The 1,153,433-nt window shown below is 41.8% G+C and overlaps 5 protein-coding genes and 2 pseudogenes across 7 annotated transcripts in view; 4 read left to right on the forward strand and 3 right to left on the reverse strand.

Moving 5' to 3' along the window:
- Nucleotides 1-300: 300 nt before the first annotated feature.
- Nucleotides 301-91,624, reverse strand: AIPL1 (AIP like 1 HSP90 co-chaperone). Its single transcript, XM_089683786.1, has 6 exons — nucleotides 91,500-91,624; nucleotides 78,240-78,419; nucleotides 28,329-28,517; nucleotides 24,235-24,411; nucleotides 19,763-19,904; nucleotides 301-3,311 (listed from the first exon to the last, which is right to left on the reverse strand). The coding sequence occupies exons 1-6, from the start codon at nucleotides 91,593-91,595 to the stop codon at nucleotides 3,109-3,111; spliced, it is 987 nt and encodes a 328-aa protein (XP_089539912.1). The 5' UTR covers nucleotides 91,596-91,624; the 3' UTR covers nucleotides 301-3,108.
- Nucleotides 91,625-137,731: 46,107 nt separating this feature from the next.
- Nucleotides 137,732-171,354, forward strand: PIMREG (PICALM interacting mitotic regulator). Of its 2 annotated transcripts, none has more exons than XM_089683788.1 (4): nucleotides 137,732-138,028; nucleotides 158,436-158,770; nucleotides 160,345-160,440; nucleotides 168,312-171,354. In XM_089683788.1, exons 1-4 carry the CDS (start codon nucleotides 137,750-137,752, stop codon nucleotides 168,469-168,471), a joined length of 870 nt encoding a protein of 289 aa, XP_089539914.1. In that variant the 5' UTR covers nucleotides 137,732-137,749; the 3' UTR covers nucleotides 168,472-171,354. The 2 variants fall into 2 exon arrangements, with proteins under 2 accessions (XP_089539914.1, XP_089539915.1); XM_089683789.1 differs by lacking the exon at nucleotides 168,312-171,354 and adding an exon at nucleotides 166,006-166,052.
- Nucleotides 171,355-182,217: 10,863 nt separating this feature from the next.
- On the reverse strand, nucleotides 182,218-910,621 carry PITPNM3 (PITPNM family member 3). Its single transcript, XM_089683787.1, has 19 exons — nucleotides 910,492-910,621; nucleotides 582,315-582,410; nucleotides 549,205-549,312; nucleotides 427,883-427,959; nucleotides 420,925-421,160; nucleotides 378,144-378,333; nucleotides 315,736-315,855; nucleotides 266,306-266,493; nucleotides 263,733-263,905; nucleotides 218,308-218,478; nucleotides 197,216-197,410; nucleotides 196,736-196,884; nucleotides 192,021-192,137; nucleotides 189,862-189,978; nucleotides 188,844-188,992; nucleotides 188,545-188,694; nucleotides 188,192-188,375; nucleotides 186,239-186,367; nucleotides 182,218-183,947 (listed from the first exon to the last, which is right to left on the reverse strand). Exons 1-19 carry the CDS (start codon nucleotides 910,511-910,513, stop codon nucleotides 183,639-183,641), a joined length of 2,880 nt encoding a protein of 959 aa, XP_089539913.1. The 5' UTR covers nucleotides 910,514-910,621; the 3' UTR covers nucleotides 182,218-183,638.
- On the forward strand, nucleotides 256,563-257,855 carry LOC149457425 (uncharacterized; annotated as a pseudogene).
- On the forward strand, nucleotides 290,818-290,967 carry LOC149457426 (small nucleolar RNA U3; annotated as a pseudogene).
- Nucleotides 910,622-1,075,374: 164,753 nt separating the features above from the next.
- KIAA0753 (KIAA0753 ortholog) lies at nucleotides 1,075,375-1,131,732 on the reverse strand. 2 transcript variants are annotated; one of them, XM_089683790.1, is made up of 17 exons: nucleotides 1,131,607-1,131,732; nucleotides 1,124,810-1,124,905; nucleotides 1,123,059-1,123,743; nucleotides 1,122,495-1,122,601; nucleotides 1,118,025-1,118,087; nucleotides 1,117,370-1,117,591; nucleotides 1,115,788-1,115,995; nucleotides 1,103,539-1,103,735; nucleotides 1,101,295-1,101,452; nucleotides 1,095,888-1,096,007; nucleotides 1,092,385-1,092,465; nucleotides 1,085,993-1,086,062; nucleotides 1,084,688-1,084,837; nucleotides 1,084,280-1,084,358; nucleotides 1,084,055-1,084,175; nucleotides 1,080,186-1,080,395; nucleotides 1,075,375-1,078,644 (listed from the first exon to the last, which is right to left on the reverse strand). In XM_089683790.1, exons 2-17 carry the CDS (start codon nucleotides 1,124,894-1,124,896, stop codon nucleotides 1,078,518-1,078,520), a joined length of 2,685 nt encoding a protein of 894 aa, XP_089539916.1. In that variant the 5' UTR covers nucleotides 1,124,897-1,124,905; nucleotides 1,131,607-1,131,732; the 3' UTR covers nucleotides 1,075,375-1,078,517. The 2 variants fall into 2 exon arrangements, with proteins under 2 accessions (XP_089539916.1, XP_089539918.1); XM_089683792.1 differs by lacking the exon at nucleotides 1,131,607-1,131,732 and adding an exon at nucleotides 1,130,440-1,130,573.
- Nucleotides 1,131,733-1,142,831: 11,099 nt separating this feature from the next.
- The window catches only part of TXNDC17 (thioredoxin domain containing 17), a 17,620-nt gene continuing 7,018 nt past the window's right edge, over nucleotides 1,142,832-1,153,433 (forward strand). The window contains exons 1-2 of the mRNA XM_089683793.1: nucleotides 1,142,832-1,143,078; nucleotides 1,147,150-1,147,231. Of these exons, the coding sequence (XP_089539919.1) occupies nucleotides 1,142,934-1,143,078; nucleotides 1,147,150-1,147,231 (227 nt within the window). The 5' untranslated portion in view covers nucleotides 1,142,832-1,142,933. The remainder of the gene's footprint in view (nucleotides 1,143,079-1,147,149; nucleotides 1,147,232-1,153,433) is intronic.

Consider the following 1,153,433-nt stretch of genomic DNA (forward strand, 5'->3'; position numbering starts at 1 on the left):
CCAGGGGGATCCAACCCATTGGGTGATAATACAAACATTTCTGGGGAATCCAAGCCATCTATTCACTTTCTCAAATATCTTGAAGTAAGACAGAGACATGCAGAGAATTAGAATTTTTCAAAGAAAGTCTACAATGCCAGCTGATGTATTTATATCACTACAGGTTTCCATTAAAGGTGGTTAGTTTAATGTAACCAAAAAGCTAAAACACACACAATATGGTAAAATGGCTTAAATGTATGTTATTTATATGATCAATCCATTTCTCCGTAACTTCAATAAATGTATTTAAAAAAGAAACAAAAGCTGGTACTCTTTTAATAATAGAAAGCTGACAAAACATATGCATATGTAATGACATTTCAACTGAATATTAATTTTGTGTTACACAGAGTATTGTCTATCCCATGAGCTCTCTGAGCTTCTTAAGGATTAGGTAAGAATGAATAGTGGCATATAATCACCTGACCCAAGGGCTTCTGATTCATTTCATTAGTTTTTAACTGGATATTGCATGTCTGGTGAGCTCCACAGCATAGCAGCACACAACAATAAGATTCACACAGGGATATAACATTTTGTGGAAATGTGCACTGATAGTACGCAGAAGTAATGGGGGGGGGGGTGCTCAAATGTGGTCATATTATATTTTCCTGTGAAAACGTTCCTTTTGTTTGTGAGACAAATTAAACTGCAAATTACAGAACTAGTGCAAGCAATGAATGAACCATTAACTTATTGCCTCTTTACTCATAGTCAACAATCTGTGGTGCTCTAATTGATAGCTCTAAGAAGTATGTGATGTTGACTCTCTTCAATGTTCTTATGATTAGCTGATAATGGTTTTCCGCTTTTCCTGATGCTATCTGGAAACATTTCTATGACATTGAATATTTTTTTTTTAGGTTGTATGATAAAACCTTTCCACTACCTTTTACCACTAATCTATCTAGCAAACAATGCTAATCTACTAAAGCTAGAAAATGCACTCAGTTCACCTTAACCGCTTCCCATAGGAGTACTGCGGCAGAGCGGCTCTCCTGTGCCGGATCACATATCTAGTACGTGATCTGGCTCTTCCGGCTACGGATGGCTGGCTGTGTTGTGATTAGTCACAGCACAAGCTGATCAGCGGGTGCCAGCCAATAATTGACCGCCGGCACCCGCTGATCAGTGAGGAGGGAGCACAGCTCTGTCAATGTAAACAATACAGAGTTCTGTCCTGTCAGTGGGGATGTGCCAGTTTTATTTCCCTACAAAGCAGCGGAAAAAACTGCACATCCCTTAGTGAAAGCACCTCACAGTGCACACATATTCACTGGTTAGGCACACATTTAACCCTTTGATCGCCTTAGATGTTTAACCCCTTCCCAGTGTCATTACTACAGTGACAGTGTATATTTTTAGCACTGATCACTGTATTAGTGTCACTGGTTCCCACAAAAGTGTCAGTTAGTGTCAGATTGCCCGCCCTATTATCGCAGTCCTGTGTTAAGTTGCTAATTGCCGCCATTACTAGTTAAGAAATAAATAAATAAAAATTCCAGTACATATACCATAGTTTTTAGAAGCTAAATCTTTCACGCAAACCAACCAATATACACTTATTGGGATTTTGTTTTACCAAAAATATGTAGCAGAATACATATTGGCCTAAATTTATGAAGAAATTTGATTTTTACATTATTTTATTGCATATGTTTTACGGCAGAAAGTACAAAATGTTCTTTTGTTTTTTGTTTTTTTTTCATTTTTGGCATTTTTTTCATTTATAGCACAAAAAATTAAAAAACCTAGTGGTGATCGAATGCAACCAAAAGAAAGCTATATTTGTGTAAAGTAAAGCAGTGCCAAATGGCAAACAATGACTTGCTCATGAAGGGGGGTAAATCTGGAGGTCAAGTGGTTAATCTGCAATCTTCACCAGAAGTATATTTATGTCTTATGTAAGTTCTTCTCTGAAAGCCTTATATAGAGGATCACCAATACCATTCAAACTTCTGATTCAGGTTTGAATATATTTGGTGGCTGTGAGGAACTTGTTAGGTGTGACTTTTTTTACATTTGTATTAAGGGCGTGTATTTATAGATAGCTCTCCTGTATCACAATTAGGGTTTTTAGCTCACCAGACTACTGACAAATATTAGTTGGTTGAATTGGTGCAGTACAACAATATCTGGATGAAAAACAGAAAAATTATCAGATAGGTTGTGTTCCCTATAACTATTTCAAGGCTTTAGTTTACATTTTGATTGTACTTTTAACTCCCTGTGTAGTTGGGTTTCTAAACATTATTTTAATTTGTATTCCTATACAGCAGCTGGGTTTTGTCAAGCTCTCCTGGTGTGTGCTAGTCTTGTCTCTAGTATTTATAGTTTGCACATTAAAGCAAATATTAATCTCAAAATCGTGTTTTTTTCAGACCCATATGACATATCTGTTGGAAGATTAAAACATACCAATTACAATGTATTTTCTGCCAGGTTAAATATATGCAAACTGAAAACTACTATTTGAAGCTTTTTTTTAACTTTAGATTTACCTCCTCAGCAAGTCTACCACTGGCTGAGATCCTTTGCCTTAACCCAAGACAATTATAAACCAGCTTCCAGCTGGATAAGCCAACTACTGCAAGGCAATTTACAAATGGTTCCACTGGGTCACATGAAACTATTGATCTTTACACTGATATTATATACACATATCTACAGTATGTAACTATCAGTCCAGTCTAAGGTTTTCATAACAGCTTATGAACACCAGTCAATTGTAAAATACTGAGAAATCTTTGCCTGCACCTCTGTTTGCCAAAAGCTAAAAGAAGCTGTGCTAGGTCTGCTTGTACAGTTTATTGAACGTTGACATTTTGGGTCACAGTCAAAAGCAATTTGATGTCAGTTTCCTTCACCTTTGCTCAGCTTTCTTTCAGAACTGCCAAAATATTGTTCTTAAAAATACACATTATGTTGAATTTCTTGAATGATTTTAGTTGCATAGAAGATTTCCAGTTGCAATTAGGTGAGTATGATATAAATGATGTCTCTTCAGATATAATTGCTTAATTTAAAATTTATAAATATCATTTTATTTCCGCTACTACTAATATCCTAAGAAAAGAGATTTTTGTATTTCATTTTTTCTTCCTCCTCCTTCTCTTCCATCCTCATCTCCAGCTTCCTTATCTCTTTCTTGACTTGACGGGTCATTGTTGGGTCAAGTTCTATGACTTTCTCAAAATCTTTTTTTGCTTCAGCTTCATTCCATACTTCAGCGTTGGCCTTAGCTCGAAGGAAATAAGCCTTTGTCAAACCTAGGAAAGGAATCATCAACTTATATATTCTGTTCATATTTTGTTTTTACACAATGCAGTCAGATAATTTCTCAAGGAACATGACACTTAAAGTAAACTTGACCTCAAAGATGATCACAGAACTCATTCTGACAATGCCTTCATCTAATTTTTTGCCCAAGGGTTTGGTACAATGTTTTTTAGGTGCTAGCCAGGTCCTTGATCTAAATCTTCCTATTAAATGACACAATCATTAGAGTCCTAGTGCCTCTGCAGTAGCTTTTATGTTTTGAGTTGTGTGACTTGTAAAGTTGGTCCAATTTAATTCATACAGAATTTTAAAATTAAAAGTCTTAATACTTACATGTTCATCAATTGTTTATAGTAACAACATTACGATGCCTTTTCCTTCATCCTTAACCCCTTAACACCGGCGCCTCCCTTCCCTTTAAGGTGCTGCCGATGCCCAGAGGGGTTTATAATCATGTGACAGCCGTGATTGGTTGTCACACTGGTCACATGATCGTAAAGCTCCCAATTGCAAGTAGTAATTGGGAGCTTTCCGCTAGGCACTGGTAAGTGTGCCAGGTGTGCACTCTTGGCACAGGTTTGTTTTCAATTTGATATGCAAATATATGCCCTCTCAGCATGGAGGCCCACCCACCAAGAGGCTGCATATTTGCATACTCTCTGCATAAAGGAGTTAATATAAGACTGAATAAAAAATAGAATAATTATTATAATTAGGTGAATTATAAATAAACCATTTATTTGATTCAACACGTTATACAAAAGAAATAGCACTTCACTCTCTATGGAGTAAAGTTCGGTGTCAGTATGTAGGATTCATTGTTCACTCTGTGGCAAAGAGCTCACCCTCCAGCCAGACACTGAAATAGTTTCATTAGCTGCCATCCTCAGGTGTTTATGTGCATGGTAAGCATCAGAAATTCAATGAACCCTTCAGGTGCCTCAAGAAGTTCTGCTCTTCCTGCTTCAAGTAGAGCTGGATGAAGGCAGATCTAATCACAGGTAATTACTCCCTGGTTACTTCTTAATACAGATAGACAGTTGTACCCACTGTTAGTGTGGCATTGATTTGTACAGGCTATCTGCATTCACCTGGGCCCCTGGCCAGCTTTTTTCCACAAGATACTTGCTACACCACAGCCAGTTTGATCAAGAGAATGAGGCTTAACTATAGTGTGTGGGGACTCCAAAAATCTTTATCTTTTGATATGTACAGAATTTAGGGTTGTCCATACCACACTATTTTTCACACATTGCTCATTGCTTAACCAGTTGTGGACAATGGATATACTATGCATCAGGGGCGGACTCACCATTTGGGAACTCGGGCACTGCCCGAGGCCCGGGGTCAGAAGGGGGCCCCATGAGATGCCCCTGGTACCTTTCATAGGCTTTTTTGGGTGTGGTTTGAGTGTGGGCAAGGACACAGGGGCCTCATGATCCCCTATTGCCCGGGGGCCCCATGAGTTGTCAGTCTGCCCCTGCTACGCATGGCCATATAAACTATATGAAAATACAAAGGGCATGTGCAGTACGTCCTGTCTTTCTGCCCCTCTTCACCCTCACACTTTTTGGCAATTCTAACAGTTTGGAGTTTCTGTGTTAATACAGCACACATAATACTTGCCGCTGTCAAACACTGGACCATCTGACACAGTGTTTATGAACTATGTTTAGACAGGAGGTAGAGAGATAAAAAGTAACATTGTTATTTTAGTATCTACTCAGTTTCATCCATCTGCAAATCAAAAGGATGAGCTTTGATATATATATGATGTCAGTTAAACCAACCTGACAAGAAATTATAATTATTAGGGCCTCGAGCACACCATTATGCAGAGAGTTCAGTTTTCCTGCACCCTTGTGCACCCTTGTGCAAGGGCACAAAACAAAATTGTTCTCTATTTCCCTCGTTCACACTGCAACACGTGCAGATTTTTCTACGCAGACACACTATATTGCCAAAAGTATTGGGACATCCCTCCAAATCTTTGGATTCAGTCACCTCCATAGCCACAGGTGTATAAAATCAAGCACCTAATTATGCAGACTGGTTCTACAAACATTTGTGAAATAATGGGTCGCTTTCATGAGCTCAATGAATGCAAGTGTGGTACCGGGATAGGTTGTCACCTATGTGATAAGTCCATTAATGAAATTTCCTTGCTACTAAATATTCCACGGTCAGCTGTTAGTGGTATTATAACAAAGTGGAAGCAACTGGGAACAAGAGCAACTCAGCCACGAAATGGTAGGCCACGTAAAATGACAGAGCGGGGTCAGCGCATGCTGGAGCTCACGGTGTGCAGAAGTCACCAACTGTCTGCAGAGTCAATAGCTAAAGACCTTCAAACTTTGTGCAGCCTTCAGATTAGCATAACAGTGCATAGAGAGCTTCATGGAATGGGTTTCCATGGCCGAGCAGCTGCATCCAAGCCTTACACCACCAAGTGCAATGCAAAGCATCAGATGCAGTGGTGAAAAGCATGCCGCCACTGGACTTTAGAGCAGTGGAGATGTGTTCTTTGGAGTGACCAATCACGCTTTTCTGTCTGTTAATCTGATGGACATGCATGGGTTTGCAGGTTGCCAGGAGAACGGTACTTGCGTCAGCATACCAAAACATTTTAGACAATTTCATGCTCCCAACTTTGTGGGAACAGTTTGGTGATGACCCCTTCCTGTTCCAACATCACTGTGCACCAGTGCACAAAGCAAGGTCCATAAAGACAAGGATGAGCGAGTTTGGGGTGGAGAAACTTGACTGGCCTGCACAGAATCCTGACCTCAAAACAATAGAACATATTTGGAAAGAATTAGAGCAGAGACTGCGAGCCAGGCCTTCTCGTCTGACATCAGTGCCTGACCTCACAAATGAGCTTCTGGAAGAATGGTCAAACATTCCCATAGACACACTCCGAAACCTTGTGGACAGCCTTCCCAGAAGAGTAGAAGCTCTTATAGCAGCAAAGGGTGGGCCAACTCAATATTGAACCCTACAGACTAAAACTGGGATGCCATAAAAGTTCATGTGTGTGTAAAGGCTGGCGTCCCAATACTTTTGGCAATATAGTGTATCTAAACGTGTATATAACTCACTGAAACGTGCATTCACTCACTGAAAGCTGATGTAAACTCGTGTCTCTGCAAGTGAAATGTGCATGTTTTTTCTGCACGTATGGTGTGGACGAACCCTTAAAAAAATAAAAATGTGTTCCAATTTAACCTCTTATCAACCCTTAAAGTGTAAGTTACCCCAACATTTCATATTTCTGATATGTGTTTGTGTTACCATATACTTGTATTAACAAGCATCCTGTACTCTTTGCATTGTTTGGGAGCACAGCCTGCCTTTACTCCAGTAGTCAGACGTCTGGTGACATGTCCCTCTGCACAGGTCTTCACTATGAAGGTCAGTGTGTACTGCTGTTTTTCTGCCTCCTGCTGACACCCCCCTCCCCATTCACGGTGTATTTCTGTCACTGCAATTTCCACAGGACTGTGCCTGTGCTCAGTTCAAGCTACTGCTGCCACCATGCCCTCCACTGTCACAAGGATTATCCGCCCCCACCTCTCTATGCCCCTTATGCAGCTAAGGATAGAAATCACATGATCACTTATAAGAAAAAAAAAATTTCTAATAAACATTTTGCCGTGCATTTTTATAATAAAGATTGCAAGGATCTTAACAAGCTTTGTAGCAGAGTCCTACCTATTTCTGCTCCTAAAAAAATCTGTATGTTCTACTATGTCCTTTGAAGTCTGATTCCCAAATGGAAGTGCCTGTATTCAGTCTTAATTAGCTGATGCTTCCAATGAGGAAAGTTGCAGTGTCTTCATCCCTTTAGAAGTAATTAACCCTTAGGGAGTATGTCACCAAAAATATAATTCCTATTGCAAAGGATGCCTAAAACTTGACTTGTATATTAGTGCATTCTTCTGTGAAAATCAGTTAGCCAATCACAAAAGCAGGAAATTACATTTCTGGAGAGGTTCTGTACAAAAACTGTGCACAGAATGTCTTCAGGTTGCATTGTATTTTATAGAATCTTACAGCACTGCAGATTGAAAAGGAAATTTTATTTTTAATAACATTAGATTACAATATGGCTTGTGTAGCAATTGTATATGCAATTATTATTATTATTTTTTTGCTATGTTTGTTTTTTTTCACAAATGTGTTACCCTTTAAGTAATGACAAAGTAATTGCCAAACCAATAAGCTCCATAGCAGAAATGTAAAAATTGCTCTAATCAATAGGAAGTGTATAAGCGTGACATGGTTAAACCAAATCTGGGTTTTTGTTTTTTTCTCAGCCCAAACTCTGCTGAACATATCTTTGGATCTTTCATCCATTTTTAAGATCATTTACATTAAGCAGAAATGTTTAGAATGAAAACAAAGATGTTGTTAAGTTATATGGGTATTTTGCTAAGATCCCAATTTCTGATGGGGAGTTAAACTGTATGAATAAGGCTTGATTCACACTGCAAGCTGCACCACTTACAGTGCGACTTTGCCAAGCAACTTCCTGGTGATTTGCTGGGGACTTGATGTGACTTGACTATGATTTGGTATACAACTTTGCCATTTGCCTTTGCTATAAAAAAATAGCAAAGTCGAATGGCAAAGTGGTATACCAAGTCAAGAAATAAAATTCTTGACCAATTAGAAAATACCAGTTTTCTTGTTAAATTTAGTTTCATTTATTGAATTTCTAATGAAATCCTAATTTTCAGAACAAATAGAATTCAAATCGGTTGAAATGATCGACCAATCCAAATTCTGTGTAGAATAGCTGGTTGCTAAGGAGAGAAACGGGAAGTGGTTTCCCCACTGACAGCTGAATGTAAATAAAATAATGGCAGCAATTTAAAATTAAAAAAAAAAATGTTTTTTTAAAAATGGTGTGGGGGCCCCCAAAAAATCCATACAGGCCCTTATCCGGGCATGTAGCAGGTCAGGAAAGAGGGGGGGACAAGTGAGCACCCCCTCTTCTGAATATTACCAGGTCACATGCCCTCAACATGGGGGGTGCTCTGGGGTAGGGGGGTTCCCCCCCAAAGCACCTTGTCCCCATGTTGATGGGGACAAGGGCCGCTTCCTCACAACCCTGGGCTGTGGTAGTGGGGGGTCTGCAGGGGGTGACTTATTGAAATTTGGAAACCCTCTTTAACAAGGGGACCCCAGATCCTGGCCCTCCCCCATGTTAACGAGTATGGGATATATAGTACCCCTGCTCATTCACCAAAAAAGTGTAAAAAGTGAACAAGTTTTTGACAGGTTGTTTATCAAAAAAAAAATTGTTTCCGAAGTACATCCAATATCAACCATGATGAACGCTGCCGCGAACCCCAAAAAAAAAAAACAAAAACAAGAGCTCCGCTTCCAACATTATCTCCCACTGTCTGAGACCTGTGCTGTCTAACAGTTCTTAAATAGCTAAGGGGTGGGACCACCACATGACATCAGTGGGTGACTATGCCCCCTTGTGACATCACTGACCAGCACATGCTGATGTCATTGGGTGGCCCCGCCCCTTAGATATTTAAGAACTGTCAGACGGCAGAGGTCTCAGAAAGCGGGAGCCCACATCGGGAGCGGAGCTCTTGGTTTTTTTTTGGATCGGCAGTGGCTGCGTTTGACGCTGGATCTACTTCGTGGGACAATTTTTTTGTTAGTAAAGGACTAGTAAAGGTCTGGTATGGATTTTGGGAGGGACCTGATGCCATTTTTACTTTTTGTGGTAATTTTGGCGTAGGGTTCACCTTAAAGTCCATTTACACTATATTCAGCTGTCAGCGGAAAACCAACTGACAGCTGATGAGGATCTTAGCAACCAGCTATTCTTTATACAGAATTCAGATTGAATTTCATCCAATTCGAGTTCCATCTGTTCTGAAAATTAGGATTTCAATAGAAATTCAATAAATGAAATTAAATTTAATGAAAAAATTATATTTTCCAATTGGTCCAAAAAAAAAAAAAGGAAAAATAGGTGTGTCGGATCCACATCACATCAATATAGATGAGGATCTGACTTGGATGCGACTTCCTTTAAAGACTATGGGCCCAGGTCAGATAGAAGTCGCCTTGAGGTAGTACAGGAACCTTTTCTAAAGTCGGAGCGACTTCAGTGTTGCTAATTAAGACAGCTCCCATTGACTAACATGGGATTTCACATGCCATGTGACTTGGGGTCTCACAAATCGGATCCCAAGTCGTGGCAGTGTGAACCGAGCCTAAGCCAATTTTTTTTTTTTTGTGATGGGATGAGTAGGGAAGGGCTAAAACCCCTGTCAGTGTCAAAGTCACCAGCGGAAATGGAGAGGGCCACAGACAGCAATAAAAAATAACAAGGGTTGTAATTCTTACCTACTCTATTCAAAACTAATAAATGTATATACAGTATATATATATATATATGCCGTATATATTTGTTTTAAATAGCAAGACAATTGCAAATATATCTTTTAAACAAAACAAATTCTACTGAACACGATTGCAAACCAGCTTAATCACTTTAATGCTGAGCAGAAACTTCAGTATGTTAAAAAATACAAAATTTTATTGGTTTTGACCTACTTTCAGCTTCTGTCTGTGCAAATACAAGTCTATATAACTTCTACCACAAATGCACAGCTCAGAAACTACATATTTTGTGAGATTGTTCTTTTGCTTCCAGCGTAAACCTTTGACAGACTCATCGCATTAGGCCTGGTTCACACTAGTGAGGGCCACGCAGCCCGCATTTGCTTGGGCACGGCAGCCCATACATTTGAATGGGCTGCTGTGCTACATATCCTGCACAAGAAATGGGCATGCCCTTTTTTAACATAACTTCAGGGAAACTGCATAGTCTTTTTTAAAACATGCGGTTTCCCTGCATTACCGCACCCCTGATCGAATTGCGGGCTGAGCTGCATGGGAGTGTTATTCAGGATGAATGGCACCCCCACGCATCTTGCAAGAACAGCGCGATTTGGCTGCAGGCAGGTGCGGGAACAGGTGCGATTCCTGCATTCAGACCGCAGCTTGCTGGTATAGTGTGAACCCTGCATTATAATGTTTTTTTATTTTTTTGATCGAGTGACCTACTTACAATTAGAAATGTGTTCAATTTGTAGAAAAATTTCCAACATTACAGTTTGTTGTTTTTCGATTCTGAAGTGGAAATCGATAGTTAAAATAAGTACATTATTCCATAGAAAATCAAATAATTTGGGAAAGGAAAATGTTTGCTTATTTTCTATCAATTTATGACCAGCTTTATACTGAGAATTCTTTCTGTAACTTATGGAAAGGTTAGACAGTGCTGGCCTTGTAAAAAAAATATATATATATATTCAAATCTTTCTGTTACTAAGCCAGATGCTATCTTGCCACTCTGAGGCCAAACAGCTAATATGCAGTGGAGTCTGAAAGTGTTTAATCCAGTCACTAGCCATTGCTCTCAAATTTGATTTCTCATTTTGTAACCTTAAAAATGTATTTTTTGGCTGCCTGCATGTATTTGTATTTTATACAACTGTAGTATTTATGTTTGTATTATTTATTTATAATTTTATTTATCCTAATGCATCATTATTCTGATTATTATTATTATTCAGATTTAATATCAATCCCTTCTGAGTGACATTTGTATTTCTTTATGAAGTAAAGAAGAAAAACCCTGGAGGTATTAGAAGAACCATTTGTTTCACTATAAGGAGCTAGAGTATATTAAATCAATTACGCTTAGAGACTTATAAGGTGCTTATCATGGACTGTTATGTACCCTGCATGATTTCATGATGTGATACACGAAATAGTGAATCTTTAAATTGGGCAATTTTCTTTGAATTTGTGTCCTTCAAATACCCTGACTTTGAAGTAGTGCTAATCTCCCAGCTCAAAAGATAATCTTTGCTTCTAAGACACTTACAACCTTTTTTTTCACAATTGTCAGTAGAAACAAATAGCCACAAAGGATCTTTGAGGAAATTTTGCTTTATTAATACAGAAAAAAACTTGCAGCGTCATTATTACTTTTGTCTGCTTAATGTAGGATATGACCTTGCAAACGCGTATTTAAGAGCTTTCAAAGAAAAATGTTTGGTAGTTCAACTTTTATAAAATTCAGTTTGCAGCCTAGACCTTATTGGAAAATGTTTATTAAAAATGCATATGCTTTTGCTATGGGGCCCAGGGACTTAGGAGGACAGTCTGCAATATCATGTTCCTTAGGTATGCTGCTTGTAAATTATTTCCTGTCTACAGTAGACAGTGGTGTATTTTGTTTTTATGCTGCCATAGGCAACACAAAAATAGTCCCCCCCCCCCAAAATAAAAAAGAGAGGAGTGAGTGAGTTATCTTCCAGCACACACCTTCACAGCTCTCCGGAATGACACCCACGGGTCACCCCCAGGACCATGATCAGGAAAGCCCGGTGTCTTCCTTGTGCGCTGATCTCTGCCAATGATCCAGGAATGAGAGTTGGACACCCTCCAGCAGCCTGCAGCCTCTTGCAGATCCCATGAATGGCTCCTCTGTGGTGAAGTCTCTCCGGAGAGGACTCATTCCCTCTACACCATCCTGCTGTGCCTGTGCCTCACCCGCTCCCCATCCTCAGTCACCAGCTGCCACGCGTGTCACTTCTGCGGGGCCAGTGCAAGGATTTTTGTCTACACAGGCGAAGGTTCATTTTGCCGCCCCCCCAACTTCATTCCTCTCGCCACTCACTCCCCTCCACCACTGTCTACAGCCACGCTTGTAACTCCTTCACGTTCCACATGTCATGTGATGGGGCACAGCGTGAAGCATGTCACACAGTATTGACAATTGAGCTGCGCTTAACTACTACTAAGCAGCAGTGTGTAATGAGGTGGTGAGGTTATGCATCCCAAACTTTCCCTCACCATCTACGAGCAGCTGGCAGGTGCGGCAGACTAAAACTTCCATGCATCCGGTAGGAGAGAGAGCGCAGTGTTAGGGAATGGAACGGAAGAATTTAAAAAATACAAATCTCCAACAAATGGCTGAGGAATCGGATTTTACCGCAATCCTCCCCATACCCTAAGATGGTAGCCTAAGCAGCCTTTTGCTGGCACACACCCTGGATAGTCTCCATCACAATATACAAACCCCAGTGGATACCCTTCATCCCAATATACATACCCTATAGTTTATCCCACCTACCCCATAGGAATCCACCCTATACATACTATATACCCCAGTGCATGCCCTTCTGATCACCCCCACCAACCTGATTGCAACTCCCCCCTACATACTACCAACCTGATCGTTCCTCCCCACATACTGCCAACCTGATCATACCGCCCACATATCACCAACTTGATTGCACCCCCCCCCACATACCACCAACCTGATCACACCCCCCCATATACCGCCACGCAGATCGCAGCCCCCAACATACCGCCAACCTGATCGTACCCCCCCACATAATGCCAACCTGATCGCACCCCCGCACATAAAGCCAACCTGATCACACACCCCCTCCCACATGCCAGCAACCTGACCACACTCCCCCCTCTGATCACACCCACAGATCCCTCCATTCTGATCACACCTTGGGTTTACCAATCTCCCCAGATCTCACCAGTCCTGCAGCTCCTCTAGCTGGTATCAGTGTTGAACATCCTGAGCCAGGATGAGTAGTCGCGTATCGGGAGAAGATCTCTACCAGGACCACAGGTAGTAGCGGCACCTTGCAGCAAAGAGTGAGGAGCCTCCTCCACCCCACATGTCCAGGTGCATGCTGCCATCCCTGAGCTTGCCAGACAGTGAGACCATGTCCCCTCCCTGCATGCACCAGGGATCCACCCACCACTCTATCCTCCTCTGCATCTTCAGATCCATTCTGACAGCAGGGTTAGCTCACCACCCCGCTGAGTCTCAGTGAGCTCTCCTGTTCTCCCAGAAGCTTAAATGGAAGTTGTAGCTTGCCTGCTGGGGGGACAAGTATTTTAAAAATCCAAATCCCTAGCAAGTGGCTGGGACTCCAGATTTTACCGACGCCCTAAGGCAGCTGCTTAGGCCCTCCCTTCAGTCAGTGCCACCCCCCTGAAAAATGCCACCCAAGGCAAATGCTTTGGTTGCTTCACGGTAAATATGCCCCTGAAAGTAGATTTCTGTGACCTTTGGCTGATATTAGAATGCAAATTTTGGTATCTATCTAGTATTTCAGCTTCCTAATACAAAATGAAAAAATTTAAACACCCCAAACATGCAGCTTAACATCATCAAACTGAAACTATAGCTAATGGAAGCTCTGAAACACTTAGAGCTGCGTCAAGAGCAGGGGCAGACTGACCATTTGGAAACTCGGGCACCGCCCGAGGGCCCGGGGTCAGTAGGGGGCCCCATGAAATGCCCCTGGTACCTTTTTCATAGGCTTTTTTGAGTTTGGGCAAGGACACAGGGGCCCCATGATCCCCTATTGCCCGGGAGCCCCATGACTTGTCAGTCCACCCCTGGTCAAGAGGTGTTTGGCTTATGCCCATGGCATCATTTTGTGAAGCCTCTAAGATTTTTCAAAATTCATTTACAGGTGCTTTTGATCTGCAATTTCCCTACTTCTGACCTACACTTGACCTACTTCAAGCAGGTTTTGCATTTCTGTGGATTTTATGTCATTTGAAGTGAACAGAAGTCCATCACCACAGGCCCAAAGCCCCAGTTCACAATGATGCGGCTTTGAAATCATGCTACTCCAGCGAGTTTTCAAAGCCGCATATCAGTGCAATATGCACTGGCGATTTCATTGTGCATAACAAAAGTCTATGCAAGTTGCAATGAAATCGGAAAAAAGTAGTGCAGGAACTTTTTTCAGAATCGCTGCATCATGAATCGTGGCAATATGAGCAATTCCATTGCCGACAATGGGGTGCGACTTGTCATGCAATTTGGATCTCAACTTGAGTTATTGAGATCTATTAGAAATATATTTTTAACATAAAGAAATTGGAGCGCATAAAATGTACTCTCCGTCATTCAGTAATTTCAGAAGCTATTTTCAATTTTCAACCACACACTATAACCTGTAGTGCAGCAACAGAGTAATACTATTTAAAGTGATAAAGTGCCACCATCACCATCCTGTGCTGTGCAAAGATTACCAGAGAGTCAGGCCTCAAATTGCCAGAGGGAGGTCAATATTCGCTCTTGTATGGTACAATCACCATACTAAGATATTTTAGATATCCCAACAAATTCTCTAAAGATGCTGTTGCACAGAGGATAATAATAAATGCATTCCGAAAAGGATAAAAAAAAAATCTTCAATGGTATAGATCAGGGGTATTGAATTAAAATGAAAGGAGGTCCAGTCACTAACATTTTCTTCTGGCCGAGGTCCGAATAGGGTGTGCTCATCAGTGTGCCCCCTTACATCAAATAACCTGCAATTCCGTTATGTTAATATCTGAAGGACTTTATATATCAGTCTTTCTGCTAGCTGTTTTCACTTTTGTATTAGTTTAGGGTTATAATAGCGTCAGCTTTGTGGGTGCTATTTGTTTTATTATATTACTAAGAACAGATAGGTAAACGCCCAAAATGGAGCCTAAAGCTCAACTTGCTAGGTGGAAAAATCTCTATTTTTATTTTTTTTTTGTCTTCACCATAAAAAAGAAAACATTTACAAAACTACTATGCAATGGAGTTGACTTACTAAAGCAAACAGTGCATTTTCTCTAGATCTAAGGGGAACATGCAAGGAAAATAAAAAAAACTGCATTTTTGTTTGCACATGATTGGATGAAAGAAATCAGCTTTCCTTCATTACAGAGCTTTCCCTTGGATCTTGTGCAACTGCATTTGCAGTGTATAGACTTTTTGTCTTTAGTAAATCAACCCCACTATCTTAAAAAAAGAATACAAATGTGTAAAGGATTCCTTCATTTTGGTGATATGGGGCTTGTGAAACAACAAAAGAAGTAATACAAGTTTTATAAAAATAAGAGATATTTCTATTATTAACAGAGACCTGGCAACCTTACCTGGCATCAAGACAGCATGATTATTTAGTCACACTACATAAAGATGCTATGCACTCTCATGCCCTGCTCTGATGTGCTAAAATACTTCTCACTAAATTACGCTTTTTATTGTTACAGTATTTTTAAACCACTAGCCTACAGGGCACTTATACCCCCTTCCTGCCCAGGCCAATTTCCAGCTTTCAGCGCTGTCACATTTTGAATGACAATTGCGCGGTCATGCAACATTGTACCCATATGAAATTTTTATTATTTTTTTGAGACAGATAGAGCTTTCTTTTGGTGGTATTTAATCACCTCTGGGATTTTTATTTTTTCTTAAACAAACCAAAAACCACTGAACATTTTGAAAAAAAATGTTTTTTCTTAGTTTTTGTTATACAATTTTGTAAATAAGTGATTTTTCTCCTTCACTGATGTGTGCTAATGAGGCTGCAGTGATGGGCACTGATAGGCTGCACTGATGGACACTGAACGGTGGCACTGATGGGCACTGATGAGGAGGCACTGGTAGGTTGCACTGATGAGCATTGACAGGCATCACTGATGGGCACTGAAAGGCAGCACTGATACATGACACTGATATATGGCACTGATAGGCGGCACTGATAGGCAGCACAGACTGGCACTGATAGGTGGCTCTGACTGGCACTGTTAGGCAGCACTGACTGGCACTGATAGGTGACACTGACTGGCACTGATAGGTGGCACTGATTGGCAGCACTGATAGGTGGCACTGATTGGCATTGATAGGTAACACTGACTGGCACCAATGGGTGACATTGAAAGGCAGCTCAGATGGGCACTGATATGTGGCATTGATGTGCACTGGTATGTGGCACTGATGTGGCACTGATGGGCACTGGCACATGGCACTGATTGGCACTGATGAGCACTGACAGGTGGCACTTCTGGGGCCACACTGATCATCAGGGCACACTGATCATCAGTGCCCTGATGATCAGTGTACATGTCCCCTCCGCGGAAAGACGATTACCGGCTCTCCTCTCGAGCTGTCAGCGTGACAGCTCGAGAGGAGAGAAATGCCGATAACCGGCATTTCCCTGTTTACATGTGATCAGCTGTGATTGAACACAGCTGATCACATGACCGAGCCGACATCTTCGGCTCTTTCCGTGATCCGCTGTGTCTGAGGGACACAGCAGACCGTCGATTGCCGCGCTGCGCGCTCCCTGAGCCGCGCATGCACGGTGAGAATGGTAGGATGTCATGTGACATCCTATCAGAACGAGAGAACCTAGTGTGCGTGCTAGTCTCATATTGAAAATGAAGAGGTTACTATAGTTACAAAAATTCTCATAGGACAGAATACAAATTTGGATGTGATGTATTGTATTGTATTGAATTATAAATTATTCTTTCGTTTCCAAGCAAGTTCAGTTTTGGTCACTGGATGTTTTTCGGACAAATACAGTAATTTATTACTGATACTTATATAGCGCTGTCAATTTACATATATATTGTACATTCACATCAGTCCCTAACCCTCAAGGGGTGTACAATCTAAAATCCCTAACTTACATTCATACATACACATACTAGGGCTAATTTAGACAGGATCTAATTAACCTACTGGCAAGTCTTTGGAGTGTGGGAGGAAACCCACGCAGGCACAGGGAGAACATGCAAACTCCAGGCAGGTGGTGCCGTGGTTGGGATTTGAACCAACGACCCTAGTACTGCCAGGCGGAAGTGCTAACCACTTAGCCACTGTGTAATGATCATTTGTTCTTGTGTAGAACAAGAAAAATAGTCATGCTTGTCCCTTTGGATATTGTTGCATGAACTGCTACAATCAGCTCTCAAAATCTGTGTACTATAGATCAGATTATAGTACGATCCCTCCAAAAGCGATTTTTTTTTTGTCCGATTTTCTCATCATATGTACTAGTCATTAATCATAACACTTTAAAAGCTCAGCAGGAAATAAAATAACTATTTTCCCATAGAACACTAGTAAGTCCAATTTCTAAGCAGTGTATATCTTTTCCTTAATTCGTCTTCTTAGCCTGTTAATAGGAGTTAAGACATAAATAATACCAACAAACCAACTTAGACATCTAGTAATAGATTGAATTTTTGTGCTGTCTTTGCAGTGGAGCTAAAGGTTAGAGCCCCCTCCACATTTGCTTTAGTCTCATTGACTAACAAGTTCTCCTATGTCAGGTTTTATTAGGGTCTCGGAGATCAAAATGTCCTGAGAGATCTAAGCAAATGAATATGTCTGTACCGAAAACTGAAGTAAGAGAGACAATTTAACCTGAAATAGCAGAGAGGGATAATATTGTTAACAAGGAGAGAAGATTCACAATGCATACATGATGCAAAAACAATAAGTAGGGAGGTGGAAATCAATGCAAGTGGAACTATAAGCTGGGTGAAGCTTCGAATCTATACCAAATGGGAGCACAAGTAGTGTCACCCTCTGACCTATGAAAGGAAATGAAAAGACAGCAGCCCGGAGCTCTTTCCTCATCTGCAGTCATTCTGCAGCATCTCCATCTCTATAATCTTATCTTTGCTCTGGCTTCAATCCAAGAATAGTGGCAAACAACAGACAGGACTGATGGTTAGCACACTGTTTTCTTGCTAACACATGTTATTTTCTACGCCTGCATATGGCACAGAGTAATCATAATGTTCAAAGAAATTGATGTTTTCTCCTGTTTTATTTTTAGATGTTTACAGTCAGTTAAAGTTTTTGTTTTTATGCTGGAGGATGAATAGGTGAAAATGAGCCTGCATTACGAGCATTACATAAAGACCGATTCCAGATCTTTTTGTTTACATGTAACCCCTCAGTATTTTAATGAATTATACACTCTCCAGCCACTATATTAGGTACACCTTGCTAGTGCCAATAAAATATCCCCCACACCATTACACCACCACCAGCCTGAACCATTGATACAAGGCAGGATGGATCCATGCTTTCATGTTGTTTATACCAAATTCTGACCCTACCAGGGGTGGACTGACCATTTGGAAACTCGGGCACTGCCCAAGGGCCCGGGGTCAGTAGGGGGCCCCACGAGATGCCCCTGGTACCTTTTTCATAGCCTTTTTTCAGTTGGGGCAAGGACACAGGGGCCCTATGATCCCCTATTGCCCGGGGGCCCCATGAGTTGTCAGTCCGCCCCTGGACCCTACCATCTGAATGTCGCAGCAACCAGTCTGCCCATTCTCCTCTGACCTCTTACATTAACAAGGTATTTAAGTCCACACAACTGTCGCTCACTAGATATTTTCTCTTTCTCGGAACATTCTCTGTAAACCATAAAGATGGTTGTATATGAAATTCCCTGTAGATCAGCAGTATTTTAAATACTCAGACCAGAGCATCTGGCACCAACAACCATGTCACATTCAAAGTCACTTCAGTCTCCTTTCTTACCCATTCTCATGCTCGGTTTGAACTTCAGGAAGTCGTCTTTACCACGTGTATATGCATAAATGCATTGAGTTGCTGCCATGTGATTGGCTGATTAGCAATTTGTGTTAACAAGCAATTGAACAGGTGTACTTAATAAAGTGGATGAATGTATGTTATACAGGGGCGTCATATGACTGACAACTCATGGGGCCCCCGAGCAATAGGGGATCATGGGGCCCCCAAGTCCTTGCCGAAACTCACAAAAGCCTATGAAAAAGGTACCAGGGGCATCTCGTGGGGCCCCCTACTGACCTCGGGCCCTCAGGCAGTGCCCGAGTTTCCAAATGGTCAGTCCGCCCCTGATGTTATACATAGTATATTCAGTCCCAAGATCCATGAGTGCCATAAAGATCCACTACACCCTGAGGCTCCTTTTCATTGCAGTGTTGCATGCATATTAATATAAGGCATTTCAATGGAGTCTGGGGTTTCATGCCAAAATAATTCAACAAAACGAGTCGACAAATCCAAAGTGTTTAAAACAAAAGAAGAGTAACCACTTTACACTTGAAAGTCACTTATCTATAAAGTCACAAATGCTGGGGTCATCCCAAGCCCAAGTGAGGCAGTGCCATATTCCCTGTACTGTATATACCTCTGCCAAACAAAGATAATTGTGCTTCTTTCTTCCCTACAAGTCACCAAGCATTAAAGCTGAATGCCAAGGTGAACTCCAGTAGCAGACACTAGCTTGCAGCTGGACTCCTGTAATCCTTTCTACAGTAGAATAAAGATTGGGACTCTGAGCCATCAGAGTTTCTTTGTTTGTATATATATACAATGAATATACTTATTAATATGATGAAGAGGATGATTAAGGAGATTACAGATCTAGCTTTGCTTTCTGGCAGGTGTGCCATGATTACAACACTGGCTAAAGGGAATTAAAACTCTTTTGCTGGTTAAAACTATTAACATACTGTATATCATTGCATGGTGTATTCACTTTTTTGCCTCTGTTTTAGGGTGTCAGTACTATGAATATACCTGGGTGGTGTTGGATCAGGTCAGCTGTGTGTTCCAGAACCTCATAAAATTCCTCCATGCGGAGTAGGCACTGACAATAGTTCAGAATCAAAGTGTTAATCATCTTTTCCAGTTTCATCCAAGGCACCTCCCATGGCTTTTCCTGGAAGCAAAAATTAGTATATCAAAGATTCTATCAGACTGAATAAAACCCTGGGCCTTCCAGAGTTTTGTTTATTCAAGAATGTTGATCTTTGTGGCATCTAGTGAAAACTTGTGTGGCTTTTCTATGATGGCTATTAAGATTGTTGGTGCTAAATATGGATGAGTTTAAGATTTTGGTTGAATATAAGACCAACCAGAAACCAGCCTGTTCTCATTTTGTCTAACAGGTGATGAAAATGGTCATATTTGGCCAGTTCTCCCACAGGAACCCCTGGCTGTAAGTCAGACTACCACCACTAAATAGCAGTAAAGAAATGGCAAACCTAAATACTCCTGCGCTTAGGGATGGACTCTGTATAGACAGGATCACATCACAAATTCCTGGGATATGCCTGTCTTGCTGCCCTCAAATGACCAGGAAGTCCAAGTATACTGAGTGGAGAAACACAAAAAGAGGGCGCACCGGCCTAGTGCATTACCTTAAAAATGTGTTTATTAAATGATAAAAGTAGGTATTGTACTCACAGAATGACAAAACAGTCAAAGGCGCATTGTGAAAAAACAGCTCTGTCCAATCCACACTACATGTTCGTCTGTAATGGGAACTCTGGACCTCCAACAAGCTGACGCATTTCAAGGACTTGCCTCTTCCTCAGAGCCAACTGCAGGTGCACCCTCTGTTTGTTTTTCTCCACTCAGTACCACTACTAAATGACAGATCCCCACCAACTTCTGTTTGTAAACAAACAGGTCAAGGATGCTGAACGACGTCACCAACCAAATATAGTGATGACCATATTTGGTCAATGACACCACCCAAGATCCTTGGACTGTTTGTTTTACAAATAGAAGCTGGGGGAGATCTGTAAATATGTGACGGTAGTGCTACCACCACAAAATATCAGATTCCTTTTTTTTTCTAATAAAAGACTTTTTGTGATGGGAGTCACTTTGGGTGGGGGGCCCTTGGAACAAAGCTCACTTTGAAGAGGTGGGGAGACCCCTGCCTTAGCTCCCCATATCCCTATTATGTGTAAGTCACCCTGTGCCTGTTAGGGGTACAGGGTGATCTGTACAAATATTGGGGTGGAGGGTTGTTGTTTAATGCCACATGGTTGCATCCCATTGTTCTATTGTGTGTCTTGCTTGGGAGAAAACTATTATGGGATGTATGTGTTTGTGTATTGGCTTGGTGGGGGGTGTTTCCACCAGCCCTCCCTCCTGATGGGATTGTCTGTTGGTGTGTCTCTTGTTACTAAAGGTAGATTGCCCTGCCCTGTGTCATTATGCAGGGAGGGGGGATTGTTCCCTTGAATGTATATATCTTGTATCTGTGTTAAAATAAAGTAGTCTATTTCCTGGTTGACTTCAAGACTGGTGTCCTCTAGTATTGTATGGTCTGCAGTGGTGTCTGTGGTCGGTGTTCGGACATGGAAGCGGTATCTTAATGGAAGTACCCAAGCGTAGATGGGGTTGATTCCGTTACATTGGTGGCAAGCGGTGGGATTGTGCTTCCTGGCTGTGAACACGTCCAAACCACCACCGGGATTCAAGATCAGGAAAGTAGATGTCGGTCACCCCAGTGGAGATATGGACCTGGCATCAGAGTTCCCGGGGCTGCTGCGGATCGTTCCTGCAACTTACCCCAGGACTGTGTCTGTGGATGAGTATATGGAGCTCAGGCAGTGGATTTGGGTGGTGCTTTAGAGTGGAGCCCTCCATGTTGCTGGTATGTACAAGGGCAAGTGCTATCCAACCCCAGGGGAACGGGCCAGGAACCATTGGAAGTTACGGATGCCATTCCTGGGAGAGCGACCCCAGGAGCAATGGGTGACTGAGTTGGACAGGCAGGTCCAGCAGGAGATAGAGCTGGACAACCAATATTGGGCTCTGCAATGGTACGCAGAGCAGAAATATTTAGGGGTGACAACAGAATGCTCTCTGGAGGGATATGACTTTGGTGGCCCTGGATTTCTGTAGGAGAGCCTTAGAGATCATTTTGTGTTTGGCGATGAAGAACCTACCCTTGAGGACCTGCGAGAAGACAGAGAGACTATGTTTGGTCTCACAGAGGTCTCAGAGCTTGAACCAGATCTGGAATACCTGCTGATGAAAGAACAGCATCTGGAAAGGGTATACAGGCAACTGCTAAAACATGTTCAGCAGCATGCCCAAGAATTGGTAGTGGAAATTCCAGAGACTAGGGATTTGATAGACTTCTCTGCTGAGGAAAAACAACCTGTTGAGCCTCCAGCAGAAGAGCTGGCAACAGGGCCAAACATTACTGAACTCTGCCCAGCATTGGTAACATTTTCTGGGTTCCATGCACAGGACATGGTGAACCCCTATCCCCAGACACCAGTTCCAGAGACTGGGGATTTGATTGACGTTTCTGCTGAGGAGAAATCAGCCGATGCTCCTCCACCAGAAGAGCTGGAATCAGGGCATGGTGTTGTTGACCTCTGCCCACAACAATCAGCACCGCAGGAGCTATAGGAAGAGGATGCAATCGGCACCTCACAACTGGAGCTGATGTCCGTGGATGGGACTTCGGTTTCCACTGACACAACCGCAGAAAAGGGTCTGGCATTGGGACAGGAGGATGTCAGCCTTACTTAGCGAACACTAGGGGATGTCCATCAAGTCAAAGTGGATGAGACTACAGTCACCACCTGGATACCCCAAGGATGCGGGGCAGTCGGCCCAGATCCCCAACAGCATGATGGAGTCAGCCCAGCCACCCTGTCTTCTCTCCAGCGGCTGAGAGGACTTCAGGGAGAAGTACCAGTCCGTACTCCTCCCCAGTGGCAGGTATGTTCCACGAGAGAGGTAGAGGCTGGCTGGGTGAGTAATGCTTTGTGTGGGACAATTTGTTTGGGGAACTGTGTGGGTGCTGGCATTGGGGGACTGGAAGTATAGACTAACTTCAGAGTCCACCCGTCTGGGGTTTCCTCCTGCGTTAGTCTCGTGCTGAAAGGGGAGATATGTGACAGGACTTTGGGTGGTGGGCCCATGGAACACAGCTCACTTTGGAGAGGTGGGGAGACCCCTGTCTCAGCTCCCCATATCCCTATTATGTGTAAGTCACCCTGTGCCTGTTAGTGGTACAGGGTGATCTGTACTAATATTGGGGTGGGGGGTTGTTGATTGTTTAATGCCACGTGGTTGCATCCCATTGTTCTATTGTGTTTCTTTCTTGGGAGAAAACTATTATGGGATGTATGTGTTTGTGTACTGGCTTGGTGGGGGGTGTTTCCACCAGCCCTCCCTCCTGATGGGACTGTCTGTTGGTGTGTCTCTTGTTACTAATGGTAGATTGCCCTGCCCTGTGTCATTATGCAGGGAGGGGGTATTGTTCCCTTGAATCTTGTATCTTGTATCTGTGTTAAAATAAAGTAGTCTATTTCCTGGTTGACTTCAAGACTGGTGTCCTCTAGTCTTGTATGTTCTGCTGTAGTGTCTGTGGTCAGTTTTCGGACAGGGAAGCGGTATCCTAACGGAAGTACCCAAGTGCAGACGGGGTTCTGTTCTGTTACACTTATTATTTGCTCTTTTATTTTTTGGGGGGAATGAGTAACAAGGTGTACTAATGTACCTCATACTTATTCACCTGGGGGGGGGTGTATATCCATTTTCTTGTATATTCTGTGTATTTAGTTGTGTTTTCTGTTTTAACTTTAAATTTATACACATAAGGTTCTATTTATAAAACATTCCTTGAATGTTTGTCCAGATTGGTCCTGATTCTGTTCTACTGGGGTCTCCCGTTAGTGCTTTACACTCCTCCTCTTCTTTATGCTCTATCATGGAAAGCCTCTTCCTATGGGAGTGGCACTGTACGTATGATAACACACATAAAAACTCAGGGCAGGAAGAATGCTGAGAGAGGTTGGGGAGGGGACAACCTAGAATTTTAGGTTACATTCACACAGTTGTAAAACTTTTACTCATCATATAGGCAAGTTTTCCGTGTAACAATTTTTTCCTGCTTAAATGATCAGTAAAAGACTTGCTTTTAGATCTGTTTTTAAATGTGAAAACATTGTAGTTCAAAATCCTCCTTTTTTGCATTTTTTGCATCTAGTACATGTATACATGAGTTTACACCCATATTTTTTGGAGTTTGTGTTACAGATCTGAACGCAGCATATGTTTACGCATCTGTCTGTATGTCTCTTCTGAAAACTATGCAGCTGCATTCAGATCTGTAAACAAAACATTTTTGAATGCATTTTTTACTGCCCTGTGAAGGTAGCCTTAAGCAGTTTGTGAACACAGTGATCAGAAAAATTCCACAGTCAAAGTGACTACATATTAAAATGAAATACCTTAGTTTGTATATTTTTTAGACAAATAACAGCTTCTCTGTATTTATTGGTTGCATCTTCATAGCGTCCAAGTTTAAATAGTCTGTTTCCTTCCCCATGCAAGACTGGGACGACTTTCAGCTTTTCATCGTTGCTCAGGGCCCAGGTCTCTCTTTTATACATGCTGGGGGATTCGACCTACCACACAAAATGAGGCTTTCACAAATGAAGGACTTGTTGCAGGAGAGATAGACGGATAGATAGATAGACAGACAGAGAGAGAGGGAGATAGAGAGAGAGAGATAAAAATAGATTAAATCACAGACAGATTGATGTAAAATTTCTTTCCTAGAGCTGTACCATCCATTACTCCCTCATATACAAATTCCCCAAAATGTTAATGCAGCTCGGTGTTTTATCTTTCATATCAAAATATTGCATTAATATATTTTCTGTTCATTTTATATACATTTATAATATTTTGAATACATTTATAATATTTACATGGGCTATTGCTTACATTTCATAGATACATAAGGTACAGTATACAGCATATGCATTATGTTGGTATGTATGTGTGACTTTGGGGTACAGCACAGCCAGGAGGGTGATATCAAATAGCCTGCTGTTTGGACAATGGAGGAACCAGCACACACTGTCACAGTGAACTCTCCTCCTATCAGCATGTACCCTGTAACTTACTGTACTGAGAAAATATGGCTCATATATAAAGTATAAAAACATTTTTTATTTCTATGTCCTCCCCCTTCCCTGTGTGAAGGGGAAAAGAGGGGAAATATATTATCCAGTGCTGTGCATGGCTGCATCTCTCCTCCCCTCTCTTCCTCTTCAACCAGGGACCCAAACAGCAGCAGAGCTATTGGCTCTGGCTGCTGTCAATCAAATTCAGTGAGGAGGAAGTGGGGACAGGGCTAAGTCCCCCTGTGTATGTCTATGGAGCGCGACTCCACAGACACACAGCTTGGGAGTGAACAGACACTGTGTGCCCCAATAGCAGCTGTTTGCTATGGGGACACACAAAGAACAGGAGGAGCCAAGATCTCCGGTGGAGGGCTCAAAAAGAGGAGGATAAGGGCCACTCTGTGCAAAACAACTGCGTAGAGCAGGCTAGTATAACATGTTTGTTATTTTAATTTAAAAAATAAATTGACTTTAGTAATACTTTAACAGATCAGTGTTATTGTTAGTTACTGTATAAGTACAAGTTTTATTTTTAAGTTTTAATCTGTGCTCCAATTTGGGATTTTTTTTTATGGGAAATCTCTCTGGTGGCACAATGATGTAAGAAAATATTTAGTTAGTAAAAACGAGGAAAGGTTACAACTTCTGTCTGTCATTGTATTGCTGCCTGCAGTGACAGCTCCCGTCATTTCTTGTCCTGCTTCTACAGGGACAGGAAGTATATTGACATCTCCCAAATGGGGTCATGTAAAGCAATAAAACTTGACAGACAGGTCTATCTAGCTAAACTGAGCTTTATTTAAAAATGTGAAAAAATAAAATAACAGCGCAAAACATAGACCTCTACATAAAATCAAAAAAGTGCAAAAAAAAAAAAAAAAATTTTTTGTAAAACAAAATACAATTTAAATGGTGCAGTCCATCAAATTCTTATATAAATAGTGAAATCCATCAAAATGAAACAAAAGTTCAAAAATATTCAAAAATATATGTGCAAAAAAAGAAAAAAAGAGAAAGAAATCTTTTCACATTCTTCTTGTAAAGAAACTTCCACCTTCCACCCGTGAAAACCAATATCAAATGCACTCACCAGATATAGGTGAATAAAACGCCTTTTAGGAATTTTATGGGATCCTACACCCTCTTTCGTATCCACTCTATAGGAATCTTCTCCTCCAACATGGGCTCCACCATCCGACCAGGGAGAAAAAAATCTCAAATAGTGTGATATTGTAAGACACCATTTCATATGTGAAATCAAGGATTAAGGCCACTCACATTAATTTCACTTTAAAAAGGCATATTTATTAAGGCAAGCTTCTCTCCAGATGAACAGTAGATGCAAGGTAACCTCTCACAGAATCTCACATCACAGTCCCAGGTTCCCTGGGAACCTGGGACTGTGATGTGAGATTCTGTGAGAGGTTACCTTGCATCTACTGTTCATCTGGAGAGAAGCTTGCCTTAATAAATATGCCTTTTTAAAGTGAAATTAATGTGAGTGGCCTTAATCCTTGATTTCACATATGAAATGGTGTCTTACAATATCACACTATTTGAGATTTTTTTCTCCCTGGTCGGATGGTGGAGCCCATGTTGGAGGAGAAGATTCCTATAGAGTGGATACGAAAGAGGGTGTAGGATCCCATAAAATTCCTAAAAGGCGTTTTATTCACCTATATCTGGTGAGTGCATTTGATATTGGTTTTCACGGGTGGAAGGTGGAAGTTTCTTTACAAGAAGAATGTGAAAAGATTTCTTTCTCTTTTTTTCTTTTTTTGCACATATATTTTTGAATATTTTTGAACTTTTGTTTCATTTTGATGGATTTCACTATTTATATAAGAATTTGATGGACTGCACCATTTAAATTGTATTTTGTTTTACAAAAAATTTTTTTTTTTTTTTTTTTTTGCACTTTTTTGATTTTATGTAGAGGTCTATGTTTTGCGCTGTTATTTTATTTTTTCATATATTTGTGTTGTTCACATTGCACAGCAGCAGGATAGTACCTGTAGTAGAGTGTCTCACTAGGCGCAGGAAGATATCTTATAATTTATTTAAAAATGTACTGCCATTCCAACCTACAATAAGCAACATTGGCTATGAAAATGGAAAATAATTGTTTTCATACTAGAGCCGTTTACTGTAACCCCATCTACTCTGATATGGTCAGGGGCAATATTTTATCAATGGCTGTCAACATTTGCAAAGGTAGCAATTGTCAATTAAGTGTCCATTTGGAACATCTTGATAAAAACATTTTTTTCACTAAAATGAAACATATATATTAATGTTCAAAAAAATGAGTTCAATAAGTAAAGATCTATAGTCACAGCACACACTTTCACTTTATAACATCAGCATGTAATAACAATACAAAGGTATTTTTGACAATCTAATATAAGACTTGCTTGAAAATGTTCCTTTTATGTTGTGAGTCCTGCCTGTCTGCTGGCTATCTCTTTCCACAACTTCATAGATTCCCTGCATGCTTTGCAGCTTCTCTTCTGCTGTTTACTGGGAGTTTCTAAGGACTACATATCCCATGGTACCTTGCTACCTGAAATCAGTGATTCCTGTACTGACTCCGACTCCCGAAACTCCTTCTCTCAGCACCTCTATAGTTCAGAAGGCAGGCTCTGTGAAATGTGTGACAAAGCAATGTCTACTCACAGGGCATAGTGAATGTGTGTCATGGAAGAAAGTAAATGTGTGTGGGTCTTAACAATGTAAGTTAAAGATCAATCAGAACAATGAGAGTAGGCTAGAAATTATTGAAATACAATCTGGAAATTAATATATGATAATAAAGTTTGACAATAGATACACTTTAAAGAGTATGCAAACCCAATATTACATATTCCTGATATGTGCCTGCTGTACCATGTACTTGATGGTATGAATAATGTATCCTGTTCTCTTAGTATTGCTTCCCTTGTGTGAAATCCCCGGTGTTCCAGTAAATCCCTCTGCTTTCCTATTAAAAACTGACCACACTAGGCATGAGTACCACATGGTCAGTTTTCTAGCTGTGCAGGAAACTCAGACTGCTTTCCTCCAATGACCAGGCTTGTGCTGACACGCCCCAACCCCCCCACCCTTCTGCGCAGCCATTCACTGGGAAGACTAATATGCTGCTGTTTCTCCTTCCCTAACTCTGTGAGCTCCTTATGCAGCTATGAACAGAGGGAATGTGATCACTTATAAAAATGGAAAAAGGTATTTATAATGTTTTTTTATATCTATACAAAATGTTTTGTGTTTCATTTCTAGAATGGTTTGTTTTACAAGGTGAAGGTTCAAATATACTTTGAATACAAATAGATAATTGCACATGATGCTGTCCTAATGTAGAAATTTAGGGAGCCAATCCTTTATACCAAAGTTCAAAGTTGTATGAATTAATTTACCTTCAAGAGTTCAATAACAAATATTAAAGGCTGAGGCTCTTTCTGCAGCTCATCCAGATCGTCATAACCCAATGTATGGTAGGCAAACATGTTCGCCAGCCCACATGTGTGTATGTGCCAGTCTGTTGGGTCCTTTCCTTCGGCTATACGTCGTAAACTTTTGGCAACAATTGGGTATAAACCAGTATGCTGTGAATAAAATACACATGTAAGTAGGTCATCCAAAAGAAAACTGAGTTATATGTTGTATAAACAATACTTTTAGGAAAACCAAATGTCATTTCTAAAGACCTTTTCTAAGGGCCTCTTCTCATTCGTATCTGATAATGTAATTGAAGGTGCCTGAATCTATTCACACTTACTCAAATACCTTAATAAAAGGTAGGTATACTCAAATGAAAAAAAAAAACAAATTGACTATTCATGTGTTTTTTCAAGGATTGTCATTCTGAGTATTTTTCTCCCAGCAGTGAATGGTCCAGAATTTTACAGGGAACAGAGTTTATGTAATAACATGGAAATGTTCTCTGCAACATTCTCCTTTAAGGAGATACTTCAACCAAAAGGGGAGTTTCCACTTGTTCTCCTCCTCCCCCTCCTCTTTAATTGGCACTTTTTTTTTGGGGGGGGGGTGTACCTGGTTTTAACAGGTACCGGCTCCCACGTCTGGTCAAATGCCTAGGCAGTCTGAGTGGAAGTTCGCCACCCCCTCCCTTATTCCCCTGCAGCCTTCTGGGACTAGTCCCAAAAGACTGTGGGACTATTCACAAAAAGCAGCATGGCTCGTTCATGCGCAGTGGGAAACCAGTGCCACAAGGCTTCACTGCCGGTTTCCCTTAGTTAAAATGCTGTCGCCTGGACCTAAAGCCAATTCAAGAATTGGCTCAGGTGAGGACAGTGCTGGATCCATGGACAGGTAAGTGTCCTTATATTATGTAGTGCTACCCCTGAAGGAGCTGCTTGTATGATGTCCCAGTTTCCCCTTACTTCGCCCTGCAGACAGGCACAGTGTATTTCTTCAGTCAAATACACACACTTCCAGTAGTTGTCTTCAATGACCAGTCTAGGGGATGTTTTGTTTTTGGAGTTTTATTGTAGAACATGGGGCTAGGGATAGGAAATTGTAGTAGGATACTTCAAAATTAGAACTATTCACATGGAGGACATCTAGCTGATCTCTTAGTTGAGCACTTTTGAAGTCTTAGTTGAAGCAGATAGCAGACTTCTCTTTACTTTGTAGCAACAAGTAGTTTAGGAGTGAGAAAAGTCCCTTTTGCATAGTAGTAGTTACAGGGCTTAGCTCCTCAGGTATAAGCCAGTTACGATGGACTGCGACAGCGCAAAGGTAAAATAGCTGAGCAAAATCCCTTTGCAGTAGCAACAATCAGACAAACTATTCAGTACACTAGCCAGTGTTCCCTTTTTCCAGACCCACGCTGACTATCAAGCACACAGAGTCCCCAAGTTCCTCAATGTCAGTACTCACAAGGTCCAAGGACAGAATGGTTGGCTTCTTCCAATCTTTCAAGCAAAACCCTCCAGTGATACCAAACAGAGCTTTGGCAGACAACTCCCCTCAGTCAGCTTACTGTAGAACCAGTGCCACCCTCTCTATCTTCAGGTCCTCAGGTCGATCCACCTGGCTCCAGCCTAACTGTTCAATCCTCTCCTAGGGAAGACACTAAACCCATGTGCTCCCAAAACATAAATGCCACTCCCAGCATGCAATGGATCTGCCTTCCCCTTCAATTGGCCTAGGCTGTATCAATATTCATGCTGTTCATTTACCTAGCCCCTTACCCATGTTCTGGAAGGCTCTCATAGCTTCCTGAAGGTGGGCAGAACAAACAAAGAGCACCAGAGCAACATGAGCAGACCTGACTAAATATTCACAGCACTCTGTTAAGCAGAATACCACACTGGTAAGCAGAGAAACACAACTATGCTTAACCTAAGTATACACATCCTAGCTCCTAACTAGGAGGGGGCTACAACTAAAAGTCAGCAATTACAGTATTTGTAGCTGCTGACTTTTAATTTTTTGGGGGGAACTGGAACTCCTCTTTGACCCTAGGTTTACATCTGTGCAGGTGCTGCTGCGGCGGATCCACACAAAAATCCGTGCAGCTGCACCACCCGCACAGAGAAATGCAGACCCACGGGCGGGTGCCATTAGTTCTAATGGCACACAGCCCGCACTGGAAAACAGAACCGTACAGGGAACGGAGGTTCCCTTGCAGGCTGCGTTTTCCATAGAAGTGCAGGGACTTCCTCCCTGCATGTCTCGGGCACGGGAGTCCATTCAAATTAATAAGCTCTCAAAACGCAAAATGCAGCCCGCAAGGCCGCATATATGTGAACCGGGGTTAAGTGTTGTGGACTTCAGTCAAGACCACTTGTCTTACAGTGAACAGAAAGATGTTTGTTCAAACATACATGGGTATCCCCCCCCCCCCCCGATCGCATTCTTACAGAGCTGTTATAGCATTTAGAAAGCACTTACATGATTGGTCAACAGTGTTCACAGACATTAGCAGCTTTGTCAGTATGACTGTTTTGGAATAGATCGCCAAGCATGGGATAGACAACAAACACAGGATAACTTATGACATATGTTCCCAGGTGGCCATATCATAAAACATTCTTTCCTTCTTTATTTTAGCTACTTTAAAAGGTCCTGGAAGGTTTATGACACAAGAGTGAACTACTTATTACCTCAAGCCTGTGTTATATTTTATTTGATAATCAGATTAATCTCTTTATCATAATTTCAGGGTGGCTTGATGGTGTACCATAAGGGGGTGTGTTCAGGGTCCCTTAGCTTTGTGTCATATAGCCCCATATACAGACCTTGCAACAATGAGTCTACAGATGACAGTCCCCGAGATAAAGTTAGCATTGCAGAGAGACATGTTTTTTTATTAAAATTAATTTTAAAAAAAAGCTGTATTTAGACATTAAAGAGGGATTCCAGTTGTGTGTGTGTGTGTATTTGTGCACGCAGGGGGTGATTTTAATTAGACGTGCGGTTCATTTTGTTCCGAATTAAAATTCTGACTACATTTTGGTATTCGGAGATTCAGATGTATCCAAATTTTTTAATTACATCAGCAATGAATTTAAACAAATCCAAAATAGCAACAAAATTTTGTCTGCAGTTTGAACTGAATTCGAATCGAATTCTAAAACAAATTTCAAATACAAAGATATTGCTGACTATTGCTGATGTCCTTCAAAGACTATGTGTATCAGTGTTAGAATATATTATTACTATTATTATTATACAGGATTTATATAGCGCCAACAGCTTGCGCAACACTTTACAAAATGAAGGTAGACATAACAGTTACAATACAATTTGGTACAAGAGGAAACAGAGGGCCCTGCTTGTTAGAGCTTACAATCTAGAATATAGCTGTCTTCCGAAATTCGAATTTCGAAAAGTATAGAATGGGATAAAACAGAAGAAAATATAGAAGAAGAGAAGAGAAAAGAATATAACGAAAAGAAAAGAAAAAGAAAATAGAACAGAATAGAAAAAAAAGAATAGATCTAAATATAATAGAATAAAATAGAAAGAACATAGCCATCTCCTGATATCTGAAGTTAAAAAAGAATAGAATAACACTGAATACAATAGAATGGAAAAGAAAAGAGTAAAACAGAACAGAATAGAGCAAAATAGAAATTAAAGGAATAGAATAGAAAATAAAGGAATAGAATAGAATAGAAAATGAACAATATAATTAAATAGAATAGAAAAGCACAGAATAGAGAAGAATAGAACAGAAAATAAAACAATAGAATAGAAAATAATAGAATGGGATAGAAAAAAATTGAATATATTAGTATATCATAAAAAAATATAACAGTCTTCCGAAATTTGAATTTCGAATAGAATTAGAACCAGTTATTCTTCACAATGAATTTAGATCGATTCTATATTTTTTAATTGAATTTTATTTTAATTTGATTTTAATTCGATTGAAATACTTCAAATCCATTGGAAAAATTTTAATCACGTTGAAAAAGAATAAACTAAACAAAACATATTTTGTTATGAATGCAACCAAATGAGTAATCTGACGAACTGAAACAAACCAAAAACGAAACATAACACACTTTTTCATTCTGCACATGTCTAATTTTAGTTGAAGTTAAATTGCTTCTTGTGTCTTCATTTTTGGGATTTTTCCTCACCATTTATCATCCATCATTAGTGGGTACAAGAGGTGGGGGGAAATTTCTGCAACACAAACAGCTTTAAAAGTTTCCAAATGGTCAGTCCGCCCCTGCATGTACTCCTTTCTCCAAGGCTTTCTGACACTCCTTTATGTACATTTTCCATAAAATAGAAAAGATAACGGAAGTATGTTTATTTCATGTGGCTGAGTTTTACATTTCAAAATGTTAAGTATCTCGGATTCTTTGTACTGCACAATCTACAGGATTTAAATACTAAATCAAGGTTGAACAAAATGGTATTCCATTGGCAGTATATTATTTTCCTGTGATTTATGGTGCTCAGTTGTCTATTGCATGTGCATAACTGAAAAGCTTTACAATTACGGTCATGCCTTTTACAATTTCTCTATCTTCTGTCTCATTTCTTTTATTCTAGTTTACAATAGAAAAAGTTTTAAAATTCAGAATGTTAGCTTACCATCAGTGGATTTTAAAGCTGAACTTCAGACACAAAAACCTTCACTGAAATGCATTTTTCAATAGTCAACAAGCTTATACTGTAAATCCACTTTGTGTGCGGCAAATGTAAGCTCAGTTATCACCTTGTAAAAGCAATGACGGATGAAGAATCACTTTTAAAAATGTAAATGTTTCCATCACATATGCTTTTTTTACAAACTAAAAGTTATCCCTTTGTCTGAGTCTACCAGAAGAACATTATTAAAACCAGCAACTGTTGGGACAATGAACACTTTGGTCAGACTACAACATAATGTATAGAGTGCAGGGGAAAGGAATAAGTAACATCAAAACAACAGTGTAGCATCAGGACGAGCCCCCCTGTTCACATCAGATTCCCCATCAGAGTTCCCCCTCCGAGTCCCCGGACTCCACCCTCTACATTAAAGTCTTCCCTCTTAAATGAGGATCCCCAGAGCACCCTCCCAACATCATGGTCCCCAGAGTAGCCCCCTTATATCAAAGGTCCCCAGAGTCACCCCCCTTACATCAGAGTCCTTAGAGTCTCCCCCCTTAAATCAGGGTTCCCAGGGTTCCTTTAGTCATATCTCAGGGTCCTCTGAGCCCCCCTTACATCAGGGTCATCAGAGCCACCCCCCCCCTTACAATAGGGTCCCCAGAACCACCCACCTTACATCAGGATCCCCAGAGTTTTTCCTCTAATATTAAGGTTTCCTAGAGTCACTCCCTAAACATCAGGGTCCCCCTCCTCCTTACATTAGGGTCTCAAGAACCATTTTTGAATTATAGGCAACAAGAACGAAGGATAAATAGAAGGGAGTGATTCTACAGCCGGTCACAGATATATTGAAATTAATCTTGCTCTTGCCGAACTGGCCAAATTTCAATTTATTTATGCGTAGGCTGGTTGTACTGAAGTCTAATTATCAATCAACTTCAGTACAACTAGCCTGTTGAGTCTTTTCATACGATTATTGCCATAGGCTGTAGCTGGTGGCAGTAATCATTGTATTCTGATGGTAGGGAAACCTCACCTGTCAGAATACAGTAGCACAGCGACAAGGATTCCCCCATCAACTCTGAATGTGTTGGTGGGGAAATCAAGCTATTTTCTTTCCTTAAAAGAAATGATCAGTCTAAAAATCGAATGGTAGTTGTATTGTAACACTGAGAGACAGAAGAGCAACAAAAAATGCAAAAGAAATGCATGTCTAACAAATTATGCACTGATTTCCATGTTCATGAGGGAAATAAGTATTTGATCCCCTTCACAAAACATGATTTAGTACTTGGTGGCAAATCCCTTGTTGGCAATCACAGAGGTCAGACATTTCCTGTAGTTGGCCACCAGGTTTGCACACATCTCAGGAGGGATTTTGGCCCACTCCTCTTGGCAGATCTTGTCCAAGTCATTAAGGTTTGGTGGCTGACGTTTGGCAACTTGAACTTTCAGCTCCCTCTACAGATTTTCAATTGGATTAGGGTCTGGAGACTGGCTAGGCCACTTCAGGACCTTAATGTGCTTCTTCTTGAGCCAATCCTTTGTTGCCTTGGCCGTGTGTTTTGGGTTATTGTCATGCTGGAACACCTATCCACGACCCATTTTCAATGCCCTGGCTGAGGGAAGAAGGTTCTCACCCAAGATTTGACTGTACATTGCTCTGTCCATCGTCCCTTTGATGCGGTGCAGTTGTCATGTCCCCTTAGCAGAAAAACACCCCCAAAGCAGAATGTTTCCACCACCATGTTTGACAGTTGGGATGGTGTTTTTGGGGTCATAGGCAGCATTCCTCCTCCTCCAAACACGGTGAGTTGAGTTGATGCCAAAGAGGTCGATTTTGGTCTCATCTGACCACATCACTTTCAACCAGTCCTCCTCTGCATCATTCAGATGTTCAGTGGCAAACTTCAGACAGGCCTGGACATGTGTTTCCTTCACTGTATATATGTATATATATATATATATATATATATATATATATGTATATATATATACAATTTTGCATTTCCAGGTAGGGAGCCAGCGCCCGGTGATTGTCGAGCATTTCCGACGGGGAGGAGAACTTTATGTAATACAGTTCTCCCTGTCAGCTCGTGCACACTGCTTGTGTGATTACAGTGAAAGCAGTGTGATTACAGTGAAGCACACAGCACACAGTAAACCCTTTGATTGCCCCACATGTTAACCCCTTCCTGCCCAGTGCCATACAATGTCAGTGCTTTATTTTTAGCACTGACCACTATATTGGTGTCAATGGGGATGTCAGTGACACCAAGTCAGTTCCCCCCAGTATCAGAATGCCTGCTGCAGTCCTGCTCTAAGTCGCTGATCGCCGTCATTACTAGTAAAAATTAAAAGAAAAATTCCAGTATATATACCGCCATATGTAAACACTATAACTTTCTCGTAAACCAATTAATTTACACGTATTGGAATTTTTTTTAGCAAAGACATGTAGCAGAATACATTATGGCCTAAATTTATAAAGAAATTAGATTTTTAAAAATTTTTTACTGGAAATGTTTAATAGCAAAAAGTCAAAAGCATAGTTTTTCTTCTCAAAATTGTCATTTTTTTATAGCGCAAAAAAACAAAAACCGCACAGGTGATCAAATACCACCGAAAGAAAGCTCAATTTGTGGGAAAAAAAGGACATAAATTTAATGTAAGCCCTGGGCCCTTTGAGAACGGCCATCGCACGAAACGCGTCAGTGGGGCTACAGCACATGGACATCTAGCCACCACATGTGGCCAACTATTGTATGGTCAGTAACACTTGTTATTCCACTTTATCTTGACAATAAACCTATGTCAAACAACATCACACTATGTGGCGTCCCTAATTGGGCTCTCTTTGAGAGCACCATCTCCCACAGTGCCTAGTTGGACCAAGGACACCTTTGACGCCCATACTGTTTGATGAACCCTGGTAACTGCTGATCACGGTGAGACAGAGGATGATGTAGAGTGCGACCTGACCAGAACCTTGATGCCTGAGATGTTTTGAAGATTATATCTCTCTACATGCGTATTTTATACGCACTTCTGGTGAGTGCGCAATCTATTTGTTTCTAGGATTTTTCACCTCCCTCACAGCAACTGATTTGGGAACGTGGACTATTGTGTGCTTTATCATCACCAATTGAATAACGCACTGTGTACTATTGTATTCCATTTTCGTTTTTCTGTCCTGCCTTTGTATATAACCATAGGACATTTTTACTGATTATTTATATTTATTTTTACTGAGTATTCATTTTTGTGTTTTGATTCAAGCGCTGCACCTATCCCTCTCTTTTCTCTATTGTTTACTGAAAGGTTGGTTGGTTACCTTTTTTTGGCGTTCTAGCGGCTTATGAAGACTTTTCTGTAGCACTCGCTATCCCTTTTATACCTATAAATTTAATTTGGGTGCAGCGTTGCATGACCGCACAATTGTCAGTTAAAGTAAAGCAGCGCCGTAAAGCAAAAAAAATGGCCTGGTCAGGAAGGGGGGCAAATCCTCAGGAGGGCAAGTGGTTAAAAAAGCACCTACTGCCTCAACGTGCATTTTTTATGTGTTTTTGATGCTTCTGTGATGCTTCTTTGAAGCTTTAATGAACCTTAGCAAATGCCCTGCGTGTTGAGGAGAAGGTTAGTAAATGTCCTTGTTTAGTAGATTCCCCGCTCAGTAATACCCCAGCTCTGCTGATGCTCCACTCAGTGATAACTTCAGCTCTCTCTGGTTTGCTAATCCTTCTCTCTCTCTGGTCCCCACTCACCTCCCACTATCTTGCTTCTATGCTGCGCACCACATATGACATTTGCTAGTTTCTTCCACTCCAGTCCCCCAGCTCTGCTGACCCTCCACTTCTCAGTCCTCGCTCTCTGGTCCCCAGTCACCTGCTGCTATAGCGTTGCACACCATGCGTGCCATCTGCTAGTTACTCCGCTTTGGTCCACACTCTGCTCACCTTTCTGCTGCTCCATCCTGTACACCAAATATGATGTCTGCACCAGACACGTCTAGAATATATACGCATGAACCGGAAGTGACTGCTGATGAAATCTTTCCGGTTCGCTTGTTGGTTTCCCTGTGCATTCTGGGATATCTCATACCTCCAATACCTCCAAAGTAATAAGCCCCTCAAAGGCTGCAGGTGTTGTTAGCGAGTGTTGTGCTGGACTTCAGTGGAAGCTTTGGAGATGCGACATAGGATCACATTTTTGAAGCAAAGCAAATTCAACAGTGTGAACAGGACTGTAAGAAAAGCATTTTATTTAGTGATAGGGGCTTTGACTGGCATTCAGTGTGCTTTAAAAAGCATGTGACGTGCCACATTTTGAAGCAAGTGTAAACAAGCCCTTACTCCAAAGTAATAGATTGTAATAGGCTTTTTATTAGGATGTACTTGAATGTGGGTGTGTCGTTGAGAACATAAAATATATCTGTACTCAAGAACAAAAATATCACATGAAGATATTTACGAGTCCTTAGATTGGTGGCTGCATTAATTTGATTATGTCAACCATTTTCTGTCAAATAAATGTTGACCCCCTTATAGAAAACTTGTGTCCTTGTAATGTCCTGTGCACAAAAAACTGAAATCTCAAGCAATGTTAACAGTCTTCCCTACTCTTGTCTGCAAACTACAGAACACCTTCCCTTTATGTAGTAAAGATGAGATAAGGGGGACGTGTTATAGTTCATATCAGGAGTTCATTGAAGTTTGTATCATGGCTGCTCCTCCTTGGATACATTACAGCTAGTACACATTGTCACCCGAAGACACCTTAAAACAGGAAGCGTATTACTGCCAGAATCAGTAGTAATGGAAAGAGAAAGTTAAAGTGAATGCAAAGGAAAGAAAGAGACTGCAGCCACCCCATCTAAGGAATGGTAAGCTGTAATATATACAATTTTTGTTTTTAAGTTTAGGAACACTTTCATTCAGACTGCTAACAGTCAGGAACATACTTCACTAACCAGTGGGCTCATTGACCACTTGCCCTCCTGAGGATTTACCCCCCTTCCTGACCAGGCCATTTTTTGTGATATGGCGCTGCGTTACTTTAACTGACAATTGCGCGGTCATGCAATGCTGCACCCAAATTAAATTTACATCCTTTTACATCCACAAATAGAACTTTCTTTCTGTGGTATTTAATCACCTGTGCATTTTTTACTTTTTGCGCTATAAACTAAAAAACACCAACAATTTTGAAAAAAAAAAACTATATTTTTAACGTTTTGCTATTAAACATGTCCAGTAACAGAATTGAAAAAATTTAATTTCATCATAAATTTAGGCCAAAATGTATTCTGCTACATATCTTTGCTAAAAAAAAATGGCGGTTTAGATACTGGAATTTCTTTTTTTGTGTTAAATAGTAATGGCGGCAATCAGCGACTTATAGCGGGACTGCGGTGGGCATTCTGACACTGGGGGATACTGACTTGGTGACATCCCCAGTGACACGAATACAGTGATCAGTGCTAATAAAAAGCACTGACACTGTACTAATGGCATTGGGCAGGAAGGGGTTAACATCTGAGGTGATCAAATGGTTAACTCTGTGCTGTTTCACTATGTTAGCTGTGTGTTCTTCCCTGTAAGCACAATGCTCTGTATGGCTGTGCTATGCAGAGCCATACAAAGCAGTGTCCAGGAGCTGACAGGGGAGAGAGCTGTGTTGTTTATACAAAGGTCTCTCCCCCATCGGAGATGGGTGAGAATGGGTGTGCGCCCCCTACCCGAAACTGCAAAATCACATATATATACATGATTTTCCACACCCGTGCTGCCCTGTAGCAGTAGCATGGAACCGGTTAAAGCCAGCCATAGACAGTTTGAATATCGACCAGTTCAGCAGGGACCAGCTGAGATGCCATGTATGCGCAGGCTGAATGTACCCATGCTAGTGAATCGATGGTGGGTAAAACCAGCCTGTCGGACTTCACATGCCATTATTGCTAGTGGCTATTATAGCCACTAGCAGTAAGCACTGTATTCTTCCACAGGAGCAACACTATGACTCAGCAGGAGGGATTCCACCATCAACACAGTCTGTGTTAATGGGGGAATCTAGCAATTTTCTGTCCTGCAACCAGAAAATTGCTCCATCTATGGCCGGCTTTATAGTCTTTCAGCAGTTGTTCAGTTGATCAACCTGATCACAAAACTGCAGCATATCAAGCATAAGACATGGGAAAATCACATTAAAGGTGTATGAACATAATTAAAACCTAAACTCGCTGAAAATACAAGATATCCAGCCTCTAACATAATTTTATCATTCTACTCCAACTTTATTTAGAGATGACAGACCCACTTTTGTATATTTCAAGCAAACTGCCAGAAAAAACCTGAATTGAGCAATATTTTGCTATCTACACCATTAAATGCAGATATATTGTCAGTGTAATTAAACATGCCATCAAGGTGAAAAGAAGATAACATTTGTGGATGTCCTGGCCAATTATTCTGAGCCGAGAGTCATGTAGAAGATTCATTCAGTAAGTAAAACAAATGAAAAATGAAAGGTGCTCATACACAGAGGAAGATTGCCGTACTGCACAACAACAGCATACCTAATATATCTGGCATGGTGGATCATTTTTTTAACTGCCCCCTGCTCATACATCAAAATTATTTTAAGTATTGATCATGAAATGAACTACTATAGGGTTGATCAGCTCTGCAGAGAAACCAATCAGTTTCCAGGTTTTTTGGTCAAAACTTAATTGAACGCGAGAAGCTGATTGGCTACCATGCAGAGCTGTACCAGATTTTGCTTTCTCCAATTTTAGTAAATCAACCCCCAAGTGTGCTTGGGGTATGAGCTGAAATAGCTGGAGGGCAGACGGCAGCAGTTGTAACCCTAGGTTCACACCTAAGCGTTTTCCACAGAGTTTTGTAGAAACACACTACAGTCTATTTAACATGATTTCTTATGGGACAGGTTCACATCTCCGCATTTTCACCCGGAGCGTTTTGTGGAAAGGGTCAGGGACTTTTTTAAACGCAAAAAGTTGCGTTTTTGGTTCTATAGACTTCAATGGAAACGCTGCAGAAAAGCATGTAGTTCGTATTTGCTGCGTTTTTGACACATTTTTTATGCATTTTTTTATGTGTTTTGCATTTTAAATCTGCCTAGCAACAAGAAACACATCAAAACTGCGTAAATTGCATGTGCAAAACGCACTGCAGAAACGAATCAAACGCAAACTGCATAGGTGTGAACCTGGCCTAAGTACAGTTTAAATTTTATACAGATATGCTGAACATACAATGTGCCTAATGTGCAGGAGCTCAAAAACGCTACCCCCTGCATAGTTACTATTATTGCAAAATAGTTAGGGTGGGCTCATTGATGGTATCCAGTAGAGATGAGCGAATCGAACTTGGCGAAGTGGAATTCGTTTCGAAGATTAGGAAAAATTCGAATCCGAAAATTAGCAGACTTCGGATGCGCGAATCGAAATTTTCCAAAAATGGCGGCGACATGTGTGGCGACGGAGCGGGGATCTCTGGGAAGGCGCGCAGACAAGGCGCGCTGACACATAATGCATTCATTCATGACATGTGATCGCATTAGCCAATCAGCAGCCAGCCAGCCAGCCAGCACTGTGTAATGGTCGAGCTATAAATTGCGGCCATCTTAGAATTCTCCATTAGCCTCCGGTCATTCAAGAGAGACAGACCTCTCTGTATTAGGGACAGAGTTAGGGCCAAAGAGACTTTAGGGCCACAGAATCGTTACTTAGGGACACAGAATTGTTACTCAGGGACACAGAATTGTTACTCAGGGACACAGAACTGTTACTCAGGGACAGACACAGAATTGTTACTGAGGGACACAGAATTGTTACTCAGGGACACAGAATTGTTACTCAGGGACACAGAATTGTTACTCAGGGACACAGAACTGTTACTCAGGGACACAGAATTGTTACTCAGGGACAGACACAGAATTGTTACTGAGGGACACAGAATTGTTACTGAGGGACACAGAATTGTTACTGAGGGACACAGAATTGTTACTCAGGGACAGACACAGAATTGTTACTGAGGGACACAGAATTGTTACTGAGGGACACAGAATTGTTACTGAGGGACACAGAATTGTTACTCAGGGACACAGAATTGTTACTCAGGGACACAGAACTGTTACTCAGGGACACAGAATTGTTACTCAGGGACACAGAACTGTTACTCAGGGACACAGAATTGTTACTCAGGGACAGACACAGAATTGTTACTGAGGGACACAGAATTGTTACTGAGGGACACAGAATTGTTACTCAGGGACACAGAATTGTTACTCAGGGACACAGAACTGTTACTCAGGGACACAGAATTGTTACTCAGGGACACAGAACTGTTACTCAGGGACACAGAATTGTTACTCAGGGACAGACACAGATTTGTTACTGAGGGACACAGAATTGTTACTGAGGGACACAGAATTGTTACTCAGGGACAGACACAGAATTGTTACTGAGGGACACAGAATTGTTACTGAGGGACACAGAATTGTTACTCGGGGACACAGAATTGTTACTCAGGGACACAGAATTGTTACTCAGGGACACAGAATCGTTACTGAGGGACACAGAATCGTTACTCAGGGACACAGAATTGTTACTCAGGGACACAGAATCGTTACTCAGGGACACGGAATCGTTACTCAGGGACACAGAATCCTTACTCAGGGACACAGAATTGTTACTCAGGGACACAGAATCGTTACTCAGGGACACAGAATCGTTGAATTAAAGAGTATGTCAGACAACACACAGAGGAGTGGCAGAGGAGACAATGTTTCAGGAGCGAGCAGACGTGGCAGCAGAGGAAGGGGTCGAGGCAGCACTAGTCGCAGCCAGAGGCCAGTGCTCCCGGTGTCATCCAGCGGTCGTGTCTCCACCGACAACCCTGCCGTCATCGATTGGTTGGCTCGGTCGTCTTCCTCTTCCCAGGTCACCTCTGACACCTACAGCCAACGGTCGGTGGGTACGTCAGACACAACCGTTAGTTGGCATGGCCCGGGAGCAAGCCCACTGAAATCACGTGTCCTCTACCTGCCCCTGTCCTTTGGTGTTCCCTCACCAAGCGAAGTATCGCATGCTGTGGGCTCAGCCCCACTGTACAGTGAGGAAGAGCTAACAGAGGGCGGTCAGGAACGGGGGGAGACATCCGCCTCTACAGCAGCCAGGCGAAGAAGTACTGGCGAGGAGAGTGGCTCGGTAGCCGGTCTAGAGACAGGTCTGTCTCCTGACCCACACGCAGCCGAGGGGGCTAGTAGTGAGGCGGAGACCCTAATTGATGATGATGAGGCTGATCGCACTTGGCAGCCTCGTCGTCATCAGGCTATTGCTTCCGCATCATCAGGAGAAGAGGGTGCCAGCTTGGCAGCGAGCAAAACAGTCGGTGGGTTGCCCAGGAGGCAGCAGGGTCGCAGCAGTGTCAGTGGAGGCAAACGGCCACGGAGTAGAGCACCAGCTCCACTGCAGCCTACCACCACGGCCAGTAGTGGTGCCGGTGTGCATGGAGGAAGTAGCAGTCAGCCAGTGAGGAGTAGCGGGGGCAAAGTTTCCTACTCGGCGGTGTGGCAATTTTTCGTCAAGCCGCCTGAGGAAGTAAACGTAGCCGTATGTCGACTATGTGGCCAGAAAGTCAAGCGTGGCCAGGGGGCCCATGTCTCCATCGCCACACTCTGCCATGTGCCACTTTCAGGTCTCCTCACACTGCTGGTGGGTTCCATTTTGTCATAGGGTGCTGGCAGATTACGGGCCTCCCATTGCTGCTGCCAGGCCCGTAATCTGTCATGGGCCCCTGTACCGCCTCCTCATGCTGCTGCCAGGCCCGTAATCTGTCATGGGTCCCTGTACGGCCTCCCATTGCTGCTGTCTCCATCGCCACACTCTGCCATGTGCCACTTTCAGGTCTCCTCACACTGCTGGTGGGTTCCATTTTGTCATAGGGTGCTGGCAGATTACGGGCCTCCCATTGCTGCTGCCAGGCCCGTAATCTGTCATGGGCCCCTGTACCGCCTCCTCATGCTGCTGCCAGGCCCGTAATCTGTCATGGGTCCCTGTACGTCCTCCCATTGCTGCTGTCTCCATCGCCACACTCTGCCATGTGCCACTTTCAGGTCTCCTCACACTGCTGGTGGGTTCCATTTTGTCATAGGGTGCTGGCAGATTACGGGCCTCCCATTGCTGCTGCCAGGCCCGTAATCTGTCATGGGCCCCTGTACCACCTCCTCATGCTGCTGCCAGGTCCAGAGTGTGTCATGGGTCCCTGTACGGCCTCCCATTGCTGCTGTCTCCATCGCCACACTCTGCCATGTGCCACTTTCAGGTCTCCTCACACTGCTGGTGGGTTCCATTTTGTCATAGGGTGCTGGCAGATTACGGGCCTCCCATTGCTGCTGCCAGGCCCGTAATCTGCCATGGGCCCCCGTACCGACTCCTCATGCTGCTGCCAGGCCCGTAATCTGCCATGGGCCCCCGTACCGACTCCTCATGCTGCTGCCAGGCCCGTAATCTGTCATGGGCCCCTGTACCGCCTCCTCATGCTGCTGCCAGGTCCAGAGTCTCTCATGGATCCCTGTACGGCCTCCCATTGCTGCTGTCTCCATCGCCACACTCTGCCATGTGCCACTTTCAGGTCTCCTCACACTGCTGGTGGGTTCCATTTTGTCATAGGGTGCTGGCAGATTACGGGCCTCCCATTGCTGCTGCCAGGCCCGTAATCTGCCATGGGCCCCCGTACCGCCTCCTCATGCTGCTGCCAGGTCCAGAGTGTCTCATGGGTCCCTGTACGGCCTCCCATTGCTGCTGTCTCCATCGCCACACTCTGCCATGTGCCACTTTCAGGTCTCCTCACACTGCTGGTGGGTTCCATTTTGTCATAGGGTGCTGGCAGATTACGGGCCTCCCATTGCTGCTGCCAGGCCCGTAATCTGTCATGGGCCCCTGTACCGCCTCCTCATGCTGCTGCCAGGCCCGTAATCTGTCATGGGTCCCTGTACGGCCTCCCATTGCTGCTGTCTCCATCGCCACACTCTGCCATGTGCCACTTTCAGGTCTCCTCACACTGCTGGTGGGTTCCATTTTGTCATAGGGTGCTGGCAGATTACGGGCCTCCCATTGCTGCTGCCAGGCCCATAATCTGTCATGGGCCCCTGTACCGCCTCCTCATGCTGCTGCCAGGTCCAGAGTGTCTCATGGGTCCCTGTACGGCCTCCCATTGCTGCTGTCTCCATCGCCACACTCTGCCATGTGCCACTTTCAGGTCTCCTCACACTGCTGGTGGGTTCCATTTTGTCATAGGGTGCTGGCAGATTACGGGCCTCCCATTGCTGCTGCCAGGCCCGTAATCTGCCATGGGCCCCCGTACCGACTCCTCATGCTGCTGCCAGGCCCGTAATCTGCCATGGGCCCCCGTACCGACTCCTCATGCTGCTGCCAGGCCAGTAATCTGTCATGGGCCCCTGTACCGCCTCCTCATGCTGCTGCCAGGTCCAGAGTCTCTCATGGATCCCTGTACGGCCTCCCATTGCTGCTGTCTCCATCGCCACACTCTGCCATGTGCCACTTTCAGGTCTCCTCACACTGCTGGTGGGTTCCATTTTGTCATAGGGTGCTGGCAGATTACGGGCCTCCCATTGCTGCTGCCAGGCCCGTAATCTGCCATGGGCCCCCGTACCGCCTCCTCATGCTGCTGCCAGGTCCAGAGTGTCTCATGGGTCCCTGTACGGCCTCCCATTGCTGCTGTCTCCATCGCCACACTCTGCCATGTGCCACTTTCAGGTCTCCTCACACTGCTGGTGGGTTCCATTTTGTCATAGGGTGCTGGCAGATTACGGGCCTCCCATTGTTGCTGCCAGGCCCGTAATCTGCCATGGGCCCCCGTACCGACTCCTCATGCTGCTGCCAGGCCCGTAATCTGTCATGGGCCCCTGTACCGCCTCCTCATGCTGCTGCCAGGTCCAGAGTGTCTCATGGGTCCCTGTACGGCCTCCCATTGCTGCTGTCTCCATTGCCACACTCTGCCATGTGCCACTTTCAGGTCTCCTCACACTGCTGGTGGGTTCCATTTTGTCATAGGGTGCTGGCAGATTACGGGCCTCCCATTGCTGCTGCCAGGCCCATAATCTGCCATGGGCCCCTGTACCGCCTCCTCATGCTGCTGCCAGGTCCAGAGTGTGACATGGGTCCCTGTACGGCCTCCCATTGCTGCTGTCTCCATCGCCACACTCTGCCATGTGCCACTTTCAGGTCTCCTCACACTGCTGGTGGGTTCCATTTTGTCATAGGGTGCTGGCAGATTACGGGCCTCCCATTGCTGCTGCCAGGCCCGTAATCTGTCATGGGCCCCTGTACCGCCTCCTCATGCTGCTGCCAGGCCCGTAATCTGTCATGGGTCCCTGTACGGCCTCCCATTGCTGCTGTCTCCATCGCCACACTCTGCCATGTGCCACTTTCAGGTCTCCTCACACTGCTGGTGGGTTCCATTTTGTCATACGGTGCTGGCAGATTACGGGCCTCCCATTGCTGCTGCCAGGCCCGTAATCTGTCATGGGCCCCTGTACCGCCTCCTCATGCTGCTGCCAGGCCCGTAATCTGTCATGGGTCCCTGTACGGCCTCCCATTGCTGCTGTCTCCATCGCCACACTCTGCCATGTGCCACTTTCAGGTCTCCTCACACTGCTGGTGGGTTACATTTTGTCATAGGGTGCTGGCAGATTACGGGCCTCCCATTGCTGCTGCCAGGCCCGTAATCTGCCATGGGCCCCCGTACCGCCTCCTCATGCTGCTGCCAGGTCCAGAGTGTCTCATGGGTCCCTGTACGGCCTCCCATTGCTGCTGTCTCCATCGCCACACTCTGCCATGTGCCACTTTCAGGTCTCCTCACACTGCTGGTGGGTTCCATTTTGTCATAGGGTGCTGGCAGATTACGGGCCTCCCATTGCTGCTGCCAGGCCCGTAATCTGCCATGGGCCCCCGTACCGACTCCTCATGCTGCTGCCAGGTCCAGAGTGTCTCATGGGTCCCTGTACGGCCTCCCATTGCTGCTGTCTCCATCGCCACACTCTGCCATGTGCCACTTTCAGGTCTCCTCACACTGCTGGTGGGTTCCATTTTGTCATAGGGTGCTGGCAGATTACGGGCCTCCCATTGCTGCTGCCAGGCCCGTATTTGCCATGGGCCCCCGTACCGACTCCTCATGCTGCTGCCAGGCCCGTAATCTGTCATGGGCCCCTGTACCGCCTCCTCATGCTGCTGCCAGGTCCAGAGTGTCTCATGGGTCCCTGTACGGCCTCCCATTGCTGCTGTCTCCATCGCCACACTCTGCCATGTGCCACTTTCAGGTCTCCTCACACTGCTGGTGGGTTCCATTTTGTCATAGGGTGCTAGCAGATTACGGGCCTCCCATTGCTGCTGCCAGGCCCGTAATCTGCCATGGGCCCCCGTACCACTTCCTCATGCTGCTGCCAGGTCCAGAGTGTCTCATGGGTCCCTGTACGGCCTCCCATTGCTGCTGTCTCCATCGCCACACTCTGCCATGTGCCACTTTCAGGTCTCCTCACACTGCTGGTGGGTTCCATTTTGTCATAGGGTGCTGGCAGATTACGGGCCTCCCATTGCTGCTGCCAGGCCCGTAATTGCCATGGGCCCCCGTACCGACTCCTCATGCTGCTGCCAGGCCCGTAATCTGTCATGGGCCCCTGTACCGCCTCCTCATGCTGCTGCCAGGTCCAGAGTCTCTCATGGGTCCCTGTACGGCCTCCCATTGCTGCTGTCTCCATCGCCACACTCTGCCATGTGCCACTTTCAGGTCTCCTCACACTGCTGGTGGGTTCCATTTTGTCATAGGGTGCTGGCAGATTACGGGCCTCCCATTGCTGCTGCCAGGCCCGTAATTTGCCTTGGGCCCCCGTACCGCCTCCTCATGCTGCTGCCAGGTCCAGAGTGTCTCATGGGTCCCTGTACGGCCTCCCATTGCTGCTGTCTCCATCGCCACACTCTGCCATGTGCCACTTTCAGGTCTCCTCACACTGCTGGTGGGTTCCATTTTGTCATAGGGTGCTGGCAGATTACGGGCCTCCCATTGCTGCTGCCAGGCCCGTAATCTGCCATGGGCCCCCGTACCGACTCCTCATGCTGCTGCCAGGCCCGTAATCTGTCATGGGCCCCTGTACCGCCTCCTCATGCTGCTGCCAGGTCCAGAGTGTCTCATGGGTCCCTGTACGGCCTCCCATTGCTGCTGTCTCCATCGCCACACTCTGCCATGTGCCACTTTCAGGTCTCCTCACACTGCTGGTGGGTTCCATTTTGTCATAGGGTGCTGGCAGATTACGGGCCTCCCATTGCTGCTGCCAGGCCCGTAATCTGCCATGGGCCCCCTTACTGACTCCTCATGCTGCTGCCAGGCCCATAATCTGTCATGGGCCCCTGTACCGCCTCCTCATGCTGCTGCCAGGTCCAGAGTGTGTCATGGGTCCCTGTACGGCCTCCCATTGCTGCTGTCTCCATCGCCACACTCTGCCATGTGCCACTTTCAGGTCTCCTCACACTGCTGGTGGGTTCCATTTTGTCATAGGGTGCTGTATGGCCTCCCATTGCTGCTGCCTCCTCCGCCACACTGTGGCTCCACACTCTGGTTTTGGCCCCGTGACTGCCCAAATAAGTGAAGTGTGCGGTGATTCTAAGATCGACGGCACTCATCTGCATGTCATACTGACTGACAGTATTATTTCTCTTCCCCAGCAGACTCCAAGGGCATTTAAATTAAAGGTACAGTGTTCTGCACTAATATAAAGGCTCTCTGAAGCCTAGAAACACCCTTTTTATAAGTTAAATTCGCAGCGAATATATTCGACTCGAATCAAATTTATTCCGCGAATTGGCCGAATCAGCTGAATCGAATTTTTGAATACTTCGCTCATCTCTAGTATCCAGAAGAAAAAATGTGGTGTGAAACCTTGAAGGCATAGCCAATAATGTAGGTTTAGATTCATGGGGCATGGCATGTAGTGTGGGAGTATAATAAGTAGAGATGAGCGAATCGAACCAGGCGAAGTGGAATTCGATTCGAATTTCAGGAAAAATTCGGATTTTTCCCGATCAGGCGGCAAAAGTGTCCCTGCAGAGAGCTCCGCTATTTCTGACAGTTCTCTGACAGTTCCTTCACATGTACAGCGGTTGAAACATTGTATCTATTTGTTTCCATTTAGGATACAGATGTTTTTATTCGGAAACAGATACAATGTTTCAACCGCTGTAAATGTGAAAGTCAGAGAACTGTCAGAAATAGAGGAGCTCTGCAGATACACTTTTTGCCGGTTTGGAATTATTCTTATTTTCATCCTTCTTCTTCTTCTTCTTCTTCATCCTCATCCTCAGAAGAAGAAGAAGAGGATGAGGATGAGGATGAAGAAGAAGAAGAAGAAGAAGTAGGATGAAAATAAGAAGAATTCCAAGCCGGCAAAAAGTGTATCTGCAGAGCTCCGCTAAGTGTATCTGCAGAATAGAGGAGCTCTGCAGATACACTTTTTGCCGGCTTGGAATTCTTCTTATTTTCATCCTACTTCTTCTTCTTCTTCCTCTTCATCCTCATCCTCTTCTTCTTCTTCTGAGGATGAGGATGAAGAAGAAGAAGAAGAAGAAGAAGTAGGATGAAAATAAGCAGAATTCCAAGCCGGCAAAAAGTGTATCTGCAGAGCTCCGCTAAGTGTATCTGCAGAGCTCCGCTATTTCTGACAGTTCTGTGACATTCCCTCCATACAGCGGTTGATACAATGTTTCAACCGCTGTATGGAGGGAATGTCACAGAACTGTCAGAAATAGCCTATTTCTGACAGTTCTCTGACATTCACTCCATACAGCGGTTGAAACATAGCCTATGTTTCAACCGCTGTATCTATCTGCAGAGCTCCGCTAAGTGTATCTGCAGAGCTCCGCTATTTCTGACAGTTCTGTGACATTCCCTCCATACAGCGGTTGAAACATTGTATCTATTTGTTTCCTTCTCCTTCTTCTCATCCTTCTCCTTCTTCTCATCCTTCTCCTTCTCCTTCTTCTCATCCTTCTTCTCATCCTTCTCCTTCTTCTCATCCTTCTCCTTCTTCTCATCCTTCTCCTTCTTCTCATCCTTCTCCTTCTCCTTCTTCTCAGCCTTCTCCTTCTCCTTCTTCTCATCCTTCTCCTTCTCCTTCTTCTCATCCTTCTCCTTCTTCTCATCCTTCTCCTTCTCCTTCTTCTCATCCTTCTCCATCTTCTCATCCTTCTCCTTCTCCTTCTTCTCATCCTTCTCCTTCTCCTTCTCCTTCTCCTCATCCTTCTCCTTCTTCTCATCCTTCTTCTCATCCTTCTCCTTCTTCTCATCCTTCTTCTCATCCTTCTCCTTCTTCTCATCCTTCTCCTTCTTCTCATCCTCTTCTTCTTCTCATCCTTCTTCTTCTCATCCTTCTCCTTCTTCTCATCCTTCTTCTCATCCTTCTCCTTCTTCTCATCCTTCTTCTCATCCTTCTCCTTCTTCTCATCCTTCTCCTTCTTCTCATCCTTCTCCTTCTTCTCATCCTTCTCCTTCTTCTCATCCTTCTCCTTCTTCTCATCCTTCTCCTTCTCCTTCTTCTCATCCTTCTTCTCATCCTTCTCCTTCTTCTCATCCTTCTCCTTCTTCTCATCCTTCTCCTTCTTCTCATCCTTCTCCTTCTCCTTCTTCTCAGCCTTCTCCTTCTCCTTCTTCTCATCCTTCTCCTTCTCCTTCTTCTCATCCTTCTCCTTCTTCTCATCCTTCTCCTTCTCCTTCTTCTCATCCTTCTCCATCTTCTCATCCTTCTCCTTCTCCTTCTTCTCATCCTTCTCCTTCTCCTTCTCCTTCTCCTTCTCCTCATCCTTCTCCTTCTTCTCATCCTTCTTCTCATCCTTCTCCTTCTTCTCATCCTTCTTCTCATCCTTCTCCTTCTTCTCATCCTTCTCCTTCTTCTCATCCTCTTCTTCTTCTCATCCTTCTTCTTCTCATCCTTCTCCTTCTTCTCATCCTTCTTCTCATCCTTCTCCTTCTTCTCATCCTTCTTCTCATCCTTCTTCTCATCCTTCTCCTTCTTCTCATCCTTCTCCTTCTTCTCATCCTTCTCCTTCTCCTTCTTCTCATCCTTCTCCTTCTTCTCATCCTTCTCCTTCTTCTCATCCTTCTCCTTCTCCTTCTTCTCATCCTTCTCCTTCTCCTTCTTCTCATCCTTCTCCTTCTCCTTCTTCTCATCCTTCTCCTTCTTCTCATCCTTCTCCTTCTCCTTCTTCTCATCCTTCTCCTTCTCCTTCTTCTCATCCTTCTCCTTCTCCTTCTTCTCATCCTTCTCCTTCTTCTCATCCTTCTCCTTCTTCTCATCCTTTTCCTTCTCCTTCTTCTCATCCTTCTCCTTCTCCTTCTTCTCATCCTTCTCCTTCTTCTCATCCTTCTCCTTCTCCTTCTTCTCATCCTTCTCCTTCTCCTTCTCCTTGTCCTTCCTCATCTCCAAGGGCATTTAAATTAAAGGTACAGTGTTCTGCACTAATTTAAAGGCTCTCTGAAGCCTAGAAACCCTTTTAATAAGTTAAATTCGTAGCGAATTAATTCGCATCGAATCGAATTTCTTCCTCAAATTCGGCGAATCAGCCGAATCGAATTTTTGAATAATTCGCTCATCTCTAATAATAAGCCCCAGCATTGGTAGCAATAATAACCCCAAATAATAACACTGGTGTAGGTGGCTGCAATTTATTAAGTCAATAATTTTCTTTTCTTATAGTCGTCATGTTAGAATGATTAGTTTTTTAAATTTGTTTCATATATTTGGATTTGTTTTGTTTATTCATTGCTCAGAATCTATTCATATTTTCAGAGGTTATTTTTGAATATTTGGATTCATTCATTATGTCCTCACAATTTTTTGGCGACTTGCTTGCAACTTTGATGCAACTTGCTTGCGTCTTCTTTGCGACTTAATTGTGACTTTGATGTTTTGTGACTTTGGTCAATCATAACAGTACAGAGTGTGACACATATTTTTTGAACTTACAAAACCCTCTGAAGTCACAAATGAATGAATGCAAATGAATGAATGTTTTAGTTATTTATTTCGGATTTGTTGAAATTCGTTACTATTGTGATTTGGATATGTTTGAATCTCTGAACAATGAAAATTGTGATTCATAACTAAACTAGTCACACATGTCTAAAGTTAAACACCTCATCATTAGTGGTCAGTAGCTAGCTGTAAGAATAACTCCAACACCTCCGTTCCCGCTTTGGTGGTTAGTGTCTGGTTGTAAAAATTTTCCTCCCTGTATTGAGTTTCAGTGACAGGCTGCAAAGATTCCCCTCCCAGCAGTGGTGTTCAGTGGTTGGCTGTAACCCCCCCCCCCCCCCGCATTCCCATAGCATTAGCGGTAAGTGGGCCATAAAAATAAACCCCCAGCATTGGTAGTCACTAGTCAATGACAGGCTGTAACAATATCCACCTCCCCCAGCATTAGTGGAAAGTGCCTGGCTGGAACAGTAAACACCCTATTCTATTGGTGGCCTGTGGCAAGATGTAAAAATAATCCCCCCAGTATTGGTGGTCAGTAAGTAGCTGTAACTATAGGCGCAGATTACGTGATAATTGGCTCTAACAACCCCCAGCATTGGTGGTCAATGTCATGTTGTAACAATAATAGCTCCCCCAGCTTTGGTGGTCAATGACAGGCTGTAACAAAACCTCCTCCGCAGCATTGGTGGTCAGTGGCAAGCTGTAACCCCCCCAGCATTTGTGATCAGTAATTACTTGCCAGAGCACAGGCTTCCACACACAAAGGTGTCCACACATCTCTTCCAGTTGCTGAACAGATAATTTTGGCATCTTTGTGCTTTACACATTTGCCTACCAGGTACTTTTACCCCCTTCCTGCCCAGGACAATTTTCAGCTTTCAGCGCTGTCACACTTTGGATGACAATTGCGCGGTCATGTAACACTGTACCCATATGAAATTTTTATCATTTTTTCACAAAGGGCTTTCTTTTGGTGGTATTTAATCGCCACTGGGAGTTTTATTTTTGCACTATAAACAACAAATGAGCAAAAAATTTGAAAAAAAGTTTTTCTTTGTTTCTATTATAAAATGTAAACAGGTAATTTTTCTCCTTCACTTATGTGCCTTGATGAGACTGCATTGATAGGCAGCACTGATAGGATGCACTGATGAGGTGGCACTGGTGGGCATTGATGAGGAGGTATTGATGATGCTGCACTGATATGCAGCAATGATGGGCACTGATAGGCAGCGCTGATGGGCACTGATAGGCGGCACTGATGGGTGGCACTGACTGATAGCAATTACTGGAGGCAGTGACTGGCGACACTGCTGGGGGGCACTGATGGGCAGCTCTGCTGGGCACTTATGGGTTCAACTGCTGGGCAGCACTGATGGAGGGCACTGATGGGTGGCACTGCTGGGCACTGGTGAGTGGCACTGCTGGGCAGCACTGCAGGGCACTGCTCATCAGTGCCCTGATGATCAGTGCCGATCCGCTCTGTGACATTTGCCAGTTATCGGCAGTACTTTCCTCACTCTGTGACAGCGCGAGGACAGTGCTGCCAATAACCGGCAAGTGTATTTACTTGGTGATCTGTTGTGTCATTGGACACAGCTGATCATGTGGTAAAAGGCCGCTGTGATTGGCCTTTTACCTCATCATGTGATTAGCTGTGTCTGTTGGACACAGCGATCACAGAGATCGCCAGGTGCACGCTGCTGGGGGTGCGCAGTAGGGTGCGCTCTGGGAAGACGTCATATGACACCCTCCCAGAACTAGACAACCGTGCTGTAGCCATCATTAGGCTATAGCATGGTTGTGAAGTGGTTAAAACAGGCAGTGTCTGAAGTACTAATGGTTATAACCCACAAACAGGCTTATTTAATGGCAGAATGACAGCACTAAACGCCTCAAACGTCGCAGTCGCGCACTGGAGAGACAGTGGCGCAAAACCAGGTCCCCTCACTCATTCTCCCTCTACAAATCTGCCTTCCTCACTTACACCTCCTCCCTCCACGCCGCCAAGCAGGCCTACTTTGTTAACCTAATCAACACCCTCTCCTCCTGCCCTCGCCGACTCTTCTCCACCTTCAACTCCCTGCTCTCTCCCCCCCCTCCTCCACTCAGTACCTCACTCACCGCCCACGAGATTGCCACCCATTTCCGTAACAAGATTGACGCTATCCGCAAGGACATTGTCGACTCGCAATCTACCTCCCCATCTAGCCTCCCCACCCCCGTCACCCCTTCTTCTCCCCCCTCCTCTGCCCTCACAACCGCACTGCCCTCCACCTCTCCCGAGGCCCCGCCCACCGTAACCCCCCCCTGCACTGCACTCCCTCAGCCCTGTCACTACTGAGGAAGTCGTCAAGGTCCTCTCAGAAGCCCGCCTCACTACCTGCCCCCTGGACCCTATCCCCTCTCAACTCCTCCGGTCACCCCCCTCTTCCCTCATCCGCTCCCTCACCCACATCTTCAATCTCTCCCTCTCTACTGGCGCATTCCCCTCCCCCCTAAAGCACGCACATATCACCCCCATCCTCAAAAAGCCCTCCCTGGATCCCGCGGACCCCAACAACCTCAGACCCATCTCCCTGTTGCCACTCACCTCCAAGCTCCTTGAGCGCATAGTCTATGATCGCCTAAGCGCCCACCTTATTGACAAATTTAAACTTCTAATCCTGACCTACAAAGCCGTTCATAACACTGCCCCTGACTACCTCACCAACCTGATCCCCAAGTACCACCCTACCCGTACCCTTTGCTCCTCACAGGACTTCCTTCTATCCTGCTCCCTGGTCTCCTCCTCCCATGCACGACTGCAGGACTTCTCCAGGTCCTCCCCTATCCTCTGGAACTCACTGCCCCAATCCATCCGACTGTCGCCTTCCCTCCCCACATTCAGGCGCTCCCTCAAAACCCATCTTTTCAGGGAAGCCTACCCCACCCTCACCTAACGGCCTTTCTCCCTCATTCCTCCCACCACTTCATCCTCCTCAGCCACTTCATTCCCCTCAGCCACTTCCTATTGTTCCACTACCCCCTCCCTCCTAGATTGTAAGCTTGAAAGAGTAGGGCCCTCTTACCCCTCGTACGCTGTCTGTCTTTGTTGTACTGTGCCATGTATTGTCCCCCCTATTGTACAGCGCTGAGCAAACCCTTTGGCGCTATATAAACTCGATGTAATAATAATAATAATTTAATATTAATAATGACATGATTTATAGCTGAGTCTGGAGGCACAGAACTTCTGTTACCTTAAATTGGAACTATAGGCAAAATTTTACAAAAATCTAATATAATGCATTCTGTCAATAGCATTAACACAACAGTTTTGGGGCTTTTTGGAGCCCCCCCACTGTAACATAGTATTATTATCTGTGGATCCTGTAAGAGGATCTAGTAATTTTCCACACAGACCAAGCTGTCTAGAAAAAGTGGCAGTTCAGGAGTTTGGATAAACCATATAAGAGTGCAGGCGGTGCTTACGTTGGTTTAAATCTTACATCTAAAAGAAAAAGAAACTGTTGCTATAACTACTTTTTAACTGTTAGCTGGAGTTGGTATTTTAAAGAGTTGATTTACTAAAACTGGAGAGTGCAAAATCTGGTACAGATGTGCATGGTAGACAAACAGCTTCTAACTTCAGCTTGTTCAATTAAGTTTTGACATAAAAACCTGGACACTGATTGACTTCTATGCAGAGCTGCAGCAGATTTTCCACTCTCCAATTTTTGCACATCAACCCCTAAGTATATCTAAAGAGGATTAAAACCATTGTCAGGTGTCAACAGCGCCGATGATGAAGTGGGTAGAGTGGAGAATGTGACCCTTCCAGAAGAGCTTTCTTCAACAGTGGATTCCAGGAAACATGGGCCAGGTCATTTACATATTTCCCTCCGTGAAGGAGAGCCTTCCTTGGTGGCTGCAGCGAAAGAATATGCTCAATTGCCATTCAATTGCCCCAATCTCCTGGGTCACAATCACTATGGATGCCAGCAAGTCCGGATGGGGTTCTCTCTGCCAGTCAGAGATAGGTCAGGGCAGATGGAGCTTTCCCTTCCACAGGTTGGGGTCGAATGTCTTGGAATTACGAGCAGTGCTCTGTGCCCTGCAAGCCTTCCAGCACCTAAAACAGGGGAAATCAGTCCTCCTGAGATCCGACAATATGACAGCAGTGTCCTACATAAGGAGACAAGGAGGGACCCACAGCCTGTCCCTCTTGCGAGAGGTAGAGCCATGGCTTGGGCCCAGAAAAACCTGTCCAACATATTGGCAGTATATGTCCCCGGAGTCCAGACCTCGCAAGCAGACTTCCTTTCCAGGGTTCAACTGGACAATGAGTGGTATCTCAACACACAGGTTTTCAAGTGGATACTGACCCTCGGGATCAGTCTGGAAGTCGACCTGTTTGCCTCCCCGTGCAACAGCAAACTGGGGATGTTCTACACCAGGAATTGCTGTCTCCAGGCCTTCGGGGCAGATGTTCTGATGGATCAGTGGAGGTTTTGCACAACTTATGCATTTCCCTGTCATCTTCAGGTTTCTTCAGAGACTCAGATCAGAAGTGGTGGAGGTAGTGGCTGTAATTCCATACTGGCCGAACAGATCATGGTTTCCCTTACTGGCTGTTAATAAATCAAAATTATGATTCGGCACTTATATTGATGGCAAGCTTGCAAAATATTTGGTTTTTATGATTAGTCATAATTAATATTAATATGTGTGAATGGTCTTTTGACAAATGGTAGTATTACAATTCTTCAATTATAACTGAGACTGAAAAAGATATATAAGTTAAGCTGAGACAGTAAAATATGGGTAAGTTAGCTGAGACAGCTAACTAGCTGAAGACTATATTTAGGCATAGCTGGTTATACATCTCTGGTAGTATATGTCAAGGTTATTAGAAGTGACTTACTATTACATTACGTATTTTAATAGTATCTGTGTGTATTTAGTATACGTTTCTAACATTGATACATATATAGTTTAGTGAGTATACATTGATATGTTCTTAAGCTATATTATTCTTTAAATATATAGCTGAGGGTTACATCATTAGCTTATAATATTATTTACATCAGCATACATATGTTCCCGTCCATCAAACATCATATGTATAGCATCCCCTTCCTTTTATGAAATGGCTTTGCTAAGCAGTAATAATTTCCATAGAAGGTATTAAGATCACTAACTATGACGTAAATTTGCCTCATAAAAGACCATGAGATAACGGACAAGAGGGACTCTCACACTCACACGCTAACACAACACTCTTGCATACACATACATACACGTCTGAGAAGCTGCAACAGGTGCATGCTACGAGATCATCATTTCTGTCTATTTCCGGCTTCTCGACAAAGTCTCCAAGGACTAGAACATGAAAGACAGAACAGCACATGGCCGGACTTCTATGACAGATAATGGTGACTTTATCTTTAAACTTTTGCTTGTTATTTCTACAGTAATTTTATCTACATGGAACTGTTCATAATACGCTTTACATTGTTATTTTACACCATTGTGTGATAGAATAAAATCACACTTCATTTTTTATTTCAATGGCTCTTCATTCATAATCGCCTCAAGACACTAGAAGAAGTATTATATGTGTCTAAAATCCAACACTGGCGCAACTCAGCTTTCGGGATCATCTCCCTCTCAGGCCAGACCTGCTGTCGCAAGGGGCCATTCTTCCCCAGCCCAGCTTCATCTAATGGTCTGGTTCTTGAGAGGTTGGATGCCTTAGGCTATCCGGTTGAAGTCATCCCTACCCTGGTGAATGCCAGAACACCAAATACCAACAGGGTCTATGGAAGAGTCTGGTCTTTGTAGACTATATCTTGACCGTAGATGGATCCTTTAGTCCTTCGATCCTTAGATCCTTTAGACATCGAGGGTTCAAGATGTCCTGGGATTCCTACATTCAGGCCTGGACCTGCCCCTGTCGGTGAGCACCCTCAGGGTTCAAGTGTCAGCCATCTCGGCCTTCACTGGAGTATCATGGGCCAACCACTCTCTGGTTCGGCAAGTCTTCAAAGGGGCAGTAAGGTTGAGGCCCCAAAGGAAACCGAGGTTCCCAAAATGGGACCTACCACTTGTCCTCAACTTCTTCTCTGAAGGCGTACCAGAATTAGCTGGGCCTCCCATAGTGAGGGAGCTCTCCATCAAGGTAGCCTTTCTGGTGGCAGTTACATGGGCAAAAGGAGTCTCCAAAATCGGGAACCTTGGCTGTAAAGAGCCGTTTTTTACATTCTTCCCGGATCAAGTGGTCCTCATCCCTATGCTACGTTCTAATCCTAAAGTGACTTTGTTCTTCAAGGGGAACCAAGAGAGAACCTGCCAGCGTTTAGAGCCTCAGAAGTCAATGATGCTCACCCCCTGGACGTAGGTGAGACCTTACAGCTCTACAGCATCCTTCCGCTGGTCAGACCGTCTATTCATCCTTTTCCATCGGAAGAGTAAAGGAGACAGGGCGTCTCCCAAGTCAATCGCAGCCTGAATCATCCAGGCCATTCAAATGGCCTACAGAGCTAAGGGCTTGGCGCCTCTGGAGGCAGTGACCGCACACTCAACCAGAAGTGTGGCTACGTCCTGGGCGGCTTCCTGGCATGTCACTCCTGAGATGATCATGGTCCTCAATCAACACTTTTATGGCTCATTACTGTGTAGAGCTTGCCTCCTTATTCTCTGTTATATTTGGTTTGAAAGTCCTGACGGTTGACCGGGCAAATTAAAGTCTTTGTTTGAGTAACTGCCCACCCGTGTGTGTATGGCTAGTTATTTCCCATACGTATGCTGCCATGGAGTCTGTCAGGAAAACGGAAAATTTCCTATCAAATACTTACTGTAGTTTTCCTTTCCTGATGGACTTCATGGCAGCAGGAGTACCCTCTCAATGCCATGAGTAGGCTAGTAATGGAACACGGCCTCTGATGAGGAGCAAATATTTATGGGAGTGGGGTCCTATAGGAGAAGAGAGGGCGGAACTAACCCATACATATGCTGCCATGAGTCCATCAGGAAAGGAAAATTATTGGATAGGAAATTTTCTGGATTTTTTTTCTTAGATATTTTGAGTTTAGGTTTATGACAGCCTGAATAAGAGGACACCGGTATTTTCTATTTTTGATGGAGTATGCATTTTTCGAGAATAAGTCTTGTTTTTCTCACCTATGATGTTTTCACTATGCCCCTCTTACATCTATATGCCTTGGTCTGCCACCATTCTTTACTCATTAGACCTCAGTTTTTAAGGTAGCCTCATAGGATACTATGCTATGCAGTTCTAAGTAAACTTTCTTGGACTCCAGTTTGTAAATATTGATTTCTGTCATGTTTTAAGTCCAAAAACGTATATAAACATCTCTCTCCTTATTATATTACAGTTTTGGCCATGAGGCCATCCTTATTTGTATTGTACTGTTTCAAACAAGAAATTTCAATAAAGTTCTTGTTAACAAAAAATATTACACATCATTTCTTAAAACACATTCAAATGTTTGTGTTTTAAAAATGCATCCATTTTTACATGTTGATGTGCATTTTTTTTGTGCATGCATTTTCTTGAAGCTGCAAGAAAATGTACTTTGAAAGCACACATGCACATCAGCACTATAATTACAAATGATGTGAAAGCAGCCAAAATTTTTATTAAGCTATAAGTAGATGTTTTTAATGTGGCTCATTTAACATGTTGAGAGCCATCTATCCACAAGTATACATTCCTCTTTCCATTCTACCTCACCCTAAGCCCTCCCTTCCCAACCCTTTCCCCCCCCCCTTTTTTTTTCTTCTCTCTCTCTTCCCTCTTCCTTTCCTTTCTATATACTTACCTTTATCACCACACTACTCTACTTAGTAACTAACCTTTTTTCTCACCTATATTCTACTCCTATCTTCGTTTTTGTACCATGCCTGATACAGAACGCTGTCCTTCAAACAGACATACTACGCCCCATATCACTCACACATCCAATTCTTGGACACGTGAAACAGATCTAAAGCTTTAGCATGTGCTGTTCATATTCAATATCACACACTTCACACTTCCCTGACAGAAAATCCTGCTCAAAGGTCAAAAGACAATATATATCTCTGCTCACTTCTTATATGACGTACATTTCCTGGATTGTAATATTATGTTGACACAATGTTTTACAACGTTGTGTTTTGTATTGCCTGTTATGCTTTGACCCGTCTGTGACACGGGAGGCGACATAAAGTGACATGTCCGACTTTGGATTCACGTCTGTATATGTATTGTTCTGTCTGCTTTTTCTAATAAAAATCTTTTTTGGTAAAAAAAAAAAAAATTTTAACACACATAATGAAGGACCAAAGAAGATATATAGTGAAATGCTCAATAAACTGGTCAAACAACAAGCCATTTTTCTTGATTCTGAATGATCACAGATTCAAAAATTTGTTTTCTTGCCTAATATGTACACTCACCAACCACTTTATTAGGTACACCATGCAAGTACCTGGTTGGACCTCCTTTTGCCTTCAGAATTGCCTTAATTCTTTATGGCATAGATTAAACAATGTGTTGGAAACATTCCTGTTGCCTTTCTATCATCTCAAACCAGTCTGCCCATTTTCCTTTGACCTCTGACATCAACAAGGCATTTTTGTCCACACAACTGCTGCTCACTGGGTCTTTTCTCTTTTTCGGACCATTCGCTCTAAATCCTAGAGATGGTTGATCATGAAAATCCTAGTAGATCAGCAGTTTTTGAAATACTCAGACCAGCCCATCTGGCAACAACAACCATGCCATGTTCAAAGTCACGTAAATCCCCTTTCTTCCCAATTCTGATGAACTTCAGCAAGTTGTCTTCACCACTTCTGGATGCTTAAATGCATTGAGTTGCTGCCATGTTATTGGATGATTAGCAATTTGTGTTATCAAGCAATTGAACAGGTGTACCTAATAAAGTGGCCCGTAAGTGTATATACACTATGTATTGCAAGTTGGCTAGCTCCTCATTGATAGCAAAGCACAGTGTTTCTGCATAATGTACAAAAACTTTTTTATAATACCTGAGTCACCAAAGCAATGCAAATAAGACTCCTTGAACACGTGGGGAGCAAGGCTGTACTGTGCATTTCTGCTTTGCATCATACCAGATCTAAACAGGGAACTCTTGAACACTTCTGAAGACAAGTATCTGTGTATTCATCTACAGTACATGCTACCTGCAGGGTTCAATGAACTGGAGGACCCTGCATGTTACACTCACTCTGTGCAGAATGGACCTGAATATGTATTCACGCAGAAGGCCATCTGGCTATACAAACCTGCATTCCACTTTCCCCTGAGAATAATGTAGAATGATTCAAACTTTCTCAACTCTCAGATATCTTCTCTGTTCTGGACATGTGCATTTCATTTCATTTTTAATAATTTTTCAAACTAAAATTGAATTGATGGACATTCAGGTGTATACGAATCTTTGAATGTACATACAGTAGTAATGAATGTCAACAAATTTAAAAAAAAAAGTTATGATGAACTTAACAATTGCATGTGTTTAATTCAGATGACATTACATGATGCAATTGTTGTTTGGGCCCAAGGGCAAATTAATAAAATTTCTTATTTTTTGCAATAATACAGATTCAGATAATGAATGGATCAGAATTTTGTTCCATTCTGATCCAGGTTCATTTGGACGCACATGACTATAGTCAATATTGTCCAATAAGCTCATGCCATTTCTCTTAGTGAGTTGGATTAGCGTCCGAAAATATCAAATCCTTCTGATTAGAATCCATCCAATTTGATAATATATCAAATATATAGCAATCTTACGGAAAAAGAGCAAACTTTTTCGAATCCACCCCGGGCAATGAATGTACAAAAAGAATGCTAAAGATACAAAATAAATTCTAGAAATGAATTAGGTCAACATAACGAATATGATGAAATTAAATTCATCAATGAACAAATGCATCTGAAACGAAACAAAAATTCCACCATGTACATGTCTATTCTGTGCTTTTCAACACCCCAACAATTATCTGACTTCATTAGTACTGAACACAGAATGAGATGGTGAGTGTCCAGAGGCTTCATGTTGTCAGACATTACTTATGGTCCTTCCTAAGTATATTTAAATGTAGTAATTCATTTTAAATCTCAGCTTTTACCACAGATTGACACGAATGGAATTTAGTGAACAGGAATGCACAAAACACCTGTGTGCACAAGGCCTTAAATGCATTCTGGGTGCATTTACAATGTGCATCTATAGGCCTCTATTATAAAAGAGTACCTGACATATCCAGTTATGTCAAATGCAAGAAAACAAATAGCACTAGGGGTTATTAACTAAAACTGAAGAGTGCACAATCTGGTGCAGCTCTGCACAAAAACCAATCGGCTTCCAGGTTTTATTGCCAAAGCTTCATTAAACAAGCTGAAGTTAGAAGCTGATTGGCTACCATGCACAGCTGCACCCGGTTCTACTAAATCTCCCCACTGTATTCTAGTATTTCTTGTGTAAGCTTACACATAAAAACCTCCAGGAGTATTTGAAAATGTATTACAATACACTCAAATGCATAAAAACGTATTGATCCTCAGTAGTGTCTACATACTCTGAAAGAGAATACTGGAATTTGCTATTCCCAGTGGCCCATCATTATGGAGGGTTTCTTCACTGGACAATAGAAATGTGTGGAAGCTGTGTGCCAAAGCTTTGCACAATAAGAATGGCCTACCATTGGGCAGCGCAAATTGTGAAAATCCCTGCAGGTATGTTCATGCACATGTGCCTATATTTTATATTGGTCAGCAGCCTTTTTTGATTGCTATTATTTGTTTGGTGGTACAATTCCTGTCCCAGAGACACAACAGGAACTGAAAGGAAATCTGTCCAAAGTGAGGGGAAATACCATCTCAAATAGCTGCAACCTTAACAAGTATTCCCACTGGAAGATTTCCTCTTACCTTCTGTTCTAGTGACAACTGTACAATTTTACTAACACTTGAGCATGCAAAATCTTAAAACCAATCAGCTTCCAGCTTTTATTGTCAAAGCTTAATTGAACAAGCTGAAATTAGGAGCGGTTTGGCTACCATGCGGAGATGGATTCTGAGTGCTCCAGTTTTAGTAAATCTTCTCTTTTGCTTGTCCCGGTGCCAATGAACACTAGATCAGAGAGAGGGTGAATTTCCTCATTAGGAACCCAGACAGTAATAAAGACCTAACAGGTATTCTAGCACTTCCCTACTGTATCTATGGCCATAAAAAAAAGTTTGGACTTTATACAACACCATTCGTAAACTAAATCAGTGTTTCTCAACCTTTTTTTCCAGTCAAGGCACCCTTTAAAATTATAGACAGTCCTGAGGCACCTTTAAAATTGTGGATAGTTTTAAGGCACCCCATTCTAAAATGTAAAAAACTATTCTAACAATTTTATATAACGCAGCATCACCCACACATGAACACCCAATGTTAGAGGTGATTTAATGTACAGCACTGAGCAAACCTTTTGGCGCTATATAAATACTGTATAATAATAATAATAATAATTTATTCTTCCAAATAAAATACACTTTTGCACACTGGTTCTGACTAGTATTACAGTGTTTGTCTCAGTTTTTCTCCATCACTGAGGGAGAGGGGCAGGGGAGGGTCAAACAAGGATGCTGTGAAGGCAACTGACATCCTCCTTATCAACTGATGATGTTATTGGTTGTCAGGGTGCCGGAGGCTAGAAGGCCATAATGGTGCACAATGAAAACCTGTGACTTTGTGTAACTAAAAGTCAGGCTTCTTCTACCCGCTGACTTGTATAAAAGTTTTTTGCAACTTTTAAGACATTTTGCCAAGGCACCCCTGAAGAAACCTCAAGGCACCCCAGGGTGCCTGGGCACCCTGGTTGAGAAAAGCTGAACTAAATTATGTATAAAATAAATGCAATATAAATGTCAGTTTATAAAATAAAATAATTATTATTATTACAGATCAGGGGCGGACTGACCATTTGGGAACTCGGGCACTGCCCGAGGGCCCGGGGTCAGTAGGTGGCCCCATGAGATGCCCCTGGTACCATTCATAGGCTTTTTTGGGTGTGGTTTGAGTGTGGGTGAGGACACAGGGGCCCCATGATCCCTTATTGCCCCGGGGGCCCCCATGTTACAGATACTTATATACTGCTGTCAATTTACGCAGCTATATATATATATATATATATATAGTACATTCACATCAGGATGGATTCAAAATGAACATAAAAATAAAGAGATGGAGCCACATTTTAGGATCCGAAGATCTAACCAAATCCATACCTGTTCAGCATATAGAACAAAATAAAATATTACAAGTATAAAAGCTTAAAACTTGGGTCTGTCTTTGTAAATTAAGAACTTTTGGCAACTGTGTATTTCTCTGCCAAAGAGATGTCAGCAAAGCCCCAGACCCCACTTATCACTTGAGTCATTTGGGAGGAAAGAAAACTTCCAGTGAATTATTACTGCCCGCCTAACGTTAAGAACACAAATGTCTTTATTCTATTTAGAACAAAAGCTGTCAGGAGCTGGGTACACAAGACTAGACTGAATATTTATTGTGTTTTACTGGAAACTGTAAATGACTTTAAAAACATACACCAGGAGCAGTTTACATTCTCTACAGAATCATGGCCACCACCAATCTGTCACATAAAAATTAAATTACAGAAGAAAAAGTTTCATGATTTTTATAATGTTTGGAATGTTGTAAAACAAAAGCCTCTTATTTTTGATTCTTTACTTTTCAATTTAGAGCTTGGTAGAGACAGTGATAAAGCTTATTGACTTGTTTATTCTCCTAATTTACCTGTACGAGTTTTACTTTCAATTAACCCCTTTATGCTCTGTACGCTCTTTCAATTATTTTACATTATATGGCATAGAGTGTGTGCTGAAGATAAAATTAATATTCTGTTAACTTCAAAGGCACTTGTGCTTTTGTTTGCTATATAAATTTTACACCCCATTGTAAAAAAATTTATCGGTTTGTTACAATCTTATTATCTGCTCTCACTCTGTTGCTTTAAAATGCTTATTAATAATATTTATTCTACCCTAAAACATGCCTCGGAGCACTAAGCTGCTTTTTTTTTAAGTAGCTCTATTGTGTGTGTTTAAAGTTAGAACATCTGAGCAAGGATACAACAGAGACCAGGCACTGAAATTAGGGGATAGATTTACTAAAACTGGAGCACTCAGAATCTGGTGCAGCTGGGTATGGCAGCCAATTAGCTTCTAACTTCAGCTTGTTCAATTAAGCTTTGGCAATAAAATCGTAAAGCTGATTGGTTTCTATGTAGAGCTGTTCCAGTTTTTACACTCTCCAGTTTTAGTAAATAAACCAATAGATGTCATTTCGACTTTCTGACCACCAAACTATTGTTTGATTAAACAATTGTTCCTTTAACTTTTATGCTCCATTTTCATACTTACATAGTTGGTAAGGCTGAATAAATACACCAACCCACCCAATTAAACTTGTGTGTGTGTCTATGCCATAACCGTTTTCCATTTCCCTGTATATCGCGTTTGCTAAAAAACACATCTAAAGGTTTCTTAAACTTATCAATGCTCACTGTATACAACACCAACTGTGGAAGGGAGTCACAAATCCTTACTGCTCTAACAATAAAGAACCCCTTACACAGTTTATGGTTAAACTGCTTCTTGTCCAACTTCATTGAGTGGCCGTTTGTCTTCTTAAGATACCTGAAACTAATAATTTTCTGCCTATTGTAGTATCACCATTTAGATATTTGTACAGTTTATTGTGATCATATCTCCTCTTCAGTGTCTCTTCTAATGGAAGACTAAGTTTAATATTTATAGTTTTTCCTCATAACTGAGGTCCTCCACCCCCCGCTTTGTTGTCCTTCCAGTTCCAGGACATCCTTCCTGAGAATTGGTGACCATAACTGGACAGTATAGTCAAGATGTTACTGAACCTGAGTTTTGTAAAGTAGTAGAATTCTTGTTTTATCCCTTGAGTAAATACCATTTTTAATGCACGCTAACAGTCTGCTTGGCCTTGCTTGCTGCAGCTTGGCATTGCCTGCTATTGCTAAGCCTTTGATATATTAGGACCCCCAGAAACCTAATTTTCTGGATGATTTTTGAGAATGGAGAAGCTGGACACCACCATGTATCTGTGGTTTGCTATTCTGAAGACCACTAACCAGAAAGAATCTTACGTATCAGTGGCATGCAAAATAGAAGCAATGTCAAAAATGCAACTCCCAGCAATCTTCTTTGTGCTCAGAAGCATTAAAGCACAGCTTGTCAAAAAATAAGATATCAATGAACAACCCAACAAAATTTAAAATAATGAAACCATTTTTTGCTGCAATATTCAATTTAAATCCAGAGATTTCTCCCACAGCAATGGCAGAACTACCAGGGTCACAAAGGTCGCAGTTGCGATTGGGCCCTGGTGTTCTGCCACCAAGGGGGGGGACCCCAAGATGGCAGGAAGGGGGCCTACTGCAAGACCATAATAAAGGGTCCCACAATGGGAGTAAAAGGCCCCAGGATCAGTAGGAGGGGCACCGGCCGAAGACCATGGGGGCCCTTCTTTGCTTCTTGCACTGGGGCCCTGAAAGTACTAGATACACCTCTGCCCCACAGTACTTTTTTCTGCTTCTAAAAGTCCCCAGACTGATATGCAGCATCATTCAAACCAGCTCCTCTGAGCCCAGGTTGTCCTAGACTCACCACAGGCTGTAATTAGACAGTAAAAGGAAATTCTGCACATCAATGAGCTCATCTGCACTCTGCTTTCTCCTCCTATTAGCATGTTCTCTGAGCCCAGATTGTCGAAGACTCATTCCAGCCTGTAACTGGACAGTGAAAGGAAATGCAGCACAGTAATGAGCTCATCTGTCACTCTGCTTTCTCCTCCTATCAGCATGTTCCTTATCAGTGCATGAACTGATTGGTTCCTTGTGCTGCTACTTCATCTTACACTCCAGTCCTATGGAGCAGAGATTGCAATGGGTTGATACCAGATCATATCTAGGTACATACACCGCTAGCATTTAGACTGCATTCACACATGGGAATTTTGAATCGAGGGCAGAATTATTGTGATTCTGTCCACAGTTTCAAAACTCTCTGCTAAAATGAAAAATGGCAGAACAACTTGTTCAGGTGCCATTCTAATAACAATTGAAAACACAGTGTAGTTTTGTTGCAATAGCTGTGTGATAAAATGCGCTGCAATCGCGCCAAACAGCATCAAGAGAAGTGTGTCATCCACAAGAGGTTCAGGAACTTCTTTTGGGTGAAATGCTTTGTGGTTTGCATAGTGATTTATCGCATGACAATTGTAGAAGAACCACACCATGTTTTCAGGTGCTATTAAAATGAATGGCCCTGAACATGTGGTTCCACGATTTGTCATTTTAGCAGAGTGTTGTGAAATCGAGTCACAGCACTTCTGTCGTTGATCCAAAATACCTATGTGTGAATGCAGCATTAAAAATAAATGTAATAATGCAATGAGTACAGAATTGTATTAATTTGTGTATTTCATAATTGCCAAGAATTTAGCTAGGCTACAGACAGCTGTTTCAACAGAAGAAGAAGACTATGAAATCCCCTCTACTGATATCATTGTGGAATACAGTCCTTCTTCACAGAAGAGCGGTGACCCTGGAAATGGCTGCATGATAAAGTGGCTAATTGGAATAAGCAGAATTGTTTTTCTGCTTGTTTTCCTTATGTGAAAAAATAGAAAACATAAAGGCTAAAAATGGGGTGATTTTTTTGGAACAAGAACAGGTCATGGATAATTGAAAAATGTAATGTATAAAGGTATATCATATGTAAAAAAAAACATGGATGGCTGCTGCTTGCCTCTCCTTAAAAATTGTCACTGGTCCAAGATAAGCATGTAGCAAAGGAAAGGCAAAGAAAAGTCAGTATTCTGAATCTTTATACTGTTCCTGGACGCAAGGTATTAAAGTCATAGCAGCAGCATGACAGCCAGCCAACAAACATGTTCATAAAGAGGTCAGTGAGGACAGACAGCCTATTTTTTCATTTGTGTCATTACAGGTCTACTTTTATGGCTAATTGGTATGCAGATCCCTTGCTTTGACTGTCAGAAGTTTTGTAGTGATAACAGGAAAAAAGAGAGACTTCCTTGTCTTCAGTGAAGATAAATGAGAGGTATGCTGGCCCATTGGCATTGTGATTATATGCATACTTTTATATATAAGATAAGATCTAGAGCAGATAATTGTTTAATTGCTCTGGGATGGGAAACATTTGCTGTTCATTTTACGAAGACTCTTATCCCCACATGCCAATGTGCCTTAATTACAATTTTAATTACTCCAATCATTCATTATAAGCTTACCTAAACAATCATTGAATTACCATGCATGGTTACCTGCACATCCACTAGAAAATCATGTTATTTTAGGATCTTCTACAGTACACTTGTTTAGCATATTATTAAATATAAGCAAGTTGAAGCATGGATATGTCCCTATGAGTGCTTAGAAGATTCCGTAGAACTATGGCTCATTTCCAGCCATTAGTAGGCTATACGTAATAAATGTGCCTGTGTAGAACAGAGCAGCCAATCATTTGCTTCCAAAAACTGGAAAAAGAAGCACACAGGGGGCGCAAACACCTAGCACATTATCCAAGGTTTATTGAAAGTGTAAAAACAAAGAACATACTCACAAAATGAGATGCATATAAAAGCCTGTAAAACCACTGAGGTGGTCCAATGTGATGGCAGAGTAATGGAAATGTGTCAACAGGCCAACCTCACCACCAGTCGGGTACTCTGCCATCACATTGGACCGCCTCAGTGGTTTTACAGGCTTTTATATGCATCTCATTTTGTGAGTATGTTTTTTGTTTCTACACTTTCGATAAACCTTGGATAATGCGCTTTAAGTTTGCACCCCCTGTGTGCTTCTTTTTCCAGTTTTTGGTTTGATCCCCCAGTCAGAGGAGGGCTGCATCACCAAGACCTGACTCCTAGGCCATCATCACGTGTGATTCCCTGATCAATTTCCTGGCATTGACCCCTTTGAAGCGCTGGAGAGGTTGTTCTTTCAATCATTTGCTTCCCTTTTATTACCAAATCGGAATGGAAGTTGGATACCAGGTCCCAGCACATATACTTGTTATTCAATTACCTTATGATGCTTGATGTCCAGTATGAGAAGTGGAAAGGAAAGGATAGCAGATGGGCAAGGTTAAAGGTCAGTAGGACAAGAAATAACATGCTAGTGCTACCTTATGTGGATTAAGGCCAGCAAAAGCTCAGTTAATGCAATAATCAATGGTATATTCTGCGGTGGATTACCTGCACCATTAGTGCTGGATTTTTCAAATAATAGGCCCCACCAGTTTATTTGGATCATGTGGAAGGGTCATTGTATTTGTGTTTTGTTTCTGACATGGGTTTGGGTAAAAATCCTGCAGGATTTGCAATTAAGCATTTTAATAGGATGTTTTGCAGTCATACAGCCTTTGAAAATTAGTTGTACGAAAATAATATTAAAATGATGCTTCCAAGTACAAGGAAATTCAGTACATATTTTGCATGATCATTTGATAATCTGATAAAGGAAACCTTTATTCTGGGCAATACAAAGAAGGTCAGTGGTGATCTAAAAAAGTCTAAAAGCTTACAAAGTTGAAACTGACATACTGAACTTGTTTAGCATCCCTATGGGCTCCCCTAAAGTCTGGAGGCATAGAAACCCACCCACTTTGCCCTTGCTATGTGGGCTTTACCAAAAGTATTGCGAAAGTGGACATAACTTTTTAATAATTTACACAGGTCATTCAAATTTTCCCCTGTAGTAACTTTTCTTCTTTTTCATTGTTAGTAAATAATTGGATTCCAAGCAGAAGCAAAGTGTGGAAACTTAGTTCCTTGACAAAGGAAGGATGCAGGCTGTCCAGCATCCACAGAAGGTATGTAATGTTTCAAGGATAAGTTCACCTTTGGTAACATGTTAAATTTACAGAAGTTCCCCGTACCAGCTGTCACTTTTATAAAACAGCGTGGCTGTGCAGGGCTCCACCCACAAGGCCGTGTCATTCATTCATACATGGAGTTCTGTGAATGAATGAACTACAAGTCCTGACAGCCTTTGCAGATGTTGCCTTGTAGTTTTCAATGAACTACCACAGCACTGTTGAGTGCTGTGGTATTCCATTGAGGCTTCCTGTCAGTGTTAAACTGTCTGCACGTACGATGTACAGGCACACAGATTACACTGACAGCCTGCAGGAGACCTGCATGCCACCAGCAATCTGATGATCACTGGTGCAATGCTTTACAGGCTCCAAAAGAAAGAAAAAAAGTAAATGCACATTTGTTTACCTGCAAAAAAATGGGCATTTATTTATTTTTATTTTTTTAAGTGAACTTATCTTTTTAAAAAGATGACACCATTGACAAGAGCAATGCATTGTCATTGGTGACTTTTGTCAATGGTGTCACCTCTGTAAACATTCTGCAGCCTTCTGTGGAGGTCAGACAGCTACATCCCTCTTTTGTTAAGAACTCATTGATTGCTCATTGCTCTGCTTAGAATCTATTATTTAAATACTATGAAAAAGAAGGAGAAGAGGAGTTACTATACCAACATGGGAATTTGAACAACCTATGTAAGTTAAAGCCATATTAAAGGCAACATGTTATACTTACCTGCTCTGTGCAGAGATTTTGCACAGAGCAACCCCGATCCTCTTTTCGGGTTCCCCGCCGATGTTTCTGGCCCCTCCTTCCTGCTGAGTGCCCCCAGAGCAAGCAGCTTGCTATGAGGGCACCCAAGCAGGCTTGCTCTTGAGCCACTGTTCTGTGTGTCCATTCAGACACATAATGGCCGTACCTCCTCTCTCTACTCATTGGCTCACTGATTGACAACAGCGGGAGCCAATAAGGAGGGAGAGTACCTAGAGAGTCAAGGCTCTCATGCACATCTCTGGAAAGCAATGGGGCTCAGGTAAGTATTGAGGAGGGCTGCTGCACACAGAAGGTTTTTCTTACCATAGAATGCATGAAGGTAAAAAATCTTGAGCCTTTACAATCACTTTAATAAAAGTTATGCTCGTGTTTGCATTGCTTTTGATACAGCCCTCGTATAATAAACCACAGTAGTACTGCACAAACTGCAAATCCCTGGCAAATGTCCCATGCAAATCAATGGCAAACAAGAGATTCATGATATACAAATTGCAAAATATCAAAAATATGTTAAAGTGTTTGTAAAGAGAATGTTTAATTTACTTCTAACATGAGGCATTCTTCACACCCACCAAGTGCTTTCTGAAGCAGTTGACAGAAAGCATATATTGAGCCATCTGACTCTATATGTCAATGCCATGTATAAGCAAATGATCAGGTATCTGGATATATTTGATGTTGAATTGCCATACGTTTTTAGTATGAACATAGACAGACCTCCTTGCCTAGGAAAGCATCTAATAGCTGTCAGAGACAAGAGGCTAAGTTCACAGGCACAGGATTCATCTCTACAGTCATGGCTGATGTGCAAGAGACATACAATAGATACTGTACATTAACTGCCTAACCATAGTAAAAAGTATGACAAAGGGGCCTTATAACTTGAAGGCTTGCTATGATTTACAATAGTTGGCCATTGAAGGCAGAAACTTCAATTATTTTTGTTGTTTCAACTAAATGCTTTTCTTACTACTACTGATCATTCTTACCCAGCTTTTCTCCTTTCCTGCCACTCCAGTCTACTGTACCTTGCACATACATTAAATGTAATCTGTAAATATGAAAGATTTTCCTTTCATCTAAGTTTATAGTGCAGCTAAGTAAAGAGTGCAGCTTTTAGGTTTTCTGCATATATTATGATGGTTATTCTTCATTTACAAAATACAAACAAGGTGCAGTACAATAAATCTTTATAGCTGGACAGACAAACATGTTCAGAACTGTCTCATTTTGTCTCGGGGGTTATATCTGGGAATAAATCGTTTGCAGTTTTATAGCCAATGTATCTGACTGCACTCTTCTGTTTTTCTTCTTTCTCACAATGTATCAGGTCTACAGAGGCCAGTTTCTTCCCTTGTAATCCTGTTTTGAATGATGCATTAGAAGGGGTAAAAAAAAGGTTGGAATGCATGATAGAAACATGTCAGAGATGAATATACTATCAAAGACATAGCTATTTGTAAAGCTCCAGGGAAACCTAAACTAAATATGTGTGGATGCCAATGCATTATTCATTGTGCCTGTTAAGGTTCTAGGTAGAGCAGACTTCTCTAGCTTTGTATCCTCTAAAGTTCCACTGAACTCATTGCACCTGTGCCATGTATTTTCCTCTAACCTGCTAGCAAAGGAGAGGCATATCACCATATGTTATTTGTGTGATCTGCACAATCACTCAAGGACTGCTCTAATCTGCTTAGGAAATGATGAGCCTGCAGCTAAAAGGATTTTGAAAAAGGCCCCAAAAATAAACCACTGACAATCTTTTCATAAACAAGAGGCAACTAAATGGCAAAAGCCAGTAACATCTCTGCAGCTCACTATCACCTTCCAGGCATTGAACTAACTGGGTAAGTTACTGTGGGAGGAAATATGGAAATTATATACTCACCAGCCACTTTATTAGGTACAGAAGAAAAGAGGCGCCTCTAAGTGCAATATAAACTACTTTTAATAAGTATCAAATGTAGAACAACTCACATGGTATCGTAATAAGACAGGCTCATAAGGTGCAGTCTCATAGAGGTGGAAGAACGGCTGTGTCCAGGCTATGACAGCCGTGTCTGCGCTTAGGGGATTGTGGTTGCAGAATAAAAAGCTGGCTGACATGTGGAGTCTCCTAAAGATGGCATCTGGAACACACTTTGAGGCATGACGTTGGCGTCAGCGTGATGATGTGCAAGGACCAGTATGCATAGTGACGTGTTTCAGAGCATGCGCTAGACCTCTGAGGGCGGAAGCTCCTCCTTTGTCAAGCTAAAGGGGCACTTTATTAGGTACACCTGTTCAATTGCTTGGTAACACAGATTGCTAATCAACCAATCACATGGCATTTAGGCATGTAGACGTGGTGAACATGACTTACTGAAGTTCAAACTGAGCATCAGCATGGTTGTTGGTGCCAGACAGGCTAGTCTGAGTATTTCAAAAACTGCTGATTTACTGGGATTTTCTCACACTAACACCTCTAAGGTTTACAGAGAATGATTCAAAAAAGAGAAAATATCCAGTGAGCAGCAGTTGCGTGGACGAAAATGCCTTGTTGATGTCAGAGGTCAGAGAATGGGCAGACTGGTTCAAGATGATAAAAAGGCAACAGGAACTCAAATAACCATTTGTTACAGCCAAGGTATGCAGAATATCATCTCTGAACGTACAATACATCGAACCTTGAAGAAGATGGAATACAGTAGAATAAGACCACATCAGATGCCACTCCTGTCAGCTAAGAACAGGAAACAGAGGCCACATTTCACACAGGCTCACCAAAATTGGACAATAGAAGATTGGAAAAACATTGTCTGGTCTGATGAGTCTTGATTTCAGCTGCAACATTCAGATCGTAAACAATATGAAAGCATGGATCCATCTTGCCTTGTAGCAACAGTTCAGGCTGGTGGTGGTGTAATGGTGTGGGGGATATTTTCTTGGCAGCATTGTTGCTGACCATGTCTATCCTTTTATGACTACAGTGTACCCATCTTCTGATGGCTACTTCCAGCAGGATAATGCACAAAGTTCAAATCATCTCAAACTGGTTTCTTGAAGATGTCAATGAGATCACTGTCCTCCAATAGCCTCCACAGTCACCAGATCTCAATCCAATAGAGCACCTTTGGGATGTGGTGGAATGGGAGATTTGCATCATGGATGTGCAGCCGACAAATCTGCAGCATCTGTGTGATGCTATCATGTCAATATAGACCAAAATCTCTGAAGAATATTTCCAACACCTTGTTGAATCTATGCCACGAAGAATTAAGGCAGTTCTGAAGGCAAAAGGGGGTCCAACCCGGTACTAGCAAGGTGTACCTAATAAAGTGGTCGGAGAATGTATTTACCTAATATAGCACTTTACAGAATCATAATCCTCCCAGCAAACCAGTACTGGTAAGAAGAGCTGCCAGTGATTGAAAGGAAACTGTGCTTTGAGCAAGAATTTATGCATAACCCACACAGTCTGTGGTCTAGGATGGGTAGATAGGTGGACCACCAGAGAAACCCTTAGACATCTGTACTCCATGCTGCTGAAAGTCAGCAACACATTCTTGGGTATACTAAAAGGTTCCAGAATACTGGCAAATATGTCAGTGTCATCCAGTCACATCCTCAATGTTGCTGCCCTTTGCAGCCTGCACATTTTCTTTGATAAAGTAGTGTACTGTGTATTTACACTTTGTACCAATAAAACAGAATATCAGGAAAAGTAAAAGGACAATTTGTCTTGATCTCCTAATACCTAGTACACATGATCAGAAAATAGAATGACAAAAATCGCATTCAGCAGGATTGTATGATAATCTGATCGTTAGTACACAGCTTTCGCCATTCAAACAGTTCGCCAATATCTGAAAAGTTTTTCTCATATAACAACAGAGCAAACGGTTTTTGTTTAATCTGTAAAGTATTCGTCCGAAAAAAATCGAGAGACCAAGAACAGACATGCTCAGAAACGAAAGAATACACGATTTTACCACCCCCAATTCCTAACCTCTTTAGCTGCTGAGGCAGCAGCCAAAGGTGTACACATGTCGCAGGAGGAATTCCACCCCTTGTTGCTTTTGGTGGGTGCTACTGCCTGTCAAGACCCATTCAAGAAAATGGGGCAACTCTGCAAGTGTCCTGTGACTGCATGCTTCTACAGGGATTAAAGCAGTTGGTGAGAGAGTAACACACAGCTGCCTGTTTAACCCCTTTTTGCTATACTGTTGCAGGGCACTTGCAGAGAGGCCTCACTCACTTGAATAGGTCATGCTTAGCAGATGCTACCCCCACCAACCATGACAGGGAGTAGGAGCCGGCATTACAGAGGAGACATCAACTTATGCAGCTCTTGCTCTGTACTACAGCTCCAACTTTACAAGTAGTTCCTCTGCATTACTCTCTGTTTGATGGTCTGGGACGGTAGGTCAACAAGCTCTGACTGTGATTTACCAGTCACCTGGCTAAGATTTACTAGTAGATCATGATCTACTGGTTGCTGACCCCTGTTCTAAATGCTCAAGGTTTTTTGTCTTCATGCATTCTGAGTGAAGGTAAAAAATGTCTATGTGCAGTGCCCCCCCCCCCCCCCAGTCCTTACCTGAGACTCCTCCAATCCAGTGATGTTCACAATAGCCTCAGCTGTATGGGGACTCTCCCTCCTCATTGGCTGAGACAGCAGCGGGAGCTCATTGGCTCCCTCTGCTGTCAATCACAGCCAGTGAGCCAATGAGGGGAGAGGAGGGGGGGGCAGGCCAAGCCATGGCTCTGTGTGTCTTAAGGAGCACTTTCCCTGGGCGCACAGCTAGAGGGGGAAGAGTGCTGTCGGGGGGGGGGGGGGACCTGAAAAGAAGAGTATCAGGACAGCTGTGGGCAAAACTATTGCAGAGCAGGTAAGTATGACATGTTTGTTATTTTATTTAAAAAATCAAACTTTAGTATCCCTTTAAACTTGCTGTTATTTATTGAATAGGTTCTAAGTTGTTGTCGAAAAAAGAAAACAGCAGCATTGTCAGTCTGGGAGAAAGTTAAATGTACTAGCAGATTTAGATACACTAACAACTTGAGGCCAAACACCTTTCAAGCAGTTACAGTAATAGTTTTGGTTCATTTTTCTCAATCCTCTAACTGCTACATTTGCAGGACAAGTTGTTCAGTTGAAAAACAACAGAATTACTGGCCAGATCACCAGATAAAAAAAAGAGGACACAAATAACTGTTTGCTTTTGGGTTTAATACCACTTTAAGGAAATAAGTGCCTATACACACTTTCTACAAGCTGAAGCAGGCAAAGTTTACCAGTTGTATTAAGCTAACTTGATTAAAACGCCATTACTTTGCCGATCTTTAAATTAAAAAAAATTAAGTATACAGTATACTGTATATTATGCTCGAAATAATCGCTGATGTCAACTGTTGATCACACTTCAAAACAGTACATTTTTTCTGTTACAGCAGTACTAATGTTGAAATCATTGTATTGTCCGAAATATTTTTGCTGTCCAATATTTACTTTGTAACTCATTTTCCCCATTCCTAGCATTTTTTTGTATCCAGGGATATCAGCTTTTTATAACCTCATGTTTAAGGCGTTTTTGTGTATGCGTCTGCTTCTTCCTTTATATTATGTTTGTATTGTCTCTGAACAAAAATACATGTTTGCTCCAGTAAAAAGCTTTTACATTCTTTGCTATACCACTTACTGTGTGCTTCTTCCACTTCTGTCTGAAAGACAGCAAGCTTCCTTATATTTATGTACGGCAGACAATAAATGCCTAGAAATATTATTGGATTGGTGACCTTTAAAAACTGTCTGTCCAGATAATGGTATCTGCACTTTATATGTACTACTGCATGACTTTGAACTTTCCACTACTTAGAAATCACAACAGGGGGAAAAGTAATGCTAAAAATACCTGCCAAGTAGCAATTCTTATTCACAAAAATTGAAGTCAATAAAGTTCTGGCATGTTGAACTTACTACTCACAGTGCTAAGATAGTAATTAACATAATGACAGTTATCAAGACAACAACCATTAAGAAAATTCACTTTGCCCATTGACGTGCAATTAACTAATTTTTCATTTGGCTCCTGTGGATTACTACAAATTTGCTATGCTAGTAAGTATCTCCTATTAGTATAACTCCTATTAGTAGGATATGTTTATTTCTAGAGTTTCATTAGAATTTATCGGAAAAATCCATTCCAGTTGCATTACATGAAACAAAAATATTACTCAGAAATATATTAATTGTGCAGAAATAACAGGCAAGCTTATGGCAAGGATTCCAAAAGGGAAGAAGAATACCTAAATCACTATTCAAATTTTCAAAGGTTAACCTCCCATTATTTCATTATTTTGGAGAACCTGTCTCCAAATCATTCATTTCAACAAAAAAATTCCTATAAGATCATATGTGCATATATTTTATGTGTGTTACGTATTTACCTGTAAATGCATCCTTTATGTAGACATCCAAAAACCCTGAGGCTTTTGCTGAGTGTTACCATATTGAAGGTGATGTCAGCAGGCCCAGCAGACTCAGAGCTGTCAATCAAGTGACACTCTTTACTATTCCTATTTACTTCTCCCCCCAGCAGACTCAGAGCTGTCAATCAAGTAAAAAGCTTTATGATTCCTCTTCATTCCTTCCCCAATTGCTGTGTAAAGGCCCCTTTCAAACAGGGCAGAATCCACTTGCTCCAGGGGGATCTGTCTGCTGAACCCCAGCTGAGCAGAGCGGATCGTGAGGGTGACAGGTCCCTGTCCGCCCCTCTTATGCAGAGCGGATACCGACACAGCCCGCTCTGCTGTATAGGTGGTTGGATGTAAATGGACCAGTTGTCTGTTTACACCCAATTGCCCGCCAATGTAATCCACCCAGACGGAGGGGAAACTGATTCCCTTCTGTTTGTTTTTAGCAGATCGGATTGGAGGTAGGCAGGTGTAAACGGACACAAGTTCATTTATATCCATTATCCCATAGAGGAGAATGGAGGGTCCGATCCGGTCCACCTGAAAAATGGACAAGTGGACCCAATCAGACTGATCTTGTGAAAGAGGTCAAAAGGTTTTTATTTAAGTGAAGGGAGGGAAATAAGAGCTAGGCCAGCACAAAGAGTAGAGAGACAGACCCAGAAGAAATGAAAACTATAATGTGCAAGGAGGGAGGGGGCTGTGCTAATAAATACACTCTTTCTAAAGTAATCAAATTTTCCATAAAGTCAAAAGGCACATTGCAAGTAAATTAAAATATTTTTAAAATGCAAGTACGTATTTGAAAGACTTAGTTTTTCTGTGATTTTAGATTATTTATGTTGGTGACAGGGTCTATGTAAACCTCTTTTGCTGTTCAGAAGTCTGGTGAGCAGCCCATCTCCCAACAAATAGCAGTTCCTCTGAGAACAGTTTAAATACTGTACATTGATCTTGGCAAAAAAAATGTTTTTTTAGGTTTTTTTATATAAGGCTGTAGGAGGAATAGGCACTTAAAGAAAATGTGCAATTATCTTGTAAAACAGAATGGCTTGAAAAGATAATTTTCCCTTTTATCACAATAATAAAAACAAGGAGGTTTGGTTTCCAGGGTCCAATATCAGGAAATACTCACGATGGAAAACCACATGCAGTGTTTGCCATGGAATGGAATAGTAAAAGTATTTTGAATTAATAAAGTATTCTGAATCTGGAAACAACATTATCAATTTAGGGATGGTTTAAAAGCCCTGTTCTATTCTTTTTTTTGGGGGGGGGGGTCAATAGTATATTTCTACCCACATTGCTGGCTTCCATGCAGCCAGTGGAACCTGAACAAGTCCATGGCAGCAGGTCACGTGGCCTTCTCAAAGATCCTGATCTGTGTTAAGCCACTGGTTGGCTTTACATGAACCTAGCAGTACTCACATGGCCTGCTGGGCATTTTCTTTGTAAAAGGCTGTAGGAAGAATGGGTACAAAAGTGCCCATAATCTTCACTTTTATCACAAATATAAAAAGGTGTTCCTTTTTCAGGGTTATCTTTGTGTCATACTCTTCAACAGCATTTCTGGTCTTCCTTCTGCATGCGACAATTGAATATATCCCTGGAAGCAGAACACATGGCCTCCGTAAATATGGGGATCTGTTTTCAGCCACCCTCTAGCAGTATCCACATGACCTGCTGCCACGAATCTGCCCAGGAGTCACTAGCTAAAGTCAGCCTGCAGCTGCTAGTACGCATTATCTTTGCCGGTTAAATAGGGTTAGAGAATAATCTCCTTTAACACCATATACCAATGAATATGTGTACTAACTTTGGAACATTGGGTTTTTTAATTCTTACCAAAATTCTGTTAAAATGCACTGACAGAATTGCAATGCAAATAGTTCATAAATAAACAAATGTTTGATGCTCATCAGCAATAGGTGTGTTATTTCAGATTATATATAAATATTACAGAAAACAAAAAGTCTGGAGAATACTCACAGTGACATCACACCAGAATTCAGCTACTTCGCCAATCCTCATAGAGGTGAGCAGGACTTCCCAGACCTCCAGCTTAAACATGTTTCCAATAATTATTTCCATAGGGACCCCAACTTTCTTGCTGTCGTCAATCACTGTTCTATCACTGTCACATTTTAAGGTACGAAAATGGAAAGTTACCTAACCAAAAAAAAAAAAGGTCCAAGTTAAAGTCTGTCAAAACATGTTGCATATCAACACAAATTAAATCAGTTTTCCTAAAGCTCTCTTTGCCTCTATCTACAATATTACCAACAAACAAAAAGAGAATGTATGATGCCTAGTGTCTTGTGAATGCCAAAACTATATAATATATTGTTGTATTTCATTATTTTTTTTATATGTTTAAAAACACTTTATATTCACATTCAGGCCTGCTCCAAAGAAGCATAGTTCAAGCCACAGACACAAAAATACCCGTACATACCTTGAAAACGAAACTGAATTTTTAGAAGAAACGCTTGCAGAAATTAGGAAGACATATACAGTAATACCTACAAATTGGGTAGCTAGTGTCTTCTGATGGAAAACAAACCTCAGACCCCAGTGCTGCAGTCCTGCCCTTAAAGTAAACTTGTGCTTTGCCCATGCAAGATCAGGAAACCTTTAATGCAACCCCGCTCTCAGTTTACCTTCATTTCCCTACCATTCAGCAGCCAAGAGCAAAGAAAAAAACAGCCCTGTTTAGGTACAGACAATCAGAGCAAATCAGGTACATGAAAACTGGGCAGCCACATTTGCTCAGTACATATTCAGGCTCTTTTTCCTGCTCTACATTGGTTTACTGCTTTTCTTAAACAATGCCAGTGTATGAGGCAGCTGACATGTTGAAACCTTTGACTTCCCTGGGTGGCTGGCATCTTATCTCACCATCGTGGGTTACTAAAATGATATTTCACTGCATTTATGTTTAATCAAAATACTACTTTCATGAAAAAATACAGTAATTTTTTTCATGAAAGTAGTGAACGGTCCCCCAGTCTTCTGGGACCTGTGATGGGTCCTAGAAGGCTGTGGAGGAAAGAACCCAGCCCCCCCCTCCCAAAAAGTGCCAAATGTAAGAACATAAGTATTTGAACACCTAAGAAACAGCAAGAATTCTGGCTCTCAAAGACCTGTTACTGTGCCTGTAAAAAGTCCACCTCTACTCCACTCATTAATCTAACTTAGTTGCACCTGTCTGAGCTCTTTAAAGACACCTGTCCACCCCACAGTCAGTCAGACGCCAACTACTACCATGGGCAAGACCAAAGAGCTGTCAAAAGACACCAGAGACAAAATTGTGGACCTCCACAAGGCTGGAAAGGGCTACGGGGCAATTGCCAAGCAGCTTGGTGAAAATAGATCAACTGTTGGAGCAATTGTTAGAAAATGGAAGAGGCTAAAGACGACTGTCAGTCTCCCTCGGACTGGGGCTCCATGCAAGATCTCACCTCGTGGGTTATCACTGATAAGAAAGGTGAGGAATCAGCCCAGAACTAAAAGGGAGGAGCTGGTCAATGACATGAAGAGAGCTGGGACCACAGTTTCAAAGGTCACTGTCGGTAGAACACTACGCCGTCATGGTTTCAAATCATGCATTGCACGGAAGGTTCCCCTGCTCAAGTCATCACATGTCCAGGCCCGTCTGCAGTTTGCCAATGACCATCTGGATGATCCAGAGGAGGCATGGGAGAAATCATGTGGTCAGATGAGACCAAAGTAGAACTTTTTGGTCTAAACTTCACTCGTCATGTTTGGAGGAAAAAGAAGGATGAGTTGCATCCCAAGAACACCATTCCTACTGTGAAGCATGGGGTGGTAACATCATGCTTTGGGGGTGCTTTTCTGCGAAGGGGACAGGACGACTGCACTGTATTACGGAGAGGATAAATAGGGCCATTTATTCTGAGATTTTGAGCAACAACCTCCTTCCCTCTGTCAGAGCATTGAAGATGGGTCGTGGCTGGGTCTTCCAACATGACAACGACCCGAAGCACACAGCCAAGATAACCAAGGAATAGCTCCATAAGAAGCATATCAAGGTTCTGGAGTGGCCTAGCCAGTCTCCAGACCTAAATCCAATAGAACATTTTTGGAGGGAGCTGAAACTCCGTGTTGCTCAGCGACAGCCCTGAAACCTGACAGATCTAGAGGAGATCTGTGTGGAGGAGTGGGCCAAAATCCCTGCTGCAGTGTGTGCAAACCTGGTCAAGAACTACAGGAAATGTTTGACCTCTGTAATTGCAAACAAAGGCTTCTGTACCAAATATTAACACTGATTTTCTCAGGTGTTCAAATACTTAAGTTCAGGAGTGCAAGACAAATACATTCTTTAAAAATCATACAATGTGATTTCCTGATTTGTTTTTTTAAAATTCTGTCTCTCAGACTGGGAATGCACCTACAATGTGAATTTCAGACCCCTCCATGATTTCTAAGTGGGAGAACTTGCAAAATTGCAGGGTGTTCAAATACTTCTGTTCCTCACTGTAGATAGGGGATTTGTTTTTTCTCAACAAAAGTTGAGTTACTCTTAAACCTAATATGCTGAGCATATATTTTAGGAAAGCCATCTTAAAGCAGATATCACAAGATGTCTGTCACCTTTTCACCTTGAAAACCAATCTATTTATACCCGTTTTATTTCGGTTTCACATGTTTCACTTCAGACTAATTTATTTTGGTTTCCTGATGAACTGACTGAAATCCTCTTTGTGGGTGGCCCTATCAGCCTCCTCCCACCTAACTTAATTCAAATGAAAAATCAAAGAAGCCGGACAGAATCTTTTTGGGCAAACAACAGAATGGATACAGTAGCTGTTCCTATATTCTGACAGCCACCAGCACCAGCTGTCAGAATACAATAGCCTGGCAGAGCTGATTCATTTTTCCATGCTGTTGGCAAGGATGGAAGAATCTGATTTTTTTTACAGGCCTAAAGTCTGAATGAAATAAATTACAAGTTTATGGACAGTTTAAGGGTTCCTAGACATCAGGCTAAGCCCCTTTATCAATCACCCCAATGAAAGTGCTTAAGTGACCGAAAGAATGTCCTGAATTGGGCAGTTTGGGTGAAACATGGGTGGGCTACAAAATCAGGAAAGTTGAGCCTTTAGTAACAAACTGACACAAGTATTAAAGGAATAAAAAGAAAAGGCTTCTCAAATGTTAGGCAGGACTTTGAAAAGTTTAAAATGGCTGAGAGGTTTATTATTATTATTATTATAGCGCCAACAGTTTGCTCAGTGCTTTACAATATAACACAAGACAATACAGCAACAATACAGTTCAATACAAGAGGGAAAGGAGGGCCCTGCTCCTTGGAGCTTACAATCTAGGAGGGAGGGGCTAGTGGTACAAAAGGTAGAAACTGTGGGGGATGGACTGGTTGGAAGAGAAGAAGATTCCATTATTAGCTGAGGGCAGGATAGGCTTCCCTGAAGAGATAGGTTTTCATAGATCGCCTAAAAGTGAGCAGAGTAGGTGATAGTCTGATAAATTGAGGTAGAGAGTTCCAGAGGATGGGGGAAGCTCTGGAGAAGTTCTGGAGACAAGCATGGGAGGAGCAGACAAGGGAGCTAGAGAGCAGGAGGTCTTGCGAGGGGCGGAAAGTACGGTTTGGGTGATATTTAGAGACAAGATCGTTGATGTAATTTGTGGCAGAGTTATAAATGGCTTTATACGTTATTGTTAATGTTTTGAATTTTATCCGTTGGGCAATGGGAAGGTTTGGTTTAAGACATCCATACATACTGTAACCTGATATTTGCAATTCATGCCACAAATCAGTGTTGGAGATGGAAGCATTTGGAACCAATTTAGAAGACCATTGCTGCTTTTATTACAAATGCTACTCCATAACTCAATATCTCAACAGATATCTTATTTGTTGGGACCTGCTTGTCCTCAGCTGTGAGAAGAAACAAGAGACCCAGCTGTTGCCATCAGTCAAAAACACAGACCAACTAGGTTTGTTTATTTTAAGATACAATGACAATCCCCCATATTGCCGCTCAGCCTTTGGGCATCAGAGCATAAAGGTTTAGAAACAAATGAATATAAATCTTTTCTGAGCAATCTCATCCAATGTAAAGTGACAGGAAACCATTTTGGCTGTGTCTCCATATGTCTTATGTGGTAATGATTCTGATCCCATGCTGATTTACAGTGCTTACAAGTGCATGTGACATTTGTAGGATGATACACTACCCATACCTATTTTTTCTCCCATCCTTGTTAAATCATTTTTCATTCCTTATCTGTATTCTGTAAAGAACATTCTGATTGTTTTTGATGCTCCTTTGTGATAAAGTTACGAATATAAAAAAGACATTTCAAAAAGTCCCAAGATACAATCGTCTCTTAGTAGTTAACTTGCAAAAATCATCTTATGCTGTCTGAATGTCATCATGGGTATTATTGAGCAAATATTGCTTGTATTATCTCTGATAATTAAAAAGTGACATTTAATATTTCATTAAGACACAAAGTAAACAGGTATATTCATGAGAAAATATAAGATTAAATTACAAAAATCTATAAAGTGTTCAGGAACACATAATGCCAAAAGCTTAAAAGAGGATCTTCGGAAGTTCTATTACAATGTTTCCTGAGATGTACACACTGGATAAGTGCAGCCAAAGGAATTATTGTCATTAATTGGCTTTACCTAAATATACCCTTTGCTTTCTGAATTATATCCAGGAAATGGAGAGCAAAGTAACCACAAAGGAAAATAAAAGTTATGAAAATTAAACATGATCCTAGGTATCTAATAAAATTTCACTTCAGCTAGCTGATTTTTTAAAACCTATTTTAACTATTTTTTTAGCTACCTGCTACCCAAAAGGTCAACCAAGCAAATACTTGTCCTTTTTTTGGCATTTTTTTTAAATGGTGAAGGACAAGACATTTTGTAAGGGGCTTTTGTGTAACCTGTGACCCAAATGGGGTCAACACACAAGGACAATTTTTTTTTATATCACAAATCCTTAGATGAGGAGGGGGGGGTGTTTCTACTCCAAATCAGAAGGATAATCCTAGAGTGACAAAGGCTTTCCTCCATAGGTACAGTACAGTGACTGAGCATTGTCACTCTAGGACATAAAGGGGGAGATTGTCAAGGTCCTACCTTTTCCCAGAGGTTATGTTACTCCATGTGCTGGCATCCATCTTGGATTTCTGCTGAGCATGGTGGGAATCCTTTATGCCCTCAGGTCTCTGAGGTCCATCCCCCAGAGGGGTGTGGCTGATGACATATAAGCCTGTGGTCCGCACATGCTCTTTGCACTTGTGTCTTGTGTCTTTGTGTTGCTATTACTCTGTTCTGACTCTCGTGACTCTCCTGGAATCTGACTCGGCTTGTGACTCGACTATTCTTTGCGTTCTCCTTTGATCTGACCCTCTGTTGCTGAACCCGGCTCGTGACCTGTGATTCTCGTCTGCTGTCCTGTGCTGTTTTGTCCCGTTGTTGTTGACCCGGCCTGCCTGACTACTCTATTGTCTTTTCCACCAGCTACACGCCATTGGCGGCGGCCATTACCACAACTGAGGTGTCTCGGGGGCCGCGACCTAGTTCCTGGCTGCGCCAAGTCCATCCCCACCATCAGGGGCCCTGGTGAAGGGCAGCCTGGGACTTAGAATCCGCGCCCTGAGGGACTTCGGTCTGTGGGTGGTGGTTGTCGTCAGCCAGTGCGTTACATTGTTTAGGCCTGCCTGTCCGTTCCTCAGCTCCTGCCCTGACAGAGATTTCCTGAAATCTGGATCAGCTGTGCATGGTAGGCAATCAGCTTCTAACTTCAGCTTGCTCAATTAAGCTTTGGCATTAAAACCTGGAAGCTGATTGGTTTCTATGCATAGCTGCACCAGATTTTGCACCATGCAGTTTTAGTAAACAATCCCCAAAGTGTGTTATTGTCAGAATCACCAGGTGAAAATAAAGAAACAAAACCTGAAAAAAACTAAATAAGAAAACGAATGTAGATACCACAGCTAAGGACTGCTAAGCACAAATACAGTATATCGCTTTTTTGGAGGTTTAGATTTGCTTTACCATAGCCTTTAACCCTCCCCCAAAGCAGATATTTACCATCACTTTCTGTCCTATGATGCTCTGGTATTTCCACAGTTAGGGAGAGAAAATATTTCCAAAAGGATCATAGACAACAATATTAGATCGATAACATGTAATTAAGGGGCATCATCTGCATTTTAATAATTACGCCAGGATTAATATTCTTTTTGTTAACCTTTTGTATTCTCAAATTCCCAAAAATGTTAAAATGAAGAGTTACCAAAAGATACATATATTGCGAGTGTGTGTGTGTGGGGCTAAGCAGTTAGAGCTTCCGCCTAGCAGCACTAAGGTTGTCAAGTTGAATTTCAACCACAGCACTACCTGCGAGGAGTTTGAATGTTCTCCCTGTGCCTATGTGAGTTTCTTCCTATTCTCCTGGTAGGTTAATTGGCTCCTGTTCAAATTGGCCCTAGTAAGGGTATGTGTATTTCTGAATGTGAGTTAGGGACCGGTGGCGGACTGACAACTCATGGGGCCCCCGGGCAATAGGGGATCATGGGGCCTCTGTGTCCTTGACCAAACTCAAAAAAGCCTATGAAAAAGTTACCAGGGGCATCTCATGGGGCCCCTTACTGACAGCGGGCCCTCGGGCAGTGCCCAAGTTTCCAAATGGTCAGTCCGCCCCTGTTAGGGACCTTAGATTGTAAGCTCCTTGAGGGTAGGGACTGAATGTGAATGTACAATATATATGTAAAAAGCTGCATAGATTCTAGTGCTATATAAAAATGTCAGGGCAGGAGCTGGGAAACGGACAGGCAGGCCTAATATCAATGTAACGCACAGGCTGACAACAACCACCACCCACAGACCGAAGTCCCTCAGGGCGCGGAGTCTAAGTCCCAGGCTGCCCTTCACCAGGGCCCCTGATGGTGGGGATGGACTTGACGCAGCCAGGAACCAGGTCGTGGCCCCCGAGGCACCCCAGCTGCGGTATTGGCCACCGCCAATGGCGTGTAGCTAGTGGTAAAGACAATAGAGTAGTCAGACAGGCTGGGTCAACAACAACGAGACAAAAACGGTACAGGACAGCAGACGAGAATCACAGGTCACGAGCCGGGTTCAGCAACGGAGGGTCAGATCAAAGGAGAACACAAAGAATGGTCAGGTCACAAGCCGAGTCAGATTCCAGGAGAGTCACGAGAGTCAGAACAGAGTAACGGCAACACAAAGACACAAGACACAAGTGCAAAGAGCATGTGCGGACCACAGGCTTATATGTCATCAGCCACACCCCTCTGGGGGATGGACCTCAGAGACCTGAAGGCATAAAAGATTCCCACCATGCTCTGCAGAAATCCAAGATGGATGCCAGCACATGGAGTAACATAACCTCTGGTAAAAAGGTAGGACCTCGACAAAATAGCTGTAATAAAAAAATAAATACTGTATATAGCCTTTCTCAAGATGAATAGATAGCAAACAATGATCTCCATCCACTAAAGCAGATCGCATGTGCTATTTTGTGATCTAACACATATTTCCCAAATACTGCACGCAATGCAAGGCTTACCCAGTTAATATACTTATGGACAATTCACTAGGGGCTCAGGACACTGTAATATAATTATGTATTGGTCATTTTCAGTTGGGTGAAATTTGAAATTTAGTTTGGTTTATAATACTATTGAAGTTTTTGAGAGCTACAAAAAGACAAACAATCATATTGTTCATATTCCCAAAAACCTTGCAAAACTAATATAAATAAAATGAGTGAAATAGACCTTCAACAGACAGATTTAATAAGCATGCACAAAATATTTTCTAAACAAGATGGTTGACCTCCATCCCATCCCATAAGGTAGGTGGTTTCAGATTCCAATAGGGAATATTCTCCTTTAATTTTATAAGTATAAACAAGATTAATTGTACTGTGCAGCTTTGTGCTGCCTCTCTGGGCCTATATAACTCTGGCAATGAAACACAAATAAAAATGGTAGTGATCAAGGGAGTTATTTCTTTTTGAGCGTAATTAACTTAGGAAATATGCTGACTTGTTCTAAAAGTTATTTAGATCAAGAAAACCATATTTGAGCATAATTCCACAGAGGTTGTGGTTGTAAAACAATCACACCACTACCTAAGTGACATGCATAGTTATTATTTCTCACTTTCTAGACTTAATTGAGAAAGTAACAGCTTCCTACTAGTATTACACAACTTGTACTTAACATCCCTTTAATCCCTTCAAGACTTGATATGCAGAACAAGGCTTCCTTTTAATGATGCCCCATAAAGAAGGAACAATTGGAAACAGTACTCCCTTGCAATTTAAGAAATAGTATACTTACCTCTTCTGGGAGTGTTGGTTGCCTGTGCCCCACCATGTGCCATGGCTCCATACTCCTACATCACTGCTGTGTTCTGCAGTAACATAGGGGATGGAAGATGGAACCACAACATGCGGCAGGATACACAGGAATCTGAAACTCTCAGAAGTGTTAAATGCTGAAGGGTTCTATGGAAGCTGAAACATTGGAATAGAGGGAATACAGAAGACACAGGCCAATGGAGAGGGACAAAAAGATGGGGGCACAAGCACCTAGTGCATTACCAATGAATTATTTGGGAACATAAAACATGCAAATAAATGGGTACTCACAAAGGTACAACACATGGGAGCATTTAAGATCACAAGATGCCATACAGTGCAGGATAAATACATACTCTAACAATACCTTGCTAGGCTGGTGAGCTGATGCCTTTTGGGGGCGTACCCCCTTCTTCAGAGCTAAGCTATGGAGAGGGGCAGGTGTCCAGGCAGACTAGTGATCACTAGCAATCGGTGTGGTTATGTAAACAGTTAATACTGACAGTGACAGCTGCTAAAGTATCTATTTCTGTGATCATTCCCTGTGCAAGAAGACAGAAATGTGTTTCAAAATATAGTAGTGATAAAAGCTTAAAACAATTTTGGGAAATTCAACAAAGCAGTTTCGACATTTTGTGGTGGTATGGCCCCTTTAAAATGGCCACGGCAGATTAAAAAAACTCTCTCATCAGTTTTGGTAGCTTGACCGACACGTGGGTGTTATGGCTGCACTAAATTCAAAAAGTATTACTTCCAGTTCGTAGATAGCAAAATCAGAGGTAATTAAAGCGGAGTTCTGCATTTGGCACCTTTTTTTTTGAGGGGGGAGCAGGTACCTGATTTTGACAGGTTTCCATTAATCAAGATGACGGCGCCAGTGCCCAACAGCCGATAGGAGAATCGACTTGGGCTGAGGACAACGCTGGATGCATGGACAGGAAATTACCATACTATTAAAAGTCAGCAGCCACAGTATTTGTAGCTACTGAATTTTATTTTTTTTTTTGAGAGGTGAAGGGGGTCAGAACTCTGCTTTAAGACCAACTCAAACTTGGTGTACAGAGACAGACAGAGTGACTGTCTTTATATACTGTGTAATAAAGCAGCATGATTGCCACAGCTACCTCCTCCCTTCCCTACCTAGCACACGGTAATGTTGTGATTGGGCAGAACTTGAAGGGGAAGCTAACGGATCAGTTCCCCATCAGGTTCACTCTCTCTTTGTGATTAACAGCAGGTAATGGTCAGATTCTAAAGCCAATAGCAGGCTGTTCAATGGACCTGATGGGAAACTAGGGTCTCTGAGTCCCCATTAGGCTTGGTCCACCCAGCTAAAAAACTCACTACTGTTGCACTTGCTGTGTGATGCAGCAGCGGGGAGGGAGCTCAACTGCCGAGGATAGAGAACCATATAACCACTCCAGCCTCAGTGTGACTCCACACGTGGTGCGTGCCCCAAATTAATGTACCTGTCTTCAACAGGTACATAAATCTTTCACCCACACCAACATTTGTTGTGCGGAGGCTCGACTGACTTCTAAAGCGTGTTGTAGACACTCCTTATGAATTCGCCACTTTTTTTCATTCCACAGTCTATAATAAAAAATCTGAACATGGAGTTAAAGAATATGTAGCCTATAATACTAAAGATTTTTTGTTCTTATGGGTTCAAGCTTTCAAACAGTATTTATTAATTGTTTTTCAGAAATCTTTGATTAGATTTTTGTAGCATTTTTAGCTAGGCTGGCAATGAATCATTCATTAAAGAATATGTAAACCCAACATTTCTTATTATTGATATGTGTCTGCTGTATCATGTACCTGTATGAAAAAGTATCCCATTCTCATTTTATTGCTTTCTTTGGGTGAAATCCCTAGTGTTTTTGGACCACACTAGGCAGGAAATCTCAGGGTGGTCAGTTCTCTAGCTATGTTGGGAAGATTAGTGTCCTGCTGTTCCTCCTCCCCTAGTTCTTATGCAGCTGAGAACAGAGAGAATGTGATCACTTTTATAAAAGGGGAAAATGTATTTGTAATTTATGTATATATATATATATATATATATATATATATATATATACACACAAATGTTTTGCCTTTCATTTCTATTTATTTTAATGATTGAGTTGTTTGACAAGGTGAGGGTTTACATATACTTTAATGCCAAGTTATCCATCTCTATTTGGTCTGGACATGTTTTTGCATGTTTTGGTTACACCATCAGCATGCATGTTCTATCTTTGCTAAAAATGTATGATGGTAAATCCTTTTAGCTGAAAAAAAAAATCATCCAGCCCTTGATATTCACTGTACAGTTAATTAGCATGTATAGCAAGAAAACAAAAGATGCATACCACCATCTGTTGTGTGTAATCCTGCTGCTTTAATTGATAATGCCACTGATAATACCGGGGACATTCTCAGGGGCCACAGATTATACAGCAACATATAGAATGGAATGTCGTAAAATATAAATGTGCTTTCCACTGTGTTAATTATAGCTAAATATATCCACTAAGCATATACATCAACCTGCTGTTAAAAAATATCCTTTTCTGAAATTATGCTATATAGTTTAAAAAGGACAAATGCTGGGCCCTACAGTAACAAGATGAAACATGCTGTAAGAGACAACAATCACATCATTATATGATTTGTTGTAGGCAAATGCACATTGAAGGCCATTGTTTGGAAAGACTGTTCATATATATAGGCAAATTTTTTGATGAAAGATCCAAAAACGTGCTTCTCTCAAAATAATCGCCTAACTGCAGTTATAAAAACTGCTTCTGATGCCAACATGTTACTTTCATAATTTTTCTCAGTAACATTATGCCTTAAAGTGTATCTAAACCCATGAACAGAAAAGTGATATATTGCAGCTTACCAGTTCTTAGATATGGTGGCTGCATTAGTTTAGTTGTTTCAGGCTAAGTACATTTTTTTTGGCAAGTTCAGAAAAAGTCTTTTTGATTAAGTCAGAAATCTTGCATCCTTTTGTTGTGGGTGGCGGGCTGAGAACATAAAATATTAACCTCCCTAGCGGTCTGATTATTTCAGATTTTTGGTGCTGAAAGCGGTATCATTATTTTGCATGGAAATATGTAGTTTTTTTTATTGTAGGCTGTAATTTTTAGGAATAACTCACTGAAATCTGTCTGAACAAGAGTCTATTAAACATCCCGGGTATGATAAAATTTGAAACACGAAATCATAAATTATAATTTAATAAATAATCATAAAAAATAATAATATAATAATAATACATTTAATTCAATAATATAATCAAACCAAAAACACTGAAATTTGAAATAGAGCGCCAAGTTCGCACATCACTGAGCAAAGTCGCAAAATTGTTTTCAGTGTCTGATGACGAATTTCCCCACGAATCATTATCACTCAATTCTGCAAGTGGTTCTAATTTACTATCGCTGTTCTCTAGCTGATCTAAACCCGCTTTTGACTTAAAGGGACACTTTTTGGACGCCATGGACTTAGACGGGCCATAGACGGGCCGTTTATCGCCCAAATTTTCGTCCGATAAATGAAAAATCGGTTAGCCCTGTTGCTGCCACCCATGTCCGCAAAAAACGGCCATTTTTCGCAGATTTTCCAGCATGATCGATAAAAATAAATGACCCCACTAACGGCGTGATTATCGGCCAAATTTTCGTCCGCACGAAAATTCAGACGATAAACTACCCGTCTATGGCCTGCATAAGTCTTGCTATGTGTTCTCAGTGGCAATTACTTCTGGGTCAATAGAGGGGACACCTGTTCTGGTGACAACCATCTAAGAATTGATTTCCCTAGCTTTGAAGCAGGGGAGGACTGACAACTCATGAGGCCCCCGGGCTATAGGGGATCATGGGGCCCCTGTGTCCTTGCCCAAACTCAAAAAAGCCAATGAAAAAGGTACCAGGGGCATCTCATGGGGCCCCTTACTGACAGTGCCCGAGTTTCCAAATGGTCAGTCCACCCCTGCTTTGAAGAGATTTTATCTCACTCCCTGTTGTGACATAAACAGGACAAAAACACTTGATCGAATGTGAAAAAAAGGTTTTGGATATACTTTAATGTGCAATATTTATCCACAGCTCCCGACTGTCCCTCTTTTAGGGGGAATGTTCCTCTTTTGAGACCATATCCCATATCTTAGAGCCTCAGCTGTCCCTCTTTTTCGTTTGATGTGTATATCTCTATAAAAAATATACTATTTGTCTACAAAAAGTGTTATGCTGCACTAAAAATGTTATCCAGGCTCTGTGTTATTGCATTTGTTATTTTAAAACGCCAATATGAAGGAAAATAAAAATAATTAAAAATAAAATAAATAAAGGTCAAAAAAGGTAACTTGTGTGGTTTGCCCAATCATTTTCAGCATAATAGATCTTTGTGATCCCTGTAACCAGAGCCATGACAGGGATGTGTTTGCCTGCATATTGTGTTCTAAAACCTCTTTGAAATTTCAGAAAGTTGGGGAGTATGTTTATCTGACAAAAAAGGGGAAAAATATATTTTTAAATTCAATTTTTATGTTCTGACCATAATAAATAAAAAAATAAATTGTTCCTAAAACACTATGCATTACCTTTAAAAATGACAAGAATGTGAGCTGCAATGACAATCACTGGCTGAGATGCTATTTAATTACAGTTAACCATAGAAGGTATTTAGGTTAGAAAAAAAAATTCAACCTTTTTCAAACTCCAGGTATCCAAGCAAGCATATAATTTGTACTATAATTCCATATAACCTCCTCTTAGACTTGCACTTACAGCTCTGGTAGTAGTAATGTTACAGGTGAAACAATGACATCCACGCTTGGCAGTACAACAACACAAGAGGAACAAACCTTTGATCCACTGATAAATTTCGGTAGCTCTCCTGTTCCTCCATGATGAATTTTCTTCCTTACTCCTTCGATGTTCAAGCCTATTGCTTCCTCCATTGTAGCTGCTATCTGTGGATGAAGATGGATTCGGACTGAGAGATTAACCTTTATATAGCGATAAAGAAGGATCTACGAAGCTGCCTTGAAAGCATAAGACCTAGGGATTGAAGAGTCTTAGGACAGATTGGTTGCCTTAGTCAGGAATCCCTGTATACTTATATAACCAATATTTCTGCACAACCTAGGGTTGACATAGAAAAATAATATATGTGCAGACACACCACATTGGATTCTAAAAAAAATGTTTTTATTTATATTCTTCAGCTGAGAAATAATGACTTGTAATGCTGTATGATGTATTTCACATCAATATTGCAGAAAGTTTAAAAGATACCTCCAGGAAAAAATATAAAACTTTCATTTAGTCTGAATGTATATCAAATTCAAAATCCTAACACTGACGTACAAAGCTGTCCACCATACTGCCCCGAACTACATCACTGACCTAATATCCAAGTACCGCCCAGCACGCACACTCCGCTCCTCACAAGACCTCCTTCTCTCTAGTTCCCTGGTCTCCTCCTCCCATGCCCGCCTCCAGGACTTCTCCAGGGTGTCACCCATCCTCTGGAACTCCCTGCCCCAACCCATCAGATTATCACCTACTCTCCTCTCCTTTAGGCGCACCCTGAAAACCCATCTCTTCAGGGAAGCCTACCCCGCCCCCTGCTAACTTGCCGACCTCCTCCACTCTTCCTACCACTCCATCCCCCACAGCTATCTCCTCCTGTGCCACCATCCCCTCCCTCCTAGATTGTAAGCTTGAAAGAGCAGGGCCCTCGATCCCCTCATGTTTTGCATTGTATTGGTATTGTTCTGTCACATGTTCTGTCCCCCTTTGTAATGTACAGCGCTGAGCGAACTATTGGCGCTTTATAAATACTGAATAATAATAATAATAATAATGTATATTCACAAAGCCGACTGGGGCACGTGTCAGGCGGGCAGTGACCTCATCATGCTGGGGGAAGCTTAGATACCATTTTGGAAACTCGAGTATGGTAATAGACTGTGACATGCCTATATGAACTTTTTAACATGTGAGTGGAATTTTACCTTTCTTATGGAAATAAACTATCAGTCTTAACTATTGGATGTTTCTTTGCTTTCTTTTAATATATCTAGTCCTGGGAGACTGGTAATGACCAGGTGAATGCTGAAGAAGATCGTGGTCTCTAATATAAAAGCACAATTGACCCTCCTTTTCCAGTGGGGTCCATGAAATCAGGTGAGAAGATACCCATGAGGTGTAGTGAAGGGCAAGGTGGTGTTTGTTCACGCTGAAGAAAGTCATATTATTGTTCAGACAAGAATTAACATATCGATTGAAGATTGCATGAAAATTGGTTGGTGTATGGGACTAAACATTTTTTTTCTTATGCTTTAAGAGCTATACTGTATATATATATTTATATATTTTTGCACATTCACAAAAGGATACTGAATACTGGGGGGGGGTCTGTTTATGATAAAGTGTTATGGTATCAGGTTATATGATACTTGATTTGTTATATCATATTGGAAGCGCTTCACCAGTATTTGATCTTGATTCATTAACACAATGTAGTGATTGCACAGTTGGGTGGTAGCTGCTTTCCTCATTCAATTTGACTTATTTATTTATAATTGTGATTACTAATAGTGCGGGAGTTTATCTATTTTTATTAAGTAGTTAGATGTGCCTGTTTATATTCCCCTCCCTCACCATGCTAAGAATCCCAACTAATGCTCACAGGCAACACTTAAAGTTAAAGTTTAGTTTTGTTTATTTTTTTTTAGGAAGGTGAGGGGGGATACAGCAACAAACACATTAGCTGTATGTAATGGTATCCTATCCCAGGCTGTCGCTTGTTATTAAAATCTTCCCTTTGGTGTCTCCTTCAAACCCCCGGCTAATGCTCTGTCTATTTTATGGCAGGGTGATAGTTCTCAGCAGCTGCTGCTACTGAAAAAAAGTTGCACCATCCACCCCCTTCTTCCCTCTCCACTATTTGTATTGCTTGTATCACTCTTCTCCCATAGTGCATCATATTCTGTGGATACATATTGGAAATCCTGTCATTCAACTGTGCCTCCTTCATTTACAGAACAAAAAACATTATGGGAGAATACTAATAGCTCTGTGAATGTGCTAAAAGGAGAGGTCAGTGGCGCAACCGTTCTCTGTAGCAGTGGCTGCTGTTAACCTTCTACGTGCCAGAAAGCAGCTGCACAGGACAGTATCCGGTGGCCGTGATGAGGACAATGCAGGGTGGATTTTTAGTAGAAACTGGTAACAGAATACACATCATTCAACCATTGGTGCTGTATCCACCCAAAAAACCCCTAAACTTCAACAAAGCTTTAATCAAGCCCCCTTTCATATACACACTCATTAAACTAACATTCAGATAAGTTTTTACCAAAAATATGCCAAAAAAGTGATGATTTTATTACTGGCACCAAAAGTGTCAGATGCTGAATCCTTATAGTCACATACACTAAGAAAACTGAGCAATATTTTTTGAATATTTGTGTGGTCACTCAATTTTCTCAGCTTAATAAAGCTGGGTAGGTCTAAACCAGAAAGACAAGTTCAGCTCTTAAGATGCTGTGAAGTTTTTTCTTGTGTATTCCAATGACTCCACATAAGCTGTGCAGTTGGACATAAAGATAAGATGAAGAGGGTGATCAGTGACAAAGTACGTGAGGGGTCAGATTATGGGTTTGCGTATGTGCTGTTCCTCCATAAAAACGACAGGTGCCCAAGAGTTTAAGTGAACCTGCCATGACAAAAGAGGCTGCCACTAATTACCTCTTACTGAAAATGCTATAAGCCTGGCTGCGGCTGGCTTTAGTTCCTCACAGAGCCAAACCAAGAATGCTATTTAATGTCCTAAAATTCCTCAGGTCAAAGGTATCTTGAAATCTGCTGTTTGTTTGTGACCCTTCCACATATGAATTCCATATCCTCACACCTGCCTGACTTAGCTGAACTTGGAGATATTTTTCTACAACTGTAAAACATTGTAAGACAGCAAGACATTGGTGACAACCTACCTTAAGCTGTACTAACATTATTTTACTTGCTTGGATAAGTCTTGATTTCCTCTGGTTTCTGTTACTGATCCCATTTCTCATGGCTATTACTACCCTTGAACCCTGGTAAATGCCAAATGCCCCGTCCTGTGGTCTGGTTCCTCATCTGTCACCTAGCCTGTTCTTTGGCCTGACGGCTGCAACCTGAGAGCTGCCAGAAACCAAGCAACCAAGTTCTGATACTTATGAAGATAAGGATAGACCTGACCTAGACCTAAGGTTTTCCTATTGGTGTTGCTATCCAATAGTATTATAATGGTGTTGGTGATCTGGTTGCCAGGCAAGCAGTTTCTACACGCCAGAGGATCTGCATAGTCTCTATGGTATGAAATGTATTATAATATAAATAACAATTGAAGCGTCCCACCTTTGCTCAATAGTCCAGATATAGTTTTGTTCCAATAAAGGTCAGATGAACAATCAAAAAGGTAACCAACACATATTGGAGGTCCAAAAATGCTCCTTTCATCAAGACTTGAAATAGAAGTGTGAAGGTATACACAAATCTTGTCAACATCTGGTTTGGCAGCCATAACAGCTGCTGATGAGATTTTTGCAGACCCCTACACTTGTGAAAATACCACCCAAAACCACCAATTACAATCCTTTTTTTTATTTCCAGAGACCATAGTAATTTTATGTCAAACACAACCATGCAAAGAAGTGGTAGGAAATGAGGCCCAGAAGGGAGGGGTGCAGAGGAGGGCTGGAAACGTTTGGTTGTATGGACAAACACAACCAACTATCTTGTTACAATGGCATCTGAAAGTTGGTGGGATATATTAGGCAGCAAGTAAACATATTGTCCCTGAAGTTCATGTGTTGAAAACAGAAAAAATGGACATCGCAGTTTGTTGTGTATGGGACTGTGTAGCGGCAGTCCTGTCTAGGTACCCATACTGACCCATGCCCACAGCCAAAAGCACCTATAATGGGCACATGAGTATCCAGAAACCATTGTAATTTTACGTCAAATACTGCCAAGCAAAGGGGTGGTAAGAAATGAGGGCCTGGAAGGGAGGGGTGGAGGACTGGAATCATTTGACCTGGTGGGCAAGCACAACCAACTAGTCTTTTCATGTAGGGACAGGCTTATGTGATCAAAAGCAAGTGTACTCCGCAAATTTTACCAATGTGCCTTACTAATTGGTTGGCATGATGAAATTTGGGTGTCCCTAAAGGACATGGTTTACTGTCATACACCTCTTCACATCTTCCAGAATCAACTTCCTTGCAGTTCCTGGCATTCCGTCACATGGTATATCAAATCCACAAAAAAATCCCCCTCTTCTTGATGCTGTCCAATGCATGTCACTGACAGTGGATCCAGCTCTGAATGGAGAAGTTTCTATACTCAAGGCTACCAGCCCAGCACATCTCATCAGTACTGGCCCGATGGGCAATTGACCCCCCATCCCTCAGTGCAGGCCAATAGAGATTTTAGATTTTCTAGGAAATCCCCTTTATTCAGACAAGTTTGCACTTCTTACTGTGAACCTACTTTACATAACAGTAAAATTTCAGCAGTTGCAATAAGCTATTATTTTCTTAGAGACTAATTTCCATTAATTAGTATAATTAACTTTACTGCACATAACTATTTAGCCCATTTATTATCCCACATCACAATACAAGTTTCCTTGTGATAACAGCAGTAACAGAATAAAAACAGTCACTTGAAGAACATGGAATGTTCTCTAATGACAGGAAGATGTGTAAAGCTATTATAAGTGACCAATTGCTCCAGCTGGCAGTTAGCAAAACAAAGCCTTGCTTCAGACAATGCAAAGGCACTGCAAGCATGAATGGAGCATATGAATGCTGTAGCTTTGTATTACAAAGTCAGATAATGGTACTCTTTACCTAGAAGTCAATGTTTCTATCACAGATGAATAGGTATCATTTCCATTAACCACTTCGCCCTCCAGAGGATTTACCCCCCTTCCTGACCAGGCCATTTTTTGCGATACGGCGCTGCGTTACTTTAAATGACAATTGCGCAGTCATGCAACACTATACCCAAATGAAATGTATGTACTTTTTTCCCCACAAATAGAGCTTTCTTTCAGTGGTATTTAATCACTGCCACGATTTTTATTTTTTGTGCTATAACCAAAGAAGGCAGACAATTTTGAAAAAAACTGTATTTTTGACTTTTTGCTATAAAACAGCCAATAAAAAATTCAAAAAATCTAATTTTGTCATACATTTAGGCCAAAATCTATCCTGCTACATGTCTTTGCAAACAAAAATCCCAATACGTGTAAATTAATTGGTTTACGTGAAAGGTATAGCATCTACAAATGGCGGTATATATACTGGAATTTTTTTTTTCTTATACTAGTAATGGCGGCGATCAGCAACGTATAGCGGGACTGCACGACTGCGGTGGGCATTCTAACACTGGGAGGGAACTGACTAACTGCCACTGACATCCCCAGTGACACTAATACAGTGATCAGTGCTAATACAAAGCACTGACACTGTACTAATGACAATGGGCAGGAAGGGGTTACCATCTGGGGCAATCAAAGGGTGTGCTGTGTGTGTTTCACATTATGTGCTGTGTGTGTTTTACTACGAAGACATTCTGCTTTGTATTTCTCTGCTGTGCAGAGAAATACAAAGCAACATGTCCTTGCTGACAGAAAAGAGACCTGTGTTGTTTACAGTCGCCAGCCAGGACCCGGTGATCTATAGCCGTCAATAGCAGCACAGGTAGGGCAGCACGTGCCCCTTCTACCTGGAAATACAAATCAGGTATATATACCTGATTTTATGCTGCCCTGTAGGTGTTGTGGCAGTACGGTATCCTGCCACGGTGGAAATCATGATGGAGACCCAGGATTCTCAACCATACAGGTTGAGGGGCTCCAGGCAGTTCTTATAATGCAGAGGAAACTGGTTTATCATTTTCCTCTTTGGTTTGTAAAGCCTGTTTTGGGACCTGTAGCCTGGAGATTTCCCAAAGAGATTTGGGAGGGATGAAATCTCCAATCCTGGGCCCATATTTTGAGAGCAGCCAGCATGATGATTGCACAGGTGTGTGCAGGCCTTTTTGTGGAGGCCAGGTCATGATTCTGAGCTCCACCCCTGCAGATAGGAGTCAGGAGGGCTCCACCCCGGCAGATAGGAGTCAGGAGGGCTTCACCAAGGAGAGGTGGAAGCCAAAAGCGGCAAGGAGCTTCTAGAGACTAGCTATGTGCTAGTGGCCAGCTGTGTGCAAGAGCCATGGTTTTTGAAAGGGTCTGCAGGAGACAGACGTAAGCCTGAAGAGGAAGGCCAATGGAAGATTGTATATCTGAGAGAGCCAGGAGGCTGAATTTTGTTTATGTGGATGATCGATACCCCTGTGTGGGAAACTTCTGTTTTGAACTTTCATTTAAATAAAAGTGGGCTAAAAAAGGCCTTAAAAAAGAAAGCGAGTTGCTGTGTGCGTTTAAAAGCTCTACCACTTTGAAGCGAGTTCCCACAGTGTCTACTATAGGGCGGTGGGCAAGCGGTTAATGTAGTATGCTAATGCATTTACTAGGGCTGAAATTGGGACATAGACCTGTTAAAAGTTCCAAAACAATATAAAAAGGGAATTTGAAATGTAAATGTACTGCAAACAGTTTCTGGCACAAATTATTCTAGCAGAGACCAACAGCAGGATGTGTTTATGTTGTTAGGAATTTTTATATAGAAAAGCAAACAACACACCAAAACTTACAACATCCCATATTTAAAAACCAACAGTTTTTGTCTGCTGCTGGTAAATGAGTTAACAGAGTGCCAGTCCAAACTGAATCTATTACAAAGGCCACGGAAAGGTTAATTGAAAGCTTACCTACATACAGGTATAGGAGGTAGAGAGACATACAGGTCCCCAACTCCCTACTGAAAATACAGAGGGTGCTGCAACACATTCATCCTCAAAGGCCTGACACACTGTATAGTGAGCATCAGCTTACATCTGTGTATGTGACAAAACATTTTAAAAGAAAAAAATACACCGATCAGCTATAACATTATGGCTGCTGGCAGATTAAGTGAATAACATTGATTATCTTGTTAGAATGGCATCTGAAAGTTGGTGGGATATATTAGATGGCAAGTAAAGATATTGTTGCTGAAATTCATGTGCTAAAAGCAGAAACAATGAGCCTCATAGTTTATTGTATATGGGGTTGAATAGCCGCAGACTGATCAAGGTGCCCATGCTGACCCATGTCCATAGTCAAAAGCTCCTACAATGGGCACCTTAGCATCAGAACTGGACCACAGAGCAATGCAAGAAGGTGGCCTAGTCTGATGAATCATGTTTTCTTATACATCATGTGGATGGTCGGGTGCAAGTACCCAAGGAAGAAATGGCACCTTACCTGGGGAAGAGATGGCACCAGGATGAGGTATGGGAAGAAGGCAAGTCAACAAAGATAGTGTAATGGATTGGACAATGTTGTGCCGGAAAATTTTGGTCCTGCCATTCTTGTGGATGTTATTTGACATGTACCACCTACCACCTGTATACAGTGGTGTATTTAGGTTTTGTGCTGCCCTAAGCATGGAGAGAGCCTGACAATGACCAACACCACATCACCACACCTCCCCCCCCCCATGATGAGACCCTGACAACGACCAACACCAACCCCTGATCCCCCCCCCCGGCAAAGAGAGCCTTCCACCACCACCTTAACCAGCATGAGATACAGAGGCACTCACCTTCCCATGCCACGTGTGTCCCTTCTTCCGCCACCCCCCCCCCTGAAAAATGCCCCCCTAGGCAAACGCCTTGTTTGCCTTGTGGTGAATACACCCCTGCCTGTATATACTGTATATATGTGATTCCTGAAAGGCAAAAAGATGCCTGGGTGCACACCTCAAAAAAGTATAACATATAGAACCATGTAAAGTAGCTTATGCAGGACAGGGAGCCACAAAAAACAAAAGGAACTTTAGGAATAAAAGGAACTATATTAAATGCCCAATGTTTTGGTGGGGCACAACTCGCCTTTGACAAAGGTGGACTATGCCCCACTGAAACTTTGGACACTCAGTAAAGAAGCTTATTTTGTGGCTCCTCTTTCAGTCCTGCATGCAACATTTCCTTGAATGTATATATGCTTATACATTCAATGGCCAATTTATTAGGTACTCCTATTCAATTTAATAAAATATATGGCAAGTGAGCGCATGATTGATATCAAGCTGCTTGCATTAAGGATGAACCCCTGTATCCTATATATAGACTAATAGATATGTTAGCACTGCATTATATATCTATTACTCCTATTCAATTGCTTCGTAACACAAACTGCTAATCAGCCAATCACATGGCAGCAGCTCAATGCATTTAGGCATGTAGACGTGGTGAAGATGACTTGCTGATGTTCAATCCGAGCATCATAATGGGGAAGAAAGGGGATTTAAGTGACTTTGAACGTGGTATGGTTATTGCTGCCAGACGGGCTGGTCTGAGTGTTTAAAAAAGTGCATATCTACTGGGATTTTCACGCACAACCACCTCTAGGGTTTACAGAGTATGGTCTGAAAAAGAGAAAATATCCAGTGGGTGGCAGTTGTGTGGATGAAAATGCCTTGTTGCCTTGTCAGAGGAGAATAGGCACACTGGTTCAAGATTATAGAAAGGCAACAGTAACTCAAATAACCACTCATTATAATCAAGGTATGCAGAATACCATCTCTGAATGCACAAAACGTCAAACCTTGAAGCAGATGGGCTACAGCAGCAGAAGACCACACCGGGTGCCACTCCTGTCAGCTAAGAACAGGAAACGAAGGCTACAATTTGCATAGGCTTACCAAAATTGGACAATAGAAGATTGGAAAAATGTTGCCTGGTCTGATGAGTCTCAATTTCCCTAGAGATGGTTGTGCATGAAAATCCCTGTAGATCAGCAGTTTTTGAAATACTCAGACTAGCCCATCTGGCACAAACAACCATGCCATGTTCAAAGTCACTTAAATCCCCTTTCTTCCCCATTCTGATGCTCGGTTTGAACTTCAACAAGCAGGGGTGGACTGACAACTCCTGGGGCCCCCGGGCAATAGGGGATCATGGGGCCCCTGTGTCCTCACCCACACCCAAAAAAGCCTATGAAAAAGCCAATGAAAGGTACCAGGGGCATCTCATGGGGCCCCCTACTGACCCCGGGTCCTGGAGCAGTGCCCGAGTGCTCGAATGGTCAGTCTGCCCCTGTCAAAAAGTCATCTTCACCATGTCTAGATACCTAAATGCATTGAGTTGCTGCCATGTGATTGGCTGATTTGTGTTGCCAAGCAATTGAACAGGTGTACCTAATAAAGTGGCTGGTGAATGTATAGTATATACACTTTATATATGTGACTCCTTTGTGAAACTTCAAATTCCTTCCAGTCGTGACAGCCTTTGGCAAAGCACATTGGAGATTCACAAAAAGGAAGAAAATTAAATGGGCTTTATAAATGGAACAAATGTTACAATGGATGTTGGAACTGTCAGCTGAAGTGGAAAGGGATTTGTCTGATTCCGGTTCTGACCAATCTTGCTGGCAATTATGACCAAATCTGCATGTGTATGAGATTCTCTGGCTTGAAGTCTTATGAATAGACGGACCGTTGAATTGAGAACACACTTCTTATACGAAGATGCTGCAGTTTGATGGCAGAATTATACCAGCTCCAGCTGCAAACTTCACTGTTCAATTATTCATCTGTCATCACAGACTTGGGATGCATTGCTATTACATGATCTCTTTCTTCTGTTTATGCATTCCATGAATCGATGGCTTCTTATGGAAAAGAAAAGCGTATACTCTTTCTCCTCTTATTTGCCAAGGAGTTATTTTTCGTTTAAATGCAACAATAAACCGTAACAATGTGCTATCATTACTGCTACAAACATTGGCATGGTAATGCCTTAGGCCATGTTATCTTAAAAATGATTGCGACTGTATTCAACAGGGTTGTAAATATTTACAGGTAATGAACAGAGGGGATGCAGAATAGTGACAACATAGATGGAATACTGGCTCCCTCCTGTGTTCAAAGTGCAAACTTGTCCAAACAACACGCTGAGTACTATACTTACTGAATGGTAAACCTTTATTTTTTTAGAGATGCTTTTTATTATTATTTTCATTGTAACAAGTAAAAATACACAAATACAATCACAGAGTCCGTGTCCTGTATTACATATATTGCAGAGTTATTATGCACTGAAGCCTTCATATAAAGTAAATAGTTGGCGAACATTCAAATGAGATATACAGCAGAAAACTGAATATTTCTTTGACTGTTATCGTGGTTATGGGAGTAAAGACTATGTTGTATTTACATTCTATTCTATATCCATTTAGATGGCTATATTAAGATCTAGTTTTTGGTGATGCCTCTTTTTATACCATATTGTGAAATTGCTGGCCTCTTCTTTTGTGCTTATTTGACTCTTGAGCAGGTATATCTTCCAGATTTTAGGTATGATATTGTATGGGCTATCATATATACAGTAAGTCCCTGACTTACGATCGAGTTCCATTCTGGTACAAAGTTCATAAATTGGATTAGTTCGTAAGTCCGACGTAGTGAGTCTTATACACCTTTGACTTGAATATACAATGTAAAGCATAAAAAAAATAAACACACACAAAAATACTGTAAATAAACTATTTTTACTTTGACAGTTACCTTAAAATGGTGGTACAGTACAACTGTAAATAAACTATTTTTACTGTTAGGGTCCTTTCACACGTGCGTTCTGTATGTCCGTTTTTCATCTGTCCATTTACAGATGAAAAACGGTCCCCCGTGTATCTCTATGGACTTGCGGATGTAACATCTTTTTACATCCGTTAATGTCCACATCCGTTAACATCCGTTTTTTTGAACGGAAGAAAACCCTATTTTTCTTCTGCAAAAAGAAAACCGTTATGGACGAAAAACGGGTGTCAACAGATGTCAACGGATTGCATGCAGCCAGGCAGGTCAGGAAAGGGGGGGGGGCGAGCAAGTGCCCCCCCCTCCCCTGAACCATAACAGGCCACATGCCCTCAACATGGGGGGAATGAGTTTTTAGTCATCAGCTGTCAGTGGGGTTCCCCACTGAGAGCTGAATATTAAAAAAAAAAAAAATTGCCAGCAATTAAAAAATAATTTAAAAAACGGCGTGGAGTCCCCCCTCCCATACATACCAAGCCTTTCGGGTCTGGTTTGGATTTTGAGGAGAACTCCCACGCCAAAATGAAAAAACAAATTGGTGTGGAGTCCATTCCAAGATCCATACCAGACACTTATCCGAGCATGCAACCCAGCAGGTCAGGAAAGGAAAGGGGGGGAGCGAGCGAGTGCAAGCCCCCCCCCCCCCCATGTGAATGAGCATGAGTACTGCTACCCATTCACAAAAAAAGTGTAGTGTGAAAAAAGACAGGAGACATTCTTTGACAAGTCCTTTATTAAAAGAAGCAAAATAAAAGAATTTCCCCCACAGTAGATCCAACATCAATCACGATGCCCGCTGCTGCTGCCACCGAAAAAAAAAACAAAAAAAACAAAGGCTCCGCACCCGACGCTGGCTCCCGCCGTGTAACAGTTCCTAAATATGTAAGGAGTGGAGCCACTCAGTGACATCACCCGTGTGACCCTGCCCTCATGTGACATCATCAACCAGGGCATGCTGGGTCACTGATGTCACACGGGGCAGCGGCACATACATGACAGCCCCCGCCCCTTACATATTTAAGAACTGTCAAGCCAATCGGAGCAGTCACACGGCGGGAGCCAGGATCAGGTGCGGAGCCTTTGTCTTTTTTTTTCTTTTTTCAGGCGGCGGCGGGCATCGTGATTGACATTGGATCTACTGCAGGGGGACATTATTTTTTATTTTCCTTCTTTTAACAAAGGACTTGTCAAAGAATGTCTCCTGTCTTTTTTCACACTACACTACACTTTTTTTTGTGAATGGGTAGCGGTACCATGTACCCCATACTCGTTCACATTCTGATAATCCCCCTGCCCGCAGACTCCCACAACCCCAGCCCAGGGTTGTGGGGAACAGGCCCTTGTCCCCATCAACATGGGGACAAGGTGCTTTGGGGGGAGCCCCCCGCTACATAGCACCCCCCCATGTTGAGGGCATGTGGCCTGGTATGGTTCAGGAGAGGGGGGCGCTCGCTTGCCCTCCCCGTTTCCTGACCTGCCGGGCTGCATGCTCGGATAAGGGACTAGTATGGATCATGGGGGGGACCCCACACCATTTTTTTTTAAATGTTGGCGTGGGAGTTCCCCTCAAAATCCAAACCAGATCTGAAGGGCTTGGTACGGATGGAGGGGGGGACCCCACACCATTTTTTAAATACTTTTTTAATTGCCAACAATTTTTTTTTTTCACATTCAGTTGACAGCTGATGACTAAAAAAGGATGAAAAAATGGATGAAAAAAACAGATGTAAATGAATGAAAAAACGGATGTAAACTCATCCATTTTTTCTATGAAAAAACATGACTGAACAGAAGAAAAAAAACGGACCGCCCGTATGAAAGGACCCTTACAGTTTCCTTAAAATGGTGATACAGTGCAGTACAGTACAACTGTAAATAAACTTTTTTTACTTTTAGAGTTACCTTAAAATGATGGTACAGCACAGTACAGTACCACAACTGGCATATAGTGGAAGAGAGTTACGAACTGGAGGAGAGAGGGAAGGTGGGAGATGGTGGAGTTGAAGGATCATCAGCAATAGGACATGGAGGGCAAGATGGAATTTGGCCCACACCTGATGTTGACTGAGCTAAAGGATCATCAACAATAGGAGATGGAGGGCAAGATGGAATTTTCCCCACACCTGATGTTGATGGAGCTGAAGGATCATCAGCAATAGGAGATGGAGGGCAAGATCGAATCTGACCCACACCTGATGTTGATGGAGCTGAAGGATCATCAGCAATAGGAGATGGAGGGCAAGATGGAATTTCACTCACACCTGATGTTGATGACACAGGTTTTTTGATGGATTCAATTCTGTCTACCCTCTGAATAAAAGGATCCAGTGATGTCTGAGTAGTAGCTCTTTTTTTCTCATTATAGATGAGTCTGTAGCACTGAATGGCATTCTGAATGGCTGTTGCAACCTTTTTGTATCGTTCTACATTGGGGTACTGTGCCTCAAACACTAACAGTGCCTCTTAAAGTAAAGAAAATACCCTTGCCATTTCCTGTGCTGTGAATCTCTTTGGTTCTTCAGTTACATCTTCCTCTTGGCTCTCTTCATCTTTTCGCTGGGCCTCTAATTCCATCAGGTCCTCATTAGTAAGTTCCTCATGTTGCACAGCAAGGAGTTCAATGAAGTCATCCTCTTGCAGATCTACCTCCAGCTTCGTACTAAAGGTCACTAAGTTGTTGAAGACCTCTTTGGACTCCCTACCCATCTTCTCAAGTCCATGAACTTCATGAACAAACTGCGGGCAAAAGTTCTTCCAAACCCCATTCATGGTGACAGACGAAACCTCATGCCAAGCAAAATTATGCTTTTTAGGGCCTTGTAGATGTTATAGTTCTTCCAAAATTGTTGCAAGGTTGTTCCTGGTTCATCAATAGCCTTCACTGATGAAAATTGTGACATAAATAATAATTCTTGAAAGTCACAATAACTCCCTGGTCCATAGGTTGGATGAGTGCCGTAGTATTTGCTGGCAGATGCACTTTGACATTGGGATGAAAGTCATCCATGAATTGGAGGTGACCTGGTGCATTGTCAAACAGCAAAAGAATGTTGAATGGGATATCTTTCTCCAAACAATATTTCTCTATCTCTGGGATAAAGTGGTGGAAAAACCAGTCCTGGAAATGTAACCCAGGCTTTGGATTTACTCTTCCACACAACTGGTAGAGAGCCCTTGGCTATGTTTTTGAGGGCTCTTGGGTTCTCTGAATGGTAAACTAAGAGAGGCTTTAGTTTCAAATCACCAGCAGTATTGTCACCAAACAACCGAGTAAGTCTGTCCTTTGCTTCTTTGAAGCCTGGCATCACCTTTTCCTCTCTACTGATTTAACTTCGTTCTGGCATCCTCTTCCAGTACAGTCCTGTCTCATCATCATAAACAACCTGTTGGGGTAAATAAGCACCTTCGTCAATAATTTCTTAAGTGTTGCTGGAAATTCTTGGGCAGCTATGGTATCTGCACTCGCAGCCTTACCACTTACTTTTACATTGTGAAGGTTGGCTCTAGCCTTGAATCTGTTAAACCATCCATGGCTGGCAGTAAAAGATACACACTGTTCACCCTGTTTTTTCTTCAAGTCTTCAAACAGGCTTTTAGCTTTCTCTTGTATAATGCTGATCCTGCATCCACACACTTTTTGCCCGTGCTTCACTATCATCAGTTACATCCATTGTTCCTAACTATCTCCAAGGACCACCTCAGGAAACCCGCACGGCAGCAGCACCACCACCTAGGCAGCCACGGCCTGCACGGCAGCACCACCACCCGCACGGCCACCACCACCAGAACGGGTAAGCCACCACCACCAGAACGGCTCCCCTGCTCCCCACCGTGTGCTACACAGCCACCCCCTGTGCCCTGCCACCGCACAGCCCCGTCACGCGAGCCTGCCACGCGGCCTACAGCACCCACAGATTCCGGGCCCTACAACACCCACAGGCGCCGGACCCTACCGCTCCCACTGACGCCGGGCCCTATAACACCCACAAGCGCTGGCCCTACAGCACCCCCAGACACTGGGCCCTACAGCACCTCCAGACGCCGTGCCCTAAAACACCTCCAGGCACCGTGCCCTACAGCACCTCCAGACACCGTAACCTACAGCACCCCCAAATGCTGTGCACTACAGCACCCCTATATGCCGTACCCTACAGCACCTCCAGACGCCGTGCCCTTCAGCACCTCCAGACGCCGTGCCCTACAGCACCTCCAGACGCCGTGCCCTTTAGCACCTCCAGGCGCCATGCCCTTCAGCACCTCCAGACACCGTGCCCTACAGCACCTCCAGACGCCGGCTTACAACACCCACAGACTGCCGTGACTAGCCAGCAGCAGACCCAGCTGCCCACCACTTTCCCTCCCCTCCCACAGATGGACTCCTCCGCCACTGCGCAACAGCCCCTCCGCATCTATACACCCTGATGTGAAGCCTTTCACCTCCCTCAACTGATCAGCACTCCTCTCACCCTCCTAATATGCCACCTGTACTCCTCCTCCTCGTACACCTCTCCTCTATTCACAAAATCCCCTCCCTCTACCCCCCTACTCCCCCAAAACAACTATACATCGGACCCTTACTACTTCCTTCTCCCCACTATGGCTCTCACCACCTCCTCCTGATACTCCACTCTCCCACCGACCCACACGCCACCACTAACAGACCCCCACGCTCTTGCATATCCCGCTCCCATGCCACCTTTCTCACTCTCCTTCTCCTTCTTACCGCCGGGGATATCTCTCCAAACCCTGGCCCCTCACCACCTCACTCACCCACTAGGCACCCTCCTACTCCAACAAACCGCCGCAACCCCCTCAACCTTATACCTGTCCCCCTCCTGCCCGCATCCACCCCTCCACTCTTGGTTGCACTCCTGAACGCCCGATCGGTTTGCAACAAGCTCACCGCCATCCATGACCTCTTTATCTCCCACTCCCTCAACCTCCTAGCAGTCACCGAAACCTGGATCCCCTAACCACATGTAGCATTAGACCCCGACCGCTTCAACCCTGGCAGAATGACCACACTAAAAACCTCAAACTACGTAGTCGTGCGCTGTTGCGATTATGGCGCAAAATCCCCTCAAATGTTCTCCCTCTACAAATCCGCCTTCCTCGCCTACACCTCCTCCCTCCACGCCGCCAAACAAGCCTACTTCGTAACCCTCATCAAAACGCTCTCCTCCAGTCCTCACCGGCTCTTCTCCACTTTCAACTCCCTACTCTCTCCCCCCACCCCCCACCCCCACCCAGTACCTCACTCACCTCCCACGAGATTGCCAAGCACTTCCAAAATAAGATTGACGCAATCCATAAGGACATCACCAATGCTCAACCTACCTCCCCACCTAGCCTCCCTCCCACCATAACCCCACCAATTCTCCCCTCCTCTGACCTCGCATCTGCCCTGCCCCCCACCACATCTAACATACCGCACACTATTACCTCCCCAACACTCTGCCCCTTCAGCCTTGCCACCACTGAGGAGGTCACCAAGGTCTTCTCAGAAGCCCGCCTCACCACTTGCCCCATTGACACTGTCCCCACACAACTCCGGGCACCCTCCTCCTCCATCCTATGCTCCCTCACCCACATCTTCAATCTCTCCCTCTCTACTGGCGCATTCCCCTCCCCCCTAAAGCACGTGCACATCACCCCATACTCAGAAAACCCTCCCTGGACCCCACCGACCTGAACAACCTTAGACCCATCTCCCTGCTGCCATTTACCTCCAAGCTCACCCACCTGCTGAACGACATATCAAACTGGATGTTGCTCCATTTCCTCAAACTGAACCTTTCCAAAACCGAGCTCCTAATCTTCCCCCCAGCCCGCGCCCCCCCCCCCCCCCCTTCCTCTCCATCATGACCAACAACGCCACCATCAGTCCCACCCCGCAAGCCAAAGTCCTAGGTGTCACTCTAGACTCAAACCTGTCCTTCCAACCCTATGTCCAATCGTTGGTAAACTCATGCAGACTCCACCTCCGCAACATCTCCAAAATACGTACGTTTCTAATCCCAGACACTACTAAACAATTTGTTCACTCCCTCATTATTTCACGTTTGGACTACTGCAACTCCCTTCTCACCGGCCTACATCATCACAGACTATCCCCGCTTCAGTCTATCCTGAACTCAGCGGCCAGACTCATCCACCTTACCAACCGCTACTCTTCTGCCACCCCCCTCTGTCATTCCCTCCACTGGCTCCCGATCGCCCAACGCATTAAATTCAAACTACCAACACTGACATACAAAGCCATTCATAACGCTGCCCCAATCTACCTCACCGACCTGATACCCAAATACCACCCAACCCGTAATCTTCACTCCTCACAAGACCTCCTACTTTCTAGCTCCCTGGTCTCCACCTCCCACGCCTGACTGCAGGACTTCTCCACTACTTCCCCCAACCTCTGGAACTCACTACCCCAATCCATCAGACTGTCATCTACCCTCCTCACCTTTAGAAGCACCCTGAAAACCCATCTCTTCAGGGAAGCCTACCCCACCCTCACCTAACAGCCGATCTCCTCCACTCCTCCTACCACTCCATCCCCCACAGCCACTTCCTTCTGTACCACTTTTCCCTCCTAGATTGTAAGCTCAAAAGAGCAGGGCCCTTGAACCCCTCGTGTATTGTCTTGTTACTGTATTGTCTCATGTTCTGTCCCCCACTATAATGTACAGCACTGAGCAAACCTTTCTGGCGCTATATAAATACTGTATAATAATAATAATAATAATCTCTGTGGACTACAACCCCCCCCCCAGTTATGGAGAGGTGAGGAGAGGGGTGCTCTGTAGTCCAGTCCTAAGGGACAACACTGCTGCTCTGTAGATCAGTATAGTGAGTGAGTGTTCTCACCTTAGGACAGGAAGTGTGTTACTGGGTTACCATTTGAAATTAAAAGAAACTTAAAAAATAAAACTAATGCAGTCACCATATCTAAGGACTGGCAAGCTGCAATATATTATAATGTTGTTCTTGGGTTTAGATGTGCTTTAACTAAAATATGCAACACTGCAACTTAGCTGACTCAACACAGTGCACAGTACTTATATAAATATAGAATACAAAGCTTACAGTAATATTAAACCCTCAGTTTTGTTTTTAGTTTAACACATTGAGCACAATAAAAAAAACATTCCCAAGTAAACGATTTGTTAAAATGATCACGCTGTTTACAACTTTCATGTTGCTGACATCTGCTGTCTCAATGCTAATTCCCTGAACTTCTAGTCTTCACAGGAAAGACTGGACAGTGCAGTCCCAAGTCAGTCTGTTAGCTTGGCAAAGGGAGGAGAAGGAGAAGAGGAGTGCCTTTCCATCCTTGGCTACACGCCTATGTGTTTTTATTGATGCAAACAAAGTAGGGAGAAACTCCAGTGCTTACATGCAAGAATAACTCTGTAGGACGGTGCAATAGAAAGAAGCCACCCCGAAACAGGGGCAGCATTTACAGTACCATCCTAAACTGTAATATAGGCAAGAAATAAAAAAAAAATAGAATCTGTGATTAAATCAGCTGCTGAAAGTGCTTAGAGATCTGAGGGTTTCATTTCACTTCAAAATGTACATCAAGCCAAGAACTGCATAATACAGCATACAGGCTGAGTATTCATAGACCCTGGGTTATGGGCTCCCTCAGGTGACTGGACACTGGCAAAGCTTTTGAGGACACGCCCTTTATACAGTTTGCCCTTCTCTGAGTCATGGATGTCCTAGACCTGTCGGTTCAATTGGTGTTTTCAAGGGGATACAGAAAGCACAAGACTGTACCCCCTCACCACTTTCTTCTATTCAATACAGTGAGATTTGCAGAATTCCCAGAACCAGCTCCAAGTTTTTGACTGGGTGATCAATTTCCAAAAATCTACTCGCCAGCATTCTCCTAACCTGGAACACCTGAATGGATGTGATTCAGGACACATCCCAAGCAAAGATTTTCCTTCTATAAAAGCAAATGCTCTCTCTCGGGACTCATACTTGGGAATTCAGTTCAAAATGATATCTCTTGGTGAGATTCTCCATGGTGATTGTAGGACTCATGGTAGCCTTCTTCAAGGCTGTTCCATTCACTCAATTCTATTAAAGGACACTAACACAACATCTTGTTAACCTGGAGCAAACATGATCCTTCTCTCCCATACTCCTGTCCAGTCAAGCTTGAACTCTCTAGATTGGTGGATCTCCAACCCAGCCTTAACGTGTTACTAAACCCTGCATTCACTCTATCTGGTTTCCCACAGTACATAGGACATGGAAATACAATTATTTTAGTAAATATAAACTGCTAAATACCTTTTCTCATTAGCAGTTAGAGCAGTCTTTTGACTTCTATCAGAGTCCAGCAGAGCACGTTAAAATTTGTAGGAGGAGTTTTAATTTTGCTCTAGGAGGATGCAGAACCCCTAACCTCTGTCTGGACAGTGCTGATTGGCCCCATGCTGATCACATGCATTCTCCCAAGAAAAAAAAAACCCTCTCTAGCAATACACACCAAACTGAGCATGTGCAGAGTGACTCCACATGATATGTCTTATCAGGAGAAAAGAGGGGGACAGCCTTTTACACAATGCAGAGGATTAACCCCTTAGGTTCCACAGTGAGTATAACAAGCATGCTTTACTGCATATACACACTGATTTTACTGTTGTGGGTTTAGTAACACTTTAACAGTAGGGAAATCCTTCCTTACTTAACACTGGAAAGTGATTACAACAGACATTAACCAAACCTAATTATCAATCAGGACAGCCACTACGTGATTACTCCTTACACAATAAAAATCATCAAACATATAAATAAAAGATTGCATATGAATCAACAAATGAAACATAAGGTTGTTACGTGCATCACAAGATGGTTTCACTTTACAACTCATTACAACAGACATTAGTCTTTCAGGCCATCAATGAAAGCCATTGACATCTTGGAGCTCATAGCAATCAAATTGGCTCTGCAACACTGGACCCCTCGCTACAGGAACACCTTATCAGGGTGCAATCAGAAAATACTATGGCTGTAGATTATATCAACCACCAAGCAGTGGTGTATTTATGTTTTGTGCTGCCCTAGGCAACACACAAATTGCCCCCGCCCAGTGCACCCCCACTGCCTCTAGTGCACCGATGTTTGCTGGGTGGAACTTAGTGGTCGGGCACATCTTTCTGTGAAGGTGTCGTTGGTGGTATGAGCGGCGAGGTGTCATTAGTGGTATGAGTGGTGAGAAGGTGTCATTAGTGGCGTAAGTGGCGAGAAGGTGTCAGTTAGTGGTATGAGCGGCGAGAAGGTGTCATTAGTGGTATGAGCGGCAAGAAGGTGTCAGTTAGTGGTATGAGTGGCTAGAAGGTGTCAGTTAGTGGTATGAGCAGCGAGAAGGTGTCAGTTAGTGGTATGAGCGGCGAGAAGGTGTCATTAGTGGTATGAGCGGCGAGAAGGTGTCAGTTAGTGGTATGAGTGGCTAGAAGGTGTCAGTTAGTGGTATGAGCAGCGAGAAGGTGTCAGTTAGTGGTATGAGCGCAGAGAAGGTGTCATTAGTGGTATGAGCGGCGAGAAGGTGTCAGTTAGTGGTATGATCAGCTAGAGGGTGTCATTTAGTTGTATGAGCGGCAAGAAGGTGTCAGTTAGTGGTATGAGCGGCTAGAAGGTGTCGTGAGTGTTATGAGCGACTAGAAGGTGTTGTTAGTGGTATGAGCGGTGAGAAGGTGTCAGTTAGTGGTATGAGCAGCTATAAGGTGTCGTTAGTGATATGAGCGGTGAGAAGGTGTCAGTTAGTGGTATGAGCAGCTAGAGGGTGTCAGTTAGTGGTATGAGTGGCTAAAAAGTGTCGTTAGTAATATGAGCGGCTAGAAGGGGTCATTAGTGGTATGAGCGGCTAGAAAGTGTTGTTAGTGGTATGAACAGCTAGAAAGTGTCGTTAGTGGTATGAGCGGCGAGAAGGTGTCAGTTAGTGGTATGAGCAGCAAGAAGGTGTCATTAGTGGTATGAGCGGCGAGAAGGTGTCGTTAGTGGTATGAGCACCGAGACAGTGTCAGTTAGTGATATGAACAGCGAGAAGGTGTCAGTTAGTGGTATGAGTGGCGTGAAGGTGTCAGTTAGTGGTATGAGTGGCGTGAAGGTGTCAGTTAGTGGTATGAGTGGCGAGAAGGTGTCAGTTAGTGGTATGAGCGGCGTGAAGGTGTAAGTTAGTGGTATGAGCATTATGAAGGTGTCAGTTAGTGGTATGAATGGTGTGAAGGTGTTAGTTAGTGGTATACCCTCCCTCAAGTGCATATTCTACCTCATGTGTTTCATAAAATAGAGCAAGACAAGAAGTCAGTGACTCTCACTGCACCAAATGCGCCCAGAAGAACCTTGTACACATATATATACATATACAGACTACTAGTAGATGACTCATGGCCTCCTTCCAGCAATCCAGACCCGCTGTGCGGCTGTGGAACCTCTGTTCCACCCTGCTTCTCAGTCACAAGCTTTATTGACATGGCTTGTTGAATCTCAGGTCTGAAGAGGGGTCTCTGAGTCATCCCTGTCTTTCTAAAAGCAAGAAATTCCACTTCCAGAAAGATCTATTATTGTACCTTGCAATCCTTAAGTACCTAAAAAGAACATGTTTCAACTTTGTCCATTTACTTTTAAAAAACATTGGCTTCACTCTCCATTGTCAAATCCTTTATACAAGGTTTGTCGGATCAGTCCTCCTCTTGAAGCACCTTGTGTTTCCATGGGACCTTAGCTTGGTTCTCTCTGCCCTTCAGAAATGGCCCTTTATTCCCATCATGGATATACTTTTAGATGACTTCTCCTGCAGGGTAGCTTTTCTGGTCAACATCACATCTGTCAGATGTGTCTCAGAGTTGTTGTCTCTCTCTTTAAGGAACCACTCCTTATTCTTCATAACAAGGTACTCCTACACCCAAGGCCATCCTTCCTTCCCAAGGTGGTATCAGACTTCCACCTCAATGAAGATATAATTCTTCCATCTTTATACCATGCTTCGAAGCACTGCAAAGACATTGCTCTTTATTGCCTGGACATAGCCAGAATCATAAGAGTCTACCTGAAAGCAACACAGAGGGAACCCTAATTTTAAATCAACGATTACTCGCTGGATCAGGCAGCTGATCGCTATTGCTTACACTCTAAAATACAAAACTTCTCCTGTGCTCTTACATGTCTACTCCACCAGATTGCTGGGTGTATTCCTGGGCATTCTAGCACCAGGCGTCTGTAGCCCAGCTCTGTAAAGCCACCACCTGGTCTTTTGTTCATACTTGTTCAATATTTTACCAGGTGGACGTTCCATCATTGGTAGTTGCAGCCTTCAGATGCAAGGTTCCTGCAGCAGCACTCTAAACTCAGTCTGTTGACCATTCTATTATTGTTGAGCCTGTGTCCTGTACTGTCAGTCAACTTAAGAGGCCTTCTGACATGCCTGTAAATTCCATATCTTGGAGTACAGAACAGGACACAGGACACTGTGGTGGTTACTCTGCATTGCTTGCCACAAAACTGAGGACTCAGAGAATGGGAATTTGGGTTACAGATAAGAATTTGGGTTACAGATAAGGCACTCAGGGAGTATGTCCTGATAAGCTTTTACAGTGTCAATCACCTGAAGGTATGAGCCTAAAAGCCAGAGTCTGTGAATACTGTGAAGCCGGTTTCCTGTACTGTACTTCAAGATATGGAATTTACAGGTAAGTCAAGATTCCTCTTTTTCTAGTTTTTGGATAGAGTGGGGAAGAATTTAAACCTCTGTTTACTGCAAGAGTTTTACTGCTTCTTGATGCTCCATCAGAGAGGTTTCTCATCACTTTCCATCCTACTGATAACAGTTTCACCAGAAAGTTAAAAAGAATCAGCAACAGGGACACAGAGATAAAAATCTGACAAGGGTACTAACCTTCCCCTAGTATTTTTATTTCTGTCTGTGTTGTAGTTGGAACGTTCCCAGGATAGAAAGAGAGGATACATCTTTCTGGCAGAGCCCACAATAGCAGTACAACCTTTCAAGGTTTCTAAACCTTCTATCATCACTCTATCCAAAACTAAGAAAAAAATGTTTTGGCTGAGCATACACTTTAAATTTAATATTTACCTTCTCTTAACAAGCAGGACAGAACAGGTGCTCTGCGAGTGAAAGCAGAATGCTGAAAGACCTGACTTAAATAACACTGTTCCCCTTGTGAACTTTGAGGATGGACTGCCCCACCATACCTGCAGCTACTGAGGTCAGTGGGGGCTTGTTTTTTATCTCATTTACTGCTTGTTAGGAATATGGAAATATTGAATGCCCATAGCCTAGCTTCACTTTAAATACTTAGAGATCATACTTATACTCTTCCTAAACTCCATCACTAGTTTGCCAAGTCTAGGAGCTCAAAATCAATACATCCCTTTGAAGGAGTGGAGTATAAACATGTTTTAATTTATCTGTGAATCATTTCTTCTCTACCTCTGTGGAAGTGCTTGTGTGTCAGAGACGGCTGTTCAAAGAGAAAACCTGTGTGTGACAGATTTGCATCAAAAACTCTGTGTGTGAGAGACTCTCCTCAAAGAGCTCCTGAACATGAGAGAATGTTTTGATCAGAGCATCCCTGTTGGTCATAAACTGTAGAGGAAAAGAAGCTGTTCTAATTATTTTTTTTCTTTGTCAATATGTTGGTAGGTGTATGTATACAGTACTTCTTTTTCTGACACGCCTATATTACTGTACTTAGACTAAACAAGAAGTTTAATCAGTTGTTTAAATTGAACAATTGAATTGTTAACAAATGTTACATTACAGCTTACCTTTCTCCCATGTGCTAAAATGTTATAATCTCAAGAAGGCACTTAGCTACACACATTTTTTATTACTCTCGGCTTCTAAATTTTTGGAAACTGGTAGGACAAACAGCTTTAAAAGCACAGGCATAAACTTTGGAGATTATCTCTCTCTATATATAAAGAAGTATACACATTTTCTCTTGATGCTCGTTGACACAGCAAGATCTACTATTCTAATCCTCTGGAAACAAAAACCATGTCCAATGATACAACATTGGTTTCTCAAAGTGAACGAAAACATGAAAATGGAGGACCTTACACTCTCATTTTGTAATTGATACAAAAAAAATCAATGGATATCATTATATTTTACAGAAAATACATTCATATTTAAGTCAGGATAAGTAATTCTTGAACTGACCTAATATCCACACAGAGCCTCATCTGCGTTCATAGGTTTTCTGGTACATTTCTTTGGTAAAAAAATGTGTATACTATTTAGACTATGTAAAAGCTATAGAGCAGGGGTATTGAATTAAAATTCACCGAGATCTAGGCAGTAAAATGTTCATGCATCAGAGGTCCGAATCTCATGTAGGCATTACTGTCCTCTGCCCCGCCCCCTCCATGTTACTGTCCTCAACCAATCCACATTACAGTTCTCAGCCCCCGACTTTAATATCCTCAGCCACCACACATCACAGTCCTTAGCCCCCCACATTACTGTCCTCAGCGCCTCCCCCCCCCCTTTGATGCTCTCAGCTTCCCCCCCCCCCATATCACAACCTCTAGCTCCTCACTTTTCAGACCTCAGCTCCTCCAGTTTAATTTTAAATTCCTCAACCCCCCCCACACTACTGTCCTCAGTCCCCCCACATTATTACTGTTCTCAGCTCCCCTCCAACAATACTGTTCTAAGCCCCCCACTTTCAGTTCTCAGCTCCTTTTCACATCAGCTTCCCTTCACACTAATGTCCTTATCCCCTTTAACTTTGCCCCGCCCCCCCCCTTACTACCTTACACATACAGTGATTGGCAGTGATTGATTGCTAGGACTGCCCTTCATCCTAGCAACCAATCCCCTGCTTGTTAACCTCGGGCAGCTCCCGCCCTCCATCCAGAACTGTCCTGCCTCCCGCTGTCAGCTCTGTGATGATGACCACAAGACGCCTGGGGGAAGAAAAGGCTCCTAAATGGCAGGACCACATGGGTCCGGGTGGGACAGTGAGTCCGTCCACATCCAGACCCTGGTCTGCCATTTAGTGATGCCTGCTATAGATATAGATTTTTTTTATATATATATATATATATATATATATATGTGTGTGTATCAACCGTGATGTTCTATCTCAGAACATGCCAGAGCAGTACAAACCCCCCCAAAATTACACATTTTTGGAAAGTAGACACTCAATGTATTTAGTGAGAAACTGAGCTTTTTGAAGTTGTAACTTTTTGCTAAAATTTTTCAGAAAATGAAGAAAGTAAATAAAATTTGATTTTATTTTACAAAGTTGTAATTGTAACTAATTATTTCTCACACATAGCATGGGCGCACTTACAATGACACACCAAGACACATAGAGGTGCAGCATAGATGGATAGGGGGGTCCAAAATCCAAGCAGCATCCTCAGGCTTGCAAGGGACATAAATTACACATTTAATTCAGCTCTGGGGTATGGGGATACCATGTGTTAGACTTCTTCAATGTTTGGTCTAATTATCTACTGGACATTGTATCTTGTATATCACAAACGTCAACCAATATTGTATCAAAAACAGTGTAATGTGATTCTCTCTTCAAGTGAACAGGTAATATAGCGTAGTGTAATGTCACCTGCAGCAGTCCCTGTACCTATAAGCCAAGCAAGCCTAGCCTAGTGCTATATGGCTGCCCCCAGGAATGTCATGTTCACTGGCCAGGAAGTACCGAAGGCTAAACAAAGGGTGAACAAAGGGGTTCCTGTGGTTCCAGGAGTGCAGCTGTCCCCAGTGGATGGCTGACACTGGTGACTCATAGGAACGTAGTTGGTGGTACTGGAATATGGGTCAGTTAAGGTAATAGACAGAGACGTGGTCAGTAAACAGTCAAAGGATCAGCCAGACAACAGGAATAAATGTGGTCAATAAACAGGACAGTATCAGTACAGGCAGAGGCGATCAGGGACACTAATGCTAGCTGCACTGACTCTGGTGACACTGTACTGATGTGCCAGCAATCAGGGACACTGTTGATGGTTGCACTCGTTCTGGTAACACTGGCACTGGTATGGCTAGCTTTCAGGAATGTTGTTACTGGCCTACACTTGTCTGGTGACACTGGGACTGTTGTAGTGGCAGTCAGGAAAACTGTCTCTGGCTTATGCCGGTCTGGCAACACTGGGAATAGTGTGGCTGGGATGAGGAACACTGTTGCTGGCAAAAACTGGTCTAGTGACACTGGGACTGGTGTGGCAGAGATCAGGGACACTGTTGCCGACTGAAATGGTTGTGGTAACACTGACAATGATGTGACAGAAATTAAAAATACTGTTGCTGGTTTACACTTGTTTGGTGACACTGGGACTGGTGTAGCTGATAATCAGGAACACTGCTGCTGGTTTACACTTGTCTGGTACACTGCAACTGGTGTGGCAGCAATCTAGAACATGGTTGCTGGTTTCACTGGTCTGCTAATATTACGGCTGGTTTGGTGGTGATGAGGAACACCGCTGTTGGCTGCTGGTGTGACTGCGATCAGGAACACTGGTTTGGTGACACTGGGACTCATATGGTGGCAATCAGGAACACTGTTACTGGCTTACAATGGTCTGGTGACAATGAGACTCTGGCACTAGTTTCTGAAACAGGGTGTTAAATTCCTTAGTCTCATGGAAACTGGGAAGGTTGGCGGGGTATGATAGTGGCCTATAGAACAGACCAAAAAGAAGAACAACAGAGAATGAAAGTGGGACAGAAAGAATGGGATCCAAATGAAGGATGTTGGGAGCTATAAAGCCATGCTAGTCTAACTACATCCAGTGGAATACCTAGGAGAGGGGGTAATATGCAGGGGTACCACCACATGGCAGTGGAGTTGCAGATGCGGGAACACTTTTTGAAGCATTGGGAGATGCCGGAACTGTCAGGCACAGTGGTCTCCTTCGCACAGTACAAGTATAGTCCTTGTTCAATAGGGAGACAGGCGGTAACCCTGAAACATTTGTTTAGTTTAGTAAACCACTGAACACCAATGCTGGGGGTTTTATCATTACTGACCGCTGATAAATGGAGGGATTAACATTACTACCACTGACAGACAATGAATAGAAGGATTATCATTGCTACCAATAACATCAATTAAGGAGGGAAGAGGTTAACATTACTATCACTGACCACCAATGAATGGAGGGATTAATGTTACTACCACTGACAACCAACAGGTAGAGGGATTAACATTACAATCACTGACCACTAGTGGAGGGATTACCATTACTACTGCTGACCACCAATGAATGTCAGGATGAATAGTACTACCACTGTCCACCAATGAAGGGGTAAGGCATTAAAGCAGTAGCAAATTGCAGCTAAAAAAAATAAAAATAAAAAAATACCCTGCAAGGTAATGTCATAATGTACATAGTGTATATAGTACATTATGAAGGACTTACCTTCAAATAAAACCCCCCTGTGGCATGCTGTCACCGCTGCAGAGGCTTCCATCTTCACCAGGTCTTCCTTCCAGGTTCACGATATCGTCATTCTCACGCATACGCGCGGACGTCCACGGCACAGTACTCTGAAGGAACAGCACAGGTATGCCATTCCTTCAGAGCACATGTGACGGCTCTCAAAAAGAGCAAATATCTCCTAAACTGTGCCTGTTTAGGAGATATTCATTTCACCTACAGGTAAGATTTATCATAAGCTTACCAGTAGCTAAAAGTATAAAAAATGTTTACTACTACTTAAACGCTTCCCATCCACCCATTGCACGCACATGGTGGAGGGGAAGCTTTGTCGATGCAGATTAACGTACCTGTACATCAGCCTTTTTCGGCAGCTCCTGCACAGCTCACAGAGCACGCACTTGGGAGCCCGGCAATTGCAGAGTGAAACAATTCGGCAGTGTGAGTGTACAGCAGCCTGTCAGTCTGCTTGTACATTCACAAACTGCAGTGCCAGGCATTCCAGTCCCCCAAACCAATGCCCTGATCACCACCATACCCCATACCAAGGCCCTGATCACTGCCAACCACCATACCAGCACCCTGATCACTGCCATATACCATATCAGAGCCCTGATTACCGCCATACCAGCATCCTGATCACTGACATACCCCATACCAGCATCCTGATCATTGCTATACCCCATACCAGCATTCTGATCACCACCAAACCTCATGCTAACACCCTGATAACTGCAAACCACAATACCAGCCCCCTGATTACCACGATACACCATACCAGCAACCTGATCACCACCATACCCCATACCAGCATCTTGATCACCTCATACCCTATACCAGCATCCTGATTATCCCCATACCTCATACCAGCATCTTGATCACCACATACCCTATACCAGCATCCTGTTTATCCCCATACCAGCATCCTGACTACCATCAAACCAGTTGCCTGATTACCACCATACCTCATGCCAACGTCCTGATAACCACCATACTCCATACCAGCGTCATGATCACTGCCATACGTCATTCCACCATCCGGCATTTTACGGTCTCAATTGATCAATTTTCAAATATACAGTCAGGTCCATAAATATTGGGACATCAACACAATTCTAACATTTTTGGCTCTATACCCCACCACAATGGATTTAAAATGAAACAAACAAGATGTGCTTTAACTGCAGACTGTCAACTTTAATTTGAGGGTATTTATATCCAGTTTAGGTGAACAGTGTAGGAATTACAACAGTTTGCATATGTGCTTCCCACTTGTTAAGGGACCAAAAGTAATGGGACAGAATAATAATCATAAATCAAACTTTCACTTTTTAATACTTGGTTGCAAATCCTTTGCAGTCAATTACAGCCTGAAGTGTGGAACGCATAGACACCACCAGATGCTGGGTTTCATCCCTGGTGATGCTCTGCCAGGCCTCTACTGCAACTGTCTTCAGTTCCTGCTTGTTCTTGGGACATTTGCTCAATGCATGCTCAATCGGATTCCGGTCAGGTGATTGACCTGGCCATTGCATAACATTCCACTTCTTTCCCTTAAAAAACTGTTTGGTTGCTTTTGCAGTATGCTTTGGGTCATTGTCCATCTGCACTGTGAAGCAGCGTCCAATGAGTTTTGAAGCATTTTGCTGAATATGAGCAGATAATATTGCCCGAAACACTTCAGAATTCATCCTGCTGCTTTTGTCAGCAGTCACATCATCAATAAATACAAGAGAACCAGTTCCATTGGCAGCCATACATGCCCACGCCATGACACTACCACCACCATGCTTCACTGATGAGGTGGTATACTTAGGATCATGAGCAGTTCCTTTCCTTCTCCATACTCTTCTCTTCCCATCACTCTGGTACAAGTTGATCTTGGTCTCATCTGTCCATAGGATGTTGTTCCAGAACTGTGAAGGCTTTTTTAGATGTTGTTTGGCAAACTCTAATCTGGCCTTCCTGTTTCTGAGGCTCACCAATGGTTTCCATCTTGTGGTGAACCCTCTGTATTCACTCTGGTGAAGTCTTCTCTTAATTGTTGACTTTGACACACATACACCTACCTCCTGGAGAGTGTTCTTGATCTGGCCAACTGTTGTGAAGGGTGTTTTCTTCACCAGGGAAAGAATTCTTCGCTCATCCACCACAGTTGTTTTCCGCGGTCTTCCGGGTCTTTTGGTGTTGCTGAGCTCACCAGTGCGTTCCTTCTTTTTAAGAATGTTCCAAACAGTTGCTTTGGCCACGCCTAATGTTTTTGCTATCTCTCTGATGGGTTTTCAGCCTAATGATGGCTTGCTTTACTGATAGTGACAGCTCTTTGGATCTCATCTTGAGAGTTGACAGCAACAGTTTCCAAGTGCAAATAGCACACTTGAAATGAACTCTGGACCTTTTATCTGCTCATTGTAGTTGGGATAATGAGGGAATAACACACACCTGGCCATGGAACAGCTGAGAAGCCAATTGTCCCATTACTTTTGCTCCCTTAAAAAGTGGGAGGCACATATGAAAACTGTTGTAATTCCTACACCGTTCACCTGATTTGGATGTAAATACCCTCAAATTAAAGCTGACAGTCTGCAGTTAAAGCACATCTTGTTTGTTTCATTTCAAATCCATTATGGTGGTGTATAGAGCCAAAAATGTTAGAAATGTGTTGATGTCCCAATATTTATGGACCTGACTGTATATCCCATAGTTTGCAGACTCTATAGCTTTCACACAGACTAAATAATATACACTGTTTTGGGTTATTTTTACTCCAAAAATGTAACATTTTTGGAGCAAAATTTTAAAACAAAAACTAAGCAAAAAAATTATTTTTTTCCCCCCAAATGTTCTGTATTTTTTCATTTATATAGCAAAAAAATAAAAACACAGTGGTGATCAAATAGCACCAAAAGAAATCTCTATCTGTCTCAAAAAAGGATACAAATTTCATATGGGTATAGTGTTGCATGACTGAGTAATTGTCACTCAAAATGTGACAATTAAAAAGGATGAAAGTGTCCTGACTTGAAGTAGTTAACATTACAGATACTGACCACCAGTAAATAGAATGATTACCATTAAATACCACTTTGCACCAATGAATAGAGGGATTACCATTGCCACCACCATTAGTACGTCAAACAATAAAAGAGAAAAATTTCCAGCTCAACTTACCAACCTGCTTGCAAACAAACCGAATTGTCCTGTCTAACAGATTGTGTTAAAAACAGGGGTTTAGTTAGCACACATTTGCAAATACATGTGTAAGCTGCAGAGCCCCTTCAAGGCACCCCAATATTCTGCAGTTCCTAACTCTATAAATTTTGAGAGCCTCCATAGTAGAAGCACATGGATAGACTGAGGGCAGGTGAGCCTGAGGGAGCCCACCCCTCCTTAAAGGTACAGGGGCGCACCAGACACCCAGCATATAGCACAATGGCAGCCAGGGTGTCCAGTGCGCCCCCTCACCAGCATATCAACAGTACACAAAATGGCCATTGCCCCAATCTACTGTATAACTGGTCTTGACAGCAAGGAGCACACAGAACATCATTAGTACTGATGACCACCAATAAATGGAGGGATTACCATCACTACCATTGACCACCAGTGAATAGAGGGATTAACATTCCTGCCACTGACCACCAATGAAGAGGAAAGGCATTAACATTCCTGCCACTGACCATCAGGAAATAGACTGTTACCATTACAACCACTGACCACCAATAAATAGAGAGATTAGCATTACTACCACTAACCATCAATGAATGGAGGGATTCACATTACTACCACAGTACAAGTAAAGTCCTTGCCCGGTAGGTAGATAGGCAGTAGCGTGGGAGCATTTGCTCAGGTTAGTAAACTACTGACCACCAATACTGCGGGCTTTAACATTACTACCACTGACAACCAATGAATGGAGGAAATCACATTACTACCACTGACTTCCAACAAATGGAGGGATTAACATTGAAACCACTAACCACCAATAAAGGAGGGAAGGGTTACACTACTGCCACTGACCACACATGAAAAGAGGGATTACCTATTACTACCGCTGACCACCAATGAATAGAAGGATAAACATTACTACCCTTGACCACCAAGAATGGAGGGATTAAAAACAACTACCACTAACCACCACTGAATGGAGGGACAGCGAGAGGGAGAGAGAGAGATAGATAGTTTTGCCCAGGTACAAATCATTAGTAAGACCTCATCTGGAATGTGCTTTAGACCGCTGTCAGCTGAAAATAGGTCACAGGAGTGCCGAACGAAGTGCACTTCTGTAATACATAGGAGAAATAGGGCCAAAAGAGTTTTGGCCCTACTTCTCCTTTAAGGTAAAAAGAAATCTTCTGCCTTTAGAATCACTTTAAAGCCCATCACTGGGCAAAAAATGGCTGTGCCAGAACTACATGGGTCAATTGCTCATTTTGTCTAGGGGTGAGGAGCTGGAGCACAGGGGTGCCAGACTGGTCTTGTATTGGGAGGCTTGGAAGATTATGTAAATAAATCTCCTTTCTCCTCTCCCTTAGACAAAAACAAGCATTTAACCCAAGAATTGCGAGCACAGCCCCACTGCATGGGAAAGCTTTTTTGCTTATAGTTTAGCTTTAATTCAAAGCTAACCAATGGCAATTGCTGATAATATAGATAAGGAACACAAATAGACACTAAGTAGATCTATTTAACTTGAAACTTCACTCTCTCAATCAACATGACTATTTTTAATTGTTATACTGCTTAGCATTAGTAAATAGATAGGAGGATATATTATATTTACTTGTTTTAAACATTCATTCAGTTACATCCCAGGAGTCTACAGGAGGGGAGGAGCTGTTTTCTCAGCTAAACACATCCTCCTGTTTGCATGCCTAAGCTAAAGGCAGATGGATTCCAGGAAGTAAATGCTACATGAACCATCTGCCCTTACTCAAGATTAGTTTGTGGTGCTTAGATGCAGTGTAGTTCCACTTTAATTGCAATCTTACCTTTACTAACCCCTCAATCTCCAATTCTCTATTAGGCAAATCTTGCCATGGATGTCACGGAGGTTTCTTCCTTATCTGGGTAACCCTATTGGGGTCTCCTCTTGCCGCTATGTTTAACTGGTGAATAGCTGCGCCCATTACCATACAGCCACACTGGTCTGGACAAATCTCCGTTCTCAAGTATGTCTAATAAAGATACAAATGTATAAAAGTGAATAATGTTATAGCTCTATTTGCATACTTATGTATATAGTTGTACTGATTTTAACTGCATCTTGCCCAATTATAGTACATAAATGACTGGACAGGAGCAGTGCCAATGCGGGTGGACGTATCTTTACATCCCGCCAACATGCGCAGAGGCAAGATCTGTGCCAGCTATGTTCAGTGGACACAGCGGCCCTGGTATTATGTGATCGATTTAGACAATCTGCAATCTCATGGAAAGAAGTAAACATTATGTCATTTCCTGACATTATTTACTCTCTGTGATCTGTCAAAGAAATCAACTGGTACAGGATCATTCACAGCAGCCCGGTACCATGTGATAGCTGTAGCTAATCACAACTATCACAGTATTTCTCAATGGCTGCTGGAATGCAGCTGGAAAGAGTGAGAAATGATTGCTTTTACAGCCATCATGGCTGTAAAAGCAATTATAGCCTAAAAAAAAAGAAGAAAATCCTGATTCCCCCCAATGTAGTACAGTGACAGTTTGGCCTCAAGAAATTCAGTACATCAGGATTGATCAATTTTCAAATATTTATCCCATAGTTTCTAGACTCTATAACTTTTACACAGACTAAATAATATACACTGATTTGGTTTATTTTAACCAAAGAAATGTATCAGAATATATGTTGACCTAAATTTATAAAGAAAGATTATTTATTCGAAGAAAAGCAGAAAAACACAAAACACGTTTGCTGTGCATTTATTTCTTCATGGCACCCCAAACACAGTGAGATTTTGCTACATTTGTTGCATGGTAAGACACGCAGAAAAATGTGTGTCCCCAAATGTGCCTGTCTCAGTACCAAAAGTTGGTACATGAGCTTCTTTGGCACATTGGTCACATTCACTTGAACTAGGGTTTCCATTTGTGGGGTTTTTTTGTGTGCGTTTTTGAGCACCGCGCATAGGGCAGCCTTTTCACTTGAATATGCTGCCCTACACACGACAAGCGCACCATGTACCAAATTTTGCCACTGAACTAGGCACGTTGCACTGCGGAGAGCGTTTGCAGCTCATTTTTCCAAAATGTGCAGAAAAATGCATTTTGTGTGCATTTTGCTGCATAGTTTGGAACCGCCAAGTGTGAATGCAGCCTTAGTTCGCTGTTGGAGCAGCACCATTCATTTGAATTGGCTGCCCCCTGCTCCAAAATTGTGCCCAAGTATCCCTCGTACCCTTTTTTGGCTCGTTTTTGAATAGTGTGTTTTTTTTTTGGGGGGGGGGGCAGTTTCTTTAGCCTGTTTGGTGTACCATTAACAATGAATGGACCCAAACACACATTCTAGAATAGCAGGAAGAATGGCGTGATTCTTCTGCATTCAGATGTGAATGGGGCTTAACCTCTTGACTCTGAACATACGCAAATTAGTGGACTCACAGAACTGGGCTTATTTCTATGAGGCTTCTAATTTGCATACCTTGGTGTCAGTGCAAGCCCTGGGTCCCATTCTAATGATCAGGACCCGGATCTCTCAATTCCGGGTCACGATTGCTATGATAGACTCTGCTTGGCTATCACAGTGATCAGTCACTGTGAAGCCTGCCCCCCTTATTTTCTCTCTTGAATGGAGGCGAGAGATACATTGTATCTCTCTGTCCTTTCAGAGAGAAAAAAAAGTGTCATGGTCAAGGGTCAGTATTTTTTATTCAAGATTGCTTTCTTTTTTATTTAAATTAGTATCAGTGTTAGTGGCAGGATTAAAAAAAAAAGCAAAATGCACACTATTGTTTCTGGGCTGTACTACTGGCACAAACAACAACTAACATACACATATGTGGTATCCCTGCGATCATCAGGAGCAGGAGAAATGAGTTTGGGTTGTTCTTTGGTGCTTGGTTATGGTAGTAACAAGTAATATACAACTAAATTAAAAAAGTTTTTTTTTACTATTTTGGGTCAGATTTCCTTTGATGATAAAAAAAAATTCTAGAGATATCTATTACCATTTACTACCAAATGAAAGCCCAATGTGTCCTGAAAAAAACGGTAAAAAAAAGGTATAATCCACCTGCATGCACAAAGTAGTTGTGATGATATGTACAGTTTTGCTAACACATGTCAAAGTTGCAAAGTTGTTGTCAAGGTCCTCCCTTTCCTCGGGGCTTGTGCTGCTCCATGTGCTGGCATCCATCTTAGGTGTCTGCAAAGCATTGTAGGATCCTTTATGCTTTCAGCCCTCTGCGGCTCCTCCCCCAGGAGATGGCGGCTTATCACATATAAGTCTGCTGTTTGCAGCTGTCCATTGCATTTGTGTCCTGTCTCTTGCACAGCAGCAAGCTCCTGTTTAGCTACTCATTGCTTTCCTGGATACCGACTCGGCTTTGGCTAAGACTCCTCCTGGCTTCTGACCCCAGCTCTGGTGACCATTCTTCCTGGCTCCTGATCCCGGCTCTGGTGACGATTCTTCCTGGCTCCTGATCCTGGCTCTGGTGACAATTCTTCCTTCTTGATCCCGGCTTTGGCTACAATTTCCGTTGTTGAACTTGCATAGACTCTTGTCTTACTTTCATATTAATAAACCTACCTTTAATTGCAACTCCTTGTGTGTCTGGCTCCTCGCTTCCTGACACTACACGAATGCCATGAATCCTGACGGTACAGGTACGCCCTTGCTCCCTATGTTGGTTGCCAGACTTGATCAGCAGGATCTCTTGTTGAATCAGTTTGCTCAGGTGTTGCAGACACTGCTTGCACGCACAGCGCACCTTACTCCTGGTGTTATTAGGCCGGTTGTCACTCCTGTGGTCGCTCCCGCTTTTGATCCGGTTGTTGCGCCTACCTCCGCATCTGCTGCCGCACCTGCGGTGCCCAGAGGTATGACTGGTTCAGCCCCCCTTCCACAGCGCTTTGGGGGTGAGCCGAGTCAGTGTCGGGGTTTCCTTAACCAAGTGGGCATATATTTTGAATTGATACCCCACGCTTTTCCTACGGAGACGTCAAAGGTGGGCTTCCTAATCTCGCTGCTCTCGGACAAGGCCTTGGCCTGGGCAAATCCCTTATGGGAGAACGATAACCCTGTGATTCACAAGTTTGCCGATTTTGTTGCCTCCTTCCATACGGTATTTGATGTGCCTGCTCCCTCCGCCTCTGCTGCTAAGCTGCTCATGTCCATGCATCAGGGTTCACGAACCGTTGCCGAGTACACCATAGAATTTCGTACCCTGGCGGCAGAGGTGGGTTGGAACAATGAGGCTCTGGTTGCTGCTTTCTCTCATGGTCTCAGATGCGTTGAAGGACAAGATTGCAGCCAAAGAACTGCCTGTGGAGCTCGAAGCACTTATTTCCTTCCTAATCCTGATTGACACCAGGCTCAGGGAGAAGCCTTCACTTAAGGAGCGTCTTTGGAGGCCTCCTAACCGATTGGCGCCTACGTTTTCTGTCCCACCCGTTCCTCCCTCTCCTCCCACACCTCCTGGGGGTGGCTTGTCTGGCGGTGAGCCCATGCAGCTGGGGTTTGCTCGCCTTTCCGAGGGGGAGCGGGCCTCTCGGCGTCGGGAGGGTCGCTGCCTGTACTGTGGTCTCGGTGGGCATTTTCGGCAGTCCGGTCCTTCCGGGAAACGCTCGCACCTGAGATCCTGTCGGGGACAGATCTTGGGTGCAGTTTCCTTGTCAATGTTTCCCGCAAAGATAAACTGCTAATCACCATTGTCCTCTCTTGGGCAGAAGGCTCGGTGACGGCCCAGGCGTTGGTAGACTCTGGTGCTGGTGGGTTGTTTATGGACAGTTCGTTTGCTGCCCCAGTACTCCATTCCTCTGCAGGCTAGAGATACTCCAATGGTCCTTGAGGCGATAGATGGCTGGCCCCTGCAACTGCTGCAGTTACCCACGAGACCCTGCCGGTTGAAGTAGCTATTGGGGTGTTCACAGGGAGTTGGCCTGTTTCAAGGTAATTTCTTCCCCACACTTATCCGTGGTTTTGGGATATCCCTGGCTTCAGAAGCACAGTCCGACCTTTGATTGGCTGTCGGACGAGATTCTCACGTGGTCTCCACAGTGTGGGGCCGGTTGCATCCATGGACCTGTTAAGGTGTTGTGTGCCTCCTCGGACTCTGTGTTGCCTACTATGGGGAGTACCTGGACGTGTTTGACAAGTGCGCGCCGATGCTCTGCCTCCTCATCGTCCATACGATTGTGCCATAACCTTACAACCCGGTGCCACTCCTCCGCGTGGCAGAGTGTGTCCTCTCTTGGTTGCGGAGAATCAGGCCATGGAGGAGTACGTTGAGGATGCGCATTCCCGGAGGCACATTCGCAAGTCTACTTCTCCAGCAGGAGCTGGCTTTTTCTTCGTGAAAAAGAAGGGCAGTGAATTGAGGCCTTGTATTGATTTTAGGGGTCTCAATCGAATCACGATTAAGAATGCTTACCCAATTCTGTTGATTACTGAGTTGTTCAACCGCCTCAAGGGAGCAACGGTCTTTACTAAACTCGACCTTAGGGCTGTGTACAACTTTGTACGGATCAAGGAGGGCGACGAGTGGAAGACCGCGCTCAACACCAGAACCGGCCACTATGAATCCCTAGTTATGCCCTTCGGGTTGTGTAACGCGCCCGCGGTCTTTCAGGAGTTCATTAATGATGTCTTTCGTGAATTGTTGCAGCAGTGCATGGTGGTTTACTTGGACAACATCCTGGTTTACTCTGCGTCTATGGAGTCTCATATCCAGGATGTTAAGCGGGTGCTGCAATGGTTACGTGAGAACGAGCTTTTCTGTAAGCTCGAGAAGTGTGAATTTCACCAATCCCAGGTTGCCTTTTTGGGCTACATCATTTCAGCTGTGGGATTTTCCATGGACCCTCAGAAGGTTTTGGCAGTTCTGCAGTGGCCTCGTTCCAGTGGTCTTCGGTCCATTCAGCGCTTTTTGGGATTCGCCAACTATTACCAGAAGTTTATCAGGAACTTCTCCATGCTAGCCAAGCCTCTCTCAGATCTGACCAAGAAGGGCAGTAATCCCCACAAGTGGTCATCCGAGGCCATCTTAGCTTTCGAAGCTCTGAAATCCGCCTTCACTTCGGCTCCGATACTGTCTTATCCCAATCCTGGGTTGCCTTTTTGTCCTTGAGGTTGATGCATCTGAGACGGGAGTAGGCGCCCTCCTGTCTCAGCGTTGGTCGCCCGATGGACCCCTACTTCCCTGTGGGTTTTACTCCAGGAAGCTTTCCTCTGCAGAATGCAACTACCAGATTGGAGACAGGGAGTTGTTGGCCATTATTCAGGCTCTCAAGGAATGGAGGCACCTGCTCGAGGGTTCTGCGGTTCCGGTCCTCATTCTCACTGACCACAAGAACCTGATGTATCTCTCGGAAGCTAAGAGGTTGAAGCCCTGTCAGGCCAGATGGGCTCTGTTCTTGTCGCGTTTTAACTATGTGGTCTCCTATTTGCCTGGCTCCAAGAATGTCAGGGCTGATGCCTTGTCGCGGCAATACTCTGAGCTGTCCAGGGAGGACTCTGAGCCGACCTCGGTCATACCTCCGGATCAGATCCTGGCTGCCATTCGTACCAGCCTGACTTCTCCCCTTGGGGAGCAGATTTTGGTGGCTCAAACTGATGCTCTCTCTGAGAGACCGGCTGGTAGATGTTTTGTACCTGAGGGATTTCACACCCGCTTGCTGCGTACCTACCATAATTCCAAGACTGCCGGTCATCCAGGGAGGAACCAGTTGTCCTGGGTCATTTCTCGTTTATTCTGGTGGCCATCTCTCCGTTACAACATCGCCTCATATGTAGCGGCATGTTCTGTCTGTGCCCAGAATAAATCTCCTCGGCATTTCATTGGGCCTTCTGCAACCCATTCCCAATGGGGAGCGTCCCTGGTCACACCTTGGCATGGATTTTTATTGTAGACCTCCCTGCGTCTCGAGGCCATACGATCATTCTTATGGTCATTGATCATTTCTCCAAGATGCGCCATTGTGTTCCGTTCAAGAAATTGCCGACTGCGCAAGAACTGGCTACGGTTTTCGCCAGGGAGATCTTTTGCTTGCATGGGTTGCCTAAGGTGATTGTCTCGGACCGTGGGAGCCAGCTTATGTCCAGGTTCTGGCACGCCTTCTGCTCCCAGTTGGGTATCAAGCTCTCCTTCTCTTCGGCCTACCACCCGCAGTCCAAAGGGGCTGCGGAGTGTTCCAACCAGGACCTGGAACAATTCCTTCGCTGCTATTTCTCAGACCAATTCCTTTGCTGCTATATCTCAGAGATGGGGTGTGGTTGTCCACTCGTAAACTCAATCTTCGGGTGCCTGCACCAAAACTGGCTCCCCGTTTTGTTGGTCCTTTCCGCAGGGTGAACCCGGTTGCCTATGCCCTTGCTCTTCCTCCTGGGATGCGTATCTCCAATGTCTTCCACGTATCCCTGTTGAAGCCTCTGGTCTGTAATCGCTTTACTGCCTCTCTGCCTCGTCCTATCCGGGTTGACGGTCATGAGGAGTATGAGGTGAGCCGCATCCTGGACTCTCAGTTGGGTGCAGTTCCTGGTCCATTGGCGTGGTTATGGTCCCGAGGAGCGTTCCTGGGTTCCTTCCGCAGATGTTCATGCTCCTGCCCTCCTCCGCACTTTTCACGCCCGCTTTCCCCAGAAGCCTTATGTTGAGCCGTGGAGGGGGAGGGGTCCTTGAGGAGGAGGTACTGTCAAGGTCCTACCTTCCCTCAGGGCTTGTGCTGCTCCATGTGCTGGCATCCATCTTAGGTGTCTGCAAAGCATTGTGGGATCCTTTATGCTTTCAGCCCTCTGCGGCTCCTTCCCCAGGAGGTGGCGGCTTATCACATATAAGTCTGCTGTTTGCAGCTGTCCATTGCATTTGTGTCCTGTCTCTTGCACAGCAGCAAGCTCCTGTTTAGCTACTCGTTGCTTTCCTGGATACCGACTCGGCTTTGGCTAAGACTCCTCCTGGCTTCTGACCCTGGCTCTGGCAACCATCCTTCCTGGCTTCTGACCCAGGGTCTGGTGACGATTCTTCGTGGCTCTTGACCCCGGCTTTGGCTACAATTTCCACTGTTGAACTTGCATAGACTCTTGTCTTATTTTTATATTAATAAACCTACCTTTAATTGCAGCTCCTTGTGTGCCTGGCTCCTCGCTCCCTGACAGTTGTCTCCTGTCTTTTTTTTTGTGAATGGGTAGCGGTACCATGTACCCCATACTCATTCAAATAGGTGGGGTGGCATCTGGGGGGCTTCCAGATTCTGATAAGCCCCCCACCCACAGACCCCCACAACCACAGTCCAGGGTTGTGGGGAAGAAGCCCTTGTCTCCATAAACATGGAGACAAGGTGCTTTGGGGGGGAGCCCCCACCCTAAAGCACTCCCCCCCCCATATTGAGGGCAAGTGGCCTGGTATAGTTCAGGAGCCCCCCCCTTTCCTGACCTGCCGGACTGCATACTCAGATAAGGGTCTGGTATGAATTTTGGGGGGGACCCCACACCATTTTTCTTTTTTTTTTGGCATGAAGGTTCCCCTCAAAATCCATACCAGACCTGAAGGGCTTGGTATGGATGGAGGACCCCACAATGTTGTTTTATTATTTTTTAATTGCCAGCAATTATTGCTTTTACATTCAGCTGAAATAGCTAGACCTTCCCACATGTGCGGTGTGTTTTTGGAGTGATTTTAAGCATTTTTGGAGTGTTTTTGAGGCAGTTACCATTCATTTCAATGGGAAGAGGAGTTTTGAGGCTTTTTTTTAACTCCCATCCACCTCAAAGATGCTGCAAGCAGTTTTTACACAGCACCACAAGTGCAACGCCTCAGTGTGAAAACATACATAGATATACATTCACATACACAGGGAAGCAGTTTTCTTGAGCTTATTTAACGCACAAACTCCTCAGCGTGAAAGCAGCCTCAGGCATGAAGGGGTTAAACTATTATATTTACGTGGAAGAGGCAGTATACTGTTCCCTGAAAAACATAATTTTCCAGCTTTCCCTATGAGGCGTCTGTAGGTCACACCCAGCACATGAACTCTCTGGGATCACAAGCCCTGCAAACTCTGTATTTAGCTTGGATCGACCATCCTCACACTCCCCTGTGCCCTGGGCTGGGATCGGCCATCTTCACACCCCTCTGTGTTTCCCAGACTGATAGTCCCGCCCGCCTCTCCTCTTGTAACCCTCCAGCTCCCGGACTGTGCGCTGTTCCCCATTCACTGAGCGCTCCGCCCTCCGGCAATCCAGCACCTAGAGAGTTACTATACAATGGAAGCCAGGACAGCCAATGGGAGGCGAGCAGCGACTTTGCTGGGGGAGCTGGCGCCGGATTCGAATAGAAGGAGAATTCTGGGAACGAGAGAGCGGGTGAGTGAGAGCGCGGCTCTGATTACTGCCGTGCATTGTCTCCTCTGTGTGTACACAGTATATAGTGTGACGGTGGTTTCTCCGGCAGGACTGGCTCTGTGTTCTGCATGTCTGTCTGTGCTTCCATACAGAGCTGGTGACCTGCAGGCACACTCTCAGCCTGGGGCGGACTGACCATTTGGAAACTCGGGCACTGCCCGAGGGCCTGGGGTCAGTAGGGGGCCCCATGAGATGCCCCTGGTACCTTTTTCATAGGCTTTTTTGAGTTTGGGCAAGGACACAGGGGCCCCATGATCCCCTATTGCCTGGGGGCCCAATGAGTTGTCAGTCTGCCCCTGCCCTCAACGATTATACACATGGTGGGGTGCTGGTGCCTAGGGGAATGGGGGAGTGACAGTGGTGTGCACATCCTGATTGGTCAAGTCTTCTCCCTGGTGACCTTATCTGGAGATGGGGAATAGACTGATCAATCCTTTTCCCAAGGGGGGAATCTCACCCAATTTCCCATCTGTCGATCATACTGACCCTCCCCCACATCTGTTGGCAGGTTAGGGGTTCTTACATACAGCCGACTGAGCCCGATGGGCTTGTTGCCCGGATGAGGTGTACAGCCTGACATTGTTCTGAATGGCTGTGCACCATTGTACTCATGTATGTAGGTACACACAAGTACAGCACATGAAAACAAAATAGGTTTCTCTGCATAGGGACCCCTCTGCTATAGGCAGTAGGAGCAGGGTGGGGTTCTGTAGGCGAGGTCATCCAGTGCCGGGGCGAGGTCAGTTCATCCAGTGCCGGGACAAGGTCATCTAGTGTTGGGGCGAGGTCAGTTCATCCAGTGCTGGGACAAGGTCATCCAGTGTTGGGGCGAGGTCAGTTCATCCAGTGTCGGGGCAAGGTCATCCAGCACTCAGGGCAAAGAAGCCAAACTACGCCTCCCCTTCATTATGTGCGTGCTTTGGGGAAGCTACCCCCAGCAATCATCCACTTGTCAAAATGCTTTGTATCTGAATGAGCTCACTGCTGCCCCCATCCATACAGTAAACCTCTGTGCCCAGGGCAACCTTCCATCCTGCCCCACCCCTTGTTCCATTTCTGCCTGTCATGTTTCTGTTGTCCTGATACAGAAGGGTGAGTGCAGGGGCGGACTGACCATTCGAGCACTTGGGCACTGCCTGGGGTCACTAGGGGGCCCCATGACATGCCCCTGGTACCTTTTTTATAGGCTTTTTTGAGTTTGGGCAAGGACACGGGCCCCATGATCCCCTATTGCCCAGGGGCCCCATGAGTTGTCAGTCTGCCCCTGGGTGAGTGAGCGTGGTCACACCAAGACAGGAAGCTTGTTACTGGCAGGATCAAAAGGACAAAAAAAAGGAACCATTGCAGCCACTGTGGTACATCTGAGGACTGATAAGCTGAAATGTATTCTACTTCTATTAATGGGACGGGGTATACTTGAAGCAGTAATAAACCCAAAAGTAAACATTTACTGCTGCTTACCAATTCTTCGAGACAATGGCTGCATTAATTTTCTTTTTTAGGCTTTCTTTTATTTTCACTTGTTGATCCAGCTAGTAAGTCTTTTTTTTAAACAGAACAGGCTGTTCTGCAGATGTAGCAGTTACAGTGTTGAGACCATTTTTGGATGCAAAAAGTCCCACCGCAGCGCAGAGACTGTTGTTCTCAATGAAGCACAAGTATGGTGACTTCACAGCACATGAAGTCCATGATTTACCTGTCCAACTCCGTATCTGAAGGTGTGTACCTCGGTATGGACCTGCGGCTGGAGGAAGACTGCTGGAGCCAGAGCATTGCACCCACCGTTTGCTGATTGTAGTCCTAGTGCTTTGCAGACTCCAATGCAAACAAGGCCCATTATTTATTTATTCTTACAAAAATTGGTATATGTCTGTAGGATTTAATGTAAAGTAATAAAATATATGTGTGAAACCCTTACCTTGTAAAACAATGCTATCAGTTTAAAATAATGAACAGCAAAACATTTTTGTATAGATATAATAAAAAAAAAAAAATTTTTTTATTATAAGTGATCACATTCCATCTATTCTCCGCTTCATAAGGAACTCAGAGATCTGAGGCAGGAGAAACAGCAGACACCGAATTTCCCATTGAATAGCTGTGTAGGGTCTAATCATTGGTGGAGAGCACACTGAGTTCTCAGCACAGCTAGAGAACTGACCGTGTTGTGCTCTCATGCCTAGTGTGGTCAGTTTTTTAATAGAAAAGTAGAGGAACTGGCAGGAATACCTGGGAATTCATGCAAAGGAAACAATACAAAGAGAGCAGGATACTCTTTCATATAAGTACTTGGTACAACAGGCACATATCAGGAATATGAAATGTTGGGTTCACATATTTGGATGCAAAAAAAAAAAAACACCTTTCACTAGTTATTCCCACCCACCCCCTCCCTGACTACTTACCCAAGTTTTGTATTGATCCAGTGCTGTCCCCATCTCTCTCTCCTCTCACAGGCTCTGAGCTAGCAGAAGGAGCCATTGTCTCCTGCTGCAATCAAATGCTGTGAAGAGGGGAGGGGCTGAATCATGCAGTAAGTCAATAGATGCACACAGCCCGGATCAGGCATTGAGCCTGCACGTGGGTCACCATAGGAAGCAGCTTCCTATGGGGATGCACAGGGAAGGAGGAGCAGCCAGAAGCGATCGCGGGGGACCCCAGAAGATAAGGCTCTGGGCTGCTCTGTGCAATACCATTGCACAGAGCAGGTAAGTATAACATTTTTTTTTTAAACAACAAGTCTTTACAACTGCTTTGTCCTATTTACCTTTATCGCCAAGCGTGATTGTGAACTACAATCTCGGGCTGTCAGCAGAACTGGAATAAGGGGGAAATTTTCCAATCAGGACACTAGTTCTGGTGATAACCAGAAATTCCCTCACTTTGGAAAGATTTCTTTTCAATTTTTGTTTTGACAATGGGACAGGAAGTGAAGGTAAATCTCCCTAATGGGGACATGGATGGCAAAAAAAACAAGATAGGTTATTACCCTCCGTTGTTCTGCGTGAATGATATCTGGGTACTTGGCTACTGTGATTAATCCGGCTCTGTTATGGTTTGTGTCAATGTGCAGCACATTGATCGAGAAGAACAGAAATCACTTGAGTACGTCCTCAAGGCTTGAATTCTCTTCTTAGTATGCTCTGGTAATATTCTCTAATGAAATACTCCATATTCCTTATGTCAGCCATTCTGCTTAGATCTGACCTTTGGTTCAGTAACATTACAGTTTCTTCCTCTTTGACATTTCCTGTAAAATCAACAAGCAGCAGAAAATTCACTGGATATCTTAGTGATGTTGTATATGGCCACATTTCCTATCCTCTTCTTGTAGAATGCACATTTCACATTCCAGCAGTGGAATCTATTCCACCCATTGTGAACTTGGCGGTGGATGAGGGTTGTGGCCTTTCAGAATTCAAATTCAAAGTGAACTGTAATGATTACTGTTCCTTACAAAGCCAGTGAACAGTCAGATTTCATGTCTCATAACTTAGGAGTTACTTTTTCTTTTTCAGAAACACGTGATTGGCATGAAAATCAACAAATGCGTCTTATTTTGGTCACACAAGCAATTTTTTTTTTATCTTAACTGTAATAGAAACTGCTGCTGGTCTCTTTAGCCATTTTTGCAATAGAAAGGTGACTGCAATTAGGTAAAAAGCCATGGCCATATGCATTGCCCTGTGCGTTACACCACTAAACTCTCTTAAATAGATTTTTTTTTAATGTATGTGTTCTTAAAGTGATACTAAAGCTAAAAACGTGTTTTTTTTTTACCTTAATACATTCCTTGCATTAAAGTGTTATTAAACCCACAACAGTAAAATCATTATGTATATGCTGTAAAACATGCTTGTTATACTCACTGTGGACCCTAAGGGGTTAATCCTCTGCATTGTGTAAACAAGGCTGTTTTATCTTGTCATCTCTGATCCTCCCCTTCTGCCACAGTCCCCAATCCATCTTTTGATGGTATTACTAGCTCTAGGAGACACTCTTCACATACTCAGTTTGTGTAGTGCTAGTTTTTTTTATTTTTTATTTGGGAGGGTGCATGTGATCAACACAGGGCCAATCAGCACTGTCCCACAGAGGGTCAGGAGTTATGCAGCCTCATAGGACAGTCTGAGCAGAATGAAAACTCCTCCTTCTACAAGCTTTAACCAGTGCTCAGCTGGACACTGATAGAAGTCACAAGACTGCCATGTACTGCTGATTGGAAAAGGTATTTAGCAGTTTATATTTACAAAAATAATTGCATTTCCATGTTCTGTGTATTGTGGGAGACCGGATATAGTGAATGCAGGGTCCTGGGTTTAGTAACACTTCAAGGTAAAAAATATTTTCTATTTCTCTGTCCTTTCTCTGTCCCCCCCCCCCTTCCCTGTGTGAAGAGGAAGAGAGGGGACAATACTGTGCACAGCTGCATCTCTTCTCTCCTCTCCCTTTTCACACAGGGACTCGAACAGCAGCAGGAGCCATTCTTTCCTGCTGCTGTCAGTCAAATTCAGTGAGGAGGAAGTGGGGGGGCGGGAGTAAGTCCTGCCGTGTGTGTCTATGGACTGCGGCTCCATAGGCGCACAGCTTGGAAGCTAACAGACACTGTGTGCCCCTATAGCAAACTACTTTTTATGGGGGCACACTAAGAAGAGGAGTTGAGAGCATCAGTGGGGGACCCGAGAAGAGGGTCCCCCACTTCCTCTTCACTGTATTTGATTGACAGCAGCAGGAGCCAATGGCTCCTGCTCAAGTGCTGTGTGAAGAGGAAGAGAGGGGAGAAGAGATGCAGCCGTGCAGAGCACTGGATCTATTCTCCGCTCTTCCCCTTCACACAGGGAAGCAGAAGGATGGAGAAACTGAAAATTCACCTTAATTCAAGAAATGCATTATAGTAAAAAAAAAAAATAGTACCTTCTATTACTCTCAGCCTCCTCCAATTTTTTTATTTTTATTTATTTTGCTGCTCCGATCTGTTAGAGGATGGCTGTGTTTGTTACCCATGGTCCCACTGTATATAGCGACCTTCTCTTGATTGTTGTCAAGATGGACTATGGAATTTGTAGTGTGCAAAAGCAGTGCACATGACTGCAATTAAAGTGCACTGCTGCTTTCAAACAAACTAAAGTGAGGAGGTAAAAGAGGTTTGAGAGGAGGAGGCAGAAAAAACACAGAAACATTTTAGTGAAAAATATTCAGTTATTCTGAATACCGCTTGAACAAGTTCATGTATTTCCCATAACAGATGGCTTCCCATAACAGATCTCAATTAAAGACAGAACATTTTATTATGAATTCCATGTTGTGTGCTGCATCTTTGTATCGACTTTTCTCATTTTGTTTCACAGGGTTTGCAAACATTCGGTGGAAAATGTCCTCAATCTTGCAAAATGTTGGCTGGAGGAGTCACGATGTTCTGGAAAATATTGATGAGCAAGACAGTCCCCGGCCTGATAAATTCAGAAAAATGCCATCCTCAAGTTCTCTCAACTCCCTGAGAATGTCCTTGAGGAAGAGGATGCCTCTCAAGCCTGTGGAAATAAACATAAATGATGTGCCTGATTGGGACAGGGTGGGCATCAAAGAGAAGCAGCGTCCTCTGAGATCCATGACGGTTACAGCAAAGAACATGTTTGGAGCTGTGTCACAGGTCAGCATTGCTAGTTAGTGTGTATTGTCAGCCATTTTTTTTCTACTTTAGGAAGGAGTGAGATGGTGTTGGGGCCTTAAGTTTTTGATTTATGTGTCCCTATTGGGTTGACTCGTCCCCTTTTGTTAAGTTTGATATCAGGGGTGCACGGAAATTAAAATTCTGGTGCCAAAACCAAAAATTCAAAATGCACTTGGCTGAAAACCGAAATGCGCAGTTTTTAAAAATATATTTTTTTGAAAAAAATACTTTGATTTAAAAAAAACTACAATATATACCCTAATTTATGAAAGAGAATGTTATGATGTGTAAATAGATACCCAACATGTCACGCTTTAAAATTGCTCACGCTCATGGAATAGCGTCAAACTACTGTACTTAAATATCTCCATGGGTGATGCTTTAAAAATTTCTACAGGTTAGCAGTGTAACGTTAGAGAGGAGGTCTAGTGCTAGAATTATTGCTCTTGCTCTGACGTTCGTGTCGATACCTCACGTGTATGGTTTGAACACTGTTTACATATGTGGGCTTGGCCTACGTAGGCTTTCACCACTACATGCAAGCACAGGGGGATGGGGGCACTTTAAACTTTTATTTATTTTTTGCACTGTCCCTTTTTTAAGAAAAAATGTAATCACTTTTATTCCTATCACAAGGATGCATGCATCCCTTATAATAGAAATAGTGACAGGTTCTCTTTATGGAGAGATATGGGGTCAATAAGATCCCACATTTCTCCTCTACAATGTAAAGCATTAGATCAAATAAATCATTGATCTAGTGCTTTTACAAAAAAAAAAAAACTTGTTTAGAAGACGCCTGAACTGGAAGTGACATCACTCCGGTCCTCCAAGGGCATAGAGATGAGTGGAGGCCATCTTTCCTTCATCTCTATGCCCAGCGCTGGGATCATTCAGTGGTTTCTCAGGTAAGGCTGAAAACTACCGAGCGGCGGTGGGTGGGTGTCGGTGAGGGGTGGTGTTTTTTTTTGCATATTGGCCGACGGGTGTTTTCAGTCGTTTCGGCCACTGAAATTTTGGTGCACCCCTATGTGAAATAGGCAGTGAAGCAAATATGAAAATAAGGTTAAAAATCTGACCATTTTTACTTGTTGATTGATGTTTCCATCTATTTTTTATTTATTACAGGTACTTATATGGTGCCAACATTTTACATATATTGTACATTTACATCGGTCCCTGCACTGAAGGAGCATACAATCTAATTCCCCAATCCCACATGCATTCCTACACCTACTAGGGCCAATTTAGACAGGAGCCAATTAACCTACCAGCATGTCTTTGGAGTGTGGAAAGAAGCGCACAGGGAGAAATTGCAAACACCATGTCCTAGTTGAGATATGAAGGGAGATTTTCCTCCCCAGATTACATCACAAGGCAGAAAGTAAACGAAAATCTCCCCACCTAGGCTAAAGACAGCAATTAAAACCTGATAGAAACATTCTAACCTTTCTCCATTATATCCAAAACTCATAAATGTTTTGGCTGGCATCCCACTTCAAGAAAACCTTTGCTGTTTATTTGCCTGTATAAAGGAATACGAATTTTGTTAGCCAAACCAAACAACTTATGCTTTACAGTGTTAGCCACAGTATACTGTTTGGGAACAAAATAGCAAATCAGTAAGTGAGGAAGCATAACTAAATTTTAACCGTTTCTTTAACAATTAGCAAAGACTGCACCATCTGTGAGCAGAGGCATTGTCTAGATACCATCCTAATAGAGAAGGTTTGCTAGCCAGCTGTAAAAATTAATAAGTTTTGCTAATTCATTAAGTTAGGGCTTGACAAATTTGCTTTGAATCTAGGAATCCGCTAAAAAGTTAGGAGCCAGGTTTTTTTAATGAGCTGCCCGGCACCCAGAACTTCATGTCCAGGGCTTCGGGCAGTAGGAATTGCTCACACCTGTTGCCAAACAAAAAAAAAGACAGATAAAATAAAACAACTTTTTTTTTTTTTTTTTTTTAGTTTGTTATAAAAGTTTGCAAATAAGTAATTTTTCTGCTTCACTAATGTGGTCAGATAGGCAGCACCAATGGACACTGATAGGCGGCACTGCTGAATAGGCAGCAAATTAGATAAGGTACTATAATCATCTAGGGCTCTCATCAACTTCGGTAGTGAAGTATCAGGTGAGTAATAAAGAGGAGCAGGTCATCTGTGAACCCTGCCACTTTGTGATTGGTGGAAGATGTGGTAATTCCCTTGATGTCTAGGATGGATCTGTTCTACCTAACTCAAACCTGTTTCCCCCTCTTTGTAGGGGAGGGGGGGGTAAAAGGAACTGAAGCCACAGCCAGCTGCCTCACACTCCCTGTCCACTCACCAGTGGTAAGGCAAGGGCGCCAGATCAAGCCCTCAACCGCAATCCCAGCACCCAGCTGTCAAACTTGGAAGGAGACGTCGGAAGTGGGAGGGCAGGGAGAGCAAGCAAGGGAAGCCCTCGATCAGAATGGCAAGTGTACTGCGCTCATCGCAGCCCAGCCCACCTCACCTGTGGAGGGCACTGGTTCCCACAAATGAGTGTTGCATCCCGCTCCAGCAGGCTGCAAAGCCGCAGCCTCAATTGCCAGCCAGCTTAACCTGGTCCACGCACTCACCCGGGGGTAAAAGTGTAGCCAGGGTGCAATTTGCAGTCGCCATGGTGACCTGGCGCTTGGGATTTGTGAAGACCCGCATTAAGCAGCTTCCTCAGGGATGTGCAATTCATATCGCATGACACACAGGAAATGCAGTTCTGGGCAGGTAGTTTTTTTTTTTTTTTTGTACATTTAGTCCTGCTGCAAGCAGCAGGGCATATATGCGACTTCACAGAAGTGGGACTTTATCCATGGGAGTGCGCCGCACAGAGACTGTGCTCTCACTGAGATTCCCAGGTCTCGTACTAACGATTGGGACTCCCGGTTCTGGGTCAACTGATCACTGTGATAACTTCTGATTGGTTATCACAGTGATCAGTTACTGTGTGCCCGTCTCTTCTGAATGAAAGGGAAGATGCATTGTATCTTGCTCTTCTTGCAGGAGAGGAAGAGATAAACAAAAAAATGAAAAATAAAGAAAAAAGCAACTAGATCAAGGTTTGCCAGGGTTGGGGTTAAGTTATTTTTTATATTGGTGTTTTAGGCAGGATAAAAAAAAAATGCAAAATGCGCACCATTTTTTCTGGGCCCTACTACAGGTACAAACAATAACGAACATACAAATATGTGGTATCGGTGCGATTTGTCAGGAGCAGAAGAATTTATTTTGTGTTGTTCTTTGGTGGTAAATTATGGTGTGTGTATATATAAAATTAAAGGAACACTTTTTAATCAGAGTATAACATCAAGTCATTTATACTCCTGGGATATTGAACTTGTCAGTTAAGTAGCAGAGGGAGTTGTTAAGCAGTTTCAGCTGCTTTGGTGTTAATGAAATTTAACAGGTGCACTATATGGAACAATGAGACGACCAAGACGGGAATGGTTTTATAGGTGGAGGCCACTGACATTTGTTTTCCCTACTCATCGTTTTCTGATTGTTTCATTAGTTTTGCATTTGGCTAGGGTCAGTGTCACTACAGGTAGCATGAGGCGATACCTGGACCCTACAGAGGTTATACAGACAGTTCAACTCCTCCAGGATGGCACACAAATATGTGCCATTGTCAGGTTTGCTGTGTCTCCCAGCACAGTCTCAAGAGCATGGAGGAGATTCCAGGAGACAGGCAGCTACTCTAGGAGAGCTGGACAGGGCTGCAGAAGGTCCTTAAATCATCAGCAGGACTGGTATCTGCTCCTTTTGTGCAAGGAGGAACAGGATCAGAGCTGCCAGAGCCTTACAAAAATGACCTCCAGCAGGCCACTAATGTGAATGTCTCTGACCAAACAATCAGAAACATACTGTATAAGGTTGGCCTGAGGGCTCAACTTGCTCTAGTGGGCCCAGTGCTCATTGCCTGACACCATAGAGCTCGATTGGCATTTGCCATTGAACACCAGAATTTGCAGGTCTGCCACTGGCACCTTGTGCTTTTCACAAATTAGAGCAGGTTCACCCTGAGCACATGTGACAGACGTGAAAGGTCTGCAGAAACTGTGGAGAACGTTATGCGACCTGTAACATTGTTCAGCATGACCGTTTTGGTGGGGGGTCAGTGATGGTCTGATGGAGGGACGCACAGACCTCTACAGGCTAGTCAATGGCACCTTGACTGCCAATAGGTATCGGGATAAAATCCTTGGACCCATTGTCAGACCCTATGCTTGTGTAGCAGGTCCTGGGTTCCTCCTGGTGCACGACAATGCCTGGTCTCATGTGGCGAGAGTATGCAGGCAGTTCCTGTGGGGTGAAGGAATAGATACCATTGTATGGCCCCTATGGTTGCCTGACCTAAATCCAATAGAACACCTCTGGGATATCATGTTTTGGTCCATCCGACGCCACCAGGTTGCACCTCAGACTGTCTGGGAAAATACTCCAGGACAACCATCCGTTGTCTCATTAGGAGCATGCCCTGATGTTGTCATGCATACATACAAGCACATGGGGGCCATACAAACTACTGAGTACCATTTTTGAGTTGCTGCGTTGAAATTTCAGCAAAATGGACTAGCCTGCTGCATAATTTTTTCACTTTGATTTTCGGGGTGTCTTTGAATTCAGTCCTCTGTAGGTTGATAATTTTCATTTCCATCAAATGATGGGGCCTCCTTACATTCCTAACACATTACCCAGTCCATATCAGTATAGATATCCAGCATGAGATTTTTGCCCATTGAGATCTGATGTGTTTTCAAAGTGTTCCTTTAATTTTTTTTCAGGTATTTTACCAAAACATATTCAAGCTATTTAGTAGTATAATGGATATAGGCTAAATGTGCGCACACTCAGGTTTAATTTGCGGAAATGTACATCTAAATTGGAGGACGTAGATTGTCATTAGGAACAAGTAGATTGGGACCCTGATTTAGAAAACTAGTTTTAAAAAAAAAAAAAAAATTCCACGCCACTGCCCCTTCTGACAGTTGGTGCTAAAATGCATTTTTAAAGGATAAATTCTTCTTTTAACAAAAAATAATAAATGCACATTTTTATGCAGGCCAAAAAAAAGTGCATTTATTTTTTGTTTCATGAGCCTGTAAAGCATTGCACCAGCGATCAGCAGATCACTGATGCCATGCAGGTCTCCTGAAACCTGTCAGTGTATCTGTGTACACCTCGTTCGGGCAAGCAGGTACTTACTGACAGGAAGTCTCAATGGACTACCACAGTGCTGCGCAGCTCCGTGGTAGTTCAGTGAGAACTACAAGCCAACAGCCGCAAAGGCTGTCGGAACTTGTAGAGTTCTCATTCACAGAATACTGTGTTTTTTTTAAAATTGTGACAGCTAGCAGGAGGGAGAAGTTTCCCTGCTAGCTATCACAGGGAGGATTGGTGGGGCCAGTCTATACAAAAGGTGAACTTATCCTTTAAGGCAGTTAGCAGACAAAGTGAGGTGGCTTCAGACTTGAATCATGACAAATTTTTACTGAATCTGAAGGATGGTGTTTGGAAAGGGATTTGTGTTTAGCATCTTCATTCTGTGGATTAGACTGAGAGGAGTACCATAAACTGAACTGTAGTCGCCTGTACTGTGAAAGAGGAAACAGATGCGTAACTCTTCTCTACTTCAACATTCCAAACATTGTTAATGAAAGCCATGTGCACAGTTGAGGATATTTTTTCTACAGTAATGCTTTTTATAAATTGGTTATTCCTTTTATTCAGTTCTCTTTAAATAATGCCACCTACATCTGCACATATTCACATCCCTTTGCTAGTGTTTCCTTTTTGATTTTGCTATAAGGCCTCATGCACACATTACATTTTTACAGCTGCTTCTAGGGGAGTCTGACGGTTTCTCCTGCCTTTAAATGCTCCTCCACGTTAGCCTATGTGTCCATGCACACACAGGCATTTAGTGGCAGGAGCTTTTAGAGGCAGGAAAAACACCCACTGCCAGTGCATCCAGGAGCAGCAGAGTTTGGGCGGAAAAAATGCTTGAAGCTACTAAAAGCTGCTAAGCGCATCTAAATGCTAGTGCTTGAGAATTAATTCATTTCAATGACCAGAATAAATGATTTATTCTGGCCATTGAAATTAATTCATGCCCAAGAGCTTGATGCCTGTAAAAGTTCATAAAAGCTTGTCAAAGCTTTAGAAACTTTTACAAGTGTCAGGCCTTTTTCTGCAAAAATGCTGCTGGCTCCTAGGAGAGTTAAATAAACATCCTGTGTGCATGCGGTCTAATACAGTTTTTCTCCGAGCCTTGGCATTGGTAAAATCATTAATTTTTACATCATTTATGGATGACTGCTTGATTTTACTGGGAAAATATCTGGTTTACAAAAAGAGATTGTGTAATTTGTCAACAATGAACACATTTAACCGCTTCCACTCTGCCCTATAGCAGAAATTCTGCTACATGGCGCCACGGGTGCGCAAAATCACGTACCGTATTTTTCGCTCCGTAAAACGCACCTAGTTTTTAGAGGCGGAAAACTAGAAAAAAATATTCTGAACAAATGGGCTGCAGACATAGTACAGGAAATGACCAGAAACTGCAGACATAGTACAGTAGTACAGGAGATGACGAGACTGCGGACATAGTACAGGAGATGACCAGAGACTGCAGACACAGTACAGGAGATGACCAGAGACTGCGGACACAGTACAGGGGATGACCAGAGACTGCGGACACAGTACAGGGGATGACCAGAGACTGCGGACACAGTACAGGGGATGACCAGAGACTGCGGACACGGTACAGGGGATGACCAGAGACTGCGGACACGGTACAGGGGATGACCAGAGACTGCGGACACGGTACAGGGGATGAGCAGAGACTGCGGACACGGTACAGGGGATGAGCAGAGACTGCGGACACGGTACAGGGGATGAGCAGAGACTGCGGACACGGTACAGGGGATGAGCAGAGACTGCGGACACGGTACAGGGGATGAGCAGAGACTGCGGACATACTACATCATATAAAGTCCCAACAGGGCCCCTCCACCCAATAGAAAGAATATCAAATGATCTGACACCATACATCAAGGAAAAGGACTACAACTCCCAGCATCTGTGATTTTGAACTTACAGAAGGCAGGCTATAGAAGGCAGGGAGCGCACTGAGCTCCGAGGACAGGCCACACCTGCAGACAGGAACTGTAAGGACAGGCCACGCCTGCAGACCGGACCGGACTGCAGAGCAGGGAGCGCAGTACAAAGACATGCCAGGAGTGGGGAGGAGCTCCGAGGAGAGGCCACACCTGCAGGGCAGCCCGGACTGCAGACCAAGCTGGCTGGGTTCGGAGAGGGGACTGCCTGCTATAAAGAGCTGCGGGGACAGCCCGCTGAGAGAGGGGATAAGGTAGGGTGAACTTCGGTGACAGCCTGCAGTGGGAGGGGACAGGCTGCAGTGGGATGGGACAGCCGCTGGCCCTAACACGGTGGCGGTGACAGGTGGAGGACTGGTCAGTATTCGCTCCATAAGACGCACTGACATTTTCCACCAGATTTTTTGGGGAAAAAAGTGCGTCTTATGGAGCGAAAAATACGGTATATATCCGTGATTTCGCATTTCCGGGTAGGGGGGCGCTGTCAATCACCGGGTCCCGGCCGGTAATTACTCGCCAGCACCCGGTGATTTCCAATGATCTCCAACAGGGAGGGGAAGAACTGTTAGTAAACAAACAGTTCTCCTCCCTGTCAGCTCAGGCACACTGCACAGCACAACCATCCAAAGTAGTGTGCTCACAGTGAAGCACACTGACACAGCCCCCTATGTAAAACACTCCCTGCACACAGTTAACGCTTTGATCGCCCCTCATGTTGACACCTTCCTGCCCAGTGCCATTAGACACTGTATTGTTGTCATTGGGGTTGTCAGTGACACCAAGTCGGTTCCCCCCAGTGTCAGAATGTCTGCCGCAGTCCCGCTATAAGTTGCTGATCGCCGCCATTACCAGTATCTATACCGCCATTTGTAAACACTAAAGCTTTCACGTAAACCAATTAATTTACACATATTGGGATTTTTTTTTTTAGCAAAGACATGTAGCAGAATACATTTTGGCCTAAAGTTATGACAAAATTTTTTTTTTTTTTTTAATTTTTTGCTAGACATGTTTAATAGCAAAAAGTCAAAAACATTTTTTTTTCTCAAAATTGTCAGTCTTTTATTTTTTACACTATAAAAAAAGAAATGTACAGGCTATCAAATTCCACCAAAAGAAAGCTCAATTTATGGGTGCATTTGGGTGCAGCGTTGCATGACCACACAATTGTCACTTAAAGCAACGCAGTGCCATAACGCAAAAAAATGACCTGGTCATGAAGGGGGGTAAATCCTCAGGAGGGCAAGTGGTTAAAGTTTTTCCTACAGTTGTTGCTTTGTGACAGAAAACAAACCCTGCCCTTAGTGGACTGCCAGCCTATTCTGCCAGGCAGAACTCCAACACTATTTACTGAAATAATTGCATTTCCATGTTCTGTGTACTGTGGGAGACCAGAGATGGTGAATGCAGGGTCCTGGGTTTAGTAACACTTTAAGATTGCACTGGCACCTGCTGCAGATCGCAGGGTTTCCCGCACCACATTCTACTACATTCTGTTACTAGTGTAAACCTAGTTTTAGGCAATCCACCCCCCCCCCCCCCCCCCCCCGTTTTTAACCTGAGGATCTGGCCAGTAACAAACCTCCTGTATTAGAGGGGCACCTTTGGACAGCAGAATTGTCAGTCTAGTGGGGAGGGGAGTGTTAGATGTACTAGCGGATTTAAATGCAGTAACAAATTGAAACCAAACTTTAGCTCACACTTCATAAGCAGTTACAGCAAACCGTTTTTAACCCTTTTACATAATTTTAATAAAAACCTGATCATTGTAAGCTCTTCTGTCAGTGGTAAATGGTTTTTTCATCCCTCTAACTGCTACATATGCAAGAGGGTTTGGCCTTTTTGGAAAAAAGAGACAGCAGGTGAAAATAAGGGACAGAGAACCTCAAAAAGGAAATTAATACAGCCATCACATGAAAAAAAATGCTTGCTTTTGGGTTTAATACTGCTTTGAGAATTATAGAGATATAGCCTGTGATACCTGCTGGTATAAAATGTCTTTGAATAAGGGCCACTGTATCTCCATGTCTAGGCTTCAGTCCATCAACTAATGCAAGCAACAGTGATGCTGAAACAATTAGGGGCCCCACACAGGGAGGTTTGTTTTTCTTAGAAATATCCTTAAAGCGGAGTTCCACTCATGCTGTCAAAAAATGTCAGCAGCTACAAAAACTGTAGCTTCTGACTTTTAAAAAACAGCCACTTACCTGTCCTGCGGTGTGTTCCCTGCGGCCCATTTCACCGGCTGTCTTGTATTCCAGGAGGCCAGCATCTTCAGTGTGGGCATGCAGCTGTGACAGCTTGCGGCTTCATAGCTGGGTACCCACTGTGCATGCGCGAGTAGCACTGCGCTTCATGAATGGTCCTGTAGTCTTCCGGAACCTGTCACGTGTCCCAAAAGACTACAGGGAGGGAGGATGCCTTCCGATTGCCTAGGCAATCGGACTGGAAGTGGGAGCAGGTACCTGTCAAATTCGGGTGCCCGCTCCCCCCGCCCCCAGAGGTTCCAATCCTTAATGGGGAGCAGTCCTTAAAGCGGAACTTCCCTTTTTGGGTGGAGCTCTGCTTTAAGGCTGCATTCACACTTGGGCGTTTTTGTAGCTTGAAGCACCAAAAAACAATTAAATTGTTCTCTATGGTGCCTGTTCACACTTGATCATGCGAACAGGCATGATAGAGGACAATTGATTTTTTTTTTTAATCTTGAGCTTTTTTTTTGGCCTTTCAAGCTACAAAATGCTCAAGTGTGAATGCAGCCTAAATAACTTCCTTATGTGTGTTGCTCTTTCCTATTCTGTGATTAGTATAACTGCTCCATAGAAAGTGCATGTTGACTGCTGGTTGGGTAGTTTGTACATTGCTCTTAGTCCCTATACTACAGCTCATTTCCCCATGAAATGTATTTATCTCAGTATTAATTTTGAGAGAAGTAATCTTCAGAACTTCTTATCTAATTTTTTAGTATTTCTGCTTAATGAAGGTCCTTGAAGCCTATATTTTTCTCTGAGCATCCCTGCAGACATCTGATAATCTGCCCCTGTCAAAATTGCGGGCATCAAAAGACGAAATATCTATGGGTACCTCAAACATTTTGTCTTCCATTTTTCTCTGAGTAGCAGTAAAATGTATTTGAAATAGAGTGGGAACTGACGTAGAAAGACAAGCAAGTTAGCTTTGGTAAAGGATCAGAATAACCTTTGGACTGAGAAATGGCATTTTGCTTTCCTCATCCTAGAAAAATGCATTGTTCTCTCAGCTTCAGAATACAACCAGACGTACAGTCTTCTGTCAGTAATTTAGCCATCCATGTCTAACTGCTATCAATGTATGTATTGTTAACCGATGATTTTCAATTTTTTTTTTTTTTTAAGAATTCCAGTACACCATGCGGATTTATAGAAATCCTCAAGTGTTGTCAGCTCATAAGCCACATAGAGAAATGTCACTGAATGGTAATTGCTCATTACTTATTTAAAAACCTGTAGTGATGAAGTATGGAGGTTTCAGTTGTTGATCTTCCCCTCTGAAAATGCTAGTTCCCAGGCTTTCATTATGGTACAGTGACTTTTACTTTCTGAAGCACTTACACTGAGCAGGTAAGTAGAGTAGATCTGACCACCTCCTGACTTTTCATGATCTACATGCTTGTTCTCTGTCAGTGACTTAGAAAGTATTGATGACGGAGCTGGTTTCAAAAAGAGGTCCTTAATGGCAGTCCATGTTTCCTTTAACGGCATGATCCTTATGAGAAGTGGATATGCTGCTGAAGCGAAGTAGCTGCTTAAAGTCCGGTGGTAGCCATATTAAACTGTTATTGAAAGAAATATGGGCGTTTTGCCATTGCTTTCTGAAAATGCTGGTTGACTATTTTGCTAACTTCAATTGAATTGTCAACGTTTACAAATTGGGGAAGTCTGATCTGCAAGCTTTTCCTGGGTTACTGTGTTTTCATGAGGATACATTAGCAGAGGCAGTCTCTCACATGACAGATGGCTACCTCTTAGGGCTTGTTTACACTTGCTCAACTTTAACACACATTAAAGCACCTACTGCTTCAACATGCTTTTTTTTTTTTTTTTTTTGATGGTTCGGTGATGCCTTTTGAAGTTTTAATGAAGCAAATGCCCTGCATGTGTTGATTATTTGTTTTAAAGGAGCCTAGTAGAACCCCAGCTCGTTGGTGTCCCCATTCAGCAGATCCCCAGCTCGTTGGTGTCTCCGTTCAGCAGATCCCCAGCTCGATGGTGTCTCCGTTCAGCAGATCTCCAGCTCGTTGGTGACCCCGTTCAGCAGATCCCCAGCTCGTTGGTGTCCCCGTTTAGCAGATCCCCAGCTCGTTGGTGTCTCCGTTCAGCAGATCCCCAGCTCGTTGGTGTCCCCGTTCAGCAGATCCCCAGCTCGTTGGTGACCCCATTCAGCAGATCCCCAGCTCATTGGTGTCGCCGTTCAGCAGATCCCCAGCTCGTTGGTGTCCCCGTTCAGCAGATCCCCAGCTCGTTGGTGTCCCCGTTCAGCAGATCCCCAGCTCGTTGGTGTCCCCGTTCAGCAGATCCCCAGCTCGTTGGTGTCCCCGTTCAGCAGATCCCCAGCTCGTTGGTGTCCCCGTTCAGCAGATCCCCAGCTCGTTGGTGTCCCCGTTCAGCAGATCCCCAGCTCGTTGGTGTCCCCGTTCAGCAGATCCCCAGCTCATTGGTGTCCCCGTTCAGCTGATGCACCTTTTGCATTTATTTTTTGTGCTATAAACAAAAGACCGACAGTTTTGAAGAACAACAATATTTTTTACTTTTTGCTACAAAACAAATTAGTAAAAAAATTAAAAAAATCAATTTCTTCAGAAATTTAGACCAAAATGTATACTGTTACAAGGCTTTGCTAAAATAAAATCCCAATAAGTGTATATTAATTGGTTTACATGAAGGTTATAGCGTCTACAAATGGCAGTGTATATATACTGGAATTTTTATTTAAATTTTTTTTTATACTAGTAATGGCGGCAATCAGCGACTTATAGCGGGACTACAGCAGGCATTCTGACACTGGGGTGGAACTAACTGCCACTGACATTCCAATGACATAAATATAGTGAGCAGTGCTAATTAAAAGCACTGACACTGTACTAATGACGCTGGGTAGGAAGGGGTTAACATCTGGGGCGATCAAAGGGTTAACTGTGCTGTTAAACCTTTTCCCGCCCGACCTATGGCCAGATGACGGCCGGGCGAGCACCTTGCTGTTCCGGGTGGACGCCATATGGCGTCCTTTAGGGCATGCGCATTATAATTTTTGAAATTATAAGTTCAAAAAACTCGCCATGCCTCTTATAAAATACGTCAGACTGTCTACTTTGCAAAAAAGGGGTCATTTGGGGGATATCTGTACTGTTCTGACATTCTTGGCCCTCAAGAAATTAGATTGGTCGTCAGTACTTCAGGATTGATCAATATTCAGATCTATACCATAGTTTGTGAACTCTATTACTTTCCTACAGACTAAATAAATACTAATTTGGGTTATTTTCACCAACGACATGTAGTAGAATACATTTTGGCCTAAATTTATGAAGAACAATTATTTATTTGCAAACTTTTATAACAGAAACAAAGAAAAACGTGGGTTTTTTTTTTCAAACTTTTCAGTCTTTTTTTGTTAATTTAGCAAAAAATAAAAACCCCAGTGGTGATTAAATACCACCAAAAGAAAGCTCTAGTTGTGTGAAGAAAATGATAAAATTTTAGTTTTGGTACAGTGTTGTATGACCGCGCAATTGTCATTCAAAGTGTGAGAGCACTGAAACCTGAAAATTGGCCTGGGCAGGAAGGGGGTAAAAGTGCCCGGTATTGAAGAGGTTAACATTATGTGTTTGTGTGTTTTACTAGGGAGACATGCTGCTTGGTAGAGAGACCTGTATTGTTTACACACAGGTCTCTCCCCTGTCCGCTTTCTCCGATGATTGTTGGGTGCCAGCGGGGAATCTCCTGCCAGGACTCGGTGGTTGACATCCCTAGCCGCCAATGGTGGCGCATATAGGGTGGCAATTGGTCCATACCCAAAAAATTCAAATTATGTATATACAGTATATGTGATTTTGCGCAACCCTGCCCCCCTGTAGCAGTACTTCTGCTACAGAGCAGCGGGCAAGCAGTTAACCACAGATGTAGCTACATACTTTTAAGTACTACCAGCTACTGGTTGAAGAATCTATCTCTACTGAATACTGATACTGATGTAGTTGAACAAAAATACATGTACACTGCATACCAAAAGTGTGATTGGTGACAGATATAAGGCACTTGCCCATACCTGTAGCTGTTTTCAGTTCCCTCACCCTACTCCAAATGCTTTAGGCATAGTTTCCAGACTGTCTGGTAGTGTCAGAGCGCTACCTTCCCACTTGCTGAACATTTCTATTGACAAGCATTGACAGCACATTATAGTAATGGGCTAATATAATTGTATGGGGGTGGGAGGGTGCATAGATCTGACACTACCTGGAAGTGCCAATTCTTTGCATGGCCTGGCACTGTAAGAAAAAAATGTAAAGATGTAAAATCGAAAGCAACTCTGTGATCAAACTTCACTCACAAGAAAGTTAATACAATTGATGAGGATCAGTAAGCATCTGACTTGCTTCTGAATCTTATGCCCATGTATATAAATCCTAAAGGTAGCTGAAAGGACCTAGTAAGGGACTAGTCATATAAAATACATTTCCGATTATTTCCCCTTTTCAAAAACCGCTTAAGAAACTTGCCGCCTAGCATTGCTCTGATTGAAAATTTGAGCAGGAAGATGTAAAGTATTCATGGAATGTGTCCGTTATTTTGATAACCTATTTGTAGAAAGCTTTCCTCTCCAACATATCTTGCAGAACCCAAAGGAGCTTGAAACTCAAGCAAAGATAAGCATGTCTGGCTGATTGTCTCAAGTACAGTAAGAATATGCTTATCTCCTTTGTAGTGCTTCCCAATTAAAAATTCTAAATGTTTCAGATTCATTCATAAGTGTTAGCCATGCTGCCCTTTATATAAAAGATGATTACACCCGAAGCATGTATAATATTCCAGAAAAAAAAAAAAAAAATGCTTCTGTGCAGGAAACCTTGTTTTCTAATCTATGAGGGGTTATCTGCAGTAGAATGATTATTTTACTCACATCCAGTGTTTGTGGACCGTTTTCTTTTTATCTCAATAAAAATAGTATTTTAGAGTAATGCAGGCCATAGACGGGCTAAATTGTCGGCCCATAAAAAAGAAAAAAACGGTTGTTGCCAATGCCACCACCAATGTCTTTGAAAAATGGTCGTTTTTTAGTGGATTTTCCAGCATGACCGATAAAAATAAATGAGAAGGTCCGCGAAAAATGGCCGACGGGCTGGCCCCACTAACGGCGTGAATATTGGCCGATTTTTCGTGCGGACGAAAATTCGTCCAATAAACGACCCGTCTATGGCCTGCATAAGATCATTAGGATTTACATGATTTTTTTTAAAAGTTAAAGATTTGGGGGGTGGTGGGGGAGAGTGTGTCCCCAGGGCCGTCTTGCTGAGCAGGCTCGGAGCTCAGGCTGGATCTGTCATTGGCACTGGGAGCCATCAGACTGCTCAATAGTTGAGCAAAGTGAAAGCAAAGGAAGGAGTGTGTGCTGTGCTCTCTGCCTCCCCCTAGAGTGCAGTACCCGGCTCTGTGAGTGAACTTAACGAAGTACTGCAACTGTTTATAGGGCTGTGTGTGTACGTGTGTTTGTGTGTGTCTGTTTAACCATGTACATGTGTCTGTATTTGTACATGTGTTTGCGTGTATGTACATGTGTTTGTGTGTACCTGTGTCTGTATGTACGTGTGTGTGTGTATGTATGTGTGTACATGTTTCTTTGTGTGTATGTACAGGTGTGTGTGTGTATGTATATGTGTCTGTATGTAAACCTACATGTGTGGGTGGTTTGGTTAGGTTCAGGATTATGTGGTTATTATGGGTGGTAGAGTATGGAACATTTGAGGTATTGCTGGGTTGGACAGTAGGTAGGATATGCTTGGTAGAGTTATGGTTTTGTGAGTGAAAGATTAGGGGGGGTTATGGTTGTATGCGTTGCATGGTCTAAGTATGATGGAGTGTTTAGGGGGACATTGGAGGCCCTGATGTAATGTGGGGAGACTCTGGGGACCCTGATGTAATGTGGGTAACATTTAACAGTGTAATTTCATGAAAGAATTTACGAGGGCGTGTTTAGGGGCGGAATTAGGGGTGTAGCGGTTGGGTGGGGCAACTGGTGGCGAGTAACTCTTAAGGCCTGGCTAGTAGCTCAGGACTTGAAATTTTAAGCCCTGCTTTAGTCCTTTCATATCCTCTAGCTTATTCCCGGAGCTGCTGTGAAAGTTAAGAACTGCCACTACTAGACTAAACAGTTGCATTGCTTGCCTGTCCCCTTCTGCCTCCTCCGTTCGTATTACTATTCTTTGAAAATGCAATGCGCTCTGTGACTGGGTTGTGGACAATCCCGTCATCTGTCACTCAGCTGGTTCTCAATTTGCAGAATGCAGTGCATTGTGGTGGAATAGTAATAATAAGATTTGTGAATGGTGGAGAGAGCCTAGTGAGCCGTGCCACTTTTCAGAATAGTGGTGACTGTTAACTCCCACAGCACTGGAAGATACCCACTTAAGGCAACATAGGATGACTATAAGGAGGGAAGATTTTAATAAGAAGCAGAAGCTTGCAGAAAATGGGATGCACACAATTACACATAACGTTTGCTAAATTCCCTCCCCACTTCATGGACAAGGAGACACAGACAGTAGCAATAACATGACAGACGTTCTAACTCTGCAGTTAACAGAGAAAGTGTTTTTTGTTGCAATCTGTTTTCCTGATGGAGAGATTTCCCATCATTTCCTGTCCCAGCAGACAGTGGGGGAGAGGAACTGCACCCAGTGGGAATCAGACCGCAATGAACCCCAACAGAAATTCACTTTTCCACTCTGTCTAAAACTAAAAAGGTTGTACCTTTTTAAAGGATAAGTTCACCTTTTGTAACATGGTACACTCATATTTTAGGTGTAACATGTTACGGAAAGAACCTGCCAACACCTAGTGCACCCCCAATCCCCCGTTGACAGCTAGCAAGAGATCTTCTCTGCCCACCTGGCCACATCACTCATTCACAGTATTCTGTGAATGGGAAAACTACAAGTTCCAACAGCTTTTGCGGCTGTCAACTTCTACTTCTCAGTGAACTACAACGGTGCTGTTGAACGCTGTGGTAGATCATTGATGCTTCCTGTATTGGCTTGCTCGTACGGGATGTACGGGCAAGCAGAAATACTGACAGGTCTGCAAGAGTCCTGCTTGGCACCAGCGATCTTATGATTGTCAGTGCAATGCTTTCCAGGCTTCCAAAACAAAAAATTGTGCTTTTATTATTTTTAGTTAAAAGGTGAACATATCCTTTAAGCCGCTTCCCCCTCCCACCCAGTATTAAAGGCCTTAAACTGCTGCCTGAGTTGAAAGTCAAAGTTGGAATTGCTTATCTACTGATCAGGATATCAGCCATGCTATTCGCATTTTCAGAAGGGGAAGTCATCAATGGAGGCCTCCGTACAGGTAGAAGGAAAAGGATTAGTCACCAGTATTGCCTGTGGGCACCCGGCACTTGATCTTTTTCCCATTACTGGGTCTGCCATGCCTTGTGCACTGTGTCTCTGCATGGAGGCAGCCATCTTGGCACAGAGTCAGGACAGATCTGCCTTACTGATGATTCATGATCTGATCCTTAACCACTTGACCTCCAGAGGATTTACCCCCCTTAATGACCAGGCCTCTTTTTGCTACTCGGCGCTGCACTAATTCAACTGATAATTGCGCAGTCATGCAATGCTGCACCCAAACAAAATTTACGTCCTTTTTTTCACACAAATAGAGCTTTCTTTCGGTGGTATTTGATCACCTGTGCGCTTTTTATTTTTCACGCTATAAACAAAAAAAAGGCCAAAAATTTTGAAGAAAAAGAATATTTTTTACTTTCAGCTATAAAAAATATATAGTAAACTCAAAGTTGGTTATAAATTTAGGCCAAAATGTATTCTGCTCCATGTTTTTGGTAAAAAATATCCCAATAAGTGTATATTGATTGCTTTGTGTGAAAGTTATAGTGTCTACAAACTATGGTATAGATACTGCAATTTACGCCATTTTTTTGCTATACAGCGCTGCGCTAGTTTAAAGGACAATTGCGCTGTCATGCAATACGGTACATAAATGAAATTTACATCCTTTTTTTTTCCCACAAATTGAGCTTTCTTTCGGTGGTATTTGATCGCCTGTGCGGTTTTTATTTTTTGTGCTATAAAAAAAAAGGCTGACAATTTTGAGGAAAAAAAATAATATTTTGGACTTTTTGCTATAAAACATGACCAGTAAAAAAAAATTTAAAAATCAAATTTAGTCATAAATTTCTGCCAAAATGCATTCTGCGACATGTCTTTGCTAAAAAGAAAAAAAACAATACGTGTAAATTAATTGGTTTACGTGAAAGATATAGCGTTTACAAATAGCGGGAAAGATACTGGGATTTTTAGTTGTTTTTTTTTATACTAATAATGGCGGCGATCAGCGACTTATGGTGGGACTGCGGCGGACATTCTGACATTGGGGGGTACTGACTTAGGGACACTGACATCCCCAGTGACACCAATACAGTGATCAGTGCAAAAAAAAAAACACTGACACTGTACTAATGGCACTGGGGAGGAAGGGGTTAAGTTTATTATTCAGGGAAAGGGTTGTGTGAGGGGAGTGTTTTACTAGGGGGCAGGGGGGTGTACTGCAGGGAACACCTGATCGGGAGAGAGAAACTCTTCTGTGCCGATCAGCGTGTCCTGGAGCTGTCAGGGAACTGACAGAAAGCACAGCTACTGCAGCTGTGCTCTCTGTCAGCGATTGCCGCTGATCGCCGGGACATAGCTGGTAACGACCGGCTGTGACATGGCGACTGACATCCGCGGCTGTGATCGGCGGGACAGGTAGGGCAGCGGCGTACCTCGCGCGCATCCCATACCTATTTTCAAAACACACGTTTTAAAACATGCTTTTGCCCAGCCATACCACCCTGCCGCCGTATTTATACAGTGGCTGGGCGGCATGTGGTTAATAAAATAGTAAAGCAGCAGCAGGAGAGAGGTGGCAGAAGCACAGATCCACAGAATACAAAAAGTGGGAAGATGCATAGAATACAAATCACACTTCAGCAAAAACAAGGAGCTGCCTAGTAGTGACATCAAAATCTCACTACAAATTTCATAAAACTGACAGTGAGAGACAGCAGTGCCTTAGATCTCACAACTGCAGATATACCACTATAAAGCACATTTTTGTGGTGCTGCTTAGACACCATTAACATTTTTGATGTTCCCTATATGATGGCAAATTTTACTTTTCGAGATCAGGTCCATTTTAAGAGTCAACCCCTTCTCGAATGATATGCCTTTTCCATGCTCCATGTTCAGTTTAGCTCCAAAAGCTCTCTTATACTTGTTCTTATTTATGACAGATGTGGTTTGCTTTAGTTCTACTTTCATGTGGAAGTTTTGTTAACACGCTGACAGTGGTCAGAGATGGATGGGCAGCAGAAGTCATCTTTGCGTGGCCATTAGGGAAGAAGTGTATTTCTTCACTTTCAGCTTCTTTCAGAGATGACGATCATATTTATTGTCAGATTCTTTGTAGCTGAAGAAACTGTTGAATGCAGCTGCCTAAACCCACTGAATATTTTGAAATCCACAGTTTAAGGCCTCTCTTCTTGTACCACATTGTTATTTTTAACCTTCAGGTATTTGATAGTATCGGTCATATTCTCATTCAGTTGTATATATTGAAGTCTCTTCAACAAAGGACTGTGTGAGGAAATAATCCCTTAAGATGTTCAGACTAGCAATGCTTTAGCAGGCACATAAAAGAGAGAGAGAGAGCAGTACAAATTGCTCTCAGGACCAAAGGCAGCCAAGCAAAACCCAGCAGTGGGATTATGGGATATGTCTTGGAAACTTTATCTGTGTGTACAATGAGAACTAAAAAAGTCTTCACTGTTATGAAAAGAGTAGTTGAAACTCTATGTAACTCATTAGGCTGCATAACGAAGCATTTCTATCATTGTTAAAGTGTTACTAAACCCCGGACCCTGCATTCACTATGTCTAGTTTCCCACAGTATACACCACATGGAAGTGCAATTATTTAATAAATATTAACAGTTAAATACCTGTTCTCTTCAGCAGTTAGAGCAGTCTTATGACTTCTGTCAGTGTCCAGCTGAGCACTGGTTAAAGCTTGTAGGAGTTTTCATTCTGCTGTAGGAGGGTGCCGGACTCCGACCTCTTTCTGGTTAGTGATGATTGGCCCTGTGCTGATCACATGCACTCTCCCAAGAAAAAAAAAACCTCTCTAGAAACACACCAAACTGAGCATGTGCAGAATGACTCCACACAATATGTCTTATCAGGAGATAAGAGGGGGAACTGGAAGAGGGGGAGGATCAGAAAAGTCAGGATCAAGCAGCGATTTTACACAATGCAGGGGATTAACGCCTTAGGTTCCACAGTGAGTATAACCAGCATGCTTTACTGCATTTACAGATTTTAACTGTTGTAAATGTAGTAATTCTTTAATGGTATAGGCTACTCCTAGCATTTTTCCAAACTTTTCAGAAGAAAATTGTTTTTATGAAGCCTTTTGATGCTCTGCAAATAACAGGAACCAATCAAATTCTATGCACTGTCTTCAGAACAGTTGAGATGACTTCTGGTGTGATTACTAGGTGTCACGCACTTTGCACATCCTCATTGCTGTTTGCCTTTTTACATTCATTAAGAAGTTTTGTGTTTTTGTCTCCAACACATTTTAATTCCTTGTAACTGTCACCACAATTGATCTGTGGTACCAGAATCTTTAGTCGTTTTCTGTTTGTATGAACAATCTCTTTTTGTCAGTAGGACATATCGACACAATACAAAGTGTCCTACACCTGACGGTACCATTTCAATACTGGAACCATCGTTTATATTTTCTAACTATTATATTAGTAAAGAAAATAGTCATTCATGTTTTTAGAACAATTGTTTACAAGAAACTGAGAAACTAGCTACTACCTGAGTGCGCATTTATCTTTTGATATCCCAAAGTGACTTGACTTGTTATAGCTACACAATGTGTATTAAATGTCTGGTGTAAGTTTATAATTGTATATGTACTTAATTTTACAGAAGATAAAGAAATCGGGACAGAAATCAAGTAATTATTTACTTGCTTCTCCCAAACTAAAAGTTTCAAAGAAAGAAATCCGTACTGGAAATAATAAAAAGTCTCTAACGCCCAGAACTCCCAGATGTCGCAGGCTGGTAGAGGAAGCCAGCCCAAATATGAGGGTGACACCCAAGTCCACCAAGAGGATTTCCCCTTCTAGCAGAAAATCAAGCAACTTCCAGTGGAGAAACTTCTCTAATTTGATTGGAAATGAAGGTCTTATCCTGAGGAGGTCTGTAAGAGCTGCTTCCCTGAATAGCCCCTATGCCTCCCCTGCAACTCTTAACAGGAGAAGGTTTGTGGCAAATTAAATATTAACTGTTTATGTTATTAAATGTTTAACATCAGTAGATGGAATACCCTTTCTTGGGGTGTAAAAATGTCCCAATTTTTTCTGGACCTTTGAAAATAGGACACCGGAGCTCACACCTTTTTGTGTTTTTGAGTAAGGCTACGTTCACACTAGCGTTGTGTGCAGGCGGCAGAGAGGCGTTTGGGAAGCATTTTTACCACTTCCCAAACGCACGTTGCAGCACATGGTGCTGTTCTAACGGGAGCGTTAGCATCGCGGCAAAACGGACACCTCTGGTCGAGCCAGGAGGCGTTGAAGCCTCCTATTCTAGTCTATGGTGCCGCTCCGCAAACACCCGGCCGGTTGCGGGGCGTTTGCGGAGCAGGAACACCATTCAAACTTCATTATAGGCGTTTGTGGGGCATTTTTAACGCTTGACAAATGCCTAGCAACCGCCACTAAACCGCGCATGCGGCGTTTGCGGAGTGTTTGCCAAGCATTAAAAAACACCCCGCAAACTCCGGACCAACACTTGCCAAACGCTATAGGAGCGTTTGGCAAGCATTGGTAAAACAGTCAAGTGTGAACGAGCCCTTACTGAAAAACCTTGGAAAGGGGTGCAAACAATTGGAATTTATTCTCCTCATTATGGAAGTTGTTCAATTTGATTTTGATTTTTATAATGTTTAAACATTAGCTGTAAAGGATAGGAGGGTTTAGCTCTGCTTTAGCATCCAGATTTTTTGTAACCCGGTGCAAGTGAACCGGATTGCGTAATTGTTTGTACTTTTAGCTAAAGAAAAAAAAATGTTTTTTAAATTAAATTTGGCACCAAGAGGACACAAATATGCATCCGCTCGGTGGGTGGGCCTTGACGCCAAGAGGCCCCATCTAAGGAGGCGCCAATAGGCTGCATATGTAAATAAACCTGTACTGAGAGTTCAGTTACCGGCGCCAAACAGAAATGGGAGCTTTCTGATCACAGCGGTCACATGATCATAAACACCGATCCGGCATCAGAAATCTGTTCCAGGAGGTGCGGCGTTAAGGGGTTAATAAACCGCTATAAACCAGTTCATTACCAGCCGCCAATGGTATCTCCTTTTTAGATTCCTTATACAGCTGAGGCTTTTAATAATATTTATTTTGGAGGATTATAAAAAAATAAAAATGTTCTGCAACTGTATCCCATTCTTCATTAAAACGTATGTCTCCATAAGCAGAATGCAGTATTTTTAAATGTGTGTTTTTGATTTCTTATGCTGTGTGTTTTGTTTAGGTTTTTGCAAATTTCTTGATTGCTTGAAACAAAGTCTGCTATTCCTACATTAGCTGCAAAGTAGACCGTAGTTAGACATGATTTCACTGGCATCAATGCACATCCCTCATGGTGACCGCTAGAATAAAATGTGCTATGAACATATGAGGCAAATAGTATTCATTCACACATTCCATATGGTCAGTCCCAAAGGACATTTTAACCATTTAATTCTTTCTGCTAGCTTTAGTGAATCTCTTTTTAGTGAATCCTCTTTTTTTTGTTTTTTTTTTAAACTGAGTTTTAATGTTCTTTGCAGACAATTTGACAAAGACCTGGAAACCGTCTCGGCAGGAATCCGGCAGCTAAAACGTCTCTCTAGGGTATTTGATGATGCCATCTTGAAAGAAGAAAGGTAAAGTGGATTTATTTCTCTGATTCATTCCCCCTGGGTCTGCCACTGCCTGAAGCATAGATCTGATATCAGGAAGGCATTATCTAGGACTGTGGGAGGCATCCACTTAAGCCAGCACCTGCTTTAACCTCCCGAATCTCCAGAGAGAATAGTTTGCCTGGCTTCTGCTAGCCCACTTTAGAGGGCAACTTATGCTAAAGATGAGCTGGTAGAAAATATATTTTTTTAAATACACACCGAATGTAGAGAGACTTTTGGTGTTTAATATGTAAATTGAATTTAAAGTATATCTAAAGCCATTCTAAAATTTTTAAAATGTGTGTTTTTTTTGCCACCTACTGTATGTCTCATTAGGAAGCTTTTCCTCTTTTTTTTTTTTTTAGACAGTTATTTCTGATCTGGTGAGCAGCTTAAAATTTTAGATTTACCCTCCCATTCATTCCCATCAAAATTGGTGATCAGGACAACTAGAGAGTATGAATCTCTAAATTGGTGATACAGACCACAATAAAAACATGGCAGGGGCTCTAATCCCCTCGCCACCCTCAAAATATAAAAAAAATTGCATTTAGTTTTAATTTAATGTTAAATAATAAATGCATTTCTTTTTTCATCAATTCTGGGAAACAGGAAGTCTTAAACATTCTGATTTTACTGCCGTTGCAGGAGGATACCTGCAAACAAAGTTTAAGCCAGCCCAGGATAACCCCTCCCACTACGAGCATGCCTCTGTTTTTTTTGTTAGTGTCCTAAGAGGATGTACATCTTACTTACAGCTCTATGTTAAAACTGATTTTATTGCTAGTACCCTTTTGCTTGAAATTTTTTTTTTTTTCTCTTAACCATAGGGTTCTAGCACCACCTTCAGGAGCAGGACAAGAGGCTGAGAAAAAAATCACAGGGCACCAACTATGAACAGTCTTCAATGGAGGCTAAACTAAAACCCCCACCTAATGTGGGCATCTCTGTTTTTCACCTAGTGTTGAGGAGTAAGGACCTAAGATCCCTGCTGGGACTCTTAGTCCTCTTTTTTTTAAGGGTATTTCTTTGTTTTGTTTTTTTCTTATTTGTTTTCAAGTCTTCTAGACTTGCTATGAACAGCTGAACTTGGGAATAGGCTGGATAATATAGAACCTGTAGTCACCCCAGTTTAGCCTACAAGTACATACAGAGCTATAGGTACACGCTGGGTCAGCTGTGACAGCCCAACGTGGACGATGGGCAGCCTGTGAGTGCTCTTCATGGGGGGCTGCATATGACTGTTTGGCTTCAGGCTGGGTGGTCACAGTGTCCTCCCAGGCAGACAGCTCTTCAGCTGTGATGCATCCTGTCCCAGGGAAGGTAACCCTGTCTCCAGGATACAGTAATTTGGATACCCTGCTCTTCCTCCCCTGTACCTTCTCGGGTGATTTTTAGTACTTTATGCCACTAGTATCCTTCTATTCAGTGTTGCATGTTGTACCCTTGTATTGGGGCAGAGTTTAGGGGACACTGTGCTGCTATCTCTGCTTGTGTCCCCACAGTCAGTGACCCCCTGGTTTTGGCCAGTGAAGATCCGTTGGGTCCTAGGTGACTCTGATGACAAGTGGGCCCTCCTCCCCTCTGACCAAGTGGTATATGTCTCCCAAGGCTGTGAGGGTATATGGTGCTGGTCTCCTGCATCTTCAGTGTGGCCTTTGCATCCTGCTGCTTGTGGGCAGGGAATGTTCTAAGTCTATCCTTTAAATTGGTAGTAAAATACACTTTGTCACTTGTACCTACAGGTGAGTTTATAACATTTAGGAGATACTCACGTTTTGCAGCCTGAGATGTCACCTTGAGGTGAATTGAGGTCAGTCCAGAGCTCTGTGCCACAGCCATGACTCTCATGTACATGCATGAAAGTGCCATCACAGCTCGGCCATTCAAATGCCTGGAACCCACAAACCTGGAAGGAAGACCGGGTGAAAATGGAAGCCCTGTCTGTGAAGACAGTGTGCCGCTGCAGGGTTTCGTTTTACAAGTAAATCTTTCATAATGTCCAAGGCCAGCGTCCCCACCCTGCATGGACAGAGCTTTAATGGACGGATGCTGCCCTATTACGTCAGGTCCAGCACCCTTTCCTTACTGGCCTGTATTTATATTGGAAGGGGGGCAGGTGAATGCGCCCACCATTTTTTCTGTGGACATTCACCATTCCAATGACACAACACTTTTGCCTGCGCTCTGTTTTCTGAGCTGGGGACAGAAGTGTGATTGCCCAGCACTCTTATCCTGTTTGGGTGGAGCTGTGATGGGCAGATGCTATTTGATGACATCACGTCTATTGTCCACCCAATTGTACAGCATTGTTTAACCTAATGGGGTGCTAATGAGGATCTCTGTTTAGCCAGGTTGGCTCCAGCACTGCTAAGATCTCCTGGGTATGCTGAGTTGGTGGCCCGGTCTCATTAGATTTGTGGCTGCTTCTCGGTATTCCCTGCTGGTTCCCGTGCCTAATCCCTTGGGCTTCTGAGGTGGAAGCAGGCTGGAAGTTCCTTCCTGAGGAGTTATAGGGATTGGCTTTCCCTTCCATACTGTTGCAAACCCTGAGTGTTTATCTTGTTTGTATGTGGCCCCTCCTTATTGCTATTGGAGGCTGATTTACTGCTTTTGCATGCATACTAAGCCACATTTTTAACCTCATACTTTTTCTAACTTGGTAGCTATGGGCATGTTTCCCGGCTCCCTGTTGCAGACCATCTATTCTACCTGTTCTGCCAGTCTCTTTCTGTTATCTACTGTTGGTATGTGGTTTTTTTTTTTTTTTTTTTTTGGGCTGTTTGACCTGGGCATTTGTGGGGTGTTTCACCACATTTTGCTCTGCTACTTTTATTTTATATGAGGGTCTCATGGCTGAGATAACTGCACCCTACTTCCATTCCCACTTACTGATCTCTAGTACATTCCATATTGGGTTCTGGTAGTCGGTGGTTGAGTGTAACAGTACTCTCATCTCAAATTTCATCTGCAGTTGCCATGGTGCTTTGCATGCGTTTAGTTATAACGCTGACCATTTGATGGCTTGGAAGTTCAGTTGAGGTTATCTTTCATAGCATGCCTTGAATATAACTGTTTTGTGACATGGTGTCCCATTCTCCATGCCTTAGTTGTGGTAGGAAATTCTTCCCAACTGGGACAAATCCCATTTGTTGGACAGATGGAATCTTGAGTGGGCCAAGTCTTCCCTTCTCTGGTGGCATTGGTCCCCCTTTCTGTTATTCCCCAAGTCATTCTTTCCTCTTCTTGATTCATGGTCACCACAGATGCCAGCCTGTGCAGGGGATGGGGGGGCTGGCAAGTCAGCCATCAGCCCAGGTCCTCTGGGCATGCAGGAATCTTAGTCACCTATCAATGGCCTAAAACTATGGGTCATCAGATTTTGTCTGTCTCGTTTGGCCTCCACCAATGCTCGGTTTATGTCATTCACCAGTGCTACTTGGAGGTACAGTATCTTACCTTCGACGGTGGGTGGAGTTTCTCATCTCTACTCTCTCAGCGATGTACATTTCGGGTGTGGGAAACTGGCTGATTGATTTCCCCAGCTGTCAAATTTTGTACCATTGAGAATGGTCTATATCCTTGGCACTTTTTCCATTGGTTATCCTGGCATCTCAGCAGGAAGGTATCCTAACTCATGGTGATCCTTAAATGGATGACCTGCTGGTGGCATGGGACCGTTTAAGACTTGGTTATGCCTTCCTACCTTTTTGGCTTCTTCCATGACTACTGCAAAGGATGATGGCTGCAGGAATTCTGGTCATTCTTGTGGCTCTGGATTAACGTTGTTATCCCTTGTACACAGCTGTGGTGCGCTTGGTCACAGACACTCCCTGGCATCTTCCATTTTCATTGTACCTGTTCCTAGTGCCGACCAATCTTCCCTACTTCCCCCTCCTCCAGCTTGTTGGCCTGGCTCCTAAAAGCCAGGTTCCTGGGGACATGGGGTTTTCGGCTGCAATTATTCCTACATACTTTGAAGACATGATTCCTCTTCTCCGAGGATCAACCATTGCACCTGGAAGGCCTCCTTTGCATGGTTCAGGTCTTTTCCTTGGATCGAATCTCCAGGTTTCCCTCACACACTTCCTCCGTGACGGTTTCTGTGATTTTTGGCCCTCTCCAGTGGGGCGTTGACCAGTATCTTGCTTGAGTATGCATTCCTTGACTTGTGCCTGCTTTTAGGGGATGCCATGTAACTACTCCCACTTTTTTTTTTTTTTCATGCCACTGAAACACTTACATCTCGTCATCCACGCTGGTCCATGTTAGGTTGGTGGCTTTTTCAGCCTCTTTGGTTCTGGCCTATGCCATAAGGGGTCAGGCTTTCTCCTTTTTCCCGTTGTGACCTAGTCAGCTAGGGCAAATGGGTCGTCTTGAGCTCCTGCATCGGTGTCTTGGTTTGCTAATCTGTTTCCTATTTGTTTGTCCTTTTATATTGTATGGGTTTTTTTTGTTTTTTGTTTTTTTCCATGCTTGCTTTTTTTGAAATCCTCGAATGTGTTTTTTGGCCACTGTTTTTTGTAGGCAGCAGTTTGAGTTTTCTGTTCTTGCTGGGGGTTTTCTTTTGGGTTGTTTGCTCGATCTTCCCATCCTTCAATTTTCACTGCTTTGGAATGTCTCTGTGTTCAGTGTCCTTCAATAAATGTAAGAGAGAACTGGATTTTTTTTTTTTTTACTCGCTGTAAAGTCCTTTTCTCTGAGTTCAAAGAGTGATAGAGTGCTTTTAACCTCAGTTCCTACCAGCAGGTGACCACCTTTTTAACCTCTCTTGCTTCCACTTGCAAGGCACGGCAGAGGCCTTAGGAAAGGAAGTCCTGCAACTGCCTGCGTGTCACAGCTGAGGAACGTGCAGGTCCCACAGCCATCTATGATCAGACACCAGATGTACCTCTGTCTTATTTTCATTCCTCCTATCAGCATTTTTTATTTGTAAATAAGGAATGCTGGAACCAAAGAAGCACACAATTTGTGTAAAAGAAACAAATTATATAACTAGTGGCACAGGATTTACATATTCTATATAAGTGTGTCCAAGGACAAATCAGCCTTTTTTTTTCTCTGGTTTTTAGATGGTGCTATTTCAGTTTGTGTCCCTGTTAGGGAGATTTAAGCTTTTATTTGTCCTAAAGACCATTGAAACCATGACTGAAAGTGATGAAAAATTAACAATTGAATAGGAGTGGAGGGGAAAACCTTCCAATGGGGACACTTGTTTCTTGTTGACATTTTTTTCTCCATTTGAAGAGCTTTCCTCTCACTTTATGTTGTGTATGTGGAATAGAAAGTAAATAAAAATATCTTGAATAGGGCACATGCACAGAAGGCAAATAAGACATTGACTTTTAACAAATCCCTACCCAATTGGAAATGGTAAAAAGGGTCTATAAAATGAGGCTTAATTGCTTTAGATGGTGTTTTTTTTGTTTTGTTTTTTCTTTTTAAATGCACAAGTTATTATAAATCACAAAGCAGAATTTAATACATGGTAACAAAAATAATATAAAATTCTGCTGACATTTTTATCATTCTTCCATCTATTATCAGTGATATGACAGTTTCTCTAATTGATAACTGAAGATACTGATCACCAGGTAAAGTTCCCAAACTCTCTGTGTATTCTTCAAACTTTTTGCATGGGATTTGTTGATATGCTAACACACAGTAATGTTTCTGTTCTGCTTTCCACACACTGGCACCTAACAGTTCAAGTTCTATTTCTTCTTTCTTCCAAATTGTCCTTTTTTTGTCCTCTTTGTACCAATTCTTATTTAAGAGAGTTGAACCTGTTGTGATGGAGGCAAGACATATAGGCTGGGGTCTAGGGAGTCAGAACCACTAGTACAGTACAAATTAGCCTGCCCAATAATCTTGATTTAATGTCCAATCAGTAATAGTTGGCAGCAAACTGACTTGACATGACTTGTCAAAGGCACATTTTGCTTCCATACTACCATGAGTAACATACTTTTATAGCAGTAGTAAGTGGTTGCACAGAAGCCCTGATGTCATGTGACTAATTATGTCATGGCAAAGGTTAACATAATCAATGACAACTATTGGTATCTGAGCAATCTAAGCCTGGGCGAGGCCAAAGCTCATCTGAAGGTTGTACTGGTTCTAAGGGACTGCATGTAAAAGATTATGGTACCTAACGTCAGTCTTTTTGTTAGTGAAACAACTGTGGTCTGAGTTGACATCCTTTCTTTGCTCCTTACAGTGGAGCTTCCTTGCTTAATGCTTTGTCTGCTCAGCTGACTTTTTAAATGTTATTTTAAAAGAAACAACTAATTACTTAAAATTTTATGCAAATTTCATATTTTAATATATTTGATGGTATGCAGCGAACACAATTTTTTTTTTTTTTTTAATGCAAAGAATTATCACTGTGCAGCTTCACTACTTTTGTATGTAAAATGTTGTCAAGTGACAAGGTCCGGTGATTGCCAGGCAATCTTGTGAATATAAAACTAGGATAACGTGGTAATAAGGCAGATTTCAAAACTTGCCTTCTGCATTATTGAAGACTTCTTTTTTCTGCATCCTAAAATGAACATACTTCTACAACAACAAAGTATACAGTATGTATCTGTTAAATATTAGCGTAATCTCCCAAGTGAGGAGGTCAGGTGTGTTCAGCCTCCTCCAATGCGCTGTATCGTATTTTTTGCTTTGCAAAGACAGCGCTTAGTTGTCTATATTCAAACATAAGTTTGGACAACATCTGTGTTCTTCCCAGATATGCAGCGTAGTAGGTGCTTTTAAAATGACATGGAGTTTGGAGAAATCCCCTTTAACCACTAGCCTACAGGGCACTTATACCCCCTTCCTGCCCAGGCCAATTTCCAGCTTTCAGCGCTGTCACACTTTGAATGACAATTGCGTGGTCATGCAACATTGTAACCATATTAAATTTTTATCATTTTTTTGAGACAGATAGAGCTTTCTTTTGGTGGTATTTAATCACCTCTGGGTTTTTTATTTTTTTCTTAAACAAACCAAAAACCACAGAAAATTGTGGGGAAAAAAAACGTTTTTTCTTAGTTTTTGTTATACAATTTTGTAAATAAGTGATTTTTCTCCTTCACTGATGTGCGCTAATGAGGCTGCACTGATGGGGCACTGATAGGCTGCACTGATGGGGCACTGATGAGTATTGACAGGCATCACTGATGGGCACTGAAAGGCAGCACTGATACATGGCACTGATACGCGGCACTGAATGGCATTGATGGGTGGCACTGATGGGTGACATTGAAAGGCAGCTCAGATGGGCACTAATATGTGGCATTGATGTGCACTGGTATGTACTGATATGTGGCACTGATGGGCACTGGCACGTGGCCCTGACGAGCACTGACAGGTGACACTTCTGGGCCACACTGATCATCAGGGCACACTGATCATCAGTGCCCTGATGATCAGTGTACATGTCCCTTCCGCGGAAAGCCGATTACCAGCTCTCCTCCAGCCTGACAGCTCGAGAGGAGAGAAATGCCGATAACCGGCATTTCCGTGTTTACATGTGATCAGCTGTGATTGGACACAGCTGATCACATGACCGAGCCGACATCTTCAGCTCTTTCCGTGACGGACCGGTGATCGCCGTGCTGTGCGCTCCCTGAGCTGCACATGCGCAGTGAGAATGGAAGGACGTCATATGACTTCCTATGAGAACGAGAGAACCATCTTGTGCCCGTCGTACTATAGGGCGGGCGGAAGGTGGTTAAAGAAACATGTAAAAAGATCATTCATCTAAACGTGTAAAACGATCAGTCATCTACAACTGGCATTTTTATTTTGTTGCAGGTCAGTGAAATCCTAATAAAAAAAAAAATGTGTTTTGTCCTCAGAAAAGAAGCAATTTTGAATTATCACAGCTTAATGGCTAAAAATCTGCATTGCGCCCGCCGTTCTCGGCTGTCTTGGAGAAGTACCCGGCGACTTCAGCATACAATTGAAGGCTGGACTGACATGGCTTTGACCAGTATTGGCAACATTGGTGCACACTGACATTATGCTACAGAGAGTGTGTAACCAGCTTTGTGGGTCCTTATATAAATGTATGTCTATATATATATGTTGTATGACTGTTACTAACACTCTGTGAAAGATTATATACTAGACAGTCACTTGAATTATGCTTTGACTCGGGTTATAGCATGGCGGCAGAGCACCTTTTAGTGCTTACTGCCTACTTTATATTTTAAGTTACCGATTTTATTTTTTTCTTTTTGAAACCGTGTAAGCAACTCTCTAGCAAAATTAGGGAAGTTTGTTTTTTCAGCAATTGACAAAGCGGGTAATGGGTTCAACCTGTGTATAAAAACAATGTTTGTCACTCTCCTTCTGTACAGATTTAAACCGACAGCCAACACTTTTTTTGTTAAGGTTTTGGACACAGTGGAGAAGGGATAGTACCTCTTTCAGATTTTAACTATGGTTTGTATCCTCACTGTGAGCTTTTTCCTCATTACTGGTTTAAATGGGGTCACAGACTGCAATAAAACATCACAGAAGTATTTATTCTTCGCAAACGTAAAAAAAAAAAGTTCTGGCTGCAGTTTGGCTTTATTGAAGTATTTTTGGGGAGCTTCCTATTTTAGGCACTTGTGACTGATAACGCCATTTCATATTATCTTCTCTACCTTTTGAACCAGAAATGAAGCCAGAATAATCGGAAAAAAAAATTTAAATGCCCTAAGGTAGCATATTTTGAGTGCACCATCATCATTGTATGAACATTCAAAATAAACATACTAGATAGTACTTTAAGGTACTGTATCAATTATTATATATGATGCAGACAAATCTCAATTTCATGACTTTTAATTATTATTGCAAAATCACAACTTTCATTAAAACTTTTCTTTGCTGACAATTCCATTCATATAAAAATTTCTCTATACAGATACATTGATCGTGTGTAGATTGTCTTAGTTATATACATTGATTTTTTTTTTTAAAATGTTTCCAAAATCCAGAGATTTTATTCTCTAAGCGTTTCATGAACAACCATTCACTTTCTCAAGAGAAGACTACGTATGGATCTATAACATACAACAGCAGACGAATTACAATACATTCTTGCATATAACAATTGATTAACTTAATACATTTAAGGCAAAAAGTTAATGGATTTAACAACAAAGAAATGTTTTTCTTTTTTTTTTTTTTTTTCTTTTTAGAGAAAAAGTTGTGATTTTATAATTACAATGATTAATCGTTATGAATTTTACATTTTGTATGCTCTATGCAATGATTGATGCACCACTTTAATAGTCCTATCTAGTATTATGTTTGAATTTACAGCTAGAATAAACTATCTATGGCTGCTTCATGTTGGACTTGTATGCAGAGACACCCCTTTCCTGCCACATAATTTTTCTTTCAGTGCCAATATCGCAGTGATTATAGATCTCTGTACTGGACTGTATTCTCTTGATACTTATGTTACTTTGTTTGTAAATACTACCGTAAGTCTGTTTTTCAGTATGTTTGGCATCATGCCTCACTGAATACAGTGTTCTTTTTTCTGAATTTGTTTCTTATGCCAGTAACAAACCGCATTTCCTGCTTTACGCTGACAACACTAATCTGCTACCTTACAATTCGAAGCAGTGTTGTCATCCTGTCAAGCAAGCTCCTTGAATTGGCTGTTTGGCAGCCTTTCTGATAAGCAGCCCTGTGGGCCATAGAGGGAATACATATGGCAGGCTAACAAGACGGATGCTGATTGTGATGCAATGCCTTAGCATTATCAGCCTGAGAAGTGCTGTTAATATTTAAGATACCTGTATTGAGTGAGGCATGATGCCAAATATATTGAGCGTAGTTTAAAAGTGGAAAAAATTAACATTTAAAAGCAGTCTGGCCTGACTGCTTTTAACTTTTGCTGCTTTTTTTAAAATATATTGGTAAAAGTTGTATGCTGCAAATGCCCTTGAAGTATCTTATTTTGGAAAACATAAAATACCTGGCTGTGGCAGGTGTCCTAGCTTAAAGGATAAGTTCACGTGTTTTAAAAAAATAATAAATGCACATCTTTTTGCAGGTAAAAAAATGTGCATTTATTTATTTACTTTTTTTAAAATTGGAGCCTAGAAAGCACTGCATCCATGATCAGCAGATCCCAGGCGCCAAGCAATATTCCTGCAGACCTGTCAGTGTATCTGTGTGCTAATACCTCATGCAGGCAAGCAGATACACGCTGACCGGAAAAGACAATGAACTACCATAGCGCTGAACAGCGTTCATTCAGAACTACAAGCTGACAGCCACAAAGAATCTGTAAATGAATAACGCAGCTGGATGTTTTTTTTTTCTTTTTTAATAGTGACAGCTAGCGGAGATGCAGAAGAGCAGGCAGCGGCTCCAGCACTGGGAACTTGTTACATGTTCCACCCATTTTTTGGGTGGAACATGTAACATGTTCCCAAAGGTGAACTTATCCTTTTAATAGAAGCAGTGACACCCCCACCCCACATCCTTTTTGGTCTAAGCACTGCATGGAGGGAAGCAGTCACATGTAAGCACAGGGTGTATTGCAGTGGAAGCCAGGAGTGAAAGAGTGGGGGGTGTTGGAATAGTGAATACAAGAGAATTTGGGACTGGACTTAATACACACCTTCCTGAATGGGCAAGGTGAAGGGGTCTTTTTTTTTAGTAAACCAAATGATTTTTGTTACTTTGTGTTTAGACTAACCCAGCAACAAATAAGTCAGAAGCATAGTTAATAACCCATGCTTTCATGTAGGAGATGCATGTTTTGTCTTGAGGATACTGTTCTTCTACCTCTTACTTTGGCATGCACTACCCCTCAGAAATTAATATATTGTAACTACGTATTCAGTTACATATATTGGTATTAAAAATAAATTCATACATTGTAACAAATACTAGCTGGATTAGAGGGTGTTCTTCTTTTTCTTTCCTTTTTTTAATATCTGCTGGTGCTCAGCTTTAAGTGATATAGAAAGTACAATAATTCTTTTGTTGCTTTTCAAATATAAAATAAGATGGGTGCCTTTTCAATTTAAGCAAAGAATACCTGGTGAAAACTCCCACTTTGCGCTGTAGCCACAGAAGTGACTTTTGTCTTTGTAGAACAGGGAGATGTGGTAAAGAGCTTCCTCTTTTTTTATAATAGATTTTAGACAAAAAGCAAGTAAGCTTTGACAGAGTATACTGCTTTGATGTCATATATGTATTTATCTATTATTTTTTTTATCACTAGCTATGAAGGAAATATTTTGCACCTTTTTTGTATTCTTTGATATCTTTGTAAGTGAACTATACTGTATATTATAAAATTCAATTTTATAAAAAAAAGTGTTTCTTTACTTTCAATTGTGTGAGGTGTCAAAAGCAAAAGCTTTCTGGTTATTGTGCTAAGAAAGGTGATGCTGCATATAGATCACCATACAGCCAGCACCTAGACCTGGGTTTTTTTTGTTTTTTTTTCACTAGTCCATTTAACATGGTCTCCTATGGGACACTTTCACAGCTATTCTTCTTGTCAGCTGCTGCATTTTTGGGAAGGGTCAAAGAATCTTTTTAATGCAAAACAGTGCGTTTTTTGCTTAATAGACTTCAAAGGCGATGCAGTAGAAAAACATGTAGTGTAATTTTGGTGCGTTTTGTGTTTTTTAATCTGCCTAACAACAAATTGGCCAAAAAAAGCATCAAAAAACACATTTGCAAAAAGCACTGCAGAAAAGGATCAAAAGCAAACTGCATAGGTATGAACTAGGCCTCCTTTATCACTATGAGCAGGTCAAGCGGATGCAAAGTTATCCCTACAGTAAATAAAAAAAAAAAAGTGTCCACAAAAGCTTCTGTTATGGCCCAAGATAAAGTGCTTGTGGCAGCTGTTTGGCCAACTTTCTGCGTTCCTGGGTCATTTTGATTTTGTGGAAGAAAACATGTATTCATCAAACCATGGTCCACCAGTTTCTGGTGAGGTGTGTTGAGAAGGGAGACTTGTGATAACCCCTGTTCAATGATCAAACAACCACTTTCTTTCTATATCACAGTGGTGTGTCAAACCAATTTCACCCTTGTCCTCTGCAAAGTACACAGGAGAGCTTCCTGCTGTAAATCACAAGAGATATGATTCAAATGATTCAAATGTAAAAAAAAAAAAAAGACAATCATTTGGTAAGATTATTTTATTTACTTAAAAACAAATAACATCAAAAATTATACCGGCTGTAAAAATCGTACATCTTTATTTTAGAAATGCATACTAAATTTTACAATTTTTTTTTCCTGTAATTTACAAGGCATTCATAAGAAATATAAACCATCTGTCACCAGGAATAACACATATTTTGTTAATTGTCATCTTTTTTAAAACTAGACATATAGTTAAAACTTTAAACCCCAAAACCAGTCTGTCATTTTTTTTTTTCAACTGGAATGTATTACACCAAGTAAACATTTTGTTTGTCACAGATAGAAAAATAAAATAACTTGTTTCAGTGAAGGAGAGGTCATGAGTCTGCTGTGGAATCTGAACTGGTTTTTAGCCATAATAAAGTGTATGCAAACCTTAGTAATTTAACTTTTCTTTGCTCCAATTTTTGTTTTGATTTTGTTGTAGCTGTTCAATTAGAGCCAAAAAATACCTCTGATTGTGTCAAATCTTATGAGCTGATACCTTCTGTGTTCTCTGCCTATGCTGCACTCTTATTGGTTTGCATTGATCCTAGTTGTCTCTGAGAACTATAGAACCCCTCTCATCTATGTTATGGAGGAAGGGGAGGTTTCTATAGTCCTTATTCTATTTCTGTTGCCCTGATACAGTAAGGTGAGTGAGTGTTGTTATCCAAGGACATGAAGTGTTACTGAGAGAATCACTAGGTGAAAAGTAATGGGTGCAGAGCTTGGACTATTACAGGAACTGCATCGAAGGACTGGAGAGCTGCAATACATTAAAATTTTGTTTTTGGATTTAAATACATTTTAAGATTTGTAGGTTGTAATTATGGAGGAACACTACATCTAAACTATGCAAATGTCAAACTGCAGATATGAACAATCTAGTTTAATGTAGTATTTGCATCATTACTGTAGGGGTGCAGTAGCAAATTCAGAATTTGAGTACTTTTTAATACTCTGTGCTGTATGTGAAAAAATTTAAATAAAATAAATTTAAAAATATATATACGTAACCTAATTAAACCAATACAATACATTGAACAAAAATATATTAAAGCGCTAAGCAAACTGTTGGCGCTATATAAATCCTGTAAAATAATAATGTATAAACAATAATAACTTTGGCACAGTTATGGTGCCCTCTCTACCCAAACGCAACTGTGTAAAGGCAAATTGCAAGTGTCAATTTCAGTTATTTGCTATTTTCATGATATTCACATAAAATGTTTAAATTTGTACTGATAAATGGCGAATCAATTAATGAAGATAGTGAAATTATATAATGTGATTTGCGTATTTAGAGGAATGCCAATTTGCACTGTCTACCTTAATTGCCAGGAAACCCGATTTATTCATTGAGATTCAGTAAAGTATTCAAATTGCAGTTTACCTGTGGAAATTCAGTGCCCTGCCTGTTGGAATATATTTGCTCACTTTTCTGTGGCGTTAGCTACTATTTTCTGTTTGGAACTGCATTGAGAGGAAGAAAGGCAGGTGCCAAGCTTTTTGAATGAGAAGCTTAGATGAACGATTTTAAAAAAATTGGGTAAAGTGTAAATTAGCAGACCTACTGTAGTACAGAAGTGACAATTTAGTCTTGGTTTTACTATATGGAGATATCTATTTTGGAATATATTTGCTGTTGTAAAACTTTACAATATGTTTACATGATTTTTATATACATTTATACAGACCCTGTATTCTGTTCTACATTGGATATGTCTGTACTAGGTTTGGTGCAATATACATGTGAAGCTGTGTTCCAAGAATCTACAGGCAACAGACAAGCCCTGTCAAAAACTCTAGGACCAAAATTTTACAGCTGAAGTCAGTGAAAACCTGGGTGATTGTGGACTAAGGGACAGCCAGATTGGTGTAGTATATGTATTCTATCAGTAAAAAAAGTACTATAACAGGATTAGAAAATAAGCGGCAGAACTTGGAGAAATCTGGAGTTTACACAGATCAGTGCCACTTTATGTACAGTGATTATATGTTTCTAGGTGGAATAGCCTCACCCTTTATAGGTTGGATCTCCATATTACTCGGTGGGGCACTATTACCTTCTCAATGCTGACCCTTGGGAAAGTTGTGTGTGGTAGATGTCAGTGTGCAGGCACAGCTCCACATATAGGAAACAAAGAGTCTGCCATTTCTAATCTACCTCTGAAAGTGCTATTTGGCTGTCATGCTGATCCATTGCCTTTAAAACTTTGATTTTCTAATCAAGAACAAGTGTACCTATAATGACTTCTAGGGCAACTTTCTTGTTCCATGACAGTGACCCAAAAGAGAGGGCATTTTGTATTTTTAGAAGGGTGTCGGAAATGTATCTAGCATAGCAGACTGTATGAACCCTATGGGGGAAATATATTAAAACTGGTTATTATGCACAGCTGCACCAATCAGGTTCTATGTTTTATTGTCAAAGCTTAATTGAACAAGATGACGTTTAGAACTGTACCCGGTTCTATGTGCACCAGTTTTAGTAAATACCCCCCATCAGTTAAACTAGACTACTCTTTTAATTCTAAGTTACTAGCTACATCTATTAACAGGTCACTAAGCACACTATAATCTAATTATAAAAGGTAGGCTGCACAGTTCTTCCCAAACTCCAGACTCATGACACCTCTATATAAACACAGTGCTATATAACTCTCGATACCAACTAACTGGAGATATTGAGAACATGCCACACACAAAACAAGATTACTTTGGTCAAGCAATAAGATACCTTTTCTGGTGCCAAACACATAGGCAACATATCATCAACACTGTAATTCAATCACTTTGTTTAGAAGATGTTGGCAGAAGTTTTGCTGATAAATCCTTGACATACAGAGTATAAAACTATTTCAAAGATCCTGTAAAACACTAAAGTCATTACAGAAACTGGGTTACCACCAGGTAAGCTTCTCAGGTCTTTTTTCAGTTGCACAGCCATGCACCTGATTTATCAATATCTTTTTAAATGGAAGGCAACCTATAATAGCACGAGCTAAACAGGGGCAGACTGTCGAACAATCAGTGTATCCCTCGAGCTACAGTGTAATTCAGTTTTGGACGTTAGGATGGCAGAGATTTACTTGGTTGACTGAGTTTTCTTTTCTTTTTAGTAGCATAAGAAGCCTATTAAATATGAAATTTTCTAAGGAATATACCGCTTGTGAGTTCACATTCATATGGGGCAAGCTTTTCTCTATGCTTCTAAATAGAAAGCTTTCTGGAAAATTTTTTTTTCTTTTTCTTATACATATCCACGCTTGCTCAGTATTGAACCTGCAATGATAAGGAAGGCAGCAATTCAAGGCAGATATTATTTTAACTGGTCTGACTGCAACTTGTTGAAATCTGGAATACCACATTTTGCAAGTCATCCATGGCTTTGCTATACCTTATTGAACAAACATCATAGGGTATATATTTTAAAAAGATGTGTGGGTATATGTGTGTGTGTGTGTGTATATATATATATATATATATATATGAAACATATATTACAGCTTGTTGAGAAGAAACATCCACTGGATGGCAGTAGAGCTATACCAAATTCTAGAAGAATCCAGCAGGGCAGATGTGCGTGTTCAGCTTGCACATTAACAGAACACGCTGAATACATTGTACCTTAAGGAAAGGTACTGAAAATGCAAAACCAAATATGCCGGTGATAATCAGCAAAAATAAAAAAAATGCAAAGGCATTTATTTAAAACCCCAAAGGATGAAGTGCGAAGTAGAAGCCAAGAATTATGTTTCATAAATTTGATCATAATAAACTGTTTAGGGATGTGATCTGATTGCTATTACATGATCTGATTGCTTTTACGTCAGGGCCAGTTTATTTAGAATGGTGATTAACTGATTTCCATTCCTCACCTCCATTCTCCACTCCTGAATTATTCTTAAGTTCATAAAACATTGAAAGGCCCCTTTCAGATGGAATGAACTCCTCCAAGTGGACCTGCCTGCTCAGCAGGGGACCTCCCCGCTGAGCAGGCGGGTGACAGGTTTGTGTCCACTCCACTATGCAAAGCAGACACGCTCTGCTGCTTACTATGGGGCAGACTATTGTAAATGGACCACTTGTCTGTTTCTATCTGACTGTCATCTGATTTGCCGGTTGGGTGGGGACCAGATCCCCCTCCGTTTGTATTTATTGTACAGGATTGGATGCCGGCCGGTGTCAGTGGACAGATCCACTGACAGCTGCTGCTCCATAGAAAGCTATGGATGGTCTGCATGAAAAAAGGACAGTTGGACCAGCAGTGTGAAAGGGGCCTTAAAGGACAGTAGAGTGGCAAAAAAAAGTTTTAGGAGTTTATCTTCTGTCAGTGAAAGCAAATATTAAAGTAACTCTCTTCAGAAAAGGTTTACAATTCCTTCTGCAGAAGAAGTTCTAATACATACGTGAACAGCAGGCGGTGATTTTCAGAGCCACTGCAGCCAAAGGATCTTCAGCATGACACTCCTCATGTCAAATGCCTTGTCCCTTGCTGCAGGGCTACATCACTAGGTTATCCTGTAGTGACATAGCAGTGGAGGACCAGACACCTGCCATGGCAGAAAGTGTCAGATGCTGAAGATCCTTGAGCTGCTGTAGCTCTGCAAGAGAGTAAACCCAGAAATCACCACCTGTTAGGTATTGCTAATCTTAACCCCTAGTTACCGCCTTGCAGTGCACCCTCTTAAAGAGCCGCCAGAAGGCAGCAGCTAGGGGTTAAGATTAGTAATTCCTGTCCAATGGCCAGTGACTCAAATCTTTGCAGAGCTACAGCAACTGACGTATCTTCAGCATCCAACACTTCATGCCATGTCAAGTGCTTGGTCACTTCCCGATCACATGATTGCTGTGACAGACTATCACACAGGAGCCCATAGCTGAGCTGGAAGCATACAGTATATGCACTCTTGGCACAGAACCTTGAAGCCCCATGGATGCATATGTGCCGCAGCTGGATGTTAAAGCCACTAATGTGGATGCAGCTGGATGTTAAAGCCACTAATGTAGATGCAGCTGGATGTTAAAGCCACTAATCTTGCCACCACATATATGCGTTACATCAGAATAAAGTTAAGGGACAATTATGTTTTTGTTTTTTTTTTAGTTTGCGCCCCATTCTAGTAAGTGCTGCCCCTTAGTGTGAAACTCATCTTCATCCCTGATCCAGTGATTGTCATTGTGTGGCCTAGCTTCAGGCAGCCAAGCCTTTCTCCTAAATATTGCCAATCCATATTCTGCATGTGTGGCTCAGCAATCGCTTGAGACTGCTATGCAAGTACAGCTTTGCCATAGGAATAAACTGGGCTGCATCACCTATGTACAATATAGAGCTGCCATTTTCAGGAGAAAGGCTGTGCAGGTTGGGGTAAGGCTGCACAAAAAAGATCGCTGGATTGGGACTAACAGTATCAAATTAGGTGAACGGTACTTGGGGAAATATGGTTTAAAAATCTATGTTAACGCTTCACACATACAGGCAATATGTGGAACAGTAATCGGTACCCAAAAAAGTTTTCACAGTAATTGCAAAGCTTTAGCCAGCTTCAAGCAGTCTTATTGAAACCTTTAATGCGATCTTCAGTTTCAACATGGAGATGTTAAATATAGCATACAATACAAAGCCTACTTTGAAGCCTGCTAGCATCTTGTCTAAAGTGACAGTCAGCACCACCTTTAAGGCTTTGCTTCAACAAAGCTGTCCCAAAAATGTGCTAATGTTTGTAAAAGCTTGCTGTACACAATGCCCTTATTCAAGTCCATCATTTTTTTTTTTTTTACACAAGGCCTCATTCACACAGGTGTACTACAATGTATGCCCATGCAAGGGCTGTGTTTTCCTGCACCATGCATCCCTGTGTAGGTAGTCCCAATCATGTTATTTGGGATGCAGCACTTACACTGGCACAGCCGCTGCTCCCAGGTTGAAATTTCTGCAAAGGCCAACATGTGGGGTTGTCCACCCGCATGGATGACAAATTGGGAGCAGCTGCTGTGTCCCAACTGACATGTATGGGACTGCCTACACAGCGATGCACTTAACACTCTTGCATTCTATGCAGGTGTATGCTTTAGAACGAGACCTTACAGGGTGCCTTTTCTTTTTCGAAGGGGGGGATACAGTCACTTTAACCTGCATAAATACAGAGGTTGCCACTGCTGACCTGAAGTTGCTGGCTTTTCAATGGACTTTAATTTGAGCATGTGGCTACTCATTCATGAATGACTCATTCAGAGGGTGACACATAAATATCAATAGTGTACACCTAGTTGATATTCACATGCTGGCCCTGAGCGCGGGCAGCCGATAGCATACATTTACTCTGCATGCATACAAACATTACCACAAATGAAACCTGCATACAGTGTATGAACACATTTTTATACAGAATCTTGGTGTATGCAATATCCCATGTAAAGACTTGTGCTCTGTGGCCCTACATATTTGGCTCAATTAATCATTTTAATGCACAGGGTGCCTTGATGCAAAGCACACCACAATGGCCTGCACAAGTCTTAATGAGTCCTTAGAAAAAGTGGAGGAACTGGTAACATCAGAATTATGAATATTGCACCATGTACTGTACAGTATATTTGAGAACTGCATATTAAGCAAAGTCCTTCATAACGTGTGTTTTTTTTCTCTTTAAACTAAATCAAAATTGCCATATAGTAAATAGGATACCATTACCTTCACCTGATGGTAACCCAGTGCACAGAGTGCTTTATTGCACAATAAGAAACTATATAATTCAAGTGTGTGGCATTAGCCATGCTCTATAGTAGACGTCTAACACCTATATCTTTTATATAGATAACATATCTAACAGGACAAAGCCAACCAAACAACTATTAAAGAGTAAGCATAAATATAGACTACCAACTGCTGTAATAGCCTGTACTAAAAAGAACACGGAAGTGTTTTTATGAAACTTGTAAATATATACACACACTGCCTTTGTATTGAGTAGGATTCTTTGTGTGCCCTAGGCAGATTTCTGTCCAAATGTCCCAGAATTGCTTAAAAGGCTCTCAAGTCTCTATAAAAGACATCTCAGGATGCAAAAGGTCAAACTGGTATATTAGGCCAATGCCAATAGATATATACTTGGTCTTTTTTTTTTTTTAATGGATATTTAACAATACCCTGCACTTTCTCTTATCGTACAAGAGGCACTAAGAGGTTTTGTGGTTAATGAATGAAAGCCTGTTGTTCTATCTGTTAAACATGAGAGGTAATATTAGAAGGTGTATTTAATAATACAATGCAAACAGATTGTGCAGTAACTCCTAGCAAAAAAAGCGGACTAAAAATACCTGTTTAAATCAGAGCATCACCTGCAATGACAGGATAACCTGGGCCACCAGTTCTTTGCCAATGGGATCTGGACTCCTTGTGATAGTTTTTAGGGGTGAAGGATTTACTTTGGCTTTCTATTGTAAGCTCATTAAACAGTTTGAAATTTTAGCAAATATTAAATCATATATAGAACAGTGATAAGCAATTATTTCAGTTAACCAGTTACAAATCCAAACACAGTTTTGGCTGCTGGTAATCAATGTACTCATAATTAGGCGACCCATGCCTAGTGAAGTGTGGTAAATGTTAGCATTTATAAAGGGAATCTTAGTTTATGAATACAAACAAACTATTATTTCAGTATGAAATGATGGCGATCAGAGTAATCACTGTCTAAGTTTTAATAACTTATTGGAAACCTAATGATAGGACCTCCTGTTACAAAGTCTTGCCCCTCCTACTGCAGCATTAATTTAATTTTTTTCAGATTCCCCTTGCTGTAAAACAAAGGAAGATACCTATAGCCTGGCATTGCTGACCATCTTCTTAAAAATGCTAGTTCCTTGACTATCACCAGTATCATTGCTTTTCAAATTACTAATCTGGAATTAATATGCTGCAAGCAAAGTCAGGCAAGTTTGCAACTCCTGATCTGTAACTTGTTTCAGGTCATTATTGAAGCCAGCATCACATGATCAACACAACAGCCAGTATATTCAGATATGTCAGCTTACATGTTGCATTCGGCTTAGAATTTATACATTGGGAGGGCCAGGGAACTCAGATTCAGTGCCTTTGCTGCAAGAATCCTTGAGAGAAAAGATATGAATTAGCCATCAAGCATGAATGGGTGTACTACAATAACCATAGTTATCTATTGCAACCCTTTAGAATTTCTCTAGGTTCGTTTCTGCATAAATAACACTCATCTTTCTTTGCATCTGACAAAAGACCGGAAATCAGTTCATATCAGTGTAGTGGAGTCAAGTGCTGGGCTTATATGCATGGCACTTTTTCACACATTCTTGTCCTCCTATACTCAGTTACATTTGTAGCAGGGTGAACAAAGATGGGCTGAGGGGTTTGTACTGTGTCATAAACCCTAATCCTGGGAGTTTGTGTTTCACTATATCCAGGAGCTTAATGTCAATAAGAGATGAAAATCAATTAACATGTTTCCCTGTGAATTAATGGAACAGAATGTACCCATAGGCGCTCTATCTGAAATTAGATCCATTGAAGCCTATGTGAAGCCTCAATTCAGCTCTGTTTCAGATAGGGTAAACATAAATGGGCCCATTCAAACATTGGCTAATATCCGATTGGTTACTGCACACCCCAATTCTTTGTACTGCTACTAAATTAGCCTATAGGTGTTTGAAGACGCATACATCTTATCCACATTTATTTCTAGATATCTGCCATGATTAGTGTTACTTTACAGTATCTCCCAGTACATGAAGCTAAAGGCTGGGATGTTTCAGTGCACTTAAATATCATGCCCTATTACTGGATATATTTATCAAGCCAAAAATGAAGCTATGGTCTACCACCATGTCAAAGAGAAGCCAGTGCAAAGGTCAACTGTCTTTTATCAGCCCATACTTGCAGTAGTATGCTAGGAGTCTAGCCAAGATCACTAGAGTCTAAAAAAGGAGTTTTCCTTATGTAATGTCTCTGAAAGCACAAACACCACGTTATAAGTGCTAAGTGGTGGTTTGTGCTAATTGAAAGTTAAATGTTTGGGTTTACTAACAAAGCATTAACCTCTCTTGAAAGCTTGTAAAAGTCAATCACACATTAGCATTGACTGATCTAGTGCAAATCAATATGTGTAAATGGTGTGGGTTACTTCACATTTCCATTTTAAAATGAAACAATATGGTACAAAAAAAATGCTGGGGTCCATTAATGCTCTGGAAATTAATATAACTGGTACCCAATCCCCAGTTGGGCATACTATAGATTTGATCAGAACATACAACAATCTACCTAATCATGCCACTATTTGACTACGATCATAGCACTTTGCTACTAACTCAGTGCTGTCTTAATTAGGGCATTAGGACAGCATAAGGTTTTATTTGACCCTTTTTGTAATTTGTATGCACAGTGTAGCTAGTTAACAATAAACTAAGTATCTGGTCGGCTTGATGTATTGAATATTAATATAATACAATTCAAAGCTAAACTGAATCTCTTGTATATTACTGCTAAATGGAATGTTTTAAGTTTTCCTGCTTTTCATTCAAATTAATCTGCAATAGATGATTCTTATGTAAGGAGCAAAAAATATCTATTGTATATAGCATTTTATTTATTAATCATACATTCAATTAAAAGCAGAACAAAAAAAATAAAAAAATGTCTCTATTACAACATAGGCAGTATTGCAGCAATTTGTTTTTTGGATCAGATGGTCCTTAAATTTAGTGCATAATTGATTTCTGGCAGCTTAATATTGGTCCACAAATAAAAGTTGGAACTCTTACTAGTACTTTATGTTCATTTAGCACTATACAGACATTTAAATAGATTGGCATGCTCACTTCAGTTCATCCTCATGTCAGCAGTGGTTTATTAGATCCAGTTCTTTCTTTGGTTTTGTGATATTTAAAACCATTTGGTTCTACTGGAAGTTAGAAAATCTAACAGAACCTCAAAATAAATATGAGGGTCATTTTATTAGATGATATAGAATATAGAGCAGGGCAACCTAGCAAACAGCACCTAGACCTATTTCTGTGGGTTTGCATCCCTCCATATTCCTAATCTTTTTTTTTTACATTTCACAGACCATTCTAAAACACAACATTAGGTATACTAGCTTCTAGATGTGTTTGATGTCTATACATTAGGCTATAGCTGTAAATATTAAAGCAACCACACCCCTCCTTTGCTCATGTTAACCTCAGTTTGTACCACTGGTAGATTATAGATCATAGACAAGATAATATTGGAAACCCTACAAAGTTTCACAAGCAGGAGGTAACTGCAGCCTAGTATTGACAACCTAATGACACAAACATCAGCCAAGAGCACAATAGGTGGGAGAGTTTTCTTTTCTGCTAAGCTTCCATAAACTCGCTCAGAGCTTGTTTGCAGTTAAAGGGTGCATATTATTACAGAGGTGAAGAGAAAAGACTTTTGATATTAAAGTATTAGGTATATCACTCAGTTTTATAAAACATTAGCCACCAACATTACTAATAAAGGCAAGAATCTTAATCTTACAGGAGATATTCTCTAGTTCTTGAGAACCATATTTATCTCAAACCAGTAGTTTCATTCAAAGTTGACATCAATCATCTGTTTAATTTTACGCCAGTATACACCAAATCTACCTGGAAACAGAAACTAAAAACTGATAAGCTAGTAGTGTAACATTCATGACCCAATTATGTTGCAAACATTACTTCAAATAGCATTCTTTATTCTTCTTTTCACAAGCTTCAATGTGACCTGCATAGCATTGCTGCCACTGACAAACATGGTGATATAGGTAAGGGGGTGTATGTAATTCAGAGGAATGTGCCACATCCACAATACATCTCTATCCAGTAAACACATGATACATCCAAGTCTCTGCCTACTCTCATAATCGGGTTGAGGGAAGGATCTCATTGGAAGCTACCACAGATCCATCATATTGCTGTTTTCACTTTGCACAACTTGTCTGTTCTTCACCAAGACCAATTTCCACTGTGCTATGTCTTCACTATGGTGAGGGCTCAAACTTGTGGCCTGAACTTCTCACCCAAGAAAGTGGATTTAAATGCCGCTCATGGTCTTTGTCAGACTCTGGTTGGCTCTGTGCTCTCTCTGGCTTGGGGTTGCTGGAAGGTGGTTCCGGCTGCTGAACAGACATAGTTCTCCGGAGGTGGTTCCGTTTCCTCAGGAATTCAGGTTGCGTATGTAAGCCAAAACTGCCCTTCCTTAGGATCATTCTGGAATTGTTCTTCTTAGGTCGGGAGTGGTGGCTAAATTCCAATGAGGCCAAATGAGCAGCATATCCTTCATTAACAAACTGACACAGAACATAAATAATATATGTTAGATCTATTGAAGCATAACTCCAGACTTTATATACACTAAATACACTTTTGTCTTTTTAAATAAAGAGTAATATATGCAGTCATTTATGTTATGATAAAGTGGATTTTTTTTTACACATATGACTCAATTTGCATGTCATATTTTAATGACATCATGGACTGTACACTATTGGACTCTTTTAACCGCTTGCCTAAAGGGCACTTATACCCCCATCCTGCCCAGGCCAATTGCCAGTTCTCAGCGCTGTCACACTTTGAATGACAATTGCACAGTCATGCAACACTGTACCCATATGAAATTTGTTATTTTTTTGTGACAAATATAGCTTTATTTTGGTGGTATTTAATCACCTCTGGGTTTTTATTTTTTCTTAAACCAAAAAACTGGCACGTTTCAGCACTGGCAGCTGGCATTGATGGACACTGACAGGTGGCACTTCTGGGGCCACACTGATCATCAGGGCACACTGATCATCAGTGCCCTGATGATCAGTGTACATGTCCCCTCCGCGGAATGCCGATTACCCGGCTCTCCTCTCGAGCTGTCAGTGTGACAGCTCGTGAGGAGAGAAATGCCGATAACCGGCATTTCCCTGTTTACATGTGATCAGCTGTGATTGGACACAGCTGATCACATGACCGAGCTGACATCTTCGGCTCTTTCCATAGATCGGTGATCCGCTGTGTCCAAGGGACACAGCGCACCACCGATCGCCGCGCTGCGTGCTCCCTGAGCCACGTATGCGTGGTGAGAATGGAAGGACGTCATATGATGTCCTCCCAGAATGAGAGAACCACCTTGCGCCCATCATTGGACTATATGGCGGGTGGGTATGGTTAAACTGAATGTATAGTTGCTTTGAATATATGCTCTTTAATTATTTATAGCAATAGTATGCCCACTCCAGAGTTTGCAAGGTTGGAGATATGAAAAATGTTAAAGAAGTGTTTTAGCAGGCAATACTGTATTTGCAGGAGTGCAAAGAGTCTGAGGGAAATGTACAGTATGTGTAGAAGATGAGTTCAGGAGAGTAGGACAAAGGGTAGTATGTGCAGAAGATGCAGAAGAGAAGCACAGAGGGTATGATAGCGGGTTGTACAGTATGTGCAAAGGACAGGTGAAGAGGGTATGATAGTGACCAGTATGTGCAGTAGAGGGCAGAGTGTATGATTTCTGGATTTCTCATTTTTTAACTAGAACTACATACATTTATTAGATTTCTTTGGCGGAATTACTGTTCCAAGCAAATAGTCCATTTATTAACCCCCTTAGCGGTATTCCCGAGTGTAGCTCGGGGTAACATTTGAGTACCAAGAGCGGTAACCCCGAGCTACACTCGGGCTTACCATACGGCGTTGCTCAGAGGGTCCCTGCAGGACTTACCTTGTCCTTCGCTCCCGCGATGTGTCCCCTGCAGCATCCCCGGCCATCTCCTCTGGCCGATGCCGGCATCCGGCTTCCGTGTTCCGGTCCCTGTGACGTCGGGACGTACGGGCGCCGGAATCGGCGGCAAATTTGAAATTTTTAAAAAATGTCATTTTTGCTGTCATTGCTGTTTCAATGCATTTCACATATATTTTGTCCCTACTGCTTTGTCCTGTGCCCTGCCTGCATTTTGACTGTTCTTTCTGCCTGGAAACTTAGAAAAGTCCATGGTGTCCAAAAAGCGTCCCTTTACGTCAAAAGCGGTTTAGACCAGCTAGAGAACAGCGATAGTAAATCAGAACCACTTGCAGAATTGAGTGATGATTCGTGGGGAAATTCGTCATCAGACACTGAAAACGATTTTGCGACTTTGCTCAGCGATGTGCGAATTTGTCTCTGTATTTCAAATTTCAGTGTTTTTGGTTTGATTATATTATTGAATTAAATTTATTATTATATTATTTTTTATGATTATTTATTAAATTATAATTTATGATTTCGTGTTTCAAGTTTTATCATATCCGGAATGTTTACTAGACTCTTGTTCGTACAGATTTCAGTGAGTTATTCCTAAAAATTACAGCCTACAATAAAAAACTACATATTTCCATGCAAAAAAATGGTACCGCTTTCAGCACAAAAAAATCAGAAAGAATAATACCGCCGAGGAGGTTAAGGTCAAAAAAAGGATTTTTTTTCCAACTGTGATGAGTGATTGTTAGCTCTCTTGCTGAAGTTTTGTACTTTTTCTGGATCATAATTTTTAAAATTTATAGCAATAAAACATTTTTCAACAGCTGACCATACTCTGTTATAATGCTGCAATAAAAAACTTACCTGACACTGATTCTGATACTTCTTGGCTGCACGTCCAACTATATAGATTTGAGAAGATGACAGTCCAAGCACATTGTACACAGAAATGTCTTTCATTGATCCATAGGCTGCACTAATTTTGATGTGACACTGGAAAAAGAAAAATATTGCTTAAGAGTCTGTGGTGCTTTTAAGCAACAGAATCTTGATTAGATGACTGAAGTAATAGCAAGACAGACAGACAGACAGACAGACAGACAGATGCCAAGAATACAGATGTATTATACAGTAGTTATGGAAAGGATAAACATTCAAATAAGCAAAGCAAAATAGAGCCAATGACAGGTTAGGTGACCAACAGTTTTGTCATATTACATTGTAATGCAATTCTATGGCTAAAATAAAACACTTAAAGTGTTACTAAACCCAGAAACCTGCATTCACTATACCTGGTCTCCCACAGTACACAGAACATGGAAATGCAATTATTTTAGACTGCTCTAACTGCTGATGAGAAAAAACAGTGTTTAGCAGTCTTGTGACTTCTGTCAGTGTCCAACAGAGCACTGGTTAAAGCTTGTAGGAGGATTTTGTATTCTCCCCTGATTGTACTATGAGGCTGCAAAACCCCTGACCCTCTGTCTGGACAGCACCGATTAATCCTGTGCTGATCACATGCACTCTCCCAAGAAAAAAAGAAACTCTAACAATACACACAAAACTGAGTATGTGCAGAGTGACTCCTAAAGCTCTGTTCTATCAGCAGATGGATTGGGGACAGTAGAAGAAGAGGAGGATAAGAAAAGATGGGATCAAACATCTTTTTTACACAATGCGGAGGATTAACCCCTTAGGTTCCACATGCTTTACTGCATATATAGACTGATTTTACTGTTGTGGGTTTAGTAACAATCTAACTGAAAATGAAATGGTATACTGAAAAGAACTTTCCTTCTGAAGAATTTCAGGAGTGTTGATCTCCTGGCGGCCACCATGGTTCCACTCATTACAACATCACACCAGGACAGAATGGCAATAGGGGTCAGCAAAAGGAACCATTGAGCACACTATGGGATCATGAGACCAACACTCCTAAAAGTTTAGTTTTCTGAAGAATCTTCAGGTAGCAATTTTAGTAAAGAAACATTTAGCAGCACAATCCTCTTCTATTCAGAACTGGAAGGAAGGAGAAGCTTTCTTTGTCCTCCTTATGTCAGACTACTAAGGATCAGCTCTGCTCCCATGACCCACTTAGGACCACCTCTAACTAGCCCTTTACATCTTGGCCTGGACCCTCTATTAGATGTCCTTTTTTCATCTTCACTCTGATCACCCTTACAAACTGATCAGAAAATAGAACCAGTTGCTACTCAACCTTTTTTCCTGCCAGGTTCAGCCTCTCCTGGACAGATGAGCCTCTGTATTGGGCTGTAAATCTCCCATAAGGGTATGTGCTTGCAGTACTTTGTTAACCTTTATGGCAATATAAATGGCTGTTTAGAGCATAGTGGCACTGGGACATATGGCCATGCTTTTACTTTTTAGCAGTCTCTTTGCTCCCACTTTCTATTTTTGTTTTAAGCTGCTATTCCTATTTGTGGTAGCACTGGGACATGTTATACCTTGAAATGGCTACAGGGCATGGCTCGAGCTTGTGGGTAATTCCCCGTCCTGGGTGTCTGATGTTTTTTTTTCATGAGTGGTCAATTGCAAAGTAATAGGAAGCTCTGGGAAGGAAAGCCAGAGCTTTGTGGGAATTCCAGGGTAACGTGGCCCTGCTTATTCCTATCGGCCATCACAATTTTTTCCTCCTGTAGGCAGCTACAAATGCCACTTCCTGCCAGGGCCAATCGCCACAGTAGGATCTTCCTGGCATCTCCTGTCCTGCTACACCCGCTGAGCCTGTCTCTTGCTCTCCATGGTGTCTACTAAGTATTTTTTGTGTGCATGCACATAGAGGATTATGTTTTATACCTCTTGCATGAGATTTCGGAGGAATATCGTCTTCTGGCGCAATGGGTCATGTACAAGTCCATCAGAAAAGAAGATCATCCCTTGTGGAAAGTTGTGCTGTGATAACCAGGAGACCACCCTTTGTTTCTGCATGTCTGGGCGACCAGTGATGTAAATGATTAGATAACCAAGATCTTGCCAATGCCTGAAACAAAATATATTAGACAAATGAGAAAGGGAAAGTATTGCTTCTTTATCTTGCATCACCTCAGTTTCTGGATGCATGAAATTTAAGCTTTTAGCATTATGTCTGCTTTTGTAGCACAAGCAAATTTCAAGAGGCTTCTTGGCAGTTTTGTTAGAGAATACTTCACCTGACCACATCCACTGCTCCGGCTCTTACTTTTGGATCACTACCCATGATGGACACGCTGGCTGCAAATGATCCGTCAATGCTGAAAACCACACACTCCATTCCTGGGGGGAGCACTGTGAGGTAACTCTGTGCACTGCTCTGATCACCCCTAGAGAGTAATATGAAGGTACATAAATGATAGGTAATATGAAGTTTTAGCTGCAGATACAATTTGTATTTCACAGCATAGAAACCTTATTGCTGTTTAGTGAAACCTAGCTATCTGATATTGCCAAGTGGTATAATATAAGCTCTCACCTCACAACCATCTTGATGGGGTACACTCCTACACCCAGTCTCTTATCCTCTGGCACACTGTATGAGACTCGCCCACTGCTGTTAGATATTTCAGTATCAAAGTAAACCCATCTTCCACTAGATGGCTCAGTCATAATAAGAACGTCCACCTAAACAGGGCAAAGATGGTAATTCTTTAAATATATTTAAATGTTATGAAGTTGTTTTCTCAAGACTAAAAAGATAAATTGATATTATCTTAAAAAGATTGTTTTTCACATTACAAATACAATTTGTACCTGCTATGTTTTCCTGAAGTTCAGCTACTGTATGTAAGGCTGAACTCTGGACAAACAACTAAATACACAACTAAAGATTCATCAAATGCTAGTTATTGTATCTGCCATATGATTGACATTATGTTTAGCCGATCTTTTGATCCAGTCACCCCAACAGAATGAATAGTTATACCTTATATGTAAAGATGTAAAATGTATTATAAATTGTATATGTAAGGGGGTCCTCAAAAAGATGTAAATCTCCCTAGTTCCCTGTTTGGCCTGCCCTCTCTGTCATGTGGATTTCCCCAGTGAAGAAAGAGTGCATCTATTTGCATGGTGTGAAGTAGTTGAAAAAATAATATAGCAGGCTAAAGCAGTGCCTAAAATACCAATATTATGAAAAGTGCAATAAACGCTGACAATAAGACCTGAAAATCTTTGTGTAATTAAAAAAGTGTGTGCATACACATCAAAGGTCCCTTTATCACAGTTCTTAACCAAATTTGCCATCACTTTTTAATGGACATTTGAACAAAATAATTGGCGCCATAGAGCTATGGGCATGTAACTGGTGAATGCACCCCTTCTACTTACTGAAGCTAGGCACAGAATATTAAACTTTAGAAGGTTTTTTAAGCAGCCATGGTGCACTGATGTTACTGATACATAGAAAATTAACAGGACTCATTTCTACAATATAGTAGCAGTGTAGTTTCACTTGCTGTGGCTGAATATTAGATAATATATGCGGCAAGTACCTTTTCTCCTGTCAACGCTACCATGTCCAGAGGGCCATACATAAATCGACCAACCAAGACCTGCAAACCACCCTCCACTGCAATCACATCATTGACTCGATGATTGGCTGTGACATTCTGAAAATAAAGATTCATTCATGTTCATAGAACTGTTCTCATAACTATACAACCCATAAATTGCATAATCACATCTATATAGCTACAACTGTGCTCATAAATTATATATTTCTGGCAGAAATGGTAAGATGTGGACCATTTTTAAGAAAACTTCAAGGGATCTTCAAGCAATTAGGGCAGCTTCAAGGGGATGTTTCACCTCTCTAGGGAGATGCTCTCTTCCAAGAGGTAGCCCAACATGTTCCACTCTTAGGAAAGAAACCCTTTGCCATATTTCCTCATGGTTGCTAAATCCTCCACACAGGAGGCATTGCTGCAGGAGAAAAACCTACAGTATGGCCATAGACTGGAATGGCAAGCAGCAAATGGAAAAGGAAAATTGTGCTGGCAGTTAGGAGGAGAAATGTTGGGGTGCTGGCAGTGAGAAGACAAAGTAATTATTTGCAGGGCTTCAAGGGGATGTTTCACCCCTCCCTGATGTTTTGACATTTGTTGCTAGAACAGGCAAAACTGTCCTTTGTGTGCAGCAAGTCACTGCATATCTGGTTTCTAGATTCAATGCAACAGAGGCACAGCTGCCATGACATTTGTGACATTTTTTTGTTGCTGATATGCACAAAAAGGCAGTCCTAGAAAGAACTGTTGGGTCTGTGTACTGCAAAAACAGATGTGGGTACACAACATTAGGTAGTCCACCACAGTGCAATTCACAGTAAAGCAGCACAATACAGATGGGCTAAGATAGTGGGAGCCCATGTGTGTTTGCTATAAACGCAGGTGGGTACACGCCATCTTAGCCCATCACACTGCAATTTATTGCAATGTGGCACAATATAGCACTGGGTATGGTACCTCTGCACTGTATATAGTAGTTTACAGCAGCAACTATCTTCCTGTAAACACACATTCTGTCAGCTCTCACTATCTACTCCAGGTCACTCCAACACACTGAGTATATCACCACTGTACTGTATAAAGCACTTTTCAGCAGCACTGTATACAATGTAGCCTCAACTATCTCTTCCTGAAAACTCTTGGTCATTATTCCTATCAACTCCAGATCTCTCCAACTTACACTGACAGTACTTTTTCAGCAACACTGTATAGTATAGACGCAATTGTCTTTCCCTGCAAACATTGTCAGCTCTCCCAACTTTAGATCTCTGATGCCAACTGACAAAAGTCTGCTTGGTATTCTGACTTTTATAGGGAAATGGATGGAACATAGGAAAAATTCCATTATTGGTCCTTCCAAGCCACCAGTAGACTGGCAGAACTCACAGCATGAAAGGAGATTTATCAAGTAAGCTTATATTTGGATTGCCAAAAATATCTATCATTTGTATTGCTATTACTATTGCTGATGTTATTAAATATGTGTATGCTGTGACCATAGATCTCCTTTAATACACAGGGCACACAAGTTCCTCCAGCAGTGGTAAATTCACATTCAACGCAAGGCATCACAGCCGTATGGGAAGCTTTTACTGGTGTTGCCCTAGAGCAAATACTGTATGTAAAGCAGCCAACTTGTCTTGAGTTTGTGGACCATTATAATGTTAAACCAGCAGTTTGGTTTTCTGCAAATTTTGTGAGCAGAACTATTTTTATGTCCCTACGTTTGGGCACTTAGTAATCCTTTTTTGAATATCATCCCTCTCCTGCTTCTAAGTTACATGTATGTTGTCATGCTGGCTCCACAAGACTGAAATAATACTTTTTATACTTACCATAGTTTGTCTTTCCTGGTGCCAATACATGTCAGAATACTTGCCCCACCTTGCTTCGCTTGATTCTAGTTGCAAAAATGAGATGGGCCCTTATAGTTATCATTGGTCCTGTGGTTAGGCAGGTGAGTGCAGCCACTACCACATGTATGCTGGAATGTATTATCAACAGGAAAGGAAAACTATGCTAAGTATGTAACAATTTACCAGTTCTGAAACAGCAGAATTTTAGTTGTCGCCTGAACATAATAATCAAGCTTTAAGAAAAAGCAGAAAAACAAAATTCACATGGTGATGTGTGTGTGGTTAACATACTCGCAGTTTGACGTGATTCCTCTTTCGAAGCCATTTCTCTTGCCGACTGGAAGGACTCATATTCATCATGTCAATGCCCTCCTTCTGCTGTATCTGCACACTCTCATACCTCATCAGCTGAAAGACAGTGAAGACTCATTAAAGGGAGTATTGATGTCATAACATGCCTGTGCTGCAGCCAAATGAATCCCAGCTGAAAGATGATCAATAATTAAACTCTTTAAGCAGATACATATACAGGAATAATCCAGAATGTAGTGTCTAACAACCAGTTATGATCATTATAGTGCATAAATAACAGACAGTAAAACAGAGGTGTTCATTCTTTGATCTGATGCATCAGCAGATGAAAGTTGCATGAACATTATAAATATAATAAATTTGAGCACTTGTACTATGCTGGATATATAGAAAGAATTAAAAAATCTAGTGGCAAAGTAATTTACTAAGTGAACTGTGAAAAATTATCACTGATCTATATTAAAACCTTTCTAAAGGATAATTTTTAAAAATTTTAAATAAACATGTTATACTTACCTCCTCTGTGGAATGGTTTTGCACATAACTGCCCCAAACCACCTTTTTTGGGGTCCCCCACCAGAGATTTTAGCTCTAGCTTTTCTGTTCATATCCTCACAGCAAGCAGTTGGTATGAGAGTAGACGTGCCAGCTCTATCCCAAGTTGGGCTGTGCACAAATATTGACACACAGTGTAGCTCGGTAGCGCTCCCTCCTCACAGGATTTGATTGACAGCAGAAGGAGCCAATGGTTCCTGCTGCTGCATCTGTGCATGTTAGACGAGAGAGCTGTGATGCTGATCTCTGGCCCAGCGATTAATCAAAAGAGGAGCCAGGAAATTGTTGTGGTGGGAGGGCAGGGAGGACATGATGCTGGAAGTTTTTTTTTACTTTAATGCATAAGGGTAAAAAACCTTTATCCTTTGAAACCACTGTAAATTTACAACAGTAGGGCACATAAAATATTTACAGTATTTTTTCAACTATTATAACAGTTCCATAGATACTCATTTTTCTTTGCCAGTCAAGTCTACAGGTTGTTGGCATTACATATAGACCCCCTCATACCTCAAACAAACACCTTGGGTGTTCGTGTTCAAATCTTAAAGCCTAACTGAACTCTGGGATTAAATCAGATAAATACATTTCAAGTCCATCAAAACAGGTGTTAAAAATCTTACAGCTTATTTTTTTTTCTAAAGCAGCTCATGTTCCCTTTGGATCTGCCTCTGACTCAGCAGAGAGTATGTCAGACCTCTGCAGAGAGACTACTGATTCCCCAGAGAGAACAAGGGTCCTTCTCTACAGCATTCTGTCAGGCACAGGCCTTTCTACTTCTATAGCTGCTTTAGAAAGAAATAGAACTGTGAGCCACTAAGCACCTTTTGCATTGATGCACCTAGAAGATATTTAACTGATTTAAACTGTGAATTAAATTGGGCATTAAAGCAAGCCTGTACTGGAATTAAGTGACATAAAACAAGAAGCCTGCAAATACATATCCTGTTTTGAAGCCCCTTATTTTAGGATGTTCATTATACAAATGACAGCCGCTAGTTATAAAGCTGGAATTCTGCCATGCCTCCTTCAGTGCAATGCAGTCTATGTAATCTATTAAGGCTCTTGCACTGCAATGGTTAGGATACATATATAGAACCATTTCCTTTTGTTTAGGCCTTGATGAAGAATTGACAGTGAATATTGTTTTCCAATACAAATAAATCTTCCATCCAGCCAAGCGGCAAAATATCCAGCTGAAACAGGTATATGGGAGCTGTGTTACCTGCCAAAAGATTCTGCCCATGCAGTCCTGAAGATTTGCACTACAAGATACCAAAATTATGCTACTGACATTTTCCAAACTACAGTTAAGCAATACAGCTCATTCCAAGCTAGTGATTGGACAATTATGGAGCAGCAATAGACTGATGAGGTCATAAGTCTCCTCTCTCTTCCTTTCTCTTTCCCCTTCCCAACTAGCCTAATTTTTGTAGCATTGAATAAGGAGATAAAAAAAAACATAAGGGAGTGTCCAGTCTCCTGTACTGTACTCCAAAACATTGATTTTACTGGTAAATCAAAAATCTTATTTTCTTAGTAATACAGTACATGACACAATACTCTTTAACCGTAGATCAACTGAGGGGTGAGCAACCAAAACACTACCAAGCCCATGTGGCAGCAGGTTAAGGAAGGGCTCAATAGAACCCAAAACACCTTCTACCTGAAAATAGAGTTAGACAGCCTGAAGAGTAGAAGCTGAGAGATAAACTTGAACAGTGCATACCTCAGGAAATACAGGAGTCAGACAGGGAAAATTCAGAACAATATCCTAGTTAGGATGAAGAGAAAGGGAGAAAAGAAGCCAATGCGTCAAACAACCATGTCCTTAATGAAGAATGCCTCTTTTGACACTTTGACAGGGAATACTGCCAATTTGTAACTAAATGTGCAAGAGCAGTGGTGGCGAGATGGCAATAGGTCTAGGCAGGGAAAAACCTTGTCCAATTCTAAGGACAGAATCACAGGGAAAAAATTCCATCACATGTACAAAGGCCCCCACCAAGGACTGAGGGTCATGTGGCTTCCAAAAGGAAATGCGAAGGCTAAGAATAGACTCTTGATGGTCATCAAGGCCCCACACTGATCCAGACCAACCGAAGAGGGTAGGATCCATCCCACAGCATACAGTCTTGGAATAATCCTGATTTCACAACAAAAAATAAGAGTAAAAGCTTCCGAAATAGAGCCACGGTGGCAACAGTGCAGCTAAAAAGTTTATAAAAGAATCTTGAGAGAAAACCCCATTACAATGGGCTAGCAAAAACTGAGGCTAGCTGAGGGTGGGAGGGGTTATTTGGGGGATGCTACTGCAGTTTTCTCTTTGCCAGTGTTCAATCACTTGAAGGTGAAAGCATATCATCAGGGTTAAAGAATACTTTGTCCTGTACTGCACAACTAATAAATGGTGTTTTATCTGTGTGTAGCTCAGCTTCTTCCTTCTTCTCATGGTAGAGTCAGAAGATTCAAATAATTTAATTTGTACTAAGTGGAATTACAACTGGACAGCATTTATGCATCTATGCAGCAAGGTAATAAGCTAACTGCAGCATCTAAACCTACAAGTGAACCAGTCCCCCTTCTGACCTTAGGGGGCATCATTGTTGACTCCTACATTCAGGGATTGCACAGCCTCATGCCTTGGCAAGCAAAATCACCAGGAAGAGTGTTACAAGTAGCTGCACAGAAAACAATTACAGTGACAAGCCCTAAAGTGAGAGTGAGAATAATGTCACAAGAGCTGGGTGGTGGTGTTAGAAGGTCCCTAAAAAACAGTAGCAGAAGTCCTATTAAGCACAAGTGTATCAGATCTCCCAAACTGCAGGAGCCAGTTTTCAAAGAAGCCAAGATCTCCTCTCCCAACACTGAAGCACTTGACATGTCATAAGTGTTAGAGCGCTAAGTGATGGTCAAAGTGTCTCCTGTCAATAATTGTAGTAAAATGTATTTTACTGTCCCCTTATTTGCTTTGATGCTCTTTTGACCTCCAGTATTTCTAAAGGGTTGTCATGAGCTATGTCTGCTGTCCCACATGCTGTCAAAGACTGATGAAATACTTACAGAAGCAGGATGCTGACTGAGAAGGGTTTCAATTCAGTGCATCTATGTGCTTGAAGCTGAGCACCAGTCACATATAAATAGCCACCAGATAACCCAGGTATGGATTAAATATTAAATCATGGTATGTACTACAAAAAGTCATGTAATGGGTCTTTATATCAGCCTCCTGTGCTGCACTGCAGACTCAAACTGGAAAAAGGATGGGGATACTACAAGTCAATCCAATTCTATTGAATTGCACAATGCTGTCTAACACTGAGAGCTTTCAAAGAGAATAGAAGAGCAGAGCAGGGGGGACTGACAACTCATGGGGCCCCCGGGCAATAGGGGATCATGGGGCCCCTGTGTCCTTGCCCAAACTCAAAAAAGCCTATAAAAAAGGTACCAGGGGCATCTCATGGGGCCCCCTACTGACCCTGGGCCCTGGGGCAGTGCCCGAGTTTCCAAATGGTCAGTCCGCCCCTGGAGCAGAGTGATGACCTAATTAGTGTGCTGACTCTTATTCATTGTCCATTAACAGGCTAGAAGATGTTTCATCAGCAGTGTATTCTGCAGAGAGGTCTCAGGGTATGTAAGACCTTGCAGTGTTGTATGGCAGTAATGTCTTGATCATAGGTTGAAAAGAAATACAAATCCTTTGGAAGTTGAAACATTTTGCAAATATGTATTTAAATGTGCATTCCTGAAATTCACCTATGGGCATCAAAGTAGTCATTGTGCGCAATATAGTTCTATCCTCTCCAGACCTCCCTTATCACAGAAAAAAATACAACCACCACTCAACAACTAAGAAGAGGGTTGTCCTTTTCAGCTGAGTCATAGCTGACGTTTACAGTTCAATTCAGCTGAAAGAGATTAATTTATTCTTGGTTTAATAAGTTATACTTGTTTACTATTTGAATCACTTAAGATTTGTTCAGAAATTACAAAACGTTCTCAATAACATGTCAAAAGTATAAATGAATATGCTCAAAAAGATATTACAAAAGTTAAGCGGCAATTTTATCCTACATGAAGATGTCCTTTCTACTAGCAAAGCTCATAACTATGTTCTGTTTCAGTAAATGGTGTCTTACCTGCCTCAAAATAAAGGCCACCACATCTGTTGACTCCCAGTAGCTGGCATGGAAAAGATGAGGCAATGCCACAGTTGGGAAGGCAGTGAGCACATCAGGACAATATAAAGCATAGTCAATACGCTTTGTTCCCCACCAGTTAGCTGTAACTATATTCATGAAAGACAAAAACAAAATGATAAAAATTGCTGGAGAGTGTTAATGCCTGCTGATACCTGTTCAACACAGAACAATAACAGGTTTAGAAAATCAAAATGATATTTCAATTTGTGGTCCAAAAAGCAAATTTTCCCTGAAAAGCTCTCATTTGAAAATTTGGGTGGTTTAGCTGTATCCAGATTAATCCATGGGAGATTAAATAATTTTGTCCAAATGTTTCTGGATTTAGACTGTTCCCATTTAATAAACTGTGCAAACAGTTTCATAAAACATTTTTGTGTAGTTGGTTTTCTTTAGAAATAGGTTGAAAGGTTGACATACCGTTTGCAATCTTTGCTGATGGCAAGCTTTCTGAAGAACTAGACATCTCGCTGTTCATGCTCACCAGGCTGGATCTTCTACCTTTTACCTGGGTAGGTGTGGATAAATTGGACAATGCTGGAGCCTCTGTAGAGGGGGAATTGCTGCTTGTTGAATTTTCAACAAATGCTGTACTACATGCTTGAATGGCATCCACTGGGGAAAAAATGAAAAGCATAAAGTAGTGTTCATTCGCCCTGCACCGATAACATGCATAAGCAATGTGAAAATTTTTATTCATAGAAATGAGTTACATATATTAACTGAAATCTAAATGTGAAAACAACAACCTATAAATGTGCTAAAATAAAAAAATAGAGAGCAATATATTATTATTATACAGGTTTTATACAGCGCCAACAGTTTATGCAGCGCTTTACAATATAAGGGCAGACAGTACAATTACAATACAAATGAATGCAGGACAGATCAGAGGTCCTTGCTCATTAGAGCTTACATTCTAAGAGGGAGGGTAATTTGATACAAAAGGTAATAACTGCAGGGGATGGGCTGATGGAGAAAATTTGTGTAGAGTTGCTAGGTGGGAGCAGGATAGGCTTCTCCGAAGAGATGAGTTTTTAGGGATCGTCTAACAGTGGACAGAGTAGGAAATAGTCGGACACTTAGGGGAAGGGAGTTTCAGAGGATGGGAGCAGCTCTGAAGAAGTTCTGGAGGTGAGCATGGGAGGAGGTGACAAGGGAGCTAGAGAGCAGGAGGCCTTGGGCGGAACAAAGAGAACGATTTGATTGGTATTTTGAAACAATGTTAGTGATGTAGCTGGGGGCTGTGTTGTGGATCGCTTTATAAGTTGTTGTAAGTATCTTGAATTTTTTTCCTTGGGTGAGTGGAAGCCAGTGGAGGGATTGCCAGAGAGGGGTGGCAGCCACTGAATGGCTGGTAAGGGGGACGAGCCTGTCAACAGCATTCATGATGGACTGAAGGGGGACTAGCCTATGTAAAGGTAAGCCAGTGAGGAGTGAGTTGCAGTAGTCAAGGCGGGAGATGGCCAGGGAGTGATTAGAAGCTTTGTGGTGTCATTGGTTAGGAGTTATTACGGAGGTGCCGGCAAGCTCTAGACAGTGATTAGATGTGGAGCCAAAAGGATAGTTCAGATTCCAGGATTATATCTAGAACCTTGGCATGCGGGGACAGATTGATGGTTGAGTTGTTGATTATGACAGAGTACTTGGGGGAAGGGGCACATAAGGGAGGAAATATTATGAGCTCGCTTTTGGATAGATTGATTTTCAGGAAGTGCTCTGACATCCAGTCTGATATGTAAGTTAGCAGATTAGTGATGAATGAGGAGACTAATGGAGTGAGCTGAGGGGTAAAGATTTGGGTATCATCAGCATAGAAATGGTATTGAAAGCCATGGGATGTTATCAACTGACCCAAGAAGGAGGTGTAGAATGAGAATAAGAGGGGTCCAAGAACTGAAGTTTAAGGAGAGTAGTTTCCATGGAGTGTTGAGGGTGAAATCCAGACTGAAGGGGATCAAGAAGGTTATTCTCATTGAGATGGTCACTCAGTTGGTTGTAGAACAAGCGTTCAAGGAGTTTGGAGGAAAAGGGGAGTAAGGAAATGGGTCATAGATTGTTAAGATTGGTGGGGTCTAATGAGGGCTTTTTAGGTATTGGGGTGACTAGTACATGTTTTACAGAGTTGGGGAAGATGCCGGAAAAGTGGGAGAGTTTGAAGATGTGAGTTAGAGAGTGTAGGATAGAGCCAGAGGGTGAATGTAGCATTTGCGACAGAAAAGGGTCCAGGGGGCAGGTGGTTAGGTGAGTGTTAGAAAAAAGTTTAGCAACCTTGTCTATAGTAGTGGGGCTGAATGCAGTAAGTAGTGATTGTACCTGTGGACATGGAGTGTTATATGAGGGAGGTATCTGCACATCTGAGATCTCCTCATGAATTGTATCAATCTGCTTTTTGAAGTGATTGGCAATCTCCTGGGCAGTGAGTGAGTTAATGAGTGGAGGCAGTGAAGGACGAAGAAGAGAGTTTAAGGTTGAGAAGAGTTGAGGGGAACTGGATGGGAAGGTGTTAATGAGAGTGAGGAAATAGGTTTGCTTAGCAGTGAGGAGGCAGGAATAGTATTTCTGGAGGGCAGATTTATATTGGTTGAAATCTTAGTCTTCCACCACAGATGCTCACGTTTTTTGGTTACATTTTTTGAGACTTCTGGTGTCATCTGTTTGCCAAGGTTGTAGGGATAGGGGCCTGATTGTGTCTTTAGTGAGGGGGGCAAGCTTGTCTAGGGAGGATGACAGAGAGTTGTTTTAGACAGAAGTGGCCAGATTGGAGCAGGGCAGGGGTGAGACTTTGTCATGGAGGTGGTCAGTAGCAGAGTAGAGAAGCAAAGGGTTGAGGTGGCAAAGGTTTCTACAGGTAACTGTTATGCAGTTGGAGGGAGAGGTGGTGAAAGAGAGAGAGAGTGAAATAAGGTGGTGATCAGATCACACCAAATTAAGAAAGCCCCCAATCCCCAGTATCTTGTGAGAAAAAAAGACAACTAATTAAATGTGCTCCACGCAGTGGAGCTGAATCAGCTGAATTGCAAACTCATCAAATCAAAGTGACCAGAAAAGCTGAAGATCCTCATAAGCCCAAATATAAATGAGGAAAAAAGCCCAAGTTTAATATAACATGCAGTATAGTATTTAAAATTGTGAGAATAAAAATGAAAGATCACTATGCATTTACATGATACAGGTTCCAAAGGGGGCACCAACATAAACAGCTCATATTTGCATCTTCTAGCTGTTGTATTGGCAGTGCTGTAGCTTGGTACTGTAATATGGTCTTTATGGTGTTTTCATCATATAATGTAAAGGGAGACAGTACAGTTACAATATGATTCAAGACAAACGGGTTAGGAGGGTCCTGTTCATGACAGCTTACAATCTAATAACAGTATTCCTTATTCCTGCTGAAGCTCTTGTTTGCACAGCTATATTCATTTGATGTGTAGGGGCAATGCAATTCCCACAGCTTAAGCGTATACCCTCACATTTTTTTTCATTTTAGTGTATCTGTAGGTAGTTATAAAAGTTTCCTATTTAATAATTTATGTATTAATTTTGTAACCCCATGCAGTGTAGTTGGGAGAGAAAATGCATGCAATGTAAGACAATCAGGCTTGATTATATTAAATAGTGCTGTGCATCTAACAAATGGAAATTGGTGTTTGAAATAGAGAGTCCAGAAATGACCTTATCAGTGAACTGCTGCTCCTTTACCATCCAATCACAGTCTTGACCAGGCTTGAATGTAGTAGAGAAAAATAAGTGGTAAGAATATGGCTTTCTGAAAGGGGTGTTGGATTACAATTTCTGTGTTGAATTAATGAACAAAAAACTATCTAAACATTTTAACCAGGGCTGGAGAGGCTAATAAATGTGAATTGGTGGAGAATTGCATTATCCCTGTCTATTTTCTCGTTACCCATAATGGAGTTAAATTGTATGAAACTTTAAAAGACGTATAGAAAATCAATCAGTTAGAAGTATCTCATTACAAAATTCAAGAAAAATTGTGTACGGCCCAAACTCCATAATATTGTGTACCTTGTGAATCCATTTAACCACCTTCCGCCCGCCATATAGCACAATGACGGTCGCAAGTTGGTTCTCTCGTACTGATAGGACGTCATAAGACATCCTTCCATTCTCACCGCGCATGTACGGCTCATGGGGCGCGCAGCGCGGCGATCGCCGGTGCGCTGTGTCCCTCAGACACAGCAGAACACGGATCACGGAAAGAGCCGCAGATGTCGGCTCGGTCATGTGATCAGCTGTGTCCAATCACAGCTGATCACATGTAAACAGGGAAATGCCGGTTATCGGCGTTTCTCTCCTCTGCTCCTGGGAGCTTACTATCTAAGAGGGAGGGGCTGGTGGAACAAAAAAGTAATAGCTGGTGGGGATGAACTGATGGGAGAAATAGAAGAGTTGATTATTAGCCGAAGGCAGGATAGGCTTATTACTTATATAGTGCTGTCAATTTCCGCAACGCTTTACATATATATTGTACATTCACATCAGTCCCTAACCCTCAAGGAACGTACAATCTAAAGTCCCAAATTCACATTCATATATACACATACTAGGAACAATTTAGACAGGAGACAATTTACCTACCAGCAAGTCTTTGGAGTGTGGGGGAAAATGGAGTACCTGGAGGAAACCCACGCAGGCACAAGGAGAATATGCAGACTCCAGGCAGGTAGTGCCATGGTTGGGATTCGAAACAATGACCCTAGTGCTGCTAGGCAGAAGTGCTAGCCACTTAGCCACTGTACTGCTATTTTTTGATTATTTATAAGTACAAAAAATACTGTCTGCAAAACTAAAATTTTAGTTGTCATGTGCCCCTGTTTTTATCCATGTAAGTATATAATTTACTGTTTGGTCAAATTGCTTCTGTAATAAAGTATGTCACTGACCTGCAGAGTTTTTATAATTCTAAACAGCATAACTGAATGTCATTAGGAAAAATGGCAGCATTTGCTGTTTTCTCTGACAAATTAATTAATAGATGAAAAATAATGTTACCCAACAACAATTTCTGTGGTAACCACTGCTAACTTTAGCCCATTTGAGTATGTTGTCTTTAACTACCAACTGTCTTCGGTCTTTTACCCATGTATTAACATTCTCCAAAGTCCTTGCATCCTTGTCCCCTGGACCAAGCTATTATGAGGAACATTATCAAATGCTTCTTCATTCAATTTGAAAATAAAAGCTGATTAAGACATGACCGGTCTTCAATACACCCACTGCTGTTAGATTGCTCTATACTATATATTTTTTTGCATTTCTTTTAAAATACTTTCAAATAATTTGCACCCTACAGAGGGCAGGCTTCCATCATTATCCATGCCTAGTTTTTTACTCCTCTAGAATAAATTAAGTGTCATCCAGACTGTTCCATGGTACAAGTTAATAAAATAAAATATATGGTTTTAAGGTTTATTAATTGTTAAACTTATTGATGGATGCGTAGACCTCATACTTTATTTTACTTTTTCTTGTTAAGGAATAACTGCCCCTTTTCCTTTGTTTGGCAAGCAACATGGAATAGGGAACATGGGGTATTTTCAACTACATATTATCTAGCAATAGCAAATGAAACATATGAATTTTAGAGATTTGTATTTGTCCTCTACAACTACATTTCCAAAGTCACCTTTTAGAGAACTTACATCATCAGACATCTTTCTCTTTGAAATAATATACTTTTGAAAAGGTTTGTGGGTGTATGTAGCCATACTTTGTGTTCTAGTTTCCAAAGCACACTTCAAAGTTCCTTGGCTAATATGTGTTTATCCTGTTTCATTTCTGCATCTTCGTATTTTTTATTTTTTTTAAATCTTAAAGGGTTGGTGTTTTCAACAAAAGTTTATACAATTAGAAAGTTTATTTTCCTAGTAACTGAGATATGGAAGTAAGAGCTGACATATTAGAAAGGTTGAGAATTATAACATTGATATTTTTGCACAGTGCTTTTACAGATAAAGGGATTAAACCCTGCTTGCTCACTGAAGAATTGACACTGAAACTAAAGTTTAAATATTTTGGCTAAATAATGAGACAGACTCTGACTGGTGTCTGTAAGTAAACTTTAATTTTTTTCATAATTTCTTTTCTCACTATGGCAATTGCATTTTTTTGCATTATCCACTCAGTAAAAGTCCTTAGAGCATCTAATTTTTCTTATTTTAGATAATAAAATGATGGTGCATAAGAAAACATCAATCATGCCTACCTTAATTCTCAGACGTTCTATGTTTATTGTATTCTTAAATTATATACTTAAAATTATTACAATGAGAAAGAAAGACAACACCACTCTACGTCCCTTTGCACTGTAGCCTCCGACTTGAAGGGTCGACACAATTCTAGAGCCTCTCTCTTCCCAACTTCCCCTTCACTTTTTTCCTTGTTCTCCTATCTTCCCCCCTCCATCCTTTTTTACTCTTCTTTTGTCTTCTTGAATAGAATGTTTTTTAAATGTGTGTGTGTGTATATATACGTATAGTGTGTTCATTGTAGAAAATAAGTAACATTGTTACAGCTTTATAAATAACTAAAATTATGGGATGGATTATAGTCTAAATGTTCCTACCCCTCTCAGCTTCCTCTGTTTAAATGTGCTGGTGTGCAGTGAGACCTTTTGTTGTATTCATTAAAATTATAGTTTGAGCCTATTCGGGTTCTGTGCTTTGACGTCTAGTAAAACTAGAACTTGTTCAGCAGGGTAACCATTTTCTCCACTGAAACATTATTAAATACAGCTTAATCAAATCCACTGAACCTTGCTAGCATGCCTAATAATGCATGCAACAGTCAGAATAGTGCCCCTACATGGTCTTTTTACTAGACAAACGTTCACACAAATAAGATGATTATTTATAAGGCTCATTTCCCTTATTTGATGTACTACCCCCTTAATATCTCAGTAATAACGACCACATATAAATAACCCTGTCCCCAAGAGTCTTCATGTCATATTAATCAGGAAAATATACCACAGTACATAAATAATATAAAAAGAAAAAGCAGATTTAAATCGAATTTCCAATATCTGAAAATGCTAGGTTGAAGAGCTAAGTGCCCATTGCATGGCTCACATGCCTGTCACACAGAATCATTTTCCATCATCCGGACCTGACAAAAAGGAAAAGGGGACATGACTGAATGACATAACAAATAGACTGTTGAGTGGCTTTGTGATAATAAAAAATAGAGGTTCATTCAAAGTACAATGTACTGACATTGTCATTTATTACGGACAACTAACTTCGTCATACATTAGCCCAAGTCACTGATAAGAGAATCTTTTAAACATTGCTTCTGTAAGCATATGCACAAATGGGATTTCAATTTAAATGACTTGCTCATGCATGTACGAACATGTCTTGTGAGAGGAATAAAGTGATAGTTCTTTATAACACAAACCACAGCATCAGATTTCTGATCGCTATACCTTTCATTGCCTAAAGGAGTTTGTGCTGTACTTCAGAATGGCAGGTGGTCCAGCCCACCTTCAGTACAGCTGTTTGTAAACTGAAAATTACTGTAACTCTTTTTGGAGTCTTGACTCATGAGCAAATCATTAAGACTATCAAATATTTACTTCACTTTACAGAACCATCTGCACCAAGTGGAAATCATTTGCTTTCACAAGCAGAATTACTAAGTAATAAGAGTATATATAAGTGGGCAAAAAGAAAGAGGTGAAGCAATTTTGTTCATGCCCATTTGTTTTGAATCAATGCACCAGTCATGAGTGACCAGCTACAATATTATACAAAATGCAATGACTTACTCAAATGTAAAAAAGTGCAACTGCTGTGTACTAAGTTCAGAAATTTATAGCAAATATTTCTTTTCTAGTGGGATTACTTTTAATTTAATTACTTTTGTTTACAGTTATACATTATTGTAGATGTTCTGCGCCACCAGTAAGGAGCACTGGCTCCTCTGAGGTGCAGAGTGTCCAGTGTGTACCAAGAACTGTTTCAAGAAACTACAGGATTTGTTGTGTGATACAGTAATTTCCTACTTACAAACCTTCAAGTTGTGAGCTTTCAAAGATACAAACGTGCATTCACATGTCAAATCACAAAAGTAGCTCATGTGTCTGCCAGACATTATTATTATACAGGATTTATATAGCGCCTACAGTTTGCTCAGCACTTTAAAATATAAAGGGAGACAAAACAGTAACAATACGCTTCAGTGCAAGAGGATTAGGAGGGCCCTGCTCCTGGGAGCTTACAATCTAAGAGGGAAGGGCTGGTGGAACAAAAAGGTAATAACTGTGGAGGATGAACTGATGGGGGAAATAGAAAATTTGGTTATTAGCTGAAGGCAGGATAGGCTTCCCTGAAGAAATAGGTTTTCAGGGATCTCCTAAAAATGGACAGAGTAGGTGATAGTCGGACAGATTGGAGTAGAGGCTCTGGATAAATCCTAGAAACGAGCATGAAAGGAGGAGACAATGGAGATAGATAACAGGAGGTCTTGGAAGGAGCAGAGAGGACGGATTGGGTGTTATTTAGAGACAAGATTGGTGGTGTAATTTGGAGCAGAGTTGTAAATGACTTTATATGTTTTTGTTAATGTTTTCATTCGTTGGGCAATGGGAAGCCAGTGCAGGGATTGGCAGAGGGGGATGGCAGACATAGTTAGTCTGGCTGAAAAGACTAAAGTCCATCCAGTTCAACTATTAAAAAAAAATGATAATCCTACACCCACAGTTGATCCAGAGGAAGGCAAAAAAAACCCCAGCAAAGCACGATCCAGTTTGCTCCTGCTGGGAAAAAAATTCCTTCCTGATCCCCCAAGAGGCAATAGGATATTCCCTGGATCAACTTTACCTATAAATGTTAGTATCCAGTTATATTCTGTGAATCCAAGAAAGAATCCAGGCATTTTTTAAGCAATCCACTGAGCTGGCCAGAACCAACTCTTGAGGGAGTCTATTCCACATTTTCACAGCTCTCACTGTGAAAAAACCTTTCCGTGTTTGGAGATTAAATTTCTTTTCCTCCAGATGTAAAGAGTGTCCTCTGTGATGACCTCAGGGTGAATAACTCTATACCGAGTTCACTATATGAACCACTGATATATTTATAAATGTTGATCATATCCCCCTTAATCTCTTCTTAAGAGATAATAAATTCAGTTCCTCTAATCTTTCCTCATAGCTGAGCTCCTCCATGCCTATTATCAGTTTGGTTGCCCTTCTCTGTACTTTCTCCAGTTCCCCAATGTTCTTTTTGTAAATTGGTGCCCAAAACTGAACTGCATATTCCAGATGAGGTCTTACTAATGATTTGTACAGGGGTAAAATTATATTTTTCTCTCTCTGGAGCCTATACCTCTTTTAATACAAGAGAGGATTTTGCTCGCTTTAGAAACCGCAGGTTGGCATTGCATGCCATTATTAAGCTTGTGATCTACCAGAACTCCCAGATCCTTCTCCACCATTGACTCCTTCAGTTGTACCCCCCCCCCCCAGTATGTATGATACATGCATATTCTTAGCCCCCAAGTGCATAACCTTACATTTATCAACATTAAACCTCATTTGCCACATCGTTGCCCAATTAAACAGTGCATTGAGGTCAGCTTGTAAGTTGGAGACATCCTGTAAGGACGTTATTCCACTGCACAGCTTGGTGTCATCTGCAAAGACTAAAATGGTATTTATAATCCCAGACCCTATATCGTATATAAATATTTTAAAAATTAAAGGTACCAACACTGAACCTTGGGGTACACCCCATACAAATGGTACCAATTCCACTGGTTGTTTGTAACATGGGAACCTTCTTATCATCTGCCATAGCCCTCCCCTGATATTTCCCCATTCCATCCACAAACAAGTACTGACCCCTGTCTGATCTAGCCACCCCGTTATAATCTAATTCTCTTCCCCCCCCTCGATCCTAATTGAAATACTCCTCCAGCCTTCCTATAAACCTCTCCCTCAGCACAGCAGACCCCCTTCCATTTAGGTGCAAACCATCTTTAGCATATAGGCTGCACCCCAATGAAAAGTCGGCCCAGTGCTCTAGAAACCCAAATCCTTCCCTCTTACACAGGTCTTTAGCCATGCATTGAGTTCTTTAATCTCCCCCTGTGTTTCCTGCGTTGCACATGTCACAGGTAAAATTTCAGAGAATATCACCTTGGAGGGCCTTCCCTTCAGCTTGCAACCTAGGTCTTTAAATTGATTCTTAGGGAGCCTCCACCTTCCATGTATTCTGTCATTGGTTCCAACATGGAATCATGGGTCATGCCCAGCCCCTCCCAGTAATTTATCAACCAGGTCCACCACATGCCGAACTCTGGTACCAGGGAGCAAACCATTTGGTTGAGGTGCTCCTGGTGACAAATTATGCTATCAGTTCTTCTGATTATAGAATCCCCTACTACCACCAGCTGTCTAGGCCTTCCTACACTACCCTCACCCCCCCCCCCCCCCAGATGGTCTACCTCCCAGCTGTTAGGGTTAGCTGTGACATCCAGGGCTGCCACCCCTGAGCTTGCCACCCCCACATCTTCACCCAACTTGGCAAATCTGTTTGGCTGCACAAACTTAGGGCCAGCCTTCCTTTTCTGTGAGCCCCTACCACTCCCTCTCGTTACAGTAACCCATCTTCCTACCTGATAATCCTGATTAGCCCCTCCACATCAATCCCATTAGCAACCTGCCCAGAGAGCAGAAGACCCCTTTCAAGGTGGTCGGTTCTGCCCAGTGTTGCAACTTACTCCTCCAGATCTCTAATGGGAGTTTCCAGAAGGGAAACCCACTCACATCTGTTGCAGCCATATCCATTCTGGAGCTGTTGCTCCATTGTGCATACATGCGGCACACTGTGCACTGCACAAAACCTCCAACCCTGCTAGCACACATTATCCCAGTTACAATATTAATAGAAAATATCAGTTGTCACTTACAGGTTAGTAGACTCCTGTTATAATCTCCTGTTTTCCACTCCGGTTTTTTAACTCCACTTATCAAATGTCCACTTAGTCAAAGGTCCAGCAAACAAAATACAGGCAAGCTCAAGAATGAGCAAGCTCAGAGTTAGAACTACAGCAAGTTATATAGTACCTGTATCACCTGTGACCAATTAACTCCTCCCCTTAATTAGCAGACTGAAGGAAGACAAGGAAAGGAAGAAAAAAATGCTATTTAAAAAGTGACAGAAAAAGTGATTTAAAAAAGTAAAAGCTTTTAGCAAGACCCGAAGAAGAAAATAAAACAACTACAAGCACCAGCAATCGCCAGCAGTCAAAAGTAAAACTTTTTCACTCTCCGCTCAAATTTCCCACTCTTTTTTAGCTATCAGACGGCAAAAAATGCCAGACATGGGACAGTTGATAAGGTGGATGAGTCTGGCAGCAGCATTCATGATAGATTGAAGAGGAGATAGCATGTGATTAGGTAGGCCAATGAGGAGGGAGTTGCAATAGTCAAGGCAATAGATAACCAGGGAGTTAATATGTTGCTTAGTGGTTTCAATGGTTATAAAGGGGTGTATTTTGGTGAAGTCTACAAGATGTAGACAGTGATTGGATTTGGAGCTGAAAGGACAGATCGGAGTCCAGGATTATACCTAATACCCTGTCATGAGTGGAGGGACTGATGGTTGTATTATTAATCTTGATGGAGAAGTCAGGGGAAGGGGCACAGGCTGGAGGGAATATTATCAGCTCAGTTTTAGAAATAATGAGTTTGAGGAAGTTGTGTGACATCCATGCTGATATGTCAGTTAGTAAGTCAGTAATGCGAGAGGAGATTGAAGGGGTGAGGTGAGGAGTAGAGAGATAGATTTGTGTGTCATCAGCATAGAGATGGTACTTGAAGCTTTGGGAGTTTATCAAGTGACCAAGGGAGGAGGTGTAGATGGAGAAGAATAGGGGTCCAAGGACAGAACTTTGGGGGACCCCAACAGCAAGAGGAGGTGGAGAGGAGGAGGCAGCGTTATAGGTAACACTGAAGGAGCGCTGTGATAGGTAGGGCAGTTTCAGTGGAGTATAGTAAGCAACAGCCAGGACTGTAAGGGGTCAAGAAGGTTGTTGTCAGTGAGGTAGGAGCTCAGACAATTGTAGACTAAGCATCGGCCATTCATATATTTGGTGAACACACGAACGGTAAGGGCGTTAGCCGAGCTATTCGCCCACCATGACGCACAATGCACTGCACTGCAATGCACTGCTACTTCTGCCCAATTGTGTACATCTGGCTGGCAAAATGTCAAATTGCAGCAGAGAGGTGTTGGGCTTTTTTTTATTTCGGCGAGACGCATCACGACAATACTGGCCACCATGATTGATGATGGATTACAACAGAACCATTTTTTTTCTTTTTTTTTTCAATAAAGGACTTTTGTTTTGTTTTTTTTTCAATAAAGGATTTTTTTGAAAAGACTGGTCTTTTTTTTTTTTTACTAAATTTAACCCTTTAGTGAACGGGTAGGGGTACAAGTACCCCTTACTAATTCACAAGGTGCCATGATGCCAATGATGCCATCATTGGGGTGCCCACTTATTTAAAGGGGTACCCTGATGCTAATGAGCTTCCCTGCCCGCAGACCCCGACAACCACCGTGCCAGGGTTGTGTGGAAGAGGCTCTTGTCCCCATGCCAAGGGCACATGACCTGGTAAGCTGCGGAGTGCTCAATTGCCTTCCCCCCTTTCCTGCCTAAAGGGCCAAGTATAGCTTTTAGGGAGAACCCCACACACTTTTTGTTTTTTTAATTTTTTACTGTGAGGTCCCCCCTAACCTTCCTACCAGACCTAAAGGGTCTGGTATGGATTAGGGGAGGACCCCACACTTGTTTTTTTGTTTATAAAAATGTCAGCTTTGTTATTTAAATGTCAGTCCTGCTGAAGCAGGTTCTATACATTGTACAGATGTGCAACTTAAGGGGACCCCAAAGGCATGATATTTAAAGGAATTTTTCTTTTTCTTTTTTTATTTTACTTTAAGCAATGAAAAATGACTTTCCCTTTAGAAACTGTACTTTTTGAATTTTTTTTTTTCACTGATTCATGTCCCTCAGGGCAGTACCCAAGTCCCTATACCGCTTTTACGGCCAATAACTTACATATAAGCCTTCAAAATTGGCACTTTTGAAATTATAAGTTCGAGTCTCATAGATTTCCATTGAGTTTGAAGTTTGTGGTCAAACTTTCGTTTCGAACTTTCGAATGTTAAAACACGAACCGAACAGGGGGGTGTTCAGCCCATCACTAGTCCTAAGAGTTTAGAGGTAAAGGGGAGCAGGGAGATGGGTCTTAAGTTGTTCAGGTTGGTGGGGTCTAGTGAGGGCTTTTTAAGTATAGGGGTCATCAGCACATGTTATAGAGGGGAGGGGAAGGTGCCAGTAGAGAAGGAAAGATTGAAAATGTGAGTGAGGGAGCAAAGGATAGAAGTAGAGGGTGACCGTAGTAGTTGTGAGGAAACAGGATCCAGGGGACAAATGGCAAGATGGGCTTCTGAGAAACCTTTAGTGACCTCTTCGGTAATAGCAAGGTCAAAAGAGGAAAGTGTTGAGAGTGGTTTTGTATAGGGTATGCTAAGTGGGATAGATATCTGTGCAGTTTAGATTGCCCCACAAATTGCATCAGTTTTGTTTTTGAAATGATTGGCAATCTCGTGAGCAGTGATTGAGCTACTGGGTGGGAATGGTGGTGGAGAAAGTAGAGAGTTAAAAGAGACGATGAGGACTGGATGACAAAGTACAGTATTAACAAGAGTGATAAAGTAGGCTTGTTTGCCAGCATGGGGGATGAACTGTATTCTAAGAAGGCAGATTTACTGTATATAGAGTGAATGCTTGCTGGGATTTGGTTTTACGGCCATGTCAAGATTTCTCGTACCATCAGTTTGCTAAGTTTGTAATAGTCAGGGCCTGATACTTTGTGTAACTGGAGGAGCAAGTGAGTCCAGTGTGAATGAAAGTGAACTGTTGTAGACAGAAGTGGCCAGATCAGGGCAGGACAGGGGGGAGATTCTGTCATAGAGATTGTCAGTTGCAAAGTAGAAAAAAGAAGGATTAAAGTGGTGAAGGTTCCTGCTTGTAATTGTTTGCTGCTTGGAGGGATAGGTGGTTGAAAACAACAGCACTGTGAACGTGATGAGTTTGTGATCAAAGAGATGAAGGGGGTGTTGCTGAGGTTGTAGGGAGTGCAAAGATCCATGCACCCTCTGCCACAAGCAATTGTGCTGCTGTGTACTTAACTACTGAATGCTATTGTGCTATGCAGTAAAGTGTTGATTTCAAGCCCAGGATGTCTGGAAGGGAAGCAAGCATAAAGCAACGGTCTTGTCTGTTCACTCCATGCCAGCCCACATATGCCAGCTGTTGTACTGTAGTACAGAACAGGGGCGGACTGACCATTTGGGAACTCGGGCACTGCCCGAGGGCCCGGGATCAGTAGGGGGCCCCATGAGACTCCCCTGGTACCTTTCATAGGCTTTTTTGGGTGTAGTTTGATTGTGGGCGAGGACACAGGGGCCCCATGATCCCCTATTGCCCGGGGGGCCCCATGAGTTGTCAGTCCGCACCTGGTACTGAACATTTCAAGGTACTGTAACATTAAACATTTTCTTTACAGTATTTTTGTGTTTGTTTTTTATGCATTATTTGTGTGAAAAATATTATAAACCTTACTTTGCTTGGCATACGAACAAATTGGACTTCTGAATGAACATCCAGAATGGAACTTGTTAGTAAGTAGGGGACTTACTGTACTTCGAAACCAAACCCTCAGCTTTGGCCCACTGGTTAGACCTGAAGTGCAATCAAATGACTGAGGCAAAGCAAACATTTGGTGGGCAAAAGTGGAGTCCATAGGAAATAGCTCGGGGCATTTAGCAATTACACAGAATCATAAGCCAGGCAAAGGTCAGAACAAGCAGAAAACAGCAAGATGCGTTTTGTCTCGCAACCTGCCTCTGAACTTTTGCCTCTCTACCCTCATACTCTGTCACCACCTTCAGGATTGCTGGGAAGGATGTGCAGGAGGAGACCCCACATCTACTCAATCTCAGCCAGGTATATGATAGCGGCCTATTCTAATTTTGATTTCTTTATTGTGAATCTGCCTGTTGTCTACTCATGAAACTGCAGCTTATCAAAAGTTGAATGCTGGAGTCAGGACAATAATTCTGGCTTTTTTTCTGTAAATAAATATACTGTACTTTAACCACTTGACCCCTAGAAGGTTTTAACCCCTTCATGACTAGGGCATTTGTTTTGCTATTCAGCACTGTACTACTTTAACTGGCAAATACATGGTCATGCAACACTGTACCCAATTAAATTTATATAATTTTGTTCACACGATTAGAGCTTTCTTTTGGTGGCATTTGATCACCACTGGGTTTTTATGTTTTATTATATAAAATTAAATTTTGAAAAAAAAAACAATATTTTCTACTTTCTGTTATAAAACATGCAATTTTAAAAAATCTAATTTCTTCATAAATGTAGGCCAAAATGTACTCTACTGCATGTCGTTGGTCACAAAATCCCAATAATTGTATATTAATTGGTTTGTGCAAAAGTTATGCTCTCTACAAACTATGGTATATATATATATATATATATATATATATATATATATATATATATATATATATATATATATATATATATACACACACACACACAATGGAATTTACACAGCTACAGATACTATACTATAATGGCAGTAATTGGTGATTTCTAGTGAGACTGTGGTAGGGTGGTGGCCAGTCTCGCACTTACAGACACTGGGTGGGAGGGTCACTAATGGACACTGATGTCACTAGTGACACTAATACAGGGATCAGTGATAATAGTGTACACTGACACTGTACTAATAACACTGGCTGGAAAGAAGTTAACTGTGTGACTAACAAGTGTAATGTGTGTAATCTGTGCTGCTTTTACTTACTAATCTGGCTGTTCTTTTTCCCTGCTTTTCAGGGAGAGGAAACAGCTCCCTTTTCCTATGTATACAGAGTTGTAAGCACAGAAACACAGCCTGGGTAGGCAGAGGGTGTGCACATACATGTATGAAACTGTGTCTATTACTGCACCTGTCACAATGGCTGGTTTAGGCCAGACTGGAGAAATGATAAAATGTGTCACATGCAATACTTCCTAGGACGAAAAGATGAAACTTCCTTGCTTCATCCCAAATTAAATAAGAATTTCAGGTATAATGGTAGATCTTGCAGGAGTTTGATTTCCTAGCTTTAAAGAGTATAGGTGTGACAGCTTCTGAAAGGCCTCTGTCCTTCAGGGCATAAGCTACATCAGCCATGCCATTAAAGCAAGAGACCAACAAGCAGAGTGGAATACTGGTTCTCATGGAAGATTCAGTAAGGCCCACACAGAATCTGCCAACAGCTTTACAACTTCCATGTACAACCATCTAGTAGGCCATTTGGGAGCAACAAACATCATCTGGATGCTTTTCATTTCAAAACTGCGATGGAGGTGAGGGAATAGTTTTAGAGAAGGGAAGGCATAGATTAGGCTGAACTGATCCCATGGAATCACCAAGGCATCTACTGAGAAGATCTGGGGATGTCTGGTACTGGTGACAAATTTGTCCTGTTTGTTGTTGAACCTAGATGCCAGGAAGTGTACATCCAGCATTGCCCATCTGTGACGAATGGTTCAAATCACCTGTGTGTGAAGGGACCATTCCCTGATGTCCAAACACTGACGAAGTCATCTACCTGCCAATTTTCTATGCCTGGAATGTGAACTACAGATAAGGCCAGAAAGTGAACTTCCATACAAGTCAAAATAAGGTTGGCTTTTTTTTATGTATTCTATGACCAAGGTATTGTTCATCTGGATCCTAGTCATCAAATGAGGGCACTGAAGAGAAGAGGGGAGTGGTGACTACAATGTCACCGTCACCAACATGCAGGACTAAGGACAGCACCACTAGCAGTATGCCCTGTCCTGCATTTTTTTGCAGCCACCAGAAAAAATTACCCAGTGGGACATGTAGAAGATGTAACACATCTGTTGATGCTTGCTGGACCACTCCACTGTCAGCCTCACCCCACACAGAGATTTGCCAGCTTGCAGGAAAGCAATCTAAGTGCCAGAAGAGTAAGTGTGGTTGCCACTGGGGTGGGTTAATTCTACAGTTAGCCCTTTACACAAGGTAAAATTTCATGTATAAAAGGTCATTGGCTCTCAAGAACGGAACTTAGAAATCTGGCATGGTTTTGCATCTGCCAGCACAAACAGGCCACCTGTGACAAAAGGCTCAAAACTCCTCTGAGTGAAGGGACCATTCTCCAGAGTCTAGATGTTAGTGACTAAGGTAGTCCGTCTGTCAATTTTCCATGCCTGGAATATGTACAGTGGACAGATCTGGGACAAAATCAGCTTCACTTCTCATTGAGCCACAGCCATGGGGTTACCTGACTGGATCCTGGTCCAGTGACCTGCAACTGGGGGAGTCGAACATTGTAGAGACAACCAAATCACCCTGAGCTCCAAGATGTTGATGTTTAGAGTTGAGATTATGGCAGTAAGGTCTCCTGAACTGAGACGCTCATCAGGGACTTTCTTGAGTCCAGCCCGAGGCTGGATTTCCACCAAGCCAGGGAAAGTTTTCTTTTGCTGGATAACCAGAAAAGGAAATTTAGGGACTGAACCTATTTGTTCCAGACAGCCAGGATTTTGAACTGCAATGGCCTAGAGTGAAACTGACCATAGAGAACTGCCTCAAAGATGCTTCTATCAGGTCCAGAACCTTCATGCTGGTTAAGGATAGGAACACGTCCAAGACTAGGCTCCAAAACTTCAAGCAATAAGAAGAATCCAGTGTCAAATTCTGGAGGTTCAGGACCTATCCAAAGCTCTTCAGGGTTTGTATCATCCGCTAGATATTGGATGACAGTGCTTGTGTTGAATGCTCCCTAAGGAGGAGCTCAATCAAGTACCCTACTATGGTGATCCTCTGGGACTGAAGCAGGGCCAAGACAAAAGTTAGGACCTTGGTGGAAACCTGAAGTGCTGTGGATAGACCCAAAGTGAAGAGCAACAATTTGGAAATGCTTGGATCCCTGAGTAAAATACAGGTAGTGAGGGTGGGCAGAAAAAAATTTATATAGACATCCTTGATGTCCATTATGGCCAGGAACTTGCCTGGGTGAAGGGAGGTGATTCTTCAGATATAGAATAGGATAAACCTCACCCTGGGCCTTGGGGACAGTGAACAGGTTGGAATAGAACAACTGGAAGCTGAAGATTTTTCTACCAGAGCATTAATCTTCTTCTGAGGTAAGAAGGTGCTTTTTTTCCCTTTGATTTCCTTGATGCCTGTATATGCTTCCTGCAGGAGAGCTCAGCAGACCAGTAGTTGAACCAAAGAATCAAAAACCTGTGAACAGACAGGAGATGCATCCTAGAGATTTGACAGATAGTAACTTCCAGGCCATTAACACAATACTATAAGGCCACCAGAAACAGTTCCAATTGTTTATGAACTTCTGAGTCTGTCAAGATGGGCTCAAGGTCTCTAGCCAAAGCTTTGGACCATACCACTATGATGTTAACATCAGGTTTCATAGCTGAACCTACAAAGAAAAACAATGCCTTAAAAAGGGCTTCTAATTTCTTGTCCATGTGGTCCTTGAAAACTAGTCTGCCCTCTATAGTGACTGTACATGTCTTGCCCAAACAAAAGATGGCAGCGCCCATAACAGAGACAACCTAATTTTTGAAGAAAGCATCCTCAATAGGATTTGGTGCGCAAACCCTTTTTTTAGGGTGATCCCAGTGATCATACAAGACAAGGTGTTACAGCAAGTGAACATAAAAGATTTTTGCAGGTTTGGGCATCTTCAAGTACTCCAAACTCAAGACTTTTGGAAAGTTCAACACAGGTGTCTGTAAACACAAGCATCTATGAACTTCATCCGCCAGGATAGAAATAGTGCCCTGGTGTTTAGTAAAAATGTCAGGAGACAGGTCTACCTTCTGAGTGAACCCTTTAGAACTGGAGGCAGCCCGTTCCTCATCTTCCTCCAGAGAGGATCTCTAAGGGAACAGGGAAGGGGCCCACTTGCAGCCTCTGTGGTCTAAAGATTTAAAGAGGTCAAGTATTTTCTCCAGACAACAAGTCCGGAGAAAAAACTATCGAGACAAGAAGTCAGAAGAGGGTGCTCTAGAGGGCACAGCAGAAGACACTGCAGAGCTCTTTAAATTTTCTGCCTACTCAAGTGTTCCCCTACTGTTGTGAGCCAATTTCTAACAAACACATACCTAAAGTCTATGTTTTGAATATTTTCAGATTAGTTGGGGGTATGGCATTGAGATTGGGGGAATATGGTTTGTGATTTGAAGTGCCCTCTATTTTAACACTTTATGTGGGATAATGCTGCATGGTATTGCAAAAAAAGAAGCTGAGTTTTTTTTTTTAAATGGCACAATTTTCAATAGCTTTTATATCTGCTGTGGCTGCTAGTTCCACTGGGCAACAGGTCTATTACTGCATGATAAAAAAAATCAGTTGACACAGCCAAAACTACTCAGGCTATATTAAATCAGGTTGGGAATCTGTTGATGTTGTATTTAAGCCAAACAATAATGTAAATTAAAAAAATTAAGTACACATGCAAAATACAGTATGTGAGGCCAGGATACAGTGTCGATAATTCTGTCCATGAGAATGGTAGCGCTGTAACACCACATAAACTTTAAAAGCATCTGCCAAGTATATAATTGGTAAAAAGGATTGGTGTTTTTCCCATGCCCCCCTCAAATTTGCATAAGAAAAAGGACCCTCTCACCACAGCAGTATTTTTAATTTTGTTTTTTTTCTTCATTTGTACATGTTCCCCATGGCAATGACCAGCTCCACATACCTTGGTTTGACAATCCCTTGCCTATTACATATAAAAATCCGGAGAATTGATTTTCAATATTCACCACCCATAGACTTCAATAGGGTTAGGATAAAAGTTTGCAGTTTTCCTACTGGTTGGATGAACTGTCCATGAACCAAACTCTGGTTGATTCACCTATCCCTTTCTATAGTGGAAAGGTTTTTTGTGTTTAAGTTCCTATGCATATCAATAAAGATAAGTACAATTTCTTAAAATACAGTCTGTTGACTGTCCTCATTCACATGCAAGTAAGGCAAGGAATAGCAGGTTTTGTAAATAAAGGTTTCTAAACACTACCTCTTCTAAGATATCTAAATAATAGACAGTGATTGTAAAACATTATACAACAAAAACATCACAAGACTCATTGTACCCTGTATAATACTCATTTTGTAAAGTAATGCAACAAAATCAGCATGTATTGTCTTTTGGTCAATAGAGTGCAGTTAGTGTATAATAACACAGAGGTACTCTGCATGTGATCATTATGCTGAGATTCTTTTACATTTATCACAACAGGAATCCTAGTAAAGTTTGAACATTTTATCTAAAAGATCTTGAAATAGTGCAAGGTTACTGAAATGTTAGTATTTTGAAATATACAGTCTAAGCTTACTAAATTAAATAGTGACTGTGAAAAATGTAGTGACAGATAACAAGCAATGATGATTCTTGTGATTAGTTGGTATGGGCTCTTGTACTTTACTAATACTCTCACAGGTTGTTTGTACACCAGATATAAAACTGATTCCACAGACATAAGCCCAACGCTTGTAAACACAGGCCCATAATGTATTAGCAAGGCTGGCAACTAGCAGTATATTGAGTGTGGTGGGGGCTGGAGGTCCAAGTAGCCACAACATAGAGGCCATGGGCTATTGGGCAGACGCAGAGGGTTTACACCTACAACAGGGATGGTTGGTTGGACAATGAGATGAGTCGTGGACAGACCAGAGGGGAACTACTGAAACTGCATGTATTTCACATAGAGTCACACCTAGTTAGTAAAGAAAGCCAATAAAAAAACATTGAAGAAAGAATGCCTCCTCTTAAAAACACAGGCTCAGCACTTGTACATGATTTAACTGGTTGACAACAGATACATTATTACCAGTTGAATTATCTATTACTACTCAGGTTTCTTGCCATCTGAAGGGTCATGTTGCACTGGGAGAATGTCTACTGAGTAGTCAATGCCAGAGACATTATGGATCAACCTGACTTTGAGTTCTTCTTATCGTCATCCTCATCATTATTCATAAATCAAAACAACCAGAGGTGCTCAGATTCAATGATGCTTCACTATTATACTGTGGCCCCATTGTAGCTTTTGGTGGTATCCAAATTATTCAGTTTATTTATACATTGGAAACCCTAAAGTTTGTCTTCCACAATAGTGCTTCTGTACAAATCTAGCTTCTAAAAATCTGGGGAACCTACACAATTTCTATGGAAGCTAATATGGAGTTTAAAACCACACGGTGCATGCCATGGGTAAAGGCAAATTTGTTGTAACAGTAGGTGCTTTGTTATTTGTGAAAGGGCTCTGAGTAATCTGAAGGAGATTTTTAAATTATGTCAATCCTTTAATCACTTTATTGTAATGATGCACATTACCTAAGAGATATGATTTCCCATCTCCTAAAGGATCCTTCTGATATCTAGGAACATTAAAAGGTGGCAGGACATGGAATGCCTTTTCAAGCAAGGGTTCCAACCTGGAGGCAGAGGGGTCAGCAGAATGGAAAAAACTGTACACCTGACTGCAAGCAGGACGGGCCCGGCAAACTGCAGAAAGAAAAAAAATAATAGCAGGTTATTTACATATTAAAATACATTTTGTACTCTGGCATATATAATATCAAAACTCAATCACTGTGTTTGCTGTATACTGCATCATTAAAGAGTCAGTCTCCCTGTATTTTATAATCTAGTAATATGCCTTGGATACTTGAACAATGAGATTCCCCTTGCCATAATTATGGATTCTGTTTTCATCCACCTGAATCTTTTGGGTGTTCCCAACCACATGTATGTTCCAAATTCTCCATTTCCATACTCCCTAGTGAGAAACACCTTCTCATAACGCCACAGCAGATGTGCACACAACTCTAGCATAAAGATCTGGCCAATCTAGTCTCCAAGATATTTAAGAAACTGTTCGGTAGTATAACTCTAACAATAATGCAATGCAATAATGCAATTTAGACTGTTAGGAAATGATGACTTCATATTTTTAGGAAGACGATACAAAATACAAAAGCAATGTCTATCTAATCAGAATGATTGAGATATATATATATATATATATTTATATATACACACACACACAATTCTTTGTCCTAAATTTTTATGAACAAAAATATCTCCTAGATTGTAAGCTTGAAAGAGCAGGGCCCTCGATCCCCTCATGTTTTGCATTGTATTGGTATTGTTCTGTCACATGTTCTGTCCCCCTTTATAATGTACAGCGCTGAGCGAACTATTGGCGCTTTATAAATACTGTATAATAATAATAATAATATGTGTTGTGAAAGGGCGGTGCACTGTCACGGTATAGAAAGGCATCCTGGAGCAGATTTTGCAAACAACCAGCACACTGATGATTCTTGGGGTAATCAGAACTATGGTTTTGGGCTGCACTCTTGTCAGGAGAGACAGAGGCCCAAGTCAGTGGGCCAGAGCAGCAGGGAGCTGCATGTAAAAGAGAGCTGACAGATGTACAGCACTTGTGTATGAGAACAAGGGTGTTGTGTTAGATGGTCAGGAGGACTAAGGCATGAGGCCTTAGCAGCGGTGCTGCTAAAGAGAGCTAGGAGGCTGAACATTACTGTATTTGTGTTGATGGTGGAAACCCTTGAGAGGGATTCTGACTGCTGTGAACTGTTTTCCTTCTTACTTTTCAATAAAAGTGGGCCATCAAGCTATGAAAAGTCATATCTATCATGGACTGGACTTACTGGTGAGTGCTACATGTGAGTTAAACTACCCCCAAATGGCACAGTGTGTATTTAACCACGTGGTGACCTCATAACTTAGTTATACAGCGGCAGAGTGGCTCTCCTGCTACTTCAGGTAGGGGGCAAGTACAGCCAGTAACCCGGCTGTGCTGTGATTAGACACAGCACAAGCTGATCAGCGGATGGCAGCTAATGGATGACTGCTGGCAAAGCTCTGTGCTCTCAGCAGGAATGTGTTGAATTTTGTTTCCCTGCAAAAAAAACCCAGCACATCCCTCAATGAAAACAACACATAGTAAACACAAAAACAATGGTTAGGCACACATTTAACCCTTTAATCGCCCTAGATGTTTAACACCTTCCTAGCCAGGGTCATTAGTATAGTTACAGTGCATATTTTTAGCACTTATCACTGTATTAGTGTCACTGGTTCCCACAAAGTGTCAAAAGTCTCAGATTGTCCACCACAATATCGCAGTCCTGCTATAAGTCGCTAATCGCCACCATTACTAGTATATAAAAAAAATAAGTTCCAATTCCAGTATATATAGCATAGTTGTAGACGCTATAACACTTTCATAAACCAATCAATATACGCTTATTAGGATTTTTTGTACCAAAAATATGTAGCAGAATACATATGGGCCTAAATTTATTAAGAAATTAGATTTTTTTTATTGGATATGTTTTATAGCAGAAAGTAAAAAATATTGTTTGTTTTTAAAAAAAATTTGGATCTTTTTTCATTTATAGCAGAAAAAATTAAAAACCCAGTGGTGATCAAATACCATCAAAAGAATGCTGTATTTGTTGGAAAAACATGATTTAATTTAGTTTGTGTACAGCTTTGCATTACCACGCAATTGTCAATTAACCGCTTGCCCTCTTGAGGATTTATACCCCTTCCAGACCAGGCCATTTTTTGCATTACAGCGCTGCATTACTTTGACAATTGCACGGTCATGCAACGCTGCACCCAAACTAAATTTGCATCCTTTTTTCCCACGAATTGAGCTTTCTTTTGGTGGTATATGATCGCCTGTGTGTTTTTCATTTTTTTGCGCTATAAAAAAAAAGACTGACAATTTTGAGAAAAAAAAACGATATTTTCGACTTTTTGCTATTAAACATGTCCAGTAAAACATTTAAAAAATCAAATTTCGTCATACATTTAGGCCAAAATGTATTCTGCTACATGTGTTTGCTAAAAAAAATCCCAATACGTGTAAATTAATTGGTTTACATGAAAGTTATAGCGTTTACAAATGGCGGTATATATACTGGGATTTTTTTTTGTTTTTATACTAGTAATGGCGGTGATCAGCGAATTATAGCGGGACTGTGGTGGCCATTTTGACACTGGGGGGAACTGACTTGGTGTCACTGTCATTCCCAGTGACACCAATGCAGTGATAAGTGCTAAAAACAAAAGCACTGATGCTGTACTAATGGAACTGGGCAGGAAGGGGTTAACATGAGGGGCAATCGAAGGGTTAACTGTGTGCTGGGTGTGTTTTACTAGGGGCAGTGTCAGTGTGCTTCACTGTAAGCACACTGCTTTGGATGGCTGTGCTGTGCATAGCCATCCAAAGCAGTGTGCCCAAGCTGACAGGGAGGAGAAATGTTATTAAACAAAACAGTTCTCTTCCCTGTCAGAGATCCTCGGTAATCAACGGGCTCCGGCGAGTAATCACCGGCCGCGACCCGATAATTGACAGCCGCAAGTGCAAAATCATGTATATATATATATATATGATTTTGTGCACTCGTGCCTCCCTGTAGCAGAAAAAAAATGGCCTGGTCATCAAGGAGGGTAAATCTTCCAGAGGTCAAGTGGTTAAAGTGCAAGTCAGTTTAATTGGTAATTTATTTCCATAAAAGTAATTTTTTGTCATTGCCTATTCAGATATACAGTAAGCAGGCTATTTTACATCATAAATTATGCTTCTTTATATTCAATTAAATACCGTAGTCATACAAAACATAAAAGGAAAAAGGCAAAGAACTGCGCCATTGTATATAGTGTGACAAAGAGTATTTATTATTCAAAGCACTGCACTTTGCACTGTTTGCTTTCATGCTACTCTTTTATATTATGGTATGTTGTTTTTTTTTTAAACTTCAGTATTCATTCTCTGATGTACACATCCTACCATAGAACCCCATTGGGGAACAAGAATTTGAGTGAGTAGTATTATTTCCCTAGAAGTTGTGAATGCTCCTTAATATTTCTTTTGTTTCCAGACCTTTATTCTGTATCTCTGCATTAATATATACAGTATGCCTTTATATATCAGTGTGTTGTCTAATAGCTATATAGGGTCACTGAAGACATGTAGAACATTTTGCTCAAATTATTTATTCATTTAAATATCAGCAGCAATGGGCTACCCTCACTTGAAACTGCTGATACACATCATCCACTGGATATTTCATGATAAGACCAAATTTTGAGTTGATTTCTCTACCTCTCCTAGACCTCTCTAACACCTGTCACGTTAACTTCTTTACCCTGGGTTCACCCACAGCACCATCCTTTCCATTCTTCCCTCTCAATATGTATGCCTCCCTTATTGCAGCCTAGGACTCTTTGCACAAAATATCTAAACGTTCTTCTCTCAGTCACAGCTGATCACATGTAAACAGACTTGCCGGTTATCAGCAGTTTTTTCCTCATATGCTGTGTGTGTGTGTGAGTAAAAGACAGCCGATACCCATCATCAGTGCACATCAGTGAAGAAGAAAAATTACTTATTTGCACAATTATATAACAGAAAATAAAAAAAGGTTGTTTTTTTTAAGCATTTTAGATCTTTTTTTGTTTGTTTAGCAAAAAATAGAAAAACCTAGTGGTAATTAAATACCACCAAAAGAAAGCTCTATCTGTCTCAAAAATTATAAAAGTACAGTGTTTTCTGTGCAATTGTAATTGAAAATTGACCTGAGCAGAAAGGGGGTGGAAGTACCCAGTATTGAAGTGGATATACAATGTATATATAAAATTGGGCAACTTGATGGACCACGTGGTCTTTCTCTACTGACATTCTTCTATATTTCTAACTTATCTCATTTCAGTTTGCACATTGACTGGAGCTATTGAATCATTTTGACCAATTTCTGTTGGACTTTTCTCTCTAGGTGTGCAATGCCTGTACATCTGACCACAATGTATATGACTTTCTTTAAATGCCTGTTTTCCTGTCATTCTGGGCTAAGAGAGATTTACAGTAAAGGCAGTTTTCAGATTCCTTTAATGATTTATTGGACAGGTAATCGATTACGTGTATGAAAATATCTTTTTCCAGGAATAGGATTATTCCATGAAAAGAACTACTAAAAACCTTCAGTCTACAAAAGCTTATGAAACACTATATAAAAACTGTATATATATATATATATATATATATATATATATATATATATATTTATTTATTTATTTTTTTCCCGACAGTGCGAGGCTCTGTCACTGTGAAAATAGGTTTAAAATGGACACAGGACTCTGAGAGTCATTTTGAGAAATGCCAACAGAACTTTTGTAAGCAGAGAGAAACATATTTAAAATTTTCCCTGGATTTGGTAAGTCTGGATTGGGGCTGGAAGCTTGAAGGCTTCAAAGAGTATTGGGTGGGAGTCTTCAGTCTTGTGTCCAAATTTTCCAGAAATTCTGCAGGATGTGTGTGTCCAGATGCACACAGTTGCTATAAGGCAGATCTGGGCATAGCTCAAGGGAGGTGGAGGTGGAATAGCAGCTGCTGTTGATGCAGTCTGAAGACAGAGCCCTGTCAGGAGAGCTGGGAGTTCCTGGTGGAGACAACAACCCTTGTGAAGGGGATTCTAGGCCCAAGGATTGGGTAAGTCTGGCCAGCTGTGAGATTAAAGTGGGTCTGGGAGACTGAGGAAGCTGCAGAGGCCAGTGTGTCTGTGACTGTGGAATCCATGGGGTTTATTTACTAAAGCTGGAGAGTCCAAAATCAGACTCCCTTCTGCATAGAAACCAATCAGCTTCCAGGTTTCATTGCCAAAGCTTCATTGAACAAGCTGAGGTTAGAAGCTGATTGGTTTCTATGCAGAAGGGAGTCTGATTTTGGACTTTTCAGCTTTAGTAAATAAACCCCCATGAGTCTCTGCAGGGAGGAAGTTGAGGTACTGGGAAAACCCTGTCAAGGGGCCATGTGGGGCCTGAAAGGTGTTGTCACCTAGGCTGAGAGAGCCTGAATAATCAATGGTCCAGGAGACCAAACCGAGCAGAGGTACTGCTAACCAGAGAGCCAGGTAACTATGCATTTTCATTGTGTATTACTTTTGAGGGAAGTTGAAAACCCCTGCGTCCTGCATGGGATTCCTTGTGTGGAAGGAATTTTTAATTTACCGTTTGATAAAAGTGGGCTACTAGGCCCTTAAATTCTTAAATTTAGTTTTTCTCTGGCATGGACTCATTTACAATGCATCTACCACTGAGCTAAATATAAACAAATAAATATATATATATATATATATATATATATATATATATATATATATATAGTGTGTGTGTGTGTGTAAACGGATGGCATTTCATTTTGTAAAACTGTGTATAAAACAACTGCCATTATTATTCATATAAAATACTTATTTTCACCTGTTGCATTTCAGTTCATTTGAACATGACATCTCTCAGGACATGTTTCTTGACAGCCATTGAACAGCAATGGAGATGCTTTCTGTGTTGATCCCTGTTGAAAAGGGAGTAGTGTTGTGCCTGAAACGTGTTGGATTTTTCATGGCTTCTATACCAACCATAAAAATGATCTTACACTCTTTCATCTGTTTTTGTTCTGGTGCTCCTTTCTATATTTCTAGGGTTTGAACTACTGTTGAGTTTCCAGTGAGAGAAGCCTTGCTGTGTGGGATCCACCCCTCCAGAGCTACTGAGCTTGTTTAAAGTCTTCGGTCATCTGACTGCACATGCAAATTTTAAAGTTCCCAAGAGCCTCTTTAGCCTCTTGGCGCCGGCCAAACGCAAATGTGCGGCCCCCCGGCGTCAGGTCCTAGACGCTGAGTGGCCGCACATTTGCGTTCTATTAAAAGAAAACATATGTGCTGAGAGCACGCGCCCTGCGCACTCCCAGCACACATGTCCAGTACTCACGGAAAATTCCTGATCTCTTTTGATTGGGACCTTTCCCGATCATGTGACCGCCGTGAAAGCGTGTCAAGGCGGTCACATGACCCTAAACCCCGCCCTGCCTCCCGGCTTTTGAAACCCTTAAAGGGCCAGGAGGCGCTGACGCCAAGGGGTTCACCACCTGCCCTCCTGAGGATTTACCCCCCTCCTCCTCCTGACCAAGCCTTTTTTTTTTCTATTTAGGCTCTGCACTATTTCAACTGATAATTGCGTGGTCATGCTTTGCTGTGCCCAAACAAAATTAATGTCCTTTTTTTTTCACACAAATAGAGCTTTATTTCAGTGGTTTGTTTTTGGTTAAAAAAATCCCAATAAGTGTATATTGATAGCTTTGTGTGAAGTTATAGCATTTACAAACTATGGTACTGTATAGATACTGCAATTTACGCCATTTTTTGCTATACAGTGCTGCGCTAGTTTAACTGTCAATTGCGCGGTCATGCAATACTGTACATAAATTAAATTTATGTCCTTTTTTCACACAAATAGAGATTTCTTTCAGTGGTATTTGATCACCTGTACACTTTTTATTTTTTGCACTATAAACAAAAAAGACCGACAATTTTGAAAAAAACGATATTTTTTTACTTTCGGCTATAAAAAATGTATAATAAACTCAAAGTTAGTCATAAATTTAGGCCAAAGTGTATTCTGCTACATGTTTTTGGTAAAAAAATCCCAATAAGTGTATATTGATTGCTTTGTATGAAGTTATAGCATCTACAAACTATGGTATAGATACTGCAATTTAAGCCATTTTTTGCTATACAACACTGCACTAGTGTAACTGACAATTGTGCGGTCATGCAATGGCTGTACCCAAACAAAATTTATGTCCTTTCTTTCACACAAATAGAGCTCTCTTTCGAAGTTTTTTCTCATTTCCGTCATAAAAAATATCCAAAAAACTTAAATTTCGTCATAAATGTAGGCCAAAATGTATTTTGCTACATGTCTTTGGTAAAAATCCCAATAACTGCATATTAATTGGTTTGTGTGAAAGTTATAGCATCTACAAACTATGGTACAAAGTAGATACCCTAAGCTATCTGCTGAGAGGCATGTTGAGTCCATGGAAGATTTTTTGTTCCACAAGTTTTCGGAAAATGACAAAAACCTTTTTTTTTCATTTTACACAAAGTTGTCACTTAAATTATATATTGCTCACAAAATCCATGGTTATGTGTGGAATTACACCCCAAAATACATTTTGCTACTTCTACCGATTATGGGGATACCACATGTGTGAGACGTTTTGGGAGCCTAGCCACATACAGGAGCCTGAAATCCAATGACCACTTTGAAAGCCTGAAGGTGCTTAACGTCCTCATTTCACTTCCCCACTACCTATCACAGTTTTGGAGGCCCTGAAATGCCAGGATAGCACCAACCCCCCCCCCCCCCCCCAAATGACCCTTTTTTTTAAAGTAGACTCCCCCAAGGAATTTAAAAAGAGGCATGGTGAGTATTTTGCAGATCTATGCCTGGCCATGGCAGCAGAGAACACGGGCATATAATGAATCGGGTCTGTGGACCAATACAATTACAATTCATTTTTTTTAGTAATGCCCATGTTGAGGGTTAGGCCCAAAAAAACGTTAAATTCGGAAACTGTAATGGGTTTCCATGTGAATGGTCTGGCAAGGTTTGAATTTGGGTTGGCGGTAATAAACTGTTGTGCATTTAAATTGCTTTGATCCACAATCAATGCATACAGATATTCAGTGAAAAACAGCTCCAAAAAATATTGGGGAGTAGTTACGTTTGCTGTTTCCAGCTGAATTTCAGTTTGGGCAGTGAATGGGGAAAGTGCGGGTGCTGCAGAATTTGTGGGCTGCCAATCGGGATTTGCAAGCACATCTGGAAGAATACTAGGGGCTCTATGGGCCTATGTGCGAATTCTTGGTGGCTGCAGGACACTACTTGTGCTCGCCACCGCACTAGCTTGTACTGCACTTATCTCACTCACGTCACCAAGAGGTACTGCAGTGCCAGTATGTGAAAGACCAGGATGTACTATGCAGCTGGTGCTCGCCAGTTCACCAAAAGGTAGAGCGGCACTAGAACTGGCACTCTGCTGCATATGAGAGTCATCATGTGATTGTAACATCTCAGCAACCTGGGAACGGGGTCAGGAACACCTGACCTTAGCAGGGACCCCTTCTCCATCGTCTGAGCTGTCAAGGTGCCGCTGCTGTCTACAGGTTCGTATTCTGAGGATGATTGTGTAAGTGAGTGTTCCCCTTCGCTCTCATCTGACACGCTCAGAATCTTGTAGGCCTCTTCGCTAGAGTACCTTTTCATTGACATTTTGCCCACTAAATTTATAGGTACCTAGTGTGACTCACGGGAAAAAGAGCACCTGGCTGTCAGGGACTGCTTGAACCGCTACATAAAAATTTACCTGAAAGTGCTAACAGAGATCAGGCCTGATTCTGCAAACACTGCGGTTTTGTGTGAAATGTATCAAGTGACAGTGATCTACTGACACTGCACTTGCTGGGGGGAAGGGGGGGGTAAGCGTAAGGGCTAAACGCAGGTGCTGTGGCTGATCCCGCTAATGCTGCGTTTTTGGGGACGCTATACTAATGTGAACGCTGGTGCCTACGTGGGTTTCCTCCGGGTACTCCAGTTTCCTTCCACACTCCAAAGACATGTTGTTAGGTTAATCTGCCCTAGTATGTGTATGTATGAATGTGCGATAGGGAATTTAAGACTGTAAACTCCTTGATGGTGTTATATAAGTACCTGTAATAAATAAATAAAAATAGAGAGGGAATCTTCTAATGAGGATACTGCTGTTGTGAGAAGATTTCTTTTTACATTTTTCTGAGTCTACAGGATGGGAAATGAAAGCAATTCACCCCAGTAAGATGGAGGAAAAACCTGAGAGGAATTATTCCCTAACCTACTCACAAAAAGAACATTGGGGAACTGGAGAAAGTGCAGAGAAGGGCAACCAAACTGATAAGAGGCATGGGGGAGCTCAGCTATGAGGAAAGATTAGAGGAACTGAATTTATTCTCTCTTAAGGGGAGATTAAGGGGGGATATGATAAACATGTATAAATACATCAGTGGTTCATATAGTGAACTCGGTGTAGAGTTATTCACCCTGAGGTAATCACAGAGGACAAAAGGACACTCTTTACGTCTGGAGGAAAATAAATTTAATCTCCAAACACGAAAAGTTTCTTCACAGTGAGAGATATGAAATGTGGAATAGACTCCCTCAAGAGTTGGTTCTGGCCAGCTCAGTGGATTGCTTTAAAAAAGGCCTGGATTCTTTTTTAGATACACAGAATATAACTGGATACTAACATTTATAGGTAAAGTTGATCCAGGGAATATCCGATTGCCTCTTGGGGGATTAGGAAGGAATTTTTTTCTCCAGCAGGAGCAAATTGGATCATGCTTTGCTGGGTTTTTTGCCTTCCTCTGGATCAGCTGTGAGTATAGGATTATAACTTTTTTTTTTTAATGGTTGAACTGGATGGACTTTTGTCTTTTTTCAGCCAGACTAACTATGTAACTACTTTAAACAGAACAAAATGTTGGCTTTTAATAATATAAAATTAGGACAAAATCTAAGGTATGGGTGGCCATGAATGCACCACCCAACTGATGATCTTTGATCTTTCAGTTGCCTATTGTTGAAGGAGTGAGGTGGAAATTTGTCAGCCAAGCAGTGGTTGCATCCAATCATATGCAGCCACTCTTTGGGCATTCTGCAGCCACAGGTTCCAGCTGTTAGAATGCATTAGTTGGCAGGGAGGTTCATCCATCTGCTCTTAGCATGGAGGGGGTAATGGATAGATTTCGCTTGGTCAACCTGTGGGGCTGGACAAGTAAAATCTCCAGAGTATGGCCAGTTTAGGACTAGAGTTGTCAGAGAAACAAAATAAAAATTTTCTCTTTGATAAGAAATGCAAACATACATACCAGATCTTTGCTTGAGGTATTTTCTTGCTACATATTGTAGAAGAATGATCCTTTGGAACACAATCCATAAACGCAGCAATTTAGCGTTTTAAAATAGCTTTAGATATATGTACATCAAGTGAGGCACTAATTTTAAAGCATATTAATATAATATGTGTAGTAAACATCAAAAACAAAAGTGCACATGGATTATCTTTGGGATGTATTTTCATATTGAATTATAATATGTCAATATACTAAAACAAGGTCATTAAAGACAGCTTGTGTAACTAGAAAAGCTACAATTTCTGGGGAAATTGTGTGAAGTGTTCTTGCCTCCACCAGTAGTCTACAACTGGAGTGGGTGGAATAACTGGGTGGAGTGGCTTGAGTAACTGCTGTGTGGCTGGAGTAACTGTGAAAAGGTTTTGTCAGCTCCCACTCTAGTTTTGAACATTGCGCCATTCATTCCTATGGGACCAATTTCACCACAAAAACGCTGATATTTCGTGAACCATTCAGCGAAACGTTCCACAAAGTAATAGCACACCAATCGGGAACAATCCGCATGTTTCGGTATATTACTGTCTATGTAGTGTAAAAACTGTGGGAGGAGTTAGGGTGGTAAATTTGGCTATAATAATAAGAATATATATGTGAGATAACAGTAATGGTCTTGCCATGCAAGAACACTTAATAAACCAGATATAAACTATAAATAAACAAAATGTTGTTTTTTCTTAAAAGGGATAGTTCACATTTCAAGAAAAACTGCCCTTTCAAGTAAGGGGTGTTTGTAGATTAATACAAACTCTGCAACTCTAAAGTTGAAAAATGTTCTTGCTACAGGAGAAGACCGTTTACATACCTTCCAAAGCCTGACCGGATTTTTCCCAGGACATTGCTAGGTGAGGCCTAGTTGTTACCACTCACCTCCACCATCACAGCTTTCTCTGATTCTAACTCCCTTGCATGCTCTTTTTCTTCTTTGATGCAGTAGCTTTGAGCTCAGCATTTGAGAACTCACTTCTGTGATGGAGAAGGTGAGCAGTAACAATTAGGCCTCACTTATCAACGTCCTAGGAGTATCCCAGTCTGGCTTCAGCAGATACATTTATGCAACATTAACACAGCACTGAGCATACCCTTTGGCGCTATATAAATACTGTATAATAATAATATAATAATACATAAATGGCCTACACCTATAAAAAAGGCATTATTTAACTTTAGTCAAAATTGTAAAGTATGTTTATCTACAGACACCCTTTATCTGCATAGACAGTTTTTTGGTAAAGGTGAAAAATTACACCTGCATTTCCATTTGAGGAAATAAATAGAAATGGTAGAGTTCAGTTATACAGAAGAAGCCTAGAGCTGAAATATAATCTAGTCCATGAAGACTAGCCATAAGTCTAAACTAAAACTGATATATTTGTATGTTAAGTGCACATTCGGTGTTTCGACAGTTCATAACCACCATAGAATATCCGCTTCCCTGGCACACATATAGTGCTTATCTCAAATAGCGCAGGGGCTTTTCTCTGCTGGTGAGAGACATCCATTGAAAATAGAATACTTCACAATATTACTCTATTCCCCCTGTACAGATTTATTTGACATACTGTATAAATCCTGACACTTGACCTAACTCAGCAGTTTTTTAAATCATATTTTGCCTTGCAAGTGAGAACGGTTCAGACATTTGTTATAGGGGAACATTTAGAATGCAGAAGGGAAAAAACATATTCGACCAAAAATCATACATCATACCTAGTCTATTTAATAGCAGGATGTATAGCAAATGATTAAAAAAAGGGATTGTTGGAAATAATATATTTTGTGTTCACACTTTTGTTCTGGTTAAATTTATTGGTCATCTTGTTATTGAAAAGTGTGAAAAGTCTGTTTACACTATTGTTCGGGACCATGGTCCTATAACTGGCAATGGCATCTTTTACAGCAATTTCATTGCATATATGGAAAACCATATTTTTTTTTACAAATACTTTTATGTTTAACATGGCTGAATTCCAGGAATTCAGCAACTTTGCAAAACAATCAGCCACACTATGAGTTAAGCCCATTCAGGTGAATATCTTCTCAGGGACTTATCGCTATGAATTATCTCTGGCAGGTTTATTGCACTCCCTGGAGGATACACTCAGCTGTGCGAGAACAGAATAATACAGAGCAGTTATGCCCCCCCTCCCCTCTACTGCCCATTCACAAAAGCCTTTGTATTTTATGAATAAGTTCACATAATACAATGGCTTCTGTGAATTGCAAGCAAAGCAGGGCAACACACAGCATTTTTTTTCCCTTTTTCTTCTTTCAGTAGTATTTATTTAGCAAACGATAGCTTGTACATGTACATGTATACGACATATATTTCACTGATACATTCCAATGAACAGTTACAAAGGAGAGTGCAAAATCTGGTGAAGCTCTGCATAGAAACCAATTAGCTTTCAGGTTTTATTGCAAGAAGCAGAAACAGTATGTTCTTTTGACCTATCAGATGTTTATTGTTGTAAGATTCTCTCAGTTTATGGAATAAACTTCACAAGATCTGCAAGATATCATTCTCATTGAGTCACTGACTGTGAACCCCAACTGAGGTTGAAGTTATCGCTATCTCATCACAACTGTACGTTACAGAGATCACACTATCAATGCTTAAATTGGACACACAGAACTCCATCAATTCTACAAATCTCCTTGTAGTTTTAAATTCTCTCAATATGTTTCCCATATTTTCCTGAATGTATCTATTTTATCTTCTCCACTAAAATAAAGTTTCTCATTCTAATATATACAATCTTTTATTTTTGGGATCTCTTGGGTCTTCCAAAACTTAGGAATCAGCCCCTTTGCTGCGTTAATAAAATAGGTATCATTGAGTTTTCATATTGTTTCGTTGTTAAATCAGTGTTATGGAATAAACACATCCACGGATCTTTTAATGTACTTTCCCTCCTGATCTCAAGTATTTGTTGATCTCAACTATCTCCTGGCAATATTCCTGTATTTTGGGGCATTCCCACCAAATATGTTTTATTGTACCTTCCATCCCACATCCCCTCCAACAGTACAAAGAGTTCTCTGGATGTTGTTTATGAGCTCTATTAGGTGTAATATACCATCTTATCAGCAATTTATAGTTCATCTCTACCGTACTCACATACACCTCCCCATTTGCGATCCTAAGTATCTTCCTCCTCTGTTGTTCACTCAATTAGTTTTCCCATTTCCCTATAAATGCTGGTACAATTGGTTCAGATGTTATGGTCAGTATGTTATAGATACATAAGGTGCCATGTTTTTGCTTTCCATCCAAATTTAACAATTGCTCAAATGGATACATATTATTAACCTCTCTTAGTGGTTGTGAAAGAGATATACAATCTTTTATTTTTGGGATCTCTTGGGTCTTTCAAAACTTAGGAATCAGCCCCTTTGCTGCGTTAATAAAATAGGTATCATTGAGTTTTCATATTGTTTCGTTGTTAAATCAGTGTTATGGAATAAACATATCCACGGATCTTTTAATGTACTTTCCCTCCTGATCTCAAGTATTTGTTGATCTCAACTATCTCCTGGCAATATTCCTGTATTTTGGGGCATTCCCACCAAATATGTTTTATTGTACCTTCCATCCCACATCCCCTCCAACAGTACAAAGAGTTCTCTGGATGTTGTTTATGAGCTCTATTAGGTGTAATATACCATCTTATCAGCAATTTATAGTTCATCTCTACCGTACTCACATACACCTCCCCATTTGCGATCCTAAGTATCTTCCTCCTCTGTTGTTCACTCAATTAGTTTTCCCATTTCCCTATAAATGCTGGTACAATTGGTTCAGATGTTATGGTCAGTATGTTATAGATACATAAGGTGCCATGTTTTTGCTTTCCATCCAAATTTAACAATTGCTCAAATGGATACATATTATTAACCTCTCTTAGTGGTTGTGAAAGATGTGAAAAAGTGTTTCAGTTGACTATATCACCACACATCTAATATATAAAACATGTCCTTTCTTTGTTTCAACTCTTGTAATGTGCTCAATTCTCTATTATTTATAATATCCTTAATCATGCATTTCTATCTTAAATCCAGGTTCCTGCTATACTAGTTTTACCTGGCAAAAAAAAAAATTATTCCTTCTAAAAGGTATTAGTGGTGAATTAAACCTCCATCCATTTTGTTTGTGAATTAAATCCCATATCTTAAATAAAATTTTTTGTTAAATTGCTAGTATTTACCAAAAGCATTGGGTATTGTTGTGGAACCCAAATAATTTTACTTAATTGTGCATTGCTTAGTGTTCAATATCTACCCAAATTTTTCCTTGTGCATTATATGCCCAATCTATTACTTGTGACAATAATACTGCACAATAATATCTTCTAAAATCCAGCACATTCAAACCACCACTCATGTTATCTTTACACAGTAAACCCTAGGGTTTTTGTTTGCCCATATGTATCTTGTTATCATTCTCTTTAAAACTCTAAAAAGCATTTTATTTTTAAATGCTGTGTTTTACATTTGAACACAGCTGCATGCACTTGAGTGTAAAATGCAGTGTTTGATAAGAACACCCATCAATGTGAGCACTACAGTGATGGCAAATATATAGACCTATTACAGGGGTCTCCAAACTTTCAAAACAAAGAGCCAGTTTACTGTCCTTCAGGCCTTAGGGGGTCGGTCTGTGGCCAGTGGGAGTAGAAAATGCCCCAAAATCAGCGCTTGACTATTGGTTGTAATGGGAGGAATAGTGCCCCATTGATGGTGTCAGTTGGAAAAATAGTGCCCCAAGGGCCAGATAAAGGCAAGCAAAGAGCCACATCTGGCCCCCAGGCTGCAGTTTGGAGACCACTGACCTAGTACATGAGGGACATGGCTTGGTTTATATTCTTTTAATGGACCTTATACCACTTTGAAGATACAGCTGACTACAGTTCCCACATCTTATCATGTACGTTAGGCATGTTTCTCAATGGACGTAATTTCTACTAAATGGTGTAGTGCTTATTGTACCAGTACTCACTGCAAACACATATGTGCATCCACAAAAAGTTATAAACATATGTGAAAACAAAACACAGATTAAAATAAAGTCTTTTGAATTCATTGGACAAATTTTTCAGTGATCTCTTTAAATATATTAGAACCATTCTACAAACTGGACAAAAGACATGGTAACCCCATGTATCTTTCAGCTGAAGAAAAATTGTTACTGCTAAAATAAAAATTGGGCCAAAAATCCCTTTAAACCTTTTTTGCTGGAGGTTGTCATTTTAAGATGTGTGTAAATATAGCCATTTCTCTGGATTTACTAATGAGGGGGATAAAAAGATGAATAGATGGTAAAGGAAAGCAGTCTGACACATGTTCCAGCAGCTTACAATAACTCTGATAATAATAGTTTAAAGCAGGCAGAGATAAATAAGAATCTCTTGAAGCTCAGAATGCTTCATGGAGCAGTTGGAAAGTATTAGCGAAGTTAATCAATGAACCAGCTTAAAGCTGTTCAGATTTGCTCCGGTGCACATTTGCATCATAAATGCTGTGCAGTGGAGGAAAGCAATCAGCCTCAGGGCATATAAATGCACATTATTTATGCCAGCAAGAATTCCTGGCAGGAATGTCAAAGATTATAAATCTAGTCTTCTGATTTTTGTGACCACACATGGGAGCTCAGCACACAATTTTTGTAAATCTCAGTGTTTGCAGTGTCAATCATGAAAAACACTATGATGAGTTTACCGATCTTCATTTGGGTCAAATATCAAGTAAAGTACCGCTCTACTGTTTGAAAATGCCTAGCAAAATGTGCCAGTTTTCATAACTGGCATATATTGGCCTTTCCTTCAAATAGCACTTTAGAGAGAGTATGCCAAACTACCACAGCCATTCCAGTCTAAATTTATCTCCACACAATCACAGATGCGAGTCAGTTTAGGAAGGAACCAATAGATTTATCAATTCTTCTTTTTATGAGGTGTCCAGAGCACTTAAACTGGTCATAGATGGATCAAAATGCATCAATTTCAGCAGGGACTGCCCACATTTCCATCCATCTATGGCCATTCCCATTCATGAGAAATCAATCTTATGATCAACATCTCACGAATGGGGTTGTTGGAAAATTTCTGTTTGATCAGCGCTGCAGCTGCGGCACTGATCAGTGTATTCTGACAACGGAGAAGTTCCCGCTGTCAGAATACAATAGCACAGAGGGGAGGATTCCTCTATAACTTTCACACAGACTAGATAATATACACTGAATTGGGTTGTTTTTACCAAATAAATGTAACATAATATATTATGGCCTAAATTTATGAGGAGAGATTATTTATTTGCAAAGATTTTTTGACAGAAACTAAGAAAAAATTAGTTTTTTTCTCAAATGTTTTGGCATTTTTTCTCCTATATACCAAAAAATGAAAAACCCAGTGGTGATTAAATGGCACCAAAAGAAAGAGCTTGTGTGGGTGGGGGAATTTGTTAATTTATTTTTCGATCAGACTGCCGCTTGATCAAAAAGCAAATCAGATCCATGTGCGGCCAGCCTTAAACAGAGGGAGAACACATATATTCCATGGAGATTTCTGGTGGAAAATGAACCAACAACCAATACACTGCAGCTTAACTTGGTACCTAAGCAATTAAGAAGCAATAAACAGTATCTAATTAATTAAAAAAACATAAAACTCCATGTCAACATGAAGTTTGGCATTATTCTCTGTTATACAGTGTAAGCATTATAATTGGAGTGGCTTGAATTGTCCCTGTGTGGAACTAAGCTCCCAACCCTGTAAGCCGGATATCTACTGTAAGCCGGATATCTACATATCCAATAAAACCCACATAGACATAAGACAACATAGCTACCAGAAATGGCACACAGCCATTTACACATGCTGTTGCTACCATCTACAGTATGTTCACCTACACTGGGTTGGTATATGTAGATCTCTTCTGCTAGCAGAGCAGAGTGACAGTTTGCCTACTCTTAGTTTTAGGTGTTCCGAAGCAGAATGGGCAAATTGTCTCTTGAAGCCTCTGGTGTACTTTCTAATGTCTGATTTTGATATGGGTGATATTTTGGCTAGCAAAGTGATTGGGGTAAGAAGGTTTGGCCAACAATAGTTCTTATACGTGAACAGGAAGTATAAATTCTATCCAGATTTTAAGGACAAACTGCTATAAATTGTGCCACCTAAACTAAAACTTCATTGCTATGATAATCAACTATCCATGAAATTGCCTTGCTTTCCTGACAGATTTTCTTTTGTAAGGTAGTGCAATTATACCTATTTGAGCAAAGTACAGTATGTGCACTATTAAAGCTTTTGTTTCCTTATGTCTCTAGAATTTCCTAATGTGTTCATTGTATCTAAAGTGGCATTAAACCCAAAAGCAAATATTTATTATTTTTCAGTTTATCATTTCTTAGATATGAAGGCGGCATTCATTTTCTTTTTTAGGCTTTCTTCTATTTTCTATTTATCTGGTGATCCAGCCAGCAAGTCTGTTGTTTTCAAAAGAAAAAGCTCTCTAGCAGAATAGATCAGTTACAGAAACGAGGCAAACCATTTAACACTAGCAAGAGTGATTACAATGATACATTTTAATTTAGGAAAAAATTTTTTTAACATAAAAGGATTTTGTTTGTTATAACTGCTTATAAAAGTATTATCTGGAGTTTGACTTCAATTTGTTAGTGTACTTAAATCAGCTAGTATATCTAACAGATTGACAATGTGCTGTCCAAATGTGCTCCCTGTGCTCCTTAATCCAAAGTGGGGGCACTCTAATATAGGAGGTGCATACTGGCCAGATCACCAGGTGAAAGCAAAGGAGAGAAAAGCTTAAGAATAAGAACTGATGCAACCACCACATCTAATGATTGGTAAGCTGCAATATATTACATTTTTGGTTTTGGGTTTAATAATGCTTTAAGGTAACCTTCTTATCAATATAATATTCCTTCCTTAAAATACATATTTCCAGATAGAAACTGGAAGACTGACTTTGTGGACACCATTTTGAAAATGCTAGTTTACCAGCTGTTATCCTAACTCTCTGGCTTCAATACTTTCACTGAGCTGGAACAAGATTGTAGCTTGAGAAAGCCATGAAAAAACTATGATACTGGTCTAATTTATAGTTTGATTCTATGTAAAAAACAATAACTAACATTTAGTCAGGTAAAAAAAGACTAAATCCAATTATAACAGACAAAACCGCATTTAAAGTGTTACTAAACCCAAGACCCTGCATTCACTATATCTGGTCTCTCAGTACACACCTGGGAAGTGCATTTATTTTCATAAATATAAACTGCTAAATACCTTTTCTCATCAGAAGTTACAGCAGCCTTGTGAGTTTAGCTGAGCATTGGTTAAAGTTTTTAGGGGGAGTTTTGTTTCTGGTCTAGGAGGATGCAAAACCCCTGACCTCTGTCTGGACAGTGCTGATTGGCCCTGTGCAGATCACGAGCACTCTTCCAAGAAAAAAAAACCTCTCTAGCAATATACACTAAACTGAGCATGTACAGAAGGGCTACGGTTCAGTCTGCCTTATCAGCGTGGACATTTTAACAAGAAGAGGGGCACGGAAGTCAGGATCAAACAGCCTTTTTACACAATGCAAAGAATTAACCCCTTAGATCCCACAGTGAGTATAACAATCTTGCTTTACAGCATATACAGACTGATTTTACTGTTGTGGGTTTAGCAACACTTTAACAACCTTCTCACTATGAGAACCCATGTTCATAACAGATGACCTATGTACAGTACATGTATAGTGAGTTGTATAGTATAAGAGTACATTGGCTGTTTAATCCAGATTTCCAGTTGATCCTTTTATATTTTTTATTTCACTAAGCCTAGATTTCTAAGCAGTCTGAACATTAATTGCTGCAATGCTCATTTTTAAAAGAGCATTGTTTTATACCCTTGGGAAATTCTAGGAATGATTTAACTTCACTGTTCAATCAATTAAAAATTGTAAAGGGCAGCCCAGTGATATGTACATGTAACAGCTGCGTGCTCTCAATGAAAAAGATTCTGGGGGGGAGAGTTGTTTGCATGCCCTTTGCATACTAGTGGAAACAACACACTAACCATAATCATCAGATTCTATCCTATCCTATCCATATTGTAAAGGAAAAAATATGGGAAGTAACTTTGAGTTTTAATTCTCCCTTTAGTGCTAGCTTGATATAGAGATTGCATGTTCAAATTAGTAATATAGAGGGTTCAATAATTTAGGAGAAAGGGATAAATATTGGTGTTGTATTTCAAATGAAAAGCTTACCTGGTAAGTAAAAGGAATAAAGAATGCATTTGGATGTTGGACTTTTTGAGAATATCCCTTAGCAGGGGAAGTGTGTCCTTTCTTCAGGGACACACATAATTGAGGGCACTTCAATAAGGCATTTGCAACACTTTTCCGGCCACATTGGAAAGTCTTGCACCAAATTTAAGCAACAGTTTTCTTACTTGCTTACTTTTTCCAAAGTATGCAACACAATTAGGTAGTTTTTATGTGCACCATTTTTACATTTTGGTGCTATGACTGTGACGCATTAAGAAATAGCACCATATGGGTGATAAGAAAAGTGGAGGTATAGAAGATCTCTTCCAAGTTGGAATAAATTGTGCTGCACTTGTAAGTATGTGTGGCAGACAAAGTGGCAATTCTGTAACAGATACAAATACATTTTCCCAACAAATAGCAAATATAACTACGCCTGCACACATCCTAATTCTTCACAGAATGATGATAAAAAGAGCAAAATATATAAATCACAAAAACCCAAATCAAATTAATATGTGCTGTTGCCAACTTTCACAGTGTATCACTGACTTCATACCAATACAATATTACAATAATTAAGCACTGCACAACATTAATAACTTATTAGTAAAATCCTATTCACACGCCTAAAGTGTCCATATATGGATGAATAAAAAACCAAAGAAAAACAGAATGAAATGCCACGTGTATGTGTCCTTAAAAGAATACTCCTCCTTCAAACAAACAACATTTTTTCTGTATTCCACACCTCCACTGATAACAGCTCACCTCACTCATTGACCTACAATCATTAGGTCATGTGTGCTTGTCCCTTTAAGGGATGTTTCCAAGATAAATCAAATGGATGAGTTGTCTTCTGAAAAAACTCCACACTAGGAGATACACCTTTTGACCATGTCACGTTTTCCCAACAGTTGCACCATTTCTTTCCTGGACAGGAGACACATTTCTAATGAAAGTCTATGGCACTATTTATGAATTCCAGGGGATGTGTGCAGGGATTGACCGGCCTTACAGGCTGAACTGGAGGAAGTGAGTAGACAGCACAGAAACCTAACGCTCAATCTTTTCTTCTTTCTGAACGTCTTTGCAAAGGTGACAAGAAGGTATCGGAATTAGGGAGTGCAGTGGTGGAGTATGCAGGGGAAGAGCTACTGGGTGGCAAACAGGTGCAGTGTCTGGGATGTTGGGGTGCAGTGTTAGTGGTACTGGGAGGCAGGAATGTTTAGAGCTGGGGTGTAGTGATAGGGGTGCTGGGAGGCAGAGAGATTCAGAATCAAGGTGCAGAGTGCCAGGGGTACTGGGGTCTTTAGAGTCCTTAATGTAAAAACTGTCCTCTTGTAAGGTTGCAGGGAGACTTCTATGAATTACCACCACCCAATATGGTGTAGGCTCCTGAGCTACATCAATCACTAATCTAAGGGAAGTGCAAGAAGGATACACTTGGCATGGGGAGAAAGGAAATTAGTATAGCGGCCTTGAAACCCCTTTAGACCTATGCTTTGTGGCGATGTGCATTCTATTACATTGGTAACACAACGCACTCCATTCTGTGCATTGTGGTACCATTCAGAATGACACCCCAAAGCACAAATACAAAAGGTGCCACTGGACTCACACTGCAGTGCACCAGAATGCAGAGTGTTTTTTGTTTTGTTGCACTGCATTAAAATAAAAGGAGCAGTTTGTTTTACGATGCAATGCGGCCAAGCGGCAGCACTTTCTTGATGAAAAGCCATACATTACCTTATATGCCCTAATGCACTGCATTTTTAACCTACACTGCTGGCCATGTGATGTGCGGACTATGAGGAATTAGAAAGGGGGCCTCCCAAAATAGCAGGCAGTATGTGCTTTTTATATGCGTGAGGAAACTTCAAGCTTTTTATATGATATGTTTGAGATTATAGCAAATATGTTTTAAAGCAGTTCTGTGTTTAATAAGGTGGCCACTTGTATTGTTAGAGAATTGTTCAAAATATTGAAAACACATATATGACTTATGACTGATTTTAACTTAAAGTATAAGGAAGATTTGAAACAGCATTGTCCCCCTCCCCTTGTAGTACTGATCTAGCCCATTCTTAACCTCCTCCGCAGTATGTTCACATATTTTTGTAGTGTACAAGAATTTTGCCACAATTTTTACCCTATTAACTTCAATAAGGCCAGAAGACTGATCTGTCTCCAAACACCATAGCAGTCTATTGGGTTCTATTGTGCATGCGTAGCAAGGGGGACTCAGAGTGAAGGTGAGGCTGATCTTCTATAACCTCCAGTGATCCCAGCACATACCAGCAATCAACCTTTGTCTTCCACCACTAACACCTTATTTGCAGCTATCTTCATTAGATCATGTGACATGTAGGAGCCATTTAATACACAAAATAGCAGGAGTGCTGCCTCAATGTATATTATATGACATGAAAAACATGCTTGAATATTGAATACATAACAATAAATAGTGAAATATAGTCCCAAACGTGAAATCAAGTGAACAAAAATCAGAAGGTGGTAAGTGCTCTGTGCTCCCTGCCTGTGTGCCCCCTCACTCACCAACTTTAATGGACTCTTACAGTGAAATAAGAGTCTTTCACGCTTTTTGGTGGGGCATAGGAAGTCATGCTGGAGCTTGTAGTTCTCCTGATTAAATGTTGCTTGTTATTCCCAGTGATTCAAATGTAGAGCCGATAGATATATACATGTAAGGAATGGAGGGAGGCATCCAAAATAGTGTAATTCCATTTATTAGTACAAGCAGACACACTGCTATTGCACTCACATGTTTCCAGATACAATAAGCATGAATCTCCAAGTGTACAATAGTAGGTCGCTAGTAATCCACAAAGCTCCTAAGCTTAGTATCACCACATCCGTGCCTGATGCATCTCGCCCCTCCCACTGGGCGTCCTCAGAGGAATAGGTCCGTGGAGATAGGTGAATACATTTATATGATATATTTATATAATCCTCCCTCCCTCAGAATGTCAACCTCTAAATATAGCTGCTAACACCCTACCACATACCACAATGGACAATATTGAAATATAGTAACTTGGTGCTGTTCTAATCATTAATCCTTTGGAATAAAATAAGCAGAAAAATATCACAAAAAAATCTCAAAAATAAATATAGAATAGAACACACATAAAAATAATATATAACTTTGGAACCCCACAGTACTAGATCTAGAGTGTTACCTACATGCCCATTAAATAGGTGACTAATGGATATCAAATTATACATAAAAAGATATATAGAATAGAATACACACGAATGTGCAAAATCATATATGACGGTGAAACCCCCAAAATATATCTAAGGTGTAACCTAAGTACACCCTAAACCGGTGATTTATAAGTGACAATCCTAATAAGTGCCAAATGAGTGATAAATAAAATCCCACCACTACTGTGCTAAATTGCACAAATGACTAGTGATGCAGAAAATATACCTACAGGTATATTCCATGCCAAACTGGTAATTGCCAAGAATAGTACCAGAAAAAACACTTATAGTGCTTATAAGTGAAGAAAAAAATTTGAAAAAGTGGTTAATTGTGAAAAACCACAAAGCTAGTATAACACAACATGATCGAAAATGCAACATCCAAATTCTGCAGATAAATGACTAATAAAAGAAAATATGTAAACCATATAGCAGTGACCCCTAATTGGGGATAAAGTGAAAATTAGTGGCTAAGTGACACTAATAGAATCTTTGTATGTAGTGAAGCGTTTATAAGCCACACAGCCTAGAAACATAAAAAACAGGAAAGACAAATAAACTGCTTAACGTGACCCCAAATACGGGGATAAAAATTGGAAATAAGTGATATATACGTGATTCCCTGACATATAAAACAAAAATGATATAAAATTATATCCAATTTATAGTGTGAATCTCATCCAAAATAAACTTAAAGTCCAAAACCACCTAAATGGTGGAGGTGTTTTATAGTCCTTAGTGGATACACGTATATGAACTGTTAGACATAGGGAATCTCGCACTGAGTGAAATGCCCCCTCACCTCCATGAAGTGACCCCTCAGAGTCAAAACGCTTTTTCAAATAGTACCGCACCGTTCTGGAACCTGGACCCCTTCCCACAGGTACAAGGTCCAATGCAGAGTCAATCCCCCTCACTGGTGAAAAAAGGCACCGCAAGCAGCCTTCACAGAAATAGCCAATCCTCATACAGCCAGAGAAAGAAAGGAAGATGCTCCCATAGTGTAATATTAAACGTTTTATTATTAAATACTAAGGTAATACAAGTCCCACTCACATGTAACTGGCTCTACATAGGCTCTGTGTGTAACCACATGCTGTGGTTGTACTTTACATTGATGTCTATTGGAGTCCCAAGATGGCGTCCACACCGGAAATTACATCAGCACGACAGGAAATTCACCAAGTCCCACACGTTACATCACGCTAACACGTGACTTCATAAGGGTCTAGGTCTAGTACTTTGGGAATTCCATGGTTATATATTATTTTCATGTGTATTCTATTCTATATTTATTTTTGAGATTTATATGCTCTTTTTATGATATTTTTATGCTTATTTTATTCCAAAGGATTAATTATTAGCCAGCACCAAGTTATATTTATATGATAAATCTCCACCTCCTACACCCAGTCCGTTAGTAGTTTTGCTGAATGTATAGCATCAGCCATCTTGGTACCCCCAACAGGAAACTGGAAGTGTCAGTGGACCGCAAGTCAATCCTCTGGCATCTTGGTACTCTCTCTGATATATAATGCAGTAGATAAACTACTGCATTATGCGGACTGGGTAATTTGCAAAATAAACATCTAAGTCCCGCAAATAACAGTGTATAACATTCTAAATGTATTGCCCATACACATAATGCTGATCCTGCAAGGACATCTGCTAAGCGCTATAACATAATAATGAAAATAATAGTGGAGCCCATTGCTGTTAAAAAGAGGTACCGTCACATGCTTAGCTCAATATGCACCAAATACCTGAAACAGTGTGTGCAATAAATAACTAAAGAGAAAATATAAAAACTGAATGTAGACCATAAAATAACATATAAAATATATATTAAGATAAATGAAACTTAAAATTAGTAATAAAACAATTGACATCCATGTCGATAGTGAGGCCCCTGGGAACTAGTGTTCAAATGATAAATCCACTGGGATTCATTTCTCGAGATGGCTTGCCTAATGTTGGTCCCACGCTAATGTTTCTCAACCCTATCTATGCCACAAAATTTAAGTGACGTAGGATCCTTATTGTGGTGTGTTCTAAAATGATTGGATAGGCTATGATGGTGAAAGCCCTTTTTTTTTATAATTTACTTTTTATTAACCTTTAAGAGTGTACAACAAGCAGAATTGCATAGAACTGTGAAATAGCAATCACAAGGCAATAAAAGAACAAAGAAACAGGCTCATCGATAAGAGGCACATAGGTACATACAATGTCAATGCATACCAGTGAATTAGTCATCATTTTCACACAAATGAGTAGGCAAATCGGAAAGGGAAAGATCCCACGGTTCCTAAACTGCTTCAAAGGTGGTGATGAGTTAGTATGCAAGGCAGTGAGGTACTCCATTCTTCTAATTTCTGCTATGACCTTCACCAATTTTGAATGTGTTGGAGGCGTAGTAGAAAGCCAATGCATGTGAATGATTCTCCTGGCCGCTGTTAAAACATGGGAGGATAGTTTCCTGGTAAATCTGGAGAGGCCTGGAAAGGGCAGGCCCAGCAAAAAATGGATAGGCTCAAAAGAGATGGAAGCCTGTAGAAGTTGCTGCAAAAGACCAAGAACCTCTCTCCAGAAGAGTGCAATGTGTTGGCAAGTCCAAAAAATATGAAAGGGAGTGCCTGTTTAATCACCACATCACCAGCAGACAGGAGAAACACTCGGATTGCGAGCATGGAGAACCTCAGGAGTCCTAAACCAATACATCAATATTTTATAAGTGTTTTCTTTATATACTACACAAATAAAAGATCTGAGGCAGCCTCCCAAATCCTACTCCATTGATCCAAGGAAATATCTCGTTGAAGGATTCAGGGTCATTTGAGCATATAAAGATGTGCATCAATGGAAAGGGGACAGGCATCTTGAAGCAGTTTATAAGTAGAAGAAATTATGCCCGTTGGTAGGGACCCTGAATGCAGATGAGTTCGAAGAGAGTAGGCTTCTCAAGGATTAAAGATGGTGCTTTGGAGGAGAAAAAAGTATGTATCTGCAGATAAACATAATACTGGTTAGATGACATATGAGTGGCTTTTTGAATCTCAGAAAAGGATTTAAGCTTACGGGTCACTGGGTGAACCAAGTATCGCAATTGAAATAGATTGGCCTTGGTTCAGGGGCCAATCTATTTGGCTTTGGCTTTGGCGAGCCAAAGCCAAACTATCAGGGAGACTGGAATTAAATATAACATTGGTCAGAGGAGAACACAGTGAAGACATGGCGAATCTAACCCTACACCACCTCCATATAGATAATGTAAAGTACATGGGCCCAAGCAGGAGATGTTTGTAAGGGGCGGTTTCAATTCTGGTCATAGACCAGAGTTAAGAACAAGGGTGCATAGGAAGCAGTAGCAGCCATACAATCTCAGCCCATTTATTAGGGGGGCGCGGGGAGGACCATGAGACAAGAGCACGAAGGTGGGTAATATAACACAATGTCTGGGGCCCCCAAACCTCCCCTAGATCGTGGAGAGAGAAGGACAGTGCAGGCAATTCAGTGGGATTTATTATGCCAGATGAAGTGAAGGAAAGATTTCTGAAGGGAACGCAACTTGGACATGGGAATAGGAACAGTAAGTGTCTCAAACAGATACAGAAGTTTGAGCAGTATGGTCATTTTTAGTACATTAATCTTTCCAAGGAAGGAGATGGCAAGAGTGTCCCAGGTTTTTAAGGACTGAGAAATAGCATGAAACAGGGGGGAAAAATTTGCCTCAAAAAGGGAATGGTAGGAGGCAGTGAGGTTGTTATCTAGGTACCTCAAACCGCGTGGGCACCATCGATAGGAATAATTTGACTGAAGAGAAGATAGAGTGGTAGATGGTATGTGGATCGGCAATGCTTTGGTTTTAGACACATTAACCTTATAACCCAACAGGGCACTGTAAAGCTGTAGAGTACAATGTAAGACTGGGAAAGTAATGTGGGTTCCGTCAGTGTCAGCAAGATATCAGAGACAGTTTAAAGTCACCATTATGGGTGTGTATCCCATGGATATCTGGGTTGGATCTGATAGCTATGGCTAGGGGTTCTAAACAGAGGATGAACAAAAAAGGGAAAGTGGGCATCCCTGGCATGTACCATTGGACATCCTGGGAAGAGGGTGTGGAGTAAAGAGCTTTTAAAGTGACTACAAACTGATCACTAATTCTAAATCTTTCCAGGACTAGAAACGTGTATGGCTAACTTAAGTGATCAAATGCTTTTTTGGCGTCCAAGCTCAACAGAGTACGGGTCGGGGACTTCTTAACAAGATCAATCAGGTCAATGGTCCTCCTGGTGTTATCTGCGGCGTGTCAGGCAGAGACAAAGCTCACCTGGTCTCTGTGTATAAGCTTGGACATACATTTGCCCAGTCTATTAGCTAGAATTTTCATAAAAATCTTGTAGTCAGAATTTAATAAAGCTATAAGACAATAGGTATCTGGAAGGGAATGGTCTTTATCTGGCTTGGGGAACACAGAAATGTATGTACAAGTAAAATCATCATGACCCCTTCGGGAGATCCCAAAACAAAGCCAGAAGATGCTGGGCTAAAATGCAGGTAAAGGACTTGTATTATGAATAAGAAAGACTGTCCGGCCCTGGGGACTTGTGAGTAGGAAGATGTTTGACAACATCCAATAATTCTTCGGACGGATATGTCCGCATTTAGGGCTGTGACATCAGAAGGTGACAAACATGACAATTGTAATGGGTCAAAGAATGCTTCAAAAGCAGCCAACTGAAGGGGAGGATGAGTATCAGGGGCCAGGCAATTATAAAGCTTCTCATAGTATTCCCCAAATATTGTAGCCATAACATGCAGGTTATATGTGGTTTTGCAATCAGCCTGGAGTAGGTGACTACTTGTAGTGAGGGGGACATTTGGGATTTAAGTCTATTTACAAGCATACAATGTGGTTTATTAGAAAACTCATAACATTTTGCTTAGCCCAGGTGAGAGACTGAGCAGTTTTATGCAGATCAAGAGCCCGGATTTGGTCCCGTATATGGGAAACTCTCTGAAGCCGAGGTATAGACGGGTTTGCTAGTAATTACTAGCAATCGATGTTCGGCTAGGGATAATTGACGTAAGAGGGATTGTCTGGCACAAACAGAGGCCTTCTTTAAAAATGGGAACCCATGGAGATACAGAGGCCTCTTAAAACAGCCTTATGGGCCTCCCAGAGGGTTAAGGATTAAGCTACTGATCCAACGTTAAGTTGAAAATAAGTGACAATGAGGCATGATCTGACCAAGTCATCGGGTTGATCTACAAGGAAACCAAAAAGGGGATCAGGGGGGTGGTGACAAAAAAAATTATCCAATCGAGAGAACATACGATCTGGAGTAGAATAAAATGTGAATTGCCTATGGAGAGGATGTTTGACTCGCCAGGCGTCAAAGAAGTGATGCTCCCTGATCAATTTATGGAAAGTCGTTGAGGAGGAGAATAGTTTCTTTGACGGTGTGGGTGCAAAAAGTACCTTCCTATCTTTCTGAGGGGACATAATCAGGTTAAAATCCCCCCAACAATCATGCATGCATGCATTAGATAGGGAACACAATTTATCTAGGGGTTGAGTGAGAAATAACAACTGACCAGAGTTGGGTGCAAACAAATTCAGAAACACAACTGGAGAGCCCTTGTACATACATACCAGCAAGACATAATGACCAAGTGGGTCAACCCGAGAGGAGGAGACCCTCAGGGAGCAGGTTTTCCAAATCAAAATAGCTACTCCGGCATTTCCAGAGGGATCAAAAGCCGAGTAGGATTGTGCGAAGCTCTTGGAGGCAAAGTGAAAAGAGCCATCCTGCTTGAAATGGGTTTCCTGAATGAAGATAATATCTGCTCCCGAGGATCTAAACTCCTTCAGAGCCATCCACCGTTTTTGGACTGAATTAAGTCTTTTGACATTATATGACAACAGCCTTAAAGCCATCATGATACAGTAATAAGTGTAGAAGCTTTGTAACCTGAGTATACAGGAAAATTATCATCGATGAGGCAAAAAGGAGAACAACAGAGACAGAGAACCAGGTGATTAGCATGGCAACAGGCTTAGTACAAACAAATGTATCACTCAGAACAGAGGCCGTATGGGTTAAGGCCAGAAACAAAGATATCATCAGAGATATATACCCGGGATATTGGGAATATCCTGAGTCATCAGGGCTGAAAGCTTGACGTACTAGGGAGAAACACAGCAGCTGACCCAAAATGGCAAGTCTACCTCAGTAATTCACAGAACAGCTATAATCAGGACACAACAATTAGAAAAATTGCTAAGGCACACATGGAGGCACAGGAGATCAATGAACAGGGCAAGAGACCTGATATGTAAAAAAGTCAGGTGGTGGGGCCCACCGAACCAGGAAGTTTGGGGCATTGAGGAGTGTAAGGAAGTCTCTTCTTCCCACGTTTAGCGGGTGTCCAGATCTTGCGTGGAGTAGCAGAGGACCTGGACGAAGTAGGAGGTTGCAGAGAGGCCTCTTCCAGCAAGAGAGGGAATCCCAGCTGTTTAAAAAAGGAGCCCACTTTATGCAGATCATGAAGGACGACTTGGGCATTATCTTTGGAGACAACTAGCTTGAAAGGGAATCTTCACCGGTAAGCGATGCGGTGCTGCTGGAGAAAAGTGGTGACAAGCTTCAAGGCACGCCTTTTTGCCAAGGCGGATAAATCACTGAAAATGTTAACTCTGTTTCCTTTAATTTCCAGGGAGGACAAGGAGGCTTCGGGCCCAGTGACTTATAGGCCCGATCCATGCGCCAATCAACATCTGGGACTTTGGGGGCCAGAGTGGTAAACGGAAACAGTAGGTATAGCTGAAGGTGGGAGTCAGGGACCGTTTCAGAGATGCCATGGACACGGATATTCTGACAGCGCTCCCTGTTTTCCAGGTCTTTCTGCTGGAGCTGGAGCTGCAGCTGAGATTATCTTCTTTCAGGATATGGACATATTGTACCAGTTCGTCAAACTTTGACTCAAGGTGGTCTGTGCGATTCTCAATTGGGTAATCTCCCCCCTAAGCTCCTGAGCCAACTTCCCAATTTCAGCAGAGATAGTGTGGGTGATATTGCATAAAAATACTTGCAGTTTGTCCTCCAGAATATCCACTGTCAGAGAAGGGACCACTAGAGTAGTAAGCAATTCAGCAGGGGCATCTGCATCTGTCCCCTCCATTTCAGCGGACCTGACGGAGCACTCACTTGGACTACTCGAGGCTGGGGATGCGGGCCTATTGAAGAATCGATCCAGCATGGAAGGACAGGGGTCTGGATGAGGTGGCGTGGCCCTTATTTTACCCATGTAGGTGCCTGGGAATGTCCCAGGTCTGAGTGCTGTAGGAGGGTAGCGGAAGGGCTGTGAAAGCTGAGGGTTGGCTGAGCTCACCTTTTACGCCATCTTGGATTGATACGCATGCGCCCCCGAAAGCCTTTTTTGATATTACTAACATGTTCTCTGAGTCTGACCCTGAGTTCCCTAGTGGTCCTACCCACATATTGGGTTCTGCATTCAAGAAGATACGTAACATGCGTTGTGATGCATGTAATAAACATTTTTATTTCATAGCTTCTACCTGAGATATTGGATTGAAAATGGGTGATCTTTCTATGGCCCTGCTTGCAGGTTCTACATATAACACATTTGCCACATTTGGAGAAGCCCGTTTGGTTAAAAAAGGTGATCCTTTTAGTAGGTGGATAAGGGACAATTTTAACTATGATATCTCTCAATGTGGATAAGCGTTTATAAATGACCTATGGGCATTTAGGGAGAACTTTAGCTAATGTTTGGTCCTTCATCAAAATAGGCCAATGCTTATTTAATGCCCTTTCAATTTGTTTATACTGTCTGTTATACAAGTTTTTAATCATTCTCCTCTATCCATCTTTTTAACCCCTTCCTTAGTTTTTTCAAACTCAGATTTTTGTATACCCTTTCTGTCTAAATCTTTCCACCAAAATATCTACCTGCGTCTCAAAGTCGGCTTTTAGATCACAATTTCTCTTGATTCTCATCATCTGACCATTGGGAATAGCTCCCAACCAACTGGGGTGATGTCCACTGTTTGTAGGGATATAGCCGTTTCGGTACGTGGCTTTAAAGAAAGTATAGGTATACATTTTATCTCCCTTACTCACAATTTCCAAATCCAAATAATTAACTGATGTTTTGCTATGTGTAGCCGTAAATGAAATACCATATCTGTTCTTATTTATCTCTTTCAAAAATTCCAATAATGTTTCTTCAGTTCCCTCCCACACCACTAAAATATTGTCAATGTATCTTTTGTACATTAACAATTCCTTCCTATTATGGGAAAAGATGGACTCTGCTTCCCATTTATTCATAATAATGTTTGCTACAGTGGGTGCATATTTAGCACCCATGGCTACTCCTTTTGTCTGTGCATAAAAATGTCCATCATGCCAAAAATAGTTGCCCTTCATGGCCAAATCCAAAAGTTCCAACATGAAGGCTATTTGTTTGTGTTTCATTGAAGTGTCTCTATTTACTCTATAGCAGTCAGAGCATCCTTTTGTTTATTTGTGCACAATGAGTTGACATCTATGCAAGCTTGTATACAGTTGTCATTAATTTTTTTGTTACTTAACAGATTGATTAAATCTTTACTATCTTTAAGGTATGATGGCTAGCTTTGTGTTATGGGCTGAAAAAATGTTTCAAATACTCCTCTACCCTAAAGAAGAGTGACTCTACACCATTAATTATAGGTCTCCCTTGTGGATCCTTAATACTTTTATGGATTTTGGTATATGATAGGCATTTTTGGTGCTTTGAGAACAATATATTTGGCTTCTCCCTTGTTCAAAATACCCGCCTTCTGTGCCTGTTTGACTAATTTCTTTACTTTAGCCTTTAGTTTTTTCTAGGGTCTCCCACCAATCTTTCATAGGTCTCTTTATCCTGAACCAATTAATCATTCCTATTAAGGACCATGATACGGGGAGGTGGGGGGTCCCTTATCGGCCAGTGATATTTTTCCTTTTTTCCAGTTCATTTGTTCCTTCATTGATTTTTTTTAGTCTCTAAGCACTCTATGGGGTAGATTTACTAAAACTGGGTAGTAAAAAATATGGTGCAGCTTTGCATCATATACAATCAGCTTCTAACTTCAACTCCTTCAATTAGGCTTTGATTGTGCACTCTCCAGGTTTAGTAAATCAAACCCTATGGGGTTTATTTACTACAGCTGGAGAGAGCAAAATTAGGCTTACTTCTGCACAGAAACCAATCAGCTTCCAGGTTATTATGCCAAAGCTTAATTGAACAAGCTGAGGTTGGATGCTGATTGGTTTCAATGCAGAAGTGAGGCTGATTTTGCCTTTCCAGCTTTAGTAAATAAACCCCTATGTGTCCATGCACAAACAGGCTTTTGCAGATGTATTAGGAGAGAAGCGTTTACAGGCTGAAAAAAAACACCACAGATGCATTATCGAGAGGAGAGTTTTAACATAAAAAATGTGCAAAACATGCTTAAACGCCTTCCACATAAAATATTGCAATGGCCATAATAAATTAATAGCCAGCAGAATTAATTTATGCTCAAATGCTATATGCTCCTAAACATGCATAAACACGTGTATTACATGGCTTTTAGCACTTTTTATGCTGCATTTTACTGTTGGCATATAGGGGGGCTTTTTCAGATGCCTTATGTGCATGAGGCCTTAATGTAAAATAGAGCTATCCACAACAGCAAACAAGAAAACTTGATCCAGGTGCCAAAAGAGACAAAAAGAAAAGGTATGATAATTCCGCACCAATGCTGCTCTTAAAAAAAAAAAACAATAGAGCCTGATATTGGAACTGGGGTGTAAAAAAGAAACAAAAAACGAAATACAGTCTAGACCAAACAGAATAATAATAAAAATAGAAATAAAAGGGTTCAGGGACGAAATGAATAATACAATATGGCAATCACAGTTCTGATGATAAAAGATCCATTCCCTATAATGGTAACCATGGTTAAGACAAATGTCTAGCATCCCATAGGCCAATGAAGTACAGCTCCACAGGAAGGCACAAAAATGTACTAAAAAAGGTCAGTGACAAGGTATCACTCTTCACATGGAGCATGAATAATGATGTCTTCCAATAAAAATTCCAGGGAAGATCCAAGGATATTCCAATGGATAGTGAATAAACTATTTAATGAAACATAAAATCCCATAAGATACACTTACAAAAGTAGACACTCCAAACCTGTTTGATCCTGATGTGATGTTGCAGGTAGATGTCTGTTTCCCCACTTATGGCCAATCAAGAGGAAAGAAAAAAATAGACCCAACCCTACCAGGAGAGGAATTGGTGCTGTGGGAACACTGGAAGTTGCTATACTCAGCCTACGCAAGGGCACTGGGCAAGGACCGGAAATCACGTCAGTGTGCTGTAACTCTATGGGCATTGCCTGGTAACAAGGAGCCTCAAATAACATCCACAGCAATGCGTTACGAAGGCTTCCATTTCTATCTCAAGATAAGGAGTACAGAAACAAGAAACAGAAATTTACCAGCAGCATCATAATAATATAAAAAGGAAAAAAAAATCCTAGAGCAAAGGAAAAAAGATACTGCAATCTATTATAAAGGCATGTAGTGCATGTGTGAGGTGCCATATTCAAACATTAATCAAACAGTAAAATTTTAAATAAATTATTCAATTCACAGCAGCCACACCCATCGTGGTATGTTGCAATGGAACATGGCTTTCTAGTTGCTGGCCAGTCAGCTCACAATACCTCCCTTCTCCCCAGTTTCTGCTTCAGCTTAGACAGTCCCTGGCCATTAACACTAACTCTGCTGGTCAAGAGAACTGCATATGGATTTGCAGCTGACAGCTGTTCATGGAGGCAACACACGTCACTGCACCTGCAACCACCCCCTCACCACCAATGTGCCAACAACCCATCCCCCAGCCACTACTGTGCTTGCACTCCCCTTCTCAGCACCATGCCCAATCAGTGCCTTCTTTTCTGTTCTTTTCTCATATTATACTAAATAAGACAAAAGGATAAAACAGAGCAGTTGTCATAAACAATAAGAAGAATTCTTCAGTTGGGGATTTTTGTTTAAATGGTTCAGTTTGCTTTCCCTGGTTGTTGTGGTGGCACCTGATAAGCCAGATCCCACGCATGGAAACCTTTCAGCCAGGGAAATTGGAAGCCATCCCTGAGCTATAGCTCACACTTTGTAGCCAGAAGGCCTTTGTCAAGGCTACTTCGTTACTACTATGCAACAGAGTTGCCTGCGGCCCCAGTACAGCGATTCCAGACCATCAGAGGATGACTATCCACCCAACCCAAATAAAATAGGGACATGACTTTTCCTGGCACATGGTCCAAACAAGAGACCCTTCACCACCATCGGGCAAGCCAATCCTCTCCCAGTGTTTACATCTGCTTCTTGTTCCCCAGTTATAGGCCACTGGAATAACAAGGCTCAGTCTGCTTCTATTGCAACAGGCATCATAATAGTCCATACAGCATGGTTTCATCAGACATGGTTAGTTCGGTACAGTGCTATGTCCACCCCAGAGCTCTTTTTCTTACAGAGTGCTCTAACTTCCTGGCATACCCCACAAAGGGGAAAAGTCCATGGTTATCTCCATGGACTTTTCCACTTAGTGGGGTATGCCAGGAGATGTCCATGGTTATCTCCCAGGAGGGAAAACCCTTACTGCATCCTGGACTTCACCCCTTGCTTTTTTTTCTACAGCTGGGAAGGAGTTTCAACATGGCCACCAAAGGGGGCCTACATGGTTTCTGACTGTTACATCATCACAAGAACAAAAGAAATCAGAATCAAGAAGTAAATGTACATCCTAGGATCTGGTAAATTATATCAGATTCAAGAACCACATACAACTAAAACTGAAAGGCAGTATAAATGAAAGCAACCCATTTTATAGTACATTCTAGCACCATCTCCTATAGTTTCTACAGTATGTGTCCCTGACTTCTTCTCCCACCTTTATTGAATTCAACAGATTCTGTCACTGAGATCCCAGATAAACATTGCAAAGTGCTCATGACAGATTTATTAAATAACCTCTGCTGCTAAGGCTGATAATTTATAGAAAAGGCAAGTTCCTTTTCTCTGAGATGAAGGTATTGAAAATCCATAGAGCACATTACAAATAATTTGCAGTATATTTTTGTATTCTGAGAACACCAACCACTTCTATTCTTTAATGGCAACAGGCTACCATTAGCAGGTTTATAGCTCAGAATTATTGACAAGCTGTTGGTACATTGAGGAGCACTCAAAGAATATATGGATAAGAGGAGATTTGATGTGTCTATCAATAATAATGTAAGTAAACTGTGCTTCTAAGAGTGCAAAAAGGAACCAAGTTATATTTTCTGTGATTAGTTCACATTTTTATTTGTAGCTCCTAAAAAAGAGCTGTATAAAGATAAAGGCTTTAGGTCAGGATTTAATAGAGGCTATGTTTTTTATGGCTATAATATAACTTGAAGCTAATCCATTATAAATTGTTGTTGAGCTTGGGTATAGAGTCATTGTAATATTTCATTTCAAAATGTTAGAGCTGAACTGCAGATAGATATTAAACAACCTAGTAACTGCAATACTTTATTCATTAAAAAACCATTAAATGTACAGTAGTTTTAAAGGAAACTAGTGTAAGTAGTTGAATCTGATTTAGCACTGGCCACTTATTTCCTTGCTAGCGAAAAGGGGTCAGCAGAAGCATTAGACATTCTGACAATGACAAGACTGGGAGAGAACTTATAACTGAGGTGACCAAGCTGTAGTACGTAACTGCAGTAGAGAAAAGTCAGGTCACCAACCTGACTGTGCTGTCTGGTTGGGTTTCTACATCTCAGGACACAAATCCTTTGGCAGGTAAAACAGCTCCTGTCCCAGGTGGATCCTTTTGGACCCAGCATATGCTGCTCTGGAATCCCTGCTACAGGTATGTCAACAAATCCACCCAGTCTCTCACACTTGGTTCCAGGTCTGCTGTTCCTTCACCTTGCACAAAGGACTTTTATTCTCTCTTGGAACTCCTTTCAATCCTGCAGTTTGACCTGACAAGTGATATCCTGTCAATGTATTTTGGCAGTTTCATGACCCTGCTGTTGCTTTATATGATATCAGTAGACTGTGCATCAAATTTTTGGAACCTGTATTAGCTAGATGGTGCGGAGGGTTAATGACTACCATGAATGCTCCCATATTTGTATTTAACTGTTTATTTGGAGTCGGCAAACCAAACTTAATAAGATTCCGAACAGTGTAAAAAGAGATAAAACTAAACTCTGTACCAAACATGACATAAGGCACAGGTGTTGGCTTTGCTTTTCAGACAGCGATGCTTGATTGCAAACAAAAAATTAATATATGTTTGGCCCCTAACAATCACTTTCTCTAATGTAAGCAATATGTGACTATTCCATATTATGAAGGAAACTCTTATTTTTCTTTTATATACATCAACATTTAAGACATGTAATATTGGTGGATTTTTGTGGGGTCTGTGTGATTAGATGCCTGGACTAAACTACTGCAATGCATATTGTATGTTTGACCATACTGCCCCATTTGTATGGTGTATATTTAAAGCAGTGTTGAACCCAAAAAGCAATCTTCTATTATATTGTAGCTTATCAATTCTTAGATGTGATGGCTGTATTAATTTTATTTTTAGGCTTTCTCTTTTTTATCACCTGATCTAGCCAGTAGGTATGTTGTTTTTCAGAAGAACAAGCTGTCCTGCTTCCTTTAGTGACTGAACTCACTGTGTTCATTCATAAATGAAGCCTAGTAAACTGTGTTCACTATACTTCAGTTTATGAATGAACAGGGGCCTCTGTCTCCTGTTCATTCATGTGCAGTGCAGCTAAGGCTGCAGAGAAAGGAATTGAAGAATCTGTGTCCTCAATTCCTTTCTCTGTCTCAAAGGTGAGATGTCAGAGGTCTGTTTAGACCCCTATTTCACCCAAGCCTGCCCCCCTCCCCCCAAAAGGAAAAAAAACTGTAAAAAAAATATATACCGGTATATACTAAAAAAATATAATACACTGTAAAAAATATTAAATTTGTTTTTTTTTAAATCATTTTAAATGTTGTAAAAAATAATTTTAAACAAAGTAAACACAATTAAAAGAAATTTTGGGCTCATTCAAAAGGGTTCTCTGGTCCATACAGTATGAATGAGCAGTTTGTCTGGCTGGCCTGTCACTCTATGAGGATACAGCGGCTGTATGAACACAGCGCTAGGTTCTAATTTGACAGGTGTGCAGGTGTGGGTGAGTGGCCCTGAATACACAATGTCTGTGTTTGGGGCCATACACCTGCACCCACACACCTGTCACATTTGGACCTGCAGCTGTGTTCGTACAGCTGCTGCATCCCTATAGCGTAACATAGGCTGCCTGCATACAGCAATAGCCACATTTAAAAAAAAACACAGATTTACACTGTGCAGGCCACAGCACGTATGTGAATTAGCCCCAAGACCTCATTTACACACAGAATTTAATTACCTCAATACAGTTTTTCTTTTAGATTTAGCAGAAATTTTGTTAGTTATGGTAATCAATAATGTTTTTAACATATTCTTAGTGAAAATATAATTTTGATATTTTCTGGGGAGTTGCAGTTGAGGAAGGGGGCCTTTTAGGTAGTCTGTATGGGGCCCCTTGATGTCTAATAGCAGCCCTGGGCATAAGGCAGTCCAGCAAACTCTGTGAGTTCAGCTCCAATGTACATAGGGAATGGTAATAGTTGTGCTCTGCCATTATGTTTGATACAGCCTGACTTCTCCAAAGTGTGGGAGGCAGAAGAAAGGCTTAAAGGCCAAGCACAGGCACTCTGCTGAACATTCTGATGCTGCATAAACAGAGATGAAGATCATGCTAAACTTTTGGCATCTCCAAACGTTTGTGAATTTCCATCTTCGGCAATATTGCCTGACTATAATGAAATCCCAAATTCACTTACTGATAATGATAAATGTGAAAATCAAGCTGTTCATTTTTAATTTGCACTTGTGATCATCAGTTATTTGTATTCTGGATTTTTTTAAACACATATCAGAAACAAGTAATGTAATAAAAAAAAAAAAAGAATTATTGTATCAGGATATGACTTCGCTGAATGTTCTGCATGCTGTGCGGTTTTTAGAGGCAGAATATTTAAAATATAAGTTTATATATAAACTTTGCTGCCTGTCAAAATATTTGTAATGCGGGGAGGCATGGCTTGCGAGCATCCAAAATGGGCGCCTAAGCCCGAAGCCCAGCAGAGCCAACTAGAGATCCCCAGAAAACAGCAGAAATCCTGTGGACCTGCAGCCTCCACACAGAGTGGTGGAAACCTACCCTACACTGTCCCACAAAAGAAAGCACGAGCAGTGCCTGAAGAAGCTAAAGGCGTTCTTCATTCAGCCAGTTAAGGGGGAAAGAATCTCTAAATTGGCGCCGCCAGACTGACCACGTGCTCTTCCTCCTCTTACACAGACCTGCCAGACGCTGACCTGGAAGATCCTGATAGCGGGACAACATCTATATCCCCACACCAAGCTCTACCGACCAGCCCGGTCAGCGACAGCCCAGCAAAAGCCAGGGTGAGGATGGATTCTCCACACCAGGCCACAACCGTAGTGAGTACTGAGGCACAGCCAGAACACACAAGCATTCTTACCTACATTCCTTCATAGCAGCTTTCACTACAACAGGACAACCAGTCCTGGATACAACTATGAAGGACATGCTCCTCTAATTACAATCCTCCCTCATGGCGGAGACTTATCTTCCCTTATTCATAGGTTTACCACTGAAATGCAATCTGTGGGTGAAAGAGTACATTACATTGAGGATAAAATGGAAGAATTCACAAACACAGTGAATGATTTGAGTGATGGCTATGTAGAACAGAAAGATAACAAGTAGATAAAAGCAAAATTAGCAGATCTAGTTCACGCCACAATAATGTAAAACTGAGAAGCATCCCAGAATCCATACCTCCCTCAGATCTCCAAAAATATGCCAGTGTTCTCATTTCCACTATACTACCTGATTTGTCAGCAATAGAACTCACTATTGACTGCATACATAAAATCCCTAAACTGCAACATCTGGATGATTCAATTTCCAGAGATGTCCTAATGAGGGTTCATTTTTACCAAGTAAAAGAACAACTATTATCTAAAGTGAGAACACTTCGTACCCTACCTGCACATTATTTTGCAATATGAATATATGCAGATTTGTCACAATATACCTTGCAGCTGAAGAGGCACTTGAAACCCGTGACAAAGGCCCTAAACAACTACAAAATACTATACAAATGGCGCCACCCTGCTACTATAATGATTGAAACCAATGGCACTTCCCACACAATCACCGATCTTGAAGGGGAAATGAAGCTCCTGCATTCCTGGGTTATCTTACCTGAGATCCCGAGTGATTCCTACAATTTCGCCCAAAATACTAAACTACATCAGCATGAGCGCCAACACCATGGACACTATAAATCCAAGTACGAATAAAGGTTCCTGTACTGTATCCATTCAACTTTGGATGTATTCCCCAGTTCAGTTCTTCGTGTGCTGCTTGAATATACACACTAATTGAACTTTCCCCCACACCTGGTCAGCAGCTCACAAAGCTGTATTGTGCTGACTTTTTTCCTTTTCCTTTGTTTTGAGAGAGATAACCATACTCAATAGATTCTTACAACCCTGTTTATTCTGTTCAGTGTTAGCCTTGTTTCTCTTACTGCAGAATTATAAGAGATACAGTATTCAGTTGCTTCATCACCAACAATCCTTACTAAGGTAAAAACCTCTACACTATACCTACTCCAGCTCGAGGACTTAAACGCCTGAGACTACTAACTGTAAGTCTTATCTTATACCTTGAACAACACTGCTACACAGTTCACTATGACCTTCACCATCCTATCTCTGAACGCAAAATGCTTGAATCACCCAGCAAAATGCACCTTCCTATGGAATACTGCTGTCACCTGACATTCTTTGCGTTCAGGAAATGCATTTCCCCAAGACGCCCCACCAACTTGCCAATATACTGTAAATGCTTCCCATTCAATGGAGTATTACTTGCCATCTGGGAAACTATTTCTTTCCAACTAAAGCAGTGCATTTCAGACCCAGAAGGCATCTATATTATTCTGCTGTGCACCATAAACAATACCCAATATACATTGGTGACTCTTTACTCCCCTAATCAATGTCAAATGACCTTTCTTAAGGCATTTGTCAAGAAAATGAAAAGTCTTCAAAAAGGTCATTTATTTCTTTGTGGAGATTTCAACCTGGTGCCTGACAACAAGATGGATACTATCAGTGGACCAAAGCAACACGAGTCCCCTTTAAACAAGTTTATGCAATCTAATGACTTATATGATATTTAGAGGTGTTGTCATGCTAATGAACAGGATTACACATATCTATCTCAATGTTACAAGACATATTCTTGTATAGATCTGTTTAACACTGATAAATGGCTACTTCAAAAAGTATCTGCCTCACATATCCGCAATATCACCTGGTCAGACCATGTGCCCATCAGTATTAGCATATGTAGTAAGCCTCACAGCCTCCACTTTTGTGTGGAGAACAAACAACTATATTCTGCAAAATTACTCCAACGCTATAATTCTTTCCAAGCAGCTTGAAGACTTTCAACCTAAATTCAGGTTCTGTGACTGACCTGGCAGTATTGTGGAATGCCCACAATGCCTTTATAAGAGGCCTATTTATTCAATTAGGTTCTAGAGCAAAGAAAAAGAGGATGCAATGTTTAGATGAGCTAACTTCTGCTATCACAGATACAGGATCTCAAAACAAACTTCACCCATCCCCAACTCTCCAAAAAAACTATTCACTCTACTACACAAACTCCATTCTCTGATGCTGGAGTCTTTTGTTAAAACACAATGCAAACTCAAGGCTAATAATTACGTTACTGGCAACAAAGCAGGCAAAGCCATGGCCTTACGCATCAAATCCAAAATAACCCATCTCTACTATCCAAGCATAAATGAAAAACTTCTTAATCCTTTACAACATACACAAAGAGAAGGGCACTCACCAACCCTCCCAAGAAGAAATTATTTCATTCCTTGATCATGTTAATCTTCCCACCCTAACTCCACAACAACTATCATCACTTAACCCCTTCACCTATGATGAAATTACAAAGGTAATCAAAGCACTACCTAATTACAAATTCCCAGGTCCAGATGGGCTAACAGGCGAATATTACAAAAAATTCCATGATATTTAAATACCACACTTATATAAAGTATACTCGAACATTGCCTCCTCTTCATCTTTCCTTTCTGAAATGCTCAATGCACTGGTGATAACTCCCCCCAAACCAGGGGAAGAACCAACAACCCCCTCCAAAACATTTGACCCATATCCTTACTTAGTAATGACCTTAAAATGTATGCTAAACGTTTAGCAAATAAACCAGTCGAATTCTTTCTTCCCTGATATATAAAGATCAATCGGGCTTCACCAAAGGCCGTCAAACCTCTGATGCTATTAGACGATTAGTTAACATTATCCACTATGCAGAAACTTCAAGAATGCCTTTTCTGCTCCTATCTCTGGATGCAGAGAAGGCGTTCAATAGAGTCCACTGGAAATACCTTTCCTTAGTCCTGCATAAATTTGGTTTCTAAGGACAAATCTTCAAAGCCATAATGGCCTTGTCGACCCCTTTGCAAGTTACTAATGGTACCAGACAAGGCTGCCCCCTTTCTTCCTTAATATTCAACCTGTTGATGGAACCACTTGCTGAACATATAAGAGCCAATAGAAAATCTCAGGCATTCATATCACATCCCAAGAGCATAAGATCAGCCCATTCGCTGATTATGTGGTACTCATGATCACTGAACCTACAACCTCCTTAGCCAAGGTACAAAAGACTTTAACCTGGTTCAGTAAAATCTCCTATTACAAAGTCAATGAATCAAAATCCTTTATATTAGAAACAAGCATTGACGCTCCAACCCAAAGTCTCCTAAAACAATTTGCTTACACTTGGGCTGAGAAAAGCATATATTAACTTGAAATACAGCTAACTAAATCAACTAGAACCCTCATTCAACTTAACTACATACCCTTTCATTCTAAATTACAATAAAACCTAAACTATTTAGCAAAATTTGGCCGCTTTTAAAATGATGCACCTTCCTCAACTACTATATCTTTTTACAACGCTACAAATCCCAATCCCATCTAACTACTTCAAATTCCTACAATCTAACCTATCAAAATTAATTTGGCAAGTTCCACAATGCACCCACAGAAAACTAATCAAGCATAGATCAGTAGGTGGAACTGGCTACGTGGACTTCTATGACTATTACCTAGCTTCAATCCTTACACAAATTAAAGAATGGTTCCTTTCCTTACCCAACACATTATTGGGAACCATAGAATCTAACTACATCCCTAGGCATTCCCTATCTAATTGGCTACTCAGTATCCATCTAGGCACCCCTGTTCCTACATATATCACTCTACCCATGGTAGCTACAGTATAATCTCGGAAAAGAATGATCACACACACACTCTTAAAATACCCATCTTAGTTCTATGCCATCTTATAGACAACATATCCTTTTCCAATTGGATTTCCAAAGGTATAGCTTACATCAATGACCTCTTTGAAAACAATATTCCTCAGTCCTTCAAGACTCTCTAAAAGGAATTTCTGTTGACAGATCAGGACGCATTCCACTACATACGTACAACCTGCTGTATGCCGACACTCTCAAATTGGACATGCAAAATTCCTCAGCCAGCATGGGCCTTTTTCAATGATCCCACATTGCATCAAAAAGGTATTGCAATCTTTTATACTATTATCCAACAAAAACTTAATTCTATCAAAATTGTTCCCCTTCCAGAATGGGAAGCTGATCAAAAAGAACCTACACTGACGGCAATGGACTATATACCCTTATATACACATATAATGTAACTTGCTGTTCCACACTATAGGAACTTTCTGTTAAAATAACCCAACATTGGTACATGACTGCAGACAGAATCTCTCGCTTTAGTGCCTTTCCAGTTAATTAATGTTAGAGAAACTGTGACCAAAAAGCACACTTTAATCCCCCCAACAGCTAGCCTAGCATTATTATCTCTTGATACTGACCTCTTCCCACCTAATTCACCACATACAATCCTACATATCCTTTTAGCAGCAAGACTAAATATCACAAAAAAATGGAAGAACCCCACCCCTCCAACACTGATGGATGTAATAGACCTAACCCAAGTGCATTGCTCCTATAAACATATGATGGCTTGTAGCTCTGGCAAATCTGATGAAAAGTCTAAACTATGGTACCCCTGGCATGAATGGTGTTCTTCATTTCATTGATCTCTGAGTTCATATATTCTTTGTTTGACTATTTCTTACCTAAATAAACCCAAAATTTGGAGTTAAAATTCCTCCCATCATTTCAATGGGGGGGGGGGGGTTATTCTACCCCACAAAAGAAGATTCCTCACATTTGGAAATGTCTTTATTACAAATGCCTGTTATAATGCCAAAATACTGTGTGTCTAAAGTTGTATCTGAATGTATATATGTTTGTTACTTGATTCTTGTACAAATTTTAATGTTCTTAACGATACAAAATATTCAATAAAAACTTATTGAAAAGAAAATATTGGTAATGCTATTGAACCTCACTTGTGACTTACACCCCTCTGGCACGCATAAGCATTTAATTAAAATGTGTTGCGTTAAACATTGTTTGATTGTGTTGCGTTGTATATTGCCCAAAATATACAAATATAACAAACATATATTCCTACATAGATATTAGTGTGAAATAAGTGCAAAAAGAACTAAATCATAAATATAGTTCATATATAAAGTCTTATCCAGTCAGTGCTGGCAAGTGAAAGATTCATTCCTTCCTGATATCATAAAGTGCCACCATTGCTATTTATTTATAATTATCACTTATAAGCATTTCCTGTTTGCTTTCTGAACTATAAATTGGCAATTTTGTTTTTAATACATTAAGGGTGTATTAAACTACTGCACTACCATGCTGAGGGTTAACATGCCTTGTATTAAGGCAACTCATAGGGCAGCCCATTCAAAAAATGAAAGAGCTCCTGAACTGTACTGGCTTACTATGCCTTGTTCTGTACTGTGTCCCTGTTGAGAAGCAAACATCCTGTTACAGGCAGGAATTTGCTTCTTTATGTCAGAGCTGTCCCCTGATCACTGGTGGTCTGAGGCACAGATCTACAGAATTAATTCAGCTAAAGCAAGGAAATCTTGCACTGCAGGTATTCAGTTACAGCATTCTCTCCAGCAAGGACAACAGTAAGCAGCACAGTAGTGACAATACCAAATCTCATTTCAAAACTCATGAGACTAACAATCATAAGCATGCATTGCCTTAGACCTCATATAAAGCTTTTAGGCAGAAGACCAGGGAAGTACACTACTATTTTTCAGCAGGAATGAAAGTCATAAGGTAATTTGTTGGGTACTGCTTAGCACAACTAGATATTTCCTTTAACATAACAAATGTTTTCATGACGAGTGTTGCTAGGTGAGGGGGGGGGGGGAGACCAGAGAGCATCCATTCACTTATCTCCCCCATGGAAATGTCACTTCAAGTTTCTAGAGTCACTTTCCCTGGCCCTTGTTGCCAGGAAAGATGGTAATCTGTACTCTGTTAGTTTCAATGCAAGGCAGGTGACCTTTGATTGCTCATTAAAAAGAATTTGTCTTAAAAATGTTATATTAAAAAGAAGACTTTTTGTCCCCTATACAAGAGAAGTAAAGTTTTAGTGAAAAAAAAAAGTGTAAAAAACTAAAGTTAAACCCAATTACTTAAAATCCCCCCAAACGTTGGTTGCTCAGACTGTACCTCTTGCATAGAAAACACTTCTCAACTGATTGCTATTTTAAACCCCAGCCTACAGAGGTCCCTAACCATAGATCTCAGCTGCATTCCTCCCCCCCCCAGCCCCCCAATCTAGGGGGCTTTTCCCGTCCACTTCCTTTCCCTTTTTTTGTCCTTTCTCTCTTCTCCTTTCTCTCCTTATTCCCATTCTGTTCCCCCACTGTTTGTATTCCTACCTCACCATAATTTTATTGTTAATATTTGCTCATACTGGATCACTTTTTTTTTTTTCATTTCTACTGAAATTTTGAGACTGATAAACTGTTGCTCAAATAATGTGTTGCATATAATAATTGGAATTACCACTGTTTTATACTTCAGGGTGTCTGCTTTCAGAAAATATATAACATTTGGGGGTTATTACTAATCTTCAGGCAAAAAATAATTTTTTTACAAACACCCCCCCCCCCACAAAAACTGCGGTAAAAGGGTGAAACCTTACCATCAATACTAGGCAGCACTGTCCTTCTCATAGCTAATACCAGTCCCAATGGGGAACCAAACAGGAAGAAGTCTGACACCTCAAAGTCAAAGCGCCCCATTATGACATCACAAAGATTGGAGCTCCCAGTACGAGGAAAGTCCATGTCATCCTTCAGAACACTTGAATGAATACTGTAGGTGAAAGGGGAAACAAAAGCAGGTTTATATGAGGTCATGTTATTGACTGAAATTACTTTTGTACACAGTCATAATTAAAGTGGAACTTCATTCTTTCACTCACCATTGGCTATTTTGAATCCTTATGCTGCTAGCATTAGATAAGAAGGTATATTATATTTACTTGTTTTAAACTGTTTTTTTCATTTCTTTAGTTACTTCCTAGTTCCCATGCCTAGGCAAATGATATCATACATCCCAGCCCAGGAGTCTTTGGAAGGGGAAGAGGGAGGGGGTTCTCAGCTTAGCACACCCTCCCGCCTGCATGCCTGAGCTATGAGCAGATGGATTTCAGGAAGTAAGGAAATGCTACATGAATCATTTGCCCTTACTCTAGATGGCCATGGCCAGAAATGCTAGGGGGGGGGTTTTCAATGTGATTTCTCAGCATAATAAAGTGTAGAGACATGGATGGATGGCTGAGTTTACTTTGAATATTAAAAATTAAATAAAAAGCGGTTTTGGTTTGTGGTTCTTAGGTGCAGTGTAGTTCCACTTTAAGCCATGATGGCTATCAAAGAAACATTTTGTTACACTGAATTTTCAAAAAATTAAGGACAAATTTAGGATGCCTGAAACCTTAACAACTGTAAGTCTAATTTATGTTTGCAGTTTTTATATTTTCGTTTTAAGACAAAAGTAAGCCATAAAGCCAGTGTTTTTGAATATATTTTCCTTATTTTACATTATCTTTGAGACAAAGAAAATGTACTTACATTTTTATTAATATGTATTTTAATTTATTTTAATCAGGTAGACATGAAATGTACTTACAAGATAAGTTCACCTTTTGGACAAAAATAATAAATGCACATTTTTTTTGCAGGTAAAAAAAATGTGCATTTATTATTTTTGTCTGCAGGAACCTGGAAAGCATTGCACCAGTGATCAGTAGTTTGCTGATGCCATGTAGGTTTCCTACAGATCTGTCAGAATATCTGCTTGCCGTATGGGATGTACGAGCAAGCAGATATTCTGACAGGAAGCTTCAATGAACTACCACGGTGCTCTACAGTGTCGTGGTAGTTCATTGAAAACTACAAGCTGACAGCCGCTAAGACTGCTGGGACTTGTAGGCACTCATTCACAGAACTTTGTGAATGAGTGACACGGTCATGTGGGCAGAGCCCCGCACGGCCACGCTGTTTTCAAATCTGACAGATAGTATGGGGAAACTTCTCTCCATACTATCTGCCATAGGGAGAGGGGGGGCAGCGGGCGTGGCTGCAACTATGGGAACATGTTACATGTTCCACCCTATAAACAGGTGGAACATGTAACATGTTCACAAAGGTGATCTTATCTTTTAAAGTGGTTCCAAAGGCAGAAGGCTTTTTACCTTAATGCATTCTATGCAGGAATGCATACAAATCCAGTATGGCTGAAAGGAGCTTCTGTAGGCCTCAGGGGCCATTTAAAGCCCAAAAACGCCTATAAATTCCCCACAAATACCTCCATTTCTCATTCATCATTTACTCCAAAGCCTTTCCAAAGGACAAAATTTCACAGAAATCTGTTTTTTCAAAGTTTTTGGGAAATTTCTTCAATTTCATTCTTCCCTATTGGTTATTCAGCAATCCGACCCTACATGCAATGGATACTTCAAAGCCTTAAACCTTACAAATCCAAAAGAAATGGGACAACATTTATACATTTATTTGGTTAAATATACTTTATATTTGACAAGAATAGTATGACTGGGAGCTGATTATACTGATTTAATGCAAAATTTGTAAGAGTAAACTGCCTGTAAATTAATTTATTTTTCTCTCTCATTTTATATACAGATGTACCTCGGTTTACGAATTTAATGAGTTCCCCCGAGACATTTTGTATTGCGAAAAATTTGTAAACCGAAACCCCGAGGTCAGAAAAAAGTTTAAAAAAAAGTTGCTGTCACTTTAGGTCAGTGCCGGTTTAAATGTAATTACCGGCTTTTTTTTTTTCTTCGCTTTTGCTCAGAGAATCAGCTGTCACTTTCCCCCAGCTAAAAGAAAGAAAGTTTCCTTTAGTTTATTTTCCCGAGTTAAAAGAAACAATGTTTCCTTTTAGTTTGTTTTCCGAGATAAAAGGTACAAAGTATCCTTTAGCTCCTGGGAAAGTGACAGCTAATTCCGTGAGCTATGGTGAAGAAAAAAAAAAGCAGGCAATTGCATTTAAAAATCAGCACCGACATACACTTTGTATTGCGAAAAAAATTTATAAACCAAGGCATTATTTTCAATGGATTTTCATTTGTAAACCAAAAATTGTGTTAACCGAGGCGTTCGTAAACCAAGGTACACCTGTACTGTAAATATACATATTTAAGATGTAGCAGTATACAGTTGTATAAGTATCTGTATGTTACTTTACCTAGACAGGAAAGCATGGTGTTGCGTTATCGTATCACAGTCATAGGTGGATGAATCACTCTGTTTCCGTAGTAAAGGTGGCCTTGGCTCCCCATTGTCCAAAACTCCTGAGATGTCAATATTGCTTTTGCTGAGCCGCTTAGTTCCTCGCAGGTTAGGATTGCTTTCATCAGAGAGAATAGGATTATCCTGGTTTACAGGAATAGAAAAAAAAACCTTGATAAGAAGAGGACAGTTGTAGGTTACAGGTAATTCTAACCCCTGGTAAAAACATCTATTAATTAATACCCTTTTGTTATATACTGTTGTCTGTAAAGCAAAATGGTCATGGTACCAATATGGAGGTTAATGATAATCAAGAATGAGAAAAAAATCTTCCATTGGGGACACCAGTTTGGGTAATAACCATCTAAGACTACATTTGCACAGGCATTATGCCCCTGTGTGAATGGCCATGGCACGAATTTGCTGACTCCTGCTACTGTTTTTGACACCTGTGAGCGGCTAGCTGGGGCTACCAAGCTCGTATACTTTAATAACAGGTTGTTGGCAGCCACATCTAGCCACTAACTATTCATGGTTTTTTCTGTGTGTCCAGCAGTGATGCTAGCCAGCAAACTATCAGTAAAGTGTACGGGCTCAGCGGCCGAAGCTAGCCACTCACATGTGTCAAAAAAAGCTGCAGATCCTTGCTGCTGCCATTTGCACTGGTGCAAAACATTCATGTGAATGTAGCTTAAGAAGGTAATTACTTTTACTTTGTATATGATTTCCTTTATTTTCCTATTGCGTTTCTGGGATGAGGGAAAGAGGGGAAATCTCTACAATGGCATGTAAGCAAAAAAATAAGCTAGGGGTTTTAATTCTTCCCTACTCTATTCAAAACCAAACAAAACCTATTTGGCTTTGCATGCACTTTAAAGAGGAGCTTCAGCCGTTTTTGTGTTTTTTAAAAGTCAGCAGCTACAAAAATTGTAGCTCCTGACTTTTAATGAACACACACTCCCCTGACCCAGGATCCAGCAATGTACTCACCCAAGCTGTCCCTTCTTTCCCTCTTCTCTCCCTGGCACCAGCATCTCAACTGCGGGCACCTGGCTGTGACAGCTTGCAGCTTCACCCACTTGCCCACTGCACATGTGCGAGTTGCGCTGCACCTCCTGAGTTGTCCAGCAGTCTTCTGGGACCTGTGAAGTGTCCCAGAAGACTGTGGGGGGGGGAGAAGGGGAGCAAACATCCGGCTCAGTTTGCCGTGGCGAACTGAGCTAGAAGTGGGAGCGTGTACCTGTCAAAACTAGGTACTCATGCCCCCCTCCCCCCCCCAAAAAAAATTGCATACCAAATGTGGCAGGGGAGGAGGAGAGGAGTACTTAAAGCAGAACTACCCCTTTTGGATGGAGCTCCACTTTAAGCTTTCTACATCTGTTCTATGTGAGCAATGAAAACCTAATGAAGGCAGGATTCAGTAAAGATAAGGCACTGTAAATATTCATGTTGGCACAAGGGCAGTGCTGCATGTCAGTGATTCAATACAATATATGAATTACCTGTCACTGATAGCTGTGAGTATTCCAATGCAACATTCAGGGCCCATTCACAACACTTGGGTTGTTGTAGCATGCGGTAAAACAGTGTATTACTGCAACAGGCTACGTGTGTTAGTGTCAATCATTGTGAATGCCAACACAACACACCTACAAAAGATCATGTACATCTCACAGCGCAGCACACCACACAGTGTCCTGTGCATAGCACTGCGAGAAAATGCAGACAGTGCCTGTTTTTTTTTTTCATGCATTGAGATGTATTGCAGATCATTCAATTTGATTGGTCTGCCTAGTAATGTGCTGCAACAAGCATCATCGCAACAAAATGTGTTCACTGCAGCGCACTGTATCCTGATAAATGGGCACTTAGATTTTTCAAAGCCCCTTCCTGGTTAGAGGGTGACCTGAACACATTGCATGCAGCAGCCTAGGTAACGTGCATAGATTATTCCCAAAATGACTTTTAGTGCAAATTATAAAAATGTATGTTTTGCATAATTTCATACACTCACCAGCCACTTTATTAGGTACACCTTGCTAGAACTGGGTTGGACCCCCTTTTGCCTTCAGAACTGCCTTAATTCTTCATGGCATAGATTCAACAAGGTGTTGGAAACATTCCTCAGAGATTTTAGTCCATTTTGACATGACTTACATTGCCTTTCTATCATCTTGAACCAGTCTGCCTATTCTTCTCTGATCTCTGATATCAACAAGGCATTTTCATCCACATAACTGCCACTCACTGGATATTTTCTCTTTTTCAGACCATTCTCTGTAAACCCCAGAGATGGCTGTGTTTGAAAATCCCAGCAGATCAGCAGTTTTTTTAAATATTCAGATCAGACGGTCTGGCACCAACAATAATGCCACAGTCAAAGTCACTGAAATCTCCTTTCTTCCCCATTCTGATGCTCGGTTTGAACTTCTGTGAGTCATCTTCACCACGTCTAGATGCCTAAATGGATAGAGTTGCTGCCATGTGACTGGCTGATTAGCAACTTGTGTTATCAAGCAATTGAATAGGTGTACCTAATAAAGTGGCCAGTGAGTGTATATCACAGTATTCGCTTATTCCTGGTTTAATACTGTATATGATTTTTTTTTTTTTTGCAGACTGTGACATGGATGAACAGGTTTACAGTGATTGAATAGATATAGTTGTACATCAGCTTTCCCAGGCTTATTATACAGTGAAATGTTAAAACAATATTTTTAATCTAGCAATTAAATTATCGGTAATGCACAAACGGGGATGTGAAAGCACTCTGTGAAATGAGGCATCACCTTGATAAATATTTTCTTCTCATCAGCTTGGTGATACCAAGCTGTAAATGTGCTGCATTTAAGAGAATGTGCTACATAGGAAAACAGCGTTAAGCAAAACAGCATGGTGCCAGTTAATCTCACGCGTCTTCTAGTTTTGAGACATTCTGTATCTTGTAAGAAGCAATAACCCACAAATGCTTTAAGGCAACTCTGCCACTTAAATAATACTGCTAAAATAAGATGTGCCTGCAAAGGAGAAAGTAAATACTCACCACCTGAATTACCTACCCTGTGAAATGCCACTCTAATGAAAATGAATTTCCCCCCACAGTCTCTACAAAAACCAGCATCTCTGGGAGTGTCCATCCTAGGGTCACCAGCTGCAGTTAATACTTCTTTCGATGACCCCCACCTCAATATAGGAAACAGTAGTAATGCAATTGCAGCACATACCCCTGGATAGGCTGTAGGTAATAGGTTCTCCCAAAGTAGCAAAGAGGCTGAGAGTCAAACAAGCACAGTCCAACACTCACTGACAATTCAGGCTCAGCCTAGCGAATGTCTTTATAGTGTTTATTGCTGAAGAACTTTTAAAAGAATAGGGGTTTAGGATCACAGGATACCCCAAAATGATCAATAGAAATAATAGGAAGACAAATGTCTCACTAATCTTCTAATAGCAGCTTTTCTAGGAGGTTACAGGGAATCACCAGTATATCTAGGATCCAACAGTGGTCCATATAGCCACTCCTAGCACTTAGTTCGCTTCTGGAACTTTCACAAATCAGGCTACATTCACACTGTGCTGAGCGTTTTTCAGGCTTTTCTTCAAATGTTTTTTTCAGGCATTTTTGAGCATTTTTAGCAGGTTTGCAAATATTATAGGTGTTTTTTCAGGTGTTTTTCATTTCGGTGTTATTTCTGTGGCCAATAGAAATAGAAAAAGCTGATGTTTGAGCTGAAAACACCTGGAAACAATGCTTGAAAAAAATGCCCACTGTTCAAGTGTTTCCCATTCTAGTCTATGGGGACAAAACACCCAGATCTGCCTAAAAATTAGCGCAAGGACTTTTTTGAGTGACAAGCTACAGGCCATTGAACAGGGACCATTGGAAATAATGGGATTTTACTTGTTGAGCATTTCTGAGCATCAAGCTTCAAGCTGAAGAACACTCAATTGTGAATGGGGTCTAACAGTCCACACCAAGGTCTTTACTCACAGTGTCCTTGGAGCTGTCTGCCACCCAGCAGAAGATCCTTCACGAGGCCAAGGCTTCAGCACAATGCCCTCCAGCAACAAATCCATCAGCAAACTTCGCCAGGCTTTCAGCCCAGTAGCTGCTGAGGCCAAGACTGCAATTTCTTGTCTCAATAAAGCTGCCTCTGAAGGCAGCAGCCCCAAGAGAACTGGAACCATCCCTGGAAAGACAACACTACTCTGGCAAAGCTTCCTAAACATTTATCACTTCCTCATCAAATTTCTGGATGCCTCCTTCCAAGGATTGGCTGGGGCATGATAAAGATTCATATTGATCATTTAAATCTCCATGTCCTATACTCTGGAAACGTCTTTAAAGGCAGGTGGAAGGAATCAAACTCTCAGCTCAGGAAACAATGACCAGATAAAAACAATCAATCACTGCTGTAGTTACTACAGCGAAGCCTAGAACTAAATTTAACCTAGCAACCTAACTAGAGGAGGATGCTACACAATAATTGTTGGGAGCAATTTTTAATACATCAATCAAAATAAATTAATCTAATTTTTCCTATTGTAGGTGCTTTTGTGCTGGTATACATTCTATAAATATCAAACATATTTTGTTACATGAAGATTTCTGTATGTGAGGCGGCAAGGAGCCTATGGAAGGTGTGTTTGGATATAAAAAGTCTATACCCCCCTGTTAAAATGTCAGGTTTCTGTGATGTAAAAAAATGAGACAAAGATAAATCATTTCAGAACTTTTTCCACCTTTAATGTGACATATAAACTGTAAATTGAAAAACAAACTGAAATCTTTTTTTGGAGGGGAAGTAAACATAAAAAACTAAAACAATGTGGTTGCATACGTGTGTACACCCTCTTATAACTGGGGATGTAGCTGTGCTCAGAATTAAGCAATCACATTCAAAATCATGTTAAATAGGAGTCAGTACACACCTGCATTCATTTAATGTGCTTCTGAATAAACCCAAATAAAGTTCTGCTGTTCTAGTAGGTCTTTCATGACATTTTCTTAGTCACATCCTACAGCAAAAGCCATGGTCCATAGAGAGCTTCCTAAGCATCATAGGGATCTCATTCTTAAAAGGTATCAGTCAGGAGAAGGGTACAAAAGAATTTCCAAGGCATTAGATATACCATGGAACACAGTGAAGACAGTCATCATCAAGTAGAGAAAATATGGCACAACAGTGACATTACCAAGAACTGGACCTCCCTCCAAAATTGATGAGAAGAAAACTGATCTGGGAGGCTGCTAAGAGGCCTACAGAAACATTAAAGGAGCTGCAGGAATATCTGGCAAGTACTGGTGTGTGGTACATGTGACAACAATCTCCAGTATTCTTCATATGTCTGGGCTATGGGGTAGAGTGGCAAGCCTTTTCTTACGAAGAAAAACATCCAAGCCTAGCTAAATTTTGCAAACACACACCTGAAGTCTCCCAAAAGCACGTGGGAAAATGTGTTATGGTTTGATGAAACCAACGTTGAACTTTTTGGCCATAATTCCAAAAGATATGTTTGGCACAAAAACAACACTGCACATCCCCAAAAGAACACCATACCCACAGTTAAGCATGGAGGTGGCAGCATCATGCTTTGGGGCTGTTTTTCTTCAGCTGAAACTGGGGCCTTAGTCAAGGTAGAGGGAATTATGAACAGTTCCAAATACCAGTCAATATTGACACAAAACCTTCAGGCTTCTGCTAAAAAGCTGAACATGAAGAGAAACTTCATCTTTCAGCATGAAAAAGATCCAAAGCATACATCCAAATCAATAAAGGAATGGCTTCACCAGAAGAAGACTAAAATTTTGAAATGGCCCAGACCTGAATCTGATTGAAAATCTGTGGAGTTATCGGAAGAGGGCTGTGCACAGGAGATGCCTTCACAATCTGACAGATTTGGAGTGTTTTTGCAAAGTGGGTAAATATTGGCAAGTCAAGATATGCCATGCTGATAGACCCGTACCCAAAAAGACTGAGCGGTAGAATAAAATCAAAAGGTGCTTCAACAAAGTATTAGTTTAAGGGTGTGCACACTTATGCAACCATATTATTTTAGTTTTTTTATTTTTACTTTCCTCCCCCTAAAATATTTCAGTTTGTTGTTCAACTGAGTTGTACAGTTTATAGGTCACATTAAAGGTGGAAAAAGTTCCTAAATGATTTTTCTTTGTCTTTTTTTTTACAGAAACCTGACATTTTAACAGGGATGTGTAGACTTTTTATATTCACTGTATCTCTCCTGAATTTCAAATAGTAAAACAATGGGATTCCCAGATAGTCGGGTTATAAACAAAAGGAAATAGGTGAACTGGTGCACTGCAACACCTAGATGTGCTCTCATTATACAATTTAAAGCTTGTGTTATCAAGCTTTGTGAATCTAGCTTGTGGGTTCCAGACTGATCATGGACACTAAATGCATGGAGTTTGCAAGTTCTCCCCATATCTTTGTGGATTTTCTCCAGGTGGCCCTGTTGCCTCCAATCTTTAAACATGATAACTGATAGTTTATTCGGTTTCCACTCCAGTTTTACTTTGTGTATATTTGTGTTGCAGGAATGTTGTCCAGACTTAGAAGAGTCTATACCTTTATCCTGCTATCTAGCTGTTGTTGATGACTTTCAGACCTAAACTGGCTCATTCCTTAAACTGATTCTCTGACTGTTGGCTTGATTTGATTGCCGAACTGTCCTATATTGCTGGCACTGGCTTATTACTGACTATATAGTGATGCATCAGTCTTCAATTTGGCTTTTAAGCATTTGTTGATGCTATCTGCCCTGACCTTGGCTTCATCGTCTGACAACTCTCCTGTGCTAACTGCTTTCCCCTTGCTCTCTCTTTCTGGTATACTTTAAAAATTGGTATACAGTGCTAAGAATTGAACAATAATAAATGTAACTACAAGATAAAGTGCAATAAAGCAGTCAAATGTGACAAGCCTTAGTCCTTGTATGCAAAAACCATCTTATAAAGTGACCAGTGCAACATAGAAAAAAACTCTCAATCTATTCTACTGATTCTGTAACATAAAAAATGTATTAGGTCTTTCCAGTTTCTGTGAAAAGTTATTGCTTGCTGATTAATATCTTTTTAAAGGCTAAGTCTTTTCCAGAAAACAGCCAATGCAGTCAGGGGGCTCCAGTAGATATTAAAAATACTGTGCAGCCTTGTAAAATGTTCATTTTTTTTTGTCATACCTGTAAGCTATTTATAAGGTAGCATCAGAATCTGCGCTGTTTCAAATTAAACAAAAGCCGCCAGCACTATATACAGATGCAAAGAATCCAAAATATAAGTTTAAAAAAGTGCAGCGCTTACAATGTGAATAACTACAATTGTATAAATCAACAAAAAAACTCAGGTGCAGAAAAACGTGGTGCAAAAGTAATTTAATGTGATAACAATCGTCAATCACAGGACATGTTCTCGTATATCCAAGTGCAGCTTTTTCCACCCCACTCGATGTGAAATGTCCTTGGGTGCAATCATAAATGATCAAAATATGAAAGTGACCAAATACAATCAAGTGCAATACGTGTCACCCCACACCGTGCTCAAGGGAGGCTTACCCGAAACATTTGACCATCATGTTATAGAGTGATCAGATAAGGCATATACTAGGTGATCAAAAGGCAATCGCTCCAACCTCCTCCACAGCCTCCAGATTTGTATAAGAAGACATTTGCAGACTCCACATGATTCATCAACATCAAGAGTGTAGTGGGCATATAGATGGAATAAAAAAGCTTCCCATAGTCTAAAATCCTTTACAACGTTTATTAAAATCAAAATATTGCACTTACATGTAAGAAGATACAAAACAGCGCTGTACAAATAGCAAAAAGCTGCGTGTGCCCACTTTCAAGATGGCCACAAACGTACGCACATGCGTGGTGACGTCCTCCCTAGCTCCACCCACCTGTAAGCTATTTGCCCGCCCACCCAGAAATGCAATAAAGCAATCAAATGTGACAAGCCGTGTTAGTCCCTGTGTGCAAACACCATTTTATAATGTGACCAGTGCAACATAGAACAAACTATATCAATCCAATTTCCTGACTGAATAGCATACCAAATCTATCAGGTCATTCCAGATGATGTGAAAACACAATTTGTAGAAAACATGCTCTGTGGTATTCCATTTTCTCCTTCATTCCAATCTTGCCAAAATCATGTTGTGATTGAATACATCCATTTGGACAATATTTTATATTTTATTTTGATTTTAATTAGAAAAGGATTTACACTATGAGATCTTTTGACTTCTCAATCTACACCTGCATAATGGTGACCATATGAATGGTAATATCTGCACGTGGAACATCAAAAAAGCGCAGATGGCCAGTTCACTACAGAATGTGTGTGGTCGTATAGGTACTTCTTTGTATTTTCTCGCTTTGTGGGTTTTTGACAGTCCAGGGGTGGACTGACAACTCATGGGGCCCCCGGGCAACAGGGGATCATGGGGCCCCTGTGTCCTTGCCCAAAAAAGGTACCAGGGGCATCTCATGGGGCCCCCAACTGACCCCGGGCCCTCGGGCAGTGCCCGGGTTTCCAAATGGTCAGTCCGCCCCTGTGATAGTCCCTTCATTTTAATGGGCTGCCAAACACAGGAAAGTGCAAAATGTACAGCAGGTGTGATTTTTAAAATTGTGCACAACAAACCACATAGTACTGCAGTACCATGCGTTTTTGTGGCTGCAAACACACAGGTGTTTGCTAGATGCACTGGAGTGCTATTAACAATTAATTGCTGCCCCTGAAATGACAGCGGACACTCTGTCATTTTTTCCTCCAAAACCTGGGATATATATAACCGCCGTGGGAATTTTTCCCATTTAATAGCATGCAGCAACTGCCCTGAAGAAGGGAGTGTTTTTTCTCCCAAAACGCATTGGCTTGATGTACTTGTCGTTACTCTCAATAAATGCCTCCTAATCTACTATCAAAAGTGCATTCTTTTGGACATCGGGCACTCCTTTTTTACTATTCCAAGTATACGTGTGGAAATGACCTCAAGGCCATACCAGAAAGGCAGCAGCCCAAACCCTATGAAGGTTTACTGCTACTATCCACCACTGGGTACAATTGACTAGAGGGACTTCTCCCTACCCACCCATGCAACCACCTACCTATGACCCGTGACTGATCCAGTTAGTCCAATGCAGTCTTCAGCACCAACATTAACAATTAAAGGCACCCACACACATCTAACAAGGGCAGAGCATTCCCATGCTGTGGAGGAATCGTGTTTCCTGCACCATAAATGGCGTGAATGGGCCTTCAATCTGGTGAGTGTTCATCCAATTGGATGTATTCAAGGTATCTACTAGATATATTATAGCTATCAGGGATAATAAATACAGCAACTGGGAACTTGGTGGAGTATAGGAATGCTCTGACAATTTAAGTATTTTCTCTTTCTGGCTAGAGAATCACGATACTTACCACTCTCAGAACAGAAAAACAGAAGAATACTCTCATGTATATGTGCCTCTAATATGGGGGCTCTCAAAATTTGTACAGTTAGGACTACAGAATATTGGGGTGCCATGACGTGGCTCTGTAGCTTATGTATTTATTTGCAAATGTGTGCTAACTAAACTCCTGCTTTTAACGCATACTGTTAGACAGGTTAATTCGCTTTGTTTGCAAGCTGGCTGAGAAGTTGAGCTGGGAACTTTTTTCTTGTTTGACATGCGTCACCCGTCCATGTGTTCCTTGCTGTGAATGCCAGTTATAGACTGGGGCATTGGCCATTTTTTGTACTACTGAATTGTTGGCGAGGGGACGCACTGGACACCCTAGCTGCCATTGTGCTACATGTTGGGTGTCCGTTGCACTCCTGTACCTTTAAGGAGGGGTGGGCTCCCTCAGGTCCACCTGCTCATGGTCTATCCATTAAATACATGTGCCTCTAGTATGAAGGCTCTCAAAATTTGTAGAGTTAGGACCAGGGGCGGACTGACCATTTGGAAACTTGGGCACTGCCTGAGGGCCCGGGGTCAGTAGGGGGCCCCATGAGATGCCCATGGTACCTTTTTCATAGGCTTTTTTGAGTTTGGGCAAGGACGCAGGGGCCCCATGATCCCCTATTGCCCGGGGACCCCATGAGTTGTCAGTCCGCCCCTGGTTAGGACTACAGAATATCGGGGTACCGTGACGAGGCTCTGTAGCTTATGTATGTATTTGCAAATGTGTGCTAAATAAACCCGTTTTTAATGCATACTGTTAGACAGGTTAAATTGGTTTTGTTTACAAGCTGGCTGGCAAGTTGAGCTGAGAACTTTTCTCTTTTGTTGTTTGACATGCGTCACCCGTCCATGTGTTCCTTGCTGTTAAGGCCAGTTATAAACTGGGGCAGTGGCCATTTTTTGTACAGAAAATACATGCTGTTCTTGCCAGAAAGACACTTTTATTGTCCCTCACTGTGAGCTGAAAAGACAGCACACACTTTTTTTGGTGCAGACTACTAGTCTTATCAGTTCATCATGTAATGAGAATGAACAAAGGCAGACATGTTTAGAGCCATGGCTTCCTCCAAAGATACAGCAGAGGAGAAAATGTACCCACCCAGGGACAGAAATTTTAGTATTCACAGGACTTCTGGGAGCAATAATAGGGAATACAGCTTGAAAAAAAATTAAACAAATGCAGCCACCTAATGATTCGTAAGTTGAACTATATTACATTTTTGTGCTTGGGTTTAGATAGGCTTTAACCTAATGTGTTGGGCTTGGTTTAATGTCCAACATAGTATGGGCCCTTTTAAGTAACAGTTGAAAAATATACTGTATATCTCCATAATATGACATGCATTTTAATCAAGTCTCACTAAACTAAGCTGAACTAGTATGAAAAGCTCAAATAAACTAATTAAGTATAATTGCTTCTTTGCTATAATCTATTATGACAAACTCTATGTCAATATTTATACAGGATTATAAAATCTAATTTGAATAAGTACACTTATAAAGAACTCACAGTTGTAATCTACTTATACAAAAGATTTTTGTTGGAAATGAACTCAATTGACTTTTATCAGTAAGAAAATAGTCAGTCAGACTGCCTAATACAAATGCAATATGAGCTGTCACCAGTAGATGGCATGCTAACAACTGCCATTCAGAGGATTTTCATTTTACTTCTCCATCAGCAATTTAGGATGAAGAATTAGAAAGTTCATACGTAATAGAAGGAATACAATTATACTGTATCTGTATCTGTAAACTATAAATGTGTTACAGCCAGGGGCGGACTGACAACTCATGGGGCCCCCCGGGCAATAGGGGATCATGGGGCCCCTGTGTCCTTGCCCAAACTCAAAAAAGCCTAAGAGAAAGGTACCAGGGGCATCTAATGGGGCCCCTTTACTGACCCCGGGCCCTCGGGCCATGCCCGAGTTTCCAAATGGTCAGTCCACCCCTGGTTACAGCATTTTATATTTTAACTTTTGACTTATTTATAGTTTGGCACAAAATCGCAGGTATCTTTAGGGACCATTTTTTGATACCAGAAAAAGATTCCTTGACACCACCAGTTTCCTCTACCTATCACTTTATCCAAATGATCCATTATTTTTCAGGGTTTGATACTTTCATATAGTTACTGTGTCAGAGCCTGGGTCCAAACCTGGGCCTTCTGCTGTGAGAGGCAATGTTTCTTCTTGCTGAGACACCTGGAATGCTGGACAGCTCCCTTGACAATTATTTGGATGATCCTACCTTGACCTTGTTTGTCATGAACCTTGAACACCTTGCTCCTCTCATGAACGTCCAGATATAAGCCATGTCTCTGCACTTCATGTTTTCCAGATTATTGTGCTCTCCAGCCAGTATATTGCTCCTAGTCATCTCTGCTATTATCCATATTTTGCTACCACTCTTTATTGACCCTTGGCTTGTTCTCGACTACACTTCTGCCTGATCCCAACCTGTGACTGCTCATTACTTGGCTTGTTTACTGACCACGCTTCCGTTTGATCCTTACCTGCTTATACGCTACTGGACCTCCGCTTGCTCACCTCCTGGTGGAGTGATCCTGAGGACCGCGACCTGGTGCTAACATGCAGCAAAATCCATCTCCACCATCTGGAGCTCTGGTGAACACAGTTTGGTAGTTAGACTCCGCACCTCGGCTGATCCCACTCCTCCGCCACGGTGACCTGCCTGTGTACCTATCCTGCTGGTTTCAGGTGAGCCTTTCCACTGCTATAGCAACTGGTCTTCGAGCCTGACCCCTGATCATGACATACTGTTCACAAAAGATTTATGTGCTTACAGTATACTTGGATTGTCTAATCTAATTAAAGTCACTCTTCTCAAATTTACTAGTGGGTAGAAGAAGACTGGTACACAGTTCACCGTTATTAACACTGAGTCCAGTGAGATGCAGAAGTAGGAGATTGGCTGGAGTTTAAGCAGGGACCAGAAACTGGGGTTATTACTTACTAATATCTTCCTAAACAGTCCATCAGAAAACCGGCACTGCAGTCAGTGGGCCCCAGTAGATATAAAAAAAATGTTCATCAATTTTATTGTCATATATGTAGGCTTCAACCCCCCAAGAAGCCTGATGAAAAAAAGGTAGCAATCCCCACATCCTGCCTTGTTGCTGTGAGATGAAAAGCCTTGGAAGCTCATTCCCAGCATTACAGAAGTAAAAACCAACAATTTTCTCATCCTAGACAAAAAGGCAGAAGAGAAGAATGTCATCAGCACACTGAGGATCTCCAGTATGTGTCCAAAGCTTTAATAAGTGATCACATAGTTACAGCAGCAAGAGCAACGTTTCAAAGTCTCTCAGGACTCCTTCATCAGGCATCATATGTTCAGCCAGGCTTCTGGAAGGGCCCAATTGACTTACAGGTATGACAATAAAATTAATGAATGTTTTACAAAGCTGCACAGTTTAGTTTATCTACTGGGACCCCTTGACTGCATAGACTATTTTCTACAAAGGTGAACTTAGACTTGAATATATAATTCATTATATGTTAAAAGTTTAAACTGTTATGACTTTATAGAAGGTGCAGAAGTACCACCTGAACCGAACAGAGATATACCCTGTAATATATGTACCACTGGTTAAGAACCACGGCTCAATTGAATCTGTACAGGAAAGTGTCTACAGCAGTGGTCTCCAAACTGTGGCTGGATTTGCTAGCCTTTATCTGGCCCTTGGGGCACAATTCCTTCCAATGATATAAGTCACTATTTATCCCACTATTTATCCCACTGAAACCAACAGTGGGGCATAATTCCTGCCACTGACACTAATGATGGGGAATTATTCCTCCCATTAATATCAGTGATGGGGCACTATTCCTCCCACTGACACCAATGATTGTGCACTATTCCTCTCACTGACACCAACGATGGGGCACTATTCCTCCCATTGACACCAACAATGGGGCACTATTCCTCCCACTGACGCCAACGATGCGGCACTATTCCTCCCACTGACGCCAACAATGGGGCACTATTCCTCCCACTGACGCCAACAATGGGGCACTATTCCTCCCACTGACGCCAACAATGGGGCACTATTCCTCCCACTGACGCCAACAATGGGGCACTATTCCTCCCACTGACGCCAACAATGGGGCACTATTCCTCCCACTGACGCCAACAATGGGGCACTATTTATTCCACTAACACCTACAATGGGGCACTATTCCTCCCACTGACGCCAACAATGGGGCACTATTCCTCCCACTGACGCCAACAATGGGGCACTATTCCTCCCACTGACACCAACAACGGGGCACTATTCCTCTCACTGACGCCAACAACGGGGCACTATTCCTCCCACTGACGCCAACAATGGGGCACTATTCCTCCAACTGACGCCAACAATAGGGCACTATTCCTCCCACTGACGCCAACAACGGGGTACTATTCCTCCCACTGACGCCAACAACGGGGCACTATTCCTCCCACTGACGCCAACAATGGGGCACTATTTCCTCCCACTGAAGCCAACAATGGGGCACTATTTATTCCACTGATACCAATGACGGGGCATTACTCCTCCTCCTACTGACCACCAACCCTCAGCTCATGTTTATTCTCACTGATGCTGGGACTGGGACATTTTCTACCCCCACTGGCTACAATCCACCCTACCTAAAGTCTGAAGGAAAGTAGATTGACCCTTTGTTAAGTTTGGAGACCCCTGGTCTACAGTAAAGTTTACCCATCTTTACAGGCAGAAAGAACTGTTTTTACATTTACACAGAATGTAAAATACCTATCTATCTTTTTCACTTATATAAGGGTATTTAATGAAAAGATTAAAGCATTTCTAATAAACAGCTAACATTGTGAGACTGTTGACGTCCTGAAACAAGGCAGAATTCCCTATTATTGGTGGCTCTTATAGTTAGTGGTTCTTGCTATGCAATAATAGCATATGCTAGCTTCATCAAACTACTCCAGGAATGTGTAATGAGTAACAAAATTATTACTGGCCATCAGGCCTTCAAAGCCTAAGCCAGTTTCAAGGATCTTTTGTCAATTAACTTGTTAGGTTAAAACGTGAGAGTTGCCAATGCTGACATATCTCCTTTGAGCAGGGTGACAGCACCTCTGCAAAGAGCACCCCAAGTCACTCATGGGTACCTTACCTGAACTCCTTCAAAGATCCTTCTCCTTCTCAGCCAGCAAAATTATCAGGCACTTTCAGGGTTGAAGGAGCCAGTTACCTTTTTCTCTGTAAAGGCCTGTTGCTAGGCCCAAGCACTATCACGAGACCAGTAGGATGATGTCATTACTCCCCTAGTTTTCCAACACAGTTAATTTTTGCAGAAGGGCAAGGTGTAAGTGAAGGTAGGTAAGGTGAGTATATGGGGAGCTGGTGAATTCTCTTTGCAGAATTATTATGACTTTGGGCAGGATGGGCAAGGTGACAGTCTCTTTAAAAGTGCCTTCTCTTGACTTTCATCCTTATCTGTGCTTTACTACTTAAAGAGCTACTGACCTAGTTTTAGCATGCAGGTAGTGAAGTGTCTGGAAATCTGATATTCACATAACTGTTTCAGGCCATGTAGACATCATATTGCCTTGGCAAAGCTTGTGGCTAACACGGAGAATGGTCATTGGCCCATATTCTAATTAACTGTAACCTTTAATTTGTGCCAATAAAGATGCAATCAAGCTGTGAAGTGGATCTATTAAGAAGGAAAGGAAAGCTCAGGATGACATCTCCAGAATGTGCAATTTAAAAAAACAAGTCAGTAATGGCAGCTCCTGTATTTGCATCCTGATAGATTCTTCTAACAATCTGGTTTACAACATCTATATTTGTAGTACATGAAAAAAATAGTAAATGGCATAATTAATTCCCTCACACTTTCCTTAAAATATAAGTAAAACAGAGAAAAATATTTGGACACAGGAACAGTTTTCATACTTTTGGTTCTGTATGCCACCAGAATACATCGAAACAATCCACATGAATTTGAAGTGCAGACTTTCAGCTTTAATTCAAGGGGTTGAACATAAATATCAAGTACAAATTTTAGGAACTGCAACCATTTTTATACACAGTCCCTCCTATTTCAGGGGCTCAAATGTAATTGGAAAAATAAATATAACCATAAATAAAATGTTAATTTTTAATATTTTGTTGAGAATCCTTTACTGGCAATGACTTCCTGAAGTCTGGAACCCATGGACATTACCAAAGACTGGGTTTCCTCCTTTCTGATGCTTTGCCAGGCTCTAACTGCAGCTGTCTTCAGTTGTCCTTTGTTTGTGGGTCTTTCTGCCTTTAGTTTTTCCTTCAGCAAGTGAAATGCATGCTCAATTGGGTTGAGATCAGGTGATTGACTCGGCCATTACAGAATATTCCACTTCTTTTTCTTCAAAAGCTTCTGGGTTGCTTTTGCAGTGTGTTTTGGATCATTGTCCTTCAACTTTGAGGCGCCGTCCTTTGCTGCATTTGGCTGAATCTGGGCTGACAGTATATCTCTTAACACTGCAGAATTCATATGGCTGCTTCTGTCTTCTGTCACATCATCAATAAACACCAATGACCCAGTGCCACTGGAAGCCATGCATGCCCTTGCCGTCACACTGCCTCCACCATGTTTTACAGATAACGTTGTGTGCTTTGGATCATGAGCTGTTTCAAGCCTTCTTCACACTTTTTTCTTCCAATTATTCTGGTACAGATTAATCTTAGTTTCATCCATCCAAAAAATGCTTTTCCAGAACTGGTCTGGCTTTTTTGGATGTTTTTTGGCAAACATCTAATCTGGCTTTTCTATTCTTCAGGCTTAGGAATGGTTTAAACCATGTGGTGAACCCTCTGTCATTGCTCTCGTGAAGTCTTCTCTTGATTGTAGACTTTGACAATGATACACCCACCTCCTGGAGAGAGCCCTTCACTTGTCTGGATGTTGTGAATGGGTTTTTATTTACCATAGAGAGGATCCTGCGATCATCCACCACTGTTGTCTTTCGTGGATGTCCATGCCTTTTTATGTTTCTGAGCTCACCAGTGCGTTCTTCTTTCATCAGAATGTACCATACTATTGATTTGGCCACTCCTAATGTTGCTATCTCTCTGATGTTGCTGCTATCTATCTGATGGATTTTTTTTGTTTTTTAAGCCTTACAATGGCCTGTTTCACTTGCATGGACAGCTCCTTTGAATGCATGATGTAGGTACACAGCAATAGATTCAAAAAGCAAATACCACACTTAGAATAAACTCCAGACCTTTTGCCTGCTTAATTGACAAAGAAATAACGAAGGAGTAGCCCACACCTGGCCATGAAACAGCTTTTGATTCAATTGTCCAATTACTTTGGTCCCTTGAAAAAGAGGGGATGGCTACTCTTAAGAGCTGTAATTCCTAAACCCTTCCTCCAATGTGGATATACTATACATACCCTCATATTAAACCTGAGAGTGTGCACTTTCAACCCATATCCATTATATAACTACAGCTTCAATGCGTTTTGGTAAATACTTGAAAAATCTAAAATTGTGCTTGTGTCCAAATATATACGGGCCTAACTGTATATAGTTATATATATTAATCATTTGATGTAGTGGCTGCATTTTTCCTTTTCTCAGGCTTTTAATTCTTTTATGTTTACCTGGTGACTGGTCAGTAACACACCTCCTATCTTGGGGTTTCTACATTCACTCCTTCACTGCATCTATGGAGGAGCAACATCTATGGAGAAGTCCAAGGACAACAGCACTGTCAGTCAGTGGAGAGAGTAGTTTTAGATGGATTAGTAGATTTAGATGGACTTTATATAAGTGACTAACAATGTAAAGCCCAATGCCAGCTAACACTGTCATTTTGGGTTTAAATAAATAAATAGCTAACCATTCAGGCAGAGGACTGGGAGCATATTAACACCTTGGTACACACGGACTAGCTCAACGTACATAAGCAGGAAAATGCCTACAAAATTCGTACCCGCTGGTACAAGGTACTCTACCTATTGCATAGAATTATCCCCACGGTTACAGACCGTTGTTGGTGATGCCTAACAGATGAAGGCACTTTTCTCCACATTTGGTGGACCTGTCCCAGCTTGATCCTTTTTTGGACCAAGGTGCATGACATTATGACTCAAGTGATGGGTCTGGCAATAGACTTCATGCCAAGCCAATACCTGCTCCACCATTCAGCCCTCTCCGTACAAACATACAAAAAATCCCTGCTGTTCCATATGATTAACACTCAGGACCATCTTTAACAAGGGGCAGGGCCCAGTCATTGTTGTGGGGCCCAAAGCAGCTGCCCCCTGAGCCCACGCTGCCCACCTGAGTTTTTCTTTTTTTGCAGCCTTCCGCTACCTCCTGCACTCCTCAATTCTGTATTTACAGGTGACAGCTTGTAAGGAGCTCTCCCGGCAGCTGCTCAGAATCCTCCCTGCTCTACACATAGATCTCCGTAAGAGAGATGAGGAGGGAGGGGGCAGGGACTCCACACAGGCAGAAGCTCCTCCTCACTGGAAGCCTTGGAAGCCTGCACGGACACACTGTAAGTACTCCTCTGCAGCCCCATTGTGAAAATTTTGTGTGTGTGTAAGCTCTGAAATGAAATCTGCTAGAAAGAGAGCTTTGTACTTGTGGGGGGGGAGAACTTGGAGGTACACAGCGCACCCCTCAATCCTGCACTCTATACACAGTGTAACCCTAAACTCCATACACAGCGCACCCCTCATGCCTGCACTCCGCACATAGCGCACCCCTCAACCCTGCATTGCATACATAGCACAGCCCTCAACCCTGAACTCCATACACAGCGCAACCCTGAACTCCATACACAGTGCAACCCTGAACTCTGTACACAGCGCACCCTCAACCCTGCACTTCATACAAAGTGCACCCCTCAACCCTGCAGTCTGTACATAGTGCCCCCTTCAACCCTGCACTCTTCATGTACCCTGGCAGCCCATCCTCGGAGATGCTGCTCACATTGGGCTCTGTTCCTACCTGCACTCAGTCAACCTTCATAGTTGTGTATTCTCTGCTAAGCTCATTACTAATAACACATTTTAGAATTTTCTGTCTATTGGTGGGTCTCGTCCCCTCCACAGTCTGTGGTGTGCAGGAAGGGAGGAAATTGTGTGCTGTAACTTCTAGCAACCAATCAGTGAGCTGTAATGATATGCAGTAACCTCTAGCAATCAATTAGTGAGAAGTAATAGTATGCAGTAACCTCTAGCAACCAATCAGTTTTCAGTAATGATGTGCAGTAACCTCTACCAACCAATCAGTGAGTGGTAATGATATGCAGTAACCTCTAGCAACCAAGTAGTGAGCAGTAATAATGTGCAATAGCCTATAGCAACCAATCAGTTCGCAGTAATGATGTGCAGTAACCTCTATCAACCAATCAGTGAGCAGTAATGATGTGCAGTAACTTCTAACAACCAGTCAGCAAGCAGAAATTATGTGTTGTAAGCTCCAGAAACTGATCAGTGAGCCTTAATACGTGCTGTAACCTCTAGGAATTAGTGAGTAGTAATGATATGCTGTAACCTCTGGCAACCAATTGCTGCCTGATCTGCTGCAGTAAATGGATTTTGAATCTAGCTGCTATTTACTGTATGTCTCAGAGTGGGGGGCTGCAAGGGGTGGCAGCTAGGGGGACCCCAAAAAATGTTTGCCCAGAGTTCAATCAATATTAAGGACGGTCCTGTAATGCTGCGCAGTTGTGCGTTCCGGTACATTGGATGGACATGGCGCCTCCTAGTATGAAGGAGTGGTTTATCCATTTGAACAGACGGAGGAGATGGAGGAGCCCAAGATAGGATTTCATCATTTACTAAAACTTGGGCGTGTTGGTTACATTATAAAACCATGTATACCTACAAACAAATTATGTCCTTGACTTAGGTAGTTTGTGGAGCCTAGTTCATACTGGGGTTACCCAGGTTCTCGATATTTGGTCTTCCTCAGTACACATGTTGTCTTTGCTCCACCTGTGTACATAGGCAATAGATTATTGAAAGCTGGGTCTGGCAGGGGGATTGTTCATCCTCTGATGTGCATGGGCGCACTGCCGAGTGTGACAACCCCCCCACCCTTTTTTTTTATTTTTACACTTTGTTTTGTCTATTGTGGGTCTGAATAAGTCTCCTCTGGACTCCAAGTCTAAACACTTTTCTTGCTGCCAACGACACCGCTTCAGTTTTATCTTAAGTCGCTACTGCTTCTCAAAAAATACTCCAACAAAATGTTTTGTGTTTGCATTGGCTTGTACTTTTGTTCCGATCTTAGCTTGCAACCACTTATGTGCACTGTGAGTAAGACCTTACAAACCTGGCTGGTCCTATTGGGCAGAAGGTAGCTGTCAAGAGGACTTCCATACTAGCGTCAGTACCCTGTAGGGGTCCTTCTTTGGAATTATATTTAGTTTTTTCTTTTTGTATGTATTTATTTGCAAATAAAAATATTATGGATAAAAAATAGCTGACCATTGTAGGCAACCCTTTCAGTGTTAAATGGTTTGTCTCAATCCATTAACTGTCACTTTTGCTGGAAAGCTTGCTTTGTTAAAGAAATTGGCTGGATCTCTAGGTAATGAAACTGTTACAGGAGGGACTCGGAAATACAAAACAATTAAAGGAACACTTATTAATCAGAGTATAGCATCAAGTCAATTAAACTCCTGGGCTATTGATCTAGTCAGTTAAGTAGCAGAGGGGGTTGTTAATCAGTTTCAACTGTTTTGGTGTTAATTAAATTAACAACAGGTGACCTAGATGGGCAACAATGAGATGACCCCCAAAACAGGAATGATTTTACAGGTGGAGGCCACTGACATTTTTTCCCTACTCATCTTTTCTGACTGTTTTTCACTAGTTTTGCATTTGGCTAGGGTCAGTGTCACTACTGGTACAATGGCGATACCTGGATCCTACAGAGGTTGCACAGGCAGTCCAACTCCTCCAGGATGGCACATCAATACGTGCCATTGCCAGAAGAGCATGGAGGAGATTCCAGGAGACAGGAAATTACTCTAGGAGAGCTGGACAGGGCCATAGAATGTCCTTAACCCATCAGCAGGACCGATATCTGCTTCTTTGTGCAAGGAGGAACTGGATGAGCACTGCCAGAGCCCTACAAAATGACCTCCAGCAGGCCACTGGTGTGAATGTCTCTAACCAAAGAATCAGAAACAGACTTCATGAGGGTGGCCTCTAAAGGGTCCTGTGCTCACTGCTCGGCACCATAGAGCTTGATTGCCATTGAACACCAGAATTGGCAGGACCTCTGCGCCCTGTGCTTTTCACATATGAGAGCAAGTTCAGCCTGAGCACAAGTGACAGATGTGAAAGGGTCTGGAGAAGCCACTAAGAATGTTATCCTGCCTGTAACATCGTTCAACATGACTATTTTGGTGGTGGGTCAGTGATGGTCTGGGGAGGCATATCCATGGAGGGACGCACAGACATCTACAGGCTAGACAATGGCACCCTGACTGCCATTAGGTATCAGGATTAAATTCTTGGACCCATTGTCAGACCCTACACTGGTGCAGTGGGTCCTGGGTTGCTCCTGGTGCATTACAATGCCTGGCCTCATGTTGAAAGAGTATGCAGGCAGTTCCTGAAGGATGAAGGAATTGATACCATTGAATGGCCCCCTTACTCGTATGACTTAAATCTAATAGAACACCCCTGGAATATCAAGCAGCCAGGTTGCACCTCAGACTGTTCAGCAGCTTAGTGATGTCCTGCTCCAGATCTGGGAGGAAATACCCCAGGACACTATCCACTGTGTCATTAGGAGCATGTCCCGACATTAGGCATGCATACATGCACGTGGGATCCATACAAACTACTGAGTACCATTTTGAGTTGCAATGAAATTTCAGCAAAATGGACTAGCCTGCTGCATAATTTTTTCACTTTGATTTCCAGGGTGTCTTTGAATTCAGTCCTCTGTATGTTGATAATTTTCACTTCTGTCAAACGATGGGGCAACCTTACGTTCTTAGTACATTACCCAGTCCATATCAGTATAGATATCCAGCATGATATTTTTCCCCATTGAGATCTGATGTGTTTTCAAAGTGTACCTTTAACATAGTAGCCTTCGTAAACTGCTCAAAAAAATTAAAATATAACTAAAATTGCATTTTTTTACAGTTTTGGAAGTAGAAAGGGATTAGAATACCTGTCAGATTTGTAGGGCTGTCTGTGCTCTTGTTAGGGAGATTCACCCTATCAGTCCTGTCTACCATTATTGGGCTCCATGCACACTGGGCGTTTTAATAACGCTGGTAACATTAGTTGTATAAAGTCACGTTAAAAACGTGAGTTTTTTTAGCATTTTTAGCATTTTTGCATTAGCGTTTTGCCACGTTTTTTGAGTCTTTTAGCGTTTTTTTGTTTTTACCCAAAAAAAATGTTTTTTGTTTAAAAAAAAGTCCAAAAACGCCAATATGATGGATTTTACCATGGTTTGTTGCGGTTTTCAGCTAAAAAAACTCACTAGTTCTGGGGGGTTTTTTCCAGCCAAAAAGCGCTGTGTACAGTCTATGTGTGCATGGACACATAGGATAACATGCTGGGGAATTTACTGGCTTTAGAATAAAACGCCAAAAGCCAGAAACAGCAGCTGTAAAAACATCCAGTGTGCATGAGGACTTAACAGTGAAAGTAACAGAAAATCCCAAATTTTGGCCTGTACCAGAACGTAAATATTGGGGGGATTATTCCCAATGGGGACACCAATTCTGGTGACCCTGGAGACAACCAGGGATTTCCTCACTTTTAGATGGCTTTTCTTTCACTTCCTGTTTTGGCTCTGGGACAGGAAGTGAAGGGAAGCCTGCCCAGTGGGAAACAGATGGCAAAAATAAACCTTACAGGGGTTATGCCCCTCACTTACTCTATCCAAAGTGAAATAAAAAAATTGCCTTTAGTTCTACTTTAATGCTATTGACAGACTTTATCATATAATGTATTTAATTTTTATATTTTAGCCATTAATACACTTTAGCTATACTTTGTTTAAAAAATATGGCTTATGATATATATGGGAGAACAGAAACGTTTATTAATTTTCAGATGCATAAAAAAGTGGCGTTGAAATACTAAAGACAAATACTGTAGACCGTTCACTTGGCAAGGGATTTATCCCCAGAGCTTAGTGAATGAGGCAAAACTCTGCTGACTTCCATCATCCAATCACGTGTAAGCAATAATGCTGTTTTTTTAAATCTTTTTCCTTGCATGCAATTGGGTATTCTTGTCAAAGTGAAATTTCACCACATTCACAAAGTCTAGATTCACACCTATGCAGGTTGCGTTTGAGGCATTTCTGCATTGTGTTTTGCGTTGCGCTTTTGCACTTGTGTTTTTTATGCATTTTTGCTATGTCTTTGATGCGTTTTGCGTTTTTTTTGTTGCTAGGCAGATTTTAAACACAAAACGCATAAAAAATGTAGCAAAAATGCAATACATGCTTTTCTGCAGCGTCCCCATTGAAGTCTATAGAACCAAATACACAATGTTTTGTCCCTGACCCTTTCCAAAAAAATGCACCCGGTGAAAACACAGAGATGTGAACCTGTCCCATAGGAAATTATGTTAAATGGACTGTACTGCGTTTCTGCAAAACCTAGAGTAAGTTTGGGGCACAATTCCCTTGCAAAATGAACAGCCTGATTGCCTTTTGTATTTCAACTCCACTATCACCAAGAACATCTTATAAATCACTTACGGGTATTTGGTCAAAATCAGGGTATGGAAATAACCCCCCTTTGAACGTGACTGCTGTTTTCATAAGAAAAAGCGAGTTGATAAGGAGGTATTATTAAAGAGGGACCCTGTGAACTCAATTCATATCTAACTGGGAAGCCTCCTCTGCAAGCTGCCATTTCCCAGCCCTCAGGGAAGTGCAGTACCTTTTAATTTAAATGAAAATGTAGTGTATATGATAAAACAAGTAAAGGCCTAGGGATCAAAAGAGGCCACAGAGGTCGCAGATGATTATGCACTACGGCTTCACATTTTGGTCATAAGTGTCTGTTACAAAAATAGAACAAACAAAATTAAAATATGCCTAAAGCATAAAAACAACTTTACAAGTAGGTACTATGCAAGACACCATGTAAAGGTTGTATAGTGTGACAAAGCTTCATGGCCTTTTAGCTAAATATTTCTATGTCTCAATTACAGAACACTGAAAACCATAGGCAGATAATCACCATGATTTTCTAGCGAGATTTCAGAAACTGACAACGACAAAGAGCAGAGCAAGATGAAGGTCAAGTTGTCTTTACAGCATTTATGTCAAACTTGTCTTACTTCTAGAAATAAAGTTATTAAATATTTTCAAATCTATCAGAGTTTTAAAATCCACTTTCCCACCACAGCCAGTACTATGTCAGAGAATGTGGCCAGAATAGGAGGAAAGAGTCCAGAGTAGGATTTGGAAGAGATAAGAACCAGGGGAGGACTGACCATTTGGAAACTCGGGCACTGCCCGAGGGCCCAGGGTCAGTAGGGGGCCCCATGAAATGCCCCTGGTACCTTTTTCATAGGCTTTTTTGAGTTGGGGCAAGGACACAGGGGCCCCATGATCCCCTATTGCCCGGGGGCCCCATGAGTTGTCAGTCTGCCCCTGATAAGAACTGTGGATCCAATGAATGATGAGGCTTACTATTACTCCTTCATAGCCCAAATATATGTTTTTGGTGTACTGAACCTTTAAATTGTACAAATTAAATTTAAGCTATGCTGACAGAAATGTAGATTCTGCTATTGCTGACTTCCTTCTGAAAATGCTAATAGCCTAGCTAACTTTGACCTCAATACTTTGAGTCACTGACCCAAAACAAGCCTGCAGCTTCTGAAGTCAGAAGACAGTCTAGACTCCTGATCTGCATAACCGCTCTGCATCAGTGACTTTACTACTGACATCTTTGGATCAACATGACAGTCAAGTAACTAGCATTATCAAGAAAGGTATTCATAGACTGTACTTTTAGGTATCATTTCTATGGTGCTTGACTGTCGAAATGTGCCCTAAAGTGTACAGAAAAGTACAGGCATACCTTGGCTTATAAATTGAATGCGTTCTGCGGGACTTTGCGTATTGCCAAAAATTTGTAAACCGAAACGCGGTTTCCTATAGGAATGCATTGAAAACCAATTAATCTGTTCTGGAGGTCAGAAAAATGTAAAAAAAAAGTCTCATCTGTTCAAAAATCTTTATAAAGTGCACTTTAAAGGCATTGTACTGTACAGGGACATGATTAAAAAAAAATTGTAAATGCATTGAAATCCAATTAATCAGTTTGTATGGATTTTCATTCGAAAATTACATTAACCGAAGCGTTCGTAAACCAAGGGACGCCTGTATTTACTAATGGCATCTTCAACATTTTCTCAATAGAGTTTTCATTTAATGAGCACTGAACCAAGTTATGGAATTACTATAGAAGTAGATAGTACAGAAACATGCAGTCTTTGAAAGCTAGATGAGACCTGCGTTAAATCCCCTATTGTCACCAGTCAATGAATCTGGGGATCTTCACACTTTTCAATCTTTTTGTAATTTTTACTTTCCAATGCTTGCCTGCACTCCCCTGAAAAAATATGCTCTATAGCAGGGTTTCACGAAGGCAAAAATACTAAATCAAGGGCTATGCTGGGTAAAAATGCTTTGAAGTGAATTTGTGCTTTGTTAATGCAAGGCAAAGAAATGCTGATTGCAGAGACACTGTACAGTCAGATTGTATCCTGTATGGTGAGCCTTAGGTTGGCCATAGACGGGTCATTTATCGTCTGAATTTTCGAACGATAAACGAAAAATCAGTCGTTGCTGGCAGCGATGCTGCCACCAATGTCCATGAAGAACGGCCATTTTTCGTGGATTTTCCAGCATGACCGATAAAAGTAAACAAGAAGATCCGTGTGAAAAACAGCCGACGGTATTGACGGCGTGAATATCAGCCGATTTTTTGTGCGGACGAAAATTCAGCCGATAAGCGACCCGTCTATGGTCTGCATTACACAGGATTTTGGACTCTCCCACGTTACCATGTGACATCAATTCAATATAATACACACTAATTTTTTTTTTTTTTTAATTAAAAATCTGTCTGATTTCTGTCCTGTTTAAAATGCAGCCTAGTAAAAGTGCTTTGATACTGTGAATGAAGCCAGTACAATTTTTGGGGATTTTATTCAGTGAAATTAGTTACATAGTTAGTCTGGCTGAAAAAAGACAAAAGTCCATCCAGTTCAACCATTAAAAAAAAAAAAGTTATAATCCTACACTCAAAGTTGATCCAGAGGAAGGCAAAAAAACCCAGCAATGCATGATTCAATTTGCTCCTAAAGGGGAAAAAAATCCTTCTTGATCCCCCGAGAGGCAATCGGATATTCCCTGGATTAACTTTACCTATAAATGTTATTATCCAGTTATATTCTGTGTATCCAAGAAAGAATCCAGACCTTTTTTTAAAGCAATCCACTGAGCTGGCCAGAACCAACTCTTGAGGGAGTCTATTCCACATTTTCACAGCTCTTACTGTGAAGAAACCTTTCCGTGTTTGGAGATTACATTTCTTTTCCTCCAGACGTAAAGAGTTCCCCCTTGTCCTCTGTGATGACCTCAAGGTGAATACATCTACACAGAGTTCACTATATGAACCACTGATGTACAGTGAGGAACAGAAGTATTTGAACACCCTGTGATTTTGCAAGTTCTCCCACTTAGAAATCGTGGAGGGGTCTGAAACTCACATTGTAGGTGCATTCCCACTCTGAGAGACAGAATTTAAAAAGAAATCAGGAAATCACATTGTATGATTTTTAAAGAATTTATTTGTCTTGCACTGCTGAACATAAGTATTTGAACACCTAAGAAACAGCAAGAATTCTGGCTCTCAAAGACCTGTTACTGTGCCTTTTAAAAAGTCCACCTCTACTCCATTCATTAATCTAACTTAGTAGCACCTGTCTGAGCTCTTTAAAGACACCTGTCCACCCCACAGCCAGTCAAACGCCAACTACTACCATGGGCAAGACCAAAAAGCTGTCAAAAGACACCAGAGAAAAAATTGTGGACCTCCACAAGGCTGGAAAGGGCTACGGGGCAATTGCCAAGCAGCTTGGTGAAAATAGATCAACTGTTGGAGCAATTGTTAGAAAATGGAAGAGGCTAAAGACGACTGTCAGTCTCCCTCGGACTGGGGCTCTATGCAAGATCTCACCTCGTGGGGTATCACTGATGATAAGAAAGGTGAGGAATCAGCCCAGATCTACAAGGGAGGAGCTGGTCAATGACATGAAGAGAGCTGGGACCACAGTTTCAAAGGTCACTGTCGGTAGAACACTACGCCGTCATGGTTTCAAATCATGCATTGCACAGAAGGTTCCCCTGCTCAAGTCATCACATGTCCAGACCCGTCTGAAGTTTGCCAGAGAGGATTTTGCTCGCTGTAGAAACTGCAGCTTGGCATTGCATGCCATTATTAAGCTTGTGATCTACCAGAACTCCCAGATAATTCTCCACCATTGACTCCCCCAGTTGTACCCCCCCCTAGTATGTCTGATGCATGCATATTCTTAGCCCCCAAGTGCATAACCTTACATTTATCAACATTAAACCTCATTTGCCACATAGTTGCCCAATTAAATAGTGCATTGAGGTCGGCTTGTAAGTTGTAAACATTATGTAAGGACGTTATTCCACTGAACAGCTTTTTTGTCATCTGCAAAGACTGAAATGGTATTTATAATCCCAGACCCTATATCATTTATAAATATATTAAAAAATAAGTGTCCCAACACTGAACCTTGGGGTACACCACTGACAAACCTAGACCATTCAGAGTATGAATCATTAACCACTACTCTCTGAATACAATCTTTTAGCCAGTTTTCTATCCATTTACATACGGATTTTTCCAAGCCTGTAGACTTTACCTTACACATTAGCCATGTGTGGCGAACGGTGTCAAACGCTTTTGCAAAATCCAACTATACCACGTCCACCGCCACCCCTCTGTTTAAGGTTTTGCTCACTTCCTCATAAAAAGAAATCAGATTTGTTTCACAACTTCTGTCTTTCATGAATCCATGTTGTCTGTTGCTTGAAATATTTTTTCCCAGCAAGAACTCATCTATGTGGTCTTTTATTAAACTCTCCAGTATGTTCCCAACTATAGAAGTTAAACTAACAGGTCTATAATTACTTGGTAAGGATTTTGACCCCTTTTTAAATATTGGCACCACATTGGCCTTACATCAATCCAGTGGTACTATACCAGTCATTAAAGAGTCCCTAAAAATTAGAGAAAATGGCTTTAAAATGACAGAGCTCAATTCTTTAAGGACCTGTGGGTGTATACCATCCGGTCCAGGTGCTTTATTCACCTTTATTCTGTCTAAATATTTTTGGATCATATCAATTGTGAGCCAATGTGGACCATCTGGAGCTGTGTCAATACCATGCCTATTATGGACAAGAGCTCCCCCGTGCTCCTTTGTATACACAGAGCTGAAGAAAGTATTTCATACATTTGCCTTCTTTGTCCCCAGTCACCTACTCAGACCGGACCTTTTTACTATTAATATATCTGAAGAATTTTTTGGGATTGGTCTTGCTATCTTTTGCAATCTGTCATTCGTTTTCAGATTTTATTTCCTTTTTGTATATTCTGTTATATTCTTTGTAATGTTTAAACAATGATAGCGTTCCTTCATTTTTATATTTAATAAAGGCTCTTTTCTTATCTATAGCTTTTTTAAGCCACATAGGTTTGCTTTTTAGCCTTTTAAAACTTGTTACCTATTGGAATATATTTTGCAGTGTGCTCACATACAGTCTTTTTGAACTCCCATTTCTGTGTTGTGTTCATCGATGCCAATATTCCCTCCCAGTCTAAGTCTTGGAGAATTAGCTCTCTTAAAACTGAGTTTTTATTTTTTCCCATACGTGCTTGCTGTTTACAGCTAACAATAAATGAAATCATGTTATGGTCACTGGTACCCAGATGTTCTTTTATATGGACATTCATAATGAGCTCTGCATGCTTTGAGATTACCAGGTCCAGCAGAGCATCATTCCTAGTTCGGGCCTCTATGAACTGTACCATAAAATTGTCCTGTAGTAGGTTTTATAAATTTTTGCCCTTAAATTGTGCCTGCAGTACCATTACTCCAGTCAATTTCCGGGTAGTTAAAATCCCCCATTATTATTACTGTCCCAGCCCTTGCAGCCCTTTTCGATCTGTGCAAGGAGCTGAGTCTCCACCTCCTCATTAACACTGGGAGGCCTATAACAAACTCCAATGATTACCTTTGTAGTACACACCCCCATGTGCAGTTCCACCCATAATGCTTCAGCTTCATCACACTCTCCATCAACTAGGTCTTTTTTCACACTTGCTCTGAGATCACTTCTCACATAGAGACAGACACCACCACCTTTCCTATTTACTCTGTCTCTCCGAAAGAGAACATAGCCAGGAATATTAATGGTCCAGTCATGTGAAGAATGAAGCCAAGATTCAGCAATACCAATTAAATCGTAGTTCTGTTCATGCACCAAAGCTTCCAACTCACCTATTTTGCTTGGCAGACTTCTGGCATTGGTGAACAAACACTTTAATGCACAGGTATTTTGTATATTTTTTTATTTTCATACAAATGGTACCAATTCCACTGGTTGTTTGTAACATGGCAACCTTCTTATCTTCCATCTTTCCCCATTCCACCCACCAAAAAGTACTGACCCCTGTCTGATCTGTCCACCCTGTTGTAATCTAATTCTCCCTTCCCCCTCGATCCTCCTTCAGCCTTCTCATAAACTTCTCCCCCAGCACAACAGACCCCCTCTAGCATATATGTTGCACTCCAATGAAACGTCAGCCCAGTGCTCTAGAAACCCAAATCCTTCCCTCTTACACCAGGTCTTTAGCCATGCATTGATCTCTCTAGTCTCCCCCTGTCTTTCCTGAGTTGCGCATGGAACAGGTACTATTTCAGAAAATATCACCTTGTAGGTCCTTCTCTTCAACTTGCAGCCCAGTTCTTTAAATTGATTAAGGAGCCTCCACTTTCCATATATTCTGTCATTGGTTCCAACATGGACCAAGACAGCTGGGTCATGCCCAGCCCCTCCCAGTTATTTATCAACCCGGTCCACCACATGCTGAACCCTGGCACCAGGGAGACAGCAAACCATTCGGCTGAGGCGATCCTGGCGACAAATTATTCTATCAGTCCTTCTGATTATAGAATCCCCTACTACCACCAGCTGTCTAGGCCTTCCTGCACTACCCTTACCACCCCTTCCAGATGGTCTGCCCTCCCGGCTGTTAGGGATAGCAGTGACATCCAGGGCTGCCACCCCTGAGCTTGCCACACCCACATCTTCACCCAACTTGGCAAATCTGTTTGAGTGCACAAACCCAAGGCCAGCTTTCCTTTTCTGTGAGCCCCTACCACTCCCTCTCATTACAGTAACCCATCTTCCTACCTGATAATCCTGATTAGCCCCTTTGCCCTCCACATCAATACCATTAGCTACCTGCTCAGAGAGCAGAAGACCCCTTTCAAGGTTGTCGGTTATGCCCAGAGTTGCAACTTGCTCCTCCAGATCTCTAACGCGAGTTTACAGAAGGGCAACCCACTCACATCTGTCGCAGCGGTATCCATCCTGGAGCTGTTTCTCCATTGTTACATACATGTGGAACATTGTGCGCTGCAGAAAACCTTCCACCTTGCTACCATTCATATTCCAATTACAATATTAATAGGAAATATCAGTTGTCACTTACAGGTCAGTAGACTCCTGTTATAATATCCTGTTTTCCACTCCGGTTTTTTAACTCCACTTATCAAATGTCCACTTGGTCAAAGGTCCAGCAAGCAAAATACAGGCATGCTCAGAGTGAGCCCTAAGGCACATTTTATATAGTACCTGTATAAACTGTGACCAATTAACCCCTCCCTTTAATTAGCAGACTGAAGGAAGGCCAGGAAAGGAAGAAAAAAATGCTATTTAAAAAGTGACAGAAAAAGTGATTCAAAAAACTAAAAACTTTTAGCAAAACCCAAAGAAGAACATAAAACAACTACAAGCACCAACAATCACCAGCAGTCAAAAGTAAAACTTTTTCACTCTCCACTCAAATTTCCCACTCTTTTTAGCTATCACACAGCAAAAAGTGCTAGTGAATTATGTATTCTGATTTCTTGATTGACTAGCGTCTTGCTCCTGACGTGCGACCTACTAAAGCTGTTCAATATTTCAGGATTTTTATGTGAAATAATCCACTCTATTTTACATTTCTTGATTATAAATCTGCCTGGTTTCTCCCACTTTTAAAAATGCAGAATTTTTTTCCATTTTCCTCCTCACTGTGTGCCTCTCAATTTTCATTGAAGCATCAAGCACATTTATTGTCTGCAGACATCCAGTCTCTCAAAAAACCCACTGACACCTTTAGACAGTCTTAGACAGGGGCGGACTGACAACTCATGGGGCCCCCGGGCAATTGGGGATCATGAGGCCCCTGTGTCCTTGCCCACACCCAAAAAAGCCTATAAAAGGTACCAGGGGCATTTCATGGGGCCCCCTACTGACCCTGGGCCCTCAGGAAGTGCCCGAGTGCTCGAATGGTCAGACCTGCCCCCTGGGCTTTAGGATGTGTCGGTTACAGCTGCTGCATCCTATGTGGTGCACACAACCTCTACAGGGACAATTTAATCTGAAAGATAAATAATTACTGTAGAGTGTTGTTCCCCCCCTTGCATAGTCCTACCTAGGACCCAGACAGCAGACCTGACTTGATGTATTCCTTTGCAGTCCTGCCTAGGACTTAGAGTAGCACTGACTTGATGTGTTCCTTATTGTACTAGATGATAATGTGTGCTGCATAATCCAGTTTAAATTTGCCCTGTTATTGGTTGGTATTGTTCGGAGATCAAGAAAAAGCCTTTGCAGTAACTTTTGCTGACAGGAGAACCACAAGCTTGCTGAGATTTTCAATTCAATTACAGACAAATTATACCTGGTGAGTGAGTTCTTTGTTCCACTATGGCAAAGGTAAAGGAACATATAAAAGAATATGACAAAAAGAATAATGGAGCATTAGTACAGTTTTTCTTATTATTACACTGAAAAAGCGATTCACGTGTATGTTATTGGTAAAGAGGTGAATAATTCTTGTCGGCAGCTGGTCACAATTTAAAGCTAAGTTTTTTTCTTTTTAATCAGCACAAGGGACGGTATATACATTGAATGACAAGTGTCCCTTTTGCTGGTAGCTGCTCTGTTCACTGAAATCCAAAGTCCTCTGCTCCCCCTCCATGCTCCTGCAGTTATAAAAGTGCTATAATTAGGCTTATGGAACAAGGTATGTAGAGTACATATGCAGTACCTAATAAACTAAGTAGAAACCAGTGATGAAGCTATTCTGAATAGAGCACTCGGCAGAAATGAGTGCATGGGTGGATCCAGTGGCTCATATTAACCCCCGCAGCACTGAAAGATCACAGCTGAGGGGGTATTGGGGGCAAAGGATGTTCGCATTCAACTTACAGAGCAACCACCAGTAAAAGGGGCATAACTTACAGTCAAGTAGGATGTGTCCCTTGTGCTGTTGCCTCTTCTGTAAGGTGAAATCCTGCTCTATTCATGTCCCTCCACTCTTGTTGCCACAATCTTCCAGTGCAGCAAAGATTAATAGAATTGTGGGAGCTGTTACAGGCTATCATAAAGAGTGCCTGACTTTACCACCCTTTCCACCCAGCTTCTCCATTCTTAGAAGCATGCACTGTAGTTTGTGTGAATGAAACTAGATATATAAATGGAGGAAAGGTGGAGTAATAAAAGGTCTGCCTTTCATAGATCATGTTTCAGTCATACAAATTGTAGTAGGATTCCTATTGCCTGTGGGTTGCTACGGGGGTTGCTTCATCACTGGTTTCTATTTAGTTTAATGGCTGCACACGTATTCTACATGCCTTGTTACATAGGCTTAATTATAGGGCTTTTCCAGCTACTGCACATTAAAATGTAAAGGTAATAAAAGTGCATGGAGAAAAAGCAATTTATTTCATTGAATGCCTGACTGTCAGTAGGTTTACATAAGCCTTCAATATATTTTGCACTTCTTATATCTCTTCAGCTTAATATTTCTTTTGTGCTTTCTTTTTTTTTCACTAAAGGTTATGAGCTGCCCTGGATTGTAGGAAGAAAGCCAGTCGTTTTAATGCATCACATCCAATTACTTACAATGTCAATATTGGGCTTGACATCGCCTAATACTCTGTTTCAAGAATATAGATTTATTTCTTCCTGACGTCAAGCCCTGACATTATGGAATGCTAAAAACACATATTTGCTGTAAATAAAAGGTTGTAGGTCAAAAGACAGCAATTATAAAATGGAGATTAAAAAAAAAATTAAAAAGTAATTTTGTCTAATCATTTTCTGTAATCGTAGCTCAGTAGTAGCTACCTGTTGAGACATGTATGCTGGGACTTGTTGGTTATGTGACTATGGAACACAAAAGTACTAGACAGTATGCAAGCTGTTATCTCCTACAGAACTGTTCTGTTACATATAATAGATGCTGTAATCTATGTTATAAAAAGTATCAAAACCATTTGTGTAAATTCTGAGATTTTATTGGATTGAAACCAAGAACGCATCTGTGCCTATCATCCTTCTAGGAGAACTGCTCAGTTATATCAACTGCAGAAGCGGCAATGGATAAAACTATTTCACCAAAAGCATTGTTGCCTAGCAAAGAGCTGTGAATTCTTAAAGCATCATTCCTCGGAAAATAAAACAGAACCAATTATACCAACAATTATGGGAAAAAGCACTGGGGCCTGCCAGGGAGACCCAGAGAGCACAAGCTGAGAATTTCAGGCCTAGAACAAATGTCTTCTGTTCAGCCAGAATACCATCCCTCCTAAAATTTAAAAAAATAAATACATCTAAAAATTAGGACACATTTACACTGTTCCATCAGGGTTGCATTTAGACATCATGATGACATGGCCATACCAGAAAAAGGACACCATTTTGTACCATCTAATTTTATGAGTATAAACTAATACTTGAATAATATATTCAAAACAAAGTTATTGTTTTTTTTTTCTCACAGCTTTTTAACTGTACAGTATTTTTTTTTATTTCATTTTAAAATAAAAATCCTGCTGCTGTAGTTACTGGACTAGAAATTATGGGCATTACAACACTTCCATCCACCCAAGCGTCAATAAAACCACACAAAGGTAAACCATGGATGATGAGATTTTCTTTCCTGACTGTGTTTATTGGGAATCCCTCTTGTGGAGGATTCCCATTCTCCTGGAGGAGGGGGAGCGCACAGGGAGCTGTCCCTCCAGGGAGAACACAATGATTATTGCTAGCAGCTATAGCTGGCAATAATCGCATGCTAAAAAATCCAACATGCCAGTTGTACCCAAGTCGATTGATGAATGGTACAATCCGCCTGCCCATAGATGGATCAAATCTCAGCCGGTCCTTGATGAACTGGCCAAAAATTGAACTGTCTATGGCCAGCTTTATTCTTGGCGAGTTCAGATAATTAGGAGCATCCAAAATAAAAGGAATTTTGACTTGCCTGTAAATTCCTTATCTTGGAAAACAGTACAGGGCACAGGACTTGTAGACATTAGAATATTTACAGGCTACCTTTAGGCAATTGGACACTGGTAACAAAAACTTACTAGGGCCCCCTCCAGGACATACTTCAAAATTAGCAATTTACATGTAAATTGAAATTCCTATCATCTTAATCATACAGCACAGTAACATGACTAGTATTCATAGACCATGGGACATCCCCTAGCAATAAACTGCTTGTGGGCAGCAACATAGCAAACAGAAATGAAAACAGGCCTACAAAAAGCACAGATTAGAGAACCCAAAACACTCAGATAACAGCTTGAAGCACCTTGCAACTAAAGCTCACATCAGCTGAAGCCTGTACATCCAGCTGGTAGAACTTGTAAAAACATGTGAAAAAGGACCAGGTGTCAGCCTTGCAAATCTGGGACTTATGCTGAAAAGCCTAAGAGACCACAACAGCCCTGGTAGAATGAGCTCTGATGGGGAAGGGAGGAACACTTTTTTGTTAAGGGCATGGGTCTTAGAAATAAGTTGTCTGATCCAACTGGCAATGGTGGAGTGGGAAGCAAGATGCCCTGTATGAGGACCAACAGGTAGAATTAAGAGGGACTTGTAAACAGAGGCTGTGACTGCTAGATAAACCCTGACAGCCTTGACCACATCCAAGCAGCATAGATCAATTTTCTTTGGGTCTAAGCATTGGCCTTTTAAGAAGTCTGCTTGCCAATTGTGCACTCCCGGGATCTGGATGGCAGATAAAGCTGGAATGTGAGTTTCTGCCAGGAGAGTATCAGACATGTTTCTCTTAGGGCAGCTTGATGGCTTATATAGACCCACTGCTGTGGAATTGTCTTACTGTACCCTAACTGGGCGACCTTGCAGAAGGGAGGTCCAGTATTGCAGAGACAATCTGAGGGCTCACACTTCCAAAATGTTTATGGGGAGTCTTGACTCCACTGGTGACTTAATCTCCTGGACAGTTTTGAAGCTAAAAATTCCCATTCAGCCCATGAGGCTTGCATTCATTGTTCATTGTCACCACCTTCCAGATTATGTGAAGAAACAACCTTCCCAATTCAGGGCAGAGATGAAGATCCACGATGCCAGTGAGAGAGTTGTCTGGCTGAATAGAAGCATTGAATGACTGGATTTGCTTGTTTCACGCTGTGAGGGTGTTGGATTGAAGCGGTCTGGAATGAAGCTGGGCAAAGTAAACTGCCTTTAAAGGAGGCTACCAGGAAGTCAAGAACCCTCATGCAGAAGAGAACTGAGCAGTGCCTTTTGGATCTGAAAGTTTGCAAGCGGGACCTTATAGAAGCAATTTTTCCCGAGGAAGAAAAATTCTGGCTTGGGTCATGTCTAAGATTTCTAAAATTAGGTGAAAATTGTACAAACCTGAAAAAACAATCAATAAAGACTATAAAATGTACATGACTTCCGAGAATAAATTAAATGCACTCACCGGCCACTTTATTAGGTACACCTGTTCAATTGCTTGGTAACACAAATTGCTAATCAGCCAATCACATGGCAGCAACTCAGTGCATTTATGCATCTAGATGTGGTGAAGATGACTTGCTGAAGTTCAAACCAAGCATCGGAATGTGGTAGAAAGGGGGTTTAAGTGGTTTTGAGCGTGGCATGGTTGTTGGTGCCAGACATGCTGGTCTGAGTATTTCAAAAACTTCTGATCTACTGGAAATGTCACACACAATGATCTCTAGGGTTTACAGAGAATGGTCCGAAAAAGAGAAAATATCCAGTGAGCAGCTGTTGTGTGGACGAAAATGTCTTGTTGATGTCAGAGGTCAGAGGAGAATAGGTAGACTGATTCAGCTGCAACATTCAGATGGTAGGGTCAGAATTTGGCATATACAACATGAAAGCATGGATTTATCCTGCATTGTATCAACCGTTCAGGCTGGTGGTGTAATGGTGTGGGGGATATTTTCTTGGCACTAGCAAGGTGTTGCTGAACTCACCTATTGCCGGGTGTAAGTAAAACCTGCGAGCAGTTCCCACTATCGGAGAGGGTCCACTGTGAGGTCTGGAGCATTTTCGCTGGGTATACCAAGCGCCTTCGGAGTGCCACATCCCAGCCAGGTTCCAGATGACCATCAGTGTCCCTTATACTACCTGCGTAAAATCATTTTATGTCTGGTGAGTGCAAGCACACCCTTTTCTTTCTCATCAAGGAAGTCACGTGCACCTTATGATGATGCGATGGAAGTTTAAAGTGAATGTTTGATATCTTCCTTATTTGGAAAGCTGACGCACCTTTTGAATAATTTTATGGACCTTTATTGATCTATATATCGTTGTATGACATATGTGTTTATATGATACTGCTGTCACTTTATGATTACCTATTGTCTTCATCAAGACATCACTGTTATATTACTTGCTAGCGCACAATTTTGCGCATTTATCACCAATTTTACACTTTAATTATTTATTCTAGCGCTGCATTTTTTATTACATTACCACTTCTTCTTAAAAACCTTTTTTTATTAAGATTACACTTGCATGTATTATGATGTAAACCGCTAAACAATAGGACACTGTGCTGGCAAGCATTTTGTGATGTCTCTGGTGAATCAGAATTCAGGAGTATTAGTAAAGGATCCAAGAAACATCATCTATCTAAACATTTTTTGACACACCACAACAAGGATCCCTCCATGCTGCTGTTCTGGGGGATACAGGCATATAAGAAACATTGGAGAGGTAGCCATAAAGTAAGGATTTTAAAGAGTTACTAAACCCACAACAGTAAAATCAGTAAAATTCAGTAACGCATGCTTGTTATATTCACTGTGGAACCTAAGGGGTTAATCCTCTGCATTGTGCATAAAGGCTGTTTTATTGTGTCTTCTCTGATCCTCCTCTTCTTCAACTGTCCCCAATCCATCTGCTGATAGTACAGAATCTTGGGGGCAAGCTGCACATGCTCAGCTTGGTATGTATTGCTTGAGTTTTTTTTTTCTTGGGAGAGTGCATGTGATAAGCTTAGGGCCAATCAGCACTGACCAGACAGAGGGTCAGGGGTCCTTCAGCCTTATAGGACAATCAGGGGAGAATGTAAACTACTCCTACAAGCTTTAACCAGTGCACTGTTGGGCACTGATAGAAGTCACAAGACTGCTCTAACCGCTGATGAGAAAAGATATTTAGCAGTTTATATTTACTAAAATAATTGCATTTCCATGTTCTGTGTACTGTAGGAGACCTGATATAGTGAATGCAGAGTCCTGGGTTTAGTAACATTTTAAGTCAGTGGGAATCCAGATGGATTTATTCATTTCAGACTTTAGCACCTAAAGGTTTAAATATTGATTTGAACACGGTTTTGTTAGTAACTATAAATTATTAGGTTTCGGGGGACTGCAGTCACTATCCTGTCCATGCACTGTGTCATTGTCATCTATTGCTTGTGATTAGGATGTTGTTAGGTATCCAATTTTGATCTCTTTCCTTTTTTCCCTCATCTAATTTTCTATTTTATTATTCTATCATTATCATCATTTTATATACCCAGTTTTGGTCTATTAATAATTTATGTACATTCTGTGTATTGAGCGCATTGCACACACTAATTGTTATACACATATGGGTATGGTTTTATATATAATATATAACCCTTTTTACATATAACTCAATTTTATGCACTTTTTTTATACATATCAATTTATTAACTTGTGGCGTATTATGTGAACTCCCTGAGAAGTACCCCTTTAGATATTCAGCTTCATGAGCAGAGTGGCGGACTATTTTTCCTTTCTGTCACTTGCAAGCATTCAGTTTTGGCGTCTCTGGAAAGTAATGTTGAGTAGTGTTACCATGACAGCGGATAAACAGCCTGACCAAAGATGCGGAAGTATCGGTATCTATATAAGTGGTCAGCGCATGTCACCTAGCTACCCCAATGAAGTCACATGGTCTGTGACGATACACATGGGGGGGGGAGCTGGTGACAGGAAGTTCCATGCACTAGAGACATCACTGAATACTTGGCAGCACAGTGTCCCATTGTTTAGAGATTTACACTGTTATACATGTGAGTGTAATCTTAATAAAATATTTTCCTTTTTTAACATACTACACCATGGCGGTTTCCTCTCTGCTTTGAGTTGCATCCTGCAGACTTGTAGCAGCTGGAGGTTACCAACTTATATGGGCAGTGGAAGGGAGAGAGCAGATGGAAATTTTGCATAGATCCCCAGAGACAGGGAAAGGCATGTGAAGCTGAGGGTCCATTTCAGACACATGAGTGTGGTGGTGCAAATATAGTGAATTTGACAGCACTGGGGAAGAGGGTTCATTCACCAGCAGGAGGATGACAAGTTTCATTGTTGATTATTGGAGGACTTTTGACTTTCACTGTGAACTTGGATTAGCAGCTTTTGAAGACTGTGTTTACACAGTGTTTACTCATGTGCGAATATTTGTACACTTTATGGATTATAAAATATGGGGATAATTTTGTAACTTTACAGCAGCACAACACATTTTCCTTTCTCTATTTTTTATTTGTGTTGAACACCCACATATAGTGATTGCAGCAGCTGGGGTTATGTTAGTTTGTTGACACTATTCGGTAGCGCACAAATTAATTTCTATTTATTTAGTTTTGCACTCAGGGTGCAGAGGACAGCTCAAAAAGTAGTGCTACAAATTTGAAGAGCTGGTCTCCCACAGCAAAAAGACAGAAATGTTGATGTGCTGGAAAAATGGAAATGTGTAGATATGCATCTTGTATGTCTATTGATGCCAGAAATTCTCCTGGACTGAGGAGGCAATGACAGATCTTGTTGATTCCATCCAGAATTTAGGTACACAAAAAAATCTGTTTATATTCTAAGTCAAGTATTGAGCAGAAGCCCCCATGTTAGTTTTGGAATTGTGAATAGGTTTGAATGGAAACCTTGAAATCATTCTTCCAAAGGAACTGGTACAACCACTCCTTGTGCCTGAAGTTGGCTCAAGGCCGTCATTAAATCTGATTTCTTTTCATCTGAAGACAGTAGATTGGAAGTCAAGAAGCAAAGAGGGGCAGAGATTAAAACTCTACTGAAATGACAGATTGGACCCAGAGGTGAGGGACATGTCAGATCCATACTGGTGCAAAGACAAAATAATTCTCCCCACTCTGAGGTGTGGGCGCACCCTTTCATTGTAAATAGGGATTCTGGGCAGGCTTTGTGGACTTTGGATTCCAGGGCTTGTGACAAAAGGAAGTGTTAAACCTTGGTTTTGATTGGTTTTTGAAGCCTGGGGAAAGTGTAAACACTACTTTCAGTAAGCAGAAAAAGGAAGAGACTTAAGCTTCTCCTTGTGGGGAAGAAGTACCTTCCCCTCAGGTAATGTATTGATTTAATTGATGAATTTATCAAGTAATTCCCCAAATACACATTCACCATCAAAAGGCATGCAAAAAAAGATGCTTCTTACAAATGGGTTCATTAGACCAAGCTTTTACCCACAAAATCCTGTGCATCTGCAAAGAGATAAAGGACATTCTAGAGCCTTGGTGAATTACATTTTCCAGAAGGTCAACACAAAACAATAAGGGTGAAGACATCAGCTGTAATTGTTTTGGTTCATTGTTCATTTGTCTAGTCAAGTTAACAATAGTCTGGAAAATAAACAAGGTAGCAATAGTTGGCTGCAGGGCTAGACCTGCAAGGGTGAATGAGGCCTTTAGGAAGGCTTAAAACCCCTATTAACAGAATACTAAAACAAGGGAACATCCACAACAGGAATTGTAAAGTTTTTATTGAGAACTGAAATGGCAGGATCCACTTATGAAACAGTCCATTTCTTCTTAAAACCTTTTCCATGAGAGATGTTCCAGAAAAAATAACAGGTGGAGTGAATACCCTTTCAAGATTGGGCCAGTTCTCATACAGTGCACTGCTGATCTGTGTGTGTATAGGAAATGTCTATCGTTTAGCTAGAAAAATACTGGCGCACGCCGTATCAATAAGTGAAGAACAGGGTCAGTAGGAAAAGAGGACAAACAGCATTTCTGGCCTCTGGAAACTGAAGGTTATAAAAGCAGCAAACGTTTTCTGAAGAATTCAGACGTAGTGGCAGAGAAATCTGCTTTTGTCAGACCATATGGTGCACGCTTGAGAGGGAGCTAGAGTCAGAGGAGGGGAGCGTTGTCATAACAAGAACTTAGTCAGGGACAAGGGAACAGCTGTCACCTTGAGCAGTATTCTGAAATTCCTGTAGGCTGTCTGGAGAACACTTCTTTTGTCCCAGCTTCCTTGCAGCTGTGATCTGCCATTGCTAAGTGAGGGGATCTCCACAGGGGTACTTGTGGAATAGAGTGAGAAATGGATGGGGTTTTGCATGTCCATGTCCAAATATGTGAGCCTCTACAACCCAGGCACAGGCTGTGTTTATAAATTATAGATAGGAAACAAAATTTTAAATTGCTCACATCAAGAAACATTAGAGCAATTATAAGGGGCACCATGTTAAAGCGAATAACCCCTCTGCTAATAAAACTGCAATGTGTGTAGTGAGCTTGAGGTATCTAACTAAAGACAGGAACCTGTAAGCCCTGTTTTATCTTATCTAGGATACTGGGCCACTAGGGATCCAGGCTTTGCCTGAAAGAGTCAACAAATCTCTGAAAGGATCTTCAGGGTCTCTAAAACCATAGAAATGGACCACAGCCCTGGACCTGTAAAGGTTCCTATGGCTAACTACATATGTTGCATTTTGGGCCAAGCGGAGTGCCCAAAATGCAACTTTAGGCCCAGTGCCTAAACAGTGAAGCCCTACACCAGAAACTGCTAAATAGCTCAAGGCAACTTCTTGATAGAACTGTCAAAAGGAAAATCTGAAATGGTTTAAAAAGAAAAATACTTCACCAGAGAACAGGTCTATTACCTAAGGAGAGAGGCAAAAAAATGGAGTCTCATGGAGTGGGGAGGGTTAGATAAGTGCACTCTATGGGTGACTCTAGCAAGTTTTTTTGCAATCATCCATTCAGCTGGAGGTAGCCTGGATATATAAGATATTTACAATGAATGGGAGATTTACTGTAAAGAGTAGGATGTTTTCTTTTATTTTAATTTGTTGTGTTGCAGATACTGTTTTGGGAAAAGCAATGGATACATCGGAGTAAAAATAAAACCAGAGGAATGGGCACAGGTTGATGGTGTACTTATCAACACTCTGCACTTTTCTTTTGGCTGTGACATTGGAGGTTATTTAATAATGGACAAAGATGACTTATACAGTAGCTTTCAACAGCAAAGTATATTAAATTACCCTTTTGTAATTCCCTGGAGCGCAGGATTCATCAAACTCCTACACTCTTGCAAGCTGAGAATGCCACACATCAGCACTTGATAGATTCCAAGAGAAAAAAAGCTATCTCTCCCCATCAATGGTATGTTGTGCTGAATAAATGGAGGATGTGTGTTCTGCACATGTTTCCCATTAATCCTTGACTTGTGTTAGTGTTAAATTAAAACAAATGTCTGAATAATGCTTTGTATCAATTGTGAGGCTACATTATGCTTTCATTTGTGGCCCCACGATACAAACTTGATATTTGTACAGAATAACATCAATTGTATAACAATGATGATCTGACTGGTATTTGTATTAAAGTGTATGCAAACCCAATTACTAATATCCTATATCAGCTTTCACTTGTCAGTTTAATTTCCAATATTTTGAAATCTGCAGATTTTAATACCATAATACCTGAAGATCTTGCCATAAAGACTCTTGACTCAAGCAATTCTTGCTATATGCTGACAGTGGTTGTCCCTGTCTCCCAATTGTGCTTGTGCATAGCCATCCTATCATATAAGCTTCTGATGGCCATTTCAACATACATTAAGCAGACATGTTCCACAGTTGCCACCATCAGGTAACCCGCACTGAGCAGTGCCATGCAGCCATCACTGGAGTACATGTAATCAAGAAGTGGCTGCAAAGACACTAATTTTAACACTAGTGAAGTGCAACAGTTAAAATGGGGTAAATCAAGTATTTTATTTAACCCCTTTGCGTTGGCCCCACCTAGCCCTTTAAGAGTTTCTGAAGCCGGGAGGCAGGCGGGGTTTTAGGGTCATGTGACCACCGTGATTCACCGTCACGGAGGTCACATAATTGGAAAAAAAACGCAAGGGGAGATCGGGACCTTTCCGTGAGTCACGAGCATATGTACTGGGAGCGCGCAGGGCATGCTCTCTCAACACATATGTATTTTCTAATGGTACGTAAATATACGGCCACTCGGTGTCAAGGCCCAAATGCCGAGAGGCCGCATATTTGCGTCTAGGGGTTAAATAAATGGCATTTGTTTATCATACACAGTGCTTTAGTGAACTAAATGTCTTTCAGTTAGAGTTTAAATCTATGAATATGAAAGGAATTAACCATTATAGGCATGTATGCTTCACAAAAGATTTCTGTTAAAAAAAAATGCTTCTTTATACAACCTTAATGCTTAAAAACAATTAAATATACCATAGCTTGAAAAAGTTTTCACAACCCATAATTTACAATATAATTAGCACCAGAGCAAAAACAACAACTAGAATGATTGGAGTGGGTTACCCCCGAAGCAATTCAAAATATCGATGGGGTGCCTGGAGGTTCACCAGTGATAATATTTGGTTTCATCCAAATGGGGGATATTCCAATTCCAATTAAACATTGCTCTTGATCAACATGTTTTGCAACAATGAGTCGCTTCCTCAGGAGAACTTGGGTGCATAGTGATAACTGACCACAACAAAACTTAAATGTGACAATAAAGAGCAGAGACCATTGGGACCGCCAAGTCTGGATGTCTGGACATAAGGCACATCAAGGAGATTAATTATCTTGGTTCCAATTATGGATAGGGCCACTGGTATAACAGGGCATTGTGCAACAAAATACTGAAAAAGAAAAATCTCTGCCAGTATTGGTAGACTATTGCAGAAGACCACTGGTAATCTGTATATAAAAAGTATACCACCAATAGGGGCTGATGTGCTGTGGATGTTGTAACTGAAAAAGTTGGGTGTTTGAAAGGCCAACTTCTCTTCTGGTAAATTGGCCCAAGGTAAAGTGCACTGTAGGGGATGGCTGCCAAATATGGTGGCCAACCCTGTTGTCTAGAGTCCTCAGATGTGTGCTTCTGCATAGAGGCCCTCTAGGCACCTCATCAATATTTTGAATTGCTTCAGGGGGTAACCCACTAAAATCATTCTAGTTGTTATTTTTGCTCTGGTGCTAATTATATTGTAAATGATAGGTTGTGAAATCTTTTTTGAGCTATTGTATATTTCATTGTTTTTAAGCATTAAGATTGTAATAAAAAAGCATTTTTTTAAATCTTTTGTGAAGCGTACATGCCTATAAAGTCCATGGTTTAATATTCATATTATTTTAGGACGTGGCACAAGGAATCAAATACCAGTTTCCATAGTACCACCCTATGGTAACATTTCATACTCTTTAGTGTTTAAATCTACTTTAACCATTTACCACTCCCGAATTGTAGATTTACTGTGGTGGGGTGGCAAGTGCAGGCTCAATCATGTGTATATATACGTGACTGAGCCTACACCTGTTTAGGAACGCGCAGCATGCCCCTTTTGTTATGCGGTTACTGGTAATCGGTAACAGGGTACCATGTGATCACTATGATTGTTTATAGCGATCACATGATTACAATGTAAACAACCTGTCATGAATAGGGTTCCATTCATGAACAGCTTGCTTACTATTGTGATCTGTGATTGGACCAAAGTAATCACATGGTACCTGGCTACCTGTACCATGTGATTAGCTTAGCCAACATAGATCACAATCAAAAACAAGCTGTTCATAATTAGTTAACTCAGTCATGATAGCTAAAGCTATTACGTCAATTTACGCAGCACTTTACATATATATTGTACATTTACATCAGTCCCTATCCCTCAAGGGGCGTACAATCTAAGGTCCCTAACTCACATTCATACATACACATACTAGGGCCACTTTAGACAGGAGCCAATTCACCTACCAGCATGTCTTTGGAGTGTGGGAGGAAACCGCAGTACCCGGAGGAAACCCACACAGGCACAGGGAGAACATGCAAACTCCATGCAGGCGGTGCCGTGGTTGGGATTCGAACCCACGACCTTAGTACTGCCAGGCGGAAGTGCTAACCATTTAGCCACTGTGCTGCCATATTGCTGAAAGTATAAGACACTGCAGTGGAGATGTATTCTCTTGGTGTGATGAATCACACTTCTCTGTCTGGCAATCCAATGGATGTGTCTGGGTTTGGTGGTTGCCAGGTAAATGGTACTTGCCTGACTGCATTGTGCCAAGTGTAAAGTTTGGTGGAGGGGGGATTATGGTGTGGGGTTTTATTTCAGGGGTTGGGCTTGGCCCCTTAGTTCCAGTAAAGGGAACGCTTAAGGCGTCAGCATACCAAGACATTTTGGACAATTTCATGCTCCCAACTTTGTGGCTACAGTTTGGGGATGGCCCTTTCCTGTTCCAGCATGACTGCGAACCAGTGCGCAAAGCAAGGTCTATAAAGACCTAAACCTGATGAAAAAAACCTTTGAGATGAATAAGAGCAGAGACTGCAAGCCAGACCTTATCGTCCGACATCAGTGCCTGACCTCACAAATGCGCTTCTGGAAGAATGGTCAAACATTCCCATAGACACACTCCTAAACCTTATGGACAGCGTTCCCAGAAGAGCTAAAGTTGTTATAGCTGCAAAGGGTGGACAACTCAATATTGAACTCTGCAGACTAAGACTGGGATCCCATTAAAGTGCATGTATGTGTAAAGGCAGGTGTCCCAATACTTTTGGCAATATAGTGTATACACCATAGTTTGTACATGCTAAAACTTTCACACAAAGCAATTAATATGCACTTAATGGGATTTTATTTTAGCCACAGAATACATTTTGGCCTAAATTTATGAAGACATTTAACTTTATTGGATATGTTTTATAACAAAGTACAAAATATTGTTTTTTTCAAAATTCTTGGTCTTTTATCATTGCCAATTAAAGTAGCATAGTGCGGAATAGCAAAAATGGCCCATGAAGGGGGTAAAACCTTTCAGAGCTCAAGTGGTTAAATAATAACTGAAGGCAAAACTTTTTCATTTTATATAGCGTGAAAAGGAATTGGTATACCTATTGAGATTTGATTTTTTTCTTTTTGCAGTATATGTTGCCATTGGAGAGAGATTCACCTTCTCTATTTCTCTTGGTAACCAACATGGTTTATAACCCTCCATTACTCTATCAAAATTAAAAAATATATATTTTGCCTTCAGTTTTACTCTTTAACTATGAATCATGAAAAAACTGTGAAACTGTGAATGAAGAGACTACAAGTCTTGTCTATAACCAAGGTAGACGAACTTGTAGTTTAAATGAACTGTGTGTGTGCTGATCATCCTGCTCTTAGTTCATTCACACATGTCTTATATTAACAGCCCAGACAGAGGTACAGGCACAGAGCTGTAGGCAGTATTCCATATGGCATTTTATTTATATATTGATGGTGGATTGGTAGTAGTATTTTTGATTATTTTTATTTTTAGAATTCTTTGAGTTTTTATGATATTCTCTCGTTCATTGAGTCATCAAATCCAGTTTATATTTGGGTTTGAAATGTATATGCATTCATTTAAAATGTATTTTAGGGTGCTTACTCTAATTATGCATTTACCCCTATATTGGTATCCTTTCCCCCATGGAGATATGCAATATGTGGCACCAATAACACTGTGTATGAACACGTTATGGGACAATATTGAGCAGTTTGCCCTTTGCACTAATGAAAGGGTTAACTGTATAGTGGAGGAAAGGACAAATTCCATGTAGATTTACCATCCAGCCATCCCCGTACCAAAGTCGAAAGGACAAAACGCGTTGGGACATGACTGTACGTCAACCATAAGTGACGTCGGTGGCTGCCACAAGTGACTTTTCGCTGTGAGTTGTGAGTGGGGTGAGAGACCATTACTGTGGGCAGTTCTTCCTGAATGAATGCTATATTTGGCCACTGATACAGAGTTGGACTGTTATGCGAGCATTGTGTTTTATCCTTGTATTTTTATTTTTACTCTTTTAATAAAGTGATTTTTTTTATTTTTATGGGATTGCATTATTGGAGGCTTTTCTTGCTTTCTGCATAACCATCATTAGAGTGTTTACAGCACAAAGGAAGGCTTGAAATCACATCAATGTATGAAGCTCAGTTTTTGATCTGTAATAAGAAAGGCAAATATTTGAGGTGAGTTCATGCCTGTTGAGAAGTGGTGGAATACGGAAGCACTGGTGTGGTGTTTGGAGGAGTGTTTGGGTTTTGCTATATTGGGACATTTATTCTGAACACGAGAGATGGTTATTTCATTGTGAGCAAGTGGGCCTTGCTCAGAGTTATGCTTTGAAGACTCTAATTTTTATATGTTATACATGTAGTTTTCTCCCTTAAAGTTTCCTTTAATCTACCTTTATCTCTAAAGCCGGCCATGGGTTGCAGGAAAGAAAATCGCTCAATTCCCCCATAAACACAGCCAGTAGTGATGGAGGAATCCCACCTATGAAGCCATTGTGTTCTGAAGATGGGTGGGGGGGCAGGGGAACACAGTGATTAGTTACTGCAGCTATAATAGCTATAATAGCCGCTAGAAATAATCGCATGTAAAACCCAATAGGCTGGTTGCACCTCAGTTGATTGATCAACTTGGATATATTCAGCCTGCCCATACATGGTTCAAATCTTTGCCAGTCTCTGCTGAACCAGCAAAGATTAGAACTGTCTATGGTCAGCTTTAGCCGTACTAAAACCGTTGTAAAAAAAAAAAAAAAAGATAGAACGATGCAAATAATTACTGCACTCTTCTTGGACATAATGGGGGTACAACGGAACAAGGGAAGATTGATGCATTTCGCACTAAACAGCGCGTATTAATTACTTTGAGCGCTGTGTATTCATACCACTGTAAAATACTGAATGGATGAGAGAACTTTCTCGCAACCATTCTGTGTGCATGTTTTCTCTTTCTGTGTACACAGTATGGGCTTCAATATATTTTGTATATATTTTTAAGTTAATGTGCAGCAGACTGCTTCTGACTTTAACAATAGTTTTAACCACTTCACCTCCAGAACATTTACCCCCCTTCATGAGCAGGCCATTTTTTGCGATACGGCGCTGTTAATTTAACTGACAATTGCACGGTTGTATAAATTAAATTTATGTCATTTTTTTCCCCACAAATAGAGCTTTCAGTGGCATTTGATCACCTCTGGGTTTTTAATTTTTTGCGCTATAAACACCAACATTTTAAAAAAAAACAATAGTTTTTACTTTCTGCTATAAAACATATCCAATAAAAAAAAATGTAAAAATCAAATTTCTTCATAAATTTAGGCCAAAATGTATTCTGCTACATAACCCCATGATTTTTGGTAAAAAAAATCCCAACAAGCATATATTGATTGGTTTGCACAAAAGTTATAGTGTCTACAAATGGCGGTATAGATACTGTTTTTTTTACTAGTAATGGTGGCGATCAGTGATCAGTGCTAAAAATATACACTGACACTGTACTAATGACACTGATTGGAAAGGGGTTAAACATCTAGGGCGATCAAAGGGTTAATCGTGTGCCTAGCCAGTGCTTTTATGTGTACAGTGTGCTGTTTTTAGTAGGCAATCTGCTAGATTTTATTCTCTGCATAAAATCTAGCAGATCACTGTTGGCACAACACAGCTCTGCCTTTTACTTCGTCCGTCGCCTTGGTGATCAACAGGTGCCGGTGCTCATCCATTGGTCGGCACCTGTTAATTAGCTTCTGCTGTGTCCAATCACAGCCAAACAGCATCTGTGTCCATTTAGATGCAAGCACTGTTCAGGCGTTTTCACAGGGGGCAGGGTTGGCTGTCGGAATACAATAGCTGCAGCGGAACGTTTACCCATCCACATTGTTTAATGTAGATGGAGGAATGTATGCAAGCATAGACAGCTTAAAGCAGTCATTTTTTCCACTAAAAAAGAAAAGATGCTAAACCTACCTGCTTGGTACAAGGGTATTGCACAGAGCAGCCCCAAGCCTTTTTTTCTGGGGTCCCCTGCCAGCACTCTTGGCTCTTCCTCTTCTCTGTATGCCTCATAGGAAGACACTTCCTATGGTGGCGTGCATGTGGGCATGCTCCGAAGCCAGGCTGTGTGCATCCATAGATACACACAACACAGCTCAAACCAGCTCCTTGCTCCCTTCTCACACCTTCTCACAGGATTTGCCTAACAGTCAATGGCTAATGATTCCTGCTGCTCTCAGCCAAGCTTGTGAGAGCAGAGAGAGGGATAAAGAAGAACCGCAAACGAACACAGCGCTGGACAAAAGTAGGTAAGTATTTAGGAAGGGATGGGGGGGAAGTAACAGCAACTGGAAGGTTTTTAACTTCAATGCATAGAATGCATTATGGTAAAAAAAAAACCTTTTTGACTTTAGAACCACTAAGTTCATATTGCTTAAAGTGCTTATAAAGGCTAAACATTTTTTTACATTAATGCATTCCTTGCATTAAGGTAAACAATGTTTAGGCATCAGTATGCCTCCTCACCCACACTTTATACTCACCTGAGCCCTCGTTCGATCATCTGTAGCACTTCTCTCCCCTCACTTACTGGTCTCTCAGGGTTCACAGAGGCAGAGAATGCCATTGTCTCACTGCTGTCAACCACAGCCAGTGACAAGGGAGGCAGGGCCGGGTTCCTCTGCTTGTGTCAATAGAGCTAGCCCGCATGAGTGCCCCAATACAAAGCAGATTCTATGGGGGTACTCGATGCCGGGGAGGAGCCAGGAGCGCCGGAGGGGGAACTGTGAAGAGGAGGTTCGATCCACTCTGTGCAATTCCTTGCAAAGAGCAGGTAAGTATAAACTTGTTATTAACAAAAAAAAAATTACAATCACTTTAAAATTACACAAGTAAATTGTGATGTGGATTACAACAGTTTTATTTCTGAATGCATTTTAACTGAGGGTTTATTGTAATTTAAGTCTTAAGTATCAGGTTGATTTTAATAAAATACTGGAGTATCAATGTTTCAATCAGAATCATTTTAAGTTCATAAAACTGTTTATGATTCTCTCATTCCACATATAGCATATTGTTTAGTACACGCTAAAAGTATGCACTAATAGAAGAAAAGTCTTTTTCAAAATCGAGAAATTAGCTCACAAGATTGCAGTTATCGCAAGAAAGTTACCTGGATGCTGCTGACACTTCCTCTCCTGCTTGTGCTTTGACTCTCCCCAGGTGTCTTTGCACTGTGGCACAGAGCATCAAAACCCAAAATTCCTCCAACACAGTCTCCAATTAGACACACCTTCAAGAAAACAAAGCATGCCACATTATACACGTTAGCCTTAAAATTAAAACATTATTGAAATAATCTAAATATGTAATGTGATTTAAAAGGAAAAACCTTCATAAGTTGAATAACCTTCCTGTGTTCATAGTACCATTAGCTGATAAACAAATTTAGTGCTATTCTGTTGAGAGTCGCTGGTTTTGGGTCCCCCTATTTTCCTGTACAGCCAGGCAACATGCATTTTCCACTCTTGCATCCAAAGTCAGTGATCAGTCCATTAGCTTGCTTTTGTTGTTTTAAAGGTTAAACAACTTGGATGGGGTTTAGGGGTATATGGGATGCTCAATGGAACTGAAACAACTTGGAGGACAAACTTCCTATGTACAAAATGCAAGAATTCGATCCTAGACTCTCTAATCCCTCTGGAGTGGCTCGTCTCCTAATGAATTAGCACACACTAGGAGCACCCAATCCCCTTAAATGAACCTCTTCAGACCCCAGATAAAAATCTCCTCATCCATCTGGCTGTCTTGAAAAGTATCCCAGGGAAAGGAATTCCAAGACACATAAGTATATTGTCTCAGGGAAAACTATTTGGGTATTACACCTGACCTCCCTCTCTGTAGGCCCCCCTCTGATGAGGCCCAGGCTTCCTAACCAGCAGAACCTTCCTTAATCCATCTTCCACCCAACTCCCCTGCTTTCCAAGCTCTTTCATATTTATGGGCTGATCTTCCACAATGCCAGGATTCCTGCTCCAGGTTGGTTCCCATAAAAATGCAGATAAACCCCACCTTCCCTCTGCCCACTGGTTTCTAGAAACTTCTTCAAGTTTCTAGAGCAGGGGGAGGTACCAGAGGACTGACCTGTACAGCCCTAACCTTATGTAACATTGCTGACTCACACCCAGGCTTCTAGCAAGCATTTAACTATACATAAAAACTATCTGCACTAGAGGGCACTACAAAAAGGATCTCTTGAATGCTGGTTCAATATACTTATTAAAGTGGTTATAAAGGATTTATTTTCTTAAAAAAGTTGTTTAATTTACCTGCTCCGTGCAAAGGAACTGCACAGAGTGGCCCCAAACCTCTTCACTTGGGCTCCCCCGTCCATGCTCTTGGCTCCTCCTCTTCAGTGTCTGCCACCATAGCAAGCCACTTGTTATGGGGTCAAACGTGCGGGCTCACTCCCGAAACAGACAGTGTGCGCCCACTCTCTGTCACAGCATTTGTTTGACAGCAGCAGGAGCCACTGGCAGTACAGAGTAAAGCTGGTCATACACTATATGTATTTTAGCAAGTTCCTGAGGAAACCAGCTGAAATTTGCTCAGTGGATGGCCCCCTGCAGCCCTACTTTGTTTTACAGATGTCTATAGTTTGATTGACTTTTGTAGAAGGCACGTGATATAAAATATTTTGCTGGGGGCGTGTCCAAGATGGCGATCGGACCAGTCGCCTGAACTGGAGCTCCGACGGCTCATCTCCTCATCCACCGGCATCCACCATACATCAGAGGGCGGGAGTGAGTGTGAGACTCACCCGTCCCCGCGACATCCCTGCTGGGCAGCTTCGGGCGCTGTTGGCGCCACTCGGAGGCGGTGACCAGGTGCGGCCTTGTTGCGGCCGGGTGGAGCCGCGGAGTTCACCGGCATCCACCATACGTCAGAGGGCGGGAGTGAGTGCGTGACTCACCCGTTCCCTCGACTTCCCTGCTGGGCAGCTTCGGGCGCTGTTGGCGCCACTCGGAGGCAGTGACCGGGTGTGGCCTTGTTGCGGCCGGGTGGAGCCGCGGAGTCCTCCGGCTCACATCGGGCCGATCGGTGGTGACAGAGCACGCGGGGCAGAGGTGGGAAGGGGGAGGACTGGTCGCCCCCCCTCCCACTCGTTCAGTGAACGATCCGCCTGTCGTCCCTCCGTTCCAGACGGGACGACAGGAATATAAGTGTCACCCTCCCTCCCCCCATATGTGAAACAGGGGCGGTGTGGAGTAGTGAGGCCTAGTGAGCCCAGGACCTCTTCCATCAGGGTACAGGCTGAGTGCATTTTCAGTCCAGGGAGACATATTATCCATGAGTACATTCCTTCTCCCACAGAGAACTGCCAGCACTTCCCGATCCATTGGGTCACCCCCCACACAAACCCAGGAAATATCGGCATATTGTTGAGGCCTTGCTACAGCCTTTACAACAGGTAGCTGTGCTGAGGATAGGCCTATAGCAGACGTCCCATACAGATTCATATAAGGGGAAGGCTGTGGTAATCCCTGTATCCGTACGTCCGCACAGCAGAAACCATTGACCCCCCCTGTTTCGCTTATCCTTTCCTGCACGCTGAGGCATATAGTGCAATTCTGGGCCTGTTGTAAACTACCTATTCTCATTTTCACATATCTGTTCTGGGGGATCCAGCTTGACCCCAAAGAAAATGGCAATATAATACCGTGAGCCTTGACACACGTAGGTGGGGCTACGCAATCTTCACAGAGAGGCGACGCAAACATGGGGAAGGCAGACAAGAAAGCTACTACTCCTCGCTCCAGATCCCCTCGCCGTACAGGTGGTCCTGCTAATCGCAGTATCCCGGAGCTATTCCGGTCTCACACTCCGGATCACGCAGAATCCTCTTCTATTGCATCACCATTACATTCGCCTACAAAGGAGATTCCATCACAGTCTATTAGTTTGACAACAGTTGCCACAACAGCGGCCATACCTGGACATGTCGAACCTCCCCCTCTCACCATCGGGGATTTGAAAGCGGTTGCATCAGATATTAAAGGGACTCTTTCAGCGGCAATAGCTGAGCTACATATTGACCTGCAGGCAGTGGCGCATAGGCTGGACGCAGTGGAGGATAAAGTTAGTATGCAAGGCCTTGCTATTCATGAGGTGCGCAAGCAGGTTGACACGCACTCAATGCACCTAAGAGAGCTCGATCGTCATATTGAGGACTTGGATAATAGGGGAAGACGACATAACTTGCGGGTGCGCGGTGTACCGGAAGCAATAGAGTCTGGGCAGCTCGCCCAAGTTCTTTTAACCATCTTTAATGATCTTTTGGAAAGACCGCATGAATCTCCTATTGAGATCAAACGTCTCCATAGGGCCCTACGTCCCAAAGGCAGAGACACGGACCCACCGAGAGATATAGTTTGCTGCCTAGTCGACTTCCGACTTAAAGAGGAAATATTACGTAGAGCTCGGGACAAACAGCGCTTGTTTTACCAGGAAACGGAAATTAAATTATTTCAGGATCTCTCCCATCTCACTCTGCAACGTAGGAAAGACCTGCGCCCCTTACTAGATTTACTTCGCTCTAACGGTATCGCCTACCGTTGGAAGTTCCCGTTTGGTCTTGCTGCAACACATATGGGGAGATCAGCTCTCATGAGATTTCCGGAAGACCTTGCACCATTCTGTGAAACCTTGAATATCCCTTTACCGGATATACCTAACTGGTCCAGTGCTTCTTCTTTACAATTGCAGCTAGATGACAGCCCCATGGAAGCACAGTCTGCTGGCCACTTATCTGGAGAAAGACGACGCAAATCTTCACACCCAGCTTCAACTTCCCCGGTACGAAGAAGGCTTATTAATGATGACAGTTTACCAGCATCGCCTGCACACCGTAAGGCGCGTCATGAATGACCTTTTCCCGTTTTCTGATATTCATGCTCATGAGTATAAACACCCCCACAGTCTGAGGCTGCTTTACTAGTGAATCGAGTAGGTTTTGTTATTTTTTATCCACGGTTCCTTTATGTGACATAACTAACATCACCTGTACTTCTCAAGGGTATGTGTATCGCTTCACATTGCCAAGCTTCATATATGTAATATGTATCGATCATATATATTCGTTTTGTAGGCATGTAAGGGCTGAGGTATCCTTATTTGTGTTATGAAAGAGAGATGTTGGGATCTGTGGAGCTATTGGTTGTGTACCTGCTGGTATTGAAGGGCTCTTTTTTGCTTGGCTAGTGCGCAATACTATGGTTCTGAAAAGCTATTTGTCTTGATCTTGTAGATAAATTCTCCATAAGCCTTGAATTGCCTCGGGACTAGCCTATACGCTTGTGCATACCATCTTTGGTGGGACGGGGGATGGGGGCTTGTGCGGATCAGTGGTGTACCGAGATGTGTTTATCTCTCCTGAAGCATCCTAAACAATAATACCATAATCTGGATTCATGGGATTTCGTACCATCTTGGTGTACTGCTGTACGTGCTTGCCTCTGACCCTTGTCTCTTAATTAGATCAATGCTAATATCATATTAATAGTCTATTCGCATTATTTATTTGCTCTCCTTACATTATGCTGGTCTTACAAAACTCTTGGGATACCTCTATCTGCAATTCAGTTTATGATATGTTACATACCTCCTAACTAGATGTGAGTACTGTGGTATTTTTGATTTGGAGTATGAGTCCATACTATATGATTTTCACATGTATAGTTCACTCCGTGGATGGGTGCAATTTGGCCCTATACATTTAGCTGCTCTACTTTGTCGCAGACTTGTTGGGCCACAGATTGTAGATGCTTCTTCCCCAGCAACCTATCTTTGTTTTGTAGGCGATGGGGTGTTTAACACTACTTAGAATCCCTCAGTTGGGATTATTACTTACATTATCTTTGGAAAACGGTTTCAGGAGATATTTGGCCCTTGGCTTACATCTCAGTTTCGGCATATGGGATTATGTTGCTCCTGCCATGCACTTTTTCATGTACAGTAGCTATCTTTATCCGAAATTGATATGACCTATGCAGACCCTTTTCAAGTGACTCGAGTGTTTATGTGGTACGATTTAAAGTATCTTTTAGGAAATGACAGGTCACAGATTGCATTGTATATGACTCGTGATAACATAATATGTATATGGTAAAATAGGTTACGCTCAATTGCATAACGTATTTCCAATGACTGTCCAAGTTATGTCATACAGTTTTAAATATTGGGTCTTCTCCTTTGGCATACATTCACTTTTACACCTATTGTTGCACATCACTGTTTAGGAGCCTTGATAGGGTCCAAGTGACTACCTACAACCTTGAGTTTATCATGATGTTGCATATAATACTTTTAGCATACATCCCTCCCCTGTTACACTCCACTTATCTCTCGATACAAGTCAGCTACTTCCCACCTACGTATATGTGTCAAGGACACATCATATTGGATCACTCCCCCTCTACAACTTTTATTCAGGAGAGTTAGGCCTCTTTAGAACTATACTGTATATTCTTAATACGGCCGTTTCTGGGTTTGACACCTCTCCGACAGTTTATTCGAGATTCTCACACAACGTCTTGCAAACAACCATTCCATAGGAGCTTTACTATGAGATAGAATAGCTGGACTATTCTGCCTCTGGAGTCGAGTTTTAAAGGAAGTTGAAGGAACATAGATTAATACATACATACGGACATATATGAAACACACCTGACACTTCTATCTTTTTTTCTACCTAATTTTTTGACTCTGTTCCTTTATAATTTAGTTTCTATTCCAACAGTTTAGAAACTCTATATTAATCTTTTTTCTTCTGATACCCCCTTGTTGTCGTCGTCCCCCCCCCCCCCCCCCCTTTTTTTTTTTTTTTTTTTCTCTCTCTCTCTCTCTCTCTTTCTCTCTTCGCCTTCCCCTTCCTCTCCCTGCCTCAGCGATACGTATTGAGTACACTTATAGCCCTCCAGCAACCAGTTCATGTAGATTTCATAATGGCTAATAAACACGCATCTAAACAGTCATTTCGCACACTTTCCGTGGCCTCTCTCAACGCAAGGGGCCTAAATGTGCCTGAAAAACGCTCGCAACTACTCACTTATATGAAGAGCCTACGTGCAGATGTGATCTTTGTCCAAGAAACTCATTTTCGAGCAGACCAAGTCCCTAAATTCTCTAATGTTAACTACCCCACGGCATTTCACTCAGTTAATGCGGAAGTAAAAGCTAAGGGGGTATCCATTTTGCTTTCTAAAACGCTCCCGTTTGAACTTGCTGAGTCTCTTGAAGATCCCGAGGGCAGGTTCCTTTTTCTCAAAGGCACCCTCTTTAATAAACCGCTTACCCTAGTCAATGTTTATAGTCCTAATACTGCACAAGTAAGCTTTTTTCGTAAAATCACCAAGTTACTTGCTACATTTCAATCGGGTATCCTGATTCTGGGAGGCGATTTTAATGTGGCTCTGAACCCACTGGAAGATACGTCCTCGGGGTTTTCCTCCATACCGTTCCAAGCACTCAAACAAATCAAACTTGAATTGAAAGACCTTCTCCTTCATGATACATGGCGTACCCTTCACCCTTCGGACAGAGATTATACCTTTTATTCTGCTCCTCACAAACGCCACTCTAGAATCGACTACTTCTTTCTCTCGCAAAACGATTTAAATACCTTGCAGTCTGCCTCGATCGAACCAAAGATCCTCTCAGATCACCACCCGATTATGATAACGTTGCAATTCCTGGATACACCAGGCATATCCAAAATATGGAGACTGGATCCATTTCTCCTTACGGATTCCTCAGTTACCCTCCAGATCCGTGATTCTTTGACAAACTACTTTCGAGAAAATACATCCTTGGAAACGACCCCTCTCGTACGGTGGGAAGCACACAAATGTGTAATACGTGGACTTATAATGTCAATCTCAGCTGCGCGAAAACGTCGGGCTCAAGCATCATTTTCTTCTTTATTGCAAAAAGTTCGCTCACTTGAGTGCGCACATAAACGATCTATAGCCTTAAGATCGGCTACTGAACTAGATCGAGCACGACAACAACTCCGCGATGTCGTAGAGAAGAAAACTAAGCGTAATTTTACTCTACAACAGAAGCTTTTCTATGAACATGGCAATAAGAGTGGCAAATTTCTTGCTCGGGCGCTACAATCTAAAAAGGCAGCTCGACACATTTATCAGCTCCATTCCAAGCATGGACGCCTACTGAAAACATCGTCGGAAATCGCGGCGGAATTTGAAGAGTTTTACTCTAACCTATACAACCTACCTTTACAGCCCAAACCAACAGGTGACGTTAGGCCACGTAAGACCATTATACAGGCCTTCCTCACGCAATATCTCCCCAAACCAGTTTCAAGGACACAAGCGAAAGAATTGGAGGGAGCTTTGACGCTACAGGAACTACAACAGGCTATTACACAGTTGAAACCTGGTAAAAGCCCAGGACCCGATGGCTTTATCAACTCTTACTACAAATCTTTTCTTGACATTTTAGCGCTTCCTTTTCTACAGGCCTTCAACACATTAGACACGCCAGGACAATCTATGAGTCATCTTTCGGAGGCTCACATTACGGTTATACCCAAAGAGAATAAAGACCAAACTTCTACAGTGAATTATCGTCCGATTTCGCTATTAAATGTTGATCTAAAGATCTTTGCTAAAATTCTGGCTAACCGCTTACTACCTGTTATAGACTCCATCATATCTCCGGACCAGGTGGGCTTTGTTCCGGGCAGAGAGGCCAGAGATAACACAATTAGGGCCATTAATATACATCACTGGCTACTTCAAAAGCGACAACCTGGATTTTTTCTCTCTTTAGATGCCGAAAAGGCGTTTGACAGACTAGCATGGGATTACCTGGAGGCAGTTTTGATTGGACTAGGACTACCTTTGCGCTTTTTGACTTTTATTATGTCTCTATATATAGCCCCCACAGCGCGAGTGCGCGTTAATGGTCACCTTTCGGACTCCTTCTCAATTGGCAACGGGACTAGACAGGGATGCCCCTTGTCACCCCTCTTATTTATCCTTACATTGGAACCTTTATTGAATTGCATTAAGGATAATGCTAACATCAAGGGGATTTTGATCAATGACAAACTACATAAAGTGGCAGCCTTTGCTGATGACATACTTCTTTTCCTAACAGACCCGCATATCACGTTGCCAAACTTGCTACAAGATTTCAAACTATTTCAGTACTTGGCTAACTTTAAAATCAATTTTTCTAAATCTCAAGCACTTAATGTATCATTAACTCCGGATGTGTTGAAACAAGCGACATCAAATTTTCCTTTTACTTGGCAACGTGAAGCTATCACTTATTTAGGAATCCAATTACCAACACATCTTTCGGAATTATATACAAAAAATTTTCTACCCCTCTTACGTGACATCTCCAAAGACCTACAGACATGGAATAAACCCTGGTTTTCTTGGTTTGGTAGGGCAGCTATACTAAAGATGAACGTGCTCCCCAGAATATTATATCTTTTGCAGACAATACCAATCCAATTACCAAACTCATTCTTCAAATCCTATAGAACGCTCTGTACCTCCTTTCTTTGGTATAATAAACGCCCAAGAATTAGCTTTGCCCAACTCACCTTGCCCAAGAGGAGTGGAGGTATAGGACTTCCGGATATTCACCGTTATTACAGGTCCTGTCACCTAGCCAGAATAGTGGACTGGACAACAAACCACACTCGTAAGGTGTGGGTTGGTGTAGAGGCTGATTTCTCAAAGATACCACTCTCCACCTCCCCGTGGCTGAAAACCTCTCACGTCCCTTCCGAGTTTCGAGAACACCCACTTATAGGTCCCACTCTATGCTGTAGTGCTCAGTTGTTCCAGAAAAAAGAACTATCTTCCTTTCCGAGCCCTCTTACTCCGATCAAATTGAATCCGGACTTTATTCCAGGGATTTCTCCGACCTTTCTCGCTGGGTATGGCCGTGATGAGAGTCTTACAGTGGGTCAATTCTTCAAAGATTCTAGCCTCTTATCTACAGAAGACATTGCAAAGACGTGGCCATCCATTACACTAACACCATGGATGTATAGACAAATACACCATTTCTTACGTAACTCCCCACATCTAAAAGACTATTCAAGACCGCTTACTGCATTTGAGAAGCTCTGCTTTACGGACATCCCCCAGCGGCATGTTATATCTAAGCTCTATTCCTATCTTGAAAGTACTAACACATCTCATTCGCGGAAGACCTGTTCAGCCTGGCAACGTGACCTACAACTTCAAATCTCACCAGAGGACTGGGACCGCATTTACGACCATATGCATAAAGGCTCCATTTGTGTCTCTACACAAGAAGGCAATTATAAATTATTTTCCAGATGGTACAGAGTTCCGTCTTGGGTTAGTAAATTTGATCCTAACGCCTCAGATCTATGCTGGAGATGTTCCCGGGCAACAGGTACTCTTCTACATATCTGGTGGGACTGCCCGCGGCTGCAACCCTTCTGGAGAAAAGTTTTGGACATAATCACTCAAGTAACTACATACACCCTAGACTTTACCCCAGCACAATGTCTACTTCATCATTCCTCACTTTCTGTGCGGACTTATCGTAGGTCGCTTGCTTTACACATGATAAATGCGGCAAGACAGTGTATTCCGGTCCATTGGCGATCGGAATACGTTCCCACCGTGCGAGAGTGGATTCTTAGGATCATCAGGATCGCAGAGATGGAGGAGCTGATTTCAGTGGCAAAAGAACACCCCGAGAGATTCAGGAAGACTTGGGCGTGTTGGAATCATTTCCAAACTACCGATACTTATCATTGTCTAATGAAGGAATGAGCGAGAGGAGATTTGGTGACACGGAAACCCCTAGAACGTTCACTTCAGGAATAGTTCCATTACGGGACTTTAACGAAATTGTATTTCTAAGTAATGATTGAATCTGTCTCAGCCTGGAAGCTGCTAACTGATATGACTGGTTTGGTTATGCCTATTTAGTTATATACCTCATCCTTCCCCCATTCACCTCCCCCCCCCCCTCTTCCCCCCCCCCCTTTTTTTTTTTTTTTTTTTTTTTTTTTTTCCTTTCTCTCTCTCTCTCTCTCTCTACCTCTCTCTCTCTCTCTCTTCATCTGTATTCGTCCCCTACGTCCCTCCTCGCCCCACTATGATATTTTTTCTCATACTCTTCCTCCATTCCCTTGCTCATTTCATTCCCATCTCTTCTTTCTCTCTTTTTCACCTCTTTACCATATTCTAACTAACTATATTTTTCATAAGGTACAGAGTACTTACAGACACACAGGTGTAACAATACTCCTCCAATCTAATCTATAATGTTCAAGTACGGAATCCTAAGACATATATGCCTTGAGTTGACACGACTATTGCTATATACCTCACTGTCCTGTTTCTTTAGATCTCCCTACACTAGGACTATTGTACCCCGTATTTCTATAAATTACTTACTGCTAACATCATTGCTATGGGTATATACGGTGCCTTCCCCTTAGGACTGTATTTCAGGTTGAGCTACGATTTACTTCTATGTCCTGAACCCGTCTGCGTTACGGGAGAACATGCTTAAAGACTTGCGCGGACTGCGTTCCGTATTTGTTTATGACTTGTTATGCCTTTCATATCTCAATAAAATTTCTTGGAAAAAAAAAAAAAAAAAAAAAAAAAAATATTTTGCTGAACAGCAGCTGCATCCAATCAAATGCATTCACTGTTTAGGTATTTTTACAGCTCACAGGGCCAGGTGTCAAAATACAAAAGCTGCAATGGAAGATTCGTTCATGTGCACTGTCTAGCGTGGATGGATGAATTGGTTAGTTTTTTATTTGTTCAGCCCACAGTCCATGAGTATATCTGAAAATTGATTGGTTACTATGCTTTACTTAAAAATAGCCAGAGATACCGGCTCTTTTCTATTCTGCACATACCTGAAGCAGACACAGCTAGGAGTTAACAATAATGTTTTCTATCCTGTTCTAATGATTACCCCACAATCCACAGCCAAGGCTTAGGGTACCCCATACACATTAGATAATCACCAAATCTGGCCAAAAGCAACTTGGGAGACTGCTTCCAATGTCTATGCGCACATCAGCAGATCTTTGCTCTACATCAGACAATACCATCCAATGATACCCATTCACTGGACATCATCTGTCCACTACAGTAATTACTAGGCATGCTATTTGGAAGCTGTATACCCAGAAAATGTATAGAAAATCAATTTTTTTTGTTCTATGCTTAACAGAAACTTTTATGTTTTTTTTCATATTTACCACTTGCAGTTAGCAGATGACACAGAGCAGAAAGTTACCTCCTGAAAATCTTGGAGACAAATACTTTGTTAAAAGTAGGGCTAAATTAGTCACAGATACTGTGCTCCCAGGTCTGGAGTTTCCACTAGGCAAGCTAGGCAGCTGCCTAGGGCGCACTGCCACTTAGGGGCACCTGGGCAAAGCACAGGCTGTCACTCTTTCTGTGTGGGACGCCGCCATGTCATGAATGATCCTTCAGCTGAGGGCAGGGGTGGTAGAGGGGGAGGAAGATAGGACAGAGGATGTCTGGGGCCAGTGTAGCAGCTGACCTGCAGCTCCTTTCAGTGTTCCTTTCAGACTTACAGTAGTGCCTTACTGCAAGCTGGCTGGCTGCTGCAGATCACTGTGGAGTTCTAGCCCTTCTCTTCCCATTCATCAGCAGAGGTGGAGCTGCGTCTGCGCAGGAAGGTAATGTCTCGTGTCTGTGTGATTGTGAACCGGCCAGCCATCCATCACATGTGCAATGTGTCAGTGAGTGATGACATCATCATGATCCCACAGCCTGCTCTTCTAGTGCCTGTTGGGCCTGTTGATCTGTATCAGTGTTGGTGGTGGTGTGTTGTGTTGGATCTTTCACTGTGTGGGATTTTTCTAAGCACACTATGGCATAAACCTGATATATACCTAAATAACTGAATAAAATATTATTAAGGGACTAATGCCATCTTTGAGCAGGCATAATTTGTTGTTTCTTCACCCTTCAAAATAGCCCCTTTGAAATCCTCATGACAAGCACATACCAATGACTTTAATACCCTTCAATTATAGTCTTAGAGTCCAATGCACTTGGAAGTATGCAAAGAGGTTTTCAAGGGAACTGCGTATACGCTGATCTTCTCTTCATGGTGTGAGTATAAATAAGACAACTCAAAAATATGATCTATGATCAACTGAGACAAAAATCCAGTAAAGAAGAGTAAATAAGCAAAAATGAAAGCATCAGTCCAATTGTTCCCCCTAATTTGGTTCAGAGGTACCTATTCACCACAAACAAAACTCTATTAAAAAAAAACCTTTTAATAAAATGATAACCTACTGTACAGAACTAGCATACCCATATCAGGGAACAGGCCCGGATTTAGGGGGGGCTGGAGTGGGCTATGCCCCCCAGATTTTAGTTGTGCCCCCCCCCAGACCTCTGTGAATGAATTCACAAATCCATACGACCTGATGGGGACAGCTGATGTAAGGGGGCACTCTGATGAGGCCGTTGATGTAAGGGGGCACTCTGATGTGGACATATAATGTAGGGGCGCTCTGGTGAGGACACCTGATGTAAGGAGGGACTGTTATACGAACTTTGATGTAAACAGGACCTCTGAGAAGATCTTGTGATATAAGGAGGGACTCTGTTAGGGACACCTGAGATAAGGGGGCACAGGTTCTGTTTAATCACCCTAAACTAATGACCGCATTCCCAGTTCACTCCTGCACCACCTCTGCACTACCTGTAAGATGTTACTTCCAGGTAACTCCGTGGTACATGACTCCGTGGTACAAAAGAATGCCGAGTGAACAGGGAATACTGGTTCTATGCATTCCTGTCACACTACTGACATTATGCCCCCTGACTTTTTTTTTACTGAAATCCCAGATCAGACAGGCCCTGTCAGAGAGAGGGCAAACATTTGGGCCCACCTGTTTACACCAGTTCACAGCAATTTCAGAAATTGTCTAGGTGATGCAGGAGAGAGGCCAAAAAGACATATGGAGCCCCCTTTCAAAATACCTGTTCAGTACTAATGAATACTAGAATTATTTGTACCACTGGTACCCGAACAGGTGGCTGTTTAGAAAATGTCTATGCCCAAATAATGCAAAAAAACATATAATGGATAATAAATATATTAAATAAATCCATAAGGGTGACTGGAAAGTATTGAAATAGTCCCCACAGCTTCCAAACAGTGTTTGTGCTTGGTATTAATATAAGTAATGCGCACTCACCGGACGTGCACTATTAATGTGCACTAAATAGGCAAAATGGCGCATGCGTTGTAGGCCAGCGCCATTTTGTTGAATTCCAAAGGGCTTGTATGATGCCGAGCGCTAATGCGCCATGCTAATGAAGGATTTTGAATATACAGTGGATTTTGCCTATTTAAGTGTGGTGACGCACTTCCGGTCGGAAGCCTTCTTTATTTACATTGGACACCCATGCAAGTACATCTGATCTGAGGTTTGATTTACATGTGATGTACAAGATGATTTTAAATATGAGCATATTCGATATGTGATACTTTGTTTGGTGAATAGTTTTACACTATGCAAGCATTCACTTCTATTTTCTGAGGGATCAAGTGGCTGCAGCCACCTTATGTGCCTGAAGAGGAGATCTGCTGCCCTGTGAGCCTGTGCTTGAATCTGTACATGAGGGGAGGTCAGTGTAGAGAGCTGTGGAGGATTACCTACTATTAAGGGTCCATGTGTTAGTGATCCTGAAGGCCTTTTGACCCTGTGCGGGTCGCAAGAGGGAGGTGAGCGGGTAATTCAGCCATTTTTGGATATCTCTGCACATTTATAAGCACTTTTTTTTTTCTTCTTCTTCAAGAATTGCTGTGGACTTTATATATGGTTTTTTGTATATTGTCAGGTGTTTTACACCTCATGGGACTTTATATATTTATTCATTTATTCATGTTTGTTTGCATGATCAGTTCTTAGTTTATGCGTTTATTGGGATGCACATGTGTTTTGTGTTATATGGTGGGAACTGATTTTTAGTTCCGGTGGGAGATTTTTTTAGCACATTGAGTCATGTTGTGACTTACTTGTTTGATTTGGAGCACTATTGGATCCCATTGGATTACTTGGGGCACCATTTATGCTATTTGGTCCTTTTAGGACCTCGTATTGACACTTGTCACACGTGATTATTTATGAGTTTTTTGGCACTATTTAATATTGTGTGTTTATGTTATTTGTGTCACTAATTTTGCACTGTTTCACTTATTCATTTATGTGTGAAGAATTTTTATGGTAGTAGCGCTGCATCATTTCACGTGTTTCATTTATATTTTTTGCCTATATAATGCATTCAGTCACATCATGGCGCCTATTGGTTCTTTCTCTGATGATGTGCGTGCGCACGTAACGCGTAAGGAGGAGCCATCTCACGCCATGACGTTATGCCGTCGGAGCATCGTGGAGCTCCGGCGGCCATTTCTTTTCAGGGATGGTTAGTCCACTGTGTTTTACTTCGTTTTTACTTGGATGCATCCTGTTCATTATATTAATAAATGTTACCTAACTTACTACATATGGGCATTTTTTTGTTCTGACCCCTTGCAGAGAGTATTAATTTCTTAGATGCCCAGTACCTACTCAGTGTGTCCAGAGAGGGAGCCTCCTGTTTAAACCTTTGAGAGCTGCACCCACCCATCCCTAAAGGGGAACTCTGGACACCCCTGGATAATCAGCCCCTAAGTCCCTGGACCCTATCCATCCTGAGAGGGAGCCTGTTCCATCTATTGACCCAGATGACTACTTGATGACACCAGGATAATATACAATGCACATTAATAGTGCACGTCCGGTGAGTGCGCATTACTTATATTAATACCAAGCACAAACACCGTTTGGAAGCTGTGGGGATTATTTCAATACTTTCCAGTCACCCTTATGGATTTATTTAATATATTTATTATCCATTATATGTTTATTTGCATTATTTGGGCATAGACATTTTCTACGTGCATTTCTCAATTTAATTACCGTAGTGTCTAGCTGTATATTTGATGTTTGCATAGACTTTTATACAGGGTTAATTCCTCCACTTTTATACAGGGTTACTTCCTCTTCATGATCCAGGTAAGCTTTCTCTTCAATGCCAGATCGAAATTTTAAAAAATGTTTTAAATTTTTATTATAACTTGGGCCTTTTGTCAGACCTCTACTGGTTTGCAGGCAAGTTATCAGGAAGTTCAAGCCGGCCGTGCTAATTTTCATTAGTAGAGTCCTGCACATATTCATGAGCATAGATGTGTTGCAAAAATGATAATGTGTGCTCACCATGGCGCACACATGGGCACATGGGTGCAACCACAGATCCTGGTGTCTGGCAGCCTTTTTAAACCCGATTCTGCCAGCATGTTACCCACCCATGCCTGTCTCTGACCTTGACTATGATCCTGATTCTGTACCTCTCCGCCTGGCTGTTACCGAACTTGGCTTGTGACCTGACCTCTTGCTTCTGCTTATCAGACCTCACTACGTTCAAGTTTGCTAAACCAACTTCCTGACACTTGTGCCCTCCCTGTCATCTTAAGCTCCACTTACAGGTACTAGTTCTGCTGCTGCCCTTAGCTGTTAAAAGTGGGACAAAAAAAAGTCAGTACACTAGATGGTATGGAATCCATACTTTTTTTTTTAAGTTCCCTGGTGAAAACCCCTCAGGCACCATAACTTGGGCAGCTTATGCCTACCACCAGTGACACAGAGAGTTCACACACATCAGTGAATGTGTTATAAATACATAATTCCTGAGCAGTAATAATTTGAAAAGTGTATGCAATCGGGTAATATGAAAAAAAAATATAATACATCTTAAAGTCCCAAACAGACAAATATGCCTGTATTTATCTTCTTATTTTGTGTCACCTGTTATGTCCCATAAAGACATATGCCTGTATTTCTTTTCTATTTTTGTGGTACCTTTAAATTCTCATACAGACATATATGCCTGTATGTCCCTCTTTTTTTGACTGGTTATACTGTATATAGTAGATATGATACCTAGGTTATTCACCAGGCCAGTCATGATGAAGCAGTTATAAGCAAGGTGGTAAACACTATTGACAAATTGGACTGTATAACAATACCATATTTAGGGAAGTTATGGTATATGTATTTTAGCTAGGACAAATTTTTTTTTCTGTAGAGAGCCCAAAATGTCTGATTATTGTGGGACATTTTGGGATGGACTTATGTCCAAGACCCAGCAGAACTGTTTAGGCCGGAGCATGAGGGAATCCGACTCAAGCACATTTGTTTTCAAACTAAGGAGTATTTTAAAGAAGTCCAATATTGCTGGCATCACAAATTATTTAAATAATATTTTGGAGGCGAGATATGTGTCATGGGGGTTGTGGATCCAAACTTTCCCCAATCTGAAAAACCTATAAACAGCATGGTGTTAAGTAATTATTATAGGAAGGTACTGACAGAATTAGGCAATAAGATGAAATCACTGTATACCCAGAACAAGACTGTGTACCCTTCCTGTCTTCACCAACCAAGACAGGGAGACCACAGAGAAAGGTATAATCAAAATATTGTAATGAAAAAATAACAAATTCTTATGTGACAAATTTGTTCTGTGTGAATAGGGCTTATAGATGTATGGATGAATATTCAAAACTCAGATCTCATTTGGGTGGACCTAGGAGTATGTCAGTGAATGCACAGAAAGAGAAGTGATGCTGAATCTGATATTTCTTCCTGGTTGTCTTTCTCCTCTTGGCACTTATTACAGGTTGGAGACATAATGTTCACACAAAGAAAAAATTCAAAAGGTGACGAGTACATGGCATGAGGCGAATGGAAAAACAGTAAACACTTGTCTCCACTATAGATAGGCTCATAAGCCTCAAGGTCACACAATGCTAAAGGTGTTGGATGGGCTAAAATTAGCCCTATAGAGCATACACAAGGTGATAGAATTTTTAATTTTGGTACTTTTGTAGCACCCCATGTTTCACATAATGGTGTCACTCCACATGAAAATACATTTAGAGGGTACTCTTAATATAGGTGGCCAATAGCTTTAACAAGGTTCAGGGGCGGTCCCTAAAAGGACTTAGCCCCCTTTTTATTGTAAGGAGAATTTAAATGGAAGTGCCACACCACTGCTAATAGGTCCAGATACAACTGTATTCCATTAAAAGTTAGGGGTACAATCTGAAAAAATAAAATGGAACAAGTCACCCGTGCTTCCGTGTATGTGAAAAAAATTTGAAAAAATTATATATAATTCTACTAAACAATGCTGCTGTTCAAAAGGTGCAAAAAAACACCTACACATATTATATAATGTGTGATATTCTGGGGGATTACACTCACACTGGTGCCATGTAAAATCAAGATCAGTCTTTATTTTTCAAATAACAATAACAAAAAGAGCTTTCTGGCAGCAAAAAGAAATAAAACTGTCCCAACAGTGGGATAATAGTCCTTCACCCAAGATAGTCTTTGTGGCTTACCGCCATCCACAGAATAGGTGATTCCATAGAATGGTCACTCCAGGGCTGTGTCCTCGTCTTTCTCTGAGGGTCAGCAACTCCAACAAAAATCGCTCAGCAGTTTAGGAGCAGACACTGTTTTTCAGCCATGTGTCTTCCCACACACAGCTCACACAGCCCCCCTCCTAGGTGAGGGCTACATGCTTAAAACATCTCTCCTCCCAGATGAGGCCATTAACCCTGTGGCTTCCAGGGTGAGAGGTTGGAGACTCAACCCTCCAATTAACTCTTAAAGTCTCCAGACAACAGGGACCCATAACAAGCTAAAGAAACACAAGAGAAATTGCTAACCAATTTCCCCTTTTGTTGGCATTTCCCTGAAATCTCTCAGCTAGGACTGAGAACCTCTCAACAGGAACAAAAATAATGCCTCTCCACGACGTATCCTTAGCGCCTTCTTCAAATGATAACCACAGCGCAAAAATAATTCAGTCCACAATCTTATATATTTTGTGCATTCAATACTTCAAAAAAGAAAATACGCGCAAAGCAAAGAAAGTCCAAAAAAAGTATATCCCATCTCTTTAAAATAATAATTTCACCACGTAGTGCTGAGTGGACCTTCCCTTGTGTTTTCCACACTCACCAGATATGATGGACTCTTAGCTTTTTGGGCTTAAGAGTCAAAATGCTTATTTCTGGTGGAATGTGGTCACAGAGATATCCAGGATTCAATAGAGTGTCAGACCCATGGTAGATGCAATTCATCAATATGTTCCATAATTCACCATGCAGGCAGTAGAGGGAAGCAGAAAGAACACGAACAGTGTAATACTGTTGAGCTATTTATCCAATAAAACTAGCGATACATATTACACTCACATTTGTTCAGCAATATATCAGCCTTATGATCATATTCCTTATTTGGCCTCAAAGGTATACAACGAGACAGCGATAACAAAAGATGGTTCCGGAGCGCTGCAAATTGGCATGCGTTCCACTCACCGGACGTGACGTCACACAAAACCACAGGAACATTGTACAAATGAAATACATTTCTTGATCTTATGACTTTCACCCTTAGAATGAGATTGAAAATTTTCTGTTTTCTTAGTTTCACTCCCAATTGTCCTACAAACCAAGCACCGTCCATACCTGAAAAAACCTACTTGGTCTAGAAAGGTGCTTGCCCTGCAGGGAGGGTCTGTCACATTTTTGGCTAGTTTGTTGCTTAATGTGGATGATTTTGTATAAATAAATTTGTCTTAGGCAAAATACCTTTGAGGATATCATCCTGCAAAAGGATTGGCCAATATTTTTTAAGCATATCCTTTCCCCCAATGTAATAAGCTTTTTTTTTTGGACTCTCTTTCCTTTGCACAGATTTTCTTTATTGAAGTACTGAATCCACTAAATATATTAATTGTAGACTGAATTATTTTTGCGCTGTGTTTATCATTATGTAATCTGAAAAAGTAGCCAACATGTTTCAGGGGTCCAAGCCCCAGTCATCAGGGCTAGATCATATCAATCTTATGTTCTTTCTAGCCCTGATGAAGGGGGCTTATGGACTCCCAAAATGTGTTGGCTTCTTTTTTGGATAGTACCCTGACTTTTTATGGAATAAAGTTGTATTAGGAACTCTTATCAATGGTGTGGCAATTCAATGGTAATTCTTGCTACATTACACTAAAAGCCAAGGAGACTGTAGAAACCCTCTGGGGTGTAGAAGCTGCCTTACCATGAGCCAGATCATTTACAACAATATAAATACCTTAAGATAACAACGCCAGTAAGATAACCCTACAGGTCCTACCCTATCTTTCCACTTTCTTCAACCCTTTATTTTAGGCAACTTACCACAGGATGAAAGCAACAAGAGGATACGGAACATAGACCAATACCTAGTGAAAAAGTCCAGTTTGAAATAATTAATCTTTCTTTCAATAATCAATGGAAGAGGTACAAATTTTACAGAAAAGCTGACCATACATGCATTGAAATTCAGCAGGTTCAGCAGGAATCGGCCAAATTTCAATGCATTTTTGGACATGGTGGTTGAACAGAAGGTGATCTACTAATTGACTTCTGTACAACCACCCTGTGAAAATTTCCCTGCTTTATCAGCAGGGTACAATAGCTCAACAGGGAGGATTCTCCCATCCACCTCAATTGTGTAGATGGGGAAATGTCTTCTTTTTTTTTTGTTCAATTTACTAGTTGAATGAAAAAAACTGACCCATTTATGGTCTGCGTTAGGCTTTCGTTTCTGTCCATTGCCGAACATAAATTTGAGATACTTAAAGATCTCAACCTATTCACCTGAAACTTAACATTCAAGGTCATTTATAACAAGGATCAGGATTCCCTGAAGTCCCTGTCCTACAACAATGATCAATGGCAAAATGTTATTATTGATTTTGAGATACACCTGCAATCCTCCCATGCATGAGACAATTTCTTGGGGTGAAAACAGGAGAATTTTAGGCCAGGAATCACAAACTGTGGGCCCAAAAATGATATAAGGGTAAATCACAAACATTTTGAACCCTACAAACTAGCACCCACTACCTTCAGGTAGTGTACCTGTGGGGGGTGGAAGTGGGGCCTCTTCTATGACAACTCATTGTTGGGGTACCTGAGCCACATTTTGTTTTTGCCTTATGGACAAGCACATTGGAGGAACTCAGTGTATGATTTTCTTGGTCAAAATGAGAACAACCTAACATTTACTAAGAATTGTACTAAAGAAAATATTATGTTCCATGATGTTGAAATTATGGTGCAGCCTTAGCAGGCTGTGCTGACAGATGTGCAGGCAGTAAATAAAGCTCTGATATTACAAGATCAGTGCTGTATGAATTAGTCCTTCAAAATGATCAGTCAGCATCTGGCAACACAGGAAGATGAAGCGGCAGAAGTGAGGTAGGAAAAAAGACATTTTTGTTGGGGTTGAAAAGGTTGGCTTAGAAAAGAAATGAATATGGTCTAGACTTCAACCTAGCTGACGGTGGGAGCTGGCCCTTTAAACTGGTAGTAACTTTGGAGGTCATTAGGAGACCCTGTTTATTGATTCATAGAGATTGACTGCACAGTGATGAGCCTTTCCTACCAGTTCATGATTGCTGCTAGTTGACCATGAGCAACAGGTGCTGATGGGACATGCCCAGAACAACACAGTCATACATATATTCAGCAGGTGGGCATTAGGGCCACATGTAAAGACTGTGTATTTTTCTTTTTGCCTGGTGTTTAGCTTTAAAATAGGAGCAAATTGTATGGTAATTCAGGACTATATCCAAGAATCCAGTATGTTTATAATCCAGCAATAAAAAAATATGAAATAGAAGGAATATGAAGCATTATGAAGCAGACCTGCACTTCAGTATAAAAGACCTAGAAAGATCTTGAAATGCACTGATGTAAAAGAATTGTCCACGCTATGGTGTTTTCTGTCACTCTCTCGGGATTGTAAAACTAGACATCGAAGAAGAAAGGTACGAACTTTGGCATTGACAAAGAATTTTAAAAATATTATTGACAGCAAGGAAAACAGATGGATCCTTGTGAAGACTATTGTGAATGCACTATTGTAAAGACTGAACATCTAAATAGAAGACAGATCCTTCTGAAGAAACACTATTCATATGGTCTTCATGAGTTGACATTGACTTGAGGGCATTTAATAAGAAAAACAATCACTTTCACATTTCAAATCATTGGTTCAATTACAACCTTCACATGAAACAAATTAAAGTTGAAATGGAAGCCTTAAAATATATTCCAGGGACTTCTTCAGAAGATGCTCTTTCATTTTGACTGAAAAATTAGTAAAGTAAACTGAAGGGTTACCGTTTTCTCATTGTTGTTAATCAAATGCAACTATTCAAGAGTGTTGATATCCATAGGCCTGGAGTATTTGTGCCAAGTATAAGATAGTTTAATTTGCCACTGCTGTCTAATACATCTATCTAAGAGACATAATTGTCCAGGCTGTGGTGTTTTCTGTCACTCTTTATGGATAGGAAAGCTAGATGATGAAGAAAGGAGGCAAAAACTTTGATGTTGACAAAGGATTCCAAAACTATTGTTGACAGCCAAAGAAAACGAACAGATTGATCCTAGAACAGTTTACCCCTAATCTTTAACTAGAAGCACAAAGGGCTAAACAGAAGTGGTCGTATCCTGGACATATTATGAGAAGAAACACCTCACTGCAAAGACAATTACCCTTTGAATAACTGGGGAGGGGGGAGATAAGAGTAAGTAAAATATGAACATGTGAAGCCTGAAGACTCATATACGTAGACGAGAGATCATTCTGGGGAAACACTATCCATATGGTTTCCAGGGGTTGTCATAGACTTGAGGGCCTTAAGCAAAATGATCACTAAAAAAAGAAAATATATTTCACATTTAAAATCACTGGTTCAATTATAACCTTCACAAGAAACAAAATAAAGTTAAAATACAAACTTTAAAATGATACTAAAGGTTTATTTTTTTATAACAAACACATTTTACCTACTTGCTCTGTGCAACAGTTTTACAGAGAGCAGCAACAGATCCTCCTCTTCTCGAGTCTTTTGCTGGTGCTCTGGGTTCCTCTCCCTGCCGAGTACCCCATTGCCATTTGCTATGGGAGCACTCGTGCTTGCTTGCTCCTGAACCCTGCTCTGGATGTTAATAAGACACACAGAACAGGACTCGGCTTTGCTCCCGCTCCCTGCTCACTGGCTGTGATTGACAGCAGTGGAAGCCAATGGCTCCTGCTGCTGTCTCTCAGTCAATGAAGAAGCAGAGAGGAGGGACAGCAGTCGCTCTCATGTACATCACTGGATCGGGCTTGGGCTCAGGTCAGTATTGGGGGAGCTGAGGGGGTAGCTGCATACTAAAGTTTTTTTACCTTCATGCATAGAATGCATGAAGGAAAAATTCCTTCAGTCTTCACAACTACTTCAAAATATATTCCAGGGACTTCTTCAGAAGATTATCTTTCACTATGATGGTATGGAAAAACGTACTAAAGTAAAATGAAGGATTATGGTTTTCTCATTGAGGGTGATCATATGCAACTATTGAAGAGTGTAGATATCCATGGCCTGAAGTATGGTGCAAAGCCCAAGATAATTTAATTTACCAACACTGACTACTAAACAAAAAGTGGTTATAAAATGACATTTACAAGAACTGAATGCTAGTTTTTATGCATGCATAACAGCCCCTTTCTAATTGATATAATGTTTCTTTGCCTAATCTAACTATTCAAAGCTCTCTGCAGGCTCTCCATGTTAGTGCTTATTAAAGTGGCTTAAAGCCAGAATCATTTAAGAAATTCGGATATCCTCCAAAATAAATCACATTATTGTTATTAAACAAACAGATTACAGTGTGGGCAATGTGGGTGTTTTTCAGTCTAATTGCAGAGTTATTGAGGGACTGTTGTGCTTTAATATTGCTCAATGTTAAAGCTGTCCATATTTTTCCATATAATCCCATTAATCTCCATATTTCCCTGTCAGAAGAACAGAAAAATATAAAGACAAAGTCACTGATGTGGTAATAAATTCTTGCAAATGGCTGTCCCATGCTACATGCAAGACAGACACTACAGAAGCCCTTCACCAGTCAAAGCAAGAAATTCTAACGGGTTTCAGTACAGAGGAACTAGGTAATGCATTACTATAGCAATATCTCATAATTCCATTGAAAGAGCTGAGAGATCTGCATATTAAATAAAATGATCCTGCTTCTCAACACCAGGGTTAAAATTGGCACAGAAGTTCAACATTTTTTGGTGTAACATTTGAATTTTCTGAAAGAAACAATGCAGTACTAGACATATAAGCATGCAGGGAATAAAAGTGATTCTAAATGGATAGTTTCTTCCTTTAAAAAAATAATAGCATTCCATGGAAAGCAATAATAGAAGTGATAATAAAAACAAAAAGTAAACTTAAAGCAGAGCTCCACCCAAAAGGGGAAGTTCCGATTTAAGGACTGCTCCCCTGCTCCCCATTATGGATTGGCACCTTTGGGGGGCGGGGGGAGCGGGTACCCGAATTTGACAGGTACCCGCTCCCACTTCCGTTCTGATCGCCTAGGCGATCGGAAATGGAAGGTTTATTTCCTCCCTCCCTCCCTGTAGTCTTTTGGGACATGTGACAGGTCCCAGAAGACTACAGGACCATTCAGAAAGCGCAGCGCTACTTGCACATGTGCAGTGGGTACCCAGCTGTGAAGCCTCAAGCTATCATAGCCGGTTGCCCACACTGAAGATGCCGGCCTCCTGGAATACAGGACTGCCGGTGAAATGGGCTGTGGGGCACACACCGAGGGACAGGTGAGTGGCTGTTTTTTAAAAGTCAGCAGCTACAGTTTTTGTAGCTGCTGACTTTTATTTTTTGACAGGGTGAGTGGAACTCCGCTTTAAAGTAACTGTAAACCCTAACAGGATGATATGTTTGCTAATGCACTGTATAATATTACCAACTCCATTTTTTTCTTAAATTGCTGCTTTTAACTTTTTAAATTCCCTGTTGCGTCTCCTGCAATCTTTTCCTGCGATCTACATGCATTTGATTAAGGCACTTCTTGATAGTGAGTGCTGCATAGCATTTCTTGTTAGCGACAAAGTGACATGTGACAGGGCGACAACACAACTGGTGGACAAGAACAGAGCACCAGCGTCACCTGACAACAGGTAGTGCCTGAACAGGGTACTTCATAGCAAGATTACAAGGTGCTATTTTATTGAAAGCTGTAAATTAAACAAGATTGAAAATGATTTTTGAAATTATATTAACATCTTAAATATTATATGAGATAATAAGATTGGATTTACATTTCATTTAAAAGGAATAATGTAAACCCATAGACCTATTCGATAAGCCAGAAGAAACAGCAGATAGGATGTGCTAAGCACATCTATCAACAGCACCCAATCAGATTTTAGTTTACTGTGGCCAAATCAGCAAAGGGATTATTCCCATTTACATTAAAGCAGAGTTCCACTCTAAAGTGGAAGCTCTGCTTATTTGCCTCCTCCCCTCCCCTGCCATATTTGGCACCTTTTGAGGGGGAGCGGATACCTGTTTTTGACAGGTACCCACTCCCACTTCTGGCTCAGTTCACCGCAGCAAAGTGAGCTGGAAGTTCAGCCCCCTCCTCCCTCTCGCAGTCACCTTGGAAATTTCACAGGTCCCAGAAGACTGCTGGACCCAGGGCCATGGATAAGGGGGTACCACCAGTCATCCTGTGCGGTATACAGGCCAGCAGGGGGGCCTAGGTGAATATGATTTGGGCAGGGAGTAGGATCGGTACGACAGGGGGCAAATTAATGGAACTGATCCCACGTATGGTCTCTCTGCAGCAGCTGAAAGCTGGCTTGTTCTCCTTTCCCTGCTGCTGGCTTTTAGCTGCTGCAGAAAGCACCATGCAGGTGATCGGTTCCAGTAATTGCCCCCCCCACCGCACCCGTCACCCTACCTGTGCACCATATGTTTCCTACCAGGCCACCCTGTGTGCCCTCACCCCCACAGTGCTGCAGGCTTCCCTCATCTCCTTCCCACCAGCAACTGTAAGCACACAGTAGGCCCTTCAAGATGAAGAGTGGGGGAATGATCCAGTAAATATTTCAAATTTACCAGCCCCTTCCTTTCCTGAATGAACACAATAAGTGTTCAGTACATATCACTCACTGTGTTCATTCATAACTGAAGCTTAGTAAACTGTTTTGTTTTTTTGGGGGGGGGCCTGTCAGATTTGCTGTATGGGGCCCTGTGGTTTCTAACAGCAGCCGTGGCCAGACCAATTAGGAGGTGCAGCACGACTTGTGCATGCGCAGTGGCCACCAGGCTGTGAAGCCACAAGCTGTCACAGCCTGGTGCCCACAGTTGAGATGCCAGCACCGTGGAGGAGAGAAGGGGAGAAGGGACAGCGTGGGTGACAACATCACTGGACTCTGGGACAGGTAAGTGTGTGTTTATTAAAAGTCAGCAGCTACAGTTTTTGTAGCTGCTGACTTTTAATAAACACAAAAACGCCTGGAACTCTGCTTTAAGTACATTTTCCACATCACTACAAAGCCAAGAGTGTTACAAAAATACATTTTTATATACATAAAATGTGTACTTACTACAGAGAAGTCTTAAATCACAATGCAGTAACCAAGCATTTCTACATGTGATTTCAAGTAAGCCTAAGTGCATTTAAAGTAAACAGTTGGATTAACTAACACTGCTAAAAACAGATACCAAGTCAGATATAGAGGTACCAGGACAAAATGGGTGACATTTGGGCTGATGTATTAAATAAATTAAGCAAAAAATGTATATCCTTTAAAAGAAAGATCTAAACAATCCTGAAGAGTAAATCCTCTAATAAATTAGGAATGCATACTTCAGTGTACATATATAAAAGGTACAAGTGAAAATAAAAGTGTTTTAAAGAAATATTCTGAGAAGTACAGGTATATATTCCTTTCCAGAGATATGGAAAAGTAACTTATTCCAAATACTGTACAAAAGACAAAAAGAAAAGATGATTTTAACTTGAGTTTAAAATGGGTTCTTTACAGAAAAGTTGTTTATCTGTTACTTCATACCAAATGAGGTTATAGAAGCAAAATTGATTAATCTGATTCAGGCCTAAAGCTTTACTAACAACTAAGGACATCAGTAGAAAAGGATACTGTAATCAGGTGAACTAAATTCACTGTTTTTTGGATCTGCCAGGAATCATAGTTACATAGTTAGTCTGCGAAAGAGGAATGGATGCTGCTCAGACCAGTCCTACGAGTCTGGAGTATATGGGATAACCTCAGCCACTGCTCCAGCCATACCCACTGACATGTTTCGCCCTGCATACTGGAGCTTTGTAAAATTTCTCTATCACACACAAGTACTGGAATAACGTATGGATGCTTCTCCCACTTCCAGGGGTGATTTCTTTATGCTTTATTGCTTGGAGCGGCACCACAAGCTTTCTCACATGGTCTGATCTACATAGTTAGTCTGGAGCGGCACAACAAGCTTTCTCACATGGTCTGATCTACAAAGTTAGTCTGGTTGAAAAAAGTCCATATAATGCCACCAAGGAAAAAACAATACAGAGTCCAATATACACAATCCTATACCCACAGTTGATCCAGAGGAAGGCACCCCCCCAGCAAAGCATGATCCACTTTGCTCTAGTGGGGGAAAAAATTAATTCCTGAGCCCCCAAGAGGCAATCGGATATTCACTGGATAATCTTTACCTATAAATGTCAGTATCAAAGTTTTATTATGTGCATTTAGGAAATAATCCAGGCCAATCTACTGAGCTTGCCAGAACCAGCTCTTGAGGGATACTATTCCACATTTTCACAACCCTTAAGGTGGAAAAACCTTTCCATATTTGGAGACTAAATCTCTTTTCCTCCAGATGTGAAGAGTGCCCCCTTGTCCTCTGTGATGACCTCAGGGTGAATAGCTCTACACCTAGTTCACTATATGAACCACTGATGTATTTATACATGTTGATCATATCCCCCCTTATTCTCCTCTTCTCAAGAGAGAATATATTCAGTTCCTCTAATCTTTCCTCATAGCTGATCTCCTCCATGCCTCTTATCAGTTTGGTTGCCCTTCTCTGCACTTTCTCCAGTTTCCCAATATCCTTTTTGTGAATTGGTGCCCAAAATTGAACTGCATATTCCAGATGAGGTGTTACTAATTATTTGTACAGAGGTAATATGATATCTCTCTCTGGAGTCTATACCTCTCTTAATACAAGAAAGGATTTTGCTCTCTTTGGAAACCGCAGCTTGGCATTCCATTCCAATTATTAAGCTTATGATCTACCAGAACCCCCAGATCCTTCTCCACCATTGATTCCCCCAGTTGTACTCCCCCTAGTATGTATGATGCATGCATATTCTTAGCCCCCAAGTGCATAACATTACATTTAATAACATTAAACCTCATTTGCCACATAGTTGCCCAATTAAACAGTTGGAGACATCCTGTAAGGACGTTATTCCACTGCACAGCTTGGTGTCATTTGCAAAGACTGAAATGGTACTTTTAATCCCAGACCCTATATTGTTTATAAATATATTAAAAAGGGTGCCAACACTGATCATTGAGTTACACCACAACTATAGACCATTCATAGTATGAATCATTACCAGTTTCCTGTTTTTGTTAACCAGTTTTATACTACATCCACACCCACTGTCTAAGGTTTTGCTTACCGCCTCAAAAAAAGAAATCAGATTTGTTGCACAACTTCTGTCTTTCATGAATCCATGGGGTCTATTGCTTAAAATATTTTTCCAGCAAGAACTCATCTATGTGCTCTTTAATTAAACTCTCCAGCATCTTCCCAACTATAGAAATTAAACTAACAGGTCTGTAGTTACTTGGTAAAGACTTTGATCCCATTTTAAATATAGGCACTACATTATGCCAATCCAGTGGTACTATGCCATTCATTTAAGAAATGTAAAAATTCATTCAACCTATCTTATCATTAACGTATTTCATGTACTTGCAATCTACTTTTTTTCTGTTTCTTCTCTTTCTTACTATAATATACTTTTATGAATTGTACTTTTCAAAAGTGCCTTGTTTTTGCTGTAAATATTATTTGAAAATGTGCTGTTGTTTTACTGTCTACTCTTATTCAATAAAATCGTTTGTAAACAAAAGAAAAGTAAAAATTAGAAACCGTATTTTTTCCATTAGACAAAGTTGGTCACAGTTGCTTTGAGGTTTTAAAGGCAGCACAATATGCACTGCAATAGCTTTTTACCACGCTTGGAATACTTCAAGCAGTGCAAAGATGACTCACTGCTACTACTGTTACTAAAACCAAACTCTGAAAATAAGGTATTTCCTGTAAAAAGATAGTAATATTGACTACTCCCATTGAACTCTGTGCAAGGGAACTTATCTTCTGACATCTGTTCATAGAGTGTTAATCTCTTGGTCCTCCTGCTGTCTTTTGTGTTTCTTCCTGCTGATCTCCATGCCACTACAGGACTACAGGAGAGGTATTTATCAAAGGTAGGACCTTTGTTCAGCATTTTATTTTAGAGGAGTTGCTTTAATGTTAAGTGAAGGTTCTCAGATGCTTCAGTTGTTGTTGCTGGTTATGAAATTGTCCGGTTGCTGTTGCAACCAGTCTTCCCCAATGTATCCAGGTGTGAGCATTGCCATGGCATAGTGTGATGTGTATGGCAACCTGTATCCCCTCGTATGTCACAAGGTTGTGATTTGGTGAATTTTTATGTTTATTGACATCAAGGCAAAAGCAGGATTCCTACAGGTAGTCACATGGTGGGTGCAATACCAAAACTCTAGGAATTCTGTCAAGGCACCTTCAGTCCACCGAAAAGCAATGCTGGCTGGGTAAGATGTGCATCTGGTATAGTGGCAAATGGAGCATCAGGGCTGAGGAGTGCTCTGAAATGCAGCTGTGGAGGTTTGTGTTGGTCCTGTTTAGTAACTAGCAATCAGATGGGAGCTCTTCAATGTTGCTGTTTCCTCGCTCCATGTTTTGTTTTTTTTTTACATTGGGGTCAATTTACTAAAGGCAAATAGATTGTTCACATTGAAAGGAAATTGCACTTTGCAAGGGAATTGATCCCAGAACATTGTGAATGAGGTGAAGTTGATGTTCATCATCCAATCATGTGCAAAGTGTTAGAGATTCTGTATGTAGCCCTACAGGACAGACAGTGCACAGTCCACATGTGTTTATCTACTGCTTTTCTGCAAACAGGAACTTTATTATCAAGAAAAGACAGAGTTTACCACAGAAATCAGCTACAAACTTATAAATACTGTCATCTGCTGGTTGTAGAATATATTTCTACTGAACACTGAAGTAGCTGTTGCAAAATACTTGAACACTGTATTCCAACACCCCACTCAACAACCACTCCTTTATTAGACCCATTTCAGATCTCAGTTCTATAAATCTGTTTCTTGTAAGTGGTTTTGTCAAATGCTTTGACCCACTTTTGTTTCTCATTGGTTGGAAGTCTTTGCATCTCATTCTACACGAGCAACATAGGACAGACGTTTGGCTCGGATGTCTTTATTGCTTCTGGTGGATTTCCTGATTAAAGCCTCTTTTAGCCTGGTTTTTCCTTTTACAGTATTTGGATTGTCTGCATTCATTTCTATTTCTGTGTCATTTTGTTGCTTGCCTTCATGTGACATTAACGTAGAATTTCCGTCAATTTGAAGAGGGTTAGTTCAGTAAATGTTGAACACACTGACCTTTCATTGATAATTACACTTCTACTGATGATTACCTAGTTTGTGTCTTGGTGTAGAATGCTGTATCCCTTTTCAGATTCACTGTACCCCACAAGTACACCTACATTTGCGCAAACATCCCATTTTTTATGTCTTTCTTTTGGGATGTGCACATAGGCTTTGCTTCCAAAAAGATTTTAATGGTTCAAATTTGGGGCTTTTCCATTGCACAGTTCATTTAGAGTTTTCTCAGTTGATATTCCTGGTACTAGATTTTCCATAAAGTACCAATCAGAATACGTTATAGATATTACAGTAAACCATGATGCGGTGTGTCATAAGTTATCATAAAAAGGATAGTAACTTCTACAATTCTTCAAGGCTTAGAGACGCCTACATAGATAACAACATTCCATTCTCCAGGGAACCTCCTGTTCATGGGAACAAAAGTTAGTAAGCCTAAAACAGAGGTTTGTTAACTAATAACCCATTCACCTGGGGTAATCATCTATAAAAGTGAGAAAATACCTCTTCTTTCCTGGAGTCAATTTTTCCAGTGGACCACAAAGATCTGAATTAATTAAATCTAGAGGTGTCCTAGCTCTGCAATTACTCTGATTTGGAAAGACTTTTCTGGTAATTTTTCCTTTTATACAGCTGGTGCATTTCATTGTTTGATCACATGGACTAATTTTTTATTCCACTAATAATCCATAATAATTCTCAGTTAATTTCTTTATTATGTCAGGACTTCTGTGCCCAAAGTCGTCTGTGACCTGTGAATGCAACTTGAATGTTTTTCCTCCTTGGCAATATCAACTACCTCATTGCAGTTCAGCTGATAAAGTTCATCTGTAATTTTAGACTTATTTTATCCCCTTTTGTGATGGCACAACTGTCATCATGGAAGGTCAAAACATTGCCTTGTTTTTGAGATTCTTCACTGACAAAAGATTAGTTTCAAGAGCAGGGACATACAGGACATTTTTCACAGGTATCTTTCTGGTGACACTCTGGGAAATAGGACAGTAAAGAAAACCATCTCATACTCTGATTCCATTATTGCTCATTAGCTGTGATTTTTTTCTGTTTTACTCTGGTCATGATAAATAAAGAAATTTCTGTCATTTGTCATGTGACTCGTAACTCCTGAATCAACACACCATGCTTGCAAAGATGAGGTGCAAATTTTGGATTGAAAAACAGTTATTATCTGAAGAAAAATCTGTTTCTTCTTTTGCACTTTTGGCCTTTTGTAGTTTAGTTTGTTTTGCATTCTAGCTTTCCAAGTTCTGCAATCTGCTTTTAAATGGCCTTGTTTCTTGCACACAAATCATTTGTTTTACGCTTATATTTATCCATTAGCTTGCCCTTAACATATTCCAATGTCAGTTTATCATCTGGATCTGCATCAAGTGCTGTGACAAGCACTTCATAGCTTTCTGTTAAACCCCTAAGTAATAGTGCTGCAACATGAAAATCTTTTCTTTCTTCTTCTATACCTCTCAGGTATTCATCCATTTCCAAGGTGTGCCTTATGTAATCCTGCATATCCTGGCCTTTCATCCGCTTTGGCTTGGTATAGCATTCTAATCAGATACAGTTTATTGCTGAGATTATTTCTTTTATGCATCTTTTGTAATCTTTTCCACATTTCCTTAGCAGTTTCACACTTGCACGTATGTATGATTTGATCATCTTCTATGTGCTTTGAGCTTTCTGATCTTTCTCCATCCACTCATCTGAAGGGTGTTCTGACCTGACTTAATTTAGACATTTTCATGTACCTTCTCTTATGAGCAGCATTTTCATCTTGCATTTCCAAGACCGATAGTTCTGATTTGTCAGGTTTGCAAATGAAAGCTTTGTTGCAGCTATTTTACTGGCAATTTTCTTCTATTCTGTTGAAGCCTTCTTTCTGTTGCTGTATCTTGCACTTCTTTTGCTGTGGCTGGCTATGACTGGGTGTCTGAGGTCATAACCTGTTAGGGATTCTGTATATAGCCCTACAGAACAGACAGTGCCCAGTCCACATGTGTTTATCTGCTGTTTCTCTGCAAAGAGGAAACAATAACTTTATTCTGGAGAAAAGACAGAGTTTACCACAGAGATCAGCTCCAAACTTTTAAACACTGCGTCTACTGGCTGAAGAATATATCTCCACTGAACACTGAAGTAGTTGTTGCAAAATACATGATTACTGTATTCCAACACAAAGAAAAATTCAGTTTCACCATACAAGAAGGGGAACAGCCTAGTTACCATTAAGAAACCAATCAGCTTCCAAGTTTTACTGTCAAAACTCAATTGAAGCAGCTGAAGTTATAAGCTGATTTGCTACCATGCACAGCTGCACCAGATTTTGCACTCTCCAGTTTTAGTAAAACAACCCCACAGTGTGTGTGATATTGTAGGCATACCTGATTTATATGAATTTTTGGCACTTACTAATTAGCTCATATAGTTTTTGACATCAGTATAAAGGAGAAGTATGGCTGAAGCTTTTTTGGCTATACTTCTCTAATGGATCACAAAAGTGCAGTTAGTTCTGCACTCCTGTAACCCATTTTTAGCTGACAGAGCACTTTTGCCCACTGACGTAACTCAGCCAGTCCAGACTGGGGAAAGATTTTGACTTTACAGCCAGGATCCACCCAGATGTCTGAACCAACAGCTGGCTCACCTTGTCAGCTGCGCCGCTGGGCGACTGAGTTAGGCGCTCTCTCCCTTTCCACAACACAGTGCTCCAGTGAGCACTGGAGGGGCGGGGCAGAGCAGAGAGCTGGTGACTGACAGTCACAGTTCTCTTCTCAGAGCAAATGGAAGAACTGAACGATCAGCTGCATTTGATTGCTCAGTTCTCAGTGAAGAGGCAGCAGGGGACAGTTGCATCACTGAATCAATGCTATATAGTGAGTATAAGGGTTTTTTTTCTGCATTCCATACTTATATAAAGAGGATTGTCAGCAGTTCCAACCCTTCCTTACTAGGCCAAAAATGTGTCTTTGTCCCTGTTGGAAAGAGTTACAGCCTAGATAGGAAGTAAGAGAAAACATACCCAATAGCGACACAGAGAGCAATAAAAAAACTTGACAGAAGCTTTAACCCCTCCCCACTCTATCCAAATGAAACCAAATGTGTTGGTTGGAGTTGAGCCTTAAACAATTTTTGGCTGGGGTTTCAGTCCAATTATGATTTTTTTTTACTTTTTTAAAAATTAATTTTCCATTTTTATAAATTGGACTTGTTCAATGTTCAATGAGTTTATGTAGTTGCAGCCTCAAACAGTATCTTTGTCCTCTTTTATCTGATATTAATAATGTACTCTTTCCATAGTTCATACATTTTACAGGTAATACAGACCTAATCTTTGTTGTTCCTCATGGAAAACTGCATCTTTAAAGCCCCTTCCTCCAAGTCCATTTCTACATTTTGGGTAAGAATAAACTACTTCTTGAAATGTGATAAAACTATTGTTCAAAACTGTGATGTTTCAACAGGAAAAATAAATATTTTTTATCAGTTTTACTGTGTCTGCTTAAAGTAAACCTTTTTGCAGTGGAAGACATGCTGACCTAACAGGAGGTACAGGCACGCAGTAACATATACTAAAACAAAAAGGAATATATCAGTTGCTTACACTATCTGCTCTTTGCTATAATTGTTAGTTTACTTTTTTAGTTTATTTTCTCCCACCTATTCTTTTTTAATCCATTTTACCAATGAGGGTTGTTACACAAAAAAATATTTACTTGGATTACCTTGCTTCTTTTGTTCCATTTCCTACTTTTGTTTCGATGTTAATAGGCACTAAAACTCAAACAGGTGTGCAAACTTTTATGACCAAAATACTCAACAGGAAACTAAATAAAATAAGGTCTTTAAAGGACATTGAGATGTGCCATATGCTATATTAAAGGTTTTCCCTGCTAAAGACTTTTGGGATTGCAGATAATTAACTGTGCTCATTCATATGCAAGACTATCCAACAAGGATTTCTCCATGGCTTTGACGGTTTCAATTGGCAGTTATTACAGAATAAACAAAAATAATCAGAAATCAATTTGTTCACAGTTCTCTGCACTATATTAGTCTTAGGCATGTATTTAACTGTTTTTGGTAAACCTTACAACTAGTCCCTTTAGTGAATTATTAAATAAGAAAGCTCAAAGAGCCACTGTAATGTGGACATATGCTCCATAATATCAATGACTAGTAAAGACAGCTCTCTACGGAGATTACATAATCTCTCATAAGAATGTCTGCCTTCTGAGTCGCCATCTCAACCTCTGGCTTGTTGGTGTAATTATGACACGTCCTAACAATGGAACACACCTTCTGTATGCTCTGTAATACACCAATATATGCATTAAAATGACCTTTACCTTTTACTCTGATTTGAAGTTGTCATTTAAAACCTCTGCCTTCCCCTTCAGTGTAAGCTTTACTAAGGAAAACATGCTGATTCTCTTTTCTTAAATGCTAGTTGCCTGGCTGAAATGTTGAATCAGTCTTCAATATTTTGAGATACAGAACAAGACTTCTAACTTTCTGACATGAATACCTCTCAGGCCATTTGGGCATCAGCAGGTGCATGGAAGTCAGAATCAGCAAGACAGCAAGATGACTAGTAATTTTAGTAGATGGTTACAAATGGCAGCCTCTATGTCTCTCCTAGTAATGGTGTAAGGTATGACCAAACCATAGGCAAACGTCTTGCTTGGGGTTTTATCATCTTTAAACAGTATCTGACTTAATTTCTAAACAATCATTTTTTATACTTACCTTGCTTGTTCAATGAATTCATTTTTTCCTGTTTGCTTCCACTTCATGAACCTGCATGTTACGTGCAGGTGCACATTCCCTACTGATTGCACTTGGCCATCTCCTCAGACTAATGCAGGCCATACATGGTTCGAATTCCGAACGATTTTTCATCCGAAAATCGGAAACGTCATTTGCTCGGTATTCCAATGGTGCCATCATTGATTTCGAAAATCAGCCAACCAACTCATAACGTTCACCCCATATAACATGCAAAACTTCTGTTTCTTCCAGGTCACGGCTCATGCGCATATTTTTTTCAGAAAAATGATCATACGATTTGACCATCATTGAGTCGAAAATCAGTCATTTTTCATGAATTTTCCAACATGCCCGATCACCGAAAAGGGGAGGAACCTTGAAAATCGTCCGGTGCCGTTGACCCACTAACAGAGCAAAAATCGGCCGATTATTCTTAGGTCTGATTTTCGGACAAAACATTGGGCGATTTTCGACCCATGTATGTCCAGCCTTAGATGCTTACCAGGTAGAAGGAAGGTAAAAATAACAAAAAAGAAAAATTACAGTGCATGATTTTTAGGTTTGCATATGCTTTGAAGAACTACAGCCTCACCTTTTTCTGTCCCATTTATTTCTGGTGCCTGGTGGAAAACTGTGATGTATGTGATGATAATGTTAATTTTCTTCCTCTCCCCTCCCTTTCTCACTGTTTTCCCGTGTGAGGATCTCCTACTGCAGATTTACTGTGGTAGAAAGGTCGCCCTGTGCATGATTAAGTACATGTATGTGATCTGACATTTCTGGGTAGGAGGCACATGAGCGCATCACCCGTCCTGTCATTTGCTACAGCAGAAGCCGATCAGCAGGTCCCGGCCAATGATTTATGGCTTGAACCTGATCGGCTTTAGGAATGACAGTTCAGAGCCCTGTGTTTACTAACATTCAATGTGTTTTTTTTTTTCTTGCAAAGCATTGTTTAGTAAAAGCAACACACAGTACACTTTAGGCATATAGTTAACCCCTATTGCCCCTAGATGTTAACCCCTTACCAGCTAGTATCATTAGTACAGTGACAGTGTATAGTATTAGCACTGATCACTGTATTGGTGTCACTGGGGATGTCAGTGTCAGTTCCCACCTAGCGTCAGTTAATGTCAGATTGCCCACCACAGTATCACAGTGCAACTATAAATCACTGATTGCCACTATTACTAGTGTGAAAAAATAAATAAATATTCCTGTATATATACCATCCTTTGTAGACACTATAACTTTCACACAAATCAATCAATATACACTTATTGGAATTTTGTTTAGCAAAGCCATGCAGCAGAATACATTTTGGCCTAAATTTGTGAAGAAATTAGATTTTTTTATTTGATATATTTTATTGCAGAAATATAGTGTTAAAACTATATTAACCACTTGCCCTGCTGAAGATTTACCCCACCCCTTCCTGACCAGGCCATTTTTTGCAGTTGCAGCACTGCGTTATTTTAACTGACAATTGCGCGGTCATGCAATGCTGCACCCAAATTAAACTTTTGTCCTTTTTTTCCCCACAAATTTTTTGTGCTATATAAAATAGGATTTTGAGAAAAAAAACTATATTTTTTACTTTTTGCTATTAAACATGTCCAGTAAAAAAAATTTTAAAAAATCAAATGTAGTCAAAAATTTAGGCCAAAATGTATTCTGCTACATGTCTTTGCAAAAAAAAATCCCAATACATGTAAATTAATTGTTTGGCGTGAAAGTTATAGCGTTTGCAAATGGCAGTAGAGATACTGGGATTTTTTTTTCACTAATAATGGCAGCGATCAGTGACTTATAGCGGGACTGCGGCAGGCATTCTGTCACTGGGGGGAACTGACTTGGTGTCACTGACATCCCCAGTGACACTAATACAGTGATCAGTGCTAAAAAAAAAAGCACTGACACTGTACTAATGGCACTGGGCAGGAAGGGGTTAACATGAGGGGCGATCAAAGGGTTAACTGTGTGCTGGGAATGTTTTACTAGGGAGCGGAATGTTGGCGCTTCACTGTAAGCACACTGCTCTGGATGGCTCTGCTGTGCACAGCCGTCCAGAGCAGTGTGCTGGAGCTGACAGGGAGGACGACTGTTAGTAAACAAAGCAGCCCTCCTCCCAGTTGGAGATCCTCGGAAATCACCTGGCACCGGTGGGTAATCACTGGCTGGGACCCGGTGATTGACAGCTGCGGCCGCAAATGGCGGTGCAGGTAGCCATGCAGCCCTCTACCTGGAAGTGCAAAATCACGTGTATATATATGTGATTTTGCAAACCACTGCCGCTCTGTAGCAGTATATCTGCTATAGGGCAGCGGGGAAGCGGATAACCACTTGCTCTCCAGAGGATTAACCCCCTTTCCTGACCAGGCCATTTTCTGCATTACGGCACTGCGTTACGTTTTAACTGACAATTGTGCGGTCATGCAACTCTGCACCCAACTGAAATTTATGTCCTTTTTTTTCCCCCCACGAATAGAGCTTTCTTTTGGTGGTATTTGATCGCCTGTGCATTTTTTTATTTTTTTTGCACTATAAAAAAAGATTTTGAGAAAAAAAACAATAATTTTGATGTTTTGCTATTAAACATGTCCAGTAAAAAAAATGTTTTAAATCAAATTTCATCATAAATTTAGGCCAAAATGTATTCTGCTACATGTCTTTGCTAAATCCCAATACGTGTAAATTAATTGGTTTAAGTGAAAATTATAGAGTTTACAAATGGTGGTATACAGTATATACTGAGATTTTTTTTTAATTCTTTATTTTTGCTAGTAATGGCGGCAGGATTGTAAGCTCCAAGGAGCAGGGCCCTCCTATCCCTCTCGTATTGAACTGTATTGTTGCTGTATTGTCTCCCATTATTTGTAAAGCACTGAGCAAACTGTTGGCGCTATATAAATCCTGTATAATAATAATAAGAGCAGGACTGCAGGATTGTGGCGGGCATTCTGACACTGGGGGGGGGAACTGACTTGGTGTTACTGACATCCCCATTGACACCAATGCAGTGGTCAGTGCTAATAAAAAGCACTGACACTGTACTAATGGCACTGGACAGGAAGGGGTTAACATGTGGGGCAATCAAAGGGTTAACTGTGTGCTGTTTTACTTTGTACAGTGTGTGTGCTTTACTGTAAGCACACTTCTATGCATGGCTCTGCTATGCAAAGCCATGCATAGCAGTGTGCAGAAGCTGACAGGGGAGAGAACTGTTTTGTTTACTTACAGTTCTCTCCCTGTCGGTAATCCTCCTCAATCACCGGGTGCCGGAGAGTAATCACTGGCCGAGACCCAGTGATTGACAGCCAAGACCACGAATAGCAGCGCAGGTAGGACGCGAGTGTAGCTTGTGCACGCCCCCTACCCAGAAATATAAAATCACATGTGTGTGTATATACAGTATATATATATATATATATATATATATATATATATATACACACACACACACATACAGTATATATATACAGTCATGGCCGAAATTGTTGGCACCCTTGATATTTCTCCAGGAAATCATGTATTTCTCACGAAACGTATTGCATTAACACATGTTTTGCTATACACATGTTTATTCCCTTTGTGTGTATTGGGACAAAACAAAAAAAGGGAGGAAAGAAAGCAAATTCGACATAATGTCACACAAACCTCCAAAAATGGGCTGGACAAAAGTATTGGCACCCTTTCACAACTGCGGATAAATAAGAATGTTACAAGCATGTGATGCTCCTGTAAACTCACCTGGGGCAAGTAACAGGTGTGGGCAATATAGAAATCACACCTGAAAGCAGATAAAAAGGAGAGACGTTCACTTAACCTTTGCATTGTGTGTCTGTCTGTGCCACACTAAGCATGGACAACAGAAAGAGGAGACGAGAACTGTCTGAGGACCTGAGAACCAAAATTGTGGCAAAATATCAACAATCTCAAGGTTACAAGTCCATCTCCAGAGAACTAGATTTGCCTTTGTCCACAGTGCGCAACATTATCAAGAAGTTTGCAACCCATGGCACTGTAGCTAATCTCCCTGGTCGTGGACGGATGAGGAAAATTGATGAAAGATTGCAACGCAGAATAGTCCGGATGGTGGATAAGCAGCCCCAAACATGTTCCAAAGACATTCAAGCTGTCCTGCAGGCTCAGGGAGCATCAGTGTCAGCGCGAACTATCCATCGACATTTAAATGAAATGAAACGCTATGGCAGGAGACCCAGGAGGACCCCACTGCTGACACAGAGACATAAAAAAGCAAGACTACAGTTTGCCAAAATGTACTTGAGTAAGCCAAAAGCCTTCTGGGAAAACGTCTTGTGGACAGATGAGACCAAGATAGAGCTTTTCGGTAAAGCACATCATTCTACTGTTTACCGAAAACGGAATGAGGCCTACAAAGAACAAAACACAGTACCTACGGTAAAATATGGTGGAGGTTCAATGATGTTTTGGGGTTGTTTTGCTGCCTCTGGCACTGGGTGCCTTGACTGTGTGCAAGGCATCATGAAATCTGAGGATTACCAAAGGATTTTGGGTCGCACTGTAGGGCCCAGTGTCAGAAAGCTGGGTTTGCGTCCAAGATCCTGGGTCTTCCAGCAGGACAATGACCCCAAACATACGTCAAAAAGCACTCAGAAATGGATGGCAAAGAAGCGCTGGAGAGTTCTGAAGTGGCCAGCAATGAGCCCAGATCTAAATCCCATTGAACACCTGTGGAGAGATCTTAAAATTGCTGTTGGGAAAAGGTGTCCTTCCAATAAGAGAGACCTGGAGCTGTTTGCAAAGGAAGAGTGGTCCAAAATTCCGGGTGAGAGGTGTCAGAAGCTTATTGATGGTTATAGGAAGCGACTGATTTCAGTTATGTTTTCCAAAGGGTGTGCAACCAAATATTAAGTTAAGGGTGCCAATACTTTTGTCCAGCCCATTTTTGGGGTTTTGTGTGACATTATGTCATATTTGCTTTTCTGCCTCTGTTTTATATTTGTTCCAATACATACAAAGGGAATAAACATGTGTATAGCAAAACATGTGTTAATGCAATACCTTTTTTGTGTGAAATACTTGATTTTCAGGAAAAATATCAAGGGTGCCAACAATTTCGGCCATGACTGTATATATATATATATACACACACATACACACACTGCTATAGGGCGGACGGGAAGCAGTTAATAACTATATATAAAAAAATAGTTGTTTTTTTTCATTTTTGGTCTTTATTCGTTTATATAATGAAAAAATAAAAACCCAGTGGTGATCAAATACCATCGAAAGAAAAAAAATTTATATAAATTTAATTTGCATACAGTGTTGCATGACCAGTTAAAGTAGCACAGTACTGAATAAAAAAAAAATGCCCTGGCCATGAAAGGGGTAAAACCTTCTGCAGCTGAAGTAGATACAGGCATGTCAATTACTGCTGCTGAGTTTTTTGTGATGCATACAACAATTACAGGGGTAATTTTATCTGGCAGAAAAAAAAGTTTGCTATGGAGCCCTTCCCCTCCTTGTGCACACCGAATCTTAGGACTCAGAAATTCCTCTGCAGCAGTTGGTAGGTTGGTCCTCTAGTACCTGTGTGAGCTGAACTGTAACATATTATAAATATAATAACAGCATCATGTTTCATCAGGGTGGAGAAGAGCTGCATAAAGCATCCCCCCACCAGGGGCGGACTGACCATCTGAAAACTCGGGCACTGCCCGAGGGCCCAGGGTCAGTAGGGGGCCCCATGAGATGCCCCTGGTACCTTTTTCATAGGCTTTTCTGAGTTTGGGCAAGGACACAGGGGCCCCATTATCCCCTATTGCCCGGGGGCCTCATGAGTTGTCAGTCTGCCCCTGCCCTCCACCCTTCCATGTACACAGTAAATCCCAGGAATTCCTCTGCAGTCCACAGTGTATATTGCTGTGTTCTCTATTAGGGATGAGTCAATGATTTAGTTCAAACCTAGGACTTTGTTCATTCAGCCCCGTTTGGCAGGAACCAAGCATCGTATAATCACATATAGAAGTGGTATTTCTACCGCTTCTGTATATGACAGCTTCTCGGTGTCCATGGATGATCACACCTGCTTCATCCTTCGCAACTTCTGCTGTCACATGGGCTTACATGGTCAGGAAACCCTGGTCACTTAAAGGGGTGTGGATAGCAGTTACAACACAAATATAAAAAACCTTTTCTTCTACTTAAACTCAGAAACCCATACACCAATAATAAATAAACTAATAAATAAAAGTCCAAAAAATGAATCCAAAAATAAATGTTCAAAAATGAATAAATTAATAGTCCACCACAATATCTCAATCCAGTGTCTCCAACTTTTAATTCTCCATTCCAGACTTTTTCATATTTACACTTTTTCATAATTAAAAGTTGGAGACACTGGATTGATATATTGTGGTGGACTATTAATTTATTCATTTTTGGACATTTGTTTTTGGACTTACTTTTGGATTAATTTTTTGAACTTTAATTTATTTATTTAGCTTATTTATTATTGGTGTATGGGTTTCTGAGTTTAAGTAGAGAAAAAGGTTTTTTACTATTTTGCTTTCAAGGGGAAAGTGTGACTTTTCTTGGGTCTTTGGGAGTTATATAAAAACTGTCCAAATATAGTCACTCGCCATATCCAGGAAATTACATAAACAAAAAATGGTCATGGACATATTTGATCAATGAGGTCATTACTTTCTTTGTCCCTTCCTTATATAGCTGATGACAGCTCGGGGAGATGTCTATTTCTAGGTTACTTTTTTCTTTACGTGTATCACTTGATCAGTGCTAACAAAAAGGACTGACACTGTACTAATGGCACTGGGCAGGAAGGGGTTAACAAGGGTTGTGTCCTGGGAGTGTTTTACTAGAGAGCGGAGTGTTGGTGCTTTACTGTAAGCACACTGCTCTGGAAGGCTGTGCTCTGCACAGCCATCCAGAGCAGTGTGCCCGAGCCGACAGGGAGCAGGACTGTTAGTAAACAAAGCAGCCCTCCTCCCCATTGGAGATCTTCGGTAATCACCGTGTAGGGGAAGCCAGTATTTGATCCCTGATTTCTAACCTTATTGGAGGGATCTCTGTGCGTTTTTACAAGATATCAGCTAGAAAGGAAATGCTATTTGCTGGAAATTTAAAAACATTTTTCTTTTCTAAATGTCAGTGCTTTCAAAGCTCACTGCTCCCAGATGGATGGAATTTTTATGCTATTTTTTTAACACTTTGTCTATTAATTTAAAAAAAAATGTATTTGACAGTCTTGGCTTCCATTGAATTCAATGAAGATTGGTTTCAACAGATGAAATTATTTTGCCAAAACACATGCTCAAACTGAACCCAGGGCAATGTGGCTCATCCCTACTCTCTATGTGCGCATGCACTGTTATTTCTCAATGAGTACAACTGATATGCTGTTTCCCAACTTCAGGTGATAATGCGTGCTGTATTATCCACTTATACAGGCATAGTTAGGAGTGTGGAAGAGTAACTCAGACAAGTAGTACTGTTCACATCTAGGCAAAGCAGTTTTTGTTAGCTTAGATAGGTGGAGCCATCACATCACTGCAGACGTCTTGCCTAAGTCCTCCCACCAGCCAGTGTACAGCAGGATGAAAAAAAAAATACTGTAGACGGGGTTCTGCTTTAATTTTCACTACAGGCTTCAAGTTGTTGGACAGGGACATACATTTTTATAGGACCTCTTTTACGAATAAAAATATCAGTGTAATGGAAAGCTGACCAGTGTGCTTTACCAGAAATATCTAAAATCTCTGGATTTGAGAAAACTCTGTCTTTCAAAACATCGACAATTTGTTGCAACTCAAGAGTAATGATATTTTACTTATGTCTAGCTGTAAATGGAAAAGAACAGCTGGATTTTTGTAGACTCATGCCTCACTGCTGGCCTTCCCAACCTTTTCACACTACATTCAATGGAAAAAGATGAAATGAAATGTTTCTGTTGCTCCTTCTGAGCCCATGATTAGATGCTTTATTTCAACATGAACAACCACTCTGTAAAAGGTAATTCAAGTAAAACAATTTTCACTGAGTAGAGGACAAACTACATATTTCTGGAATGTACTTACAAGTATACAGCTCCCAACAGAGGCATTATAGTCCATATTTTTTTGAGCTGTTTGCTAACAGCTGGCCAATTTATTACACAGTTTTACAGTTTTTAGATGTACATTGTACATGCATTTAAATAATCTAGATCTATATTTTCTTCTTAGATGTGCTTCCCATGAGCACAATGCAAAACAAAGTTATACCTTCAGTTTCCTCAGATATGTTTGCATGTTGAGCTAAATTTATTTATGTTGATTTTTAAGGCTGGCCATACATTATACAATTTTCTTGTGCAATTTGTGTAAATCTCCTTTAGGTTTACCTTCAACTATGTTGTGCTGTTCCCCTCATATTTGTTATTTAACTGTGCATTGTATCACCAATTCTTATTTCACCATGTTTGTTTCTATGTCTTGATCTGTTGCTGCCATCTGCTGGCCAGAATTTGCATGCTGCATGCCCCTGTTATAGCTAGTAAGGTTTTTCTCTGCTGGGCGTGGTTTTAGGCAAGCCTTGGTTCTGGTCACTTCCTGCAGCCATTTTTATGTGCTTTATAGCTGTGTGACAGGACATTCAATACCCTGGGCTTGTGAAGGCATCAGTTTTTGACCAGCAGGTAGCCTCAGGAAAGATATCACAGGACAGCATCAATACCTCTACTACATTACAGTATTGTATCACTGTTTGTCGCTGTATTTGGATCAAATAAACCCACGCTGATTTCATTCCCGTGTATACGTTTGGATCCATCTAACCTGAGCATCTGCCGGTCCGGTCTGCTCCACTGCTTGGATACGAAGGTAGGAAGTTACACAGCCATTATCAGTTAAACCTTCATTCGCCTTCATGTGGGGACAGAACATATGTAGTGCAAGGGCCTGTCTGACTGGATACAAATTGAATATGTTGTTTAGGTTTGACCTTGTATTATATGTTTTTTGGTAAATCTAAAGGGAAATTTTAGAATGTATGGCCAGCCTAAGTGTATAGATTTTTAATATTGCTTTATATTTGTTATTATCTGTATACATTCATTGTTTTTACAAATAAATATTTTGTACCTGAGAAAGGGTTTCCAGAGCACAATGAATTATGAAAAGACAGCACAGCTTGCTTTGCAACTCTGTTTGTATGATAGAAACTTCTAGTTCAACCATCTGGTAAGGGAGGGGCCACTGATTAAAATGAATTTCTCCAACCTTTGTATGCCTGTCAGGAATGGACTCAGCACTGGTGGTGGGACTCACCTGCCGTGTGGGCTGCAGTACCAGGGCTGACCAGTGGGTGCTCTCAGCAGCCAGAAGCTCACTCCTGCAGTCAGCCAACAACTGGGGCTGATTGCAGGTGGTGTATTTAAGGAATGACCAGGCCTGTGATCAGGGCCTTGGTGTATGTTTCCCATGAGCCCCTGTACCTTGTATCCTGTGTTCCTGTTCCTCTGCCTATCTGATTTGTTGCCGACTCTGCATTGTTCCTGACCCTGCTGACCGTCTCCTGTTTAACCCCTGGCTTGCCTGACCATCCTTCTGCCTGATCCTCTGTACCGTGCTGTCAGGAATGGACTTGCCAGTAATGGTGGGACTCACCTGCCTTGTGGGCTGCAGTACCAGGGCTGGCCAGCGGGTGCTCCCAGCAATCAGAGACTCAACCCTGCAGCCAGCCAAACACCTGAAGTTGATTATGCAGGTGTATTTAAGGGATGGCCAGACCTGCAGTCTCTGCCTTGGTGTGTGTTTTTCCTGGGCCCTGTATCTTGTTCCTGCATCCCTGTTCCTGTTCCTGTCTGATTCGTTGCTGACCCTGCCTGATCCGGACCTCTGCTGACTTATCCTGTTTTATCCCTGGCTTGTGACCCCAACCATTCTCTGCCTGACCCCCTGTACCTACCTGCCCGATTGTTATTGACCCGGCCTGCCTGAGGACGCTTGCATTGTATGTACTGTTATCTGTGGGTGGTTTGGTTCGTTTGCACTGTGTTATGTTTTAGTATTGCACTGCGTTTATGTTTGTATTGTTAGTCTTTAATAAATTATATTGTTTATAACTTATCTGAAGCCTGCGTTTCCCTGCGTCAGTTCACATACCTCTGGTCATACCCTGGAGCCCTGACATTACACCAAGGCCAATCCTGACCAGAAGTGGCTGCACAGGGAAGCCATCTTGGCTTGTTGCTGGGAAGGATGGATCTTGATGAGGTTGTGTATTTATCTCTGCTTGATGACAGAGTATGCTTATCAAACTCTGAAGGAGTATCCCAGGGATGAACTGCTAGAATGTATACGGATCGCTCATTGCCTAGTAGATCAGGGCACAGAGTTCTCTGAGGTGCAGCCATTGATTCAGGTTTGTGCTGAGTTGGTTTCATCTGGTACCCCCAAATGCAGGGATGAATTTTTACCCCCATTTAGTGCCGACCAGGTAGAGTCCCTGGTATGGTTATTAGAGGATGATGTGGATTACTTTCTGGAGCGTTACTCTGCATGTTCACAACAGGTACTAAGAGATTGTATAAACGCAGTGCAGTCTTTGGTCAGACAGGCTTTGTGTAAGCTGAGTTTTGTTCAACCCATACTGCAGACATGGTCAGACTTGTTGCACCCAGCCTCAGTCAGCTTGCAAAAACCCAGTCCTGATTCTAATCTATTTCTTCAAAGCTCTATTCCTGCATTCCCAACAGCACCTCCAGTTACAGCCCAGTATACCCTGCTATCTACCGCATGGCAGTACCCTGTTCCCACTCGCTGCACCTATTCTGCCTTTAACCCTGTAAAGAAGCCCTCTGTAGCAACTGTTCCCTCCCCTGTTCCATCCTCCAGCTCTTCTCTGTCTCCAGCTGCTCCATCCGTTTACAAACCTGCGCTTACTTACGGTGCTCCGGTAACTAAAACCAGGAAAAGGCGAAAGTTCTTTCCAACCAATACCATCCTGCCAGTATCCAAACCGGTCAGCCTCCCATCTGAGAACCTGCCTTCCGTGGTGCAGCCTGGTGCCTCGGCGCCCACAATTCAGCCTGACGCCCCTACCCAGCCTGACGCCTCCACCCAGCCTGACGCCTCCACCCAGCCTGACGCCTCCATTCAGCCTGACGCCTCCATTCAGCCTGATGCCTCCACCCAGCATGATGTTTCTACCCAGCCTGATGAACTGATCCAGCCTGATGATTCCATTAGGCCAGTTGACTCGATGCCCGCTGTCGATCCAGACGATCCGGTACCTGATGACCCAGTACCCGCTGTCATGCCTGGTGACCCGATGCCCGCTGTCGGGCCAGACAATCCAATGTCTGACCCAGTGCCCGCGGTCATGCCAGTTGACTCGGAGCCCACTGTCGTGCCTGGTGACTCGGTGCCCACTGCCTTGCCAGATGACGCGGTGCCCGCTGGCGAGCCAAATGACCTGATGCCTGGTGACCCAGTGCCCGCTGTCATGCCTGGTGACCCGATGCCCGCTGTCGAGCCAGACAATCCCATGCCTGATGACCCAGTGCCCGCTGTCATGCCTGGTGACCCGATGCCCGCTGTCGGGCCAGACAATCCAATGTCTGACCCAGTGCCCGCGGTCATGCCAGTTGACTCGGAGCCCACTGTCGTGCCTGGTGACTCGGTGCCCACTGCCTTGCCAGATGACGCGGTGCCCGCTGGCGAGCCAAATGACTTGATGCCTGGTGACCCAGTGCCCGCTGTCATGCCTGGTGACCCGATGCCCGCTGTCGAGCCAGACGATCCAACGCCAGATGACCCGGTGCCCGCTGTCGATCCAGACGATCCGGTACCTGATGACCCGGTGCCCGCTGTCGTGCCAATTGACTCAGAGCCCACTGTCGTGCCTGGTGACTCGGTGCCCACTGCCTTGCCAGATGACGCGGTGCCCGCTGTCGAGCCAAATGACCTGATGCCTGGTGACCCGATGCCTGCTGTCGAGCCAGACGATCCAATGTCTGACCTAGTGCCCGTGGTCATGCCAGTTGACTCGGAACCCACTGTCGTGCCTGGTGACTCGGTGCCCACTGCCTTGCCAGATGACGCGGTGCCCGCTGGCGAGCCAAATGACCTGATGCCTGGTGACCCGATGCCCGTTGTCGTGCCTGATGACCCGGTACCCGCCGCTCCGCCTGGGGGCCCGGCACCCACCGCTCTGCCTGGGGGCCCGGCGCCCGCCGCCCCGCCTGGAGGCCCGGCGCCCGTCGCTCCGCCTGGAGGCCCGGCGCCCGTTGCTCCGCCTGGAGGCCCGGCGCCCGGCGCTCCGTCTGGGGGCCCGATGCACGTCGCTCTGCCTAGGGGCCCGATGCCTGTCGCCCCTCCTGGGGGCCCGATGCCTGTCGCCCCTCCTGGGGGCCCGGTGCCTGCTGCTCCGCCTGGTGGCCCGGTGCCTTTCGCCCCTCCTGGGGGCCCGATGCCTGTTGCCCCGCCTGGGGGCCCGATGCCTGTCGCCCCTCCTGGGGGCCCGATGCCTGTCGCCCCTCCTGGGGGCCCGATGCCTGTCGCCCCTCCTGGGGGCCCGGTGCCTGCCGCTTGGGGGCCCGGTGCCTGCCGCTCCGCCTGGGGGCCCGGTGCCTGCCGCTCCGCCTGGTGATCCGATGTCCAGCTCGATGTGCCTCTGCCCGGAGTCCAGCTCGATGTGCCTCTGCCCGGAGTCCAGCCCGGTGTGCCGCTGCCCGGAGTCCTGCCCGGTGTGCCGCTGCCCGGAGTCCTGCCCGGTGTGCTGCTGCCCGGAGTCCTGCCCGGTGTGCCGCTGCCCGGAGTCCTGCCCGATGTGCCAGTCTTTGATATCCCGCCAGTTACCATCCCGGGCGGTGGAACATTTTGCCCAGCTAGGACTGTTTGGAGCGTCCTGAGGCCGCTCCTTGAGGGGGGGGGGTACTGTCAGGAATGGACTTGCCAGTAATGGTGGGACTCACCTGCCTTGTGGGCTGCAGTACCAGAGCTGGCCAGCGGGTGCTCCCAGCAATCAGAGACTCAACCCTGCAGCCAGCCAAACACCTGAAGTTGATTATGCAGGTGTATTTAAGGGATGGCCAGACCTGCAGTCTCTGCCTTGGTGTGTGTTTTTCCTGGGCCCTGTATCTTGTTCCTGCATCCCTGTTCCTGTCCCTGTCTCTGTCTGATTCGTTGCTGACCCTGTCTGATCCGGACCTCTGCTGACTTCTCCTGTTTTATCCCTGGCTTGTGACCCCGACCATTCTCTGCCTGACCCCCTGTACCTACCTGCCCGATTGTTATTGACCCGGCCTGCCTGATGACACTTGCATTGTATGTACTGTTATCTGTGGGTGGTTTGGTTTGGTTCGTTTGCACTGTGTTATGGTTTAGTATTGCACTGCGTTTATGTTTGTATTGTTAGTCTTTAATAAATTATATTGTTTATAACTTATCTGAAGCCTGCGTTTCCCTGCGTCAGTTCACATACCTCTGGTCATACCCTGGAGCCCTGACACGTGCTGCCCGTGAGTTACTGAACCCGGCTTGTGATCCTGACCATTCTCTGCCTGATCCTCTGTACCGCGCTGCCCATGAGTTCCTGAACCCGGCTTGTGACCCTGACTATTCTCTGCCTGCTCCTTCGGTACCTCGCTGCCCGCACGTTGCTGACCTGGCCTGCCTGATTACGCCTTACGCTACCCAGACGATCCATCCATCCTGCACAGATCCAGCCATCCCTGCTCACACCTTCTGCCTCTTCACATCAGGCTTCCTACCTACATACCCTCGGCGGACCCCTCTACCACAGTTGGGTGCACTCAGGGGCCGTGACCTGGTCTCAGTCCTGCACCAAGTCCATCCCCACCATCAGGGGCTCTGGTGAAAAGGCAGACTGGGGCTTAGACTCCGCGCCCTGGGGAATCCTGTTCTGTGGGTCAGTAGAGATCCCGCCGGGCGGTGCCTGACAGTACCTTACGGCCTGCCTGACCATTCCACCTCTCCAGCCCTGACTACGCCAGTGTTCCTGAAGCCTGCTACTTCCCTGTGTTAGTCCACAAATTTCTGGTCATACCCGGATCCCTAACAGCTACATACTTGAATTTCTTGCATTGAGTTGTATTGTAACTTTACATTTTGTAAAGCTCTGTGCAAGCTGTTGGCTCCATATAGATCCAATATAATAACTTAACCCATAAAAAAAAAAAAAAAAAAAAAAAAAAAGAAGCCTGCTACTTCCCTGTGTCAGTCCACACATTTCTGGTCATACCTGGATCCCTAACAATGCCCATGGTTATCAGATAATTTAGAAAGGTTAAAAATAAGGCGCATAGAACAACAGTGTAAATCAGATAGTCCTAAGATCAGTATATATACAAAGGAGATGTTCAAAAAAAGTCCAGTATAAAATATCTCATAACAAGTCTATCCACTGTAGGCAAGCTGAAGTAAGAGCAGAAGCTGGCTCCAAACATGCAACAGAAAAGAGAAAACAGCGCCTCTAAGTATAGACTTCGTATGAATTTTATTAGCAAATTAGTTAGGTAACTGGTAAAAATAATAACAGGCTCATCATATGACCAAAGGTGACAGGTCCACCATTCCACAAAGGAAAGATGCTGTGGGCACTGAGTCATATGCCTGGCTTGGACAGAGGAAGCTGGCCGACACCTTTGTCACTCCGAGGCGTTCGCTGGAACATAACCATGGATTGCAAGTGTCTGGGGCGAGGCATGTCAGGAGAAAGGGGTGGAGCCAAGAAAAGATTGCACAACTGACTGACCAAAGTAGTTAGTGAAGTCTCCACACATAATACCAAAGACAGAGGAGTTGGACTTCGCCCATACTCAGAAACGCATTGACCAACCTTGGTGATGTCACAACGCCAGACGCTTGCAGTCAACAGTTGCATTCCAGCAAATGCCTCAGAACAACAGAGGTGTCGGCCAGCTTCCTCTGGCCAAGCCAGTCATACATCTCAGTGCCCATGGTGTTCATCATTTGTGGAATGGCAGTCCTGTCACCTTTGGTCATATGATGAGCCTGTTATTACTTTTACCATGTGAGTTGCCTAACATATTTGCTAATAAACATCATACGAAGTCTACACTTAGAGGTTCTGTTTTCTCTCTTTTCTGTTATCAAATCATTTGCAACCAAACCACTGCTATGCACTGTTTTGCAGAACAAAAACGTTTTAACTCCCTGCTTACCTAAATGATTTTCACACCATTTTAACACATATAGGCTCTTATCCACTTCATGTCTGGACAATTTCACCCCCTTCCTGCCCAGGACAATTTTCAGCTTTCAGTGCTATCACACTTTGAATGACAATTGCGTGGTCATGTAACACTGTACCCATATGATTTTTTTGAGACAGATAAAACTTGGTGGTTTTTATTCACCACTGGAATTTTAATTTTTTTGCTATATAAATGAAAATGTCTTTTTCTGTTTTGCAAATAAGTAATCTTTCTTCATAAATCTTGGTCAAAATGTATTCAGTTATCTTTTTAGTAAAAAAAAAATTACCCAAATTAGTTTATAACCAAAAATTATAATTTTTCTAATTTTATATTTACATTTCTATTTTTTTTTTTATATTATTATTTATGTTTTTTGTTTTTTTTTGTACATACCATCACGCTAGCAGTACAGTATCACTATAGTGAAAAAAATAACCCAAATTAGTTTATAACTAAAAATTGTAATTTTCAAAAACTTTTTTTACATTTTTATTTTATTTTTTTATATTATTATTCATGTTTTTTTTTAAGATACTGTCACCCTAGCAGTACAGTGTCACCATAGTGACACTGTACTACTTGTGGGGGGTGATGAAGATTTTTTTTTTTTTACACTGATTGCTTTTACACCCATAACGGCTGTAAAAGCAATAATGTCTCCTCTCTGGTTGCATTATTGCAGTCATTGAGAAATACTGTGTGAGCTGTGATTGGTCACAGCTTGTCACATGGTACAAGGCTGTTGTGAATAGCCTTGAACCATGTGACCTCTGTGATCATTCACAGATTTCACAAGTAGTAAGCAATGATGTCAGGAAGTGACATCTTGCTTACTACTCTTCATGTGATCACTGATTGGCCAATCAGTGATCACATGATCGGGACCTCACACAGAGGTCCCGTTCAACGATCTGTGTTCCGTTGTGTCCGGAGGAAACAGCGGGCACCTGATCACGGTGCTGCTCTCTCCCAGGGAGCGCGCACACGCAGGGAAGCGGAGAGGAGGTTTATAAACGGCCACCGGCCCCTGAACTGCTCCCATCCGGCCCATGTATATAAATGTGGTTAATTTGACCATTTGTTTTAAAAATAACCTTATTATACATTTATAATAAATAGGTAGGTATCTGCCAAAAAGTGTTCTGACATACAGTAACTCCAGGTATGAGCTCTAATAAGTGCTGGCTGGTACATAACATACCAAAATACACTACCTTCCAAGAAATAACCTTAAGAATGCTCCCAAATAATATTAGGGACAGGGCTCAAAAAATGCTCAGGAAAGGGGGTGACAACCCCTAGGATTTAATACAGTAGACGCATAAATATATCTGCCAAACTATACCCAAATCCACTCAATATGAGCTAGTAATTATCAAGTGTTTTGTGAATGCAAACATTAGCCCACCATTTTTTTGAGAGAACATTTTTCCTTATAATTAGGTATCAATATAGCTTGTGGTGTGGTGTGTGATGAGTGACCTCTGAGGTAGTGTATGAGTGCTGTTTCCAATGTTACTTGTATAGGATTCTTCATCTAACAGGGCTTGATAATTACTAGCTCATATTTAGTAGAGTCTCATATGAACCCCGTTCCTAACATCATTTGCGAACATTCTTAGGGACATTACTTGGACATACAATGGGACTGTGCAGCGGGCATTTTGACACTGACGCTGGGGGGAACTAATTGCCACTGGAATCACCAGTAGCATTAATACAGTGATCAGTGATAATACTATACACTGTGACTGTATTAATGACACTGGCTGGGAAGGGGTTACCATCTAGGGTGATCAATGGGTTAAATGTGTGCCTAACTATGTGTAATATGTGTAAAATGTGCTGCTTTCCTACTATGTCTCTCAGTTTCTCATCCCTGCTTTGCAAAGGGAAGAAACAAAGAGATTGTTCCCTCTGTACAGAGCCCTGTGTTGATTGTCAGCACAAGGCTTTGAGATGTGATGGGCCAGTCAGCAGGTTTTGATTAATTGGCTGGGACCTTCTGACAAAATTCCACTGTGTCTAATCACATGCGCATACCCTGCTTCTGGAAGAGGCCAGTGATGTAGGCGGGTGGTCCTGATGTGAATATACAGTATGTCCATGGGAGGAACCATATTGGTTGTGCTTTGATGATCTTTTGTCTTATTTACAGGACATATTCTTAAAGAGCAGTAGACAGTAGCAGTAGCAGTAAAAACAGGCCCTCACTGATCTCTATAGTTACATCCATTATGGAGCACTTCATCCTCAAATGCTCACAATACAAGCAGTGAAGTCATTCAAGTTGGAATTCAGCACTTTTGCTCTCTCCCCACTTCCCCGCTTCCACTGCACCTGTTGTTGATTACATTACAAATCTGAAGACTGTGAGGCTGCCAACTCACTGTTGCAGTGCTGGGAAATGAGAACTAAGCTACAAAGAGAAAGTGAAATTGAGACGCCTCAGCTGCAAACTTGAGGATGAAATTCTCTACAGTGGCTGTGGCTAAAGAGCTTGTCTTAGTCTCCTTTCATACCTATTCATGTGCAACAGTGTGTCTTTTGGTATGTCACTTTAAGGGCAGCCCATTCATTTCAAGGGGCTGCCCTACAAGTGAAAATTTCATCAAAGCAGTGCAAGCCTTTTCTTTAAATCTCTAAACAGTAAAACAAATTGTACTTTGTTATGCACACATGTTAGCAAGGTGCAATGGGATACCACTTCTTATTAATGAAATTACAGATCAAGAATTAAGGCATGCCTGTAAAAGGGACCTACCCACTGCCGCATGCCTGAAAAAAGGACCTAACATTTTAAAACCTACTTCCTACTTGTATAACTTTTGAATGCCAAAACTATCTGACAGACTTTAATATAGCACTGTGGCTAGGTTAGGGACATTCTGATATCTAAAGTTGAACTCATGTCAAATAACTTATGTGTGCCCCCCCCCAGTAAGGGTTAAATACTTGTTACTCTAGGAGGGTGTAAAATAGAGAAATACTTACCTTATTCCTTACTTTTGCAGGCTTCTTGCCCTCTGGTTTCAGGATGGAGGCCTGGTCCTAAGAAGCTACTTCTCTTCACTGGTCATGCAGCAGCCCTCTACCAACATCTTTATATACAATATAGGACCAGCCAAATAAGGACATTAAGGCCCTGCCCACATTTTTGGACTGAAATGGATCTGAAAGAGCAGTGGCTCTTGAGCGAACAAAAATAAGGTAAGTATTCCTCTACTTTACACAATAGTAGACTACATTTGAACCTTATGAGGTAGGTGGGATGTAAAATGTATTTTTAAAGGCTGACTGGAGTTCATCTTTAACTAGCGGTGGCTGCTGCAGTTGTCAAAATACAATAGCCATATACAGGTGAAACTCAAAAAATTTGAATATTGTGCAAAAGTTCATTTATTTCAGTAATGCAACTTAAAAGGTGAAACTAATATATGAAATAGACTCATTATATGCAAAGCAAGATAGTTCAAGCCGTGATTTGTCATAATTGTAATGAATATGGCTTACAGCTCAAGAAAACCCCAAATCCACGATCTCAGAAAATTAGAATATTGTGAAAAGGTGTAATATTCTAGGCTCAAAGTGTCCCACTCTAATCACCTAATTAAGCCATAACACCTGCAAAGGGTCCCTGAGCCTTTAAATGGTCTCTCAGTCTGGTTCAGTAGGAATCACAATCATGGAAAAGACTGCTGACCTGACAGTTGTGCAGAAAACCATCATTGACACCCTCCATAAGGAGGGAAAGCCTCAAAAGGTAATTGCACAAGAAGTTGGATGTTCCCAAAGTGCTGTATCAAAGCACATCAATAGAAAGTTATGTGGAAGGGAAAAGTGTGGAAGAAAAAGGTGCACAAGCAGCAGGGATGACCGCAGCCTGGAGAGGATTGCCAGGAAAAGGCCATTCAAAAGTGTTGGGTACTTTCACAAGGAGTGGACTGAGGCTGGAGTCAGTGCATCAAGAGCCACCACACACAGACGGATCCTGGACATGGACTTCAAATGTCGTATTCCTCTTGTCAAGCGCTCCTGAGCAACAAACAACGTCAGAAGCGTCTTACCTGGGCTAAAGAAAAACACACCTGGTCTGTTGCTCAGTGGTCCAAAGTCCTTTTTTCTGATGAGAGCAACTTTTGCATTTCATTTGGAAACCAAGGACCCAGAGTATGAAGGAAGAATGGAGAGGCACACACTGCAAGATGCTTGAAGTCCACTGTGAAGTTTCCACAGTCTGTGTTGATTTGGGGAGCCATGTCATCTGCTGGTGTTGGTCCACTGTGCTTCATTTAGTCCAGGGTCAATGCAGCCATCCACCATGAGATTTTGGAGCACTTCATGCTTCCTTCCGCAGATGAGCTTTATGGGGATGCTGACTTCATTTTCCAGCAGGACTTGGTACCTGCCCACACTGCCAAAAGCACCAAACCCTGTTTCAATGACCGTGGGATTACTGTGCTTGATTGGCCAGCAAACTCGCCTAACCTGAACCCCATAGAGAATCTATGGAGCATTGCCAAGAGAAAGATGAGAGACATGAGACCGAACAATGCAGAAGAGAGAGCTGAAGGCCGCTATTGAAGCATCCTGGTCTTCCATAACACCTCAGCAATGCCACAGGCTGATAGCTTGCATGCCACGCCGCATTGAGGCAGTAATTGCTGCAAAAGGGGCCCAAACCAAGTACTGAGTACATATGCATGCTTATACTTTTCAGAGGTCCGATATTGTTCTATGTACAATCCTTGTTTTATTGATTGCACGTAATATTCTAATTTTCTGAGATTGTGGATTTGGGGTTTTCATGAGCTGTAAGCCATAATCATCATAATTATGGCAAATCACGGCTTGAACTATCTTGCTTTGCATGTAATGAGTATATCTCATATATTAGTTTCACCTTTTAAGTTGCATTACTGAAATAAATTAACTTTTGAACGATATTCTAATTTTTCGAGTTTCACCTGTACAAGCCAATGACATTTCCAAGCAAACATCTAAAAGTCCAAAGTAATTTAATGATAAAATTGATTCATAGCAGACTAGAAAGATATGTGTTTCAGGGGCCAAACACACTCCCCCTTCATCAGGACTACAAAACAAGTATAATTAGAAAGGTCATAAATCTAGAGGTAGAAGGTCAAAATTAACAAAAAAAATAATACTAGAAAAAACATTATGAATATAAAACCCCTATTTTTTTTACTTTCATTATATTTTACTTGTATTATGTATAATTTTTGTAAACCTAAGTCTAACTTACATTACTCTCTCCATACAGTGCTGCTGTCCAAGGGTGTAGAGGAGCCACCCTAAGACACGAAGTGTGTTACTGCCTGCAGTAAATAACATTTTTGGTTTTGGGTTTAGATATGCTTTAATAGGACATTAAGAGACAAGAACACTGACAGGACAACTTTCAAGAAGCATTGCAAGAGAATGAAACTGGCAACAATGGAATACAAGGATGTTCTACAAAGGTGAGCCTTTTGCTACATTAAAGCACAATTTTGTATTTGACAGGAGCTCAGTTTTAAGTGGTGGGCTGTTGTTTCCACATGAAAATTCCTTCAAGACAAGGTTCCTTTAATACTAATTTAGTTATTTCCAATGTTCTGTATAAAGTGAACACAAAAGTGCATACTAGCACTGTGTTTTTCCCAGACAGACAGATGGTGAACCTAATTAGAGATGAGCAGCTTGGATTTGTTTTATCGGAGTTGGGATTAAGTCAATGATCTGAGCAGAGCGGACTAGCTTTATAGACAACGACTTGACCTCAGCTGAAAACATTTATCCAAAATATGTCTGACAGCTGCGTTTATAGAAACTATGTAGGTAACAGTATGATACATGAAGACTAGACTTGAAGAAGTCACATAGAAAAAGAGCACAATGTGCTCAAGGCAATGGAGAGACAATGCAGATCTAAACAGGCACATGTAATTACTGTACTGGGAAAATAAGTCCCACACAGTAAGTATGACACACACACATTTTGTTTTAAAACATTTTTAAATGAATGTTTTTCACTAGGAGAACAAGTGCTAACATACAGTATCTGCCAAATTGCCAACAGAGAATTCTGTTGGCCAGGGCCCTTTTAAGACAAAGGTGAGCCCAGGGTAAACACCTGAGAGATGGACCCTCAACCAATTTTTTTTTTCCATGCAACATAAAAAAATGATGCAAATACCAAGTATGAACAGAGCAACAGATCTAGGTTAGAGCTACTAGTTCTAACACTTGTGCTGATATTTGTAGTTGCATATAGGTTGCATTGCTCCCAGCTGTCCCTGTGTTATACTTAAATCCCTTTGTTATTCTTTCCTCATCAATGTCCTTCTTTTTGGTCTAATGCATGTTGTCCAATTGGAATAAAGTACTTTTTAACTGCCAGATGTGTAATTTAGAAGCATGCACCTTGTTCAGTGCCTTTGGTAACTCAGGGGAACTTCAACCATGCAAAAATGTAGTACATCCTCACACAAGTCTTTGTCTGTATTAACAACTTTTTCACTTTATTGCAAAATCATGACAGTACAAAACAGTCAAGCACCTATTTCACATAGCAAAGTATTGGACCGTTTCTAGCCCTTTATTAAGCTAAGAGCAAACTGACAGTTTGCTACCAAAAGTGTTGTACTATACACCAATGTTTTCATTCAACATCTATATTATTGAATTTGTTGTTTGAAAAGGTGGTATAAAAGAAAATTAATGGATTTTATTTGCACATTTATTCTTCAAGGTTTGCCTAAATGGAGTTGTGGCCAGGGTTTTTCTTTATCCACATACATTGTGCTGACAGTTGTCACTTGTGCTGAGTGTTCTCTTTACTCAAAACATTGGCAGGAATGGCGCTGTACCTACATTGGATTAACTTACATACACTAGGCAAGTTGCCAACACAGAACAATTCTAGCCTGTCAACAAAGCTAGTTAACATTCTTCACTCAGTGCAAGATACCAATGCTGTCCTGCAATAGTATCTAATACTCTTGGCCATAATGCTAATAATGATGGCAAAATTTCAGCAAAGAAGACTGTTCTAGCCACTTAGCCATCCTGCAATTTAAAAAATTTGAAACATTTTTGTATTGTACGACAAATGCCTGTAGCCCTGTGATGATGTGCCAAGGCCAAACCGTCTAGCCGTCTGCAGTCATTATGGTTGCAAGAAATCTGTCTTTTTTCTGAAAGTGTTTTCTGTTCTTCTCGGCTTGCTGTTTGCCAGCACCTAGAAAAAAATTGAGTACCATGCATCTATTCTACACCAAGTTATTATTAAAAACCTCTACACTTAGTGTAATCTAAACATACAAATGTTCCTGATATATTCTAAATACATGCACTGAGGCAGGTAGCACTTCTGTTAGGTTTTTAATTTTGTTTGTGGCCCCACTGGAAGATTTTCCTTCACTTTCTGACTCTGTGAAGCCTGTACAAGATACAGGTGGCACAGTAGCTACTGGACAGAAAGGTACAGACAACAGTAAAAACACTGCTAAAAGTTCTAATCCTTCTGCACTCTACTAAATGTCTTTTTGTCTGGTCTTCTTCTGATATCTATTGTTGGTTCCTATTTGGTTTGCCCAGCTTATTCAAAATAGTTTTTTAAGCCCATGACATCATGGCATAGAGCCAGCCTGAGCTCACATGCTGAAGAGAATGCTGAAGAAAATGGCTTTTACATCATTAATTTGAGCCTCATTCTCTGCAGCATTCAGGTTGGCCCCTCATCGGAGGACACAGGAGGGCTTGGTGCATCATATATCTGCACCAAACATTTGAATTGAATTGAATATAGAAAATACATTTGTGCAATGGACATTTAAAAAAAATAAATGCCTAGGAAAGTAATGGGGGGAGGGGCGGGGGATATGTTGGAAGCAGGAATGGGCTTTCAGGCTGTTGGAAATGTGAAATTCTGTTAGAAACTGTGAAATTAGACAATGTGGTTTTAAAAACTACTACTGCAATAATGCAAAACTTTAACTTTTTCTCATCAATCCAGAGCATTGTCCTAGATGTGTGTAGCTCATCCATGTGGTCTTTTGAAAACTGTAGTAATGCAGCCATATTTTTTGAGGAGCAAGGGTTTCTGTCGTGGGGGACTCCCATGAATACCTTTCTTATTAAGTGTGCTCCCTTTTACCTCCAATGTTGCACACCACACTCTTTTCCTGAAAGTAACATATTTTCCTCCTCCTGTAAAAGGTTTTTCTTACTGTGGGTTGATAAACATGTTCTTAGGTTTGTCTGCTTTCAAAGTTTTTGCATGCCTACAATTTCTCTAAGGTCCTCTGAAATTTTGTTTGGTTGAAGTTCAGGTCAAACCATCAGATTTTCAGCAACCAAATTTGGGACACCTTCACATCACACCTCAGCCACACTTCAAACCACATACTAGAATCCTTATTAGTAATGACAGATGCAGAAAAAGCATTTGATCATGTCACGTGGACATTTTTAGAAAAAAAAATTACATAATGGGTACCATTCTCCACTACTCAAAATATTTAGCTATGGCAATACTACCATGTAAACGTAGAGAAAGCAATGCTATCCATGGCATAGCAACAAACAATACAAAATCAGCTTTCGCTGATGGTCTCTTACTTTTCATAACTCAGACTTCTCAGTTTATTGTCTCACAACTGTTCATAATTCAGCCATTAAGACTCGGTGTAGTGAAATAAATAGAGAAATTAAGTAAGATTTCAAATTTTTATTTCTATTTTTCTCGGTCATATATTTTCATTAATAATATCCCTTAAGAAAAATAGAACTTATTGAAAACCTTTATTTTAAATCTAATTTAAATTATTGTCTAAAGAGATTGAAAAAAATGTTTGAACATTAGGAAAAATATATCTATCTTGGTTGGCCAAAACCTATTTTTATTAAAACTTGTACAACAGTAATCTTACCAAAATTTGTATTTTTCTTAATGGAAATACTAGTCAAAATATCCAAACCTTTTTTTCCCAAAAGGTACAGAGACTTTTCATAATATCATTTTGGAGAAAGAAGAAACCAAAATTCCACTAAAAGGCTGACACGTCTTAAACCCAAAAGAGAAGAATATTTAGAAGATAAAAGATTTACAGACAGAAGATAGTAATATTATATTGAATTTGGAACTATTTTAGGAAAAAATACGAAGTAAATGATCCAAACTTCTACAGTACATCTGTGTTGTAACACATACCGTATATCTTTTGCAATATTTTGTACATTAAAAACATTTTTTTAAAAGATCCTTTACCCAGACTCACAAAAAATGTATAATATTTTAATAAATATGACAGATGTCCACTTATCTACTTGGGGATAATGGCAATGGGAATACAGCTGTAAACTCACTTTAGAAGAAAAGGAGTATATAAGTAAAATTACTTTATATCTCATTTCACAAAACACCAGAACTTCAATATAAAAGTTTACATATATGGTACTTAACTCCTGTAAAAATAGTAATAGCTCCAATGATAATAATTAATTTTGATGAGGTTCCTCAAAGCAAGACACATATGTGACTAATGTGTCCCAAATTTAATGAATACTGGAACTCCATATTTAATTATCCATATTAATATGGATACATACTCCATATTAATAATATCAGATATACTTAAAGCGTTACTAAACCCAGGACCCTGCATTCACTATATCTGGTCTCCTACAGTACACAGAACGTGGAAGTGCAATTATTTTAGTAAATATAAACTGCTAAATACCTTTTCTCATCAGCAGTTAGAGCAGTCTTGTGGCTTTTATCTGTGTCCAGCCCAGCAATAGCTAAAGCTTGTAGGAGGAGTTTTCTTTCTGCTATAGGAGGATGGAAATTCCCTGACCTCTGTCTGGACAGTGCTGATTGGCCCTGTGATGGTCACATGCATTCTCCCAAGTAAAAAAAAACTCTCTAGCAATATACAACAAACTGAGCATGTGCATGCCTACGGTTCAGTCTGGAGATAAGTGGTGGTTGCTTGAAAAAGGGGAGGAACAGAGAAGAAAGAATCAAACAGCTTTTTTACACAATGCAGAAGATTAACCCCTTAGGTTCCACAGTGAGTATAACAAGCAGACTTTACTGCATATACAGACTTATTTTACTGTTGTGGGTTTAGTAACACTAACAAAAAGTTGAATATAGTTGAAAGAATATATTTCTTTCACACCAAAGTTCAGAACTGTAATACAACAATATATTTTGCCAATTCAATATTGATCACCTTGAAATCTGGAATAAATCTCACAGTAAAAACACTTTCTCGCATTTCATTACCTTTAGAAAAACACCTTTGCATATACAAGAAATGCCTTAATTAATTTATGGCACAATGGAAACCTTGGTTTGACCACGTTCATATTAATAATAAATACTATGTTCTCACACATTCCTTTCTCTGGAATAACTTAGTGTCAATATAGCTAATAAATGTGAATCTTTATAGATTTTATCTCTAATAATCAGCATTATGTAATCGAGGAAGGTTGAATCTACTTTGCACTTTATACATTATCTTTATGTTCCTGTGATTTGTTATTTTGTTTATGTTTTGACATTGTGATTAGGTTTATTTTATTTTTCTCTATAACCTACTCTAATATTGGCAATGTAATGTCTGTTTGTTTATTATAATTTAAATAAGTAAAAAAATCTAATTAAGTAGACTTCTTGAGGCTCATTACACCTTTAAATATGTCATTATCTTAATGTTTTGCATATTTTTCTTTACCAACTGGACCTTTATTTTGGATACAATTTGCTTAATGGATGTAAGCAAATGTAATGTGCAGGAGCCGTTCATGCAGAAAGTCAGGCAATTTACAAAGGTTTACAAAGTTTTCATATACTGTATACATTTTGTATGTAGCTTAAAAGCTATTGTAGTAGCTTTAAAGCAAATGTAAACCCTAACAATTAACTTATTTTATTTGCTCCATTTTGGTCTAATAAATATATTGTTGGCAGTTGTTTGAAAAGTGAAAAAAATGCTGATCATGCCAGAAATCTAATGAGCTCATATTTTCTTTTGCTCCCTTCCTCTGCTGAATGTTATGAATTAACATGGTTTTCATCTCTGTAAACTACAGAACTCCTTCAGTTATGTATGTAGATAAGGAGAGAGGATATCCTGTACTCTTAAAACACCTGTCCAGATCACCTGCCTAATATCTGATATACTCTAGCTATAATATATTAGTGGTATGAAGTGCTATAGAACCACAAGTTGACTAATATGTGAATCCTTCCACCTTACATCACCGTCACATGACTTCATTAGGGGATCCCAGATGAAATCACGTGACGGTGATGTAACGCATAGGGCATGGGCTCAGGCAGTTTGAGAAAGTGAGAAGATCCATGGTTGTTTTATTTATTTCAGGTACTGATATAGTGCCGTCAATTTACGCAGCGCTTTACTTATATATTGTACATTCACATCAGTCCCTAACCCTCAAGGGGCATACAATCTAAGGTCCCTAACTTACATTCATACATACACATACTAGGGCCAATTTAGACAGGAGCCAATTCACCTACCAGCATGTCTTTGGAGTGTGGAAGGAAACCGGCGTAACCAGAGGAAACCCACGCAGACACAGGGAGAACATGCAAACTCCAGGCAGGTGGTACCGTGGTTAGGATTCGAACCAGCGACCCGAGTACTGCCAGGCGGAAGTGCTAGCCATTTAGGCACTGTGCTGCCCATTTAAAGCGCTTGTCATTTTAATATACAATGTAAGTGTGATTTTAATAAATATTTTTTTTTACTGACTTACTACACTATATGAGGCATTCTTTCATTTGGGGGAGGTACTGGCATCCAGTGGAATGGAGGATTTCCATTATTACCTACTATTATCCATTATATGGGAGGAGGCGTTGATAGCCCTCTAGTGGCTAAATAAGATATTGCAAGGTCCGGATTTATGGAGATGTCTTCTTAAATACATGCATGTGTTACATACGTTGGAGCTGACTGGTATCCGCTGAGACGGAGGATTTATAATACCTTCTTAAAAGGATCCATTATATGGAAGGAGGAACGGATAAGGAGATATTGCGAGGTCTGGCTGTGTGGAGACGTCATATTATTAACACATAGTTTTTACATGCGTTGGAGGTGAGAGCCCTGTGAGCACGGAGTGGCACTGTTATTAGCATGAAAATTCACATTCACAGTGGAATTATAGTTACGGTGTCAGATCATGTCATATTTGGAAACTTATGAACTCATTTATTGAAAGCACTTTAGTATCTTTATTTACGTTATTCATTAATTTATATTTTAGATCATCTGATATTTGGAAATGTATGAACTCATTTATTGAAAGCACTTTAGTATCTTTATTCACATTATTCATTAATTTATATTTAAGGTCTATGTTCTTGGTCATTTATTCACATTACGATTATGAGCACAGTTTATCCACCTGTATTGTTTTTTAGTACTGATTGATATTCATTAGCAGCGCTACATAACCTTTATTTATTTAATTTATTTAGTTGATATTATGAGAACGCAATTGATTTCAGCAGCAGCACCTATTTGTTTGTTTATTTATATTGTATAGTAGACGCAGAAGTTCACTTCACTTATCTAATACTGAGTGAAAGCTCACAGATAAACTCTCACTGGTGGAACACTATATAGTACATATAGTATATTCTGATTTGCAAAAATCAAAAATAAAATACACGTTTTTATTTAAAAAATGTGTTGAATATTTGCCACTGAATTCCTCCTACCTGTCCATTAAAGCCAGTCCCATCTGGAGACTTCAAGAATTCATTGTAAACTTGATTTGCTCGACTGATCACCATAGCAACAGCATCTTGGTACTGAGGAGAAGAGATGGCCAGCAGTGGCAAGGCAGCTAGTGGAATGTGATCTTCACTAATGTTTAGGCAGTTCTCATCATAGCTGTAAGGGTTAAGGCTGAAGAAGAAAACAGAAAAAATGCAACTTACTATTCACTTACTATAACCTATAGTAAATAGCATACATAGCATACAGAGAGAAAATATGATTGTAAGCTCGAAAGAGCAGGGCCCTGAATCCCCTCATGTTTTGCATTGTATTGTTATTGTTCTGTCACATGTTCTGTCCCCCTTTGTAATGTACAGCGCTGAGCAAACCATTGGCGCTTTATAAATACTGTATAATAATAAATAATAATAATGACTACTAACAAGAAAACATTTGAAGCCGTCAATTGAAGCAGGATACTACTTTACATATTGTATTTTCTACCAGCACTTACAATATAGGTCTTCACATGCAATTGATGCTATATACTGTATATATACATTTGTTTACCTTAAATATAAAGTATATATTCCTATAATATATTCAGTGTGAAAAAATGCATGTTTTCAATAAATAATCACTGTTACTTACAAAAGTTTAATATTTTTTTGTCTGGTTTAGTCAGTTGTACACAGTTGGACAACTGTGTTGTGATGTGTGTGTGTTCTCTGATTTTTCTCAGACGTACATAGAAAAAAATCTGTTTGTTTTAGAAATAAACATCAGGTTTCAAACAAATGCTGTTGTAAACATTTGCTCAAGCTGTCCTCTAATACAATGGTAACATAGATACTATTGCTGTATGTTAGGAAATTGTCAGTTGGCAATTAGATGCTTCCATTGTATTCTGGTCATACCATGCATTCAGGTAACCAAAGTCAAGAGTAGCTTGACCTTGACCTTAACTAAGGAAGAAAAAGATATGCCCATGTGGAATTTTTCCAAATAAAAGGTCGGCAGCATAAGCTGACAGAAAGATAACAACAATGAAGGTCTGTGCAAGAAGGAACTACACTTAAGGATGACACATCCCCCAATTTCCTACAATTGCTAGTAGAATAAATAACCACAAACAATAGCGCAACCCTGAAACCAAAAAATTATAAATATATAAATGAAAATATTTAATAATATTAATATTAAATCCACTACCATGTGCGTGCAATCAAATAATCAGTGCACAAAACAAATAAAGAAGTCCGCATATAATCCATTCAAGAAAGTCTTTCTTTCTTGAATGGATTATATGCGGACTTCTTCATTTGTTTTGTGCACTGATTATTTGATTGCACGCACATGGTGGTGGATTTAATATTAATATTAATATTATTCAATATTTTCATTTATTTATAATGTTTTTGGTTTCAGGGTTGCGCTATTATTTGTGGTTATTTGGTTTATCACATATTTTTATTATTTACAGTGTATTTTTAATAGCAGCACCCAATTTTCATGTATATTATGTATATGGTTTAAACACATTGGCACAATGATGTTAGTCTAATGGTGTCTTTGAGTGGTTTCTAATAAGATACCGTTGATTACTGATTTATAAGACTAGTAGAATAAAGCCTAGGATCCTGGTTGCCTATGGAGATCGTAAAGCTGCTATAACCTGAGCTAAGTAACTTTATTCTAATTGCACACAGACCATTATTCATGCTTATTCGTTATGGAGTAGCTAGTATGTGCTGTATGTATATCGGTCAGTCTTGTACTATATTCCTATAATTGCAATTGATAATTGTAATTGTTTGAATGTACAGCATTATGTTAAGTAAAAGCACATCAATACACTACAGAGGTTTAATTGCTTCCTTGCTTCTACCACAAATAGCCTTAAGAGACATAAAACAAAACAACAACATGCATGCAAGCAGTGATTGCCTTTTCTTTTAGAACCAGCAGCATCTATTATTCCACTCACTGTTGTAGTCATACACTGATCCTATTTTTCAGTTGTACTGATAACATACACAATTATAACAGTAAAGTGATCTAATTGCTCTTGAGTAAGGTGTAGGGAGTTGTAAACTTTTACTTTCCAACACTGCAGCCACAGGTTACACCCTTACCCCCAACAAAGGGGCTTTTATATGCCATTAAAATGGGGTATCAGGGAAAAACAAATCCCTGATGTCTTTTTTTTTTCTTTGCAGGGGAAGGCTGATGACTCCATCTTTTCCACCTATAGCCAAGACATTAGGAGAAAATCCACAAGTGCTCAGTAACTAAAAAAAAACAAAAAAATACAAAGTTTATTAAAACTGAATGAAAATGCTCAGCAGCACTATACTGGGTGATCTCTCCGGAGACAACATCAGAATGAAAACTCTTGTGAGCATTTATGAACATATTTTTATTAGAGTCACATAATCCTTCCAGTTGTGAAGTGTTAAGAAACAAATGTAGGAGAGATTTGGCCCCTCAATTTTAATACTGATTTTTTTTCTCAAGTGAAAAACACATCAAGGGACAGTGAAGAAACTGTATAATGCAATCTAATACAAGATGGGAGTATGAAAAAAAAATCTGTGTAGTTGATTTACTACATTTGGAGGGTGAAAAATCTGGTGCAACTGTGCATGGTAGCCAATCAACTTCTAATTTCAACTTGTACAATGAAGCTTTCACAATAAAACCTGGAAGCTGATTGGTTTCTATGCACAGCAGCACCAGATTTTTCCTTCTACAGTTTTAGTAAATCAACCCTAATGAGAGCTTGATGTAAGACCATTATGGGATGCCTAGAGAACTATTCTAAATATATTCTAAATAAATGATTTTAAATAAAGGATTTTACCAAATTTTTAACTGAATTAATATTTTCATGTAGAGATTGCTGATGTGTGGCTCTTTGTTTATAAGCGGAACTCCCCCCTCCACTGCCACATTTGACACTTTGGCTGAAAGGATTCACTGCCGGTTTCCCCTACTTAAAATGCTGGCACCTGCACCCGAAGCCGACTGACGAATCGGCTCGGGTGATGACATCGCAGGATTCCTGGACAGGTAAGTGTCCTAATATCAAAAGTCAGCAGCTACAGTATTTGTAGCTGCTGACTTTTCATTTTTGTGGGGGGAGCCTGGAACTCCATTTTAAATTTGCCACCCCCAGATACCCAAACACTAGGGGTTGATTTACTAAAGGAAAATGGACTGTTCGCTTAACAAATGCAGTTGCACTCTGCAAAGAAAATTTGCTTCGCAGCCTAGTAAATTTGGGAATCATCCAATCATGTGCAAGCAACATGCTTTTTTTTCCCTTGCATGTGATTGGACATACTTTGCAAAGTGAAGCTTCACCCCACTTACTAAGCTATAGAGCAAAGTATCCTGTAAAGTGCAACTGTACTTGCAACAAATGAACAGTCTTTTTGCCTTTAGCAAATCAACCCCTAAGTGTGTGAGTTGGTGGAGTGTTTATCTCCCCAACTAAGACTGAGATTAATCTTTAAAAAAAATATAATTGGTGTTGCATGTGCCTGGTTAATGATGCTGTGCTGCCAGTTTAAATGTTAGGTACTTATTCATATGATTGTGATGATGGTTGTGCCCCCTTGAGTTCTACCTTTTGTGTTCTGTTCAGTAAAATATTTTCAAACTACAGTTCCTATGTCTCTTTTTTCCCTAGTTAGACAAAATCTGCATAATGCAGAGATTCTGTACTGCCTGCAGTGAGTTAAGAGAAAAACAGACATAACAAAAGAATACTTAGCTATCCTGTGGAGTAAACCTAGCCCTCCATACAAGATCTACTACCTTCGTTTTGAAAAATATACAACCTAGTTTGTAATATTCTATTGCTGTTTTTTTATAGATTCTTAGTTGTTTCTCCTCATTATTTTGTTGACGCACCCATGATATGTTCTTACAAATAAAATCATTATTTATGTATTTGTACACAGCTTTTTCCTCGGAAGATCATGTGTTTGGTTATTGATCATGTTTACCACTGAGATCTTGAATCTAAAAGCTCACATTCAAATGCTTCCTTCTCCTTGATATATCATAGGGTTTTATGTCTGTTTACATTTTCAGCTGCTAAAGAAACTAGAGATTCTGGTCTGTCATTAAAGCTGTACACTAACCAAAGAACAAAAAATACAACTGAAATATATACACCGCACAACTGTTGTGATAAAAACAAGCACAAAGCACAAATGAGCCACTAATGTAGTAAGTTAACAAAAAAGTGTAAATTTAATAAACCTTTGAAAATGCATTCACAAATGTAATATTGAATAGAAGGGGGTTATGATGTGCAGAGAAGCCAGTCTGCTCTAGCTCCCAGCCCTGGCAAGGAATTATAGCGGGGAACACTGCAGGGAATGCTGACCCCTGAGAACAGCATGAAAATGCCACACCACAAGGTAGGCAGCCACCAAGCTTAGTCCCACCCTCTGATGTGACATCACTCGTGAGGGTTAGATTTACTAAAACTGGTGCACTCAGAATCTGGTGCAGCTGTGCGTGGTAGCCAATCAGCTTCTAACTTCAGTTTTCTTCAGTTAAGCTTTGTCAATTAAACCTGAGAGTCAATTGGTTTCTATGCAGAGCTGTACCATATTTTGCACTCTGCAGTTTTAGTAAATAACCCTCAATGATGTTTGCACAGAAATGGGTTTTGAAGAAGCTATCGCCTTCAACAGCCTACCTATGGGACTATTAGGGGTGGACTGGGCCAGGGGGACAAGGCTGCTCTGATGTTCTGTAAAATGGCCGCTTCCACCGCAGATATTTTTTTTAATATGGAATGCTTGACGAGCGCAGCAGGGGGGGGACTACAAGTTCCAGCAAAGTAAGCTGCCAATACTCAGTTCCCTACAGAGGACACTACAAGTTCAAGCATAGTGGGTTACCATTCCTCAGTCCCCTACAGAGGGCACTACAAGTCCTAGAATAGAGGGCTGCCATTCTTCAGTGAGGAATGTCAGCTTGCTGTGCTGGGACTTGTAGTGCCCTAGACTGTGGGGGACTGAGGAATGGCAGTGTAATGAGAACTCTGGAAACCCTGATGTAAGGGGGAACTCTGGAAACCCTGAGGTAATGGAGATCTCTAAAGACCCTGATGTAAGGAGGATCTCTGCAGACTATATTGTAAGGGGGACTCTAGGAAATCTGATGCAAAGGGGAGCTCTAGTGATCAGAGACCCCTTACAGGGTTTCCTTTTACACCAGAATCCACATAATTCTCCCTTACATCAGAGTTCCCAGCATTTCCCTTTATATCAGGGTTCTCATAACTCCCCTTACATCAGAGTCCCTAGACTTCCCCCTTACATCAGAGTCCACAGAGCTCCCCCTTACAGTGTAAAGGGGAACTCTGCAGGCTATGATGTAACTCTGATGTAAAGAGGGCTCTGATTTAAGGGGGCTCTGCAATGCCCTGATTTAACTCTACTGTAAAGAGGAATTCTGTGGACTCTGATGTAAAAGGGAAATCTGTGAACTTTGATGTAAGGGGAAACACTGGGAACTCTGATGTAGGGAGGGAATGCTGGAAAGAATCTGATTTAAGGGAGAACTCTGTGGATTCTGCTGTAAAGGGGAACTCTTATGTAAGGGTGGCGCTCTGGTGTAAGGGAGAACGCTGGAGACTCTGATCTAAGGATAGACTCTGGGATCCGTGACCTATAGGGAAATACTGGGAGCTGTCATGTAAGGGGGGGCACACTGATGCGAACAATGGGTTCATCCTGACGGAAGCATTCCATATGCTGTTTGCAGGTTACTTACTCCTGACCCTTGCATTCTATACATTCTGTTGTACATTACATAGTCCTGACCAAGGTGTTTATTGTTTCAACAGTTGCTGATTTTAAGGTAGGCTTAATAAGAAAAAATTAGACCATTTTTGTGTGCACAAAAGCATATGTAAAGGAAGCATTTCTTTAAAAAAAAAAAAAAAAAGATCCTTTGTCCTGAGGTTCATATGTGTCAGTGAAGGTGTCAGTTGTGGTACAGTAAATAGGAGTATTATTTTTGGGTGATCCCCCTTTAAGCCCCTTTATTGTTCAGAAAATCTTCCCATGCATATCACTCCCTAACCTTACTTTTCCCCTCTCTCTCCCCCCTCTCTTACCCCTCTTTGTTTTAACAAAAATTGTTTGCATTTTCTTTTTTTTTATTTCTATATAAGGCCCAACAAAATCCTCAGCACCAGGCCTGTAATACTTAATCTGGCACTAGGAGGAGTCAGAGATGAGGGAGTGCGGGAGGGGGCCAAGTTGCTGCACCATGGGCCTCTGGATTGTACTTGCCCCCTGGGCCAACAATTGCCAGTCAGCCAGTTTATAAACAAACATGTCATACTTCCCTGCTCTGTGCAGTGGTTTTGCCCAAAGCAGCCCAGATCCTCCTCTTCTTGGGTCATCCACTGGCCCCCCTGGTCCCTCCCTCCTGTCCGGTGCCCCCAGAGCAAATAGTTTGTTATGGGGCACCTGAGTAGACGTGCTTCTGAGCCACGGCTCTGTGTATCCATTTACATTCAGAGCTGTGGCTCTGCTCCACTCCCTGATTGGCTCACTGGCTGCAATTGACAGAAGCACGAGCCAATGGCTCCCACTGCTGCCTCAGCCAATCAGGAGTGAGAGTCCCTAGAGAACTCAGGTAAGTCTTGGGGGGCTGCTACACACAGAAGTTTTTTTTACCTTCGTGCATACAATGCACGAAGGTAAAAAACCTAAAGCCTTTACAAACACTTTAAATAGCCGCCTTACTGTGGGTGGTAATCAGGTAAGTATTACAGCAAAATAGAGCCAATCAGGTAAGTATTACAGCAAAAAGACAAAAATAAAGAGCTACAGGAACACAGAACCATCAAAGTTACTATGTGTTTAATGAGTTTGGGAGCAGTACAATAATAACAACCTCAAGCAAAGCTGGTACAAAGGCTTAACTTATTTAAAGGAACCGCTTTGGGGTTAACAAAAGATGGTCACACCACACATGCAAATGTTGTTCCTGCCAAAATACTGCCACTTTTGTGATTTTGATATTCCTGCCATACTAAGTAGCCAGTACTGTGCATCTTCCGTAGAAGCTAATAACCTGACACTACTGGCACTTCAACACTGACCTGGGTGTCTGAGATAACAGCTCCCTTTCCAAGAAATTTGTACACAAAGCATTTATTCACTAGTATTTAGAAGCGATCAAACATATGTAAGCGCCTGCTAGAATTATTTTAAACATTTTACAAGGTACATATCCTCCTTAGGCAGACAGAACAAAGTAGGGCACATTAGGCTTCACGACGTGGCCTGCATTTTATGAATGGACCTTAAAATGCAGGCCCTGGTATAAAGTAACCTTGAGCAGTACAGCGGGAAGTGATATTCACTCCTGATAATAAATGGTCCCTTAGTGTTTTGCAGTTAATGGTTATATGTAACACGTGTGCACACATGCATATATAACATAAAATGTATACAGTACTTAAGTGCAGATTGATCCTTTACTTACTGCCTTTACATAATTGTGTTTGACTAATGATGTCATGCCCGTAGTTGTTTGCAGCTAAAAAGCTATGGTTCTGTGCTCTCTACAGCATATTTTTCATTTGCAAGTAATAAGAAAAGATGATAAAATTTTTTATTTTGATTCTGAGATAATTAGGCAGTTTAGAACTGATAAAAGATTATGTACTTGTTATTTCTTCCACACGTTCCCTTCGTGTATGAGCTTTAGCAACTGAAACAAGAAAATATCTCCAATCATAAAATTATAGCTAAACAGCCAAGATGTATCAGAAAATCAACATTTTCCTTCTGTTCACCATAGAACTACAAAACCAAGCACTGGACTTCCGTTTACTCCACAGGTGGTCATGGGGTAGGAATCCTCACCCCATGTGATGTGAAAGGTCTAATCAGAAAGTAGTATAACTTATAAATAGGTGATATTCAAAAAAAGGAGATATTTTATTTTTCTATTAGGTGAGTCACATCACAAGGAATTGGGATTTACACTGTACCAACCTGAGGCCTTAAAGTTTTACTAAACCCTGGACCCTGCATTCACTATATCTGGTCTCCCACAGTACACACAACATGGAAAAGCAATTATTTTAGTAAATACAAACTGCTAAATACCTTTTCTCATCAGCAGTTAGAGCAGTCTTGTGACTTCTATCAGTGTCCAGCAGAACCAGGGGCAGACTGACCATTTGGAAACTCGGGCGCTGCCTGAGGGCCCGGGTCAGTAGGGGGCCCCATGAGATGCCCCTGGTACCTTTTTCATAGGATTTTTTGAGTTTGGGCAAGGAAACAGGGGCCCCATGATCCCCTATTGCCCAGGGGTCCCATGAGTTGTCAGTCTGCCCCTGAGCAGAACACATGTTAAAGCTTGTAGGAGGAGCTTTCATTCTGTTGTAGGAGGATGCAGAACCTCTGACCTCAGTTTGGGCAGTGCTGATTGGCCCTGTGCTGATCACATGCACTCTCCCAGGAAAAAAAAAAACCTCTAGTAATACACACCAAACTGAGCATGTGCAGTGTCTCCACATGATATGTCTTATCAGGAGATAAGAGGGGGACACTGGAAGAATGGGAGGATCAGAAAAGTCAGTATCAAACAGCATTTTTACACAGTGTGGAGGATTAACCCCTTAGCAGGGACGGACTGACCATTTGGAAACTCAAGCACTGCCCGAGGGCCCGGGGTCAGTATTGGGCCCTATGAGATGCCCCTGGTACATTTTTCATAGGCCTTTTTGAGTTTGGGCAAGGACACAGGGGCCCCATGATCCACTATTGCCCGGGGGCCCCATGAGTTGTCAGTCCGCCCCTGCCCCTGCCCCTTAGGTTCCACAGTGAATATAACTAGCGTGCTTTACTGCATATACAAGCTGATTTTACTGTTGTGGGCTTAGTAACACTTTAAAGCTGGGATCCCCATTGGATCCTGTAAGGACACTGCAGGTCAGCCAGGGTTGGGAAGCCTGGGCTCTCTGCGATCAATAATTGATTTGTCTGAAGGAGAAAATAATGGGGGAAAGAGTACTTCTCCCTTTACTTGGAGACATCTCCTCACTTCCTGTGTGACTGTTGTATCTCTGACATGATCAGAAATTTTCTGCTACAGCTGAAATTCTATTCTGTAGGTATACCTTCCCTAACCATTTAGCCACTGTGCTGTCAAACTGTTGTTACAAAAGGCACCTTAATATGGCAATGTGACTTCCACATACCACAAACATGCTGCTAAAACCTCTGATTTTAACACAAATTGTTAGACAGTGTAATTGTTTTTTTTTTTTGGGTGGGGGGGGGTTGTCTAGCTGGTTAGTGTGCTGGGAAATCTTTTTTTTTTTTAGTATTGTTTGCTCTTTGCAGGCTTGCTAAAGAAGCACCTGGAGCAGCAAGAAGTGGACAGCACTGGCAGGGGACTACCAGAAAAGGAAGCAAGGGACTGCTCTGTGCAATATCGTTAGTAAGTATACCCTCTTCTTTATTAAAAAAAATAGCCTTTAATATCTCTTTGATTTAGCCATTGCTATACATAGAGTGTGTCATTTATTTTATTTTTTTACAGGCAGTTATATAGCACTGTCAATTTACGCAGCGCTTTACATATCTATATTGTACATTCACATCAGTCCCTAACCCTCAAGGGGCATATAATCTAAAGTCCCTAACTTACATTCATATGTACACATACTAGTGCCAATTTAGACAGGATTCAATTAACCTACCAGCATGCCTTTGGAGTGTGGGAGGAAACCAGAGTACCCGGAAGAAACCCACTGAGCCACAGGGAGAATATGCAAACTCCAGGCAGGTGGTGCCAGGGTTGGGATTCTAACCAACAACCCTAGTAGGGTCAGACGGAAGTGCTAACCATTTAGCCACTGTGCTGTCAAACTATTGTTACAAAAGGCACCTTAATATGGCAATGTAACTTCCACATACCACAAACATGCTGCTAAAACCTCTGTTTTTAACACAAATTGTTAGACAGTGTAATTGTTTTTTTTTTTTTGGGGGGGGGGTGTTTGGCTAGCTGGTAAGTGTGTTGGGAAATCTTTTTTTTTTTTTTTTTTTAGTATTGTTTGCTCTTTGCAAATCTCTTTCATGCACACTTTACTGTATAAGCTAGTTTTTAATCAGGGTTGTTGCCAATTTTTGTTTTGTTGAAATTCTGTGCCTGGAATATACTCTGCAGCATAAAACTGTACATTCAAAATAAAAGGAACGTTTATTCATTCAATCTTTGCTTCAGAATATATATTTTGAGGAATCTTTGGGAAACATGCTGACTACACTCTACTACTACTTTGTCTGTATAGAATTTCAGAGGATTTTCTTTAACTCCTTTTTTTTGTTTTTATCCAAGTTCAAACCCAACCCCAGCCAATACTTGTTTTTGTTTAGGAAGCCTTCCACTCATGTCCTAGAAGAATTCACAAGGACAAGAGACAACATTATAAACATTTTTACGTAAAACTGGCAGAGGCTAGAACCCATGGTTTTCATTACCACTTTTTTTTTTTTTTACAGTGGCTCCCATTCCCTTTATTTGTTGTTTGCACTCACAGGGACAAAGAATAAAGGGATATTACCCCAGCAGAACCAAAAGGCAATAATATCAACTTCAAAGGAAATCTAAAGAAAGCAAATCAGAAAGAAGGTGTATGGGTAGACATCAGTGAAAGAAGAAGGGCTCCGAAATGGCACAAGTAATCTGCTAAGCTGTAGTCTCTCCAGAGTTCTCGGAGGACAAAGAGTATTTTTTTACTCAGTGGCCTGACTGTAGAAGAAAGCCAGATGTTCAGAAGGCAGATCTCAGACTGCCCTGAACAAAAATGTGCTGTGTTTCCAGGGGTGTATCACTCTCTGAGGTGACTGATGTTCTGACCACATTACTGAAGTATGTCTGAGATCTGAACTGTGCAGAGTGCTGTCATGTTTACCCTTGAGCTGCTTTGTAAGTAGTAGGGCTATCCAATTGCATTGTTGATCTATTTGTATGATTATGCCTTTCTGTTATCAATTTTTTTTTTTTAGTACAGTATATGTGTACCTTTCATCCACTCCTGAGGAAGTGGACTGAGATCCATGAAACACGCCACGTTCTTAGATGCAATGTGTCTGAACTGTACATTTTACATAAGAACATTATGAATGAATGTATATTGCAATATTGGTTGTGTTGATATATTACATTTAACTCAATACTGTTCTTAATCGGATTTTGTTGTGATGATCAGTATATATGGAATAAAATTGTAATCATGTGTACCATTCATGTTATTATTTGTATGTGATGTGCCTCATTTAAAGTTCCAGGAATTATGTACTTAAAGTAGTTCTCAAGGTTCAAGGTTTTTTACCTTCATGCACTGCATGCATGAAGATAAAAAAATCTTCTGTGTGTAGCAGCCTCCCCTAACACTTATCCAAGCCCCATTCCGATCCAGCGATGTGCACAAGAGCCTCGGTTCTCTGGGGACGCTCACTCCTGATTAGCTAAGGTAGCAGCAAGAGCCATTGGCTCCTGCTGCTGTCAATCACAGCTAGTGACCCAATCAGGAGGGGGAGGGGCGGGGCCAAGTCATGGCTCTGTGTATGAATGGACATGCATAGCCGCAGCTCAGGAGTGCAGCTGCTTGGATGCCTCCATAGCAAGCTGCTTGCTATGGGGGCACCGGACAGGAGGGAGGAACCATGATCCCCAGTGGAGAACCCAAGAAGAGGAGGATCTGGGCTGCTCTGTGCAAAACCATTGCACAGAGCAGGTAAGTATAACATGTTTGTTACGTTAAAAAAATAAAAAAACAAGACTTTAGTGTCATAGTTACATCACAGTTAATCTGGCTGAAAAAATACAAAAGTCCATCCAGTTCAACTGGACAAAACAATCACTTTAAATGTGTGGATTAAGGATTGAGAGATGGAGGCGCACCACTATTTATTGTGCTCCAGATCACAATCCTTTAGCTAATATATGTGCAGAGTAATCACTGATGTGCCCCCTTAAAGTGGTGATTAGTACAGAGCTCTGTAGTGGAGACATGCCCCTACTTTAATAAAAGTGCCCCCTTACACTAGTGGTCAGAAGAAAAGTTCCCCCTTACATTGGTGGTCAAAGTAGTGTCCTATTAAATGGGTAGTCAGAGGTGAAGTCATGACATTGGTGTTCACTGCGGGGCCTCCTTACGGTCACGGTTAGTGAAGAGCTCCCTTTATTGCAAAAGTGCCTCCTAACATTCTTCATCAGTGGAGAAGAGCCCCTTACATAGGTGGTAAGTGTAGAGCCACCTACTATTAGTGGTAATTGGAAATTGCCCTTGTACACTCGAGGCCAGTAAACAAGTGTCTCCTAAGAATAGTCATCAGTGAAGTGCCAGCTTACATTGTTGGACAGTGAAGACCATTCTCTTTAAAATAGCGGTCAGTGGAGAAGTGTCCCTTCACATTGGTGGTTAGTAAAATACCTCTTACATTATTGAGTAGTACTTTCTTACTACTGAATAATGAATTTCTCATCATTATGCACATGTATGCATAGAATGCAAGCCATCTTGGCAGCCCTTGGTCTGATTATATAGGGGAGGGCACCCACATTTATTACATTAGATTTCATAATATTAATAATAATTAGTAGTAGTAGCATTGCTATCATAGAGTTTTTTTTTATCATACCTCTCATTATTTCCTATTACACATACAGTAAGCTCACTCAGTTTTAGAACTGCCAAGAGAACTCTTCCAAAGTAAAACTCATGAAAGTCATCTTCTGGATTATCTGAAAACTTACAGCTCAGCTACATCCTCGCTTCTTTGATCAGTGTCATGATTAAAGCCTAACTACAGACAATTTTTTTTTGTCAGGTTTTTATTGTTTTCTGTGATTCTGGTAGATTTCTCCTCAGTTGTTATCCCTGTGACATCAGGACAAGAAATGTGCAGCATGTCATGGAGGAGGTATAAAAGTGCTGTCCAGCTATTCATGAGATTTCTAGATTAATATACTAAACAAGCAGCCACAAAATATGCTCTAATCGAGTTTTCCTACAATATATTTCTAACCTAGATATCATTTCAACCAAAATAAATACACTGTATTGATTTTCAATGAATCAGTAAGTCTTTTTTTTTAGTACTTTTTAGGCAAATCTTGATATTTTTCCCCTTAGTAAACATGGTCTGTTGTACAGCTCACATATTTTGATCGCCAAGATACAATACATAAGCACACCACTTAGCGATATTGGGATACAAATATTGAGAAGAGTAGACACACCGTTCTTCACTGTAAAAGTACCAGATACAGCATATACAGTATGACCTAACCTAAAAAATGTAGAATATTAAAAATCAATAAAATCAATTCACTCCTTTCTGGTTATTATTAATTATTAATGTAGATTTATTTTTTTAATATTCTAATTGGAATTAACATTCTTAGTAAAAACCTACAATGATGTAGTATTTTCAAATATTACTTTAAAATATTTGCATACCGTTTTGAAATTGATGTTAATTTCGAGCAAACCAGCTGAAATTTCAAATCAGGCTCATGATGCCCTATTTCTTAAAATGACAGAAAAGGTAGAGAGCAAAAAATTCTGTTTATAATCTTTTTAGGTGTGCCATACATGGCTGTCCCACGGTTCAGGGCAGGCTGGGGTGTTAAGGGAATAACACAGATTTTAAGTATTTAATAGGTGGTGGGTCAATGACACAGAGAAAAGAATTACAACCTCCAAAGTTATGGTGACCTGCTTCAGATTAATTAAACAATATGTTTTTCCATCTCTCAGCTGGAATGAATATTTTTAAAAATCTAAATAAAATATTTTAAGCAAAAAATTATTTCACCTAAGATGCTACATTTAGTGCCTGCCTAACCCCTGGTTCACATCTATGTGGTTGTACAGGTCTAGAATTGTGTGGGCACAAGAGCCCATTCATTTGAATGGACTCCCGTGCTCCGGAACATGCAGGGAAGAAGTCCCTGCACTACTTGGGAAATCACAGCCTGCATGGGAACCGAGGTTCCCAGTACAGTTGTGATTGCCAGTGCAGGCGGCATGCCATTAGAATTAATGGCACCCGTCTGCAGGTCCTGCATTCCTCTGTGTGGGTGGTGTGGCTTCAGGTATTTGTGCGGGTCCCGCAGTGGCACCACCCACACAGATGTGAAACGAGGGTAAATGACAACCTCACCTTTGAAATCACATGACTAAAATCACCCCCAACTCTAAGCTCATCAAGATCATATATTGTGATAAAAATCCAAGTTTTAAAATGTAGGAAGCTGTAAGCTGTTACTTAAAAATCCAACTTCACAATGCATTCTCAGTGGTGAAGATTGGACTCTGCATAAACTATGAAAGCAGTGTCAGCAGTTGTGATGAAAATGAAACTTCACTCTCTCAATCGACATGGACTATTTTTAATCCTTATGCTGCTAGAATTAGTAAATAGATAGGAAAGTACATCATATTTACTTGTCTTAAAAGTATTTTTACATTTCTTCAGTTGCTTCCTGGTTTCCATGCCTAGGCAAATGATGCAATACATCCCTGGACTCTTCAGAAGGGGAGGGAGGGGTCTCAGCTCTGCCTATGCCTGTGCTAAGGGCAGATGGGTTCCAGGAAGTAAATTATACAAGACTCATCTGCCCTTTCGCAAGATGGCCATAGCCAGAAATTCTAGAGGGTGCTATTCAAAATTATTTCTGTGCGAAAAAATCACGGAGACATGGATGGATGGGTGAGTTTGCTTAGAATATTAAAAACAAATAAAATAGCATTTTTGGTTTGTGGTGCTCAGGTGCAGTGCAGTTCCACTTTAAGCATTTGAATTCTTAAAGTGCACCAACTTGGGCCCCATTAAGCGCACAGAAGATCTTATGCTGCAGTTGAAATGGACAGTGGCCTACTCAATCCAAGAGTTTCTTTTCCATAATCTCAGAATTGAACCCTGTCACCTGCTTCTGAGAGCCCAAAGTGAGCTAGCCGCTTTGCTTGGTAGTTTTCTTGCTCATTGGGGAAAGACATCTCAGGACGGGGGTTACTGGCTAAATTCTGAATTACAGGATATCCATAACTGATTGAGATTATGCTGTGTGTGATTTTTTAGCCTGAAATTACTCCAAGAGATAACTATTTCATGCACACACATTTATGTTGTTTTACTGTGCCTACATTTAATCTCAATACAACCAAGATTTCAGTTTACTCTGTCTGTGAGTCTAATTTGTAGTTGCAGTCAGAGGGTCTCTCTGACTAGAGGTTTAAGGTGGTGTCAGCAGGGTTTGGGCTTTCAGAGTGGGGTCAGGCAAGACAGGGATCCCAAAAAATTACTCAATTAGACAGTATCTGGTGAGTTTGCACTTTGATGGGGTGTTGAGCACATCAGAGATCACGTTTTTGGTAGATATTCTTTGAAGGGAAGATTTGGACTTAGCTTTTTTTGATATGAACAGATTTTTGTCACTTTATGCACTTTTTTGGTGGAAGTATTATTTTTATTTGCAAATCTAATTATTTATATATAATTTATTTATGTATATTTTTTAATATTTCACATACATTTGGGGATTGAATTGTATTTCATGAGTGAGCACTGTTTATGGTGTTATTATACTAATTTATGTTTTTTTTATTGTATTTATTTAAAATAGCAGCTCCAGTCATGGTTTGATTTATATTATTGATATAATTTATTTCACATTTAGCGTGGGGATAGAGGCTACTTTTTGAGCTTATTTTTTTTATTGTTAACATTTTTAAATACTGCCTGTATTTGCAGTGTATAAGGTATCATGCACCTTTGGTTGTTGAACCTTTTAAATTCATTTCAAGTCAACCTCTCAGCAAATCAACATATTTCAATTTGCAGGAAGGAGATTGATATAGGACATACATTGAATATACTTTCATCTAGGTGAAAAAACAGCATGCATTGATATATTTCAGACAAAACCTCAGTAAGGATTCAAAGCCGCCTGGTCTTTTCATCCTTTGTATCTGCTCTTTCATTGTACAGATGGGCATTGATGAAAATGTACTAGAATTGACATACCTGCAAAGAAGAAAGGAGGATAGCACACAAGAGGATCTTCTGTACAGAATCATAAGAAATCAATTTGGCTTTCTAATTTACTTGATTGGTAGCTTAAAATGTTGGGAAATTGCATTGTCTTTTTGTGCAGATAAACAAAAAAATTGCATTTAACACTTTAGTTTCAATGTTAAGCTGTGCGAAAGTTATCCTTCAATCACCTATAACATTTTGCCTTTAAATTCAGAGGATACAACCTATGGAATGAATGGTTTTATTTTTTTTATCTTGGTATTTATCTTGTGAAGCTGACTGTCCTACTCTTTAAATACCTATGGTTCTTAGTATCTTTATTTTCCTAGCCTAAGCTTTTGAAAATGAAACCAGATCATGGATTGTAAGTAAAGCCCTCTGTAGTGTTCAGAGGGGAAAGTGAAAGTCACAAAACACTTACAGTGGTTTTAAACCCTTAAATATACATATATATACGTGATTTTGCATTTCCCGGTAGGGTGAGTGCGCGAGCCCTACCCGCGCCGCCATTCACAGCAGCAGATGTCAATCATCGGGTCCCGGACGGTAATTACCCACCAGCACCCAGTGATTACCGATCATCACCGACGGGGAGGAAGACTGTTTTGTTTGCAAACAGTCTTCCTCCCTGTCAGCTCGAGCACACTGCTCAGGATGGCTGAGTAAAGCACACCCCCCCCCCCCGCCCCCTAGTAAAACACTCCCAGCACACAGTTAATCCTTTTATTGCCCCTCACATTAACCCCTACCTGCCCAGTGCCATTAGTACAGTACAGTATTGGTGTCACTGGGGATGTCCGTGATACCAAGTTAGTTCCCCCCCAGTGTCAGAATGTTCACCACAGTCCCGCAGTCCAGCTAAAAGTCGCTGATCGCCGCCATTACTTGTAGAAAAAAAAATACCAGTATCTATACTGTCATTTGTAAACGTTATAATTTTGTAAACCAATGAATTTACACGTATTGGGATTTTCATTTACAAAGACATGTCACAGAATACATTTTGGCCTAAATTTATGACAAAATTAGATTTTTTTAATTTTTTTTTACTGGATATGTTTAATAGAAAAAAGTCCAAAATATAGTTTTTTTTTCTCAAAATTGTCAGTCTTTTTTGCTTATAGCGCAAAAAATAAAAAATGCACAGGCAATCAAATACCACCGAAAGAAAGCTCAATTCATGGGAAAAAAGGAAATACATTTAATTTGGGTGCAGAGTTGCATGACCGCGCAATTGTCAGTTAAACTAACGCAGCACCATCACGCAAAAAATGGTCTGGTCAGGAAGGGGGGGTCAATCCTCAGGAGGGCAAGTGGTTAATGGGGACTCCTAAGCAGTTGTAACTTGGACTGTAGGTGATAACTACTGCAGAACTTTCGTTGTTGCTGCTGTGTTATCCTTCACACAGGGTTAAACCTTTAGATTAATGTAGCAGTGCAGCAGCCACCTCACAATGCTTGTCTATTGAGTGTTTCCAGTGCAGGAGGCAGCCATCTTGGCTGGGTCTGAATTGATCCTGAAGGATGGTATTTTGCTGATGCAACAAAGCAAGGAATAGTGTGCCTGTGATCTGCTGAATGGAAAAGATGGAGGAAAGAAGAAACAAGACTGCTCATCATGCAGGACCTTGCAGCATATTTGTAAAAGTTATGCTGTGAATGGGAACGTATAAAAGAAATAAAGTAGGTGTTATCCCAATTTGGCTGCAAAAATAGAAATGCGCTTTATTAGAGACACTTCAAATTAGGGCAGGGTTCCTACAAATCTATGGGCTATGGTCATGGTCGCAGACCCCTTTCACACAAGGTGAACTCGGTCTCCTAGCTGCTTGATCAGCAGGGGATCTATCTGCTGATCCCTGCCAAGCAGAGTGGACACCGACACTGCCCTTTCTCCTCAATGGGCAGTTGGATGTAAACGGACCGCCTCTCCATTTACACCCAACTGCTATCCAATCCAGCCAGGTGGAGGGGAATTGTGTCAGTTTACACCCACTGCTGCCTAGAGGAGAATGGAGGTTCTGATCAAGTCTGCCTGAAAAACAGACAGGCGGACCTGAACGAATGATCTGTCAGGAATTTGAAGGCTATTCCAGTATTTACTTCTTACTGTGTATTATACTAGCTACCCTTATCCCTCCTGGGCTTGGGAATACAGTGTGTTGTCACGGTTCAGTATTAGGTGTAAAATGTATTTGAAACAAAATAATAAAGCAGTCCCAGATTTCTAATAGAATAAAATTTAGGTAGCGAGATTTAATTGGATCATTTAATTTTGTTTTATTTGTCCAGCATTAGCTATTTCCTTGCTTAATGCAAGGACATTATGTGCATGCATGATAATCATCATTTATGATTAACAGGCAACCATGGTGATTTGAAGGATAGATTATAGGTTCCTACTTTCTTTCTTCCCCCTTTCAGTTAAGAATTCTGTATGAAATATATTATTCTGCAATATGACAAGCCTGCTATTGTATATCTGGCTGAAAGGGATGGTGTAAAGTTATACTGTGGAGAAAATGTTTTTGAAATCACAGCTTGTTTTGTATAGTAGGCATCTGGAGGAGCCTGAATACCACCTCTGATCCCTTGTAAAGCATCTCAATATTCCCAAATCTAGTACAGTGCAATGCAAACAATAACCAGCTGACTACTATTGCTACCAGGTATGAAAGCAAGGGTAAATCCAAAATGTTGAGTTGCCACCAGAACAGGAATCTAAGGGTAAATCTTTCACCTACTCCCTTGACAACTGTCTTATACGGCATTTCCCTCAGTTGGAAATACGTATATTCTCCAACTTCTTGTTGAGTTTAGATGAGAGGAAGTGAATACATATCTCTCTTCTGATATACCTGTTAACTCTGCTCTACTCTATCTAAAAAGTTTTGCCTTTGGATATACTTTATAAGCTTTTATTGCTTTTATTTATTAAAATATTATACAAACAAACTTGTTTCTGGCATCTCTCCTATGTTAGTTCCACAAAGACTTTATTGAGATTAAACAGATGTAAAAAGTACAGCAGTTCCATTTTCAAAAGCGTCAGTAGAAATCATAGATAACATGAACAAGCTAAGAGAACAAACATACCTCTAGTATATATACATCTTTAAAAAAGGAAAAGGTAAGAGAAAACAAAAGGGGAGTAGTCTTCATGAATAAGTAGTTTTCATCAAAAACAGAATAGAAATAAAAACCCTTCATGGACCAGCAGGATTTGGAATATATAAGCCATATATTCACCGAGATGTGAGATGTAAAAATATATATAGAAGAAAAAAAAATCTAACACCTGAAAAAATGCATAATAAATCACTCACCTAAGTCAATAAATGAGTGCATAGAATGTGTAAGCATGCAGCTGCTCTAATAGTGAATAATACAATAATCACCTCATCAACCAATGATGAATAAAAGCAGCGCAAAAAAAAAAAATATATATATTATATATATATATATATATGACACAATGGGCCACAATATCTGATGAGTGCCACTGAATTGGGGGAGGTTTTCCTATGGAGCACGTGGTGATATCTGAGTACACTTTACTCAATCAGTTATCGTTATGTTGTTCACGTGGTGATCTCGGTAGATCAATAAGGACTCTGCATGTCATCACAATATTCATTTTTCAGTTGATAGACTTATGTCAAATGATTTAAATATTTGTGTATATTTACAGTGTTATATTTTGTGTCATATTTTCACTCTGCTAGTGTTTATTTATATATATATATATATATATATATATATATATAATTTTTTTTTGCACTGCTTTTATTCATCATAGGATTAGGAATATGCCACTAGTGATGGGCCGAACACCCCCCTGTTCTGGTCATGGTCGAACATTCAAACCAAACGAAAGTTCAATCGTGAACTTTGAACACAGGGGACAATTCACAAAGCAGTATCTTACTGTGTATGCGGTAAGATACCGCACATCTACTAAAATACTGCATGAGCTATATTATTAAGTTATGCTGTATTTTAGTAGTGAAAACATTCTTTAATGTTTTAGCTGCCAGCAGGGGTTCTCTGATTCTCCATAAGAGAATTGCCAGCATTGCCCAGTAATTAAATTTTTTTTTTAAAAATGGTGTCCGACCAATAATCCATACCAGACCCTTATTTGTGTATGCAGCCTGGCAGGTCAGGAAACTTGACCCATATCAGGCCACATGCCCTCAACATGGGGATGGGGGGGGTTTGCTCTAGGCAGGGGGGCTCCCCCCCAAAAAAAAACCTTGTCTCCATTTTTATGGGGACAAGGACCTCTTCCCCACAACCAAGGCCAGTGGGGTCTGTGGTACCCCCCACATATGAATGAGTATGGGGTACATGGTACTGCTACTCATTCACAAAAAAAAAGTGTAGAGTAAAAAATGATAGTAGACAGTCTTTGACAAGTTCTTTACTAAAAACAAAAATAAAAAAAATGTCCCTAGAAGTAGATGCAGTGTCAATCATAAAAAATGTAGTATGTAAACCACCTGCGCTACTCAGAATAAAGATAAATATAAAGATCAGGAAGCTGCTATCACCTGGCTATATATCTGAATAAGTTGCAAACATAAAAAAAGAAAATGGTGTTGCAGTGTGTGATGTCTATTTCTTGTTTACACATTTATATATTTTTTTGCATATTATCACATGATATTGTCCTTTTTTGATGTGTATATTTCTTTTTGTTAGAATTTATTTGAGATTTATATTTATGCACTAATTATGGTATATAAGTGTATTTAGGCACTGTGTAAGGAAGCGCAACAAAAAAGACGTTCTGCTCTCAACGCTGGCTCCCGCTGTCTGTCAGCTGCACCAGGATGACAGTTCTTAAATACTGACCTGTGGTCAGGTGCATTGCTTTGGCCAATCACAATGCACTTTCAGGTCACAGTGCATTGTGGGGTGAATAGCCTGCCAAAAGCCCTTACCATTCAAGTGTTCAGCAAACACATGAACGGTCGATGTTCAAGTCGAACCTATGTTCGACTCGAAAATCAAGCCCAACACTATATGCCACAGTATCATGACATGTTTGACATGGGTGAGAGTAGTGCTTCAAAAACTGAACTCCTGATACTGCAAAAAAGTATAGGACATCGAGCTAGGTTAATTTGTAAGGAGGGGCTCTTGAGCAAGGCGGATTGAGAGGAGAGGTTGGCAAAGTAGCTCTACCAGCTAGAAGTATATCTAAAGAGCATGGGTCAAAGACATATTATGTAGGGAAAAAAAAAGGAAAAGAAAAGGGGGGGGCCGAAAAGAGGAAATGGGGGGGTAAGGGGAGGGAGTAAGGGAAGGAGGTGAAGGGTTGGAGAAAAAGAGAAGGTCCAATACTAAGAAGGCGTAATGGAGAGGATAGGGGGGTGGGGATGCATATAAGGGAAGGTATGAGATGGTCATCCCCTCCAGTCTCTTCCCCTTGTCTCCTAGATCAGGTACATAGTGTGGTATTAAAGAAGGAGCAGAGTTTGTAAGGGCAGTGGAGAGAAGCAAGCATGCAAATAACTAACTATCTGACAGGGCATGATGTTATGAAGAATCTCCCATTAATTGTATGTATTCCGCGAATGTTTGGTAATGAAGCAAACAGGCCCAGGTGCACGGAAATTTTGAGGGGGTATCATGTGCTATATTAATCAGTTATTCCACCCCTGCTATTTTATTTGTTTGGGTAAGCCAGTCTCAAATCATGGGGGTGTAGGTCATGCCCTAGTGCATGGGATGCAAAGTTTAGCCGTATTGAGTATGTACATCACAAAGGATTTAAAATATGTTTTTCTTGGAAGGGATGTATGGTGTAGCAAATCCTGGGACAGAGTAAAATCTGGTGCATAGGTAGTGAGTGATGCAATGAATGTCAGCCCAATAGGACTAAAGAGCTGAACAGGTCCACCAGACATGTAAGAGTATACCTGGCTCTGCACCACATCTCCAACAAGTGTTCAGTTTAGTAGGGGCAAACTTGTGTATCTGCATTGGTATTCTGTATCGTCTTGATTTTATTTCATAACAATTTTCTTGCACGGTTACATTTCCGGACCCTTTGTGAATGTTAGTGTGAACAATCTCTCCTATGTTAATGCACACTCAGTAAACACCAACCCACAATAAATTGATTTCAGGGGAACACAGGGTATTGCAAGAAATTAGGAGATCTCAGGAAGAGTATTACCATCAGAACAGTGGAATGGAGAGTGCAAACATACATGAAGCTAGAGATGGAGACAGCACAGAACGGGAAAGTACAGCTTTTACTGAGAGATTATAATGACACTATGGTGTCCATTTAGGACACAGAGAATAGCTGCGATTCAGAGGATCACAGCTACTCTCTGGTCATTCACAGTTTATGACACTCAGGAGATCAGCGGAGAACATGTTCAGCCCTTCACTGGAGATCTGTGTTCTCCCTCAAGATTCTCCAGACCAGAGCTGGAGAATCGGAGGGACCACAAACTAAGCAGCGATAATTTACCTCTGCTTAGTAAACTGATCTTTTACTGTAATCTCGCGAGATTATAGTAAAATCAGCCGTTTTCCAGCTTTTGTAGACCGTTCTCCAGCGTTTGGAGACTGTTCTCCCTTCGTTCAGAGAACTGCTTCATAAAAGGCATTCACAGGAGAACTGTGTTCTCCGAGAATGCCGGAAAACTGAGCAGCGATCTATTACCGCTGGTTCATAAACGGACACCCTAGTTGCAAGCGATTGAGCTGTTGCCTGGGAAGAAGAACCACATTGCAGTGTTCACCTTTAAAAACCTGTTTTATATGCAGATGTTGCACAGACTGCCAACCAGAGAAATGAGAGTAGATTTTCTGTTTCCTGACCTATGAATAATAATCTGACTCCTGAAACCTTCTGCACCTGAACCCTCTTATTTTACTAAATGTATCCACAAATGACCAAAGGTGGGCAAAAATGGGAAACAAAGTAAGGAAAAAGTGAGCACAATTTGCATATTAAAAAATTGGTCCTGTCACTTCTAACCCTGCTGTCCTAAAAAGTGTCCAAAGAGTACAAGTGCCATTATAGTAAATAAAGCATATGACAAGAGGGTAGTCCATTTGACTATTTGTCTAATATAATGACACGTCTTGCCCACTTTAGTTTCCATGACACTTTCCAGGCAACTCCAAATTAGCACCACTTTTGATAGATTTCATTACATCATTATGCCTGAGATGACTTAGCAATAAGTAAATAGCAGAGGTTAGCATGACATCATTTTGGTTTGGTACATGAAGTCTGTGTCTCTTGAGAAATCTAGAGAACAACAAGACGCATTCAGCTCATCAAATCAAACTGATATCCTACTTTACACCCCCAATAAAAAATGGCTCAGTGAGTGCATTTATTAGCTTACTCAGGCATGATATTAAAACAAACCACAGCCCGCACTCAGGGTGAAATACAGTCAATTTCCTGGTGCTTTATTTCAAAGGTTTACCATTCTCAAAGACACAATCCCTGCTGGGGAACAAAATGGAGATGACGCAGGGAAAGGTTTTGCTTCGATGATTGGAACCAATGCATAAGCAATTACTGAGGATTTTTCATCAGCTAGTTTCTAATCAAAGATTTAGACAAAGTCTGAGTTATTCAGTCTGGCTACTTGTCATGCAAGGACAATATATCCAGCTGCCTCTCCCACTTTGAAAGTATGCAAATGTTGTGGATATTTAGCTGCTTTTTAAAAAATTCTTTTCATTTTACATCCTCCAGGAAATGACAAAGATCTGGACAAAGAAAATGTAATGCCACAGATAGATGTGAAAAGTTTAACAATACAACTTAAAGAAGTTGTTAGAAATGATGTATTGCATCCCTTTTACATGAAGACATACTTCAGTTTAGAAAAACACTTAGTATATAAAGGTTACCTTTTTCCCCCAAACCTTTCTTTTTTTGTTTGCATCAAGTAGGGAAAAGCTTAAAGCAGTATTAAACCCAAAACCAAACATTTCGTACTGTATATTGCAGCTTACCAATCATTAGATGTGGTGACTGCATCAGTTTTTCTTTTCCTATCAATGCCAATCAGTGCCACCTATCAGTGCTGCCAATCAGTGCCACCTATCAGTGCCAGTCAGTGCCGCCTATCAGTGCCAGTCAGTGCCGCCTATCAGTGCCATATATCAGTGCCATGTATCAGTGCTGCCTTTCAGTGCCCATCAGTGATGCCTGTCAATGCCCATCAGTGCCACCTACTAGTGCCTCATCATCAGTGCCACCTCCTATCAGTGTCCATCAGTGCAGCCTATCAGTGCCCATCACTGCAGCCACATTAGCGCACATCAGTGAAGGAGAAAAATCACTTATTTACAAAATGTTATAACAAAAACTAAGAAAAAACATTTTTTTCCCCACATTTTCAGTGGTTTTTGGTTTGTTTAAGAAAAAATATAAAAACACAGAGGTGATTAAATACCACCAAAATAAAGCTTGATCTGTCACAAAAAATTATAATAATTTCATATGGGTACAGTGTTGCATGACCGCACAATTGTCATCCAAAGTGCAACAGCACTGAAAGCTGGAAATTGGCCTGGGCAGGAAAGGGGTATAAGTGCCCAGTAGGTTTGTGGTTAAAGGAACGGAACGGACAAAGAATAGATGTAAAACGGACTAACGGCCCATGTTTGCATCCATTTTTGCATTGGTAGTGGATTTAAAAAACTGATGTAAAAACTGATACGGATGTAAAACTGATCCACTTTTTTCCTTGAAAAAACGTGACTGAACTGATGAAACAAATGGAACACCAGTATGAAAGGGGCTTTACTGTAGTTTTTTTTCCTCACCTGGTGGTCTGACCAGTAACATACCTCCTGTATTAGAATGCCCCCACTCTGGATGAAGGAGCACATGGGGCACCTTTGGATAGCAGCATTGTCAATCTGGGGGGGGGGAGAATGTTAGATGTACTAGCAGCTTTAAATACCCTAACAAATTAAAACCAAACGTCAGCTAATACTTTATAAGTAATTGCAGCAAACAGTATTTTTCCCTTTTGGGATAAAGGTTTTACATGAATAAATAAAACTGACCATTGTAGGCACCCATGTTAGTAGTAAATGGTTTGACTCAACACTCTAACTGCTACATCTGCAGGACAGTGTGTTCTTTTGAAAAACAACAGACATACTGGCTGGATCACCAGATGAAAATTAAGGAAAGAAAGTCTAAAAAAATGAATGCAGACATCACACCTAGGAAATGTTTGTTTTGGGATTTAATACCATTTTAAACCCAGACAGATTTTTAATGTAGTCTGTGTTCCTGCTGGGGGAGCTTTCTGTTTGTATGGGACAGAATGTTAACAGTTGTAAAATCTTCCAGTGGGGACATCTGTTATAGTAATAAGTATCTAAGAGGGGATTTTCCCCTTACCCAGTAGTGCTAACATTTGCTTGCAGTATCTTTGGTGTTGCTTTAGTAAAGTTCTTCCTCCATAGAGATAAATGATAATGCATGTAAAACACATAAAAAATTAATAAAACCATACTGCACACATAGGGATGGTAATATAGCCTATGTGGGTCTGTGTGCAGTTGTAATATCCAGTATATATAATGGCTTGTCCATACAGGCTTCTGCTGTTCCTGGTGGTACACCACCTGACCCAGTACAAGGAAACAGCAGGACACTGATACAGTGTACAGTAGGCAGTACAGGCCATCCTGCCACAAGTTCTTAACTGTGATATCATTTAAAGTGTAACATCACCTGTCTTCACATACTATACCTAGCAAGTCTGAGTGAAAAGCAGTCCTGAATCACCTACCCTGATAGTGTCAAAAAGTTTTGTCAGAAAGTTTTGTAACACACCAACAGATGGCAGCACAAGGCTGCATAAACAGTTACAGGGAGCACCAACTTTCATAAGTAAGTGTGCCAAAATACATCATCCTGTGTACATCGGGAGCTGTGCAACTGGTGCTATTCTGACCACATGCATTACCACATCTGCTATTTCATCATGGACGGCAAGTCAGAACACAAAGAAATTCTGCATGGAACTGAGCAAATCTGCCAAAGAGGCATTTGACATGATTTAGCAAGTTAACAGTGATGCTGCAATGAGTCATTCGAGGTGTTTTGAGTGGCATGTGCACTTCAAGAGCGGAAGAACAGCACTGGAAGATGACGAGAGATCAGCTTCAACAAGTTCAACCCCCAAAAATGTTGAAATGTCAAAACCATTCAGCAATGTGTGCATGATGATCGTTGGAGAACAATCCATGACATATCTGCCAATGTCATTGTGTCATACGGAACAGTCCAAGCAAACCTTACGTGCGATTTGAACATGCTCTGTTTTGCTGCCAAGTTCATCCCCAGGCTTCAATGATCTCACTTCCGCACCAACCCTACTCGCCAGATCTGGCTGCTGTGGACTTAGACCTCTTCCCAAAGATGAAGATCTAGCTCAAAGGCCGCTGTTTTGACAACATTGCGGGGAGTAAGAGCGAATAACAGAAGGTACTTGACACGCTTCGAAAAGAAGACTTTCAGGACACATTCCAGAAGTGTCAGGGATGCTGGGAGTGCTGTACAAGGGGACTATTTTATTTTGAAGGTGATAAACGTAAATAAATAAAGTACTTTCTTGTAAACAGAGCTAGTCTCAAAACTCTTTGACATCACCTCGTATTTCTATGCAGGCTGTTAAAGCATCCATTGTCCTCCATTATGCTCTGTGAGATATGTTCACATTTTTCTGGTAGCCATGTTGTCTATGTATACTTGCATACCGTTATCAAAATTCTCATCCGTTGTTTTCTATGCCAAGGCACATAAGGTATAACCCTTCATTCTCCCACAGGCAGATCCTCAACATGGCAGGCCATGTCATGGCAGTTTCCCCACAGTAGAGAAAATCACTCATCAGGGCAATCTTTCCAATGCATTATTTCACATGGCAGTCTATCTCAGGACAGTCATTTGTCATGGCAGATGATATCTGGGCAATCTCTCTGGAAAGCAGGCTCTCTCTGGGCTCTGTCTCCATTCTGGAGATGATCTCTAAACAGTCTCTCCACTAGGTAGGGTCTCTCAGAACAACCTTTCCACCAAGCAGCAAAACTCATGGAAGTCCTTCTTGGAGTTTCTCTCTGCAGTAAGTTCTTTCAAAAGAGTCTCTCTCCAGGGCAGACTCTTCACAGGCTCTTTTTTAGGACAGTTCAGTTGTGGTGTGCAAGTACATTGACTGCAGTAGACTCAAAAGTGCAGGCATTATTTTACATGCACTTTCAATACATCTAAAATTTGCCCTCAATGCACTACGCATTAGAACAAAAACAAAATAGAACCTTCTATGTATAGTGGGATATACATTTTATTCCTTGCAAAGAGAATCAATCAAAAATCAAAAATTAAAAGACTTATTAGGACACTGTATGAAAATATTACCCTTTGTTTCAACATATGGACAAACACTGAGTGAAAAACTGGCCCTCAAAAAAAAATTCCCACTAAACATAAAACAGGTGACAACCTTGCCAGCCAACACATTCCAGTTACAAAATTGTTGACACTAATACCTAAGGTACGAATGCTGAATATTGCACACTGCCATATAATCCCCACTTTCCTAGAGGTAAAGTACAAAAAGGACAGGATGCTCAGTCCAGGATAGTGACCGGATTATGAAGATTATCACTGTTTGCTAATATGGCTACCATGAAAACGCTAATACATGCAGCAGAGCTGATAGCAGAGTCTTATATTGCAATCATTACACTCCATATTGTGAAATCCATTGATACTGCACAATCTGAAAATAAAGAGCCAAGCATGCAATGGCATTGACATATACAGAACCAGGGGCGGACTGACCATTTGGAAACTCAGGCACTGCCCGAGGGCCCGGGGTCAGTAGGGGGCCCCATAAGATGCCCCTGGTACCTTTTCCATAGGCTTTTTTGAGTTTGGGCAAGGACACAGGGGCCCCATGATCCCCTATTGCCCGGGAGCCCCATGAGTTGTCAGTCCACCCCTGTACAGAACCACCATTTAGAAGCACCGGCAGTGCATAGTATTCAGCATTAGCACCTTAGCTACCGGTACCATGCATTGAGCAACTGATGTGTGCTGGAAAGTGTGGCTAATAGTTCGCTGACAATGTGGTTTTCTGTTTTCACAGTGGAAATTGTGTTTTTGCAGCTGTTTTTTTAGTTGATTTTTGTCTGTATGTTGAAATAATGAGTAATATTTGCATACAGTATCCTAATAGACCTTTTCATTTCAGTTTTTTTCACTATGCATTTGAACCCTAGCAGCTCTGGTTCCCATCAGTACATGTGAACATAACATTTTCAGCTGCCTAATTCTTTCGAAAGGTTGTATAGCAAGATAAATTACTAGAACATTTATGATTCCACAGCCTGCACAGGCATAAAGAAACACCACAAGTAATGAATACTGCCGTTATTCCTCCGTTCTGTCTCACAGTATTAAATTTGCCAGCAATAGGAGGTCACATTTTAAGGTTAGTTAGTAAGAAGTAATCTTGCCAATCAGCTCAGTGAAAATTTAAAAGCTCAAGAGTACCCAGTCTACACTTTTTAAAGCACTTTCTACAAAGACAAACTGCTCTGCTAAAGTACAACACTATAACGATACGCAGAGAGAAAAATCCTAGCAAGAAGAATACCCACTCATCATCTACTTTTAATGACAGTTTGAGATGCAGTGGGGGTGGCCGTTATGTGCAATGATTGCTTTCAAGTCCCTAGAGTCCATAGTGGAAAACCACAGGTTGTCTTTCTATGTAATATGGCATATTAGCCTCTCTACAGGTGATTTCACACATTTTCATGTATACTGGTCTACTACATTAAGGTTTATAACAGTAGGATATGAATCAATCTGTACAATGTTTACACATGTCATTCTTTGCTTATCTGTTGGTTTCATGAGATGACCTAGATGTATTATGAGAAGTTTAAAATTAATTATGTATTCATTAAAAAACTCTAGCCTATTTAGGAAAAACACTTATGTTTAATAACATTTAGCTAACAAAATTCCTAAATATTATTATTATTATTATTATTATTACTACGAGTTTATATAGCGCCAATATGAACTGAACTACACTGCTTCTAAGCACCACAAGCCAAAAACTCTAGTAACATTTTAATATTCAAAGCAAAATCATCCATCCATCCGTGTCTTCATGCTTTATTTGTTGAGTAATCACTATGAAAACCCCCAGCATTTCTGGTCATGGACATCTTGAGTGAGGGTAGATGATTCATGTAGCATTTACTTCCTGGAATCCATCTGCCCTTAGGTCAAGTATGCACGCAGGAGGGTGCACTTGACTGACAAAACCCCTCCTCTCCTCCTGAAGACTCCTGGGATGTATGACATCATTTGCCTAGGCCTGGAAACCAGGCAGTAACTGAAGAAATGCAAAGGTTGAAAATAAGTAAATATTATAAAGTAACGATTTACTAATGTTAACTCCCTTGAGATGTGAGAGAAACTAACTTACAGTAGGATTCGCATAACTCCCCTTAGAAGCCCCTCTAATCTCTCTCCACATCAAATCCTCAGTTTGATCTGCTTATAAGGGTCTAAGCTTGACCAGAGAAGGCAAAACATATTCTAAAAAAGTAAACACAACTAATAAATATACTTTAATACACCACATGCACCACCATTGCCCTATGTAGGCTTTGTCATATTAAGTAAGGTATAGTAAACACCAAATAGAAAATGTCACATTTTTAGAAATACAATGTAGATTTGAAAGTAGAACTAAACCCTAACTAGAGGACATTTAGTTTGATAAATCAATATGTCAAACTATTGCCATTTTGTTTCTACAAAATTTAATTTCACCTGTTTTATATCCTTTTTTTTTTTTTACAGATCAGTGCTGCTGATCTTCTCCAGCCTTCTTCAGCCAGTTTCAGATGTTAGTCTCACAAACAAGTATCTGTCATATCTACTGTATGTATGGTGCAATTCAAACTATTGTTCCTACTCATAAGGCCCTGTTGTACACTTTCTCCAGTGTCCGTTGAGCATCATTGCTTTGGACCAGTTTCCCAGTACCAACAGTGAACCATGCCTTCTCAACGTGTGCTTGCATGGCCCCTTGTACTCTTCTATGTGAAAGGGTATCAGTGCTAGAGTACAATTAGGAGACAGTTGTAAGCCCATAACAGAAAGTGCAGGAACAAAGACTTTCATGGCAGGATCACCAGGTATTATTTTAATGGGAGCTGCAGATTTAGAAATATTGGAAACAGCGACATTACCACATTAAATTTATATACGATTTTACTTAAAGAATATGTAAACCTAATCACTAAGGTCTCATATAATCTTATATGAAAAGTAATTTTAATACTTTTAATTCTGAAGTGATCACTAAAATAATACTTGGTGATCCTATCATAAAAGTGCCTGTTCAAGCACCTCCATTTTACAGTGACATCATTCTTCCTGTCTCTTAGTTGAACTCCTGTGTTCTCGGCCTGTCATGTTGGCTTTCAATGAAAACTACAAGTTGCTTTTTCAATGTACATTTTGCAGACACTCTCTAAACCCACCCTGGGAAATGCCATGCAACCACCGCTGGATCCCATGCATGTAGACAGGAAGTGGCTGCAGGAGATCAGCAGTACTAACACACAAAAAGGATGAGAAAAGGTGAAAACCTTATTAAAAAAAAAGTTATTTACAATACAGAGTGCTGTAAACTAAATGCCATTCCGTTAGGGTTTACATTTACTTAAAAGGGAAATGTAAAAGTTATGAGTCTATTTTGTTTTATTTTTATATTAATACTGTATGTTTTAAACTGTTTTCTTTTTTTTACTATTCACATACATTTGTTTCACAAATAATTACATAGTATAGGGAGCATCATTAAAACTGCACAGAGAAGACTAGAAGATGTTTACCCTTTGACTATCTCTCGTTAATTACAAGTGTGTATGATCCATCTTAACAAAGTAGAGAGAAAGGGGTGAGGAAGAGGGATTTATGTAATTTATGGATTTATGTAATTTGATTATGTACTTTAAGCTGACATATGTAATTTGATTTTACAGGGTTGAGCTATGTTAACAACAGGCTTTTAGAGCAAAAACAGTTAAAATTATGTGATACTGGCTAGAAATAAGTAAATACGATTAATTAACATTTTTTAATTCGGTCTTGAATGAATAAATAAATAAAAAACATACTGTGTAAACAAAAAACTTTCCCATTTAATAAAATGAATAAGACATTTCCACATGGCAGGGACCAATAAGCCAATGAAGAAAAAGTAATTTCTTGAAAAACGCAAGGAACATTTCCTTGATGAAAGCATGGGATTAGCATAAAGCCTAAATGTATAACAAAGAGCTAAATTAAAACCGATTTGCTTTAAGAATAAAGAATATGGTGCCCATTTATCTTAAAATACTGAAATTTGCATGAATAATGTGAACAGCAGAAAACCTGCATTATTCTTTTTTTTCCACTTTGAAGCACAGAGTGTGATTGGACAGTAAAAGAAAAAGAAAAAAAAATCTATGTACTTTTTAAAGAAGAGCTGGAATGCCTTAGCTTTGGGAACTACAGTATAATGCAACATTGTGTGATGAGAAAGCATTAGGACACTAGACATACAATAACTAAAACCTGATTCCATTTATTTACATTCTGTAATGAAGTCGCTGCCATGGGCTGTACTTTTTCAGCTTTGTACATGTTACATAGAAAGGCCAAAAAAAATGGGATGATAAGGTTTTTTCATTTCGGAGCTTTCAAAGGCTGTTGAACAAAAGCATGGAGTCCTATCTCCAATATTCATGCTGGGATTAGACAAAAGCTGGCTGAGACCATTAGAAATGCCAGTCCTTGACTACTTGAATATCTTCAGTGCTAAGGAAATGACAGACTTGTTCAGGGGAATGTATTCAATAGCTATTATTCCTATAATATGCTCCTGTTATGCAGTAGCCGTGGCCCTAACGTCCTGTGTAGTCTACACAAGTTATACATTATGAATAGAGTTGGGCTTATTCATTAAAATAATGTAAAAAATGTACTACTAATGGCAGCAAAACAAAATAGGGTTTACTAAAGGTGATACTCTGAACACTTTGCAAAGGTAGTTGCACATTGTAACAGAATTTACACAGAGGTTAGAGAATGTGGTGAAATTACACTTAGCAATGCTGTGGATGGCTTCCAGGTTGTAGCCCTCAGATTCACTTGGACTGGCAACAGCTGATGGGTTCAGAATTGTTTTCTATTGCCCTCACCATCATTTTTTAAGTGCATCAAAATCCAAACTTTTTTCTATAGTTTTAGAAAGAGTTGTGATGTTCTGGTGGCCATTCATCATTCTAATTAAACATGCAGTGTTTTCAAATAAAAAGAAAATGTACAAACCAGAGAGGGGAGAGAGCCGGAATAAATTGTGACTGTAATGTTTACATTGTAATTGAGATGCAATATATACTGTAACAATTTTTACTATAAAATGCAACAAGTTTCTAGCTCTCTCTTTTTCACAGACAGGAAAGGTTCAGCGAAAGAGAAAAAAACTGTTGAGAAGTTGATAAATAAATATATATATATATATATATATATATATATATATATATACACACATACACACACAGGTGCAACTCGAAAAATTAGAATATCGTGCAAAAGTTTATTTATTTCAGTAATGCAACTTAAAAGGTGAAACTAATATATGAGATAGACTCATTACATGCAAAGCAAGATAGTTCAAGCCGTGATTTGTCATAAGTGTGATGATTATGGCTTACAGCTCATGAAAACCCCAAATCCACAATCTCAGAAAATTAGAATATTACATGGAATCAATAAAACGAGGATTGTACATAGAACAATATCGGACCTCTGAAAAGTATAAGCATGCATATGTACTCAGTACTTGGTTTAGGCCCCTTTTGCAGCAATCACTGCCTCAATGCGGCATGGCATGGAAGCTATCAGCCTGTGGCACTGCTGAGGTGTTATGGAAGACCAGGATGCTTCAATAGCGGCCTTCAGCTCTTCTGCATTGTTCAGTCTCATGTCTCTCATCTTTCTCTTGGCAATGCCCCATAGAGAATCTATGGGGTTCAGGTCAGGCAAGTTTGCTGGCCAATCAAGCACAGTAATCCCACGGTCATTGAACCAGGTTTTGGTGCTTTTGGCAGTGTGGGCAGGTGCCAAGTCCTGCTGGAAAATGAAGTCAGCATCCCCATAAAGCTCGTCTGTGGAAGGAAGCATGAAGTGCTCCAAAATCTCCTGGTAGACGGCTGCGTTGACCCTGGACTTAATGAAGCACAGTGGGCAAACACCAGCAGATGACATGGCTCCCCAAATCAACACAGACTGTGGAAACTTCACCCTGGACTTCAAGCATCTTGCAGTGTGTGCCTCTCCATTCTTCCTCCATACTCTGGGTCCTTGGTTTCCAAATGAACTATCTTGTTTTGCACGTAATGTGTCTATCTCATATATTAGTTTCACCTTTTAAGTTGCATTACTGAAATAAATGAACTTTTGCACGATATTCAAATTTTTCGAGTTTCACCTGTATTATATATATATATATATATATATATATATATATATATACAGTGCTACCCCCAAAGGAGGCTGCTTGGTAATTGCATTCCTTGATACAGTCACTCTGAAGGGAATCTTTTTTTTCAGAAACATTTAGTTCTCTCCTACTTACTGCTGGTCCATTGCTTTTGCTACGAGAGAAAGGGAAGAGAGTCCACACACAGAATCCTCAGTGGTTAACCTCTGCTCTACTCACAGAAGGAGGGGGAGCAGAGATCTGGCTATATATATATATATATATATTGATATTGAAAATGTGACTGATCATGCCAAAAAACTGTATTTTATTTACAAATAGTGATCATGTGAAGCCATTTATTATCACATAAATATTTGGCTCCTTTTTAAATCATAATGATAACAGAAATAACCCTGATCAAAAGTTTACTTACCCTGGAATGTTTTACCTTGGTACAGATGCACAAGGTGACACATACAGGTTAAAATGGCAATTAAAGGTTAATTTCCCACAGCTGTGACTTTTTACACTGCAATTAGCGTCTGTGTATAATAGTCAGTGAGTTTGATAGCTTTCACATGGATGCACTGAGCAGGCTAGATACTGAGCAATGGAGAGCAAAAAAGAACTGTCAAATGACCTGCGTAACAAGGTAATAGAACTTTATGAAGATGGAAAGGGATATAAAAAGATATCCAAAGCCTTGAATATGCCAGTCAGTACTATGCAATCACTTATTAAGAAGTGTAAAGTTCAAGGATCTCTTGATACCAAGCCAAGGTCAGGTAGACCAAGAAAGATTGCAGCCACAACTGCCAGAAGAATTGTTCAGGATGCAAAGAAAAAAAACACAACTAACCTCAAAAGAAATACAGGCTGCTCTGCGTTATTGAGGAGCACAATGTGACAATACTTTAGCAAAAATTAGCTGTATGAATGATATGCCAGAAAGAAGACTTTACTGCCAATGTCACAAACATGCCCGGTGAGACCTATCAAGGTGTTGTCTGGAATATTGTAACTATACATACATGTACATATACACTATATTGTCAAAAGTATTGGGACACCCCTTCAAATCATTGGATTCAGGTGTTCCAATCACCTCCATGACCATAGTGTGACGACTGTGCGCAATAGAGGCATGGACACTGTACATGACAGCCATCTTGTTAGGTCGCAGCCATGTTGTCTCTCCTGTCCTCCTTCCTCCCTTTTGAATGGAATGTGAGACTGTAAGTGAAAGGAGGTCAAAAGGGCCTCTTATGCTAAATAAAACACAGATAGATGAGTTTCAGGGCTGTAAACCACTAATTAGTCTGGTTCCAGGGGGTCTGCTTGAAAACCACTTACTTCTGCCCAATCGTAAAACAATAACTCAGTCAGTAGTGACCTGTTAGGCCATTAGAGCTAGAGGGTGCCATAAAACATACATTCCACATGAGTCATTTTTTATACACATTCATAAACTTCAGCAGGAACTGGGCACATTAATATGAAGTATATATTCGGATAGGTCATTTTAATATGAGTCACACGAGACCTTACATCACTGTTAGCACCTACAAGAGAGAAGAAAGCAATCTCTTTTATCCGGAGTGGCAAGGAAATGCTATGTTTGATATCTTACGTTTGGTATATAATTCTAAATACTAATCTGCCAGTTGCTAGAATGCTACCTGTACCTATTGAAAGTTATTGACCTTAGTATGAAATTGTAAGGGATTTGGTCATAACCTTGGTTACCGCCTAACACCCATCCCCAAACTGGATGATTGGTCATTTGTTCTCATGAGACACCCCTTTGAGATGATAGAAAAAGACTAACAGCCTGGAGAAAGAAAGGAGAGTGCTACTGGAGAAAGAAAGCTCTCCTTTAACATAGAACAGGAACCATCTCAGAGACTTGAGAGCCAAGGCAGCCTTTTTTTCGGACAATTAAACTCTGCTCAAACCAAGTACTTTTGCAAGTATTCTGCCTTCTGAACTTCTTTCTTTTATTACTCTGTTGTTTTATTTCTCTCTTTATATCTTTGTTACATCTTTTTCTGTAAATATTTTAATTGCACCATTTTGACCTTTTTAGTAATAAATCCTATTTTCTGAAAAGAGTTGAACCATCTTTAAAGCTTTTAATGAAAACTAAAGAATCCCTGTCTCTGAAGAGTGCTACTGTATGTAATAATCCTCTGAATACATCTGTCTGTGGTGACAGTGTGTATTACAGACGTTTATACTAATATCATAGTGTTACTGCTAAGATTTGTGAGTTTCCTCCTTCTTTGTAAAAATGTGGCGGTGGCAGTATGAAGGGTTAATTGCGTAATTAACCTAATCCAGTAACAATCGCTCTAAGGCTGCTGGCACATAAATCGTAGTCCCGCGAGCTGAGCTGAAAAATCTAAGTGCAGGGCGCAGCTGAGAGTGGCATTGTTCCGCAAGTGACAGCACGGTGTAAGATCGGCTGGTCCTCCGGTCACAGCGTGGTGTATAAAATCAAGCACCTAGGAATGCAGGCTGCTTTTACAAACATTTGTGAAAGAATGGGTCACTCTCAGGAGCTCAGTGAATTTAAGCGTGGCACCGCGATAGGTTACTACCTGTGCAATAAGTCCAACCGTAAAACTTCCTTGCTACTAAACCTCAACTGTTAGTAACAAAGTGGAAGCAACTGGGAACAACAGCAGTAATTTCCTGACTGCATTGTGCCAAGTGTAAAGTTTGGTTGTGGGAGGATTATGGTGTGGGGTTGTTTTTCAGGGGTTGGGCTTGGCCCCTTAGTTCCAGTGAAGGGAACTCTTAAGACGTCAGCATACCAAGACATTTTGGACAATTTCATGCTCCCAAATTTGTGGGAAGAGTTTGGGGATGACCCCTTCCTGTTCCAACTGCACACCAGTGCACAAAGCAAGTTTCCTAAAGACATGGATGAGCAAGTTTGGGGTGAAGGAACTTGACTGGCCTGCACAAAGTCCTGACCTCAACCCAATAGAACACCTTTGGGATAAATTAGAGTGGAGACTGCAAGCCAGGCCTTCTCGTCCAACATCAGTGCCTGACCTCACAAATGCGCTGCTGGAAGAATGGTTGAACTTTCCCATAGACACACTCCTAAACCTTGTGGACAGCCTTCCCAAAAGAGTTGAAGCTGTTATAGCTGCAAAGGGTGGGACAACTCAATACTGAACCCTGTGGAGTAAGATTGGGATGCCATTAAAGTTCATGTGCGGGTAAAGGCAGACGCCCCAATACTTTTGACAATATAGTGTGTCTATATATATATATATATATATATATATACACACATACACACACATACACACAGAGTATATATGGAGTAGTAGAAGAAATAACATGTGAGTGCATTGTGATGCAGAAAATGACTGACAGGAATCTGGAGCAGTGGATTAACATCAAATTTTGATGGAAAATTGGCAAAAAAGTGAGTGAAACTTTAGTTCTGTTACAACAGGTGAAAATTCCATGAAGAAATCAAATGTTTTTGAATGGCATAGGCAGTTTAACCGCTTGCCGGCGGCCCTATAGCAGAAGTACTGCTACAGGGCAGCAGGGCTGTGCAAAATCACGTATATAGACATGATTTGCATTTCTAGGTAGGGGGTGCATGTGCGCGCATGCCCCGCTCTGCCCACGCCACTTTTGGTGGCTAGGGATGTCAATCAATGATTCCTGGCTGGTACTCGGCGATTGTCGGGGAGAGACCTGTATGTAAACAACACAGGTCTCTCTCCAGTCATTATGGACATGCTGTTTTTTATCTCTCTGCACAGCGGAGAGATACAAAACAGCATGTCTCCCTAGTAAAACACAGCACACAGTAAAACACACACAGCTCACCGGTAACCCTTTGATTGCCCTAGATGTTAACCCCTTCCTGCTCAGTGTTATTAGTACAGTGTCAGTGCTTTTTATTAGCACTGATCACTGTATTAGTGTCAGTGGGGATGTCATTGGCAATTAGTCAGTTCCCACCCAGTGTCAGAATGGCTGCCACAGTCAAGCTATAAGTTGCTGATCACCGCCATTAATAGTATAAAAACAAAATTCCAGTATATATACCACCATTTGTAGACGCTATAACTTTAATGTAAACCAATTAATTTACATGTATTGGGATTTTGTTTAGCAAAGACATGTAGCAAAATACATTTTGGCCTAAATTTATGACGAAATTTGATTAAATTTTTTTTTATTGAATAGGTTTTATAGCAAAAAGTAAAAAATATTGTTGTTTTTTTCAAAATTGTTGGTCTTTTTTTGTTTATAGCGCAAAAATAAAAAATGCAGAGGTGATCAAATACCACTGAAAGAAAGCTCTATTTCATTTGTGTACAGCATTGCATGACTGCGCAATTGTCAGTTAAAGTAACGCAGCGCCGTATTGCAAAAAATGGCCTGGTCAGCAAGGGGGGTAAATCCTCTGGAGGGCAAGTGGTTGGTGGGAAGATGTCCATGATGACGCAAGAAGTCTGAGAAGATGCAAGACCCTCCTAAGCTCAGATTGAAGATTTAGTGTGCAAATTGTGGAAGAACTGAACATGGATAGGAAAACAGTGCAGCTGATTCTAACAAAAGATTTGGGAATGAGAAAAATTTCCGCACAGACGGTGCCTCCAAACTTGTCAGAAAAAAGAACGTCATCTTCAAATATCATTTAATCTTTTGAAGAATGCAGAAGTGTTTGACATTTTTTTTTACAGCCCATTCTGGGAATTAAATTGTCACACCATATATATATATATATATATATATATATATATATATATATATATATATATATACATACACACACAATTTTAAAAGGAGCACTAAAGGGTTAATAACAATATATTTTTTAAATAAATTATATCTGCTAAGGTGGATAGTTTCTGCTGACAGACCCAATGTTGGTGGCAAAAATCAGGGATGAAGTAAATGTCAGCACACACATTGGGCTGGATCCTCTGGGTGGGTGAGTGTCAGAAATGTGCACAACGGACCATCCAGTAAGCAGAGATATAAAAAAAATGAGGGGGCAAACATCTGTTTTAATGACTGTTAATACTGACTAAGTATTATTACTGCACACAGAGACTTCCCCACATGTTGTAAAATCTCCAGGACCAACTACTGATTACTCCTTCTTATCTGTAGAAAAAGGAAGAAAGTTACATATACAGTCACATAACAGAAAAACAGCTTCAAAGCTGATTTCTGCCAAAACAGTATTCTCAATAGGAGACCAGCCCCTGTACAAGTACTCTAAGGGGCTTCACTCTTCATGGTCTGCAACTTATGACAACCCGTAAAATACAGGTGGCAAAGTATACGTTTTGTTGCTCCATTGAGTTTTCTGTACTTAATGCAGCAAAGAGAGCTCAGTGATTGGAGGAGTGAACCAGGTGACATGGCTAGCCTCTCTTCCTGGCTTTTTAAGCAACATCCATTTATTTTCATAGCGTTCCACAAGCTTTGGGACCCTAAAGCCAGTGGAGTGCAGAGCACATTTGTAAAGCACATTGCTGTGAATTATAAAAGTGCATTTTTGTTTAATTAAAGCATCCCCTAAGTGGAAGGGAGTCTATTATTGACAGGTGTGGAGAGTGACACAAATGGGGTTATTTACTAAATTTACATGGTTCAAAATCTGGTGCAGATCTGCATAGAAACCAATCAGCTTCCAGGTTTTATTATCAAAGCTTAATTGAACAAGCTGAAGTTAGAAACTGATTGGTTACCATGCACAGCTTCACCAGATTTTGAGTGCACCAGTTTTAGTAACTTCCCTACTGAGAGTGCTAAAACTGGCACCAAACAGAGAAAAAACAAATCTCCAGCTATATTAATATGTAGCAAACTTTTGAGTGTGCCAAGGGTGTCTTTACAATCATCTTTACAACCCCATACATTGTTATGTTCCTGGGGAATTAAAAAGTCACAGCATTGCTGAATCTGTGTTTCAGTGATTAACCTTAACAAGGTAAATAAATGCAATTGTCCTTCACCTTTTTTGCTTGAAAAAACCCAATTTATTACAGCTCATCATTGGCTCTTTAAAAAGGACCAAATATGTCTAGTTGCGGTGCTTTGTAGCTATGATTGCATGATTCTAAATTCTGATGAGTTAAGTATTATTTCATATAGTGTCTAGAGCATTGTTTCTCAACCAAAGTTCCTCCAAGGGTTGCTAGGGCTTCCTTCAGCAAAACACAATTTCTGCCTTTTAGATAAGTTACCACTGACACCAATAATTTTTTTTGCAGATGTTTACCACAAAGGCATTCTCCACACTGACCATCAATGTAAGGAGCTTTTTTTTTCCCACTGGCCACCTATGTACTAGGGCCCCTTACTGATCACCACTGTAAGGCCTCATGCAAATAGGGCATTTTTGCAGCCACTTTTAGAGGCATCAGGCATTTTTTTTTTAAATGGACAGAAGGGGGCGCCAATCTAAGTGTAGAGGGTTATTATTTTAATAATAACATAGGGTATTAAAACTACTCACAAACATCATGAGTAAGAAAGCATGGTAAGGTAATCCTTTGTTAAGCTGTAAGTCCACCAGTGGTGAGGGCCCTGGTCATTCAGGATGAAGGGAGATGGAGCCGTCAGCTGTCAGCAGTGCAGAGAGTTTGAAAATGGTGCCAAAACCAGCGTGGACCGCAAGGAAGACAGGGACTCGGTGGGTGACCAATGGCAGAGAAGGGAAATGTCAGGTGACGCGTTTCGAAGCAGTTGCTTCTTCTTCAGACCTGATTGGCTGTCAGAGGCTCTGGTGCTTTATAGGAAAAGGACCGGACGGGGTGGGCTGATTAGAACTAGGCATTTTTTTTACTGCCTCCAAATGGCCCTCCATGTTATCCTATGTGTCCATGCACACATACACTTTTAGAAGCTTTTAGTAGTAGTAGTAGCAGCATTTATCAGCAGGAAAAAAACCCCAGGGTCAGTGCGTACATTATTATTCTTGCCAATGAAATGTATTAAAGTCCAAGTGCTTGATGCCTGTAAATGTGCCTAAACGCTTGTAAAAGCATTAGACACTTTTACAAACATCAGGCATTTTTTCTGCCAAAACTCTGCCTGAGGAGGAGCATTTTTAAAACATCCTGTGTGCATGAGGCCCTAGGGTGAAATCCTACCTTGACCATCAATATCGGGGGTAATTTTTCCACTTAACACGTTATTAAAAACCCAAAATGTAATATATTGCAGCTTACCAACCATTAGATTGTTGTTGCTGTATTAGTTTTCTTTTTTTAAGCCTTTTTTCCTCTCTGTTTTAACCAGATGATCTGGCAAGTAACACACCTCCTGTGTTAGCGTGCCCCCACTCTGTATGAAGGATAACGGGGGTACTGGAATGGAGTTATTGTAACATCTATAATGTATTCTGATTGGTGCTTTATGGATACCGCCCAAAGTATTTAGTGTATTTAAACGCAAACAATATTAAAAGACTTTGAATTCTGTGTTTCACACCTCAGTGTCTGAACTGCATTATTCCTAAAGTACTTTGCATCTGTCATGATTGGATGGAGGTTGCCGGCAAGGAAATGAGTTGTCCCAACACTGTCAGTCTGGGGAGAGGGGAGTGTTAGATGCACTTGCAGATTTATATACATTAACATATTGAAGCCAAACTCCAGCTATCACTTTATAAGTAGTTACAGCAGCTGTTTTTTTTTCTTTTTGGATAAAGGTTTTACATAAGCAAATAAAAAATGATCATTGTAAGCACCCCTGCCAGTGGTAAATGGTTCATTGCATTCCTGTAACATTACATCTGCAAGAGAGCTTGTTCTTTTGAAAAAAAAAACAGACTTACTGGCAAATTCACAAGGTGAAAATAGGGGAAAGAAAGGCAAAAAAGAAATCTATTGCATCTATCATATCTAAGAATTGGTCAGCTGCAATATAATAAATGTTTGCTTTTGGGTTAAATACTGCTTTATTGCCACTGCAAGGAAGAAGTAAACGTTTTCACAGTTTGATTTTGTTTAATATTGTTGTATAGAGCAGCCCTGTCAAATACAAAAGTATACCGCATTCTTTAGACTTTTTATTCATTAAATCAACAGCTTACTGCTCACTCTAATGTCGTGAGTTGTAGTTATAGTAATTATTAGCAGAAGTCCCTGTAACCTTAAAAGTTTTTTCTTTGTTAAATAATTTGAGAAATACAGGTTTAGAGGAATAGCTTAAGTTGACCATACACTAGTTTGGAATTTGAAAGTACTTCAACATTTTGTTTGCTTGCAATGTTCAGTTTTGGAATGCTTGGACTTTCCTGTGAGAAAACCACATGCACAGTTAGAAATTTGTTCATTTGAGAAAAATTTTCTATCCTGCGCCTTTGAATTTTCTCATCACTCTCGATTTCACCCTACAGCAATTAGAAAATTGAATAAATGTTCTTAAAACTACAAACTAAAATCATATTAACTTCTACCAGTGTATGTCCAGCTTTACTAGTCCTTTATGGGTTTTGTTCATGGTAATCATCTAACAAATAAACTAGAGTGTAATGATAATGATAATGATTATATTGCTCCATGTGTAATCAATGTTTTTATAAAGATTTATGTTAACATGTGGGATTCACCTTGTTATTTTTTTAATTATGGTAAGTGGCTGGGTTCAAAACATTCATTGAAAACAGGGTGCCCCAACCCTTCCCTGAACCATACCAGGCCCCATGCCTGGATAGGGGCGTTTTATGAATTTTTAGGGGATCCAAGGCCACGAGCTGATAGAACTCCAATTATATTTATTTAAGATGTATTTTAACATTTTATGTCCCCACAAAAGCTGTGCTCTTACCATTGGAGAATTACATTTTGCTTTATTGCATGCAGCATAAAGTACTTTATTACAGCAACAATTTATCTTTTTTATGTTACAGATTTATTTCCTTGTGTCCTATAACTTTTGCTAGGTTCTTGTTAAAGACTGTAAAATGCCTGCCATGTACATATTACATTTTCAGTGATTTATAACTACAACAAAACTAACAAACTATATTCTAATTAAAAATCTAAATATTGTCCAAAAGAAAAAAATGCAATCACAAAATGCATAATAAATCTTACTTGTAAACCAGCGAAAATGCATCCGAGCATATTGCAGGACATGGAACCAGCTTGATCAAGATGTGTCCAAGGGCTGCTGGGAAATGGGCTTTGGTTACTTTCTCAAACACAGAGCTGAAGGTGTTAACATCAGCCACTTTGCTGTTGATATCGCCTCCTCCTGTGTCTAGTATACTACCGCCATGAAGGACAAGTACAAGGACATGTGATTTACAGGTACTTTGTGATGCCATATCCTGTGGGAAAAACATACATATTAAAAACCAGATATCACATTCACAATCAGTACACCATGCTATTTTTAGCTGCTGTGCAAACATGGAAGTAGCTAAACTTCTCTGGGTTGCGATGCAAAATGTGAACCAGGGCTTTAAAAGGGTCAACAAATCAGTTGTGTCTCATGGGAGTAAGGAAGCTTTCGGTGTGAATAGTTTTTGCACTCAACAAGGTAAATGTGACTTGATTTAATGTTAGGATCAGGACTAAAAAATGCTGACTGGAAGGAAACATGGTGCATGTGCTAGTGAGAATGAGAGACTATGATGCCGACTAAAATCCCCATTGCACAAAATTTACAGTGAAGTCCCCAGATGTCTTCAAGAGAGCAGGAGCATCAGAAGACAGGGGTTTTTTTGGGAGGTAATGGACAGTGTGTCCCATGACTGGGATTGCTGGAATCCTATACATGGAGGAGGATAAAGAGGAAGATTCTGGCAGTAGATGCCTGGACATTGGATTTTCAAACAGCCAAGAAAGCAATGAGCAACTAATAAGGAGGTGCCATAGAGGAAAGGTGTGGAGAAAACACCAAAGAGGCATTTATAGCATTAGGTCTGATTTGTGAAACCATAGATATTTGCATGCTGATGAGATGCTAAATAGTGTCACAGAATGCTTCCTCTCTTATAGTTATAGTCCACTTGTTACTGAAAAAAGTGTAGCTATAAAGACTTGCTGAGCCTTAATATTAATGCTATGGTTTTGAAGACCTGATGAGACTTTTACTGAGACTGAAACTTACATAATAATCTTTGAATACTATCAAAGACTCTCTATGGTGCTTTGTGGTTTAAAAGGCCTATTGAGACTTGCTTCAAATAGAAGCCTTTAGAATAAGAGTTTTGTGGCTTTAATGAGTCAGTCTGGCTCATCTATGCAGCCATAAAGATTCACTGAGACCTTTTGTAGATTCTTAATGCTAGTGCTGTGTCTTTAAAGACCTGTGTGAGACTGAAAACTACATATAATTTTTGTGAACACTATCAGAGACTCCCAAAAGTGCTCTGTGGCTTCAATGATCTGCTAAGACTTTGAGATTTATTAAAATTGGAGAGTGCAAAATCTGGTGCAGCTCTTCATAAAAACCAATTAGCGTCCCTATTTTTTTCGTCAAAACTTAATTGAAAAAACTGAGCATAGAAGCTTATTGGCACAGCTGCACCAGATTTTGCACTCCGCAGTTTTGGTAAATCAACCCCCTTGTTTAGATGGAAGGCTACATCACAATCTTTGTAAAACTTTTTAAAGTTACTCAGTAGTGATTTTGTGGTTATAGAGACCTGCTGAAACTTGGACTAAACTGAAGTTAATTTAATAGTTTTTGAGAAATAATGGTTCTGAAGCCCCAAAAGGCCCTCTGAGTTTATTTTCAGACTATAGGACACACATTAATCTTGGAAATTACTATTAAAAAACTCTCAATGGCTACTTTGTGGCTATAAATATCTACTGAGATTTGCTTGAAAACACTGCATGAAAGCAGGGTAACTTAGTCCGAAGTGACTAATACCCAATGGCAACCTGCCAAAGGAAAAAATATATATATAAAAAAGGCTGATATTTCTCCAGGATTGATGATACATTCAATGAGATAAAAAAAAGAAGAAAAAAAAATTACGTAAAATATAGGAAAAGGCATGGGAAAGCAAAAATAAAAAAAAAGTTCCTGGTCATTTGTGAGAAAAATGGTAGAGGCCGAATCAATCATTTCTGCCCTAGAAGGCCAATAGTTCACTATGAAAGTGTTCTAGCAAAATTACAAAAAGAGAATGCTTGGTTATTAGATAAAGCTGACAGTCTGGAAAACAAATTTAACAATATCGGACTAATGGGCTTACCAGACTCTGTGCAGACAAGACTCTTGATGGTTTTTACCAAAACATTACCTAAATTACTGGCTATGAAAAAAAGAAAATATCCAAATCCAGGGCGGCACAGTGACTTAATGGTTTGAACATCTGCCTTGCAGCCAGGGGCGGACTGACAACTCATGGGGCCCCCGGGCAATAGGAGATCATGGGGCCCCTGTGTCCTTGCCCAAACTCAAAAAAGCCTATGAAAAAGGTACCAGGGGCATTTCATGGGGCCCCCTACTGACCCCGGGCCCTCGGGCAGTGCCTGAGTTTCCAAATGGTCAGTCCGCCCCTGCTTGCAGCATTGCATTAGGGCTATCAGTTTGAATCCTAACCATTACACAACCTGCATGGAGTTTGAATGTTCCTCGTGTGTTGTTTGGGTTTCCTCCTACACTCCATTCTGGTAAGTTAATTGGCTTATGTATATGTATGTGAAGTAGTGATCTAAAATTGTAGTATGTAAAGGGCTGCGTAAATTGTTGCTGCTATATAAATACCTAAAAAAAAAAAAAATCAAGAAGGCCCACAGCTAAAAAAAAACCTGAGATGGTTATATTCAGACTAGATAATTTCAGGAGAAATTGGGTCAATATAGTTAGTATTCCAAGCTGAAGTGGCTTAAAAAAGGAAACAGTTTGCTTCTTTTTGTAAATGTTTGGCAGAGGAGAAAAAGAAATTCCCCTTATTATATCCAGTCAAATTAGGCCAGGAGACTAAACAAGGCCCAGCTTTTTTTGAGGAAGTGTTATTACTTCAAGAGTTCCTAAACTGAACTAAGGTTTAGAAGACTCAGGAAATTTAGTTAAATTATTTTCAGGAGCATCTACAAGGTGGATTTCAGCTGTATTTTGTGTATTGTGGGTGGTCTTCACTCACATAAGTTATGAGTCAAGGATAAAAGGTGATATCTTATGTTTACCAGAGACCCACTTTCTGGGTACGCAAAGCCAAAAACACTGTCTAAGATGAAGTTTCATATCATTTCTCAGAGATTTTTTCTCTCTGTTGTGTTTCCAAGACAGGTATTTAAATTAAATTAAATCCAACAAGGAAAAGACAGCAAATGAAAAAAAAAGGCATGTTTTAACCCAAATAGGGTTAGGGTATACTTTAAAAGGTCAATTTTAAAGGTTTTATTACACAAGATTCAGACAGCTTTCAATAAGGAAGAGAAGTCCAGCACCAACGCAACTTAAGATAAAATAGTTGAGCCTTTATTGGTACTCCATCAAGACATAAAATAATCCATTATGCAGTAAAATTGACACGTTTCAGACCCAACCTTTGGGCCTTAGTCATAATAATAATATAATTATTATGACTAATGCCCAAAGGTTGGGGCTGAAACGCGTCTATCTTACTGCATAGTGGATTCTTTTATGTCTTGATGGATTACCAATAAAAGCTCAACTGTTTTATCTAAAGTTGCATCGGTGCTGGGCTTCTCTTACCTTTATGACATTTAATGGTATGTACAGCGTGTATCCTGGCATAGACACACGCTGAACCTTATCCTACACATACTGGGTAGGGGTTTGCAACACCACAAATTTCCTCTCTTCACTTGAGCTTTCAACAAAGACTGTGTTTATGTTTTTCTTTTCCAATAGTGTTTATTTATTTTGTCTTAGAAAAAGGTGTTCCAAAACAGCCCAATCGAATTATATATACATTTCTCAACAAACTGTAGCCTGTCTGGGCTGGTACAATAAGCAACAAGTAATGACAATCATCAGTCATTGATAGCAAAATGGAGTCCCATTGGAACTTGAAAATACAAGGTCAATAACAATAAATGAAGAAGAAGAAAAAAAAACTAAAGAGAAAACTTTTGTCAGACCTAGTTTCGAAGACAGCCGCAGCCTGTGTGGTGTATTGGGCTCCCTCCAACACTCAGCAGACAATGAGGGGGGAGGGGAGCCCCCTATAACCTTGAGCTAACTATATCCAAAGAAATGGCAAGAAAGGAAAAAAAGAATATATTAAAGGAGGGAAGAAAGAAGAAAGAAAAAAAGAGTAGAAGTAGAGAGAAAAAAAAAGTGAGAAGACGGGAGAAGGACGTAGGGGAGGAAGAACGAGAAGCTAAGTGTGGGACATAGGATTTGCACCCTCTAGGAGTTCCACACCTTACCCACAGCCCAGCCTAGAAGGGTGCTGAGAGATATTTGATCCAGTGGTCCCAATTTTTCTCAAAATAGGCCATCCTATCATGAAGAATAACGTTCATTGATCATTATCCAGGCCAGCTTGGCCTTAAGGAGGGCAAAGGGAACCAAGGGAGATCTCCAAGAGCACGCAATGGATATTCTGGCAGCAGTAAAAATGAATGCAATCAGACGTCTCACATATCCAGGTATTCCCTCCACCATTTTTTCTAGAAAGGCCAGTTGTGGAGACTTGATAAGATTCAAATGGGTGAGTGAATATATAAAGTCATAGGTGCGGATCCAAAATTGCTTTACTTTTCTTGCAGGTCCACCATGTGTGGGAGAACCATTCCCTCCTGTCCGCAGCCACGGAAACAACTGGAGAAGGCCTCCTGAACAAACGACGCCTAACAAGAAGGTAACAACTACCACCATAGAAAGACCTTATAATTTGCCTTAATCAATGATGTATTGATATAATTTTTAGAGTTAAGCTGTGCTAGTTTATTCCACTCCGGTGCCTCCAATACTTCCCCCCGGTCTCGTTCCCATCTTTTCATGTAAGGTCATTTAGTGGAGTCCTCATGCAAAGTAGTATATATCTTAGATATATGACCAGTATGCTTATCTAGAGTTCTACAGAAATGTTCCATTGAAGTTGATGAAGACAAGTCACTGGTGCACCTAAGAGTATTGAGAAGATGGGTTATTTGAAGGAAACGATATAGCTCCTTAGCGAGGAGGTGATGCTTCTCCTGAAATGCTGTCTTAGATATTGGGCCCCTATGATCGCAGAAGTCACCCAGGCAAAGAAAACCTTTATTGGTCCACCATTCAAAAGCGTAAGGGCTGAGACCCGGGGGAAACACAGAGTTGCCCAATAAAGGGGCTAATGGAGTATGGGGGAATTTAAAGCCATGTTTACTCGCTAATTTAACCAATAGGGAAAGGGAAAAAGATAACGTGGGACACAAAATTCCAGGTCTATCCCTGGCTTTCAGCCATATCATATGGCTAATTGGAATATTAGGGACATGGGATAATTGTAATTGCATCCACAGGGGGTGGATGTGTTTAGAATGATAGTGTATCAATGGAACTAATTGAGCCACATAAAAATATTTGGATAGGTCCAGGACTCCCAATCCTCCCTTCAATTTTGGGGCGAAAAGTGTACGTCTGGTCTCTTATTTCCCCATATGAATTTTAGTATGTTCTGTTGAAAGACATGTTTATCATTATTGGCAGAGTACAGAACAAATACAGGATATTTAGGCAAAATATTAATTTTCACTGAATACAACCTACCGAACCAAGAGGGGAGATGGAGTGCCCATTTGGAGAGATCATCCTGCAATTTCTTATATAGAGGAGCATAATTCTTTTGGTAGAGGATGTCAATGGAGGGGGTTAAATTAATTCCTAGGTAAGGAAGTGTATCCACTTGCCATTTGAAAGACTATGTTTATTCTTATGAGAAAACATGTTGAGTGAGGTTATGTTTAATTTTAGGAGTTAGGTGATCCTGTCTTGAAGATCCTTGTTCAGCCAATTTCTGATATAGGGTGACAACACCCTGTCCTTGTCTCCAAACTATGTTGCAGCATTGTCACCTTGTCACAGAGGCTTCTGATGCAGACAAAATATGGATGTTCCAACACACACTACACAGGCATTGTCCACTGTATGTAGACAGGCAGTGCCTGCAAAAAGTGCTTCAGGAGATTAGCAGCGATGAATCACAGAAAAGGATGAAAAAGATGAAAATATGGGGTTTTTATTTTTTTTTAAAAAGAGTGATCCTTTATTATACAATAGCAAAATAAGACAGATTTAATACAAAAAGTGCATTTTGATATTTCCTCTCCATTTTTTTTAACAACAGTATATCCATAGTATAACCATACTGCTGCTTTTTTAAATAGACAGCTTAGTCTTAGCTCACATCTACTTTAAGGTTTAGGCCTGCACACAAATGGTTTTATGCCTAAAATATTTTCTAGTGTACAATCCAAGCTCCTCACCCAGGGAGCCGTAGGTAGCACATACCACCAGCCACAAAGTGATAGGCTGCATGTGGCCATACTCAGGTATGTGCTGATGCTCTCAGCATATGACATATTTCCCAAATGCATCGCTGCATATCTGGGTATGATTGCATACATATTTTAAGCCCCAACTCATCTCTGTGCATGAGGTCTTAGGGTCGTTTTTAAAGTTAGGTAAGGGACACGTAAGAGAATGCAGTCTTATCTTGAGTTGTACAATTGTACAGGTTCTTCTCCTGTATTGAAATTATTTACTATGATCTCACTGCACACTGTGAGCTTCTCAGCTGCAGAAAGTCAGCTATAGCCCAACTTATTTCCCGGCTGAAGGGCATCCAGGATCATCTAGCCCCTCCCATCCCGGCTGAACACTTCTTGGGCCACCTCTTATAAATTCATTGGATTGAACTGCTTGCAATCATATGGTCATTACTTAGGGTGGTCTGCTTTCAGAAAGCTATGTACAGCCCCCACCACCAGCCATGACATGCCATAGCATCACAATCATGACATTTTAGTGAAAAATTTAATTTGATATTGGAACCAGTGATTTCTAACTGAGGCGTCTAATTTTTTTTCCCTAAAATAATATATTTTAAAATGACATATAAAGGGATAATGTTCTTACCTCATTGTCTTCATGTATCTCAAAACTGCTCTGCCTGGGACATCTGTGTTTTCTCCCATGTACTCGGTAAAGTTCAGCTAATTACCAAAAAATAAAAAAAAATGATTAATGGGGTGATAATCAGATTATAAAGGCAACTGGTACTTTATCTTATAATATACATATTGTTATCATAAGAGTTCATACACATAAGACTTCGTGTACAAAGTGATAATAATCTGTGTTCACCTAAATCACTGGGAACAAAATGGGAATAAAACCTATAAAAAGCATCAGCGCAGCTCTACTTGAACTGCTCAAAATGAAATGTTGACTAGACTTGGCACAAACCTTAGAGTAGAACCAAACCAAAAACTTTTTTCTCTTTACTTTTAGAGTGGAGAGAGATTATAACATATGCCAGGTTTTTATTGCTGCCTGTGTCCTCCTTAGGGAGATTCACCCTTTCTATTTGTCCTGGTGACAGTTATTACCGAGAGTGAAAGAGAAAGAAAATTCCAAATTTTGAGCCGTTGTCAGTCAATCGTTCAAAGGGGACACTAGTTCTGGTCACCTCAATGACAACCAGAAATTCCTTCACTTTGGAGAAATTTTCTCTTTTTCTGCTTTGGCTATAGGAGAGGAAGAGAATGACGAACTCTCCAATGGAACACAGATGGCAAAAAAACTGACAGGATTTAAACCATCTCTATCCAAAATGAAAAAAAAAGCATTCAGTTCTACTTTAACAGACGTAATATGCCAAGAAATCCAAGGTACTGAATAGTGAAAAGTGAATATACCTTTTTATGAGTAAAAATGTATAGGCATTGCTAGCTAACAATTGTATTTTAATTTGCCTTTTTCACTCTGGGGATGGGACACAGTCATCAGGCAGTTCTTTATCAGAATTTACCATAGCCAAACTCTGTTAGCTGCAGTCATTATGAGTCCATCAAGCTCACGGATTGTGCACCATGCAACAAAAATAGAAATTTCCATCCTGCCCACTCACTCTGCGCACAAACTTTGATTTGAAGGTGAAGCCATTTATACTTGACTTAGGATTTTTAACAATAAATTATATTTAAAAAGGCACATCCTAAACCTACCATGCATGGGTTCTTTCACCACAGCATCACGTTACCCAGAACACTAAGGTAAAACTGTGGAATACAGAGAAGTTGATTTACTAAAGGCAAATAGACTGTGTACTTTGCAAAGTGTAGTTGCTCCAGAACTTAGTAAACAAGGTAAAGCTTTCACGTGCAAGGGAAATTAAAAAAAAAAACAGCATTCTAACTTGCACATGATTGGGTGATGGAAGTCAGCAGGAATTCTGCTCATTTACTAAGCTCTACAGCAACTTCACTTTACAAAGTGCACAGTCTATTTGCCTACAGTAAATCAAACCCAGAGTGTCACAACCCCACCCTTAGAATGGTACCCTGCACTTCCAATTTATTATTGTTGATAATTACATCAACACTGCTCCCTGCATCATCCAGGATCACCCACCATCAGGAGAAGACCAAGGAGGAAGAGGACCCTGAGAGTCAACTGACTGCAATATATATCTGTTGGGGGTCTCAATGGGAGTAGGGGACAACCAGCCAGAAGTCCTTTATGGAGCAAAACATGTTGAAGTGGAAAGTGGACAGGCAAGGCTTTACATTGTGAATCTTATACATATAGTAAAGCTGGGTTTAGGTCATGGTGATGGTATCTGTGTGCGACCTATTCATTTTCACTTGATTTTGGTTAGGTTATAGCTTCATTTTGGCTATGATATACCGACATTTCGGCTATAGCTTTGTTTTGGCGAACCTGTGTTTTGCCCATTAAGGCAACTGCCAGGTAACAATTTATTGGTGTAAAGGAATATATCGCCATACCTTACAGCCAGGGGTGGACTGACCATTTGGAAACTCAGGCACTGCCTGAGGGCCCAGGGTCTGTAGGGGGCCCCATGAGATGCCCCTGGTACCTTTTTCATAGGCTTTTTTGAGTTTGGGCAAGGACACAGGAGCCCCATGATCCGCCATTGCCCAGGGGCCCCATGAGTTGTCAGTCCACCCCTGCTTACAGCTCTTGATACTTCCCTTTCTTTCATCTGAGGAAGTGATGTACCCAGTAATTCCAGGTATGAGGGAGCATTTGACTCACAAGCCCTCCTCTAACTTGACAGAGCAGATGCTTGGTCTGCATTGGCTACACACAGGTTAACCAACCAGTATAAAGCTTTTTCTTAATCACAATACTTTAACAAGGATATTCTATATATCCTTGGAAAGAAAAGCGATGGTGTTTTTCGTTTCAGCTAATTGTGAACTAAGATTTTTTTTTTCAAGATTAAAATTAAATTAAACGGATTGGCCAAGGGCTTTAGCTTTCTCTTACCATTACATAAGCTATCAGTTTAAATGATAATTTATATACATATTTATGGGACTGAAAAAACTTGATCAGTTTAGGCATACATATGTTTCAGTTTTCATATTTAAAGATTTCAAGATTATTCTACAAAGAAAAATACAAATTATTAAAACAGGGACTTATCTGCTACCATCAGAATTTGTATGCCTTTTAAAATGTTAGAATGTATCTTTTCACTCAATTACTGCCATCTAACAGATAAAAAGGTCACTTCTAATATGTTGTGGCAAGAAGAGGCTTCTGTAGAAACAGGATTGGGTCTTTAAGGAAGAGAGTGGGGATTTGCAATGGTACACAATTGGTACACACATGAAATATCACCTGAAATTTCCAATGTGCTGAATAGTTCAACTTTTGGCAGTCTAAGAGTGATGCAGGGAAACTCAGACACACATGAAACAATTCATGACATTTTACATGTATTTGTACCATTGGAGAATTTTCAGAAACCATTGGAGCTGCCCTGGGTTCTGAAAATCTTGGTCACAAGGCTTGGCACTTTTAACACAATAAAGCATTTGCAATAAAAAGAAACATATTTGCGGTAACAGTATTCTCAACAAGCCTAATAGCCACTGGAAAGGATTCTATGATGTTGTCAAGAGTGGTGGAGCAAACAAGATAAATATGACCAGACAGTTGACAGAAAATATAACTACTACATCAGAAATGGCAGGTCATCTTTACTGTCATGGTGCCAACAACATTCTGCTTTGGTGGTTGAATTAAATTGCAAATGTGCATATACCGGAAGTATTTTGTCATGTATCACAAAGAGTTTTATTTCTGAGCAGTGTACTGTGAAATAGATTTTCTTGCACAATGCACAATTTCAGCTATACTGATTTTATGTTATAAAGGAGATATAGTGAACCTGTTTTTTCCTGTGGTCCTACAAGTTAGCCAATCACTGATCTAGCATCCACAAAAGATGTGGCTTCCAGTACAACCCTCTAGTATGGATATCATATCTTTCAGCTTGGGGACACAAACGTAAATATTTAGGACTATATCTGGGGTCTGGACTCACTATATGAGCATCTAAGTTTAAGAAAAGCATTTCAGATATGTTTAACATCATCCTGTCTCTGTAGAATCAATTTATTCAAGACTCATCCAATGGTCAAATATTTGCAGTGACTGAGGAGTGGAGAAATGTCTGCTTTTCAACACACAGACTGATGGAATAGTTCCTATATAAATGATTTTCTACAGGGCACCTCTTAGATAAAAGTGACCCTGTGGTGACAGGGTCACTTTAAAGCTGAACTCCAGGCAAACAGCTGAAATGCATATATGAGGGACAAAGGATTTGTATTTCGGTTTATTTAATGTGACTTTGATCTTAAAGGAAATCTATGGTCACAGCAAGCACTTTCCTTTTAGGACATCAGCATTGCAATAGTAATACACACAAATGCTATTTTTGACAATCCAATATAACCTTACTTGATATATATTTCATGTTGGGAGTTCTGCCTGTCTGCTGGTCATCTCTTTCCACAATGTCCTGGATTCCCTGCATGCTTTGCAGCTTCTCCTCTACTGTTTACTTTCAGTTTCTAAGGACTACATACCCCATGGTCCCTTGATGCCTATAAAGGCTCATGTACACTGCAGCTGATAAACTCACGTTCAGGAGCTTTTCTGCATTTTTTTTTAGCAGCCCCTGAATTCTCTCTAATGTTTTCCCCTGTGTCCATGTACACTATGTCATTTACAGACAGTTGAGTTTACCGTCGTTTTTTTGAATGTACCAAACTTACATTCAGGAGTAGATTTTATCAGCGTTTTTTAACTGTTCCCTATCCAAATGCTGTCCAGAGCCTTTTTTCATCATCAGAAATGCATGCAAAGTGTTTTCCATGTATTCAAATGGACCTAGTACACCAGCGCAGTCAGTTCCAGGTTTTGCGGGAAGGAAAAAATGGTAGAATGTGCCGCATTATGCTGATGATGGGACCCATAGTGAATACAACCAGAAAAGACAGGTAATCTCAACACATATTGCTCTCTCTGCTTCTGCTCTATTTCTCTCAAAATGTCTCAAATAGTAAATTTTTTGCTGTTTTTCAGTGCATTTTGGAAGCTCTCCTGAGGTTAACTTTAAAAAACGATTCTAAACGCAAACGCTCATAAACGCTCGTAAACATGGTATGCAAACGCGGCTAAACAGACTAATTCCTGTACTTATAATAAAAAATGCATTTAATAAATATTAAATACTCAAGTGAAATAATGGTGGTAAACACGTGCTGCCATCTGATTTCACTGATTTCACCAGTGGGTTGAACAAAAAATAAAAAAAAAAAGGACTTGATTGCAAAGCCGTACATTAGAAGTGGATGGGGAAATACTCCCTGCTGTGGTATTCTGAAAGTGGCAGCAGTAAAAATCCAACAGGGCAAACTTGCCCATACCTAGAACAAAATTCAGCTGGTCCTTGCTGAACTGGCCAAATTTTGATCCATGTATGGCCTGCTTAACTGGCAGGATCACCAGGCGAAATAAAAGAAAGTGCATTTCTCCAGCTATCCTCCATTTCTTTCTTTTCTTCCTCTTTCCACCTTGATTCCCTACTTATATCCTCTCCTAGCCATTTCCTAAGTTAGTCATCCAGGTTTCTTTTTCCTGCCTCACCATACTCCATACCTGACACCATCTATGGGTCTGTTGAACCTCCAGACTTCTGGAGGGGGTTCTCCTCAGCCATACAGATGCGATGTGAAACTACTTTGTCAGTATAGGAGGGTAGTATAACTAATTGTCCTTCTATGCATAACTGTATTTTCCTTCAGTTGACACTATAATTGCAAATCCCAAGAGTGAGAAGTTCTATCGCTCACATAAATTTCTATGTAATTGCACATTTGTATCACTGTGAAACTCTGGATCTGTAATGGTTAACTGTAATTCTTTGAAGTTTTTCATTTATATGTTTTTTTCTGATAAAAATGTATTGGAAAGCAAAAAAGAAAGCAAACCTAACAAAGAAAACTAATGCAGCCACCACATCTAACAATTTATAAACTGCAATATAATATTTATTTCATTTTCTTTTTTGTTTTTTGTGCGTGTTCCTTATTTTAATAAATATTTGCTATTGGGTTTAATAGTTTTGCAGGAGACTTTTCTCTTGAAAACTGTTCAAAGTCATCTGAGCAATAATACAAAATGTGAACAAGGGCTCTATAAAAAAAATCATATCGCACAAACCATATAAATCATAAACACCTTACAGCAGGGCTCGACAAATCCCAGGCACCAGGTCACCATGGCAACCAGAAATTGTGTTCCTGGAGCCTGGGTATTTGTCAGCCCATTCAATGACAGGTCTCCACGCTCCCCAAACTAGTGGCTGCTGTCCGCACTTTCCACACAGCTCGGGCCAGCTCAGCCATGCTTTCACTTCCTCCAAGTTGTCTGTGCCCACTACAAGGCCTGGCAGAGAATTCCTGTGTAGGGCCTGCGCTCCCTTCCCACAAAGGCAAGCTCATCTGTAAGTCCTGCACGAGCATACAGGCAGCTGCTTGAGAACCCACAGCCACTCAAGGCTCCCTGTCCTCCCAACGAGCCTTGCGGTCTTATTCCCATATCCTCAGCCAGACCCTCTCTCCACTCCCATGCAGCAGAGCTCTGTACCAAGACCCCCGCAGACACCTCCATGCCTCCCAGTGTGCATAGCTTTCTGGTGCACACAACGAACTTCCCACACACTGGTGCAGCCCTAAGAGCTGGCTCTCTGGAGGACAATGCAGGCCTGTCTCCCAGCCCTTCTGTCACACAGAGATCTCCCTCAGTCTGGAGAGCCCATGGAGCGGAGGATGTGGCCACCCAAGCAATCAGTACTGTCAGCATGAAAGCAAACTGCTAGAGAGGGAGCCCAGGTGGCTATGGATGAGTGCTTTGAGAGAAGCCAGAGTCATCAAGTCCTGCCACCTTTGACAGTCGACAGCACCATCTCCATATACAGCGCCGACTTCCTCAGTGACAACCAGGCACTCAGGACAAGGTGGCACAGCCTAACCATGCTGGCCGGAAACCAGCACCTGCACTCCATCAACCTCACTCTGCAGCTTGGTGAGTGAAACAGCCCCATCTTCTCCATACACCACCTCTTCTCCCCTAGGGACAGGGACCTCATCTCCAAACCATGCTGGCTGGCAGAGCTGGCACCAATCACCCTACAGTGCCAGGATATGGGTGGGAGTAGTAAAATCCAAATCCCCAGCCCAGCTGGAGGATGAGGGGGGTACATCAGTACAAGGGTGGGGTAGCTGTAGGATGGGGGGGGCAAAATGCATCTTTACCTCTGTAGACAAAGATCCTTGCACCAGCCCTAGGAGCAGGCAGCATATAAAAAATGGCTCCTAACATTTTTAGCTGTCTCCTAGATTCAAAGCAAATTTGTCAAGCTCTGCCTTTCAGAGATCACTAGAATCCTGAAGTAGACATATTCACCATTTTTACCTGCTATTATGTATGAGCTAATATTTCCAAATTTCCTTTTTTTTTTTTTTCCTTCATTTGTAAATGAGCCTTGCATAGTGAGATTTGGCCTTCACTCCCGTTAAATATTTTAACATTTGATCATGTTTTTGCACCTTTATAAATAAATATCCAAGTGTAACTTATCTTTATACTGCAATTAAATAGTTAGCTTTTTTAAAGAGTGTGAAAAATCCATTCTAACAGTTCAAGGACACATCTCTAGGAGGGTATTTTAAGCCCCAAAGTGCGGCACAAGTATAAACAAAGTTTGGCCTTCCCACACAATGCTGGTATTACTATCGGCTGCTTCAGAACACTACAGTGAAAGAAGGTTAATTAGTGTCTGCCCCGTGGTGAATCAATACTTTAATCCATTAAATCATAATTAATGCGCTTTTCTCAACAGCAAGTTGTTGGATTCTGTATTGACTGGAAAACTACTGACTGTAGTTGTTACTCGTAAAGCTTGTTATACATTTGAATGTTTCAGTATTTCTTAATAACTTTAAAATGAAAAATGTAAAAAGTAATGTAGAGGGAAATAATAGTTTTAAATAGAAAATATTAAAAAAAGAAAAAAAATTAAAAAGCACAATTTAACCCATGCACATGAATCATATGATGTGAATGCGTAAAATGTAGCTGTGCAAGAGTTTGACAATGCATGCTATGCCCACAATTGTATCAATTTAGTGAGGACCATTGGGACAACATCCTGGCTGAATGTTAAAATTTTTCTGAATCTCTACTTATCTCTACTGATAAAAATGAATTATTCTGCTGTAATAAAATCCTAGGAGTGACTTTAATGGCATTGGAATCTCTAATTTTGTTTTTTATAAGGAGGTCAGTTGAGGTCGGAATCTGGAGACCGCTGACAGTAGTAGGTTTTGTAATGTATTTTTTTTCTTATTACAGCTCCATGTTGCTAACATTATTAGGGAACAGCAAAATAATCTGCATGGATCAATATATAGCCCAAATCAGGCAGGTTTGTTTGATATATTTCTTTGAATGTTGCAGCAAGCAACCATACCAATCAGTGGATTATTTGATCTGAATTATTTTCTTTTTTTTTAACCACTTCCCATCCAGTATATGCACAGTGTATATATACATCCTCAATGAGAAGCAGTTATACCAGGATCATGGTATGCAGCTGCATCCTGGTATTGTTTTCAATAGCTGCAGCCATGATTCTGGTATCCTGGTGTTTTGCTATCATACAGAAGTTATCCGAGCAGCTTTACAGCCACCTACTTTTACCACCCTTGCCCGTCGATGTTCTCAGGCTCTCCCATTCCACTGGGAAGTTGCATGGAACCACTGTAAGTGGTCAGGTCAGCTGCCCACAACATCCATTCCTCCTCTGCAACGAATGAAGCCAAACACAACAAAGATTTTCTGTTCAGCTGCCTTGGAGGGCAAGGGAGGGATCAGGTGTCTGTTAGACTCTCTATAAACAGTGTTGGTCACCCCATGTGATAGCAATAAAGTTGAATAAGAAAAAACGTTTTAAAAAAAGTTTAAACAGCCTTCCCCCCTGGCTTGGACCTGAAAAAAAAACAACTTGAAAAATGCCTCCATCTGAAACCTTTTGGTTCTATCACATATCCCATTTTGTAAGTTCAGTCTGGATGTTGCTGAAGGCCCTAAGATTACTCTTCATGAGAAATGTTGGACACAGGATATGGGACAGAGGGGAGGAATTTCCACAATCTATGAGCTCTTGCTCTCACCCCAATCAAACTATCCTTTATGAGAGAGTGGGACATCGATCTGGCATCCGAGAAGGAGATGGAGCTTTGGCAGAATTGTTTTCGACTATCCTCTAAGGGCATTTTGAAAGCATCTCTGATTGAAGTTAAAGTAAATGTCCTTACTAAATGGTACCTGGTTGCTTATCGAAACTCAAATCTTCACCTCTTTGTTTTAGGGGATGCCATCTTCAAGCCACAATGTATTATACATGGTAGGAATGCCCTAGAATTAGAGGATTCTGGAATATAGTCTTTACCTTACTGAAACGAGTTACTGGGGTCTTGATACCACAATCCCCACGTATTGCTCTTTTGGAAAGCCACTTGAGAACTTGAGAAGATCTCCCATGCTGCACAAAGATCGACTTTTTTATTCTCTTGATAGCTAGATTAACCATAGCTAGCTCATGAAAAAAAGACTTCAGTTTCCATCTATTATATGAGGTGGAAAGTATCTTCGATCATGACCCCTGAAAAACTTGCCAGCATCCTAAATGATATGGACAAGCGTTTTGAAAAGGTTTGGAGCCCATGGTCTCAGGTATAAGCATATTGACCACTATCCTTTCTAGGTAATGTATCTACTGGTTGTTGTAGCCCTCTGGGATTTATTTTTCCATCCCCCCCCCCCCCCTTATAATATCTTTCTACTTTTTTTTTCTATCTTCCTTATATAGGTTTGTGTATAATGTGGTGATTGTGACACAGTTCCAATCCATATCTAAGCCTTATAGTGACTACTACATTTGTTTATATGAAATAAGTGGGATTTTGTAGGCGTGCATTTATGTTTACCTTCTGAGTCACTTTAACTATTACTATTGATTGATCAGCGGGTCATTATTATATTGCTACTAACTTTCATTGTCACAATAATTTTACTTCTTCGGGCTTGTACCTTAAACCTTAAATAAAAAAATATTGAAAGTAAAAGAAAGTGTAAAAAGAAAAAAAAAGTGATAAAACCCCTGTATTCCCCTGTGCTCATGTGCAAATCCCTGTCATTGGTCATAGTGCTTCCCCTGGCAATGAGTGTATCTGCTTTTCCCATTAGAAAAGACTGGCCATCTTTGATTTTCTCCTCAGCAGCTTTCTGGCCACTGAACACTTGCTTACTCTTGCAACAAGCATGTTTCGAAGTCTATGCAATGTACAAGATATATTAGAATGTATGACAGTATCAAGTGTGTAAAACCCATTTCACACCAAAGGCCTAATTTACTAAAGTGTGAAGTAAAGTATAGTGAGGTTAAATAAAGTCAATCTGGACTAAAGCATGAAATGAAATGAAGTGAAGTTGGGCGCACCATTATGAACTTCACCTATCCAACCATGCACAAGGGACACAAGTAAAATAGTGTTTTTGTTTGTTTTTTCTGTACATTGACAGATACATTTAACTACAGTTCCTTTCAAATTACATTCCTTGTGCAGTAGTCTCCATCTGTTGCCCTTTGCTTGCCTTTATCTGAACCTTGTGACACTATTCCTTCCAATGACATGATGGGGCACTATTTCTTCCACTGATGTCATGGATGAGGCACTTTTTCTTACACTGGCACAAACAATGGGACATTATTCCTTCCACTAACAATGATAGGGAAAAATCAATTTCCACTGACACAAAAGATAAGCGCAATTTCTCTATCATCATTGATGAGGGTACAACTCGTCCCACAGACATTATTCATATTACTAACATCAATGATTAAACACGATTGCTCCCAATGACACCAAAGATGGGCACAATTTCTCCCAATGACACTATTAATGGGGCACAGTTCCTGCAACTGACACCAACTGTGGGGCACTATTTCTTCCACTGAAAAAAAGAAAAAGGCACCACTCCTCCCTCTGACACTAATGATGGAGCACTTTTCCTCACGTTGACAACAGTGAAGAAGCACTATTCCTCCCACTGATACCAAGGAGGGGGTGCTACTTCTCCCTCTGACACCAAGGATAGGTACAATTCCTTCCACTAAATCCAAGGATGGGCATAATTTCCCCTACTGATCCCAACTTTGTGGTATGTATCCTATGAATGACAGCACTGATTGAGGAAACTTTAAATGAAAAAAAAAAAAGAAGGTGCTACTACCCATCCAATGCTCATCCCAGGAACAAGGCAGGTGCATGGTCCACAGTTGCTTATCCATTCCAGAATTAAATTAAATCGATCCGCACTACCGCCATTGCTCTAAAATGGGGTATGGGTTTGCTAAGCTGAAACGTGTCAAGCTTTGTACCTGCAATGTTTATACTGTGATCAACCTAATAAAACAAAGATTTTAGAGCAATGGCGGTAGTGCAGATCGATTTAATTTAATTGAAGGAAACTTTACCAATGTCAGGCAGGAGGCAATAGGAAAAAAACAGGTAAATATTCAATGTTGTCATAGGCAAAACATAAAGCAACTAATCATCTAAACAACTAAAACATTACAAATTATGTTAATCTCTGAAGAGAAGAAGAACATTGTTTGAAATGCCTTCTTGAGATGGGTATAATATACAAAGGAACTTGATGGTATGGATGCACAATGATACTGACATAGTTACCACAGTAGCTTAATAGTAATATGAAAAAGAAAAAAAGATTTGACAAAGTTAATGTGATCAACTCATCTGTACCAAGTGGCTTGCATTCACGAGTACTCTGAGAGCTGAGCTCAGATTTTTCTAAATTATTATTTCCTTTTTAACTGGCTTAAAGTGTATTTCCACCTTTGAAGCCATATTTGGGAAATCCCTACCATATGTTTGTTATATGTTCTCATTTACGCAACACACCCAAACATATTTAAAAACATTTCTGAAGTATCTAGTTGTTTCTTTGGAGAATGATTATACACAGAATTCCATATGCAGCATGCATTATTCAGAATACCTTGCAATGTGCTTATTTAGGTACACTTCAAAGACAGATTGGACTAAATGTACATTAACATGCATGCAAAAGCCTTGATATCTTTAACCTTTAGGACAGATACTGTACACATTTAGTTTACAACTGATAGTGAGTATCTGCCAGCACAATACAGACAGGGTTAAAGAATAAGTTCACTTTTACAAACATTTTTATAAATGTCTTTTTTTGCAGGTAAAAATATGCATGTATTATTATTTTTTTTAGGAGCCTGTTAAACATTGCAGCCATGATTAGCAGATCGTGGTTGTAATACCACGGTCCTGCAGAATGTCTGTATATCTGATACGGGCAGGCAGTTACACTCTCACAAATAAGAATCAAAGGACTACCAGAGAGTTCAACAGCACACGGTAGTTCATTGAGAACTACAAGCCGACAGCTGCAAAGGCTGTTGGTACTTGAAGTTATCACAGAACACTGTGAATGTATGATGTGGCCTGGCAGGTGGAGCCCGATGCGGCCACATTTTTTTTTAGATTGTTAGATTGCGATAGCGAGCGAGGATGCTGGTGCATCTGTAACATGTTACACCCTGAACATGGGTGTAACATGTTACAAAAGGTAATCATGGTAAACATTGCTCCCCGGCCCCCTCAGAAACATTACATAGAAGAGTTAGGATTTTTCAATTTTGGAGTTTTCAGAAAAGAGCTCATAAAAAGGTAAACAGCAAGTTATAAACATGTTTTCAAATCATACTGTGCACAAGGGAAAACATTAAAATGTAAATTAGATATTATCCCAATTTGGCTGCACATTTAAAGATACACTTTAAAGACTGCAACCCAAGCAGTGTACTCAGTGATTTATACTCTGAATGGTAGAGGGTCAGCAGTGGTGTACACAAAGGTTCAGGCTTCTATGTAGCTATTTTACCAGTTTACAGATTACCTGTATTCTGTATGAATGGGTAAAAAGGAAAGTTGTGCATTTTGGGTGTATAAATAGTAAATTTATGCTTTATGGCTTAAAATTTTCATAGTATGCTAATGTGGGACAGAGTTGAGATTTCCAGTCCCGAGTTCAGCCTTCCTTTATACATATCCCTGTATGCTATGTCTCAAATTGGCATGGTAGGCCTTCCTTTGACTATATGATATGATGTGCAACTTTCTTTGTTAACCTGTCAAATTTTTTTTTTTTAGTTGTTTGTTTCTTTTTTGTTTCCTTGTTTTTTTTGTTTTTTTTTTCTTTCTATGATGAGAAATATGACCGCTCACAACTGATGTTTTCTTTTTCTATCAGAATTTGTATTTTATTGTGCAAAAATGTGAAAATATGAATCAAGATAACTTTAATAAAATGTATATAGTAGATAGTAAATAACGCCATATTCTCTAGGTCCGATGCCCATGTGAACATGACAGTGAAACTATTTACAACTTTCAACCCATCCATAACTTTTTCTTAATTTTTGACCTTATACAATGGTTTTGAAAAACACAGGAAAATGTACTGTAAACCATGTTTTTGGTGCTTATTTCCAAAATGAAATATATTGTTATACTTTTTAAATGTAATGTATGTCAATTGTCATGTTATAGTGTGGATTGACGTAATATGCCTGCAACAAACAATATAGGAGGGGGTTTCATTAATGGAGAAATATCTAAATCTTCTTGTACATCAAAACTCAATACCTGCATGCAAAGTCAGTCTGCAACTTCTAAATTTGAATGCATTTGGCAAAATGACCGATTTTGCAGTCTCCATAATCTTGCCAAAGCAAAGATTTCCAATTTTGCTCACTGAGCTGCTTAGACAAATTTAGCTTGAAAAGAAAGCAATCTACATTTTTTATTTATATTGAGGGTGTGGGATTCTCTTGGGTGTGTATACAGTAGTTTAGTTTGATTTGGTATTCTGTTCAATTGTTTTTTCTTTTTTGTATATTTGATTGCTATTTGTGTTCAGTTGCCTCAAATGCTTTGTTACTGTAAAAAATGATTTGAAACTAAAGAGAATGTAGAGAAAGGCAATTAAATAAGAAACAGAATTTTTCAACTAGAAAGATGGACTAATCATTTTAAATTTTCTTACCTCTATGAAGGGGTTTTTTTAAGTATAAATGAAGGCAAAACATTTTTTTTTTCTATTTAGATAGAGTGGAGGAAGATTAGAGCACCTCTCAGGTTTTTATTGCTGTCGGTGTCCATGTTGGGGAGATTCTCCGCCCTCTCTTTTTGTCTTAGTGACTGTTCTCTGCGTAAGTAAGTCACAAATTTTGAGTTGTCACCAGTACAGGAATAGAGAGAAAATCTTCCAGTGTGGACACTAGGGATTGATTTACTAAAGATAAATAAACTGTTTTGCAAGGGAACTTTTTTTTCCTGAGCTTAGTGAATGATCCATCATCCAATCATTTGCAAATAAAAATGTTTTTTTTTTCTTGTATGTGATTGGGTGGTCTTTGCTAAGTGAAATTGCACTACACTTACTAAACTGTAGGGATGTTTTCATTGCAAAGTACAACTTCCCTTGCAAAGTCAACATCCAATTTGCCTTTAGTAAATCAACCCTCACTTTAAAGGGATTTCCTTTCACTTTCTGTTGTGACTATGGGACAGAAAGTGAAGGCAAATATCCCACACAGATAACAAAATACAAAAATATAAAAAAAAAAAGATCTGACAGGAGTTATAAGTTTTGTCTTCAGTTCTTTAAGTAGTGATATGATTGCCTTATATAAACATATAATTGGCCAACATAAAAATACTATTAAAAGATGTTCACTTGTTACCACAAAAAATACAATTTGTAGTTGAAAGAAAAGCATTTAAAATTAATGTTTATTATATGCAGCAAGTTTAAGTTCAGAGTTCAGCCAGCTTTATATTGCTCTGTGTCCTCATAGGAGAAATTTCCCATTACTTTTGGCTCTGTCTGGCATGTTACTAGGCAGAAAACGGTACAAAGTCTACCAAATGAAGACACGCAAGGCAATCAAAAACCACAAGGTGATCACGACAGAAAACTTGATATTGTAATAAACTATTGTGGTCTATAATTTCTAAATGTAGACAGTAAAAAACGTATGTTCATGTTTATTAAGTTACATATTTATTTCAAACATAGAAAAACAAAGCTATTTATACCCTTACATATGTAGCTGTTGTTGCAATTGTAGGTTCTGTTGAATGTAGTTAGTATTTAAACTATTCTGCCTTTATAGATGAGCCAGTCATTGAAACACTATGGGTTTATCTAATTGCTTCCAATGGGAAACCAAGCTTAACAGCTTAACAAAACCCTCAGTTTGGAGGACTGGGTGAGATCTAGCTTGCTGTATTCAAATACTCTGGTAATGTGCAAGCGCTGAAACATTCCTATGAAGTTAGGCTTACTTACAACTGCTTCAGAAGGTGCTAAGATATAAGAAATATGGCGTATATTTGGTGGATCCCCTAATCTCCCAGAAGTCAAAAGTCATATAGCTATGAAGACCCTATGAATTCGGCACATCCTACCCCAGTGGATACACATTTGTCTATTAGTAGCTTACAGAGCCCTCATGCAAGCCTGGATCTATTCAAACCCCCCACCTCTAAAATGGTGGCACTTTTATTAATGGGAAACTAACTGCCATACTGAATGCTGTAAGCTAAATACGAATATCCTTTCTATTGTAGCACCCTCGAGTGTGCTACTAGAATAGGCAAATCTGTTGTGTAAGACTTATGGTAACTGTGTGAGTCTGTGATTAAGGTCAGACTAATGCAGGTCAAGCTGGATGACTTAACAGGTTGGGACTCTATCGCCTCCACCTGGTTCTGGAGAACCATTGGAACCTTCCAGAAGCCAGTGGGCGAAAGAAGTAAAGACCTAATCTGCATGTTTAAGGGAGTTTAACCAATCCCAGGTTGGGAGGCCCTGGTAGAGTGATGGAGCAGCCTATAAATATGAGAGAGTCAGGCTATCCGGGAGTCAGGTGGAAGGAGTGCTGAGGAGACGGTCAGTGGCCTGGGAGGGGTGATCTAGGTCTAGGGGGGCCAGCCTCCAGGCTGGGCTTGGGCTGGCTCAGGAGAGTCCACTTAGAAGTACGGAGTGAACAGGGTCAAGGCCTGGGAGCAGTGGGACTAAGCAGAACAGAATGAGTACATCAGCACACCCAGGAATTTACAATGGCTGAGACTGCCACATGTAGCAAGCTTTTAAAGGACAGCACTGTGCTGAAAGGATAAGTTCACCTTTGGAACATGTCATATGTTCCACCTGTTTTTAGGGTGGAACATGTAACATGTTCCCATAGCCGCAGCAGCGCCCTCCACCCCCTCTCAGATAGTATGGGGAGAAGTCTCAGATTTGAAAACAGAGTTCTGTGAATGAATGCTTACAAGTCTCAGCACCCTTAGCGACTGTTGGCTTATAGTTTTCAATGAACTACCGCGGTGCTGTGGAGCGCCATGTTAGTTCATTCAAGCTTCCTGTCAGAATATCTGCTTGACTGTACATCCTATACAGCAAGCAGATATTCTAACAGGTCTGCAGGAGACCTGAATGGCATCAGCGATCTACTGATGGTGCAATGCTTTAGAGGCTCCTTTGGACAAAAATAATAAATGCACATTTTTTTACCTGCAAAAAATGTGCATATATTATTTTTGTCCAAAAGGTGAACTTATCCTTTAATACTTTAGCATTACCCTGGGAGATCTTCAGAGCAGCCAGGAGGGCTGGTAGTGTCTGCCGGCTGTGGAGCTGGGAGAAGTTCTACAAGGGAGAGAAGACATCTCTGTATGTAGTTTGCAACAGACTAAGCTAACTTTTAAGGGGGGCTGCAAGTCCCTAGCCCATAAGGGGCTGTCGCTACTGATACGCAATGACTGAAGGCTTTCAAGGAAAAGAACAGTCCATCTGTGTCTGTAAATAGGAAGGAAGTTGTCCCCATGCATTCATTCAGTAAAATTGGGCATCCCATAACCCCTATTACCCTATCCAAGTTATTTCCCCTAGTAAAATAACATAAACCAAGTTTCACGGACTGTTCACTGAGTGTGGAAAATGTGTGTTGCCTGGCTGTGCTGAGCTTAGGGGGACCTGGAGCCTCAGCAGCCCTCACGAGGGTAACACTACATATTAGCAGGCCTCCACATGCCATTCTAGGCAGCCTCTGGGTATCTTCTTTCCCCTTTTTTCCCTTCCTGATCTGCAATCCTCTTTCTTGTTTCTCCCCTTTTCATTCACAAGCTCGCAGTCTTTGTGTTTCAAAGTTATGCGTGTAGAGCACCCCCCCTTTCTTTTTTCTGAATTACAGTATATTACGTCTTAGCACCTATCTAGTGACTTATACTTTGGTCCTTACTCTTGACAGATTATCCTTGTCCTGTTATGAGCATCATCATTTCATCTTTGTGCTTTCTGATTGTTCATTGTGTATTTCTAGTTATGATACTTGATCTTTTGATGTCCCCATGCATTCTGATCTTATGTTATATGATTCACCTGGCTCACGTTGCATCTCTATGTTTTAAATTAAAGAAACACTGTAAAGTGTTCCTCCATGTTACTTCAGCTTTACTATGCTACAAAACATGATTTTGGCTGAAGGATAAGCAGTTTATTTTGAACATCCTGTGCTGACATTTCTGTGTCCAGGTCCATTACAGAATGATTACCTGAAATAACACTTAAAAATAGCAGCGCCATTCATTTTTAAAATGTCCTTTTCCTCGTCAAATGGCCTGAAAGATGGAAGACAGTGAACTTCTCCATCTATAAATACCCAGGAGCAGGAACTTGCCAAGTATGGTTCTGTTTTCAAAAGAAATCTGATCATTTATATTTAAAAAGATGCTATTTTTTAAGGCATGGGACGATAAATGTCAGGGAAAAGAGCTCTTCCTGAATGTTCCATTTTAAAACACAGAGCTCTGGCTACAAAGTAAAAAGCTCATCTAGCAATTTTTTGGAAGCTTTGAAGTCTGCTATTGTGCTTCAAGGATATAAAAGTAAAACATTAATAAAATGCATAAAAAATTATCTAACTACCTTGTTTTCACTTTCCACATAATAAAGTGCATGAATAAGCAATAAACAATATGTTGTTAAACGTGCATTTAGGCAAAATGCTTACCAGTTAAACTCTGCCCATATAGAATGAAGCCAGTCCTCTTTATAGGACCACACTAATGGGATTATTTTAAATGGACACAGATAAAAACATTACAAGGTTCTTACCCTTTCCCAGTTTAACCAATTATTTAAAAGTCTGGGGATGGGTATTAAAGGACGAGTGTACCCACTATGCTGTGCAGTATTTCCCCCTGGCCCCTGATGGGAGGAATGGTAGTGCTCATCTTGCAATGGCAAGCCAAGCTGTGTAGAGGGAGACTACTTTGCATCTGAGGTCTGTCTTTGTGTATACTACCTAAGAAGGTACAGTATACATGCCTGCATATAGAGTAGAGAAAGGTGGAGCATAGGTATAGATACCATGTGTGAACCAGGTAGTGGGAACAGTGCAATTTAGAACCAGCAAATCAGTAGCTTGGCCTAGTACATGTAGCTTGGAAATCAGTTTACCATTAATGGTGGTTTAACATTAAAAACCAAAAAAAATTAACCCAAAAACAAAAATATAATATATTGCAGCTTGGCAATTCTTAAAAGTGGTGGTTGCATTTGTTTTCTTTTTTTAGCCTTTTTTTCCCTTTATTTTTCCTGGTGATCCAGGGAAGTAACACACTTCCTATTGCATTATCCCAAGGGCATTTATTACAAATATATTAAAAAAAAAAAAAAAAAAAAAAATATATATATATATATATATATATATATATATATATATATATATATATATATATATATATATATATATATACTCACAACAGAAAACAGAAAAATGGAAATGATTAGTCCACAGACACAATGGTGGATGGGACCCAAATAGATGTACATGCCAGGTGAGCGCCATCCGGGGACCTGCTTACGTGTTTCAAGGGCAAGCGCTCTTCCTCAGAGCCAAAGGGTCTAAGCCAAAGGGTCAGAGCCCTTTGACTCTGAGGAAAAGGGCTTGCCCTTGCAACGAGTAAGCCAACGCGGATCCCTGAACAGCGCTTTGGCTCTGAGGAAGAAGGCCTGCCTTGTAATACGTAAGCCAACGCGGATCCCAGAACAGCACTCTGCTGGCATGTACATTTAGGCGGGTCCCATCCACCATTGTGTCTGTTCACTAATCATCTCCAATTTGCTGTTTTCAAACTTTGGTTTGTGAGTATATATATATATATATATATATATATGTGTTTTATACATATGTGAAAAAACTCCCTTGGGGTAATGTACTAGGCCAGTGCGCCGTCTTTTTTTTTTGCAGACAGTTTCTGGATATACTAAGGCCAGTGGAGGGCAGCAAGCTTTTTGAGAATCTATATACATAGACTGACACGAATCCTCCACACTTATGTGCAGGATATTTTGCAACTGTATATAGACACACACTTCCTGTATTTGAGGGTCTCCACTTTGGCTGGAGATGCAATGGAGAGACAACTTTGGACTGCAGCACTGGCAGTCCAGGGAGAGGTAGGGTAGTGTTAGATGGATTAGCAATTTAGAAGGATTAGACTATCAAATTTAAAGCGGAGTTCCATTCAAAAGCAGAAGCTCTGCTTATTTGCCTCCTCCCCCCCTCCACTGCCATATTTGGCTTCTTTTTCGGGGGGGAGTGGATACCTGTTTTTGACAGGTACCTGGTTCTACTTCCAGCTCAGTTTGCTGCGGTGAAGCGAGTCTGTTGACCAAATCTATAGATTATGAAATATAATATTTCTCTGATATGATTTGGTAAATGAAGAGTTCCTACCCAAAAGTGAAAGGTTTAACACAACAACCAAAATGTATTGGTGAATAGGATGGAGGTCTAAACTAACACAAACAATCTATCTAGTTATATAAAAGAAACAGTATTAAGAAAGCTCAAACGTATTACAAAATACAAAAAGTGAGAAAGAAAAGATATAAGACAAACATTCAGATACAAGTGCAAGGGATATATTCCATAATCACCATGGAACTGGACGTGAAAGTTCTATTCCCTTCCTCTGGTGTTCCAAAGAGAGCCTCTCTCTCTCTCGTGTCCATAGTTATAGGCCCCTCTTCCCTTAATTTCCATAGAGTATCTCTGATTGGTTGGCCAGTCTATTCCTTTTTATAATTGGCTAACTTCAAATCCCCTGTATTTAGCATACACCAACCTCCTTTAAGGCAAATCTTGGTCCACCCTTTATGGAAGTTAAGCAAGCCACTTCATGACCTTTTGCTGGGAAACTAGTATTCATGAATGGCTGGCCACCTTCATTGCATATCTAAATGAGATATCCTTTGAAGTGCATATTTGTGAAGCCAACAGGCAGGGGCGGACTGACAACTCATGGGTCCCCGGGGCAATTGGGGATCATGGGGCCCCTATGTCCTTGCCCAAACTCAAAAAAGCCTATGAAAAAGGTACCAGGGGCATCTCATGGGGCCCCCTACTGACCCCGGGCCCTCGGGCAGTGCCCGAGTTTCCAAATGGTCAGTCCGCCCCTGCCAACAGGTTTTGTCCCATGGTTAGATAAACTAACTCTGGCACCGAACTGTCTGAAAGAGGATTCTCAGCAAAGACTTCTGTTATACAGTAAAGAAGGTGTAATTAATAGAATATTCCCTTTGGCAATTATGGTATCTATAGAAGAGGACGCTATGGGAAGACATATTGCAAATCCGCACTGATAAAGCTTTAACTGAAATATATACATAATACAATATTATTTAATGAAGATTTCACATAAACTCATTGTCTAACAAGTCAAAAGTTCGGCACCCGCCTTCCTCCTGCAGTCTCCTGGGAGCCTTCAGAGATCCCAGAAGACTGCCGGACCAATGAGAATGCGCAGCACGACTCACGCATGCACAGTGGGCACCTTGCTGTGAAGCAGCAAGCTGTCACAGCCTGGTGCCTACAGTTGTGATGCCGGCGCGGAGCAGAGAAGAAGCAAAGAACGGACGGCGCGGCTGAATACATTGCTGGACCCTGGGACAGGTGAGGGTGTGTTTATTAAAAGTCAGCAGCTACAGTTTTTGTAGTTGCTGACTTATAATAAACCCAAAACTGATTGGAACTTCGCTTTAAACTGAACTCTGGTGAACACATTTTTAAGCAATTACAGCAATATTATTTTTTTTCCCTGTTTGAGATATAGTTTTTATATAAATGAATAATAGCTGACCATTGTAAACACCTCTGTAAGTGGTAAATAATCTGTCTCATCATTGTAATGTAACTGCAAGAGGGCTTTTTTGTTGAAAAATTAGACTTACTGGTGGGATCACCAGATTAAAATGGAAGGAAGAAAGTCTAAAAAAGGAAACCAATACAGCCATCCCATCCAAAAATTGATAAGTTGCAATATAATAACCTCTAACTGCTACTTTTGTGAGACAGCTTGACTTGTTGAAAAATAAAAGATTTACTAGCTGAATCAACAGGTGAAAATAAAGGAAGAAAACTTAAAACGTAAACTAATGCGGCCACCACATTTAAGGACATGCAAGCTGCAATAAAATACATTTTTGTTTTTGGGATTAGATATGCTTTAAACTGCATCTTGAAAGTATTACAGCAGAAACCATTCTAATAAAATTCTGTTAAGCCTAGATAAGTAACACCTGAGCACAGCCAGAGACATCCTTGTTTGGCACATGCCATTGATAGTGCTGATCATGTTATGGCTAATAGATATAGAATGTGTTCTACACAGTACAACTTATCTATATTGTGTGTGCAATGTTTGTCAAATGAATATTTTTATACACACAATCTTAGGAGAGTTTTTTTCTGTGAAGTCCCATGCCAAGTATGACTACATTTATTGCCTTATATAAATGTCTTGTCTAAGGACTTCCCACTGACTTTCGGTCCTAGTGAGAGGTAATCTGAATCTGTATGTCTCTTTAAATTGAGTCTAAAGGAAAGAATTAAAAAAAAAAACAAATGTTATGGTTACCTGCTCTATGCAATGCTTAGCACAGAGCAGCCCCAATCCTCTTCTTTTCTGGCTCCTGCTCCCTGTCAAGTGCCCCACATAGCAAGCCTCTTGCTATGGGGGAACTCAAGCAGGCTCGCTCCCAAGCCATGCTCTGTGTGTCAATTCACACAAGAGCACAGCTTGGCCCTGTCCTCTGCTCTCTCTTCATTGGCTCATTGGCAGTGATTGACAGCAGCAGGAGCCATTGCCTCCCTGCTGTGTGAGCAATGGAGGAGAGAGAGGCCTGGGAAAGCCGATACTCACCAGCAAATTGCTAGATTGAGATTGGGTCAGGTAAGTGTAAGGGGGGCTACACCATGAAGATGGAACACTATATCTTGCTGCATTATCTGGTAGCTGCAAGTACTAAATCTGAACTATTAATATGCAAACACTATATAGGGGGCATATTTGATGCAGTATTTACCAAACACGCACTGCAAGTGAATCAATCACTTCAATTTGAAACATATGCACCAATCCTATTGGCTACCAGAAGCCTATTATCCTTCATCTGTTCTAAAATGCAAGAAATCAGCTATAAATCTTACCATGTGGTATAAAGTTCCAAAGATATTAGCCTCGATATAAACTACTGTATCTTAAATATGCTGGAGGAGTTGTGGCCTACAAGCCCACCACCCCACCTTAAAGTGGTTCCCCAGTCTCTTTACAAAACAATTCAGCAAAAAGTCAACAGCTACAAACACTGAAGTGGGAGCTGGTATCTGCTAGGTACTCACCCCCCCCCCCCCCAAAGAAAAACCCTCCAAAGGTGGAAGAGGAGGGGGAAACTTGATCTTTCCTTTTAGGGTGAAGTTCTGCTTTAAAGTGTGGTGGAATTGTCCCACAATTAAATCTTTTTGGAACAAGATTTTTAACCTAATGGGGGAAATCTTCTGAGCAGCTGCCAGACAACCACATTCTCTGCCTACTTTAGGTCCCTCCTTTCTCTGTTGAAGCATAAAACATAATGCTACCTCACTTACACAATGCTGCTAAAAGTTTGATCCTCCTTGGAAACAGTCACAAATGCCTTCAATTAGTGAATGGATTGCTTGAGTACATTTTTTAAGGAGGCTGGAAAAATGGGTACACTTCTGACAGGATATACATATATATATATATATATATATATATATATATAAAATAAAATTTATACTATTGTGGCATCTTGGATACCCTTCATCACTATCCATGCTAAGAGCCAGCAACACTGAGATTCCAAATATTTTATTTACTGTACAGATGAACATCCATTGTGGTACTCATAACCTGTATACTTTGGGGTTGATTTACTTAAACTGGGGAGTGCAAAATCTGGTGCAGCTGTGCATGGTAGCCAATCAGCTTCTAAGTTCAGCTTGTTTAATTAGGCTGGAAGCTGATTGGTTTCTATGCAGAGCTGCACCAGATTTTGCACTCTCCAGTTTTAGTAAATCATGCCCAGGGGCGGACTGACCATTTGGAAACTCAGGCACTGCCCGAGGGCCTGGGGTCAGTGGGGGGCCCCATGAGATGCCCCTGGTACCTTTTTCATAGGCTTTTTTGAGTTTGGGCAAGGACACAGGGGCCTCATGATTCCCTATTTCCCGGGGACCCCATGAGTTGTCAGTCCATCCCTGATCATGCCTTTTGTGTTCATCACTTCTGCATAGCAATAATGTCCCTCCTTGCACTGTACCCACCTTCAATGTTGAAATGTGAAATGCTTCATAAGTAAAAGATTGCTAAAAATAAAACAAAAAAAAAAACACATATTCACCATTTTTAAAAAAAAATTGGCTATGTGAGGCTCTGACCACTGGCTGCATCATTCATTCACAGAGTTCCATGAATGGTAGAACTACAAGTACTGACAGTCTTTGCAATTTTCGGCTTGTAGTTCTCAATGAAATACCAGGGCGTTGTAGTTAATTGATGTTTCCTGGCAGTGTGTAACTGCCTGCTCATACAATGTATGGGCAGAAAGCTTTACACTGACAGTCTGCAAGAGTCCTGCATTGCACCCGTGATCTGACGATTGTGGGTGCAATGCTTTGTAGGATCTCATTTAAAAAAAATAAATATGAATGACAATTTTTTTTACCTGCAAAAAGATGTATAGTTATTTTTTTTTACAAAGGGGAACTTATCCTTTTAAAGTATGGTGAGTGCCTCAGCCGCTGCTTTATAAATATGTATTTATATTACATTATTGTTTGCCGGGAGGGGGGTCTAGGACAATTAGTGGAGCATTTTGCATAGAATGTATTATGGTAAAAAAATGTTTTGACTTTAGGATCACTTTAAACCCTTTCCTGAATAAGTATTAGGCTCCATGTACACTGCAGCTGATAAACACACATTAAGGAGCTTTTCTGCGTTTTTTTCAGCAGCCCCTAAACTCTCCATAATGTTTTCCTATGTGTCCATGTACACTATGTAGTTTACAGTCCTTTACAGGCTGTTCAGTTTACAGTCGTTTTTTTGAATGCACTAAACTTGCGTTCAGGAGTAGATTTTATCAGCGTTTCAAACGGCGCTAAACTCAGCTAACCGCGTTTATAAGCATTTGGAATTTTTTTTTAACTCTTCCATTTCCAGATGCTATCCAGAGCCTTTTTCCATCATGAAAAATGCATGCAAAGCATTTTCCCAGAACTCAAATGGACCTGGTACACCATACTTTGAGGTTTCACATGAAAGAAAATATGTTAGACACTGCTGCAATAATTTCTGCACAGAAATAAACTGGAACACATCCAAACACCACAAAAATAAAAGACAGCTAATCTCAACAAATACTGCTCTCTCTACTTCTGCTCTTTCTGATTCTCTCAAAATGTCTAAAATAGTTAATTTTTTACTATTTTTCAGTGCATTCTGGGCATTTTTGAAGGTCTCCTGAGGTTATCTTTAAAAAACGCTTCTAAACACAAATGCTCATAAACGCGGTATGCGGCTCAACAGACGTTCTTTAACCTACGTTTTCCAGCAGTCAGTTTCCATTGTTCAGAAGTGTTTTCCAAACGTCCCGTGTACATGGAGCCTTACTATGTGACTCTGATATCAGAAGCAATGACTTTAGCCATTGTTACAATGACTAGGGGATTTGTAGGTAAAATAAATGGCCACGTTGGGAGAGGTTTAGAAGCTAAGACACTTTCTTCTCTTAACCCCCCCCCCCCCACCTTGCATTTTAATCATGCCAACTATACACCTTGCCAATGTTTGTGCAGGGTACTCTGGGTAGGTCAGAACCCCCTGTGTGTTACCTTCATAAACAAAATGATTCTGATGCCTGATGGTTCTAAATCATTCTTGTTATAGTGACACAATAGACTGGCTCATAAGACTGGACTCTTCATTCCTGCAGCTGATCACCTTTTGTACACCCTGATACAAAGCATCACAGAATTATTTTCTGCTGCTTGCCTTCCTGCTGGTTGTCAGGATATCTTTTCCCTTGGCACAGATATCAATTTAATGTAGTACAATTAAAATGAAATGCTCTAAATAATTTCAGAGGGAAGGATTTTTTTTTTTGCAGTCTGAAGCACCGTGAGGGTACTCTCAGGAATTAACATTCAAAAAGCGAGCCAGCTGCCATAATACCTAACACAGCTATCTCTGTGCCGACCCCTTCTTCGGCTTATCAAGAGCTGCACACTACGGTTTAGCCTGTGTCAATCCTGTCAAGTAAACTGCTATTAGCCAGGCATATCTCTCATCGCTCACGTGTGACAGGCTCCTTTATCAAAAATTAGAGTTTTATTTTTTCAGAAAGCTTTTGGGGTAAATGTATGTACTGCCATGTGCTAAATTGATATTTTTATGTATATTTGATGTTTACATTTTACTGTTGATTATTATTTGTGTACCAGGAAAAAGGGGAGCAGGTAATGGAGCTCGTTTACAAAAACAACCAAATCCCTTCATCTGAACCATGTAACTTTATTGACTTATTAGGGGCATAAGCAAAGTTTTTTCCTCAGCTTTCTAATCTTTTTTTTTTTGTACATTTTAACTGGTGATGTCCTTCTGTGGGTCTGTATAATATATATATATTAGTTTCATGGGATCCTAATCAATTTGTAGGGCTCTTTGCGTTCTGCACAACTGTTAAGTAAAACATTCATTTATTAGAAAAAATTGCATTAGGAATTCATTAATTTATGCTTCAGATGGACAGTTTTTTAACATTAAAAGTCTGCATGAATATTTTCCTGACATTTTCCATTAGATAATGGGGTTTTTTACACTTTACAAAGGAAGTTGTCATGTGCAAGATGAACTTTGCAAAGAATACCCAAAAATTAAAACCAGCATTTTGCTTGCACATGATTGGATGATTGTAGCCAGCAGAGCTTCACCTCATTCACTGATTGTGTTGAATTTGATATGAATATATATGTTTGTTTTATGACTTTTTCTCAGACTTACAATATAGGATCTGTATGTTCGTTTGTCTTAGAAACAAAAATCGGGTTGCTTTTGAATGTTTGAGTGGACTTCTCAAACAAATATCTTATTAACAAGTATGCAAGCTGTCTTCTACATCAATGAGAACTTAGCTACCATTGTTGTATGTTGGGCTCTTCTATTGTTCTACATTTAATTAAGTAACTGAAATCAACAAGTCAAGTTGATCAATGGCTAACAATAGCATGACCTTCTGACATATATGACTTATGGCATGTATGATACAACAATGCCATCTAAAAGGTTGAATTGGAGAATGTTTCTCCCATTGCAACACAGTATTGCAAAGGATACGCCCATTTGGGATGGCTACCCAAAACGTTTCAAATGAAAAGTTGTCAGGTAATGCTGAAAAGGAGGACTTAACACCAAGGAAGATCAGTCCCATCACCTGAAGATGCTTTTAGCCAAATCTCCTGCATTCATTTTAGAGCAAGCCTGGGGTCCACGTTGCCTACAGAGATTGTGAAGCCTCTATGATCTGAGCCAAGTAACTTTTACCATTGTATACAGAACATAGTTTTGTTAGGAAGTAGGTAGCGTTTTGCTTGCTAGGTATATCGGTCAGTCTTGCATTGTATTCCTATAATTGTATTTGTTTGGATGTACAGAATTCTTGTTTAGTAAAAGCACATTATTATACCACAGAGGCCTAAGCCTCCTTGCTTATAACACAAAGTAACCTTACTAGACACCAAGGCAAAACACTGATCTCTGGGGAAAAATAGTCCTTGCAAAATGAACAGTCCATCTGCAGTCAACTGGGTGACTCTAGCTAAGGTGAGATGGTGCAATTTGTCTGCTGGGAACAGGATAAAGTATTTCCTTTGTCTCCTCTACCCCACTGATTAGACTGAGATACTGTAACTTTGTAGCAAGTGACAAGGTGAGAGGTTGCAGCAGAGGGCTGATCTTTTCAGGCATTTGTGAACATAGCCAAAAACTGCACAGGCACCAACTTTACAGCACTGTGCCATCTATGAGCTAGCATCCAAGTCCAGAAAGTAGATCTGCTACCTGGATAATGCCAGAAAAAGTAACTATAGGGTGGATTTATTAAACCGGAGAGTGCAAAAGCGGGTGCAGTTCTGTATAGAAATCAGCTTCCAGTTTGTTTTGTCAAAGCTTATTTGAACAAGCTGAAGTTAGAAGCTGATTGGCTGCCATGCACAGCTTCACCAGATGTTGCACTCTCCAGTTTTAGTAAATCAATCCCTATGAAAATCTGGATTGTACTTTGATCTGTTAAAGGCATCTGTGTTGCACTTACACATTGTTTAGAATAAATGCACCTAAAAGAGTTCTCCTTTCATGTTGTGAGTTCTGCTTGGCTGATGACCACCTCTTTGCATAGTTTCCTGGATTCTCTACATGATTTGCAACTTCTGCAGTTTACTTTAAATTTCTAAGAATTACATATCCCATGGTACCTTTCTGCCTGCAAGCTGTCATTCCTGTACTGACTCCACCTCCTGAAACTCCTCCTCTCAGCTCCTCTGTAAGCCAGAAGGCAGGCTCTGTGAATTTTGTGACACAGCAGTGCCTACTCACAGGACACAGCAAATACATGACACAAAATCAAAGAAGTAAATGTATGGGGATTAGGGGCGGACCGACCATTGGAAACTCGGGCACTGCCTGAGGGCCCGGGGTCAGTAGGGGGCCCCATGAGATGCCCCTGGTACCTTTTTGCATAGGCTTTTTTGAGTTTGGACAAGGACACAGGGGCCCCATGATCCCCTATTGCCCGGGGGCCCCATGAGTTGTCAGTCCACCTCTGGTGGGGATCTTCACAAAGTAAGTTTACAAACATCGGGATTGTTCCGGTTAATAGGAATAGGCTGAAAATAAGTGAAATTCAAGGTAGAAATGAATATATGATTTAAAATTTTGACCATAGGTATGCTGAAAAAAACATCTTATTCAAAGATCATTTTAAGTCCTTTTCCCTTTTACCCATATCCAAATAGCTGACCTAAAGTGATACTAAAAGTACATTTTTTTTGTGTAAAATAACAAACATGTCTATATTTACCTTCTTTTTGCAGTGGTTTTGCACAGAGCAGCCTGGATCCTCCTGTTCTCGGGTCCCCCGCAGGCTCTCCTGGCTCCTCCTTTCTGTCCATTCACACACGGAGCCACGGCTTGGTCCCACCCCCTCTCTCTCCTCATTGGCTGACTGGCTGTGATTGACAGCAGAGGGAGCCATTGGCTCCTGCTTGCTGTTTCTGCCAATGAAGAAGCAGAGATCAGGGACAGCTCAGGCTGCTGTTCACATCGATCAGGTAAGTATTGAGAGGGCTGGGGGCACTGCTGCACACAGAGGGTTTGCATGAAGGTAAAAATCCTTGATCCTTTACAATTTCTTTAAGCTGGCCATGCATGGCTCCGTTTGTTTTCCTTCGGCCAGCCGGCTGAATAAAAAAAAATAAATTAACCAATTTCCCCATCTACACATTTGAGGTGGATGGGGAAATCATTCCAACTGTGTCTGTATTCTGACAGTGGAACTCCCCCACCATCAAAATACACCAGTTAGCACTGTATCCCATTGGTTGCATGTGCCAATCGAATGTCAGTTTTCCAGCAGGACCGTTGGACAGAAGCCAGTCTAATTATTGGCTTCTGTTGAACAAAGAGGGCTACACATGGACTGAAATTTTTCCGGTTCCTACTGAACCATCTGAATTTCGATCCAAGTATTTACAGTTACTCTTCATCCAATGCAATTTATTTTCCAAGCCAGTAGTTGTTTTTTATATTTGGGTTGTATCCCAGACAGCAAAAACCTTGTCTAAATACATAATCCTAAATACAGTACATAATCTGTGTCTCACATAGATACAAGTTGCTTGCTAGGTATAGTCATTTTCACTCTGCAGAACTTTGAACCAAACAGATGGTTATAACTCAGTAATATGCTTTGAGAAAAGCCAAGGCATTTGTAAAGTTTACATTTCACATACCAACATTTTACCAACTTAAATGCAGTGATACACATTATCAAAAATATATTTTCTTTATTCTCAGTACCACTGTAAAGATGTAGGTTCTTAGGAGTCAAATGTGGCTTTTCTGTGATTCTCTTAAATATTTCAAACCAAGTAGTAATTATTGCCTTCCTGTCTGATACAAAAGCTGAGCAAAAACCTTGGGGACACAAGGAAAATTTTAGTTACAGAAATGTCTCTGACTCCTAGGCAGCACATATTTGCCGAATACTATATCTGTATTGGCATTGTGAAAGGAAGAAAAAGAAGGTTTACAGGGCACGGCAGGCTTGCACTTTACTAGAAACTCTGACAACCATCGTTCATAAAAGACCACTATTAATATATGATGTAAGCACAATAAATTTATGGATATGGAAATAAATTTTATTAGGAATTTTATGTTTTGTATGGCACTTTAAAAGTCTCATTCTCTCATTTTCTAAACACAATAAACTACATGGATACAGTAAATAGCTCCTAACTGTCCTTCAGTTGGACAGACTGTCCTTTTGAAATCACATTCCGCTGTCCCGCTTTCCTCCTCCATTGTTCTTTTTGGTTTGATGTATAGACCTTGTGGGATCTCGCTTCAACGTGGTAGAGCTTTTAAACGCAAACAGCTACTCACTTTCTTTTTCAGGGCCTTTTTAGCCCACTTTTATTTAAATGAAAGTTCACACATAATGCTTCCCACGCAGGGGTATCCACCAACAAAACAAAGATTCAGCCTCCTGGCTTACACACAGTTCAATGTCTGTCTCCTGCAGACTCTTCCCAAATTATAGCCCCTAGCACACAGCTAGTCTGGCTTCCACCTCCCCTAGGTGAAGCCCACCTGACTTCCAGGCAGTGACCTCCTGTCTTCCAAGTGGAGCCCTCCTGACTCCTAGCTGCCGGGGTGGAGCCCAGAACCCTGGCTCTCTCTAAAGGCCTGCACACACCTGTGCAATCAGTCTCCTGGCCTATTCCAAAACCTGGTCCCAGGATTGGAGATTTCATCCCTCCCAGATCTCTTTGAAATCTCCAGGCTCCAGATCCCAAAACAGACTTTACAAACAAAGGAGGAAAGTGAAAAGCCACTTTCCTCCATATCAAACACACACCCTGGAGCCCCTCAACCTGCCTTGTTGAGAATCCAGGGTGACAGATCGCCACACTGTCACATATCCCCCCCCTTTGTTTTGATCCCGTAGGGGGCAGAACACACAACTTATACCTTCTGGCACCTCTGTGCCAGCTCTCACTTACAGGGGTCCAACCTGGTCTGACCATACCTTTCCTAAAGGGGAACTCTACCCAATGACTCCTTTGGTGTCTCTCCCCAAGCCCCATTGTCACTCTGCTATGGGCTCTACTCAGACCTTCCCTATTATTTTTCCGTGTGCATTTCCATAACCACTTTCTCTCCTGAGATCTTAACGGGGTCCCCCTGGCCTTTCTATTGACCTTTCTGCCCCTTTGCTTCAGGTTCCAAGGTTTCCTAATACCGCTCTCAGTATTACTGTCCCAAGGCTGTAGGGGAACTATTTCTACTCCAATTGGATCTGTATCCAAACCCGGTACAGATGAGCTCTCATTTGATCTATTTTGCCAGTTTTCACATACCATTTCTCCCTGTATTTCAGGTGTCTTATCAGACCTGCTACATAAACCTCTTTTTGGCCCAATGACCCTGATTTCTTTATGCATATCCGTTTGAGCCCTGGTCAGGATCTCTGCTGTTCTCTGGTCCATGCTCGGCCCTTCCAACTCATGTGGTTTGTCCACTGGTGCAGTAAACACACCCTTCACTGACAACTGATCAGCACCATCCTGGACCATAGCAGCAGAAATGCTTCCCACCTGGCTGTTAGGAGGTGAAACCTTTGATTTATTTTCCATTTCTCCAAAACTTCTCTCAAATACATTGACAGGTAGTCCAGCGGCATACCCTGATACAACTTTTAACACCATCAACAAATTCAGAAATAAACAACTTTGTTTCCCTTTGATCTGTACAGCCAGCCATTCGGTGCTCCACCTAGTGGTACTCCGTAGTACCAGACCATCCGACTGTGGCGGAGACACCCCAGTATACATTGGTTGTACATTCCAAAGTTCAAGCATCTCCTTTAATACTTTGGTCACAACCCAACCACTTGACTCTAAACCTAAGACCTTCCTGACCATATTTGGCACACTGGGAACGCTGAGAGACTCACCTGCTGAGACTTGAGAAGTTGAAATTTTTAAAGGGACCTCCTCCAAGCGGGAGATAACCACAGCCTGGTGCTCCACCAGAGCGCTGCCATGTGTTGGGCTCACTCTCAACATCTCAGACTCAGCATCCACAAGCTGCCCCTGATCATTCCCAGTGACAACATCATTTTGACACTCCATGCCAACATCACTTTTGTGGGTCACAGACAAAGTCTCTGCTGTATGCACCCCCTTATCTATAGGCTGTTCCAAAGACCCTCCTGCTGGCACAGCAGAAACAGTGTCCACCTTATTTTTTTGCATAAAAACCTCATCTAGCAATGAGATTAGCCTTTTACCCCAACTATCCCAATCCATTGTATATGTGCTCAATTCACCAGTGCTCCTCAGCACCGATCCATCCGCCCAAGGAGACACATAAGAAAAGACAGGCTTAGTTGTAGATCCATTGCACAAATCACTCTGGATCACGTCTGACTTGGGTAACACCTGGTTTCCCACTGCAGGTTGCAATACCTCACATCCACCACTTTGCTCTGGTGATACTTCCTGAATTACACACACATTTGCATTTTTGCCAGGCTGCATTAACCCGCTGTTCACCTGAACACTTCCAGTATTGTTAGACTGCACCAACACACTCCTATGACAAGGTGCCATTCCACTCTGCTCCACCAGAGTGACATCGCAGTTGTCCAGGGCAACCTCCGACTCCAATACACGAAGACCCCTGGAGATTTCTAAGGACACCTGTGCTGTCTTACCACCAGTTGCTATGGGAAAAGACCCATCTTTAATTACAGCTTTTGCACTGCAAGAGCTCAGGGTTTTCCCAACAGCAGTACATTTCACATCATCAACAATATCAGCATTTTTAGCTCTTGTGGGCTGAACTAGCTTACTACCAACCTGTGACTGGCACACATTAGTGACATCGCTTTCTTTTTGAGAACCATGCACAGGTTTTACTTCAACCCCTAACTCCCCACTGTACAAGGCACTGCACAGGGAAAAGTCACTCTCAAAAGCCCATTCAGTGGCCCAACTAACTGGGGTCACACCTACATCAGAATGGACAGTCTCATAACCAGTCCTTCTCAACATGACAGTCCCAGCCATGGTTTTATCACACACAGTCTTACCCACCACAGTAGTAGGTGTCACCATCTTCATTTGAGTGCGTCGTCTCATAAACGCATCCTCAACTGCACTTTCCTTGGCAACTTTTCCCTTGCCCCAAGGTGAAGTAACAGATGCCTCCATAGGCTCTATGGACTCTCTGGCACCCCCTGCAGGCCCAACAGGAACTTTCTCCCTGTTGCCAGAGGCGGTCGCCAACATTTTCAAACAAGAATCTGGGCTTGATGTTGTAGACATTTGCCCAGTATCAGCAGTATTCCAGAGTCTGGGACAGGAAAAGATCCCATGCCCCCACTGACCACATTCCACGCAGGGTATATTTCCACTCTTATCTTTATTGGGATACTGAGCCACATCTCCAATGCAGCTCCTCCTTCCAGGCACTACTTTTTCTCCGGTCGCCATGGGAGATTGCACTCTCCAAGCAGAACTTTGCTGGCTCTTTCCAACACGCTGTATTGGCTCCTCTTGATGCCACTTGCCATGATCCTTGTACAACATAGCCCCCTGTACACAGACAGCCCGACTGGCCTCCTCTGTGTTGCTATGGGCCTTCACTCTTGGTCCTGGCCTCTGGTCAGCTCCTCTCCTTGCACATAGCATAGGCTTCTCTCTGCTGGACCAACTCTCAAGCCGTGACACATTTACATTTTTCACAACAGCTACTGGTTTAACTGCAGCAGCGTTGCCAGGGGCAACAACACCCCTCTCCCAGGTACGGACATCATGCAGCTCTCTCCTTGTACTGAAGGTTGGCTTGCTTTCCTCTTTAGGTTGGTTCAATGCTGCCAGGTGCCGTTTGCACCAGTCCACAGCAGACTCACCCACATCTAAATTTCCCAGCTTGGCTGGGGCATGCGGTATATAACCCCCTAGCCACAGGGCTCTATCTCTCGCTTCAGCAAACATTGCTTCCTTTTTTTGTTTTGACCGCCCCATCTTTGCAGTCATGCACACAGCAGTGTGTTTCACAGTTCAGCAACACCATGGAACACTGTCTCTTTAAGGCAAAGTCCTTTTCACTAGTAGGTTCTCCTCACCTGCACACCCAGATAGTGCAGACTTATGCACCAAACACAGTTCATATAACTGATGAACTTACTTCAATCGCTGGGATCTCCCATTCTGCCCGCGGCATCATCCACCATATGTGGGATCTCGCTTCAACGTGGTAGAGCTTTTAAACGCAAACAGCTACTCACTTTCTTTTTCAGGGCCTTTTTAGCCCACTTTTATTTAAATGAAAGTTCACACATAATGCTTCCCACGCAGGGGTATCCACCAACAAAACAAAGATTCAGCCTCCTGGCTTACACACAGTTCAATGTCTGTCTCCTGCAGACTCTTCCCAAATTATAGCCCCTAGCACACAGCTAGTCTGGCTTCCACCTCCCCTAGGTGAAGCCCACCTGACTTCCAGGCAGTGACCTCCTGTCTTCCAAGTGGAGCCCTCCTGACTCCTAGCTGCCGGGGTGGAGCCCAGAAACCTGGCTCTCTCTAAAGGCCTGCACACACCTGTGCAATCAGTCTCCTGGCCTATTCCAAAACCTGGTCCCAGGATTGGAGATTTCATCCCTCCCAGATCTCTTTGAAATCTCCAGGCTCCAGATCCCAAAACAGACTTTACAAACAAAGGAGGAAAGTGAAAAGCCACTTTCCTCCGTATCAAACACATACCCTGGAGCCCCTCAACCTGCCTTGTTTAGAATCCAGGGTGACAGATCGCCACACTGTCACAACCTCCATAGGAAAATGTACTATTTAACCACCAAAAAAAGTATTTTACAGCACTAATGCAATTATCCAGCCTGTATATTATTGCATTTGTTATTTTGAAAAACTATCATAATAGAAAAGTATTGTAAAAAATACACTAATGGATTTACCCAATAATCTTTATGAATAATAAAGTAATTGTTACTAAAAGGTTTATATTGTTCATGTGTTTTATATTTGTGGCATTATTCTTTCATAAGCTGAATGTGTTGTTTTTAAATTTTTACATTTAATCAGCTGTTGATACCTTGAATTTTTGGGATCACCACATTGTATTTATTTTATTTGATTGTTCACTCCTATGTTAAATTATATATGTTTGAGAGAATAGAATTCAATTTATATATTCATACATATTAAATTAGTGTGGAAGTTTTTATGTTCTGTAATAATTGTGAGAGCATCTTCTGACCCATTTATGTACCAATGTACATTTTTCAACGGTGTATTGGTGACCCTCTATTTACCGAGTGCTGTTTATGATTGACACTGGATAACTAGCCATCAGGTAGCCGGTCTGCTGGGTGATTGCTGTGTACTCAGTTGTCTTTAGACAGCAGGGTACACATAGACACTGTACCAAGTCAATTTGAGGAGCTGAGTACCATGTGATCACTGTAATTGGTCACCACAGCAATCACATGGCACTATTTACAGTGCTGATCCCTCCCCTTCCCTTCCCCCTACAACAAGAGAAGGAGAAAGATCAGTACTTATGACTGGGCAGAGAGTGAATGGGTGAGCTGCCACAGCTGCTGATCTATTCATTCTGTTGCAGTGACACAGGGATTTTTAAAACCCTTTCTTACCCCCTCCTCTCCAACACATACTAAATACAATACTATCTCTAGTGAACTATAAATTAACCCATCACCTTCCTTATCCTGCACATCTGTACTTTAACCCCTTTTCCTTCATCCTGCTACTGTATTCATCCAGTGCATTAACCCCTTCACATCCTCCTTCCTCTGTGTGTGACCTGTACTTTAATGTATCTAGTGCACCATTTTCAAGCTCTGTCTTTAACCCCCCTCAGTACCAGCATGTTTCTTCATTTCAAATAAATTGACACAAAATTAGATCATCTTGGGGTGTCTGCTTTCCAAAAAAAGGTTCCTTTTGGGGGTTTCTGTACTACTCTGCCATTTTTATTTTAAAGGTAACTGGGTTTCATAAAGTAAATATTTTTTTTTAAAACAGCGGTTATTAAATTTCTCCAAAAGAAAGCTCTGTCTAAAAAAAAGAGTAATTGTCAAACTGACACAATGCTGAAAACTGTTAAATAGCCTGGTTACGAAGGAAAATGGCAGGCAGGCACTCCAGTGGTTAATGTTAGAAGTCTCTGCTAATCTTCTGTGTATTTGAATTTATGAACCAATAAAGAAGCTGCTTTGGAAAATGTTGGTATGTTGTTATCCATCTTCTCTGTTGCAAGGTATGGGGGTATTATGTATAGCAACTTTAGAAGATGAAAGTGTTTCCTTGTAGTGCGTGGTAGAAAAGAGGAGAACACAGATGCTTGCTTCCCATGGGTAGAAACCTGTTTTCCTTTCTTTCAGCTTTATATATAAGGCCTAATAACCCTCTGGCAAGTTGTTTGGAAAGGCATCAAAAACACTACTTTACGAAAAGCTGTTTTAGAGAGTTTTTCATTATTATACTTTGTAGCTAAAGCAGCAGTTAGTTTCATTCAGAGGTAAATTTAGTTTTGCTTGGTGTGTATATGTCATTATCTGCTGCATTCAAGAGAGGGAATTTGTGCTTACAGCAAATTCCATGTCAATTTTCTTCACCAACCTTGCAATCTAATTTCCCTCTGCTAAAGTGCCATTCCCAAAGTCACACAATCTTAATTGCCAATTCTCATTTACTTTTTTTTATGTGCAATGCCAAGCTACTTTTTCCAGGTCATAAATAAGAAAAAAATAACTGCAGTCTACCAGGTAGCCAGTAATGTCACTGCCTTTTTCCAAAAGGAATCCTTCAGCCTGAAGCCATCTGCTGCACAGCTATTACAAGAAGTTAATCTGTCAAGATAAATATCTTCCTGCAGCAAGCATGACATATGCTCTGAGTTTCTCCAATCAAAGGAACTATTAGGTCAGAAAATGGAAGAGGCTGATCCCACTTTTCAAGATAGCATGTTTTTTAATATGGCAGCTTACACTTTTGACACATCTGACCTACACTGCCAAGGTATCCAAAAATGCAAAAACATCAACAAACCATTACATTTCTCCTATGGGGCTTTTACAGCCAAGAAAAACAGTTTGTATAAAACATTGCATGTTGCATTTATATAATTTTAAAATACAGTATATCCACATAAAAACAGCTGTTCTAGCAAAATGGTACATCCTACATTGCAATACCCATGTACCAAATGGCAAGGTTAACCATATATACACGTCCAATATTAGAATTTCTTTACAAAGTACCTCCTACAAGGAGAACCCAATGTGTTTCCATTATCTTTCTTTGCAAATCATCTTCAGGGGAAAGTGTGTCAATATCTCAGATATGTCACAACTGAATACAGGCCAGATAACTTAAAACTGGATTCAGAATGTATTCAGTGGTGACACATCTGAGCTATTTAAATACCCTTTCCAATGAAGAAGATTTGCAAAGAACAAATTGAAAAGCGTTGGGTTCCCCTGGTAGGAGTGATTTGAAGTGATCTATTGTCACTCATATCAAGGGTTGTACCACTTTGCCAGAACAGCTGTATATGTGGATCAATTTTAAAATTGTATAAATAAAAGATGTAATGTTTTATACAAACTGTTTTCTTTGCAGTAAAAGTCCCATGGGGAAAATGTAATAGCTTTAGATGCACTAAAGATGTTGGCAATACAAATTCTGAATAGACCTAATCTGATGATAAACTGCAGAAACGTTGGGGGTGGGTATCACACAATGTACTCTCAAGTGATTGCTCTTCAAAACTAAAAATCAAACCTTTGTTTTTTAAATACTGCAATTTATTATTGCTCTGTGCAGTTTGATAAGTATTATTAATATCTGATTTTTTAGATATAAAATACACAGATCAATACACACCTGTAATCCTTCATATAGCATTAAATGTATTTTTCAAATGCAACCAGTGTTGGTACTTGAATTAAACCTGGTATCAGCCTCTCGCAGTTCCTGTCCTGTTTGGAGTGTGAGAATAAACAACACAGGAACCAACCAGTTCCTGTGCTGGCAAAAAGCATGCTGAAAGGAAGAGAAAGCAGAGTAGCAGAGAACTAAGCTTATACATGCACTGCTTCTCTTTTCTCTGTCTAGTAACAGGCTGTGTTGGGTCCAGGAAGACAGGTGTAGGTTGAGTGATGTTGTCCATAAGACTGAAGACATAGCCATAGAAAACAGTACTTTGGAGGCTATTCTTTTTTATGTTGTTGTTTTTGGCTGGAGCTCTGCATTAATTGCTACAGACCCAGAGCCTTTTCCTCCTATCCACCCTTTTAGGTAAGCTATGGCCAAGCAATGGACATTAAAGTATTTACATTTTTGTAACAAGGTGTAGTGGAGCTTTTGCAACAAGTTCTCACTTACTTATGCAGCTGTACACTCTGTGGAGTAATTCATCCTCAAATTTACAACAGAAAGTAATTCAAGTTTCACTTCAGCAATACAGAGCGTTCTTCTTCCTCTCCCACAGGTGAGCTGACAGCCTTCCACAGAGCACATGTACAGGACGAGGGAAGAGAGTAAAGCACTCATACCCAGCAAACTTTTGCTCTGCTTGTATTTTAAAAATTGAACTGCTCCATAGTGTCTTCAATTACAGAAATCAATGAGGGCTTGTTTTAAAACTTAATTGAAGGGTAGGTGAGAATATGTTAATTTTTTGTATGTATTTATTTATATATTTAATAATTGTGTTTTTCATTTTCTTTTGTTCAGTTGTTTTTCTTTTGGTATGAGCAAAGCTCATACTTCCAACAGATTAGAGAGCTCTAGTTTTGACTGCATAGAGGCCACTGTATCCCCCATGTACCTATTGAGCAATAAAGCACTTATATTTAATATTATTATTATTCAGGATTTATATAGCACCAACAGTTTGTTCAGCGCTTCAAAACATGAGGGCAGACAGTACAGTTACAATACAATGCAATGCAGGGGGGGAAAAAGAGAGAGGCCTGCTTGTTAGAGAGGGTCAAGTGATACAAAGGGTAATAATTGTGGAGGATGAGCTGATGGAGAAAGTGGAAATACAGTTGTTAGGTGGAGATGGGATAGGCTACTCTGAAGAGAAGAGTTTTCAGGGATCACCTAAAAGTAGACAGAGTAGGAAATAGCCAGACAGACAGGGGTAGGGAGTTCCATAAGATGGGAGAGGCTCGGGAGAAGTCCTGGAGACGAGCATGGGAGGCGGTGACAAGGGAGCTAGAGAGTAGGAGGTCTTGGGAGGAACTAATAGAAAACGATTTGGTTGATATTTTGAGACTACGTTAATGATGTAGCTGGGGGCTGAGTTGTGGATAGCTTTGTAAGCTATTGTTAATATTTTGAAATTATTTCATTGGATGAGTAGCAGCCAATGAAGTGATTGGCAGAGAGGGGTAGCAGACACTGAACAGTTTGTTAAGGGGGTGAGCTTGGCAGCAGCATTCATGAAGGACTGAAGGGGGAATAGTCTATGTAAAGCTGTGATAGCCAATGAGGAGGGAGTTGCAGTAGTCGAGGTAGAAGATAACCAGAGAAGGAATTTTGTGGTGTCATTGGTTAGGAAGGGGCATATTTTGGAGATGCTGCAGAGGTTGAGGTGGCAAGCTTTGGACAATGTTTGGATGTAGGGCTAAAAGTTCAGAGTCCAGGATTACATCTAGCACCCTGGCATGGGGGGGACGGTTTGATGGTTGCACCATTGATCTTGACAGAGAGATCAGGGGCAGGGGCACATGGGGGAGGAAATATTATGAGCTCAGTTTTGGATAGATTTAATTTGAGGAAGGGGTGTAAAACCCAGACTGATATGCCGGTCAGTAAATTAGAGATGCTTGAGGAGATTGATGTTGTGAGCTGAGGGGTAGAGCCATTTAACTTGCTGAAGCAATGTGTATTATAAACAATTACTAGTTTTTTAATAAAATATTATTTACACCTTTCTTCAGCTTTTACTGTATATCATAATTGCGGATTTCCTGCATGATTCAACAATATCTTTTTTGCATTCTGATAAATAACTGTAAAGAAAAAAAGCAGGCACTACTGTAAGGATGCAAAAAATAAAACAATAAAAAACTCAAAAGGCAATGCTCTGTAAAGATTGAGGCAAGTTTGTCTATAGAATCATTATTGAGATGCTGGCAACAAATACTACACGAAAGACCAGATGCAATCAGTACAAAGGCCCAGGGCATGTGTCAGGGTTGCGAGTGCCAGAGTTTAGCAATGCTTTGCAGACAGGACAGGGAGACAGTGGGAAAGAGGGAGATCCTCCAATTAATCAGAAAAAAGAATCCTTGGGCTAGACATACACTTCAACTGTGGAAATTCAATACATTGATCATTAGCTATGTATACAATATCTTATCAATTACACTTACTGCAATTATTTCAGATTTTTTTTTCCTTTATAAGAAACAATGAAGGAGGAGTTTTTGCTTTTGGCAAAGTAAACTGTTTTCTTTCAAACATTCAATTTTGTGCAGAAGTTATTTTTTTCTTTTAGTTTACTATGTATTGGGTTGTATAAACTGAACGTCACTTCACTTCGCCAAAAAATTAAAATAACTCTTTTAGTAAAACATCCCCCATATCATTCATGTTCCCATAGTCGTATGCTGTTGGACTGAAGTGTTTTGGCTTTTGCACTGAAAATGAATTAATGAGAAACTTGATTATTTTAAGACTGAAGATAACGACTTGAGTGGAATAATCTAGATAATCAGACAACTTCTATGTACTCAAGTGAAACCTTTGGATAATAGATGCAATTATGATCAACTGATGACATAATGTTGGAGGGATCGACCATCAATGACGCATGTTATGGAGAACATGAGAAGCCCTTACTGAAAAGAGATGATTAAGTGTTTTATAATGCACTCGCCATTCATATGTGGGCAACTTTAAGACTTTATGAGCTTCACTTTTAGGCTTTTTTGGATACATAAGGCTTCATTCACACTAGGGCGTTTCAAATTGCTGGCGGAATAGCCATGATTCTGCCCATAAATTGAAAGTGCGCTGTGAAAATGTGAAAACTCGCATTCACGGGTTCAGGTGCTATTCATTTAAATGGCACCTGAAAACATGGGGTGTCTTTGCCATACGTGCTCCGATCGCTCAAACAAAATTGCACGACGCACAAAAATGGTTCCAGAACCTTTTTTGGGAGTGGTGCGTCCCACAATTTTGTTATGCAGAAAAATGCACCGCAAATTCAGCAAGAACGCCCCACGTTTTCAGGTGCCATTCACATTTTCACAGTTTTCAAATCGTGGACAGCATCCTGTTGATTAGGGCAATTTGAAACGCCCTAGTGTGAATGGAGCCTTAGGGAAATCTTATTAAATCTGTTGGGGTTTTTTTTTTTTTGTTGTTTTTTTTACTTGCTTCCTTTTGCCTGCTGTTTATCCTGCCAACTGTAAACAACAGGACAATAGGTGATAAGAAATATAATAAGTCATAGTGGCCAGCAGATTTGTAATGAATAGAAATCTTCCAATGGAGACGCCTGTTCCATAGACTTAGGGCTTGTTCACACTTGACTAATTTTCTAACTCTTAATAAATGCTCCTATAGTGTTAGTATGGTGACAGGTGTTAATGAGCTTTAGTATGGGCCTTAGACTGGTGTTTTACAAGCATTAAAAATGCTCCCCAAGTGTCCTATGTGCGGTCTCCATGTGTTTTATAAGCATTTTACAAGCATTAAAACCTATAACAAACTATAATGTTCTTAATGTGCCATAACCTCCCTACAAACGCCTGCCCACATGTTTGCATTGCGTCACTTTAGACTTTAATGGAAGGCATTGAAATGCTTCAAACTGCTCTAGACTCGACATGAGGCTTCAAATTTTTAAGCAACGCAATGCTAATGCTTCATGTTTTGATAATGTGAACAGAACTGTGTACTGTCCAAAGTATCATTTGCACAGGAGCTTGAAGAGCTTTAAAAACACCCCTAAAAACACCTGCTTTCAATGCCAGTGTGAAATAGGCCTAAGAGTGTCTAAGAAGATTTCCCCTCATTTTAGAGAGATTTCCTCTAGTATAGAAAGTGAAAAGAGATTTCTCCATTGGGACACTGACAGAAAAAGACAAAAACAACTGTCACGGATTTTAACCTTTTACTAATCTTTTTAAAAATACAAAAAAAGGTTTTGACTCTAAAGACATGCATTTTCCTATCAAAAGCTTAAAGTGGAAGAAATATCTAACTATAACTATTCTTAAAAATGTTCCTTCCCCCCACCTCCTACCTATCCTGCCTAATCTGTATTAAAAAAGATGTGTTTATTTATCTACTTTAAATCCATCCGGATCACGAGATCCTGCAGCTCTAGTCCGGTCACGAAATCCTGCAGCTCCAGGTTCCATGTGCTAGTGAGCTGTTGCTGCAAGGGAGAGGAGGGAGCTCCAACAATGGCTGGACCATTGGAGCCTATAGGTGACACCCAAGATTCACAGCTGTTGTCTAGTGCTCCCTTACACAGAGCTGCAGGATCACATGACTGTATCAGAGAGGACTGAAAATAGGTAGGTACACAGATGTTTTTTTTTACAGGTTAGGCAGGATAAGTAGGATGAGGGGGGAGTGAACATTTTTAAGGATAATTATAGTTAGGGTGTTTGTCCACTTTAAAACTGGTATCCAAGAAAACAGCTAAATACCCAGATGAAATACATATTTAAGAACTGTTTATCAACCAAAGAATTTGTATTTTTGCATGTCCAGTGTTAAGATTTACTGGAGTGGAGGGGACCTGATTTTTCCTATATGTCCCAATCACACTGTAAAGCAGCCAAGTGCTGTGCTGCAGCTTGCTAGGGTGAATGCAGACATGCTGCATTTTATTGTAGCGCATACTGCCTAATTGCACTGCAATGTAAGGCAGTGCAGAACATCACACAGCCCTACATTGCAGTGAAGGAAGTATAAGTTTTGTTCACTTCTAATAAAATTCATACAAAGCAAACAATAACAAAACAAAGGGAGCCATGTGATGCGCTGAATTGCGCACCACACTGCCCCCTACCACAGCTGGCAATGGAGACCTGACGAAGAGGTGAATCGCTCCCTCAGGTCTCTGTTGCTTCCCACACACTGCAACTGATCTGTAAAAAAAGAATGAGCACACTCACAAATGAGCTCATCTCTTTTGTCATACCAGCATTCTCTTTGCACTGCAGTACACCTGATAGGCTTCTTGTATTACTTCTTCCTCTCCCTCTCTGATCTCTACTCTACATAACATATGGTACACTGCAAGAGGCTGATACCAAGTCATATTCAGACACTAACACTGCATTTAAACAAATACATTTATTGAAGCATTATTATTTAATACAATGTACTATGCAGTTTAGTCTAGATATCAGTTTACTTTCAATAAAACCTCTCTTGATTTAACTCCCAATTTATTCAAATGTGTATAATACAATAACTCCTTCCTGCCCGGCTGTACACATATAAACAGCACATGATTAGAGCTTTCCGATCATGTGACTGTTAATCACGGTGGTCACATGATCAGAAAACCTGCCCCAACTCCTGGTATCTGAAACCCCCGTAAAGGGTCAGGAGGTGTCGGCACCAAGGGGTTCATGACTGCAGAACATAAAGTGTAACTAAAGGCATTTTTTTTCAATTTGTTGACAGCGTAAGGGAGGGCTATAACCTTTGTCAGTTTTTGTTCATCTGTGTCCTATAAGGGCGATATCCCTTTACTTCCTGTCCCATGGCCTGAACAGGAGGTAGAGGGAAAGCCCTCTAAAGTGAGTAAATCCTAGGATGACATCCTCATTCGAAGATTTATGATGCTAGCCCAAAATTTGGGGTTTTATTTTACTTTAACTTTCGATGATAACAAGAAAAAGGACAAATAGAGAGGGTGAAGCTTCCTAAAGGGACACAGACAGCAATGTAAACTGACAAGGGTTCTAATCCCTCTCCAATCTATCAAAATTAAAAAAAAATGCCTTCAGTTACACCCTAATTTTTAGATTCTACGTCTACCTAGAGTTCAGCTTTAAATAACTGGTCCAATCAAAGCTAACCCGATTGACCCACTAGATTCCTATATCTGCTCAGATGAATTCAGGTCAGCAAAAAATGGTCCCATTCTTGGTTCCTGATTGAAATTCTCATTTATTTTACATACAGCAGAATGAATGAGACATAGTGGTGGGTTGTAGGCAGTTCCAGAAGCTCCAACCTCAGAGAAATTACTTCTGAAGCTGACAAAGGACTCCGAAAGCAACTCAGTGATTTAGCTCTATTATCAATGTTGGCTGAACTGAACATTCCAAAAGAAACACAAAGCCACTATTGACTGACCAGTTTCATGGCATAAACCTTTTTTAGGATAAAACAATTACTGTGAAGGACATGGTTCTGCATATATTAATAAATCTTTAAGACTTGAAGTGTCAAGTAATATCCTATCTAATAAAATATAGTCGTTTCAAGATTTGGTTCAAGAGTGTCTAGACTAGAGCAATTTCATTAGGAAGAGGACAAAGAATATTTATTTTACAATACCATCATGACACTTTATTGGGATTTAAATTATAGTTATAGTGTGAAGATCTGAGAACAGTCATTAGACTCATTTAAATCAGGATAAAATCAGCAACCCATTTAAATCATAATAAAATAAGTACGTTTCATTTTTTAAATAGACTTCCATTTAAAACAATTAATTTATTAAAGGCTAGCGAGGGTTATTGAGAAGACCATAGGTAAAATGATGCTTACCTATACATTAAAGTAGATCTAAGGCTTTGAGTGCATTTGGTTATCCTATCTTTCCCCGCTCTTCTTTCCATATTTAAAAAAATGGTATTGAACCAATTGAAAGTACTGTCTATTAAAACTGGCCCAGCCTGCATGCTAAATAGTTTTACCCATCATTCCTTCTGTGTCTAAACTGGCTTTTTGCTGAAATATCCATTGTACTTTTAATTCTACTATTAATTTACTTGTTCAGACACTTCCTGTTATAGAGTGACAACTCTCTCCCAGTTCTGCTCCTGTGTTGTCAGTCTGTGACATCTCCCTGGCAGATGCTACAGATGGCTATACCAACACATTGTACAGGCACAGCCCACCAGTTTCACCATCAGTAAGCTAGTGGTGTACAGCTTATACTGGATTGTGCCCATATATATATATATATATATATATATATATATATATATATATATATATATGGGAAAGACTGAAAAAAGCTGGAGGGAATCACCATCACTGAGAGAACAGTGTTTTATTAAAAAAAAAATCAATTGTTTATGATACCTACTGCTTTAGAAAATCAGTTGGATGTAGGATATTCATAATGGAAGGGCTTAATATCAGCATAGGTTGAGATTAATGGTAGAACTCCTACATTTAACATTATACATTTAAAAATGACTTGGTATTGTATTGTATTTCAAACAATGCATTCTCATTCTCTTTGGATGTTAAGCTGATCTGAATTATTCACTAATTTTCCAGTGTTTTATTTGTTCACATTTCCATTATCTGTAATACTTGTATTGTGAATGTCATCTGCTCCTGTCTCACACCCATTAAAGCCTTTGCTGGAGGGCAGCAATTCTCTGGAGTAGTGCTGTATGTTGTAGTTGAGTAGGGATGTGCCATGGGTCGAAATACACTATTACTTACTTATTTGCTATCCTAATTCGACAGCTAAAACGTTATCATGTAAGTAATGACATATATGGATTGAGATCATCCATGCTGGAAACATGTTGGTATGTTAGGCGGTACACATTTGTGAGAATATATGAGACAACATGGCACAAGCTTACAATTCCATTGCATATATTTGTAACATTTTAAAGGACTTTATAGAGCAGTATGAGATGGCAAGTGAAACTAATGTAGAAGTATCAGCCAAAAGATCAGACAAACAGAGATATGCAACTTGAGGTTTACTAAATGAATGCAGGATAAATTGACAATACAAACAAGATGGTAAAAGGGGTATGTCATAATCACAGAAAAAATAATAGCAGGAAATGCAACTAGCACAATTACAGGAGCTGACTAGGAGCAGTTTTCCAATATGCGTACTAGGTGGCAGCACATCACAGTGTTCGAGACATTGAGAGACACAGTAATGTACAATCGACTATTTGGGTTTCCCTTGGAGCAACACCTCTCTCACAATTTGGAAGGCTATTAGTCCAGGTGGCCAGTTGGAGGGGTCCATGGACCTCTGCAGGCAAATGACATAAAAACCCACTGGTCTGTACAACCAAGTGAACGGCTTTAAGACCAGGACCACCCCACTGAAAGCTCAGCACCCTGCAGAAAAGTTGGAGCAGTGCCCTCTACAGCAACTGGGTTTGCATTTGAAGCTGCGTGCAATTGTGCCCCAAACTGGCTGCCCAGATAAAATGGTGAAGAACCAGACACCTGGCAAGAGATCTCATTCCCAGTCACCTCTGTCTCATTAGTTATTTTTTTTGGGGGAGGATGTCACCAGAGAAGAAAACAAGCTACAAGACCAATCCACCAGAAAGGTTTATTAAGCACCTTACCAAATGGACAGATCCCTTACAGACATCATTTGGCGCTTTGCTGCCCCGCAGCCACATACCATATATTCTGGTCAGACAAAAAAAGCCATCTTCCCTGGATGTAAATACTTGATGCAGAGGATTAAAGTATAGAAGGAACTCCCATAGTGTAGTAAAGTCAGCAACAACTTCTTTGTTCAATTAGCAGTGACACTCACATCAGTCATGAACAACACTACATCGCATCTGGAACAGACACTGCCAGAGTTACCTCCCAGTGTGCATAATGATGTCATCTATGTGGCCCTTCCCAATGCGTTTCTCCATAACAAGCATTGTCAGAAGAACATAGGCAATGAGTGGTCATTTAGCTTGACTAAAATTTATCTTTCCATGAACTTTTGTTCTACAAATTCCTAAAAGATGTTCTTCAGCATTATGAAAAGGGGAAATGGGTAATGACAATCATCAGCAAGACAAAAGTATATATTTTGCACTACTCATTACTCCTGTGGTTTAAATGTTTTCTTTTACTATATACTGAATCATTTAAAACCCTACAGACATTGATTCACTTTTCAACCAATGGCATTTTAACTACAGACTAATTTAGCAGCATATACACATTAATTCATGTGATGTTTTCTTTAGGTCAGTTGTGTGGTGGGACAGAAAGGCACTTGCAGTGTTCAGATAAGCACTGTTGGTGTTGATGTGTATGCCGAGGTTAAGTTGTGTTCAAAAGTTTGCATACCCTTAGAGAATTGCTAATACTATGTACCATTTTTACAGAAAACATGAGTGAGCAGGAAAAACAAATTTCTTTTATTCCTTATAGGATTCATATTCACCTGTAGATCATAACAGAATGACACAATCATAAAACAAAACATGGCAACTAGTAAACAAATGAAATGACCCCTGTTCAAAAGTCTGCATATTATTAGTTCTTAATACTGTGTATTGCCCCCTTTAGCATCAATGACAACGTGCAGTCTTTTGTAATAGTTGTCCATAAGGCCCCAAAATGCCTCCAGGACATGCAAAGTCTTTGTTCGTCTTGCATGTACCGCATGTTTGAGATTTCCCCAGCGTGGCTCGATGATAATGTCAGAAGACTGTGATGGCCACTCTAGAACCTTTATCTTTTTCTGCTATAACCACTGGGGGGTCAACTTGACCTTGTACTTAGGGTCATTGTCATGCTGGAAAGTCCAAGAGAGTCCCATGAGCAGCTTTCATGCAGAAGAATGCAAATTGTCTGCCAGTATTTTATAATAACATGGTGCATTCATCTTGTCATCAATTTTCCCAAGATTCCCTGTGCCTTTAGAGCTCATACACCCCCAAAACATCAGTGCGCCACCCCCATGCTTCACAGCAGGGATGGTATTCTTGTCGCTATAGGCCTTCGTGACCCCTCTCCAAACATTACACTTATGGTTGTGACCATAAACCTCTATTTTGATCTTGTTACTTCAGATTACAGTGTGCCAGAAGCTGTGAGGTGTGTTAAGGTGTTGTTGGGCATATTGTAACCAGACTTTTGTGGTATTGGTTCAGTAAAGGCTTCTTTCTGGCAACTCGACCTTGCAGCTAATTTTTGTTCAAGTACTGTATTGTCATATTGTGCTCCTTGAAACAACCACATTGTCTTTTTCAAGAGCACTGTCCTTTTCCTGAGGTTACCTGTGGAATTTTTTTTGCATCCTGAACAACTTTTCTGGCAGTTGTGGCTGCAATCTTTCTTGGCCATCTGTCCTTGGCTTGGTAACAAGAGATCCCCAAATTTTCCACATCTTAAGAAGTGATTGAACAGTAGTAACTGGCATATTCAAGGCTTTGGGATGTCTTTTTATATCCTTTTCCATCTTTATAAAGTTCCATTACCTTGTAACACAGGTCTTTTGACTGTTCTTTCCTGATCAACATGGCTCAGTATCTAGCCTGCTCAGTGCATCTACATGAGAGCTAACAAACTCATTGGCTATTTATACACAGACACTAATTGCAACTTAAAAAACCACAGATGTTGGAAATTAACCTCTAATTGCCATTTCAAACTGTATAGGGTAGATTTACTAACACTGGTTCCCTCAGAATCTGGTTTAGCTGTGCATGGCAGCCAATCAGCTTCTAACTTCAGCTTCTTCAATTAAGCTTTGGCAATAAAACCTGGAAGCTGATTGGTTTGTATGCAGAAGTGCACCTACTTTTATACTCTCCAGCTTTAGTAAATAAACCCCTATGTGTCACCTTGTGTGTCTGTACCAAGGCCAAACATTCCAGGGTATGTAAACTTTGATCATGACCATTTGGGTGATTTCTGTTATCATTATGATTAAAAAACAAAGCACATCCTTCTATTTTGTGCACCCGACTCAATCCAAAGCACTGAGTGTGATTTCTTTCTTCCATCTTTTTCCTCTGTCATCTGCATGAGTCTTTTTTGACAGCTTTTCCAGACTCCAAGAGATAATTTGTGACGGGGGAGGAGAGCTCCAGTATACAGCCAGTGATTGACAGCCATAGTTGTGCATGCTCCCCATGTACTGTGAGAAGGGGGGGGGATGCATCCTTTCCCTCCAATCAGGGCTTAGAGCTCTCCTCAATGAGTTCTGCAGTGTGACACATCAGATCCATACCCCTGCTTTTCAGAGCTGAGAGGTGTTGTGTAAAATGTTTGTTGTAGAAGGCTATAGAGAAGAGAGAGATGTACATAAACCGGTACAAATTATGTAGGAGGATTTGTTTATCATCTGAGGCCAGTAATTTCACTGAAAGGGTTTAAAACCACTTAAAAGTGGTTGGAAAGGCTCCAAGTTTTTTTTTACCTTCATGCTCCTAAATACAGTATGTCCTTCATCTGTGTAGTTAGCAGTTTGCTTGGAGTTCTGCTTTAAAGGATAAGTTCACCTTTTGAAAAAGAAAAAAAAAAACATTTGCATTGCACCCATGATCAGCAGATTGCAGGTGCAATATCAGGCTCTTGCAGACTCTCAGGATAGCAATCTTCCCTGTAACTCCGATGCCACATTAATATGGGTGCAATATGTAATGTGTCCAGGAAGGTGAACTTATCCTTTAAAGAACACCCATACTAAAATGAATATGCCACTGTTTACCCTTCCTTCTGAAAATTACAGTTGCCTCTCATGTTGATCCATTGGCTCCAATATTTTCTAAATCACTTACCTATAACAAGTATACATATTCATGACTTCACCGCCGCATTTTTAGCTTGGGCTAGTAATCTCTAAAGTTAGAGGCCACAAACTAGCATTTTTTAAACAAAGTCAACCATGGAAATTCCCTTATTTTCCACAGATTTACATTACAAAAATAAACTAGCAGAATGTCAGGGATCTTGTACAGCAAATGCTCATTTCCGTACAGCAGGTGCACATTCCCATGTGCATGCGCAGGATCATGAGCATAGAAGCCAAACTGGACGTACAAGCACAATAATGTTCATTGCGTGTGCACATGCCCACAGATTGTGGTGCCCAGTGGTCTATTTAAACCAAGCATCTGCAAGATCGCTGTGCTGGATTGTCTTCAGATCTGGTTCCTGCATTCCTAGTTCTTGAAAGTCTGTTTAACTTGTTCCTGACCTGGCTACGTCTGACTTCTCTCTTGGATCACCCTGCCTGCTATGTCTGCTGGCTGCTTGTTTTACTGAACGTGGCTTCTGACTTGGTACATCACTACATTATCAACTCCTGCCTGTTCCTGACCTTGAATTTGATCCTGATCCTCCACCTATTTGCTTGGTTGCTGTTGAACATAGCTCGAGACCCAACTCCATACTACCTCTGGAAAGACTCCTGTGTTTCCAAGCTTCAGTTCACTACTCCAGCTTCCTGGCACAGACAGGCTTTTTATTGCAGAAGAGATCTACAATGAATAAAATAAACCTACCTGCCTGCTAGCAGTCTTCAGTAGAGCATACACTGTGCTGAGCATGAACGGGAGTGATGCCATTCCACACCAGCCAACCAAAATGGCCAAAGACCATGACACAGAAAAAACTGGGAAGAAGATGGCAGCACCGGCAAGGGACCTCATAGGTGTCAGACCATTGAATCAAAAGGTAAGTATTGCAAACTTTAATTCCACTTGAAAAGAATTTTTGTTTTTTAAACAGTCTTTTGTGTTTCTTTAAAAAAAACAAACTAAGGGAAACTTTTTGTACCTTACTTCTCTCCCTTTCAGGCCAATAAACTGTAAAAAAAATACGAAAGGAGGAAATTAGGCAAATCACGGAGTCTGCACTGAGGAAGCCTCAGCCCAATGATTCTGCCTCCTTCTCAGCAGGATGTCATATGTCTGCAGACACATAAGGGACCTATAAGCTACAAATCTATCTACGCCACAGCATTAGTGTTACTATTCTTACAGAAGAATACAAAATCCTATTATAAGAAGCATTTCAATGCTTATGATAGATTCTTCTCCCTAAGGCTTTATTTGTCATGTCACAATAGAAAAGCAAGATAATAGATCTATTTTCATTTAACCCAGCCAATTATCCTACCGCACGTTCCCCTTCACCCCGCACTGTACATTGCGTGTTGTTTAGTGACAGGGTCATCGTCAGTCTGTCTGAGGAAGAAACATTTCTATTTACATCTTCCTGGAGTCATTTCAGTAATTGCATTTACGCTACTGTATGTGGATTAAACAAACTATAGATTTAACGCCGTAATTGGCATTTAATTCACTAAGCGAAGCACTTAGATGGTGAAAAATATGTATATTCATAGGCACTTCTGTGCTTATTCGTTTAACTATATAAACACATTTATTATACTCATACATTATTTCAGTCCAAGGCAACTCTTGCTTCATGAATTAAATAGAGATAAAATGTATTTTTAGACCATCTGTTTAAAGTAGATATAACCTCTAACTGAATGATGTTCAGATTTCTAAAGCACAATATATCACAAAAATTCTCACTTTAGCTTTGCGTTGGAGTGCATTAACAAACAGCCATGGTTTGCTCATTATGATGTGTTTTGCGTTAAGCAGCTCATTCATTTAGACCAGTGATGGCGAACCTTTTAGAGACCAAGTGCCCAAACTGCAACCCAAAACCCACTTACTTATCGCAAAGTGCCAACACTGCAAATAAACCTGAATACTAAGGATTTAATTTAGAAAAAAAAACATACATTAACCTTTTCTGCACCGCCCTATAGCAGAAATACTGCTACAGGGCGGCACAGGTGCGCAAAATCACGTATACACGTAAATAATAGATCTCTCCCCTGTCAGCTCCTGTACACTGTTTTGTATGGCTCTGCTATGCAGATCCATACAAAGCAGTGTGCTTACAGTGAAACAGACACACAGCCCTCATAGTAAACCGGCACACAGTTAACCCTTTGATCGCCGCAGATGTTAACTCATTCCTGCCCAGTGTCATTAGTACAGTGTCAGTGCCTTTTATTAGCACTGATCACTGTATTTTCAGTTCCCCCCAGTGTCAGAATGCCCGCCGCAGTCCCGCTATAAATCGCTGATCGCCGATATTACTAGTGAAAAAAAAGAAAAATTCCAGTATATATACACCGCCATTTGTAAGCTCTATAACTTTCATGTAAACCAATTAATTTACATATATTGGGATTTTTTTAGCAAAGTAGCAGAATACATTTTGGCCTAAATTTATGATGAAATTAGATTTTTTTCAATTTTTTTACTGAATATGTTTAATAGCAAAAAATCAAAAATATTGTTTTTTTTCTCAAAATTGTCAGTCTTTTTTTTATAGTGCAAAAAATAAAAAATGCACAGGCAATCCAATACCACCGAAAGAAAGCTCTACTCATGGGAAAAAAGGACGTAAATTTCATTTGGGTATAGTATTGTATGACTGCGCAATTGTCAATTAACGTAACGCAGCACAGAATTGCAAAAAATGGCCTGGTCAGGAAGGGGGGTAAATCCTCTGAAAGGCAAGTGAATAACGTTGTTTGTCTTAAAAGAAAAATACAATAACAGAGTTTCCACTGACCACCAGCACAAGCTACAATCTTGTGTTTATAAAAACGAATGTATTAAAACGCACAGGCAGTCCAATATATATATCCTTGGCAGCGCACTGACCGGCCATGCAAAAGCTCAGACGAGTTGCTTCTAATAAGTCCGCGGCTCGTGACATCATCACCTGGTGCCGCTACTCCGCTAGGTTCGCCACCACTGATGACACCACAATCAAATACAACCCATTTTTTTCCCCAAAACCAATGCACCACAAAATATGGCATCTATGATGTGGTGTGCTGCGGTGCAGGTGTGTTGCCTTGGACTGTAATAGTACATTGGGGTGCCATTCAAAATGAATGGCCCTGCAACACACAGCTCTTTAGTAGATCCATGCTGTGCATGTTACCATGCATTACCCCAGTGTATTTTTGTAAATGGGCAATTCATTTGCTGGATTTGCCCAATGAACCTGCCAGTAACTTTACAAGTCTGGATGAATAAATTCCTGAATTAGCATGAATGTCACCATAGACATCACCATTCACCAGAAAAAGTCTACTTTATCAAAATTAAATCTTCTTTTTTCACTAAAAGTAGTTCTTAAAGATGAGTTCCAGGAGCAAGTTTGGAAAGTGATCAGTCTGCTATAGGCAGGAGGATGTATTAACTGTATATGTAACTATTATTTAGACTGCAGGGTGTTAAAAGAGACACAATGTGTCCTGCAACTCAGTGGCACAAATCCTGGTGAAAAGCTTTATGGATTTTGTAGGCTGAACTGCAGGACTTTATTAGAAGGTTGCTAATTGGGGGGACTACATTCTCCAGAAGAACTGGCATATAAATGTAGAAGCATGGGAACAGAGGCAGGAAGTGAGCTGGGAGAGAGCTGGAAGGAAGGTGTAAGGAGAGAGCTGTGCAGAATGCCGGAGGGCTGGACCAGGCCACAGAGAGAGAGAAAGAGAGTGGAGAAAGAGAGAGGAACGGCCAACTGCTGACATCGCCAAAGAATCTGGAGAACTACTCTGTCGGCCGGTGACCTGGAGTGCTGCAGTCAAGAATGAACTCTGCAGGAGGAACTACTGGGGGCCCCCCCATCTACAGCGAAACCACCAGTTATTTGGCTGATGCCACAGATCAGGTGAGAGAGTTTCAATCTCCAGCCAACTAAGTTGTCACTGACATACTCTTGCGTCAGCCATTCTCTATACAGTTACTGACATTGTTCACCAGTTACACAAGTCAAGGCCTAGTGCACCCCTGGCCTATTAGCAGACACATCTCCAGCATAATCCAGGCCTCTGCTGGCCAAGCCACACCACTGTTTCCTCTGAAATTGGCTTACATCCACCAAGGGACACTTGTCATTGTTACCATTTGCTACAGCAGCCTAGAGAGGAATTAACCCATTGTTGCCTCTGGCCACCTCTTAAACCTCTTGCTTAAAACCTGCATTTCATCTTGTACCTTAAAGGGGGCACTGCCCAAGGTAAATACCACTTAAAGGGATAGTGCCTGTGCTCACACAAATTCTTTTCAAGGACTTTCAACTGTTGCAATCAAGGAGATATGAATTCGTGAAGTGCACCAACTGGGCCCCAACAAGTGTGCAGAAGATCTTTCACTGCAGTTAAAGGGATTTTAGCTTTCCTAATTAAAGAACAGATTTAAACCTTGTCATCAGCTTCTGAGGGCCCAAAGTGAACTAGCCTTATTCCTTAGTAGTTTCTCCTTCCTAAAGGGAGACTCTACTGGGGCTTCACCTGGCAGGAGGTGCAATTCGCCAATTCACCATCTTTACCTTGGGTGCTGGATGACCTTGCCCTAGTATGCATTTATTTATAAGTGATATTAAAACCAAAAATGTAATATATTACATATATATTATATATAAATACATATACATTATATATTACAAAATATTACAGCTTACCAATCATTAAATGTTGACTGCATTAGTTTTCTTTTCTTTAGTTTTTTCCCTCTGTTTTCACCTGGTGATCTGGCCAGTAACACACCTCCAGTATTAGTGAGACACAAATCTGGATGGATGAGCATAGGAGGCACAGAAGGCAGCAGCATTGTCACTCTGGTCAAATGTATTAGCAGATTTAAATATACTAACTAATTTAAAACTCCAGTTCACACCTTATAAGCAGTTACAACAAACCGTTTTTTTCCATTTGAAATAAATATTTTACATAAATAAAATCTGATCATTGTAAGCACCCCTGCCAGTATTAAATGGTTTGTCTCATCCAAGTAAACTGATATGTTCTTCTGGAGAGCTTGAGCTTTAGAAAAAAAAGACTTACTGGCTGGATCACCAGATGAAAATACAGGAAAGAAAGCCTAAAAAAAGGAAACTAATACAGCAATCACATCTCAATTAGTAAGCTGCAATATAATAAATGTTTGCTTTTGGGTTTTATACTACTTTCAAATGTTCCCTCTTTATCACACTGATGGAATATTACTCCATTATACCTTGGATTTGTATTAACATGTTTGAAGCATTAGTTCTACTATCCCAGTTTCCATACTACTTGCCCACAGCTCCCTTTTTCTGCATTTCTGCAGAAGGTGTGTTGTGTAAGGACAAGCAGATCTTATAGCTCCTTCTTGATTCACAGAAATGAAAACGAAAAGGATATTTTTACAGCCAATGTTACAATGTTTCTAATTCTAATATGTTTTTCTGCTTTGTGCTTTCAACAACTGCCACTGGATTTGTATTGCAATGACTTCTAAAAATAGAATCATGTTTTCTCAAGTAGAACATTCCTGCCACTCAATACAACAGCGTTTTCAAGCCTCGGAAAGTGTAAACATTCCTTTCCTATGTACAATACTAGTTAGCAGAGGACAGCCACTTTGTTGCTGTTTTATATGTTTCCATAAAACATAAATATTTGCTAACAAAAGTATTAAACATGTGGAATTGTTAAAGTATATGTAAACCCTCACCTTGTAAAACAACCCATTCATTTAACCACTTCAGACCCACTCTTTAGTCAAAAGACGGCTACAGCGTGCCTCTCCTGTCCTGGGAGGGCGTCCATGGCCGTCCTCCCAGAACTACTCCCCACGTGCACCCCCTGGGTTGTGCACCTGGCACACTCTGTGATCGTGGTAAAGGGACAATCAAAGCGTCCCTTTAACATGTGATCAGCTGTGTCCAATCACAGCTGATCACATGTAAACAAACTTTCTGGTTATTGGCATTCCTTTCCTCATGCGCTGTCATAGTGTGAGGAGAAGAGAGCCAGTAACCGGCAAGTGAGACGGGGCATTTACACAGATAATCAGGGCACTGATCATCAGTGCCAATCAGTCCCGCCTATCAGTGCCCATCTGTGCTGCCTATCAGTGCTCATAAGTGCCATATGTGCTGCCTATCAGTGCTGCCTATCAGTGCTCATAAGTGCCCATATGTGCTGCCCATCAGTGCTGCCTATCAGTGCCCATCAGTGCAGTCTCAGTGTCAATCAGTGCCACCTCATCAGTGCCCATCAGTGCTGCCAATCAGTAGAGTTTCATCAGTGACTATCAGTGCTGCCAATCAGTGCCCATTGGTGCTGCCTATCAGTACCCATAAGTGCAACCTCATCAGTGCCCATCAGTGCAGTCTCATCAGTGCCCATCAGTGCTGCCAATCAGTGCCCATCAGTGCTGACTATCAGTACCCATCAGTGCAACCTCATCAGTGCCCATCAGTGCAGCCTATCAGTGTCCATCAGTGCAGCCGATCAGTGAAGGAGAAAAGTTACTTGTTTGCAAAATGTTATAGCAGAAAACAAGAAAAGCGTTTTTTTACCCCAAAAATTTTCTTCCTTTTTTTGTTTGTTTAGAAAAAAAAATTAAAAACCCAGTGGTGAATACCACCAAAAGAAAGCTCTGTCTCAAAAAAATTAAATTTGGGTACTGTGCTGCACGACAACACAACACTGTGCGACAGCCCTGAAAGCTAAAAATTGGCCTGGGCAGGAAGGGGGTGAAAGCACCCATACTGAAGTGGGTAAAATAGAAATGAAGGGCAAAATATTTGTGTATAGCTATAAAGACTTTATAAATACCCCTTTGTCCCCTTTTTTATAAGTGATCACATATCCTCTGTTCTCAGCTGCCTAAGGATCTTAGAAAGCTAAAGGAGAAGAAAAGAAGCTACACGCTGATCTTCCCGGTGAATGGCTGTGCAGAGGGGAGAGCTTATTAGCAGAAGTCTGATTATTGTAGGAGAGCAGGCTGAGTTTTCAGCACAGCTAGATGACTGACCATGCTGTGCTCTCATTATTAGTGTGGTCAGCTTTTAAAAGGAAAGCAGAGGGACTAGCAGAAAAACAGGGATTTCATGCAAAGAAGCAATACAAAGAGGACAGGATACTTTTGAATACAAATACATGGTACAACAGGCACATATCAGGAATATGAAATGTTGGGTTTACATATTCTTTAAATATTCCCCAAATGAAGCTTGAAAGAATTATCCACATAAGAACATCTACCAATAACAGGCTTTCTTCAGTGGAGGTGTTGCCTATACTAACCCATCATAGTTTAGCTACTTAAAGCAAAACTCTGAAGATCTTTGCCCCAGTTCTATTTCATTTTCTTTATTTGAATGTTTACAACTTGGTAAACTGATATTATGTATTTTTTTTCCAATACTTTATTTAGAGTAGAAAACTATTTTATAAATTAAAACTTAAAATAGCATTGATTGAGAGCATGCTTGACTTTCTAATAAAAAGCCCAGCACTGTCTTCTTAGTAACTGACCACTTCTTTCTCATAATCCATATGGTTTAACTAGCAGACAGGGATTTAGCTCTGCCATTCCACTAACTAATCCAACATGTGTATTGTGAATTGATCCTAATATCAGGACATCTAATCTACTGACAGTATAGTAATTGGTGACTGTGGAAAACCTGTAGCGTGCCACCCACTGGATGCAAGTGGTAAATATGGATTTTTTTTTTTTTTTGCAATATTTCACATTTACTTGACTAAAGACAAGTGAAAAACTGGAACCAATTTATTTTTGTTAGTCCTGAACATATTGATTAGAATTTTGGGACTAGCACACTAAAGTGATTTATGGCATCAAGTTTGCTGTTTATAGAATAGATGCAGCTTGATGTGCACCACTATTCATCCAATTTACCTCTGCCATTCCACTAAGTAATCCAACATGTGTATTGTGAATTGATCTTAATATCAGGAAATTTAATCTACTGCCAGTATAGAAATTGGTGACTGTGGAAAATCATAGCCTGCAGCATGCCACCCACTGGATGCAAGTGGTAATAATGGATTTTTTTTCTTTGCAATGTTTCACATTTACTTGACTAAAAAGACTATTGAAAAATTGGAACCAATTTATTTTTGTTAGTCCTGAACATATTGATTAGAATTTTGGGATTAGCACACTAAAGTGATTTCTGGCATCAAGTTTGCTGTTTATAGAATAGACACAGCTTGATGTGCACCACTATTCATCCAATCTGCATACTGCGTTATCAAAGACGCCAAAACTCAAGGGAAGGTACAGAAACCATGGCAACTACAGTGAAGGGTTTGCGAAACAACGGTAAAAACTGTTTCTCAGCTCTTGTTCTTAAATACTGCCAACAGGTGATGTTTTAATGATTTTCGGCTGTGCAGGTGATCGAAGTCTCAGATATGATCTGTTCGGTTTCCCAATCTGCATGACAGTCAAGGAAAAAGTATTTTCATGCCCACAACTCCCTGGTGCCTTGGGGGGTGATCCAGCCGAGGGATGAACCTCCACAGGGGGACCCTTCATGAACACTTCTCTGGGGAACTGCATGTTGTAGGCGTAGGAATGTTCTTCCTTGTGCTATACTGCAAAAAACATTTGAATATTTCCCTAGGGTCAGTGGTTTGTTTCTTTTATTTTTTATTTAATTATGCCTGCACAGTGTAAAGTGAAACTAATCTGCATTGTTAAGCTTCTGATTTTACTCATCTCTCTCCTTAGCTCTGCTTTATTGTCAAAAAAATGAGGCTTGTCCATTATTGTAGTGACATAAACGTCTGCCTGTAACATTATTTTGTACATGGACATAAAAATTGGAGTTAAAAAAATGATGACCTGTTCAGGGTTCTTGAGGCTTAGAGCTTACACAGTTATAGTGAGAGAGGTAGGACGAATGGAACCGAGAGACCATCTGCTGGAAAGGCTGAAAAAAGAGATTTGGTAAGGGCAAAAGAACAAACTTTGCATGGCGTAATCCATTATCCCCAGAGAAGGACAGTCACTTGATGGGTGAAGGAGTACGGTCTGCTCACTTCATTTTCACACTGTAAGGGAATTATCACGTAGCTTAGAAAATAAGTTGAAGCCTTGCTGACGTCAACCTTGCAATCATGTACAAGCAAAAAAAAACAAACTTCTTTTCTTTTTTAATTTCCTTGCTTTCGATTTTGACCTTTCGCAAAGTACATTTTTACCATTTTTATTAGCAGAAGTTAAAAGTCACGTGTGAAGTGAAAATTCATTTTATAATGCAAACATGCTCTACTCCTTTAGTGAATGAACCTCACTGTCACCTGGGACAAAATGATAGTGCCAGGGGCTGACTGACAACTCATGGGGTCCCCGGGCAATAGGGGATCATGGGGCCCGTGTCCTTGCCCAAACTCAAAAAAGCCTATGAAAAAGGTACCAGGGGGATCTCATGGGGCCCCCTACTGACTCAGAACCCTCGGACAGTGCCCGAGTTTCCAAATGCTCAGTCCACCCCTGGATAGTGCCTTATCAAAGCTTACTCCCCATCCTTCCCAGTAGGATATATCCACCCAACCAAGCTCTCTTGTGGTCTCTTCACTGCTTGAGTCTGTTCTGAGTAAGCTCTGGTGTTGAATGGTGTCAGAGCTTATCCAGGTGGATGATGTCACCGCCTTCCCCCAAATGACATGTTATGGCCTTGTGATTGGCTTCTCACAAGTGAGCCCTGTCACGTGGAAAAGGGCGCATACTCCCCAATAGACATGTGCAGAGCGAAAAAATGTGTTTAGTGTCAGATCGATTTGTTAAGTTACTTTTGTTTTGTTGCATTCATAACAAAATTTGTTAATTCATTTTCAACCGGATTCACATTTTTCAAATGGATTTAAGGTATTCAAACTGAATTCTAATTGCAAATATCAAATCGATCTAAATTCATTGTGAAGAATAGCTGGTTCTATTCTATTTGAAATTTGAATTTCAGAAGACAGTTATGTTCTATTTTATTCTGTTCTATCCTATTCTAATCTATTATAGTTTTTGCTATTCTATTATTTTATTTTCTATTCTTTTCTATTCTATTTCTTTTTCAATTTTATTTTCTATTCAATTCTATTCTGTTTTATTCTTATATTCTATTTTATTTTATTCTATTCTAATTTCGGAAGATGGCTATATTCTTTCTATTCTATTCTAATCTATTTTTTTGGATTCTATTTGGTTTTCTATTCTATTCTGTCCTGTTTTACTCTATTCTTTTATGTTCAGTTCTATTCTTTTTTATTCCTTTATTTTCTATTCTATTCTTTTATTTTCTATTCAATTCTATTCTGTTTTACTCTTTTCTATTCTATTTTATTCTATTCTATTTTTGCATTTTGGAAGATGGCTATATTCTCTCTTCTATTCTAATCTATTTTTTTGTATTCTATTCTGTTTTTTATTATTTTCTATTCTGCCCTGTTTTACTCTATTATTTTATGTTCTGTTCTTATTTTCTATTATTTTATTTTCTATTCTAGTCTTTTATATTCTATTCAATTCTATTTCACTTTTTAGTATTCTGTTTTATTCTATTTTCAAATTTTGGAAGATGGATATATTCTATTCTAATCTCGTTTTTTTTTATTCTATTTTCTATTTTTTTCTATTCTATTCTGTCCTGTTTTACTCTATTCTTTTATGTTCTGTTCTATTCTTTTCTATTCCTTTATTTTTTATTCTAGTCTTTTATTTTCTATTCTGTTTTATTCTATTCTTTTTGAAATTCGAATTTTGGATATATTCAAATGTATTCTATTTTTTTAATATCCTATTGCTTTTTCTATTCTATTCTTTTATTTTCTATTCTTTTATATTTTGCTCTGTTTCTTTTCAAAATTCGAATTTCAGAAGATGGCTATATTCTAATATTAATAGTTTTTGAAGGAAATCAGCAATATTCAGCAATATGTTTATATTTTGAATTTGTTTTTTAATTTGATTTCAAATTTGATGCAATATCATTTTCAAATTCTATTTAGTTTTCGAGTTCAATTCACATTTGATTTGAATTTTGGACCAGGGGCGGACTGACCATTTGGAAACTCGGGCACTGCCCGAGGGCCCAGGGTCAGTAGGGGGCCCCATGAGATGCCCCTGGTACCCTTTTCATAGGCTTTTTTGAGCTTGGGCAAGGACACAGGGGCCCCATGAGTGGTCAGCCCGCCCCTGTTTTGGACATAATTTCCTTTCATTATTTTGGATTTATTTAAATTACTTACTATTGTAATTTGGAAATTCAGATACATCTGAATCTCTGAATAACAAAAATGTTGTCCAAATTTCGATTCAGAACAAGGCGAACTGCACATGTCTACTCCCCAATACCCAGAAGAACCACACTGTTAGAGCGGATCATGGGCTAGGAGGTGCCGTCACTTTGCTCTAAATGGGTAATTTGGCAATGTCTCTTTTAATAATGAATACATTTCTTGCTTTTTGGAATTAACAGAAGTGACTACTCCATATGTTGCTCACATTTTTTCTTTTAGTAAACCTTTTTCGTAAACTTTATTGTTATTTAAAGCTAAAGTAATAATTTGTGGCTAGTTTTTCTTTTTTTTTTTTTTTAATCATTACTTGAATATTTCAAATGTATTTTTTCACAAATCAGCCTCCTTGATCCTACAAGAAAAGTCATTACTTATCAGTTGATGCCAGATTTCCTTTTAGAAAAAGTCAATTTCCGGACTGGATTAAACAGTTTATTGTGCTCTCATAACTATATCCCTTTGGGAGCAGAGAAATATGCACTAAACAAACATAACATTAATGATGACATGCTTCTTATCATCTACTAAACTCAGTTCTTATATACACATTACAGGATCATGTATAATTTTCATAATATGTTATCATTAATAATAAATTCTGTATTGTTGCTTGTGGATAGTCCAGCTTATTATCTCCTTGTGTACAGTGCTATCTACCTACAGGATTGTATACATAGCAAAACATAAAATTGCTTTACATTTTTTAACTTGAGGACATCTGTGGAGTAGCCACAGTGAATGTAGTCTACTGTAGAATAAACGTTGAAGAAAAAAGCCACGGTATCATCTCCAGTAATTGATTCTTTATTACTTATATGGTAAAATCCAGTATAAGAAGAGGGTTAGGCTTTTTTGAATTTTAGTTGTACTTTTAGGTCTAACAGCAACCCCTGTGTGTGCACTGGTGTTTTCTGCCACCACTAACATTGGAAAGTTGTTTTTTTTGGTTTGATTTTTTGTTTTTGCTTCATTACTGTAGATTGGATCTTATTAAAAGAGTACAAAGTAAACTTTACTTTTTGCTGACTGTAAACTACTATAGCAATACTTGAAATACTGCAAATCATTTAAAAGTAACTGAGAGAAATGTTCTCCTGAAGGAGTGGATGGAGGATAATTAAAAATTGTATCAATCTTTCATGTCTAAAGATGAACATGACTATTATGTATTAAGAGTATTAAGAAATCAAACACACAGATGACAAAAAACTACAAAAAATCATAGATGCAAAAAAAGAAGAAAAATAAAAATGTAAACTACCCTAAATACACCACACACAAAAATCACATCCTATAAAAGAAAAAAAATAATTTTTTTTTCAAGTTACTTTCACCTAAAAAGTTAAATTGAGAGTTTCCACTTCAGCAAAATTTCACATAAAAATCTGTAATTTTATGTTGAAATCATTTTTACAGAAATCATTCCACTCATTGCTCTCCCTGTGTGTAGAGGCTATTATGCTGTGTGGAACACACATAAGTAGATTGCCTGAGATAAAATGTATTTTCTGCTACAGGCCCAAACAAAATTTCACCTAAAAAGTGAAATTGAGAGTTTCCACTTCAGCAAAATTTCACATAAAGATCTGTAATTTTATGTTGAAATCATTTTTACAGAAATCATTCCACTCATTGCTCTCCCTGTGTGTAGAGGCTATTATGCTGTGTGGAACACACATAAGTAGATTGCCTGAGATAAAATGTATTTTCTGCTACAGGCCCAAACAATAAAAAAATATTATTTGTTCTTACCAGCAATGCTTTCAAAAACAAACAGTGGAATGGCATATATAGCGTCACATATTTATTGGTGAATAGTGGAAGTATAAACAAGTTTCCTATTCATTATTTTAGTTATTTACACCTATTTTATGCAATATGTTGGAAACTCAGCAGACACAAACATTTATAGCAACGGGAAACACATTTCAAACATCTTTCAAAGACAAGCCAAATCCCTCTTGTTGGAGATTTTTTTTTTTAGCTTTTATTCAAATTACTTTTAAACTTTCTGCCATTGTGTATTTTTGGAACAATCCTTGTCACCCAGCTAGTGGTTTAAAAGATTAAAATATCAGATCCACTGGTCCATGGCAAAAACCTTATTTTTACTCAACTATTGTATTAAACTGAGTTTCAGCTCTACAGAATTCAGGGATTCAAGAAAAGCCAGTTACTGCAGAATTTCATTAAAAAGTATAATAGGAAATTGATTGAATATTTGGAAAGCAATTACACTCCTGTCATATTATGTAGCTATAAATGTTTTCTGGACTCTGCTGTAAGTTGTATACACATGCCGAAATGTTCTTGCTAAAATAGTGTTTCATTCTCATCAATACAAGCTGTATTTTGCATTATGATTCCCTTGTAACAGTAGAAATACCTTTGACTGTTTATTGTAACAGCATTACAAAATAATAAACAGTACATATATCAGGGCTTGGAGGGCTAGGACCTTGGCAGTAGGTAGGTAAGCAGTGAGGTCTTTGCTAAATAATTGCCAGTTGTACCAAATCCTAAATAGTTCTAAATCTAAATAGTCCCAGGATACATCACAGCCCTATGCTTTGTGTATATATTGTGGGTGGTGGAGTTCTACTTCAAACTTTTGATTCATCTTGCATGCAATAGATTTATTACTTCTGGGTTTTTTAGAGCGTACCACTTTGGATTTATGGTTTACCTCAGTGATGGACTATAAATAATTAATTACACATAATTAGGTGACACTAAAGATTTTTTTTTTTTTTTAATTAACAAACATGTCTATACTTACCTACTCTGTGCAGTGATTTTGCACAGATCAGCCCCGATCTTCTTCTTTTCAGTTCCCTTCTGGTGCTCATGGCTCCTCCTCCTCAAGCAGTGCCCCCAGTGCAAGCCACTGGCCATGGGGGGCACCTCTGTGTGCTCATCCCCAAGCTGCTGCTCTATGTGTCCATAAGACACATAGAGCCAAGACTCGGCCCCACCCCTCTCTCGCTCCTCATTGGCTCACTGGCTGTGATTGACAGCAGTAGGAGCCCCTGCTGTCAGAATACAGCTTCCATGCAGGGAGGATTCCTGTATCCATCTCAATTGTGAGGATAGAGGAGTCTGTTTGGGTTTTTTTTGTTCAGTCCGCTGGCTGAATGCAAAAAAAAAAAAATCATCCATCGAGTCAAATTCAGCTCTGCAGGTTTTTTCAGCTATATATGTCAATTAATACATACAGTACACATAGGAAACTTGGGGGACATCAGAATTACAAAGAATCCCATTTACATCTAAGGAAGGACTAAGCTTATTGCTTTTGCAATGTGGAATTCATAATATAGGTGTTTTTGCAGAAGTATTTTATTCTGACTGATGTTTCCAAATGAATATAAATATGAGTTTGTATACTGAAGGGAAAAGCATTTGGGTGATTGTATAATTGTTGCAGTTTGTACAGCTGGCTCTGCAGCGTGAGACTAACAGCTAGAAGCTAGAAGAGGCAGCCTGCAGCTCAGCATCTGTGTAAACAATCAGTAGCAAAGATCCAGATAAAACCTCAGCAATAGAAACATATACCATGATCTCGGTTTACTGCAAATACTGGTTCCACTCAATTTTGTCAACACTGAGACATTCAAAACCTATGCTCTAAGTACACATATGGTGGAAGGGTACTATGACTGTATGAAGTACCGGTACTTTTCAACAGTTGAGATGTGCATGGATGTATGAAAATATGGTATCTAGTACACAGTATCTTGCTGGCTGGAGCTTGCAGCAAGATCCTGCATAAAAAGTGCTCTAGATCAGTGGTTTCCAAACTGCTTGCTTTTATCCGGCCCTTGAGACACAATTTCATCCACTGGTACCAACAATGAGACATAATCCCCCCACTGACACCAATAAAGGGGCACAATTTGACCCAATGACACCAATGATTGTGCCAAATAACACCAATGATGAGGCACAATTCATCCCAATGACACCGATGATTGGGTACAATTCCTCCCAATGACACCAACAATGAGTCACTTTTTCTCCCAATGACATCAATGATGGGGCACAATTTTTCCAAATGACACCAACAAAAGTTCACAATTCCCCCCAATGATACCTATGATGGGCTTCATTTCCTCCCACTAACACCAACATCTACTCCTACTGACGTCTGGACCTTTTCTACTCTCAATAGCCAAAGTCTGGCCCTACTAAAGTCTCAAGGACAGTAAACTGGCCCTTTGTTTAGAAAGTATAGAGACCCCCTGCTGTAGGTGCTCACCTTTATGTTTGTGAGCTGACTCAGGGCTTTCTCTGCTCTGCCTGCTGCTATGTGAAAAGGCTGAGTGCTGACAGAACACTAAAAGGTACAGGTGTTGCTTATTTGTTTTACCAGACAAGAGCTCTAAGCTCAGGAGGAAAAAATTGTGTTTTCTTCATAAGAAACAAACATCCTGAAGCCCCTCACCCTGTGTTGGTGAGTAACCTAGGTGACACAGCCACCTTCAACAACCCTGCCAGGCAGTCACACTGCCAACCTGCTTACAGATTCCTTGCATTCCAAACTGCATTCAGACTGTTTTTTCCTACTGTGATACCCACCCACACCCATGTCTCCAATTTTCTCTCTTTTGTAGAGCTTTTAAAGTCGCTGCCATGGTGATTTAATGCACGCAGACATAGTTACAGTAGGAAAGATATAAAAGGGCCATTATTTGGAGACTAAAGCAGTTGCACTGGGAGTAAGGTGGAGACTACAGGTGGTGTTTGGGTCAGTGACCTGTGAAGAGTTATATAATACTAAAGAGACTGGCTCTTGTCTGTTGTTTTTTTTCTTTTTCTCCTTGTTTAATTATATAGATCAGCCTTTCTCAACCTTTTCAACACAGAAATAACATTCTGGGCTCAGGGAACCCATGCAAAAAATGACAATGTCTAAAACTCATGATACAACAGTGTGATGGTCAGTGGGAAGAATGCTCCTAACACTTGTATCATTGAGAAGAATTACCCCCTTAGCTAAAAAGATCATTGGTATCAGTAGAAATGTATCTGAGAGTCAGAAATTTCTCATAACTCAAGGAACCCCTAGCATCTTCTGGAGGAACCCTGGTTGAGAAACCCTGGTATAGATAGATGATACATTAATTTGGATTTTACTAGGGCTCCTCTCATTTGCCTGGGAAGCCAGAACTGGTTGTAGAGACATTATTGGGAATAATACCTGCATCATCCCATACAGTCTCTGTGGTTCTCTAACCCTCTGTGCGTACTTCTATTGTCTCTCAATGGGCAGGCATGGACCATATGCAGCGTAGGCAGTGGTTTTACTGTTTGGTTGACTGAATCTGCAAATTCTTGTCCTCTGCAAGTGTTGTACAATGGCAAACTTTGAACACTGCAAAAATGTGTATACAAGTGATAACTGAACTCTGCATTACTTAGATATTCACTCTGTTTCCTGAAGAAGAAGGCACCAAAACACATTGGGCTATTCCCAACAATAAGGCCACGAGTTTTGCGAGATCTGCTAACACTTGGTGGAATGTAGAGTATGAAATGTTATTTTATATCTTTGAATGAGAATTGAGCAAATATATGTCAGCCTTGATTTTATATGTAATTTTATGGACTTTTTGGAACTATAACATTTAAAAGTTTTTATTTGTACATAAACATGTGTCAGAAACATTAGCTTTCTAATAATGTTGCCTAAAAATTCCCACCACAAATGTATAATTTAGACTCTTTTGTAGAGCTATATTGGGTAAAATTAATCTCCAAAATCTGATACGTCTTGGTGTGTCAGATGCCTGCCTCCCCCACTGCAATGAACCCCACCTGTTGCTACATCATTGCTTTGTCTTAGGGTCACACTAGTGACATAGTGGCAAGCAGGTGGAACCTTGGTGTGCAGAGAGGGAGGCAGGCACCTGATACCCCCGGCAGTGCTGGATGCAGAAAATGAGTTGGCTGCTGTAGCAAAAGAGCACAGATCAACAGCATAAACAGCAGGATAGGTGGATATTATTCTTCTTTTGCACAGTTCTTTTAATTCAATTTTTGTTTTTTCCACCAACAGGGTCACTTTAAAAACTGTCAGTGTATTTTAATCATCTCACAGTGTTTTGTCCAATACTGGTATAACAATCTGGTCAATCCATTTTCAAGGAGTGACAGTCAATCCATCTGTAATATTGATGAAATAATCAATCAAAAACACCAAACTGCGATTTTGTAAATTGTGTGCGGCTTGATCTGAGGAAAAACTTTGCGAACATGGCCACGATTTCATCTATAATGCTGTGCACAAAATGACTGCTATTTCACAAAACTACAAAACAGATTTTTATAGCAGCTGAACACTTTAATGAAAGATGATCACAGGAATGAAAGAGATGAATATATTTTCAAGCATAGCACACTGCAAACTGGGACAACTTCAGAAGAATATATTATAATGATCTATAGCTGTCTCCATCAATATGCCTCCATTTTGTTTCCCTGCTCTGAATCGACCCAGTTGTAAGAAATTATTTTGGTATTATGGTTCACTGGCTTCCAAATATCCATCGTGGTCGACAGCAGATCACTAGAGAGCTCTAGAATTCAGAATAAGCTGGTGATAATGTAGAAAAGACTGAGATCTCAAAGGAAATGCTACAAATGTGTACAGGCCTAAGTATGCTATGATTTATCAATGGCAGGGAAATTATACTTCATATACAGTATACAGTGATAAATATATATATACACACACACACACACACACACACACAGTATACATTGTAAATAGATTAACTAATGACAATGATGCATTTAGGAACAAACTGCACTGCACATACAGTACCTAACATGTTCCTTTTGTGGTGTATGTATGAAGTTGACAATTAAACATAGGGTTGTTTTTAAAGCAATGCTTGTATCTTCCTGGTCCACGTAATATAATCATTTGAAGACCGGACCGTCTCATCCCATACCAGTCCAAGACATTTTTCGGATTTTAGCTCTGTCACATTTTGAATGACAATTACTCAGTCATGCAACACCATACCCAAATTAATTTTATATTTTTTTTTTTTTTAGACAGATAGAGCTTTTTTTTGGTGGTATTTAATCACCACTGGGTTTTTAACTTTTTTTTTTATATCAAGGAAAAGAGACTGAAAATGTTTGAGGAAAAGAAACATTTTTCTTGTTTCTGCTATAAAACTTTGCAAATAAATAAACTTTCGTTATAAATTAGAGACCAAAATGTATTCTGCTGCATTTATTTGGTTGGAAAAAAAAATCAGTATATAATATTTAGTCTGTGTGAAAGTCACAGAGTCTATAAACTGTGGTCTATATATATATATATATATATATATATATATATACTGTACACTGCTAAAAAAAATAAACAAACACTTTGAAAACACATCAGATCTCAATGGGGAAAAATATCATGCTGGATATCTATACTGATATGGACTGGGTAATGTGTTAGGAATGTAAGGATGCCCCATCGTTTGATGGAAATGAAACTTATCAACCTACAGAGGACTGAATTCAAAGATACCACGAAAATCAAAGTGAAAAAATTATGCAGCAGGCTAGTCCATTTTTCTGAAAATTCATTGCAGCAACTCAAAATGGTAGTTTGTATGGCCCCCACGTACTTGTATGCATGCCTGACAACGTCGGGGCATGGTCCTAATAGACAACGCATGGTGTCCTGGGGGATTTCCTCCAAGATCTGGACCAAGGCTTCACTGAGCAGTCTGAGGTGCAACCTGGTGGCATCAGATGGATCAAAACATGATATCCCAGAGATGTTCTATTGGATTTAGATCAGGCAAGCATGGTGGCCATTCAATGGTATCAATTCCTCCATCCTCCAGGAACTGCCTGCATGTTCTCACCACATGAAGCCGGGCATTCTCATACACCAGTAGGAACCCAGGACCCACTGCACTAGCGTAGGGTCTGACAGTGGGTCCAAGGATTTCAACCCGATACCTAATGGCAGTAAGGAAGCCATTGTAGAGGTCTGTGCTTACCTCTATGGATATGCCTCCCCAGACCATCACTGACCCACCACCAAAATGGTCATGTTGAATGATGTTACAGGCACCATAACATTCTCCATGGTTTCTTCAGATCCTTTCATGTATATCACATGTGCTCAGGGTGAACCTGCCCTCATCTGTGAAAAGCACAGGGCGCCAGTGGCAGACCTGCCATTTCTGGTGTTCCATGGCAAATGCCAATTGAGCTCTAAGATGCGGAGCAGTGAGCAGAACCTAGTAGAGGATGTCGGGCCCTCAGGCCACCCTCATGAAGTTTGTTTCTGATTGTTTGGTCAGAGGCATTCACATCAGTGGCCTGCTGGAGATAATTTTGCAGGGCTCTAACTGTGCTCATCCAGTTTCTCCTGGCACAAAGGAGCAGATACTGGTCTTGGTGATGGGTTAAGGACCTTCTACGACCCTGTACAGCTCTTCAAGAGTAACTGCCTGTCTCTGTAGAGTCCAGGTATTGCCTCATGCTACCAGTAGTGACACTGACCCTAGCCAAATGCAAAACTAGTGAAAAATAGTGAGAAAAGATGAGTAGGGAAAAAATGTCATTGGCCTCCACCTATAAAACCATTCCTGTTATGGGGGTCATCTCATTGTTGCCCATCTAGTGCACCTGTTGCTAATTTCATTAACACCAAAGCAGCTGAAACTGATTAACAACCCCCTCTGCTACTTAACTGACCAGATCAATATCCCAGGAGTTTAATTGACTTGATACTATACTGTGAATAAAAAGTGTTCCTTTATATATATATATATATATATATATATATATATATACACACACACATATACACACACACACACACACACACACATATACAGTTGCAAGAAAAATTATGTGAACCCCTTGCGATTACGTGGAGTTTTGCATGAATTGGGCATAAAATGTGCTCTGAACGTCATCTAAGTCACAACAATAGAAGAACACAGTCTGCTGAACATAATACTACACAAACATTAGATGTTGCCATGGTTTAATTGCACATAACATGTAAACATTCACAGTGCAGGGAGGAAAAAGTATGTGATCCTTTGAACTTAATAACTGGTTGACCCTCCTTTGGCAGCAATAACCTCAACCAAACGTTTCCTGTAGTTGCAGATCAGACCTGCACAACGATCTGGAGTAATTTTGGACCACTCCTCTTCACAAAACTGTTTCAGTGTAGCAATATTCTTGGGATGTCTGGTGTGAATCGCTCTCTTAAGGTCATGCCACAGCATTTCAATCGGGTTGAGGTCAGGACTCTGACTGGGCCACTCCAGAAGGCGTATTCTGTGCTGTTGCAGCCATTGTTTTGTTGACTTACTTGTATGCTTTGGGTCATTGTCCTGTTGCATCACCCATCCTCTGCGGAGCTTCAGTTGGCGGACAGATGGTCGTACGTTTTCCTGTAAAATGTCTTGATAAACTCTGGAATTCATTTTCCCATCAATGACAACAATCCGTCCACACCCCGAGGCAGCAAAGCAGCCCCAAACCATGATGCTCCCTCCGCCATGTTTTACAGTGGGGATGAGGTTTTGATGTTGGTGTGCTGTGCCTTTTTTTCTCCACACATATTGTTGTGTGTTCTTCCCAAACAACTCAATCTTGGTTTCATCTGTCCACAGTATATTTTGCCAGTAGTGCTGTGGAACATCCAGGTGCTCTTTTGCAAACTTCAAACGTGCTGCAATATTCTTTTTGTACAGCAATGGCTTCCTCCGTGGTGTCCTCCCATGTACTCCATTCTTGTTTAATGTTTTCCTTATTGTAGATGTGTCAACAAAAATGTTAGCATGTGCCAGAGATTTCTGTAGGTCTTTAGCTGACACTCTGGGATTCTTCTTTACCTCATGCAGCATTCTGCGCTGTGCTCTTGCAGTCATTTTTACAGGACGACCACGCCTAGGGAGAGTAGCAACAGTGCTAAACTTTCTCCATTTGTAGACAGTCTGTCTTACCGTGGACACATGAACATCAAGGCTTTTGGACATACTTTTGTAACCCTTTCCAGCTTCATGCAAGTCAACAATTGTTGATCGTAGGTCTTCTGAGAGCTCTTTTCTGCGAGGCATGGTTCACATCAGACAGTGCTTCTTGAAACCAGTAAACCCAAAACAGGTGTGGGTTTGTTAAGGGCAGGACAGCTGTCAGCAACACATCCAATATCATCACACTGATTGGAGTCAAGGTTGGCTCACTCCTGGCTCCAATTAGCTCTGGGAGAAGTCATTAAGCTAGGGCCTCACATACTTTTTCCTCCCTGAACTGTGAATGTTTACATGTTATGTGCAATTAAACCATGGCAACATCTAATGTTTGTGTAGTATTATGTTCAGCAGACTGTGTTCTTCTACTGTTGTGACTTAGATGACGTTCAGAGCACATTTTATGCCCAATTCATGCAAAACTCCACGTAATCCCAAGGGGTTCACATACTTTTTCTTGCAACTGTATATATATATATATATATATATACATACATACACACTCACCAGCCACTTTGTTAGGTATGCCTTGCTATAACTCGGTTGGACCCCTTTTGCCTTCAGAACTTCCTTAATTCTTCATGGCATAGATTCAACAAGGTGTTGGAAACATTCAGATTTTTGTCCATATTGACATGAGATAATGTTGCCTTTCTATCGTCTCAAACCAGTCTGCCCATTCTCCTCTGACCTCTGACATCAACAAGGCATTTTCGTGCACACAACTGCCGCTCACTGGATATTTTCTCTTTTTCGGACCATTCTCTGTAAACCCTACATATGGTAGATCAGCAGTTTTTGAAATGCTCAGACCAGCCTGTCTAGCACCAACAACCATGCCATGTTCAAAGACACTTAAATCCCTTTTCTTCCCAATGCTGACTATGTCTAAATGCCTCACCTTGTCTAAATGCCTAAATGTATAGCGTTTCTGCCATGTGATTGGCAGATTTGCAATTTGTGTTACCAATCAATTGAACAGGTGTACCTAATAAAGTGGCCGGTGAGTGTATATACACAGTATATTATATATTTGAAAATTGATCAGTCCTGAGGTACTCATTTCTTGAGGCCCTAAAATGTCAGGACAATACAAATACCCTCAAGTGACCCCTTTTTTGGAAAGTAAACAGTCCAAGGGATTTAATAAGAGGCTAAGTTTTTTTGAAGTTGTAATTCTTTTCACAATTTTCTGGAAAAGTAAGAAACTACAATGTAATGACATTTTTTTCACATTGTCATTTTAAAAAGTTATTTCTCATACACAGCATAGGCATGCTTAAAATTACACGGCCTAGACACATAGAGGGGCCCTAAAATTCAAGGCACACTTTTGGGCTTTCAAGGAGCATCTAATTTCCTGACGAATTATCATATTTCTCAAGTCCCTGAAATGACAGGAAAGAAGAAACACACACAAAATTTACCACATTTTGGAAAGCAAAACATCCACGGGTATTTTTCGAAAGGCATAGTGAGTCTTTTGAAAATGTAATTTCTAGCCACAAGAAATACACATTCTGCGACTTCTCTTGAGTATGGAGATTCCATATCTGTGAGACTTTTTCACAACCTAGGCACATAGAGAGACCCAAAATGCCAACAGCACCTTCAGGCTTTCTAGGGGCATACATTCTATATCTAATTTCCTGACTACCCATCACATTTTTGGAGGCCCTGAAGCACCAGGTGTGTGGAAACACCCAAAAAATTACACATTTTGGAAAGCAAACAAACCAGGTATCTTCTAAGAAGCATGGTGAGGCTTTTGAAGACTTCATTTTTCATACGTTTTTGAAAATGTGTAGTGAAAATGAATATAATAATGTATTTTTTTTATGCAAAGTTATCAATAAGATATATTAGAATAAGATAGAATAAGATATTTCTAACACACAGCATAAGCATATTAGAAATATTTAGAATTACACCCCAAAACACATTGTTCTACTCCTCCTTAGAATGGGGTTGAGACTTCTTCACATCCTAGCTGCATAGAAAGGCCCAAGAAATCCAAGGGGCACCTTCAGGCCTTCTAGGTACATAAATTACGCATCTAATTTCCTGACTGCCAATCACATTTTTGGATATTCTGACTGGTGTAGTGGTGATCAGAGACACTGTGACTGGCGGTTCTTGTTCACACGTGAGTTTGGGGCTCAGTTGTGGTTTTACCACCCCCCAACCACTACCCCCTTTAGCTGCTGAGGCAGCGAACAGGGATGTACACATGCCACAGCTGTGATGCTTTGCTTTGCAGCCACAGCAGGAATTATACTCCCTGTCACTTTTGGGCAGCATAGCACCAGCTGATCACAACCCATTATCGTGGGGCGGCACAGTGGCTTAGTGGTTAGCACATCTGCCTTGGAGTAAATGGGTCATGGGTTTGATTCCCGACCATGGCGCCTCCTGCATGGAGTTTACATGTTCTCCCTGTGCTTGCGTGGGTTTCCTCCAGGTGCTCTGGTTTCCTCCCACACTCCAAAGACATGCTGGTAGGTTAATTGGATCCTGTCTAAATTGGCCCTAATATGTGTAAGTTAGGGACCTTAGATTGTACACCCCTTGAGGGGTAGGGACTGATGTGAATGTACAATATATATATGTGTAAAGCGATGTGTAAATTGACAGCGCTATATAAGTACCTTAAATAAATAAATAAATAATTGTGCCCTCCTGCATTCATGAAGCTCCCATCCTGCCAAATTTAGTTTTTTTCTCTATAAAAAACAAAATATGAGCTCCTATGTGGGATCAGCTTGGACATGTTAAGAGGCTACATGGGCAAGAAAAATGGCAAAAAATTAAGGGCGGTGGATCTCCCCTTGTTCAATAGATAACTTCTAATTTTTTATTGTAAAAAAAAATTGATATTGTTCCTCTCCCTTTAACCAATGGGATATAGACATTAAAAAAGAAACAGGGTTTTTAATTATCTACTCTATCCAACCTAACAAACAGTGGTTTGGCTTCATAGTTTAAGGTGTAATCTCAGACAACTAATACAAACTTTTTTCACTCAGTCTACCTTCATCTAAGTTCTATGTAATCAACAGGACTTTATTTCATAGCACTTCACCTTGCTTTACACTTTAATAAATCACATTCTTTGCCACATAATGAAATAAACTAGAAATGGATTCCCATTTCCCAGTTTGCATCCTATATGTCCTTGAATTCAGTGAACAAAGCAAATGAAGATGGTGTAGAAACGTGCCATGTATGCTTCATTAATTGAGAGACGCAAGGAGCAAGCACCGGCCTGCCAACACACATGAATCAGCCTCAGCAGAGAGTTGCGAATGTCACATCATTCCAGAAATGAGAACACATTTAGGTGTCTGGGACAGTTTCATTTTACAAATCCGCCTTCCAAATTAGATTTTCAGAAGTCCTCCACAGACAGACATCCAATTATGATTAGGGAAAATGTTATCAACAAGAAAACTCCTAGATGGGCAATATGTAATAACTTGTTTCCTTTGCCGGAAATCACAAACCCAAGGTCAATGGTACTGAGCTATCATTTCTGCATTTCATAACCTGGAAGTTTGACATTTATGGCTTTAAGAATATCACTCTGTGTGCTGTTGGATCTTGTCTCTCCTTGATACTTACAATAAACGCAAGGCTAGAAGAGTATTGCATGAAGATTGGTACAGCTCAATAATTATATGGACAGTAACATGTCAATGCACATTTCAATATTTTTTTCTCTGCCCCTTACAATCAGTTTTAGACCACAACACAAGTCAAGGAGGAACAATATTTTAAGGAAATGCATTGTGTTTTGTACTATATATCTTCTTATCATGTTTAGGACAATTTTTTTTTTATTTCCTTATCCATCTAATTTTTATTATTACATAATACTACTTACATATGCAGCAGCAGGCAACACTCTAATGTTAATGTTCATGCTTACCAGGTTAACCAGTTTATTTAAGAAAAAAAATACTCACGCACTGTATTGTATCTGCAGATGGACAGCACTTTCATCCTAGAACAGGAAGTGTGTTAGGACCAGGGGCGGACTGACCATTTGGAAACTCTGGCACTGCCCGAGGGCCTGGGGTCAGCAGGGGGCCCCATGAGATGCCCCTGGTAACTTTTTCATAGTCTTTTTAGAATTTGGGCAAGGACACAGGGGCCCCATGATCCCCTATTGTCTGGGGGCCCCAAGAGTTGTCAGTCCACCCCTGGTTAGGACCAGAGAAAACATCTCCCTCTCCTCATCTCCATAACATTGGGAAGGATGTTTTGTAGTTTGCAAAAGATAGCTGAGAGGCCTGACAACACTGTTTGAGATTTCAGTTCCATGCACAGGAAGTTACAAGACTTTCTGGCAAGATCAACAAGTATTTTTCAGTATTTAAAAGATAAGATGTGTTATGCATATACAAATATTACATGTATTCTTAATGCATAAATAAAGAATAAGCACATAATAGTACATAAATTTTGAAATAATACAGAATAGGTGAGCATAAAAAGTTCATATGAAAAGTCCAATCCAAAAAATGCCAACAAGTGAAAAATCGCTCCCTCCTGGTTTCATAGAGTGTCATCACTTGAAGCCATCACCAAAATTGATAATGGGGTATATGCTTTCCACAACCCCCTTACAGCAAGAGTGGTCATAAAGCACTTATACAATCTCCTCAGGTATCAGGGTCACACTGCAAACAGCCTCAGTAATGCACAGGGACACCGCCAGTTGAACATACATAACCAAATTCACAGTATATTGGTCCATGTATGACAAAGAAGAGAAGCCTCTCCATAGTGTAAAATTTTATTTAAAAAAATATATTGTAAAAAAAAATATACTCACAGAGTTAAAAGACATACACATGTAAAATACAAATTACTAAGCCGGCAAAGACATTCACTTCCTAGAACATGTCAGTATGAGGCTCCGTCCGATACATTTCGTTATCAAAAGACATCTTCTGGGACAACGATTTTTCTGTATTTTCAAAAAAATGTGTTTAACCTGAAAACCCTGAAAATAACAAAGCTAATGAAGCTACCATATCTAGCTACACTTTTGATCTTGGGCTTAGATGTACTCTAACCAAAAAATAGTGTAATTTATTTTTCTTTTATATCTCAAAGCAGAATATTTTTTTTTTAAGTTTTAGAGTGTGGAAGGGTTAGATTCTGCCAAGTATTTATCACTGTGTTTCCCCATTGGAGACATTTACCACTTTATTTGAACTGGTTGCCATTGTCACTGAGAAAGAATGTGAGGGGACAGCCAAGATTGTGGAGCAAGAGATAAGGGAAAACCTTTCAATTAGGACACCAGTTCCAAGAACAACTGTCTAGGAGGGGAATTCCCTTTAATTTAAGAGATTCCCTTTAACATCTTTGGGATGTTGTTTCTTTGGGACAGGAAGTGAAGGCAAATGTTCCCGACGATACACAAACAGCAAATAAATAAACCAGCAGAGGTTTTAAACCTTTTATGGCTTCTATGAATGGAAGATGGATGTGCATGTTGTTGAATGCCTGTCACAGCTTTGTCACTTCCAATAACCCCCAGCTCTCTGGATGAATATGGCACTGGGAGTTATGGAGGAATCGAAGCAAGAATAATTCTACTAATGGAGGAGGCAGCAGCACAAGAGACATGGCATTAGGCTTTAACTACATAGTCCATAGCAGGGGCGGACTGACAATTTGGACACTCGGGCAGTGCCCGAGGGCCCGGGGTCAGTAGGGGGCCCCATGAGATGCCCCTGGTAACTTTTTCATAGGCTTTTTTGAGTTTGGGCAAGGACACAGGGGCCCCATGATCCCCTATTGCCCAGGGGCCCCATGAGTTGTCAGTCCACCCCTGGTCCATAGTAGACTATTTTATATATCCAGAATAAATCCACAAACTCCACACCAGCAAGACTATCTCCTTATGGAAGCCAAGCAAGGTGAGATAGAAAACACTGGTGGGAATAATTCAGTTGTCAGTGAATAGACCAAATGACAATGTGCCAAAGGCTTGTTTAACTTTAAAAGGGGACCTAGCTGGCAGCCTGTAAAAACATACCTACACTGACCTGTTTTGAGGCCCTACCCTTTGATTTTAACTATTAGAAGATGTTTGTCTGTGCTATCCAGTGTGCTCTGTTTGCATCATCTTGCACTAGATGAGCACAGCAAAGAAGTCAACATATATATGTCAAAGTCATGTTGGGGGAATTAGAAATGGCATTGTTTAAAGAAAACAAAGAAGAAGTCTAGTAAAGTGCAGTCTCAATTCTATTAAACCTAATGCAACACTATCACTTTGCCCATTCAGGAATTGTAGTGTGTTTGTAAATGCCCCCAGGCCAAAATATAGTCATCTTACTGGCACTCCTTCTCCACTGTTACCTCTTTCCATGTATGGGAGAGTATGTGAACTCCTATCATGTGACAATGCTCAGGTTTAGCAGCCAAAAACAAGGCATGAGCACTGTCACAAGATAGAGGGGTGATGTCACCCAAAGCCACACCTTGAATTTCAGTGTCAGCTGTGGCAGAGGCAAGAACCACATGGAAGTGCTGGTAAGATCATTATAACTTGGACGAAGTGGGAAATGTGGCCTTTACAAACACATTGGGGTAGATTTACTAAAACTGGTGCACGATTTGGCAATAAAAGCTGGAAGCTGATGGATTTCTATGCAGAGTTGCACCAGATTTTGAACTCTCCAGTTTTAGTAAACAACTCCCACTGTCACTCAACCACTTTCGGTCCACCCATCCACAATGTACTGTGGACAGGCGGCACCAGCAGGACCAGCAACATACCTGTATGTGGCTGTTTACTTCCAGCTTTGGAGCATGCATGCGCGCACCCCCCCCCCCCCCCCCCGCTGACTCCCACTGTCATTCGCTGTAGGAGATGCAAGTCAATGGAACGCGGCCAGTGATTTTAGCTGGGACTCTGCAGATCTCCTACAGTGAATGGAGCAGCAGAGCTGTGCCTGTATTTGTATGTACAGGCACAGGATCTATCTGGATCTTATCTCCCTGGAAACATTTTGTTCCAGGGAGAGGAGATATAGACACCGCATGTGAGTAAAAGCAGCACACACACCTTAGCTTTGACATTTAACCCCTTGATTGCCACATTTAACCCTTTGATTGCCCCCTGCTAGTGCCATTAGTACAGTCTCAGTGTACAGTATTTTTCACAGATCACTGTATTACTGCCACTAGCAACGTCAGATAGCATCAGGGTCAGTTAGCGTCCCTCCCAGCCAGGGTCAGCTAGCGTTAGATTGCCCGCACACTATCGCACTCTTGATATAGATCACTGATCACCAACATTATGCATAGTATAGTGTTTGTACGGATCAATATATTGATCACAAACAAAACTATTTCAGTGCCCCCTTAGTATTAGAGTCCCCAAAAACACAGTGTTAGCTGGATGAGCCCCGTTTGCCACCAGCACTTGCGTTTAGCCCCACACAGCATCTTTGTTCCACAAGCAGTACCACTTATTTGTGGACAATTTCTACACAAGCCTGCCACTATTTAGACATCTGTACAATCTTGGAATTGGCTCATGTGGCACCGTGTGACCTAATCCCTGGTGCTTCCCCCAATAGCTTGTAAACACCCAACTTAGAAAGGGGGAGAAAGCCTTCTTGAGAAATGATGAATTGCTTGCAATGAAGTGGAAGGAAAAATGGGATATTTTCGTCCTGCCTTCCTTTCACGCAGACATCGCCATCCACATTTACACGGTATCTGGCGTTGTTGAGAATCTGTGCCAACGACTATAACCTTAACATGGGAGGGGTTGACTTCAATGACCAAATGATGAATCCATAATTCGTTTCCCATAAAGTTCAACCTGCTTTTTTTCTCCCTCTTGTCCTGGCCAACCTGGTCTCTGCCTCAAGGACTGCCACACACTAGTGGAGTATTAGTATAGGGTACAGCACGGCACAATCTAGGGCATGTTCACCATTTTTGCACCGGGTCTCGAAAGATGCTATATAGTCAGAAAAATGTCTATCGCATTTTGATAGACCCAAAAACCAGAGGCTGTTTTTAAAAGTTTTTCTAAAAAGTAAAAAAAAAAACGCCATAAAAAGTAAAATACATAAATACATTTTTTTTAAATAGTTGTCGTTATATTGAGTTAATTTTCTATTGTTGCTTTGTTTTATTGTCAACCATTGCTCCTTTGCAGAAATACCATTCAGTTATTGTTTTATTAAGTTAACGTTCTATTGTTACTGTGTTTTGTTGTTAACCATTGTTTGCTTTGCAGGAACACCATTCACCTGTAGCACTGTTCTGTTTATTCTGAAAGCACTCAGAATAAACAGATCAGATTATATGTCAGTGCACGCAGTGCTGCTGGATGAGATTTTTCATCCATAGTTAAAAAAAAAAAAAAAAAAAAGAACATATATGCCCAGGCATGGGGGCCTGGGGTGGTCAGGGGGTGGATCGTCCCAATGCTTTTTCAATATTTCAGAGACTTTTTGCAGCGATTTCTTCATCCACATCGATCGATGTAAATTGAGGAATCTGTTAGGCTCTCTTTTTTTTTCGCTCAGCCCACAGGTTGCATGAAAAAAAGAGAACATTACATATATTCCCAACAAAGACCAGTGATGTACTGGTATGTTACTGGACTTTGAGTGGTTATGCCAGGATGATTCCTGCAGCTACACGCATCATCCTGGTATAGTTTTTTTCAGCCAAAGGTCGGCTTTTATGTAAATGCAATCCTAGTGGATAATTAGCCACTGGATTGCATTTCAAGCAGCGGGAGGGGATCACCCCCCGCTTTCAGCCACCTTCCAGGGCTTTCTCGGGCTCTCTCATCCACCAGGGAACCCAGGAATGCAGCAGGTGGTTCTGCCTACTGCCCATAGATCTGATCTTAGACTGGAATGGTTCCAATCATCTCTATGGTCTAAGAAACCGGAAACTTTGAGCATTTTATCACTTCAGTTTTGCCGGATATAAACAGTGCCATTTTTAAAACAGGAAAGCATCTGATCACACTAATCTTGGTGTCATCAGATGCTTTAAGGGCAGAGGAGAGATCTACAGTCTAACAGACCCTAGATTTCTCAGAAAAGAATACATGTTACTGCCTATTGCTATCATATTCCCAGTGATAACAAAAAAAGTGATTAAAATAAATAAGTAAAAGGGACAGTGTAAAAATAAAAAAGCAAAATAAATCATAAAAAAGCAAAAAAGAAACCAATGCACCCCTGTTGCCCCACACGTGTGCACAAAGGCATAAGAAAGCTTTGGACCCGTGTTAATATGTAAACAGTAGTTGCACCATGCATGTGATGTGTCGCCACGAGTGTCAGATCGGGAGCAGTAATTCTAGTACTAGACTTCCTGTGTAGATATAAAGTGGTCACCTGTAAAGGCTTTTAAAGAGTTGCCTATGGATATTAAAATGTACGTAGTTTGTCGCCATTGCACGGTGCATGTAGCATAGCACCACTTATATATCACCTAACAATTGGCCAATAAATTGTGTTTTTGTGCATTAAAATAAAAAAAGTGTATTTTTTCCCCAAAAATTTGCGTTTCAAAAATGGCTACAGAAGTACTGTATGACATAAACAATTGCAACACCCACCATTTTATTCTCTAGTGCCTCTGCTTTAAAAATATATAATGTGTAGGGTTTAAAAGTAATTTTCTAGCAAAAAAATACAGATTTTTATCATGTGAACAAAGAGTGTCAGAAAAAGCCTCGTCTTCAAGTGATTGGAAGAGTGGGTGATGTTTTCTAATGTTGGGCGTAAAATGCCAGGATAGCACAAAACCCTCCCAAATAACCCTTTTTTGGAAAAGAGAAACCCCAAACTATTTGCTGAGAGGCATGTTAAGTCAATGGAAGATTTTTTTTTTACCAAAAGTTTTTGAAATATGACAAAGTTGTCACTTACTGTAAATGATATATTGCTCACACATGCCATGGATATATGTGGAATTACACTCCAAAACACATTCTGGAACTTCTCCCGAGTATGCGGATACCACATGTGAGATACTTTTTGGCAGTCTAGCCAAGTACAGGACCCCAAAATCCGATAAGCACCTTCAGGCTTTTAAAGGGCTTTATTTCCTCATTACACTTTCTGACTACCTATCACAGTTTCAGAGGCCCTGAAATGCCAAAATAGTACAAATCCCCCCAACTCCCCCCCCCCCCCAAAATGACCCCTTTTTGGCAAGTAGACACCCCAAGGAATTTGATAAGAAGCCTGGTGAGTATTTTGCAGATCTAATTTGCTGCCGCAAGTTTTTGGAAAATGAAGAAATTAAACGAAAATTTATTTTTTTCTTTATTTTTTTTGTTTCAAAACCTTGTGACACAAAATGAGATTGCAAAACCCTCACCATGCCTCTTAATAAATTCTTTGGAATGTCTACTTTACAAAAAGGGGTCATTTGAGGGGTTCCTATCATGGTATTTCAGGGCCGCTGAAACTGTGATAGGTAGTGAGGAAGTGAAATGAGGAAGTTACGTCAGGCTTTCAAAGGGTTATTGGATTTTGGGTTTCTGTAAGCGGCTAGGCTGCCAAAAAGCCACACACATGTGGTATCCCCATACTCAGGAGAAGTAGCAGAATGTATTTTGGGGTGTAATTACACATACTTTATACCCATGGCATTTGTGAGCAATATATCATTTAAATGACAACTTTGTGTAAAAAGCAAATAGTTTGGATTATCTGCTTTCCAAAAAGGGGTCATTTGGGGGGTGTTTGTACTGCCCTGGCATTTTAGTACCTCAAGAAATGAGATAGGCAGTCAAGAAGTAAAAGCTGCGTAAATTCCAATATACAGTTGTGTTCAAAATAATAGCAGTCAGACATCACTAACCTGATCAATCACTGTTTTCGGTAGAAATGATATTTCTACATGGCAAATAATTTACTAGCAGTGTAGTAGAGTAATAGAAATCCAACAGACCCAACAGTCATGACATGCATGCTGCTGATTCTGTGTAATTGAATCACTAATTGAAAGAGGCATGTTCAAAATAATAGCAGTGTGGAGTTCTATTAGTGAGGTCATTCGTTCTTTGAAAAACAGGTGGCAATTATTGCCCTTATTTAAGGAAGGAAGGCAGCAAATGTTGTACATGCTGGTTACAGTGCATTTCACTCTGAAATTCTGAGGAAAATGAGTCGTTCCAGACATTGTTCAGAAGAACAGCGTACCTTGATTAAAAAGTTGATTGGAGAGGGGAAAACATATAAAGAAGTGCAGAAAATGATAGGCTGCTCAGCTAAAATGATCGCAAATGCTTTAAAGTGGCAACCAAAACCTGAAAGACGTGGAAGAAAGCGAAAAACTAACAATCGAATTGATAGAAGAATAGCCAAAATGGCAAGGACTCAGCCAACAATCAGCTCCAGGAAGATCAAAGAAGGTCTAAAGTTACCTGTGAGTACTGTTACAATTAGAAGACGCCTATGTGAAGCCAAGCTATCTGCAAGAAGCCCCAGCAAAGTCCCACTGTTGAAAAAAAGATGTGCTGAAGAGGTTACAATTTGCCAAAGAGCACATTGACTGGCCTAAAGAGAAATGGCGCAACATTTTGTGGACTGATAAAAGTAAGATTGTTCTTTTTGGGTCTAGTGGCCGGAGACAGTTTGTCAGACGTCCCCCAAACACTGAATTCAAGCCACAGTACACTGTGAAGACAGTGAAGCATGGTTGTGCAAGCATCATGATATGGGGATGTTTCTCATACTACGGTGATGGGCCTATTTATCGCATACCAGGGATCATGGATCAGTTTGAATACATCAGAATACTTGAAGAGGTCATGCTGCCTTATGCTGAAGAGGAAATGCCCGTGAAATGGGTGTTCCAACAAGACAACGACCCCAAACACACCAGTAAACGTGCAACATCTTGGTTCCAGACCAACAAGATTGAGGTTATGGAGTGGCCAGCCCAATCCCCGGATCTTAATCCAATAGAAAACTTGTGGGGTGACATCAAAAATGCAGTTTCTGAGGCAAAACCAAGAAATAGAGAACTGTGGAATGTAGTCCAATCATCCTGGGTTGGAATACCTGATCACAGGTGCCAGAAGTTGGTTGACTCCATGCAACACAGATGTACAGCAGTTCTCAGAAACAGTGCTTTTACAACTAAATATTATTTAAGTGATTGAAAGGAAAGCAAAATCTTCAAACATTTTTCTGTTTATATAGTGAATGTTTGAGTTTGTAAAGAAGAATACAAACACTGCTATTTTTTTTAACAGTCTAATATTCACTAATATTCACAACACAAATTAGATATATTTTTCTTCATGTTTTGATTTGGAATAGAATGTGTAGTGTTCCCAATGCATTTGTGTGTATGAAAATAAAAGCTATTAGAAGGATTTTGAGCTTTATTCACTTTTTTCAACACACTGCTATTATTTTGAACACAACTGTATATATACTGTACCATAGTTTGGTGATGCTATAACTTTCACACAAACCAATTAGTATACACTTATTGGAATTTTTTTTACCAAAGACATGTAGCAGAATACATTTTGGCTTAAATTTATGACTAACTTTGAGTTTATTGGATATTTTTTATAACAAAGTAGAAATGGTCATTTTAAAAAAAAATGTTGGTATTTTTGTGTTTACATCACAGAAAATAAAAAACCCAGTTGTGATTAAATACCACCAGATGAAAGCACTGTAACAAAAAAAAAGGACACATTTAATTTGGGTACAGCATTGCATGACCACGCAATTACCAGTTGAAATAGCGCAGTGTCGGATAGCAAAAAATGGCCTGGTCATTAAGGGGGGCAAGTGGTTAAGCTGGCCATATGCTATAGTAATTCTATTTTTCACCCCATAGGCTGAATGAGAGAAACCACTCAATTCCCCATCTATGCTGTTTTATTAATCTCTCCTGCGGACTATGGATGATGAAAGCTGGCACTTCTGACTGTCAGAATACCTACACAATGACTGCATCCAATTGGATGCAGCCACTCTTTGACCATCATTTTTCCACCACACTCCTTTTCAGATCTAAGGATGTCAGACAGGAGGATGCCATCAGTGCCACCCACTGTGAATTTTTGACAGTTCAACACAAACTGGACAAAATTTGCTCTGTGTATGGTCAGCTTTATTCCTGAATGGGCAAAGTGTAAGTATCTCTTTAATGAAGGGGAGATTTCAACTCTTTTGCCTTTCAGGCATTATCAACAATAATCCTCCAAACAATATCTTATCTGGTTATTGTTCAGTAGAAATGATATCTGTCATGCAAAAGCAGGATTTGCTGTTTGGACCACTGTTAGTCTGGACAGACTGGATATAAATCGCTGACAGTCATTGTTCTGTTTTGATAATTGACAGGTGGATCTGTTTCATCCATTTGAAACATGAAGGTCACAAGTTAAACCCCGACAAGATCTGCTCAACCTTTAATGTTATATACAAGATGACATAAGGGCCTGTTACAAGTGCTTAATAATAACTATACTTATGTATAAATTGGATCTGCAAAGTGCTTTGAGATCTGAGGATGAAAAGGGCAGACTGAGAGCACGGTTATTAATGCATCCAATGACCTTCCCAACTTACTTGACTCCTGATATGTGAGCTACTGGGAATAACTATCAAGCAGTCATATTTCCTGTCCAGCTAGGCTTTTTTAATATAAAACCTTCTTGGTGTTTTGTAAACAACAAGGATTTATATTTCACAAAATGGTCAAGTTACCATAAAACTGTGTTGTCATAATAACTCCATCTATTTTTTTTTATTTTTGGTTGGTAGCATGGGGAAGGTTTGTATTGCTGTTTATATCTTCACATTCTGTCCTGATGACTGTCTCTGACACAAAACATCAAAGTGGACTATGCACTCCTGACTTTTCTCCTGATAGGCACCGCATTCTCCGCCCAGAGTTGTCTCCTTGGTCACTTACTTTCATTTGCTGCCCCTCCTCCCCTGCTCTGGGTACTATGGGTAGTGCTTGGACCCCCTCTAGCAGACTGGGAGATCCCATCCTGCAGCCCCGGAGTGAGTATCCTATCCTCCATGTCTAATATGGAACAGGTGTCTTCACCTGTTGATAATAATCCTGAACCCACCCTTACAAAGATTCTCTCAGCGGTCACTACTTGCACCTTATCTATTGCAGATCTTACTGGGGAAGTAAAAGGGATGAAGGTGGAACTGTCCCTGGTGCGTCAGGACATGCAAAAGTTGCGGGACCGCACTGCTGCCTTGGAGGGGAGAGTGAGCACATTGGAGGATGACTGGCCACCATTACACAGGGATGTGCATTATGTGCAATCAGTCTCTTCTACCAACACCTCTAGATTGGAGGATTTAGAAAATTGGTTACGCCGAAACAACGTGAGAGCAGTTGGAATACTGGAACTTGCAGAATGTAAAAATCCTGTAGCTTTTATCGAAGCCTGGCTAACCTCCACCTTTGGGAGTGATTTTCTCTCTCCGACATGTTTGCCGTGGCGTGTACACATATTGTCCCGGCATGTCCACCACCTGCTGGCGCTCCTCCTCACCCCTTTCTGTTTCATCTATTCAACTACCGGGACAGAGATACCATTCTTTCCAAGGCCAGGAGCAAAGGCAATCTGTCGGTTGATGATGTTCAAATATCCTTATTTCCAGATTTCTCAGTGGAAGTTCAAAAGCAACGCGCAAACTTCCTGGATATAAAAAAAAAACGTCTCTGGGCCTTCAATATGCCATTTTATATCTGGCTAAACCTAAGGTGATTGCAGAAGACACATCTCACTTTCAGTCCTAATGCAGCCATGAAATAATTGGAAGGAGCGGAACATCGCCTGGTGAATCCTCCTGGAACTTGATCTTGGGGACTCTGATGATCCTTGATGCCTTGAACTCAGCTCAGTAGTAAGGCGGGGTATTGCTGCCGAAACTCCTTTTTTTCTTTTCCCTTATATTGGTGTTCATCCCCCCTTTGATACCCCTGCACCTAACCACTGCGTGCATGACATTGTGAGTACTCCAACATGATTTTGGTCCTGTGTGGACCTTTAGGCCACCTGCCTAAGTCTCAAGCATCCACAAACATGGCCATGTTGGCCTATCTGCTGGAGGCATTGTTATTTTTTCCTTTGGTTTGTTAATGGTTCACCTGGGTCACCTACACATTGTGGGGTGTTTGATAATATGTCTGTCACTCCTGCTTTTTTCAAGATGTACACCTGGCCGCCTTAGCCCACATAGTCCTGGCTATTGCTTGTTGTTTTTTTCTGTTTCCAATCCTCCCTAAGATCTCTTTGATTTATGCTCTTTTTGTGGGGTTGTATATATGTCTTCGGCCGGGATATTTCTCATACCCCTTCAATATTAATTATGTCTGTCCCACTTAAGGAATTGTTATTATTTTCCTGGAATGTTAGAGGCCTAGAGGACAAAACCAAACTTGGGGTTATCTTCCATTTGCTTAAACATTTGAAACAGTCTGTAGTGTGTTTGCAGGAAACCCATTTGAAAGCTGACACTGCATGCTCACTCCGCTCTCGCTTGTTCCCCATACAATATCATTCTTTCTATTCTACATTCTCTAGAGGAGTGAGTATCCTCATTTTTAATTCCGTTCAGTTTAATCATATGCAGCAGTGGATTGATGTGGAGGGCATATATGTCTTCCTGCTGTGTACTTTGAATGGGTTTTGTTGCATTGTGGCTGCGATATACATTTCCCCGCCCTATTATCTGGAGGTCATTAAACGCTTAGCGCAATTTATGGCATTATACCCTGACGCTCCTCTTCTGGTGTTGGGGCATTACAAATGTTTACTCCCTGCTCTGGATAAATTGGCCATGGGCAATAGGGGTAGACACTTGTCCTCCCTACCTACCCCATTTGCTAATTTGTTGTTGGAATTGGTCCTCCGGGATGTGCGGCGGGTGAAATATCCGACTACAAAATGTTATTCTTGTTACTCTGCTCCTCATGACAGGCTTTCATGTATAGACATGGGACTTGGTAATTCTGTTATCATGCCATATGTGTTAGATGCTGTATATGAACTCAGAACTCTGATCACGCCCCATTTTGGGTTAAATTGCAGACGCACTATGCCCACTCTCGTCCGCTGTGAAAGGTTAACCCATTTTGGCTGACATTGTTCTCGGGGGCATTGTCAGATTTTCTGCAGCAGAATGAGGGTCTGGCCTCATCCGGACTGGTTTGGGATATGTTAAAAGCCTTCCTGAGAGGTCTGATTATACAAGAGAGCTCGGTGGTTAAGCACAGGTCCAGGGAATGGGAGGATATGGTACGCTCAGATATCCAGCAGAAGGAAGTTCGAATGATCCTAGACGATAGATATGCGGCCCCTAGTACCCGTATAAGCATTAATGGGGATCTCTCAGACTCATTTTGGCTTCAGAGGGGGACAAGACAGGGGTGTCCTCTTTCACCCCTGCTGTTTTCCTTGGCATTGGAACCCTTAGCAATCTTGGTGCAGAAATCCCCAGATATTGTGGGATTCAATAGGGGAATTCTCACTGAAAAAATATCCCTTTATGCAGATGACACACTATTGTATTTGGGTAATACCTCTACATCCTTAGATTCTTTTTGTCTCTAATAGATTGTTTTAGTGGTTTCTCAGGATTTTAAATTAACTGGCATAAATCAGTCTTAATGCCCCTGAACCCTGCAGACCTCCCCCTTCCTCTTTGCGCACAGCAGATGCAAGCAGTAGTTTCATTTAGTTACCTGGAAGTGGTGGTCTCTCCTGATCCAAAACAATATTTAAATCTCAATCTTGTATCTCTGCTCTAAAAGCATAAATTGAAGTGTAACAGCTGGTGTAAACTTCCTCCCTCTGTCATGGGTAGGGCCAATTTAATTAAAATGGTCTGGGCCCCACAACTTCTCTATGTATTTCACAATTGTACTGTATGGATTCCTAAAAAATGGTTTTACCGCATCGAAACCCAGTTCAGGAGCCTTATTTGGAAAAAATAGATGGCTAGGATAAAGTTATTCACGATACAATATGGCAAGGATTCAGGGGGTTGGCGGTTCCTGATCCCAGGCTATATTTCCTGGCGGCACAAATGCAGCACTTAGCTGGCTGGGATTTACTTGATACTGAAGATCCTATTATGGGCTCAATTTCCCTTCCTGATCCCAACCTCTCGGCTCTCTCCCACCTTGAGATGGCTCTGCCAGTCCTTCCACCTCCAGCTCCTACCCCGGATCTCCTAAAGCAAGTGTGACGGGCGGTGAAAGCGTCTTTTCATGTCACTGGGTGTCTCCCTAGTACCCCATTATGGCATAACACAAATTATTCATAATTAGTTAAGTTGGAGGGTTTTTAAAATTAGAGGGAGCGGGGCTTGATATTTATAGCTCAGTTGTGTTCTGGGGTTATACTGAAGTCCTTTTCACAACTGCAAACTGAATTTGCACTCATCCATAAGTAAGTTTACCAGTACCTCCAGATACGCCACACTTTGTAGGCCCAGTCTCTACTCTCCAACCTCACATTGACAGAATCCACTCTGCTTAAAGACGTTACTCAGGAGACACATAAAAAGGGCATGATTCACAAATATTGGCCACTGTGCTGGTATGCTGCCCTGGAGTCTGTACCAGTAGTCTCTATCTCTCCCTCACATAAATTATCAAAATTATTTATTCTCCATCAGGCGTATAGGACCCCTGTGCAACAACACCGGTGGGGTAGGAGAGACTCCCTTGATTGCCCGAGATGCAGGGTGCATTGGCGTGATTTTATGCATATGCTTTGGCATTGCCCAAAACTGTACAGATACTTGAGGTAGGTCCTTCAGACCATTTGCCTAGTATCACAATCTACTGTTTTCCAGGGTCCCTTAACTTGTCTATTGGGTGCTTTGGATCAGGAGACACTACAACCCGGAACGTAGATTATGGTATCTAGGCTTCTATATCTGGCTAGAAAATTAATTGCTAGGCAATGGCTGTCTTCTGTTCCACCAACTAAAAAGCAATGGATAGACTATGTCAATTCACTACTCCTATGAGAAAAAGTCACGTACCAGCACCGTAATACCCACCGTAAATTTCAGATTGTGTAGCAAGGCTGCCTAAATGTACCTGGGCTTGCCCCTTCTCAATTGTTAGTAGACAGGCTCTTGCACTATGGCAGGTAACGCCATATATCCTTCAAGAAGTGCTCGTGTATACCCATAGACTTTTTCATGGTGTCTCAGGTGAACTAATCATTTATTTTTGGTTTTTATGTTATGTATTGTCAAGGTAGTCATGGTTCCTTATATTTCATGCTCTGCCTGGTTATTGCTTCTGGTTTTCATGTCACTGGATCTGCGCATCCATGTTTTAACACTGTATACTATTCTGATTGTATCTTCATGTCTTCAAGATCCTGTAAGCATTGCTCCCACTTTTAATTTTCTTTGACAATAAAAGTTGTTTGGATTTAAAAAAAAGTGGACTATGCATGAAAATGCAAGGTCCATATGTCTTGTGGCACTCTTCCTCAAACATTAGAAGACAAACTAAAAAAGTATACTAACCTTGGACTACATTGTGAGGGTGACATTACTTGGTGTTCTAGGCGGATCAGGGAGAACAGAGGACCGCAAACATCATGATAAATCACTCTAGCACTGTTTGGGATCTTGGTGCAGACCTTAGTTACACATTGTACAACCCGGGAGCCCCAAAAGCCAATAATCAGTCCTTTCTTTCCCCAGATAATTATACTAAGGTATTTGGTTTTGATTCTTTCACATTATCTTACTGTGCTGTCAATTATTTTTTTCTCTTATTCTGTATTTTCTTCTCTGACCTTTTATATTAGAGCTTGCTGAGAGGAATTTCAAATATGGTGCCAGTAATTATTTAAGGGTGTTGAAGGGGTGCTGACTTGTAAAGGAACTGTTGACAGTAATATCTAGCAGTCTATTGTAACATGTTACCATGTCTTAGACAAGCTTCTGTAGTATGTCTTCATTTTTCAACCACAGCTGCAGCATATCTCCAGTCTCTAACAACACCATGTCCACAGTCTCTCTCCATGCACTGTAGTACATAAAGTATCTGACATTTTCTGTAGCATTTCATACACTTAAAAGAAAAGTTTGGGAATAAAAAAAAAAAGCATACTGTACATAATCACCTAGGTGGGGATGCAGCATTGGTTTGATGCTGCATCTGCTCACTGCTGCTTCTAATACCAAGAACCGAGCAATTAAAACTGCTGATTTCTCAGTTCTCAGTCTTCAGTGAGCAGGGAGCTTGTAACTGTCAGTCACCAGCTCTCTGCTCTTGCCCTTCACCACTCACTGGAGTTCCAGGCTGTGAAGGGGGAGGGAGCAGCTAGCTCAGGCTCTCAGCGACTCCCTTAGAGGCTAAGCCAGCTGCTGCTCCGAAGTCTGGGTAGATCCTGACTTTAAAGACGGGATCTCTCCAGAGCCTGAACCAGCTCAATGACGTCAGCCAACAGCGAGCTTTAGCTTGAAAACAGGTCACAGGAGTGCAGAACAAATTGCACTCCTGTGATCCATAGAAGTAAGGCTAAAAGAGTCTTGGCCCTACTTCTCCTTTAATATTATATGCAACCCTTTTGTAAAGTCAGGGGCCATACATAAAGCCCCAACAAGTATGTTGACCACCAATGGTATAGGAGCATGTAATTGCGAGATTCAAAATCCTTTGTTTTCCCCAGAATTGGGGTTGATAAGTTTGAGTTAAATCATCCATCAGGTGTAGGTGGTGGGAACCAGAGTTGAAAGGTTAGTATGTATTTTTCCCTCCTAATTATTATTTGGTTTTTTTATTTAATGTGGTAGTAAACTCTTCTTTTTAACTTTTACCTACAGGTACTGTAAGCTTATAATAAAGCGTACCTGTAGGTAAAATGAATATCCCCTAAACATGCACCATACAGGAGATATTCGCTCTTTTTTAGAGCTGGTGCATGTGCTCTGAAGGAATGGTATACCTATGCCATTTGTTTAGAGTTCTGTACCGTGGCCCGGGACTCCCACGTGCATGCGCAGGAGAGACATCATCGCGGCTCGAACGGTCAGGCGACCAGAGCTCACAAACCTGGAAGGAAGACTGGGTGAAGATGGAAGCCTTTGCAGCAGTAACAGTGCGCTGCTGGAGGACTTTGTTTTAAGGTAAGTCCTTCATGCGATGCATATGAGCACATTATGACATTACCCTGCAGGGGATTTTTTTTTATCAGTGGTTTACCACCACTGTAATGCTTCATTTTTACATGAGTCAGTCTAGATGAAAAGAATACCTTGAATTGTTATGCAAGGAAATCTCCCCAACAGCATTTGTATTTTCAATATTAGCGCTCTTGAAATCAGCCAGGAGTTAGAACTCATTTGAGTTTGCTCATCTGAGTGAAGTCTTCAGCAAACATATATATTCAAACCATACTACCTTTGTCTCCTCTGCTCCTGGTGGACCAGAATCCCCAAGAGCTGGTAAAAAGACTTAGGCGTTACAAAGAGTATTTATTCACAGCTCTCTTGTTTTCTCCAGTGACAGGTTGCTATAGACAATGTAGGTTCTTTAACTTTTAGACCCTTATGATATAGGAAAGCAACAAAAGAGTTACTATAATTAGAGAATATTTTAGTTAAATAACATATATGCAAGTAGATAAGTAGAAATACAGAACTTTACAGGAAATAAGAGGGCTATACTTGTTAGATCTTACAAGCAAATAGGTACTAGGAATTGTATTGGAAGCATGTATTATCTTTTGTCTTAGGAATGAGCAGTAGGTGATTCACAATATAACAAAAGTTTCTATGCGCTCAGAGGCAGGAACGAACCTGCTGTACAGCTGGTATATATCTGGGAGCACAGTTAAAGTGCTTAGTGGTGCCCTGGGGAGCAGATGTCATTAATGATCTTGAAGAATAAGTGAACGGGAGATACAGAGGTAATAGGTAAGCTGCACGATGGAAAATGAAGAGAGGTCCTTAATAAGTGGAGCTGACGGAAAAGAGGGGCAAATGGAAACGTATGTAAGATGCAAAGGAGGTTAAACTATATTTAAACCCAAACACCTTAACCTACTGTTGCTGCAGATGTTCATGTAACTTAAAAAACAATCTTTTTTATTTTTAGCATGTCCTGCTTTCAGTTAAATTATAATAAAATGTTTCCACAGACAATTCCTTTCCTATGGTGACAATGCTTAAAGAGTAACTTCATTTTTGTGTGAGAAAGAAACATTCCTTTCTTGGTGATAATGTAGATGGCAAGGATTTTAACAAACGTTGTTGCCGATTCCTACTTTCTGTTATTCCAAAGAATGAGATGTTTGTCTGTGTCCAAGTGCGAAGTGAATCTAATTGGAGTGGTTTCACAATGATCAATCAGTTGTAGCACCTGTAGGGCTCTAATAAAACAAAATGCAGGTTCTGCATCTCTTTAGATGTGATTTTGCCTTGAGAGCATGGCACCAAAACTGACATTTTGTTGCAGGGGGTGCCAAAAATCTGACTTGTGTCTTAGTTCAGACTTCTGGGAAAATCAGTGAGCCAATCACACAAGCAGGAAATTACATTTCTGTGGGGGGGGGGGGGGTGGGCATTCTGTACACCATCTGTGTACAATATTCCTCCAGGTTGCCATATTGTATTGCATTTTGAAGAAAATCACAGCACTGCTGATTGAAAAGGAAAGTGAAAATTTAATAACATTCAATTACAATAGGATTTGTGTTACACTTGTAAATGCTATATTACTTTTTTATTTGCTATTTTTTTCTCACCCAAGTGGAGTTACCCTTTAAAGTCCAATTGTGGGAAACTTGAAAATTAGCCTTTGCAGTTAGACTGAGTCTGCACTGCAAGGGTTACTTGCTCATTTAGTCTAGGGTAGAGTAAAAACAATTTTATTTACCTGATTCTCTGCCTCCCTGGCAGGTAGTGCTCCCCCATGCTCCAGGGGCGAACTGTCCCTTGGCATTATCATGTCCAATGCATCCCCTGAGCATAGGGGAAAAGCAGCTGTAGAGACCAGTCTAGCAGTGCAGAGGAGTGGAGATTTGGGTAAGTAAATCTACTTTAGAAGTCCCCTAGACCCAAGACAAGCAAAACTGCTGCAGTGTGGGTGCAGCCCCATTACAAGGGATGATTTTCAGGTTTACCAGAGTTGGGCTTTAAAACTTATGTAAACCCTCACCTTGTGAAACAACCAGTTCAGTTTAAAAAATGAAAGGCAAACATTTCTGTATAAATATAAAAAAAATACTTATAAATATATTTTGTCACTTTAAAAAAAAAATATTATGTCTCAAGGAGCTTTGGGAGGGGAAAAACAGCAATACACTGATCTTCTCAGTGAATGACTATGAAGGGGGCGTGTCAGCACAAGCCCAACCATTGGATCAGCTCCCAGCTTAGCCAGAAAACTGACCATGATGTACCCTCATGCTTAGCATGGTCAGTTTTTAACAGGAAAGCAGAGTGATTGGCAGGAACACCAGGGATTTCACACAAAGGAAGCAATACAAAGACAACAGGATACTTTTGCATACAAGTACATGGCACAGCAAGCACATATCAAGATTATGAATTGTTGGGTTTTCATACAGTTTAAAGAAAAACCTCTGAGCTAGGACACTCATCCACAGGTCACTCATTCACAACAAGTACAGAGATATGGAATTCAAATGTATTTGACATATGTGCTTAAAAGGGACAATGTTGCAATCAGATGGACAAAGGTCTCTTTAACATCCTATTTATGGTCTATTTTTTACCAAGGGATGCTTTAAGCAATTATTTTGACACCCCTGCAGCAATTATCAGTATAACTACCCAACCCAGTTTTCAATTTAGCATGTCCTTCTGCTGCTGGTTTTCTATATACAGTAAATCAGTTGGTAGGAGGATCTGATTGCTACTACTAGCTGGTGGGTTTTGTATCCACGCCTGTATTTAGTTCTCTATAAGAACCATTGAATACAGGCAACATGCCTTGATAATTCATGGTGATACAGAAATGCACTTACAGCTTGCTATATGTTTTTCTGAGCAAACAATACAGCACAATGGATTTATCACCAATGCCATGCTTGGAAACACACAAATCCCCACCCTTTCTCTTTTCAGCACATCTTAGCTCATTTAATGACCGATAATTGCATTTGTGACGATCGCCTGACTAAGGACACGCCTTGTAATTGAATTAACTGGCATATCTGAAGTGAAAATGTTAAGGAAATTTAGCCTAAATTGACTAATAGCTTTTAAAATGTCGTCAAGGGAGAATGATTAAATAAGCAGCTGCATAACAGAAGGAGCAGTCCCTAACTCTCACATGTAGGAATATGAGTAGCAAGTGATACTTCTGAGCTCTTCATAAGCTTTCCCTGGGACCTGATTATAGAAATTAAGATTTCTTCTGAGATTATAACCACAAACATTAAAATAAGACATTTATTCTTCTAGGATTTATGGTACAAACTAAGGAAGTCATCTTCCAATCATTGTGTTTGGCATGGTGACCTGACCTCTCCTTCCCGAAGGCGCTATATGTATGCAGAGGAGCAAAACCTCCCTGTGTGTACAGGCAGCTCTGCCCACAATAGAAAGGAGTGGACATTATTTTAAGGGTCACTATTTTTATTGGTAGTGGACCTTCCTGGTATAATACAACCTTTTCAATAAATCTGATATTGCTGGGAAGAACAAATAAATTATTAGTTGTTGTATACCATTTGATCTGTAAAATCTGTCTGTTATTCCTAAAGGATATAGACAAGCATTAAAAAGGAGAGCTTCGTGCATTCTATGCATTAAGGTAAAAAACCTTCTGTAACCCAACCACTCCAGCTCCACTAAATACTTACCTGAGCTTGATCCTGATCCAGAGATGTGCAGCAGAGCAGTTGCTCTCTCAGCTTCCTCTCTCTCTCCTCATTGGCTCAGCGACAGCAACAGGAGCTATTGGTGTCCATTGCTGTCAATAACAACCAGAGAGGAGATATTAGGGGGTGGGGAAAAGCTGAGGTCTATGGGCCAAGCTTGCTATGGGGGCACTTGGCAGGGGGAGGAACCCAGAGCGCCAGCGAGGAAACTTGAGAAGAGGAGGATTGGGGCTACTCAATGCAAAACCATTTGGAACCTTTAGAATCACTTTAAAGAACAACTATAGCAAAAATAATGTATTTTTGTAATTTCATTTGTTTAGTACCTGTAATCATGATGTGCTGTATAGGAGTTCCTTTTTTATTTTTACATGCATTTATTTATGTTTTTCTCCACACTTACATGCAGACCAAGAAGTCCAGCAAAAATGGCAGTTGGAGGTTTGGGACAAGGGCTGTTTACAATGGTCAGCTATTACTCAATTTATTTAAATGTTTATTTCCAAAAAAAATGTAACTGCTTAACCTCTAAGTGATGACTGGATTTGGCCTTTAATTTGTTTATCAATTACTTAACCACTTCAAGTCCACCCTATAGCAGACTTATTGCTACAGGATGGACATTCTGTGATTTAGCACTTCTGGCATAGGGGGGCGTGAGCAAATGCCGCCAGAGCGCAGCTTCGGCTGTGATTGGACACAGCAGAAGCCGATCAACAGGTGTAGGCCAATGGATGAGTCATCCAGGGAATAAAATCCAACACATTGCCTAGTAAAAACAGCACACACAGTACACAAAAACACTAGGACACTGTTAACCCTTTGATCGCCCTAGATGTTTAACCCCCTTCCCAGCCAGTGTCATTAATGTGTCTATAAGTTGCTGATCACCGCTATTACTAGTATTAAAAAAAAATCCAGTATATATACTATATTTTGTAAACGCTACATTTTTTCCGCAAACCAATCAACATACGGATTTTTTATTACTAATATGTATCAGAATACATTTTGGCCTAAATTTATGAAGAAATTTTATTTTTATTTTTTTATTGGATATGTTTTATAGCAGAAATTTTTTAAAAAATATTTTGGTCTTTTTTCGTTTATAGTGCAGAAAATAAAAAACCCAGAAGTGATTAAATACCACCAAAAGAAAGCCCTACTTGTGGCAAAAAAAATGACAAATTTTAATTATGTACAGCGTTGCATGACCATGCAACTGTCAGTAAACATAACGCAGAGCCGTATAGCAAAAAATGGCTTGGTCATGAAGGGGGGGGGGGGGGAGACTTCCTGAACTAAGGCTCAAAGCAAGCTGGTGGGGTTTATGTTTCTGTCAGCTGCACAGACTCTTGAAAAGGCCTGGCACCAACCATAATCCACAAAAAGCTCACTTCTATAATGAACGGTTCCCATGCAAAACGTTTGAAAATTTGTGACCCATGGATATCCTACAAGGATCATCTCAACCTAAACCGTTCCTTGCTCTCCATTTTATTTATTCTACTGTCTGCTTCTATGCTGAGCCATGGTCTGAACAGCTCTCTGGAACCTTCAAGTGTAGGCTTTCTATTCTTTCCCTCCTCTCATTTGGACTTCTTTCTTGGGCTCTATTCGCCTTCCTTCTTTTCACCCAGTTGTGCCCATTTTTTCCGTCAACTGCCTATGTTTACTTGTCCGCCCTCTGTGATGCCGATTATTTGTGATTTTGTACTGTAGGCAATGCTACTTTATGTAACATTCCCTTCATTCAGTAGAAATGTCCTCATATATCCACCTCGGATATCTTTTCTTTTGCTCATATAGTGCTCTCAAGTACATGATTTGTACATGTCTGTTATAAAACTTGAAAATTAATTAAAAAAAACTTTGTAACAAAAAAAAAAAAAAAAACTACATGTACACCTGTCCATGTACATGGACTACCCTGTCCAAAAAATTCTACTGGCAGGATGTACAGATAATAAAACTATTACAGGTATGAAAAAAACTGGTGTACTAATGCTAGTGACAGACTGAATTATACAATATATGTAATTTCTTTACAAGAACCTCATTAAACCTACCCTTCACCTGAGTTATATCCCATTTCTATATTCAGCAGGTTTTTGACAGGGCAGCAGTTTACCAATTCTTAGATGTGGTGGCTGCATTAGTTTTCTTTTTTTAGGCTTTATTTCTTTTTTCATCTGGTGATCTGGCCAGTAGGTCTGTTGTATTTCAAATGAACAAGCTCTCTTTATCAGTTTACAGAGACAATTCATTCAGCACTGGCAGGGGTAATTACAATGACCAAAGTTTACTTATTTATGTAAAACTTTTATCCCAAAGGGAAAACTGTTCAGTGTAATTGATTTTAAAGTGTGAGCTGGAGTTTAGCTTCAGTTTGTTAGTGTAATTAAATCTGTTAGTACATTTACCCTCCCCACTATACTGACAATACTGCTGTCTGCTGTGCCCCACGTATTTCTTCATCCAGAGTGGAGGTTAAAGCAGAGTAGAAAAATGCCTATAAGGAAAAAAAAATGCAGCCACCACATTTAATGATTGGTAAGCTGCAGTATATGACAGTTTTGCTTTTATGTTTATTACCGTTTTAATTCAAAGGCCTTTAGACACTGGAAATATGACTACCATATTTTGTTTGGGAAAGCAAGATTTTTTTGAAAGTCTTTTAGAACACTTTTATTACAATTATCACAAATTCAGGCAACCTATATTTCATACAGAAACAAAAAGAAAATGCTCAAACAGTAAAGGAGATTTAAGGAAGAAGAGCATAGCTCCTTATTATTCGAACATGACATGTGCTTATCGATTTATAAAAGAAGAATATGTCCCTGAATGAGTGCGGAGAACAGGATGAAGGATTAAGCCATCTAACTGCAAAAGTTACTCAGGTGTAGACAGCAAAGGGACCAAAAAGATCAGAACAGTGTCTGATAAGAGAGAATAGCAAAAAAAAAAAATAATGTTGAATATGGGCTTAATTTCTGATAGTAAACAGGCATTAAAAGTCAGAATTGGAAGTGCAAATGAACATATGGACCACCCTGACATGTGTAGCACCCTCCTAGGTTGCTGGGGTAGCTAGACCCTAATGGTTAGTTAGGAGCTGATTAGCAGTTCAGGTGAGATTGCCAGAGGGATCAAATTCTGGTCAGGACTGAAAGACTCTGCAGGCCAGCCCCTCTGGAATTTCTCCCTGCTCTGCGGCTTTCGGATGAGGGCCTTGGAGGTAGTGGGTGGAACTGAGGAGTGGTTGGCTGTACATTTGATGGACCTCAGCCAATCCCCAACAGGAGGCTTGGCAAGGGGCTTGGCAAGATGTGAGACTGGAGGAGGACAGCTGCCAGGAGGCAGGAAAAGGATGGCAGGAAAGGAGTAGCCCAGCTGATAGGCCTGGTAGCAGCAGCCATTTCACAAGCAGTACAGGAGAGGATCTGAGTGAGTACACCTGCATCCACTGAGTGGATAGGGGAAGGAGGTGGGAAACCAGATCTACTAGGGATTGTTACCCATTTAAAGGAACAGGAGCCAGATTCCCTGCCCAGGAAGAAGTCTCCAGATTGCTGGGTGAAGAGGAGTTCATCCAGGGTCTGGGGTAGTACAACTGGAACTGCTGGCTAGCACTCCAACAGAGACTGTGTCAGAGAAAAGAATCTGTGAATTGTTCAGGTTGTCCTCAGATTTTGGTTCCCTTGGGCACCCTTTACACCCCTTACCCCATCCAAGTTTAGTCCCCTCAATAAAATAACAAGACAAACGCTCAAGGACTGACTTGTGCCTATGAATGAAAGCTTGTGTGGAAAATACTAAGTGACTGGCTGTGCAGGACTATAGGGGGACCCAAATTCATCAGCAATCCCTAAGATGTTTAGTGCTACACATATATTTTGCCAGCTCATTCATTACCAATGAGGATCTGTAAAATCGTCATCAGAATGGGGAAGAAACGGGATTTAAGTGACTTTGAACATGGCATGGTTGTTGGTCTGGGTATGGGTATTTAAAAAACTGCTCATCTAATGGAATTTTTACGCACAACCATTTCTAGGGTTTACAGAGAATGGTCCGAAAAAGAGAAAATATCCAGTGATAGCTGCCCCTGCAATGACAGAGGTCACTCTGTCATTTTTTCCTCTGATATTTGGAAAATATATAACTAATGTGGGAGTGTTTCCCTTTTAATAGCATGCAGCAACAGCCCTGAAGGGAGAGTATTTCCTTCAGAAACATGTTGGCTTGATGTTGTTACTCTCAAAATATTTCTCCTAATCTACCATCAACAGTGCATTCTTTTGGACATCAGGCTCTCCTTCTTTTCTACTATTCCAAGTATACATGTGGAAACGACCTCAAGGCCATATCAGAAAGGTAGCAGCCTAAACCCTAAGAGGGTTTACCACCAATATCCACCATTGGGTACAACTGACTGGAGGGACTTCTCCCTACCCACCCACACAACCACCCACCTATGACCAATGACTAATCCAGTCAGTCCAGTGCAGTTTTTCAACACAAACAATATCCAGTGACCAGCAGTTGTGTGGACAAAAATTCTATTTCTTGATGTCAGAGGAGAATGGGCAGACTGGATCGAAATGATAGAAAGGCAACAGTAACTGATGTCAATATGGACAAAAAATCTCTGAGGAATGTTTCCAACACCTTGTCAAATCTATGCCATAAAGAATTTAGGCAGTTCTGAAGGTAAAACGGGGTCTAAACCGGTACTAGCAAGATGTACCTAATAAAATGGCCAGTAAGTGTACATTCCACATTAATAATTATGCTACCAAAACTAGTGTGTTGTAATTTGCCTCCAGGATTGTTCCTGTTTCTTCTTGCTGGAGGCTTCCATTTTGATGAAGCCCAGAGCCCCTGGGCAGCAGTAAATCTTTAGGCTGTCAGCAGATCTACCTCTAGTGGCTCTGATTTTTGCCACAGTGACACAGTGAGCAACTGAGCAAGTCCAGAGCAGAGTGAAACAGTGTATTGGTGGATTTTAAACAGTATAGGCACTTATTTTTAATAATACCTGCAAAAGGGGCTAGCCTGAAGTGATCTAGCAGGACTTAATTTTCTGAATAGAGTTTTGCTTTAAATATGTGTTTGGTTCCACTGACAAACATGATCTATCTGTGTACATCCATGTCAGTGTATGAGAAAAAAAGAGCCTATGACAATTGAATCTTGACTTCTCCCCTGAAAGCCTTCTTAAGCCCTGTACACGCCCCCTGAAAGCCTTAAGCCCTGTAAACATGGGCCAAATATCGGTTGGTTTCAGCCAGTTCAATAGAAACTGGCTGACATTCGGCCTGTGTGTACAACTGTCTGGCTGTCTTCTGTCAAATGGGCATGCTGGAAAGCCAGCATCTGATCACCAACCAATGAGTGCTGGCAGCCAATGTCTGCCAGCACTGACCGGTGTTTTCTTGCGGGGGAAGGGGAGGCAGTCCCCATATCAGAACACAGCAGTTCAGAGGGGAGATCACTGTACTAATATCGGATAGTTAATACAGCGAACTCCTCAATTTCTTTACCTTCAACCTACTGGGTTGAACAAAAAAACTGATAGTGTGTACCAATTAGAGCATGGCAATGTCTGCCCAATATGAAGGTCTGTGTGTGTCCACACTTTACAGTACACCTAGACTGGTCAGTACCTGGTGCTAGCTCTGTGTGGTCACCAACACAGAAATTGCCTAACAAATTAGTAACGGCCAGCTGTACTACAGTGAATATAAATATACTCAGAAATCTCAGGACTGGGTGTACAGAAAGACAAATCCCTTGGCAGGGCGTTTTCTACATACCATACTATGGAGGTATATATTTTTCTCTTTCAATACTGATTGTGGTGAATGGAAGTGCGCTGTCCTGCAGACCTTAAAAGGAGAGTTGTGGAAGGTGTGTTTCTCTAAAGCGATCTTGACCATTTTTAACTTTATGGTCCAACATATTTGGCAAGAGGTGTCTATTGTTGGTGATTCACGGTGGTGGAACATACGTGTTGAATACATAAGAGTGCACTTATATAAATGGATGAATCACATATATTCTTTTTGCACCTAATGTATTTTGTGGAGTAACTACAATCACTTGAAACACGGTGGACTCTATTAAACACAAAGACTGTGTATGGACTTTGTATAATGTATATATATGGTTGTATGATTTGTAATTATTAGGCGCTGCTTTTATTAGTTTTAATATAAATATACTGTAAGTGCTTCTCCTGCTAAAAACAGCATATCCAACTGGGTTTAGGATTATTCATTAGTGGAATGATTACTCTGAGAAATTAAACTGTCTGCTATTGATGGGGTCAAAAAGTTTTATTTTTTAGCCTAAAACAAAGAAACAATAGAGAAGAGAACCTACCAAAGTCGAATATTTAATTATGGCAGACTAACTTCTACTTAGTTCATCGGTGTTTGAATGACTAAAATACTATACATAAATAATTACATGATTATTTCCAAAAGTTATGCAGCTATATACAGTATCTGCTGGGTAAAACCTCAAACAGAGAAATTAAATCAGGAATCATATATGTACTGTATGTTGGCAGGTTGAATTTGGGTCCACTTAAAGAATTTCTCTGTTAAATCCTTCGAGGAAGGAGGATGATTTCATTTTCTTCCTGGAAGGATCCCTGAAAATACCTGGGGAGAAGTTTAGCTCAAAGTAGTTGCTGGCTATGGGAAGAGGGAGAGCCATGGGTGAAAGCATTATCGAAAGACTGAGATTTATCCTTCTTGCTTCCTTTTGGAGTGGTTCCCTGGAGCTGAGCACGAAGTTACACCACCATTCTAACAGAGACTTGCTGCATTTACCTCGGTGGAAGATGATATGCATAGAGGAGTGAGATAATACATGGAGACTGTATTATTTGTACTGGGGGCATTTATGGAACTGTAACTGTTCCATACAATTGTGTTGCACCAAGCCTCTAGCTGCTTCTTATGTCAGAAGTGGATTCCAGTAACCTTGTGTTGGGAAAGCAACCTGCGGGGCAGAGTTAGGCTGAGTATCCCTTAGCAAAGAGAATCCCAAGGCAATGCAAACCTGGCCTAGCTAGGAGCCAGTGGTGGATAGACAAGGAAAGGTGCTATCCGGGATCCGCACAAGTCTTCAGGCCTGGAGCATCTGGTATCCCTGGCACAGGCATCTGGGCTTGCAGTTTAGCCCCATGCCATGGCACACCATACATGCAGACAGTGAGGGTTCTGGTTCATCACTCACAGTCAGTGAGTAAACCTGAGTGGGCCTGTATATTAAGTGGTCCCCAGTGGAGTAAGTTAGTGAGCTCCTCCACACAGCAGATGCCCCTGCTTACATGCATATACAATTTATGCTGCACTTGGTGGATAGCAGTAATGACATTCTACCATCGACTACACTCCTATCCATCACATGATTATGATCACAAAATCAAAAAAGGTTAGAATTGGAGCATAAACAGTGTTCAAAGTGCACCAAAAAAGAAAGGTATTTAATAAAATGATCAAATAAATAATCCATCATGAACCATGCATGGTAAAAGCAACAATAAATGTAAATAATCGATTCTCTATACAAGCCAATTCAAAATTCACACACTTGGGTTTATTTACTAAAGCTGGTTTACTCAGAATCTTGTGCACTTCTGCATGGAAACCAATCAGCTTCCAGGTTTTATTGCTAAAGCTTAACTGAACAAGCTGAAGTTAGAAGCTGATTGGCTACCATACACAGGAGCACCAGATTCTGAGTCAACCAGCTTTAGTAAATAAACCTCACTGTGTTCCAGCACTCTTAAAAACACATCACAAATTGCATGTCAGCAGCAAAACACTTATGGCCATGTACAATCCATATGTCAGCAGCAAAACGCAAATGCCCATATACATTTACCCAGATATACAGTAGGACAGGAGAATAAATTAAATTCCTATGTACATATGGACATATAGTCAAATGTATGCCAGCAGCAAAGCACAACTCCAAAGCTACCCATACCATACCTACCATACTTTGAAGTGCGTTCTTTTCTACTGACTTTTATGCTGAGTTTTGTTTATCTCTAAAGTATTTTACAGAAATGAGTTACTGTGCCCTAGTGAAGAGATAGATTACAGGAGTTTGTTTATAGTAGATAAGATCAGCATGGACCTATCCAGATGATTTATAGCACTAGGAAGGTTTAAACTGCAACAATAGGGAATATTAGTGCAGTGTCTACAATTTGAGTTCTTTTTAGATGTCAGGAGTAAATGTTAAGTTTAACAGATCATAGGGCTTACACACAAATTAGTCTGGAGGTAAAAAGGCAAGCTTTCCGAACCCCATATCCCCTTCCCATAAATTTCCCTGCTAGATATGGCAAACAGTGTCCGGGACGTACAAGAGGAGAGGGGGCAAGGAAAAAAGTCTCTTAAAAATGTTGAGCAAAGCAGCACCACTTCCCCCCAATCTTCTGCAAAAAATCCCTCTGACCACCAAAACCTCAACCACACACGTCCAAGTGTTACATGAAGGTCCCACAATGTGGAATTGATCAACAAGAGAAGCTTTCTGAATCAAACTGTTATGGAATACATAAAAGTCAGGTTAATGAAAGTGTTGTCAGGTAAACAGCTAAATTGCCATTTAAAATACTGCTATGTCTACCTGCCTATGAATTGGTAACTCTGTAAGCAGACATTAATCCACAGCAATGACAGGTGATACACATAGTTCCTGGTTTAAAGCTTCCTCATTCTGGTTCAGCATGTCATCTCTGCGTCTCCAGTTTCCTTGATGGACAGTAAATAGGTGTCATCACTACTTTTCCCTGACTAGCAGTCATGTTTAATTTAAAGTGGTTCAAGGTTGAAGGCTTTTTACCTTTATGTATTCTATGCATGAAGGTAAAAAAAAATCTTCAGTGTGCAGCTTCCCCCTCAGTCCCTCCTAATACCTGAGCCCGATCGCGATCCAGCTCTGTGAATGAGAGCAACGGCTCTCCTAGGTCTCTCCCTCCTCATCTGCTGAGTCACAGCCAGGGGCGGACTGACCATTTGGAAACTTGGGCACTGCCCGAGGGCCCGGGGTCAGTAGGGGGCCCCATGAGATGCCCCTGGTACCTTTTTCATAGGCTTTTTTGAGTTTGGGCAAGGAAACAGGGGCTCCATGATCCCCTATTGCCCGGGGGCCCCATGAGTTGTCAGTCCGCCCCTGGTCAGAGCAGTGGGAGCATTGGCTCCCGCTGCTGTCAGTCACAGCCAGTGAGGAGCAAGCAGGGGTCTTATAAACACACAGGAGGTGGGAGTGAGGAAGCACGAGTGCCCCCAGAGCAAGCAACTTGCTCTGGGGGCACTCAGCGGGGGGGAGGAGCCAGGAGCAGTGACGGGGACCTGAGAAGAGGAAGATCGAGCTGCTCTGTGCAAATCCATTGCACAAAGCAGGTAATTATACCATGTTTGCTATTGAAAAAAATCTGAACCTTTAGTATCACTTTAAATGTTTGAGCCCTTTGGCAGGTAAAACTTTAAATAAAGGGCTCATTCACATAGGCAGCCAAGAGGAAGTAAAAACAAGTGGCTGAGTCACTGTTTTACAGCGGCCCAGCCACCAATCTGAATTCTAATACAGCCAGACAATTTTAACTATGGTGGCAGAGTTTTACAGGTGGCACCACAGGTGGCACCACCTGTCAAACGTGCCCACTGAGTTCAATGAGGCCGCACCACAATTCCCCCTATAAAATGGCAGTAGAAACACAGAGTCCAGTTGCAAAAAAACATGGAACTTGCATTGAGGAAATGCAAAACTACAAACACCCTAGGTGGGAGAGCGCCACAAGGAAAACATTTACAGTTCAGTTCAAATGCAGAGATACAGTGGGAGGAGATGTGCCAGCAGCGTCTGTTCAGAGGGCAGAATGCAGCTTGACCAGTCCAGTCCCAAATGAGAGGCTTCCATGAAAGATAATGAGTCTCTAACCTGTTCCTTCTCATCTGGAACCTTTCCATACTGTTCACTTTTCCTGACAGGCGGTGTCTCTCTCCCTACTCTAGTCACTTCGCAAATGCACCCAAAACTTTGGGACAGGGACTTATAAAAGGCTCTGCTGGCCCAAGATGGCCACCAAGGGTCACCTGGATGCAGCATAGCCAATTAGAATGTTGCTTCCAAGACCCAGGAAACCAAAGAGAAACCTTGTTTCCCTTGACTTCCTCTCCAGCTGTGGTACCACTCAGGTCAAGAACCACCTGCAATGGAGAATACAGACTGCACCTGCCAACAAATGCACTTGAATGAAATGTAGCAGTGCGCCATTTACAAGGTAAAATCAGGTGGTGAGGAGGTAGTATAATGCCTTCTTACCACCTGTCAAATGCTATTTGAAAAGTGATCCTAACGCAGATCATTCTTCAGAGGGCAACACCTGTTTGAAAGAGCCCTTAAGTGTTAAATCGGTTAGGTATTCTCCCTCTGCTAAAGTATTAATATTCTTTCTACCTGTGAGTAACTAGAGACTGAAATGGGCCGTTTACTGTACACACTCTCTGGCTGTGCATAAACTCAGTGGGACATCCAATTGACTACACTATTGTTGGGGTTGATTTACTTAAGTCAAATAGGCTATTTGCAGGGGAATTTGCTTCAGAGCTTAGTGAATAAGGTAAAGCTCTATTGACTCCCATCATTCTATCATGTACAAGCAAAAGCTGTTTTTCTTTGCACATGATTGGGTACTCTTTGTACAATAATACTTCAACACATTCACTAAGCTTTGCAAAGTGACCAGCCTTGTTGCTAAGTATTTTCATGGATCTTTTAAAAAGCATTCCAGTCCTAGGTTTTTTGTAGAACTTGGTGGTTGGGGTGGAAAACCCAAAGAGCAACTCTTGGATAGATGCCTAGACTTCCTTGCCCTGACCCACTCTCACAGCAGGCTAAAGAAGTTTTCACAGAAATTTCTATATTTTCTTTACACCAGGAATATGACTGCAGAAATCAGACCAGTGAAGGTTCTAGTGTGGCTCCATAGTCCCCAGCCCTCTCCTTCTCAGCAGGAGCCACTTAGGTTATTTGCTCAACAAGAGTCAGTAGTTCTCACTCTCAGTTCCAGAGGGCTGAGCCCTCAGGTTCTGAACTCACATGCCAAATCCAAAACAGGCAGACTTTCCATAAGCATGTTTCAGATATTGAACAGTGCAATTGGACTCATCACACTGGGAACTAACTCTGTGATTGAAAAGCTGACAAATATACAGTCAGTCCATATTAGACTCCTAGTACAGAACATTCAATCCTTTCACAGAGGCTGTCAGATAGTATAACCATTAAAAAACTTTACAGCACAACAATTCAGGAAAAAAAACAGCATTTTAAATAGATTTTTTTTTTACTTTAGAGCTTTTGCAGTCAGTGGTTCTAAAATGCCATTGGGAGTACATAGATTGACTATTAGTAAAACTATTTTTCAAGGATGGTATGAAACATCATATTCTGCATACATTATCTCCCAACGTTATCTTCTAAATGTTCTCATTCTTCATTCTACAGACTTGGCCAGACAGGATCAAAAACTAATAAAGTGGGTTCTATTTTAAGAGTCCAGTACAGTGTTCGGTCACTGCTCTCTCTTGGTTTGGTATCCAAACGTCTTTACAATTTATTACTTCTGCAGAATACACAGCACATATTGCAGAGAAGGTTGAACTCCTTGGCACGGAATCATTTATTTCAGTCTCATCATCCCATTGTAGATCTTGCTTATGTCTGCATTTGCTGAAGTCGTTTTTCAAGGCAGTTTACTTAAATGGAAAACATTGCGCCAGCCTACTTTCATCATTCCCCAGAAAAAGGAATTTTTCATTTCCAATTCATTCTAATGTTAATGTTACAGCTATTCTTATTTGGACAATGTGATGCCAGATTTATAGCCAGTAGGTCTTATTTATGATGATATCCACATTTTGCCACAAGATAACGAAGCACATATTTTACCATAATTAGATTACACATACATTTATACTTTATGAATATTAACAAGTACATTGATGCTGTCACAGAGATGCTTTCAAACTCTAACAAATTTGCTAGTAAAGCTTATATAAAACATTTACCGTAATTTAATGTGGTTTATATACAAGGCTTTACCTTCCTGAATAGAGAAAAGAAGCTCATCTCTGGTGACTACTGCCGGATTTATATCTCTTGCCACCCTAGGCCAACTAACTTGTGTTACTCTTCCACCTCAGTTAAATCGCTAGCATTAAGCCCGTGCCCCCCCCCCCACCCTCTCCATCACAACCAACAACGCCACCATCAGTCGCACCCCGCAAGCCAAAGTCCTAGGTGTCACTCTAGACTCAAACCTGTCCTTCCAACCCCATGTCCAATCGTTGGCAAACTCATGCAGGCTCCACCTCCGCAACATCTCCAAAATACGTTTGTTCCTAACCCCAGACACTACTAAACTACTCGTTCACTCCCTTATTATCTCACGTCTGGACTACTGCAACTCCCTTCTCACCGGCCTACCTCATCACAGACTATCCCCGCTTCAGTCTATCCTGAACTCAGCGGCCAGACTCATCCACCTTACCAACCGCTCCGCTTCTGCCACCCCCCTCTGTCATTCCCTCCACTGGCTACCGATTGCCCAACGCATTAAATTCAAACTACTAACACAGACATACAAAGCCATTCATAACGCTGCCCCAAACTACCTCACCGACCTGATACCCAAATACCACCCTACCCGTACTCTTTGCTCCTCACAAGACCTCCTACTTTCTAGCTCCCTAGTCTCCACCTCCCACGCCCGACTGCAGGACTTCTCCAAGACTTCCCCCATCCTCTGGAACTCACTACCCCAATCCATCAGACTGTCACCTACCCTCCTCACCTTTAGGCGCACCCTGAAAACCCACCTCTTCAGGGAAGCCTACCCCGCCCTCACCTAACAGCCGATCGCCTCCACTCCTCCCACCACTCCATCCCCACAGCCACTTCCTCCTGTACCACTATCCCCTCACTCCTAGATTGTAAGCTCGAAAGAGCAGGGCCCTTGAATCCCTCGTGTTCTGTTTTGTTACTGTATTGTCTCATGTACTGCCCCCCACTATAATGTACAACGCTGAGCAAATCTTTTAGCGCTATAGAAATACTGTATAATAATAATAATTAAACTGGCCATGCATTATACAATCCTACTATACAATTTTCCTTTTACCAAAAACCATATAATATGAGGTCAAACTTAAACAACACTTTCAATTTGTACCCAATAGTTAAAGGTAAATCTAAAGGAGATTGTACAGAAATTGTACAAGAAAATACTATATAATGTATGGTCAGGTTTAGACTCACATCAGACATCAATGCTGTTAACTGTTGGTTGTTACTCTGCACTACACGTTATGTTCCTGTATTTCACACCTGTACCTTAATCAAGAAAAGTTTAAACAGATTGCTGAATGTAACATGATCTGTGTGTGGAAGAGGGTAGATGAATGACAGAGTTCTTTCCACAACTCACAGAATATGTTATATTCACTGCAAACAATGAATGGACGTTTGTCAGTGGTGGAGGTGGGAGGAGGAGACAGGTTGCCATCAGGGGCTTCCAAAATGTATTGCAGTGTTAGATCTGAAGCTATTACCACCTGCAGCTCCAGAAGTTCAGAGCTGTTAAGAGGACCAGACATCCCAAGGAAAAAAGATTTCTTCAGGAACCATCAGTCTGCATGATGTTGGCCCTTCTTCATTAAAGGCAAGTCATGCAACTGTAGCAGTAGGTTAAAAAAAAAGTAACTCAACTTCAGCAAAAGCATTAGCAGGACAGCCAAGCAACTGACATTTTCAGAAGGAGAGGTCAGCAATGACTGTATAAACTTTCTTCTAAGCACAAGATTCCTTTAATAGGCAGTTTGACAACCTTGTAATGTGGGATTTGCATGACATTTGTTACTTAGGAAGAAGTAACAATTGGAACTAATCGTGCCTAGCCAAAAACCATCCAAAAATAACCTGTATATTCATATAGTATGTCATTAATTTAGGTCTTAGTTCTTGTAACATTACATTATTTTATAAATTCACTTTTTTTCACACACACACACATGTATGTATATATATATATATATATATATATATACACCGTAGTTTCATATTGTGCATTTACTTATTTATTATATGCATATACTGTATGTGTAGAATATGGTAGAAAAAAACAAAAACCTTGCCTTAATCAAAATAATCACACGCGGATTTAAACGTGGTCACAGTTTTTAGAAGATATACTTTCATGAGTAATATAATGTATGCTGATCCAGGACTGTGAGAACAAATGGCTTGCTTTTCAATGGGATGTATCAATATGCCACTGTAACCTCAGCAGATGGGGACTCACTGTTCATCCCAATTCTCTAAAGCTAATCTAGAAGCCCTCTTTGAAGTTTACTTCTACCAGACAAAAGGTATAAATGAGTAGACAAGCCAAACTTCTTCAGGGAAACTATCATATACAGCTCATAAACAATGATGCCAAGTGCCCAAAACTACTGAAAAGGCTGAAAATACACTTCACTAGATAAGAGGTGAAAAAATAAAATATGGATTGATAATTGGCAGCCTTTCAAGTCCTTGAGAAATGAATTTGCTAAAAATATGTATGTGTGACATACAGTACCTCTGATCAATGAAATGTAATTCAATGCATAGATACAATAAACTGTCAGGAGTACATGTATCGAGATGGATAAATCACTATTAATTATTGATGAAGCCATCAGCAATATATGGCCCTGATAGTGTCTTGGGGAGCAAGTAAAGCAGAGTAAACCTTTAGGGCCACAGTAGGTAGGGGGTTAAATTATTGCATTTATTTCAGCAGGTCACATTTTATATACACATACTTATACACACACTATCTGTTTCCTTTTATGGAGACCCTGTCACCAACTTAAAAAAAATGAAGGTAAAACACAGAAAAGTGAAGTATTTTAAATTCTTGCTTGTAGTGTTTTTCCTTTCCATAAATTTTTATTGCAACATGCCCCTAAACCTGCTAGAGAAATAGCACTCCAGAAAGTGTGAATTCCCTACCATAGACCTTCTCCTTGCATGTCATATCCTGCTATTTTTCTTGGAGTGTATTTATCGTTTTGTGCTGACCTAGCTCCCCCACTCTTCCATTTACCTCCCTACATAACCTCTTATAAGCAGCCAGGAGAAGCAAAGGGGAATATTTTCGAGTGTTCCTTGAGTTCCCTTCTTAGTGTGTCTGGTTTGTTGACATCATGTCCAAGATGGCGGCACCCATCAGCAGTCTCTGGGCTTACCCAAGCAAGTTAAATGCACATATAGGCCTCATGCACACTGGATGTTTTGAACGTTGCCCTCAATAGGTGTCTAGCAGTTTTTTTCTGCCTCTAAACACCCCTTCATGTTAACCATGCACACCCAGGCCTTTCAAGGAGTTTAAAAGGCATCCAGTAGCAGTGGCAGTTTGGCAGAAAAAATGCTTGACACGTGTAAATGCATCTAAATGCACTTATACAAATTGGAATATGCACAGTGCTTTGGGAAAGTGTTCATAGCATTTGAAATTTTCCACATTTTGTCATGTTACAACCAAAAACGTAAATGTATTTTATTGGTATTTTATGTGATAGACCAACACAAAGTGGCACATAATTGTGAAGTGGAAGAAAAATGATAAATGGTTTTCAAAATATTTTACAAAGAAATATCTGAACAGTGTGGTGTGCATTTGTATTCATCCCCCCTGAATCAATACTTTGTAGAACCACCTTTCGTCGCCATTAAAGCTGCAAGTCTTTTTCGGTAAGTCTCTACCAGCTTTGCACATCTAGAGAGTGACATTTTTGCCTATTCTTCTTTGCAAAATAGCTCAAGCTCTGTCAGATTGGATGGAGATCGTCTTTGAACAGCAATTTTCAAGTCTTGCCAAAGATTCTCAATTGGATCTAGGTCTAGACTTCAACTGGGCCATTCTAACACAAGAATATGCTTTGATCTAAACCATCCCATTGTAGCTCTAGCTGCATGTTTAGGGTCTTTGTCCTGCTGGAAGGTGAACCTCCGCCCCAGTCAAAAGTCTTTTACGGACTCTAACAGGTTTTCTTCTAAGATTGCCCTGTATTTGGCTCCATCCATCTTCCCATCAACTCTGACCAGCTTTCCTGTCCCTGCTGAAGAAAAGCATCTCCACGACTTGATGCTGCCACCGCGATGTTTCACGGTGGGATGGTGTGTTCAGGGTCATGGGCAGTGTTAGTTTTTCGCCACACATAGGATTTTGCTTTTAGGCCAAAAAGTAACATTTTTATCTCATCTGACCAGAGCACCTTCTTCCACATGTTTGCTGTGTCCCCCACATGGCTTCTCGCAAACTGCAAATAGGACTTCTTATGGCTTTCTTCTTGCCACGCTTCCACAAAGGCCAGATTTGTGGAGTGCACAACTAATAGTTGTCCTGTGGACAGATTCTCCCAACTGAGCTGTGGATCTCTTCAGCTCCTCCAGAGTTACCATGGGCTTCTTGGCTGCTTCTCTGATTAATGCTCTCTTTGCCCGGCCTGTCAGTTTAGGTGAATGGCTATGTCTTGGTAGATTTGCAGTTGTGCCATGCTCTTTCCATTTTCAGATGATGGATTGAACAGTGCCCCATGAGATGTTAAAAGCTTGGGATATTTTTTTTATAACCTAACCCTGCTTTAAACGTCTCCACAACTTTATGCCTGTGATGTCTAGTGTGTTCCTTGGCCTTCATGATGCTGTTTGTTCACTAATGTTTGCTAACAAACCTCTGAGGGCTTCACAGAACAGCTGTATTTATACTGAGATTAAGTTACACACAGGTGGACCCTATTTACGAATTAGGTGATTTCAGAAGGCAATTGGTTCATCTAGCTTTTACTTACACCACACTTTTCAGATATTTATATGTAAAAAAATTGGAAAACCATTTATCATTTTCCTTCCCCTTCGCCATAACACTTTGTGTTGGTCTATCACACAAAATCTCAATAAAATACATTTACGTTTTTGGTTGTAACTTGGCCAAATGTGAAAAAATTCAAGAGGTATGATTACTTTTTCAAGGCACAGTGTGTATATATATATATATATATATATATATATACAGTTAGGTCCATAAATATTGGGACATCAACACAATTCTAACATTTTTGGCTCTATACACCACCACAATGGATTTGAAATGAAACAAACAAGATGTGCTTTAACTGCAGACTGTCAGCTTAATTTGAGGGTATTTACATCCAAATCAGGTGAACGGTGTAGGAATTACAACAGTTTGCATATCTGCCTCCCACTTGTTAAGGGACCAAAAGTAATGGGACAGAATAATAATCATAAATCAAACTTTCACTTTTGAACACTTGGTTGCAAATCCTTTGCAGTCAATTACAGCCTCAAGTCTGGAATGCATAGACATCACCAGACGCTGGGTTTCATCCCTGGTGATGCTCTGCCAGGCCTCTACTGCAACTGTCTTCAGTTCCTGCTTGTTCTTGGGGCATTTTCCCTTCAGTTTTGTCATCAGCAAGTGAAATGCATGCTCAATTGGATTCAGGTCAGGTGATTGACTTGGCCATTGCATAACATTCCACTTCTTTCCCTTAAAAAATTCTTTGGTTGCTTTTGCAGTATGCTTTGGGTCATTGTCCATCTGCACTGTGAAGCGGCGTCCAATGAGTTCTGAAGCATTTGGCTGAATATGAGCAGATAATATTGCCAGAAACACTTCAGAATTCATCCTGCTGCTTTTGTCAGCAGTCACACCATCAATAAATACAAGAGAACCAGTCCCATTGGCAGCCATACATGCCCACGCCATGACACTACCACCACCATGCTTCACTGATGAGGTGGTATGCTTAGGATCATGAGCAGTTCCTTTCCTTCTCCATACTCTTCTCTTCCCATCACTCTGGTACAAGTTGATCTTGGTCTCATCTGTCCATAAGATGTTGTTCCAGAACTGTGAAGGCTTTTTTAGATGTCGTTTGGCAAACTCTAATATGGCCTTCCTGTTTTTGAGGCTCACCAATGGTTTACATCTTGTGGTGAACCATCTGTATTCACTCTGGTGAAGTCTTCTCTTGATTGTTGACTTTGACACACATACACCTACCTCCTGGAGAGTGTTCTTGATCTGGCCAGCTGTTGTGAAGAATGTTTTCTTCACCAGGGAAAGAATCCTTCGGTCATCCACCACAGTTGTTTTCCGTGGTCTTCCGGGTCTTTTGGTGTTGCTGAGCTCACCGGTGCGTTCCTTCTTTTTAAAAATGTTCCAAACAGTTGTTTTGGCCACGCCTAATGTTTTTGCTCTCTCTCTGTTGGGTTTGTTTTGTTTTTTCAGCCTAATGATGGCTTGCTTCGCTGATAGTGACAGCTCTTTGGATCTCATCTTGAGAGTTGACAGCAACAGATTCCAAATGCAAATAGCACACTTGAAATGAACTCTGGACCTTTTATCTGCTCATTGTAATTGGAATAATGAGGGAATAACACACACCTGGCCATGAAACAGCTGAGAAGCCAATTGTCCCATTACTTTTGGTCCCTTAACAAGTGGGAGGCACATATGCAAACTGTTGTAGTTCCTACACCATTCACCTGATTTGGCTGTAAATACCCTCAAATTAAAGCTGACAGTCTGCAGTTAAAGCACATCTTGTTCGTTTCATTTCAAATCCATTGTAGTGGTATACAGAGCAAAAAAATTTAGAATTGTGTCGATGTCCCAATATTTATGGACCTGACTGTATATACAGTGCTCCAAAAACATTAAAAGAACACTTTTTACTCAGAGTATAGCATCAAGTCAGTTGAAATCCTGGGATATTGATCTGGTCTGTTAAGTAGCAGAGGGTGTTGTTAATCAGTTTCAGCTGCTTTGGTGTTAATGAAATTAACAACAGGTGCACTAGATGGGCAACAGCGAGATGACCTCCAAAACAGGAATGGTTTTACGGATGGAGGGTACTGACATTTTTTCCTTACTCATCTTTTCTGACTGTTTTTCACTAGTTTTGCATTTGGCTATGATTAGTGTTACTACTGGTAGCATGAGGTGATACCTGGACCCTACAGAGGTTGCACAGGCAGTCCAACTCCTCCAGGATGGCACATCAATACCTCTCAAGAGCATGGAGGAGATTCCAGGAGACAGGCAGTTACTCTAGGAGAGCTGGACAGGGCCATAGAAGGTCCTTAACCTATCAGCAGGACTAATATATGCTCCTTTATGCAAGAAGAAACAGGATGAGCACTGCCAGAGCCCTACAAAATGACCTCCAGCAAGCCACTGTTGTGAATGTCTCTGACCAAAATATCAGAAACAGACTTCATGAGAGTGGCCTGAGGGCCTGATGTCCTCTAGTGGGCCCTGTGCTCACTGCTAGGCACCATATAGCTCGATTCACATTTTCCATAGAACACCTGAATTGGCAGGTCTGCCACTGACGCCCTTTGCTCTTCACAGTTGAAAGCAGGTTCACCCTGAGCACATGTGACAGATGTGAAAGGTTCTGGAGAAGCCATGGAGAATGTTATGCTGCCTGTAACATCATTCAGCATTACCATTTTGGTGGTGGGTCAGTGATGGTCTAGGGAGGCATATCCATGGAGGGACGCACAGACCTCTACAGGGTAGACAATGACACCCTAACTGCCATTAGGTATCAGGATTAAATCCTTGAACCCATTGTCAGATGCTACGCTGGTGCAGTGGGTCCTGGGGTCCTCATGTGGTGAGAGTATGCAGGCAGTTCCTGGAGGATGAAGTAATTGATACCATTGAATGGCCCTCATGCTCACCTGACCTAAATCCAATAGAACACCTCTGGGATATCATGTTTTGGTCCATCCGATGCCTCCAGGTTGAACCTCAGACTGTCAAGGAGTTCAGTGATGCCCTGGTCCAGATCTGGAAGGAAATACCCCAGGACACCATCGGTCGTCTCATTAGGAGCATGCCCCAATGTTGTCAGGCGTCCATGGCTTCCCCAGTACCTTTCACATCTGTCACATGTGCTCAGGGTGAACCTGCTCTCATCTGTGAAAAGCAAAGGGCGTCAGTGCCATTCAAACTACTGAGTACCATTTTGAGTTGATGCAATTAAATTTCAGCAAAACGGACTAACCTGCTCCATCATTTTTTCACTTTGATTTTTTGGGTGTCTTTGAATTCACTCCTCTGTAGGTTGATAATTTTCATTTTCATCAAACAATGGGGCATCCTTACCTTCCTAAAACATTACCCAGTCCATAGTGTAAATACAAACAAATACTATTAAGAAAGTGCATTATATCCATTGTATATAGTTTCCAATGTTAACTAATCATGGTAAAGTGCCTTAGTGTCCATACAGTTGCAAAAAAAGTATTGTATATTTCACACAAATGTCTATGGGTTATATTCTTCCACCACACAGACAGGCTGCTGGCACTTTTCTTCATTGTACAGGTTAAACACCATCTCCCACCTCATGAAATTAACATTCAATAGACACCAAATGTAGCCAATTTAACATATCATCTCAGGTAAAGTTCATCCCAGGCAGATTACATGGTAGTCTGTACACATGTTGAAACATCTGTCTGGTTGATGGAGAAAAAAAGTTAAAAAAAAAGTTCTAATGCATGAAAGTGCATTGATAGATCTTCGAGGTGCAGATCCAGAGGAGCGGCAGAAGGGGCATGTGCTCTGAATGCAATGTGATTATGTAGACGGGGGGTGCGATGGGAGCTTGTGGTTGCTCCATTATCTAGCTGTCTTGTGTCTTGCTAACAGGAGTAATAGGCAGTGTCACACCTATCAGAGAAGACTGTTGTCCCTCCTAGTCAGACCAAGGGCAAGAGCTGGGGCTTTGATGGCTGCAGGAGGGAGGATTCTGCACTCTCTTTCCTCCCTCCAACAGCAGTCTACTGGAGGTAGACGAAAGGAGCGTGCCCACTGAGAACACACCTCTTTCTCCGTATGGTCACCTCACTCACTGATACAGATGCTCCACCTCCCGCACTTCATCCCCAGCTCCATTCACTGATGAAGTATTGGAATCTGGCCAGGAGAGACTACTATCCTTTCAGGTTGGACCAGGAGACAGCCAATCAGGTAAGCACTATCTCCCATTGGCAGAGCGCATGGGGTCAATCCTATAGGGAGGCTTACCAGGCTTTAAGTCAGACCATCAAAAATGGCTCATGGAGGCAGACTGTGTTCACACAGCTATTAGCCCACTACTCCACCTGAGAGGGGGGGGTCACAATTTGGTATCTGGGCACTGCCATTCTATATTCACTTTAGTGAATTCAAATTATTTTCCTGTGTTTGGCTATTTAGCTAATATATGCCTATCAGTGTGCAATTTTAGCTCTTCGTAAAGTGGTTGTAAACTCAAAAAACAAATCTAAACTGAACATTTCATATAACTAAGCAAAGCAGCACAACTCATGTGCCCATAGTATGATAGGAAAAAAAGCAGCTTCTCAGCTGCAATCCTCCCTGCTCTCAGACTGTAAAAAACCTGACACCTGATAAAAAAAAAAGTTGTTGCTATGCCCCCTATCCTTTGATTGACAGAGAAGCAGGGGAGACTCATGCACAAGTGTGAGTTGTAGAGGTGTGTCTGCAACTGCCTCAGCCTTAATAATCACAGAGCAGAAAAAAAGTTTAAGTAGTTGTAAACCCCATCCTCATCAATTGTAAAAATATATGCTTTGCAAAAATTTAAATTGCATTATCTGTAGCTCACTTTGCCATTCTCCTTGCCTGTAACGGCCCTGTGAATGTAATTTTATGTCAACCACTTTAAATACGACAATTTTCCTCATTCCCTTGTTTTGTCTTGCACTTTAAGATTCTATACAAAGAAGCCTTGTTAACCACCTCACACAAATATGCTAAAAATTGTTAAAATAAATATAGTTTAGTCATAATTTATTTGCGAACACAAATTTGTAATTAATGATTAAAAGAACAAAGCCTGATTGGATATGTTGTAGCTGGCTGAACTTGATTATCAGAACTCAGAAAGTGGATTGTGATGTTCTTTGGCAAAGGAGCTCACAGGCCATTTTTTGTAGCTCAATTACTCTACTAAAATCATTAAGGATTACCCTAGGGCTATACGAGCAATTAAATCTGTTTGCGAGAAATGTAACTACTTGCCGCCATAGGCCTAGTGCAAGCGATCATATTTCTCCTATCCTTTAATTCTTGCACTGGCTACCTGTTAGGTTTCTCATTGATTTCAAAATCCTCGTGCTCACCTATCTGCATGGCTTGGCACCCAATTAGTGTTCTAATGTAATATGCACATTTGCTAATTCTCAGCTACAGAATTTTAATCAGAATTATATTCACACATCTTACATTCTATCCTGGATTTGAAACATCTCAGATTTTACTCTGGGAAACTCAGCCATGTGTATTTATAAGACAGTAACCTTTAAAAAACACTTCATTGGAAGTTCACATCTTGCATTTCGAATGATTTTCATACCTTTACTCTGTCTGCTATCCCACACTATCCCAAAAAACAAGACCTAATCCTCTGATCTGGCTATTCCTATGCTAATCAAAGTAGAGCAAACTTCAATGGTATTCTCAGCAAAGGAATTTCCTCCAACTCAACCACTTGACATAGAATGCATTCATACTCCTGGAACTTCATGTATGAATGTATTTATTCCTGTGTTTTGTTGTCCCTTCGATCAGCTAAAACATGACATATAGATTGAACCATCCATAATTCCAGTCCTTAAACTGACCATACACTAGTAGAATTTTATTCTAGATTTTTAATCTTAATAATATCCGCTTGATTTCCTAATTGTTTGTGTGGTCAAATCAACATTTGTTTTCAACTGCAGTGATGAGAAAATTTGCAGGATGGAAAATCTTTCTTGAACAAACACATTTCTAACAGTGCATATGGTTTTCAAACCATAATTGTCAAGTTGTTTTAATGTACTGAGACCTTTCATATGAATGCGATCATTCATTCAAAATTGTATGGCCAGCTTGAATTTCCTTTGGAATCTTGAAAAGACCAGTAGGGGGTCAGAAGATGACAGGTACACAGAAATCTATGTATGATGAATATATCAACTCATCTAATCTCTGCTCTTATCAAGTGAGAAATGAAATACAACCCATGTCCAGATTATAGCACAAAATAAAGTGGAATAAAATGTAAAATCCCTGGTGTCTCCACCCCACTGCCAAGAATAATGTAAAAAATTAAAAGCAAAATACAAAGTTGTGATTCAGATATCTGCTGCATCATAACCACTCTCTGTAATTTCAGATCAGTAAGGAAAAAAGACAACTGTTAAAGCTATTTCCTATTGAGTCCTGAGACCTGACATGCATTACACAGTACAAACCAACCACTCAGTATTTCACTGCCCAAAACAAGATTGTTAAGGAGGGGGGAGTTGAAATTTGTTTTAAATCAAAACTGAACCTTAGACCCCATCTTCACTGACCCAGATCACACATTTAAATATTTAGAGAAATCTGGAGAAATTAACTTCAAAATGTTACTTATCAACTGACCATAAAGTGATGGAAAAAACTTTTGTCAGGAAATAACTAGCAGTATGACTTGCTCTGCACTAGCTGTAGATCACCCCAGCTTGCTCATCTTTGGAGACCTCAGTGCTTGGGCTGATGAGAAGCAATCTCAATGTTGAAAAGAACTCTTCTTATTGCACCGGGATTCACTCAAAAAGTATCAACTAACTCATACAAAAGGTAATACACTTGACCTGGTTTTTTAGGGTGTACAACCCAAATGTATGGTCATATGACCACACTGTGAATGTAAGTCCATTATAATATAATGTTGATTCACAGCACATCTTATGCAGCAGAAAAGCAGGGAAATGTACCCCTGGGGAGAGCAGCATGGTTTGAGCAGAGGCCTACTTAGTTAAATTAGAGAAACTCCAATATACATTTTTTTGGGGTAAAGTGTTAAAGGTTTAGTAATGTTTTATAAATATTTTGCTGTATGGCAGAGTTCCCCTAAGTGTTAGTGTGGTTACTGGGAACAGATCTGAGGCATTACCTCTCCAACGGGGCTTTTGAAACAGAATAAAGTACATCAGTTTTCATGTTTGCCTTCTCTTTACACAGTATCTTCTGCACTATTGTGGGAAGACAACACCCCTAATCTATGGAGTGCTTAGTGCTGTCAAAATGATACGTTTGCAGTTTTCTACACAGATTAGCACTCCTGAACACCACAAGTTTAAGGCAAAATTCACCCTTCCAATAAAAGTTCCTATGCATTAAAGCATCCCCAATAGATTAAAAATTGATTGAGCAGCTTTGAAAAAGGAACTTTTTAGATATCATACCTGTAGCCTGTGTGTGACCTCCCTGAAGTCTGTCCTAAAACTCCTACTGTGAGTGACCCCCACCATTCTGCCTAGATACCAGGGTGCAACGTATGTTGGGTGTGTGCTCCCAGCACTGCGGAAATGAGTACTCTACCACTTTCAAAACACACACATTGTGCTCTCTCCCACACACAATGCTGAGCTCAGTCACTGCTGTGACAGGTGGAGTTATTATTTGAAATGGGGTTACAGAAAAGTTTAGCAGTGGCCAGCTGAGATTCAATCCATGTTTGGGCAGTAATCATTAGACGTATTTATGATGCCGCGCTCCTACTATAAATACTTAATACTGTATTGTATATCACTCATAAACATCAATAAACTAAATAAATTAATAATAAATATAATAAAATCAATAGATTAATAATGTGATAAAGTGAATGAAAAATCAAATCATGAATATGCTAAATTGTGCCATTAGTGCTCAAACAATATTATCAATGCCATATTCCAATTTCATGATTAAATAAAGAGTCTTTTATATCTTTGTGCAAAGGTGCATACAAAAATGAACAGTCTTATATATCTTTGTGCAAAATGTGCAATGTGCAGGTGAACTCCTTAATCCCTCTTTCCAGGTGCCGTGTAGTCTCAATATGCGCTCACCTTAATATTTGCCCAAATAAATTTAGGCAAATAGACTTTTAGTCCTTCTAGGACTGGTGGGATAGTGCTCCTTTATGCAGTATTCCAGATGGATGTGCAGACCTGCTCCGATCCTCCTCCTATAATCTCCTCTCAATTCATCCACGTGGCCACTCATAAATAGATTTTTGAAAGGGGTATCAGTATCTCCTATTTCCCCTCCTGGGGACACCTCCTTCTCATATCCACCTTTCCTCAATGTTGAGTATATAGATCAGATGGAGAAAAAAAAGACCATGGTGTCTTATCCTTTTAAGTAAGCGTATTTATTGCTACCAGATGCGGTGATACAAGCATATGAGGCACTTATCTTAAGCAGATATGCAGAGCTGGTGATTCCCTCTGCCTCTCTGTCTGCCTCTGCTAGAATCGCCGAGCCTCTCCGATGCAACGTTGTGACGTCAGAGCCCCTCCCCTACGCATTGCGTCACAGGGTCACGTGACTTCATCAGGGGGAATTTGATTGAGCAGGTCTGCACATCCATCTGGAATACTGCATAAAGGAGCACTATCCCACCAATCCTAGAAGGACTAAAAGTCTATTTGCCTAAATTTATTTGGGCAAATATTAAGGTGAGCGCATATTGAGACTACACGGCACCTGGAAAGAGGGATTAAGGAGTTCACCTGCACATTGCACATTTTGCACAAAGATATATAAGACTGTTCATTTTTGTATGCACCTTTGCACAAAGATATAAAAGACTCTTTATTTAATCATGAAATTGGAATATGGCATTGATAATATTGTTTGAGCACTAATGGCACAATTTAGCATATTCATGATTTGATTTTTCATTCACTTTATCACATTAATTCATCTATTGATTTTATTATATTTATTATTAATTTATTTAGTTTATTGATGTTTATGAGTGATATACAATACAGTATTAAGTATTTATAGTAGGAGCACGGCATCATAAATACGTCTAATCAATTTACATATACACAATTAAGTGAGTTTGTGAAAGTGCCAGCGCACCTAACACAACAGGTAGTTCACTACCACTAATTGCACATATTATACTGAACATCTGAGACACAGTGGCTCACAAGTATTCACTTTTTAAATGGGCAGTAATCATTGTTTTCTGCCAGTAGCAAAGGCTCCCGCCAGAAGGATACAATAGCAGGAGGAATTCCCCAGCAACACTAACTGTGTTGATGGGGGAATCAAGCAATTTTCTTTCCTTCCACCCATGGTGGAAGGAAAGAAAATTGTATAATCTGTGGCTTGCTTTAGTGTTATAAGGATGATTATTTTTAGGGTTACAGAGTGTGAAGTGATTCATCACAGAGAAAATTAGTGTGAGGTCGCCCTTAGGGAAGGGCGCTCTGCACCAAGACTACCTTCACAGATGTCTTAGATACCGAGCCAGGTCCATTGACTAACCCAAGAAAAAAAAGTAAAATGTACTGATTTACAATACTTGGGGTGATACCACAATCTACTCACGTATAAATTACCAGAGATGTCTCATACATAAATTCTCCAAAAGAAGGTTTATTTACCATATAAATGTAAACATTTTAATGACATTGATTTACTATTGTAGATTGATTTACTAAAGGAAAATAGGCTGTTTACTTTGCAAGGGAATTTTCTCTTAGCATAGTGAATGAGGTGAAGTCTGCTCAGGTCCATCATGTAATCATATGCATGCAAAAATACTTTCCTTGCACATGATTGAGTATCTTTTGCAAAGTGAATTTTAACCACATTAACTACAATAGGGAAAATTCCTCTGAAAAATGAAAATTCGCTTGCAATATGAACAGCCAGTTTGCCTTTTTAGTAAATAAACTCCATGATCTCTTCAAATATTCTAGAATTAACAATTGGGTAGTAATTCTTACCTGGACTCTCCTCCAGCTTTCCAATGGTTTCAATTTGTTCCACCAAGTCATTTGAGTTCCATTGACTCATTCCAATAAGTATTGCACTTTTTCCTTCAACAACTTCCTCTGCAATGATCAATAAAAACAATCATGGAATCATTGATATATGGTAAACCCCATTCCTACAAGAGAACAAAACTGAAAAGATTAATCTGTTGGTAAACATTTAGGAGTAGAAGCAAAAAATTAATGAATATTAATGGAATATGTGCCTTCTAGAAAATGTACACATCATTCAATATCAAGAGGTATATATCACAACAGGGGCTTTACTAGGGTCTTAAAGTGGTTTTAAACTCTCCTTTTGTATATTTACCTACAGGCAAGCTTATAATATAGCTTACCTGTAGGTAAAATGAATATCTCCTAAACGTTCACCATTTAGGAGATATTCTACAGAGCAGCAGCAGCCAGTGACATCACCAGCTCATGTGCTCTGAAGGAATGGCACAGGTATGCCGTTCCTTCAGAGCTCATGAGCTGGTGATGTCACCGGCCATTTGCCATGGCCGAAACTCCCGTATGCATGCGTAGGACTGATGTTATAGGTGGCTCAGCCATTCAAGCAGCCTCAGCCAGGGAACTCAGAAGGAAGACCAGGTGAAAATGGTAGCCCTGTCAGGGAGGGCTTCTTTCCAAGGTAAGTCTTTCATAATATGCTAGTATGCAATGCATGCTAGCACATTATAACTTTACCTAGCCTTTACCTTTTTTTCCCAACAAGTTTACTACCACTTTAACCTCCCTGGCGGTATTCCCGAGTGTAGCTCGGGGTAACATTTCAGTACCAAAAACGGTAACCCCGAGCTACACTCGGGAATACCATGCGGCACTGCTCCGGCATGTGTTCTTCACTTACCTTACCCTGCGCTCCCACGATGTGTCCCCTGCAGCGTCCCCGGCCATCTCCTCCGGCTGATGCCGGCATCCGGCTTCTGTGTCCTGTCCCTGTGACGTCGGGACGTACGGGCGCCGCCGCCGCCGGCGGGAAGTTTAAAAATTTTAAAAAATGTCATTTTTTTTTTTTACATTTTACATAGTAAAACATTGCTGTCTCAACCAAATTTCACATACATATTGTCCCTAGTGCTTTGTCCTGCGCCCTGCCTGCATTTTGTCTGTTCTTTCTGCTTGGAAACTGAGAAATGTCCATGGCGTCCAAAAAGTGTCCCTTTAGGTCAAAAGCGGTTTAGATCAGCTAGAGAACAGCGATAGTAAATCAGAACCACTTGCAGAATTGAGTGATAATGATTCGTGGGGGAAATTCGTCATCAGACACTGAAAACGATTTTGCGACTGAGCTCAGCAATGTGCGAACTTGGCGCTATATTTCACATTTCAGTGTTTTTGGTTTGATTATATTATTGAATTAAATTTTTTATTATTTTTATGATTATTTATTAAATTATAATTTATGATTTTGTGTTTCAAATTTTATCATACCCGGGATGTTTACTAGACTCTTGTTCGGACAGATTTCAGTGAGTTTTTCCTAAAAATTACAGCCTACAATAAAAAAAATACATATTTCCATGCAAAAAAATGGTACCGCTTTCAGCACCAAAAATCTGAAATAATCATACCGCCAGGGAGGTTAAAGACATGGACTACACTTGGCTACAATGCGCTGCAAGTCTCACTATGATGGGTGGGAGTGGTCAAGGTATGTGTGTGCCTTAAATTATACCAGTCATGAAAGAAATTTGGAGTATAGCACCTTGCCCTACTCAAGCTAAATTTAGTTTGTGGCTTCACTGTACTCAGTGGAGTGGTAGTCTGTTGTTTTTTTTTGGGCTGGTCACGGTTTCCTAAGGTTAGTGGTTGATTGTTCCTGTCTGCCTCTGGAAGAAACCTCCAAAACATAGAATGGAGGGACCAATCACTGATTCATAAATATTTATCAGAACCCATCCAATCCCTGGGGAAGAAGCGCCCAGAAGTTGACTGCAGAGGTGATACATGTTTGGGAGGCCTGTTCAGAGTGTTCATGTCCTGGGGCTAGTGCCCCTGGGATGCAGCCTATGTATGGGAGTTACTGTTTGGGCCCCAGCAGGTGCTGGGCTGAGGGCCTGGAGATATGCTAAAAGGATTTTTGTTGGAGGGCACCATCTTGGAGTCTGGTTTGCAGAAGGATCGTTTGTCTCCCTCACTGATGAGTGTTGTGTGGAGGCTGTGTGGCAGACAACTGAGTAAAACCTGGTGTTGGACTCTCAAGTGTACATGTGCTAGAGGGAATTGAGTACCAGAGGTTACAGGATGGACTGGGTCTTGTCTTACAGGGACTTAGAATTACTACCCAGCCAAGGCTGTTTCCAGAGTATTTTGTAAGAAGTTTGTCCACCTGGTGATTTCTGCTATCGTTTTGGAGTATCCTGAACCCTTAAACCCCCTCCTATTTATGTTTCTGCAAATAAAGTCCACTTGTTGGTGTGCTTGCAACTGGGTCTGTGGCAGGCAGCTTCTGTAATAGATCAACAATTGCATATGTAGCTGGGACTTTCATTGGCACTTTATGAACAAATTTGATAACATAACCAGAATAAAATAATAAATTGCTTTATTTAGCCAGTTTGGCTCCAGAGCATTTTTTTTATTTTTCGCATACATATAAAATACGTTTTGGCAATAAAATTGCTTAAACCCCCAGAACATTATATATTTTCTAAAAGCAGAGGCCCTATAGAATAAAAAGGTGATAGTTGCAAATTTTTATATCACATGATATTTGCGAAACTGATTATTAAATGCAAATTTCCAGGAGAAAATATAATAAAATTAATTTTAGTGCAAAAACACAAGACAGAATACCCATTATTGGTTAAAATATAACATATTAGGTTGCATCAAGTAAATAGATATCAAACGTTCCATGTCTTAAAATTGAGTGCACCCGCCATATAGCCAAGAACTACAGTGCCCAATAACCACTATAGGAAACACTTTAAAAGCCTTTACAGCTCATCAGTTTAGAGTTAATTAAAGCTCTTGTGATGGAGTTATTGTTCTCACTCTGACGCTCTCGGTGATTTATAACACGTGTGATGCAACCGCGGTTTATATACGAGTGTACACCCTGGGCTTGCGTTTGCGCATGTGTGTGGTGCAATGGGGGCTAGGGCAATTTTTTTATTTTTATTATATTTTATTAGAATTAAATTTTTTTCATTTTTTTATTTATTTATTTTTACTTGATTGCTATCACAAGGGGTTAATAAACCCCTATGTGATAGCATTGGGCAGGTGACAGGTACTCTTTATGGAGACATTAGGGGTCTAATAGACCCCAATTTCCCCCCTGCACTTCACACCATCTAACCAAGCATACATTGCCATGGTTAGATGTGCCCCCTGGCTGTACTGGGCAGGAAATAGTGGATCTGAAACTGGAAATGTAATCACTTCCAGTTTCAGTGTTTGCATGTGAGATCAAGGCATAGATTTGCCTCGGTCTCACAGCGCTCTCCCTCCCCTAGCTGGTGGTATTGTTCCCGGGCTCTGGTAAGAGTGGGAGATCCCAGGAACCACGGGAAGAGGGGGGGTGCTGGCAGGAGGGGGGGGGCATCGAGCTGCCGGTTCTGTAACAGCTATGCATCTGCCGCATCACTTTCACTTTCAGATGGGAGCTGACTGAAGAAAAAAACACACAAGCTGATGGCAGCCATCAGCTTGTGAATAAAGGTTTACTCTTTGGACGTATGTAGTATGCCCAAAGAGCTGAACTGGATAACAAAAATAATAAAATCACATGTCGTGGCTAATCTAACAGCATTACTGTAGTCTAAAATCAATGATTTACCATACAATATACCAAAATATTCTCCACACATGAGATAGATCACAAAACTCTTGCTTCAAAGTAGCCAAATGCATATGGAGTGACCCAACATGTTCAGAACACTTGGCTTCTTCAGGGGTACATATGGTATAGTATGCATCTTTAGAAAACACATTCTTACCTTGTTGATTTTGGACTACAATAATACTGTTAGATTAGCCATGACGTGATTTTAACATTTTTGTTAAATAAAGTAATTTGTGTTTTTATTGTGGTTATGTTATCACAATTTTTCTTAAAGTGTCTATGAAAATCCCAGATACATATACAATTGTTGATGCTGGAATATTTTGAAATGGTGGCACACTTGAGAATTTTGCAATCCCCAAGCATATTCTCAGCCACCCCTTCGGAGGTGTTACAGAGACTGCCATCACTGAGCTCTGACTATTATGTGGATGCTTATTATGTTGTCCTTCAGGCTTAAATATCTTTGAATCACTGAACCAGAACAAATACACAGATCAGAAAGTCAGAGGTCCTTAAGCCTCTTTCACACAAGGCATACTATACCCTACACCTGTGCAGGGTTGTTTATCCACACGTTGATGCACAGGTATTCTGTACATACCCATTAAGGCAGTCTCATTGCCATCTATTTGGACACAATATACATCTGTGTGAGTGCTGGTGTATGCGTGTGCATGTTCTTAAACGCTGTGCCACTATGTGAGTTCAGGGAAATGAAGGTAGAAATGACACAGGATTCACATCAAAGCTTAATGTGAAGTCCCATACTATTGTTTCTAAGTGAAGAAAGGTGTGTTCTAGACTTTCTTTGAGATTGGGGGCCTGTAGTTTGAAGGCAAGTGTCTTGGGTGGGATGAAACTTTCAATCCTGTGTCCATGTTTTCCTGGAGTCCTGCAGGTTGTATCCAGGTGCACATGCTCTGTCAGGGATCCCCTCCGCGATGGTCCCGGCGCAGGCGCAGTGCACCGCCCTGTGCAGGGACACGGGCACTAGGTCCCGGGCCGGCCGCGGCGTTCGAGTTCGCGCATGCGCAGTAGAAGCCGCGGCCGCCCGCTGGGCACCAATGACAGCGCAGGGCGGGATATTTAAATGTCCCTGAGCTGTCATTCAGTGCCTTCTGGTCCTACCTGTATCCTGCAAATCTGAACCTGTGCCTAGTAAGTTATTTGACCCGGATTGCTCTTGACCTGCTGATTTCTCCTGCCCAGACCCTTGCTTTGCCTGACCTCTCTTCTGAATGCCCCTCATTGGATCTGACCTGCTGTTGCGGACCTGGCGTGTGACCCGACGATTCTCTGTCCGCTCCCTTGTACCCTACCGTCCTCTACGTTACCAACTCGGCCCGTCTGACTTTGCACTTGCTCAGCCATCCATCCCATCGGGGTCACCCGACCTCCTCACATCTGGCTCTCCCTGGTTGGAGCCCCTGGCGAACACCCCTACCACTGACAGGTGTGCTCAGTAGTGGCGACCTGGTCCCGGGGTACTCCAAGTCCATCCCCACCATCAGGGGCTCTGGTGAACAAGTGCCCTGGGGCTTAGACTCCGCGCTCTGGGCACGCCTGACCAGTGGAGTGCTAGTGGTGCCGCTCGGCAGTCCCTCACATGCTCATTATAAGCTTGATCAGAGCTACTGGTGGCACAGTTGCTGCCATTTGCAGACAGAGCCCTGTCAGGAGAGCTGTGTGTTCCTGATGGAGATTGCACCCCATGGTGGGGGGATTTCTTGCCCAAGGACCAGAAACATCTGGACAGTTGTGCAGGTCTGGGAGACCAAGAGAGGGTCTGGGAGACTGAAAAAGCTGAGGTAGCTAGTGGGTCTAGGGGGCTGGAGGGAGTATGGAAGTCCCTGGAAAAATTAGCAAACTCAGGGGGGTCAGCATGACAGCCAATTAGCATTAAGTGGCAGCCATCTTTCTCTCATGACAAGTTTCTTTCAAAATGCATTGGTTAACCACTTGCTGACCAGCCAAAGTACATATACACCCTGTTCCAAATTATTATGCAAATTCTATTTAAGTGTCACAAAGATTAAATATTTTGTTTTTCAGTTTAACTCATGGATGGCATTGTGTCTCAGGGCTCTTTTGATCACTGAAAATCTCGGACACCTGTGATAATTAGATTGGCAGGTGAGCCCAATTTAAGGAAAAACTACTAAAGGACAGTGTTCCACATTATTAAGCAGAGCACCATTTTCAAGCAATATGGGGAAGAAAAAGGATCTCTCTGCTGCCAAAAAGAGTGAAATAGTTCAGTGCCTTGGACAAGGTATGAAAACATTAGAAATTTCACAAAAACTTAAGCGTGATCATCGCACTATTAAGAGATTTGTGGTTGATTCAGAGCACAGACGGGTTCGTGCAGATAAAGGCACATTGAGGAAGATTTCTGCCAGATCCATGCATCAGATCAAGAGAGCAGCTGCTAAAATACCATTACATAGCAGCAAACAGATATTTGAAGCTGCTGGTGCCTCTGGAGTCCTCCAGAGTCTTGCAACTGTGCATAAACCTTCTATTCAGCCACCACTAACCAATGCTCACAAGCAGAAACGGCTGCATTGGGCAGAAAAATACATGAAACAGTCATGTTCACTGATGAGTGCCGTGCAACCCTGGATGGTCCAGATGGATGGAGTAGCGGATGGTTGGTGGACGGCCACCCTCTTCCAACAAGGCTGCGACGTCAGCAAGGCAGTGGTGGAGTCATGTTTTGGGCCAGAATCATGGGAACAGAGCAGGTCGGCCCCTTTAGGGTCCCCGAAGGTGTAAAGATGACCTCTGCAAAGTATGTGGAGTTTATGCCTGACCACTTTCTTCCCTGGTACAGAAGGAAGAACTATGCTTTCCATAATAAAATCATCTTTATGCATGACAATGCACCATCTCATGCTGCAAAGAATACCTCTGCATCAATGGCTGCTATGGGGATAAAAGGAGAGATGTCATGGTGTGGCCTCCATCCTCCCCTGACCTCAATCATATTGAGAACCTTCGGAGCATCCTCAAGCAAAAGATCTATGAGGGTGGGAGGCAGTTTACATCCAAACAGCAGCTCTGGGAGGCTATTCTGACATCTTGCAAACAAATTCAAGCAGAAACTGTCCAAAAACTCACAAGTTCAATGGATGCAAGACCTGTGAAGCTGCTATCAAATAAGGGGTCCTATGTTAAAATGTAATGTGACCTGTTAAAATGTTTAAAAAGTTAAAATGTTGTTAAAAGTTTGATTGAAATCGCCTTTGATTTCAGTAAATATGCTGCAAACACAACAAATGGCAATTTTCAGTTCTTTACAACCTATAAAGTGCTTTGAAATTTACTGTGCGTAATAATTTGGAACAGTGCATTGTAGGTTTTTTATGTTTAAAAAAAAATACTGTTATCATTAGGAGGTTTGTTCAATAAAATTTGAATTGTACTCTTAATAGTTGATAACATGAGAATTATGCTGACTGTTATTTACATGAATTATTTAGGTAAATGAGAAAAATATAATTTGCATAATAATTTGGAAAAGTAATTTTGCTAAGGGGGGTGCCTAATATTTTTTCCATACTGTCACCAGTCAGTATCTCTGATCACCACCACACCAGGGATGACATTGTACTGCACTAGCGACAGTATTTAAAAATAACTGTGGAAAAAAAAAACAAATTTTATTCAATTTCTTCATTTTCAAAATAATTGTGACAAAAATGACAACTTCAAAAAACTCACCATGCCTCTTACTAAATGCCTCAGACTGTCTAGGGGGTCATTTGGGGGGAATTTGTTTTTTTTCTAGCGTTTTAACACCTCAAGAAATGAGATCGGCGGTTATTACATTAGGATCAAATATATATACCATAGTTTGTAGACGCTATAACTTTCACACAAACCAATTAATATATACTTATTGGGATTTTTATTTTTACCAAAGACATGTAGCAGAATACATTTTGACCTAAATTTATGACGGAATTTTGATATTATTGGGTATGTTTTATGACAGAATGTAAACATATTCATTTATATCGCAAAAAAATAAAAAACCTAGTGGTGATCAAATACCACCAAAAGAAAGTTCTATTTGTGTGAAAAAAATGATTAAAATTTAATTTGCATACAGTATTGCATGACCATGCAATTGCCAGTTAACCACTTCAAGTCCGGACACTTTCACCCCTTTCCAGTCCAGACCAATAATCAGTGTTCAGCACTATCACATTTTGAGTGACAATTACTCAGTCATGCAACACTGTACCCATATGAAATTTGTATCCCTTTTTTTTCTTAGACAGATAGAGCTTCGTTTTGGTGGTATTTGATCACTGGGTTTTGTATTTTTTGCTATATTAATGAAAAAATACCACAAATTGTGGGGAAAAAAATTTTTTGCTTAGTTTTTGTCATAAAATTTTGCAAATAAATAAATAATTTTTCTTCATAAATGTAGGCCAAAATGTATTCTGCTACATTGTTGGGGTAAAAATTACCCAAAACAGTGTATATTATTTTGTCTCCATGAAAGCTATAGAGTCTACAAACTATGGGATATATATTTGAAAATTTATCAGTTGAGACCCTAAAATGATGGACACTAGTATGGCATATGGCGGTGATCAGGAAGCTGGTATGGGGTATGGCAGTGATCAGAATGCTGGTATGGGGTATGGTGGTGATCAGGACACTGGTATTGGGTATGGCCCATACACTGTACCCATATAAAATTCTTATCCTTTTTTTGAGACAGAGCTTTCTTTATTTTTTGCTATATAAATGAAAAAATACCGAAAATATAAAAAAAAAACATTTTGCTCAGTTTTTGTTATAACCATGAGGTATGGTGGTGATCAGGATGCTGATATGGCAGTAGTCAGGACGCTGGTATGGGCATGGCAGTGATCAGGATGCTGGTATGGGTATGGCGTTAATCAGAGCGCTGGTATGGCAGTGATCAGGGTGCTGGTATGACATATGGCAGTGATCAGGGTGTTGGTTTGGGGTATGGCGGTGATTCGGACACTGATATAGTGTATGAAGGTGCACACTGGCACAAGTGACAGGGGATGGCTGCATACAGGGGCGGACTGACCATTTGGAAACTCGGGCACTGCCCAAAGGCCTGGGGTCAGTAGGGGGCCACATGAGATGCCCCTGGTACCTTTTCATAGGCTTTTTTGAGTTTGGGCAAGGACACAGTCCGCCTCTGGCTGCATGTTTTATTATGTATATACTGGGGCAGTGATCAGGGACACTGATCAGGGACACTGGAGTGGCTGGAACAGCAGTCTGTGAGTGTACAAGTAGCCTGGCAGGCTGCTGTACACCAAGAGACTGCAGGATTGCTTCTCTCTGCCCTCACACTGAGAGCAGAGAGAAACGGTCATTACTTTCACTTTCCATTGTTTACTATGTAAGTGCTGTGATTGGTCACAGCAGACACATGGTAAAACACCATGTGATTGCCCAGACAGTGGTAATGTGATCCGCTATGTCCGGGTGACACACCAATTGCTGGGCTCCGAGGTGCGTACTCAGTGAGCCATACAGGAGGCATCGATGTGGGCTGATGTACAGGTATGTTAGCCTGCATCGGCAAAGCTTCCCCTCTGCCATCTATGTGCAATGGGCGGACGGGAAGAGGTTAAAGTAGAGCAGTGCTGAATACCAAAAAATGCCTTGGCTATGAAGGGGGTAAAATCTTCCAGAGCTGAAGTGGTTAAACAGTTCCTGATAGTATAATAGGTATGTGGAAAGCACACCAACCAATTAACGGTTACCAGCCCTTTAGCATCCACTGAGCTCAAGTCCAAGCCTCTGAAAAAGGTCAACCTGCAGCAAGGAATGGAATATGTTCAGAAAAGTAGCTCTTTTATGTACATTGTTAGACAAACATCTTAAAATGCTGCTGCCACACTGGATAGCAGAGGTTTTTAACTAACAATGTAGACCTAAAATAGCTACTTTTCTGTACACTTTCAGTCCTTGGTACAGGTTGACCTTTTCCAGAGACTTTTTAAATAGTTTCTGATTTTTTCTTTTGGCTAGCTATAGAAAGGAATAATGTTCGTCAAAGATTCTCAGTTTGGGGGGCATCTGTCCATCGTTTATAGTGCTAAGTTATAGTTAGGGCTGCTCTTAGAAATCATGGGGCCCCATACAGCCTACCTGACAGGACCTGAATGGACTCAGAGGTAGGTGTAAAAAATCACCAGTAGAGCTGCTTGTAGTTTAAAATCAGGTGTGCCTGAAAAACCAGATGGATTGACCTAATCAAAAAGCCCTGTGAAAGGGCTCTAAGGGGGAGTGGTTGGGAGGCAGTAAAAACGTGGCTCAGCTGCATGTTTCTACTGCCCCCCAAACACAAGTGTAAAACTAGCATCTTACTGTGCTTATGAGCATCATCATTATCATAATGATGATCACAGTACAGTAGGTGCTCTATGGCTCTCTCTCACATGGCTAGTTGGTGCTGTCATTTGTTCTGGACTGACTCTACTGTTTCATGAGGACTGTGCCTTCCAGAGAGTAGATGGTAACGCTCAAGGCAGCCTGTGCACCTGCTGCCGAGATGTGTCCTCAGTCTCTTCTCATTCATTGGCTACATCCTCGCCCGCCCCAGATCTCAGCACTTATCGAGGAAGCTGAGGCATCTACAATCACTCCACAAATGAAAGGTTGTGAGCAGCTGACTGGAACATTAACTGAGCATTGGGATCTGTGGCATTGGCTTTATCAACCTATATGCCAATTTTTTTTTTTAAAAGTCTCTCCTCTGCTCCCACCTCCTGGGCCCCTCTTATGGCAGCCTGAGAGAAATTAACTGATGTGGCCCAAAGAAATTAATTTTCAGTCCTGGAAAGCCTAGTGGGAGTGGTGGATCATGGTGGTCTTTTTAATATAATTATCCATAAATGAACAATACAGCTGGCTGGGCCCCTCTGTTGAACTGATGAGGTCTGGACCCAGAACTTGCTGTACTGCTTTACCAGCAACCCTGGTTATAGTGCTCATATTCACACAACTCACTTGATGGACTCAAGTGACACATGAAAATGAGAATTTCTGCCAAGCTGCACATAGATTTTGCAACACGCTGGAAAAACTACCTGTAAGATGAGTGCTTCTGACACTTACAATGCTTTTTTTGTCTCCTGGGAATAAACCTTATAAACAAAAGCAAGGCATTGCCAGGAGCAATTCAATTGCCCTTGAAAACACAAATATCTGGCAGGAGAATCTCCTAGTTTCAGAAGGCTCAGTGCAAAGGTAAACTCCAGCAATATTAGCAGAGCACCTCTTAGCTTTTGTAATGCCCTGCATTGCTTTTAGGGATGTGCCTTGGTATACAAAGATTGCATACTGCAGGCTGCAAAAGATTCGCGGGCACCTTTGCAGAAAATGTTAGTTTTTCTGTGCCTTCTCGTTAGTTCAAAGTAAGTTTGGGGGAGTGGGCGCATTAAACTTATGACAGATATACTTTAATAAGAAGACAAAGAACAATGAGCAAAGAACAATAACCCATGGTAACTAATGAAAACTATAGTCTAATCAGATGCTTTGCACATCATCATTATTCTTTACAATGACATGATAAAATGTATCTGTGGTCAAAATGTGAAATACTGTATATTCATTTCTGCATTGTATTTCAATTATTTCTAGCCTACTCATATTAGTCTGAATCCTCACACATTTACTTCCCTAAATTCAGTGACGCATATTCACTATTCCCTGTGTGTAGGCTCTGCCGTGTCACACATTTCACAGAGCCTGCCTTCTGAACTACAGAGGAGGAGTTTCAGGAGGCAGAGTCAATACAGAAATCACTGCTTGCAGGCAGCAAAGTATCATGGGATACAGGGACTGAGTGGCAACTTTTGACCCAGGGGGCAAGTACAACCCAAAAGCCCATAGGGCAGTGACTCAGACCCCCTGACTCTCTCCCTCATTCCTTGCCTACTCCTGACCCCCATCCCAGACCAGGGCTGTCTTAAGGCATGGGCACCCCTGGGCACTGCCCAAGTACCCCAGGTACATGGGGGCCCCATGATAATCTTGCATTACGTCATACTTACCAACTGTCCTGGATTTGCTGGTAGAGTCATGCTTTTTACTAAGCTGTCCCAGGAAGGCCTGGGCAGCATCCAAGAACCTGTACTGTGCCCTCCTGATGACAGTATTGTGCTCTCCTGACTCTCCCTGTATTGTGCCCTTCTGCCTCTCCCCCTCCAGTCCTGTGCCCTTTATGTAGATTAGTAATGTTATGTAGACAAGCCTCTCTGACTAGGCCCCCTATGGGTGGGGTGAAACACGTCAGAGGGCATAGCTGGAGTGACGGCTGAGGCCATTCATTACACAGTGCTGTTCTATGACTCCTGGGGATCGGTCTAAGTGGCGTTCATCCCTACACAAACATAAATATATGTTTAATTCTATCAACTGTTTATACTTTAATTGTTGAGAGTAGGTGCGTAAATTGGGGTAGGCTAGTGGGGGCCCCGGGCATTATTTTGCCCATGGGCCCATGATGCTATTAAGACAGCCCTATCCCAGACTGAAGCTCTGCTCCGGGTATTTTCTGCTCACCAGGCGGGTCAGGTTGGCCAGCGCCTGCTCCAGGTTCCTGAAGTGGCTGGCAGGGAGCAGCTGGGGGCTGGGGGGGGGGGGGGGAGGTGGCACAGTCGGGGTTGGCTGGGGAAAAGAGTCTCTGGTGGGGCATGGAGTCAGACTCTAATTGGACACTGCATACACCATCCATGCTGGGGGGGACCTTTTACTCCTCTTTACCAGGAAACTTTTAGGCATGTCTGTGGCAGAAGCGGTGCAACCTTTTTATGAGACATCAGAGCAGCCTAGGGGGGGGGGAGCAATTGCCCCATCTGCCCTCGGCCCAGTCCACCCCTAATGGAATGTGAAATGGAAAGTAATCCACAGAGAAGCTGCAAAGCATTGAGGGAATCCAGGAAGTTGTGGAAAGAGGCGACCAGCAAACAGGCAGAACTCACAATAAGAAAGGAGATTTTTCAAGTAAATGTATATTGTAGTGTCAAAACTAACTATTGTTTGTATTGCTTTTGCAATGCTGTTAGAAAATGAAGTGCATGCTGTGACTATAGATCTTCTTTAGGCAAACCTGATTTTATCTTCATAATAATAAACATTCATTGCAGGTATATGGTAGGCAGTGTTCAGTTACACAGTACTGCCCAATCAGATGATCACAATTTGTAAGATTGTAATTCATGATGATACATATCCGTAGTAATCCCAAATCCTTTGTTTCTGATAGAGCTTGTAGAAGTCATTATTTTTGTTCAGCACCATAAACAGCTCATCTAGTCAGCCTTTCTCCTTGTGGGATCTATTTTAATCCACATCTTGTTGGTAAACACGGCTGCATTAACCTTTGCCTTACAATGTTTCTATTCACAGCAGCCTGGCACCATAAAGCAGGAGCAGACAAGCTATAATATCTCTGCTATTGGTGGTGCAAATTAGCTATGCGAAAGCACCCTGAAAACAGCATGTTTTAGCAGAAGAGTCAGTAAGGCTCCGTGGTTTCTTTAACAGACCAGCTAGAGCAGTAATGTGAATGGACAGACATGCTACTATTGTCAAAATCTTCCGGTTGCCATGGTGACATTTCAAAGCCCGCAGCAAATACCCATGCGGTGAGAGTCTGCTTTGGTTCTAAAGGATACGGTCAAGACTAAATCCAATAATAACTGCTTGTTATGAGGACAATAATGAACAGATTTCACAGCGGTTCTCTGCAACCTCTTCCCCTCTGTACAAAAAGAGGGCTAATGATATTAATTAGAAAATGCTGAGATTATGATAGACTACACAGGGTATGTGATCTAGAAGTACTTATGTAGTTTGTTTGATGATGTACTGCATGCTGGGAGATCCGGTACGGCAACAGCTAGGCGCTACAAGATCTTCAGCCCTGCAGTCAAGTGTGGTGCAAATTTAGAACACAAAACATTAATATATCTACGGAAAGAGTCTATGTGGAAGTCAGTACATGTGTGGCGTTAACCCCTGAGGAACCTCTAATTATAATGGTTCTTCTATTCTCTAGAGAGCAACACTCCATAGTTGCTTGATGCTCACCAACACACCTTGAGGTTGTTTCCAATTTTCACGGGCTGCACAGCCCAGCAGATTTTGCAAACAATATTATGAATAATCACTAACAATAGCAAAAGGAGTGAAACCTGGTACAGCTAGTCACAGTTAACACAAATACAGTGATTAGTTAGATCTAGGTACAGTCTGAATACAGAAAATCAGTGCACACTTAAACAGTCATTGACAGTTTCTAATTTAAACTTTGACCTACACTCCTAGTCCTAACAGTGTCTAACTAGTCAGTTGACTAAATATATTGTTGGCTGGCGTTGGAACCCCGCGTGTCTTTGTTGGAGCGCTCATTGACTGGTATAAAAAGTACTGATGGCCACAAAGCCTTTCACTACTCCTGAAGGCTTTGGCATGTCCTCCCAACATGGATACATGGGCTTTCACACTGGGTCTTGAAACACTAGCAATCTCTATTCTCGTCTGGGCTCAAGAAACACATTATCTACAGTTGTGCTCAAAAGTTTGCATACCCTGGCAGAAATTGTGAAATTTTGTCATTGACATTGAAAATATGACTGGTCATGCCAAAAAAATGCTCTTTTATTGAAGGATGATGATCATTTGAAGTCATTTATTATCAAATAGTTGATTGGCACCTTTTTAAATCATAATGATAACAGAAATCACCCAAATGGCTATGATCAAACGTTTACATACCCTGGAATTTTTGGCCTTGGTACAGACACAAAAGGTGACACAAACGGGTTAAAATGCCAATTAGAGGTTAATGTCCCACATCTGTGGCTTTTAAATTGCAATTAGTGTCAATGTGTAAATAGTCAATGAGTTTGTTAGCTCTTACGTGGAAGCACTGACTAGGCTAGATACTGAGCCATGGGGATCAGAAAAGAACTGTCAAAAGTCCTGCGTAACAAGGTAATGGAACTTTATAAAGATGGAAAAGTACATAAAAAGAGGTCCAAAGCTTTGAATATGCCAGTCATCACTTCCACTAAGAAGAAGGCCTGGTTGAGGTATGCAAACTTTTGAGCACAACGGTATGTCTCCAGCAGTGGCATAGTGAAAGCGGTTACTGTGCCAATCACCCAACACTCACAATATGCCATCCAGTTCTAGGACAAAGTAGTAAGGGTAATCGCAAGCATAGATTGCCCTAGTCAGAGCCCCCTGCACAATATAGTTCTACAGCAGTTCCCCACTGACAGTAGAATGTAAACAAAAGAAGTGCCTGCATTAAAAAAAAAAAAACAGCATGCCTCCGCCCCATCTATATCAGGCACTTTGGGTCTGGTATGGATTATGAAAGGGGACCCCAGGGAACATCCCTACTAGACCCTCATTTTAGCATGCAGCTTGGCAGGCCAGGAAAGCGGGGGGGGGGGGTGTAGGTTGGTGAGCATGCATCCTCCCCCATACCAGGCCCCCAGCAAAGCACCTTGTCCCCATGCTGCATGTTGATGATGACAAAGGCCTCTTCCCCACAACCCTGACCTGGTGGTTGTGGGGGAGGTGTATTATTGGAATCTGGCAGCCTCCTTTACAGTTCCCCCAAATACCAGGCCGCCATGTGAATGAGTATTGGATATCCCTACTCATTCTCCTGAAAAATGGCCAAAATAAATGAAAACCTATAGCCAGTTTGTGACAAGTTCTTTTTTTAAACAAAGCAAATAAAAAGTCTCCATAAGTAACTCTAATGTCAATCATGATGAACATCAACCCGCATAAAAAAAAAAACAAAGATTCACACCCAACGCTTGGCTACCACCAACTGACAGCTCCACTTCCCACCCACCGCTAAATAAATTAAGTGGTGGGGTCACCTGGTGGTGTTTTTCTTTGTGACATTATCAGCCAGGGCATGCTGGGTTGACAATGTCACAAGGGGGCAGGGGCTTTCAGTTTCCAATAAGTCACCCCCACAACCACAGAGCCGGAGTTGTGGAGAAGAGGCCCTTCTCCTCATCAACAATGAGATAAGGTGCTTTGTTGGAAGCACCCCAGCAAAGAACCCCACTATCTTGAGGGCATGTAACCTGGTATGGTAGAGGAGTTTGTATGGTTAGGTGTAGTTATAGAAAGGGAGTTAAGATCATGAAGATATAAAGGGTTGTGAGGTAAGGGAATTGACAGTAGAGGGGAAGAGAACAGGGTAAAGAGGAAATAAAAGAGAAAAAAGGGGGAGGAGGAAAGATGAGAGGGTACAAAAGCTTAAGAGAAAAACTGTGTAGAGATAAAAGTGGAAAGGTGTATGTTATTGGAAGGATATGAGGAACAGAAAATGTAAAAGAAAGTTTGGTAAGAGAGAATAGTAGATGGGGAAAAGAGAGGGGAGGTGCTGAGTTAAGACAGGTAGAACAGATGACGGAAGATGTGAAGTTATTATGATGGAGGCAGGAAAATAACAGATGCTCATACTGAGAGACACTACTGTACTGGTATTTTTAAGCAAACCCTTGAAAAGAGACACTCAAAGAGGCTGAGGTGTGTGGGGGTATCCACAAGGCAGGTTGGGTTTTGGGTTTAGTAGAAGGTCAAAAAAGCACTTTCCCCATATACCTCCAAGGGATTAATTTGTAGGTATACTAAAAAAAAACATTGTGGCATGGCATTTAACTTTAATATATATGGAGAGCAAGAAAATAGAAGTCCTAGCATAATCTGTAGACTGAGCCAAGGTTACGACAGCTATAGAGACATGGGTTGTAAGAAAATCATTAATGGGAAGCATTTGGTGGCATGGGGGCTCTGCCACACACCTACTGGAGGCTCCATCAATACTTGTAGATATGGTATCAGTTTTGCAAACTCTGAATATAAGTATCAACAGGGTATGCTATACAAGACATATACTATTTGTATTAATATCAGTAGTGCAGGTAAGGGCTAAGGTCATTATTTTCAGGGAAGACATTTTATTTTCTTCTTTTTGGTGATGACAGTGTGCTAAGAACTTTGCTAAACTAGCAGTTTAAAGTTACCACTGGCCTCTTGGTAGCCTCTACAGATAACTCAGGTCATTATAGAATAGTTATAAGATAAATATGTATTAGTAGGTCTTGAACAAAAACTGTTCCTTGAATAAAAAATAAAAAATGTACATTAAAAGATGGTAAGATAAAAGAGAAATCTAAGCAGTAGCTTGCACTTTTCTATTGCCACCCATTATTTCTTAGGGCTGTTATATCAGGATTCTAAGAACTAGATGCTGCTAGGTAACAGACTGCCAACACTGAAGCATTTAGAGCTATAAAGGCACTTTGTAGATTAAATGCATGGGCAAGACGAATACCTGAAGTACATGCAAAGGAGGAGGAGAAACAAATCAAAGGATTATGCTCAGGAAACAAAAATGGAAGATGACATGTGGAACACTTATGAATTTCGGCAATAGAGAAATAAAAGAGAAAGCAGTACTGTCATGGTATTGAAAGATTACATAAACTTCAACAGAATTTACTTTTGTAGACTAAGTCACAGCAGTATAATGGTTTAAAAGAGAAGTGTGGATTCCCCCCCCCCCATTATACTTACCTAGATGGATTTAACATCGCTCCAATGCTGCATCTGTCCCCCGCTGAGTTCTCACCACTGCTGTGAGGAGAGAGCTGTGACTGACGCTTTCTGCTCTGCCCAGCCCCCCACCCCGCGCTCACTGGAGCACTGGGTGGTGGAGGAAGAGGGAGCGCTGTGCCAGGTGCCGCTCCAGACTATGTAGTAAATCCCGACTTTAAAGTCGAGATCTTTCCCCAGCATGGACCAGCTGAGTGATGTCAGCCGATAGTGGCCCCTAATCTTGAATCAACAATAACCTGCAAATACAACTGCCCGTATCACAGGGTATCTTGAAATGTCCCTGCGCCACATTCCTGTACCACCTAAAATATATATATATACCTATGTAAAAAAGAAAGTTGGATTGCTGCACATAAAGAAACTTTTATTGTTGAAAAATCACCATACAAAAGGGTGATCCAAAATAATGGACAAAGCCATACATATATATACACCTGTGCTAATTCAAAACGTTTTTATATATATATATATATATATATATATATATATATCAGTAATATGGGTGGAGTGCACAACAATGATCAATCACAGTGCATAGCAATCAGGCCTTCCCTAAAGCCATATATAGAAAGGAGAAAGTTGGTTTGCTTCACATAAAAATCCTTTATTGTTGAAAAATCACCATACAAAAGGATGATCCAAACACAGAACACATATTGAAATACGAAATTCTACTTAGGTCAATATATACATGCATCATAATTGGAATCAATTATATAATTAACCACAAATTGAATGCACATCAGATGAACATCTTCTAATAAAGGTGGTAGTTTAAGAGTGAAAATTCTGTCAGGACGAAACGTCCCCATATTAAAGATGTGGAATGCAGGCATAAATACCTATTATAAAAAGCACATATATATATATATATTTTAAGCATAAACAAAGAAATGAAAAAGTATATATATATATATATATATATATATATATATATATATATATACATACATATACATACACACACACACACACACACACACACACACACACACACGTATATACAAAAGCCAAAAAATAAAATATAAAAAAATAAATAATAATTACTTTAAAGACATAAATACAGATCAAAATCCGAATTCAACCCTTTAGGAGTAAATGTGTCCAAACAATGGATCCATTGAACCTCCCGTTGTCTAAGTTGTATTTCCCTGTTACCTCCACGTCTATTTCTAGGAATTCCATTAATGACCATAACAATTGAGTACTGTCTGTGATACTTTTTTTTATTTGCACTAACATACAATTTTGAGGACAAGCTTTCGGGGTATGTCCCCTTCTTCAAAGTCCAAACAGTACTATTACAAATCACAAAGTTTAAGCAGAATGTTAGAATGTTGGACACCTATATTGATAGCTTCAGATTGCGAGCTACATCCCTGATATCCACCCAGCAAAAGAAAATTCTGTACAATCTTTCACCACTAGAGCGAAGGGCTATAAACAATTTGTGCAACAATCAGGCCATCACCATCAAACCAGCAGACAAAGGGGGAGCAGTTGTTGTGATGGATACAAACAAATAAATACATACAAGAAGGCCAGAGGCAGCTGGAAAATGCCATTTACTATAAAAAATTGGATTATGATCCGACCCAGGACTTTACAAAGCAATTAAAAGGTCTCATTAAAACACTTCCAGCCCACCTACATTCAGAACTTATAAATGCGATTCCAGATCATCCAGAAATCGGGGACTTCTACATGCTGCCCAAAGTCCACAAGCCAGGAAATCCAGGCAGACCCATCATAACTGGTATGAATACACTCACCGAACAAATCTCAGGCTTTGTAGAAACATTTTTTAAAACCGTTAGTCATGAATACTGCTAGTTTCCTGCAAGACACAACTGACTTTCTGAACAAGATCAACAACATACAGCAATTACCATCTAACACACTTCTAGTGACTATGGATGTAGTATCCCTGTATAGTAATATCCCTCACAAGGATGGATTAGCTGCATGTCACAGATCCTTATCATCCTCACCAAACAACAAATACACTGCTGAGGATGTTACACAGCTCATTGAATTCATACTTACACACAACTACTTTGCTTTCAATAAAGACATCTATCTTCAATGTATGGGCACTGCGATGGGAAGTAAAATGGCACCCCAATATGCAAATTTATTTATGGCTGACCTGGAGGAACAATTCCTGAACAGCATGGAACAAAAACCATACAGATACTATCGCTATATTGATGATATTTTCATCATATGGACAGAAGGTGAAGAAAACCTAAAACAATTTTACTCATTGATCAACACTTTTCATCCATCAATCAAACTAAAAATGGAATACTCAAACACACACGTCAACTTCCTAGACACCACAGTATACATCAGGGATGATACGCTTCACACCTCAATATACAGGAAACCCACTGACAGATGCAACTACCTCCACAGTTCTAGCTTCCACCCCCAACATACGAAACGTGCCATCATACACAGTCAGGCCATTAGATACCACCGAGTATGTTCTGACCCAAGAGACAGAGATAAACATCTCGGGACACTAGCAGACGCCTTCCATAAGAAAGGTTACAAGGACAAAACTATCAACACCAGCATAAACACAGCCTTGAGAACCCGAAGAGAAAATCTACTTCAGTACAAGGAGAAAAAAAACAAACAACCGTGTACCTCTAGTAACCACATACAACCCAGCACTAGAAGGAATAAGAAAAATAATCAAAGATTTACAACCCATCATAACAGAGGATGGAACTCTGAAAGAAATATTCCAGCAACCCCCAATACTGACTTTCAGACAACCCCCCAACCTCAGAAATAAACTAATCAGTAGGAAACTTCCTTCTGATTATGATGTCACAAATAATGGAAGCACACCCTGCAATAAGAAATGCTGCAAGCTGCGCAACCAAATCAATCCATCAAAAAGTGTCAGACACTCAAAAGGGATCTTCAATATCTCCGGATCATACAGCTGCACCTCCAGTAATGTTGTGTACCTTATCCAGTGCAGAAAATGCAGCAAAGGATCTTATGTTGGCGAAACAGGACAGAAGTTGGAAACAAGGATGAATCTGCACAGACATACCATCAAGGAACATAAAGAAGGTGACCTTTGCACACCTGTGGGACACCATTTCACACAACCGGACCACAATATGGAAGACCTCAATGTTTTGGTTCTGAAAGGAAAATTCAAATCTTTCCAGGAAAGAAAAACATTTGAACTAAGAATGATAATTCTATTTGACACAAAAGATGACGGCCTTAACTTGGACATGGGATTCCTCAACCATTATCCGACAGCTTTATCACTATTAGCTGAAGCTTGACCCCCTCTGTGTGAGTGTAGTATCCCCCCCTCCCCCCCTCACTCTTGATGTATCCTTTTTTTTGTTTTTTTTTCTCAATCCCTTCTAACATTCTGCTTAAACTTTGTGATTTGTAATAGTACTGTTTGGACTTTGAAGAAGGGGACATACCCCAAAAACTTGTCCTCAAAATTGTATGTTAGTGCAAATAAAAAAAGTATCATGGACAGTACTCAATTGTTTCTGTTGCAAATGCACTAATACGGCTACAATCACCTCAAGCATTAATGACCATAAATCTGAGTTGAGAAACCGTATGACCCTTTTCTACAAAATGTCTCGCTAGCGGTAACTTAGTGAGTTTATCTCTAATAGAGTATTTATGTCTAGCTATTCTATCCTTTACCTATTGGGTGCTCTCGCCAATATATAACAAACCACATGGACATTTTATCATATAAACCACAAATGATGACTTACAGGTATAGTGTTCCTTGATGGATATATTGTAACCTAAATGAGGATGAGAGAAAGATTTTTCCTTTATCATATTGTTACATTGTATACAACTGAGACACGGATAAGAGCCAAAGTTACTAGGATACAAAAAGGCTAAAGGAAATAAAGGTGGATTATATTGATCTGAGCTTACTAACCTATCATGTAATGTCCTTCCCTGGCGATAAGAAGGTAATGGAGGGAGATTAAATTCTGATATAGAGGGATAATTAGTACTCAAAATTGACCAATGTTTTTAATTATATTTAAAACTCGATGAGAAAATTAAGAGATGAAAGGCAGTCTGCATGAATTAAACCATCTGTTTTTCTGTCAAGACAAAGTATCCCTTTCATTTTTAACTATATCAGTGGGATAACCCCATAGCTAAAGGAGTAGTAGCTGACTGAGTACTAGACACAATGGGCCATTTTAATATCATTATCAATAATACCTTGTTTATTTGCCTGAGTGACAATCTGTAAACTGTCAAAAACAGTGATCATTTATTACCTTTATCAATTCACAATTTGGGGTTAAAACAAAAAGTAAAATGTTTATTGGCAAGGTTGAACAGGATATAAAAATGTTTATTCATGATAGTCCTAAAAGGGAGTATATTCCTCACAGTTTAAATTAGGAGGAAATGGCTGTTCTTACCTCCTTGTCGGCTCGGCGAGATATTACTATCAAACCAGCCGACAAAGGAGGTTCTATTGTTATTATGGACACTAATAAATACAGACAGGAGATTCTTAGACAGTTGGCAGATACTAATACTTATTGACGGATAGTAATCCTATATTTTGTGTACAGGAGAGGATTAACAAGATCGTCACTCAGGCAAATAAACAAGGAACATAAGGATTCTTTAAACCCTCCAGGATGGATTGTGTCTAGTACTCAGTCAGCTACTACTTCTTTAGCTAAATATTTGGATAAATGTTTGATTCCCTTGATTTTGAACACCCGTTCTTATATACGAGATACTCAAGATTTTTTAAATAAAATTCAACATCTTATTTTACCCCCTGATTCAATATTGGTCATTTCGGATGTAGCAAATTTATATACGGCAATCCCACAAGAACTGGGGATAGAAGCCTGCAGACGTTTGTTGATTCATTCAAAAAGTTATGATTCTTCGCAGATTTCCTTCCTATTGCAACTGTTGACAATTGTTTTGGAGGATAATTTCTTTTTATTTAATAATTATTATTTACAGCTCATCGGGGCAGTGATGGGTTCTGATGTCGCTCCTCCATATGCGAATGCATTTATGGATATGGTAGAGAATGCGTTTATATATCATTGTGATTTTTTACAAAACATTGTTTATGTTATTTTAGATTTATTGATGATGTTTTTGCAGTATGAACAGATGACTTAGAATCCTTATCCTTGTTTAACACTTATTTGAATTGTTTAATACCAGGACTTAAGTTTAATATGTCAATGAGCACAACAGAAATTTCTTTTTTGGATACTCTTTTGAGAACATGTAATGAGCATATTGTTAGTGATTTATACATTAAGCCTACAGATCGTAATCAGTTGTTGTTATTTTCTAGTTTTCATCCCCCTGGGATTTTCAAATCTATACCTTGTCGCCAATTAACCCGTGTTGCTAAGATTGTCAGTGACTCACAGGTTAGGGAGATTAGACTCAACAAGATGGAAGACAGGCTCTGTGTTTGGGGTTATCCCACTGATCTACAGGTGAAACTCAAAAAATTTGAATATCGTGCAAAAGTTCATTTATTTCAGTAATGCAACTTAAAAGGTGAAACTAATAAATGAGATAGACTCATTACATGCAAAGCAAGATAGTTCAAGCCGTGATTTGTCATAATTGTGATGATTATGGCTTACAGCTCATGAAAACCCCAAATCCAGAATCTCAGAAAATTAGAATATTACATGCAATCAATAAAACAAGGATTGTACATAGAACAATATCGGTTCTCTGAAAAGTATAAACATGCATATGTACTCAGTACTTGGTTTTGGCCCCTTTTGCAGCAATTACTGCCTCAATGCGATGTGGCATGGAAGCTATCAGCCTGTGGCACTGCTGAGATGTTATGGAAGACCAGGATGCTTCAGCTCTTCTGCATTGTTCGGTCTCATGTCTCTCATCTTTCTCTTGGCAATGCCCCATAGATTTTCTATGGGGTTCAGGTCAGGCGAGTTTACTGGCCAATCAATCACAGTAATCCCACGGTCATTGAACCAGGTTTTGGTGCTTTTGGCAGTGTGGGCAGGTGCCAAATCCTGCTGGAAAATTAAGTCAGCATCCCCATGAAGCTTGTCTGCGGAAGGAAGCATGAAGTGCTCCAAAATCTCCTGGTAGATGCCTGTGTTGACCCTGGACTTAATGAAGCACAGTGGACCAACACCAGCACATGACATGGCTCCCCAAATCAACACAGACTGTGGAAACTTCACACTGGACTTCAAGCATCTTGCAGTGTGTTCCTCTCTATTCATCCTCCATACTCTGGGTCCTTGGTTTCCAAATGAGATGCAAAAGTTGCTCTCATCAGAAAAGAGGACTTTGGACCACTGAGCAACAGATCAGGTCTGTTTTTCTTTAGCCCAGGTAAGACGCTTCTGACTATGTTTGTTGTTCAGGAGCAGCTTGACAAGAGGAATACGACATTTGAATCCCATGTCCAGAATCCGTCTATGTGTGGTGGCTCTTGATGCACTGACTCCAGCCTCAGTCCACTACTAGTGAAAGTCCCCAACACTTTTGAATGGCCTTTTCCTGACAATCCTCACCAGGCTGTGGTCATCCCTGCTGCTTGTGCATCTTTTTCTTCCACACTTTTCCCTTCCACATAACTTTCTATTAATGTGCTTTGATACAGCACTTTGGGAACATCCAACTTATTTTGCAATTACCTTTTGAGGCTTTCCCTCCTTATGGAGGGTGTCAATGATGGTTTTCTGCACAACTGTCAGGTCAGCAGTCTTTCCCATGATTGTGATTCCTACTGAACCAGACTGAGAGACCATTTAAAGGCTCAGGAACCCTTTGCAGGTGTTATGGCTTAATTAGCTGATTAGAGTGGGACACTTTGAGCCTAGAATATTGCACCTTTTCACAATATTCTAATTTTCTGAAATTGTGGATTTGGGGTTTTTATGAGCTGTAAGCCATAATCATCACAATTATGACAAATCACGCCTTGAACTATCTTGCTTTGCATGTAATGAGTCTATCTCATATACGAGTTTCACCTTTTAAGTTGCATTACTGAAATAAATGAACTTTTGTACATTATTCTAATTTTTTGAGTTTCACCTGTAGTTAAAAAGGAAAGGGATGCTTTGTCTCAACAGAAAAACAGATGGTTTAATTCCTGCAGACTGCCTTTCATCTCTCAGTTTCATCCCTACTCAAAATCGGGTTTTAAATATAATTAAAAAACATTGGTCAATTTTGAATACTAATTATCCCTCTATATCAGAATTTAATCTCCCTCCGTTACCTTCTTATCGCAGGGGAAGGACATTACTTGATATGTTAGTTAACTCAGATCAATATAATCCACCTTTATTTCCTTTAACCTTTTTGGGTCCTTGTAACTTTGGGTCTTTTCCGTGTCTCAGTTGTATACAATGTAACAATATGATAAAGAGAAAATCTTTCTCTCATCCTCATTTAGGTTACAATATATCCATCAAGGAACATGTACCCGTCAGTCATCGTTTGTGGTTTATATGATAAGATGTCCATATGGTTTGTTATATATTGGCGAGAGCACCCAAAAGGTAAAGGATAGAATAGTTAGACATAAATACTCTATTAGAGATAAACTCACTAAGTTACCACTAGCGAGAAATTTTGTAGAAAAGGGTCATAAGGTTTCTCAACTCAGATTTATGGTCATTGATGGAATTCGTAGAAATAGACGTGGAGGTAACAGGGAAATACAACTTAGACAATGGCAGGTTCAATGGATCCAATCGTTTGGACACATTAACCCCTAAAGGGTTAAATTTGGATTTTGATCTGTATTTATTTCTTTAAAATAATATTTGCAGTTTTTTATCTTTTGTCTTTTGTATATACGTGTATATATATATATATATATACATATATATATATATATATATATATACACACACACACACACACACACACATATATACATACATACACACATATGTACTTTTTCATTTCTTTTTGTTTTTTATTGAAAATATATATATATATATATATATATATATATATATATATATATATATATATATATATATATATATATATATGTGTGTGTGCTTTTTATAATAGGTATTTATATCTACATTCCACATCTTTAATATGGGGACGTTTCTTCCTGACAGAATTTTCACTCTTAAACCACCACCTTTATTAGAAGATGTTCATCTGATGTGCATTCAATTTGTGGTTAATTATATAATTGATTCCAAATATGATGTATGTATATATTGATCTAAGTAGTATTTTTTATTTCAATATGTGTTCTGATCTGAAGAAGAGCGTTAACATAATAGCCCAAAACTGTTTGTTGAACACTATGATGTATGGCTTTTTGCATTTTTTTGGATCACCCTTTTGTATGGTGATTTTTCAACAATAAAAGTTTTTTATGTGAAGCAAACCAACTTTCTTTTTTCTATATATGGCCTTTGGGAGGGCCTGATTGCTATGCACTGTAATTGATCATCATTGTGCACTCCACCCATATTACTGCTATATATATATACTGTATATATATATATATATATATATATATATATAGACTTTTTGAATTTGAGCACAGGTATATATTATTTCTATTGCAGTGCAGGTCAGTGACCAAACCTGAATCTGTAGCTCTCCTACAACTTGTGTCTATTTGCCCCATATTGGCAATATATACACTTAAGTATGCTATAAGCAAACAAATATTTTGCAGAGTAGAGTAGGGACTGACCAGAAAAGGCCACAGGTGTATAAAATCAAGCACCTAGGCAAGGCAAACTGCTTCTACACACATTTATGAAAGAATGGGTCACTCTCAGGAGCTCAGTGAATTCAAGCGTTGCCACCTGTGCAATAAGTCCATCCATGAAATCTCCTTATTACTAAATATTCCACGCTCAACTGTTAGTGGTATTATAACAAAGTGGAAGAAGCTGGGAACAACAGCAACTCAGCCACCAAGCAGTAGACCACATAAAATGACTGAGTGGAATCAGCGCATGCTGAAGCGCACAGTGCACAGAAGTCACCATCTGTCTGCAGAGTCAACAGCTAAAGACCTCTAAACTTCATGTGGCCTTCAGATTAGCACAACAACACTGCATAGAGAGCTTCATGGAATGGGTTTCCATGGCCCAGCAGCTGCATCCAAGCCTTACATCACCAAGTGCAATGCAAAGCATCAGATGCAGTGGTGTAAAGCACACCGCCACTGGACTCTAGAGCAGTGGAGATGTGTTCTCTGGAGTGACCAATCACACTTCTGTGTCTGGCAATCTGATGGATGTGTCTGGGTTTGACAGTTACCAGGAGAACTGTACTTGCCTGACTGCATTGTGCCAAGTGTAAAGTTTGGTGGAGGGGGGGATTATAGTGTGGGGTTGTTTTTCAAGGGTTGGGCTTGGCCCCTTAGTTCCAGGGAAGGGAACTCTTAAGGCTTAAGCATACCAAGACATTTTGGACAATTTCATGCTCCCAATGTAATTAGAACAGTTTGGCGATGGCCCCTTCCTGTTCCAACATGACTTTGCACTAGTGCACAAAGCAAAGTACATAAAGACATGGATGAGTAAATTTGGGGTGGAGGAGCTTGACTGGCCTGCATAGAGTCCTGACCTCAACTTGACAGAACACCTTTGGGATGAATTAGAGCGGAGGCTCCGAGCCAGACCTTCTCTTCCAACATCAGTGCCTGACCTCACAAATGAGCACCTGGAAGGATGGTCAAACATTCCCATAGACACTCTCCTAAACCTTGTGGACAGCCTTCCTAGAAGAGTTGAAGCTGTTATAGCTGCAAAAGGTGGGCCAAATCAATTTTGAACCCTACGGACTAAGACTGTGATGCCATTAAAGTTCATGTGAGTGTAAAGGCAGGCGTCCCAATATATATATATATACGCACACACACACACTCATAGAAATACGCGATCCTATACCCACAGTTGATCCAGAGGATGGCAAAATAGCCCAATAGAACATGATCCAATTTGCTCCAGCAGTGGAAGATATTCCTACCTGATGCCCCAAGAGGCAATCGCATATAATTTGGATCAGCTTTACCTATAAATATTCATATCTAGTTATATTATGTGCATTTAGGAAAGTGCCCCCTTCTCATCTATGATGACCTTAAAGTGAATAACTCTAAACCAAGTTTATTATATGGACCATTTATACATGCTGATCATATTCTCCCTTAATCTCCTCTTTTTAAGAGAGAATAAATTCAGTTCCTCAAATCTTTCCTCATAGCTGAGCTCCTCCATGCCTCAATTTAGTTTGGTTGTCCTTCTCTGCACTTTCTCCAGTTCCCCAAAATGCTATTTGTGCACTGGCGCCCAAAACTGAAGAGCATATTCTAAATGAGTTCTCACTAATAATTTGTACAAGGGAAAAATATATCTCTCTCTCTTTGGAGTCTATACTTCTCTTAATACAAGAAAGGATTTTGCTCACTTTGGAAGCTGCAGCTTGGCATTGCATGCTAATATTAGGCCTATGATTTTTCTTTATCTTTCAACTGGCATGAAAGCAGTTGTATATCTGTTCCATCATTTTGTATTTTTGCACTAATTCCACATTGCCCCATAAGGTTATACACCTGGCATCATTATGACGATCTTTTTTTTACATTATGAATTTTAGAAAGTCATGAATAAAAGTGAAGTTTTAGGCGATAGTGGCTTTGGTGCGCGAGTATAGCACATCCCTGCTTTTGTTTCTCCATTAGCTGTGATTGGCCACAACTAATCACATGGTACAGATGGGCTGTGATTGGCCCTGTCTGTACCATGTGATCAATGTGGCCAATCACAGCTAGCATCACAATTGTACACAATGAATGGCATGAATCAAAATCATTTATTGTTTACAATTGCCATGTGATCTGCTGTGATTGGTCACACTGATCACATGGTACTGACAATGGCCCAGTACAGTTATCTGTCATTTGCGGTGTCTGGCGGGGTGAGTGTAAGGCGCATTTATGGGAGGACGTCATATGACATCCACCCCAAAAAACAAAAGTTCTGCCTGGCCGTTATTTGACAATAGGCTGAACGGAAAGTGGTTAAAAAGTAAGGGTCCCAACACTGAACCTTGGGGTACCCCATTAATAACCTTAGACCATTCAGAATATGAATCAGTAACCACTGCTCTCTGAATACGGTCTTTTAGCCAGTTTTCTATACATTTACAAACTGATTTTTCCAACCTTGTAGACTTTACTTTACACATTAGCCGTGTGTGGGGAACTGTGTCAAACGGGAACGGTGTCAAACGGGAACTGTGTCAAACGGGAACTGTGTCAAACGATTTCATGATTCCACGCTGCCTGTTACTTATATTTTTATATTTTTTCCAGTAAGAACTCATCTATGTGGTCTTTTATTAAATGCTCAAGTATCTTTCTGAATATAGAAGTTAAACTGACAGTCTATAGTTAATTGGTAAAGACTTTGATCCCTTTTTAAATATAGACACCACATTGGCCTTATACCAGTCCAGTGGTACTATGCCAGTCATTCAAGAGTCCATAAAAATGAGAAACAATGGCTTTGAAATGAAAGAGCTCAATTATTTTAGGACCGATGGGTGTATGTCATTTAGTCCAGGTGCTTTATTCACCTTTATTCTGTCTAAATATTTCTGGACTATATCAATTTTAAGCCATAGTAGTTCATTTGGGACTGTGCCAATACCATCCCCATTATGGACTTGAGCTCCCGCATGCTCATTCAGAGCTGAAGAAAGTGTTTAATAGATTTGATTTCCCTCTGTACCCAGTCACCCACTCAAAATTATTTTGTAAAGGGCCTACATGCTCAGACCTGACCTTTTTACTATTGTTATATTTGAGGAGTTTTTGGGGCTTTGTTCTACTTTCTTTTGTAATCTGTTGTTCATTTTGAATTTTTGCGTCCTTGATTTCCTTTTGACATATTCTGTTACATTCTTTGTAAAGTTTAAATGATGATAGTGTTTCTTCATTTTTAAATACTTAAAAAGCTATTTTCTTATTATTTATAGCTTTTTAACTATGGCTGTGAGTCACATAGGTTTTACTTTTAGCCTTTTAAACTCATTGCCCATGGAAATATATTTTGCAACTTAAACGTATTGAAATTTGGAAAGAGTGGGTAGCAGTGTACAGAAGGTTCATTCAGAATTTTTTTTAGCATCGCTGGCTCTTTAGTGCATCATCTGTAAAAATCTTCATGGCCCCTATTTCCAAATTAGCAATATAACTGTATAAAACCAGTGTTTGACAGGTCAAGAACAAGGCCATGAAATAACTGATTAGCACTGATGCACAATTACTGCATAACACAATGACCCTGATTTTCTAAAAGAAGGCTCCATTCATATATCGGCGTTTTGAATCACAGACAGAATCGCAGCAATTCTGCCTGCGATTTCAAAACTCTCTGCTAAAATGACATTGCACAACGTGAACTTAAGATTCCATTTATTTAAATAGCACCTAAAAACATGGTGCAGTTCTGCCGCAACTGGTGCGTGATAAATCGAGCTGCTATTGCAGCACACCACATTGTGTGAAGCTTGTCACCCAAAAGAAGCTCCAGGCTCTTTTTTGGGCAACAAGCTTTGCACGATGTAGTTTGCCATGATTGCAGTGTGACAATCACGGCAGAACTGTACCATGTTTTTAGGTGTCATTAAATTAATAGAATCTGAAATTCGTGTTGTGCAATTCATCATTTCAGCAGGGCGTTTTGAAATTGCGTGCAGAGTTATGGCAATTCTGCCTTCAATTCAAAACGCTCATATGTGAACGGAGCCTAAAGCATGTTTACTTTGCAACATCAATTTTCACTTAGCTTAGTGAATGATATGAATTTGTGCCGATTTCAGTCATCCAGTCATGTGCAAGCAAAAAAACTGTTTTTGTACATTTCATAGAACATGACTGGGAATTTTTTGCAAAGTGAACCTTTACTTTGCGATACCTCATTAACTAAGCGACTGAAAATGTACTTTGCAAAGTAAAGATGCTTTACTCCTTTAGCAAATTAACCCTTTTAAAATAATCTATAAAGGTAAGTCTACATCACTGACCAGGGACAAATTCTCAAAGACCTCTAAATTTACTAATATACCTTGATGTTCAAGGTCAGGAAATCAGAGTATAAAATCCAGAGGGCAGTATAACGCACAATCAACTAGCATGTTTCGAAGGAGACCAGCAATGGCAGTTCCCATATTTTCTGCACGATGACTATTATCCATTGAGGAGTTCACATTTAGGTTGAGATAACTAAAATGCAAGGGTGTTTTACAGCTCTGTGAATTTGCTGCATGTATACGGAATTCTGCCAGTCATGATCCCCTGGGGAACACTTTTGCAAGTCCTAATTAAATAACACATCTAAGTGGAACACTTTGGCTGTCTCAGCTTTTTGTCTAGATGACACTTACTCCAGGCAACATGAAGCACTGAGCTCTAGCAGATAAATGAATGCTGGGTTACAAAGTACAGAACCTATCAGACTGGGGCCGCATAAACTCATTATTTTTCAGTACAGACGAACAAACACATAGAAACATAGAAGAGTGATGGCAGAAAAAGACCAAGTGGTCCATCGAGTTTGACTATATATATATATATATATATATATATATATATATATATATATATAAATTTTAACATGGATTTATGTTAATCCCAAGCATATTTAAAGCTACTTACTATTGGCTGACATGCTTTTCATTATATGCTCACCAAAGAATAACTTACTGCCTACTAAAACCTATGTTAGCAGAGATACAACCTCTCAGGTTTTTATTACCTTCTGTATCCCTGTTAGAAGATCTCCTTGTCCTTTAAATAAGGTCACAACACATGGAAAAGGCAGAGCAGATTCTCCAGTTGGGACATAAATTGCAATAACACACTTTCATTAGCAAGGGAAGGGTTATAACTAGAGATGAGCGAATTATTCAAAAATTCGATTCGGCTGATTCGCCGAATTTGCGGGAGAAATTTGATTCGATGCAAATTTATTCGCCGCGAATTTAACTTATTTAAAGGGTTTCTAGGCTTCAGAGAGCCTTTATATTAGTGCAGAACACTGTACCTTTAATTTAAATGCCCTTGGAGTCTGCTGGGGAAGAGAAATAATACTGTCAGTCAGTATGACATGCAGATGAGTGCCGTCGATCTTAGAATCACCGCACACTTCACTCATTTGGGCAGTCACGGGGCACGACGAAGAAGAAGAAGAAGAAGAATGAAAAGAAGAATGAAAAGAAGAAGAAGCAGAATGAAAAGAAGAAGAAGAAGAATAAGAATGAAAAGAAGAAGAAGAAGAAGAATGAAAAGAAGAAGAAGAAGAAGAAGAAGAATAAGAATGAAAAGAAGAAGAAGAAGAAGAATGAAAAGAAGAAGAAGAAGAATGAAAAGAAGAAGAAGAAGAAGAATGAAAAGAAGAAGAAGAAGAAGAATGAAAAGAAGAAGAAGAAGAAGAATGAAAAGAAGAAGAAGAAGAAGAAGAAGAAGAATGAGAATAATGAAAAGAAGAATGAAAAGAAGAATGAGAAGAATGAAAAGAAGAATGAAAAGAAGAAGAAGAAGAATGAAAAGAAGAATGAAAAGAAGAAGAAGAAGAATGAAAAGAAGAATGAAAAGAAGAAGAAGAAGAAGAAGAAGAAGGAAAAGAAGAATGAAAAGAAGAAGAAGAAGAAGGAAAAGAAGAATGAAAAGAAGAAGAAGAAGAATGAAAAGATGAAAAGAAGAAAAAGAAGAATGAAAAGAAGAAAAAGAAGAATGAAAAGAAGAAAAAGAAGAATGAAAAGAAGAATGAAAAGAAGAAGGAAAAGAAGAAGAAGAAGAAGGAAAAGAAGAAGAAGAAGAATGAAAAGAAGAAGAAGAAGAATGAAAAGAAGAAGAAGAAGAATGAAAAGAAGAATGAAAAGAAGAAGAAGAAGAATGAAAAGAAGAATGAAAAGAAGAAGAATGAAAAGAAGAAGAATTCCAGTACAGCAAAAAGTGTATCTGCAGAGAGCTCCGCTATTTCTGACAGTTCTCTGACAGTTCTGACAGTTCATTTACAGCGGTTGAAACATTGTATCTATTTATTTCCGAATAAAAACATCTGTATCCTAAATGGAAACGAATAGATACAATGTTTCAACCGCTGTAAATAAACTGTCAGAGAACTGTCAGAAATAGCGGAGCTCTCTGCAGTGACACTTTTGCCGGCTGATCGGGGAAAATTTGATTCGTGCATCCGAAGTTTGCTAAAATTCGGATTCGATGCGAATCGAATTTTTCCTAATATTCGAAACGAATTCCACTTCGCCAAGTTCGATTCGCTAATCTCTAGTTATAACTTCTGCAAATTTTTAATTGCTGTATTTGTTTCCACTGCAGACATTTCTACCCATTCCCTTTTACAAAGAGGACTGTCACTGGGGCAGGACATAAGGATGTAATGAGGGTACAGATAGCAATAGAAAATTTACAAATGTCCACCCAAACTCTATAAAAAGCTGGAGTTCTATATTAAGCCTTACAAGTCAATAACAAAACCAGAGTGCACAAAACTTTGCATACCTCTTGCATCAAAGAACTCATCATCAGAGCTGTCCACCGAGTCATTCACAATTTTCTGTAGGTGCCACTGTGCCCCACTAAATCGCCGTGTTCCCCCTGGAAAAAATAAAGTAACATGTTAAGTTTCTCACAATTACATAAGAAAGAATATCTTTCAATGCACATACATGAGATTCACTGGTAACTATCTAGGACTGCTCCCCTCCTACCAATCAGAGGAACCATGAAGAATGATCAAGCTGCTCCTGAGTACGTAGAGTGTTCTTAGATCTATTTTGAGAAAGCAACTCAAGTTTGTGAGCATCTGAAAAGAAAACTCAGTGAACTATAAAGATCTCTAATTTGCTGTCCATGGAGGGCAAATTTGCTAAATGCGACCTGAAACTATTTAGGTATTAGTACCAGATACTCTGGTTATCATGGCTTGCTAGCACAGCAGATAGCAGGGAAACCTGCCATTCACCTGCTTATTGCCACTCCATAAAAGTCTGTTAATACTGTTCTAACACTCTGCAAGTTCATTTTTATTAGGCCTCTTGATTGGACAGCAAGGGATTACTTAAATCCAAGGGAGTACATCACCCCTGTACTTACTGAATGCCTTGATGGTACACTAAGCTACACATCTATGGCTTTAGGTAATTAGACAAGAGCAGATACTTCAAGAATCTTGTTATAAACTTTTTCAGCCAAACAAAATGCTAATTTGTCTGTGTTTTTTACTTAAGAACTACTCCTGTACAACTGGAGTACTCCCCTGGTCAATAAGGGTGACCAGACTGGACAGCGGAATGACAGTTGGTAGGTCTTAGCCCAGGGAAGACTGGTCCCAGTAACAAAGTGAAACTAGTTTTGAGGCTTTTTCTGGATGACAAAAAAACACAAATATAATGAAAACTAAATAAAGTACCCTAAAAGTAGATTACAAAGTAGATTTTTTTTCAAAACAAATTTGGAAGTAAGAAGTTTAATAGGTGAAACTGAGAGATTGCACTTTGACAAAATTGGTAAAATATCAACAAAACTAGTAAATTCATTGCAAAATCAATTTGGCCAACTCACTCTGCTAATCTCCAATCAACACACTTTTAGAATATTCCTATTAAATCAACCTATTTTATGAATATCAGTGTTAGGCTAGCCATCGATGGTTCGAAACTCAGCCGGTTCAGCAGGACCGACCGAGATTCAAACCAACTATGGGCACGCTAATTGTACTCAAATTGATTGTTGTATGACTTGGGTAAATCAGCCTGTTGGATTTGTCGTATGACTGTTGCAGCTGGTATAGCCACTAGCAATAATCTATGTGTTCTCCTGGCAGGGACACAATAGTTCCATGGGAGGGATTCCCCCATCAACAATTGCATCATCTGTGGCTGGCTTTAAACTGGTAGCAAAGCCTACCACCAACTATTCTTAAAAATGTTCACTCCCCCTCCCTTGGAATCTATGCAGGATAGGTAGAAGCAGGGAGGAGGGAATGTTTTTAAGAATACTGTAGTTAATGTTAAGCTTTCCATCTGCTTCCAGTCTACTGAAAAGTACAATTGGAATTCAAAGGTGGATGGGAATTGTGTGTTCAAATGTAATGATATGTCAATAAATTAAAAACTCCAGCCAAACATGTTCATTTCATGAGGACGTCCCAAGGACAGGAAGTGAGGGAAACTCTCTCTACTGGGATCACAAACAGAGATAAAAGACAAAAATAAATATTATATCTTCTTCATACTCTCCAAAACATAAAAATAAAAAAAATACCAGAACAGGGCTTAAAATCTTGTAAAAAAAACCTCTATTTATATCTGAAAAGTTAATTTATTTTTGTTGATCAAACTAACCAGATATACTTAAGCTTCTACTATCAAAGTCAATAAATTGCCAACAACAGACAGTTTTTTATGATAACATTAAAAGTTTTTGTTACATTAAGTTACATTTAATCATTAAGTACATCCACGATCGCCTACTGCAGATATTCTGCAGCAGAGCAAACACGCTGTGCTGGATCACGTACATGTATGTGATCAGGCTCTTCTGGGTAGGGAGCACACGCATGCCCACCACCCCGGCAGTGATATCTAGAGATGAGAGAATTATTCAAAAATTCGGTTCGGCTGATTCGCCGAATAAATTCGCTTCGAGCCGAATATATTCGCTGCGAATTTAACTTATAAAAAGGGTGTTTCTAGGCTTCAGAGAGCCTTTATATTAGTGCAGAACACTGTACCTTTAATTTAAATGCCCTTGGAGTCTGCTGGGGAAGAGAAATAATACTGTCAGTCAGTATGACATGCAGATGAGTGCCGTCGATCTTAGAATCACCTCACACTTCACTCATTTGGGCAGTCACGGGGCCAAAACCAGAGTGTGGAGCCACAGTGTGGCGGTGGAGGCAGCAGCAATGGGAGGCCATACAGCACCCTATGACAAAATGGAACCCACCAGCAGTGTGAGGAGACCTGAAAGTGGCACATGGCAGAGTGTGGCGATGGAGACAGCAGCAATGGGAGGCCGTACAGGGACCCATGACACACTCTGGGGTGAGGAGGCGGTACAGGGGCCCATGACAGATTACGGGCCTGGCAGCAGCATGAGGAGTCGGTACGGGGGCCCATGGCAGATTACGGGCCTGGCAGCAGCATGAGGAGGCGGTACAGGGGCCCATGGCAGAGTGGCAGAGCGTAAGCAGCTAAAATTGAAGGCCATACAGAGGCCTATGTTAAAAAGTCCCCCCCAGCAGCAGCGTGGGGAGACGACTATCAAGAGTTCAATTGAAGCAGAAGCAGCTTCAATTGAAGGCCATACACAGGCCTAGGTTTAAAAGTCCCTCACAGTTAATTCCAATAACGAACTCTACTCCTCCGTGCAATCTACTTACGAGACCCTGGGCAGGTCTGGGTCCAATTTGTGGTAGAGACTGGTTTTGTTCAGCCATGCTTGAGCGAGTAATAACAAGTCTGTGCTGCCCTTTGGTGTCTGGCTTAATGCGCACAACACTGAACGTCCCAGCGTTTGTCAACGATTTGCCGTTAAGTGATGCAAACCCGCTGAACCACGTTCATGAGGAGCCGGTACAGGGGGCCAAAAATATTACCGCCAGCCAGCGTGTAAATGGATTTAACTCTTTGAACGTACAATAGTGGTTGTGAAGCAGAAAGTCAGTTTATTGTACACAATCGGTCAATTGCAGCTTGCCGTTGGCTGGAAACTGTACGTTTCTGTCACTGGAATGCACTAATCACCCAAAAAATATTACCGCCAGCCGGCGTGTAAATGGATTTAACTCTTTGAACGTACAATAGTGGTTGTGAAGCAGAAAGTCCGTTTATTTAGCACAATCGGTCAATTGCAGCTTGCCGTTGACTGGAAACTGTACGTTTGTGTCACTGGAATGCACTAATCACCCAAAAAATATTACCGCCAGCCGGCGTGTAAATGGATTTAACTCTTTGAACGTACAATAGTGGTTGTGAAGCAGAAAGTCAGTTTATTTTGCACAATCGGCAAACTGCAGCACCAACTGTGCACGACAGCCACCAAAAAAAAAAAGGGTGTATGTCACTTTAAATTTTCGATTCTTTGATAGCTGTGGCCCTGAGTAACGATTCTGTGTCCCTGAGTAACGATTCTGTGTCCCTGAGTAACGATTCTGTGGCCCTAAAGTCTCTGTGGCCCTAACTCTGTCCCTTAATACACACAGGTCTGTCTCTCTTGAATGACCGGAGGCTAATGGAGAATTCTAAGATGGCCGCGATTTATAGCTCCACCATTACACAGTGCTGGCTGGCTGCTGATTGGCTAATGCGATCACATGTCATGAATGCATTATGGGTCAGCGTGCCTTGTCTGCGCGCCTTCCCAGAGATCCCCGCCCCATCTTCTCTGTCCATTTTCTCCGTCGCCACACATGTCGCCGCCATTTTTGGGAAAATTCGATTCGTGCATCCGAAGTTTGCTAATCTTCGGATTCGTTGCGAATCGAATTTTTCCAAATCTTCGGAACGAATTCCACTTCGTCATGTTCGATTCGCTCATCTCTAGTGATATCATTCGCTATAGCACAAGAAAATCAGGAGGACCTGGCCAATTTTATGGCTGGTACCCACTGATCACCTGAGCAAATGACAGAAGAGAACCCTGTGCTGGTAAACAACACAGGGCTCTCTACATACAGCAGCGATGTCCTGGCACATTGCTTAGTAAAACGGCACACTTTTACACACAGTAAACATGGGTAGGCCCACAATTAACCTTTTGATTGCTCCTAAATTTTAACCTCTTCCTAGCCAGTGTCATTAGTACAGAGACTGTGCATATTAGCACTGATCATTGTATTATTGTCACTGGAGATGTCAGTGTCATTTAGTCAGTTCCCACCCAGCGTGAGTCAGTGTCAGATTGCCCTCCGCACTATAATAGTTACACTATAAGTCACTGATCGCCTCCATTACTAGAATTAAAAAAAAATCCAGAATATATACCATCATTTGTAGATACTATAACTTTCACGCAAACCAATGAATATACACTTATTGGGATTTTTTTTTTACCAAAGACATGTAGCAAAATACATTTTGGCCTAAATTTGGCCTGGTCAAGTGGTAAAACCTTCCAGAGCTTAAGTGGTTAAACACTAAGCATTTAACCTTGACAAATGGCATTCATTTTGTGTGGCTAGTTACATTGCTTTTTAGTGATCTTTAAGCTTCAAAGATGGCTTCCCTTAATCTTTTAATTTTTCAATTAGCATGATTGCTTCTTTAGGGTGGATTTTAGCTGTCTGGTCCTACTCATTGTATGTATCATGACTGAAATACAAGAATAAGTATATTAGACAATGAGCTCCATTTTTTTCACTCTTAAATTACTTTAAACCCAAGGTGACAAATTGCACACAAGACTGTGTTCATTCAACATAAATGAAAGCAATTTTCTTGTGCTATTTCTATTATACTCTAGGTGAGCAAGAAGAGTACGTACTTACTATATGACGCAGATATTTTTTTCTGACTAATTACCTTTACAAGGGGGAATAAAAATTATCTTAAATGTGAGATATTATATATTAAAGGTTACCTCTTCCAGTGTCTTTTGGTTTGTAATGCTATAAGAACATACATGCTACATCCAAATATAAAAGACTAATTTTGTGATCTAAAACAAATGTTTTTGAATGTGTAGTGCCTCTTAAGGTAGCCAGGGGGAGCTAGTGGCTAACTTTTAGTTAGGCTGAGCAGCAGCCTGGGAATAGTCAGCAGGGTCAAATTTAGGTCAGGGTTGAGAGGCTCTGTAGATCAGTTCCTTGATACCTCCCCCCGCTGTAGAATTTTGGAGAAGATTCTAGAAGTAGTGGGTGGGGGTGAGGAGGGGCTGATCTGCATAATTAGGGGATCTTGACCAATCCCCAGGCAGGAGGCTTGGCATGGGGTCAGGACATCCTGCTCAGTAGCAGGAGAGTTTGAGTGGAAGATGTGAGAGAAGCCTGAGATGCAGGAGCCTCCGGGGGGGCCCAGTGGGAACGGGCCTACCTACAGGACAGGACCTAGAAGGGAGTATCACTTGGCCTCATTGGTCCCCGGAGGGAGGACTACCTGTGGAGCCAGGAAAGGAGCCAGCCCAGCAGAAGGCCTGAAGGCAGCCACCTACTGTACCAACACCAGCTTACAGGAAAGAAACTGAGTGTAGTAATCCTACACCCCCTGGGCCAGCTAAGGGGTAAAGAGCACTCTGGTGGTAAACCTGATTAGCTACTTACCCTGGACTGTTCATCTGAGAGTGGAATGCCCTGGATCTCCTTGCCCAGGGATTGCTCCAGACTCCTGGGTAAAGAAGAGGATTTATCTGGGGTCTTGGGTGGTACACCAGCAGAGGCTGGAGAGCTCTCCCAGAGGTTTGTTGTGTAAAGACTTTTATATAGTTGCCAGGAAGTTGTCCTTAGTTTGAAGTTCCCTTGGACATCCCATACACTCCTTACCCCATCCAAGTTCAATACCCCTTAAAACCAAGCTCACGGACTGTTTACTGTCTCTGGAATGCAAGTCTGAGAAAATGTGTGTTGCTTGGCTGTGCAGGACTATAGGGAGACCCAAATCTTTAGCAACGCCTAAGGGGGTAGTGCTACAAATGCATTTGGTCATATTTACACATTAGCACCAACACACACGACCCCTCATATGTGCATACCTCACAACTTTGGAATTTGAGAAAGAAGGACACCTCAATGAATAGATGACAGATGTCATCTAACAGGCCAAGGGTGCACAAAGCATAATTAAAGTACACATAAACCCAATGCCAATTTCTTTAAATTGGTTGTAAAGGCTGAAGGTTTTTTACCTTCATGCATTCTATACATGAAGGTAAAAAACCTTCAGTATGCAGCTCCCTCCCCAGCCCCCTCCCAATACTTACCTGAGCCTGATCTCAATCCAGTAATGTGCACAAGAGCAAAGGCTCTCTCGACTCTCTCCATCCCCATCAGCTCAGACAAAGTGCAGAAGCCATTGGCTCCTGCTGCTGTCAATTACAGCCAGTGAGGAGAGAGTGGGTGGCAGGGCCGAGTTGTGCTCTGTGTGTCTTAGAGACACACAGAGATGGCTTGGGAACAAGCATGAATGAGTGCCCTCAGAGCAAGCAGCTTGCTGTGGGGGCACTCGGCGGGGGTGAGAAGCCAGGAGCTCCAGCTGAGGACTCAAGAAGAGGAGGATCAGAGCTGCTCTGTGCAAAACTATTGCACAGAGCAGGTAAGTCTAACATGTTTGTTATTTTAATTAAAAAAAAAAAAAACTTTACAACCACTTTAAATCCATAGTTTTAAATAATACCTGATGGTCTTGACAAGAAGGTCCTTGTTCTGGCACTTTCTGTTATATGGTGACAACATTCACACATTGTGCAAATATGGACCACTATTGTCATTATCATAAAGCCAGTACAGAATAATGATGTGCAGTTGACACTGGAGTAAGTGCATCTAGACAAAGTGTTTAAATAAGAATGGAGAATATTTGTAGTACTGAGATGGGAATAAGGATGAAAAAAGGGGACAACTGTATACTATGTAAAACAAATAGTAATTGTTTATGATACACAGTTTCTGAGCAATTGTATGCCATCCAGTTTGGGTTTAGATGTATTTTAAAGGCCAACTCTACAAAACCCAAAAATCCTCCCTTGCAGTGGAGCTTTGTTCGTACTGCATAGGTAACACAGCTTGTTTATGTCTAGGGGACAAAAAAAGTTTTACTTATCGAATCCCTGACAGATGATGCTTCAAAATGCTCAGACAGTGGACTGTTCTTCAGTGTCATGGGCCTCTGGGACCATGGGATTTTATTCAAATCTTGGGATGGTCCCAAGGGATCTGGGACAGTTGGGGGACATGTATGTATCCGACTGTAATATCCAAAACACAACAGTCCGCAACAGATTAATTTAAAAAGCCTTGCATCAGATATCAGCTTTATAGTCCATTTTTAAGCCACGCACCTTCTCACATAGAACTACAGTCAGAAATACGTATAGACATGGGTACATCTAGAACAAAAAAAGATTACAATTTACAACAAAATGCAAGTACACAGTAGAAATGTCTGTGGTTGTTTTACCTTCTGGGGTATAATGGTTTCGTTTCACGCTAAGCCCCTACAGAACTAAGCTTCTGTTATACTTAGATACTTGATCTTTTTCCTCTAAAAGCCATAGTATACTGTGTGTCCTCAGGACTGACTGTCTGAGAAACGCTGATCCAGCCACAATCCCGTACCATGAAACACAGAGACCTGACTTCAGCTGCCAGCAATACACAGCCCATCTGTGATACAGGAAAAAGCTTAATGAATCCTGACAGCAGAAAGCAATATTTTGGCACTTACTGGGGGTTTTTTTCCATTTCAGGAAAAAATCTGCCCCAAAATGTGTGAGTGATGTCTATAACGAGAATAAGGAAACCCCACATAGACTGAATATAATTACAATGTGCTGTTTACGAATGTGAAAATATGATCAAATGGTACAAACACATTTATTTATGAATTACAGTAAAATGCTAAATAAATAATCCCTTACAATATCACTTAAATTATCTCAGAATGCATAATTACTATACTATATAATTACGTAGTACTATATAATACACAGCACAACAATTTTCCCAGCTGGAAATTGGGAATAAATTGATTATACCATTATGCCCATGAGATACTTTGACAGTCCCCTGAAGCAAATACTATTAAGAAGAATGGATAGATTAATAAAATAGATTATCCCATCATATCATTTAACTCCCTAGAAGGATGAATAGCTATGCTACATCTTCACAGGGTGTATGAGCTAGCAGGAGAGATCACAGTGTGTGTTGGAGGGAGCAGGTATTTGGCACACCTGGAAGAATCTGATACCTGAACTGAATGAAGAACATCAATGCAGTGCAGTTTTAACACAATGGAAAGGTAAGTATACAATCTCTTCTTTTATAGACTAGGGTTATCTTAGCTTTGACTATAACAAGGTCACTTTACAGTTAAAAACTGTGACACAGTTCCACTTTAAGGTAACTTTTGTATACCTGTTCTACTGTACTAATTGCATGAAGAAGATTCCTGTTTTAGACTAGCCTGGTTTCACATATCTACAAAAATAACAAAGATAATACACTATTTTGCTTTTGTAATCATCACTAGAAATATAGTTGCTTTACATCCTTCTGTTTGACAAAGCAGACCATTTGAATCAATAAATATGATGCCTTTTTGTGTGTCTCTTAGTTACTTTTTTGGTTTCTTTATTTTATTTTCACATACCATTTACAGTAACAGGCAAAATGGGTCTCATCATAGTAGAGTTTCCATTTTCCATTCTATGTTTGTACAATTAAAAAAACACACACAATGGCAATTCATACAAAAGTACAATAGTTTAATAATATTGCAAGCATTGCAATTATAGAAATCATTGTAAGTGGTTATTCAGCCCATTGCCAGAATTAAAAAATGTTGAGGGTTGCATTTTGGTTTCAGAAACAGATTTACAATAATAATAAACTTTATTTTATATAGCGCCTTTAAAGGTAGCTTCTGAAAGCGCTTTTCAAAGAACACACAAGAAATACACAGGATAGGAAAAAAAGGGACAATTACATTAAAGCTTGTTTAAAGAAAGAAGTTTTTAGGTTTGATTTGAATGAGTTTAGAGAAGATGATTCTCTGAAATTCACTTCCAAAGAACATCAGAGTTTTGGGGTATAGAAGGAGAAGACTCCCATTGAATGTAGGTGAGTAGGGGGGGGGGCGCACAGAAGATCCAGAATTTGAAGAGCAGAGGTTTTGAGGGGGAGAGTAAGTTGCTAAAAGCTCAGAGAGATAATGGGGTGCCAAGTCATGAAGAGCCTTATAGGTGAGCAAGAGTATCTTAAAGTCTATGTGAAACCTGACAGGTAGTCAGTGCAAGGACTCCAGGGTAGTGGTTACCTGGTTACTTGTACCAGACCTAGTCAGGATTCTTGCTGCAGAATTTTGTACGTATTGAAGTTGATTAATTATGGATTTAGGTACACCAGTGAGTAGAGCATTGCAATAGTATGGATCAGCTTTCCAGCTACAGTGTAAGATAGTATAGGACGCAGCTGAGCAATGTTTCTCAAGTTGAAAAAAGATGTTCGGACAACATTTTGTAGATGTGGATCAAAGGTTAAAATAGCATCAAATATCACCCCTAGATTTTTCAATTTAGACTGGAACTCAAGTACAGTGCCATCCATAGATAGGCTACCAGGACTGGCCTTGATGGAGGGTGCTAATAAGCATCATTTCAGTCTTGTCACAATTTACCTGGAGGAAATTGTGTTCCATACAAATTTTTATATCACAAATAGAGTTAGATATGGGAGAAGCAGCCAAAGTAGAATCAGGTTTAGTGTGGATGTAGACCTGAGTGTCATCAGCAAATAATTGATAATTGAGCCCATGTGATTTAAGCGGTTGGCCAAGTGGAAACATGTAAATGCTCAAAAGACCCAAGATTTAGCCCTGATGAACACTGTACTTGACTGGACCGAAATCAGACTGGAATCCGCCAAGAGAAACAAAGTGACAGCAATCAGGAAGATATGACTTTTTCCATTTCAGAGCCAATCCTGAGACTCCAAATATGGTTTCAAGATGAGAGTAAAATATTGATTGTGGTCTACAGTATGAAAGTCAGAACTAGGACCCAGTACAATAAGAATGGTTAGCGAGCCCAGAAGGTCATTAGTGACTCTGACCAAGGTGGTTTCTGTGCTGTGCAATCTGGAGGGGTTCAAACAGGTTATATAAAGTCAGGTGATTATGTAACTGAGATATCAAAGCCCGCTCAAGGATCTTGGCAAGGAAGGTTAAGTTTGATATTGGGCAAAAGTTGTTTAAGTTATCCAGAGCCATGTTGGGTTTTTTTGTTGTTTTTTTAGGTACCGGGGTCATGGCAGCAGTTTTAAGGATTGTTAGTACAAAATTGGTGCTAAGGGAGTCATTTATGATATTGAGAATATTGGGGCACAGAAAACTACATACAGGATTTAAAAAATGGGTGGGAATAAGATCAAGTATGCAGGTGGAAGATTTCATACTAGAGACCAATTTAATCAGCGATGCAGAGTTAAGTAGAGAGAATTGGGAGACAGAAGAACCAGTAAAACAGGGAAGTGATGTGGAAGAAACGTGGTTTAGTAAGAATGTGATGCCTTATTTTGTCAATTTTTGAGGAGAAAAAAAATCTAAGAATGTGTTTCAGAGCTGTGTTGAAGCTGGCAATGTGGAGGGACAGCAAGGTGTTTAATCTGTCAATGGTGCAGAAGAGCTGTCTAGGGCTTATAAGATTTTTTTCAATGGCATGGAAGAATTAGTTTGATCTAGCAGTCTCAATTTGACCCTTATAGACAAACAAATGGTCCTTCCAAATCTGATTATGAACAGACATGCCAGAACAGCGCCAACTGTGCTCTAGTCTCTGCAATACAGTCTTCATTAAACATAGGCAAGAACTCTATTTTGTCAACAAGGGTGTCAGAGGAGGAGATGCAGGGTAAGAAGGAAGTAACAGAATTTGCAAATTAATTTGGGCTGATAAATAGAAGCCCAGTTGCAATAATTTACAAATCAAGACAGGGAGATGTTAGAAACTGCTAATTTCAGATTGAAAAGAATAGCTAGGTGGACAGTCCTAAGTCAAGGGAAGGGCAGTTAGAGGCAAAAGAGCCATTAGCAATGATAAGGTCCAGGGTGTGTCCTTTGATATTCGTGGGGGTGCAAACAAATTGAGTTAGGTCAAAGCAATCCAGTAAAACCAAGAAATCTTTAGCTAAACTGGAAGACTCTGAGTCAGTGTGCATATTAAAGGAAAAGTTCACCATTTGTAACATGTTACATGTTACACCCATATTCAGGGTGTAACATGTAACAATTGCGATCAGACCAGCCCCCGCTACCCCCCTCTAACCTGATCCCTTCTTTAACAGCTAGTGGGGGGATCTTCTCCCCCCTTGCCTATCCTCTGTGAATGAAAGCATACAAGTTCCGACAGCCTTAGCGACTGTCAGCTTGTAGTCCTCAATGAACTACAATGACACTGTGGAGCGCTGTGGAGTGCTGTGGTAGTTTTTAGAGATGAGCGAATTATTCAAAAATTCGATTCGACTGATTCGGCGAATTCGTGAAAAAATTTCGATTCGAGTCGAATATATTCGCTGCGAATTTAACTTATAAAAGGGTGTTTCTAGGCTTCAGAGAGCCTTTATATTAGTGCAGAACACTGTACCTTTAATTTAAATGCCCTTGGAGTCTGCTGGGGAAGAGAAATAATACTGACAGTCAGTATGACATGCAGATGAGTGCCGTCGATCTTAGAATCACCGCACACTTCAATCATTTGGGCAGTCACGGGGCCAAAACCAGAGTGTGGAGCCACAGTGTGGCGGTGGAGGCAGCAGCAATGGGAGGCCATACAGCACCCTATGACAAAAATGGAAACCACCAGCAGTGTGAGGAGACCTGAAAGTGGCACATGGCAGAGTGTGGCGATGGAGACAGCAGCAATGGGAGGCCGTACAGGGACCCATGAGACACTGTGGACCTGGCAGCAGCATGAGGAGGCGGTACAGGGGCCCATGGCAGATTACGGGCCTGGCAGCAGCAATGGGAGGCCCGTAATCTGCCAGCACCCTATGACAAAAAATGGAACACACCAGCAGTGTGTGAGGAGACCTGAAAGTGGCACATGGCATGAGACACTGTGGACCTGGCAGCAGCATGAGGAGGCGGTACAGGGGCCCATGGCAGATTAGGGGCCTGGCAGCAGCTATGGGAGGCCCGTAATCTGCCAGCACCCTATGACAAAAAATGGAACACACCAGCAGTGTGAGGAGACCTGAAAGTGGCACATGGCATGAGACACTGTGGACCTGGCAGCAGCATGAGGAGGCGGTACAGGGGCCCATGGCAGATTAGGGGCCTGGCAGCAGCTATGGGAGGCCCGTAATCTGCCAGCACCCTATGAAAAAAAATGGAACACACCAGCAGTGTGAGGAGACCAGAAAGTGGCACATGGCAGAGTGTGGCGATGGAGACAGCAGCAATGGGAGGCCGTACAGGGACCCATGAGAGACTCTGGACCTGGCAGCAGCATGAGGAGGCGGTATAGGGGCCCATGGCAGATTAGGGGCCTGGCAGCAGCTATGGGAGGCCCGTAATCTGCCAGCACCCTATGACAAAAAATGGAACACACCAGCACTGTGAGGAGACCTGAAAGTGGCACATGGCATGAGACACTGTGGACCTGGCAGCAGCATGAGGAGGCGGTACAGGAGCCCATGGCAGATTAGGGGCCTGGCAGCAGCTATGGGAGTCCGTTAATCTGCCAGCACCCTATGACAAAAAATGGAACACACCAGCAGTGTAAGGAGACCTGAAAGTGGCACATGGCAGAGTGTGGCGATGGAGACAGCAGCAATGGGAGGCCGTACAGGGACCCATGAGAGACTCTGCACCTGGCAGCAGCATGAGGAGGCGGTATAGGGGCCCATGGCAGATTAGGGGCCTGGCAGCAGCTATGGGAGGCCCGTAATCTGCCAGCACCCTATGACAAAAAATGGAACACACCAGCAGTGTGAGGAGACCTGAAAGTGGCACATGGCAGAGTGTAGCGATGGAGACAGCAGCAATGGGAGGCCGTACAGGGACCCATGAGAGACTCTGCACCTGGCAGCAGCATGAGGAGGCGGTATAGGGGCCCATGGCAGATTAGGGGCCTGGCAGCAGCTATGGGAGGCCCGTAATCTGCCAGCACCCTATGACAAAAAATGGAACACACCAGCAGTGTGAGGAGACCTGAAAGTGGCACATGGCATGAGACACTGTGGACCTGGCAGCAGCATGAGGAGGCGGTACAGGGGCCCATGGCAGATTAGGGGCCTGGCAGCAGCTATGGGAGGCCCGTAATCTGCCAGCACCCTATGACAAAAAATGTAACACACCAGCAGTGTGTGAGGAGACCTGAAAGTGGCACATGGCAGAGTGTGGCGATGGAGACAGCAGCAATGGGAGGCCGTACAGGGACCCATGAGAGACTCTGGACCTGGCAGCAGCATGAGGAGGCGGTATAGGGGCCCATGGTAGATTATGGGCCTGGCAGCAGCTATGGGAGGCCCGTAATCTGCCAGCACCCTATGACAAAAAATGGAACACACCAGCAGTGTGTGAGGAGACCTGAAAGTGGCACATGGCAGAGTGTGGCGATGGAGACAGCAGCAATGGGAGGCCGTACAGGGACCCATGAGAGACTCTGCACCTGGCAGCAGCATGAGGAGGCGGTATAGGGGCCCATGGCAGATTAGGGGCCTGGCAGCAGCTATGGGAGGCCCGTAATCTGCCAGCACCCTATGACAAAAAATGGAACACACCAGCAGTGTGAGGAGACCTGAAAGTGGCACATGTTTGGGGCATGATTCATGGCGGATTTAGTCAGTTGTGTCAGGAACTGGTGGTTTGAAATCCAGACTAATCCACGCCTGATTCATTTTCACAAACGTGAGTCTCTCCACACTTTGGGCGGACAGTCGTGTCCTCCGCGGAGTTACAATACCTCCTGCCACACTAAACACGCGCTCCAATGCCACGCTACTGGCTGGGCATGACAGCCTTTCAAGGGCAAATTCAGCTAGTTGGGGCCAAAGGTCAAGTTTCGTTGCCCAGTAGTCAAGGGGGTTGTCTACCTCGGTTGGCAGGGTGCTGTCCAAGTAGGCCCAAGCCTGTTGTTTGAGGTCCTGCTCCAGGTCCACCTGATGCTGCTGCTGCGGCTGGTTAGTAGTTTCCTCACTGCGCTGGTGAAGAAAGCTACTCATCATCGACTGCAGACTGAGGAAGCCGCTGCTGGTGGAGCTGCCACTGCTCCTACCACCCCACCCCTCCCCTGCTGCCATGGCAGCGGAACGCGAGCGCACAGGGCCCACAGTGTCTGAGGATGGACGTTGGCGCAGAAAGGCAGAGACCAGCTGACTACATAGGTGGACTCCCTGACTCCATCTCCACAGCATACTGCCACGGTGCGTCTGGGTCCTCTGTCTCCTCCTCCTCCTCCTCTACCAGATGCTCCTGCTCCTCCACTCCTGTCCGCTGAGTGGAAAAACCACCCATTTCACTCAATAATTCCTGAGCACAAATGTCCTCCTCTACCTCCTCCTCTTCTTCCTGTCCTGCCCCCACAGGGGTCATGTGGCGTTGAGATCTGTGCGCCACGTCTACCGCACCCTGACCAGCCATTGTTAACAGCATTTGTTCCAGCACGTGCAACAGAGGAATGACGTCGTTCATCCCATAGTCCTGCCGACTCACGAATAGCGTGGCCTCCTCAAAGGGCCTGAGCAAGCGGCAGGTGTCACGCATGAGCTGCCAATGGCTAACATCGAAGTTACACAGGGGAGTACCTTTATCCGCTTGTAACATCAGGAAATCGGTGATGGCCTTTCGCTGTTCGTAAAGGCGGTCTAACATGTGTAGGGTTGAATTCCACCTTGTTGCAATGTCGCAGATCAGGCGATGCTGTGGAATTCCGTTCTGCCGCTGCAGCTCAAGGAGGGTGTGCTTTGCGGTGTAGGAATGGCTGAAATGCATGCAAAGTTTACGTGACATTTTAAGGATGTCTTGCAGTGGGATGGTGGATTTTAGGAACCGCTTGACAACCAGATTGAACACGTGAGCCATGCATGGCGCATGGCACAACCTTCCTTGACGCAGAGCAGACACCATGTTCTTTCCGTTGTCGGTCAACATGGTTCCGATTTTCAGTTTGCGCGGAGACAGCCATCTGTCGATTTCTCTGTTCATTACACTGAGAAGTTCCTCCCCTGTGTGACTACGTTCGCCAAGGCATACCAGGTGCAGCACAGCGTGACACCGTTGCGCCCTGCACATGTGATATGCCGGTCGGGTAATGGGACTTGGCACGGGGGTGGCGGCTGAGGACACGGCGGAAGAAGAGGTGGTAGAGGCGGACATCTTTGCCGGACCAAGGACGTGCAAACGTGGAGGCAAAAGCGACGTGACCTGTCCAAGTTGCTGGTGCGGCTGTGACGGCACCACGTTCACCCAGTGGGCCGTAAATGACATGTACTGCCCTGACCGTAGTTACAGCTCCACACGTCGGCGCTGCCGTGCACTTTGGCAGAGACCGACATGCTCAAAGACTGGCCCACCATCTCTTCTACATGTGAATGCAGGGCTGGCACTGCCTTTTTGGCGAAGAAATGACGGCTTGGCACTCTCCACCGCGGTGCGGCACAAGCCATCATTTCTCGGAAAGGTGCTGAGTCCACCACTTGGAAAGGGAGGGACTGCAGCACCAGCAACTTGGACAGGAGGACGTTCAGCTTTTGCACCGTCGGGTGCGTGCTCGCAAACTGTTGTCTCTTGGAAACGGATTCCAAGAAAGACTGCTGACGGAATCCGTGAAGAGGAGTAGCAGGAGAAGGAGCATCTGAACGAGCGGAAGATGCCAACGAGCGACAACTCCCCTCAGCAGAGGTGTTGGAGCCTTGACTGGCTGATAGAGGGCGATTGACGTCGGGTGACGGAGCAAGTAACGGAGCGGGTGATGGAGCGGGGGCTGGGGCAGGCAGAACCGCCGTATCTTTATCACGGTTTTCCCAGGCCACCAAATGGCGACGCTGCATATGCTGCCGCAACGCTGTAGTCCCAACATGGGCCCCCTGGCCACGCTTGACTTTCTGGCCACATAGTCGACATACGGCTACGTTTACTTCCTCGGGCGGCTTGACAAAAAATTGCCACACCGCCGAGTAGGAAACTTTGCCCCCGATACTCCTCACTGGCTGACTGCTGCTTCCTCCGTGCACACCGGCACCACTACTGGCCGTGGTGGTAGGCTGCAGTGGAGCTGGTGCTCTACTCCGTGGCCGTTTGCCTCCACTGACACTGCTGCGACCCTGCTGCCTCCTGGGCAACCCACCGACTGTTTTGCTCGCTGCCAAGCTGCCACCCTCTTCTCCTGATGATGCGGAAGCAATAGCCTGATGACGACGAGGCTGCCAAGTGCGATCAGCCTCATCATCATCAATAAGGGTCTCCACCTCACTACTAGCCCCCTCGGCTGTGTGTGGGTCAGGAGACAGACCTGTCTCTAGACCGGCTACCGAGCCACTCTCCTCGCCACTACTTCTTCGCCTGGCTGCTGAAGAGGCGGATGTCTCCCCCCGTTCCTGACCGCCCTTTGTTAGCTCTTCCTCACTGTACAGTGGGGCTGAGCCCACAGCATACGATACTTCGCTTGGTGAGGGAACACCAAAGGACAGGGGCAGGTCGAGGACACGTGATTTCAGTGGGCTTGCTCCCGGGCCATGCCAGCTAACGGTTGTGTCTGACGTACCCACCGACCGTTGGCTGTAGGTGTCAGAGGTGACCTGGGAAGAGGAAGACGACCGAGCCAACCAATCGATGACGGCAGGGTTGTCGGTGGAGACACGACCGCTGGATGACACCGGGAGCACTGGCCTCTGGCTGCGACTAGTGCTGCCTCGACCCCTTCCTCTGCTGCCACGTCTGCTCGCTCCTAAAACATTGCCTCCTCTGCCACTCCTATGCATGTTGTCTGACATACTCTTTAATTAAACGATTCTGTGTCCCTGAGTAACAATTCTGTGTCTGTCCCTGAGTAACAATTCTGTGTCTGTCCCTGAGTAACAATTCTGTGTCCCTCAGTAACAATTCTGTGTCCCGCAGTAACAATTCTGTGTCCCGCAGTAACAATTCTGTGTCCCTCAGTAACAATTCTGTGTCTGTCCCTGAGTAACAATTCTGTGTCTGTCCCTGAGTAACAATTCTGTGTCTGTCGCTGAGTAACAATTCTGTGTCCCTCAGTAACAATTCTGTGTCCCTGAGTAACAATTCTGTGTCCCTGAGTAACAATTCTGTGTCCCTGAGTAACAATTCTGTGTCCCTGAGTAACAATTCTGTGTCTGTCCCTGAGTAACAATTCTGTGTCTGTCCCTGAGTAACAATTCTGTGTCTGTCCCTGAGTAACAATTCTGTGTCTGTCCCTGAGTAACAATTCTGTGTCTGTCCCTGAGTAACAATTCTGTGTCTGTCCCTCAGTAACAATTCTGTGTCCCTCAGTAACAATTCTGTGTCCCTCAGTAACAATTCTGTGTCCCTCAGTAACAATTCTGTGTCCCTCAGTAACAATTCTGTGTCTGTCCCTGAGTAACAATTCTGTGTCTGTCCCTGAGTAACAATTCTGTGTCTGTCCCTGAGTAACAATTCTGTGTCTGTCCCCGAGTAACAATTCTGTGTCTGTCCCCGAGTAACAATTCTGTGTCTGTCCCCGAGTAACAATTCTGTGTCTGTCCCCGAGTAACAATTCTGTGTCTGTCCCCGAGTAACAATTCTGTGTCTGTCCCCGAGTAACAATTCTGTGTCTGTCCCCGAGTAACAATTCTGTGTCTGTCCCTCAGTAACAATTCTGTGTCCCGCAGTAACAATTCTGTGTCCCGCAGTAACAATTCTGTGTCCCGCAGTAACAATTCTGTGTCCCTGAGTAACAATTCTGTGTCTGTCCCTGAGTAACAATTCTGTGTCTGTCGCTGAGTAACAATTCTGTGTCCCTCAGTAACAATTCTGTGTCCCTCAGTAACAATTCTGTGTCCCTCAGTAACAATTCTGTGTCTGTCCCTGAGTAACAATTCTGTGTCTGTCCCTGAGTAACAATTCTGTGTCTGTCCCTGAGTAACAATTCTGTGTCTGTCCCTGAGTAACAATTCTGTGTCCCTCAGTAACAATTCTGTGTCTGTCCCCGGGTAACAATTCTGTGTCTGTCCCCGAGTAACAATTCTGTGTCTGTCCCTCAGTAACAATTCTGTGTCCCGCAGTAACAATTCTGTGTCCCGCAGTAACAATTCTGTGTCCCGCAGTAACAATTCTGTGTCCCGCAGTAACAATTCTGTGTCTGTCCCTGAGTAACAATTCTGTGTCTGTCGCTGAGTAACAATTCTGTGTCCCTCAGTAACAATTCTGTGTCCCTCAGTAACAATTCTGTGTCCCTCAGTAACAATTCTGTGTCTGTCCCTGAGTAACAATTCTGTGTCTTTCCCTCAGTAACAATTCTGTGTCCCTCAGTAACAATTCTGTGTCCCTCAGTAACAATTCTGTGTCTGTCCCTTAGTAACAATTCTGTGTCTGTCCCTGAGTAACAATTCTGTGTCCCGCAGTAACAATTCTGTGTCCCGCAGTAACAATTCTGTGTCCCGCAGTAACAATTCTGTGTCTGTCCCTGAGTAACAATTCTGTGTCTGTCCCTGAGTAACAATTCTGTGTCTGTCGCTGAGTAACAATTCTGTGTCCCTCAGTAACAATTCTGTGTCCCTCAGTAACAATTCTGTGTCTGTCCCTGAGTAACAATTCTGTGTCCCTCAGTAACAATTCTGTGTCCCTGAGTAACAATTCTGTGTCTGTCCCCGGGTAACAATTCTGTGTCTGTCCCCGAGTAACAATTCTGTGTCTGTCCCTCAGTAACAATTCTGTGTCCCGCAGTAACAATTCTGTGTCTGTCCCTCAGTAACAATTCTGTGTCCCGCAGTAACAATTCTGTGTCCCGCAGTAACAATTCTGTGTCCCGCAGTAACAATTCTGTGTCCCGCAGTAACAATTCTGTGTCTGTCCCTGAGTAACAATTCTGTGTCTGTCGCTGAGTAACAATTCTGTGTCCCTCAGTAACAATTCTGTGTCCCTCAGTAACAATTCTGTGTCCCTCAGTAACAATTCTGTGTCCCTCAGTAACAATTCTGTGTCCCTCAGTAACAATTCTGTGTCCCTCAGTAACAATTCTGTGTCCCTCAGTAACAATTCTGTGTCTGTCCCTCAGTAACAATTCTGTGTCTGTCCCTCAGTAACAATTCTGTGTCCCTCAGTAACAATTCTGTGTCCCTCAGTAACAATTCTGTGTCCCTCAGTAACAATTCTGTGTCTGTCCCTGAGTAACAATTCTGTGTCTGTCGCTGAGTAACAATTCTGTGTCTGTCGCTGAGTAACAATTCTGTGTCCCTCAGTAACAATTCTGTGTCCCTGAGTAACAATTCTGTGTCTGTCCCTGAGTAACAATTCTGTGTCTGTCCCTGAGTAACAATTCTGTGTCCCTGAGTAACAATTCTGTGTCCCTGAGTAACAATTCTGTGTCCCTCAGTAACAATTCTGTGTCTGTCCCTCAGTAACAATTCTGTGTCTGTCCCTCAGTAACAATTCTGTGTCTGTCCCTCAGTAACAATTCTGTGTCTGTCCCTCAGTAACAATTCTGTGTCTGTCCCTCAGTAACAATTCTGTGTCTGTCCCTCAGTAACAATTCTGTGTCTGTCCCTCAGTAACAATTCTGTGTCCCTAAGTAACGTTTCTGTGGCCCTAAGTAACGGTTCTGTGGCCCTCAGTAAAAAATCTGTGTCCCTCAGTAACAATTCTGTGTCCCTCAGTAACAATTCTGTGTCCCTCAGTAACAATTCTGTGTCCCTCAGTAACAATTCTGTGTCCCTCAGTAACAATTGTGTCTGTCCCTGAGTAACAATTCTGTGTCTGTCCCTGAGTAACAATTCTGTGTCTGTCCCTGAGTAGTAACAATTCTGTGTCTGTCCCTGAGTAGTAACAATTCTGTGTCTGTCCCTGAGTAGTAACAATTCTGTGTCTGTCCCTGAGTAGTAACAATTCTGTGTCTGTCCCTGAGTAGTAACAATTCTGTGTCTGTCCCTGAGTAGTAACAATTCTGTGTCTGTCCCTGAGTAGTAACAATTCTGTGTCTGTCCCTGAGTAGTAACAATTCTGTGTCTGTCCCTGAGTAGTAACAATTCTGTGTCTGTCCCTGAGTAGTAACAATTCTGTGTCTGTCCCTGAGTAGTAACAATTCTGTGTCTGTCCCTGAGTAGTAACAATTCTGTGTCTGTCCCTGAGTAACAATTCTGTGTCTGTCCCTGAGTAACAATTCTGTGTCTGTCCCTGAGTAACAATTCTGTGTCCCTCAGTAACAATTATGTGTCCCTCAGTAACAATTCTGTGTCCCTCAGTAACAATTCTGTGTCCCTCAGTAACAATTCTGTGTCCCTCAGTAACAATTCTGTGTCCCTCAGTAACAATTCTGTGTCCCTCAGTAACAATTCTGTGTCCCTCAGTAACAATTCTGTGTCTGTCCGAGTAACAATTCTGTGTCCCTCAGTAACAATTCTGTGTCCCTCAGTAACAATTCTGTGTCCCTCAGTAACAATTCTGTGTCCCTCAGTAACAATTCTGTGTCTGTCCCTGAGTAACAATTCTGTGTCCCTCAGTAACAATTCTGTGTCCCTCAGTAACAATTCTGTGTCCCTCAGTAACAATTCTGTGTCCCTCAGTAACAATTCTGTGTCCCTCAGTAACAATTCTGTGTCCCTCAGTAACAATTCTGTGTCTGTCCCTGAGTAACAATTCTGTGTCTGTCCCTGAGTAACAATTCTGTGTCTGTCCCTGAGTAACAATTCTGTGTCTGTCACTGAGTAACAATTCTGTGTCCCTCAGTAACAATTCTTTGTCCCTCAGTAACAATTCTGTGTCCCTCAGTAACAATTCTGTGTCTGTCCCTCAGTAACAATTCTGTGTCCCTCAGTAACAATTCTGTGTCCCTCAGTAACAATTCTGTGTCCCTGAGTAACAATTCTGTGTCTGTCCCTGAGTAACAATTCTGTGTCCCTAAGTAACGTTTCTGTGGCCCTAAGTAAAGTTTCTGTGGCCCTAAGTAACGATTCTGTGGCCCTAAGTAACGTTTCTGTAGCCCTAAGTAACGTTTCTGTGGCCCTAAGTAACCTTTCTGTGGCCCTAAGTAACGTTTCTGTGGCCCTCAGTAACAATTCTGTGTCCCTCAGTAACAATTCTGTATCCCTCAGTAACAATTCTGTGTCTGTACCTGAGTAACAATTCTGTGTCCCTAAGTAATAATTCTGTGTCTGTCCCTGAGTAACAATTCTGTGTCCCTAAGTAACGTTTCTGTGGCCCTAAGTAACGGTTCTGTGGCCCTCAGTAACAAATCTGTGTCCCTCAGTAACAATTCTGTGTCTGTCCCTAAGTAACAATTCTGTGGCACTAAGTAACGTTTCTGTGGCCCTAAGTAAAGTTTCTGTGGCCCTAAGTAACGATTCTGTAGCCCTAAGTAACGTTTCTGTAGCCCTAAGTAATGTTTCTGTGGCCCTAAGTAACGGTTCTGTGGCCCTAAGTAACGGTTCTGTGGCCCTAAGTAACGGTTCTGTGTCCCTCAGTAACAATTCTGTATCCCTCAGTAACAATTCTGTGTCTGTCCCTAAGTAACAATTCTGTGTCTGTCCCTGAGTAACAATTCTGTGTCCCTAAGTAACATTTCTGTGGCCCTAAGTAACGTTTCTGTGGCGCTAAGTAACGTTTCTGTGGCCCTAAGTAACGTTTCTGTGGCCCTAAGTAACGTTTCTGTGGCCCTATGTAACGATTCTGTGGCCCTAAGTAACGTTTCTGTAGCCCTAAGTAACGTTTCTGTGGCCCTAAGTAACGTTTCTGTAGCCCTAAGTAACGTTTCTGTGGCCCTAAGTAACGTTTCTGTGGCCCTAAGTAACAGTTCTGTGGCCCTAAGTAACAGTTCTGTGGCCCTCAGTAACAATTCTGTGTCCCTCAGTAACAATTCTGTGTCTGTCCCTAAGTAACAATTCTGTGTCTGTCCCTGAGTAACAATTCTGTGTCTGTCCCTCAGTAACAATTCTGTGTCCCTAAGTAACGTTTCTGTGGCCCTAAGTAACAGTTCTGTGGCCCTCAGTAACATTTCTGTGTCCCTCAGTAACAATTCTGTGTCTGTCCCTAAGTAACAATTCTGTGGCCCTAAGTAACGTTTCTGTGGCCCTAAGTAACAGTTCTGTGGCCCTAAGTAACAGTTCTGTGGCCCTAAGTAACAGTTCTGTGGCCCTCAGTAACAATTCTGTGGCCCTCAGTAACAATTCTGTGTCTGTCCCTAAGTAACAATTCTGTGGCCCTAAGTAACGTTTCTGTGGCCCTAAGTAACGATTCTGTGGCCCTAAGTCACGTTTCTGTGGCCCTAAGTAACGTTTCTGTGGCCCTAAGTAACGTTTCTGTGTCCCTAAGTAAAGTTTCTGTGGCCCTAAGTAACGTTTCTGTGGCCCTAAGTAAGGTTTCTGTGGCCCTAAGTAACGTTTCTGTGTCCCTAACTCTCTCCCTGAATACAGCCAGGTCTGCCTCTGTTGAATGACTGGAGGCAAATGGAGAATTCTAAAATGGCCACCATTTATAGCTCGACCATTACACAGTGCTGGCTGGCTGGCTGCTGATTGGCTAATGCGATCACATGTCATGAATGAATGCATTATGGGTCAGCGCGCCTTGTCTGCGCGCCTTCCCAGACATCCCCGCTCCGTCGCTGCACATGTCGCCGCCATTTTAGGAAATTTTTCTAATATTCGAAACGAATTCCACTTCGCCTACTTCGATTCGCTCATCTCTAGTAGTTTTATTCATTCTTCCTGTCAATATATCTGCTTGCTTATGCATCCTGTACGGGCAAGCAGATATACTGACAGATCTGTAGGAGACCTGCATGGCACCAACGATCTGCTGGTGCAATGCTTTACAGGCTCCTGCAGACAAAAATAAATGCACATTTTTTTACCTGCAAAAAAATGTCATTTATCATTTTTTTTACTAAAAGGTGAACTTATCCTTTAAATTCCCCAAGTATGAGGATTATCTTAAAACTAAGGCATAAAAATTAAAGCAAATCGTCAATAACAGATGAGTGGGGAACACAAACCTTGAGAACAAAACATTCAAAGGAAAAGAGGGAGGGTACAATAACTGGAGATAAAGTGTACAACAAGCTGTAAATAACAATTATACCTCCACCTTTGCCTGAGAGATTTGGGAGGTAAAACAATGACAAGCTGGTTGAAAAGGATGCCATCATTTTGTTTGTGCCAGGTTTCAGTTAAGCACAGAAAGTTCAACTTATTATGCACAATAAAGTCAGAAAGAAGTAGTGCCTTAGCAGAGTGATTGTTCAGGAGCACTGGTCTAGCCTTCCTTGGAGGATCTATGGGAATGGAGTCAGGGCATGTCAGTGAAAGTAGGCATTTGAGGTCAGTGTCAGCACGGAATAGTCTTTCAGCCTTATGCTGATAAGCAGGGATCAAGACAGCACAGGTACTTGAAGGTAGGAACAACGTCCAGTGCCACGATGCATGTATCTCTTTGGACATAAAATCACAATATCCCAGTAGAGATCATATGCGCTTTTAGCCAAGAAATAGTTCTGTTTTAGTTGTAGGAGTAGCAGTGCAGTGTACCACGACTGAGAGATCTGGGTACGGTAGGGGAGAAAAAAGGCCAGGTATTCACAATGCAGTGCAAGGAAATAGGTCCAATGCAGGGCAAAGAAAGAGGTCCAGTGATCCAGGGGAAGATTTGGAGGTGAGTCAGCAGCAAGCTGGGGTAGAATGTGAAACAGGGAGCAGTCACGTATAGAGAAACAATCCCAGAGAACCAAGAGATCAGAGAACTCAATGCAGGGAATCTAAAAATCCAAGCTCAAACCAGGGAATCTAAAAATTCAATAAATCAATTCTCGTATTCAGAAAATGGAGAAAATAGAAAAACTTGAAAGGAAAAACTTGTAAATTAGTAAAATTGTAATTGGTATGACGAGCGGTAGCCTATTGCACCAGTGTTTCCTCCACAGCCAGGAAGAGAGCTAGGAGAGCTCCTTCCACCTCAGAGGTCTGATCATTTCTCCTTAGCAACTGCAACAAACAACTTGGTTTCTAAAAATTTTCTGGGATGTGCTGCTGTGTCCCAGACCTATATGTAGGTAGAAATTTGGCATTATTTACAGACAGCTGTCAGCTGTGTATTATTTTCCTGTGACATGTTGGTCTTCTCTATGGTGAAATTACAACGTTGCAAATCTTCTCGGCAGACCTTTACTGCAGTACTCTTTCAGTTTTCTTTTTTTTTTTTGTTATAGGTGTCCACTGAGTACATTTCCTCTATTCGCATTCGCAAAACATCTTTTGAAAGATTGCTAGAATTGCTTTCATAGGCCTGTTCCCTGCCTTTTTTAAATAAGACTTTACTTTTTATAGACATTTCTACTCAACTAATTGCCTTATAATCAAATGGAAAACATAACTGATCCCTTGCTTCAACAGCATAAAAAGTGGATTGTAACCATGCTGTAAACTTGTCCTAACTGTTTTTCCAAGCATAGAACACAACATAGGCCAGAACAAAAGACATGCTAGCACCTCAATAGAGATTGGACAGAATGCCTAAACCAAATCCAAGATTTTTCAGAAGTGCTAGTCACAAACTATTATAATATATATGTATTTTAAAATACAAAAGAAAAAAATGACAAACTCTTGACAGTCCATAGGCCTGGCTGTTGTATAATTACAATAATAGAGCTGCAATATCTACCTTCAATCTGCTGATTGGAGATCAAGTGTTTATTCTCTATAATCCCCTTTTAATGACCGCCATGTGGATGTATCTGGATTAATTCTGGGATACTGAGCCAAGCACCGCTGCACAGCTCTAAGCGATATATAAACACACAGCTGTTGAAAAGTCATGGTAAAAATGAAAACAAAGACTTAAAAGGATATTTATCTGCTGGCATGCAATGCCAAATGCAATGCAATCGCAGCAATTACTGATTTCTTAATGAGAATAAGTAGGATGGCTGTCAGGGACTAACAGATGGCTGTCAGGGGTCATTTTCTACATGGTCTTCACTTGCCACTAATTTTAAAACATGCAAAGATACGACTCATCTAAAATGACAGGACAATCAGTATTGAATGATGCCAGCGGCCATGTTGTCTGTCAACATATTGGTTCCCTGTTTTGATGAACCAACAATGGCAACCAAGAACATTTAAAAAGTTAGATGTGCCATTGGGGCATAGCAGACAAAAGAACTGAAAGAGTAAAAAAAAAAAAAATTAAATGTAACTGAAAAAATGCATAAGGCCTTAAGCTCAATTTGGGCACAAGGCAGCCTGGGCTAGGATCCATCTTCACAGCAACACAAGCATAGATCCCAACTTCCCTGATTTTGAGGGACTGTCCCTCATTTGGAACAATGTCCCTCTGTCCAGTGGTGTATTTAGGTTTTGTACTGCCTTAGGCAACACAAAAATCATCTGCCCCCATGGACACCAACCAACACCACCCCCCGTTTGCCCCTCCGCAGAGAGAGCCTGACATTGCCCCCCACCTGTGAGAGCCCTCCATTATCCCCCCCAGCGATAGAAAAAAAGACACCCGTCTTCACAGCTCCAGACAGAGTCAGGCTCTACGTATACCATCAAGCAACCCGCAGCTTATCTCGGATCTCACCTGGTTCCCATAGCATGCGTGTCCCTTCTTCCATCCCTTCTTCTGGGGGGAGGTGCTGCCCCCCTGAAAAATGCCACCCTAGGCAAATGCCTTGTTTGCCTTGTGGTAAATACATCCCTGCCTCTGTCCCACTTTCCTTGTCATTTGTTCTTCATTTTGGTCTGATCTACATAGTTGTATATAAAATTATCTGTCAAAAAGTTTTACAGTGCTAGAATTGCTGCATCTGTAAATTTCCAAAGCCAATATACAGAAACAGTAGTAGTCAAAAAAACTACTTGTGGGTTTAACCAACAATTTTTTGTATAATTCTCCTATAATGGGGTGTGACAGGGGGTATGTCCTATGTCTACATACGTTTGTGTCCCTCATTCCCATCTCAGAAAGTTGTGAGGTATGCACAAGTAACATTGTTAAGACTAACATAGGCACTGGAGGTACTATGTGACTCTTGCATTTTAGCCTTTTGTAATATGTTACCTTAGTAAAGTTTTAGATCATGTCAGGTTTATTACACGATACTTACCATTTTCATTGCCATGTCTTAATTCTAGTAACAGTCTACAGATCTTCTCCACAAGTGTCAATGATACAACTATGGAAAAACAGAAATTCTTAGCCAGTCTCCATGTAACTTTGGTATCGGCTCATAACTTCTATTGCAATTGCAGGTATGTGTATTGTAGCATTCAGAGGCTGACAACTCATGGGGCCCCCGGGCAATAGGGGATCATGGGGCCCCTGTGTCCTTGCCCAAACTCAAAAAAGCCTATGAAAAAGGTACCAGGGGCATCTCATGGGGCCCCCTACTGACCCCGGGCCCTCGGGCAATGCCCGAGTTTCCAAATGGTCAGTCCGCCCCTGGTAGCATTGTAATAATAATTTTGGTTGAGACTGCAGTAATAGCAGATTCCTGTACAAATAATGCCTTACAACTGATGTTGTTCAATGTTGTCACACAGAGATTAAGTGTGTGTTGGCCAGTTCCCTACGTATGAACTAACAACATAACATGTTTACACTGATAACTAGAATTGCTCTGTTTCACAGAGTCTCATATATTACTAAGGCTATACATGGACTATAGATTGGGAAAAAAGACAATATGTGTGCGTGTATCTAGAACTGTGATATAAGGATACTTTTGAGTAAATTGACTTTTTCCACAAATAATTCTCTAAAGATTTCTGAATAGAGACTATGAACGCAAGGCGTATACGGTTTATAGTATTTTCACAGTGTTAGCCAGGTTATATTTATTGATTATGAAAATGTATTGTATATCAATGTATTTGCAAATATATTTTTATATATGCAAGGTGCTTATTGTTCTGCAAGACAGTAAAGGGAAAGCCAAACCTGTAGAGGTAGAGATCTATCTGAACTATATGGAAAAGATCAAATATTACCAGGTTGCAGCACACTGATTAGGTCCCATTAAAAAGTAAGAAAGGTGTGAAGAGTTCATGGGTCAATAGTAAGTAACATAGAGTTCAAAGGGCAGTAGTGTGTAAAGCAGAATTCAGTCCTACGTAACGTGGAGTGCAGTGATCCAAAGTAACAAAGAATTTTTAGTAAGTAATGCAGAGTGTAGAGATGAAGAGTAAATAATACAGAGTGCAGAGGTCAGTAGTATGTAATGCACAGTGCAGGGATCAGGAATAAGTAACAAAGGTCAGTGGTAGATAACACAGAGTGCAAGGAGCTGGAGTAAATAACAGAGTTCATTACAGTATAACGTAGAGTGTAGCGGTCAGGAGTAAGTAACAATGAGTGAAGGAGTCAGTAGTCTGTAACAGAGTTCAGACGTAAGTAGAGTCAGGGGGCTGTAGTGAGCAATGCAGAGTTCAGAGATCAGTAGTATGTAACACACAGGGCAGAGGTCAGTAGCTTGTAACACACTGTGCAGAGGTCTGTAGTATTTAACACACAGTGTAGGGGTGAGAAGTATCTAACACACATCCCCTCCCCACAATCAAAAATACCCTTCGAGCTAAATTTGTCAACATGTGCCAAAGTCCTACTAGGTCACTCCTAAGCTGTGTCATAAGATACAGCAGAGCCAAGGAGGAGCCTAGAACCTTTTTTGGCTCTGCAATAAATGTTGGCATTCTTATCCGAGGTCTGAGAGGTGGCAGGCAGGGTCAGGAACTGGTGGTTTACCCATCACATAGTTGTGATTGACAGATAGAAAGTGATTAACCTGTTTATCTGACTCCCACAGTTGGGAATGATTTTACATGGTGTTCTAATTGTGTATTAATAATGAATGTATATTTTTAAAGGTGCATCCATATGTATTTTGAGTATAATAATTTTCAAATAGTCATATAGTAGGCATGGAAGATAGGGTCTGTGTGGATGATGATTTTTATTTCAAGGTAGTTCCTGATTTTTTTGTATTTTTATATATGTTGGATTACAAAGTGCTTACATAAAACATGATCAGGATGCCCCTATTAAGAAAAAACTTTACTGGTGACAATTATGCTCTCTGATCCCTCTGTTGAAGACCAGAATGTGACATATTACAAACTGAGCCTCCCCCCCGCCCCCTGTGCAGAGAATTTCCTGCTCTGGGACAACAATTTAAGCACCAGAATACTGAAAATGATGATCATTGGAGGAGGTAAACTATGCAGATTACCCTTTCAACACACATATGGTAGCCGCCACCAAATGTTTTAACAGAAACAGGTACCATTCACAGCATCTAACCTTTTAAAAGGCATGTTTGTATTGCTCGCTGCAATATTTCCTTTAGAAACAAAGGTCAGGCTAGAGGGGTTTGTTGTTGGGTGTGCTGGAGTATTTTATTTATTATGTTCCAGCAGACACACACTCTTAATGACAGCAGTCCCAAATACATCTATATTCCCATACACATTTTTGCAATCTAGCAAGCAACATATTATTGAACAGAATGAAATTAGGATTTGCTGGAGACCAAATATGATATGGATTATATGTATGTCAATTTAGGAGGTCTTATGTATTTGATTAGAATGCTGAACATTGCACGATCAGGAACACAATGAGGAAGGAATAGTTTGATCAAAGTATTGCACTTACATTAATCAGTATAAAAACCAACATTTCATAATGATGTTTGAAACCCGCAAGATGGGCATGGTCCATGCCGATGCGTGATGACGTCACAAGCCATGACTCCACCCTACGCATTTTGTCAGATGTCAGCAGGTGCCCCTGTTGTCTATTGACAAAATGCACAGGGTGGAATCGTGGCGTGTGTTGTCATTCCGCATCGGCCTGCGTCCATCTTGTGGGTTTGGAACATCTTGGTTTGGCTGCACAATGTGTGTAACCTGGCCCCTGGTAATCTCCACCACGGGTTAATGTAGCAAAGTGAAAATGCAGAAGCACAGATGAGAGGCAGTTCTCACTTACATGCACATATGAATGCAAATGCGTGAATCAGGGGCACAAAATGTGCAAAAACTAGAATTGCTCCACACATATTCGGTAGAGTCGTACATGCCAAAGCAATGATTCGAGTACTTTTATTACCTATTAATTCTAAATTAATAACTTGTAAAGGCTATTAAATGTGTTGCTTATTTGCACATTTGGCTAGCACAGATATTTACCATTTCACGGGTCAGACCAATTTTGAACCTTGACTTATTTACTCAGCACAACTCCATCTTTTCCAATCAACAAAAAAATTGGTATTATATTGTGTTTGTGTGCACTTAAATTTAAATGTATTTTTAATGAAAATATTGATTTGATAATAACAATTATCTGCAATGGCCACCATTTTAGGGTCTCTGCTTTCAGAAATAAGATTTTGGGGGTTTTAGAAAATGTTCAAGCCTAAAATGTTAAGTTTAACATGTGTACATAAAATGAAAAAAGGGCTAACTCAGAGGGGTCTGATTCCTCTATTTCCATTTTTTCTTATGATTTACTCTGTTTTGCAATCAACTTTGTAACAAATTTTGTATTAAAAATAACTTTGCTATGCTATGACACATATACAGCAACTATACCATTTGATAAAAATGTCATGTACGTATAACAAAGCACATCTACGCCAGCTCTTTCAGTGCCTCACAGACAGTGTCTATAAGTGATGCGGTGGAAGTGAAGAATGTATTACAGGTCATTTTGATGATTTCACTCTGACGAACAAACTCCAATACATGAAAACGACATTGCAGGTAAGTGCTTGGAATCAGAAATGTCTGGAAATTGTTGAGCATAATTGAATAACATCAGCTGCTACATTGGTATCCTTCATCAAAACTTCAAATTTCAAAGAGGAATGTAATTTTTCTTAGGAACCGAATCTACTGTTCTGTTTGTCTTTGATGTAAAAATTAATATGATGAAACCATCAGAGCAGTAATACAGAAAATCTCAACTTGAAAGTGAAGTAGTTCGCCACTTAAAAAGGGATAATTGTACTTGAAAGCATTTCTTATTTCATGTATGAAAATAATAACAGGTTTAAATAAATTACACTGCCCAAAAAGAGTTAGGTTCACTAGTCAATATATGTTGTGTAGCAGCCCAGCCACTGCTGGGCTGTATGTTCAGCATGTACAGCCATGTTGGTAGGGGACAACGTATACCCTTTAACCCATCCCTGCCCAGCATAGCTTGGTTCCTTTAAACTCACTGAAGCACTTTGGGCAAAAGATCCTGCTTTAAGCACAAATACAGATGCCACCCCAAGAGGCCCCAGACCTGGCTTAACTAGCGCAGCCCAGTAGCCCATTTTATATCCTCTTCAAGCCTTATGGCAATGGACACCAATAGCAGTCTCACCTATCACTTGTTCATTTCCAGAAGACGTTCCCACCTCAAGGTTAGGAGGGCCGCACAACACAAGCCTTTAACTCTCCTCAACTGCATTTGATTTACATTTATACACGCTTACAGCTATCCCAGTAGTGATGGTTCATTGCTTAGTTGAAATCGGATAGAGAACTGCAGAGATGAGACCATGGTAAGGAGCAGCCCATACCATTAGAGGTATTGCCAGAGTCCTGCATCGCAAGCAAAAGGCATTAGTGTAGTCCTGTTAGTCTTGCACCTCTCTTTCCTTGCGTCCCCCTTAAGGAGAAGGTCTCAGGAGCTAAAGGCTCACAGATTACATCTTTGCATGCTTTGGCCCTTACACTGCTTCCCTTAACCAACTGGTCAACAGTAGAACTTGCCAGACTATTTATACAAAGCCTTCTTATCAAAGAAGTGCCAGGAGTAGGGCTGGCACTTCCTCGCTATCTATGGTGCATTCCACTCACCACTCAGGGGATCTATAGTGGCTACCAGGGCACCTGCACTACCTACTCTTCATTATCATTACAGGGCTTTCAACTTTAACTATGGTGACTTCTAGTGACCAATTTGGGGAACTACACTGGGCACCACTGTGCCCCCACCCTACATATACAAAGAGTGCCTGAAACTATGGAAGTTCAATATCTGTAATTCATTAAATGTATGCAAACCCCAAGCATGAAATTCTCTTGTTTCCTGTTGGTCTTTTAAATATACCATTGAAAGTGTTTTGTTATGTTTGTAATACATGCAAAAGATACCTTTTAATTTTGTCAGAAAACTTGTGAGCTGAAAACGGCATGTCATCTCTGCCTGTGCACAAGGAGAGTGCTGAAATGTGTTAGCTCTTTTGGCTGGATTTTACCCCCCCCCCCTTCTTTTGTACAGTAATAAATGGACTTACTTGCAGAGCTCACTGTGTTGCTTGCTTTCTTTTTTTTTAGAACTTTGTACATTAAGTAAGCTCACAGAGGCTAGGAGTTAGGGCACCAGTGGATATGATTTTCTTTAATTAGGTATTAGCAGTGAAATGGCGGATCAGCTTTTTGTCTTTTTGCTTTAGGATATGTAGATTGGGGGAAGGGCTGAAGAAGAGAAGAGGCCTGTGTTCTTTGTAGCCCATAAGAAATTAAGTAGGCAGGGCTGACACAACGTGTTAACGTGCTTAGGAATTCATAATTGTTTTGTCATGTCAAAGAGGAAGGTAGGAACACAATATATTTCTGGCAAATCAACCAGTTATTTTTTTTGTTCTTGCAATATTTCTAAAGGGGATAAAACACCCCCTTTTGTGCACCATTACCTCCTTAATGCAGAAATAGTACTCCACTTCCCTCTCTTGGAGGGGTCGTAATAACACTCTAAAAATCCTCCTGAAAATTCTCTACTACTTCCATACATTTAAACTAAAACCATACATGTAAAGTGCTATCCACAATGTTCACAAACATCAAATATAGGTAATGTCCATTTAAATCTACAAGACACATTGTGCAATTTATGTTTGAAATAAGGTCCCCCCAAATATATCCTTTCTATATTCAAAATAATAAAGTGCTAAAATGTCCACAAAAGTGTGAAAACAAAAAATCCAAGTTCTCTTGTGCCAGGATGCAAGCAAACCAATCCAGCCACCACCACCAGAAAAGATAGCCAAACTCCTTACCCTGTAATATGACTACTATATCACAGGAGGTCACAAAGTGCTTGTTGTTATACAACCATTCCACGTTCCTCCCTACTCCTGACTCACTCAGATGTCTTTCCTAGAATTTAATTGACAATTCACAGGATCCACATGGATGGATTCTAGGGCATACATGTATATCTGCCATCAAAGGACCGTGGGACTGCAGGCATTCAGCCACTAAAGCCACTACACCTCTTCCCACATGGACCATACAATTAAAAAGGAAGCACACTGCACATAGCATGATATTTTTTAAAAACTGCTATTTAATCTTATTATATGGAGTTGAAAAAAAAATGTGTGTGAAAAATCAGCAAACATTAAATAATACTTGCTATTGTTTCATTACAAATAACGTATTCAGGGCAAATGGAAGCACCTAACACATTATAGCATATTTTCATATATTGTGGGTAGGTTTTTGTGCTTATTAGAGCAGAGTTTTTTGTTTTTTAATTACTTCCATACATTGCCAATCCAAGTTACCTCCTTTGTATGGCTCCTTCAAAACCAAACTCTTTCACTTTTCTGGACCTACAAATGCCCAAGGGTCCCTCACCTTACCCTTTTTATGCATAAACTACAAGGGGGCCTAAGCATCCCCAAAATGGCAAACTATTACCTAGCAACACACATTTTTCAACTGTTTTTACTACATGCTACATCAGATACCCCTCTCTGGGTAATTTTGGAACTCCTGAATTGTGATGCTGCCCTCATCTCAGCCCTGCTGTGGCACTCTCACAAAGCCTGTCCACCCTCTTTAAGCCCTTTGACGCAGCACAGCTTGAAACCGTCTCCATTCATACCCTGTCGATTTACATACCACTAATCCTTCCAGGCTGGGATCAGGCACATAGATACACATGGTGGACCACCCATGGGTACACATATGTACACTATTTCTTGACCTCTTGTAATTTTCCTTCCAAGGTTTCTTTCCAAGAACATTTCAAAGCCCCCAACTTAGAATATTATCAATACTTGCAAATTCAGCATTGGATGATGACTTTGTGGAAACAATCAGATTTCCCGTTAAAAAGAACGCTATGTTTGAACATATTTGCCTACATGCCCCTGGTTTATCAATGCTTTCTTCAATTCTATATGCTATCTGCAACACTGAAGGCCCGCTTTCATTTCAAACATATTCAAAACAATGTAAATGAGATACCAAGACCGCTATAGAGTTACAGCACTGAAGCAAGGTCTGGTCGATTGTAGCAAAGTGTTAATTTAATACATACATTTTAGAATCCACATACGAAGTTCACTTCAGGTGGTATTGGGTCCTGGCTTGGATAACTCATGCAAATCCTGACTACATCTAAAAGGTGTTTTAGAGGATGTGGCCAATGAGGAAAGGTTCCTCATGTGCTGGTCCAGTCTGAAATTATCCGCATTTTGGTCCAGAACATTTGGACTCCTCCAAACTGTTTTTCACCTTAAAATCCCTAAGGATGCAAAAATATCAACTATAGCAACCTATCCCAGGCCTATTTTCGCACCAACAGAAACCATCTGTCTCCTTCTGGACACTCAAGCATTTGTTGTGGGCTTTTGAATCATGTCTCAAAATATGACTTTTATCAAGACATAATATTATATGGCAAACAGCTCAGCAATAGCCGGATGCTAAGAGTTAATTTTGTCTTGGTTGAACCATCTAGCTAGAGAAATGTAATGGGTAAAGGGATTGTTTTTCTTTCCTCCTAGAGACAATACTATTTTAAAGTTCTACAGGTGATCAAACACCATTATTCAGACTTCAATAAGCAGGTAAACATATACAAGGTCTGGACATGACAATAGAGGAACCAAACTGATTGTCTGAGAGCTTACCCAAACCTTGTAGAGTGTGATGAACCAACAGACCTCTGAAACTATTACCATATACTATTGTTCACCAAGGGTGAAAGCATTAACAATTGTTTACCATGAGCCCAATACAAGGGCCATGCAAATAGAGAGTTTTTTCCCTACACAGAGAAAAATGTTGATTCTGAAACAAAGGGGTGAAATTCAGGACATTTAAGTCTAAAAGTTCACTGTATATCATTACAAAAATGTATTACAAAAACAGATTATAAATAAGATGTCATAGACTTTAAACACCACTAAATACTCAGCAATGGGAACTATATATCACTAACTTGAGTATTGAGATGATGGGAAGTAAGATGTATTATAAACTAGCATTAGTTACATGTCTTATCAGGAAACAAACAGGATGGTACTTCAAGGAGGAATAACCTAATATACACCTATATTCCATGGTCCCTATTTAGAATAATATAGGTATCACTGCTATATCTGGAAAGTGCTGTATATTTTATTCCTGAAATTACCTGAAGATTCCACCCAAGATATGAGTCATATCAAATACTCACATTGTTCTGTGATACATGACCGCCACCTGGCGGGCAGGTGAGAAATAGCTTATGTACACACATTTCTCAACTAGCCAATCAGGAAGCCTGGTGGGAAGGTATCTTAGAACAATGGACTAGTGGATATAAAAAGCCCATGTGCTGTAACAGAAAAAAAAACCTCATGAAAAAGAAGAACCCTCATAAGACCTCATGGAAAGACCTGACATCTGAAGAAGATCTCTGCTGAAATAACTACTCTTCCATCTTTTCAAACTTCCTAAAACTTTAAACCTCTAAACTTATAACTTCCTACATTCTCCCCTATTGAATCTATCACTTGCCTATATATCAGTCTAAAGGCGTTCCACTGCCAGCTAAATCCACGGGAGAGTTGCCTAGTCTGACGTCCGGGTGTGGTGAGATGTTTATTTGATGTTGTATTAATTATTTCCTCTGTTGTGTAGAATCATAAAAATTACCGTAGTGTATTACAACAATATTGGATAGTTAGATATATGTAGTCAGATACTGTGTTACTGTTAAAAATTGTTTATTGCCATATTATAAATTTTTCCATATTTCATAATTTATTGAATATTAATAACCAGAGTATCACATATCAAGGGCTTACTTCTTGCAAGCCTATGGCCACGGCATGTGAGAATATAACCTTTGAGATATTCGAAATTATTAATTATTAATAAATTTAATAAATAATCATATCATAAAAAATTTGTGATTGATGTAATTAGTTAGAAACTTGATTAGTGTGTCTTACATTGGTAGGATATATCTTTGATTGTGTGTACCAATATTCATTTATCACCAGTCTTTTGCGTTTTGTGTTAATATATATATAATTTTTGTACATAAATAAATTTTTATATTTATCTATTATAAGGCAAATTTTGTGTGTATGGTACGAAATCATATTGGCTAAAAGAATTCAAGGTATAATAATAAGTGGTGATCAAATTATCAAGGTGTCCAAATTATTGGTTTACTAAATATTTGCCGTATTTTAACGGCTGGAGGCACTGTAATATTTCATCTAAGGGAAAGGGACACGCCCTTTATAAATAATATATATCCTTACATAAACCACCACAACATAAATTTGGAGGCGCTGCTGAGAGCCATAGAAATCGTACCATAACACAAAACGCACTGGTGATTGTATATTTGTACACGTTGTCAAACATATATTTGGTATCAAAATGGCATCCAGTAATCACGGATCCACCTCTTCCAAGCATAACGAGGAAAATATGGCGGCCCAAGGTATTGAGGAAGAAACTCTGAAGCCAGCCCGGAAAGCTGCCGGTGCTTGGCAGAATTATGTTGAATGTGGAGTAATAGATTATCTCCGCAAGAGATTGAATTTGGGGGATAGCAATAATGAATTTGTGGATGAAGAGAAGGAGCAGGCCATGAATACCTTTGAGGACCTGTTCAACCAAAAGGGCCAGGTTGTTGGGTTTTTAATAGCATTTGCTGGAGCAGAAAGTGATAGAAGCCGTGACAGACTTCTCCTAGAAGCTTGGCCCATGTTATGGTTCATGACCGCTGGAGCTGCCCAGCAGACCAGGACTCTAAGGGAAGAGTTGTCAGAGGCCCGCCTCTTGTTAGAAAGCAAAAATCAGGACATTGAGTCTTTGAAAGGGAAGCTTGGTCATGCCGGTGTTCGTTTAGACGAATCCGAGAAACATTATGATAGATTGGTCGGAGACTTTCGAAGTGCTCAGGACCTATATGAAAGAAACTTTCAGGAATTAAAACAACTTCAAAAGAAGTATCAGGACTTAAAAGATGAGGTGGAGTACTTCAGATCAGAGAGGTTATCTCCTGTCAAAATTAAAGTTCACCCAGGGGATAAGCATGACCAGTCAGAACTTACCTTGATAAAATCTGAGCAGAAAACTCTGGAGGAGCAGATTATAAGGTTGACGGCCCAAATAAATTCTGGGGTCCAAAGACGGACCAACCCAGTCAAGCCAGAGGCTGATGAGCGGAGATACCCGCATCACAGCGAAGTATCTGATAGTGAGTCAGGGTCAGAATATAGGTCACCTCCTAAGCTTTCAAGATACACTCCAGAGCGCTCTGAAGAAAGATATGAGGTTTCATATAGGCAGGAAGGGAAATCCCAGGGGTCATTCAGGAGATATGACACCCCAAAGGTCATTAAGTTCCTGAAGGACACTGTTCCTATGTTTTCTAAGAAAGGGTCCCTTGAAATCACCGAACACATGAAAACATATGAACAGACGTTAGAGATTCTGGACATTAGAGATGACCACACCAAAATAGAATTGCTGCCATGGGTGTTTGAGGAGAAATACCGGCAATTCTTTGAGACCTTGAGGGCCTATTCCAATCAGTCCTGGAGAGAGGTTAAACATAAGTGCCACATGGAATTTGGGCCTTATAAAACTGTAACCTCTGCCAAGGCTGCGGCCTACAATTTAAAGTGTGGTCCTCACCAAAGCCCTGCAGAATTTCTGGCTGTCCTCAGAAATGCCTATTTCCTGGCTGAAAAGGATCCCAATCCTAACCAGCCAGAATTCAAGACACTATTCTATGAAGCATTACCTGCTTACATAAAATTGGGACTTGCAAAGGATTACAGAAAGGGATGCTCTCTTGACTGGTTGGTGAGAGAGAGTGACTATTTATTCTCGATCCAACAGTCCAGTGAGGGCGGGATAAAAAGAGAACCTAAATATAGCCCCAAGATAGTAGCAGCCACTACCATTTCCCCTCCAAATCCAAATGTGCAGGCAGAGAAGAAATCATATGCGGAAGTAGTCCGTGGGGGTAAAACCAATGGTTCCCCTAGATTTGCACCTCAAACCCAGCAAGTGAAGGAGGTCCATAACTTTGCACCCCAAAACCAGTGGGTGAGAAAGGATAGGCAAAAGCCAGGGAACTACGGTAGTGGAAGTGAGAAGAATAAAAAGTATGGTAAGGGCCAGTACAGTGATGAAAATCAAAGGAGGCAATGGTATCCTCAGAGGTTCTATTATCCTCGCCAAAACCAACATGGGAATTTTTATGGGAACCCCAATTTCAACAGGAACCATAATTACAATAAGAATCCCAATTTTAATAAAAACTCCGATTTCCAAAGATTTCCTCCACGCCAAGAACACCCTCAGGCTCAAAGGGGGGATACAGTACCCCAGGCTCCCTTTAATAACAGGGAGACCCCAAAACCTCAGAGAGAACAATGGCGTCGGGACCAGAGCAGTAGTTCTGACTCTGAGTCTCATTACCAGTCTCGTCCAAAATACAAGCGCAAGTATAGGAAAAGGGAGAATCAACAGAATGACTCCTCTGAGCGTATTGGACAAATAGAGGCACAGGTCAGCAAAATGGCTGAACAAATGGACAGGCTTGTCACTCAATTTCCATCCAATCCTTTTTTAGGAGCAGCTCCTGTGACCAACCAAGGGTCACAGAATTAACAGGCAACCAAGCCTTAAACCAACAGGGGAGGACACTGAGTCAAATGACAGGAGATGTGTGCCCCGTCCCTGACACGCCTACTAATGGAGAAGCTAGTTCTCAGGCAAAGGGGGACCAGTTGTTGGTTATTAATGATTCTCCTGTTTTTCAGTGTCCATCTATTGCCCCTAATATAGTCGCGGCATCGGAAGTCGTCGGGATTGACAAGCCAGACGGAGCACCAACTTCTAGTTGTGCTTCTGTCTTGAGACAGTCCAAGAATCCCACCAGGGAGGATAAGGGTAATGTGTCCACCACATGCGGTGAGATAAGAGCCAGTCATATGTTATTGAAGGGCCCACAGATCTTCAACCACACCAATTTCATGTGTGAGCTGACTGAATCTGATGGGAGATATTATGCCACGGTGCAGGTGCAGGATGCCAGTGATCTTTCGATTGTCGGCTTAATAGACACTGGATCCCAAGCAACCATCATGTCACAGGAGCATTTTGACAAAGTGGCGAATGTCATGCCCACCAAGCCAAGACTTAAAAGTTTTGACAGCTCATTGATTGGTGTAGGTGGAGACCCTTTACAAGTCATGGGTACCGCCTGGCTTAAACTGAAACTGGGTAATAAGGAACTGAGACACCCCATCATCATTGCTAGCATATCACAGCACCACATGATAATTGGGATGGACTTCCTAAAAAGGCTGAACACCATAGTTGACTGTGTGAACCAAGTCCTGTGGTCACAGGTAAATACCCCAATTAAATATGGGAAACTTAAAACTCCCCATTCCCGACAACACTGCCACCTGGTGGAAGAAAGGCCTGGATCATTAGAAATCCATTTCAGGAACAGCCAACTTCCTGATGTAACGGTTATCAAACCTGATGACCATAACCCTATCAGAAGAGATGAGGAACACATTTTTAGAATTCCCCAAGATAAAATCAAAGATATTTCCCTCCAAGATGACATCCTTACGATATCTTTTCATCAGGAGGATAAACCAAGAAAAGGGGGAGATCACACCCAATTCTTGACAGGTATTGAAAGGGTTAACAGCGACTTGTTTATCCCCATCCGGATAAATGGTCTTAATAGGTCAAAATATGCCAAACTAGATTTGAGACAGGAACACAGCTTTGTAAGCCATGGGTTGATAAAACACCTGACCGAAATGGAAATGATCCGTTTCTCCACACCTCAGCGTCATTGGATTTCAGACTCCCTTGATGACTCTGATGATCACAATTCAATGGCTAGGTGTCTCTTAAACGTCACTGTAGGAAACAAAACAGCCGCCCATGTGTTCCTAGTCTTGGATAATTCCCAAACTAAAATTTATTTTGGCAACGATATATTACATCGCTTTGCAATGCAAGTCGACCTAATTAATGACTGTTTATGGAGTCGACTAAAGGGGGACCCCGAAAAATACCAAAATCTGGACTTAGCTTTAAAATCCCAGCAACAGATGCCTTATGCTGTTGAAGTCCAGGTAGCCCAAAAGATTACAATTCCTAAGGGCATAAATAATTTCATACTCCCCATCCAAGTTAAAAAGGGACATAGACTGAAGGGGTCAGATGCATTAGTATGCCTCTCCCATAAAATGCAGGGGGAGGGACTGAACATTACACACACGCCCCTAGTCAACACACATCAATCCCCGATGTACATTTACGTACATAATCTGTCCAATCAGGACATCGTCTTACCCAAAGAGACCCTTATTGGTCTAGCGGTAGAGACTGAATATTACACCTTTGGGGTCACTAACCAGGTGATTGGACTCATCCCCGATGAATATTTGTCGGAGGAACAATTAATTGAACAAACATTCCATTCATTACCAGAGGGTATTTTCACCATAGAGTCCATTTATCCATTCGATTCTAAAGATGGCACCTGTCGAGTCGAAGAGACATCAATTGTCTTTGATCACCCAATCAAAGAACAAGAGTACCCCAAAGAACCTGGATGGCAGGAGAACACACACACACATCACATACCCAATGACCTCACCACGAAACTTGAAGAGGCATATGAGATAGGTCAGCCGGAAAGCTTTCCTGGATTCAAGGAGTTAGTGGAAGAGATGGTGGCCCTCGCCGACGCGTGTGCCAGTGATCTCGACCGACAATTGCTCCGAGAGCTTCTCCTTGAATTCCAAGAGATCTTTGCCAAGGATTCTTACGATTGTGGGACTACTGACCTACACATCGCTAGGATCCAAACAGATCCAGATGCCCCACCAGTATTCGTAAGACAGTATAGGTTACCATTAGCTTCCTATGAATCTCTAGCTGAGATTATCAGGAAGTTACATGAAAGGGGTATAATTAGGCCCATCCACAGCTCCTACAACCACCCGATCCTGGGTATTTTAAAACCCAATGGACAATGGCGTTTGTGCGCTGACCTCCGTCAGCTGAACAAACGTGTGTACATGTCAGGATGGCCTGTCCCATACATAGACCAATGTCTAGCCCAGCTCCAAGGATCCCAGGTTTTCACAGCTTTGGATTGTGCACAGGGGTATTGGACCATAAAGGTGAGTGAGGAAGACCAATACAAACTGGCCTTCAGTTTTGGGAATCGACAATATTGTTGGGTGAGAATGCCTTTCGGATTCATAAATTCCGGACATGAATTTGCTGTGTTCATGCACAAGGCCATGCCAGACGCCTTCGAAAGGGGGACGTTGGCATATGTGGACGATATCCTGATCAAAAGTACTGATATGGCCAAACACATTACAGAACTTCGGCATGTCCTGGGCCAATTAAAAGCAGCAGGAGTAAAACTGTCCTTACAAAAAGCCCAGTGGTGTCGCACGAAGGTAAACTTCCTAGGCCATGAAGTTACTGCTGAAGGTTTGAACCCACAAAAGAAGAAAGTTGAGGCGGTTCTGAATTGTAAAGTCCCTACTAACCTTAAAGAATTGAGATCCTTCCTAGGTATGGTAAACTACTCGCGTAAGTTCATTGATAATTACGCCGAGATAAGCAAGCCACTGCTTCACCTACTGAAGAAGGATGTCGAATGGTCGTGGGGTAAGAAACAGGAGGACGCCATGAAGGAATTAAAAGAACGTCTTACACAAGCCCCGTGTCTCGGATATCCCGAAGGGGGTAAAAATTTCTATCTAGAGACAGGGTTTACGCAGGTAAGTATGAGTTCTGTTCTTTACCAGAAACGTGATGATGTCAGTAAGGTGATTGCCTATGCCAGTAAAACTTTGTCCCCGGTTGAAGTAAAGTTCAGTGACTGTGAAAAAGCTCTATTGTCCACCGTGTGGGCATTACAGAATTTCCGCAGTTACATTCAGGGAGAGAGAATCATTGTTGAAACGGCACACCAGCCTTTACAGTATTTAAAGAGTGAACGTATCAAGGGAGGAAATGTGTCTAATAGCCGCATCACTGCTTGGACTTTGTCTTTGCAAGGGTGGCCTCTTGAAATTCGGTACAAACAGAACAAGGAAAGTCCAGTAGCCCAGGGCCTAGCCGAGCTCCATGATTGTTCCGCAACTACACCTGCTATGGAGGGCCCGGACACTGACTTTCTGGAAGAACAACTGTTCTCTCCCTACAAGGTTTACGATGAAGAATACTGTAAACAGCTGCCGTGTGTATATGTGGATGGTTGTGCTTTTCATCACAAGGATGGGGAACAGCTCCAACTAGTGGCAGGTATTGGAATCGTTTGGACCCAAGGTGTCACCCCAATTTCTGTGGGATACAAACTTGGACCAAAAAGCAGTCAGGTTGCTGAACTTACTGCAATTCTTAGAGCAGTTGAGATGGCTATAGAGTTCAACATCAGAGAGTGTGCCATCATAACCGATTCCAATTATGTCAGGAATAGTTTTGTGGAGTATTTCCCTAGGTGGAAGCGAAACAACATGAACAAGAGTAATCACAAACCCGTGAAACATGGTAAGCTCTTTTGTCACATTGATGAACTGGTAAGGTCCAATGATCTCACTCTGCACTTCAAGAAGACCAAAGGCCACTCCAAGGTTCTAGGTGCCGAGAAAGAAGGGAACGATCTGGCCGATTCTCTAGCCAAGGAAGGGGCAATCACCGGTGAACTGTTAGACATTGATCAATTTTTAGGTACCGTACAGGTCGAAGCTGTCACCAGGCAACAGGCCAGAACAGCTGGTGATCCAAATGCATTACAGTGGAGTCACGAGTCTCCTAGTGAGGATTTAATTACTGCCCAAAAAGAAGACCCAATAATTGGCTTGTTTTATAGTCATATAGAAGATCCCAACCAAAATCCCATAAATAAGGAAGTATGTAGTGGGAAGGAGGATTTACGTATCTTAATGAAATCCAAATCCCAATTCTCTTTATACCAGGGATTGTTGATACGAACCTCAAAGGGTGGCGTACAACAATGGGTCGTCCCACTTAAATTTAGAGGTTTGATGCTACAGCATGCCCATGATGCTCCCACTTCCGGTCATCGTGGAGAGAAGATCACGTATGAGATCCTGCGGGATTATGCCTACTGGCCTCATATGTTACGTGATGTGAAGGAATACTGCCAAGGTTGCCTAATATGTCCCCAATTTCAACCTACCAAGCCAACTCACAGAGCACCTCTCCAGAAGAGGGGGATATGTATGCCTTGGTCAGACCTTCAAATGGATTTTATTGGGCCAGTAACAAAATCTTCACGAGGAAATCGGTATATGTTAACAGTTACATGTTTATTCACCAAGTATGTCGAATGTATACCAGCACCAAATAATAGCTCCGAGACATGTGCTGCATTGCTAATAAATCATGTATTTTCCCGTTTTGGTTTACCTCAGAGGATAGAGTCTGATAGAGGATCGCACTTCACTAGCGAAGTGATGGCCAAACTGTGGAAAATTTTGGGGGTTAAAAGGAAATTGCATATCGCCTATCGGCCAGCCTCTAGTGGTGGTGTAGAACGATACAATCAGACCATCGTTAATGTCCTTAAGAAATTTGTTAAGGAAACAGGCAAAGATTGGGATGTCAAGCTCCCGCTGGTCCTGATGGCGTTGAGGGCTACTCCGAATACAGTTACAAAAATGTCATCTTTTGAACTGATGACAGGTAGACGGATGGTACTGCCCCAGCACTTATTGTATCGCACTACAGATCAAAATCTGATCAATGCTACCACCACACACCAGTACATAGAGGATTTACGTAAACATCTGCAATATGCTTTTGCCTTTGCCCAGCGAAATTTGGAAAGAGCTGCAACTAGTGCTAAGACATACTATGATCTCAAAACCTCCAAGAAGGAATATGAGATTGGTGACAAGGTCTATCTATACAACTTTGCAAGAGACCAGATCAAGGAACGGAAATTCCTTCCATCTTGGAAAGGTCCGTTCTCTATCATTGATAAAATCTCTCCGGTCGCATATAAATTGCAGGTTACCCGGTATGGTGAAATCAGTGATAGATGGGTGCACATCAACCAATTACGTGCTTGCCATCCGAAGTCTCAATTGCAGTTGTTGGAAGACTAACCCACCAGTTCCTATCTGGAGATATTGAGATCATTATTAAATTTCCTTTAAACATATAATTCATCTTTTACCTTACAGGATCCAGTAACATAATTTTATGTATATCCCATACTTAAACTGTTCATTTTAATAATTTAGAAAGGAAGGCCCAGACTATGACCAGACCGGCGATCGGAGGTGTCAATGACCGGACCCTAGAAGGAAGCTATAATGTCCTGTGGGAAAGGCCAGATGCCAGAGATCGATCCGGAGACGATAACCTGATGTCCCAGGCCACCAAGGGCCAGTCCAGAAGAAAAGACCCGCCTAGGAGACCGTCTAAGAGACCTGTCGTGCGGAGGACCCATGGACCCCAAGGTGGATGTGCCAGGCCAGGCCGGCCTCATCACAAGACCAGGATCGTCATCGGAAGTGTCCATCTAAAGACGCCGAGTCAAGTTGAGGACCAACCAGCATCACCGCTGCCATTTTATTATAAAAAAAAAAAAAAAAAAAAAATTTTTTATTTTTTTTTATTTCATTCACTTCACCGGAGAAGACGAACAATCACTCTAGCCAAAAGCCCCACTCATGTTTTGCGACACAGACACCCCTATACACGTGCCTGTACCCCAAACAAAGGGGGATTTTGTTGTGGGCTTTTGAATCATGTCTCAAAATATGACTTTTATCAAGACATAATATTATATGGCAAACAGCTCAGCAATAGCCGGATGCTAAGAGTTAATTTTGTCTTGGTTGAACCATCTAGCTAGAGAAATGTAATGGGTAAAGGGATTGTTTTTCTTTCCTCCTAGAGACAATACTATTTTAAAGTTCTACAGGTGATCAAACACCATTATTCAGACTTCAATAAGCAGGTAAACATATACAAGGTCTGGACATGACAATAGAGGAACCAAACTGATTGTCTGAGAGCTTACCCAAACCTTGTAGAGTGTGATGAACCAACAGACCTCTGAAACTATTACCATATACTATTGTTCACCAAGGGTGAAAGCATTAACAATTGTTTACCATGAGCCCAATACAAGGGCCATGCAAATAGAGAGTTTTTTCCCTACACAGAGAAAAATGTTGATTCTGAAACAAAGGGGTGAAATTCAGGACATTTAAGTCTAAAAGTTCACTGTATATCATTACAAAAATGTATTACAAAAACAGATTATAAATAAGATGTCATAGACTTTAAACACCACTAAATACTCAGCAATGGGAACTATATATCACTAACTTGAGTATTGAGATGATGGGAAGTAAGATGTATTATAAACTAGCATTAGTTACATGTCTTATCAGGAAACAAACAGGATGGTACTTCAAGGAGGAATAACCTAATATACACCTATATTCCATGGTCCCTATTTAGAATAATATAGGTATCACTGCTATATCTGGAAAGTGCTGTATATTTTATTCCTGAAATTACCTGAAGATTCCACCCAAGATATGAGTCATATCAAATACTCACATTGTTCTGTGATACATGACCGCCACCTGGCGGGCAGGTGAGAAATAGCTTATGTACACACATTTCTCAACTAGCCAATCAGGAAGCCTGGTGGGAAGGTATCTTAGAACAATGGACTAGTGGATATAAAAAGCCCATGTGCTGTAACAGAAAAAAAAACCTCATGAAAAAGAAGAACCCTCATAAGACCTCATGGAAAGACCTGACATCTGAAGAAGATCTCTGCTGAAATAACTACTCTTCCATCTTTTCAAACTTCCTAAAACTTTAAACCTCTAAACTTATAACTTCCTACATTCTCCCCTATTGAATCTATCACTTGCCTATATATCAGTCTAAAGGCGTTCCACTGCCAGCTAAATCCACGGGAGAGTTGCCTAGTCTGACGTCCGGGTGTGGTGAGATGTTTATTTGATGTTGTATTAATTATTTCCTCTGTTGTGTAGAATCATAAAAATTACCGTAGTGTATTACAACAATATTGGATAGTTAGATATATGTAGTCAGATACTGTGTTACTGTTAAAAATTGTTTATTGCCATATTATAAATTTTTCCATATTTCATAATTTATTGAATATTAATAACCAGAGTATCACATATCAAGGGCTTACTTCTTGCAAGCCTATGGCCACGGCATGTGAGAATATAACCTTTGAGATATTCGAAATTATTAATTATTAATAAATTTAATAAATAATCATATCATAAAAAATTTGTGATTGATGTAATTAGTTAGAAACTTGATTAGTGTGTCTTACATTGGTAGGATATATCTTTGATTGTGTGTACCAATATTCATTTATCACCAGTCTTTTGCGTTTTGTGTTAATATATATATAATTTTTGTACATAAATAAATTTTTATATTTATCTATTATAAGGCAAATTTTGTGTGTATGGTACGAAATCATATTGGCTAAAAGAATTCAAGGTATAATAATAAGTGGTGATCAAATTATCAAGGTGTCCAAATTATTGGTTTACTAAATATTTGCCGTATTTTAACGGCTGGAGGCACTGTAATATTTCATCTAAGGGAAAGGGACACGCCCTTTATAAATAATATATATCCTTACATAAACCACCACAACACATTGAATCAACACAATGCTGATCCATTAATGAAAAATGAGCAGCATCTTTAGGGACTCAACCCAAATTCCTTAAAATTTGGAAACTGTGGCTTCACTATGCCTTCACAACTCTGATTTGAGTCTCGAGTCTGATCTATCTCTAACTGTATTTTCTGTCTTACTACCCAAACCTGTAGGGATGCTGAATCTCACTCCTCTTTTCTTTCTCCTCCTCCCTGGTTTCTCCCCTATCCTGCTCCCTCAGGTCCTTATCTTCCCCTTCCTCCTCTTGTTCTCCCTGACTGGTTGTTCCATGAATCAATTTGACTTATTCAGGTTGTTCTTGCATTCCGGGAGAAAATGACAAAAGGTTTGGTTTTGGAAGCTAGAGAATGTCTGCTTGCTGGTTACATTCTTGTCATTTGTAAATGTTATTTCTGTTGCTATTGTCCCTGCATGGGCATGCATATTGGTGTTACATCATTTCAGAAATGTACAAAATATGGTCAACCTGCTTGGCATGGGCGCTATTTAGAGAATGCTTTGCATTTTCTCAATGAATGCAAAACATTCTCTGATGGAAAGAGATGGCATCACCGTGTCACCTCTCCACCTCGTCCAATAAGATATTTTGGATTAATTGAGAAAATAAATGCAAAGTAGTCTCTTAATGGCGCCCATGCTGGATGTTCAGAATGCAATGGGGCAGTTGACACAGGACCCAGAAGTTAGTGGAGATCACTGGAGTAGAGGTGCAAACTACAGTGATTTCCATCTTCAAGAGGGATCCCATAGATATGGTATATGCATTACATTGGTCCATGCTAAACCAATGAAAATATGTACAAAAATGCCATACCTGCAATTCTTCTTTAATAAATTATTACAAACCCAAGTTGGAGAGTTCAGATTTGAGAAAATCAGGGTTCATTAACAACTTAGGACTTCCGATATCAGTGAATACAGTATGTCAGGCATGAAAAGTCATCCTTGGTAAGTGCTAGAGATCAGTTGCACATATGACAGGCTGAACACGCAGGAATATAACTGGGAGACAGCTGTTATACCATTACAGGTAGGAAGTGTCTGAACAAGGATCTTCACTTTGCCAGCTATTTTTTTAATGAAAGCTGCAAGAAACCACAAACTAAAAGAGCAAAAAAAAAAAGTGCTGTTAGATTTTAGATTTGTCTAAATGCACTCCAATGTATCTTTTCTATTGAAAGCAAATGGGCAGCAAAACAAACAGTTCCAAGACAGCTTGCTCACAATCAACATCATAAAACAGCTTACACTGGCAAAGGGTCTTACCCCACTACCTTCTCTAAATGGAACATTGTCAAGACAGCATGGATAATTTGGTAGTGTTAATTTTATCAGTAGCAGGCGCTCTGACCAATGGAGTGCCTTCCACACAGCATACATCAGTTGCCTTTGTCAGGGCTAAAGGAAAACTACAGCGAACAGTCCTAAATACATTGTATACATATTTACTATTTGTGTCTTCCAACACTCAGTTCCAACCCAATTAACTCTTTCATTATACTAAGGGACGTAAAGTGTATCTAAACCCAAAATAAAAAGGTAATATATTGCAGATTATCTCTCCCTAGATGTGGTGGTGGCTGCATTAATGTTCTCTTTTGCTATAGAGGAGTAGTGTTGTCACCCTAATGATTTAGAGTGCAACCACGCCACCCCCCCCCCCTTCATTATCTTTACTACAGTATGTAGGAAATGTAAGCTGCAATATCTTCAATTTTTGTTATTGGGTTTAGATATCCTTTAATCAATAAAGAACAGAAGAAATACATGCAACTAAAGAAAAATGACCACAGTTCTTATAGAAGTCAGAATAATTTGCTTTACAAATAAGAAGTTATCATACCACACAAGCAGTGAAAAATACTTTAATGAAATACAGTGAAAGTAATTTATGACAAAGTCTATATGGTTATTCAAATATTTGGCATGTGTTCCGGCTGGTTATTTCAGAGTTATGCAGCACAGTGGCTTAGTGGTTAGCACTTCTGCCTTGCAGCACTGGGGTTCTCGGTCTAAGTCCTGGCCAGTACTCAATCTGCATGGAGTTTGCATGTTCTTCCTCTGCTTGCTTGGGATACTCTTGTTTCCCCCACACAATTCAACATCCTTATTAAGGCCACTTGGTGCTACAGAGTCCATATGGTACATCAATTTTGTTTCCAATGTTGACAACTTCCTTATGAAGTCCTTGCTCCTCTAATCTTTACATTCTTTCCAATCTCCTTGATAAAAAAGTAGATCCCTGAAAGATGTCAATTATCAACCTTTTTGGAAGTGATCCACACCCTTCTCTGATGTCTTCAAGGCAACTGACGAAGCCACAGCCTTGCCACCTATCAGCTGGTCCATTACTGTGGATATCTTGCCTATCCGTTATGACAATGAACATAAGACAATGGTTTAAAGCTTGGTAAATTTTATGAGATTTGTAGTAAGTGAAATTATTCCAAACATAATGATCTACAGGAGATCTGCAGTCACAGCATACACTTACTTTACATCAACATTGTAATAATAATATAAATAAGTTATTTTTGACAATCCAATATAAACTTACTTGAAAAATATCCTGTAATGTTGTATGTTCTGCCTGTCTACTATCTATCCCTTTCCACAATTTCCTGGATCACCTGCATACTTTTCAGCTCTTCCTCTATTTACTTTCACATTCTAAGGATAACATATCCCTTGGTTCCTTGCTACCTGTAAGCTGATATTCCTGTACTGACTCTTCCTCTCAGCACCTCTGTAGTTCAGAAGACAGGCTCTGTGAAATGTGTGACACAGCAGCGCTTACTTCACATAGTGAAAATGTGTCACAGAATTCAAGAAAGTAAAAGTGTGGGGATCTTCACAAAGGAAGTTTAGAAACGTCAGGATCATTTAGATTAATAGAGTACATAGTTGCCCACTGTCACGGACTGCCCGGGATGGTCACGAATATTTGAATGAAGTCCCGCCATTACTGTGTCCTGGCCAATGTCCCGGAAAACTGAGATCAGGGTAAGGGTAGCAGCAGATAGGGGTTCCCAATTCCGCAAGAGACTAGTACAGCAGTTAAAAAAATGTAACACTTTTCTGGTCCCATTTGCTCAGCAGGGTAAGGGGAGCCGCGGCACACTGGGGACTATTTTTCCATTTTCAGGAGCGGTGGAGTAATCTGCAGTAACTCCATTTCTTATTAATAAACTAAACGCTCGGCCAATTTTGTATCAATGTAGAAGAGGCTGGGACGTTACCTGTCACTGGATTGCCTAAGCTGCCAGGCAGGGAGCGACACAAAACAGGGCAAGTGACACAGAACGGTGTTGGAGACCCATCCCTCCCCCTACCTCTTCCCCCAGCAGCTCAGTCCAGGAGCTGACAGTGAGGTCTTCAGCATCCCTAGCATCCCGGAGGTACAGAGGCTTTGAAGTGAGAGTTGGTGGGAAGGGGTGCAGCCAGCATCAGAGATGATTGTGCCCAGCCCCCATTCATTCTACTAGTGAAGTGTCAGCAAAGGAGGTAAGCTCTGTGCTGGCACTAGGGATTTGCAAAACTGCTATTACAGAAGTGAGAAAAAGTCTGCAATGGGCATATCTCTCCTTTTTTTTGTAGCAGTGACTGTGAGAAATTGGTTTTAAAACTACACTGTCCAATTTCTCACTGTCAAGACAGTGTTACATGAAAATGGAGATTTTTTTACTTCTATCTATAATTTTAGAAAAATGTGATGTTTGCTGACAAAGATGGTATCTCTGTTTTCATGTAGCACTGTGAGTCAAAAACAGTGTAGTTTTAAACTCAATTTCTCACAGTCACTGCTTGCTGACGCCATCACTAAGGCCCCATTTCACGCAACTTTTTTTTTTACAATTGATGTTGAGTCATAGCCACAATTGAATGCCCCACCCCCAATTAAAATCGATACTCCACCCATATCACCTTTCTGGACATACAGGAAAAAAAAACGTGCCCCTAAAAATGTTTGGGAAATGTTGGAAACTATGGGAGTAGGCTAGAAATAATTGGAACACAACATAGGAATGAATATATGATTTTACATCTTGACCATAGATACACTTAATCAGAAAAATTCTGGGTAAACAAATACTTCAATCCAAACTCAAAAAAAAAAAAAAAAAAAAAAAAGATATATGTTCCTCTGTGTGCTCTATTACTGTAATTCCCTATTCATCCCGCAATTTACTGATTCTGGCTAGTACCGATGTTATGGCTAGTACCAAACAAAAAATGTTTTTAAAACGTTACTTGTGTTGACATCACTCCCAAGCATGCGTGTGGGAGTCAGGGCCGCAGCACAGCTCTCTCAAAGGACAACACGCCGTCCAGTGAGAGCGCAGTGCATCTGCACAGGTGATGTCATCGGCTGCTACTATACTGTAGTAAATATCTCCTAAACGGTTCACATTTAGGAGATATTTACTGTACCTACTAGTAAGTCTTATTTTAGGCTTACCTGTATGTACAAGTAAACATGGTAGGTTTGCTACTAATTTAAGGTCAGTGGTTTATTCTCAATGTATCACAAGTTATCCTGCAATGTCTTGTTTGTGTATTCTTACCTCCTTGCTGCAATGCTTTTCCTGTTTGCAAACCACATGTGTGGATTGTCTGTGTCACCTATGGGCGTCGCCTGCTATTCTCTGAGTTTTATTTCCTTCCCTTCCATCACTTCCTAGTTTCCTTATCTATATAAGACATGCTCAGTCTAGCCCACTTTACCTGAGCAACTTCTTAGTTCCCTGAGCTCCTGTTTGTTGCTGCTCCTGTATCCTGTATCTGACTACCTGTGTACCGACCCCGGCTTCGTCCGGACTGTGCTTGTTTTCCACCCGTCCTGACCTCGGCTTGTTGATTTTCTGCTCCTGCCAATGTAGTCTGCTCATGCGAGCAATCTCAGCATCCTCTGCTGGGTGTACTTGGGGGCCGCAACCTGGTTCTAGCTTGCTGCAAGTCTCTCCCCGCCATCAGGGGCTCTGGTGAAGAAGCACCCTGGGGAACCCCGAGTTGGTGCTCTACAAGAGCTCACTACCACAGGCGCTTGACACAATGTGCACAGATTGAGAATTTGGGAAAAGAGAGCCTTCTGCCCATGGTCTACCCTCCCCCCCACCTCTAGTCTCCATAGCAGTCTCCCTCTGGTGTCTTAGCAACCAATAACAGCAACTGATGTAAGCCTCTGGTGGGTCCCTCATGCGGGATACACTCTGATGTAAGGGGTAATCCTGATGTAAAGGGGACTCTGATGGGGACCATGGTGTAAGGAGGGGAGGCTTTGATGTAAGGGGGCCTCAATGATGACTCTGAGGTAAGGAAGAAACTGATGGGAACCATGATGTAAGTGGGAGTTCTGATGGGGACCCTGGTGTGGTGGTGATGAGGGGGGGGCTCTAAAGGTGACTCTGATGTAAGGGGGATCCTGATGGTGACTCTGATGTAAGGGGGACTCTGATTAGTAGTGATATGATTAATACGAGGGACTGTGAATATTAGTAAAATATATGATATACCTCTTGTACTAAAATGTCTGGAGACCCCTGGGTTAGAATTCAGAATCTTGTTCCGTACACAAAGAGATACATTAATTTATAGATTACTCATAAGAATAAATAAAATACAAAATAAGCATTCAGAAAGATCATACTAAGGAATAAATTGTATAAAGGGAGAATGTAATTAAATATAAAACTACTTCCAGGCAAAATAGAAGCGACTAATATGCAGAAATTATGACTAAGGTCAACTTGACACTTCATATTTAATAGAAATGACCATATTGAAACATATGCATTTGTGCTAATGAGAATGTTAACATTCAAAACAACAGGAACATCTGAATTGTGGTTAAAAAAAGACTTTCATGTTAGCAGGCATTACTCCTTCTGTTTGTTTTCATACACAGATGCAGAAAAAAAAACATTTTTACAGAACTGTTAGCCTGATATTCCTGCTTGCAGCAAAACAAACACTACGTGAATTTTGCATACTACCTTCACAATGGATTATGCGCAACAGCTTTCATTAAAGTCTTGGCCGAGCTGGAAGAAAGACTGCAAGCTGTGAAGAGTGTATCTATTTGGGGACAGCTGGCACAGCATGGAAATTCAGTTCTCAGCCAACTAACTTTTTTCTGCACCAATATAATTGAGGTGAAAAAAAAAATTTGAGTGGGCAAAATGCAGAAAATGTTTATAATGATGCATTCTGTAACTGTATTGTAACGTAACTTCCAGTGCCTGGTTTTCATGCTATGTTGGTTTTCAATGTCAAAGACCCAGTTTCTCTATAAAAATATAAAAAAAATTATCCTCTTACACACCCCAACCATTACTTTTATCTGGACCACTGGACTGACTATCATATGTAACCCTCCCTCGCCCAAATCCTAAAACTAAATAAAGCAGAGACAGACACAGATATCAAATAAATTTAGAGCTTGTGTTGATGGTCTTTTGTTTGCTTTAAACGAGTTATGTATTCCAATATATATCTATGGAAATGCAAAAATATGTCTGCAGTAGGTCAGAAGGATGTGAGCTGAAGGTCAAATGGACATGTCAATGATTCTGAGTGATCACAGTCATTTAGCATCCCAAACTGAAGAAGTCAAACTAATGTCAATCTCAGTATTTACAGAAGATATCAGATTATGTAAGGAAATAGGTTCAGCACCGGGTATACCGTATAGTAACACTACAGGAAAACCTTAATAAAGTAGGGGGGTGTTGCAACTACTTGACAGATAAAGTTTGATGTTGATAAGTGTAAAGGTATGCTTTTAGGGTTTAAAATTTTGCATTCAAATACTCAATAGGAGGTGATACACTAGGGGAAGCTGTGAAGTAAAATGATTTCAAGGTCTTTGTAGAACACAGACTTAAGTTGGCCATACATGGATCGAAATTCAGATGGTTTAGCAGGGACTAGAAGAATTTCAATCCATGAATGGGCACGCTGATTGTATCCAAGTTGATCCATCGATTTACTTGTGTACAACCAGGATGTCAATTTTTTTTACATGTGATAACTGCCTGGGGGTATAGCCGCTAGCAGTAATCATTGTGTTCTGCCAGCTCCCCCCCCCCACACACACACCCCACCAGCAGAACACAATAACGCTGTGAGAAGCATTCCTTCATCAACACTGACTGATGATAGTGGAATCAAGATTTTTTTTCCTTCTACCCATAGAGGAAGGAAAGAAAATCAAAACATCTCTGGGCTGCCTTAGAAATATCATACAATGCCAAGCCACACCTAACAAATACTATTATGAATACTATTATGTATTAAAAGGATAATTCTTTACCAAATAATGAGATGCTAAAATGACAGTGAACACAGTTTAGTATTCATTTGAAAAATGTATTGAAGCTCATATAAGCAGCTGCTGACAAGGCATGCGCTTGTAATCACACTGCAAGAAATCTTAAAAAGGTGTAGCTCACTGCTAGTCTGTTCCCATTATTGATGAAGAAGGTGTCTTTGGACCCCCAAAACACCTTGGCTACTTTTTGGATGGTTCAACTGATGTATCGGAATAAAGTCCGGACATCCTAGCAATGTTGTGGTGCTTAAATTTCCATTTTTGTTACATTACACTACAAGCCAAGAAAATTCTGGAGATCTCTAGGATGTAGAAGCTGATTGCCAGAAAACAAGATTATTTACATCAACACCAATACTTTAAGATAGCAACCCGAATAAGACAACTGTAAGGGTCCATTTCTATTTTTCAACTTTCCTCAACTATGAAAACAAACATGGTTTAGCAGTGAGATAGGAGTGTCTGAATCACAATATTAGTTTCTCCTGGGATTTGGTTTAAGGCAGAGTTCTAGCCAAAACTTTTTTTTGGACAGAGTAGGGAAGTGTTAGGACCTTTTTCATTGCTGTCCTGTAGCCATTGGAGAGATGTTCTCTATTTTTTTGTGTGTGGTCCCTTAGACAGGAAGTAAGCAAAATTTCCAGTGACAGCACAAACAGAAATAAAACTTTTTAACCGCCTCCCACCCGCCATATAGTACAATGATGGGCGCAAGGCGGTTCTCTTGTTCTGGGAGGACGTCATATGACATCCTCCCATTCTAACCGCGCATGCGCGGCTCTGGGAGCACACAGCGCGGCAATCGGGGGTGCGCTGTGTCCCTCAGACAAAGCGGATCACCGATCCACGGAAAGAGCCGAAGATGTCGGCTCGGTCATGTGATCAGCTGTGTCCAATCACAGCTGATCGCATGTAAATAGGGAAATGCCGGTTACTGGCATTTCTCTCCTCACGAACTGTCACGCTGACAGCTCATGAGGAGAGTCGGTAATCAGCATCCCTCAGAGGGGACATGTACACTGATCATCAGGGCACTGATGATCAGTGTGCCCTGATGATTAGTGTAGCCCCAGCAGTGCCTCCTGTCAGTGCTCATCCATGCCACATTTCAGTGCCTACCAGTGTACATCAATGCCACATATCAGTGCCCATCTGAGCTGCCTTTCAGTGTCACCCATCAGTGCCAGTCAGTGCCACCTATCAATGCCAGTCAGTGCCACCTATCAGTGCTGCCAATCAGTGCCACCTATCGGTGCCATTCAGTGCCGCCTATCAGTGTGCATCAGTGCCACCTATCAGTGCCAGTCAGTGCTGCCTATCAGTGCCACCTAACAGTGCCAGTCAGTGCCACCTAACAGTGCCATTCAGTGCTGCCTATCAGTGCCGCCTATCAGTGCCACCTATCAGTGCCATATATGAGTGCTGCCTTTCAGTGCCCATCAGTGATGCCTGTCAATGCCCATCAGTGCCACCTTACAGTGTCCATCAGTGCAGCCTATCAGTGCCCATCACTGAAGCCTCATTAGCGCATATCAGTGAAGGAGAAAAATCACTTATTTACAAAATTTTATAACAAAAACTAAGAAAAAACTTTTTTTTCAAAATTTTCAGTGGTTTTTGGTTTAAGAAAAAATAAAAACCCAGAGGTGATTACATACCACCAAAATAAAGCTCTGTCTGTCACAAAAAATGATAAAAAATTCATATGGGTACAGTGTTGCATGACCGCGCAATTGTCATTCAAAGTGCATCAGAGCTGAAAAGGGTATAAGTGCCCTGTAGGCTGGTGGTTAAAGTAGAGTGAGGAATGTCAGGAACCTCCATCTGTTTTTTAATTGCTTTCTGCATCTCCATTGGGGAGATACAGTATCCTAACTTTCAATGTAGTTACCAGGACAGAAAGTGAGGTGACACCTCTCCAACAGGGACACATATAGCAATAGAAATGTGAAAGAGGTCACAACCACTCCAGAAAAAAAAAAAATAATATTTTGGCTGGAAATGAGTATAAGCCAGTATTACATATTTTGGTGTACTAATATTCAGGACCTTTTTGTCTAGCACTTGTTTGCAAACCCAGTTCTTTCTATAAGCACCATTGTAATAGCCTATTGGCAAAGTTGTAAAAATAACTAAATATATTTAGTTTTAAACCAGAAAAAAATAATTTCAGAACTGTGTGTCCTTCGCAAATGTAATAAACATGTTAAGCATTTTTCGAGTTTGATGTTCCCATTGACATTTCTAACTAGCGTACATCAGACTCAATAGATAAAAATAAACCCAGCGATACAGGGTGTATTGCTTTAAACTTATGCAATGCCAAGAAAAACCTAAGTAGGACAATGGCTACTGTTGAGTGGCCAAGGCAAATCATTACAAAGGTACAGTACGTGGAGAAAGAAATTAATATCTAGTTTTTCGAATACTGGAGGCAAATGTTTTTCAAAGCCTTACAGTAAGGTTGTATTGACCTATTAATGGTTTGGACATATAGACTGAATTATTAGAGCCCATTGTCTCATTCAAATAGTAAATCAAGAAAAGTCTACACATCAGTGTTAAGCTACTACAAATATACTGTATTATTGTGTAATTTTTATTTATTTTATTTCAGGTAATTCTATAGCGCCGTATATTTACGCAGTGCTTTACATACATATATTGTACATTCACATCAGTCCCTAACCCTCAAGGGGCATACAATCTAAGGTCCCTAACTCACATTCATACATACCCATACTAGGGTCAATTTAAACAGGAGCCAATTCACCTACCAGCATGTCTTTGGAGTGTGGAAGGAAACTGGAGAACCTGGAGGAAACCCACACAGTCACAGGGAGGACATGCAAGCTGCAGGCAGGTGGTGCTGTGGTCAGCATTCGAACCAGCGACCCTAGTACTGCCAGGCGGAAGTGCTAACCATTTAGCCAGTGTGCTGCCCACTGGGGATATAAATATTAAATTATATGGTGTATATATATATATATATATATATATATATATATATATATATATATATATACACACACACACATATACACACACATACATACACTGCTCAAAAAAATTACAGGAACACTTTGAAAACACATCAGATCTCAATGGGGAAAAATATCATGCTGGATAGCTATACTAATATGTACTGGGTAATGTGTTAGGAATGTAAGGATGCCCCATCATTTGATGAAAATTAAATATATCAATCTACAGAGGACTGAATTCACACTTTCGTTACAGTGAAAAAATTATGCAGTAGGCTAGTCCATTTTGCTGAAATTTGATTGCAGCAACTCAAAATGGTACTCAGTAGTTTGTATAGCCCCCATATGTTTGTATAATTGCCTGACAACATTGGGGCATGCTCCTAATGAGACGACAGATCTGGACCAGGGCATCACTGAGCTCCTGGACAGTCTGAGGTGCAATTTGGTGGCATCAGATGGACCGAAACATGATATTCCAGAGGTGTTCTATTGGATTTAGGTCAGGTAAGCGTGGGGGCCATTCAGTGGTATCAATGCTTTCATCCTCCAGGAACTGCCTGCATACTCTTGCCACATGAGACCGGGCATTGTTGCGCACCAGGCGGAACCCAGGACTCACTGCACCAGTGTAGGGTCGGACAATGGCTCCAATGATTTCACCCCGATACATAATGGCAGTCAGGGTGCCACTGTCATGCCTCCCCAGACCATCACTGACCCACCACCAAAACGGTCATGCTGAACGGGGTTACAGACAGCATACCTTTCTCTACGGCTTCTCCAGACCCTTTCATGTCTGTCACATGTGCTTAGGGTGAACCTGCTCTCATCTGTGAAAAACCCAGAGCGCCAGTAGCCGACCTGCCAATTTTGGTGTTCAATAAAAAATGCCAATCAAGCTCTATGGTGCCAGGCAGTGAGCACAGAGCCCACTAGAGGACATCGGACCTCAGGCCACCATTCTGAAGTCTGTTTCTGATTGTTTGGTCAGAGACATTCACACCAGTGGCCTACTGGAGGTCATTTTGTAGGACTCTGGCAGTGCTCATCCTGTTCCTCCTTGCACAAAGGAGCAGATACCGCTCCTGCTGATGGGTTAAGGACCTTCTATGGCCCTGTCCAGCTCTCCTAGAGTAACTTCCTGTCTCCTGGAATCTCCTCCATGCTCTTGAGACTGTGCTGGGAGACACAGCAAACCTTCTGGCAATGGCACGTATTGTGCCATTGCCAGAAGGTATATATGTGCCATCCTGGAGAAGTTGGACTGCCTGTGCAACCTCTGTATGGTCTAGGTATCGCCTCATGCTACCAGTAGTGACACTGACCCTAGCCAAATGAAAACAGCCAAACTAGTGAAAACAGTCAGAAAAGATGAGTATGGAAAAAAATGTCAGTGGCCTTGTAAAACCATTTTTCTTCTCATCTACTGCAACTGTTGTTAATTTCATTAACACCAAAGCAGCTGAAACTGATTAACAACCCCCCCTGCTACTTAACTGACCAGATCAATATCCCAGGAGTTTAATTGACTTGATGCTATACTCTGATTAAACAGTGTTCCTTTAATTTTTTTGAGCAGTGTTATATATATATATATATATATATATATATATATACATACATACATACACACACACACTCATCTATATTTTTTTGCATGCCTAAGTCTGCCATCACATGACCCTTTTCAGCACCCTTATGGGTATGCAGAGAATCTGACACACTGCTGCACTCCAAGCCCATCTGACCGGTAATGTACACCTTTGATGTAAAGATGCAGCTGGTGTCCTTTGGAGCCTGTGGAAGAATTCATGTCACCCAGACAATGGAATGAGTACCAAAAAAAGCTGGAGCAGTGTAACAATGTTTTAAAAGCCATACCCGTAATTTTTTTTTAAAGTGCTTAAACAATTCTTTAAAAACCATCCTTTTGAGACCTGTATCAACACATGGGTGCCATACAATGCAGTAGTACTGTGGGCACATGCCAGTGTAATGATGCACCCCCAAGGGATGTGTTTACGACAGCTTGGGCTTATAGGAAATGGTCAGAGGAAAAGGTCACAATATTTCTGGAAAAGATCGACCAGAATTTGCTGTTATTGCTGAAAATGTTCTGAAAAAGTTAAAGCGAATGCAGCCAGCACATCTAACCACACATAAAAACAACTCCACAGTGCCACAACAGTGATATGTTGCAAAATATAAAATTTTCGGCTTTGGGTTTGCATACAGTTTAAAAACGGTCTACTTTATCCCAAAACTATTAGGGAATCCATGTGCAAGAGTCTTAGCTAGTAATGTGTGTCTCTTGTAGTGTTAGTCCTTAAATGCCACCAATATATTTATTACTGTGTGTGTGTGTGTATATATATATATATATATATATATATATATATATACACATATATATATACATATATATATATATATATATATATATACATATACACACACACACACATACACACACAGTATATACACATACACACACACACAGTATATACTGTATAATGTAAGCATTAGAGCAGAAACATTTTCGCAAATAATTCAGTATTACCATCAGCTTTTAGAATGTGCTGTGTTTTTGTAACCTTGTAATACATACAACTAAGCAAGGCATAGGTTACAGTAAAGATATACAATTGCAACTTAACATCATAATAAATCACCCTAAAATTATTATGGGAACAGTCATCAGTCAGAATCCTTCTAACCTCCAGAGTGAAAGACATAGCTTACCTCTCATTTATATAATTTATTTTCTTTTTTTTTCCCTTAGTTGTCTGGAAATATCTGATTGATATTTGTTTAATGATAAGAAAGTCATATTCCATGGTCTGCCTTCATTCCATTTTGTCAAAGATGCCCACAGTGCATCAGCAAAGCTTCAGAGAAATGAAGTCAGCAAGCATTATAAAACTGTAATGCAATTTACAAGAGGAAAAAATGTGTTCTGCTTAATGGGAATATACTGCATCTTATTACAAATTTAGCATTCTGAAGGAAATGACAATTTTAATATTACTGCACCTACCTGCTGAGAAAAAGATGACATTTATATTTACAGCACTAATACAGCACAACCTCAGGTAATACCCAAAACCCAAAGCCTTTAGGTAGTTAAACTTATCTCGCAAATTGTCAGGGGTACTTTAATTGAGAAGGATATTCTTGACTATCCATGATTTTTGACGGCCGTGATTTTTTAAGGCAATTACTTGGCAAAGGTTTTACAGAGTGTAATATCTTCACACTATTGCAATGGCACTCTGGGCTATATTTATGCAGGCAATTGTGTAAAGGCCAGGCATTAAGATCTAGAAAACGTCAATGAAATGTTCCCCTGGGCAAATAACACTGGGAAAGAATATGAAAATTATCAGAAATTGTTTTGCAGGGAACAACACTTCTAAATAATACCAGCATCTTTAAAGGGAACCTATCACTCATTCACTGTGGCTCTAACTAGAAAGTGGGTACGTTACATGTTATAGCTACACAGGGCTAGGGCCCTTCCCTCACACTCCTGATACTCTTGGTCTGCTGATTCACTTCACAGGCGCTGTGTACTGAATCACAAGAGGAAGAGGATAAAATCATATTCTCCTCCATACCTGGAAGGTATTTTGACCAGGTACAAGGTAGGTCTCCTGTTGGCATTCTCTGCATTAACCACTTTTCCTCCTGAGGATTTATCCCCCACCCTGACCAGGCCATTTTTTGTGTTACAGCGCTGTGTTACTTTAACTGACAATTGCGCGGTCATGCAATGCTGAGCCCAAATAAAATGTACGTCCTATTTTTCCCACAAATTGAGTTTTCTTTTAGTGGTATAAAAAAAAAAAGACCGACAATTTTGAGAGAAAAAAAAACACAATATTTTTGCTATTAAACATGTCCAGTAAAAGAATGTAAAAATCTAATTTCATGATAAATTTAGGCCAAAATGTATTTTGCGACATGTCTTTGCTAAAAACAATCCCAATATGTGTAAATTAATTGGTTTACATGAAAGTTATAGCATTTACAAATGGCTGTATTTTTTTATTTTTACTAGTAATGGCGGTAATAAGTGATTTATAGCGGGACTGTGGCGGACATTCTGATACTAGGGGGAACCGACTTGGTGTCACTGACATCCCCAGTGACACCAATGCAGTGATCAGTGCTAAAAAAAAAAAAAGCACTGACACTGAGTGTTTTACTAGGGGGCCGTGTCAGTGTGCTTCACTGTAATCACACTGCTCTGGATGGCTGTGCTGTGCACAACCATCCAGAGCAGTGTGCCCGAGCTGACAGGGAGGAGAACTGTTAGTAAACAAAACAGTCCTCCTCCCCGTCGGAGATGCTCGGTAATTGCCGGGCGCCGGTGGGTAATCACCGGCCGGGACCCGGTGATTGACAGCCATGGCCGTGAAGGCTCGAGCAGTGCAGGCTCGAGCAGTGCATTGTGTGTCAATGGACAGACAGACCTGGCTCAGGAGTGAGCATGCATGATTACCCCCCTAGCAAGTGGCTTGCTATAGGTGCACTTGCTAGGGGGAGGGGCCAGTACCGATGCACCAACAAGGAGGATTGGGGCAACTCTGTGCGAAACAATGGTTAGCAGAGTGGATAAGTATGACATGTTTGTAATTTGAAAAAAAAGATAGCCTTTGGGATGACTTTAAGCATTAGTGGCAGAGGCAGCAGCCTTAAATGAAAACATGTTATGTTACTCTTACAGTACAAAGTGACAGATTTACTGAACTCCAGGCAAACTGCTCAATACATAGATTAAATCATTACAAAGTCGCTGCTCCAACTGCCTATCGATCAACTTGTGTACAACTAGCTGTGGGGTTTTCCTGAACAATCAGTGCCACCGGCTATAGCCAGCAGCACTGATCACTTTATTTTGATGGTAGGGAAGGCTTCCCACCATCAGAACATAATAGCATGGTGGGAGTGATTTCCACATCCACTTTGAATGTGTGGATGGGGGATTCTGATCATTTTTTTGTTCAACCAGCAAGTTGAATGAAAAAAAATGATTAATTTATGGCCAACCTTAGTACATTCTCACTCTGACTAAAAAAAAACCTTGAAGTCAATCATAACATTTTCTCTTGAGAAACATGTAAAGTTAGAAATATTATCCCCCCAAAAAATAGGCATGATATGTGAATGGAACAACATAACAAACATAGTGGGGTTTTCTCAAATTTGACTGCAAAAGTGGAAATATGCTCTAAGCAGGAGCGGACTGACCATTTGGAAACTCAGGCACTGCCCGAGGGCCCGGGGTCAGTAGGGGGCCCCATGAGATGCCCCTGGTACCTTTTTCATAGGCTTTTTTGAGTTTGGGCAAGGACACATGATCCCCTATTGCCCGGGGGCCCCATGAGTTGTCAGTCCGATCCCTGGCTGTAAGCGTGACATGTAGGACAGCTCATTGAAATGAATGGACTGCTCTATTCCCAAAGAACAATGCATGAAAAATGCTCATAGGTGTGACATCTGGCATCATGCTAGAGTATTGTGAATGTGAGCTAAGTTATAGTAAATACAGTGAACCTGTGTTCACATTAAATACCCAATCCAGTGCAAGGGTAATGAAAAAAAAACTTGATTCCTTGATAAAAGTGATCACAGCTTCCTATTACTTTACTAAGCTCTATAAACATTCATTTGGCACATTTCTCCATTCTTTTAGTAAATCAACCCCAAGATGTTTGAAAAGGATGAAACTCCATGGAAAAATCATTTCATCCTCATGTTGCCATGTTGCATGGATGACATTAACAGAACCATAAGGATGTTAAAACTATTGAAAACATTTTCGTTTTTCTAGTAACTGGAATTCCTCTTTAAATTAAATATCAGCAAGTTCACTCCTAGACTGTACAAGCAGACACCTGACCAGCCGTCACCATTTAAACACCGGATGACGCCAGAAGGACTCAGCTGCCAGAGTCTGTTAGCACCACACAATGAGAATTAAAGTGTCAGCTGAGAAATCTTCACAGCCCCTTCCAGATGCTGAATTACATGGTTCAGTGTGAGTGGCAGAACAGGACTAGACAAGCTGAATGAGCAATAAATAAGGAGAGAAATAAAAGAAACAATAGCAAGAGTTTGTCTCAGAGCCCCCTTATTCCCCAAGATCTAAATTATCTGATGGAACTCAAGCTCCATTAAAACAGGCAGCACATCACTGTGTGTAAGACATAGCACGGAAGACTTGTACAGGACACAAGGATCTACATCGAGTCAGTTCAACAGCAAATAACATACAGGATTTATGTTCCTTTTTATTTATTATGCTCATAATACATTGGATGCAACAGTTTTGTAGAGTATACCAATTTAACCTGAGTTTATGCGTTGTTAATTTACTAAATGGGAAATTAGGTAACAATATCACCGCCCACATGAAAGCATAGGTTTACGATGATAGTTCATCCACATTATTCATATTCATTTAATCTTATGCCGGTACAGAATTTAGAAACAATTCTACTTGTTCAGTTGACATAGTTCACAAAGCAAAAGTAGAGAGGGGTACTAAAATGCAAATGGTCAGACACCCAGAGGTATTATTGACTCTGCTCTCCCTGCTTGACAGTGAACTCATGGCTTGCCTATTCAGTGCAAAGGAGCAGGTTCACTTTAATGCCACCACAGCTGGTTTTACCTACATTCCCCTAGATCTCTGGCTTCTTACACAGCAGATGTGATCAGGAAATAGATGAGAGCCCAGGAACCACAGCGCCGGGGAGAGGGGGGTGGGGGATGGTAAAGAGCGTGACATCACCACCCCACCTTATCCAATCAAAGAATGCTTTGCATTCATTCAGAAAATGCAAAGCATTCTCCGAGTGGCACGCACGCCGAGTGGCCTACCTCTTCTGTTCAGAATGCAGCAGGGTGTGGAACCTAAAGGCAAGTGGAGATAACTGTAGTGGTGGTGTCTACTTTAGTGATATTTACCTTCCTGGAGCATCAGGCAGGAATGATATTTGCATAGTTATATTGGTCCAAGCTGAATGATGGATTCAGACCAAATTTCACAAATTCCGATATCCTTAGCAATTGAGTACTGTCCATGATACTTTTTTTATCTGCACTAACATACAATTTTGAGGACAAGCTTTCGGGGAGTGTCCCCTTCTTCAAAGTCCAAGCAGTACCAGATAGTAGTAGAGTACTGCTTGGACCTTGAAGAAGGGGACACTCCCCGAAAGCTTGTCCTCAAAATTGTATGTTAGTGCAAATAAAAAAAGTATCATGTCGGTACTCAATTGTTTCTGTCGCAAATGCACTAATATGGCTACAATCACCTCAAGCAAGATATCCTTAACCAAACTCAAATTGTACTGTTGTCTATGGCAGTTTGTATTTCAAACTGTTTTTCTGCCTTATAATTGCTACTGTTGTTCCCTGAGCATCATAGGTTTGACTGCAAGTGCCACTTAGCCCCCCTATCTTAGTGGCCTTAAAGTGGGACTTTAGGTAAAATAATAGAAATGGGTGAACAGGTAGAAATTTGAATGCAAAAGAGACATGCTTTGTCTTTTCTGCAATAAACTTACTTACCTGCCTGTCCACCCCTGTACAGTGAGCCGAGCATGCGCAGCTCACTGTACAAATTCAGCAATGCCGAATCTGACTCAATTCCCACAAATGTACAAGAGTGACATTATCACCAACTGGCCAATGACAGCGGCCGGGGATCAAGACCCGGAAGCCAGCCGCTGGAAGATGTCAGCGGCCGGACAGGGAGCAGAGGGACACCGCATCTCTTGAACTAAGGTGACTATAATTTTGCTTTAGGCTGTCCATGCACTATTCCTCATGAACTGACTGAAATTTGCTCAGGGGGTGGCCCTGTTGGCCATCTCCTGCCTGACATACCTTGACTGAAAACTCAAGAGAGCTGGGCTTAAAATTGTCAGCCAAACAGTGACTGAATGCAATCAGATGCAGCTGTTTTGGTATTTTGGCAGCCAGCATGGCTAAATATAATGGAATTATATAAATATGTTTTATAGACAGATATGTTGGTTCTAGATAAATGTGTCTCCAGTCTTACAAATCATATCACCTCTGTGCAGAGTTTTGTTATCCCTGAGGAAGGACATTACTCCAAAACGCATTGGACTTTGCACAGCTATCATTGTAACCAGTCAGGATTACTGCAAAATCATCTCTGTAATTTGATGATATTCTCTAAAGGTGATATTATGTGATATTTTAATTGTCTGTAAATGGTGTGCTATGTCATAACTTTTATATGTGTAGACATATTGATAAAATAAAGATTTCACAATTTTTTTGAATATATTTATGCCTTCGAAGTCCCATTCAGTATAAGGGGTTCTCCTCATATTTTCATCCTTTTTAGGGATGGTGGCTGCTTATCAGGAATTCTCTTTTCCTTTGTGACTAAATATAATGGGGTTAATTTTACTAAAACTAGAGAGTACAAAATCTGGTGCAGCTGTGCATGGTAGCCAATCAGCTTCAGCGTGTTCAATTAAGCTTTGACATAAAAAAAAAACTGGAAGTGGGTTGGTTTCTGTGCAGAGCTGCACCAGATTTTGCACTCTCCAGTTTTAGTAAAATTAATCCCAATATCTGCAGAGGTAGATCTAATAATCTGCACTGATGGTGAAATCGGGTTAGACGAGCTTTGGTAAACATTTTGTAGGACTTCCAAGGATGCTAGGAGGTGCTGTTGATTCAATGGGACTTCTTCTAAAAATGTTATAAGCTGTGGTTTGTACAAACTTTTTGAAGTTTACTCATCTCTGCTTGGAAAAGTGTTCTGTGGTTGGACTGTTGATTAACATCTAAACACTATCTAATGCCTATGGCTAGCCTAAGAGCCCTAGACAAAGTCTAGTCAAGTTAAAACATCTGATATCCTGCCATTTAGTTTTAAGAGACATAAATTCAGTTCTGGCCTCACTTTGCTTTACCCTTTAGAGCCATATAACAAATTCTTAGCCTCACAACCAAATTAAGGGCCAATTCACAACACAAAAATGCACTCTGGATGTGTTCCAGATGTGTCTTTGCTTACAGTTCACACTACACTCCATTCTTTTGATTTATGATGTGTTTTGCTGTGTTCCAGTACAGTTCTATGCAGAAAAAATACAGCATGTTCTACTTTATGTTTTTTGCACTGGAAACTGACAAGAACTGACTGAACTGGTGTGAACTAGGGCCAATGGAATATATGGAAGCTGAGAAGGATTGTGTGCCCATGGACCAAATATGGCCTGATATGGAAGACACTGTGCATGTATTTTTGATGCAGAAAGAAATGCACTGGACTGCATCTGATGTGAAACAGCCTTAATGATTGGGTAAGGCCAAAGAAAGTAAGATATAATCTACTTTTCATTGTTTACAATACTTAGTTTACAAATAAACAAGATGGCTCACAAAAAGAGCACTGGACACTCAGAATATGTTTAAATGGGCTAAACTGAACCAAGAAATTCCATAAAACTTCAGTCTGTACCTTTCTCATGTATCAGAATTCCGCCTTATGTCAGGGTCCCCTTCAGATTGCCCCCTAACATCAGACTACAAACCAGATTCTGCCCTTACATCAAAGCCCCCCCTACACCAGGGTCCCCATCAGAGTCCCCCCTTACATCAATGTCCCCAAGAATGTCAGACCAAAACTTATATACCAGCAGCATGGCTGTAGCAGCAGGGTGGAAGCGTGAATGTTGGGGTAAACATGTGATTGGTGGTTAGAGGACCTTTACTAACCTGCAGCAAGACTGTGTGCCAAGGATAAACCACTGACCCTAGATACAAATCTCGTAGCAGGCCATATTTGGTCCATGGGCACACAATCCTTCTCAGCACCATTGTTTTGTGTTGCCTTCACTGACCACCACTACCACTAATACCTTTGATCATGTGTTTATGATCATGGTTGACTCCAGCTGTTCCTGAACCAACAAGAATGGAATAATTATGGCAGCATGGTAAAAATTGCTTGTCGGTACCATTTTATAATTTTCATTCTTGGAATTTAGTCTTCTATTGCTGACATGTAAGCATGCTATAGTTTTATATGACCTTTCAATGAAAGAACCTAATCATTCAAAAACTGATTGTACTAAATGAACAATTCAATCAATTTCCATCAAAATGAGAAGATCAGTCCTACTGGAAAATCCAATCTAATTTGACCAACTTGAGTTTCTTCAGCAATAAATTTGAAAGATCGTTTGAATTCATAAAATCTCAGATCAATACATTTTTATAATGTGTATGGCTAGCATAAGAGAAAAAGCCTTGGCTCCCATCTTTCTCCTAATAAGTCTTCATTTCCCAACTGTAATGCAGCTGAGCAATGGAAAACAGTCTGGACAGGCGACGCGAACAAAATGAAGTCAATTAAAATAAAACAAAGCACAAATGTGACAGGTTCAGCTTCGCCTCCCATCAAAACACCCTCATCACTTCTTGTTTCCTTGACAACAGGTGTAATATCCAGTAATGTTTCCATTCTCTCACACTGGATAGAAATTTCTTGTCTACGACAAGCATGAAATATTAACAAAAATTAGATAATATCTCTACGTCTAACCAAACACGGAAGCAGTATCAGTGAGGTAAAGTGAGATATAACCAGTGTTAACTACTGCCTTGCATAATGGAAAAGAGCGGACCTTCTCTTCCAGATGTGCGCTATATATAGGCTGGCGGTTTATTAAAATAGCTTTCTATTTCCTAATACATGGCAATCAGTTGTTCACGGTTCAGTAAACAATGTACTGGTAAAAATGCCTCCAACACCTTACAGAACACAGAGCCCTAAGTAGAGCTGAAAGTGTGGATTGTTGCCAGCTAATGGATTTTATTTTATGCCCTATGCTGTTGTGTTACAAACAGTATTAACTCTTTATGCAGGGATTAGAATGACAAAATCTTAAAGACTGGAGGTGGCACATAAGGCTCAGCAAATGCAAGTAGGCCATCACCATTGGTAAATGGCAAGAAATCCAATTATCCAAAATACTGCACTCTTATGGAGCGATATTTGCATGCTTTTACTTTAAAGCTGATCTCCGACAAACAGTACAGCTCTGTCTGACGGTGCAGAGAACTGGATTTTTCATTTTTCTGTTGCAGGTTTTGCCACCCCCCCAACACACACACACACACACACACACACACGCGTGTGTGTATCTGGTGACTGAATCTCTGTGTCACTATGCTCTCTCCTCCTATCAGCATGCTCCTTGCATTGCAGTGCACTTGATTTTCACCTTGCGCTGCTTCTCCCTATCCATACCTGGGATTCGCTGTGCAGGGAGTAAAGTGGCTGGCACCAGGGCAAATTCAGATATTAACACTGCTTGCATTTTCACAAATATATTTAATGGTGCATTAAAGTGATACTAAAGCTAAAGGTCAGATATTGTTTTAAAAATAACAAACATGTCATACTTCCCTTCTCTGTGGGTCTCCCACTGCTGCTCCTGGCCATTCCCCCTTGTCGAGTGCCTGACGTCGCAGGGAACACAACCCGGAAGACAGATGCCGCATCGGCCGGAGGACATTGCCGGGGACATCGTGGGAGCGCAGGACAAGGTATGTGAAGAAGAGATCCCAGAGCAACGCTGCAAGGTATTCCTGAGTGTAGCTCGGGGTTACCGCTTGTGGTGCTGAAACTTTACCCCGAGCTACACTCGGGAATACCTCCAGGGAGGTTAAGTGTAAAGAACAAGGAGTCCTGGAAGTGATGGTTTGGCCCCCACAGAATCCTGATCTCAACATAGAGTCTTTCTGGGATTACATAACATGACAGAAGGATCTGAGGTAGCCTACATCCACAGAAGATCTGTGGTTTGTTCTCCAAGATGGTTGGAACAACCTACCTGTTAAGTTCCTTCACAAACTGTACAAGTGTACCTAGAAGAACTGATGCTGTTTTGAAGGCAAAGGGTGGTCACACCAAATATTGATTTGATTGGGATTTCTCTTCTGTTCATTTTCTTACCATTTTGTTAATTGACAAAAAAAAAACTATTAACATGGTGACCAATGTTTCTTGGAATGTAAGATATATACTGTATATATTTTGCTAGTGAATGGTTTGTTTACAAGTTTCTTTTCAGCAATGGGTGGGGGGCTTGCAAAAAAGTGGCCTATTGTTTGGCATGGAAGATACGCTTAATATTGTCTTTGTGTTGTGCTCCGCCTAGTTGCTAAATAAAACTGCGCCCACATTAATTTATAAGACTGCTTAGCAATATTTGACTCCTACTTCCCATGAACCATCACTAGAGGAAAAATAAACTTACAATTTCTGGGAAGCACAGAAATCGTTTTGAGGAGTCTAGCGTAGAGAGAACATCCATTTCTCCTTCATGGCAGGATCACTGATGAGCACATTGACCCATTTAAACACAACTCCTGAAGAAGTGGAGCATTCCATGAAACGTGTCGGGTCACAAAAGACCAGCATATGTATATCATTTTTATAAAATGTTTTGGTGAAACTGATAAATACGATTGTATTATGGAATAATTTTATAAAATGTTGTACGTTATATCAGTAGCTTTTATATTTTATTGAATAAAAAAAGTATATTTTTTATTTTATATTATTATATAAAATCCCATCTTTCACAATACGCTACTAGAAATTTACAATACAGAGGTGTGACACTTTACAATTTATTCAGGATTATACAGACATTGGCTACAACCTTTAGATAGATTACAATTTACTGTATTTATGAATTGTGTATTTTTATTTTTTTCCCTAGTTTTAAAGCTTCTTACATATTGGAGAATAGAAGGCTGTAGCTGTACATCAAACTGTAAACAGGCTACAGGATAATGTGTAGTAAGAACAGAAGTTGATCAGGACTGAAAATCAAGGATGTTTAAAACAAAATTGCCATGACAGATCTACAGAACACAAATACACTTTTTGGGAGGTTCTTCTTTATGGAATCCTTGTCCCTCCACAGTAGGTTCTGTGTGGATAAGTACCTGCAGCACCACTCTTGATTTCATCAGTCTTGTTTGGCGTCATATAGCCTATTCTTGAAACCAATGTGTATTTACTCTGCGATCCCTATTTATACACCTGTGGATGAATTTGTACCCATAATCTGAATGGAGAGCAAAGCCATTCATAGGAAAGGACATGGATCATGGTGTTCAAAACATGGCAGAGATAGGACCCAGCCAGGATTGTATTTAAGAGAACCCTGTGTGACATTGGGCACAGCCAAGTAGTGAAGATCTCAGCAAAAGAGATATCATAAATAGACACCCATGGGATATTTACAAATGAAAACTAAGCTCACTGTACTACTTTGTACATAAAAGACAACTCTTAAAATAGAAAATGTCTTTTAAACGTTGCAATTGCTGGAAATCAGGCACAGAAGTCTTTTTTCCCCCCCAAGTTAAATCACTTTTTTCTAGAACTATACTATTTACAGTAAAAAAGTATACCATTGATCACGTTTCACAAATAATACAAATCAACAATATGTAATTTTCAAAGTGCTGCCTTATTCTGTTAGAAATTCTGTAATTTCTGTATTTTATTTAATGACAACAATCTTTGCGCTTCTACAATAAATTATCTATAAAGACAGTCTTGAGATATTGTCATTTGTCTTTTATACCAGCCATTCCTTATTGTGCTGCGGAAGGAAACCACTAAACAAAATCGCCAGTTATTTACATCTGCGCACAGTGACAACATTGTAAAACATAATGCAGAATCATTTTCACAGAGGGAACAATATAGTTACATACCAAGCAGCTACAGAGAATTTATTGTAAATGTCTTACTGCAAAGTATCAATTCATATTTTTCAAACTCAAAGATGGCACATGAACTCAGCATAATCCATAAATTACAATTATACAACAGTAATGGATGAAAACAGCATTGATCAGGCTGCATCTGTAACCTTTTCTCTAGTAAAATAGGATAACAGCAAGTCATCCAATGCAGTAAACTGGCAGGCCACGTTCCTAACTGGTAAGAAGCTGTTTAAGTGATTTCATTGTTGGCAAGACCAACACCAGATTAACACACTAAAATCAAAATCTGACTCTTCATGGGATCTGTCTCTGTAAATCCACATCACGGTGCTGCACAGTGACTAAAAAGAATAGAATATAAATTGTTTTTTTGTTATGCAAACCTGTCAGCTGTGTTTAAAAGTAAATGTTCTATCCACAAGAAAATGCCTGTTATGCTAGATAGGCTATTTCATGCAACCCTCTGAAACTGGTTTCACTTTTTTTTTTAATTAAAAGCTTGATTTTCTTGACTTTGGCATTCAGCCAATTGCAATCTTCCTATCCAATATTAATTTAGTAATACAGTTGTGGCCAAAATTATTCAACCCCCAATGCTGTAAAGGGGTTTAGGGACTATAGTGTACATTTGGAATTGTATTCAGAATCAAATCCTACAAGGACGTTGTAACTACCCAAATGCAACTAAAATGACATCAATTGTTTATGTAATACAGTAGTAAATGGTTCTTATGTGGTTTCTTCATTGCCACAATTATTCAACCCCTTAAAGACTACCACTCTGAAGAACAGAGGTTCATACAGGTGCTTTCCATCAGGTATTGAAAACACCTGTGGATGTCACCGAGCAGCAATCAAGCATAATAAGCACCAATTAGGCAGCTTTAAAATGACTGTGATACTCAGCTCCTTCTAGACATTTACTGGTGTGGTTACAAACATGGTGAAGGCAAGAGAATGGTCCAGGAAGACAAGAGAAGAGGTGATTTCTCTTCACAGGAAGGGCAATGGCTATAAGAAGATTGCAAAGATGTTAAACATACCAAGAGACACCTTAGGAAGCATCATTCGCAAATTCAAGGCAAAGGGCACTGTTGAAACGCTACCTGGTCGTGGCAGAAAGAAGATGCTGACTTCGACTGCTGTGCGCTACCTGAAGCGTAGAGTGGAGAGAAGTCCCCGTGTGACTGCTGAGGAACTGAGAAAAGATTTGTCAGATGTGGGTACAGAAGTTTCAGCCCAGACAATAAGACGCACACTGCGTAATGAAGGCCTCCGTGCCAGAACTCCCAGGCGTACCCCCTTGCTGTCTCCAAAGAATAAGAAGAGTCGACTGCAGTATGCCAAAAGCCATGTGGACAAACCACAAAAGTTGTGGGATAGTGTTCTGTGGACTGATGAAACAAAATTAGAACTGTTTGGGCCCATGGATCAACGCTATGTTTGGAGGAGGAAGAACAAGGCCTATGATGAAAAGAACACCTTGCCTACTGTGAAGCATGGTGGAGGGTCAATCATGCTTTGGGGCTGTTTTGCTTCTGCAGGTACAGGGAAGCTTCAGCGTGTGCAAGGTACCATGAATTCTCTTCAGTACCAGGAGATATTGGATGGAAACGTGATGCAGTCCGTCACACACCTGAGGCTTGGGAGACGTTGGACCTTTCAACAGGACAATGATCCCAAGCATACCTCCAAGTCCACTAGAGCATGGTTGCAGAGGAAAGGCTGGAACATTTTGGAGTGGCCATCGCAGTCACCAGACTTAAATCCGATTGAGAACCTCTGGTGGGACTTAAAGAAAGCAGTTGCAGTGCGCAAGCCTAAGAATGTGACTGAACTGGAGGCCTTTGCCCATGAAGAATGGGCGAAGATACCCGTAGATCGCTGCAAGACACTTGTGTCAAGCTATGCTTCACGTTTAAAAGCTGTTATAACTGTAAAAGGATGCTGTACTAAGTACTAAGATTGAATGTCACTTGGGGGTTGAATAAAACTGATAATGCTGTGAGCACAGAAAAGACATTTGTGGTTATTTCATTATAACTGTTATGTTATATTTGTCTGACCTACAAGTGCCTCTTTAATGTAAATGTAAGCAAGATGACTGAATGATCAAAAGCAATGTCAAACTGGCCAAAACACTCAATTTCAGTGGGGGTTGAATAATTTTGGCCACAACTGTAAATGGGGGCAGCACAGTGGCTAAACAGTTAGCACTTCCTCTTGGCAGCACTAGGGTCGTTGGTTTGAATCCCAACCATGGCACCACCTGCCTAGAGTTTGCATGCTCTACCTGTGCCTGCGTGGGTTAGCTCCGGGTACCCCAGCTTCCTCCCACACTCCAAAGACATGCTGGTAGGTTAATTGGTTCCGGTCTAAATTGGCCTTAGTATGTGTATGTATGAGTGTGAGTTAGGGACCTTAGACTGTAAGCTCTTTGAGGGTTTGGGACCAATGTGCAATATATATGTAATATACATTATATGCCAGCAACAGTACAATACTTTGTACTCCAATCTTCCTGTCTTCTCATCAAGATCTCTTTAGCCAGAAAGTGTTGTGTAACATAGAATCTCTCTCTCTCATGTGATCTTCCAGTGTACTGATCCAAATCTCCAAAAGAAAAAAACTGATATAGTGTGCACCTGTGCGCAATATATAAAGTGCAATATATAGAAGGCGTTTACCACTCTTTCCCTAAATAATGAAAATGTGCGATTCACTCTTATACAGTGAATGAAATCCACAATATACGTGTCCATCCTGCATCCACCACCTGTGTGCGAAGCCAAACAAACATGCTCAATCCCTTCCCCTTCCGGCATGCACCTTACCCTGCATGTCTTGTGAATAGCCTTTTCAAAATTATACAAACTACGTGCTCAATCTCCTCCTCGCTTCTTCATAAATTCTCAGTTAGAATGAAAGATAAACATACTTCCATAGTGCAGTATTGCTTAAAATTACAATATAATAATGTAAAATTGCGCATACATAAATTTGAGGTACAAGCAGTTTGATTCTACCAATCTTTAAAATGGCCACCGTGGCACTTCCGGTTGTGTCTGACACATCCGTCTGACTGGTTTTGTCATTCAATCGACTTCCTCATAGGCAGCAGACGTCAGACGCCACCTGACCTCTACTTATACCACACCCCGCACACATCCTGCGGCCATGATCTCCATCTTCCTTGCTGGATAAAATCTGAATACAGCGCTATCATACTGCCCTACTCTCCATATTATTAGAATCCTTAAAAATGTGCCCTAATTCAATCAATCATCACGGTTAAGTTAATACATCCTCAAATTAAACTAAACTTATTTGCTAAAATTATCTTACCTACATAGACATATAAAACCGAAAGCATCTGCCACCTAGTGTTAAATATTGCCAAAGATTTTAAAGCTGAATGTGACAGGATTATAAACCCTCAATCCTTGAAATATGTTGACGTCTATCTCCTCCCTGAAAATTGTAACATATAAAATACTAAATATTTATTACAAAAAATGAAGATGGATTAAAATATAAGTAAAATAAAATATTAGTAAATAATAATTAATACATAATATTTTACTAAATAATAGGAATTTCTAGGTACAGTATATCTAAAAGAGGAGGACAAGTATGCCCGGTCCATGCCAAACAATATTTACCCTCACTACTTACATTTATGCAGTTGAAGCCTAAAAATAATGCCCTACAAGTTGGAAATGAAGCAATTCAGATCCGATTCTATGATTAACCCGTTGGGGTGCATACTGTCCAGCTCATATATCCAAAAAGTTTCATTTTTTAAAATTTCCCTTGTGAGGAAGTTACCCCTTCAGCATGCCCCAACTTTATCAATAGCACAGAACTTCAAGAATGTGGGATCACAAGCTTGTACATCTCTAAAATGTTTTGACAGGCTATGTGTAAGGGATTTCCGGTGAGAAGAATCGGGATCGGAAATGCACATGCGCATAGGAATTCCCGCAGAAGAATTGCCGGTTGTTGCACATCGCGCATTCACGCACGCACACACGCACAGCGAAGATTGGTGCCAGACGGCCTATTTAAGGAGTGCCTCTGCTCATGTTCAGTGCTGACTGCTCTTCAGCTCCCCCGTGTCCTGCTTGTTGCTGTGTGATGCCTTTGTTCCTCACCTGACTCTGATTGCTCTCCTGATTGATACTGGTTCCTGACTTCTGCTCTGCTCCTGACCTTGGCTTTTCCTTCTGATTCTGTACCATGCTGCCCGACTGTTGTTGACCCTGGCTATCCCATGACACTGCTCCTGTCTCTTGTCCTCACTACCTGCCTTGCTCTGGTGCACGCTGAAGGAATTAGCCTTTCAGCATTACCATACCGCCATTTTGTCTCTTGACCTGAGATCTGCCATTTTAAGATAAGAATCCATTTTGAGATTTATGTCAGTACTTAAAGATGAATTTGTGTTTTAAGACTGTTTCTTACTTTCGATAAGAGTCTGAGGTTCCTCTTTTTCTTTCAGATGTAACTTCCTTTTTTCCTCTACCTAGCATAAGACTGAAAGTCTGCGGTGGGCTTTTTTCCTGTTGCAAGAGTATTAATAAACTATAGCCAGCGCTAAAAGGGAAGTTGTCTACTTTCTATATTAATGCTTGACGCATATAATAATAATTAACATAAATGCTAAATGATTGGGCATTACTGACTTTTATAATATTCTGATTGGTCAATGCATACCTGTCAATTGATTGGTTCTTATATTTCCATGTATTGTTTTAAGTTTCATATATAAGTTTGAACACGGAAGAATAAATTCAGTTCCTTCTGAGATATCACCTTGTGTCTGTGTGCAATTTCCTGTATCTCAAAGGGAACTCCGGGCCTGTGGACAGACATTGATCAGGGCCAGGGGACTGACGGGAGTCGGTAGCTACAGGAAGGAACGAGAGGAGCCAATTCCTTTCAATTGGGGGCTCGTGTCCGGGATGAGATAATCATCCTTTTCGGTAGGTAAGATTTTTTGTCATTCTGTCAATTAGTCTGTCTTGCCGGAAGGGCTCTGATTAAAATCTCATGCCCTTAGGTAGCACTGGGCTTCGCGTCTAAAGACGCTAGTGGCCAGGCGCAAAGTGCTGTGGGGAGCACAAGGTCTTTTGGAAAAGACCAGGAGCAGTTTTGGGAACTGCACAGTCTCTTATGAGAAGGGGCTGAAAAGAGTTTCTCTGAGAAGAAACCAGGAAAAGTCCGGGGCTGATCAATTCTGTCCTGCAACTCTTTGCTTTTCTTCCTATCGCATAGAAGTATAAGATAATTTGTTTGTGTGACACAAGTGCCCAGTTGGTAAGTGTATGGGCCAGAGGTCACTGAAGGTATTGTCAACTTCCGTTGTAAGACGCACCACCCCTTTAGCTAGGCCTTATTGGCTGATGACCTAGAGAAGGTGATAGCATGGTGACACGGAGTTGGGTGCCTATGTAAATGTCTTGTTCAAATTGTGTTGTAGGCTTATTGTTAGAAAAGTGGGAGTTAGTCAGAGTCAGGATATTATTAGAAGTATTGTATATCCAGGTTATAATCTCCACTTTTGGTCAACCACTAGAGAAAGACCCAATAAATATCTTAAGTCCAGACATTTTTATAAAGTAAATTGTCATTTGGAAGTTGACCCCTGTTTTTTGGGACAGCCTATAGGACAGATTTGTAACACAGACCTTTGTAAGTGTAAAAATGGGAAGTGGTCAAAGTAAGGATAAACTCCCTCCCCCAAATGTTGGTGAGACATGTAAAGATTATGTAGCCCGTATCTGTGGGACAGATTACTATCTAGTTAACCCCTGGGTGGATAAATTAGCAGACTGGAGTGAATTCATGGGAAGTGTTGACCCGTTCCCCCGTGATGGGAGTAATGATATTTTTCATATGGATATGATTAGGGGTCTCTGTCTGGGGGATAAACAGGCTTTCCCATGGTATAAGGGAGATCCTGTGTGGGATCAGAAATACATGACCAAAGGTGGACAAAATTGGTTAGAATTTGCCCCTCTCTGGTTTCATAGACAAACTGGGAAACAAAATAAAGCCAAAGCTAGAAATGTAGATGCCACTAAAATACATGCATTAGAGTCAGAAATAGACAGACCCACACACCCTCTCATGCCATTCCCTCCCCCATATGTCCCACCTGTCCCACAGCCCACAAAACTTTATCCATCTCTTACTGAAGAAGATATTGATTTTTTAGCCGGACATTATGCAGTCCAACACCCCACTGCACCTCCAGCACCAACACTTCCACAGACCCCTCAAATACCTAGTGCTGTTCACATTTCTACCACACAGCCTAGTACAGTTCAAACTCCCGCGCCCTCCCAGGGTGTGGTTCAAAGTCCTACCACACAGGGAGCGACAGGGGGAATAGCTGTTTCTTCAACTACTGAAGCAGATGACTCACTTGTTGATGAATCCGCTAGTTCAGGCTCTCTGCTGTTCAGAGCAGCTAATAGTCTAGGTATAGTGGACATGCTAAGTCCATCACACACACGCCATAATACCCAATATGGTATTGATTCCAATACACAACAGATGCCCTTCATGACAATAGGAGACAATCTATTAAAGAAACCCATTGAGATAGAAGACATAAATAGGATTGTCAAACATTGTCCAAGACCCACTGTTTCTTCAACGGCTACTGTGAGCTATTTGAAGAAAGCATGTAAAGGTAGAAACTACACACAAGAGGATATGCGCCTTATCCTCGATGGAATATTGGGACAAACTTCCCCTTGGAATTGGGGTAATGTTGGGACCATATCCATCCTAGAAGCAGGCAACATTACTGCCACAAATTATAAATTAAACACAGAAGATGGTAGGGACAATATGTGGAGAGAGGTCTCAGAAGAAATGGAAAGAGCTTTCCAATCTAGATCCTCCCTCCCTACCGCAGTAGCCTGCAAGCAAAAGTCAGGAGAAACTGTGTTAGATTTTTGGAAAAGGTTTAATGAGACATGGACACAAGAGGCAGGACTGACATTGCAAGACACCATGCATAGTCTACTGATTCAGACTTTCCTGTCCAATCTAAAACCCAGTGTCATGTTAACTGTAAAACAGATGATTTCTGAATGGCCCACTTGTACCAGAGAACAATTTCAATTGAAATTGACTGAGAAAGATGCTGCCGGATGTCTAGAGATACCCAAGGCGGTGGCCACTCATTTTCAGGAAGATCCCTTTCCCCACACAAACCCACCGTACAAGAGAAGGGGGGGTTTCAATAACCGAGGCAGAGGCCGGTCTAGGGGAAGAGGGAGGAATAATAGGGGACGGGACACGGGTTGTTTTAACTGTGGGGCTGAGGATCATTGGAGAAATCAATGTCCATATGAAACTCAGGACCACGCCCAGCATAGCCCCTCCCCAGGCCAACCACAAAGGGACCTCCCACAGCAGAATGTGAGGTTTCCTATCTCTTGGCAGACACAATCACAAAATAAATGAAGGTGCCCAGAAGGTGGTATCCCAGCATTCCCGCTTGTCTCTCACTCTTATAAGGAACAACCCCTTGTATCCTTGCATATACAGGGCAAATTAACCCCATTCTTGTTGGACTCAGGCGCGACTCGTTCGAGTCTGAGTGAGGATTATTATAAGGGAGAGGTAATGAATGCTGAACCTTCTATGGGAATAAATGGGATACTGACCAAGACTTATAAAACACCGCCTCTTCCAATTTTTGACCCCATACAGGGAATCACTCTGCTAGATCACTCATTTAGAATAATACCCAATTGTCCAGTTAATTTGTTAGGGAGAGACCTCATGGGAGAGTTGAACATCAACTTGAAATCCACAAGGAGAGGTGGTATAGTGGCTCATTCTGCCAAAATGCCAATCATCCCTGCCATGACAATGATTACTAAAGAAGACCCCTCATTTCCTGCTGGAACAATTAATGACAAAGTTTGGGCAAAAAGTGCCTTGGATGTGGGATCCATTTCCTGCACTCCATATAAGGCCACACTGAAGCCATGGGCTCAACCTGTGTTTCACAAACAATACCCTTTGTCAAAAGAAAAGGAGGAAGGAATAGCGCCCATGGTGGAACACTTTCTCAAGGAAGGAGTCCTTGAAGAGGTGATTTCACCATACAACAGCCCAATAAATCCAGTTAAGAAGCCGGACGGCTCTTACAGATTTGTGCAGGACCTGAGGGCCATTAATGATCTTGTGATTCCCATTGCCCCAATAGTGCCTGATGTACCAACACTCATTTCCTCCATCCCAGCTGATGCTGAGTTTTTCACAGTGATTGATCTGACAAATGCATTTTTTTCAATCCCTGTTGCCAAGGAGACACGCCCAATTTTTGCGTTTCATTACAGGAGAAAGACCCTTACTTGGTGTAAATTACCGCAAGGGTATGTAGATTCGCCTGTGGTCTACTCTGTTGTCCTCCAGGCTACCTTAAAGCCATGGACTCCTTGCCATGGTTCAGTTTTGGTTCAATACGCAGATGATTTGCTTCTCTGTAGTGTTAATCGGGCAGCCAGCCAAGGGGATAGTGTAGATCTCATGAACTGGTTATGTGAATGTGGTCATAAAGTGTCTAAGAAAAAGCTACAATGGTGTCAGAAAACTGTTGAATACCTTGGTTTTGTTCTCACAAAAGGTGAAAGGAAAGTCAGCCACAAAAGAGCTGCGGCTCTTATGGGTCTGCCCCGCCCATTGACCAAGAAAGACATGCTCACCTTTCTTGGTATGATTGGTTACTGCCGCCAATGGATACCTGACTGTTCCTACTATGACAACATTTTGAGACAAGCCACAGGTTCAGAAATGTCAGATCTTGTGAAATGGTCAGATGATATGTGCAATGCTTTTGTGTATCTGAAAAATGCTATGGTAATAGCCCCTGGTCTTGGTCTGCCCGCATATAATCAAATGTTTCATCTGTATGCTAGGGAAAATTGTAAAACTATGGCAGGGGTCCTGGCCCAGGAGCATGGAGGAAAACTCCGCCCTGTTGCTTTTTTCTCAAAAATGGTTCCAGTACAGGTCCAAGGCATGCCTGCGTGTCTCAGAGCACTAGCATCAAGCGCTATGGTGGTCCAAATGGCTACGTCACTCACTCTGGGACATGAGACCACCTTACATACCACCCACAATGTGTCTATTCTACTCAAGAATATACATACCCAACACATGTCAGCCCAGAGACTTAGTGGATATGAGGTTATACTGTTGTCAAACCCTAAGTTGAGAATAAAATATACCTCTCCCACTTCAGGTCCAGCTCCAATTTTAAATGCCTTATTAGGCTTAAAGGGAGAGCAGGATGAAGTTGTTCCACAGCATGATTGCCTGGAATTGATTCATCAGGACACCTCCCCAAGACAGGATATGTCTTCTGTGGCTCTTCCAGAGGCACAGAATGTTTTTGTAGATGGCTCTTGCTCGAGACCCACTGACACTGTTTACCATGCAGGATATGCGGTGGTGCAGTTGCCAGATAAAGTACTTGAAGCAAAACCCATCCCATACCAGTCAGCTCAGGCCGCTGAGCTGATAGCCCTTACAAGAGCATGTCAGCTTTTTGAGGGTCAGGATGTAAATATTTACACAGATTCCAGATATGCGTTTGGCGTGTGCCACGATTTTGGAATAATTTGGGAAAAGAGAGGATTTATTGCAGCAGATGGAAAATCCATCTCACATTCATCTCTGGTGAAGGCTTTACTCAAAGCCATACAACTGCCAAGATCCCTTGCTATCCTACACTGTAGGGCACACACAAATGAACAAACTGATATTGCAAAGGGAAATGCTTTAGCTGACAAAGTAGCAAAAGAGGCGGCCCTTACCCAGCCTGCCATGATCCAAATGCCAATGCTCACCCCTGAAATGCCACTGTTGGATCAAACATTGCAGGATTTACAGACATATGCTACCTCAGAAGATATTGAGCAGTGGAATGCAGCTGGTGTGACAAAGAGTCCACAAACTGGACTTTGTGTCACAGAGGGGAGACCATGCATTCCAAAGGCCAGTGCACCTCTGTTCATCTCACAGTATCATGGAGTAGGTCACAGGGGATGGCAGGTTACATGTGAACTGCTGGATAATGATTTTTTCATTCCTGGCCTTCCCTCTTTGGTAAAATCATATGTGTCTAGATGCATTACATGCATAAGGAATAACCCAAACAATCCTCACAAGGCAAGACATGAACACCTGACATACCCATCAACACCTTTTACTCACCTACAGGTAGACTTTACACACATGCCAAAGGAAGGAAAAAGACAAGAATATCTTTTGGTAATTGTGGACATGTTTAGCCGCTGGGTAGAAAGCTTTGTAACCACAAAAGAAGATGCCCAAACTGTAGTGAGGATCCTTACACGGGAAATTATTCCCAGGTGGGGATGTCCACTCCAGATTAATTCTGACAACGGTCCAGCATTTGTGGCCAAGGTATGTCAGGATTTGGTGAAAACACTCAAAATTGAGTGGAAGTTTCACATTCCTTACCACCCTCAGAGCTCAGGTATAGTGGAAAGGATGAATAGGACCCTCAAGGATAAAATTAGGAAAGCTACTGGAGGTACCTTTGCAAACTGGAAGAAAGTACTGCCTGCAGTTTTGGCAGAGGTAAGGATGACTCCTTCTAAAAAGACAGGTTACTCCCCCTTTGAGGTTCTAATGGGTAGGCCCTTTCCCACTCCCTGGGCCAGACAGCCACTCATGGTAGAAAGAGGGGATTTGGAATTGATTCAGGAGGAATATGTGATAAAACTTATTGAAACTTTGGACAAGGTTGAAAGAGATGTTGCTCGCACTTTTCCTCTTTCTTCACAGGAACCAACTCACTCTTTCCAAGTCGGGGACCGTGTGGTGATACAAGCCCTCCATAGGAATCGGAGGCAAGAGTATCCCTTTGGGCCCCCCACTTCTGTGATCGCTGTCACCAGGACCGCTGTCCTGACTGAGGATTCCAAGGCCTGGATCCATGCCAGCCGTGTAAAAAGGGTGAACCAAGCCCCTAAGAAGCAAGACAAAGGCAAAGACACAGATACAGAAGAAGAAAAAGGAAGTGAAGCCGGTGTAAAAGTCTTTGAAGAAGATGACCTTTCTGATGCTCTCACAGAACTCTGGGCAGACATTTTGCTTCCTCATACTAGCAGCCCTGACTGTGTTCCTCCCAGTATGGACAATAACTAACTGTATTTATCACCCAGATGATTATGGAGTGATTAAGAGTATATGTAATACCTCCATCCAAGCTAGTGACCCAGATAATGCAGAACCAGTGCACACACAAAACCATAGTACACAACATTCTAGTGTCAGAAAGAAACGAAGTCTAACCCGCACTAAGAGAAGGATGAGAAGAATGTCCTTTGTACAAGATAAGGGATGGGGGTTACAGGAAACACCAGTCTTGACTACTGAGGATGTAAATCAGACCATAGTGTTTACTCTGACTAAAAACCAGGCGTTTGACCCGACTAAAGTTACTTATGATATTGGACCTTATAATGTGTACATGTGTGGGAGGAATAAGCCCTGTGGTTACTGGGAGAATATATGGTGGACAACAGACCCTCATAAATGGGAGACCCAATCAGCTAGAATTCCCCTAGAGGACATAGGCACCTATCAAAGAATCTCTATAGCAAAAGGCCAAGGGAATATCATTTTCACAATAAGGAACCCACAGGTCAGAGATAGTGGGGAATATAGGTTGGGAATAACTGTGTCAGGAACAGACCCCTGGGCCAACCTCATATTACAGGTAAAACCCTCCCCAAGAGTCCATGTCAATACCATAGACAATTCATTCCCCAAAGTTAGGAATCGACTGGATAATGAGGTGACAGGAGTAGTGATGCAATCAGAAGACAGATTAAGCATTGAAACTGGTTACTCTGACAAAAATGAATGGATTGAATGGGTGAGATGGACCACTAAAAGTAAGGGACAGGGAGACTGTGTTTCATGTGCCAATCCCCGCCCCCTACTTGCCACAGTTCCTTTGTTAGAAGAAGAAACTAATATGTCCTGCCTAATTAGAATGTATAAAGATAACATCACTGAGAAGGAATGTTCTGATTTTGTTAAGAAGTTCCCTGTTACCGGATTACAAAATTTACCTTTGGCCTCTAAACCGGTACCAGGAAATTTTACCTGCTTTGAACATGATGATGCTAAGGGTAAAGATTTAGGTACATTCCCACCTAATTACTGTGTTAAGACCATCCGCACCTCCGCAGAAGGCTAACGGAAGGAATGGTTTCAGGACCACCGGCAGCAACTGTCGGATGTGTGGTGGCTGTGTGGAGATATGAGACTCAGAGCCAGACTCCCCAGCAGATGGAAGGGAAGCTGCGCTCTGACCCATCTTCTCATGCCTTTCTTTATGATCAAAGTAGAAGATGGGATAAGAAGCTTGCCCATCTTGGAAAAATCCAGATCTAGAAGGTATAAAAGAAATGCACCCCGTGGTTCCTTTGATAATAGAGTTTACATAGATGCTATAGGTGTACCAAGAGGAGTCCCTGATGAGTTTAAAGCCCAGGACCAGATTGCTGCAGGGTTTGCCTCTATTGCTATATGGGTACAGCCTAACAAAAATGTGGATTGGATTAATTACATTTATTATAATCAACAAAGGTTTGTTAACTATACTAGAGATGCTCTAAAGGGGGTCTCTGCCCAACTTGATGCAACATCCCTTACTGCTTGGCAAAACCGCATTGCTCTTGATATGTTATTAGCTGAGAAAGGAGGGGTATGTAAAATGTTTGGTTCCTACTGCTGTACTTTTATCCCCAATAACACCGCTCCTGATGGAAGCATTACTAGAGCCCTTCAAGGCCTCCAAATGTTGTCTGAAGAATTGGCTGAAAACTCAGGAGTAGAAAATCCACTAGCTGGTTTTTTTGAAAATTGGTTTGGTAGATGGGGAACTCTGATGAAAACTATGCTGATTTCTATAGTAATGGCTGCTGCAGTATTAACTCTGCGTGGTTGCTGTTGTATCCCCTGCATCCGAGGTTTAATGCAGAAACTTATTGGCGCCACCATTACTAGAACCATGTGGAATCAGTGTCTTGATAAAGGACCTACTAAGGGCCCCAGGTACCAACCTGTAAAAAAGGTGTAAGGTCACGTGCGTGACCTAAGAGGGGGTTTGAAGGAATTAGCCTTTCAGCATTACCATACCGCCATTTTGTCTCTTGACCTGAGATCTGCCATTTTAAGATAAGAATCCATTTTGAGATTTATGTCAGTACTTAAAGATGAATTTGTGTTTTAAGACTGTTTCTTACTTTCGATAAGAGTCTGAGGTTCCTCTTTTTCTTTCAGATGTAACTTCCTTTTTTCCTCTACATAGCATAAGACTGAAAGTCTGCGGTGGGCTTTTTTCCTGTTGCAAGAGTATTAATAAACTATAGCCAGCGCTAAAAGGGAAGTTGTCTACTTTCTATATTAATGCTTGACGCATATAATAATAATTAACATAAATGCTAAATGATTGGGCATTACTGACGTATATAATATTCTGATTGGTCAATGCATACCTGTCAATTGATTGGTTCTTATATTTCCATGTATTGTTTTAAGTTTCATATATAAGTTTGAACACGGAAGAATAAATTCAGTTCCTTCTGAGATATCACCTTGTGTCTGTGTGCAATTTCCTGTATCTCAAAGGGAACTCCGGGCCTGTGGACAGACATTGATCAGGGCCAGGGGACTGACGGGAGTCGGTAGCTACAGGAAGGAACGAGAGGAGCCAATTCCTTTCACACGCCTGGCAATCTACAAAACCTGCTCTGCCTACTACTACCGTGCCAAAATCAGAGGATCATCAGCCTTCCAAGGTCATCATCTGCAAGAGCTGCAAACAACAACTAATGGCGCTCTTGTTCCCCTGGGTCCTAGACTCCCTCTGTTTCAACTCCAGCGGGGTCAGGGCTAGTGACACAAGTGAGGCTGACCTCATCATTTCAGTCTCCCATCTGGTACATGACACTATGTGTCAGGGCTCCCGGGTATGACCAGAGGTGTGTGACTGACGCAGGGAAACGCAGACTTCAGATATGTTATAAACAATGTAATTTATTAACACTAACCATACAAACATAAACGCAGTGCAATACTAAAACATAACACAGTGCAAACAAACCAACCAACCACCCACAGATAACAGTACATACAATGCAAGCGTCGTCAGGCAGGCCTGGTCAATATCAGTCGGGCAGGTAGGTACAGGGGGAGCAAGCGGAGAATGGTCGGGGTCACAGGCCAGGTTCAGCAGGTAGCGGGCAGCATGGTACAGAGGGTCAGGCAGAGGAGAATGGTCAGACAAGCCAGGGATCAGAGCAGGGTCAGCAGAGAATCAGACAGGAACAGAGAGCAGGAACAGGATACAGGGCCCAAGAGAACCACAACACCAAGGCAGAGTCTGCAGGTCTGAATGTCCCTTAAATACACCAGTATAATTAGTTCCAGGTGTTTGACTGGCTGCAAGGTTGAGTCTCTGATTGCTGGGAGCACCCGCTGGCCAGCCCTGGTACTGCAGCTCATAAGGCAGCTGAGTCCCACTATTGCTGGCCAGTCCATTCCTGACACTATGCTCCTTTTTAAGGTGACATGTTCCCTTAATCTTATTTGTAGCTTCCTTGTGGTGAGCCCCACATATTGGAACCCACAAGGACATTCCAGAAGATAAGTAACAAAATTGCAGTGGCAAGAGATACATTTCTTAATGGTATATATTTTCTGTGTCACGTTTGACCTAAAGGTTTACATTTTTTTGTTTCTAGCATTGGTGATCTTACATATGGTACATTTACCACACAGGAAAAAACCCTTCAAATCAAACACGGTACTCTTAACCGACCTCGGGGGAAGGGGAACAACATTTCTTCTGCCTTAAATTGGAGGATTTCCTGTATACAAATGTAGGTTTTGTGGGGACTAAAGGTCCCAAGATCTTATTGTTCCTAACAATGGACCAGTATTTGCCAATGATCCATTTAACTTCTTTATATTGACAATTGAAATCCAAAATAAATGCAAATTCAAACCTCTTGTCTTGCTTTTTAATCAACCGTTTACTTTTCTTTATATCCCCTACATAGTTCTGACTTACTTCATACCTAACTTTATCTATTTTGGTAGGATCGTAACCCTTATCAATAAATCTCTCCTTAATGATTTCTGATTGAACAATGTAGTCCTCTAACTTAGAGCAGTTCCTCATAATTCTGCTGAATTGCCCTCTCAGGATTCCCTCAAACCATAAGGGATGAGGACAACTGAACTTCGGAATATATCCATTATGGTCCATAGACCGTTTTCGGTTTTAGTATACAAAACTCTCTCATAGCAAAAAATATATAAATCCAAGAAATCGACCGAGAGGGTATCGATAGTCATGAAATACTCTAATCCATATTCATTGCTATCTATGAGGGCAAAGAACTCAAGAAGTGATTCCATACTGTCCTCCCATATAACTAGGATATCATCAATAAACCTTCTCCATAGCTTCATTCCCTCCCATTTGTGACTGAAGATAACCTCTTGCTCCTATTTAGATATGAAGATATTCGCCAAACAGGGGGCGAACTTCGCTCCCATTGCAACTCCCTTCTTTTGAACGAAAAAATTCCCCTCCATATCAAAAATAATTCCTCTGCATGCCGAACTGCAATAATTGCAAAAAAAATTTCTTCTGTTTTCTGTGTAAATCTGTAAATGTTCTCAAAGCCCATTTTACCGCGTTCATTCCATCTGTATGTCTAACAATCGTGTAAAGGGAACTTACATCATTGGTAGCTACAATTATATCATCGTTTACTTTCAAATTCACCACCAAGTCAATGACGTATTTGCTATCCTTCAAATAAGCTGGCATTTGAGTAACAATAGGCTGGAGAAAATGATCAACATATTCTCCAACTCTAGCATGGATGGAGTCAACTCCATCAACAATTGGCCTACCTGGGGATTTATTTTTATTAAACCTTTTATGGATCTTGGGTAGGTAATAAAACGTCGGAATCCTGCAATTAGATCGTATCAAGTTCTTGGTTTCTTTGTTAACTACTACACTTTTTTTTTAGCTTCTTTTACCAAAATCTTCAATTCCTTCTTAAACTCTCATTTCTCATTAGTGGCTGTATCTCCCGAAATCCTATTAATTTCTGTTACATAATCTTGCTTGTCTAATATCACTACTCCACCCCCTTTATCAGCTGGGAATATGATCATATGATTCTTCTTCTCTACACTTTCCAATCCTGTAGTGATAGTAGTGGGATCTTTAAACCTCTTAATCTTAATTCTATCAATTCCAAATCTACCATCTACTTAAATACTTCTACATTATGACTAGTTGTAGCTGGAGGGTTGAAGTTGTTTTTATAACCACTGTGTGTAAAATTACTAATTAGCTTTAGTATTAGGTCCTGATAGGGAAGCAAAATACCTTTTGATGTTCAATTTCCTAGTGTATTTATTAAAATCAATGTAGGTAGTAAATTCAAGCTGGCTTTGGGGCAAATTTTAGGCCTAAATCCAAAACCTCTGTCTCCTCTTTGGATAAAGGGGCAGAGCTCAGATTATAAATTCCTTTTCTATCATTCTCTCCTTATTTTCGTGTTGTTTACTGCCCCCCCCCCCTAGATCCGATATGTGTCAGTGTGTGGGAACTCCCCTGGAGTCTCCTTCCCCCTCCCTGTAATAATGTGAGTTTTTTGGAGGTCTCTATGGCCAATTGGGATAGTTCCTCGGGGTTCCCGACTGATGATCATAATTGTATGTCGGGGTCCTTGGTGGATAACGTCGGTTGTAGGTAGGAGTCCTGCCTTGATACCCCTGATTGTACATCGGGGTTTGTGGGGGGTGACCCGGTGGCCTCCCCTGCTAATTCCTCAGAAAAATTATTATTCTTATTCCCCCTTGGTCTTGGGCTATAGTTGGATCCATAACCCTCCTCTTTTGAGTGGATTAAGGGATGAAATCTATTGTTAATAGGGACATTATATCCATAATTCCCTCCAAATCTATGGAGAGGAGAGGGGCAACCCTCTGTGATGTCCTGGCTTGATGTACATTCTGTCCTCTGGTTGATTGAGGGACTCTGACCAGGGACTCTTTGTCAGAAACTCTGGTGGCTAAACTCCTTTCTGGATTGGGTGATCTAGCTGGGGATGACTCCGCTTAATTGCTCTGTCCCCCCACTAACTCTTGCCATTTGTAAACTTTATTGGCTTGATAATCTCCTATATCCCTCACATAATTTTTGTGTTTTTTCTTTTTCAACTCTGTGTCTTTCTTACCTAGATTGTCCATTAACTGCTGCATGTGTCCATTATATTATTTATCATCTTTATAAGACTCTAACTTCTCTTTCAATTCCTGTAATTTATTTTCCACTTTATTCAACTTTCTTTTCTTCCTAATTATTGGTAATTCAAATAATGGTCTCTCACAACTGGCAAAGAATGTTCTCCACTCCTTAATAGACTCCTCATCTGCCAAAACATCATTTGGGGCCAATCCCCACCTTGGTATAATATTGTCCTTTAAATATTTTCAAATGTAACAATATCCCACCATAATTGGATCTGTTTCTACATGGCATAACCTGTTCTTTTAAATTGCATATCCAAACTCTCTTGTGCCAGTAATTGTGTAATATTAAACACTTCATCTAAATTAGCCTATTATTCATAAAACTGAACGCATCCATCTCCTATTGTAAACACTCTGAAATTTTGGGCTGCTCTTAAACGCTGGAACCCTTCCAGGTATCAAAAATATTTAGAATTATGTGAAGCGCCACAAAACAACATAGTATAAGAGTGAAATGCACATTTTCACCCTAAGAGGGTAAGAGTATTTAGGGGAAGAGTGGTATACACATTCTATATATTGCACTTTATATATTGCACACAGGTGCACATTTGTATAAGAAATACTACACTATATTAGTTTTTTCTTTTGGAGATTTGGGTCAGTACACTGGAAGATCACATGAGAGAGAGATTCTATGGTACACAACACATTCTGGCTAAAGAGATCTTGATGAGAAGACAGGAAGATTGGAGTACGAAGTAGTGCGCTGTTGCTGGCATATAAAGACTTTTTACCCAGGCAAGGCCTGTTGTTTTGTGGCGCTTCACATAATTTTAAATATGTAATCTACATTGCACAATATATATGTAAAAGTGCTGTGTAAATTGAGGCTGCTATATAAGTACCATAAATAAATGTTTTGGTTGAAAGAAATGGGTGGGGTTCAATCCTTCAAGTAGAACAATAAAATGTTGCTAACAACAATGTTTCATTGTGGAACAATGAAACATTGCTAGCAGATAGTCTTTTATTGCGTAAGAGAATCCGTCTATCTTTTCTGCAATAAAATCTTCTCTTCTGCTTGCCAGAAATTTTTTTCCAAGAGTGGCATCAAACTGATCTTTTGCAGTCCCACTGTGTTTTTGGCAAAGCGCAGCTAACCCATGGTTTTTGTGTGGGTTAGCTGCACTTTCCCATAGACTTCTATGATGTCCCACAGTTTTGGTGCAGTTTCAGAAAGTGCACCAAAGATGCAGCATGAAATAGTTTTGGTTCACTTTCTGAAACCACACAAAAACCACGGGTTAGCTGTGCTGTAGTAAAAGCACAGTGGGGCAATGCAAAGATGCCCTAATTGTACACTGAGAAATGTACATTCTCAGCAGGTTTTGGTGCTGGATAAACTAATGCACATGTGCAGGAGCTATGTCACTCAGGCTGGTCAATCAGCATTGCCAAAGGCACTGAACCTTGAGGAAAACCACACAACGATATCAGCAGCTGAACGTAGTTCCACTTTATTACAATGAAGTCAAGCCCTTAATACAAAATAAAAACAGCCTTAAAGTGATGCTGAAGGAAGACCTCCTGGTTAGCAAAGTTAAAGTGGAATTCCAGCTTGCACCGAACTAGCCATAAAACTCTCCACCCCCCCCCCCCCCTATTAACAACTACCCTAACTAACCTTTGTAAAGAACATGTATATACTTAAATTTTTTCAAGCTACTCGGTCAGATAACATGATCTCCCATGTCAGCCAGTGGAGGCTGCAGGGGAGAGCAGAGCATGCTCTGATAATGGTTAGTAAAGCTAGCTAGTGTTGTTGGCACTCCCTCCTCTCCCCTGCAGCCACACTGGCTGACACAGGGGAGCCGGATCACATGAAACAGAACAGAGTGGCCTGAAAATAGGGACGTATACAGCTCTTTCTTGCACAGGTTTGTTAGCATAGGTTGAGGGAGAGAGGGGACAGTGTTAAGGCTAGTTAGGTGTAAGCTGGAATTCCACTTACCTGAAGTCAAAACGTTTTAGTTTTTGGTAGAGTAAGGTATTGTGTGTCCCATTGGGGGACATTCCTTCACTTCTTTTCTTGAGAAAAGAACAAGAAATGAGAGGAGATACTGTATGTCCACAGTGAAGGCAGCTGTCTATTTCTGACTTAGTAACAACTGAAAATTTTAGATTTTCCCTCACTTTCAGTCCTGATGATTGTGGTCATCAGGACACATTGAGAGGGTGAAGCTCCACAACTGGAGTCACAGACAGTAATAAATATGTGACAAGTGTTTCCCTAATCTATACAAACATTTTAGCTTAAAATAGAACGGTGTTCAATTTGGGAGATTTCATTTCACTTCCTGCCCAAAGGAGAAGTGTGAGGAAAATCTCTCCAAAACGAGGGAATCACTGGAATCCCCAAGATCCTCAAGACTAGTGTCCCCATTGGAATATTTCCCCACTATTCCTGTTCTGGTAACAATACAAAATTTGGGATGTCTTTCACTTTCATTCTTGTTGTGTCTGAAGAAAAGAAGTGAAGGAATGTCCCCCAATGATAATAGTAAAGAGGACAAATAATGAAGGTAAAACTCCTTATAGGGGGGCACAGACAGCAATAAAAAGCCAACAGAAGTTCTAATCCCCTTCCACAATATTCAAAATTAAAAAAGATTTGCCTTTAGTATATTTTAAAGTGTTTGTAAACACAAAAAAATCAAATGTATTCTGTCTATTTATGTATTTGAGTACTGCTTCTCCTGCCAGTTCCCCATCTCCAGGATGAAACACTGATACCTGGCGGCATATGTCACTTCTGGAAATGATGTAAAAGCCTCCCTTTTTGGAAACACCCACCCGCAGGTCCGTGATCTGCTAAGCAAAGGAAAGCAATCATGTGACCAGCACAATGAAGCTCCGATTATGGTAAAAAAAATATATATTTTCACAATTACAAATAGTGATTGTGTATGCCAACACATTTAACAATGTATTTATCAACACCTTATAACTTACCTTTCAAAACCTTATAACTTACCTTTAAAACCACTTTAAGTTACATTTGTATAGTGGACACCTTTATCATGCCTCAGTTGGGCACCACCAATACAACTTTTGCAGTGCAGTGGAACTATCTTTCAGCTGGACTATGAAAAATATTACATGTCCCTCGCACCTACATTGCTAACATCCATTCAAGATATGTTGGTGAAGTGCTGGATCAGGTTTTTGGTAGGTATATACAATAAATCCATTCCTATATAGGATAAGGCTGCTCTTTAAATCTGACTATAGACGGTTCCTCCATCAAGACAAACTAGGTGGTTGGAGGTATCCCCTTTGCCAGGACACTGTAATTTAACAGTGGGACTCTCCGCTGTTAGAATACACTGATCAGTGGCTGCAGTCACTGACTGACAAAAGTTTTCCAGCTTGTCCATTTAACAGAACTCAGTCTAACAATTGACTTCTGTTTAATGGGGACAGCCACATGGGGATCGAAATTTGGCAAGTCCCTGATGAACCATTAGAATTTGGATTTAGATTCTGTAAGTCCAAAGGGGAGGTCCCTGGATTTCCAGGAGCATTTTCAGTAGAGTGAAAAGAATGCCAGACATATGGCTGTTCACTTTCTATAGACCAGCAATCAGACGAAGCTATTTATCTATGCAAGAGAAATCTACTTCAGGAAACCTGCTCTCAGTCCAACTTTTTTCCAAGCCCTGATAAAATTTATTGCTTAAACCCCCAAACAACTGGCTATTGCCTTTACTCTTTTGATGAATAAAAATTGACCTGCACTCTTAACCGTACATCTGGCACTGTCTTCATCAGACTTAGAACCGAGAAGAAGAGAACACCCTGAAATATCGACTGAGATTTTAAATGTTAGTTAAATGAGAAAAGTATCATGGACAGCACTCTGTTGTTTTTGTAACATCCAGTGGGGTAGATGTACTAAAACCGGTGCACTCCAAATCTGGTGCAGCTGTGCATGGTAGCCAATCAGCTTATAAGTTCAGCTTGTTCAACTAAACTTTGGCAATAAAACATGGAAGCTGATTGGTTTCTATTCAGAATTGCACCAGATTTTGCACTCTCCAGGTTTAGTAAATAACCCCATTGTCTTCTTCACTAGAGCATGTACACATTCATGCATATTGTTTCATATTCACTCCCTCTAGTAGCTGTCACTATAGTATATCCACCCCAAAGGCAGTTTAACCAAGAAATCCAGAGAATCCTACAGTGTCCCACCAATATGGAGGGTTAGTACCTATCCCACACTTTGGAATATAATTTCTTATGGTATGGTAAAAGATTTCTAGTATGATTAATGTGATTTTCGTATATGAAGAGATAATGTCAGGTCATGCTGGTTACAAACAGCGATCTCTATATTTATTCCTTCCTGAAAAGTCAACAAGCATACCATTCATTTCAGTCTTAAAGTATGAGGATGAACCTATAACAATTTCCATATTGTTTTCTATGTAATGCTAAAATTGTTTCTTCAAAGATTATCACAAGGTTTTGCTATGCCAGTTGTCACACTCTTCATGAACAATATATGCATCAGTCAACCACATTCAAAAGATTGAATCCCTTAGTGCAAAAACATTATTTTAATGCACACCAAGAAATGCTTTGAAATCCTTACATATCTGCTTCAAGAAGTTTGAGAAAACTTAACATTCAGTCAGCGTTGCTGAAATGTATGCCTTGCCAATGAATTTGAAAGTTAAAGCTGAATTCCAGGTGAGCAGCTAAATACACAGCTAAAATGAATATATATGAACTGTTGTAGCTGCCAAAGCATTTTCAATTCTGCACAGTAACAAGTGGGGGAGGAGGTGGATAACTCTCCAAGGTCCCTCATTTGCCATACAGGAGAAGGAAAGGTACAATCTGAGTAATTATGGTGGAAATAAAGGGGTAGATTTACTAAAACTGGAGCACTCAAAATCTGGTGCAGCTGTGCATGGTAGCCAATCAGCTTCTAACTTCAGCTTGTTCAGTTAAGCTTTAGTAATAAAACCTGGAAGCTGATTGGTTTCTAAGTAGAGCTTTGCCAGATTTTACACTCTCCAGTTTTAGTAAATCAACCCCCAAAGGTTGTTGGCCAGCAGCATCTTTCATTTTTGTCTTTCCAGAATCCTGTAGAGCACATCTTTAGCCAAAGCTCTTATTTTGAATTGAGGAGGGAATGGTTAAAATCCCCGCCCTATCATTTGGTAGATCTTCCATCACTTCTACTGGAGACACAACAAGAAATTCAAGGAAATCTCTTCAAAGTGATGGGATCTTCCATCTAAGACAGTTGTCAACTGAATAACTTTCCCATTGGAGATTTTCCCTCTATTCTTGTTTCGAAGTCAAATCACACATTTGGATTGTTCCTTATTTCCTTTGACAATGATCACCAGGACTAACAGGAAAGGGAATTTTCCCTAGTTGACTCCCAGGCAGCATCTAACCGCTCATCACTATATTTATTTTTTTTACAGGTACTTTTATAGCGGCGTCAATTAACGCAGGGCTTTACATATATATATATATATATTATACATTCACATCAGTCTCTAACCCTCAAGGAGCGTACAATCTAAGTCTATATCCAAAACTAAAAAAATTAATTGGGCTTCATATACACTATGGGGCTTTATGTATAAAATAGTTGATGTACAAATGTGTAACACATCCACACAATCGGAACAAAAAATTCCCGTTTTTTTACATGTAGTTCTTATATCATCAGCACCATCTATTGTCCATAATGCTGTTTTTTCCTATTTGAGGTATTTCAGGAATTAAAAGGCATTATGATCACTAGATGGTGCTGACAATTTAGGAACTACTTGTATTACAAAAAGTACACAGATTGACTATGTGGATGCTCGTCACATTTGTACAGTGAACGTTTTATACATAGACTCCTTCAAGTGCAGAGAGGTAATATCAGGAAAATGGTATTGAATGTATTGTGTTTTCTTTCTGATAACCAATTGTTCCCATGAGAAAAGGCAGCATCCCTGTTGGAGCAAAGATATGTATTTTAAAAGCTAAAGCAGCAGTGCTCCGATGGCTGCTTTGGGGCTGCATGCATTCCTCCACATTCTCTCTTTGCCAAAATATTTATGGGAGGAAAACATACAATTTTGTTGTATTCACCTTGAAATCCGTATCCTGTTATCATTGGAGAACATGCCTCTGTTTAAGCTTCTATTCACACCTGAGCATTTTGTAGTTTGTTTCCTCCAACTATGCTCAACATGCAGAATCCCATTGTAATTGTTTCTGTTCACATTTCAATGCTTGGTCGCTTGTATACTCTATGCCCTGTGCTCAAAGAAGAGCCAGCGTTTTTTTCTTTTTCGTGTAATCAGGCTTTTGGGTTCCATAGACATCAATAAGAGTGCCTATAAATAAGTAACACATGCTATTTCCCACCTGAAGAACTCCCTTCCTCCTCCAGAACAGCTTTCCTTCTTTGCCCAGCCCAGGAAACAAACACTTGAAGCTTGATACATGTGCAAAAACATTTGCAAACATTTTGGTAGGAAGCTTGCAAAATGTTTCTAAAATGCTTTAAAAAAAAAAGCACTTTAAAATCACCAGGAATATTTTCTGCTCAGGTTCTGCACATGTGTGAGTACAGGCTAAGGTCATTAACGTTTGGTATAGTGCCACCTACAGGAGTAAGATGCAAGGTTGAACTTTTGCAAAAGATAGCTCAGAGACAGCCCCTACTGGTGGCCCAAACCTCCCACAGCCATGAACAAGCTCCATTTATAACACAGCAAACGAGATCATTTTAAATTCACGGACAGCAGAGAAGCCAGAGGGACCGGTGTTTGTGTCCACCAAACAACACAGAGAAAAGGATTTTATGGTGAGTACAAAATAAATCATAATTTGTGTTTTGTTCATTGGCGGACACAGCTCTGGTTTAGACCATTAGCACTGGAATGAACAGTGCCAAAAATGGATAGACAATCAATCAATAAATAAATGTAACACCGGATTAGCCTGTCTTTATTTTTCTTTTGAGACAGTTAGATCACTGCACATGTGCTGCTTTTTGCTGTGACACGGAGAATAAGTATCTGTGTTCTGCTGTGTCCCAGAAGTTATTACAAGAATATCGGGCAGACTTTGTGGGGGCCAGCAGAGTCCTACAGGGTTTTTTTTTGTTTTTTTAAGTCCGCAAACGTGCAAACTAGAACGAAAAACCCGTAAGTGTTTCACAAAAAAGTGCAAGTGCAAAAACACCACACAAAAAGTGCACTTAGGGGTGTGCTTTGTCCTACCCCCGAAGGGGTTGGACCACTACCCTGATCCCCCGGGGCACGAAGCTCCTGGCAGGGACAAGGTTCCCATTTGGTCCTCCTGGCCAAAAGGCCTGGTGGACCACCTTTCCTTATGTCCAGCCGAAGCCGGACATCCAGTACTTGGTCGGGGGCTCTCCCGAAGAGAAAACCCCCCAGGGACAGGTGAGGAAGGAACCAAAAGGCCACACATCCTCCCCCTAGACTTCAGGGCAGGCCCGAGGACCCACACCCTCCATCCTGTGAGAAAAAACACACACATAAGTAAAAGTGACAAATGTGGGGTGAGAAAAAATAAATAAATGAATAATTAAATAATCTATAAAAATAATAAAAAAAAAGTGTCAGCAGAGTCCTACAGGTGTGCCACTAGCATTACACTGCAAAAAGGTACATCAGTGTAAGGGAGTAAGGGATGGTTAAAAACCCTATAAAGGTGTATTTTTGCCATCTGTGACCCATTGGGGAGATTTACCTGCACTTCCTGTCCTAGTGTCCCCATTGGAGGATTTCACTTTCTATTACTTTTCTGGAGACAACCCAAAATTTGGGATTTTCTTTTACTTTCACTGTCGATGATAATGGTAAACAGGACAAATTGAGAAGGTGACTCTCCCTTACCGGTACACAGACAGTAATAAGAACCTGACAGGTGTTCAAATCCCTCTCCCCATTACAGAAAACCCAAAAAAAGTTTTGTCTTTAGTTATACTTAAATTATTTATAAATCTTTCTAATTTACATTTCATTCACTATCATCTTGCACATTAAATTGTTAAAAAAATATATTTGTAAGATAAAAAAAAAATCACTGGGTGAAAATAGAAGCGTTCCTAAAGATCCATGGCTGTGGCATTATTATAGACGTGACCTTCAAATGTTAACACTAATTACTTCTTTATTTAGCAGTGGAGTAATGGATGTCCAATGTTGAAAGTTTAATATTGGAATTACAGGAGTATTTCATAAATCACAATTAAATGGAAGCTTTTTTTTTTCTTATATTTTCTTGAAAGATTTACGATAGAAGAAACATTTAGGCTGTCACTGCTAACGTAAAATAGAGTAAAAAGATGAATTCCCAAACACTCAAGAATGAATTCTGATATAAAGCAAGCAGCACTGTATGTGTAGTGCATGGACATTATGGGTGGGAGGTAAACAGTGACATAGCTAGGATCTTTTGGCAACTGAGATCAAAATATGGATTTTACCCATAATCCACCAGCTTTACTCATCTAGAATTATCAAAGAGTTGAAGGATAAATGAAAACTATGAAGTGTACTTAGTAACATAGTATAGCGGAGAAGTCTTTTCAGTGTAAAATGTTCTATCTCATGGAAGTGTGGAATGGAATGGTATAAAATGGTGAGCGCACAGAGATATATTCTTTCACAATGGACAAGGACCTTGGTCTAGATGAAATCAAAGTATTGTTCTTTTTTTAGTTACTAGAAACAATTAATTTGAAAGAGAATTGCCAATAGCACACAATTCACCCTCATTTATTTGTATATTTTGTTACTTGCTATGATACATTGTTTTGTTAAAAAACTATATTTCTATCCCGAATAAGTATAAATCAGCACACATATATATATATAAAATCCTCAAAAATGCCTTAAAGTCATATCAATATCCTTCCCCTGAAGTACTAATAAAATATATATTCATTGACTTAAACCCAAAAATCCACAATTATAGTGAAAAGATCAAAACCCAAAGAGATTACCCAAAAAATAAAAAATATCAAATATATATAAAAGAACAAAAATAAATAAAGTCCCAATATGCAAAGTGTCCAAATAATGTGTCCAAACAAAGATCAATTTCTTGATAGGAAGACGCTTCCTACTCCATTGAAGAAGATGCAAATCAATCACAGGTGCTCTTCAAATACCCTAAAACAAACAAATTCCAGCTTGTAATCAACCACATATGTACAGAGTGTCCTTAGATTGGTATCCTCTTGTTCCTCAGGACCTCACAAACAGACCAGGAATCAGTATGTGAATTATAATCATATATAAAATTTATTGTAGCCACTTACATATAAAAACGATAAGATCAGCAAGACAGCATCCAACTCCTCATGCCCAGTATGCAATCCCCTTTCCGTGTGTAGAGGGTCTCCCGATCACCAGGTAATTCCCCCTTGCTACTCCTATCCAGCACTATCACTTTGTAGCTCTGGGGGACACCTGAAGTGCACCGTTACTCTCCAGACCTCCAACACACAGGGATTCCAGAATCCAAAATGGCTGCCGCAGCACTTCCGGGAACGTCACGTGCCCTGGACGCGTTTCGTCTCTTCCAGACTTTGTCAACAAAATGCCTCAAAATGCATGTAAATGGACCAGAAACATACTAGAACGTGCATGTCCATGTCCTCGAAAAAATAAGGGGGATAAAAATGCACCAACAAATGCATAAAAAAAAGCATTAAAAATGTGTGTAAATGTGCATGCTGAAATTGTGATGTGAACTGGCCCTAGTGATAGTGAAGTTGCTGCTATGTAAATCCAGTAGCTGACATTATCACTAATTCAGTACCTGTCATCATTATAGCGCAAACTCAGTAAATTAAATCATCACAAATCCAGTACTGGAGCTCTTCACACATCTATTAGCTTATACCATCACATCACAAATCTAGAAACATTGTCATCATGCCACCAGGGCCGGTGTTAGACTATTTTGTGCCCTAGGCAAGACCGGATACTTGCGCCCCCCCCCCCCCACCCCCAAAAAAAAAAAAAAAAATTTCTAAAACAGTAGAACATAGGACGTCAACAAAACATGAAACTGCTAAATTTCTTTTCATTTGCAAAAATAAGTGCCATAAGATGCCACCAGCACTAATATTGAAGACAATATATATATTAACGAAGTATAAATTAACTGTATTGACCAATCAGACAGAGAAACAAAAGAAAGACAGAGTTAATAAACTCCACAGTGATCAGCAGCCAACATCTGGCTTGCATTAAGGGACTGAGTCTGAGAGGAACCCTGGAAGGAGCTCAGCTTCTACACTTGCCCCAGACACCCGGCATCTTCCTCTGTCCTTTCTTCCTCCCCCTTTGCTGCCTCTCTCCTCAGCTGAAGGATCATTCATGACATGGTGGGATCCCACATGATCAATGAGCATCCGCTCCCCTCAGTCCAACCATTGTCTGCCTCTTCCTCCTGTCACCTCCATGACCCCCCATCCTCCTAGGCTTTGCTCACCTCTGATGGATCCTGCCAGGGTGTGGAGTCCAGGCTGCGGCTCTCAGTAAGGAAAGGTGGCCTCCCAGCACAAAACCACTTCCCTCTCATACACATCAGGACTCGATAATCCTACTCACATGGGGTTAACCCCTCAACCAGAGCACACCCCTGCTTATTGATTGCCTCCAGCTGTGTAGAAGAAGATGTGGTCAGCGATGGACATGCCCACCCCATTCAGTCACTAGCCAGCTCCCTGTTACAGCTGGAGGATTGTGTGTGCCAGTGTGTGTACTGAAGATGTACGGACCGATCTTCTGATTAGAGACTGCTGACCACCCGTGTCCTGGGCTAATGTCATCACTTCCCATCCTAGAGGGAGTCAGCACTTTTAGACAATACGTATCTCAGTGCCCCTAAACACCATCAAAGTTTCAAGCTCGAGTAACTAGAATCTTAACAGATACCCATCCTGGTCTCAGACTCATTAGTTGTAAATAGTTCATCTGGTAGAAGGGCCAAAATGCAATCCTGACTGGCTGGTTATTAGCAAAGAATCAAAAACTTCAGAATATTTTATGACTCCTGAGCAGGGGCGTCCCTAAGCAGGTGTGGGGGGTGCGTGCCGCCCCGGGTGACACCTTTTGCATGGGGTGACACCGGACCCACTCCACCAGAGGCGGACTGATCATTCAGGCACTCGGGCACTGCTTGAAAGCCCAAAGTCACTACAGGGCCCCATGAGAGGCTTAGTCCATCCCTGTATGTGCCACTGCTGAAATAAGCAATCATTGAGGGGATGGACAGTGAGGCAGGCACTTCAGACACCTCTCCTCCTCGGAGTTTCAGCAGAGGGGCAGGTCCACATCCCTGCCATGGGTGCTGAAGTTGGAGAGCTGGAGGGGTGGGCAGAGTATGCAGCAGGTCAGTGTGTAATCCCCAGACCCTGGTGACAGCACTGCAGCTTCATGTAGTAGGTAGGGGGGAGAGAGAGAGGGGAAAGAGGGAAGAGAGAGAGGGGAAAGAGGGGAGAGAGAGAGGGGGGAGAAAGAGGGCAGAGAGAAAGAGGGGGGGAGAGGAGGGGGGGGGACGGGGGGAGAAAGAGGTCAGAGAGAAAGAGGAGGGGGGAAAGTGGGCAGAGAGAGGGCAGAGAAGGAGGAGAGGGCAGAGAGAGAGAGAGAGGGGTGGAGAAAGATGGTCGGCTTGCTTTAAAACTTACCTTTTCGTGGAGCTCGTGGAGAGATCAGTTAACCCCGTATAGGTTGCAAGCCGACGATCCCCGCAGGATGCATTGGATCTGCGGATTGGGGAGGATAATGGATCGGACTCCGATCTATTATGCTCCATCTGCAGATCCGATCCATCCTGCGGGGATCGACGGAGGGGGTGTTACCAAGTTTTCCGGCACCAGGTGACACCAACCCTAGGGATGCCCCTGCTCCTTAAATAATAACAGTATAACCAGAATAAGGACATATTTACTGTATCAATTAATTAGCAGCATTTTAAGCCTAAACACCACTAAGCTTCGAGGTACCAGAGTGGATTAGGCTCCTCCACCTCTCCTAGGTAGAATAAACATCTAACACCCAGCATATTTATATTCATTCAAAAGGTAATTCCACATGGGACAATAATATACAAGTTACCAAACTGTAACATGTATGTATTCAAAGAAAATTGTATCTCAGGACGGGCAGCTACCCATCCCATCAGCCACAGGTCGGGCCTAGTTATTGGCCAATTTCTGGTAACACCCTCCTCACGAACAAGAAGAGAGGAGCTGCACCAGCAGTCTAGAGCTCTCCTTTACCATCACAAAAAGGAACACCAATTAAGTCTTATGAGAACCACTGTACCATCCTGCTTGTTGACTGGACTTTGCTGAACCAAGACTTGATAAGTATTTTTCATTTTTCAACCCTTGTTGTTTTCTGTTGCATTGTTGTTTCTTTTTCCTTGGTAATACTTTTTTTTTCTATAAATGTTTTGTTTGCACCATTTTTTTCTTTTTATGACAAAAGCATTAAGATTGTATCTACTGAACTAACACATAACTCTTGAAGATCGTTACTTTAGTATAACCCTCTGGACATTCCTGTCTGTGGTGACAGCAATAGCAATTATGACTTAAAATTAGCATCTGTAACACAAATTCATATTGCAAGCAGGTGATCGACTAAGAGTAAAGAGTTAATTCTTTAGTTAACTAAACGCAGTGCTGATCACTTTCAGTTTGCTGGTACTTAGATTTTGGTCCCACAAGCTGGAAAATCCTTGTGCAGGGTGAGGCTGATAATGTCATTGTCGCTTATCAGTAACAGCGTGGTGTGAGGTTGATCAGCCATTTGTCACCCCTTGGTGAAAGTAGTCATATACCATGTCCATCACAGATGAATGTTAATTTTATTTGTTTGCAATGGTATACCAATAGTCTCATTGTGGGGAATGCAAATGATAGGTAGGCAGCTTTTACAAACTATAGGGTCACAACAGTCACTTTGGGTTGTGAAGGAAAAATGTGGATCTGGAATTGAGGCACCACGCCGACAGCTGAATGTTGCTGTGCTATCACACTATTCCCAATAGCTGATCATATCCTCATATATTGTATCTATTTTCCAGCAAGCCCTGATGAAGGGGATGATGTCTGGCCCCTGAAACACATTGGCTTTTCTACTGTGCGTTTATGTTTGGAATATATTTTGTTTCAGACTTCCAGATTCAAATGGTTTTTACAACTGTCAACTGAGACAAGGGGAATGGAGTTGTGCTTCATATCAAGCCCTACATGCCTAGAAATACAAGCATAACACTTCAGAACCTGGCTGTTTAAGGATGGATTGACACCATGGTATTTTTGCTTGATGTGTTTACATTTTATAAATGCCACCTGTGCTGATCAGGCGGCGGTATTGGACCACCACTGGGTTTTTTTTTCTTAATTATATAAACGAAAAAAATACTGAAAATTTAGAAAAAAAAACACAATATATTTACTTTCTGCTATAAAACAGATCCAAAAAAAAAACTAATTTCCTCATAAGTTTAGGCCAAAATGTATTGTGCTAAGTGTATATTGATTGGTTTGTTTGTGTTAAGGTTATACGGTCTACAAACTATGGTATATACACTATACTGGAATTTTTATTTATTTATTTTATACAGGTAATGATGGTAAACAATGACTTATAGTGGGACTGTGATACTGTGGCGGGCAATCTTAAACTGACGCTGGCTGGGAGGTACACTGTATTACTGTTACTGCTGATGTCAGTGTAAGTCTAACTGACTGACACTGACATCAGCAGTAACAGTAATACAGTGATCGGTGATAGTATTATACACTGTCACTATACTGTCACTATACTAATGACACTGGCTGGGAAAGAGTTAACATCTAGGGGTGATCAAAGGGTTAACTGTGTGCCTAACAAGAGTAATGTGTACTGCTATTTACTATATATTTCTTTATTCTTTCTCCCCGTTTTGCAGGGAGAAGCAACAAAGCGATCGTTCCCTCTGTACAGAGCCCTATGTGTTTGCCAGCACAGGGCTCTTGGCTGTTATTGGGCACAGCTAATTAGAAGGTCTCAGTCATGAATCATTGGCTGAAACCTGATACCAAAATCCCACTGTGTCCAATCACAATTGTGCCCAATAAATGATTGTGTCTGTATGAGCCATCCACCTGCAGTAAAAATACTGCTGCTGGATGGTCGGCAAGTGGTTAAAGGAAACTCAAAAATAACAGACTTAGTGGCCAGATTTCCAGGTGAAAATAGAGGGGGGGGGGGGGCGAATGCAGTCACCACATCCAAAATTGGTAACATAGTTGGTATCTATTGTCTTGACACTACAGTATCTAATCCTTTATTTTGTACAAACAATTGGGGATTAAATTGTGTTACTGTGCCCTTCAATTAATTTTAGTGTATTTATTTCTGAAAATCTAGATTTAATAAACAGTTACGCAAATATCTTGCAACATAAAAAAATTGCAACAATATTGCCACTACCATCATTTTATTCTACAGGATCTCGTGGACCACAATGAAATGAAATGGTTCAGAATTTCGAATTTTTGTTATCTTGAATAGCATAATGAACATTTTCCTTATGCAGCCGCTGAATGCTGGCGAGAGGAAGAGAAGCCGGTTTTCAGCATTTTCAGGAGGAAAATGAAGAGGATCAGTTCCTGTGTATGCCGCTCCTCCTGTCCAAGTGTAAAGCAGAATGAGCTCCTACTGTCCTGACCCCCCCTCCATAAGGCTGCTTTCACACTGACGCACTACAGTTTACCCGTACCATGGGTGCAGTACAGTGCACATGCGGCTTTCATGCCGGTTAATTGCGCTTTGCCATAGACTTCTATTATATCTTGTGGGTGTGGTGCACATTTTGAAAATGCACCAAAACTCCTGTATTCAGCAGCTTTGGTGCACTTTCAGAAAGCGCACCAAACCCACATGGTTTGAGGTTATGGGCCACAGGTTGAGCACCCCTGGTTTAAGTAATTTTAAAGCCAAAATGCAGATTTTAACGTGTGTGAAAAATGAAAAAAATTGCTCTGGAGGGGAAGTGGTTAAGTGTATTTCCACATTTGCAGCGAAGTTGGGATAACAACTACTTCATATTTGTTATAAAAAACATGTTTCAAAGATCTCTGGAATATATGATTAATGCTGCACATTTCCCCACATTTTATCCCTTTAACCACCTAAAGCGACGGCTACGGTTATAACAGAAACTAAGAAAAACTTAAAAAAAAAAGTCAGTCTTTTTTCGTTTAACAAAAAATAAAAACCTGAGTGTTGATTAAATACCACCAACAGAAATCTCTATTTGTGTGGAAAAAAAATGACAAAAATTTCATATGGGTACAGTGTTGCGTGCCCGCGTAATTGTCAAAGTGCAACAGCGCTCAAAGCTGAAAATTGGCCTGGTCAGGAAGGGGGTAAAACTGCCTGGCTGGCAAGTGGTTAAACATGCTGAAAGTAGAGAAAAATAACGGTTGATATGCCATTAAAAAGTTTGCTCTTACCCTCTCCTTTGACAGGACAAAGCTGCTCTAAATTGAAAAGCACATGGTGTCAGCACTGCCTGTTTAATTTCATATTACAAAAAAAAAAAAAATCTTCATCTCCCTCCCTTTCTTATCTCTATAACCCCTCTTTGTGCACAGAGAGCACAAAAAGTGTTCAGCTCATAGGATCTCTGGTAAAATCAACAGGTATTTTTTGCACTTCTTAAAAAACAAACAAAAAAAAAAAAAAACACACTTTTATCATTCCTCTGGATGATGTCATGTGTTGTCTCTTTGACAGCTAGCAGCCAACATGGTATACAGCTTCTAGCTGTCAGACCAGTCTGATACTGACACCTCTAGTCCCCACTAATGATCAAAAACCCATCAGCGTTGTCCTCAACCATGTGATCACTTTGTCAGCTATGACATAATCTCCACACTGGAGATTCATCATAAGGTAACCCTTTAAAGCATATTTCCACTTTTGCAGTCAAGTTTGAGAAAACCCCATTAAATATTTGTTATGTAGTCCTAATCACATAACATGCTTAAAGAAAAATTAAACAATATTGTTTTACCTTTCAGATGCTTCTCAGGCGGAGGTGTCATGGCTGACTGCAAGGTTTTCAGAACAATGTTAGAGTGAGTCTGTCCCAGGTCTGTCCTCCTATACAATGCAAAAACCCAGCATCTAAACATTTAACCCTTTTTTTTTAGGACAGCCAGTGTTCAAATCTAGTTATAATTAAGAATGAAATAAATATGGCAAACACAGCTGACCAACCCCCTCATAATCCAAAAGAACTACTCAGGATTTTTTTCCTGCTGGACAGTCCAGATTACAGCATCTAAAAAAAATAGGTTAACTGCAATTTTTAAATCTATCCTATTTAAGTGGGAACATGTAACAAATATAAATATATGCCCAATTTTGGCTGCAAAAGTGGAAATGGTAATGTGGTTGTGTACAGATACAGTAATAAAAAACACATCAATCTAAAAATTTTTTTTTTTTTTTACACTTTTGGCAATTTGTCCGCCTATAATAAAACGTAGACCAGGGTTTTTATTATGACAGTGTAACAAAAAAAAACCTTATATGGCCTTAAAAAATGTCATGGAGTTATTGTCATGTTACCTGACAAATATTGCTGCTAAATTTGGTCTGGGTATCTGGGCATCAATGACCTCTGGTCTCAAAAGGGTTAATGCTTACAGATGATTTTATTTAACTTGTAGAAAAGATGCCTATTCCTTATCATTTATAAGCAATGTCCCAAACTATCAGAATGCTTCAAGCAAAACTCAAATCCAAATAATCGCCTAAGCAAATTTCAAGGTGTATGGATTCCAAAATCTGAAATCAACACATTTCCTAAACCATTCCTGCAAAATATGCAGTATTTTCTCCTAACAAGAAGTGCATTGTATGAAGTCACAAAACAATAGAAAGAAAGAAAGATATCGCTAGAAGTAAGTGCCGCGCTGTTTTGTGGAGAAATGTCAAATCTTTTTTGTCTCTTTTGTTCAACATGGATGTTCATCTCTTTGACCGTTAATCGCCTTCTTGACAATATAGAAGCAGAATGGTGAGTAATGATAGCAATTTCCAAATGCTCTGAGCACAGATGCTGAATGCAGGATTATTAAAGAATTTTACAATGCTGAAATTTGTTATAGAAACTGCTGTATAGAAAAAAACATAATTGGATAAAAAAGGAAAAAAAAAAAAAGAACAAATCCTGAAGCTTAATACATTGGATAAATTAGGTCATTTATAGAGAGACAGAAACAACGGTATTGCTAGAAAAAAGTCATTCTTTTATTGCTTTGTTGTGAAGGCAAACATACCAAAAACAAATACACAGGGTTGAAAAGATTTAAAGAGACAGTGTTACTGCAAAGTTCATCTCACGACTCCTAATCTTGCTCTCCCTAACAAGTAAGTTAAAATCTTTGCATTCCTTCCTTATGTGATCACTAAGCCACACGTACGAGGAAGGCAAGTTATATAAATAAGAATAAAAATAAAATTGACATATACACATTACGTCTCAAATAATTGGTGAGTAAATTCCATAAAAAGTAAATTCCATAAAAAGTAATAAATGGTAAATTATGAAAAATGAGAGCTGTGTCCGGTATGGATAAATACCGGTATTAGAAGTCTCATAAGAGATATAGTATCATATATTATCATATCTATCACAAACAAAAGAATCTTAAAATCATAAAATCTTAAAATAAATGAATATACTAGGAGTAAGAATGGTACAACCAGACTGCCGTACCCTTCATAAAATTGATACTGATAGAATAAATAAAATGAAATATAGGTGATGTTTAAACATTCATGTTGTATAGAGTTCAGCTGTTATAAATGAAACAGTTTATGTCGATCTCGACATTGTGGCCTGCAGGGGTCAGGGTCTTCATCTCAAAAAATCCACTTAGTCTCCATGCGGGAGATCTGCCTGCATTTATTTGAACCCCCCAGTGATGTTGTGCATCTATCCCTACAAATTTAAGGGATGAGGGGTCTCTATGGTGGAAGTATCTGAAATGTTTTGATAATGAATGCTCATGAAAGCCTCTCTTGATGTTGTATATGTGGTCACGGAAACGATCTCTTAGTCTTCTGGTTGTTCGGCCAATGTATTGTTTCCGGCACGAGCATTCCAGAAGATATACCACATAGCGGGTGTTGCAAGAAATGAAAATAGGAATATCATAAGATTTCCCCGTTCTGGATGAGGTGAATGTTTCAATTTTCTTTTTAGACATATTACTATGTTGGCACATTTGACATTTCTTACACGGAAAAAAGCCCTTAAGATTAGAAAATAAACTAGGATGAGGAGGGGGGGCAATCTTGTTCCTCAGTGATTGTACCTTTCTAAAAACAATTTCGGGCTTCTCAGGTAAGGCTTGAGAGAGTACTGGATCAGCCTTGAGCACATCCCAGTTTTTCTTAATTGCTCTACTGATGGCCTTATGCTGTATGGAGAAGAGGGTAATGAAGGGGCAGAATATACTCTTACGTTGTGTGGGTGGACCAGAAAGCATACTGTCCCTATCCAAATTAGCTACATTATTAATCTCCATGTCAAGAGTGTGTTTTACATATCCTTTTTCTAGGAATCGTTGTTTTAAGATGGCAGCCTTGTCATGATAGGCACTGATGTCAGTACAATTACGTCTGACCCTCATGAACTGACTCTTAGGAATATTGGCCAGCCATCGTGGGTGATGACAGCTGCTAGTGGGGATGTATCCGTTCCTGTCTGTTTTTTAAAAAAGCCTCAGTTGTGCAATAACCTCCTTTGTTAAGTATGGTAATATCCAGGAAATTAACCTTATCAGTGCTATATTCGAATGTCAGCTTAATATTCAAGTTGTTATTGTTTAGTGTGCCAAAAAAGTTCACGAAGGCTGTTTCCTCTCCTTGCCATAGAAGGAGGACATCATCTATATAGCGTTTATAGAACAGTAGCTCTGGCCACTCCCTAGAATAGATGATGTCCTCCTCCCACCTGGCTATAAACAGATTGGCCAAACTAGGGGCGAATTTCGCCCCCATCGCAAAGCCTCTGCTTTGTAAATAAAAAAAATATTATTATACCAGAAATAATTTTTCCGCATCGCGAAATCTAATAACTCCAAAATAAATGCCTTATGTTCGTAGAGATATTTTTGGCCTAGTCAAGTTAATAGTTGGATGCAATCCTGCCATCCTTGTGATCAATATTGCTATACAGCGAGGCTACGTCTGCTGTGACAAGAAAGGTTCTAAGGTCAGAATTCCATCTAAGGACCCCAATATCATTTAGCACTTGTTTGGTGTCCTTAATATATGAGGGAGTAGATAAGACTAAAGGTTGCAAGAAGAAGTCTATGTACTCCCATGGAACAAAGGGAACCTATCCCACTGATAGGTCTGCCAGGGGGGTGTATAGGGTCTTTATGTATTTTAGGGAGGCAGTAAAATACAGGCAGTCTAGGTGCTTTAGGGCACAGGTATTCTTTTTCTCTTTTGTTGATAACATTAAGCTAATAACCTTTATTTATTACATTTTTCAGAGACTGTTTATACGTAACAATAGGATTTTTAGGTAATATAGTATACGTATCCTTATCATCAAGAATTTTCTGAGCTTCCATCATGTAATCCGATTTGCTTAGAATTACCACTCCTCCTCCCTTATCTGTGGGACTTATTACAAGTTCTTTATTCATAAGTAAAGGCTTAAGGCCCGCTTCCAGGTCCTTAGGATTACGTGGGTTTCTAATTTTGATAGCTTCAATGTCTTTTAATACTAGTTCTTTAAAAATGTTAACATATGATTGTGTGTGTGGTGGGGGATTGAATAGAGAAGCATTATGGAGATTCGAATAGGTAGAGGTGTAGGCTGTGTTGTTAGCACCAGATGGTTTATTCATGAAGTGTCTCTTGATGGCTAACCTTCTTGTGAACTTGTGGATGTCCATGTAGGTCTGAAACTTATTAAGTTTGGCTTTTGGAGCGTATTTAAGGCCCTTGTCTAGAACTAGGAGTTCCTGTTGTGTAAGATTAGCACCACTAAGATTATATATACCTTTACCTATAATGTCTTTCTCTTTTTTGGATCCATTGATCCTCTTGCCTCCTCTGCTTCCTCTGCTCTTATGCTTCTCTTTCGTGTATTGCCCCCTCCTAAAAAATGAGGCTGTTGGTATGACTCTGTACGATAATTCGTATGACGGTTATCATATTGTTCATCTGGGTAGGTTTCCCTCCAGGGTGGAGGGTTGTAGGATTGTAGTATTTGTATGACCTTCATGATTTGTAAGGGCAGCACCAAGTGTTCTAGGCATGGAATTAAGAACTTGGCGACATATCGTAACACCTATCTTTTTCCATTCCTCAAGAACGACCTCTTTTAGAGTCTGGATGCTGGATGGACAGTGATGCTCAACTTGTCTCTTCAGTATTCCCCATAGATGTTTGATTGAGTTCAGATCAGGAGACATACTTGGCCACTGAATCACTTTCACCCTGTTCTTCTTCAGAAATGCAACAGTGGCCTTAGATGTGTGTTTTTGATCATTGTCATGTTGGAAAAGTGCACAACTTCCAAGGGCATGGAGTGATACTAGCATCTTATCTTTCCATATAGAGCAGTACATCTGTGAATTCATGACACCCTCAATGAAATGCAGCTCCCTGACACCAGCAGCGCTCATACAGCCCCACAGAAGAACACTGCCACCACCATGTTTCACTGTAGGCACCATGCATTTTTCTTTGTACTCCTCACATTTGAGACACCATACAGTTTTGAAGCCATCAGTTCCAAAAACATTTATCTTGGTCTCATCACTCTAGAGTACAGAGTCCCAGTAGTCTTCTTCTTTTTCAGCATAGGCCCTGGCAAATTCTAGGCAGGCTTTTTTTGTGCATGGGCTGTGGAAGAGGCTTCCTTCGTGGATTACACCCATGCACGCCATTTCTCTGCAGTGTACGACGCATTGTGTCACAGGAAACAATCACCCCAGTTTGGCTTTCTACTTCTTTAGCTAACTGCAGTGAACTTGCATGGTGATTTTTTTCAACCCTTTTCATCAGAAGATGCTCCTGTCGAGGTGTTTACTTCCATTGACGGCCTGGACGTCTCTGTGATATGGTTGCAGTTCCATCTTTGTTAAATTTTTTAATCAGTTTTGCTACAGTATTCTTACTGATAAGTAAAGCTTTGCTGATCTTCTTGTAGCCTTCACCCTTCTTCTGTAAAGAAATTATTTTCGCAGGCCCTGTGACATTTCTCTTCCATGTGGTGCCATTGTTCACAGCATGAAATGGGAAGGGGTTTTCTTTGTTAAGTAATACCCTTTTATAATAAACTGTCTGCTGGATGCCTGTTTAATGAATAATTAGACTCACCTGTAGTTGAATTCTTGTTAATTAGGACTTTGTTGTCTAAAATGTAGCTTTGCTCCTAAGACCTTTATTGGGGTGTATTCATTTTTGCAACATGGTATTGAATTAATTTGTTGGGAAAAATACTTTTTTTGTGTGTGCAAATTAACAAATCTTGTTTGCAATTAATGGCCCACATTTGTGGGAGTGTTTTATAGTATAGTGTCCTATAGAAAATGTTGATTCTGAAAGGAAAGTAAAGTTTTTCTGACAAATCTGTCATTTATGCTGAGCACTGTATAACCAGAAGTTCCAGGGAGTGCCACTGGCTGCAAGGAGAGTGCAGACTATGTATATGGGGGTCCTTTTCCAGCTGTTACTGTTACTTTGCACTGCAAGGGCATGGTGACAGTGTCTTTTAATCTGCTGCATAAGACATATATATGGTGGGATTTAATGCCCACAGGCCACACATATGCCTCACTGGGTGGCCTATGTTTCTGTACTGAGATTGTGCTAACTGCACTCTCAGCACAGAGACCCACTAAAGATCGGTAGCTGGTGGGATTGGATCCACATCATGTCACCACCGCGACAACCAATCACAGTGGTCACATGACTGCTGATCCTTCCTGCCCCCCTGAGCATTCAGAATTTTTTTAAGTGATGCCAAGATAGGCAGGGGTTAAATTGGTTCTAAAGGTAAAATGTTTTTTTTTACCTTAATACATTTTATGCATTATGGTAAAAAAAACCTTCTCTGAAGCTCCCCCTTATACTTACCTAAGTCCAGTCTCGATCCACTTCTGGCATAAGGGCAATGGTTCTCTCAGCTCTCTCACTCCTCACTGGTCAGAGAGGCGGCAGCAGGAGCCATCTACTCCTGCTGTCAATCACAGCCAGTGAGGAGAGAGCTTGGATGAGGCCAAGCCACACTCTGCATGTTAATGGGAGTGAACCTGAACAAGTGCTTGATCGCAAGTGGGTTGCAAAGGGGCACTTGGGGGGGAGGAGACAGGAGCACCGGCAGGGGACCTGGGAAGAGGAGGATCAAGGCTGCTCTGTTCACAACCATTACACAGAGAAGGTAAGTATGACAAGTTTGTTTTTCTTTTAATTTATCCAAAGTTACAGGCAGCATAATGTTCTCTGTGACTTCTCCAGACCCTTTCACAGCTGTCACGTGAACCTGCTCTCATCTGAAAAAGCACAGGGCACCAGTGGCGGACCTGCCAATTCTGGTGTTCAATGGCAAATGTTTGGTCAGAGACATTCACACAAGTGGCCTGCTGGAGGTCATTTTGTAGGGCTCTGGCAGTGCTCATCCTGTTCCTCCTTGCACAAAGGAGCAGATACCAGTCCTGTTGATGGGTTAAGGACCTTCTATGGCCCTGTCCAGCTCTCCTAAAGTAACTGCCTGTCTCCTGGAATCTCCTCCATGCTCTTGAGACTGAGGGAGACTGCTGGAAGACACAGCAAACTTTCTGGCAATGGCACGTATTGATGTGTCATCCTGGAGGAGTCGAACTGCCTGTGCAACCTCTGTAGGGTCCAGGTATCTCCTGCTACCAGTAATGACACTGAACCTGGCCAAATGCAAAACTAGTGAAAAACAGTCAGAAAAGATAAGTAGGGAAAAAAATGTCAGTGGCCTCCACTTGTAAAACCATTCCTGTTTTGGGGGCCATCTCATTGTTGCCCATCTACTGCAACTGTTGTTAATTTCATTAACACCAAAGCAGCTGAAACTGATTAACAACCTCCTCTGCTACTTAACTGACCAGATCAACATCCCAGGAGTTTAATTGACTTGATGCTATACTCCGATTAAAAAGTGTTCCTTTCATTTTTTTGAGCAGTGTATATATATATTTGCAATTCTGTTCAGCCAGCCCTGTGTTTAAAGCTCTGTTCACATCATGCAGGTGCGGCGGGACACGTTACGTTTTACACATATTTCCATTTGTTTCTATGCATTGCATGTAGGACAACCCATTCTTTTCAATAGGCTGCCCTACTTAGGAAAAATGCTCATAAGAAGTCTCTGACCCTTTTGAGAAGTAATGCTGCACTCAAGTGCAGAAAACAAGTATGTTTGCAGAAGCATGAAGGTGTCATTAAGAATTAAGTGTCAGGGAGTCACTATCCCCATTGTGAACTAATGAATTATTACTTTATTTGATTGGGCTAATTTTTCAACATGCTGTGTTTTAATTGTTCATGTGTTTATATCAACTTATAGTATACCTTGGTTGGTAACTCTTCCGTCACTAGTCTCCACTTGAAGTGTCATAGGGAAAATATAAGGAGCTGTCATTGCGTGCCTCCTTCTGAAAATGCTAGATGCCTGGCCGTGATTGAATTTACAACTTTCAATCATGATGTAAATGAGAGTCAAAAAAGAGTCAGAATTGCTAATTTTTATACTTGTCCCAGGTCAGCGACTAACACAGCATTGAAGCCAAAGCATCAGCATGATAGCCAGAATACCAGCATTCTATAGCAGAGGTAAGCAATAGAAGCCTCCTGCGTTTCGTGACAATTTCCCTTTAATGGCAACTTGAGTCTTACTTATTTCTTCTTTTACTGCCATCATTTTCTCACGTCTTTGTACTTTACTGTTCACTATTAAAATTATATTAAGGCAATTGCAAAAAAAAGAAAATATAATAAAACATTCCATTTGCAGCATGCTTGAGAATACCAAGAGTTCTGAGAAATAATTATCTTCCATTATAAGTAATTAGAATATTTGCAACATAATCACTTTTGCTATGACATCTTTAACAAAAATTAAACAAACCTGTAGGAATCCTTTTCTTCAATAAGGGCTATTCATAAGCCAATTATCATTAAAGTAATTATAAACATTACTTAGTTTCCCACAACATGTCTAAGCTAGCCAGTCACTATTTATATAAAATAAAGAAACTACAGGTGACACTCGAAAAATTAGAATATTGTGCAAAAGTTCATTTATTTCAGTAATGCAACTTAAAAGGTGAAACTAATATATGAGATAGTTTAAGCCGTGATTTGTCATTATTGTGTCTATCTTGCTTTGCATGTAATGAGTCTCTCTCATATATTAGTTTCACCTTTTAAGTTGCATTACTGAAATAAATGAACTTTTACACGATATTCTAATTTTCGAGTTTCACCTGTGTATAAATCAAGAGTGGACTTGCTGCCCATAGTAACCAAATATGTTTCATATAACATTTGCTAAAAAAAAAAATTTATGACATCATTACAACAACTGCAAATTTAGGTTTTATATTGACATGGTTGGATTCTGCATATAAAAATATATAGAGAGTCCCCTACACTAAACATCAGTAGACTGAGGCAAGAAGGGCTCGACAACAAAAAATATTATCAATATACTGTACAACAAAACAAATATTATATCAACCAACCATAAAATAATAAATAATGCATGGTACATCACAGAGGTCTTTCTTACCAAATATACCCAGTGCATGTGATTATTTCATGGCAAGGGGGTAGTAACATTTGGAACAATTATTAAATTGTATGAATACATTTGGTAATATATGACACCTAAAAAACTGATTTATTTATATGTTTTTTTTTTTTTTATTTAAAAAGTACTTTCTATTGCTTTCAGCCTCCTCCAAATCTCCAGATTCCTTTTATTTGCTGCTGTGATCAGATTGTCTGTTTGAAGGTGACTACATTGTTCTACATCATCCCACTGTGTGAAGGAATGTAGCCACCCAGGGGCATTGTTAGACTTGTAAAAAACCTGGGCACCTTTAGGCACCCCAGGGAGTGTAGAAATACAGTATGCTATGTGCAGTGAACAGTGAGTGTGGCCAAACTGCATTAAAGGGACATGGTTAAATAAAGCCCAAGCCTCCTTGTACCCATACAATATGCTTTGATTGCTACACCATAAGCAAGAGATTAACAAACATATATAAACCTGGACACAATTATATTTAACAAATAAAATGCTTCCATTACAAATGCTTTTCTGCAAACAGAATGTAGAAGGATATCTATAATGTACAATACAGTACATGATGAGTGTAGGTGCCAGGAGTACAAATCAAAGAAAGTGCAAGTGTCAGGGTTTTATTAGGCACAGAGCGCAGGAGTAGGGAGACTGCATCCCCCCCCCCCAAGCAATTAAAATACTAGAAAAAAACACTAAATGTTTATTCACCCTCTTCCCACCCCAAGTTCCTTCTGCAGGCCAACATTTTCCCAAAACTAAAATGCAAAAATCCCCCCCTCCTTCCAGTACAAGTCTCCCTAATTGAAATCACCCCTCCCAGCACATATCTGCCCCCCCCCCCCCAATCACTCCTCCTAGCAGAAAACTTCTCACTCAAATGCCCCCTCCCAGCAAACCCCCCAACACAAATCACTCTTCCAATCACAAATCCTCTCCCCCTCAAACCCCTCCTCCTAACACAAATTTCCCTCCCCAGTCCCCCTATCCTAGCACAAATAATCTTCCCCTATCAATCTTTCGAGCGCAAAGTCTCCCCCCTCAAACTCTCCTAACACAAATCTTCCCCCTCCCAAATCCCCCTTCCTAGCACAAATCCTCTCCATCCAATTCCCCCCTTCTAGTACAATTGCCCCCCGCCCCCAAATGCCCACTCCCAGTACAAATCCCATCCACCCCAAATTTCATATTAGCACTAATCCTCCCTTATCCAATATACCCCCCCCCACCCCGGTTTGAGCTAAATCCTCCTCCCCATCCCCCTGTCCTAGCAAAAATGTTTTCCTCCAAATCCCCTCTCCTCTTGCCCTCGCCAAAAATCCCCTGCCTAGCACAAATCCTTAATTCCACCAAACTCCACTGCCTAAGTACTTATTGTCCCCACCCAGTTCCATAGTCCTACCACAACCCCCCCCCCCCCCCTCCATTCTCCCTCCTAGAACAAATAAACTTCCACCCCAAATATCCCCTTCCAACACAAATCCTTTAGTGTGCAATGCTTTTTCCAAACAATTGAAAGGGGGGAGGGAGAGGTTCAGAAGCTCACGGAAGGTGTTACAAGGAGGCAGAAAAAGAAAAAGTGAGAAACAATTTTCTGAAAAATACATTGTGTAGTAGATGTGTATGGTTTATTTTTGGAAAATAAGGATTGCCAGCAGCAGGTCCACCCTTAATGCAGGGCAAAAGGGACAGCTGCCCTAGGCCCAGTCATTGTTGAGCCCACACTGTCCAGGGTAGCTGGCACCAGCCGCAGATGGAACAGTCAGCCACATTTACCTCATCCAGTCCTGGCTGCAGCCCTGTCAGGACAGAGTAATCTGCCCTCTTCCTCTCCCCACACAGCTTCAATTCCACTGGTGGCGCTGCCACTGCTGTGCCGGCACGTGCAGGGAGTCTGGGGCCATCTGCCTCTTCCTCCCCTTCCAAGGCCACAGTGTGACAATGTCAGAACCCATCATCACACAGCAAGTGCCCCATGCTGTCCTGTGCCAACAATGACAGACCTTACCGGCACCTGTCCGCTGTGAAGGAGGAGAAGGAGGGGAGAGCCGGACCAGAGTCAATTCAGGTGAGACCACATACAGGGTACACACTAGGCAGACAGCTTAACCCCTACAATGCCAGGGGGAGCACAGCGTTCCTGCACAACTGTTACTGTCCTCTGCACCAATTTACTATCCCAGGGGCTTTCCATTTTAATGTCACACTACAAAAGGAGGGGCCTCTGGGTGGAGGTAGCTGTATTTTTATGGAGGAGTCCCTGGACTTGAGACAGCAATTTCTTTATGGAGGGGCCCCTGGCCCCTAAACTGGAGATGGTAGTCTCCCTATGGAGGAGCCCCTGGAGTGGAGGTAGCAGTCTCTCTATGTAGGGCCTCCATAGAGAGACTGCTACCTCCAGTTCAGGGGCCCCTTCATAAAAAGATTGCCACTTCCAGTTAAGGGGTCCCTCCATAGAGATACTGCCATGTTCAGTCAAGGGGTCCCTCCATAGAGGGATTGCCATTTTAACCGCTAGCAACCAGTGAACAATGTTTGTCCAGGGTCCAATCAATAATAGAGACGGACCTGGCCAGCAGCCTACTGAAGATGCTCACATGGCAGGCTAACAACCCTACTAATTGTGAGGCAGTGGCAGATTCACAAAATAAGGGCTTAAGAAAACTGTATACCGTTAGGCATGATGCCACAGATATAGAGAAAAAGATTGTAAGTTACATATGTGACAGCTAGATGTGAGGTATGGATAATGATATATGGATACACCAGCATTGTAACAATTTTATTTAAACACTTTCACTGTGGTAAAATAAACTAATTTTATACAGATTGACAGCTTTCCTCAGTATAAACCACATATATCTTGGATGATGTGAACATGGCAGTAAAATGACATGATTGAGACATATTTAACAAGATAATAATTGGGAGTGCGGCTTGGTAAGCAATTTCGAGAAAACAACTCACTAGGGAACAAGCAAAAATGATGGTCATTTAATTAGTCTCTAGGGAATTTATTAAAACTGGTCTAAACAGAACTCATGTACAAATTTATATGCACAACGCATTCCAAAGGTTGTGTAGATTTAAATGTAACAACATGTAGGAGCATTGACTAGAAGATCATATTAAAGTATGCACAACCTTTAGCTGATATTTGCAGGAGATGGTAGACACAACATAAATGAGTGTATGCAGCATCACACACAACCATCATCCCTATAGACCTTCCTCACTTCAGGGAAAACAAAAAGATTACTGGATGTAAAATTCTCTATTATCCACATTGCACTTTTTCAGCAAAAGGCATCCTACAATTGACTTATTTCACCTGTTTAATTCAACTCATCATACAATAATCAGATTGTACATTCTTCTTCAGATCCACTAACAATAAAGTAGTGCAAGGACTTGCATGATTTAATACAGCTTGATTATATAGTTTAAGTCTTCATATTACATAGTTTTGGAGATTGTACAAAGATTGTACAGTTACAGTGCAATTTGTATGGTGAGCCTGCATAGGCTCTTTTTACAGAAAGTGATATTTTCATTGCAGGTTATGTTTGGTGGTCTTTGTCAAACAATGGCTTCTTATATTTCTTATAAATCTCCATGTTATAGTTACCAGTTTTATTTATGTCCACCTTGAGTAGAACGGTCTCCCTGCTTCCAGTTCTGAAGATCCGCACCAAAAGAGTTAGCCAGCCCCTTGCCGAAGAATATATCCCCTGTCCCATAATCCTTCTGATTTGCCAGCTTTCTGGTATATGTAGTTCAGTCAGCACTCAGGAATACAGTATTGACTATAGGACAACAGGTCCCAAGATCGTCTCCTGTAGTAGAATTGGATCTAGTCTCCTAACAGGAAGTTATGTAGCTGTCCCAGTACTGGGCACTGGTGGGAAAAGGCTTAGTTATAATCTCTGCTTCCAGTTCTGAAGATCCGCACCAAAAGAGTTAGCCAGCCCCTTGCCGAAGAATATATCCCCTCTCCCATAATCCTTCTGATTTGCCAGCTTTCTGGTATATATAGTTCAGTCAGCACTCAGGAATACAGTATTGACTATAGGACTACAGGTCCCAAGATCATCTCCTGTAGGAGAATTGGATCTAGTCTCCTAACAGGTAGTTATGTAGCTGTCCCAGTATTGGACACTGGTGGGAAAAGGCTTAGTTATAATCTCATCTGTAAGTGTCCCTAAATGTCATAGTGACATAGCCTGCACTTGGCTACATATCAAAAATGGAGCAGCCAGAAGCTGGAGCAGTTTTGCATCCCAACCAATTAGCTTCTATCTTTTAATTTCAAAGTTTAACTGAACAAGCCGAAGACAGAAGCTGATTGATTGTCATACGCAGTTGCCCCAGATTCTGTCTGCTTCAGTTTTGATAAATACCATCAGCATACCAAGGTATAATACTAGCAGCATTCCTAGGTACAGTATTAATAGATGGAGGTGTCTGATACAAAATTTGAAAAAGAAAAGTGGATTGTAGTGAGCGCTCTTGTATAAACACAGCAGCTAGAACACCTAAGGCAACCACAATGCCTTTAAATGCAAAATGTAAACGAGGGTAATATGGTGCAGCGCTAAAGAAATTAAACTGAAAACAGTCAGAAGTCAGTGTATTAATATCCGTGGTTTCTTATAGAAGGGTGCAAACTTCCAAAGCTCTTGCGGCCTCAAATAATAGCAATGCGCACTCACCAGAAACGCATGGGTTATGCGCATGTAGGAATAATCATTCCAGATGTCAGATCCTCCAAATTTCAGATGGCAGGCATCCCTCTCACGGTGGGTCACCGAAGACTCAAAAACCGGATCCTGAGGTCCCCTTTAAGGGCAATCAGGCACTCCACACTGGTGGTGAGACTCTCTCCTCTGAATGGTACAGGCACCTTCTCTGTGGGGGTAACAGCTCCACAAAGGAGCCCCAGAAAAAACACAGGTGCCAGAGATAGTGTAGTATGTTTAGGAAAATTTATTTGCCTCAGCATAGAATACAGGGTAGCATGCAGATCCAGACCCATAAAAGGTTAAAATTAAGGATAAGGAAGGTAGCAATACTGACCCTAGTAAAGATGTCCGCCGAGCCTCCTCGTGGCTCCGGCGGTATGAATGACGTCACGCTCTGCACAGCTCCTCCTTAGGCCTTTCATGCTATAAGCACATCATCAGAGGGGAGGCTGTACAGAAGCGCGACTGACGTCGGGAATTTATGCAAGGGGAAGATGGCGCGTGCGCAGTTAGCCGCGGCCATCTTCCCGAAGATTCAGACAGTGCGCATGCGCGTTGATGACGGCGCCATTTTGCCGTGGATCCGCGATACTGCTAGCAGAAAAGAAGGGACAGGGAGATTAATCCCATTAACCATTCAGGTCTAGATAAAAGCTAGCCAGCCCCAGACCCCAGGGAACAAATATGTGGCTAATATACACACATCTTCCTTATACTCCAAAAGTAAAGTGACGGTGCTCAAGTAATTGTATAATGTAACAGTGGTGTCTATGGCCTTAAAGTGGCCCCACGGTGATTGGCAAATAACTATATTGACGGACCACGGCAAGGTGGGTGCACTGAATATACATAATATAACAAATAATAAATGATAAAATATAGAATACAGTGCATAAATAGTATAAAAATAAAATTAAAAATATAAGAATTAAAATTATGTCAAAATTGGTGCCTCACTCACTCTGTTTTATAGAGTATGAGTAGATAAAATGAAAACGCCAATTAAACATAAAAATGTGATATAGCACTCTATATTCACATATCAAATAAAATCGTAAATGCTGTATAAAATTAAATACAGTATAAAATATGAAATTGGGCACAGACTAAAAGAAAGTGTAAGAGGGCATAGTGTATCAATCAGCTATTGGCAATGAAGCAGTTGACATCTACTTCTATATTATGGCCTGCGGGATGTAATGTGTTAAGCTCAAACACCCACTTTGTTTCTGCTTGGGAGACCGCTCGTGTTTTATTAATACCTCTCCAATGATGGCCAATCACATCTATGCCCACAAACTTCAAAGATGACGGGTCTTTATTATGATGAATCCGGTAATGGTTGGATAATGAATGCTCTCTAAAGCCCTTTTTTATATTGGATACATGTTCACGCAAGCGGTCACGTAAACGCCTTGTAGTCCTGCCCACATATTGTTTCTGGCAAGGACACTGTAACAAGTATACAACAAACTTACTATAGCAAGATATGAAATGTTTTATATTGTACATTCTACCGGTGACAGACGATTCAAATGTAATAGCTCTGTGTTTTCTGATGCCATTATATTTGCAGATGACACATCTGTTACAGGGATGGAAACCCTTTAAATCATTGAATAGAGAAATATTTTTAGGGGGAACGACCACATTAGGTGCAATCATCTGTCTAACAGCATTTGCTTTTCGGTAAATGATTTCAGGTTTCTCAGGCAAAATATTTGACAAAACCGGATCCATTTTCAAAATGCCCCAATTTTTATTGATAATTTTATTAATTTGTACTGGTTAGAAAAAGCAGTAATGAAGGGGCATATTTTTGTTGTGTGATTCCCTTTAGGCTTATTCAATAACATAGAGTTTCTATCCATCTGTGCCACAGTTTCAATAGTGTAATCCAAAACCGCTTCGTTGTACCCTTTTTCCAAGAATCTGTCTTTTAGAATAATTGCTTGGACCTGGAAAGTGTCTTTATTGGTACAATTACGTCTAATTCTCATCAGTTGGCCTTTCGGAATGTTTGCTAGCCATTTAGGATGATGGCAACTACCAAGAGGGATGTAGCTGTTGCGGTCTGTGGATTTAAAAAATGATTTTGTAATAATTCTTCCATTAAAATTAACAAGAGTGAGATCTAAAAAGTTAATCTCCTGCCGACTGTATGTATAGGAGAGTTTAATATTTAAATCGTTATTATTAAGAGAGGTAAAAAAGTTAATAAGAGACTCCTCCTCCCCTTTCCATAAAAGCAAGATATCATCAATATATTTTTTATAGATCAATTCAGGCCAATCCCTAGCAAAAATAAGGTCCTCCTCCCAACGGGACATAAATAAATTCGCCAGGCTGGGGGCGAACTTAGCCCCCATTGCCACGCCCTTAGTTTGCAAATAATATGTTTTATTAAACCAGAAATAGTTTCTGTGCATGGCAAACTCTAATAGATCCAGGATAAAATTCTTTTGGGCGGCAGGTAAAGTGCTATAGTGTGTAAGATAAAAATCAGTTGCTTCCATGCCATCTTTATGATTAATGTTAGTATATAAAGAGGCAACATCTGCCGTCACCAAAAATGTATCAGGGGATGTAACTAAAGTGCTTGTTTCATTGAGGACCTGCTTAGTATCTCGTAAGTAGGATGGCGTTTGTGAGACCAATGGTTGGAGGAAGAAATCGACATATTCCCCAATCTTAGAGCATAGAGACCCGATGCCACTCACTATTGGTCTGCCTGGTGGTTTAATGGGATCTTTATGAACTTTGGGCAGTATGTATAGGACTGGCAACCTTGGGGTTATTGGGCATAGAAATGCTTTTTCTTTTTTGTTTAGAATGCCCTCTTCATAACCTCTATTGATAATATTTTTCAGGGAACGTTTATATTCCACTATAGGGTCTTTGGGTAAAAGGGTATAGGTAGTCTTATCACTCAAGATGTTATTCACCTCCTTTATATAGTCATCTTTTTTAAGGATCACGACGCCACCTCCCTTATCAGCTGGTCTGACTACCAGATCCTTCCTTTCAAGTAACAACTTAATAGCCTTCCGTGAGAGGGATGCCTGCCATCTGAAATTTGGAGGATCTGACATCTGGAATGATTATTCCTACATGCGCATAACCCATGCGTTTCTGGTGAGTGCGCATTGCTATTATTTGAGGCCGCAAGAGCTTTGGAAGTTTGCACCCTTCTATAAGAAACCACGGATATTAATACACTGACTTCTGACTGTTTTCAGTTTAATTTCTTTAGCGCTGCACCATATTACCCTCGTTTAAAATTTGAAAAAGGTTTGCATTGACATGGGTTCAAATGGAGGGCTGCATTAGCAAACAAAAGGTTTGTTAATGTAGCCCCTCTATTGCATCCATGGAACCTATACTGTTAGGGCTCTGCTGATAATAGTAGTTCAGGGGATTCATTTTTCCCCCCAAGCCTGTACAGGAACTAACATTACAAAGCTATCCTTGGTAGCAGGTAGAATATACTTCTTGCTGAAGAACTTCTCACCACAATGCCATCCACAGCTGCTCACAGTTGCTCCACTTGCCAGTGGCGGCTGCCTGAGTGCCCTATCGGAGTGCATTACCAAGTTGTTGCTATTTGCATAACTGATTTGTGAAGAGCTTCAGGTATATAGAGATTCACTAGCAAGAAGTATGTGCTGACAGCATTCTGTATGCTGCTCTTAGTTTTGCAATTTTAGTTTCTCTAAAGGTTAACTTTAAGGCTAATAATTTCAAGACAGTCTGTCCTGTGTTCACATTCACCTATACAGAGCAGATGGAAGGAGTCAAGATTAAAGTTAGAACAGAGAGAATTCAGAGGCACTAGCAAGATGAAAAGCAACCTCTCTACAATACAGCTTGCTTTCTCTAGTGGAGAGGAAATGACAGACTGATAGCACTGATAATATTGTTTTCATCCAAGGCAGAACATTCTCAAATGAGGGACACAACCAGAGTTGCTGGAATCAGAAAGCGTTTGGATAAAATTGGACGTTAATACAGCACACAGCTCTATTTATGTGGCTGGTTTTATTGCCGCCTGCAGCCAGCTTTCAAATATTTTATCATTTCTTTCCCTATAGCCCGTTTCACATTTGGCTCCTTTCCTATTAATCTTTCCTTTTAATTAGTTATTCTGATGCTTCAGGGCTCCGTAAGATAGTTAAAAGTTGCATTCCCAAGGTGTCATGGGATCCAAAGCTTCCGGCTGATTTGAAATGATGAATGATCAGTTTTATAGGACTATTAAAATTGAAAACACTTGCTGGTCTTATAGAAAGGATATTCAAAACTACAGTATGTAGGTAAAAGGTAGCATGTACTTTGAGAATTGGTACAAGCATGATTCAAACGTACCCCTAGACCTTCTCCACCCCCCCCCCCATCACATATTCCAGGGTTTAACGCTTCTATGACTTTTTTTCTGTAGTGCAATATAGCTTCTATTTCTTTTTGTGACACTTTCTCAAGGCTTGTAAGATTCTTGTAGTTGCAGGGAGAAGGGTTAATCAGAGTGTCCTAGGTTAGTTCCTACTGATGTAGGCATAACCCAGTACTAGATCTCCCAAGAACTCTTTCCCTATAGGCAGTGGATGGAAAGGTTCTAGGCAATCAGGGCAGTAACATTCTCACTAGGAAAGCAATCCATGTCTGCATGTGGAAAAGATAGAGAGAGGGGTGGGTATAGGCAGAATCCTGTAGTCCAGACAAACCACATTCAGGGTGAACAATTCTGCTTGGGATTTCTGTGCAGCAGAGACAGTACTGTCAGCAAAGAAGACTTTATGAGCTAAATAGATCTGGCAGGATTACTGGATATTTTTATGTCATTGCAAAATTCTTAAAGGGTTAAAACATAGGGAAATGTGCAGTTATCAGCTTGTTTGCCAATTTGGTGCGGGGTCACATTGAATGCCTTCAGCTGCCATTGTCCATTGTGCTCTTGCTGGGGGTCCAATATGTGCTTTTGAGGAGGATTGGACCCCTCCAGGCAAACCTGCCCTTAATGTATCCACTGTTATACAGTATTTGCTCAAACTTGGAGACTCTCAAAAATATAGAGTTAGGACTGCAGTATACAGAGGAGACTTAATATGGGTACTGCGGCTTCCACAAATGTGTGCAAGAAACCTTTGGTTATTAACATGAATTTTTAGATAAAGTCAGTTTGGTTTGTTTGCTGGCTAGGTGGTAGGTGTGCTGGGAAATTCTTGTTTGTTAGAGACATGCGTTGCCCTTCCTTGTGCATTTTACTGCAAAGGCTACTTATAAATTGTTATAAATTGGGGTGGTTGCCATCTTTTTATACAGCTTGTTTACTGATTTGGTGTGGGGTCACATAGGTTGCCTTCAGTTGCCATTATGCTCTTGTTGAGCGTCCAATGTGTCACTGTGCCCTTAAGGAGGAGTGGGCTCCCTCCCGGCAAACCTGCCCTTAATTTATCCACCGCTATATATGCTCCAACTTGGAGACTCTCAAAAATGTCGAGTTAGGACTGCAGTATACAGAGAAGTCTTGATGTGGGTACTGCAGCTGCCACATGTATTTGCAACTGTGTGCAATGAAACCCTCTGTTTTTAACATGAATTGTTAGACAGGATCAATTTGATTTGTTTGCAGGCTAGCTAGTAATTGTGCTGAGGAATTCCTGTTTGGTAGAAATTTTCAAGTTTTAAAGAGATCTACAAGACCCAGAAGCAAGTGGGGATCATTGTAGCAGTGGTGTCTATCAAAGTGATTTCCAGCTTCCGCAGGGATACCAAAGATATGACACATACATACCTACAATATTCTAAGCTGGACCGGAGTAACTATGTAAAGACTGCCTTACCTGAGCTTCACACTTTGTAGTCTTAAAAAGAAAAAGAAATTTGGATATATGTGCATAAGTAGTACAGTCTTCAAGTTATTCAATGAATCATAGTGCATACCAACAACAATAATGCTGGATAATCAGTATACCAAAAGGTTATAAACAGACAGTAACACTAAACTGGGACTGGCAGACAAAGCAGGTACACATACCGTACAAATAATATTTTTGGCCTATTAACACAATTCAGAGCACTTCCAGGACCAAATGGCAAGTACATTTTTTGCCTTGTGAAAACTCATACAAACAATAAGAAATATACCGTAATGTGCTCTAAACCTTTAGTAGTTACCACCATTAACCAAAACTTATCAGAATTAGTATATTATAATTTGTATACAAAATTTTATGAAAAAAAAATTGTAACAACAAAAAAAAAAAACAGCATAAATCATTCATATTGTAAGTGGTATGAAAAGTTTTTTTTCTATCCCAGGAGTAGATATATTCCAACTTGTAGGGCAATGCAATTTAACAGCAAAAATAGGAACAGACTTTTTCTGATTTCATGTGCCAGCCATGCCAACTGCCATTACAGTGTTTATGGAGATTACCTCAATTGCCTGTAAGGACACTTTCTTTGGACGGGAGGTAGCAGCTGGGAGTGCAGCTATCAAATACACAAAAAAAGAGTTCATGTCCTAAAATGGGCATCATAAGTCTCTCAGCCTAGAATCATGCCAACTGTCTGTATGATAAATATCTCTAAAATTTTTGGCAGCTTAGCTACAATACAAATTTGAACAACTGGCAGTAATAACAAGAATTGAAAAGATAAAGTTTCTCTTTAGGGAATTAGTTTAGAAATAAGCCACTGCAGGACAAAATTTGCATTTCCAAGTTTGAGCGACAAAACCTTGTTGCAACCACAAGCCGTTCTGCCAAATTCAATACCACAAATTTCAATTCAGAAAAATGAAGGTTCCTATTTACCATTACTTTCATCCCCCAACATTAACCATTTTGCCTGGGATCACAGCTGCAATTTGAAAGCAAAATTAAGATATTAGTTGGTAATTGCTTTCAACTGAATATATACACACGTGAGAATTTTAGTATTCTGAACAAGTCATTATCTTATCTCCAGGATGACAAGAATCAGGAGGTTATGGGAAAGTTCATACTCTAATAATGAGTAAAGAATACATTTGACTTTAATTTTTCTATGTAATTAAGAGAGCAAAATTACAGTTCTAATAATGAACAATTATATATTTTTAAAGGTCTCTATATTTTGTTTTTAACATCTGCATGTACAGGTTACATAATAGTACTACCTGATTTATTTCAGAATATTAGGTTCTATATTTGTAACTCACGTTTTCCAGTCAGTGGTACAAATTTGTTCTGCTATGTGCTGTGAACCGTTTCAGCTTTCCCGTCTGCAGCCAGTGTTGCGTTATCCCTTGTCATTTTTCCATTGAGCCTGGATTAACTCAGCCAGGGCTGACTGGACATTTCCAGAGAGGCAGAGGCTTGTTTATAGTTGGAGATGCCAGTCTGCCATTGTCCTCTGTGTTCTAGAGTTGCTTTTTGGAGTGCATCCTGTACAAACCATGCAGTGATACAGGGGTATATGGTGCTGCCCATAGGACTGTTACCTTTCCTAAGGGCCCATTCACACCACAATTTCTGTATTCCAGATGCATTTCTGCATAAGAATTTTTTTGATGAGTTTCAATGTGTTTTTGATGCCCTCTACCCTCTTTTTCTTCATCTCAGTTCAGGACATGTGCATTTTTGATGTATTTCGCCATGCTCCAGATGTGTCCCATACAGAAAATATGCAGCATGTCCTACTTTTGTTGACTGCACTGGAACACCCTGCACTGGTGTGAACTAGGGCCATTGGAGTACGTGGAAGACACTGCACGTGTTTTACTGCACATTACAAATGCACTGGACTGCATCTGATGTGAACCAGCAATAAAAGGAAAAAAGCTACCATAGTCATGGCTTGTTGCAGGCTGACTTGGACACTTGTTAAATATTAATTCCAAATTCATAATTCAGAACTTGTAGAAATTATATTATATTTATGGCAAGCTTGCAAAATATTTGGTTTTTATGATTAATCAGAATTAATATTAAAATGTGTGGTTGGCCATGAAGTGATAGTGTTGAATTCTTTAGTTATAGCTGAGGCACAAAAATGTATTTGAAGTTAAGCTAACTAGCTGGAAGCTGAATATTCTATAGAAGGGCATAACTGGTTAGAGGTCTCTGGTATAGAATGTCATGGGAGTCAGAAGTGAACCAAAAGAGAATTAGTATGAAATTATATATATTCTAATAGTATCTGTGTGTATTTAATGTATGTTTTATAAGTTGGTAATGTGTGTTACACAAGTAGATTTTTGGTTATACAATATATTGAGATATTATGTTGTAAAGATAGATTCTTAGTTTATACTACAACAGAGAAACTTGTCACATGAGCAGGCTGATGCAACATTGTCAACTTATGAAGCAACTACATATGGGCCTTGTCAATCAAAAGACCATATATGTAGTATTACCTTCCTTCAATGAAATTGCTCTACTAAGCAGAAATGTTGACCATACAAGGTTCTACGTTAGAAGAATTATGACGTCTGCATATAACATAAAAAGACATCCTAAGTGTTGCAAAGGGCACATACACAACACACACATACACATGTCCATCCATTCACTCACAGACATGCACAAGCAAAGCATGGACACACTGTCATTCTTCACATTCTAAGAAGCTGAAGCAGGTGCATTCTGTAAGAGACCTAAGGTCATGTCACTTCCTTCTTCTTGGTAAAACTCAAGCTGCATTGAACAAGACAAGAAGCACATGGGAGAACAGCCATGACAATAATGGTGACACATCTTTAGAACTTCTGTTTTTATATTTTGTTTTACCTACACTGAACTGTTTTTCACGATACGTTTTACATTGTTATGTTAAGCCATTGTGTGATAAAATAAAATCACACTTTATTTTTTATTTCGTCTGCTTTTTAATTATCCGATATCGCCTAGACACTAAAGAATTATTATATGTGTCTCAGAAAATTCTACAACACTGCATGTAGAATCTTAGTAGTTACAGCTAACACTCTGTGGTGTTTTAACTTACCAGTTACACCACAGCCCGACCTCCTTGCGGTTTTTCAAAATCCTAGTATAGCTTAAAGTATATCTATGGTTATATTTTAAAATCCTATATTTATCTCCACATTGATATTCATATACTTCTAGCCTACTCTTATTTATCTGAATCACTTTGAAGTTACTTTGTGAAGATCCCCACACATTTACTTTCTTAAATTCTGTGATATGTAGTCACTATGCCCTGTGAGTAGTCACTGCTGTGTCACACATTTCACAGAGCCTGCCTTCAGAACTGCAGATGTGCTGAGAGGAGGAGTTTCAGGAGGCGGAGTCAGTATAGGAATCACTGCTTGCAGCAGCAAGGTACCATGGAATATATAGTCCTTAGAAATTGAAAGTACACAGCAGAGGAGAAACTGCAAAGTATGCAGGGACTCCAGGAAGTTGCAGAAAGAGATGGCTAGCAGTTAGGATTCACAATATGAAAGGAAATTAGTAAGTAAGCTTATCCAGTTGCGGACCGGCCCATGTAGCTTTACTTATATATATATACACATCACACACACACATATACATACACATGATTCTGCATTTCCTGGTAGGGGGAGCACACACGGCCACTGGGCTGTGCTGTGATTCACCACAGCTCATGCCACTTACCGAGTGCCAATGATTGACCGCCAGCACCTGGCGATCAGCTCTGAGTCTCATTGAACACAGTTCTGTGAGTGTAAACAGCAGTGGCAGGGGATCTAGTGGTTTTCATTCTCTGCTAAGCAGGGAATGAAAACAAGTAGATTCCAAGTAAAATCGGCACACAGTACACACACAAACACTTGTTAGGCACATTTTTAACCTCTAATCACCATAGATGTTAACGCCTTTCTGCCCAGTGCCATTAGTACAGTGACAATGCATATTATTAGCACTGATCACTGTAATAATGGCACTGGTGATGTCAGTGGCAGTTAGTTCCCATAAAGTGTCAGTTAGTGTCAAATTGGCTGCAGTCCAGTTATAAGTTGATTGTTAGTATTAAAGAAACCAATAAAAATTCCAGTATATATCCCATACTTTGTAGACATTCTAACTTTCACACAAACCAATCCATATACCCTTATTGGGATTTTTTTTTATAAGAGTAGAAAGTACATTTTGGCCAAAATGTATTAAGAGATCTGATTTTTTTTTTTTTATGGGATATGTTTTATAACAGCAGGTACAATTTTTTTTTTCAAAATTGTTTTGTTTTGTTCTTTTATATAAAATAAAAAATAACAAACCCTGAGGTGATCAAATACCACCAAAAAAAGCTCTATTTGTATGAAAAAATATATATAAATTTTGCCTGGATACAGCATTGCATGACCTCGCAAATATCAGTTAAAATAGTGCAGTACCGCATAGCAAAAAAATGGCCTGGTCATGAAAGAGGGTAAATGGTTAAAGCAAATGGACACATATAACATTTGTTTCCTTTGCTATTACAATACTGATGTTATAAAATGAAAGTGTATACTGCGACCATAGAACTCCTTCAGGTAAGACTGACTGGGCTGGAAAAACAGAAGGTTTTTTCTAGTTGGGCAAGTCAGTCTGTCATTGCTCTCTGTGTTTTGAGGCTGCTCCTAAGTGACGTACCTGCAATACAGTATTACAAGGCTATATATGTGCTGCCCATAGTGTTGTTACCTTTCCTAAAATGGCAGCTATAGGCATTACTTGTTGTGGGTATGGCCTGGACACTGAAAAATCGCAGTGGTTTAGCTAACACGCAGTGGTGTCTTAACTCACACGCAGCACCAGTGCTCATTGCCCTGCTCCACATTATGTTTAAAATCCCAGAATTTTAGGGTATAGGGTATGGGGGAAAATGTGACACTTCTCCCAAATACCAACGCTCCTGGTCAAGCTGCTAAACACTAGGTAGATGGGGGTAGACATTAGGGGCTGTGTCTAGCAGTATGTAAAAATCATCTTTCAGGTGAAGTCAATTTTTGGCACAGGATTTTGCGCAGGATCTATGCTGGATGTCCGCGCGACGGGCGCCATTTTATTGTAGCCCAACCCGATGGCACATGCGCAAACGCCCTGTCATCGGGTACACGGAGACAAACAGCAGAAACAAATGCTACGAGCACCAGGGATGATTCAATCAAATGCTATGAGCACCAGGGATGATTCAATCCATAGTTTAACACTGTAGATCATCTGTGTGGAATCAAACCAAGGTAATATAACTGTGGGCAAAGACAAAAATGGATCTTAATTAACAGATCCAAAATCATGTTATATAGCCCATATTTATCATGACAAAAATAATGTAAGTATATAAATACTTTATATGAATAAAAAATATATTCACATAAAAATATATGGCGCCCGTCGCGCGGACATCCAGCATAGGGAAGATGGCGCATGACGTATCGCGCATGGGCCATCGTTCGTATTTAAGCATTGTCATTTGCGTCCACCACTGTAAGCTGCACCCCTATGAGTACGAGCCTTTGCTCAAAACGCGTCAGTGAAAGCTACAGCAGGTTGGACGCCTCACCGCCGGCGCCACGAGGGGCCCCGGCGGCCATCTTTGATTTGCATCTGGGTCAGTACAATTTTTTGTATATTGGATTTCCTGCTATCCTGTGCCTATAATAAAGATACCTAAGGATATTACACTATGTGGCCCTTTCTATTTATTTGAGTTCTGGTGGGAACCAGCCAGATCCACAGAAAAGCTGCATCTATCCGGGTACCAGGCCATGAAGGATATGCTGACCAGATCTGACCAGACCAGGATGATGACACAGGAGGTCCAGTGATATTATACACAAATGCGCATAAAGATTGCGTATCTGGTGAGTGCGCAATCTTTACATTTTTATCACCTGACGGTTCCTAATATTGGACGTCTGAGGATCATCCTGGATCTTAAGAGCACTCCTCCATTGGACTGTTTCACTTCCCTCACTTCATAGCCACCATTCAGTGGCTTTATTAGCACACAGTCACTGTTTATCATCATTGTTTATCATCTGTGTTTTATTTATTACTATTTGCTAGGTATATAGCGCTGCACCCCCCTTTTTACATTAATGTGAACAGAGTGTTCACGGAAGAAAACGCAGTTACATAAAGGACAAAGCGATACACATAACTGTAGTCATATAATGCTTTTATTAGCAAAATAGCAATATGAAACAATTGAGTAAAGACTGCATGATAGCCATCACCTCAATCAATGACAATACAATACAACCTGAAAACAACAAATAAAAAAGAGAGAGACATCACGGCTAGGCCAAGTACAAATTATGCTGAAGAGGCAACAACTAGGTAGACTTCTGCCTAGACAGCAGAACACATCGGGGTGCACCTCCGGGATAAAGATATGTGTAAATATAAATTGGTATACTATATATCAGTGCTGTAAGACCAATAGGAGATTTTATACTGGAACGGATATCATCCGATTCTGTCACAGAATGTGAAACCCAGATATGGGAAAGGTCACTTGGTGAATAAGTTCCTAGTAATGGATGTTGGTAAGCAGAGTCAGTATACACAAACATATGTCAAAGTGGCGGCAGATAAGGCACTGGACTCAGCCAGAATTAAATATGGCCACTATGATCACATTGTTCTTTTTGTATAGGTGTTTTGGTTACTGGACAGTAATTACTATATATAGTGATACCCACAGATTTACATGCCCCCATTTAGTTTGGTTTTACATACATGGATCATCTGCCCTTACTCAAGATGGACATGGCCAGAAATGTTAGGGAAGTTTTTCAAAGTGATATCTCAGCAAAATAATGCATGGAGACATGGAGGGATGGGTGAATTTGTTTTGAATATCACAAAAAATGTACATAGCGTTGTTTGGTTTGTGGTGTTCACGTGCAGTGTAGTTCCGCTTATTAGCAGCACCAATCTTCTTATAGTGGTTCCAAAGACTGAAGTTTTTTTTTACCTTCATGCATTCAGGTAAAAAAAAAAAAACAACTTGTATAACCAGCTCCCCTGCAAAGCCTACTTACCTGAGCCAATCTCGATCCAAGCATGAGAGCAGCGGCTCTCCCGGGTCTCCCTCTCCTCATTGGCTGAGACACAGCCAGTGAGGAGGGAGCAGGGGGTAGAGCCAAGTCCAACTGTCTGTGTCTATGGACCCGGAGCAAGCCTGCATAAGTGCCCCCACAGGAAGCAACCTTCTTTGGGAGCACTCACTGAAGAAGAGGAGCCAGGAGCGCCAGCGAGGGACCCAATAAATAGAGGATCAGGGCTGCTCTGTGGAAAATGGTTGCAAAGAGCAGGTAAGTATACAATTTTTTTTTAAATTTACCTTTAGAATCACTTCAAGGAATGGGATTCTTGGTCTGGCCATATTCTCTAGCTGCCCATCTAGGTTCAGGTGTATTTAGGCAAGTTCAGTGAGTGAGTTACGTGAACAAAGGGTTGCCACATGTTCTACTGTACAGAGGGGTAACATTTCAGCCAGGCCACAGAAAGGATTTTCATTCTGGTTTGGCAATGCCAATGTGCTACTGTCATGGCGCTTGAAGTTAGTCCATTTTAAAAAGATGGTTATGCATTGCTTAACGCCCATTGTTCTTGTAGCACCTTGGCTCCTTAACAGCACAGATCAACTAAAACCGAGACCATTGGGGTTACTGTTCAGGTGTATGGAAATGACAGACTAGGGGAGTTTCATATCTATTTTTTTTATTTTAATTTTATTTTTCCAAATAAAGCACTTAGAGTATTTAAAACCACATATGACACGTAATCCTTTGGATTCAATAAAGTATTCTGAAGCAGTTTTAGTAGATTGCTGGCTATGTCATATGTAATTACTTCACTTTGTGTTTTTTGCTTATGCACAGCAGAATACACCAAGAGTGTACTGGCCTGCCTAATGACAGATTACGCTGTCAGGACAGGATTTAGCACATACACAGCTCATGCTTGTCATACCTACTAAAAAACTAGGGCAGTCCTTTAAGTGGAACTCCAACCAATGCTGACTATGACAGGAATTAAGGGCAAATATCTTCATTCACAAACAGCTTTAACCCCCTGCCTACTGGTCACTTTTACCCCCTTCCCTCCCCAGGCCAATTTTCAGCTTTCAGCACTGTTGCACTTTGAGTGACAATTGCTTGGTCATGCAACATTGCACCCAAACAAAATTGTTATTTTTTTTGAGACAGATAGAGCTTTCTTTTGGTAGTATTTAATCACCACTGGCTTTTTATTTTTTGCTAAACAAACTAAAAAGACTGAAAATTCTGAAAAAAAATTTTTTTCCCCTAGTTCCTGTTATAAAATTTTGTAAATAAGTAATTTTTCTCCTTCACTGATGTGTGCTAATGAGGCTGCAGTGATGGGCACTGATAGGCTGCACTGATGGGCATTGATAGGCGGCACGGATGAGGAAGCACTGGTAGGTGGCACTGATGGGCATTGACAGGCATCACTGGTGGGCATTGACAGACATCACTGATGGGCACTTAAAGGAAGCACTCATATATGGCACTGATAGGAGGCACTGACTGGAACTGATAGACAGCACTGATGGGCACTTATACGCGGCACTGATGGGCATGGATAGGCGACACTGACGGGCACTGATAGGTGGCAGTGATAGGCAGCACTGAAAGGCAACTCTGATGGGCACTGATATGTGGCATTGATGTGCACTGGTAGGCACTGTTATGTAGCATTGATGGTCACTGACAGGTGGCACTGACAGGTGACACTGACAGGTGGCACTGACAGGTGGCACTGACAAGAGGCACTGATGGGGCTACACTGATCATCAGGGCACTGATGATCAGTGTATATGTCCTTTCTGAGGAATGCCACTTACTGGCTCTCCTCTACTCATGCACTGTCAGCACGAGGAGAGAACGGTCAATAACCAGCATTTCCTTGTTTATATGCAATCAGTTGTGATTGGACACAGCTAATCACGACAGAGCTTGTGTCTTCGGATATTACTGTGATCGGTGATCTGCTGTGTCCCAGGGACACATTGCACCAGCGATCGCATCGCCGCATGCCCCCGGGGGCGCACATGCGCAGTTACAGTGGGAGGACATCATTTGACGTCTGCCCAGAATGAGAGAGCAGCCACCCACCCGTCATTTCCTTATATGGTGAGCGAGAGGTGGTTAAAAAAAAATTCACACTTTTTAGAAGTTAAGGGTTAGACATTTGTGACATTTTTAGAGCAGTCTTCTTCAACCCTCAAATGGTTTTCAGGTTTCAAGGAACCCCAGCTAGAGTCAGTGGGAAGAATATCATTTAGCTTATTGATCAGTAGGAATGCAACCCTTACAGATAGCTAAAAAGATTATTGGTGCCAAATTGCTGGCTCTGCCAAGTGGCATAGGACCCAGAATTATGCAGGCTCCATCAGTTAAAAGGCCAATCAGCCACAGCTCAATGAGCCCTTAGCAACTTCAGGAATGACCCTAGGGTTCCACAGACCCTTGACTGAGAATGGCTATTTTACAGCAATATGTGTTCCTGTACAATTTCCCCTTCACTTCCTGTGTCAGTGTTACAATGTCTCCAGTGCACAAACTGTAATTTTTCTTTTTTTTTTAACTGACCTTTTTTTAACTGAGCCAGTAGAAAAAAAAATAATCATTCAAGACAGCTGGGAAAGACGGTATGATATCATTTAATCCAGGGACATGAACGTCTTATTCACATGGGCACTGAGACTGGTAGTCCTGTAAAGGGGCAAGGTCTGTATTTGGAGCCACTCACCCACATGACTGTTACCTTAGGGCAGTGTTTCTCAACTCCAGTCCTCATGGACCCCCAACAGGTTATGTTTTCAGGATTTCCATTATTTTGCACAGGTGATTTGATCAGTTTCACTGCCTTAGTAATTACCACAGCTGTTTCATCTGAGGGAAATCCTGAAAACATGACCTGTTGGGGGTCCAGGAGGACTGGAGTTGAGAAACACTGCCTTAGGGTAAATGGCTGTGTCGGCCCCCATACACTTGAATGGGCAGCCTGTATGCAGCACCTGTGGCTCCAGCCTCCTAAATACACAGCCCATTCACTGGCTGGAGAGTGCAAAATCTGGTGCGGCTCTGCATAGTGATTTTTTTTTAATAAAGGACTTGTCCAACATCTGGGTGTCTCTATTTCTGAGTGACATCTTTTTTTTTACTTTGTACGCCATACTCATTTAGGGGTATTAAAGGGGGCTTCTAGATTGTGATAAGCCCCCTGTCCACAGACCCCCACAAATGCTTTCCAGGGTTATGGAGAAGAGGCCTTTTCCCTCATCAAGATGTTGGTATGAGATCCCGTATGGTTTGGGGGAGGGGGGAGTCACACACTTGCCCACCCCCCCTTTCCTGGCCAGCCAAGGTGCATGCACAGGTTAAGGTATTCATTTTTAGGGGGACATTTTTTTTGTTTGGAGAGCAACCTAAAAGAGATCTGGTATGAATCTCGGGGGGGACCTCAAGCATTTATTTATTTTTTGCATGAGGAACCCTCTTAAAAATTCAGACTCAAAGGGTCTAGTATGGATTTTTTTATTCTTGCTGTACTATTTAAACTTTGCTGGCCACTTCACTTTAACCACTTGTCCTCCTGAGGATTTACCCCCCTTCCTGACCAGGCCATTTTTTGCGTTACGGCGCTGCGTTACTTTAACTGACAATTGCGCGGTCATGCAACACTGCACCCAAATTAAATTTATGTAAACGCAGAATATATACGAAGATTTTTTTTTTTCAAATTTTTACTAGTAATGGCACCGATCAGCGAATTATAGCGGGACTGCGATGGGCATTCTGACACTGGGGGGAACTAATACCCCCAGTGACACCAATACAGTGATCAGTGCTAAAAAAAAAAGCACTGACACTGTACTAGCGGCACTGGGCAGGAAGGGGTTAACATGGGGGCGATCAAAGGGTTAACTGTGTTCTGTTTTACTCTGCTGTGTCCGTGTGCTTCACTGTAAGCACACTGCTTTGGATGGCTGTCCAAAGCAGTGTGCACAAGCTGACAGGGAGGAAAACTGTTTTGTTTACAAACAGTTCTCCTCCCCATCGGAGATGCTCGTGAATCACTGGGCACTGGCACCGGTGATTGACAGCCGCGACCGCAAATGGCAGCGCAGATAGGGCGCATGCACCCCCTACCCGGAAATGCTAAATCACATATATATATATATATATATATATATATATATATATATATATATATATATATATACACATACATACGTGATTTTGCGCACCTGTAGCAGTATTTCTGCTATAGGGTGGTCGGGAAGCGGTTAAACAGAATAGTTTCCCTATAATACAAAGCAGAAAACTAATGCAATCACCTCATCTAAGGACTGGTAAAATGCATTATATTAAATTTTTGTTGGAGGGGTTAGATACTGTATGCTTTAAATTATGGAACTCAATATTTCCTTCAGTTCTGCTTTAGTGACGTTTTAGATTCAAAGATTTTTTTTTCTGCTTAATCCCTGGCTGTATATCATTATATTAACTTGTGGCTTGATATATTTATATTTCAGAAGCTTATCAGAACTGAATTTACCAATTCAGAATACCTATCTATCAACAATTTAAAAATAACTCTAAGATCCATCAACTTGCCAAGTCCCGCAGGACAAAATGCCACTTATTCACCTAGCTTGGTTCTCACCCAATGTGTTATGCCACATGCATGATATACGATTTAGGTCTACCAAGCAGACCATAGTAAAGGGCACGGAGTCAAGGTCTAAATCTTGATTGTCTGTTGAGCTTTAACAGCTACACTAGACAAAAGAAAATGAAAAGTGAATTAGAATTTATAAAGAAATATTTATGGAACCTTGTTACTGTCTTTCATATAATTCACAGAGCTCTGTCAAGCAAAGCAATAACTTTTCTTTTTCTAAATTAACACTGCTAATGAGCCGCTGTCTTGTGTCATTGCTGTCAGTACAAATGTTGCAGGATCAATGTGATATATGTATAATTCTTAAAATACTTGACTAGAAAAAAAAAATTGAATCATTAGTAAATAGTGACATATAAAGAGATATTGTCACTCTTCCCCTTCAGGGAAAATTGTCCCTGTCTATGTAAAGCCACCAGCCCCTGACCCACTGATACTCACCTGTCCAGTGCTCCCCTGCTATTCCTTCCTCCATCTCAGCAAACCCCAAAATACCTGGTATCAGGTAGTGTCAGATCCTGCAAGAAATAGTGTTTTAACAATCTGCATCATGTGACAGTACTCAGGCCTAGTAATTGGCCAGTAAGCCTGATCACTGCATGATGATAAGATGCATTGGTAATCTGCTCCCCTATACCCAGAAGCAATTAATATTTTGTGTCGAGCGGGACAGAAGAAGCGTCAGGGTATTGCTGAAGACATGAGTATCGATGGGTTGGAGGGAAGGTGAACATGTCATTAAAATTTACAGATAACATGAAAAATTAGGATACCTTACCAAATAAAATTTCTTAAAAATAAAATGTACCTCTTTCTTGCCTTGAACAAAAAACTGTTGCATAAGGCCTAGGTCTCTGACATGGTCTATGATAACCAGCGGTATTGTGGGTGTTTCACATCATTAGAGACTGTAGAGAGTGCCAGTCACACATTTCCTTACAGTGAGATAGGAGGACCAGCAAAGCACAACCAAAAACAGAGCCAGATAGCATATTTTTGCCTACCCAGAAAGAATTTCAGAAGCATTAACACAAAGTGATAAACTTACTTACAGCAAAAGAAAATGTATAGTGTGTGCAGCGATGCAGCCATTACTCATCTATGCCAGTGTGGGGACCCTGTTGAGGACACAGGGCTAAGGAAGGGTCCCCATGGGATGCCATTGCCTAAGCTAGAGTTTCCCTAGATACATTTAGTGTTTGCAGTATGAGCTTTGCTTATGTTTTCTGTATTTGTTGTGTTTCTCCTAAACCCAGGACATTGATTGCTTATGTCTGCTGCTTTAGTGTTCTTCATAAGTTAGGGTTAGAAGTTACACTTTTTTGGGTTCTGAAAATTTATTCTGCCTTGGTCCGTCACTGAAGGGTTTCTTTCAGTGATGTGGGCTGGGAGGAGGATAAATATTTGGAGTAACTTTCTAGAAGGGTCCATCCCTCTCAGGCTCCTGTCTGGAGAGGATGTAACCATGAAAAGGTCCTTGCTTTCCATTCATGTCTATGTAGAGGGGTCCAGTTTTTTGCCTCCCAGGCCTTTGTCTAGGGGAGGAAGCCAAGAGAAGGATTTTTTGTTCTCTTGCTAGCCTGAACCTGGGCCTTAAGAATCTAAGCTGGCCTGTGGAACAGGCCTAAAAAACAGGAAGATATCTGGCTTTTAGGGCTTAAAGACTCATAGCTGGCCTGTGACAGAAGCTTAAGAAAGAGAAAGATAGCTGGCCATCTGGACCTGCAGAATCTATGCTGGCCTGTGCAGAGGACTAAGAAACAGGAAGATAGTTGCCCATCTGAACCTACAGAATCTAAGCTGATCTGTGGCAGAAGCCTAGAAAATAGAAAGATAGGTGTTTGTCTGGGCCTACAGAATCTAAGCTGGCCTGTGCTAAAGTCTGAGAAACAGGAAGACAGCTGCCCATCTGGACCCCACAATCTAAGCTGGCTTATGGCAGAAGCCTAAGAAATATTAAGATAGTTGCCTATCTGGACCTACAGAATCTAAGCTTGCCTGTGCTGAGATCTGAGAAACAGGAAGATATCTGCCTGTCTGGACCTACAGAATCTAAACTGGCCTATGGCAGAAGCCTAAGAAATAAGAAAATAGCTGCCTGTCTGGACCTATGGAATCTAAACTGGCCAGTGACAGAAGCCTAAGAAATAGGAAGATAGCTGCCCATCTGTATCTACAGAATTTACGCTGACCTGTGTAGAGGATTACGAAAAAGGAAGATAGGTGCTTGTCTGGACCTACAGAATCTAAGCTGGCCTGTACTGAGGTCTGAAAAACAGGAATACATTTGCCTGTCTGGACCTACAGAATATAAGCTGGCCTATGGCAGAAGCCTATGAAATACAAAAATAGTTGCTTGTCTGGACCTACAGAATCTAAGCTGGCCAATGGCAGAAGCCTAAAAGGAAGATAGCTGCCAATCTGGATCTACGGAAACTAAGATGGCCTGTGTAGAGACCTAAGAAAAAGTAAGATGCTGCCTGTCTTGGCCTAAACAATTCATCGAGAGGCCCACTGTACAGGGGGCTCTTTGCTGCTGTTTTGGGTAAACGTTACCGATATCCCTCTCTCCCCAAGATTGTAATGCCAATAACATTTCAAAAAGAGGATTGAATGACCTTGGAGGGTCAGTGTTACCAGGTGCAGTTACAGGTGGGATCTCTATTAGGAAGTCAGGAAAGCCCATTCAAATTCCAGCTGCTCCTAAAGGGGTGAGTACTATACCCACATAAAACATTGTAAAAGGAGACCATCAAATGTATTTGAGATATGGAGACCATCAAATGTATTTGAGATATGGAGACCATCAAATGTATTTGAGATATTTTAAGGTACAGTATTTCTTAGAAAAATCAGGTAAAAGATAATGGTGCTGCAGAACCATAAAGGGAAATAGATTTCAACTGGGCTTTACTGCCAAGTGTGTGCATTTCTATCAAGACGGGGAGTATCATAGGTGACAATTTCAAAAAGAAAATTATATAAGTATCTTTTGCACAGGGAGGATTATGGATGATAGAGTTAAAAACCTAGCTTTCCGTTTTGTGCAAATAGAGACGGAGTCAGAGAGGTCAGTTAGTCCTGTGCCAGAAATAACAGATCTAAAAATAGCCCTGCCTCAAATGAAACACTTGTTTATAAGCACATCATATTCTATGTAAACAAATATAAATAAATAACAGCCAGGCAGCTAACAACTGCATTGTGAATTAATTGTGTGTTAATAGTCAATACATTATTCACAAACAGAGGCAGACCGAAAGTCACCTCTGAATGCAGAGACACAATTAGAATCCACAGACTGCCCTATTACAACCATAAAAAATAACTAACATGGAAAATAAAAAGACACTAACATGATAAACATGGTTTATTTTTCTATTATAAGATAAAAAATTAATTGGGAATATACTGTTTACAAAAAAAAAATAGAAATATCCTCATGCTACAAAACAAAAAGGAAAAACAGTTTCAAGAGACAGCCTGAGATCCTTTGTGTCCTTTAGCCTAGGAATGTCACTTCAGAAAGTGTTGTGTCCCATTGTGTTGTGTTGGACCACATAACTCTGGTGATGTAGCTTTTTTCTTCCATAAATTAGATTAATCCGTTTTGCTAATCATCTGCCAAGCAAGGATGGATTTCCAGTCCCCAATCTATCTGCACAATTCTCTGACATAAATCAAAAAAGTATCCACAAAATATATCATGCATGAATATATATAACTTAATTAAAACTTAAAAAAGTCCTTCTTCCCAAAGGTGTATAATGGTAAACAAATCTTCTCAAAAATGTGCTTCCACCATCCACCAGTGACAAATCAATATCAACCGCACTCACCAGATGTTGGTGAGTATTGCGCCTTTTAGGATTTTAGGGATCCTATGCCCCCTCTAAACTCTCCAGAGCTCCTTTTCCACCTTGATTGGTACAATGCTCTCCTTCAACTCACTCCTTCAAAAACTCCAGCAGTGCAGAAGAAAAAATAACAGCATAATACTGCCAGTAGCACTTAATAAAATAATAATAATAATACCAAGCCACTCACATGTTCAAAGTAAGTTTAAAGCATTTGTTTAATAGCCTCATCGGCTCACACAGATCCACATATCCAAAATAGTACCAGGAACCTCACAGCCTTGCGGTTTGCAGAGGATAACATTGTATTCCCGAAATCAAAGATGGCCACTGGAACGCACCCCTCAGCGTGTGCTCCACTCACCGGAAGTGACGTAGATCGTACTGACGGCAGACCGGAAGTGCGTCTACGTGTTTCGCCCCACCCACAGGGCATCTTCCGGTCTGCCGTCAGTACGATCACTTCCGGTGAGTGGAGCGCATGCTGAATAGTGTGTTCCAGTGGCCATCTTTGATGTTGGGAATACAGTGTTATGCTGTATCCATGAGGGGTTCGAGGGCCCTGCTCCTTGGAGCTTACAATCTAGGAGGGAGGGGATAGTGGTACAGGAGGAAAAGCTGTGGGGGATGGAGTGGTAGGAAGAGTTGAGGAGGTCAGCAATTAGCAGGGGGTGGGGTAGGCTTCCCTGAAGAGGTAGGTTTTCAGGGTGCGCCTAAAGGAGAGGAGAGTAGGTGATAGTCTGATGGATTGGGGTAGGGAGTTCCAGAGGATGGGTGACGCCCTGGAGAAGTCCTGGAGGTGGGCATGGGAGAAAGAGACCAGGGAACTAGAGAGGAGGTCTTGTGAGGAGCGGAGAGTGCGTTTTGGGTGGCATTTGGATATTAGGTCGGTAATGTAGTTTGGGGCAGTATGATGGACAGCTTTGTATGTCAGTGTTAGGATTTTGAATTTGATACGTTGGGCAATCGGAAGCCAGTGGAGGGATTGGCAGAGAGGGGTGGCGGAAACGGAGCGGTTGGTAATTTTGGTTGGCATTTTGGCGTGATGAATGTTGCACATTTTTTACTGGGTGTTTTGCTGCATTTGTCACTCATTTTTGCATGTGGCAAAATGTCTGCTTGCTTCTGTGTTTGGTGTGCCGAGAACAATTAATGACACTGAAAGCACAAACAGTTAATTTTAGGTGTATAAATGTGGCCATAAAATATAGAATCTGGTTGTACAATTTCAGTACAATCTCCTTTAGATTTACCAAAACTATATAATTGGCGGACACACCATCTATCCAATCACTCTATATCCATTCAAGCAGGCCCTTGCATTACATAAGAAGTGTCCCGTGGACTACATGCGGCCTAAACCAGTCTGAAGGGATGCTGGGATAGCCAGGAAATTGCACGTGGGGAGAGATCCTGGGGATGCTGTGAAAAAATAGTTGATGGGTGAAGGGTGTGTACTAATGAGGTCAGTGCAGGATGTGTGCTAATGAGATCAGCTAGTAATCTGATTCCGGGTCCTACTGGTTCCTCTGCCCTCTGTCTACATTCCAGGAATTGAAAAAGCTTTCTAAGAAATGTACCAAAGGCTAAGGTAAGGCCTTGCTCTCCAGACCAAAGAAAGGTGAATATTTTTGCAACTGAGGTACATTAATGGAATACTGGTACATAGGGGAGCTGGATTTTATTAAAAAAAAAAAAAAAAAAAAAGGTGAACTTAACCTTTAAGCCGCATGGAAAACTAGTTACTAGGGACAAAATGTGCGAGTTGCATTTTTGTGCAACTCGCACATTACAATATTCACCAAAGAAAGGTGAATATTTTTGCAACTGAGGTACATTAATGGAATACTGGTACATAGGGGAGCTGGATTTTATTAAAAAAAAAAAAAAAAAAGGTGAACTTAACCTTTAAGCCGCATGGAAAACTAGTTACTAGGGACAAAATGTGCGAGTTGCATTTTTGTGCATTTTACAGACGCCCACTTCAAATCGTATTGGGGCCAAGAAACTTGTAGCTCACAAATAGCTTAAACATCAAAATAAAAGAATCTTCACTGGAGTGTTTAAAAAAAAAAGCAGTCACTAAGCAATTTTGATACTAATAGCTAAACATATATAAAAACTAAAAGCAGCACCAAGTCACAGAAATATCAAATATAAATAAATACCATCCTAAATGTGAGTATAATAACACATGTACCAAAGAAATTGATTAATCCATATAATAAATATATCAAAAAGTAAAAATAAAGTCCCAAAAGTGAACAAAATTTAAAGAAAAGTCCTTTAACAATCCAAATTTTATGAAGTGTCACCGCACTTTAACTTCCTGTTGAACAAACTGCACATCCACCACTTCAACCTCTCACTCTCCATGGGCACCTTTCCCTCCCCTCTCAAACATGCACTGGTTACCCCCATTCTCAAAAAACCCTTGCTGGACCCCACCTGTTTGAATAACTTAAGACTCATCTTCCTGCTCCCATTTGCCTCCAAGCTTCTCGAGCGCCATGTTCACAACCGTATGAACTGCTACCTCACTGACAAGCTTCTTGATCCCCGACAGTCTGGCTTCCGTCCACAACATTCCATAGAAACTGCCCTACTAAAACTCACTAATGACCTACTAACTGCTAAAACCAATGGCCATTACTCCATACTCATACTCCTTGACCTTTCTGCTGCCTTTGACACAGTTGACCACCCGCTCCTCCTTAGTAAACTCCACACTATTGGTCTCCATGACTCTACTCTCTCCCGGTTCTCCTCTTACCTTTTTCAGTGCACTTTCAGTGTCACATACAACTCCTCCTCCGCTCCTCTTCTTCTTTCTGTTGGGGTACCCCAAGGTTCTGTCCTTGGGCCCCTCCTTTTCTCTCTCTATACCTCCTCACTGGGCCAACTGATAACTTCCCATGGCTTCCAATACCACCTCTATGCTGATGACACCCAGATCTCTCTCTCCACTCCCCAGCTAACCCCCTCAATCTCCTCACATATCACAAATCTAAGAGACATGTCAGCATGGATGTCACATCACTACCTTAAACTCAATCTTTCAAAAACTGAGCTTGTAATATTTCCTCCTCCCTGATCCCCCACTCACGACTTTACCATTAGGATCAACAGCACAACCATTGGTCCTTCCCCTCATGCCAGGGTGCTAGGCGTAATCCTAGACTCTGACCTCTCCTTTGGGCCCCACATCCAATCACTGCCTAAATCCTGCCGCCTCAACCTCCGGAACATTTCCAAAATCCACCTCTTTCTGACCAATGACACAACAAAACAACTTATCCACGCCTTGGTTTTATCCTGCCTTGATTACTGCAACTCCTTCCTCACTGGTCTGCCATTACACAGGCTATCCCCCCTTCAGTCTATTATGAATGCTGCTGCTAGACTCATGCACCTTACCAACCGATCAGCGACTGCTACCCCTCCCTGCCAATCTATTTCACTGGCTTCCACTAACCCAACGTATAAAATTCAAAATACTAACCACAGCTTACAAAGCCATCCACAACACTGCCCCTAGCTACATTGCCAACCTCATCTGCAGATACCGCCCAAATCACCCACTCCGCTCCTCCCAAGATATCTTCCTCTCTAGCTCCCTCATCACCTCCTCCCATGCTCGCCTCCAGGACTTCTCTAGAGCCTCTCCCATCCTCTGGAACTCCCTACCACAGAATGTCGGGTCAGCCCCCACCCTGTCTGCCTTTAGGCAATCTTTGAAAACTCACTTCTTCAGGGAAGCCTACTCCACTTCCACCTAAGAACTGTACTTTAATCACCTCTGCCAGATCATCCCCCGCAGCTATCACCTTTTGTATCATCTCCCCCTTCCTTTAGATTGTAAGCTGGGACACAGGACCACTGCTGGGACACAGGACCAATGTAATATAGCACCCAGCTATATTACAAGGACTAGACAACACTAGCTTGGGTGCAACTGGAACTCTTTATTGAACAGAAATACAGGTTTTTATACACTCCTGAAATAGGGGCAGTCCCCACATGACCAATAAAAACAAATATTACACATTGGGATAAACAGCCCACACTTATTAGATAATGAGGTTAAGTTGACACAAGACTAATCCCAAATATATTTATCTGTAAAATGAATGAGAAACACTGATCTGAGGTGCATCTGATTTCTGCATTTGTTCTGAGGCAAAGATGCTATTTTCCTGCTACTGAGTGCATTGTAGATGTCTGGCATTAGAGACTACAGAGTTCAAAAAGCATCAACAAGAATCACATCCTGTTTATGAAATGAACAAACGTGCCTGCCCCATGTACTTTTATAAGGCCTTTAATACCCTAACACACAGGGGGTCTGAAAATGAAATTAAACAAGCTAATTCAAAATACACATACAATAATGCTGGTTTGATGATGATTTGATTGAGCTGTGGTACCAAAGTTAGAATTAAGGCTGAACTGCAGGCAGATATAAAATACACAAATTAATGCAGCTCTGTATTCTACAATACATCATTAAAAATAGCCAATCAGTCATGCTGCAGTTTAAGGAACAGATGAGAGAGCAGAGAGACAGATAACCTCATTGTCTACTATAATTTCATTTCAATGTCCTATCACAAGTTGCTTTGGGAGAAGATAAGGATTCCACCAATTTAAGACTATAGCTAATGGGGAATACTGTTTTGCTGATTTTTTGTGACCTTGTTGGTCCACTGGATACATTCTGTGCCACCAGTAGTAGCCTCCAGTCTAAACCTTTGGTTCCACTTCATAATTTGTGAACTGCAGCCAAACCCTTCTATCTGTAGCATAACCAGCACTGGTGAAGACCAGAAATTTTAACACTTGTCTACTGCCAACACAAAGTATCTGCCTTTGTGCAGGGATTATAATTCCTATATCCCAGACACAGCTTTTCTGTATCCTGAACTCCCCGCCAGTTCTTGTGCTGTCTCTCCAGACGTTGGACTCCAATTACTCTTCGTAATTCTTCATTCCTTGTTAACCACTGTGCCCCTTTCACCAAGTTCGTCTGCCCACAGAACCTGAATAACTTTCAGATATGGCCAAAGGTCCACTGCTATCCATGAAAATATTAACCGAGGTGACATTTAGAGACACCCCTCTAGTAGGGTGCATCATCTGAGTTAACTGAAATACCTTAAATAAAAATGTAATGTGTGATTGGAATGTAACTTCAAGTCACAGATTTTTTATAAAGACACCTCCTACACTACCGTTCAGGAAAGAAACTCAATTGAAGCCAGCTCCACAGCAAATTGATGTTGTATATCAAATGAATACTGATTGAAAGGTACCAAAATATTAGAGAAAATGGATCTTTTGAAAAGTGTTTCAAATGCCCAAACATAACAGGCTTTAGTACATGCTCTAGTTTAACTCCTCGCAATTAGAGATAGGAGAATTGATCCCAAGTGATTTGCTAATAACAGATCAAATCACCGCTGTGAGTAATTCCAGAAGACTAGACTGAAGGGAAAAAAATCATCATACTGATGATATTAATCATACCTAGTATGCGTTATACAAATCTGCATTTAATATTTAATAAAATATTATGCAAGAAGAAATAAAAACCAATTGGATAATCATTTTAGGGGAAATTATTATTTTCACTTATTTTTAAACATCTCAATTTATAGACACAGCTGAGTGATTTCTTTAACAGACACATATGATCTTTTCAGGGATAGCAGCAGTAATCAGGGAAATAATATGTTAAAGCAATATGGAGCCTGGTACACAGTAATGATAATGGGGTATTTATTTATTTTATTTTTTTATGGCACATTTATATCAGTTATTATTCTGAAAAACACTACAAAGTCGGTTTGATTTACCTACTCTCAAATCTACTCTGCTTCCACTGACTTAGGGCAAGGTTGTAGTTAGCTCAGAGAGAGGGTACGCTTTGAATGTCTGCACACACTGGACTGCATTTTCAAATATTCAAAATAAAGCCCATTCAGATAAGTACAGGTGGGTATATAGGTAGGTAAGGCTCTCTGATACCTCCCCCTGTTCTATAAACTTGGAAAAGTTTCTAGAAGTCAGTGGTCAAGGGGGAGGAGGAGCTGTTCTGTATATGTAGGAGAATCTGACCAATCCCCAGGCAGGAGGCCTGGCATGGTGGCTAGATGAATACTATAGTATAGTAGATGAATACTATAGTAAAATATTAAATCCATTCAGCAGTTGACAAAATCTAAAAGGAATCTGTAGTCAAGCTAAACACCTTTCTGATTAAACTTGCCATTGCCTAACCACAAGCAGCATCTAAAAACTACCTACCTGTGGCTTCCCAGAGTGGCCAGCATGAAACTACGCCAGATGCTGCATGGGCTACTAACACATGGGTTTGCAGTTTTAGGTTGCTAAACAATAATTGCTGCAAGTCATTGCTCCTATTTATTACAGGTGTACAAATGTACACATTTATAATAATTAATCCACAAATTAAATTGTATATAAAATAATGCCAGGTTAGTTACATATCCTTATGTACCTTGAAATTCTAACTTTCACTTACTACGCTGACATTAACCTCCAGCTCACAAGTCTAAAGTTGTTCATTGCAATATATAGCCTTAAAATAGGAATAAGACCCAAGCAATATGGATGTAAATATACCGTTTGTGATCACTAAGGGGTTAATGTTAAATCTCCTATCTAACTTGAATGAATATGAAGTCAGTACAACAGCCAATGTACTGTATGTCATTTTTAATGGCTGCTGCATTAAGCTTGTGACAGATTCACTTTAGGTTTCTACTGTATATCCCAATAATTGAAAATCACAGACAAATCGCATGTAGACAAACAAAAGTACTGCTCTAATGCATCTTATTACTAATATCAGCCAACATGACACGTAATAAACCCTGCTACCCAATATTTTTCTTCTCAATAAATACGTATGTAATGAACTGGTGCAGATTGTATAAAACAGCTTGTCAGACTACAATATGCTACCGAAAAATGGCAACTGATCATTGATTCACTGTGTCCAAAACTAAAGAAGGTAATGTAAGATGGCTTCAGCTCTGTTCTCCACCCGCAGGAGAGGTCCCTCAGATTCGTTTTGCCTCCTAGCGGGCTTAATCAATAAATGATTAAGCCCACCAGGGAGTGAAACACATCTGAGAGAGCTCTCCTCTGGACGGAGAGCGGAGCTGAAGCCATGTTACGTTATCTGGTTTTGTTTTGGCCACAGTAAGTCTGCATTCTGTGTGTGATTGTTTGCCGTTTTTCTGTAGCATACAGACAAATCACACTTGACTAATCACTGATGTAATAATAGAAGCTTAAGTATGAATCAGCCTGGGAGCGAGTCAATGAGGTTACTTCATATTAAGGCTGGAGGGCTCTGCAGGTCAGTTCTCTGATACCTCACCCTGCTCTAGAAACTTGGAGAAGTTTCTAGAAGCCAGTGGGCAAGGGTGAGGAGGGGCTGATCTGCATACCTAGGGGAATCTGCCCAATCCCTAGGCAGGAGGCCTGGCATGATGGCTAAATCAGCCCTTAAATATGAGAGTGCCTGATCAGAAGGGAAGTCGGGTGGAAGATGCAGTGAGGACATGCTGGTGGTGTGGAGCCTGACACCAGAGGGGGCCCCAGAGGAGCGGGGTCTGCCTACGGGCTGGAAGCTGGAAAGAAGGACCTTCACTGTCCTATAGTCTACCAGGGAAAGATAGTCTGTCAGCAGGGAAGGAACCAGCCCAGCATAAGCCCTGAATGCAGCTTCAACCTTTAAAAGCTGCAGGAACAGGACAGACTGTAGAGACAAGCTTGTGGCGCCACTCCGCCGGTATATGTAGGAGAGGGAACAGCGTCCCAAAGTGCTTCCAGTGGCTCCAGTACAAAGAGGGGACCAATGCCACTCAAACCAGCCCAGAGAGTCCTCTGTGTGTGGGATGGCTTCAGAGGCCCCCCTGATGCATTTCACCTCGCCCACCAGGACTAATCCTTTTTTTTTATGAATACATCTTTTCTTTTCCCCATTGCCATTTACTTTTTCAGTCTATATTTTATAGAAAACTCAAAGATATCAAAAGCCTATATAATCACTGAATTTAACAGAACTTGCACTTATAAAGTATAGAGGCTTCCATTGCTGACCATCATGATAATAAGAGTTTTTTGGCAGTCAATAATAATAGTCCCCATGCTGTCATTCTGATCCAGTACCTTCAGTACTTACGAAGTCATTATCTCTGTCCAAGTATGCAATTTAGGAGTTCTCTGCTTAGATCTGCATGTTTGCTTCAGGCAGTATTATATCCAGAGACCGCCAAGCAACTAGCATTTTCAGAAGGTCAACAGTGGAACACTGAATTTCATTCAGTACAGATTTGCTTTAAAGTAAAATATTCCTAAATATTAAGGTGCAAATGCTTGGCATTTAGTAAATGTTATTTTGCATTTCAGTTTACAGCTACTGTACGCTGAGAATGTTCTATATACCACTAGTATATTGATACACCCCCTCTGTTAGAAATTCTGTATATAGCCCCACAGTACAGACAGTGCACAGCTCACATGAGCTTTTCTGCTTAACTGCAACAATGTAACAGGAAACTTTATTCAGAGAAAAGAAAAGAGTATACCATAGATGCAGCTACAAACTTATAAACACTGTCATCTACTGGTGGAAGATTATATCTCTACTTAATACTGATGTAGTTGTTGCACAAAAATACATGAACACTGTATTTCAACACCCTCCCCGGCCCCAGAAAAAAAAATGGTTTTGCTTTTTTGGTCAGCTTGCTGTAGAAATGTATACGGAGCTTTAGGAGACTCAATTTTGGAGCAATACTTTGAAGCTTGTTCACTCTTAAAGAGACGCAGATGCTGCAGATTTTTTTATTACAACACTTAGACAGTTAAGGGAAAGAATAGAATTGAGTCATATTTCTGTTGCCGTACTGTACTTATGTACTCTGATTTTGGCACGGTTACATTAAAGAAATCAGTCTTTATTGCCTGATATGTATACTGCTGGCTTATTTTAAAACACTATCCTTATCAACATGAAACAGAAAATTTTTATTGCGGATATTATCAATGCGTATTTTAAGTATAAAGTGTTAAAGTAGCGAGTTTTAGACAAATGAGAGAGGATTTATCTTGTCACAAAAACCATTGGCGAGCAGGATGAAGTTTTTCGGCTCCCCTAGTGCAAACAGCTGGCCTATGTTTCACTGCCAATTACTTTGTCCCCTGCAGGGCCTATGTTCCCAATGTAATAATTCATATATTTTTAGATGTCTGCTGCGAACAGAGAATAAATTAAGTCTGAAGTAACAAGTCATGTACCATACAGATAAAAGCTAAACATATCTCCTGAGCTCTGAATATGAATATACAAGAATATCATGATTGTTTTTACATTTTGTCTTCTTGTTGGCCGAAATCACTTAGCTAGAGCTGCTAAAAAAAGTAAAACAGCTGGGGCATCATTTTATATAGCCACAAATATTTATACCCAACTCTTGTGCCCCTTACCAACCAATCAAAATTTCTAACAGGTAGAGATCGTTGGCAAGTCAAGAAAAAAAATAATCAGATATGTTGAGAACTTTATAAGTATGGCATTATGGCGATATGGGTAGGAGTGATATTGACAGTTACTGGTACCCATTGTCCTGGGGGAATTGGCTCTGACTCAAGAATCTCTTTTCTCTCCCTCTTATTGCACCAATAAAGTACACTTCAATCTCTTGTTCCATGCTACAGAACGGTTCACCCTAAAGAACCTCCTTTCTAGAGATGAGCGAAGTATTCAAAAATTCGATTCGACTGATTCGGCGAATTCGTGGAAAAATTTTGATTCGAGTCGAATATATTTGCTGCGAATTTAACTTATAAAAGGGTGTTTCTAGGCTTCAGAGAGACTTTATATTAGTGCAGAACACTGTACCTTTAATTTAAATGCCCTTGGAGTCTGCTGGGGAAGAGAAATAATACTGTCAGTCAGTATGACATGCAGATGAGTGCCGTCGATCTTAGAATCACCACACACTTCACTCATTTGGGCAGTCACGGGGCCAAAACCAGAGTGTGGAGCCACAGTGTGGCGGTGGAGGCAGCAGCAATGGGAGGCCATACAGCACCCTATGACAAAAATGGAAACCACCAGCAGTGTGAGGAGACCTGAAAGTGGCACATGGCAGAGTGTGGCGATGGAGACAGCAGCAATGGGAGGCCGTACAGGGACCCATGACAAACTCTGGACCTGGCAGCAGCATGAGGAGGCGGTACAGGGGCGCATGACAGATTACGAGCCTGGCAGCAGCAACTTGGACAGGAGGACGTTCAGCTTCTGCACCGTCGGGTGCGTGCTCGCAAACTGTTGTCTCTTGGAAACAGATTCCAAGAAAGACTGCTGACGGAATCCGTGAAGAGGAGTAGCAGGAGAAGGAGCATCTGAACGAGCGGAATATGCCAACAAGCGACAACAGGGGCCCATGACAGATTACGGGCCTCGCAGCAGCATGAGGAGTCGGTACGGGGGCCCATGGCAGATTAGGGGCCTGGCAGCAGCTATGGGAGGCCCGTAATCTGCCAGCACCCTATGTCAAAAAATTCAACACACCAGCAGTGTGAGGAGACCTGAAAGTGGCACATGGCAGAGTGTGGCGATGGAGACAGCAGCAATGGGAGGCCGTACAGGGACCCATGACAGACTCTGGACCTGGCAGCAGCATGAGGAGGCGGTATAGGGGCCCATGGCAGATTAGGGGCCTGGCAGCAGCTATGGGAGGCCCGTAATCTGCCAGCACCCTATGTCAAAAAATTCAACACACCAGCAGTGTGAGGAGACCTGAAAGTGGCACACGGCATGAGACACTGTGGACCTGGCAGCAGCATGAGGAGGCGGTACAGGGACCCATGGCAGATTAGGGGCCTGGCAGCAGCTATAGGAGGCCCGTAATCTGCCAGCACCCTATGTCAAAAAATTGAACACACCAGCAGTGTGAGGAGACCTGAAAGTGGCACACGGCATGAGACACTGTGGACCTGGAAGCAGCATGAGGAGGCGGTACAGGGGCCCATGGCAGATTAGAGGCCTGGCAGCAGCTATAGGAGGCCCGTAATCTGCCAGCACCCTATGTCAAAAAATTGAACACACCAGCAGTGTGAGGAGACCTGAAAGTGGCACATGGCATGAGACACTGTGGACCTGGCAGCAGCATGAGGAGGCGGTACAGGGGCCCATGGCAGATTAGGGGCCTGGCAGCAGCTATGGGAGGCCCGTAATCTGCCAGCACCCTATGACAAAAAATGGAACACACCAGCAGTGTGAGGAGACCTGAAAGTGGCACATGGCAGAGTGTGGCGATGGAGACAGCAGCAATGGGAGGCCGTACAGGGACCCATGAGACACTCTGGACCTGGCAGCAGCATGAGGAGGCGCTATAGGGGCCCATGGCAGATTAGGGGCCTGGCAGCAGCTATGGGAGGCCCGTAATCTGCCAGCACCCTATGTCAAAAAATGGAACACACCAGCAGTGTGTGAGGAGACCTGAAAGTGGCACATGGCAGAGTGTGGCGATGGAGACAGCAGCAATGGGAGGCCGTACAGGGACCAATGAGAGACTCTGGACTTCGCAGCAGCATGAGGAGGCGGTATAGGGGCCCATGGCAGATTAGGGGCCTGGCAGCAGCTATGGGAGGCCCGTAATCTGCCAGCACCCTATGACAAAAAATGGAACACACCAGCAGAGTGAGGAGACCTGAAAGTGGCACATGGCATGAGACACTGTGGACCTGGCAGCAGCATGAGGAGGCGGTACAGGGGCCCATGGCAGATTAGGGGCCTGGCAGCAGCTATGGGAGGCCCGTAATCTGCCAGCACCCTATGACAAAAAATGGAACACACCAGCAGTGTGTGAGGAGACCTGAAAGTGGCACATGGCAGAGTGTGGCGATGGAGACAACCCACTGACTGTTTTGCTCGCTGCCAAGCTGCCACCCTCTTCTCCTGATGATGCAGAAGCAATAGCCTGATGACGACGAGGCTGCCAAGTGCGATCAGCCTCATCATCAATTAGGGTCTCCGCCTCACTACTAGCCCCCTCGGCTGCGTGTGGGTCAGGAGACAGACCTGTCTCTAGACCGGCTACCGAGCCACTCTCCTCGCCACTACTTCTTCGCCTGGCTGCCCTCTGTTAGCTCTTCCTCACTGTACTGGATGACACCGGGAGCACTGGCCTCTGGCTGCGAATAGTGCTGCCTCGACCCCTTCCTCTGCTGCCACGTCTGCTCGCTCCTAAAACATTGCCTCCTCTGCCACTCCTCTGCATGTTGTCTGACATACTCTTTAATTCAACGATTCTGTATCCCTCAGTAACAATTCTGTGTCTGTCCCTGGGTAACAATTCTGTGTCCCTGAGTAACGTTTCTGTGGCCCTAAGTAACAGTTCTGTGGCCCTCAGTAACAATTCTGTGTCCCTCAGTAACAATTCTGTGTCCCTGAGTAACAATTCTGTGTCTGTCCCTGAGTAACAATTCTGTGTCTGTCCCTGAGTAACAATTCTGTGTCTGTCCCTGAGTAACAATTCTGTGTCCCTGAGTAACAATTCTGTGTCCCTGAGTAACAATTCTGTGTCCCTCAGTAACAATTCTGTGTCCCTCAGTAACAATTCTGTGTCCCTCAGTAACAATTCTGTGTCCCTCAGTAACAATTCTGTGTCCCTCAGTAACAATTCTGTGTCCCTCAGTAACAATTCTGTGTCTGTCCCTCAGTAACAATTCTGTGGCCCTCAATAACAATTCTGTGTCCCTCAGTAACAATTCTGTGTCTGTCCCTGAGTAACAATTCTGTGTCTGTCCCTGAGTAACAATTCTGTGTCTGTCCCTCAGTAACAATTCTGTGTCTGTCCCTCAGTAACAATTCTGTGTCTGTCCCTCAGTAACAATTCTGTGTCTGTCCCTCAGTAACAATTCTGTGTCTGTCCCTCAGTAACAATTCTGTGTCTGTCCCTCAGTAACAATTCTGTGTCTGTCCCTCAGTAACAATTCTGTGTCTGTCCCTCAGTAACAATTCTGTGTCTGTCCCTCAGTAACAATTCTGTGTCTGTCCCTCAGTAACAATTCTGTGTCCCTCAGTAACAATTCTGTGTCCCTCAGTAACAATTCTGTGTCCCTCAGTAACAATTCTGTGTCTGTCCCTGAGTAACAATTCTGTGTCTGTCCCTGAGTAACGTTTCTGTGGCCCCAAGTAACGTTTCTGTGGCCCTAAGTAACGTTTCTGTGGCCCTAAGTAACGATTCTGTGGCCCTAAGTAACGTTTCTGTGGCCCTAAGTAACGTTTCTGTGGCCCTAAGTAACAATTCTGTGGCCCTAAGTAACAATTCTGTGGCCCTAAGTAACAATTCTGTGTCTGTCCCTAAGTAACAATTCTGTGGCCCTAAGTAACGTTTCTGTGGCCCTAAGTAACGATTCTGTGGCCCTAAGTAACGATTCTGTGGCCCTAAGTAACGATTCTGTGGCCCTAAGTAACGATTCTGTGGCCCTAAGTAACGGTTCTGTGGCCCTAAGTAACAATTCTGTATCCCTCAGTAACAATTCTGTGTCTGTCCCTAAGTAACAATTCTGTGGCCCTAAGTAAAGTTTCTGTGGCCCTAAGTAACGATTCTGTGGCCCTAAGTAACGATTCTGTGGCCCTAAGTAACGTTTCTGTAGCCCTAAGTAACGTTTCTGTAGCCCTAAGTAACGTTTCTGTGGCCCTAAGTAACAATTCTGTGGCCCTAAGTAACAATTCTGTGGCCCTAAGTAACAATTCTGTGGCCCTCAGTAACAATTCTGTGTCTGTCCCTAAGTAACAATTCTGTGGCCCTAAGTAACAATTCTGTGGCCCTAAGTAACGTTTCTGTGGCCCTAAGTAACGTTTCTGTGGCCCTAAGTAACGTTTCTGTGGCCCTCAGTAACAAATCTGTGTCCCTCAGTAACAATTCTGTGTCTGTCCCTAAGTAACGTTTCTGTGGCCCTCAGTAACAATTCTGTGTCCCTCAGTAACAATTCTGTGTCCCTCAGTAACAATTCTGTGTCTGTCCCTGAGTAACAATTCTGTGTCTGTCCCTGAGTAACAATTCTGTGTCTGTCCCTGAGTAACAATTCTGTGTCTGTCCCTGAGTAACAATTCTGTGGCCCTAAGTAACGTTTCTGTGGCCCTAAGTAACGATTCTGTGGCCCTCAGTAACAATTCTGTGTCTGTCCCTAAGTAACAATTCTGTGGCCCTAAGTAACGTTTCTGTGGCCCTAAGTAACGATTCTGTGGCCCTAAGTAACGATTCTGTGGCCCTCAGTAACAATTCTGTATCCCTGAGTAACAATTCTGTGTCCCTAAGTAACGTTTCTGTGGCCCTAACTAACGATTCTGTGGCCGTAAGTAAACGTTTCTGTGGCCCTATGTAACGTTTCTATGGCCCTAAGTAACGATTCTGTGGCCCTAACTAACGTTTCTCTGTCCCTAAGTAACGTTTCTCTGTCCCTAACTCTCTCCCTGCATACAGCCAGGTCTGCCTCTGTTGAATGACTGGAGGCAAATGGAGAATTCTAAAATGGCCGCTATTTATAGCTCGACCATTACACTGTGCTGGCTGGCTGGCTGCTGATTGGCTAATGCGATCACATGTCATGAATGAATGCATTATGGGTCAGCGCGCCTTGTCTGCGCGCCTTCCCAGACATCCCCGCTCCGTCGCCGCACATGTCGCTGCCATTTTAGGAAAAATTTCGATTCGCGCATCCGAAGTCTGCTTATTTTCGGATTCGACGCGAATCGAAATTTTCCTAATATTCGAAACGAATTCCACTTCACCTACTTCGATTCTCTACTCCTTACCTTTAATAGCATGCCGACAGAAATTACATTTATTTTTTGGCTTTTTTGATGCTGCTTATTGTGCGCAGAGGATAAGTGGAGTCTGTAATGTTCTGAGGCTATTTTGATTATATAATGCTGCATCTTATTGTAAAGCTGCAATATTGTTAAAAATACTAATCATGTTAATGAGATTTGAAGAAATATTTATAATAAGATTTACATTACGTTATTTAATGATGGCATATTATTCTTGGAAAGAATCTGTAGTGTATTTCTTATCATATAAAATCCTCCTGGAAACAGAAAAATGCTCCTTTGCAGAGGGGTGCCCCCCACTGTAGGGTTTAAATGCTTGTTTATGTCTGTCAAACAGTTACATAGTTAGTCTGGCTGAAAAAAGACAAAAGTCCATCCAGTTCAACCATAAAAAAAAAAAAAAAAAAAAAAAAGGTTGTAATTCTACACCCACACTTGATCCAGAGGAAGGCAAAAACCCAGCAAAGCATGATCCTATTTGCTCCTGCAGGGGAAAAAATTCCTTCCTGATCCCCCCGAGAGGCAAATCGGATATTCCCTGGATCAACTTTACCTATAAATGTTAGTATCCAGTTACATTCTATGTATCCAAAAAAGAATCCAGGCCTTTTTTAACAGCTTCCCAACCGCCCTATAGCAGAAATACTGCTACAGGGCACACGGGTGCGCAAAATCACATATATATATATACATGTGATTTTGCATTTTCGGGTAGGGGGCGCATGCGCGCCCTACCTGCGCTGCCATTCGCGGTTGCGGCTGTCAATCACCGGGTCCCAGCCAGTGATTACTCACCGACGCCCGGTGATTCACGAGCATCTCCGACAGGGAGGAGAATTGTTTTGTTTACGGTCAGCTTATGCACACTGCTTTGGATGTGAGAATAGAGAAGAGATAATAAATTCAGTTCCTCTAATCTTTCCTCATAGCTGAGCTCCTCCATGCCTTTTATCAGTTTGGTTGCCCTTCTCTGTACTTTCTCCAGTTCCCCGATGTTCTTTTTGTGAATTGGTGCCCAAAACTGAACTGCATATTTCAGATGAGGTCTTACTAATGATTTGTACAGGGGTAATAAGATATCTCTCTCTCTGGAGTCTATACCTCTTAATACAAGAGAGGATTTTGCTCGCTTTAGAAATCGCAGGTTGGCATTGCATGCTATTATTAGGCTTGTGATCTACCAGAACTCCCAGATCCTTCTCCACCATTGACTCCCCCAGTTGTACTCCCCCTAATATGTAAGTAGTTTTACTTATCTAATCCCTGCTCCCCAGGGCAGCCAGCACGCTTATCTACGTTCTCACACTCCGGGCAGTGGATTATCCCTTGACAAGTGCAGGGCTATGGTCTCTCCATTGGACATAAGACATCAGAGGGTCGACTGTACTGAACTGTTATATATGAAAGGGTGTGTAAATCTCAGGACTACAGCTTCTAAGAATGAAATATGATCTATGAATGGGGAGCAGACCTTTCAATCAACCGCCCATCCTCCATTCATAGATCATGTTTCATTCATAGAGGCTTTTCTCTCTTCTACCCTTTTTCTAGATGTCTTTCCCCTCTGTTTTTATTTCTGGAAAAGTGACAGTATACAATGAGGGAGATTTACTGTAACTGGTGCACTCAATATCTGGAGCTGCTGTGTATGGTAGCCAATCAGCTTTTAACCTCGGCTTGTTCAATTAAGCTTTGGCAATAGAACCTGGAAGCTGATTGGTTTCTATGCAGAGCTGCACCAGATTGTGCACATTCCAGCCTTAGTAAATAACCCCCAATGCCATAAAAGGCCTCATGTACAAGAACTCCCCTAGATGTTGAGCTCTCCTGGCAACAGAAAACATGCTAAACGTAGCAAAAATCGTGTAAACGTGATACCGCATTTAGCATTCGGATGTTAATTCATTTAATTGGCCAGAGTATTTTCCATTGACATGAACTCCTAAGCATTAAACGCAATTAGCGTTTAGGCGCATTTACATGCATTGTTGTGTTTTGGACAAAACGTTCCTCTGAGTGCAGAAGAACCTCATTCTGTTGCTCCTAAATTCTGGTAAAAGCCTATGTGTACATGGACACATAGGCTTTCATTGAGTTGAGTTCTGGGGCTTTAGCAAAGAAAAACCCCAAAAGCTCCTAAACTCACATGTAGAAGCTTCAGTGTACATGAGGCCTTAGGGTTCTCACTGTCGGGTATACCATTCTATGGCTCATTGCCTCTACCCAGTCTTGGGTGCTAGGCCTTATCTCTAATTTATCATCCCCTTGGACTCCCCATGAGAGGCCATCCAAGTAGGCCCTTGAGCCCGCCACCAGCGACTGCCTTTATTTCATTTGTCTATGCTTGTTTAACTTTTTGACTGGATTTATTTCTGATTCTCTGTGACATCTACTACATCTGCCATTTATGCTGTAGCTGTTGTAATGTTAAGCTTTGTATTTTTATACATGCCACATTTTTCAGTCAAAATGTATTCTACAAAAATACATTGGACTACAATGGACATTGGGAACTTTAGGAAAAGCGCTGGTCCTGTTTTATATATTCTTTGTAAAAGCCTGTGACAGGTCCCTTAGTTCTATTAACCCCTGCTGCACCAGAGGAATACAGCAGCAAGGGTGGGGGGCATCAGAAGAGAAAGAGTTCTGCTAAAGGAGGACACAGCAGCACAGGGAACATAACAATGAAGGTAAGTAATGTCCTTTGTGCTTATTCTGTATTTTTTTTTAACTAAATTTAGCTTTAATGTCACTAAGGATGCACACACTTGTTTTGGTCTGGCAGTTTTACGCATGCCCAAGCATGGTTTAGCTCCTATGGTCCAGTTTGTGTTCTGGTTTTGGTTATGATTAAGCACGAGATCGTATGAAACGTGTTAACAGGTCCTGTATTCGTGTCCTGGTGTTTTGTATGTCCTATGGATTAATGAATACACACTATATTCATGTATCTTACGATGTGCGGCTGACCCTTCTTCTATTCCAGTTTGTGTTCTGTGAGTGCTCTAAACAATGCCTGCGAACAGTTCTGTTGTGGTCCGGTACTGTTCAGTGTGAGCACAAACGATGATTGTGAACAGAACTCTTCATAGATCACTGAGCACGAAACCAGGGATCACTGATGAGGTGATGATGATTTAAGCATATCTGGGAACACCTGCTTGTAGCCCAGTGCGAGTGCAGATCAGCGGGGGGAAAGTGGGACAATCAAATGTGGACGCAATCCAGCTCAACCATGGCCAGTATGGGTGCACCCACAACTGAACAGGGCAATGAAGATAGGGTCACAGGAAAACCAAGCTTAATAGCAAAAAAAATTCATTTCATTTTTAAATTCTGTATGAGAACATCCATTAAATTGTATGTCGTAGGTCTGACTCAGGTTACAATATATTAACTCATAGCACAGAAACAGTAACCACCAATGTTTTGACAATTCGAAGCTGACCACAGGTTAGAATGGACTGGTTGCTGTGGGTTATTGCGCTAGTTTATTTAGTAAACCCAAATGTTCAGTCTCTTTATGAGACTTTTGCATTGCTGCGGGGTAGGTACATCAAAGGACACACACCTGCAGTAATCATTGGATAGCATTAACAGATTGCTTACAACAAGAACCTGATCTCATGTTATGCTTGTATCTATCATAAAGAATCAAGAACATTAATCAGTTCATAATTAAACTTTGAGTTTCCACTTTAAATATTTCCCAAGTGAAATGTACCTAATCGAAAGAGTGCAATTTATTCCTTCACAGATCCAGCAATTAAATGATCAGAAATGTATTATGGGTGTTATGAGCTTGTAAGTCTGAATTAATTGTTTTCTATTAGTATTTGGAGCAGGGTTACACAGATAAGCTTATAAAAGCTCAGCATCCTAGTGCCTCCCAAGTAAAGCTTCATTGGCCAAATGTGTAATAATGGAAAACAAGGACGATAAGGAAAAGCTTAATTACAGAGCTGTTGTGTCTCTGCCTATATTACATTGAACATTGGGGTTTTTTCTTATTGTCTCAGTTAAAGTGAACCTGTTGATTTGTCCATGCAGGGCAAAGTAATGGGTTATCTTTATAGTCTTCCTTCTCTGCCACCAATATCTTTCCTCCCAACTCACCATTCTGTCCTTTCTGCTTGTCACAGCTTCAGCTTGTGTTGGAGCTCTTACACAGGTCTAAGGACTATCGTCCCCTCACTATACTTGACAGTACTTGGGCATGGTATTGCCAAGGCACCCTGTACTGCATTGGGGGGGGGGGGGGGGTAAGTGTAAGTGGGGATCAAACTATCCCCCGGACCTGGAGGTATCGGCTGGTGAACTGGGTGTCTGAGGAATACAGGGAAGGTAAGTTTAGTAACAGATGGTCTAAAAAAAGAGAACCTGTTACTATGACAGATGCATAAAGGTTTCCCCAAATAGACACATGAAAAAAATACTTTTTTTTTAATATTTTATGCTAAAATAATAGAATATTCTTTTTAGGAAGTCAGACCCTTTCTATTTAGGGCCGATTCACACCATTCCCTCACATTAATCACACAGGAATGCACTGAGCGTACCTTTGCGATTCAAATGCGGTTCTGCATGGTGTGATTTCAGCCCATTCATTTTGAATGGGCTAAAATTGCATTGCACCACACCAAAAGTAGTGCATGTGCTACTTTTTGAAATGCACTGCAACCAGATCGCACAGTGCAAAAGTACCATGTGATCTGGTGCGGGTAAACGCCCTGCGTTTGCAACCGGTGCTTGGGGTGTCGTTAACTCTACATTGACAATTGCTGCAGATCACAAATGGAATGCGTTTTGTATGTGGTCTGAATCACACAGGAACACACAACGCATTCCTGTGTGATTCATATGCGGGCATGGTATGAAATGGCCCTTAAAGAGAATCATGAACCAAATTGCATCTGCAATCAGGTGCAGGGGCGGACTGACCATTTGGAAACTCGGGCACTGCCCGAGGGCCCAGGGTCAGTAGGGGGCCCCATGAGGTGCCCCTGGTACCTTTTTCATAGGCTTTTTTGAGTTTGGGCAAGGACACAGGGGCCCCATGATCCCCTATTGCCCGGGGGCCCCATGAGTTGTCAGTCTGCCCCTGATCAGGTGTGTCCCTTCTCTTGGACTGTTATAATAATGCAGCCTCTTCTTTTTGGTATCACTTGATTCATATTTGCTTACATTCTCTCATTGTCAGGATAGAAGTGTCAGGCTGTCAAGTTTACATATTTCCTGCCTAAAAGTGTCATGTACCAAAGGTGATGTTAAGATTACATCAAAGAAAGCAAAATGCTTTGTCATTGATGGTTTTATCTTCAGCAGTCTAGAATTCAGGCAAGAGATAGGTCAGTCTTCATGTAGCCCTTACAGCCTGACATTTCTGCTCTGACGGAGAGAATAAAAGGTGAATAACAGCACGCACGTCTCCCTGAGAGTTAAGGCTCCATAACTTAAATTGGTTGTAAAGGCTGAAGGTTTTTACCTTCATGAATTCTATCCATGAAGGTAATAAACCTTCTGTGTGCAGAAGCTTCCCCAGCCCCCTCAATTAGTACCTGAGCCTCATCGTGATCCAGCGAAATGAATGACAGCCTCAGCTGTTCCGAGTCTCTGCATCCTCATTGGCTAAGGCAGCAATGGCTCCCACTGCTGTCAATCACAGCCAGTCAGCCAATGAGGAGAGGGGGCGGGGCCAAGCTGCTGCTTCATGTTTGAATGGACACATGGAGCAGCGGGTGTCACCATAGCAAGACGTTTGCTGTGGGGGCACCTAACAGGAGGGAGGAGCCAGGAGAGCCTGCAGGGGACCTGAGATGAGGAGCATCCAGGCTTCTCTGTGCAAAACCACTGCACACAGTAGGTAAGTATAGACATGTTTGTTATTTTATAAAATAAAAGAAAGAGCCTTTAGAATAGCTTTAAGCTGAACTCCAAGTACAAAAACTTTCAGGTAAATACCTGCCACAAAGGATATAAATCCACTCTGTGTTCACCAAATGCATTTGCAAACCCAGATTTTACCTAGTAAAAGTAACAGTGATATCATCACTAGGCTACACATAGGCTGTGCAGACAGCAGAGCTATGGAAGGGACCAAACAGGTCCACCCACTACAGACTGCCTTCAGAAAACAACAGTAGGGGGTGGATACAAGACCAGTCATCCTGCACAAGGAGAAAGGGCAGCAGGGACTGGTCTTCATTACTGGAAGCTCCAGCACAGAGGAAAGTGTAAGGCTGGATCACTGCACAGATCTCGAAGTCACACATCAAGCATACCAAGATGCAAGTAAGAATACACATGCCCTTTTTGTTTTGATAATATTAGTCTATCCAGAGGATCGGCTTTTAAACATGGAGTACGTGTGGACATTCAGTTATTACACATTTCCATTTCAGACTTATAGATCTTTTCGAAGAATCCCTGACATTTATGGATTAAGGAAAACGTTTTATTGAACAGCACATACAGGATATAAACCTCTAGAAGCTTAAAAAAAATGTATTATTTTAAAATGGCCTCTAACATTTCCCATATGCGTTTTCTTCCCTTAAAACATGGAAACCGGCTACCCATTGCATCCACCGCTAAGGACAGATTAATGTCAGAACCTTGGCACAGCCACTCAATTAATTCAGGATTAGATAATAGCAGCAGCATCATTACTGAAACACAATTCTTACAAAACTAAGTCTTGTAAATTGGGTTTGTAATACTTTATTGAATTTCAGGAATTCTGTGCTGTCTATCCATTGCAGCAGTTCAAATTCTTTTATATCCAGCAATACTGTGTTACTTGCCTGTCCAAGACCACCATCTTACGGGTAGATATAAATATTTATGGCGTATGGTTAGGATGTGAACTGGCATAGAATATGCTCATCACACTTCAGAATATCTGTCTGGTAGAGTTCAATTTCCCAGCATGCACTGCAAATTCCTGCAAATAAGTGTGCGCTGTTCATTTATTGTCCTGGTGTCCTTTACATTAGTAGTTAAAGTACACCTAAGGGCTGGTGTGCTGTGTGATCTGGCTGAGAACAGCACAGTTAGTCCCCATGCACACTAGCTTTTTTTTTGTTTTTTTAAGCTCAAAAAATGCTGGAAAAAACACTGGTAATAGTGGTTTTTAGTAGCATTTTAGAAATGATTAGTAGCGTTATCGTTTTCTTAGCATTTTAAGACTACGATCACACTAGCATTGTGTGCAGGCGGCAGAGAGGCGCTTGGGAAGCGTTTTTACCGCTTCCCAAATGCCTCGGACAATTCTGCACATTGCAGCACATGGTGCTGTTCTAATGGGAGCGTTAGCGTTGAGTCGCGTCAAAACGGACACCTCTGGTCCAGTCAGGAGGCGTTGAAGCCTCCTATTCTAGTGTATGGTGCAGCTCCGCAAGCGCCCGGACGGCATTTGCTGCTTGGTTGCGACACGGTTGCGGGGCATTTGCGGAGCGGTAACACCATTTAAACTTCATTATTTTGCAGCTATGAGTCCTAAGTGACATCAATGGGACTGCCTGCACAGGGATGGACCTGTACATCCCTGTACGCTGTAGTATGCCTGTGTGAGTGAGACCTAAAGAGAAAACTGTAAATACAGATGTATCTACAATTAAAAGTTGCAGTACATACCTCTTTAATAAGGAACCATAACGCTGGCCACTGATGGTTCGAATCTTGTCTATTTCAGCAGGAACTGGCTGAATTTGAAACCATGTATGGGCAGGCTGAATGTACCCAAATTGATTGATCGATCAATCAACCAGGGTACAACCAGCCTGATGGATTTTAAATGCAATTATTGCTAGCAGCTGTTACAGCAGGTAGAAATAATCACAATCTTCTTCCGGTAGGGATTTCTTTTCCTCCAGTAGTTGCAGGAAAGAAATGCATCTCCAGCCTGCCTAAGTCTACTTTAACCTCTTCCCAACCGCTCTATAGTAGAACTACTGCTACAGGGCGGCAGTACTGCACAGAATCATGTATATATATGTGATTTTGCATTTCCGGGTAGGGGGCACACGCGCTGCCCTACCTGCGCCGCCATTGGCGGCTACAGATGTCGATCACTGGGTCCCGACTGGAGATTTCCCACCAGCACCTGGCAATCGCCAAGGAACAGTGACAGTGGAGAGACCTGTATGTAAGCAACACAGGTCTCTCTCCTGCAGGGGCGGACTGACCATTTTGAAACTCGGGCACTGCCTGAGGGCCCGGGGTCAGTAGGGGGCCCCATGAGATGCCCCTGGTACCTTTTTCATAGGCTTTTTGAGTTTGGGCAAGGACACAGGGGCCCCATGGTCCGCCTCTGCTCTCCTGCCTGCGGTAACATGTTGCTGTGTACTTCTCTGCACAGCAGAGAAATACATAGCATGTTTAAATAGTAAAACACACACACAACACACATAGTAAAACACACACAGCACACAGTTAACCCTTTAATCGCCCCAGATGTTAATCCCTTCCTGCCCAATGTCATTAGTACAGTGTCAGTGCTTTTTATTAGAACTGATCACTGTATTCGTGTCATTGGGATGTCTTGTTAGTTAGTTCCCCTCCAGTGTCAGAATGCCCGTCGCAGTCCCGTAGTCCAGCTATAAGTCGCTGATCGCCGCCATTACCAGTATAAAAAAAAATAATACATTTCAGTATATATACCATCATTTGTACACGCTACAGCTTTAACGTAAAACAACTTACATGTATTGGGATTTTATTAGCAAAGACATGCAGCAGAATTAATTTTGACCTACCGTATTTGCCGGCGTATAAGACGACTGGGCGTATAAGACGACCCCCCTACTTTTCCTGCTAAAATGTAGTGTTTGGGCTATACTCGCCGTATAAGACTACCCCTCTTCCAATGCACACCAGTGGGAGGAATAGTGCCCCATCATTGATGTCAGTGGGAGGAATAGTGCCCCATCATTGGTGTCAGTGGGAGGAATAGTGCCCCATCATTGGTATCAGTGGAAGGAATAGTGCCCCATCATTGGTATCAGTGGGAGGAATAGTGCCCCATCATTGGTATCAGTGGGAGGAATAGTGCCCCATCATTGATGTCAGTGGGAGGAATAGTGCCCCATCATTGGTATTAGTGGCAGGAATAGTGCCCCATCATTGGCATTAGTGGCAGGAATAGTGCCCTATCATTAGTATCAGTGGAGGAATAGTGCTCCATCATTGGTGTCAGTGGGAGGAATAGTGCCCCATCATTGGTATCAGTGGCAGGAATAGTGCCCCATCATTGGTATCAGTGGGAGGAATAGTGCCCCATCATTGGTATCAGTGGGGGGAATAGGTGCCCCATCATTGGTATCAGTGGCAGGAATAGTGCCCCATCATTGGTGTCAGTGGGAGGAATAGTGCCCCATCATTGATGTCAGTGGGAGGAATAGTGTCCCATCATTGGTGTCAGTGAGGGGTGGAATAGTGTCCCATCATTGGTGTCAGTGAGGGGTGGAATAGTGCCCCATCATTGGTGTCAGTGGGGGGGGGGAATAGTGCCCCATCGTTGGTGTCAGTGGGGGGGGGAATAGTGCCCCATCGTTGGTGTCAGTGGGGGGGAGGAATAGTGCCCCATCGTTGGTGTCAGTGGGAGGAATAGTGCCCCATCGTTGGTATCAGTGGGAGGAATAGTGCCCCATCATTGGTATCAGTGACACCAATGATGGGGCACTATTCCTCCCACTGAGACTTGCTGACCCTGTTCTCGTATGGTGCTGCTGCAGCCAGCATATGTGGTTGCAGCAGCACCTCTACACAGAACACTTACCTGCTGCTCCGGCACTCAATTTTCGCGGGGCCGCTCGGCTCCGCCCCCTCGCTGGTGATTGGCCGCCTGTGTGCCTTTCCTGAGCTACAGTTCTGGCGGCCAATCACCGGTGAGGAGGCGGAGCCGAGCAGCCGCACGAACATCCAGTGGCCGAACTGAAGGAGACGCCGCGCTTCCTGGACCGGATCGTCGTGGGACTGGATCCAGGTAAGAGACATCAGCCCCTGCAAACCCCTGTACTTAATGCCGCAGCCCCCCTAACATGTGTACCGGCGTATAAGACGACCCCCGACTTTTGAGAAGATTTTCAAGGGTCAAAAAGTCGTCTTATACGCCGGCAAATACGGTAAATTTATGATGAAATGTAAAAAAAATTGTTTTTTTATTAAAAATTGTCAGTCTTTTCTTGTTTATAGCGCAAAAAAGAAAAAATGCAGAGGCGATCAAATATCACTGAAAGAAAGCTCTATTTGTGGGAAAAAAGGACATAAATTTCATTTGGGTACAGCATTGCACAACCGCGCAATTGTCAGTTAAAGTAACGCAGCTCTGTATCACAAAAAATGACCTGGTCAGGAAGGGGGGGTAAATCCTCTGGAGGGCAAGTGGTTAACATAATGCTGAAGAAATGTAGCAGAGCACTTAGCCCTGCCTGGCAGGTACACACTGGAAATGAGGAACACAAGCACTAATCCTCCAAACTGTGATGCACATTGCAATTTATGATGCTGAATTATTCTGCAATAACAGCAATGTATAAAATATAACTGCATAAAACTGTGTATTTATTTTCCGTGAATTTGAACACGCACAGTAAGCCCTAGAGGAAATGAGAACTATCTGTATGGAAAAACTGAATCCACCGCTATCGTCAAATAACAACCGCTATAATGTGATCCCAGGGGAAACTCTCACCTTGCTGTTGTTACAAGCTGATGGTGACACACATACATCATTAGAGGAATTGCGATAATAAAGGGAGGAGGTATTTTTTTTTACTGTTCTCCACAACCAAGGTGCACAAGCCACAAAACCAAATAGAGAGGCAAGATTACTTTTTGATGCTGCGCAAGCCTCTCTGTAATCAGATCAACACATGTCAAGCAGAAAGTGTCAAGGCTAACTCCTGATTAGAAATGACCAAACTGAGCTTGACAAAACCCTACCTGCGATAGAAATATTATTAAAAAAAAAAAAAAAAAAAAAGGAAAAAAACCACACACACTCACTGAGCATATGAGTCTAGATCCTTACATAAAAAAGGCCAAAAGCATACAAAATCCCTGCTATTTTATAGTTCCCAGCCCTGTAGAGGAACTGAGATATTTGGCATTTGTGCAGTGCTGCTATGCAGCCTATTGCTCTATGTTAGCTGCCAAAAAGCGTTAGCGGTTTTCTTCTGTACGCTTATTGGAAAGGAAGTCTGTTATACCTGAAAATCATTCCCCAGTTTTATTCTTACAGAAACCTGCCTTAGGGTCTCACAAAGCAAAGCGGCATAGCAGACATATAGTACCTTTATTGTTCCACTTCGCTAACCCAATACAGCCTCCAAAGATCCTATGCAAATACCAAGTTTTCTTCAACTCTTTGTATTAATTATGTATGTCACCTTCACATTTATATGTCAATGACAATACCAGTGCATTATGGGATGGAGGTGGCATGTATGTTTGTCTTATTCCTGGAAGTCTGAGTTTTCCATAGAGCTTGTATTGGTAGACTGGGACCATCAAGTGCACAGTAAGTATTATGTGTTACCGGAAGGGGCAGGCTACGTAACAGCAAGGTCACTTGCAATGGGTTTAGACAGTATTACCAAAGTGTTACTAAACCTACATACAATGGAAAAATCAGTCTGTATATGCAGTAAAGTATGTTTGTTATACTCACTGTGGAACCTAAGGGGTAAGCTCCAAGGAGCAGGGCCCTCCTATCCCTCTTGTATTGAACTGTATTGTTGCTGTATTGTCTCCCTTTATATTGTAAAGCGCTGAGCAAACTGTTGGTGCTATATAAATCCTGTATAATAATAATAATAGTCCTCCACATTGTGAAAAAGGCTGTTTGATCCTGTCTTCTCTGATCCTTCCGTTCTTCTACTGTGCCCAATCCATCTGCTTATAGTACAGAGCTCTAGGAGTCACTCTGCACATGCTCAGTTTAGGGTATATGGCTAGAGAGGTTTTTTTTTTCTTTGGGAGGGTGCTTATGATCAGCACAGGGCCAATCAGCACTGTCCAGAGAGAAGGTCAGGTGTTGTTCAGCCTCGTAGGACAGTCAGAGCAAAATGAAAACTCCTCCTACAAGCTTTAACCAGTGCTCTGCCGGACTCTGATAGAAGTCACAAGACTATGTACTGCTGATGAGAAAAGGTATTTAGCAGTTTATATTTCCAAAAATAATTGCATTTCCATGTTCTGTGTACTGTGGGAGACCGGATATAGTGAATGCAGGGTCATGGGTTTAGTAACATTTTAATTCCTAGATGTGATGGTTGCATTCATTTTCTTTTTTAGCCTTATTTTCTTCTTTTTTATTCTACTGATCTGGCAAGTAAGTCTGTTTTTCAGGTGAACAAGCTCTCAAGCAGAATGTATCAGTTACAGAGATGAGACAAACCATTTAACACTGACAGGGGTTACAATGATTGAATTTAATTTATGTAAAACCTTTGTCCCAAAAGAAAAGAAAACGATTTGCTGTAACTGCCTTTAAAGTGTGAGCTTTTTTTTTTTTTTGGCTTCAATTTGTTAGTTTATTTAAATGTTGGAGTCCATCTAACACTCCCCTCCTCCGAGAATGACAATACAATACCAATGGTGCCTTGTACTCCATCCAGTGTGAGGGCACTCTAATACAGGAGGTGTGTTACTGGACAGTTCACTAGGTAAAAGCAAAGGGAAGAAAGCCTAAAAAAGAAAACAAATGCAGCCACCACATCTAAGGATTGGTAAGCTGCAATATATTACATTTTTGTTTTTAGGTTTAATACAGCTTTTAGTTTAATTTTAAGGTCTCCTGAAACATTTCCATAAATGGATTAATGTCATTAAAACCCCTTATTGTGCCATTTGTTTTCCAAAACTTGGAAGCTGATTTCTATGCAGAGCTGCACCAGATTTTGCACCACGAAGTTTTAGTAAACAACCCCATAGAACTTTGTTTTGGTGGTATTTAATAGCCAATTTTTTTAAAGATTTAAAAAAATTTGAAAAATATCTATTTCCTTTACTTTGCATTATAAAATATATAAAACAAAAATTCAGTTTTTGGAAAGCAATCTCATATTTTTCCACTGTTTTTTTAGAAATTAAGCAATGCAATGCAACGCAGCAGTTTTTCCCCTTTTTGCCAGAAGCATATGCTCGCCTTTCCTTTCAGAAAAGCAAGGAAAGCAAGTCCTGTGTAAGCTCTGAATCAATGCACTCTGAGCTCACACAGGGCTGAGGACTGTCCCCCTGCCCCCCATATCACAGCACTTGGCTAATCACCAAGCACCTATACTTCTGGTTAATTCCTTTGCTGCCAATGGACGAATGTAGTGATAAGGGGGCAAATGAAAGTTGAACATATGGAGATGCGCACGATGGGAAAATGTATTTTGTTTCAATTTTGTCATTTAAGTTAATCATATTGTTTCATCATATTCATTAGGTTAGAATGGCTAGTTTTTTTAATTAGCTCTGTATTTTCGGATTCGTTTCATAGAATTGTTATTTTCAAATCGATTCGCATTTTGAAATTAAAATTTCGGAAGGCGGCTACACGACCTTCTATTTCATTCTATTTTTTTCTGTTTTATTCGATTCTTTTATTTTCTATTCTATTTTATATTGTATTGTATTCTATGTTATTCTATTTCATTCTTTTATTTTCTATTTTATTCTATTCCTTTATTTTCTATTCCATTCTATTAATTTATTTTCTATTATATTCTGTTTTAGTATATTCTTTCCCATTCAATTTAAATTTTTTTTTTATTTTATTCTATTATTTTCTATTCTATAAAGCAGCCTAAGAAGGAATCATTTCACTTTTATACTTATTGTATTTATTGCAATATGTTTCCATTTCAAATTAATGTTCAAATTTGTATTTATTTTTAATTCAAATTAATTTAATTATAATTCGGATTATTAGTTTAGTTATCATTTATTTTGGATTTATTGAAATTTATTGTGATTCTGAAATTCAGATACATCCAAACAACAAAAATGTTGTCCAAATTACGATTCATAGCGAAACACACATGTCTAATTGTGATGTGATGCCATACCCTTTTCAGGTAAGACCCATGCGTCCTTCCCACTGGGTCATGGCTGATGCAAAAAGTTACACATATAAGCAGACATTTGTTGAACATTGGAACATTCTTTGAGCAATTACAGTTCATACACAGCTGTCCTGCAGAGTTTCCCATTGACTTCATTGTGACATTGTTGGATTACCCAAGTTTCTGTTTTAACAGGTTTGTTAACCATTTGAGCAGAACACTGAGGCAACCTTATATTCTCTAATTTTCAAAATGCAACAATATAAAATGCAGTCACCGTAGGAATAATACAGTTATTTCAGATGTTCACTTACAGCTCATCTTTAGCCCTCACTTTCAATTATAAAAATTATGCTTTTCTATTTTTTGTAATCCCTGAGATTCTTTACAATTTAGTCATACATATTTGTCATTCATACTGTACAAAATGCTCAGTTCCACCTCATTGTACTCAATGCAGTGCAGATAATAACAGTACAAAATGATGATACAAGGTGACTGCTGTCATTTCCATCCTAAAAGAATGTTTTCAAGAATATAAACAATACTCCCATAAGCACAAATAGACATTTAAAGGCCAAATTTTCTAACCCATGGCTACAAATTGGCACATCCACATATGTGCAGATTCCTAATGTTAAGCTTGGCTTGTACTACTCCCATAAACTGATGAAAAGTAATTACATATACAGTACACTCACAGGCCACTTTATTAGGTACACCTTACTAGTATCAGGTTGGACCGCCTTTTGTCTTCAGAACTGCCTTAATTCTTTGTGGCATAGATTCAGAAAGGTGTTGGAAACATTCCTCAGAGATTTTGGTACATACTGACATGATAGCATGCCTTTCTACAATCTCGAACCAGTCTGCCCATTCTCCTCTGACCTCTCACACCAGCAAGGCATGTTCAGCCACACAACTGCCACTCACTGGGTATTTTCTCTTTTTTAGACCATTTTCTGTAAACCCTAGAGATGGTTGTGCGTGAAAATCCCTGTAGATCAGCAGTTTTTTAAATACTCAGACCAGCCCATCTGGCACCAACAACCATGCTATGTTTAAAGTCACTTAAATCCCCTTTCTTCGGTTTGAACTTTAGCAAGTCATCTTCACCATGTCTAGATGCCTAAATGCAGTGAGTTGCTGCCAAGTGATGGGCAGATTAGCAATTTGTGTTACCAAGCAATTGAACAGGTGTGCCTAATAAAGTGGCCGGTGAGTGTATAGTATAGCAGGATATATGGATTTGAATGAAGTTGAAGAAGTTGAGGAAGTAGTGTGGGTATCCCCAAGCTATTGCAGAAGGTAAAGCCTCTTGTCTTTCCTACTGACGACTTTGAACAGGCTATATATATCTTGGAACACATCATTATTATAGTATGTATTCTGAATCGTTCTATGTATTATTTAAAACAGTGCCTTTTTGGTTGTGACCTTGGGGGTGTCCTTGTGCCTTTTGTGCCACTGCGCTCACCCCAGGGAATACTTTTGGTGAATATGCACCTAGCTAGCATCCTGCAGTCATTGAAGTATGCCTCTATGCATTATACTGAATTGCAGTATGTATTTACACTTTTATATTGTAACATACTTTGAACATATAAACAGTTGTATTCTTGTAAAAGCATATATATGGATGTGTTTATGTGCTATAAATGTGGAGATATATGTTGTGTATAGGAATATATACACAAACAGATATGAGGAATTGATATTTATTTACATGAATACTCTACACTAAGCATATGATCTCATATTTGGCTTATACAATTTCCCCTTCCTTTCCTATAAACTCTAGTTATGAACAAGCAAGCAACCAGCAACAAGCAAAAATTAGGATAACAGCACTGGAGCTTGCACCTTCAAAAACTAGTCAGCTGAAGCAGCTTCCATTTATTTTGGGGGAAAATTTTTATTTACCGTATTTTTCGCTCCATAAGACGCACCTGACCATAAGACACACCTAGATTTTAGAGGCAGAAAACAGGAAAAAAAAATTCTGAACTAATGGACTGCAGACATAGTACAGGAGATGACCAAAGACTGCGGACAGCACAGGGATGACCAGAGACTGCGGACAGCACAGGGGATGACCAGAGACTGCGGACAGCACAGGGGATGACTGCTGACCTTTGGGGAGGGGGGGGGAGCGGGTACCTGAATTTGACAGGTACCCGCTTTTACTCCCGCGGAGTTGTTCTTTGATCTTACCTGTTCCTCTATCCTGCCATGCGCTGTCTTCCCGGCTTCTGTAGTGTCAGCGCTCGGCATGACATGGGCGCTCCATATTCGCTCCATAAGACGCACTGACATTTTCCCCCCTTTTTTGGGGGGAAAAAAGTGCGTCTTATGGAGCGAAAAATACAGTAATATTTTATAACCTTTGTAACTAAATTCCAAAGATCATTTGTTTTAAGGATTCTTTAGTGTTCACTCCCACTCTACGATATCGAATTTACTAATTTACTTACTTCTTTAACTTAGTACTAAGCTAGATGCTCTCAACCAGGGATCATAGTTTGCTAGGGGTTACTTGAGCTGTGGATGATTGATTTCCTATTTGATGGTGACTGCATAGTTCCAAGACCAACACCATTTGGTAATGCCAACAGCACAAAAGCAATGATCTTTTTAGCAGTCTGTTAGGATAACATTCTGACCATCACTGTAAGTAGGGCATTTTTCCACCACCACCATTTCTGACCACCATTGCATGAAGCATTTTTTCCATTAACCCTGATTATTTTCTAACGTGGGTTCCCCTAAATCCTAAAATTATTTCAAAGGTTTCTCTGAGGTAAACAGTTTGATAAAAGTTGTAATAAGCTTCTAAATCAGTAGAGTCATCTAGAATTACCTTGTACTGGCTATTCATGTATACACTATATGGCCAAAGGTTTGTGGTCACCTAATCTCTACACCTACAGTATATGAGCTAGTTGGACATCTCATTCCAAAACGAGCCACGTGAAATCAAACCGTTCTTGACTGACAAACGTTAGTAAACAAAGACATTTCACATAACTGCTTCCAATCTTTTTGTGACCCTTTTCTATTTCAGCATGAATGTACCCCTGTGCTCAAAGCCAGCTTCATGAAAATGTAGTTTGAGGTTTGGTGAGTTTGGTGTGGAGGAACTCAAGTGGTCCACAGACAGCCCTAACCTCATTCCTACTAAACACTCCTGGGATGAATTGGAATGTCGATTGCTAGCCAGGTCTTCTCATTCAACAGTACCTAACCTTACAAATGTTCTTTTGGCTGAACGGACACACATTTTCACAATAACACTAAAAATTCTTGTGGAAAGCCTTCCCAGAAGTGTGGAGTCTGTAATAGCAACAAAGGAGGAGGGAGAGGCAACTCCATATTAATGCCACATATCTGTGCATAGACACGAGCAGTGCCATGCGTCAGTCTGCTACGTGATTATTTTGATTCTTTATAATAGTCATTCTGTTCAGTTTTGTCCTAACTTTTAGTTGTTGATCATTTCCTGTCATTGGATTACTGTTCTTACTTTCTGTCCTCAACCTTGATTTGATAGAGCTATCATTTCTGCTTACTGAGCTGGAATTGACACCTTCACATCCTGTCTTCTTCACATCTGGTTCAGTCCTGACCTTGTTCTTGATTTTGTTCTATCTGTGCCTCAGTTGGGATATGACAACATGTAAAGATATCATACTTCTATTCTTCAAACTGAGAACATCTGTGTACCAATGCTAAATGAGCAAATCAGTGATACATTATCAGTCCCAGTTTTGTGAAGCATTATAATACAATGGAATGTAATGAGCTAGCCAGAAGAATTGAATCTTTGCTATTTATTGATAAGGTAATTTAAATGTCTTTAAAACATGCTTAAAATTAAGGTAATGCAATAATACTAAGAATTGTTTTGTTTTTTTATTTTTTTTTTTAATAAAAGTGGACCAGCGGAAATTAAATAGCTGTAGAGTACCAGTATAGACAACAAATGAAATACATGAACTACCAGTGCTATCTGAAAAAAAACTTCAATTGTTCTAAGGTCCATTCTATTTTCTTTCATCTGAGTTTTAAATATATATTTGCTGCCAGATTCAGGAAGCTACAGTATGAAATGTACAGTATATGCATTTGGAACTGCATGCCCTACTCAGAGGATTTTTTGCAATTTCACTCACATATTCCAAAGTGTGCAGCTGGTGCTGCAGTGAGCTGACAGGGACATTTGTGCTAAAATTATGGAACACACTGGGCTGTATTTTCAGAAATACTGATGTCATGGGATTAAATCTATTATAGCTTTAACCTAAGAAAGTAATGTGCTTTTATACTGTTTTTCAAAATGGCAACTACATCTGTGCAATACACCCCAATTCAAGGATGGAAAAGGATCTGTGGGGATCTTAGTAGAACACAGAAAATGTATATTATATAGGGCGCGCTTGTTGGAGCCCAACCTCTGTAGCTGTAGGATAAAGGTGCCAGATGGATATCAGGGATGGATGGATGGATGGGAGCAGTAGCACTGAGGCAGCTCTTCTTAGAGTGGAAGCAAGGCTCTAATGCAGTAACAAGAAAAAGAGAGGAAGGCGCCTCTAAGTGCAGTATTGACAATTTATTTAGTAAACAATGGATAAATTGCACTTACAAGATAAATAGTTAAAAAGACTCATCGTGTGGTAATTAGATCCAGGTGGGACATCCAGCCGTCCAGCAGCAAACTCTGTCTATAGGATCAGGAAATAGAGTCCAGGATGTGCCTGTGCATCAAACTGAAGCTAGGAGAGCAGAGTCGGATGTAGGAGGTGAAGGGGGCGGTGATGCATTTCGGAGCATGCTCAATAGGCTCCTTCTTCAGACCTCTAATGCACAGGCACATCCTGGACTCGACAATTTATTTAGTAAACAATGGATAAATTGTAAATACTGCATTTAGAGGCACCTTCCTCTCTTTTTTTAGTAGAACACAGGCTGAGCAATGGCATGCAATACCAATCTGCAGCAAGCAAAGCCAGCAGAATAATACCATGCATAAAAAAGGGGATTTACTCCAGAGATTAAACTATAAATCTACCACTTTACAAAACTCTGGTTTACCCACATCTGGAGTATGCCATCCAGTTCTAGTCACAAATCCTTAGGAAGTATGTGCTAGAGCTGGAGCGTGTCCAGAGAAGGGCGACAATGCTATTGAGTGGCCTGAAGGACCTTGGTTTTGAGGAACGACCACAAACATTTAACTTATTCTCTCTGGAGAAGAGACACTTGAGAGGAGATATGATAACGATATACAAATATCCCAATGGTGATCGTAACAGGAAGAAAACTATTTAGCTTCAGAGTGCTTAAGAAGACACGTGGCCACTCCATGAAATTGGAGGAGAAATGGTTTAACCTTAAACTGTGCAGGGAATTCTTTACTGTTAGAGCAGTAAGGATGTGAACTTCCTTCCACAAGCAGTGGTGTCTACATGAAGTATAAATAGTTTCAAAACACTCAGATGGGCATCTTAGTAAATGCAATATACAAGCATATGGGAAATTATATAGATTTAAACACACGTACACAAATGCACACAGGTTGAACTGGTGTCTTTATTAAACCTTACCAGCTATGTAACTGGTCATATCTGCCTCCCATTGAGATGCAAACTCACAGACACTGTATATAACACCAAGAAAAACTGGATCAAGGGATTTCAACTAAAACAACTGGTGGTGATCACATGCTTTTCTATTATCTATGGTAATTTTCTAAACTTAAAGCCCATCTTTAGGTTTTTATAAGAGCCAAGCCACCTAGTCCCACACCATTTCTTTTTCATTTAAAGTTACATTAAATCCAGATATCTTGACTGGCTCAGTGATTTCTCACGTCCTTACTGTCTGTGGTTCCTATTGCTGCACAGAAAGGTGCTCATGTAAGGGGATGTGTGAGGTCCATTTAGAGCAGTAGTACTTTGCACCCAGATGAGTGTAATGACACACCCCCTGGAGGTGTGTCCATGACAGCCTGGGCTCACAGGAAGTAGGTAAAGAAACATAATTTAATAGAGGAGAAGCCTTTCTGACAGTGCCAGATTGAAGGTGAATATTGCAAAAACAGCTGTGTTTTTTTATTTGTAAATGGGCAGGGTTTTTTTTTCCTTTTTAATATCAGAAACTGGTTCTCTGCTTGAATACATTTTTTCTAGCTGATAAGCCTTGTGGATTCTACAGAGCCTTTCCTGTTCTTCTTGGTGCTAGACATGGGAAATTCCACAGAGACCACTATGTTTTTAAAAACACGTAGAACAACCCTAGTAAAATGCCATATACTATCTATGCATTGGTCCTTTGTTATAAGACAGAGACTAGATATAGTTGACATTGTGCTCACAGACAGCAATCAGGTATGAGCTGTCATTTTTCCTAGGTATGTAAATGAAATCCAGATGAGTTTGGTTCTAGGCAACACACTATACATCCTTAGATCTTGATTTTTAAATTAAACCCCATTATATGGATATCCAATAGTTTTGTACAAATACATCCTTAAAGCAGTTACTCACAGCATTTGTGTAACCTAAAGCAACATGTGTTGTCCCTTTAAGGGTGAACTATTCAGACCAACCATTATTGGAAAAGGTGCAATATCAGAAACAATTAAATCACACAAAAAATAATACAATAATTTACAAGTTAATGTGTACATAAATCAAACAAATTATAGTGATTGAGTCCCACAAGTAAAAAGGGCTTCTTTAAGTCAGCCAGGTCAATCTGGATACGCAAACATGGGCGTATACAAAACATCTCCATCAATATCCACATGCTTTTTACTGGAAAAATAGATCCCCACACAGAGATCAATAAGTGGCCAGCTGCCCTGCAGCTAAAGGAATTCCCACTGTCACGATCACACAGTATTCTTTAAGATGGCATTCTTAGCAAAGATAGGTAAACCGAAAAGGAACACATCCCATATTGTAGCAGTAAAAACAATCGCTAAAATGTATTTAAAAATGCATTCAAAATGACAGGAGGCAAATCACGGGTGTAACATAAAACAGCTTGTCAACATTCGACAATGGCGTGCGAGATGACGTCACGTATCAAGCTCCACCACAGCATTTTATTCCTTATATAGACAGCAAGTCCCAATTCACATTGCATTTTTGGCCCCAATAGAGTTCAATAGGAGTGCCTGAAAAATGTGCATTTTACATGTGATTCTGTGTCATGCAATCATCTCCTTTACCAAATAACTAGCTTTCATTTTACTAAAACAAACAAATTGTAAAATTGAAGCAAAACTGCAACTCTACTTTTGTTTTGAAAAAACAATCCCCTCTGAGTGATCAATTTACATTGCCTGGATTTTATCAAACTTTGTAACAGATTCCTACCTTTTGTTGCTCTACAAAAATAACTGTCTCACCAGAATGATTGCAGACTGTAATCCGAATGGGGATGATATGCTTTATTATAATCAGCAGGTGCACGCTCAGTGTTTTCATGAAAAAAGCTGCAGTGTCTGCATCCCTTCAGAAGTAGTTAACCCTTGGAGAGTATTTCAACAAAATTCCTATTGAAGGAGATGTCTAAAATGTGACTTGTATGCTAGCGCAGACTTCTGGGAAAATCATTGAGCTAATCACAAAAGCAGGAAATGACATTCCTGAGGATGTTCTGTGCACTAATGGTGTACAGAATACCTCTACATTGTCATGTTTATGTGAGATTTATAGAAAATTACAGTGGCTGCAGATTGAAATAAAAAGGTAATTTTCAATAACATTAAATTAACATTAAATTACAACATTACTTTTGTAGTAATTGTATAATTTTTTTTATTTATATAGCACAGACCCTATACGGGTCTCACAGAATTGCCCCAGGTTCTATTCCCTATTGGGTTCATGGCAGCCAGGCATACAACAGCTCCATAGTCTCTCAACACAATAACAAGGCAGTGAGTGCCTTTTTTTAGGTTTAATGATGATTAAACTTGGTTGGGATGTAGGATGAGCTTTGAAATACTCTAAATTTAGCGCAAAGTGTAATAGAGGACTCTCTCTGGTTATAAATAGACTCTTCAGAGTCCCTTCCCCCCTTTAAGACTAGTAGTAAATGAACATGGACAGCTCAGGGGACTCTAAATTTGAGGAGCAGCAACTCTGGAACAGCCACTCAAAGGGTTAACATCAACTATCATGTCTCCCTGTGTACTTGAATGCCTCCTTCCAATACCAGCCAGACCACTGTACCGTGAGCCTCCAGGCCAGTTCCTCAGTGGACTCCCTCCAAACTGACTTCAGCAACTCTGGAGATAGGCTCCCAACTTGGACCTCGATGAACTCCTTTGAGAAAACAGGCCCCCCCAACTCTTCCTGAGCTGTGACCACGTTGAAAACTTCTGGAGAATTTCGCTAACTTGCCCAGAAGGACAGAAGCCCTTTAGGCTGGGTCTTCTCCTCCAGAATAAGGATCCTGCTTTTCCAGGCTGCAGCCTATTTATACAGTCTTCAGCCCCTTACTGGTCATTCTTTCCCCAGGCATTGGCTGAGGATGTATGAATACGCAGGTCTAGGGTTTGCCTCTTCCAACCAACTACATTTTAGAACTAACTAGAAACCAGGGGGAAGTACTAGAGCCTGCAACCAGCAGGGCCCAGAACAGCCAAAAGTAATCAAACTCTGCTCCACTGGCTACAGAGGAGCCAAAAAAATTAAATTTACCCTAATCCTACTAGTAACCTAACTAGGAGGGCGCTACATTTGCTATATTTTTTCCACAATAGTGGAGTTACCCTTTAAAGTAGAAAAGGATAATTAATGTCACAAACCTGTTACATACATAACTTTTAAGTAACATGAATATTGCAGGAAGGATGAAGTCTGGTTTGCAGAGTTCTGGGGTTTAAAATGATGAAACCCTAACAGTTGTTTTTATCATTTCTAAAAATGATCCACAACTCAGACATAATTTCTCTAAATATGCTCTTTGAGAGCACCTCTCATCCTTGAAACAATATGATACCAACAGCCCATTTCCCATTGTCTGCATTGTTAATAAGGTTACTGCGACCTACCCACAATGCAGCAGGAGGTTGACCTGTGTATTTCTTGGATATAAAGCAGGTGCTTGTGCACATTGGAAAATGAGGCATCCTCTCCAATAACAACCAGAGATAAAGTGGCTGACCTTATCTATCTAAGATAAGCTCTGTGGGCATGGACAGCTGTACCAATCTCCACATTTCTAAAGCACTGTCAAGCCCCTTTCAACTTGGTAACATTTATTTAATATGCTTTTTTCAACGTGGAGTGTTTGCAGATGGAAAATGTAAACGCACACAAAGATTAGCCATAGCGACTGTTTAAACGTAGACATGTAATCACCGAGACAAAAGCTTGCATATAATTAAGAACAGGATGATTTACAGCTACATGACTACAAGCAATAGAAAATGTCCTGAAAGACATACATTATCTCCATCTTCTGTATAGTCCCGACAGTAAAATCATACTCTGAATCTCTCAGAAACAAATGCTAATCTTCACCACTTTCATAGATCTTCCAATTGTTTCAGATTTTCATTATCTACCTGCCCCCAAACCAATTTTACGGTCTCATCTGTAAGATCACAGGTCTTTGTGACCACATGGTTCTGTACATCTTAAGTTTTGTTGCCACCTGACCAGTATTTACTGCATGGTATGCTATTATTAGGAATGGGGTCATAATGCCAGTATTTTTTCTCTAGAAAGATGACAACCTGAAAGCAAAGTTCAACTTTTGCAGTCAAATTTAAGAAAAGCCCATTTTATGTTTTGTCATGTGCTCCCATTCACAATGCGTGGCTAAAAAAAAATGTTTTTTTTTTTTGTTTTGTTTTTTAATATTTCTTACCTTTCAGATGTTTCTCAGGAAAAGGCATATGGCTGATTACAAAGTTTTTTTGGACAATGATAGACTGAGCATGTCCCAGGTCTGTCCTCCTTAACATACAATGCAAGAAGTCCAGCATCTACACCTTTAACCTTTGTTAGTTCAGACAGTGTTGAAATCCGCAATGTTATATTTACAATTATTCATAAAGATCTGCCTCCACAGTACAGACAGGCTAATTATGGCAAACACAGCTGCCCAACCCCCTCATAGCAAAAAGAACTACCCCAGATGTTCCTTGCTGAATGATCTAGAATAGAGCAGATACAGAAGGCAAGCTGCGATTTTTACTTTTTTTTTTTTAAGCTATGCTATGAGAATGGGGGCATGAAACTAATATGAAGTAGGTGTTATCCTAATTTGGCTGCAAAAGTGGAAATATACTTTAATCACTTCAGCTCCAGAAGATTTTACCCTCTTTATGGCCAGGCCACTTTAACTGGCAATTGCGTAGTCATGCAACCCTGTACCCAAACAAAATTCATAATCTTTCCACACAAATTGAGCTTTCTTTTGGTGGTATTTGGTCACCGCTGGGATTTTAATTTTTTGCAATATAAACTAAAAAAGACCAAAAATTTTGAACAAAGAACATTTTTTCCTTCTGCTATAAAACATATCCAAAAAAAAAAAAATCTAATTTCTTCATACATTTTGGTCAAAATATATTCTGCTACGTCTTTGATAAAAGAAATACCAATAAGCGTCTATTCATTGGTTTACATGAATGTTCTAGCACCTTAAAACTATAGGATATATACTAGATGTAATGGTGGCAATCAGCGATTTATAACAAGAGTGCGGCAGGCAATCTGACACTTACTAACTGCCAGTAACATCACCAGTGATCAGTTATAATACTGTACACTGTCACTGTACTAATGACACTGGCTGGGAAGGGGTTAACATCTAGGGTGATCAGGGGTTAAATGTGTGCCTAAATACTGTATGTGTAATGTGTGTAAAGTGTTTTGCTTTTACTAAGAGATCTATCAGTTTCTCATCCCTTTGCAGGGATGAGAAACTGAGAGATCACTCCCTGTGTACAGAGCTCTGTGTTGAATGTCAACACAGAGCTCTGGGCTGTGATCGTACACAGCCAATCAGCAGGCCCTGGCCGTGAATCATTAGCCAGGATTTGCTGACAGATTTGCTGACAGACACTCACTGTATACAATCATAGTGGGTGCAAGCGGGGGAGGGGGGGTTGGAGGGATACGTGTCGGAAACCTGGAAGTAGGCAGTGACGGACCCATATGTTGCTTTGCCAACAGCGGCTGACCGTTCGTGGTACAATGCAGACGGGTGGTCATAACTTGGTTAAAAAGGAATGGTCAAACTTTTGGGTGGGTCAAACTTTTGTTACCCCTACACCTTGAAGTGTGGAATATTTGCAAAGGTCAGGGAGTAGAAAAGTAGTGGTGTTTCAGGAAATGGCCACTAAAAATATATATTCACTCTGCTTTTGTATAAAAGTGAACCTGAGCTGACAGGGTCACTTTAATACGACACTTTTACAAAAAAAAAAATTGTCAAGAAAGGCAACCTTTTAAAATACTGGTACAGGCATACCTCAGTTTACGAATTTAATGCGTTCTACGGGACTTTTCGTATTGTAAAAAATTAATAAACCGAAATGTGGTTTCCCTTAGGAATGCATTGAAAACCAATTAATCCGTTCCAGAGGTCAGAAAAAAGTTAAAAAAAGTCTTTTGTCTTTTCAAAACTCTTTATAAAGTGCACTTTAAAGTCATAAATACTGTACAGTGACATGATTACAAATTAATTTGTAAATGCATTGAAAACCAATTAGTCCGTTCCGGAGGTCAGAAAAAAAATTAAAAAAAAAAAGTCTTATGTGTTGAAAACTCTTTATGAAGTGCACTTTAAAGGCATAGTACTGTACAGGGACATGATTAAAACAAAATTCGTAAATGCATTGAAAACCAATTAATCAGTTCATATTGCAAAAAAAAATTTGTAAACCGAGCCATTATTTTCAATGAATTTTCATTCCTTACGTTAACCGAGGCGTTCATAAACCAAGGTACACCTGTATAAACTTACCAGCATTCTGTCTTTGCTCTCTCATAAGTTACATCTGCTGCTGAAATTTGTAGTATCCAATACTTCAGGGGTATATGTCCCAATTGAACAAAGATTAGCTGTAAAGGTGGCCATACACTGTAAGATTTCTCTCATTCAGCTCCGCCTGAGTTTCTAAACAAATCTCTCCTGATGGCTATTGCATTTAGACAGCAGTCACCCCTGCTGTTAGAAGACCTGATGTTGGAATATAATGTTCATGTATTTTTTTTACAATAACCACTACACATCAGTATTCAGGAGAGACATATCCTTTAACCAGGAGATGGCAGTGTTTATAAGTTTGTAGCTGCATCTATGGTTAAACTCAGTGTGTTTTCTCTAAAATCAAGTTCCCGTTTCCTGTTAGCAGAGAAGCAGTAGATAAACATGTGTGGACTGTGCACTGCCTATATACAGAATCTTTAACACCTGAACAGTGGCCACATCTCATTTGATACAGATGCTGTTTGGCACTTGTCTGTTAATTCACTGGATTTATATATATTTGTGATATATTTAAATAAAACATATAAAATATATATATATATATATATATATATATATATATAAAGCTGGTGAATAAACAGACAAGTACCTGCTATTTGACCGAAAAGTTTTCTCCTGGTTTCTTCAATTTGAAGGGTGTCGGGCAGCAGGATGTCTACAGGGCCATTCTTTGCTTGAATGTCAACCAGTTCCAGATTAAATACGATTGGTGTATGGCCAGATTAGAGAGTCACTAATAGTAGTGTCACTTTAATCACATATAATAACTATATGCAGCGCTCACTAGGTAAGGCTAGTGTAAGGTATATTTATTTTTGGCTTATGGTAGTGAATGAGCCTGAAATTATTGTGGGTTCAATGTGAGGGTAGGCTGGGTGACTCAGCAGGTTGGTGGAAGGGTGGAGACCTCACAGAGATCAATAAGTACCCACCTGCCCTGCAGATAAAGAAATTCCCATCATCACAATCACACAGTAATCCTTAAAATGGCAATCTCAGCAAAGATAGGTAAACCGAAAAGGAACACAGCCCATAGTGTAGCAGTAAAAACAAAGGCTAAAATGTATTTTAAAAAGAAATGAAAATGACAGGAGGCAACTCACGTGTATAACATAAAACAGCACATCAGCATTCAACAATGCGTGCAAGATGACGTCATGTATCATGCTCCACCACAGTATTTAATTCCCGATATAGACAGCAAGTCTCAATTGACATTGCATTTTTGGTCCCAATAGTGATTTTGTGCCATACAATCATTTCCTTCACCTAATAACTAGCTTTCATTTTTCTAAAACAAACACTGTAGCCTGAAAACTGCAACTCTACTTTTGTTGAGAAAAAAAATCCCCTCAATGTACATTGCTTGGATTTTATCAAACTTTGTAACAGATTCCTACCTTTTGTTGCTCTACAGAAATAACTGTTTGTCTCACCAGAATGATTGCAGACTGAATCCAAATGGGGATGATATGCTTTTTTATAATCAGCAGGTGCACGCTCAGTGTTTTAATGAGGAAAGCTGCAGTGTCTGCATCCCTTCAGAAGTAGTTAACCCTTGGAAGGTATTTCACCAAAATTCCTATTGAAGGAGATGTCTAAAATTTGATTTGTATGCTAGTGCAGACTTCTGGGAAAATCATTGAGCTAATCACAAAAGCAGGAAATGACATCCCTAAGGATGTTCTGTGCACTAATGGTGTACAGAATACCTCCACATTGTCATGTTTATGTGAGTTTTATAGAAAATTACAGTGGCTGCAAATTGAAATAAAAAGTTAATTTTAAATAATATTACATTAATATTAAATTACAGCATGACTTTTGTAGAATTGTAATTTTGTTTTATTTGTGTAGCACAGACCCCATGCAGGTCTCACAGAATTGCCCAAGGTCCTATTCCCTATTGGGTGCATGGCAGCCAGGCACACAGCAGCTCCAAAGTCTCTCAATGCAATAACCAGGCAGTGTCACTTTAATCACATATATATGCCTCAGCAGGTTGGCGGACAGGTGGAGACCTCAATCTGAATATTCATGGGAGTCTGACCAATCCCAGGCTAAAAGGCCCTGGTAATGTGGTAGACCAGCTCATAAATATGAGAGATCCATTCTAGGAGGAGCAGAGTCTGATTTCGGGTGGAAAATGGATTGAGAAAGGTGCTGGTGTGGAGCCTGGGAGGGGGCACCAGAGAAGGGGGGGTCTACCTACAGTCTGGGAGCTTTAAAGAGGGACCTCCACTGCCCTACAGTCCAAGAAGGAAGGACAGCTTGTCAGCAGGGGAAGATGCCAGCCCAGAGTAAGGCCTGAAAGCAGTTTCACCCTGAAAGCTACAGGAACAGGACAGTGTGAGTACCTCTATACCCCCTGGGCCTAAAAGGGAGAGGGCAGTCAGGTGTCATACCCAACTAGTTCTCAGTGGGACAGTATATATGTCTCCGAATCCCTTACCCTGTGATACCTTTCAAGACCGCCAGGTGGATGAGGGAGATTTTCATCTTGGGTCTGAGGAGGTTCATCTAAGGGGACTGAGTGCTCCTAGTAAGGACTGTGTGCTAATCCATTGAGAGACAAAAGTGACTCCAGAGGGAGTAGAAAGTCCAAGATCTATTTTTGCTTTGCTTTTTGTACATAGGAAGTTTTGTCCTCCAAGTTGTTTCAGTTCCATTGGGCATCCCATATACCTCTGGACCCCATCCAAGTTAAATTCCTTTAATAAAAAACAAAAAAACAAAAACAAGCTCATGTACTGATCACTGACTTTGGATGCAAGAATGGAAATGCATGTTGCCTGGCTGTGCAGGAAAATAGGGGACCCAAAACCAGAAGCTCTCAAGAGGGTAGCGTTACATATAAATGTTTTATACATATATTTTTCTCTTTCCAACAGACCTTGTTCCAAACACACAGGGATCAAACGGTGACATCTGCCTTGTATTCCACATCCCTGCTCCCCTTATACAAGAGTGTATTTACATGAATGGCTCAGTACCAGCAAGCACTTAGGGAAAGATGATCTTTAATGTACAACACTTCTCATTGACATTATGGGCTATTCTGACACTAATGAGGACCTAGCTCACTTCAATTGCTCCCATTAGTGGTATGCTGCCTTCTAAGAGGAAAGCTAAACTAGGCAACCTAAAAAAAATGAGTCCTTGCACAAAAATGAGGGGAGAGACAAGTGGAAGTCTGCTGCCCAAAACATATTCTTCTGTGTGTCTTCCAGCATGGCTCAGAAAAGGCTGCCAAAGAAGATTTAATTTACATATATTTACATGCATTGCGGATGGTAGATAGGGTAGAATACTGTATAAATTATTGGAATGATATGGTTTAGTTGAAAACCTATTTTGTAGAGATAAATGTATAGAAGGACCTTGAGGCCTCATGCACACTACATCTAAAAAATGCCTGTTTTATACATTTGACTTTTTTTCTGCCTCTAATTGCCCCTCCATGTTAGCCTTTATGTCCATGCACACACAGGCATTTACAATCTGGACTGTTTAGAGTCAGAACAAGAAAAAAAACAACATTCAGAAGGGGAGTGTTTGGGCAGAAAAAAATTCACATTTGCGTGTTAATGCATTCTAATAGCCAGAATAAATGAATATTCTGGAGAATAGAATACATTACCGCCAAATGTGCAAACGCACATAAGCACATGAGAATGTGCATAAATTCTTGAGCAAAACGGGGCTTTTTACTGCATTTTTAAGCTGCTTTTCTCCTGTAAGGGGAAAAGGCATCCAAAAGGAGACCAGTGTGCTTGAATAGAAATATTACCTAAGATTTACAACTGGAGAGTGTTGAAAAGAATAAAAACACAATGGTATGATTATATAACATTTTGGCTGACTATCATCTCATGCCCAATTCCACGATTTGTGATTTTGGGTGGCATATTTTTTTTACACCATCAAAATATAGCAGGCTTATATAGAATCCATGAAAAGTTCTCCTCTGGTTATATAATCAAAAATGAAATATACGTAATACTGTTACACGCTATAGAGAAATAATTGATTTTGCTTTGATATAGAGTTGAAAGAACAACATGATGTAATTAAAAAGCTTGATACTCTAAGGCTGGCATATATAAACACAATTCAATCCAGTTATGAATTTATTATAAAAATAATTGTACTTTTACAGAAATCTGGTATAAATTCCGGAATCTTTCCTCAAATCAGTCTCCTGTATCAGCCAGCCAGCTAAAGAAAGAGAAAAAAAAAAACAAATGGATCCCCCCATCTGCACAATTGAAGTAATTGAGCAGACGCTCTGCTGACTTCCATCATTCAGTCATATGCAAGCATGTGATTGGGTATTATTTGCAAAGTGAAGCTTTGCCTCATTTACTAAGCTCTGGAGCAACTATACTTGGTGAGTGCAACTGCACTTTGCAAAGTGCACAGCCTATTTGCCTTTAGTAAATCAGCCCCTATGTCTTTTCTCTGAAGAAAAGCCCATGTGGGCTGTGCGCTGTCTGTTCTGTAGGGCTATATACAGATTTTCTAACTGTTGCCTTCTTCAAACCAAGTAATAATTGTGCCCCTTACTTGGCCTCTGAGTGCCTTTCTCTCAAATCGGACATCAACGAACTGGCCCTTCCCACAATCAAACCAGGAAAAAGGATCAAGGTTTGTCTGATTTACTTAACTGTGACATGATGAAGAGGAAGGAATGGAATAAATGTAACCTTCACTCAATGGTACAAAAGTTGGATGCATGAGGGCATAAAAATAAATACATGGGTTACACTGTCATCATTTTGCATTACAAAAGTTATTTAAAGCAAAGGTATTGTGAGAAATATAAAGGTTGGCATTGCAGGCCTTATTCTGAAAATCACATTTACCTGGCTGTCATGTTGATTGTTTGGCTTTAAAATGGTATTAAACCCAAAACCAAAAATTTAATATTTGCAGCTTTGAATGCAGCGTTGGATGTGGTGGCTGCATTCATTTTTTTTACTCTTTTTCCCTTCTGTTTTCACCTGGTGATTTGGCCAGTAACACACTTCCTGTATTAGCGTGTCCCCACTCTGGATGAAGTAGCAACCAGGGGCGGACTGACCATTTGGAAACTCGGGCATTACCCGAGGGCCCAGGGTCAGTAGGGGGCCCCATGAGATGCCCCTGGTACCTTTTTCATAGGCTTTTTTGAGTTTGGGCAAGGATACAGGGGCCCCATGATCCCCTATTGCCTGGGGGCCCCATGAGTTGTCAGTCCGCCCCTGGTAGCAACTGAGACAACTTTGGGCAGCAGCATAGTTAAACTGGTGGGGAGGAGTGTTAGATTCACTAGCAGATTTAGATGCACTAACAAATTGAAGCCCAACAAATTGAAGCCAAACTCCAGCCCACACTCCTTAAAGCGGTATAAAACTCAAAACCAACACTGTAATATATTGCAGCTTACAAGTCATTAGATGTGATGGCTGCATCCGTTTCCTTTCTTAGACTTTTTTCCCCTCTGTTTTCACCTGGTGATCTGGTCAGTAACACACCTCCTGTATTACCCTAGGTTCACACTATTGTGGTTTACCTGCACCCGTGTGTGTGCAGCCTATTTATTTGAACAGGCTGCTGTACCTATGGAAAACTCAGGGAAAATTGCATCCATGGATTTTAGCCATAACAACTTGATGAAACAAAAAAAAAAATGTTCTTTAGCAAGAAATATAAATTCCACAATAATGCTACCAAAATTAGTGTGTGCTGTAAATTGTCTCCAGCATTGTTCCTGTTTCTGCTTGCTGGAGGCTGCCATTTTGCTGAAGCCCAGAGCTGCTAAGCAGCATCAAACCTGCCAGTCAGCAGATCGGCCTCTACATTTCTATCACAGTGCCAAAAAATAGAGAGCAACTGAGCATTTGAATGTTGTACAGTATAGGCACTTTTTTTTTATAGCTATACATGCAAGAGGAGACAGTCTGAAGAGATCTAGCAGGACTTAATTTTGTGACTAAAGTTACACTTTAAGGGCCAGTTCACACTACATGTGTTTCAGTTGCTTTTTTTGTGCATCCAAAACGCACAGAAGGTAGATTATATGGTGTCATAGTTCACATCAGTGTTTGCAGTTCAAGTGCGTTCTGGTTGCAGAAACGTTTTTTCTGCACAAACTGTACTGGGACGTGGTAAAATGCATTAAAAAATGCACCAACACACACATGTCCCTATTTCAATTGAAGAAAAATAGGGGAAAAATGAATTGGAATGTATAAAAAAAAAGCACTGTAACGCTTAAAAAACGCATCAAAAACATACCGGAATGCGTCAAAACCACGCATGCAGAAACGCATCGGGAACGCACCTGGACTGCGTTTCTATAGTGTGAATCGGCTCTAAAGCTGAAAAACAGGCAAACAGCTAAATATATATACACTGATCAGCCATAACATTAAGATCACTGACGGAAAACTTGATTAACATTTATTATCTTGTTATAGAGGGATCTGAAAGTTAGGCAGCACATAAACATATTGTCACTAAAGTTGATGTGTTAAAAGGAGAAAAAAATGGGTATCACAGTTTGTTGTGTATGGGGCTGTGTAGCCGCAGACCGGTTAGGGTGTCCATGCTGACCCATGTTGACAGCCAAAAGTGCCATCCATGGGCATTAGAACTGAGCCATGGAGCAATGGAAGAAGGTGGCCTGGTCTGATGATTCATGTTTATTTACATCAATTGGATGGCCAGGTACATGTGCGTTGCTTACCTGGGGACGAGATGGCACTAGAATGCGGTATGGGAAGCAGGCAAGCCAGTGGAGGCAGTGTGATGCTTTGAGCAATGTTCTACGGAGAAGCCTTGGGTCCTGCCATTCATGTGAATATTAACCTTCCTAGTGGTAATCCCGGGTGTAACTCGGGGTTAATTTACAGTACCAAAGGCAGTAACCCCGAGCCACACTCAGGATTACACTGTAGTCCCCCAATACTTACCTTGTCCTGGATCCCCCGATGTCCTCCCGCTGTGTCCTCTGGCCGTTGCCGGCATCCGTCTTCCGGGTTCCCTTCCCTGCGAGCGTCGCAACGCAGGGGGGCGGAACCGGCGGGAGATTCAAAAAAGTAAAAACATGACATACACACAATACATTGTACTCTGTTAGGATTACATTACTGTATCAAACCATTGCACCCAAATTTTGTCCCAAGTGCTTTGTCATGTGCCCTGCCTGCACTTTTACCGTTCTTTCTGCCTGGAAACTTGAAAACGTCCATGGCATCCAAAAAGCGTCCCTTTAGGTCAAAAGCGGTTTTAAAAAACAGTGATAGTGAATTAGAATCACTTGCAGAATTGAGTGATAGTGATTCCTCGAAAAATTTGTCATCAGAAAGTGAAAGTGACAACAGCGACGATTCTGCGACGGAGCTCAGTGATGTGTGAACTTGGTGCTCTATTTCAAATTTCAGTGTTTTTGGTTTGATTACATTATTGAATTAAATTATTATTAGATTTTTATTTTTTATAATTATTTATTATATTATAATTTATGATTTTGTGTTTCAAACTTTATCATACCCGGGATGTTTACTAGACTCTTGTTTGGACAGATTTAAGTGAGTTATTCGAAAGACTTACAGGCCTACAATATAAAAACACATTTCCATGAAAAACAATGTACCGCTTTGACATCCAAAAATATTGACATCATTAGACCACCAGGGAGGTTAACATTGTTGGTGACCAAGTACATATCTTCATGGAAAGTGTAATCCCTGAAGGCAGTGGCTTCTTTGAGCAGGATAATATGGCCTGCCACACTGCAAAAATGGTTCAAGAATGGTTTAGAAAACACAACAAGAAGTTTAAGGTATTGACACAACAACAAGTTTAAGGTATTGAATTGGACTCAAAATTTTGCAGATCTCAATCTAATCAAGTGTCTGTGGGATGTCCTGGAAAAACAAGTCTGATCCATTGTAACTCCACCTCGTAACTTATTGCTACTGATGGCTTGGTGCCAGATACCACAGCTTACCTTCAAATGTCTAGTGGTGTCCATGCCTCAATGGGTTAGAGCTATTTTGGCGTCAAAAGAGGAACCACTCAATATTAGTTGGGTTATCAGAATGTTCTAACTGATCGGTGTACATGTATGGCCATTGTTTCACCTGCATAGGGATTTGTATTTCCAGCTTTTACACTGCTCTTCCACAGCTCACAACCCTGAGGGGGACCGATCTGTCACTGCTGCAGTTCTTCTTTCACTTACAGGTCTGCTGCCCACCCCCACCCTATGACTGGACAGTGAAAAAAGAAGCAGCACACTAACAGGCTCATCTCATTATCACTCAGCTCTCTTTTCTGTTATCAGCATGGCTATTTGCACAGTTTACCACTGCATGTTGTTACTGAATATGTACCAAGCATATAAAATGGTACCAAAATTATCCATTTGTAGCAGCATTTAGGAAATCTGACCCCGAGTTCCTTTTAATCCACAGGCATTTTTTTCCATGCAGTTTAACAATAATGAGCAATGAACCTGAAGCAGATCTAAGTTCGATGAAATGTGTTACAAATGGTTTATAGCTAGAAGGTCAGCTGTAATAATTCTACAAATGTCAGAACACATTGCTTTTGTCTGATCGCGGTTAGTGTCACAGGATGGTTAAAATGATTGCCATCAAGGAATGCATTAAAACACTAGTAGTAAATGTGGGTGCCAAATGAAAATCCACTTACATGAATTTAAAGGCTAAGTTTACCTTTTGTAAGAAAAATAATACATGAACATATTTTTGCAGGTAAAAAATGTGTGTAGTGCTACAGCCACTGGTTTTGGGTCCCCCTTTTTCTTACACAGCCAGGCAACACGCATTTTTCATCTTGTATCCAAACACAAAGAAACAGTCCATGGGCTTGTTTTTTATATTTATTAGGAATTTCAACTTGGATAGAGTAAAGGGATTATGGGATGCCCAACTTGATTGAAGATTAGCTAAATGAGGGCAATTCCCTTTTCTGAAGTACTGCAAAATGACAAACTTTTTACTGTGTTCCAGCCAAAACCAGGACAGCCTTTGTGAAAGCTTATAGGAGCTCTGGGTCCTTTAGTGAACAAAATACCAGCCCATCTGGCTACGGTAGCTGATCCCAGGGACAATATTTTTTAATTTTTTTTACTGCAAATGTTTTATAGCAAAAAGTCAAAAATATTGGGTTTTTTTTCAAAATTGGCAGTCTTTTTGTTTATAGCGCAAAAAATAAAAACCGCAAAAGTGATAAAATATCACCGAAAGAAAGCTCTATTTGTGGGGAAAAAGGGGCATTTCATTTGCATGCAGCCTTGCATGACCACACAATCATCAGTTAAAGTGACACAGCACCGTGTCGAAAAAAATGGCCTGGTCAGGAAGGGGGGTAAAATCCTCTGGAGGGCAAGTGCTTAAATCATAGCTCCAGACAAAGCCAACATGACAAAAAAAATATGTAGTCTATAAAAAAAAAGCTGGTTTTGTTTTTTTAACTTTTAAGAGTTTTTTTTATTTCACTAGAAGTCCTCAGTCTGATAGATTCAACCCATTTCAACCCACTTTCTCTGAGCCCAGGTTCTTAGATGTGCAGGGAGTAGCGCCTGGTACACAAGTTCATCTCACTTAAAGGACTTTTTAATAGTTAGGAGATACAGCTGACACATTTTGGGGGAAAATGCCTCCCCTTTCGTTAGGGCTTGAGCAGTTGATGTTAATAAATGACGACAAAATTCACTAAGGGATCTGTGTTAAGGCTTGTTGAAGACTAATGTCTCCTGATGGCCCTAAAGGCTGCTGGCTGAGTCAGAATTTGACATTTGGCAAGATTTACCCAAGAATCTACTGTCTAGCGAGTGCTCCCTTTGTCACTCAGAGAAGTAGCAACCTAGGACAAGAACAGGGTCCAGCCACAATATATTGTAAACGTGGATCTGCTCCTTTGAAGGAAAATGCACCTTATGGTTTATCCATCAGAACCAATTTTCACTTTTGGTCACCGGTGGCCGCAGCTACTCGTGGATGATCGCACAGCCTGTGACGATCACTGATGAACGCACTTTGCAGCTAACCGCTCACGGGTGGTGAAAACAGCAACAGGAATTAGCAGATTCCTGTCACTGCCATTCACACCATGGCAATTGAAGCCTTGTTATTTCCTGCTCTCCTCAATCGGCATCTTCCTGAAACACCCAATTATTTTCAGCCTGTACCAGGTGTTATGTTAAAGAATATTTAAAAAATAAATTACAGAGTGATCACTGTGAATTTAATTCTACAAAATCAATAAAAATAATGTGTGTAATGAAAAGCAATATACCCTCTTTGCGCCCTTTAAGGGGTTTCAGATCCTGAGAGGTGGGGTCTATGATCATGTGACCGCTGTGATTGGCTGTCACAGCAGTCACATGATCGGAAAGTTCCCGGTCGCAAGTAGAGATCAGATCAGAGGATCCCGTTAGCTGCCAGCAACTGTGCCCAGGAGCATGCACAGTGCGCACTCTTGGCACAGGTCTGTTTACCTTTAGGTACGCATATATACGGCCTTTTGTTGTTAAGGACCACATTCCAAAAGGCTATATATATATATATATATATATATATATATATATTTGCAGCCGGCACCAAGGACTTAAAAAATAGAATACAGGGCCATTAAAGAGTAACTCCACTGTTGTCGAGAAAAAAAAGGATCCCCTCTGGGTGACCTATGTATATTGCAAGAATTTTAACAAACTTTGTTGCAGATTCCTACCTTTTGTTATTCTGAAGAAATAGCGGTTTGTTTGTTTGTGTCCATGTGCAGAGTGAATCTGTATGGGAATGGTTTTATAATTATCAAGCAGCTGCTTCACCCGCAGAGCTCAAATGAGGAAAATTGCAGGGTCTGCATCCCTTTAGGTGTGATTTCCCTTTGAGAGTATCTAACCCAAAATGACATTTTTGTTGTAGGGAATCCTAAAAATCAAACTTGCATCTCAGTACAGACTTCTGGGAAAATCAGTGAGCCAATCACACATGCAGAAAATGACATTTCTGGGGGCGTTCTGTACATCATCTGTGTACAGAATGCCTTCAGCTTGCCATATTGCTTTGCATTTTACAGCAAATTACAGTGCTGCAGACTGAAAAGGGAAGATAATTTGTAATAACATTACAATATGACTTGTGTCACAGTGGTAAACTCTATTATTTTTCCCCCATGAAAATGGAATTACTCTTTAAGTAGTGGATGTGTATGGCCTTCAGTCTATGCCTAATCAGACAAGGATTCCAACCGTCTGCTTCTTTGCTTTGGAACACTGGAAGGTATTAAAATATGCATCTCTCTATCAACCCATCCCGATATTATCAAAAATGCATTGGACTTTATGGATTCTCAGCAGAGCCTAATCACTGGTAGATTATAATAGACACATTCTATGCAGCAACCTGGGGAGCAGAGCTGTAAGGAGCCCAGAACTTTCCTACTTAAAATCAGCAGCATGCATATCACAAAAAAAACATTCAGGATGATGCCAGAAAGTTTCTTTTGTTTACTGCAATTAGCGTTGGAAAGCTTTGCATATAAATAATTGCATCCCAGTAAACTCCAGGAAAATGTAACCCGAGCTCCTTTTACCCTAGGTTCACACCTAAGCTTTTTCCGCAGCGTTTTGCAGAAATGTACTACAGTCCATTTATCATGATTTCCTATGGGACAGGTTCACATCTCCGCATTTTCACCCGGTACGTTTTTTGGAAAGGGTCAGGGATTTTTTTAAATAAAAAAAGCAGCATTTTTGGTTCTATAGACTTCAATGGAAATGCTGCAGAAAAGCATGTAGTGCATTTTTGCTGTGTTTTTGATGCATTTTTGATGTTTTTTGTATGCATTTTGTGTTTTAAATCTACCTAGCAAAAAAAAAAGCGCATCAAAAACGCTGCAAAAATGTGTTAAAAACACATGCAAAAAGCAAAACGCACAGCAGAAACAGATCAAGCACAAACGGCATAGGTGTGAACCTAGCCTTAGTCCTGGCAGTTGCAGAGGTGACAATAGACAGTGTTACACTCCTGACTAAATAGTAGAAGAGGGACCTCTGATTCACAAAAATGGCTGAACAAATGTATACATGCATAAATGTATATGTTTCGCCACAACAATCCAAATATGTATTTCAATTATGCAGCAGTTTGACTGCTGTTGCTGGCCAAAGACATAAAAAATCAGCACTCTTTTCTTCTAGTTTTTATATTTGAAGCAATTTTGCCGATCTCCCGCAGCAACATTTACTGACAAAACATGAAAAATGTACTGACTTAGCACATTTTTTACTGACAACCTATTAAAAACTAAGACAATTGATATTTAAACAGTGTAAACACAATATGGAAACACTGACAATACCCATAACAAGTAATTTGCCTGGCTTACACTTAAAACGTCAGCACAGCTTGACAAATTATCAGCCTCTGATATTTACAGACAGTTGTAAAAATCAATGATTTTTACAAACTGTCCATAAATTTACTGATGGTTGGCAACCTTGATTTTACGTGTTAGCTGTTTTAAAGATATTAAGGTGGAACTACACTGCTTCTGAGTACCACTTTAATATCAAAAACATTAATTTATTTATTTAAACCAAACTCCCCCATCCATCCATGTATCCATGCCTTATTTTGCAGAGAAGTCACTTTGAAAAACACCCCCTAGTATTTCTGGCCGTGGTCCTCTTGAGTAAGGGCAGAGGATTCATATAGCATTTACTTCCTAGAACCCATCTGCCCGTATCTCAGGCATGCAGGCAGGAGGGTGTGCTTAGCTGAGAAAACCCCTCTTCCCCTCCTGAAGATTCATAGGATGTATGATATCATTTGCCAAGCTCTAGAAACCAGAAAGAAAATGAAAAAATGTAAGGAAAAAAAAAAGTTTAAAACTTGTAAATATACAGTAATATACCTTCCTATTAATTTACTAATTCTAACAGCATAAGGATTAAAATGAGTCAATGATCATTAGAGATGTGCACAACAAAAAAATTTGTTTTGTTAAGGATTCATTCATTGAGTTATTAATTTTCTTTCATCATATTAATTATGTTAGAATGATCCGTTTTCAGAATTCATTTTGGTAAATTTTGGAAGATTGGCTATATTCCTTTTAATGTGTTATTTCATTATTTTGGGAGATTATCTGAGTTATCCCTGCTAGTCCAACTCACAAAGGGAAATGGAATGAGCTGATTTTTTTTTTATGCTGAAAAATGTTAATGCAAAATAAAAAAAAAAATGGATCCGAAAGAAGGAATGGAATGAAATTAATTTTGGATTCATTCGTTATGTTGATATGTTATTTTGGATACTTCAAACATTAACAAAAGGCCTAAACTATTTCATCATGTCATCCAAATGAAACAAATGAATACGAATGAATTTGTTGTTTCATTGTAATGTATTTCAGATTCATTGAAATTCATTACTATGGTGATTTAGAGATTCGTATACATCCAAATCTCTGGATAGCAAAAATTTTGTCCAAATTTCGATTCATATGGGAATAATGTCTAATGTTACTTGAAAGAATAAAGTTCTGCTTTAACCAAGTTTGCAAACATAACCTGTCATCTTTGTATCGCAGGCCAAGGCCTGTGTAAATATCACTGTGTTTACCTTCACCTTGTCAGCAGTCTACACTTTAACTGTACACAATGCATCTGCACTACATACATGATTAAGGCTCCATGCACAGAGGGTGTTTTGATAATGCTGGTAACGTTAGCTGTATAAAGTCGCGTTAAAAACGTGAATTTTTCAGCTTTTTTGTATCATTTTTGAATTAGCGTTTAGCGGCTTTTTTCCATGTTTGCATTTTATTGGTCCAAAACCGTCGGTGTGAGTGGCGTTTTTACCGAGATTTACTGCATTTTTAGAGAGTTTTACAGCTAAAAAACTCCTCTAGAAACCCACTAGTTTTGGGTTTTTGTTTCAGCCAAAAAATGTCCCTGCCAAAAAACGTTGAATACAGTCTATGTATACATGGACACACAGGATAACATACTGGGGGATTTACTAGCTGTAGAAAAAAACGGCAAAAACCAAAAACAGCCGCTGTAAAAACGTCCCGTGTGCATGAGGACTTAATGTTTTCACTACCTAGAGCTATACTGCACAGAACTCATATAATCCTTGGGGATCCTAAACTCTGACATTCTTAGCCCATTAACCCACCTAACACATGTGATTTCAGCTTCATACAGCATAGGCTAGGGAAGCATTTCAGGAAATTCTGGCATTTGCAAAAATCAAGTTTAACAAACTTATGTACTCATGGATTTGCTTGGAGCTTACACAGGGCTTGGGGCTCTCCTGTTTCCATGTGACAGAACCAGTGCCAGGTGATTGGAGAGAAAGTCACATGCTCTCATACACTCAAAAGTCCCTGGATTTTTTTTCACCTGCATTGGCTGAACAGATCAGCTGGGAAGTAAGGAAAAGGGAGATTTACATTTAAGTGAACCTGTAGCTTTGCCCAGCATAAACATTTCACAGGTCCACTAGGTAAGGACTGGGCTGGGAAGGGGGCATTTGAACCTGTGCCAGTAATAAAAGATAAGTTAGAATTGTGACCTAGAGTGGCAATACTGTACTTCTTTATTTAGGCTTCATGCACACTGCAGATTAAAATGCCAATTTTACAGGTGTTTGACATTTTTCGTGCTCTAAATGCACCTCTATGATAGCCTATGCATTTCCAGGCGTTTAGAGGGACAAGTGTTATGCACCAATGTCTAAATGCACCAAAATTGCATTCGGGAGAAGAGTGTTTGGGCAAAAAAAATGTCTGACATGCCTAAACACATGTAAACGTGCCTAAACACTAGGCGTGTTTAGCACTTAAGCATTCATTCACCTCAATGGCCAATTAAATTAATGAACACTCATTTGCTTGATGCTCCTGAATGCATCTAAATAATCCTAAACACATTTGAAAAACATGGCTGTAGGGTGTGTTTTTAATGTTGTTTTTTTCGGCTAGGAGAAAGGTATTCAGAAAAGCTCAGCAAATGCTCAGTGTACATGAGGCTTCAGACTGAGACCCATACAATCACTTCCAGTGCTCAGAGCTCCACCACAGGCAACAGTGTACAATAGACCATAGTAGTAAACATCGCATCTATCAAGAATGCTCAACCGATGCAGCACTCTCCACATCGGGGAATCCAATAGAAACTGCAAAAGAATACACAGGAGGGTGCAAACGCCTGGAGCATTACCAGAGATTTATTGGAAAACACAAATGTAGACAAATGGATGCTCACAAAGGTGGAAGATATAAAAGTGTGTAACACATCAAGAAGCACATCTAATCCAGGAATCCCATAACCTGACCACTATGCTGGTGTTTGATGCGTTTCGGGGGCGCATCCCCTTCCTCAGAGCTATCCCTGGGCTCCACACAGAATGAAAACCATGGCAATGACAGCTGCTGAGCAATATATACCTTTATACTTGCCTGTTCAGACCTGTAATCAGGTCATTGGACAAAAGGCTGTCTTCCAGCACCTACTCCCATTACTACTCTGAGATGTAACCAAATGCCAAGAGCTGTAAAGGAAGTTGATGCCGGAAGATGTGAAAAGGCAAGTCAAAATAAACCATGACCATTAGGAACACCTACCTTTCACCATGCCCACCAATTACTGTGGCTCCATGGCACTCTTTGGTAGAATTACTTTAGTCAGAAAATCTGGGTCTACCATAAAGAGGGACACTTGGTTGTAATCAACCCTCCCGGACAAAGAATCCCATCCCTCTCAATGTTTACACTCTTCTCCTGTTCTACTTTTCCTAATAGAAGACAGGATTGTCAATGTCAATAACAAGAAACCTCACTTGCACAGTGCTGTACATACAGATGAAGCACATTTCTGTTAGATGAACAACCTGTCAAGTTATGCATTGATTACACTGTTTACCTTTAACCTCAATGTAATAACGCTGCCACCCCATTTAATATGAGGGATTATAGTGCTGAATTTCATTGTTCTGTTTATTCCAGCATCATCTAGACAAGTCCCAGAGACTATTATCCATTTATGAGGGCTGTTTAGGATAAACTGATTTCTACAACTGACCTTTTTAGATAAATTGAACTTATGTATATGAAGTACCTTACCTACATAAAAGGTTTGACATTTGAAAGTTGATTTACTAAAAGCAAATAGGCTGTGCACATTGCACAGGCATTTTCACTTTGCAAGGGAATTCTCCTTTAGCTAAGCGCAAGGAAACCCCAATCATTCAAAGAAAATTAAAAAAAAAAAAAAAAGGATTTTTGTTTGCTTATGATTGGATGATGGAAGTCAGCAGAGTGTCACCTCTTTTTCTAAACTCAGTAAAAATCCCTTGCGAAATAGACATTCTGCTTTTAGTAAATCAATCCCATTAACAGTTTTTCCCACACCTCCTTTAGCAGACAATAGCACACATATAATTATTATTATACAATATTTATAAAGCGACAACAGTTCACTCAGCGCTGTACATTACAATGGGAGACAGAACATGCAACAGTACGATAACAGTACAGTGTGAAATATGAGGGGTTCGAGGGCCCTGCTCTTTCGAGCTTACAGTCTAGGAGGGAGGATAGGGATGAAGCCTTAGTCTGATCCCATCTGTAAGCCAATCATAAGCGGCAAAGTCATTACAAGCCTCACAGTTCATGTATACAAGGCAGGGGCGGATTGACCATTTGGAAACTCGGGCACTGCCCGAGGGCCCGGGGTCAGTAGGGGGCCCCATGAGATGCCCCTGGTACCTTTTTCATAGGCTTTTTTGAGTTTGGGCAAGGACACAGGGGCCCCATGATCCCCTATTGCCCGGGCCCCCATGAGTTGTCAGTCCGCCCCTGATACAAGGTGTGTATACCTGAGCATGTAAACACCTGAGCTCATCCCTATTTACAAAGCTCACTGTGAGAAATATATGAATTCACCTGCAGCCAGTAATACAACTAACAACATATCTCCAAGCACAGAAACATGTTCTTGCTCATCTGCTTCATGTCAGCATATTATAAGACAGGGAGAGCCAGGAAAGAAAAATGATGGTACGTATGCAACAACGAAGGTGAATATAAAATAAGTGAATATAATTAGTGAAGATATAAGATATTTTCACATTGATTATAGATCCACTTTTTGACCTGGTCTCTGCAGTTGGTAATATATTGCATTAGGATGGGCTACCGATCTATAAAAAAAAAAAAAAAAAAAAAAAAAAAAAAAAAAAAAAAGAGTGTCTTTACATAATGTGACCCACTTGTAGTCTTCGAAATTTGAGTACATACAATTGTGATGCAAATCAATACTGCCTGGATGGCAAATGTGCTGCCTATTTAGCCCAACACAGTGCTGCCTCCTACAACATCATCTCCTGGGATGGCTGGGAGGCGCATCCTTATCATCAAGACATAATGCGGTAGATTCACTAAAACTGGTGCACTCAGAATCTGGTGCAGCTGTACTTCATAGCCAATCAGCTTCTAACCTCAGCTTGTTCAATTGAGCTTTGGCAATAAAACCTGGAAGCCAGTTTCTATGCTGAGTTGAACAAGTTTTTGCACTCTCCAGTTTTAGTAAATAACACCCAATGGACCTGATAACCCTTTAGCCTCCCTAAATATAAATTCCCTCATTTATACTAGATCCCCAAATACACAATAAATACAATTCACCTTCCTGTGCATAGAGAAATATGCATCAGAAAGTGGAACATCCCTATTTGACATATCTATCACTCATGATTGTTGCAAATTGTGTGCCATGAAAGTGAAAAGATTGCATACATTTTGGTTGCATAGTATAAGCTTATTAGAGTGCCAAGCAGTAGCTGGCTCAGGACTCCCTATAAACTATAGTCACTGTAGCAGAATAGATAGTTTGTCACAATTCGCTACATTTCAGCAACAATTTCACATCTTTTTCTTTCGAATTTCTCACTCTGTGCCACTGATAGTTTATCAGGCCCAGTTTACAAACATGTCCCTCGAAGGCTATAGTCAAACACACTGCTCCTAAAACAGAACTCTAGGCAAATATTAAAGACACAAACTAATATAGGTCTGCATCCATTTGTACATCATTAGATATTTTTGTTTTAATAGAGGCAACGTAAATACCTGAATTTGGCCTAGTATCAGTTGATAGGAGTCCCTGGGCAGTAGAGTTTAGAATGGAAGTGACAGTGTAAGAGAGGGGTCTGTACTCTGAGGTGGGGGTTGTCTGTGGTCTGTACTGTGGGTAGGGATAGGTCTGTATTGGGTGGGGGAGGAAGGTCAGTACTAGACTGAGGGTGTTGGGGGGGGGGGGGGTCTGTACTGCAGTTCTGTGGTCTGTAGTGGGGGTCTGTGAGCTGTACTGAGGAGGAGAGGGGTCTTAACTGGGGAGGAAAGTAATACTTGGGGAGAGGTCTGTACTGAAAAGTCTGTGGTCTCTACTGGGTGGGGTTCTGTACTTGGGGGAGGAGTTTGTACAGAGGAGGGGTGGAAAAATCTGAGGGTAGGCTTCTACGGGGAGAACTGTTTTCTGGTGTGGGGGGGGGAGAGGTTTAAAAGTTGTCATGGTAAGAAGGGTTTCCTCAGTTTTCACTTTGAAAATCTGGTAACCTTACTCCACTTTTGCATCACAGTTACAAGCTGTGGAGAGGATCTTGACAGCTTAAAGTGGTTGTAAGCCTCCAACAAGAAATATGAACAAAGCAGATCTCTTTATAGTGTGTACCTTTCTCAATCCAGAGCAATACATTTCTCAATCCTCTGCGGTCTTCAGAGTCATTTTTGACAAGTTTTCCTGATGCCAAGAGGTAAAAAGCCTATGACTGACAGCCTGTGTGAAAAGGGGGCATGCCCACTCCCATCGGATCAGCTCTCCCTAGCGAACTCTGCAGTGTATAATTTCAGCTCCCCACCCAATTTCCTAAAAGCTCAAAAAGTTGTATAAATTCTTTTTTTGACCAGCTGTACAGAACAGAACACTGTAGATAAACAGGTACAACTCATGTAAGAGGAGTTGTTTCATGCCCAGGTATCACCTTAAGCTAGTCACTTCAATGGGTATATGTATGGGTTTACAACCATTTTAACCTTAAGGGAAGTGGGTTGAATGATGCAGACATGGAACCTGGAAGTGTGAAGACATCTTGTGGAGGAAAAGAAGTACTGCTGGGGACAGAATAAGGGTGAGTATTGTAGCAAAAAGTTGTTTGTTTTTTCATTTGTAGGTTTTTCATTTTTGTTTTATCACTAGAGTACTACTGTAAGACAGGTTTCATGTTCCATATGTTTTTTAATTTGCACTCTTTAGGGGCACGAGAGGATATGGGCTACAAATACAGATGCCCTTTAAGTTGGAAGGTTAACCAATCTAAATGTCTAAATTATGGCATTATAGAGCTAGGGGGCATACAGCTGATTCCAAATCCAAAGGTCGTCCGAGGATTAAACGTGACAGCTGAAGTATATGATCTTCGGAGGTTTCCAGTTCATGAATGTTGACAATGAAACAAGTGACATGATGTCAAGATGACATTATCAAGGCTGCATACCATACAGACAGAGCCTCACAAGATATGAAAGATAAGACTTCTGCTCTGATCAAAATAAGCACTACTTCAAGCTCTTTTCAAATCATCTGTCTTGTCGTGTGCCTATGATTCAAGCCATCTAATGCCAACGAATTCTATTTCAACTATCACGCTTGCTTGGAGCCATAGCATCTGTGAATTTTCTGATGGCTAACTCCACAAGGCCGGCTTTTTTAAATGACAACGCCAACAAGAACATACAAAGCAAACCTCATCAGAAACACACACACAGAATCAGGATATTTAAACTCTGCCAAATTAAGAGGAACACAAAATGGCAGCTTTTCACAACAATTAGCCCTGTGCTTTGAGGCACCTTTCATAACTGTTGCACTCAGTTAAAATCAAAATAATTTCCTGCAGCAACTTCAGGAAAGATGATTTCTCCTCGAAAATTGTGAAAATGTAATTGATATCAGTTTACACCAGGGACTATTTACATGACAAAAGCTTCTTAATTGCTCTGTTGCAATGTCTGCTCAAGTTTTCTCAGTGCCTGGCATTGAATCTATAGATACCGTTTATTATACTGAGCAGAAGTGCATTAAATTACATATCTGGGGAACATAGCAGAGAAATACTGGTAACAATACATTCCCATATGAAATCTAGCTCTTTCACTATTTATTGTTATCATTACATCTAATTGCGGGTGTATCAGTATGGTACCTCCAACCATGTACTGTAAATCATCAAAAAATCGTAAAATCTGTCTAAAGCCAAAATTTTTGATACAGCAATGAAGGGTTAGAACTCTTGCCAGGTTATTATTGCAGTCTGTGTCTCTATTAGGGAGAGTAAGCCTAAATAAAATTGTAATATCATTTGGAACATTTTGAGAGTTCTTATTCCTTTATAGAACATCATTTGTCTGAAATTTTGATTGCAGAGATGAACAAGCCAGTGTTCTTAAACCTTTTTACCCTGTTTTCCATTGCTCTCCAAGTTAGATGCAGAGATTGGTAAATTAGTGTGGTCTATTCATAGCAGGGCTATTGCTGGAACCCAGCACCTAGGGTAGGTACCCAATTCTACCGAGTACCTTGGATATCCTTTGCAGCTGTTTTTGGGTGTTCTTTTGAGTACCCTAGTTATGCCTTACCCTTATGCCTTGGACATAGCATGAGGCCACTAATAACTCAGTACCAAGGGTGTCCAGCAGAAAAGGAGAGGCAACTAAAGAGAGGAAAGACGGAAAAGAGTATTATAAGTGGGACAAAAAAATAGCTTCACCCACTTTTTCAATTTGTTGGGCTTTTCTCTCAATAGAATTATGATGTAGGTCTCAAGAGGTGACCCTGTATTTTATTACCCCTGAAACTCTTCTAGTTGATAGTTAACAAGACCTTCTAATAGTCACCTTGTGACCTAATATTTGCTTTCCATCTAATGACTACAGCCATCTTTGGATGGTATTTTAAACGTACTTATGCCATTGGATATAGTAGAACAGGTTTATAACATAAAACGAGCTTAGAATGCCAAAATATAATAGGAGATGGGTGAAGCTGGTAAATGACTGTGTTGGGAGCATGTGACAGTTACTACCAGGGGCGGACTGACCATTTGGAAACTCGGGCACTGCCCGAGGGCCCGGGGTCAGTAAGGGGCCCCATGAGATGCCCCTGGTACCTTTTTCATAGGCTTTTTTGAGTTTGGGCAAGGAAACAAGGGCCCCATGATCCCCTATTGCCCAGGGGCCCCATGAGTTGTCAGTCCACCCCTGGTTACCACATAACACTTTCAATGTTTCCAGGATGATGGGACTGAAGTATATGGTACACTGAACAGAACTATGACCTTTTAAATAACATTACTTCGATAAGAGTAGAGGTAAATGAGACGTGTAACAATACCTTAACTACTTGCCTACCGTCACTTATATCCCCTTCCTGCCCAGGCCAATTTTTAGCTTTCAGCGCTGTTGCACTTTGAATGACAATTGCGCGGTAATGCAACCCTGTACCCATAGGAAATTTTTATGATTTGTTTTCACATAAATATAGCTTTCTTTTGGTGGTATTTAATCACCACTGGGTGTTTTATTTTTTGCACTATAAACAAAAACAGAGCAAAATTAGAATTAAATTGGAATTAAAACGTTTTTGTTTCTATTATAAAATTTTGCAAACAGGTAATTTTTCTCCTTCACTGATGTGCATTGATAAGGCTGCATTGATAGGCAGCACTGATGGGCACTGATAGGCAGCACTGATGGGCACTGATAGGAGGCACTGATGGGCACTGATAGGAGGCACTGATGATGCTGCACTGATGGGCAGTACTGATGGGCACTGATAGGTGTCACTGATAGGCAGCAATGATGGGCACTGATAGGTGGCACTGATAGGCAGCAATGATGGGCACTGATAGGTGGCACTGATAGGCAGCAATGATGGGAACTGATGGGTGGCACTGACTGGTGGCACTGCTGGGCACAGGTGGGTGGCACTGCTAGGCTGACAATTGCCAGTTATCGGCACTTTCCTCATGCTGTAAAGTGCAGCTGATAACCGACAACTGTATTCACCTGGTGATTTGCTGTGTCATTGGAGACAGCTGATCATGTGGCAGCAGGCCTCTGTAGGACACAGCGATCACCAATGGCGCCGTGTGAGCGCCGCTGAGGGTGCGTTCTGGGAGGACGTCCATGGACATCCTCCCAGAACTAGACAACTGTGCTGTAGCCGTCTTTCATCTATAGCAAGGTAGGGAAGAGGTTAATTAAAGAGGAACTTCACTTTCTCTCAATAAACACTATTTTTTAATCCATACCCTGCTAGCATTAGTAAATAGATAGAAAGGTAGATCATATTTAAATTGTTCAAAAAAAAAAAAAAAAAATTTCTTCAGTTACTTCCTGGTTTTCAGGCCTAGGCAAATGATGTCATACATCCCAGGAGTCTTCAGGAGGGTTTTTTTCCGCTAAGCAAAGGCTCTTGGCTGCATACCTTAGATAAGGGCAGATGGATTCCAGGAAGTAAATGCTATATGAATCATCTGCCCTTATTGAAGATGGCCATGACAGGCATGCTAGGGAGTGTTTTTCAAAGTGATTTCTCAGCAAAATAAAACATATAGACAGTGATGGATGGGTGAGTTTGCTTTGAATATTAAAAATGAATTCAATATATTTTTTATTTTGTGATGCTGAGATGCAGTGTAGTGCTGCTTTAACAGCTGAAATATGGCTGTAGGAAATTTCAAGTTCCCAGAAGTTAGCGGATAGGAATTGCTAGTCACCCATTGGGAGTTATATGTCATAGAAGATAAATATACTGTACTTTGCTGTCTGCAGTATAATTTGCAGTTACATAAATCTATATTTTAACCTATTTGCTGTGGCAGTGCTTCTATTTAGACATCTTACATGAAATATACAGATTCTCACAGACCATCAGCTATACTTTCCTGGTACACTGTGCTGCCCTGTAATCATAGGGGAAACTATTGGTGTAGCTGCTTCAAAGCCTAGGAGGATTAATGGACAACGCTGTATATCTTGGACTCATGCCAAGAGATTCAGAGCCAGATTAAGGCTATTCCTATGGATAGGAAAGATACTGATATCATCTCCTGTGGGCTCAAGTTACTATAATCTTGCCATAGAAAGTCCATCGAAGCAGGAAAAGATAATTCAACATCTTGAGGTGCTATTTGATGTCATTATCATTCTATGGCTGCTATGGCATTATTTGTTCCTAGTTCTAGAACTCAAAACATTTTTAAAATCCATGTGATCGTTAGATATCTTTAATGAAAGAATACATGTCATGTTATAAAGGCAAGTGCTTTCATTGGTCACTTTTGTTTTCTAAGTTAATAGTTCCCTGGCTGGCATGACTATCTTATTGAGCCATTATATACTGTATAATAAGTTACTTATGTGGAAACATTGTGTAGTCAACAAGATCAGAAATCTCAACTTGCTTGCATTCCAGTTCAGAGACTCACTAAAGATGGCCATAGATGGATCGAAATTATACCAGTTCAGCAGGAATCGGCTGAATTTCAATCCATATTTGGCTGTCTCTGTTCTGCAGAAATCAATCGTTAAGGCTCCATTCACACTTGTGTGACTCCAAAGTGTAATTTTGATGCAACTTTGGATGGGTGCGAACAGGGGCGGACTGACAACTCATGGGGCCCTCGAACAATAGGGGATCATGGGGCCCCCGTGTCCTTGCCCAAACTCAAAAAAGCCTATGAAAAAGGTACCAGGGGTATCTCATTGGGCCCCCTACAGACCCCAGGCCCTCGGGCAGTGCCCGAGTTTCCAAATGGTCAGTCCGCCCCTGGGTGCGAATTGGATGTGACTTGTTGTCCCTCTGAAAAGTCGAACCCCCTGTTGCACCACTGTTGCATGTAAAACAATCAGGTACGACTTTCATGCAACTTTTGAGGGTTAACATTGAAGTCTATGGCCCTCAAGTTGCATGAAAGTCGGACTAAAGTAGTGCATGAACTACTCTGAAGTCGATGTGCCTTTAAGTCACACATATATGAATGGTTATCATTGGAAAACATGGAAAACATGTTGAAAGTCGCATGACAAGTTGCACAAGTGTGAATGATGTGTCAGAATAGATTCTTCCATCCACCTCATTTGTGTGGATGGAGGTATCCATTCATTTTTTTTTTGCTTAGCACACTGGCTGAACAAAAAAACGCCAGCTTTAGTTGTGAAGCTCTAGGATAACTGATATTAAACCTGAACCTGTAGAAGAATGGTTGAAGATACTCGTACAGCGCTCATTGTACAGAAAAAGAAATGAACAGTTATATTTGCAATCTTGCGTGCCTACATTTATTAAAATAGTTAAAATGCACTTTTCGCGTTCTTTACCTAAATGCACAGTATTTAGACAGGTTATTACAGCTACTTTCAGCAATTATTTCATTCAACTACCCTGTATAGGGAAACAATGTGAAAATCTCCTTTATAATGCAACAAATAACCCAGGAACAAAAGACTGCTTGCATTCATACCACCTAATTGCATCATTAAAAATTTCATTGTGCTTGGCCATTTCCATCTAGCAATCCATTTTTGCTCCCCTAGCGAAGTCTAAAAATATAAATGGTACTTTTCCCAAATTACTGGCTTTACCTGGCTACCCTTGCTTTGTGCAAAATAAAAGACATAAAGGTCAGTTGCATTAACACAAATACAAGGATTGTATGCATCTCATTCTATCTTTAACCATAGACAAAAATAATGACTAACACAAGAAATGTTGTCCTAATTGTTTTTCCTTTATTTTGCCGTTTATTACATTAAAATCATTAAGGAGTTGTCCTTTTCAATATTAGCACTAATAGTACTGAATTTCAGAGATTACATTAGTCTAATTGGTTAAAGCTAAACTCCAGGCAGATATAAAATACATAAATGAATGCAGCTTTTTGTCCATGAATACATAATTGAATGTAGTTTTAAAATGTGAGCAGTGTAAGCATCGGGATATGACTTGGTATCAGCCCTTTCAGACACTTTACAGCACTAGGACAGGGAGAGCAGTACAAGGAGCCAATCGTTTCTGCTGCACCAGAAGGAGTTTGTTGACAGGAGGAGAGCACAGAGTGACAGAGAGATGAGCTTATTGGTGTGCTGCTTCTCACTCACTAAAAAAACCCAAAACAATCAGCACAGTCAGTTTTCCACAAAAATGCACTCAATATATCAGCAAAATATAAAATCATGAATTGCTGCTAAAACATCATAAAGTGCTTTCACCACACCGCTACATACATATACAGAAATATTGATGTAACGCAACTAAATATAAATAATAGAAAACATAACTCAATAGAAATAATAGAAAAAATGATCCCTAAGGTCCATAAAATAAAGTGCATCCACCACCAATGTGTCCTAACAAACACAAACGTCCTTCAGTACACTAGAAGCCACTCGTGCTGTACATACATACATACAGACAAACACTCACCTCATAACATTGACCCCAACCTGAAAATTAAGGTCAAAACTGTGATCTTTGCCCTTTCTTGAGCTGTGTTATCAGCTGCTCCACAGATAACTCCTTTCTTCCTTTGCTGTCTCTGCGCTCATAAACAGGTTACAGGCAAAACAGAAGACTAGTAGTGATTTTTGTGCAAAAAATATTTTATAAAAAAGTCAATCTAAAATACACTCACATCAGTAAACCTTCCAAGTGCTATGATACAAGCATAAGTACAAACATGGGTACGTCAGACCACTCTCTCCATACTTCGCAGACCCTCAGATGGCCGCACTCCAACATAACCAGCATGGCCCCGCCCCTATCCTATACACATTGCGCCCTTGCTCTGGGATTCCTCAGCAGTGATTTCAGTTGCTCCTAATTGCCTCATACTTTTATTGGCTCTCAGGTCCACCAATGCTGGCCATAGATGTAAAGATACGATCATTTGATATAACAATCCTTTTGTGGAAAAAAGTTATATCTTTTGCAAACTGATTGCAATAACTGGTGTTCACTCAAACAATTGCTTTCATTGAAAAGAACCTAACAGGCCTTAAAAGCAGATTCAATTTCAGTCAAACAGATTTCACTCTTGTATAGTGTAAAAAGCACTCCTCACTCAGTTATCTAAATCCCAATGACTCAGTCTAACGCCTTTCACCCCAGAAAGGCAAGTACAAACAGTGATAATGAAACACATAAATATTAATTTAAAAAAAAAATATGCGTGCAAAAACCCAAATTGTGATCTGAAAATTAATCTTCTAAATAAATCCAAAAGGTCACTAAAAATCATCCAGTGTCCAAAAAAATAGTTCTCTTATGTAGTGAACTGTCCAAAGATATGCGTAGTCATACACAGTTCTTCCTTGTTCCCATATTACCTCAAAATAAAGTGCATTATCCTTATAACTTAATATGCCTACAAAACACCTCACTGTACCCATGTGGGAGTCTACTTATCCCCAGCCACCCATACAGCAAAGTGGTCTCTGTCCATGTCCGCTCTGCAGAAGCTGAGCAGACACGGACCTGACATCCTCCTGCTCTGCTCTGATCAGCAGGGATCAGTGGACAGATTCCCGACTGACATAAAGGGAATCCTTCCTGTGTGATAGGGGCCTAAAGAGGTAAGAACCCCTTTTAACCCAAACTATAACCAGAAACACCCAAAACATACAAACATGCCCCAAACCTTCCATATGTGACACCCCAGCCTGTGAGCAATCAGAACCTAGGAGGCCCTGTGCAGTCATTTCCCAGTCACATAGCTATTCCCCTGTGGAGTACACAATATTCCTGAATACTGCACCTAAACTTTGTTTCTACTTTGTAGTCTCAGATATTTTCTTTTGTTTTTGACATAAAGGGAATCCTCACTGTGTGATTGGGCTGAAAGGGGTTCTTACCTCTTTAGACCCCTAACTATAACCAGAAACACCCAAAACATACAAAAATGCTCCAAACCTTCCATATGTGAAACCCCAGCCTGTGAGCAATCAGAACCCAGGACGCCCTGTACAGTCATTTCCAAGCCATGTAGCTATTCCCCTGTGGAGTACACAATATTCCTGAATACTGCACCTAAACTTTGTTTCTACTGTGTGGTCTCAGAGATTTTCTTTTGTTTTTGACATAAAGGGAATCCTCCCTGTGTGATAGGGGCCTAAAGAGGTTAGAACCCCTTTCAGCCCAAACTATAACCAGAAACACCCAAAACATACAAAAATGCTCCAAACCTTCCATATGTGACACCCCAGCCTGTGAGCAATCAGAACCTAGGAGGCCCTGTGCAGTCATTTCCTAGCCACGTAGCTATTCCCCTGTGGAGTACACAATATTCCTATTTCCCACACAGAATCTGGCTCATCCTAAAAAAATCTGAATGTTAAAGTTCTGCAAAAGCAAACAAACACTAATTAGTCATAGTCATTGTGGCAGTATCTGTGCACCAAGAAAAAATAGATTATACTCAGCATGTAGCAACCAGGCAATTGATGTTTTGACTTTTCTGCTACTTTGTTGTCAGTGAATAAAGGTTTTGGGATCTCTAATAGGAAAACTGGAGATCTTTTTTACACTGACAACCTAAGGTTCTTTTTCCTAGTTGCTAAAAGCTGCCGGCAAACGCAGTAACATGTCACTTGACAGAGCTTGCAAAATAATCATTCAAGACACAACCCAGCTGTTATTTCAGCAGTAACATCCGTCTTTCATAGAGGACAGGCTGTAGTATGAGTTTCCAAGTTGTAACTAAAATTACATCAGCCTAAATCTTTGTTTTATTGAATCCCATATAACATTGTAGTGAAGTGCGAATGTTGCTTAAAAATAAGGAAAATCATCCAAAACAGCTATATCAACTGCTTGTAGACACTTTTACCTGCCTCTCTGTGTTGTAAATGTGCTACTTCAAGTTAATGTAAATATATAATCAGTCCTATGTTACAAGAAACATCATGCCCCAATATCCCTTTAGACACATTGAACTCTAAGGGGTGGATTTACTATAGGCAAACCGACTGTGAACTTTGCAAATGCAACTGTACTCATTTTCCCCAGAGCTTAGTAAATGTGGTAAAACTCCACTTTGTAAAGAATACTAAAATCAGATGCAAGGAAAAATAAAAAAAAAACAGAATTTTTGCCTGCACATGATTGTATATTGGGAATCAAAGAGCTTTACCACATTCACTACGCTGTTGAAAAGGAGTGCAAGTGCAAATAGACAGACATAGATAAAGCCCAATTCAGTTAAAGGATAAGTTAGAAACATAGAAAAATGATGGCAGAAAAAGACAGAGTGGTCCATCGAGTCTGCCTGTTTTTGTTTGGATTTTGGTCTTTTTTTGGGTGGAGGTGGGGGGGGTTTGTAAATTTTTTTGTCTGAGTATAGACCTATGCTTGTCTCATGCCTGTTTGAAGCTATTTACTGTTGACTGGCTCACTACCACTGCTGGAAGTTTATTCCAAGCATCAACTACTTCAGTAAAATAGATCATTCTGAGATTAGTTTTGAACATTCATCCAGTTAGTTTAAGTGTCCCTGTGTTCTAGATTTTAGTTTCATATTGAAAATACTGCCCTCTGGAACCTTATTCACCCCCTTGATGTATTTAAAGGTTTCAGTCAGGTCTCCCCTTTCCCTTCTTTCCTCCAGATTGTACATGTTAAGTTCCTGAAATCACTCTTGATATGTTTTATCCCCCAGACTTTTCACCATTTTTGTTACCCGTCTCTGGACTTGTTCTATCATATCAATATCTTTTTGTAAGTGAGGTCTCCAGAACTGGACACAGTATTCTAAATGAGGTCTAACTAAAGATCTATATAGGGGAATCATTACCTCCTTCCTCCTGCTGGTGACCCCTCTAGTGATGCATCCTAGAATTATATTGAGTTTTCCCACTGCCTGGCCACACTGTTTGCTCATTTTGCAATCATCTGAAATAAGTACCCCCAAGTTCTTTTCCTCTGTAGTGCTGGCCAGCACTGCACCCCCAATGGTTTACTCTCTCTTTTTCCTTAGGTGCATTATTTATATTTAGAAACCTTGAACTGCAGTTTCCACTGTTTTGACCAATCTTCCAGCAATGCCAAATCATGTTCATGTCACAGACACCTCCAGAGATATCAACCCTATTACACACCTTTGTGTCATCAGCAAAAAGACATACCTTAACCGACAAACCTTTAGTTGTATCACTTACATATAGATTAAATAGAACAGGACATAGTACAGAGCCTTGTGATACACCACTAGCGGCTGATCTCTTTTCTGAGTGAACTCCATTTACAACCACACTCTGGTAATCATCCTTTAGGCAGCTGCATATCCACTGAACCACCCAGGGGCTAACTCCAAGCTTATAGTTCACCTTTATACACAAAATAATAAATTCACAATTTTTTGCAGGTAAAGAAATGTATATTTATTATTTTTTTTGTTGCAAGAGCCTGTAAACCATTGTATCTGGTCCTCGCTGGTGCCATGCAGGTCTCCTGCAGATCTGTCAGTTTATCTGCTTGCCCGTACGGGAAATATACAGTATATAACTGTGGAAACTGACAGTGTATTCCAATATATAAACAAGTGTGCGTATGTATATATAAAGGGTCTATAATGTTTATCATAGGTTTTCATTCTCTCCATCTCCTGTTTCTCTCACTTTTTTCTTTTTCTCTCTCTCTGTCTCCTGTTTCTCTCCTTTCTCTCTCTCTCTCCTGTTTCTCTCATTTTTTCTCTTTCTTTTTTTATTTTTCTCTCTTTCTCTCTCTCTCTCTCTCTCTCTCTCTCTCTCTCTCTCTCTCTCTCTCTCTGTCTCCCATTTCTCTCCTCTCTTTCTTTTTCTCTCAATGTCTCTGCCTCCTGTTTCTCTCTCTCTCTCTCTGCCCCCTCTCTCTCCTGCCCCCCTATCTCTCTCTCTCTCTCTCTCTCACTGTCTCCCATTTCTCTCCTTTCTTTCTTTCTCTCCTTTCTTTCTTTCTCTCACTGTCTCCTGTTTCTCTCCTCTCTCTCTCTCTTTTCTCTCTCTTCTGGTTTCCTGTTTCTCTCCTTTCTCTCTCTTTTTCTCTCCCTCCTTCCTTTTTCTTTCCCGCCTTCTATACGTCTTTCTTTCTCTCTCTTTGTCTCCTGTTCCCTCCATCCTTCTTTCCCGCCTTCATTTCCCTCTTTCCTTTTCCCCTCCTTCCTTCTTTCCCTCTCTCCTTTTTATCTCTGTCTTCTGTTCCTCTCCTTTCTCTCTCTAGGTCTCCTGTTTCTCTTTTTCTTTCTGCCTCTTGTTTCTCTCTTTCTCTCCGTCTCTTTCTCTCTCTCCCTATGTCTCCTGTTTTTTCACCATTCTTTCTCTCCCTCCCTCTGTCTCCTGTTTCTTTCTTTCTCTCCCTCCCTCTGTCTCCTGTTTCTTTCTCTCTTTCTTTCTTCTCTCTCTGTTTCTCTCTCTCCCTGTTTCTTTCTCTCTGTCTCCTGTCCCCCCCCCCGTCTCCTGCTTCTCTCCTCTCTCTCTCTGTCTCCTGTTTCTCTCTCTGTCTTCTGTTTCTCTCCTTTCACTCTCTAGGTCTCCTGTTTCTCTCTCTAGGTCTCTTGTTTCTCTTTTTTTCTCTCCCCCTCGGTCTCGTTTTTCCACCATTCTCTCTCTCTCTCTCTGTTCCCTGTTTCTTTCCTTTCTTTCTCTCGCTGTCTCCTGCTTCTCTCCTTTCTCTCTTTTTCTCTCTGTCTCCTGTTTCTCTCCTTTACCCGTCTTCTGTTCCTCTCCTTTATTTTTCTCTCCTTCCTTCTTTCTTTCCCTCCTTCCTTCTTTCAATACGTCTCTCTCTCCCGTTTCTTTCCTTTCTCCTTCTCTCTCCCTCCTTTTTTCCTTCCTTCTATACGTCTTTCTTTCTCTCTCTCGCTTTGTCTCCTGTTTCCCTCCTTCCTCCTTTCTTGCCTTTATTTCCCTCTTTCCTTTTTCCCTCCTTCCTTCTTTCTCTCTCTCCTTTTCTATTTTTTGCCTTCTTTCTTTCCCTCCTTCCTTTTTCTTTCCTTTCTGTCTTTCTTTCCCTCCTTCCTTTCTACAAAAAAATGTAAACATATTAATAAAATATAAAATTATAAAAAATTAAATAAAAATAAAAACCTACTGACACTAGTGGCAGAACTAACAGGGTCACAAAGGTCGCTCTTACGGCCGGGCCCTGGCATTCTGCCACCGGGCTCTGAGGCTTTGGGCTGCTCAGTACAAAATGCCCAGGCCTATTTTTTGTCCCAGTCAGGGCCTGGAGACAGAATATCAACCAAAAATCCAGAAAAAAAACACATGATACAAATGTTATAAATTGAGATTAAGGTCTGAAGGTGAACAAAGCAGACAGTGAAGTTGTTGATGATGGTTATGATGAAATATTTACATAATTCACATTTTTAGGTGGGTTCTCTAAATGCTTGTTTTTGGATGCTTCTTAAATTGTCCACAAACAATTATGCCAGGATTAGCTACTCAGTAGTTTTCATTTTGAACAAAACTTTGTATAATTACATAATATTTCCCATTTCTTCTAAAATACTGCTCTCTGCAGTCTCCGGTGTGCCTTAAATAACTCAAGAATGAAATGGGGACATCAGTGCTGCATGTAATTATATGTTACATTTGTACATTTTAATTTGTTTACTGCAGCTCAGTGTTTACAATATGAAAGTATGCTTGGATGGTGCCAAAAAGAGCTGTCAAATATAAGGGCTTACAAAAAAAACACAAGCTTTATAGTGTTAGTTCACCTTTTCAGAAGACATGAAAACGAACTAACAGTACACCCTCCACACTCCCAAGTCCGCGTTGCACTTACCTCTGTGGATGTTGAGCTGTCAGTACCCATGCAGCTGGTCATACCAGAACGTTTTTAATTGGTCAGCACCGTCACAAAGAATCAGTTTGCACTGCACTGAGAAGGAGAAGAGCAGAGATTTCAAATCCCCAGGTCTGACAGCTCATGATCCATGGAGTTGAGTACAGTGGGTGAACACTTTAAGCAGAACTTCAGCCAAAATAACAAGATACATTTCAATTTCTATACAAGATAAAAATGAACAGTTCATTAAAGTCCAGAGATTTCCTGCACAGTACTTTTTTGTTTACCACTAGATGGACTCTTTCTGACTAGATGGACTTCCTCTGACTCCAAGACATTCTGAATCTATCTCACTCTGACTGGATGAGTGGAAAATGAACAAAGAAACAACACAGTGATGGGCTCATTTCTCTATCACTCTGATTTGTCCTATCAGCATGCTTCTCGTCAGCACAAGAACTGATATTTCTCTGTGTACTGCTTCTTCCTCTCACACAGAATTAGACTAAAGTTGATCAGTGGGTGGCCATGCTGAAACCACCTGGCCCAGCAAAAAATGATCAGCCAAACAGTAACTGCAGCCAATCAGCTGCATTCACCGTTCGGGTATTTGACAGCCATGGTGCCAGTTGTCAGAAATCTGTTAGACTGCTTTCACATAGCCCACAGGCTCAAGGAAGACCAGCTTTTACTTTAACTAGTGAGACACTGCACAAAAAAATATGGCTAGTTATGAACTCAACCAGAATTGGGGGATTTGTATATTATATATATATATATATATATATATATATATATATACATACACACACACACACACACACACACACACACACACACACACACACACACACACACACTCATACACACAGTAGCAAAGCCGCATTACTGTTTACTTAGAGAAGAAGTCTGCAGCTGTAGCTGTCAAAAAAGTAGTCTGAAGGCCCATTCACACATGCACTGCAGTGTTTTCTTTTCTGCATCAAAAAAGAGTAGGTTATACAGATTCCAATTGCATAGTCCATACCAGCACAGTATGTTTCAGTGCTTTTCCATAAAAAAAAGTACAAGATGCTGTTTTCCTTCATAGAACTGTACTGGAGTGCCGTAAAAAGCATCAAAAATGCATCAGAAAAGCACCACACTCCAGTACAGTGAGAAAAAGGGAAAGGAAGCAAAGAAAAAAGCATTGCCTTGATGAAAACAACATTTCTGCAATTGAAATGACCCAAAAAAAAAGAGGATGCATGATTACTGCTAGCAGCTATAGCAGTGCCCATTGTGCTCTGCTGGCCGAGAATCCTCGCCCCCCCCCCCCCCCCCGCAGACAGAACAAAAGTCCTCTATGGGCTGCCTTACTAATGACAAAGTTATTGCTAAATAAACAGGTCCATAGCAGAAGTGCAAAAATTGCTCTGGTCCACAGGGTGTGAACAGGTGTGAGAGGCAAAGTGGTTAAGCAGAAGTTGCCTAGGTATCTTTGGTGCTTCATTTTCTTACTGGCTTGCTTTAAAACAACCCATAAAAAGTAATAGTGACATTTAAAATACTCCCAGTCCACATGCATGCAAAGTTCAATGCATAGGGGCACAGCATAATTACAACAGACAAATGCCTAGGATTATTAGAGGTTGAAAAGTTGTAGGTGATTCTTAATGTCCTGTCCTTTGCCAGTTTAGAAGATTTAAAAGAAGTACAGCCAAAGCATTTTTGGCTGTACTTCTCCTGTGGATCACAGGAGTGCAGTTTGTTCTGCACTCCTGTGACCAGTTTTCAGCTGACAGCGAACTGAAGCAGATGTCGGCTGATGTCACTCAGCCAGTCCAGGCTGGGGAAAGATCCCGACTTCAAAGTTGGGATCCACTCCAGAGTTTGTAGCAGCATCTGGCTCAGCCTCTCAGCCAGCCGCTAAGAGCCTGAGCCAGCCTCTGCCTCCCCTTCCACAGCCCAGGAGGGCTGAGCAGACAGCGGTGACTGCCAGTCCCGTTCTCTGCTCAGAGAGGCTGTAGGAACTCAGTGATTACGTGATCGCTGAGTTCTCACACTTGGAACCGGTGGGGAACCAATGCTGCATCCACCTAGGTAAATAGGAAAAAGAAAGTCCTACTTCTCTTTTAAACTGGTGCTACATGTCTCCCATAAAGAGTTAATCCAGGGGATGTGCAGGTTGGATGTTTGAGATATAACATCATTAACACCAAACCTTTTGCCAAAGGCACCATTATTACTTATATGTGCAGATAAGGACAGAATAGGTACAGTATACAGGTATACGTAAGGCACTCAGCAATGCTATTGTCAGTGGAGGACTGGGCTAAGGGGAAGAAGGGCAATATAAGCTGGGCTGGTGGTATTGAGGGGAAATACTCTTCTATTCAGAACAAAATCAGATCAGGACAAGCTGTCAGTGACAGCTGCTGGGTATTATATAGTTATTTACTCCCTGTTCAGTCCTGCAATCTCTCAGTATCTATTTTTTTTTGCAGCTCAGAGATGTCATGTTACTGAATTGCATGCAAACAGCTGCAGTGGAAGTCAGTGTTTGAAGAATGCAAAACTATTAACTACATTGTGCTTGATGATGGCATGGCATTTTATTTAGCAAATCTATATTTTCACAGAGCACCAAGCATTAATTGAGCGTATCAAGTACTTCCTCCTTAGTAATCCTCCTCCTTTTTTTAGCATATATGGGAACCATGCTCTCCAATACAACAGTCATTTTCCACAAAAGCACCCAGTCACTGCAGCAAACTTTGCTTTCTTTAGCCCATATTAAACAGTTTCTAATGTGAAATTTGAGTTTGCATCCCAGACAAAGAGTTTCTAGTTGTCCACAGTCTTCATAGGAGTACACAAAGGCAAAAAGTGCAGAAAATACATCTTGTGTTAGGTTGCACCTAGCAAACTTGCTCCTCTTGGCTGAACAGATTAGAAAGGGATAATAAAAAAGCTAAGCATTTGAAACTGGTGGAACCAGTGTTAAAGTAAACCTGATGCTTTGATACAGCACACAGCTGTACTGGGTGTCTACAGGAGCCTGACATTGCACCCATGATCCACTGGGTTTATTTTAAAAAATTTTAATCTTTTCCATTTACTTCACAAAAATTTTTTTAAAAAGTGTGGTCATTAAATGCCACCAAAAGAAGGCTCTATTTGTGTGTGAGATAAATTTAGTTGATCTCACACACAAATAGAAGCTTGACTGCGCAATTACCAGTTAAAATAGTGCAGTGCCATATAGCAAAAAATGGCCTGGTCATGAAGGGGGTAAAATCTTCTGGAGCTTAAGTGGTTAACCTGCGCAGTCGTGCATTTTTTTTTTTTTTACAATAGGTGAGTTTACCCTTTAAAAAAAAATCTGCTCTAATTGTAAGATATTAGGTTGAGTAAACAGAGAAACTAATAGGCAACTGTTGTTTTTAAAAGGCAAAACTTTTTTTAAATTATTTAGATAGAGGAAGAATCTTCCAGTGGGGATGCTTGCTCATGTGACAGCTGTCTAAGAAGAGATATTCTTCACATTAAAAAAATATATCCTCTGAAATTCTATGTGTTTATCCTTGCGCTAATCAAACATAAAATCTTATGGATCATGATAAATGAAAAATTGGCTAGTATCCTCTGAGACAAACAACTTTGATTTGAAAAAGTCTAGAACCCCCTGGATTAGATACCTCCAATCTCCTTAGCGGGTGGGGTGGCCCGGGGTCAGTAATGATCAGCGTCATATCGATTCCTTTCCTTTTTTTTCTCTTATTCTGTTCTTTCTTTTCTCCTCTTCAGTTTTCATACTAATTCCCCATGAATGCATTGGTGCAGGCTTTGGAGTTCTTTCTAGTCCAACCTAAGTATGGAAGCATGGTGTTCTTTTGTTAGGCACTGGGAATTGTTTTCGGTTTAATAGAACTTTAAGCCTTTTAAGAACTGCATACGCATTGTAGATTTTCAATATACTTTGAGAGATTATATCCCTCAAACTATCCACAACACATGGATGACCCCAACTACAGCTTCCTGTGCTTTCTACACATTATCATCCTACTCCTCAGGGCACAGTTGGTTGCGGACTACCACTTTATTTATCGTTTAGCTGTTGTATGATTAGGATGAGGTGGTTTTGTTATCTCCCGATGTGCCACCGTTGCTTGACATTTAACTGAATACATTTGTACTTTATTGTCTTGTCTAAACTTTAATAAAAACGTTTGGAAAAGAAAAGATATCTTCTCAAGTCCTGTTGAGCCTACAGGATATAAAATGAAGGGAAATCTTCCAAATGAGACACAGATGGCAAATAATACCAACTTTAGATTTAACCCTACTTTACACTATCCAAAATAACTAAAACAAAGGTTTGGCTTTGGATATACTTTTATTTCTACATGTACTCCAAACTAAGAGAAGGTTTGACTGGTTGTTAAAGGTTACTGCCTTTTTGAACTTCGTTATTACACAACTTAAAATGTAATCTGTGAGGCAAAATACCAAAAACTATCATTTCATTCTACACACACACATATATACACACACACACACACACACACACACACACACACACACATATACACACACAAAACTATACATCCTCACCAGATTTCTATTAAGATTATGGTTTACTTATTGTTACCACAAAAGCTTGGTACATTTTGTTTTCTAATGTAACTACAGAGTGAAATTATTCATTAAAGTTTGTCTTTCTTTACACACCGCAGAACTGCTAAAGCAAACATTAACAAAAAAAAATCACAATTCGAAAAATTCTAAATGTTCTCTTCACTAATGGTCCAGAGAAATCTGAGCTGCTGAATGTATTCATAAGCACCAAATTTAGAGAGCAGTATGCAAATGTACAAAACTACATTTAGTCACAAATCACGTTTTCAAGGTTTAAACATATTGCCACAGTAAATAATACCACCTGCAAAAATAACAGGAAAAGAAATCCTTGAAAAAAGTATGGATTTGTAATTCTGATCAGCCAATCTTGTGAGCTAAACACCTTTGACAGACAACACAGCAAGATCCTGGACCTCCCTATAGAATTCACTGGATTTTATCAATAAAGCCTGGTTGAGGTCTCACTCAGCCAGTGATTTAAAATGGTTCTAAAGGCCCCAATGCATTCTATACGTTAAGTTAAAAAAACATCTGAGTGCAGCTCCCCCTCCCCATCCGCCCCTTACCCGAGTCAAATCTTGATCCAGCGATGTACATGACATCAGCAGCTTTCCAGGGACTCTTTCCTCATTGGTTCACACAGCAGTGGCAGCCATTGGCTTCAGCTGCTGTCAATCGCAGGAGACGGGACAGCACCAAGCCGCTCTCCATGTATGAATGGACACACAAGAGCATGGCTGTGGAGCAACCCTGCTCAAGTGCCCTTATAGCAAGAGGCTTGCTATTGTGGGCACTAGGGAAGGGGGAGGAGCCAGGACTACCAGTGGAGGACCCAAAAAGAAGAGGATCAGAGCTGCTCTGTGCAAAACCATTACACAAAGCCGGTAAGTAGAACATGTTTATTATTTAAGAAAAATAATATATTTCCTTTAGAATCACTTTAAAGAGGAGTTCCAGTCAAAACGTGACTCCGGCGCCGGCATCTCCAGTGTGGGAACCTGGTTGTGACACCTTGTGGCCTCACAGCTGGGTGCCCACTGTGCTTTCTGAATGGTCCCATAGTTTGCTGGGACTTGTCACATGTCACAGAAGACTACGGGGAGGGAGGGGAAGGACAACTTCTGTTTCCTATCGCCTTGAAGATTGCAGCTGAAGTAGGAGCTGGTACCTGTCAATTTCAGGTACCCCCTGCTCCCCAAAGGTGCCAATACTTAATGGGGAGTGGGGGACAAGTCCTTAAAATAGAACTTCCCCTCTTTTTTGGAACTCTGCTTTAATGAGAAACTAGTATTACAAGGGGCGTTCAAGTCAAACCGGGACTTTTATTTTTACAGGTAAAAAAAATGATGCTAGCGTGGTGGTACTACACTCAGTAGTAAGTAGCATGTGTATCCTATTACTGTTAGGCGGCGCACATGTCACAGGCCACTCCAGAGACCAGTAATCAAGACAGCAGACAACAGTGTTCGTGTGTGCATGTTTCTTGTGAACAAAGGCGTAAAACCCCCGGATATCTACAGAAGACTTCAAGCATGGTACAGTGATGAGACACTCAGCCACAGTAAGACATATGAATGGTGTAAACAATTCAAAGATGGCCATACGTTACTAAGTGATGATCCCGGCTGTGGTAGTTCCCAGCACACAGCAGTCATTCTTGGAACATTCAGCGCATGTAATGCCTGATCCTTAATAATCAACGCAGAACCTGTCGTGAAATTGCACAAGAGACAAATCTTTTTGTGGGAATGGTGAACACAACCATTCATACATACAATCACTTGCATTTTCAAAACGTTAGTGCACGCTGGGTACCAAGACAGCTGTCCACTTGCGCACAAGCATCTGCAGAAAAAATGGCCTGGTTGCTCACTAAGGCTGTCCTGTTTCTCCAGGACAACGTACGAGCTCAAACTGCGCACTGCACTACGTGCACATTAAACTCTGTTGGGTGGTATTGCCAAATCCCCCTTAAAACCCAGACCTCGCTCTGAGTGATTTCTATCTGTTTGGACCCCTAATAGTGTTCCTCTGAGGTCAGTTTTTCAGCACTGAGGACAAAGTGAAGCAGGCTATCCTAGGATGGCTCAGGTGCAGGGGCAGACTGACCATTTGAGCACTCGAGCACTGCCCGAGGGCCCGGGGTCAGTAAGTGGCCCAGTGAAATGCCCCTGGTACCTTTTATAGGCTTTTTTTTGAGTGTGGGCGAAGACATGGGGCCCCATGATCCCCTATTGCCCGGGGGCCCCATGAGTTGTCAGTCCACCCCTGCACAGGTGTACTGACAAATATTTTTCTATGCCGAAGCTTTCCAAGCATTATAAACTCTGGGATAAAATGTATAAATGTAGCAGTAGAGTATATCGAAAAATAAATGCAGTTTCCGCTCCTTGAAATTTGTTCTTTTATTATATAAACTCAAAAGTCCTGTTTTCACTTGAACGACCTTTGTACATTACATATATAAAAGTTATTTGGATCTGATATTCTGAACATTTTTAGGGGAGAGTTAAGCCATGGATGATTTACTAGGCAAGTAGGCTCTTCGTTTTGGGAATTTTTCCTTCGCTTAGTAATTGTGGTGAAAATTTATTTTGCAAAGAATATATACATATGTACAAGAAGGAACAAAAAAAAAAAAACAGTATCTTTGCTTTCACATGAAGGATCACGGAAGTTAGCAGAGCTAACTCATTCACGAAGCCAACAGAAAATTCCATTGTAAAGTGAAAAATTTCCTTGCAAATTGAACATCCGATTTGCGTTTAGTAAATCAACCCTAGTGGTAATTTAAAAACCTAAATGCGGTACATACAATATATATATATATTTATGAAGTGACAGTACAGTACAATCATATGTTATACATCGTATTGTAAGTTTTCCATTGGTAGCAGATTACATATCTGTGATTTAATAACACTGACTCAAAACTGCATGTGTCTGCACATAAAAAAAAGACAGTAAAACTATGCCAATAAACCTAATATACAATAACACTTAGTACTGTGTGGATTATCATGTACACTAGTCAGTATTTATTATGGGAATCAAAGGAGTACGAGCAGTTTGACTGTACTTTTGAAAAGACGGGGAGTAGGAAAGACCAGAAGCACAGGGAGATGGGGTAGCTAGTGAAAGGAAAGAAAAAAAAGTCTAACTTGTGAAATTCTTAATAATGATCTATGAATGTTAACTGATACTGGTATTTGATCCAGCCATCCCAACTGTCCAAGATCGAAAGTATCTTAAACTTTACTATCCAAGGAGGAATGAAAACATTGGATTCTTAGTTAAGTTTTTCATTGGGCATAATATTGTTGACGTTCTATTGTACTTTTGGAAGGGTTATTAGTAGTTTTTTTTTCAGCCATTTTCAGTTATCAGTTTAGCCACGACTAACAAGTGATGGGTTAGTTTCTGTTGTAGCTTGGTGAGGGATTCAGTGTTACTATGTAATAATGCAATCCTAGCAGTTTTTCATAATTTAGTGCCTGAGTATTATTATTATACATGATTTATATAGCGCCAAAAGTTTGCACAGCGCTTTACAATATAACGGGAGACAATACAGCAACAATACAGTTCAATACAAGAGGGATAGGAGTGCCCTGCTCCTCAGAGCTTACAATCTAGGAGGGAGGGGCTAGTGGTACAAAAGGTAGTAACTGTGGGGGATGAACTGGTAGGAGGAGTAGAAGTTTCCATTATTAGCTGAGGGCAGGATAGGCTTCCCTGAAGAGATAGGTATTCAGAGATCGCCTAAAAGTGAGCAGAGTAGGCGATAGTCTAGGTATGGTAGTCAAGGAAGGCCTGGAAAGAGTAGTATACAGCACTAAGTATATTGCATGACACATAGAAGGGGGTGACATATAGAGTAAGTTTAGCAAAGTTATCTCTGATTTTTGGGAAACCCAAAGAGAGTTGGTCTTAAAGTGTTACTAAACCCATGACCCTGCATTTATTATATCCAATCTTCAACAGAACATGGAAATTAAATTATTTTAGTACAGTAAATAAACTGCTAAATACATTTGCTCATCAGCAGTATATAGCAGTCTTGTGACTTCTATCAGTGTCTGGCCAAGTACTGGTTAATCTTGTAAGAGGAGTTTTCTTTGTCCTCTGACTGTCCTATGAGGCTTCATGACCCCTTACCCTCTATCTGGACAGCGCTGATTGATCCTGTGCTGATCACATGAACCCTCCCACGGACAAAAAAACTTTAGTCATACACACCAAACAGAGCATGTGCACACTTGTCAGATGGATTATGGGCAGTAAAAGAAGGGTAGGATCAGAGAAGACAGGATCAAACAAACGTTTTACACAATGCGGAGCACTAACCCCTTAGTCTCCACAGTGAGTATAACAAGCATACTTTACTGCACATACAGACTGATTTTACTGTTGTGGGTTAAGCAACACTTTAATTAGCTCCACCTTTACATTTGGTGCATTCAGTTTGACACAAAGTAAAAGTGGCACATTCCATAGGACACAATGTAAAATTAGGCCACTTAAGAACTACCTGAATTTGGTGCACAAGTTGCTGTCAAAACAGAGTGTTGCCAATGCTTTATGAATTTGGTCAATACAGTAATGAAAGGGATTAACGCCAGAAAAGTGGCTTAGCAGCTTTATTGAATCCCCCTCCCCCCCCAATGTGTTTTTAGTACTGGTCATCTGGTGGTCTCAATGACAGTGACCAAGTTTTCATGTCTCCTCAAAAGGTCCAGAAATATTAAGTCATCATTGTGCAAATCATGGTTGCTGCTCTTGGTGAAATTTAAAGCTGGGCTGGACTGCCTGGAGAGTAACAGACTGCCTATTACCTTGGAACAAGGCAACAGTGTAACATATTGTTCCCCTTAATAAACTTCTATTTCTTTCTTTGATCCAATCTGTTCTGCATCTCTGTTGTAGATCCGACAGGAGCCAGAATCCCTGCCAGGAGCTTGTCACTCTAATGAGGCTTCATAGCAAAATATATAGTACTGCTTATAATATATTCCTGAAAAGAGATATCTAAATTGGCACCTCACATAAAGGCAGTCAAGCAATAGGTGATGTCTGGGGGTTTTGTCGAATGTTTGATCACGCACATCCACTGGCAAGATCTAGTTGTAAAACTAGCTACAGAGCATTTATAGGCTACAAGTGATGTACATAACAAAAAATTCTGAAAGTCCCCTTAAATTTCCTTAATTTTAAATTTTGTATAATTTTTCCATGATCAATTACAGTTCAATTGAGCAGGGCTTTCAATGATCCTCTTGTCTGGATTTCTTCTTTCATTTTTATTTTCATGCTGTTCAACAAACCTATTTCAGAAACAACCTTGCAGGAGACTGCTGTAGGGTATGATCTGGGTGTAATAATTTTTTTCCAAAGAAAAACAGTCCTAGGACAGGCAAAATTAGAGCAGGCCTGCATAATAAGTAACCAAAGGTGTACACCTAACTATCACACCATGAGCTTGTTGGACATCCTTTTCCAAAACCATGGGCCTTCATATGTAGCTGGCCCCTCTTTGCAGCTACTTATTAAATTATCTACAGAGGAACATTTGTGTGTTAGCAAATGTCACAGTTGTTAATTTTGTAAAGGGAAGTCTACATCTGCTTTAGTGGATTGGATGCGGTCTGAACCACATCCAATCCTCATGACATGTGAAATAACATTGCTTCGTATGGTGCCTGTTCACATACAGTATGTCCAGTGCACTGGCAGTGTGGATTCAATATGGATTGAAAAAGATATTTCCGAGCAGTGCAGTCAGGTTCAGGTGCAGATTACAGGCTATTTACTTCTATGGAAACCATTTCTAAACCGCACATGTGTGAATGGGATAAAATTGTGTCCTGAACCTGATCTAAACCGGTCCTGAACCTGATCTAAACCTGACCTGAACCGTTGAACAACTATTGTGTCAAATAACCTGAGCTTCAATCCACACCACACATGTGTGAATCCACACTCAAAAGGTACAACATCCCTATCACTCTCCATACAAAATGAAAACGTATTGGTGCAAAGATTTATTTTTATAGCTGATGAAATATATGGCACTACCTAAACTGGTGGCAAAGTAAATGACTTTTAAGATGAGTCACTAAAACTGCTTTCAGTACAATATCAATTTTATTGTGACTGTAGTTGACAATATCCTTAATTATTCTGATACTTTTTCATGGTAATACTTATTGAGGATTTATATGTGTAAATGTCGGCAGTGTCCTTGGATAATTATATTTACATTTTTCACCTTAAACAGCCAACAACGTATTTAACTTGTTTATTGGCCTGGAATGATCCACAACCCGGATTGACAGATTATTACAGCAGCATCCATTTTGTTCTCACTCACAGTCTACGGTATCCTAACCAGTTCCCAACCGTGCTATAGCTGAAGGATGGCTACAGCGCAGTTGTATGGTTCTGGGATGACATCCATGGCTGTCATTTCAGAACACACCCCCAGCGGTGCGCACACGGCGCCGCCGGTGATCACTGTGTCCTACGGACACAGCTGATCACGTCATACGGTAAACGTCCAATCACGGCAATCTTTTACCACGTGATCAGCTGTGTCCAATGACACAGCAGATCACCGGGTAAATACAGGTGCCAGTTATCGGCTGCACTTTCCTCATGCTATCATAACGTGAGGAAAGTACTGCCGAGAACTGGCAATTGTCAGCGAAGGGATCGGCGCTGATCATCAGTGCCTTGATGATCAGTGCCCAGCAGTGCCGCCCACCTGTGCCCATCAGTGCTGCCCACATGTACCCATCAGTGCCACCCACCTGTGTCCTGCAGTGACAGCCACCTGTGCCTAGCAGTGACACCCATCTATGCCCTGCAGTGACACCCACCTATGCCCTGCAGTGTCGCCCATCAGTGCTGCCTGTTTGCAAAATTTTATAATAGAAACAATGAAAAACGTTTTTCTTTTGTTTCTTTTTTTAAAGCACAAAATATAAAAACACCCAGTGGTGCTTCAATACCACCAAAAGAAATCTCTATTTGTGTGGAAAAAAATTATAAAAATTTAATATGGATACAATGTTGCATGACCGCGCAATTGTCATTCAAAGTGAGGCAGCGCTGAAAGCTGAAAATTGTCCTGGGCAGGAAGTGGGTGGAAGGGCCCAGTAGACAAGTGGTTAAAATGTATATTTCATAATAAAATTGTAAGAGGGTGTAAAACCAGTGTATATTGTTTTTAAAAGACCAAACTGATATATTGTGACCATAAAGTGCAATTCCTTATCTATGAGCAGGGTGAAGGGTTAGATCATCCATCAAGTTTCACTATTTTCCGTGTCCCTTTTTGAGAGATTCATGGTCACTGTTTGTGTTGGTGCCCATTGTTAACAGGATGGATGTAAGATGATGGGCAATCCAAAATTTACAGTTGTCACCCTCGACCATCTGCCTAACAAGAACTGACACCCATGAGCTGTATACTTACCTTTTCAACAGTGAGGTGAGGCCCCAAATGGGGGCAGTACCCAACAGCCTTCTACGGAGATTTCCAAGCACAATAACCTATCATTTTTAATGTTTCCATTCATGGCACACGCCACATGCGATTTTCCAGCATGTCGACTTACTTTAAAATATAAATGCATATTCTGATTTAAATGCATTTATCACAGCATGGATAAATACACATTCAAATCCATACAAGAAACAAGAAGTGATAAATAGAAATAGTACAGAGCAATATTCATCATTGTTCTGTTTGGAATAATATTTTACATCAAATTTTCAGAAAGTGAGGACATTAGCTCCTAATATTAAAGTCGGTACAATTACAGGTTTTGTTATACTTTCCATTTTCTGGATGACTAACAAGGAACACTTAAACTCACAGGCAGACACAAAGGGCAAGATGTTAGAGTCAACTTTGACATTTTTGAATCTATATACACAGGCAGCATTTTTATAAACCATTTCTATTAGTTTTCTGCCCAAGCATGAAAAAAAAAATCCATTTTCCCACTTTGGTCACTATCTGGTCTCCAAAATCCTGGACTGGACTAGGAAGAGCTAAGTGTTCACAGTTATAGCCAGTAAATGACAACATGACCATCATCAGGATTTTTTATGATATATGGGCACTTTGTTGTTTTAATACATAATGCCTTTTAACTGAATGGCTTGTAAATAGAAAGACTGAATCTTTCCATCATAGCTTGAGGATCTTTGACACCATCAAGTGTCCTTGTGCCATTATTTCTATAATGTATTTGCACAGCTAGTTTTATCTATTATGTACTATACTGTCGTTATCAGTCTACTAAATACCAGCTTCTTCACTCTCTAAGAATAGCAGACTGTAAGGTGTCAGAGATCATCAAGCTAAGATGAAATCATTTACTCTTTCTATTTACTGCTCATAGAGTTAAAGGCATTTTGTATTAAACCAACAAAATATTATCAGTTTATCAATGTTCCTAAAGATAAACTGGTTATTACTTTGAACACACAGCTCCTTTTAGCCTGTCCAGGATTTTGGAGACCAGACAGTAACCAAGATAGGTTTATTTTATGCTTGGGAAGAACTGCAATAATGAAACAGCATATGGAAAAATATGCCTTTTGTCTACAGATTTGAAGTTATTACTAAACCTATTCCTATGTGTCTGCATATGAATTCAAGGGTTCCTTTTTCATAATCTGAAATAATGGAAAAGTATAAAAAAAATAATAATTTCACCAACTCTGATATGAAGTACTGTCATCACTTTGTAAATGTTATGTAAAAATTATTTAAAATAAAACATGATGAGTGTTGCTGTGCATCATTTGTTCTTATCACTACCCATTCCTGATACTGTAGATATTTGTGTATTTATGCATGCTGAGATAAAAAAAATTTAAATCAGAATATGCATTTATAGTTCAAAGATCTGGTTCATTAACATTCACAAATTGTTTTCTGAAGAAGGCATAGTGGAGTCAGGAGGCATAAAACAATGATTGGTAATGAACCGAAAAGAGCTGAAATCCACAAAATGTTTGGTCGCTGTGCCAAAACATGACTTTTTGGCTGTTTTTCCATAGACTGAAATATAGTTTGTATTTATTGCTCTCTGCCTTTATTTCATTGTCATCTGGCATACAACTGTAGTATTCTTGAAAAATATGATGTGGAATAAAACAACTGCTTGATTATATCCAGCAACTGCACATTCTTCTCTGACTTGTAATCATGCAAGATGATTTATGCCGCTGTTTATCACTTTAGCATAATGAGACTTATTTGATGGTGCAAACAGTTTGTAAAGTGTCATTAGTCAAAGCTCACATGTAGATTGCAATTCTTGGTTGTAGGAGACACAAACTCAACAAAATTACAAAAGGCATTTCCAAGGGCACTTACAGCTTATTACAAACTTGCTAAATCTTTATGGGATTTTAGCTCACCCAATATGACCTCATTGCTGGGCATGGCTAAAATACAATATGCAATGCTAAACTTCCAACATGATCCCAACAGTTGACATGCTCATAACACTTACAAATGCAAACCAATACAACACTTACAAATAAAAAGCAATACAAAACTCCTAGATTTACCAGTAATCAGGCATGAGCATAACACTGTTCTAATATACTCTATTTAACCTTACATCACTCGATTATTGGACATTCTTAAAACACAGCTCTGCTATCTAAACAAGACCTGACCATTTTTCTAGTTATCTATAAAATTAAATTGAAGTGTGTAGCCAAAAAAATTTGTTTTCGCTTTGGATAGCATAGGGAAGGATTAAAAGGACTGTCAAGTTGTTTTACAGTATCTGTCTCCCTGATAGGTAGGTTCACTCTTTCAGCCCCCCCCCCCCTTTATATAAAGGAGGACCACCTATGAAACACATTGGAAATTGGCAGAGTTTGACAGCTGTGACACCAGGCAGAATGGACTGTAAACCCATTCATCAATCATATTATAGTGACCCTTGGGAGTGTAATGTGTATTTTAAACACTAAAGTTGTCTTTTCTTATTGTACTATGAGAGGCAGTCGTTCTTTCCATGTGTCTGCCAGAGCTTATCACCGCGTACTAAGTGGCATGAGATACATTGCTGGTAATGATAACTTGGATTATTGAAGTTATCTGAGATGTGTAGGAGGGCCTGAAGTTGCACCTGCTTCAAGGTTGTGTGATGATTGATAATTGTACAGCTGTGGATATCACAGATTCTAAAGGTTTGTGCTGCTGGATGATCAATCTACCCACAATAAGGTACTGTTACATAGCTACACAGTTGGTAAGGTTGAATAAAGACACTGGTCCACCAAGTTCAACCTGAGTGTGTGCATTATCCCTACCATTTTCAATATCCCTGTACATTGTGTTCACAAAGAAACACATATTAAAGTTTTTTTTAATTTATCTACACTCCCTGCTGTCACCACCAACTGTGGAAGAGAGATCCACATCCTTACCACTTTAACAGTAGAGAACCCCTTATGCAGTTCTGGATTGAACCACTTATTGTCTAACTATATTATGTGGTTGTGTGTCTTCTTTAGAACCCTAAGTTTAAATGGTTTCCTTCCAATAATTTGGTCACCATTTAAAGATTTGTATATTGCAATCATAATCCCTCTTAAGCATCTCTTCTCTAGGGAGAATAAAATAACTGAGGTACTCCAGCCCCCTTATTAGCTTTGTTGCCATTATCTGGACTCTCTCCAGTTCAAGGACATCCTTCCTGAGTATTGGTGACCTAAACTGGACTACATACTCAAGATGCTTCCAAACCAGAGCGTTGTGAAATGAAATTGTAGTTTTGTTTCTTGAGTAAATACCCTTTTTAAAGCCTGCCAATAGTATGCTAGCCTAGATTGCTGTAGCTTGAAATTGCATGCTATTGTTGAGTCTGTCACCTACTAGGACCCCTAAATCCTTTTCCTCCCCAGAGGTTCTCCCGCTAGCAAATATTGCATATTTTTAACTCCCAAGTGCATTACTTTACTTTTTTTATAAGACCTAATAAAGTTGTTTTACTGTTCTTTTATTGTGTAAGAAGTGGTGGAGGAGTTAGAAGGCTTCTATTTCTATGTACTGTGATTAATCTTCTCGAATTGTTGTGGTGACCATTATAACTGCAACAAATGTGATGGGAAATCCCACATTTTTGCATTTTCTCCATAATAAAATGTGAAGGTAAATCTTCAAGTAGAGATCTTTTCCAGTGAGAATGGCCTAAGAGGGGGAGTTCCTCTCACTCCAGCATTTTTGACAAAAGAAGTCAAGAGAAATATCCCCAATGGAATGGTGGCTTTAAATCTTACTAACTCTAATCTAAAAAAACTTTTAAAAAAGTTATAAATATAACAAAAAAAGTTTATTCTTTTTCACATAGTATTGCATGCCCTATTATTTCAGCTTATCATGCTAAGTAAAAAAAAAACAGGCAAAATTGTGGTTGGTTTCCATTTTATACTTTTACCTATAGTCCATCTTGCTGTCAGAATGAGACTCAGATCCGCAGAATAGAAGGTAAGTCACTGAGCTTGCAATACGTTAAGCTAAATCTGAGCAGATGTAATATTTTAAAGCCTAGAAAAGCCCAGAGGAAAAATTGCATCTGTCTAGCAGAAGCAGTTTGGGATAACAAACTCACAGATGAATATGCGCTTACGCACTATGAGATTTACAAATAAACAAGCTTGATCACCCTGTCTAACACAGAGAGCTTTTTTTGTTTACTTTTGGTTGTTTAAAGTGCCCTTGTCTTTATACATGTGGCCATTTTACAATGATAAACCATATTTATTAGACTTGGTCAAGGCCAACTCTGGTTTGCCTTTGTGAAGCAAATCTCATACATCCCACAGTATACGAAGACTACACTTTAATTAAAACTGATACTAGTCCAAACTGTATGGCTGCATCATGTGTATACTGTACATATATGGTATGTTTACTTTATTTCTGCAATATGGAATTTTCCCAAAATACATATATTTTAAGTGTTGCAGGTCTGTTCTGTGTCTCAGTGAGTAAATACACATTTACTTTTTGCGTATTTGCTGCTAAATATAGCATATACAGTTATATGAGGTTCTCAAGCAGATCAAGGAAACGTTTGTCTGGTTATTTTCAATTGTAATATTTATTTAAAGCAGGTTTTAAATAAAACTTAATTTCAAGGCTGTGATACTATAAGATTAAACTTTAGAACCCTAGTGCTGAATACGTTTAAAGCATATCTATGGTCAAAATGTAAAATCATAAATTAATTTTTACATTGTAGTTCAGTTATTTCTAGCCTACTCCTATTAATAAGAATGATCTTGCATTTTGTAAAGTTTGTGAAGATCCCCATATATTTACTTTATTGAATTCTCTGACACGTACAGTATATGCAGTCCTTAGAAATTGAAAGCAGGCAGCAAGGTAGAAGCTGCAAGGCATGCCTGGAATCCAGGAAGTTGTGAAAAGAGATAGCCAGCGGACAGTGAATGCACAGAGCATGAAAGGCCAATTTTCAAGTAAGCTACCAAAATACTGGATTGTAAAATAGAACTATGCTGGTGTTATAAAATGAACGTTTATGCTGCCGGTGACCATGGAATTCCTATAACTATCACAGCTTCATAGAAAGCCTAAACCCTTTTTTATATTGTTGCTTTAAATGTTCTGAGACCAGCCAAGAGTCTTTTTTGGCATAAAGGAGATTCTGAAAGTCACTGTATGTTGTAACCTTAATTAATGTAATGGCTACAGTAGAGTTTTCTCAGCACAGTGTAATATTCCAGTGAGGATAATGCCTGAAACAAATTTTATTTTGCAACAGATACTGCCTTTAGTGCCAAGTTCTCCTCCTCCACTTATTGGCCGATTAGATTGCAACAATATTCCTGTCTTACCCGTTGATTAGTTACACCCTCCATTCCACTGTGCCTGACTCGGTTTCCACCAGCCAACTGCAACCCTCCTCCAGGGATCCTAGCTCTGCCCGTACCAGATCCCAGACATCCCATATTTTCTATGGTCACCTGCGAGGAGGAGGAGAGGCTATGGGAGGCTGAGAGGAACACACCAGAATCCTGATCCTCATTAAAACCTGCGCAGGGTAGTCTGGCAACTTCATGAGCTCATTTTACTCAGCTTAGAAGCGTTAATAGGTAGGGACATCCTTCCCCGCACATAACTCTCCCTTCCCCTACTGATATTAATGCCAGTCCAATTTGATGAGCCACAGAAGTGCTCCCTCCCCATACAGACCCCGTCCCCATTTCTGCAATGGTCTCCTCCTCAGCTTGCTTTCTGAGCCCTAACAGATTACACAGTATAGTCAATGATAGAGTTAGAATATAATGAGGGCTTAGAGAAAAGGAAAGCGAAGGTGACAATGGCTATAGCAGCAGAGAAACACCATAGTCTGCCATTTCTTTGTCTTTCTTGCTGGCATGCTGAGCAGGCATGTTGAGTCATCTCCTCCCACTGAACAGCATGCCAGCAAGAGACTCAGCATGCTGGCATGCTGAGTCTCTTGCTGGCATGCTGTTCAGTGGGAGGAGAGGACCTCCTATTAGCATTTAGGTTGGCTGGCAGCTTTTTGTAGCTGTGGCTAAGTGCAACCTTTCCTCTGCCCTCTCCCCCTACAATGTTAGCTAGATCCGGTCCCACCCTCATCCAACTTCCCCTCCAGCAATGTCAGCCAGCCCCCATTCCGCACACACACACACACACACACACACACACACACACACACACACACACACACACACACACACACAACCCTTCCTGCAATGTCAGCCAGCCCCCTCCCCCACTACTATCCAAGCCTTCCTGCAATGTCATATTAGACAAGATAAAGTAAGGTGCTGCTAGCTGGTTAGAATTTATCCAGCTAAAGTTCAAAATCACTGACTAGAAGTCTCCATCTGCTCATGTATGGACATCCAAAAGAAAACGAAATATCGGCAACAAGGTGAAATAAAAAAAATTCTTCTTTTGTGTATGCAAGGAGTAAAAAAAATTCCATAGTGCAATGCTAATTTTACCACAAACATTTTTACTTCCAACAGAATCTATACGATTATAATAATAATAATTCGTATTATGCCATCATCTTCCATGAAACTGTAAAAAGTTACCACTGTATATACTTTGCACCTGTATAATGTCTTAATGTCTACTACATTAAATGTGCTCTGCATTAAATACAATCTTAAATCATATAAAGTTGGAATAGATTACAAGATTTTTGCATTTTCAGATTGAAGCCTAGATACATATACCAGGTTTGATATTAAATTAACCATCATAAAATAATATGTAGAAAGAATTTGACTGAACAACAGGTTTTCAAAGTTCAAGAACAATTTTATGGCTAGTCCACTCTAGAATATTTACAATAGCTGTAACAATTGCACCGTTGTAAACAGAGGAGAATAATGGCAATATAAAACAATTTACGAAGGAAATATCTGGAACAGTTGGCTTCCTTCCCAAGAAGACAAGATCTTAGGTTCTGTGGATCTGACTAGTTAGATAATGAGGGCATACAAAGCAGGACCCAGACCATTAATACGAATTAAACTGAAAATTGAATTTGCTTGAAATGTGTTTTACAGTTTTGCGACAGGTAGCAATGCGATATTCACTTTAACCTGCCACATTTTTCTAGACTACTTGTTCATGTACATGCCTAATGCCATACTTGTAATCTATGTTCAGATCATGGTATAGGTTTGCACTCTTAAGTCTCATGTATCAGACTATCAATACTAGTTTTCATTGCATTCACTAATCCGATAAAACAATATCAACCTATTTTATACAACATAGTAGTGAAAAGTGCAATGTGAAAAATGTAATGCTTACTAGCTAGTCAAAATGGTTGGGGCTGTAAAAGATGGATAGTGATTTGTCATGTGACTGGCAGAGGGACAACTTGCATCACTAATCATGCATGGTCACCTTATCTCTGTCGAGTTATACTCTAAAACAAAGTTCTAATATGCAGTAGTAAACAAAAACTTTGCTCAAAAACAAAGACTAGGCATGTCTCTGAGCTTTCCATTTTATCTGCAATCCTTTCTGAGTCTTATTTTTATGAGATCTATCTAGTATTTTCCAAAGTAATGTGCTTTGGAAGCTGTTTAGTTAGTGCTTCAGTTAAGGGGCACATGTAGATAAAAACAAACTGTGCAGCTTCAACCATAGTTAAGTAATGCCCTTGCCATGGATGTAGTCTATTTAAGTACCTTCTGAAGCCTCATCGTTAACTTCCCAGGAATGGCACCATAAGGTCCTGCCTTGTTGCTTAGACACTCCCAGCTGATTCAAACCCCCTTGCATGTGCTTTTGCTTTCCCCTGCTGCAGTAGCACAGAGCTAACGGATGCTGTGACAGAGGAGATAGTGGACCACACATGGTCAGGAGTTTGAAAGCTCGCTCCTATGATGGTGGGGGTGAGTCAACAGTAACAGCTGGTAGTGTCTCTGCAGAGTCATACACCAACAAGGCAGAAGGGAATTATGCCATCTCTGGGAGTTATACAGTCAGGTATATAAATGGTTAACACCCATATCAAGGGCAATATTTAACTTTGGTCAAAGCCGCATAGTTTGTTATTATCTACAGGTGCCCCGTACCTGTATAAGCAATTTGTGGTAGAGGTGAATTAACCCTTTAAAGACTGACGGTCTTCTGAGTTGAAATGTAATATTGTTATGGTTATGAAAGTTCTAGTCACTGCCTAATGACTGCATCCCACACACATTTGGACATGTTGAACTTTGCTGATAAGTCCAGCAGTGACATTTTGAATGGGGATGCAGGAACCACTTGAAGTGTCTCTGTAGTTTAGGCAGCTATTTCTGGTTTCTATGTAGCCTCTACATTGCTGAATTGTATAGTGTAGCTCATCAATGTGAAGAAGAGCTAATGAAAACAGGACATGAGGTTGGTGGTGGACAGAGAAAAGCAGGCAGAACCTTCTAATTTCATTAAACTCACCCAAAGTACAGCAAAAAACTACTTGGGGGCATTAGGTGGACCAGTCACCCTGCTGTACATACAGCAGGCAATTGTGTCTGGTTTCTCTGACAGGAAATGCTGGGGAGAAAACCTGTAAAGGGTTAGCTCAGGAGAAAATAATCCAGCAATACAAAATAAATTCTTTTATCCCAGAACATAGGATGAAAAGCTTTAAAAAAATGACCTACTGTATATAAAAGTTGAAAACTATTTTTATCCAGAGAGGAGCTTTAACATTTGCCTTGGGAACATGATCTCAAAAAACAAAGCTAAATTATATGAGAGGATAGCTAAGTATATGAGAGGATTTTACTGTTGCTATGTCATGATGAATAACTACTTTTATGAAATTTGGACACATAAACAAATGAAAATTAATTGTTTCAATCACTAGGCAATTAGCAGTTAATAGCCTTGGCATTTTTTCATTTACACAATTAATTAGGGAATTTTATTCTGCCCACAGAATTGCTATGATTTCATTATTTAATGTTGGACTTATTTGTTGGACATATGGCAGGGATGAGAGCCACATAGAAACAATTTCTGCAGGAAGGAAAATATGAGTGATGCCAACATAACAGTCCATGCTCTAGAGCCAATGGACACCATGGTTCAGTTGGCATAGTCTTCCCAGAATGCTTTAGTGAAAACAATTACATATCAATCTAATAGTTTTACTGATACGTAATATTACTCTTCATATTTTAAAAATAATACATGAACAATGCATCCAACTTATAGCTCAATCACAGACTGCAGTCGAAAACAGAGATCTCTGTCTCTGGTCTAACTAAAATGCAGGAAACTGAAAAAGAAACTTAGAGATATTAATAGGTTATGTATGATACTTTAAGTTTGTTTGGAGAGCAATGCGTATGTAAAGATAATACTCATTCTCATGAATACAAATGAGTCCAATGGACGGTTTTCTTTTCACAAGAAAAATCTTTGAAAATTTTGATATTTCAGGAATTTTTCACTAATTTGATGAAATGCATTGTAATTGAAAGAGAAGGTGAGCTGAAGGTAGTTTATAAAGAATATTTCAACCTAAAATTTCATACTCCTGATATGTGCCTGCTGTACCATGTACTTGTATGGAAAAGTATGCTGTTCTCTTTGTATTGATTCTTTTGTTTGAAATCCCTTGTGTTTCTGCCAGTCCCTATGCTTTCCTATTAAATACTGACCACGCTAGGCATGAGAGGACAACGTGGTCAATTTTCTAGCTGAGCTGAGAACTTTGTGTGCACTTCTCCAATGATCAGACTTTTGCTGACATGTACCCCCTTGCACAGCTTTTCACTGGAAAGTTCAGTGTAGTGCTGCTTCTTCTCCCACACCTCAGCTACATAAGATCCTTCTGCAGCTGAGAACAGAGGGTATGTGATCACTTATGAAAAGGGGAAAAAGGGTATTTATGTTTTTATATCTATACACAAATGCGTTGCTTTTAATTTCTATTTTAAACTGAATGGGTTGTTTTACAAGACAAGGGTTTATATATACTTTAAGGGTGTAATGGGCTTTTAACAGCTCCTGAGGGTTATGGAAGGTTCTTTTCAAATATCCTGGACCTGTTTTTATCCCACATAATAGTCCATCATTAGTTTTTTTTTTTTCATTTTTTACAGAAACAAATGCATAAAAGCATAAATATCTTTATGCTTTAGAACCACTGTAATCATGTATGTACTGGAGTTTCATCATTAGTGGAAGCTCATTAGTCACAGAGGGATGATATGGAAGAAAAGTCGGAGAAAATGACTGCAGCAGGCAGAGCAATGATGAACATTCACATGTCCTCGTTAGAGAAAAGTAGGCTAGGAGTTTAGTTAAAAAGTGTTTCTTACCTCAGCATTTCATATTCCTGATATGTGTATGTTGTACCACATACATATGTTAAAAAGAATCCTGTTATTTGTATTTCTTTGTGTGAAATCTGTGGTGTTCCTGCCAGTCTCCCTGCTTTTCTATTTACTAGGCATGGAAGCTCATCCATCCCAACCTGTTCTCTAGTGAGTAGACTTGTGCTGGCATGGCCCTCTGCACAGCCATTCACTGGAAAGATCAGTGTGCTGCTGTTCTCTGCCTCTTGCCGACATGCCCTTTCTGCAGTCTCCACCCCCACTTCAAGCACCCTATGCATCTGAGAACAGAGATTATGTGATCTCTTATTAAAAAGAAAAAAAAAAAAGCAAGAAAAAAGGGATTGATAATGTAATTTTAAACGCAACGTATATACACAAACATTTTACCTTTAATTTCTATTTTAAATGGGGTGGTTGGTTTTACAAAGGTGAAGGTTCACATATACTTTAAGTCTAGCATAATATGCAAGTATGCTATATGTACCTACACCTAATGACAAGAGTACCCCTTATAGCTGGTAATTTAGTTGTGCTTTATGTTTCCTGGGGTTTGGGCTCCAGGGGGATGCTGTATTGTATGTGATCATTTGTATATCCACTTCTGTGTGCTTGCTCTACACGTTCAGTGACAAATTAGAAAGTATAAGGCAAACACAGGTTTAGTTTAAGGTTCCATACCTAGGCAAAGAAATAGTTTAAATTGCAACTCCAGACAACAAGTATAATTAAATGCAAATAGAAACTTGAAAATTGAGAACACCCTGTGGGTGGGGCGAAACGCGTTGATGTACTTCCGGCTGGTCGTCCCAACGTCCTACGTCATTTCCGGTGAGTGGAATGCACGCTGAGCAGTGCGTTCCAAGAGGCCATTTTGCTTAGTGGAGGAAGTTTTTTCCTTGGAGTCTGTCATCCTGTTGTGAACAAGGCTGTGAGGTCCTGCTATAAGATCTGTGGAATTTTGTTTTTTATCTACAATAAATGCTGGTTATTATCTTTTAAAATGTGAGTGGTCTGGATTAAAGTACATTTTAAGTAAGAGGTATAACAGTATCACACTATTAGTCTTTTTTCCTTCCTGGAACTTGGTGGAGTTGGCGAGGGGAACAATTGGAGGAATATCCATATCTCTGAGGTGGAAAATATTGGAGGTCTTAAAGGGGGTCCAGGACCCCTAAATAATCCTGAAAGGCGGTTATCATGTTGGTTTTTGCACTGGTGGATGGTGCAAAGGATCACTATAAATATTGAAGATTCCCAATCAAAAGTTTCTTTGGGGCACTGGACTTTTCTTTTTTATGTGTCACTGATTTTTTTCTTTTTGTATGGGTCACTTGATTTTTTTCAATATTTTATGTATCACTGAACTTTAAATTTATTTTAATAATTAATTTTTTGTGTGACACTTATACCAAAATGTAATGGTTATTATTCATTATTGCTCACTTATTGTTGTGAGGAAGTTTGTGTTTTGCGCTGGTTTATATTGAAAAAAACAAGTAGAATTAGCAGCCTGCTGGGAGATTGTGAACTATTGTAACTGCAATTATGTAAGATTTTCATGGATCAACTGGATAGCCTCCTGTTTGCCCGTCTTAACTGTAGAATAATCTGGGCAGTACTCAGCCCAAGAATGGGACAGGAAATTCCTGTATCACTGCCAGAACACAACACTGGATTTAGGCTTTAATTCATTTTGTGTGAGATATACACTGCTCAAAAAACAATTTAATGAACACTTTTAAAACACATCAGATCTCAATGGGAAAAATCTCCTGCTGGATATCTATACTGATATGGACTGGGTAATGAGTTAGGAGCATAAGGATGCCCCGTTGTTTGATGGAAATTAAAATGATCAACCTACAGAGAACTGAATTCAAAGACACCCTGAAAATGCAGCAGGCTAGTCCATTTTGCTGAAATTTCATTGCAACAACTCATATTGGTACTCAGTAGTTTGTATGACAACATCAGGGCATGCTCCTAATGAGACAAAGGATGGTGTCCTGGGCTATTTCCTCCCAGATCTGGACCAGGGCGTCACTGTGCTCCTGGACAGTCAGAGGATAATTCAAAACATGATATCCCAGAGGTGTTCTATTGCATTTAGGTCATGCGAACGTGGGGGCCATTCAATGGTATCAATTCCTTCCTCCTCTAGGAACTGCGTGCATACTCTCACCACATGAGGCTGGGAATTGTCTTGCACCAGGAGGAACCCAGGACCCACTGCACCAGCGTAGGGTCTGACAATGGATCCAAGGATATCATACCGATACCTAATGGCAGTCAGGGTACCATTGTCTAGCCTGTAGAGGTCTGTGCATCCCTCCATGAATATGCCTCCCCAGACCACCACTGACCCACCACCAAAACGGCCATGCTGAACAATATTACAGGCAGCATAACATTCTCCACGCCTTCTCCAGACCCTTTGACGTCTGTCACGTGCTCAGGGTGAACCTGCTCTCATCTGTGAAAAGCACAGAGCGCCAGTAGCAGACCTTCTAATTCTGATGTTCAGTGGCAAATGCCAAATGAGCTCTATGGTGCCGGGCAGTGAGCACAGGGCCCACTAGAGGATGTTGGGCCCTCAGGCCACCTTCATGAAGTCTGTTTCTGATTGTTTGGTCAGAGACATTCACACCAGTGGCTTGCTGGAGGTCATTATGTAGGGCTCTGGCAGTGCTCATCCTGTTCCTCCTTGCACAAAGGAGCAGATACCGGTCCTGCTGATGGGTTAAGGACCTTATAAGGCCCTGTCTAGCTCTCCTAGAGTAACTGCCTGTCTTCTGGAATCTCCTCCATGCTCTTGAGACTGTGCTGGGAGACACTGCAAACCTTCTGGCAATGGCATATATTGATGTGCCATCCTGGAGGAGTTGGACTGCCTGTACAACCTCTGTAGTATCCAGGTATTGCCTCATGCTACCAGTAGTGACACTGACCCTAGCCAAATGCAAAACTAGTCGAAAACAGAAAAGATGAGTAGGAAAAAAATGTCAGTGGCCTCCACCTGTAAAACCATTCCTGTTTTGTCTCATTGTTGCCCATCTAGTGCACCTGTTCTTAATTTCATTAACACCAAAGCAGCTGAAACTGATTAACAACCCCCTCTGCTACTTAACTGACCAGATCAATATCCCAGGAGTTTAATAGACTTGATGCTTTACTCTGACTAACAAGTGTTCCTTTCATTTTTTTTTGAGCAAAAAAAAAAATTATATATATATATATATATATATATATATATATATATATATATATATATATATATATATATATATATATATATATATATATATATATCTCTATCTATATCACACACTTACATATATACAATGCATATATAAATTTCAGACAATTATTTAACTGTTTTATGGTACAGGCGCTGTTCGTTGTGGTTTTAATGTATATAATAACCTTTAGTGGGGTAAGTTTGAGCAGTTGTTTTGGGGTTTGTATTCTTATATAAATTAATTATTTCTAGCAGTTCAGTTTCTTTACAACACAACATTTTTTTATTGCAGAAGCATTGGGTGCTTCGTAATCACACCACCTCAGGAGTGTGCAAAACTAGACTGCATAGAAACTCTCTGGAGCTGAGAATCCTTGGGCTGCAAAATCACTGACTCAGAATTAGGAGTTCCCAGAACACCGATCAGCAGCGATCAGAGGTTGGAACAGCATGGGGAGGATTGGTATGTGTAAGCAATGCCTGGATAAAAGCAAACGTCTTTGGGCAGACAAGCGGTTTCTTTAGACTTGATTTCTTGCCATTTTTTTTAGTTAGCCAAGAGTGTATCTTCAGATAAAATAATTTTTGTTATAGAAATAGAAGTGATTATAAAGAAGAACTGCAGGCAGATATATGCAGTTCATGCAGCTCATTGTATAGTATATTCATTTTCAGGCTGAGTTTCGATTATCTCTAGCCTGCTCCTTATCTGAATGTTCTTGATGTTTGAAAACTTACTCTGTGAAGATTCTGACACATTTAATTATTTGAATTCTGTGACACATATTCACTATGTTCTGTGAGTAGGCCCTGCTGTCTCACACATTTCATAGATCCTGCCTTCTGACTGAAATACAGGAAACATAGGACATCATCTCTCTTTGTAGGCAACAAGGTACCATGGGATATGTAGTCATTAGAAATGAAAAGTTAACAGCAGAGAATAAGCTGCAAAGTATGCAGGGAATCCAAGAAGCTGTAGAAAAAAAATGGTCAGGACACAGGCAGAAACTCTTAACATGAAAGAAGATTTTTTTTCATTTGTTGAACTATAGTTAAAAACTTTTTTTCATTTTGGATAGAGTAAGGGAGGGTTATAACCACTGTCCGTTTATTATTTGACATCTGTTTTCCATTGGGGAGATTTAACTTCACTTCCTGTCCCATAGACAAAACAGGCAGTGAGAGAATATAATTTGGGTGGAAAAAATTTGGGGGGAACCCCCCCCCCCCAGACATCTCATTTAGGTATAACTATGCTGATGTTATACAATAAAAGTGTAAGTTTAAATCTCAGAACTGAATGGACAGAAACAAAATCCTTCGGCAGGTAACACACGTACTTCATCATACTCTCATATGTGCATTTCCTATAAGTACTCAGCAGTATGCCTAAAGTTCAGCTTTAAATTCTAAAATAAACGTTTATTAAAAAAGCAGAGAAGTAAATAATTCTATGGCATTTTACAATTATCTAATCTAATCAGATAAACTATTTATGCAATGCTTTTTTTCATGAAGGGGTCCAAAAGAGGAAATTAGGAAAGATTTGACCTTGGTGCACATGACTTTGCTTCTGCCTGTTATACCATCACTTTGTGAGTATATTTCCGTAATAATAAAATTAGTCCCTATTTATTGAGGTAATGCGCAAGGTTTGTGCGCTCTCTTTCATCTTCTTCTACAGTTTTATCAAGCTTCCCCAGCTTCATGATAGAGCTGCACAACCTCTGATCACCAGCGGATGAACACACAACACGCTGCTTGTTACTAACGCCCGTTTGATCTGAGTCTTTGAGCGCAGGAGATAATGGATCTTTGGTGACTGCTTTCTAAATTCTCCACCACCTGGTATGGCTGGGGCCAATTCAAGATGACCTTGGGATACCTAGACCTTCTCTCACATAAAATACAGCTCCCATCGCAATCAGGCCTTCTGCCTCCAGACGCATTTTGTACTGCTTCAGAGTTTTCTCCCCAGTTATTTTTTGCCTATACCCGCAGAGGATTGGAGAATCCTTGTTTCTACGGCCTCTATTCCCCACTCTTAACTTTCCTTTCTAACCCCACTTTCCTTCTCTTTTTCTGTTTTCTCTCTTTACTCCACAAGTGTTCTGTTGCCAGGCCTTAGTCTTACCAGTGGCCCAGAGATACATCCCAGTAATGGTTTAAGCGGGGCTCTGTTGGGACATCAGACAGTTAACCAGTACTGAAGTCTCATGTCCAGTTATTACCATTTTCCTATCAACAGGTTGTAGGTTTTTGTATACTCTTTTGTTCATGGCATATTGATCCAAATATCCCTCTGTCAAGTGATCTGTATACAAATGCTGTTTGAATGTGTTCTCTTATGACTGTACTGAATTTTCTGTCAATAAACTCTTGGGAAAAAAAAGAAAAAAAAAAGGCTGGCCCCTTTTGCAGGTATAGCTATGTAAAACAGTAAAAATAAGTGCCTATATGGTTTACAATCCAGTAATACACTGTATTACCCTGCACTGCACATGCTCAGTTGTTCTCTATTTTTAGGCACTGTGCCAAATTTTTAGAGACAGATTTGCTGTCAGCCTAAAGATTTACTGCTACTCAGGGGCTCAGGGTTTGAGCAAAATGGCAGCCTCTGGCAAGCAGAAACAGGAGCAATGCTGGAGGCGATTTACAGCACACACTAATTTTGGCATCATAATTAATGTGGAATATACCTGCAACCAGTTATAATTTTTTAAAACGATTACAAATATTCACATCCTTGCATGGTGGCTTACTGGTTAGCAGTTCTGGCTTGCAGCACTGGGGTCTTCAATTTGAATCCCAACCAAAACACTATCTGCATGGAGTCTGCATGTTCTCCCTGTGCTTGCATGGGTGTACTCCAGTTTCCCCCCACACTCCAAAAGACATGCTAGTGGGTTAATTGGCTCTGGTCCAAATTGTCCCTAGTATGAGTATGTTTGCATGTGAGATAGGGGCCTTAGACTGTAAGCTCCCTGGGGACAGGGAATTACAGAATGTATAGAATGTAAAATAAGGATCTTCACTGGCACACCTTGGTATAGTGATAATCTTGTCTTTTATTCACAAGTAACAAGCATCACAAGATTATCACTACACCAACAAAATGTGGGTGGGGCTTAGCGGCAGATACGGAGATGCTTGCAAATGCCCTGGGAACTTGGTCACGAGTCATGCATAAATCAGCATTAAGGCAGCATCCTAAATCAGAAGCAAGCCAATCGCCTTGCACAGTTACTTGGTAGACTTAAACACTTCATAGTTAAGCACTTTTCCAATGTCACTGAATACCTTCTCACGAATGCAGCAATTCCAAGGGGACACCATAGAACCTGTGCAGCCATGATTGTCTCCTCACTCTCAGTGACAATGTGAGCTCCCGCCATACACGCACACACAGTGCAGACAGTTGCTAATGAGCTTTACATTTGACTTGGATCCACTTCCTTGCCCCCTGCTTCTGTACCTCCAGGCTAGGTCCCCCTTTGCTGCGATATCAGTCCCGTATATGGGGTACCAATCACTAGGGAGGCTCACCAACTCCCTCACTACCAGGACTGGGGAGGCTCACCAACCCCCTCACTACTAGGTTGACCATCTTCCATGCCAGGTGCCAACCTTCCCTCTGGTTGGCTGCTCTCTCAATGCATCAGGCGGAGCCAGTGACATCACTTTCGGTTGACACAAAAACCGGAAGTGTGGTGAGAGTCTCCATATTTGTGTTGGGAATACTGCTGTATATGTTTTATCCACTGTGATTGTATATTATTGAATAAAACCATTTTAACCAGCAAATACAGGGTTGTATAATGAGATATCTTCCCTTTTTTATATCTAGAGTTATATCTACATTGAAGGCAGCAAGGATAGCTCACATTTTACACCAATTCATTGGTTACCCATAGCAATGGCAATATAGCCACATCTCCATACCATGTTGTTGAAGTCTTAGAGGAGAAACTGTATATAGACTGATGTGAATGTACAATATATATGTAAAGCGCTGCATAAATTGATGGCGTTAAACAAGTACCTGTAATAAATAAATAAATAGTCAGTAAGTTGTCCTCAAAGTTCAATCCATTGGGCATCCTATATACCCATATTCCCTATCCAAGTTCAAATACCCTAAATAAAAAAACAAAACCAACGCTCGAGGCTTAATTTCTTGTCTGTGGCTAAACACTGTGTGGAGAACGCTTATTGACTGGCGGTGCAGGGCTATAGGGGGACCCAAATTCAACCAAAGGGGGTAGTGCTCCATTTCCTGCCCCGGGCTGCCAGCTCATACCTGTGATAAAGTCTTTTGCCCACAAAGTTTCAACTGGGTACACACATAGGAGTTGCTCTCCTGAAAGGTAGTAGGTACATCAGTCCACAGTCCTGCTTGATCTCTCCAAGGACTCTCTCTCTAGAGCAGAGACCTCCCCTAGTCTATAAGCAATACAATAAGGAGGGCAGAACCCAGAAAGCCTGAGAAAAAAGAAAAGCCTATGTTAATCCCTTCCCACCTGGGCAGCATGTAACTCACTACACTTTGCATGAGAAGTACACATATTAACAGCAAGTTATTACAGGTAACCCAAAGAAATAAAAGAACTTTATTTTGCACATAACCCCTGTAAGCACATGCTTACAAATCAGACTGTGACCTGACTGATCGCAAACAAAGCTATTGAAAATTTCATGAGCAGAGAATGAATAGAATACCATGAGCTAGAAAGTAGAAGGAGAATCCACAAACCTATGTGTGTAGTACAGTAATGGAAGAATGGTACAGAAAGTATACAAAATTCTGAACATTGCATAAACCGTTATTTCACACCAAAACTTGCAATAATAACTCAGATGTTGCAGTTGCTAAAAACACATTATAGTCTCTATTTAATGCACTGAACTAGCTGAATATTTTCAGTGAGCAATGAATGCATTGCTCAGATTCACCCTTAAAATCTTAATTACAGCATATAAAAATACCAATAAAATGTCTGTTCACTCTGAAATGAACAAATAGCACTCATTAGTTCCAAGCAGCTAATAAAGACAAATTTAAAATCTAATTTCTCTGTTTGCTTGATATGGGGATGTGCCAGATAGTATTCAGCAGGGAAACTAATCCTGGCAAAGAAAAGGAAGCGCTCACTTTGTGGAAGCTTGTCACTTCCAAACACTACCATTACAGCGCTTATTCAGTAAAGTGCATCTAATGGCTTTGTGTAGATCAAGAGATGGCAGTTCAAAATGTACTTTGCCAATGATTTTATTATGCCAGTAACAGGGGAGGACTGACCATTTGGAAACTCGGGCGCTGCCCGAGGGCCCGGGGCCAGTAGGGGGCCCCATGAGATGCCCCTGGTACCTTTATCATAGCCTGTTTTGAGTTTGGGCAAGGACACAGGGGCCCCATGATCCCCTATTGCCCGGGGGCCCCATGAGTTGTCAGTCCGCCCCTGGCCAGTAATAATTCACTTGCAGTCATGGTAATTAGAACAGGACAGGAATGGTGCTACTGGCAGGATCACCAGGTGAAAATAGAAGAAAAAAGCCTAACAAAAAAACATAAATGCAGTCAATATGTCTAAGGACTGCAAGCTGCAATAATATACATTTTTGTTTTTAAAGCAGATTTCCACCCAAAAGTGGAAGCTCCACTTATCTGCCTCCTCCCCCCCCCCTCTGCTGCCACATTTGGCACCTTTTTTAGGGACGGAGCGGGTACCTGGTTATGACAGGTACCTGCCCCCGCTGCTGGCTCAGTTCTCAATGGCAAACTGAGCCAAAAGTTCGCAAACCCCCCCTTCCCCACAGCCCACTGGGACACTTCACAGGTCACAGAGGACTATGGACCATCCACAAAGTGCAGCAAACTTCACGTATGCGCAGTAGAAAAGCGGCTGTGAAACCACAAGGCTTCACTGCCAGTTTCCATTAGTCAGGATGGCGGCGCCAGCACCCAACAGCTGATTGAAGAATCGGCTTGGGGAGAGGACATGCTGGATCCTTAGACAGATAGGTGCCCTAAAATTAAAAGTCAGCAGCTACAGTACTTAGAGCTGCTGACTTTTCTTTTTTTCGGGGGGGGGGCTCCACTTTAAGTTTAGATTCACATTAAGGGACCACATTTTAAATGAGCTGTCAATGATCGTGGATCGGATGGCAGTTGGGTGTAAACAGATAGGAAGTACATTTACATCTAACCATCCATAGAGGAGAGGGGACTGTGTCTGTGTCTGCTCTGCATAAGCAGAGTAGACACAGACCAGCCATCTGTCTGCTCAGTGGGGATCAACTCTCAAAGCGGAAGTATGTACCCCTGTTTGTGTCTATTTATTTCCTGTAATGAATTATGTTTTTATGACATTTGTAAAATAAAGTGTAATCCTATTATACAAGATGTTTGATCTCATGCTGTGCCTTTAAAATCCACCACTAAATCATACAAATTGTTTTGTTCGATAGATTTTCCTATATAAATTTGGATTTGGCATTTGAAAAGCTATAATGTTTGTTGTGTAATACAGCACCCTATTATTCACAGGTCTCAGAACTGACACACCATTAAAAGCAAGTTACAGATTTTATACCCTTTTATGCCTATTTCAGTAAAACTGCTCCCATTCACACCATGGATTTTGTTAGGGAAATATGTCCTTCCTGTTACAGTTTTCTCTGACATTTCCCAGTGATGTGTTCTTTTTAAACAAAGTCCATAAAAATAAACATTTCTAGCATTATTTTTAGATTAAAACATGTTAATGTCAAGCAAGTCTTAAAATGGATTTTCCCTGGATCTAAAAATGTCTACAGTATGTTTAAATGTAACAAATAAGGAATAGTGTTACAAAAATAGATTTCTGCCATTGAAGTCAGGTGTATTTTAGAATATAAATACAATGTGCTCTGGAACCAATGTCCTTTTATCTATATTGACCAGTACTGCATTTTACCATGCACTGTGGCTTGCTACACAGTGCTGTATGGTCAAGAGAAAGTTTGTGGCCTTTCCACATAAGGCTCTTCCAGAGTCTGCCTTTCTGCTGTGTGCCACCCAGACGTAACCCATTGCCTGCCAGAGTCTGCCTCCCTGCTGTGTGCCACCCAGACGTAACCCATTGCCTGCCAGAGTCTGCCTCCCTGCTGTGTGCCAACCCGGACTTAACCCATTGCCTGCCAGAGTCTGCCTCCCTGCTGTGTGCCAACCAGGACTTAACCCATTGCCTGCCAGAGTCTGCCTCCCTGCTGTGTGCCAACCCGGACGTAACCCATTGCCTGCCAGAGTCTGCCTCCCTGCTGTGTGCCAACCCGGACGTAACCCATTGCCTGCCAGAGTCTGCCTCCCTGCTGTGTGCCAACCAGGACTTAACCCATTGCCTGCCAGAATCTGCCTCCCTGCTGTGTGCCAACCCGGACTTAACCCATTGCCTGCCAGAGTCTGCCTCCCTGCTGTGTGCCACCCAGACATAACCCATTGCCTGCCAGAGTCTGCCTCCCTGCTGTGTGCCAACCCGGACGTAACCCATTGCCTGCCAGAATCTGCCTCCCTGCTGTGTGCCAACCCGGACGTAACCCATTGCCTGCCAGAGTCTGCCTCCCTGCTGTGTGCCAACCAGGACTTAACCCATTGCCTGCCAGAGTCTGCCTCCCTGCTGTGTGCCAACACAGACTTAACCCATTGCCTGCCAGAATCTGCCTCCCTGCTGTGTGCCAACCCGGACGTAACCCATTGCCTGCCAGAGTCCGCCTCCCTGCTGTGTGCTAAACCAGACTTAATCTATTACCCACCAGAGCTCTGCCTCCCTGCTGTGTGCCCAGGGGTGGACTGAGCATTTGGAAAGTCAGGCACTGCCCGAGGGCCCGGGGTCAGTAGGGTGCCCCATGAGATGCCCCTGGTACCTTTTTCATAGGCTTTTTTGAGTTTGGGCAAGGACACAGGGGCCCCATGATCCCCTATTGCCCAGGGGCCCCATGCATTGTCAGTCTGCCCCTGTGTGTGCCAACCTGGATCTTATACTTGCCCGCCTCCCTGTTGCTGGACCAGATGGTGCTACGGACTAACCCCCTTGTTGCCTACTAGAACTCGATGATCCTTGTCGTGTGTCCCACCCTGTGGTACGGACTTAACTTTTGTTTTGCCAAAACCTTGCTATACTTATGTGCCCTCAAAATCACTCAATAAAAGCCTTGTGTGTCCCAGTGCTCTGTCCCACCTACACCTCTGTCACAGCTCCCTTCAGCAAATGGAATCTGTCGATCCACATAGACATGTTTGTTGTCAGACTATTTTCTAAAGCTGGCCATACACTGTAAGATTTCTTATTGTTTCCCTTGATTCCTCTATCCATGCTAAACAGTGTTGCATGGAGGAACCTTTCCTGCTAGCTGTTGTATTCTGATAGCCAGCAACCAGAGCTGTCAGAATACCCTAACAAGGACTGCATCTTATTCGGATACAGTCACTGTTTAGTCTACAATTTTCTGCCTGGTTTAGATCGAAGGATCAGGCAGGAGAATGTCAGCAAGGCCACCCATGGCTCCGCTCTGTGTATGGCCAGTTTAGCATGGCATGCCTGCGGACTGCTTTAACAGTCAAAAAAGACACAAAGCTATGTTACTGTACCTGTGACTTTGTTTTAGTACAAAGAGGTGCGCATCTAAAACTTGATCACAGGTGTAACAGCGTATACCCTGAGACTGACGCAGGCCTCCAATTTATTGAGAATCTCCATTTTCTCCCCTCCCTCTTGAGAGGCACAGTGACATATGGCAGCCTGTGTGTGTTAAAGGTGTCACAGGCCAGAGCCAGCAGGGGGGGCTATGAGCTATAGGACTCCCAAGGGAGCCGGGGCCTCGCTGTCCAAAGAACCTGTAAAACGTAACACCTCGTATAAGATAAGGCAAGCTTTCCCAGGAGTTCAAAGAACATTCCAAGGAAACACGACCAGATAACCTTTGTTAAAATCCATTTTCCCCCATGTCTCATATCTTAGAATATGAGAGACTTACATAAAAACCAGACATATCGTCAGATTGGCTAAGAGGAGACAAACATTTTGGTAGGTCACTCGCCTTGTCTCGAATACATAAGAAAGCCAAAAAGTAGATCTTGTGAACCGTTCAGTGTATAATTTCATAATTCATATCTAATCAATCCTCAGACATGTCTGCATAATAATCTACCCGTGGGTGGAATGTCACTTGTGCAAATGGAAAGTTATGGGCCAAAATATGAGTTAGGAGAGATTTTGGCTCTAGTTGAGGTATCCGCCCAGACCTCCACGCGTCCTAAACGGGGTATTGGTCCTTGACTTCAGAGACACCCCCTGCTGGGGAACAACAAAATGGGCTGTCAGGCCTAAGAGAGCTAAGTTGAAGACGTCTCTCATTTTAACATCAGTACCACCTGGGGAGACCCGTGCCCTTTTGCTCTGAAACTTGGATCTGCTAAGCCAGGACTTTGGCAAGTACCTCAAACCTTTCACCTCTCTCTGATATCTCTTTGCTGTGCTGTTGGTCTCTGTATATTTATAAATATTTATGTCTTAGTTACATCTTTTTCTGTAAATATTTTTTTGCGCCCGTTTGACCTTTTAGTAATAAATCTTTCCTTCTGAAAGTGTTGAACTGTTTCTATAGCTCTTTATTGCAATTTACAAATTCCTGCCTCTATAGCGTACACTACTGTGTTTATTTAACCCTCTGTATAACCGGCCTGCGGTGACCGTTTTATACAGACAATTATCTTAACCATTATAGTGTTATAGCTGATATCACTGAGTTTCCTCAGGGTTAATTGCGTAACTAACCTGACCCAGTAACAATCGCATTCAGGCTGCCGGTGCATCAATTGTGGTCCACTTAGCTGGAAAATCGTTGTGCAGGGTGCAGCTGAGTGTGGCATTGTTACGCACATGACAGCGCGGTTTTAGATTGGCTAGTCCTTCGGTCACAAGTTTGGTGAGAAGAGCTGGGGTCTGACGCCACGTTCGTGACAACAGGTATATTTTAAAGTTCATCATTTGAAAAAAAATAAATAAATGCACATTTTTTTACAGGTCAAAAAATGTGCATTTATTATTTTTTGTTTTGGAAGCCTGTAAAGCATTGCACCAGCGATCAGCAGACCACTGGTGCCATGGAGGTCTCCTGCAGATCTGTCAGCAGATATACTGACAGAAATAATCATAGAACTACCACAGGTCTCCACGCCGTGATAGTTCATGGAGAACTACAAGACGACAGTTGCTAAGGCAGGCTGTCAGGATTTGTAGTTCATTCACAGAACTATGTGAACGAATGACGCGGTCATGCGGGTGAAGCCTGTTTTTTTTTTCTTCTTTCTTTATCCCTGTGCTGCTGTCACAGGGATGGGGGGGATCAGGCAGTGGCTGCAGCATTGGGAACATGTTACGTTCCACTCTATACATAGGTGGAACATGTAACATGTTCCCAAAGGTGAACATATCCTTTAAACTGACACAATATTGCCTCTGATCACTAGAGGATTCACACAGAAAGCTTCAAATTGACAGGTCACCTATATCAGTTCACCATTATCCTGCATCCTATGTGGTATCTACACAGACTGTGGGTAAATTCTGTTCAAAGGCCAGTCTCTCTGCAGGCCACGACAGACCCCTGAAATACCCAGCTGGCTGCACAGGTCACTCCTTCTCTGGCTGTATGAGCAAGGTAGATGATAGATCTGTATTATTTATTTATACAAAAACAGGCAATAAGTATAATCAATCCAGGGGTGGACTGACAACTCATGGGGCCCCCGGGCAACAGGGGATCATGGGGCCCTGTGTCCTTGCCCAAACTCAAACCACACCCAAAAAAGCCTATGAAAAGGTACCAGGGGCATCTCATGGGGCCCCCTACTGACCCCTGGCCCTCGGCAGTGCCCAAGTTCCCAAATGGTCAGTCCACCCCTGAACCAATCAGTAAGCTATCCCGGAAACTTTGCAATTGTGTTACCCTTGTCATCACTGGGTTTGGCCTTTTAAGTGGGCCATGACACCCGAAGCTAGGAGGAGGGATTCTCAACTGTCATTGGCTGCACGGTGATGACATCATCAGTAGCCTGCCTCACCAGCACAATCATTGGCAGCTGTCAGTGACAGCTCAGTCACAGTGCTGGGGGTGGCGATGGAGCATGCCCCAGAATAAAGTAGTTGTGGCTGGGCATTAAGGCCCACCCACTGTGCTGCCACATATATATGTTTAAGGCTGTCATAAAGGAGTTAAAATAGGAAATATTTAGTCTAAATTTTTAGATAATGTAAATGCAGCAAATTACAATTTTCAATGAATGTATCTTAAACATGAAGACTGTATGGTGCATACTTAATGCAATACGCTTTATAAATAGATAAAGATGCATATAGAGTATGTCCTGCCTTAGAGACTGTATGACTGTCTATCTACACTTAAATTTCCATGTTCCACTTCTACACAGAAGCATAGAAGAGGGATAACAGAAAAAAAGATCAAGTGGCTCATCAAGTCTACAAGCAGATTACATCTCCTGAAAGTTACACTGAAAGTCCCCTTTTCTCATATATCTTGCTTGTAGTTCATTCAGGGACACCATCAAGATATTTGGTTTAGAATATTTTTAGAAGTTCTAAATTTCACCCTATACATTAGAGACTTTGACAAGGTCCATCGAGTCTACCTGATTTTATAATTTTTTTTATACTTACTGTATACATGTTTTGTGTGTGTCTTGGTAATATTTTTTTCTGAGTACAGATCTATGTGTTTATCCCAAGCAAGTTCAAATCCACTTACTGTTGAATGACTATCTCTGCTGTAAGTCTATTTCAAGCATCAACTACCCTTTAGGTAATATAATATTTTATACAATTCATTTTGAACTGTCCTCCTGCTAGATTGAGACCATGTTCTTCATCTTGATTTCATACTGAAAATACTGAACTCCTAAATTTTATTCACCCCCTTGATATATTTAAACGTTTCAGTCATGTCTCTCTTTCTCTTATTTCCCATAGGTTCCTGCAGTCACTCTTGATATGTTTCCCTCAGACCTTTCACAAATTGTGTTGCCTTTTTCTGGACTCGTTCTATCCTATCAACATCTTTTTGTAAATGAGGTCTCCATAACTGGATGTAGTATTCTAAATGAGGTCTCACTAAAGATCTATATAGGGGAATCAGGACCTCCTTCCTCCTGCTGGTGATCCCTCTAGTGATGCATCCTAGAATTCTATTCACTTTTCCTACTGCCTGGCCTCACTATTTGCTCATTTTGCAATTATCCAGAATAAGTACCCCAAAATCTTTTTCCTCTGTAGTGCTGACTAAAACTGTACCCCCAATGTTGTACTCTTCCAAGGGATTCTTGTTCCCTAGGTACAATATTTTACATTTAGAAACACTGATCTACAGTTTCCACTGCTTTGAACATTCTTCTAGCAATGCCAAATCATGCTCCATGTTACAGACACCTCCAAAGATATCAACCCTATTACACACCTTTGTTAATCAGTGAAAAGACATACCTTGCCCAACAAACTTCTAGTTCGATCACCTATATATAGATTAAATAGAACAGGACCTAATACAGAGCCTTGTAGTAACTAATGACTGGTCTCTGTTCCGAATGAACCCTGTTTACAACATTTATAGCCACACTCTGGTATCTATCCTTTAGCCAACAGCATATCCACTGAAATATCCAAGAGTTAAGTCCTGGCTTGTACAGCTTTTGTATAAGATCATTATGTGGAACTGTATCAAATGTCTTGCTCAAATCAAGATATGATATGCACCACCATGGTCCAAAACATTAGTGATATGGTAAAAAAAATTTAGTTTAAAAAAAATTCACTTTAGAGAGAGGGAACGGAATATTTCAGAATATTTTTTACCTAAATTGCAGAGAATGCATTAAAGTAAAAAAAAAACCTTCTGCCTTTAGAACCACTTTAACTTGACTACAACAGATGTAAAACTCACTGGTATCTAATTGTCAGCTTTTAACTTGCTACCATGGATAGCTACAATATTAGCTGCTGTCTCTTCCTCCAGGAATCCAGAAAATGAACCGCCATTACTAGAACCAATATGGTCCCCCAATATGTTAGTGCAATTTAAATCTGAGAGATTGAACAGAAGTAATTGTGTAAATGGTTTGCTAAACAGGTCTCCCTCAACAACTGTAAGTGTCCAATTTTCATTTTAGTGATCCCATTGTATTTTGTTTTCTTTCATCACTGACCTCTACATGGTTTTGTCTCCTTTTTAATAAATTTAGCCACTTCTTCCTCTTTGTGTGCTGTGGCAGCACTGATAATGTGTTTGGCCTCCTTCTGTTTGATAAGGAAGATGAATTGGTATCACTACATTGATTAGTCAGAAGCGACAGTTCAATTTTAGCTGGACACTACCTAAATGAGTTTCTTGCCCCAGATCAACCTTTCTCAAAAAATTTCCAACAAGGAACCCTTGAAATAATTTTAAGATCTCAGGTAACCCTGCTAGAAATGGTTATACCCAAAGCTAACATAACATAGCATGATCAGAAGGTTGTACAAAGTTTATAATTAAAAAATTAGTATATGGCACCCTACAATATTTGACGTGCAGAACAGAAATTTTACGAATACCTACTTGCTGTTATCGATATAATTATTTTCAATGATAAATTTGAATTTCAGTGAATAAGAATAAAAGGAAAAAAAAACTGACAATGAGTATTATAATGTCATCTCACATGAGTGGTCAGTGTAGAAGAGACCACTTACATTGGTGGCCAGTGTACAACTGCCGCCTTTTGATAGGTGACCATTGTAAGTGGAAAGTGAATTCACCATTGCTCATTGATCACCCTAGCAACCTCAGGTGGTTCTACTGAACACTATTTGAAAGAGGCCAACCAAGATGCAGAATTCTCTTCATTCCCACTTAACTTTCTCTTGAAACAAGTTGAAACTACCACCTGAAAACCATTGGCATAAGGGATTCTTAGGTAATTCCTCCCTAACATATTATTAGTGTCTTGTCTGTCTGAGAATAAGAAAATCACAGTCACCATTTCTTCTGGTTTTAGCTATAGATATATAAAGGGGAATAAAAGTGACAAAACTGATAATGGTACACACCTAGCATAACAATCCCGCTAGCTATATCTCCATTGTTGTTTGTTTCCTTTTCAATTGATTGGCTCTGAAACTAAAGTGAGAAAAAAAATTAGTCCATCTTGTTCCCTGTGCCTAGCACCACTTCTGTTTCCGCTAATTACTCCTGTATAATAAATCACAGAGACTGCCCAACACAGACTGCAGTCCTGTCCAGAAGTACTGAGCAACCTGGTTTCAAAAGATCTTAATAAACTGGAATAACAGGTAATTTGACCTAGGTGACATTTCCAACCTTTTCTCTACTGCAGTATGTCACAAATAACAGCATTGTGCACCAAATTTTCGTTTTGCCTGGATGTTTTTTTAATACAAGTGTCCTCTCCTATATGACTCCACAACAGCATAAACCCTGTAAATGGATCTGGTTCCAGATCCCATAAAAATGCTAATGGACCTGTAAACCTTTGCTTTTATATGCCCATGGACCTCTTGCTGAAATGTACTGTCCTTCACTAGGACAGCATCATCCAAACTATTACTGCTTGCAAATTCTCAGCACAGGGTAATTATATTTTATTTTAAATGCAAAATCAAGATTCACATGTCATCTATGGCAAAGTCATTTTTAGCCTTAAAGAATAAATGCACATGTAAACAAAGGGTATTCTCCCTTTTTGTTTTGCTTGCATCAATTCCCCCCATGAAGAGTGTAGAAGGGTTAAACCTTTTTGTAATTTTTTTTTTTATTGTCCTTGTTCCCATTGGGGAACACAGAGAGAGAGAAAACAAAGGGCAACTAAAAATTTTAGAGTTTTTCCCAGAATAAAACTTAAATGGAAATCTTCCAAAGAGGAACCCTGCACCGAGGGACAACTGGTGATCAGTAACACACCTCCTGTATTAGAGTTCCCCTGTGCTGAATGAATGAGTACAGGGAGCACCTGTGGACATCAGCATTGTAAGTCTGGAGGGAGAGGAGTGTTAGACGGACTAGCAGATTTAGATACACTAACAAGTTAAAGTCAAACTCCAGCTAACATTTTATTAGTAGTTACAGCAGCAGTTTTTTCCATTTGGGATAAAGGTTTTACATAAATAAATGCTGATCATGGTAACAACCTCTGTCAGTGGTAAATGGTTTGACTTGTCCCTGTAACTGCTATATCTGCAAGAGAGCTTGTTCTTTTGAAAAACAGACTTACTTGTTCCCCTAGCCTAAATAAACATTTAACTGCTGGTGGGGGGCACTGCAGGAATACATTTTGTCTAATTCTTGGAGCTGAGCTGTAAGCTTTTGATGTTTTTTTCCTAAAAGGCTCTGGTACGGGCATGAGGTTTGTACTCTGTAAAGTGCTGTGTAATACAATGATACTTTCTAAGTATGGCAAGTTTCAGTAATATTAGAATGAACAAACCATGGGGATTTACATCCTCTGAAAGGTATTTTCTACATCTAAAAGGGATCCTATTCTTCTGGTCTTTCTCCTGTTTCATTCACCTGCTCTATCAAGCAGTGACAGCTTTAATAACTGGTGTGACAGCTGGTAGTTTTGCAAACCTGAACACAAAAAAGTCAAAGAAATCAATATGTAATTTTTTCAGATTTTGAAACATCATGGCTGTCCTTTTGGTAGGCTGCAGCTGGGGCCTTGTTCCTGCCAAAAATGAGAAATGCTATAGCAGCTTGGGGAGACAGAAAAAATGTATAATAGAAGATTTGGGATTTGGAAAGAGAACTGCAACTGGAGTCATGAAGTATCAGTTCCAGTCCTGCCTAGAAAAGGGATTTTTAGGAGAGTAAGTGATCAGAGGACAAGCTGGTGCCTGGCGGGCTGAGATTATAGCCAAGCCTTGTTATGAGAGAAGGAGGTGAGAGATGACTCCGTGTTGCAATTTGGTGTAGAGTTGTCATGCTAGCATTTACTGTGCCCTCCATGCATAACAGATTTTGCAAAAGCTATCCTTTAATATCCTATGAACGATAAACAGGCTGAGCGCTAACAAGAAAACAACAGGACATCAGAGAGAGAGTAAGCACATAATGTTCCATTGTTTAAAACCAATTATTATTTCTACATAGACCCTTACACAACTAGTATGAAACACAAAACAACTGATAAATGTTGGCGATTGTAGCAGGCTTAGAGGTCTATATTTAACTTTTTTTTCTTGTCCATAAATGGCTCAAACTTGACAGCACCACCAGCTCAATTGAAGTCAATTTTTCAATCAACTTCTAATGTAGCTGGCTGGAAAATTGCTGGCTGAACAGTGACTGCATCCAATCAGATGCGGGTCAACAGAGGAGAATCCTTCATCCACACTGAGTAGCATGGATGGAGAAATCTTTACTTATATAACTAGCTTACACCTAAAAATAAAAATGTATTATATTGCAGCTTACCAGTTCTTGGTGGTGGCAACATTAGTATTCTTTTAAGGCTTTTTTTTTCTCCTGTGATCCAGCCAGTAGGTCTGTTACTTCTCAACTTACTTTAACAGAACAAGCTGTCCTGCAAAAGTTAGAGGGTTGAGACAAACCATTTATCACTGACAGGGATGCTTACAATGATCAACTTTTATTCATTTATGTAAAACATTTATCCAAAAAAGGAAAAGACTGTTGCTGTAACTGCAAAAAATGTAAAAATCTGTCTAAATCTGCTAGTGCATCTAACACTACTCTCTCCCCAGACTGACAAGACTGCTGTCCACAAGAAGATCTGGAGCCGCTGTCGATCACAAAGCACAGAAGGCGGGGCTCCAATGTCTTCTGATGCAGGGATGCCTGTGTGTGCCGAAGCAGGCAGTGTTAGGATGCCAGTATGTATTCCTAAGCCTGGGAACAAGAAAGCACAGGTGCCCCATCTGATCAGCACTGGATAGGGGGCAGAGATGAGAGATGACCGCTGACCAGTGGAAGTGTCTCAGATAAAGACAGAAAACTAATACAAAAGAGCATCTGTGAAACAGTAGGTTAGGCTTCTTGATTAAAGCTGTTAATAAGGAACATACATTTAAAATTTAAGATGAGGGTTTATTATCACTTCTTTTTTTTTTTTATTCTATATTTTTGTTAAAACATACAGAAAAAGGAAAAAAAATCGAAGTAACATAAAGGAATGTGTCACAGATTACAAGGTAAAAGATAATAGACACCTCAACCACCAAAGCAATACAGTTTGTGACTAGGTTTACTTGCCCATGATGTTCATGAAGGACAAAAAGTTTGCAGGTTGATTTGCTACAACAAGACAACCTGTAATATTGCAACACTCACAGATATAGAAAAGTTAAGGAAACTAAATTTACACGCTAAAAAGTCTTGTCATAGATGGGTGGGGGACTCTGTATTCCGTTACCTTAATATCACTTTAAGGATTGGTAAGCTACAATATATAAGTTTCTGGTTTGGGTGTAATATCCTTTGAGTTCTTAAATGTATGTTTTCCATTCGAGATTTGTTTTACTATTGATATTATTATTATACAGGATTTATATAGCGCCAACAGTCTGTGCAGCACTTTACAAAGTAAGATTTAATATGTGGTGCAGCTTACAAGTGTGTGCAGTCAGCCAAAGACCACCGACTCGTGGATGTAGTGAAGGAAACACTCATGAACATGCAAATCAGTGCATCATTTGTTAGACGTGCATTTCTTTTGCATTTTTTTGTTGCTATTCTGTCTCTCAGTGTTACAATACACCTACCATTCGATTTTTAGACTGATCATTTCTTTGTGAGTGGGCAAACATTCAAAATCAGCAGGGGATCAAATACGGATTTCCTTCACTGTATACGGTACCGGCATCACAGCTAGCGTAGGCCAGAGTAGGTAATTAAGGTGTGTAATTAGGTTATATACTGTGAATACACACACACACACACACACACACACACACACACTTATTGATGAGGGCTGGAAAGGGGGGTAGGCCCTTACCCGTTTACAGCACCCTACAAAAAGGCATACCTGTAAAATATGAGTGTACATACTTTTCAGCTGGTCCTGCTGAATGCCACTCCAATCCTGAGAAATGGTCTCCCAAAATTTCCTGAAGTGTCCATGTCTATGGTCTGCTGAAACTCTTACAGGATAAAGTAAGATAAAGTAATAATATGGAAGTCACCAAGAGGGATCAGTGAGGGCTGTGTGGGATCCAGGAGATCAACATTCCCAGAATTGTTGAGCCAGCCATAGACAGAAAGATGTTTGGCCGGTTCAGCAAGAATTGTATGAATTTCAACTCATCCACGAGCAGGCTGATTGTACTGAAGTAGATCCATCTTCTACTTCAGATCTTCTACCTTCAGTACAACCAGCCTGTTGGGTTCTTCATACAATCACTTCTGCTCGCTATAGCCGACAGCAACGATTCTTGTATTCTAACAGTGGGGAAACCTCAAGTATGTACACACATTTAGCCCCACCCCCAGGGCTTAATCAAACAAATTGAAGTTTGTAACATACTGAAGATTCCCACACTTTTACTTCCTTGCATTCTGTGACACATATTCACTATGCCTTGTGTGTCGGCAGTGCTTTGTCACACATTTCACAGAGCCTGCCTTCTGAACTACAGAGGTGTTGAGAGGAGGAGTTTCAGGAGGCGGAGTCAGTACAGGAATCACCGATTGTAGGCAGCAAAATACCATGGGACATGTAGTCCTTAGACACTGAAAAAAAAACAGCAGAGGAGAAGCTGCAAAGCATGCAGGGAATCCAGGAAGTTGTGGAAAGCAATGCCCAGCAGACAGGCAGACAACTTACAACATAGAAAGAAATTTTTTAAGCAAGCTTATATTGGATTGCTAATAACTTATGTGTGTATTGTTATCACAATGCTGATATTATAAAATGAAAGTGTATTTGCATACATTTTCACATCATCTTAATTTGCAAATGAATGACAGCTCTCATGAGCTCCATTTAAAAGTGGAGTAGGTTTTTTTCCCCTGTTTATACCTAGGAGGATGCAGTTGTATCTGTCCCTGACTCTAAGGGTGAGAACTCAGAAATCACATGATTGCTGATGCCCACCCCCACCCCAGTGCTCAGTGGAGCGCTGAGCTGTGGAGGGAGCGGTTGGCTCAGGCTCTCAGCGGCTCACTGAAAGTCTGAGCCAGGTGCCACTCCAGACTTTGGGATGGATCCCGATTTTGAAGTCAGGATATTTCCCAGCCTGGTCTAGCTGAGTGACATCAGCTGACAGTGGCTTCAGCCTGCTGTCAGTTGAAAACGGGTTACAGGAGTGGAGAATGAACTGCACTCCTGTGATCCACAGAAGAAGTACAGCCAAAAGAGCTGTGGCTGTACTTCTCCTTTAAGTAAAAAATCAGGGTGGTCTTATCCAACTGTTTTATAACTACCCTTAAAGTGAACCGGTGTTCACAAAGTGAACCGGTGTTCACAAAGCAACAGGCAAGATAAAACAACAGGTTCAGTTTAATGCTGGCCAATCAATGACCTCTAGTACACTCACATGGGAGGAAGAGGAGGGTGTCACGTGCTCTCCTATACTTGGAATTACTGTGTATTTTACTCTTCTCCAGTAGCTGAACGAAGTAGCAGGGGAGTGAATGCTATTAGTGGATTCACCATTAACACCCCTGGTGGTATTCCCGAGTGTATCTCGGGGTTAAGTTTCAGTACCAGAAGCGGTAACCCCGAACTACACTCGGGATTACACTGCAGCATTGCTCTGGGATCCCTGGATCACTTACCTTGTCCCGCGGTCCCATGCTGTCCTCCCGTTGCATCCCCGGCCATGTCCTCTGGCCAATGCAGGCATCCGTCTTCCAGGTTCCGTTCCCTGCAAGCATTGGGATGTATGGGGGGCGGTACCGGCGGGAGATTAAAAAATATCAAAATTTTACATACACATAATACACTAAAATCTGACATTTCTGTATCAAACCATTTCACATACATTTTGTCCCTAGTGCTTTGTCCTGTGCCCTGCCTGCATTCTTACCGTTCTTTCTACCTGGAAACTGAAAAACGTTCATGGCGTCCAAAAAGTGTCCCTTTAGGTCAAAAGTGGTTTTAGACCAGCTAGAGAACAGCGATAGTAAATCAGAACCACTTGCAGAATTGAGTAATGATTCGTGGGGAAATTAAACATCAGACACTGAAAACGATTCTGCGACTGAGCTCAGTGATGTGCGAACGTGGCGCTCTATTAAAAATTTCAGTGTTTTTGGTTTGATTACATTATTGAATAAAATTTATTATGATATTTTTTATGATTATTTATTATATTATAATTTATTATTTTGTGTTTCAAATTTTATCACACCCGGGGTGTTTACTAGACTCTTGTTCGGACAGATTCCAGTGAATTATTCCTAAGAATTACAGGCCTACAATAAAAAAACAACATATTTCCATTGAAAACAATGTACCGCTTTGAGCACAGAACTACTGACATAAATCAGACCGCTAGGGAGGTTAAAGTGAGCCTGTTGCTTTGCTTTAGATGGGATGATTTTGTACAAAAAGAAGAAGAGGATAGAAAACTGGCACAAAGACCCATAATACTTATAATATGGCACCATAAGGCGGACATTGATGACACCACCATATTACCCCCACAGTAATATCATAGCTTTGGCAGGTCATGAGGGAGGCTAGGTGCCTAACAATGCCTAGCTAGTGCACTTGGCAATGAATGAGTAACAGAATGTAACACACTTTCCTCTACTAATTAACTTCTCACTTGCTAAATTATGAAGTGGATCTCTGACAGACAAGAATGCCATCTTTCCTTTTGTATGGAGGAGCAGTAGCTGCCAGCAACGTGGTTGTTTCCATAGAGTATCTTTCCAACTGTCACAGGTAAATTACCAGTTGATTTGTACCCTAAGGACACAGAAAATTAGAACAGCAAGCCATCAGCAACTGATATGTTTAAAAATGCATCAACATTTTAAATATTTTAACAAACAAGACGAGAGCAATGTCAGGTGGTACATGTAACATGAATATTTTGCCTTCTTTGCCTTTATTCCTACTATACAAACAAAAATCTGTTGTTGGGGTATCATTATATAAAAGTATGTACTAGGCTTCATGATCCAATTTGCAATTGCCTATTCATATTTAGAATTTTACAGATTCTCCCTAGATATGAAAATAGGATATTAAAAAGTAGTTTACCTAAATGTCACTGATCGTTGTGTAGATATGCAAAAAAACTAGATGAAAAATAAGAAATAAATACATACAGTATCAGTCTTATAGGCTTAGAGTTTGCCAATTCAAGCTAAACTCCAGGCAAACAGCAGGCTGGTTTTATACTTCTCTGTTCTGTGTGTTGCATTAATGCATGTTGGGTCACATATGTTGCATTACAGCAGGCCATTTATTTTGAATGGGCTGCCAGTGGACAAAAAAAAAAAAATCACAGACATGAAGCTTTTGTTTTCAGATGCAGTGCATTACAAAATGCAGGGTTTTCCATTACTACTGCAATACATGCGCACCAGCGTTGTATTGCCTTATTGCCTACGGCATATGCTAATGCACATAATGATGGGAATTTACTAAAGCTGGAGGAGTTGTGCATCCCATCCAATCACCTTCTATCCCTGCCCTCGAGGAACTTACAATGTAAGGTCCCTAATTCTCAGCCATACTAGGGCCAGTTTAGTCAGGAAACAATGGAGAAAACCCACATAGGCACAGGGAAAAAGTGCAAACTCCATGCAGATACGGTCTTGGTTGGGATTCGATGCAACAACCCTAGTGCTGCCATGCAGAGAAGCTAACCACTAATCCACTGTACTTCCCGTTTGTTATGTTGTTTTTTCTTCCAAAGGGTCAAAATTCTGTGCAGTAGACATGTGCAATTCATTTCATTGAATTGAAATTCAGATGACATTTTCATTATTCAGAGATTCAGATGTACCCAAATTTCTGAATCATAAGTCGTAACACATTTCAATGAATCTGAAATAAATTCTAACAAAACAAATTATCCGAATTCAAAATGAATTTGAAATGGAAAAAAATTGCAATGAATACAGCAAGGTATACAAGTGAAATAAGATAATGATTCCTACTTAGCTTGCTTTATAGAACAAAATAGAATACAAAAGAATAAAAAGGAACAAAATGGAATAGAACATGAAATAGAAAAGAATAAAACAGAATGGAATTGAACTGAGAATAAAAGGAATAGAATAGAAAACAGAATAAAACAGATTATCATAGAATAGAATAGAACAGAATAGAAAATAAAAGAATAATAATAGAATAGAAAATAAAAGACTAAAATAGAATAGAAAAAAAAAACAGAATAGAAAATATTCTATTCTATTTTCACTTTCTTTTTCTATTCCTTTTATTTTATATTCTGTTCCTTTTTATTCTATAAAGCAGGAATCATCATCTTATTTCACTTTTATACATTGCTGTGTTTATTGCAATATGTTTCCATTTTGAATTTCAACTCATTTTCAAATTCGATTTGAAAATAATGAATATATGAAACTAATTCCAAAAACAAATCATTCTAACATAACAAATATAACTAAACAAGATTATTGACTTAACAAATGAATCTGAAATGAAACACAATTTTTCCATTGTGCTCATCTCTACTGTGCAGCCACTCTAGTGACCCAGGAACCCCTGTGTCAGGGATCAGCAGCAGGGATGGCCAGATCTGCGTGGCTATACTTATGAAACTGAGACCAGAACCAAAAGTAAGATTTAGTGACAGTAAAAACAAAATCCATCCAAACAACAGCAAACAGAAAAGACAGCAAATGTAAAGATACAAGTAAACAATAAACCAAGTGTCACAAAAAAACCTATGCAGAGCTGCACCAGATTTTGCATGCTTCAGTTTTAGTAAATTACCCCCATAATCGGCTGACCAGACAGTGAATAGGCAGGAGCACACTGATGAAGTCATGACCCTGGAAATGCACTGGGATCCTATTTGTGGCTCTGGTTGTTATGGTGTTGTTACAACTGCAATATGAGCTGAATATATCCCAAGAAGGCTGTAATTGACAGGTCGCTCTATTTTCAATGAAGAATAACAAGGAAGCACTATGTTTCCAAGTTGCAGGTAATTTTTTTTTAGCATATCCAAAGTCCCAAGACTGTCTTTTAGGATCATTTGAACTTAACATACATAACTGCATGACCATCTTTTGTTTGTACGACAATCTCTTATAGGTACTTACATTTTTGGCAGGGGGAGGGGAAGTAATTCTAAAATTAGAAAGGAAATTATAGGCATACCTCGGTTATTGTAATTTTTGGTTTACGAATGAAAATCCATTGAAAATAATGGCTCGGTTTACAACTTTTTTTCGCAACACGAACGAATTAATTGCTTTTCAATGCATTTACGATTTTTTTTTTAATCATGTCCCTGTACAGTGCTATGCCTTTAAAGTGCAATTTATAAAGAGTTTTGAACAGATAAAAGTTTTAAGTCTTTTTCTGACCTCTGGAACGGATTAATTGGTTTTCAATGCATTTATACATTTTTTTAACCCTGTCCCTGTACAGTATTTATGCCTTTAAAGTGCACTTTATAAAGAGTTTTGAACAGATAAAACGTTTTTGACTTTTTCTGACCTCTGGAATGGATACATTGGTTTCAATGCATTTATACATTTTTTTTAACCATGTCCCTGTACAGTACTATGCCTTTAAAGTGCACTTTATAAAGAGTTTTGAACAGAGAAAATACTTATTTTTTTACTTTTTTCTGACCTCCGAAACGGATTAATTGGTTTTCAATGCATTCCTATGGGAAACCTTGTTTCAGTTTACGAATTTTTGTTCGCAATACAAAAAGTCCTGCAGAACAAATTGTATTCTTAAACCGAGGTACGCCTGTATTTCTTGTTTTTGAACGTCAAAATCAACCGCACAGTCAACATCTTCACAGGCTCAACTGATCAATCCACAACATAATTAGCTTTGTAAATTAACAGTGCACAGAGGTAGCACACTGTTTTCATTGCTAATAGCTGCTAAGTGGTCTTAATTAAATACTTAAGACCACAGACAGGGAAGCGTGTATAGCTGCAGAACTAGACAACAGAGGTGAACACTGTACACTGCGTCCCAATTAATATTATGAGGTGGCCTTCCTGTGTATGGTCTAAAAATAGGTAACATGTAGAAAATAACAGAAAGAAAAATTTGGAGCAAACAGCTTGTGGCCTCCATATTCTTCACTCTGTATCCCAGGAAAAGATACAAAAGCCACGACAAGCTCTTTCAGCACAATTGTGCCAGGTATGGGGTGGTAACAACCAGGTCAATACATCTTGGGAGGCAGGCACGTAAGTAGACAATCTATAGCCTAGAAAGTCTTAACCCATGCCCTATACAGATTTATGTGGAGACAGGGTGGTGCTCAGCAGTAATGAACAAGATAGTCGAATATGCACCCATTTATAAAATAGGGGTGTTGGATCAAGTATACCTCACTTGAATGCTCTATTGCTAAAGCAGTATTAAACCAAAAAAAAAAAAAAAAGCAATATTTTGCAGCTTACCAATTGTTGGATGTGGTGGCTGCATTTGTTCTCAGTAATATAACATCAATGCATAATCTAAATCTGTAAAAACAATATTGTGCCTTGAGTGTGCATATATATACTCAAATCAATCATTTCAGTGAATAAAGTCCATATATTCATGCACTTTGCATATTTGATTGATATCCCAGTGGTGATCTTAGACTGTGTAGGAAAAAACTTTTCTACAATGTAGTACCAGTCTCCCAATAAATGTAATATAAAATAGATTGCAATGTGCTCTTCCCTGTGGCAGATTGAATAAGAGTGTGCAATATAGACTGCACCGTAGGTCAATATGATAAACGGAATTCCTTTCCTTCCTCAGCAAGCTGCTTGTTCATATCCTCCTCAGCTAGCTGCTTGATCTTATCCTCCTCGAATGGGACATGTAAAAAAGAAGAGATGCATAGTGTCTTATCTGGGGTACAGGGTTTTAATGTGCGCTGGTATTACACTCACATGAAATAAGATAAAGGTGCGCTTTTGTGTATACAATTTGCTGTAGACAGCAGTCATATCAGCCTTGTAGGTGTGCCTGCGCCCACTGTCAATACTCACCGTTTCTCTGTGCGGATGCGTGGTGACGTCACTGCCCCTCCCCTACGCGTTACGCTACAGGGACTCGTAGCTTCCTCTGGGGGATGTAGCGGTACCATATTACTATTTTTTACTATCTATTTATTGATGCACACCAAGTGAGGGTGGGCAAGGAAGCCAGCGATCTAATCTATCACATATAGAAACACGTGTGAGCACCTTCCAGTGGCTCACAAGTAATTAAAAATAACCCTTTGCATTTGTTCTCCTTTCCTAGGGTTTTTCCCCTCTGTTCTCATCTGGTGATCTGGCTAGTAACACACCTCCTGTATTAGAGTGCCCTCACTCTGGATGAAGGAGCACAGGGGGCACAGTAGACAGCAGCATTGTCAGTCTGGAGGGAAGTTTGTGCTAAATGTACTAGCACATTTAAATACACTAACAAATTGATTCCAAAATCCAGCTCAAACCTTATAACAACTTACAGCAAACTGTTTTGTTCCTTTTAGGACAAAGGATTTACATAAATAAAATCTGATCATTGTAAGCACCCCTGTCAGTGGTAAATGGTTTGTCTTATCCTCATAAATGGATACATCTGATAGTGAGCTTGTTGTTTTGGAAAAAAAAGAACAAACTTAATGGCTGGATCAACAGATGAAAACAAGGGAAACAAAGCCTAAAAAAGAAACTAATACAGCCATCATATCTAAGAATTGGTAAGTTGCAATACAATAAATGTTTACTTTTGGATTTAATATTGCTTTGATTTCCAAACTATTGGATTTTAAATAACAAAAAAGTGCAGCGCTGGATAGTGTGAAAAACAATTGATTCACACAAACATCTGTGCTAACTAGTGTTAAAGTCCATCAGAAAAAAAGTCCAACAAGAACAGAAAAAAAACACATTCTATTGGATTTTAGTAAATATCAAAATATTATGACAGACTTTAAAGTGGTTCTAAAAGGTACAGTTTTTTCCCTAACATAATAAGAATGTTATTCTTACTTGTTCTGTGCAATGGTATTACACAGTATGGTACCTTGCCTCCTCTTCATGGGTCCCCTGCTGGCACTCTCTACTCCTCATCTTCTACGAGTGCCCCCATATGAAGCCGGCTGCTATGGGGGTACTTGTGTTGGCGAGCTCCCAAGCTATGCTGTGTATACATATGCAGCATGCTTCAGCTCTGCCCTGCTTCCTCCTCACAGGATTTGATTGACAGCAGCAGGAGCTGATGGCTCCTGCTCTGCTGCCTCTTTGCCCAGTCTGGGGACCCCTGGTCTAAGATATAGATGGTGACCCTGAGAGGAGAAATAGGGACACCTATAAGCTCAACGTATGAAGGCAAAACACCCTCAATTACATGACTACAAAGAATACACAACAAATGGTTGGTTAAAGCCACAAATGGTTATTTACAGCAGTACTTTTCCTTTATGCTTGCTTTTAAAAATAACAAATACACGAATATAGAGGCTGGTAGAATGATTTAGTGCAGTATACCACTTTTGGTAGTTAAATAGTACATATTATATATAAAGATCTAAGGAGCATAAAATGCAAAAAATTTAATGAAAGGTCAGATTCAAAGTTGAAATCCAGGTGTGATCTTTATTGCATACTTACATTAGTTTAGCTTAGACAATAAGTGAATGTATGCATATCTCATACCTGGTTGGATGCTGCTATCACTGTAGTAGCGCCAACTACAACAATGATTGTCAGCTTCCCCAATGGTCCAAAGTAATGAGATATGCATATGTATATTGTGCCAAGCTGGACCAATGTAATTATGCAATAAAGATCCTACCTGGAATTTAGTGTTAACATTTTATTTCTCGTTGACCCAAGGCAATTTAACTAGTAGGGACAATAGGGCACTTACCCATGGCCCTTCAGGGAGTTGGCAGCTATGTAGTTCTGTACATATTTGGGGACCGTAACAAAGCTGGCACTTAATCCCAGTGGAATCCCAATCCTTTGATCTTTTCTCCTACCCAGAAATATGCTGTGAAATTACTAAAAGACTACTGGTTCCTTATCACACTGAAAAATGTCAATTTCATCTCCATAATAGTAAGCACATGCACTATATTGGAATATACTTAGCAAAAGGTGCATAATAAGTGAAGGTATTCTGTCTGCCTCACTGGAGTGATACTTTAATCTCCTCTTTGGAACATATGAAAATATGCAGTTAAATTGAACAAGATTGCAACTTCAAATGATTTGACAGTGTCAGACAACAGACAGCTCTTCTTCCTGTCAAAATAGAGGAATGTAACTCTTCTGCCAGATTTTCATTACAAGCAGAGGAAAGCTGGGATGTCTGCAGAACACCACAGAGCAGACAATCCCATCTCCAATCCTGTGCTTGTTATATAGTTTTCTCTGCCCTTCAGCTTTGTAGTGCAGGATGAAAGGGTTAAAGCTGTCAACGCTTTGGGGCAGGAAGAAATTACATTCACCGATTTCAGGAATGCAAAAAATAGAAAGACGAAAAAACCTTGCTAAGTGTCTCAGGTGATAGAAAGATTGATAAATGTAATATCATTCTCTGCATTATCTTGGAGACAAAGGCTTGGACAATGCCACAGTGCTGTCTGGTCAAATCCATCTCAATGGAAATTTAGACAAAAAATGTTTTCTTCAATATTCAATTTATGTATGATGGTATCCCAAGAGAGATTACCGCAGCTGTAGAGAAACGTTTTCATATCTTCCAAAAATAACGTTTCATATCTTCCAAAAAACTTGAAAACTGAGTAGAGGTTCATTTTAAAGCTGTATCTAACAGCTTTAAAATGAACCTCTACTCAGTTTTCAAGTTTTAAAGCCCAACTATTTGTTAAAGTCTAAGGAGCATAGAAAAGAAGATTGACTTACCAAGTCCTCCAGTCCCCGCAGCATCTTTTCCCCATTCTCCGGGGGTCCAAATTCCTGATGCCATCAAAACCGGCCTCATTCACAAGGGATTTAACTCACAAATGCAGTATACTCCCTTGGCAAGATTTACAAGTGGATGTAGACAGTTGAAACCACTCAGCCTATACAGAGCAATGACAGGCTGGGAGGGGTCATGGCTGTCCTCAGGTGTGTAGATGTAGTTGCACATTATACTAATACCTGTGGGTAGGGGCAAATAACTGTCCTTGGACCAAAGCAGCTTGTGTCCAGGGGTGATTTTCTGTCCCTTATCACCGATAGTCGTTCCATGTGCACGTACATCCAAATACCCGCAGACAGCACAAGCGGATGTAATTATCCACATCCTCCTGTGAATCCAGCTGCAGAAAAACTCTGGATTCTTGTTGCAGCTGTGAGCCAAATTTGGTGTGGGTATACCCTGAAAATGATGCCTTTACATGGTGTATTGTGTTAACTTTATTGCCATAGAAAATCTTTGCTCTCAGCCCCTCTCTGATTTACTTTGTTACTGGTTCCTGACTTCCTCTGACTTCATGGATAAGCTCCACCAACTATCATTTCATGGGAGACTGCCCAGCGGCCAGTAGTAAAACCCTCATTGAACTAGGGAAGGCAGTTGGTAGAGCTTAGTTGTGTCCCTTTAAATAGAATGCTTTCATATCCTGACCCAGAGACACAACAGGAAGTGAGAAAAATTTTTTACAAAGTGAAGGGAAATGCTCTCTTAGACAGTGTTACTGGACCAGGGGTCTTTTTTTCAAGACTCCCGCTATATTGCTGCTCCCGTGAAAACTAGAACATTTTGTATTTTCCATTACTTTTCAAGGACAGTAGTCACAAATGGAGAGGTGAATCTATCCTAGTGGGGACAAAGACAACAATACAAAGTTTACAGAAGTTCTAACCTTTCCTAGGCCTCATGTTTACACAAACTCCCCTAGACATTTAGCTCTCCTGGCAGCAGAAAAACGCTAAACGCAGCAAAAACATGTGCTTAGCCGTATTTGGACGTTTATTCAGTTGATTGGCCACAGTATTTTCAATTGACATGAATAAACACACAAGCGCTAAACACAGCTAGCATTTAGATACGTTTACATGAGTTAGTGCCCCATTGTTGAGTGGCAGGAAAAGTGCCCCAAGGGCCAAATAAAGTCATGCAAAGGGCCGCGTCCTGCTCCCATGCCGCAGTTTAGAGACCACTGATGTATAGCCACATATAGGCATTGACCTCTACAGGCAGCTGTATGCAGCACCTGTGGGCTCCGTTGTAGGAAACATGCTGAGATTTATGCTATAAAAGCCAGATACAGCTGTGTCCATGAGAACCAATGCTTGTTCTAAATAAAGCAGTTCAATCCAACACCCTCCCATCCACTACATGTCTTGATAGGGAACCTGAACTCACGCTTTGGTTATTGTTTAATACCCCTCACTACACAATCTTTGGAGACTGCAATAGAAAATAAAGAAACAAATAAAGATGATTTTTAACCTGTGCGGAAATCTCTTCTAAACAAGTGATACTACCAAAATTGTGTGTAAATGGTATTTTAAGGGAATATTGAAGAAAACAGCCTATAATCAAGATTAGCACTTTCTTGACCAGCTTTGGCTATTTATGGACAACATTTTCAGGTAACTATCGATAATACTGCTACCTGTTTCTGCAAAAAAAAAAAAAAAAAACTGACAAGCTGCTGAGGCTGAAGGAAAAGGTATTAGGAAACAGCAAGACTTCATAAATAATAAATTCCATTACTGTTCAGCTCTCGCTCCACAATGTGAACAACAATCATTAGTGCTGCTATTTTTATGTCTATAATGTTTATGTTATTCTAGAAGACAGGTGACAATGTTCTGCAGCTACATGCATTCTTACCAGACATGCTGATTGAATTTTCAGAGACTCTTGATGGAAAAAAACAGGTTTGGAATATTGGCTATTTACTGTTAAGCTGTTAATGTTTAAAGTTCAGCTTTCTAACATTTTCTACCAATAACATATTTGTCGTATAATTTCGCAGTCATATTAAAGGGTTACTAAACCCACAATAGTAAAATCAGTCTGTATATGCAGTAAAGCATGCTTGGTATACTCACTGTGGAACCTAAGGGGTTAATCCTCCACATTGTGTAAAAAAGAATATTTGATCCTCTCTTCTCTGATCATCCCCTTCTTCCATTGTTCCCCAAAATATCTCCCGATAGAACCAAAGATTAGAGTCACTCTGCACATGTTCAGTTTGGTGTGTACTGCTAGAGAGGTTTTCTTTTTTTATGGGAGAGTGCATGTGATCAGCACAGGGCCAATCAGCACTGTTCAGACAGAGGTCAAGGTTCCTATATCTTTCTAGAGAAGAATGAAAACTCCTCCTACAAGCTTTAACCAGTGCTTTGCTGGACACTGATGGTTCTGTGTACTGTGGGAGACCAGATATAGTGAATGCAGGGTCCTGGGCTTAGTAACAGTTTAAATACTGCACCTGTGAGCTATCACAAAGGCCGTGTAAGTAAACCTGCTGCCTGTTTGTTATTTGTGATAGAGAGTATATATATATATATATATATATATATATATATATATATATATATATATATATATATATATATAGCGCCCCCTAGTGCCTGGTTGTTCAGTCAGTTCCTAGCACAAGGCATAAAGCATATTTTCTAGGATGAAAGGTCTGAAACCCAAACATCACCTCCACTCCAATTCATACTCCACAGCTTTCAGGCCTTGTTGGGAAACGCCCATACCCATACACACAAGAGGGTCCAATCTGCTCCAGATGGTTCTAGGCTTAGTCTAGGGGAAAGTCCCACTATACAACTGGGACTGCATGACATGGGAGGTCCCAGGTTACTGATGCGGGGCACCCCATTTTCCACCATACACATAGACACCCCTAATCTAGATCACCACCTGTTTCCCAAACGGAACCAGTCTTGAGGTCACTGCTTCCCAAGTGTAGGTTCACCCAAGCATCCATTAGAAAGGACGAACAGTCAGTCCAATTCCCACTTGTAACATTGTTTACAATAAATGGGGGTATAAAGCATCGGGGGGTTTGGGGGGGGGGGTGTTTATGCCTTTTAAAGTAATCTGCTCTTCCTCTCTTTTGTTAGCTTTCATGTTCTGGATCTACAACCTAAAAAAAGGAATCTTGTAAATAAGTCCCATTCTTCTACAGCTAGCCATAGATGGAGAGTCCAGATTCCAGAATACAATGTCTTGGGAATTCCTTCATTTGCCATGCTTGTATGTATGATGCAATCTGTCCTTTTTTTTCCCGTTCAGCCCACTGGATGAACATGAAAAAAAAACAAATCTATGGCAAGCTTAAGGCTCTTCGGCCCCCCTAGATCATTCCCTCTGGTAAAAAGATTCTGGCTTGCCCTTGAGAGGTTCCCATACAATGGTTTTTAAATGATGCCAAAGAAGCCCATATTATCCCTGTTACAATAGCAACAGTCCTCACTCCACTCCATTGGACACCAACTTTTGTCTCCTCCAACAACCCATCTATATCCCTTTTTTAATTTACCCTGACTCCTGGCAAGCTAAACCTAAAGCTACCAAATGGCAATACTAAAACTGCCCAGCAACTTAGAGAGGACATATAAAGTGGCCCTATACCTGCTACATCCTTTTATGTGGGTCCTTCTGCCTAGCAGGCAGTAGAGGTAGAGAAAGTTTCAGACTTTGGGAAGATTACCTCCAGTGAGGTACCTTGTCAATTCCAGCTTTAGCAGAGTGCAGAGAACATTGGTAACCATGGTGGTGGCAGATGCTCATGTTGGTCCACATGAGTGGATGGTCAATATGTCTTCTTATATGTCTTTGTATAAGAATGAGCAGAGCAGAATGAAAAAGTGTAATTTTCCAATTTATTCTAGTATAATGTAAGACAAGCCAATGGTAGCCAACTTAATTGAAGCTGGGGGGTGGGCATACAATGCATCCCCTGACATTAACATTGGGCCACGCATAGCATTCAGTAAGTGGAATGCTACAGAAAACGGTCAACGATTGCAGACATGCAACAGGAGATGGTCATAGATATCAACTATGCTACAAGTGATGGTCAGTAACTGTAGACTAAAGGAGTTGTTGAAGACTGGAGTCATGCTTCGAGAGACAGCCATAGACTGGACATGAATGAAGATGAAGCCAACACACCAAAAATATTACGTATACAGCCTTCTATACTTAAATGATATTCTCCACTCAGACTGGAGAGAAATTACATGAAACTGCTACAGATCACTGCTGCCAAATGTGTGTTCCCTACAGCCCCTTTAAAACTTACTTGTGCCACATTTGATATTTCTCTCAGTAAGATCCATTATTAAAGATAAGAGAAAAAAAACATAATAAGAGAAAAGGGATGGAAAGCACAGAAAATAGTATGATCGTGTTAAAAGAACAAACTAAACAATTCAAATAGAAACCAGTCTAAAAAATGTTTCTTCACTGGCACTAGTAAGTACCTAGTTAAGGGAAAAAAATACTACTGTTTGCAGGGGCAGCGAGGACTGCATACAAGATCCAAAGGACCCAATATGGCCACCAAACTGTTAGGTTCCAAAAGTCTAAACCCATTATTGGTGGCATGCTGAAGTAATCTAAAAGGTATATTTGGAAATGAATATCAAGATGCATTATGTATTCTCGAGAAGATAGTATCAATACATTTATGTTGATTAAGCCATTTATATGATGATAGTAGTACATTTAGTGTGCTTTGCTAAGCACAGTTACTAAAATTATGGGCTTATATGGTACTCTTTACCTGTCGATTATTGGTCTCGTTTTGTGAGAGCCTTGCTGCTGACAAGGATAAACACTTGAAATGAGCAAGAATTTCACAAATAGACATAGACAGGCAGATATCTCCACAAGAACGGCAAGCAAAAAGATATCTGCTATTCTTTGAACAATTAATCTGTGAGTCAGGACCTGTTGCGATGCATGCTGACAGTGACATCAGCTGGCAAGTGGTACTTTGATCCTTCCCTCTGCTGCGGGCACTTTGCTGCTTTCATCTGCTACAAGCACATTAATCTTTTCCACCCCAATCACAGGGAATATTTACAACAGGCTATAGGATCATCCTGTGCCAAAAATGGGCTTTGCTGATGGTCTGGGGAAGGTCAAAAACACTCCCAATTAATGAGGGCCACACTTAGAGTATAAAGAAAGGTGAGTACCATCAACCTGCCAATAATTCAAGAATAGAATTGTTTAAGCCTCACTTTGCACATTGGAATGAGTTTCAGGGTATGTTTTTGGCTCAATTTGTACAGTTCAGTATATAAAGCCCAAACATATCATATATACCATTCAATGCCATTATGCGATTATACCAGCACATATTAAAGAGTAATTCTACTTTATCTTTATAATTATAAAGATAAAGTAGAATTACTCTTTAATATGTGCGGGTATAATTATAAACCCTCTTAAATGTTGTGAAAGATAAAAGATAACCTTTTATGTATACTGCTATTATTTGCCTTGTTTTTGTGGCTAGGAAGCTCATAGCACAAACCTGGCTGTCTCCAAACCCGCCCTCCAAAGCGGGGTGAGTTAAAGCTGTCAATGATATGTTACATCGGGCTAAACTAGTCTTTCAACATAGGGGGTGTGCAGGTAAATTTACAAAACTTTGGAAGGCTTGGCTGAGTACTCTGGGCCTAGCACTGTTTCACTTGGGCAAAGATAGACTTTTGAGTGGAGGCCTACGCTCAGGTCTGGTTTGATGCTCGATACAACTTCGCATTTGTGAAGTACACTTGCTGGTGCCCAGACTGTTGGGAGATGATGCTCCAGTACTTATCACATTTATACAGGTATAGACAGAGATTCAGTCCTCGTTGTGGGTGCATGTGGTGCCCACAAGCCTGATAGCTAATGGGAACCTTGGTCCTGCCTACCTCTTACAGTATAATTGACTTCTTAGTTTGCGGTTCCTCTTATCATTTATATATGGGGATAGAGGTCACTAGTTGCTGTGGTGACAGTGGAGCAAGCGGATTAATTAAAGGGTTTTTTTTTTCTTTTCTACCTTTTATCTGTGTGTTAAGTTTTTAAATTTGTCACGGTTACTACTACTCCTATATAAGCGGTTATATTAGAACGATGTCCTGCGAGACGATCATGCACAATGGAAACTGTGTTTGTTTCTAATAAAAATTATCGGATTTAAAAAAAGAAAGAAAAGATAAGGATGCCTTAATCAAATAGTACTTCACACCTCAACCCATGGCAGCTTGCTTCCCTCAGCAGCAATCTATTTGTGTTGGAGAAATTGTAGACATACAGACTCCTTCGTCCACATCTGGTGCAAATGTCCAAAAATACGACCCTTCTGGAATGGCACTTTCCAGTTCAAAGCATTGGTCACCCTTAATGCTCCTACATTAGATCCCACTTTCGCTCTATTTGAAAATGGCACAGATATTTGGCCCCTCCTCCACAAGACATTTTCTCACACATGCTTTTAATGCCTCTAGACTGGCTTTAACAAAGATCTTGGAAACAAAATGATTGCCCTGCTAGTGTCCTATTGCAGACATTTTTAATTCACATGCTAGCTTGAGAAACTGTTTACCCCGTATACTGTATATGGTTCAGGTCATAGGTTTCAAAAGCACTAGGCCTGCTGGCTATTGATAAACAATGTACAATTGCTTATTGAGTCTTTTTGCCATACAGTATATATTGTATAGGTCCTCTCCTTAATCACTACTTGCCTTTACCTGGATAACATAACTCGAGTTGAGACCACATATTTTTAAACTTCCTCTCATTCTTTTTCTGGTTCTTTTTTTCCTTATGTCTTTCTTACCTCCCTGTCTCCACCTTTCTCCTTTCCCCAGACAGATTTTTCTTCACAGTTATGGGAATGGGTAGCACTTAAAGTGGTAGTAAAGTCATTTTTTTCACTTGTTCCTACAGGTAGGCTTATAAGAAGGCTTACCTGTAGGTACTGTAAATATCTCCTAAACATGCACTGTTTAGGAGATATTTACTTGTAAAGAGCACTGGCGCATGCGCTCTGAAGGAACAGCATGCCCGTGCTGTTCCTTCAGAGCTGTGTCCCATAAAAAGTGATGTAATCATGGCTCGGCCATTCAAGCCACCAGAGCCCGTGAACGCGGAAGAAGGACTGAGTGAATATGGAAGCCCTATCAGCTGTGACAGCACACCGTTGGGGGGCCTCGTTTTAAGGTAAATTTCACATAATGTGCTAGTATGCAATGCATACTAACACATTATGCCATTGTCTTGCAGGGTTTTTTTTTACTATCCCTGTTAAAACACAATAAATATTGAATGAAAAAAAAGAATAAGGATGCCAATCAGTGATTTAAACTACTTTTCAGATTGTCATCCACTTCAGAAGAGACCACATGCTTTTGTTAAAGCTTCTTTGCAATTACAATATAGCACCTGTAATGGAATAAAGCCAGATTAAAGTCTAATTTCACCTTTTATATAAACTAAGCTATGCAGACAAAGTGCTCCAGTAGTAATGGGCTACAACAACATGGCTGCCAATCCTTTTTCTTTGAGGACAACTAAATTAATAAGTTTTCCTCAAAGAAGGCTCAGTGACCATTTTGTTGTAGCCCAAAATATGAATGAAAAGAGGCTACAGCAGTGTGACAATCCCGTGGAGATGTGCAACTGGAGAAAGTACACTGTGTGTGTAAAGTATCCTGACATAGGAATGTAAATAGTTGGAGAAAAGCCTGTTTCCTGCCTACATGCTACACAATGAGACCCTTGTTATCTGCAGGAAAGAATATGCTGTGTAGGGGCCCAATATGCCCCCTGCTGGGTCAAAACCAGAGCTCTCCAATCAGAAGGGAGACTAAGCTTTGCTATTTGCAGATCTATGGGTCTGACTCAGTAATGGTTTGTTCTCTCCAGCAGTGTTGGGCTGCCTTGCCCAAAGCAAGAATGAGGCATTTTGCCTTATGTTCTATGGCTTATTTAAAGTGATACTAAACCCAAGACCCTGCATTCACTATATCTGGTCTCCCACAGTACATAAATGCAATTGTTTTAGTAAATATAAACTGCTAAATACCTTTTCTCACCAGCAGTTAGAGCAGTCTTTGACTTCAGCAGGGCACTGGTTAAAGCTTTTAGGAAGAGATTTATTTTTGCTCTAGGAAGATGTGAAACCCTTGACCCTCTGTCCGGACAGTGCTGATTGGCCCTGTGCTGATCACATGCACTCTCCCAAGAAAAAAAAACCTCTCTAGCAATACACACCAAATTGAGCATGTGTATGTGACTACGGAGCTAGGGCAGGGTTCGAAGCTACTGAAGTTTCCGTAATTGTTGAGATGAAAGGGAAGATCTTATTCCAATAGGATGTGAGAGATTTGCACGTCCATAATATGTGGAATGTGGAGCCTGTTTCACCACATTGTCTCCAACAAGTGTGGGAATGTTGTGGGTAATATAGCGAGAGTTTGGTAGGTGTTAAGTACCATTGGTGTAAAATTTTCATATACAATTCCCAATGTGAACTGCATCTAGACGCCTTGTAGGTGATTTTAAAGGTTTTTTCCCAAGTTTGTGATGTTATTGAATGTGAGAGAATTTTCTCCCAATTGGTTAGAGAAGTAGTTTGTAGGGTAAATTGTGTATTTATTGTGTGTGTATAGAAAGTTGAGATACCTTTTTTGGGTATTTTGTTTTGTTGAAAAAATTGTATGTGGTAGTGGGGATTTTTGAAAGGAGCGGGATTTTTACTGTTTGTGGGGAGTGAGATATTCTCAGGTAGGTGAAGTATTCAGTGGTGGGTAAGTTAAATTTCTTTTGAAGAATCGGGAAATGATCTAGTTTATGGTCTGTATACAGATCTTGTATATGTGATATACAGTACCACATTTGTCCCACTGTAGGAGGTTTAGGGAGGGTGTAGTGAGGTGTAATATATTAAGTGGAGTAGGTATCAGTTTGGTTTCTAGAGAGTTAGACGATTGAAGATCATACCAGGCTTGAAGGGAGGCCTTGATACACGGGTGTTTAAGTAAGAGTTTGGATTGGAGTATTTGCGGTAGGAGAAGTATGTTGCGTGGGATGAGAGGGAAGAGAGGGAGTGTTTCCATGATGGACCAAGATTTTTCTTTAGTTGGATGCCACTAGAAATAAAGTTGGTCAAGAAGAGAGGCCATATAGTATGATTTTAGGTGTGGGAGACCTGCACCTCCTCTGGATGTAGGACATATTAAGAGATTTGTGGCGCATCTAGGTTTCTTGAAGTTCCAGAGGACTTTGGAGAAGATTGCTTGTAGTTTAGAGAAGATTGCTTGTAGTTTAGAGAAGAAAGTATTGGGAATGGAGATGCTACTTGTTCCACTTTGGATAGTGTTGCTGTGCGGAGGTTAGTGAGTTCCCTTGGTATGTTATCAAGTAGAGATTTGTGGTTCGAGGAATATGGCTGATCTGTCGTTGCAGTGAGCTTGATTCCTAGATAAGGGATATTGTGTTGTTCCCAAGAGAAGGGGAATTGTTTGACAAGTATTGTTTGAGTCTGGATAGGTGTATGGAGGTTTAGGATGGAGGATTTTGTTATAGTAGGAAACTTCTGAATCGTATTGGAGATGTGAGCGGATAATCTGTAGCGATTTGTGTGGGTTAGTTATCATTAGTATAATGTCATCCGCGAATAAACTGATTTTATGCTGTTTTCAGGTGGGTGATTCCTGTAAATGTGGAGTCGTCTGAGTATTGAAGCTAAAGGTTCAATGAGTAGAGAAAATATTATGGGGGATAGGGGGCATCCCTGTCTAGTGCCGTTTGAGATGTTGAATGGGTCTGAGAGTGTGCCATCAGTTAGAACCCTGGCTGATGGGTTATAGTATAGGTAAATAATAGCCGATAGCATCCATCCTGTGATACAAAATTTTTGTAGTGTTAGTTGCATGAAATGCCAATGTATGCGTTCAAATGCTTAATCTGCATCCAGGGATAGTAATAAGGAGAGCTGTTTGGTGGTTTCTAAGTTGTGGATAAGGGATATGAGTCTTCTGGTTGCATCTGGGGCTTGGCGACCAGGTATAAATCCTACTTGGTCATTTAACACAAATTTAAAAATGTGTCAGTAAATACCACAAAAAAACCAACATGTGGTAAACTGTTAAGTCCAATTTACAAACACAACAGAAAGTAAAAAAAGTTGCGAGATTTATCACCAGGGTTTTGCTGGCGGTATCAGATGTAGTATTTTTTCCTAGGGGTCTGTTATGGATACTGTATTAATGTCCCCCCCAGATCAATACCAGACCCAAAATCCCTTAGGATTGTGAGGGGACTCAAAAGCCATTTTTTTTCTTTTTATTTTGGAGTGAGGTTCCCCTAAAATCCATATCAAACTTAAGGGCCTGGTAGGGATGGGGGGAGCCCCACACTGTTTTTTTCATCATTTGTAAATGCCAGCATGTTTTGTTTTCATTTAGCTGTAAGTGTTAGTCTCCATGTTGTGAAGAACAGAAAGGGGTGGGTTTGAGTAGTTTAGCAAATGTGAACTGGGCAGGGCTGACACCATTTAGTTACAAATATGAGGTTGCAGGGTCTTTAAGAGGCTAAAACATGGGCTGCATGTATTGCAGAGATGTACTGAGTTTTTTTATTTTGCCCTAACAAAACACTTACAGTTGTGTTCAAAATAATAGCAGTCAGACGTCACTAACCTGATCAATCGCTGTTTTTGGTAGAAATGATATTTCTACATGGCAAATAATTTACTAGCAGGTGTAGTAGAGTAATACAAATCCAACAGACCCAACAGTCATGACATGCATGCTGCTGATTCTGTGTAATTGAATCACTAATTGAAAGGGGCATGTTCAAAATAATAGCAGTGTGGAGTTCTATTAGTGAGGTCATTCATTCTTTGAAAAACAGGTGGCAATTATTGCCCTTATTTAAGGAAGGAAGGCAGGAAATGTTGTACATGCTGGTTGCAGTGCATTTCTCTCTGAAATTCTGAGGAAAATGGGTCGTTTCACACATTGTTCAGAAGAACAGAGTACCTTGATTAAAAAGTTGATTGGAGAGGGGAAAACATATAAAAAAAGTGCAGAAAATGATAAGCTGCTCAGCTAAAATGATCGCAAATGCTTTAAAATGTCAGCCAAAACCTGAAAGACGTGGAAGAAAGCGAAAAACTACCATTCGAATGGATAGAAGAATAGCCAAAATGGCAAGGACTCAGCCAACAATCAGCTCCAGGAAGATCAAAGAAGGTCTAAAGTTACCTGTGAGTACTGTTACAATTAGAAGACGCCTATGTGAAGCCAAGCTATCTGCAAGAAGCCCCCGCAAAGTCCCACTGTTGAAAAAAAGACGTGCTGAAGAGGTTACAATTTGCCAAAGAGCACATTGACTGGCCTAAAGAGAAATGGCGCAACATTTTGTGGACTGATGAAAGTAAGATTGTTCTTTTTGGGTCTAGTGGTCGGAGACAGTTTGTCAGACGACCCCCAAACACAGGGATCATGGATCAGTTTGAATACATCAGAATACTTGAAGAGGTCATGCTGCCTTATGCTGAAGGGGAAATGCCCTTGAAATGGGTGTTCCAACAAGACAACGACCCCAAACACACCAGTAAACGTGCAACATCTTGGTTCCAGACCAACAAGATTGACGTTATGGAGTGGCCAGCCCAATCCCCGGGTCTTAATCCAATAGAAAACTTGTGGGGTGACATCAAAAATGCAGTTTCTGAGGCAAAACCAAGAAATAGAGAAGAACTGTGGAATGTAGTCCAATCATCCTGGGCTGGAATACCTGTTCACAGGTGCCAGAAGTTGGTTGACTCCATGCAACACAGATGTACAGCAGTTCTCAGAAACAGTGCTTATACAACTAAATATTAATTAAGTGATTCAAAGGAAAGCAAAATCTTCAAACATTTTTCAGTTTATATAGTGAATGTTTGAGTTTGTAAAGAAGAATACAAACACTGCTATTTTTTTGAACAGTCTAATATTCACGTTTCTTCAATTTGTTTAGAGGAACAACACAAATTTGATATATTTTTCTTCATATTTTGATTTGGAATAGAATGTGTAGCGTTCCCAATGCATTTGTGTGTATGGAAATAAAAGTTGTTAGAATGATTTTGAGCTTTATTCACTTTTTTCAACACACTGCTATTATTTTGAACACAACTGTATATTCATATCATAATAGGATATCTCTGGCACATCTGTATTGTTTGATAACATGATATAATCTGTAAGTCCCTTTTTTTTAAATCCTATGATTATTCTTTTAGAAACATTGATTTTGCACTTTAGAAAACAGTAGTTGGCAAATAAGTGTGATTGTTCTTAAAAATGTCTAGCATCCTCCAGCAGTGAGGAGAGGACAGAATTCCATGTAACAATAACAGGGTGACAGGCTACGAGCGATGATGATAAACTGCTTATTATCTGTATAAATACATGAAGCATAAAGGAGCAAAGCTCAAGATGGATTATAAGACCATTTCAGATTTTATTTGAACATTTCAGTAGAAAAGTGTTCATTTAGTGCCTGTAATTATTGACGCTAAAAGGGTCACACTTTAAAAACCATGTAGATGAGGGTATCAGTGTCCAGTAAAGCATCTCAGGACAAAGGCATTTCTTGCAAACCTCTATAAAACACATGATGCTTCTTAGCACATTGCAGTCTGTCGGCCTCCAGCCAGTGTTGTACATGTACACGTATTTTCCTTTATTGTCAGGTTTGGCCATATTCTTCTGACCAAGATCACTTTTGAATTAAAAAAACAAAAACAAAATGTGAATGTTCTGCATGTGGTATTTATCTGGTCGACCTCTAAAACAATGTTGCCATTTTTCTGCTGTTACAATGACAGGAAGCTTAGGGAAATCTCCTAAATGGAAACATATGCAGCAATAACCCAACAGAGGTACCCACTATTCCCTTTTCCATAAAGGGCTGTGAGATTAATTTATTTATTCTAATACCTTTGTTCTTATTCCTTGTTTGGGCTAGATAAATAGAGTTTTTGGTTCTGCTGTACTCAGCTGAGCAACATTTTTTTTTTAGTCTGGTCAGGTCTCCCTGTGGTTACTTTCTCCTCCCTGACTCCAGAAGAAGCTTCCAGAAACAGAGTAGGAGGATCAATCTTTGGGTTATGAATATTTATCTAACCTCATCAATCCCTGGGAAGAGGCACCCGGAAGGTGTGGCTGGGGAAAAGATAATTGTTTGGGATGGCCTGTTAAGAAGTCTCTTCTTCTGGGGCCTCAGCCCCTGGGAGGCAGCTTGTGCTATTGAAGAACTAATACTGTTAGGCTTCAGCATGTGCTTGGCTGATGGCCTGAAAGACATCTGCTGAAGGACACTACCTTAGGAAGGTGGGCTGGAGAAGGACCCTTTCACTGAAGAGTGTCTCAGGGAAGCTGGTTGGCGAGCTGTCTCTGAACATTGTGAGTAGGACTTTTACCTAGTGCAAAAGGTGTGCTTGTGCTTTGAGTGTTAGATGTGTCAGAGATTGCTGCCAGGACTGACTGCTCTTACAGAGTCTCGGATTAGCTGGCTGTCCTCTTTACCTCCAGAAATACTTAAGGCTGCTACTGAAGGACATTGCCTAAGAATCTGTCCTCCTTGTACCTATCTGTGATTTTGGATTATCCTGCACCATCATTGTTTTACCAAACTGTGTTCAAGTACTGCAATAAAACTTCAAAAAGACACCCCTAGACTGAATCTGTTTGTCTGTGTGCTCTGGAACTGGTACCTGGCCTTGGAAATAAACCGGGTCTCTCTTAACTGCCAACAGCCCCTTCACAGGTGAGAGCTAAAAGTTCATAATGGACAGAATGCAGAGGCCAGGAATATGTAATGCACAATGTGAAGAAGTCAAGAGTATGTAATGCACAAAATGTTTAAAAAGTACATAATGGATAGAGTGCAGTGGTCGGGACTGTGCAGAGTGCAGGAGTCAGGAGGACAAAATGATGAGTGCAGAGTGTCAGGAGTAAAGAGTGCAGGGGTCATGAGAGTAGAACAATTACCACCCCAATAGAAAACATTCTCCCCCACTGTCCATCTCACCAAAAAAACTCCCCTCCAACCCCCACCCGCAAAAAAAAAAAAAAAAAGTAGCACTTTCATGCTCACCTGCCCCCTTCCCAGCACAAATCCTCTTCCCCACACTACCCCCCTCCCAAAGACAAACACCACCACTCCCAAATCCCACTTGTGAGCACAAATCTGCCCCCCAACCAAACTGCCCTTCATACATAAATCCCACCTCCCCCAGCAAAAGTCATCTTTCCCCAGGCACAAATGTTTGTTACTGCTCCTTCCCCCCCAATCATTGTGTTCCTGCAATACAATTCCCTATACTCCTTGAAGTTACAGACCTCAGATGCATTGTGGCAGAACACCAGGGAATGTTCTGCCTCCTAGTTCCCCCTTATGTCAAGTGACAATCAGTGCCAAGAGGGAACCTAGGTGCAGCTTCCCTCAGCTCTGAAGTCCATTGTTCTTCCACGCAGCCCAGAGGTAGAGAGATGCCAGCTGCTGCAGTGGTGAGCTTTCCCAGCATCAGGTAATTGGGGTACCTTAAAGGGGATAAGGGGCACACCTAGCCAGGGGCAGACTGACCATTTGGAAACTCAGGCACTGCCCGAGGGCCCGGGGTCAGTAGGGGGCCCCATGAGATGCCCCTGGTACCTTTTTCATAGGCTTGAGTTTCGGCAAGGACACAGGGGTCCCATGATCCCCTATTGCCCATGAGTTGTCAGTCCATCCCTGCACCTAGCGATACCCCTTTTGGACATGCACAGTAACTCAAAAATTAATATCAACTGAAGAGACTGCAGCAGGAGTTGGGGTTTTCTGCATATTTAGGGTCCAGACTATGCCAGAAAGAGGACGTGGTCTGAGTGCAACCACCTAGAAAGTCGGTATGTCAAGGGGGACAGTGTCCCAGGGATTGGGATTAATAAATTGGTAGATATGGCAGAGTGCACAGGAATTTAGATGCTCACTGGATTTCTTGCATATCTACAGGTATTTTTCATACTGCATTGTTTTTAAAGGATTAAAACAAAATAGAGAAGTGTGCATGTATTTCAAAGATGTACAGCATGTGTTTTTATTTCTTGTATACCCTAAAAAGGATGAATGTGTTTCAAAAGAACAGTCATCTTTTAAATAGGAATGTCAGGAGGAAGCCTAGATAAGTATCCTGCTGCACTCTTATCTGTAATATCTGCAGAAATTCTCTTCTTCTAGTCCCTACAATACCATGGTCATTCTGGATTCAGAATAGCACACTCTAAGAGTATTTAACATAACAATCAAACAGAAAGACTTTCCTGCCCAGAACTTAAAAGACTGCCGTTCCAAGATTGCATTATTTATTCCGGTATTACTGTTCTTCAAATCATTTCCTCAACTGACATTGGGTCATGTGGATGCTAGACAGATCTTCTAGAATTTCAGAGATATCAGATGAATTCCCTGGAGAGAATCAAGTCAGACACAGGTCAAGAGTACTGTCATGTACATAATGGCTATCATATAAGCTCATATTAAAAAGTGTAACTCAAGTTGTTTAATTATTTTGCCCCCCACCTCCTAAATGTTGCCAGCTTCCTCCTTGTCCAACTGTTGTGGATCTCCTTCAATCAGAATGAAAGTCTTATCATTCTGCCCATTTCTCGTGAGACCAGCCTGTCGCTGACACATCCCTTGGAGGTGTGTCATCACGCAGATTATGCTCTCTGTACTCCATGAAGAATACCTGCCCTCAATCAAGAGCAAAGAGGAAGCTTTCATGATATCATTGGACCAGCTAGAAGACTGAAGAAAAACAGGTATGTGTGTAGTAATAAAAAAAAGACATGGGGGGGACAAGCACAAGCTCCTTTTGGGCAAAAGCTTTGCGCAATGCAGTTTGCCATGATTGCAGCGTGATTTATCACGTGAAAATTATGGCAGAACTACACCACATTTAGGTGCTATTAAAAGTAAATGGCACCTGTACACGAATGGTGCGATTTGTCATTTCTGCATAGCATTTTGGGATTGCAAGCAGTATCGTGGCGATTCTACCCGAGATAAAAAACACCCAGATGGGATTAGGGCCTGAGGCTCCTTTCACACGACAGGTCCGATCAGGTCTGTCGCCAGTTTTTGAAGCGAATCTGATCAGGCCCTCCAATCATCCCTACGGACAGGCAGATGTAAACAGACTTATGTTTGGTTACATCCACCTACCTCTAGTCCGATTGGGATTCCTGAAAAAAAAAAAAAAAGAGGGGATCCCTCCTCTTTCATTTTGGCAGATTGAAAGGTAGTCAGATGTAAATGGACAGCAGGGGCCGTTTACACCCAGCCACCCATAGTGCAAACCAACCTCTGACCGTGTCTGCTTTGCAGAAACAGTGGACATGGACCTGTCATCCTCCTGCTCTGATGTGATCAGCAGGGGATCTGTGAGCTGATCCCATGCTAATCGGAATCCTCTTCCTTGCTTATGCCTACATACTACAGACCTCTGAACTCTGCCTTATATACTACGCACCTCTGGACACCACCCTGCATCCTACCGACTTCTGTACGTTGTTCTACATCCTACCGACCTCTGTACACAGTCCTACATCCTACCGACCTCTGTACACAGTCCTACATCCTACCGACCTCTGTACACAGTCCTACATCCTACCGACCTCTGTACACAGTCCTACATCCTACCGACCTCTGTACACAGTCCTACATCCTACCGACCTCTGTACACAGTCCTACATCCTACCGACCTCTGTACACAGTCCTACATCCTACCGACCTCTGTACACAGTCCTACATCCTACTGACCTCTGTACACAGTCCTACATCCTACCGACCTCTGTACACAGTCCTACATCCTACCGACCTCTGTACACAGTCCTACATCCTACCGACCTCTGTACACAGTCCTACATCCTACCGACCTCTGTACACAGTCCTACATCCTACCGACCTCTGTACACAGTCCTACATCCTACCGACCTCTGTACACAGTCCTACATCCTACCGACCTCTGTACACAGTCCTACATCCTACCGACCTCTGTACACAGTCCTACATCCTACCGACCTCTGTACACTGCCCTACATCCTACCGACCTCTGTACACTGCCCTACATCCTACCGACCTCTGTACACTGCCCTACATCCTACCGACCTCTGTACACTGCCCTACATCCTACCGACCTCTGTACACTGCCCTACATCCTACCGACCTCTGTACACTGCCCTACATCCTACCGACCTCTGTACACTGCCCTACATCCTACCGACCTCTGTACACTGCCCTACATCCTACCGACCTCTGTACACTGCCCTACATCCTACCGACCTCTGTACACTGCCCTACATCCTACCGACCTCTGTACACTGCCCTACATCCTACCGACCTCTGTACACTGCCCTACATCCTACCGACCTCTGTACACTGCCCTACATCCTACCGACCTCTGTACACTGCCCTACATCCTACCGACCTCTGTACACTGCCCTACATCCTACCGACCTCTGTACACTGCCCTACATCCTACCGACCTCTGTACACTGCCCTACATCCTACCGACCTCTGTACACTGCCCTACATCCTACCGACCTCTGTACACTGCCCTACATCCTACCGACCTCTGTACACTGCCCTCATCCTACCGACCTCTGTACACTGTCCTACATCCTACCGACCTCTGTACACTGTCCTACATCCTACCGACCTCTGTACACTGCCCTCATCCTACCGACCTCTGTACACTGTCCTACATCCTACTGACCTCTGTACACTGTCCTACATCCTACTGATCTCTGTACACTACCCTCATCCTACCGACCTCTGTACACTGCCCTCATCCTACCGACCTCTGTACACTGTCCTACTTCCTACCGACCTCTGTACACAGTCCTACATCCTACTGACCTCTGTACAAAGTCCTACATCCTACTGACCTCCCCAGCTATATATTGTTCTGGATGGCTCCTCTGGAGTAGTCAGTCAGTCTACTAACACAGGGGTGGCGAACAAGTTAGACACAAAGAGCCAAAATTTTAAACTGTGAAAGTCAGAGAGCCACACCACGCAGTGACCTGCCAAAACAGACAAACACTCACACAAAAACACATAATTAAAACCATATTATTCACCATAACACTTTCTTCCCCTTACAAAACACAGGGATGACCAAAGACTGCGGACAGTACAGATGACTGCTGACCTTTGGGGAGGTGGGGAGCGGGTACCTGAATTTGACAGGTACCCGCTCTTACTTCCGCAGAGTTTTTGTTTGATCTTACCTGTTCCTCGATCCAGCCGCGCGCTGTCTTCCCGGCTTCTGTAATGGCGCTTGGCATGACAGCCGGGTGCCCAGTGCGCATGAGCGAGAAGCACTTGCGCTTTGTGATTGGTCCGGCGGCTTCTGGGATCTGTCATGTGTCCCAGGTACCGCCTTACCATTCACAAAAAGCACCGCTTCTTGCGCATGCGCACTTGGCACCCGGCTGTCATGCCCAGTGCCCACACTACAGAAGCCGGAAGACAGCGCGCCGCTGGATAGAGGAACAGGTAAGATCAAAGAACAAAGAAGTAAGAGCGGGTACCTGTCAAATTCAGGTACCCGCTCCCCACCTCCCCAAAGGTCAACAGTAAGAGGCAAAGAGCCGCATTAATTTTGGCTGGGAGCCGCACGCGGCTCGAGAGCCGCGTGTTCGCCACCCCTGTACTAGCAGTTATCAAAGACACATTGCAGGTGAAAAAAAATTATTTATGGAAAGGAAAAAAACACTGCAGTAAGCATTTAATATACCGTACTCAATTTCTCTGTGCTTTTAGGTGCACTTTTGTGAAAGCATTTATGACGGGGACTCTTTAAATGTATGCAGCCACTGGCAAATGATCAGCAGTGGCATTTTCTATATAAAATTGCAGAACAGTAGAACATCAGGTGTATAGATTTCTGTTCTTGTAAAGCAGGCGCACCTAGTGACCCAATGTTATATGGAAATGTTAATTTGACTTTGGAGAAAAGTGTCACTTTCTCTTAATAATGAAATGCCGCTTCCCTGTGTGCAGCTTCTCTGGACAGATTTCCCTTAGAAAAGTAACTTTATAAATCTCTAATGAATAATTGCCTTTTTCCATTTCATTGTTCAGTAATTGAATGGACCAGTGTAGTGCCACTCCCTCAGGGGCCGCTGGTTTTAACTGGTTCTTCCCCAAACAATACAGAGGCCACCAGCCACCCAATCAACAACGCATTCACTCCAGCTCCACTAAACAGTCAGGGGTTGTCTTCTTGTCATTTATTGCTGGTAAAATGTGTGACATGAGAGGAATACTTAGTATAGTACTTAGTAATTAGAGGACCGTCTTCTTCTTAATAAACTATGAATATTGGATTTTCTAATTCCTCACAGCTGAAGACCATGAGGCAAGTGTCTATAGCATCTGGTTACCTGCACCACTGCACAGCTATTAGTACCCAGGGCAAACTCAGGAACACTGTACAGTACAGGAGGACACTTCTCTAAGCTCACAGTCCAAGACACTGCAGAGGAAGGAGAATGGCCAATATCTGAGACCCTATGTGAGCCGTCTCAGTCCAAGCTACTTCTTGAACTTATATCCCAAAAGCACAAAGATCTATTCATGGTCATTACTCACAAGTCCCCAGAACAGCTGCCTTCTTCCAGCTTCCTCTGGACACAACCCAGAGAGAGAGAAATGTCACTCTTTAGATGTGCAAAGCTGGTAGAGACATCCCCAAAAAGACTTGCAGCTATAAAGCGAAAGGTGGATCTACAATGTATTGACTCAGGGGGTACGAATGCACGCCATACTTTTCAGATATTTATTTATAAAATATTTTGAAAACCATTTATCATTGTCCTTCCACTTCACAATTATGTGCCAATTTGTGTTGTTCTATCACATAAAATCCCAACAAAATACATTTACATTTATGGTTGTAATATGACAAAATGTGGAAAATTTCAAGGGGTATGAATACTTTTTCAAGGCACTGTAATTATTCTTCAAACCCCCTTTTGCTCCCCTGCCCCCTCTGCTACCATCCTGCCTTTCTTTTTTGCAAACCCAGATGATCTAGGACCAGCATCACCACCATAAATGCACTCTGGCTGTATAGTTCTAGCATTTGGTAGATTAAAATGTAATACTGTTGAATGCTGCACTTGAGGTTGCCTTGCTATTTTTTATGGGATTTGGATGCCAAATGTTATCTTATGCCTTGTCCTTACTTTTAATCACTTTGAATGCTAAATTGTATTATTACCATTGTTAGTCCATTTTATGCTTTTTTAGTTACCAACTATACTGGGTGACAATACATTAAGTTTGCCTTTACTACCTGGTTTTTTGCCTGCTATCTTTGGTAAAATGCTACTAATGAGTACTAAGTATTACCTTCAGTGATTTCCTGTGAAATCGTAGGTTTGTACACTCAACCAGGAGTATTAGAGGGGCTCTATTTAGTTCATTTTTCATATTTAAAGCAAAATTGTCCATCCATCTCTCCATGCTTTATTTTCCTGAGAAATCACCTTGAAAAACATCCCCATAGAATTTCTAGATGGGGCCATCTTGACTAAGGGCTTATGATTCATGTAATGCACTGCTCCAAAAAATTAAAGGAACGCATTGAAAACACATCAGATCTCAATTTGGAAAAATATCATGTTGGATACCTATACTGATATGGACTGGGTAATGTGTTAGGAACATAAGGATGCCCAATCGTTTGATGGAAATGAAAATTATCAACCTACAGAGGAATGAATTCAAAGACACCCCAAACATCAAAGTGAAAAAATGATGTATCAGGCTAGTCCATTTTACTGAAATTTCATTGCAGCAACTCAAAATGGTACTCAGTAGTTTGTATGGTCCCCACGTGCTTGTATGCTTGCCTGAAAATGTCGGGGCATGGTCCTAATGAGACAACAGATGGTGTCCTGGGGTATTTCCTCCCAGATCTGGACCAGGGCATCACTGAGCTCCTGGACAGTCTGAGGTGCAATGTGGTGGCGTCAGATGGACCAAAACATGAAATCCCAGAGGTGTTGTATTGGATTTAGGTCAGGCGAGCGTGAGGGCCATTCAATTGTCTAAATTCCTTCATGAAACTGCCTGCATACTCTTGCCACATGAGGTCGGCATTGTCATGCACCAGTAGGAACCCAGGACCCACTGCACCAGTGTAGGGTCTGACAACAGGTCCAAGAATTTCATCCCGATACCCTATGACAGTCAGGGTGCCATTGTCTAGCCTGTAGAGGTGTGCGAGTCCCTCCATGGATATGCCTCCCCAGACCATTACTGACCCCCCACCAAAATGATCATGCTGAATGATGTTACAGGCAGCATAATGTTCTCCACGGCTTCTCCAGGCTCTTTCACATCTGTCACATGTGCTCAGGGTGAACCTGCTCTCATCTGTGAAAAGTGCAGGGCGCCAGTTGGGGACCTGCCAATTCTGATGTTCAATAGCAAATGCCAATCGAGCTCTATGATGCCGGGCAGTGAGCAAAGGGCCCACTAGAGGACATCGGGCCCTCAGGCCACCCTCATGAAGTCTGTTTCTGATTGTTTGGTCAGAGACATTCACACCAGTGGCCAAATGCAAAACTAGTAAAAAACAGTCAGAAAAGAAGAGTAGGGAAAAAAATGTCAGTGGCCTCCACCTGTAAAACCATTCCTGTTTTGGGGTTGTCTCATTGTTGTCCATCTAGTGCCCCTTTTGTTAATTTAATTACCCCAAAGCAGCTGAAACTGATTAACCAACCCCTCTGTTACTTAACTGACCAGATCAACAGCCTCAGATATTATGATTAAAAAGTGTCCCTTTAAATTTTTTTTGAGCAGTGAGTATGCTTCCTGGGATCCATCTGCCCTTAGCTCAGGCATGCAGGCAGGAGGGCGTACATGGCCGAGAACCCCCCCCCCCCCCCCAGAAGAGTCAGTGGATGTATGGCATCATTTGCCTAAACCAAAAACCATGAAGCAACCAGTAGAAAAGGTAAAAAAAACTAAGTTTAAAACAAGTAAATATAATATACCTTCCTATCTATTTACCAATGGTAGAAGCATAAGGATTAAAACTAGTCAATGTTAATTGAGAGAGTGAAGTTCTGCTTTAAACAAAGTGTAACAAAGTGTAATAAAGTGTAACGCACCGTGATGGAGCAGCCAGGTATGTATACAATTGTTCTCTGTTAGATTGTATAATCTGAATTTTTATGTGCAGCATTCCCATATGGAAGAAAATTATACCGTATTTTCCTGCGTATAAGACGACCCCCTACTTTTCCTGTTAAAATATAGTGTTTGGGCTATACTCGCCGTATAAGACTACCCCTCATCCAACGCACACCAAATAAAAATTAAAAAACATCAGATTTGATTTCAATATGGTATTCCAATGATGAGGTGCTATTCTTCCCACTGACACCAATGATGGGGCACGATTCCTCGCTCTGGCACATATGATGGGGCACGATTCCTCGCTCTGGCACATATGATGGGGCACGATTCCTCGCTCTGGCACATATGGTGGGGCACGATTCCTCGCTCTGGCACATATGGTGGGGCACGATTCCTCGCTCTGGCACATATGGTGGGGCACGATTCCTCGCTCTGGCACATATGGTGGGGCACGATTCCTCGCTCTGGCACATATGGTGGGGCACGATTCCTCGCTCTGGCACATATGGTGGGGCACGATTCCTCGCTCTGGCACATATGATGGGGCACGATTCCTCGCTCTGGCACATATGATGGGGCACGATTCCTCGCTCTGGCACATATGATGGGGCACGATTCCTCGCTCTGGCACATATGATGGGGCACGATTCCTCGCTCTGGCACATATGATGGAACACTATTCCTCCCACTGACACCAATGATGGCGCCCCATCGTTGGTGTCAGTGGGGGGGGGGGGGGGGAATAGCGCCCCATCGTTGGTGTCAGTGGGGGGGGGGGAATAGCGCCCCATCGTTGGTGTCAGTGGGGGGGGGGGAATAGCGCCCCATCGTTGGTGTCAGTGGGGGGGGGGGAATAGCGCCCCATCGTTGGTGTCAGTGGGGGGGGGGGAATAGCGCCCCATCGTTGGTGTCAGTGGGGGGGGGGGAATAGCGCCCCATCGTTGGTGTCAGTGGGGGGGGGGGAATAGCGCCCCATCGTTGGTGTCAGTGGGGGGGGGGAATAGCGCCCCATCGTTGGTGTCAGTGGGGGGGGGGAATAGCGCCCCATCGTTGGTGTCAGTGGGGGGGGGGAATAGCGCCCCATCGTTGGTGTCAGTGGGGGGGGGAATAGCGCCCCATCGTTGGTGTCAGTGGGGGGGGGGAATAGCGCCCCATCGTTGGTGTCAGTGGGGGGGGGGGAATAGCGCCCCATCGTTGGTGTCAGTGGGGGGGGGGAATAGCGCCCCATCGTTGGTGTCAGTGGGGGGGGGGAATAGCGCCCCATCGTTGGTGTCAGTGGGGGGGGGGGAATAGCGCCCCATCGTTGGTGTCAGTGGGGGGGGGGGAATAGCGCCCCATCGTTGGTGTCAGTGGGGGGGGGGGAATAGCGCCCCATCGTTGGTGTCAGTGGGGGGGGGGAATAGCGCCCCATCGTTGGTGTCAGTGGGGGGGGGGAATAGCGCCCCATCGTTGGTGTCAGTGGGGGGGGGGAATAGCGCCCCATCGTTGGTGTCAGTGGGGGGGGGGAATAGCGCCCCATCGTTGGTGTCAGTGGGGGGGGGGAATAGCGCCCCATCGTTGGTGTCAGTGGGGGGGGGGAATAGCGCCCCATCGTTGGTGTCAGTGGGGGGGGGAATAGCGCCCCATCGTTGGTGTCAGTGGGGGGGGGGAATAGCGCCCCATCGTTGGTGTCAGTGGGGGGGGGGAATAGCGCCCCATCGTTGGTGTCAGTGGGGGGGGGGAATAGCGCCCCATCGTTGGTGTCAGTGGGGGGGGGGAATAGCGCCCCATCGTTGGTGTCAGTGGGGGGGGGGAATAGCGCCCCATCGTTGGTGTCAGTGGGGGGGGGGAATAGCGCCCCATCGTTGGTGTCAGTGGGGGGGGGGAATAGCGCCCCATCGTTGGTGTCAGTGGGGGGGGGGAATAGCGCCCCATCGTTGGTGTCAGTGGGGGGGGGGAATAGCGCCCCATCGTTGGTGTCAGTGGGGGGGGGGAATAGCGCCCCATCGTTGGTGTCAGTGGGGGGGGGGAATAGCGCCCCATCGTTGGTGTCAGTGGGGGGGGGGAATAGCGCCCCATCGTTGGTGTCAGTGGGGGGGGGGAATAGCGCCCCATCGTTGGTGTCAGTGGGGGGGGGGAATAGCGCCCCATCGTTGGTGTCAGTGGGGGGGGGGAATAGCGCCCCATCGTTGGTGTCAGTGGGGGGGGGGAATAGCGCCCCATCGTTGGTGTCAGTGGGGGGGGGGAATAGCGCCCCATCGTTGGTGTCAGTGGGGGGGGGGAATAGCGCCCCATCGTTGGTGTCAGTGGGGGGGGGGAATAGCGCCCCATCGTTGGTGTCAGTGGGGGGGGGGAATAGCGCCCCATCGTTGGTGTCAGTGGGGGGGGGGAATAGCGCCCCATCGTTGGTGTCAGTGGGGGGGGGGAATAGCGCCCCATCGTTGGTGTCAGTGGGGGGGGGGAATAGCGCCCCATCGTTGGTGTCAGTGGGGGGGGGGAATAGCGCCCCATCGTTGGTGTCAGTGGGGGGGGGGAATAGCGCCCCATCGTTGGTGTCAGTGGGGGGGGGGAATAGCGCCCCATCGTTGGTGTCAGTGGGGGGGGGGAATAGCGCCCCATCGTTGGTGTCAGTGGGGGGGGGGAATAGCGCCCCATCGTTGGTGTCAGTGGGGGGGGGGAATAGCGCCCCATCGTTGGTGTCAGTGGGGGGGGGGAATAGCGCCCCATCGTTGGTGTCAGTGGGGGGGGGGAATAGCGCCCCATCGTTGGTGTCAGTGGGGGGGGGGAATAGCGCCCCATCGTTGGTGTCAGTGGGGGGGGGGAATAGCGCCCCATCGTTGGTGTCAGTGGGGGGGGGGAATAGCGCCCCATCGTTGGTGTCAGTGGGGGGGGGGAATAGCGCCCCATCGTTGGTGTCAGTGGGGGGGGGGAATAGCGCCCCATCGTTGGTGTCAGTGGGGGGGGGGGAATAGCGCCCCATCGTTGGTGTCAGTGGGGGGGGGGAATAGCGCCCCATCGTTGGTGTCAGTGGGGGGGGGGAATAGCGCCCCATCGTTGGTGTCAGTGGGGGGGGGGAATAGCGCCCCATCGTTGGTGTCAGTGGGGGGGGGGAATAGCGCCCCATCGTTGGTGTCAGTGGGGGGGGGGAATAGCGCCCCATCGTTGGTGTCAGTGGGGGGGGGAATAGCGCCCCATCGTTGGTGTCAGTGGGGGGGGGGAATAGCGCCCCATCGTTGGTGTCAGTGGGGGGGGGGAATAGCGCCCCATCGTTGGTGTCAGTGGGGGGGGGGAATAGCGCCCCATCGTTGGTGTCAGTGGGGGGGGGGAATAGCGCCCCATCGTTGGTGTCAGTGGGGGGGGGGAATAGCGCCCCATCGTTGGTGTCAGTGGGGGGGGGGAATAGCGCCCCATCGTTGGTGTCAGTGGGGGGGGGGAATAGCGCCCCATCGTTGGTGTCAGTGGGGGGGGGGAATAGCGCCCCATCGTTGGTGTCAGTGGGGGGGGGGAATAGCGCCCCATCGTTGGTGTCAGTGGGGGGGGGGAATAGCGCCCCATCGTTGGTGTCAGTGGGGGGGGGGAATAGCGCCCCATCGTTGGTGTCAGTGGGGGGGGGGAATAGCGCCCCATCGTTGGTGTCAGTGGGGGGGGGGAATAGCGCCCCATCGTTGGTGTCAGTGGGGGGGGGGAATAGCGCCCCATCGTTGGTGTCAGTGGGGGGGGGGAATAGCGCCCCATCGTTGGTGTCAGTGGGGGGGGGGAATAGCGCCCCATCGTTGGTGTCAGTGGGGGGGGGGAATAGCGCCCCATCGTTGGTGTCAGTGGGGGGGGGGAATAGCGCCCCATCGTTGGTGTCAGTGGGGGGGGGGAATAGCGCCCCATCGTTGGTGTCAGTGGGGGGGGGGAATAGCGCCCCATCGTTGGTGTCAGTGGGGGGGGGGAATAGCGCCCCATCGTTGGTGTCAGTGGGGGGGGGGAATAGCGCCCCATCGTTGGTGTCAGTGGGGGGGGGGAATAGCGCCCCATCGTTGGTGTCAGTGGGGGGGGGGAATAGCGCCCCATCGTTGGTGTCAGTGGGGGGGGGGAATAGCGCCCCATCGTTGGTGTCAGTGGGGGGGGGGAATAGCGCCCCATCGTTGGTGTCAGTGGGGGGGGGGAATAGCGCCCCATCGTTGGTGTCAGTGGGGGGGGGGAATAGCGCCCCATCGTTGGTGTCAGTGGGGGGGGGGAATAGCGCCCCATCGTTGGTGTCAGTGGGGGGGGGGAATAGCGCCCCATCGTTGGTGTCAGTGGGGGGGGGGAATAGCGCCCCATCGTTGGTGTCAGTGGGGGGGGGGAATAGCGCCCCATCGTTGGTGTCAGTGGGGGGGGGGGAATAGCGCCCCATCGTTGGTGTCAGTGGGGGGGGGGAATAGCGCCCCATCGTTGGTGTCAGTGGGGGGGGGGAATAGCGCCCCATCGTTGGTGTCAGTGGGGGGGGGGAATAGCGCCCCATCGTTGGTGTCAGTGGGGGGGGGGAATAGCGCCCCATCGTTGGTGTCAGTGGGGGGGGGGAATAGCGCCCCATCGTTGGTGTCAGTGGGGGGGGGGAATAGCGCCCCATCGTTGGTGTCAGTGGGGGGGGGGAATAGCGCCCCATCGTTGGTGTCAGTGGGGGGGGGGAATAGCGCCCCATCGTTGGTGTCAGTGGGGGGGGGGAATAGCGCCCCATCGTTGGTGTCAGTGGGGGGGGGGGGAATAGCGCCCCATCTCTGGTGTCAGTGGGGGGGGGGGAATAGCGCCCCATCTCTGGTGTCAGTGGGGGGGGGGAATAGCGCCCCATCTCTGGTGTCAGTGGGGGGGGGGAATAGCGCCCCATCTCTGGTGTCAGTGGGGGGGGGGGAATAGCGCCCCATCTCTGGTGTCAGTGGGGGGGGGGGAATAGCGCCCCATCTCTGGTGTCAGTGGGGGGGGGGAATAGCGCCCCATCTCTGGTGTCAGTGGGGGGGGGGAATAGCGCCCCATCTCTGGTGTCAGTGGGGGGGGGGAATAGCGCCCCATCTCTGGTGTCAGTGGGGGGGGGGAATAGCGCCCCATCTCTGGTGTCAGTGGGGGGGGGGAATAGCGCCCCATCGTTGGTGTCAGTGGGGGGGGGGAATAGCGCCCCATCGTTGGTGTCAGTGGGGGGGGGAATAGCGCCCCATCGTTGGTGTCAGTGGGGGGGGGAATAGCGCCCCATCGTTGGTGTCAGTGGGGGGGGGAATAGCGCCCCATCGTTGGTGTCAGTGGGGGGGGGAATAGCGCCCCATCGTTGGTGTCAGTGGGGGGGGGAATAGCGCCCCATCGTTGGTGTCAGTGGGGGGGGGAATAGCGCCCCATCGTTGGTGTCAGTGGGGGGGGGAATAGCGCCCCATCGTTGGTGTCAGTGGGGGGGGGAATAGCGCCCCATCGTTGGTGTCAGTGGGGGGGGGAATAGCGCCCCATCGTTGGTGTCAGTGGGGGGGGGAATAGCGCCCCATCGTTGGTGTCAGTGGGGGGGGGAATAGCGCCCCATCGTTGGTGTCAGTGGGGGGGGGAATAGCGCCCCATCGTTGGTGTCAGTGGGGGGGGGAATAGCGCCCCATCGTTGGTGTCAGTGGGGGGGGGAATAGCGCCCCATCGTTGGTGTCAGTGGGGGGGGGAATAGCGCCCCATCGTTGGTGTCAGTGGGGGGGGGAATAGCGCCCCATCGTTGGTGTCAGTGGGGGGGGGAATAGCGCCCCATCGTTGGTGTCAGTGGGGGGGGGAATAGCGCCCCATCGTTGGTGTCAGTGGGGGGGGGAATAGCGCCCCATCGTTGGTGTCAGTGGGGGGGGGAATAGCGCCCCATCGTTGGTGTCAGTGGGGGGGGGAATAGCGCCCCATCGTTGGTGTCAGTGGGGGGGGGGAATAGCGCCCCATCGTTGGTGTCAGTGGGGGGGGGGAATAGCGCCCCATCGTTGGTGTCAGTGGGGGGGGGGAATAGCGCCCCATCGTTGGTGTCAGTGGGGGGGGGGAATAGCGCCCCATCGTTGGTGTCAGTGGGGGGGGGGAATAGCGCCCCATCGTTGGTGTCAGTGGGGGGGGGGAATAGCGCCCCATCGTTGGTGTCAGTGGGGGGGGGGAATAGCGCCCCATCGTTGGTGTCAGTGGGGGGGGGGAATAGCGCCCCATCGTTGGTGTCAGTGGGGGGGGGGAATAGCGCCCCATCGTTGGTGTCAGTGGGGGGGGGGAATAGCGCCCCATCGTTGGTGTCAGTGGGGGGGGGGAATAGCGCCCCATCGTTGGTGTCAGTGGGGGGGGGGAATAGCGCCCCATCGTTGGTGTCAGTGGGGGGGGGGAATAGCGCCCCATCGTTGGTGTCAGTGGGGGGGGGGAATAGCGCCCCATCGTTGGTGTCAGTGGGGGGGGGGAATAGCGCCCCATCGTTGGTGTCAGTGGGGGGGGGGAATAGCGCCCCATCGTTGGTGTCAGTGGGGGGGGGGAATAGCGCCCCATCGTTGGTGTCAGTGGGGGGGGGGAATAGCGCCCCATCGTTGGTGTCAGTGGGGGGGGGGAATAGCGCCCCATCGTTGGTGTCAGTGGGGGGGGGGAATAGCGCCCCATCGTTGGTGTCAGTGGGGGGGGGGAATAGCGCCCCATCGTTGGTGTCAGTGGGGGGGGGGAATAGCGCCCCATCGTTGGTGTCAGTGGGGGGGGGAATAGCGCCCCATCGTTGGTGTCAGTGGGGGGGGGGAATAGCGCCCCATCGTTGGTGTCAGTGGGGGGGGGGAATAGCGCCCCATCGTTGGTGTCAGTGGGGGGGGGGAATAGCGCCCCATCGTTGGTGTCAGTGGGGGGGGGGAATAGCGCCCCATCGTTGGTGTCAGTGGGGGGGGGGAATAGCGCCCCATCGTTGGTGTCAGTGGGGGGGGGGAATAGCGCCCCATCGTTGGTGTCAGTGGGGGGGGGGAATAGCGCCCCATCGTTGGTGTCAGTGGGGGGGGGGAATAGCGCCCCATCGTTGGTGTCAGTGGGGGGGGGGGAATAGCGCCCCATCGTTGGTGTCAGTGGGGGGGGGGGAATAGCGCCCCATCTCTGGTGTCAGTGGGGGGGGGGGGAATAGCGCCCCATCTCTGGTGTCAGTGGGGGGGGGGAATAGCGCCCCATCTCTGGTGTCAGTGGGGGGGGGGAATAGCGCCCCATCTCTGGTGTCAGTGGGGGGGGGGGAATAGCGCCCCATCTCTGGTGTCAGTGGGGGGGGGGAATAGCGCCCCATCTCTGGTGTCAGTGGGGGGGGGGAATAGCGCCCCATCTCTGGTGTCAGTGGGGGGGGGGAATAGCGCCCCATCTCTGGTGTCAGTGGGGGGGGGGAATAGCGCCCCATCGTTGGTGTCAGTGGGGGGGGGGAATAGCGCCCCATCGTTGGTGTCAGTGGGGGGGGGAATAGCGCCCCATCGTTGGTGTCAGTGGGGGGGGGAATAGCGCCCCATCGTTGGTGTCAGTGGGGGGGGGAATAGCGCCCCATCGTTGGTGTCAGTGGGGGGGGGAATAGCGCCCCATCGTTGGTGTCAGTGGGGGGGGGAATAGCGCCCCATCGTTGGTGTCAGTGGGGGGGGGAATAGCGCCCCATCGTTGGTGTCAGTGGGGGGGGGAATAGCGCCCCATCGTTGGTGTCAGTGGGGGGGGGAATAGCGCCCCATCGTTGGTGTCAGTGGGGGGGGGAATAGCGCCCCATCGTTGGTGTCAGTGGGGGGGGGAATAGCGCCCCATCGTTGGTGTCAGTGGGGGGGGGAATAGCGCCCCATCGTTGGTGTCAGTGGGGGGGGAATAGCGCCCCATCGTTGGTGTCAGTGGGGGGGGGAATAGCGCCCCATCGTTGGTGTCAGTGGGGGGGGGAATAGCGCCCCATCGTTGGTGTCAGTGGGGGGGGGAATAGCGCCCCATCGTTGGTGTCAGTGGGGGGGGGAATAGCGCCCCATCGTTGGTGTCAGTGGGGGGGGGGAATAGCGCCCCATCGTTGGTGTCAGTGGGGGGGGGAATAGCGCCCCATCGTTGGTGTCAGTGGGGGGGGGAATAGCGCCCCATCGTTGGTGTCAGTGGGGGGGGGAATAGCGCCCCATCGTTGGTGTCAGTGGGGGGGGGGAATAGCGCCCCATCGTTGGTGTCAGTGGGGGGGGGGAATAGCGCCCCATCGTTGGTGTCAGTGGGGGGGGGGGAATAGCGCCCCATCGTTGGTGTCAGTGGGGGGGGGGGAATAGCGCCCCATCGTTGGTGTCAGTGGGGGGGGGGGAATAGCGCCCCATCGTTGGTGTCAGTGGGGGGGGGGAATAGCGCCCCATCGTTGGTGTCAGTGGGGGGGGGGAATAGCGCCCCATCGTTGGTGTCAGTGGGGGGGGGGAATAGCGCCCCATCGTTGGTGTCAGTGGGGGGGGGGAATAGCGCCCCATCGTTGGTGTCAGTGGGGGGGGGGAATAGCGCCCCATCGTTGGTGTCAGTGGGGGGGGGGAATAGCGCCCCATCGTTGGTGTCAGTGGGGGGGGGGAATAGCGCCCCATCGTTGGTGTCAGTGGGGGGGGGGAATAGCGCCCCATCGTTGGTGTCAGTGGGGGGGGGAATAGCGCCCCATCGTTGGTGTCAGTGGGGGGGGGGGGAATAGCGCCCCATCGTTGGTGTCAGTGGGGGGGGGGGAATAGTGCCCCATCGTTGGTGTCAGTGGGGGGGAGGAAAATAGTACCCCATCGTTGGTGTCAGTGGGGGGGGATAGTGCCAATAGTGTTCCAGCATGGTACTGCTGCACACTTACCGGCCGCTCTCTCACTCGATTTTTGCAGGGCGGCTCGGCTCCACCTCCTCGCCGGTGATTGGCTGCCTGTGTGCCTTTCCTGAGCTACAGTACTGGCGCCCAATCACCGGTGAGGAGGCAGAGCCGAGCGGCCGAACAGAATGAAGGACCGGATCGTTGTGGGACCGGGACCGGAGCCAGGTAAGAAACAGCAGCCCCCTGCCCGCCCCTGTACTTAGTGTCTCTTGCTTTGGAAGGGGGGGGGCGGCACCGCGCCACCCCTTGAAAAAGTGCCGCCCTGACACTGGCTCTCCATATACCGGCGTTTAAGACGACCACCAACTTTTCAGAAGATTTTCATGGGTTAAAAAGTCGTCTTATACTCTGGAAAATACGGCATTTGAAATATATTTTAAAAATATTCTTCCCAAATATATTGCCATATATTTGAAATGCTACAATGTTGACCATATTCAATAGATTTCAATAAATATATATCTATACTGCATGTTGAAATGCGTCTATTACAAAATATATGAAAAATATTTTTAAAAATACATTTCAAATATACTGTATGTCTTTAAAAATACCAATCTACATTTTTGGAATGCATTTGCAAATATATGTAAAAACATATGTTAAAATTACTTTTTTATATGTTGACAAAAATCTGAAGAATATATTTAAAAAATAAATATTTTTAAAAAATATATTGAATATGGCCAAAATTGTAGCATTTTAAATATATGGCAGTATATTTGGGAAGAATATTTTTAAAATATATTTCAAATATATTTTTCTTTCATATGGGTTGTCTTGAAATTGTTTATAGTGATTAAAAAAAACCCAATGGCTGGAATGCAATAATTAGTACTGCTGTGTTTTTAAAGTGCTCACTGTCTTCAATATTGTAGATTTTACAACATGCTGGTAAATTTCTGTGCCCCATATAGATATGATAACCTTCTGCCAACACATGGCAATGCACCATAATAACACCTGATTTTTTAGATGTTTTGGTGAATCCCAAGCCTATTGATTTCTAGGGGCTACATTAATGCTACACATGTTAACGTGTGACATTACATGCCTTAACGCGCTGCACAAATGTAAAATGGACTATCAATCATTAGAAAACTGGATTCATAGTTCAAGTGCGGCCAGCTTTGTTGTTATCAATAAAAAAAGACTAGTCATTTTTTGTTACTTTTTGTTAGTTCCTAATATTTGTCAGTGAAGAATGAAACTGAAGAAGAAAACAAAGCCCAATGTTGAAAGCCAATCCTGTTCAGGCTGGGTGGCACATTAATCAAACACACCCTCCGCACTGGCTAGACTCGTTATACTGCATACCTGCAACACTTGCAAGCTACATCCCATTACTTTTGTCATTAGTTTCATCTGCTTTCCTTGTGTTATACCTAGGTTAGATTTACAACTATGCAGTTTGCATTTGATCTGTTTCTACAATGCTTTTTGCAAAGCGATTTGCGTTTTTGCACATGCACTTTTGCTGTGTTTTTAATGCTTTTTTTGTGTGTTTTTTTCTTGTTGCTCATCCGATTAAACTGCAAAATGCATCAAGAACACATCTAAAAACGCACTACATGTATTCTGCAGCGTTTCCATTAAAGTGCAAAGAACCAAAAACGCAACTTTTCGCATTTAAAAAAGTCCCGACCCTTTCCAAAAAACCGTTTGAAAATGCGGAGATGTGAACGTGTCCCATAGGACATCATGTTAAATGGACTGCAGTGCAATTCTGCGGAAACCGGTTTGGTGTGAACCTAGATTAAATGCCTAACTCCATGTGTAATGTCCATTTAAATAGTACATTCGGCCAAGCTGGCCCAAATTAACTATTTAACCACTTGCCCTCCTGAGGATTTATCCCCCTTCCTGAGCAGACCATGTTTTGTGTTATGGCGAATTGAGCTTTCTTTTGGTGGTATTTGATCGCCTGTGCGGTTTTTATTTTTTGTGCTATAAAAAAAAAAAAAAAAAAAAAAAAAAAGACTGATAATTTTGAGAAAAAAAACAATATTTGACTTTTTGCTATTAAACATGTCCAGTAACAAAATGTAAAAAAATCTAATTTCTTCATAAATGTAGGCCAAAATGTATTCTGCTACATGTCTTTGCTAAACAAAATCCCAATACATGTAAATTAATTGGTTAACGTGAAAGTTATAGTGTTTACCATTGGCAGTATATATACTGTGATTAAAAAAAAAAACAATTTTTACTAGTAATGGCGGTGATCAGGGACTTATAGCAGGACTGTGGCTGGCTTTCTAACACTGGGGGAACTGACTTGGTGTCGCTGACATCCTCAGTGCAGGGGCGGACTGACCATTTGGAAACTCGGGCACTGCCTGAGGTCAGTAGGGGGCCCCATTAGATGCCCCTGGTACCTTTTTCATAGGCTTTTTTGAGTTTGGGCAAAGACACAGAGGCCCCATGATCCCCTATTGCCCGGGAGCCCCATGAGTTGTCAGTCCGCCCCTGCCCCAGTGACATCAATTCAGTGATAAGTGCTAAAAAAAAAAAAAGCACTGACTCTGTACTAATGGCACTGGGCAGGAAGGGGTTAACATGAGGGGCAATCAAAGGGTTAACTGTGTGCTGGGTGTGTTTTAGTATGGGGCCTTGTGTTAGTGCTTCACTGTAAGCACAATGCTTTGACTGGCTATGCTGTGCATCTAAAGCAGTGTGCATGACAGGGAGGTGAACTGTTTTGTTTACAAACCCATCGGAGATGCTCGGTAATCACCGGAGCCGGCGAGTAATTATATATATATATATATATATATATATATACATATATACACATATACACACACACACACACACACACACACACACACACACACACACACACACACACACACACACACACACACACACACACACACACACACACACACACACACACACACACACACACACACAGATATGCAGCGCTGAAAAAAAGAAAGATTTAAAGTGACTGGTGGGAATGCGTTATAGCTCTATAGGTGAACAAAGAATATGACGTGAATCGTCCAATGATGACATATCAGCAAAGTGAGAACAAATAAATATCAGCAAGTGAAAATAAATATAATGTGACTTGAGTGATATGTTGAATTATTGACATATAGATAAAGTCCAACAATCAGGTGATCCGTATCGGTGAAATCCGTGACTGGAACTGATAATGTGATTGCACTCACCAGAAGCACAAATTAAAAGCGCATTTATGTATATATGTGAATCGCGAGTAATTGAATGGTGGCGCGGGTAGGGTACGCTCGCCCCCTACCCGGAAATGCAAAATCGTATCACACACACACGTCGCCCTGTAGCAGTATCTCTGCTATAGGATGTTCAGGAAGCGGGTAAAAGGGACAATAAAATGTGGATTTATGCATTAAAGCTGAACTGCAGGATATGTTCAATTTTTATTTTAAACATTCTTTCCCTATACACAGTAAATACAAGCAGAATATTTTTCTGTATCTTTTTTCTGTTTGCAGAAGAGGCTGAGACATCAGTCATTGTCCTTTCATTTCTGCAAATATGCCTACACACTGAAAGAAGGGATCAGTGGAGTGCCCAGCATCTCATTCTAAGGACAGTAGGTGCACCTCAGAAAACTGCATGGGGCAGTGATTGATCAAGAAGAGTATGTCCTGCTCATAGAGAGGATACAACGATTACTAGTCTCATAAACTGCATTATGAGAAAAGTGAGCTCTGTGAAGCACAACCTTCTAGGGGCTTTATTTGATGGCTTCTGCCTGAATTGCATATTGATATGTAGCACTATTGGTTAACAAGTTAGGGTTGCCACCTCATCCCTTTAAAACCAAACACAAATTAATTACACAGGTTCTGAGGCCAATTACAGATAAGGCACAAAGTGAGTTTAATTACCACCTTAATCAGCCACAGAACCTGTGTAATTCATATGTTCAGTTTTAAAGGGATAGTGTGGCAACTCTATAATCTGGCCTTTCTCAATCTTTTCAATGAAGAGGAACCCTTGATATAACTTTTCGGTCTCAGGGAACCCCTGCTAAAAATGACCATATCTACAATTCATGATACATTAGTAGGATAGTCAGAGGTAAAAATGCTCCTTACACTTGTGGTTATTGGGAAGAATTACCTCCTTATAGAGTGCTAAAAAGATCATTTGTGTCCGTAGGAACTGATCTGAGAGGCAAAAATTGCTCATTGCTCAAGGAACCCCTAGCAACCTTTGGAGGATTCCTAGGGTTCCATGGAACCCTGGTTGAGAAACCCTGCTATAACCAGTAGAGTGCTTGGGTGTCCTACAAACTCATATCTAGTTGAACTCTGAACGTGGGTGACTGCACTCTTTTTTTCTTTTTTTTTTTTACTCCAATAAGCTGCTATCCATGTCATTCCTGCCCCACAACTCATGTAAACAAGGAGGTGAGCTGCAGGGTAGGAATGTCCTGGCCCACAACTCATAGGCAAGTATGGAGTTCAGCTAGAGATAAGTTTGCAGTTGACCCAAGCTTTTCTCTAGATATTTGTTTAGGTTATGCTATATGAATGGGAACATGTAACAAATATAAAGTAGATATTAGAAACAAAACAATGACAATAGGGAAAAAAAAAAAAAAAAAAAAAAAAAAAAAAAGCGCAAGTGGTCCATAAAAAGTCTACCCCATGTTATACATATTTTACAATATATTAAGTTTATAATTATATTTAAATTAGAATTCATTATATATCCTGAGCTTGCAAGCTATGGGGGCACTCAGCAAGGAGGAAGGGCCAGGAGTGCCAGCAGGGGACCAGAGAAAAGGCGGAGTGGGGCTGCTCTGTGCAAAACCATTGCACAGAGCAGGTAAGTATAACATGTTTGTTATTTAAAAAATAAATAAGTATGATCCTATACAGTCACTTTGAAGTATATGTTTCAGGTATTACCCAAATTCCCCCCCCCAAAAAAAAACAAAAAAAACTTCCCTCTGCCCCTCTAGATAATGTCACAACAGTATTTGCTTTTACCACTCCCTGTGACATCATCATCAGACTTGTAAAGTTCTTGCAGGAACAGCTGCTGGACCCCTAATGTAGGCCCCCAGGACTACATCTCCTAAGAGCTTTCTTTTGATCTCTAGTATGTAAGCAGGCTTTTGGCAGTCAAGGCAGCACTTTTATTTTTCTGGGGGAAAAAAAAAAAGTATGTGTGTAGAGTGAGAAAAGGGAAGGGGGTAGGAGGAATTCTGTAGCGCAGCAGGCAGGACTGACAACACTGGCTGAGATTTCAGTGCCATAAAGGCACTGTGTTGTCAGCCAAACAGGAAGTCAGGAGCCCACTATATTTATGGCAGATCAAAAAGTATCTGACTACACTTTCTGAATAAAACATGGAGAAATGTGCATGTACAGGTGAAACTCGAAAAATTAGAATATCGTGCAAAAGTTCATTTATTTCAGTAATGCAACTTAAAAGGTGAAACGAATATATGAGATAGACTCATTACATGCAAAGCAAGATAGTTCAAGCCGTGATTTGTCATAATTGTGATGATTATGACTTACAGCTCATGAAAACCCCAAATACACAATCTCAGAAAATTAGAACGTTACATGCAATCAATAAAACAAGGATTGTACATAGAACAATATCGGACCTCTGAAACGTTTATGACAAATCACGGCTTGAACTATCTTGCTTTGCATGTAATGAGTCTATCTCATATATTAGTTTCACCTTTTAAGTTGCATTACTGAAATAAATGAACTTTTGCACGATATTCTAATTTTTCGAGTTTCACCTGTATTGCAGAAATATACAATCATCGGCCACTTTATTAGGTACACCTATTCAATTGCTTGGTAAGACATGTCAGAAACTCAGTGCAATTAGACGTAGTGAAGACAACTTGTTGAAGCTTAAACCGAGCATCAGAATGGGAAAGAAAGTGGACTTAAGTGACTTTGAACGTGGCATGGTTTTTGGTGCCAGACAGGCTGATCTGAGTATTTCAAAAACTGCTGATCTACTGGGATTTTCACGCACAATCATCTCTAGGGTTTACAGAGAATGGTCCAAAAAAGAGAAAATATCCAGTGAGCAGCAGTTGTATGGTTGAAAACGCCTTGTTGGTGTCAGAGGTCAGAGGAGAATGGGCAGACTGGTTGCTGCAACATTCAGAAGGTAGGGTCAGAATTTGAACATGAAAGCATACCTGCTTTGTATCAATGGCTCAGGCTTGTGGTGGTGGTGGATCTTTTCTAGCAAGGTGCACCTAATAAAGTGGCCAGTAAGTGTATGCAATGTTTTTTTTTTTGCGCTGACATATGCTTTAATCTAAAAGTAGTGATTTCTCCCTAAATTTATGGAACACAGTGTAAGTAAGTAGCACATAGTAGCAATCCATTGCACACAACTAGAGCATTAAATGTTCATGCAAGATTAATCTGTACTGCATACGACTTTTGTAATTTACATAATAAGAGGCCATTTGTTCCACTGTTTAGTGATCAATCACTAGCTGTTTCAGTGAAGGTATTGAGCTACTACAAATCCCCCATGTAGCTGTAGTCTAAAACCACCTATGTAGCCCTAAATACAAATAAAATAGGATATTTTGATTCACTCAACCATCCACATAATTAAAAGCTGATTTAAATTAGTTTAGACCGCTAGAATATTGTGTATAGAAATCATGAGGGATTAGAGTGGTAGTAAAGTGAAAGTAGTAGCAATGACTGCTAGTAATTCATTATGTACGTTCCAAGGGTATTGCATAATTCATTTGTAACTTTGTACAGCAATGTCCTTTAAAGTTAAATGAGGGGAGCTCTCTTCTGACTGTTGTGATTACGCACAAGCTTTACAAGCGCAAATATCCTATTTATAGACACAAACCGCACAGAGCAGAGCTTCTCAGCTTGTGTTATATGTACCTTCTGGGACAGGTATCACCTAAGTTCAAGAGCAGCTTCCAGTTTGAAGTTGTAACAACATATACATCTTCTGAAAATGAATTGAATCATGTATTTCAAAGACTTTGGTGCTGCTGGAAAACATTTAAAAGCATTTGGGAGATAGAAGTACGTAGGCACTAATATACACTATACAGGGTGTCCAAGATAAGCTGACGCATACCTATGAGAACTCAAAGCAGTAAAAAGTCTATTTTTTCTTTTCGTTTTTAGATGTGTCGATGGATCCTCTTAAAAAAATTTATGTATAGCCATTTTTTTTTGTTTTAGGAAGGGTACAAAAAAACATATCAGGATATATTTTTGCTGTCTGTGCCTTACTGGGGAGATTTCCTTTAACCTCCAGTCCTAGAAGCCCAATAGAAAATGGAAGAAAATTCTGACAAAGCAAGGGTAAAATGCAGTAGTCACTAGTGGAGGATTTTCCCTCACTTCATGTTATGGTGACAACTCTAAGGAGTCTATTTATAAAAAAAGAATTCTGTGTGAATGCTGATATTGTTATGATCATCAGCTACATCTAGTAGCCATAAGGCAGTATTTTCCTGAAATCCATCAATTAGAAAAATACTGCATTATAGCCACTAGTTGGAGCTGATGGTCATAAGAAATAAACATATTAGGCAAATTATGGGCATTATTCAAGACAACTGTGGGAATGCTTTTGCAGCCACATTGGGATAACACCTTCTTACCTCTTGGCGCGGGCACCTCCTGGCCCTTTAAGAGTTTCAGAAGCTAGGAGGCAGGGGGGGGTTTAGGGTCATGTGACCACCGTGAATCGCCATCACGGTGGTCACATGATCGGAAAAGGTCTCGATCAAAAGGGCAGATCGGGACATTTCCGGGAGTAGTGGACATATGTGCTGGGAGCGCACAGGACGCGTGCTCTCAGCACATATGTATTCTTTAATTGCACACAAATATGCGGCCGCTCGGCGTCTAGGCCCAGACGCCGAGAGGCCGCATATTTGCGTGCAATCAGTGTCAAGGGGTTAATGTTTGTTACGTGTTTCCATTCACATAACTTTAAAAAAAAAAAAAAAGGTAAAAAATAAAAACTTGCAGCTTACCTTTTTACAAAAAAAAAATTCTACTCTCCTAGGTGGATGTAGCACCAATCCGATAATGCATCTGTCTCCCACCAGCTCTGCACAGAGAACTGAGCAATCAAAGACTGTGATTGCACAGTCCCCCCCCCCTCCTCCACTCTGAACAGAGAGCTGGGACTGTCAGTCTTTGGGTTTGGAGTGCTGGACTGTGGACCAGTCCAGGCTTCTGGGTGGATCCCGACCATATAGTCAGGATCTTTTCAGAGCCTAGACAGGCTCTCTCACATCAGAACACGTCAAAAGAGTGCAGAGCGAAAGTGGAAATATGCTGTAAGACATTTACACAGTACATTTTTTAGAGTTGGGTTCCTATGCCCTGGTTCACACGGATGCAACTTGTCATGCAGTTACAGTTGTCATATGACAAGTCACACCCTATTGTTTGCAATGGAGCCATTCACATGAGTGCGACTCTGACTCCTTTGCAGTTGCACTGATTTCGAAAGTAGTTCCTGCAATACTTTTTGTGATTTCAGGTGTGACTTGCTAGACATCTGTGCATGAAGTCACTCCAGTTCATGATTTTTCAAGTGAAGTTGCACAATTTCAAAGTCAGATCTAGTGTGAACTAGGACTTACAATCTTCACAGAATGGATGGCAGTTCTTGAAGCCCCCATACCTGATAAAGCTGCCAGAGAAACTACAAAAAAAAAAAAATCCACTTGATAATAAAGATATCATGTCTCATTGTCTACAACACACATCACTAAGAGTGGCTTGGCAACAAAATTTTTATTTTGGAAACAAAAAGGTACAAAATCCACTTATTTTTTTTTACACTGCGCTTTCGCATGCCTGCAATACATGGAGTTTTTTTTTTTGATGAGACAGAAAACATGGATTTCATTGCACAGCAATGGCAGTTTCACACAAGACATCTTCATCTCTGCAGCCCAATTGTCACTCAGTTGGAGATGTGGTCACCCCACTGCTGGGAACATTGGTAGAATGTGGGCGGTAATGTGAAAGTAATTCTTCCAGATTTGTATTGTTTAACTTGAAAAAGAGTTATTAGAAACAAGGACAAATCCAGATAACGTAATGACGTCTCCCTTTAGAATACACAATGGGAAAGATTTAATTTATATTTTTGTAGCGATGCTTAGCCTGTTTACTTATAATAGTAGTATCATTTATGGTCCATTAATGTTAGGGGAAAATTCAAACTAATACAGGACAGAGAAATCCTTGACCCACGTTAGATCTGACGAAGGCTGCATTTACATTTTCACGTAGCAGGAACAAGCGTTTCCACTACGCAGTTTTGACAGGCGATTGTCACTCAACTTGGCATGTCACATAGGGCAGCCTATTCACTTGAATGGGCTGCCCTATGCACGTCTGTCATAGGAAAAGAAGCTCCTGCTCCTTTTTGGGGGGAAAAAAACTTCACACGATTTTGGTAGGTGTGGTTTGCCGAGATCCTGTCACACGGCGGAGTCGCAGTGCATTTGGAGTGCCATTGAAGGATAATGGTGTCAGCTTGCAGCTTCACAGCCTGGTGCCCACTGCGCATGCGTGAGTTGTGCTGCACCTCCTGATTGGTCCGGCAGTCTTGTGGAACCTGTGAAAGTTCCCAGGAGACTGTGGGAGGAAGGAAGGGGCAGAACTGAGCCGGAAGTGGGAGCAGGTACCTGTCAAAACCAGGTACCCCCCAAAAAGGTGACAAATATGGCAGTTGAGGGGGGAGGAGCCAAGCAAGCGGAGCTTCCACTTTTGGGTGGAACTCCACTTTAATGCAGCTCCAACACAATGTATCCCAGCAGTTACGTAATCCTGCCTGGTAAAGTGGAATTAAACCCAAAAGCAAGCATTTATTATATACAGTAGTAGCTTACAAATTCTCAGATGCGTCTGTTTTTCAAAAGAACAAGCACTCCTGCAGAAGCAACACTGGCAGGGGTGATTACACTGATCAGTAATTATTTACTATTGTATTATTTACTATTGTACTATTCTAAAACATTTATACCAAAAAGGAAAAAGAAACAGCTTGATGTAACTGATTATAAAGTGTGAGCTGGAATTTGGCTTCAATTTGTTAGTGCATCTAAAGCTGCTAGTGCATCTATCACTCCCCTCCAAACAGGCTGACAAAGCTGCTGTCTGCTGGGCACTCTAATACAGGAGACACTAATACAGGAGGTATGTTACTGGCCAATCACTAGATGAAAACAGAGGGGGAAAAAAAGCGTAAAAAAAAAAAAAAGCGTAAAAAAAAAAAAGGAGAGAGAAAACCAACACAGCCACCACAAGTAATTATTGGTAAACCACAATAGAATACATTTTTGGTTTTGATTTTAATTCCGCTTTAAGAATATGTAGATATTTTAATTTCCAGTCTGGGCACAGGTGCACTTTAAGGTAATGGGTTTCATTTCCAAATGTTATTATGTGAATGAGCCTAGTTTATTTAACTGGAAGTTCATTGATTCAATTACAATTTCTTCTAGAGTTTATTTTTAGCTCATCTGTCTACGCTTGGAGGTTCTTACCATATAGCAGCTGAAATCCTGGTCTATTTTTCTTTTCCCGAGATTAGATTTGGCCGCACAAGTTGTTTAATTCAGTAAGTCATCAACAAGAGAGAGCCGAATGTTCCTGTAACAATTCTGTACTGGGAGGAGTTGAATGGATTTGCATTGGATAGACTGCTGACTCTAATCGAGAGTAAATTGCTCTGCTCCCAGCAATGCTCTGCTGCTGATTGATTATGCCATTGTTCTTATCCCCTTGATGTGTACATAATTTTAAAGTGGCGCAGTATTGATAGACCATGCTCACACAGCTTATCACCGAGTTTTATTTTTTTGGATAATTCTCCGTACTCAGGAGGGAATGAAAGCTCTCTACTGAAACCTATAGAAACCCAATCGAAAGGGCCAATTGGTACTAATTACTGAATATGCACTAAACAGTTGTTTCTCAATTACTAATTTACCGTCACTTGATGTATACAAGAAGAATATATTTTATTTAACCAAAAATACAGTGTGTGTGTAACTTTAAACAAATGTGTAACTTGAAGCCCAATTGATCCCTTGCAATATTTTTCATTTACCGGGTTGTATCTCCATCCACTTCCAGACCAGCGACGTACTCGTAACGGTTTTTAGAGCCGATGGTCGTCTCTTGTACAAACAATCGGAGCTGCTCTAAGGCTGCATTCACACTTGGGTGTTTTGTAGCTTGAAGCTTCAAGCTCCAAAAGAGCTCAAACTTAAAAAAAATCAGTTGCTCTCTATGGTGCCTGTTCGTGTGAACAGGCACCATAGAGAACAATGTATTTTTTTAAGTTTGAGCTCTTTTGGAGCTTCAAGCTACAAAACGCTCAAGTGTGAATGCAGCCTTAGGCTCCATGTACACGGGACATTTGGAAAACACTTCTGAATGATGGAAACGGACTACTGGAAAACGTAGGTTAAAAAACGTCTGTTTAGCCACGATTGAATACCGTATTTATGCGCTTTTTCGTTTAGAAGCATTTTTTTAAAGATAACCTCAGCAGACTTTCCAAAATGCACTGAAAAACAGTAAAATACCTATTTCAGACATTTTGAGAGAAATAGAGAGAGCAGAAGCAGAGAGAGCAGTATTTGTTGAGATTAACTGTCTTTTTTTTTGTGGCGTTTGGATGTGTTCCAGCTCATTTCTGTGCAGAAATTATTGCAGCAGTGTCTAACATTTTCTTTCGTGTGAAACTTCAAAGTATGGTGTGCCGGGTCCATTTGAGTACCGGGAAAACGCTTTGCATGCATTTTTCATGATGGAAAAAGGCTCTGGACAGCATCTGGAAATGGAAGAGGTAAAAACATTTTTCAAACGCAAATGCTTATAAACGTGGTTAACCACATTTACATACGTTTACAAGCGTTTGGCATTTGAAACGCTGATAAAATCTACTCCTGAACGCACGTCTGTTGCGTTAAAAAAAATGGTTGTAAACTCAACTGTCTGTAAACGACTATGTGTACATGGACACATATGAAAACATTAGGAAGAGTTCAGGGGCTGATGAAAAAAAAACACAGAAAAGCTCCTAAACATGAGTTTATCAACTGCAGTGTACATGGAGCCTTAGCCGCTCGATTGCTTGTTCAGGTATCCAGAGGGTAGTGTGAGTGTCCCCCCCCCCCCCCCCCAGCCACTCTCTTCGGATCTCCCGTCCCACAGGGAGACCCAAGCAACAAGCCAGCGTGTCCTCCGGCTGGCCGGAGAGCCAAACAAAGCCAGAATCGGCTTTGATCGGTTCTCTTTCATTGTAAACCAGAAGTGATGATCTGACATCACTTCTGGTTTACTCGGAAACTTTCAGCACCATTTTTAAAAATCTGAAAGTATTCAAAAACACTGATCTTGGTGTTTTAAATGCTTTCAAGTGCAGAGGAGGGATTTGGGTTGTCATAGACCCCAGATTCCACCATAAAAATAACTAATTGTCATGTGTCTATTGCTCTCACAGGGGAGGTCTACATTCCTTGTGACAGCAATAAAAGTGATAAAAAAAAAAATTTAAAAGAGTGTAAAAATAAAAAAAAAATTAAACATTAAAAAAAATTAATGTCCCCCCCCATGCTCCCACGCAAAAGGCAAACACACACATCATCCCACACACACAACAATCGTTGCACACGTGAGGTATCACCACGATCATCAAATTATGGTCAGTAATTCTAGCACTTGAACTCCTCTGTAAATCTAAAGTGGTAACTTGTAAAGGTTTTAAAAATGTCACCATGTTTGTGTTGTGTTTGTCACTGTTGCTTGGGCGTGCGAAATTTTATAGCGTGACATGTTTGCTATCCATTTACTCGGTGTAACAGCATGTCTTATATTTGACAAAAAAAATTGGTTATGTACTGTGTTTTTTGCCAAAAATGTTTTTAAACAGCATTTTTTCACAAAAATTGTGTTTGAAAAACTGCTGCACAAATACCACGTGACATAAAAAATGTTCTAGTCTGCAGCTAGAGGGAGCTCTAATTTGTAGTGTGACTTCAGAAGACTAACAACCAACAAGCTCACATTAATTTTGGAATGAGCAAGTAAGCAACATGTGTTTTCTGTTTTCCTCTTAATACAGATTAGTCACACTTTGTTTATGTAATCTTTGTTCATACATTCATGTCCTCTGTTTAGTATCCTATATGTTAGTAATTTTCTAACACAGATTGATGCACTTTTCCATGTTGCCTGAGCTACCACTCTAAAGAAAGTAATTATCTGTATAATGTGATTCATTTCTGTTTGACACATTAAACTAGGTGGATGACACATCTGTGTCCCATGGCTGGATCCAGGGCGGTGCTGGCATTAACTGTGTCCACCAGATTTCAGATGTCAGTTGCGCACCTCCAGACAACCCCCCCACCGCCATGCACATTGTGCCTGGGCAGGGTTGCCAACCATCCATCAGAAAAAGCTGTCCATAAACATAGGGATGGGCTGGCTACAGCTATGAAGGCTGAGTGTCTGTGACACTCACAGTGCCCAGCCAGCACACTTCCCTCCCTGCATGGACAGGAGTGGACAGAGAAGGATCCATCTGTTCCGTTTCCTCTTCTCCCTATTTCTTCATCTGCCCCGCCCACACTGCAATCCCCATTGTACATCCAGTGCTGTGCCTGAGAAAAGGGATGTGTGGGTGGGAGATTTGAAGGACAGCAGCAGGAAGATCCAGTATCATGGATGCATGATTGTTTCCTCTGCCTGAGCCTGGAGATGTCAGGGGGCACCTTTTGGACAAAAATAATAAATGTAAATTTTTTTGCAGGTAAAAAACTGCATTTATTATTGTCCAAAAGGAGCCTGGAAAGCATTGCACCAGTGATCAGTAGATCGCTGATGCCATGCAGGTCTTCTGCAGACCTGTCCGAATATCTGCCTGCCATACGGGAGGTAAAGACAAGCATAATTACATTATTGAGGAATTTCCCCCTTCCTAGGTTCTCCCGTATGCAAGAACAACGGGTCACATGCCTGCAGCAACTGTGCATGTGGCATTGAGGGGTTGTGGCTGCAGGAACCTTTCAGAGACAGCTAGCCTCCTGATGATATCACAAATGAAGATGGTGACGCGAGACCCGAGTGCACAACACTGGCACAAAGAATCCCTACAGCATGGTGTGGCGGGCAGTAAGTACACAGAGTGCCGATTTGCCCAAAACTTTGGGGTTGATTTACTAAAGGCAAATAGGCTGTGTACTCCAAGTGCACTTGAAAGTGCAGTTGCTCTAGATCTGGGGGGGGGGGGGGGGGGGGGGGAACTAGCAAGAAAAATAAAAGGCATTTTTGCTTGCACATGATTGGATGAAAGAAATCAGTAGAGCCTCGCCTCATTTCAGAGCTTCCGCTCGGATCTAAAGCAACTGCACTTGCAGTGCACAGTATATTTACCTTTAGTAAATCAACCCCTATGTATTGTAAAAGTAATTTTAACAGTGAAACCAGGCCTGGTGGGGAGGCTTACCCGACTGGGAACACTCACAACAGTGCAGCTTAGAGATGTATGTAGAATCAGTACTGCTGACAGCATCTGCCACAAGGACCGGAGTGTGGGCTGGCCAGTCCAATCCAAAGGGGAAGCTTCCAGAGAAGGTAGACATAGTCCCTGCTCTCTCCCTACTCCATCGGAACCATGACCTATCGCTAGTGCTGTCCCTGAAAGACAGGAAACCTGTCCCTACACTAGCCACTTGCATAAAGCAACCCAAAATCCAAGGTTAGAGAGTCTTAAATAAACTCTGCTTGACCCAAGATGGCTGTCAGGGTCACATGGGTTAAGAGCATCCAACTGGATCGCTGTCCTGTGTGACCGAGTAAGTTATCGAGAAACCCAGTTTCCCTCCACTTCCTAACCCCTCTCAGTTTCCGCTGCGGCCCAGCACCACCTTCAGTGGAGACTACAGATTGCACCTGCCTACATTAGAGCATTCTTTTTGTGGATTATGCCCCGAAAAGGTAAGGGGGGAATAGGATTGATAAACAGGGTGGGGTGAAATATCTCTTTAACATCAAGCAATGGTTGGCAAATGAAGATATCTTGCGTATGGCCCATTTTTGTCCTAATACATCTCTGGGCTTGAATAATAATTTAATCTAGGGCAGTGGTTCTCAACCTTCCTAATGCCGTGACCCTTTAATACAGTTCCTCATGTTGTGGTGACCCCCAACCATAAAATTATTTACCCAGTAATTATAATTCATGAGTGTCGTTTTACCTCCAATACTGCTGCTTTCAACACAGCAGCTGCTTTCTACACAGCAGCTGCTTTCTACACAGCAGCTGCTTTCTACACAGCAGCTGCTTTCTACACAGCAGCTGCTTTCTACACAGCAGCTGCTTTCTACACAGCAGCTGCTCTTTACACATCGGAAATATGTGTTTTCTGATGGTCTTAGGGGACCCCTGTGAAAGGGTCGTTCGACCCCCAAAGGGGTCGCAACCCACAGGTTGAGAACCACTGATCTAGGGGTTATGAAAAAAAATGCTATACCATCCCTTTTACTTCCTAAAGTGATTTCTGCATTGTTCCACCATGTATCTGAAAGGCCACTATACTATCCCTTTATGAAGTATGAGATTTCTGCATTGTCCCAGTCTGTTGTAAAACATGGAGATATTGCTTCACATGTGACACATGCCCTTTTTATTTTTCCATAAAACCTGCACATTTTTCCTGAATCTGGAGACATGTCTAATGGGACTTTGTGTAGCGACAAGCTCGCCTGCTGATGGATGAGAACATTTCTAAAACGGTAGGAAGAATAGGAGTATTATTTCTACAACTGGGCAGTATACAAATTCACTTTACAAAGAAAGCTGGTTTTCTTGCAACGAGGAATAAAGATTGAATTTTAAGTGCATGTAAGATGGAGTTTACACACATCTGCAAGTCCTGAGGCATAATGTCTTTTTTTAAAGAGATTTCAAATTCAAGAGATAAAAACTACACCAGACAACAGAACATGTCAAATATACTCTTCACATGAATCCGGCAGATATCGCCATTACCAAATCACATTGTTATTTTCAGTATAAAATACATCTTTCTTGCCAAGAGTAAAAAGTGCTTGTTCCAAGCTCCTTCACGTAATGCCTAGGCAAAGGTCACATGGTGTCTGGCCACCAGGACAATTTATGTGTCTCATGTCATTACTGATAGCAGTGAACATGTTGTTTCCAGTCAGACAAACTGTTTGCTAGACTTGCGGGAAAATAAGAAGTTTAAGGCGCAACATTGCTGAAATGAATAAATAAGCAAGAAGCAGATTCTTCATATTAAAGGCCTCAAGCACATTGGACGCTTAGCCCATACGTGTTCAATTTCAGCCTTTTTTTGTGTGTTCGGGGTGCATAGAAACAGTGTTTAGTCTGGCTGCCAGCAGCCTGTCAAAATCTATGGCAGACTGAAATATGGGGCAGCTGGACACTGTACCAAGTGGCGCTGGGATTTAGCACCTTGTGTATTCAAGGGCATACAAGCAAGTGCCCAGTGTGCATGTAACCCAATAATAAAAACACAACTGCCACCATGTACATCAATCATGACATAATATACATAGAAAGGGGGTTTTCACTACATTCAGGACCTGTTCACATTACAAAGCCATGTGCTGCAACACGCACATTTTCATACATTCAGATGCATTGCAGCATGCGGTATTAGTCAGCCCATTCAAAATGAATGGGCTGCAATGCACCTAAAAGTGTAACTAAAGGAAAAACTTTTTTTTTTTTTTAGTTTTGGATAGAGTAGAGAAGAGAAGTAGACCTCTTTCAGTTATGATTGCTGCCTGTGCTCCCATTAGGGAGATTCACCCTCCTGTTGTCCAGTGGTGCCCATAGCGAAAAACAGAAAAAAAAGAATAGCGGAGAGCAGACATGACTAGGTGAAGAGGGGTAGGAAAGACAGAAAAGGGTTAAGGTGCGATGGTCGTACAACATTTAGATTACCTGATTGGTGATGGGTAGTTCGGGGTGGGGTCTTCGGCATTTTTGGGAGTGGTGGGGGGGTCAGACAATCCAGTGCAGGAGTTGAGGAAACTTCCCTCCCTTGGGGTTGTTTGGGTCTTGCAGTTCCTGGTTTGTTCTGACTTTGGGGGCGGTTGTTGGTCTTTGGAGGCGGCAAATTATTTTATGCAAAAGTGTATGGTTGGGACCCATCTGTGGTATGGTGTGCCCGGGTGCATTCCAGTTAACAGAGATTTAACTGGAAGGTGGAGGTTCTACACTGCGGATGGTGTGTTTTTCTCTCCAAGCCAGTGCGTTGCGGCTGGAGGCCTAGTATTATGGTTAAGGTTCCGCAGGGGGATATCAGTACTGTTTGGTGCCTTCGTAGACCAACAACTTATCCTATATGTTTCTGTTTTAAGGAATGTTTTTGTGATTGAAGTTGAATTGTTAATAAAAGGCTGTAAAGGTAATTTTTTACCCAACAGTGTTTGGACTCCTTTATTGGTATATTGAGACTTGGGGGGAGGGGGTATATCGAGAGAGTCGGGTTGGGAATGGTTTATTAGCTATGGTCTTAACTAGCACATCTCTTCTACACTAGTCATGTTTACCATTGTCACCAAAAGTGAATGTAAAAGAAAATCTTAAACTTTTAGGTTGACACCCGAACAGTAATAGTGGACACTAGTTCTGGTGAACCTGTCACCATCCTAAGATTCCCTCACTTTGGATTTCCTGTTTTGGTTGTGCCACAGGAAGTGAAGGGAAATCTCCCATGTGGGACACATATCAAAAAAAAATCCTGACAGTGGGTTATAACCTTCCCTTCATCTAGCCAAAATAAAAAAAAGAAAAAGTTTTTAGCCTTTAGTTACACTGTAAACACACAAAAATTGAGTGCAGGCTGCTTTTTTTGCAGTGCACCACCACATACATCTTACATTGTGGTGTGTGGCAGCAAAGGTACAGAGGGGTTCCGTTCAAAATGAGTGATGCACCGATGCTTGTACAGGGCGTACCATGCATAACAATGTGCAGATTACCACAAAGAGCATCAGCAGCCCTCACACTTAAAATGATCCCCAAATATTACATTTCCACTGTTACTCGTACTAACCCGCAAGAAAGAAGATATCTGAAAAGAATAGATTTATTATATTTTTCATGAGGCGAGAGCAGCAGCAAGACCATCCGTTCAGGCAGTGTGGTGTGCAGTGTGTGAAGAGTGAACTTCGCCTGACAAGATAGAGTCACAATAAGCGACAGGGAGACATGGTCAGGATGAGTGACAGGTAGATAGAAGAGCAGAAATTGGAAGCAGACAGCGTCCACACTGAAAAACCTCATTATCCACCTGCTTGTTGTCAGGATAGAGTACTGCTATGTCAATACATTCCAGACTCCTCTGGATTCAGATGGGTTAGAATACGGCATACGATGCAGGGATAGAAAAAAAAGAACGATAAAAAATGAAATGGTTGAGGATTTGGGCACTTAATATTGGTTATCCGTGTGAAAAGCAGAATACCATTGGGAGGGAAATGAAAAAAAAAATCATTACATAAAATCTAAGAGAAAAAAAGTGTGAGACACTTTAATTCCTCCATACATTTTTTTTTTCCTTTCTCCTCTTACTTTGTCCACTGGTACACTCCCCGCAAAGCCATCATTGTCCTACTGCACCTATCTGTTGCCACACGCCAGGTCCCATGCTGCCATCTTTCTCTCTGACGTCATTGGGAACTAGCTGTTTCTCCTTGATTCAGGCATGTACTATAAGGTCTGATGCCTGGGATATTTGGCATGCATATCACACAAGGCTTCACGAGCAGAAGAGAGGTTTGTCTTGCCTAGGTACGAATAGGTAAATCGAATAAAGGTTAAAAAAATAAAAATGATATATATACACTGTATAAAGCAAAATGTATTAATTATTATGAATAATAATAGTAATAATGATTGGCTTTTCATATTTCTCCTTCAGGGCCACCGAACAAACAGCAGGTGCTGTGCACAGGTAGTCCATTGAAGTCTGTTAGGATGCAGCGGCTTCACGGACACAGAGAGCGGCCCCAAAAGCAGACAGCATGCTGTTACATTAGGTCAAGGATGTAATCCTTTAAACTGCAGCTACTTCTGATATGAGATGATCTGTATGTGGACTGGTATCACCAAGATCATGGCCAACTCAAGCTGGACCATCAAGTCCATGCACTATCACTGCAGCTTCTCCATCTTTTCAGAAAATGACAAGGCACCACTCCACACTATTACAAACCTGTAAATCACAAAAGACTTTTCCAGTGAATGAGAACACAATGATACTTTCACTTAAGCAATGATGGTGAGAAAACCCAAGTATTCCTGAAAACGGTAACGGTTCTGTATCAATCACCCCAGCCAGTGCTTTGGGCCAGGGATCACTTGCTACCTCTGCTACCCTCGCTGTCATGCCACTTTCACTGATCGGTACCAATCTTCCAGCAACAGTAACCTGTATAACCTATATTTTTACTGTAGATTTGTACAAAGTGATTACTGAGCACAGTGGGTGTGATAGACAGATATCCTTGTTTCACATCAGTGACTCACAGTATTAAAGCAATATTAAACCCAAAAACTAATATAATATAATATATAATAATATATATATATATAATGTAATATATTGCAGTTTACCAATCCTTAGATGTGGTAGCTGCATTAGTTTTCTTTTTAGGCTTTATTCCCCTTTTTTTCACCTGTGATCAGACCAATAACACACTTACTGTCTTGGGGTGTCTGCATATTGGATGAAGTAGTAAAGCAGACACCTCTGGACAGCAGCATTGTTATTCTGGAGAGAGGGTAGTGTTAGACCAACAGATTTAGATGGACATAACTAACAAATTGAAGCTGAACTCCAGATAGGTTTATAAGCAGTTACAGTTTTTTTTCCCATTTGATATAAAGGTTTTAAAGAAAAAAACCCAACAACAATAAAAGCTGAGCATTCTAAGCAACACCTGTCAGTTGTAAATGGTTTTTCCCATTCCCTTAACAGTTATTTAGTCTGAACAGCTTGTTCTGTTAAAGTAATTTTGAAAAATAACAGATTTTTAAAAATCAGAGATGTACTTACAATGAATGAAAAGTGTATCTTGTGCTGGTGGATGCTTTGTTTGTTGAAATCTTCCATCCTCAACCCCCCAGATACCTCTGTAGCTAGGATCTTCCAGGGCTGCAGGGGTTAAAAATCAGCAGCTGGACCTGTCACAACCACCATGCTCTTAAAATTTGTACTGTCATTTCCCACAATGAAAAGAGCTCTATGAATGGAGGAGGCAGAACTTTCATTCATCTGCTTGTCCTCCATTCACAGAGCTTATTTCATTGCGGAAAGCATAGTACAGCTTCTATAAATGGGTCAGGGGGATGAAAATCACGGGCATAGCTGGTATATTTGACTAGTGCCTGTGACAGATCCAGCCACTCATTTTAACTCCTGCAACACCAAAAGGTCACAGTTGTAGGGGTATCTGGGGGCAGAAGACTGAAGGCCCAGGAAAGCAAAATCACATATATAGTAAAGCTACAGAAAGTGGTCAGCAACTGGTTAAAGAAACACTAAACTCTAAAATATATTGAAGTCGGTATTCTTAACTAAAAAAAAAAGTCACTTCTTTTGCTCTTGGCATCCTCCAGATTCTTTTTTTTTTTTTTGCTGCTGTGATCAGGCTGTTAGAGGGTGGCTGTATTTGTTCTCCATGATCCCACTGTATGTTGGATCTAGCCACCTTACAAGATGGACTAACGACTATGCAATTTGTAGTATGCATAGATTAGTGCACATGACCGTGACTAACCAGCACTGCTTGTCCCAAACAGGTGGATTGGAGAGAGAAAAGGAGAGGGTCAAGAGCTCACAGAAGAAGGAGACAGAAAAACACAGTAAGAAACAAATTTATGGAAAATAGGTTTGAGGACCATTAGTGGTGTATGTTTCAAGAATGAGGATATCATTTAGTATCACTTTAAGCTTTAAAGCAAGACTGTCAGTACAACAGCCAGGCAACTAGATTTTTCAGAAACAAAGTTCAGCCATAACAGCCTCAATATTTCTATCATGAAATGTTTCCATTACGCCTTCGCTGCAATAAAAGAGCCATTATACTCCCCTTTCTGGTGGCCTATGTCTACTACCTTCACTCAATTCCCAGCAGATCCTTCAGAATTTGAAAGTGCTGGGATTTTCAGGTGCCTCTGTTCCCCACCTCCATGTGTTATGTTCCATCCTCTGACCCCCATGCCACTGCTGTCCTGTAGAGATGTAGGGGTTGGAGTATGGAACCACAGCACACAGATTTCTGACAGTCCCAGAAGTGTTGAATGCTAAAGGGTCTGGTAGAGGTTACAGTGCTTGAAGATAGGGAAGGTAGTAGACACGGGCAATCAGAGAGGTGAATAGAATAGTTCTTCTATTGCAGGAATGTGATATTTGATTTTTTTTTTAAATTCTTTATTTCTACAGCTACAACACATGTAATGACAAGTCCACTCACATGTGGAATTTAAAAAAGAAGTACGGACAAAGCCCATTTTCCTCTTCAGGGTCATGGGAGTGACCTACATTTGCTCTACTGTGACCCAGTTATTATAGTGGCTTATAGTGGGCAACTGCTCCAGCTGACATGGAGGAGACACTCCAGGCTCTGGAAGGACCCCAACCATATATGTACACACTATATTGCCAAAAGTATTGGGACGTTTGCCTTTACACGCACATGAACTGTAATGTCTTCCAAGTCATAGTCCTTAAGGTTCAATATTGAATTGGCCCAACTCTTCTGGGTAGGCTGTCTACAAGGTTAAGGAGTGCATCCAGTGCTTCCAGTAGCGCATTTGTGAGGTCAGGCACTGATGTTGGATGAGAAGGCCTGGCTCGCAGTCTCCACTCTAATTCATCCCAAAGGCGCTTGATCGGGTTGAGGTCAGGACTCTGTGCAGGCCAGTCAAATTCCTCCACCCCAAACTCGACCATCCATGTCTTTATGGACGTTGCTTTGTGCACTGGTGGGCAGTCATGTTGGAACAGGAAAGGGCCATCCCCAAACTGTTCCCACAAAGTTGGGAGCATGAAATTGTCCAAAATGTTTTGGTTTGCTGATGCCTTAAGAGTTCCCTTCACTGGAACTAAGGGACCAAGCCCAAGCCCTGAAAAATAACCCCACACCATAATCCCCCCTCCACCAAACTTTACACTCGGCACAATGCAGTCAGGCAAGTACCGTTCTCCTGGCAACTGCCAAACCCAGACAAGTCCATCGGATTTCTAGACAGAGAAGTGTGATTCGCCACTCCAGAGAACATGTCTCCACTGCTCTAGAGTCCAGTGGCAGCATGCTTTGCATTGCACTTGGTGATGTAAGGCTTGGATGCAGCTGCTCAGCCATGGAAACCCATTCCATAAAGCTCGCTATGCACTGTTTTGCCAATATGAAAGCCACAGGCAGTTTGGAGGTTTTTAGCTATTGACTCTGCAGAAAGTTGGCGACTTCTGCGCACTGTGCACTTCAGCACGCACTGACCCTGCTCTGTCCTACCACTTTGTGGCTGGTTTACTGTTGTTCCCAGTTGCTTCCAATTTGTTACAATACCACTAACAGTTGACCGTGGAATATATAGTAGCAAGGAAATTTCACAGATGGACTTATTGCACAGGTGACAACCTATCACGGTACCACGCTTAAATTCACTGAGCTCTTGAGAGTGACCCATTCTTTCACAATGTAGAAGCAGCCTGCATGCCTAGGTGCTTGATTTTTTACACCTGTGGCCATGGAGGTGATTGGAAAACCTGAATCCAATGATCTGGAGGGGTGTCCCAACACTTTTGGCAATATAGTGTATATGGCATGAATGGGTATTTAGGCATCCCATCTCCAGAAAACAGTAATAAAAAAACAAGCAGAAAAGCATGGGACTTTTATTATACAATACAAGTGGTAGCAACCTAAAAGTCCCATGTTTTTCTACTTGTTTTTCTATAAGGATTCTGACAATATTGCCAGGATCCACTCAACTGCCTAAATGACAGTTGAGAGCTGAAACCAGTTGTGCCCACCCCCTCTCCAGCCTGACACTCTTGGTGAGCGATAACTAAAAGACACTGCTCTCTGCTTCGAGGAGACTGAGAAATGAGCAATCACCGGCCATGAGATTGCTTAGTTCTCAGTCCTAAAGCTGGGGTGGAACAGCTACAGCATCATGCCGATGCTGCAGCACAGAGGTGCATACAGGGGCAGACTGACCATTTGGAAACTTGGGCACTGCCCGAGGGCCCGGGGTCAGTAGGGGGCCCCATGAGATGCTGCTGGTACCTTTTTCATAGGCTTTTTTGAGTTTGGGCAAGGACACAGGGGCCCCATGATCCCTTATTGCCCGGCCCGGGGCCCCATGAGTTGTTAGTCCGCCCCTGGGTGCGTATGTGTGTTTGTTTGTTTCTTTAACCTTGAAAATCTCCCTTAACACGTGTGGCACAGTAGGATATATGAACAGAGGTAGATTTGACAGGGTCACTTAAAGTGTTACTAAAGCCACAACTATAAAATCACTCTATATATGCAGAAAAGCATGCTTGCTATATTAACAGTGAAACCTAAGAGGTTAATCCACTGCATTGTGTAAAAAAGAAGTTTTATCCTTTCTTCTCTAAATCCCTCCTTCTTCCACAGTCCCCAATCCATCTGCTGATAGAACAGAGCCTTGGGAGGAAGCTGCACATGTTCAGCTTGGTGTGTATTGCTAGAGTTTTTTTTTTCTTGGGAGAGTGCATGTGATATCAGCACAGGACCAATTAGTGCTGTCCAGACAGAGAGTCAGGGGTCCTGCAGCCCCATAGGACAGTGATAGGAGAATGAAAACTTCTCATACAAGCTTTAACCAGTGCTCTGCTGGGCATTGATAGAAGTCTCAAGACTGCTCTAACTGCTGATGAGAAAAGGTATTTAGCAGTTTATATTTACTAACATAATTGCATTTCCATGTTGTGTGCACTGTAGGAGACAGATATACTGAATGCAGGGTCCTGGGTTTAGTAACACTTTAAAGGAAAATGTATGAACTTTCAGGGCTCATTCACATTGAAATGCAGTGTGGGAAGCCTGCCTTTAAACCTGCATTTGAAATATACTATGTGTGCAATCTGCTTGGGGTGTCAATATAATCCTGACAACATCCCGATCGCAAATGCAGTGCGTTTGCCAGCACTGGATCGCATTGTACCACATAGGTATATTTGCAGTCATTTAGATAAACACTTTCCACGTGATACAAATAATGAGGCTCCAGGTCAATTGTTACACAGCTGAGATGTGTTTGGTTCCATGTATTGCAGCCCTTCCTCTCTCTGAATGCAATCAGTCTGATCGCATGTACGTCAGGGTGTAATTGTCTCATCTCAACATTTACAAGCAAAGGTGATAATTGAACTTGTCAAACATACTTCTATATATGCAGTATTTAAAATTCAATCATGAAGATACTGAATAGTACACAGGTAGCAATGTGACATAAAAGATTACTTTTAAGAAAAACATTTACGTCTTAACATACAAAAGTGCACTTAATGTATGCAAACTATCATTTCTCAATAAATGAATGGTGCTATGCCAGGCATGTCATATATGAGAGTATTTAATGAGTGTGTAAGTATTCAATAATCCATAGGGCTTGTGTTCATTAGGAGACCAGTCAGAAAAAAAAAAAAAAAAAAAAAATCACCCCTGGAGGGCTTCGTTTAAAAGGTATGCCTGCCATAACATGCTACTATGCAGTGCATACTAGCACATTATGGCATTAGCCTTCAGGGGGGCGAGTTTTTTTTTCCCCGCAGAAGAGTTTACTATCACTTTAAAAAATAAAAACTCCATTAAAGGGGAACTGTATAGATTTGGAAAACATCAACTTGATTTAAACAACCTTATCAATTAAAAACATTCTCTACATATACTGTCAGTTAATCTTGCCATACATTTTTCTAAAGCTGGCCATAGATGCAGGGATTTTCTTTTCTGCAACCACAGGTTGCAGGAAAGAAACTTGCTCGATTCCCCCATCAACAGAGTCAGTGTTGATGGGGGAATCTTTCCCACAGAGCCACTGTGTTCTCCTGGCAGGGAGCTGGGGGAGCTGTCCCATCCTGGAGAACACAGTGACTACTGCTAGCAACTATAATGGCATAATCGCATGTAAAATACGACACGTTAGTTGTACCCAAGTTGATCGATCAACTTGGGAACATTTAGCATGCCTAAACATGGTTCGAATCTCAGCTGGTTCAGCAGGGACTCGAACTTTCTATGGTCAGCCTAAAAGATTCCTCCATCCACACTAGACAATGCATATGGATCAGGGGCGGACTGACCATTTGGAAACTCGGGCACTGCCCAAGGGCCGGGGTCAGTAGGGGGCTCCATGAGATGCCCATTACCTTTTTCATAGGCTTTTTTGAGTTTGGGCAAGGACACAGGGGCCCCATGATCCCCTATTGCCCGGGGGCCCCATGAGTTGTTAGTCCGCCCCTGATTTGGATGAATCTCCCACTGGAGCTATTGTATTGGCACTGATGGCTGTGAGAATACAGTGGGCACTGCTAAACAAAGGCTTCAGCTGATTGGTTGCAGTCAGTGTTCAGCTGAGAATAATCCACTCAGCTCCTTCAATTTCCAAATCAAAGAATGTTGGGCAGTAGGGTGCCAAGAGGGCCACCCATTGCTCAAATTTCTGCAATTTTTCTTTAAGCTGGGTTCACACAGTGATTGCTACATGTCTTGGTGTCATGTCATTCATTTTGAATAGCACCCCAACACACCTTGCTAATGGATGTGTTGCATTGCACCAACATGCACTGTGGTGCAGTGCTCCTCCAGGAAAGATGTAGGTCCATTTTCAGGGACAATGGGGTGCATTTCCAAACAATTCATTTTGAATTGTCTAACGAGTTAATACACCGCACCCCTGAAGCAAACTGTAAATTATCTATGTATCTCTGATCCCCCTGATGCTCTCTGCTAACCAATGCTGATTGAAACTAAACCTCTCTGCAGCAATGTCTGGTAGTCAGAGATCATGAGATCTAGACTGCCTTGTCTGTTAGCTGGTTTTCTGGGGTTTCTTTGTTTGGTTGGTTGGGGTTTTTTTAATGGCAAGAGAGTGTAACTTTTTTGGTAATGCTGACACAGGGCCTGTTGATTTCTGTGAAATTTACCAGCAAGCAGATCTTTAATTTTGGAGCAGTTTAAAAAAAAAAAACAGAGAGCTCATCAACCAACTCGAAATTCAAGCTCTAATGATTTGCTATCCAAGCAAAGACGACATTTTTTTTTTTACATTTTGTACAAAATTATGCAAATGAGGACACAGAAAAACACCTGACGGAAACAGCAGCTTTGCTACAGATAACATCAGACATGTCATTTCAAGTGACATAATTTTTACAGCTGTTGTTTAAATATTTTAATGCCAAATATGGAGAGCATCCCCCATAGACTAACAACAGATCAATGTTGTAGCTTCAAGCAGAGTATAGTGAAAACAGTGCATTTTTATGAAGAAATTTTCCACATGGAAAAGCGTAAGTAAGTTCAAAATGGGAAGCAAATCAATGCATTTAGCGTAACAGCAAACCAGACAAAAAGAAAAAAAAACAGTCAGTGGCCACACACATTGGGCATCTGCTGCATGTTAGGTCAATTGCATTCTTCAACACCCAGGGTGCTCCCATATAACAATGTCAACTCAGGTTCCCTGATGGAGAGATTGATCTGGCTTCCTTCCACCTCCTAAGACTCTCTATTAGCCCACCATTGTAATGGGTGGCATCATTAGCCAACAATGAAGCTTGGGAAATAGCAGGAGTGAAGTCAAGGTCTTGAAGGAAAACTTGGATGAACATTTTCACCATTGGATTTGAACCTCTGAGGTTTGTTAATAGTACAACCAACCTATCATGCAGGTACTAAGAACTGCCAATGGCAATTTAGACCGTTTTTTTCATCAGAGACTAGTTTTAATTAGGCATTAGTAGTGTTGGACCAAAGGCAAAATACTGTTGAACCACCAGGTTTGCCACAGAGTGAAAACGTCCTCTGTCATTCAAATAGTAGTTAAAGTATATCTAAACCCCCCAAAAATATATTCCAGCGTACTAGTCATTAGATGTGGTGGCTGTATTATTTGACAAATTTCTTCCTTTACTGTGATCTGGTGATCCTGCCAATGACATCTTATTCTAGATTTGACAATGCTTACTCACTGTACAGTACCTATGGAGGAGCAGCATGGCACCCTAGTCTGCTCGACAGTATTGGACTGCAAACACCTCCGTTCCATTACATAGGTAGAATGTGCTCTGTAGTTCACAGAAGATAGTTGGGAATGCTGATGGCATTGCTAGGCCCCTTTCACATAGGCAGACCAATTTGGTCCGCTTGTCAGTTTTTAGGCAAACCCAATCAGACCCTCCATTATCCTCTATGGAGCGACGAATGTAAACTGTCCATTTACACCCACCTACCGCTCCTATCCGCTAAAAACAGACTGATGGGGACTCATTCCTCTTCTGTCTAGCAGATCAGATTGGATGGCAGTCAGGTGTAAACAGACAGGCAGTCCATTTATATCTGACTGCCCATAAGTGACAGTGGACTGTGTCCACTCTGCATAAGCGGAATGGACACAGACCAGCCATCCCCTTGCTCAGCGGGGGATCAGTGGACAGATCCCCTGCTGAGCAAGTGGACTCTTGGCCAAGTCCACCCCATGTGGAAGAGGCCTTAGAGATATCAGTTCAGTGCACAGGACACCAGAATTCTGAAGTCAACTATTATTGACTTCATAGCCTCAAAAAAAGAAAATGAATGCACCCACCAAATTCAGGGATTGGTAAGCTGCAATATCTTACAATCGTTTTAAATATCTTTAAAAGAACTGAACCAAAGTTTAAAAAAAATGTCTAGTAGGTAGAGTTTTTGTTCCTTTTGTTAAAAGATGTTTTGTATATCTCTTCTGCCACAAAAAGTGTAAATTCTGTAAATGCAGAGAGCAGGAGTGATAGTGTAACCAGGGGTGGACTGACTATTCGTGAACTCGGGCAGTGCCCGAGGGCCCAGGGGTCAGTAGGGGGCCCCATGAGGTTCCCCTAGTACCTTACATAGGCTTTTTTGAGTGTAGGTGAGGACACAGGGGCCCCATGATCCCCTATTGCCCAGGGGCCCCACGAGTTGTCAGTCTGCCCCTGAGTGTAACTTCAGCCTGCACAGGATATATATCATCCGTTGCCACTCTATGGCTGAAGAAAGAAGACACGGTGGAGAAGGTGGCAGTGGCCAGGGAGAGCATGGTGATATCAGTGCTGGAGAAGAGAAAATTAAGAGGAAAGTCTGCAGTTCATAGTCCCTAGTCTATTTTGGGAGTAAGAAAGAGGATGGCTATGCTCCTACCTACATTGAAACCATGGAGAACGAACATAGCCATCCTCTAACAGGAAGCTGGGTCGCAGCTTCAAAAAAGGTTTGTAGTCGAGGAGGTTGAGAGAAGGTACTTTAGAAGATACTAGAATAGAATAGAAGGTACTGTTTGAATTAAGAATACATACTTAAATAGAATATATTTTTTTTAACCAGAGTTTAGTGTCACTTCTGCCAGTAAGCATATTTCCACATTTTCACAGACTGACATCCTAGTTTGCTCTCCTCCAGCACTATCAGGTCCAGGTTCTTCCTTTGGCCATTGAGCAGCCACTGATGATGTAACTCCTGCTCATGCATGCCAATGTCACATTGTACTTCCACCTATCTCCATGCTCTGCATTTAACAGAGCAGAAAGAGGACTGCAAGTATACAATACAATGTGCATGCCCCACAGGCTGTGCACTTCAAAAAAAAGTAAATAAAATAACTAGAAAAAAAGAGAAACAATGTTTTTTGGAAGAGGATGCACACAGTACCTTCTATTTAAACTCCTAGCATATTATTTTTTTTTTAAATTTAAGTTTAGTTCCACTTTGGGCAATGCACTCTGAAATGCTGAATAAAACATACAAAAAAACACCGATTGGGGAAAAAAAGTGAGATAATATACTCCCATTTCTCCGTCTTCTATAGCGCAGGGGATGATGGTATTATTTCAAAGAAATGCTGAGTACTCCAAACCTCTCGGGAAGATGTTACAGCACAGCGCAGGATCATCTTCACAACAAGATTTGGGCTACTCAGCATTCTCCCGGATCTCGCTGGAAGAAAGATGAAGTCACTTTCACCTACGTGCTGCAGTACAGAAGGTGGGGGAAAGGTAAGTATATTAAAGTGATACTAAACCTAAACACTTTTTTTACCTTAATGCATTGGTTGCATTAAGGTAAAAAATGTTTTTAAGTTCCCTGTCCTCCCTCTTCTCTGTGTAAAGGGGAAGAGAGGGGAGAAGAGATCAACGCTGTGCATGGCTGCATCTCTACTCCCCTCGTTGCCTCTTCACACAGGGGCTCAAACAGCAGCAGGAGCCATTGGCTCTTGCTGCTGTCAATCAAGTGCGGCGAAGAGGAAACAGAAGGGGGGCTATATCCCGCTTTGTGTGTCTATGGAGCACGGCTCCATAGACACACAGTTCGAGAGCGAGCACACAGCGATTGTCCACATAGAAAGCAGCTTGCTGTGGGGACACACAAAGAAGAGGAGGAACCAGAATCGCCGGTGGGGGACCTGAGAACAGGATGATTGGGGCCATTCTGTGCAATACCACCGCACAGAGCAGGTGAGTATTACATGTTTTTTTGTTTTTTTTAAATTCTGCCCTTAGTAACACTTCAAAGTTGTAGTAAAGCCACTTTGTTAATTTTTACCTACAGGTAAAGTTCACCTGTTGGTAAAATGAATACCTCCTAAATGTGCACAGTTTAGGAGATATTCCTTTTTTTTTTATTATTAATATTATACAGCTGTCGCATACATTCTGAAGGAATGGCGTACCCATGCTGTTCCTTCAGAGTACTGTGCCGTGTCCCGAGACACGGCACAGTGCTGGAGGCTGGAGCTTGTGAACCCAGAAGGAAGACCGGGTGAAGATGGAAGCCTCTACAGCGAGGACAGTGCGCTCCTAGAGGGATTCATTTTAAAGGTACATTTTACATAATGTGCTAATGATGCATACTAGTACATTATGCCTTTACCTTGCAGGGGATTTTTTGGACGCGATTTACTACCGCTTTAACTTTCTCCCCTACTGGTGAGTCCTATTCAGCATTTCAGCTGAGGGAGAGAGCCACCTTTCAAAGACGTGAACCTAGCCTTTTATGTAAAGGTCTGCATTAAAGTGTATGTAAAAGTTTCTGTTATTTGCTCCCTTTTGGTCTGCTAAATATACCATTGAAGGCGTTTTATTTTATCTGTTTGACAAGTGCAAAAAAAAAAAAAGCTGTTCATCCAGCCAGAAATCTTGCAAACTGATACTTCCGGTGCTCTGTTGTCAATTGCTCTCTGCTATCCATGTGGACTACAAAACACGTCCTCCTGTTAGAGAAAAGACGGAGGTGATGTGTAGTCCTAACACACTCCCTGTCCTAAGCTGCTCAGTACATTTGTCACACATGGACAAGAAGCGAGTTAATAACAGCAGTACCAGGTTAAAATAAAGGAAAAAAAAGTGTGAAAGAAGAAAACTAATGCAGCCAGCACATCTCACGATGAGTACTATCCATTTTTCTTCTTGGGTTTAGATGCGCTTTAACAATAATAAATTATTATTACCAGATAATATTTATTGTAAACATAACAACCCTGACTTGGAAAGCACTAAAAACGGTACAACATAACAAGGTGCAGAAATACAAGAGGTAACAACCCATTCATTTCCTTCTCCCATGTCTGCTGACCGCCTGCATGGCAGAGAAGTGCTCTAGCCAGGTAGGAGCACACGGCTCACCTGCCATTCACCAGCAACAGGCTCATGCTGTGCATTCCAACACATTAGTTGAATTGCTTTCATCCTGCCCCTGACTTTGCCTTCTCCCAGCGCTGAAGTCCTGGGAGCTGCCGTAGTCTCAGAAGTGACAGCCAGGTGAAGGCAATGGCAACACGCCGCCAGCGGAGGGGCAAACTCAGCATAACAGAGGTTAAACTGCAATTTCTGGATCTGCCATGCCAGTTAGGAACCCCTGTCACATCTGATTTCCCACAACCCTATCCCTTGCCATAGAAGCAGCAGCACAGAACCTGAGCCTGCCCTGCTCTGTCCTACCTGTCTGAGGAGCCCGAGCCATTGGTGTGCACACAGTCCCAGGTGTCTGCTAGTCCAGGCTCCAGTGTCTGCAGGATCCCAGGCAGCACTGCTCACTATGCCTTTCCTGCTGCTGATCTCTGCTTGAGATTTCATAGCATTGGAAGCAGCTATGTGCTTTATTCTAATCCTCCCCCCTTCCCTTATTCGTGCGCCGACATCTATATAGCTTGGCTGCCTCTAGTGGCTCTAAACAGGCTGAAAAATCCCTCGCAGCCTTTATTACTGGAAACATGGACAGAGACATAGTTGTCAATTGTTTTTTTATTTTTAATATTCTTGTGGTGATTGCTGTATAGGGCTCATTCGTACGGGCAGAAAAGACGCTGCATTTAGATGCGTACAGCATGTAGATTTGTGTGCAGCTGAACGCAGCACTGTAGTAGTCCATGAGCCCATACACACAGCTGCATCTGCATGCGAAAATGTGCGCTGCATTTAGTTACGCACAAAAAAAAAAGTAGGACCAGGACCGCACAGACCTGCAGATTTTACACGTGTATTTGCACATACGCATAAATGCATGCAAACGCACACAGAAACACACCTCTTAGATTGTAAGCTCCCAGGATCAGGCCCTCCTAACCCTCTTGTATTGAACTGTATTATTGCTGTATCGTCTCACGTTATATTGTAAAGTGCTGAGCAAACTGTTGGCGCTATATACAGTAAATCCTGTATAATAAGCCATACATAGAATTTGTATCTAAAGATGACTTTAGGCACATTTTTTGTAGGATCTTCTGCTATCTCTGCCTGCAAGAACTGGCATCCTGTGCAGAAAATACATATATGCCCATGTAAAGGAAGCCATTGATGCTTAGGGCTCCTTAAACATTCACATTTCAATGCTCTAAAAACACATTTGCCATCAAAGGTAAGGTTATAGATCGAGCCTGTTCACATCTGCCACTATGTATTTGAAAATAGCCCAGGTCTGGATTTTTGTCCACTTTTAGGGCTTATTCGCACGGGCAGTCAGGGGACAGTAAAAGCAAAACAAATTTTACCACCCACCTAAAAAAAGGCACATGAAGCCACTCAGTAGGGTTGCCACCTCATCCCTTTAAACCCGAACATATATTAATTACGCAGGTTCTGGGGCTAATTTAATGCACATAAGGCACTAAGTGAGTTTGTTTACCACCTTAATGAGCCACAGAACCTGTGTCATTAATAAATGAATATGTGTTCAGGTTTAAAGGGATGAGGTGGCAACCTTACTACTCAGGGATGTACACCTCCCGAAGCAGCGATGCTTTGCCTAGTGGCCATGGTAACGATTAAGCAGCATGTCACAATCAGCAGTACTAGGATCCATTTAAGTGTATAAGTGTGGCATTTCTAGGGTCAAGCAAATGCCTCTCAAAAATGGCAAGGGCTGCCGCATGTAGAACAAGCCCTTAAAGTGCTAGGAAAAGCATGCCTTGATGGTTGTTTTGCACATGTATTGATGAACCTATTTAATGTGTTTTCATGCACCATGCATGGCCATTAAACCCCTCAACTCTGGAAATTCCAGGCCCTTTAAGGGGTTTCTGATGCTGGGAGGCAGGGTGGGGTTTATGATCAATTGACGGCCATGATTGGCTGCACCCAATCAGGAGCTTTCCATTAGTCACTGGTAACTGTGCCGAGGACCCAGCTTTGTTTACATTTGGGTGCGCATATATGTGGCCTCTCAGCGTCAAGACCCATCCACCAAGAGATCGCATATATGTATATGTCAGCGCAAACAGGTTAAAAATTAATGTGGGAATACATGATTACAAAATCGACCGATCGGTCATCCGACGACCGAGAGGCATTCGTTGGTTGGTTGAAATCGTGGCCCACATTAACCGATCTAAAAAAAATCTTTCATCGGGCAATACGTAGTGTTGACGTCTTCTGTACAAGTGGAAGTGATGCAGTGTGCATGTGACCTTGTAGCCACAAGCGATATACACAACAATTACCAGCAATGAGTATAATATAGATTATTATATTACCTATATATATAAATAGTGATACATAAAATATACAATGCAGAATTCTGGTTTCATTATCTCATTAGGCTAATCTACTTTTTAACATTTGGATTTTTCGTTCGTGTTTACGAAGATTCCTTGGACATAAACATCCGGGTCATCTTCTGTTTCCACTTATGCGTGATAGCGCTTGATAGATTTTTTTAGTACAACCGTTATACCACCGCATAGAAAATCGGTCGTTCGTATGTGAAATGACAACATTTTTCACTGTTGTTCAACCGGATTTATTCACAGTATCGTTATCGGTTAAAACAAATTGCTCATCAATGAAGAGAAAATCATTTGATCAGTGGTTCCGCAAAATTTGTTGTACGATTTTCTTATCGTGTGTACGGGGCATTAGGCTTGTTACCAGTAGCTAAAAGCATATGAAAATACACCATACATGTGTTTTAATGCATTATTGACCTCTATGGATATACTTGAATGAAAAAGTATCCTGTTCTTTGTATTGCTTCCTTTGTGTGAAATCCCTGGTGTTATTGCCAGTCCCTCTGCTTTCCTATTAAAAGCTGACCAAACTAGGCATGAAAGCACAGCATGATCAGTTCTCTAGTTATGCTGGGAACTCAGCGTGCTCTCCTCCAGTGATCAGACTTGTTCTCATCCGCTTCACAGCCATTCACTGGGAAGATCAGTGTACTGCCGTTTCATCTCCCCCAGCTCTTATGCATGTTTTCAGAACCTCTGAGGACCTCCAAGGTGTGGAAACCCTCCACAGAGAAAATAGTTTTTTATTACAATTTATAAAGCTTTTTACATTTAATACAATTCACAGAACATTTTTTGAAAATGCCTGCTTGCTGCATCTTTCATGCAGTTTTTGAAAAGCACATGTTATATTGTAGTCAATGGTGACACAATGAAAATGCACTAAAACACAATGGGGGTAATTCACTAAGGCCTGGTTCACACTAGTGTGGGCTGTGCAGCCCACATTTGCTCGGACATGGCAGCCCATTCATTTGAATGGCCTGCTGTACTGCGTGTCACGCACAAAAAAAGTTGCATGCACCTTTTCAAAAATGCAGTGTGGTTTCCACACCAGACATGGTGCTGCAGGCTCAGATGTGTGGGGGTGCCATTGAGAATGAATGGCAGCCTCATGCATCTCACAAAAACCGCACGATTCAGTTGCAGGTGGGGAAAATTCCTGAACCCATGACCAGCCTGCAGGCTGGTGTGAACCCAGAGTAAAACTGGAGCCAATTGAGTCTGAAGCAGCTGTGCATGGCAATCAACCACCGTCTATCTTCAGCTTCTTCAGCTGAACAAAAAAAGCTTACCACGTGTACCAGGCTTTAGCGTTTTGTGTGGGTGTGGATGCGTTTTTGTGGGCACAGCAGCCCATTCATTTGAATGAAAAGAGCAGACAGGTGGCGCAAACACATTACAAGATTTATTAAACGATGTAAAAGACAAAAACATACTCACAAGGTGTTCTAGTTGTCAGTGTGGTCAGATGGCTGACGCGTTTCGGAGACGAGTCCCTTTCCTCAGCGCTCTGACCACACTGACAGCTAGAACACCTTGCCCGTTGTTGCGGCCATCTCCATTATGCAAAGCTTCTTATACATGCTATGTCTGTGAGTATGTTTTTGTCTTTTACATCGTTTAATAAATCTTGGATGATGCACTAGGTGTTTGCGCCACCTGTCTGCTTTTTTCCCAGTGGTTGAATTACCCCGTCTGAGGAGGGCTGCATCCCTGAAGCATTGTTTGTAGGCCATTCCTGTCCTGGTTCCCTTGGCCTCCCTTTGGCAATTTATTTTCTGGAGCGCTGGAGAGTACACACGGTTATCCATTCATTTGAATGAGCTGCTGTACCTGCTGGAAATACAGTCCACAACCTAAATGCACCCGCAAGGCAGCCGTCCAGAACTGCTGCAGCACTATGCGGTCTCCTGCACCTGAAAACGCACTGTGTTTTCTGATGCATGGAAGTGCCATTAATAATTGATGACACAAACATTGTGCGTCTCCTAAAGAGCAGTGCGTTTTGTCCGCAGGTTAGAAACCGATATTGTGCCAGTTCCTAAACTGTGTATGTGTGAACCTAGCCTTAGTAAATGTATGCAGTATAATTAGTGCACCTTCAGTCACATATCCATGATGTTACGTTTGAAAAAAGGAAATTTAAAAAAGGAGGAAAACGTATTTGAAATGAGCACAAAACTCATCCAACATCGAGTTAAAATGTACATTTAGACCTCATGCACAATGGCCATTTTTAAGGCTGGTGTTAGGGGTGTCTGGTGGTTTTTTTCTGCATCTAAATGCCTCTGCATGTTAGCTTGTGTCCATGTACACATAGGCTTTCAGAGGAGTTTAGCCACAGAAAAAAAAACACTGCCAGCACATCCAGGAGCAGCTGCGTTTTGGCAGAAAAACACTTAATGTCTGTAAGTGCTTGTTAGGCGCTAGGTGTATTTAGCACTAGTTTTATTTTAATAGCCAGAATAAATTAATATTCTAGCTAATTATATGAATTAACGGCCAACTGCTTGACATGCCTACATGCGTTTACAAGCATCAAGCATTTTTTCTGCAAAAATGCTGCTGCCAAAAGGAAAGGTATCTAGGTGATTGTGCATGAGGACTTACTGTACAGTTTTAAAAAGTGTTTTTTTGTCTTCAAAAGACACACGCATTTAATAAACACAATGGTGTGAGCAGGAACGTTTTGTCAAAATAAAAGTATTGTACTCATGCATCTCAGGGTAAGTACCCCTTCATCAGCTCTTTTAATGAGGGTGAAGAAGGGGTATGTACCCCAAAGCAGGGTCACTTAGCGAAAGCAGGAGCCCAAATAGAGTACTGTGATGTGAATCACTGAGTTTGTTGGACTACATTGCAGGGATCTCCTTTAAAGTGGAACTTTAGTCAGAAAATCAAGTCCTGCTAAATCACTTCAGTCTGCAGGTATAGCTATTGTGACAGAACACATGTCACCTCAATTGGGTGATTCTGTTCGAGAACTGCTTCCTCTCCACTGGGACACAGGACCAAGGTATTATAGCTGAGCATTGCACCCAAGACTAGATGACACTAGCTTAGATGCAAACTGGAACTTCTTTAATGAACATAAATACAGGTTTATATACACTTCAGAAATAGGGGAAGTTCCCACATGAACAATCAAAACAAACTTTGCACATTAGGATAAACATCCCACACTGGTTACTTGAGGAGGTCAAGTTGATACCAGACTAATTCCATCATGTAGGAACCTCCAGGAGGACCAAACAATAGGTAACTCAATTAACAATGGGACAAATACACAATGCTAAACACATGGCACCTTAACTCCTTCCTGCCTGGCCTATTGTAGGATGATGGCCAAGGGGGATCCCTGTTATCCTGGGAGAATGTTATATGATGTCCCCCCAGGACCACACCTCGCGTGCGCCCCATGGGTTGCGCTCCAGTGCGATCTGTCATCGGCTGTGTTCACTGGACATGGCCGATGAGAGAACAATACACCCGCCTGCTCCCAGTGTCCTGTGATCGCTGTGACCAATCGCAGTTGTAAACAATTAATGGCTTCCTTTCATACCATTCATTGCTTACAACTGTGCTGCTGCTGATTGAGCACAGTGGTCACATGTGCAGACTGGGCCAATTACAGCCCATTTGTAGCATGTGATCAGTGGTGGCCAATCACAGTTAATTATAACAAAAACCTGCTGAATGTATCCATTTTCATTCAGTAAAAATGCTTGCTTATACCAAAGAAATGTGTTGGTATAAGCAATCATAATTTGTAAAAAAAAAAAAAAACAAAGAAAAAAGAATCCTGATCAAATCTCTATTTGTGTGAAAAAAATTATACAAATTTCATATAGGTACAGTGTTGCATGACTGAACAACTGCCATTCAAAGTGCGACAGTGCTGACAGGTGAAAATTAGCCTGGGCAGGAAGGGGGTGAAAATGCCCAGTAAGCAAGTGGTTAATAAACAGATTACAGCAAGAGACTTCAGTATCAGGTTGTTTTGAGCTGATTTTATTAACATCTGCTTAGAGTCTCTAAATCTAGGAGGGGGTTGAAGCAGTCAATGCTGGTTTGGGGACAGAGACCCCAAATCTGTATTCGGGTCCCCTAGTTCTCAGAGTCAGTGTGTTTTGGGGACACATGGACTTGAATCCGAAATAAATGGTCTCCCCAGGCGCACACCTCCCAAAAAATAGAGCCCCTCAGATGCCAGGGCCATGGTCAGTAGGCAAGAGGCTAGCCTGCAGTCCCCTCCAAAAGCCCTTGTCCCAGTTGGGTCTGTCACAGCTATCTGAAACATTAAAAATGTGTCTATACTGTTTAACCATTAGCCACCCGGCCTATAGCCGTTTGGCGGCCGCAAAAATGCATTAGCTTTCCGGGGTGTACGCCATTTGGCGTCCTCCCACACATGTGCAGTTTGCGCAGTTGCAGAGCCGCGCAGCAGCGCGATCTATCACCGGCCGTGTACCTCGGACACGGCCGATGACAGATCTGAGTACCGGCCCCTGTTGCCGGTACCATGTGACCTGCTGTGACCAATCACAGGTGGTGCCTGATATGTGAATTTATTGTACTTGTTAGTAAGTGGAAATATTTATTGACTCACCCCAGGCTCCCCAAAAGCCCCACCCCCCTCCCCGCATCATGCACCATTCTATCTTTATGCCTGGATATGTGTGCAGACATTCATATCTATTTGCATCAAACAATAAAGTCCAAGACGAATCCCAATCTTTGGGTTACCATCCATACTGAAGACCTGGAGCATACTCTTGTCCTGAATATGGAAGTGGAAACCACACCTTTCGGAAATTCAAAAGTTTGTTAAAGGTTGGTCATGGGTGGAAAAAGAAGGGTTGAAAACTTTGGATTTTGACCAGAAATCTGGGTTTTACTTCAGCGCAAAGGCACATATGAGCAAGGCAAGTTACAGTTTGTGGAAAGAAGTCTCTGGAATCATCTTACAGCAGCCTATGACAGATGTGCCAGTCTATGGCATCCAGAAGGAAGCTGAGATGCCTGCACTGCAGGAAGTCATAGAGAAACTGTTGAGAGGTGTTGTAGAGAAGCTGTCCAAGGTTGTGAACCACAGGTGTCCTACCTGGCTGAGGTCCAGTGGTAGCTACCAACAACTACCTTCAAGTCTGATTGTCTTGCAATGCAGGTCCTTGGTCTGGCAGTGGTGCCCTCTGAATTACCCTCTCTCCTTTGCTGACACACCTGAAGACAAAGACACATAATTTCATGTCCCTAAATAGGGGCCTTGGACCCAACACCCGAGGCACTCTTAGAGGTCTTACTTTGTGAAACTCCTTGAACATGTTGCAGAGGAAGACTTTCTATGGTCTTTGGCTTAACCTTCCTCAGCAGCAAGCTTGGGTTCTTTTTACTCTGTTTCCCACAATCCCCTGGACTTCACAATCCCTTGGTCTCTTGATCACACCCAGGGATATACGTTTCTTACTTCCACTTGGTGCTCAGAAGGACCCTGACTGATGGACAGCACATACTGAGCACCAGAGCTGGCATCAAGTGCTTGGTCTTCCATTTCTGTGCTGTGCTGTGCCTGGTGTGTAGGTGCCCAGTGGAGAGCACAAGAGCATGCATCTTTTGCTGATGTCTAAGTAACTATGGTTGACAATATGCCAGCAGATTATGGAGTAGTTATCTTCCAGTGGAGTGGTAATGCCTTCCACCACCTGAAACTCTAGACAAATGAATCCTGTAGAGCCTGCATGGGGATCCCTGTGACCACGTACCTGAGCTATCAGCTGCATCCAGCCTCCTAACAGGAGATGTGTTACATCCCTTTTCCAAAGTGAAAAGGTAAAAAATTGCAATAGCTGTGATCAGCAACACTGAAAACACTGGCACTGACTATGATCAGCAAACTGGAAACAGGCACTGGCTGTGATCAGCAAACTGGAAACACTGGTGCTAGCTGTGAACAGCAAAAGGGAAACACTGGCAATGGCTCTAATCAGGCACTGTCTGCAATGAGGTGCTGGCTGTAATCGGCCTCCAATACACACGTGGCGGTACTCAGAGCTCCGGCCATGAACATGTGCTGCTGTGTGCTCTGTAAGAAGACAATGACTTTCTTAAGCCTTATCTCTGGTGGAAAGGAAAATTAAACTGCACAGTAGAGTGAGTCAGGAGTGTCTAGCTAAAATATGTACCAACTAGCACCAAACAGGAGGGGAAACAGAAACATACCAAGCCCATAAAATAAACAGACTGCTGTAGCAGCACAGTAGACATATTATAACATCCTTAGAGGAAGGTGTGGAAAGCCTTTGACCTCTGGGCTGTGCAGCCAGAGTATCCCAGGACCTACACTGTGTCTGAACAGTGGCTAGGATATATTCTTGAAAAAGCCACAAGACACATAGTTTTGCAAGTGTGTATGCATGTGCAACAGGTAAGTATATGCAACTCTGTAACCTATTCCTACCCAGACCCAAGGGTAGTGACCATTCCTAACTACATACCATGGGCATACTATTCCCTTGTGTGTGGGGATGCCTGTGGGGCAACCCCTCCTGATACCTGATATCCCCTAAATGATACCTGTTGACAGTCCACAGGGCACCTGCTTCAGGGCTTATTCCAACGGACCCTGCTTTTCACTCTGAGCACAAGTTTTCCTTATAGGTGAAGTCCCTATAGAAAGGTTAGAATGAGAAAATGTCTACACCAGTGTAACACCCTGCTACAAATGTATGCCACCACTGTGTCACCATCATCAGAGCTCTTTTTGTTATTTCAGGCTATCTCCTAGGGAGAGAGAATTCAAATGACCAGCCTAATTATTGATCAGGGCCTAGCTAATCCCTAGGGAGCTGTGCCCAGATGGAGGTTGAGATGCTGTTAAATAACCTGGAGCCCTGAGAGGATTGTCTTTTCCCCGAGGGGATGGATCTGTGAGCTCTGAGGAAAGGTGTGTGTGTGTGTGTGGTATTTACTGGATTTCCCTGATTGTCTGTATGGGGACAGACTCAGGAGTAAAAACTACTGTGCACACAAATTCTAAAAGTTTGATATTTCACATGCTTGGGGATCATGTATTCCCTTGTTGATATTACAAATCATTCCAGTGCAGGTAAAAGCTAGCTGCTTTGTTCAATATCTGCAAGGCTCAGGACTTGGACATGGAAAAAAAAACTATTTGGATTGAAACACAAAGTCATTTGTTTCCAAGGATTTACAGTAGTCAGCTGCCGACAAGGGAATGCGTGATCCCGCAGCATGGGAAACTTCAAAATGCAGATAAGTACGTCTGTACATGAAATACAGAGTCTGCATAAGAGTTTTGTGTAAGATCTCAGCCTTTCAGTTTCAGTGCCTGCAATGAAATGACTTGTCATGTTGCAGGATTTTGGTATCAAAATCCTTAGATTTTTAGCCAATAGCAACTAACGTGAGGTCATTATGGATTTTAACAAATGATGCACAATACAACCCCTGGCAAAAAGCATGGAATCACCACTCTTGGAAAATGCTCATTCAATTGTTTAATTGTGTAGAAAAAAAACTAATCACAGACATGTCTCAAAACTATTTTCATTTAACATTCCAACGATCTGGCTTTAAGAAACACTTAAGAAAAAAAAAAAAGAAAGAAAACTGTAGTCAGTTGCAACTGTTTTTGCAGATCAGGCAGAGAAAAAAATATGGAATTGCTCAATTCTGAGGAAAATATTATGGAATCATGAAAAAAAAAAACACTACAGTACACCACTAGTACTTTGTTGCACTACCTCTGGCTTTTTTAACCACTTGAATTCTCTGAGGCATGGATTTAACTATCGACAAACAGTATTCTTCATCAATCCGGCTCCAACTTTCTCTCACTGCAGTTGCCAGATCAGTTTTGCAGGTTGGATTTTCAATTGAATTGAGGTCCGGACTATTTGCAGGCCATGCAATTGACATTGCATGTCTTTCTTATAGGAAAGTTTTCATGGCTTTTGCCCTACAGCAAGATGCATTATCATCCTGTAAAATGATGTCAGCATCACCAAACATCCTTTCAATTGGTGGAATAAGAAAAGTGTCTATAATCTCAATATAAACTTTATGCATTTATTGCATTTATTGAAGATTTAATGAGTGTCATCTCCCCCAAACCTTTACCTGACATGCAAACCCACATCATCAATGATTGTGGAAATTTGCATGTTTTCTTCAGGCAGTTCTCTTTATACAATTTCATTGGAACGGCACCAAGAAAAATGCCAGCCTCATCACCCTGCCCAATGCAGATTCGTGATTCATCACTGAATATCACTTTCATCCAGTCATCCCCAGTCCATGACTGCTTTTCATTAGCCCAGTGTAACCTTGTTTTTTTCTGTTTAGGTGTTAATGATGGTTTTCCTTTGTTTTTTCTGTATGTAAATCCCATTTCTTTTAGACAATGTCTTACAGTTTGGTCACAGACAATGACTCCAGTTTCTGCCCATTTGTTCATTTGTTTTGTTGTGCATTTTCTGTTTCAAGGCATATTGCTTTAAGTTTTCTATTTTGACGCTTTGATGTCTTCCTTGGTCTACCAGTATGCTTCCCTTTTACAACCTTCCCATTTGATTTGTACTTGGTCCAGATTTTAGACTCAGCTGACTGGGAACAACCAACATCTTTTGCAACCTTCTGTGATGATTTACCGTCTTGAAGTTTTATAATCCTCTCCTTTGTTTCAATTGACATCTCTCATGTTGGAGCCATGATTCATGTCAATCAGCTTGGTGCAAGAGCTCACCAAGGTGTGCAAGCATTCTTTTTTAACTGCAGACTAATTATCAGATGTACTCTGATGCAGATGTTTGTTTTATAACTGCAAAGTACATGGTGATTCCATAATATTTTCCTCAGAATTGAGTGATTCCATATTTTTTTCCTCTGCTTGATCTGCAAAAACAGTTGCAATTGACTACAGTTTTCTTTTTTTCTTTTTTTTATTTCTTTAAGTGCTTCTTAAAGCCAGAAGGTTGGAATGTTAAATGAAAATAGTTTTGAGGAGAGTCTGTGATTGTTTTTTTATATATATATATATATATATATATATATACAATTAAACAATTGAATGAACATTTTCCAAGAGTGGTGATTCCATACATTTTGCCAGGGGTTGTATAACATGGACTTTTATTATTATGAGGTTTATGAGGTTTCGATGACTTGTTTGGTGCTATACAAAAGGGTACTTGGAGATACCGAGTTCATACCTCACAGGTAAAGCTCTACACTATGTTGGACTAGCTACAAATACACAAGGTATAACCAATGTACCCAGAAACACTCAACATGAAATTGGTTATGAAATACTGCATTTTGAATAAGAGCAGTATGTACAGTAAACTATTACAAAGCATTTTCAAAGCTTTCAGCTATCATCGAGCAGCTTTCTTGATACCACAGAGCTCCGTTCAGCTTCAGTTTAGGTATGTTAAGCACAGATCCTAATCGGAATAATGACTGTTCATTTAAACAAGCTGCTAGCAGGCTTCAAAAAGGTTCAATCTGTACTGAAAGCAGAAATAAACACAAAAATAAACAATTATATTGCAGCTTACCAATTCTTTGACATTATGGAAAGGTACATAATTAGTCTGGCTGAAAAAAGACAAAAGTCCATCCAGTTCAACCATAAAAAAAAAAAAAGTTATAATCCTACACCCACCGTTGATCCAGAGGAAGGCAAAAAAAACCCCAGCAAAGCAGGGGAAAAAATTCCTTCCTGGTCCCCATGATATTAAAAATACGAAGTAACAATGTTGTGACATTTCATTCATGTGCAGATCAAAGGGGTGACCTTTGATCTGTATATGGTGTCAAATTAACTGATAGCTTCTCAGCCACAGTACATTTACTGCAGTAGGGTGGCACAGAAGGCTGGATCACATACATGTAAGTAATCAAGCCAGGGGCGCACAGAGGATTAAAGATCCAGTTACCCAGCCACTTTGAGCAGCCGGGGGATCGTGTGATGGATATGTGATCACATGATCACAATGTCAACAAAGCTGTTATGAATGAATGATCATCACTGTAACAGCAAAAAAAAAAATCCCTGATTTCCCTCCTCCAGAGAAAAGTATGTAATACAATTGTAAAAAAAAGGCAAAAATTAATAAAAAATGATTGATTGACTGCTTGATTGATTTATTATAACATACTGTCATCAGTCAGTATCCCTGATTATCGCCATGCCAGTCATATGATGATGCTGTACTGCACTGGTGACAGTATGTTAAAAAAACATGTGGAAAAAAAAACAAAATTTTACCGTATTTTTCGCTCCATAAAACACACTTTTTTCCCCCCAAAAAAGGGGGGAAAATGTCAGTGCGTCTTATGGGGCGAATATGGAGCGGCCGGTCCGGTATTTCCACCGCGGCCGTGTCAGAATACCGGGCCGGCCGCTCAGCTCTGCAGCGGGACCTTATGGAGATGACTGCTGACCTTTGGGGAGGTGGGGAGCAGGTACCTGAATTTGACAGGTACCCGCTCTTACTTCTTTGTTCTTTGATCTTACCTGTTCCTCTATCCAGCGGCGCGCTGTCTTCCGGCTTCTGTAGTGTGGGCACTGGGCATGACAGCCGGGTGCCAAGTGCGCATGCGCAAGAAGCGGTGCTTTTTGTGAATGGTAAGGCGGTACCTGGGACACATGACAGATCCCAGAAGCCGCCGGACCAATCACAAAGCGCAAGTGCTTCTCGCTCATGCGCACTGGGCACCCGGCTGTCATGCCGAGCGCCATTACAGAAGCCGGGAAGACAGCGCACGGCTGGATCGAGGAACAGGTAAGATCAAACAAAAACTCTGCGGAAGTAAGAGCGGGTACCTGTCAAATTCAGGTACCCGCTCCCCACCTCCCCAAAGGTCAGCAGTCATCTGTACTGTCCGCAGTCTCTGGTCATCCCTGTGCTGTCCGCAGTCTCTGGTCATCCCTGTGCTGTCCGCAGTCTCTGGTCATCTCCTGTACTGTCTGCAGTCCATTAGTTCAGAATTTTTTTTCCTGTTTTCTGCCTCTAAAACCTAGGTGCGTCTTATGGAGCGAAAAATACGGTAACTTAATTTGTTCATTTTCCAAAAAAATACAACTTGCCATGCATCTACATAAATACCTTGAACTGTCTACTTTCCAAAAAGGGTCATTTGGGGGGGGGGGATTTTTACTGTCCTGGTATTTTAAGGGTCTCAAGAAATGAGGCCATCAGTACATCAGAAATGCTAAATTTTCAAATGTTTATATACTGTATATATATACAAACCAATTACTATACACTTTTTATTTTACCAAAGATTGTAGCAGAATAAAGTTTGGCCTAAATTTATGACATTTTTTTCATTGGATAAGTTTTATAACAGAAAGTAGAAAATATTGTTTGTTTTTCAGTTTTAATTTTTCTATTTCATTTATATAGCAAAAAACAAGCTAACCCAGTGGTGATCAAATACCACCAAAAGAAAGCTTTTTTTTGTGTAAACAAAAAATGATATAAACTTCATTTGGGTACAGCATTTCATGACCAAGCAATTCCCAGTTAAAGTAGCACAGTGCTGAATAGCAAAAAAATGGCCTGGTCATGAAGGGAGTAAAACCTTCAGAAGATCAAGTGGTTAAGCAACATCACAAGCTAATTCTTTTTGTAAATGTGTCCCTACCTCACTCTTTGTTAACCTTTGCTTAACCGTAATCAGCTTTCCAAAACTCCCCATCTCCACTTACACCCGTCACACCGATCCCGACTTTGAAATCATGTGACTTACAATGAAGCTGCATACGTTCAAAGTCGGACAGCATGCCGAGTTGAGAGGTCTATGCAAATCGCACCAAAAGTAGTACATGCACTACTTTAGAAATGGGTATGGCTCCGACCAAGACAGAACTGCACTGATATGACTGTTGTTATTGCAGACAATAGGGTGCAACTTGCCATGCGATTTACAAGTCGTATGGCATGCAAATCGCATGCAGAGTCGCACCCAGTATGATCGGAACTTCGCTATTATTTTCTGCAAAAAACGTTTTTTGTTTTTTTTTATTTGTTCATCTTTTTTCAGTGTTGAAATAAATAAAATGCACAAAGGAAAGAAAAACCCTTTATTTCAATTATAAATAACCTTACAATGTTTTTTTAGTTTTTTTTTAGTTTTAGTTTTTTAGTTTTAGTGTCACTATGAATAGGACAAATGTAGTTATTTTGTCTGGACATTGAAAATACAATCAATTTTGTAAGACATATATTGAGACAAAAAAGCTGTCTGCTTAAAGTGGAGTTCCAGTCAGTTTTGTGTTTATTAAAAGTCAGTAGCTACAAAAACTGTAGCTGCTGACTTTTAATAAACACACACTTACCTGTCCCAGGGTCCAGTGACGTGCTCACCTGCGCCGTCCCTTCTCTGCCTGTTCTCTCCCCTGCCTGTTCTCTCCCTGGCGCCTGTTCTCTCCTTGGCATCACAACTGTGGGTACCAGGCTGTGACAGCCTTCGGCTTCAGAGCCAGGTGCCCACTGTGCATGTGCGAGTTGCACTGCACATTCTCATTGGTCTGGCAGTCTTCTGGGACTGCGGGAGGATGGAGGGGCCAAACTTCCACATCACTTTGCTGTGGCGAACTGAGCCAGAAGTGGGAGTGGGTACCTGTCAAAAACAGGTATCCGCTCCTCCCCCCCCACCAAAAGGTGCCAAATATGGCAGTGGAGGGTGAGAGGAGGCAAACAAGCTGAGCTTCCAATTTTGAGTGGAACTCCACTTTAATCACTGCCTAAGGATCTGTATTTGTGTCCAGCAACTCTTGTGAATGAGCCATTTCTGCCACACGGTGCAGGCAGGAGGGTGGCACCACTTTGTCTACTAGAGTTGTAGCCCAACTCTGCAGGTTCCCTACACTTCTGTTGATTTTTGATTATGGTGCCCATTCATGTGTAAACACCACTCTAACGTGACCATCTCAGCGCTTTTGCTCCACCATACAACCCTGGAAAACTCTCCTAGTGTAGAATCTGTTGTGAGGGTTCCCCGTTGACAAGAGAACTTCATGGAATGTCGGCATACTTGCCTATAAAAGGGGTTATATCAAACTTGGTGTCATTCAACCTAGAAGTTGGTAGGAGGCTAGACATTCACAAATAAATGCAGAGCCACATAACAGGGAAGAGAAGGGTGAATGGGGCAATGAAAGCTACCATTCTTATAGCTCCCTAACTGAAGGGCTGGAAAATAAAACTGGTAAAGGAAGAGTTAGGCAGCTCACTTAGGTCAAGGGGTGGGCAGGAGGGGTGACTGCCCCGGGCGCAGCGAAATAACGTGGGGGAGTGCAGCACTACGAGTTCATGATGCTACAAGCTGACAGCAATAATGACAGCAGTATTTCACTACTCCTGCTAAACAGCACTCCATGGAGAGAGCTGGGAGGAGGTGCGGGCTGTGCTCACAGGGGAAATGTTAAGGGGTAAAGAGGTAAAGGGATAAAGGATTTGTGCTACAAGGAGTGATTTAAGGGGAGAGGACTTGAGAGGGATGGGGGGGTGGGGCAAAGATTTGTGGTGGGAGGGGGGATTTCAGCTGGGAGGATTCATACTGGAAGGACGGGGAATTTTAGTTTTGTAAGGATTTTTGCTTGCAAAAGGGAATTCGTGCTTAGGAGCCTGAGCTGGCAGAAGTGCTTGATTTTTTTTTTTTTTAGGATGGAGAAGGGATTTTTACTGACACACAATGCTCACAAATCATGTAGGGGGGCGCAGTTTTCCATCTTTGCCCTGGATGCTAGATGACCTTGTCCCAGCATTATTAGGCAGTAAGGAATACGGGGGAGATGTCCCCGTCACACCTGCAGCAATGAACAAAGGAGGAGCAACAACATAGTGATAGGTCATCAACTTTTCTCACTCTGCTTTCTCCTACTATCTGTTTGTTCCCCATCAGCACATGTGTATGCAAAGAGCCGGTTTATCTCCTAGTACAGCCCCCTCCCTCTTCTGTTTATCTGCACTGAGACATAGTTATTCTTGGGCATGGAAATTATGCATAGGCAAAGTGATAGATTCTCTTCAGCCACATCCAGACTCTGGACATAGAAGATATGCCATAAAATTTTAATAAAATTGCATGCATCTCCTATGCCATGGTTCTCTTACAGTGACTGTAAAGGTTCTTTTGGGTTTTTGGTTTTTTTTTAAACAAACATGTTAAACTTATCTGCTCTGTACAGTGGTTTTGCACACAGCAGCCCCAATCCACTTCTTCTCGGGTCTTTTTCTTGGTTTCTCCCCCTTGACCAGTGCCCCCAATAGCAAGCCACTTGCTATAGGGGCACTGGTGCATGCCCGCTTCCATGCCTTGCTCTATGCATCCATAAGACACATAAAGCTGCGGCTCGGTCCCAACCCCACTCTTTCCTCGTTAGCTGTGATTGACAGCAATGGGAGCCAATGGCTCCCACAACTGTGTCTTACCAATGAGGAGAGGGAGACCCGGGATAGACAAGGCTCCCGTGCACATTGCTGGATCTAGAGGGGGCTCAGGTGAGTATTAAGGGGGTTGTGGGGAGAGCAGTACACAAAAGGTTTTTTTACCATCATGCATAGAAAACCGTTAGCCTTTACAACCACCTTAACCCTTTACAGCATCCTGGTTGCTATTGCTGAAAAATCCTGGCTGTCAAAATGATAGGTGAGATGTACTCTGTATCACAGCAGCTCCTGTGTAAAATGACTCTTCAAATTGTATCTGAAAGTGTTATTAAGTGTTTCTAAACCCAGGACCCTGCATTCACTATATCTGCTACAGTACACACAACATGGAAATGCAATTATTTTAGTAAATATAAACTGCTAAATACCTTTTCTCAACAGCAGTTTGAGCAGTTGTGTGACTTCCATCAATGTTCAGCAGTGTACTGGTTACAGCTTGTAGGAGGAGTTTTCATTCTCTCCTGATTGTCCTATGAGGCCACAGGACCCCTGACCCTCTGTCTGGAGAGTGCTGATTGGCCCTGTGCTGATCGCATACACCCTCCCCAAAATAGAAAAAAACCTCTCTAGCAATACACTCCAAACTGAGCGTGTGAAGTTTGCCCCCAAGGCTCTGTTCTATCAGCAGAGGGATTGGGGACTGTAGAAGATGGGAAGGATCAGAGACGACTGGAGCTTTTTACACAATGCGGAGGATTAACCCCTTAGGTTCCACAGTGAGTATAACAAGCATATACAGACTTATTTTACTGTTGTGGGTTTAGTAACACTTTAAGAAATATGATTCAACAACATTGTTACTTGCTATATACTCAGTTTCATTCATGACCTTCAAGGGCTAACCTTCAATCTGCATATGCTGTCATACTAAAGTGATTGCAAAGGCTCATTTTTTTTATTTTTCAAAAATAACAACCACGTCATGCTTACTTGCTTTGTGCAATGGTTTTACACAGGGCAATCCTCTTCTTCTTCTTCTTCTTCCGGAGTCCCCACTGGTGCTCTTGGCTTCTCCTCTTCTTGGTGTGTCATCATAGAAAGTTACTTTCTATCATGGCTCACCTGCTGCTTGATCCCAAGCCGACCCTGTGTGTCTGTAAGACACACAGAGTGTGGATCTGCCCCGCCCTCCCCTCACTGGCTGTAATTGACAGCAGTGGGAACCAATGGCTTCTGCTGCTGTCTCTGAGCCAATGAGGAGGCAGAGAGACAAGATAGGCTCTGCTCTCCTGCACATCACTGGATCAAGATTAGGCTTAAGTATAAGGGGGAGATAGGGGGATCCCCCATCCACTCCTTTCACAGAATGCCTGAATACAATAAGGTACAAGACCTGCTTTTTAGCAGCCTTACAAGATACATTTTTTAACTAAATGTGTCTTTGTTTAACCATTTGTTAACCCTAATTAACTCCTTCCTACCTTTCTACCCTTAGCTATTATTTTCTGCAGTTTTTTGTACCCACTAATATCTTAACTTGTTTATGTTTTCTTTAATTTTATTTATTTTTTCAGTTCTGCAGTGAAAAAAGCATGAAATTGAAAAATAAAACACTTTATTTCAGTTGTAAATAACTTGGCAATGTTTTATACCAGAATCTTAGTTTTATTGTCATTATATATTGGGGAAAATTATAAAATGAAATCTGTTCATTTTATCTACAGCAACAAAAACTTACACTGTTCACACTATAAGAATGGTTCATTTTTTCTTGTTTTTTGTTGATAGACTGCATATAAAATACAATTTTTTTTTACAATATTGCCAAAAAAACCTTGATTATCCCAAAAAATGCTATATATGTATCACTACGTCATCTTAGATAATAAAAAAGAACCTTTGAATAAATATGCCCATAGCATAAAGGTAACAATTGCGCTGATTTGTAAGAGGTATACAAGTGCAGAGGCATACAAGAGCAGAACTCGTTAAAGGATAAATTCACCTTTCCAGAAAAAATAATAAATGCACATATTTTTGCAGAAAAAAATGTGCTTTTATTATTTTTTCCTACATGAGCCTGAAAAGCATTGTACCTATGGTCAGTGGGTCAGGGTGCAGTGTCAGGCTTCTGCAGACAAACCCTGCCCCTGCTTTTTGCCTGCACCTCCATATGGGCCGTCCGTTACAAAGCTGCAGGGCTTGTGAATTAATTAATTAATCACAGTTATTGCAGAACTACAAGCCGTCAGCCACGGTGGCTTGTAATACATTCATGGTACTTGTAGCACATTAATTCACAGGAAACTGGTAGCAGGAACTAGAACATCTTAAAAATGGGTGAAATGTAACATGTTCCAAAAGGTGAACTTAACCTTTAAATCCCAGAGAGTTGGAGAAGAGGTGAGTACTCCAGAGAGAGCTGCTTTATTATTTGTAGAATCGCTGGATTGTTTTTTAAAAGTGTATCTAAATACAACATCAAAAATGTAATATATTGCAGCTTATCAATGTTTAGGTGTGGTTGCTGCTTTACTTTTTTATATTTTTTTTCCTTTTGTTATCACCTTGTGAACTTGTTGGCTACACACTACCTGTCCTCGGGTGACACCGCTCATTTACTGTACCATATCTGTAGAGGAGTAGCATTTCATTCTTGGATAGTACTACAGAACACTCCCTGCTTTTCTCTTCTTCTTAGCATAGATGGCAGTGTTCTGTAGTCTACATAGAGAATGCTATGGATTTCTAACAGAATCAACAGGTTTATTTAAACTTAAAGCCGAGCTCCACCCAAAAGGGAAAGTTGCACTTTAAGGACTGGTTTCCCACTCCCCATTAAGGATTGGCACCTTTAGACCTTTGGGGAGCGGGTACCTGAAATTGACAGGTACCCACTTTCGCTGCGATTGCTTAGACAATTGGAAGTTGTCCTCCCCGCTCTCCGTAGTCTTCTGTGACACATGACAGGTCCCAGAAGACTACGGTACCATTCATAAAGTGCTACTCACTCATGCACAGTGAGCACCCGGCTGTGAAGTTGCAAGCTGTCACAGCAGGGTGTCTACACTGAAGATGCCGGAACCAGGAACACAGGGTGGCCTGTGAAACGGGCTGTGAGGGGACACCGCTGGATCCTGAGACAGGTGAGTGTCTGTTTTTTAAAAGTCAGCAGCTACAGTTTTTGTAGCTGCTGACTTTTCTTTTTTTCTTTTCACTGAACCTCCACTTTAACAAAAAAAATATAATAAAACACTTAGTAATATGCTCTATGGTATATTTAACAGACCAAAAGAAAGACATTCATGCTATGGGTCATTGTTAAGGGTTTTCATACACTTAAAGGAGAAGTGTTCAAATATGAAAAAATAAACATACTGTACATACACTATATTGCCAAACGTATTGAGACACCCCTTCAGGTGTTCCAATCACCTCCATGGCCACAGGTGTGTAAAATCATGTACCTAGGCAAGCAGACTGCTTCTACAAACATTTGTGAAAGAATGGGTCGCTCTCAGGAGCTCAGTGAATTCAAGTGTGGTACTGTGATAGGTTGTCACCTGTGCAATAAGTCCATCCGTGAAATTTCCTTGCTACTAAATATTCCATGGTCAACTGTTAGTGGTGTAACAAAGTAGAAGCAACTGGAAACAACAGCAACTCAGCCACGAAGTGGTAAGCCACGTAAAATGAGCAGGGTCAGCTCATGCTGAAGCGCAGTGCGGAAAAGTTGTCAACTTTCTGCAAAGTCAATAGCTAAAGACCTCCAAACTTCATGTAGCATTCAGATTAGCAGAACAACAGTGCATAGAGAGCTTCATGGAATGGGTTCCCATGTCTGATCAACTGCATCCAAGCATTACATCACCAAGTGCAATGCAAAGTGTCTGATGCAGTGGTGTAAAGCACACTGGACTCTAGAGCAGTGGAAACGTGTTCTCTGGAGTGACAAATCATGCTTCACTGTCTGGCAATCTGATGGACGTGTCTGTGTTTGTTGGTTGACAGGAGGATGGTACTTGCCTGACTGCATTGTGCCAAGTGTAAAGTTTGGTGGAGGAGGGATTATGGTGTGGGGTTGTTTTTCAGGGCTTGGCCTTGGCTCTTTAGTTCCAGGTAAAGGAACTCTTAAGGCATCAGCATACCAAGACATTTTGGACAATTTCATGCTCCCAACTTTGCGGGAACAGTTTTGGGCCCCTTCCTCTTCCAACATGACTCCGCACCAGTGCACAAAGTAAGGTCCATAAAGTAAGAGCGAGTTTGGAGTAGAGAACTTGACTGGCCTGCATAGAGTCCTGACCTCAAGCTGATAGAACACCTTTAGGATTAATTAGAGCAGAGACTGTGAGCCAGGCCTTCTTGTCCGACATCAGTGCCTTACCTCACAAATGCACGTCTGGAAGAATGGTCAAACATTCCCATAGACACACTCCTAAATCTTGTGGACAGCCTTCCCAGAAGAGTTGAAGCTGTTATAGCTGCAAAGGGTGAGCCAACTCAATATTGAACCCTACGGACTAAGACTGGGATGCTATTAAAGTTTATGTGCGTGTAAAGGCAGGTGTCCCAATACTTTTGGCAATATAGTGTACTTACCTACCTGCTGCAGCATCTATCCAATGCTCAAGTTGTCCTCTGCCAACTCTAAACCTGAGACTTTAGCAACCACTTGACCACTGATCACTCAGTTCTTGGGTCTGTTCTCTGCTTCTGCCCTTCCCTTCCAGGCAAGAGAGGGAATGGCTGACTCAGGCTTTCAGGCCTGAGCCAGGTGCCTGTAAGGTATCTGGGTGGATTCCAACATTATTGTAATAATAATATGTAATATAGGTGTGATTTTTCAAAAGAAAGATATACACACACCATTTTTACTGTCCGGATGATAACACGACCTCAAATAGTTTCAAATGTCAAAGGCAGCTTATAAAAGGAAAGCACACATTTTTCTATCCATTTTACTTCCTTGAAGGTCACACCTAGCTGAGAACCAGCCCGGGCTTGCGAAATATGAAATTTACACTATCAAGGGCTCCTTCAACACACAAATCACAAGTACATGGCGTATCCAAATGATGATAGCTGGTATACTGTGGTCCTAAATGTCACATCTGCTAACCACATAGTATGTCCAAGCAGTTAAAATGCGTTTAATATGTCAAGATATCAGTTTGATGACCTGGTATTTCGGAATCTGGGGAAACAGTAGCAAGGAAATGAACTGCAAAGTCCATGTTAATCTGTGTGTACTGGGCCTCTTCGGCTAATTAAATTCATCAGTTATTTTATGTAGTGTAACTGAGATCTGCAGAATGTTGCAAGGGATATTAGATTAATATGCTACCCTCAAAGGTGCTGCAGACAACTGTAGGGCATTGGTGGGAATACTAAATTGATTAACCTCTTCAGCACCAGATGGGTACGCAACACAACTTTACCCAGCATTCCAAGCCTCCAAGAGCTCAGTGGAATTTTAAACAGCTTGCTTAACACTGTGATAATGAGTATTAGTTGTCTAACTACTGCAGAACAAATTGCACGCAAAGCATAATTTCAGAGGGTGCTTTGAATTGCTTCTGGGCCTATGAGATTTGTGGTTCACCTTTGTGTTTCAGTAATGATAAAATACAGATTTTGTTTTCATATTGAGAGTCAAATCTCTGCCCTTGGATTGTGTGACCTAGGATGTATGATGTATGTAAGGGTAGATGGTTGGTACTTCCTCCATGTTTCTCTCCTTGTTGGAATCCAAGTGTGGGTCACATGAGAGGCCTAACCTGGGGTGCTTCTTTCTGGTCTACGCTTGGCAACTTGGACTGGTCACTTGCCTTGCATATGGGGCACCTTTACTTTGCCATGTTGAACAATGCCCTGGGACAGAGCAGGGGTAGCTTTCATGGATAACTCTACCTTAAGGCAGACCTCTAACTCAAAGATGGTTAACTCTAGTTAACTCTCTTGAGCCTCTTGTCAAAGTACACCACTGCTGTCACTTATTGCATTTAGGAGGGACATGCTGAGCCTATGACCACTCCACCTGTCCAGCATATCTCCACTACCACTCCCAGTAACGGAATGAATGGCGTCCCACCGTGGATCTAGCACTGGCTCCATGTGTGCTATGAATTAACTCTTCTTCTTCCATACCTAGTGCCCAGACTGGAAACCTCTGAGTGTTGATTTGCTCCCTTTGCTATGGGAGAAGGACTGCCAGGGGAGATAGTGCCGGCAACAACTCACTCACTACGAGGATGTCCCACCTATCACAGATACATGCTTCATGACAGGCTGCTTTTTAGACCTCCATTACCCTTGGTAACTACTTGCTGTCTTTATTCCCCAATGTGTCTTAACTGACCCAAACTGGAGACCATGTTTGTGCCAGTTATTTGCATACACCTCTTTAACTTCAGACCAAAGGCAAAGTTTCAAAGCTTTACTGAAAAACGTAATCATAGTAGATGACAACAGTAACAGTTTTTCCCTAGACATCTCTAACTGCAGCGGCTGTCCCAGAATACCTGCCCAGGCAAGAGTCCATGATGACAGTTCTCTAGCAGCTGGTAGCTTCAGGACAGACTACATGTCCCAGCAGTCCCACTACATAGTGGAAGGCTCTTGAGTGTGGGCGAATGACATGACAACAGAAACAGAACCTAACAGCGGGCACTTTAGAGTGGGAACAGCTCCCTCTCTCTCCAACATCTTGCTGGCGGTCTGTGTCTTATTTCCCATGCAGCAGACTGTATGTCTGGGCAGAGCTCTCCCCCTTTTATTAACAGCACAAGGAGAGAGGCAGAGCCCAGAAAAGTGTGGGAAACAGAGTAAACTCTTTCCCTTCCAGCTGGGGCAGCAGCTGTCTCATTAGCCAGTGTTTCAACCATGGCTGGACTTAGGGGGGTGTTGGGGTTGGCTATGCCCCCCAAATTTAAGCTGCGCCTCCCCCAGGCTTACTTTATCCAAGATAAGCTGTCTGCAATGGCTCACATAGCCCAGACAGCACACTTCCCCCTTCCCTGCATTGACAGAAGAGAGGAGATCGATGTACACTGCCTCCTCCCATCCCTCTCCTCCTGTCTACCCTACCCACATTCCAACTCCTAACCAGTGCTAAGCCTGAAAAGATGTGTGGGCATGAAATTTCAAGCACTGCAGCTGAGAATTACATCATGGCTGCACAATCGATTCCTCTGCCTGAGCCTGCAGAGACCAACCTGGGTGAGTGAGCTGAGCTCAGCACTACAGCTGAACTCTCCCCATCTCCCTCCTTCTCTCCCCCCTCCATCTCCCTCCTTCCTCTCTCCCCCATCTCCCTCTTTCTCTCCCCCCTCCATCTCCCTCTTTCTCTCCCCCTCCATCTCCCTCCTCCATCTCCCTCCTTCTCTCCCTCTTCAATCTCCCTCCTCTATCTCTCTCCTTCCCTCCCCCTTCCATTTCTCTCCTTTTCTCTCCCCTCCATCTCCCTCCTTCTCTCCCCCCTCCATCTCCCTCCTTCCTCTCTCCCCCATCTCCCTCTTTCTCTCCCCCCTCCATCTCCCTCTTTCTCTCCCCCTCCATCTCCCTCCTCCATCTCCCTCCTTCTCTCCCTCTTCAATCTCCCTCCTCTATCTCTCTCCTTCCCTCCCCCTTCCATTTCTCTCCCCTCCATCTCCCTCCTTCCTCTCTGCCCCATCTCCCTCCTTCTCTCCCCCTCTCCATCTCCCCCCTCCATCTCCCTCCTTCTCCCCCCTCCATCTCCCTCCTTCTCTCCCTCTTCTATCTCCCTCCTCCCTCCTCTATCTCCCTCCTCTATCTTTCTCCTTCCCTCCCCCTTCCATTTCCCTCCTTTTCTCTCCTCTCCATCTCCCTCCTTCTCTACCCCTCCTCACAGATTCTGTTCACTCCCCCCTTAAGACCCTCCCACTGGCCAGCCACAGAACTTTTTTCTCTGTTCTTTCCCAGGGTGCACCATGTCTTTCATAATCCCAGTCTTGCTCACATTTTGTCATCCTGCTTTGACTTTTTAATTGTAAAGCCAGTCAGATTACTCACTATGAGTATTGTTAATATTGTCAATGTTTACATATTGTTTATACTGTTTAGAGGCTAAGTTTTCCTTTAAAAACATATATGTCCTGCGCACTGCTGACCCCTGTCCACTCTCCTTCTGACTAACCGTCCTCTGCCCTGCTGACCCCCTGTACACTGGCCTACAAATTGCTGAACCCTGTAATACACTACAATACTGACCCTTCTCCTCCACTTTGCTGATTGACCATCCTCTGCCCTGCTGACCCCCTGTACACTGCCTTACAACTCCTGATCTCTGCCTTTTGCTCTGATAATTCCTGTCCTCTACAAAAAATTGCAGCGCTTGAGTGTATAATACAGGGAATTAACATGAATAGCAGATTTAAATGTTCATATTTCAACATGCACCAGATTCCACATTCTTAAATTGTTGTAAACAGTAATCAGATAAGTAATGAAGATCTATCCGACTAATCAAGGTGCATATAGTGATGGTGATGTTAAAATCATAAGTTCTGTGATGTATCCAAAAAATCCGTGACTTCCGTGATAGGGGAATGACTGTATAATGCACTAACCAGATAGCGCAAGTACATGCGCATTGGAGTATAATGACCTACTCCTGGTCACAGCCAGATGGTCCTCAGCGTGAAGCCCTCAGGAACACCAGTGCACCACTCTTGCCATCTCCTACCACCAGGGGGAGTGCGCCTCTTTACAGTAATGTCCAAAAAGCTTTGATAATGTGCCATTGCCACGAAACGCGTTAGGTTTAAGGACACCTCTCACACCATTGATTATCCACTTGTTTCATGCATCTGACTGTCGGCCATCTTTTTGGATTCTCTGCATCAGCTTTTTGGACATTACCATGTAAGTGTATTACTTACTTTTTACCTTTGAATAAAATACTACACTATCAAGATTTCTTTCTTTTGGGTCTTATTGCTGAGCCCCTGAGATGATCTCCTGATAAGAAAGTACACCAATCCTGGCGATAGAGGATATAAAGTGATTTCGTGTTACTGTAAAGAGGCGCACTCCCCCTGGTGGTAGGAGACGGCAAGAGTGGTGCACTGGTGTTCCTGAGGGCTTCACGCTGAGGACCATCTGGCTGTGACCAGGAGTAGGTCATTATACTCCAATGCGCATGTACTTGCGCTATCTGGTTAGTGCATTATACAGTCATTCCCCTATCACGGAAGTCACGGATTTTTTGGATACATCACAGAACTTATGATTTTAACATCACCATCACTATATGCACCTTGATTAGTCGGATAGATCTTCATTACTTATCTGATTACTGTTTACAACAATTTAAGAATGTGGAATCTGGTGCATGTTGAAATATGAACATTTAAATCTGCTATTCATTTTAATTCCCTGTATTATACACTCAAGCGCTGCAATTTTTTGTATTTGACTTTTGATGAAGGGGGTATACGAGGTTTACCTATATGCTAGCAGCTTGAATCCTATCATATCCAGCGCTCGTTCCTCTCTTCATATAATTCCTGTCCTCTGCCCTGCTGACCCCCAGTACACTCCACTACTGATTCCTGTTTTTGCATGCTGCCCTGCTGACCTCTTATCCCCTGCCCCCCTGACATTTTTTACTGCACCCCCATATAAAACCAGCTATATCCAGCCCTAATTTCAACCTGCTTACATGTATATGTCATACACATTAGTACCCGGTTGGTGGCATATGGAGAGCAGAAGGAACACAGGCATACACTTCACACAAGATACTCTGCTGTATACTCTGACTAGTTTTACTAAAGCTTTGCCTAATGGTAGGTACACATGGATTAAAATTCAGCTGGTTCAGCAGGGACCAGCTGAATTTTCGATCTGTGCGTGGCCCCTCCATGTCCAACAGAAGTTGATACATAGACTGCTGGAAAACATTCATTTGATCAGCTGCTGCAGGGCTGATCAGTGTATTCTGACAACAGAGGAGTCCCGCTGTCAGAATACAATTACACAGTGGGGAGGATTCCTCCATCCACCTCACTTGTGTGGATGGGAGAATCTGCTAGTTTTTTTTTTTTTTTGGGGGGGGGGTTTAGTCATTCAGCCCGTCAGCTAAACGAAAAAAAAAAAAAATATATATATATATAAAACTTCATCTTCATCATGGTACACCTGTATTTATGTCAAAAGGGCTCCCCCCATACCCTCAAACCGCCCACACAGCCATGTAATTTGTTCACAGAGATTTGTGAATAAATGCACTATTAGTTCTGTTTGCCACTGATGCAGACAGGCCTGTATTGCTCAATGGAGCAAGAGTGTGGTGATCAGCGCACTCCTAGTCCTTTGACATTTCCTCCAGCTCTCTAACCGAAAGCCTGTACTTCTGTATGGGCAGAGAGCTGGAGGAAATATCTGCAGGAGCTTGTGCATTCCACCTGTGATCTGCTGATTGTTAGTACAATACTTTGTGAATAAAAGTAAGTAAAAATATGTGCATGCGTTTTTTTTTTTTTTTTTTTAAAGGGTGAACTTAGCCTTTAATTTTACATATAGGTTTAGTGCATATTTTTTTTTTGTCATGGTAAAATTGAGCATGTATTAAAATAATCTAAAATACAAAACTATAAAATAATAAATCAGTTTATTACATTTTATAACTCCTTTGTTAATGACGTGCACTGTAGTATTTGCTATTACTATTTAAGTACAGAAATCTGCAAAACAAATGCAGTCTCACATTCAAAACTGAAATACTTGATCTAGTAAATTCTAAAATCTCAGTCTCCTTCCATGCTGCAGATTCTGTTAAATATTTAACGTTAAGTAACTGAGAGCGATGGTACTGCAGCTGTTATAACCGCTCTGAATATCTGCAATTGCTTTTCAAAATCTTTGACTTGCACTAAGCAATGACCAGCTGTTTAACCACTAGCCTACAGGACACTTATACCCCCTTCCTGCCCAGGCCAATTTCCAGCTTTCAGCGCTGTCACACTTTGAATGACAATTGCGCGGTCATGCAACACTGTACCCATATGAAATTTTTATCATTTTTTTGAGACAGATAGAGCTTTCTTTTGGTGGTATTTAATCACCTCTGGGGTTTTTATTTTTTCTTAAACAAACCAAAAACCACAGAAAATTTTGAAAAAAAAATGTTTTTTCTTAGTTTTTGTTATACAATTTTGTAAATAAGTGATTTTTCTCCTTCAGGCTGCAGTGATGGGCACTGATAGGCTGTACTGATGGACACTGGTAGGTGGCACTGATGGGCACTGATGAGGAGGCACTGGTAGGTTGCACTGATGGGCATTGACAGGCATCACTGATGGGAACTGAAAGGCAGCACTGATACATGACACTGATATATGGCACTGATAGGCGGTACTGACAGGCCGCACTGACGCGCACTGATAGGCGACACTGACTGGCACTGATAGGTGGCACTGACTGGCACTGATGGGTGACATTGAAAGGCAGCTCAGATGGGCACTGATATGTGGCATTGACAGGTGGCACTTCTGATCATCAGTGCCCTGATCATGGCACTTCTGATCATGATCAGTGTACATGTCCCCTCTGCGGAAAGCCGATTACGGGCTCTCCTCTCGAACGGTCAGCGTGACAGCTCGAGAGGAGAGAAATGCTGATAACCGCCATTTCCGTGTTTACATGTGATCAGCTGTGATTGGACACAGCTGATCACATGACCGAGACAACATCTTCGGCTCTTTCCGTGATCCGCTGTGTCTGAGGGACACAGGGCACGGGCGATCGCCGCGCTGCGCGCTCCCTGAGCCGCGCATGCGCAGTGAGAATGGTAGGACGTCATATGACATCCTATCAGAACGAGAGAAACACCTTGCGCCCGTCCTTGTACTATAGGATGGGCGGAAGGTGGTTAAAGAAGTAGTAAATCTGCTTTTTTATTTATACCTACAGGCAGGGGCAGACTGACAAGTCAAGGGGCCTCCGGGCAATAGGGGATTATGAGGACCCTGTGTCCTCGCCCACATCCAAAAAAGCCTATGAAGAATCCAATGAAAGGTACCAGGGGCATCTCATGGGGCCCCCTACTGACCCCGGGCCCTTAGGCAGTGCCCGAGTGCTCAAATGGTCAGTCCGCCCCTGCCTACAGGTAAGTCTATAATAAGGCTTACTTGTAGGTGCAGTAAATATCTCTTAATGTGCTCCGCTTAGGAGATAGTTACATGTGTATCAGCCGGTGACATCACCAACGCATGTGCATGGGCACTGTGCTCTCAATGGATGCCATGCTGTACATTGAGAGAGCTGTGCCATGCCCATGACTCTTGCGTGCATGTGTGGGAGTGATCCGGTGCCCGCTGTGTCCGGAGCACTGATCGCTGAACGGGACCTCTGTGTGAGGTCCCTGACCATGTGATCACTGATTGGTCAATCAGTGATCACATGAATAGTAGTAAGCAAGATGTCACTTCAGACATCATTGCTTACTACATATGAAATCTGTGAATGATCACAGAGGTCACATGGTACAGGGCTATTCACAGCAGCCTTGTACCATGTGACAAGCTGTGACCAGTCACAGTTCTCACAGTATTTCTCAATGGCTGCAAGAATGCAGCCAGAGAAAGAGGAGAAATTATTGCTTTTAAAGCCTTTATGGTTATAAAAGCAATCCGTGTATTATTATTATTATTATTATTATTATACAGTATTTATAAAGCGCCAATAGTTCGCTCAGCGCTGTACATTATAAAGGGGGACAGAACATGTGACAGAACAATACCAATACAATGCAAAACATGAGGGTATCGAGGGCCCTGCTCTTTCAAGCTTACAATCTAGGAGGGAGGGGATGGTGGCACAGGAGGAGATAGCTGTGGGGGATGGAGTGGTAGGAAGAGTGGAGGAGGTCGGCAAGTTAGCAGGGGGCGGGGTAGGCTTCCCTGAAGAGATGGGTTTTCAGGGTGCGCCTAAAGGAGAGGAGAGTAGGTGATAATCTGATGGGTTGGGGCAGGGAGTTCCAGAGGATGGGTGACACCCTGGAGAAGTCCTGGAGGCGGGCATGGGAGGAGGAGACCAGGGAACTAGAGAGAAGGAGGTCTTGTGAGGAGCGGAGTGTGCGTGTTGGGCGGTACTTGGATATTAGGTCAGAGATGTAGTTCGGGGCAGTATGGTGGACAGCTTTGTACGTCAGCGTTAGGATTTTGAATTTGATCCGTTGCGCAATCGGAAGCCAGTGGAGGGATTGGCAGAGGGGGGTGGCGGAAACGGAGCGGTTGGAAAGGTGAATGAGTCTGGCAGCCGTATTCAGGATGGACTGAAGCGGGGATAGCCAGCGGCGAGGCAGGCCAGTGAGGAGGGAGTTGCAGTAGTCGAGTCGTGATATGATGAGGGAGTGGATAAGCTGTTTAGTGGTTTCTGGAGTTAGGAACGTGCGGATTTTGGCGATGTTGCGGAGGTGGAGTCTGCACGAGTTTGTTAAAGAGTGGACTTGGGGCTGGAAGGATAGGTTGGAGTCCAAAATGACACCAAGTACTCTGGCCTGCGGGGCGGGATTGATGGTGGCGTTGTTGGACATGATGGAGAAGTCAATGGGGGGTGGTGTCCGGGCTGGAGGGAAGACAAGAAACTCGGTTTTGGAGAGGTTCAGTTTAAGGAAGTGGAGCGACATCCAGTCTGATATGTCGCTCAACAGGTGTGTGATTCGGGTGGAGACCGAGGGGGTGAGGTGGGGGGTTGAGAGATAGATTTGTGTGTCGTCGGCATAGAGGTGGTAGTTGAAGCCGTGAGAGTGTATGAGTTGGCCAAGGGAGGAGGTGTAGATGGAGAAGAGAAGGGGCCCGAGGACAGAGCCTTGAGGGACCCCAACAGAGAGGGGGAGTGAGAGGGAGGTGGTGGCATTATAGGTAACGCTGAAAGAGCGTTGTGACAGGTAGGATGAGAGCCAGGAGAGAGCAGAATCTCTGAGGCCGAGGGAGTGTAGTTTTTTGAGGAGGGGGTGGTCGACTGTGTCGAAGGCCGCAGAGAGGTCAAGGAGTAGGAGCACTGAATAGTGGCCATTAGCTTTGGCGGTTAGCAGGTCGTTGGAGAGTTTGAGTAAGGCAGTTTCGGTGGAGTGTAGGGGACGGAAGCCGGACTGTAGGGGATCGAGGAGGTTGTTGTCGTTGAGGTGAGAGCATAGGCGGGTGTAGACTAGGCGCTCGAGGAGTTTAGATGTAAATGGGAGCAGGGAGATGGGTCTGAGGTTGTTCGGGTCATTGGGGTCCAGGGAGGGCTTTTTAAGTATGGGGGTGATGTGTGCATGTTTCAGAGGGGAAGGGAAAGTGCCGGAGGAGAGGGAGAGATTGAAGATGTAAGTGAGGGAGCGTAGGATGGAGGGGGAGGGAGGTTGTAGGAGTTGTGAGGGGATAGGGTCAAGGGGGCAGGTGGTGAGGCGGGCATCAGAGAGAATCTTGGAGACTTCTTCGATGGTAGTAAGGTCAAAGGTGCGGAGTGTTGGGGGAGCTTCAGTATGAGGAATGTAGGGTGGGGTGGGAGAGGAGGTCAGAGCAGTGGTGGGGCCGTGGGAGAGGGGTGTAGAGGGGGTAGCTGAGTGAGGGGGAAGGGGGTTGGAGGGAGTTTGAGCAGCGACGAAGTCCCTGTGGGTTATGTCGAGGGGGAGGGGGGATGAGGGGGTAGCTGTGTGAGAGGGGACGGGTTGAGAAGGCGTGTGAGTTGCGGCAATGTCCTTGCGAATTGTGTCAATCTTGTTTTTGAAGTGATTGGCAATCTCAAGGGCAGTGAGTGAGGTGCTGGGTGGAGGTGGGGGTGGCGAGAGTAGAGAGTTGAAGGTGGAGAAGAGTCGGCGAGGATTGGAGGAGAGGGCCTTGATGAGGGTCAGGAAGTAGGCTTGTTTGGCAGTATGGAGGGAGGAGGTGTAGGTGTGGAAGGCAGATTTGTATCGGGTGAAGGCTTGTTGGGATTTGGTTTTGCGCCATAGTCGCTCCAGGGCACGACTGTGTCGTTTGAGGGTTTTGGTGTGATCAGTCTGCCAGGGCTGGAGCGGTCGGGGTCTGATGTTGCGTGTGGTTAAAGGCGCTAGTGAGTCAAGGGCTGTTGACAGCGCATTGTTGTAGGCGGTCATAGCCAAGTCGGGGCAGGACAGGGGGAGGATGTGGTCATGGAGTTGATCAACTGCGGAGTGGAGGGAGGCAGGGTTAAGGTTGCGGAGGTTACGGCTGGTAGTAGTGTGACATTTGGAGGGGTAGGCATTGGAGGATGAGGAGATAGAGAAGGTAATCAGGTTGTGGTCAGAGAGAGGGAAGGGGGTGTTAGTGAGGTTGTGGGGAGCGCAGCGGTTGGAGAAGACAAGATCAAGGATATTACCGTCGGAGTGGGTGGTGGATTGTATGCACTGTGCAAGTGCAAAGGAGGAGGTTAAGTGGAGGAGACGGGCTGTGTCCGGGTTGTCGAGGTTGACAGGGATGTTGAAATCCCCAAGGATGATAGTGGGTAGCTCAGAGGAGAGGAAGAAGGGTAGCCAGGAGGAGAAGTCTTCCAGGAAGCGGGGTATGGATCCAGGAGGCCGGTATATCACAGCAATCTTTAGGGGGGTTGGGGAGAATAGTCGGACGCAGTGGGCCTCGAAGGAGGAGAAGGATAGGGAGGGGGGGTTTGGGAGGACTCGGAAGGTGCTCAGCGGTGACAGGAGCAGGCCAACCCCACCACCTTTACGACCGTTGGGCCTGGGTGAGTGGGTCCAGGTGAGACTGCCGTAGGAGAGTGCAGCAGGGGAGGTAGAGTCAGTGGGCTGGATCCAGGTTTCTGTAATCGCCAGGAGGTTGAGGGAGCGGGAAACAAAGAGGTCGTGGATGGCGGTAAGCTTGTTGCACACCGATCGGGCGTTCAGGAGTGCACATGAAAACGGGGGGGAGATTTTAGGGAGCAGGGGGACAGATACTAAGTTGCGGGGGTTGCGGCAGGACGTGGAGGCGGGAGGGTTTTGTGCGGGTAAGGGAGGTGGTGGAGGGCCAGGATTCGGGGAGATGTCCCCCGCGGTTATGAGGAGGAGAAGGGTGAGAAAGGTGGCATGGGAGCGGGATGTGCAGGAGCGTGTAAAAAAAAAAAATCCTTATCACCCCCCACAAGTAGTACAGTGTCACTATGGTGACACTGTACTGCTAGGGTGACAGTATCTTAAAAAAAAACCATGAAAGTTTTTGAAAATTATAATTTTTAGTTATAAACTAATTTTGGTTATTTTTTTTTCACTAAAAAGATAACTGAATAAATTTTGGCCAAGATTTATGAAGAAAGATTATTTATTTGCAAAATTTTATAAGAAAAACACTTTTTTTTCAAAATGTTTGGAATTTTTCCTTTATATAGCAAAAAATAAAAATCCCAGTGGTGAATAAATACCACCAAAATAAGTTTTATCTGTCTCAAAAAATGCTTAAAAATTCATATGTGTAGTGTTGCATGACCGTGCAATTGTCATTCAAAGTGTGATAGCACTGAAAGCTGAAAATTGGCTTAGACAGGAAGGGGGTAAAAGTGTCTGGACTTAAAGTGGTTAAGGTCCTGTCTAAATTGGCCCTAGTATGTGTATGTATGAATGTGAGTTAGTGACCTTAGATTGTACTCCCCTTAAGGGTTAGGGACTGATGTGAATGTACAATATATATGTAAATTGCTGCGTAAATTGACAGCGCTATATAAGTACCTGTAATAAATAAATAAACCCTGGCAGTTGTCACTGCAACAAGTATCCCCTTTAGAAGATCACCCTTCTATTCTTCCAGAGACAACTCAGAAGTTTGGATTTTTTCTTTCATGTTAAACGCATGCATGGACTATTACCTCTCAGAAATCACAGCACTCAACATATCTTTTTCTGCTTTTCTCCCCAGAAATATGGAGCCATCTTTGTTCAGACGTCATCCAGTGTCATTATCCATTTCCTGAAATTATATGGCAGCTCAGAGATGACACAATCATGGAAATCCTGGGACTATGCCACTGGTTGCAAAAAGAAAATCCTGTGTGACCTACAGCTCATTGGAGTCACATCTACAAGGCTGTGGATTTCATGTAAAAGGTAAGGGATGCAACAGCTGCACAGACACAGCCACTCATCCCAGTTTGACAGATGTGCGGGCAAGTGGCCTGAAACGCAGACAGTATAGGCTCACGTTACATAAAAACCTGGCCCATTCATGGACTATGCGCCTCAGTGTCCATGTGAATGAGGTCTTAAAGCTGAACTCTAAGCACAGACTTTTCTAATAAATTCTTGCATAGAAAAAAGTTGCCTTGGCTTATACATTATAAATAATCAGCTCTATGCTCTGTACTGTAAAATATATATTTGTAATTTTGTTGAAAAGTACGGTTATTGCTATACTTCCGGTGCACTGCGGGTATAGGAGCTGCGGCATTCATTCATGAAAGCAACTGTATAGTTTATCTGCCTCCCCCTTCCCTTGTCCAGTTATAGGCCGGCTTATATACTGTAAACCATTTAAAAAATACAAGGCCGTGGACAAGAAGTGGGGGGAATAAACAACAGAAATAGGGTTCATTCGCATGTGCAGTGTTCTCTGAAGAGCAATCTGCATTGGACTGCTCTTCAGATGTCATTTGTTAGGTGATGAGGAGACACTACCTGCTGGGCAGCACAGTGGCTAAATGGTTAGCACTTCCACCTGGCAGTACTAGGGTCGTTGGTTCGAATGCCAGCCACGGCACCACCTGCCTGGAGTTTGCATGTTCTCCCTGTGCCTGCGTGGGTTTCCTCTGGGTACTCCGGTTTCCTCCCACACTCCCAAGACATGCTGGTAGGTTAATTGGATCCTGTCTAAATTGGCCCTAGTATGTATGAATGTGAGTTAGGGACCTTAGATTGTACACCCCTTGAGGGTTAGGGACTGATGTGAATGTATAATATATATGTAAAGCACTGCGTAAATTGACGGCGCTATATAAGTACCTGAAATAAATAAAAATGTCACCTCCTCAGCACCTGATTTAAACCTATATGTGCCCCATCTACTACACATGCAATCATGTGTGGCCCCTATTGACTTGCATTTGTCATGTTTAGCAGTGGTGATGTCCACCAAATGCAGCATGTTGTTTGATTTTCGCTAAGACCACAAAGCACATGTAAAGTCCTGAGTGGCTGCATGCCCAGTTTCCGTTTGGGGGGAGGTAAAATCATAGCATTAACTGCCTGGTTTTACCACCCCCTAGCTGCACATGTGAACTATCCTTTACATCCTTATATGAGATCTTCAGCTTTCATACCAGCAGCACACTAGAAGTACAGAGATAGTTGTACTTTCCAGCATGAATACAAATGTGGATTTCAGAGTACAGGGCAGAAAGCTGGATCTTTATTAAACATGAGCTGAGCAATTTTTTTTCTCCACACAAGAATTTGTAAAAATGTCTGTTTCTGGAGTTTGTGATTGTGTCATAATGGAAAGTTTAAAGTTAGAAGGTTAAAAAAATATATGTGTGTAATCATAGTGTGCATTGATGCAGCAAAAACACAGTATGGAGATAAACATCAGAATTTTTCATGCCCAGTATCTTGTTCCTACACATCTTCACGCATCTCGCTCCTCATGGCCAGATTGTATAGCGAAATACAATAAATAACTCATTTCAAAATATGATATTTGCTGAGCTTTTCAGACATAGATTATCAGGGTTAATTTGTATGTGCAGAAAAATCAGCCATGTCTAGAGCTAGTGAAATGTAGACAACCTGCCCTAGAACTGGCAAGTCTGTAAAATGACAATCATACTGATTATAGAGTAGGAGATTCAGATATGAGCAACTAAAACACAAGTGCCAGTTCTAGAAATGAGGCTGAAGGTATTTGTTAGTTTGCAAACAAAACACTTTCATCACCCAGATAACACCCAGTAACAATGATTGTGTCTGCCATTAAGTGGCTGGCCCTTACCTTCCAAGCAGGAAGAACCACTCAGTTATGGATGAATTGGAGTAGCAAGTTTTCTGTTTTAAAGAGGAATTTCACTTTCATTAAAGGCTAATTTCCCCTTTAGAAAAATTAAATTCACATACTCTTGAACACAAAAATGTGCATTTATTTATTTTTTTACAGGAGCCTGCAAAGTATTGGAGCTGTGATCAGTGGTGCAATATCCAACTTCTGCAGACTCTTCCTACAGCTCCCTGCCTGTACCTCTGTATAAGTTTTCAGTTGGAGAGCTGAAGGAAGTTTTAATGGACTACGAGTGTGGTGAACCCTGCGCTCATATTCCATTAAGAAGTACATATTCATCTGCTGTGATGGCAGATGGGACTTGTAGTTCATTCATTCATAGATCTCTGTGAATATATTACATGGATGTGCGGTTGGGGAGAAGAATCCCGCACACTGAAGTAAGGGTGCAATCTGGAGGGGTTTATTAAATATGGTTTTAACATATAAAATGCAGAGTTAGGTGGATTTAGCCCTTAAAGTGTTTGTAAAGGCTCAAGGTTTTTACCTTCATACATTCTATGCATGAAGGTAAAAACCTTCTGTGTGCAGAAGACTCCCCAGCCCTCCTAATACTTACCTGAGCCCCATCACGATCCAGCGATGTGCATGAGAGCCTCAGCTCTCTTTGGACTCTCCCTCCTCATTGGCAGGGACAGCAGTGGGAGCCATTGGCTCCCTCTGTTTTCAATCATAGCCAGTTAGGAGAGAAAGGGAGCAGGGCTGACCTGTAGCTGTGTGTGTGAATGAACACACAGGGCAGCAGCTTGGAAGCGAGCCTGCTGGGGTGCCCCCATAACAAGCTGCTTGCTGTGGGAAAACTTGGCAGGAGGGAGGGGCCAGGAGCGCCAGTGGGGGACCTAAGAAGAGGAGGATTACTATAACTATTCTAGAGTACACTCTAGGAAAATGACTAGTTTATGGTGCAATGTCCCTGAGAGGTACCTCTCAGCATAAGCAGTAGGCACAGGTGTCTGTATAACAGCTATAAAGAGACAGTCTTCGGTACTAAGTATTCAGCCGGCTAGCGTTGGGGCCCATGAGAATAGCCCCAGTCAAACCTGAAAGCATAAATAAGGCTACTAGATGGCTGTGTGGTCAGTTCCTAAATGGCCCAGTCTCTCTAGCAGCAGCTCACCAGTCCCAGCAATATTGCAGCTCACCCTCTGGTTGCACATAGCAGTTAGTCCATTTTTGGCACCCCCAAACTCAGCAATCCGGATCCTGCTAAGGTCACCTATATGCAGGGGTGATGGTGCAGACTGTACAGCAATGTGCACTCTCCGTTCTCCCTCATGGCAGGAGGAAACTGTGTCCTGTGCTGCTTTAGAAAATACAGCTCTTTGCACTCCCCCTGGAAATCTCTCTCTGGGAAATGCAGTTAAAAAAAAATCTTGATTACAGTAGAGTCTCTCTCCTCTGGACTATAGTTCCCAGAGTGCTGCCTGGCTCAGTCTATAGAACTCTTCCGGCTCAGCAGATCCCTCCTCTTGTTGATATAGTTGTTAACCAACACGGTAGCAGCTACAGAGGGCATCTGCGGCCAAAATGTCTATCACTCTCCATTCCCAGCCAAGAACCTGGCTACACATGTGAGGAAGATGGCTAGCATAATCATCTTATCCACACAAGTTTATTTTTATGAGCAGTGGTGCAATATGATATTAATGATAATGCATCTATTTGTAAGAAATGTACAGTACTTACAATTATCTTCAGATGCCACAATAAGCATTAAAATATTGTTAATATGGGAGAAATCTTTCATCAATATTTCCAGTAGAAAAAGGAAAAGCTTTGAAAATCCCCTACACAAAACATAGATGCTGCAAGTTTGGCTTAACATCAATGCCTCAAAGCTTTCATGGGATTGTAAACCTACAGAAGCCACCCGCCAACCTGTAAAATGAAGTAAGGGAACATATTTTACCCTTTCTTGGGGTTTAATATTCCCAGTTATTCCCAGCTGCTAACAGATGCACTCAATTGTTTATAAACAATCCTCTAACCCAGTGGTCTCTAAACTGCGGTCCTGTGGCCTGATGTTGCGGTTTGTTGGCTTTATCCGACCCTTGGGGCACCATTCGACTATCTGAAGTAAAATTCCGATTTAGTTTTAGTCATATTTTAGTGTTTTGAATAAAATGCCATTTTAGTTTTAGTCATATTTTAGTGTTTTGAATAAAATGCCATTTTAGTTTTAGTCATCTGTATTGTTTAAGTTTGTTTTTTTTAACCATGAAGTGTTTATTAAAGTTTAACTAAACCCACAAACGTAAAATCAGTCTGTATATGCAGTAAAGCATGGTTGTTATTCTCACTGTCAAACCTAATCCTCCTCATTGTGTAAAAATGCTGTTTGATCCTGACTTCTCTGATCCTCCCCTTCTTCCAGTGCCCCCCTTTTATCTCCTGATAAGACATATTGTGTGGAGTCACTCTGCACATGCTCAGTTTGGTGTGTATTGCTAGAGAGGTTTTTTTTTTCTTGGAAGAGTGCATATGATCAGCACAGGGCCAAACGGCACTGTCCAGAAAGAGGTCAGGGGTAGAGATGAGCGAATCGAAGTAGGCGAAGTGGAATTCGTTTCGAATATTAGGAAAATTTCGAAAATTTTAAAATGGCGGCGACATGTGCGGCGACGGAGCGGGGATGTCTGGGAAGGCGCGCAGACAAGGCGCGGTGACCCATAATGCATTCATTCATGACATGTGATCGCATTAGCCAATCAGCAGCCAGCCAGCCAGCACAGTGTAATGGTCAAGCTATAAATGGTGGCCATTTTAGAATTCTCCATTTGCCTCCAGTCATTCAACAGAGGCAGACCTGGCTGTATTCAGGGAGAGAGTTAGGGACAGAGAAACGTTACTTAGGGACACAGAAACGTTACTTAGGGCCACAGAATCGTTACTTAGGGCCATAGAAACGTTACATAGGGCCACAGAAACGTTACTTAGGGCCACAGAATCGTTAGTTAGGGCCACAGAAACGTTACTTAGGGACACAGAATTGTTACTGAGGGCCACAGAACCGTTACTTAGGGCCACAGAAACGTTACTTAGGGCCACAGAATTGTTACTTAGGGACAGACACAGAATTGTTACTGAGGGACACAGATTTGTTACTGAGGGCCACAGAAACGTTACTTAGGGCCACAGAAACGTTACTTAGGGCCACAGAATCGTTAGTTAGGGCCACAGAAACGTTACTTAGGGACACAGAATTGTTACTGAGGGACAGACACAGAATTGTTACTGAGGGATACAGAATTGTTACTGAGGGCCACAGAAACGTTACTTAGGGCCACAGAAACGTTACTTAGGGCCACAGAATTGTTACTCAGGGACAGACACAGAATTGTTACTGAGGGATACAGAATTGTTACTGAGGGACACAGAACCGTTACTTAGGGCCACAGAAACGTTACTTAGGGCCACAGAATTGTTACTTAGGAACAGACACAGAATTGTTACTGAGGGACACAGATTTGTTACTGAGGGCCACAGAAACGTTACTTAGGGCCACAGAAACGTTACTTAGGGCCACAGAATCGTTACTTAGGGCCACAGAAACTTTACTTAGGGACACAGAATTGTTACTCAGGGACAGACACAGAATTGTTACTGAGGGATACAGAATTGTTACTGAGGGACACAGAAACGTTACTTAGGGCCACAGAATTGTTACTTAGGGACAGACACAGAATTGTTACTGAGGGACACAGAATTGTTACTGAGGGCCACAGAACTGTTACTTAGGGCCACAGAAACGTTACTTAGGGACACAGAATTGTTACTCAGGGACAGACACAGAATTGTTACTGAGGGACACAGAATTGTTACTGAGGGCCACAGAACTGTTACTGAGGGCCACAGAACTGTTACTTAGGGCCACAGAAACGTTACTTAGGGCCACAGAAACGTTACTTAGGGCCACAGAATCGTTACTTAGGGCCACAGAAACGTTACTTAGGGCCACAGAAACGTTACTTAGGGACACAGAATTGTTACTCAGGGACAGACACAGAATTGTTACTGAGGGACACAGAATTGTTACTGAGGGCCACAGAACTGTTACTGAGGGCCACAGAACTGTTACTTAGGGCCACAGAAACGTTACTTAGGGCCACAGAAACGTTACTTAGGGCTACAGAAACGTTACTTAGGGCCACAGAATCGTTACTTAGGGCCACAGAAACGTTACTTAGGGCCACAGAAACGTTACTTAGGGACACAGAATTGTTACTCAGGGACAGACACAGAATTGTTACTCAGGGACAGACACAGAATTGTTACTCAGGGACAGACACAGAATTGTTACTGAGGGACACAGAATTGTTACTGAGGGACACAGAACTGTTACTTAGGGCCAGAGAAACGTTACTCAGGGACACAGAATTGTTACTCAGGGACAGACACAGAATTGTTACTCAGGGACAGACACAGAATTGTTACTGAGGGACAGACACAGAATTGTTACTGAGGGACACAGAATTGTTACTGAGGGACACAGAATTGTTACTGAGGGCCACAGAACTGTTACTTAGGGCCACAGAAACGTTACTCAGGGACACAGAATTGTTACTCAGGGACAGACACAGAATTGTTACTCAGGGACACAGAATCGTTTAATTAAAGAGTATGTCAGACAACATGCAGAGGAGTGGCAGAGGAGGCAATGTTTTAGGAGCGAGCAGACGTGGCAGCAGAGGAAGGGGTCGAGGCAGCACTATTCGCAGCCAGAGGCCAGTGCTCCCGGTGTCATCCAGCGGTCGTGTCTCCACCGACAACCCTGCCGTCATCGATTGGTTGGCTCGGTCGTCTTCCTCTTCCCAGGTCACCTCTGACACCTACAGCCAACGGTCGGTGGGTACGTCAGACACAACCGTTAGTTGGCATGGCCCGGGAGCAAGCCCACTGAAATCACGTGTCCTCTACCTGCCCCTGTCCTTTGGTGTTCCCTCACCAAGCGAAGTATCGCATGCTGTGGGCTCAGCCCCACTGTACAGTGAGGAAGAGCTAACAGAGGGCGGTCAGGAACAGGGGGAGACATCCGCCTCTTCAGCAGCCAGGCGAAGAAGTAGTGGCGAGGAGAGTGGCTCGGTAGCCGGTCTAGAGACAGGTCTGTCTCCTGACCCACACGCAGCCGAGGGGGCTAGTAGTGAGGCGGAGACCCTAATTGATGATGATGAGGCTGATCGCACTTGGCAGCCTTGTCGTCATCAGGCTATTGCTTCCGCATCATCAGGAGAAGAGGGTGGCAGCTTGGCAGCGAGCAAAACAGTCGGTGGGTTGCCCAGGAGGCAGCAGGGTCGCAGCAGTGTCAGTGGAGGCAAACGGCCACGGAGTAGAGCACCAGCTCCACTGCAGCCTACCACCACGGCCAGTAGTGGTGCCGGTGTGCACGGAGGAAGCAGCAGTCAGCCAGTGAGGAGTATCGGGGGCAAAGTTTCCTACTCGGCGGTGTGGCAATTTTTTGTCAAGCCGCCCGAGGAAGTAAACGTAGCCGTATGTCGACTATGTGGCCAGAAAGTCAAGCGTGGCCAGGGGGCCCATGTTGGGACTACAGCGTTGCGGCAGCATATGCAGCGTCGCCATTTGGTGGCCTGGGAAAACCGTGATAAAGATACGGCGGTTCTGCCCGCCCCAGCCCCCGCTCCATCACCCGCTCCGTTACTTGCTCCGTCACCCGACGCCAATCGCCCTCTATCAGGCAGTCAAGGCTCCAACACCTCTGCTGAGGGGAGTTGTCGCTCGTTGCCATCTTCCGCTCGTTCAGATGCTCCTTCTCCTGCTACTCCTCTTCACGGATTCCGTCAGCAGTCTTTCTTGGAATCCGTTTCCAAGAGACAACAGTTTGCGAGCACGCACCCGACGGTGCAAAAGCTGAACGTCCTCCTGTCCAAGTTGCTGGTGCTGCAGTCCCTCCCTTTCCAAGTGGTGGACTCAGCACCTTTCCGAGAAATGATGGCTTGTGCCGCGCCGCGGTGGAGAGTGCCAAGCCGTCATTTCTTCGCCAAAAAGGCAGTGCCAGCCCTGCATTCACATGTAGAAGAGATGGTGGGCCAGTCTTTGAGCATGTCGGTCTCTGCCAAAGTGCCCGGCAGCGCCGACGTGTGGAGCTGTAACTACGGTCAGGGACAGTACATGTCATTTACGGCCCACTGGGTGAACATGGTGCCGTCACAGCCGCACCAGCAACTTGGACAGGTCACGCCGCTTTTGCCTCCACGTTTGCACGTCCTTGGTCCACAAAAGATGTCCGCCTCTACCACCTCTTCTTCCGCCGTGTCCTCAGCCGCCACCCCCGTGCCAAGTCCCATTACCCGACCGGCATATCACATGTGCAGGGCGCAACGGTGTCACGCTGTGCTGCACCTGGTATGCCTTGGCGAACGTAGTCACACAGGGGAGGAACTTCTCAGTGTAATGAACAGAGAAATCGACAGATGGCTGTCTCCGCGCAAACTGAAAATCGGAACCATGTTGACCGACAACGGAAAGAACATGGTGTCTGCTTTGCATCAAGGAAGGTTGTGCCATGCGCCATGCATGGCTCACGTGTTCAATCTGGTTGTCAAGCGGTTCCTAAAATCCACCATCCCACTGCAAGACATCCTTAAAATGTCACGTAAACTTTGCATGCATTTCAGCCATTCCTACACCGCAAAGCACACCCTCCTTGAGCTGCAGCGGCAGAACGGAATTCCACAGCATCGCCTGATCTGCGACGTTGCAACAAGGTGGAATTCAACCCTACACATGTTAGACCGCCTTTACGAACAGCGAAAGGCCATCACAGATTTCCTGATGTTACAAGCGGATAAAGGTACTCCCCTGTGTAACTTCGATGTCAGCCATTGGCAGCTCATGCGTGACACCTGCGCTTGCTCAGGCCCTTTGAGGAGGCCACGCTATTCGTGAGTCGGCAGGACTATGGGATGAACGACGTCATTCCTTTGTTGCACGTCCTGGAACAAATGCTGTTAACAATGGCTGGTCAGGGTGCGGTAGACGTGGCGCACAGATCTCAACGCCACATGACCCCTGTGAGGGCAGGACAGGAAGAAGAGGAGGAGGTAGAGGAGGACATTTGTGCTCAGGAATTATTGAGTGAAATGGGTGGTTTATCCACTCAGCGGACAGGAGTGGAGGAGCAGGAGCATCTGGTAGAGGAGGAGGAGGAGGAGACAGAGGACCCAGACGCACCGTGGCAGTATGCTGTGGAGATGGAGGCAGGGAGTCCCTCGCATTCCTTGGCACAAATGGCCCATAGCATGCTCGGTTGCTTGCGTAGCGACAGCCGAATAATAACCATCAGACAGAGGGATGACTTTTGGCTGTCCACCTTGTTGGACCCTCGCTACCGTTCAAAAATGGTGGCCTTTTTCACACCTGCTGAGAGGGAGGCCAAAATAACGTACTATAAAAACCACCTATGTAGTCAGTTGGTCTCTGCCTTTCTGCGCCAACGTCCATCCTCAGACACTGTGGGCCCTGTGCGCTCGCGTTCCGCTGCCATGGCAGCAGGGGAGGGGTGGGGTGGTAGGAGCAGTGGTAGCTCCACCAGCAGCGGCTGCCTCAGTCTGCAGTCGATGATGAGTAGCTTTCTTCACCAGCGCAGTGAGGAAACTACTAACCAGCCGCAGCAGCAGCAGCAGCATCAGGTGGACCTGGAGCAGGACCTCAAACAACAGGCTTGGGTCTACTTGGACAGCACCCTGCCAACCGAGGTAGACAATCCCCTTGACTACTGGGCAACGGAACTTGACCTTTGGCCCCAACTAGCTGAATTTGCCCTTGAAAGGCTGTCATGCGTGGCATCGGAGCGCGTGTTTAGTGCGGCAGGAGGTATTGTAACTCCGCGGAGGACACGACTGTCCACCCAAAGTGTGGAGAGACTCACGTTTGTGAAAATGAATCAGGCGTGGATTAGTCTGGATTTCAAACCACCAGTTCCTGACACAACTGACTAAATCCGCCATGAATCATGCCCCAAACATGTGCCACTTTCAGGTCTCCTCACACTGCTGGTGTGTTCCATTTTTTGTCATAGGGTGCTGGCAGATTACGGGCCTCCCATAGCTGCTGCCAGGCCCCTAATCTGCCATGGGCCCCTGTACCGCCTCCTCATGCTGCTGCCAGGTCCACAGTGTCTCATGCCATGTGCCACTTTCAGGTCTCCTCACACTGCTGGTGAGTTCAATTTTTTGACATAGGGTGCTGGCAGATTACGGGCCTCCCATAGCTGCTGCCAGGCCCCTAATCTGCCATGGGCCCCTATACCGCCTCCTCATGCTGCTGCCAAGTCCAGAGTCTGTCATGGGTCCCTGTACGGCCTCCCATTGCTGCTGTCTCCATCGCCACACTCTGCCATGTGCCACTTTCAGGTCTCCTCACACACTGCTGGTGTGTTCAATTTTTTGACATAGGGTGCTTGCAGATTACGGGCCTCCCATAGCTGCTGCCAGGCCCCTAATCTGCCATGGGCCCCTGTACCGCCTCCTCATGCTGCTGCCAGGTCCACAGTGTCTCATGCCATGTGCCACTTTCAGGTCTCCTCACACTGCTGGTGTGTTCAATTTTTTGACATAGGGTGCTGGCAGATTACGGGCCTCCCATAGCTGCTGCCAGGCCCCTAATCTGCCATGGGCCCCTATACCGCCTCCTCATGCTGCTGCCAAGTCCAGAGTCTGTCATGGGTCCCTGTACGGCCTCCCATTGCTGCTGTCTCCATCGCCACACTCTGCCATGTGCCACTTTCAGGTCTCCTCACACACTGCTGGTGTGTTCAATTTTTTGACATAGGGTGCTGGCAGATTACGGGCCTCCCATAGCTGCTGCCAGGACCATAATCTGCCATGGGCCCCTATACCGCCTCCTCATGCTGCTGCCAAGTCCAGAGTCTGTCATGGGTCCCTGTACGGCCTCCCATTGCTGCTGTCTCCATCGCCACACTCTTCCATGTGCCACTTTCAGGTCTCCTCACACTGCTGGTGTGTTCAATTTTTTGACATAGGGTGCTGGCAGATTACGGGCCTCCCATAGCTGCTGCAAGGCCCCTAATTTGCCATGGGCCCCTGTACCGCCTCCTCATGCTGCTGCCAGGTCCAGAGTCTCTCATGGGTCCCTGTACGGCCTTCCATTGCTGCTGTCTCCATCGCCACACTCTGCCATGTGCCACTTTCAGGTCTCCTCACACACTGCTGGTGTGTTCAATTTTTTGACATAGGGTGCTGGCAGATTACGGGCCTCCCATAGCTGCTGCCAGGACCCTAATCTGCCATGGGCCCCTATACCGCCTCCTCATGCTGCTGCGAAGTCCAGAGTCTCTCATGGGTCCCTGTACGGCCTCCCATTGCTCCTGTCTCCATCGCCACACTCTTCCATGTGCCACTTTCAGGTCTCCTCACACTGCTGGTGTGTTCAATTTTTTGACATAGGGTGCTGGCAGATTATGGGCCTCCCATAGCTGCTGCCAGGCCCCTAATCTGCCATGGGCCCCTGTACCGCCTCCTCATGCTGCTGCCAGGTCCACAGTGTCTCATGCCATGTGCCACTTTCAGGTCTCCTCACACTGCTGGTGTGTTCAATTTTTTGACATAGGGTGCTGGCAGATTACGGGCCTCCCATAGCTGCTGCCAGGCCCCTAATCTGCCATGGGCCCCTATACCGCCTCCTCATGCTGCTGCCAAGTCCAGAGTCTGTCATGGGTCCCTGTACGGCCTCCCATTGCTGCTGTCTCCATCGCCACACTCTTCCATGTGCCACTTTCAGGTCTCCTCACACTGCTGGTGTGTTCAATTTTTTGACATAGGGTGCTGGCAGAATACGGGCCTCCCATAGCTGCTGCCAGGCCCCTAATCTGCCATGGGCTCCTGTACCGCCTCCTCATGCTGCTGCCAGGTCCAGAGTCTCTCATGGGTCCCTGTACGGCCTCCCATTGCTGCTGTCTCCATCGCCACACTCTGCCATGTGCCACTTTCAGGTCTCCTCACACACTGCTGGTGTGTTCAATTTTTTGACATAGGGTGCTGGGAGATTACGGGCCTCCCATAGCTGCTGCCAGGCCCCTAATCTGCCATGGGCCCCTGTACCGCCTCCTCATGCTGCTGCCAGGTCCACAGTGTCTCATGCCATGTGCCACTTTCAGGTCTCCTCACACTGCTGGTGTGTTCCATTTTTTGACATAGGGTGCTGGCAGATTACGGGCCTCCCATAGCTGCTGCCAGGCCCCTAATCTGTCATGGGCCCCTGTACCGCCTCCTCATGCTGCTGCCAAGTCCAGAGTCTGTCATGGGTCCCTGTACGGCCTCCCATTGCTGCTGTCTCCATCGCCACACTCTGCCATGTGCCACTTTCAGGTCTCCTCACACACTGCTGGTGTGTTCAATTTTTTGACATAGGGTGCTTGCAGATTACGGGCCTCCCATAGCTGCTGCCAGGCCCCTAATCTGCCATGGGCCCCTGTACCGCCTCCTCATGCTGCTGCCAGGTCCACAGTGTCTCATGCCATGTGCCACTTTCAGGTCTCCTCACACTGCTGGTGTGTTCAATTTTTTGACATAGGGTGCTGGCAGATTACGGGCCTCCCATAGCTGCTGCCAGGCCCCTAATCTGCCATGGGCCCCTATACCGCCTCCTCATGCTGCTGCCAAGTCCAGAGTCTGTCATGGGTCCCTGTACGGCCTCCCATTGCTGCTGTCTCCATCGCCACACTCTTCCATGTGCCACTTTCAGGTCTCCTCACACTGCTGGTGTGTTCAATTTTTTGACATAGGGTGCTGGCAGATTACGGGCCTCCCATAGCTGCTGCCAGGCCCCTAATCTGCCATGGGCCCCTGTACCGCCTCCTCACGCTGTTGCCAGGTCCAGAGTCTCTCATGGGTCCCTGTACGGCCTCCCATTGCTGCTGTCTCCATCGCCACACTCTGCCATGTGCCACTTTCAGGTCTCCTCACACACTGCTGGTGTGTTCAATTTTTTGACATAGGGTGCTGGCAGATTACGGGCCTTCCATAGCTGCTGCCAGGCCCCTAATCTGCCATGGGCCCCTGTACCGCCTCCTCATGCTGCTACCAGGTCCAGAGTCTCTCATGGGTCCCTGTACGGCCTCCCATTGCTGCTGTCTCCATCGCCACACTCTGCCATGTGCCACTTTCAGGTCTCCTCACACACTGCTGGTGTGTTCAATTTTTTGACATAGGGTGCTGGCAGATTACGGGCCTCCCATAGCTGCTGCCAGGACCATAATCTGCCATGGGCCCCTATACCGCCTCCTCATGCTGCTGCCAAGTCCAGAGTCTGTCATGGGTCCCTGTACGGCCTCCCATTGCTGCTGTCTCCATCGCCACACTCTTCCATGTGCCACTTTCAGGTCTCCTCACACTGCTGGTGTGTTCAATTTTTTGACATAGGGTGCTGGCAGATTACGGGCCTCCCATAGCTGCTGCCAGGCCCCTAATCTGCCATGGGCCCCTGTACTGCCTCCTTATGCTGCTGCCAGGTCCAGAGTCTCTCATGGGTCCCTGTACGGCCTCCCATTGCTGCTGTCTCCATCGCCACACTCTGCCATGTGCCACTTTCAGGTCTCCTCACACACTGCTGGTGTGTTCAATTTTTTGACATAGGGTGCTGGCAGATTACGGGCCTCCCATAGCTGCTGCCAGGACCATAATCTGCCATGGGCCCCTATACCGCCTCCTCATGCTGCTGCCAAGTCCAGAGTCTGTCATGGGTCCCTGTACGGCCTCCCATTGCTCCTGTCTCCATCGCCACAATCTTCCATGTGCCACTTTCAGGTCTCCTCACACTGCTGGTGTGTTCAATTTTTTGACGTAGGGTGCTGGCAGATTACGGGCCTCCCATAGCTGCAGCCAGGCCCCTAATCTGCCATGGGCCCCTGTACCGCCTCCTCATGCTGCTACCAGGTCCACAGTGTCTCATGCCATGTGCCACTTTCAGGTCTCCTCACACTGCTGGTGTGTTCAATTTTTTGACATAGGGTGCTGGCAGATTACGGGCCTCCCATAGCTGCTACCAGGCCCCTAATCTGCCATGGGCCCCTATACCGCCTCCTCATGCTGCTGCCAAGTCCAGAGTCTGTCATGGGTCCCTGTACGGCCTCCCATTGCTGCTGTCTCCATCGCCACACTCTTCCATGTGCCACTTTCAGGTCTCCTCACACTGCTGGTGTGTTCAATTTTTTGACATAGGGTGCTGGCAGATTACGGGCCTCCCATAGCTGCTGCCAGGCCCCTAATCTGCCATGGGCCCCTGTACCGCCTCCTCATGCTGCTGCCAGGTCCACAGTGTCTCATGCCATGTGCCACTTTCAGGTCTCCTCACACTGCTGGTGTGTTCAATTTTTTGACATAGGGTGCTGGCAGATTACGGGCCTCCCATAGCTGCTGCCAGGCCCCTAATCTGCCATGGGCCCCTATACCGCCTCCTCATGCTGCTGCCAAGTCCAGAGTCTGTCATGGGTCCCTGTACGGCCTCCCATTGCTGCTGTCTCCATCGCCACACTCTGCCATGTGCCACTTTCAGGTCTCCTCACACACTGCTGGTGTGTTCAATTTTTTTACATAGGGTGCTGGCAGATTACGGGCCTCCCATAGCTGCTGCCAGGCCCCTAATCTGCCATGGGCCCCTATACCGCCTTCTCATGCTGCTGCCAAGTCCAGAGTCTGTCATGGGTCCCTGTACGGCCTCCCATTGCTGCTGTCTCCATCGCCACACTCTGCCATGTGCCACTTTCAGGTCTCCTCACACACTGCTGGTGTGTTCAATTTTTTTACATAGGGTGCTGGCAGATTACGGGCCTCCCATAGCTGCTGCCAGGCCCCTAATCTGCCATGGGCCCCTATACCGCCTTCTCATGCTGCTGCCAAATCCAGAGTCTGTCATGGGTCCCTGTACGGCCTCCCATTGCTGCTGTCTCCATCGCCACACTCTGCCATGTGCCACTTTCAGGTCTCCTCACACACTGCTGGTGTGTTCCATTTTTTGTCATAGGGTGCTGGCAGATTACGGGCCTCCCATTGCTGCTGCCAGGCCCCTAATCTGCCATGGGCCCCTGTACCGCCTCTTCATGATGCTGCCAGGTCCAGAGTGTGTCATGGGTCCCTGTACGGCCTCCCATTGCTGCTGTCTCCATCGCCACACTCTGCCATGTGCCACTTTCAGATCTCCTCACACTGCTGGTGTGTTACATTTTTTGTCATAGGGTGCTGGCAGATTACGGGCCTCCCATTGCTGCTGCCAGGCCCGTAATCTGCCATGGGCCCCCGTACCGACTACTCATGCTGTGACGTTGCAACAAGGTGGAATTCAACCCTACATATGTTAGACCGCCTTTACGAACAGCAAAAGGCCATCACAGATTTCCTGATGTTAAAAGCGGATAAAGGTACTCCCTGTGTAACTTAGATGTCAGCCATTGGCAGCTCATGCGTGACACCTGCGCTTGCTCAGGCCCTTTGAGGAGGCCACGCTATTCGTGAGTCGGCAGGACTATGGGATGAACTACGTCATTCCTCTGTTGCACGTCCTGGAACAAATGCTGTTAACAATGGCTGGTCAGGGTGCGGTAGACGTGGCGCACAGATCTCAACGCCACATGACCCCTGTGGGGGCAGGACAGGAAGAAGAGGAGGAGGTAGAGGAGGACATTGGTGCTCAGGAATTATTGAGTGAAATGGGTGGTTTTTCCACTCAGCGGACAGGAGTGGAGGAGCAGGAGCATCTGGTAGAGGAGGAGGAAGAGGAGACAGAGGACCCAGACGCACCGTGGCAGTATGCTGTGGAGATGGAGGCAGGGAGTCCCTCGCATTCCTTGGCACAAATGGCCCATAGCATGCTTGCTTGCTTGCGTACCGACAGCCGAATAATAACCATCAGACAGAGGGATGACTTTTGGCTGTCCACCTTGTTGGACCCTCGCTACCGTTCAAAAATGGTGGCCTTTTTCACACCTGCTGAGAGGGAGGCCAAAATAACGTACTATAAAAACCACCTATGTAGTCAGCTGGTCTCTGCCTTTCTGCGCCAACGTCCATCCTCAGACACTGTGGGCCCTGTGCGCTCGCGTTCCGCTGCCATGGCAGCAGGGGAGGGGTGGGGTGGTAGGAGCAGTGGCAGCTCCACCAGCAGCAGCAGCTGCCTCAGTCTGCAGTCGATGATGAGTAGCTTTCTTCACCAGCGCAGTGAGGAAACTACTAACCAGCCGCAGCAGCAGCAGCATCAGGTGGACCTGGAGCAGGACCTCAAACAACAGGCTTAGGCCTACTTGGACAGCACCCTGCCAACCGAGGTAGACAATCCCCTTGACTACTGGGCAACGAAACTTGACCTTTGGCCCCAACTAGCTGAATTTGCCCTTGAAAGGCTGTCATGCCCGGCCAGTAGCGTGGCATCGGAGCGCGTGTTTAGTGCGGCAGGAGGTATTGTAACTCCGCGGAGGACACGACTGTCCACCCAAAGTGTGGAGAGACTCACGTTTGTGAAAATGAATCAGGCGTGGATTAGTCTGGATTTCAAACCACCAGTTCCTGACACAACTGACTAAATCCGCCATGAATCATGCCCCAAACATGTGCCACTTTCAGGTCTCCTCACACTGCTGGTGTGTTCCATTTTTTGTCATAGGGTGCTGGCAGATTACAGGCCTCCCATAGCTGCTGCCAGGCCCCTAATCTGCCATGGGCCCCTATACCGCCTCCTCATGCTGCTGCCAAGTCCAGAGTCTCTCATGGGTCCCTGTACGGCCTCCCATTGCTGCTGTCTCCATCGCCACACTCTGCCATGTGCCACTTTCAGGTCTCCTCACACTGCTGGTGTGTTCCATTTTTTGTCATAGGGTGCTGGCAGATTACGGGCCTCCCATAGCTGCTGCCAGGCCCCTAATCTGCCATGGGCCCCTGTACCGCCTCCTCATGCTGCTGCCAGGTCCACAGTGTCTCATGCCATGTGCCACTTTCAGGTCTCCTCACACTGCTGGTGTGTTCAATTTTTTGACATAGGGTGCTGGCAGATTACGGGCCTCCCATAGCTGCTGCCAGGCCCCTATTCTGCCATGGGCCCCTATACCGCCTCCTCATGCTGCTGCCAAGTCCAGAGTCTCTCATGGGTCCCTGTACGGCCTCCCATTGCTGCTGTCTCCATCGCCACACTCTGCCATGTGCCACTTTCAGGTCTCCTCACACACTGCCGGTGTGTTCAATTTTTTGACATAGGGTGCTTGCAGATTACGGGCCTCCCATAGCTGCTGCCAGGCCCCTAATCTGCCACGGGCCCCTGTACCGCCACCTCATGCTGCTGCCAGGTCCACAGTGTCTCATGCCATGTGCCACTTTCAGGTCTCCTCACACTGCTGGTGTGTTCAATTTTTTGACATAGGGTGCTGGCAGATTACGGGCCTCCCATAGCTGCTGCCAGGCCCCTAATCTGCCATGGGCCCCAATACCGCCTCCTCATGCTGCTGCCAAGTCCAGAGTCTGTCATGGGTCCCTGTACGGCCTCCCATTGCTGCTGTCTCCATCGCCACACTCTTCCATGTGCCACTTTCAGGTCTCCTCACACTGCTGGTGTGTTCAATTTTTTGACATAGGGTGCTGGCAGATTACGGGCCTCCCATAGCTGCTGCCAGGCCCCTAATCTGCCATGGGCCCCTGTACCGCCTCCTCATGCTGCTGCCAGGTCCAGAGTCTCTCATGGGTCCCTGTACGGCCTCCCATTGCTGCTGTCTCCATCGCCACACTCTGCCATGTGCCACTTTCAGGTCTCCTCACACACTGCTGGTGTGTTCAATTTTTTGACATAGGGTGCTGGCAGATTACGGGCCTCCCATAGCTGCTGCCAGGCCCCTAATCTGCCATGGGCCCCTATACCGCCTCCTCATGCTGCTGCGAAGTCCAGAGTCTCTCATGGGTCCCTGTACGGCCTCCCATTGCTGCTGTCTCCATCGCCACACTCTGCCATGTGCCACTTTCAGGTCTCCTCACACACTGCTGGTGTGTTCAATTTTTTGACATAGGGTGTTGGCAGATTACGGGCCTCCCATAGCTGCTGCTAGGACCATAATCTGCCATGGGCCCCTATACCGCCTCCTCATGCTGCTGCCAAGTCCAGAGTCTGTCATGGGTCCCTGTACGGCCTCCCATTGCTCCTGTCTCCATCGCCACACTCTTCCATGTGCCACTTTCAGGTCTCCTCACACTGCTGGTGTGTTCAATTTTTTGACATAGGGTGCTGGCAGATTACGGGCCTCCCATAGCTGCTGCCAGGCCCCTAATCTGCCATGGGCCCCTGTACCGCCTCCTCATGCTGCTGCCAGGTCCACAGTGTCTCATGCCATGTGCCACTTTCAGGTCTCCTCACACTGCTGGTGTGTTCAATTTTTTGACATAGGGTGCTGGCAGATTACGGGCCTCCCATAGCTGCTGCCAGGCCCCTAATCTGCCATGGGCCCCTATACCGCCTCCTCATGCTGCTGCCAAGTCCAGAGTCTGTCATGGGTCCCTGTACGGCCTCCCATTGCTGCTGTCTCCATCGCCACACTCTTCCATGTGCCACTTTCAGGTCTCCTCACACTGCTGGTGTGTTCAATTTTTTGACATAGGGTGCTGGCAGATTACGGGCCTCCCATAGCTGCTGCCAGGCCCCTAATCTGCCATGGGCTCCTGTACCGCCTCCTCATGCTGCTGCCAGGTCCAGAGTCTCTCATGGGTCCCTTTACGGCCTCCCATTGCTGCTGTCTCCATCGCCACACTCTGCCATGTGCCACTTTCAGGTCTCCTCACACACTGCTGGTGTGTTCAATTTTTTGACATAGGGTGCTGGGAGATTACGGGCCTCCCATAGCTGCTGCCAGGCCCCTAATCTGCCATGGGCCCCTGTACCGCCTCCTCATGCTGCTGCCAGGTCCACAGTGTCTCATGCCATGTGCCACTTTCAGGTCTCCTCACACTGCTGGTGTGTTCAATTTTTTGACATAGGGTGCTGGCAGATTACGGGCCTCCCATAGCTGCTGCCAGGCCCCTAATCTGCCATGGGCCCCTATACCGCCTCCTCATGCTGCTGCCAAGTCCAGAGTCTCTCATGGGTCCCTGTACGGCCTCCCATTGCTGCTGTCTCCATCGCCACACTCTGCCATGTGCCACTTTCAGGTCTCCTCACACTGCTGGTGTGTTCAATTTTTTGACATAGGGTGCTTGCAGATTACGGGCCTCCCATAGCTGCTGCCAGGCCCCTAATCTGCCATGGGCCCCTGTACCGCCTCCTCATGCTGCTGCCAGGTCCACAGTGTCTCATGCCATGTGCCACTTTCAGGTCTCCTCACACTGCTGGTGTGTTCAATTTTTTGACATAGGGTGCTGGCAGATTACGGGCCTCCCATAGCTGCTGCCAGGACCATAATCTGCCATGGGCCCCTATACCGCCTCCTCATGCTGCTGCCAAGTCCAGAGTCTGTCATGGGTCCCTGTACGGCCTCCCATTGCTGCTGTCTCCATCGCCACACTCTTCCATGTGCCACTTTCAGGTCTCCTCACACTGCTGGTGTGTTCAATTTTTTGACATAGGGTGCTGGCAGATTACGGGCCTCCCATAGCTGCTGCCAGGCCCCTAATCTGCCATGGGCCCCTGTACCGCCTCCTCATGCTGCTGCCAGGTCCACAGTGTCTCATGCCATGTGCCACTTTCAGGTCTCCTCACACTGCTGGTGTGTTCCATTTTTTGACATAGGGTGCTGGCAGATTACGGGCCTCCCATAGCTGCTGCCAGGCCCCTAATCTGTCATGGGCCCCTGTACCGCCTCCTCATGCTGCTGCCAAGTCCAGAGTCTGTCATGGGTCCCTGTACGGCCTCCCATTGCTGCTGTCTCCATCGCCACACTCTGCCATGTGCCACTTTCAGGTCTCCTCACACACTGCTGGTGTGTTCAATTTTTTGACATAGGGTGCTTGCAGATTACGGGCCTCCCATAGCTGCTGCCAGGCCCCTAATCTGCCATGGGCCCCTGTACCGCCTCCTCATGCTGCTGCCAGGTCCACAGTGTCTCATGCCATGTGCCACTTTCAGGTCTCCTCACACTGCTGGTGTGTGCTGGCAGATTACGGGCCTCCCATAGCTGCTGCCAGGCCCCTAATCTGCCATGGGCTCCTGTACCGCCTCCTCATGCTGCTGCCAGGTCCAGAGTCTCTCATGGGTCCCTTTACGGCCTCCCATTGCTGCTGTCTGCCAGGCCCCTAATCTGCCATGGGCCCCTCTACCGCCTCCTCATGCTGCTGCGAAGTCCAGAGTTTCTCATGGGTCCCTGTACGGCCTCCCATTGCTGCTGTCTCCATCGCCACACTCTGCCATGTGCCACTTTCAGGTCTCCTCACACACTGCTGGTGTGTTCAATTTTTTGACATAGGGTGCTGGCAGATTACGGGCCTCCCATAGCTGCTGCCAGGCCCCTAATCTGCCATGGGCCCCTGTACCGCCTCCTCATGCTGCTACCAGGTCCAGAGTCTCTCATGGGTCCCTGTACGGCCTCCCATTGCTGCTGTCTCCATCGCCACACTCTGCCATGTGCCACTTTCAGGTCTCCTCACACACTGCTGGTGTGTTCAATTTTTTGACATAGGGTGCTGGCAGATTACGGGCCTCCCATAGCTGCTGCCAGGACCATAATCTGCCATGGGCCCCTATACCGCCTCCTCATGCTGCTGCCAAGTCCAGAGTCTGTCATGGGTCCCTGTACGGCCTCCCATTGCTGCTGTCTCCATCGCCACACTCTTCCATGTGCCACTTTCAGGTCTCCTCACACTGCTGGTGTGTTCAATTTTTTGACATAGGGTGCTGGCAGAATACTGGCCTCCCATAGCTGCTGCCAGGACCATAATCTGCCATGGGCCCCTATACCGCCTCCTCATGCTGCTGCCAACTCCAGAGTCTGTCATGGGTCCCTGTACGGCCTCCCATTGCTGCTGTCTCCACCAGCAGCAGCAGCTGCCTCAGTCTGCAGTCGATGATGAGTAGCTTTCTTCACCAGCGCAGTGAGGAAACTACTAACCAGCCGCAGCAGCAGCAGCATCAGGTGGACCTGGAGCAGGACCTCAAACAACAGGCTTAGGCCTACTTGGACAGCACCCTGCCAACCGAGGTAGACAATCCCCTTGACTACTGGGCAACGAAACTTGACCTTTGGCCCCAACTAGCTGAATTTGCCCTTGAAAGGCTGTCATGCCCGGCCAGTAGCGTGGCATCGGAGCGCGTGTTTAGTGCGGCAGGAGGTATTGTAACTCCGCGGAGGACACGACTGTCCACCCAAAGTGTGGAGAGACTCACGTTTGTGAAAATGAATCAGGCGTGGATTAGTCTGGATTTCAAACCACCAGTTCCTGACACAACTGACTAAATCCGCCATGAATCATGCCCCAAACATGTGCCACTTTCAGGTCTCCTCACACTGCTGGTGTGTTCCATTTTTTGTCATAGGGTGCTGGCAGATTACAGGCCTCCCATAGCTGCTGCCAGGCCCCTAATCTGCCATGGGCCCCTATACCGCCTCCTCATGCTGCTGCCAAGTCCAGAGTCTCTCATGGGTCCCTGTACGGCCTCCCATTGCTGCTGTCTCCATCGCCACACTCTGCCATGTGCCACTTTCAGGTCTCCTCACACTGCTGGTGTGTTCCATTTTTTGTCATAGGGTGCTGGCAGATTACGGGCCTCCCATAGCTGCTGCCAGGCCCCTAATCTGCCATGGGCCCCTGTACCGCCTCCTCATGCTGCTGCCAGGTCCACAGTGTCTCATGCCATGTGCCACTTTCAGGTCTCCTCACACTGCTGGTGTGTTCAATTTTTTGACATAGGGTGCTGGCAGATTACGGGCCTCCCATAGCTGCTGCCAGGCCCCTATTCTGCCATGGGCCCCTATACCGCCTCCTCATGCTGCTGCCAAGTCCAGAGTCTCTCATGGGTCCCTGTACGGCCTCCCATTGCTGCTGTCTCCATCGCCACACTCTGCCATGTGCCACTTTCAGGTCTCCTCACACACTGCCGGTGTGTTCAATTTTTTGACATAGGGTGCTTGCAGATTACGGGCCTCCCATAGCTGCTGCCAGGCCCCTAATCTGCCACGGGCCCCTGTACCGCCTCCTCATGCTGCTGCCAGGTCCACAGTGTCTCATGCCATGTGCCACTTTCAGGTCTCCTCACACTGCTGGTGTGTTCAATTTTTTGACATAGGGTGCTGGCAGATTACGGGCCTCCCATAGCTGCTGCCAGGCCCCTAATCTGCCATGGGCCCCTATACCGCCTCCTCATGCTGCTGCCAAGTCCAGAGTCTGTCATGGGTCCCTGTACGGCCTCCCATTGCTGCTGTCTCCATCGCCACACTCTGCCATGTGCCACTTTCAGGTCTCCTCACACACTGCTGGTGTGTTCAATTTTTTGACATAGGGTGCTGGCAGATTACGGGCCTCCCATAGCTGCTGCCAGGACCATAATCTGCCATGGGCCCCTATACCGCCTCCTCATGCTGCTGCCAAGTCCAGAGTCTGTCATGGGTCCCTGTACGGCCTCCCATTGCTGCTGTCTCCATCGCCACACTCTTCCATGTGCCACTTTCAGGTCTCCTCACACTGCTGGTGTGTTCAATTTTTTGACATAGGGTGCTGGCAGATTACGGGCCTCCCATAGCTGCTGCCAGGCCCCTAATCTGCCATGGGCCCCTGTACCGCCTCCTCATGCTGCTGCCAGGTCCAGAGTCTCTCATGGGTCCCTGTACGGCCTCCCATTGCTGCTGTCTCCATCGCCACACTCTGCCATGTGCCACTTTCAGGTCTCCTCACACACTGCTGGTGTGTTCAATTTTTTGACATAGGGTGCTGGCAGATTACGGGCCTCCCATAGCTGCTGCCAGGCCCCTAATCTGCCATGGGCCCCTATACCGCCTCCTCATGCTGCTGCGAAGTCCAGAGTCTCTCATGGGTCCCTGTACGGCCTCCCATTGCTGCTGTCTCCATCGCCACACTCTGCCATGTGCCACTTTCAGGTCTCCTCACACACTGCTGGTGTGTTCAATTTTTTGACAAAGGGTGTTGGCAGATTACGGGCCTCCCATAGCTGCTGCTAGGACCATAATCTGCCATGGGCCCCTATACCGCCTCCTCATGCTGCTGCCAAGTCCAGAGTCTGTCATGGGTCCCTGTACGGCCTCCCATTGCTCCTGTCTCCATCGCCACACTCTTCCATGTGCCACTTTCAGGTCTCCTCACACTGCTGGTGTGTTCAATTTTTTGACATAGGGTGCTGGCAGATTACGGGCCTCCCATAGCTGCTGCCAGGCCCCTAATCTGCCATGGGCCCCTGTACCGCCTCCTCATGCTGCTGCCAGGTCCACAGTGTCTCATGCCATGTGCCACTTTCAGGTCTCCTCACACTGCTGGTGTGTTCAATTTTTTGACATAGGGTGCTGGCAGATTACGGGCCTCCCATAGCTGCTGCCAGGCCCCTAATCTGCCATGGGCCCCTATACCGCCTCCTCATGCTGCTGCCAAGTCCAGAGTCTGTCATGGGTCCCTGTACGGCCTCCCATTGCTGCTGTCTCCATTGCCACACTCTTCCATGTGCCACTTTCAGGTCTCCTCACACTGCTGGTGTGTTCAATTTTTTGACATAGGGTGCTGGCAGATTACGGGCCTCCCATAGCTGCTGCCAGGCCCCTAATCTGCCATGGGCTCCTGTACCGCCTCCTCATGCTGCTGCCAGGTCCAGAGTCTCTCATGGGTCCCTTTACGGCCTCCCATTGCTGCTGTCTCCATCGCCACACTCTGCCATGTGCCACTTTCAGGTCTCCTCACACACTGCTGGTGTGTTCAATTTTTTGACATAGGGTGCTGGGAGATTACGGGCCTCCCATAGCTGCTGCCAGGCCCCTAATCTGCCATGGGCCCCTGTACCGCCTCCTTATGCTGCTGCCAGGTCCACAGTGTCTCATGCCATGTGCCACTTTCAGGTCTCCTCACACTGCTGGTGTGTTCAATTTTTTGACATAGGGTGCTGGCAGATTACGGGCCTCCCATAGCTGCTGCCAGGCCCCTAATCTGCCATGGGCCCCTATACCGCCTCCTCATGCTGCTGCCAAGTCCAGAGTCTCTCATGGGTCCCTGTACGGCCTCCCATTGCTGCTGTCTCCATCGCCACACTCTGCCATGTGCCACTTTCAGGTCTCCTCACACTGCTGGTGTGTTTAATTTTTTGACATAGGGTGCTTGCAGATTACGGGCCTCCCATAGCTGCTGCCAGGCCCCTAATCTGCCATGGGCCCCTGTACCGCCTCCTCATGCTGCTGCCAGGTCCACAGTGTCTCATGCCATGTGCCACTTTCAGGTCTCCTCACACTGCTGGTGTGTTCAATTTTTTGACATAGGGTGCTGGCAGATTACGGGCCTCCCATAGCTGCTGCCAGGACCATAATCTGCCATGGGCCCCTATACCGCCTCCTCATGCTGCTGCCAAGTCCAGAGTCTGTCATGGGTCCCTGTACGGCCTCCCATTGCTGCTGTCTCCATCGCCACACTCTTCCATGTGCCACTTTCAGGTCTCCTCACACTGCTGGTGTGTTCAATTTTTTGACATAGGGTGCTGGCAGATTACGGGCCTCCCATAGCTGCTGCCAGGCCCCTAATCTGCCATGGGCCCCTGTACCGCCTCCTCATGCTGCTGCCAGGTCCACAGTGTCTCATGCCATGTGCCACTTTCAGGTCTCCTCACACTGCTGGTGTGTTCCATTTTTTGACATAGGGTGCTGGCAGATTACGGGCCTCCCATAGCTGCTGCCAGGCCCCTAATCTGTCATGGGCCCCTGTACCGCCTCCTCATGCTGCTGCCAAGTCCAGAGTCTGTCATGGGTCCCTGTACGGCCTCCCATTGCTGCTGTCTCCATCGCCACACTCTGCCATGTGCCACTTTCAGGTCTCCTCACACACTGCTGGTGTGTTCAATTTTTTGACATAGGGTGCTTGCAGATTACGGGCCTCCCATAGCTGCTGCCAGGCCCCTAATCTGCCATGGGCCCCTGTACCGCCTCCTCATGCTGCTGCCAGGTCCACAGTGTCTCATGCCATGTGCCACTTTCAGGTCTCCTCACACTGCTGGTGTGTTCAATTTTTTGACATAGGGTGCTGGCAGATTACGGGCCTCCCATAGCTGCTGCCAGGCCCCTAATCTGCCATGGGCCCCTATACCGCCTCCTCATGCTGCTGCCAAGTCCAGAGTCTGTCATGGGTCCCTGTACGGCCTCCCATTGCTGCTGTCTCCATCGCCACACTCTTCCATGTGCCACTTTCAGGTCTCCTCACAGTGCTGGTGTGTTCAATTTTTTGACATAGGGTGCTGGCAGATTACGGGCCTCCCATAGCTGCTGCCAGGCCCCTAATCTGCCATGGGCCCCTGTACCGCCTCCTCATGCTGCTGCCAGGTCCACAGTGTCTCATGCCATGTGCCACTTTCAGGTCTCCCCACACTGCTGGTGTGTTCCATTTTTTGACATAGGGTGCTGGCAGATTACGGGCCTCCCATAGCTGCTGCCAGGCCCCTAATCTGTCATGGGCCCCTGTACCGCCTCCTCATGCTGCTGCCAAGTCCAGAGTCTGTCATGGGTCCCTGTACGGCCTCCCATTGCTGCTGTCTCCATCGCCACACTCTGCCATGTGCCACTTTCAGGTCTCCTCACACACTGCTGGTGTGTTCAATTTTTTGACATAGGGTGCTTGCAGATTACGGGCCTCCCATAGCTGCTGCCAGGCCCCTAATCTGCCATGGGCCCCTGTACCGCCTCCTCATGCTGCTGCCAGGTCCACAGTGTCTCATGCCATGTGCCACTTTCAGGTCTCCTCACACTGCTGGTGTGTTCAATTTTTTGACATAGGGTGCTGGCAGATTACGGGCCTCCCATAGCTGCTGCCAGGCCCCTAATCTGCCATGGGCCCCTATACCGCCTCCTCATGCTGCTGCCAAGTCCAGAGTCTGTCATGGGTCCCTGTACGGCCTCCCATTGCTGCTGTCTCCATCGCCGCACTCTGCCATGTGCCACTTTCAGGTCTCCTCACACACTGCTGGTGTGTTCAATTTTTTGACATAGGGTGCTGGCAGATTACGGGCCACCCATAGCTGCTGCCAGGCCCCTAATCTGCCATGGGCCCCTCTACCGCCTCCTCATGCTGCTGCGAAGTCCAGAGTTTCTCATGGGTCCCTGTACGGCCTCCCATTGCTGCTGTCTCCATCGCCACACTCTGCCATGTGCCACTTTCAGGTCTCCTCACACACTGCTGGTGTGTTCAATTTTTTGACATAGGGTGCTGGCAGATTACGGGCCTCCCATAGCTGCTGCCAGGCCCCTAATCTGCCATGGGCCCCTGTACCGCCTCCTCATGCTGCTACCAGGTCCAGAGTCTCTCATGGGTCCCTGTACGGCCTCCCATTGCTGCTGTCTCCATCGCCACACTCTGCCATGTGCCACTTTCAGGTCTCCTCACACACTGCTGGTGTGTTCAATTTTTTGACATAGGGTGCTGGCAGATTACGGGCCTCCCATAGCTGCTGCCAGGACCATAATCTGCCATGGGCCCCTATACCGCCTCCTCATGCTGCTGCCAAGTCCAGAGTCTGTCATGGGTCCCTGTACGGCCTCCCATTGCTGCTGTCTCCATCGCCACACTCTTCCATGTGCCACTTTCAGGTCTCCTCACACTGCTGGTGTGTTCAATTTTTTGACATAGGGTGCTGGCAGATTACGGGCCTCCCATAGCTGCTGCCAGGCCCCTAATCTGCCATGGGCCCCTGTACCGCCTCCTTATGCTGCTGCCAGGTCCAGAGTCTCTCATGGGTCCCTGTACGGCCTCCCATTGCTGCTGTCTCCATCGCCACACTCTGCCATGTGCCACTTTCAGGTCTCCTCACACACTGCTGGTGTGTTCAATTTTTTGACATAGGGTGCTGGCAGATTACTGGCCTCCCATAGCTGCTGCCAGGACCATAATCTGCCATGGGCCCCTATACCGCCTCCTCATGCTGCTGCCAACTCCAGAGTCTGTCATGGGTCCCTGTACGGCCTCCCATTGCTCCTGTCTCCATCGCCACATTCTTCCATGTGCCACTTTCAGGTCTCCTCACACTGCTGGTGTGTTCAATTTTTTGACGTAGGGTGCTGGCAGATTACGGGCCTCCCATAGCTGCAGCCAGGCCCCTAATCTGCCATGGGCCCCTGTACCGCCTCCTCATGCTGCTGCCAGGTCCACAGTGTCTCATGCCATGTGCCACTTTCAGGTCTCCTCACACTGCTGGTGTGTTCAATTTTTTAACATAGGGTGCTGGCAGATTACGGGCCTCCCATAGCTGCTGCCAGGCCCCTAATCTGCCATGGGCCCCTATACCGCCTCCTCATGCTGCTGCCAAGTCCAGAGTCTGTCATGGGTCCCTTTACGGCCTCCCATTGCTGCTGTCTCCATCGCCACACTCTTCCATGTGCCACTTTCAGGTCTCCTCACACTGCTGGTGTGTTCAATTTTTTGACATAGGGTGCTGGCAGATTATGGGCCTCCCATAGCTGCTGCCAGGCCCCTAATCTGCCATCGGCCCCTGTACCGCCTCCTCATGCTGCTGCCAGGTCCACAGTGTCTCATGCCATGTGCCACTTTCAGGTCTCCTCACACTGCTGGTGTGTTCAATTTTTTGACATAGGGTGCTGGCAGATTACGGGCCTCCCATAGCTGCTGCCAGGCCCCTAATCTGCCATGGGCCCCTATACCGCCTCGTCATGCTGCTGCCAAGTCCAGAGTCTGTCATGGGTCCCTGTACGGCCTCCCATTGCTGCTGTCTCCATCGCCACACTCTGCCATGTTCCACTTTCAGGTCTCCTCACACACTGCTGGTGTGTTCAATTTTTTTACATAGGGTGCTGGCAGATTACGGGCCTCCCATAGCTGCTGCCAGGCCCCTAATCTGCCATGGGCCCCTATACCGCCTCCTCATGCTGCTGCCAAGTCCAGAGTCTGTCATGGGTCCCTGTACGGCCTCCCATTGCTGCTGTCTCCATCGCCACACTCTGCCATGTGCCACTTTCAGGTCTCCTCACACACTGCTGGTGTGTTCCATTTTTTGTCATAGGGTGCTGGCAGATTACGGGCCTCCCATTGCTGCTGCCAGGCCCCTAATCTGCCATGGGCCCCTGTACCGCCTCTTCATGCTGCTGCCAGGTCCAGAGTGTGTCATGGGTCCCTGTACGGCCTCCCATTGCTGCTGTCTCCATCGCCACACTCTGCCATGTGCCACTTTCAGATCTCCTCACACTGCTGGTGTGTTACATTTTTTGTCATAGGGTGCTGGCAGATTACGGGCCTCCCATTGCTGCTGCCAGGCCCGTAATCTGCCACGGGCCCCCGTACCGACTACTCATGCTGTGACGTTGCAACAAGGTGGAATTCAACCCTACATATGTTAGACCGCCTTTACGAACAGCAAAAGGCCATCACAGATTTCCTGATGTTAAAAGCGGATAAAGGTACTCCCTGTGTAACTTAGATGTCAGCCATTGGCAGCTCATGCGTGACACCTGCGCTTGCTCAGGCCCTTTGAGGAGGCCACGCTATTCGTGAGTCGGCAGGACTATGAGATGAACGACGTCATTCCTCTGTTGCACGTCCTGGAACAAATGCTGTTAACAATGGCTGGTCAGGTTGCGGTAGACGTGGCGCACAGATCTCAACGCCACATGACCCCTGTGGGGGCAGGAGAGGAAGAAGAGGAGGAAGTAGAGGAGGACATTGGTGCTCAGAAATTATTGAGTGAAATGGGTGGTTTTTCCACTCAGCGGACAGGAGTGGAGGAGCAGGAGCATCTGGTAGAGGAGGAGGAAGAGGAGACAGAGGACCCAGACGCACCGTGGCAGTATGCTGTGGAGATGGAGGCAGGGAGTCCCTCGCATTCCTTGGCACAAATGGCCCATAGCATGCTCGCTTGCTTGCGTACCGACAGCCGAATAATAACCATCAGACAGAGGGATGACTTTTGGCTGTCCACCTTGTTGGACCCTCGCTACCGTTCAAAAATGGTGCCCTTTTTCACACCTGCTGAGAGGGAGGCCAAAATAACGTACTATAAAAACCACCTATGTAGTCAGCTGGTCTCTGCCTTTCTGCGCCAACGTCCATCCTCAGACACTGTGGGCCCTGTGCGCTCGCGTTCCGCTGCCATGGCAGCAGGGGAGGGGTGGGGTGGTAGGAGCAGTGGCAGCTCCACCAGCAGCAGCAGCTGCCTCAGTCTGCAGTCGATGATGAGTAGCTTTCTTCACCAGCGCAGTGAGGAAACTACTAACCAGCCGCAGCAGCATCAGCATCAGGTGGACCTGGAGCAGGACCTCAAACAACAGGCTTAGGCCTACTTGGACAGCACCCTGCCAACCGAGGTAGACAATCCCCTTGACTACTGGGCAACGAAACTTGACCTTTGGCCCCAACTAGCTGAATTTGCCCTTGAAAGGCTGTCATGCCCGGCCAGTAGCATGGCGTCGGAGCGCGTGTTTAGTGCGGCAGGAGGTATTGTAACTCCGCGGAGGACACGACTGTCCACCCAAAGTGTGGAGAGACTCACGTTTGTGAAAATGAATCAGGCGTGGATTAGTCTGGATTTCAAACCACCAGTTCCTGACACAACTGACTAAATCCGCCATGAATCATGCCCCAAACATGTGCCACTTTCAGGTCTCCTCACACTGCTGGTGTGTTCCATTTTTTGTCATAGGGTGCTGGCAGATTACAGGCCTCCCATAGCTGCTGCCAGGCCCCTAATCTGCCATGGGCCCCTATACCGCCTCCTCATGCTGCTGCCAAGTCCAGAGTCTCTCATGGGTCCCTGTACGGCCTCCCATTGCTGCTGTCTCCATCGCCACACTCTGCCATGTGCCACTTTCAGGTCTCCTCACACTGCTGGTGTGTTCCATTTTTTGTCATAGGGTGCTGGCAGATTACGGGCCTCCCATAGCTGCTGCCAGGCCCCTAATCTGCCATGGGCCCCTATACCGCCTCCTCATGCTGCTGCCAGGTCCAGAGTCTCTCATGGGTCCCTGTACGGCCTCCCATTGCTGCTGTCTCCATCGCCACACTCTGCCATGTGCCACTTTCAGGTCTCCTCACACTGCTGGTGTGTTCCATTTTTTGTCATAGGGTGCTGGCAGATTACGGGCCTCCCATAGCTGCTGCCAGGCCCCTAATCTGCCATGGGCCCCCGTACCGACTCCTCATGCTGCTGCCAGGCCCGTAATCTGTCATGGGCCCCTGTACCGCCTCCTCATGCTGCTGCCAGGTCCAGAGTGTGTCATGGGTCCCTGTACGGCCTCCCATTGCTGCTGTCTCCATCGCCACACTCTGCCATGTGCCACTTTCAGGTCTCCTCACACTGCTGGTGGTTTCCATTTTTGTCATAGGGTGCTGTATGGCCTTCCATTGCTGCTGCCTCCACCGCCACACTGTGGCTCCACACTCTGGTTTTGGCCCCGTGACTGCCCAAATGAGTGAAGTGTGCGGTGATTCTAAGATCGACGGCACTCATCTGCATGTCATACTGACTGTCAGTATTATTTCTCTTCCCCAGCAGACTCCAAGGGCATTTAAATTAAAGGTACAGTGTTCTGCACTAATATAAAGGCTCTCTGAAGCCTAGAAACACCCTTTTATAAGTTAAATTCGCAGCGAATATATTCGACTCGAATCTAAATTTTTTCACGAATTCGCCGAATCAGTCGAATCGAATTTTTGAATACTTCGCTCATCTCTAGTCAGGGGTTCTGCATCTTCCTAGAGCAAAATTAAAACTCCTACAAGCTTTAACCAGTGCTCGGCTGGACACTGATATAATCACAAGACTGCTATATACTGCTGATGAGAAAAGGTATGCAGCAGTTTATATTTACTAAAATAATTGCAGTTCCATCTTCTGTGTACTGTGGGAGACCAGATAGAGTGAATGCAGGGTCTGGGGTTTAGTAACACTTTAAGTAAGCACCAGGGGCGGACTGAGCATTGCAGCACTCGAGCACTGCCCGCGGGCCCGGGGTCAGTAGGGGGCCCCATAAGATGCCCCTGGTACCTTTCATTGGCTTTTTCATAGGCTTTTTTGGGTGTGAGCGAGGACACAGGGGACACATGATCCCCTATTGCCCGGGGGCCCCATGAGTTGTCAATCCGCCCCTAGTAAGCACATATGAAAGCCATAACAGCAAAAGTGTTCCAGCATACATGAGGTACAAAAATTTGAAAGAGTCACAACTTCACCAAAAACAACCCAGCAAGGTACTTACACAGTAATACAAAGAATAATAACAGAGCAGAGCTGAGAAGGTTAAAATAATTGTCATAGCAACTTATCACAAGCTAAGTAACCCCAGGCAGCATAAAAGGGGGTATTAGCATTAATTAGCCCAGGATTCTATCCATAACTAAGTCAAGAGGTGATAGACCAGTCCCCCCCCCCCCCCCCCCCCCAGATTTTCATACTTTCCCAGGCATCCTCTATGTTGAAAAATTATTTTTTCTAGTCGGAGGGTATTGACCACGTGAGTAACTCATTCCCTATGTTTTGGGGGTTGATCAGACTTCTAATATTTCAGGATGAGCCCTTGGGCCTGAAAAAAGGCTCTAATAATAGCAAGTGTTTGGAATTCAGTTAGGTCAAAGCTGTCTAGTATACCCAAAATGCAGTAAGAGGCTTTATGGGAATGATAATGTGAAAGGCCTGATTATGAGTATCTAAAATCTTCACTCAATACTGATGAAGTTTAGAGCAACACTGTTTTAGATGTATGAGATAACCCTGTGCTGTTGTGTATTTGAATTATTATTATTATTATTATTATAATACAGGATTTCTAATAAATGGTTGCATTTGGGTTGCAAGATAGTATGGACATGGATTAGAGAGGGCCCCCCCCCCACCCACTCATGTCCTTGGGGCGCTGAAGCTACTCAAGCCTGATCCTAAGGGTCTTAATAAAAGCATGTCATCAACATAAAGGGTTGGTTTCTCATGAATTTCACAGTACCTAAAACCTACAATCTGGTCATTAGCACAGATCATCACCGCCAATGACAAGAGCAGGGGAGAAAGGGGACACACTTGTCACAAACCCCTACCCAAGCTGAAAGTCGAGGAGGTCTGGACCCCCTCCTGAATGGAGGCCACAGGTGCATAGTACAGCAGCATAACCCAAGAGATTCATTTCTTTCCAAAACCAAAGTGTTCCAGGGTCAACCGTATGACCACTCCACGCTATCGAAAGCCTTGCTAGCATCTAAAGAGAGAAGAGATTGGGTCCCACCATTATCAGCTGGAGTCTGTATGTTTAAGAAACTTCTTCGGATAGTAATGGCTGTTTATTTTTGTGGCATAAAGCCTGACTGGTTAGGGTGGATAATGGTGGTAATGAATTTGTTTAAAACGGAGTTCCGGTCGTTTTATTTTTTTTCTTTTTCATTTAAAAATCGTGGCAGCTTATGACATGCAATTTGGCATAAGCTAAGTAATCATTTGTATTCCTGTTTTAAAAAATGTTACTTACTGGCTCCACTCTATAGTGTAAGGTTCCATTTTGAGTGTGGGCATCTGAAGCTCGCTCAGCCTTTCTTCCGGAAAATGGTGCAGCTGGCTACCCAGCATGCACCTCCCACTCTCACACCTGTGAGTGTGAAGAAAGTGCGGTGCATTCGGTGTACTGAAGGTTGCCATGGTCTGCAGGTCTGCACACTGTATGTAGCGCACCTGAACTCTGCACTCCTGGTATTTAATGCCTCTTTATGACCCTCGCACTGTTAGTGAAATTTGTCTACATCCACTATTTGATCCAGTTTAGAGGATGTGTGTGTCGGGGGGAGGGGAGTTGTGGGGGGTCGTGGTTGAGTTCTCGCACCTATTCACTGATGCCTTCCATTGTACATTAGTTGTATGTTCTTTATTACACTACTCCACCTACTCATTTTGGTATTTGACATGAAAGATTTTCTGAATAAACCCTTTCAAGAGCCCATTTGGGTGCCCAAAATATAAAGGACCATCTTACAATCCAAACTTTCTTAGGGGAACCTACAAAAGACAAGTAGTGCAAAGTTTAGGAAGAATAAATAAGACTATATAAAAATATGAAGTTGCTCACAATCCCACCAACCAAACTTGGCTGAGGACCAGTCTAGCTGCCTCCATTGCACTCCCAATCCTAAAGGTATAAGATGATAAATGAATGCCTTGAGGGCCCAAGGCAGACAATCAGAAAAAGAAAAAGCATTAAGCATTAACATGCACCAGAAATGAAATTGAGAATAGTCTCACTGACAAATATAGAGTAATCAACATGAGGACAACCTTTTCCCCTTACCTAACTGATCAGTCATCATATAATCAGTGGCCTCCCGAGGCAGGTGCAGGGGGTGACACTGACCGCACGGGGTGACACCGGACCCGCTCCACAAAAAGGTAAGTTGTAAAGCAAGCCGACGATTAATTAGATCTGTCGATCGGGGAGCATAATGGATCGGACTCTGATCCATTATGCTCAATGCGCAGATTTTAACCATCCGGCAGGGATCGTCGGCATGCAACCTATACAGGGTGACACCGGACCCGCTCCAAAAAAGGTAAGTTGTAAAGAAAGCCGACGCTCTCCGCAGGATGGATCGGATCTGCAGATTAAGCATAATGGATCGGAGTACAATCCATTATGCTCAAGCCGCAGCTCCGATCCATTCTGCAGGGATCATTAGGGGTTAAGTGTTACCGCACCGAGTGACACCAACCCTAGGGACGTCTCTACATATAATGTCTGAAAAATGTCAGACAAAAAAGACTAAAGAAAATGTAAAGGCTAAGTTCACCTTTGGAAGATGTTACTTGTTTCACCTGTATTTAGGGTGGAGGATATTACTTGTTCCAGCTCCTGCCTCCTCTACCCGCGATTGCCCCTCCCTGTAGTAGCAGGCTGGGGCATCTTCTCCCCACACAGCTGCATCATTCAAAGAGAACTACACCACTGCAGCAGACAGCTTGCAGTTCTTAATGAACTGTAAGCGGCGCTAGTGAGCGCTCTTGTTCATTTATTCTTCCTGCCATTTAGTAACTGCCTGCCCATACCGGAGGTATTGGTTGACAGTGTACTGAGAGTGTGCAGGATCCTGGTATTGCACCTATGCTCTGGCGATCGCAGGTGCAATGCCTTGAGGCTCCAGTGTAAAAAAATTAATTAATGCACATTTTTTTACCTGCAAAAGATGTACATGGATTATAAAAGGTGAATACTTTACAAAATAGCTCTCATAAGCAGTAGAACAAACTGAATTTGTAGCTCCATTCAAGTCACAACATATGACAAGTTACAGAGGGACAATTGTCATGAATAAAATGTTTCTTATTAAGACCCTTCATAAACGGTTTAGTGATAAAAGAAAATAAATGTAGCACTACTTTCTTAGCGGATGCTGGTTAATTGAGCCTCCCTATAGTCCTGCACAGCCAGTCATTCAGGGGATTAGAATATGGATAGGGTAAGGGGGTTATAGAATGTCCAAGGGAACAGCTATCTGAAGCTATCTGAAGACAACTTCATGAACTATTCACAAGCTTTTATTCTCTGATGCAGTCTCTGTTGGAGTGCTAGCCAGCATCTCCTAGTTGTACCACCCCAGACCCTAGATGAACTCCTCTTCACCCAGCAATCTGGAGACTTTCTTCCTGAGCAGGGAATCTGGCTCCTGTTCCTTTAGATGAGGTGAACAATCACTAGTAGGGGGCTAATCTGGTTTCCCACCAGAGTGCCCCTTCCCCTATCTGCCGAGGGAGTGCAGGTGTGCTCACTCAGATTCTCTCCTGTACCGCTTGGCTGCTGTAACCAGTCCTCTCAGATGGGCTTCTCCATCTCTGCCATATAGGTGGTCCTTGCTTAGGGGGTCAGTGAGCTCCAGGTTTTCCTCCACTTCGGCTCCAGGCTTGCAGGCAGGCCCCAGTGCACTGGGCCTCATGGCACCCTCCCTCCTCCAGCCTCACGTCGTTCTCCAGTTCTCTACACCTCTCCCACCACCACACTCCAGCTACTAAGCAGGCCTCAACACTTTCAAGAGAATCTCAGCCCATTGCCAAGCCTGCTATTGGGGATTGGCTGAATTGGGGATTGGCTGAGGTCCCTCAAGAATGCAACCAGTCACTCCTCAGATGCACCCACTGCCTCCAAGGCCCTCCTCTGAAAACCTCAGAGCAGGGGGAAATTCTAGAGGGGCTAGCCTGCAGAGCCTCTCAACCCTGACCAAAATTTTACCCCACTGGCTATTACACCTGAGCTGCTAACAGCTCTTACCTAACCATTAGGGTCTAAATCCCCCTAGCTAAACTAAGAGGGTGCAACATAAACAGGGCATTGTGGAATCTTCTAAAGAAGAAAACAGCAGCAAGGAATGTATGTAAATAAGCATGAGAAAAACATTCATGTAAGGAATCATGAGAAAACATAACAATTACTCAAGGGAATCAATTCCAAGAGAGGAATGGTAAGCAGAGATAAATGAACACTGTTTTTCCACACCACGGAATATGATTTACAAATACTTTCAAAAAAATTGACCATATCATTCGCTCCGTCCATCGAACAAAACAAGTGGTCCGGGCAAACAAATCCCTCTGCTTTGGCTTTAGGGACCAGTTTCCTGAATTTCTGGAAGTTCTGCAAAGATAAAGCATTGGCAATTAACTTTAATGTGCCAGCCAAGTGTTTAGCTTTTAGCCAAATATTATCATGTAAACAAAGAAGCTGGAAATGCCTAAGCGGCATAACCACGGGTGGGCAATTAATAGCATAAAGAACGCCCTTTATATCCATCTGCAAAAGGATACATTTGTTATTAAATTGAGCACCCTATAAAACAAAGACAATTACCACAGGGAATTTCTTAAGACAATATTTTTGGTCAAATCATTAGCAACCCAAGAGAAAAACTTGAACACCACTGACCTATTCTGAGTGCTTCTAAAACCAACACTACCAGCTGTGTCAGTGAAAAATTTAAAATTATCATCTAAAATAAATTCGGTCTGCCATAAAGAGTGTTCTATTCAGAAATAAATATATGTCATGCTAACAGATCCTTCTTAATCTTGTGGTTTTAATTAACATGCAGGGGGCGCATGCGCGGCTGGCTCAGAGATGGACGCTCAGTGAGAAGAGCTCCGTCCACCCGCCAGCACCGCCATGGCTCACTCCGACCCCAGGGAATAAAAACAACTCTGCACGATAGATAAGGGTCACAGAGCCCTCCGCACACAATGACCCGTCACTGCAAAGGTCCGAGACAGCCAGGGAAGCTCACAAGCTTCTTCCCTGCTCTTAACACATGCAGCCAAGATGACAAGCAGCCTCATCTCATATGAAGGGGAAATCTCAGCACAGCATCTGGATCCCAGGCGCAAGGCACCACTGTAAGCAGGAGACCTGGGTGAGGCCTCTCCTCCCCTGTCTCCTTCTACCAGTAGCCCTGCTAAATCCAGGCCCGGACTGGATACTGACTCCATTCCTGACAGACAGCCTTCTTTCCCACCTGCTATATCTGAAACTGCTTCTCCATCTTTAATTGAATTTTTTCCTGCCTCTGACCAACCTATCACTGAAATATCCATGAAAAACATGCTTCTTTCTCTGCGACAAACATTGCACAATGATCTGACAGCAACACTATTCCAAATCTCAGACGCAGTCCAAAAACAAGAATATCGTATTATTATACAGGATTTATATAGCGCCAACGGTTTGCTCAGCGCTTTAAATTATAGTGGGAGACAATACAGTTCAATACAAGAGGGATTTGAGGGCCCTGCTCCTTGGAACCTACAATCTAGGAGGGAGGGGTGAATGGTACAGTAGGTAGTAACTATGGGGATTGGAGAGGTTGGAAGAGTAGAGGATTCCAGTATTAGCTGAAGGCAGGATAGGCTTCCCTGAAGAGATAGGTTTTTAGTGATCGCCTAAAGGCAAGTAGAGTAGGTGACAGTCTGAGAGATTGGGGTAGGGAGTTCCAGAGAATGGGTGACGCCCTGGAGAAGTCTTGGAGACGAGCATGGGAGGAGGAGATAAGGGAGCTAGAGAGTAAGAGGTCTTGCGAGGAGCGGAGTGTACAGTTTGGATGATATTTAGAGATAAGATCGGTTATGTAAATTGGGGCAGTGTTGTGGATGGCTTTATATGTCATTGTTAGTGTTTCGAATTTTATCCGTTGGGCAACTAGGAGCCAGTGGAGGGATTGTCAGAGAGGGGTGGCGGATACAGAACGGTTAGTGAGGTGGATGAGTCTGGCAGCAGCGTTCATGATAGACTGGAAGGGGGATAGCCTGCGATGAGGTAGGCCAATGAGGAGGGAGTTACAGTAGTCGAGGCGTATACGCCATATAGAGAACAAAATGGGAGAAATGTTCACAGCACATAATGATCTGATTGATGCACACGCAGACCATGAAGCTGATATCGAACATATAAATCTTAAGCTGGCAGACCTAGAAGACCGCTCCAGGCACAACATTAAATTCCGCGGTATCCCTGAATCCATCACCAATGACGCCATAGTTCCCTATATTCAACAATACATGAAGCACCTCATTCCTTCACTCACAGATGTGGAGCTTGCCATAGACCGAGTACACAGAATACCCAAGCCATCATTTCTACCGGCCGCAATACCCAAGGATACACTAGGACGCATACATTTTTACCACGTAAAAGAGAAAATAATGTTAGCTGCCAGAAATCCTACTTCATTCCCAGCATCACAAGCGAATATCAAATTATTCACTGATCTATCCAAAGCCACACTCCTCAACCACAAAAAGCTCATCACTATAACAAAGGCACTGAGAAATCATGGATTCGGCTACCAATGGGGCTTCCCCACAAAGCTTACCGTCAAACACCAAAGATCCACACCATCAAAACTCTAGAAGCAGGCATCAAACTTCTGAAAACTTGGAACATCATACCAGTGGACTTCCACCAAACCACCCCCAATCGTACGCAGCAAATGGATGTAGAGTGGTCATGACCCACCATCTGCTCTCACCACCAAATACCCATTATCCTGGGCAATGCCCCACAAACCACCAACTGCTGGCACATGGCCCTTGTTCAAACATTTCTAGACCTCAAGTTTTCTTCCAGCATGACATCTTCTACGAGTCATGCTTGTTCACACCCCCGTTACGAAGTAGCAAGACATGCTACCCATGTTACTTGCATTTTTCACAAGTTTTTTTTACCCTTCTCCCCCCTTTGCATCTCCAGTCAACCAAGCCAACCTCTCTCTACTAAGACCTCCACCACACAATGGAAAACACCCCCGAATCCAGCCACCGAACCAAACCCACATCATCACACCTTTGGAAGACCACCACCTACGACCAAAGAAAACCCTGCTTACTCAACAACTTAAGAAACAACTCCTCTACTTCTCAGAACCAGTCAACACTCAACAAAATGATTAATCTATCATCTCTAAACGTCCGTGGCCTAAACTCCCCTTATAAGAGATCCCTACTTATGAAAGAAGCTCGCTCACTACAATCCAACGTATTATTTGTGCAGGAAACACACTTCGCCTCCACCAAAATCCCTAAATTCCATATGCAGCACTTCTCTTCTATATACATGGCAAAAAATCCCAAGAAAAAGAATGGTGGCATTACAGCCATAAAAGACTCCCTTCGATTCCACCACATCTCAGAAATAGCACACCCCCAAGGCCGCTACCATATCCTGATCTGCAAAATTAACGAAATTCTATATACCCTAGTCAATGTCTACGGCCCTAATACCAACCAACTCCAATTCTACAACAAACTCCAATCAACCATCTTCTCTCAAAAACAAGGTAGACTTATCATTGGCGGAGACTTCAACTTCTTAGGCAACCCACTTCTGGACTCTTCCTCCAACAAATGCTTCTCCAAAACACAACGTTAACCAATATTTGCATAACAACGATCTCTATGATATCTGTGATGCCAACACGGCACAGACAAAGAATTCACCTATTACACCCCATCCCATCTATCCTACTCCAGAATTTACTTTTTCATCACAGCCAAATGGACTCTACAGCATGTAACTTCCTCAAAGATCGACACCATAACATGGTCAGACCACGCTCCAATCAACATTACCCTTAAACCACAACCAACACTCTTCGATCCCTCGAATGTGGAGATGGAATTCGACACTACTGAAGAATCCAGACCACAAAAAAAAACGCATATTGGACGCACACAACTTTTTTCCAAACTCAATGATTCAACTGTTATTTCTATACCCACATTATGGTCCACCTACAAAGCATACATGAGAGGTATTCTTATACAACTAAATTACCACATCACCAAACAAAGAAACCAACAAATTGACGAATTCCTCACATCAATTAAATTAAAATAAATAAATAAAAAATCCTCAAGACCTTCAACATCTTCTTCCCTCGCCTCAGACAGAAATAAACTTGGATCCCTCCTACTTTACAAATACGACCTTAATCTACAAAAAATGAAGGCAAAATTCTACTCCTTAGGCAACAAAGCAAATTCCCTACTAACTAAAATGATCAAACAAAGACGCCTAAAATCCAAAATTTCCTCAATCCAACCACTCACACCTCTCTCACAAACCCACAAGAAATAGCTAACGCTTTTGCGGAATACTACCAAAACCTATATAATCTCAAAAATGACCCAGATACTATTCAACCAACACTTACATCCATACAACAATTTCTACACACACCTAAACTTCCCCAACTTTCCCCATCTCAACTTGCTAATATCTCCACTCCAATCTCTCCTACAGAAATAGAAACAGCCATTAAAACACTCCCACTTAATAAATCCCCAGGAAACGACAGATACAATAACAAATTTTATAAACAATTCGCCCCTGACCTTTCACTCTATCTGACCAAACTCTTTAATCATGCTGCCACCACAGGTACATTTCCTAAAGAAATGTTACAGTCTATAATAACGACTATACCAAAACCTGGCAAGGACCCACAACTTGTCCAGAACTATAGACCAATATCATTACTTAACACAGACATAAATAACTTTATGCAAAAATAATAGCCCGAAGAATCCTCCCTTATCTCCACAATCTAGAACTCACCAAACAAACCCTCCCTACTACTTTCCTTAGACACAGAAAAAGCATTCGACCGAATACATTGGCAATTTATGCAATTGAGCCTACAAATATTCGGCATAACAGGTTGGATGCTGACAGCCATCCTATCATTATACACCCACCCAGCTAGAGTAGTAACAGATGGAACATTATCAGACCCATTCAACATCACAAACGGCACTAGACAGGGCTGCCCATTATCCCCCATAATATTTACATTGCTCATTGAACCCTTAGCTTCTAAACTCAGAGACGACCCAACATTTACTGGAATCAAACATCACAACACAGAACATAAAATAAGCCTATTCGCAGATGACATCAAACTAATGGTAACCAACCCAAATAAATCCCTCCAAACGATTCGCACTCACCTCCAAAACTACTCAAAAGTTTTTACTACAAACTTAACAATCCAAATCCTCAATTTTAAATCTCCATACACCACCTCAAACCCAAACACTATTAGCCAAACAATTTCCTTTCTCTTGGGAGAAAAATAATATTCCCTACTTAGGAATCAAACTCACTGCAACAACAGACCAATTATATTCCTCAAACCACAAGATGCTACGCGAAACTATCCCACAAGAAATTGCCACACTCCGTACCTCAGAACTTTCCAAATTGGGTCGAGTAGCGACTTTGAAAACGTACATCCTGTCCAAAATTCTATACATATTCCACACACTTTCCATACCAATCCCCAACACCTTTTTCTCCAAACTACAAGCGACTTTTTCCAATTTCCTCTGGAACTCTAAAAAACCCAGATGCACCACAAATCTCATACCTTTGAAAACGTACGAGGTGCACGAAACATGTCAGGGGAATCCATCAAACTGACACCATAAAACCACTAAGGAACCTATGAGGAAAGCCTGGCGACCATATGTATTTCATGTGAGTTTACCACTTGTGTATCTTAGATCTTACCTTCATTAAAGCATACTTCACTATTAGTACCATTTTGCCCCCTGGCTCGTTATTTGCGAGCCTTACAAGGTGGAGCCTTGCTGGAGAGTACCATTAGGAGTCTGGAGTTCGTTGGACCTACCGATGAGCCTGAGGTGACCCCCAAGTGTGAGTCGTATCATTCCTGAGTGTCCACCATAGTGCCGGATGCCACCTTAACCGCAGACCAGACCTTGATGTTACCACGGATATGATATGCATACAATGCTCAGATTGTATGTACTTTTGGAAAGCGCATAAGTACATTAGATTTTTTCACCAGCAAGTTGGATTCACAGAACACCAAGCACCATTTGTTTTCATTCAGTTTATTGACTCATCACCAATGTCACTTTCTGCATTATACCTTTACCACAATGTGGGCATCACTACGCCGGTTTGGCTGATTCATAACTGATTTATGCAATATAGTTTTCACAGACACCAAACTCATCCCCACCCCAATTAACATACTACATTTCATTACCCCCTCCCTAAAGTTATCCCAATGGGAAAATCGAGGCCTAAATAATATAAAAGACTTTTACACAGGCCACAACATAACCCCTTTTCAAAATCTCCAAAACAAATTTAATCTCCCTACCACTGAATACTTCACCTACCTAAGGATCGCTCACTGCATACAAACGAAAAATATACCCCATTTTACAAAAATCCCTATCACCGCATACCATTTCTTCATTAAACCGCAATATTCGGGTAAGGGTATTTCCACTTTCTACACATACATAATAAACTCACAATTTACCCTACAAACTACATCCCTAACTAATTGGGGAAAAATCCTATCACAACTAATAACACAATCATGGGAAAAAGCTTTTAACATCACCCATAAATCATCAAGATGTAGTTCACACTGGGAATCGTACCTAAAAATCCTTCACCAGTGGTACCTAACACCCGTTAGACTATCCCTGTACTACCCAAAATACTCCTCTTCTTGCTGGAGACAATGCAGTGAAATAGGCTCAACACTACATATACTGTGGTCCTGAAAATCACTTAGATCCTTTTGGAACAGTGTCTTCCAATTAATCTCTGAGCTATCCAAAACTTCAATACCCCCGAATTCTTCACTTGCACTCCTACACATTGGAATTGATAAATTTCTCCACAACTCTCGCACTATTATCATCCATACATTATCTGTGGTCAAAATCAATATCACCAGGTTATGGAACACTACCAATGTTCCTTCCCCCACATCACTGATAACGGATCTTAATTTCCAGTGTGAAATGGAAAATAGATCCGCCCTTAACAACTCCACCCAACATAAATTCAAACCCCAGTGGTCTCACTGACTATAAACAAAAAAATAGAGCAAAAATTTTGAAAAAAAAAAGTTTTTTTATATGTTTCTATTATAAAATTTTGCAAACAGATAATTTTTCTCCTTCGTTGATGTGCGTTGATGAGGCTGCACTGATAGGCAGCACTGATGGGCACTGATATGCAACAATGATGGGCACTGATAGGCGGCACTGATATGCAACAATGATGGGCACTGATAGGTGGCACTGATGGGTGGCACTGACTGATGGCACTGACTGGAGCCAGTGATGGACACTGACTGGCGGCACTGATCATCAGGGCACTGATCATCAGTGCCAATTCCTCCTCTGATAATTGCTGGTTATATGCAGTACTTTCCTCACGCTGTGACAGCGTGAGGAAAGTGCAATCGATAACCGGCAACTGCATTTTTTTCACATTAATTGAGCTTTCTTTTGGTGGTATTTGATCATTTGTGCATTTTTTTTTTGTGCTATAAAAAAAAACGACAATTTTGAGAAAAACAAACAATATTCTTAACTTTTTGCTATGATACATGTCCAGTAAAAAAAAAAAAAAATCTAATTTCATCATAAATTTATGCCAAAATGTATTCTCCGACATGTCTTTGCTAAAAAAAAAAAATCCCAATACATGTAAATTAATTGGTTTACGTGAAAGTTATAGCTGTTACAAATGGTGGCATATATACTGGGATTTGTTTTTTCTTAATTTTTACTAGTAATGGTGGCGATCAGCAACTTATAGCGGGACTGCGGCAGACATTCTGTCATTGGGGGGAACTGACTTGGTATCACTGACATCCCCAGTGACACCAATACAGCGATCAGTTCTAAAAAAAAAAAAAAGCACCGACTGCACTAATAACACTGGGTAGGAAGGGGTTAACATCTGGAGCGATCAAAGGGTTAACTGTGTGCTGGGAGTGTTTTACTAGGGAGCAGTGTGTGTGTGATTCACTGTAATCACACTGCTATGGATGGCTGTGCTGTGCACAGCAGTGTGCCCGAGCTGACAGAGAGGAGAACTGTTAGTAAACAAAACAGTTCTACTCTCTGTCGGAGATGCTCGGAAATCACCGGGCGCCGGCGAGTAATTACTGGCCGGGCCCAGTGATTGACAGCCGCGAATGGCAGTGCGTGTAGGGTGCGCGCGACTCTCTTGCGCCCCATACTCAGAAATGACAAATCACGTATAATACAGTACGTGATTTTGCGCACCGCTGCCTCCCTGTAGCAGTATTTCTGCTATAGGGTGGTCAGTAAGCGGTTAAAGTGGCTGTAAAGGCTGAAGGTTTTTACCTTGTATGCATGAAGGTAAAAAAACCTTCTCTGTACAGCATCCCCCCCAGCCTCCCCTAATACTCACCTAAGCCCCTTTCCGATCCAGTGATGGGCACTGGAGTCTCGGCTATCACAGGACTCCCTCTCTTCATTGGCTGAGACAGCAGCAGGAACCATTGACTCCTGCTGCTATCAATCACAGCCAGTGAGCCAATGGGAAGAGAGAGGGGGCGGGGCCAAGCCGTGGCTCCGTGTGTGAATGGATACACTGAGCAGAAGCTTGGGAGCTTGTCTGCTTGGGTGCACAATAGCAAGCTTCTTGTTATGGCTGCAACTGACAGGAGGGAGGGGCCAGGAGCGCCAGAGGGGGACTCGAGAAGAGAAAACCATTGCACAGAGCAGGTAAGTATAGACATGTTTGTTATTTTTTTATTTTTTTTTGTAATTATGCCTTTAGTATCACTTGATGATGTAATTCTGAATACTGAGAAATTCCAAGGATGTACTAGGGAGACATGTGCATGCCAGAAATTTTTGTTTCAGATGCATACATTCATTGAATTTCATTCTGTTATATTCATTATGTTGAACCGATTCGTTTTCAGGGTTCATTCCATACCTTCTGCATTTGTTTCCTATATCCGTTGGCCTGAGTGGATTCGAAAAATTTTGCAGTTTTTCTGCTTGTATTATATTTGATGTACATTATCGATTTGGGTGGATTCTTCTTTATTATCAGATGGTAGTCCAACCCACCAAGAGAAATGGCATAAGGCAATTGGACAAAAATCGACTGGCGTCATGTGCATCCGAATTAACAAACGGAACGAAGTTCAGATTCATTCAATTTCCGAATTCGAATTAAGCAAATTAAAAAATTTAATTAATTTCCCCATGGGCCTGAACTACTAACACAACATCCGAATGAAAGAAATGCATTCGTAAATTTCATTCTAACTTTTTTTCTGATTCGTTGACATTCGTTACTATGTCCATTCGGAGATTCGTACACATCCGAATCTCCAAAAATGAACTTTTCATCTGAAAAACAAATTGAAATGATACGCACATGTCTAGTACTAGGTGCAACAGTTTTTCGCAGCCAAATTCACACACACATCTGGTTCATTAACTGCTCAAAAGCTCTGAATGGATCACTGCAAATCAAAGGGTCCCTGCACCCAGCAAACAAGAAGTAATCTACATAGTGAATGATGCAACTTCAGGGTGCTTATGCTTAACTATCCACTCCTAAAAATGTGAAAGACTCAAAACATAAGCATGACAGTGAGCGCCCCATAGGTAAACACTTATCAAAATAACATCTGCCCAGGGGCGGACTGACAACTCATGGGGCCCCTGGACAATAGGGGCCACATGATCCCCTGTGTCCTTGCCCACACTCAAAGCACACCCAAAAAAGCCTATAAAAAAAGGTACCAGGGGCATTTCATGGGGCCCCCTACTGACCCCGGGCCCTCGGGCAGTGCCCGAGTGCTCGAATGGTCAGTCCGCCCCTGTATCTGCTTTAATCAAATTAAAGGCATCAGGCCAAATAGGTAACCATCCGAAAGCACATTTTATTTCAGATTTATCATGCAAAGCACCAGGGCTAAAAGATCTGATCACTGAAAGTGCCTATTCAAATGTAGTTTAAGACACGGAGGAAGGACTGTCATCAATTTGGTAAAAAGAGCTTTTAGGGAAGGAAAGGTGATAAAAAAAAAAAAGCCTATACTCGGTTGGGCTCATTCAGACGGACACTGGCATTAGCTTTTTTTTTTCACATCAGGCAGTTCAGATGGGGTCCCACTGTATCTGCATTCACTTTCATAGGCTGCCTACATGCAGCTTGGGGCGGATGCTGACGAAAAAAAAAAGTCTCATACATGCAAGACAGATGTCAGCCAGTGCCCATCAGAATGAACCATTCAGCTCTCTTTAGGTACCACACCCAATGGTGACAAATTACTGTAGAAATCAGTGAATGATCTCTTTCTGAACCGCAGCAACCAAAGAAGAAATTTTCAGACCAAACAAAACCTTTGCCTTTGAGCCTTGGTTTACACTGATGCAAAGTTTTCTTTTGGTCTGAAAAAAGCAAAGGTTTCTTTTGTTAAGTTAACAACACCCCGAAAGTGGTCCGCAAAACGCGGTGTGAATACCTATGCTATCCGATTCTAGTGCGGACCAAAAAAGGGTCCTGCACGTTTTTGGTGCAGGTGTGGTGCGAATAGAGCCATACAAAAGGTATGGCTCCAATCACACCGCATACAAATTGCATGTGTATTGTACAGGAATGTCGTGCGGTTCTGTGTGAATCGCAGGTGATTGACTGCACTGATGTGAACCCAGGCTAAAAGAGGAGCAATAGAAACCATTCAGGGCACCACTAATGAATTGCATTCTCATCTGTTGGTCTAGGAAAAAATGTAGCTAGGGACTTATTCTTAGTAAGTTCATTGAAGTCTGAACATTTTTAAAAAAGCTGCTTGTCAATTAAGGGAGCTTGCCAATTAGTGCATTTAAAACAAAAGCAAAAAAGGAAAACTAATGTCAGAATTTACAAATGGGAATTTGCACTGAACAAAAAGCACACTCACTTATTAAAAGCCACAGGGGAGGACTCTTGAGTAGAACTTCTGTTAGGCTGCAATTTTGAAGGATCAAGATGTAAAGATATAAACCCTCACCTTGTAAAACAACCCATTCAGTTTAAAATAGAAATGAAAGGCAAAACATTATGTAACTGAGAACAGAAAGCAGGTGGAGGAGAAACAGCAGCACACTGATCTTCCAAGTGAATGGCTGTGCGGGGGGGCAGCTTGAAAGCACAAGTCTGATCATTGGAGGAGAGCACACTGAGTTCTCAGCACAGCTAGAGAACGGACCACGCTGTGCTCTCATGTCTAGCGAAGTCAGTTTTTAATAGGAAGGCAGAGGGATTGGAGGCAGGGAAGAGGGAGCGTGAGAGGGGAGCTGAGTCGCTGCACCATGGGCCTCTGGGCTGTACTTGCTCCCTGGGCCAAATGTTGCCAGCCAGTGCCTGGAAGGGGAGATCCTAGTCAGCCCACAAGCTGGTGCAGAGCAGCAGCAACAGCATTCACAGTGTGGCCAGCCACTTCAGTAGCTTCTGGTGCTGGTCCAGATTGTTTGCCTGACTATGGCCAAGACCTCCTGGTGCAATTAGGAGAAAATCCCACATCTTCCTTGTTGTGGTTATGTGTCCTGATGACAGCCTGGTCACAGCAGTGATGTGTTTCCGGCTCCAATCTAGTAGATGGCTTGACTGCAAGGATCCTGTCAGCCACAATTTTCCGCTCCCGCTGCAGTATTCCCACAGATGTGCTCCATCACATGTATTGTAGGTGCCTCTGACCCATCCTGGCTGAAGGTTTTGGATAAGGGATGTTGCAGGGTGGTAGAAGACTACTCCAGAGGTTCCATCACTGAGGCAGAAGGTTGGTGGTGACATCCAGATGGGCAGACACAGGCTGGTCAAGCTGAAAAACAGATGTAGGAGCCGCAGATGAAGATTCAGCCACGGCTGCACAGCCACTCATCTCCTCCTGATATTCTTGCCTGACATAGCATCCCTTGAAGATGCATCCATCTTGACTAAGCTTGGCTTGAGAGATGTTCTAAATGCTGAGAGGAACATCTAGAGACCATATTTAAAAGTGAATACAATCATTGATTAATTGTTTTCCTGCCAAAAATGTCACCACCAATCACTTTTGAGAGAAGTTATCATTTCTTCCCAACTATTTGCCAAGCTTCTTGCCTAATAACAGCTAAGGAAGGGACCTGGAATGGAGAAAAGTAGAGCCAGAAACAATCCAGAACCAAAAGACAATAAAATTTGACTAAAATAAATCTGAAAAGTGGATGCGGAGGTCCCAATCTCATGGGGCCACTTCATCGTTTTGCAGCCCTAACATTTTGAGTCTTGGCTAAAGCTGGCATACACTAGTAGAATATTTTTGTTCAAAACCTTTTGTTGTAAATAAGGCTTTTTTTCCTCAGAGAATCGGTGCAGGAATTCCCCCCTTTTGAATTACTATTTGTATCCTCCCCCCTTCCCACCTCCAAGGACAGTCCCTTGGTTCCACCCCTACCCACCTCCCAATATTGCTCAATATAGAGAATACACAGCCAAGTATCATTTTGTGGTGCTAAGTAATGTTTATGGAATTTGTCAATATTAACAAGAAAAGCAGTAAAATAGATCCCATGCAGCCAGTAGCAATAGACCCCCCCAAGCAACAAAATACCACTCCAGCAACAACAGATCTCCCAGCAGCCGGCATCAATACACTCTCCAGCAGCCATCAACAACAGACCCTTCCTCAACAGTAGATCCCTTCCAGCAACAACAGATCCCCCACCAGCCAGAATAGGCCTCCCCAGCAACAATAGGGCACCATGCAAAAATAAATCCCCTTCAGTGACATAAGATCCCCCAGCAGCTAGCATCAATAGACCTTCCTGCACACCCCAGCACCTCCTGCCATAATATGAGGTGCCGGAATTGTGTTCCCCCACATTCCCACTGAAAAAGCCATGTTTGTAAGAATATTCATTCTTTTTCTAATCATTATTGGGGTCAATTCTATATTTTTTTTATGACCACAGTGAGGGGAAACTTGGAAGGTGCAGAAAAGATGAATTTCTAAAAGCGAATGTAATTTTTGTTCGGAAAGTTTAAGTTGCCCCATATTCTGCTGAGAATATCTGTACAAGTGTTCATCCGAAAATCTACTATTGTAAAGCCAGATTTAGTTTTCCTATTGGTTAGCAATCTGTTTTGATAAATGACCATGCAGAACTTAATTTCTCTACTAATGAAGTCTGTGGCTTTTTATATAAGCAGGCAATAGACTTAATCTGTTGTTTCATTTTCCTCCAGGTAATGAGCCAGGGAAAGTGTCAGCATACCTCCTAATTACAAGATAAATGTGTCCGTATGATAACAAAAACCCCCCCAAGTCTCTGTATGAGATCAGCCTGGTTTATTTTCGGTCTTACTTTAAAGTAAACCTGTATTAAGAGAAATATGAAGTCTGCTACTGCTGTTTGCTCATGAAAATGCTGCTTGCTTGATTGTAATGTTGATCCAGTGTTTTCAGTACATACGAATGGGCTTACTTATAACATAGAGCTGATATTGCTATACACCCTTTGTTTTTGGTTTATACTGTTTAACTGTTGGTAAATTGGGATTAAATATTTTATAGCAGGTGCGTGGCTCCAATCCTCCCCCTGGGGGTGTTCTTATGCATCTCCCATTCTTTTTGATGAGACGTCTTGGGTGAACCATAGGTTGTTGTTGATGTGTTTTTTTGGGGTTTTTTTATTGTTTGACAACATGTTTTGGGCTTTGTTCCTTTCCCCCATCTGGTCGTGAAGGAATAAGACATAAAAAGGAAAAAGCAAGATATTGTCAAGAAACTTTTGGATCCTTGTGGTCTCTGTTTTGTTTGATTACCATTTCTGTTATTCTGTTTATTATGTGATCTGCGTATCCACGTTGTTCTATTTCTGTGTAATCCTGCTGTTGCAGTAATGTCATTGTGGATTCTGTAAGTACTGTTCCATTTTCTCTATTATCTTGACAATAAAAAGTTGTTTGGATTAAAAAAAAATTGGTATTAAACCCAAAAGCAAACACTTATATTGTAATTTACCACTTCTTCGATGTGATGGCTGCATTAGTTTTCATTTAAGTGTATAGCTTTTCACAAATTTTCAAATAAATCACAAAAAGTGCACTGTATAGAAATTGTATATAAATAAAATAAAAAAATAAATAAAACACAGACTTGTGCAAATCTCATCAATATCACATATACTAAAGTGCTGCATGCAAATAAAATGCCAAAATATCACACAATGTGCCTCATCTAGTGAAAAAAAATCTACATGCTTTTTCATACAAAAAAAGTCCAATAAATCATGCATAAAAGTTCAATGTGCTAAGGAAAATTGTCCCAGTCCAATACTGGGCAGCCCCAGTGGCTAAATGGTAAGCACTTAAACCTGGCAATACTAGAGTCATTGGTTTGGATCCCGACCACAGCACCACCTGCCTGGAGTTTGCATGTTCTGCCTGTGCCTATGTGGGTTTCCTCCGGGTATTCTGGTTTCCTCCCACACTCCAAAGACATGCTGGTAGGTTAATTGAATCCTGCCTAAATTGGCCCCAGTGTATGAATGTGAGTTAGGGATCTTAGACTGTACACCCCTTGAGGGTTAGGGACTGATGTGAATGTACAATATATATGTAAAGCGCTGCATAAATTGATGGCACTATATAAGTATCTGTAATAAATAAAATATTCTGTGATATAAATCTTCAGAGCACTCTGCAGCAATCCACCTCTAGTGAATCCCTAGTGTTCACTCCACACAGTATAATGTCTGGATGTTTCCTCACCTTTACAGGTAGACCTCTAGGTAAGTATGGAGTCAAAGACAGTTTAGGATTATTACAGAGCTCCAGGCACTCTTCGCTGCTCTTTTCTAGCAGTAACTTCCCTGGTTCCATTCCCTCCTCCAAGGGTTAACAACTAATAAAAAGGAAAGAAGGTGCTGATAGTGTAGTATGTTTTGCTTTATTATACAAGAAAAAGTATCTACTTACATTATAACTTGTATCCTTTGGCATTAGGGGCTGACTGGCAACTTTGGCCCAGGGGGCAAGTACAACCCAGAGGCCCAAAGTGCAGTGACTCGCCCCCTATTCTGCTCTCCCTATTCCTTGCCTCATCCCAACCCCTATCCCAGGCTGAAGCTCAGCTCCAGGCACTCTCTGCTCACCAGGAGGGCTAGGCTGGAAAGTGCCTGCTGCACTGACTCCGAGTTCCTGAACTGGCCAGCAGGGGGGGCTTTTTACTCCTCATCTCCAGGAAACCTTTAGGAATAGGTGTGCCTATTGCATTAAGGCACGCACCCCATTCTTGTATATGTGTGTATATATATATATATATATATATATATATATATATATACTGCTCAAAAAAATGAAAGGAACACTTTTTAATCAGAGTATAGCATCAAGTTAATGAAGCTCCTGGGATATTGATCTGCTCAGTTAAGTAGCAGAGGGGGTTTTTAATCAGTTTCAGCTGCTTTGATGTTCATGCAATTAGCAACAGGTGCACAAGATGGGCAACAATCAGACGACCCCCAAAACAGGAATAATTTTACAAGTAGAGGCCACTGACATTTTTTTTGCTACTCATCTTTTCTGGTTGTTTGTTTCTGGTGTCACTATGGTAATATTGCACTGCTCTGATCACAGTATGTAAAAAAGGGAAAAAAGGAAAAACATTGCAGAAAAAAAAAAGTTTTAAAAATATGATGACCATGTACTGCTCTGGTGAAAGTATGTAAAAACAAACTGTGAAAAAAAACCTTCTATTTAATTTCTTCATTTTCCAAAAAATTGTGACAAAACATTTCCATTTAAAAAAAAACTCACCATGCCTCCTACTAAATACCTCAGTTGGTCTACTTTTCAAAAAGGGGTCATTTGGAGGGTATTTCTACTGTCCTGGCATTTTAGGTCCTCAAGACACGAGGTCGACTGTCAGTACATTAGGATTGATCAATTTTCAAATATATATATACATCATAGTTTTTAAACTCTATAGCTTTCACACAGACTAAATAATTTACACTGATTTGGGTTATTTTTACCAAAGTAATGTAGCAGAATACATTTTGGCCTAAATTTATGAAGAAATATTATTATTTGCATAATTATATTATAACAGAGACAAAAGAAAAATGTGGGGTTTTTTTCAAAATACATGGTATTTGTTCATTTATATAGCAAAAAAAAATCAAAATCCAAGGGTGAATAAAACACCAAAAGAAAGCTCTCTGTGCCTAAAAAAAGTATAAAAATTTCATTTAGGTGCAGTTTTGCATGACTGAGTAAGCACCACTCACTCAAATTGTGTCAGATAGGCCATCTGGCAGCAGCATTGATTGTGGACATGCTAATGTGTTCGTGCATACAGCCACGCACATTCCTTCATGCATGTGCATACCTAATCAAAGTTCCCCGTGGCATGCCATGGACATACACATGTCCCCAAGCCAGCCTGCTCGCAGGAATTCCTTGGCAATAGCAGTTTAGGCCACTGATAAGGCCCTCCTGTGCTCTCTCCTTCTCAGTCAACCACAGTCCACCAGTCCTGATTCCATCCACTTCCATAGTGGCATTTAGACTCTTTTCTTGTATCGCAATCCTCACCTCTTCCTTCTCTCTTCCTCTTTCTTCCCTCTTGGCAACATGACCTGAATGGCTGATGCATAGATGTCAATATCTTTACAAACAGGCAGGCTGGTGATATTGCAAGGGGAGGCAGGCTAGTGATATTGCAATGCAAACCAGAAACCCAGTAACTGGGCGAAAAAGCAGGCATTGTTGGGTGATATCCATTGTGTATTTGTATATATTTGTGTAGCACTACCCCCTAAGGGGCTTCTGGATTTGAATTGGGTCCCCCTAAGCTTTGCAAGACCAGGCAACATGCATTTTCCACACTTGTACTTTCAGAGTCAGTAAAACAGTCCTTGAGCCTGTAGGTAGGTCCCCTCCCTGGAGCCCCCTGTCAGACTCCACACTCCAGCCTTCCTTCAATCCATCTTCCACCAAACTCTCTTTCCCTTCTTTCAAAGCTCTCTGATATGGCCCGGGGATTGGCCAAGGTCCCTCAAACATGCAGATCTGGGCATCCTCCCCTTCTCTGCTCCTCTTCCAGAAAGTTCTCCAAGTTTCTGGAAAGGTTGGAGGGCTCCAGAATCCTTGACTTGTAGAGCCGCCCAGCCTGCTTGAGGTGAACTCCTGTCTTACTCCCAGGCTGACTCAGCCTCTATCTAAAAAAAATCAAACACAGCTAACCTGGAGGGTGTTACATCTGCAACATGTGAATTTGTGAAAGACAGTCTATGACTAATTAATGGTTGTTTTGTTGAATATTTCCCAAACAATGAACATTATTTTGATCCCATAAGGATTGAAACTAGTTTATATGGTTTTATGCAGTACAGCATAAGAAAAGTGCTATTGCAATAACTTTATCACTAATTTCCTTACCTAAAAATGTTTTATTTTTTAAGGACATATAAGGCCTAATGCATAAAGGGCATTTTTGCAGCCACTTTTAGGGGCGTCGGGCGTTATGTTTTACTACTTCCAAACTCCCCTCCATTTTATCTTATGTGCCACTGCCAGTGTGTCCAGCAGCAGCAGCAGCAGAGTTTGGACATAAAAATGCTTGATGCTACTAAATGTGCGTAAACGCTAGGCATGTTTAGTGCTTCAGCTTTAAGTTAAGTCAGTGGTCAGAATAAATAATTTATTCTTGCCATGAAATTAATTAATGCCCCGAGCTTGACGCCTGTAAAAGCTGCTAACAGCTTGTAAAAGCCTTAGACACAAGCATCAGGAATTTTTTTCTGGACAAATGTTGCTGGCTTCTAGGAGAGGTAAATAAATGTCCCGTGTGGGAGGCCTTAGGCTTTCATTTTTTACACAATTTTGTTAAATGACATTCTTATGTATTTTTGTTTTCTAATTTAAGCTGGCAAATGAACAGCACAATGTTTAATATTTGTTTGTTTTTTGTTAGTTAACACAGTTTTTAATGCATTTCTAGGTTTTTTTAAAATACATTTTTTACTCGATGTATTGCACAATAACAGCTACAACCTATATTTAGTTTCAACTGTGTCTTTGGCTGAGGAAGGAGAAATGACAGCTGGAGTTGGCAAATTTGTTTGTAAACAAATCCATGTGGTCACTATGCTTGGCTGTCATGGCAATCAGAAGCCTGGGATGAGTCAGCATGGGAATGAGGTAGTGAGTTAACCTCAGGACAGGCTGGGAAACTCTACAGGTCAGGGCTTCTGGAGCCCTCCCAACCTTCCATAAACTTCTGGCACTTTCTGGAAGAGGGGCAGAGGAGGGAAGGAGGCCCAGATTTTCATGTTTGAGGAAACTTGGCCAATCCCCAGGCAGGGGGACCAGTTAGGGTTCAAGGAGTATTTGGGTGGGAAACCTGACTCGCTCTATACCAAGGATTTATCTGGGGTTTGGGGTGGTACACCAGGAGAGGCTAGAGAGCTCTCCCAGAAGAGTTTTTACTGTTTAAAAGACTTGTACATAATTGCTAGGTAGTTGTTCTCAGTTTACAGTTGCTTAGGCATCCCTTGTGTCCCTCAACTACATCCAAGTTTATTACCCCTAATAAAATAAAAAAAACAAGTTCAAGGACTGTTTACTGTCTCTGGAATGCAAGGAAAATGCAAGTTGCCTGGCTGATCAGGACCATAGGGGGACCCAGATCTTCACTAACTCCTAAGGGGGTGGTGCTGCACACATTTTTATACAGCGTACAGGTTGCTAAGACGTTTGTCCTCAAGTTTGAAGTTCCTTGGGCATCCCATATACCCTTAGATCCCATCCAAGTTGGTAACCACTCAAACAACTAAAAACCAGCTCATGTACTGTTTTACTGACTCTCTGTATGAAGATATGGAAAATGCGTGTTGCCTGGCCATGCAGAGCTTACAGGGACCAAATCAAACTCAACGGTTCCTTTGAGGGTAGTGCTACAATTGCTTCCTCAGGACTGGTTGTGTGAGTGTTGCACTTGTCAGACACAATCTATGTTGGCAGAATAGAAAGGATAAAATAGGTATTGGGGGCAGGCATAGGAGTAGAAAAAGGAAATATAAAGTCTACACACCCTTGTGGAACCCGGACCCGCATGGCATGCATCAACTAGATTGAGGTCAATTAACATATTAGAGGACACATAACCTGGTTCTCAATTAAATTCCAAAGAAGAAAGGAAGGAAAAGAGAAAAGAAGAGCAATATCCACAACCTCCAAACTGGTAAATCAAAGGAAAGAGAAAAGAAGAGCAATATCCACAACTTCCAAACTGGTAAATCACAGGAAAGAGAAAAGAAGAGCAATATCCACAACTTTCAAACTGGTAAATCACAGGAAAGAGAAAAGAAGAGCAATATCCACAACTTCCAAACTGGTAAATCACAGGAAAGAGAAAAGAAGAGCAATATCCACAACCTCCAAACTGGTAAATCAAAGGGTAAGAGAAAAGAAGAGCAATATCCACAACTTCCAAACTGGTAAATCACAGGAAAGAGAAAAGAAGAGCAATATCCACAACTTTCAAACTGGTAAATCACAGGAAAGAGAAAAGAAGAGCAATATCCACAACTTCCAAACTGGTAAATCACAGGAAAGAGAAAAGAAGAGCAATATCCACAACTTTCAAACTGGTAAATCACAGGAAAGAGAAAAGAAGAGCAATATCCACAACTTTCAAACTGGTAAATCACAGGAGCCAGAGAGCATATTCCATATTCACAGGATGGTATACACCAAATGTGGCATCCAGCTAGATATAATACATTCTTATGCCATGGGGAATCCACTTATCTCCCTGCCACCAGCAAATCCTACTCCATAGAGAGCCAGATGATGTAAGAAAGAACAGAAGACCTACAATATCATAAGCACGTTTTTAACATGCTGTCCAGGGGCTTTATGGAACTTTATGTTTTTTTGTACACCACCTCTTGTTGTAATGTTAAAGTACACCAGGTTTTTGGTAACAATTTCTTGTTCCAATTACATTAAATGTTTCACAATTTCAGATTTTCTATTTTGAATAGCATAATGAACATTTTCCTACTGAAAGCTGGCTTCCAATGATTTCTGGGGGAAAATGGGGAGGATCGGTTCCTGTATATGCCACCCCTCCTGTAAATCAGAATATGACACGGAGGCCACATGGGTCCCCTGGAAAAGGGGGCAGGGTCGCCATTGTGACACCTGGCGCCACACCAGTGGTTGTGGGGTGTGGTAGAAACACGTCTCAACTATGAGGTTTTATTGCCCCCCCAAATTGCAAATGTAAACAAATCCTTACTGTCCTGAGCACTGTATAAGGCTGATTTCACACTAGTGCAATGCAGTTTACTTGTGTGCAGCACAATGCACCTGCGGCTTTCCTGTGGGTTGGCTGTGCTTTGACATAGATTTCTATTATATCTTGTGGGCATGGTGCACTTTCAGAAAGCTCACCAAACCCTCAAGATATAATAGAAATCTATGGCTCACTGCAGCTAACCCACAGGAAAGGTGCACTGTGCTGCACACACGGATCAGTGTGAAAGCAGCCTAATAGTTGTTAACATTTTTATAGGTATTAATATGCCCATTGCAAAAGCACAGTGTATACATCGTTTAATACATTGTTTTCCCCTTCCAGCTTTTACTGGCATCGCTGGCCAGGCTGCTAGAAAGGTCCCAGGTGAAGTGCCACTGGTGGGGAACCTGATTCTTTGTGCATTAGCTCAGTGGCATCATTATGAGGGTGTGGACCGCAATTGGGTGACACCACTGGCATAGTTAAATGGGTCATAGGGGCTCGCAATTGCTAACCCACCCCTGCTCCAGGGGGGCCCGTGCAGTCCTCCTGTCACATTATCCAATCCTCTAGGTTCAGGTTTTGCTGCTCTTTATCTCTCTCTTTCCCAGTCATGCCCCACCATTCTTTAGAATCGGATTGGCTGCCGACTGCCACACACTCCCACGCCATCTCTTTGACATTTGCAGGTGGTCCCCAGGCCTGTGTGTGGTGGGGGGAGAGGACAGTCCAGGGAGATGACAGCTTACAACCATGTGTAGCAGTGTGCATTGGGCTTTGCCCCACCTGGATCTCTGATAGCCGACCTGTGCTTGGCTGATCATCCTCTGCATCCTCACTGCCGGTGCCCTGACCAATCATTGCATCCCAGTGTCCTCCATCCTCTTCTTCATCATCACTATGCATCATCCCTAGGCTCCATTATCCATAACCCCCACATCTGGGCACATATAGCTGCATCTCCTCCAGCTGTCACTCATCCACCTGGTCCTTCACCTACCCTCTGCTCTGGCCTGCATCTACCTTGGTGTCAAACATCCAGTCCCCCCATCCCTGTGCATGTGCACTCTGTACCCCATGCCTCAATCACTTTCCTGACCACCTGCACTGCTACCCAGCACCACATCCACCCCGCTGTGTCTGCTATTCCTGTGTGGGAGAGAGGTCTGTACTTTGTGGGGAGGGGGGTAAAAAAGTATTGAGGGGGGGTAACAGCATGTTTTACTGCACCAGGTGACACCAACCCTAGTGACGCCACTACATTAGCTACCATGAAAATTAGTGTTTTAGCGAACTGCTATAGATTCTGTAGGTTACCTGAATTACAGCATTGATTGGTAGTTTCTGTACAGAAAATAAAAGAGTAAAAACCATTTAATCCCAGTAAAGCTCAAAAATTTAAACATTTTACAGTCTCAATACCATGAATTAGATGGGCAATTCCTTCTTTTCAAATAGAAACTGGATATCTCCCAAATCCATCTGTCTGCCTATAACTCCTCAAAATGGTTCCTTTCTCTGTGTGTCTGTAATTATAGACTCCCCGAGGATGAGGCATTTACATTGATCTTTGTTGGCCACCAAGAGGTTCTAGCTTATTTAGCAAATCCGTCCAGTGTGAATTGCTTCTCTCCCCAGGAACTTACTGATGTAGGGCACAGCAGTGGAAAACAGTTACATGGAGAGCAAATTGTGCAATTTAATGTAAAGACAGCAAAGCTTGGAATTTCCTAATTCAAACTCTAAACAATTAACATTCTTATTATTTGCATTGCAAGCAGCAGTTGGTGCTAAATCAAAGCTATATAACCAGCCTTCTAAAAAATAATCCTGCAAAGAACTCTTAAACAACGCAACACTACTAGTGCAAAAAAAAAAAATCTTTCTCTTTAGGCAGATGGAGAAGCCGGAGCAGATCTAAGAGTACGTGTTTGAATTTGTGTTTGAAGCTGAACTCCAGGAGACATAAAAGACACAACCTGATACAGCTCTTTATTCATTTAGGGCTCCCCCTTTAGCTGGAAAGACAGCAGCCAGGGGTGTACACATGCCGCTATGGTGACGATGGGTTTCTTCGCTGCAGGAATTATACCCCCTGTAGCGTTCTGTGGGCATTACCACCCTCCAACCAAGACCTATCCAAGTGAATGATGCTGCACTGCAACCGCACACAGTTGTAGCATGGCAGTCTGGCATTTAGGGGGTTAAAACAGACAATGAGGAGGCGATACAATGTCTCCTCATGCTGATCGCTCTGTAGAGAGCGATGCAAGTGTTAATAAGCCCCAAATGATTTTTTTTTTAAATACCAGCAGTGCAAGTTCCTGAATTGGAATCCATTTTCACCTCTGGCAATCCACTGTACAGCAGAGCTCAGGCTGGGAGAGGGAGAAGCAGAAAAAGGAGCCAATCAGTTGTTCTGCAGTGTTCATGTATTAAGGGAAGCTCTATACCATAAGAAATGTATGCAGAGAACAGTGTATAGAGCAGTATAATGTACAGCTTAGTGTGGGGAATCGTATGTTGTATATAATACAGGTCACAGTCAACAGGGAGAAGCACTATGCTTTAACCTCCCTAGCTGTATGATTATTTCAGATTTTTGGTGCTGAAAGTGGTACCATTATTTTGCATGGAAATATGTAGTTGTTTTATTGTAGGCTGTAATTTTTAGGAATAACTCACTGAAATCTGTCTGAACAAGAGTCTATTAAACATCCCGGGTATAATAAAATTTGAAACACGAAATCATAAATTATAATTTAATAAATAATCATAAAAAATAATAATATAATAATAATACATTTAATTCAATAATATAATCAAACCAAAAACACTGAAATTTGAAATATAGCGCCAAGTTCGTACATTGCTGAGCAAAGTCGCAAAATCATTTTCAGTGTCTGATGATGAATTTCCCCACGAATCATTATCACTCAATTCTGCAAGTGGTTCTGATTTACTATCGCTGTTCTCTAGCTGATCTAAAACCGCTTTTGACCTAAAGGGACACTTTTTGGAGGCCATGGACGTTTCTCAGTTTCCAGGCAGAAAGAACAGACAAAATGCAGGCAGGGCACAGGACAAAGCACTAGGGACAAAATGTACGTGAAATGGGTTGAAATAGCAATGTTTTACTATGAAAAATTTGTTTTGAAAAAAATGACATTTTTTAACATTTTCAAATTTCCCGCCGCCGGCGGCGCCCATACGTCCCGACGTCACAGGGACCGGAACACAGAAGCCGGATGCCGGCATCGGCCGGAGGAGATGGCCGGGGATGCTGCAGGGGACACATCGCGGAAGCAAAGAACAAGGTAAGCTCTGCAGGGACTCCCTATGCAGCGCCGCATAGTAAGCCCGAGTGTAGCTCGGGGTTACTGCTTTTGGCACTGACATTTTACCCCGAGCTACACGGGAATACCGCTAGAGAGGTTAAAGAATGTACACCACAGTGTACAGGGTATAGTGGTGTGCAGTATAATGCGCATCATAGTCTGCAGAGAGGACCAGTGTGAAGTATATCCTGCACAGTATATATAAGTATTCACACCCTTTGAATTTTTCCACATTTTGTTAAACGTAAATGTAGGTTATTGGGATTTTATGTGATAGACCAACACAAAGTGGCACATAATTGTGAAGTGGAAGGTAAATGGTTTTCAAAATATTTTACAAATATAATGTACAGCACTGTGCACAGAGTGAGCTGGTGTACAAAATAATGTACAGTATGGAGCAGTATGCTGTATGTAATGTACAACATGGTGTACAGAGTGCAGTGGTATGGAGTATAGTATACATACATACAGCACAGTGTACTCAAAAAGGGTCATGACAATTTTCAGAGCTGCATTGGATATGTTATATACTGTAGCTATCTTATGAATTTAAAGGCTAATGGCCTGGGATGTTGTGAGTAGGCCCCTGGAAGGAATTGGGCACAATATGGCGAAGGCTACTAACTTCCCAGCAATGGGTTGTTGTTCAATCCAAGCAGAAGCAGGGCAGGAACGTGGGTCAGTTGGCACCAACAGTCGGCCAAACAGAAGCAGTGTACAGAGTGGAGCAGTGTGAAGTATATGTTGTACAACACAGTGTACATAGTGGAGCAGTGTGAAGTATATGTTGTACAGCACAGTGTACAGAGTGGAGCAGTGTGAAGTATATTTTGTACAGCACAGTGTACATAGTTGAGCAGTGTGAAGTATACTGTAAGTTGTACAGCACAGTGTACAGAGTGGAGCACTGTGAAGTATATGTTGTACAGCACAGTGTACATAGTGAAGCAGTGTGAAGTATATGTTGTACAGCACAGAGTACAGAGTTGAGCTGTGTGAAGTATATGTTGTACAGCACAGTGCACAGAGCAGAGTGGTGTGAAGAATATGTTGTACAGCACAGTGTACAGAGTGGAGCAGTGTGAAGTATATGTTGTACAGCACAGTGTACATAGTGGAGCAGTGTGAAGTATACTGTAAGTTGTACAGCATAGTGTACAGAGTGGAGCAGTGTGAAGTGTATGTTGTACAGCACAGTGTACATAGTGGAGCAGTGTGAAGTATACTGTAAGTTGTACAGCATAGTGTACAGAGTGGAGCAGTGTGAAGTATATGTTGTACAGCACAGTGTACATAGTGGAGCAGTGTGAAGTATATGTTGTACAGCACAGTGTACATAGTGGAGCAGTGTGAAGTATATGTTGTACAGCACAGTGTACATAGTAGAGCAGTGTGAAGTATACTGTAAGTTGTACAGCATAGTGTACAGAGTGGAGCAGTGTGAAGTATACTGTAAGTTGTACAGCACAGTGTACAGAGTGGAGCAGTGTGAAGTATATGTTGTACAGCACAGTGTACATAGTGGAGCAGTGTGAAGTATACTGTAAGTTGTACAGCATAGTGTACAGAGTTGAGCAATGTGAAGTATACTGTATGTTGTACAGCACAGAGTACAGAGTGGAGCAGTGTGAAGTATATGTTGTACAGCACAGTGTACAGAGCAGAGTGGTGTAGGGTATATAATGTACTTGACAGTGTACAGAGAAGAGTAGTGCAAAGTTTAAAATGTACAACATAAAACGCAAAGTGGACTTGTGTGGAAACACATACTGTACAGAGTACAGAGTGCAGCTTTGTGGGTTGTAGAACATACAGGTCTGTATGCATAGTGCAGTAATGTGTAATTGAAAACAACAGTGTCATCTAAGTATGAAGACACATTAATGATCTCCTTGCACTCATTGCCAACACCACAGGTACCATACAAATCCTGCAACTTATCACTTTAGGACCTCAGTACCTGGCGGGGGGACTTTTGTGTATGTCATCTCTCACGTTGGTCTGCAATCTCAGCCCGTACCTTTTAATTACCCTGTGTTTTGTAGACTTGGTAGTTATTGCTTGACTACCTCAAAGTATAAGCATTGCATATACAGTATGTTATTCCTCTCTCAGAAGTCAAAAATGTATTTATTTCTTAGTAGTTGTTGCAGATCATGTTTAGAAGACTTAATGGGAAACTGAATTCAAAGTCCAAATTCCACAGAAAACATAGTTTGATGTGTGGGGATACACAAATATCTTTAGTTTGTATAAAAGAAAATATTTTTAAATCTTACTAATGTGGTATATGGCATTGGACACACTGCACACAATCAATGATAATTCCCGTGGCATGCTCACATATATTGTTGCCATAGCCCATAGCATGGGCCTTCAGCCATTATAGCTATTAAAGGATATACTCGGCTTTACAATTCTTCTTGATCTCTTCTTCTGCATTCCCAGTATACCCATGGAAGACCTGAATTTTCTTTACAAAAGTATTTACCGGGATTTTCAAAAATCACATACAGTGCAAGATGACAAAACAAAAGGTAATAAATGAGATAATAATGAAAAAATAATATGGGCCAGCAGGCCAATGACAACGAAGAAAGTGTAAAGCAAGATAGTTGTTGATACAGCAAATGCTGAAGTCAGCATAACAAAGATACAGGTGCACAGTTGCTCAGAGGATCATTGGATCTCACGGGGTCTGAATTTTCACAGCTCTTGCTTAATCACTTCCAAACAGCTGCCAGGTATAAAATGTCAGACTGTGGAAACAAATCACTCTTTCAAATAGATCAATTAGAGTCTAAATACTCTAATTATTTACAAAATGAAATGGCGCAGGCACAATTGTGAAACAAGAAGACCTATATAAACAAAATGTTGGGCTTCCTGCCTGATTTAGAATACTGGCTCAGTTCCCCATTCATGGGAGGTTACTCTGTAACCTTCTACAGCTCCTACGTGATATCTTTACATATACCTTGATCATTGTAATCTACTTGCAGGCAATTACAAGACACCTTATGGAGGTTTTCTTTTATACTGTAGGTCTTAGTGTCTAGATCAATTAATTTAACCCTGTTCAAAGGGTATCTGATTATTCTTACAATATTTAATATTTTTCTACACTAGCGTGCCCCTAGTGTGTACAGTGTGTGCAGTGCACAGGAGCCCCAAAGGAGTGGGGACACACTGCACTCACTGCACACATTTGGGATGCACCTTGTCACAACACTATGTATTGAGCTACAGCCACACCTATCATGTGCGACTGCAGCTCAAATGATATCGGCAGAGCACCCACCCTCCAATGGAAATTGTGAAGTGCGCCAGTTTGTCTACTAGAAAGCACCAGCGCTAAGCTCACTTGGAACCAGTGGCTCTCAGGGCAGACACCAGAATGTGGCCAGGTTGCAACATGGGTCGCTATCACTGCTGCTTTCATTGATCAGTACTAGAGCAGAGTGTTCAAAATCTGTAGGATTAGTGCCTACATAATTTCTGATGGAAATCTCTGCTGCCTGGGAAGACTAAAAGGAGCAGTAGTAATGATGAGCAGTCACTTGTCCACATCTAAAAACTTCCATTTGTTTGGAACAAGCAGTGTATGTTAGTTGTGGTCAGGTGCACTGCTCTACGCACACTACAAATCCCATACACCATAGTCCCTAATCCATCTATAGAGCAAGCAAGAGAGGGTGGCTATGTTCCTACATACAGTAGAACCATGGAGAACGGACATAGCCATGCTTTAAAATGGAAGTAAACCCACTTTGTTAAGTTTTACCTACAGGTAAGCTTATAATAAACCATACCTGTAGGTAAAATCAATATCTCCTAAACGTTCACAGCTTAGGAGATATTGGCTTTTTTATTTGTGCACTCTGAAGGAACGGCATACCCATACCGTTCCTTCAGAGCAGTGTGCCGTGGCCCATGACTCCCATGCGCATGCGCGGGAGTGACATCATCATGGCTCAGCCAGTCAGATAGTCCGAGCTCAAGAAACCGAAAGGAAGACCGGGTGGAGATGGAAGATTGCAATGCATACTGTCACATTATGCTATTGCCTTGTAGGGAGTGTTTTTTGGGGTTTTTTTATGCGGTTTACTACTGCTTTAACAGGAAGTTGGATCACGGTAGCAAAAAAAAAAAAAGAATTTGGTGATTTGGAGGAAGCTGAGAGACATAGTAGGTATTTTTTGGTTTACGAATACATTTAGATTTTTTTTTTAAAACCAAAGTTTAGTATCACTTGATGTCTGAGTATCATGACCTACTTGTATATTACAGAAAGGGTTTGTCCAAGCCAACAATATGAGTTGGGCTTCAAGAATGTTTGTAGAGTATTTTTTAAATCTTTTGGTGGAAAAAATAGTTACTTTATGTGTCTTTTAAATATTTATTCAGCTGCAGTAGTTCTATTTATGCTTCAAGTTCTTTTTATAGTATTTTGATGAGGGTGATATTGTATGATGGGACTCAGACACATTGAAGATGATATTTGCCATATGCTTTTATGTAAGATGTTAATATAAAACAACAGAAAATTATCTCAAAGAGCAATTACACTAATTTATGCCAACTTCAGAAAAACATTGCCATGGTAACCATGGAGCACAAAACAGGTGAGTACAAGGGTACATGTGTATTTAAGAGAGACAGAGTTGTACTGTGAGAGTCTTCTATTGTTAGTTTCAACTTGTTGACGGTTTAATATTTCACCTGAAGAATAAAAAATGCAAACAGTCCTGAGAAGATGAGACAACGCATTAGTTTACAGCGAGGACCTAAATATCTATAAAACCAATTACTGAAGTTAGAATCTGTACAACCCCTGTATATTTTTAAGCTAATTCATACACGTTACAGTTTGATCTGGTACAACCTCCCATTTATGAAAAACAATGTATTGTGATTGCCTGTTAAAAGTAAAGAACTATATAATTGTTGGCAGATCTAAAGTAGATTGTACAATCAGATTGTGGCCAGCTTTATATACAGTATACTAACAACTATGTCTGATTGGCTATCACAGTAATCAGTCACTGTACAGCCCATCACTGTGTTTTTCTCCTCTTGAATGGAGAAAAAGATACATTGTATTTGTTGCTGCTTATTAATAGGAAGTGTGTGTAAAAAAAATAAATAAATAATAAAATAATAATATTTAATTTAATTATAAAATAGCTATATCAGGGTGCAAAGCTGGTAGAGACATACCCATAAAAGACTTGCAGCTGTAATTGCAGCGAAAGGAGGTTCTACAAAGTACTGATTTAGGGGGGCTGAGCATGCCACACTTTTCAGATAGTTATTTGTAAAAAATTTTTGAACCTATTTATTATTTTCCTTCCACTTCACAATTATGTGCCACTTTATGTTAGTCTATCACATAAGATCCAAATAAGATACGTTTACGTTTTTGGTTGTAACATGACAAAATGTGGACATTTTCAAGGGGTATGAATACTTTTTCACGGCACTGTATGTAAGATAAAAATGCAGAATGTGCACTATTATTTCTGGGCCCTAGTATGGATACAAACAACAAATAATAAACACATATGTGGCATCACTGCGATCGTCAGGAGCAGGGGAATTTATTTTGTATTTTTCTTTGGTGGTAGGTCATGGTAGGTTTTAAAAAATGATTTTGTTTACGTTTGGAGCAATTTTTCCTTTGATAAAAAAAATCAGGAGATATGCATTACTATTTACCACCAAATGAAAGCCCATTCCTTCATCTAGGTACACCAAGTGATTGCGATAATATGTACAGTTTTACTAACACATGAAGTTGCAAAACTGTGTTCAGGCATTAAGATTTGTTTTACCCTTCATCATGAAGGAGTCAAGCAATGAAAAGATAGAAGGGGCACAATTTCGTAGTGAACACATTGGCTTTCATAGGATAGATTTTATTGAAAAGGACTGATCATCTGGACAATCCATTCGAATTCATCGAATTTAGTATTTTACTTTTATTGCAGGAAATTATCATTCTTGAGTGAAAGATTTTTTGAAATTATTAAATCTTTGATTGATCTATCAATGTTAAACATAAGCTAGAAATAAAAAACACCTCTACCATCCTCTTTGATATGACAATGCAGCTCTGAATTCATAAGTAGGCACTATCAGCCCAACCTACTTCATTTCTGATGGATTACATCATAGACCTCTCCTTATCTCCATATCCCCTCCTCATTTACATAAACCCATTTTAATGGAGAAGCAGAGAATACAGGAAGTTATCAGCTCACAAGGTTTCTGGCCAAACCAACAGGTATTTTCTGCACTTATTGAATAGATAATACAATTTAATTGTTACATTTAGTAGACCAAAAGAGAGCAAATAAGAGAAAGTTCATTGTTGGGTTTACATACATGTAGCACCCTTTAGCTAGGAGAAGCTAGACCCTAATGTTTAGACAGGAGCTGGTTAGCAGCTCAGGTGTAATAGCCAGAGGGGTCAAATTGTGGTCAGGGCTGAGAGACTCTTCAGGCCAGCCCCTCTGGAATTTCCCCCTGCTCTGAGGCTTTTGGAGGAGGGCCTTGAAGGCAGTGGGTGGATCTGAGGAGTGGCTGGCTGCACTCTTGAGGGACCTCAGCCAGTCCCAACAAAAGGCTTGGCAAGGGTCTGGGACTCCCTTAAAAGTGTAAGAGCCTGCTGAGTGACAGGAGTGTGGTGGAGGGAGAGGTAAGAAAAGTGGAGGAAGATGTGAGGCTGATGGAGGAAGGATGCTAGGACACCTAGTGAGATGGGGCCTTTCTGCGAGCCTGGAACTGAAGAAGAGGAAAACTCGGAACTCACTGTCCTCCTGAGCGAGGACCACCTGTATGGCAGGGAAGGAGCAGCCCAGCTGATAGGACTGGTAGCAGCAGCCATCCCACCAGCTGTGCAGGAGATTATCTAAGTGAGTACACCTACACTCCCTGGGCAGATAAAGGAAGAAGCACTCTGGTGGGAAACCAGATTAGCCCCAACTAGTGACTGTTCAGTGCATTTAAAGGAACAGGAGCCAGATCCCCTTCATTTGCAGGGAGTTTCCATCACTTCCTGTTTGGCTAGGGGGCAGGAAGTGAAAAAAATATCCCCCAAATGGGACCCAGATGGCAAAACCAAACTGACAGGAGTTATAACTCTTCCTTACGCTATTTAAAGTGAAAAAAGGTTTTGCCCATAGTTCCACTTTAATGTTCTAATTTCTCCCATCTTCAGTCGCTTCTCTGATTTAGTGTTCATTTACACTTGTGGTTGGGGCAGTAAATCCCTGCAATTGAGCTGTGTTTTTGGAAAACCTAACCTGTTCTCCCTTTAACTGGGAAGACGGTGTCCAGGGGTTTATACATACAGTCAGAGTGGATTGTTTTGTGGCTGCAGTAGGTAACATACCCCCTGTTGCTCTTGGAATGCACTTCTGCCCATCTATCAAGATTCCTACAAGTGAATTGGAATGTGCTGCAACCACCCTGCAATCACGCACAATGCTCAAGATTGCGGCCAACTAGGCCGGCATTTAGGGGGTAAAACAGATGGCAAAGAAGGCGCTACAGTACCTCCTCACTGCCTGTCACTTGCTTTCTGAGGAGCGGTCCATATACAGAATGTTCTTTGGAAAGTAAGTTTAAATTAATTCTTAATTCCTGTAGGCTGTAGGTCTTCCTAGGATGCTGTGGAGTTCTCCCAGCCAGTACCCCCACCTCCTCCTTTTTTCCCTTTCTGTCCCTAATCCTCTCTTTCTGTGTAATCATCATCCTGCTGCCTGGCGCAGTGGGGGATCTGGAATTTTGGCTAAGTGATTTGTTTCAGTGGTAATAACATTTACCTGAAGCACTTTGGTATTTGTTTATTTTATTCATTATAATACTTTTGTGTCCGATGTAATGCTTCAACTTTAAAGATAACGGGGGAGTATGCTTTTCGCTTATGAGCCTTGTTTGTATTGTGTCAAAAACCCAAGAAAACATATTTTCTAAAATAAAAAGGGAAGGAGAATCAATCAGCTCTGATGGAGTTTCCCAGCTGTTCACTATTGTTTTCCTAGGGAACAAACCAAATTCTGAGAACTCTCCATAACTTCTCAGTATACACAAACCTGCACGTTTGTATAACATCTATAGTTGGGAATTTGTACTCATTTTTAAACATTCTTATACCATTTTCTGGGGGGGGGTTTTGGAGTATATAAGTACCCTTTTCTTGTGTGCTTACTAATTAACTGCTGGTTTTATTTGCTTTTAAATTCTTGGCTTCAACTGATTATTAAAAAGAACTTTGCTAAGTACAACAAGCATCTAAAAATAACATCAAGCAAAAAAGTAAATTATGAGCAGGCAACAAATTGTTCTGAGTGCCTGATTTAGGAGGCACAATAGTTAAAATCTAAACAGCTATTCCAATGTTTTTTTCTCATCAGGGATATTTGCCACAATCATTACCTACTGCTGTGTTTTTATCCCTTGTTCTCTCAATTTCTTGTCCTGGTGTCAAGGTGGTGGGGGGTCCACATCCATTAAAATGTTTTGAGGTGGGCTTTAACTTGTTTTTCTATTGTAATGTATGTGGTGTATATAGTATATTAATGTATGGCCACTACAGTGCGCTTCACACATGTTGTACTCATTTGATTTATTACTGCTTTTACAAACATCCATCAAATCTGGAGAATATAAAGTTTCAGATATACTGCATGTTACAATGGCAATCAATGTAATGTTTTGACCCAGTGAACCCCTGTGCAGACATAATCTGCATCTTGCACTTATGTAATCCATAGTAACATATAAATTTGAAAATCCTTGATATGATATTTTTTTTCAACTTAAATGGTGTATTCACATGCTGCTAAATGATCTGCTACATAACGCATAAGTATTGTACACGCTACAGAATACAGAGTACAGCTGTTCAATAAGCATAACCAATTTCTAACATATTGATTTCAGGAAAAAAACTAACACTTTAGAAAAGATGATGGGTTCCTTATGGTTGTAATAGTCTTACACATGCAGAAGGAGTACAACATTGGTTGCGGTGTGTTTTCACTTTTCCAGCTTAGCATGTTACATCTGTAATTGGTGAGATGAGTATAGACATACACTATATTGCCAAAAGTATTGGGACACCCCTCCAAGTCATTGGATTCAGGCGTTCCAATCACCTCCATGGCCACAGGTGTATACGCAAACACCTAGGCATGCAGACTGCTTCTACAAACATTTGTGAAAGAATGGGTCACTCTCAGGAGCACAGTGGATTCAAGCATGGTACCGTGATAGGTTGCCACCTGTGCAATATGTCCATCCATGAAATTTCTTTGCTGCTAAATATTCCACAATCAACTGTTAGAGGTATTATAACAAAATGGAAGCAACTGGAAACAACAGCAACTCATGAAAAATGACATGCTGAAGCACACAGTGTGCAGACTCACCAACTGTCTGCAGAGTCAATAACTAAAGACCTCCAAACTTCATGTGGCCTTCAGATTAGCACAACAATAGTGCGTAGAGAGTTCATGGAATAGGTTTCCATGGCCGAGCAGCTGCATCCAAGCCTTACATCACCAAGTGCAATGCAAAGCATTGGATGCAGTGATGTAAAGCATGCTGCCACTGGACTTTAGAGCAATGGAGACGCATTCCCTGGAGTGACAAATTACGCTTCTCTGTCTGGCAATCCAATGGACCTGTCTGGGTTTGGCAGTTGCCAGGAGAACGGTACTTGCCTGACTGCGTTGTGCGAAGTGTAAGGTTTTGTGGAGGGGGATTATGTTGTGGGATTGTTTTTCAGGGGTTGGACTTGGCTCCTTAGTTCCAGTGAAGGGAACTCTTAAGGCATCAGCATACCAAGACATTTTAGACAATTTCATGCTTCCAACGTTGTGGGAACAGTTTGGGGATGGCCCCTTCTTGTTCCAATATGACTGCGCACCAGTGCACAAAGCAAGGTCCATAAAGACATGGATGAGTTTGGGGTGGAGGAACTTGAGTCCTGACCTCAACCCGATAGAACACCTTTGGGATGATTTAGAGCGGAGATTGCAAGCCAGGCCTTCTCACCCGACATCAGTGCCTGACCACACAAATACACTTTTGGAAGAGTGGTCAAACATTTCCAAAGACACACTCCTAAACCTTGTGGACAGCCTTCCCAGAAGAGTTGAAGCTGTTATAGCTGCAAAGGGTGGGCCAACTCAATATTGAACCCTATGGATTAAGGCTCGGATGTGATTAAGGTTACTGTGCATGCATGTAAAGACAGGCATCCCAATGCTTTTGGCAATATAGTGTAGCACTCACATTTATTCCTAGTGTTTGTAAAGCACAGCTTAGACAGCAAATTATGTTTGTTATCGAGATTAAGTGATCAGTTAATCTTTTCATTAAAGTTGATCTTAAAATTCAGATTGTCATAGGTTCAGACTGAATTTCAAGTGTAGGTATACTGAGCCGGGTCCAAATTTCAGTGTTATTTTTGACAGCACAGATTCGCCAAAGGCTCTGGGGGAAAGGGACCAAAGGTTAGTGCCTTCAGGTCCCACTTTTCTATCTTACTATCCCATGGTAGGATTCTTAACCACTTCAATAACGGGCACTTTTACTCCATTCCTGCCAATTTTCAGCTTTCAGCGCTCTTTTACTTTGAATGGAAATTAGGCGGTCATGCAACGCTGTACCCAAACTGAATTTTTATCATTTTGTTCACATTACTAGAGCTTTCTTTTGGTCATATTTAATCACCACTGGGTTTTTATAATTTTTGCTAAATTAACGAAAAAAACAAAAATCTGGAAAAAAAATAAGTTTTTCTTTGTTTCTGTTATAAAATTTTGCAAATAAATAATTGTTCTTCATAAATTTAGGCCAAGATGTATTCATTTCTACATTTCTTTGGTGAAAATAACCTAAATCAGTATTTATTATTTAGTCTGTAAGAAAGTTATAGAGTCCACAATCTATTGTATCTCAAAATCGATTGATCATGAAACACTGACGGCCAATGTAATTTCTTGAAGCCCAAAAATGTAAAGACAGTACATACATCCCCCAAATTACCCCTTTTTGGTAAGTAAGTCTGAGATATTTAGTAGGAGGCATGGCAAGTTTTTTAAAGTTGTCATTTTTTTGTCATACTTTGTTTGGAAAATTATTAAATAAAAAAAAACATTTTCACAATTTTTTTTAACATACTGCTACCAGTGCAGTACAACGTCATCATATAACTGGTGTTGCAGTGATCAGGGACACTGACTGGTGACAGCATGAAAAAAATATATATATTTATTTCAATTTATTTTATTTATTTATTTATTTTTAATTACTTTTTTTTTCTTTTTTACAAAATTTTTTTTCTTAACACACTGTGACCAGAGTAGTATAATGTTACCATAGTAACATTGTACTACTCTAGGGAAGTGATCAGTATTTTTTTTTTTTTTACATTAAAATTAATGAAATCAATTCTTTCAGGCTTTTTTGTGATTAGCTGTGATTGGCCAGAGCTAATCACCTGACACAGATAGATAATTGTATAAAATGGGTGGCATGAAAGGAAGCCATCGATTGTTTACAATTGTCATGTGACTTGCTGTGATTAGTCACAGCAGTCACATGGTACTAGAAATGGGCCACTACACAGATCTGTCACCGGCTGTGTCTGAGGGACACAGCCGTTGACAGATCTCACCAGAGCGGCTCGGCAGGCATTCGCGAGACACGATCCAGGAGGACATCATATTATGCCCACCCAGATCGATTAGAGCCCGCTCAGCCATCATTTTGCTATTGGCTGGGCAGGAACTGGTTAAAAGGAGGTACATCAGGCTGATTTTGCCCACATCATCTCAGTCAGTGCTGCCAGGATCTTCTTCAACCATTTTGCACAATTTTACATACATGTTCTCTGTAAAACACACTCCTTTAGAGCCTGCTTCAAATTCCCATTGACTTCAATGGCCCTTCCAATTCAGAAATTCTGGATTTCGATGGCTTGCTAATATAGTGCTCACCCACTGTAGGCTACCATTAAAAGTAAGAAAGCCTGCACAGTAGCAGGGGAGTGTAGGTGGAAGATGGAGAAGTGAGGTTGAGATGCAGGAGCCTGGAAGGGAACCCAGGCTGGAAGGGGCTCGCTTCCAGGCAGAGGGACCTTGAAAGGAAGAAAACTGTAGACTTCACTGGCCCGCTGAGAGAGGACCACCTGCTGACAGGGAAAGAGCGGCCCAGCTGATGGGCCTGGTAGCAGCCACCTACCCAACAGCAGCACAGGAGACGGACTTAGTGAGTACTCCTACACCCCCTGGGCCAAAGAGGAAAGAGAACATTTGGCTGGGAAACCTGACTAGCTTTACACCCGGGACTGTTACATTTCAAGTGGAAGCTTTGGACTCCCTTGCCCAGGCATTCCTCCAGATAGCTGGATAAAGAAGAGGATTTATCTGGGGTTTGGGGTGTTACACTAGGAGAGGCTGGAGAGGTCTCCCAGAAGAGAAGTTCTGACTTTGGGACTTGTAGTATAGTTCAGGAAGTTTGTCCTCAGTTGCCATTCCCTTGGGCATACCATACACCCCTTTCCCAATCCAAATTCTATATCCCTAATGCAACTTTGAAACAAAGCTCAAAGACTGATTTTCTGTCTCCTGGTACAAGTCTGAATAGAAAATGTGTGATGCCTAGCTGTGCAGGACTATAGGGGGACCCAGCTCTTTAGCAACTCCTAAGGGGGTAGTGCTACACAGGAGACAAGCTCAGGGAGTGTTCAAGAAAATCCAAAATGATATTAGAATCAATAGGAGGACAAACATCTTAGCACAAATCCTTATGGTGGCAGGCACAAACAAAATTTACTTTCTTTTTCCCATTGATATAATTTAAGTGTACCTGACTTGGCCTAAAATATCTAGAAGTTAACAACAGTGCTTAAGTAGTGCCCCCTCTGGTACCCGCAAGTACCTTTTAAGCCCTTAAATCTCCCATTTAAATTCTAGGCAAAGGTTGTACATGGAGTCTTTCCGTGTTAAATTGGACTACTTTCCATGTTAAGTTCATGCTTCAGTGAGTAGTAGAGGCTGCACTCTTGACAGTTGATTGACAGGTGGGAGGGCATAATTTCAATCATGGCATAGAGTACCTTAACACATTACAAACAAGGGATATAACAGATTTGCCCTCCTAGTTTTCTATGTCCCCATTCATACAGTGTTCCTCCCCAGATTGCTGCCATCATTACATTTAGTCAGTATATAACAAATACTCCTAACCCCAAATTAGGAAGATGTGCAGTCCCTGCTGACATTTGATAGATGCTGATCATGTGATCAGCTACTTAAGTATAAATGGCCTAATTGGCTGTCATACAGTTGTGTCCAAAATTATTCAACCCCCAATGCTGTAAAGGGGTTTAGGGACTATAGTGTACATTTGGAATTGTATTCAGAATCAAATCCTACAAGGACGTTGTAACTACCCAAATGCAACTAAAATGACATCAATTGTTTATGTAATACAGTAGTAAATGGTTCTTATGTGGTTTCTTCATTGCCACAATTATTCAACCCCTTAAAGACTACCACTCTGAAGAACAGAGGTTCATACAGGTGCTTTCCATCAGGTATTGAAAACACCTGTGGATGTCACCGAGCAGCAATCAAGCATAATAAGCACCAATTAGGCAGCTTTAAAATGACTGTGATACTCAGCTCCTTCTAGACATTTACTGGTGTGGTTACAAACATGGTGAAGGCAAGAGAATGGTCCAGGAAGACAAGAGAAGAGGTGATTTCTCTTCACAGGAAGGGCAATGGCTATAAGAAGATTGCAAAGATGTTAAACATACCAAGAGACACCTTAGGAAGCATCATTCGCAAATTCAAGGCAAAGGGCACTGTTGAAACGCTACCTGGTCGTGGCAGAAAGAAGATGCTGACTTCGACTGCTGTGCGCTACCTGAAGCGTAGAGTGGAGAGAAGTCCCCGTGTGACTGCTGAGGAACTGAGAAAAGATTTGTCAGATGTGGGTACAGAAGTTTCAGCCCAGACAATAAGACGCACACTGCGTAATGAAGGCCTCCGTGCCAGAACTCCCAGGCGTACCCCCTTGCTGTCTCCAAAGAATAAGAAGAGTCGACTGCAGTATGCCAAAAGCCATGTGGACAAACCACAAAAGTTGTGGGATAGTGTTCTGTGGACTGATGAAACAAAATTAGAACTGTTTGGGCCCATGGATCAACGCTATGTTTGGAGGAGGAAGAACAAGGCCTATGATGAAAAGAACACCTTGCCTACTGTGAAGCATGGTGGAGGGTCAATCATGCTTTGGGGCTGTTTTGCTTCTGCAGGTACAGGGAAGCTTCAGCGTGTGCAAGGTACCATGAATTCTCTTCAGTACCAGGAGATATTGGATGGAAACGTGATGCAGTCCGTCACACACCTGAGGCTTGGGAGACGTTGGACCTTTCAACAGGACAATGATCCCAAGCATACCTCCAAGTCCACTAGAGCATGGTTGCAGAGGAAAGGCTGGAACATTTTGGAGTGGCCATCGCAGTCACCAGACTTAAATCCGATTGAGAACCTCTGGTGGGACTTAAAGAAAGCAGTTGCAGTGCGCAAGCCTAAGAATGTGACTGAACTGGAGGCCTTTGCCCATGAAGAATGGGCGAAGATACCCGTAGATCGCTGCAAGACACTTGTGTCAAGCTATGCTTCACGTTTAAAAGCTGTTATAACTGTAAAAGGATGCTGTACTAAGTACTAAGATTGAATGTCACTTGGGGGTTGAATAAAACTGATAATGCTGTGAGCACAGAAAAGACATTTGTGGTTATTTCATTATAACTGTTATGTTATATTTGTCTGACCTACAAGTGCCTCTTTAATGTAAATGTAAGCAAGATGACTGAATGATCAAAAGCAATGTCAAACTGGCCAAAACACTCAATTTCAGTGGGGGTTGAATAATTTTGGACACAACTGTAGTTCATCATTTTTGAGGAAAGCTTTAGGCTATTCTTTTCTGGAGAATGAATTCAAAACTCATAACTAGATGAGAGAAAATGAATTTCTTTTTGTGTGTGCAATTTGTAAAAAGCAAACATAGAAGGTAAAATGGTCCTCGTTGTACAATGTTCATTGTTAGCTTGAGCTTTTGCTGCAGCTCTTATTCTGAAATGTCTACAATACCTCATTGTCTGTGATCCCTATTGACTTCTAACAAGGATAATGAAAATATATTCAGCTAGGAAGAATATTCGTTAGCAGAACATTTGGCACTGACACTGAGAAATTTAAAGCTCAGGTTAGTAATTTTTTATGGAAGGGAGGGGGGGATACAGCACCAAACACTAAAATAATCGAGTCTAGATAATAATTTCACTAGATTGTTAATGTGCTTGTTGTTAAAAATCATCATAGGGACACTCTAAGGCAACCCAAAAAAATGTAAGTGGCCCAGTTATAATGGAGGACAGATATGCAGTATCACTCCATACCACATACTATATTTTATCACCCATTCATACAATGCAAGTTTAGTGCATTATCTTAAAAATGTTTAAACATTTTTAAGGTAATGCACTAGGCCGGTGCTCCCTCTGTTTGTTTTTCTCTATTCAGTACTTTGGACTCCTCCGGTCCTTTGTGGGCAACAAGGCGTGCATATCCCAAGAATTTCCATATGTGGTCTTAATGACATTGAGTCCATCTCCAAGCACAGGAGTAACTGGGCTTTCCACTTATACAAAGCAGGTTATGGCGGTTTTTCATCTGAGGCAGGTCACATGACTTTGACAGTTCTTGTGACCGTGCTCTCTCCATTTTTTTTTACTCATTAATTTTAATTACTGTATGTACTGTTTAGTTCAGAGTGCAATGCACATTGATAAAGCACATAACTGTTTTTTATGTATGGTAAAGCCATCCCTTTACTTTATAAATAATCCCTAAGGCCTCATGCACACAGGACGTATTTTTTTCCTCCTCTGGATGTCTTTGCTCCAGGAGTGGAAAAAACAGGTTAAACCATGCCTACAGTCATAAAGTCATGTTGTAAGTGCGTTTAGACACATTTAGAAGCTTTAAGGTGTGTCAAGCATTTGGGCATTTATTCCATTGGCCGTTGGAATGAATGAACACTCAAGTGCAAAACAAGCCTAGAGTTTAGGTGCGTTCAGCTTTTCTTCTGCCTAAACGCCCTCTCTTGAACGCACTGGTGGTGTGTTTTTTTTCAGTCTCTAAATGCTCACCCTCTAATAAACCTGTAAACACCAATGTGTGCATGGCAAACATAGAGGTGTGTTTAGAGGCTGAAAAAAAGGTCAATTTCCTGTAAAGGTGTTTTTTTAAGTCCTGTGTACATGAGACCTTAGTGTTAGAATCGGACTGAACTATATACCTATATCTTTCAATTTCAAGGTCAGGCTTTTTAGAAGAAGGAATAGTGGGCTTGGGTATCTCTCTCACAATCAATTTTAAATATATAGTAAGTGGATTCTATTTCTGTAGCAGGGCCCTCGAACCCCTCGTGTATTGTTTTGTTACTGTATCGTCTCACGTACTGTCCCCCACTATAATGTACAGGGCTGAGCAAATCTTTTGGCGCTATATAAATACTGTATAATAATAATAATTTCTGTAAATAAATTGAAAAAAAGTACAGACTAATATCTGTATCAGTCAGTCAAGGATAAACCACAGGATTTACAAGGTTCGTATTCATTTGTATATATCCAAACAAGGACTACAGTACTCTAATAAAATATTCTGCATCTTCAATGTTTTATGAAGCCGCCAGGCCTTTGTCAAGTGCTTAATAAAGAAACAATTTAATAAAAAATTGAAGCTGTAGTGTGTTCGGAATGCTGCACTCTTTCTTTGCATGTTTTATTTGAGCTGCCCTAAGTTTGGCACGTATCTGGAGAAATAGAGTTCTCCCTTCAAGCAATAGTATGGACAATAGAATGCATGGGTCCCTAGAGCCTAGGTACTTATTAAACACACTTTTCACTATTAGAACCTGTATATTTAATTGAACCTTATACTGGGACATATTTAGGCTGCACTTGTGTGCAGATCTGGAGTTTGCACTTTTCCATGATCCCACTAGCTGAATGTTTGTTCCAGTGAGCAAATCTGAAAACATGGAGGCCAGAGAAGTCATCATTTTTCGAGGGAAATATGTAGTTGTTTTGTGTATATTTTATTATGATTTAGATTTTAAAAAATACCAATTATATACATTTTTATTTTAGGTTTCATTTCATATGTTTTCAGTTTTTTTCCTTTCCTCTCATAGCCTATTTTTTATAGAGCTTAGTAGGTCAAGATGAAAATGTACCATGTAATGCACTTTTTTTTTTGAACTCAGATTTTATTTAAGAATATTTTAACCGCTTTCCAGCCGCCCTATAGCAGAAATACTGCTACAGGGCGGCAGGGCCACGCAAAATCTCGTGTATATATATATATATATATATATATATATTTGATTTTGCATTTCCGGCTAGGGGGTGCGTGCACGCCCTACCCACGCCACCAATGGCACCCTCGGCAGTTGATCACTGGGTCCCGGCTGGTGATTCCCCACTGGGACACAGCAAGCACCAAGTATTACTGACGGGGGAGAGGCATATATGTAAACAATACTGATCTCTCGCCTGTCAGCTCCTGCACTTTGCTTTGTATTGCTCTGCATAGCAGAGCAATACAAAACAATGTGCTGACAGAGTGAAACACACACACAGCACAAAGTTAACCCTTTGATCGCCCCACATGTTAACCCCTTCCTGCCCAGTGCCATTAGTACAGTGTCAGTGCTTTTTATTAGCACTGATCACTGTATTGATGTCACTAGGGATGTCAGTGGCAGTTAGTCAGTTCCCCCCCAGTGTCAGAATGCCAGCTGCAGACCCGCTATAAGTCGCTGATTGCCGCCATTACTAGTATAAAATAAAAGATTCCAGTATATACACCGCCATTTGTAGATGCTATAAATTTAATGGAAACCAATTAATTTACACATATTGGGATTTTTTTTTAGCAAAGACATGTCGCAGAATACATTTTTGCCTAAATTTAGGAAGAAATTTTAAATTTTTTTTACTGGACATGTTTAATAGCAAAAAGTTAAAAATATTGTTCTTTTTCTCAAAATCAGTCTTTTTTCGTTGATAGTGCAAAAAAATTTAAAAACCGCAGAAGCGATCAAATACCATTGAAAGAAAGCTCTATTCCTGGGGAAATAAAGGACATAAATTTCATTTGGGTACAGCATTGCATGACCACGCAATTGTCAGTTAAAGTAACGCAGCGCCGTATCACAAAAAATGGCCTGGTCAGGAAGGGGGGGAAATCCTCTGGAGGGCAAGTGGTTAATAAGCTTTAACACCACAAAAACAAACTGCCACACAGGGCAGAAGACAAAAACAACAAAAACATATCAATCATACACAATACCTAAACCAGAGTAAATAAATGATAAATAAGAAAAAGCTAAAAATAGGGAAAAAATATGTTCCATTCATTTAGACAATATAGCAATATATTTATGCATAGAGTTTCTCTGAAAAGTATGCTTTTCATAAGAGATATATTTATTTAGATCCATTATCCACTCAGAAAGAGTTGGTGGGCGAGGCAAAGTTAATTTCATTGCAATCAACTTCAAGCTATAAATAAAGCTCTAGAGATAGTAAACACCAAATCATGATCCACAGAAGAGGGGTCAACATATCCTAACAGGCATGTTAGGGGCTCAACTAAAATAGTCCCCAGTAGGCCATTTAAAGTACCTATGCCCAAATTCTCTTCAGCTTGGGACATCACCACATGAGATGGATAAGGGATCCTGAGGGATGACTGCACCTAGTACAACACAAGTTATCTTTCAGCCTCGTAATAACTTGTAACGCAAGTTAATGAATCAAAGCAGAGACTTTCCCCCCTCAGACAGAAAGTTGAAATTTGCATATTAGTAAAAGTATTGTTTAGTCAGCTTAGACTGCACATTTTGGGAAAAGGAGTGTGTTTGAAACAGCCCATGTAGCAGAATATTAAAGTCCAACTCCAGGCTACTAAAAAATTAACCCTTGCAGTTGGGCTTCACCTGTACTTCAGGGGTTAATTGCTCATATAGGTCCAGGGGAACAACAAAGGAAGATTTAATTACCCAGTCATCTGATCCTCCCAGCTGTAAGACCAGTCCCCGTAACATCTTCTCCCCTGAGCTCCAGAGATCTGAACTCATTAAAACCAAAGCACGGTCCATAGCCCTGCCTTGGAGAAGAGGACACTGAGGGACAGTCCATCACTGAAGTGTGGGGGACTGCCATCAGCAAGGGGAGCTGTTTCTCCTCTCTCCTAGAAAAAACAAGGATTTACCCATGTTTGGCTTTGTAATACTTTTCCTGTCATCACCCCGTATCCCACCTCCCAAAACCACCGTATTCACATTATTGGACACATAGGGATACTTTGGAATAGGGAGGTGCAGGGCAATGTTCAAGCTTTACAGGGGAAAAAACAAGAATTTCATAAAGGGTCATCTACTTATGTTTGGGTATACTAACTCTTTTTGATGGGCAGTTTCTACCAATGGTAACCTCTGCTTAGGTGCTTTTCACATATTACGAGCAGGGATTTTTTTCACCTTTTGCACTGAATGTATGTAATGGCAAGAGGTACTGGGGTGTTCTGGAGAGTCTATTGATGCTGGCTGCTGAGGGATCAATTGTTGCAGGGCTGATATTTTGTTGCTGGGACGTCTTATGTTGCTGGGAGGGATCTACTGTTGAGAGAGCAGTCTATTTTTGCTAGCTGCTGGAGGGTCTTTTGATGCTGGATGCTGGGAGATCTATTATTGCTGGCAGGGGTCTATTGTTGCTGAGGTGGATTTATTGTTACTGGGTGGGGTCTATTGTTGCATGGAAATCTATTGTTGCCGGGGGGATCTATTGTTGCTGGGGAGAGGGTTCTGTTGTTGCTGGCTGCAGGGGATCTATTTTACTACTTTTCCTATTATCATGAACAAATTCCATACAAATGACTTAGCACCACAAAATACTTGGTTCTGCAGTCTCTAATTGAGCCTTACTAGGAGGTGGGTAGGGGGTGGAACCAAGGGATGGTGCTCAGAAGTGGGTAGGTGGTGGAGACATGGAGTGACTCAGAAGGGGGGAGTACCTGTACCTATCCTCTGAGAAAAAAAGCCCTGATTACGAGCATCCTCAATTGCCCAGATTTGTGACAGATTAAATGTTAAGGCAAAAGAGATGTAGGCTGGGGACAAGCCGATTTGATAAATGGTAAAAGTGACTTGGACCTCCAATAGTACAGGCCCTGTCACAGCTAAAAGGTGTTTCTAGAACATTGGAAAGAAATCCTATACTTTGCTACATTCTTATACTGTAGAATTTCAACAATGCAGGTAAAACTATCATTAAATAAATCCCCATATTCTGCAATTGTTGCTACTTTTGGTGTGAGCTTTAGTAGTACCCACAATAAAGTTTCCTGAGGGTGATATGGGGGTTGCTGATAAATAAATTGTATTTTGTACAATGCTAGTTGGCATAAGGTAAACTTTACATATTTAGCTTTTATTTATTACTCTGTTCATACTCAGAGGACAATGAAAATGTTTCTACATGCTGTCACAGTGTGGCGACCTGTCACAGTGTACAAAGGATATTTCACCCGGGATTCTCAACAAGGCAGGTTGAAGGGCTCCAGGGTACTTGTTTAATGCAGAGGAAACTGGCTTTTCACTTTCCTCATTTGTTTGTAAAGTCAATTTTGGGACCTGGAGCCTGGAGATTTCAAAGTGATTTGGGAGGGATGAAATCTCCAATCCTCGGACCAGGTTTTGGGAATGGCCAGGAGACTGACTGGTCTGGTGTGTGTGGGCTTCTTCTAGAGTCAGGACCAGGGTTCTGGGCTCCACCGTCCCGAGGAGTCCATGGGAGCAGCCACAGTGTGCATGGTGGCACAGAGTAGACAGGGGCCCAAGCCTGTGGGCTGGAGAAGCAGGAGTGCTGTGAAAGGGTGCTAACCTAGGTGCAGTGTGTTGCCTGTGAATAGTCAAGAGGACCGAGGCATGAAGCCTGAGCAGCGGTGCTGCTAAAGAGAGCCAGGAGGCTGAATCTTTGTTTTCATTTGCATTGATGGTGGTGACCCCTGCGTGGGAAACCTATGTTGTATGGAACTTTCTTTTAAATAAAATTGGGCAAAAACGGCCTTTAAAAAGAAGGAAGTGAGTGATTGTGTGCTTCAAAAGCTTTACCCTTGGTGCTAGTTCCCACAATACTAATAAAAGCATTACTCAGCACTGTAGTATATTATTGTAAAAATGAGCAGATCAAGAAAATCCCAAAATTGGCCTTATCCCATATGCAAATTACATTTTCTTTCACATAACCGTTGATAATCTGTTAACAGCTTCAATGAGCAAAAAGAAATTTAATTAAATATACAGATACCCTAAAGACATGAATGAGGAAGATATAATAACTACCAGAATACAGATGAATGGAACAAACATGTACTGCCCTTTATCACCAAACTCTGCATTATTTAGACATACATTGATGAAGATGAAATCGTCTAATTTTTTACAGTATTTAAAACTGCCAGCTTATGTCTTATTTATATATCTCACACATGAGGCTTAAAGCATATCTAAACCCAAGAGAAATAGTATAATACACTGCGGCTTATCTCTCCTTAGATGTAATGGCTGCATTAGATTTCTTTGTCAGGCTTTTTTTTTCACTTGATGATCCTTCCAACAACACACTTTCTGTGCTAGTGGGACAACACTCACCTACTGTACTGTATCAAAGGAGAGCCTCACCCTAGGATAGAAAGTGCGTTAGAACTACAGAACACCCCCATCTTCTCCTCTACATAACAAAGGAGGCATTGGGAACAATGCTAATGAATAAGAATTGGCAGCAAGCACTGGAAGTTATCACCTCACCAGATTTCTGGCAGGATCAACTGTTATTTTTTTCTACACTTATTGAACAGATATAACAAAACACTTTCTTTTACAAAGAGCTTTATTGAATATTAAGCAAAGATAAACAGACATTCTGAGCATAAATTCAATGACCAACAACTATAAATCATATTAAATGCCGAAAATCTGGTTCAAGGCATGCATCAATAAAGGCATAAGCTGAAAAGTTTACATAAAAGCCCTGTAGGAAAGGATGGGGGAAGGGGTTAGAAGGGAATGTTTAACAAACCTTTGCGGGTCAATGATAATGTAAACTCTAAAGAAAATTTTTGCTATATCAACATTATAGAAAACGGGAGAGGCACGAGAAGAGGCCTCTCCAAAAAAATTGTACCTGATCATATCCTAGAGTGTATAAAGAAATCTAAATTGCGTAAATAGTATTGCGGACGTAGCGCAGAAAGCAGCAAGCACAATCCGTAAAATATGTTTAAGGACAGATTGAACAGCAGAGTAAGAAAAGACAAACAGTAGAAAGACACGGACAGTACAAACAACAACAGAGAAAAAAAAAAAAAAAAGGGGGGGGGGTTGGGGCTCCAAGGGGATCACAGCAAAATCCATCCTCATATCGACAGAAGAGATTGGTCAAATCTCGAGGGTTGAGCTATATCCAACCAGGGACGCCAGATCTGCAAAAATTTTGTATGGGTATCCAACAATATGGCCGTCAATTTTTCATTAACCATTATGAAGTTCATCCGGTTTTTGACAGCCTCAAAACTAAGGACAGGAGTCTTCCAAGCCCTTGCAATTGTCAATTTAGTTGCCATAAATAAGTGTGATGCCAGCTGCCGATCAGAACGGAGAAGACCCTCCAGTGGTTTAAATAGAAGCGCTTCATACGGGTTACGCTTAATGTCTGTGTGAAGGATAGTGCAGAGGAGAGCATACACCCTAATCCATAATCTGCTTACTTTAGGGCAAGTCCACCAGATGTGAGTCATGGTGCCCAATTGTTGGCAACCCCGAAAACAGACCGGGGAATATGTAGGGATAAAACTAGCTAGACGGGCAGGGGTATAATACCATCGGTATAGAATTTTGTAGGCATTCTCAAGGATAATGACATTCCTAGAACATTTAGATAATGTTTGGGTCATGTTCTGCCAGTCCTGTTGATCCAAGGTCCCCCCTAATTCAGACTGCCAACGCTGATGGTAGGAACGAACCGGAGGGGTTCTATAAGATATAATGGAAGAATAAATCAAAGAGATCAAACCCGGGGCGTGAGGTCTATGTCTGCACTAGCTTTCAAAGGGGGACAGACGATAAGGTCCCGGATGCGTACGTATTAGTGTATTTAGGAAGTGACGAAGTTGAAGATAACCAAAATGTTCTCGAAGAGGGATATTATAAGAAGAGCGCAGAGCGTCAAAGGTAATTATTCTAGTGGGAGATAGGAGTGAGTGAACATCATAAAAACCATGCGCCTGCCACCATGCAATCTGTCTAGGATTATCCTTACCCAAAGGGAACAATGGGTTATGCAACAGACGTAACAGCGGCAGCTGAGGAGAGATAAGGCCAGCGGAATATTTGATAGAATCCCAAAGACATAGCGAAAGCGTCAGCGTTGGGCTAAGAGTAGATGGACGTTGAGAGATAGGAAGCCATGGCAAGGAGGAGAGCGGTATCGGGTGAGAGTCCATCATATCTACAACAGCCCACAGAGGGAAGTGATGAGATGCATGAACATGAGCCAAGGGGGCAATGTTAGCCGCCAAATAATAAGACTGGAGATTCGGAACAGATAACCCGCCTGCACTCCGTCGCGCGAATAAGATATGTTTGCTAATTCTGGGTCGAGAGGAGCTCCAAATAAAGGACAGGAGTTTTCGTTGATGGATCCGCAATATATGCGAAGGTACTGGAACTGGCAAAACACGAAATAGGTAAAGAAGTTTTGGGAGATAGGTCATACGGATTGCATTAATTCTGCCGAACCATGAAAGCGGGAAATGAGACCAAGAGAACAATAGCTCAGTCAGCTCATGAAAAACAGTGGGAAAGTTAGCCTGATACAGTCCATCATAGGTCGGGGTAAGCTTAATTCCTAAATATGGTAATGCCAAAAGCCATTGAAAAGGGAACGTTTGCTTCAAAGTAGCCAAAAGTGATGGTGAGAGGGTAACTGACATAGCTCTTGATTTTGCTGGATTGACATGTAAACCTGAAAGGGTTGCAAAGGAATCGAGAACTGCGAGCAAATTGGGCAAAGTAATCCCCGGGTTCGAGATTGACAATAATATATCATCCGCAAACAAAGACAATTTATGCTGGGCGCCCGCCACATCAATCCCCTTAATATCAGGATGTAAACGGATGGCTTCAGCCAATGGTTCCAAGGCTAAGATAAAAAGTAAAGGGGAAAGCGGGCAACCCTGTCTAGTGCCTCTGGCAATCGAGAACGTAGAAGACTCAAATCCGTAGTATCTAATCTTTGCTTGAGGGGATGTGTATAGTGAAGAGATCCATCGTAAGAAGGAAGGGCCAAAGCCAAAGCGGTGCAGGACCGATAGGAGATATGGCCAGGATAAAGTGTCGAAGGCCTTATTGATGTCTAAGGATAACAGCATCATATCGAGTTTACGAGTATGGGCCAAATGTTGTAATTGTAAAATACGTCTGATAGCATCTCCAGCCTGCCTGTGGGGAACAAATCCCACCTGGTCCTTTTTGATCAGACGAGAAAGGAAGGAATTCAATCGAGTAGCCAAGATCTTAGTAAGAATCTTCATGTCGATATTGATAAGAGAAATAGGCCTATAATTTGCCCAAGAAGAGTGATCTCGATCCGGTTTAGGGATCATAACCACATTAGCAGTCATAACAAAACACTTTCAAAGGTGAATTGAATAGACAAAAGGGACCAAAGAAGATATTCTTATTGCTAGGAGTTACTTATACTGCCTATTTTTGCAAGAGACAATGATAAATATACTTTTTTATATCTTATTTTGTTTAACCTCCCTGGCGGTATTCCTGAGTGTAGCTCGGGATAAAGTTTCTGTACCAAAAGCGGTAACCCCGAGCTACACTCGGGCTTACCATGCAGGGCTGCATAGGGAGTCCCTCCAGCACTTACCTTGTCCTTCGCTGCCACGATGTGTCCCCTGTAGCGTCCCCGGCCATCTCCTCCGGCTGATGCCGGCATCCGGCTTCTGTGTTCCGGTCCCTGTGACGTCGGGACGTACGGGCGCCGGCGGCGGGAAATTTGAAAATTTTTTAAAAATGTCATTTTTTTCAAAACGAATTTTACATAGTAAAACATTGCTGTTTCAAACCATTTCACATACATTTTGTCCCTAGTGCTTTGTCCTGTCCCCTATCTGCATTTTGACTGTTCTTTCTGCCTGGAAACTTAGAAAAGTCCATGGCGTCCAAAAAGCGTCCCTTTAGGTCAAAAGTGGTTTTAGACCGGCTAGAGAACAGCGATAGTAAATCAGAACCACTTGCAGAATCGAGTGATAATGATTCGTGGAGAAATTCGTCATCAGACACTGAAAACAATTTTGCGACTTTGCTCAGTGATGTGCGAACTTGGCGCTATATTTCAAATTTCAGTGTTTTTGGTTTGATTATATTATTGAATTAAATGTATTATTATTATATTATTATTTTTTATGATTATTTATTAAATTATAATTTATGATTTTGTGTTTCAAATTTTATCATACCCGGGATGTTTACTAGACTCTTGTTCGGATAGATTTCAGTGAGTTATTCCTAAAAATTACAGCCTACAATAAAAAACTACATATTTCCATGCAGAATAATGGTACCGCTTTCAGCACCAAAAATCTGAAATAATCAGACTGCCAGGGAGGTTAAAAGCGTATTAAATCCACAAACAAAAATGTAATATGTTGCAACTTACCAATCATTAGACGTGGTGGCTGCATCACTTTTTTTTTTCTTTTGCATTTTCCCCTCTGTTTTCACTTACTGATCTGGCCAGGAAGACACCTCCTGTATTAGTGAGGTGCAACTCTGGATGAATGAGCACAGGAGGCACAGCAAACAGCAGCATTGTTATTAGGGGGGCTGGGGTATTAAATGTATTAGCAGATTTGAATACAATAAACAAATTGAAGCCAAACTCCAACTGATATTTTATAAGCCTAAAAGCATATAAATAAGCGAGCACCTTCCAAATAGCAGCAGCTGTACACCAAAGGCACCATATAAGACCTTCCAATACACAGTAATATACAAAAAGGTGCAGCGCTAAAACACAAATAGACAAACGTGTATGTACATGTACAAACTCATGCAAAGGTATAAAGTGACACTGTGCATTCAAATATACGCCACTATATTGTGGCTAATGGGACGTGAGGAAGGATTGTTATATCCAAAGGTAAGTCCAGTGTGAAGATGTGAACAAGATCTCAACCGATCTATGGCTCTCCAAACGACACAGACTGTGTGCACGGTGAAACAATGGGGGTACAGATTACGCACTCACCAGATGCGCAACCTTTGTGCGCCTTTCTATAACATGGAGACTTCCAATGTCTCATCTGAGGTCTGGTCAAATCTGGTCAGGTCCCCTTCTTTATCCCACGCCTTGCACTCGGCCTTCTCCTTAGATGGTCACCACTCTACAAATGTACCTGGCTCCCACAGGAGCTCTGAAAAAACAGAGGAGGCCAGTAGTGCAATATGTCTAAGGATATGTTTATTCCCACACATAGACAGATACTGATTAGGTACAATGTATGGAGTAAATAGAAGTTGAAGTACTGACCCGATGTAAAAGTTGCCGCCAGGACCCCTCGTGGTGCCGGCGGTGTTAGCGTCAAACAGCTGCAGCCTGACCCTGACGCGTTTCGAGCGAATGCTCTTAGTCATAGGGTTTTGGCTATAGCTCACTGTGAAGTTCCAACTCCTTAAAATCTCGAATGTTCTCCCATCTCCACTGCGCTTCACTACCGAAATGTGGATCCACCTGATCAATTCCGGGCCGCCGAAGTCATAGCCTTCTATGGAATCACTGTTCTTCAGCCATGGACACGCTTGGGTAGCATACCATTGGAGCACCCGATACCCATTGTCCAGCACCATTTCTGTCTGGACCAGCATTACCAGCTCCATCAGCCATTCCTCCCGAGGATGCTCTAGTAGGAATGGTATGGGCAATGCAAGCTGATCATAAAATTGCTGCTCTCCGGTTGGGAGTAATTCTTCCCTGAGAACCTGAAGCTCCTCAAGCGCCTCATTCCACAGTTCTCTTTGAATCGCATCCTTCCAGTCCAGCTCGCCTCATGCCGAGACAGGGCCATCAAAATGGGCCAGAGCTTCCTGCAGTCTCCACTGAAATTCAGCTGCCAGTTCTTGTCCTTCTTCATCCATAATCCCAATGGTAGTTTGGATTGCTCTGAAAGGAGGAAGCTAATCCCACTGCTTGCCACCAAATGTGACGGACCACCTGGCACTCCACTTGAGTGCTTCCTCATCGCTGGGACACAGAAACAAGGTATTATAGCTGGACATTGCAGCAAATAATTAGACAACACTAGCTTAGGTGAAAAACTGGAACTACTTTATTAAACAGAAATACAGGTTTTTATACACTTCAGAAATAGGGCCAGTCCCCACAGGAACAATAAAACAAATATTACACAGTGAGATAAACATCCCACACTGATTAGATAATGAGGTAAAGTTGACACCAGACCACCAGACTAATCCCATCATGTAGGAACCTCCAGGAGGACTATCCAACAGACAGAAATATTAGGTGACTCAATTAACAATGGGAAAAAGACACAAAAGTAACACATCAAACCTTAATAGACAGATTATAGCAAGAGACCTCAGCATCAGATTGTTTTCTGCTGATTATATTAACATCTGTTCTGAGTCTAGGAGGGGGTTGAAGCAGTCAATGCTGGTTTTGGCACAGAGGCCCCAAAACTGTATCTGAGTCCTCCAGTTCTCAGAGTCTGTGTGTATGGGGGAGACATGGACTTAAATCCGAAGTAAATGGTCTCCCCAGGCACACACCTCCCAAGGGATAGCGCCAACTCAGATTCCAGGGCCCATGGTCAGTAGGCAAGAGTCTAGCCTGCATTTCCTTCCAAAAGCCCCTGTCCTGGTTGGGTCTGTCACAAGTGACCCTTTGTTTAGAAAGTTTGGAGACCCCAGCACTAGGAGCTACCCTCAAATCTCCATATTTAATAAGATAAAAAATATAGATGAAGAAGCAGGTAAAGATACTTAAATATTTTGTAAACCTCGAACAGGAGTGTAACCTTCCTCCCCGTGGGATAGGGTGGAATGGCCCCCTAAGTAGTGTAGGCTAGCATTTCCATCTCTGGGTCTGGTTCTTCTTGTACAGTGGGGTGAAATATAGGTTGGTGGCCAACCACTTACCTTTTATTGTAGAACTCAAGTAACCGGAGTAGTATCTTGGCTGTGTGTATGGAGTAGTCTGTAGTTAAAGAGAGGAAAATGTACTAAGACTGGAGCAGACAGAATTTGGAGCTGCTGTGAATGGCAACCAATCAGCTTGTAACTTTCATTTCCAAAGCTCAGCTGAAGAAGCTGAAGATAGAAGCTGATTGGGTACTTTACACAGCTGCTCCAAATTCTGTCTGCTCCTGTTTTTTTTTTGTAAATTCATCCCTGGAGTGTATACAGCAAGCATAAATTGTAAAGTGTGCTGGTCCTGAAAGGAAATAACATTGAGAAGAGACAAAGCTTTATTATGAACATCCATCACTATGACTTTACATTTCAAAGCTTTATAAAAGACTCACATTCCTCAGTTCCCACAGTGTACAAGCTAAGTGCATCACCATTTATATATTTTTCTGCTTCTTTTACTTTGTTACATTAAAAAATATAGCAAAATGTTTTTTTACTGCTATTTTCATAGTTCTATTCATGAAGGTGTGAAAACACATTAGCTCTTCCTTTACGGCCAGTGGTGGAGGAGGTTATCCAGTCATCCGTGCTTACTTACATCATCATTGCTAATATTATATTTCATCATTACAATTGTCTTAATGCACCTGATACCAGGAAATGGTTTATGCAAGGCTTGGTATAATGTCGTTCATAATTAAAATGAAATGAAACCCTCAGTTTTCTTAAGCACTTTCAGCAGATGATTTCAACACTTACTGAGTATGCAGCTTCTTTATCATTTAATCCTTGCCTACGTTCCAGAGGAAGTTGGTATCATAACCACTGCCCTAGGTTTCCTGTTTCAGGATGGCTTCTGTCTTTTGCAGTGTCCTATGGAGCCACCCTTGCATGCAGGGTCTAGTGTTGTGTCTTCCTGTGTACATCATTAGAAACACACAGCCTTATAGAATAGGATGGCAAAGCCCTCCCCTGCTCCTCCCCCCACTTCTCCAAGCTAATACACTGACTTGCAACTTCACTGTCCACTGGTAGCTCTTTCTTTTGAAGACTGGAAGTTCCGGGAAGCAGCACTAAGAAAGCAGGAACTAGTAGCATTGAAGATTGTAAACTGCAAGTGCTGAGGTAAGAATTGTAACACATTCTTAATTGGGAAATGTTTATTTTATTGTGCTCAATATTTGAAAGTGTTACTAAAACCAGGACCCTGCATTCACTCTATCTGGTCTCCCACAGTACACAGAACATGGAAATACAATTATTTTAGTAAATATAAACTGCTAAATACCTTTTCTCATCAGCAGTTAGAGCAGTCTTGTGACTTATATCAGTGTCCAGCAGAGCACTGGTTAAAGCTTGTAGGAGGAGATTTCTTTCTGCTCTATGAGGATGCAAAACCCCTGACCTCTGTCTGAACAGTGCTGATTGGTCCTATGCTGATCACATGCACTCTCCCATGAAAGAAAAAAAAAAACCTCTCTGGCAATACACACTAAACTGAGCATGTGCAGAAGGGCTATGGGTTCAGTCTGTCTTATCAGTGTGGACATTTGAACAAGAGGAGGGGCAGAGAAGTCAGGATCAAACAGCATTTTTACACAATGCAGAGGATTAACCCCTTAGGCTCCATAATGAGTATACCAAGCATAAAAACTCTGGGGTTTTAGACGCATATGTGAACCATTACCTTGTAAAACAACTCATTCAGTTTAAAATAGAAATGATAAGCATAACATGGGTGTGTGTGTATATATGTAATATTTTATTTATTACAGTTACTTATATAGCGCTATCATTTTATGCAACACTTTACATATATATATATATTGTACATTCACATCAGTCCCTAACCCTCAAGGGGTGTACAATCTAAAGTCCCTAACTTACATTCATACATACACATACTAGGGCCAATTTAGACAAAGGCCAACTAACCTACCAGCATGTCTTTGGAGTGTGGGAGAAAATCCACGCAGGCACAGGGAGAACATTCAAACTCCAGGCAAGTAGTGCTGTGGTTGGGAATTCACAAGGGGCTTAGACAGCTGGGGGGGGGGGGAGAAACAGCAATACACTGATCTTCCCAGTGAATGATTGTGCAGGGGGCATGTCAGCACAAGTCTTGGCCACTGGAGGACAGGCAAGCTGTCTCCCAGCACAGCCATAAAACTAACCACTCTGAGATAGATTTGTTCTCATGCGTAGTGTGGTTAGTTTGAAAAAGCAAAACAGGAGGATTGGCAGAAACACCAAATATTTCACACAAAGGAAGAAATACTATGACAACAGAATACTTTGTAACACAAGTACATGGTATAGCAGGCACACATCAGCAATATGAAATGTTGTGGTAACATATTCTTTAATATGACCTTAAAGAGGTTGTAAAGGCTCAAGCTTTTTACCTTCTATGCATGAAGGTAAAAAACCTTCTGTAAACAGCAGTGCCCCCAGCCCCTTCAATACTTACCTGAGCCCCATTGCGATGTGCAAGACAGCCTTGGCTGTCTCATTGGCTGAGACAGCAAGCGAGAGCCATGGTCAATCATGTCAATCACAGCCAGTCAACCAATGAGGAGAGAGAGGGGGCATGGTCAAGTGGGTGCTAGGAGGTCACCAAATTTACAACCAATTCCCAAATACAGTTTTACACTAATATTAATAACCTCCAATGCATGCAGGTGATATTCTATCAACTAGCAGATTAATATTCAGAATTATATTCCGAACCAAGGGATACCAAACACAGTGTACCTTTGTCACCCAGGAGGGAAGAGACTGCTTTCTCCCCTTCGTATGTGCTAACATAGTCATGTATGACCTTGATTTGTTCACTATGATATTCCCTATTCAAATACATACCTAATATTAATGTGCCCTATTCCTGTTGAATTCTAAGAATTGTATGTGGAATTGTTACATTTGGAATAGATGTTTTATGGCATGCTCTGCATTCCTAGAGCTCTAGTGGCCTTACAGGTCATGTGTGACTGCTTGACTGAGTTATTATTGTTTTACGATAGGGCAGAGGAAAGTGTTTTCCATGGTTCTGGACAACATACATGCCAAGACTAATTAGCTGTTTACAGCCCTGGATGCTGGCGTCTATTTGTGTTTTAATTAAGATAAGAGGCTCTTTTGAAGTTTGTTAAAGATTACAGCTACAAATTCCAGTTTTCAGGAGGAGGGAGGAGGGGAGGAAGATTATTGCTCATGAAAAACAAAATGCTGAGACCTTAACACAGCTTCCATGTCTCTATTGCTCACAATCATTACACCGATAGGAGGGAGGGGCCAGGAGAGCCTGCAGGGGACCCGAGAAGAGGAGGATCTAGGCTGCTCTGTGCAAAACCACTACACACAGCAGGTAAGTTTAGACATGTTTGTTATCCCCCCCCCCCCAAAAAAAAACTGAACCTTTAGAATTGCTTTAAGCTGGTCTTAAGACTTTGCACTACATGGCTGTTCTAAAGGAGATTGTATAGTCTGACAATAATTGTCTCTAACCCTATTGTCTGACCTATAATAGGAACAAGTCACAGGCATTTTATTAAAAAGAACTAGTCGGAGCTTGACATAGGAAAGATTCCTAATATCCAGTGTTAAATTATTACAACTGTGCATTCCTCCGTAGAGGAATTAAAGACCGCTGCACTTACTTCCAGTCCAACATTGCGGTATCCAAAAGCTCCCATGTCATACTGATGTCTCCATCCAGTCTTCTTCTGGGTTTCGCGTCTTTGACCATCTTGATTAACTCTGACTGGCACCTAAGGAATGCTACGATTGAACATTGTGCTGCATATGCACATATAGAGTCTCTTCGGCAATAAAAGCCTTCCGGTTAGCAAATTTTTTATAGCCACAAGAGCTCCACTTTAAGACACTTCAAATTAAATGATGGGAGTTGCTATCCTGAAAATGACACGACCTCTCACATGGTAAACTCAGGAGCTAGGAAACTGTGAGGCCAGACAAAAGGCACTCAAGTGATGTGGCAGACTTGAATTGAAGTAAAGACTGCCCATTTATTACTCAAAATTAATACTTAGATTAAGTTTACATTTTTAATATGCCCATCCATATGTGGTTCCTTTTAAGGTTTGGCGATGTAAGAAATCAAATAGTCTGGTCAAAAGAACAACTGACAAGTGTAAAATGTTATAGTTGGCAAGGTAAAAGAAAGAAGAAAGGCATTTGATCCAGAGCAGTTCTTATTAATTCTATATCTATTTATACAGAAGAAGGCACACTGAACACCCAATGCCAAATCAGTGTCAGTGGCAGATGGATCAACTTCCTCAATTCCTTCATTTAATAATTCTAATACATCAAAATACCATTTCTTGTAGAAAATATAACCATTCATTGCGCTTTTAACTTTCCCTTCCCTTTTAACGTTTCCCCTAGCATGTCATGGTATATAAAACTATGCATTTCTTATTTCTGTTGACTTACTAAGTATTTGTTGATTTTATTACCAATTCCTGGAAGATCACTACCCCCTTAAGGGTTGCTTAGTAATTTTTGGGTTCCCTGTCAATCTGGACCTCTCTCTGAAAGGAAACTGTCAGCTCCACTGATACCACCGTACTCTTGTGACCAGAATAAGTCACCACTGCAAAATTGACTCACACACAATTTAGAGTAAACCAATATGAAGTTTACATTGAATTTGAACGTAGCTTGATAAAACAAAAAACACAAAATAACATTGGCATATGCAGCATATACTGTACAATCACTCTTGTCCACCTTAAATAAAAGTAACAGCATCCACAGTAAAGTTCCAATAACTGTTAGCAGGTCTGCTTTCAGAAATAATCCACTGCCTCCAATCTGAGGTGACTGTTGAGTCCCCAGCAAGCGAGAACAACTATCAAAAAAATAGGTAAGCTCACTGAGGGTCCTCAGAACCTGATGGCAAGGATTAGATTCTATAATCAACCAATGTCCCTTTAAGAACAATATGGAGTGAGCTAGTTGGGGCCCAATTGGTGTGAAGATAATCTGAGGTATAGATGATGGTTAATAACTACTTCTCCTCTTAATGATAGTGAATTGATGTGAGGTCCTCTTTAAGGCACTAAACAAGGACAGATTTGAAGTAATGAAGTTTAATAGTTGGCATAAGTGTCTGTGAGCAAGAACAACTCTCTCTCTCTGGATGACAAGGGCCAAAGGCAACAGTAGTAAAAACTCCATTCAGTTGGGAAGGATAAATTGTTATTTCAGTTGGAACTGCTGTATTCTGGCCTGCAGCTGTGTGTCCGCTTGGATAATGAGACTGTAATGCACACGTGTTCCAACAATAGCAGCAGGGAGAACTAGGCCACAAACTGAGGTAAGTATATGTGATGTCTGCAGCTATGCGCAGGTAGATAGCAGATGTGATGAATTTCTCAGTGTTCACTTAGTTAGTGGGTGTATGGGACAGTCTCACCCAATCAATGGTGTCTGGCAGGTCTTAGAGGTCCGCCTTTCTCTGCAGATGGGGGCTACCACGGACTCTCCAGTCCTGATGCGGCATCCCGTCTGGTCTCCTGCTTACACATTGGCTCGCTGTTCAGCATGGCAAGACTGACGATCAGTAGACTCTTTCCACTCCTCCTCCATCTCTGACTCTGGCTCCATGGTCTGGTCCAATACTCCAGCATTCAGCACACTTCCTCCTCTCTCGATATCACCCCTCTCACTTCCTGCTCAGTCTCCCGGGTTTTGAGCTATATATGCAACAGCCCACACTCAAGCTCCTCTGAGAAATGTAGTTTCCAGATGCACTGCTTCTTAGCTTAGTAAGGTCCTGCAATTCAGCATGTAATACAGCTCCATATGGCTGTTCTTCAATATGTGAATGGTACTGTTCTGCAGGATGCCATCTTTTGTTGGCTTCAACATCCTGCATTAAACATTTACAGCAGGGTGTTGCACTTGCATTTCCAACTTTAAAGTCTATCTTCTCCAAGTCTGTCTATCACTATTTCCTTAAAGTAATTAAAACAAAACTGTAATATATTGCAAGTTACCAGTCCTTATATGTAGTGGTGGCATGGTTTCCTTTATTTTCACCTTATAATGCTGTAAATAACAGACTTCCTGCCCCTTAGTGTCTACAATACTTTCTTCTCTGTATCTATGGAGAGAATCATGGCTGTCACACAGGCTGGATTTCAAACATGTCTTCCAATGTTTTTCTCCATTATATAGTGGATTGCTAGAATTAGTAGGTTACACAAGAAAGATGGTGAATGATAAAGTTCTTTTTTTATATAAATTCTTTAATTTGTAGTTAAGCAATAAACAACCAACACTGCAACATACATTTCCATATAGGCACGTTTCATATATAAAGTATACAGGAACTATGCCATCAAAGAATATAGGACAGTCATACCTGTGGCATGGAAAAGTGGACAGGTAAATGATCCGTAATCTGTTGGGTATTATCCTACCACTCTCTTAAGGTTTTGCATGTTCTTTGAAAACTAGGTGAGGGTGGGAAGTAGAACATGTTGTATGAGCAGGGGGAATGGGGGAAAGGGAGCCCAAGGCAATGGGCACTTTGCAGGAGTGACAGAAAAAAAGGAAGAAAGGGGAGGATGGTGGAAGAGTAGTGGGAGATGAGGGAATGCCTCCAGCAGCTCCCACTCCTGTGTTGACCCTGGAAGTGCACCCCACTTGGACCAATGGAACATTGTAAGTTTTATACAAGAACAGTCCTACTACGCTGACTGGGTTTGGGAAGCTTCACCCTTATAAAGAAACCAAGACGTCAATGTACGAAATAATTTGTCTTTCTGATTTCTCATGGTAATTTTGAGATTTTTCATTCACTGGATCTCATCAGATCATACTAGTGCTGCTTAGTAAGTGGATCGGTTTGCTTCCACAGTGCAGGTATACATGTCTTGGTCAAGGAGCTTGAGAACGGAGTTTTTGTATTTTTTATACAAGAGAGTCATATCGTGCAGTAAGTATGCTGAGGGTATGTTTTCATGAGATACTCCTGTCTAAAACTCTTTATTTTAAGCTTACAAGATGTAAAAAATATACTGTATTTCTGGCAAGATCAACAGGTATTTTCTGTACTTCCCAAAAAAGGTTATTGGCCTTTAAAAAAGTAACTAATACAGAATGCATACAGGAAATGCTGCTCTCTGTAGTGTGGGTGTAGGGAAGTTGGTTGGGGTCATCCATACTGGCTTTACTTACAGTATGGTCCTCCTACTGACATATATTAGAGTGAGTAAAGATAAATCAAACTGGCCCCTCTCAATATAAATATATTGAAGCAATGGAGGACTATACATTGAGAGTGTAGATCCAAATATAATGCAGTTTGTTTTTCACAATCATTTAGAAAAAAAACCCCAGTATATATGTTACTATCAATGTGTGTAATTGGGCTAAAAATGGGACATCACAGTATGAAATGCTTAATATTTCACACATTTCCTAGGCAATATACTTAAATAGCACTTGTCATTCTGTACAATACCTAGGTTCTATATAGAATGTCAAGGGAAAGTATATAGTGTATTAAAATATCACAGACATTTCATGCTTCCCTAAAAAACATCACCCTGTCTATAGATTTCCTAGGAATTCTATACAAAGCCTGCTTTTCACACATTGCAGGTAACATATATACCACTTATATACAGTTGTGTCCAAAATTATTCAACCCCCACTGAAATTGAGTGTTTTGGCCAGTTTGACATTGCTTTTGATCATTCAGTCATCTTGCTTACATTTACATTAAAGAGGCACTTGTAGGTCAGACAAATATAACATAACAGTTATAATGAAATAACCACAAATGTCTTTTCTGTGCTCACAGCATTATCAGTTTTATTCAACCCCCAAGTGACATTCAATCTTAGTACTTAGTACAGCATCCTTTTACAGTTATAACAGCTTTTAAACGTGAAGCATAGCTTGACACAAGTGTCTTGCAGCGATCTACGGGTATCTTCGCCCATTCTTCATGGGCAAAGGCCTCCAGTTCAGTCACATTCTTAGGCTTGCGCACTGCAACTGCTTTCTTTAAGTCCCACCAGAGGTTCTCAATCGGATTTAAGTCTGGTGACTGCGATGGCCACTCCAAAATGTTCCAGCCTTTCCTCTGCAACCATGCTCTAGTGGACTTGGAGGTATGCTTGGGATCATTGTCCTGTTGAAAGGTCCAACGTCTCCCAAGCCTCAGGTGTGTGACGGACTGCATCACGTTTCCATCCAATATCTCCTGGTACTGAAGAGAATTCATGGTACCTTGCACACGCTGAAGCTTCCCTGTACCTGCAGAAGCAAAACAGCCCCAAAGCATGATTGACCCTCCACCATGCTTCACAGTAGGCAAGGTGTTCTTTTCATCATAGGCCTTGTTCTTCCTCCTCCAAACATAGCGTTGATCCATGGGCCCAAACAGTTCTAATTTTGTTTCATCAGTCCACAGAACACTATCCCACAACTTTTGTGGTTTGTCCACATGGCTTTTGGCATACTGCAGTCGACTCTTCTTATTCTTTGGAGACAGCAAGGGGGTACGCCTGGGAGTTCTGGCACGGAGGCCTTCATTACGCAGTGTGCGTCTTATTGTCTGGGCTGAAACTTCTGTACCCACATCTGACAAATCTTTTCTCAGTTCCTCAGCAGTCACACGGGGACTTCTCTCCACTCTACGCTTCAGGTAGCGCACAGCAGTCGAAGTCAGCATCTTCTTTCTGCCACGACCAGGTAGCGTTTCAACAGTGCCCTTTGCCTTGAATTTGCGAATGATGCTTCCTAAGGTGTCTCTTGGTATGTTTAACATCTTTGCAATCTTCTTATAGCCATTGCCCTTCCTGTGAAGAGAAATCACCTCTTCTCTTGTCTTCCTGGACCATTCTCTTGCCTTCACCATGTTTGTAACCACACCAGTAAATGTCTAGAAGGAGCTGAGTATCACAGTCATTTTAAAGCTGCCTAATTGGTGCTTATTATGCTTGATTGCTGCTCGGTGACATCCACAGGTGTTTTCAATACCTGATGGAAAGCACCTGTATGAACCTCTGTTCTTCAGAGTGGTAGTCTTTAAGGGGTTGAATAATTGTGGCAATGAAGAAACCACATAAGAACCATTTACTACTGTATTACATAAACAATTGATGTCATTTTAGTTGCATTTGGGTAGTTACAACGTCCTTGTAGGATTTGATTCTGAATACAATTCCAAATGTACACTATAGTCCCTAAACCCCTTTACAGCATTGGGGGTTGAATAATTTTGGACACAACTGTACACTCTATCAGACAGTGCATTCAGAAAATTGCATTAACAAAATAGGAATACATATTTTTAAAAACCTGCTGTAACTAGTTTAGTAGAAAATATAATTAAATACATTCTGAAATACAATTCCAGCTTGCCATCCTCTCTCTACTTTTGATCACTGATGTGTAATAAAAATTCTATATTGAACAAAAGACTTACAAACTTTTAAATTCACAATGGTCATACAAAATACAGTATATACTGTATTTGTATTGGCATCCCTGTATTTCTGTCAGATAATGCACCACTTTGCTCAGAAAAATTTAACAATTACAAATGTTTAGGCATTCTCATGTTTATTTCTTTTGTTTGTATTGATATGACACAAAAAAGTGGAGAAACCAAAAGCCAAATCTGATACATTCTATGCAAAACCCCAAAAATGGACTGGACAAAATTATTGGCACCCTCAATTTAATATTTGGTAGCATATCCCTTGGAAAAAATAACTGAAATCAGTCGCTTCCTGTAACCATCAATGTGTTTCTTACACCTCTCTACTGGAATTTTGGACCACTCTTCTTTTGCCAACTGCTCCAGGTCTCTCACATTGGAAGGGTTCCTTTTCCCAGCTCCTGTTTTGAGATCTCTCCACGGGTGCTCCATGGGATTGAGATCTGGACTTATTGCTGGCCAGTTCAGTACTCTCCAATGCTTTGTCTTAAACCATTTCTGGGTACTTTTTGATGTGTGCTTTGGGTCATTGTCCTGCTGTTACACCCATGACCTCTGACGGAAACCCAACTTTCTGACACTGGGTCATACATTGAACCCCAGAATTCTTTGGTAGTTTTCAGAATTCATAATGCCATGCACACAGTCAAAACATCCAATGCCTGAATCAACAAAGCAACCTCAAAACATCTGAGAACCTCCACCATGTTTGACTGTTTGGGCTGTATTCTTCTCTTTAAAGTACTCATTGCTTTTTCTGAAAACAGTAGAATGGTGGGCTTTACCAAAAAGCTGTAATATTGTTTCTTCAGTCCACAGCACATTCACCTAAAAGGATTTTGGCTTCCTCAGATAAGTTTTGTCAAACTCCAATCTGGCTTTTTTATATTTCTGTGTCAGCAGTGGGGTCCTCCTGCGTCCCCTACCATTCCATTCAGATGGAGACATTTAGTGCGAGCTGGTCAGTTGGAATTTGTCTGGAAGTTGATCGAGGTACTTTAACCACCATACAAACAATCCTTCATTGCAATCTTTGATCACTTTTTCTCTTTTGTCCACATCAGGGGAGATTGGCTACAGTGCCATGGACTGTAAACTTCTTGACAATGTTGCGCACAGAGGATACAGGAACATTAAGATCTCTGGAGATGGACTTGTAACCTTGAGATTGTCCATGCTTTTCCACAATTTTTGTTCTCAAATCCTCAGACAATTCTTTGCTGCTCTTTCTCTTCTCCATGCTCGATGTGGCACACAGAGACACAAAACAGAAAGGCTGAGTCAGTTTTTTACCATTTTAACAGGTTGCTGGTGTGATTTCTATATTCTACAGCACCTGTTATTGATACAGGTGGGTTTAATTACAAATTACAGAAGTATCATAAACCTGGAATGCAATTATTTCTTACAATTTTGAGGAGGTGCCAATAATTTTGTCCAGTCCATTTTTTGGGTTTTGCGTGGAATGTGTCAGATTTGGCTTTTTGTTTCTCCACTTTTTTTTGTCATACCAATACATACAAAAGAAATAAACATGAGAATGCCTAAACATTTGTAAATGCAACAATTTTCTGGGCGAAGTGGTACATTATCTGACAGAAATGCAGGAGTGCCAATATTTTTGGCTATGACTATATATATATATATATATATATATATATATACACACACACACATATATATATATATATATATATATATATATATACAGTTGCAAGAAAAAGTATGTGAACCCCTTGGGATTAAGTGGAGTTTTGCATGAATTGGGCATAAAATGTGTTCTGAATGTCATCTAAGTCACAACAATAGAAGAACACAGTCTGCTGAACATAATACTACACAAACATTAGATGTTGCCATGGTTTAATTACACATAACATGTAAACATTAACAGTGCAAGGAGGAAAAAGTATTTGAGGCCCTAGCTTACTGACTTCTCCCAGAGCTAATTGGAACCAGGAGTGAGCCAACCTTGACTCCAATCAGTGTGATGATATTGGATGTGTTGCTGACAGCTGTCCTGCCCTTAAAAAACACACACCTGTTTTGGGTTTACTGGTTTCAAGAAGCACTGTCTGATGTGAACCATGCCTCGCAGAAAAGAGCTCTCAGAAGACCTACGATCAAGAATTGTTGACTTGCATGAAGCTGGAAAGGGTTACAAAAGTATCTCCAAAAGCCTTGATGTTCATGTGTCCACGGTAAGACAGACTGTCTACAAATGGAGAAAGTTTAGCACTGTTGCTACTCTCCCTAGGTGTGGTCATCCTGTAAAAATGACTGCAAGAGCACAGCGCAGAATGCTGCGTGAGGTAAAGAAGAATCCCAGAGTATCAGCTTAAGACCTACAGAAATCTCTGGCACATGCTAACATTCCTAACATGGGAGGAAACCATTGCTGTCCAAAAAGAATATTGCAGCATGTTTGAAGTTTGCAAAAGAGCACCTGGATGTTCCACAGCACTACTGGCAAAATATACTGTGGACAGATGAAACCAAGATTGAGTTGTTTGGGAAGAACACACAACACTATGTGTGGAGAAAAAAAGGCACAGCACACCAACATCAAAACCTCATCCCCACTGTAAAACATGGCGGAGGAAGCATCATGGTTTGGGGCTGCTTTGCTGCCTCAGGGCCTGGACGGATTGTTGTCATTGATGGGAAAATGAATTCCAGAGTTTATCAAGACATTTTGCAGGAAAACGTACAACCATCTGTGCGCCAACTGAAGCTGATTGAAATGCTGTGGCATGACCTTAAGAGAGCGATTCACACCAGACATCCCAAGAATATTGCTACACTGAAACAGTTTTGTGAAGAGGAGTGGTCCAAAATTACTCCAGATCGTTGTGCAGGTCTGATCTGCAACTACAGGAAACGTTTGGTTGAGGTTATTGCTGCCAAAGGAGGGTCAACCAGTTATTAAGTCCAAAGGTTCACATACTTTTTCCTCCCTGCACTGTGAATATTTACATGTTATGTGCAATTAAACCATGGCAACATCTAATGTTTGTGTAGTATTATGTTCAGCAGACTGTGTTCTTCTATTGTTGTGACTTAGATGATGTTCAGATCACATTTTATGCCCAATTCATGCAAAACTCCACGTAATCCCAAGGGGTTCACATACTTTTTCTTGCAACTGTATATATATGAAATGCTACTCTCTGCATGCAGTGTGGGTGTAGGGAAGTTGGTTGGGGTCACCCTTCCTTGCTTTATTTATGGTCCTCCTACTGAGAAACTGTGCATTAGGGTAAAATAAAGACAAATCAAATGAGCTCCTTTCAATATAAACGTATTGATATATTAAAGCAATAGAGCACTATACTGAGAGTGTAGATCCATATATAGTGCATTCTTTTTTTTCTTTTTACAATTCTTTAAAGAAAGAACATTACCACCAGTATATACACCACTTACTCTATCAGACAGTGCATTCAGAAAATTGGATTCAAAATATATGCATACATATATTTTCAAAGTTCATCCTTACAGTCTATTTTGCAAATTTAACTCATTTTTTGGGGGTAAAAGTGGAGCTATGCTTTAAAACAGTGCTTATTACAGCAACTGAAATCCACAGGCATTGGATTGTCAGAATGTTCAGGGACAAAGCTTGGCATTCTCCTGCCTGCTTCTATTTTTAGAACCCTAAATATTCACCATGCAGCAAGTGATGCCGCAGAGGGTGGGGTGACAGCCAAGTGCGTGTAATGACGGTGGGATTGAAGCACGGCAGTTTCATTAACTTCTTACAGACTGAAAAAAAAAATATCTTTACAGAAAGCAAGACATTGTTATCATGCAGGGTACTAATAAATGTACATTTTTTATTCCATTTAGATCTTAAAAATCCTCTTTTCAGATATTGCTAATGCGTCACTCCAATTACTATTCCCCAATTTTATCCAGGCTTCTTTAAAGCCCTGCAGTTCCAGTGGGACCTACAATTCATTCATGATGCAGATGGGGAGGATGTGAGCTGCATTTCTATAAGACGATAACAAAATTAAAGCCATTTAAACTATTGAATTAAAAAAAAAAACCCAAAAGAACACTCAGTGCAAATGACCATTCATTAACGTATCTTTCTTAATTATGAATAAGCATGCTAATGCTGGGTGGAGATGCTGTAATATGGATGAAGCACAGTCACATTCACACAGTTACAGTCCCAATTGATTACTTACTTTACCTTCTTGTACATGGTCTGTGTGCTGTCTGAATTACAGTAGCATCTGTCAGGTTTCCAACTTTTTAATTTTTTTTTACATGTTATACTGAAAATGTAAGCTGTATTTAATTACCGGATTTTGACTCCAAGCGACAAAAGCTGTTGGTGTAATTTTCTGTCAGTACAGTGAAACTGTAATGGTGAATGAATGGTGAATGATTCTACATAACAATGATGCTAGAAGCACTTGACAGGTAAAACGTCAAACTGTGATTAAGCAGTGCATTCTATGTGACACAACCATAGCCGATAATTCACATCTTCCCTGGGAACTGCTAATCAGATTTCACACATATGAAACTATATCTGCAAGGTATACAAGAGTATGAATGTGTGGACTTCAATACTATGTAATACAAGCCAAGTTTCCCAGTTTCTGGAATGTACAATACACCATGGTTTGGGTTTTTTCAGCGGGATCACAGGGGAACGCAGTACCTCCAGCACTGAATGTATGTAATGACAAGGGGAGGTGGGTGTGCTGGGGGGTCTATTAATGCTGGATGCTGGGGGATCTATTGTTGTGTGGGTGGACTTTTGTTGCTAGGGGGTCTATTGTTGCTAATGGGAGGATCTTTTGATGCTGGGGGGTCAATTGTTACTGGGAGGGATTTACTGTTGAGGTTGGTCTATTGTTGCTGGCTGCTGAAAGGTCTTTTAATGCTGGCTGCTTGGAGCTCTACTGGTGCTGGTGGGAGTCTATTGTTGGGGGATCTATTATTGCTGAGCAGGTATTTTGTTGCGGAGAGTCTAAAGTTGCTGACTGCTGGTGATCTTTTCTACAATTTGTCTTGCTATCATTAAGATCCAAAGAAATTACGTAGCACTACAAAATGATTATTGGCTCTGTAGTCTTTAAAAGGGGCAGTACTGGAAAGTGGGTAGGGGGTCAAACTAAGGGACAGTGCTTGAAGGTGGGTAGGGGCAGAGGCAAGGGGTGACTCAGAAGGGGGAGTTCCTGCACCTATTCTCTAAGAAAAAAACCCTGGTCATGGCGATCAACAATGTAAGATAAAGAGCCCATTCACACTTTGCCCTGTTTGTAGAGAGAACAGTGATAGGCATTTTTTATGCATCAATGTGTGTTGCATTTTATTTGCCTAATAATTTTGTCTGATCCGCAAACAGTGTCTAGGCACCAAAAAACATACAGTAGTTGACAAATTGTTCCCCAGTACAGCGCATGTGTTCTCACAATTATGCGTTGTGCTGCAATAAAGAATTAGTTGTATAGTAAGAGTCAGGGAACAGCAGATGGATGGAGGGTCTGCATGACTAAGGGGAGGAAAAGGTCAGAAATGGGTTAAAATGTGCGTTTAATGTGGAAGGGGTGTAGATCTTATTGGATTGGTGGCTGAATGTTAGATGGGTACAGTGGAGCCACAAGGGTCGTGTATGTGAATGATGCTGGGCACTCATTAATTAAAATTCAGGCAAAGTGAAAGTTTCTCCACCCACCCTAGACTTGCGGTTTAATGTAAGTCAATGGTTGTGGGTAGGTATTATTTTAAAAAAATCACAGCAGCTATGTAGGTCACCCTTTGGGGAGGGGGGGGGGGGTCAGTGAAATACTGGCAGGCCCATCTGTGGTACAGCACTTCCACTTTGTTGGTTAGTGGTGGTTCTCCCAGGAGCTAGGTACTCTGGAGAACAAAGTAAGAATGTGTGAGTTAGTAACATCTTCAAGCCAGTTGGGCAGCAGCTGAGGAATATTGGGGATTCTAGTTATAAACTGTGCCCTAAAAGACACCCTCCATGGTTGAAATTGTTTATGTAAATGTTATTTCATTTTGTAAATATAATGGCTGCTGTGGTCATATAAACCTATGTCACACAGTCCAAGTTATTATTTTAAAGGTTAGTAGAAGTACCAACAGGGGCGTATTTACCACAAGGCAAACAAGGCATTGGCCTAGGGCGGCATTCTTCAGGGGGGCAGCACTGCCCCCCGGAAGAATGAACACATAAACTACAGCGACCAGGTGGGATCTGAGAGAGGCTGCAGGCTGCTTGATGGTGTATACAGAGCCCAACTCTTGTACCCAGGGATATCCAGAGCTGTGAAGGTGAGTGTCTTTCTCTCTCTACGGGAAGGGGGGGGGGGTTGTATGTTAGTAGAAGGCTCTCTCGGTGGGGGACAGGGGTGTTTGTTGGTCAATGTCAGGCTCTCTCCACGGGGGAGGGGTGGTGGTGGTGGTGTTCTTGGTCAGTGCCAGGCTCTCTCCCCCGGAGTGGCGGGGCTCTGATTTTTTTGTTACCTAGGGCAGCACAAGACCAAAATACACCACTGAGTACCAAGGTTGATGAATCTTTTAGTTTTGTTTCTACATGATTTGCATTGAAAGCTCATCTGAAATGAAAACGTTGTTGCCAAGTCAGCAGCCCTGGGAGGAAAAGGACTGTTCTGCAGAGGAGACTTTTCCACATCCACCAGCTGAGGGGGGAGACGACTGCTATTGTGGAATTGAACAGCCAGCATTAAGCCTACCCTTTACCCAATAGGAGGACACTCAGAATGTGGTGCTGTAGAATTTTGGGTGGTTTAGTTCAGACACACTAAGATGTCATGGTGTGCTGAAAAAAGAAAACTGTAGATCCCACAAGGCACTGGGGCAAAGAGGAAAGGTGATTCCCTGCTGCTTCCCCTGGCTGGGGAGGAGAAGAAGGCAGAGGTTGTCCAGAGAGACTGAAAGCAAATCAGGTTGCTAACACCTCTGAAGCTGAGAGGGAGAGAAACACAGCAAGAGATATTCTGGGACATCAGAGAGTTCTATGGATGCTAATTGAGCCTGCTGCCTGATCAAGTGGGAAGGATGCTGTATACACAGACCGGCTGTGTTTCATCTAATATAGAGAGGTGGACCACCTGCTTACACAGGAAATTGGTGAGTGGTGGCTGGTCAAATCCACGTTACACTTTAACAAAAGAGGGACAATGTTGTCTGTGAGCATCCCAAAGCCAGTGCCATTATCAGTACTTAAAATGAAATTATCCTGAGTGCTCCCACATAACAGTTGGACCCCAACAAGCTGGCCAGCAGAGAAAAGTATATTACAGACTGCTGAACTGTTCGGGTGGAGTAATTCTCTCTAGTTAGGACAGCCCCAGTATAGGGGTTATGAGGCACCGTTCCCCATATCCATTTTTTGGTTTGTTTATGTTTGTTTATTTATTTCTATTGTTCACCTATTTGCCATACATTCCGTGTTATAGTTTAACTGCTTGCCATATCATCACTACTGTCTCGTATTTCTTTTACCACTAGGGTACTGCATATACACCGGCAATAAATATTCCCTACCCAGCTAGGGGTGTCCGAGTGTGTAGTGCTGTTTTTAGAGTCATAGGCACAGGAACAGGTGACCCTATACATGGAGCGGCTCGGGAATAAGCGCCTAAACTCAAAAGTGGTATTAAACCAAACCAAAAATTTAATATATTGCAGGTTACCAACCAAAGTATACAGCAGCTTCCCCCTATGCCTTCAGCCTGAAGAGTTGAGTAAAGTGTAACGTGCAGAACTGGTGGGGGCAAATCAGTGTTCAACACTATTTCCCTCAAAATGACTTTGTAGTCAGTGTCAAGACAGGTGTCACTGGCAGGTAAATTGATGTTACCCTTCTGGTTTGGGGGCTGGTTTAGTGCTTTGGCCTCTGACAACAAGGGGTGCTCACACATTAAAGCAGTGCCATCAGGCTAACACTTAAAGTGTTGCTAAACCCAGAACCCTGCATTCACTACATCTGGTCTCCCACAGTACACAGAACATGGAAGTGCAATTATTTTAGTAAATATAAACTGCTAAATACCTTTTCTCATTAGCAGTTAGAGCAGTCTTATGACTTATATCAGTGTCCAGCTGAGCACATGTTGAAGCTTGTAGGAGGAGTTTTCATTCTGCTCTAGGAAGATGCAGGACCCCTAACCTCTGTCTGGACAGTGCTGACTTGCTCTATGCTGATCACATGCCCCCACCGAAGAAAAAAAAAACGCCTCTCTAGCAATATACACCAAACTGAGCATGTGCAGATGAACTCCACACGATATGTATTATCAGGAGATAAGAGGGGGGAGGGGGGACTGGTAGAAGGGGAGGATCAGAGCAGTCAGGATCAAACAGCGGTTTTACACAATTCACTCCTTAGATTCCACAGTGAGTATAACATGCATGTTTTACTGCATTTACAGACTGATTTTACTGCTGTGGGTTTAGTAACACTTTAAGTAATAATACAAAATAAACAGAGACAGCATGTGGTTTGCTGTGCTGCCAGCAAGTGTCTTCATCTCAGATAAAAGATAGATATTAGAAAAACAAAAAGCAATGTTCATAAGGCAGGTGAGCCATTCGGCCAGCATTAGTGATCCATCCAGCACACAGCTCCGCTGGGAGTGGCCTGTCAGCGCTGGAGTCAGCTTGTAGATGATTGAGCAGGCAGAAGCAAAGTCATGGCACCAAGGTCAAATCTTTCTTCATTTCCTGCTCTGGGCTATTTTATGACCATTAGCATAGAATTAATATGGATTAGCTTGTCATTTCGTTAGTTTCTTCTTTTCTACGATAGGTAAGGAGAAAAGAGAAAAAGTGAAGCACTTTTTCAGTGTTACCCTTTTGTTGGACATGAACGGTAAAACACTTATGTGCACTTTGGGAACACAGGTAATCTAAACATTTGCTTGAAAAGGGATAATCATGCAAACTGGTTATGATTTGTGATTAATGAAGAATTATCTTCTTTTTTTACATTAGTTTGTTCATTACATGTATGCCCTTGTATTGAAGGAAGCTGAATGATGGTGATTCTTGTGATGGTTACATTGGATTTATTTACTGTTTGGTTTAGGTGATTTCATGTCATTTTCACAGTGCGGCAGTCATCCTGTTCAGCTTATACAGTGCTTCATTATTTAGAATTCATCATTTACAAGATGTTTCTTTAGCATATGTAGCATGCATATGCAGAAAACATTTGACAGTTGACAACAGTTGACAAATTCTGGACCCTGTTAGACAGTCCCAGGATATTGGAGCCCATCCTGCATGGTCTTTGTCTTGCAGGAATCAGGATGAGAGCATCGTGGCAACTGTTAGAACTTTCTGTATTCCAAGCACTGAAATTATGACGGTCCTGTTAATAAAAGTAATCTACTGCCTAACAGTAAAAGTAAAGCTCCAGCTTCAGTGTCAGCAGAGAGGCAGCATTGGAGAGTATGGTAAGGTAAGGCACAACTGACGTTGAACTTCAATTCAATGATGGGGCTTAATTTACTCCCACTAACATCAATGATGTGGCAGATTTTACACCTAATGGCACAATTTACTTCCACTGACTCCAATGATGGGGTTTATTATACTCCTACTGACACTGAATGCTGCTAATTTTACTTCCGCTGACAGCAGTGTGGCTTACTGTACTCCTATTGACACCAACTGGGTCTTATTTTACTTCCATTGATAAAAACAGGGATTTTTCTACTACTATTGAAACCAACTGGGGCTTATTTTCTTCCAATTGACTCCAATGATAAGGGTTATTTCATCCTGCCAACACCAACAATGGGACTTATTTTATCCCACCGACACCAATGATAGGGCTTGTTTTATCCTGAAATCATCATTAATAGAGCTTATTTTTCTCCCACTGACACCAAGGACGGGGCTTGATTTTTACACAGACACTAATGATGGGCTATCCCACCGATACGGAAGACTGGGCTATTTGTTTTTCCCAAAAAACACCATCTGGGCTTATATTTGCAAACACTCAGCAGCAATGTATTTACCAAGTCTTTTATTATCTCAAGGGTTGCTGATTGCTACGGAATCCCCAACTATATTATTAAACTCTTCCTGCGGATGTGACGCATATATGAGGCCTCTCCGTGGGTGGGCTTTAGCACTGAGTGGCCGCATATATGCATCTACTTGTAAACAATTTGCTGTACTGAAAGCGTGCTCACTGCGCTCTCCCAGCACAGAAACCAACATGTAGCGAAAAGCTTCAGATGCACACTTGCAATTGAAAGGTTTCCGAACGTATGACTGCCCGCTTCCCAGCACTTTGTACCAGTTAAAGGGTCGGGAGGAGGCAGTGAGAAGTGGTTGATGAAGTTCTTCTTTAAGGTTGGCCCAAAGTATTACACCTCTCTGTCTGGTGTAAGAAAAGTATACCTTGAAGAAAAGTTGAATTTAAAAAAATATATATTTTATCCTAAACTAGTTTGCCACTTTGGATGTGTCTAGTATGTCTAATAAATGAACAGGTTAAAACAAGCTCATGGCTACAGTGGCAGCCATGAGCTTTTATATTCTTTATTTTCAGGCTTTGGGCCTTCATGTAAAAGTGATCTGAGCAGCTGTGAAGCCACCTGATCACTTTTACGTGACTGGCATGTGCTGCCCCCCCTCCTGTCTTCCACCCCACTCCTTCCGTTACCCAATTTCCTCTGTAGCAGTATGAACAGGAAGTGCTCAGCTCTGAGCAAGTCTTGCACAAAGCTGTCAAAATCCTGGCTAGAAAGCAAACAGCTGAACAAGCACACTCCTGTGCTCGTGTTGGCTGGAGAAAAGGGCAGGGGAGTCAATAGGGGTCTAATAGACCCCTGATGTCTCTATTAAGAGGATGTGTCACCTACCCAGTGCAAAGTTTTACTCCATTTATCGAACAATATTTAAACGAAGGCAGCACCAGAGCTCTTTCTGTGTCTGTTTACATATTGTTAAAGGCTAAGGTAACGTTTTGGAACATGTTACATGTTCCACCCATTTTTAGGGTGGAATATGTAATATGTTCCAGCTCCTGCCCCCAGTTCCGCTGATCCCCCCCTCACTATGACAGCAGGCAGGGGATCGGACCTACTGTCACTTTTTGAAAAGAGTGCAGCCGTTTAGGGCTCTGCCCACACAGCCGCATCATTCAATCACAGTTTCCTGTGAATGAACTATAAGTACCATCAGCCATTGCGGCTAACGGCTTTTAGTTCTGAATGAACTGCAAAGGCACTGATGAGCGCTTTTGTAGTACATTCACAAGCCTTGCAGCTTTCAAACTAACAGCCAATATGAAGGCATGAGCTGAAAACTGAACAGCTTGTCTGCAGAAGCCTGACATTGCACCCCTGATCTACTGATCATGGGTGCAATGCTTTCCAGGCTCCTGCAGGAAAAAAATAGTAAATACATATTTATTTCAGCAAAAACATTGTGCATTTATTATTTTTTTCTGGAAAGGTGAACTTATCCTTTAATTAAATGGAGGATGGTACCCCCCCTTTTTTCAGACTTCGGCTCCCTTACACTCCTAATCCCTGGCTCTCTGACACAGGTCAATTGGCTCTCATGATAGTGGAGTCTCTATCTGAAACAGTCTTATTCCATTGTATGATTTTTGTCTATCCACATATGTTTCTGTACCTTAGCGACACGACCCTTACCCTGAGGACCCAACATATCCTTGGAATGCCTAAAGTTGACATACACTCACCAACCACTTTATTAGGTACATCTGTTCAATTGCTTGGTAACGCAAATTGCTAACCAGTCAATCATATGGCAGCAACTCAATGCATTTAGGCATCTAGACGGGGTGAGGACAACTTGTTGAACTACAAACAGAGCATCAGATCATAGCATAAAGTGGTGTTAAAGGTTTTGCACAAAGTTAGTGTGCTCTTTCTTTTATTCTAGATTTGAACATTGTCCTAATGAAGGGTTAAAATCTAGCAGTTTAGCATCTACATTGTGTCTGTCAGTGTGTCCCCACTTTGCCTGGGGACACGATTACTTTGAAATTGTTCAGAGGAGCTTGCAGTCTGCGCAACGGCCTAAAGAGACATTGAAAAACTAAGATTTTTTTTGCTTACATTTTTAGAAATACTGTGTGAATGGAAAATATAGCAAGCATTTAGTGGAGTTTTCTCAAATTTGACTGCAAAAGAGGAAATGCCTTTTAAAGTGTATCTTTATCCAACGGTTTCTTTTTGCTAGAGTATGAAATGATTAAAAGGTCTCTCAGTTTTGTATTTTACTGTCTGTGTCCCATCAGGTGGTTTCTCTCTCCCAAGTAAGGGGAAAAGCTCCTCTGACAGTTAGTACCAGACATGGTGTCCCTATTGGTAGATTCATCTTCTGCTGTGGTGACAACCATAATATTTGGGATCACTTTCTGTTTGAATGACAATGGTCACTGGGACAGGCAAGGCAGATCTCCATAGTGGAGACAAGGATAGCAATTAAACCTGACTGGGGTCCCAATCTTTCCCCACTGTAATAAAACAAATTATTTGGTTAGAAATATTCATGTGAATGCTTTGTGCACACTTTCTAAAAAACCACTAGATGCCACTAAAGAACTGGCAAATGCAAGTGTTTTACCCTAGGTTCACACCTAAGCATTCTCTGCAGCATTTTGCATTTTGCAGAAACGCAATACAGTCCATTTAACATGATTTCCTATGGGACATGTTCACATTTGCACATTTTCACTCGGTGCGTTTTTTTGGAAAGGGTCAGGGACTTTGAACACAAAAAGTTGAGTTTTTGGTTCTATAGACTTCAATGGAAACGCTGCAGAAAAGCATGCGTTGTTTTTATGCTGCGTTTTTTATGCATTTTTGCCATGTTTTTGATGCGTTTTCTGCAGCATTTTGCATTTTAAATCTGCCTAGCAACAACAAAAAAAATTTAAAAATAAAAAAAAAAACCAAAACGCATCAAAAACACAGGTGCAAAAACGCAGTGAAGAAACGGCTCAAACGCAATCTGCATGGGTGTGAACCTAGCCTTAGAGCTCATTCACACCACAATGCACACAACAGCAGGCATACGCTGGCATGTATTTGCATATGGTTTAACATTGTATTGCAATGCATCCTCTTTTTTATTCTGTCTGGACTTGTCCTACCAACACAGATTGCAGTGTGTTGAAATGTGCTGTGCTAAACTGCAACCTAGGATTTTTTTTTTTTACTCATCATAAAATCCTTTCTTCAAGTCCATTGAGGAACAAAGCTGGACAGTAAGAAACCTGGGATTATACTGCTGCCTACAGAAGAAATGGACATTAGGTATAAAAAAGCTGAAGGCAAGCCCTCTTGAAGCTATAACCCCTCCTACCACACAACTGCTCAGTTGTCCCTCAATAGTCTCAGAGAAAACAATCCAGTTTTCTTCATTGTGCATTGAGGGACACAGCTAGATAATAAGAAATCAAGGGTCATGCAAAAGCAGTCCAAACTGAGGGGTGAGCACAGGTGAACTAACCCAACAAGAAAAGAGCAAAAACAAAACCAAGTGCAATAAATAGCCATTTGCAGAAACTTTCCACTGAAACAAGCATCTGCGGAGGTAGACATATTTATCTTGTAGAACTCTTTAAAAAAATAAGGCCTCCAGCCGTGGTGGAGTGGGCTGTAATAGGAAATAAATGCAGTTTATATTGTAACTCACAAGCCTACGAATAACTCATCAGATCCCCCTAGATATAGTGGATCTGCAATCTGAGAACCTCTTTAACCACCTACTGCCTGCCATACAGTAAAATGACGGGTGCAAGGTGGATCTCACGTTCTGGGAGGACGTCATATGACGTCCTCCCATTCTAACCGCGCATGCGCGTCTCCCGGAGCGTGCAGCGTGGCGATCGGCGGTGCGATGTGTCCCTCGGACACAGCGAATCACCGATCAACGGAAAGAGCCGAAGATGTTGGCTTGGTCATGTGATCAGCTGTGTCCGATCACAGCTGATCACATGTAAACAGGGAAATGCCGGTTATCGGCATTTCTCTCCCCACGAGCTGTCACGCTGACAGCTCATGAGGAGAAGAGAGCCGGTAATCGGCATTCCTCGGAGGGGACATGTACACAGATCATCAGAGCACTGATGATCAGTGTGCCCTGATGATCTGTGTAGCCCCAGCAGCGCCACCTGTCAGTGTCCATCAGTGCCAGCTCTCAGTGCTCATCCATGCCACCTGCCAGTGCCCATCAGTGCCACATCAATGCCACATATCAGTGCCCATCTGAGCTGCCTTTCAGTGTCACCCATCAATGCCAGTCAGTGCCACCTATCAATGCCACTCAGTGCCACCTATCAGTGTGCATCAGTGCCGCCTATCGGTGCCTATCAGTGCTGCCTAACAGTGCCAGTCAGTGCCGCCTATCAGTGCCATATATGAGTGCTCCCTTTCAGTGCCCATCAGTGATGCCTGTCAATGCCCATCAGTGCCACCTACCAGTGCCTCCTCTTCAGTGCCCATCAGTGCCACCTATCAGTGTCCATGAGTGCAGCCTATCAGTGCCCATCAGTGCAGCCTCATTAGCGCACATCAGTGAAGGAGAAAAATCACTTATTTACGAAATTTTATAACAAAAATTAAGAAAAAACGTTTTTTTTTCAAAATTTTCAGTGGTTTTTGGTTTAAGAAAAAATAAAAACCCAGAGGTGATTAAATACCACCAAAATAAAGCTCTATCTGTCACAAAAAAATGATAAACATTTCATATGGGTACAGTGTTGCATGACTGCGCAATTGTCAAAGTGCAACAACGCTGAAAGCTGGAAATTGGCCTGGGCAGGAAGGGGATAATAGTGCCCTGTAGGCTAATGGTTAAGGACCTGCTGAAATGACAAAAAAAGGAATCTGTCTGCCTAAAAGAAGTAATGGCAGAAAGGTAAACCCCGATGACCCTCACAAGATCCAGGCAATGATGAACCCATGCTAAACACAATGGTGAAAAAGATGTTTGTATCAAAACAACTTTGTCAGAACAATTGTTGCTACCAACAGAATAATGCCAATAATAAAGAAACCCCTCTGGCCAAAGAAATAGCCCAAATAAGTCTACCTGAAATGGGAGAAACACCAATAAATGTGAAAGAAGGACAGTGACAATAATAAATGTTAACCCAACAGTGTGAAGTTCCAGTAAGGGAAGCAATGTTTGTAACCCCATGTATAAAAATACAAATCAGCGAATGATTAGCAAGAGAATGTTGAAAAAGAACAGACATTTTGGATTCCTGAGCGCCAAATGTAGTTCTACCCCCAACTAGAGTAAAGAAAAGAAAAATCTCCAACCAAATGCATCAGTAAAAAAAATTCTTCCACATTCAGTGATAATTTCATGGAAAGATTTATGAGCTGTCAGTACTAGAGAATCCTAAATGCCCCTGTCTCAAAAACCTGGGTTTCAGCAGCCAGGTCATCAAGCTAGTAACCAAAAAGCAGGATGAAGGAGCAAAAGCAGATCTGGTAGAAGCTACAGAGCATCAGCTAGCATGTGAATGAGGTTGATGGGCCACACTCATTAAGGCCTATCTGGAGCTATGAGAATGAGTGGAATGATCCTGACCTCAATCTTACAAAGCAGACTAGATAAAAGTAAATGCACAGATCAGGGTCCCATGGCACTGTCAAGGAATCTGCTGTGTCTGCCATCAGGTCCTGAATCCTTGAGACAAACCCTTTCAGCTTATTTTTGAATGGAGATACTAGCAAGTCCATATCCAGCATTCAATTCAGACATATGCCCCGTAACACCTTTGAATGGAGAGACCATTTCCTCTGGTGAAGGTGTTGTTTGAGAGAAAATCTGACTGCTAGTTTTTTAAACACAGGAATGTGTACTATAAAGTTGCTAGACCATGAAACTTCATCCAGGACAGGACAAACTCTATTTCTGTTGCAACACTCCTAGTGCTTCTGTAATGATTGTAAGCAACAACTGTGGCATTACCATTTGAACTGAGACTGGACAACCAGTCAGAAGGAGGCCCATGGATGTAACAACAGATAAAATAATCAGAACTCTAGGATGTCTTTTGGAAACACTGATTTCTCCTGAGAACACCAACCCTGAACATGCAAAGATGCAGGACTTCACGACAGTGGAGAAGACTGACATGCATTGTGAAATCTTCCAATATAAGATAAGAAAGACTCTATCTTCTGACATAAGTCACCATGACAGACATCTTAGTTCAAGAAAACAACCAGATATTCTTAGCCAGACAAATGTTGGACTTCTCCCACATTCTGAGAATGATTTCTTATAAAGTTCTGGAGTGAAATTGAGCAAATGAAAGCATATTTGCTAAATTCCCTTAAGGCATAAAGGTCTAAAAGGTATCCCAGAGAATGGTCAAGTACTTCAAGCGATGTGACAATATCAGAAAGGGCTTCTCGAAATTCAGGATGCATCTGAAGCCCTCCAAGGTCTCTATAGTGAAAGAGACATTGGAATCCAAGGGCAGAGAGATCAGCTCTTGTAAAAGCAGATCATCCAGTTATCCGATGACCTGGAATATCTCAGAGATGAAGACCCAAAAGTGGAACAAAGACCTTTGTAAATATTCTTGGAGTTGAGGCAATTCTGAAATGGAAAGGGATGGGCTTCAAACTGATAGCGTTTTTTTGGACAGTTTTTGATCTCTTGGTTTGCCAATGAATTTTAGAACCCTCTAAAGCTGGAACTGGAACCCGACTTGGGCAGACACATGGATACACTATGTCTACATAAGACTGGTATTTTTAATGGTTCTGTCTCAAAGGGCAGATACAGGGGTACACTGTGCTTACATAGAGTGGTCGTTTTCATGGTTTTGGCTTAAAGCAAACAGTACATGTATGTATTTAAAGTATGGTGTGTTAGATTGTGTTAAACGATGGATATGTTGCATATTATGTTGTATTGATGATGTTCTGATTATTACACTATATGATTTTTGCAGAAAATATCACTGTTCTTTTCTAAAGCAGCTGACTCAATAAGTCTGAAGCACGTTGAAATTGGGATCCCGCCCCACCATTAATCAGAAGTATAATATGTATTGGAATTTATGATCACATACTGTATATTGTTGACAAATACCTGTACCTTTTTAGGATTGTATAATGATATAAAGCATTAGGGGTGGTGTCAAAATACAGTCTTATGAACTATATAGACTTTTTTTAAATGGCTATGTTGCTAATTGTTATATATGTATAATAAAAAATATAGTTTAAAAAAAATGTGGTTTTGTTTGGTTTCTTTAAAGTCTGCCTATATATTCTTTTGTAAAAGTGATTTGTAAGACGTAAAAGAAGGTATAACATTTTCCTGTACCAAGCACAACCTTGACAGTGCAAATGAGGTCTTGCATAGAAGATCTGCTTACAGTTGCCGGGTACACACCCTTCCTTTTTGCACCAGACATGTTTTTAACAAGCTGTGTACCTTTAAGAGGAAAAAAAAAAAAAAGTAACCATCCAAGTACCCCAGGAACACTCACAGAACTAAGCCAAAGGAATATTAGGGGTTAAATTAGCAACCAGGTTAGTGTGACCACTGGCAGAGTTATACAAACACCAGAGGCAGAGCAGAATGCCATATCACTGATGAGGAGGCTGTCGATGGAAGGGAGTGCTCCATTGCAGTCAACACCACACAGAAGAGATCACATGAAGGAGCAGTCAGCTAACACCTTCCAACATATTATTATTATACAGTATTTATAAAGTGTCAACAGTTCACTCAGCGCTGTACATTACAAAGGGGGACAGAACATGCGACAGTACAGTAACAATACAATGCGATACATGAGGGGTTCGAGGGCCCTGCTCTTTCGAGCTTACAATCTAGGAGGGAGGGGCGAGTGGTACAGGAGGAGATAGCTGTGGGGGATGGAGTGGTAAAAAGAGTAGAGGAAGTCGGCAAATTAGCAGGGGGTGGGGTAGGCTTCCCTGAAGAGATGGGTTTTCAGGGTACGCCTAAAGGAGAGGAGAGTAGGTGATGGTCTGATGGGTTGAGGCAGGGAGTTCCAGAGGATGGGTGACACCCTGGAGAAATCCTGGAGGCGGGCATGGGAGGAGGAGACCAGGGAACTAGAGAGAAGGAGGTCTTGTGAGGAGCGGAGTGTGCGTGTTGGGTGGTACTTGGATATTAGGTTGGTGATGTAATTTGGGGCAGTATGGTGGACAGCTTTGTACGTCAGTGTTAGGATTTTGAATTTGATCCGTTGTGCAATTGGAAGCCAGTGGAGGGATTGGCAGAGGGGGATGGCAGAAACGGAGCGGTTGGTAAGGTGAATGAGTCTGGCTGCCAGATTCAGGATCGACTGAAGTGGGGATAGCCTGTGGTGAGGCAGGCCAGTGTGGAGGGAGTTGCAGTAATCAAGTCGTGATATGATGAGGGAGTGGATGAGCTGTTTAGTGGATTCTGGGGTTAGGAACGTGCAGATTTTGGCGATGTTGCGGAGGTGGAGTCTGCATGAGTTTGTTAATAATTGGACTTGGGGCTGGAAGGATAGGTTGGAGTCCAAAATGACACCAAGTACTCTGGCCTGCGGGGCGGGCCTGATAGTGGCATTGTTGGACGTGATGGAGAAGTCAATGGGGGGTGGTGTGCAGGCTGGGGGTAAGACTAGGAGCTCGGTTTTGGAGAGGTTCAGTTTAAGGAAGTGGAGCGACATCCAGTCTGATATGCCGTTCAGTAGGTTTGTGATTCGGGCAGAGACTGAGGGGGTGAGGCGAGGGGTTGAGAGATAGATTTGTGTGTCGTCGGCATAGAGGTGGTAGTTGAAGCCGTGAGAGTGTATGAGTTGGCCAAGAGAGGAGGTGTAGATGGAGAAGAGAAGGGGCCCAAGGACGGAAGCCTTGAGGGACCCCAACAGAGAGGGGGAGTGAGGGGGATGTGGTAGCGTTATAGGTAATGCTGAAATAGCGTTGTGATAGGTAGGATGAGAGTCAGGAGAGAGCGTAATCTCTGAGGCCGAGGGAGTGTAGTTTTTTGAGGAGGAGGGGGTAGTCGACTGTGTCGAAGGCCGCAGAGAGGTCAAGGAGTAGGAGCACTGAATATTAGAACAGTCTTCTAAACAGAAAAAGGTGGAACATTCAAATTGATGGATGGGCCTAACAGTGCTCAGCCATCTCAGCAGTTAACACCAAGTGTGCATGTAACTGCGTCACAAGGCCTATTGAGCAGAGAAAACAGAGGGATATTTAAAACTGTAGTTGAGCCTACAAATTCCTGGGTTGCATCAGCAGTGAAGATTCCCAAATCCAAATTAAAAAAAAAAAGGGATTCAATACACTGCAACATGACAAAATAGTAAAGGATAATTCTGGCATGCAATCTTCTTAGACTGAATAGGAAAGCTCAGTAAAGGAAGGCGTTTAACCACTTCAATACCGGGCACTTTTACTCATTTCCTGCCCAGGCCAATTTTCAGCTATCAGCACTCTCACATTTTGAATGGTAATTGCGCGGTCATGCAATACTGTACCCAAACTAAATTTTTATCATTCTGTTCACACAAGCTAGAGTTTTCTTTTGGTGGTTCTGTAACCACTAGGTTTTTTTTTCTGCTAAATTAATGAAAAAACACCAAACAGTTTGAAAACATGTTTATCTTTGTTTCTGTTATAAAATTTAGCAAATAAATAATTGTTCTTCATAAATTTAGGCCAAGATGTATTCTGCTACATTTCTTTGGTAAAACTAACCCAAATCATTATTTATTATTTAGTCTGTAGGAAAGTTATAGAGTTCACTATCTATGGGATATATCTGAAAATTGATCAATCTTGAAGTACCAACGGCCAATCTAACTTCTTGAGGCCCAAAAATGTCAGGACAGTACAATATATCCCCCCAAATGACCCCTTTTTGCAAAGTAGACAGTCCGAGGTATTTAGTAAGAGGCATGGCAAGTTTTTTAAGAAGTATGGCAAAAATTTTTTGTAATAGTTTTTTGGAAAATGAAATAAAAAAAAAAATCAAAATTTTTTTAATTTTTACATACTGTCACCAGTGCAGTACAGCAGCATCATATAACTGGTGTGGCGGTGATCAGGTAGACTATCTGGTGACAGTACAAAAAAAAAATTTTTTTTTCCAACATTTTTTTTATAATACACTGTGACCAAAGTAGTATAATGTTACCATAGTAACATTGTACTACTCTGGGGAAGTGATCAGTATTTTTTTGTTCTTACACATTATGATTGCATATAGCATAGAATTCATTTGCTATAGGCAAGCATTTAACTGAATGAAATCGATTTATCCAGGTTTTTTTGTTGTGATTAGCTATGATTGACCACAGCTAATCACATGACACAGATGGGCTATGATTGGCCCAGTCTGTACATGTGATCACTGTGACCAATCACAGCTAGTGACACAATTGTATACAATGAATGGTATGAAAGGAAGCCATCCACTGTTTACAATTGTCATGTGACCTGCTGTGGTTAGTCACAACAGGTCACATGGTACAGGCAATGGGCCGGTACACAGATCTGTCATCAGCTGTGTCCAAGGTACACAATTGGTGACAGGTCTCGCCACAGCGTGACCCTGCAGGCACGCGCTAGGCGTGACCCGGGTAGGACGACATATGACGCCCATCCGGATTGACGAGAGTCCGGCGGGAATATTTAGGGTGTTTTTAGAATGGAACATGTAACATGATCCAGCTCCTGTCCCCTCTGCTGTGATTTCCCCCCCTCCCTTACCCTGTGATAGCAGGTGGGGGTTCTTCTTCTGTCCCACCCACTATCAGTTTTTAAAAACACTGCGGTTCTGCTACCACAGCAAACAGACATGTAATTTTAATGGGCTGTGGGGGCACTGATAAATCCGCCAACATGTCCTCTGCTTTTTAAATAGAAACCCTGTACAGAGGTACGTGCTGAAATGACATGTCTGCAGGAGCCTTCATTGCACTCCTGATCTACTGATCAGGGGTGCAATGCTTTCCAGGCTTCTGCAGGAGAACAACATAAATGCACATTTTTGTCTAAAAAAAATGCAATTTATTTTTTTTTTGTAAAGGTGAGCTTATCCTCTAACTTTTACTGTCATACTGTCCACCAGATACAGCAGCTTCTGTAAGAATGCAACACACACAGTAGCCATTAGCCTGCAAGCCACTCCGAACAGTGAATCTTCAATGATAGGGACAGGTGAGCTACCACAGCTCTGTCCCGATGCTCTGCAAGGAATCCCCAGATACACTGTCATGACCTGACCTAAATAGCGGAGTCCTGTGCCAACTGGAACACATATGGGTCATCACTGCCAACTGCAGGGCCATTGCATACAGAACACCAGTTTACTTAATGAACTGGGAAAACCTAAGCTCACTTGCTAACTGGAGACATGTCCAAGAGTTCCATTATCTGGCCTGAATCAACATATACACTATATTGCCAAAAGTATTGGAACACCTGCCTTTACAATCACATGAACTTTAATGGCATCCCAGTCTTAGTCCATAGGGTTCAATATTAAGTTGGCTCACCCTTTGAAGCTATAACAGCTTCAATTCTTCTGGGAAGGCTGTCTACATGGTTTAGGAGTGTCTATGGGAATGTTTGACCATTCTTCCAGAAGTACATTTATGAGGTCAGGCACTGATGTCAGACAAGAAGGCATGGCTCACAGTCTCCGCGCTAATTTATCCTAAAGGTGTTCTGTCGGGTTGAGGTCAGGCCAGTCAAGTTCCTCCACCCCAGACTTGCTCATCCATGTCTTTATGGACCTTGCTTTGTGCACTGGTGCACAGTCATGTTGGAACAGAAAGTGGACATCCCCAAACTGTCCCCACAAAGTTGGGAACATGAAATGTCTTACTATGCTGATGCCTTAGGAGTTCCCTTACCTGGAACTAAGGGGCCAAGCCCAACCCTGAAAAAAAACCCCACACCACAATCCCCCCTCCACCAAACATTACACTTTGCACAATGCAGTTAGCAAATTACTGTTCTCCTGGCACCCGCAAAACCTGGACATGTCAATTGGATTGCCAGACAGAGAAGAGTGCTTCGTCACTCCAGAGAACACGTCTCCACTACTCTAGAGCTTTGCATTCCCCTTTGTGATGTAAGGTTTGGATGCAGCTGCTCAACCATAGAAACTCATTCCATGAAGCTCTCTATGCACTGTTCTTGTGCAAATCTGAAGACCAGACAAAGTTTGGAGGTCTTTAGCTATTGACTGCAAACAGTTGGCAACTTCTGCGCACTGTGCGCTGACCCTGCTCAGTCATTTTACGTGTCTTACCACTTTGTGGCTGAGTTGCTGTTGTTCCCAGTTGCTTCCACTTTATCATACCACTAACAGTTGACCATGGAATATTTAGTAGCAAGGAAATATCATGGATGGACTTATTGCACAGGAGGCAACCTAACACGGTACCACACTTGAATTCACTGAGCTCCTTAAAGCGACCCAATCTTTCACATATGCTTGTAGAAGCAGTCTGTATGCCTAGTTGCTTGATTTTATACACCTGTTGCAATGGAGGTGACTGGAACACCTGAATTCAATGATTTGGAGGGGTGTCCCAAAAAGAGAGGAAGAAGACATCCATTTACCTGAGCACACTAAGCGTAAGATGAGAGGGGTTATAACCTCAAGAGGACTTGCTTCAGTTTCTTTGTGCCTACTGTCCATTTCTCCTGTAACCAACAGTATAACCCAAGAGTTCATTCTATTCAGCTGTGTCCTTCAATGGGCAAAAAAGAAAATGTTTGTTGTCTGTCTTTGAGCAATGTAGCTCATGTTTTGTGCTTCTTTTAAAAATATATTGCTGCACTACAAATAATCATAAACCTTGGACTACAACAAAGATCTGAGAAAGGTCTGTCTGCATTACTAACAGAAAGAAAGTAGTTTCCAAGCTGTTATCACATCACAAACAGGCAAACATGCCAACCTCCAAACTACCCCGAGGAGCACCCAAGACAAGAAAAAAGAAGACAAATACATGGAAGGTGGAGGCTCCTTAAGAATCTATTTAAAGAACTAGGCTTCAAGTTGAAGGGAAGGACCTCCAATGTGATATTCTCTGAAATATTGCCTGCTCCATGCGCAGCACGGGGGAGATTAGAGAACTGAATACATGGCTAAAGACTTGCTGTAAATAGGAAGGATTTGGGTTTCTAGAGCAGGGGCAGAGAAAAGTTGAAGGAGTATTTAAACTAGGATTGAGGGGGGAGGGAATTGGGCAGACAGGGGTGAGTCCCTCTTGATGGGTGGAATGGGGAAAGCTGGGGGGGCTATGGCAGATAAGAAGGTTCCAATGTTACAAACAACCACTGGAATTGGTAATATTTGTAAGAAAATAGGAAACATGCAAAATACGTGTGCAAAATGTGACAATGAATTAAAGTGTTTGTTCACCAATGCCAGAAGTCTGCCAAGCAAAATAGGTGAGTTGGAAGCTTTGGTGCATGAACAGAACTGATTTAATTGGTATTGCTGAATCTTGGCTTCATTCTTCAAATAACTGGGCTAGTAATATTCCTGGCTATGCTCTCTTCCAGAGAGTAGGGTAAATAGGAAAGGTGGTGGTGTCTGTCTCTATGTGAGAAGTGATCTGAAAGGAGGACCTGGTTGATGGAGTGTGATGAGACTGAAGCACTATGGGTAGAACTGCAGATGGGGGTGCCTACTACAAAGATAATCATTGGCGTTTGTTATAGGCCACACAGTGTTAATGAAGAGGTTGAGACTCAGCTCCTTGCACAGATTGAAAGGGCTGGGCCAGTGATAATGGGGGATTTTAAACACCCGGAAATTGACTGGAGTAATGACACTGCACGAACAGTTAAAGGGCAAACATTTATAAACCTATTACAAGACAATTTTATGGTACAGTTCATAGAGGCTACAGATAGGAATGATGCTCTGTTGGACCTGGTAATCTCAAGCCATGCAGAGTTTATTACTAATGTTTATATAAAAGAACATCTGGGCAGCAGTTACCATAACATGATTTCATTTAATGTTAGCTGTAAACAACAAAGACATACTGGAAAGATATAAAACGCTCAACTTTAAAAGAGCAAAGTTTCCAAGGATGAAGGCTGCTCTCCAAGTCTTAGATTGGAAGGGAATATTGGCATCAATGAATACAGAACATAAATGGGAGTTCTTCAAAAAGACAAATATATTCCCACTGGCAACAACAGGATGGCATACACCCACAAGTCCTAAAAGAATTGAGCTCTGTCATTTCAAAGCCATTGTTTCTAATTTTTAGGGACACTTTAATGACTGGCATAGTACCACTGGATTGGTGTAAAGCCAATGTGGTGCCTATATTTAAAAAGGAATCAGTCTTTACCAAGTAACTACAGACCTGTTAGTTTAACTTCTATAGTCAGGAAGACACTGGAGAGTTTATTAAAAGATTACATAATTAAGTTCTTACTGGAAAAAAATATTTTAAGCAACAGACAGCATGGATTCATGAAAGAAAAGAAGTTGTCAAACAAATCTGATCTCTTTTTATGAGGAGGTGAACAAAACCTTGGACAAAGGGGTGACGGTGGAAGTGGTATACTTGGATTTTGCAAAAGCATTTGACACAGTTCCCCACACACAGCTAATGTGTAAGGTAAAGTCTACAGGCTTGGAAAAATCAGTTTGTAAATGGATAGAAAACTGGCTAAAAGATCATATTCAGAGAGTAGTGGTTAATGATTCATACTCTGAATGGTCTAGGGTTGTCAGTGGTGTAACCCCAAGGTTCAGTGTTGGGACCCTTACATTTTAATATATTTATAAAGGACATTGGGTCTGGGATTAGAAGTAACATTTCAGTCTTTGCAGATGACACCAAGCTGTGCAGTGGAATAACGCCCTTACAGTATGTCTCCAATTTACAAGCTAACCTCTACAGCAGTTTAATTGGGCAATCGTGTGGCAATTGAGGTTTAATGTTGATAAATGTAAAGTTATGTACTTGGGGGTTAGGAATATGCATGCATCATACATACTAGGGGGAGTACAACTGGGGGAATCAATGGTGGAGAAGGATCTGGGGGTTCTGGTAGATCATAAGCTTAATAATAGCATGCAATACCAAGCTGCAATTTCCAAAGCAAGCAAAATCCTATCTTGTATGAGAGAGATATCATATTACCCCTGTACAAATCATTAGTAAGACCTCACCTGGAATATGCAGTTCAGTTTTAGGCACCAATTCATAAAAGGATATTGGGGAACTGGAGAATGTGCAGAGAAGGGCAACCAAACTGATATGAGTCATGGATAAGCTTAGCTATGAGGAAACATTAGAGCAGCGGTTCTCAACCTGGGGGTCGAACGACCATTTCCCAGGGGTCGCCTAAGACCATCGGAAAACACATATTTCCGATGGTCTTAGGAACCGAGACACCGCTGCTGTCTCCGGCGATGTGTGGGCGGGATGATATGCTGCCCCTGTCACCGCCTCCTCGCCGCTGATTGGCCACCGGAACTGTAGCTCAGGAGAGGCACACAGGCGGCCAATCACCGGCGAGAAGGTGGAGCTTGGAGAGGAGGAGCCGAGCGGCAGCGCGCGGAGATCGAAGAAGATCGAGGGAGCTGCAGGAGCGAGTGAAGAGAGAGGCCAGAGAAGGAAGACAGCTGACAGGTAAGTGCAAATTTTGCTGCTGCAGCCAGGTATGCAGGCTGTAGATGGGAGAGGGAGAGAGCGAGCCCAGGCTGGAGCAGGAGTCAGCAAGGTAAGTATCATTGGTGTCAGTGGAAGGGATAGTGCCCCATCATTTGTGTCACTAATACCAACGATGGGGCACTATTCCTCCCCCCACTGACACCAACGATGGTGCACTATTCCTCCCACTGACACCAACGATGGGGCACTATTCCTCCCCCCACTGACGCCAACGATGGGGCACTATTCCTCCCCCCACTGACGCCAACGATGGGGCACTATTCCTCCCCCCACTGACGCCAACGATGGGGCACTATTCCTCCCCCCACTGACGCCAACGATGGGGCACTATTCCTCCCCCCACTAACGCCAACGATGGGGCACTATTCCTCCCACTGATACCAATGATGGGGCACTATTCCTCCCACTGATACCAATGATGGGGCACTATTCCTCCCACTGACACCAATGATGGGGCACTATTCCTCCCACTCATACCAATGATGGGGCACTATTCCTCCCACTCATACCAATGATGGGGCACTATTCCTCCCACTCATACCAATGATGGGGCACTATTCCTCCCACTCATACCAATGATGGGGCACTATTCCTCCCACTGATACTAATGATGGGGCACTATTCCTCCCACTGACACCAATGATGGGGCACTATTCCTCCCACTGACACCAATGATGGGGCACTATTCCTCCCACTGACACCAATGATGGGGCACTATTCCTCCCACTGACACCAATGATGGGGCACTATTCCTCCCACTCATACCAATGATGGGGCACTATTCCTCCCACTGATACCAATGATGGGGCACTATTCCTCCCACTGACACCAATGATGAGGCACTATTCCTCCCACTGATACTAATGATGGGGCACTATTCCTCCCACTGACACCAATGATGGGGCACTATTCCTCCCACTGACACCAATGATGGGGTACTATTCCTCCCACTCATACCAATGATGGGGCACTATTCCTCCCACTGATACCAATGATGGGGCACTATTCCCCCCACTGACGCCAATGATGGGACACTATTCCCCCCACTGACGCCAATGATGGGACACTATTCCTCCCACTGACGCCAATGATGGGACACTATTCCTCCCACTGACGCCAACGATGGGACACTATTCCTCCCACTGACGCCAATGATGGGGCACTATTCCTCCCACTGACGCCAATGATGAGGCACTATTCCTCCCACTGACGCCAATGATTGGGCACTATTCCTCCCACTGACGCCAATGATGGGGCACTATTCCTCCCACTGACGCCAATGATGGGGCACTATTCCTCCCACTGACGCCAATGATGGGGCACTATTCCTCCCACTGACACCAATGATGGGACACTATTCCTCCCACTGACACCAATGATGGGGCACTATTCCTCCCACTGATACCAACGATGGGACACTATTCATCCCACTGACATCAGTGATGGGGCGCTAGTCCTCCCACTGCAAAATTACAGTTATGAAGTAGCAACGAAAATAATTTTATGGTTGGGGGTCACCACAACATGAGGAACTGTATTAAGGGGTCGCAGCATTAGAAAGGTTGAGAACCACTGCATTAGAGGAACTGAATGTATTTTCTTGAGGAGATTATGGGGGAATATGATCAACATGTATAAATACATAGGTGGTCCATATAGTGAACTTGGTGTAAAGTTCTTCTCCTTAACCCCTTCCCGCCGACGCCTCCCGGCCCTTTAAGAGATTCTGACATCGGGAGGCGGGGCGGTGGGGGCGTGGTTTAGGAATCATGTGACCGCCGTGATGACGCGTCACGGCGGTCACATGATCGGGAAAGGTCCCGTTCGAAAGAGCGGAGCGGGACCTTTCCGTGAGTACTACACATGTGTGCGGGGAGCGCGCAGGGCGCGCGCTCTCAGCACATATGTATTTAGTTCCATGGACGCAAATGTGCGGCCGCTCGGCGTCTAGGCCCAGACGCCGGGAGGCCGCACATCTGCGTGCGGCCGGCGCAAAGGGGTTAAGGTTATCACAGAGGACAAGGGGGCACTCTTTATGTCTTGAGGAAAGAAGACTTATTCTCTAGATATGGAAAGGTTCCTTCACAGAGCTGTGAAAGTGTGGTATAGACACCCTCAAGAGTTGGCCAGTTCAGTAGATTACTTTTAAAAAATGCCTGGATTCTTTCCTAGATACACATAATATAACTGGATACTAACATTTATAGGTAAAGTTGATCCAGGGGAAATCAGATTGCCTTTTTGGGGATCAGGAAGGATTTTTTTCTCCTGCAGGAACAAATTGGATCATGCATTGCTGGGGGGGGGGGTTGCCTTTCTCTGGATCAACTGTGAGTATAGGATATAAACATTCTTTCCCCTTTTATGGTTGAACTAGATGGACTTTTTTTTCAGCCAGACTAACTATGTAACTGTGTAACTGTATGTAACGCAGAAAAAATAAAAAAGCTTGTGAACGAAAAGGGCCCAGCAGGGAACAGGTCCTTACTCCCAAACACTAGGCAGAAATACCTTGCTTTCCTAAAGCAGAGAGGGGGTTTTATGCCCAGAGAGGACTGCCCATAGGAGGTAGCAAGTTTTTTTTCTGCCAAGTGTTCTACTGCTATAGCTGGCGCTATAAAACCCTGTTTGGTCAAGACTAAAGAGAGGCTTTGTCAATGAACGTGAGAGAAAATGTTTTTTTTTACATTGTATAGGGAGTGGAAGGGTTACATCCTTTTTTAAAACATTTTTCCATATCTTTTTATGCTGTCTGGCACCTGTCACAAGGCCAGTAAGTGAAGGGACACTGACAGTAACACAAAAAAGTATAAGATCTTCTAATCCACACTCTAAAGATAAACTATTATTAGAAGCTGCTTACACAACAATAAAAGCACTAAAAGAAGTTAACCACTTGCCCATCAGAGGATTTACCTCCCTTCCTGACCAGGTCATTTTTTGCATTACAGTGCTGCGTTACTTTAACTGACAAGTGCGCAGTCATGCAACGCTGCACCCCAATGAATTTATGTCTTTTTCCCACAAATGGAGCTTTCTTTCAGTGGTATTTGATCACCTCTGATGTTTTTATTTTCTGGGCTATTAACATAAAAAGGCTGACAATTTTGAAATAAAAATATAAAACATTCAGTAAAAAAATTTTAAAAATCTAATTTTGTTATAAATTTAGGTCAAAATGTATTCTGCTACATCTTTGTTAAAAACAAAATCCCAATACATGTAAATTGATTGGTTTACGTGGAAATTACAGTTTCTACAAATGGTGGAATTTTTCTTTTTTTTTTATACCAGTAATGGCAGTGATCAGCGACTTATAGCAGGACTGTGGCAGGCATTCTGACACTGGGGGGGGAACTGACTAACTGCCGCTGAAATCCGCACTGACACTAATACAGTGATCAGTGCTAATAAAAAGCACTGACACTGTACTAATGACACTGGGCAGAAAGAGGTTAACATCTGGGGTGATCAAAGGGTTAACTGTGTGCGGTTTTACTGTGTAAGCATGCTGTTTTGTATTGCTCTGCTATGCAGAGAAATGTAAAGCAGCATGCTGGTGCTGACAGCAGAGAGATCTGTATTGTTTACTTACAGACCTCTCCTTTGTCACTGTTCTTCAGCGATCGCCGGGTGCCGGTGGGGGATCTCCGTCCAGGACGACAGCTTCGACAGCTGAAGCGGCGTTTGTCCGCTACCCGGGAATACAAAATCACGTATATACAGATGTGTTCAAAATAATAGAAGGATTTTGAGCTTTATTCACTTTTTTCAACACACTGCTAATAGCTTTTATTTCCATACACACAAATGCATTGGGAACATTACACATTATATTCCAAACCAAAACATGAAGAAAAATATATCAAATTTGTGTTGTTCCTCTAAAAAAAATTTAAGAAAAGTGAATATTAGACTGTTCAAAAAAATAGTGTTTGTATTCTTCTTTACAAACTCAAACATTCACTATATAAACTGAAAAATGTTTGAAGATTTTGCTTTCCTTTGAATCACTTAATTAATATTTAGTTGTATAAGCACTGTTTCTGAGAACTGCTGTACATCTGTGTTGCATGGAGTCAACCAACTTCTGGCACCTGTGAACAGGTATTCCAGCCCAGGATGATTGGACTACATTCCACAGTTCTTCTCTATTTCTTGGTTTTACCTCAGAAACTGCATTTTTGATGTCACCCCACAAGTTTTCTATTGGATTAAGATCCAGGGATTGGGCAGCATGACCTCTTCAAGTATTCTGATGTATTCAAACTGATCCATGATCCCTGGTGTGCAATAAATAGGCCCAACACCGTAGTATGAGAAACATCCCCATATCATGATGCTTGCGCAACCATGCTTCACTGTCTTCACAGTGTACTGTGGCTTGAATTCAGTGTTTGGGAGTCGTCTGACAAACTGTCTCCGGCCACTAGACCCAAAAAGAACAATCTTACTTTCATCAGTCCACAAAATGTTGCGCCATTTCTCTTTAGGCCAGTCAATGTGCTCTTTGGCAAATTGTAATCTCTTCAGCACGTCTTTTTTTCAACAGTGGGACTTTGCGGGGGCTTCTTGCAGATAGCTTGGCTTCACATAGGCGTCTTCTAATTGTAACAGTACTCACAGGTAACTTTACACCTTCTTTGATCTTCCTGGAGCTGATTGTTGGCTGAGTCCTTGCCATTTTGGCTATTCTTCTATCCATTCGAATGGTAGTTTTTTGCTTTCTTCCACGTCTTTCAGGTTTTGGTTGCTATTTTAAAGCATTTACGATCATTTTAGCTGAGCAGCCTATCATTTTCTGCACTTCTTTATATGTTTTCCCCTCTCCAATCAACTTTTTAATCAAGGTACGCTGTTCTTCTGAACAATGTCTGGAACGACCCATTTTCCTCAGAATTTCAGAGAGAAATGCACTGTAACCAGCATGTACAACATTTGCTGCCTTCCTTCCTTAAATAAGGGCAATATTTGCCACCTGTTTTTCAAAGAACGAATGACCTCACTAATAGAACTCCACACTGCTATTATTTTGAACATGCCCCTTTCAATTAGTGATTCAATTACACAGAATCAGCAGCATGCATGTCATGACTGTTGGGTCTCTTGGATTTCTATTACTCTACTACACCTGCTAGTAAATTATTTGCCATGTAGAAATATCATTTCTACCAAAAACAGTGGTTGATCAGGTTAGTGATGTCTGACTGCTATTATTTTGAACACAACTGTATACGTGATTTTGCGCAACCCTGCTGCCCTGTAGTGGTTAAATTCGTCTGCACACTATCAAGAATGAATCATTTTGCCTGGAATTCCACTCTAAGGCCTTGTTCACATAGGCTTCAGATGCTTGCACAACTCTTCAAAATTTCTGCCTCTAAGTAACAAAAGGAGCACAAGCTGGTGGGAATCTATGGCAGGTTTCTATATACTGCCTCTGTTAATCAGGTGCGGACCCACGCTAGTTTCTGTTTCACTCTGAATTCAAAACAGGTGCAGAGGGCGCAGATAGACACCACTTCTAACAAATTCCTGTGTCGTTATAATGGTGCAGAAGGCTTAGTTAAAGCGGAGCTCCACCAAAAAGGGGACGTTCTGCTGTAAGGCTTTGTCCCCCACTCCCTGTCAAGGACTGGCACCTTTGGGAAACGGGGGGGGGGGGGGGAACACCAGAGGGGACGGTTAGGGGGTATCCAAGTTTGACAGGTACCCGCTTCCTACAGTTTTTGTAGCTGCTGACTTTTTTTTTTTTTTTTTTAATTTGACTGGAGCTCCGCTTTAATTCCCCAGACTGTGTACAGCAAACTTTTGCAATGCTTTTGGAAATATCTAAGCTGCCTTGTTGAAGCCATTAGAGAAAACATACAGTTCCTGTATGTGGATGTTAATCAGACTATTTAACAGTGCCAAGTGTCATTTTGAATGAGTGGCTAGCAGGCCATGAAGCTTGGTAAAAAGGTTGCTAGCAGCTTGTTTAAAGTGACAGCCAGCACAACCATTATGATCTGTGTTTAACAATCCCATACTAGAACTGGAGTATTTTGTAAACAAGACCTAGAACAGCCTCAATATTGCTCTAAAATCACTAAAAAAAAAAAAACACAAGACAGAAACGTGAGGGTTATTTACTAGACTGGAGAGTGCAATATCTGGTGCAACTCTGCATAGAAATAAATCAGCTTCCAGGTTTTATTGCTAAAGCTTAATTTAGTGAGCTGAAGTTAGAACCTGATTGGCTACCATGCACAGCTGCACCAGATTCTGAGTACTCCAGTTTTAGAAAATCAACCTCATGGTGTCTGCCACTGCAGATCTACTGAAAATACAAGTTGCCTGGCTGTCGGAGTCACTAACCTGGAACAAGCTCACTGCTAGTGACGTTAAAACTGTACACTCTTTCTAGGTCAGTCACTTAAAGCCCAACCTCAGGATCTCATTCCCCCAAAAAAAGTATGCACACCTACTTTTCTAGGTGTCTTCCCTCCAGTATGGTCATGTTACTGGTCACTTATTCTTCCTCTATTGGTGGGTGGATCCTAACTGCTGCAGACATGATGCTGGCAATTATTCAGCTCAGAACAGGAGCTGTGAACTGGTGACCAGGTGAATCTCTGAGGGACAGCATCAAAGATCATGTAAATATAGGAGTCGGAGCTGCTTTTTAATTTGAATGACTGCTGGGGGATTCACTTTTTTTATTTGAGCTTAAATTGAGATTAAATCAAAGCCAGTGAGTGAATATGAAAGCCTGGCAGCTGTAATGGTTTGTAGGGTGAGTGATCAGCCTGGGGCAAACCACAAAATGAAAAAAAGAAAAAAAAAAGTACTAGTTACATATGATCACTGCTGTTAATTGCATTAATAGGCCCTGCCTAAATGTATATATCATGTAAATAAGTAAATGATTTCATTTAACAAAATGTTAGGAAAGGCATTTTATGTTGACATTCTTGCTTGCCCCAGGTCAATGACTCATTAAGTAGTAAAACAAGAGTTGAGGGTTTAGTGCCAGAGCATGCACCTTTAAAAAACAAAGACAACATCTATAAATGAATCCAGCAGATTTCCTGTAAACAATTAGAATGCCAAGTTCATTAGTGCAGATTAAACACTAGAAGAATGGATCTAAATTCTTGCTCTGGGCAAGATATTTCTACAAACCAGTCCAGAACACCGTTATTAACTAAAACATAACACACTGATGAAGTGACAAACCACGCAAACAGCAAAGTGACAATTATAAAACAAAAAACACACCAGCACATTTGTGAAATAAGTTATTTTATAAATACACACTTAATTATTTTTACAAAACAATGTTCTTACAAAATTGTGTATCTTGTGTGAAGATGAATAGGAAACCTTGACTTTCCTGGAAAGTTAAATCTCTAGATCACATGATTTCTACATATCCATCCCTGAGAAATCATGGGTGTGACATGCCCAAATGCGAAAATCACATTTTTTCTGAGCTCTTGGGATGAAAGATTGGTCCTCCTAAAAATATGAATGTTGTAAAATTATTTTCTTGGAGTTTTGAAGGACACAGAAATTCAGATACTGTCAGGTTAAACTGCCACCTACAGGATTGGACACTATCAAGCACAAAAATTGTAGGCTAGCCCCAGGGTAACCATTTTCCACCCAACTTGATTCTTTTTTCTAGTGTGGTAGGAGAATAAACTTTTTTTCTCCACTCTGGACCATGCTGGTCTTTCCTAAGCCTGACTTTGGAATGCCATACCCAGACCACATTGGACATGTTGAACATGTGGATGTGGGGCTAGCCTGGAATGTGACCTTCAGATGCTGGGCTCTGCATTGTGGCAAATTCATGTACCGTATTTCCCGGCGTATAAGGTGACTGGGTGTATAAGACGACCCCCTAATTTTCCAGTTAAAACATAGGTTTTGGGCTATACTCGCTGTATAAGACTACCCCCCTTCTGAGGCAACACCATTTAAAAAAATCAGATTTTTTAACTAAAATGGTTATGACTTACCAGTACTTAAAATCCTTCAAAATCCTCATGTTCATCCTCTGACATCAGTAGTTCATGAATGACATCTTGTGATACATTTGTAAGACAGTCATCATATGGATCAAATTCCAAATCAGATGGTTACCGCTGGATGTGCGGTAATACGGTAGCTTCAGCTACATACAGTATACAGTATATATACAGCCCGCTGGATGTGCAGTAATGTACATACAGTATACTGCGCTGAGCCAAGCTGGCTCAAAACAAATGTCCCTATGACAGATTAATCTGTCAGCCCGCTGGATGTGCGGTATATACAGTATACTGAGCCAAGCTGTTTCAAAACGTACCGGTACGTGCCTACGGTAATCAGACCGCTGGATGTGTATATGTACAGTAGCTGTGGCTACATACAGTATACGCTGGGCCAATCATGGTGAGCGATGTATTCTACTAATGAATACAAAGCCTGCTCGGATTGGCTGAGGTTGTGACATCATCAGCCCACCTCTCTGACTCAGCCAATCTGAGCAGGCTTTGTATTCATTAGTAGAATACATCACTCGCCGTGATTGGCCCAGTGTATACTGTATGTAGCCACAGCTACCATACATAAACGCATCCAGCGGGCTGATTACAGTAGGGACGTACCGGTACGCTTCTGAAACCGCTTGGATCAGCGCAGTATACTGTATATACCGCACATTCAGCGGGCTGACAGATTAATCTGTCATAGGGACATTTGTTTTGAGCCAGCTTGGCTCAGCACGGTATACTGTATGTACATATTACCACACATCCAGCCAGCTTCACCCAAACAAACTCAAGGTTCACCTTTTATACCCCGCGTATAAGACGACCCCAGATTTTTGGGGTATATTTTTAACTATAAAAAGTAGTCTTATACGCCAGAAAATACTGTACTTGTAAAAGTTAATAGTGGAGCGGTTTCAAGAGCAGCGGCATTGCCACAGCATTTGCCCCATCTGACTCTCTTCGCTGAATTATGCCATTACTTTGAGGGAACCCACACCAGCAACGTGGAATCTGGTAATCTTTTAGTTTTAAGACTTTACCCCCTTCCCTGTTGTCAGGAGTCTTTACTGCAACTCAAGACTTTGCAGTCAGGATCATTGAGAAATTCAGTAAGCCTAGTTTCACACTAGTGCAACGGGAACGGCGTGTGATTCAGACAGGAATCGCACTGCATTCCTGTTCAAATCACATGTGATTCTTTGCGGTGCAATTTGAGCCCATTCATTTTGTATAGGCTCAAATCGCACCACACAGAAAAGGTGCAGGCATCTTTTTTTTGCCGCTCTGGCATTGGAACGGATCGGATTGAATGCATGTGATCTGATTCTTGCAATCGCACTGCTTTTTTTTACCTGTTTTGGGGTGCCATTAATTTAACTGACACCCACAGCAGATCGCATGAAAGCGATGCGATTTCAATGTAGTGCAGGAAGTGCACAGGATTCACTGTGTTTTCCACATCGCATATATGTGAACCTAGGCTAAATCTGGCTCTAAGCATGCCCCAGCTCAATCTTCTGCATGGTTTATCTCTGACCATCCTGAGGCCTTGGAACAGGCCAGGCCACTGGTTGCAGTGACCATCTTTGACTCAGAGTCCCAACAGTCTATTTATGAAGAGAGGGTTTTGAGGCACCTCAGTCTCCAGCTCTCACCCCAGAATTACAAGAGGTATTTCAGACCTTATTTATGCACTGCGTACCTCCCACCTCCCTGGAGAATTGGCCTGTGAACTGGAAAACACCCTGAAGGTTTGTGGGGACCCTGTCCAATTGTCCTGTAGGGGGCATTATAAAACATCAATATCTGAATTCCTGTGTCCTCTATGGACTCCAAGAAAAAGATTTTATGACAAATACAAAAATCCTAATTTTAGGTGGACTGATCCCTTACCCCAAAGGCTCAGAAACAAAAAGGTGATTTTTTACATTTGGGCTTGTCATGTCTGCTAATTCTCAGGGATGGATTACTCCTTCCTGATGCAGAAATCATGTGATTTAGAGACTTCACTATGCAAAAAATGGACCAGAAAGGCACTCATATTTCAGCTTTGTATAAATGACAGAACGGTACCGTGCCCAATAGCCCTGCATTTCTTTGAAACTCCAACAATGAGATCTCATCTGCAATTACTGTCTTAGTTCTCTGCCAGTTGTATTTGCAATGGGAGTCTCTCATTTTCTGCTGTGACAAATACAAGAAGGACTGGAGAACGCACCATCTACCAACATAGAATAAATTGAAGCCTTAAATCTGAATGTTCCAAAAGGGATGGGGGCTTAATGTTTATGAGTTTGAGGTTTGCAAGGGCTGACTCTTATTGTAAACAAAAGTTTAAGGATAAATAAGTAGATATGGACACTGCTAAAACAGCTAGGAGATGACCCAAATGTAACATTTAAAAATGTTGGGCACTGCACTTTTTTTTATAAAGCCTTGAAGTATATGTATTTGTGCAAATGAATACAAGTAGAGGCAAGTGATTAAGCCCCCTCACCGCCCTGGACAAATATGGCCACATATTTCATTTGTATTTCCCTTATAATTAATCTTTGTAGGCTGCCTTCTCTAATTTAAAATATCAGTAAACAGGTTAGTGTAATGTATTACAAAAACTCCAAATACAAAAATACATAGAAAGTTTGTAGCTGTTGAGGTAGCATTTACAGAGTAGATTGTACATAAAAAGTATGTATAAGAATACAAAATTAAAAAACAGCAGTCTCGGCTTATAAACAAATATAAAAACTCCATTAGCAATATTTTAAAATAGAAAAAAAATGAAAAGTGGCTCTAAAATAATGAGGAATTTATCACAGTTAAAAAATGAGTCCACCAAAAGAGCAAAGACAGGACTTGCCGCCAATAAAACTGGTAAGTATTAATAATCTTTTTGGCAGGAGCCATTTTTAAGAAGAAAAATATTTTGGCAAGAGACACTTTAACTAATATTGCTACTCATGCATAATGCTAAACTCCAAGTAGAATCCCCAAAGTACCTGTTATCCCATAATCAGCCATAGCTGTTTAAAGTGGTTCTAAAGGCAGAAGGTTTGCTTCCCCCCAGCCCCCCTCCTTACCTGAGCCCCATACTGATCCAGCAATGTGCATGAGAGCAGCGGCTCTCCTGGATCTCTTTCTTCATCAGCTCACACAGCAATGGGAGCCATTGGCAACTGCTGCTCTCAATCACAGCCAGTAAGCCAACGAGGAGAGAGCAGGGGTGGGGCTAAGTCACAATGTGTGTGTCAATGGACAATGTTCATTCATAGGAGCGTGTCTCAGAAGCGAGGCTTGCTATTGGGGTCAGTTGGCATAGGGGAGGAGCTAGGACCGCCCATGAGGGACCCAAAAAGAAGAGGATCAGGGCTGCACTGTGTAAAACCATTGCACAGAGCAGGTAAGTATAACATGTTTGTTATTTAAAAAAAATCAAATAAAACACGAGTCTTTAGTATCACTTTACTGAGGCACCCACACTGGACTGTGATGCCAAAGGGAATCTGACTTCTAAATTCAAACATACCATTTGAACATTGGGGAAGTTTGGCATTGAGTGTGGGATACATAGAAGGGTTTTTTTTCCTCCCTCATAAATGACTCGCTCAGGCACTATGTGGTGCCTGCACTTAGGTGCTAATAAAATAGGGGCTGTTGCCATTTGTTTGTACTGCTAATAGAATAATTCCCTTACCTATCAACTGTTCTTTACCCCTAAGCTGGTACACAAGCCTTTACAAGCTGCTACAGCTATCAAGTGACGTGTTGGGAGAAACCCTTTCTTCCTTTCATTTGATTGAGGGGTAGTATTGTACACACATTGTAGGGAACTACAACATTAAGACAGCAAAGTAACCAGGAAGATTAATGGTTGTTTTCTGCAGGTTCCATAAACTCTGAAGTGAAGACAGCTTCAGCGTACTCATCACAAAGGTCATGTAGCTCTGCTGCTACCTCACCTAAAGCGTCATTCATGAGATCTTCTGCCAAGCTGTAAAACAATGAATAAAGGGAATTACAGAAGAGTATCATAATTCCATCCATGTTACTAGCGAAGATAAAGTAAGGTAGATGACTAAAGTAAAGCATTCCACGTATTAATACTTCCACAGTTCAAGTAAAAACTATTATACAAGCACGTAAGGGCCCTTTCACACTGCAGACATGTTTTAATGCACTGTAAACTGCATCTAAGGCACAAGGGGACAATTATCTTCATTAGCACAGTGCATGTAGCATGGTTTTTTAATTCTCCTTGTTAATCTTTAGAGCAGTTTCCAGTAAGCATATTTTCCACTGAATGGCCATGCACTGTATGTTTACTGCATAAAAAAAAAACACACTGCAACACAATAAAAAATGCATACAATGCATATTAAAGTGGAACTTCACTCTCTCAATCAACATTGACCATTTTTAATCCTTATGCTGCTAACATTATTAAAAAGATAGGAAAGTATATCATATTTACTTGTTTTAAACTTTTTTTTTACATTTCTTTAGTTACTTCCTGGTTTCCATGCTTTGGCAAATGATTTCATACATCCCAGGAGCCTTCGGGAGGGGAGGGAGGGTTCTGAGCTCAGCCAATGCCTGAGCTAAGGGCATATGGATTCCAGGAAGTAAATACTACATGAATCATCTGCCCTTACTCAATATGGCCACTGCCAGAAATACCAGGGGGTGTTTTCCAAACTTAATTCTCAGCAAAATAAAGCATGGAGACATGGATGGATGGGTGAGTTTGCTCTGAATATTAACAATGAATTAAATAGCATTTTTGGTTTGTGGTGTTCAAATTCAGTGCAGTTCCACTTTAAGCTCTGCAGCTCAGAGATGCAAATGGCCAAAAAAGTGAACCTTTTATGGAAAAAGTATCTAAAGGTGCTCTTACTGGCCTCCTCATGAAAATGCTAATTATCTGGCTCCAATACATCAATATTTCTCAACGAGGATTCCATAAAACACTTGATTTCCTATAGTAGTTTCTAGGGCTTCCATCAGCGTGAAAAGTAGCCAAAGGTTTTAAAGGCACACTACAAATTTTACTGTCTGTGTTTTAGCCCTGGTTCACACTGGATCCGACTTTGAAATCATGTGACGTCTCTTAAAGTCGCATGATTTCAAAGTCACATATCAGTGCAACTTGGCACACATCTGTGCAACTTCATGCACAGATGTCTATGCAAGCCACATCTAAAAGTGCAAAAAACAGTGCAGGAACTACTTTCAAACTGTTTCATTGTGGACAATACTGTGTAACTTGTCATGCAATTTTAAACTGTAAAATCGAATGACAAGTCGCACAGGTGTGAAACAGGGCTTAATTATTTCTATATCTACAATTTACCTATAGCTTTAATGAACCAAAAGCTGTAAATATCTTAATTACTAGGAGGTTTTCCCTGAGATCTGAAAAGGATTGCAAAGGTTTCACCCTAGCAAAAGGCTAAGAATGGCCATATTTTTAAAAATATATCTTATTGCTTTCCTGCCAATGACTTAAAGTGACTTATTACACTAATCACTTACCTCTCAGCAATGTGCCATGGGTTGAAAGCACCCACTTCCTCATGAGATGTCAGCCGAAGGTGTCTGTCAAATTTCTCTCCATAATTTTGAATACTTTGTAGCATCTGATGAGGAACAGAGATCCTAAGTCCTTTATCTTGTGATGGTGGATGCCGAATAAAATGGTGCGGAGGGGATCGAGACAACTCTTCTCTGTTTATTTGCAGTGAACTACAATAGAGAAAAATAAAAGTTTGTTGTGTATAGAATAAGAGTCAATACTGACAATTCATTAAAGAGGTTTTCCACTTTAAGAAAAGAAAGTGGAACCCCAGCTTTGCAGTTTTATATGCATAATATATAATAAGAGCAACAGCTGAGTTCTTATCTTCCAGTTATTTATGGGGGAAAAGGGAATGAAAACAGTCCACATTCTCTCATATAACTGCTTTTATAGTCAACAGCAAGGCACTTATCCTCTGTTGTTTAGAAGAAAAAAATCTGGTTATTTTGCTATCGTACTGGTCATAGCAAACCAATGTATGCAAAGTAATAACTATGATCTAAAGACAAAAACTCCTTAATGTGCTCAAAGCGACCACTACTTTTATGACTACATTACTCTAAAGTAGAACAAAGGCCTCCCATTAAAAAATATGAGCTGCAGTACATTGTTATAGGCACGTGGACTTACAGTTTTCTATTAATCCTCCTGCAAATTCACACAAATACCTTTTGATCAAGCAAAGTGAAGTCCACCTAATGTACTGCTTCCTGTGATAGTGTGGCAACAATGCTTCACTGCTCCTAAATTCAGAGTAGAGTTGACACTTTCATATGAGCTGTCTGCTTGCAGTACAGTGGGAAACATGTTTCAGGGTGGCCTGGCCAGCAGCATTGCCACTGCTGTTTCACAAGTTTATCAGTCAGCACCTGGTCACACCAAGTCCTGCCAACTTCTTTTTGGATTGACAGCACTGCCTGTTACTGAAACTCTCCAACTGTGAGTTGCAGTGTCTGGGAGGTCGAGTGTTAGACACAGATGGAGGATTCACCTTCGTCAAGAAAATATTTTTTTTTTTACTTGTGCAGAACACAGTAACTGAATTTGGGACCTATTGTAACTGTTATACAAGAGACTTTAAATTTGATTTTCAAAATTTCACATGGTTCTAATTATACTGCCTTCCAAGTTTACATATAGACCAAGCTGTCCAACAAAAGAGACTTTGGCAGTGGTTGGGACAAACTGTAACACTGCTTATATTAAAAACCTTGTGGACACAGGTGATCATTCTAAGCAGCTGGAGGACAATTTGATCCGCATGTAAAAGGTGCAGGAAACTATACTGGAATGAAACATCCCAAGTAACCTCTCTCATTTCTGCTGTGCATTATGCGAATAGACAAGCACAGACCTTCATGATGGCCAGTAAACCATTCTTGCTGCACATGACACTGTTTATAACTTTAGACATGGAATTAAGGACCCAATATAAAGTGGCAACTGTTTGGCTCAGTTTGAAGTTAGTAAAAATGAACTAAAAGAGAAGTTTTTTTCCCCAAAATTATACTTACCTAGGTAAATGTAGCATCAGTCTGATGCTGCATCTGCCCCCTGTGTTGACCGTTGAGTTCTCACTGCTGCTATGAGCAGTGACTGTCAGTCACTGATGTCTGCTCTGATCCCCCCTCCCCCAAACACACTGGAGCGCTGGGCTGTGGAGGGGGAGGGATTGGCTGGCTCAAGCGCTCAGCGACTTGTCGAGAGACTGAGGCAGGTACTGCTCCAGACTCTGGGTGGATTCCAACTTCGGGATCTTTCCTCAGCCTAGACTGGCTGAGTGACGTCAGCCAACAGCTGACTTCAGCCCGCTGTCAGCTGAAAATGGGTCACAGGAGTGCAAAACGAACTGCATTCCTGTGATCCAGGCAAAAGAGCGCTGGCTGTACTTCTCCTCTAATGGATGAGTTCACCTTTGTTCACCATTTTTTTTCAAAATTCCAGCTCACCTATGTACCAATATAGCATTAATCTACTTATTTTGCAGAAATCCAAAAGCTTTCCATTTTTTCTACCCACCTTTATGTCAGTGTCCCGATGGCTGTCTAGAAAGCTTTTCTATTACTTCTGCCTTATTTCCTGCAGAGACTTCAGGTCATGACACAGGAAGGAGTTGACCAGCTGACCTCATTAGCACGCACCCTGCATCATCTACTCTCCTACCTCCCACCAATGTCCAGGTGCATGACTATTAAATGAAATGCAATCAATCAGTGATCACAGTTCTCACTAAATACACAGACATGAATTTTTATTTTTCTACCTTATCTTTCATCTTGCATAGATCATTCATTTGGCAGAGTGTACTGAGTGAACAGAACTGTAATACTGAAAGCAGGAAAATTGTGTTCTGGGTTCTGTAAAGTTCACATACACTATACAATCTGATTGTACATTCTCCTTTAAATCTACCATAAACTATGTAGTGCAAGGGCCTTCCTGATTGGATACAGAGTGACTGGGTAGGATTGGTGGGTCCTCCTATTTCCTAGTTCCGAAAAATCGAAAGGAAATTGTACACCAAGCGGCATTTCGCAAGGGAACATCTACACTGATCATCAGGGAATTAGTGTCCTGGTGATCAGTGTAGCCCCATCAGTGCAGCCAATAGTGCCCATCAGTGCCCATCTGTGCTGGCAATCAGTGCCCATCAGGTAAATCAGTGCTGCCTATTAGTGCCCATCAGCGCTGCCCATTAGTGCCGTCTAACAGTGCCCATCAGTGCCACCTATCAATGCCCATCAGTGTTGCCTAACAGTGCCCAACAGTGCGGCCTCACATTACCCATCAGTGCAGCCTCATCAGTGCCCATCAGTAGCTCCTTTTCAGTGCAGCCTATCAGTGCCCATCAGTGAAGGAGAAAAATTACTTATTTACAAAACTTTAACAGAAACTAAAGAAAACTTTTTTTAAAAAATGTGTGGTCTTTTTTTAGTTTGTTTAGCAAGAAATATAAACCCCAGTTGTGATTAAATACCACCAAAAGAAAGCTCTGTCTGTCTCAAAAAAAATTATAACAATTTGGTTTGCTTGATTGCACAATTGTCATTCAAAGTATGAGAACCTTGAAAGCTAAAACTTGGTCTGGGCAGGAAGGGGGAAAAAATGGCCGGTAGGCAAGTGGTTAATAGTCGTGCACCTGAAAGTGGGTGGGAGGTCGGCGGGTAGATAATGCAGGGTGTGTGCTAATGAGGTTAGCTGGTCAACTCCTTCCTGTGCCACGACCTAAAGTCTCTGCAGGAAATAAGGCCGAAGTAACAGAAAAGCTTTCCAGACAGCCATCTAGACACTGACATAAAGGTGGGTAGAAAAAATGGAAAGCTTTTGAATTTCTGCAAAAGAAGTACATTAATGCTATATTGGTACATAGGTGAACTGGAATTTAGAAAAAATTATAAAGGTGAACTTATCCTTTAAGCCGTTTTTTTTTTTAAGGTGACCCTGCTACACAGGCCAACAGAGGGTATACTCTGGCCATGTTTTTTTTGCATAAGACAGACAGATACATTAATAATTATGTAAATATTAGTAGACAATGTTTTTAAATAAATTAGTCACATATCCCGAAACCTACATACATATGCATTCCACATAAAACTATGTAACAAAAATCACTAAATATATATATAAAACAAATAAGATATATGATCCTAACTAGTATGTTGAAAAAGTTATTTTATTGAAGTTGTACTTTAACTATGCAGAACTAAAATATCAGCTGAAGTTGGCCTTCAAGTGATGGCAGCCATAAAATACTGGCAGGCTGGAGCATAAAAATAACAAAAATAAATAAAAGTTGTTTTAGTGAATATTATCCTCTACTTACTCTCCTTCTACAGGTTCCTCCAACAAAATTTCCACTAGAGGTTTCTGTTTCTCTGTAGACTTTGTGATTATAATGGGATGGGGAGAGCTGGGATTCTTGTCCATGTTTGCATGCAGTCGATCTGTAATGAGAGACCATCTTAGTAAGGGGATATACAATCAAAGACATTGCAAATATTTGCATGGATATTGTATGTGAACCAAAAAACAAATAATTGATATTTACCCTTTTCTTCTTGTGCCCAAAAATCTTGGTCTGAATAGACTATCTTGGTATACCTCTGACGAACTGATTCCTGGTATTTCTAAGATACCCCAGAAACAACACAAATAATTAGAACAGTTGCAGAGATATTCTGGTATCTTAAGAAAAATCAGATAAAGAAAATGATTCTGTAGAATAGACTATAGTTTGGAGATGATTCAGTATGAATCTTAAATATACTGTGGTGCCTAAGCTAGATGGAAACATATTTCGTAGTATACTCATGCTGTGAGTGCCCAGTCTGGATGAATAAAATTCAGAAGTATGAGTTTGGAATTAAAAGGCTAGGCAAAAATCAGTATGACTTATACAATGGATAGTATTTAAACAATGATTCCTATAACAGCAATATGGTCTCTTAAATCTTACCTCTATTTCCTCTAATCGCTCAATCATGGCCTCCAAGTTGATATCATCTTGCGGGATAATGTTGGCATACTCATTTCTATGGAACAAATTTAATTCCGGTAGACTGTCTTCCCTCCGATTTCCCGCTAAGGTGTTCTTTTGACTCTTGGGCTAAAAACAAAGCAGGCTTCAGCACTTAAAAAAAAATAAGTGAATAGCCTGAGCAGCTAGTTATTAACATGTCTCCCACCCGATAATCCCAAAAAAATATTGGAAAGATACTACAGTGCTAATCCTGAAATAAATAGCAATCAGTTAAGATGGTTGAGTAGTAGAATGGATATTAAAATTTATGGATTATTAGGTATCCATAGTATCCAGACTATATTTATCCAGAAAAATTACTGTATTGTTAATGAATAGTTGTGTCTTGAAAAACAGGACATTTCAATGTCTTAATTAGAAAAATCCAGTAACGATCTGCAAACATTATCTGCCCCAAATTAACTATTGTCAATGCAGAACAAGATGTGAACGTTATAGCTGACCAAATACTCCACTTACTTTTCTGTCTTCCTGGTTTTGAAATTTTAAAGCCTAACTCAACCTTTACAAATAAATAAATAAAATACCCAGAATGCTGCCATATTATTATTATACAGTATTTATATAGCGCCAAAAGGTTTGCTCAGCGCTGTACATTATAGTGGGGGACAGTACATGAGACAATACAGTAACAAAACAATACACGAGGGGTTCGAGGGCCCTGCTCTTTCAAACTTACAATCTAGGAGTTCCCATCCACTCCAGGACCTCTTCAATGTTGAATGACAGACCGCATTATCCAATAACCTGGCCATTATGGACACCCCCTCAAGAAGTGTGTCATCATGTCAAATTGTACAAACAAATGGTGACCACCCCAATCTATAATTAGCCTTTTCAGTAAGGAACACATGGAAGGGCAACACACATCAAAAACAAAAATTCCCAGCTCACTTACCAGCTAGTCTGCAACAAACCAAATTGACTCTGCCTAACAGTTCACATTAACAGCAAGGGGTTTAGTCACAGACATTTGCAAATATATGTGTAAGCCATATCAAGGCACCCCAATGTACTGTGGTCCCAAACCTAAAATTTATAAGTCTCCCAAATAGGAATTTTGTTTGTTGATGATGTGCATTGTTTTGCAACGCAAACATGGGAATTATTTTATTCAATGGAAATAAATTTACCACCAGTACTGTAAATGACCACTGAAAAGGTATGTTGTAGGGCAACTGCATAAGGCATCTTAACCTTTAATCCATTTTCAGGTTTTACCTGTTGTCTTGATGCATTTTTTTTTTCAAAATTGTCCTCCACCAACTCCTTTACTGCATGAACTTCTTCCCTGAATTGCAAACAAAACAAAAGTAAGCTGACTTCTCTAGCACCATGGCATTCATGTAATGCAAAGCACACTGTACTACACGCACTGTGAATCCAGGTATCCTATACTCCCCAATCGCAACCAAGATCTTGAAGCAGAACTTCCACCTCGGTGTAAAGGTCCACCTATTCAAGTTTTCCCTTCTCCCTAAAACGCTGCATAAAAAATACCTGTGGGGTAGAAAAATAGCTATATCACATACTTACCTGCTCACAGCATCTAGGCAAGGGTGACGTCATCTGCCTTCTGGATTCTATACATTTTGAGAAGCTCAAATCTCATGGGAAAACAATCCTGCCTTTCTCAACTGGGGTGTCGCAGCTAAGGTACTGTAACTTTTCATAATGCTGTATACATGTGCCTGTGTGTGTAGTTGTGTGCACATGTGTACAGGTGTTTGTGTACATGTGTATGCGTACGTACGTGTGTGTGTATACATGTGTGTGTGTGTACATATATGTGTGTGTGTGTGTGTCTGTGTATATGTGTTTGCATGTGTGTGTTTATTTTTATATGTATGTATATGTACTTTACTTTTACCTACTTACCGTCCGCCCTATAGCAGAAATACTGCTACAGGGCGACACCGGTGTACAAAATTACATACATATACGTAATTTCGCATTTCCGGGTAGGGGGCGTGCGAGCGCCCTACCCGCACCACAGATAGCAGCCTCCGGTGTCAATCACCAGGTCCCGGACGGTGATTACCCACCAGCGCCTGGTGATTGCAGAGGATTACCGACGGGGAGGAGGGCTGCTTTGTTTACCAACAGTCCTCCTTCCTGTCCAGTTTGGCCACACTGCTCTGAATGGCTGAGCAGAGCCATCCAGAGCAGTGTGCTTTACAGTGAAGCACACACACCCCCTCCCCCCAGTAAAACACTCCCAGCACACAGTTAATTCTTTGATCATCCCTCATTGATAACCCTTTCCTGCCCAGTGCCATTAGCACTGATCACTGTATTGGTGTCACTGGAGATGTCAGTGACATCAAGTCAGTTCCCCCCAGTGTCAGAATGTCTGCCGCAGTCCCCCCTATAAGTCCCTGATCACCGCCATAAGTCGCTGATCGACGCCATTATTAGTAAAAAAGAAAAAAAAAAATTACAGTATCTATATCACCATTTGTAAGCGCTATAACTTTCACGCAAACCAATTCATTTACACGTATTGGGATTTTTTTTAGCATAGACATGTCGCAGAATACATTTTGGCCTAAATTTATGACGAAATTTGATTTTTAAATTTGTTTTACTGAACATGTTTAACCGCTTCCATGCCGCCCTATAGTAGAAATACTGCTACAGGGCAGGACGGGTGCGCAAAATGATGTGTATATATACGTGATTCACACTCCCATGGTTTTCACGCCCCTCCCAGATAGCATCAGATTGCCCATCAGTACACAAGCAATCACATTTAACCCCTTGATTGCCAGGAAGACGCTCACACAATATAAACCTCCATTGCTAGTAGTGTCTGAACAGATCAATATCTTTGATCAGATCAGCACTATACCAGTGTTCACATTAGTATAGTGTCCTCAAAAATGCAGCGTTAGCGGCATCAGCCCCGGCACCTGCCAGCACCTGCATTTAGCCCCTACACTTACCCCCCCCCCTTCTCCCCCAGCAAGTGCAGTGTCAGTAGGTCATTGTCACTTGATACATTGCACACAAAACTGCAGTGTTTGCAGAATCAAGCCTGATCTCTATTAGCACTTGCCGGTAAATTTTTTGGTAGCGGTTCAAGCAGTCCCTGATAGCCAGGTGCTCTGTGGCGAGTCCCTTAAGTGCAGTACAAGCTGGTGCGGTGGCAGGCACAAGTAGTGTCCAGCAACTACCAAGAATTCGCACACAGGCCCGTAGAGCCCCTAGTATCCTTCCGGATGTGCTTGCAAATCCCGATTGGTAGCCCACAAATTCTGCAGCACCTGTACTTCCCCCATTCACTGCCCAACCCGGAATTCAGGTGGAAACATCACATTGATTTTTTGGAGCTGTTTTTCACACAAGATCTGAATGCATTGATTGTGGATCAAAGCAATTTATATGCACAACAGTTTATTGCCGCCAACTCAAATTCAAACCTTGCCAGACCATTCACATGGAAACCCATTACGGTTTCCGAATTTCAAGTTTTTTTGGGCCTAACCCTCAACATGGGCATTGCTAAAAAAAATGAATTGTGATTGTACTGGTCCACAGACCCGATTCATCATATGCCATGTTCTCTGCTGCCATGGACAGACATAGATATGAGTGTATAATGTGTTTTATGCATTTCAATAACACACTCTGTCGTCCTCGGGGTGACCCTGAACTTGACCGGCTCCACAAAATTCGGCCCGTCCCCAGCAAAACATCTGCGTTGATGAGTCCCACATTAATTTTTTTGACTCCTTTCCATTCAAACAATTTCTCCCCAGCAAGCATGCCAGATATGGGGTCAAGATGTAGAAGACCTGTGAGAGGGCAACAGGCTATACATATAAGTTTCGGATTTACGAGGGAAAATATAGTCACGTGGAGCCCCCTGGATGCCCAGACTACATGGGGAGCAGTGGCAAGATAGTTTAGGATTTGGTGTCATCCTTTTTCTATATGGGGTACCACTTATAAGTGGACAAATTTTATTCAAGCGTGCCACTATTTAAACATTTGTACAATCTTGGAATTGGCACATGTGGCACCGTGAGACCTAATCGCTGGGGCTTCCCCCAACGGCTTATAAATACCCGTCTTAGAAAGGGGGAAAAAGCCTGCTTGAGTAACGAGGATGTCATTCAGCTGGAGCACCAACTTGTTTACTCTGACAGCAACAGGGTCTTACTCTCAGAATATACACAAGTCAGTGTGGGCAGCGCTGTTGGATGAGCTTTTTCATCCACAGTTAAAAAAAGAGCATATATGCCGAAGCATGGGGGCCTGGGGTGGCCAGTGGGTGGATGGCCCCTATGCTTCGGCATATATATTTTATCATATTTTTTGGCACATTAGAAGTGGGTGGATGAAGGGCGGTATATTCTGGGTATACCACACACTTTTTCTGACAGAGATTTCATCTCTTTTTTTTTTCATTCAGCCCACATGAAAAAAAAAAAAAAAAAGAACATAGCATATATACCCAACAAGGACAAGCGACGTACTGGTACATCACTTGACTTTGAGTGGTTATACCAGGATGATGCTTGCAGTTGCAGGCATCATCCTGGTATAAATTTTTTTCAGCCAGCGATCAGCTTTCATGTAAAAGCAATCCTATTGGCTAATTAGCTGCAGGATTGCTTTTACGAGCAGCGGGAGAAAATGCCCCCCTCCCCTGCTGCCTTCCATGGCCTTCTCGGGCAGTCCCGTGCCATCTGGGGAACCTGAGAATGCAGCCGGAGTTTCTTCAAGCTGACCATAGAGCTGATTGGAGACCAGAGTGGTGCCAATCATCTCTATACTCTAAGAAATCGTAAGCTACAAGCATTTCATTACTCCAGTTTCGCAGGATATAAATCGAGCCATTTCTAAATTGGGAAAGCATCTGATCACACTGATCTTGGTGAGATTAGATAATGTAAGGGCAAAGGAGAAATCTAGAGTCTATTAGACCCCAGATTTAAAAAAAAAACCCAAAAAGAACATATGACAATGCCCATTGAAGTTATAGGGGATATTTGCACGAATAAAATAAAATAAACGAATAAATAAAATGAAAGGGACAGTGTATAAATAATAATAAAAAAAAAACAAAAAAAAAAAAAACACCTTAAAAAAAAAAAAAAAAAAGAAAAATCTTCCATGGACTCAATATGCCTCTCAGCAGATAGCTTAGGGTGTCTACTTTCCGAAAAGGGGTCATTTAGGGGTATTTGTACTGTCCTGGTATTTTAGCAAGGAATGTGATAGGCAGTCAGAAAGTAAAAACTGTAAACTCCATTATCTATACCATTGCTTGTAGACACTATAACTTTCATAAAAAGCAATCAATATACACTTATTGGGAATTTTTTTAACCAAAAACATGTAGCAGAATACATTTTGGTCTAAATTTATGATGAAATTTGAGTTTTTGGATATTTATTATGACAGAAATGAGAAAATATTTGTTTTTAAAAATTTTCGGTCTTTTTTTGATTGTAGCACGAAAAATAAAAAGTGCACAGGAGATCAAATACCACCGAAATAAAGCTCTTTGTGTGTGAAAAAAAAGAACATAAATATCATTTATGTACCGTATTGCATGACTGCGCAATTGTCAGTTAAACTAGTGCAGCGCTGTATAACAAAAAATGGCATAAATTGCAGTATCTATACCATAGTTTGTAGACACTATAACTTTCACACAAAACAATCAATATACATTTATTGGGATTTTTTTTTTTTTACCAAAAACATGTAGCAGAATACATTTTGCCCTAAATTTATGACTAACTTTGAGTTTACTATATATTTTTCATAGCCGAAAGTAAAAAATATTTTATTTTTGTTTTTGGGCTTCTTTTGTTTACAGCACAAAAAAACAAAGCACACAGGTGATCAAATACCACCAAAAGAAAGCTCTATTTGTGTGACGTACATTTCGTGTGGGTACAGCATTGCATGACCGTGCAATTACCAGTTGAAACGAATAGCAAAAAAAGGCCTGGTCAGGAAGGGGGGTAAATCCTCAGGATGGCAAGTGGTGAATCTCGACTCCCTATTCCTGTCCTTTCAGAACTGCTTTTTAGGACTTGCTTGTAATAGCAGCAAGGACTGCTGCTTCTCTGAAAATCAATCCATGCTCAGATTGCTTTTCAGAGGCAATTGCCAGGTGGTAAAGAGGCAATATGTTGCCTCCTCACCACCTAGTTTAACCCCGTGAAAAGCAGCATCAATCACCACCCCACAACTGCGTGCAACTGACACTGTAACCTGGTTGCGTAATATTCTGTTTTTAGTATCTAAGATGTTCTCTAGTCCTGTGTGTCATTATGATTTTCTTGTGTTTTTTTTTAAATGTTAGAAGGTTACTTCAAATAAACCTAAATTAAATAAGAAATATTTTTATTCTATATTACAACTAAGAAAATAAAATATAATTCAATACACTAACACTATTCTTCATCTTTATATAAACCTGAACCATTGGAAAGATCTTTTATTTAGAAACAAAATACTGAAAGTCCAAGATGAGCTTCTAACCCAATAACACAAATTATAAGCACTACAAAACTCGAACTATTTTCAGGGCATGGAAAATCCCTTTGTTTAGCTTTAAGAGGGAAAATCTACATTCAATACCATATTCCTCAGTGAAGAGTGTGTGTGAGTGTGTGTGAGTGTGTGTGAGTGTGAGTGTGAGTGTGAGTGTGTGTGTGTGTGTGTGTGTGTGTGAGTGTGTGTGAGTGTGTGAGTGTGTGTGTGTGTGAGTGTGAGTGTGTGTGTGAGTGTGAGTGTGAGTGTGTGTGTGTGTGTTTATAAAAAATAAATATAAGTCATGTGAAAAAAAACTATTATTTCAGTAGCTGCTAGCTTTTAAACAACTAACATTTATCTTACATCTCTCAGGGATTCTGTTGGCGAGATCTCAGTGTTCAAATTCTCTAGTCTGCATTCCACTTTCCCAGTTTTTTTTTTATGCATTTTAATTTGTAGAATGCAACAGGAGAAACTGAAAGAACGCAGGGAGATCTCAGATTTGCAAAATCCAAGATATAAAAACTGCCAAGGGTTAATTCAGGTCACTGGGCTCCATCAATAATAAATATATACAGTAGATATCCCCTCACTTCCTATATGGATGACCAAACGGAGTGGGGTGAATCCCCTTCAACCTTTGGAAAGTTTGTAATGCTGTGTACCTGGTAAGTGGTCCCTCTCTCTCTCTTCATCCCAGTAACTACCTTTTACTAAGAGATAAAACATGAGTCCAGGACAGAAATAAACACCTGTTTTCTTAGCGGTTTCCTTTACAGAAGTGGTCTCCAAACTGCGGCCCTTTTGCTTGCCTTTATCCGGCCCTTGAGGTACTATTCCTGCCACTGATACAAGGCACTATTCCACCCCACTGACACCAACAATGGGGCACCATTCCTCCCACTGAGTAGAGTGATGGGGCACTATTCCTCCCACTGATGACAATGATGGGGGACTGTTTACTCCCAGGGCATTTTCTATTCACACTGGTCATTCTGCCCCCCCCCCCACCCAAGTCTGAAGGACAGTAAACTGGCCCTTTGTTTGGGTAGTTTGGAGACCCCTGCTATAGCATTGCTGCCAAGCTTAAGGTATTACATTTTCTATCTTCTTACCTCAGATCCTGAAAATTAGCTATTTGATTCCTGTATAGATCATCAAGCTGTTGCATCCTTTTTGCCATTTCTGAATCCATCCTTCGAAGAACCAGCAAATATATATAATAAGCAGACTTTCAGCTACTAAATACAATTTTTTTGTTCTATTAAGAAGCTTGTGCATTCACAAATACAGACAGACTTCAAATACTTTACATTATATCTTTGTATCTCAAATATGGATGGTTTTCAAAGTAGAATAAGGTCTAATTCTAGATAGAAGACCATGATATCTATGAACCATCATCTCTCTGTCAGCAAGGTGTGTATTACAGGGTGTGTCCCTTCCACACAAAGTGGAAATGAACATGAAAATGTACCTTTTAACTGGAATTCCTACTGAAAAATAGCAGTGTACAGCCTCATAGCTGTATATCTGCTGTTTGGGACCGTAGGCACTGCTGCCTCTGACTGGTGGACTCAGGAGATTTGGAGCTCTGACATGAAGAAGCAATACCCTGCCTCTACAAGGATGGCTGCCTTCACATAAAAACACGGTGCTTAACAAGACATAAATGAGAAATGAGTAAGATCAGCTGCAGGGTGACCATGGGTAATGATGGCGATTAGTCCTTTTAGCTCAGCTTCCAGAGTTCAAGTGGAACTGTACTGCATCTGAGCACCACAAACCATAAATGCTATTTAGTTCATTGTTGATATTCAAAAGAAAACTCAGCCATCTATCCATGTCTCCATGCTTTATATTGCTAAAATAGAGTTTTGAAAAACACCCCCTAGCATTTCCGGCTGTAGCATTTACTTCCTGGAATCCATATGCCCTTAGCTCAGGCATTGGCTGAGCTGAGAATCCTCCCCTTCTGAAGACTGCTGGGATGTATGAATCATTTGCCTAGGCAGGAAGCCTGGAAGAACTGAAGAAATATAAAAATAAGGATTAAAAATAGTCATTGTTGATTGAGAGAGTGAAGTTTCACTTTAAGTTCCTCTTTTACAACTTGCCATCTGGCCATTGTATTAAAAATGGCCAGAAAGATGCCTCCTAAGGGTGGAAGGCCATTTTAAAATCATCTAGCGCTTGTATGGGCACACTCTGTTATTCCTGTGTCCACTGGACATGGCAGATCACAAAGCAGGGTACAGAACCAATGAACCAATGTCATGATCGCCATCTAGCATCATTAACAGTGTCATTAGGTACCAGTACAGCCACTGCTAAAAATGTGAGGCCTTTCAAACTCTGAGTATATCTTATGACAGCAGCAGTCAGATTCGGAATCAGAGTATGAATCTAAGGAAAGCAGCGATTCATTACCAGACACCTCTGATTTAGAGGATGGAGGGGTCCCTGCTAAAAAGGTTAGGTGTACTATGTCAACAAGCACTGAAAATCCTACTGAATTGCAGCTGGCATGCATCAACAGTGCAGTACAATCCTGGTGAAAAAACTGAAAGTCAGTTAGGCAGTCAGGATATCAGATACATAAATTATGCCCCTTTGAAGCCTGAAGGTGCTTTGTACCCCATACTCAGGAGGAGTAAAAGAATGAGTTTTAGCATGAAACTGCAAGTATCCCTAAGCTGTGCGTGAGAAATATCTTTATTTTTGTTTCAAAATCTATTTATGGTCTTCATTTTCCCCAAAAATTGTGAAAAAAAAAAAAAAAAAAGATAATTTTGTGGGTACTGTTTTGGCATTTTTGGGCCTCAAGAACGGAGGTCGGCAGTCAGAAAATCATGGTTATTACATTTCAAACATATACTGTATTCCATAGTCTGTAGACTAAATATTTTGTTTTACAAAAGGTAGCAGATTACATTTTGTCATAAATTCAGGAACAGAAACCAAAAAGGTAACAAAGTTTTTTTTTTTTTTTTTTTAATGTTCTGCCTTTTTTCTTTTATATAGCAAAAAAAATCCAAAAAGAAATACTGGTTATTACATACCTCCAAAAGCAAGCTGTCCCTAAAAAAAATTATAAAAATTAATTTGGGTACAATGTTGGATGACTGAGTAACTGTGAAAGTATCACAGTGCTGAAAACTGAAAAATGGCTTGGACAGAAAAGGCCAGTGAAGTGGTTCTAAAGGCTGAAGGCTTTTTACCATCATGTATTCTATGCATGAAGGTAACAAACCTTCTGTGTGCAGCTCTGCCCTCAGCCCCCCTAATAATTGCCCAAGCTGATGTGCACAACAGCAGCGGCTCTCCCGAGTCTCTCCTTCCTCAGTGGCTACTGCTGCTGTCAATCACAGCCAGTGAGGAGGGTGTGGGGCTGAGCCATGCTCTGTGTATCTTATGCACATACAGAGGTGGCTCGGGAGCAAGCATGCACAAGTGTCTCCAGAGCAAGCAGCTTGCTCTGGTGACACTCAACAGTGGTGTGGGGCCAGGAGCACCAAGTAAGTATAACATGTTTGTTTTTCCTTAACTACCTCCAGTCCAGGCCATTTCTGGCACCTTTTGTTCACATGTAACAATCCGTTTTTTTTTTTTCTTTTAAGAAAATTACTTAGAACCCCCAAACATTATATAATTTTTTTTAATGCAGAGGCCCTAGAGAATAAATTGGTGGGTTTTGAAATTTTTTTATGTCACACAGTATTTGCGCAGCAGTTTTTCAAACGCAATTAATGGGATAAAATGCACCTTTTTTAATTTTATTACAAAAAAAAAAGCACAATGCCCTTTTTGTTGTAAAATATAAAAGATGATGTTACACCAAGGAAATATATACCAAACATGTCACGTTTTAAAATTACACATACCTGTGCAATGGCAACAAACAGTGTAAATGTTACTATCCATAGGTGACAATTAAAAAGCCTTTACAGGTTACCACTTTAGATTTACAGAGGTTTGGTGGTAGAATTGCTGCCCATGATCTGACATTTGCGATTATACCTCACGTGTGGGTCGATTGCTGTTTGCGTGCATGTAGCACCGATGTGAACATTAACCTTTGAGCACGAGCACAGGAGGATGGGGGTGCTTTAATTTTTTTTTATTATTATTATTAGTAATGTATTTTTTTATTTTTACACTGCATGTGACAGAAACTCTTTAGGGAAAGATCTGGGTTCTATAAGACTTCAAATCCCTCCTCTGCACTTAAAAGCATTCAAAAACACCAAGATATGTGTTTCTCTATGCTTTTATTTTTTCGAAATGGTGCTGTTTACTTCCGAGCAAACCAGAAGTGATGTCAGGTCATAGTTTCTAGTTTACTATAATGGACAGCCGATCAAAGCTGGCTGGTGTCTCAGGTCTCTTGGTGGGACAGCGGAAGGTGGCAGGAGTCCCCTCCCGCTGCTTGTAATAAGCAATCTAGTGGCTGGAAAGCCAATCCGATTGCTATTACAAGAGAGCAGCAGGCACCAATCCAGTATAAACACCGAAAATCCAGGGACGTAGAGGTACGTTACTGGACGGGAAATAGTTATAAAGCGGAACCTTTAGTACCATGTTAACATCACGGTCCTTAAGTGGTTCAATATATTACCTTGAAGCATCTTTTGTCTTGAGGTCTTCCTTTTCATTTTCCTTCTCTTTCAGTGGGTCGATTTCATTACATAATGATGGAGAGCCATGCAGGCTTTTCTGTTCTCTGCTCCAGTTGACTCTAATTGGACAGCATAAAATGAAAGGTAAAATTACTTATATAATGATTTTATTCAAAAGGAACCCCCCCCCCCCAAAAAAAAAAAAAAAAAAAAACTTGCACAGTAATATAAATGTCATAAACTATAATTGGCAGACAGCAGTGGAAGCAGACCATTTGTAAAATTATTAGCTTTGATTATACTCTAGATCATGGGTAGGCAACCTTAAAGAGGTGGACCTCTACCTGAACAACACAGGAGAAGTCAAGGATCATTGGGCACAGTGTCAGCCAGTGTCAACTTCTCACACCTTATTTCAACCTCTAATTGCCGTGTCACAATCGCGTGCACAGCAATTATAGGTTTAAATCAGGTAGTGAGGAGGCAACATATTACCTTCTCACTACCTGTCAAACATATTTGGATCAGTTTGCAGAGAAGCAGCGGTGTTTGTTGCACCTGTGAATGAGCCCTTAGTTGCATCCGCAGCAGCACTGTTAGGGTTCATTCACATGTAAAGTTGGGGGGGTGGTGAAACCCTGCGGTTCAGTCATGGTTTTACAGCTCCCCCAATCCCTACCCCCTTTAGCTACTGAGGCAGCAGCCAAAGGTATACATTTTCTGCAGCAGGAATTAAACCCCTGCTTTTGGTGGGTGCTACTGCCTGTCAGTCGAGTCCCATTCAAGTAAATGGGGCCACTCTGCAAGTGCCCCACAACTGCATGATTCTGTGGGATCCAAGGGGTTAAAGCACGTGGTAAGAAAGCAACAAACCTCTGCCTGTTTAACCTGGTTTGCTGTACTGCACAAGGTTGCACACTCTTGCAGAGCGGCCTCATTCACTTGAATGGGTCATGCTTAGCAGGTGCTACACCCACCAACCTTGTCAGGGCGTAGGAGCCAGCACTACAGAGACATTAACTTATGCGGCTCTTGCTCCCTACTACAGCTCCAACTTTACAAGTAGTCCCTCTGCATTGCATTCTGTTTAATGATCTGAGATGGTGAGTCAGCAAGCTGACCATGATCTACCAGTCACCGGGCCGAGATCTACTGGTAGAGCATGACCTACTGGTTCTTGACCCCAGTCTAGGTTATTAGAGTGTATTTCCTCCTCAACTAGACAGCAACTTACAGAGGTCTGATTTGTGTCTAAGGGCTTAAAGTGGCTGTAAAGCCTAAACATTTTTTACCTTAATGCATTCCCTGCATCAACAAATATGTACACTCAACATTTCATATTCCTGATATGTGCCTGCTGTACCATCTTGTACGAAAAAGTATCCTCTTCAATTTGTATTGGTTCCCTTGAGTGAAATTACTGATGTTCCTGCCAGTGCGTTCCTAATAAAAATGGACCACACAAGCAGGAGAACACACTGTGGTCAGTTGTCTAGCTAAGCTGGAAACTCAGCCTGCTCTCCATCAATGATCAGACTGGTCCTGACACGCCACCATTCACTGGGAAGATCAGTGTAATGCTGCTTCTCCTCTCCCAGGTCTTATACAGCTGAGGACAGAGATTGTGATCACAAAAAAGGTATTTATAATATTTTTTACAGTGGGTATAGCAGCTTGAAATAAACAGACACAGTTTTTGTTTTATCCAGTTTTACTTACAGTACTTGGTGTTCTATCTTTCATTTGGATTTTAAAAGTTGCACTAACATGTCAGAAAAAAGTTAAAAAAAAAAAAAATCAAAAACAGAATCACCAAGTTGGAAAGAAGGATTACCCCCTTGTGTCAGGATTTTTTTGAACCACCTTTTGCTTTAGATCCAGCCTTTAGTCTGTTGGGATCTGTCTCTAGTAACTTTGCACATCTAGACTTTGCAATATATGCCCACTCTGCTTTGCAGAACTGCTCAAGTTCAGTTAAATTAGATGGTGATCATTTGTGGACTTCAAGTCATTACACAGATTTTCAATGGGGTTTAAACCTGGGCTCTGACTAGGCCATGCAAGGACATTCGCCTTTTTCTCCTTCAACCACGGTGTGGTCAATTTTGCTGTGTGATTTGGGTCATTGTCATGTTGGAAGGGAAACCTTCTTCCCATTGACCACTTTTCTTCAAGAATTTGATGGTATTTTGTCCCATCTATTTTTCCTTCTATCCTGACAAGTGCTCCAGTCCCTGTTGCACAGAAATACCCACATAACAGGATATTACCACCTCCATGCTTTCCTGTAGGAATGGTGTTATTTGGAAGATGAGCTGCATTGGATTTCTGCTAGACCAGGGGTGGGCAACTGTGGCCCTCCAGCTGTTGGTGAACTACAAGTCCCATCATGCCTCTGCCTTTGGGAGTCATGCTTGTAACTGTCAGTTTTGCAATGCCTCGTGGGACTTTTAGTTCTACAACAGCTGGAGGGCCACAGTTGCCCACCCCTGTGCTAGACATATTGTTTAGTGTTGAGGCCAAATCATTCAATTTTAGTCTCATCTGCCCTGGACACCTTTTTACCATGTGGCCTCAGAATCTTCAAGATGCGTCTTGGCAAAGCTCAGCTGTGACTGTACTTGGCCTTTTTTTCTTGCAACCCTCCCATTCAAGCCACATTTGTGGAGAATTTATGATATTGTTGTCACATGCACACAATTGCCACTCTGTCATAAATTCATGCAACAGAATGAGTTGTTTTACAAGGTGAGGATTTACAATCACTTTAAATGCTTTCTGACCGCCCTAAAGAGGGCAGCAGGGCTGTGCAAAATCACGTATATATTCACATGATTTTGTATTTCTGGGAAGGGGGCAAGAACGCCACCCTAGGCAGCTAGAGCTGTCGATCATTGGGTCCCAGACGGAGATCCCCGCCAGCACCCAGCGATTCCCGAGGAACAGTGACAGAGGAGAGGTCTGTATGTAAACAATACAGATCTCTCCCCTATAGCAGAGCAATACAAAGCAGCATGTTTAGACAATAAAACGCACACAGACAAAAGAGTAAAACAGCCTGCCGCAGTTCCGCTGTAAGTCTCTGATCGCCACCATTACTAGTATACAAAAAAAAAAAAAAACAGTATATGTACCGCCATTTTTAGACGCTATAACGTTCACATAAACCAATAAAAAAAAATTTTTTTAGCAAAGACATGTAGCAGAATACATTTTGGCCTAAATTTATGACGAAATTTGATATTTTTTTTACTAGATATGTTTTATAGCAAAAAGTAAAAAATATTGTTTTTTTTCAAAATTTCTGGTCTTTTTTTGTTTATAGCACAAAAAAAAAAAAAACCACACAGGTGATCAAATATCACCAAAAGAAAGCTCCGTTTGTGGGGGAAAAAGTGGCATAAATTTCATTTGGGTGTAGCGTTGCATGACCGCGCAATTGTCAATTAAAATAATGCAGCGCCGTATCGCAAAAAATGGCCTTGTCAGGAAGGGGAGTAAATCCTCTGGAGGGGAAGTGGTTAAGTTAAAAATGTTTAGGTATCAGTATCAATCCCGCAATCCCCAGCCCCCCCAAACCTTACCCAGCTACTCATTTGATCCAGCTCTGTGCCCGTCTACGGTGGCTCTGTCTTCAATCCCTGAGACAGCAGGAGACATTGATTTCTGCTGCTATCAGTCAAATCCTGTGACCAGGGAGCCGAGCCAGCCCTGTCTGTGTCTAGGGATGCAGACAGCACAGCTCAAGATCGAGCCCACAGGTGTGCTACAATAGGAAATGGCTTCCTATTGTGGCACACCAAGAAAAGGAGGAGCCAAGAATGCCGCCAGGAGACCCAAGAAGAGGAGGTTCAGGCCTGCTCTGGGCTATTCCATTGTTCAGAGCAGATAAGTAAAACATGTTGGTTATTTATGTCAATCCAATGGGTCCAGCACTTTAGGCATCCAATTTCAACTTCCCAACAGGTAATTTTTCCAAACATAAAAAGTTAGGTCAAATAAAGCCATTTTCTCCAACACATCAAGTCTGACTGAAACTGTTCAGTCACAGGGGTCTGGAGGTTCAGCAGCAGGAAGAGGACAGGGCAGTCCTGCAGTGAAGATTTCTACAAAATCCATCAGCTTATACATCATGGGACATCCTTCATTATGTTATGTCGTTATGCCTTTTGTTACGCTTGGGGAGTTGAATATGTTATTGCCAGAAAGATCTGGTTCATAAGGATTGGAGTTTTAAGCGACATCACCCAACCCTATGCTATAGGGGTTACTCGGGTAAGGTGTTTGGCACATGGGGGAAGCCGCATTGTAGTTGTTTGAAGTGGATTACTTAATTGGCACTAATATGAGCACAGTTGAATATGAGCACACTTAAAAGGGATATTTGATTTATGTTTACTTTGAATGTATGATTATATATTTTCCTTTTCTGGGGAGATACTGCCAAGAGGTGGATTTGGAATTGGAAGAATTTATTTTGAGATATGCTTTAAAGTTTGTGCTTTTGTTTGTCATTTAGGTCAAAGAGAAGAATCACTCGTGAATCACTGGTGATTTTTACACATTTGCTGAACACTTGCACATGTGAGCACATTAATATACTGTATTTTATTTGAAAAATAGATATTGAAGGTATCACACAATAGGAGTTTTTATTTTTAGGGAACACACAGAGGATATAAGAAGCATAATAGAGGATACACAGAAGGGTTGGAGAAAAAGGTTTTATTGGACCCAACTTTTTATGCCTGGGTCAACGGACCTGGTAAGAGTCTGGGAGATTGGAAATTTTGGAATTTACTTACCTGCTGGGAACTTGAAGTTTGATGCCTAAAGCACTGGACTCTTGGATTGACATCATTGCATTGGAAACCCGCCAGGGACCATTGACATATTGTCTGTCAGCTAAGGGTTTCTTTTGGGACACTTGTGCTCTAAGTAATATTTGAAATGTTTTTTATTTTTAAAAAAAGATTTTCCTTTACAATCACTTTAACTATGAAAAAACACAACATATAAAATTGCTTGCAAAAGGAAGTAACATCCACATTTGGTACCAATTAGCATACGTTTAATATTCCATTATCGGATTCCCTTTTCTGACTCTAGCAGGAGGACAAGTTATCCAATGAGCTGAGAAAGCAAACTCTCAGCGTGTCCATACACACTACAATCTGATTTCACAGATATTGTACAATCTCCAATAAATGTAGCAAACCTATAAAATATGAGAGCAAACCTAAACAATCCATTAAATTTGTATTCAGTTGTGCAGACCCTTAAAATTGCATAAATGTTGGTAGATCCAACAATAATATTGTACAGTGTATTAGCTTTTGGGCTTTCTCCTATTTTTGTAAGCAGTGAATGAGGTCACTTATAATTTTCCACTGGTTACTACTGTACCTTTTTGGAGAGGCTGGTGGAGATGTTGGGTTCGGAGGCACCCAAGGAGTTTTTTTCTCTCTGACAACAGGACGGTTCTCCTTTAGCTTGAATGCTACAGTTTTCTCCTGGAAGTTTGCATGCCGGGAGGGCCCTGTCTTTCGAGGCATTCTGAATCCCTACAAGTAGTATAAGGGAACACTTTGCATTAAAAAAAACTGTATTTCTCTCTGTGTCTATTAAGTCTGAATTACTGATCAGGAGTGTATGCTTTCTGCCAGTCTATTAATGGTGAAATCAAAAAACAATCATACTACTGGGGACACATACTTAGCAAAGTCTCTTTGACAGGTTTGCTACATATTTGTGACCCCTGAGCCTGTATCCTTGGCCACAGATTTCCAAAGTTCTGAAAAAGACTTGATACTGAAACAGATGTACTTAATTGTAAATAGCAGAAAGGGTCAGGTTTCATTCACTTGACATGCAACTTTAGAGCAACCTAAAGAGAAAATTTGTGACAAAAGCTGGCTATACACTAGTAGTTTTTTGTCTGAAATTTTTCATTTTAAGGATGTTTATGGGATCAAATCAACATTCAGTTTTGACCACAGTGATGAGAAAATTCGAAGGATCAAGATGGAAAATTGTTCTCAGAAGAACAGATTTGTAACCATAAATGTGGTTTTCACTTAGGAAATTATATTCATTCCAAAAGTAAACATTAACCAATTCCAGTCTGGGCCAATTCTGACAATACTTGCCTACATGTAAAAAGCATCTTTTTTTTCTAGAAAACTACTTAGAATGGTGGGTGTTGCATGTGTTTGTCACACAGTATTTGTACAGTGGTTTTTCAAACATATTTTTTTTTTTTAAATACACTTTAATTCATTTTAATGCACAAAAACACAATAACCAATTTTGGGTAAAATCTAAAAGATGATGTTGTGTCAAATAAATCTATACCAAACATGTCACGCTTTAAAATTACGTATGCCTATGGTACCTAAAAATCTCTATAGGCGATGCTCTGAAAGTCTTTACAAGCAAACACGGTGGGATGGGGGCGATTTTTTTTATTCTTTTTCATTTTATTATTTTCTTTATTTGTACACTGTAACCATAATTTTATTTTATTTGTTATCACTTTTATTACAATCACAAGGAATGTAAACATCCCTTCAGATAACAAAGCATGAAAGGTCTTCTTTTTGGAGAGATCTGAGGATTATTAGACCCCATAGCTCTCCTCTGGCCTCGAAAGCATCAGGTCACACCAAAGTTGGTGTCATCTGATGTTTGTTGAAGCCAGTTTAAATATGCGTGCGGGACTGACACTTGCGCCTGAGCATGGTAGGACAGGGGCACTTTAAAAAAAAAAAAAAAAAAAGATTTCAATTTTATTATTTCATGTGGTTTTTTTTTTTTTTTTTAAACACTGTAACTTTAATTGTTCTTTTTTGATCACTTTTATTACTATCACAAAGAATGTAAACATCCCTTGTGATAACAATAGCATGACAGGTTCTCTTTTTAGAGAGATCTATAGTCTTTTAGATCCCATAGCTCTCCTCTGGTCTCCAAAACATCAGATCACACCAAGGTCGGTGTGGTCTGATGCTTGTTGAAGCCAGTAATGGCTTGTTTACGTAAGCACAAAACCGAGAGTGACTAAAACCTCATCACATACAGTTCCTCACATCACACACAGTGTCTCAGGAACAGGATGTTGCCAGGCGCATCCTTACCGGGCTCCCTGATTGCAAGGGAGAGCTCGGTAAAGGTGGCAACAGGAGGGGGAGAACCCCCTTCCACCTCCTGTAAAAGTAATACAGCAGCTCCTCAGCCATTCAGATTACTTTTAAAAGACACAGAATCGCAGGCACAATAAAAAAAAAAACAAAGATATCTTGGGCATTGGTGTAGCGATGACCGAGATGTCACCCTTCCAATCCAAGAATGTTCAGATACGTCCTACGGATGGGTAGTGTATAAAGCAAACAAAATTTTGAAGCACTTTCAAGCAACATACATCCAGTCATCGAATGCACAAAGAAATGTTAAATGAATGTTTGTACAAACGTTCATTCAAAAATTTACTAGTTTATGGCCAGCTTAAGGTTGTAACCTTGTAATAAATCTGTCTCATAATTCATCCTACTTCTCCTATTCAGCACTGCCTTGCTGTGTGACAGAATTGAAAAAGCACCCCGTATAATTGTAGCATACACTCTACAGAGAAGTTGGGTTAGAAGCACAAACCTTGGGTCTTTGAGGAATCAGCACACCCTTGTTCTTGTTCTGTCCAGCCCCTGCTCTAGACAGGTCCTTCAGATGGCCAGAATGAATTAATGTTTCTATAGCAGACCGAACTAGTGCTTGCCTTTCTAGTGGCGATGTCTCTAGTGCAGGCCCAGGTTCAATCGGTGTGGCAGCACTGAGTGATTCTGGGGGGTCATCTACATAACACAAGTTCACAATTAAGTTTAATGATATCAAAAGTGTTACACAACAATACAAATTCATCAAAACGTAAAGAAAAAAAGTATTGTCATAGGGTAGATAATGAGCTATTACTGGAAGCATAGACTTTTAGTCTGCTGTGCCATATTCACATGCTGCTAAATCCTACACATATTTATAGGTTTTCTGTCAAGTGACCAACTGTATGTAAGAAAACAGGCTGCCTAGAGAATACTGAACCATTGTGGGTCTAAGCAGGCCATAAACGTGTCAAATAAAGAGAAAGTGATACGCAATCATCGTTCAGTACTCCTACACTCCCAAGTACATAATAATGTATTCAGCTAGGTACAGTATATACAGCAGAGCAGAATTATTGCTTGTGGCTGACAATAGATGCTGGAGCAGCCTAAATGTATTTACATTGCACGCCAATCTTTCTAACTGCACAGCTAAAGGAACCACCCATGTCTGGTTTCTCAATGATAGTTAGTGGTTATGATACTTATAGCTCTCTAGTGATCAAGGAAATATATTCAACCAGCACAAGAAATAGCCTAATAACATTTGTTTTTATGCCAATTTGCATCAAACCAAAGTGCATGCTCTATCACTGGGCGAATTGCTATGCAGATTTTTTTTTTTAAATAAATACACCTATTAGTAAAAGTTTGATTTGCACTTTCACCCCACCCCCCCATCCACTACCCACTTTAGCTGCAGAGGTAGCGGGTGGGGGTGTCCACATGCCGTGGCCGCAGCAGGAATTATACCACCTGCTGCTTTCGGAGGGTGAATCGCTCACTGAACGTGACCCATTAAAGTGGATGTAGATTGCTCTTCAGAGAGCAAAGCTTGTGTGAACGAGCTGTAAAAAAGGATAAATATTTTACCAATAGCTTAAAAGTGGAACTGCACAGCATCTGAGAACCACAAACCAAAATAGCTTTTTAATTCATTTTTTATATTCAAAGCAAACTCACCCATCCATCCATATCGCCATCAGGGGCGGACTGACCATTTGGAAACTCGGGCACTGCCCGAGGGCCCGGGGTCAGTAGGGGACCCCATGAGATGCCCCTGGTACCTTTTTCATAGGCTTTTTTGAGTTTGGGCAAGGACACAGGGGCCCCATGATCACCTATTGCTCGGGGGCCCCATGAGTTGTCAGTCCGCCCCTGGTCGCTTTGAAAAGCACCTAGCATTTCTGGCCATGACCATCTTGCACAAGGGCAGATGATCCATGTACTGTAGCATTTACTTCCTGGAATTCATCTGCCCTTAGAAAAGGAGAGGTGTTGTGACTGTGAGTTTCCATCAGGAGGAGTGCTCACTGTTGTTCCTGAGACTTGGTTGCTCTTTTTGTTTTTGGCCACTAGAGGGAAGGCGGCCGGAAACGGAAGTCGGTCGGTCATATTTTTTGTTTATCTGGAGGCCAAGACAGACGTGGGCTGCTGTTGCTGAGAAATATTGTGGCCGGGACACAGAGTGGGCTATTCTGTAGGGGCACATGAGTACTCCCCTGAGGGGGAAGTGTGGACCAGTCAGTCAGGAGCTGCCCTAGGTGGCTCATAAGGCAGCATTTGCATTGAGTGTTTTTTCAGCGCACTACTTGCATAGCTGTATCATTGTGATCTGTGTTACTAGTGGAGGTGCACAGGTTTGCACTACCTGAAGTAATGTCTTCCAGAAAGTGGAGTGGGGGAAGTGCAGCAGGAAAGGGCACTAATGTACCACCACCAGGTCCTGAGGAACCTAGCCAAAGGTCCGCTGTAATATCCTCTCCTGAGAGGCCAGAAGCAACTGGGCAGTCTGAGCCAATGCATCTGTCATTGTGGCTTCTGCCTCATCATATGTAACCAAGGATGATCTTGCTTTAGCCTTAGCTGGTTTAGAAGATAAGATCGCTGGGATGATTGCATCAGCTTCTCAGGGGACTAAGACGCAGGATAGGTCAGTAGAATCCTGGAGCAGGCATGGATGGAGCCTGAGGATGAGGAAGAGCTGGAGGAAGGTCAAGCAGTAGAATTTCTATCTGAGGAGTAGGAGGTCTCTGCCTCCCAGTCTCAGTGATTTTTAGTCCAAGACCAAAAGGGGAAGCTCCGCTTTAAGCACTGCTCCCCCTGCCCCCCAAAGGACTGGCACCTTTGGGGGGCAGGGGGGGGAGTGGGTACCCGAATTTGACAGGTACCCGCTCCCAAGGTGTCCTCCCTCCCTGTAGTCTTTTGGGACACGTGACAGGTCCCAGAAGACTACAAGACCATTCATGAAGCGCAGAGCTACTCGCGCATGCGCAGTGGGTACCCGGCTGTGAAGCAGCAAGCTATCACAGCTGCATGCCCAAACTGAAAATGCCGGCCTCCTGGAATACAGGACGGCCGTTGAAACGGGCTGCGGGGGGGACACCACGGGACCGAGGGACAGGTAAGTGACTGTTTTTTAAAAGTCAGCAGCTACAGTTTTTGTAGCTGCTGACTTTTATTTTTTGACAGGGTGAGTGCAACTCCACTTTAAGAAATGGGGGTTGCCTGTAGTGGATGCAGCTGTTTCATCCCTGAATAAACCTTTAATGTATCCTGTTGATAATATAAAGGTTTTTTCAAGGGCCCTGCAGTTAAGAAGTTTGAGTCTCTCATGAAGGCCTCCTTGTCCCTGCCGCACAGCCAGATGTGGCAGCTATTGGCATTTGACCATGTCAAGCAACGGATTGGAAGACCATCAGTGCAGGGGGAATACTCAGCCGAGGATTTGGAGGATGTTCCGCGTGCTTTGTGTTTCGCGGTTGATGCTCTTAAGGATTCATGCAGCAAGTTTCTCACTTGGCCCTCTTATGTTCACATGTTCAGGGTTTTGTGGCTGAAGAGTTGGTCAGCAGAACTACCATGCAAAAAATTGTTGGCAGGTTTTCCCTTTCCGGGGGATCGGCTGTTTGGGGTAGATTTGGACAAATATATCCGAAAGATTTCAGGGGGTAAAAGTACTCTTCTGTCCTCTAAGAAGAAATCCAAACGCCCTTCTTTTAAGGTGTCAGGGGCTTTGGTTGCTGGGCCCTCATCTACCAGACAGTTGTTTCACCACACACAGGTCCCAGCCTCCAGGGGTAGATCTCAGAATCAAAAACCCAAGGAAGCCCTGGGTGCAAAAGTCGTCTAAGACAGATCCAAAGTCCACCTCCTTATGAAGGGGTGCCCCCACTTTTTCGGGTTGGGGGAAGGTTTTTGAATTTTGTGTCCGCATAGAGGGCTTTAATCCAAGACAAATGAGTCACTTCCATGATTTTTCTGGGGTGCAAACTAGAATTTCATGTATTTCCCTCTTGCCAGTTTCTAAGATAAAATGTACCAACAAATCCAGAGAAAAGAAGAGCTTTATTTCAGGTACTCGATTGTGTATTGGCTTAAGAAGTAACCATGGAAGTTCCAGCAGGCGCAAGGTTTCAGGGGTTTTATTCAAACCTGTTTACAGTCTCAAAACCAAATGGGGATGTAAGGCCCATTTTGGACCTCAAAGGGCTAAATCATTTCCTATATGTCTGATCCTTTCATATGGAATCGGTTTGGTCAGCAGTGGCCTCCCTACAGGGGGGAGATTTTTTAGCATCCATAGACATCAGAGATGCATACCAGCATGTAGCAATATTAATTATTCACCAAAGATTTCTGCAGGTTGCGGTAGGGGTTCATCATTTCCAGTTCATAGCACTACCATGTGGGCTGGCCATGGCTCGCAGAGTTTACACAAAAAATCTTGCTCCAGTGTTGGGGGTACTCAGGACTCACTGAGTATCGGTCACAGGTTATCTAGACGATCTCTTGCTCAGAAATCAGTTGGTGCTAGATCTGAAGCAGGATGTGGTCCTTACAATGCAGATCTAGAACAGCTGGGCCAGTCAGCCCTGAAACGAACCATTGCAGAGGCCTGGAGTATTTGGGGATGGTCCTAGACACAGCTCAGGCAAAGGTATTTCTACCTCAAGGGAAACGCTGTGCCCTGAGGAACGCGGTTTGAAGTTTGAAGGCCAAGAAGTATCCTTCAATTTGCCTCTGTATGAGGTTGCTGGGGAAGATGGTGTCCTCGTTCCAGGCTATTCCCTATGCTCAATTCCACTCCAGATCGCTGCAAAGGCACATTTTCTCTGTTTGGAACAAAAATAATCTGACCCTGGATTACTGCATATCTCTGCCTCCAGAGGTGCAGAAAGCCTGAATTGGTGGTTGATAACTCACAATTTGGAGAAGGGAAGATCCTTTCGGCCAGTGGTGTAGAAGTTGGTAACCACCGATGCAAGCCTTTCAGGTTGTGGGGCCGTTCTGGAGGAAGCCACAGTTCAGGGAACATGGCTTCCACGGGAAAGGGTTCTTCCCATCAATGTCCTGGAACTTCAATCAGTGAGGCTGGTTCTGAGATATTGGACATCCAGGCTTCAGGGTTGGCCTGTAAGGATTCTGTCCGACAATGCCACAGCAGTTGTATACATCAACCACCAAGGCGGTACCAGGAGTGGAGGTGCTCAGAAGGAGGTGAACTATATTCTGACCTAGGCAGAGAGATATGTTCCAAATCTGTCAGCAGTGTTCATTCCAGCTGTGGAAAAATGGTAGGCGGATTATCTCAGTCGCGGGCAGTTGATTCCAGGGGAATGGGCTTCGCATCCCAATGTTTTCAAGGAAATCTGACAGCAATAGGGTTGGCCGGATGTAGATCTATTGGCATCCAGGTTCAACAACAAGATCGGTCTTTTTGTGTCCAAGGTTAAGAACCATTGTGTGACAGGGGTAGACGCCTTAATGATTCCTTGGAACCAGTTTTCATGGATTTATGCCTATCCTCTGATCCAGCTGCTGCTGCGTCCCTTACGCAGGATTCTGGAGTCTATTCCGGTGATACTGATTGCACTGGCCTGGCCCAGGAGGGCCTGGTACATGGACATCGTGAAGATGGTAGTAGACGAGGCGACTATTTCTCATTGGATCTGCCAATTAATCATTGAAGCTTATGGTGTTAAAGGTAAAGTCCCACACTTTCGAGTGAAGGCACACTCCCCCAGGAGTGTGGGGGCATCTTAGGCAACCAGCCATCAGGCGTTAGTGGCTCAGGTTTGTAAGGCCGCTACATGGTCTTCGGTTCCCACAAGCTACTTCCAGGTGGATGTCAGAGACACAGAGGAATCTGCCTTTGGCCACAGTTTTTACGGACAGCTGAGTAGGTCCTGAGGGATTATTGCTGGTGGCTATCATGTTGTCACCCTCCCCTTGGAAAATTGGATTGCTTGCTACAAAAATTGAGGTACTTCCTGCATAGGAGGGGGTTATATTCGGGAGGACCTCCTCTCTGATTGGTCGGCCAGTGTCCATTCACCTATAGGTGGCCTATAACCCACATAGTCATGAATAGTCACAGTCATGCTCTGTGTCCCGTGATGTACTCCAAGAAATGGATTTTACAAGTATGTCGAAAAATATCCAATTTTTGAGATCTAGTTAAAAACATGCTAAATCTAAGAATTTTCTAGCAATCATGCAACATTGTTTCATTCCGTTACAGTCTTTAGTAAGGCTGGCCATATATTATTACAAAATTTTCTTATCGATTTACCAAAACCATATAATATGAGGTTAAAACTAAACACCTAAAATTTGTATGCAATCAGACAGGCCCTTGCACTACATAATTGAAGGAAAATCTAAAGGAAATTGAGTAAGAAAATGATATAATGTATGATCAACCTAACATATGAGCAGTCTCTGAAAATCTTTTAAGGATTATTCCAATAGAAAATAAAGTGACACTAAACTCTGGTTTAAAAAACCCCCCAAAGTTTTATTAAGGTATGTACACCATTTTTTTTTTAAAAAAAGTACCTTCTATTGATCTCAGCCTCCTCTAAACCTACAGGTTACTTTAGTTTTGCTGCTGATGTGATGCGACTTCCTGTTAGAAGGTGGCTACATTCATTCTTTAAGGTCCTGCTGTATGTAGGAATGTAGCCACCCTCCTTCTCATTCCCAGATGGACCACGTACTATGGGATGTACAGTGTGCATACAGCAACGTACATGACCACAACTAATGTGCACTGCTCATTCCATGAAGAAAAAAAAAAAAAGAAAAAAAACACAGAAAGGAGCAGAATGAGAGGTTTAGGCCCCTTTCACACAGGTGGACTCCGCCAGTGAATTCACCTGCTCATTGGGTGATCTGTCCACTGATCCCCAATGAGCAGGCAGATAACAGGTCCGTGCCCGCTCCGCTTATGCAGAGCGGACACGGACACAGCCCGCTTTCCTCTATGGATGGTCAGATGTAAAAGGACCATCTGTCTGTTTACATCTGACTGTCATCCAATCCGCTAGACAGATGAGAAACGGATCCCCATCGGTCTGTTTTTACATGTCAGTTTACATTTGCCGCTCCATAGAGGGCAATGGATGGTCCAATCGGGTCCCCCTGAAAAACAGACAGGCGGACACGATTGGTCTGCCCGTGTGAAAGGGGCCTTAGGAGCTCAGAGATGTTACAAGGAAGAATAAAAACACAACAAAAACAATTTAATGAAAAATAGATTATAAGGCTATTAAGTAAGATGTGTATAGATTTTTTTTTAAGACTAAGAATATGGTTTACTGTCACTTTGTTTTCTATTTACCCCATTCACACCCTCATGTGTGATGAGTGGTGCAGTGTATAAAAATGCAAGCATGCTGTGTTTTTCAGCAGCACACTGGCTGGTAACCCATGTCACTGCACTGCTGTGTGGAGACACAAATTAAGTGCCAATTGGTGAACTTCAAATAATGTGAAAAAAAAAACCAAAAACATACTCCACAATACAATTTTATGAACGTTGCATTGCTTTTTTTTTTTCGTGCCACATTACTTACTTTCTTTTAATACAGCATGTGCTACAGCATGTCACATCATGTTGCAACGTGAAAGAATGCTGCCTATCTTATGTTTTTGTTAGCACAACTGAGAACAGCGCTTTTTGTGTTATCCATTCATTGGGACTGGTGTGAAGAAGCCCTTGATGTGTCAGCAGATTCTGGTAATAGTTCAGGCTCTTGTTAATTGAAGATATCTGTAAACTGTGCAGATTCTTTTTTTACTTAGAATGAATGACTACTCTTATTTCATCAAGTTTAAAAACATCAGCTGCCCGATTTGCCTATAGAGTTAAGATTTTTATTACATCAGCCAACATAGATCAAAAGATTTCCTATAGAACTAGCCATTCTAATTACAGCTAGTTACAGCCATTCTAATTATGGCTAGTTACAGAACTAGCCATAACTAATTACATTACATGCTGCAATGGGACAACAACCTACAAAAATTAGAGATGTTAAAAGCAGTTGCTGCTACATCCATGTATGATTAGCAAAACATTTCTGATTTTATCCCTCCATCAGCAGTAAATCAGGCCTGCTGCCTATATGTCATGCTTTAGAATGCCTAATGCTGCAGAATAAAGGTGGACAATTTCAAGGTTGGACATGGATTCCTGAGTTCTAATTTACCTCATGACCCCAGTGAAGATATAGTCACATGACAAACATTACAAAAGTGATAGTTTTGAAACCAACTGTTTATATAGTACCCCGTTTCCCCCAAAATAAGACCTACCCCAAAAATAAGACCTAGTACTATTTTTGGGAATTGCTGAAGTATAAGACCTACCCCGAAAATAAGACCTAGTTGTGATCAGCTGTTCCACCACCTCTGGCACTGGCACTGTATACACCAATATCTACTGTCTCCTATAAACACAGAAGCGCGGCTTTTGTGTTTCCAAGTGACAGTCCCTCTTGTAAGTAACAGCACCATCGGCTCCCACAGAACCCCCCTACCTCCGTACTCACTGTGGGACAGGGAAGGAACAGATATCTGAGGGTGCAGTGTGTTTAGGGGTGTGGCGGGCATCTCATCCTGCAGCCTAATGCATGTGGTGAGTGCGCTTGGTGCACTGTGTGGGAAGATAGGACCCGAAGCTCACTTCTGCATCCCCTGTCTGCATCTCACCCCTGCACCCTGTGTGTGGCTCATCTCTGCACCCTGTCTGAAACTCACCTGTCAATTCACCTCTGCAACACCTGACTGCAGCTCACAACTGCCATCTGTCATCAGCCGACCCACTCTATAGTAACCCTCACCCACAACTGCCTTCAGCTCACCTCTGCACCCCCTGTCCACACCTGTACATTAAAAAAATAAGACCTACCCTAAAAATAAGACCTAGTGTGTTTTTTTGAGCCAAAAAAAATATAAGACAGTGTCTTATTTTCGGGGAAACACGGTAAACCTCAACTTAGACAGTCAATGCTAACCTTCTTAAAATGTTAGCTGCTTGGCTGTCATAATAAGCCAATGGTGGATATGATATGCAAAGTCTACTTGCGCTCTTATGTAGAAAATCACTAAATAAATAAGTAAAGCTGCTAACATCTGATCCAATACCTAAAGATCTGATAAAATATAAAAAACTAAAAATGATGTAGCGCTAAACCCAAAAGAATCATATTAGGCCCATACACAATCTGACATCATAATATGATCATATACATATAAAAAGGGCAAATTAGTGCGTGATGAAACTAAAAAAATGAAACAAATGTGCAACCCCTGCACACAGTGCACATATCATAAAGAAGTCCAGTGATCCGTATCAATTTCCTCCACTCATACAGAATCAGTAGACTGTGTGTGGACCCGCACACCACCAAGTGCAATCCAAACCCGGCTGGAATAGCCTCTCACCTCCTACCTGCGACCCTGCAGGGCCACAGAGCTTGATAAATCCCCACTGAATCAGGATGAACTTCCTCTTGGGTGGATGGCTCAATGGTGTATCCCCAGTATACTGCTTCCACCTCTCCTGTGATATCCTCAGAGGTCAACTGAGCAGGGTGGATCCCAGCTCAAACCCCATTAGGACAAAGGAAGCAGAAGACATCCTCCATAGTGTAAAATTGCTTTAATTGTATAAAATAAAATACTTGTGTACACTCACATTCGCCTGATGAAATTACAGCTGATACTCATACCATGGGTGTAAGCGTGTGGCTGAAGGGTGTTCCAAGATGGCGCCGCGCCGGAAGTGCGTCACCACGTATTGCCGTCGACGCGTTGCGTCACGTGACCTCGTGACTTCCTCAGGACTAACGCGATTGGTCTATTGCACTTCCTTAAATAGGCCAGACTTTCCTCCAATCGTGACCCACTGGGTGGGGTCACGGCGGCCATTTTGTTGTAGCCCGTCGATCCCATACCTAAAGGTAGCCTAAATGTGTATATATATATACCCCAGGCTGCTACTCCAGCACTAGAATCATGCTAAATGCCATAGCAGATAGGCTGGTAAGTGCTCGTGATGTACTAAGTCCAAATCATGTAAAAAAAAATGTATGAAATAAGTGAATAGAAAAAATATAAATAAAAATAATAAGAAAAAAATGAGGAAAAAATATAAGAAAAAAAAATATATATAAACATAACCCCCTGGAATGAACTTTAATATAAGTCATTAAAAAAATATATATATTGAAAATATATATATACAAAAATCATGTATGAAAAAATATAAAAACAAATCGCAAAGCGCCGCAACACTATTATAAAAAGATTGAATATAATATTAAAAAGGAGTAAAAATAGGGGAACCACCTCTAGAAATATGCTGATCACCCATAATATGAACAAATAAAATGCCAAAATACATACAAATTAAATAGCGAGGGACCTATATGATACTCAAATACGACACAGGAGATTAGTGATCACTAATAAAGCAATTTAAGTCAAAATCAATATTTAACCCTTTGGGCGTATGTGTATCTAAAATGAAAATCCATTTTGACTCTGTCTGACTTAATGCTCTGATCTTATGACTTCCCCTCCAGTGCCTATGGTACTTCTCAATTCCCCAAAACACAAGACTTGAGGGATCTTTATTATGATATTGTGAAAAGTGTTTGGAAACACTGTGCTTTGGAAAACCCTTGCGAATATTCTGAACATGTTCTCTCAATCTGACCCACAATGGCCTTTTGGTCCGGCCAACATATTGGAGACCGCAACCGCATTGCAATGCATATACTACCCCCTCCGTCTTACAGGATATAAAATCCTTAATTTGAAATTCTCTATGGTTACTTGTAGAGATAAATGAATGGCGTCTAGAGTTGGGGCCTTTGATGGCTCTGCAGGCATAGCACATTTTACAAGGAAAAAAACCTTTTCGATCCAAAAATGTCGTTCTATTTTTATTTGGTGGATCTATAACATTATGCACTAAAGTGGATCTCAATGTCGGGGCTTTCCTATATATAAATTTAGGAGTGATGGGTAATAATTTGCAAAGCAAAGGGTCCGTGAGCAAAATCGGCCAATGATTAGTAAAAACTTTTTCTATTTCCTTATAATTGACTGTAAAGTCTAGAATGATAAGAATAATATGAACAGGATAGAATTTGACAACCAATTGGCTATCATTCTAGACTTTACAGTCAATTATAAGGAAATAGAAAAAGTTTTTACTAATCATTTTTGGATCGAAAAGGTTTTTTTCCTTGTAAAATGTGCTATGCCTGCAGAGCCATCAAAGGCCCCAACTCTAGACGCCATTCATTTATCTCTACAAGTAACCATGTTCAGAATATTCGCAAGGGTTTTCCAAAGCACAGTGTTTCCAAACACTTTTCACAATATCATAATAAAGATCCCTCAAGTCTTGTGTTTTGGGGAATTGAGAAGTACCATAGGCACTGGAGGGGAAGTCATAAGATCAGAGCATTAAGTCAGACAGAGTCAAAATGGATTTTCATTTTAGATACACATACGCCCAAAGGGTTAAATATTGATTTTGACTTAAATTGCTTTATTAGTGATCACTAATCTCCTGTGTCGTATTTGAGTATCATATAGGTCCCTCGCTATTTAATTTGTATGTATTTTGGCATTTTATTTGTTCATATTATGGGTGATCAGCATATGTCTAGAGGTGGTTCCCCTATTTTTACTCCTTTTTAATATTATATTCAATCTTTTTATAATAGTGTTGCGGCGCTTTGCGATTTGTTTTTATATTTTTTCATACATAATTTTTGTATATATATATTTTCAATATATATATTTTTTTAATGACTTATATTAAAGTTCATTCCATGGGGTTATGTTTATATATTTTTTTTTTTCTTATATTTTTTCCTCATTTTTTTCTTATTATTTTTATTTATATTTTTTCTATTCACTTATTTCATACATTTTTTTACATGATTTGGACTTAGTACATCACGAGCACTTACCAGCCTATCTGCTATGGCATTTGGCATGATTCTAGTGCTGGAGTAGCAGCCTGGGGTATATATATATATACACATTTAGGCTACCTTTAGGTATGGGATCGACGGGCTACAACAATATGGCCGCCGTGACCCCACCCAGTGGGTCACGATTGGAGGAAAGTCTGGCCTATTTAAGGAAGTGCAATAGACCAATCGCGTTAGTCCTGAGGAAGTCACGAGGTCACGTGACGCAACGCGTCGACGGCAATACGTGGTGACGCACTTCCGGCGTGGCGCCATCTTGGAACACCCTTCAGCCACACGCTTACACCCATGGTATGGGTATCAGCTGTAATTTCATCAGGCGAATGTGAGTGTACACAAGTATTTTATTTTATACAATTAAAGCGATTTTACACTATGGAGGATGTCTTCTGCTTCCTTTGTCCTAATGGGGTTTGAGCTGGGATCCACCCTGCTCAGTTGACCTCTGAGGATATCACAGGAGAGGTGGAAGCAGTATACTGGGGATACACCATTGAAGCCATCCACCCAAGAGGAAGTTCATCCTGATTCAGTGGGGATTTATCAAGCTCAATGGTGGATATACTTACACAGTTCCTGATCTAGTGTGCTGACAATGAAAAGAACAAACAGCATTCAAGCACCTAGCATTTATAGGAGAGGTAAGCAAATGTAGTCTACACATTGCTCTCAGCAAACATTTCCTTAAATCTGGAATTTCTTTTAAGAAGGATAAACTTGCTTACCAACTACAAGTCGTCTGTTTACACGTTTCTGATTCACTTCTGGCACCACCTTCTGCTTGAGGACAGGCAGAGGACTGTGGCCCTCTCTAACCGGTGATCTGTTATCACAATAGTTCTTCCTGGTATGCGGTGATCTACTTGCTGCAGCGTTTGGGGATACCTTCCTTGCACGATAAGACATTCTATCTTCAAGAAGTAAATCTACGTTCTAAACATACAATGGTGTAGGACATTATTATTATTATTATTATTATTATACAGTATTTATATAGCGCCAAAGGGTATGCTCAGCGCTGTACGGATCACAAGACCTAGAATGACAATGGTCAGCTATATTTGATACATCAACGCAAAGTATATAAAAAGATGAGTGCCATGGACCCATGAATGATAACAATTTAGAACAAAGACTTAAAGCTGCAAAAACTCAGTGGAGGAAAACTACAATAGCTTATGGCATTATGCTTCAAACTAAAGTAGCATTAAAGTGGTTCTAAAGGCAGAAGGTTTATTACCTTAAAGTGTTACTAAACCCACGACCCTGCATCCACCATATGCGGACTTACACAGTACACAGAACATGGAAATGCAATTATTTTAATAAATATACCTTTTCTCATCAGCAGTTGATGCATGTCCTTTGCAGCGCACCACAACACATGATAACCTATAACCATGTGATGTATTTTGTTGGAAGCCCATTCAACCTAGTCTAACTCACTGAAATTTGATCATAACTTTTAAATCACTTTTCCACAATGTCAGTTACAAAAAGCTTTTGCCATAGTTTAATGTATGTTATTAATGCCTTTGTGCTACAGACTGCAAGACAAAACTATCCTTCTCATGATCACATCTGGTCTAGGTCCAGTGCAGAGTTCCAATGGCTCTGTGACAGGTTAATGCACATAATAATGTGTTTCTTTGCATTTGAGGCCTAATTATAAATTACAAAACTAGGAAATGCAACGTATCCAATGTTCCGCAGCTTGCTATTAAACAAGTTAGACAGTGAAAAGAAATGTATCACAGTAGTGTTTCTATAGATAAGAGAAGAGTGAGGACCTAGTTCTTAGAATACAAGTATAAACAACAAGGGAGGAACAACTTTAGGACTCCAATCTCCTGAAGGCAGGGTGTTTATACCCCATCCTGCATTTCCCAATAAAGATGAATTATAAATGGGAAAAAAAATATGGACTAATTATTTTACACAGAGAATCAGGTGCCCCCATATCCGGAAGCAGCAGATAATGGGATGGTGTGGGATTTAAAATAATTAAATGATAGATTCTCTTTAAAAGAAAAAAAATATAGGAATATAGTTTTAGGACTGCCATCCTCAACATTTATTACTTTGCAAGTTAATAACCCAGGAGAAAAAACCTGATATAAAAACATAGTCATTCCAGGTCAGTGTCTCGCCAAGTAGTGAATGCAAGGATGAATGGCGCCCCCAGAACTGGCACCTTCAAAAGCAAGTCAAGAATGTCAGATGCCATTTTCATTTTAGAGACATTGATTAGCAGCACTTTCTTCTACAATCATACAGCATTTAAACAAAAATGAAAATTTTAAGTACCTCAGTTTGTTGGAGAATTGAAATGATTATATCAGAAGCAGCTGGATCCCCTCCAGCCTCCAGCTTTGCAGAACACAGGGAAAGCTGGCGGATGAGATGGCCAAGCTCCTTGTAGAGAGAAGGTATCTGCTGCTCGCCACGTTCATTCAGCTGAGTGATGAACATCTGTAGAACACGAATGGCTCCTCGGTGAACTGCTGCCAATCTAGACATGGTTCGAGACTGGCAAACATACATACTTAATAGCACCAGCAAGAGAAACATCCACCTTCTCTAAAACACAAGACTAATAAACAAATGTAACTTTTTAGGGCAGCTCAATGGCTACCACTAAAACCATAAAGTGCTCAGATTCCAAAATACCCATCAGTAAGCCACACATTTTTCGGACTGTTTCCTGGGTGTGCTCTATTTCCACAATCATTTAAGATAATTAACTGATGTTTATACTAAATGGCCTCTAGTGTGTACATAAAAATATCTTTAGACTGTAAGCTTTTATATAAAGTTCTCATGATAACCTGAGTGCTACATAAACAAACACCTAATAATTACAAAAAAAGTAAAAAAAAATTTCCAATACTATGACTAATTTGACTAGCATAACAAACAAGTCAATTGACACAGATATACTGACAGAACTTCTCTTCATTACCTTCTTTGTGTGCTTTATTTTGTGTGGGCTTAACTTTTCTAGATCTTCTTGGATCTCTTTTACCTGGTTAATATCAAGAAAGAAAAAATTAAAAAACCTAAAACAAATGCTTGCATCTTTACTAAAGCTACAGCCATAGGTGGATACACATGGTTCGAAATTTAGACGGTCCAGCAGGGACTGGCTGAATTTCAATCTGTGTATAGGCCTCCCTGTTCGACAGCAGTTGATCAGTAATGTCTGGTGAACAGACACGCTGTAAGACTTATCAATTGGCTGCAGCGCTAATCAGTGTATTTCGACAGTAAAGGAGTCCCGCTGTCAGAATACAATAGCACAGTGGAAAGGATTCCTCCATCCACCCCACTTGTGTAGCTGGAGGAATATGTTGTCAGTTGCCTAAAACAAAAAAAACAAACCCAAGCATGTATACATAACTTAACTTAAATCTTGCATGAAACTGAAAAGGTCTATTTTCCATTTAGACCCTATATATAAGAAAACAAAACTAAAATTAAAAAAAAGACAAACTTTAGGAGAAAAATAACCCTGATCTAGGTAAGAGTGATGACATTAGGCCTTCCAGAGACATTCTGGATTAGATGAGGATTTAAATTCTGCGCAATTGCTGGAGCGTCTTTTTGTGAGATCTGAGAGGAACCCATCTGCAGAAGGATTAAGTGACTATGGGGTCAATTCACACAGAGCTAACAATAAGTGTTGTGTTAAAATAACTCATGCAGTATTTATCTGTAAAGTAGCCAATTTTCAAAAAAAAATATATATAAATAAAACTTTTTTTTGTGTGGTAATCAACTGTAGTAATAGTCTATTTTTTTACTTGGTATATTATCACTGACCAAACCTCCGGTTGCAGTGGGAAGTGAAGTGTTTAACAGCTATATTACTACCTATCTCAATTAGAGGTTATACCTATCATCAAATTGCAAGGAGGTGAATCAGATATGTTCTAAAAGTTAGACACGGAAGGATCAAAATTCAGCTGGTTTTAACAGGAACTGGCCATAATTTCGGTGAGTGTGTGGCCGTCCCTGCTCAACAGTCGTTTGTTTGATCTACTTCTGTCAAAGGGGAATGGTGGGAAACCTTTCTGAATCAGCGGCTGCAGCCACTGATCAATGTATGCTATCAGCACCGGAAGCCACTGTCAGAATACAATGTCCCAGTGAGGTATTCCTCCAATTCCTCCACCCATCTTGTTTGGTGTGTGGATGGAGGAGTCTGTTAGCTTTATTTTTTATTCACAGTGCTGGCTAAATGAGAAAAAAAAAACAACTGTCTCAGCTTAAGGTTTGACAGCTTTAGCCACAAGTTTTACCCTTAACTGGACAGAAAAGTGTAAAGATTTAAAATTTAATTAAATAATGTAAATTAATTATAAAAAATTAACAATACTGTCCAGCCTTTAGTGAACTTTAAATGGTTCATTTGGACCAAGCTGGTCTAAAACTATTCCCTTCATTAAAGTGGTTGTAAAAACTCATGGCTTTTTACCTTCATGCATTCAATGCAATCACAGCCAGTGAGAAGAGAGAGAGGGTGGGGCCGAGCCGCAGCTCCGTGTGTGAATGGACACACAGAGCAGCGGGTGCCCCATAGCAAGCTGCTTGCTGTAGGGGCACCCGTCAGGAGGGAGGAGCCAGGACTGCCAGCAGGGGAACCAAGAAAAAGGAGGATCGGGGCCGCTCTGTGCAAATCCATTACACAGAGTAGATAGGTGTAACATGTTTGTTATTTTTATTTTTTTTTTAAATGTAAGCCTTTAGTGTCACTTTAACAGTTGAAGCGCTTGGGAGTACTGTATAAACTGAATGTAGATTCAACTACCTACAGTACACAGTGCTGTGTTCCAGCGGTGGGAGGAGAAATTTCCTTCCCACTACCAAAACAAAATCAAGCCAGGCTGAGCATTGCTCAACCTTTCACAGGGAGCTTTGTATTCTGTGAACGAATACAAAGCTTCCTCTGATTGGCTGAGGCAGAGAAGCATGCGGACTATGTCACAATTTTAATGTCATTAAAAATTACCTATCCATTTCAATCTGCAGCTGCTGTAATTTTCTGTGAAATGCAATACAATATGACAGTCAGCAGGACTCCACAGAAATGTAATTTCCTACCTGTGTGATTGGCTCACTGATTTTCCCAAAAGTCTGCAGACACTGTAACTTTCCTCATTAGGGCACTGCAAGTGCTCCAGCTGATTATATTGAGCCATTGAGCCCGAGGGCCAGATATGGCGTATTCCTGCTACTGGAACCAACGAAGAGGCACCATTGCTTTCACTGACACCAACATTGGGGCACGGTTTCTCCTACTGATGCCAATGATGGGGTGTCATTCCTCTCACTGACACCAATAATAGTGCTCTGTTCCGGCCACTAATAACAATGATGGGATATTATAAATTAAATAACTCAAGCGCTTACTATGGTGAATAAAAAACAAAAACCAAAATATATATATATGTAATATATAAATACTGTGCCCGCTAGTGCACACAACCCATGTCTAGGTGGGGCAAATGATAAAATCAAAAGTGAAGAAAAAAATGCTGCGCTACATAAAAATTTTCACAATACCTATAAATCAAAAAAATTAAAAAAAAATAAAAAATTAAATATATAGAATAAAATATGAAAATTGAAAAATCACAAAAACAAAACCAAAAAAGTATTATTGAATCAACCAAAAAGTCATTATAAACACAAGTCCAATCAAAATAGTGTTCTTCTATAAACCCTCCTGTGGATAACGAAAAATATGTGCAGCTGTCACAATTTCCAGTGAGAAAACATCCTCCACCATATATCTGCTCACCTCACGCAGTGTGACCTCACATTATACAATGTTACAGTCTAACTGCACTTTTGGTCCCAATTGGACTCAGAAGATCAGCTTGCTGAATGAGGACTCCAAAGTATGCTCCCTCCTGGTAAACATCTTGGTGTCAGCCGTACTCCTCATTAAAAAGAACTCAACATAGTGCTTTATCCTTTTATACTTTTATTAAGCAACAAAACATAAGAAATGCACTCACGTTCTCAAGGTGCATATCTGCACCATATATGATGAACATCCAGCGATGTAATGACTGAGCACAAGATGGCAGTATCATCTAAAACAGCAGAGTCCTGTAAAAGTTCAAAAAACGTCATCATACGGAATGTATTGCAAGGCAAAGCACGGGCCCTCTCTGTGAATGCAATTGCCTGCTATGATGCCATTCCTGGAGCCGTTTCACGAATATTATAACTGCTGTCCTGATGAATGAAAGCGTTGACGTCAACCACATGCTCCTCATCGACGCGTTTCGTCACTAGTCACGTGACTTCATCAAATGGAGCCGGCTTTCTATATATACTGAATGAATGTCGGCTGGTCCAATCGTATCCCCTTGATGAAGTCACGTGAGTAGTGACAAAACTCATCGAGAGGAGCGTGCGGATGACGCTACAACGTTTTCATCGGGACAGCGGTTATAATATTCGTGAAACGGCTCCAGGAATTGCATTCACAGAGAGGGCCCGTGCTTTGCCTTTCAATATATTCTGTATGGTGATGGTTTTTTGAGCTTTTTCAGGATTCTGCTTTTTAGATGATACTGCCATCTTGTGCTCAATCAGTACATTGCCGGATGTTCATCATATGTGGTGCAGATATGCACCTTGAGAACGTGAGTGCATTTCTTATGTTTTATTGCTTAATAAAAGTATAAAAGGATAAAGCACTATATTGAGTTCTTTCTAATGAGTATGGCTGACACCAAGATGTTTACCAGGAGGGAGCATACTTTGGAGTCCTCATTCAGCAAGCTGATCTTCTGAGTCCAATTGGGACCAAAAGTGCAGTTAGACCGTAACATTGTATAATGTGAGGTCACACTGCGTGAGGTGAGCAGATATATGGTGGAGGATGTTTTCTCACTGGAATTTGTGACAGCTGCACATATTTTTGTTATCCACAGGAGGGTTTACTTTTTGGTTGATTCAATAATATTTTTTTTGGTTTTGTGTGATTTTTTTGTTTTTCATATTTTAATCTATATATTTAATTTACATTTTTTCACGTTTTTGATTTATAGGTATTGTGCAATTTTTTATGTAGCGCAGCTTTTTTTCTTCACTTTTGATTTTAATGATGGGATATTATGCCTTCTCCTACTAACCACATTTTTAAAATCCCACTGACCACCAAGCCTGAGATCATGTGGACACCCATCGATGCTGGGGCATTTTCTACTCTCATTGGACACAGACCGGCCCTCCTAAAGTCTTAAAGGCAGGAAAGTGGCCCTTTGTTTTGGAAGTATGAAGACCCGTGGTCTAAATGAAACAAATTCCTGTCCTCTAGTACAACTTTGTATAGTAAGAATATGATTGTTGCTTTGGGCAATGCAAACATTACTTTAAGAGATGCTGATCATTAAGTAATACCAGGATTTCTTACCTGTTGCTGTAAAACATAAAGCATTCTGGTAAATCTGGTTGCCCGCTCCTGCTGGCGTATCCGGCCTCTGGCTTCTTCTATGGGATCCAAAGTATCTCTATTGAATTCTAAAGGAAAAGTGATATCTGAAATGTTGCCCTAGGGCACCACACTATTGTTAACAGGCATAGAATACAGTATATGTTGAGGGATCTGACCACAGTACTACTGTTTCTGGGATATAATCATGTATGGATGCAAATGCTTATAGCAGCTGAGCAAGCAATAACGGCTGAATGATTGTTTTCATGAGAATGGTCAAAGGAAGAGTGTGTTCACAGAACATAGGATTGATGTAAAAATTAATTACAATACACTATGGAACAAGGAAAACTGAAAAAGGTATTAAAAGCTAAGTTCACCTTTAAAAAAAATAATAAATGCACATACTTTTGTAGGGAAAAAAATTTGCTTTTTCACAGGAGCCTAAAAGGATTGCACATGGGATGACATCACTGCTGTGCATGCACAGGAGTGCAGTCATTGAATATTACATATTTACACATTACATATTTCCAACTTTACCTTTCCTGGCCAGTTCTTCAATTTTCCTCATACAAGAATGTAGTTCTTTCTGCAAACGTCTTACTTCCTGCTCACTCTGTTCAGCTTCAGTTTTTGGGATGGCACCAGGCCCAGGATCATGGGTAGGCGGAGAGTCTGCCACCTCTACATTATTCCTGTTCCTGTCAGGTGTATACACATATACCAAAGCACCTGATTTGGTCACTTCAGGATTTAGTGGACTATTAGGCTTCCTGTTCTTGACAAAAGTCCTGGCTTTGGCCTTCTCAGGACTGCCAATGCTCACCCCTTTTCTGAATGGAGGAGAATGCTGTTTGTTTGGCTGTGATTTTATTTCTCCCTCCAACCTCTCCTGTAAACGCTTCTGTTTCAGATCTCGCTTTACAAGCCAGATAGCAAGGTTCAAGCGTTCTTCTGATACAGCAGGGAAAGCCATTGAAGGGGAGGAAGTATGTTGAAAATCATAAGATGCTAAATTCTCTAAAGATTTATTTGGATGACTTGATATCTTTTCAATAATGACAGGAGAAGGAATTGACAAATGGGAATTCAGTTTTCCGTCCAGTTTATCCTGTAAATGCTTCTTATGAAGACTTGAAATCTTCTCAATTATGATGGGAGAAGGATCTGAGAACCGGGTAGCCAGATTTGATGGATGAGAATCAACTTCTAGATTAAAGCGTAGCTTCAAACAAAAAAACAAGGAAATAAAGAAGATAGAACACTGCAAATATCAACTTCTTTAATTATATATAATACATTTTTTTACAAGAGGTGTTTTTATAAAGCAGTACATTTAACATTCAAATATTCACTGCAGGGGAATCAATCATTGCAAATTAAACTCCTGCAACAGTAAGATACACCTGCAGTGAGTGTTTATTGAATGTCACATTCACTGCTTTATAAATATACCACCTATATTTTTTTTTTTCGGAACTATACTTATTATTCATTGGACCAATATGCACCTTGTTTATTAAGTAGCATGTAGCCCTTTCAGAAAAGAGATACACGTCTAAAGAGTTGTTGGTTAGAGCCCACCCATATAAATAAGATATTTTACATAGAGCCTTTTATGAGAATTAAAGTGACAAAATCCTGAGGGAGTCTGAGGCATTCCTCTAAAGCAGCCTCACAGCCAGGGTTCTGTTTAACCCCAATTATTAGCAGGTGTTCCCTGAGCCTAGTCAGTTATTTCAAGTGTTCCTCCATGTAAAAAAGGTTGAGAAAATCTGCTTTAAGCTGTGTATATCTAAACAACTCCACGTAAAAGCATCTCCAAATTATTTTATAGGGTAAAGTCTACAGAATTAGTATTCTGAATATTAAAACAGGGTAATACTGCAATCTTTCCAGATACAGCCGACTATGGCTAGGAAACAATCACATGTCCAAGCACATTCCTTGACACCTCCAAAAATCCCCTTGCCAATCCCTACAGGGTAAAAGCCAGTAACCTAGTAACCCTAGTTTGTCCAGTTATCTACTACTCCATCTGCCTTCAAGCATTCCATTTAAACTAATTTCTTAAGAGAAGCCTATCCCACCTTCACCTAAAAACTGAACTTTGAACATCTCTATCAGCTCATCCTTCAGATTTTACCTTTTGTACAACTTGCCCCTCTCTTTTAGATTGTAAGCTTCATGAACATGGACTCCTAATCCTCTTGTATTGCAACTATTCTGTCTTCTTTTAGTTGTAATTGATGGTGCTGTATAAATTCTGTAAATAATACTTGTCTACTCACCTGTGTGCGTCTCTCCTGACCTCTGAATGGCAGGTTGTGGTGAGCCCCAGAAAGAGCTGATGGTCCAGGCGGATAGTCCAGAGACATCCCCACAATCTACAGGAATGACAGAAATGTAAAGGTGAGACAGAGAACATTTCAACTAGGGACAGGAAAAAGGAACACCTTTTATCACAAAGTACAGTGCCTTGAAATACCCCTTGAAATTTTCCGCATTTTGTCATGTTACAACCAAAAACGTAAATGTTTTTTTTTGGGATTTTATTAGATAGACCAACACAAAGTGGCACAATATTGTGAAGTGGAAGGAAAATGATAAATGGTTTTCAAATTTTTTTTACAAATAAATATCTGTAAAGTGTGGTGTGCATTTTTATTCAGCCCCCTTTACTCTGATACCCCTAACTAAAATCTACTAGAACCAATTAGCTTCAGAAGTCACCTAATTAGTTAATTGAGTCCACCTGTGTGTAATTTAATCTCAGTATAAATGCAGCTGTTCTGTGAAGCTCTCAGAGGTTTGTTAGAAAACAGTGAACAGCATCATGAAGACCAAGGAACACACCAGATAGCTCAGGGATAAAGTTGTGGAGACGTTGAAATCGCTTCCCTGCTGCCCTATAGCAGAAATACTGCTACAGGGCGGCAGGGTTGCGCAAAATCACACTATATATATATATATATATATATATATATATATATATATACACATACATACATACACACGCCAGGGATGTTGAATTCCTATTGCCTGACTCCCGGGACATGTAATTCCGGGTGCCAGGCAGGTAGTTTTTTTTCTGCCTTCAGTCCTGCTGTGGGCAAGCAGTGGGCTCATCTGTCAGGTGGAAGCTGTCGGCGGCAGCACTGCCGCCGATTGCTTCCACACAGTGCCAGCCTCTCCGCCCCCTTGTGTGAACCTCCCCCCGCCCACTATCTCACGGACTCTGCTTGCCCATCTGTGGGCCCAGTTCACCGCCGTCAGCTAGAGTGGAGGGAGGAGAGCAGACACGTTCACTCCCCTTCTTATCCTGCCCAGGAAGTGACGTTATGATGTCACTTCCGGGTTCCAGTAGAGAGATTCACTACATGTAATGCGGTGCGATGTGCACTGCTTTACATTCAGTGTAGTACAGGGGAGACATGCATGGTCTTTTAGGCTGGCCATACACTATACAATTTTCTGTCCAATTTCTGCACAATTTTCTTTAGATTTATCTTCAATTATGTAGTGCAAGAGCCTGACTAATTGGATACAATTGAAAGTTTTGTTAGGTATGAGCTCCTATTATATGGTTTTTGGTAAATCTAAACCAACAATCTCAAGAAAATTGTATAATGTATGGCCAGTCTAAGACCTTAGATGTCTCAATAAAGAGAACCTGTCAACAAATATCATCACATACTGGACTTGTGTGCAAAAAAAAATATAAAAAATTATATATGATTTATTTTTTTAATTGTAAAAAATGAAAAAGTTACACAGGAGGCCTAAGCCTTCCCAATTTTTGGCTTTATTACCCATCTGCTCGGTTGGGCAACTACTCCTTGGATTAGATTTGAATCTCAATCTATCCGCCCGTATTATTTACCGGGTTTATTATGGACGAATATTCCCCCTCACTCGTTGTTGACCTATAATTCAATAGTTGTCCACTCTTTGATACTCTGGTCTCGTTACAAATCTAAATTGGGTCTTATCTCTTCCATTTCACCGGGTTTGACTTTTTTCGAAGACGCAAATTTTGCCATGGTGTTTTCGTTCCCACAGGCGTTTCGCTGGTGGTATGGTCAAGCTCTTATTAGATTATCGGATTTTCAGAGAGGCTTCGTGAACATTATCACTATCGTCAAATAAGACACTTTTTTGGCTCGCATTTTAGATTGACACCTTCGTCCCCGATCACTTATTTTAAACGTATCAACTGTGACTCTCCCAGGTGTAAGGGTTTTTATTTCAGATTTATATCGCTGCTTTTCGAATGTTATCTTTCCTTTATTCCCTATATAAAGACAGAAATGGAAGATTGATTGCGGTATTACGTTTTCAGAAGAGGACTGGGAGACCATGGTGGATAATATATGTAGGGGCTCTAGATCTCTCTCGGTCCGGGAGACGGCCCTTAAAGTTTTAACCCGTTGGTATTATACCCCCTTTAGACTACATATTATGTATCCAGGGACGTCACACCTCTGTTTTAGGGGTTGTGGCCTTGCTAATACCCTTGTGCTTATGTTTTGGGCTTGTCCTGGTCTTTCCATGATCTGGCGTAAAGTTTCTGAGGTGGCCTCTGCCTTGGCGAATACTCCGGTGACTTTGTCTATGCAAGTTTGCTTACTGGGTGCTCCCATTTTGGGGACCCAAGCCAACGTAACGAAGCTGATTTACACGATCTGTGTCTCTACCTTATGGGCCATTGCCCTCCATTGGAAGTCACAGGTGGTACCTTTAGCCTCTGTTTTGCTCATGGAACGTATTCAATATACATTGCTGGATAGGATGCACATATTCAACAGAAAATGGGATGGTTGGAAAACACATCAGCATTTATTGTTCGACTGATGGACTATCATAGATTGATTGGTATTGAATTTTTGTTGGTGGTGTGGTTGTTCTGCATACCTTACTGCCTACCTCATTCATGTACTTGAACTTTATTTTTCTAGGATTGTGTTTTATAATACTGTTTATTACTTATGTGCCTTTTTCTTGATACTATACCTCATGAAGTTGTACTGTTCATGCAGTCTATCCCTCAATAAAAACGTTTGTAAACAAAAAAAAAAGACAGTTACACCTAAGCACATAACATCCCCCCCAAAAAAAATTAGCCCCCCACATATACGCACGTACAAACATAAAAGCACACGCTGGGGCTCCTACGCATGTAAACGTCGACTGCGATACACATGTCACATATTGCCGCGCACGCCAGGATGAGAGCAATAATTCTAGCACCAGACCTCCTCCGTAACACTAAACTGATGACCTAGAAGGGGCTCTAAAAGCATCACCTATAGAAAATTTAGGGTACTGAAATTCGTTGCCATTTCACAAGCACACGCAAATTTAAGGTTTTGTATGGTGATAGCTATTTACTCGATGCAACTTCATCTTTTATATTTTTCAAAAAAATAGGGTAATTTATTACCAATTTTGTGCCCTAAAATTACTTGTATTTTTACTGAAATTTTGCAGCAATATCATGCAACATAAAAAATGGGAACTACCACTTTTATTCTCTAGGGTCTCTGATTTCAGAAAATATATGTTTGGGGGTTTTATGCAATCTTCAGGCCTAAAATTATTTTTTTAATCTTGTACAAAAAAAAACGCAAAAACGGCTTTGGCAGAGAAAGGGATAAAGGATAAGCCAGACACTCCCCTTTCCTGAGGAGCCATAAAACCCCTTTTGTTTTTAAAACAGTCCTAAAATCACCTCTGATTTAAATACGGTTTTGGTTAAAATTCATTTTTTTTTTTAAAAATGCAGGTGACCGTAGTATGTGTGAACAGAGCCTAACACTTTTTGGTAGGCTTGGGGCTCATTCACATCGTGTCCATTGAGCTGCCGTACAGGCTTACTGCCAGGGAACTTAGAAATCAGTAGTCCCCTTGTGTGCCCTGTTCACATAGCAATGCTGCACTGAAGTGGGTTAACCACTAGCCTACAGGGCACATATACCCCTTCCTGCCCAGGACAATTTCCAGCTTTCAGCGCTGTTGCACTTTGAATGACAGTTGTGCGGTCATGCAACACTGTACCCATATGAAATTTTTTTCATTTTTTTTGTGACAGATAGAGCTTTGTTTTGGTGGTATTTAATCAACTCTAGGTTTATTTTTTCTTGAACAAACAAAAAACCACTGAAAATTTTGAAAAAACAAAAAGTTTTTTTCTTAGTTTTTGTTATAAAATTTTGTAAAAAGTGATTTTTCTCCTTCACTGATGTGCACTAATGAGGCTGCACTGATGGGCAATGATGGACACTGATAGGTGGCACTGATGGGCATTGACAGGCACTGAAAGGCAGCACTCATATATGGCACTGATAGGTGGCTCAGACTGGCACTGATAGTTGGCACTGACTGACAGCTCAGATGGGCACTGAAATGTGGCACTGATGGGCACGGGCAGGTGGCATGGATGAGCACTGAGAGCTGGCACTGATGGATACTGACAGGTGGCACTGCTGGGGCTGCACAGATCATCAGGGCACACTGATCATCAGTGCTCTGATGACCTGTGTACATGTCCCCTCCGAGGAATGCCAATTACCAGCTCTCCTCTCCTCTCGAGCTGTCAGCTGACAGCTTGAGGGAAGAGAAATGCTGATAACCGGCATTTCCCTGTTTACATGTGATCAGCTGTGATTGGACACAGCTGATCACATGACTGAGCCGACATCTTCGGCTCTTTCCGTGGATCGGTGATCCGCTGTGTCCGAAGGACCGCCGATTGCCGCACTGCGCGCTCCGGGAGCCGCATATGCGGTTAGAATGGGAGGACGTCATATGACGTCCTCCCAGAATGAGAGAACCACCTTGCGGCCGTCATATTACTATATGGCGGGCGGGAGGCGGTTAAAGTGTGTTGTATAAAAACGAGGACATCCTGTATTTTTAGGCAGCGCAGCTCACAGCATTTCACCACATTGCATCAATGGGCACAGACTTGAATGACAACTGTAAATAAAAGTAAACAGATCAGCACATTGTAATGCAACACGGCATATGAGGTGTAGCAATTTAATTCCGGGAATGCACACAGCATAGCACTATGGTGGTCACACAGCCATAACATTAGAGCGTGTTCTGACATGTTCTAACTTGCACTCCCTGGATCGTAGACCAGTTGACTCAGTCTTTATGGAGTAGTAGAAGAAATAGCACCTGTGTGCTTTGTGCTCTTGGAGGAAAATGAGTGACAGGAAACTGGAGCAGCAGATTAACATCACATTTTCAGGAAAATTGTCACGAATGGGAGTGAAAACTTTAGCTGTTACAACAGGTTTATGATGAACATTCCATAAAGAAATCAAGGTGTTGATTTACTAAAACAACAGAGTGAAAAATCTGGTGCAGCTCTGCATGGTAGCCAATAAGCTTCTTAATTAAGCTTGCTCAATTAAGCTTTGACAAAACAAAAAAAAAAAACTGTAAGCTGATTGGTTTCTATGCGCAACTGCATCAAATTTTGCACTCTGCAGTTTTAGTAAATCAGCCCCCACGTTTTTATGGTTGGCATAGCTGGTTTAAAAAATAAGTTAACCTTTTAGACAAAATTAATCTATGCAAATTTTTTTGCAGGTAAAACAAATTTGCATTTATTATTTTTGTCTACAAGAGCCTGGAAAGCATTGCACCAGCGATCAGTAGATTGTTGATGCCATGCAGGTCTCCTGCAGACCTGTCAGAATATCTGCTTGCCGTACGGGATGTATAAGCACGCAGATATACTGACAGGAGGCTTCAATGAACTACCACGGTGCTCCACATTGCCGTGGTTTGTTCATTGAAAACTACAAAAAGACAGCCGTTAAAGCGGAGTTCCACTCACTCTGTAAAAAAATAAAAGTCAGCAGCTACAAAAACCTTAGCTGCTGACTTTTAAAAAATAGTCACTCACCTGTCACATGATCCCGACGCAGCCCGCTGGTTTCACCAGCCGTCTTCTCTCCCCGGCTCCTGCATCTTCAGCATGGGCACCCGGCAGTGGCAGCTTGCGGCTTCACAGCCGGGTGCGCACTGCGCAAGCGCGAGTAGCTCTGTGCTTCCTGAATGGCCCCATTGTCTTCTGGGACCTGTCACATGTCCCAAAGGACTTCGGGGAGGGAGGGTAGGAGGACAACTTCCGTTCCCGATCGCATAGGCGATCGCAGCGGAAGCGTAAACCTGTCAAATTCGGGTACCAGTCCCCCCCCCACCCGCGGGGACCAATCTTCAAAGTGGAACTTCCCCTTTGGGTGGAACTCCGCTTTAAGGCTCTCGGGACTTGCAGTTCATTCAAGGAAATCCGTGAATTAATAATGCGGCCGTGTGGGCGGAGCTGTTTTCAAATTTGACAGATAGTATGGGGAGACTTCTCTTTTATTGTTTGGAAATTCTGAAAAGGTTACAGGAGTCCGTTCAGAGGAAAAGACCAGAACGTTGGTCTGACAAGTGGATCCTTCACCAGGACAATGCTGCTGCGTTAAGTGTTCCCGATTCTTGGCCCACAAATCCATTCTGAAACTTGCCCCACCAGCCCTGACTTAGCACCATGCGATATTTGGCTGTTTTGAAAATGAAATGCTGCCTTAAAGGGACAGATCTGATGACATTCCGGACATCCAGCGCTCTGCAGTAAAGATACTACTCAGTGTTCAGGAAAACCAATTCCAGGAATGTTTCCGGCAGTCATCTAGAAAAGTGTCTCCTCACAAGGGGACAACTTAGAAGGTGACAACAGGCACTAATGTGTAGGTAAGCAAACATTTTTTTTAGTCCATTCCAGGAATGAAACGGTCACCTGGTAGACACGGTGTAGCATGCAGGCTGGCATGGATGAGCCCTAATGCGGGCTGTACATGAGGAGAACATTGAACCATTGTATGCTAAATGAATGTTTTCCTTCAATGTTCTACTTGCATTTTCCTCACATAGGAGTTCTCTTTCATAGAATGTTCTACATCAAAGCCCAGGGGCACAGGAAAGACATGGACACAGTACAGTCCTCCCTCACACAGCTGTGACTACAGTAATGTCATATAGAAGCCCGCTCCCCTCTTGTGTCACCTCCACACCAGACTATTACCTGACTCCCCGACCGTCTCCTTCCTTTCTTCCTTCCCTCCCTCTCAGCCAACAGTTAAACCCGGCGCCATGACAACTAGCAGAAGCTACGGGTCCACAGAGGGACCAAACCTGCTGGGAATCGTCCTTAGGCGGGAATGCCAGGGCAGAAGCGGGACTATCGAAGCAGAACAGATCCATTTCTTACACGACAGTGGACACATAACTCCCAGGGATTTTTTTTCCTTTTACTGAACCTGGAAGAAGAAATACAGATATTCTTGTTTAATTTAACCATAATAACATAACCGCTATACATCCGCCAATACTTCCCTAAATAAAGATGGCCGCTAGTGCGGCACTTAAGTTCATATTAATGAGGTAGCTCCAGGGAGTAAGCATTACTGCACTTCAGAAACGTGAGTAGGCAGGATTTGTATTGAAGGAGAGACATGATATGTCGCTTCTGCAATAAAATAAACTTGCCTGCTTGAACTCCTGAGCGCATGCGCAAGACACAGGGAAATAGGTAGTCAACATCGGCGTGTAAATGGAGACACGGAGGTCTGGCAGCAAACTGGAGATCTGTTCAACAGGAATAATGTGACCTCCACGCCAATTTATTTTTTTAATGATTGCTACTGTAACAAACACCTAATAAAAAAATAACTCGATGAAGTGGAGGTCACATGCTTCCTGTCGAGTGGAGCTCCAGTCTACCGCCATTGGTTGTTTGTTACAATACGTTAATTTAAAAAAAAAAAAAAGGCGGAGTGGAGGTCATATGTTTCCTTCAGAGAGTGGAGCTCCAGTCGGCCAGGTGGAAAGTGCGAGCGAGGAGAGGCGTGCTGCAGGGGGCGGCCTTGGGTTGCTAAGGACTCCCAGTCCCTAGCAACCAATTAGTGCCATTCAGAGCTCCCCAGCGCTTCGGCTTAGGCAGGTCCTAGTGCTGCTGTGATTAGTGGCTCATGTACATTGCAGCTGATAAACTCGTGTTCAGGAGCTTTTCTGCGTTTTTTTCAGCAGCCCCTGAACTCTCCCTAACGTTTTCCTCTGTGTCCCTGTACACTATGTTGTGTACAGTCAGTTACAGGTAGTTGAGTTTACAGTTGTTTTTTTGAATGCAGCAAACATGCGTTCAGGAGTAGATTTTATCAGAGTTTCAAACGCTTGTAAATGCAGCTGTTTATAAGCATTTGCGTTTAGAAGCGTTTTTTGACTGGTCCATATCAAGGGCACAATTCACTAAGCAGTATCCTACCGCATCTGACTATGAGGATACCACATAGCATTTTTTAAGAAAAAACATTTGAATCCATTAAAAAAGGCTACTAAAATACCACATGATTTTATCAAGTCGTGGCCTGGTACATGATTCCGATAAGCCCCTGGCCCGCAGACCCCTACAACCACAGCCCAGGGTTGTGGATATAGGCCTTTGTCCCCATAAACATGGGGACAAGGTGCTTTGGGGGGGGGGAGCTCCCCCTACCCCAAAGCACCCCTCCCCATGTTGAGGGTATGCGGCCTGGTATGGTTCAGGAGGTGGGGGACGCTTGCGATTGCTGCCCCCCCCATTTCCTGACCTGCCGGGCTGCATGCTTGGATAAGGGTCTGGTATGGATTCGGGGGGAACCCCACACCGTTTAATTTTGGCATGGGGCTTCCCCTCAAAATCCATACCAGACTCGTAGGGCTTGGTATGGATGGGAGGGGGTCCCCACGCCATTTTTTAAAATTTTTTAATTGCTGGCAATTCTTTCTTTTACATTAAGCTGTCAGTGGGGAACCCCGCTGACAGCTGAAACATTATTGCATGCTTTTCACTACTAAAATACCGCATTACTTGATAAAATAACTCGTGGTAATTTAGTAGCCTTTTTTTAGTGAATTTACTATTTTTCAGTGTATTCTGGGAATTTGGAAAGGTCTCCTGAAGTTATCTTTTAAAAATGCTACTAAATGCAAACGTGCATAAACGCAGCTAAACTGATGTTTTTTAACCTATGTTTTCCAGCAGTCAGTTTCTATCATTCAGAACAGTTTTTCAAACGTCCCGTGTACATGAGTCCTAACACGTATCCGGCATTCTGGACTGTCAGACCAACGGACCAATGGACTATGAAGCCTTCACTGGTAGGCGAAGCCACGGACTTATGGGCGGGGTTAATCTTGTCTCTGGGTATACGAAGGAGGGGATTGCAGGGCGGAGGTGGGAAAAGTAGGAAGAATTGCTGGTACCAATCCGCCCTATATGGTTCTCCCTGCAGAAGTGGAAAGCGATTTGGACTGGGATGCAGGAAGGACCAGATCCAGTCCGCCATTCAGGGAAGGCGGTTCTAATGGGAGGGCCAGTGTAGCGGCACGGGATGGATGTTCCCAGTTGGTTGGAGCTGTGATCTGCAATCATCCGGTGATCAGGACAGAATGTAATGTGTATGTACAGACTTCCCACAGGATCAATCTTCTGCCGATTGACCATTAGAAAGACATGGAAATGGCAGGGTGAGTGTGCTGTCTGTTTGTTCCTGTAGTAGAGGCTCTCCAGGGCTGCGGCATGGCTTTCTGTCAAACTCAGGCTGCACGAATCTGTTTAATAAATAACAATCCACCTAATGACCGGGTCTGTCAGATCCCCAGTGTCCACAGACAGACAGACTGCGGTGCCTAGTACAAGGTGATCACTAGGCAGATGGCTGTGACTTCTGACTTGCTGCTTTGCCACGCCTACCAGAATACAAAGCCCCACCTTCACCACTCAACACTTGTAGCTTAGTGGATATGTGAGGTCCCCCCATCGGATGATGATTGGTCAAGATGGGTTTAATTCCAGAGGAGGTGAGTTCAGCGCCCAACCAGAAGTCAGGGATTATTATTATACAGGATTTATATAGCACTGTGTGTAAAGAACGTTCAATGGGTCTGTACAGAAAATGTAAGAAAACTATTTTTTTGTGCTTTCAAGAATAAAAGCTTTAAAGCGATACTAAAGGTTCCTGTTTTTTTTTTTTATAATAACAAACATGTCTATACTTACCTGCTGTGTGCAGTGGTTTTGTAGAGAGCAGCCTGGATCCTCTCATGGGGTCCCCTGCCGGCGCTCCTAGTGATTTTTCCCCTACACTATACAGTACCTATCTTGAGCAATGTTACCGCTTGGGGAAGGAGAGGCAGTGTCGGACCGCTTGTGACCCCGCTTGAGTGCCTCCATCAGAGAGCTGCTTCCTCACTGCTGGGACACGGGACCAACATATTCTAGCTGGGCATTGCATCCAAAGACTAGACGACACTAGCTTAGGCACAACTGGAACTCTTTATTGAACAGAAATACAGGTTGTTATACACTTCAGAAATAGGGTCAGTCCCCACATGAACAATAAAAACAAATATTACACAGTCGGATAAACATCCCACACTTATTAGATAACGAGGTCAAGTTGACACAATCCCATCATGTAGGAACCTCCAGGAGGACTAGCCAACTGACAGAAACTATAGGTGACTCAATTACCAATGTAAGAGAGGCACAACCGTAAACACATCCCACCTTATGAAACTGGTTACAGCAAGAGAACTCAGCATCAGGTTGTGTTGAGCTGATTATATTAACTGCTTCCCCGCCACCCTATAGCAGATATATTGCTATGGGGGGGATTGCTGAGGATCTCTGATGGGGAGGAGGGCTGCTTTGTTTACTAAGAGTCCTCCTCCCTGTCAGCTCGGACACACTGCTCTGGATGGCTGTGCACAGCACAGCCATCCAAAGCAGTGTGCTTACAGTGAAGCACACTGACACGGGCCCCCAGTTAAACACTCTCAGCACACAGTTAACCCTTTGATTGCCCCTCATTTTAACTCCTTCCTGCCCAGTGCCATTAGTACAGTGTCAGTGCTTTTTTTGATCACTGATCACTGTATTGATGTCACTGGGGATGTCAGTGATACCAAGTCAGTTCCCCCCAGTGTCAGAATGGCCGCTATAAGTTGCTGATCGCTGCCATTACTATTAAAAAAGAAAACAAAATTCCAGTATATATACCGCCATTTGTATACACTATAACGTTTACATAAACCAATTAATTTACACATATTGGGATTTTTTTTAGCAAAGACATGGCACAGAATACATTTTAGTGTAGATTCATGACGAAATTTGATTCTGAAAATTTTTTTACTGGACATGTTTAATAGCAAAAAGTCCAAAATATTGGTTTTTTTTCTCAAAATTGTTTTTTTTTTTATAGTGCAAAAAGTAAAAAAACGCACAGGCAATCAAATACCACTGAAAGAAAACTCAATTTGTGGGAAAAAAAAAGACATAGATTTCATTTGGGTGCAGCATTGCATGATCGTGCAATTTTCAGTTAAAGTAACGCAGCGCCGTAGCGCAAAAAATGGCCAGGTCAGGAAGGGGGGTAAATCCTCTGGAGAGCAAGTGGTTAAAAGCCTTAACAGGTTACCAGTTTAGAGTTACAGAAGAGGCCTGGAGCTAAAACTATATCTCTCGCTCTAACTTTTTGTGGCATCACCTCATATGTGTGGTGCGATAGCCATTTACATATGCGTGTGGGACCTGCGTTCACATTTGTGCGTGAGCACAGGGAACAGGGATGCTTTACATTTTTTATTTGTTTATTTATTTATTACACTGTATCTTTTTTTTAAATCTCTTTATCGCTATCAGAAGGGATGCACAACATCCCTTGTGATAGCATGGGCTGTGAAAGGTCCTCTTTATGGAGAGATCTGGGGTTTATTAGACCCCATATCTCTTCTCTGCCCTCCAAAGCATCTGATCAAACTGAGATTGGCTGATCAGATGCTTGTTAAAGCCGGTAATGGCTGTTTACATGAGACCGAAAGTGGAAGTGATGAAATCCTCGTTGCTTCCGGTTTCTGATGTCACACAGTGGGAAGAACAACATCAGTTCCTCTCACTGTGCCCAGTGGTGGGACTCCCTTTCGCGGCCTGTAAAAGTAATCCAGTGGCTACTTAGCCACTAGGATTACAAGGAATTCTCCATCTGTAAAAAAAAAATGATATCTCAATCATTGCTGCAGCTGCAGAGATGATCAAGATATCACCCTTCCAACCCAGCAATGTTTCGGTACGTCACTGGACGACAAGCAGTCAAAAAAAAATAAATACATATATCTATGTACAGTTGCAAGAAAAAGTATGCGAACCCCTTGGGATTACGTGGAGTTTTGTATGAATTGGGCATAAAATGTGCTCTGAACGTCATCTAAGTCGCAACAATAGAAGAACACAGTCTACTGAACATAATACTACACAAACATTAGATGTTGCCATGGCTTAATTGCACATAACATGTAAATATTCACAGTGCAGGGAGGAAAACATATGTGAACCTTTGGACTTAATAACTGGTTGACCCTCCTTTGGCAGCAATAACCTCAACCAAACGTTTCCTGTAGTTGCAGATCAGACCTGCACAACGATCTGGAGTCATTTTGGACCACTCCTCTTCACAAAACTGTTTCAGTGTAGCAATATTCTTGGGATGTCTGGTGTGAATCGCTCTCTTAAGGTCATGCCACAGCATTTTAATCGGGTTGAGGTCAGGACTCTGACTGGGCCACTCCAGAAGGCGTATTCTGTGCTGTTGCAGCCATTGTTTTGTTGAATTACTTGTATGCTTTGGGTCATTGTCCTGTTGCATCACCCATCCTCTGCGGAGCTTCAGTTGGCGGACAGATGGTTGTACGTTTTCCTGCAAAATGTCTTGATAAACTCTGGAATTCATTTTCCCATCAATGACAACAATCCGTCCAAGCCCTGAGGCAGCAAAGCAGCCCCAAACCATGATGCTCCCTCCGCCATGTTTTACAGTGGGGATGAGGTTTTGATGTTGGTGTGCTGTGCCTTTTTTTCTCCACACATAGTGTTGTGTGTTCTTCCCAAACAACTCAGTCTTGGTTTCATCTGTCCACAGTATATTTTGCCAGTAGTGCTGTGGAACATCCAGGTGCTCTTTTGCAAACTTCAAACGTGCTGCAATATTCTTTTTGGACAGCAATGGCTTCCTCCGTGGTGTCCTCCCATGTACTCCATTCTTGTTTAATGTTTTCTTTATTGAAGATGTGTCAACAAAAAGGTTAGCATGTGCCAAAGATTTCTGTAGGTCTTTAGCTGACACTCTGGGATTCTTCTTTACCTCATGCAGCATTCTGCGCTGTGCTCTTGCAGTCATTTTTACAGGACGACCACGCCTAGGGAGAGTAGCAACACTGCTAAACTTTCTCCATTTGTAGACAGTCTGTGTCAGGAATCAAGGAGTGACCAGAAAGGTGTGGACTGACACAGGGAAACGCAGGTAATATAATACAGTTTATTATTAGCCACCCAGATATATATCTATATAAACGCACAGTGAGCGAACCAACCTTCCACTAATCTTTAGGAGGTGCAGGAACACAGGCGTAGTCAGGGCTGGAGAGGTGGAACGGTCAGGCCGGCCGTAGGGTTCTGTAATGACCGTTTGGTGGTACCTCTAGCGGTCCTCAGGGCAGGATTCCCCAGGGCGCGGAGTCTAAGCCCCAGTCTGCCTTTTCACCAGAGCCCCTGATGGTGGGGATGGACTTGGCGCAGGACTGAGACCAGGTCGCGGCCCCTGAGTACACCTGCTAGTGGTAGGGGGATCCGCCAGAGGTATGTGCAGGTACGGCTGGATCCGTGCAGGATGGATGGATGGCAGAGTAGTTAGCGTGGTCAGACAAGCCGGGTCGGTAACGGTGGAGGCAGATCAGTACAGAGCAGCAGGCAAAGAGTAAACAGGTCACAAGCCAAGGTACAGCAACAGGAGGTCAAACAGCATAGGAGTAGGCAGAAGAATAGTCAGGGATGAGCCAGTAGTCAGAACAGGAGACAGTCAACAGAGATCAGGATCAAGCTGGGTCAGCAACGAAGCAGGAACACAGGATACAGGTACAGAGGCTCATGGGAAAACATACACCAAGGCCCAGAGCACAGGCCTGGTCATGCCTTATATACACCTTTCTGTAATCAGCCCCAGGTTTGGCTGATTGTGAGCTTCTGGCTGCTAAGAGCACCCGCTGGTCAGCTCTCGTACTGCAGCCCACACGGCTGGTGAGTCCCACCACCAGTGCTGAGTCCATTGCTGAGAGCACCCGCTGGTCAGCTCTGGTACTGCAGCCCACACGGCAGGCGAGTCCCACCACCAGTGCTGAGTCCATTCCTGATAGTCTGTCTTACCGTGGACACATGAACATCAAGGCTTTTGGAGATACTTTTGTAACCCTTTCCAGCTTCATGCAAGTCAGCAATTCTTGATCGTAGGTCTTCTGAGAGCTCTTTTCTGCGAGGCATGGTTCACATCAGACAGTGCTTCTTGAAACCAGTAAACCCAAAACAGGTGTGTGTTTTTTAAGGGCAGGACAGCTGTCAGCAACACATCCAATATCATCACACTGATTGGAGTCAAGGTTGGCTCACTCCTGGCTCCAATTAGCTCTGGGAGAAGTCATTAAGCTAGGGCCTCACATACTTTTTCCTCCCTGCACTGTGAATGTTTACATATGATGTGCAATTAAACCATGGCAACATCTAATGTTTGTGTAGTATTATGTTCAGCAGACTGTGTTCTTCTATTGTTCTGACTTAGATGACGTTCAGAGCACATTTTATGCCCAATTCATGCAAAACTCCACGTAATCCCAAGGGGTTCACATACTTTTTCTTGCAACTGTATATATGGGAACACATACACATATAGCAGGGTTTTTTCAAATTTGACTGCAAAAGTGAAAATACACTTTCAGGTGGATTGTGACATATTTTTACTGGATGATAAAGGTGTGCTATTAATAATATTTAACTCAATTGCTATATGTTATTTAGAGAACACTAAAAAATGAATGGTGGGAGGCAATTAAGGTCAATTGCAAAACTCTATGATGACTCACCAACCTTGAATATGCCAATCAGTACTGTTAACTCACCTATTAAGAAGTGGAACCTTCGGGGATCTCTTAATACCAAGCCAAGGTCAGGTAGACCAAGCAAGATTGCAGTCATAACTGCCAGAAGAATTGTTCGGGATACAAAAGGAAACCAATAGGTAACCACAAGCAAAATACAGGCTGTTCTGGAAAAAGACAGTGGGGTTGTTTTGAAGGAGCACAATATGATGACACTTGAACAAAAATGAGCTGCATGGTCGAGGTGCCAGAAAGAAGCTTTTACTGCACCAATGACACAAAAAGGCCTGGTTAGGCATGTCAAGGTGTTGTCAGGCATATTGTAACTGGGCTTTTTTGTAGCATTGGTGCAGTAAAAGCTTCTTTCTGGCACCTCGACCAAACAGCTCATTTTTGTTCAAGTGTCACCTTATTGTACTCCTTAAAAACAACCATGCCATCTTTTTCTAGAGCAGCCTGTATTTCTTTTGAGGTTGCCTGAGGGGTTTTCTTTGCATCCCGGACAATTCTTATGGCAGTTATGGCTGCAATATTTTTCACAGTGTGTGCGGTGCAGTTATGGCATGCCACTTTTTGTATCGCTTTTTAGGCACATTACTGTTGAACTCCATCAGTAAATGCTTCTGATGAAAGCGCATCAAAGTGCTGTATGCTGCATGCAAAGTTCAATGGTAACACACCTAAAAACATGCCATTCCAAAAATGCACTGCACATGTGAACTGGCCCTTAGGCTTACATCAACAGGCATCAGCCTAATATACTTAACTGTATCTAACAAGCCCTGCTGGCTATTGTCTTTCTTATGCTGTAATTTTCAAAATAAGTGAGCGCTTAAAACAACTAGTATAAAATCACAAAAATTAAAATAAAAGAAGAAGAAAACAGCAGCTGAACACCAAAGAGGTACCATATGAACCTTCTCAATAAAAATGCATACAAGGGAGAGGTGCAGCGCTAACTAAATGAATAAATATACTTATATACTTGATAAATATAAATATAAATCAGTAAAAAGTGCTATTAAAGTGCAAAACGGTGACTAAATGATGGATATAGTCCATATCGTGCTCAGAATCCAAGAGAGTCCTTTAAGAGCTCCAATCCCTGGATTCGTGGATGAGGTGATAAAAGTAAAAATTGCGCACTCACCAAATGCGCAATTCAAATGCGCATTCAAAGCTGATATTCCAAGGTCCTCATATGGATCTGGTCAGATCTGGTCATGGAAAGCCCTCTGTCACCTGGTAGTGTATTCCACACGTAGAAGAAAAGGCCGCTCTGCAGATGTAAAGGACTCCCACCTCTGGTGGTGAGATCACATCCTCACTTCTGACACCACGCTGATAGGTTATATCCTTTGGTAGGTACACTTCTGCTGTCCAGCTTCCGTTCAACCAGAATTGTCAAAGTGCAAACTAGCAATGCGTTGCCCTATTAAAAATATGACGCCCTCTCACTAGAACTGCACATGCACGCTCCCTGGGGCACGCTGCGATTGGTGGTGCACTGTGTCCCTGGGACACAGTGCACCACCAATCTTCTTATGCTGTATGTTGTAAATATATCCATTTGTTCTGTTTGTGGTTTTATATGATGCTTTCACAATCCACAAAGGACATCTTTTTACAATATTATTAGGATTGTTGATAAATAAATGTAACTAGCATATGCTGTACAATCACCGAGTACCCCTGAGGAATTGTATTTTAAAGTGGGGACTCTGGGTAATTGGGAAGACACAAGAGTAGGTTTTCTTAGTAAATGTTCTTTCTTCCCACTAGTACTACCTCGCTTGCTTGCTTTACAAATGATTCTTAAGTTGGAACTATAGGTAAAAGATTTTTTTTTTTCATTTTGTATAGTGCAAGGCATAGCAGAGCCATACAGAGCATTGTGTTTACAGTGAAGCACACACACAGCCAAGATAGTGAAATAGCACACAGTTAACCCTTTGATCACCTCAGATGCTAACCCCTTCCTGCCCAGTGTCATTAGTACAGTGTCAGTGCTTTTTATTAGCACTGATCACTGTATTGGTGTCACTGGGGATGTCAGTGACAAGTTAGTTTCCCCCCCCCCACTATAAGTCGCTGATCGCCACCATTACTAGTAAAAAAAAAAAATCCCATTATATATACGGCCATTTGTAGATGTTATAACTTTCATGTAAACCAATTAATTACACGTATTGGGATTTGTTTTAGCAAGGACATTTTGGCCTAAATTTATGAGGAAATTGGATTTTTTAAGTTTTTACTGGGCATGTTTAATAGCAAAAAGTCAAAAATATTGTTTTTTTTCTCAAGGTGATTGTAGCCGTATTAGTGCACTTGCGACAGAAACAATTCAGTACTGTCCGTGATACTTTTTTTATTTCCACTAACAAACAATTTTGAGGACAAGCTTTTGGGGAGTGTCCCCTTCTTCAGTACTGCCTGGACCTTGAAGAAGGGGACACTCCCTGAAAGCTTGTCCTCAAAATTTTATGTTAGTGCAAATAAAAAAGTATCACGGACAGTACTCAATTGTTTCTGTTTTTTTTCTCAAAATTGTCGCTTTTTTTATTTATAGCACAAAGAATAAAAACCGCAGAGGTGATAAAATACCCCTGAAAGAAAGCTCTATTTGCGGAGAAAAAAGGACGTAAATTTTATTTGTGTACACTGTTGCATGACTGCAATTGTCAGTTAAATTATTGCAGCCCTGTATTGCAAAAATGGTCTGGTCAGGAAGGGGGGAAAAACCTCTGGAGGGCAAGTGGTTAATATATATGGTTTTTGATAAACGTTTGGGTTAGTGCAGAGATTTCCATTTGTTTGGTTAGGTCTCCAGGCAGTGGTTGTTACAATAAAGTTCATTTAAAAAAAATGGACTGGCGGTCACATGTTTCTTGTCAAAAGTGCAGCCAGACCCCTCTACATTGAGAGCTCCACTTTCGACAGGAAACATGTGACCTTCAGTCCACTTTTTCTTTTTAAATTAACTTTAATGTAACAACCAAAATCGGACTAGAGGTCACATGTTTCCTGTCACATGTAGCTCCAGTCTGTAGCCAGACCCCGTTGAGTAAATGAGGCAGGTAGTTTTGGTTCCGCTTTCAACCAATGTGTACCGAACTAAAGATGGCTGCCTGTGCTTCATTCATTCAGCATAACCATGCAGACATGCAAATATATAGTAAATATTCACATGCTGTAGCTGCTATCGTACAAATCAGGATCTAAAGCTGTTTATTTGATGGCAGCTCTTTGTTGTGATTAAAACATGTCTGCATGTGATTAGTGATGGCTCCACCCCTTTAGGTGTGGGGAGGCAGGAAACTTCAGCTTGCAGCTGAGCATCTGCTGGCAGAACAGGATAGCACAGCGTGTCAGGGATCGTCAGCCATGGCTGCATGCACGGAGGTGAAGGTGCACGGGTATGAGGAGTACTGCAGGGAGGTGGAGAAGTACCGGGGGAGGACGGTGTTCGCTCTGTTCTGTGGGGATAAGAATGAGGACGGGGTGAGCTGGTGCCCGGACTGTGTAAAAGGTGATGTACCCTCTATGTCTACACCATTGCTTCCATGTGGCCATACATAGACAATACTGGAATCCCCAATATCAGGGCCACGTACTGTGATACGTCTGGACAGGACTTGGAAGTCTGCATGTCACTCCCAGGACCTACACCTCCCATAGGGACAAAGCATATCCCTCCATAGTGTGTACCTGTCTCAGTTAAGAGCACTAAGGGCCAGTTCACACCACAAAAATGCTCTCCGGATTCGTTTTTCTTTCAGTTCACACCACACGCAGTTCCGGTGCAATTTTGAAAAATGCAGCATGTTCGACTTTTTTTTTTTTTCTGCACCAGAAATTGACTGCACTGTTGGGAACTAGGGTCATTGGAATACACTGTGCATGCACTTTTGATGCAGAACAAAACCGCACTGGACTGCATCTAAGGCTAGGTTCACACATATTCAGTTTGCATTTTATTTGTTTCTGCAGCGCTTTTTGCAATGTGTTTTTGATGCATTTTGCGCCTTCCCCCCCCCCCCCCCCCCCAACTTGTTGCTAGGCAGGAAAAAAGTGTCTTACGCATCAAAAACGCACTACATGCTTTTCTCCAGCATCTCTATTGAAGTGTATATTACCACAAATGCAATATTCAGCACATAAACAATCCAGTAACATGGGTAGGATCTGATCCACATACATATTAGACATTGCTCTGTTTGGTGAAGAATGTATCAAAGTTCCCTTAATTATTCAAGCAAAGATCACCCGGATTAATCATTAGAGCAGAGCTGAGTGTTGCTCTTCCTACTGAGGCACACGTGTTTTGCAGTGAACAGAATTGCTTTTAAAGTGAACCCAAGAACAAAAATGTACTATATTGCAGTCCTTAGATGTGGTGGCTGCATTTGTTTATTTCTTGCCTATTACATTTTCTGCAAGTACAGAAAAATACATATCGCTTTACTACATATACAGTGTGTTGGTTACTAACTGTTCGCTGAACTGAAATGTCAAACAATGTTATCAGCTTTCCAATCTTCCGTGAACTATACCAGTGCTTCTTAACCTTTTTTTTTTTTAGTCAAGGCACCCTTTAAAATGCTGCACAATCTCGAGGCACCCATTACAAAATATAAAAAATTAAAATAATACTTTTACAGAACAAAGCAACATCTGCACATGTAGGACACCCAACATTTAGAGGTGATTTATTCTTCCAAAGCAAATACACCTTTGGACACTGGTACTGACTAGTATTCCATTGTTTCTCTCCTCCCACAGTTTATTTCTTTCACTCATCTAGTGTGACCTCAGTGCATATAGAGAGGAGCAGAGAAGGGAAAAGCAAGGTTACTGTGCTGGTGCCTGTCATGATCACGGCGTCAGATCCCAGAACTTCTCACCAAACTCGTGACCAAAAGACTAGCCGATCTAAAACCGTGATATCACGTGCGTAACAATGCCACACCCAGCTGCACCCTGCACAACGATTTTCCAGCTAATTGGACCACAATCGATATACCGGCAGCCTGAATGCGATTGTAACTGGGTCAGGTTAATTACGCAATTAACCCTTCACACTGCCACCACCTCCTTTTTGTACGGAGAGGAAACTCGGCAATATCAGCTAGAACACTATAATGGTTGAGATAATCGTCTGTATACCACGGTTATACAGAGGCTTAAACAAACACAGCAGCGTTCTCTTTAGAGGCAGAAATACGTAAATTGCAATACAGAGCTATAGAAACAGTTCAACACTTTCAGAAGGAAAGATTTATTACTTAAAGATCAAACGGGTGCAATAACAATATTTACAGAAAAAGATGTAACTAAGATATATATATATATATATATATATATATATATATATATATATATATATATATATATATATGACCAACAGTACAGCAAAGAGATATCAGGGAGGGGTGAAAGAGTTAAGGTACTTGCCAAAGTCCTGGGTTAGCAGATCCAAGTTTCAGAGCGAGAGGGCACGGGTCTCCCCAGGTGGTACTGATATTATAATGGGAGACCTCTTCAACTCTTAGGCTTGACAGCCTATTTGTAGTCCCCAGCAGGGGGTGTCTCTGAAGTCAAGGACCAATACCCCATTTAGGGCATGGAGGTATGGGTAGATACCTCAACTAGAGCCAAAATCTCTCATAACTCATATTTTGGCCCATAACTTTCCATCTGCACAAGTGACATTCCACCCGCGGGTAGATTATTATGCAGACACGTTTGAGGATTGATTAGATATGAATTATGAAATTATACACTGTACAGTTCACGAGATCTACTTTTCGGCTTTCCTATGTATTCGAGACAATGTGAGTGACCCACCAAACTGCTCGCCTTCTCGTGGCCAATCTGACGATATGTCCGGTTTTTATGCAAGTCTCTCATATTCCAAGATATGAGACGTAGGGGAAAAATGGATTTTAACAAAGGTTATCTGGTCGTGTTTCCTGGGAATGTTCTTTGAACTCCGGGGAAAGCTTGCTTTATCTTATACAAGGTGTTAAATTGCACAGGTTCTTTGGACAGGTAGGCCCTGGCTCAGAGTGGTGTTTTATAGCTCTGGGCTCCCTGCTGGCTTTAGCCTGTCAGTGACCCACAACCAGATGTCACTGTGGCTGAACAGAGAGGAAGGGGGAGAATGAGGGGGGGGGGGGGGCATGGCGAACTCTTACAAAATGGAGGCCTGCGTCAGTCTCTGGGTGTACACTGTACAGTGCCTGATGTCCTTCTTTTCTTATCTGATGACATCATTGTTCTGTCGCCAATGGCTAGAAAGTTGTAATGGTGCACAAAGAAAACCTGTGGTTTTGTGTAACTAAAAGGCAGGCTAGAACCACCTGTTGGCTTGTATACCATTATGGGCAATTTTTAGGCATTTTGTCAAGGCCACCCTGAAGAAACCTGAAGGCACCCTCTTTGAACTACACAACCACTCCACCTTATGTAATAAACATGAAGGGGGGGGGGGGTGTTTGTAGTCAAAATCAGCAGTGCAGCCTGGGATGACGACACTACTTCTCTATAGGTACGGTAAATGGACATTTGTCCCTCTTAAGACAGGAAATGTGTTACTAGCAGGATCACCAGGTGTACAAAAACCTGAAAAAAGTGCACTTTTGATTTGAGATTTAGATACGCTTTAAAAAACATTATTACATGTTAAAGATTAATTATGAGGGGAAAAAAACAGTTCTGGCTCTACTACACAAATCATTGTGGGTCGCTCACTGTACACCTTCTACACTCACAAAATGTCTTGCATGTGCGGATAATTATTCTTATTATACAGGATTTATATAGCGCCAACAGTTTGCTCAGCGCTTTACAATATAAAGGGAGACAATACAGCAAGGATACAGTTCAATACAAGAGGGATAGGATATACACACAGTATCTCACAGAAGTGAGTAATATCAGAATCTTCGCTACTCCAATCACAGAATGCCTTCTGTTTTCATTGGCACCAAGTCCCCTATGGTGTTGCTCACTGCCTTACCCTATGTGACACCACAGGGAGCTTGGTGTCACTGGAAATATACAGCAGCTTCAAAAGCTGATAGGACAAGAACAGAAACATGGACAGCATTTAAGCTTGCAGGGTTGCATTTGGAAAGGCACTTTACATTTTTTTTCTGTTTCTAACTCCAATAACATGCACAGGGCAAACATTCTCCCTAGGTTATGTTATTTTAATGGGAACTTGTATGAAGTAGGTGTTATCAAAGTTTGGTTGCAAAAGAGGCACCATTTTAGCTATGACCCATTGATTGGCTAACTCAGTCGTTTGTAGTGCAAGCTTTTGAGGCAGACTAACATCTTTTTTTAGGCCTCTTCTTGCCTGAAGAAGAGGTCAGAATGCCTTAAAATCCAAACTGCTGCAATATTGGAAATGCACAAAGGAAGACCCCCCCCCCCCCCCCCCCGTTCCTTCGCCGTCCTTTTTGTCTTCAAATCTGTTCTGCCTTATTAGCAATGCAAATTGCATCCTATTGTGAAGAATGTTACCATTACATAAATAAACATCATATTAGATCATATATCTTATCCTCTGTTCATGTTATATCTTTTGCTCTAGCTGAACCAGTCATCCGAGGGGAAATGAAGCACCTCCCAGAAGGCTCAGTCTTCATATACTGTCTGGTTGGAGAGAGAGCATAGTAAGTCTAAGGCTTAACACACACACACGTTACAACCAGACCATACAATCTCTGGACTTTAGACCTAATGACATTTTTCAGTACTCCAACAGAGTTCATGTAATGGAGCATAAAATTGATCTGAGATTTTAGAGTTTTCTGCCCCCAAGAAAAAGTACTCCTAGTAGATATATTTTGTCGTCATGGTAAAGGAGACCCATCAAGTTGAACTTGTTTTTTGTGAACGTCCTGGAGGGTGTCACGGAGTGTATATCTTGAAAGCTGGACTGTTTTAAAAAGGCAGGTTGGGGTCACAGAGAGGCAGACTTAATGTAGTTCTAAAGGCTCAAGGTTTTTTACCTTCATGCGTTCTATGCATGAAGGTAAAAATCCTTCTCTGTGCAGCATCCCCCTAAGTCCCCCTTTTGATCCAGCGATGTGCACTGGAGTCTCGGCTATCCCTGGACTCCCTCTTTTCATTGGCTGAGACAGAAGTGGAGCCATTGGCTCCCACTACTGTCACACACAGCCAGTGAGCCAATGATAAGTTCAGAGAGGCGTGGCCGAGCTGCAGCTCTGTGTGTGGATGGACACACGGAGCAAGTTGTTTCCCCATAGCAAGCTGCTTGCAGTGGGGGCACCCAACAGGAGGGAGGGGCCAGGAGCGCCAGCAGAGGACCCGAAAAGAGGAGGATTTGGGCTGCTCTGTGCAAAACCACTACACACAGCAGGAAAGTATAGACATGTTTGTTATTTTTTGTTTAAAAAAAAAAAAAATAAGCCTTTATAATCACTTTAATTGTGTATTAGTCTAGTGTATTTAATTATGTACTAGTCAAGTTTAAAAGGCTAAAATCAAACCTATGTGGCTTACAGCCAAAGTTAAAGACTATAGATAAGAAAAGTGCTTTTATTAAACATAAAAATGCAGGAACACTATCATTGTTTAAACATTACAAAGACTATAACAGAATATGCAAAAAGGAAATAAAGGCCACAAAAATTGAAAACGAAGGATAGATTGCAGAAGATAGGACCAACCCCCACAAATTCTTCAAATATATTAATAGTAAAAAGGTCAGGTCCGAGCATGTAGGCCCTTTACAAAATAATCTAAAGTGGGTGACTAGGGACAAAGAAGGCAAATTTTATGAAATCCCTTCTTCAGCTCTGTGTATACAAAGGAGCATAGGGGAACTCTTGTCCATAATGAGCATGATATTGACACAGCCCCAGATGATCCACAATGGCTCACAATTGATATTAGAGATGAGCGAATTATTCAAAAATTCGATTCGGCTGATTCGCCGAATTCGCGGAATAAATTCGATTCGAGGCGAATATATTCGCTGCTTATTTAACGTGTAAAAAGGGTGTTTCTAGGCTTCAGAGAGCCTTTATATTAGTGCAGAACACTGTACCTTTAATTTAAATGCCCTTGGAGTCTGCTGGGGAAGAGAAATAATACTGTCAGTCAGTATGACATGCAGATGAGTGCCGTCGATCTTAGAATAACCGCACACTTCACTCATTTGGGCAGTCACGGGGCCAAACCAGAGTGTGGAGCCACAGTGTGGCGGTGGAGGCAGCAGCAATGGGAGGCCATACAGCACCCTATGACAAAATGGAACCCACCAGCAGTGTGAGGAGACCTGAAAGTGGCACATGGCAGAGTGTGGCGATGGAGACAGCAGCAATGGGAGGCCGTACAGGGACCCATGACACACTCTGGACCTGGCAGCAGCATGAGGAGGCGGTACAGGGGCCCATGACAGATTACGGGCCTGGCAGCAGCATGAGGAGTCGGTACGGGGGCCCATGGCAGATTACGGGCCTGGCAGCAGCATGAGGAGGCGGTACAGGGGCCCATGGCAGAGTGGCGGAGCGTAAGCAGCTAAAATTGAAGGCCATACAGAGGCCTATGTTAAAAAGTCCCCCCAGCAGCAGCGTGGGGAGACGACTAATAGTCGTCGACTATCAAGAGTCCAATGGCAGAGTGGCGGAGCAGAAGCAGCTTCAATTGAGGGCCATACACAGGCCTAGGTTTAAAAGTCCCTCACAGTTAATTCCAATAACGAACTCTACTCCTCCGTGCAATCTACTTACGAGACCCTGGGTAGGTCTGGGTCCAATTTGTGGTAGAGACTGGTTTTGTTCAGCCATGCTTGAGTGAGTAATAACAGGTCTGTGCTGCCCTTTGGTTTCTGGCTTAATGCGCACAACACTGAACGTCCCAGCGTTTGTCAACGATTTGCCGTTAAGTGATGCAAACCCGCTGAACCACGTTCATGAGGAGCCGGTACAGGGGGCCATGAATCAGTATGGACCTGGCAGCAGCGTGAGCAGACGACAGAGGCACATGGCGCAGGGTGGCGGTGTAGGCAGCATTATTCTGAAGCCATACACAGGCCTAGGTTAAAAAGCGGAAGCTGTCAGCAGGGTGAGCAGACGACAGAGACACATGGCGCAGGGTGGCGGTGGATGCAGCAGTATTCGGAAGCCAAACACAGGCCTCGGTTAAAAAGCGGAAGCCGTCAGCAGCGTGAGCAGGGTGGCGGTGGAGGCAGCAGCAATGGAAGGCCATACAGCACCCTATCACAAAATGGAACCCACCAACAGTGTAAGGAGACCTGAAAGTGGCACATGGCAGAGTGTGGCGATGGAGACAGCAGCAATGGGAGGCCGTACAGGGACCCATGACACACTCTGGACCTGGCAGCAGCAAGAGGAGGCGGTACAGGGGCCCATGGCAGAGTGCCGAAGCGTAAGCAGCCTAAATTGAAGGCCATACAGAGGCCTATGTTAAAAATAATAACATGTTTGGGGCATGATTCATGGCGGATTTAGTCAGTTGTGTCAGGAACTGGTGGTTTGAAATCCAGACTAATCCACGCCTGATTCATTTTCACAAACGTGAGTCTCTCCACACTTTGGGTGGACAGTCGTGTCCTCCGCGGAGTTACAATACCTCCTGCCGCACTAAACACGCGCTCCGATGCCACGCTACTGGCCGGGCATGACAGCCTTTCAAGGGCAAATTCAGCTAGTTGGGGCCAAAGGTCAAGTTTCGTTGCCCAGTAGTCAAGGGGATTGTCTACCTCGGTTGGCAGGGTGCTGTCCAAGTAGGCCCAAGCCTGTTGTTTGAGGTCCTGCTCCAGGTCCACCTGATGCTGCTGCTGCTGCGGCTGGTTAGTAGTTTCCTCACTGCGCTGGTGAAGAAAGCTACTCATCATCGACTGCAGACTGAGGCAGCCGCTGCTGGTGGAGCTGCCACTGCTCCTACCACCCCACCCCTCCCCTGCTGCCATGGCAGGGCCCACCGGCCCACCGTGTCTGAGGATGGACGTTGGCGCAGAAAGGCAGAGACCAACTGACTACATAGGTGGTTTTTATAGTACTTTATTTTGGCCTCCCTCTCAGCAGGTGTGAAAAAGGCCACCATTTTTGAACGGTAGCGAGGGTCCAACAAGGTGGACAGCCAAAAGTCATCCCTCTGTCTGATGGTTATTATTCGGCTGTCGCTACGCAAGCAACCGAGCATGCTATGGGCCCATTGTGCCAAGGAATGCGAGGGACTCCCTGCCTCCATCTCCACAGCATACTGCCACGGTGCGTCTGGGTCCTCTGTCTCCTCCTCCTCCTCTACCAGATGCTCCTGCTCCTCCACTCCTGTCCGCTGAGTGGAAAAACCACCCATTTCACTCAATGGTTCCTGAGCACCAATGTCCTCCTCTACCTCCTCCTCTTCTTCCTGTCCTGCCCCCACAGGGGTCATGTGGCGTTGAGATCTGTGCGCCACGTCTACCGCACCCTGACCAGCCATTGTTAACAGCATTTGTTCCAGGACGTGCAACAGAGGAATGACGTCGTTCATCCCATAGTCCTGCCGACTCACGAATAGCGTGGCCTCCTCAAAGGGCCTGAGCAAGCGGCAGGTGTCACGCATGAGCTGCAAATGGCTGACATCTAAGTTACACAGGGGAGTACTTTTATCCGCTTGTAACATCAGGAAATCGGTGATGGCCTTTCGCTGTTCGTAAAGGCGGTCTAACATATGTAGGGTTGAATTCCACCTTGTTGCAACGTCGCAGATCAGGCGATGCTGTGGAATTCCGTTCTGCCGCTGCAGCTCAAGGAGGGTGTGCTTTGCGGTGTAGGAATGGCTGAAATGCATGCAAAGTTTACGTGACATTTTAAGGATGTCTTGCAGTGGGATGGTGGATTTTAGGAACCGCTTGACAACCAGATTGAACACGTGAGCCATGCATGGCGCATGGCACAACCTTCCTTGACGCAGAGCAGACACCATGTTCTTTCCGTTGTTGGTCAACATGGTTCCGATTTTCAGTTTGCGCGGAGACAGCCATCTGTCGATTTCTCTGTTCATTACACTGAGAAGTTCCTCCCCTGTGTGACTACGTTCGCCAAGGCATACCAGGCGCAGCACAGCGTGACACCGTTGCGCCCTGCACATGTGATATGCCGGGTGGGTAATGGGACTTGGCACGGGGGTGGCGGCTGAGGACACGGCGGAAGAAGAGGTGGTAGAGGCGGACATCTTTGCTGGACCAAGGACGTGCAAACGTGGAGGCAAAAGCGGCGTGACCTGTCCAAGTTGCTGGTGCGGCTGTGCCGGCACCACGTTCACCCAGTGGGCCGTAAATGACATGTACTGTCCCTGACTGTAGTTACAGCTCCACATGTCGGCGCTGCCGTGCACTTTGGCAGAGACCGACATGCTCAAAGACTGGCCCACCATCTCTTCTACATGTGAATGCAGGGCTGGCACTGCCTTTTTGGCGAAGAAATGCCGGCTTGGCACTCTCCACCGCGGCTTGGCACAAGCCATCCTTTCTCGGAAAGGTGCTGAGTCCACCACTTGGAAAGGGAGGGACTGCAGCACCAGCAACTTGGACAGGAGAACGTTCAGCTTCTGCACTGTCGGGTGCGTGCTCGCAAACTGTTGTCTCTTGGAAACGGATTCCAAGAAAGACTGCTGACGGAATCCGTGAAGAGGAGTAGCAGGAGAAGGAGCATCTGAACGAGCGGAAGATGCCAACGAGCGACAACTCCCCTCAGCAGAGGTGTTGGAGCCTTGACTGGCTGATAGAGGGCGATTGACGTCGGGTGACGGAGCAAGTAACGGAGCGGGTGATGGAGCGGGGGCTGGGGCAGGCAGAACCGTCGTATCTTTATCACGGTTTTCCCAGGCCACCGAATGGCGACGCTGCATATGCTGACGCAACGCTGTAGTCCCAACATGGGCCCCCTGGCCACGCTTGACTTTCTGGCCACATAGTCGACATACGGCTACGTTTACTTCCTCGGGCGGCTTGACGAAAAATTGCCACACCGCCGAGTAGGAAACTTTGCCCCCGCTACTCCTCACTGGCTGACTGCTACTTCCTCCGTGCACACCGGCACCACTACTGGCCGTGGTGGTAGGCTGCAGTGGAGCTGGTGCTCTACTCCGTGGCCGTTGGCCTCCACTGACACTGCTGCGACCCTGCTGCCTCCTGGGCAACCCACCGACTGTTTTGCTCGCTGGCAAGCTGGCACCCTCTTCTCCTGATGATGCGGAAGCAATAGCCTGATGACGACGAGGCTGCCAAATGCGATCAGCCTCATCATCATCAATTAGGTTCTCCGCGTCACTACTAGCCCCCTCGGCTGCGTGTGGGTCAGGAGACAGACCTGTCTCTAGACCGGCTACCGAGCCACTCTCCTCGCCAGTACTTCTTCGCCTGGCTGCTGAAGAGGCGGATGTCTCCCCCCGTTCCTGACCGCCCTCTGTTAGCTCTTCCTCACTGTACAGTGGGGCTGAGCCCACAGCATGCGATACTTCGCTTGGTGAGGGAACACCAAAGGACAGGGGCAGGTAGAGGACACGTGATTTCAGTGGGCTTGCTCCCGGGCCATGCCAACTAGCGGTTGTGTCTGACGTACCCACCGACCGTTGGCTGTAGGTGTCAGAGGTGACCTGGGAAGAGGAAGACGACCGAGTCAACCAATCGATGACGGCAGGGTTGTCGGTGGAGACACGACCGCTGGATGGCACCGGGAGCACTGGCCTCTGGCTGCGACTAGTGCTGCCTCGACCCCTTCCTCTGCTGCCACGTCTGCTCGCTCCTGAAACATTGCCTCCTCTGCCACTCCTCTGCGTGTTGTCTGACATACTCTTTAATTCAATAGTGGTTGTGAAGCAGAAAGTAACGATTCTGTG

Source organism: Staurois parvus, unplaced genomic scaffold, assembly GCF_062004578.1.
Source record: "Staurois parvus isolate SC_StPar_1 unplaced genomic scaffold, SC_StPar_1.0 ptg000321l, whole genome shotgun sequence".
NCBI lineage: Eukaryota > Metazoa > Chordata > Amphibia > Anura > Ranidae > Staurois > Staurois parvus.

Bases quoted from the DNA above. Each gene is read 5' to 3' on its own strand.
- PIMREG (XM_089683788.1), top strand. From the start codon at position 137,750: ATGTCCTCAATCTTGCAAAATGTTGGCTGGAGGAGTCACGATGTTCTG. The intron at 138,029-158,435 runs GTCAGCATTGCT...TTAATTTTACAG, and splicing joins TGTTTGGAGCTGTGTCACAG to AAGATAAAGAAATCGGGACA. The intron at 158,771-160,344 runs GTTTGTGGCAAA...TGTTCTTTGCAG, and splicing joins GCAACTCTTAACAGGAGAAG to ACAATTTGACAAAGACCTGG.
- KIAA0753 (XM_089683790.1), bottom strand. From the start codon at position 1,124,896: ATGTCTCTGGACTATCCGCCTGGACCATCAGCTCTTTCTGGGGCTCAC. The intron at 1,084,359-1,084,687 runs GTAAGATTTAAG...GGGGTATCTTAG, and splicing joins AGCGATTAGAGGAAATAGAG to AAATACCAGGAATCAGTTCG. The intron at 1,078,645-1,080,185 runs GTAAGTGATTAG...ATTGTTTTACAG, and splicing joins CCATGGCACATTGCTGAGAG to CTTGGCAGAAGATCTCATGA.
- AIPL1 (XM_089683786.1), bottom strand. From the start codon at position 91,595: ATGGAGGAAGCAATAGGCTTGAACATCGAAGGAGTAAGGAAGAAAATT. The intron at 19,905-24,234 runs GTATTTCATTTT...TTTTGCTTCCAG, and splicing joins TAAAAAATATACAAACTAAG to GAAAAGCCATGGGAGGTGCC. The intron at 3,312-19,762 runs GTATATTCATAG...TTCCTTTCCTAG, and splicing joins CCTGATCCAACACCACCCAG to GTTTGACAAAGGCTTATTTC.
- PITPNM3 (XM_089683787.1), bottom strand. From the start codon at position 910,513: ATGGCTCGGGCTCCTCAGACAG. The intron at 188,376-188,544 runs GTGAAGTATTCT...ATTTTGTTTCAG, and splicing joins GGAGCAGTGGATGTGGTCAG to GCATTGGCAAGATCTTGGTT. The intron at 186,368-188,191 runs GTATAAAACATA...TTCTTTTTCCAG, and splicing joins TCCGAAATCTCATGCAAGAG to TGTCACATCAAAATTAGTGC.